This window comes from Schistocerca gregaria, chromosome 3 (assembly GCF_023897955.1).
Source record: "Schistocerca gregaria isolate iqSchGreg1 chromosome 3, iqSchGreg1.2, whole genome shotgun sequence".
Classification (NCBI taxonomy): Eukaryota; Metazoa; Arthropoda; class Insecta; order Orthoptera; family Acrididae; genus Schistocerca; species Schistocerca gregaria.
In genome coordinates this window covers 625,465,403-626,618,835 of record NC_064922.1, presented here as the reverse complement: position 1 = coordinate 626,618,835, position 1,153,433 = coordinate 625,465,403, and the positions used below count along the sequence as shown (strand labels likewise).

The 1,153,433-nt window shown below is 42.6% G+C and overlaps 1 protein-coding gene across 1 annotated transcript; it reads left to right on the top strand.

Annotated features, from left to right (window-relative positions):
• Positions 1–478,804: 478,804 nt before the first annotated feature.
• LOC126355536 (uncharacterized) lies at positions 478,805–1,144,797 on the top strand. Its single transcript, XM_050005882.1, has 5 exons — positions 478,805–479,025; positions 538,421–538,563; positions 551,773–551,912; positions 1,029,414–1,029,511; positions 1,143,177–1,144,797. The coding sequence occupies exons 1-5, from the start codon at positions 478,805–478,807 to the stop codon at positions 1,143,361–1,143,363; spliced, it is 789 nt and encodes a 262-aa protein (XP_049861839.1). The 3' UTR covers positions 1,143,364–1,144,797.
• The last annotated feature ends 8,636 nt before the right edge of the window (positions 1,144,798–1,153,433 follow it).

Sequence of the window (1,153,433 nt, the reverse complement as noted above, 5' to 3'; positions counted from 1 at the left end):
TTTTACCATTGTCAATGGTGATGACACACATGTTGAGGGTGGATTTGGCTACTTCGTGAGTGCAGATCTGACACTAATAGTTCGATACGATGCACTCCTCCTATCCACCAATGAAGGCAGTCTAGGTCTTGTCAAAGTCCAAGTACGAGCGGCGGCTCTCTATGTCAGCACAATGAAAAAGCAGTTCAGGCGACCGCTCGAGAAAGCGGGAAATCCGGGTTCGGGCACCGGTCCAGCACAAATTTTCACTGTCGTCATTCTAATATACAGTCAAAGGTGGTTCATATACACAACTGCGAATACATTTCCTGTATTTCTTGCATGCATATCCGAAGGAACATCGCATCGTACTTCCTAATAAAACAGGCAGTGCTATTTCGTATTCGTGCAATCGAAGTGTTTTCGTCTTTATGAATAGTTTTTCAGAGTATATAGTGAATAACAAAGCAACGAACTCACATGCGAATAGAATGCCTTCTGCGGAGCTCTTATAGAATTAAATAGCTTCAATCAATTGCACAGTTTTAATAAATTTACTTTATTTTTGTGTTAGTTTCACAAAACGTTAACAAACTGTACTTTGCGGCGCCAGATCTGAACATGATCTGAAGCCCATATTGAAACTGATAGTCGGTAAACGAAAGGTTGTGATCCAGATATGGCATCAGTTATAAAGTACGTATATAATTTTCGCAAAAATTTGTGTACTCTCATTTATGCGCGTTCGAAGACTCGTAAACAAAGCGTATGTCATGCCGTCTAGCTACATTAAATTCTTAAGTGAAGTCTGGGATTTGACCTTGAGAGGGTGTATACGTTTACACGTGGGTATGGAGAGGTAGTTCAAAACCGAAATGGGAGACGTCCGGCAGGCACAACAAAAAGAGACGAGAATGTGAATCGGCCTTCGCAAAATTCGCGGAGCCAAAGGGTGCGGAACTCGGTAAGAGGTAGCTCGAGTGGTGCCTACAATCGATCCTTTTATTCGACGCGCTGAAAGGACGGGACAGGATTCTGCCAAATCACCGGCCCAAGAAGCCAGAGGGGAGTCCTCCACATCACTAAGGAACTGTCCGCGTTTATTTCAAGCATCTTGTGAATACACAGCGGATGTATACGCCTTAAGGTTTTAATTACGGTGAGGAGGAAAAGAAATGAAATCACTTTTTGAATGAGAAGAAAAATAGGAAAATAGGAATTGAGAGATTTAGAGTTTCCGTGAGACATAAGCGTGTCTTATTTCGCGTTTCTTGAGATTATTTACAGTTCACAGTTTTATATTCCAGATGATAATGGAGAAAGGAAAAAATGTAAAGCTATGCAATTTATTTCATAAAAGTATTACTAGGAAGTACTAAACTCATTCTGACGTGGTAGACGTTCCTTAACTCACTACTGATTGAACTAGGGCGGTCTTATATTGCCTTCAAATTCCAGCGTTGAGAGTACACTAACTGACCACTGATGTTTACGAAAGAGCGCTTTCCTAGAAATGATGATGGAATTGTGCCGTTCTTACACTACTGGCCATTAAAACTGCTACACCAAGAAGAAATGCAGATGATAAACGCGTATTCATTGGACAAATATACTAGAACTGACAAGTGATTACATTTTCACGCAATTTGGGTGCATAGATCCTGAGAAATCAGTACCCAGAACAACCACCTCTGGCCGTAATAACGGCCTTCATACGCCTGGGCGTTGAGTCAAACAGAGCTTGGATGACGTGTACAGGTAGAGCTGCCCATGCAGCTCCAACACGATACCACAGTTCATCAAGAGTAGTGACTGGCATATTGTGACGAGCCAGTTGCTCGCCCATCATCTATCCGACGTTTTCAATTGGTGAGAGATCTGGAGAATGTGCTGGCCAGGGCAGCAGTCGAACATTTTCTGTATCCAGAAAGGCCCGTACAGGACCTGCAACATGCGGTCGTGCATTACCCTGCTGAAATGTAGGGTTTCGCAGGGATCGAATGAAGGGTAGAGCCACGGGTCGTAACACATCTGAAATGTAACGTCCACTGTTCAAAGTGCCGTCAGTGCGAACAAGAGGTGACCGAGACGTGTAACCAATGGCACCCCATACCATCACGCCGGGTGATAAGCCAGTATGGCGATGTCGAATACACGCTTTCAATGTGCGTTCACCGCGATGTAGCCAAACACGGATGCGACCATCCTGATGCTGTAAACAGAATCTGGATTCATCCGAAAAAATGACGTTTTGTCATTCGTGCACCCAGGGTCGTCGCTGAGTACACCAACGCAGGCGCTCCTCTCTGTGATGCAGCGTCAAGGGTAACAGCAGCCATGGTCTCCGAGCTGATAGTCCATGCTGCTGCAAACGTCTTCGAACTGTTCGTGCAGATTGATGTTGTCTTGCAGACGTCCCCATCTGTTGACTCAGGGATCGAGACGTTGCTACACGATCCGTTACAGCCATGCGAATAAGATGACTGTCATCTCGACTACTATTGATACGAGGCCGTTGGGATCTAACACAGCGTTCTGTATTACCCTCCTGAACCCACCAATTCCATATTCTGCTAACAGTCATTGGATCTCGACCAACGCGAGCAGCAATGTCGCGATACGATAAACCGCAATCGCGGTAGGCTACAATCCGACCTTTATCAAAGTCGGAAACGTGATGGTACGCATTTCTTCTCTTTACACCAGGCACCACAACAACGTTTCACCAGGCAATCCCGGTCAACTGCTGTTTGTGTATGAGATATCGGTTGGAAACTCTCCTTATGTGAGCAACTGTGAGCAGTTCAATGATAGGATGGATGTCCGGATGTCATCAGAATCGACAACAATAGTTAACGTATACGTACCGACGTAGCAAGAAGAAGATGAAGAGATACAGAAAGTATATGAGAACATTGAACGGGTAATACAGTACATAAATGATGATAATGAAATCGTCATGGGGGGGGGGGGGGGGGGGAGATTGGAATGCGGTTGTAGAGGACAGAATAGAAGAAAGCGTTACGGGAGGATATTGGCTTGTGGCTAGGAACCGGAAAGGAGAAAGACTATTTGAGTTCTGTAATAAATTTCAGTTAGTAATAGCGAATATTTTGTTCAAGAATCACAAGAGGAGGAGATATACATGGAAAAGGACAGGAGATGCGGGAAGATTTCTGTTAGATTGCATCATGGTCATGCAAAGATTCCGAAATCAGATGCTGTACCCAGGGTCAGATAAAGACTCAGATTACGGTTTAGCAACGATGAAAAAAAGGATGAAGTTTAAGAGATTACTAAGGAAGAATCAACACGCAAGAAGTGGGATAAGGGAGTACTAAGGAATGAAGAGTAAGCTTGAAGTTCTCTCAGACTATAGATACTGCCGTAAGGAATACGTCAGTAGGCAGTTCGACTGAAGAGGAATGGACATCGCTAAAAGGAGCAATGACAGAAGTTGGAAAGAAAACAATTGGTGCAAAGATGGAAACTGTGATGAAAAAACGGGTAACAGAAGAAATACTTTAACTAATAGATGAAAGAAAGAAGTACAAAAATATTCAAGGAAATTTAGAATGAAATGCAGAACAAAATAATTTGGAAGTGCACGGAAGCTAAGGCGAAATGGCTTCATGAAAAATAAGATGTAATCGAAAACGAAATGATGGTCGGAAGAACTGACTCAGCATGTAGCACAGTCAAAACAACCTTCGTTGAAACTGAAAGCAAGGCGTTAATATTAAGACTGCTATGTGAATTCCACTGTTAAATGCAGAGAAGAGATAGGTGGAAAGAATACACTGAAGGCCTCTATGAGCTGGAGAACTTATCTGATGACGTGATAGAAGAAGAAACGAGACTCGATATAATAGAGATAGGTTACTCTATATTAGCATCGGGATTTAAAAGAGCTGTGGAAGGCTTAAAATGGAATAATGCACAAGGAATAGACAACATTCCATCAGAATTTCTAAAATCAGTGGGAGAAGTGGAAAGAAAACGACTATTCACGTTGATTTGTAAAATTTGGAAGTCTGGCTTTCGGAAAAAACATCGTCCACACAATTCCTAAGATCGCAAGAGCCAACAAGTGCGAGAATTATCTCAGTCAGCTTAACAAAAAAAACAAAAAAAAAAGTTCAAATGACTCTGAGCACTATGGATCTTAACATCTTAGGTCATCAGTCCCCTAGAACTTCTAGAACTTAGAACTACTTAAACCTAACTAACGTAAGGACATCACATACATCCATGCCCGAGGCAGGATTCGAACCTGCGACCGTAGCAGTCCCGCGGTTCCGGACTGCAGCGCCTAGAACCGCACGGCCACCGCCGCCGGCGTTAGCTTAACATTTCATGTACCCAAGTTGCTGAAAAGATTAATACATAGATGAATGGAAAATAAATTTAGGATGTGTTGATGACGATCATTTTGACTGTAGGAAAGGTAAAGGCACCAGAGAGGCGATTCTAGCGTTGTGGTTGGTAATGGACGACTAAAGAAAAATCAGGACTGTTCATAGGGTATGTTGGCCTCAAAAAAGCTATCGACAGTGTAAAATGGTTCAAGGTGTTTGGAATTCTGAGAAAAGGAGAGGTAAGCTGTAGGGAGAGGCGGGTAATACACAATACGTACAAGAGCCAAGAAGGAATAACAAGAGTAGACGACCAAGAACGAAGTGCTCGGATTATAAAGGGCGTTAAGACAGGGACGTAGTCTTTAGTGCCTCCTGTTCAATTAATATACCGAAGAAATAATGACGGAAATATGAGAAAGTTTCAAGACTGGAATTAAAACTCAAGATGTCTTGTGATTAGGGCCTCCCGTCGGGTAGACAGTTCGCCGGGTGCAAGTATTTCGATTTGACGGCACTTCGGCGACTTGCGCGTCGAATTCAAAATGAAAGGATGTCAATGATACAATTCGCTGATGACATTGTTGTCCTCAGAGAAAGCGCAGAAGACTTATAGGATCTGCTGAGTGGTATTAACAATATACAGTAATAATACAAAATATGGATTGAGACTAAATCAAAGAAAGATGAAGGTTTTGAAAAGTAGCAAAAATAAGAACACTGAAAAACTAAACATCAGGATTAGTGATCGTGAAGCAGATGACGGTGAGGAGTTCTGCCACATAGGCAGCAAAATAATCAAGGACGGACGAAGCAAGGAGGACATCAAAAGCTGATTGGCACTAGCAAAAAGGGCATTCCTGGCCAAGAGAAGTCTACCAGTATCAAACATAGGCCTTACTTTGAGGAAGAAAGTTCTGAGTATGTACGTTTGGAGCGCAGCATTGTATGGTAGTGAAACATGGACTGTGGGAAAACCGGAAAAGAAGAGACACGAAGCATTTGAGATGTGGTGCTACAGAAGAATGCAGAAAATTAGGAGAACTGATAAGGTTAGCAAAGAGGACGGTGTGCTCAGAATCGGTGTGGAAAGGAATGTAAGGAAAACACTGACAACAGGAAGGCACAGGATGGTAGGACATCAGGGAATACCTTCCATAGTACTAGAGGGAGATGTAAGGGTAAAAATTGTAGAAGAAGACAGAGATTGGAATACATCCAACAAATAGTTGAGGACGTGTGGTACATGTGCTACTAGAAGATGAAGGCGATGACAAAGAAGAGGAATTCTCCGCGGGCCGCGTCTAACCTACTGGTAACAAATCTAGCAGCCCGTTTCTGAATGTTAAGAATATTGAATTGTGATTTCGGGAGTCCTCCTTTTACCCTTTTTAAATAAGAATGCACCTATCCTTTTTTGCGGGAGCTTGGGACGATACGCTGGATGAGATATTCCGAACAAATGCAAGCTGTGAAAGGGACCAAAGCCGTAGAGTACTCTTTGCAAAACAGAACAGGGATTTCATCCGGCCCCGGTGACTTATTTTTTATTCAACTCTTTCAGTTGCATCTCTGCGCCATGGATATCTACCGCTATATCCTCCATACGGGAGTCTGTGGAGTGATCAAACGACGGTATGTTGTACTATTCTCCTGCGTGATGGGTTTCTTAAACGCGAATTTTAAAACTTAGGATTTTGCTTTCCTCTACTACCATACCAGACTGGTCAACAAGTGACTGTACAGAAGTCTTAAACCAGTTAACGATTTTAATTAGGAGCAGAATTTTCTCAGGTTTTCGGCAAGATCTTGGTTTACGACATGACGGCGGTAGTAGCTGTATGTTTTGCGCACCCATCGTTTTACAGACCCACTAATTTCTACTAACCTTTACATTTCGTCATTTACGCGTTCTCATTTGAACCGAGAGTGCAACAGCCTTTGCTTCAGTAGATTCTGAGAATTTCGTTGTTAAACCACGGTGAATATTTTCCGTCCTTAACCCACCTATTCGGTACTACTTCTCCACAACACGATTTACAATCCGTTTAAACTTTGTCCATAATTATTCTATGTCTATCATAGTGGAAGTAAATGTCAGTTCATTGTCTAAATGAGATGTTAACAACTGCTTACCTGCTCTTACTAGGAGAAATACTCTACTAACCTTCTTGACTGGTTTATTAATGTTAGTAACCATATTCGCTGTGATGACATCATGGTCAGTTATCCCCCTCTCTATAAAGACGTCGTCGACAAGGTAGTTTCAAGGCCTAAAATACTTCCACTGGGCGTGGATGTTGAAATAACTACTGAACACGCTTTTCGGAAAACGTGTTCAAAATTACTTCGCAAGACCGTCTGTCAGTATCCCTTTCAATAAATCAGCAGACATAATACACTCTACTCGATAGGTTAAAGTCGCCTCCAACTAATACTGCATGATCTGTGTACTTCAGCGCTCCTTACCATAGACTTTCTTTCTATGACACTAGAACTGTCACAGAGGAATAGGGTGGCCGGTAAAAACAGCCAACAATCAACCTGATTTCATCTTGACCTGTCATACTACCAGGTAAATTCTCTATCGCAGTCAAATTCGACCTTAATAGAGATAATATTTTTCTCATCTGGAATGAACACTCCATCTCCTATAGCGTCTAATCTGTCTTTCGGATATATGTTCTATGAACCGCTAACTATCTCTTGACAAACCATGTATACTTTGAAATTGTTTACTGGGAAGAACAATGCACATCCTCATTGACAAAGGATAGGGAATTTTAATTAAAAAAGTTATATTTTTGTAAATTTTTCGCAGTAAATGTGTACACAAGGTACCGCTAAAGGACACAGAAAGGCAGTTTTTACGTTGCTATTGATATCGACTGCCAGAGTTCCATAGGAATTGCCCATCTCGAAAAAGAGTTTGAGGGCCTAAAACGATGCAAGGTATTCAAAATTCTGAGAAAAATATGTACAAGAATTAGGGAGAGAGGGTAACATACAATATGTGCAAGAACCAAAGGGAATATTAGGAATGGAACGAAGTGCTCCGATTAATAAGAGTTTAAGAATGGGATGCAGTCTTCCGCCCCTACTGTTTAGCCTATACATTGAACAAGCAGTGATGGAACTAAAACAATGGTTCAAATGTGTGATTAAAATTCAAAGCCACTCTGGCCGGTGCTAACACAGGGGAAGAGAGCATTTATGATCAAGAGAAGTCTATCAATGAAAGGAACGTTCGATAAATCTGGCACTAATGCTTATACAACCATTTCTTGTCTCTTGTCCAATGACGTTCCTTTGTTTTTTTGGGATGTTATCCTTTAGTAGTTGCTTCAGGATGTTCTTACAGTAATCTGCAGTTGCTGTAGTGTGTCTGTGTGAGTGTAGACGGTCTCGTGATAGTAAAAAAGAAGTGATGATCAAGGCCTTATTGGCTGTCTTCCACGCTTGTGGCATTTGTGATGAACATTTGCCACGTTACATCCATTCTGTGCGGCTCCGCTTCATCTCTGGGTCATAACAGTACACCCATGATTAGTCTTAAGTGATGATGTTTTGCCATCAAGCATAGCCCTCGTCCTAAACACATTGCTTCCAATAGTAGCGCCTATAGACGCTTGCCTGCATTTACTTTGGAGTAAGTAGTCGCGGTATCCATTGTGCGTACACCCGAGACATTTGCAAATGTTCTTTTAAAATTACGCGAGTGCTCCTAAGGATGTGTGCAAGCTATCTCACAGCGAGACGTGAGTCATGACGAATAATAGCACCTACTGTGTTGCTTGTTGTTTCTCTTATGGCAGTAACAAGTGCAACCGCTCCTGCTGCAACCCAGTATTTTCCCGGCCGTTTTTGAAAGCATGATACCAACGGAAATATGCAGAGTCTTCATTTGCTCTCTTCAGATCGTTCAGTTTCGGTACCGTTTTCCTTTAAAAGAACACGAAAATTTGTTGCATATCGCTGTTTACGAAAATCAGCCACGAGGAGGTTCAGAGTCAATTATGCAACACGTTCACTCTCACAGACTGCCAATATCGTTGTTTGATTTGTAGACACTAAACGATTACTGGTACGTAGTTCAACGGCTTGCACACAGATGCCGCAACCAAGCAGTTAACGGAAGGAAAAGATTCAGTGCCAGTCGTTATTGAACATCCCTCGTACCGAACACTGGCCTTTGTTTGAGGAACACCTTTATGAGGATGCGCCTTTAGGCTATAGAATTGGATGTTAATGAATCATGGACTGTGGGAAAACCGGAAAGACGGGAACTGGGGCCTGTGAGATATGGTGCATCAAAAAGAAAGAGCAGGGGGATATGACATGTGTTAAGGCATCATGGAGTAACTTCCATGGTATACAAACGAACACACTAGCCTACATGTATGCCCATGTGCCTACACCTCCCCCATAACCGGTGGACCCATCCAAATTCTACACTCACAAAAACTGTGTGGCTATCTGTGGAGAAGCAAGACTAACGTATTGAATCCCCTCGTATGTGAGACCAATCTCTGGATATGAAATTAATCTCTGGGATACTTTCTTAAGATCTAGTCCTGCTAAACGCTGCTCTTGTAATTAGTTCTGCCTCACATCCACGCTCTTCAATTGCTTATACGCCAATCGACAAGCTTTGAACATAATATACGGCATGAAAAGCCCGATGAAATAATTAATCATGTACCTCTGTAGTGCAACGCATAACGGCTTTAGGTTTCGAATGGATATTCGAAGGCTCAAGAGGCGATAACGCCGTGCGCTGTGCAACTAATAGCTAGGGATTGAGGGGCAACTCTTTCTTCTACTTGGCTTTCGGAGCTCATCATTATTATGACGAATTTCTTTTCCGGTTCCGTAACGAATGGGGCAGGGAAATGGATCTGAAAGGCAGATTGCGTTTACTCATCTGAAAGTTACTTGGTTATACCGATGATTTGTTACGTCTGCTCCACAGGCTCCTCTCAGTATCTCACAAACACCAGATACAGGATTCAGTATGAATCTGAAATTTAGTTATTATTCTCTTATACAGCAATGGCACAGCTGGGCTACAGTTTAATGGGGTGCAGCCCGATTTATCAGGGTCTGGGCATTGAAATAGACACCAGACTGCTCGAGACATTCACTAAGGATAAACGCAGTAATTCATCTATAGTGATCTGAGAATACTGAACGTTCAGTAGGACGTAGAGTGCAATCAGGAAAGTCAGCAAGGTGCGTGTCAGTGTGCCCCACGACTTCATCTCTAACACAGACAAAGATACAGTAATATGAAAGTCATTGGTGGGTAGAAACCCTCCATACAAGTGCGTCACCATCTTCCTGATTAGATGTGCCTTGTTACACGCTCCGATTAGGATTACGAGACCATGCCCGTTCATGATACGTGTTAACTGATGGTTAAAATCTAACAGTTTCGTAAAAGTTCTGTAACTGTGACATTATTCAAGTTATCACTCATCCGGTATCAATTGAACTCACAAAGAGATCTGTGCATTAAACATGCTTAAAATGAATTAGCTTTAGTCTGGAGGACACGTGGTGGCTGATGACCAAAATCATAATGGGAACACTATCAGAATTTAGACCAACCGAATTAATAAAATACAATCTGTGGACACAGCGAAACTAGAGTCTCTTCACAAGCAGTCCCTTTCATGTTAGTACCGTAGATACTGATAGAGAGCTCGAAGTCTAGTGATCATTTGCCGGAACAAATTAAGACTCACTAAATTCCTTCAACCGTTTGAATTTACACCAAAATACCGAATAATCAAGATTCGCAAATCCTATGCACTGTCACGATGAACATCTGACCTGAACTAATTGAAATACCAAGTGGTATTATAAAACGCTTTGTTCACAGTCTAAGAGCAGAGTAAGCCAAGCACATCCAGTACATACCAACCGCGAATGACAGTGAGCCAAAAGCTTTCTCTCCCAGTGCGCCTCTATTCCAAACATGCTGGGGGAAGGAAGAGACAATTGTTGCCAATATCTGCACCTTGCATCGGAATGGAGCGTTCACTTCCAGTTACTGAGCTATGTCTCTGGTCCTACCCGATGCAGCTGAAAAGTTAAGTTGGTAGTACACACCAATGACACCCCGATACTCTCTAATTATTGACAGTTTGCATCAAAATATTCGGATATTCACAGTTACATACTCACACACACACACACACATACACACACACAAACACACACACACACACACACACACACACACACACACACACACACACACATACATACATTGCGAAATGGAACGGATAACGGACTGCATCAAGCAAAGAAATAAGACACCCATGTGGATTTTTCTTTACCAAGGCTAGGCAATTAGGGTTTCAGCGAAGTGAAAGAGATAAATTAAAAACAGTGTTAACAATTTGCCGAAAACAAATTGTAACGCAAGTGGGACACAGCTTTAATGAAAGCAGGAGACAATGTGGCTTCTGAAGGGTGGCAGAAGCCTTTTCAGTAGTTGCAGAGGCAACAGTCTGGATGACTGTCTGATCGGGCCTGTAACATTACTCAACATGATGTTGTCGTTTTGTTGCTGCGGAACGGCTGAAAGCAAGGGGGAAGAACATTCATTCAAATATGCCTACTCTTGGAAAAAAATATTCCAAAAGTAAAATAGCTCACACATGGATGTCCGGCTGGGGACTACAAAGGCAGTATGACGTCAGATTAAAAAGTCAGGTATATTGCAGGTCGAAGTGTGGAATATCAGATGCTTTCATCGTATTTGTTCGTTAGTGGGAATTAGCGAAGTCTGCAAGCAGGAAGAACAGTGTGTCTAGTCTGGAGAGCACAGGGTTAGGAATGCAATACCAGTGGACAGGAATGTGGCTAAGTCCCTGTGAATATCATAGTGTGCGGATTAACGTAACCAAGAACAAAAACAAGACAAACCGCTTTAGTACAAGAATACATACATGCTAGCTTCTCAGATAAAGAAGAGATAGAAAAAACTGTAATGAGATAAAACACATTATTCACTATCTAAAATTTAATTATACTGACGGACTGGAATTTGTTAGTGGCAATATCAATAGAAGGAAAAAGTAGTACACCATGATATGGTAAATGGAAATGACAGGGGAAGTTACCTAGAAGTATTTCCCTCAGAGCACAATTTAATCGCTGCAGGATTTGGTTTAAGAATCATGAAATACGGTTGTAAACGAGGAAGAGATCTGTTGACACCAAAAGGTTTCAGACAGATATGATAATGGTGAGACAATTTTAGAAACGAGGTTTTAAACAGAAAAACATTGCAGTAGTATATGTGAATTCTGGTTACGAGAAAAGCACCAATACGTTGCAGAAATCATTTGCAGAAACCATCCCTATGGACTTCTTTCGTCACAGTACACCTATAAAACACCAGCAGCAACATCTAAGATTGTGTCATTTCACACGAGGACACTAATAGCACAATATCCGTCTCTTTTCACAGTATTAATAGGATTCTGAAGTATCCCAAGAGAGCAACACATTAAAAGAAGGAGAGAACCGCTCCACAGGCTACTCCTGGATATTGTCTCACTAATGCTTAGCCCACACAGATAGGTGTGACATTCACTGAGTTAAGGTATGCATTTCGATTAGGGGAATTCTTCCGGTAGATGTTTGAGTATTCACAGCACCCTCTCAATGCAGAAGACACACTGACGAAAGATGTGTAACGTAAAGGCTTTCGCGAAGTCTGTTCTTGTGGCAGACACTATGGTCGTTATACATCTTCAGTGCCCCTGCGTAATGAGGTTGACTTTGTTTGTACTGCTGTGAAGTGTTACTTCATCGTGGAATATTTACCACAGCCGTGAAATTAAGATATGTCATACATTTAGTTTCTGGCCGACATAATGCTGACTGCGGTCGGTCCCTGATTTAACAATTATCCTTCCGCAAATAATGTCATTTAGCGCTTTCTCTGAAGGAGCCTGATTTCTTATGACTCGAATACTCTGTGCCAATACACACAAAATTTATAAGGAACCTCAGGCTCAAGTCGTCTTTCCCAGTACAATGATTTCATTTGCCTTGGTGCATGTGTCCATATGCAATGACGCCAAAATTCCAGGAACGGTTATGGTGATGTCAGTAACTCCTGGAACAGTTCTCTCTTTGATGCTTTACTGATTAGATTATAACTAATAGTAACACTGTAATACTGCGAGCTTCCATAGAGCAAAATTCTTTTGTTATAGATGATTTGAATAAAATGCGTATAGTGTAGTTTACTCGAAGAAGCTTTGCCAACTTGAAATTTTATCCATGTCTCTTAAACAAAGGTAGAACCAATGATCGTATTTATTTCCTTCACTACTTATTTATTTCCTCTTTTGTCGCCTAAGGACAAACAACTATATTCGTGCATTAGATGGTGTCCATACTAGATGCGTCGATCTTATTCGTAGCACAGGAGCCTGCGTATTAGATGGCGGGTAGCCTCCAATCAGTAGAAGTATCATCTAAGTATCACATCTTATGAAAGTGACATTACGCATATCATAGAGGATAATAAAAACGAACTTATCGCCAGGCCGTGGAGGCCCAAGGGATGTCTACCGGGTCCCTGTGTCTTTCTCAGACTTGGAGCCATGCGGGTAGGGTATGGAGGGACATGTGATTAGTCCTTTATTTTGGGTGGATGTAAGTTGGGCAGGGAGCAAAGAAACACGAGGCTGGCCCCCATGCCTGTCACTATGCTGATCCCTCATATGGACATGATGCTACGTTTTTTTAAAATTTCGTTTTATATTTTTTCACATTTTTATTTTTTGTGAAATTAAAATGTGATAGACACGAAATCCACAATTCTAGGACTCAAATGAAAACAATTTTTTTCTCTAGGAAGAACACAATGAGAGAAGGCACCGGAAGAAGGAAAACGAAAGGGGAAAAAAAAAACAGGGCTATCCAATTCCTTGAGATTAAAGACAGAATGCAACATAATTGCATGCAGAGCATGATAATGTGAATGCTTCTTCCACTTCCAATGAGCGGTCACCATATATTGGCGAAAAACACGGGGGTCAAAAACGTTGCCACACCCGAGTACATAGTGGGCCCATACGACTTCGTCCGAGGGAAAACGGAAAAATCCGGATACAGAAGACGTTCAACTTAGAAAATAGCTTCAGCTGACCGGGTAAGGAAGCCAGTTGTCGGTGAATCCAGAACCACTGTTCTTGCCCGCAGGAGACTAGCCTATGTTGTAGTGTATCAGGTCGATGACATGTGTCGCAAAAATCGGTTGGACTAAGACCAATGCGATAGAGGCATCTGTTGGTCGCTAGCAGATTGTGAATGACCCTCTACCACGATAAGGCGACTCCCATATGGAGGATAGGACGCTTACGTGAAACCAAACATTTTTCCAGTCAATGGCGCGGTGATTTCAGCTTGCGCAACGATAATTGTGCGCCCGACCGAGAAAGTAAATATCTGGTGGTAAAGTGTGTCACTGATAAAATGTCACCTTCCACACAATGTGTTATAATATAAAATTCACGTATATTGCGCAGTTTAGAGTTGATCCGACCAATATCGGTAGGGGGAGTCAGATTGGCTGGTCAAAGACATGTAAACAACCGAGATATAGTAGAATGAGTAGCTCGAGTATATGTAAAAACGTTAGGCCGTATATACAATACTGAAGCCTTCACTTTGATGATGGGAAGTCTCAACCCTCAACTTGTGCAACATAGTATACTCTCCTGAAAATGCAGGAATCTAAGATCCAGATTTTGTGAAGAATACTAAGGGAACTGTGTTTGTGTTTACGAATTACCCCCTGAATTGCATTCGTCACCTACTGCCAGCTGAGTGCAGACATTTTCATCGGGCAGCAATCGACGTTAATCACCAACTATTTGTGGCAACCACCGTTGCCCATGGAATGACAACGTGATGAAAACCCCCCAGTGGTGACAGCGTACATTCTATACAGAGAGAAAAAAACAAATCCAATATGTAGACGATTTGTAGCATAACATCGTCCGCGTACGCTCGCATCGAGGAGGTTTATTCTAATACCTTCCAGCAACATAACTGATCAGAATTTTTTATTTATTTTTATTTTTTATTTTTTAGAATCGGTCTTCTGATTTGTTTGATGCGGCCCGCCACGAGTTACCCTCCTGTACTAACCTCGTCATCTCAGTGTAGCACTTACAACCTACGTCCTCAGTTATTTGCTGGATGTATTCCAGTTTCTGTATTCCTGTACAGTTTTTTCCCACTACAACTACTTCTAGTACCATGGAAGTCAACATCTGATGTCTTAACAGGTGTCCTATCATTCTATCCCTTCTCCTTGTCAGTGTTTTCCACATTTGCCTTTTCTCTCCGATTCTGCACAGAACCTCATACATTACCTTATCATTCCATCTAATTTTCGACATTCGTCTATAGCATCACATCTATTCTCACAGTTGATGTTCCACTAGCATACAATGCTGTGCTCCAAATCTACATTCTCGCAAATGTCTTCCGTAAATTAAGGCCTATATTTGATACTAGTAGACTTCTCTTGACCAGGAATGCTCTTTTTGCCAGTGCTAGTCTGTTTTTGATATCTTCTTTCCTCTGTCTATAACTGGTTATTTTGCTGCCTAGATAGTAGAATTCCTTAACTTCAACTACTTCGTGACCATTAATCCTGATGTTAAGTTTCTCGCTGTTCTCATTTCTGCTACTTCTCATTACTTTCGTCTCTCTTCGATTTACTTTCAGTTCACATTCTGTGCACATCAGACGGTTCATTCCATTCAGCATATCATGTAATTCTTCTTCACTTTCACTCTGGATAACAATCTCATTAGCGAATCGTGTCATTGTATACCTAATTTTAATACCACTCCTGAACCTTACTTTTATTTCCATCACTGCTTCTTTCACGTACAATTTGAACATTAGGGGCGAGAGATTACATCCCTATCTTACACCCTTTAGATTCCGAGCATTTCTTTCTTGGTCGTCCGCTCTTATTATTCTCTCTTGGCTCTTGTAAATATTGTATATTACCCGTCCCTCCCTACAGCTTACCCCTATTTTTCTTAGAATTTCTACATTTGCGACTACATATATACTCCACTAGCCACCAAGTGGTGAGTGGCGGAGGGCACTATTCGCGCCAAAGTCATATTTGTTGCCAAGATATCTAATATGTTCCTATCTCGAGTTGGTTTTTTAATCAATTTCTCAAGGTTGTATATTGAGAGCGCTCCTAGAATAACTTCATACGCGTCTTTGCTTCAACATGTAATTTTCCCAGTCAATGGGCGCCAGATTAAAGTCTCCACCTATAACTAACGGGTAATTTGGATATTTATTTCCTATGTACTCAAGACTTTCCCTGAGACGTTTGTTGCGGATGCTGGTGGTCTATAAAAACATCCAAATACAATGGTCACTCCTTGTCTGATTGACAGCTTTATCCAGGCTATTTCACAGTCCGATCCAGTATCGATCTCAACTGCGTTTAAACGGCTTTTAACTGCAATGAACGCACCACCTCCCATAGCATGAGTCGTATCCTTCCTAAACATTGTTCAATCCGAGTTCAAAATTTCACTGCTATATATGTCTGGTTTCAACCAGATTTCGGTACCTAATACAATATTGGAATTACTACTGTTTATTTCGGAAAGGAAGTCGGGGATCTTGCTACAGACACTTCGACAATTTACTAACATGAGACTTAGCATATTTAAATCTTTTGGAATGATCCGCTTAGGCAAACTAACCTTTTTTACACATGTTGCACTATTTTAGATTGTCGAATGGTTTTTCCAGGTCGCGAATCCTATAAACCTGTCTTGATTTTTCATTAGTTTTGCCTGCATTATCAAACCCAACACGGTGAAGTGAAGGTTCTATGGGCAAGACAAAAAGCGACATGGAGAATGTAATATTATTGCAGAATGAGATTTTCACTCTGCAGCGGAGTGTGCGCTGATATGAAACTTCCTGGCAGATTAAAACTGTATGCCCGACCGAGACTCGAACTCGGGACCTTTGCCTTTCGCGGGCAAGTGCTTTACCAACTGAGCTACCGAAGCACGACTCACGCGCGGTACTCACAGCTTTACTTCTGCCAGTATCCGTCTCCTACCTTCCAAACTTTACAGAAGCTCTTCTGCGAAACATGCAGAACTAGCACTCCTGAAAGAAAGGATACTGTGGAGACATGGCTTAGCGTAAGCCTGGGGGATGTTTCCAGAATGAGATTTTCACTCTGCAGCGGAGTGTGCGCTGATATGAAACTTCCTGGCAGATTAAAACTGTAATATTATTGTTTTTCGGATGCTCTGTATATAAAATATTTGTCATAAAACGGAAGAACAGCCATCGAGGTGTAGTTGGTAAAATGTTCTATTTTTGTAATGTGCGTCTACACAAAGTTGCGCGTCCAGCATTAACTGCTTCAAATAAACACTATGACCCGCTGGGCGCAGATATTTAAATCACTGCCGCAGCTCACGATCGTATTTAGATGCGAAACATATGAACGTAAGAAATCTATCTTTTTATTGATTGGCGACTCCATGGAGTATTCTGTGCACCACGACCAAATAGTGGATATAATTGGAAGGAGAATCAGCATTGGCCGTTTTTTTTTATGTTTTATTATCCGCAAAATCGATTTTCGGTCACTTAGTGACCATCCTTAGTGCTGTAATATACAATTAAAATTGGTAGGCACTGGTATCAGCAAGCTTAGAGCGATACGATCAATGCTGATTCTCCTTCCAAAATCTATCTTTTGTTATGTATAGTTCTAATGACCCCCCCCCCCCCTCCCCCATGAACCATGGACCTTGCCGTTGGTGGGGAGGCTTGCGTGCCTCAGCGATACAGATGGCCGTACCGTAGGTGCAACCATAACGGAGGGGTATCTGTTGAGAGGCCAGACAAACGTGTGGTTCCTGAAGAGGGGCAGCAGCCTTTTCAGTAGTTGCAGAGGCAACAGTCTGGATGATTGACTGATCTGGCCTTGGAACATTAACCAAAACGGCCTTGCTGTGCTGGTACTGCGAACGGCTGAAAGCAAGGGGAAACTACAGCCGTAATTTTTCCCGAGGACATGCAGCTTTACTGTATGATTAAATGATGATGGCATCCTCTTGGGTAAAATATTCCGGAGGTAAAATAGTCCCCCATTCGGATCACCGGGCGGGGACTACTCAGGAGGATGTCGTTATCAGGAGAAAGAAAACTGGCGTTCTACGGATCGGAGCGTGGAATGTCAGATCCCTTAATCGGGCAGGTAGGTTAGAAAATATAAAAAGGGAAATGGATAGGTTAAAGTTAGATATAGTGGGAATTAGTGAAGTTCGGTGGCAGGAGGAACAAGACTTCTGGTCAGGTGACTACAGGGTTATAAACACAAAATCAAATAGGGGTAATGCAGGAGTAGGTTTAATAATGAATAGGAAAATAGGAATGCGGGTAAGCTACTACAAACAGCATAGTGAACGCATTATTGTGGCCAAGATAGATACGAAGCCCACACCTACTACAGTAGTACAAGTTTATATGCCAACTAGCTCTGCAGATGATGAAGAAATTGAAGAAAAGTACGATTAAATAAAAGAAATTGTTCAGATAGTGAAGGGAGACGAAAATTTAATAGTCATGGGTGACTGGAATTCGTCAGTAGGAAAAGGGAGAGAAGGAAACATAGTAGGTGATTATGGATTGGGGCTAAGAAATGAAAGAGGAAGCCGTCTGGTAGAATTTTGCACAGAGCACAACTTAATCATAGCTAACACTTCGTTTAAGAATCATGAAAGAAGGTTGTATACGTGGAAGGACCCTGGAGATACTAAAAGGTATCAAATAGATTATATAATGGTAAGACAGAGATTTAGGAACCAGGTTTTAAGTTGTAAGACATTTGCAGGGGCAGATGAGGACTCTGACCACAACCTATTGGTTATGACCTGTAGGTTAAAACTGAAGAAACTGCAGAAAGGTTTGAATTTAAGGACATGGGATCTGGATAAGCTGAAAGAACCAGAGGTTGTACAGAGTTTCAAGGAGAGCATAAGGGAACAATTGACAGGAATGGAGGAAAGAAACACAGCAGAAGAAGAATGGGTAGCTATGAGTGATGAAGTAGTGAAGGTAGCAGAGTAGGTAAAAAGACGAGGGCTGCTAGAAATCCTTGGGTAACAGAAGAAATATTGAATTTAATTGATGAAAGGAGAAAATATAAAAATGCACTAAATGAAGCAGGCAAAAAGGAATACAGACGTCTGAAAAATGAGATCGACAGGAAGTGCAAAATGGCTAAACAGGGATGGCTAGAGGACAAATGTAAGGATGTAGAAGCTTATCTCACTAGGGGTAAGATAGATACTGCCTACAGAAAAATTAAAGAGACCTTTGGAGAGAAGAGAACCACGTGTATGAATATCAAGAGCTCAGATGGTAACCCAGTTCTAAGCAAAGAAGGGAAGGCAGAAAGGTGGAAGGAGTATATAGAAGGTTTATACAAGGGTGATGTACTTGAGGACGATATTATGGAAATGGAAGAGGATGTAGATGAAGACGAAATGGGAGATACGATACTGCGTGAAGAGTTTGACAGAGCACTGAAAGACCTGAGTCGAAACAAGGCCCCCGGAGTAGACAACATTCCATTAGAACTACTGACGGCCTTGGGAGAGCCAGTCATGACAAAACTCTACCAGCTGGTGAGCAAGATGTATGAGACAGGCGAAATACCCTCAGACTTCAAGAAGAATATAATAATTCCAATCCCAAAGAAAGCAGGTGCTGACAGATGTGAAAATTACCGAACTGTCAGTTTAATAAGTCACAGCTGCAAAATACTAACGCGAATTCTTTACAGACGAATGGAAAAACTGGTAGATGCGGACCTCGGGGAGGATCAGTTTGGATTCCGTAGAAATGTTGGAACACGTGAGGCAATACTGACCTTACGACTTATCTTAGAAGAAAGATTAAGAAAAGGCAAACGTACGTTTCTAGAATTTTGTAGACTTAGAGAAAGCTTTTGATAATGTTGACTGGAATACTCTTTTTCAAATTCTAAAGGTGGCAGGGGTAAAATACAGGGAGCGAAAGGCTACTTATAATTTGTACAGAAACCAGATGGCAGTCATAAAAGTCGAGGGGCATGAAAGGGAAGCAGTGGTTGGGAAAGGAGTGAGACAGGGTTGTAGCCTCTCCCCGATGTTATTCAATCTGTATATTGAGCAAGCAGTAAAGGAAACAAAAGAAAAATTTGGAGTAGGTATTAAAATTCATGGAGACAAAGTATAAACTTTGAGGTTCGCCGATGACATTGTAATTCTGTCAGAGACGGCAAAGGACTTGGAAGGGCAGTTGAACGGAATGGACAGTGTCTTGTAAGGAGGATATAATATGAACATCAACAAAAGCAAAACGAGGATAATGGAATGTAGTCAAATTAAATCGGGTGATGCTGAGGGAATTAGATTAGGAAATGAGACACTTAAAGTAGTAAAGGAGTTTTGCTATTTAGGAAGTAAAATAACTGATGATGGTCGAAGTAGAGAGGATATAAAATGTAGACTGGCAATGGCAAGGAAAGCGTTTCTGAAGAAGAGAAATTTGTTAACATCGAATATAGATTTATGTATCAGGAAGTCGTTTCTGAAAGTATTTGTTTGGAGTGTGGCCATGTATGGAAGTGAAGCATGGACGATTACTAGTTTGGACAAGAAGAGAATAGAAGCTTTTGAAGTGTGGTGCTACAGAAGAATGCTGAAGATAAGGTGGATAGATCACGTAACTAATGAGGAGGTATTGAATAGGATTGGGGAGAAGAGAAGTTTGTGGCACAACTTGACTAGAAGAAGGGATCGGTTGGTAGGACATGTTTTGAGGCATCAAGGGATCACAAATTTAGCGTTGGAGGGCAGCGTGGAGGGTAAAAATCGTAGAGGGAGACCGAGAGATGAGTACACTAAGCAGATTCCCGAGGATGTAGGTTGCAGTAGGTACTGGGAGATGAAGCAGCTTGCACAGGATAGAGTAGCATGGAGAGCTGCATCAAACCAGTCTCAGGACTGAAGACAACAACAACATCAATAGTTCTAATGACTTGATTACCTTTTACTGTTTCGTTGCCGACATGTGAAGAAGTGCAGTGTGGCACCGCTACAAGTTATACTATATTTTGTGTTCTAAAAAATGTAAATCTTCGAAAAACCGTGTGACGCAAAGAAATGCTCACGATCAAGCAAGGACATTTAATTTCAAGAAGATATTGGAGAGACAAAACAGGACATTGTTGTAGCACGAAATGTGTGAAAGAAATATCAAATATAAGTTGTATGTTCCTTAGATATCTGTTTACGTTCAGTGGTATGGATTGTTTTAGAATATATTGATGAGTCATAATAAAGTCTTTTTCTTTCTATTCTTTTCTTTAAGTAACCTCAGTTTTTTTTATGTATGCTAGCTATGTTAGGGGTCAGCTCTTTATAGCGGTATCTCGGTTGTTTTCAGGAGGCTACTAATGTACTCAATCTCATATTTGATAACCATTACCAAAACCCACATTCGTGCATCCATTTTCCCTTTTTTTTTAATGTTCAGTTAGGTCTCTTAGGTATTTGTATCGAAGAATCAGACTGCGTGAAGGCAATCAGGGTTAAACGTCAGTGTCAAACCACCTTTGCGTACTCTGACATTATTCCTCCTGAACATAATCGTGAACAGAGGCAGCGCTGTTCAAAACTCTCTCTCTCCGACCTGCACCAAAATCAGGTAAGAAATAGCTGTGAGTGCAGAATGTAGTATAAATTGCATTATCATTATTACTTGTAATATTATCCATATCACGTTACTGTCAATATATCACATTATCGCTATTTGACCTTATTCTTTTTTGCTCGATTTATACTAGAAGAGGTGGCTTCTCTGTGGTAAGCGAGTCGGATGGTGATCTGGAGAGTAAGTTGTCCATTCACTACGACAGATGCTTGAATATCAGTAAGAAGATTGGATAATGTTTGACGCATTATGGTTGAGACTGGTCACGCTGTGCAACTGCAACAAGAAACCGTGACTGACACGAGCAAATGTCTTATTAAAATCAATAAATAGCAAGGCTCCGGAGACAGAAGTCGGTGCACTCACCGAGACAACGTCCACAGCTTTGACGAAGGGCAAGAATATTGTCTAGCTATATCGAGAAACGGCTATTAACCACCCCCCCCCCCCCTCCCGGGCTACAATTTTGTAATCGAAATTAAGTAGTTTGATCGGGCGGAATTTATCAATGTCTGGACGTCCGGTAGTCTAGAATGAGTTTACCAACCTTGAAGGGGTCAGGAATCCACCATCGCCCTCCCTCCGCCTCCGCCTTGGATCTCCTTATTTACCTGCGAAGGAATGGCATCACCTATAATAGGCAAAACTGTACAGTAAATTACTTATGAATTCCGTCGAGTCCTGCCGATTTTTGCGATTGTGAACGAACAATAAGGCGATGTATATCATCGCGATTAAATCAGTCAGAAATTCGTCATCTAATGTTGGAGTAACGACGCAGTCCAGGAGAGGAGTAACTCCATCAGGCGCAATCGCATCAGTAGCAGGTATGACAAAAAGGTCGATAAAATAATTGCACATCGCTGTGGAAATCTCAAATATGGACGTCAGTACAAAACCATGAGTGTGAGTGAGCGACGCGACAAATGCTCTGTTCCAACGCATCCGCAAGAGGGTAAGGTGATATAACGAAATCGGTTCGTATCGTAGGAATGAGAGGAGTTTTGATCGCATCTTGAGTCCTTCCATTTATTACCCTATTAACTAAAGAAGCTTCGCCTTAACCGAGAGATAATCCGCAAGGGAGCTTGTCTGGCGCCTTCATAAAGCTGTCGCAAGACGGAATAATAAAATTCCTGTGTCAGGTGGAGATCCCTCGCCCTCTCAGCACCATAACGCGTTAACGCTTTGCTGGGCGATGGTTTTTCATTCCCTGGCCCCCATTCCACGAGAGAAGGATAACGTTACAGCGAACGCGAGCTGCGGGCCCAAACCTCTCGAAGGATAATCTCGAGGGAAGAATCCTTAAAGAGAGATGTGTTCAACACCCAGGGAGGCGACACAGGTTTACTGGTTGCGGCGCATGAGCTAAGGTACAGCAAGATCAGTGAAACAAGTGGGTATCTCGTCCACCGCTAATAGCTGTCCACATAAAGAGTCAGAAATATAAAAGCGATCGAGTCTGTTGTTGGAAGTAGCTGTAAAATGCTTATATCTGACGTGGGTACGATAGTAAGAGATCCAAGCATCGCGTAATTGCGAAGAGCGCACCAAATTATCTGGTTCCTTACTGATCCACAGGACGCAAAACACAATTCAAATCTCCGTCTAAGAGAAGTTACTACGAAATTTTACAAAATAAATTAGTTATATCCTTTTCATATGGAAATTCGAGCGATCTGTGGAGCGTCCAGATCCTGAAGGGGCACAAATAAGAATTATAGTAGGTCACAAAAAATGCAGCATATTCCTCGTCCATTACCAAGAACTTCGAAGTCAGTCAGTGGTATTCCCTCTCTTTGAAATAACGAGTGCCAGTAGATAGTTCAGGAACAACATTAAAGAAAGTATAAAAGTCTTGAATTGAAATGTGGTCAGATAACACTTCTTGCAAAAAGATCATGACTGCACTTGAATAGTAAACAAATTGACGCATCTCCTCAAGTCTTAGCTCGTAACTAATTCTGTTGACTGTAAAGGTAGGAAAGGTATAGGCCAGCATCTATTTATTACCAAAACTATGCAGTTTATTACTTGAGAGTGACCTTTAAAGACTTGTATCACAGTCCAGGGCAGAATCAAGGGATAAATATAATGAAAAGAGAAGGATCCCTCTTTTCCACCCTCTTTCTATTCTTTCCTTTTTAGCGATGCCACGCGCTCAGGTTGAAAACGCTGTTTGTTGCGGCTGAGCGGAAGGCGACTGCCGCATGAGGAAACGTGCGGCGATCTTTCGGAAATTCAGTACCAGGTATAGAGGATACACCCCACCCTTCCACAGGTAGACGGCACGGCTTCTGAGAGTCAACGGCACGCCTTTTACCGACAGCATGTGTTAGGTTGACGCACTTCTGCAGATCTGGCTCTGACCAACAGCGGGCTATGGCGTGCTTTCCCCATCTGGGAGCCCAGAAGAGGATGGAAATACGTTAGAGACTCAGAGATGCGCGGCAAGTCCGTCGATGTAGTACGAAGCTCCGGAACAGGTCTATCCTCACGTAATTCCGAAGAGGCTGACTCAGGTCGAAGGGAGTTGTTCAAATGTGTGTGAAATCTTATGAGACTTAACTGCTAATGTCATCAGTTCCTAAGCTTACACACTACTTAGCCTAAATTATCCTAAGGACAAAGACACACACCCATGCCCGAGGGAGGACTCGAACCTCCGCCGGGAGCAGCCGCACAGTCCATGACTGCAGCGTCTCAGACCGCTCGGCTAGTGAGGCGCGGCTCGAAGGGAGTGCTGGACGCTTTTGAATCTTGAACAGCAGCTGACATGTTATCATTCGGTGTGGACTCGGAGAGGTTAGAGGCGTCCTCCACTGGAATCTTTTCAGTAAAGCGAAGAAGCGAAGAGGAATCGTGGCAGCACGGAAGCTACAGCGGCAAAGTTCCTGCGCGAGGTTAACGGCGGAAATGAGCTAGGACTATCACGCACTAGTTCGTATTGCCCCTCAGAAACTTGGTTAGACACAATGGTTGTCACTTGAAGAACCAGGTCCACTAAAGTCAGCGGATTTTAAAACCGTGACATGGAGCAGGCATTTGTGGCTCTGAGCACTATGGGACTTTACTTCTGAGGTCATCAGCCCCCTAGAACTTAGAACTACTTAAACCTAGCTAACCTAAGGACATCACACACATCCATGCCCGAGGCAGGAATCGAACCTGCGACCGTAGCAGTCGCGCGGTTCCGGACTGAAGCGCCTAGAACCGCTCTGCCACTCCGGCCGGCAAAGTGATTTCATAAACTTTTCTGAATTCATACATTTGTACGGAGGTGTCCATTCTCGTTACAATTAAAACAGGTCCCTTCCTCTCCTGTGTAAGTTATATGTACCCGGTAGCCACAAAAGTGCAAATGAAAGAGAATATACCGTTTGATCACCTTGTCCAAGGATCGAACTCCACTATAAAGATGTAAAAGGTGTTAACAGACAAGCATTATCATCGCCTATTCCGTATGTCCGAAACTGACTCAGGACGGTCTTGAGGAAACTGTCATCAATTTCGGGTCGAACGTTACAGACCCTAATATTCGTATATTCCACCTCCTGATTCATCAGAATAACCATACTATTAGAGCCATCACGATGAGTGAAATGGACATGTTGTCTGTGCCCCAAAAGGAGCCAGTCAACCTGAAGCAGGTCTAGAAACTTGACATAAAACACATACGATTTAGAATCTAAGTACACCTTATGAACTGTTCTGAAGTTACGTTGATCGTATCTGCAAGCCAATCACGAATTTCTAAGGAACTTGACTGCACGTGCCGCGTGGACTTGACAGAATTAAAACTGACGGTTGCTGCACATGGAATGTTCCTGGGAACCACAAACGACATCACGGCACAAGACAACGCTGCATCAAAATTGTGTCACAAACACGTGGCGCTGAGAGACAAACAATGATGTGACGCACACAACGACTCACACGACACTGAGGACAAACAAGGAAGCTCTCGCCGCACTACGATTGAGATGGGAACAGGCAGAAACTATTCTCCCTCATGCGAAGCCGGATTGTCAATGAGCTATGAAGACAGACACGACTGTAATAATAGTCGTACGAATTTGGTGTTCTGTGTTCAAGGTATGAACCAGCACTTTAATCTAAGTGTAACAGTGCACCTCTTTGCCGGCCGGAGTGTCCGAGCGGTTCTAGGCGCTACAGTCTGGAACCGCGCGACCGCTACGGTCGCAGTTTCGAATCATGCCTCGGACATGGATGTGTGTGATGTCCTTAGGTTAGTTAGGTTTAAGTAGTTCTAAGTTCTAGGGGACTGATGATCCCAGCAGTTAGGTCCCATAGTGCTCAGAGCCATTTTTAGTCCACCTCTTTGAACGAAGAAATGTACATGATCTTGAAAATAAATTGTAGCTAGTATATCTGAACTCAGAATTAGAGTCAAATCAGTAATAACTAAAAATTTACATTAACATTAGTCACTGACGATAAATTGGCACCAATCCGTTACTACTGCAGCCTGCTGCTGGCTTACGACTTGCGTCACGTATTTCCACATTGTGCTGCTACAGTTCAGCCTGCACAGTTCCTCTGTGGTACAGCACATTTTCGTGCCTTTCGAAAACCCCTTAGCTTCGTGACATGAGGGTATTGATGTGGAGTTTGTCCAGAGCCAAGGACTTCCGTTCTCACCGTTCTTCGAATGTACATAGCTTGCATGGAACACAATAGTACGTAAGGTAGAAATCTTGTTTTCCGCTTCCTTGCAGAAAACAAATTGCTCCTAAAGCTTCTCCCTGAAATGCAGTACTGGGCACTGCATTCACAATCGCCAGATGTACATTTCTCTTTCTCAGGCTGTTAGTCACTGAAATACTGTTGATGCAGGGTACTGCAAATAATTTTGTTGCAGCAGATGATTATGGAAATCATAGGAAGGAAAACCTAGGTTTGGTACATAGAATACTGCTGTAGAGCGTACTAACTCGTCGCTTACAGGATCGTTGTAGTTAAATGGTTCAAATGGCTCTGAGCACTATGAGACTTAACATCTGAGGTCATCAGTCCCCTAGAACTTAGAACTACTTAAACCTAACTAACCTAAGGACATCACACAAATCCATGCTCAAGGCACGATTCGAACCTGCGACCGTTAATCCGGCGTTTCAGTATACATATAGTACCCGCTATAGGACGGCGCAATACTACGTCACTGTGACATTATTTACTATTAGATGGATGCGATCGTCTTACATCGTACAGTATAAGATCTGGGACAAGCTGTAAAGAAACTATTTAGTTCTAGAGATAGTGGCATATTAATGAGACACACTGAGACTTTATGTTTCACCTTGCCCCAGGAAATGTAAGATTAATTTGTCTTAGGTCCTCGCACAAAATGCCCACAGAATACAAGTAGCAACAACTATTACTGAATTAAATTTGGAAATGTATGGTAAGGTCCTATGGGACTAAACTGCCGAGGTCATCGGTCCCTAGACTTACACACTACTGCTTAATCCAACTTTAACTTACGCTAAGGTCAACACACACACTCATGCCCAAGGAAGGACTCGATCCTCTGACGGGGGGAGCTGGGCGAACGGTGGCAAGGCGCCCATGACGGCGCAGCTATTACTGAATAACTATTTACCATGCAACAGAGGCTCCGCCGGTGATTACTAACTAAATTATTTGAAATAAAGGTTGTGTATCCAGAAAGAACACTGACGTTCACAACTGGGAGACAACAGGCGAATAACAGTTGGTGAAATTAAACGCATTCAACACTTCAGCACTGAAAAATGTTGTTGTAGAACTCACCAGCCGTGTAAAGGGTGAAGGAAAGCATGTTGAAAGCTGTAAGCAATTTTGATATCAAAAGTAGCATGCCTGTATGAGACTTTCACTATTTAAACACCGTTTATTCATTTTCGATGTTTGAGTTCCTGTGAAGGCTAATGATAGTTCGTAGCGCTAACGTTATTAAAGGTGTTCGTTTTGAGTAGGCCTACCTACTTTTTTATTAGCAAGCCGTCATGTGATACATAATAAGCTATTATACGAAATCGCTCCCACTGGTTTAATGTGTCGCTAAGACAACCAATTTTTAAAGTGTACTGTTATGTAAGTCATCTGCTGGTAAGTGTACTTTGGCCAACCCTGACTGCCCCATTTTCCCGTAATTCGTCCACAAAGGTTGTTAACGATTTTTTGTTATAGTAATGATGAAGGTCACGGGGTAAATTTTAAAGCTGCTTTATTTCCATTGTTTGTAGCTTGCTTTAATTGGCTTTCTTGGGACTTGCCCATTCTACTATCTGTTTTGAATCTGATTTGGTTCTGAATAATTATTATATGTTAACTAATATTCTTTTGAGGCCTGATCATGTTTACAGTGTTGCTGTTTTTTGACCTGTCTCACCATTGGACTTTGTTTTACAATCATGGTCACGGCTGGCATGTGGGACTACCAGCTAGTTTAGACAAGCACTTTGATGTTTGGTGACAGACAGCAAATGTACTAGAAAGATCAGTCAACATTTTAGGCCGCTTCGGCTGCGTGTATTCTGCAAATTAGTATTTTTTGACTGCCCTGTTGTCACGACCAAAGAAAGAATCAAGTGTTTTTCTGACTATCTGGTAAGGATCCCACGCCTCGCAGCAGTATTCTAAAAGAGGACGGACAAGCGTAGTGTAGGCAGTCTCTTTAGTAGGTCTGTCACATTTTCTAAGTGTCCTGCCAATAAAACGCAGTCTTTGGTTAGCCTTTCCCACTACATTTTCTGTGTATTCCTTCCAATTTAAGTTGTTCGTAATTATAATACCTGGGTATTTAGTTGAATTTACGGCTTTTCGATTAGACTGATTTATGGTGTAACCGAAGTTTAATGAATTTCTTTTAGCACTCATGCGGATGACCTCACACTTTTCGTTATTTACGGTCAACTGCCACTTTTCGCACCATTCCGATATTTCTTCTAAATCGTTTTGCATTTTGTTTTGATTTTCTGATTAAAAAAAGTCCCATCGGGTAGACCGCTCGCCTGGTGCAAGTCTTTCGATTTGACGCCACTTCGGCGAGTTGCGCGTCGATGGGGATGAAATGAGGATGATTAGGACAACACAACACCCAGTCCCTGAGCGGAGAAAATCTCCGACCCAGCCGGGAATCGATACCGGGCCCTTAGGATTGATATTCCGTCGCTCCGACCATTTTTTTTTTTTTTTTTTTTTTTGTTAAATCTCATATATCTCATATTGTTCGCTTTTGTTCGTTGCATCTGCTCGGGGCAGACATCGTAAGACATACGTTTAAGTTCGTTGTTGATCGATTAACTCATTTTTTTTATTACAGAGTGTAGTTAACCCTTTGACCGAACACGCTGAGCTACCGTGCGGGCTGACCCATTCAGCTACCGGGGTCGCATTTGATCTTCCGCTGACTTTATTAGTCGATAAACGAAAGCTCCATTTGCAAACAACCGAAGACGGCTGCTCAGGTTGTCTCCCAAATCGTATATATAGATAAGGAACAGCAAAGTGCCTATAACACTACCTTGGGGAACGCAATCACTTCTGTTTCCTTTTAAATTCTGAGTGTGATATAGAGGTATTGTTCCTATCAATGCTGAATTCTGTTCTGAATTACCAGATGTCCAGTTCTTCCAATCAACAGCATTTTCTGGCGCCGACTTAGGCACAGTTACCAGGTTCACACATCTGTCGACAAAGCTTTCCAGTTTTTAGTGTACATAAAAGAAATAAAATGTCAGCATTTTATCACTGCTCCAACTGATTTGGAACCCCCCCGATAGTTTCCTGGCAGAAAACTGTGTGAGCGGGCAGGTGTTGGAGGTGCAGGGGCGACGACCGTTGGCTGAGGGGAGAGGCTCAGAGTGCGCAGTCAGCTGTCGGCTGCGGCTGAGGCAGGTAGCCAGCCGGTTGTTAACTGCGCTGACGTCGCTGAGCGGGGCCTGCGTAAAAAACCAGGGGTGCGCCACGAGCTCTCTCCCCCTCTGCTGCTGCTGCTGCTAAATAAATGGAGCGCCGCGGAGGGTAGGCGCTTACCGATTCTTCCGTAAAATGCTTTCTACCCCTTACACTCCACACCTCGCCGTCAGTAACTCCCGAAATGTAACGCACCATCGCTATCTACCCCACTCTCTCACCCTTTTCCTGTTCATTCGGTTTTCCGTATTGGACCTCCAGCTATGTGCCATTAAACTGTAACGAATCTGTCCCTCCAGAGCTCGTTTTTTTATCCGTTGCTTTCAACATCACACCCAATTGGAGAACAGCCATGAAATTTTCTTGTTTTACAATACTTTTCACTTTGTAGCGTTGCTCTTGGGGGACGAAAAGAAAAAGAACTGTTATTTCATATTTTTTTGAAAAGTGTCGAAAAAGCGAATATTTTGGTGGGCCACTTGGCAACAGAATCAGGGATTGATTACGCTATAATAATAACATACGTTGAGCATTAAATACCTGAATAGGAGTAGCAGATTGATTTATTTGAGATCGTTCGGAAGAAACATTATCATTTCTGTGCATTTTTACAGTCGCGATGTAGTCATACCCGGAACAACACGACGGACCAGAAGATTTATAGACTTCAAAAGAAATGCAACACTACACAATTAAAAAAAAGAGTTGATTCAGAAATAATAGGAAAACGATAACGTTCCTTCTGCCTCATGCTGCGTTCGACCCATCAGCGTGATCGTAATTTCTGGTGATGAACGAACACAAAATAATGATCATTCAAGTAAATGAGGAGATGGAAATCATCAAGGTTAATTTACTAAAATAAGCACACTTATCTTTAACACACGTTTCTTTAATGCTACGTACCTTTTCAAATTAAATTAAAATAGATGACCATTGTGGTTAAATACTTCATACATAACAGTCAAAATGTCCTCTTGATGCTGTCTGTTCGTAATCAATTACAAGAAACTACATGTTTTCTGATTGAAAAAATAACAATTAGCACATTTATTGAATATTTTCACATGAAATATAAAATACCGATGCGGAACGCAGCAAGTCCACGTCCGCCTTTCATGGAATACAAACAGTAAAAGGTGACGCGCCGAATGCCTCATTTGTCTTGAAACAACAGAATTCTTTTTTTATATCATTAATCGATAAATGAATATAGAGATTTACAGGAACCGCGCAAGAACGGCTAAGATAAAGAATAATAGATTCTGTCGCTGCTATGCAATGGTTCATTTCTTTTACTTTACAATTGTTCGATAACTTTAGGCCACCAGGCGTTTACTATTGTGCGTATATTAAGGTTTGTGACGCGAAAATTACTAATATTACAAGTTTTATGATAACGACCCGTCAGTTTACGCTAGGATTGCACTGCAACGAGTCTTTTCTCATTCTGTCCAAGGACCAAAAGCCTCTTATATGATTATACTAGGGAATCATATACGTCCGGCACCAGGAGAGTGGATTTCAAAACAATAAATATTTCGTACTTGCTGAGGTTGAAATCATGCTTAATCACTATTACGGTACTCGTGCTCTTTACCCGTCATCATGGCATAAACATGTGGTTGCTCTCATTCGATTCCATCAAATTCCTTTTCCAGCACTACAGTATTTCTTCTAATCTCCCATTGTTTTATGCCTCGGATTATATTCGTCGTCTTAACATTAGTCTTTATCGGACTTCGATCACCTTCACTGACATCACTCTTTCAACTTTTGTTGTTCTCTTACACTCTTTTGAATAACATTAAATCAAGTAACTTGGCATGATGATTGAACTGGCACGTCTCAAATTATATTACGCGGGGTGTTCAATGAGTAATGCAACATATTTTTTCTCAACTAATTCTGATGAAGAAATGTGAAATTTGTCGTGGGACATCGTGGAATACTCCCGCTATAACCATCATAGTTTCATCAAGTGCCCATAGGTGGCTACGCTATATGTATCTTCCAAAATGGCGTCTGTAACAGAGATGAGTTACAAGCAGAGAGCTGTCATTGAGTTTCTTCTGGCGGGAAACCAGAGCATAGCAGATATTCATAGACGTGGCAGTGAACAAAAGTACGATGAGCCCTTGGGCGACACGTCTGTTAGCATCGCAACCAGGTCACTCAAACCTGTCCTATTTCTGGGATGCTGCCCGGCTGCGCACATCTGTGACTCTTGCAGTGTTGGAACGTGTAGACACTCTCATTGGAAGTGATAAACGGATCACGATCAAACACGTCGTCGATCAGTTGAACATCTCTGTTGGTTGTGTTGACGCACTCGTCCACTACTTGGGGTTCTCGAAGGAGTGTGCCAGGTGGGTGCTCCGCCGCCTAACAGAAGCTGCTGATGACAGTTTTTCGTCGAACGAAGTCAGAGGCTATGAAACATGGGTTTATCACTTCGAATCAGAAACAAAACGGCCATCCGTGGAGTGGCAACACTCTGCTTCTTCTTTGAAGAAAAAGTTCAAAGCTGGATCCTCGACCGGGATTCTGAAGGGGTTATTTTGTTTGTTTTCCTCCATAATGGTGCAACAATCGACTCCGAAAGTATAGTGCTACCCTCAGGAAACGGAAGAAACGATTTCAGCATATTCGTCGTCACAAAAATGCAAACGAACTTCTCCATGAGAATGCAAGGTCTTACACGAGTCTCCGCACTCAAGAGGAGCTTAGAAAATTCCACTGGACTATTCTTTCCCATCCACCCTATTGCTCGGATCTCACATCTTCTGACTTTCATCTGTTTGTCCCAATGAAGGATGCACTCCGCGGGAAGCAGTACGTAGACGACGGTAAGGTTGTTGTTCAAACGGCTCTGAGTGCTATGGGACTTAACTTCTAAGGTCATCAGTCCCCTAGTACTTAGAACTAATTAAATAAGGTTGTTGTTGCACCAACTCTGGCGTCGACCAGTAGAATGGTACCATGCGGCCGTGAAGGCCCTCCCAGTAAATGGCGTATCGCCGTAGAATTGAGCGCTGATTGTATTGAAAAATTAAATTGTAGCCAAAAGATTGGGGAATAATATGGTGTACTGGAATTCCCAGTAAAGCCAAGCTACTTTCAGAAAAAAATATTTTGCATTACTCATTGAACGTCCCTCGTAAAAAGTTCGATCTCCATCTGGCAATAAACATTTTTCAATCTCTCGTTACCACTTGTACCTTCCACAACTCTTTGAGCTAGATACAAAAAAGACACAACTTATTTCACACTGATCTTTCCATTGTCTGGTTAGTCCCATTACAGATTGGAGAAAAGTAAGGACGTATCACGTCCTATATGACCGTGCCTAGTGAGCACTCATAAAAAAACTTAGAAATCGACAACGTAAAGATAAATTTGAGCATATTGGGTGTCTCTCCCAGGAGACGTCAGACGCATTTTCACTGATGTTTCAGGAGATATTTGTAATTTTGTCTTTGCGTAGAGTAGCTGGAGTCATCCCAAAGAAACAGTGCTCATCGCACCTTTCATACGAGTACCAGTGTTGACGAAAAGCGTCTGTTTTCCGTTACGAACAAAATTATTTTTAAAGCCATCTTATACGTGCCCGTTCATAGAGCGGTCGTAGGTTAGTCTAGTGCGATATTTGTTTTATCGATATGTATTAAAAGGGACATTAAAACCCGAACATTAACCGGTACCCCGGAAGAGACAGCACTGCCCTGGCTCGCGCTGACTGCCATGCAGCACTATTCAGTCACTGCCGGATTGCAGTTCATTCTTCGTGTTTTACGGCCCCTTTAATGCACACCGATTAAATGAATATTGAACTAGACTAATTTGGGAATGATCTACTGAATGGACACGTAAGATTCCGATTTGAAAATAATTTTGTTTGTAATGGGAAACAAACCGATGCTATTTCTGTTGGCACTGAGCGTTGCATGAAAAACGTTACGAGCAGTGATTATTTGGGCTGACTGCATCTACCCAATGCAGAAACGGAATTGTAAATATTTGCCGAAACTCTAGAGAAAATGCACCCGACGACTCTAGGGAGAGACACCCGGTATATTCAAATATGTCTTTAGCCTGTCGATTTCTTTGGTTTTCTTTGTAAGTGCTCACCTTAAAATCTGCTGTATTAATTTTCTAGTTCGATCTACAAACCTGTTTTTATTGCTGTTTTATTTCTTTTCAATTCCTGCGTGGAGATTAAGAGAATCTTCATTGTGTTACATAAATTCAGTTGTTATTTGAATTGTGCTTCAACAAAGTGTTCAGTCCGTACGCTAGGCAGAGTCTGTGAACACCTTTATTAATATTTACCCGTCTGGGCAAAGTAAAAACTGAGAACCGGATCGAAACTCGATTCCATCTACTCGACTTACAGAAATAGTATTCTGGAGTTTGGTAAGACTGAAGGCACGTTATTGGCAAACTAGAATGTTACGACGTATGTGTATGTGCATCCTCCCGAGTAAGGGAGGTATCCGTATTTTCGGGTACGAAGTTTTAAATCAATCTGCTATGTATACTTCTGAAAGAGTTGGACATCCTCATCACCTTCACTTATGTTTAGTCATTTGTGCCGATGGTGCTTCCCTCCTCTTTCTGTCCTATGATTTTTCTTTGAATCGGGTTCCACAATTCCTAAGAATTTTTTGAATGCTTCCATACCGCTTGCAAGAGTTATCATTTAATTAGTTTCCTTCGGACAAGTAACACAGTTTTACAAAAGTTTTGGATTGACATTTACACCATCGACTGTAATTATTGTTTATTTTCCACTATTGGGTCAAATTTCGGTTATTGTGCCGTTTTCAAGCGGTACCTGAAGTGACTGAAGACAAGCTAATGAACTATCTAGCCAGTAGCATACGGCAGCGAACATAAAACTTAAGACAAGTAGTCAAGCTTACAGTTGTCTGGTAAGCAAATAGTTTAAAAGTGACAGCACAAACGAGAACAATACGCAGCGGAAGTGACCTACAATAAAATAAATTACCATATCTTTGTGACGGAAGACTTTGTGTTAACATGAGCAGAACAATGCTTCAACGTGCTCCCAGTTCCTGGTGTTTCGATAGCTTTACCATGATGCAAATAATTCCCAGGAAAGTTTCAGTCCCAGTCAAATCATACAATTCGAATTTTCAGGCCGATCTCCACCGTAAACTTCTATGTATTGTCTTCAGTCTCAAAATGTCCAGCTAGTTCCTCTGATTATTAACACTCGCAGGCAAACGATCACAACCTCCTCACCGTCATCCCACCATCGCCGCTGTAATTACTAAGGTCTACTCTGTGATCACTGAAGAGGAAGTGGATTTGGAACTTCCAGCCTGACATCGATGTCTTACAGCTCTCTGAATGAAAAATTACTATGGCCTCGCTTTCCTCATCGGAATATTTCCCGAATATGTCTCCATAATAGACCATGTATTTAAAGAGGAAGCTCTGGTTTACTACCATAATCACAAAGTTGAACTGTCAAAATCCCAATACGATTCCCAGACCTACCTGTGCGTAATGGACAAATCGTCTCACCACTGATTGTGGAAAACCACCCATGAGCCCCCATTGCAGAACCCCTCACTCTCAAAAACTGTCTCCTAATTTTCACCCCACTCCCATTTACAACACTCGTGAGCAGCCCACCTCACCCATTCCTTCATGTGTAAAGCCAAGCCCTCTGCCAAAAAAATATCTCTACACAATTGGCCTATTGATAATGCCATCCATTCTAGTAATACCATACTTCCACTTCTCACTGCTGAGGGCATAATAAGATTTGTAAGTATTGTTTTGCAAAATATGCGCCGCTTCCAAAGACTAAACATCGTCCTGTAGATCTCCCTTGCAGCTCCGTCTGAATTAAACCTAAAGACCCTAGCTACCTATTCCCACAAAGAAGTACATTTCGTTTTAACCACATCGTTATCCTACTCTAGAATGCTTCCAATTCATGCCATTTCTAAACTTGCGTCATGGTGTGGCAGCAGTATAACATTCTGTTCCACAGTATCGCCTTCATCCAGTTACCAAACCGTAATTTACGCATACTGCTTCACAGCGTCAATATCAACCTTCATCGTCAATGAAACCTTCCTCCAATCTTACTGTACATTGCGCCAGCTATATCGATGTCCTTGGAGTTTAGAATCGATATAGCGCAGACTGGAGTATCTGTGGCGGGTGGCCGACCATAAGAGTTCAGGATTTGTCGAAAAAGGAGATTTTGAGTTTGCGGGAGAGGGCCGAATGGTGGCAGCTGGGGTTGATTCGGGGTTACGGTGTGAATGTAAACAGCTGAGGCAGCGCGTGACCGCGGGTGCAGCACCGTGCCAGTGAATGTTTATCCGTAAGATTGAGCAGTGCCGATGGCGGCAGTCGAGACTGGGAAATGTCCGATCTGTTGTGGCTCTGAAATTTGAATTAAGGTCCACTGTGCTGACGTACCGTGGATTCAATAGCGGATGCACTTTTTGCTGAATGAATGACCTGTGGACTTCGTATGTCTCTAATGATTCAGCATTTGTTCACCACGTGTCTTATTGTGTACACTGAATACAGAAGGTGCACAGGCGTTAGTAGCGTTTAAAAATTCATTCATTTATTTTGCTGTTATAAAATGTTAATAATTGTAGCGAGCGTTTATACTGGGTCCATATGCATGTGGTGATTATACTGATTGGACTGTGGTTTATATGTAGGCCCCATATTATTATTGTTATTAAATGTGATTTTCAGGCGTCGCCATTACTTGCTTGAATTGAGACACGTCTTCCTCCACCTGACTTGTTCACATAATTTTGTGCCTTTTTCATTTCAAACAACTGTAAACAACACCTCATATTTCTTGTGCATGAGTCCACGCGGTTGTCTACTGAAATCTTACAAAAATGCTCAGAGAAATTTCTGGAATACGGAAATACAAGTCACTGACGAATGAAATACATAGGAAGTGCAGGGAAGCTAAGACGAAATGGCTGCATGAAAAATGTGAAGAAATCGAAAAATAAATAATTGTCGGAAGGACTGACCAGCATATAGGAACGCCAAAACAGCCTTCGGTGAAATTAAAAGCAAGGGTTATAACATTAAGAGTGCAACGGGAATTCCACTGTTCAAATCAGCGGAGAGAGCGGATGGATTTTAAATGGTTCAAATAGCTCTGAGCACTATGCGACTTAACTTCTGAGGTCATCAGTCGCCTAGAACTTAGAACTAATTAAACCTAACTAAGCTAAGGACATCACACACATCCATGCCCGAGGCAGGAATCGAACCTGCTACCGTAGTGGTCGCTCGGCGCCAGACTGTAGCGCCTAGAACAGCACGGCCACTCCGGCGGCTGCGCTTCTTCGATGTACAGATTGAACTGTACGGGCGAAAGACTACATCCCTGCCTTATACCCTTTTTAATCGGAGCACTTCGTTCTTGGTCGTCCACTCTTATTATTCCCTCTTGGCTTTTTCACATATTGTATATTACCCATCTGTCCCTGTACCTTTACGTTTCTCAGAAACTTGAACACCATTTTACACTGTCGAACGTTTTTTCCAGATCGACAAATCCTATGAACGCGTCTTGATTTTTCTTTAGTCTTGCATAGATTCTCAACCGAAACGTTAGTATAGCGTCTCTGATGCGTCTACCTTTCCTAAAGCCAAACTGATCGTTATCTAACCCATCCTCAATTCTCTTTCCATTTCTTCCCTGTTTTGTTCTTGTCAGCAACTTGGATGCATGAGTTGTTAAGGTAATTGTACGATAATTCTCGCATTTTTCCGCTCTTACAGTCTTCGGAATTATGTGATCTTTTTTTTAATTTTTTTTATTATTATTATTTTACAAACCAACGGGAAGAGTGGTTTTGTTGTCTCTTCCCCCATAATGATTTTAGAAATTCTGAAGGAATGTTATCTATCCCTTCTGCCTCCAAACCTCTTTTTAAATTCTAAGTGTAATATTGTATTCCCTGTCCTCTCTAAATAGACTTCTGTTTCTTCTTTTATCGCATCAGACGAATCTTCCCCCTCATAGAGAACTGTGTGATCTGACGAATGGAATGGAAAGTCTAATAAGTACAAAGTATGGATTGAGAGTAAATCGAAGAAATATGAAGGTAATGAGATTAGAAATGAGAACAGCGAGGTACTTAACGTCAGGACTGATGACCACGAAGTAGAGGAAGTTAAGGAATTAAGCTACCTAGGCAGCAAAATAACGAATGAAAGACGGTGCAAGGAGGACATCAAAGGCAGACTGGCAATGACAAAAAGGGCATTCCTGACCAAGAGGAGTCTACTAGTATCAAATATAGGCCTTAATTTGAGGAAGCAATTTCTGAGAATGTACGTCTGGAGTGCAGCATTGTACAGTAGTGAAATATGGACTGTGGGAAAATCGGAACAGAAGAGAATCGAAGCATTTGAGATGTGGTGCTACAGACGAATGTTGAACGTTATGTGGACTGATAAGGTAAGTAACGAAGACGTTCTGCCCAGAATCAGAGGCGCAAGGAATATGTGGAAATCACTGACAAGAAGAATGGACAGGACATCTGATAAGGTATCAGGGAATAAATTCTATGGAGATGTAGAAGACAAAAACTGTAGACGAAGACAGAGACTGGGATACATCTAGCAAATAATTGAGGAGGTTAGTTGCAAGTGCTACTCCGAGATGAGGCGGTTGGCACAGGATAGAGATTCGTGGCGGGCCATATCAAATCAGTCAGAAGAGGGATGAATCGAAATAAATAAATAATAAAGAGCCGTTATTGTAAGTGATTAATATGTACTGGTACCTATCTGTTGGACTGTTCAGTTGAATTGACTTGCGTCTCGTTTAAAGCTGAGTCCTGTTCAGGGTTACATTACGCAAATAAATTCAAGACAGTGATTATTTGTTCTGTAAGTTATTTCTTCTGGTTTTGAAGCGGGTCGCTGGCCACTACACGTGAGATTCGTCTCGAACTCGATTATTGCTTGAGTGAATTATTTGATTTTTTTATCGCAACTTCCTATTAAGTCAGTTATCACACCATGCAAATCTCCCCATTTATTCTACATTGCACGTGTAATCCACTCCTCATGATCATATACAGAATTGCTATTTGCCATGAGAAGAATATCCCTGTTTGGTCACAGATCCTGTGCAAGATTCCTCATCTTAGTCTTCAAAACCATAACTATATGTTGTGCCAACATATACGCTGAAGCGCCAAAGTAACTGGTATAAGCATGCGTATTGAAATAGAGAGATATTTAAACAGGTAGAACACGGCGTTGCGGTCGTCAACGCCTGTACAAGACAACAAATGTCTGCTGCAGTTGTTAGATCGGTTACTGCAGCTACAAAGACAGGTTATCATTATTTAAGTGAGTTTGAACGTGGTGTTATAGTCCGCGCACGAGCGATGGGACATAGCATCTCTCAGGTAGCGATGAAGTGAGGATTTACACGTGCGACCATTTCGCGAGTGTACCGCGAATATCAAGAAACCGGTAAAACATCAAATCTTCGACATCGCTGCGGCCGGAAAAAGATCCTGAAGAACGGGACCAACGACGAATGATGAGAATCGTTCAACGTGACAGAAGTGAACCCTTCCGCAAATTGATGCAGATTTCAATGCTAGGTCATCAACAAGTGTCAGCGTGGATCAGTTCAGTAAAACATCATAGATATGGGCTTTCGGAGCCAAAGGCCCACTCGTGTACCCTTGATGACTGCACGTCACACAGCTTTAAACCTTGACTGGGCTCGTCAACATTGCACCGTGGATCACTGGAAACATGTTGCCTGGTCGGATGAGTCTCGTTTCAAAGTGTATCGAGTGTACGGACGTGTACGGATATGGAACAACCTCACGAATGCATGGACCCTGCATGTCAGTAGGATACTGTTCAAGCTGGTGGAGACTGTAATGGTGTGTAGCGTGTACAGTTGGAGTGATAAGGGACCCCTGATACGTCTAGATAACGACTCTGACATGTGACTAGTGCTTAAACATCCTGTCTGATCACCTGCATCCATTCAAGTCCACTGTGAATTCCGACGGACTTGGGCAATTCCAGCAGGACAATGCGATACCCCATATATCCAGAATTGCTCCAGGAACACTCTTCCGAGTTTAAACACTTCCGTTGGTCACCAGACTACCAAGACATGTACATTATTGAGCATATCTGGGATGCCTTGCAATGTGCTGTTCACAAGAGATCTTCACCCCCTCGTATTCTTATGGATTTATTGACAGCCATGAAGGATTCATGGTGTCGGTTCCCTCCAACGGTATTCACATCGTGCTGAGGCTCTTATACGTGTTCGCGGGTGCCCTACACGATATTAGGCAGGTTCACCAGTTTTTTTGGCTCTTAAGTGTATATTTGATCTAGCCATCGTATTCCTTACGATTTCGTGCCCCACGTAGACAATATCTTCTGCAGCTACGTTATTCCCACTTACTTCATCATCCACAGTCGTGCACAGGTTGAACATAAGGGATAGCATCAGGTTACTGATACGTTCCAGGGTGATGCTGTCCTCATCGCAGATCGAATTCGCCTGAACGTAATTCTACGCCCTGTATTGTCCAAGTACTGGCTAAACTGTTCCTTTTTAAATTTTATTGGCAGATCTAGATTTCAGCAATAAACTAGCCATTCTCAACGCACTATCATTTTTGATCGATGCATGTAATGCCTATTGGTCAGGCTTCATCCACAGTTAGTTTTCAAGAAAGTAACTTGGGGCACTGTTAAACACTGAATTTTTTCTTTTTTTGTATTTTAGCTGTCAACGAAGTGTCTGAATCAATATTATCAGGCATTCTGTATTTCCTGGCTACGAAACGTGCGTTGATAGTATGTCGCCACAACCTAGATTCCAAGGGACCGTGTCTTCAGTTCATTTTTATTCACAGTTCGTGATTAAAGGGCGCTACTGAATAAATTATAACGTTAACTCTTCTGATTTGTAAGTAGAATTCTCTGCATTTCAGTATGTTTTACCAATTGCGTTCGTCCTCATTTCCTTCTAGTTTGCAGCCACAGATCCTCGGTGGGTGGGTGTGGGCGCTCGTGTGCTTTGTGTGTGTGTGTGTGTGTGTGTGTGTGTGTGTGTGTGTGTGTGCGTGTGTGTGTGTGTGTGTTTGTGTTTGTGTATGTGTTTGTGTGCATGATGCTGCCTACGACTTCATTCTAGATAAATATGGCTACCAATCAAATGCTAAACATTGTGTTACTTGTGCGAAGAACTCTAATGGCTGAACTTGTAAAAACAACTTATTAACAACTTGTCAGGAGGTAGCCATCTACTTCAGCGACAGGCAAGTTTTATTACTCTACACCCATCTGCTGAAATCAACATTTATAGGTGAGTCCTATAATTCTAAGATATTTGCTCACTTCTAGAAAAGTTTTCACTGCGCCAAGATTAACATAATCGTCGTAAGTTATAGGCACAAGGCGTTATTCTTTGCATACAAACGGCACAAAGAGTGTTACTTTTTGCGTATGAAAGTGCTACTGCAATTTCCGGGTGTACATTGTACGTTAAGAATAATTTATTGTGTGATCTTAGCTATGGGAATCTGAATCCGTGTGACCTCGTTCAGAACGAGGCTACCTACAGAGAAATACAGAATGTGCGCTGCTGGAAAAGCTGTCACTTGGATGGTGGTCAAGGAGCCATTATGCACGTGCACAGCACGTGAGCTTATAACAGGTAGCATGGGGCAGGTCAGCTTGTCTAAGATGATTTATGTGAAATTACGATAAAGAGTAAAAAATGGGAGTACGGTTGGATAATTAATTGAAACACTGACGCTACAACATTTGTGAGGCAAATATGATGAGATACATATTTTAAATCAAAATTTTTTATTCTTCGATGATGTCTTTTTATGCCATGGAAATGTATGGCTATCGTTAGATACAACCTGAAGAACATACGATTTCTGTTTCTCATTTTTTTTGTATGTTATTTATGGTAGTCCGTCATTAAGTTGACAAATCTCTGAGCCGGACTATTCACAGATTTCACTTTACCAAAAAGCTTTAGCGAAATGTTCATTTTTATGCCACTGCGAAAGATCTATTTTAAGGAGATTGTCACTCAAATTAAAACTGGTGAGCAACATTCTTATCCTTATTAGGAAAAGATTGCTTGACGTCATTATTGGTGGGATTTGATCAAATGGTACTTGAAACGTTGCAAAATTTTCGTTTTCCGGTTCTGCGTTAGCGTTCATTGCATACGTTATTTTCACTTTCGATTCAGAAGCCTAATTTGGAACAGGTACAGCCTACACGTCAGAGACAGAACAAGAGACAATTATAAATGATTATTTAGTTCATACAAAGCAGTTTCAGACAGTCACGATCGACAACGCGATATTCGTAAAGTTGTGATAAAATACTGAAACCTAAATAGGTGAGGTCTCTCACCTCATGTTACGCATACAACTTGTAACGCTCGTGTTCTTGTGCCACCTTTACACTTGGATTTCTGAAGTTGGAAATGATTGCCAAAAGCGTCATACATTCTCTGTGATCAATAAAGTCATTCTTCACCTGCTGTTGGACTTTATACGTGATCTAGCCAGCTTAACTACAAATCTACTCTTATTTGAAACAATGGTCGTTAGCATCCTACTTGACGGTACGTCACACGTTTATTACCAGATAAGTGTCTTGACATCAGAGGAGATACAGAATCAAACTTGGTCTTTCATTTTGCATTGGATAGTCTCTGGGACACTGAAAGAAACTGCACGAGATGGTGCTTTGACAATAGAGATGCCAGTTAATTCTAAATTTTCAACATATTGCTTAGTAGGCTGCTGTTCTCTCAAATTATTCCGAACAAAATTGAGAATTCGAAACACATAGAGTTAATCCAAGTGTTTCTTGACTTTTCCTTTCTGAATTCCAGTTTGGAATTTATTGCTATTGGTTCAATTGCAGCGTTTTAAAATGTACTAGCATAATCGGATCTCTGTTTCTGTAGCTGATCTTTTTCTTAAAAATGCTTCTAGAACAATTTCTTGTTTGTGTGTGAGGAAGGGGGTGGGGGGGGGGGGAGGGGGGAGTTGGAGGGAGTGTTTTACATAGAGGGTGTTGAACCTAGGAACGCAAATGTTTTCCCGTCTGAACTTCAGTCTAGTGATTGATTTTAGAATCATATGAAGGAATGTGCATTAGAGACCAGCATAAGCAGTCTCCACCATTTTTTACCATTTTTGTTGTTATTTGAAGTGTGATTGTGTTTTCCGCAGCATTTTTAAGTATTTCGTGTTTTGCTCATTTAAGTGCTATGTACTATATTAAAGTTATTTGGAATCTATTGTTACTTCTTCAGGTACAGAATTTTATGGTAAGTAAAATGCTACATATTTTTATAACTACTCATATGACGTGTGAACAGTTAAGCCGTACTTTATCGTCGTGCACCATCTGGTAGCGTGAAACGGAAAATGTGCTGATTGCAAGTGAACTGAGTTTCTTTAATATCTTACCAATTTCATTTAACTTCAAAATAGAAAACTGAGTTAGTTTCCAATAGCTTCTGTTTTAAAATGAGTTTGACTTGTGACTCATTATTAATAATATTTCTGCTTAATTTGATTTCACTTACTGGTTATTGACGTTTAGTAGAGTAATAATGTAAAAGATAGACTTTTAAATAGAGTACTGAGAAGATTTTCTCGCTTTTAACGCTTTTAAATTCCAATCGAATATTGATTTATAGGTTCGTGATCACATTGTACCATGGAACATGGTTTCACATTTGCAAAACCTTAATTTTCCGGAGTATTTTGTGGAATTTTTGAAAAAGACTACAACACATAAAATGCATTCCATTATTTAAAAACGGAATAAAAAAATATTTTAAACTGCTGTCACAGGGCTGGATAGAGGCAAAAATCTGAAAAATGTACCAAGGCCCCAAAGACTCCCCCTATCAGACATTTGCAAGATAAATGAAGATGTATTTTCCCAAAACAGTTTTCAACAATAACAAATGCGCATCTAAAAGTTCGCTGTTGTAACAGTTCTGCTATACATTTTTATATCTTTTTTTCCGCCAGTTATCAGATATGGAGCAACACTGTTACAAAGACGGACGCCCGCGAGTCTTTTACACAACAAAAACAAAGAGATCAGGCAAGAAACCTGTGTCATTGGCGTAAAACCTGAAACTTAAATTCCAATAGCAACCTTTCTATGTTACTTAAGTAACTCTTCTATTCAAATATTTTTTGCTGTATGTTTAGTTTCCGACTAAGAAAGTAAACTCCGAGTTACTGTAATACTCCTAACCTAATTTCCCTCCTTCTTTCCTTTATAACATTTTGAACGATGTACAGATCTACAGAGCAGTGGTAACTATCTTTGGTGGGAAGAGGACCGATGGAAGAGCTGCAAGAGGGTGTCCTTTGTGGAACAGAAGGTTGTCAGACGTGGAGGTTCAGCTGTGCGGGCGCGGGTTGGGACGGCCGGTGCAGACGGCAAGGGTTTTACGACGTGGCCTGGGCAGGCAGAACACGACCCTAGTTCCATCTTGTGCTCCCATCGGAAGCAACGATTCCTCTGCCGTTTTGTTTTGGAGACTCCATCCAGAGTTAGAGGCTAAGTTAGCTCGTACCGTCAAGATTGCATGAATACTAATCTGAAAAGAAAACATGTGCCACTTAAAGGGAGCGACCGCCACAGTCCTGTGAAATGACTCAGTTCAATCAAAGACTTGCTGAAGAACACTTCATTGACTGACATTAATACTGTAGCGATATTTCAGAACTGCCTGTACATGTTTGCTGGGAATACACCATTCCGGAAAGATGTTTCAACCACTGATTTCTTATCTCCACAAACCATTGTACACTACTGGCCATTAAAATTGCTACACCAAGAAGAAATGCAGATGATAAATGAGTATTCATTGGACAAATATATTATACTAGAACTGACATGTGATTACATTTTCACGCAATTTGTGTGCATAGATCCTGAGAAATCAGTACCTATAACAACCACCTCTGGCCGTAATAACGGCCTTGATACGCCTGGGCATTGACTCAAAAAGAGCTTGGATGACGTGTACAGGTACAGCTGCCCATGCAGCTTCAACACGATACCAGAGTTCATCAAGAGTAGTGACTGGTGTATTGTGACGAGCCAGTTGCTAGGCCACCATTGACCAGACGTATTCAATTGGTGACAGATCTGGGGAATGTGCTGGCCAGGGCAGCAGTCGAACATTTTCTGTATCCAGAAAGGCCCGTACAGGACCTGCACCATGCGGTCGTGCATTATCCTGTTGAAAAGTACGGTTTCGCAGGGATTGAATGAAGGGTAGAGCCACGGGTCGAAACACGTCTGAAATGTAACGTCCACCGTTCAAAGTGTCGTCAGTGCGAACAAGAGGTGACCGAGACGAAGTAACCAATAGCACCCATACCATCACGCCGGGTGATACACCAGTATGCCGATGACGAATACACGCTTCCAATGTGCGTTCACCGCGATGTCGCCAAACACGGATGCTACCATCATGATGTTGTAAACAGAACCTGGATTCATCCGAAAAAAAATGAAGTTTAGCCATTCGTCCCCATCTGTTTACTCATGGATCGATACATGGCTGCACGATCCGTTACAGCCATGCGAATAAGATGCCTATCATCTCGACTGCTGGTGATACGAGGCCGTTAGGATCCAGCACGGCGTTCCTTGTTACCCTCCTGATCCCACTGATTCCATATTCTGCTAACAGTCATTGGATGTCGACCAACGAGACCAGCAATGTCATGATACGATAAACCGCAATCGCGATAGGCTACAATCCGACCTTTATCAAAGTCAGAAACGTGATGGTACGTATTTCTCCTCCTTACACGAGGCATCAGAACAACGTTTCACCAGGCAACGCCGGTCAACTGCTGTTTGTGTATCAGAAATCGGTTGTAGGTGTCGCCACCGGCGCCAACATTGTGTGAATGCTCTAAAAAACTAATCGAAAAATGTTCAAATGTGTGTGAAATCTTATGGAACTTAACTGCTAAGGTCATCAGTCCCTAAGCTTACACACTACTTAACCTATGTTATCCTAAGGACAAGAACGCACATCCATGCTCGAGGAAGGACTCGAACCTCCGACGGTACCAGCTGCACAGTCCATGACTGCAGCGTCTTAGACGTTCGGCTAATCCCGCGCTGCAAAAGCTATTCATTTGCATGTCACAGTGTCTCCTTCCTGTCGGTTAAATTTCGCGTCTGTAGCACGTCATCTTCATGGTGTAGCAATTTTAATGGCTAGTAGTGTAAGTTACTGACTCTGTCCGTTATAAACTTTCTCCCTAAAAGTTAGCTGGGAAAATAAGAGCACGTAGTGAGGTGTATCAACGCTCCGAAATCAGTGTTGTGAAGACGTTGGAAGCAAGTGAACTTACCGACCACTTAGGACCGTGGACAGAATAACTGCAAACTATAGACATAACTGCCTGAAATGCCTTTAACTTTATTAATTACGTCACCATTGAGGCTTGTTCCTGGGGCCGGAAAAGCTAATGTCTTGTAGTAGTATGTCACCAGTAAAATTCATAACTTCTACCTTTAATATTTCGTTCCAGTAATGTATTTGAGAACTCAGCTTCTCCCATTACACCGAGAGTCATCTTTGATAGTTGTTGGCCAGTTCATTGTGTTCAGAGCTTAGGTTGATCTGTGATAGGCAGCTGTGAAGAAGGCTGTACAGAGTGAAAGTGGAGAAGTTTCTGGCCCAAACTGTTGCCAGGTGTGGAGATTTTTTTTGTTACCAAGTTTGCAAGCCCCAGTGCAGCGGGAACTTGGGCAGTCTGCTGCCTACTTAGAGATAGCTTTTTTGTAGTCAATAACTGTTGCTTTGAACATTCAAATCCTAAAATATCAAATATGACTAAATATGGTAAGTAACCTTAAGTTCAATACTCATAAAAGGTAGTTTTTGTGAAGGTTTTTGTGACTACTAGCGCATGGTGCATTACGTTTTGAGAATGAAGAAATTTAATCGACTGAAATATTCCGAAAATTATCAACATTCAATGACCATCAAATTTTATTTATTTTTCATTTCCAAATTAGTTAATACTTTTATAAATACAGTAAGTAACTTACTGAATCGCTGAAATTCACACTTTCTACGCTCTCTCCTCTTCACGGCAGTTCGCCCTCTCTTTTTTCTCAAACAACTGGTCATCCATGCCGTGCATGGCTCACCTTTCGAGTGTTCTCTGACCAAAAACTTGGTGGCATGTTGATCTGTAAAGTATTAGAATATGCTCTTCATGACCTTCTGGTGGTCTTCCACCAAATTTTTATACCTGTCTCTATTGTTGGTATACAGTCTCTAATTTTGGTATATAATTTATCGTATTCTGTGTCGGAATTCATGATTTTCGGAGTAAATCATCACCTCCCACATAGTTAACATTGTATCACTTTAATTTCTTCGGAATATGGCAGTTTGCATCCAGTTATATAATGTGTGTGATATCCGAGAAAATATGTTACTTTGAAAACCATAATGCCATTCCCAGCGTGACACTTTCCATTTTTCTGACACGCAAATCACAACTGACACAGATAAAGGCCGATACCTCATTATCTTTAAGTAAAAGGACGAATATTACGACAGTGATTGTATAAGTCAAGCAATATTTATTAATCTCCTTACTATCCGATAATTGGGAATCGGCACAAGAATGTAGTATTTTCGCTCACAAGCCGAGGCTGTGCATATCCAGTGTTAACAGGAGACCCTTGCGGCGACTTAAAAGTGGGATGTCGAGCGAGGGCTGCAGCGCTCCTGGCCGCCAAAGGCAAGTGTTAGGGACCTGCAGTGTCCTCCTGGTGCCGTCATGGCGGACGCCGCAGTCTTCTCCCGTAAATTTGAAAAGAAGAGAACAATATGTGGACTCAGCGTATATCCTGAAAGATTGCTGTGCCGACTCAGCACCTGCAATAATTGACGTTTTGCTGCTGGTCCCTTCTGTCAGTGCACTTTCTGTGGAGGGCACTGCACGTTGGGCACCAAGTTCACGGGAGGAAGGTGGGATCTGCGGCCGTTGTGGCCGTGCGGTTCTAGGCACTGCAGTCTGAAACCGAGTGACCGCTCCGATCGCAGGTTAGAATCCTGCCTCGGACATGCTCAGAGCCATTAGAACCATTTGAAGGTGGTATCAGGGAAAACATTTTTATCCCACGGTCATGGAAACTGCTACTGCGTGTGCGGTACCGAAAAAGACAGCTAAGGTATAGAGGTCACTGGCCGCTTTCAGTTCTATTTTGTAGAGGATACTGCAGATTGGTAATTCAAGAAACGAAGCTCTGACGTAGTCCCTTTTCCTTGTAATTCTCAGTACAGTGTGAGCGGGAAGACAAATGATAGGATGTCGATTTTAGCGCTGTCTTTGTGGAAGAAATTAACAATATAAAAATTACGTTATTGACTAATGATAGAACGAACATTTTGCTCATTGTTGGGTGACGTTTTTATAATGAAAAAAATGTTCAAATGTGTGTGAAATCTTATGGGACTTAACTGCGAAGGTCATCAGCCCCTAAGCTCACACACTGCTTAACCTAAATTATCCTAACGACAAACAAACACACCCATGCCCGAGGGAGGACTGGAACCTCTGCCGGGACCAGCAGCACAGTCCACGACTGCAGCGCCCTAGACCGCGCGGCTTAGAATGAGACAGCAGAGCGAGTACATGCAGCGTGTGCACTGTTTCACACTTGTAGCGGACAATACTCTAGTGGCAAACATGCACTATGTGATCAAAGGTATCCGGACATCCCCCAAAAACATACGTTTTTCACGGTAGGTGCATTGAGCTGCCACCTACTGCCAGGAACTCCATATCAACGACCTCAGTAGTCATTAGACATCGTGAGAGAGCAGAATGGAGCCCTCACCGGAACTCACGGACGTGGTCAGGTGATTGGGTGTCACTTGTGTCATACGTCTGTATGCGAGATTTCCACACTCCAATACATCCCTAGATGCAGTTTACCGACGTGATAGTGAACTAGAAAAGTGAAGGGCACAAAGGCGTACAGACCGAGGTGACAATACTTTGATTTCATGGTCAAGCGGTTGCTCATAAGTCACACATCACGCCGGTAAATGCTAAACGACGCCTCGCTTGGTGTAAGGAGGGTAAACATTGGACGACCGAACAGGGGAAAAACGTTGTGTGAAGTGACGAATCACGGTACACAATGTGGCGATCCGATGGCAGGATATGGGTGAACATCATCTGCCAGCATTTGTAGTGTCAACAGTAAAATTCGGAGGCAGTGTTGTTGTGGTGTGGTCGTGTTTTCATGGAGAGGGCTTGCACCCCTTGTTGTTTTGCGTGGCACTATCACAGCACAGGCCTACATTAATGTTTGAAGCTCCTTCTTGCTTCCCACTGTTGAAGAGCAACTCGGCGATGGCGAATGCTTCTTTCAGCAGGATCGATCACCTCTTCATAATGCACGGCCTGTGACAGAGTGGTTACACGACAATAACGTCCCTGTAATGGACTAGTCTGCACAGAGTCCTGACCTGAATCCTATAGAACACTTTTGGGATGTTTTGGAACGCCGACATCGTGCCACGCTTCACCGAACGACAACGATACCTCTCCTCAGTGCAGCACTCCGTGAAGAATGGACTACCATTCCCCAAGAAACCTTCCCGCACCTGACTGAACGTATGCCTGCGAGAGTGGAAGCTGTCATCGGGGCTAACACCGTACTGAATTCCAGCATTACAGGTGGAGGGCGCCACGAACTTGTAAGTCATTTTCAGCCAGGTGTCCGGACACTTTTGATCACATAGTGTATTTCTGCTAGCAAAGGGCACCTAGATGGGAGACTTAGAAGTAGACGAGGCTATGGATGTTTTGGTTGTGTACGAAGTAGCACTGGGCTGTGCCTGTCTGACTTCGGAATGCGCTAGGGGTTTACGTGATGCTGATGGATTGGGGTTGTGTGTGTGTTTTCTGTGTGTAAGCTTGTGTTTGAGGTTTTGTGAATGTGTTATTGGTCTCTAAAGAGGCATGTAAGGGTTAATTTTGGGCGTTTGTGGGAAGCTTCTGGTGGTTCGTTTCCTGAATTTTGTATGAGAAAGTTTGGGGAAGTTTGTGTTGTTTCGTAAAATTTTGTGGATTTTTCTTGAACAAGTGTTAGAAGTAGTACAAGAGTCGATAGCTTTATTATGTGTGAATCTGCGGCATCATCGTCAGTGATGGAACTTTCAACGATTAAGCAGTCACCTTGTTTCTGTGGTTCATAAAATGTGAGTGTGTTAGTTAGTCCAAAATCTGGAAGTGGCACTTCATATACGGACAATATTAGTGGGGCAGATAGTCTGAAATTAGAAAAGGGCGATGTAATTGTGGTTGATTCAATGGTGTTTTTGAGGACGTACTGATACATTTGAGGGCTAAAGTTGCGGCACTCATAACGCGCCCAGGTGAGAAAACAGAGAGTGTAGAAACAAAAATTGAAAATGTAGAGACGAGTGTAGCACAAAGTGTAACAGCTGAGGTGGAAAAAATTAAATGTGGTATAGAAGGGATGAATGATTCATAATTTGAAGTTAGAAGGTCAGATGTAGTCAGAATTTCCGGAAGGCTGGCCTAGTTATAATCAGAGTCGTTAGAACAGAAAAAGATTTCAGGGAGATGCTGGAAAGGATACAGGACGAGTGAATGATGATGTTAAGAATTATGCGCTGAGGCAAAACGCGGCGCGCGGGATTAGCGGGTATCATTCCATACTGCTTCAATTTTGTGCCAGAGGTCTTCAAGCGTAGTGATGGCAATCGATGTGAGCGAGGTTCTCGGCAAGCTGTGTCCTTTACTTTAATTAAAATTGGGTTATAGATATGGAGAAAGTGCTGGTGCTAGGTCAGGACAGGGACCGCATGTGAGACCTTCCCAGTAAGTCTGACAAAAATGGTTCTAAGCACTATAGGACTTAACATCTGAGGTCATCCGTCCCCTAGACTTAGAACTACTTAAACCTAACGAACCTAATGACATCACACACACCCATGCCCGAGGCAGGATTCGTACCTGCGACCGTAGCAGTCGCGCGGTTCCGGACTGAAGCGTCTAGAACCGTTCGGTTCTCCGCCTGCAAGATGCGGGCAATCATAGAGGGTGGGATTTTGTTAGTTGGGATCTCCAGTGTTAAGCGCGTTACAGGGCCCCTTAGGGCCACGGCTGCTAAGGAGGGGAAGAAAGCCACTGTGCAATACGTGTGCATATCGAGTGGAGTCACTCCAGACGTGGTACGAGTCCTCCCAGATGACACGAAGAGCACAGTGTGCAGACAACTGCAAGTGTTGGCTCATGTCGGTGCCACCGATGTGTGTCGCTTTGGATAGGAAGAGATTCTCTCTGGTTTAGAGTGGCTAACAGAAGTGGTAAAGGCACCAAGTCTTGCTTGCGAGATGAAAGCAGAGCTCACCATTTGAAGCATAGTCGACAGAACCGATTGCAAGGCTTCTGGTACAGAGACGAGTGGAGGACTTGAATCAGAGGCTCAGACGGTTCTGCGACCGTGTAGGCTGCAAATTCCTCGCCTTGCGTCATAGGGAGGTTGAGTTTCGTGTTCCGCTGAATAGGTGAGGAGTCCACTACATGCAGGAGGCGGCTACACAGGCTGTGCGGACTTGACGTTTTTTTTTAGGTTAGAGGGTCTCGGGCAAACAAGGAAAGGGCTACAGTATCAAAGGGCGCACAGGAAAACGTAGATCCATGAACTATCGGTATAACAGTTGTAAATTGTCGTAGCTGTGTTGGGAAAGTACCATGGCTGCAAGCGCTACTAGAAAGCACTTATGCTCAAATCGTTATAGACACTGAAAGCTGACTAAAACCGGAGATAAGTTCAGCTGAAATTTTTGCGAAGAACACAACGGTATTCACAAAGACTAGGCTAAACACAGTTGGCGGTGGCGTACTTGCTGATGCTAGAAGTAGTTTATCTCGTTGCGAAATTGAAGTAGATACTTCCTGTGAGTTAGGATGGGCAGAGGCCATTCTTGGCAACCGCAATAAAATAATAACTAGTTTCTTTTATCGATCTCCCGATTTCGATGATACAATTGCTGAAAGTTTTGAAGAAAACTTGAGTTTATTTTCAAACGCGCACCAGACTCGTACAATTACAGTTCGTGGTGACTTTAATTTACCCTCGATATGTTGGCGAAAATACATGTTTAAGACCGGAAGTACGCGAAAAAATAATTCCCCAATTCTCTGAAAATTGTTTCGAGCGGTTAGTTCATGAGCCCAAGCGAATAGTAAACGGTTGTGAAAACACACTTGACCTCTTGGCAATAAAAATCCTGAGCTAATAACGAGGATGAAGACAGATACAGGAATTAGTAAACACAGGGTTGTCGCAGCGAGATTCAGTACTATAACCCCCAAATTGTCCAAAACTAAAGGAAACATAAACGTATTCAAAAAAACAGATAAAAATTCACTTGATACTTTCATGAGAAACAATCTACACTCCTCCAAATCTACAATGTAAGTGTAGACCAGATGTAGCTTGAATTCAGAGAAATAGTATCGACAGCAATTGAGAGATTTATATCAAATAAATTAACAAACGACGGAGCTGATCCTCCTTGGTACACAAAACTTGTCGGAATACTGTTTCAGAAACAACGGAAAAAGCATGCCAAATTTAAATCTCCAAGTTTGGAGATCTTTTACAGAAGCTCGAAATTTAACCCGAACTTCAATGCGAGATGCTTATAATGGTTTCCCAACAAAACTCGGTCTCGAAACCTGGCAGAAAATCCAAAGAGACACGAGTCGCACGTAAAGTATGGTTGCAACAAGACCTTCTCTGCGCGAGAGCAATGGAAATACTACAACGACAGCGCTGCCAAAGCAGAATTACTAAACACATCCTTCCGAAATTCCTCCACCAAAGAAAACCAAGTAAACATTCCAGATTACGAATTAAGAGCACATGCCAACATTATTAACTTATAAGTAGATATCCTCGGAATAGTGAAACAACTTACATCACTTAACGAAAGGCTTCCGGACCACGCTGTACGCTGTATACTAGTTAGGTTCCTTTCGGAGTATGCTACTGCAATAGCTTCATAATCAACAATCATATACAACCACACGCTCAACGAAAGATCCGCACCCAAAGACTGGAAAGTTGGACGGATCACACCAATATTCAAGCAAGGTGGTAGCAGTGATCCATTAAATTATAGGCCCATATCACTAACGTCGATATGCAGCAGGATTTTACAACATATATTGTGTTCGAACATTATGAATCACCTCGAAGAAAACGGCCTATTGACACACAGTCAGCCAGCCGCGGTGGTCTAGCGCTTCTAGGCGCTCAGTCCGGAACCGCGCGACTGCTACGGTCGCAGGTTCTAATCCTGCCTCGGGACTGGATGTGTGTGATGTCCTTAGGTTAGTTAGGTTTAAGTAGTTCTAGGTTCTAGGGGACTGATGACCACAGATGTTAAGTCCCATAGTGCTCAGAGCCATTTGAACCATATTTTTTTTTTTGACACACAGTCAACATGGGTTTAGAAAACATCGTTCCTGTGAAACACAGCTGGCTCTTTATTCACAAGAAGTCTTGGGTGCTATTGACAAAAGATTTCACATTGACATAATATTTCTGGATTTCCAGAATGCTTTTGATGCACGACCATAGGAGCAGCTCGTAGAGAAATTGCGTGCTTACGGAATATCGTCTCAGTTATCTGACTGGATTCGTGATTTCCTGTGAAAGACGTCACAGCTCGTAGTAATTGACGGAATGTCACCAAGTAAAACGGAAGTAATTTGTAGGGTTCACCAAGGTAGTGTTACAGGCCCTCTGCTGTTCCTTATCTGCATAAACGATTTAGAGGACAATCTGAGCATCCATCTTAGATTGTTTGCAGATGATGCTGTCGTTTATCGTCTAGTAAAATCATCAGAAGATCAAAACAAATTGCAAAACGATTTGGAAAAAATCTGTTTGGTGTGAAAATTGGCAGTTGACTCTAAAGGATTAAAAGTGAGATGTCATCCACATGAGTGTTAAAAGGAATCCGCTAAGCTTCGGTTACACGATAAATCAGTCGAAGCTAAAAACCGTAAATTGAACTAAATGCCCAGGAATTACAATTACGAACAACTTAAATTGGAAATAACACATAGAAAACATTGCGTGGAAGGGAAACCAAAGACTACGTTTTATTGGCAGAACACTTAGAAAATATAACAAATATACTAAAGAGACTGCCCACATTACGTTTGTCCCTTCTTTTTTGGAGTACTGCTGCACGGTCTGGGATCCTTACCAGATAGTGTTAATGGAGTACACCGAGAAAGTTCAAAGAACAGCAGCATGAAACAGGGAACAGAGTGTCACTGACATGATACGGGATTTGGTGTGGACTTCACTAAAACGAAGGCATTTTTAGTTGTGGCGGAATCTTCTCACGAAATTTCAATCACCAACTTTCTCCTCCGAATGCGAAAATATTTTATTGATGCTGAACTACATAGGGAGAAAAGATCATCATAATAAAATAAAGGAAATAAGAGCTCGCACGGAAAGATGTAGATGTTGGTTTTTCCCGCGCGCTGTTCGATGTTGGAATAATTGAGAATTATTGTGAAGGTGGTTCGATGAACCCTCTTCCGGGCACTTAAGTGTAATTTGCAGAGAATCCATGTAGATGTAGATGTAGACAGCACAGAGAACACACGATCTTACATTATCTTGTTGAAAGATGACGACACGTTGAAAGACGTCTGCAGTATATTTAATGTAGGTATATTCTGGCAAGGAGCTTTAAATGACAGATGGCTCTTGTTCGTGGAATCTAGTGTACATCATGACAGGGGCAGTTTAAGTGAAATGTGGGGTGTAATCCGTTCCTTTGTTTTAAACGGACCTCGTTATGAAGGCGAAAAAAGCAAAATAAACATCCCTGGTTTACTGCTTTAATAAGCACGTTGAACAACCAAATAACGGCTTACATAACAACGGAAAACGGATTATTGACTAGCATGTGCTGGAAGGTGACTTGGAAGGGGGGTGGGGAGACTTAGGACATTGTTCAGTTGCAACTTGTTTACTTATTGGGGTGTGAAAATGTATCCGCCGCTCTTTCTAGCAATCCAAATCTCTAAAACGTTGGGGTTTCTTTTATATGTGGTGAAATGATATAAATGACGAAGCGAGTCTTTATTCCTTAAAATAAGTGAACGATTTTGCAGTGTTTTAGGTAGCTGATGTTGAGTGGAAGGATAATGGATCACAAATTTATTAACATATTTATAAAAAGCAGAAACCAATTTATTAAAACACATAAAATGGTGCAAGACAATCTGAGCAGCTACCCCAGAATTAAATAAATTTTTTTTCAACATCACAGCTGTTTGTAGATATTCACAACTTTCAGAAATGACTGAATGAAATTTTAAGAAAAATATTTTTATGAACAAATTAAGTTATAAAAATTGATAGATGCTTAGTACAGAGGTCCAGTCAGATCATAAGTCTATATAATTAACCTGCGCATTCCATGTTACAAGTTTCAAAAACATATTGAAATAGCTAATAGGTCATTAACATCAGCCATCCTATATCACGTGATTGCAGATAAAAAGGAAGGCCACTGGTTCCAAGTAAGAGGAATAATCTGACGACACTTAATTCGAAGTATAATACAAGTGAGAATTGCAGAGCCAAGCAGTCTTCAGTTAAGTGTTGATGGTGATAGCTGCAAGAGAGATAGACACTCTCAGTAAAGGCATTTATCGTACCCAGGCTCCTTTACCTGCACCCACCAATATAAACAAAAGACACATCAAGCTATCCTGGTTCCAGAATAGACGACAAATTTTAATTATAGATGAGGACAAACTTAGTCAGACAGCTCAAGCATCACAAGTTTAGTCATGCACAGTCACAGAAACGTAACTTGTGTGACACCATTTAAAGTATTCGTGAATGGAGATGTTTACACGTCACAATGGATAACAAGGATGGCGAGTCAGAACAGCCGCTGTGCGACACAACAAAATCATGCATACGGTAATCGTAGACCCGCCATAATTTCTTGCAAATCGAAGCGTAAGTTGAGAATGGCTCGAACAAGGGCTTCCATCACGTAGATTGCTAAGAGTCAATAAACAACGGATGCTGTTCATCAGATGCTCCTTCAACCCATTCTTCAAACTGGCAGACAGGAACGTAGCGCGGTACCACAGTGGACACATCTTCAGCGAGCGATCTTCACGGCCCCAGCTGACACTCAATCCCACCGAACCCGCAGTGACCAAAATCGAAACCTTTAACAGCGGATCAAGGATACTGTCGGCCACGACCTCATGGCGTTTACTTCAGCCGCTATAAAACGGACCGCTCAACCGCCTGTCACTTCGAGAGCTCCTCCTACCCGCGACATCCCTTAAATGCTGGTCCACAGACCTACTCTCTGCAGATGACAAACGCTCGGGAAGCTATTGCGGCCAGAGAGGCTAATAACGAGCGGAAACTATCAATATCAAAACTTGCCCGCACGGCACAGATTTCAAGTAAAGCGTGCAATCAAAACCAAGACATTTCAAGAAAAGCAACGAACCAGTACGCAGTGAACAAATTATAAAAGTAACACACATCATGGAATGGTCCCCCAATCGGAGTGATACAGTAAATATATCGGGAATGAATTCATCTAAGGAGGAAACTGCGACAATCGTTGTCGATAACAAGGAGAGAATGTTACTGAGACGCTGTAGTGTGTTCAAGAAACGGTTTTCTGGTTGGGATAAGAGTGATCTGGGAAACTCATCAGCACTTTACTGAGAGTGAGATTGTTCAAAAAATGGTTAAAATGGGTCTAAGCACTATGGGACTTAACATCTGAGGTCATCAGTCCCCTAGACTTAGAACTATTTAAACCTAACTAACCTAAGGACATCACACACATCCATGCCCAAGGCAGGATTCGAAATTGCGACCGTAGCAGCACCGCGGTTCTGGACTAAAGTGCCTAGAATCGCCGGACCACAGCGGCCAGCAAGAGTGAGATTGCGGACACCGTTTTACAGAGGATCGTTCGCGATTGCTATCTGCTGTAAAGCCTACCACAGCCGCGTCTTGGACATATCAGTCTCGACCGTAAAGAAGGTTAATCAAGCCAATCAGAGGAGAGACGGCTGAGAGGAGCAGTCGCAGTCAAGTGTGGGTCCTACTCAGGAGACTGGGTCAGTCGGTATTATTAATTTTGGCAAAGGTGGTTGCTGTCGCTGCGGTCAACAGTGCCATTTTGCCGTCAGTGGCGGCCCGACAGAAGACCACGCTCAGAGAGATGAGGTCAGAGGGGCTGACGGGGCAGCGTGCAACTTCTGGGTTGCCGACCAGCAGTCCTCTTTCTCTTGTGTGCGCCAGCATTAATCAAAAGCTGCTGCGTACTTTATTGGATTCTGGTCTATTTCAATGGGTCAGAAGATTTGCTTTTTGGGTTATTTGGTGTCTATGAGGAAGTCAGGATCGACCAATCTAGAACTCGGCCCATTTACAGCTTTAGCCTACCCAAATCCATCGTAATGAAGAACTTTTTTCTTAAGTTTGTAACCAGGTCTGCTGAGCTGGGAGCTCCGTGAAATCAGTTGCGGAACAAACAGGAAGCTATTTGTGTGGACTGAGAGTCAGTAGACAGCTTTTGACACATTAGAGACTGCCTCGAGTTACATTCCCATTTTCGCGGTTCCCGAATTCAATCGACCATAGTAGTGAGACAAGAGGGTATCAGGACACTTTGTTAGTGCCGGTTGCCTACATCAGGGGCAGGCATACGTTCAGGGGCAAAGCTATTGTTCTCATTTGACTGGCAGGTCCTTACCAGTTATTCTGCTAAGAGGATTATGACACCCTGGGGATAATCTGTCCTTTTGATTGGCAGGTGTAAGTAGGCTGTTTAGGTTTTTTTATTGGTAACGCCGCCGCCACGTAGCGCTCTGTATGAAAATCACTGGTTGTGGTGTGTGCAGTCTCTGGCTGGTTTGCATTGTTGTCTTCCATTGTAGTGTTGGGCTGTTGGCTGTTAACAGCGCGTAGCGTTGCGCAGTTGGAGGTGAGCCGCCAGCAGTGGTGGACGTGGGGAGAGAGATGGCGGAGTTTTGAAATTTGTAAGAATTAATGTCATGAACTGATATATATATATATTATAACTATTAAGGTAAATACATTGTTTGTTCTCTATTAAAATCTTTCATTTGCTAACTGTGCCTATCAGTAGTTAGTGACTTCCGTAGTTTGAATCTTTCATTTAGCTGGCAGTAGTGGCGCTTGCTGTATTGCAGTAGTTCGAGTAACGAAGTTTTTTGGTGAGGTAAGTGATTTGTGAAAGATATAGATTAATGTTAGTCAGGGCCATTCTCTTGTAGGGATTACTGAAAGTCAGATTGCGTTGCGCTAAAAAATATTGTGTGTCAGTTTAAGCACAGTCATGCATAAATTTTTCTAAGGGGACGTTGCATATGTCGAACCTTAGCTGAGGATACCTCACTGGAATCTTCTGATTTTTTCTTGTAGTTTGTGTAATTAGTGTAGCTTTTGTTTATTGCTAGCACGTAATCATAGAGAGAATTTCCTTTGTAGTTGCAGTCTTTCATTGTTGTACAGTAAAACAGTTGTGGCAGGCTTGTAGGTTTGCACCAAGTATTTCGCAGCTGCGCTTGCAATTAACTATATATTGTTTTCAGTGCTATGTTAATGTGTTCTCTTATTTTTGCTCTTCAAATTGTGGTTTTCTGTGTTATCGTGTGAAATATTGTGACAATAATGGCGTGTGAAAAACGTAACACTAGGCTGCAAAGTAAACTGAGAAGTAATAGCGACGACGAGCGTAGCTTACCAGCACCACTGTGTAATGAATTAACAGACATTCAAAGTAGTAATTTGGTTACTATGCATAGGGAAATGGAGCGGGAGACAAATAATGGTATAGACAGTGAAACAATTAGTAAACAGGGAAGCATTATCGGTCGATCGGTCGGCAACAGCTCGCCTCAGGGTTCCGAAATGACAGCACATTATCTTGCAAATACTGTAGATTCACGTTTTGCGTCCTCACCGTTTTCTCATATAGGCCTAAGTCAAGACACATTTTCTGCTTTTCAAAATGCGAATATTGCCGGTTGAAATGCACTGCCGAATAGCACTGAGGAACATGTTTTAGACACCTGTGAATTATTATTACAGTTAATGCAACATTTTTGTTTACTTGAAAATACATTCTGAATTTAAAGTACTTTCTGTGAGATACCAGACGACACAGTGGTTAGTATATGTGACAGCTACACGATTATATTACGACGCTACTAATGAGTGACAATTTACAATGTTGCTTTTGCGGTGGATCTGTTTTATAGCTGCACAGTTTTCTGAATTATTCTGGAAAGTAAAACATGTTTTAGTAGTAACTTTTGTTTTATAGCTACTATGAGATGGCCTTTTCTATAGCACAACAATACGTTACATTACAGTACTTTCTTGATCACGATAAGGTATGTAATAACTACGATATCTATACGCAAAGCATTTCACTTTCGTTTATGATGAGGTGAGTACATTGAGAACTTTGCTTACAGAGGACGATAACTATGACACTTCCACAGAATTATCTTACAGCAAGACACACATTTAGCGCTACAGGACACCCATTTGAGTGATTAATTTTGTACTTGAACGATTTATTTTTCAAGATTTTTGAATTACAAAGAAAATTTTGCGTGATACATTTCATTCCATTGCTGTAATCTGTAACACCTGAGGATATAATTACATTAATCCTCAGGGGGGTACACGCTTACTTTGTGTACCATGTGTTTGGCAAGCACAAGGAGCCCTAGCTAATATGGTATTTGCTTATACAACTTTATACATCGGTACCATATTTCTCTAACACATAAATTACACAGCTATCTGATCATTTAACTGAGAGAAACAAACAAAATTTTTTTACTACGTCAGTGACACATGTTTACACAATTACACAGTTGGATAACTTGACACTTATGAAACTGTATTTTGTCTGTACTTTGTGAACTGTTCATACTTTTTCGGAACCATTGTGATACTATGAGAGCTTTGAATGATGTATTTGGTATGGGATCATGATTTTTAAAGTACGTTTGAGGTAGATGACACTATTGAAATGAGCAGAGAATATTTTTTGGGTTTTGAAGTTATTGCAGAAAGCTGCGATGATTTTGAGATTTGGCTGAGGTTTCATGATGTTATGATGACGATATGTATTATGCTGTTGCGGTATGTTTATGATCAATAAGCTGATGCTATATGAGGGATTTGATTATGCTATGTATTTATTATGATGAAAAATTGAAGAAGTGTCTACGAATATGTATATGTGTATTAAAGCAACTCTGGTTTGTGAAAAAGGATGTTGGAAACCGAGAATCGTACTTTAAGAGTTATGAAATGTAAGTAAATGCGTGAATGTATAACAATGCCGACGAGAATTTTTTGGACACTGTTATATTTATAGGATTTTATTTTCTACACATTTGTAACGCAAATTCTCAATCTGTGAAAATATTTTTACATGAGACTGTCACTGTAGCGGAACTGCTGTCGTAAATATTTCGGTAAGAAAGGTAAGTGACCGTGACATAATGCATTGTGAGCGGCCAGGTGTGCCAGCCGCCTTGAGAAAAAGTCATTAGTGTGTGCCTTTCAGAGGCACAGGTGGAGAAAAAAGGAGGCCAGTAACCTCGCTATTGACATTCCTTTGTAGAAAGCATCGCAAATACGACACGCCCAAACTTGAAAACATATGATTACACTGTGAAGCTCTTAATTTATGATATTTACTGAAACGAAATGATGAGAAACATTTTATATCTATTGTCTTTCTAGCTGAGAGATTGCTCATTTTGTTTAATATCCAGTTTCTATCTGCACTGCAGCATTGGTTAAAATAAAATTTAATAGATGTACTAATATCACTATTTTCTGTCTACAGACCCAGCAAAGAATCATTTTATGTTGTACTTCCTTAGAAAAGAGAGCACAAATAGACATTTCCCTTCACATGAATTGCAAAAATAATTTTTTTACGATTTGGTAACTTATCTGCTAGCGTATGTTCTCGTGATGCATCAGTCTAGTGTTAAGATGTGACACAGGTATTAAACATTTTTACTGTAATATTTTTTCTCCTTCAGCTTTGTCATGTTTAGATATAAGTTAATGCATTTGCTGCTGATGTTTGCTAGGCATAATGTTACTGAATTTGACTTTGTATTACTCTGTTAAGCTAGTTTTACTACAGATTTATTTTTCTTGTTTGCTGCGCATTGCCTTATATTAGTTGTAATATTGCTGCTTGCTGTGGCAACTTCCATTTTTTTATTGCCTTATATTAGTTTTAATATTGCTGCTTGCTTTGAAAACTTCCATTTTTTTCATTGCTTTTTGTGTTAATTGTTTTGTGCTGCTGGATTGCCTAGTCCCTTTGTTTAGCGTCTGAGCTCAGTAGCTTTAAGTTAGCTTAAGATGGGGTAGGCTATAAAAGAGAACGAGTTGTGATGAATTGGAAGAAATGCATTGAGAAGCTATAAGAAAATGGTTTGGCCAAAAAAGTAGAGTACAGTGGAAAAAAACTATTTTTGAAAGAGGATGTGAACAGAATACAGAAAGCATGCTTGGATAAGATATTTTTGGTGGAAACAAATGTTGAAATAAGATGAAAGATCTATGGAATGAAATTTTGGGTTGGACTTCAGTACCAAATGTTACTCTGAAAACAAACCCTGTCCTTTCCTTGTGTTATTCCACTATGTGTTTGTGTACCCTTGTGTATTTATGTTCTTCCGGTCTTTATATGTTTATCTGATAAGACTTATGTTGCAGAATTTTTCTAATACTCAGCTACATGAACTGTGATGAGGAATACTGTTATCCTCAAATATAATTTGCATTAATAATATTTTATTTACTTTGGAAAGATGTTTAGACATTATTTATCTGTTCTGTTTTGTTGATCATATGTGAAGTTGGTGTTTCAAAAGTTATTCTGATCTTTATGTATGGACTTATGTCATAATTTTTGTAACACAGATGTGCATATTTATTTCTATTCTTTTGTAAAGCCTGTATTACTGCAAATGTTATCGTGTTATTACGTTTTAATCATATATTTTGTACCTTTGTTATTGTATTCTCATGTTATAAAATTGTAATTGACGCCAGTTCATCAAATTAAGTAACTTGTAAATTACATTTCACTGCACACGTTTCTGTTGGTCATAGTATATGGACAATATGTGAGAATTAGGGGCTGATAGTGTTTGCACGTGTGTTAATAATTCAGAAAGGAACTGGATAACAGCATTGCTGGTTCTAAGGACATTTCAAACAAATTCTTTATGAGTGGACAAGTGGTGGTTTATGGACTTGCTATATTGTCCACAAGACTCTTCGATGGTGATTGTGCACCTGCACAGCCGCAACAGTTGGCTGCTAGCCATCTCTACAAGGTCTACAGTGGGTCTGCACCTTTGATGATTGACCAATACCATTATTTCTACAAGGACTGCAGTGGGTCTGCACCTCTGGTGGCCCACCAATACCGTAATCTCTAACAAGACTACAGTGGGCCTGCTCTGTGATGACCAACCTACCAATATTCTTCAAAACTTCGACTGACTCTGCTGTGGGTTTGCTCTGTTGTGCCCCAGTATCGGTCTGCATGTCAAGAGTCAGCACTGTCTTTCCGTTGGAAGGACAACACTACTTCTTCAACACTGCATGGAAATCCACTACTTCCGTGTGCATTCTCTTTTATTGCTCAGTCTCTGAGAAAAACACTGCGATTTTAGTTTGATGAATGATCAGGACTGTCTTTATGGACTGTGAGAAAATTTTAGCTTTTGCCAACATTGTATCGATAAGTGTGTGCATTTCATTTCTTTGTTATTGTAATTATGAAAAAAATTTTCAAATCTGTATTGGCCACTGCCAAAATAATTTGTAAATTTTTTTGTGGGGAGCATGGGGGCTATGTAAGTAGGCTGTTTAGGTTTTTTTATTGGTAACGCCGCCGCCACGTAGCGCTCTGTATGAAAATCACTGGTTGTGGTGTGTGCAGTCTCTGGCTGGTTTGCATTGTTGTCTTCCATTGTAGTGTTGGGCTGTTGGCTGTTAACAGCGCGTAGCGTTGCGCAGTTGGAGGTGAGCCGCCAGCAGTGGTGGACGTGGGGAGAGAGATGGCGGAGTTTTGAAATTTGTAAGAATTAATGTCATGAACTGATATATATATATATATATATATTATGACTATTAAGGTAAATACATTGTTTGTTCTCTATTAAAATCTTTCATTTTCTAACTGTGCCTATCAGTAGTTAGTGACTCCCGTAGTTTGAATCTTTTATTTAGCTGGCAGTAGTGGCGCTTGCTGTATTGCAGTAGTTCGAGTAACGAAGATTTTTGGTGAGGTAAGTGATTTGTGAAAGATATAGATTAATGTTAGTCAGGGCCATTCTCTTGTAGGGATTACTGAAAGTCAGATTGCGTTGCGCTAAAAAATATTGTGTGTCAGTTTAAGCACAGCCATGTACAATTTTTCTAAGGGGCCGTTTCAAAGGTCTGTAACCTATTGTTCCCCAGTCCATCCCCCTCCCCCTCCTCCTTCCCCCCTCCATCCCTCTGGGAACTTGCCTCACTGATATAAGCACACTTTTCATATCAATTTGATTGATTAATTAATTAAATGTATCAGTTAATTCAATCTCCATCTGTGAAATTGCCCAGGAATATTGTTTATTTAAACAGTTAATGGGATACAAGACTGTGTATGAAAACATTTTATTTATTTAATTATTTATTTCGAGAATTTGGTAGGAAATCGATTGCAATGCATGAAATATTCCCAAAATGAAATTTTCGCTCTGCAGCAGATTGTGCACTGTTATGAAACTTCTTGGCCGTTTAAAACTGTGTGCCAGGCCGAGACTCATAGTCGATACCTCTGTATTTCGTGAAAAAGTGCTCCACCAACTGAGCTACCTAAGCATGACTGTCGTACTTTGGTAACTCAGTTGGTAGAGCACTTACCCACGAAAGGCAAAGGTCCAGCGTTCGAGTCTTGGTCCGGCACACAGTTTTAATCGTCCAGGAAGTTTCATATGAAATGTTAGTTAAACAATTTAGACAGTATATAGTTTATTTATTTATTTAAATAATTTGTTGGGAAATAGACTGCAGTGTTTGGAAATTATTTAAACAATTTAGACAATATGTGGAACATTGTATATTTACACATTTTATGGTATATGATACTGTGTATGTAATATATTTTATTTAAAGAATTTGGCGCGAACTCGATTGCAGTGTATGGAGTATCGTTTAAATAATTTAGACAATGTGTGGAACATTGCTTATTTAACCAATTTACGGGATAGAAGGTAATATATGGAATATTTAAATTATTGCGTTTCTTTTTCATTCCGATCACGCGGGGAATACCGTCATGAATCACCCATTACACGTGATTACACAATTAAAAACCTTTCAATCGCGAAGCACGCACTGTCAGCTAAGCCGCACCCAGTGCCAGCGTATGCCACCTGCATAGGATGCCCGGAGTCAGGCTACGCCGATGGCCCTGTGAAGCGACATGTCCATCAGCAGCCATGCCATGTGCCTGAGCCCCACAACTGACAGACTAGATGTCACACTAATCCCCAAACAAAAGCACCCGAGAAATTTCTGTCGAAACACGTGCTCTCTATCCCTCTTTCTCCTCCTGTAGCGTCCCAGTGCCGGGTCTGCACGAGCCATCTATTGCGCTTGGACTGAACTTCAAACAAAGCAGCGTTTACCTAGTAAGGGAACCCCTGCTGAATACCAACGCACATAACAACTCCTTCCAAGGCAAATGGCTGCCTGAGAATGGATTCTGCCATGGGCTCTAAGCTGCCATCTGTGCTGGAGAGGATTTATCTCAAGCCACGAAATTCAAATCAAAATCAATCATATACTCATACACACTCTTTATTTTATCAGTCTGTGGGAGACAAGGGTCCCCCAATCGCATAGACAATATTACTGTACTTCCCCTTCTTTCCCGTGACATAATAACTGTCATCACCAGCGAATGAATTGAAGTGTGGTACACTAGCCATTCTTGGGGGGCTCCCGCATGTGTATCCATAGCCAGGACGCCACCACGAAGGTCAAAACAGTCCAATGTCCTGATTACAGTTCACATTACTAAATACCACTGACCGCGGCTGGATATCGGCCTCCCTTGATATTGAGGCTCCCGAACAGAGCATCCAGTGGTGGCATTCTGTTGACCGACAAATTCCTGACTCTCTTCCTGTCTCTCTCACGAGGCCACTCCTTGCTTATCTGTGTGAACCAATGTCTCCAAACATGAAGATGGAAGTTTTCATCTCTCCTCACAATACTGTATTTCTATTGGATAATGCTGGAAACAAGGGGAAAGCTGGTGCAATTACGGTCTCTGTCAAATTAATCGTTTAACAATTTACAGGAGTCAAATATATCACTTCGAACACTCAGAGCCACCTAACGATGGTCCTTCTTCATAATAAAACATACACTCCTGGAAATTGAAATAAGAACACCGTGAATTCATTGTCCCAGGAAGGGGAAACTTTATTGACACATTCCTGGGGTCAGATACATCACATGATCACACTGACAGAACCACAGGCACATAGACACAGGCAACAGAGCATGCACAATGTCGGCACTAGTACAGTGTATATCCACCTTTCGCAGCAATGCAGGCTGCTATTCTCCCATGGAGACGATCGTAGAGATACTGGATGTAGTCCTGTGGAACGGCTTGCCATGCCATTTCCACCTGGCGCCTCGGTGGGACCAGCGTTCGTGCTGGACGTGCAGACCGCGTGAGACGACGCTTCATCCAGTCCCAAACATGCTCAATGGGGGACAGATCCGGAGATCTTGCTGGCCAGGGTAGTTAACTTACACCTTCTAGAGCACGTTGGGTGGCACGGTATACATGCGGACGTGCATTGTCCTGTTGGAACAGCAAGTTCCCTTGCCGGTCTAGGAATGGTAGAACGATGGGTTCGATGACGGTTTGGATGTACCGTGCACTATTCAGTGTCCCCTCGACGATCACCAGAGGTGTACGGCCAGTGTAGGAGATCGCTCCCCACACCATGATGCCGGGTGTTGGCCCTGTGTGCCTCGGTCGTATGCAGTCCTGATTGTGGCGCTCACCTGCACGGCGCCAAACACGCATACGACCATCATTGGCACCAAGGCAGAAGCGACTCTCATCGCTGAAGACGACACGTCTCCATTCATCCCTCCATTCACGCCTGTCGCGACACCACTGGAGGCGGGCTGCACGATGTTGGGGCGTGAGCGGAAGACGGCCTAACGGTGTGCGGGACCGTAGCCCAGCTTCATGGAGACGGTTGCGAATGGTCCTCGCCGATACCCCAGGAGCAACAGTGTCCCTAATTTGCTGGGAGGTGGCGGTGCGGTCCCCTATGGCACTGCGTAGGATCCTACGGTCTTGGCGTGCATCCGTCAGTCGCTGCGGTCCGGTCCCAGGTCGACGGGCACGTGCACCTTCCGCCGACCACTGGCGACAACATCGATGTACTGTGGAGACCTCACGCCCCACGTGTTGAGCAATTCGGCGGTACGTCCACCCGGCCTCCCGCATGCCCACTATACGCCCTCGCTCAAAGTCCGTCAACTGCACATACGGTTCACGTCCACGCTGTCGCGGCATGTTACCAGTGTTAAAGACTGCGATGGAGCTCCGTATGCCACGGCAAACTGGCTGACACTGACGGCGGCGGTGCACAAATGCTGCGCAGCTCGCGCCATTCGACGGCCAACACCGCGGTTCCTGGTGTGTCCGCTGTGCCGTGCGTGTGATCATTGCTTGTACAGCCCTCTCACAGTGTCCGGAGCAAGTATGGTGGGTCTGACACACCGGTGTCAATGTGTTCTTTTTTCCATTTCCAGGAGTGTATTTTCAACATCTGACTACCACAAGCAAACATTATGCAAATCAACTAATGCAATTTCTATCACAAATAGGTCGTGGCACTAAATTTCTGTTGCCTTGTACGCACCGACATCTGAGAGCATAAACACCGTTCTCCACCGCAACGTTTTAACTACACACACATTATGAAAAAAAAGAACAAACCTGACGATCGCACAAACTCGCAATGATGTAGCGCCCCACCCGCCGTCTGCAGGGTACCCCATCCGCGCCGCCTGGGTTGGTTGGTTGTTTTGGGGAAGGGGACCAGACATCGAGGTCATCGGTCTCATCGAATGAGGGAAGGACGGGGAAGGAGGTCGACCGTGCCCTTTGAAAGGAACCGTCCCGGCATTTGCCTGGAGCGATTAAGGGAAATCAAGGAAATCCTAAATTAGGATGGCCGGACGCGGGATTGAACCGTCGTCCTCCCGAATACGAGTCCAGTGACTAACCACTGCGTCACCTCGCTCGGTCGCCGCCAGGGAAAGAGGGACCCACATCGACGCCGGCCATGCCCGCCCGTACCGAACGCATGCGTGCATGCAATACAACGACTGGAAACAATAAATTGATCAGTCGTGAATTTGGCGTCGTTACTACGTTCCTAAATTGGTTCTATCCGCTACATTCGGATAAACCAGGAGGAGGAAGATTCTACTCTGTGACAGTGGCAAATACCAGTGGAAGACACAGTCCACTGCGATGTATTGAGAAGCACTAAACAAGACACACTTAAACCACGGCCCAGTCCATAGCAGTATCTGCCGTGGTTAAATGTTGGAGATAGCTGAAACACTCGCACATCCCGTGCAGTCACATTCCAAACGTCCAGACACAGTGTGCCCGTCCACTTGTACACAGCCAGCGCCGACATTCAGAGCCCAGAGTAACTACAGCCGCACCCGCAGTCGTGGATGTGCGTTTATGCGAGATTGCACCAACCCCGGCCATGGAGGGCATCTGAGGATGATTTGAGTCTGATATTGTTACCTCTATTTGAGAAGTATTTTTACTAGAAATTACTCTGAGTGGATTGCTATCAATTTGTTTAATATTTTGCAGTTGTTCTGTAATTGGTAAACAAATCAGCATTTATCACGTCAGCCTCCCGATATAGTTGCCTTCGGAGCTACGGTATTGCCTGAACGCAGCCCACTCTATTTTAGCTCGCTGATTTGATGTTGTCTAATGTTAATTATATTATTTATCTGCGTAGTCTCATGTGTCTCCTACGGGAGTTCTGGTAGGCGAGAGCCAGGAATTCTGAGCCGTTCAATTTGTTAACTCTCTTGAGTTCGAGCCAGAGGCGGCCGGCGCTGTGCATAAGTTGTTTCGATACTGTGTTTTAAACAGGTTCTGGTAAAATTTAATTGAACAGAGCTTGGTTAAGTTGCGTTCTGAAAACTTTTGGTATTCTAATTTACAACTTTAGTTTCAGTGTTGAAAATTACCAGGTCTCAATGACAGTAAGTGTCTTTTTATGCTTCCTACTGAACTGATATAGTCTCAGGTCTTGATATTTTTAAATGTTGTTAATGTAGACATATCAGTTTCATGTTTTAATAAGCAATGAAATGTTACTTTTTCAACGAACTGGCTCAGACAGCTTAGTTAAACTACTTTCACGTTTCAGTGCTGGCAAATCTTTAACTACTCTATTCAGCTTCGTACCTCTATCTGTGTTTCATTAAATTTTTTTGTGATAACAAATGATGTTCTGAAAGCTGTGAGTGTAGCGGTGATGTTCAATCCCATCCTTTCCCAGCCCTTCCACTCGCAAATAGTCGGGACGTCGGACCTGGCGTCATAGCTACTTTTTTTGCATTCCTCATTCACACACTAGAGAAACATGCTTCTCTGGTTATTAGAATTCGCTACTGCGAACAAAGGTGACAGAGAAAGAAAAAAAAACGCAGCCTGAGGTAGAACTAAAAACCTGCGATACGTTGATTGAATAATTGTGAGGCGCAAGAACGACACAAAACTGAGTCGAATATGAGATACCGAATGCGAAAGAATCACAGCCCTAACATGATCTAACACCGTCCTCCCAAGAGTAAAGCAAGTGATTCCATGGATGTGTCTGCATTCTCGCATCCAGCAACCAGGCGCTGCCAAGGGCACACTGATCACTGGCCCATGAGCAGTCCCACAACTGATGTCATTCCTTCCTTAGGAATGGAAGAAGGGAAGACTTTGTAAAATTGGTTCAGATGCCTCCAAGCACTACGGAACTTAACATCTGAGGGCATCAGTCCCCTAGACTTAGAACTACTTAAACCTAACTAACCTTAGGACATCACACACAACCATGCCCGAGGCAGGATTCGAACCTGCGACCGTAGCAGTCGCACTCATGTATCTGATCCCACTTAAATTAGCAATGAGGTTTTTTGGAAAACTACTGAAGGCACTAACTACTGATAGGCATAGTTAGCAAATGAAAGATTTTGATAGAGAACAAACAATGTATTTACCTCAATAGTGTTCAAAAGTGATAATATATATATCAGTTCATGACATCCAGTCTTACAAATTTCAAAACTCCGCTATTTCTCTCCCCACATCCACCACTGCTGGCGGCTCATCTCCAACTGCGCAACGCTACGCGCTGTTAACATCCAGCTGCCCAACACTACAATGGCGAGTATTACAACAATTCCAACCAGCCACTGACTGCACACGGCAGAGCCAGTGATTTTCATACAGAGCACTACGTGGCGTTACCAATAAAAAAACCTAAACAGCCTGCTTACAAAATGACCGTCCGCAGCTCGTGGTCGTGCGGTAGCGTTCTCGCTTCCCACGCCCCGGTTCCAGGGTTCGATTCCCGGCGGGGTCAGGGATTTTCTCTGCCTCGTGATGACTGGGTGTTGTGTGATGTCCTTAGGTTAGTTAGTTTTAAGTAGTTCTAAGTTCTAGGGGACTGATGACCGTAGATGTTAAGTCCCATAGTGCTCAGAGCCATTTCAACCATTTTTTTTTTTTTTTTTTTACCAATCAGACTCACTCCCCACTATTGCAACTTGTCTGTTGTCGCCACACCGAATGTCCCACGAACACGGCTTCCGCATTGAAAAGAAAGGGGGAGGGGGCAGGGTATCTCGGTAGATTTTGAAACATCCAGTCGTTCTCTAAAATAGCAATACTCTGTCTCTGTTAGGTGCCGGCCGCGGTGGGCTCGCGGTTCTAAGCGCGCAGTCCGGAACCGTGCGACTGCTACGGTCGCAGGTTCGAATCCTGCCTCGGGCATGGATGTATGTGATGTCCTTCGGTTAGTTAGGTTTAAGTAGTTCTGAGTTCTAGGGGACTAATGACCACAGCAGTTGAGTCCCATAGTGCTCAGAGCCATTTGAACCATTTTTTGTCTCTGGTAGGGTGTGTGCGTGGGGTGGGATGGGGTGGGGTGGGGTGGGGTTGGGGGGGGGGGAGGTCTGCAAATTTTGAAAACCTCAGATCATGGGATCCGTTTGCAGCCGCACGTTTGGCTGTCTCACTCGTGCTCCGAGCTTCTCCCTCACGTCCAAACTGACGGTCTGTTTAGAGTAGCATGGAAGAAATTTCACGTGAGTCGTAAGCGACAACAGCGGTTTGTGCCTCTCTCTCTCTCTCTCTCTCTCATATCCAGACCAATATTATTCTGTTATGTGATAAATCTTTCGTTAAATTTAAAATCCACAGCGATTTTCTGTTCCTTTCTCGGCTCTTTTCTTTCTGTGTCACCACCGTAGTTTAATTCTCGGCTTCTCATACAATCATTCAATGATAATCACACAAGGAATAAGGAAAAAGGGAATTTAAAGCGGCATTCATCGTAGTAAATGAAATAAAAGTATCTAACTTCTTTCATCTTCTTTCCAGAGGTTTTACTGCAGATTTGTCAGGATAAGAATTTCCTGTGGCATACACAATGTGGTACAACAAGCATGACACTTTTAATCACACGTATTTCGTCAATTTATATGAAACGAACCGCCAATTAAGTTTGAACGGATACTGCGCAGACAGGCCACTGCCACTAGCGTTAACAGGTCAGAAATGTACAGTTACGTTTCAAATTACCAGCCACGCGAACTAGGGGTAATCCTATTGTGTACAAAGTGGCAACTCACAACGCTTTTCCACGTGCTCTGTCCATATGAAGATACTGGACCTAGTCTGGCGACTTTTGTTCTCCCCGACGCTTCCACCCACGGTTAGTCCACAGTAGTGCTACATCCAGAACTGGGGATCGTCTGAAAAGACGACGTTTTGAACTCCTGTGTCGTTGGACGCTCTCCTTGCTGTTGCATCAAGCTAAGTTGAAAAAGTGGCCAGCGTGCCGGCAGTCCGTGGTACTCCAGACAGTGTCACGTGTGGATAATTCTCTTTTTGCAAAGTAGCCGAATTCCTGACTGAAGGCACGTAACATGGCACTAAGATCTTGCATCGCTGAGCGAACAATATTTCTGTCTTCTCGGGCACTAGTTACGTAATGGGTTTGGAATGCTGCATGGTCTTGAGTATGATCATCCTGAAAGCAATATTTCGGAACTATAAACTGCCGTCTCAATAGTCCACATTCCTGCCACTTTCCAATTCCGACACATGCTCATAGACATTTCTCCTTGTCACGCGAGGCATAGCGCGACTTTATCACCAACAAACAATATTCAGCTTTGGCTATGTTGAAATGATAATGCTTTGCATCTCCAAGCATGCAGAACACACCTTGCCAACATGACACTTGTTGCCATCCTTGTTCATTGGGTTCCAGTTCTAATGACATGCGGTGTCCTTATGTATTAACATTGTTACTGATAGCCTTATACGCTGATGACACTGCCATCTACATGAGCAATTGCAACCTGTTACTCATACACCCCAAATTACAGGATCATGTAGGCAAAATCAGGCAATGGTGTAATGTTTGGAAGGTAAAAATTAATCATAACAAATGTCAGGACGTTTATTTCTCGATGAAACTTAGACATTCCGACCGACAACTCCTGACTGGTCGTGCTGTAGCGTTCTCGATTCCCACGCCTGGGTTCCCGGGTTAGATTCCCGGCGGGGTTAGGGATTTTCTCTGCCTCGTGATGACTGGGTGTTGTGTGCTGTTCTTAGGTTAGTTAGGTTTAAGTAGTTATAAGTTCTAGGGGACTGATGACCATAGCTGTTAAGTCCCATAGTGCTCTGAGCCATTTGAACCATTTGAACTCCTGACTGACGGACAAGAAGACTACCATGGCGCTTCACGTAGGACAATCAGATAAGTAAAACAACGAATGAAGGTTGCGTTCTCCTGTACCGGTTGTATCGTCTCTTGATACTACTCCTCTGGCGTCATTTCATCTTTCATGTCTTGGGAGTGTGGTGTATGGTGCCAGAGACAACCCTAATAAGTTTACAGCTCATCCACAACAATGCTTTCGGAATAATTTTGGATGCTGGCAAATACGTCCCCAACACAAACATACAAGAGCTATAGAACGAACCCAACATTTACACACTCAAAGGATATATCAAATAAATTTTGACAAAAATCGCAGTATCGCCACACCTCCTCATACAACACTTAGGCGGAGAACCATCTGTGGCTTATCACAAAAAAACGCCCAAAAATAAACACTTACCCGCTACTTTATGGATTAATGACACATACACAGACGGCCGCGCGGTTTGAGGCGACTTGTCACGGACTCTGCCGCTCCTCCCGTCGGAGGTTCGAGACCTCCCTCGGTCATGGCTGTGTGTGTTGTTCTTAGCATAGGTTACTTTAAGTTGTGTGTAAGCCTAGGGACCGATGACCTCAGCAGTTTGGTCCCTCAAGAATTCACAAGCTTTTGAATGTTTGAGCACACACAGACACCAAACACAAATATCCATCACTTTGATTTGCAGCTCCTTGTATTGGCCGTATTTGCAGTTAAAATTGTTGGATGTGAGGTCCGCCAGTTATGCAAAACACCGTTTTTCTCAGTACTCAAACACGTTTCGGCACCACTGTGCCATCATCAGTGGGTTGTCGTCTTTCTTTATTCTGAAATGTGAACATTTTTGTTAAATGATTATAAAATTATGTGCATTTTTCGTTAAAACAACAGATCGTTTCTTTTTATAAATACCTCTACATTTGGTGTGCAAAAATTTTGTGTGTGGATAAATTTAACAGATCAGGAATATATGAACTCAGAAGCAACTCTTTCCAGTCAGTGTACATAGAACAAACATGCAGAAACTTCAAAACAAGATATTTAGAACATCTCAGAGCTTTAGAAAGCAACAGCGCGCATAGCACATTTGCTGACCACCTTGTAGCCAACAATCACCACCGAACCACAATAGAAACAGACCTAAGAATACTAAAACCCAACCACAGCCTATACAGCAAACTGACCATTGAGTAAACTTCCATATACAGAAGGCAATATCAGAAGGAAAACAGATCTTAAACGAATACACTACACTCTGCAAGGGCACACTATTTAACACATTAAAGGAACTTTACACACACACACACACACACACACACACACACACACACACACAGGAAAAATAGTTAAACTAAAATCTGGAAAGACGCACCATTTACACACAAAAGGAATACCATATAAAAATCAATACACACAGCTAAGAGGCACACAGAAAACACACACACACACACAAAGATAAAATGCAAACAAGAATTCAAATTTTGGCGCCGAACTCTCTGGTGAACAAATGAACACTGACTGGGCTGGGACACATAACAAACCACAATCACACTGTGTTCTGGTGAAGTGAAAAGTGTTTTTACTACGTTATTTGTGAAAAATACTTGTTATAGTCACGTGTGCATCACAGCACCTCAGCATTCTGCGGAGAATGGAAGTACTTGCCACACGACAGCGTAAGTAAAAACGAATGTAGGCCCGAAAACATGGTAAGAAACTGAATTACATCCTACGGGGTAGGTTAACTCCAAGAAAAGAAATTCTCATCAACATCGTTTGGCTGCAGAAGACAAGCTACCTGTAGTAATTAACAAACAAGTGATCCAGAAAATTCATACACACCAAATGTAAAGGTATTTACAAAAAGAAACGATCTGTTGTTTTAACTAAAAATGCACATAATTTTAAAATAATTTAACAGAAATGTTCACATTGCAGAATAAACAAAAACGAAAACCCACTGATGATGGCACAGTGGTGCCGAAATATGTTTGGGTACTGAGAAAAACGATGTTTTGCATAACTGGCGGCCCTCAGACCCAACAACCAAACACAAACATTTACATTAACAAACATGTGCACGCCTCCAATCCCCATTTTCTTGAAACCCTAAGATGATTATGAAGTCAGAAGGGCACAGCTCATTGAGTTGGCCGGCCGAAGTGGCCGAGCGGTTCTAGGCGCTCCAGTCTGGAACCACGCGACCGCTACGGTCGCCGGTTCGAATCCTGCCTCGGGCATGGATGTGTGTGATGTCCTTAGGTTAGTTAGGTTTAAGTAGTGCTAAGTTCTCGGGGACTGATGATCTCCGATGTTAAGTCCCATAGTGCTGAGAGCCATTTGAACCATTTTTTTCAGTGAGTTGCGCTTCAATATACAAAGTTTCAAACCATTGCCTTGTCATGGCAAAAACTTCAATATTTTCACCTTTATGCTTCAGAGCGATACATTTCCAAACCCAGGCCCAAGTGCTCTTACGAATGTCCCTAATCGTGACGCGAAATTTCCACTTGTTCTCCTTTCAAAAGAAGTGCGCCCGGCTTGCAGAACTCAAACTGCTACCTGTGAGTAGCTCGTTGCGAGGCAACAGCTAGAAATACGGTGGACGAACTGCAGTAGAAGGGAAGCCCCAACAAGGACTCGTGGAGTGGCAGCGGCGGCGGCGCGGTGGAATGTGAGCGCGGGGTCACGGCGTGGCGCGTCCGTCCTCTGGTAATTTGGGAGCCAGCGCCGCCGCCTCGGCCCCCGGAAGGCCGTCCCGCCTTGCCGGCAATTACCGGCGCGCGGCCGCCAGGGGTCAACGACCCGGCCGTACACAACACGCGCCAGCGTCAGACAGGCCGCGTCGAGGCCAGGCTCGCCGGCCGGCACGCGGGGGCCCTCCGCGCCAGCGCACTGGGACACTACGAGCCAGGTCGGGCTCAAGAGTAGACTTCTGGGAGGAAGTCCCCATCTTCTGCCGAATATACACTCATGAGCCAAAACATTATGACCACCTTCTTAACAGCTTTTTTTTGCGTCTTTCAAACGACATACTTCACTGATTCTATGTATCGGGAATCCGATAGTTTGTTAATAGGTTTGTGAAGGTATTTTGCATTAGATGTCTACGCACATTTCGTGTAATTCTCGTAAATAACGGACAGCTGATATGAGTACATGGTGATGACGCCCGATAGCGAACCAGACGGGTTCCATCAGGCGATTTTGGTCGCGAGACATCAACGTGAGTTCCCTATAACGCTCCTCAAATCACTGTAGCACAGTTCTGGCTCGGAGAGACGGACAACCATACTTCTGGAGGAGTACATCACATTCGAAAAACAGTTCAAATGGCTCTGAGCACTATGGGACTTAACATCTAAGCTAATCAGTCCCCTAGAAGTTAGAACTACTTAAATCTAACTAACCTAAGGACATCACGCATATCCATTCCCGAGGCAGGATTCGAACCTGCGACCGTAGCAGTCGCGCGGTTCCGGACTGTAGCGCCTAGGCCCGCTCGGTCACCGCGGCCGGCCATGGAATTCGGGGAAGACATCACGCATGAAGGGATGCGTGTGGTTCACGGCTGTCACCGTGACTTCGATTTCTATCACAGATCCCATGCAAGCGCAGAAGAATGCCTGCCGTAGCATAATACTGCTCCCACATGCCTCTGCTTCTGTGGCGCACTGCACGTTTAGAGCCGCCGTTCACCTCGTGTGGAGACGATCAGCAACACAGTGTAGCAAAACTGTGATTCACTCGAAGAGATGATATGTTTCCGTTGACTGACGGTCGAATTCCGATGGTCCCGTGCCCACTAAAATCGTAATTGACGCCGTCGTTGGGTCAACATGTGACCACGTATGAGTGGTGTGCTGCGGAGCTCCATATTCAAAAATGTACAGTGAACGATGTGCTCTGAAGAACTTGTGCGTGCACCAGCATTGTGCTCTTTCGGCAGAGATGCCACAGATCATCATGTATCCTACTTTACAGAGCAGACAAGTCTCCGAACCATTTTCCGTGAAGAGTCGTGGACGTCCAACCATTTACATCTACATCGACACTCCGCAAGCCACCTTGCGGTGTGTGGCCGAGGTTACCTTGTACCACTACTAGTTATTTCCTTTTCTGCTCCACTTTAAAATAGAGGGAGGGAAAATCGACTGTCTATATGTCTCCATGTGAACCCTAATATCTCGACCCTTATTTTTGTGGTCCTCACGTGCAATGTATGTTGGTCGCAGTAGAATCGTTCGGCACGCAGCTTCAAGTGCCGGTTCTCTAAATTTTCTCAACAGCGTTTCGCGATAAGAACGTCGCCTTCCCTCCAGGGATTCCCATTAGAGTTCCCGAAGCATCTCTGTAACACTTACGTGTAGTTCGAACCTACCAGTAACAAATCTAGCACCCTGCCTCTCAATTGATTTGATGTCTCCCTTCAATACAACCTGTTACAGACCCCAAACACTCGAGAAATACTCAAGAATTGGTCGCACCAGCGTCCTACATGCGGTCACCTTTAAGGGTGAACCATTCTTGCACAACTGTTATACGCGATTAGATGACTTCTACGTCACACTCAACTTCGACCTCCTAATAAACCGGAGTCGATCATTCCTCTTCCCTACCGTAGTTCTCACATGCTTGTTCCACATCATATCGTTTTACAAGAGTTACGTCCAGATATTTACACGACTTGACCATGTCAAGCAGGACAATAGTAATACCGTAACCGAATATTACAGGTTTCCTCTTCCTACTCGTTCGTATTAACGTACATTTTTTCCAAATTTACAGCTAGCTGCCATTCATCACACCAACTAGAAATTTTGTCTAAACCATCTTGTATTTTCCTACAGTCACTCACCTTCAACACCCTATCATACACCACAGTATATTCCTGCTCTGGGGCACTCCTGACAATATCCTTGTCTTTGATGAACACTCGCTGTCGAGGACAACATACTCTGTTCCACATTCCATATGCTCGTACCTTCGTTAACAGCCTGCAATGGGGCACCGTGTCAAATGCCTTCCCGAAATCCAGAAATACGGAATCTGCCTGTTGCCCTTCATCAATAGTTCGAAGTAAATCATGTGCGAAAAGGGCAGGCTGAGTTTCACAAAAGCTTTGCTTTCTAAAAGTATGCTGATTCGTGGACATAAGCTTCTCAGTTTCAAGGAAGTTTATTATATCCAACCTAAGAATATGATCAAGGATTCTGCAGCAAACCGAAATTAGGGATATTGGTCTGTAATTTTAGGGATCGTATCTTTTACCCTTCTTTTGTACGGGAGTCACCTGCGCTATTTTCCAATCGCTTGGGACTTCGTGCTGGGCGAGAGATTCGCGATAAATACAAGCTAGGTCGGGGACCAATGCCATAGAATGTTCTCTGTAAAGATGAACTGGGATTCTATCCGGGACTGGTGATTTATTTGCTTTCGAATCTTTCAGTTGTTTCTCTATGCCGGGGATGCTATGTCGTCCATACGAGAGTCTGTCCGATGACGGTATGTTTGCTCGATTCTTCTGTATGAACGATTTCTTGAACTTGAAATTTAAAACCTCGGCTTTCATTTTGTTATCTTCAATCACCACATCAGCCTGGTCAACATAGGACTGACTGGAAGCCTCACCCGGTTAGAGATTTTACATAGAACCATAATTTTCTCGGGTTCTCTGCCAGATTTTTTGCTAAAGTGTGACGGTGGTTCTTGTTCTATGCTTCGCTTATAGATCTTTTCAAAGACGCACGAAACTGTACTAACTTTGGCTTGTCGTCAATCATGCGTTCTATTTTAAACCACGAGCGCAACGGCGTCTTCTGAATTTCGTTATTAAACCATAGTGGGTCTTTTCCATCTACTATCCACCTATTGGGCACATACCTCTCCAGACCACAGAGGGTCTTTTCCATCCATCATCCACTTCCTGGTCACAAAACTCTCCAGACCGCGATTTACATTCTGCTTAAACTTTGCCTACGTCTATCTGGAACTAAGGGACGTCAGTTCACTGTCTAAGTGAAATGCTAACAACTGCTTATCTGTTCTATCTAGGAGAAACACTCTCCTGGCCTTGTTGACTGATTTATTAACTTCCATAGTCATAATTGTAGTAACGACATAGTGATCGCTAATCCCCGTTGCTACACTGATATTGTCGATTAGGTCGGACTCATTTGTAGCAGCAAGATCTAAAATATTTCGATGGAGTGTGGGATGCCGATGTAGCTGCTCAGGACAGTTTTCAGAAAACGTGTTCAAAAGTATTTCGCATGACTGTCTGTCTGCACCCCTCGTAATGAGTTCATAGACATTCCAATCTATACTCGGTAGGTTAAAGTCGCCTCTAACTAGTATTGCAGGCTCTGCGTATATCCACGCTACTGACCGTACGCTTTCCTTGAATGATTCTAGAACTGTCACAGCCGAGTTGAGTGGCCGGTAAAAACATCCTGCAGTTAACGTCGTTTCATGCACACTGTTATACGCGATTAGATAACTTCTACGTCACACTCAACTTCTACCTCAGTAGATGCAATATTTTTGTCAACTACAACCCTTACATGGCCTCTAATCAGTCTTTCCGTTATACGTTCCACGAGTCGCTAAATATCTCAGAGCTTTCCACTTCGGGTTTCAGCCAGCCTAAGAAAATTTGAGCGTGAGAACTTTCCTGGAGGGAGTAAATACAGTAAGTTTATTACGAATACTTCGACAGTTTACTGATAAAATTATGACAGCCGCAGTGTCTGTACTCTGAACAGTGTCTAACTTCCCTTGCTGCGTAACGCTTGGCGAGTGTTCAACAGAGCATCTCACACTACCGTCTAGCCCAAAAAGTCCTCATGAGCACTCCACAGGTACACCCATTGGTAGTTTGACTGTCCTACCCCCTTCTGTAAACGCTCAATAAGAGTAGCGCTTGAACATTTGACCAGCTTCGCCGCTTTCGAGACACTCGTTCACAGGCTATGCGTAATAATACTCTGCCCTTTGTCAATGGTTCTTATCTCAATGGATTTCCCCATTTGCAGCCAAATCTTCGCTAGGATTATCCGACCTCTGTGTCTGCTCCGCTTACATGCTTTCGTTACCGCGTCACTTCCCGCAACGCCACCAGGCGGCATCCAACGTCGCAGTGGGCAGTGGTCATCATGTTCTGGCTTATCGGTGTCACTTGCTATCAGTCTCACTTTTCGCGTACCATAGCTACCCAGCATTTTATTTTAATAACAGTAGCGATAATGAGAGGAATACTATCTTTCAAATTGTGAAAGTTGTAATATTTTTAGCTTATTTTTGGCATTCAAAAAAAGTGATGTAAGCTGTGCGTTCGTTCTATGTGTCATATTTTGTATCTGTATACTGGATATTTTTCAAATAGAGCGCCGGCCGCGGTGGCTGAGCGGTTCTAGGTGCTATAGTCCGGAGCCGTGCGACTGCTACGGTCGCAGGTTCGAATCCTGCCTCTGTCATGGATATGTAAGATGTCCTTAGGTTAGTTATGTTTAAGTAGTTCTAAGTTGTAGGGGACTGATGACGTCAGATGTTAAGTCCCATAGGGCTCAGAGTCATTTGAACCATTTTCAAATAGAGGTTTTGTCGATATGTTACGCCACAGAATTTCTGAGTATAATCAATGTGATCTCTGTTTGCTGATAGCATTGCCAGTTCTGGCGCAGTCTAACCAAAGCTAGTAAGTGAGTCAGAAGTTGGCCACGCTACTGAGCACTTTGGAAATACCTTCCGGAACACGGAGATGAAGATCCAGAGGATGGCGAATTTTGGAAAAGTGATTTGGTAAACATTAGTTTGAGAAGCAAAGATTATCAGTTAATGTTGTTGCTGTATTGCTTGCCTGCACGTAATTCATTATGTGCTTGGAAAATGGAAAGTTGATGGGATTTTTCTTTTCCTGTTCGGATTAATTTCATTGTTCAGACATGATAAAGTAAAATTATCAGTTCATATGGGGTGCAAAAAAGGGCAGCTCGTTTTGTATTATCGCGTTATAGGGGAGAGAATGTGGCAGATATGATACACGAGTTGGGATGGAAGTCATTACAGCATAGACGTTTTTCGTCGCGGCGAGACCTTTTTACGAAATTTCAGTCACCAACTTTCTCTTCCGAATACGAAAATATTTTGTTGAGCCCAACCTACATAGGTAGGAATGATCATCAAAATAAAATAAGAGAAATCAGAGCTCGAACAGAAAGGTTTAGGTGTTCGTTTTTCCCGCTCGATGTTCGGGAGTGGAATAGTAGAGAGATAGTATGATTGTGGTTCGATGAACCCTCTGCCAAGCACTTAAATGTGAATTGCAGAGTAGTCATGTAGATGTAGATGTAGATGGTCTGCACTCAGAAGTTACTGATTTACTAGCCCTTTGCCATTTCAGTAATTAATCTAATGGAAGAGTAATATTTGCTATCAAAAGTAATTTTCATAAAGATCATTTTAAATGGCAAAGAATGAGTTTTAGTATTCGCAACATAATTCTTTAAAAAAGATTTGTTTCTCTTCATACGTTTAACAATTGTAGATAGTTTCCGATCCGGTGGCCCTGCATCGTTGAAGGTATCTCTTAGACATATTATGTAATAAAATTCCAATTGCTGTTAGAGCAGTTTGTTGTTTATATTTTGATGGATCCATTTCGGCTGGATTGCCATCTTCAGATAATCTGCGAAAGTTACATAATTTTTATTTTATTTTGTTGTATTATACGTTGGTTATCATATTTTCAGATGACCAAAAGTTGTACTTACGTCCACATCTCATGTCACTCTGTCTTATATTACAACGTGGAATATATTTAGGACTCTTATGCTGTAAGCTGTTTTGTGGTTTGCTGCCATTGTTTATCGTCCTTTCGCGTGGTTTTTGTAATTCGGCGTTTCATTGTCAGATCTGAGAGATTGGCGGTTATGAAAGTTGATCAAAGACACTATATGGCTACAGTTTCTACGTTGTGTTGACGTTATAATTTGGGCTGTACGTATGACCTTTGTACTCGATACGACTGTGGATAGTTGTCTGTATCTGTCCGTTGTTTCTTCTTTGGAATTTAATAAAATTTTATATGAAATGTTTATGTTTTAAATCCGTTTATCTTTTAAAATGTCATCAGGGCGTTGTATTGTTCGTACGTAAATTTCTTTCTCTTCAGGTACGCTGTTTTTAAATTTTAAATGATAAACGGATTTGAAACATAAATATTTCATATAAAATTTTATTGAATTCCTAAGAAAAGATAATGATTAGACATAAACAATTGCGCACAGGCACATCAAGCACAAAAATGGTACACACAGCCCAAAATGATAACATCATCTTATCACAGAAACTGTAGACATATAGCGTCTTTAGTCAACCGCCAGTCTGTCAAATCGGACGATAAAAAGTCAAATTATAAAAATTACAGATAGGAGGATGAACAACAGCAGCAAACCACAAAACAACTTACACCATGAGTCCTAAATATACACCGTGTTGTTATAGAATACAGAGTGACAGTCACAGTGTATGAATGTAAGTACAAAATTTGCATACTGAAAGTATTATAACAAATATTATAATAAAATAAAATAAAAAATATGTAGCTTTTGCAAATAATTTGAAGATGACAATCTAGCGGAAACGGATCCATCACAATAAAAACACTAAACTACAAAAGGAGTAATTTGGATTTTATGACATAAGTTAAAGTAGTACCACCGTTTCCTCACAAAAATTTGTTTTTTGGTGAAGTGTGTCGCCGCACTGCACTCTGCAGAACACATTTACCAACGTCGGTCAAAGCTTAATCTCCTTAGAATAGATGCATGTCCTTGCAATACATTGCACAAGGCTTTCTTTCCTTTTAGCTAGGTGTTGCAGGGCTGTATCTTTTTATGTCCATCACTTCGAGCAATATCGAATTTCCGTTGTCATAGGTAAGCTATGATAATTTGACAGGGCGAATTTTACGTTATAGTCAAGACAATAAGATCGGCCATAATTAGGCGTTGCTTTTGAAAATTATTATCAGGTTCAATGTGGGTAAAACTCATTTCAGATTACATTTCTTATGCAGAGAGGTTTATTCTTAGGGTCCATTGTTACATGTTCGGAATTTTATGCCGTTAGTTTGTGCTCGTAAATTCACAGGGAACTTTAATAGAAACGTTTTGGTCATTTATTATTCACAATTCGATTGGTACTTTTATGTGTAGCAGTTTTATTCTGTTAGTTTTGAGTGTTTATTCTGCAAGCCATTTATTCTGACGTCACGCAGTATAGCACTGTTCACTGCGCTGTATAAAACAGAATCACACAGGATAATTTCTTTAGTTTACAATATGGTTTTCTAATCAATTTAGTTGAAGCTGTTTGCAATACAAATATATAGATATGCAGTTTCAAATAGTTTCACGACTTATTTTATCAGACAGCGTTTTCGTAATTACACCACTTGCGTTTATCGGAACAAAACACAGACACATGAAGCTCAAGATGGGAAACCTTTCCATTTCTAGTTCACAACAAATACACATATTTTTACTCACGGAAGTTACAAGGTATCAGGGGTAAAATACAGGGAGCAAAAGGCTATTCACAACATGTACGAAAAACAGATGGCAGTTATCTGAATCGAGGGGCATGAAAGAGGGGCAGCAGTTGAGCAGGGAGTGAGAGTTGAATCCTATCCCCGATGTTATTCAATCTGTACACTGAGCAAGCAGTAAACGACAAAAGAAAAATTTTAAGCAGAAATTAAAGTTCAGGGAGAAGAAATTAAAACTCTGAGTTTTGCCAGTGAGATTGTGATTCTGTCAGAGACAGCAAAGGACTTGAAAGAGGAGCTGAACGGAATGGACACTGTCTTGAAAGGACGATATAAGATGAACATTTAAAAAAGTAATGCAAGGATAGTGCAATGTAGTCAAATTTAGTGAGTTGATGCTAAGGGAATTACATTAGGAAACCCAACATTTGAAGTAGTAGATGTTTTTGCTATTTAGGCAGCAAAATAACCGATGATCGCCAAAGCAGAGCTGATATAAAATTGAGAACGAAATTTTCATTCGGCAGCGGATTGAAACTGTTTGCTGGACCGAGACTCGAACTCGGGACATTTAACGTTTGCCTTTCACGGTTTCATAACAGCGCACACTCCGCTGCAGAGTAAAAGTTTCTTTCAGGAAACATTCCCCAGACTGTGGCTGAGCCACTTTCAGAAGTGCTAGTGCTCCACGTTTTGCACAAGGTAGAGGATATTCTGGCGGAAGTAGAATAATGAGGACAGGCTGTAAGGTGTGTTTAGGTGGCAGAGCAATTTCTCGCGAAGGACAGAGGTCCAGAGTTCGAGTCTCGATCTGGCACACGGTTTTCGTTTGCTAGGAATTATCATATAAAATCTAGACTGGATTTGGTAAGAAACACGTTTCTCAAGAAGAGAAATTTGTTACTATTGATTTCAGATATAAGCGTTGGGAAAAATTTTCTGGATGTATTTGTGTGGAGTGTGGCCATAAATGCTGAAGATCAGAAGCGTAGATCGCATTACTAACGATGAGGTATCGAACAGAACTGGGGAGAAGAGAAGTATGTGGCAGAGCTTCACTAAAACAAGTGATCAGTTGATAGGATACATACTGAGACATCATGATACCACCAGTTTAGTACCGGAGGGAAGTGTGAGGAGTAAAAGTCATAATGGGAGACCAAAATATATATAGTAAACAGCTTCAGAAGGACGTAGGATGCAGTAATTATATGGAGATGAAGAGGTTGCCACAGGATTGAGAAACATGGAAAACTGCACCAAACCAGTCTTCGGACAGAATACCACAACAATAACAAGATTTTTATCTCAATGTTTATATACAGCTGCATCTGCATTCATATTCCGTAAGACATCTCGCGGTGTTTGGTGGAGGATACTGTCTGTATCAGTGTCACTTTCCGTTTTACATGTTGCATTTGCAAATAGTTCGCAGGAAGAACGATTGCTGATAACCCTCTGTGTGATCTCGAATCTCTCCAATTTTATCTTCATGGTGTTTTCGGGAGATATCCGTGGCAGGCAGCAATATATTGGATAAATGTTCTAGGGAAGTATGTTCTCTGAAATGAAACAATAAACCTCACCGTGGTACGGAACGCCTCTCTTGCAGCATATGCCACCGGAGATGGCTGAGCGTCTCCATGACACTTTCGCACTTACTGTAACGAAATGTGCTTCTCTTCTTTGGATCTTCCCTATTTTCTCTATCTACATCAAGACAGTTTCAGACAAAATAGATCTTTCTAAGAACAAATTTTGTTTCTGAAACTACTTCTCATACATAAAAAATTGCAAGAATGTAATTAATACTATTGTAGACTTCTTGACCTTCCCTCTTTCCTCTACATGTATCCAGCCAGTTTCAAACAAAGTAAATGTTTCTCAGAACAAATTTTAGTTCTGAACTAATTCTCAGACATAAAAACATTTTCAATAAGAATGTAATGTACATCTTTGTAGGCTTTAAAAAGAACCCATATCATAAGCCCTGTCTAATCGGAGATTTATCAAACGTCTCTTCAAGAAAGATGGTAAGAGAGATGTAAATAACCGCCGACGTGTTTCTGTCCTGCCTTACTTAACTTGCTGTGGTTTGACAGTTCCACCTTCATAATTAGGAATCGTGGCGTATTATCTGGTGATAGGGGTGGACTGCTTTACCTGGCCGGAATATCACCTACTGCCTGTCAGTCGGTGCGCAGACATGTGGGCCAACCCTCAAGCGAGCAACCGAAAAGTGTTCTATGATAGACATAGCTTGCCTTTTCTAGAATTACTTGCCTTTGTTGTTTTCACGCTACTTTATTTTCCGAAAACTATTTGAAAAACTAGGGAATTTATATACGTAAAAATATAAACGCGTTTAGGAATATTTTCTTTGGTGGGTAGATCCCTGACTGCTGTGAACGACTAACATAGGATACGTTCTGAGAACCTCCAGATGGATGAATGTATAGCAAGCTCCCGGTCATCCGGTTGCGAAATGTACGTGCATAGTACAGCGATTATTGAAAAAAATTTAAAAAACGGGCCCTAAAGTATTCTCTTATAATTAGAACGAATGTTTTCGTTTAGACTACAAATTTACCATTGAAAAGACATAGACTTTGAAAACATCCGCAGGTGATCAACTAACGATGACCATGAAATGGGATTTGAGCAGCCAAGTGACGTGGATGCAGTGAACCAAGTCTTTTCGGCAGAGGAAGAGGGTAAAGACGAGACGATCGAGGAGTGTGCAGGACAAGTTCGTTTGAGTATATTGGTCTTCTGACTCTTTGCAAAATGAGGTTCGTCGTCAGGAAAGTGTCGATGAAAAACAGAAACCGAAAAAATGAAAGATTATTTCAAGAAAGTTGGGTGAAGGCAAGTGGTACAAAATACGGTGTTTTGCAATTTAGTATATTACTTTCAGTTTCCGGTGAGTAACGCACAAGTAATGCATTGAGTTTTTAAATGTTCTTGTAGCATGTTTCGAAAATATAGTGATTAGAAACGTCCGGTAAAGGCATACGTTTTTAAGGTTATCCGTGTTTATAGACTGTACATGCAATCTAAGAGTCCGCATTTACCTTGATAATCGTTAACTTGCCCTAGGTGGAAATATAGGATATTTTTCTGTCATTTTCTAAATCATACCACCTCTGGCAGGGTCGCCTAATAAACGGTAATCCGCCCATGCCTGTTTTGGAATTTATTTTTCAAATAGTGTGCCTGGATGTTCTTCTGCCACTACAAATGTTGTCCTGATGGACTAAATTCGTCTGCGAATCGTGTAGGTCTTGTCGTTCCATTCTAACCGTTCACGTTTTGTTTGTGCGGCAGGGAGGTGGGAAATAGCTGGCTATTCACCTTGACAAATGTGAAAAACCTCCCCAAAACCGCAAAACTTCGTAGAACAGTGGTGAGACGCTATATTTTCCTCTGTTATTATCAGCTTCAACATCGTCCTTTAGACATATCAATCATTATACTGCATTGACTTTTGTACCTCACCAAGAGTCGTTAAATCGCTTTATTATTTGAAAGGTAGCATACAGTTTATGAAAGCAGATTGACAAATTAACGATAACAGTAAGTATTTTAGCACCAACCGTGCTTGTTGCCGCCACCTTAGTATTATTGCTCACTGTGTCAAAAGACTAATAGTTTTTGATACACTCCCAACAGCTAGTTACTTTTTGAAGCCTGAAAAAGCTTTCATTTTGTCTCATATACGTCAAGATATTTTATTTTGTATTTTTTAGAAACTCTAATTCCTTTTGGATATCGCTATTGAGCCAGTCTCAGAATGATTATTAACATTTAAGTGTGCAACATTCCGTAATCATTGAAAGGAAGCATGTAACACAATTACCGGTATAACAACAATTAACAGTTACAGTCTAGTACACGGAATGAAGTGCATGATTTAAAAAATTGAAATAAAATCATTAATATAATATAAATTGAGGATTGACAAAATAAGGGGTAAGTAGTCACTTGCTATATTACAATCTAAAAAAAATAGTTTTTATATTCTTGTCTTTCTGTCATAAAATCGTATAGACGTTTATACGGTTTTGTGTCTTTGTTGTTAAATCTGTTTGAATGTTCGTTGGTAATACATTTCCAGAGAACGTCATACGCTGCATTGGTATCGTGGTTTCTTGATTTCTTCTACCGAAGAAGAAGAAAAAATGTGGTTAACATCTTCCTCATTCTAAATAGTCTTCGCAGGTTTGCCGCCGTATCACGATGTGCAAATTCCACAATATTTCCTCGGAGCAACCACCTGAAGATGTCGGACAGTTGCTCCGAGGAAATATTGTGAAATTTACACAACGTGATACGGCGACAAAACCATGAAGACTATATACAACACATCCGCCGGGAAAGCTTGAAGAGTCACATCTTCGTCATTGCTGGACAAAGAAGATGGGATCATGATGAAGAGGGGTAGACGCTGTCGGAATCTTCCGTGGTCAAATAGAAAGCGTGCGATTGTCACTATAAGATATCCGTTGTATTTGCAATATTGGTGCCTAGGACGCAATGGGAGATTAGATACCAATGTGGCCTAGAGTCTCGCTTTACTTTCGTAAGACCTGTGTAGATTTTCTTTCTACAGGACTCTGATTCTAGTTCTTTCGGTATGTAGGAGATTTTCAGTCGGAATTTTACGGTTTTTCACTTAACCAGTGTATAGAGCTTCCTTTATCAGAGTGTCTACTACCTCATTTCCCTCTCTTCGTCTGTGCACGATGCACCGAAAACACAATGCCAGTTTTATTTAGATGAGAAAGCTCCTGAACTACTACTATAATGTGAAATACGAGGTAATTTGTGATTTTGCTGACATCGTAGCATTTTAACAGCATGAAAGTGGAGGGGCTCTATAAAACAATGTTAATTCGTCTTAAACTCCATACGTTAGCATAATGAAGCGTATATATACTGAAAGGCCAAAGAGTGCACATTACACTTTTCCATCGTTGTAGTAACAAAAGAATCGATGCTACCATAAAGAGTACACGTTGTAGAAGATTATTATAATAAATTCTGCACATTAGAGTGTGTTAATCAGTTAAAGCGGTAAAATGGTTTTTACTCTAATTCCAACATATAACATTTATCATTTCTTTCCTTAAATTCCTGTGCACTCATTAGAATTTATGTTGGGGTAGTACCATGAACTACCTTACAGAACGCACTACACCTTCATTTCATCCAGTACGTATCGAAGTTAGCCGCGACTGAAGCTAGCGGTGCTTTTCGTGGAGACAAGTCAGGTGTAGCACAATTGGTATCCCGCAGCTTTCCTATTACAGCGTGACACATGAAATTTTGTTCCGACTCACTCGACGTGGTCAGTCGGGCACCATTCTAGAGAGTCATCGTTACGAACTACATGTATTACATCGCGCACCATGTATTCCAACTAAATGATTTTCAGTCTACACAAGCATCTGACAGAATTACGTACGTAATGTTATCTGCAGATGATTGTAATGGGAGCAATTCCGAAAACTGCGATTCATTCTGAGCAGATTTCTCGTGGGGCTTCCAATCCTTTGCCGATCTTTCTATCAGACACCTTTCCAGGAGCGTAAATGGTAATGTTACTGCTGATTTCCTTCGAAACTGAAATACGGTCACGAAACGCAAGGAACACCCATAGACGCCTGCACAGAAATCTCTGTTTTGACTGTAGTTAATGCGACCAGTATCATTTGGCGGTTTGATAGTGCAAAAGTCACGGTGTTAATTGTACATTCTTATTTTCCAAAATAGTTGAATCCTTTAAATGCGAACATTTGAGGTTAGGCTTTACCCTGACTGTTATTGACACTAAATGAAACAACAAGTTTACTGTTACCAGTCACCGTTTTATTTATTTCCACGACGCGTTTCAAAGGTTTAAAACTCCATCAGTTAGCATGACATTTGTGTGTGTGTGTGTGTGTGTGTGTGTGTGTGTGTGTTGTATTACATTTTATCCTCCTAAAAATCGTAACACAACACACACACAAATGTCATACTAACTAATGTAAATCCACCCGATTATGGAGGTTTAAACCTTTGAAAAGCATTGTGGAAATAATAAAACGGTGACTGGTAACAGTAAACTTGTTGTTTCATTTAGTATTTATAGTTGAATCCAATAATGAGACACTGTTTTCTTTATCTTCATGTTGATCAACTAGGTTCAAGCATCTGCTTCAGTTCCTCTTCATTTTGTTCTTTCCTCTTTTTTCAGAACTTAATTAACTCCTCATATTCTTTTTTCTACCTTCTGTCAAGTTGTTGTTGGTTTCTTGTTTTTTTCTGTTTTGACAACTTTCTAAGTTTAGGATTTCATCCTTTTATATCATTTTTAGGTCTGTTTTTATTTCTGCAGTCATTGCTATCGTTAACTTCTTTCAGGAATACAGGAATGTTCGCTTCTTTAGCCTCTTGCCATTCATTTGCTTGAGGTGTCCAAAGAAGATTACCAGTAAGTTTTCCACAATATCTATTATTTTCAGTATATTTCCGTAGATATCCTAATTACTTTTCAATTTAGAACCGTCTGTAGTTTGCTGTGCACAAACTATTTTGTTAATCGTCCTTCTTCTGTCCAAACTGTAGTTCACTGTTAAGTATTTACATGCGTACGACTATATAAGTGCCGGCCGCGGTGGTCTCGCGGTTCTAGGCGCTCAGTCCGGAACCGAGCGACTGCTACGGTCACAGGTTCGAATCCTGCTCCGGGTATGGATGTGTGTGATGTCCTTAGGTTAGTTAGGTTTAAGTAGTTCGAAGTTCTAGGGGACTGATGACCATAGATGTTAAGTCCCATAGTGCTCAGAGCCATTTGAACCATTTGACTATATAAGTACTGGTCGCTGTGATATATTGTTTTCGCTTTGTATTTGTAGAGAGCATTTCTTGTTGTGGATATTTTTATTCAAACCATATACTCTTTTCATTTTATTAATTTTTATATCTGTTGCAAATTTCTCTTGTCATTCTGCCGCATTGTTTCTAAAAGATATCTAAATTTACTAACTCTTTCTATTTTATTTACTTGTGGTTTTATGCATTTTGGTTCATTATTATATTTTATGAGTTTTTTCTGAAATTGTGTGACCTGTTCTATTGGCTATTCTTCTCGGAAGATTTATTCGAGTAAGATAATCTGAAAGGGAGGGCAGTATAATTCCATTCAAGTTTCTTTGTAGACTTAATGGCTTAAACTTGTGGTTAAATCTATTGTACCTGCTTTCAAACAACGTGAGTATACAGCCATGTCAACAAGCTTTCTTTTCCCAAATTTATTCTCTTTTGGTGCTGCTCTTTCTCCCAAAAGACTGCCCAGTTACATTTTTTTGTGTTATAGTTATTGCATTGCAGTGTTTCAGGAAATATGCCTCCCATAGACGGGGGACTGGAATATAACCAGAAGTATCTACATATAGTGCTCAGTTTCAGCTCCTAATCGAGTGATATGGTCCCCCATGTCTGTAAGCTATTATTTTCTTTCATTTGTCTTTTTTTTAGAGGGGGGAAGGGGAATTGGGCGTGGTGGATATCAATGATTCGATATCGTCTTCAACCGCTTCTCTTCTGTCGCCGTCTCCATCTCAGAGTAACACACCCAACATTGTTAATTATAACAGTTCTTTGCTTTTATATATTTCAGTTGGTCTCTTCCCCTACAGCTTTTTTCCGTAGGGTACTATAGAAGTTAATTACTGTTATCTCAGCACGTGTGGTACCACACTCTGAGCTACCGTGCAGGCTCCACAAGGCTGGACTATACCTTCTGTACATCCTTCCCCGTCCTTCCCTAAACCGATGAGACCGATGATCTCGCTGTCGCTATATGGTGGCTGGGATCTCTGTCGTCTCTCCTCTTAAAGCCGATATCACACGACAGACCTAACGTGTACAAGTCAGATGTAGACGGCGTGCCAGCGTGCCCCCTAAAGTCAGAATGGATGAAACTGGGATTTTAGCAGACGGTTTATCCGTCGGGAGGTATAGGAACTGTTCTATTCTGCCGTGGATCTGCGCATTCGTAGTAGAAGAGGTGTATGCGGGCATGCGCAGAACACATAATTTCGAGTGGACGTTCTGTTGATTATTTTTACTTGTTGTTAACAGGTGAGGAATACGTAAGACCTTGAGGACTCTGCGCAGGATATTCTACACGCTTTTAATTGGGCAATTTTTTATAATTACAGTAATAAAAATCTCTGTTCTGTATTGTCATTGAGAAAAGCTTATTGGTTCACACAGCAAGGAAAAAAATGGTAGTTTGGCATTGTTGGCTGGCGGCACCGTCCGGGGAATTTCGGCCGCCGGGTGAAAGTCTTGTGTTAGGTGACACCACACTGGTTAACGTGCACGTCGGGGATGATGAGAACAACATAACATCCAGTCTACGGGCGGAGAAAATCTCCAACCCGTCCGGGAATCGAAACCGGGCCCACGGCATGGGAGGCAAGCGCGATACCATTTTTTTTTGAAATCTCATTTTGTTCGTCATTGTTCGTGCGTTTGTTCGGGGCTGACGTCCGATGACACCCGTTCAAGTCCACGTTGATCCATTCACTCAGTTTTTTTTATTACAGAGGGCAACTATCCCTCTGACCGAACACGGAGAGCTACCGTGTCTGCATCAACTAAGCCACAGCAATGGGATGCATCTATATGAATCTATACCATAATAAGTTACGTTTGCAAATGTTTAATTCCTTGTTTATATGTTTTATGCAAATATGCATATAATTTTACTTCCGAGATGTGAACATACCACCTTAACTGGTGAAAGTATCGCACGTGTTTCATTTGCCTGCATCTTTTCTATTAGTTCAGCATGCCAGGAAGAATAGCGGTGAAGGAATAGCCACAAGGGTCAGAGCAGTAATGTCGCACATGACCAGTGAGGACTGTGAGAGCCGTTTTGCATCTTTGAGGTGGCGCTATTGTGAAACACTGGGTTGTTGTGCAGCTACATACAGAGGCCTGATGTGGGCTGTAATTATCCTCGGAATTTTTATGGGCAGACGTCACATGACACCCCTACAAGTTCGTCAATGAATACTTCACTCAGTTATTTTAATTGCAGAGGGAAGTCAACCGTCTTACCGAACACTCTGAGCTACCGTGCAGGCTCCACAAGGCTGGACTATACCTTCTGAACATCCTGCTAGTAGTATTTGGTACCGAGCGAGGTGGCGCAGTGATTAGACACTGGACTGGCATTCGGGAGGACGATTTACCTGAATCGCTCCAGGCAAATGCCGGGATGGTTCCTTTCAAAGGACACGGCCGACTTCCTTCCCCGTCCTTCCCTAAACCGATGAGACCGATGACCTCGCTGTCTGGTCTCCTTCCCCAAAACAACCCAACCCCCAGTATTTGGTACCAGCCCCACACACATGAGCAAAATTCTAGATGGGTCACACGATTGATTTGTAAGTAATCTTGTTTGTAGACTTGACTGTATTTCCCTGGTACTCCACCAATAAACTGAAGGCTGCTACCTGCTTTACCCACGACTGAGTCTAAGTGATCGTTCCATTTCTAGTTCATACTAAATTTTCTGTTTGTATTGTATTTGTATGAGTTTAAGATTCCATCTTTGACTCACTGATATTTTATTAATAGCATATAATGTTTTTTTTTTTCGTTTTGCGAAGTGCACAATTTTCCATTTCCGGACATTTAAAGCAAGTTTCCAATCTCTGTACCGCTTTGAAATCAAATCAAGGTCTGGTAATATTTGTACAGCTTCTTTCCGACTGTACTGCGTTGTAGATAACTGCACCATCTGCGAAAAGTCTGAGGTTCCTGTTAATTTTGCCCGCAATATCATTCACATACAACACGTACAGCGAAGGACATAACAGACTTCCTTGGGATGCACCCGAAGTTCACTCTATATCTGTTGATCCTCCATTCAAGATAAAATGCTGCGTTCTCCCTACCATGAAATCCTCAACTAGTCACAAATTTCGTCTGATATTCCACACGAACGTACTTTTGATAACAAACGTAGATATGTTACTAAGAAAACTGCTTTTCGAAAATCGACAAATACTGCATCTAACTGAGCCTTGACCCATGGGTTTCAGGATGTCATGTGCGAAAAGTGAGAGTTGGGTTTCACATGATCTATATTTTCGAAATCCATGCTAGCTAGAATGGTTTGCGATACTTCAGTATGTTTAAGCTCGGAATATGCCATAAGATTCTACAAGAAGTGGATGGCAAAGATATTCGATGGTAGTTTTGTGGATCACTTCTGCTACCCTTCTTGTAGACAAGTGTGACCTGTGCTTTCTTCCAGCTACTGGGCACCGATTTTTCTTCGAGGCGTCTTCGATAGATCACAGTTAACACAGGGTAGTTCAACCTCAAATTGGTATTAGAATCTGACATGGATTCCATCAGGTCCAGGAGTCTTGTTCAATTTTTGTGTGGAGAGTGGTATGGACCGACACTATGGCCTCGCCACATGTTATTTGCTCGGCAAAGCCACTGCGTTACACATTTTTCTATTTTAACCACATATTGCTTTCCTGGCCGATTCTGCAGAAAACATTCTCTTTTTCTTATTTTATCAGTCCATTTAATTTTTCAGCCTCTTCCTGTAATATCATATTTCAAACCTTTAGACGATCTTATTTTCTGATTTTCGCTCTCTCCGCCTTTCACACCTGTACGATTCAATACTCCAGACGTCGATTACATTCTAAGAAAACTATTTCTCAAGTAATGGCCTATATTTGATGGTAATTTTCTTTTCTTGAGGTACGCTTTCTTTGCCACTATCTCTCTGCCTGCTTCCGACGTAGCAGAATTACTTCAATTCGGCTTCAACTATGACCCCAACATTGATGTTAAATCTGTCACTAAGTTTCTATTTGCTGCTCCTTAATACATTCGTCTTTCGTTGGTTTACTCTGAATCCATACTAAGTGCTTAGTAAACTGTTCATCCTACTCAATACATCTTTAGTTCTTCATCCCTTTTCCTGTCCATAGACCTGTCATCAACGAATCTTACTGTCGATATTCTACCACGCTGAACCTTCCTTTTGTTGTCTCCTATACTTCTCGTGTTATACCCTTCTTAATCTGGGTACTTCTCTCTTCGCCTCCCAGTCTTAGTGTTCCATTTCGGCTCTTCTGAGTACTGTATATTGTCAGTCTTTCTCTAGATACTTTTCTGATGATTTCAGACAACAACCTCCACTTTACATTGTAGAACGCTTTTCCTATGCCAACATATCCTATGAAATATCTTGATTTTCCTAGGAGTTTCCTTTATTATGAAGCGTAATATAAGGATTACCCTTCTGACGGATTTATGTTTCCTCAAGTCCGATCGTCACTTTACAGGTACTCAATTTTACGTTTCATCCTTCAATACCAGTACATTATTTTTTTGTAGTCAACAACGAGGTTGCATAACATGTGAAGCTGATCAACCAATAGTTCTTCCATTCATTTGTGTTTGTTATGTTCAGTGTTATGTACATCCACACAATCTTCTGAAACTCCAATGGTATGTCTTGTCTGCAATCTTACATATCTTACTCACCAAACTGAATAATCAGGTAGTTGCTATTTAACACATTGGTTTTAGAAACTCTACAAATGTTCAGTGTTGCATAGACGGTTTTCTTCCATATATCTAATGGCATGTCTCCAGTCTTACACACTCTGTCCACCAACCTGAATAATCGGGTGGTTGCTAATTACCACATTGATTTTAGAAGTACTGCAGGAAAGTTTTCTACCTAGTCTGGTTTGCTGTTTCCAAAACTTTCAACGCCCTGTGTTTCACAGGAACCTGTATGTCCATAAAATTGACAACCATTTCATTTTCTGTCACGTTATCATACAGACAAATCTTTAATCTTTAAAACAAATGATGCATTGTACTTCATTGCTACATCACTACGTAAAATTATTTCCAGGCTGGGGTTCGTGCCAGTTAGCAACACAATGGATGCCCGGCGACGGCAGTAAGCAGTTGCCTCGCAGACCAGGTGCGAGTAAGTCTCGTATACAACACGTACTTGCTTGTCTTAAGCCGCAACACACGGCAGCTGGGACATTATTGTCTAATGTCGTGTGTTTATTGTTCGTTTCTGTCGGATTTGTTATTAAAATAGCACTGATCGCGTTTCCCATCTTCTATAATAATCCAATATTTCAATCCATTGGAAGTTCTGCGAATAAAAATTATTCCCTTTTCTTAAATGATTTATTTAAAAATGAAAACTTTTTGCACTGTTGTTATGGCTAATTGATATTTATGTTTTTTACTCTTTTATTAGTAAAAAATAAAAAAAGACACCTGTAATAGCCGAGACCAAACAAATACCGGTTACTGAGAACTAAAATACCTCCATCGGTTTTAACCGGCCGGTTTTCCCCATCCCTTTTGAAAATAGGAGCTGAAGTAATGGCGGAAGTAAAGGTGTGAGGGAGGATTGCGTGTCGTACGTGGAAAGCTCAGCCAATAGGGCACTCGCTTACGAAAGGCAAAGGTCCCAGGTTCGAGTCGAATAGTTTTAATCTTCCAGGAAGTTATGTATCAGCGTGCACTCCGCTGTAGACTGAAAATTCTTTCTGGAAACAATCCGCTAGGCTGTGGCTAACCTGGGGTATGCCTGCGGAATAACCTTTCTTCCACCGGTGCTAGTCTCGCATACTATGCAGCAGAATTCCTGTGACGTTTGGAAGTTAGTAGGTGGGTCACTGCCAGAAGTAAAGGTATGTGTTAGTGTTGTTAGTCCTGCTTGGATTCCTTAGTCGATAGAGCAGTTCCATACGAGAGGCAAAGGTGGAAGGTTATCATAGAGCATTCAAACTGAGACAACGATCTTATCTCAGTGCCACCGATAACGACTCCCTGTGTTGGGTTACACACTTTAGCGACTTATATTTACGGTCGTCCGTACTCGCCTTCCCCAATGAATCACCGGCAACTGATCAAGGTCAAACAGAGGAATCCCAAAACACCTTAGGCAACTGTGCCAGTTATTTTCAAGGTCATCCAGGGGAATACCACGTCTTAGCTATGCACCTGAGGCAAGTGGGAACATAGCTTGATACTGGTCACATGATATGACATTACTGGGAATCCCCTGGACAAAAGGGAGCACATAGAAATGGCGAGAAATGAGATGAAGCAGTCACATCCCTGCTCCTCTACATAATCATCCTTTATAACAAACTCTGCAGTTGAGGCTTCTTCATTTCAACATCATGGGGGGAGATGTTTAAGTCTGTTATAAGCAAATTATTATTAACAATAGTTCTATAATGGCAGTGTCTGGAAATAATAAGAATGATATAACAAATCAACTGATAGTTTATTACGAAAAATTTCTTTCTTTGCAATATATTAGTTACAATCCTTTATTATTTATTAAAATTTTTCTTTCTACAATGCCATTTGTTACATAAATGGTGTATTTTTTATTTACAATCATTTGTTGTTATTATCAATTTCTTATTTGCAAGTCTACTTACTATTTACAAAGTGTTTTTCCCTCCAAACTGTGCATTGCTTTTGCTGTATTTACACACACACAATATATATACACAGGTTGAAGAAAATTTCGCGCACTCGGACTTCGAAGTGCGATTCCTAACATAATAACAATACAAAAAAGGCCTCATAAAATTTAGTCCTGCGCATATTTCCAGCAGTAAATGGACATCATAGATTGGCAATCTGGCAACACTGTAATCACATTTATGGTAGCTACCTCTTTCAGTACACACGAGTAGTGCTGTGCGGTTGGTGCACTGGCTAGCGTTTTGCGTTAGCATGTGGGAGGTCTAGGGTTTGATTCTGGATCAAACCAAATTTATTTTTATTTGCTATATGTAGTCTCCCTGGTACAGTACGTGGCGTCTTAATCGTCATTCAGTGATTACAGTGGATCTTCTACAAAACATTTGCGCTCATATACTATAAACACACAAATAGAAGTACAATCGTTTTCATTAGTCAGTTTTTAAAGAAGTCTTTTGCGCGTCGTGGACGCGAATTGTTTCACTCCACTGCATCTACTGCATTCAAAACGTGTTTTCTGCGTACCGTCCCCTAATAGGTCCATCGATTAGTACCAGCTGTTATTCTTGCCACGTTCAGGTCGACCACATTTCTTTAGGAATGTGTTATTAAATGTTGGATACATGCCACTTAAGTAAAGGTATATACTGCAGTATTATTTCCAGAATGAAATTGGCAAATAATAACCAATACGTCTGAAGACAGAATCAAACCCTTTACCTCCTGTATGTTAATCCGAAATGCTATCCACAGCACCTACTGCACAGCTCTGTCCATGTGTGCTGACAGAGATGGTTACTGTACATGTGAATATGTGCTGCCAGATTGCTAATCTTTAACGTCCATTTACTGCAAGAAATATGCACGCAAGAAATTTCGTGACAGACATTTTTGTAATGCTAATATGCAAAGAATCGCACTGGGAAGTCTGAGTGTGTGAATTTTTCCTCACCTAAAGAGTCATTTTCTCACGAAAAAGCAAAAACTTAAATAGTATATGTTTAACATTATCTATCGTTAATGTGTCATTATCTATCCTTATAAAGTATTTACATTTTAACGATTTGCTTTCTGGTACGATATACACATTATTTACATTTAATCAGTGATTTTTTCCTCTATATACAATGTTTACACGGAAAACATGGACTAAAAGCTCGAGGTGAAGAAAAAACCACACACATACACATACAGTATGTATTCATGTTCATGGAACACAATATATAAATTATAACACAGCCAGACACAGTGTGTAGTATAGCATGCTTACTCACACGCAACTGTGACAAGAGGTTTGTCCAACTATCCCCCTTCACACTTGCATATACACATAAACGATATGCAGACACACACTCAGTCACTCCAATGGAGAGTGTGAGTACACTAGGCTGCTGATATTGCCCCCACAGATGAACCATTTTGTTATCATGACATGGCAGCCCTACATTCAGCGGCAGTGCAGTATGTACCACATTGTCTCTTGAGTGAAAGATTACCGAGTGCACCATATGCAGAGCTGTGATGATGCCCTTGAGGGGGCACCTCTTATAAACATTGATCATGAGGGTCTTTGAGGCTGCAAGATGCACTCCTTTAGCCCACCTCTGTGTGGCACCTGTACCTATATGGTATATATACATATTTGGCCTCAGCCCCAAAAGCTCAACAGTCTGTAACCCATTCACCTCATGTTTCATAAGGCTAATGACCTTATTGTTTTGAGGTATGATACCAAAAAGGATTGTTGACCATATGTCCATAAATGGAAAATGTTTCAGGATACTATCTAATTACTTCATATGGATTGCAGTCTTTTAACTGGTACATTAGACTGTCTGTATCCATAGAAAGTAGTTTGGGATTGGTGAAGTTGGGCTTCACTAAGTCATAGTGGAAGTTGTGCGTATGGAGTCTGAAATGCCCAGAGCATACCTGTTGATGTAGACAGGCTTTGTGAACTGCACTGAAACCTTGACCATCTCCTTTCCAACTAGTTCTTGATTGAGGATGGAGATCAGTTTAAAAGTTGACCTGGCGAAGTAATTTCTTGTGCCATGATGCCTATTCTGTTGTGTCGATACTGTGGGAGTCAGCACGGACACAAACAAGAAAGGAGAGAAGCGATGGTGACTAGTAGGAACTGTCTATAACGCATTAAGATAAATTGATCACTCTATTTCTAATTAGAGATGAAGCTTCGCTTCTAGTGCCTCCTATGTCCAATTACATTTATCAACTCTTGCTGCTTGCATAATTCTAGCTAACTATCAGCTTCCTCTTAGTCAGTACTGGTGCTCTCGAAGTCTGCAGCTGACCTGAGCCGACCAGCAATGGGCAGCTGGTTACAACAGCCTTGGCAAGGGGCGCTGAACTCTCTCTTCGCGGAGGTGTTGCACTCCCCCCTATTTCCACTGGCACATGGGTCAGCAGCTTCTTGATGCCATTTCATGGTACTGCACTTGTTAGTGTGCAGTCAATGCTTTAGGATTGCACACATCCCACCAGCAAGCTATCACCATAGCCAATGAAGTTGTTTACTTTCCGTGGCTTCTTATACCCTGCCCAAGGAACGGCTGTACGTCAGTTTATGGTTTTCGTGGTGTCAAGATGGAAAATCGTGCCACAGAGCATGTGCGTCTCGATTTTTGAATGTGTTTTGTATGGTGTTAACGATCCACGCTTTGGGCGCGTGTCGACGCTAAGACTTGGTGTGTTACGAGCCATCGTCTGTCGTGCCGGGTAGCCTGACTCGTGGTGGATTTGCCAGCGCCGTCGGCGAAATATTGTGCATGGTGAATTAGCACGGACAAATGCAAGTCACGGTAGAGCGGCGAACCCCAGACCCGGAAATAGGAAGCAGAAACGAAATGATGGACCATGGATCAGACTTTATTAGAAAAAAAAGAATATATATAGTATGCTTGTGTTTCATTTAGCAGCAGTGATCCTGACAGAGTAGACAGGAGACATCCTTGTACTATGTAAAATGACACTACAAAGATGTCACTACAAAGATGTCAGGCAAATCACCAGCACCTGAGTGAGTAGAAGAACTTCCTGCCTACTTCAGCGTCAGCAAACAACACCGCCGGAGTATACAAGGAGGAAATGCATGAAATTTCTCATCGGTAGTATTAACAAAGGCATACGGTAGTACAATAAGTTAGTATTAAGTATTGGGAGAAGTCTGCAAGTTTGGTGGAGGTATAGAGGTAGTGCCAGCGTAAGATTAGGGAGCGTAACAGGAGTAGAACTAACCAAAAACTAACGAAAACACGTGCTCACACAACCAAAAAAAGCCTCACACCACATACTTTACGTTCATACAACATTAACAGGGCTCTGCAGTCATTAAATTTATTTCTTGATATTGCGTCCTTTGTAATATTATAAGAAAAGAAAAAAGTATTAAGTAAGAAAGTTTTTACTCTTTATTACTTTTTTCTGTAAATTGATTATATCGATGTAATGACATTTGTGAGAAAATATGGCACTTGATCACACTTGAGGATTGTGCAAACTCGAGAACCAACACGGCAGACTGAACGTCATGGCCCACGCCCGTCAGTAAATGGTGAGTGGAGCAGGCCAGGTGAGAGGGGACAGAACTGGCCACCCAGTGCATGAATGTCACGCAGCCCAAGTGGAGGTGGCACGTCTCAAGCCAGTACAGACAGTGAGACGCCAGCAACAATCCGCTAGCAGCCAATGACCCACCAGGCTGCTAATTAAGGAACTAGTGAGTGGCGTGGCACCACAGTCGATGCGAGCGCCAAGCCTAACCGACCCAGTGGGGCGCCGAGACTGATGTGTCCCGTCGACGAAGGGTTATCTAATTCGATGTCCCGGGCTGGCTGGCATGCGTTCCAGTGCAGAGGCGAACAGGAAGAGTAGGGCTGTCCCATGTCCCGCTAATGCTGAATGGATTTCTATACCAGGGAGCGGGTTACACGTCAAATGCAGAGCTGTCATGCCAGGATGGCTGACTGCAGCCTGGCGAGTATAAGGACAAGGGTCCAGCTGTGGTCCGTAAGCTGCCAAGATGCTGGGTGCTGTCATGATGCCAGATGCTGCCAGATGCTCAGTGAGAGGCCATTTCACTCTAGTGCAAATTGCTGTTCTTCAGACGTGTCACACACAGTTTGTAGGTGTGCGTAAGTGTCGTGTTCTCAATTTGTGTGACATTTTCAATTGTAAAATTTATCTCCCCAGGGACCTTTTGGAGGGAGCCGTAGGATACCTTTCTGTAATATCATGTAACCTCCCAATAAAAAGGCTACAAACCTCTCAATAAAAAGGTGTCTCATATACAACATTTCAACAAAAATCTTGTAATGGAACCTTTCAATTAATAACTGACTATGAATCTAAACCGGTAAATCTGGACGTCAGCAGTGCTGCATCATGGCTAAAATGGCTCTGAGTACTATGGGACTAAACATATGAGGTCGTCAGTCCCCTAGAACTTAGAACTATTTAAACCTAACTAACCTAAGGACATCACACACATCCATGCCCGAGGCAGGATTCTAACCTGCAACCGTAGCGGTCGCGCGATTCCAGACTGAAGCACCTAGAACCGCTCGACCACACCGGCCGGCGCTGCGTCGTGGCCCTGCAAAATCATTCTGAATAAAGTGAAAAGTCTTACCTCAATGATGTCGCCAGATAACGCGTAGATATCGCCTCCTATAAGAAATTTTTCTGGAACAGCCCAGTTCAATGTTGGCCACTAGATTTTTTTATGTATTAAAAACAACTGATTTTATTTACGATAGTTGCCATGACTACGGATGGGAGAAATTAGGAAAATAATTTAAATTCAGATGAATGACTGTCAAAAATTATCTTCATAAGAAAGATTATGATTCAAAGAATTAAAAAAAAAAACATTACATAGGACTTCAATATAACAATAGTACAAAAATCTGTTGTAGCAATTAACAAATGCGCGCAGTAATAAATAAAAAAATATTTTGCTTTTACCTTATACTACATCACTCAGCACTTCCATTGTTCTCCACGTCCGACCCTGGTAATTCCATAACTCTGCTGCTCTCCACAAGCTATACAGCTCGACAACTGCTCTCTATGAACGGCCTGACACAACCGCCCGACATCGAGCTACTACTACTACTGCAGCCGACACTGCTCTCTGGTCCGTGGTTCTATTGTAACTTACATATTGCAGGCAGCGCGTGAGCAGTACATCGAAGTTACATCTGCTCGAATGCGCTAGCAATAAATTCCTTAGTCATGGACCTCTTACATAACCCTCCACTTAGGGGGCAAAAATTTGGCAGCGATGGTGAGTCAATTGGACTTGCCATGAGCAACAAATTTTTCCACAATCTTTTTAGTTTACTAAGTTTACAGTCACAGAGTATACACATATATACAGGGTGTTATAAAAAGGTAGGCCAAACTTTCAGGAAACATTCCTCACACACAAATAAAGAAAAGATGTTATGTGGACATGTGTCCGGAAACACTTAATTTCTACGTTAGAGCTCATTTTAGTTTCTTCCACCTACGTTCAATGGAGCACGTTATCATGTTTTCATACTGGATACTCTACCTGTGCTGCTAGAACATGAGCCTTTACAAGTACGACACAACATGTGGTTCTTGCACGATGGAGCTCCTGCACATTTCAGTCGAAGTGTTCGCACGCTTCTCAACAACAGATTCGTTGACCGATGGATTGGTAGAGGCGGACCAATTCCATGGCCTCCACGCTCTCCTGACCTCAACCCTCTTGACTTTCATTTATGGGGGCATTTGGAAGCTCTAGTCTACGCAACCGCGGTACCAAATGTAGAGACTCTTCGTGCTCGTATTGTGGACGGCTGTGATACAATACGCCATTCTCCAGGGCTGCATCAGCGCACCAGGGATTCCATGCGACGGAGGGTGGATGCATGTACCCTCGCTAACGGAGGACGTTTTGAACATTTCCTATAACAAAGTGTTTGAAGTCACGCTGGTAAGTTCTGTTGCTGCGTGTTTCCATTCCATGATTAATGTGATTTGAAGAGAAGTAATAAAATAAGCTCTAACATGGAAAGTAAGCGTTTCCAGATTCATGTCCACATAACATATTTTCTTTCTTTGTGTGTGAGGAACGTTTCCTGACAGTTTGGCCGCACCTTTTTGTAAAACACTGTATAAGATTACTGATAAATAATATAAGTACAGAACATATTAAGAAATTAAATACACTCCTGGAAATGGAAAAAGAACGCATTGACACCGGTGTGTCAGACCCACCATACTTGCTCCGGACACTGCGAAAGGGCTGTACAAGCAATGATCACACGCACGGCACAGCGGACACACCAGGAACCGCGGTCTTGGCCGTCGAATGGCGCTAGCTGCGCAGCATTTGTGCACCGCCGCCGTCAGTGTCAGCCAGTTTGCCGTGGCATACGCAGCTCCATCGCAGTCTTTAACACTGGTAGCATGCCGCGACAGCGTGGACGTGAACCGTATGTGCAGTTGACGGACTTTGAGCGAGGGCGTATAGTGGGCATGCGGGAGGCCGGGTGGACGTACCGCCGAATTGCTCAACACGTGGGGCGTGAGGTCTCCACAGTACATCGATATTGTCGCCAGTGGTCGGCGGAAGGTGCACGTGCCCGTCGACCTGGGACCGGACCGCAGCGACGCACGGATGCACACCAAGACCGTAGGATCCTACGCAGTGCCGTAGGGGACCGCACCGCCACTTCCCAGCAAATTAGGGACACTGTTGCTCCTGGGGTATCGGCGAGGACCATTCGCAACCGTCTCCATGAAGCTGGGCTACGGTCCCGCACACCGTTAGGCCGTCTTCCGCTCACGCCCCAACATCGTGCAGCCCGCCTCCAGTGGTGTCGCGACAGGAGTGAATGGAGGGACGAATGGAGACGTGTCGTCTTCAGCGATGAGAGTCGCTTCTGCCTTGGTGCCATTGATGGTCGTATGCGTGTTTGGCGCCGTGCAGGTGAGCGCCACAATGAGGACTGCATACGACCGAGGCACACAGGGCCAACACCCGGCACCATGGTGTGGGGAGCGATCTCCTACACTGGCCGTACACCTCTGGTGATCGTCGAGGGGACACTGAATAGTGCACGGTACATCCAAACCGTCATCGAACACATCGTTCTACCATTCCTAGACCGGCAAGGGAACTTGCTGTTCCAACAGGACAATGCACGTCCGCATGTATCCCTTGCCACCCAACGTGCTGTAGAAGGTGTAAGTCAACTACCCTGGCCAGCAAGATCTCCGGATCTGTCCCCCATTGAGCATATTTGGGACTGGATGAAGCGTCGTCTCACGCGGTCTGCACGTCCAGCACGAACGCTGGTCCAACTGAGGCGCCAGGTGGAAACGGCATGGCAAGCCGTTCCACAGGACTACATCCAGCATCTCTACGATCGTCTCCATGGGAAAATAGCAGCCTGCATTGCTGCGAAAGGTGGATATACACTGTACTAGTGCCGACATTGTGCATGCTCTGTTGCCTGTGTCTATGTGCCTGTGGTTCTGTCAGTGTGATCATGTGATGTATGTGACCCCAGGAATGTGTCAATAAAGTTTCCCCTTCCTGGGACAATGAATTCACGGTGTTCTTATTTCAATTTCCAGGAATGTAGGTTGCACACGCACTGAGTACAGAAAATATTAAGAAATGAAATAGAGTGCATAACCATTATATCAGTCTTTGCCAATTTTACAAGAATTAGGAAAGGAATGAGAAGGATAGCATCATGGTTGTAGCACAGTGGGTTGCACAGCGCTGCACCAAAGTCCATTTCTTTTCACAGAAGCACAACACTAAGTGTGATAATCTGTTCTTTTCCCTGAAGTATTTATCAGTGTAGCCAAGACACTGAAATGTAGTATTAACACTACATGTTATCCTTTTGGTAGTACAGTTGGTACACCAAACAGTAGGACCATAATGACATCTCTGTCGGTGAGAGTGGTGGATAGCTTGATATGTCAACACCACATTCTTGTAGAATCCATAATGTTACAGCAATGTAACGTTAGTGCAAAAACCAATAGAGTGCTCCATGACCATGAGGGTGGCAGGACATACGGATACCGCAGTAATTGGTTGTAATTAGGTCAGAGGGTGAACAATACATTAAATCTTATGCTAGTCATCATTCAGAACTACACTAGTGTATCATTCGATTTGAATAATTATTGTCACTCATTGGCCAGTCACAAAGCATTTATATAGTATTACAAAACATTATTATGCACTATTCAGAAGTCATTATTCAAAACATGAGTTACTGCGTGTAGCAACAAGCTGCTAGTGAGTATATTTGGTATCATGCAAGTGACATAAGAATTTAAAATGTAAGACATAGGACCTAGTACTCAAGGTGTTTAGTCCAATAACAAATTAATATATTGGAATCAGTACATCAGAAACATTTGCATTATATTTAGGACTAGCAATATATCTTAAACTGATAGCATTATTTAGTTGTATACTAGTAATAGTTGGGACTAGCAATATTTTTTTTGCTCTAGCAATGCATTGCGTTGAGATCAATAGCCAATTGCTGGGACATGAAAATATTTGCTTTTGACTTATTGCTGGAAACAAGGATTATTAACATCATTCATCATGAGTCAGCTGTAGCAAGGTTATCAAACAAGTAGAGTGTTTGTGATCACATTCATGAATGATAGAGACAACTGGGTAAAAAATAATACAAGTACTAGAACAGGTTTAATAACTAAGTTTTTGTAGCATGTGACATAACAACAGATTTCAGAAATCATTTTAATGTCATGAAAAGCTTATCCTGAAAAAAATTACAAAGTGGATTATTGAGCTGAAAGAAGAAATGTTTATTATGCTGAAAAGTGGTAAACTTCTAATTAATAGGTAATGATACATGTGCTTAACATGCATGTACTCTAGCTGTCCCTTTCCAAAACATTAAGTCATTATACTACACAATATACGACATATTGTCATATACAACAACAACAAATACTTAAATAACTAGATAAACTTCATCATTATCCTCATCTGCAAAAAAGAAAAATAAATTTATTATTCATTACCATTTTCTTCATGTAACTAGACACCATCATTTATTATCTCCGCAAAAATAGTTCATTATTCACTATCTTATTTATCAGCATCATTCATCATCGTCATCAATTCATATATTACTAAGTTTCTTACTTCTATCATACTTCATCACTAAAATTAACATACATAGCTCTGCTCGACGGTCTGCCACAATTGCGTCTGAAAGAAAAGTAATTAGTCAAGGTTGCTACCATATGGTGCATATACTATATTTTGGTAATCTTTGTTAATTTTAATCCATTTACTCTTCATGACATGGTATTGCATTTTCTTTCGTGCATTCTGATGATGAAATGTACATTTCATAGTAACACTGTGGTTGTAAAATTTATTTCTTTTACACGTTATTGCTTTCTGAAAATGATGAATATGGATTATAATCTTGCATTTAAATCATATACCCATTAAATGAAAAATTGTTTCTAGTGATATGACTAAGCATACAGCATAGCATGACAGAAAACGTATTAAGTCAAAACCATAGACAATTTTCAAGTGCATAAGTGTACACTCAAAATCATAAAGTAATAGCAAAAAAAATGTAGAATAGTGAAGATATTGGGATATCGTAAAGCAAAACGTCAAAGTCAACTGGTGTTTGTTATATCTTAAAGATTTCATAGTGCATACAGAGAAAATTCTACTTTCGATAGCAAAACCATCATATATACATACAAAAATGGAAATTGTGCACGGTCTGATATATAACGACAAGAAAAGCGACCTGTTAACCTTACCTTTCTGGGCACTTGCCAAGAAAAAATGTGATCATCATCAGTAAGTAGTCACATAGATATAAGTGCTTAAGTGGTCACATAATATGTAAGTTTATCTGGAAAAATGTGCACGGTCATCAATAAGTATTCATATAATCTCAGGAAATGGCATTACAGTGTGACAAATCATGAAGCATGTTTATTCAGTAAAGGTTTTAATATTGGAAATATGATGATTGCCCTTGGTTTTTCTGGTTCTCAAAGTTTCGACATGTACTACATTACGGTGAGGAACGCTCCGAATTTTGTATTAACTAGCGTATACAAGCTCAGATTTACTGCAACTACTCTTTCCTCTGATGGATAAATAGAGTGTACGTACGAGTATCTTCGGTCCTATGTGAAATTCACGTCGAGTACAATCCTGTTTTTGTTGTCTTCTGTGGCGCTCTGCGGCATGTGTGATTTTGCTGAGCGCAGTGTCAATAATTTTATGGTGGCGCAGTCGACAAGTTGCATGAAAAATTACTAATTCTTTAATTTTGTTGGGTGGTTCAACATTTTTCAATAGAACAGTCGGAGATAGCATAGTAGATTCATTTGGTATGGAGTTAATTACATCCTGGAATGAGAGTATGTGTGTGTCCCAATCAATATGCCTTTTATAGCAGTATATTTTACATAGTTCACCAATTTCTTTCATCAATCGTTCAGAAGGTTTCGAAGAAGCGTGATATCTGGATATATAGATCGTAGAAATGTTTCTAACTCGTGACATACGTGTACATATCGCAGATCGAAATAGTGGTCCATTGTCGGAAATGTCTTTCAGTACATGCCCTACATGAAATAGAAAATGTTTTACAAACGCATTAGAAACAGATATTGCAGTAACTTTGCGTAACGGAGTGTACCAGGAATGTGAACAATTGTAACATTAAATTCCTATAAATAAAGCTTCCATCTGCTTAACCTGTTATGTGTAAATTTAACGGAAAGTAAAAATTGTATATCTCTATGATCTGTATAAACGGTAGTATGTCTTCCATAAATAAAATGCCTAACTCTGGTAAATGTCCATACAACACATAATGTTTCAAGTTCTGTAGCAGAATAATTACGTTCAGCAGGTGTCAGAATGCGACTTACAAAGGCGATGTTTTTAACTACTGTAGTACCGTCTTCTTCAATTTCCTGAAAAATGTGTACGCCTAGCAAAGTGTTAGAACTGTCCGTGGCAATGGAAAAAATTCTGGTAGGATTTGGGTGTAATAAAAGCGGTGTGTTCAACAAGGCATGTTTCAGATTAACAAACTCAGACTGTGCTTCGCTATCCCAGGATCAAATAGCGTTTTTACCTGTAAACTGTAATAATAGGTGGTGGTGGTGGTAAGTGTTTAACGTCCCGTCGACAACGAGGTCATTAGAGACGGAGCGAAAGCTCGGGTTAGGGAAGGATTGGGAAGGAAATCGGCCGTGACCTTTCAAAGGAACCATCCCGGCATTTGCCTGAAACGATTTAGGGAAATCACGGAAAACCTAAATCAGGATGGCCGGACGCGGGATTGAACCGTCGTTCTCCCGAATGCGAGTCCAGTGTGCTAACCACTGCGCCATCTCGCTCGGTTCTGTCATAATACAGGGGTGTCTAAAGCAGAGTAATGAATAAATTTTCGGCAAAAAATTAATTAATCCCAGAAAGCTGCTTACTTGTTTCTTGGTCGTTGGAACAGTAATGTCACGTAAAGCTTGAAGTTTATCCGGTTCAGGCGCAATGTCTTCTGCTGAAATTACTTGTCCAAGAAATTTTATGGAAGTTTTGCCAAAGTGCGATTTGCTAAGATTAACTGTGAGTCCTTGTGTACGAAAAGTTTGCAACAGTTGTTCAAGAATCAAATTATGTTCAGACCAGTTAACTTCTGCGATAAGAATGTCGTCTACATACGTTGTGCCCATCACCCAGGTTCAAGAACTCCTGAAGATACACTTTGACTACGGATATAGCATCACAGACATTGTCCCTTTGGCTGTTCAGAGATGTCACTGAACCCACCCAAAGACGTAAACAACCATGTATGAGGAGCACCTATTAGACGGAGGGGGTCCGACAGCCGATCAGTCATTCCACCAGGAAGGAGGTATACGGCTCATGTTGTCTGTAGTTCAACCATGCCTAGACGGTCAATACCACGATTCAATCGCGTGCGCATTGTTTCTTTGTGCCAGGAAGGGCTCTCAACAAGGAAAGTTTCCAAGCGTATCGGTGTGAACCAAAGCGATGTTGTTCGGACATGGAGGAGATACAGAGAGACACGAATTGTCGATGACATACCTCGCTCAGGCCGCCCAGCGGCTACTACTGCAGTGGATTACCGCTACCTACGGATTATGACTTGGAGGAACCCTGACAGCAACGCCGCCGAGTTGAATAATGCTTTTCGTGCAGCCACAGGAAGTCGAGTTACGACTCAAACCGGCCGCAATAGGCTGCATGATGCGCAACTTCGCTCCCGACTTCCATGGCGAAGTCCATTTTTGCAACCACGACCGTGGTATAGATGGGCCCAACAACAGGCCGAATGGATCGCCTAGGATTGGGATCACGTTCTCTTCACCGATGAGTGTCGCATATGCCTTCAACCAGACAATCGTCGTGTTTGGAGGCAACCCGGTCAGGCTGAACGCCTTAGACACACTGCCCAGCGGGTGCAGCAAGGTGGCGGTTCGCTGTTGTTTTGAGGTGGCATTATATTTGGGCCGAAGGCACACCGCTGGTAACGGCTGTACAATACGTGAATGCCATCCTCCGACCGATAGTGCAACCATATCGGCAACATATTGGCGAGGCATTCGTCATCATGGACCACACAATTCGCGTCCCCAATCTTGTGAATGACTTCCTTCAGGATAACGACCTTGCTCGATTAAAGTGGCCAGGGTGTTTTCCAGACATGAACCCTAACTAACAGGCCTGTTTATGGACGACGTGGCACAGCAACCGCTGTAAGGGATCTACGCCGAATCGCCGTTGAGGAGTGAGGCAATATGGACCAACAGTGCCATGGTGAGCTTGTGGATAGTATTCCACGACGAATACAGGCATGCATCAATGCAAGAGGACGTGCTACTGGGTATTATAGGTACCAGTGTGTACAGAAATGTGGACCACCACTTCTGAAGATCTTGCTGTAAAGTAGTAATGTGTGGTAACGTGAGGAATAAATAGAGCGGAAATTATGCTTATGTTGATCTCTATTCCAATTTTCTTTACAAGTTCCGGAGCTCTCGGAACCGAAGTGAGGCAAATGCTTTTTTTGATGTGTGTAGTAGTAATGGTGTGCAGGCAGCAGCTTGCGCGCAGTTAAAGCAAAGAAAATCAGTTATTACCTTATTAAGAAATCTCCATCGACTCAATAAATTTTTTTTTCTCTCTCGGGTAAAGATATCAAAAACCTTATTCTATCAGTTTCCTCAATTACAGCAAATTATCCTCATTCTTGCCATTCCGCTTTCTCGGCCGTGGCTCACTTATCGATTACATGATGCGGGCTGTCTCTACGACCAGCATCCGTGAGGAACGTCCGACTCAGAGATGTTATTGCACACGCTCAGTGACGCAGATGAAATTGCCCGCTGTCTGAGAAACTGCCGTCTGTGTTTTCAAATTATGGGGGAAGCTGATAGTGAACAAATATCAGCATCCCTTTCAGTATGAAGTATTTCTATTAACGTGTGATTCATGGAGGCAACAATACTTATTGAAAACATTTTTTTAATTATACAAAAACTTTTACTTCTTATACAATTTACATTAGACAAAATGTAATGATAAGTATCAGCTGTGTGCAACAACCATCTTCAGATGTTTTAATTGTCTATGTAAATTGCTGTCTAGGTAAATTGCTGTATAGGCAGTTTTAGTCTCCTTTTAATTTTAAGAAATTATGTTAAGCCGAAAAGAAAATAAATTGTTTGATGAAGAGAAAATGCGAAATTTCTTGCAACAGTTATGTCGGTAAATGTAGTTGCTCTCCTATCCTGATAATGTCAGGCTTCACAAATTGTTTAACATCTTAATACAACGTTACGTTTGCAGTAGATAGTACAATGAACAGACTTTGAGAGCCTTGGATACCAAGGATATATGACCAGTTACCAGCAGTAAATATAAAAATGTAGTAAACGAAGCAGGCAAAAGGAATACAAACATCTCAAAATGAGATCGACAGGAAGTGCAAAATGGCTAAGCAGGGATGGCTAGAGGACAAATGTAAGGATGTAGAGGGGTATATCACTATGGTTAAGATAGATACTGCCTACAGGAAAATTAAAGAGACCTTTGGAGAAAAGAGAACCACTTGTATGAATATCAAGAGCTCAGATGGAAACCCAGTTCTAAACAAAGAAGGGAAAGCAGAAAGGTGGAAGGAGTATATAGAGGGTCTATACAAGGGCGATGTTCTTGACAACATTATTATAGAAATGGAAGAGAATGTAGATGAAGATGAAATGGGAGATATGATACTGCGTGAAGAGTTTGACAGAGCACTGAAAGACCTGAGTCGAAACAAGGCCCCGGGAGTAGACAACATTCCATCTCAACTACTGAGAGCCTTGGGAGAGCCAGGTCTAACAAAACTCTACCATCTAGTGAGCAAGATGTATGAGAGAGACGAAACACTCTCAGACTTCAAGAAGAATATAATAATCCAATCCCAAAGAAATCAGGTGCAGACAGATGTGAAAATTTCCGAACTATCAGTTTAATAACCCATGGCTGCAAAATACTAGCGCGAAATCTTTACAGACGAATGAAAAAACTGGTATAAGCTGACCTCGGAGAAGATCAGTTTGGATTCCGTAGAAATGTTGGAACACGTGAGGCAATACTGACCCTACAACGTATTTTAGAAAATAGATTAAGGAAAGGCAAACCTACGTTTCTAGCATTTGTAGACTTAGAGAAAGCTTTTGACAAAGTTGACTGGAAACTCTCTTTCAGATTCTGAAGGTGGTAGGAGTAATTTACAGGGAGGGAAAGGCTATTTACAATTGGTACAGAAACCAGATGGCAGTTATAAGAGTCGAGGGGCATGAAAGGGAAACAGTGGTTGGGAAGCGAGTGAGACAGGGTTGTTGCCTATCCCTGATGTTATTCAATCTGTATATTGAGCAAGCAGTAAAGGAAACAAAAGAAAACTTCGGAGTAGGAATTAAAATCCATGGAGAAGAAATAAAAACTTTGAGGTTCACCGATGACATTGTAATTCTGTCAGAGACAGAAAAGGACTTGGAAGAGCAGCTGAACGGAGCGGACAGTGTCTTGAGGATGTAAGATGAACAACAGCAAAAGCAAAACGAAGACAATGGAATGTAGTCGAATTAAATAGGGTGATGCTGAGGGAATTAGATTAGGAAATGAGACGCCTAAAGTAGTAAATGATTTTTGCTGTTTGGGGAGCAAAATAACTGATGATAGTCGAAGTAGAGAGGATATAAAATGTAGACTGGCAATGGCATGGAAAGCGTTTCTGAAGAAGAGACATTTGTTAACATCGAATATAGATTTATGTATCAGGAAGTCGTTTCTGAAAGTATTTGTTTGGAGTGTAGCCATGTATGGAAGTGAAACATGGACGATAACTAATTTGGACAAGAAGAGAATAGAAGCTTTCGAAATGTGGTGCTACAGAAGAATGCTGAAGATTAGATGGGTAGATCACGTAACTAATGAGGAGGTATTGAATAGGGTTGGGGAGAAGAGAAGTTTGTGGCACAACTTGACTAGAAGAAGGGATCGGTTGGTAGGACATGTTTTGAGGCATCAAGGGATCACAAATTTAGCATTTGAGGGCAGCGTGGAGGGTAAAAATCGTAGAGGGAGACCAAGAGATGAATACAGTAAGCAGATTCAGAAAGATGTAGGTTGCAGTAGGTACCGGGAGATGAAGAAGCTTGCACAGGATAGAGTAGCATGGAGAGCTGCTGATGCAGTTTCTGGACTGAAGACCACAACAACAACAACATCATCCAGCAGTGATACTAGCAGCAGCCGGATATCAGTTTTTGGCACTGTGATCACTTTATTATTATTATTGTTGTTGTTATTTATAAAAGAATCAGTTGTAGACTTAATTTCTCTACTTCCTTTTGTCGTCCTAAGAGCTATCTCCGCTGGCAAATGTGGCTGAATGTGATGCCCCGTGCAGGATCGAGACGTAGGTGTTGGCTGCTTTTCTCAAACAGCTGGACACAGCATTGCCGAATGTCGATCGGGTTGATGTGGCCGTTGCGAATTGCGGCTGTGATGCAGTGGCAGGGTCGTCTCATGTTGCGAACGCGCCGCTGGTCTTTCCATCTACAACGGGCCTTCAGCAAATAATGCGTCAATTTTTCTTTACAGCTCTTAATACATGTAGAAAAACGTCCTTTTAGGTGAACCAGATCTGGTGTTTCTACTGCGCATGTGCTGAGTTTCGAATAGTTCCGACAGATCGCAGAGCTGTATGAGCAATCTAAAAGGTGCCTACAATCGACACTCGTTGCAAGCAACGTGCTTTAATTGAATTCTTGGTAGTGGAAAAAGAAACTGAGGCGAACATAAAAAAACGATTGTGTACAGCGTATTATAATGATGCAGTTGACGAGAGTACCGTTTGGCAGTGGATCAAGAGAGTTAAAGCACAGAAACTGAGCTCCACAGTCGGCCACGTTCAGGACGTTCCGTTACAGCCACCACTGCCAACATGGTCAATCGTACGGAAGTCATTGTTCATGCAGACCGCATATTACAACTCAACAATTATTGCAAACTTGTTAAAGAAAATCGCTGCAGTTGGTGAACAATCCTTTATTAATGCAACCGCTTTCGCAACCTGAAGTTACATTAGGTACATCTCGAATAGAAAACAAGAGACTGCAGAAAAAATTAAATATTTTTTGACGAGAGGTCCAGAGTAACCAATATGTAATTTCGGTGATGTTAGATGCAAATATACGAAACGGACAATAACCCCTAAGATAATCGAGTACACAATAAGCAGAATACTTACGCTGAAATCAACTATAGCAAAACCTGGAGACAAGTTGTATGATATGTCCATCTCCGCAGCTGGGCGGTCAGCGCTGCAGAATGCTAAGCAAAGGCGCCCGTGTTCGAGTCCCGGCCAGGTCAGAGATTTTCTCCTCCCAGGGAGTGGGTGTTGTGTTGACATTACGTTCATATCGCCTTAAATGACATGCTACTATTGAGATGGCTGAATGGGTACAGCCTAAAAGCCAAAACATTGAATAAAAGTTGTATTAAAACGTCCTGAAGAGGAAAGACAGTCAAAAGCGAGTGACGGAATGAAAACGACCATGGTAAACGCCTGAAGTTCTAGAAAGAAACACGGAGGATAATATAGTAAAAGTATATCAACCATATCAAGGAATGAATTAAACTCGGAAAAGTCTTTACTTATTGTATTTCATTTGTTATCATTTTACTTTCATATGTTTTTATTATTTTTTTACTGGAATGACATAATTTCAGAGGCTTTACTGGTTTCACAGAGCTATTACTTTAAGTATTTGGTACAAATTATCACTCGAGGCTCCAGTCTCCGTACATAAAATAGTTTTTGTAAAATAGCACTATGAATCCAAGGGTGCGTCCCAACGCTTTGATTCAGGTTTCATTATTTACTTCTTTCTTACGCTTTTCCCCGTCGCTGCGCGAGTTTCCGGATCTGCTTCGTGGTTCCCTGTCAACTGACCCTGGCCCGTGCGCTCAATATTCAGCCTGTGCTTGTTCTCTCCGTGATACGTCGGGTGCACACGCCAAGACCGAGGAGTTTTATCCTTCTTTTCCTTTAGTTTCATTGCCACTCTTTATAGCTTCCTCCCGTCTTACTTTAATTATGGGTTCATGGATTTTAGTAGTTTAATAAAACTGTCCATTTCATGGCCCTACACGATAATTTCTTCGTAACTCACACAAGTCTGCAGTTTTATTCCGATCTAGATGAAATTTTGCACAGTTCATCTGCAAGACAAGAGGAAGATCACTGTGTCATAAGTTATCGTAATCTGACTTGCAACATATGTGTACGTAATACATAAAAGGGAAAGATCGTTAACAAAAATATTCAATAATCCTTGCTCAATTCACTTCAGATTTCTACATTTAGGTGAACCAATGAAGAAAATTAATGAAAAATTAAATACGTAACGAATGAAATATATCGTAGTAAACAGACTGTAATTCCTGTGTCGAGAATAACCGACAGTGGCAATACCCGTCTTGGATATAGTACCACCAGATGTCACTAGGACACGGGGAGCGAAAACTCGACAATTTTACACAAACGTGATTGAAAGTTCTTATTTATTGAATAGTTGTCGTTGCTAAATATAACGTATATCCTACAAGATATTTTAGTTCGCGTTTAAAAGTTATTTTGATTATAAAAATCCACAAAGCCTTTCCAATGGCAAGACAGGTCGTGGATACATTGCGAACAGAAGTCATTAGATCGCGGGCCGATCAAAAGATCGAAACTAATACGAGATTTCCTGAACTGTGACGTAAACTGGTCGCACAGCTCGAGTCGTATTCGAACACAGCCCTACTTGAAACACTGAAAACTGAGCTGAAACGATAGAAGACGAATTGCCAAAACTCGCAATAGCATACATACCACCAAATGTAACAACAGATGGCGCAACTAATCATTGTCTATTTGGTGCATTCCGTATCCAACATTATTGAATTAACATATTTATTCCACTGGACCGTTTATATAAAAAAATTTAATGTTTCATCCAATCCCTGTTTTGTTTATTCAAATGTACATGGTGATGTAACTTCAGGTTGTGAAACGGGTTGTATTGATAGAGGATTATTTAACAGCTGCTACGATTTTGTTTAACAAGAATTCATTCTTACTACTGTGGTTGCCCACCATATAAAGTGCTTTGCAGCAGTTGTTGACTCTACATCTAGAAAGTTGAATTCCCTCCTTCGAAGGCACAAGATTCCAGAGCCTGGGCTACCCTCAGGGTGGAACCTGAATCTTCGAAGCGCTAGTTGCTGTTGCTGTTACGTTTAGTGTCTGTCTGTCGCCTGCTGCTGTTGGTGTTGCTGTCTGTCTGCGTGCTGTACGTCCGTCTGTTCATCCACCATGAGCCTTTCCACCTCCACTGTCATCTACACTTCTCCCTCCCCCTCTTCCACAGTCACTTCCTGAAGTGCCGCCCCTGGCCTCCCTCCTTACACCTCACCTCCCCTTCCCCCATTTACCCATTCTCCTATCTCATACCCTGCTATGTACCTCCACCTCTACACCCTTCCTCCAGCCTCAACAGCTCCAACTACCATCCCCGCCCTCACGTACGCCTCTGTTGCCGCCTCTGCTGCCACCCCTCAGGTGGTCGGCTTCACCTCTCCCACCCACCCCGACCTTTCATCATCTGCATCCCCCACACACATCACATCTTGCCGAGCCACCATCGCCACCACTAAACCAGCTGCTTCTCCCGGCACCTCCACTACATCACAGGGATCTGCCACCTTCCACCTCCCTCTCCTCCCCGTCCCTCTCCCCTCCTCCCAGCCTCCAGTCTCCAAAAAACCCCAAAAGCGCGTCATTACCGACTCTGCTCCTGCCACTTTCCACAAAAAGTCAACAAAACCGCTCCCTCCTCCTGTCGTCTCCATGGACACCACCCCTCCTCCTGCCTCCCATACCCCCGCCCCCACCCTCCACACCCTTGTCCTATCAAATCCCGATCCCAAGTTCCTTGATGCCCGTACCCTCACCGTGGAGATAGGAAAGTATTTACCTGGTGCTCTCATCTTCCAACTCATTCCCAACAGCGACTCAGCCCTTATCAAGTCCTCGTTCCCATCCTTTCACACAGACCTCCTCTGTAAACTCCCAAGAGTTATGTTTGGCCCCTATGCGTATCTGACACCACTCCTTTCCTCTTCCACTCTTTGTCAGACCCAGTCTCCCTGTGGGCCCCCCTCCCCCCACCTATACTGTTGTGATCACCGAGCTCAGGCCGGTGATCATGGAGGATGAGGTGTTGGCAGAACTAAAGTCCAACCCAGGTCTGGAAATCTGCTCTGCCCACAATGCCTCTGGTACCATCTACCTCATGTTGGTCTTCTCAGAGTCCGCCCCCTCCATTGACCATCTCCTCAACCAGGGTGCTCTGATTTACCACTATCGCCACCCTCTTGAATCCTCCAAATCCCCTCCCCAATCCTACCACTTCCAGCGATGCCTTATGTACTATAACAACCAGACCCACACACACCTATCCCCATTGCAAGGCCTCCCACTTTCTTAAAAGTTGCCTCACCCTCGCTGCTCCTCCTTCCTGTAACACCTGCAATTGCCCTCATCCCACCTACTCCCACAAGTGTAAAGCCAAACCCCCTCCAGCCACTCTTGAGCTTACAGTCCCTGTCTGTCCCATTGATCCCCATGAACACCTCAACAGTTCCCTCCATCCATCCCCCACAGCTGATGACATCATTTGGTTCCTTACCATTGTACTCCGAAACGTTCACCTTTTCAGCACCCCTACACCTCCCAACAAATCTCCCTTGCTGTCTGCTCCATTTTCCACCTGAACACCTTTGCCACTTACTCCCACAACCAAGCCCACTTCACCTTCACCCGCCTCGACACCCTAGTTTAAGCCTCTTCCCTTCCCTCTCTTCCACCCCCCTCTCTTCCCACCATGGCGAGGCACGAGTGTCGCATCCTCTTCCAGAACATTCGCTCCTTCTACTCCAACAAATACCTACTCAAGCACACCCTCTCCCACCACCAGGTCGACACCTTCCTCTTGAACAAAACCTTTCTCCAGCCCCACCATTCTATCCACACCTCTTCCTATACCCTTCACCGCACTGATGGTCCTGGTCCTCGTGCACAGGATGGAGCTCAGTTGGCCACCTTAAGCATATTGCCTTCTGACCGCAACCTCTCCTCAATGACCCCACAGAATACCTCATCCTCAGCGTCTTCTTCCCCTCCCTCACCATTACCTGTGCCACCATCTATGTCCGCTCCACTGCTCCTCTTCCTTATGACTTCATCTTCCACATTGACCACACCTTCTCCACCTATGTGATTGCAAACCATCCCAAAATCCATAGCCGCTCTCCTGCCACCCTTCGGCAGTGGCATCAGTTCCTCTCCACAATCCCCATCCCCAGCACACCTGACCTTAAAGTGACACTACCCTAGATGTTGTCATTGCCTCCGCCAACCTCCTTGAGCGTATCGCCCACCCTGCACCCCCACCCAAGGTCGTCCATGACTACCACTGTGCCAACTGGGATGCCTACCGGGAATCCATTACCACCCAGGTCAAAAGCCACCCTCTTACCTATCGCCATCCTGACGACATCATCCATGCCTTGTCTTTCCTTCAGAAGGTAATTACTGACGCTGTGGAGGCTCATATTCCTACTAAAACCATCCATGCCCACCGACCCACTCTCCCTCCACGCGCTGTCCTCGTCCTCTGTGAATCCCGCGCCACTATCGCTCCTTCCTGGGCACTCGTGACAGGGATACACTCCAACGCCACTGGCGCGACACGTATCGAACCTTATTCCAGCAATGAAACGCCGAGACTGGCGCCAGACCTGCACATGACTCAACGCCACCCTCCCTATCAACTCCCCCAAGTACTGATCCGCCTTCCATCACCTTACTGGATCCCATTCCGCTCCCCACTACCCCCTTCTCCATAACGATAGCCATCTTCCTGACAACCTCAGTAAGGCCAACCACTTCGCTTCCCACCTATCCAAGGTCTTCTCAATCCCAGATGATCCCCACTTTGATTATTCTCTTTTCAACACCATCATGGAACATGCTGATAACTCGGTCACTCCACTTGCTCCTAGTCTCCAGTACTTGGGGTAGTTGCCCCCCTCCAACATCAACACTCCAATCACAGCACAAAACATTAAATTTATCCTCAGGTCCAAATGCAACACTGCCCCTGGTCACGACTGTGTCACCTATTGCCACCTTCGAGAAAGCCCCTATTCGTTCCTGACAGTCTTCACTGAGCTCGATAATGTCATCCTCTCTACTGGCTTCTACCCTGACCTGTGGAAGACTTCCCCCATCCTCTTATTCCTCAAACCCAACAAACCCCCTTCTGCTGCTTCTTGTATCGTCCCATCTGCCTTACCTCTGTCTTCAGTAAGGTCTTCGAATCCATCCTCTCCCGCCATATCCATCAGCACCTTAATCATCACCACCTCCTTCCCCTTACCCAGTGTGGCTTCCAACCCTCCTTCTCCGCTGAAGACCAACTCCTTAACCTCATTCGCCTTCTCTCCCTCCAGCTCAACTCCCGTCGCTCCGCCGTTTTTGTTTCCCTTGACCTCCAAAATGCCTATGACTGTGTATGTCATCCCGGTCTCCTCTGTAAACAGCAAACCTACGACCTGCCTATCAATTTTGTCCATCTCGACCATTCCTTCCTCTCATGCCGTCCTTCCTATGTCACCCTCCACAACACCAACTCCTGTATCTTTTATCCCACTGCTGGCATCCCCCAGGGCTGTGTCCTCTCCCCTCTTCTCTATCTCTTGTATACGGCTGATATGCCCAAGCCATCCCCACCTGTCCACCTTCTCCAGTGTGCTGATGACATTGCCTTCCTGGCTCCCTATCCTATCCTTCAACAGTCCAAACGCACACTCCAAACCCACCTTAACCAGTTCACCACTTTGTGTAACCAGTGGTTCCTACATCTCAACCTCTCCAAAACCCAGGCAACCATCATAGACTGCATTACCCGCTCCTTTCGTCAGCATGATTTCTACCTCACTCTTTACGGTCATCCCATCCAGCTCACCCCCACCCTTGGCGTCACCCTCAACCATCACCTCACCTGGACCCCTCACCTCCACACCATCCAGCAGAAAACCCATTCCTGCCTCCACCTCCTAAAACTCCTTTCTAACTGGACATGGGGATTGCATCCTTCCACCATCCTCTACACCAACAAATCCCTCATCCGTCCTATCCTCTGTTATGCCAGCATTGCCTGGATCTCGACAACCACCCGCTTTAACAAAGCCCTCCAAATCGTCAAACACCATGCACTCCGCCTTGCCTTCCGTATCCACCTTTCTTCCCCCACACGGCTCCTGTATGAACTCATCCCCTTCCCCCACCTCCTCCTGTTCCTCCAACATCTCTGCATCCTTTACATTGTCCGCAGGCTTGATCCCCCCACCCTCTGGTTTCCTCCTTCCTCTCCAACCCTCACCCATTGCTGCACCTGTATCGCTGTATCCCTCCCTCTCTCCACCTCTGCACCCTCCATCTCCTTCATCAGGGCAATTTCCAGCGCCTCCCCCTGCCAGATGATGAACTTCGCCGTGACATATACCCTTCCTTCCAACTATTACCTGGTCTTGTTCCCCCCTCCCAAGGGCCCACTTTTTCCTCTCCCCTGCTTCTCCCAGAGTGGATTTTCATCCTTCCTCCCCCCTGACGCCCTGCACCCAAACCTAGCCTCTTTCCCTCCCATATCCCTCCCTACCTGGCCCACTTTGGCGTGCCCCCACCCTACGAAAATGGTTCAAATGGCTTTGAGCACTATGGGACTTAACATAGGAGGTCATCAGTCCCCTAGAACTTAGAACTACTTAAACCTAACTAACCTAAGGACATCACACACATCCATGCCCAAGGCAGGATTCGAGCCTGATTCCGTAGCAGTCGTGCGGTTCTGGACTGCGCGCCTAGAACCGCTAGACCACCGCTGCCGGCTATAATTTTAACTGTCTTCTATTGTTTGTTCTGTCTTTCGGCTGAAGAGCAGCGGAAATGCTGCTGCCAGCCCGCCCAGATGGGGAACTGAAACACAGTGAGGCCTGGAAGTGCGTGTGCGATGACTGAGGATCTTTATATAGAGAGGAATGCTGAATATAGGTACCACGAGTGCTCTCAATGGACCGCACGATTCATAGAAAAGCCATATCTTCTGAACTGTTGCGGCAGTTTGAGGCCAATGGAGGACCCTTACTGTCACGAATCGTAACAGGTGATGAAACATGGATGCCTCACTTTGAACCGTAAACAAAAGGACAGTCACTACTTTGACATCACCTACACTTACCAGAAAACAAAAAAAAGAGAGTCCTCTGCTGTCAAAATTGAGGTGACAGTCTTCTGTGTAATTTTGTGAATGTATTGCCAAAATGGTTAACCATTAATTCAGAAACATGTGTGAAGACTTTGAAGAAACACAAGAATCGTCTCCGACGTGTTTGGTCTCCCAATAAACAAAAAGAAATCTAGTTTCAGAACGCGGGAACTTATCACCAAATTGGGCTGGACATTATTGTCTGAGCCCAGACATTGTAAGGTGTCAGGCAAATCCAACACCTTCCATGAAAACCCTAACATGATAAGCAAATCCAGTAGTATGTCACATAGCTCCGAATACATCGTGACAATAAATTAACCAAAGTAATACGAATAACGAGTGAGAAATTGGAATACCACAGACTAACACAAGAATGCCTAAATGCATGTCATACCTTCCCAGCGTGAGACAGACGCAGTTCCGAGGGGAGAAACGAGAACAGAAGCCGAGAGCAGAACCGTGTTAAGCTAGAAGATCCTACGATAAGGGACGGACTGGACACCCACGTGGCCAGCTAACCACTAGGACAACACCACCCGCAAGTTTCAGCGTGAGACTTTTCCGCGTCTCTGCTACGTTAGGACCACCCCCCAGCCCATGGTAAAAGATAGATCCCTCCAGAAGAACAGTATAGATCTTACGATAACGCTAAAAGGACCACACCAGCTGCAAGTTTTAGCATGAGACTTTTTTGCGTGTCTGGTACGTTGCAAACTTTAAAAACATCGCCCCACCACGAAAAGTATAACGTTTCTCATTGGGTAGACAGAATTTTTGTAGGCGGAGCTTAAGGTTAACATTGAGATCCTGATTGGTCAGATGAAAACACAGCCAGATAGTTTTTTTAAACCAACTTCGGTACATGGTAGTAAGGAGAAGTTAGGAGAAGACTTAGTTCCGAGACGGCGAGCTGGATGGCTGCTGCGCCGGCTGCTGCCCCCGTGAAGCTGCCTAACCAATGACAAGGTAATGAACGCACGCGATGCCGCATGACGACGCATAAAGCTTCACTCAGAACTGCAGAAGTCTCATCTGTTACACCCCCTTTTTTGCGTAATACTAGTGTCGATCGTCAATTAAAGCTCATGGTGTTCACATTTGCCACTTGAAGTAAAAATCTGAAACGCGATGATTTCTCTGTTATATAATTATTTATTCAGGTAGTGAAGGGAGACGAAAATTTAATAGTCATGGGTGCCTGGAATTCGTCAGTAGGAAAAGGGAGAGAAGGAAACATAGTAGGTGATTATGGATTGGGGCTAAGAAATGAAAGAGGAAGCCGTCTGGTAGAATTTTGCACAGAGCATAACTTAATCATAGCTAACACTTGGTTGAAGAATCATAAAAGAAGGTTGTAGACATAGAAGAATCCTGGAGATACTAAAAGGTATCAGATAGATTATAATGGTAAGACAGAGATTTACGAATCAGGTTTTAAATTGTAGGACATTTCCAGGGGCAGATGTGGACTCTGACCACAACCTATTGGTTATGACCTGTAGGTTAAAACTGAAGAAACTGCAGAAAGGTTTGAATTTAAGGACATGGGATCTGGATAAGCTGAAAGAACCAGAGGTTGTACACAGTTTCAAGGAGAGCATAAGGGAACAATTGACAGGAATGGAGGAAAGAAACACAGCAGAAGAAGAATGGGTAGCTCTGAGGGATGAAGTAGTGAAGGCAGCAGAGGATAAAGTAGGTAAAAAGACGAGGGCTAGTAGAAATCCTTGGATAACAGAAGAAATATTGAATTTAATTGATGAAAGGGGAAAATATAAAATTGCAGTAAATGAAACAGGCAAAATGGAATACAAACGTATCAAAAATGAGATCGACAGGAAGTGCAAAATGGCTAAGCAGGGATGGCTAGAGGACAAATGTAAGGATGTAGAAGCTTATCTCACTAGGGGTAAGATAGATACTGCCTACAGGAAAATTAAAGAGATCTTTGGAGAGAAGAGAACCACGTGTATGAATATCAAGAGCTCAGATGGCAACCCAGTTCTAAGCAAAGTAGGGAAGGCATAAAGGTGGAACGAGTATGTGGAAGGTTTATACAAGGGCGATGTACTTGAGGACAATATTATGGAAATGGAAGAGGATGTGGATGAAGACGAAATGGGAGGTAAGATACTGCGTGAAGAGTTTGAAAGAGCACTGAAAGACCTGAGTCGAAACAAGGCCCCCGGAGTAGACAACATTCCATTAGAACTACTGACGGCCTTGGGAGAGCCAGTCATGACAAAACTCTACCAGCTGGTGAGCAAGATGTATGAGACAGGTGAAATACCCTCAGACTTCAAGAAGAATATAATAATTCCAATCCCAAAGAAATCAGGTGCTGACAGATGTGAAAATTACCGAACTATCAGTTTAATAAGTCACAGCTGCAAAATACTAACGCGAATTCTTTACAGACGAATGGAAAAACTGGTAGATGCGGACCTCGGGGAGGATCAGTTTGGATTCCTTAGAAATGTTGGAACACGTGAGGCAATACTGACCTTACGACTTATCTTAGAAGAAAGATTAAGAAAAGGCAAACCTACGTTTCTAGCATTTGTAGACTTAGAGAAAGCTTTTGACAATGTTGACTGGAATACTCTTTCTCAAATTCTAAAGGTGGCAGGGGTAAAATACAGGGAGCGAAAGGCTATTTACAATTTTTACAGAAACCAGATGGCAGTCATAAGAGTCGAGGGGCATGAAAGGGAAGCAGTGGTTGGGAAAGGAGTGAGACAGGGTTGTAGCCTCTCCCCGATGTTATTCAATCTGTATATTGAGCAAGCAGTAAAGGAAACAAAAGAAAAATTTGGAGTAGGTATTAAAATTCATGGAGACGAAGTAAAAACTTTGAGGTTCGCCGATGACATTGTAATTCTGTCAGAGACGGCAAAGGACTTGGAAGAGCAGTTGAACGGAATGGACAGTGTCTTGAAAGGAGGATATAAGATGAACATTAACAAAAGCAAAACGAGGATAATGGAATGTAGTCAAATTAAATCGGGTGATGCTGAGGGAATTAGATTAGGAAATGAGACACTTAAAGTAGTAAAGGAGTTTTGCTATTTAGGAAGTAAAATAACTGATGATGGTCGAAGTAGAGAGGATATAAAATGTAGACTGGCAATGGCAAGGAAAGCGTTTCTGAAGAAGAGAAATTTGTTAACATCGAATATAGATTTATGTATCAGGAAGTCGTTTCTGAAAGTATTTGTTTGGAGTGTAGCCATGTATGGAAGTGAAACATGGACGATAACTAGTTTGGACAAGAAGAGAATAGAAGCTCTCGAAATGTGGTGCTACAGAAGAATGCTGAAGATTAGATGGGTAGATCACGTAACTAATGAGGAGGTATTGAATAGGATTGGGGAGAAGAGAAGTTTGTGGCACAACTTGACTAGAAGAAGGGATCGGTTGGTAGGACATGTTTTGAGGCATCAAGGAATCACAAATTTAGCATTGGAGGGCAACGTGGAGGGTAAAAATCGTAGAGGGAGACCAAGAGAGGAATACACTAAGCAGATTCAGAAGGATGTAGGTTGCAGTAGGTACTGGGAGATGAAGAAGCTTGCACAGGATAGAGTAGCATGGAGAGCTGCATCAAACCAGTCTCAGGACTGAAGACAACAACAACAACAACAAGAACAACAAGAACAACATAATTATTGAGAAGCCACTTCAGCCACTGTAATTTACGACAAGTTAGGTAAGTAATTAAAGATGATTGAGGGTCACTGTAGACCATTTTGATAGTTTTCTCTGTTGTGAAACTTAATTTAAACCTATATTATAGATGTGATATGGCATAGGTCATCCTTCGATTCATTGTAGAACTTGGAAACCCACTCAGGGAATATTCGTTCACATTTTTGTTGAACGCAGTTGGATTTTGCCATCCTGTATTAAAACACTTCCTTTTATCAATAGTGCAATTTACAAACAATGTTTTGTGAGTAGAATAAAATTTCCAGTGGTAAACTTAACTGCTTTTTCGTCGTTATTTTACCAGCTAACTAAAAATAGGAAAGCCTTGAACCCCTTCCACTAAATTTAGTTAGTATTAAGATTCTTTTACAGGGAGTGCAGTGGAGCTGACGCTGAGATCGTTTCGTATTTGGTTATATCATCGCTAGTCTCACTGAACTCTTCTGAATTCTGCATGTCATGTGTGGTCTGGCGTCTCCTTACCAGCAACAGGTCCCAGGTTCAAACTAGTCAATTCCCTAAAAAACACGGTCAGATCGTCGTTGCGCGAAAGTGGTAGGGAGACACGATATATAGAACAAACAGACACCACCCAGAATGTTAGAACCTTGCGCCCTCAGAAGTACCATCTGTTTCGGCCACGTAAGGATTCTCTATGACGAGAGTGCAATTCGTGCAGTGTATCTATAGAGACTACCACAGGAGAAGAGCTTTGATCAGCAAAAAATACATACTCCTACACAACTTAGCATAAGACAGTTGAACGTGATGAATACTTTGTAGAGAAATAACACAGGTAAAAAAATGTTGATAGATACTATCAACGAATTTTAACTCTTAAAAATAAATATGTTCTTGAAACAAACTGTCGGACTTTATTTACTGAATGATCATCGTATAACTCTTGCTGGTGCCAAAACGGTCAACCTCTTGCGGCTAGCGGGTGATGCCCAGAAGTGGAGCTTCATGCAGGTAAGACTGTATGTGGCAAAAAAGTCAGACGCAATGGCATTGGGCACTGCTTTTCGCCAATAAGGAGTGAAGGTTCCTTCTCGAGTAGAGCTAATTCCACTGTCGAGATCCGTACAATTACAGAGAGGAAAGATGGATTGTCAGTTTTAGGCACCTTGAATGTTAGGCGTGTAAAAGCCCCTCTTAGCGAAATAGCGTCACAGAAGGAAAGAAAGAAAGATGAGGCTTTACCGCTCCGTCGATAAAGATAACGGTGTAATATCCTACCCCACCCCAATGCATTAGCAACAGAGTAACTATAAACGATAGCGATCTGTGAGACCGCACTTAGGACGTTAAGGGTTAAGCAGTTTAGCTGAATCCCGGGAAACCTGGGCCTCAGAGTGCAGATAGTCACTGCCATCGACACCAACGAATGTAAATATTTTCAACATTTCGCAGCCCTGTCAGCAATTGCATAAATTTTAATTTTAATTTTAATAACCAACAGCCTCAGTTGCACAGTTTACCTAGAATTTTCCTAGGTTTCAGTCGGGATAACCCAACCTTCTTCAGAATAACAGTAACTACCGTTTGTCCATAGTGGACACACAGTTTTTACAGTATGTGTGTGAATCACCTCCATGAAGGTAAATTGAGTACCCCATTGCCGCCACATTATCCCCTACTTTAGTGTTTTCTGCAACTCATAACCACAACTAACCTTGAATAATGACCATCTGTTTTATATGGCCCGTATTGCCGGATGTTACAGATTAGATATAGACTTGTTCATAAGTTCAATCATGACCATTTGTGTACTAAGTCAATAGAATGTTTATGCGTTGTAACCATACCTAAGCAAGTGCTTAACAATTACTTCTTAAAAATTTCTAGACCTAGTCATAATAATGACGATGTTGGCTTTATATTATCCTTCCCACTCCTAAGATCTTTTAAGATCCTTTTAGGTGATTAAACTTCGTGCTTAAGCACAAAATTTTCCTAGACAGGCCATACCTTGTAAGAACATGACTTCGTCCTCATATCATGACCAATGAATACTTCATAAATGTTAAGGCAATCTATCTAAGTAAATTCATTACAGGATAACATACACTACCTTTTCCTCAGCTATACCTTTTATTTCACTTTACTAGTAAATTCAAGGTCAGGAGTTAAGTTCGCGTCTTGTCTTAACAAGTACCTATCATACAGTTTATGTGCAGGTGCAAGGTATTGTGTCCGCCTAGGTGGGTCTCATGAGGCTACGGTCAGTTACAGTATAGCACTCGTAGCTGACGCATCGCGTCCTTGAAGTGGGGCTGAGGCAGTTTCAGATAAGTTTCTACAGTCTGACGATAATTTATGGATTTGTAGTTTTAGCTTGTCCACTATGGACAAACGGTAGTTACTGTTATTCTGAAGAAGGCGGGGTTATCCCGACTGAAACCTAGGCAGTTTCTAGGTAAACGGTCCTACTGAGACTGTTGCTTTTTAAAATTAAAAAAAAAAAAACAACGAATGTGCCCTGGCATCTCAGCTCTTTATATGTTTCTTTTGCGAGGAGGGGGGGGGGGGAGGTACTGGGGGAAATGGTGATCACAGCTTGCCTCGTGTTGAGGAAGGCTATCTTGGAGTACTCGTTGATTAATTAGAATTATTTTTTCGCTAACGTGTGCCTCAGATCTAACTCAATTTTTTTGTTGGCTTAAATATCATTGATAACTCGAATCACGCGTTGTATGACTCATTCTTTTTCGTTAATCTCCATAATTGCTCCTTATCTACCACATCAAATGCTCTTAGGCAATCAACGAAGACGGTGTATATTTTTAAGTTAAATTCTCTTCTCCTCTCCAAGATCTGTTTTAAGGTAAACGTATAATTTTTGCAAGATCACCTTTTCGGAATGTATATCGTCCTTCCAGTAAAAGAAAGTGTACAGTAACCTTAAGTCTATTGTAACTGTTATATTAATATTTTATACACATCATTTAGTAGACTTATTCTACTGTAGTTATTACAAGAACAACGATAGGTCGGAAAGTAAGACCCGATGGGGGTTGCTTACATATGGTGGGATGATTCTTAAAGTCAAGTACCTACACCTAATCAACCTTTCTTTGGAAAGGAAAATCGTACCCAAGAATGGAAAAAAAACTAAATTAATCTCGCTTTTCAAGTGAAAACCAAAAATGTTATATTTGCAAACGGTCCAGTTATCTCCCTACATAGTTGCCGCTCCAGTTGAGATATTTGACGCAGCATTGTACTGACTTTCCAATATCGTCGTCGTAGAAGGCAGCCGCCTGTGCTTTCAGCCAATTCTCTACACTGATCTGCAGCTTATCGTCTGTGCCGAAATGTTGTCTCCATAGACAGCGGTTCATGTGAACAGGTGTGAAAATCAGAGGGAGTCAAATCCGGGCAGTATGGTGGGTGATCAAACACTCTCCATCGGAAGCGCTGCAGCAGCGTCCTATTTGTCTCTGCAGTGTGTGGCTGAGAACTGTCATAAAAGAAGGAAATGCATAACAGTTACGTTCTGTGGACTGCACGAAATCATGTGAAATGTATCAAAGGAGGGAAATACTATTTTTATGCATCTTTACGTGCTGACTGTGCGCTCAGAACTGCAAAGAGCGACGTGACGGGATCGACGGGCATACTAGAAGCACTATCCAACACATCTACGCAAAGCTTCATCGGATTTTCACCGTTGTTTCCATTTCGCTATCGATCTGGTGTTACTTTCCGAATAGCCCTCGTATCACGTTTCTCGAAAATCGAGATTACTTTAGTTTTATTGTGTTCTTCGGTATGATTTTCCTTTCCCAAGCAGCTACTTGAATTTAAGAATCATCCCACTATATTTAAGCAACTTCAAATTCATTTTATTTAAAACTGGGGATTTATTATTTCTAAAGGGTTTCAACACTGTATTAAGTTCCTCTAGATCTATTGGATCAATTTCTGCAGCGCCTTTAAGTGTGTTTTGGTCATTTTATTTATTTTTGTGTTGGGTACCCAAATAACAAAACTCCTCTACTACTTTTACTATCTTATTTCATCATCTACATCGTCGGCATTTCCTGATTTAATTAGACTACACTGAAGTAACCTTCTTTTACTAAGAATACACACAATCAAAACCATTAAAAAAGACAGAAAATGTTCCCAATCGCAAAGATACAGTATACGGAACAATAATTACAATCAAGTAGCGATTCCCTACGGATGATGGTTGAGGAGAAATTTGGCACCAACTGAAATGTTGCTCATAATGTGCTTTACGAAGAATCTTGAAAGAAATCTTTCATTACAGCCAATCAGGAAAGAAATAAAGGGGAGACCGAAACGAATAATGACAGACGGCGAAGGAACACGAATTATAAAATATGCATTTAAAATGCTGTGTAAAAGACGATAGTTACAAGATGGCGCTATCAATTTTACCGTTTCGACTTGTTTTGGTTTCAGAATGGATACGTGTGGCCATCTGATATAATGACAGTGCGTTTCCTTAGGGCGGAGAGCAGACACGTGAGGGTCGTTATGCGGACTGAAAGGCGAGTACCTGTGGGAACAGTATCAAAATGAATACACTTGTGGGGTCGGCGCGAACTGGTTGCCGCGTCCGACAGTCATCTCTGTGGCGAAGGCAAGGGTGGGGCGCGACGCAACTCTGTGGGGTGGGGTGGGGTGGAGTGGTGCAGTGTTGCGAGCCGCGCAGGTAGCGCGCCGTGCCGCGTGGGAAGGAAGGGGTTGGAATGAGGACACCCGGAACCCCGCGCTCGAGGTCGTTTGGGGGTCAAAGCGCGCAGCATCCGGGAGCCGGCAACGGCAGCGGCGCCAATTTACATCGCCGCCACCAGCAGGGCGGGCCGACTCCGGGACCGGAGGCTTCTCGCCTGAGCACGCTACGTCCGTCCCGAGACGTGCCGTCCGCACATATTTACTACAGACAGAAATAACACCACTCGTGATGACGTGGCTGCTGCATAGGCTTATGTGAAATGGAGGCTGGTGAAACAAGGGGAAGGGATGGATGGGAATTCGTGGCGTTCAACCACAATGCAATGGCAAAAGTTGAAAATTTGTGCCGGAGCGGACTCGAACCCGGAATTATCGCTTCTCTGAGTGACTCAGATTTCCAAATTACCGCACGTTGGAAAGCAGCGCCCCTCGTTCACTAACCCCCCTACTCGCAAATTATTAATTCCCGTAGGAGTTATGACGATATTAGTGCATCCGCAGGCCGTGTCGGTGAAGGCAACCTCTCATAAGAAGCGGCAAATCCGGGTTCGAATCGCGATCCGGCGCAAATTTCCAACTTCCGCCGTTGCATTACCAGAACGTCCCGTGCGACTAGAAGTTGTTATATCCCATGCATCCCTTTCCTTTCTTTTCCCATTCTCTATTTCATTTAGCTACGTTGTGTATGACTACCTATTTCATTTAGCTACGTTGTGTATGACTAGTAAGAGCAAATTCCTCCGTCTATGACATGGTATCCAAAGATTCCCGACATATAGGGTGGGTCAGGAGGACAGACACATGCTTCGAGGAATGATGGTACTTCTGATTCCGAACAAGAAACTTCGTATGGACATATGCCCCATTCTGAATGGTTTCTGAGACAAAACGTGTTTAATGACATTGTTATTTATTTTCTGTATTATTCAATACTTTGTCATTTCTCACAACGTACCACAGTAGTGTAAAAGAATTCGAGACGAAAAGTTTGATACATGACACTTGTGGTCTATCAAGCAGCGAAACTGCCTCAAATTGGCCTACAAAAGACTACCTAAGCTACAGCTCATACGCCACGCATGTGATGTTCAATATTCTCTCGCTCTCTTTGCCCAAGTTAGTAGTTCTAGAGACGAAAACGAATAGGACCATCTTTGTAGGAAATTTAATGTACTTTAAATCACTAGTGCAACACGTTTTCGCTAGACGCCGCGGGTTTAGAGATATTCAGTACAAAAACATACAAAACGACATGAAAGATGTTCTACCTCGGAAACCATTCGGGATGGGACGTATGTTCATCTCAAGATTTATGCTCAGAATCACCCATAATATCACCCCTCCAAGGTTCTATCCTTCCTTCCGACTCACGCAGTACATTAACTAAAATCAATACGTCGTCGCCGGCCGGTATGGCCGAGCGGTTCTAGGCCCTCCAGTCTGGAACCGCGCGACTGCTACGAACGGAGGTCCGAATCCTGTCTCGGGCATGGATGTGTGTGTTGTCCTTAGGTTAGTTAGGTTTAAGTAGTTCTAAGTTCTATGGGACTGTTGATCTCAGATGTTAAGTCCCATAGTGCTCAGAGCCATTTGAACCATTTTTGAATAGCATTTTAATTGAATATGACTTTTATGGTTTTCAGAGGTCATCATCAAAGAGTTGTAGTCAGATTGTTCAGTGATCAAACGATTCAAGCTTCATTTGTGCTCTTTAGTTAATCATTTCTTAATAAAGAATCTACGTTCGTCAATATCAAAGCCCACTTATATTAATTTCTGCATTTTTTCTGTGTAAAACTTTAAACTTTTACACTGTCGAGAATCACTGGACAGTGGCCCATACAACCAAAACGCGTTGGTCTTGTTTAATAGCAACGTGATTAACTATTTCGGACGTTTTTTACCTTTTCAGATCGCTAAAGAATTCTTACAATTTGCATTAATGCCGCTTACAAGTATAAAAAATAATCCCATCGCCGTTGGAACGTGCTTTCTTGACGCGACAAAATACGCGTGCGAATCTTCTAAAGCAGTCGCATTTTTCAAAGTCTTTTAGAAGGAGGTTACTTCATCGGAAGAACTTTCTCTATTGAGGGGCCACATTTCAGCGTATTCCCTCAAACGTCTTAGAACATCGTGACAGAACTCTCAATTGTTAGTTTGATAAGGAAGGATGAACTGTTTATGAATGATCCCGTCAATTAAAAAAGCAAGGACATGTACTCTTGACATGTCGAGGCCTTTTCTGCCGAGGTGAAGAAGAACTATTCCATCGCGACGACTGCTGCTTACTTTTAGGGATTAGCTATAAACATGACTGTCGTTTAAGTTCCCTGCAGAGTTACACGTCATGTCACGCCTGATCGTCCTGCAGCAGTTGTGGCTCGAACTTCGCGGCAGTGCTCCTGGGGATGGTGTTCGTATGGTCTATCTATGATCTTTCAGGATAGATCGCTCACTTTCTCAACAGTTCCTACAGTGATGCCAGCTGACAATCCACCCATGTCGCCTTTTTTTATAGTACAGGAATTATCTTTTTATTTGCGTAAACTTGAGTAACCACTAAAGGCCTAAGGACGCCTCCGTCGAAAAATGAGTAATTCAGATCAGCGATGGAAAGCAGTCTTACAAAGAGAACTAAATTACGGCGCTTGTGGTGGAATACTCGAGTAAAACATTCTTAGAGGGAATAGGGTCCTACTTCGTAACGCAGAGGTGAAATGAAAAGTGCTTACCATCTTCATGAAAGGGTAGATATAATGTGTGACAATTTTAAAAAATGTCAAGATATAATTTGGAAAAATATTAGAAAGGGGTCCTTCCAAACATGCTTTCCAAACATGGTGCAATAAATTGGAACTTTATTCAGTTTCAGTTTATTACACCTAATGCTAAACCTCTTACCCTGGATCTATGGTTCAAATGGCTCTGAGCACTATGAGACTCAACATCTGTGGTCATAAGTCCCCTAGAACTACTTAAACCTAACTAATCTAAGGACATCATACACATCCATGCCCGAGGCAGGATTCGAACCTGCGACCGTAGCGGTCGCGCGGTTCCGGACTGAGAGCCTAGAACCGCTAGACCACCGCGGCCGGCTTACCCTGGATCTGTGACATGGCTCGTACACGTTACAATTTTGATGTCATATAGTAGTCCACATTCCTTCATGCTAAGTATTTAGAGGAACATTTCACTTATAGTAAACAGCGTCAACATTTACAAACAAACTAAATAATGTAATCGAAGTAACATAAACATTTCGAAATTTATACGAGACTGAATCCCGCCATCAGTGCCGCAAAGATGTTAAAATCTCTGAACAGACCTCGAGTGTTGTTCGACTGTTCGGCTTTCCTACATTAATCCTTATGCTTTGCTGAGTTGTGTGGTTAGTTGCAGCTCAGAAATGCTAGAGCCGCTTCTACCATTCAGCTATGAGACACTAATCCTCCCTCTCTAAATATGTTTGGACTAGCGTCCCAGACTTACTCTGGTATACACTTTTGACGTGATTTCTAGGCAGCACCCAAGATTCAACATAGTCTACACTAATGGCTAGTCTTATCTACAATTTTAAGATGACTTCACAGTTTATCTTAATTAAGGCTACTGTCTACCATTAATTAATTCGAGTTCTAAAACGTACATTACTCCTCGATCGCCTCACGCGGAAGTTATTGTAAATTTGTATCTCGTCGCTGCTGTTTCGCTTCCTGCCTGTCACTTGCGCTTTCTTCGCTAGCAGATTCACTGTTCGCGTCACTTTGTGCCTACACGCGGTCCATTAATAGAGTTTGGGGTTCACTGGAACAAACCTTCGTGTGTTTATAGGAGACTTCGCCGTAACTGAGTAACTGCGTCAAATGTTAGTTACTGATTGGTCTGGTGACTCTATGAGAACCACTAGAGCTCTTCGGCTATTTGTCATTTTGATACATTTATTTTTGTCGTTGGCATAGAGGAGGAGGAATTCGCTTCCAGAATTTGGGTGAAATGAGTGGAATAACTAAATCGAAATGAGGCACCTGGAAAAGACCAAAGTCCTTCAGAATCACTAAGATCTTTGGACGAATCAAACATGGGAAGAGTGTTGCACCTTCTATGCAAGACATATGAGACGAGCAAAATAACCTCAGAATTCAAGAAGAATATAATAATTTCGATTCCAAAGAAGACAGGTACTGACAGATGTAATAATCATATTAATACGTCAAAATTGCAAAATACAAACGCAAAGTATTTACAGAACAAAGGAAAGACTGACAAAATACGACCACGGGGAAGATAAGTCTGGATTGTATAGCAACACAAGAGACAATACTGACCTTACCACTTAACTTAGAAAAGAAACTAAAACAGGCAAGAAAATGTTTATTGCATTTCTATATTTACAGGAACCTTTAGACAAGTTTGTCTGGGATACAACCTTCAAAATTTTGGAAGTAGTAGGAATAAACTGCAGGGAGCGAAATGTTAGTAAGCTCGTATCTCGTGGTCGTGCGGTAGCGTTCTCGCTTCCCACGCCCGGGTTCCCGACTTCGACTCCCGGCGGGGTCACGGATTTTCTCTGCCTCGTGATGGCTGGGTGTTGTGTGATGTCCTTAGGTTAGTTAGGTTTAAGTAGTTCTAAGTTCTAGGGGACAGATGACCATAGATGTTAAGTCCCACAGTGCTCAGAGCCATTTGAACCGTTTTTGAAATGTTAATGTACAACCTGTGCGGAAACCAGACTGCATTTATAGTAGTCGAAGGACATGAAGGGGTTGTTGAGAAGCGAGTGAGACAGGGTTGTAGTCTATCCCAGAATCTACTCAATCTGTACGCTGAGCAGGAAGTAAAGGATACCAAGGAGAAATTACAAAGGTAACGTTGAGGGAGAAGAAATGGAACGTTTGAGGCACGAAGAAGGAATAAAAAGTTTGAGGTTTGCTGATGGGATTATAATTCCGTCACCAGCAATAAAGGAGTTTCGAAATCAATTGAAGGGAATGGATAGTGTTTTGGGAAGTGATTATAAGATGAATGTCAAAAAAAGTAAAATAAGATTAACGGAATGTAATCGAATTAAATCTGATGATAATGCTGAATTACGTTATGGAATAAGGCACTGAAAGTAGTAACCGAATTCTGCTCTTTGGAATAAGCAGAAGGAGCATATTGTCGTATTCACTCCATGTACTCGACACCCAACACAAATGCGCCAGGAAGAGACCCAACTGCCACCGAAAGTTGTCGCTCTTACCAGGTGACTTGCTTGCACGTAGCAACAACACAGGGCGAAATACTTCCAGGCAAACTACGGCAGCAATTATGGTAACATAGAGGAGCAACAATTTACAAAGATTTGTTGAAAGAAATTACACATTACGTACCAGTGACGAGACAGTTAAACGTTACCTGCACTGTTCAATCTTTGAACACTGGTCCCGCCCCGAATCCAGTGAACAATGACGAACACAGACAGTAGAATGTCCAGCTGGGCTCGTCTCGGGCGGCGACTGCGGATAGATTCACGATGCTTTCTTGCACGGTGCTCGTACTGATGAACTAATTGTTGATACACTCTCTCCGGGTTTTTATACGCTTTTGGCGGATGAACACTCACTTGGGAACTATTTGACTGACGAAAGGCGGAAGCACTACTGAGTCCAGGTTGTGGGCGCCAGCTATGACGTCTGACCATGACTACGTTACGCCCCTCTGGAATCCGGCCTTACATTTCTACGTGTGGCTGTGCAGATGTAAAATGCTGGCTGTCAATGGCAAGAACAGTGTTTGGGGCCAGCTATGACGTCTGACCACGACTACGTTACGCCCCTCTGGAATCCGGCCTTACATTTCTACGTGTGGCTGTGCAGATGTAAAATGCTGGCTGTCAATGGCAAGAACAGTGTTTCTGAAAACGAGAAATATTTTAACGCATCATATAAATTTAAGTGTTTGGAAGTCTTTTTGCCGGCCGCGGTGGTCTCGCGGTTCTAGGCGCGCAGTCCGGAACCGTGCGACTGCTACGGTCGCAGGTTCGAATCCTGCCTCGGGCATGGATGTGTGTGATGTCCTTAGGTTAGTTAGGTTTAAGTAGTTCTAAGTTCTAGGGGACTAATGACCACAGCAGTTGAGTCCCATAGTGCTCAGAGCCATTTGAACCATTTTTTTTGAAGTCTTTTTCTCAAAAGGTCTGTCTGCAGTGTAGTGAGAAGTGTCTGTCATCCAGTATAAGGAGAGAATTAAAGTTTTTGCAATGTAGTTCTTCAGAAGAACGCTGAAGATTAGATGGGTCGTTGAAGAACTACTGTATCGAACCGTAAAGAAAAGTGTTGTACTTTATTACACAAATTAATTAAAAGAGGGAATCGATTGATAGAATACATTCGGAGACATCAATGAATAGTTAATTTGGCATTGGAGGGACGTGTAAGGGGTAAGACCTGCAAGGGAGGTCTATGCTTCAATATGTGAAGCAAGTTCCAGTGCACATATGTTGCTGTTGAGATGAAAAGACTCACACTGCAGCGAGAGCTACATCAAATCAGTATTCGGACTGAAGACCACAATAACAGAAGAATGGCGCAAGATCTACTCGTAAGATGTATGTTTTCATGGCCACTGATATACTAAAAAAACTGAACGAGAGTTATTGCTCTTTGAGGAATGATATTCGGGAGTAAAATTTGTACTTTCTCGCAGAGAAGGCCTTGTTGGACTGAACGAGAGTTATTGCTCTTTGAGGAATGATATTCGGGAGAAAAATTTGTACTTTCTCGTAGAGTTTCAAAAATGACCTTGAGCACTATGGGACTTAACATCTGAGGTCATCAGTGTCCTAGAACATAGAACTACTTAAACCTAACTAACCTAAGAACATTACACACATCCATGCCCGAAACAGAATTCGAACCTGCGACCATAGCGGTCGCGCGGCGCAGAGTTTCTCCCCAAAGTTAAATCAGTGAACAGAATCCACACGAAAGTTAAAATTACTGTTTATAACTAACATTACGATGACGTATGTAGATTTAATGTTAACTTCCTTATACGTATACGTGTGGACTTAGATATGGATGACAAATTTATTCCTCTATGAAGTATAGAGGTCTCCAATGTGTCATTTTTGGTCTTCAAAATCTTGTGTAAAGATATCTCGCATACTCTCCCACTGGTCGCAAGGTGAGGAATGTTGTTCCGGATTTTCAAAATACTATCTTCCACATGTCTTAGTTCCTGCGTCACAACCTGTGCTCGTACACTCACCATGTAATCCCTGTACAGGGGAGGACATTTTAATTGAAAGTCGCTGCCTGCGCGTGTCCGAAGGCACATTGCCTTGTTCTTCTTGACAACACAGGCATTGCAAAATCGTATTTCTCCAGCGATGCCAGGCCTGTGTAGGAGCTGTGATTGTGACGCAGAACAACGACATATGGAAATTTGGGTGTGGCTCTGAGTCGTGCACAGATAGCCAAAGCGATTACGGCGACCTCACAAGTAAAGCAAGAAATCTGAGTTCAAGTCCCGGCCCAGTCCAAATTTTCACTGTCGTCATTCCCTCACACAGCTAATGGTCGTTCAAATTCACAACTGCGAATACATTTCATGTGTTTCATGACGGCTGTAGTCTTCGCAGTGCCTGTTTCTTAGGACATGCAGGAACACTGCATAGTTCTTCTTAACATCAGAGGCTCTGCAATATCGTACTATCTTTATTACCGTTAACAGCTTTCGTGTGTTCACAGATATAATTGTTACAATGTTTTGAAAATACTCGTTTAGTCGTTGTTGTTTCTTCGTTGAAAATTCTCGTTAGATTATGGAGGAGACCTGAAATACGTTGATCCTGTGGTGACTGTCATTTATAAGACAGCAACTGTTTGATTTAGTAGATGAGAAAATTTGATATCAGAACTACGCGGAATATTGTTCGTTAAGAACACGAGGCTTATCGGGGTGTTAACCATTTTTAAACCACTGTCAGTTTAAAAACGCGAATTTACGTCTTCAGGACTTTTTCTGAACTTCGGAGACAGATTACTGAAAGAGGACACGTCGTTTTTGAAGTACTATCGAATACTGAACACACAGTTTTAGAGGAGCCTGCAGGAGAAGGAAACTGTCACATTCACCGTGCACCCAGATGATAACTGGAAAACTGGCATGCTCTTCCACGAGGCAGGACAGTTTGGAACCGCGCGAACGCTACGGTCGCAGGTTCGAATCCTGCCTCGAGCATGGATGTGTGTGATGTCCTTACATTGGTTAGGTTTAAGTCGTTCTAAGTTCAAGGGGACTGATGACCTTAGAAGTTAAGTCCTATAGCGCTCAGAGCCATTTGAACCACGATGCAGGACTGTATGAGTACAACATATTGTGCAATATTTCCTCATCGTCCTACATATTTCCTTCTCTCTTGAGGGGTGTTGATATGAATCTCCTTTTCACAAACTGAACTGTTTGTTTTTGGTTTTTCGCCATAACCGTAAATCATTTCAGGTGAATCCGAAGATATTTCTTAATCAAGGCCACATTTAATTTTCGTCTCCATCCAAATGAGGTAATGTTCGGTCTAAAATGATCTAGATTGTGAACATGAACACGTTTAACCTTATACTAAACTGAAACCGTTGAGTTAAACTAAAGCCACAGGTTAGTTGTGTATGTGGCTGATAGAACACGGCACAGTAGACGAAACACGAACAAATGAACTTTTTTTCCAGAAATGAATAAAATGCACTCAAGTCTGCATGTCTGCTGAGTGGTGTTGGTTAATTTTAATGTCCAGTCAGCATTATAAGGAAAATGAATGTCTCCTACTCTTTGTGATCAATTCTGTATTTTGTTTACAAAATGCAACCCGATGACAGTTTTAGAAGATAAAAATTTTATTTATTATTCAGGAGTGAATACTGTCTGACTTCGGGAATTAAAATATTGTCTATCTCTTGGTAGGAGTAAAAGTTCGTCTTATGTCTTGTATCAAAACTTTCAAGTACGATTTGTATGTTTATCTGGTATTAACAGCGCTGCCAACAGCAGTGGATGCAGTATCATACATTGGGTCATCTGAGAAAATGAATTTGATTAGTTAAGCCAGTAGTAGATGTTACGACTGGACATTTTCACTTCCTCGGATAGATTTTTTTCTGAATATAGTATTTTACCAATACTGTTCCTGCTCTTTATCTGCAAATACATGTGTCTCATAAATGTGTAAAGCGTAAGCGAACTACATTATGTAAAATAAAATATATCTCATACCATTTGTGAATTATTTACTCTTGCTGGTAGAGAAACCAGTTAGTTTGTTGTGTACACAGTTCCACGAAGTCAGCTCATACACAACTTTCCCAATAGAGCGCGCCTCGCTAAGCACAACAGCGCAGGCGCAGCGCTCGTCCGTCTCCGCACTACGAGATGGTGCTGTCTTAGAGACGGACCAAATTCTGCTTCCGACGATCCGCGTATTAATATGTAACGCAGCCAATGAGATTGCTGCTAACGTAGAAGCTTTTCTCCTCGCGGATCACACTCTTGCAGTGATACCTGAATGCGCGAGGTATTATAATGAGTGTACAGACCTCCGATTAGTCAATCTGCATTTGTCTGTACCAGTCTATAGTCAAGTTCCAGTCTGCGCCTAAGAAGATTATCATATTCTTGTACATAGCCATGAAGAGAAACGTATAGACACTTTGTCAAGTATCAGAGATATGTGAGAATAAGATTAACGTACCAAGACCAAAGGAACGTCAGATTGTCAATTGTAAACAGCATCCAGAATCAAGTTAAGTAAGGTTTATGATTGTTATTATTTTAATAAATGTGTGTGAAAATTAATCAAGTTCTGTTTAAAGTTGGTCACCGTCAATCTGCTACTCTAAGGGTGCAAGTGGCATTTCTATCGTCTGACCTAACGGCAGAAGATAAACACGCCACGATAAGACCACGAGACATATTTGTGACACTCGCGTACTTCGTTAGAGCGACAAGTCAAATAATCTGATGGTGTGTGTACCGAAGGCCTTACAGTACGCACACCACAGAGTTCTTAACGTCAAGAAAGACTAAAAGGTAACGTATCTTCAACTAAATTCTGAGAAAACTTATTACCTTGACGACAGTACTGTGATGACCTTTCCCAAGAAATGTTTATGCCTCCTTTTATATCTCTCACATTTTTCTTATTTTGGTAAGATTTGCATACAATTTGTAGTGTTAAGTAAGATGTCTGAGGAAGGTAGTTCAGTCGTAGGAGAATATATTTTATACTTACTTCACTGTATTATAAACAGGAAGCGTGATAACTTTGTACAGAAGCACTAACTCGCTTAAGCAGAAATATAAGATTTCCTTTCAGAGCTATATTTCCGTTTCTTCCCTAAAATTAGCATAATTAGTATAGGCAGGGCTGTGTGTGAAGCGTTCAAAAAATTCGAAAGCAAAATTCTGTCTACCTACTTGACAGAAAATCGTAAAAAGCTTTTGTCTCACGTTACCTCAGAAACCGGATTGAAGCCATTTTTCCAGCCACTCTGTGGCCATAACGGCATTTCAACAAAAGGTAGCACACGGGAGGTCGAAATACTAAACATGCTTTCCCGAAACTGTTTCAAAGTCTAAGTTCGCACTATAGCTCCTCCTTTAAATAGTTGCACAAATGAAAAAATGGCTGATATGAAATATGGCTGAGGAATAGGAAATCAAACTTACTGGCAGATTAAAACTGTGTGCCGCACCGAGGCTCGAACTCAGGACCGTTACCTTTTTGCGGACAAAGCGCTCTACCCACTGGGCTACCCAAGCACGACTCACTAGCCCTCCTCACAGCTACTCTTCTGCCAGTACCTCATCTCCTGCCTTTCAAACTTCACAGAAGCTCTCCTACGAAATTCGCAGAACTAGCACTCCTGAAAGAAAGGATATTGGGAGACTTTGTCACAGCCTGGGGGTTGGGATGTTTCCGGAATGAATCCATAACATCATTTCTTCCAGGAGTACTAGTTCTGCAAGGTGCCTAGGAGAGCTTCTGTAAAGTTTGGAAGAAAGGAGACGAGGTTCGGGCAGAAGTAAAGGTGTGAGGACGTGGCGTGAGTCGTGCTTCGGTAGCTCAGTTGGTAGAGCACTTGCCCGCGAAAGGCAACGCTCCCGAGTTCGAGTCTCGGTCTGGCACACAGTTTTAATCTTCCAGGAAGTTTCCTATCAGCGCACGCTTTGCTGCAGGGTGAGAATTTCATTCTGGCATACAAAATCATCTGGAAATCTCTCAAAAAGAGGAAATCCTACAGGACCTGGCGGAATACCAATTCGACTCTACACCGGGTACACGTAGAAACTTGACCCTTTCCTAGCAACAGTGTGCCATAGGGCCCTAGAGAAGCGAAGCGCTCCTAATAATTGGAAAAAAAGTACAGGCACATCTCCTTTTCAAGACGGTTCGTCAAACAGACGCTCAAAGTTTTAAGGCTACATTAGTAATATTGGTCTGTTGTAGAATTTCGAAACACGTTTTATGCGCGCGCATTATGACGTTCCTGGAGATTGAAAATCTTCCCTATAGGAATCTACATAGTTTCCGAAATCGTCTACGAGACCCAGAAAGCAGTAAATACAGGCTTCCAGGTGGATGCCGTGTTCCTTAACTTCCAGAAGGCGTCGGTACAGCTCCGCGTTGCCTCCTGGTGAATAAAACACGAGCGTACGGAGTATCTGACCGGCTGCGTGATTAGTTTGAAGAGATTCTATTAAAAAAGAACACAGCATATCACTGTCAACGGAGAGAAGTCTTCGGACGTAAAAGTAACTTCGGGCGTGTCCCAGGGGAATGTTATAGGACCATTACTTTTCACAGTATGTATAAATGACCTGTAAGTAAATAAATTTAACATATTGCGCATACATAGGAAAATGAAACCCACTACTGTACAGCTACATTACTGATGACAATTAGCTGCAGACAGCGCCTCCCGTAAATTACGCCTAACTATCCAGAGCGACCTTAAGTGGAATGACCATATAAAACAGGTAGTGGGAAAAGACGACACCAGATTCATCGGAAGAACCTGAAGGAAATGTAACTCATCCACGAAAGAAGTGGCTTATAAGGCGCTTTTTCGCCCGATTCTTGAGCATCGTTCATCAGTGTGGGATCGCTATCAGGAAGGATTGATAGTGGAGACAGAGAAGATCCAACGAAGAGCGGCACGTTTAGTCACAGGATCGTTGAGCTGGCGAGAGAGCGTTACGCAGATGCTCAACAAACTCCACTGGCAGACTTTACAAGGGAGGTATTGTGCATCACGGAGAGATTTACTATTGAAATTTTGAGACAGCACCTTTCAGGAGGAGTCGGACAACATACACCTCGCGTATTGACCACGAGGAGAAAATTCGAGAAATTAGAGCCAATACAGCCGAGAGTGCTAATGGACTGCTTCCTGGACTTGGGTAGGCGCTCCGGCCCCGGATCGAATCCGCCCGGCGGATTAACGACAACGGTGGTATGCTGGCCAGCCTGGATGTGGTTTTTAGGCGGTTTTCCACACCCCGATAGGTGAATACCTAGCTGGCGCCCAAGTTCCGCCTCAGTTACACGACTCACAGGCATTTGAAAACGTTCGCACTATTTCATGACTTACACTAGACGCAGAGAGCTGGGGTACACTGCTTCCGTCCTGGGGGGTTCGGGGTGGCGTCAGGAGGGGCATCCGGCCACCCTCTGCAATTCACACTGCCAATTCCGTAATAACAAAGCCGACCCCGCGTTGAAGCGGGACAAAGGCCTCGAGAAAGAAAGAAAGAAACAGAGGTTTACCGACAATCATTCTTCCCACGCACTATCCGCGAGTTGAACAGGGTTGGATGGACCAGAGAGTGGTACCGAAAGTACTCTCCGCCTCACACCATTAAGTGGCTTACGGAGTATGATGTAGAAGTAGATAACGTAGGAAATTCCACGATGCTTTTCGCGGATGACGCTGTTGTACATATACAGAGAAGACGCAACGCTGTAAAGAAATACAGGAGGATAAGTAGAAATGGCTCTGAGCACTATGGGACTTAACTTCTGAGGTCATCAGTCCCCTAGAACTTAGAATTACTTAAACCTAACTAACCTAAGGACATCACACACATCAATGCTCGAGGCAGGATTCGAACCTGCGACCGTAGCGGTCGCACGGTTCCAGACTGTAGCGCCTAGAACCGCTCGGCCACATATGCCGGCCGGCTCAGTAGAGGATCGATGCTTGGTGCTGGGGGTGGTAAACACAACGTTTTACAAATATCTAGAAGGACTCTTTACTGTTGACTACATGACTGCTGAACAAGCGTTTACTTCCATGGAATATCTAGGAATAAGCGTTTGGAGCCGCGTGTTGTAGACGCGCGGTCTTGGGCGCTTTGTCATTGTTCGCCCGGCTGCCCCTGTCGGAGGTTCGAGTCCACCCTCTGGCATGTGTCTGTGTGTGTGTTGTTATTAGCGCAAGTTAGTTAGATTATGCTGTGTGTAAGCCTAGGGACCAATGATATCAGCAGTTTGGTCCCTTAGGAACTCAGCAAAAATAAAATAAAAAAAAGACATTAAGCGCTAGGAAGGATCACATAAAATTAATAGCGGGTATGGCAAATGCCAGGCTGAGATTCATTGGAAGAATCGTCAGGAAATGCAGTCCATCAACAAAGGAAGTGTCTCACAAAACACTCGATCGAGCAGCACTTGAATATTGCTCTTCAGTATGGGATCCGTAGCGGACAATACTGACAGAGGAAACAGAAAATCCAAACAAGAGCAGCAGTACGTTTATTTACAAGTTAATCTAATAAGCATGAAAGGGTCACGGAGACGCTCAGTCAACTCCAGTGGCACACGCCACAAGGGAGGTGTTCTGCATCACGGTGCAGAGTTCCGAGAGCGCACGTTCCTACAAGAGTGGGCCAATATATTGCTTCCTCCTACGTATCTCTCGTGAGAACACCATGAAGATAGAATTAGAGAGCTTCGAGCCCACACAGAGGCTTACCAGCAATCGTTCTTCCTGCGACCCGTATGTGACAGGAACAAAAAAGGGTGGGAACTCACACTGGTACACAAAGTACTCTCCGCCACGCACCGAAAGGTGAATTGCCGAATATAGATGTAGAGGTATTCTAGCTCTAATAAGCGAAACTACTTTACTTTCAAAATTACACATTGCATTTATTGCATTATAATGCGCAATCTCTCTACTTATAAATATTTCGTTCTCATTTTGGGTTGGGTAAATTTGATATTATTGCATGTATAATAAATGTAGAAAAGTTTTCTTTTACTTTTTAAAAAATGCTAGTACAGAAGGGTGCTTAAATGATATATCTTCTTCAACTTCTTTACGGACATAGACAGAACATACAAATACCGAAGTTGTTGCATGTTCGTACAGACGGACACCTCAGTATTGATTCAGATGTATCTTCATAGCTCTTAATGAGTCGGTTCTTCTCTGTCGTAGGGACTTTATATTTATTGTTCTCATTTGTATTACCATCGTTAGGTGCAAATTGACAAATTAAAACAGTAGACCAGAGCCGAAGTCAGTTATAAGGTAGCAAGATCAGAGAGAGCTTAAATACAGTCATTGGAGGTGGAGCAGAAGGATTGGAGAAGGGTAGCGTTTTAAAAGAATCATCCCGATATTTCATTAGAATTTGGCTGCTTAGAAGCATTGTTACAAAACAAAGCCAAAATCCTAAACTTTGTATCTTGTCTAACACGAGCGATCTTACTGCATGGCGTAAATTCTTGATAAGCAGTATGTACATACGCCAAATTTTTGAACTTAAAAATAAAGAAAAATAAATACAGTGGTATGACTAGACTATTTATATGCATGTGAATGCTAAGGATGAACTATAAGCAGGACAGAACAGAGTTACCTGAAAGACGGATTATTAGAAAAATCTATGGATGCAGATGGTTGGAAAATGAGGAGTAACTAGGAGTCTACGAGAGCATAGGGAAAATACCAGAAGTAATTGGAAAATATTCTTTGAACACCTCGATAGAATGAATGAAAACAGCCCAATGAAACAAATATTACTCTGTTTCTGGATAAAGGAAACAACAACAGCATGAATTACAGAAATAAAAAAGAAACAAAAAGGAACAACATGAAGGAATCAGAAATAGCAAAAAGAAACATTTTTAAGAGTAAGATACAAAATTTAGTGCAGTTTCAAAACAGAAGAAATAAGAAAACAGGAACAACATGGACAGAAGAAATAATAATCCACACGGGAAGAAAATGAGAAAGTAGTGGAAAAAATTGGAAATAACGAAGAAAGAAAAGTAACAAAAGTTGTTACGTGATCCTCGTTGGTCAATATGAAGATAAAAAACATACTACTTATAAACTTTCGCCTAAAAGTAACAATGAAGACCAGTGCATGGGTATTTATCAGAAGTGTAGCAACGTTTGAAATACTCGACATTTTCGGTGACGCAATCTAGCAATCAGATACTCTCAGAACATTCCCATAAACATTTCAGTCATTGATCGTGTTTCATTCCTGATTGGATAATACATGTTGTGTTCCAGCCGCAACCTCGAAAGTGATAGTATCAGTGTACAGTGGCACTGTGGGAGCGAGAAGATAAACTTCTGCAGAGAGTCATAGAGTCTTGTTGCACTTCCTCTGTAACCTTGCACAGTTGGTGCAATGTGTGTCAGGTGTAATGTGTATTTATGTACCGCGTCCTCCACCTTTTATGTTTTCCCTCACATCGTAGCTAATACCGGCAAGTACTTAATAAACAGCATCATACAGCTATTAATTCACGCTGCAATTCACGTCGGGTAATATAAGAGAAAGTGCCGTCTTGTAGGTGACGACACACGACGGAGTTAAAACTAATGTTGTGTTGGGAACTAATGTTCGCCTCCCTTCATCAATCTACTTCCCACTCCGTGCCCTCTTCTCACTCGCTACGTAGAACCTTTCTCAATTTCCTTCCATAACCAGTACAGCCAAACTGATATTGGGCTGTCACTATGAACTTAAAAGATTCAAAGACAGTTTTAATTGCATGGCTAGTGAGGGTAACATCAGGTTCCTTAGCACGAGTTCTGTCGTTTCCGAAGGGTAGCCAATTTAAATAGACTCTCTACATCTCATGGTCAGTATCCGCGAAGCTACTTAATTCTTGAAACTTCCTGGCAGATTAAAACTGTGTGCCCGACCGAGACTCGAACTCGGGACCTTTGCCTTTCGCGGGCAAGTGCTCTACCAAGAAGTAAAGCTGTGAGTACCGGGCGTGAGTCGTGCTTCGGTAGCTCAGTTGGTAGAGCACTTGCCCGCGAAAGGCAAAGGTCCCGAGTTCGAGTCTCGGTCGGGCACACAGTTTTAATCTGCCAGGAAGTTTCATATCAGCGCACACTCCGCTGCAGAGTGAAAATCTCATTCTGGATACTTAATTCTTGTGTTTCGCTCTGGCTCTTGGTAGATTTTGCGTCACTACCGAAACAACAATTCATCCGTTACGGCCACGAACTCGACTCTGAATTTAAATCCATTCATTTGATGCATATGGAAGGCGGATTTTACATTTCTTAAGTTCGTGTAACATGGCTAGAAGGAGGGATCGGTTGGTAGAACATGTTCTGAGGCATCAAGGGGTCACCAATTTAGTACTGGAGGGCAGTGTGGAGGGTAAAAATCGTAGAGAGAGACCAAGAGATGAATACACTAAGTAGATTCAGAAGGATGTAGGCTGCAGTAGGTACTTAGAGATGAAGAAGCTTGCACAGGATAGAGTAGCATGGGGAGCTGCATCAAATCAGTCTCAGGACTGAAGACCACAACAACAACAAGAAGTTCGTGTACCTACATTTCGCAAACGTAACATTTCACTTTCCTCAGAAATGTCTTGGGTTGTCGTCCCTTTCTTATTCATGGAAACTGCAAGCGATAATAACAATAAATCTGCTTGACAAATTACAATTATGTGGCGAACAGGTACTATAATACGAGCATGTCGTAGAATTTATTTGGTATTTCAAAGAATAAGAGACAGTCACCAGCAGACTAAAGTTGCTTGTCGGACGTTTTCGTTTCACAGAACTTTACCCGCGGAAAACAAGGATCTACGTTCTAATTTCGGTCGTACGAACGCGTTTAGTCTAACAGAAAGTTTCATTTGCAAGATACATTTACAGTCGTGAAACTAGTTTCGTTTTGAAAAGGAAAAAAAGAAACAGCTATACTTTTTATCCCAGGAGACAGACGTCATCGAGGTGGCCAGAAAAAACTCTTGTGATGTGGGGAGATGTACTAGCAGCACGAGAGTTCTAGCTGGACAGTGAAGTTCGTTCGAACGACTGAGTTACTTACAGTGGTGTACACGAAATACAACGAAAAAGTTTGAGTCATGATCTCTTATTAGCTACGAATCGCCGGTCCCTGCCATCATCTTGCGTTTCGCCATTCACCGATTCTGACATAAGACATTCCTTAAGGTAAACCTCCCATAAATCCACTATAAATATACCTCATTTCATGATTCCTTTGAAATCTTAGAGAAACGTGCACTTTGCCTTCGTTCCTCGCGAGTGATTACGTTCATTGACACCGCAGTCATGATCTGGAGGACCAGTGTTCAAATCCCTGCCAGGTACTCAGATTTAGATTTCAATCGGATTTCCTGAATCACGAACGTCGAATGCATCGATTATTTCTTCAGATCTCCAAAGTTGATACCCATTCTTGCCCAGCAGACCTCATGTAATTAAGGTAACATACGGATAGTACATTTTTTGTATTAAGAACATACTTTGTTGAGGTGAACTGCTATGTGATGACTGACCTTGACACTGTGCCGAATGGTAATGTTGACGTAATTCACAGGCTCGTAAATGATTCAGTGGGGATCCTGGCAGAGTCGCAAATGTACCAATTCAATAATGGCCACTTGTCACTTCCGGACTCAACTTCTTACATCCTTATGCTGCCTCGCCAGAATTCCGAGCTCCCTATCATGTATAACCTTGTTGTAGCTCTATACTCTGTAGTGTGACCATGATCTCAGAGGCCACTTACGGTGACACCGTTCTGCACTCTGGAAGAGTGAATATGCCTCCTGTGTTCTGCACTCTTCGGTGACTGTAACGGATCTATTATAATATATTTTCTCAACTGGTACTGTAAGATAAAAATTCTAGCTGATGGAAGTAGTCCTCCAGTCCCATAATACTATAACGGAAAATTTAAAATTCCTATAGAATTCGGAAAAACATACACTCCTGGAAATGGAAAAAAGAACACATTGACACCGGTGTGTCAGACCCACCATACTTGCTCCGGACACTGCGAGAGGCCTGTACAAGCAATGACCACACGCACGGCACAGCGGACACACCAGGAACCGCGGTGTTGGCCGTCGAATGGCGCTAGCTGCGTAGCATTTGTGCACCGCCGCCATCAGTGTCAGCCAGTTTGCCGTGGCATACGGAGCTCCATCGCAGTCTTTAACACTGGTAGCATGCCGCGACAGCGTGGACGTGAACCGTATGTGCAGTTGACGGACTTTGAGCGAGGGCGTATAGTGGGCATGCGGGAGGCCGGGTGGACGTACCGCCGAATTGCTCAACACGTGGGGCGTGAGGTCTCCACAGTACATCGATGTTGTCGCCAGTGGTCGGCGGAAGGTGCACGTGCCCGTCGACCTGGGACCGGACCGCAGCGACGCACGGATGCACGCCAAGAACGTAGGATCCTACGCAGTGCCGTAGGGGACCGCACCGCCACTTCCCAGCAAATTAGGGACACTGTTGCTCCTGGGGTATTGGCGAGGACCATTCACAACCGTCTCCATGAAGCTGGGCTACGGTTAGGCCGTCTTCCGCTCACGCCCCAACATCGTGCAGCCCGCCTCCAGTGGTGTCCCGACAGGCGTGAATGGAGGGATGAATGGAGACGTGTCGTCTTCAGCGATGAGAGTCGCTTCTGCCTTGGTGCCAATGATGGTCGTATGCGTGTTTGGCGCCGTGCAGGTGAGCGCCACAATCAGGACTGCATACGACCGAGGCACACAGGGCCAACACCCGGCATCATGGTGTGGGGAGCGATCTCCTACACTGGCCGTACACCTCTGGTGATCGTCGAGGGGACACTGAATAGTGCACGGTACATCCAAACCGTGATCGAACCCATCGTTCTACCATTCCTAGACCGGCAAGGGAACTTGCTGTTCCAACAGGACAATACACGTCCACATGTATCCCGTGCCACCCAACGTGCTCTAGAAGGTGTAAGTCAACTACCCTGGCCAGCAAGATCTCCGGATCTGTCCCCCATTGAGCATGTTTGGAACTGGATGAAGCGTCGTCTCACGCGGTCTGCACGTCCAGCACGAACGCTGGTCCAACTGAGGCGCCAGGTGGAAATGGCATGGCAAGCCGTTCCACAGGACTACATCCAGCATCTCTACGATCGTCTCCATGGGAGAATAGCAGCCTGCATTGCTGCGAAAGGTGGATATACACTGTACTAGTGCCGATATTGTGCATGCTCTGTTGCCTGTGTCTATGTGCCTGTGGTTCTGTCAGTGTGATCATGTGATGTATCTGCCCCCAGGAATGTGTCAATAAAGTTTCCCCTTCCTGGGACAATGAATTCATGGTGTTCTTATTTCAATTTCCAGGAGTGTATATCGTGTTAGAGGGAAACTATTCACACTTGTAGAGTGTGGGAGTATTTATAAAATGTGTTGCTACATAGTGGAGTTGTGAAGTAGGAGCTGTACAACTTCCCGTCTTATTCCAATTTAACGCAGTTGGTTTATTTATTTAGGTCCCTGTAGTTTAAACTATGTCATTAAACGTGTGTGCCGGACCGAGACTCAAACTCTGGAGCTTTGTCTTACAAAGGCAAGTGCTCTATTGACTGAGTTGCCCAAGCACGAGACGGGACCAAGCTTCTCTTCCGTCATCATTCATCTCCTACTTTCAGACTTCACGGAAGTTCTCTCATGAAAACTTCCATGGAGATGAGGTAGTGGCGGAAGTAAAGCTATGAGGACCTCTCCTGACTGGATCTTCAGCAGTTCAACGGTAGAGCATATGCCTGCTGAAGAGAAAGGTCCCGAGATCTAGCCTCAGTCGGGATATGGTTTTAGTACTGCAGGGAGTTTCGTCTCAGTCTACACTCCATTTCATAGTGAAAATTTCATTCTAGAGGAATAAAGATTTGTGCCATTTTAAATTTTTAACTTAGCACATGTCGGATATTTCAAGGATCTTAGAATTCGATAAGCGGCACTTGGTTCATTACACTGGACAAATTGGCTTTCGAGTTGTTTGACATACGTATGAATACTATCATATCTAGCTCAAAATACCAGAAAATACGAAGACAGTTTGTGTGTGGTATCAGTGAGAATGAACACGACATAATGACCTCATATGTTAAGTCCCATAGTGCTCAGAGCCATTTGAACCATTTGAACACGACATAAGAGGCTTCGTCTGGAAGTTAAATTAATCCAACTTACAGTTCCGTCGTAGGATAGTACTAACTTCTAATACCATCGTCATAAAAGGGAGCCGCCCGTTATTTCCGCCAATTTCCTACGCCGGTCTGCAGCTCGTTGTCTGTCCGAAAATACTATCCTCGTAGCCAACGGTCCATGTGAACGAAGAGATGAAATTCAAGGGAGACAAATCTGGCCTGTGTGGTGTGTGATTAAACATTTTATATCGAAAACGCTGCAGGAGCGTCGTTGTTGTATCTGAAGTGTGCGGCCGAGCGTTGCTACGGAGAAATACGTGCATGTCAGTTATGTTATGCGGGCTGCATGAAATCAGGCGGAACCCTCTGGCATGAAGAAGTCGAATGACTGCACTTGCCGAGAGATTATGTTTTTCTAGGCATCCTTACTTGCTCTTAGTGCGCTCAGAACTGAAATGTACGACAAGACGCGATCAGCAGACACTCTAAGACACTGTGCAACACATCTGCGAAAAGCTGCATCGGATTTTCTCTGTGATTTTAGTTTCGTGACACATCGGAAACTGACAAAAATAGCCCTCTATATCGTATCATAATCATCTAAACACACTGCACAATTTCTTCCTTCTATGTAGAATGTAGATCATGTTACAGCAATGAACTTCCTGCAACTACGTGGAAATACTAGTCATTTGCACATTGAGGTATGAGAACACTTCATTTCAGTGTCTTTTTTTCCATGATGCTTTCATAGTAGTGAAGTTTTAATAGACAACGCTGTATCTAAAAGAATGTAAGAAACACATTCTTTGAAAACTGTGTACCTTGTTCTCTACTTATGTAAGGCTTCTAGCTTATTTTTGTCATTCAGTAGAAGTGATGTGCGTTCTCTTTTCATTCAGTGTTTCTTACTTCATATATGAACAATAGATATTTTTCAGAGGTCTTCAATAGTCGATATGTTACACCACAGAGACGAGTACAAAAAAATATGGCCTCTGGATGTCAGTAACATTGTCATTGCCAGTATAGCATTCACTGAGAAGTAATTCAAAGAGCGGTCTGGAAATATCTAGCAGAACACAGAGGTGAAAACGCAGAGGATGCTGCTTTTTGGAAATACGATTTTGTAAAGTCTGAGGTGAGAAGTGTGAAGATATTCAGGTAATGTTGTCACTGCATTGCTTGCTCACTCGTAATTTATCATGAGTTTGAGAAAGGCAATAACTGTGACCGTGATTTTTGGCACTTTCCACTGTATGGCTTGAGTGTTCCACATTGTTCACAGATGTAAAGTATGCTGGTATTTGCATACGGATTAACTCATGGGAACACTGCTGCTGCTTGTAGACAATTATTTCCATGTAGAGATTATTTCCTAACCGCATAGTGCCAGATTCAACAGTGTTCACTCGTGTTCTTGTCATATTGGTGTAGTACGTGGTAGCTATATCTCATCCGAAAATGCAAATCTGAGTGGCCGGATGCTGATCCGAACAGTCGTCCTCCCGAATGCGAGTCCACTGTACTGAGCAGTGTACCGCCTCAATCGATGAGACACCTTCGAGATGGAAACGAAGGTAGACGATTGCAATTTTGTGGTTGGCCGATTTCAAATTGCCGAGTGGTCCCACTAGTCCTGTTTGCCGAGAAAGCTACTTTCGCTCGTGACGGTATCAGCAAGACTCGAGACTCATGTTGGAGACCCAACGAAAATCCACATACCTTAATGGAGAAGTGTTTCGTAGACCGCTTCTCTATAAATGTGTGGTGGTGTGTGACAATCTGTTGGCTTGTTCTATTGTGTTACCACATCATCTTATAGGGCACATTATCCAAAATTTCTTGGAAACGAATTTCCAGCATAACAGCAAGATGTCCTTGGTTTACAAGCAGAGTAGTAAAACTACTGTAGGTACCGTAAACTATCGTGAGCAGACTTGGTCAATTACGATCCGACCCGCGTTACCGATATGTTAGGTATGTTGCATACCTATCGGGCGTTACCTCAGTTTGATCGTTTAGTTTACGTGTGGGATGGTGTCTTACTCAGTCGGACGAGCGATGCCACACTGGACGGACCGAGATATGTTCGCGCCCAAAGGAAAGAGCCTTGGCCACACAGGAGTTGCCCCATCGCTGTCTGGCGAGACTTGCTGTGCTGCTAGCCCTTTTCGGAGCTTCACTTACGACACCCTGGCAACGGCGGACGAATCACGGTTTATGACGAACCAGGCAAGGACTTGGTAAGGTAAGCAGTAGCTCGCGCAGAGGACGACAGAGCGCCGGCACCCCGCCTTAGAGACGTCAGACCTCGCCCACTCAGACACATGTCGCGGTCGGGAAACCGGCAGACGGAGTCAGGCGGGATCGTTACACTAGAACCACACACTCTTCCTTCCCAGGCAATTCAACAGATGTCGACAGTACTAGACCATCGTACTACCAACCAGGACAAACAACCCCAAGATGAACGTTCTGAAGGACTCGCAGTTAGACGTGAAATGATGCCACTTGCTGCCGATAGTATCACATAAGGGGAGACAGCACAGGCTCTGTACAACATTGGTCTGCAACAAGGCGCGGTCCATCAATTAAAATAGTGAGAGGAGAAAGCCAGTCAGATTATACCGCAGCCAATTTATTGTGTGACCCTGCCAGCAGTCCCAGCCAGCGAGTCAGTATATGACGTCAAACATCTTCTTGGCACCAAAGTGGCAACTGAAACACATCAATCAAAGGAGGAGCCTGCACAATACAGAACCAACATGGCCAATTATTGCCACTTGCCACCACATTGTGTGAATTGCATGGACCATCATTGACCTCTGAAGTAAAAGGGAAGATGTATAAATTGTGACGGCGAGCATCAGGCTACATGGAGAGGTTGCTTCAAATTCCAGGAGGCACTGCGGATATACACTGTACAGGTACAAGCAGCAAAGACCAGTCAATAACCAATTGTGACGCCCCCCCCCCCCCCCCCCCAAGTGAATGTTGCCAACGAAAAGGATATTCGTCTTTACGTCGGAGAACGACGGCCTCCAGAGCCGCCTGATACCCTTCACCTGGTACCAGAGGACAACAACCTAGCGCAACTACATCCGACACACATTCACAGGTCGACGTCTCGGAAGTCAGGAAGTTGATCTCAAGCATAAAGAATTTTTAGTGACTCTCCGTCAGGAGAGACCTTACGAAAATTTAATGAGGCACCAGACTACCTATCAAAACTAATTACCTTAGTAGACGGAATCATGAAGATATGCACCCCCAGAATGACCTTTAGACGAACAAGGTTGGATAACCTTTCACTCTCCATAGTCAATACAATGACGTCTACAGTAAGAATTTTGAATTCGAGGATTTCCTTACCCATTTTCAAATCATTATTCTCTTCCCGACAAAAACTCATGTTCTCTACCCAACCATTCAACATATACACACACTGAGACGGACGGACAGAGAAAATGGCCATATGTATCAACGTTCCTCTCGCATTGCCATATTTCACATCTCTGGAAAAAACTGCAGTTAAAATCTCCACGCGTTTTGGCATCATTACATTGGGTGCGGGGCATCTTAGCCCTCAGATGCCGTTTGTCGAAAACGACCTTCAGTTGCTATTTTCTCGACAATGAGAAAGTTCTGCTCTTCAGAGACCTCAACGCTAAGCATTTCGGATGGAATTCGTATCGTACCAGCCAACGAGGGAACCAGCTGTGCAGCGCGGAGGAACGACTGGAAGCCATCACATTACTACTGGACGATTCAACTCACGTCCCGAACAATCCAGCTCACAGACCCTATTTTTTGGACACAGTTATCATGAAAAATCTGAGACTCGATCTTCGCCTTCAAACCATTAACGATCCGACGACTGATCATAATCCAGTGGTCGGTATTATCACAGAGGCGCTGGAACATCTACCCCCTCCAGACCACGAACTGTGACCAGTACCAAGCGTTCTGTAACAACGTTGTTTACCCCATAATAGACGAATCGACAACAGATCTTATAGAGGAGGCCATCTCTGCATTGACTGGAAAGATTCGGTCTGCAGTCAGGTCACGGTTATAACTGAGGGAGGTGATTTCTACAGTAAAGAGTTTTCCCCACTGTTCCAGGACTTGATGAACCTTAAAAACAGAGTGCGAAAATGCTACCAGTGGTTCCGTAATCCTGAGGCAGGCCCTCCGAAACCCAAGACCAGCGGAAGTGGCGCTTCTGGAACCAGAGGCCCCCTTGTTTGACCCACTGAGCAAGGTAGAACTTTTTTGCCACCACTATGCGGCAGAGAATGTCTTAGCACACGAGGATACCGCCGAAGAAGAGGAGCTAAGAATACGACATCTGACGAATGGCACGACACAAGGAACCACTACTGACGACACCGGCGGAGATCCGTTCGATTGTACGACGACTTGGCAACCACTCAGCCACTGGGCCAGATGGTATAACGAACGAACGGTTGAAGAAGTTACCGCGCAAGTCACTGGTGCTGATAACCCGCATTTTTACAGCTGTCTCTTGCTAGGATACTTCCCGCTGACTGCAAGACTGCTCGCATAATACCACCAACACTGGGGAAGGACCATCACCAACCTCAAAACGATCGGCACATCAGCCTACTGCCAGTACACTCCAAATTACTGGAATGGATCATATTCCAACGACTTTGTGCAGCAATCACCGAAGAGGATATCATATGCCCTGACCGGTTCGCTTTCCTGCCACGACTGTCAACCGAGCTCCGGCTCCTCCAGATTACAGACAGTATACCATATAATATGGACTATGGGAACAATACAGCCACTCCATTTCTCGGAGTTGGAAATACAAATAATCTAGTATGGAAAAATAAGATGCTCACCAAACTGCACGACGTTCCCACCATTCCGAACTAGTACAAGAAGATTATTGACAGCTATGTTCAAGATAGGCGCTGCTTTGTTCAAATTGATGATCAGCGATCCAGCATTCAACAGCTGCCGGAGGGCATCACTCAAGGCTCTGTCTGATCGAGCCTCTATTAATTCTGTTAGTGAATGACCAGCCATTACTTCCACAAGTCGTCCTTGCGCAATTCGTGGACGATAGAAAGATTCTCACCAGCAGCTACACAGTCGATGCAGGGACACGGCGCCTGAAACGTCAGCTTACACTTATTCCGTTATGGACAGCAACAAACCAGATTACCCTGAATGCGGATAAGATGCAAGTCATTACGTTTACTCGCCTTCGGCCCGACCTCCGAGACCGTCTCACACTGCACAACATCGCACTCTCTTGGACAAATCGTGTGAAATACCTGGGAGTGATATTGGACAGGAAACTTTTTTTCAGGGAAAACGCAACAGCACCCATGCACATGTTTCATAAATAATATACACTGTTGTCGAGTCAACATCTGAACGTGACGACCAAACTATGTCTCTACCAAATAACGCCATCAATCTAATATGGATGTTCCTCCTGGAGGATCACCTGCAACAGCAGTCTCAAACAGCTGCAAACTCTACAAAACCGAAGCCTATAATTAATCCTTGTAGCACCTAGATGGGCAAGGATCAGGGATTTCCATCAGGAACTGTACATGGAGACCATCGGGGAAGCAATCGCTATCATCCACACAAAAACCATAATGAAACATTAAGACTCACTACGAGACATCTTGATTACGTCGGTTCTGTCGCAGCTGAAAGGTGACATCGTATCAGAGTTCTCCATGCCATCATCAAGTCATCACAATCAAACGTCAAAGTAGTTTACAAGCAAAAGAAGGAGAAAAAGTAATGTAACGTTGTGTGACAGAAATGGGAAATCAGCCGGAACAGTATGTAACAGTACATGAAACGTATAAAATAACCAACGCTCCTTTCCACGCGGAAATAAAGAGAAGTTACTCCTTCCTCCTTTACATTTAGGGAGTCCAGCCACGAGGTGATGGTACGTCTGTGAAACCGAACAAAAACAGAAAAAAGGAAAATGTCAGTGTGTTATTAGATTCATTTCATAATCGGAAGCACTGAACCTTACAGAAACTGAGCGAGGAGATCTAAACGGCCGTGTGACCTATGGTGTATTAGTAAGCGACTAACGTTCTTCACAATGCATCATCGTTTGGAAGTTAAAAGCGGTGGCTCGTTTTATTTTACAGGTTATTATCCCTTGCTGTAGGGGCTGTAATTCTGATATTTTTTCTAAACTAGCAAGCTAAAACAGAGGCTACTACTTCCACCACATTAAGTGGATTTAGTGCTCATGTACTCACACTGAGCCGTGAACACTTCCCAGTTTATCAGTGGAGGATAACTGAAAATTAGTATTACTATTATCGGTAACATGCGTGCAATGGTCGTGCCAGGCACGCGATATTGAGTCTTTGTCCTATCATTAAAGGCGCGAGACCTGCACGACCTTATAGCAACCGTTATAGTTCTGCATTATTCTACTTTGACACTGAGGATGATTTCACGTAATGAAACTGAGAATGTAAAGATTAAAGGATTCATTTATTTAACAGTTGAAAATTGAACAATAATACAATCAAATGGGGGTGGGGGAAGAAAGAATTGAGTTCAGCAGCCTGCCCCAACATACGTTCACAATACGCCACGATAGCAGGAGAAAAGGAACGAACTATCGCCGTATTATCAAATGGAGTTCAATTTACTAAAGGAAGGAGTTGCGGGCATGCAACTACCACCACCATGAATCAACCTAAGACTAAGAAAGATGCTATTGGGGATGAATCGCTAGGTAGTCTCCTGTACTAAAGGAATAAAACCAGCAAGACAGGAAACTATTCATACAGGCGATACTAGATAACTTTGGCTGCCGGTCCGACTACGTTAACGAACATGAAGGGGCTCCAGACACTCACCACGTGGCGTAGGACAAAGGGCACAAGTTGTCAAGTTAGGAAGACCTAAATTCTGAGTCAAATTTTGCACAGGAGAACTGAAAGAGCTACTGCCAGACGAAACGGAAAAGTGAGCATGAAAGTATACACTTTCGTGCGGAACTGCAAGCTATTGTGACCAACCAACACATTTCGTACATTATGCCCAACTGTACAAGGAAAAATTGCGTAAACCGTAATTTAAGGAATACACATAAGTGAAATGACCTATAATGTTCTCTCTGGGCCACAGGGGGCGAAGCTACACTGCACGTCGGCGCTCATGCTTGCTGAAGCTTCATCTCCTGGAAGCAGCACCTACCTCCAGTCGCAGGCACGGCCACACTAGAACTGATTTACTGCCCCTTTGTCCACTATCCACCCGCGGAGGGCGGTTGGCGCCCACCCGCGAAAAACGGGCACGCACCTGAACTGGCCAATCAGAGGGCCGGAATCTTGCAGGGCTGCGACCTCGCGACGTTAAAATCGAGCAGAAATAGCAGTTACAAGGTTGGTAAGGCAGGTTGGGGAACTGAGAACAGGAGAAACTTTGGCCACTACTGAACTTTCAAACGACAGCACGTGCTACCCTGTCGATCGGAAAAAGGATGGGAAACGGAAAGCCATCATGGCTGCTAGGAAGACTGCAGCCCTCGCCCTTAAATAAAGAAAATTCCTAGCGCCAAGCTCCTCTCACAGATGAGTGTGAGACAAAGTGTAAACATCGTCAAATAAATTAGGCAACCCATAGAAATTATTAACAGGGCCTGAATTATTATATTACCGAATAGCAGAATGCTGGGATTACAAATATGAAATACGAGCACTGAATTGTGAATGAAGTTCACGTCTTTCAAGTGTGGGAATTGTGCATTGCAAGGACCATCAAAAACAAGACAGAAGCTACCTGTGAGTACTGTGGAACCATATGTATATCATAAAACAGTGGCTACTCGTCTACGAGATAACCTCCAGAAGTATAGACTGTCCACACTCTATCAAATGTGTGGCTCAGGAACGTTAACAGAGGTCAGGAAAAATTTCAAGGAGCATTCCTGAAACAAGTAATGAAACATCGATGTCTGTCATGTTCGCTGCCTTACTTGATGAGCAATCTAGTACCTTGTACACCATATCATCAGTTTCATCGAACACTCCTATAACAGTTTCTGACAGACGTAGTAAAAGTCTTCGCAAGATCTATTCGTGCTTCAGGATATTAGAGACCCAACACTGGAACAAATGCTTTTCATTTCATTCGTCCCGGCTACGATCCACCTACCCATCATTCTACCAAGCTACGAGTGCCAGGTTGCCCAACGTTGAATATTAACGTGTTCACGTTGTTCTCACAAATAAAATTAAACTTTGAAATGCTGTCGCGGATGGATGGACAGATGTGTTCTGACACCAAGTGATTAATTTCATTGCCACAACACCAGAAAGAATTCTCTTTAAGAGCATTCGTCCTGATGAGTGCAGAGGAACAGCACAATTACGGATTTAAAATACCAATTCTAGCTACAGGCATGATATGTTCTTCCAGCAGAACGGGGCCCCCTGCAAGCTCTAAACGTTAAGTGACGTTGAAAGATCTCTGTTGGTTTCCTTTCTTGTTAATTTCTTAAATATGTTGTCATTTACGGCATTAATTCCTCTTCTAAATTTACTGTTTTGTTTCTGACTATCTGGGAGGAGACTGAGCAGTGGAACGTGTTACTTTTACACATAAACAAGAACGATCTGTCACACTACTACACTTTAAAGCACAGTTTATATGTAATTCATATATGTAATTCATGTCACACATTCTCATACGGAACCTACATCCGCTTTCTTTTATGTACAGTATATGATAAGATACTGTCATCCCCCTTCCCTTCTGTGTGAAAGAATGAATGAGCAAATCTATTTCTAGTTGCATGCTTGATGTAGCAGACAAGCCTGTCTGCTAAAGAACAGTAGGAACAACGTCGGAACAGGTAGCTACGCTTTCTAGAAGCAAAGAGGTTTCTATTCTTAGTATGGTCCTGTCCGTCCCTTGTCATGTTGGTATAGGGAGCTGCCTCTCTGGTCACTTCCGTTTGTATTTGTGAGGCACCCTCAGGAAGGGACCACGGCAGTCTGTCCGAGGCGAGCGTCTCAAGTGGTAAGATCTCCGGCTAAGCGCGTGTCTGCTAAGTCCGTAGGACAATGGATTTCTTAAGTTCAGCCTAACTGAAAATTTAATCACCTTTATTTCAGGTTTAGCTCTAAAATATCTAATGTTATCTTAAATTACTACGCAGAGTAATTCGAGTGTGAAGTTCAGGATATATTCCGGTAGTTGCTTTGTCACTACTTTGTTAGTAAAGTGGAACCACGTGCTGATCAGTAACTCTAACTAAGATCATCAATCTTAAATGCGAATGTGCGTGAGATTATAACGTCTCGTCTTGACAATATTTTTCAATATAGCGACTTTTCTTTATGTTCAACCCACGTGGGCTGTACTTTGTGAGACCAGTACCACGTGCTTATACAGTTGTTTGACCCATCAGGTTAATAGTAAGACGATAGTAACCAGTTCAAGGTTTTTCTATTGTAAATTGCTTTTCGATCCAATTTATTTTAATTATCAGAATTATTGTGGAGTTACACTCTTTATGTAAGCCAAGTTGACCACGTGAAGCATGTGGTGTAACCATCAAAGTAGCCCTTAGCTATTCTTTTCGGGAAGATTTCACAGAGAGTTAGTACGAATTTAGTATAACAGCGTGTGGTAATTACATGAAGGACAGGGTTGCGCTACGAACGTAACTTCTTTGGGTAAAAATTGAATCGGTTGGTTGTGGTTAATTTCCTCTTGCATATGTTTCAACGTTCTTCGTGTGTTATTTTATGAATGCAGTGTTGTATGCAGTCTCCGAATCTTGGCTCCATATTTGATGTGTTCCGTAAGATTACAATCTCACATTTTCACAATCCTAAATAAGGCAGCAATTAGTTATGAATCAAGTTTAATATGCTGAAATTTCAATGATCAATGTTAAAATAAATTTTCAAATATAAACTGATTTATTTCTTTTTATTTAAATTCTCATATATATCACCGGTTGTCTTATGACTATTAAAAGACTATAATTAATGTTAGTCTGGTTGGGAATTTGGTAAGCTAGACTCGATACCTGGTGAAACAGTTGCGCAGTAATGCAAGGTTAACTTCCTCAGATATCTCACAGCTTTTAACCTACTTTTATGGTCTTGAACATGAGCACCGCTTTCATAACAAATTAATGCAGTAACGTTACAACGTCTATTCCAAACGGTAGTATTAGTGGGAGATGGCTCTGCAAAAAGGGTCACGTTCCTTGGTGAACACTTTAAATTTTTGATTTTGGTGGTGACTTAAAGGCGAAGTTTCAGCAGAAGAAGTGAACACAAGAGACGAATTGATCGTTTAGATTATGTGTAATTCTGTTCTTTAAATTAAAAAGAAAAAAATCAAGACAACCTCAATAGAGCTACACGTAGTGTTGTCAAGAGAACTAAAAAATGCATCGGAGTCGGAGGAGGAATTTAAGAAAATCAACTTTCAAGTTAATCATTTGTCTTCGCATAACCCCTTCTGTCAGTATTAGTGTGGGTTTACATCCTTACAGCTGTATCTCTGTAAAAGCAAAACTTGAATACTTATTATATGGAATGTTTCACTTAAATTAGTTTAGACTATCACCTCGTATAATTATTACTATTCCTCCCGAAACACCCCTACATGCCAATCAAGTTGTGAAGAGAGCGGATGTGTACACCGATGCCTGTAAGATAGACTGCATTCAAAATGCGCTTCAGTACTAAAAGACTGTTCACAAGTGTGAGATACATCAATTTATTCCAACCACAATTTATCCTCCTTGACATGGCTAGAGCCAACATCCTCTTCAAGCTGGGAGAGCAGTGGTTTCGTAATACGATTTAGAGCAACTGCGGTCTGAGTCCGGTCACACTGATGTGACCACTGCCTATGTTCGATGTCAACGTGCAATAGCCAGTCACAGACAGCACGAGGTCAGCGGAACAAACACTGGTAGCAGTTACTTCTGTAAAATATCTGGGAGTATGCGTGCGGAACCATTTGAAGTGGAATGATCATATAAAATTAATAGTTGGTAAGGCGGGTACCAGGTTGAGATTCATTGGGAGAGTCCTTAGAAAATATAGACCATCAACAAAGGAGGTAGCTTACAAAACACTCGTTCGAGCTATACTTGAGTATTGCTCATCAGTGTGGGATCCGTACCAGGTCGGGTTGACGGAGGAAATAGAGAAGATCCAAGGAAGAGCGGCGCGTTCCGCCACAGGGTTATTTGGTAACCGTGATAGCGTTACGGAGATGTTTAGCAAACTCAAGTGGCAGACTGTGCAAGAGAGGCGCTCTACATCGCGGTGTAGCTTGCTCGCCAGGTTTCGAGAGGGTGCGTTTCTGGATGAGGTATCGAATATATTGCTTCCCCCTACTTATACCTCCCGAGGAGATCACGAACGTAAAATTAGAGAGATTCGAGCGCGCACGGAGGCTTTCCGGCAGTCGTTCTTCCCGCGAACCATACGCGACTGGAACAGAAGAGGGAGATAATGACAGTGGCACGTAAAGTGCCCTCCGCCACACACCGTTGGGTGGCTTGCGGAGTATAAATGTAGATGTAGATGTAGATGTAGATGCAGGTGGCAGCACTAGCAGTGGAGGGTGTATAAAGCGCGGCGGGAGACACAGCAAACAGTGCAGTCGTTGTAATGCGGAAACGGAGCGATTTATCTGACGTCAAATATATTACGATCATTGGCTTCCGGGCCACGGGTAGAATATTTCACGGAAGGGCACACTGTGTAAACTGTTGGCGTGTCGAAAACGGGCGGCAAGGCTACTGTGGCGCTCCACAGGCACATATAACGGGGGTGGACGACGGGCGTGGAGATGAGTACCGTCGAACTGACCAGCAACTGACCGTCCAGGTGAAACAAGGAAGGAAGGTAGATTGGGTTTAACGTGCCGTCGACATCGAGGTCATTAGCCGTGACTGAAGAAGGTGCTAGCAGTCCAACAGCGACATTATTTCATAAATTTCGGCCACATTCACTGGATGCCCCAGTCCAAATCACCGGCATGCCTTGTGCGCTGAATTTCGTGAGTAGGTTTTACCTCGACACCAGCTGCCTTCTATACAGTGACCTGAGAGGCAACAGAGGCAGCGACATCGCCACCGTACTTGGTGGATCTGCAGTCCGGCATAAAGGTAAGTTGCGACTGCCACAGCAACACTGTGTGCCATAACCTAACCTCCAATGTTCCATCTGGAATTGGGTGTGCAACGTGGTACTAATCCTCACTCCCACTATTCCAACACACTCCAAACTCTATTCATTTCACGCACTCCGATCAGGCGACTGCGACATCTGTACGGGAGAGGACACTATCGAATATCGCGTTCTGTGTCGCAAATTTCGTAATATCTAGGCTACTGCTATAGACATGCTGTGACTGTTAAACAGAGTCGCTATCAATCACATCACGGTGTCAGACGCCATCATACCACAATGGAATCGGTATCCAGAAACAAATGAAAATGCTACGTGCGGGATTATGGTGCACATAATTCACGCAGTCTTCTCCCTAAAAATATCTTATACATTGGATTTCCTAGAATATTTGCGGAACGAACACAGTAACGAACAAACACGGAAGAAATATAGCGACGACTTTGCAGATTTCCTGAATATATCATTCCACAAAGCGTATGGTGATATGGGGCTATAATTTATTTGTTCCACCTTTTCTTTAGTGTTCTCTTCTTTCTTCATTTAATGTGATTTCATGATTTACCGTTTTGTAAGAAGTCTTTATTTACTTTTCTATGCTCCATGTGCTGAGATTTTTCGTTATGTAACGCTTTATCTTGATTGGTGTGGTACACATCTCAATATACGTCTCCTTCTGCATTGGGGATAGGCGGTTTGTATAATGAATGACGCCACCTAAGACTGGACCTTTACAACAGTTGGGAGACACTTTTAATTTCCTTTATTTAAAGTATATTTTATTTTAAAACTGGATGTACCCTCTGAGGGTGAACATTTACTTCGAGTCTCAGCGAGATGTCTGCTGCCAGCTTATCCTAATTTGTGTTCAATATTTGCGTCAGGGGTTTTCGATTTAGAAGTTCAAGTACTTCGAGAACAATCATTATTTTTGTATAGGATCCAGTGAATATTTTATTTTGTGCGTGCCAACCGAGTAAGGCGGCTAGTTTTAAACTCTAATTGACGGACTGTTAGTTCGTCCATATGGTGCTAATTGTGTTTTGTCTGTCGTTCTTTATTTGGCTGTAAGAAGAGCAGAACGTCAAGAGTTTCGTTAGTAAAATGTTTGACTCATGAAGAGATACGCTTTCTGTTTTGCTATATATCACGCAGGTTCAGTTAACCACAAGGAACTTTCGCTACGGCATATAGACTCCGAGGAACATTTAAAATTTCATTTCACGCTATTTATTTCTTCATTTCGTTTTTATTGCTGTATAAGTGAGAAGATTACGAATCACCCTTCGTTGAAAAAAAAAAAAAAAGTTTTGTGTTAATTCGGTTCTGGAGTAAGGACCTGGTTCTCGCAGGCTTCCCTCCTGGTAGAGCTGTCCGTGAAGTTGCCTGCAATGTAGGGGTCTCACTCAAAACTGACGTTTTATCGATGGGAAAGGACGATCAAAAGCAGCGAAGCTGTTTGAGAAAGGATGTTACAAAGTTGAACGCCGTTGATTACAATTGCAACACTTGAAACGAAACATTAGTGTTGTGCCTAACGTCATCAATGTAGTGGGTTTTTAGTTTTTCTTCTGGATGAGGCTGTGTGGATACTACAAGCCACACAAATTATTTCATCATTCTTTTTTACAATTTGAACAGGATGCAATACTTAACTTGAAACAATCCATTTCTACAGGACTGTCTATGCATATCTGTCACTGTTACTGAACACCAACGTATCACTTGCTGCAGTACAGAATAATAGTATCCTTTCTCGCTGTACAGTTGACTATAAACTTTGCTACATACTTCTGTCTAATACAATCTTCGCGCTGCTGGTCTGTAGTGAGGCGATGCTGCCGTCTTCGGCGATGACTGCACAGTGGGCTGACACCCAGACCTCCAGATGTCAGACAGTAAGATCAGTAGCAAACGTTATATATTGTCAGATTGTCAAACAAAACTCCTATTTAGTTAGCGCTATATGGTGTCGTCCAGGATAAAGTGCGTAAACGGTAAGTAATAAGTAACACCTGACGTACGGAACACAAGAAGAGCTTAACAGTGAGCGTCCATCGTGTATAGCCCCCGCAGGAAGGTGAATAGAGCATTAGCTTGGCGTACCAAGGGTCCTGGGTTCGAACTCTGGTTATATGACTTTATGCTGTGTAGTACATGTGAAACTGTTATATGGGTCAACATGTTACTGACTGGAAAAATGGCTGTTCCTGTTTTATAGAAATGTTCTACTGGCGGTCCGCTTTCACTTCGTTAATTTGAAAGTAGTAAACCTATACATTTTCAGTCTGACAGAATAAAGATAAACATAAAAAATCGAACATAAGAATAAAGAAAGATTAGCAACATGAGTACGGACATTAATAGCAATAGTAGTAGCAATTATCATAAAAATATTAATAGTTATTATTATTATTACTGTTAATACTACTGAAAGTATGATGCCATTGTTTGTTAATTCCTCTATTCCGACTGTTTTCTTTTACTCTGCGAAACTATAAACGTGCTCTGCAGGTTTGCTACTTTCAAATGAACGATTTGATAGCGGACACAATATTTGCTGCAAAATTAGAACAGTCATTTTATATGTCAGGATCATGATGTCAGGTGTAAGAGCATCACACGTACTATAGTATAAAAACTTGTATAACCAGGACTCGAACTCCGGACCTTTAGTACAAGAAACCAACGCTCTGCTGATTTCCTCACGGGAGCTCTACGCGAGAGACACTTACAATTACGCTTTTGGTGTGCTCCGTAGATGAAGTGTTACTTATTATTTGCCGTTTACCCAAGTTCTCCAGGATAACAGGACATAATACAGACTGTTTTGGAGTTTTGATTGATACTCTGTCAATATACAACATCTGGTACTGATCTGCTTGTCTGGCATCTGGAGCTTTGGGAGCAGCATTCCGCTCTGACGTAAATCATTCCTCAGCAGCGGCGGCATGAGGGAACTCTTGAGGGCGTCTCTACGCCGACATATGTACGACGTAAACACTGAACAATTGGAGCGAAAGACTGCATACCATACATCCTTATTAATCCGTCCACTCTAATTATTCCCTCGTGACTCTTGTACATACTGTATATTGCCTTTCTCTCCCTCTAACTTATCCTAATTTCTCAGAGTTTCGAACATCTTGCATCATTTTACATAGTCGATAGTTTTTTCTAGCTTGACAGATCCTGTGAACGTGTCTTGATTTTTCTGTAGTCTTCCATTACCAATTGTAACGTCAGAATTTCTCTCTGGTGCCTTTATTTTTCCTAAAGCCAAACTGATCGTAATACACAGATTAGCCTGTAATTATTCGGTTCCCTCCTTCTCCCTTTCTAATATATTGCGATAGTCTATGATACCTTCCATTCTTGGATTCTGAATGGTGAAATGCCGTTAATTCGTCTGTTACGGAAGAAAAGAAAATAGCATTACTAGCGACAGATATTGCTGTAGATCCATTTGAAAAAAATTGAAGTTGATACCTGTAGGTTCGTAATTAATATCGCTAAGGAAAGACACTATACGTCTTTTAATGACGACTTTTTTGTTTGGTTTTTTGTAAAAGCATTCTTCACAATTTATTTGGGTGAAAAAAGAATTACGATATTTTTAATGGTTTAGAAAATACCTGCGATGAGCAGATCAATGTAGAGGTAAGTGGCGAGAGTAGTCATAGATACCAAAACACGTGCAAAGTGAGCGAAAGGCTTTTGCGCGTAGAATAACACGGCCTTGTCAAACTGAATGAAATTCTTTTGAGTGTTAGACCACGTCACTATGAAACTCTAAAACATCCATAAACGTTACGAAAGCGAAAGGCTGTTGCCGACGACGATTACTTGTGAGGAAGCCTAGGGCTGGGAGCGCTGGCTACGATCGGAGGTGAGGCCGGGACAGGCGCCGATGGCAGCCGAACGCCAACCGCGGAAGAAACAGACGCGGCAGCAGTGCAGCCGATAGAGCCGTCGATAGGCGAGAGGGGACGCCGCCGCTTGCCGTGTGGTCTCTGCCGCCGCCGCCGGGTCAATCATCGCGACCAATGGCGCGGCGCGACGCCGCCGACGGCCAGAGCGGGAGCGCGCCTATCTGCGCGCGCATCTGCCCCCGCGGCGCCACCACGCCAGCCGCCAGGGCCCCTATCACGTGCGACACACGTCGTTACTTAACGCAAGGGCATCTTCACTCACCGCTAGAGTTGTAAAACTACCGTAGGCTACCATAAATAAGCGTAGACTACCGTAGTCTTCCCAGCAGCTTTGGTCAGTTAAGATCGTTCCCGTGTTACCTGTTCGTTGGGTGTGTTGCATAGCTACCGGGCGTTACTTGATAACCATCGCTTTCTTTATGTATGCGATCAGTGACTTACTGGTTCCCCCTAAAAACCGAAAGCAGTCAACCGACTAGAAACTGAGTGAGGATATAAAAAGAGCTGGGTTACCTGCAGAACTCTATTACACTACATAACTATCCTCCTGTTTGTTACTTAAGAATGGACAATGTTTATATCAAAGAAAGGGTGTAAGACAGAGAAGTAGTCTTTGGCCAATACTGTTCAGTTCACACATCAAAGAAACAATGAGGGCAATGAAGGAAAGGTTCAGCAGTGGAATTAAAATTCAAGTTGATATGATTGCTATCCTCAGTGAAAGTGCAGAAGAACTACATGATCTGCTGAATGTAGTGAACAGTCTGATGAGACGGAATGTGGATGGGGAGTAAATCGAAAAAAGACGAAAGTAATGAGGGATAACAAAAACGAGAACAGCGAGAAACTTAACATCAGATTTGACAGTCACGAAGTGTATGAATTTAAAGAATTCTATTACCTATGTAGCAAAACAATCAATGATGGACAGAACAAGGAGGACATCAAAAGCAGACTATCACAGCAAAAATAGTATTTCTGGCCAAGAGAAGTCTGCCAGTATCAAACATAGCAGTTAATTTGAGGAAGAAATCTCTGACAATATACGTTTGGAGAACAGCATTAGATGACAGCGAAACGTGAACTGTGGAAAGACTGGAACAGAAGAGAAGGAAGCATTTGAAATGTGGTGCTACAGACGAATGTTGAAAATTAGGTGGATTGATAAGCTGAAAAGGCGAAGAATGAAAAATAGCAGAGGAAAGGAATATATGCAAAATACTGACAAGAAATCAAGGATTAACTTCCTTGGCACTAGATGGAGTTGTAGAGGGTAAAATCTGTAGAGGAACAAGGGATTGTTGAACTAGTCAGAAGATTGATAGTTAAAAAAAAAGGTGGGTGTCAGACTAATTAACTTACTCAACAATCGGTCTTAAGTGTGATTTGTGACCAATTTCTTTCGCGGATGAATTTCATTCTGTACAGTTTTTACCACTGAATCTCGACCATGTGTCCCATTTTGCTACAATTACTTTAAGATAGTCATTCGTCGTTAGATCTCCTCGGGTGGTTACTACTGGCTATTCTATGGTTGTCATTATTTTCATTGATTTATCGTCAATAGAGTATTCGGACAGTAATGGATCGTATCGCCTGTTTGTTCGCAATAAGTTTAATTTCTTATGCTCAGAATGAGCTCTCAGTCTCTGTATATTTTCTCTGCAAGTCTTCGTACATTTCGCTAGAATTCTACTGTTTCAGTCATCCTATAGTCAATTGCATCGTGTGTGAACATCGTCAAAGCACCCCCTCTGATTCTATTCGTCAGTGGCAGCACAGCAGGTCGAATCACGAGACTGACGTACACTTTTGCAGGCAGGGTGCGTGGGATATCCACGTGAGTACTCCTGCTGTCATACGAAATTGCACTCCAGAACATAACTCCATGTGCAGGTCCAGGCACCTAACACACCAGACAAGATGGTTGCAGGCCCTCTACTACCCACCTTCTAATCAACATGCGGTCGTCACTGCCATTGAAGCAGAACCAGCATTCATCAGGAAACAACAGGCCCCCGGCCTCTTACCGAATGAGCTCTCTCCTGACACCACTGACGTCGCAAATGGCAGTGGTTTGGGGTCAGTGGAATGTACGCTACAAGGGGCCTGGCTCGGAGCTGTCCTTGAAGTAACCGACTTGTAACAGTTCTTTGTGTCACTGTGGTGCCAGTTGCTGTTCATCTTGCTGCTACAGATACAATACGAGGAGAGTGAGCCATGCACCGAACACGATGGTCTTCCCTCTCGGTAGTGCCACGTGACCGTCCGGAGCCCGGTCTTCTTGAGACCGTGCATTCTCGTGAACAGTGCTGCCAGCACTAATGCACAGTAGCCGCATTGGTGCCAAGTGTTTGTGCAGTATGGCAGAAGGAACATCCAGCTTCTTGTAGCTCTGTTACATGACCTCGTTCAAACTCAATGTGGTGTTGATAATGGTCTCCTTGTCGCATTAAAGCCATTCTTGACTAACATCAATTTATCACGTCGAATCTCAAGCTTAACTAACGCTAGTGAAAGTTACAGCTTCTATTTTTAGCAAACCAGATTTGCGTCCTCATAGTGGCTGTACTAGCGTCACTCTTAGGATACTGGCGCCAAGTTTGAACATCTTTCAGATGTACAAACACGCATACAAATTTTCGTCTATGTCGCACAAGTCCTTCAGTAAGTCAAATTCATACCTATTCTTGGCTTTTGAGTGATTGTTAGGGAACGTCACCATCGAACACGAACAAAGAGAGCAAATGTGGATCTATACCTAACCACACTGAAATTCCATGGATATGATCATGAAACTTAATGGATTCCGCTCCGAGATAGTGATGTTCTTTCCGAGAAACGATTTGAGTTACTATTCCATAATAAGAAAGTAGTTTCGCTCCAGGTAGCTGTACCTTCGTTTTCGTAACATAGAATATCTGTGGAACTGCCACCTCAAATGAACGTATTTAAAAGCATACAAACGTTGTAATAAACAATTTAATGCATCTGTCTATTTTGAAGTGTGTGCTACAGAAAGAGTAATTGAAAAGGTGATCCACTGTGAGAAGTAAATCACCCTTTCGTAAAATATAACAGACATTTAATTAAACCCGACGTCCACGGATAATATTCAGAGACCTTATATTACAATGTAAAACCAGTCCCAAGTATTGTACTTAGGGTCACTTTACTTAGAAAACATGTCTACCGAAACAGTCTTCGGTGAACAATTGACAAGTCGCAATAATTTTTGCGGTATCACAAACTCCATTTAATTAATGTAAAATAACTCTCCAAAATAGTACCCAGATTGGTTGGTTCACTGCTACGAATGGTCGTTCGCGTAAGGCTCGTAACAATTTGCGATGAAGTCTTTACAGATCATTGCGGTTTTGTTTCTTTATTGTAAGAATTTCAAATTATGAAAGTGGCAGAGGTAAAATACAGCGAACGAAGAGTCGAGGGAAACGAAAGAGAAGCGGTGGCAGAGTAAGAAGTGAGAAAGGGCTGCCTATCCCCGATGTTATTCAGTCTGTATATTGAACAAGCAGTAAAGGAAACCGAAGAAAAGTTTGGAGTAGGAATTAAAATCAAAGAAGAAGAAATAAAAACCTTGAGGTTTGCCGATGACATTGTAATTCTGTCAGAGATAGCAAAGGACGTGGAAGAAAAGTTGAATGGAATGGACAGTGTCTAGGCTATAAGATGAACACCAACAAAAGCAAAACGAGGATAATGGAATGTAGTCGAATTAAATTAGACGATACTGAGGGAGTGAGATTAGGAAATGAGAAAAAGTAGGTTATTTTTGCTATTTGGGCAGCAAAATAACTAAGGTTGGTCGAGATAGAGAGGATATAAAATGTAGACTGGCGATGGCTAGGAAAGCGTTTCTGAAGAGGAGAAATTTGTTAACATCGTGTATAAACTTAAGTGTCAGGAAGTCTTTCCTGAAAGTATTTGTATAGAGTGTAGCCATGTATGGATGCGAAACAAGGACATTAAACAGTTTAGACAAGAAGAGAGTAGAAGCTTTAGAAATGTGGTGCTACAGAAGAATGCCGAAGATTAAGTGGATAGATCACGTAAGTAATGAGGAGGTACTGAAGAGAATTGCGGAGAAGAGGAATTTTTACCACAACTTGATGGAATAAGTGATCGATTGGTAGGACACGTTCTGAGGCATCAAGGGATCACCAATTTAACACTGGAGGGGAGCTTGGAGGGTAAAAATCGTTCTACCAGGATGTAGGTTGCAGTAATTTCTCGGAGATGAAGATGCTTGCATAGGATAGAGCAGTATGGAGAGCTGCATCAAACCAGTCTTTCGACTGAAGACCACAACAACAACAACATTGTATGAAATATGAAAATTCCTAGTGTATTTCCATCGAAAGATCGAGATATATTTATATAGTGTCTGAACGATATACAGAATAGTGGATACTTCAAAAAATGCGAATACAGACACTGATGTTTCATCTGGTAGAACCTTTGTAAGTATAAACACAATGAGAAATAGATAACTAGCCCAAATGGGGACGTCGGTCGTAGTGAACAATCGATTCTGCTTAACAATCCAAAACACACCTCATGTTTTACTCTTCCAATCCCGTTCTCCTGTTTTACAACTGCAAGAACTCTCTTTCACATATTGATGATCCTTACTCATGGGCGAAGAACGGCTTCACCAAGACTGTGGGCTGTTTCCAGACTAACACGCCCTGTAGGCATCCGAAATTCGTAAATTTCGTTGCTTCTCTAGCCACGTAATTACATTTACTCTTACTGCAGGCAAGGCTTATTTTCCCTTCGGCGATATCTTTTTTTTGTAGTCTCGTTTTATTTATTACATTTACTTCGTTGTGGCAGGGGAATTGGTTTCATAATTTGGTCTGAGTCCACAGATTATAGTTGCTTGAACTGTAAATTACAACGGCGATAGAACGTAAAACTCTAATTTTTTTTCCAAAAATTTGGAGGTCTGTGTGGCAGTAGTGGACTACACTTGCCGACTACACTGTGGCCATTTTCAAGAATGACAAAAGTAGTGTTCATACAGCGAGGGAGGAAAAGGAGCTATTGAATGGAAAGAAAATTTGTGAAATAGATTATTGGGTGAGAGAACATACTTCGTGACTCATTGTACAATTGAAAACCATTCCGTACGAATACACATATTTTTATCCTCTTGTATAGAAACAGTAGGAGAAACGTACAGTACTTAGCACAGCGTGTCTACATTTTTCATTGGAAGACGTTTGTTGCCTTGAGCAAATTTCCTTACAATGCGTCTAGTAAGTGTCTCTAACGGTTTTAAGAAGTAACAGATGGCAAAGATGTGTGTTAATTGCAGTCTCTGATGGGCCGAATCCTATCGGTAGCCTCTGCCACTTAGTGCCCGATAAGATTTTTATATTTCTTTATTATACCGTGAAACTTATAAATTTTTAGTGTTTATGTGCTTCTCCTTTTGGCACACTTTTCAGTCATTCGTACATCGTCTCTTTCTCTCGCAGTTTGTTTGTTAATGGAAAAGTGGGCGTATGCGCAGACGCTCGTGTGTGTGTATGTGTATGTGTGTGTGTGTGTGTGTGTGTGTGTGTGTGTGTGTGTGTGTGTGTGTGTGTGTATCAAGTGAAACTTGTATATGGACGAAAATTAGTATTTGAATTGATTAGCTATTAATTATGTTACCTATCACATATTGTTATGACAAGAAGACGCGGCACCGTTTGAGTGAGTTCCATGCATCACAAAGCGTATTTCTTTTAGAACTATTAAATAAATGTTAGTATTCACTATGACTCTATGTAGGAGAGTATTACAAAGAAGGTTGACATCATACCATGTCAGCTTTTGATTAGTCTTGTCGTTTTTGCCACTTCATACTTTGTACTAAACCACACACCACAACTTTTTTCCTTTTCACAGTGAAATAGGTATTATATTTAATTATGATTTTAGACTGCAATTCTATAACTATAAATTTTTACCAAGGTCTAAAAGATTATTCTTTTAATCATCATTTTGAAGGTCAGTGGTTCGCTTATACCAAGTCTTTAAAGAGATTGAAATTTATACTGAAGTTAGCTCTTTAGCTCTGTTTTTGATAGGACAACCATTATGGCAGGATGAAATTTGAGTTTTTAGGTGTGACAGTCACTGATTATTAATTATTTATAATAATGGAATAAGAGCTGAAAGACTAATTCGTATACAACGGCATAGAGCAAAGTTTCTTTATACTGTTTGCTAGTTTGCCTCTAGAGCTACGTCTCATGTTCCTTAGGTTCGAATAAAACACTTCAAACGCACTCTGTTTGCAAACGATTCATTTTTGTGGCACTAAATCTGTAAAGCGGCATTAAATGAAGGACTAACTGAACAAGCTGACAGAACCGCGCTGTGGAAGATGAGTGGCAGGAGACCAGTCAGTAATGCTTGAAACTTTCAATTCCAAACATCATTTTTCAGATCAGTACCTACTGGAACCTCCCCCCATGAACCATGGACCTTGCCGTTGGTGGGGAGGCTTGCGTGCCTCAGCGATACAGATGGCCGTACCGTAGGTGCAACCACAACGGAGGGGTATCTGTTGAGAGGCCAGACAAACGTGTGGTTCCTGAAGAGGGGCAGCAGCCTTTTCAGTAGTTGCAGGGGCAACAGTCTGGATGATTGACTGATCTGGCCTTGCAACATTAACCAAAACGGCCTTGCTGTGCTGGTACTGCGAACGGCTGAAAGCAAGGGGAAACTACAGCCGTAATTTTTCCCGAGGACATGCAGCTTTACTGTATGATTAATTGATGATGGCATCCTCTTGGGTAAAATATTCCGGAGGTAAAATAGTCCCCCATTCGGATCACCGGGCGGGGACTACTCAGGAGGATGTCGTTATCAGGAGAAAGAAAACTGGCGTTCTACGGATCGGAGCGTGGAATGTCAGATCCCTTAATCGGGCAGGTAGGTTAGAAAATATAAAAAGGGAAATGGATAGGTTAAAGTTAGATATAGTGGGAATTAGTGAAGTTCGGTGGCAGGAGGAACAAGACTTCTGGTCAGGTGATTACAGGGTTATAAACACAAAATCAAATAGGGGTAATGCAGGAGTAGGTTTAATAATGAATAGGAAAATAGGAATGCGGGTAAGCTACTACAAACAGCATAGTGAACCATTATTGTGGCCAAGATAGATACGAAGCCCACACCTACTACAGTAGTACAAGTTTATATGCCAACCAGCTCTGCAGATGATGAAGAAATTGAAGAAATGTACGATGAAATAAAAGAAATTATTCAGATAGTGAAGGGAGACGAAAATTTAATAGTAATGGGTGACTGGAATTCGAGTGTAGGAAAAGGGAGAGAAGGAAACATAGTAGGTGAATATGGATTGGGGCGAGAAATGAAAGAGGAAGCCGCCTAGTAGAATTTTGCACAGAGCACAACTTAATCATAGCTAACACTTGGTTTAAGAATCATGAAAGAAGGTTGTATACGTGGAAGAACCCTGGAGATACTAAAAGGTATCAGATAGATTATATAATGGTAAGACAGAGATTTAGTAACCAGGTTTTAAGTTGTAAGACATTTCCAGGGGCAGATGTGGACTCTGACCACAATCTATAGGTTATGACCTGTAGATTAAAACTGAAGAAACTGCAAAAATGTGGGAAATTAAGGAGATGGGACCTGGATAAACTGAAAGAACCAGATGTTGTACAGAGTTTCAGAGAGAGCATAAGGGAACAATTGACAGGAATAGGGGAAAGAAATACAGTAGAAGAAGAATGGATAGCTCTGAGGGATGTAGTAGTGAAGGCAGCAGAGGATAAAGTAGGTACAAAGACGAGGGCTGCTAGAAATCCTTGGGTAACAGAAGAAATATTGAATTTAATTGATGAAAGGAGAAAATATAAAAATGCAGTAAATGAAGCAGGCAAAAAGGAATACAAACGTCTCAAAAATGAGATCGACAGGAAGTGCAAAATGGCTAAACAGGGATGGCTAGAGGACAAATGTAAGGATGTAGAGGCTTATCTCACTAGGGGTAAGATAGATACTGCCTACAGGAAAATTAAAGAGACCTTTGGAGAGAAGAGAACCACGTGTATGAATATCAAGAGCTCAGATGGAAACCCAGTTCTAAGCAAAGAAGGGAAGGCAGAAAGGTGGAAGGAGTATATAGAAGGTTTATACAAGGGCGATGTACTTGAGGACAATATTATGGAAATGGAAGAGGATGTAGATGAAGACGAAATGGGAGATACGATACTGCGTGAAGAGTTTGACAGAGCACTGAAAGACCTGAGTCGAAACAAGGCCCCCGGAGTAGACAACATTCCATTAGAACTACTGACGGCCTTGGGAGAGGCAGTCATGACAAAACTCTACCAGCTGGTGAGCAAGATGTATGAGACAGGCGAAATACCCTCAGACTTCAAGAAGAATATAATAATTCCGATCCCAAAGAAAGCAGGTGCTGACAGATGTGAAAATTACCGAACTATCAGTTTTATTAAGTCACAGCTGCAAAATACTAACGCGAATTCTTTACAGACGAATGGAAAAACTGGTAGATGCGGACCTCGGGGAGGATCAGTTTGAATTCCGTAGAAATGTTGGAACACCTGAGGCAATACTGACCTTACGACTTATCTTAGAAGAAAGATTAAGAAAAGGCAAACCTACGTTTCTAGCATTTGTAGACTTAGAGAAAGCTTTTGACAATGTTGACTGGAATACTCTCTTTCAAATTCTAAAGTTGGCAGGGGTAAAATACAGGGAGCGAAAGGCTATTTACAATTTGTACAGAAACCAGATGGCAGTCATAAGAGTCGAGGGGCATGAAAGGGAAGCAGTGGTTGGGAAAGGAGTGAGACAGGGTTGTAGCCTCTCCCCGATGTTATTCAATCTGTATATTGAGCAAGCAGTAAAGGAAACAAAAGAAAAATTTGGAGTAGGTATTAAAATTCATGGAGACGAAGTAAAAACTTTGAGGTTCGCCGATGACATTGTAATTCTGTCAGAGACGGCAAAGGACTTGGAAGAGCAGTTGAACGGAATGGACAGTGTCTTGAAAGGAGGATATAAGATGAACATTAACAAAAGCAAAACGAGGATAATGGAATGTAGTCAAATTAAATCGGGTGATGCTGAGGGAATTAGATTAGGAAATGAGACACTTAAAGTAGTAAAGGAGTTTTGCTATTTAGGAAGTAAAATAACTGATGATGGTCGAAGTAGAGAGGATATAAAATGTAGACTGGCAATGGCAAGGAAAGCGTTTCTGAAGAAGAGAAATTTGTTAACATCGAATATAGATTTATGTATCAGGAAGTCGTTTCTGAAAGTATTTGTTTGGAGTGTAGCCATGTATGGAAGTGAAACATGGACGATAACTAGTTTGGACAAGAAGAGAATAGAAGCTTTCGAAATGTGGTGCTACAGAAAAATACTGAAGATAAGGTGGATAGATCACGTAACTAATGAGGAGGTATTGAATAGGATTGGGGAGAAGAGAAGTTTGTGGTACAACTTGACTAGAAGAAGGGATCGGTTGGTAGGACATGTTTTGAGGCATCAAGGGATCACAAATTTAGCATTGGAGGGCAGCGTGGAGGGTAAAAATCGTAGAGGGAGACCGAGAGATGAGTACACTAAGCAGATTCAGAAGGATGTAGGTTGCAGTAGGTACTGGGAGATGAAGAAGCTTGCACAGGATAGAGTAGCATGGAGAGCTGCATCAAACCAGTCTCAGGACTGAAGACAACAACAACAAAACCTACTGGAAAGGGTCCTTATGCGGCTTAGGGTTCAAAACGGCTCTGAACACTATGGGACTTAACATCGGAGGTCATCAGTCCCCTAGAACTTAGAACTACTTAAACCTAACTAACCTAAGGACATCACACACATTCATGCCCGAGGCAGGATTCGAATCTGCGACCGTAGCGGTCGTGCGGTTCCAGACTGAAGCGCCTAGAACCACTCGGCCACAGCGGCCGGCGACGCTGCTTAGGGAGTTAGGGATTAATTTAACAAAAAAACGTACTTTGTACGCTGAATGAATTGAGGGACTTTTAGGAAGCGTGCCTGTTTAATGTTATTATAAATTAACACATCATCTTTATAATATGCTATTAGTAGCAGAACACTTATTAATCACTTAGTTGTGACCAAAGTCTCTTTCGGAACAGTAAAACTGAATAATATTTTCTCGGTAGCCAAGCTGCGATAAATTGAATAAATTGCTTGAGATTTCAACAGCTCCTTGTGAGAATGCCTTTTTCCTTTGCAAGGGGATAAGAGACAATTACCGTGGAAGAGGAGATATAGTGTGGCTAACACATGGGATCAAATGGAGATTCAAGAAAAGCACTGAAATCTTGTGCTGAGTGGGTAAAGTCGTCTTGCGTTAGCTAGGAATATACTTGATGAGTCTACGTGTATTCCCTGGAACACTGAAATATATCTGTTTATTAAGGTCTGAATAAGCAAGTCACCTCAATTTACAAACCATTCTCCCTTCTTTCCGTGTTCTTAGAAATTTCTGAGAAGAGTATTGAGCTACCTTCTACAGCTATTCAAAAACAGTTCACTTAAGCGCCGGTAAAGACTTCTCTGCAACTTCTCTCTCGAAATCAGATCTGGTAGCAGATTTGCTACTTTCCCAACACCTTCGATTGCATAGAACATGAAATATACTATAAGAAGTAAAATATGGCGTTAATGGCGTCTGCCTTGCATGAATATGATCAAATCTCAACAACATGAAACAAGCAGTCACATTAAAGATTCGGTATTTCACACACTCCTGTTCTTGATTTACATAAATGATTCATCAGAGAAATTGGACGACCCTTCGAGAACTGTTATGATTGCGAATGATACAAGAATAATGATAAAGAGCTTACCACATCCATATCAGACACAACCATGAGAATAACTGAATAGTTCTCATGTGCTTTATAGGATATTGTTTAAATCTTAATCTTAGAAAAACTCGTACTATGCTTTTGTAGACAGATAAAAATCAGATACATATGTCAGAAAGGGACCTCAAGGGATACACACTAAGTGAAACTCCGGGTGAGAAATTAAGCATCCAAATAATAATTATATATAGCACCTCTACACCTATAAATTAAACAAAAAGCTCAATTCTGTCTGCTTTTCATCTCTCTCGCTGATAACAGGATAACTTCTGAGGTAAAAACGTATTTATTGTAAGAAGCCTGCAATACGAATATTATGTGAAGTAAATAACCAAACGTCTAGCAGAATCCTCTTATGGGACCTTGGGATACCTACATGCCAGGATAGTTGTCCCTTAGTAGTATTTGTCGCTAGTAGTAAGACTGAAGTATTGATGAATACCGACACGTGACCCTAGTGGTAACACTAATTTCCCATGAACTTGTGAAGCTATCACAGCAGACACGGGAATGTTCGAACTATCGTCCACCACAGTATGTACACGGGGACACACAGTGGTTTTACATGTGATTTGCAGCCTCCCCCCTCCCACTTCTCGTAACTGAATTGTAGCTCAGACTGCTTACTTCAAGTCTTCCCACAGCTGTGTCCCGTTTGGTTTCTTCTCCGTCGGTCGCAAGCTCTGACTCTTGTGCCATAAATAGTGCATAACAATGTTAGATGTTGGTAGGTTTAATGCTAAGCATAACAAGAATCGCAAAATGTTAGGATATCAGCTAATTTTGTTTTATTTTATTAATCGCAAAATTAATAAAACGATTTCTAGAGGTATTCCTTCGTAAGTATTCATAACAAGATTCCCGGCCGCTAATCATTAGTTTCCGACACCCACAAAAGTCACAAAAATGCTTCACATGATCTCAGAATCAACAAGAGATCTCACATTATGTTTTCCGACGCAGTTTTAATAATTAATTCCGTCTTTACTGGGAGATGCACTTCACACATTCTTGTGTTGCCACCTCGAAAATCTATCGTAGACTGCCCAGGGAGCTAGCTTAACAGTTTGGCGCTGTCCTTTGAGGGCGCACTTGTGATTGGTCCATCGTTTCCAGTGACCGTGCGGTTCCAGGCGCTTCAGTCTGGAACCGCGTGAGAGCTACGGTCGCGGGTTCGAATTCTGCCTCGGGCATGGATGTGTGTGATGTCCTTAGGTTAGTTAGGTTTAAGTAGTTCTAAGTTCTAGGGGACTGATGACCACAGATGTTAAGTCCCATAGTGCTCAGAGCCACTTGAACCATCATTTCCATAAATAAGCACTGACAGCAAATAAAATTTGTAATTAGCATTTTTTGGTGAACTGGGTTATACTGAAATTGCACTGAAGAAACAAAGAAACTGGTACACCTGCCTAATATCGTTTAGGGCACCCGCGAGCACGCAGAAGTTCCGTAAATCGACGTGGCATGAACTCGACTAATGTCTGAAGTAATGCTGGAGGGAATTGACACCATGTATCCTGCACGGCTGTCCATAAATCCGTAAGAGTAGGAGGGGTTGGAGATCTCTTCCGAACAGCACGCTGCAAGGCATCCCAGATATGCTCAATAATGTCATGTCTGGGGGTTTGGTGGCCAGCGGAGCCCCTCTGTAGCAATTCCGGACGTATAGGGTGTAGCATGGTCCTGCTGAAATTGCCTAAGTCCGTCGCAATTCAAAATTGATATGAATGGATGCAGGCAATCAGACAGGACGTATTGTACGTGCCACCTGTCAGAGTCGTATCTACACCTATCAGGGGTCCCATATCACTCCGACTGCACACACCCCACACCATTACAGAGCCTCCATCAGCTTGAACATTCCCCTGCTAGCATGTAGGGTTCTCTGATTCATGAGGTTGTCTCCATACCCGCACACGTCCATTCATTCGATATAATTTGAAACGAAACTCGTTTGACCAGGCAACATGTTTCCAGTCATCAACAGCCCAATTAGGTGCTGACAGGGCCAGGTGAGGCATAAAGCCTTCGGCTCCGAAAGGCCATACCAATGATGTTTCGTTGAATGGTTCACATGCTGATACTTAGCCTAGCATTGAAATCTGCAGCAGTTTGCGGAGGGGTTGCCCTTCTGTCACTTTGAACGATTCTCTTTAGTCATCGTTGGTCCCGTTCTTGCAGGATCTTTTTCCGGCCGCAGCGATGTCGGAGATTTGCTGTTTTACCAGATTCCTCATATTCATGGTACACTCGTGAAATGGTCCTACGGGAAAATCCCCAATTCATCGCTACCTCCGCAATGCTGTGTCCCAGCGCTCGTGCGCCCACCGTAACACGACGTTCAAACTCACTTAAATTTTGATAACCTGCCATTGCAGCACCAGTAACCGATCTAACAACTGCGCCAGACGCTTGTTATCTTAAATAGATGTTGGCGATCGCAGTGCCGTGTTCTGCCAGTTTACGTATCTCTGTATTTGATTACGGATGCCTATAACATTTCTTTCACTCTTCAGTGTATAAAAGCTAGAAATTCCTTTACAAGAGCAAAGTATTAAAAGAAGAAACTAAAGAAGGCAGAAGTCACAGTATATATAACTGGTGGTGCTACTCCACCCAGTCAAGAGGCTATGGCGCCCAGTGTATTTCAGTGTCAAAGTGACAAGCAATCACCACAAGTAAAGTTTTATCGTCTTTTTGCACCCACACACATTCGTGTGACCATGCAGCATATTTCTGGCAGTTTGCCCGGAGGAGCTGTCTATAGTACTTGTTAACTGCTTGTCTCATATCTTCCTCGGACCATGAAGCACTTCCCTTTTCCTTTGGTATGTACGGAACATCTGAAGATAATCTAAGAACAAGTGTTATCTAGAATTTCACAGTAAAACACCAATTAAACCAATAATTTGAATGGGCGAAAATAGCTCCAGGTGTAAGGGGAGAAATGTCCCATTGTGCAGACATTTCGAAAGACGCGGGAAATCAGACCTCTGTGGAAAAAGTCAGTAATACTTGTTGACACACACACACACTTAGCAACCTGTGTTCTTATACAAGTGAGAATAAAAGTTTGAAATTTCACATTGTGGTTCATGGCACACCTTAATTTATTAGGTTGTATTCTTTAACTATTTTCCGCAGCTCGTGGTCTCGCGGCAGCGTTCTCGCTACCCCGAGTACGGGGTTCCGGGTTCGATTCCCGGCGGGGTCAGGGATTTTCACCTGCCTCGAGATGACTAGGTGTTGTTGAGTCGTCTTCATCAGGATCATTCATCCCCATTATGGTCAGCCGGCTAGAGTGGCCGAGCGCTTCTAGGCGCTACTCTCTGGAACCGCGTGACCGCTACGGTCGCAGGTTCGAATCCTGCCCCGCGTATGGATGTGTGTGGTGCCCTTAGGTTAGTTAGGTTTAAGTATTTCTCGTTCTAGGGGACTGTGGTTAAGTCCCATAGTGCACAGATCCATTTGAACCATTTTGAACCCATTACGGTCAGAGGAAGGCAATGGCAAACCAGCTCCACTAGAACCTTGCCTAGTACAGCGGTGCGGGTCTCCCGCATCGTCCCCTACGCTCTGTCGAGGAGTATGAGACTTCATCATCTTTAACTACGACAATAATCCTTCAATATTCTCTTACCTCTAGAGTCAGCTTTTCGGTTATGTCAGCAATGTAACAGAAAGCAGTCTTACTACAATCACATACGACGTCACCGAGATGCTGGCCCACACTGACGAGCCGGCCGAAGGGCCGTGCGGTTCTAGGCACCGCAGTCTGGAACCGCGAGACCGTTACGGTCGCAGGTTCGAATCCTGCCTCGGGCATGGATGTGTGTAATGTCCTTAGGTTAGTTAGGTTTAAGTAGTTCTAAGTTCTAGGGGACTAATGACCTCAGAAGTTGAGTCCCACAGTGCTCAGAGCCATTTGAACCATTTGAACACAGTGACGGGCGAACGATCTCGACTCCTTGAGGAACTAGGGCACCGTTCCCCACATTTATAATTTGAGGCGGATAAGCCGCTTGAGCGAAATAGCCCCTTTCAAAGGTTTAAACCTTCATCATCTGGTGGATTTACATTTTTTTAGTATGAAGTGTGTGTGTGTGTGTGTGTGTGTGTGTGTGTGTGTGTGTGAGTTTTGTTACGATTTTTTGGAGGTACTTGTGGCACTATCTCCAACGGTCAAAGGTTCCTTACCGTAACACAAGTATGCAGGGTGTATCATAATTAATGGCGTAATCGCATACAGTTGAAATTACACGATACTAGAAGCAAAAAAGTCTCAGTAAACATAGGGTCGAAGATGAGTATCTTAAGAGCTACGAGCAATTTTTCATATTCCATACTGTGAAACAAATGTCTTCTACTGCATGCTCTTTGCTTTCCATATTTTGGGAAGTGGCAGTATGGGCCAAAACAAGAAAAAAATGCCCAGCAAACATGTGCTCTAAACTTCATACGTTAAGAGCTATGAGCAGTTTTTCATCTTCGCCACGTTGAAACATAACTCTTCTAATCAGCAAACGCTCATAACTTTTAAGGAATGCGTTTTAGAGCACATGTTTACTGGACATTTTTTCTTGTTTTGGTCCATATTGACACTCCCCAAAATATGGAAAACAAAAAGCTGGCAGTAGAAGAGATTTGTTTCACACTATGGAAGATGAAAAATTGCTCGAACCTCTTAAGGTAGGCATTTTCGAGCCTATGTATACTGAGGCTTTTTTGCTTTTAGTATCGTGTACTTTCAATTGTATGCGTTTACGCCATAAATTATAATACACGCTGTACTATAACATTTTGTAAACAAGTATGACAGTATACATGTGATATGTTACAGCAGTGGAGGGAAACTGGGACCACAGGAGACAGTGCCACAAGGTCCTCCAAAAAATCGTTACACAACACTCACACACGTGTCATGCTAACAAATGTAAATTCACGTGATGATGGAGGTTTAAACCTTTGAAACGCACCGTGGAGGTAAATCAGCTGTCTGGTAATAGTGAACTTATTGTTTCATTTAATAATGGTTTAAATGGCTCTGAGCACTATGGGACTTAACTTCTGAGGTCTTCAGTCCCCTAGAACTTAGAACTACTTAAACCTAACTAACCTAAGGACATCACACACATCCATGCCCGAGGCAGGATTCGAACCTGCGACCGTAGCGGTCGCGCGGTTCCAGACTGTAGCCCCTAGAATCGCTCGGTCACCCCGGCCGGCGTTTCATTTAATGTTCATAAGTGTTGACTTACTGGTTCTTTGCCCTGGTCCTTCATATGTTACAAACTGTAAATGTTGATGCTCAGCGCTACGTGTTTTATACACTGATAACTAATAGCTCCATGTGTTTTACTGACAAAAACAACCTCCCAAAGTTAAGCCGGCATCGGAACGCGTACAGTGCGGTTAGTCGAGCTATGCATGCTTCAAATATCCCGTCGACAATAAGTGTCTAGTAGTAACAAGCGTTTGCGCAGAACACGGGAGCACAAGAGCACGCGGTGGCGGCTACCTGTGGCGCTGGCGGGCTGCCCGGTGGGAACACAGGGAGGCCCGTGCAGCGTGTCCGGCGAGCCGAGTAACGCGTGAGGGCGGCCGGTGTCCGGCTGTCGCGTAACGCGAGACGCGAGGTGTGGCGGCGGCGGCCGCCGTCGCGGGGGCGGCGGGGGCGGTGGCGGAGGGGGCCGGGGAGGGGGCGGCTGGGCTCTGCCGCGCCGGTGCCAAATTTGGGCGTCCTGGCACCGGCCTGTCGGCGCGCGCTGAAACCTCAGCGGCTCTGCGCAGCAGGGCGAACACGCCGACATTGCGGTGGGCAGGGCAGTAGCCGCCTTTAGGCTACGGATCTCTTACCGACTGTTTACTGAACTAAAGGAAACAAAGTATATCAGTACTTACACTATTGGAAAACTAAATGTGAGCGCTGTGAACCATTGTTACTGAGATCTATATTTTATTAACGTGCTGTGTACAGTGGCGAGCCAAAACACTAAGAACACTGTTAACCGCGAGAATGATAGCTTCCTGGGGGCTTTGCGAGGTCCGCCTATGCAATAACCGCTCACAGACGACAGCTGGCAGCACTAGAAAAGAAATATGTATGAGGCGTGTCAGGAGAACGCAAAAAACTTCACGTCGATTTATCAGACGTTCCAAAGAGCGTGATCGTTCGCTTTCGGGCTAAGAGTAGAAGCATTTCGGAAACGGCTGCAACTGTTCGCATGCCGCCGTGGTTAAAGTATACTGTGCGTGGCAATAGGGCGCTATGCAAAACAGGCTTCGAGACAGCTATGGAATGCCACGTGCCCTTGCGCTTGCGTGTTCGGAGTAAACGATTGTTCGCGTGTACATTGAAACTGATGAAAAGCTTAGAAGTCGCATCGTAAAATGCGCGCTTGTGATGCAGCCAACAGTGCAGCATAACAAATTTGGACACAATACATCACAAGGCGTTACGACTTAAATACAGGCTGTCTTTTTACTATGCCCTAATATGGAGAATGCAGATGTGTAAAAGCATATCATAATGAATTCCAAAGTGCTTCAATTGCTTTCGATAAAAGCGTAAAAAAGTAATTATGCAATAATATAATGCGCTGCTAAAATGGATTTAGACATGACAAGACATTGTCTCAGGACAATATGAAATATAGAGGATAAAATTAATGTACAAAATTAAAACGGGTGGAAGTGCAGTTGATCTTCCTACCTTGTCACGTATAAAACTTACCATAGAAAACATAGGAAGCTCCGGTAGAATTTATTACATAGTATTTATCAAGAGCTGGCGAAATACATCGCTTAAGAGTGTCTAAAAATAAATGAAATAAAGATGAAAATGAAAAATGGTAGCCCATATGATTCTTCCATGTTAGAAAATAAAAAGGTCGTAATCACCACACATATTATGAAATCAGTGTATGCCTATACCTCTACAAAATGTTAGGGCAGTAAACGAACATCAGTTCCTTGTGATACGTTACCTTCTGTCATTTGCACAAAAAATAGAGTGGAAAGTATCTAAAAGTCTGATCATTAAGTAAGTCGTCAGGACTGTTTTTAATATAGCTGTAAATTACCGTTTCTTCAAGAATGTTCAAGATTCTACTTTTAGGCACTGTATGCAGTATTGTAAGGGATGAATCTACGTTGCACACCGTATATTTGTTTTCTCTTAAATGTTTACTGAATGTAGAGATAGTCCTTTCAGTCTGGTTAACATGTCATTTAAACCAGTCGTTGAATGACCGCCCAGTTTGTCCAATATAACATTTTGTGCTTGTTCCACATTCTATTCTATGTCCCCCTGATGTTGCAATATGGTTGGTTCTGCTAGTGCTGTGTCTGAGTTTCTTGCCTAATGTATTGTTCCCATGGTACTGTAGGTGCCATCTATACGAAATGGGTGAATGTGAAAACAGGAGTTGCCAAATAGGTGCTGAACGCTCATGCGTCATCACAGAACGTAGAGGTTGAGGGTTGACCGCTCCCTAAAGCAGGATACGCTGCATCTGCGGCGGATCTAACGACCAAGTGCAGTTTTGGCGCACGCAAAAGTGCCTCGGAGCACACCGTTCAGCAGACATTGTCGAACATGGATCTCCACAGCAAACAGCCTCTGCGTACTCCCATATTGACCTAACGACATCGTCAGTTAAGATAGCAGTGCGCACCAGGCCATAGAGATTTTACCGTGGCTCAGTGGAAACGTGTCGCCTGATCGGATGAATCACATTTCTTATTACACGAGTTCGATGGTCGTGTTCGCAAACGCCGCTATCCAGGAGAACGGCTGCTCGAAACATGGACCTCGTGAGGGATACAGTCCAGTGAAGCCGTAGTTATGCAGTGGGGAGCGTTTACAATGCCATTAACGGTACCCGTGGTAGAATCGGAGGCACCATGATAACTGTGGATTACGTAGACATTAACTCAGACCACCTACGTCCCTTCATGCTTGGTACCTTCACTGACGGTGAAGACAACTTCCAGCAGAATAACTGCCCGTGTTACAGGGGGGAGAATCGTGTTACACTCGTTTTACGAGCAAGACAGTGAACTCACGTTAACGTCTTGGCAACCAAATTCTTCTGATCTGATCCTGATGGGGCGCTATCGAGTAGCAGCTCCATTCCCACAAACCACCGACCCTCATTTTACGGTTTTTGCGTGACCTGTGTGTAAACATCTGATGCTGTACACCTATGGAAACCTACCACGAATCTTTATCATCCAGAATCGCTGTTTCACTGCATTGCACAGGTCTAACAGCACCCTGTTAATCAGATGGTGATAATGTTTCGGCTTATTAGTGTAGCTTTCATATTATACATGATTAATTCATTGACAGTGACGTAACAAGGGTAACTGTCAGCAAGTTAAAGTCCGACTTTTGCCCTGTAGTGCCCTTCCGGCCGACATTTTTTGTTAAATTTTCAATGCTGCTTTGCCTGTTTAATCATTTATTGACATCACCATGTCTTTAAAATTAAGTTGAAGGTATATGTATCAATAATTATTTTTTTGTTACGCAGTTTAAAACAAGGATCAACACATTTTATAGTCACCACACGATCCCTTTTTCTCTGTTGGAATAACGATAGTGACTCCATTTATCAGCCTAAAACGAGAAACAAGTATGTCTCTACCAAGAAGATAGGTCCTATGGAACTGTTGCTCGCGATTTCTAATCCAGATCACCTCAAGAGTCCCTCTCATTTATCTCTGCCTCCTTCTCATTTTAATGGTCTTCAATCCATTCCCTCCTCCTAACCCTACTCCTCCTCCTTTTTCTTCTGCTACTGTTACTTCCACCACTGCTACAACTTCATCCTCTTCCACTCCTACCGTGCTTCCCCCCCCCCCCCCCCCTTCCTTTGCCCATCCTCATCCAATGCTCACAGGATTATAAACCCATGAACACTGATTTGATTATCGTGTTACCTTGAGATGTATTGTTCTATGCTATTTTCACAAGTTAGCAATGGGCTTTACAGTTAATTCAGACAGGCGCCAAACACCTGCTCATATTTTACCACACATAGTCAGTGGGACTCAGACCTTATCATCATATTATGCACAGGCTCTGACGATAGCTTCAGAGAATGTGTTGCCTCCCAGGTAACGGCGACAGGAGTGACATTAGTAAGTATCGGTATTTTTGTTTCGATTTCCGTCATATTCATACTAACTGTTCGATAATTTCACATCTTCATAAGAAGTTTCGGAAAACACGTATTTACAGTATCGAACTGCTTCGAGAAAATAACTTTTCAGTAGCAGTTTAGTGAGAATGTCGAAATGTCATGGAGGCTCAAGTGCAGCTTCAAAAATTACGTACTATGTGCTGTCTACACTTCGGTGTAAATGTCATGGGACAGCGATATACACACGTACAGATGGCCGTAGTATCGCGTAAACAAGTTATAAAACAGCAGTGCAACGACGGGCCTGTCATTTATACCCAAGTGATTCTTATGAAAATGTTTCTCACGTGATTATGGCCACTTAATCTATATTAACAGACTTTGAACGGGGAGTGGTAATTAGAGCTAGGCGTAAGGGACATACTGTTTCGTAAATTATTAGGGAATTCAATATTCCGACATCCAGCAGGTCAATAATGTGCCAAGAATACCACATTTCAGGCGGTATGTCTCACCACAGATCACCCAGTGGCCGACGGACTTCTCTTAACCACCAAGAGCAGCGGTTTTTGTGTAGCGTTGACAGCGCTAACAGACAAGCAACACTGGGTGAAATAACTGCGGAAATCAATGTGTGACGTATGACAACCTTGTCCATTAGGAAGAGGCGCCAAAATTTGGAGTTAATGGGCTTTGGCAAAAGACGGCCGCTGCGAGAGCCTTTGCTAACACCAAGACATCGCCTGCAACGCCTCTCCTTGGATAGTGACCATGTAAGTTGGACCACAGACGATTGGAAATCCGCTTTGAGTAATGACCCTGTTCTGGCTGTTCCTGACTTCAGACAACCGTTCGTGGTACAAACCGACGCGCTCAGAGATTGCCACCGCGTTGCTTCAGGAAACAAGTGTCGAGGCCATTAGCCTATGCTACTAGGTGCCTGTCTCAAGCTGAGAAGTATCACTCTGCTTGTGAGTGGAAGCGCAGGCTGTCCTCTTCGCGTTAGAGAAATTTAAATACTATCTCGAATACCGGGAATTCGTACCGGAGACGTGCGACCAGGCCCTTAGTTGGGTTCTGGTTCACGCGAATAAAACTGGGCGTATTGCCAGGTGGGCTGCCAGAATTGCCGGCCGGTGTGGCCGTGCGGTTCTAGACGCTTCAGTTTGGAACAGCGTGACCGCTACGGTCGCAGGTTCGAATCCTGCCTCGGGCATGGACGTGTGTGATGTTCTAGGTTAGTTAGATTTAAGTAGTTCTAAGTTCTAGGGGACTGATGACCTCAGATGTTGAGTCCCATAGCCATTTGAACCAACTGCTGCCCGAATTTCCGCCTTCCGCTTCAACTTGCCCCTCATTAGGTGGTGCGATAAGGTTGTAGCAGATACACTGAACAGAATGTACGATGAGCTAGAGGAGGAGGGTTCTTCGCCTCATGATGCCGAGGTGGTAGGAGGTCTTGTTAATTCAGTCCTTACCAAGTTTCCGGTATTGTTTGTTGACCTTGTGAAACAAGAACAGACCTTCAAGCTTGCCTCAATTAGGGAACAGTTGACAGCCGGTCAGCAAGTTCCTGGGTACGTATTTTGGATATTCTCTGCCGCCAAGACCCAGCAACGAAGAGCTTAAAATCCGACTGCCTACCGTGATTGCTCCGGCTGTTTTCAAATGTTATCATGATTCTGTTATGACGGGTTATCTGGGGGTGTACACAACCATTCACAAGATCCGTGAGTCCGTAACTTGGCCCAGTCTGTTTGATGATGTTAGAAAAAGGTGAGTCAGTGTCGGGAATGCAAGATGGCTAAGCCAAATTCCCATGGTCGTAGCTGGTTGCTTCAATCCAATGGGACAGAGGTCCCCATAGAGAGAATTTTTATTGATTACGTTGGTTCCCTCCTGTGGACCCAAAGTGGGTAGTGCTATATATTTGTGGTGGCTGGTGTTTTTCTCGGTTCAGATGGTTGCTCTCTTAGAGTGGTATTACTGGCGGTCAAAGTAATAGGCACTTGAGTAAGTTTTTCTCTTGGTTCGGTCCTTCGATGGTCATTGTTAGTGATAACGCGTCTTGTTCGATGGAGTTAAAGAACTTACGTTTCCGATCAGAGATTGAACGCGTCACGCGACGTTTAATTACCTCCAACCTTCGTTTCGCGGGGCGGGATAATCGTAATCTGAAGGTATCACTGTTTGTGTTTCACTCTGAGGTTCAAACTAAATGGGATATTTCTTTACCATTCATCCTTAATACCACCAGACATGAGGCGCGTAGAGCTACCCCTTCTTCTCTCTAGTTTGCCTATCCCCATAATTTCCCTTTATGATAGATTTATCCACACATTATTTGTTGCCCAATGACTTTCGTCCTGGATTACTCACGGAGTACTGGTGCAGAGGCAAGGCAAATATTCAGAGTCCATAAAAGGGAAGCGATGCGATACAACCAAGGCCGACGGCGGGGGAACATTCAGATCGGAGATTTAGTCTATTTGAGGAATTTTATGGGTAGAGACTCTGCGAATAAGGCAACCGGGGAAAACATTTTTCTTGCCTAGTACGTTGTGTATTAAATCGCCAAGTCTTTTATTTAGCAATTTAAAGCCTGAAAGCTTTTGCGCCTCACCAGACCAAATCTTGTTGCTTGTATATTGGCGGCTTCTACATTCAAGCCAAGCTTGTGTTTACGTAGGTGAGGTTCGTCAGCCAACCGTTCGCTACTTCCTTCCACCAATGTTTTCCGGCTCCGTACCACCGTTTCCGGTCTCGTGGCGTGATTTAAAGCTGAATCTCGTTTGGCCGCTGAACTTCTTTATTATCAGGTGATAATGTGGTGGTTGGCTTGACCTGTTGCGTTATTGCTTTTTGTTCCTTTTAATGCACTCCTCCTTATGAAAAACCTAGTTTATTTGTTGTGTTTTAGTCAAACACATTCTAAAGATGTTTGAGGCCTACTTATTTGAAGAATGTTTTCATAGGACCTTTGAAGAGTTTCTTATGTAACTTCAATTAATGAAATATTTTATAGCTTCTCTTATTAAAATTTGCTGTAAATATTTCAACAATAGTAATCAATGGCACACAAGATTTGTATATTTTGGAAAGAGAATGACATTTGTTGTAAATTTAAATTTTCATGCTTTGTGTTCCCGTGAATGAGTTTTGGAGAGTTGAGAGCAAGTATCTGAATTAACGCTATAACCTTTTGTTATTTGATCTCATGGAAATATTGATAACATCGTTGATCGACTATGAATAATTGTTCTAAAATGTTTTTTGTCTGAATATATCAAGATCCTGTTGGCCTAATTGATAAAGCTATTTTGCTGAGGAGCGTTTGTAAAAAATCTTGATAGGAATGATGTTCAAACCGTATTTGGCCCGGTCCTTCCGCTCCCAGGATATCTTACGGCAGTAGTGTGTACCAACAGCATGGCAGCCATTCTCCGGGTCATCGTCCATCTGTGAACGTGTAATTTAGCTGATCACGTAGACACCACAGACATGCCGCAAACACCGTAAATCGTGACATTATGATTGCCTGATTAACAGCTTGTCGATCTACATTTGGAACGCAGTACAGCAGCCTCTTGGCAGTGTCCTTTTGGCATTCTGCGTGCATGTATGGTAACGCAATGTATTTATGTGTGTGTGAAATCTTATGGGACTTAACTGCTAAGGTCATCAGTCCCTAAGCTTACACACTACTTAACCTAAATTATCCTAAGGACAAACACATGCACCCATGCCCGAGGGAGGACTCGAACCTCCGCCGGACAGTCCAAGACTGCAGTGCCTCAGACCGCTCGGCTAATCCCGCGTGGCTGGGCGGCTGGTAACGTAATGGTCAGTCGGTTTTTCGACATGGAGCTGACGTCCGACAGCGTCCCTGATGTGTTCCATAGAGTTCAGATCAAGAGATTTGGTGGCCAGGGCAACAACCTGAGTTCAGTACGATCCTTAAAACCACAGCAGAAGGTGTTGTGGTTGGCAGGAGAGCCAACCCGTATAACTAAAGGAGGCCGAAATGCTCGCGTTTTAGCTCACGCAGGCTGGAACACGACAAGGGAATTAGAATTGAGAAAAACGGACGTAGCTGGTGGAATACTTAACTTTAATCCATTAATGAAGAACGTCGCTCTTTATGGTACATGATTCACAATATCAATAGTACGGATACTGGTGCCTTGCTAGGTCTTAGCAAATAATGTAGCTGAAGGCTATGCTAGCTATCGTCTCGGCAAATGAGAGCGTAGAAGTCAGTGAACCATCGCTAACAAAGTCGGCTGTACAACTGGGACGAGTGCTAGGAAGTGTCTCTAGACTAGACCTGCCGTGTGGCGGCGCTCGGTCTGCAATCACTGATAGTGGCGACACGCGGGTCCGACGTATACTACCGGACCGCGGACGATTTAGATTAGATTAGATTAATACTTGTTCCATAGATCATGAATACGACACTTCGTAATGATGTGGAACGTGTCAGGTTAATAAAAGATGTCTGTACAAGAAATTACATTACACAAAATACTGCATGACACTAATGATTAAGTTCTTTTTTGTTTTTTTTTTACTTAGTTTATATCTAAAAATTCAGCCAATGAGTAGAAGGAGTTGTCATCTAGAAATTCTTTTAATTTATTTTTAAATGTTAGTTGGCTATCTGTCAGGCTTTTGATGCTGTTTGGTAGATGCCCAAAGACTTTTGTGGCAGCATAATTTACCCCTTTCTGTGCCAAAGTCAGATTTAACCCTGCATAGTGAAGATCATCCTTTCTCCTGGTGTTATAGGTATGCACACTGCTATTACTTTTGAATTGGGTTGGATTATTATCAACAAATTTCATAAGGGAATATATATACTGTGAGGTTACTGTGAAGATCCCTAGATCCTTAAATAGATGTCTGCAGGATGACCGTGGGTGGGCTCCAGCAATTATTCTGATTACACGTTTTTGTGCAATGAATACTTTTCTACTCAACGATGAATTACCCCAGAATATGATGCCATACGAAAGCATTGAATGAAAGTAGGCATAGTAAGCTAATTTACTGAGATTCTTATCACCAAAATTTGCAATAACCCTAATAGCATACGTAGCTGAACTCAGACGTTTCAGCAGACCATCAATGTGTTGCTTCCAGTTTAACCTCTCATCAATGGACACACCTAAAAATTTTGAAAATTCTACCTTAGCTACAGACTTCTGTTCAAATTCTATATTTATTACTGGAGTTGTGCCATTTACTGTACGGAACTGTATATACTGTATTTTATCAAAATTTAAAGAGAGTCCGTTTGCTGAGAACCACTTAATAATTTTGTGAAAAACATCATTTACAATTACATCACTTAGTTCTTGGTTTTTGGATGTTATTACTATACTTGTATCATCAGCAAAAAGAACTAACTTTGCATCTTCATCAATGTGGAATGGTAAGTCATTAATGTATATCAAGAACAATAAAGGACCTAAGACCGAACCCTGTGGGACCCCGTGCTTGATAGCACCCCAGTTTGAGGAATCAGCTGTTGTTTTAACACTACACGAACCACTTATTTCAACTTTCTGCATTCTTACAGTTAAGTATGAATTAAACCATTTGTGCACTGCCCCACTCAAACCATAATGATTTAGCTTATCTAAAAGAATTCCATGATTTACACAATCAAAGGCCTTTGAGAGATCACAAAAAATACCAATGGGTGATGTCCGGTTATTCAGAGCATTTAATATTTGATCAGTGAAAGCTACCACCTAGCAAGTGTGGTGTCTGGCGGTGACACCATAGAAGGAATCTGCCCTTGTGACAAAAAAACTGTCCTACTGGAAGATGACATCGTCTCCGGGAAGACATCAACATGAATGGCTGCAGAAGATACGCATTAATTTCCAACTAGTCCACATCTGTCATGATGCCTTATATTATTTCCACGGACTCCATGGAACCCATGGAAACGCTGGAAAATGGTCGCCATAGCGTAATACTGCCCTCACCAGCCTGAGTCTGGGGCATTGTTCATATTTCGAGGAGCCGTTTGCCTGAATCACTAAGTATGCGTGCACTATGGCAAGTAAGGTGATTCATACGACCAGGTGACACGTTCCCATTGATTGACGGTAAAATCTCTATGATCTTTTGTCCACTGCAATCGTAACTCACGATGTCTTTGGGTCAACACTGGTACACGGAGTCTGCTGCGGAGTCCCATCTTCAACAGTGTGTGCTGAGCAGTGAGCTCCGAAGTACTCGTGTCTGCACGACCGTTGTACTGTGCGACGACTTTTGGACGTCGAACACCCAGTACGGTATTCTGGGTTTCAATGTCCGTCAACCACATTCCACAGACGCTCATGATAGCAGAATTCGGACAGTTGACCAGTTTTGCCGTACACAGTTGCCAGGTCATAAACACCTGCTCTTTTCGAAGCCGCTAATATCAGTGGATTTCTCGTTTTGCGGCAGCTGTAGTTGCTGGATTGATTCCCCTATTCGCCTCTTCTCTGCTCATGCATTACCCTTACCGTACCACCTGCCCGCAGTGTCACCGTGCACCATTCAGTCTCGCGGTGGAAGGTGGTTATAATTGGGGTCTCAGGAGGAAACGTCAGTATTCAAGGATACGACTGGAACGCTCATTTGAAGCAAAAAACTCCATCTGGATATACGCCCTATTCCGAACATTTCCTAGCTGGAACAAATATGCTGTGCATTTGTTTTTGGGCTAATGGCGCTCGTACGTGTCTCACACACCCTACCTATTTGACGTTTTATTCTGGCCCGACCTACCTCATTGCTTTAAATCTCTTTGCTCGGGTTGTCTTTCTGACATTAAAATAGCCCATTGAACCCGTAGTTGTCCATCGCGTGTTGTGGGTGAAGTAGCGCGAGGGACTGAGAGTCTATCAGAGAGAAGCATGGGTTAACTATGTTTGTAGACGCGTTGGCTAAAATACCACACGTCTACATTAATGAAGAATACGCGGATCTAGTGTATGTTTACGGCTTCTGTGATGGTAGTGCTCCTGCTACTCTAGAAGAATACCGACATGTGTTTACCAGATTTTTCAGCACATTGCGTGAAACAGGTATTCTTCCAAGTTCCCACTTTCTTCCGAAAGTGTAGTTCAACAACCTATGCTAAAACTGCAGCACAATGTTAAAATAATGCAGCGGCGACTTTCTGCACGCGTCAGTGTCCCACGAACACCTGTATGGCGAACAACGACAAACGACTTGAATTTTGTCACTGGATAAAATTTCAGTCGTCATTTGTTGTTACGACTTGGATTTTGTCACTGGATAAAATTTCAGTCGTCATTTGTCGTTACTACTATTCACTGATGCAGTCGCGTTTACACGCTATGGAATCAACAACACATGTGATAATCATCGATCTTCGCAGGAAAATCGACACACTGCAGTGGAAAGTATTTCCAGATTCGTTTTTCGATCAATGTCTGGTGCGGCACGATCGGTAACATATTGATGGATCCCGTCATTTCAGAAGAGCAAATGACGGCACCAAATTATTTGCATTTTCTTTTTTGTTTCTTTTTTGTTGGAGAACTCGTTGTTGAACACTTTCAGTATCAAGTGGATTGCAATGTACTGGGTGGTTATAAGTACACTTACACTACTTGAGAGGGGCCCCACGGAAAACGAGTGATAGTAAGAAAATGTACTTAGTGGAAACATTTGTGAGGAGATGCGGAAGAGAAATAATGAGCAAACCAGTGAAGGAAACGCATTTTAATTTCCAAATGGCAGGGTAAGATTTGTTAACTGCTTACTATGTTTACGTTCCAGGTTACAAACGTTGCTCAGTGTGACTAACAGCTGTATCCGTGACAACCTGGAACCACACTAGAGATATCAGTTCACACTAATTATTCACAGCACTCTTCGAACAGTGAACCATTGAAAGTTCCGCTGTCGTGTAGAGATCCTGCACTACTTAAAGATGACACATTCCGTCCAGCATTCTCAACCATGACAGAAGTGGCTTCTTCAACAATTTGTGCCGCTTCTGGCAGTCGGCCTGTTCCAAGAGCCATTCCCAACCGCCAGCTAATTCCAACTTGCACCGTAGCTGTTGTTTTGAATAAACAGCTTTACGAGTAAAGCCCTGCACATCTTTTCCAGACACATGTTACACGTCTGCAACTGTAATGCACACTGATACTTGTGTTTCAGCCCCACATCGCCGTAGCAGTATCTGCTCCTAACGGCAAGTCGTGACAGACTATTAACAACGCAAATCCTGCCGCGTACATTCCGAACACCAGTGCTACAAAGTCTCGTACTCATACAATAAATAGTTTTCCGTTTACACTGACTCATATAAAGAAAGTACCCTGCGCTTCCGGTACGACGGAGGCACTCCACATTTTAATGCATGTGTGAAGGAACATCTCAGCAGTAATTACCCGAGTAGCTGGACGGGTCGTGGTAGTATAATTAACTGGGCACCAAGATCTCCAGACCTTACGCCATTGTATTTCTGTTTGTGGGTTGGATGAAGTCTGAGGTGCACAATCGAAAGGTGAATACACGGTCTGCAGTACTTGGTCGCATCATGAACACTGCAGCCCTCATTAGGGAACATGCAGACGTACTCAGGCCAGCAACACAACATCTTCTTCCAAGAGAGTAGAAGTGCACTGATGTTGACGGTGTGATGTTTGAACATTTATTGTGAACTGGTCAACAGCTTATAGTGACGTGCACGACAACGCTTAGAGGTGGCTGTGTTAAAAACACGTGTCTTTCAACTGATACTTTGTAAAATTTATGTTGTGTTTGCTAATTGCTGCACGTGTGTGCATGTGATAACCTGACAGTGTACTGAGCAACACAGAAAATAAATAACTGAACAAAGAAAAATGTGTTCTGTCTCGGAAACCATAAGAAATAGGGCATATACGGGGCGTTCAGAAAGTTTCTCCTCAGTGCCGCATGGTTGTTAGCCGTGCGTGCCGTGTGATTGTTCGCCTGCCTGGGTTACTTCCCTTCAAGTGGACTCTCTCAACATTCCACTGTTTCGCTTATCTCGGTCATCGTCGGTAGTATCGTTGGTGTGTGTCGTTACGTGTTGACGTGAACGTTTAAGTTTAGGTCATTTGTTCGTCTGTTTTGTTTTTGTCACTGTTAAAATACCAACCATTGAAGAACGTGTGTTCTTAGTCGAACAAGTGTTCAAAGCTGGCGGTAAATGCACAGTTTCAGTTCGTAAGACACTTAGTTCAGTTTTCTCGGAGACAATATTCCTACATCGTGTTACAGTGCGAGATTTGATTAACAAATTTCGAAGTACTGTTCAGTGACAGATGCACTGAGAAGTGGTCGTCCTAGCGCTTTGTCTCAGGATAAATTACTCGATATTTCCGACAAAATGTCCATGAGTCCGAACAAGTCAGCAAGAAAAACTCACCCAGGAAGTCGAAAAAAATTAGAACTTTTCCCTCACAAAGTGACAGTTGTGAATTAAAAAATACTGATCATGGCAAGAGACTGAATTATTGTCAATGGTTCAAAAATTTCGTTCAGCAAAATGGAAGGGATATTCTTAATGAAACGTTTTTCCTTGGTGAGGCGTGGTTTCATGTATCCCGGTACATGAACTCTCAAAATTCTCGTATGTGGAGTACTGCAAATCCATTGTGTATTCATGAGGAACCACTTCATTCTGCGAAAATAGGAGTTTGGATTGCAATTTCTAGACGTCGGATTATGGGTCCCATATTTTCCAACGAAACAATAAACGCACAACGATACTGCAGTGATATTCTGTACCCATTCATAGGAGAACTTGTGTTAAGTCAAAAACTGAACGGTCGTTTTCAACAAGATAGTGTGTAAGTAAACTGCTTAGGTTTTTTTATTGGTAACGCCACGTAGCGCTCTGTATGAAAATCACTGGCTGTGCTCAGTCTGTGGCTGGGTGGCATTGTTGGAATAGTCGCTATTGTAGTGTTGGGCAGTTGGCTGTTAACAGCGCGTAGCGTTGCGCAGTTGGAGGTGAGCCACCAGCAGTGGTGGATGTGGGGAGAGAGATTGCGGAGTTTTGAGAGCGGATGATCTGGACGTGTGTCCATCAGAGACAGTAAATTTGTAAGACTGGATGTCATGAACTGATATATATTACGACTTTTGAACACTGTTAAGGTAACTACATTGTTTGTTGTCTATCAAAATCTTTCATTCGCTAACTACGCCTATCAGTAATTAGTGACTACAGTAGTTACAGTCTTTTATTTAGCTGGCAGTATTGGCGCTCGCTGTATTGCAGTAGTTCGAGTAATGAATATTTTTGTGAGGTAAGTGATTCATGAAAGGTATACGTTATTGTTAGTCAGGGCCATTCTTTTGTAGGGATTTTTGAAAGTCAGATTGCGTTGCGCCAAAAATATTGTGTGTCAGTTTAGTGATGATCAGAATAAGTAAAGAGAGAAACGTCTGAGTAAGTTCAGTTTTGCTCAGCTGTTTGAAAATCAAATAACGTAAGTTGTATACCAGCACAGCAATTCAATAATTTTTCTAAGGGGACGTATCATAAGTGGAACCGCGCATACAGCTCGCGTTTCAATGACAGTTCTTGCTGATGTTTTTGGTGATCGCGTAATTTCACAGAGACTTTGGCCTCCACAATCGCCTGACCTAACACCACCTGACTTTTTCTTCTGGGGTGCAGCGAAAGCAACTGTCTACAAAAACTGTCCAAAATCCATCGATGAATTGAAAACTGCAATATCCACTTTCACTGCTTCTGTTACAGAAGAAATATTACAGCTTGTGTATTCAAGAACAGGGGGGACACTCTCAACATTTAATGTGAAAATTTGTAAGTAAAAATGAATTTTCAATAAATTAATAACTTGTATTTGAGTGAGTTTCATACGGCGGCATACGGTGGCCGCGGCTAACAATCATACGGCACTGCGAAGAGACTTTTCGAACCCGCCGTATGTTCACGTGAAGTGTTTTGCTTCACATTATCGTTCCAGTCATATCCTCGAATAACGACCAATTCTCCTGGGACACCGTGTATTATTGTACGCAAACGGTAGCTGGTGCCATTCATTCTCGCGGCGGGCAGCGCCCACAACGTTTTCACTCATCGGTGTAGACGCTGCTCAAGCTCCCTCCTGTCGCGGTATGACGGTGTCCCAAGACTGCGTTGTAATGGTCGATAAAATACTGCAATGCATGAATCACCCGAATATTTTAAAATGTAACTAAAGGAAATATAAGGAGTGCGATCATGCAAGGTACATCATAATTTCAATGTTATTTAGAGCAGGAGACAACTCGAAAACCAGAAAAGGTAGACTATTGACACATATGCAGCACTCATCCAGAAAATATCATTCTTGTGAAACACAACTCGCTCTTCATTCGCAAGAAGCACTGACCCATATCGATGGGGGATCTCAAATTGTTCAAGATTTCCAGAAGACCTTTGTTACTGTTTCTTACAAGAGACTTCTAATCAAATTGCGTGTCTACAGGGTATCGCTTCAGTTGTGCGACTGGATTCGTGATTTCCTGACAGAAAGGTCACACAGTACGCAGTAGTCGATAGAAAATCATCGAATGAAACACAAATGATAACTGATGTTCCCCTAGAAAGAGTTATAGACCGCCTGCTATTCGTAGTTTATGTAAACGATCTAGGAGAGAATCTGACAAGCCCTCTTATAGCGATTGCAGATGATGCTGTTATTTATCGTGTAGTAAAGTCATCCGAAGATCAAAAGCAATTGCAAAATGATATAGACGCGACGTCTGTATGGTGCGAAAAGTGGCAGTTGTCTCTGAATTAGGAAAAGCGTTGGGTCATTCACATGAGTACGAAAAGAAATCAGTTAAAGCCGGCCGAAGTGGCCGAGCGGTTCTGGGCGCTACAGTCTGGAACCGCGCGACCGCTACGGTCACAGGTTCGAATCCTGCTTCAGGCATGGATGTGTGTGATGTCCTTAGATTAGTTAGGTTTAAGTAGTTCTAAGTTCTAGGGGACTGATGAGCACAGCAGTTAAGTCCCATAGTGCACAGAGCCATTTGAACCAAATCAATGAAACTTCGGTTGCATGATAAATCACATAAATTTAAAGGCAGTCGATTCAGCTTAATGCTTAAAGACTACAATTACGAGCAACTTAAATTCGAACGATTACAGATAATGTTACGGGCAAAACAAACCGAAGATTGCTATTTATTGATTGATCATTTAGAAGATGCTACCCTCCTGCTGAAGAGACTGCTTGCACTTCGCTTATCCGCCGTCTGATTACTGTGCGGTATAGGATCCTAACCAGATAGGATTGACAGAGAATCTCGAAAAACTGCAGAGAAGGACACTTCTTTTCGTATTATCTAGACAGAGGGCAGAAGGTGTCAGAGATATGATAAGCAAGTTGGGGTGGCAGTCATTAAAACAAAGCCGATTTTCATTGCGGGGAAATCTTTTTACGAAATTTCAATCACCAGCTTCCTCTTTTGAATGTGAAAATATATTTTGTCGGCATCTTACATAAGGAGACATGATCATCATAATAACCTAAAAGCAATCAGAGTTCTTAGAGAAGAATTTAAGTATTCATTTATGCGACGCGCTGTTGAGAGTGAAACGGTAGAGAAATAATCTGACGGTAGGATATTGGAGTGCCTGTGTTCATTACAAATACGATGCGAAGTTCCTTGGGGCACGCATGCGTTCTGAACAATACAGGCACTGGAATATCGCATTTACCCGCCGACAGTGGGCAAACGACTGTAAATTAAAATACGGGAATACGCATAATGAATGTACTCGTTCAGGGCGTTCGCAAATGGTTGACGACATATGGAAGTTTGGGCTGGCGGTGAATAGTGCTCATATAGCCTAATTGTAAGGCGACCGTTCACGATACACCGGAAATACGGGTTCGAGGCCCGGTCCGGCACAAATGTTCATTGTTGTCATTCCATTTACAGCTGATGGTTGTCCATATGTCATATAGTCTATATATTATATGTCAAATTGTAGATTTGCCTGTAGTCTGAAGGTGGTTCGTGAAACCGTCTTCTGGGCGCGGAAGAGTGAATTTTAGAGTAGTGATGGAGGTGTGGAAGTAGTGGACTCTTGTCCAAATGCAAAATGCAGTCAAGTAAAATGTGTTGCAACGAAGCTGTCAATAGAATTACTACAGTCGCGCTGTCCCGTTCTGAGATGGCTGTTTGGTGCAGGGCTCTCTCCCGACTGGAGCCTGGCCGACCGGCGGACGTGCAAGTGCGACACGCGTGCTCAATGGCGAGCCTCGCCGGATGAATGGGCGTGCACCCATTGAGCGGGCGCGGGCGCGGGCGCGGCCTTGGGGACGCCGGGTGGCGAGCGCCGAGAACCGGGAGCCGTGGAGCCGCCCCGCGCAAGAAGCGCGCCCAGCCAGGGCCGGCGGGATCCGGGTCGGCGCGCGGCGCAGCGCCATCTAAGGGAAGCGGCCGCACAAGGGACGCACAGTGCGGGCGCTTTTTCCGCCGCCTGCCGCCGCCAGCTTTTTACTGACGAAGCGGGCATCAGGAACCCCGTCGATATGTGTGAACCACGTACCGACTTGTGCTCTATGTGTGTGGCAACATGTTACAGCCTTTCAGGTCCACGCTGATGGGCCACAACATTACGACCACCTACGTCACAGCGTGTTGGTCCACCTCTGGAACGCAGTTCAGCAATTATTCTACGTGCCATTGATTCGACAAGTACTTGATAGGTTTCCAGAGATTTGTGCCACTACCGTCATTTAACGAGCAGTTGGTCTGAGGACATGGAGATGGCGCCCGATAGCGTCCCAGTTGGGTTGTCGTTCGGATCACATAATCTGAATTTGGTGGCCAAGGCGTCAACGTGAGTTCACTATCATGCCCCTGAAACCATTACAGCACGATACTGACTTGCGACACGGACAGTTACACTGCTGGAACATGACATCGCTGCTGAGGAAAACGTCAAGCGTAAGGGGTTACAGGTGGTCCCTAATAATGTTCACGTAGTCCACAGCTACCATCGTACCGTCGATTACTACCTCAGGTCCCATGGGAACCCAGGTCAATGTCCCTTATAACACAACACTGCTCCCACCAGCCTACGTCCATGACGCGCTGCGTGTTTCGAGCAGCAGTTCGCCTTGATAACGGTGCTCATGGACACGACCATCGACCTGGTTAAACAATAAACGGGATTTATTCAACCAGGCGACACGATTCCATTGCTTCGCGGTCCAATCCAGATGATCCCTTGTCCTCTGTAATCATAATTGACGATGTCTTTGGGTTAACATGGGAACACGTTGGGGTCCTCTGCTGCGGATCACCATATTCAACTGTCCGCCGAACGGTGTGCTCCAAAATAATTGTAGCTGCACCAGCACTTTACTGTGTCGTTAGATCTGCCACAGACCGTGGCCTATTCTGCTTTAGACAGCGGCTCTGTGATGAGGTACACACGGCCAACTTTCTGTCAGCTACTCGTGGTTTCAACGTTCTACAACCAGTTGCCATAGATGCTCACGATAGTAGTGCTCGAGCACCGAACCAGCTTCGCCGTTTCCGAGACGCTCGCTCCCAGGCTCTGATGCAAAACAATCTGGCTTTTGTCAAAGTCGCTTAAGTCAGCAGATTTCCGCATTTGCACGACTTATCGTCGCTAGAATGATTCCCATACGTCTCTGCCCCGCTCATATATTTCTCTTACCGCGTCACGTGCTCTCAGCACCACTGGACAGCAAAAACCTCGCAGTGGGCAATGGTCCAGACGTTTTGGCAGTTCAGTGTACATAGGTACATAGGCCAACGTCATTAGCGACAGCGGAACTCTGTGATTTCAGAATTTGCGGAAAGAAGTGCTTCTGCTACTTCACACATACTGCTTCATCAACTGTACGAATTCAGAGAGCTGTTGTATTTTTTTTCGCAAAACCCTGTCGGAACAGTGCCCCAGTAGTTACTGAAATTCCCTTACTGAGATCCTTGGAAGAACATAACGTGACGAAATCCGATGCAAAACAATTGCAACTGATAGCAAAATACAGGGTGCGGCAGAACCGACAAAGCAGTTTTGAGGATCAATAAAAAGCAAATCTGAATGTATAGAGAAATTAGTACAATATACCATTTTACATTCATTTAGTTTTTAAAATAATGTCCTCAAGATAGCGCACGTTAGCATCAAAACATTGTTGTAGACGATCCCTGAAGCTTCGAGCAGTTCTTGCACACATATAGCGGGGTATGGCATTCACTTCGTAAATAATCCGCTCTTTTAACTCTGGTAGTGTGTGAGGGAGGCTTTTGAAAACCTTTTCCTTCAGACATCCCCAAAGAAAGTAGTCACAAATGCTGAAATCTTGTGACCGCGGAGGTCATCCGACATCATCCATCAAAGAGAAGAGGCATCCCGGAAACATTTCTCTCAAAACGTCAAGTGAAATTCGATCTGTGTGAGCAGTAGCTCCCTCCTTTCGAAACCACAAGTTTCCTAGTCCGTGTTCTTCAACAATCTCGTCCAACTGCTGAGGTCATCAATCCCCTAGAACTTAGAAGTACTTAAACCTAACTAACCTAAGGACATCACACACATCCATGCCCGAGGCAGGATTCGAACTTGCGACCGTAGCGGCCGCGCGGTTCCAGACTGTAGCGCCTAGACAAGCTCGGCCACTGCTGACAGCCATAACGCGTGGAATTCACTGTCACGGTCACTATTTGCGCCTCAAAAAAAGTAACGGCCTACAACGCCAAATTGTGATATGGCACAATGTTGCAGTCTTTCATGAATAATTCGCGGGTTATTTTCAGACCAGTAGCGGACGTTTTGCTTATTCACGAACCCACTAAGATGAAAAGGTACCTCGTCACTACTGAAGAAAGCTGCTTTCGGTGGGATCTGAGCAACCATTTGCTCACACAGAGTTTGACGGTTGGCGTAGTCTGCTGGACGTAATTCTTCAGCAATCATTATTTTTAAAGGATGGAACTTCAAATCGCGTTGCAGAATCTTTATCAAACTGCGGTTTGAATTCCCCAGTGTAACAATATGTCGTCTAGCAGATCGTTGCGGTGATTGTTGAACTGCTGTTACAACCCGCAGCACCTTTGCTGGCGTTCTGATGGATCTGCGTCGGCCACGTGTATCTATTCTTAGTGTGTTACCATTTTCCTCCAACTGCCGAATGCAGGACCGAATTGTGTTTGCATTAGGAACGACATTGTTGTGTGGAATGTTGAACTGTCGCTGAAAAGCTCGTTGAGTAGCGATCACAGATCTGTTATTTTCATAATAAATGTGAACGGCAAAACCACGATGTTCACCGGTCCGGACAATGTTGTCTACTGAAATGGGGTCAACGACTGAACAAATGCAGACCACGTGCAACTGCCTACCCCTACCATAGCCCCAGCGGTAATCGATAGAAACTGTTTAGTCGGTTCTGCCGCACCCTTTATATGAAACAGGCCAAAATCCACCAGTCTTGAAGATGAGTGTAATAATTTCAATTCAATAGAAGGCAAGTACTGACAGGTGCGACTGCTATCGAACCATTTGTGTAACAAGGCACGCATGCAAAACACTGATGCGAATTAATTACACAGGCGTAGGAAGATGGTAGAAGCCGACCTTAGAGAAGATCCGTTTCAGCTCCGGAGAAATGTATTACGTGAATATGCGAGTTGTTACTAGATTTACGACTTAGGTTAGAAGATAAACTGAAAAAAGGCAAACCTACATTTATAGTATTTGTAGTTTTAGATAAAACTTTTGGGAAGGTTGACTGGAAAATACGCTTAGAAGCTCTGAAGGTAGGTGGGACCAAACGCTGAAACGTTTCGCGAATGAGAGCAATGCGGCCCGAGTCGGTTGTTGCGGCAAGGAGAGCTCTCATACCAGGCTCCTTAGTTATATGCAGCAAGACGGGCCTATGTGATTAAGATAAAATTCCATTTCCTATACGACAGATACACGGTTCTTGTATGTGGAACTATGGCGTATGCTAACTTCTGGCACATGAAGTAGGACTTAAGAAAACTATTGCAAATATGTGTACGTTTCCTGGTTTTTGTAAAAACAACTACAGTTTCCGTTACCATTTCGACTGCATTTGCTTAACTTTCCCCTAATAAAAGTAGTCTAAGAACTACAGTTTCCATTGCAATTTTGACTGTATTTGCTTAACATTCTCGGTAAAAAAGTAGCAGGTCTAGCTTCTACTGATTGGTGTACATGCCTGCATGCAAGAAATGCTGAAGCAGAAATGAACTGCCGATAGACAATACATTTACTGCTAGTTCTGCAATGGAGGAAAGTATTGACAGTCGAAAGGCTTGATGTAACTACGTAGCCAGGCATAAGCGTGTTTATGACGCAACAGCGTTATAATGTTCCTCAGAAGAGTTTCAATTACAAAGTTAAAAAGCATTATATCAATTTACTCGTCTTTTTATGAGCTTTCGGATGTTGTTGAAAAAAGTACATCATTCTATTTTTAGAAAATTATACTTGCTTCAATACCTCGAGCGATACAAGAGTTATGAACTTCATTACATACAAAAGCAAGTGCCTCTTAGTGTACTTTCATTTGCCGAAAGCTTCGTTGCGATATCTGGAACCAGGCACGAAATGAAAGGAGTGTTACGTCTTACGTGACTGGCCCTTTATATATATATTTAAAAAAAAACACATGGAAATGCGAGGTAGTCTGTTAAAATTTCATTACAACTTATGCACACAGTTGAGCAACGCATCCTGAAAAATGTCGCGGCAGTAAAAGACAAAAGAAACAAGTAATTGTAACAATGTACTCTTACGAAAGTTCGGCTAGCTCCATCACACTCTTCGCTTGAAATGCAAACCTTTGCTTTTTTACGAATTCACGACGGAAATGTTTGTGGATACACTACTAACCTGATCTGTCAGGCCCATGGCTGCAATTCAGATCAGTACGTATGCACAAAATCACATAAATGGCGGCAACATCTGCGTTGTTGTGCATCCGAAGCGACTCCAACCAAGAACTGCAAACGACTAGGGCCGAAAGGGCCTTGCTCACCAGTTTTGTTACCGAGGGCGGAAAGAGGCGCCCATGGCCAACTTAAGCGGGCTGAAAGTATTTGTTCCGGCCAGTAAGGCTTGGTCAGTTAGCAGGCAGGGTTTCCTGGAGCGGTGGCAGTTCTGCGGAAGGGCGGGACGAAGTAGTGACCCCGCGTCGCGAGGAAGCCGCTGCAAGAAATTCAGTGTAACGACTCGACCATCCTTTGTAGCTATTCTACTTTTGCGAATTATTATGAATAAATAAACCAAGGCTCGAAAAATTCTTCCGCCGCCACGAGACTACAGTTCTCTGATTAGGCGAGTCTACTAGTGATCTCTGTTCAACGGGGAACATTAGTTCCATACCATTTAATTAATGCTTTATTTCATTAATTTAGGTATACTATTTTTTGAACGACCGACGTCATATATCAAATAATTTGCATGCATCTTGAATCTACCGTTGGAAATATAAATTATATGTTGCTGGTACGCTCTCTCTTTGTCATTAAGGCTGGACATGTTTACAGTCGTTCCTACTGCAAGGCTTTTATTAGGGTAGAGAATAGTCTCTGCTCTACACCATTTGTCGTAAAATCTCTAAACCACTTCATCTCGTTCTGAAACTGCCGTAAAATTAATAAATAATAAATTTCAAATAGGTATCGGATGCCTCGAATGCTTTGCACAACGTTGTTATAGCATATCCGCTACAGGACGCACTTAGGCTTTAGGTCGAGGCATAAGTATGTCTTCTCCAAAGGCTCGATCGAGATAGCCACATGGCGACTACAGTGGATTCGCATTTGGGAAGTCAGTGGTTAAGTCCACAGCTGCTCGTACAGGTCTTGGTTTTCCATAGTTTCCCTAAATCGCCTAGGCAAAAACTGATATGTTTAATCCGAAAGGGACTCGGACGATTTTCTTCCCCAGCACGAGCTCACCCTGCGTCCTCTAATGACATCGTCCTTGTTCTTTGTTCTACATAGAATATGCGTCGCCATTCATATTATTGATGTATCCATGATCATTTTGTAATTTATGATTTGTATTTACTGGCTTATTCACTTTAAAATATAAATATTATTAATAACTGTTATGTAAGTAATTGTTGTTCCTTGCCACACGAATCCGCCCATTGGTATCATCAAAACAAAGCCGATATTACTTCGACACAGATTCACACAGATTATCATCACTTCACTACTTTTGTGTGTAATACGATTCGGAAGGGATAAATATGAAAGATAAAATTCAAATTACTTGTTGTAAATTCAAACTGACTGGACTATTTAGGCTTCCAGTAAAGTTCTATAAGTCCTAGAAAATAGCATATATTACATTACATAGTGTAGAACACTGGACTTAGTAAACAGTTGTGCAAATGGACTTACAGAAATTTTCTGGAAAAATAAAAATTAGCACACTTCATTTCATTACATTCTCCCTTCCGAAAGCATCGGACAGAGCACACGGAAGCGTTAGGTGGACGATGGCAGGACAGAAAATTATGAAGGCTAAGAATCTAGGAATGTAAACATTGACTAATGAAGCTTCTCTATTACATTTCCGTTTGGAGGACAATGTCGTATGGAAGACTGCTGTTATTCAACGTTACATTGTATTTTTAGCGCTCTTGACATGAGAGCATCATAATCGTTTTTATTTTAATCTTCAAGCAATTTCTAATTTTGCGACACTGCTCACAAAAATGATACAGTGCTCTTACCTAGAGAGCAGTCAAGTTTTCACTTTACACGAAACGGTTCATAAGCACTCACGTCTCACTAACAAAGAGCTCTGTGCAGATCGACATGTGACTTTACCGTGTTAAACAGTGCTTTAGGCCAGTCAGAAGATACAAACAGATCTTCATCGTCACATGGACGATTTCATCAGAACAGAAAAACTAGTCGTTGGTACAGTTTTGAAAATTGAGAGAGTTATTAAGTTTCCTTCTGTACGTACTAGTAGCGGAACTCCTAAGAGAGGCAGGCATTTCGCCCGATATTCCAAGAGACGGTCGCCACGGCTGGTGCACACCCGACGCCTACGCCGGCGATTAAACCGGTGTCGGCAGCTGTCGTCATGCCCGTCTCCTAGCCTTTCTGAGAAGATGGATCGCCCACCTACATCGCGTGCGTGTCATTTGTAGCTGGAACGGACGTATCAATTAGAGGTACGGACGCCGGTGATTAAACGCCAGCTACAGCTGCCCACTCCTCCCTCGTTGCTTTACTTATCGCATTGTATATTGATCTATTACAGAACTCACCGTCGGTGTACGTATCTAGCAACACCGGGCTGAGACTCAGCGACCAACATTAGTGCTGGCAAGCGCGTTTTTACGCCCACTTTGTTCAAGGTTACTGTGTTGATACGCCTCACGTAATGCACTAGCAACACCTCGGACTGAATTTAAACTACGCCGACTGCTAAATCTACAGTATGAAAACCACTGTGAAGCGTACGACAGTTTTGTCTTATTGAAGTCACATGTGGAACGCAGAAACATTGACAGCTTAAATGGCACTGATTACTTTATCACCTTCAATGTCTCTATGGAGCGATACCTACGGGACTGTAGTGCAGTCTTAGAATCCTAGCTTCAAACTTCGTAAGCAGGATCGCGAAGCATAGTTGGAGACTATTTTGAAACATGTGTCAATGACTGTTCAAATTCAAATGGCTCTGAGCACTATGGGACTCAACATCTGAGGTCATCAGTACCCTAGAACTTAGAATTACTTAAACCTAACTAACCGAAGGACATCACGCACATCTATGCCTGAGGCAGGATTCGAACCTGCGACCGTAGCGGTGACGCAGTTCCAGACTGAAGCGCCTAGAACCGCTCGGCCACACCGGCTGGCTGTGACTGTTCAATGCATATTCGCCAGCAGTTGCGAATTGAACGATAAGAAGATGGTTGTTATACACAGCTGAAAGTAGTCATCATCTTTTAGTAGTTTGAAGTTTTCTTTTTATTTTAATAAATCGGTAGGCTTCAGTCAACTCAGACAAGTACCTGAGTAATTAGACAAACTATGTTCTGGCTCGTTTTTTTATTGCCAGTTCCAAACATTCAGGGGCATACTTGATTAATTTCTGACCCTCTCCTCCTCTCCTTTTGCGACCCCCTGGGGATAATTCGTCCTTCCAAGAAAGCCTCTTCATCCCTCCCTCTCCTCCTCCTCCTGCTCCTCATCCCCCACCCTGTGGGAACTCCCCCAACCGTTACAAGAACACTTTCAAGTCAGAATTACTTGAAGAACCCCCTCCCACCCTATCAATTTGATTGACTAATTAATTAAATCAGTGAATTATTTAACCCCTCCCTCTGGGGGAAACCACCCCTAGCTCACCCCCTCCACTTCCCCAGATGGAAATTGGAGGTAAAAACATTCATTTGATTGGCTATTTGGCTCGTAATCGATTGCAGTGAATGGAATATTGTTTAAAAATTTTCTTTCGGGAAAGGCAATGTGTGGAATACTGTTTGTTTAAATAATTTATTGGCTACAAGGTGATGTATGGAGTACAGTTTGTTCATTTATTTAAAGAATTTGGAGGGAAACCGATTGCAGTGTATTGAATATTGTTTAAACCATTTCTGGTAGACAAGGCAGTGTGAGGAATATTGTTTATTTAAATAATTTACATGACACAAGGTAGTGTTCAGAATATAGTTTACTGATTTATTTAAACAATTTGTCGCGAAAATGACTTTGATGTATGGTATGCCGTTAATTTTATACATTTTGAGGGTGACAAGGCGGTACAGAATACTGAAACAACCTTGGCACTTTTTTATTGTGCTCAACCTCACTAATCACAAGTAATTACACTATTAAAAATCTTTGGATCGAGAAGCACATGCAGTCTGCCGTATGCTGGACTGGCCGCTTTGCGTAGCCTGCACATGTAGGCCTCATGACCATTGTCAGCCACACCACACACCAGCTGCCTCATGCAGCGCACAGAACGGATGTCGTGCTAATCTCTAAACAAAGTGTCAGGTGGCTGCAACCAGAAATACACGCTCTCTCTCTCTCTCTCTCTCTCTCTCTCTCTCTCTCTCTGTCCGCAGCTCGTGGTCGTGCGGTAACGTTCTCGCTTCCCGCGCCCGGGTTCCCGGGTTCGATTCCCGGCGGGTCAGGGATTTTCTCTGCCTCGTGATGACTGGGTGTTGTGTGCTGTCCTTAGGTTAGTTAGGTTTAAGTAGTTCTGAGTTCTAGGGGACTGATGACCATAGATGTTAAGTCCCATAGTGCTCAGAGCCATTTGAACCATTTGAATCTCTCTCTCTCTCTCTCTCTCTCTCTCTCTCACACACACACACACACACAAGCGGTCAAAGACTACCATATGCCAGTGTTGGGTCTGGCCTGCGCATGCGATCTCTTACAGTCAATCACAAACAAATCAGCGTTCACCTGATAAACCTCCAGCTTTGCATGTCGTGGAAGTATTCCGTCACTCTGTTAGATTAAGTGAGCTGGTCTACAGTTCGTTGTCTGTGACAAATGCTGTCTTCATAGCCAGAGTTCACGTGAGCAGAGATGAAACTAAGGGGGAGCCAATTACGGGCTGCATGGCCAGTGATCAAACTATTCCCATCGAAAATGCTGCAGGAACTTCTTCATTGCCGCTACAGAGTGCCGCTGGGAATAGTCATTAAGAAGGAAACACATGACAGTTATGTTATGTGGGCTCTATGACATACGGTGAAATCTCTCACCAGGCCCTCATACTTGGCGGGAGAGGCTATTTATCCACTGACCTTTACGTGCCTCCTGTGCGCTCAGAACTGAAAAGAATGTCGTGACACGTTCGACGGCATGTTAGAGACACTGTACAGCACATCTATGCAAAGCTTCATCGGATTTTCACTGTGGTTTCCGTTTTGCATCCGACCAGACCTTGCTTTCAAATAACCCTCGTATTTAAAGAATTTGGTGCGAAATCGATTGCATAGTATGGAATATTGTTTAAACAATTTCTGGTAGACAAATCAAAGTGGGGAATACTGTTTATTTAAACTATTTATGCAGTACAAGACAGTGTTTGGAATATATTTTATTTATTTATTTAAAGAATTTGTCAGGAAATTGACTGCAGTGTATGGAATACTGTTTTTTTAAACATTTTGAGGGACACAAGGCACTATGAATTGTTTAAACAATTGCGGCGCTTTTATATTCCGGTTGTGCAAAGTATACCGTGAACATAACTCACCATACATAATTACACTGTTAAAAATCTTTCGATGTTGAAGCACACGCCATCCTCCGTCTGCCAGGCTAACCGCTTCTCATATCAACCACCTGGGCAGACCCTGCAACCACTGAAGTGCCACCATGCACCACCCACCTCATGCAGCTCACAGACTGAATGTCGTGCTAAACTCTGGACAGAGCGTCATGTGGCGGCTGCCCTTTCACATCTGAGACCTGAGAAATTCCTGTTAAAAAACATGCTTTCTGTCTCTCTCTCAGGCACACAAGTGGCCGTATACTGCCACCTGTCACTGCTGGGCCTGATCGTGGCATCTGTTTCAGTCAGACCAAACCACAAACAAATTAGCGTTTACCTAGCAGACCCCCAGATTTGCATGTCTTGGAAATATTCCCTCACTCTATCAGATTGATTGACTAATTATTAAATCGATACCCTTTGTGTGGAACAATTTTTTCTTGCTTCCTATTAGCGGATACTAAGATGGGAATATCTGGCGGGATTCAATCATGCCACCCGCTGGTTTCCAAACCCTACTGGATTTCCTTGGCTCTTGCCTCAAATCAGTGGATACTGGTACAGTTAGGCCATTTTTTAGGAAGTCCATTAATTTGAGGTAACTGAAAATTCCAACTTTCATATCAGTTGAATGCTATGTCCTTAAAAAATCTGTGAATGGGAATGGGTTGGACTGGCGTGTGTGCTTGTAACACTATTATCGGAAACAATAAACTGATCAGTCAGCAATTTGATGTTGCGACTGGGCTTTTAAAGCACTATATAACCCCTAAATTGGTCCTCCCAGCTACACCAGGAGGAAGAATGAGGAGGAGGAGGAAGAGGAGGAAGGGTCTGCCACATGATAGGATATTAACAACAATGAATACCACTGTCACCTTTCCGTTGCAAGACAGAGTACACTGGACTGTATTGAGGAGCAGTAAATATCACACACTTAAACCTTGTTCCATTCCATAGTAGTAGTTGACGTAACGATATGTCAGAGATCGCTGAAACATTCATGCATCCCACACACTCATGTCTCGATGTCCATCTGCAGTGCCCCAGGACAAAGAGTCATACTGCGTTAGTTGCTGCAGTGTACACATGCCTCAGCGATAGGCAGTCAGACTCGACCTGACGGAGAGAACCACCTCTCATGACCAAGGTTAGGCCTGAAGTAGTTTTAGGAAATGGATCCACCTAATGTGTCACATCCGGAAGGGTGCCTAGATTTGGATCCACAACACTTCCAGCTGAGGGTTCGAAGGTGGATCCACCACGCATTATATCTGGAACGGTGTTTAGAGGATGATCCACAATGCTATACATCTGGGGTACAGTTTGGAGGTGAATCCTCCTACGAGAGGACGGAGTGAAGATTATTGGAACCATCCACAACATATGTATGGACATAGACATACAGAAAATAGAGCAAACGTAATGCATCTGCAAAACATTTGGTTCAAATGGCTCCGAGCACTATGGGACTTAACTTCTGAGGTCATCAGTCCCCTAGAACTTAGAACTACTTAAACCTAACTAACCCAAGGACATCACACACATCCATGTCCGAGGCAGGATTCGAACCTGCGACGCAAAACATTTGGTTCCTCCTTACAATGGACATCTTGCACACAAAATAACGGAATTGAATGATAATGTGCTGTCTTTGTGGATCTTAAAGAGTATAAAAGGAGGTGTGACAGGCGCAGCAGAGTGCCTTGGTTTGTTATTGTTACTGGAGAAGCTTGACAATATTGTTACGAAATACTGGTAATATAACTTGCATCGAAGATGCTATGCTCTTTGGCAGGGTAAATTTAAATGTCTCGTTTTGCGAAGAGTGTTTCGCCATTTGCGGGGCTGTAGCACTGTCGAAAATAATGTACAAGCAGTTGAAACGGAGACTTTGTAATTGGTAATATGAATGAATAGTCTCTATGTGTATATTTGTAGAACTGTCAGCGGCGGATGGTTGCGGTTTGGATGCAGAACTTGTTAACTGTTCATCGATAAATTACGCTGCCAGGGATGTGCTCTTTGTACCTATGGAAAGGGGAAGCTCTCACGTTCCAGTATGCTAAGTGCAGCAGACACACTGGCAACTAACGAATAACTTATTACTAGGATAAGAAATACCGAAATCTAAAGTTTCTAGATGTCTTTACAAGTGTTGTGGGGACGAATCAGAGTTGGAACGTATAAAGAAAATTAGCAAAGCTCATCTTTTAAGCAATAAGGGCATATACTTATGGGAAAACTATCAGAGCAGCAGCAGGAATCAACTCTGTACGGATGTCAACTCCCTATTCATTGTAGAGTGGAAGTCAAATAAACATGTAGAACTGTGACAGACTTTGAGTGTCCATCAAATGCAGCTGTACCTGAGTCTGTACACAAGCTCTCTGATGTTTTGTAGCAATATACCGATTTGTTTTCAGACTTCGAGTTTCCAGTCTGCACGACTCGTTCAGCCCCATACAGGTACCAGGGGAGCGTTACTATATTTTTCATGATTGTCTTATCCAAAATGTATGCATGTAGGTCATTGGGAAGAGGGCAAGTGTTATGATTTTTTAGTCGGCTGGTCTATAGGCACGGAATTATTCTCGTACAAAATAAAACACGCATGGGTATGCCAGCAATATGACCATATACATACGGAAAACTATCAAAAAATGGTATAAAATTAGTAAAAATCGAGGAAAACCTGGTATAATTGTGAGAAATTGATGAAAAAAGCGTAAAATTAAGGGAAATACTATGAAATATGTAAAATCGCGAAAATCGTGAAAAATAGACTGAGAATACATAAAATTAGAGAAAAAGTACCACAGAATGTGGGGGGATAGAGGTGGGCTGTGGGTACTTCGACACTCAAGACCAAGAAAAGCTTAAAAATTATATTCCGTCTGCATTTAGTTTTAACCCTCCACCTCCACCTGTAAACTCTGTGGGTTTTCGTAGTACATAGTTCAACAAAGGCGATGTACGTATTACAGAGAAACGCTATATTAAAGCAGTCGAAACGTATGTATCCCAATCCAGATCTGTGTTCTCACTGCAGTCGAATGAAGGTATTATCGAGTTATGGTTGGTTCCCAAAAGGAATGTTATTCCTTAAATATTAAGGAGAGGAATCAGAAGCCTTATCAGACTTATAACATTCCCTAGAGTGTTCTGGAGAAGAGTGGACTGATACCACATATATCAGGATTAATAGTGTGGGGAGAGTGTACTCGAGAGATGTGGCGTTAGGTAGTGGTGGTGGTTAGTGTTTAACGTCCCGTCGACAACGAGGTCATTAGAGACGGAGCGCAAGCTCGGGTTAGGGAAGGGTTGGGAAGGAAATCGGCCGTGTCCTTTCAAAGGAACCATCCCGGCATTTGCCTGAAACGATTTAGGGAAATCACGGAAAACCTAAATCAGGATGGCCGGAGATGGGATTAAACCGTCGTCTTCCCGAATGCGAGTACAGTGTGGCGTTAGGACGAAATTGCTATATTATCCTACACGTGAGCAAACAAACCTACCTAACATCAGACCAGGACTTCTGTGTGCGAAAGGAGTGCTACTGTAAACAGCAATGTAACTGTTACATCTCCTATGGCTACTGATCTTCGTGCTTACTCCTTTGCAAGAAGTTGCTGCTTATTCATTTGCATTTTTATGGAGCAGGGCATGGGTTGTAACTCAAAGTATCAACTATCGAAAATGTTCATGTCGTTTTTTCTAGCCCTATTTTCTACTAATACTAATAATAAGCATGAATGATGTGGAAAGTGTGAATGAAGGTACATATGCTTCCAACTTAAAAAGACGTATAAAATCCATTAATTTCCTGAGAGAAACAACATAGGTCTCCTGACTTCATTCTAGTTGTTTTATAGGCAGTTGGAGCGGCAGATGTACACCAATGAGGCCTTTGTAGTGAAGAACAGGTCGGTCACTTCATAGGACACCAGATTAGTGTAGAAGAAAGCAGTTCTACCATTTTAAAGTTTGTCACTGTAGTAACTGGGGTGGGAAACTTGCAAGGTTCTTGCACGCCTGATGTTTTACAAAGATATCCTGCATTAGACTATTAAGAGCGTTGCATTTCGCACAACTAATACTTTGAAAACCATACTGCTTTAACAATAAAACATTTTTAGGTGTGGAATTGTGTGGCCATAGGAGTGTATGTTCATGCACTACAATCATTTCTCTCATGCCGGTACCTCCTTGGTACTGAATACAGACACTGGAATAATACTTCTGAATTGATAGCACAGTTGATTTACGTGAAATATTTCTGTCTATCTGTCTGGACCTCCATCATGTGTAAACCACACGTTTCTTCTTAACCGTTTCTTATATCATCACAATACCTTCGAGTCTACTGTGCACCATTAAGGGGTGCTACCCTCCTCAACACACATGTATCAGGAGAGGTCCTGTGTATTTGGATGGGTGCTGTGGCTAAGATTGGTGCAGAACAGTCTTCGCTGAACAGCAAAATTATCGACACAACTGTCTCTGCTCTTTCATGAGATGTGGAATGTAGTGGATATAGGGCCCTCATACGTTTGGCCAGTTGCAGATTAAATTGGCGATCATGTTGCAGGGATAATTGGTCGAGGACGATGTGGGGATTCTGTCAATATCTGACTACTTCCTACGAATGTGAAAATACTCTGTGACTCTATCCACAGAAACAAAGATGATCAGTCATAATTGTAAACTCTGCACTATGATTGGTGAGTTACAAAGATTTAGATAACGTAATAGGATGCTGTCTGATCTACTTTGGAATATATGACTGAATGGATGTACTACACAGTCATATAGCTACATTCGCAATCTGGTATATGTACTTGCAAAGTAGTGGAGGGGTGATTTAGTCATGATACAGAAACTGGGAAGTACTCTACTGTGTCGCCGGATTGGGTTGAAATTACCTAAGAACAGGTGAAATTGCTAGAATTGATCGAGCTATCAATTGTGCTGCTTATTACAGAACATCGTCCCATTTCAACGGCATATTTCACACCCCATCCGTCCACAGGTACATTGATGATTACCGTATTATGATTGGCTGACACCAGCTATTTGAGGTGGAGAGAACCTTGGCGGAACACTGGAGATCTATTACTTGTCACTGTGGAGCACGGGATTAAACGTAGAGGTCATCTCTTTTAGACAGTTGTTTGGAAGGGTTCCTCCATAACACAGACTCGTCGTGTTTCCATATGCTGTGATTCCCTCCACATTTTTTTTCACCAATTAGGTAACGGTACCTCCTTTTATTTCTACCGCCCCACGCATGTTGTGAGCAGCATCTTCGAGTCACGGTCAACACCGAAATAGTAATCATGTTTATGACTAAAACATGAAAAAAATAATGCTCTTCGATGTGTACCACCCAGACATCTGCTAATCCTTTACTGTGGAAGCTATCTATATAGCTCATCATGTTCAGATAGCTGTTTGGAAATGTTATACAATGTCGCAAACTCTTGCAATGTCGTATGTTGCAATGTCTTACAAATTTTTGGCAATGAGGAACATCGCCGCCATGTTTTATTTCTACCATCCCATGTGTTGCGGGAGCAGCATAGGCTATAACATGCGATGTTCAGCTCTCTGTGAGAGCCAATGGATCGAAACATGTCAATAGTAGAAAAGCGAAGGGTGTGGCAACGTACAAAGCTGTGGTCATATATGTCGTGCATGTGTTACAGCTGAAAAAACGATGTATTAAGCTGCTTATGAAAGAACAACGCAGGAACCCTCTCTTGTGATTGATATTCTGTTAGCTATGGTCTTCCTCCAGTACAGGTGACAAAACTTTATACAGATCAGTGCAAGCGACTTTGCTCTAATAGAGAAAAACATGTATATATAATATGCTCAATATCAACACACATGCGGCATTTTTTTTCTATATATTGGAAGACAGAGACGTGGTGAAATCTTATAGGAGGTTCTGTTACAGGGAGTGATATGACTGCTTAAAGTCTAAATCCCGATATTCATGATTTTTAACCTACTCTGGATATTACAAAATTATGATGAGGAGTGATCTCGAACATACTGAATGATTATGGAGGATGCTGAACTGTATTGGTATTTCATACATCTGAAATGAATGTAGCACTTTCATGCATGACAATTTGAAATTTGAACGTGTGGAATGCTTTCAATCTACATCGATTTTGCTCATAAAATTAATAGAAATCGACTGTACATTTTCTCATGAAATAATGACTGTTTTTATTATTATTGTCGCGATTGCGTGTTTAAAAGTAGGTGTTACCACAAGTCCTGTGTTGTTTCATTCTTCATAACGTGTAATTATAAAGCAGACACCAATTGAGTTGTTGCTCGTTGTGGAACCTAGAAATGATAGTGTTCTGTGATGATCAAATTACGAAATTTGATGGAAAATACGTATAAATCAAGGAAAAATACGGCAAAATGTGGGTAAATTGCGGGAAAATGAGGGAGTAGTTGCATGTCTTCTGCTTGGTGCAGGTAAGTTCTTGTACTGTGGGGACGAGTACATGTCAACAAGAGGAATATCAGAAAATGTTGCCATGTAAACACTGCGAACCAGGGAAACAGTCATTTTTCGTCGACAGTGGTAAGATGGCAGAAACAGAACATTTAAGGTGAGTGACCAGCAAATGTAGTGTAATAAATTAGTATATGTCGGATCCCAAGCCCATGTGTGACCCCAAAGTTACAGACTACCACCTTATAGATTTTTACAAAGTTGTTGTTGTGGTCTTCAGTCCTGAGACTGGTTTGATGCAGCTCTTCATGCTACTCTATCCTGTGCAAGCTTCTTCATCTCCCAGTACCTACTGCAGCCTACATCCTTCTGAATCTACTTAGTGTATTCATCTCTTGGTCTCCCTCTACGGTTTTTACCCTCCACGCTGCCCTCCAATACTAAATTGGTGATCCCTCGATGTCTCAGGGCATGTCGTACCAACCGATCCCTTCTTCTAGTCAAGTTGTGCCACAAGCTCCTCTTCTCCCCAATTCTATTCAATACCTCCTCATTACTTATGTGATCTACCCATCTAATCTTCAGCATTCTTCTGTAGCACCACATTTCGAAAGCTTCTATTCTCTTCTTGTCTAAACTATTTATCGTCCACGTTTCACTTCCATATATGTCTACACTCCCAACAAATATTTTCAGAAACGACTTCCTGACATTAAAATCTATACTCGATGTTAACAAATTTCTCTTCTTCAGAAACTCTTTCCTTGCCATTGCCAATCTACATCTTATATCCTCTCTACTTCGACCATCATCAGTTATTTTTCTCCCCAAATAGCAAAACTCGTTTGCTACTTTAAGTGTCACATTTCCTAATCTAATTCCCTCAGCATCACCCGACTTAATTCGACTACATTCCATTATCCTCGTTTTGCTTTAGTTGATGTTCATCTTATACCCTCTTTTCAAGACACTGTCCATTTCGTTCAGCTGCTCTTCCAAGTCCTTTCTGTCTCTGACAGAATTACAATGTAATCGGCGAAAACCCCAAGTTTTTATTTATTCTCCATGCATTTTAATACTTACTCCGAACTTTTCTTTTGTTTCCTTTATTGCTTGCTCAATATACAGATTGAATAACATCGGGGATAGGCTACAACCCTGTGTCAATCCCTTCGCAACCACTACTTCCCTTTCGAGCCCCTCGACTCTTACAACTGCCATCTGCTATCTGTACAAATTGTAAATAGCCTTTCGCTCCCTGTATTTTATCCCTGCCACCTTCAGAATTTGAAAGAGAGTACTCCAATCAACATTGTCAAAAGCCTTCTCAAAGTCTACAAATGCTAGAAACGTAGGTTTGTCTTTCCTTAATCTTTCTTCTAAGATCAGTCGTAGGGTCAGTATTGCCTCACGTGTTCCAGTATTTCTACGGAATCCAAACTGATCTTCCCGGAGGTCGGCTTCTACTAGTTTTTCCATTCGTCTGTAAAGAATTCTAGTATATCGCCCTTGTATAGACCCTCTATATACTCCTTCCACCTTTCTGCTTTGCCTTCTTTGCTAAGAACTGGGTTTCCATCTGAGCTCTTGATATTCATACTAGTGGCTCGCTTTTCTTCAAAGGTCTCTTTAATTTTCCTGTAGGCAGTATCTGTCTTACCCCTAGTGAGATAAGCCTCTACATCCTTACATTTGTCCTCTAGCCATGCCTGCTTAGCCATTTTGCACTTCCTGTAGATCTCATTTTTGAGACGTTTACATTCCTTTTTGCCTGCTCCATTTACTGCATTTTTATATTTTCTCCTTTCATCAATTAAATTCAATACCTCTTCTGTTACCCAAGGGTGTCTACCAGCCCTCGACTTCTTACCCATTTGATCCTCCGCTGCCTTCACTATTTCATCCCTCAAAGCTACCCATTCCTCTTCTACTGTATTTCTTTTCCCCATTCCTGTCAATTGTTCCCTTATGCTCTCCCTGAAACTCTGTACAACCTCTGGTTCTTTCACTTTATCCAGGTTTCATCTCCTTAAATTCCCACCTTTTTGTAGTTTCTTCAGTTTTGATCTACAGTTCATAACCAATAGATTGTGGTCAGAGTCCACATCTGCCCCTGTAAATGTCTTACAATTTAAAACCTAGTTCCTAAATCTCTGTCTTACCATTATATAATCTCTCTGATACCTTTTAGTATCTCCAGGGTTCTTCCATGTATACAGCCTTCTTTCATGATTCTTGAACCAAGTGTTAGCTATGATTAAGTTATGCTCTGCACAAAATTCTACCAGGCGGCTTCCTCTTTCATTTCTCTCCCCCAATCCATATTCACCTACTCTGTTTCCTTCTCTACCTTTTCCTACTCTCGAATTCCAGTCACCCATGACTATTAAATTTTCGTCTAAGCTAAAAAACGTTGTTTTATCAGTTGAGGGACTGCAACACACAACTACAGAATTGATGGTGTGTTTCACCCTGTGTAGTACTGCTTTGGTGTTTTAAAACTTAACAAACAGTACTTGCAATGCGCTAGTCTGTAAGCTTCAACAATCACAACCATGTTGAGTCAGCTAACAAATAATTCATTAAACAGTTGCTGTGTGGTTTTTTAACGACGTTCTACGGTATGCTTATTGAGGTAATAGTGATAAGTTTACTGCTGTCTTTGATGCTTTCCTGGAAAGGAGAACTATCTGCCTCTAAATTTACCTGGATCTGCGTTAAAGTATTCTAGAAAGTGGAGGGCATGATTGGTTGTGGGGGGTTGTAACGAGGTATGATTTAACAGTAGGCTGACGATGCAGACTAGAGAGAGAGGGAGATGATCCCGCAAGTCATTTATCAAGCATTTAATCATTTTTTTCCGTGTTCTCTTAGTGTGTATCAGTTGTGTGGTATAACTTGCTATCGACTTTTATACAACTGCGTATTCTGTGTGTGAGTTAGAGCGCTCTCTACTGCAATCGTTAACAGCAAACGTCTCCATGCCACAGTCAGCAGAGGGCTTCCAACGCATGTGTGATGAATCATGTCCGTTGATGGAAAACCTATTTCAGCACCCTCCTCTAGACGAACGAAGATGTATGCGAAGTACTCTATTTCTCTGCCATGTCTTGGACGTATATCGACTCTTTAGTTCCAAACTGCAGTGATTGTAAGTTAGTGACAAGTGCTTGTGAGTTACTGCAAACCCCATGTTTACATTTGCTTGACAGTTGTCCTGTTTCTGGAGTTAGTGCAGTATGGTGTGTAATTTCACATGTCAGACACTTCTGCTATGCGCCTGTCTATTTCTTTGCAACAGGCGTTCTCCGTTGCTGTCGATCATTTTAAAAGACTGATGTGAGCTTAGTATACTTTCTGAACCGTAATCGGATGTGAACAGTGGGCGCTGTACACCTGTGGTAAGCTATATTGTGCATGTATCACAAAGACTTTGTGTTACTTTTTTCTTGTGTAAAAGGAAGTAGTGTTGCCATCTTTAAGTTTGTCACTATAGTGAACGGGATAGAAAACTTACAGGGTAGATGTATAACAGACTTTGTACGTATATGTACTGCATTAGGGTATTATGAGCGTTGCAATCCACATGATTCTGGAAACAACATGAATTTAGCATTGTGGTGTGTTGAACTGCAGAACTGTGTAACTTTATGAGTAATATGTTTATGTTGTATTATCATTTCTCTCTTGCCAGTACCTTCTTGGTACTGACTCAGGACACTAAAAAAATACTTTAGAATTGACAACACAGTTGATTTATGTAAAGTGCTTCAAACCCCATTCATCTGAAGCTTCATCATGCATAATTACACGTTTCTCCTTAACCGTCTGTTATATCACCACAACAATCGGTAACTGGTGCTTACCTCCTCGACAAGCACACATCTGTAGCGATATCGTGCACTTGAATGGGTGCCCTGAGTAAGACTGGTGTGGAACGGTCTTCACTGAACGGACGTTATGGATCAGCTCGCTCTGTTCCTTCACGACATGTGGAATTTAGCAGATGTAATACCCTCCTAGTTCTGGTCAGCTAAAAATAAAATCTGTGAGAGTGTTGAAGGGAGGGTTGTTCAAAGACAATACGGGGAGATCTTTCAATCTAAAACTTTATGCTAAGAATGCAAGAATGTCCTCTGGGTCTCATCCACATATGGAAAGGTGGGCAATCGTAAACGCAAATTATGCACTAAGGTCGAAGTGCTATAAATATGTAGATAACCTAACTGCATCGTTGTCTGGTATACTTTGGTGTATATACCATGAGTAGACGTACTGCACAGTCATCTATCTTCATTAGGACTCTGGCATATGGTATGTACAAACTAATAGAGGGTTGGTTTATTTGATATAGAAAATGGGAAGCATGCTGCCGTGTCACTGGTCGGAAATTACGGAAAAACTGGTGAAACTGATAAAATTGACGCCCTATCTACCACAGTGCTTACACATTGTCCCATATCAACAGTGTCTTTTCCACCCTATCAGTCCACTGGTACACTGTTGATTACCACATTAGGATTGACTCATGCCACGTTTTTGAAATGGAGAGAGTCTTGGTGGGACCAACACCTTCTGGGTATGACCGACGCTGAAACAGTGATCGTTCACATGGGTGCAATATAAGAAATCAATGCTCTTTGACTCTACATAACAGAAGACTTAGACATGTGCTACCCCATCACTGTGAAAGGTGAGATTATATGTAGAGGTCATCAGCTTTGGGCAGCTGTTTGGAAACACCCCACAATGCCTCAAACTCTTCCAGTTTCCATATGTTGCTATATCTCCTACATTTCTGTCAGTAAGAAACATCGCCTCTGTCTCAGTTACAAGATGCAGAGGGCTTTCTAAAGCCATGTTGAAATTTTGCTGTATTGGGTCGACAGCAAATAGGTTCGAAAAAGGTGACTTGTTTCGCGATATGAGTATGCCACGAATATGATTCACCAATGGTTGTAATCATTAAAAGGTATCTCCATAGGATCCAACACAAGTGTGGGGCTGAATGGAGAGACTTGGTTCCAAATCGGAGAAAGATTTTCTACCAGAAAGCGTAACACTACAGATCTGAAAAGCCAGTGTATTTGTCATAAGATTCTGTATTCTTCTTACGACTTCGATCTAGCATTGTATTTCTTCAGGTAGTATACCATCTACTGTATGTGTTCATTCTCAACCATCCATCATCCTCCCTCGTCTGTAGCCATGTGGGTGTATCGCAGCACCTCTGTTACACTGTCTACATGGCGTCGATATAGAATGCTTTAGAAATACTGTTTGTTAGCGTGGCAAATACGTACTAGCGATATGAGGAAATTGCAAATATAGGCTTAATACCACGTTCCTTAGCCGAATCATTTCTTAAATTGAGTGGTAAGGGTGATGTTATTATGAATTTACACCGCTGCTGACAAGCACCTGCAGTTTCGGTCTGTTAATACATATTATACGGTCACCATCTATAATACTTGTCGCGTTGTATGTGTGGAAGACCATTTGGAAGCAATACCGTACCTTTATTTATAAAGCATCTATAGTTTTGACTATGGATATCCTTAGCGATACTTGTGTGTGCCTGTGGAACCAAGACTTCTTTTTATGTAGGGTGACATCAACGTGGTCGTTGTGAACGTGTTTTTAAGAGTTGTTCGCTTATAAGACGACTACGTCTCGGTTCCTGGAACACATTGATACCACTCGCAAGAAAAACAAATGAGGCATGTCCGTTCATCGCGGATTTTTGCTCAGTATTAGTTTGTTGTCACCAAAATTGAGTCATTGCTGAAGTATTGTACTTGGTAGGGGATGTGTGACAGATGTGCTGTGATTGGCAGGGTATTAAGCTAGTGTTGGGGTGTAAAGTCCCTATGGTCATTGTTCCAACATGTGCAAAGAAAATGACTGTGTCCGGGAATAAGGGGCTATCTATGTGATGTGGGAGATCGCGACTTCAATACACCGGTAGCTTTAAGGGGAATGAAGGATTTTACGTGGAAAATTATATCCACTCATAAGAAGGAGATAGATACTGATATTTCCAGAGCCACAGGAGGAGGTATTTCTGATACATTGCTCATCGCCGGATGTCATCAGATTGGGGCTTAAGTCGTAATATTTAATTGTAGTTACAGTGATAAATAGGTGTCTTGTTTCCGAGGACGACAGCGTTTGGTATGCAGGATGCATGGCGGAGGTACCCTGTGGCCAGAATGAATGGGCATTTCTGGCTTAAGGCTGTTGCTAGTTGTGGGTACAAAGAAAAGTTCTGGCCGGCTGGCTAGTAGGTTCTTGCCCTAGCTGCAGGGGCAATTCCCGGTGGCGGTGCCCACTGGAAAGTTGAATAACGAACTAATACCTGGTATGTGTTGGGCAGCCTTCGCAATCGCGTGTATTGCGAGTATTCTCCGATTTTAATGTAGATGTTTGAAGATTCAATATCTATCACAGACAAGTGTTGGCGCTGGATGTATTGATAACATCCGAATTTCTATCTCTCCAATTATCTCCAGGCGCCCGCCATGGCTGGGCAGTCCTCTCCAGTGGGCTGAGTGCAGCTGCTGGCCTGGCGCTATAGCTGAGACGTGCAGCAACTAGCGCTGCACAACTGTCACGTGCCACAAAGAGACAGAGCTAATTAGAATTGCAATCGTTGTCAGTCGTTATTATAGCTTGCAGTTTTCATGCAGCCTTCATAACGTGATTTGATTTACTAGTCGGATAGGTAACTGGATTGTTAAAAAGGTCATGGGACAGGTTGAAAAAAAACAACAACAAAAAAACAAAAAAACTGATGTAACACATGCAAGACACTTATGTCATGGATGGTATCGATGTTTTGGAAAAACTGTAGAAAACCTTCAGTTATCTAAAATGGTAGCACATCGAGGAGTATGTGCACTTTCGACCCAAGATAAATAATCTCTAATTTAGCTGATGACATTACTATCCTCAGAAAAAGAGGAATAATTGCAAATTATGTTAGTGGAATGAACAGTACTGTGCTCACAATATAAACTGAAAGTAAACGGCGGAAAGATGAGGGTAATGAGGAGTAGCGGAAATGAGATTGGTGATAAACTTATCATCAAAATGGGGACCACGAAGAAAAAGTGAATGAATTCTGACACACTGAAAGCAAAATAACACGACAGAAGATGCTAGGAGGACATAACAAGCAGATTAGCACAGGTGAACAAGGCATTCATGGCCAAAATAAATCTATTCGTGTCAAACGTAGTGATCAATTCGAGGCAGAAATTTCTGAGAGTGTACGTTTGGAACACAGCATTGCATAGAATAGAATTGTGGACTGTGGGAAAACTGGAAAAGGAGAGACTCGAAGTTTTTTGAACGAGGTAGTACAGAAACATGTTGAAAATCAAGTGGACTGCTAAGATAAGGAATGAAGAGTTTCATCTCAGAATCGACGGAGTGGGGAACATTTTGGAAACTTGGACAAAAGGGGGCAACAAGATTGGACAAGCCTCAGTACACCAAGACTTCCAAGGCACGTGAGGGCGCTGTAGAGGGTAAAAAAAGCTGTAGCTGAAGACAGAGTTTGGAATTTATGCAAGAAATAAACGAAGAGGATGCAAGTGCTTCTCGGAGAAGAAGCACGCCCTTGGGCCCCTTGCACATGCCGCTGTGGCTTCGGTGCCGGGCTGCAGAGCGCCGGGGTGGCGGACGCCAACCCGGCCATATATGCGCACGCACATTCATCTCGCTTAGCGTTGCCTTTTTCAGGAAACAATACGGTGGCGCGGCCGTCCTTCGCTGGCCGGCCTTGCTTCGAGGCCCGGCAGGTGCCGCGGGGGGAAAAACAAAACAAGAGCGGCAGGTGGCTGAGCGGCCTCTTTGTCGAAGCGAACGGCATCCCCATATGTCCCTACAAGAGCAGCTTCTCACCGGCGATATGTCTCTCACTTCTAATCTCACTGTTCCTGTTATTGCGTATTTTGTGTGCTACAACATTTTCTTTATGTCAGTAGCGTCGTCTTGTAAACTTCTGCTATTGAGTTTTACAAATTGACATTTCGTCACGTTGCGTTTATTACTCTTAACTGTAATTGTGCAATCTGCTGTCGTATATAAAGTGTGGGTGTTCGAAAGTTATTGTGGCTTTGCGATGATAAAATATAAACTGTCCTATTGACCGGCCAGAGTGCCCGAGCGGTTCTAGGCGCTACAGTCTGGAACCGAGCGACAGCTACGGTCGCAGGTTCGAATCCTGCCTCGGGCATGGATGTGTGTGATGTCCTTAGGTTAGTTAGGTTTAAGTAGTTCTAAGTTCTAGGGGACTGATAACCTCAGAAGTTAAGTCCCATAGTGCTCAGAGCCATTTGAACCATTTTGTGTCCTGTTGAGGAAATAAACGTAAGTTACTACCCCAGAACCTTCGGATTATGGTGTGATGGCTTAAAATAACCTATGTGCCTAATACGAATAAATGTCTCTTATACTTTCCAAATATTATAGTTACTCAAAGAATGAAGAATATCACAAATAGTACAAATCAAATTACTTTGATTTATTCTTCCCTTTGAAATTAACACATTTCCCTGACAAAGCCTATGTTCGTTTAGCAGTTCACTTTGTTTCACATCCACACTCAAGTGACCATTGCCACGTTGCAGCTTTTTCAATTTCGTTCTACTACCAATATGTTTCTCCACGACAGTGGCTGATTCTTAAACATTGCACTGTATGATTCATAAATCTCGTAATTAATACCGCTTGCTTATCCGCGAAATAACTGAATACTTTTCTTCTAGAAGTCCATGTAACACTTTTAACTGTTAATAAATCGCATCTTGAACCAAATTCTGGACACTATTTACCCGCGACGTCGCAGCGCGAGCGACACCTCCGTATAAAATCTCAACACCACTTCGCTGCCTCACGCAGTGACTACTAGCATTGGGCCACTGTTGGAATTATAAGGCAAGACAATATACTCCCTTAGAGGAAAGGCGCGCCAGCTCTGAAAGCTCCGGAAGCCACCAAAAGACACGGAATACAATATCGATACGTTGTGACATCAAAGATAGCAGTACACCTTACAATGTTCATATCTATTTCACAGCTGTTTTATTTTTTATGTTTTTATAATTTGTTGAATTTGGAAGCGGGAGCGATAGCCCTCGCTTTCCACATTTTTTTAACAGAAATATTCTTTGTTTTGTCTTGATCATACACAGTATGAAAATCTATCTATGATCATCCTAACTACGTACATTTTTGTGCAACTGTGGATACTCTGACACCTTACACAAGCAGAAACTGAAATCAACACAAACACTTGTAGAATAAAGGCGACAGACAAATCTAACAACAAATAAGAGCAAAAATTAATGTAGCAAATACAATATTAATTTAAGTATATGAGCTTTCCTATTTCAGAATAACAGCAGAAACATAATGAATATTAAATGACGATCCACAGTAGCCAAACAAGCTTCAGAAATAAGCATAATATACTAACAAAAACAACAGTAATATAGAATCATCAAATAAATTCATCAAGACGTTTATTTTGAGCATTTGAAGCTATGGTGTGAAGATTGGACTCTACAGGAACAGGAAAAGAAAAACTTAGAAGCAGTAGAGATATGGATACGGAGAAGACTCATAAAGACGTCCTGAACTCGAAGAAGAGCGGACGAACAAATTCTAAAAGGAATTGATGAGGAAAGGAAATTTTTTTCCCGTGCTTACGAATTAAGTTTGATTATGGTTAAAACTACATCTTATGCAAAACATTACGCATTTCTTCTTTATGTATCCAGACATGTTTCGACAGCTCTCTGTTATCTTCTGCGGATCTCGATTTATTTCTGAAATTACACTACCTGTGAAAATTGATTTTTAGAGTTAGGCTTTATTGTGTCTTTTTTATCGTTGTGACAACATGTCATATTTTCCGTCCAGTTGGGCATCTCTGGTGGATTTCTCTTTCCACAGCTATTGTGTCCACTATATCGACACCTTTTCTAATTTTACGCTCTCACCTTGTTTTCTTCATACGTATTTTTCTCAAGACGGCATCTGAGCAAACATGTCTCCGTACTCATAGCGAGGCTCTGTGAATGGATAAACGGGAACGAAATTAAAGAGGATACAGACATTAAATGATATCAATGCAATTCTTTTAGATACACTGAATTTGAAATGCAATAAATATGTAGTCACTGTAAGTTCAGTAAATCCTTCTCCTCTAGACTACATTTATTTTCCTCAGAATGAGTTCGATGAATCACTCACAGTCACATAGTCTTGTACACTATGCTGTCATCGTTTCCTGGATCTGGCGATTCTTTTTCTCACTTTTTCTGAGCTATAGCACAGTCCAGTACATACACTCATGAAACACTCTCGTGGGAAAGTCGTTACCGTTTAGCAGCTGGAGCGACAGTAGCCCTCCAAGAGGTACGAAAGCAGAATCTCACATGCATCGTAAGGGTATGTTTGTTTTCAATTATTTTCTAAATTAATTAACGTAATAGTTGTTATATTGTTGGATACTATGCGTTAGTAGACCACCAAGGGACATAAATTATTGTAAAATACTTTTAAAAACTACCGAATCACACGGATTCATTGACATAAGCTACAACTTATTCATGACGAAATACCTTAGAATATGTGTATGTTTGCAGCTTATCCCACTGAAAGCAAGGAAATATAAACACATATTTCATGCATGAGAAGCATATGTTTCTGTTGTTGAGTGTGGTTATTAGCATAGGAACTTCCCTTGGCACTTAAAAATTCTCCCATTCTTATATTTGATTCGACTCTCAATACACAAGTATTTTTGAATGTATATAGTTATTTTTGCTTAAAAGCCGAATGTGCTGGAGGTACTTGCCGTTTGCGGCTCAGATGTAGCAACTATTGACGTACTGGTTTCTGCAGAATTGGGGAAACAATTTCATTGCTTTCGACGATTTATTATCACATCTGTGTGGTTGTCCCTTAAGCTACAGTTGTGGTGGCTTATTTGGTACGCAGGTTTTCTGGTATTTACTAGCAATTTTTTTAAAAGTAAACTACATTATTCAGTAAATGTCTGTATGTTACAAGAAAACCGTAATTAAACTGTCCTGTAATGTATAGCTTCGTAGCACCCAAGGCCATTAGGAAACTAAATAGTGACAAGCTTGGTGTCATGATTTTAGTTATCATTTTTTGTGGCACTGTACCGACGCTCTTTAGTGAAACGTACGACACAAATGAACATAACGTTAATATTCGCACTAAACGAAACGAAGTGTCGCGACTTCGGGTCCACGATAAATCACTCAAATCTAAAGGCCATAAATTCAACTAAATATCTATGAATTACAATTATGAACAGTTTAAATTGGAAAGAACACGTAGAAAATGTTGTGGGGAAGGCTAACCAAAGACTGCGTTTTATTGGCAGGACACTTAGAAAATGTAACACACTACTAAGGAGACTACTACACTAAGCTTACCCGTCCTCTTTTAGAATGCTGCTGCGCGGTGTGGGAACCTTACCAAATAGGACTGACGGAGTACATCGGAAAAGTTCAAAGGAGGGCAGTACGTCTCATATTATCGTGAAGTATGGGAGAGAATGCCACAGAAATGATACAGGATTTGGGCTGGAAATCATTAAAAGAAACGTGATTTTCGTTGCGACGGAATCTTCTCACGGAATTCCAATCACCAACTTTCTCCTCCGAATGCGAAAATATTTTTTTGAGACTGACCTTTATTGGGAGAAACGATCACTACAATAAAATACGGGAAATCAGAATGCATGCGGAAAGATATAGGTGTTCGTTCTTTCCGCGCGCTATACGAGATTGGAATAATAAACAATTGTGAAGGTTGGTACGATGAACCCTCTGCCAGGTACTTAAATGTGATTTGCAGAGTATCCACGTAGATGTAAATGTAGACTGTTATGTTAGACTGTGGTTGTAGTTTTCTAGTAAGGCTGATGGCTACCATCGAAGAGATTGTTACAGTCAGTAGGCTATGATTCCTATACAAAAATGTGACTGAGATCATTAATCGTCAGATTTCTCTAGCGCTTCACCGCCTTCAATACAGTGGAGGCTGTTATAGTATCTATGTACTAAAGAACTTTATTCAGCTGATTTTATGTCATCGAAACATAGCTTTCACAAACTTTGACACTCTGAAAACATTTGCAGTTCAGCTAATGCAACAGATCTAACCATTGAAAGAAACTTCGAAAAAGTAAATTACATTTTAAATTGTCATAAAAATATAAGATCATCAGTAGATATTACTGTAAATGGTGGGGTGCGATTGCCACTAGTTCTTTTTAAAGTTTTGTGCACGATTACTGCAAGACATCACTTTCCAAATTACCTTGTGTAATATTTACTGTTGCTTAGTATGCCTGCACGGTCAGCCATTGACAATGGGAAGGACTTAGAAGAACTACTGTCAATGAAAACCATGCTTCAAACGTTGAGAGGCTATGTAATTGTACTAAAAGACGGACTTATGCTGTCGAGGAGACACCACAGTGATCTCTGTATTCAAATTATCTGAGTAACACATTATGGGCAATAAATAATGTTGTGTTCTAGGCTGCGTTGTTAAGACAGTTACGTGATTTACTACTATTACATTATATAAAATATGACACAGTTTGGAACGCCGTGCTGCCTTTTGCCATAAATCCTATGATTAAGTTAAGTGGGGCAATGTGGTTCACAACGGAGTCGGACAGTTACCTTGTCGTCTCGTGGGGGAAACTGGCTTTCAGTGTTACTGCAACTGGTTGTGGGTGTCCTAAAGGTCGATCGATACTGGTCGAACTTGATGTTCGGACCGATCTGACACGTGTCCCACCGCTGGCACATTGCGAGACTCGGTTGGCAGAGGAAGTTTCTAAGCTTGAAATGATATGTTTCTTCCCGTTAGCTGAGTGTAGGATGCGACGAATGTTTGGAACGGTTTGTAACTGTAGACTGCGTGTTTTACGATACACAATTTTCATCCTCCACGAATGGTTATTTCAGAATTTTGCAGGTAATCCATGTATGTTTATGCCCACTTCCATAGCTATTCATGACGTACCATAACATTAGTATAATTATCAACGGGAACAACAGACACGAACTGTTGTCATGCCTAATACTGCCGCTCGTCTTCTTAGACACGAAACAATGGCAGAACGTCACCTTTCTCCAAATAACAGCCGTACTGGCATTCCACTGTCGTTTAGGCGATGCAGGCTGAGATTCGTAGCTAAGATTGTTGAAGCACAACTTTTCAACCATTCACTCGCAATCATAAACTCCTCTATTGACGCTATTCTGTTAATGGCAGTTTTCATTTCATAAGATGATAGCGAGAATAATGTTTTTGATGACTACTTGTTAGATAATGCCAAAATCTTATGTTTTTGGCCTCCGAGCCATATCAATCGTCAGCTTTTCTTTTTTAAAAAAAATCACGTACAGTTGTTATTCACATTCAGTTTTACACCAGAAAATAAGAAAGAAACATGTGCAATTAGAATGAAAAGTTATCTATTTTTTCCGCATGGACCAAGGTTTTAGTGAAGTAAAAACAGCTGTTAATTGCACAGTGTAAGTGGGCTGTTTAAGATTTTTTTTATTGGTAACGCAACGTAGCGCTCTGTATGAAAATCACCGGCTGTGCTGTCGTTGACTGCTTTGCATTGTTGTTTGCTATTGTAGTGTTGGGCAGTTGGCTGTTAACAGCGCGTAGCGTTGCGCAGTTGGAGTTGAGCCGCCAGCAGTGGTGGATGTGTGGAACTGAGATGGCTGATTTTTGAGAGCAGATCATCTGGACGTGTGTCCATCAGAAACAGTACATTTGTAAGAATGGATGTCATGAACTGCTATATATATTATGACTTTTGAACACTATTAAAGTAAATACATCGCTAGTCCTCTATCAAAATCTTTCATTTGTTAACCATGCCCTTCAGTAGTTAGTGCCTTCAGTAGTTTGAATCTTTTATTTAGCTGGCAGTAGTGGTGCTCGCTGTATTGCAGTAGTTCGAGTAACGAAGATTTTTGTGGGGTAATTGATTTGTGAAACGTATAGGTGAATGTTAGTCAGGGCCATTCTTTTGTAGGGATTATTGAATTGGCTCTGAGCACTATGGGACTTAACATCTGTGGTCATCAGTCCCCTATAACTTAGAACTACTTAAACCTAACTAACCTAAGGACATCACACGCATCCATGCCCGAGGCAGGATTCGAACCTGCGACCGTAGCAGTCGCGCGGTTCCGGACTGAGCGTCTGAACCGCTAGACCACCGCGGCCGGACGATTATTGAAAGTCAGATAGCGTTGCGCTAAAAATATTGTGTGTCACTGTAGTGTTGATCAGAATTGGGAAAGAGCGAAATGTCTGAATACGTTCAGTTCTGCTCAGCTGTTTGAAAATCAAATAATGTATAAGATTTATGAGCACAGTAATACAATAATTTTTCTAAGTAAACGTTTCAACAGGAATTCTCTCTTCTCCTTATAGAGTTCTAATGCTTAAATGTTTCGCCAGTGAACTGTTTGTCGTAAGTCTCGGTGAAGTGACCAACAGTGGTCTCTCATAACTTGGAGAATATCCAGTTATTAAAAAAAAAACTTAAAAAGTAACGTTATTTCATGAACTTGAATTACACATGGAAACGAAACAGTACGCTAATGTCTAACAGCTGTTACCAAAGCAATCAACGTTTGTAAGTCTAACAGTCGCTTTCTTCCCTTCTCTCGGACAATCAGTTTCTTGCCTCTAGTGAAATTCTCCGATCACCATGAAAGTAGCAGTTGCGAATTTCTCATCTTATTGCAAATGTTTCTGCTGAAAACTGCTGCGCGAACATACTTGTATATACGGGGCCGGTTGCAGACAAAATACAGTTGAGGAGCTTTCAATAAGTAATTTAACGCTTTTTTCTGTAAGCAGGGTGGTTTTATTCGAGTTTTCATATTATTCCCCGCTATTTTGGCTGCAAAAACCTATTTTTCAACATAATCTTCATTCAGTGCGACGGTTTTGGCCATCTTACTGGGAGGGCCTATTTGCTCGCGGGTCCGCAGCTCGTGCTCTCGCGGTAGCGTTCTCGCTTCCCGAGCACGGGGTCCTGGGTTCGGTTCCCGTCGGGGCCAGGGATTTTCACGTGACTCGAGATGACTGGGTATTGATGTGTCGTCTTCATCACCATCATTCATCCCCATTACGGTCGGAGAAAGGCAATGGCAAACCACCTTGCCTAGTACAGCGGTGCAGGTCTCCCGCATCGTCCCCTACGCTCTGTCAAGAAGTATGGGACTTCATCAACATCCTCATGCTCGCGTGGTCGCTCTCTACTGCTCGAAGTCGGAGCCAACGTCTTGCAGCATCAGTGACCTCCCCATCATCCACGTACTGCTCCTTGCGGAGCTAGTCCTTCATTGGATCAGAGTGATGTGCGAAATCCTGGCTGCAAGGCGAACGAGAGGTGCACAGAGATGTAAGGGGCCTTCCTTTGTCGTGGAGAAAGAGAAGATCGTTTGCATTTTCGTGGTAATGAACACGCTGAAGTTGTTTCTTTAATTTCATGAGTATTAATTTCATGAGTATGTACTTCAGAGATGATCAACGCACCATGAGGGAGGAAATGAAACAGAATAACCTCTTCAGTGTCCCAGACGACCGTTGTCATGTTTCTACCGGCTGAATGTGCGGCTTTCAACAATTCCTTTTGAGGAGAGGTGGTGTGGAGCCACTTCTTGGACTGACGTTTCTTTTAGTTCAAAGTGGCCAACATATTCTCGCGATGCGATGGAATTTATAATAAGTGTGATCGCCACAAATCTAACTGCAAGGCCATCGAAGTCAGAGCATCCTGTTATCTAGTATGGCGGTGGACTGCTGTAACAGTGTGTCCGTTGTCGAGAAACGAATCCGACAAAAGAGCTGAGGCGGAATGCGGCGTCTCTGTCAGTTCTGTAGCTTAGGTAGACTGAGCTTGTAATACTGGAAACATAATCCACATTCCCAACGCTACAGGGCGACTACCCCCGTTTTGTCTTGATGCTGGGGCTAAGGACTTTTTAGATCAACGTGGCACCAACGTGAGGACACGCAAATAAAAGTCCTCCTCTGCGACCATGCGAGTAATACACAAGATTTGAAAGTAAACGACTTTTCCTAACAGCCACCACACAGTCTTTTTTTGTGGAAGTGATTAACTGTAATCACGTATAGGTTCTCACATCACTGCCTGATAGTTCAGTCCTTCCACATCACAATGATAATTTAAGAATTTGTCGCATATACGATTTATTTAGAGACATTTTCGCATTAGGTTTATGTACCTGCCTGTCCTACATGCTATAGTTTGGTCTGAATTTAATTTTCTAGATTTACAGATACCAGAAAAGTACCGCCGCAGCTGTGTCTTGAACATGTATTTATTCTATTACACGACTAGTTTCGGCGGCACATTACCGCCATCGTCAGGCCCCACCACTGCCAAAAGAGTATTTGATATCCTTGGCGCATTTACTGCAGAATCCTTATTACTAGCAAATGTGGGTTAGCTTACGTCAGGAGTCTATACTCTCTGTATTGGTTGGATGTAATGGTTGTCTTTCCCTTGCCAATAAGAGTGTGAGTCGCCCTGGAAAAGTCTATATTTGAAAAGGTATATAAATGTGTGAGTTGGGAGACACTTTTCTCTTAGTTGCTTATAAATAAAAAGGTATTTCTGCTTTCCTTCACTTACGAAACTTCTACACCTATTACGTCGAAATTATTCATTTTTTTTGTTTTTATTTTGCATCGGATACAATAATGATCAAAGGCGATATAGCAATGTGTAGCAATTTCTGTCTCAAGGTTTATCAACATTAAACGTCAAATATTAGGCAGAACCATGAAACTGGAGTAACATTCTGCATATGACCAGCAGGAAGTAGAGCAAGCGTGTGAAACAGCTAGTACATTACAGGTGGAAGCAGCATACTACTGCACTCACAGTCACTCCTGAGGTGACAACACCCGATAAGCAATGGAAATAACCACTGCCAGCTGAGTGAGGCCTAAACAAGGAAATGTTGGGCCAGGTTGGGTGTTCCTATACTATTCGAGAAGATCTGAGAAGCTTCTGGAAAAATTTCGGTCATTAAAAATATCTTCAATGAAAGGAGGTGAAGGTAACTCTGACACGGGAAAGTCCTCCAAGAGCCTGCAAGAGCAGTTCATAAACGTCAGTCGGAAGTAGTATCAGCAGTAGCAGACGAGTTAAGCAGTAAGAGAGTTGGCGAGTGAGTCGCAGTCATCACCAGGGAGCAGCTGAGTCCTTAGGAACCGTCACTGTAGAGTAACAGTTTTATGATGCTACAGTCGACTACGAAAGACTGTACACTTTCGAGGAAAGCACTAATCATCTATCCACAGTCCTTACATTGAGTTTTCTAACTGTTAATAAAAAAAAAAACCGTGTGTAATCTGCCTGTAGATGTAGGAAGGAGTAACAGTATTGCTATACATAAGAATATGCAAAGGAACAAGTGCCTTACACTTGTGTCCTTGTGTGTTGTTGAGTGAGTTTCATCGCTGAATGATTTGTGGTTTTCTGTATACAACAAGGAACTTGCACTGTCTCAGATTCGTCTCTTATCTCGATTCGAGAGCTTGATTATAACGTCGGAAAGAGTCGTTAGCAAAGTAAGTTAGTAATAAAAGGTAGTGCCCAGGAACAGGAGGTTGCTAGGGTGGTACATTGTAGTCACTGATGGCTAAAAAGCCACGCAAGACACCATCACGGTATAAGTGTATATGTATGTATGTATGTATGTGTGTGTGTGTGTGTGTGTGTGTGTGTGTGTGTGTGTGTGTGTGTGTGTGTGTATGTGTGTGTGTCTGGGTGCACTTTATCACGGGGTAATCATACATTTTTAATTTTATAATTATATTTTATGATTTTGGTTGGGGTGGCTTTAAATATTGTGGGCTAGCATGAGACTTTTTGTTAACTTATACCGCGATAACACTCGTGCGGACTTCGGCTGCTCCGAAGTACGCGCGATATAATATTTTTTAAACACAGCGCGCGACTCACCGCCTTCTAATAAAATCATTTACGTGAGCGCTGCTATTTAGAAAAGAAAATATGCGTATTCTTACGCAAGCTGTAATTATTAACATGGGTCTCAGGGCTACTGGTTATTTATGTACCAAACTACATAAAGATTAACTGAGATATTGCGGAATGTAATGATTTTCGGTATTACTTGTTCATTTTTTGCAAGGCAAAAATGGAGAGAATCTCGTCTGCCGTTAGGCAGCCAAAATGAAACACACTGAACTCATTCAGTGTTGTGAATTTTGGTAAATGAAAGATCAAAATTGAGAAGTCTCTCGCATTTACATTTAATAAAATGAATCGTCAGCGTAATGGCCGACTAAATCCTGCTAGGGGAGATGAGCTCCCTGCACTACGAAGTTCTGTAAAATCTTTGTTAATTATAATTAATGGTTGGAATTACAGAGGTGACAACTAAGTCAATAATACACACTTTCTAATAACAATTTCTATTATATATTTAAAAATACAGATAAAACTTACAATGGCGGCCTACCATTAGACAAAACAAAAACAGGAGAGAGAGTTCAATCAAAGCATTGTCTTTGACCTCATGGCCTATGTTACATAGAGATTATACAAAAAAAACTGTGTTTTGTCAATCACATCGATATTGGTGTTTTGATAAAAATAACTTACGTTCTTTACTATCTGTTATACATCGACCGGCCGCGGTGGCCGAGCGGTTCTAGGCTCTTCAGTCCGGAACCTCGCGACTGCTACGGTCGCAGGTTCGAATCCTGCCTCGGGCACGGATGTGTGTGAAGTCCTTAGGTTAGATAGAGTTAGGTAGTTCTAAGTTCTAGGGGACTGATGACCTCAGATGTTAAGTGCCATAGCGCTCAGAGCCATTTGAACCATTTTGTTATCCATCGCGCACACGTACACAGTCTTGAAATAATTTAAAATTCAAACGTCTCATAACAAAAACTTCCGTCCCCTTTCTCCATATGTCCATTTATGAGACGTACCGTCACAACAATTCGCCGAGTAAGATTGAATTATTGAAAAATAAAGTGTTCTTAAATTCTATTTCTAAGTGTGATTCCTCAGTTACTCGAAGCGCATTTGTTGGCCGAACAGCCCACGGGTGTACTGCAGGTTCATAGTGTCCAACGGGCACAATATTTCGACGATCAGACATGTCGCCATCGTCAAGTGCGCTAACGATCTGAACAGACAGCTGCCACCACCATCCGCAGAGGTACGGGGTACTAAAAGCACTAGTACATAGGGCGCATGCCATCTCAGAAGCAGAGATTCTGCCACAGGAGCTGGAATACCTCAAAACTGATTCCTAAAACACGGATACCCAGGTTGGCAAATAAGGTGCGCTCTCAGCGCGGAAGAAGCCACGGAGGAAGAGGCAACCACTGCCTTTATACCGTACAATGTGGCACTATACGAAAAAAAATTGGACACATATTGAAGAAGCACTGAGTGGTTCAAATGGCTCTGAGTACTATGGGACTCAACTGCTGTGGTCATCAGTCCCCTAGAACTTAGAACTACTTAAACCTAACTAACCGAAGGACATCACACACATCCATGCCCGAGGCAGGATTCGAACCTGCGACCGCAGCAGTCGCACGGTTCCGGACTGCGCGCCTAGAACCGCGAGACCACCGCGGCCGGCAGCACTGAGTGAAAACTGTCTTTTGCCAGTGGAATAAAACACGAGCAGTACTGAGAAGAGTCGAAGAAAATCTCGGTTTGCGGAAGGCCTGCATGTACCAGATTCCCTGTCAACGTAGAAAGATATGTATTGGACAAACAGTGCGTACCATCGAAGATCGTTGCTGAGTACGCCACACTCAACTGACCTCTGCCAAGTCAGCGTTTGCAGAGTTTGGAGTACGTACGTACTCAGATCTTGGCACAAACTTCCAAATATCGCGACAGCATCGATAGAGAGGCCATAGAAGTTCGCACAAGGGAGGATGTCATCAATCGTGACTGTGGTTGTGATCTTAGTAAGGATTGAGAACCACTACTGCGTTTAATTAAGAAGCCTCTCAGGAAAGAAAACAATCTGGCGATCAGGGTGCACAGAGGACCTGCATCAACACTACCAGTGAAATGAAATGGAAACATACTATATACTATACCATATACTAAGCTATACTATACAATATAGTGTACGATGATAATTCACAAACAAGAGCGGACTTGATAAAATGGGGATAGGATTGTTACGAATAGGAATGTTGGGCAGAGAGTGACTTGCTGTGAACAGTTCAGTGATAGGGTTTTTCCATCAGAATATACAGCAAATCTACGCCAAAAGCAGTAGTCCAGTTATAAATGGCCAATATCACAATCAGACGAAGATATGGGGAAACTACATGAGAATACAAAAAGGGCAATCCAGTTTGTAAGGGGGAATAGATAACATCGCTTCAGAGTTTCTAAAATCTCTGGGATAAATGGCAGCGAAATAACTATTCAAGGCGCTATGTACAATCCATGAGGCTGGATAAAGACCACCAAACTTTTCAAAAAATGTCATCCACACAACACTGAATATAGCAACGACAGCTAAGTGAGAGACATAACTGGCAGCAAGCTAGAAATTTAATTTCTATGGTTAAGTTGAACTTTACTCCGAATTTGTATCTTCATAATCGTAGTAGTTGTTATATGAAACTGGACGAATCTTTTTGGAAAACTCTCTGTCTTTACAGTTCAGGGGAACAAGTGTAAATCATGAGATGTGCTGGAAAAAAAAAGAAAAAAAGAAACGGGAAATTCAAGATGAACTGGATCGTAGTCGGCTAAAAATGTTATCTATTTTAACTTCTCTGGAGAAACGGTCCCATTATTACTTATTTTATTGTGATTAAAGTTAACAGTAATTCATGAAATTTTGTTTTAATACCCACATAAAGCAAGAAATAAACTAAATGAGAGGAAACATCAAGGAAAATTCAATGAAGTTACGAGACACTAAAACAAGTGTTCAAATGTGTGTGAAATCTTATGGGACTTAACTGCTAAGGTCATCAGTCCCTAAGCTTACACTATATTTAACCTAAATTATCCCAAAGGCAAACACACACACCCATGCCCGAGGGAGGACTCGAACCTCCGCCGGGACCAGCCGCCTAGTCCATGACTGCAGCGCCTGAGACCGCTCGGCTAATCCCGCGCGGCTACGAGACACGATTTGGATGTAGAGTGTGGACAAATATCAACTGTCAAGTGGAGGTCTCTCGCAGAGATAATGTGTGACGCTGTCATTGTGTCCCTTCGCAGGAATCGTTGGCAGCATGCGCTCGACGGTTGGAAGGGACGCTGGTTTGGGTTGGGGCTGGCGGCAGCTTAAGGTGAGAATGGTGATGCCGGTCATGTTTTTGCGGCCGTTCGCCGTGACGCGTCGCCAAATAAAGGGGAGCGCCGTGTCACAGTGCCATTGTGTGTGTGTGTGTGTGCGTGCGTGCCGCGTGCGGCCGCCGCCTGATTCACCCGATGCTGCTGCGCCTGGTGGGTGACTCAGCCGGCGATCAAAAACTGGAACAGCCGCAACGCTCTGCCGGCCCATTGTCTCCGGCGAGCAGCCCCCGGTGAGTCTACGCCAGTCTGTCGGTTATTCGTGACGGTCCTCCGGACTCCGTAAAGTTTAGGGTACCATACGCTGAAACTCCGCGGATCAGAGAAAACAGCTAACAACTACTTCTAGAGAAATTCTCATTCAGACATTTTAAATGAAAGTAGTACAAACACACGGTACTTACATTTCAAAAGAATAATTTACACTACTGGCCACTAAAATTGCTACACCGCGAAGATGACGTGCTACAGACGCGAAATTTAACCGACAGGAAGAAGATGCTGTGATATGCAGATGATTAGCTTTTCAGAGCATTCACACAAGGTTGGCGCCGGTGGTGACACCTACAACGTGCTGACATGAGGTAAGTTTCCAACCGATTTCTCATACACAAACAGCAGTTGACCGGCGTTGCCTGGTGAAACGTTGTTGTGATGCCTCGTGTAAGGAGGAGAAATGCGTACCATCACATTTCCGACTTTGATAAAGGTCGGATTGTAGCCTATCGCGATTGCGGTTTATCGTATCGCGACATTGGTGCTCGCGTTGGTCGAGATCCAATGACTGTTAGCAGAACATGGAATCGGTGGGTTCAGGAGGGTAATACGGAACGTCGTGCTGGATCTCAACGGCCTCGTGTCACTAGCAGTCGCGATGACAGGCATCTTATCCGCATGGCTGTAACGGATCGTGCAGCTACGTCTCGATCCCGGAGTCAACAGATGGGGACGTTTGCAAGACAACAACCATCTGCACAAACAGTTCGACGACGTTGCAGCAGCATGGACTATCAGCTGGAAGACGATGGCTGCGGTTACCCTTCACGCTGCATCACAGACAGGAGTGCCTGCGATGGTGTACTCAACGACGAACCTGGCTGCACGAATGGCAAAACGTCCTTTTTTCGGATGAATCCAGGTTCTGTTTACAGCATCATGAAGGTCGCATCCGTGTTTGGCGACATCGCAGTGAACACACATTGGAAGCGTGTATTCCTCATCGCCATATTGGCGTGTCACCCGGCATAATGGTATAGGGCACCATTGGTTACACGTCTAGGTAACCTCTTGTTGGCATTGACGGCACTTTGAACAGTGGACGTTACATTTCAGATGTGTTACGACCCCTGGCTCTACCCTTCATTCGATTCCTGTGAAACCCTACATTTCAGCAGGATAATGCACGACCGCGTGTTGCAGGTCCTATACAGGCCTTTCTGGATACAGAAAATGTTCGACTGCTATCCTGGCCAGCACATTCTCCAGATGTCTCACCAATTAAAAACGTCTGGTCAATGACTCGTCACAATACGCCAGTCACTCACTACTCTTGATGAACTGTGGTATCGTGTTGAAGCTGCATGGGCAACTGTACCTGTACACACCATCCATGCTGTGTTTGACTCAATGCCCAGGCGTATCAAGGTCAGAGATGGTTGTTCAGGGTACTGATTTCTCAGGATCTATGCATCCAAATTGCGCGAAAATGTAATGACATGTTAGTTCTAGTATAATATATTTGTCCAATGATTACCCGTTTATCATCTGCATTTCTTCTTGGTGTAGCAATTTTAATGGAAAGTAGTGTACAAGTAGCAACACTGAAAGATTTCCCAACCAAAAATGCTGTCTGTATGACAAGTATCACCTCGAAAACATCAGACAGAGACCACCCACCTTCCAATGCGACAAATTTTTCTCAACGATGTGTGATTTTGTGGATGTATACTTCTTGGTTGCAGTAGTCTGCATTTTGAATGTTCAGGAAACGGTCCACCTCGAAAATAATTTCGTTGTCGTTTCGGTAACGTCTGTCACGAGATGGTTTGCTCATTCGAGGAACGAGAAACAAATGCTGTGTACCATGTCAGAAGAATACAGAGAGTGAGGCGAAATTTGAAACCCCAAAGGAGATGCACATGTGCAACACAAGCTGAGGCATATCTTGTAGCAGAAACACTCCTTTGGCCACCATCATGTCTGTCTCATTAAGAGCTTACCAGAGGCCTTTAAGTGCTAAATCTGTTAGTACTACATCAGTGGCATTTCCAGAAACCCATCATCATCTTGACAAATGACGGTTCTGTGTTTGCATTTTCCGGCAGTGGTGAATCAATATGTTTAAAATGATTACTTTGCTCCTTTACCGATCTCTACATCATACTCCATAAGCCAGCTAATGGTGCTCGATGGGCGATACTTCTCCTACCACTCACTGATTTCCCCCTACCTTGTTCCACCCGCTGAAGGCACATGGGAAGAATGATTGTCAGAAAATCTCTGTACTCGAGCAAATTTCTCGAGTTTTCTCGTCGTCATCATTTCCCATCATATAAGTGGGAGGAAGTAATACGCTGCCCTACACTTAGCGAAAAGTGTTCTCTCGAAGTGTCAATAGTAAACCTCTCCGTGCTGCATAACGCCACTTCCGTAACGTCTGCTACTGGAGTTTGTTGAGCATCTCTGTAATACTCTCCCACAGACTAAACGATTCAGTGACTAAGCGCCAAGCCCTTCAGTGGATCTTCTCTATCTCTTCTATCAGTTCTATTTCTAAGAATCCCATATTGATGAACAGTACTCAAGAATCTGTCGAACAAGCGCCTTGTAAGCTGTTTCCTTAAGATTCTTCCTATGAATCTCAGTATGGCATCTGCTTCCTGTACTATTGGTTTTATGTGGTCATTCCACTCAAGGTCACTTTGGATGGTTATTCCTAGATATTTTACTATAGGTACTGTTTCCAGCAGTTTGTCATCATAACGTAGTTGTGCAGGCGTGGATTTCTTTTCCAATGTATATACACTGCGTTACATTTATTTACGTTCAGGATCAAATGCCAAAGCCTGCACCATTCATCAATCCTCTGAAGGTCATTTTGCAAATCGATACAGTCGTCTGGCGCTGCTACCTTCTTATAGAGAACCACGTCATCTGCGAACAGTCTTATAGAGCTTCCGCCGCTTTCTGATTGATCATTTTCTCGTAATCTCAATTCACATAGTAATGGTCCCATCACATTTCATTGGGGTACTCCGGAAATAGCTTTTACAGCTGTCCATTTTGTTCCGTTAAGGGCAACGTGTTGAGTTTTGTCTGCTGGGAAGTCTTGAATCCAGTCGCAGATTTGGTGCAATACTAGGTAAGCTCTCATTTTTTACGCTAAATGGCAATGCGGGACTGTGTCAAACGCTTTCCTAATGTCACCGAAAATGGCATCAACCTGAACACTTTGTCTATAGCGTACGGATCTCATGAATGAACGGAGAGGACTGAGTTCCACAAGATCTTCGTTTGAGGAATCTATGCTGATTTTTGTGGAGGAGATTGGACACTGTCTGGAAAGGAGGATATAAGATGAACATCAACAAAAGCAAAATGAGGATAATGGAATGTAGTCGAATTAATTCTGGTGATGCTGAGGGAATTAGATTAGGAAATGAGACACTTAAAGTAGTAAAGGAGTTTTGCTATTTGTGACCAAAATAACTGATGATGGTCGAAGTGGAGAGGATATAAAATGTAGACTGGCAATGGCAAGGAAAGCGTTTCTGATGAAGAGAAATTTGTTAACATCGAGTATAGATTTAAGTGACAGGAAGTCGTTTCTGAAAGTATTTGTACGGATTTTGGCCATGTATGGAAGTGAAACATGGACGATAAATAGTTCGGACAAGAAGAGAAAAGAAGCTTTCGAAATGTGGTGCTACAGAAGAATGCTGAATATTAGATGGATAGAACACATAACTAATGAGGAGGTATTGAATAGAATTGGGGAGAAAAGGAGTTTGAGGCACAACTTGACAAGAAGAAGGGACTCGTTGGTAGGACATGTTCTGAGGCATCAGGGGATCACAAATTAAACATTGGAGGGCGGTGTAGAGGGTAAGAATCGTACAGGGAGACCAAGAGATGAATACACTAAGCAGATTCAGAAGGATGTAGGTTTCAGGAAGTACTGGGAGATGACGAAGCTTGCACAGGATAGAGTAGCATAGAGAGCTACATCAAACCAGACTCAGGACTGAAGACCACAGCAACAACAATATGATATGTTAAAGAATTTACAAATTTAGATCAATTTAAAACAAGCTAATTCGTATACACATATATTTACAGACTTCTAGTTAGAGACAATCATTAGATTTACTCCTGGAATACAATATTTATTTTACAAATAACTTATTAAGTAATGTAATGCCACATTGTTCACTCATATCTCACTGTCAGTCACTGCACACACTCTACACACATCGTTTCATAACACTTCACTCACTACATACACACACACACACACACACACACACACACACCTACACTGGTGGTCTATGGGCCATTTTCTGCACCACAACTTCCCATTTGTTATCCTGAAAAACTGAGTCACCATCCCTCCATAATGAATGAGATGTCGAGCTGAGAAAGAGGAAGAGGTGTCAGTATTGTGCTATGCATAGCTTGGGGGGGGGGGGGGGTAAGTATTTCTCGAAAGGAAAAAAAAAGAAGGAAAAAAACATAAAGTGAAGGTATTATGTGGAATTTTGGATATTTTATAATCATTATTATTACTATTATTTATTTGTATAACATTTTTTATCAAACCCCTATTCTGTTTTAGCTAAATAATCCTTCAATGTAAAAAATGTATTGCATAACAGTTACTTTCTAGCTACCTTTTTAAATAAGTGTATTTTGATAATTTCTTTAACCTCTTTTGGTAATTTATTGTACAGTTTTATTCCTTGGTAGAAATGCTGTTTTGAGTTATATGTTTATTTTTTCTTGGTAAATGTAAGCTTTGCATTATCTCACATGGTCCTGATGCCTTTCCACTACTAAGCAACTGTAGCTGCTTGGCCGGCCGCGGTGGTCTCGCGGTTCTAGGCGCTCAGTCCGGCACCGCGCGACTGCTACGGTCGCAGGTTCGAATCCTGCCTCGGGCATTGATGTGTTTGATGTCCTTAGGTTAGGTTCAATTAGTTCTAAGTTCTAGGCGACTGATGACCACAGATGTTAAGTCGCATAGTGCTCAGAGCCATTTTTTTTATTTATTTTTTTGTAGCTGCTTGTCTATTCCGTGGTCGGTTATCTCAATATCTGTTATATCGACGTTCGTACGATGATTGAACGCAGGAACTGCGCTGCTATCTCCTGCGGTGAAACAATTGGGGAAGACCGAATTCAGTATTTCAATCCTCTCTGTTAGCTTCCGTTTCGGTGCCAGTATGATCGCTTAGGGAAAAAGTAGGTGATTTCGAACCACTTAATGATTTTGCATAAGGCCAAAATACCTGAGGGTATTCACTCAGATCTGCTGGCAAAATTTTACTTTCAGAATCATTGAATGCTTCTCTCATTGCTCTCCTTACACTCAATTTTGCTTCATAAAGTTTTTGTTTGTAAACTAACTTTTGACTTCTCTTGAATCTGAAGTGAAACTCTCGTTTGTTAACGGAGCAGTTTTTTTAACACGGCTATTAAACCACGGCTAGGTTTTCCCATCCCCTAAGACCTCGCTCGGAACATACTTGTCGAAGGCTTATTGAATGATTATTTTGAATTTTTTCCAGCTGTCCTCGACATCTTCGCCCTCATTATTGAATATTTGATGCTGACTACTCAGATACTCTGTAATCGTGTCTAATACATCGTTCCTCTTAACACCTGAGCCTCCACTTCTGCGATTTCGTTTCTTCGTAGTGTTCTTCGCTATTTAGACGTGTCTGACCACAATGGAAGCGTCTGTATCCCGTGCCACATGATGATGCATTGTTTCTGTACACTTCTGAGAGTTCGGCATATATTGTTTCAGTGTTATTACCCTACAAATACAGAAAACGAGCTAGCGCACCATACTCCAGATTGTCAATCGCCTGTAAGAATTGGGACAGTACACATACACAAAAAATTATTTACGTAGCTTTATTTCTTTAGAGGTGATAGTCCAAACTACAAAATTTGCTTTTGCTAAACTTTATTGAAAAAGCACCGTTACCTGTTCCGGTTTTACACAGTCATCGCCGGTATCAAAATGCGTAAAACGCTGATTTACAGTTGAATGCCGTGAAATTATCATCTGAAATATTCCTGTCAACCGTCTTTCTTCAACGAATAACATTAATATCAAATTTACTGTAAGTCAGTCCAAACAACTGGTGCGTCTATATAATTATTGCAGATAACCATCGATGTCTGCTCTCACTGTCAGTGAATGTGAAAAAAAAGAACAATGTGAACATTACCCGTTGGAGAGAGACGGTGGAAAACAATATTTCATTTTTTTATTTCACATGTCAAACAATCTACTGTGTTTTTGAGAAAAGTGTGAAATCCTACTGAGATAAGGGTAAACAAAAAAACCGGTAACGGTGCTATTTCAACCAAATAAACCCAACTACATTGTGTCTCATTGTTGATATGCATTATGAGCATTCTGTAAAATTTAATTTGGCTTTCTAAAATAATTACGCTTTGGCACCGATGAGTCCAATTTCTACAATTAACTGAGTGGCAAGGAGGTCGTGTTGGGCATCTGTGGAAGGATGCATTTTTCTCCTGAAGAAGTAGACGAAACGTTGGACATTCGTTGGTATCAATGTACCATTGTTGAGACCCATAGTAAATGAACATGCTCGTCGCCCTGTTTGACGTTGAACTCTCAGCGGATGGCTGGCTTGTGCCGAACCTGGATGGAACTCGCATAGGCTCCCTGCATTTCTAACGTCAGCCCGGACTGTGGGCGGCAGTCCGTCAGTAGGCCTACCTCTTGATGACCTGCTACATCTGCCCTCTGGTGTTGAACGCCCGTGCCCGGGAGACTCTGTCACGCCTTATGCCTTCTGCACTTGAAAAGGAGGACTGCCGTGCACGGGACACAACTCTCTGCCCCGTGGAAAGGGTCTTGTTGTGGCAAGCGCAGATGGCAAGTCTGTTGTGCTGAGGCACCAAAGTCCCAAAGTGTGAGATGCGACTGGGCCGGCCCAGCCTCAAACCCATGGCTGTGGCTGGTGACGCCCCTTCATCTCATCTCCTGGCGTAGCCCTGGCATCATGGTAGTGCCTCTGGGGTTAGAATGAATCCGTCTCACAATTCACAGCTACTTATACTGCTCCAGGACGTGTTTGTTGTACTCGTAGCCAGAACTGTCACATAGCTCATATCATGGTTTTTCCTGAGTTCAGTGACAATGTCCTGCCCGCCATTCTACTACTGCTGCGCAGTTCTGCTTTTGTAGAGAGCGTCTAGTCCGAATCGCAGTCCTTTTGCGTACACGTTGCTATTGTGTACAAGCTGTGCACGGGACGCGACTTGCTGCCCCCTGGAATTTACATTGCATTTAACTTTAAAGCTGCTGCCTTGTAATTTATTCAATCCATTGGTCTACAGTATCTGTCTACACTACACATCTTTGCTCCTACATGGCTTTCTCCATGCTTCCAAACATGCTTAAGCTCTAACAGATTCATCTTTTTAAAGAAAAGAATTCTGCTCACCTTATGGTCGGCGGATCAAGTCACTTGAAACTGAGTTACCCATGGATAAGGTTGCTGCATAGATCACCGTCTCAAATAAAAAATATTGTGAAAAACAAAATCACACCTATGGAGCCAGGAACTGCTACACTCATGGTCACTGTTACTCTTCATCTATGAAACCAGCACTGCTGGAAGTGCTGTATTTGTTCCTCTGCAGTGATCTGCCCCTCCTGTGCAGGTGTCAACTGACCCAGCGAATGAACTAGACTTAGTTCCCACGTATCATTAAAGAATGTAAGATCTTGTTCAGGAAGCATTGCCAAGGGTTTGTCCGACAATACAGCTGGAGGTGTGTTGTATTTCAAAGAGTAATTCCTGTTATGGCAGCTGGTAAATGATACGTCCATCCAGTAATATTCCACAGGGTCCCATTAACTCTGTCTCGTTCTCGTGAGCTTCCCGTGTTCATAACCACTTGAACTAAAATTACATTGCTGTACACCGAGCATACTCCACGTAAATCTGCACACTGTATATTTTTCTTTAGTTCCATCACATCCTTTTGGCATGGCTGACCTCTGCCTTTCCTCTGAATAACTTGGTCGAAAATGCTTATCCTCCCTTTGTATCTCGCAAGTATGACATATGGTGATCACCTTGCTCTGACATTGCCGTAGCTCTCCCTCAGTCACTACCCCATGCCAATCCCGTCTTCTGGTATCAGTAATACTCTATCCTCTTTTAACTACACTAACTTCTCTACAGTTTCTATCCTTATTGTACAGGTGTGCACAATATAAAACGTAAACAACGCATGTTTGTCTGCCACTGGCATCTTCAGTGATACATAGAACCATGCGCTATCAGTTATCACTTTCACAGTTGCTCCATGTCAGAAGAAGGGCAGGTTTGACAGTTAGGTTCCGCTTTTAGCTGTAGTTCTGGCGGCAGGTCTGTCGACATCTTCCTCAGTCCCTTTAGGTATTGCTTGGGTGATAATAGGACTGGACTTAATTTCCCATGCAGTGGCTGATGAATGCCTTCTTGGAAACTCATTAAATCCACTTTCGCATCCCATATACAGCTCCTAGTGATTGCTACACTCTTGTCAGCATTATTATCGCATCCAACACTTTCATTCGTGTTTGAATTTCATCTAATCTTGGATTAGAGCGCTAGCTGGTGCTCTCACAAAGCCCATTAGCTCCTCTCTTAGCTGTCAAAGCATGCGTGTGTTGCTCAGTACTTTGCTCTCCAAGCTCACAGTATGTGTGGATTGCCACTCTACAGATGCCCTGTCCCCTTCTGCCAACTCTCTCGCAGCTCCCGCTATCCTATTTAACTCACTCACGTCATATGCATCCACTGTCCCACATAATGTCTTCAGTATCCTTCTTCCCACATATATTCATCCACTTTTCTCCACAATTACCTCCTGCATTTGTTGCTTCAGTAGCACGTATACTGCGAGCAATTACTTTTGCTCCTCTTCCACCTCCCAGAGTTCTCCGTTACTGATCGCTAACTGCTGCAAACACTAGAACACACTTACAGTCTCCCTGTTTAATTCTGTAGTTCCCATGCATTAACTACCAAACTGAACATCCACTTGTGACTAGAAAATACCACACCCTGCAGCCCGGAAACCAAAACTCTTCCTTCCAGCTGATGATCTTGTGATCTTGTAGCGCCCCAGGCGAAGAGGTACAGCATCTTCAGAACTATCATCCTTCCTTCCTTACACTCGCCAAACGGCAACCTGGGGACAGGAACCATTTCCCTGCTCAGCAAACGCCTGCTGTCTCCAATGATGACTACTCACCCAATGGTTATAAGTAATCGTTATCATAACATAGTCGAGGGTTGGAACTTTAACAGTGGCAGCTATTTATTTACAGCTCGTACAAAATAGATACGTGTTCCAAAGTTTTACTGACATTCGAAGTGGTCACCAGCACTTTCTGTAACCTGTTGCCAGCGATGTGGAAGTCGTAGGATACCCTTAGTAGTGCAAGTTGTGTTGACAATACGAGTTGCGCGGTCTATTGCTCAACGAATTTGTAGCAGTTCTGAAGCAAATGTCGCGAAGTGTTTCCTTCAGTTTACAAACCGAGTTGAACTCACGAGGGCTTAAGTCAGGGGAGCGCAGTAGTTGGTATAGCCCCATCAGTCAAACAAATCAGTAACAGCTTTCACTGTACGTGCTTGAGCATTGTCCTGCAAAATGATGGTCAGGTCCACAGAAGTGATGACACTTTCTGCACGACCCCATCCTTTACGTTAAACAGAGAAATTCTCATTTCACTCTGAAAGCCACTGCCCTTGTTTTTAATTTCATGGAAGATTATTCTCACCTTTCTATATCCTAAGTCAGTTCTTCCGACAGTCACTGCTCTGTGTGTGCTTTTTTTTTGTTTCGTCCACCCTTTTCCCCTTAACTTCCCGGCACTTCCTATTTATTTCATTCCTAAATTACTTGTATTTCAGTAATCTTGAATTTCCCTGCAGATTTTTGTACTTCCGTCTTTCGTCGATCAACTGACGTATTTCTTCTTTTATCGATGGTTTCTTCGTGGTTACCTTCCTTGCACCTGCAGCTTTCTTTTCAACTTCTGTGACTGCCCTTTTTAGAAGTGTCATTTCCTCTTCCACTAAACTACCTACTGAACTGTTCATTAGTGCTGTACCTATAGCCTCAGAGAACTTCAAGAGTGTCTCTTCACTCCTTAGTACTTCCGTATCCCACCCATCTGAGCATTGATACTTCTTGGCCAGTCTCTTAATTTCAGGCTGCTCTTCATTGCTAGTGATCTATTTAGTCTCCTGGATACGTCTACTTTGTAAACTGATTCTCCCTGATTAGTTTCATAGACTTCAGTCTGATCTATATCATTACTAAATTGTGATCTGGATACGCTTTACAATCCAGTATGTGATTTCGGAATCTCTGCCTGACCAAGATGTACTCTATCTGAAATCTTCTCGTACCTCCTGGCGTTTTACAAGTATACCTCCTCAGTTTGTGATTCTTCAACACATTATTCGCTTTTACCATCCGAAATTTATTGATGAATTCAATAAGTCTTTCACCGTTCATTCACTGTACCAATCTCACATTCTCTCGTAACGTCATCCTCTACTGCTTCCTGTATAACCTCATTCCACTTCCCCATGACTATTAGGTTTTCATCTCCATCTACATACTGAATTATCTGCCTTCGGAAAGCGTTTGACTCGGTGCCCCACTACAGACTCCTAACTAAGGTACGAGCATATTGGATTGTTTCCCAAGTACGTGAGTGGCTCGAAGACTTCTTAAGTAATAGAACTCAGTACGTTGTCCTCGATGGTGAGTGTTCATCAGAGGTAAGGGTATCATCTGGAGTGCCCCAGGTGAGTGTGGTAGGTCCGCTGTTGTTTTTTTTATCTACATAAATGATCTTTTGAATAGGGTGGGCAGCAATGTGCGGCTGTTTGCTGGTGATTCTGTGGTGTGCGGGAAGGTAGGAGGATACAAGATGACTTGACAGTATTTGTGATTGGTGTAAAGAATGGCTACTAACTCTAAATATAGATAAATGTAAATTAATGCAGATGAATAGGAAAAAGAATCCTGTAATGCTTGAATACTCCATTAGTAGTGTAGCGCTTGACACAGTCACCTCGATTAAATAATTGGGCGTAACATTGCAGAGCGATATGAAGTGGGACAAGCATGTAATGGCAGTTGTGGGGAAGGCGGATAGTCGTCTTCGGTTCATTGGTAGAATTTTGGGAAGATGTGGTTCATCTGTAAAGGAGACTGCTTATAAAACACTAATACGACCTATTCTTGAGTACTGCTCGAACGTTTTGGATCTCTATCAGGTCGGATTGAGGGAGGACATAGAAGAAATTCAGAGGCGGGCTGCTAGATTTGTTACTGGTAGGTTTGATCATCACGCGAGTGTTACGGAAATGCTTCAGGAACTTGGGTGGGAGTCTCTAGAGGAAAGGAGGCATTCTTTTCGTGAATCGCTCCGCCACACACCGTCAGGTGGCTTGCGGAGTGCGGATGTAGATGTAGATGTAGAATCAGCATTTGAGGCTGACTGCAGTACAATTTTACTGCCGCCAACTTACATTTCGAGGAAAGACCACAAAGATAAGGTAAGAGAGATTGGGGCTCGTACAGAGGCATATAGGCAGTAATTTTCCCCTCGTTCTGTTTGGGAGTGGAACAGGGAGAGAAGATGCTAGTTGTGGCACGAGGTACCCTCCGCCACGCACCGTATGGTGGACTGCGGAGTATGTATTTAGATGTAGATGTAGATGTATCTGTTCAGTATCCTCATATACTTCCTCTGTCTCTTCATCTTCAGCTTGCGACGTCTGCATATATCCCTGCGCTGTCGTTGTCGATGTTCGTTTGCTGTCGATTCTTATGAGAACAACCCTATCACTGAACTTTTCGCAGTACCTCACTCTCTGCCCTACCTTCTTGTTCACAACGAATCCTACTTCCGTTATAACGTTTCATGCTGCTGTTAATGTTACCCTGTACTCATGGTACCAGAAGTCGTTGTCTTCTTTCTATTTCACTTCGCTTTGCTCCACATTATCTAGATTGAAACTTTCCATTTCCCTTTCAGATTTTCTAGCTTCCCTGACACGTTCAGACTCATGATGTTTATTATTCCTCAATTACGCATTTCGTTATTGTCAAAGTAGGTTTGTACGCCCTGCTGCATCATGGTGGGTCGGCAATGGTCTGTGGATGGCTGGCTTCCGCCGTAGCGGGACGCAATGCGCATAGGCATCCTGCATAGCTGACGTCCGGTCTTCCGGCGGCTAGGGGTCCGGTCAGTAGGCCAGACCCTGACGTCACCGGCGCGCTACTACTTCTAGCCGCGTCTGTCCTCTGATGCCACATGCCCTGACGAGAGACGACTGCCGTGTATGGGACACGACTCGCTGTCCCTAGTAGGAGTCTGGTGACGGCAGGCGCAGATGGCAAGTCTGCTGCGCTGAGGCACCCAGTCCCATTGTGTGAGAGGCGGCTGCCCCGACTCATTCTCAACCCCATGGGTGCAGCTGGTGGTGCTCAGTCGTCTCATCGTGTAGCCTAGACCTGGCATCATGTTTGTGCCGCTCGGGTTCGAATGAATCTGTCGTAAATTTAGAATTATTCATATTGCTCCACGCTGCATTAGTTGCTTTGTTATCAGGCAACCCGTCACGTAGCGCAGCTCATATCATGGTTCTTGCCCCTGTGTGGTTACACTGTCCTGCCTGATCCAGCTACTATTACTACACAGTGGATGTTTTGATGAGCTCTGCTAGCCCATCTCTCAATCCTGTTGCGTATATGCTGCTGTAACCTACGTATGGCCATACTGCGCTTAGCAGCCAATGGTAGCTACTGCAACGCTCCATGGCAGCTTTCTTACAAATTTATACAAGTTACACTTGAAACTAGGCACTTTTAATAAAATTGTTTCTCAAGATGGCGTCCAACATCTCTGTGATGTCTATGCACGATTGCAGTTCTCTTCTGTAGGCAGTAGAGGATATACAACACGATGAAACTGTTTTCCAAGGCAGTCAACCTGTATGATAGTTATCATAATGTGTAGTAGCTTCGTATCGGACAGCTGCTTCAGTGTGTTCAATTTTTAGTTATGTTCCTGCTATATCTCAGCTCTATTTTCAGACTCTCTTTCAGCAGTAGGTGCCATAATGGTTAAAACCCCGCATTTCTATTTTCCGTGAGTGCTGTCGAAATCACAGTCCGGCCCACAATCATTAACTATATGTAGTTCAGACTTGATTTAAAATGAAAGTGCTTGAAGATTCTAAAAAATTTTGAAATACCGGTATATTTTCCATCAGCATACGTCATAAATCTCGATAAAACTGTAACCTATCATTTTCTGTCTGCATCATAAGCCAGCGACTTGGCTTTTGTGAATGACAATTTCTGATACCCAGAAATACAGGATTTTCAAAATGTTCAAATGTGTGTGAATTTCTAAGGGAACAAACTGCTGAGATCATCAGTCCCTAGTCTTACACCCTACTTAAACTAACTTACGCTAGTACAAAAGACACATACCCATGCCCGAGGGAGGACTCAAACCTCCGGCGCGAGGGGCCGCGCAGTCCGTGACATGGCGCCCAAGACCGCTCGGCCACTCCGCGTGGTAGTAGAGGCTTTTGTCCAGCTTGGCAATTATGGGCACGTCTTCCCATAATCTTTGGAAGTGGATTGTGGTCTGGGCCTGTTATGCTGTTTGACAGAGTGAGTGTATGTCCCAGGTCTGCCGTCGTTTTCTGGCATATTTTGGAGAAAAAAAAAAACCTTTGAGAACCCTTTGGAAGAAGCAGTATTTTACTGGGCAGTCATTTTAGCGCGAGAAGGTGTAAGCAGGCTGTTTAGGTTTTTATGTTGGTAACACCACGTAGCGCTCTGTATGAAAATCACTGACTGTGCAGTGTGCAGTTTGTGGCTGGTTTGCATTGCATTTGCTAGTGTAGTGTTGAGCAGGTGTATGTGAACAGCGCGAAGCGTTGTGCAGTTGGAGGTGATCCGCCAGCAGTGGTGGATGTGGGGGGAGAGACGGCAGAATTATGAGAGAGGACGATATATATATATATATATATATATATATATATATATATATATATATATATAATGACTTTAGAACAAAGTGATTCATAAAAGCTATTGATTATTGTTAGTCAGGGCCATTCTTTTGTGGGGATTATTGAATGTCAGATTGCGTTGCGCTAAAAATATTGGGTGTCAGTTTACTACTGATCAGAATAAGTAAAGAGAGAAATGTATGAGTACGTTCAATTTTGCTCTGCTGTTTGAAGATAAAATAATGTAAGAGATTTACCAGCACAGTCATTTATAAATTTTTCTAAGGGGATGTTTCAAAGGAATTGGCCAATTGAGATGACTGGTTCCATCGTGAGGATGATTTGTGGAAAGCCATGAAAAGTAAAACAAATGCTATGGAGAAATTTGCAAGAAGGTAATTCTTCTACCCGGACAGGGGGGAAGGGGGGGAGGAGGAGGTGCCGACGCGGGAGTGGGTAGATATGGTAAGGAGATGGTATTATAAAGTGTATTTCTGAGATTGATCGTCAGTGGTCCTTAGCAATGAAACGTCTGGAAATACAGCAAGCCTGCAAAGTTCCGATGAGATCAAAACGAATCTGCCGATCTTCATAGCATGTTGATTCCGCTGCTGCCTCTTTGTTGGATTTCATGTCACACCATGGAAGTTATGAAGACGGAATAAAAGTAGCGTTCCATACCGGCAGTTGACTTCAACCTAGGCATAACATGCACTTACTGCACGTAGTTCGAGATGCTTTTTAAGCGTTTGACATAGTTGACGAACTGTAAGCAATTCTGCGATCCTAGTGCCGCAGCGTCAAGGGCCACGGAGTTTCAATGGCCGCGCCACAACACATGAATCTACTGGTCGAAGCAGCGCCTGCTAAACATGGAAGACATGTCTTATTCTCCATCACATCCGAGAATAAGAAAACATATGCTCCCTAAAAATTACTAGACAATCAGTTCCTTTAATAAACAAGCACTAACTTCCCCAATGCTGTGAGCACTCTGTATGGACTATTGTTCAGCGGTAACAAATGACAAGAAATGCTCCCTAACTACATATCGAGAGGCGCTGATCATTGTGCTTTCTCTGATCATGTTATTAAGATGTATGTGTTAGTTAGATGGTACAGGTAACATGAAAAGGAAAGCTTTAAACCGTCACCAATGAAGTGTGATAGATGATTATGAAGATCAGCTTTACACCCTAATTTCCTTATGTAATAAAAGGAGGGACAAATCAAGATAAGATGGATAGTTTTTATGAGGCACTCAGTAATGTAGTTGTTAGAGTAAAGGACAAGGACAGTGTTCTGCTCATGGGTGATTTTAATGCTAGGATTGGAAATCGAATAGAAGGGTATGAAAAGGTTATGGGTAAATTTGGAGAGGATATGGAGGCCAACAGGAACGGGGAACAACTCTTGGATTTCTGTGCCAGTATGGGCTTAGTAATCACAAACTCCTTTTTTAAACATAAGAACATTCACCGGTATACTTGGGAAGGCAGGGGAACCAGATCTGTCATTGACTATATAATAACAGATCAGGAATTCAGGAAGGCTATGAGGGACACACGGGTATTCAGGGGATTCTTTGCTGACACTGATCATTATTTAATCTGCAGTGAAATTGGGATTGTGAGGCCGAAAGTGCAGGAGGTCAGGTCCATATGTAGGAGGATAAGAGTGGAGACACATCAGGATAAGGAAATCAGGCACAAGTACATAACAGTGATCTCAGAAAGGTACCTGTTAGTTGAATGTAGTTTGGAAAAGTAGGATGAAGCAAACAGCTTGGTGGAATGACACAGCCTGTAAAAGGAAAAAGAAGGCGTATCAAAAATGGCTACATACTAGAACTCAGGTAGACAGAGAAAGTTATGTTGAAGAAAGAAACAAAGCCAAACAGATAATTGCAGCATCCAAGAAGAAATCTTGGAAAGACTTTGGAAACAGGTTGGAGACTATGGGTCAAGCTGCTGGAAAACCATTCTGGAGTATAATTAGCAGTCTTCGGAAGGGAGGTAAAAAGGAAATGACAAGTGTTTTGGACAGGTCAGGAAAACTGCTAGTGAGTCCTGTGGATGCCTTGGGCAGATGGAGGGAATATTTTGAAGAGTTGCTCAATGTAGGTGAAAATACGATCAGTAATGTTTCAGATTTCGAGGTAGAATTGGCCAGGAATGATGATGGAAGTAGGATCACATTTGAGGAAGTGGAGAGAATGGTCAATAGATTGCAGTGCAGTAAAGCAGCTGGGGTAGATGAAATTATGTCGGAACTCATCAGATACAGTGGAATGCCAGGTCTTAAATGGCTACAAAGGATAATTGAAATGGCCTGGGAGTCGGGACAGGTTCCACTAGACTGGTCAAAAGCAGTAATCACACCAATCTTTAAACATGGAAACAGAAAAGATTGTAACAACTACTGAGGTACCTCTTTAATCAGCGTTGTGGGTAAAATCTTCTCAGGTGTTGTTGAGAGGAAAGTGCGAGTATTAGATGAGGACCAATTGGATGAAAATCAGTGTGGGTTTAGGCCTCTTAGAGGTAGTCAGGACCAGATCTTTAGCTTACGGCAAATAATGGAGAAGTGTTATGGGTAGAACAGGGAATTGTATCTATGCTTTATAGATCTACGAAAGGCATATGACCGGGTTCCTAGGAGGAAGTTATTGTCTGTTCTACGAGATTATGGAATAGGGGGCAAATTTATGAAAGCAATTAAAGGTCTTTACATGGATAGTCAGGCAGCAGTTAGAGTTGGCGGTAAATTGAGTTCATGGTTCAGAGTAGTTTCAGGAGTAAGACAAGGCTGCAACCTGTCTCCACTGTTGTTAATATTATTTATGGATCATATGTTGAAAACAATAGACTGGCTGGGTGAGATTAAGATATGTGAACACAAAATAAGCAGTCTTGCATATGCGAATGACTTAGTTGTGATGGCAGATTCGATTAAAAGTTTGCAAAGTAATATTTCAGAGCTAGATCAGGAATGTAAGGACTATGGTATGAAGATTAGCATCTCCAAAACGAAAGTAATGTCAGAGGGAAAGAAATATAAACGGATTGAGTGCCAAATAGGAGGAACAAAGTTAGAACAGGTGGACAGTTTCAAGTACTTAGGATGCATAATCTCACAGGATGGCAACATAGTGAAAGAACTGGAAGCGAGGTGTAGCAAAGCTAATGCAGTGAGCGCTCAACTACGATCTACTCTCTTCTGCAAGAAGGAAGTCAGTACCAAGACAAAGTTATCTGTGCACCGTTCAATCTTTCGACCAACTTTGTTGTATGGGAGCGAAAGTTGGGTGGATTCAGGTTACCTTATCAACAAGGTTGAGGTTACGGATATGGAAGTAGCTAGGATGGTTGCAGGTACTAGTAGATGGGAACAATGGCAGGAGGGTGTCCACAATGAGGAAATCAAAGAAAAACTGGGAATGAACTCTATAGATGTAGCAGTCAGGGCGAACAGGCTTAGATGGTGGGGTCATGTTACACGCATGGGAGAAGCATGGTTACCCAAGAGACTCATGGGTTCAGCAGTAGAGGGTATGAGGAGTCGAGGCAGACCAAGGAGAAGGTACCTGGATTCGGTTAAGAATGATTTTGAAGTAATAGGTTTAACATCAGAAGAGGCACCAATGTTAGCACTGAATAGGGGAACATGGAGGAATTTTATAAGGGGGCTATGCTCCAGACTGAACGATGAAAGGCATAATCAGTCTTAAATGATGATGATGATGATGATAAAAAAGAAGTGAATAAATAAAAAGTGAAAACAAATAAGAGAAATGACAGCTGTTGACGATAATCGTCTGCAGTACGAATTGACGTTTCGGCTGCAAACGCTCTACTATGTAACGAATGGTGAATGATTCATACGTCACTGGTAGACTTCCATACATATCACCTTGACGAGCATTGTGTGCTCGGCAGTCAGCTAGGTTAGACATCCGGTGCGTGAAAAAATAACATGTCGTTGGTACTTCGTGGACGTGTGCTTCGAAAGCATAACGGAAAATATCCGTCATCGGCGCATGTTGTTTCCCTTACTCTGCCCTCGGACCGAAATTGTGACTAGAAAAGTATACGTATTTCCACGTTTTGTAAGGAATTATAGGACGAATGTAATAATTATAACTCTACCGTTTACCACTACAAGAACAATTCGCGGATAATATCACTCCTATGAAAGGAACTTAAAATGACCGGACTGTGTGTAATGAAAGAGGCATCGCGCTGTGTTTCGTTATGCAAAACATTGCGTTCATTAGGAAGCAGTAGCTGAACTAGCGGGGATCGAACCAAAGTGGTCATAAAGTGAACTGTAATTACGTTACGGAAAGTGGTCGTCAGCTTAATCAGGCAAAGTGACAACAAATACTTATAGTGTTCATTAAGAGAATCAACTACTATATGGCTTACTTGGTACTAAACTCTGGTTTGTACATAGGACACGAAACAGTAGCACAACCTAGCAAACCTTGAAACAGAAATTTGTCATGAGTAACACAGGTAGAATCTACAAATATCCTGAGAAATAACTGTCTGTCACTGACTTATATAGTTTCTGTATTCAACTGTAGAAAGCAAATGGCAATACAGAGTTTCACAACATGAGAGAGGAGCACCACTAACTTGGACATGAGGAACTTTTGCACATTAATTACGGAAAATCCCTGACATAGAACTGATCTTTAAATGGTTATACCTGATTATTATCTGTTCTCTTTAGTAGCATTTACTTCTATAAACCAAATAGAGTACTAATGAAACCTGTAGTCCCTGAATCTGTTGTCTGAAAAGTTAGCAGCCAGCATTCTTTTAAGAACACAAAAGCTATTAAAATGATTACTGCACTTTATAAGTAGCCTTTCGTATGGGTTCCAGAAACTATTCTATTAGTTGGCGAAGTTAAAAACCAAACACTTCAGGTCAGGCACAAGGAGGAAACACTTCTAAAGAAAAATACATGAAAATAGACACTGTAACAAACCAGTGAAGCAGGTGTTCATTAAGTTGGTCTTAAATTGCAACGGCCAATAACAACTTACTATGATCACAGTTCTACGTAGATACTTTTAATGCAGAACTGTGGTTTTAGTAAGAATGGTTAGGTTAGGTTAGTGTTGTTTAACGTCCCGTCGACAACGAGGTCATTAGAGACGGAGCACAAGCTCGGGTTAGGGAAGGATGGGGAAGGAAATCGGCCGTGCCCTTTCAAAGGAACCATCCCGGCATTTGCCTGAAATGATTTAGGGAAATCACGGAAAACCTAAATCAGGATGACCGGAGACGGGATTGAACCGTCGTCCTCCCGAATGCGAGTTCAGTGTGCTAACCACTGCGCCACCTCGCTCGGTAAAGAATGGTTCTTTAAGTAAAGGAATTATTTCTTTTCTTTTCATCAGACTTATGCAAAAATACTTTAACTCTTCACTTACGAAAATTTACGTGGATTATTTCAGAAACAAAATTAACTGGTCACTTAAGGAATTTACTGCTCCACAAAAGTTGCAGAACACAGTTAAAACAAGAATCGCTTCGCGGGTTGATAAAAAGGGACACTCGGGTATATTGCATCGCTAGGAAAAGGATCAAGTCTAGGGATGACTAAGGATAAGTAACAGGTTTTCAATACAAAATTAAACGAAAAGCAGTAATTATTTGCAGATAAAGAAAATAATTTATCCTTGCAAGATTACAGTATTCAACTCATGACTCGAGACGAAGGTGGTGGCTGTCGCCCGCTTTTTTGGGTAAGGTAAGGGATACAAACTTACAGATGGCTCTTGATGTACAAAAGGCCCTGAAAATTACCTTTTTGAACCGAATTTTTGTAATTCAGAGTCAACAATTATACCATGAATAATTAGCAAGTAATGTACCAAACCCGAGGCCCTAATGTTCAAAATAGCTGCTTTCTGTATGGTATTCACTACGATGCGGACAGTTTGTGTGCTAGGCACAGACTGCCTTGTGCCACAATGATAACATGTAGATCAACCACCGTGTCCACCTTTTCTATTCCCGCCAAGATTGTTTCGTTGCGAGGCGATTTCCCTCCAGGTTTTACATGAGCACAAATCTATTATCCTTATGCACGAACCAGTTCTGCAGGTACGGTCTTAATATTTCAGTACTTTGGCAGAACATTACTTCAGAAATTACATGCTCACATTAACTACAGTGATATAAGCTGACACGAAATATGAACAAGACATTTACATATAAGCTGCACCAAAGAACATGGTGATGCAAAAGACATATTAAGCATAAGCAGATAAAGAAATTAGTTGAGATAGGTATATGGAATATCGATATGAGTATTACACAGTGAGTTTAGATAGTATACCAGGGACTGAATACTTTATGGTACTGAAGCAAGAGAAAATGAGGCGTAATGAATTAAAAATTTTAGAAAGCTTAGATATATGAATGCACACTGTTGAAAGCCAGAACATCAACACTCTACCGAAGAAGGAATGACAGAAAATATGTGCGAGAAATATTGAACTAGACTAGAATAGTGCAGAGAGTAACAGAAAGAAGTGATGGAGAGACTTGGAAAAGGTGCCAGTGAAGCAACTGAGACCTTGCTGCTAGAAATTGTAGAGTAAGTAGATACTAAGTACTTTATATCACTATTGAATCTAGAAAGAACTTTTTGTCAACGTTCTAAGTTATAATAAGGATGGTGATCAAGTGCAGAAATAAAGAATAAGTAACTCCAACTTGGGGAAGAAGTGGGAAAGCAAGAAACCCAGAAGTGTGTGTTCAGGGTATGAGACTCGGTTTTAGCTTACTGTGGCTATGATTTGACTTGAGTGCAAAGGATGGAGCGTTCCTGTCGTCAGCCCTCCGAGGTTCCGCTTCGTCACACGAAGTCGCAGCCGCCGCCAGAACTGGCGCACATTTAGCGCCATGAGCACCGCGAGAGACTTACGAGTGTATTACGCGACTTCCTGCCCGGCTGACTGGATCGGACTGTCGGTCCCAGATTAATTTTATGCATTGTCACGCATATGTTGTCGTTCTCGACAAGGGTGGTCGGAGACTCTAGAGACAGATTAGACCCACTCTACCAATACCCTACAGAAATCCAACTTCACTGCGCAACAGAATTAAAAGATCATTTCTTGGAAACCCCCTAAATTACCATCCACTGCGACACTAAGGTTTGAAATTTTTCTCAAAGATGCGTACAGTCTTCCTCTATAATGGTGAAGAAGCCTGGCTCTCTAGCACGTCGCAATTGAGCTCGACGACGCTCCATCAACGAGGTGTCGATACGTCCGAAATAGTGGCCGCAGACCAGAAGTTCATGTGAGATGTAAGGTGGCTTGATGACGATCACTGACACCAAGTTTCATCACAATTCTGACCAACGCTATTGTGAACGTGTCACACGATCGGAAGGTCGTCACATCTTTATCACCCACATTTCACCCACTCTTTTGACACCTCTGCGATGTAGGGTAGAACCGCGACGCTCAAGGGTCGAAGTCACGCGGTTTCTTTATGAGTGGCTGAGAAAAACATTCCAAACACATGCCTCTCTGAATCGGCACGAAAAGGATCCAAGGGTTGGTCTTCCCCTAGGATGCTGATCTTCACACATTTCGCGGCTGAAAACGAATTTCGCAGTGCAATGAGCAACGGAAGACGTTCTTGACAATCTTTGACACTACTGATACCGTCGCATGCGTCAACCTTTGCTCTAAGGACATTGTGGGGCCGTATCCTTATTAAACACGATATGACAACTTTGGAGCGCAGCGCTACTGCAATTTTTGCCCTAGTGTACAGCCTGGAACCACCAGGGACCGTTCAACACCATCCGACGAAATCTGTATCCGATCCGAAGAAGGAAAGGATGCTTATGCCTTTTCATTCCTCCTATTTCACTTTCTCCTGTGCGTGGTCTCGGGGGAGGGAGGGGGGTGCGGGAGGGGATGTGACATTGACACATGAGTGAATAAAAAAAAAAAGAGGCGACAGTTACCCTTGAGATTCTCCACTGCGGTAAAACCCACGGTGGCTCCCGCCCACATTTATTGAGAAATTTAAAAATGTATCTATACAGACACAGCCCGTGAAGAAGCTCTAGGCGCTTGCAGACTGGCAACTCTTTGACACCCTCCGATTCCGGATGACCTACTAACAGGCGCATGAGCAGCAGTGTAGCGGCGAAAGAGCAACAGAATAACATGCCTGCGGGGAGCCTGCCACTCTAGTCACGATTTCCGTTTGTACAGGTACATGTTTAACGTGTACAACGAAGGGCGGGTCGGTGACACCGTTGGTTTTATCGAACTTGGGCAACTCAGAAGGTTCTTTCGCCGATTTATTCAACCATGTATCACACATCGCAACCCTGCGCCCTCAAACTCCACAAAGCCAGATCATGCCACGGGAGGATCCGAAATAGTAGGGATGAAAAAGCATAAGCACCATTTGCTCCTTCGGTTCACGTTCATATTTCGCCGAGTAGTTGGGAATGGTGCCTGTGGTTCCAATCTGAACACGAGAGCAGAAATTGCGGCTGTTCTGCGCTCCAAACGTTTGTGATAGCGTTTAATGGGGACGCACCCCAACAACATCTTTAGGTAAGGGCTGAAGCATCCGAAGGTGTTGTCAGGAACGTCTTTCTGGCTGCTCATCCCACTGAAAACCGTCGTTTTCGACCGTGAAACGTGTGGGCATTAATACCCTAAGGAAAAGTGTGGTTTCATTGATGTCCTTTATGCCATCCACGAGACCGCTTCGTGCCTATTCTGAGCGGCGGCTTGTTTGGGTATTTACCTCAAGTGATTCATAAGAAAACCGCGTGGTTTCAACGCGGTGTATCGCCCTTCTAATCTCCGTCTCAAAGGCGTCTAAACAAGGGGTGAACTGGGTAAGAGATCCTATGACGACGTTGCCATCGTGTGACACGCCCACAGTACATTCGGTAGAATTACAGTGAAAATTGGTCCAATGTCAGTTGATTAACTCACCTAACAAGTCACATGAAATCCTGAGCTTTGGCTTTTCTTTCCCACATGTTCGTAGCTTCGTAAAGCCCGAGTTTGACGTCTCCGTGCGTCACACTTTTGGACCATTACAGAGGAAGGTTTATGCACCGTGGAGCAGAATTTCGCAGGGGGCGGAAATTATGTGGTTTCGAAAGAGTGAACCTTCGGTTCTGTTGCACATTGTTATTTCATACCCACTCTGATCCGGCTACTTAATTGGAAAACGAGCACATCAAAAATTCACAACTCCTCCCTAACTGGTTTCTAAGCACTCCTGCCGATAATATCCTCATAAATATAGCAGAGTAACATTCTGACGACAAAAACGAATTTATTATCATCTAACAGACCTCATCAAGTCCATCTTGTTGCTCAAACAATACGCACAACTAGCGGCTCCATGCTCTGTTGTGTGGCTTCTTTCTACAGACTAAGTGTACGTCCACTAAACTGCAGCACTTACCTTTTTTTTTTACTTTATTGAGTTTCGATTGCCCCCAAAGGGGCGCAGGCTCGCAGCAGCTTAGTACGCCGCTCTTCAGCCTACAGAATTTGTTTTGAAAAGATGAAGATAATAAATAATAAAAGTAGGCGATAAAACCGGTGACTTAAATGGTAAAATGGTGGAAAATTGTGGAACTTAAAGCATAAAACAAAGGGTTGATAATGCTAATAAAATACACAGGAAACAGACAGGTAAAATAATAGACAGACAATTAAAGAACACGAAGTCTGGTTTCTGTTTGCAAGAGATATAAAATTCACACCCAGTGACAGCATGATTTCCGTTCGCAACACTTTGGAAAGACGCACAACACAGAAAACTCAATTGAACATTGCACTAAAAAGTTGGCACAAATATGACATACCACAGCCGATGGCAGATGAGGGGAAGCTGGACAGTGATGGGAAAGAAAAGGGGGGAAGGAGACGAAAAACGAAAGGGGAGAGGGGGGGGGAAGTAGCTGATAGAGGACGAGGACCCATAAGAAGGGGGGTGGGGGATGAGCAGACTTGAGAGGGAGTGGAGAAAGGCAAGGGGAATGCAAAAGGACTCGGGGGTGGGGGGGGGGGGGAAATGGAGGCAGAGAGAGGTTAGGCAGAGAAAAATATGATGGAAGGGGGGGGGGAAAGAGGAAGCCTGGGAAAAGGACAGAGGAAAGGAGGGGGAGATGAAGATCAGAGTTGATAGGAGGGATAAATGGAGGGAGAGAGGGCGTCATCCGGGAGGGGGAGTTGATGGAAGAATCCTTGGGAAAGGAGATGAAGTGTGTAGAAATGGAGGGTAGGGGGGACACAACAGTGAAGGCAGCACTTACCTTGAAAACTGGCAAATGGGAAGGCAAAAGGGAAATCTTTCGAAATTAACCGTCAGGTGAGAACAACGTTACCGATCACTGACGACAATTGACTACCGACTGACGACATACAATCGGCAGCACCCCGGACGGGACAGAAGTTGTCGGCTGCACCATAAGAGGGTGACCAGTCGACTTCCGAATTCACCAGCGCCAATACCACTGCATGAAACTGTTCTAACGATTAGGCCTTCAGCTCAATCAGCTTCAAGAAAAGAAGCCAAACATTTCCATTGAACATTCTCAGATCCCACTGATATCACACGGCAAAAAGCTACTGGCAGCTAGGGCTTCAACAGGTACCAAAAAACAATGGCCATTCCACAGAAGTATTGTCAGTCCAGATCACCAGAATTAAGGGAAAAATCGCCCATTCTCTCCAGTCAGCGCAAAGACTTTCTTTTCCTGTACCCCAAAAACCGGATGTGGTGATCACAATAACTAAAGCACAAGCAGGCGCACGTTGGAGATGATATGTTACATACGAGGGGAGGCCACGACGTTGAGATCACGGATTTAACTCAAGCTTTGTACACTTTTAGTGGACTGCTAAAGAACGTGCAAAGTAACGACCAAGGGCTGAAAGGTACTAGAAAGAAAAAACTTCAACTCACTAAACGCATTAAATTTGGCAGGAATAGTATAGTAGGGAACATCGACGGGGCAAGTAGACCGAAATAAGCAAAATATTTACGCAGGTGCCTCCGCTAATTCCTAATTTAGTGACGTCGATGAACATGCATTACGCAGCAAGAAAACTAGAGATAAATGCTAATCTGTTAATGTTACTGTGTATAAAGTGTAAAATTTCATATATAGTCATAAGCCTATGAGATAGGTCCTTGTGATGATGAGCTTCGCTCTGAATCGATAATGGGATAAGTAAAGGAAATTTAAGAGAGATTGGCCTGTTGAACAATCATGTCTTCCTATAGAACGAAGAGCAGAGCGTTTTGTCACTGGATCGTCTGGTAAGTGCGAGGTAGACTCGTATATCAGACATCACAAGTGGCGCTATGCTTCATGGACAGGATTGGTACTGAAATCCCGAGACAGTATGTTCCGGAAAGGGCTGACCAACGTATTAGTTCCTCCCACATACATATGGTTAACTTTTTATGTAATACCCAGATTTCCCGATAGTAATTCTTCCTAAGAGTTGTTGGCGAATGGAATAGGGTAAAGGGAAAAAGGTACAAGTATATGTACATCAGTACTCTCCAATTCGCACTAAGTGCTCGGTAGAAGGTTCATAGGACCACTTTAACAATATTTCTCGACAGTTTCACTCTGATTTCCGGTGAAAGTGTAGCTTAAAGTTCAAATTATTAAAATTAACACTGGTTTTCTGAATGTTCGTCACCAACAGTTACACATAGACGATGTCGCTCTACTGCTGCACGGGCTACCGACTGCAACATGTCGAGTTGGATGTCTGCCCAGGAATCTTCGGTACATTCTCGCAGTTTATCCAGCTTGCGTGGTTTTTGTCGATAAACGACGTCCTTTACTGTTCTCCGTAGGCAAAAATCGACAGATGCTCAGTGTGGAGAACGTGGTTGAGACTCGACAGCGCCTCTTATGTGTATCTATCGTGCACGTACATTTTCGTCGAGTTACTCACCTACACGATTGTGGTAGTAGGGTGGATCATCATCGGGTTGAAAGTAAAACCTTTCGTCCCCATAAAGCTCACAGACGGTGGGTAAATTTAATGTCTCAAGCTCCTCTAGGCTCGCCTCTTCGGTCTCCGTGCCGTCAATGATGAACGCCCCAGTCAAACACACATCACACAGTCGCTGCCACTAAATTCCCGGCTTCTTCCGCACTGACCTGGGCATCTGAAGCAGATCAGTGGACGCAACTGTGGCATGTTACTGTACCACTGATTTTAATTTGCGTCTCATCAGGCCACACAATCATCTCGACAAACACTTCATTCTTGTCCAGCATGTCATTAAATCAGCCGTAGTACTCCATTCTACTGTCTGGGTCTTCGTTCATTACGTGTGTGCCAACGGCCTTGCAACGTTGGTGGCTCCGGTTTCCACCCGATCACCGAGTTTAGGCAACGTTGGGACCATCTGGATAACGTCGGGTGCCACTGGCTTTCAGGACGCGCAATTCGCCGAAGTGGCTTAAAATTGAAAGACTTGCATTATGCCGTAGCGTCACATAACATTTATTCATTTATTACATGTAGCAATGTTGGGAAGTAGTATTTAAACTTCGCTGTCTTCAAAATGCAACGAATACTTGAGCTATCACGCTGGTTTCATGGGCAAACTGTCTCACATGGCTTCTGTGGTGAGCAAGCCTACTGTCGTCGCACATAACGGGAGGTCGATGGGACGTCCAGATTGCAGTTTGTCTGCATGTGTAAGACAGCTTTCTGTCATTAGTCTCCAATGCGTGCAATTGTTACAGGAGTCGACGGCCCTGTTGGAAATTCATTTTCGCGTTTGTCATTCAACCTCTTTAATGTTTTCGTACTTAATCCTAGCAATACCAACGTATTTTACATAATGATTATTACGAAGGGGGGGGGGGGGGGGGCACATTATGCCCATCTTACAAAGTTGTAAGAGGAAATAAAATAAGTTAACTGTTGTTGGTTTATAATAACGACATACTTTTTAAAGAAGTTTTGACGTGTAAGTAGGATCCAGAAAGAGAAAATATGTATTTTGCATACTCCTAGCAATATCAATGCATTTTCAATAACGATAATTTTTGTTGATTTTTGCTCAAAACATATTTTCTAAAGAGATTTTTATGTGTAAGTGAGGTCCTGGAGCAGAAAATAATGAATAATGTTCACGGTATAAAGTGACAACTACTGCTAAGGCTTAAGTTTTTGGATTCAGTTTAACTGATAAATTTAAAACATATACCTCATCTGGTAAAGGAGTTCATTACAAACAATTAATATTTTTCAAAATTTTCAAATATAAAGTAAATGACTAAACCACAATATTTTCCAAAGATAGCCACAAAGTAACTCCCCCTTCTCCTCCTGGTATTGCGAGGGTTAATGTACTATTGCTGAATTTGAGCCCTGCACCAGCCATGTCGAACTGAAAATAAAACATTGCAACGCTTATGTGGCGGCTATCATCCAATAAAGCAAAACAACGCTTATGTGGTGAACGTCTCGTAAAAAAAAAAAAAAAAAAAAAAAAATCAAAATGAGACATTTCTGTCGCTTGAAGTCTATGGACCATTAAGACAGTATACATTTTTCGGGGCCACTTTCTTTGAAACAAGTTGACCTTCTTCGATCTTTTTCTATGTCCTCCTCGAATCATATCTGGTAAGTTTCTCAAACCGCGCACGGACAAGCTTAGTGTAGGCAGTCTCTTTCGTAGGTATGTTGCATCCTCAAACTGTTCTGCATATAAAATGAAGCCTCTGATTCGTCTTTACGACAACATTTTCTATGCGGCAGTTCCAAAAGTACCAGAAGTACCCTCTGCTACACACACAACAAAGTGGTCTGCGGAGCACGGATGCAGACGACTGTTTGTCGAATCCTGCGCCAGTGTTCGTGCTGCAGATATCCAGTCCCGTGGGACAGTGAGGTAGCACCTAGCGCCTAGTGAAGATAACGGTCGAAATAGCTGCCCCGCGGAGCCGTAATTGAAACGACCTCGCAGCAACGAGGAGGTAAACATTAATTACAAAAAATAAGCATTTCTGCGAGAGGGAGAGAGCGAGCAGTGTGACGTGCAGGAACTGCTGCGTCAGGCGGCGTGAATGACGGTCGCCTCTGGGAGGCGAACAACGGACCCGCGAGGGGTTGCGCGCTGCGCCGACTTATCGGCGCGTCCATCTCGCGACCCGGAGACACGCGGCGCTCCTCTGCCGATGATTAATCGGCCGGCCACCGCGCTTGTGGTCTAATCGACCGCGGATCGCGTAATGCCAAGGACGGCAGCGAAATGCCTCTGCTGTGTAATTGAAAGACGTGCGAGCAGCGAGCACTCGGCGCAGACACGCGCGCCACCCGGCAGGCAGTAGAGATCCTCGCGCCCGATCCGGAAAAAGGCCAGTCAAAGGTCTCGTCTCCGCAGCAGGCTTTTCTGCGAAATCCGATCGATTGCTGGGCAGATACGAACCCGGCGCTGCTGATTCCGGGCGGTGGTTGCGTACGGCGCTCATTTCGTACGGTGCGAGGAATGTCCCTGAATCCGTTCCGAGAAGCAGTTCTGGACACTCTGAGTGGAAACCCTGAACTTCGGTAACTGTCGGGCACCCAGGAGTCCTTACCGTACAGGCACAGGGACGCTACAGTCTTCAGCACTTTTATAACGTCTACAGCAGTGGTTCCAAACCTTTTTTTGACCAAGAACCACTTTGATTTCTTTGTTATTAACGGTGACCACAAGACTCAATAAAAATAAACTGTGTTATGTAAAAAAAACTTTGCCGTAATAACTGTAACATGTATTTAGAGACAGGTTCGCCCGGCTTCCCTGTACCGCTAATTATCAGACCTATCGGGAAACAGGCATACAAGCTTTTATTTGGGTACGAAGGACTGGTATCTGAGGAAAGGACCAGGTTAGGACAAAAAATACTGGGACAACGGTCTATACTCGATACAAATTAAAGTGTAGTGAAATGCCATAAACAGGGTGTTCCAGGAACGGCTGCGCGATTCTTGGTTGCGGATATTAGCACAGACGTTGCATTGGCACTCCATCGAAAGTGTTGGCAGGGTATGATGATGTCTTACTAACAGTACACTATCTGTCATCAGGTGTCTGCAGTCAGCTGTGTGATACCAGTCCTGCTCTAATCTACGTTAGTTTTCGTCGTGTATGTGTGCCTTATTGCACAGTACTGTCAATCCTGGGTACGTATCATGGCGTTTTAGCTTTTGCCAAATACAGATTCAGTTATATGTTTACTATTATTGAGCTGTTTATACGCACGAATCGTTAACCACATTTCCACTTTCTCTCATCCACCACTTGTTAGTACTGGAAGCCTGCTACTCGACAAGTGAAATGGCGGATATGATATTCTGCTACAGTTTAGCAAATGGACGTAGCCTGCGAGCCCGTGCCCTCTTCTCTGAAAAGTATCTACAGCGCACAGTGCCCTCTGATAAGCTATTCAGCAGACTTTTCCAGCGTCTGTGGGACACAAGTACCCTTGCATCTCGGAAGATTGACAGTGGAATGCCCAACACAGTCCGCACGCCCGATGTGGCGAGGCGTGAGCTAAGCTGCAGAGAAGAAACCCGTAGAACCAGTGTGCCACGATTAGTAGCAGCGGAAGGCGTATCTCACTCTCTTATCTGGGGGTACCTCGTGAACATTTGCTGTACCCGTATCATATACTGCGCGTTCAGGCCCTAAGGCCATAGAATCACCATGGCAGCAGGCGGTTCTGTCAATGGCTCTTGCAGAAGTGTGCCGCCGATCCAATGTTAACATACAAGATTTTACATAACGATGGGGCAGGATTCACAAGAGATGGTGCTGTGAATTCCCATTACCAGCATATATGGGCAATTGTAAATTCAGGAAGGAGGTCGTAAACCTCGATTCTCAATCAGTGAATGGGCAGGCGAAAGATTAATAGTGTCATACGTGCTACCACGAAGGTTAACTGGAGTTCATTTATGTGTTGCCCTCTTTGCTGGAGGCTGTGCCATTGCAGGAAAGAATACAGCTGTGGTTCAAGCATGATGGCGCACCAGCAAACTGTCGTCACAGTGTCACAATGTGCACTAACATCTGACACAGATATTTCAGGACTGCTGGATTGGTCGGAGGGGGGGGGGGGGGGGGCACACCTTGGTCTGTTCTATCCCCGCCAGGGGAGGGGTGGGGGGCTGGTTCCCACACCTTCGCATGCTCGTTACCCAGATCTCAATCTCCTAGACTTTTGGTTATGGGGACAACTGAAGGAACTGGTCTACGCCATGCCAATCAACGATGTGCGTCTTCAATGCGTGCCAGCAGGTGCAATAACAATTGTGAATACTTCAAGGACTGCGTCATTTACATCGGAGGGGAAAGGGGTGCATCGTCGTGAATGGACGCAACGTTGAATACCTCCTGTAAACGAGTATTTGTTGGAGGACTTATGTTTATTGGACTCATCTCAGAAAGTTGAACTTATGGATCAACGTCTAATGGACATTCTTTTCTTGTTTCGATAAGCGCTATCACCACTCAAAGGACTCGACACATTTTTTAACAGCCCATATAGGCCAGACTGGCAGGATGTTGAAGACTAGGTCCAACGAACACTTGCTAACGAGGAAAGGCCAGGTTAAACAGAATTTGCTGAGCAACTTAAGTCAAGCAGGCACCAGTCTCCTATACTAGATAACTTTGGAGTACCACACCTTATTCAGAAGGGGGAAAAGTAGAATATATTCAGGGATCTTGAAATTGTTAAACAACTCTGTGTTGATAAGGAAAAGCTGCTGAAGTGATTAGTAGAAATAAGGTACACTGAAGAAGAAAAGTCACTGGTACACCTGCCTAATATCTTGTAGGACCACCGCGAGCACGTAGAAGTGTCGCAACACGACGTGGCATGGACTCGACTAATGTCTTGAAGTACTGTTGGAGGGACCTGACCCCATGAATCCTGTAGGGCTGTCCATAATTCCGTAAGAGTGCGATGGGGTGGAGATCTCTTCTGAACAGCACGCTGCAAGGCATCTCAGATATGCTCAGTAATGTTCATTTCTGTGGAGTTTGGTGGCCGTCGGAAGTGTTTAAACTCAGAAGAGAGTTCCTGGAGCCACTCTGTAGCAATTCTGGACGTGCGGGGTGTCGCATCTCTTTCTGGAACTGCCCAAGTCCTTCGGATACGACAGGATGCTTACGTACTTGTCACCTGTCAGAATCGTATCTAGCAGCATCAGGGATCCCATAAAATCAGGGATCCAGTATAACTCCAACTGCACACACCCCAAACCATTACAAAGCCTCCACCAGTTTGAACAGTTCTCTGCTGATATGCAGGGTCCATGGATTGAAGAAGTTGTCCCCATGCCCGTACACGTCCATCCGCTCGATCATCAACAGTACTATTTCGGTGTTTACGGGCAGTCACAAAGGGTACTCGCGTGGGCCTTCGGCTCCGAAAGTCCATATCGGTGATGTTTCGTAGGATGGGTCGCACGCTGTCACTTGTTGATGGCCCAGCATTGAAATATGCAGCAATTTGCGGAATGGTTGCACTTATTCTGTCACGCTGAATAATTCTCTTCAATCGTCGTTGGCCCCGTTCTTGCAAGACCTTTTTCCGGTCGCAGTGATGTCGGAGATTTTATTTTTTACCAGATTCCTGATATTCACGGTACATTCGTGAAGTGGTCGTACGGGAAAACTCCGCTTCATTGCTACCTCGGAGACGCTGCGTCCCATCGCTGGTGCGCTCACTGTAACACCACGTTTAGACTCACTTAAATCTTGATAACCTGCCATTGTAGCAGGAGTAACTGATCTAACAACGGCGCCAGACACTTGTTGTTTTACATAGGCCGTATTCTCTATGTTCACATACATCTGTATTTGAATACGCATTTCTATACCAGTTTCTCTGGCGCTTCAGTGTATGTTATAATACAATGCTACCATTGTTTGGAATGTTGTTGTAATAATACCTTTTATTATACCTAAAGCCTAATTTTTAACTTATTCGTTTTGTTGTGAGTGAAGTGAAGGGAGTTATATTTCACGAGAGACTTATTAATGACCTTATTTTATCGTAGGTCACTTTACCTGTTTAGATTCTGTATTTATGTGTAATTTTTATTTTAGTTGCTAAAATAGGTCTTTGTCTTTAGTGTGCAACGCCAACTGTTGCTCCTGATTCTCATACCTTCATGTTTGGGTTGTTGGTGCCTTATGCATAAGCGATGCATGCATTGTAAAATTTAACTATTTTACTTCGTATGAGAGTTTTGACATATTTTGACTTGCCATTTTTATGTCTACATTTTAAGTTTTTTCTGCTTTCTTGATGGGTACTTATAGTAATTTTGAATTCATGCGATTTCAGTGATATGCGTATATATTCGTTTTACCTAGTTTTTGTTTTTCGTAAATGTGCGTAACACCCGTCATGCACGCCACCTGGTACGTCTTTCCGCACTCTATGCGGCGTTTGCATCTTGATATGTCGTAGTAATGTTTGTATACGCGCCAAACGGGCATTGTGCTCATTAGTTACAACTTCCGGGCTGAGAGGCTGTGATCGATCTGTGAAACTTCTTCTTCCTGACGTTTCGTTGCCAACTGCTGGCAACGACTCAGCCCGGAAGCTTTAACTAACGAAGACGCCGGCTGTGAAAGCCTACACGTTATGATTGAGCATTGTGCTGTTTGCGGCCCGTACCGTGTTTAATGTGTAAACGTGAGCCTATTTTGTACTACTGTGGCGGAGTCTAGGTGACGAGCGATAGTCGTTGAGAAGTTTTTCTACCACCTTCTTCATGATATATTGGCTGATTTCTTTTCTTTTAACTGCATTCACCTTGCATTTTATATGCTTTTATGACGAATGTTTCTTATGTCCAGTCAGTTTTGTGTTCATCTTGCATGTTATATGGCTTAATGACGGATGGATTGCACATGAAGCTACTTTCACTTAAGTTCCTATTACTTTTAGTTCCTTTCACCGACATAGTCGTACAAAATAGGACAACATCCCTTCGTCTATTTGTTCCTGATTGATTGGTTTCTTCTTTTTATAGACAATCTGATGATACCCCAAACGGATGAAACACATCATTGATGTTACAACAATTTCACACCCAGGACAGTTTTTATTCTAATGTTTTTAGTTGTAGTTGTTGTTGTTGCTCTCAGTCCTGAGACTGGTTTGATGCAGCTCTCCATGCTACTCTATCCTGTGCAAGCTTCTTCATCTCCCAGTACCTACTGCAACCTACATCCTTCTGAATCTGCTTAGTGTACTCATCTCTCGGTCTCCCTCTACGACTTTTACCCTCCACAGAAAATTAAATTTCGTTAGCGTCAGTGTGAGTTTTGAGCTATCCTCATCCGTATAAGTCCGGTAATCCTGGCGCTAATACTATTGCTGAAAACTATACATACATCGTCACTGACTTTTAATCAGTTCCTGGACTTGTTGTTAATTACCACCAAAGTAGGAAACCTTTGTTCACATAAACAAGTGTGGAGAAAGACATAAGGCAACACGATTTCTCGAATTTTAGAACGTGAACTTGCTTTTTTACGTCATAACTTTTCAAGATAGTCCAATTCAGATTCGTTCTTACAGCTTATATAATTTTCCAATTGAGTGAGCCCTTCCTGCAAGTTTTCTGAAATTTATCCAGAATTAGTGCTAAAAAGGCTGCGAATCAGTGTGTATGTGTGTGTGTGTGTGAGGGGGGGGGGGTCATTTTCAGCTTCTTTTCTGTTATATTCTGGGACGTAATGATTGAATTCGTCAGTCAACATTTGCAGATGACCCTTGATATTTTCTTGTATGTTTGCCCTAATCATATCATACTTTTTAAAAATATTAACGAGTGTTTTTAATGTCGCGAATGTAGAATTATTGCATTCGCCAATTTTACCAATCCGTACTGAAGTGTGCAAATAAAGGCACGAGGCCTATCTTGAAAAATAAAAGTACTTGCAACGCCTTCTAAAAGTCTGTTTTCGCATCCTTCCAATTCAAGTTCATCTCATTCAAGTGTGTGAAAAATTCCACAAAATATGCTAAATACATCTGAGATGTCTGATTAGAAAACTTCTCTAGTAAGTATTCCTTTTATTTCTCATCTAGAGACGACGTTTCTGAGTTCCTATAATCGTCCCAGCATGTTCTTCTCGACAGCCCGCGATCTTCTGAACTAAAGAGAAGCATCTAATGGTCGAAGTCTATTTCAGTGCACAGTTATTTTTCTAACAAAAGATTCTATTTAAGGTGCTACTTTTGACCACATTTACCACATCTATGGCAAACTACACTGTTTATCATGGCATTCAGGAATAATCTTGGAAGCTAACGTCTGGCGATATATGATGTTAGTGCCGAAGGATCTCCTGTTTTATTAACGTCGCTAGACCAGTGCATGATACTGACATAGCTGCAGCGCCTTCCGTACAGTACCTGACGGGCTTTTCCCACATAGTGTCATCTTTTTGAAAAGATTCCGTTATTGTTTCCTTGACTTCGATACCTTTTGATGCGGTTTCCATTTCTCGCGAAATCAATGATTCTCCTTTGATTGAATTGTCGTCGTATAAACAGCGGACAGCACGAGTAACTGACAACAATTAGAAATGTCAGTCGATTCATCACACTGCAAAGCGAAGCACGGCGACTTTTAACTTTCGAAATAAGTTGTGCAATGATATCATTTGACATTAGTTCCAACTTTTATCATGTTTTTCGATAGACATATTTCTTGTATATTTTTTTCTTCTAACCCTAAAACTTCTGCACCTTTCATCAAACAATGTTCCGCAGGTGTTTCTCCAATTGTTTGCAGCTTTTTTGAATACGCTGTCTCGAACGACGCTCCTAGCGATTTCTCCAGTGACGCAAATCGTGTACCGCAAGGGCGGAGTTTCATCTTTTTTTTCAGATTCTCTAATTTTTCTACAAAAAGTTCTGGCGGTCGGTCAGAGAAATTAGGATGGACCGTTTCTGAATTTCGCTGGCTTGAGGAATCGTTCGCAACAAGGGTTGCACATATAACGCATTGTAGTTTTATTTTTTCATTACTTTCTATCGAAGTAACTCCGAATATAATGTAATTTCGTATTTTCTCCTGCGCCCCATTTCCTGAAAGTAAAACAGAAATGCAGTGAAACGTAAGCATAACAGTCAAAAGCACAAAAAAGTGCATTTTTGGTAGTAAAATACTTAAATAATAGATAAATATGCTCTTATTATCTTTATTTTTAATTTCGTATCGCTATGTAATAGACATATTAATTACATAGTCAATGAAACGTACCTAACTGTTGCACACTTTCTGCGGTACACACATACATAGATATACTCACGTCTATATTTGCTTTTGTAACACCTAGTTTAGATAAAAAGTGTTTAACATAGAAAACGTGTACTTACCTCTTTTGCGTGTCATTAATAAGAATGTTGAGAACAGTTAAACTACTGATGCTGTCGAACCACTAACAGAATCACTGTCACCGCGGAGCAAGACAAAATGAAGTGTACGAGCGAACGACCGGCTCACCCCATGCTGTTACGTCTATCGCCAGCCCTCTCCAGCCGCCCACAAGCTGCCATCGTAATTACTGCGCTGACGTCGCTTATAGCCAGGAATAAAATCACTCTCGGAACTTCCTGGCCAGACTATGTAGGTTTTAAACTACCGCAGACACCACGCTTCGCTCACTCATTTCATCCCATTCTTCCCCATTTTTCTTTTTTCTCGTTGGTTTACATGAACATTGGCGCATTAGTCTGCTGCCATAACAACCTGCTCAACCTTCATTACCTCGGAGGGAGACTCACAGAGCCCAGGCTTGCTCTTAATTCTCGCGTCACGAGACTATGACATCAACAGACGCCGGAGAAGAGGCCATGCACGCCTTGGGTCGACGCTATAAATCGTTGGCAACCTACGTGCTGTCGCTAAGCTGGTAGCCGCCACGGTCTAGCGGGCATATCCTAAATGGAGGGAAGGAATAGCAGGCTGTAAAGTTCAAAAGTTCAACTAAAATCTTGGAATTTGTTGGAAGACAGGGAGAAGAGTTGTGCATATCAGTAGCTTTCGTCCAGAGTCAGTGAAGCGTCTCATTTGGTGCGCATCGTAACAGACAAGGTGGTCCAGAGCTCAGGTTAAGGGTTCCTTGACCCTCGTCCATTACCGCAAAGCCATACCCATGTCGGTGGCGTTCAATACATCCAACGCTAGTTAAATGCAGTGAGCATAATTAGCAGCGACGGTATTATAGAACAACTCTTGGTACACATTTGTTCAAGTCATTGCGATAATCAGTCTCAACTCCATATTGCTTTAGTAGATGTGTGACTTTCTCATAAACAGTCGCTGCACTCGTTTAGATAAACCTTTATGAGTAATTTCTAGACTGTTAGTTACAGGTAAAGGCTACGTTGTTCTTTCAAGCAATGCCGAACATTAATACGTTCACTTGGCAGGATTCACATAGGAGACATTGTAAAGTCAGCTGATATTCTTTCAGAGTCACAGTCGTTTAATGTGTGTGTTAACTGAATAAATTTATTAGTTAATCCAAAGTTTGTTTCTGTTAAAGCTTTCCATTCATATTAAATTTATTTATTTGTAGTTCTTCATTTTAGGATTCGTAGCTAGGGCGATAAATTCTTCGTGTTATCCATTCCATTGTGCACAATAATCACAGTTTGGGTCTTATAGGCATGTCCGGTCCCAATGAATATACTGGGACAGAGTAAACATTTTTACATTCAAGAAATCTTGCAGGGCACTCCATCCTCTCGCAGTGCAAGCCAGATCAACTCGTTAGACATTCGGTCAAATGCCTTTATCATTTCAAGGAAAGTAAAAAATTCCACACATAATGGAAGACCTTCGCTTCAGTTCTGGATGCAGATACAGGGGAATGGAGGATCAGATACAACCAAGAGCTTGAGGAACTATACCAGCAGCCCAACATAGCAGGAACTGTGAAAGCCAAACAAATGCTGTGGGCCGGCCATGTGGCCCGGATGGAGGATCACAGATGGCCTCGGAGGCTCCTGGATTTCACACCTACAGGAAAGAGACCGCCAGGGAGACTCAGGAAGCTTTGGAGGCATTGACTCCATGAAGATTTAGAAAAAAGTGTTAACAGATGTGAACAGATGGCAGATAGCAACAATGGACAGAATACAGTAGAGGAGGAAACTTGTAGATGCGTGCAGTCCACTGGGCCTGTAGTAGTAGTAGTAGTAGTAGTAGGAGTAATGGATTAGGAACGAGACATAGGAAGAAAAGGTGTAACAAGTGAGAATGTCTTTCAATATGAGCACCAGAGTATTGGGATAAAGTCGGTACGACCACATTTCGTTAGTGCAGGTTGGAAACTTTCAGAGGCACCCCATACCCCATGATAACATCATAGGTTTTCCCCTGCTGGCATGTGGATCCGTTCCTCCTCCCCTAACCCTCCACCTCCACTCACGAAAATGCCAAAAAACTGAATTCTTTTTGGGAAATTCAAAAAATCGTCAGAAATTCAAATATAGTATGAGAATATCAAATACTGTGTGTTCACTCTGAGGTCCAGAGACCAGCTGACCTAGTTCACATCATCACCACCAGAGGAGACTGTTGGCCCTCCACCACTCCCATTAGCCCTCACCTCCCCTGCCCTCTAATACCCGCCCCTCACCTCCTCTCCTCTTCCCTACCTTCTCCAATCTGGAAATTGATGGGAAAAGGACCCAGTCTGTGCCGAGCTGCCGGGTGACATAATCCAAGACGGCAGTCCATAAAAAAGGGGTAGAACCCAATAGGAGTGCTAAATCTGGTCATGTGATAGGTTTCAGCCAGTAGGATTGCAGTATCTAGTGACATCACTGGAGGAGATATAAGGCAGGTTCACTCAGTCAGCCAGCTGCAGCGTAAGAAGTAACATGAAGTGTCAGCAGCAGCAGTTGAGGTACATCACAGCCGTGCAGAAAAGTACCTATCACATATTATATCTTTATCTGCAGTTAGCATTATTATTGCTTTTTTCATGTCGTGGTCTGTATGCGGTGCTTCCTTTTCCTAGTTCGGCTGTAGCCTTTGACCTGTTGATGCCTGCAGCCTGACCACCAACATGTCGACCTCTGTCGCATCTGGGTCCGCAGCAATATCAGCCGCCATTTTGTTGAGGCCTGCACCAACCTCTCGACCTGCAGCAGCAGCAACCTACAATGTGTCCAAACCTGCAGCAGCCACTTGTAATCCTGTAGTGCATACTGCACAAGTTATCCAACATATGTTTATCAAGCCAAGTTACGAACTTATACAATGTGGATACTATGCTATGCCTTGCACTGTTGAGACAGAATCAGTGGTTGTCAAGGATAGAATCCAAATACAATGATGTTGTAAACGTTCTACATGTGGAAAGTGTATTTGTTGATGATTTGGAACAGTACCTTTTTTCTGCATCAGTGCAGAGCCAAAAGAGACACAGGTTAAATGTACATGTGAAAACTGGAGTATTGTGGGGTGCCCATCGGGTTAAAATAAATATATGCGGAATTTATTGCATATTAAAAATATTTATTTAGGAAATATTGTACAAGTCCAAAGAAGATAGGGTCTGATAATTTTTTTAATTACTGCATCTGATGTGTTATGTTTAAATAATAATGTGTATATATATTCTCAGACTATGTTTTCAGTTTTATTTCATACCTCTCCCATTATAGTCCAAGTATTACACTTATTAATATCATTATTTTAGATGCTGTACCCATTATCATTACAGCAGCAGACAATTGCCTCAAACACCTCCACATCACTCCTCACCAGATATTGTCAAACTGAATGAATAAGATACCAGGTGAATTCTCTGTGTAGCCATTATAGCTCAGTTTGTTAAGTGACAGAGCTACAGTGGCTAGACATATTATTACTATACTTACAAATGTGTTTGTGGGTCTTTCTGTATATTCTCACTACTTGTTGTCACCTAACATACTTCGTACCATGGCAGAGTGGGTGAAACACCCTCATCAAAATCACTTTCTTGTAGGCGACTGTTCTTGTGAAGATGTAAAAGAAGACCTGAAGAATGGAATGTTCCTTCCTGATAACATACGAGCAATTATTGTAGGTTTATCCACTTGAAACAAGACTAATGTTCTCATGACGCTGCTAACACACATAGATGGAGTACAAATGTAACACGTTTATTTTAAAAAAGACTGTTTCAACCCAAGTATCACCTATTACAGGTGACACTGCGTGTTGTAAAAGACGTTACATTCATGACATCCAGTGAGAGCAGTGATATCGCCCCACCTGAAAAAATAAAGCCACTGTGTTCATATTTGATGATGTTACTGTGGAAAATCAGCACCAAATTCGAAAATATTTATCTTTCGGTCGTCATATTGGTGTCGATATATTTTATCTAAGCCAAACATTTAGCATAATCCCAAAATAGTTGGTTAGGGATAATGCAAAGCGCATTATAGCCTTCAAACAAGACAATCTGAATTTAAAACACATTTACCAAGCACATGATTTTGTAAAGATATGCACCTATTGCTGGGATCATTCACAGTATGGGTTTCTTGTTATTGGTAAAACAAGAAAATTGAATGATTGTAGATATAGGCAAAACTTTTAAGAATGCATGCTTGAAGTTTGTGGTATGTGCAGGGAGCAGCTAAGCGTTAGTTAATGAAACTGGTAGGAAAGTAACTGACTTAACTGAAAAGGTTGAGGCTATTAAGCGGAAAATAGATACAGAGATCTTTGCTATGAGAGGGGGGAACAGCTGCATGGTAAGAAGAAGAAGAGCAGATATATAAAGCCTCAGACTCCAGAGAAGTCTGACTGATATACATCGAGATGTCGATGAAGCAGACATTCAGGCGCGGAAAGCCGTTGAGAGAAATTCCAGTTGCTAAGGTTAGGGCATATGGATCGACAGCAAACACTAAGAGAGACCTATAAGCCGATTATTGAATCTCTGAGGCAGCTCTCAGCAAAAACAAAAACACACGATTATGATGGTGTCGCCATTGACGCCTCTGGACACACAGATAGAACATTCGGCGCCAGGATGGGAAGACCATACACGCTGGGTAATAAATGTAACTAATGGCGCTATACAGACTGGTGATAGGCACTTTGAGAGAACAGCTGGTTTAATGGACATTATTTTCCTAAGTATAACAAAAAAAACATGACAAATAAAACCATTATAAAACCAATACTAGATGCTGAAAAAAAAACAGTAGCAGCAGCGATGGTGGCACTGACATTGAGCATAAAGCATAACCTCGCAGGCATTTTATGGTTAAAAGCTGGAAGGCTTGGATGATTATGGCAGATGGATCTTGTGGACATGCTGGAATATTCAGATACGAATAATGGATTCAGATTTATTTTAATGGTTATTGAAACATGCTGTAAATGTACTTGGACTTTATTTGTAAAAACAAAAGCTAGGGAGACGTCACCAGGGTGTTTGCATATTGCTGCAAATGGGCACGAATCGATGCCTCAACAATCTTCAAACAGATCACAGCTTACAGTTTTACAGCAGATATTCCAAGACTGTGACAGGATGGTATGGGCTGCAACACTGCTTAACATTCACTCGCCTGAAGGCTAACATTGTTGAACGGCTGCACCAGACAACAGAAGATCAAATGTGGATGCATTTTAAGCTTCGTGGGTAATACAAATGGACAGGCATTTTCCCAGAAATAATTGACCTGTACAACCAAACTAAACATCATACAATAAAAATAGGATCTATCGATGTTCGTGATAATGAGCTTCTGAATACAGTGTACAATGGCATTAAAATTGTGGAACAGCACAGACAAAAAATTAATGTGGGTGATTTATTGTGAGTTTCAAAGTATAAGAATACTTTCGAGAAATCATGCCTGCCAAACTGGTCAACAGAGATATTTACAGTTTTCAAGATTCGAAGAATGAATCTGAGAACTTACATCTTGAAGGAAAGTAATAATGAAGAAATTGCAGGTTGCTTCTATACCAAAGAGTTGTAGAAAATCTCAGAACTGGGTGTGTTTCTCGTGGAGAGAGTCATAAGACATCGAGGAAATAGAGTGCTAGTCAAATGGCTAGGTTTTCCTGCAGCACAAAACAGTTGGATTGACGACAACAGTTTGCTTTAAAGTCACGTGCACAGTCCACAACCACAGGAGTAGCATGACATGCATGCTAGAAGAGGAGATGGTGGTATTCTAGACAAACTGCCAGCGTGATTACGTATTACGTGATATAACTACTGCATACCTGCAACAAAACTTCAAAAATGGTTGGCACTAGTGATAAGGGTTTTAACATGCTTGATAAGGCTCGTTTGGAAGACGGCATTGCATACGCTGCAAATAAAACTCTCCCAAGTCGTCAGGTCCAGACCGGATTTTAGCTGATAAAGCCAAAGCAATACATGCGAGCAAGGGTATTGATACAGGTCAACGCATCGCAGCATTTGAAGCTGATAAAACCATGCATGGAAAAATTAAGTTGGGCTCAGCGATGATGGATTTCAAACAAATTATGAATGCTGCACGTCATCACTGAGGCAGAAGAAGAAGAAAATGACGAAGAAGAAGAAGCCAGGGCAGGGGTGTTCAAAAAACTGTATCCTGTCGTCGATGTATGCAGCTAAAAGTGCTCTCAAGCGCAAAGGACCAGTTAAAGTACCTAGAGTTCTGCCAGTGCTAAAGATATCTGGTGGTTTTCTTCCATTCCTCATCCCAGCCCTTTCTGTTCTCTCGGCGTTGGGGTCTCTCGCTGGTGGTAGTGTAACTATTGCTCGAATAGTCAAGAATGCGCAAAACTTTCAAGAGCAGTTAGAAGAAGCAATAAGACATAACCGCATGATGGAAGCCACAGCCATCGTAAAAGGAATATAGTTGAAACCTTACAGGAAAAAAGATATGCTACTCATAAAAAAGGCCTGTTAGCTGTCCTGCCAGATTAGACACTCACAAATACTAATCTGATTACGTTCGTCAGAAAAAAAATTGGGTATTCCAAGATTCCGTGGCGTATTTATGCGAGATACATTACCCAAGACTGTGTAGAAACTGATGGATGTGGTGTTCTAAATTTAGCTGTTTCTGGAGGTCTCAGCACCAACTGGGTTATGTTATGAAAAATGGAAATTACGTCTACTGCTTCCACTCATTTGGTTACCTGCAAGCGACAAAAGAATTACAACGATACTTCACCGGCAGAAAACGTGTGTTCCACAATTTTCAATGCCTTCAGGACTTGAATACACACCACAATGGGCACCTATGCATCATGTTTCTCTTGACTTTTACGAAGAAGAAGAATGTATAAGGAAGAACTTAAAACATTCTTCAAAAATTGAGGATCAGATGCAGTTGAACTTAAATGAACGATCATCTGTATTACTTGCAAATTACTTCCCGCCAATTGATTTGAGCACTGGTGAATGGAATATTGCAATTATTAGACTGGAGACGTACAACAGTATCCCAAACATCACTGCAGCTAACAACAAGCTGCATCTAGATGTTAATGGTGAAAAAGACATTGTGGGAACAGAACCAGGTGCATACAAAGTCTTAAAACAGTCTGGAAAAGGTATTGAGCTACGTGAAAACATCGGTACATTTAAACCTTAAGTAAGGACTATGATTGCAACGATTGACTTTAAGCAAAAATATTCAGCAGGGCGATTACTGACTTACACAGAAGAACAGGTTTTGAAGAAGGATACTAGTAAATTTTACAAGGCAGATCAGATAGTGGGCATAATGCCTGTCAGTACAATCCATGTCCAGCGTAACATTGCAACACACTTCTATCCCAACGACGTTCTGACTCATACCATTTACAGATTCTTCTCCTTAGTTGCAACAGGATATAAGATTGTTTGAGACTCCCGCCAGTGCACTATACCTTCCAGTGACTGTTCAGACATTGGGCTATTTGGAGTCGTATAGTGTGGACCAGAATAATCAACTTGTTGCCATTTGCAGTGAGGAAATCATTGTACGGTTACAACTAAGATGTGCGTACATTTTGATAGTAAATAACTAAACAATAAGAAACTAAACCTAAACCATCTCAACCTAGCAAAATTCTAATCAAATTAGGGCTAATAATTAAAAAACCTATAGAAAGAATAAATATTAAAACAATAATGATAAAACGATTTATATTCTTTTCGCCAGACATATAATCCTCTCTATAATATATAACCAAAGAAGAAATATATAACAAAAGACATAAAAATAAGAGATATTCTATGCAAAATTAAAGTCATAACAACTATAGAACCATTTAAATTAAAACGTTCTCACTCAACAAAAACTGTATAATCAATTATTAAATAATAAATACCTAAAATAAAAATTATAGTTCTTGAAAAAAATAAAGAAAAAAACTTAAAGAACAAATAGAAACTAAATTCATGGCCTAAGATGAAAAACTTCAAATCATTGATTCCACAAAACAATATTTTTAATTAAAATACTAAAGAAACTAAACAAAGAAATATTCACTCTTTAAACAAAGAATATTTAAAGGCAATCAATGTAAAAGTAAAAGATGATATTCACGAAAATAACCAAGAGAACAAGTATAAACACCAGAATAATAGTTACCATGCTGAGAATAAGAATATATATATAAAGTATAAACAGCTGTAAAAAAAGATAAAAAAATAAAAGCAAAAAATCTAAAAGAAGATCAAGATATAATTCTATTTAATAATCTAATTTCACCTACCAAATTTAAAGAAGGAGGAGCAGCCATATTTGATGATCTTAAAAGAAATCATCATAAAGTCATTCTTGGTATCAAGTTAATTATACCCTTGTTAATTAATAATCTTCGTCTACCTAACCATTCATAAATATTATTAGATAAACAAAATAAACCAGAAGAAAATAAACCATGGCCAACCATTAAAGAAAGAGAACCTACACAACCCCATCAATTTATAGTCATCAGTCCACCAATAACCATTCTTATATGAGCAACAGAAGAATATGCAATGAAAGACTTTAAATCAACCTGACGAAAACAAATAAATCTTACAATAACACCACCAGACTAGCCTAAAGATAATCAAAAATAATTAAAATTTAAACCCAAATAAGAAATAACCTTTATAACACGAAAAATACCGCAACCACCTAACTTCAATAACACACCAGCAAGAATCATTCTACCTGAAATAGGGGCCTCTACATGAGCCTTAGGAAGCCATAGATGAACTAAAAATATTGGCATCTTAACTAAAAAATCCAAAATTATAAATACATAAAACATAAAATAATAGGAACGAAAATCAAACAATAAACGAAAATACAAAGTATTAGAAAAATCATAAACCTTAAATAAAACTAATAATAAAGGTAATCTAGCAACTAATGTATAAAAAATTGAATAATCACCAGCCTGTAAACGCTCAGGTTGATAACCTCAACCCAAAATTATAAGTAAAGTAGAAACTAATCTAGCCTCAAAAAAATTATAAAAAGAAAGAAGACTTAATCTAGCAGACGAACAATAAAGCATAATTATTAAAATCAAAACCATAAAAACAAAAAAATTAGAATGATATGAACTTAAACAAACTGAACCTCTAGCAGTAATTATCAAGGAACAAATTCAAAAACTAAGCAAAATTAAACTAAAAGAAAAATAATCAGTACAAAAATAATATCTAATTATATTCAAATCAGCATAAGAATAAACGCACATTATAAACACAAAACTCGACAGAAACATTAAAGAATGAACCAACCATCAATACTTATTAAATAAACAAAGACGGATCAAAAAATAGTTATAAATAAATACTTTAACATAAAGATAAACCATAAGAATTAAAAAAATCATTACCATGAGAACGAATTATTGAAGCTAGAATAGAAAGACCTAAAGCACCCTCACAAACAGAAAAAACTAAAAAAATAAGAGAAAAAAAATAATCATAATCAAACTCAATAAGAAAAACAATAATTAATATAAATAAAGAAAGAACAATATATTCTAATCTCAAAAGAACCATTAATAAATGTTTACATTTTGAAGAAAAAACATAAACACCAGCAAAATAAATCAACAACGAAGTAAAAACAGAGAATACAAACATTAGTTTTAATAGTTTAAAAAAAACGCCGGTCTTGTAAACCAGAAATAACTTTTCAAACTTCAGAGGTGGAAAAGCTTCCAACATAGGTCCCCACAACCAAATAAACTAACCCCTGAAATGATTAAAATAATAATTATATCACTATCAAATGTAATAAATATTAATTTTATTAAATTGAGACACCCAATATCAATAATGCTTTTTATTACCTTCAAACTTTCCTAGTTGGATTAATAACAGGAACAATAATAGAAAGATATTGATTATCATATATTTTATTTTTAACGCTTCTTGGTGGTATATTAGTCCTATTTATTTATATTACAAGAATTGCATCAAACAAAATATTTAAACTTAAATCAATTACTATAATTATTACATTAACAATATGAGTATTTATTATATCAACATTAATTATTCTAAATATAACAATATTTAGAGACTTTTACATAAATACTGAAACTATAAATATTGATAATTCAATTAATTATCAAGAAATAACAATATCTTTAGAAAAATTATATAATAGACCAACATTCATTATTACAATAATAATGATAATTTATTTATTTTTAGCACTACTAGCAGTTGTTAAAATCACTACTAATAATCAGGGACCTATTCGAAAAATAAGATAACTCACTAATGAATAAACCCTTACGATTAAGACATCCTTAATTAAAATTATTAATAACTCTTTAATTGATTTACCTGCACCAACAAACATTTCATTTTGATGAAATTTTAGGTCCCTACTAGGGTTATGTTTGGTAATCCAAATCGTAACTGGACTATTTTTAGCTATACATTATACATCAAATATTGAAATAGAATTTAGTAGTGTAGTACACATTTGCCAAGACGTAAATAATGGGTGAATTATTCGAACCTTACATGCAAATGGAGCATCTATATTTTTTATTTGTATTTATTTGCATGGAGGACGGGGAATTTACTACGGATCTTACATATATATACATACCTGAATAATTGGTACAGTAATTTTATTTTTAGTTATAGCAACTGCATTTATAGGATACGTTTTACCTTGAGGTCAAATATCTTTTTGAGGTTTGACAGGAATTACTAATTTATTATCAGCAATTCCATACTTAGGAACAGATTTATTCAATGCATGAGGAGGGTTCGCTGTTGATAACGCAACATTAAGTCGATTTTTTATATTCCATTTTGTATTACCGTTTATCATTGCTGCTATAGCAGCAATTCATTTATTTTTTCTTCACCAAACAGGGTCTAATAACCCTTTAGGCCTAAATGGAGATATTGAAAAAAATCCCATTCCATCCATACTTTACTTTTAAGGATTCTATTACATTTGTATTAATAACATCATTATTAATTATATTATGCTTAATTAATGCTTACCTACTAGGAGATCCAGACAACTTTGTACCTGCTAACCCATTAGTAACACCAGTTCATACTGAACCAGAATGATGTTTCTTATTTGCATATGCAATTTTACAGTCAATTACTAATAAGTTAGGAGGAGTTATTGCATTATTCTTATCAATTAGAATCTTAATGATTTTACCATTTTACAATAAAACACCATGCTGAGATATTCAATTCTATCCTATTAATCAAATTTTATTCTGAATTATAGTAGTAGTTGTTTGCTTATTAACATGAATTGGTAAACGACCAGTTGGAGAACCTTATATTATAACAGGGCAAATCTTAACAATGATCTACTTTACATACTTCTTACTTGATGTCCATGTTGCAAACGCATGAGATAAATTAATTAAGGAATAATAAGTTAATTAGCTTAGGAAAAGCATATGTTTTGAAAACATAAAATTAGAAGTTTAACTCTTCTATTAACTTTTTTAAAAAATTTCAGTAAATAAATGAGATAAATAAAATCTTTAAACCAACAAAGAAAATAAAAAAATTAAAGAGACAGGTAAAAAACTTTTTCAAGCTAAGTACATTAATTTATCATAACGAAATCTTGGTAATGTTCCACTAACTCAAATAAAACCAAAAGATATAATAGCAAGCTTAATAAAAAATATAAAAGAATAAAAATCACCACCTAAAAAATTAAAGCTAATAATATTCTTATAAGAACAATTCTAGTATACTCAGCTTAAAAAATTAAAGTAAAACCACTCGCATCATATTCAATATTAAATCCTGAAACTAACTCAGAATCACCCTCAGCAAAACCAAAAGGAGTACGATTAGTTTCAGCTAAACAAGAAGAAAAACAAGCTAAAGCTAAAGGAAAAGAAATAATACTGTATCAAAAATAAAGCTGATAATTTATAAAATCAAACATGTTAAAACTACCAATTACAATAATTAAAGATAATAAAATTAAAGCTAAATTAACTTCATAAGAAATTGTTTGAGCAACAGAACCAAGAGAACCTAAAAATGAATAATTTGAATTAAAAGATTAACCAGCAATCATAATGGTATAAACATCTAATCTAGTACAACATAAAAAAATAAAAATCCTTAAAAAAAGAACATATATAAGTCAAATAAGGGAAAATTACTCAAACAGCCAAAGAAATTATTAAATTAAAAACAGGAGAAAAATAATAGAGTAAGTTATTAGATACAATAGGAATTTGCTGCTCCTTACAAATTAACTTAATAGCATCACTAAATGGTTGTGGAATTCCAACAAATGTTACCTTATTTGGACCCTTTCGTATCTGAATATAACCTAAAACCTTATGCTCTAACAAAGTTAAAAAAGCAACACTAATTAAAACACAAATAACTAATAAAAGAAAATTCAAAATAAATTTAAATAAATCACGAAGTATCAATACTATTTGTAGAAAAAATCTACATAAATGAATTCTAAAATCAACACATTAATCTGTCAAAATAGTAAATAAATTAATATTAATCAATATAACATAAAAATTTCACTCATATGTTCCTTTCATACTAATATGGATTAATAGTCTTAGGATAGAAACCGACCTGGCTCACGCCGGTCTGAACTCAGATCATGTAAGAATTTAAAGGTCGAACAGACCTAATCATTGGGCTGCTGCACCCAAAATTTTTCTTAATCCAAAATCGAGGTCGCAATCTGCTTAGTCGATATGAGCTCTCAAGATCAATTACGCTGTTATCCCTAAGGTAACTTAATCTTATGACCATAAATTATGAATCAAAACAACAAAAAAAATCAATGATATAATAATGAAGAGTTTATTTATTCTTCATGTCACCCCAACAAAACATCACCATTAAATATAGAAAGACAAACAAAAAACTATATATACGTAAAATGTCAAGCTCTATAGGGTCTTCTCGTCCTAAAGAAGAATTTAAGCCTTTTGACTCAAAAGTTAAATTCAAAACTTTACTAAGAGACAGTTGATTTCTCGTCAAGCCATTGATTCCAGCCACTAGTTAAAATACCGCGGCTCTTTAAAAATCCGCTCAGTGAGTAGGCCAGAGCTCAAAGTATTTTCAAGAGGACATGTTTTTGATAAACAGGCGGAATTCAATGTTGCCTAGTTCCTTATAATAAGTTCACAAGGTATAAATTTTATACAAATAAATATACTAATTCTAACATTATTACAAAAATTTTGAAATTAAATTAATAATTTTAATTAAAAACCTAAAATGTTTATAAAATAAAAATAAAAATAAATGAACTAAAACGTAATCTTAAAGATAGCTGGTTTACAGCTTACTATAATATTTTTATGAAATAAATTATAGGTTATTAACTACAAAGCTTATCCCTTAGAGAATAAAATAAGTTAATATTTATACTTAAAAATTAAATAAAAACAACTAACTTCAAAAAATTTAATTTTTTCTTAAGAAACTAGATATCTTGAGAAACGATTAACATCTCATTTCTATAAATAATCTAATAATAATTATGATACATTAACTATAAATTATTTATAAATCAACCTAAATCGAGACAAGTAAAATAAATACTAAAATTTTGATAAACCCTGATACAAAAGGTACAATAAATAAAATCTACTTAAAAAAATTAAAATTATATTTCATAAAACACTTACATTACCAATACACTATAATTTAAAAAATCGATTCTATAAAATATACTTAGACATAATTCAATAAAATTATTTATATTAAGTAATTAAATAAACAAAAAATAAATATAATAAAATAAATAATCAAGATGTCCTGATTTGCACAGAAAAATTTTCAGTGTAAGTGAAACACTTTACTGATAAGTTATATCTTGAACCTCTTCGTAGATACACTTTCCAGTACATCTACTATGTTATGACTTATCTCATCTAAATTGAAGCTACTTTAAAATAAAATAGAATAATCAATAATGAGAGCGATGAGCGATGTGTACACACCTCAGAGCGAATATCAGTTAAATTAAATAAATTAAATTACTATCAAATCCACCTTCATTAACAGTATTTCACCATCAAATCCGTTATAAACAAAAATCTATTGTAACCCACCTCCTATTAACTATAAGCTGCACCTTGACCTGAAATATTTTATAATTATAAATCTTGAGAATTATAAATCTAAAAAGATTCTCTGATAACGGAGATATACAAACAAATAAATTAAGTAGAGTAAATTGTGTATTATCAATCACGGGGTAGGTTCCTCTGAATGGAATGAGATAGCACCAAATGCTTTGGGTTTAAAGACCTTAACTAATAGTACCCTGGTAAATATAATTAACATTTAAAAGAATAGGGTATCTAATCCTAGTTTATTATTTAAATTACACAGATTCATAAAAAGAGCCACAAATAAATTTCAACATTTCACCTTACAAATTTATATTTTAACCCTCATAATATAAACAACTGTTTTAACCAATAATATTCACTTGTATCAATCGTATAACCACGGCAGCTGGCACGAATTTTGCCGATACTAAATCAATTACTAAATCCAAAATCACTTGATAATTAAATCAAATTACTGCAAAAAGAATATTTAGTTTAACAAAACTTACATATAATACAAAAAAAAAGTGTATAAACAAGCAAGAATAAAACTTTTATGAATAAAAAATAAGAAAATAGAAAATATATAAAATTAAGAAAGACTAAAAGATCCAAATATTTAAAGAAAAAAAAGAAAAAATCACAAACTTTAACAAAAACAATGCACCCCCGTATGACCACAACAACTTCTCTATTAAAGATTAATATGGAACATGTATAGCAATAAATGTATTATATTATTTCTTATTTAATCTTTCTTTTCACTAATAATAAAGAAAGATTAAATAATATAATAAAATTATTTTATACAATTATGTAAATTAATATAATATGGTATTAATATGAAATTTCATATTAAGTTAACTTAAATATGTAATAATTAAATAATCTAATTATAGATAAGTCCTTCAATTATATTATTATAATTAATAAAATTATTTAAATTACTATAATATATTATATTTAAAATAAATTATTTTATTTATTATATCCAATTATAATAATATTAAATATTAAATTACATATTATTATATGTATTATATTATAATAATCTATTTTAAGCTAAAAACATAAGTAGCTATAATCCTTGGTACAATAATTTATTAAAATAATCACTTAATGGTAATAAAATGAACTTATAGGTATTTAAATTTAATTAAATGTAATACATTAATATAAATTAATTATTGTATATATATATATATATATATATATATATATATATATAATTAAACAAACCAGGATAAATTAATCCGCAAAAAACAAAATAATACAAACTGAATTTCAAAAAAATACTTTCAATTTATGTATTAAATAAATGAAGTACCTGATTAAAGGGTTACCTTTATAGGGTAAATAAAGTAAATAAAATTACCTTCATTAAAAATTACATAATTTAGAATTAAACTACCTCCTTTGGTATCAAAAAATAATTTGCATAATACACCTTAATGTAAAAAGGTAAGCTAATCAAGCTAATGGGTTCATACCTCATTTATAGAGGTATCAATCCTCTCCTTTTTAATGACCAACTACTCTACAAAACTTCTCTTCCTATCAACATTAATGATAGGAACGATCCTGTCCATTTCATCTAATTCCTGATTTGGGGTTTGAATAGGACTTGAGATCAACTTACTTTCAGTTATTCCGCTCCTAACAAGAAATAAAAATATAATAATAAACGAATCATCAATTAAATATTTAATTGTCCAAGCAATAGCATTGACAATACTATTATTCTCAATTTTGCTGATTCAAATAAAATATCCAATAGGATGGGAAACAGAATTTATCCCATCAATAATAATCAGATCTAGATTATTATTAAAGATTGGAGCTGCACCTTTTCATTTCTGATTTCCAGAAGTGATAGGAGCCTCAAGATGAAATAATTGTTTAACATTAATAACATGACAAAACATTGCCCCAATAATGGTTTTATCCTATTGTATTCAACTAAGAACTTTAATTTGAACAATTATCATCTTAAGAATTATTATTGGGGCAATAGGAGGTTTAACTCAAACATCTCTATGACAACTTCTAGCATATTCTTCAATTAGACATTTAGGGTGAATAATTAGATCATTAACAGTCAGAGAAAACATCTGAGAACTATTTTTTATTATTTACTCACTACTAAGATTAATTATAGTGTTATTATTTAAGCAAATAAATTTATTTTTCATAAAGCAAATTTATTCAGCCAGAAGTGTATAAACCGAAATTAAATTCATAATATTTTTATCTGTATTATCTCTAGGTGGTTTACCACCATTTCTTGCATTTCTGCCAAAATGAATTGTAAGACAATCATTAATAGAAAACAATATAACAACTATTATAACGATTATAGTTGTATTAACTTCAATTACACTCTGTTATTACATGTGTATTGGATTCTCAGCCCTAATTGTACCATACACGGAAAATTCATGATCTATAAAGATAAAGTCTCAAAAATCAAGAATTATTCTTGCTATAACAGTAATAATTTCAACAATAGGATTGATTTCAACATCAACCTTAATTTCATTATACTAAGGATTTAAGTTAATCAAACTAATAACCTTCAAAGTTATAATTAAAAGAATGATCTTTTAGGCCTTAGTAAAATTTTACACCTCTAGAATTCCAGTCTAGAATCATATTTGAATATAAGACCTAAATATGGTAAGAGAGAAAAAATCTCATAAGTAGACTTACAGTCTACTCCCTAAAATTTAGCCATCTTACCACAAAAATGATTATTCTCTACAAACCATAAGGACATTGGTACTTTATACTTTCTATTTGGAGCATGAGCAGGAATAGTAGGAACATCAATGAGAATTCTTATTCGTGCTGAACTTGGTCAACCCGGACCTCTAATTGGAGATGACCAGATTTATAATGTTATTATTACAGCCCACGCATTCGTAATAATTTTCTTTATAGTAATACCTATTATAATTGGTGGATTTGGTAATTGACTTGTTCCATTTATAATTGGTGCACAAGATATAGGATTCCCACAAATAAATAATATAAGTTTTTGATTACTACCACCTTCACTAACCCTTCTTCTTACATCTTCTATAGTAGATAATGGTGCTGGTACAGGATGAACAGTTTACCCTCCTCTAGCAGGAGCTATCGCACACGGGGGTGCATCTATAGATCTAGCTATTTTTTCACTACACTTAGCAGGTGTATCATCCATTCTTGGTGTAGTAAATTTCATTACAACAGCAATTAATATACGATCAGAGAGTATAACTTTAGATCAAACACCTTTATTTGTTTGATCTGTAGCTATTAAAGCCCTGCTCCTCCTTCTTTCACTTCCAGTTTTAGCAGGAGCTATTACTATATTATTAACAGACCGAAATTTAAATACATCATTCTTTGACCCTGCAGGAGGGGGTGACCCAATTCTATATCAACATCTATTTTGATTCTTTGGAAACCCAGAAGTTAACATTTTAATTCTACCAGGGTTCGGAATTATTTCACATATTGTGAAAGAAAAAAGAGGAAAAATTGAATCATTTGGAACATTAGGTATAATTTATGCTATATTATCAATTGGATTAATAGGATTTATTGTATGAGCACATCATATATTTACAGTAGGAATGGATGTTGACACACGAGCATATTTTACATCAGGAACAATAATTATTGCTGTACCTAAAGGAATTAAGGTATTTAGATGATTAGCTACAGTATATGGAACTAAATTCAAGTTCAATCCAGCATTATTATGAGCTCTAGGATTTATTTTCCTAATTACAATTGGTGAATTAACAGGATTAGTATTAGCAAATTCATCACTTGATATTGTATTACATGATACATATTATGTAGTAGCCCACTTCCATTATGTATTATCTATAGGAGCAGTATTTGCAATTATAGGGAGTGTTATTCAATGATATCCACTATTCACAGGATTAACTATAAACAATACATGATTAAAAATCCAATTTACAATTATATTCATTGGAGTAAACTTAACATTCTTTCCTCAACACTTCTTAGGATTAGCAGGAATACCTCGACGATAGTCAGACTACCCAGACGCATATACATAATGAAATGTAGTATCAAGAATTGGGTCTACAATTTCTATTGTAGGAATTATTATGTTCATTTTTATTATATGAGAAAGAATGGTTACAAACCGAGCAATTATATTTAGAGCTAATATAAGAAGATCATTATGGTGTGAACGCATACTACAGTTATCTCGTCACAGGGCAAACAAGTATGCCAACGCAATGAGCAAAATTAACAATCATTTAGTAAAAGCATAGTATACTGAATGATAAAAGAAGTGAAGCACCCACAAGTTGTGGTCGATGTCAATGTAGCTTCGTACACACACACACACACACACACACACACACACACACAAAGACACGTACACAAATTTGTCTCCTGGACATATTGATGGGAAATTTCGAAAAAGATAGACAGTTACATTATAAGCTGCACAGTTTGTGAAGTGCATCTTCAAAGCATCATCATGCACCACCATTATTTGCTGAAAAGTATTTCCCTTATGCTCAGCCATTATCTTTCCTTCCCAGTATTCATGTAAGTAGCTTTGGACATAGTTCTCAGGTGTGTGCTTACATTAGTACACTTATTAAAATCCCCCATACTTGTCACCACAGCATCTCCTCAATTGAACATATTCAGATAAAGACGCCCACACTGGAGCAGATGAGCATTTTGCGTCTTGTGCTTTGAAAGCTTGATAGGAGTTTTCATTAAACATCTACAGTTCCACCACAAGAATCTATAAGCATGAGTTGCAAAAAGTAACTTCAGTCCATCCCACTGCATCTTCATTATCTGATAAAATGTTTTGTAATTCATATGCTCATCCAATGTCTCCACTTTCCAACCATTGTGCAAGGAGTCATGGATACAATCCTCAGATGCCTGAATACCACTAATATAGCTGTTGAATTCTTCCTTAGCTAGCCGGGGTGGCCGAGCGGTTCTAGGCACTTCAGTCTGGAACTAAGTGATCGCTATGGTCGCAGGTTCGAATCCTGCCTCGGACATGGATGTGTGTGATGTCCTAAGGTTAGTCATGTTTAAGTAATTCTAAGTTATAGGGGACTGATGCCCTCAGCTGTTAAGTCCCATAGTGCTCAGAGCCATTTTAACCATATGAATTCTTCCTTGTCCAACACATAGAATAAAGTAAAGACTCACATCCATCCTATTTGGCAGCCCAGTGCAAACTGAAGCTTCCTCACTAGTGGAGGGGGAGGGGAGAGTGGGGGAGGAGGGCGTGGTGGGAGGAGAGGAGTATGGAGGGCAAAAGTGCCCTGTGGTGGTAATATGGTGAACTAGGTCAGTTGATATCTGAATCTAAAGTGAACAAATAAAATTTGAAATTCCCATAATTTTTTTAATTCCCACCATTTCCAAGGGGGCAGAAGGTGTAGATGGTATATAGGGGTGGGGGTAGGGGGGAGGAGGAGGCGAGTTCAGTTAGTGGAGGTAGCTCAGTTCCCTCTTCCGCAAAAAAATTTGATTTTCCCACCATGATGTCAGTGCATTATTGTCACATCTACAGCAGCCATGTTGGATCCGCCATCATGGAAGCTGTCCCAGAAACTGCCTAGCCCTGCTACTATCACCGCCGAAAACTTTGTTTTCAAAGGTATGTCAACAGTTGTGTTGCTTAGTTGTGATTTTTTTGAAGAAGATTCATTAAGTAATGGGTTATTTTCAAAATTCAGCCTAACAAAAAGTGTTAACCATGTAACCTCAATTATAGCAAAAGCTTTGCTATATCAAAGAGGAAGTTGCTCCTTTTAATGTTGATCATTTGAGCAAGGGGAGCCTCGGCAAGTGCTGAAGTGGTTGGGGAATTTTTGCATGTACTTATTGATGAACTACAATTCGTCAATGAGACTGAACGCAAGGTCCATCTGATGGATCAAATCCCTGTCCGCCAATCCCCTTGTAGGTTGTCGCCATCTAAAATGAAGGTGTTGCATGAAACCATCGACCAGTTGGGTTGGCGGATGGAGTGATTAGGCTTCCCCTATTTTTAATACCCAATAAAAAGGGTGCTATAAGGTTAATGAGTGTATCTGTATACCCGTCTGTGGTATCACAGTACGCAAGCGAAAGGTCCGATTTTAATTCTTTTTTTATTTTATTGCTCGTTTAATCTTCATGGTTTTCAATTACATTCCATGAAAATCTGTTGAGACGTTTAAAGTGCATCAGCTAAATTAATTAAAAATGTTTTCCATCAGCGAGCTCTCTTGATACACTCTATGTGATACATAAGAGCTACTTGGAGTTAGAGCTCAAAAAGATATAAATAAAAGTCCACGAGAACATGTGTTTATCTTTTATAGTTGATAAATAACGACGTTTTTTTGCCTTTTGAAGTTTCCCAGTTCAACACTTACAAAGCATAAAAAGGGGGTCTTTGAATCGCCTGCAAAAGATAAATATGATCTCATAAATATGTTGCAGGTCTTTTTTAAGGTCTACAATTCAGCTCAGAATCAAATGATTTTGCCCTAATAGATCGTGTACCTCGTAGCAAGAGATCGAGGTGACAGCCCAATTTCTTCAAACTTGATTTAGAATTATCGTCGCTGCTTGATGCTTATATTACCTAAATTAGCTAAACCCTTAGTTAATGAGTATATATGTGAATTAAAAAAAGATGCAAATAAATCACATAAGCGACAGTGGAAAAAAATAAGAGGATAGCGTTTAATGCATTTTAATTGCTAATAGTAGCTGTAAGTGAAAACTGCAAAGTATTCTAAGTGTCATTTTTTTTTTAAATTATAAAGGTACGACACTTCATATAAACTACTGAAGTACTGCTTCTCAGTCTTTACAATTCTATGCGCGAACTTTCATGAGGATAATTAAATAACTTTCTTTGATTGATTTCACAAATAGCAACACCCTGCAAGTATTTTGTGCGACTTAAGGCCACGTAAACTTCGACTTCTGCAAAAGTACTTTCGCCTAAGTAAATTACAACTTTTTGTACAGTGGTCGCTTGCAACATATGGATCGCAACAGCTCGACGTAAAATTATGGGAAATGTTCTGATGTAGCCACAAGCGCCAAAACGAAGACTCGGAACGCAAGACCAGAGAAGGCGATGAGGAAACGTCGGCCAATGATGCGCGGAATTGGACCGCGTTGCGTCAAGTGCAACACCTGGAAGAAGTGAATATAAGCACCGCTCATGCCAGCCTTGGGGGCTCAGATCGCCCAGTCTGCAACAGACTTTACTGTAATGTATTTGCGGAGCGTGCTACAAAAACCACTATTTGTGATCTTTATCAAGTGCTTACTTGGACTTCGTGTATAGCAAGAACTTTACTGTTTTCATGTCGCCTCTCGCTAGCGACATTTGCTTGAATCAGAGTTAAATATTGTTAATTTGCTTGCTGTATAACATTCCGAGATCGCTGCATCCATTAGGCACCCTATTAGTGACGAGTGGGCAACGCCCCACAGGAAACATTATTCTTTCAACGCCATAACCTCTAAGACCCTGAAATATTAGACTTTTGTCTGTATTAGAATCCATTCGTGAAACGCCCTGCTAAACCCGCAGGACAGGACAGGTAGTTGGAATTGTGGAAACAGGCCAAAATGAGCGCTGTCAGTTACACTCGAACACATATAACTTTATTTACTTAGCCAAACACTGCAGTACAGGTTCTTGAACTCAGTTATCGGCTGCATACGCCACACTATCTTATGCCTTAAGGGCACAACCACTTTAACTAAAAAAACTGCTAAAAGCCATTAACTTAAAATTCAGACTCCAAAGAGAATATTTGGAAGGCAGGAGGCCTCACGGTAAGTAAGTTCCATAATCTAGCTGAAGGCTGAAAATCTAATACTTGAAAAGCGACAACCTTAATTTAAAGATGGCTGAAGGCCCATGATTTAAGACTCAAGGTAAAATTAAATAAACAAACACAAGGCAGAAAGCCTTATCTTCAATTAGGCTGAAGGCCCCAAAAAGTCAGATGCTCGAAAGATAAAGATCCTTCATTTTTAACGGCTGAAGGCTCCATGACTTAAAACTCAAGGTAAAATAAATTTAAACAACAAAGCCTTATCTTAAATTAGGCTGAAGGCCCCAAACAATCTATCACTTGACAAGCAAGGAACTTTAATTTCAAAGCGGCTGAACGCCCATGTCTTATAACACCATTAAAAACAATTGAGCTTTAATTCAAAACTTTCGGTTAAGAGCCATACAAATACAGACAACAGAAAATAAGAAAAGGCACTGCAGATAATGGCGCTCAGAAGTCGCGGGGCTCGACCAGCACTTGAAATACTAACGTTCACTTGGGTGAGACAGGCACTCCGCTATCTTCGTCTCCCTGGACCTCGAACGAGCTTATGACTGCGTATGGCATTCCAGTCTCCTCTTCAAGCTCCAAACCTTCGCACTTCCAATTAACTATGTCCATTTGATCGGCTCCTTTCTCTCCCACGGTCCTTCCTATGTCACCATCCATAACATGGATTCCTACATCTTTTTTTCCTCCGCCGGTGTGCCCCAAGGCTCTGTCCTCTCCCCCCTTCTGTACCTTTTGTATATGGCGGACATGCCGACGCCGTCACCCCCCGTCCACCTTCTCCAGTTTACCGATGACACCGCCTTCCTTGCCCTTGCCCCCACCCTGCAGGGCTCCCAACACCTTCTCCAATCCCATCTTGACTGGTTCACCGCTTGGTGCAACCCGTGGTTGCTCAAGGTCAATCCCTCCAAAACCCAGGGGATCATTGTAGGCAAAACCACCCCTTCCTTCCGCCTCCTTGATTTCTATCTCACCGTCTATGGTCGTCCTATCGCACTCACTCCCACCCTCAAGCACCTTGGCGTCACCCTCGACCGTCGCCTCTCCTGGACCCCCATCTCCGGACACTCCAAGCCAAGGCACACTCCCGACTCTGTCTCCTCAAGCTCCTTTCGGGCCGTTCGTGGGGTCTGGACCCCTCCGCCATCCTTCACACCTATAAATCCCTCATCCGCCCTATCCTCTGCTACGCCCATCCGGCCTGTATCTCTGCCCCCCCCTACCTTTTATAAATCCCTTCAAATCCTTGAACGCCATGCTCTCCGCCTTGCCTATCGCATCCGTCTCCCCTCCCCCATGCGGATCCTGTACGATGTCATTCCTTTCCCCTACCTCCTCCTTTTCCTTGAAAGGATATGGATCCTGTACACCTCCAGCAAACTCGACCCTCCTCACCCACTTGTCTCACCCATCCTCTCCCACCCCCGCCCGCTGCCATGCCTGTATTCCCATGTCCCACCCGGTCTCCATCTCTCCACCCTCCTTACCCTCTCCTAAGGTGGTTTCCGCCAGCTCCTCCTCCCTGATGATGTCCTCCTCCCCTCCATCTACCCCACCTATCAACTTTGACCCTCCCTACCACCATTCCCGTGTCCTCTCCTCTTGGCACCCTCCCTCCCTTCTCTTTCCTTTTCCCCCATCCCCTTCCTCCACCCCTCTTCCCCCGGGCTCCCTCCCTTTTTTACTCCCCTCCCCCTATCTCCCTTGCCCATGGCATCTGCCCTCCCCTCTCCCTGTCCCACTCCCCTTCCTCCTCCCCCTCCCTTGGCAGGTCCCCAGACTCGCACATGCTCAGTGAACATTCGCGCGCCGGAGATCATCGCCATCAGTGTCTCGTGTGTGTGCTTTCGTTTTGTGTTTAGAGTTCTCTCGCCGTCACGCCACCACTGTTCACGTGTGCCGTCACAGTCATCCGTGTTATGTGCGCTGTGTCAACAAGTGTTAGTGTTTTTTTCTTGTCCAGTGTGAATGGCTTCATGCTTATTGTTTTTTGTATCTACATTTTTTTGCCCGCCGTTTTTATTGCATTGTCTGTGCCACCTATATGTCATATTATTGTACCACTCAAGGCTGAAGAGCAGCGTAATATGCTGCTGCCAGCCCGCCTTGTATGAGGTGATTAAAATTACAATAAAGGGAAAAAAAATTAGGTGAGACATTCAGTCGGCCGAACCATTGTCAATCGGATGACATCCCAACCAACAGGCAGTCAACGGACCCACCGACAAGGTAAATTGCTCTACGCCAACCAACTGACTGCCACACATCAGCACAGAGACAGGACTAAAATAACTAAGCAGTCGACATCACAAGCTACACACAGTTTCACAAACACTTGCACGAAGGACTAGACAATACTAACGGCAGCGACTGTGCGACAAGGACGAATCTCGAGTTGGCACACGCAGGCAACCCGTAAGCGATCGCTGGCCAACATACACGTCGTTCGACAAGACGACCGACAGACGACCAACCAAAGTGGTCCGCACTCAAGTGACATGTATCGGCAACCGTCGGGGGAGTCATGGCTGTCCAGACCTCAACGCAGCCGCGCCCCGGCTGAACTTCTGCTGCGTCCTAAGTCAAACACTGCCAGGTTCGAACTGCACTGCTAGCGCCTCTCACCCCACTCCCAGATCTGAACTAACTCCCAACACAGGATAACCGAGAAGTAACAGCAGTCAGCAAAAATAATAACCAAGGGCTTATATCGATAGGCTCCGCTGCTGCCGCTCACGGGCAGGCAAAGCGGTAATTCAGCGACACCAGTAACTGAAATGAACGTAATGAGGTGGTAGTACACTGAAACAGGATGTCAAATGAGATATGGCACAGACACGAGCCACGCACGACTCAATTCGGTTCCATCTTTAAAACTTCCTCCAGTCGATTTGTCGTCGAGCTCAATAAACATCGTGTTTGGGTGTTCCCCTTCTTCCAGTTGATCTCTTCGTAGTCTGTTCCATTCCAGTTTTCGAATGATATCCATATCACCAGCGACCAATCCTTCTGAAGCCTTCAAATTCATTCAAAACATAACTCTAATTCCACTTGAAATTTTTATTGAATTTAGCAATCCTTCCGTACAGTTTGGATCTTGTAAAACAGAAGCTTGATTGTATTTTGGAGCATAAATAAAAAGTTGTTTGGATTCATAGAGAGCATGTAACGTATAAATTTTTACTGTTTTAGCCATTAGTTCTGTCGTTTTGTCGTTATAATCATCAATTATTTTCACTGTGGGAAAAATACTTGCAGCAACGTCGTCGGCAAAATCATCATCATCAAAGACACACTACTTCTTTCAAGCAAAATCTCATACAGCACATTACTCAAATCAACTACTCGAAGGCTATTAAGAGAATCTATAAATTGGGTATCGTTCTGTTGTCGAACGTTGGTTCGTAATTTGCAAAGCCTAAAGTAAGGACACAAAAGCTGCTGTCCTTGGTATATAATTGGTTCCCTGAACCACCAACTGCCCTTAAAAAGTGACAGCTACATAATGTTTCCGAAAACTAAGCTATTTATCCCACCAAAATTGTCTTGACAGTTTTCTAATGCTTGTAAATGGAGATGAATAGATCCTAAAATTTCATAAAAACAATTGATATTCCTTCTATTATAAGCAAATGAATGTGACGCCCTTTTCTATCCCCCAGGTGCTGTACCGTCATCTGTCTATAGACTGTTGTTTTGCCTTTTTCGACGCTTAAAGCAGTATGAATGCTTCTTCTGTGATCAAGATGCGCTACAGCTCATGTTGGTACGGTTATTTCAATGATATTTTCATTTGACAACTGCTCTCTTTTTGGAATATAACATCGACGGATATCATCTTCTACATAAAAGATTTTCTGCTGCCAGCTTCTCTTACCAGGAATAATTTTAAAGGTACATTTATGTTAGGTAAATCTGTCACCTCAGCCCAAATTCCTTCTGTTTGTTCTGTAATGATGCTTCCTCTGCCCCAGATCGAATCCACCCGGCGGCTTAGTGACGGAGATCGGTGTGCCGGCCAGCCTGGATGTGGTTTTTAAGCGGTTTTCCACGTCCCACTAGGTGAATACTGGGCTGGTCTCCACTTCCCGCCTCAGTTACACGGCTCGCAGACATCTGAACACATTCGCACTATTCCATGGATTACACTAGACGCAGGCAGCTGGGGAACACTAATTCCGTCCAAGAGGGTACAGGGTGGCGGCACAAAGGGCATCTGGCCACCCCTTAAATTAACCTTGCCAAATCCGATTAACCATGCTGACCCCGCGTCATTGCGGGACAAAGGCACACACGAAAGAAAGAAAAGAGAATAAAGTTCACTGCAAACGTAATGAATATATGAATGTTTATTCGGTAGCCCAATTAATCTATGGTTGCAAAATATGCTTGCTATCGGTGTAGCACATATTTTAGTGACTTTTTACTGCTCTACACGCTGGGACACCGAGTTATTACTTGACGATAACTTTATTTGACAAAGTCTAATAATACCCAACATGTAAGTGATAATTTTAATCTGACACTGGAATTGCAAAACGTCATTAAATTTTGGTATTTCTCACTTTCTACACATTTGTGCAAATATCTTTTCAGTGTTGATAATTTCTAAAGGCTAAAATCATGATAATAATATAAAATAAAGAAGACTGTACAGATAAATGGCGCTAGTACTATTCAAAATTCTTACACAGCTATGACCCAAAAATATGAGAAGATCATCAATGTGTGTGTAGCGTATGTAGTGTGTGCAGTGACTTGGAGTGAGAAATAAATGAAAAGTCGAGAAACAGCCTTTTGCATCATTAAATAATTTCTTCGTAAAACAATATTGTACATTAAGGATAAACCGAATGAGGTACCACAGTTTTAAATACACTTGCCTTGTATTCAGGAGAGTGAAGGCTCCAATCTTAATCTCTCCATACTGATCTAGTTATTCCGTGGTTTCCCTAAATTACTTCAGAGAAACGCTAGGATGTTTCCTACTATAAGGACACGACCGACTACTCTTTCCATCCTTGTTAAATTACGCCTTTAATTATATACACGCCTGTATATTTCAATTACGCTACTTTTTTGTTAAATTTTAATACCATCGCATATCGAATATCCTTGTAAAAGTGTTCTACAGATGAATAAAACTATTACTTTATTAACATAAACAGACATGACTCTGGTGCAATAGTCTACAAAATATTTATGATTTTGGTTACAAACACGCTCTCGGCTGTTACGCCATCATTAAGTAGAAACGTACATGTTGAGCACGTAAGAACGGAAAGTCAATTTGTAACACAAAATAATGAACATTGTGCAATATTAAGCCGGCCGCGGTGGGGGAGCGGTTGTAGGCGCTTCAGTCGGAAGCTGCGTGACTGCTACGGTCGCAGGTTCGAATCCTGCCTGGGGCATTGATGTGTGTGATGTCCTTAGGTTAGTTAGGTTTAAGTAGTTTTAAGTTCTAGGGGACTGATGACGTCAGATGTTAAGTCCTATAGTGTTCAGAGCCATTTTTTGCAATTTTAAACTAGTGTTGTGTGTGTTTTCCTAAATGATGTGTTGTGTAACGTGATCTACCAAGAAGCGTCGGAACAGCCAGTCATCGTAAACGTACTACTACTACTACTACAACAACTACTACTACTATTAGTACTACATAATTATGTACCAGGAGTAACTGTAGCGGGGTTATCACTGTAAAAACAAATGAGGCCCTCTTTTCTCTGTTGAGTGTGTACTTCAGAGACTTAAGAGTACAGAAGGTTTGTCATGTAATGCACTGTCTGCACTAGATACTAAACAAATATCGACTCAGAATGACAATAAATGCAGTTGTTTATAAATTTGGTTTTATCTAACACATTAATTGAAATATTTGTTGTCCTGTACCTCTTTTTCTTATTTGCAATTCAAGAAAACCTTACATTGCTTCCATGACTGCCCAGAGTCCTCTCTCACTCAGTATAAGTATTACATAGGAAATGAGACCACCTTAAATCATTTAAGGATTAAAAAGAAGTGTGAGATCACAGCTGCTGCCATTATTATTTTCTGTAAACAGTCTTTATTACTGCTGCTCCTTGCCGTCACTCAAAGAAAGCATTAACACACGCAATATGTAATAGCACTAAAAGACAACTTATTTATACAGAAAAGTAACATGACCGGTGAAGGAGAGAGGATATAAAATGGAGGCTGGCTATGTCAAGTAAGCATTTCTTAAAAAGTGGAATTTGTTAATATTCAGTATAAATAAAAATCACCCTCATTCTACCAATGACCTTGTCGAAGAGAGCGGTGTAGCAGACAGAGGGTCAGGGCACTCTCTTGCCTTTGAGGTGGGAAACTGTCCCTAAAATACGAAAGAAACATCAATGGTCAGCAGCATGAGGATGCAGAAGGCTCATAGCCTGTATCTACATGTGGTCTGTAATTGAAAAAGTCGATCTTTCCCTTTTTCTAGGAGATTTCGAACTAGTCCTCTTTTCGAATCTCTGGGAGGGGACCGCCAAGGAGGAGGTGACCATGAGAAAAAGACTGAATAACCAAAGAAAGGGTACGTTCTTCGAGTTGGGGCGCCGAAAGTCAGAAGTTGGAAAATAATACGTAAGCTAGAGAATCCGCCAAGGAGGAGGTGACCATGAGAAAAAGACTGAATAACCAACGAAAGGGTACATTCTCCGAGTTGCGGTGCCGAATATCAGAAGTTTGAACATAATACGGAAGCTCGAGAATCCGAAAAGGAAATACTAAGGCTCAATGTAGATATAGTAGGCGTCAGCGTAGTGGAAAGGAATGAAGATAAGGACTTTTAGCAAGACGAGCATAGGGTAATATCAATAGCATCAGATATGGTATAAAGGCTATAGGATTCATTGTGACTAGGAGTGTAGGACACTGTGACTGGTTTAGTGACAACGTTGTTTTCATTAGAACAGCAAACGAACACCGACAACAATAGTTCACCTATACTAGCCGTCGTCACAAGCAGGACAGGAAGACACACAGAAAGTTTATGAGGATAATGAACGGGTAATTGAATACCTAAAAAGAGATGAAAATCTAACAGTTTTTGCGGGACTGAAATGCGGTTGAAGAGGAAGGAGTGGAAGAAATGGTTACGGGAGAATAAGGGCTGGGTAGTAGGAATGACAGAAGCGAACGGCTAATAGAGTTCTGAAATAAATTTCAGCGAATCCTCTATTGCGGAGGTACACTTGCGGAGGTACGGCCGGAAGGTACAGAAAGATTTCAATTAGATTACATTATGATCAGGCAGATGTTCCGAAATCCGATACTGGATTGTAAAGTGTACCGAGGAGCAGAAATAGACTCCGATGATGAACAGTAGACTGACATTTAAGAGATAGTCAGCAATAATCAGAGCGCATAGAAATGCGATATGGAAGTACTAGGAAATGAAGAGATACGCTTGAAGTTCAGAGAACTACACTCCTGGAAATTGAAATAAGAACACCGTGAATTCATTGTCCCAGGAAGGGGAAACTTTATTGACACATTCCTGGGGTCAGATACATCACATGATCACACTGACAGAACCACAGGCACATAGACACAGGCAACAGAGCATGCACAATGTCGGCGCTAGTACAGTGTATATCCACCTTTCGCAGCAATGCAGACTTCTATTCTCCCATGGAGACGATCGTAGAGATGCTGGATGTAGTCCTGTGGAACGGCTTGCCATGCCATTTCCACCTGGCGCCTCAGTTGGACCAGCGTTCGTGCTGGACGTGCAGACCGCGTGAGACGACGCTTCATCCAGTCCCAAACGTGCTCAATGGAGGACAGATCCGGAGATCTTGCTGGCTGGGGTAGTTGACTTATACCTTCTAGAGCACGTTGGGTGGCACGGGATACATGCGGACGTGCATTGTCCTGTTGGAACAGCAAGTTCCCTTGCCGGTCTAGGAATGGTACAACGATGGGTTCGATGACGGTTTAGATGCACCGTGCACTATTCAGGGTCCCCTCGACGATCACCAGACGTGTACGGCCAGTGTAGGAGATCGCTCCCCACACCATGGTGCCGGGTGTTGGCCCTGTGTGCCTCGGTCGTATGCAGTCCTGATTGTGGCGCTCACCTGCACGGCGCCAAACACGCATACGACCATCATTGGCACCAAGGCAAAAGCGACTCTCATCGCTGAAGACGACACGTCTCCATTCGTCCCTCCATTCACGCCTGTCGCGACACCACTGGAGGCGGGCTGCACGATGTTGGGGCGTGAGCGGAAGACGGCCTAACGGTGTGCGGGACCGTAGCCCAGCTTCATGGAGACGGTTGCGAATGGTCCTCGCCGATACCCCAGGAGCAACAGTGTCCCTAATTTGCTGGGAAGTGGCGGTGCGGTCCCCTACGGCACTGCGTAGGATCCTACGGTCTTGGCGTGCATCCGTGCGTCGCTGCGGTCCGGTCCCAGGTCGACGGGCACGTGCACCTTCCGCCGACCACTGGCGACAACATCGATGTACTGTGGAGACCTCACGCCCCACGTGTTGAGCAATTCGGCGGTACGTCCACCCGGCCTCCCGCATGCCCACTATACGCCCTCGCTCAAAGTCGGTCAACTGCACATACGGTTCACGTCCACGCTGTCGCAGCATGCTACCAGTGTTAAAGACTGCGATGGAGCTCCGTATGCCACGGCAAACTGGCTGACACTGACGGCGGCGGTGCACAAATGCTGCGCAGCTAGCGCCATTCGACGGCCAACACCGCGGTTCCTGGTGTGTCCGCTGTGCCGTGAGTGTGATCATTGCTTGTACAGCCCTCTCGCAGTGTCCGGAGCAAGTATGGTGGGTCTGACACACCGGTGTCATTGTGTTCTTTTTTCCATTTCCAGGAGTGTATAGCTCCTCCGATAATGAATAGCTAAGTAGGCAATTCAGTTGAACAAGAATAGGCATCTCTAAAAGGAGAATCTTTGAACTCGGACAGAAAAAAACTTACGTACAAGGAAGGTAACTTCGAAGAAACCATGGGTAACAGGAAATACTTCAGTTGATCGACGAAAGAAGGAAGTCCAAAAATGTTCAAAATGATCAGGGAAATTCAAGAATACAGAAATACAAATGATTCAGGAATGAAATAAATAAGAATTGCAGGGAAGCTAAGGCGAAATGGCTGCATCAAAAAATGTGGAGAAATCGAATAAAAATGATTGGCCGCGAGGGGTAGTCGCGCGGTCTTGGGCGTCTTGTCACGGTCCGCGCGGCTTCCCCCGTCGGAGGTTCGAGACCTCCCTCGGGCATGGGTGTGTGTGTTGTCCATAGCGTAAGATAGTTTAAGTTAGATTAAGTAGCGTGTAAGCTTAGGGACCGATGACCTAAGAAGTTTGGTCCCATAAGATCATACCACAAATTTACTTTTTTTTTACATAATGACTGTCGGAATTAATGACTTAGCATATAGGAATGTCAAAACAACCTTTGGTGCGGTAACTTTAAGAGTACAATGGAAATTCCAGTGTTAAATGCAGAGGAGAGAGTGGATAGGTATGAAAAGTACATTGTAGATTTCTTTCTCTCTCTCTCTCTCTCTCTCTCTCTCTCTTATACACATATAGAAGAAGAAACAGGAGTCACAGTGGGAGATGAAGAGGGTTCATTATTCAAATAAGAATTCGAAAGAGTTTCAAAGCCTTAAAATCAAATAAGGCTGAAGGGATGGATAACATACCATCGGAGTTTCTAAAATCATTGGGAGAAAGTAGCAACATTACGACTTCACATCGTTGGTGCACAGATGTGTGAGACTAGCGATATACCATCGGACTTACAGAAAAACATCCACACAATTTCGAAGACTGCAGGAGACAAGTGCGAGAAGTATTGCACAATCAGCCTAACAGCTCATGTACCCAAGTTGCTAACAAGAATGTTATGCAGAAGAATGGAAAAGAAAACTGAGGATGTGTTACATGACTATTAGTTCGTCTTTCGGAAAAGAATAGGCATCAGAGACGCAGTTCTGACCTTGGGGTTGATCACGGAAGCAAGACTGACAAAAATCAAGACACGCTCATAGAATTTGCTGACCTGGAAAAAGCTTTCGACAATGTCAAATGGCGTAAGATGTTCTAAATATTGAGAAACGTACTGGTAAGCTACAGGGAATGACTGGTAACATACAATATATAAAACAATCAAGAGGGAGCAACAGGATTGGAAGACCAAGAATGAAGTCGACAAGTTAAAATGTAAGACAGGGATACTGTTCGATCTATACGTCAAAGAAGTAATAACGGAAATAACAGAAAGATTCTACAGTGGGATCAAAATTCAAAGTGAAAGGATATTCATAAGATTAGGTGATAAAATATCTATCCTGAGTGAAAATGAAGGATTAGAGAATGTGCTGAGTGCAATGAACAGCCTGAGTACAGAATATGCATATAGAGTGAATCGAAGGAGGGCTGAAGTACTGAGCAGTCGTTGAAATGAGAACAGGGCGAAACTTTTCATAATTGGTGATCTCGAAGTACTTAAACATAAGGATTTCTGCTACCTAGGCAACAGATAACCCATGACAAACAGAACAAGGACATAAAAAGCAGACTGGCACTGGAAGAAGAGCAAGCAAGTCTACTAGTAAGAAATTTGAGGAAGAAATTTCTTAGAATGTACGTTTGGAGCACAGAATTGTACGACTGTGAAACATGGACTGTGACACGACCGGAACAATAGAGAACAGAAGGATACGAGATGTAGTGCTACAGAAGAATGCTGAATATCAGGTGGACTGATAAGGTAAGAAATGAGGTTCTCCGCAGAATCGTTGACGAAAGGAATATACGGAAAGCACTGATAAGAAGGGACAGGATGATATGGCATCTGTTAAGCATCTGGCAATGACACTGATGGTACAAGAGGGATCTGTAGAGCATAAAATCAGAGACTGGAATACATCCATCAATACCTGAAGACGTAGGTTGTAATTGTTACTCTGAGATGAAGACTGGCGCAGGAAAGGGAATATTGGTGGGCCGCAAGAAACCAGTCGGAAGACTGGTGACTCAAAAAATAATATATTTGTCGCGAGTGTAATATTGTAAGGAGAGGTTGTATGGGCGATACGCAGTTCATACAAGAAAAGCTTTTGAAAAGTGGCGCTACAGGAGGATGCTGAAGATTAGACCGATAAATTGGGTGATCAATAAGGAGGTAGTTCTGAGCAAGAGAATTTATGGCACAACTCGACTAAATAAGGGGATCTGTTGATAGGTCACTTTATGAGGCGTGAGCAAATCACCACATTATTTGTAGGTGCGTGTGGGAGAGAGGGATTATATGGAGAAAAAGCAAGAATTCAGTAAGCCACATCAATTGGATTTAGACGCAGTAGCTATGCAGAAACGAAGAGCTTTGTACAGAACAGGCTGGGGCGGTGAGCTGCGTCAAATCGCCTTGGGACTGATTACCAGAAAGCAAGTTCCTCTTGTTCTTTCTTCTTCTTCTTCGTTTCATGCATTAGGCAAATTGCCTGTTGTTGTTGTTGTTGTTGTTGTTATGGTCTTCAGTTCTGAGACTGGTTTGATGCAGCTCTCCATGCTACTCTATCCTGTGCAAGCAACTTCATCTCCCAGTACGTACTGCAGCCGACATCCTTCTGAATCTGCTTAGAGTATTCATCTCTTGGTCTCCCTCTACGATTTTTACCCTGCACGCTGCCCTCCAGTGCTAAATTTTTGATCCCATAATGCCTCAGAACACGTCCAACCAACCAGTCCCTTCTTCTTGTCAAGTTGAGCCACAAACTCCTCTTCTCCCCAACTCTATTCAAAACATCCTCATTAGTTATGTGATCTACCCATCTAATCTTCAACATTCTTCTGTAGCACCACATTTCGAAAGCTTCTATTCTCTTCTTGTCCAAACTATTTATCGTCTATGTTTCATTTCCATACATGGCTACACTCCATACAAATACTTTCAGAAGCAGCTTCCTGGCACTTAAATCCATACTCGATGTTAACAAATTTCTCTTCTTCAGAAACGCTTTCCTTGCCATTGCCAGTCTACATTTCTTATCCTCTCTGCTTCGACCATCATCAGTTATTTTGCTCCCCAAATAGCAAAACTCCTTTAATACTTTAAGTGTCTCATTCCCTAATCTAATTTCCTCAGCATCACCCGAGTTAACTCGACTACATTCCATTATCCTCGTTTTGCTTTTGTTGATGTTCATTTTATATCCTCCTTTCAAGACAGTGTCCATTGCGATCAACTGCTCCTCCAAGTCTTTTGCTGTGTCTGACAGAATTACAATGTCATCGGTGAACCTTAAAGTTTTCATTTCTTCTCCATGGATTTTAATACCTACTCCGAATTTTTCTTTTGTTTCTTTACTGCTTGCTCAATATACAGACTGAATAACATCGGAGATAGGTTCCAACCCTGCCTCACTCCCTTCCCAACCACTTCTTCCCTTTCATGTCCCTCAACTCTTATAACTGGCATCTGGTTTCTGTACACATTGTAAATAGCCTTTCGCTCCCTTTATCTTACCCTTGCCACCTTCAGAATTTGAAAGAGAGTATTCCAGTCAACATTGTCAAAAGCTTTCTCTAAGTCCACAAATGCTAGAAACGTAGGTTTGCCTTTTCTTAATCTAGCTTCTAAGATAAGTCGTAGGGTCAGTGTTGCCTCACGTGTTCCAATATTTCTATGTAATCCAAACTGATCTTCCCCGAGGAGAGCTTCTACCAGTTTTTTTCCATTCTTCTGTAAAAAATTCGCGTTAGTATTTTGCAGCTGTCACTTATTAAACTGATAGTTCGGTAATTTTCACATCTGTCAACACCTGCTTTCTTTGGGATTGGAATTATTATATTCTGTTATGGTTTTCCAAAATTTCTTCTTCCAGTGGGTGTACAAGTGAGAGCCATTACCGGGAATCTTTCTCCACCATTACAGTCTACATGCTTCTTCAATTTTCTTCTGTTTACCTTTATTTTTCGTGTATGTTATATATTCCTCACTCTTTTCTCACATCTTTATTTCTTTTTCGATCTTGCCGTTTACATACTTCCACTCTTCTTAGAAATGTCATTTATTGAGACCGTATTCTGATTTCTTGGCGTTTTTGTGTTTCCCACGCGTCACTTCTACAAGTAACGACTGGTACTGCTATTGTTTTGTAAAATTTCAGCTGGTGTTCTTTCCTGGCTTTATTCAGCAAATGTTTTACGATGGTTCCACATATGGATGTAAATATAATTTTTAGTCTCTTTCATGATTATATTCTTAAGTGATCTCGCATCCTATATATTTAAAATGTTTTACTTGCTCCAAGATTTTATTATTCAAGACTATTTTAGATCTTACAGGTAGTCTGCCCTATAATGCCATCAATTTCGTATTACCTACCAACAACCTGCTACAACTTATGGACTCCCATATAAAGGTCATCATCATTCTCTGTAATCAGAGTCAGGTCATCTGTAAATAAAATGCCAGCCGCGGTGGTCTCGCGGTTCTAGGCGCGCAGTCCGGAACCTTGCGACTGCTACGGTCGCAGGTTCGAATCCTGCCTCGGGCATGGATGTGTGTGATGTCCTTAGGTTAGTTAGGTTTAAGTAGTTCTAAGTTCTAGAGGACTAATGACCACAGCAGTTGAGTCCCATAGTGCTCAGAGCCATTTGAACCATTTTTTTGTAACTTAAATGGTGGCAACTATTTATTCACAACCGATACAAAAGAGTTACATGTTTTCACCTGTTACTGTCCTACACAGTAGTCACCAGCGTTGTGTAGAGCCCGTTTCCAGCGATGTGGAAGGCGTAGTATACCGTTAGCACAGCCTGTTCTGCTGATGGTGCGAATGGAGCGGTCTACTGGCTATCGAATCTTACGCCGTATGGTAACACTGGATGAGACATGGGCCACATCGTACGAACCAAAACTGAAACGCCAATCCAACGAATGGCGCAATTATGGGTCAGAGCGCCAGTATGGTGAAAGTTATGGTGATTCTTGTTCGTGTACGACTGTGATGGTGTTATCCTAACACATTACGTTCCTTCACGGCAGACTGTTTTATTACTGTTCGGTTTTTGAGTGTCACCTGTAAGCGGCTTTGCGAAAGAAGCGGCGACACTTCGTGCCCAACCTTCCCATCATTTTGCATTACAGCGCAAGCTGTTGCTGCTGTGTTCGGTCGATGGGACTGGAAAGTACTGTACCATCCACCATACTCCCCGGACTTAAGTACTTGTGACTTTGATTTGATTCCGAAGATGAAGAAACCACTCCGTGGCATTCGCTTCAGAGCTGTTCCAGAGATTCGACAGATAGTAGACCGCTCCATTCGCACCATCAACAGAACAGGTTGTGCTAACGGTATTCTATGCCTTCCACATCGCTGGCAGCGGGTTCTGCACAACGCCGGTGACTTCTTTGAAGGCCAGTAACAGGTGAAAACATGTATCTCTTTTGTATCGGTTGTGAATAACAGTTACAACCCTCGTACATTTAGTGTCACGATCTAAAATAACTCCATTCATATTCAACAGTTTCCACTTACTGATAATATCATCTATATACAGGATATCCCATTTTAATCTATACCAGCCGATATCTCTGGAGCGGCACAATTCTTCAAAAAAAGCCTTGACCTTGAACCCTGTCTTCAAAGTAAACCAATGCCAAATTAAATCTAGAGAATGGCAACCCCTAATTTTTTAATTCAATATTCAAATTCTACGTTAAAGAAACTCTTTGTTTATAGATAACATTTTTTTCGAAAAACCAATGGTTTGTTGCCAGGGAGCACTTCATTGTAACTTTCCCAGGTTACCAGTATCTCGAGAACGAAACGAGATCGGGACAAAAATTTTCAATGAAAATCTTGTATGGTTTCTGAACTCTGACTACTGGTGCAGGTTTCGTGAACTTGAAATCACCTTGAAATTCTTCAGTAGGGATTAATCTGAAAGCAAATACCGTCGGCATCAGCGGAAACCAATGTGGGCACTTGGAGGGTGCTGAATCAGAGACCAGCGTTGTGATTGTGCAGGCACAATAAGAGAAGAGAAGGGTGGAGCTTTGAGGTTAACTAATAAGCGTCACTGTCGGGGAATTTGAAATTATGACCGGGGTTTCTGAGAAGCTTTACCTTTGAAGACTGAAAATGCCTCGTCTGCGCCCACTTAGAATGATTGTTGAGTGGCGTGACTCTCATAATTTTTTTTCTCTTATGTACTTAGAAAAAAAAATGTGTGTTGAGGGATTTAGAAAAATTCCACTTGGTCGAACTCTGATGAATTTTGCCTCGTGGGGCTCATAACAATGTCGTCTTGCGAGACTCTAATGAGTTCGTGCGCAGTGAAATTTTTCCCAATGCGTACAAGAAAAAATTATTCTCAACACTAATGTTTGGGGCCCATAAGAGAAAAATTTATCTTAGTCATCTTGTCTCACAATCGACTTTCTGGGTCCCATCTTTCGTTTCTGCGTTCTCTCCATATTTGAAAGGGACGGTTTACAATGGGGTATTTCATTATTTTATTATTTACGTCAGTATCGAGATATGTAAAGGTGCTCTCTTGAAAGACACAAGTCCGTTAGACACCTAAGTAATTTTCTGGAAGAGCGCTTGAATACTCCACGTTTTGCCTTCACGTTGTGGCATAAACAACAGCGAGCATGTGTAAAACAAAGAGTCGCGTACACTGTAATAAGTCAGCTGTCTTGCAACACTCTTGCCGGATGTTTCGTTGATGGAAAAACCTAAGAAAACCTATAATAGCAAAACGATCAGTACAATTTATTTTTCGACTCTGATCTGTCAGCAATGGATGATTACACGCCGTTAATAATACTGAGAATGATAAAAACTGTTGGCGAGTGTCGAGATAATTATGCAACCTCGCAAAGGTCGTATGCCGAAAGGTATCGCGATGCCCAACATCCCACGAAGGTTACGATTATGCCTCTGGTAAGACGACTTGAAAGAGGTGCCTTGAAAAGGCAGAGATAAAAGACGGGCCCGAGAGAGATGATTGCGCTTGGAGTTCGTGCTATCGTCGCCGATGATCCACACCTTTCGACTAGTCAGATTCAGAGAATGCATGGCGTGACTCGATCGACGGTATCTCGTGTTTCAAGATATTTTGAATTCCACCCATATCGCTTCCTATCACCCAAGCAACTGAGCCTGGCGATCCTATGAGACGCCTGGCATTTTGTCGATGGGCCGATACGCAAATACTGCGTGATCCCTTTTTCTTTGCGCGCACTCTCGTTACAGACGAGGCAAACTTCGACAACATGGGAGGAGTCATTCTCCATAACGCACATTACTGGGCGGAAGCAAATCCTCGCTGCCAACGAGATCACAGAACACAGAGGCGGTGGTCAATCATTATCTGGGCGGGCGTTGTTGGAGATTACATGATAGGTCCTGTTTTTTTTATGGCGAGACGTTGAACGGCTTGCGCTGTCATCATATTCTGCAGAATCTGGTGCTTTCTTTCCTAGAAAACATCCCCGTAGACATACGAGCACGCATGTTGTTTCAACAGGATGGCGCCCCGGCACATCAGGCCTTATCTGTCAGAAGGTACCTCAATGCAACTTACCCGAATCGATGGACTGGTATCGGTAGTGCAATTCGTGAATTTCCTCCAAGATGCCAGGCTTAACACCATTGGATTTTTTCTTATAGGGAGTTGTGAAGCAGAAGATGTACTCCACTTCCCCGGCGCCGCCAGTCGATTTGAGAGAAAGGATTGTGGCGCCTTTCCAGGCAATTACCCATGAGACATTGAATGATGTCGAAACCAGTTTCCGACAGTGCAAATCTGCATTAAGCAAAATGGGCAGCTGATAGAGCACCTGAGTCCTAAAATTTTCAGTGAGAATCATGTAAATCAACCCTTTTCATGGCTAACGATGTGCGAAGACCGCTGGGTAATGTCCACGTCGTGCACATTGGGTTCCGTTAATTCGGACGGTATTTGCTTTTAGGTTAATACCTACTGAATAATTTCAAGGCGATATCACGTTCACGAAAATTTCACCAGTGGACAGAGTTCAGAAATTATACAAGATTTTCACTGAAAATTTTTCCCGATCTCACTTCGTTCTCGAGATATTGGTAACCTGGGAATGTTACAACTAAGTGCCACCTGGCGACAAACCAGTGACTTTTCGATAAAAATGTCCCCTACAAACAATAATTTTTTTCCACGTAGAATACGAATTTGGAAAAAAATGGGGGTTACTATTTGCAAAAACGAACTTGACCTTGGTTTGATCTTGAAAACAGGGTTCAAGGTCGTTTCGAGGTACCCACTACACGACTCCGTTAAAACCTAACAACTTTTACTACAGACGTTTTCTGAAGAACTGTGCCGCTCCAGAGATATCGAGAGACGTAGATTAAAATGGGACGCTCTGTATATGTGTAGTGTTGGGGAAATACAGCATACTTGCCGTACCCCTTTTTTCTGTTCACTGGTTTTGTTGGTATACGTCCCATATCTATAACAATATCTGTGTTTGTGCATAGACTCTTAATTGCATTATGAGGTGAGATGGATAACCTCGTTTAGCCATTATATTCCATATCATTTCTCTATTCACGTTATTTTCTCAAAATCCACAAAAGATGGGTTTCCCTATTAAACTCTCTTCTCTATAGCTTGTTGCCGTGCAAAAACATTGTCCAATTGGAAACATCCCCCAGGCTGTGGCTAAGCCATGTCTCCGCAGTATCATTTCTTTCACGAGTGCTAGTTCTGTAAGGTTCGCAGGAGAGCTTCTGTAAAGTTTGGAAGGTAGGAGACGAGATACTGGCAGAAGTAAAGCTGTGAGTAGCGGGCGTGAGTCGTGCTTCGGTAGCTCAGATGTTAGAGCACTTGCCCGCAATAGGCAAAGGTCCCGAGTTCGAGTCTCGGTCGGGCACACAGTTTTAATCTGCCAGGAAATTTCATTGTCCAAAAACATGATTCCCTCTTCAGAAATCAGCTTTTCTATGGTATGTAAGTCTTACATACAGATTTATAGACTGAATCCAGGAGGCTTGTACCTCGATAGTTTCTACATTTTTTTTATCGCCCTTTTTGGAGATAGATATTACTTAGTCTATCTGCCAGTCTTTTGGTATCTACTTATTCCTCGAACGTTGATTAAATATGATAAGAAGTATTAGATGTAGGAATAAACCTCCATATTTCCACAGTCCCGTATTAACATTTAAACCAGTGGCTTTCCTAGTCTTTGTAGCTTTCACAGCTTCCGTCAGTTCTCTCATATCAGTATCGCCCAGATCTTTTGTGTCATTGAGTTCAGGAAACGTCTGAATTAAAGTTGTAACATAGCACCATTTCTTACAATGAGTTGCCTATTAGTTCTCTCCTATACTGGTAAAACGTATACGATCATTTTTTGTCTATTTAGTGCTTTCATCACTTTCTAAGCTATAGCTCACCAGCCGTGTAAATCATTACTAATAAAGCGTTCCCATTCTTATGTGTGCACTTTACGAATTATTTATTTTATACCGTTTCTCTTCTTTTTATATTCATTATACTTTTCGTTAGTGGATTATTTAAGTACGTCTTGAAAGCTTTTCATTTTTCTTGAATTGCTGTTTCCATCTCCGACATTCGAATCCTTCCCCAGAACCTCACTAGCTATGTTAGATACGGGTATTTTTAATTTTTTCTATTCTTTTTCCAACTCTTCTACCATTTTTAAATTGCTAATGTATTTGTCATCCGCTTCTAGCAGCGATCTCTTACGCTGCTGTCTTCTAGTAGGTGAACTTTAAAAACTTTATCTTCCTTTTAGTCTTTAACTGGTTCCTTTGATTTTCTCCATTTTGCACAGGTATCAGTTATTGACGTCAGTAAGCAGTGGCCTGATCCAAAACCCACTCCTCAATAATCTCCTAACCTGTCCAGAAAATCCCTCATTAGTCAGTATATCATATACAGTGTGGTCCACTGATATTGACCGGGCCAAATATCTCACGAAATAAGCATCAAACGAAAAAACTACAACGAACGAAACTCGTCTAGATTGAAGGGGGGAACCAGATGGCACTATGGTTGGCCCTCTAGATGGCGCTGCCATAGGTCAAACGGATTTCAACTGCGTTTTTTAAAATAGGAATCCCCATTTTTATTACATATTCGTGTAGTACGTAAGGAAATATGAATGTTTTATTTGGACCACTTTTTTTCGCTTTGTGATACATAGCGCTGTAATAGCCACAAACGTATAAGTACGTGGTAGTATGCAACATTCTGCCAGTGCGGAAGGTGTTTGCTTCGTGATACATTACCAGTGTTAAAATGGACCGTTTATCAATCGCGGAAAAGGTCTAAATCGTGCTGATGTATAGCTGTTGTGATCAAAATGCCCAACGGGAGTGTGCTATGGATGTTGCTCGGTATCCTGGACAACATCATCCAAGTTGCCGAATCGTTAGCTGGCTAGTTACGTTATTTAAGGAAACAGGAAGTGTTCAGCCACATGTAAAACTTCAACCATGACTTGCAACAAATGATTATGCCCAAGTAGGTGTTTTAGCTGCTGTTGCGGCTAATCCGCACATCAGTAGCAGACAAACTGCGCGACAATCGGGAATCTCAAAAACGTCGGTGTTGAGAATGCTATATCTACATCGATTGCACCCGTGCCACATTTCTATGCACCAGGAATTGCCACTGGGACAAGAGAAATTACGGGACGATGACAGATTTTTTGCACACGTTCTATTTAGAGACGAAGCGTCATTCACCAACAGTGGTAACGTAAACCGGCATAATATGCACTATTGGGCAACGGAAAATCCACGATGGCTGCGACAAGTGGATCATCAGGGACCTTGGCGGGTTAATGTGTGGTGCGGCATTATGGGAGGAAGGATAATTGGCCCCTATTTTATCGATGGCAATCTAAATGGTGCAATGTATGCTGATTTCCTGCGTAATGGTCTACCGATGTTACTACAAGATGTTTCACTGCATGACAGAATGGCGATGTACTTCCAACATGATGGATGACAGGCACATAGCTCGCATGCGGTTGAAGCAGTATTGAATAGCGTATTTCATGACAGGTGGATTTGTCGTCGAAGCACCATACCGTGGTCCGCACGTTTACCGGATCTGACGTCCCCGGATTTCTTTCTGTGGGGAAAGTCGAAGAATATTTGCTACCGTGATCCACAGACAACGCCTGACAGGGTGCGTCAGCGCATTGTCAATGATTGTGCGATCATTACGAAAGGCAAGCTACTCGCTGTTGAGAGGAATGTCCATTACACGTATTGCCAAATGCATTGAGGTTGACGGACATCATTTTGATCATTTATTGTATTAATGTGGTACTTACAAGTAATCACGCTGTAACAGCATGCTTTCTCAGAAATGATAAGTTCACAAAGGTACATGTATCATACTGGAACAAACGAAATAAAATGTTCAAACGCACCTACGTTCTGTATTTTAATTTAAAACGCCTACCTGTTACCAACTGTTCGTCTAAAATTTTGATCCATATGTTTGTGACTACTACAGCGCCATCTATCACAAAGCGAAAAAAGTGGTCCAATTAAAACATTCATATTTCTTTCCGTACTACACGAATATGTAGTAAAAATGAGGGATCCTATTTTTTAAGAACGCAGTTGATATCCGTTTGACCTATGGCAGCGCAATCTAGCTGGCCAACCATAGCGCCATCTGATTTCCCCCTTCAAGCTAGACAAGTTTCGTTCTTTGTAATTTTTTTGTTTGACGCTTATTTCGTAAGATATTTGGCCCGGTCACGATCAATGGGTAACCCTGTATAATAGATCCGTATCTTCTTGCTGACCAGGTAAATCTGTGTATGTCTTTCTTCCTAAAAAAAGTTTTGGTAATTTTTAAATGACTAAAGGCAGCAAAATCTCTAAGCATTTTTCCGTTTTTGTTGCTCATGTCCTTATCTAAAAGTGCCTACTATTTGTAGAAATGGCATATTTTAAATTCTAGCATTATTTTCCATGGGTAAAATCTCATTTTTACTGTTCTGTTTAAGAGCAGGTTATGATTGTTTGTAAAAGGCCATGGGCCCGTCATTTTTTTCTTTTCCGGGGCACAAAATGCTATTATTTTTAGGTGCCCTCTTGGCCCTTTAATTCCTACTATTACAATGCGTTCATTTACCATTCATAGTCTAGTATTTTATCTTCCCATTTTCTTTGAATGTAGATGGCAACACCTTTACTTGCTGTATGTTTCTGCTTCACTCGGCTGTAAATAATAATATACTCGTCTACATATTTAGTTCCAGATGTTTTCTTCTTCTGTTCTGTAACTGCTGCAAAATCTGTTTCCTTTTCTTTCAATGTTTGGCTAATTGGACTACTTTCAGAGCAATTCCCCTAACGTTCCAGGTGGCAACTTCCCAAGCTCCATTAGACCATTTTCTCTCATTCTTATTTTTTGCCCAAATCGATCCAGGAAATGCGTCCTGTTTCCGAAGTTAGATTGAGTACTGAAAGTACGACTATTGTCCTTGAATGGAGTACTGGCCCACTGCATGTAAGACTGGTGATGAGACTGTATCTCTAAACTTAACCAGCCACAGCTCATAACTCACGTGAATGGGTGTGGTACACTTCCTCTGTACTCGATGTTGTAGCTACACCGCCAATACTCAATCGTCAGAGCCTCGTTTGCTTGGCAAGGACACGCCAATGGCAGGTGGGGTTGACAAATGGATGAGAGAGGCTGTATATTCGCATCATCATCCCATTAGTACCCCACCATAACAACATCTGTCAATAACGGTGCTCAATGGGTGATAATCTGAACATAGTTCAGTCACGTCTTTAGAAAAGATAATATTTTGAGCATTTTGCAGTCATTGAATAGTCAGAGTAAGATGGTGATGAAAGGATAATGGACGAAATGACCTTAGAGTCCATGTTTAAACCAGGAAAGCACTGATGAAAAAGTAGTTGTAACATGTTAGGCGAGGACACCGTGACTACAAGTCAAGTGACCTGTTAACATGATTTTGATATTTTTCTACCTAATTAAATTAGTACAGCTTCGACTACTTTTGGTATTGCACCTCGATGTGGTTTGAAATTCCATCATTTGAAGTGCACGTGTTTTCCTGGTCAAATTTGAATTCCCAGATTTACCCGTTTAAATTACGCCATCTACCACTTTTGTACAGCACAAGTCGATCAATTGCGCACTTGTGATATTTATCCCACCAGCAATATGGCATTTTTGCAGAGAGGGTGATGTTCTGGAACTAACACTGTGGAGAAGGGGGAGGGAAACCAGAAGTGACATCATAGATTATTCGCATGTACAGAATCTCTCCATCACCTTTATTGAAAGCTCTAGCACCTTTCGAAGGGACACAGGTACATGATACCATTTTTCAGCATAGTCACCAAGTCACTGTACACAAAGGTCGGAATGTTCGATCAATCACTCAATTTTTCGGCGACAGAAATCTGCTCCTTGGTCACGTAGCCGTTCAAGAACCACTCTGTGAGCGTCCTCATCATTGCACAATCTGCGTCACCCACGTTTCTGTTGCCATTGTCAAGTTACTGATGCCATTTCACTATGAATGAACGCGACACTGCATTAGGTTCATATGCCGCCAGAATATTTAGGTAAATCTGTGTGCAATTTAGAGCCCACAAAAATTGAACTGTCCCGCGTACTTCAAATTTTGAGCACTTTTCCAGTCACCCCACCATTTCGTTCCCACACTGTGATGCACTGTTGTCCATACCGCAGCGTAACTGTATTTGTAGGAATCCCTGAACCTGTACTCTCTTGTGACTACGCGACACTCTTGTTGTGCAGTAATCTTAGCCTGTTAGTGTAGAGCGACGTAATTAACTTACTTTCTAAAGTACTTACGTATAAACTTGAAAATCTTGATATGACACCACAATTTGTAGATTTTCACAAGGGAAGAAAATGGAGCACTTGCGAAACAGTTCTTGAATATAATCTTAAAAATGGGTGACGAAGAACGAGTTCAGAAATGAACAAGGAAGTCTCACTAGACAAATATAAGGTGCCGATTGTCTCTAAAACAAAAAGATATACGTCGTACTTTATTATATTATAGACATTAAAACAAACGTTTTAGAGCCCGGAGAAAGATAGGGTTAATGAAGACGTATTTCGGAGACATGATCGGACTTATGTAGCGGGTAAGAGAGTACAATGGAACCATGACAACAAGGCGCCGCTGGAGATGGATGGAGTACATTAGACGCAGCCGATCCCACCCGAGCAGCATTATAAGCACCTTGAAACGGCCCCATTGTGAAGTTTACGTTAGGAATTCTCGAGATGTCCACTCCAGGGTGTGGGATTCGAGCTGTCGTTATTGTTTGTAACTGGAGATTGTCAGCTTTATGTACGCTGACAATGCGTGCTACTCAACTTTCCTGTGGAGCCACTACTATTCCAAACTATGTAGCACGTTTGTAAAAAACGAATACATATAGAAATGAGATACCCATTTAAGGCTGATTATTATGCGGTACATGGGACATTTTTTTGGTAACTTGTCTGAGTTTAAGACTTAGCTCAAATGGTCTAGTATACCAAATTATTCTGTTCTCGAAACCATCTATTTTGCTAATTCCCCCATAGTAATTTACACTAAAGTACACACCACATAAGCGCATGTAATAACATTCAGTCTAAGGGTAACCAATATAAACACAGACAAACGCAGCGCATCTGGTATTTACAAACTGACGTACCAGGACTGAAAATCAGTTTATATTGGACAGGCAAGCAGAAACTTTAATACCAGATACACGGAACACAGAAGAACATTAAAGAGTAACAACTATTGTTCTACATTTGCTGAAAACCTTGCGAACATGAAACACAGCGCAAAAGACATCAACACTGAGTTGAAAAATGACAGATTCATCAATAGCCCCCCCCCCCCACAAAAAAAACTAATAATTGAAGAAAACTATCAAATACAAGCACCCATAGTTGATGGAAAACAAGCAGTAAATGACTATACAGCTCTCAGCAGCAGAGTTCTATTCTCTGCCCTCAAAGAACTATCAGACAACGACAATCCATAGGCACACCTTTCAACCCAATCCGCCCCACACATACAAATTCATAATTTAACAAAACCAAAAAACTTCAACTACACCACTGGCCATTAAAATTGCTACACCACGAATATGACGTGCTACAGACGCGAAATTTAACCAACAGGAAGAAGATGCTGTGATTTGAGAATGAGTAGCTTTCCAGAGCATTCACACAAGGTTGGCGCCGGTGGTGACACCTACAACGTGCTGACACGAGGAAAGATTCCAACCGATTTCTCATACACAAACAGCAGTTGAACGGCGTTGCCTGGTGAAATGTTATTGTGATGCCTCGTGTAAGGAGGAGAAATGCCTACCATCACGTTTTCGACTTTGATAAAGGTCGGATTGTAGCCTAAAGCAATTGCGGCTTATCATATCGCGACATTGCTGCTCGCGTTGGTCGAGATCCAATGACTGTTAGCAGAATATGGAATCGGTGGTTTCAGGAGGGTAGTACTGAACCGCATCACTAGCAGTCGAGATGACAGGCATCTTATCCGCATGGCTGTAACGGATCATGCAGCCACGTCTAGATCCTTGAGTCAACAGATGGGGACGTTTGCAAGACAACCATCTGCACGAACAGTTCGACGACGTTTGCAACATCATGGACTATCAGCTCGGAGACCATGGCTGCGGTTACCCTTGACGCTGCATCACAGACAGGGGCGCCTGCGATGGTGTACTCAACGAGGAACCTGGGTGCACGAATGGCAAAATGTCATTTTTTCGGATGACTCCAGATTCTGTTTACAGCATCATGATGGTCGCATCCGAATTAGGCGACATCGCGGTGAACGCACATTGGAAGCGTGTATTCGTCATCGCCATACTGGCGCATCAGCTGGCGTGGTGGTATGAGGTGCCATTGCTTATAATCTCGGTCACCTCTTGTTCGCATTAACAGTGGACGTTACATTTCAGATGTGTTACGACCCGTGGCTCCACCATTCATTCGATCCCTGCGAAACCCTACATTTCAGCAGGATAATGCACGATAGCATTTTGCAGGTTCTGTACGGGCCATTCTGGATAGAGAAAATGTTCGACTGCTGCCCTGGCCAGCACATTCTTCAGATCTCTCTCCAATTGAAAATGTCTGGTCAATGGTGGCCGAGCAACTGGCTCGTCACCATACGCCAGTCACTACTCTTGATGAACTGTGGTATCGTTTTGAAGCTACATCTGCAGCTGTACCAGTACACGCCATCCAAGCTCTGTTTGACTCAATGCCCAGGCGTGTAAAAGCCGTTATTACGGCCAGAGGTGGTTGTTCTGGGTACTGATTTCTCAGGATGTATGCACCCAAACTGCGTGATAATGTAATCACATGACAGTTCTAGTATAATATATTTGTCCAGTGAATACCCGTTTATCATCTGCATTTCTTCTTGGTGTAGGAATTTTGATGGCCATCCACCCACCCACCCACCCTCACCGAAACACACACACACACACACACACACACACACACACACACACACACACACACACACACGCACACACACACACACACACACACACACACACACACACACACACACACAATCGTCTATATAAAATTACTTAATGGTTAATTCTACCTCACCCCTTGTCTAGTAATTCTCAGCAAGATATCTATGGTTGTGTGTGTGTGTGTGAGTGTGAGTGTGTGTGTGTGTGTGTGTGTGTGTGTGTGTGTGTGTGTGTGTTTTTTACCTTTCAGGAATTGCTCTGCAACCGATGTTTTAAATTTATTTGCACCTCGCTTACTCTCTGCAGTTCTGCCTCAAAAATGACTGGCTGGTCACCTGTCGTAATATGGCCTGTTATCGACCTCACTCATTTAGGCGCCCATAAGTTACTTGAACGATATAATATCGCTTCCTCAGTTTGGAAACAATTCGCACTGTGAGAGAGCTACCAGTTTCCCGTATGTCTGGCCTGAGTGATCATCTTTCACGAAGACAGTCTTTTAGTATTTGGAAGGTGACATGGTCTGATAACCCCTACCCTTGAAATTGTGCTGCCTACAGGCATCTTGTGCGACCCCATTAATGAAATACACGTCAAGTAACTCGATTAGTGAGTAATCAGCTATCAAGGACCTATAAACATCAGTAGAGTCTCTCATGTAAACACAGTATACCGTAAACAATAAAAATGTAATTGTTTATCTAGGGACGCGGACACTGCTTGCAGTTAGGAAAACATACCTCTTCGAGCAGTAAGGCGTAATCGTGTTGCAAATCAGATTCCAATGTCTACGTGTTGCATATGAAGCAATGAAAAGAGCTGTGAACGTTATCATAAGGGATGTGCGGCGTCTAATCGTTCAAGGCCGTCTAGCTTGGAAACGGTACACCTGTTAAATGTGTGTCACACAACAAGTCTATCTTTCTATCTCCTGTAATAAGTCGACATTGTAGTCTTTTTACTCCCTGCGTTTTCTCCGGCCGTGGACATGACTCCACTACTACTCTCCCTGAAAAAAAAAGAAAAAGTCCAACTTCGGCCGAAGATCGCGAGACGGAACCATGGAAGTTACAGAAAATCCGTCAGTCATACGTCAAAACCTAAAATGATCAAACTAAGCTACAACTTAGGTCTGTAAAATCGTATACAGATTTAAACTCCACTCCTGCTGAGTACAGGTAACTAGAGAAAGCTTTCAGAGTCGTCATATTAATGAGAGATCCGAAGGGAAACGAAAATTTATGTATGTTACGCTGCCGTAGTGCCGGTGTACAACAAAACGATGTTTCCAACAGCAGTGTGAGTCGGCACTCTCAGACAATTGCTTTTAAAGGCAGACACGGCGGTGATAATTTATAGTCGCGGCCAACATATTTAGCCTGCAGCGGCAACGAAACTCGCATCGCACGCTGCTCCCGTCCTTGGCGCGCGGCCGCGACCTCTGACACCTCGCGTTTCCCACGGCTCGCCACGCCAGCACAGGCGGTGCACCCGAGTGCAGCTGCGTCCCCTGACGTGCTCGCCACACGCCGTGACCAAGGTTAATAGGCAGGCGATCCTCTCTTCCCGCTGACGGTCATCCGGTTTCTCTCCTCGTAGCCTCTGCCTTTGGATCGGTCAAGGTGTCACCGGCGCCGTCTCATTACTCGACGACGGACGAGTGTGCAATTCACTTTCCCTATTGTAGCCAGTGGTGCAAGAAGGGAATGCAGAACGTTATTCCGGGCAGCTGACATTAAGGAGACAATTAATGTCGTTGGGAGGGAAAAGCGCAGTAGGCACTAAAATGTAAGCTGCTTGGATGCTGCCTTAGTAACGACACTGTTCTTAAGTGTTACATAGTGTGGATCACCTTCACCCCCTGATATTTTACAAATGATTCAAGATATCGAATTAAGGTTTACAGAAAGGTAAAATGTATTTTGGAGCAAATACACACACACATACACATACACAAGTAGTAGGTGAATGGAGGGTTGGGTGCAGTTTTGATATGAAATTGATAAGAAAATTAATGAAATTGATCAACTAATGCCCCCTCCTTCCAACCACGCCTGCCCCTGTCCCTGAACACGACCACCCCCACCACAGATGACAGCCACCCACAACTCCAGATGAAGTCAGGTGTTTCCTCACCCTGTGCGTGGACCCGAGCACCAACGCCCCTTCTCCACCCTCCCCCACTCCTTCCCCATATCCCCAGCTATCCTATTGGAGGGAAATTAAAATATGTGGTGCCCTTTCTGGGACTTGGAATGTGGTCCTTCTGGACTCAAAGGCCAAGTGCACCGGTCTGACACAATTATACCATCAGAGATTCTTGGAATTGATGGGAAATTAAAAATGGTGGTGCCTTTCCAGGACTCGAACATTGGGTCTAATGGATGGAAGGCCCAATTACTCCAAACAAACAAAGGGAAACTGTCCAGATGAAAGAGACGTAGGTTACGTGAGTGAACTTACTTTTATTGGTTGGCAAAATAAAACAAAGATGTTACTAATTGTGTAATTAATCATATCTGATGAAGGTTAGGTTAGTGTACTACATTTATTTTTGCTGGGAAAAAGAAGTAACGATAGTTCCTAATTACATAATTATTCATAAACATTGGGCCTAATTACAGAACTACACTACTGGCGATTAAAATTGCCACACCAAGAACAAATGCAGATGATAAACGTGTATCCATTGGACAAATACACTCCTGGAAATTGAAATAAGAACACCGTGAATTCATTGTCCCAGGAAGGGGAAACTTTATTGACACATTCCTGGGGTCAGATACATCACATGATCACATTGACAGAACCACAGGCACATAGACACAGCCAACAGAGCATGCACAATGTCGGCACTAGTACAGTGTATATCCACCTTTCGCAGCAAAGCAGGCTGCTATTCTCCCATGGAGACGATCGTAGAGATGCTGGATGTAGTCCTGTGGAACGGCTTGCCATGCCATTTCCACCTGGCGCCTCAGTTGGACCAGCGTTCGTTCTGGACGTGCAGACCGCGTGAGACGACGCTTCATCCAGTCCCAAACATGCTCAATGGGGGACAGATCCGGAGATCTTGCTGGCCAGGGTAGTTGACTTACACCTTCTAGAGCACGTTGGGTGGCACGGGATACATGTGGACGTGCATTGTCCTGTTGGAACAGCAAGTTCCCTTGCCGGTCTAGGAATGGTAGAACGATGACGGTTTGGATGTACCGTGCTCTATTCAGTGTCCCTCGACGATCACCAGAGGTGTACGGCCAGTGTAGGAGATCGCTCCCCACACCATGATGCCGGGTGTTGGCCCTGTGTGCCTCGGTCGTATGCAGTCCTGATTGTGGCGCTCACCTGCACGGCCCCAAACACGCATACGACCATCATTGGCACCAAGGCAGAAGCGACTCTCATCGCTGAAGACGACACGTCTCCATTCGTCCCTCCATTCACTCCTGTCGCGACACCACTGGCGGCGGGCTGCACGATGTTGGGGCGTGAGCGGAAGACGGCCTAAGGGTGTGCGGGACCGTAGCCCAGCTTCATGGAGACGGTTGCGAATGGTCCTCGCCGATACCCCAGGAGCAACAGTGTCTCTAATTTGCTGGGAAGTGGCGTTGCGGTCCCCTACGGCACTGCGTAGGATCCTACGGTCTTGGCGTGCATCTGTGCGTCGCTGCGGTCCGGTCCCAGGTCGACGGGCACGTGCACCTTCCGCCGACCACTGGCGACAACATCGATGTACTGTGGAGACCTCACGCCCCACGTGTTGAGCAATTCGGCGGTACGTCCACCCGGCCTCCCGCATGCCCACTATACGCCCTCGCTCAAAGTCCGTCAACTGCACATACGGTTCACGTCCACGCTGTCGCGGCATGCTACCAGTGTTAAAGACTGCGATGGAGCTCCGTATGCCACGGCAAACTGGCTGACACTGACGGCGGCGGTGCACAAATGTTGCGCAGCTAGCGCCATTCGACGGCCAATGGCGCGGTCCCTGGTGTGTCCGCTGTGCCGTGCGTGTGATCATTGCTTCTACAGCCCTCTCGCAGTGTCCGGAGCAAGTAAGGTGGGTCTGACACACCGGTGTCAATGTGTTGTTTTTTCCATTTCCAGTAGTGTATATTATACTAGAACTGACATGTGACTACATTTTCACGCAATTTGGGTGCATAGATCCTGAGAAATCAGTACCCAGAACAACCACCTCTGGCCGTAATAACGGCCTTGATACGCCTGGGCAATGAGTCAAACATAGCTTGGATGGCGTGTACAGGTACAGCTGCCCATGCAGCTTCAACACGATACCAGAGTTCATCTAGTGACTGGCATATTGTGACGAGCCAGTTGCTCGGCCGCCATTGACCAGACGTTTTCAATTGGTGAGAGATCTGGAGAATATACTGGTCAGGGCAGCAGTCGGACATTTTCTGAATCCAGAAAGGCCTGTACAGGACCTGCAACATGCGGCCCTGCATTATCCTGTTGAAATGTAGGGTTTCGCAAGGATCGAATGAAGGGTAGAGCCACGGGTCGTAACACATCTGTTCAAAGTGGCGTCAATGACAACAAGAGGTGACCGAGACGTGTAACCAATGGCACCCCATACCATCACGCCGGGTGATACGCCAGTATGCTGACGAGGAATACACACTTCCAATGTGCGTTCACCGCGATGTCGTCAAACACGGATCCGACCATCATGATGCTGTAAACAAAACCTGGATTCATCCGAGAAAATGACGTTTTGCCATTCGTGCACCCAGGTTCGTCGTTGAGTACACCATCGCAGGCGCTCCTGTCTGTGATGCAGCATGTGACCGCAGCCATGCTCTCCGAGAAAGCACTGCAACGTCGTCGAACTGTTCGTGCAGATGGTTGTTGCGACCGTCCCCATCTGTTGACTCAGGGATCGAGACGTGGCTGCACGATCCGTTATAGCTGTGCGGATAAGATGCCTTTCATCTCGACTGCTAGTGATACGAGGCCGTTGGTATCCAGCACGGCGTTCTGTATTACCCTCCTGAACCCACCGATTCTATATTCTGCTAACAGTCATTGGATCTCGACCAACGCGAGCAGCAATGCTGCGATACGATAAACCGCAATCGCGATAGGCTACAATCCGACGTTTATCAAAGTCGGATACGTGATGGTACGCATTTCTCCTCCTTACACGAGGCATCGCAACATCATTTCACCAGGCAACGTCGGTCAACTGCTGTTTGTGTATGAGAAATCGTTTGGAAACTTTCTTCATGTCGGCACGTTGTGCCAGCCGGGTTGGCCGAGCGGTTCTAGCCGCTTCAGTCTGGAACCGCGTGACCGCTACGGTCGCAGGTTCGAATTCTGCCTTGGGCATGGATGTGTGTGATGTCCTTAGGTTAGTTAGGTTTAAGTAGTTCTAAGTTCTAGGGGACTGATGACCACAGATGTTGAGTCCCGTAGTGCGCAGAGCCATTTTTTTTCAGCACGTTGTGTGAATGCTCTGAAACGCTAATCATTTGCATATCACAGCATCTTCTTCCTCTCGGTCAAATATCGCGTCCGTAGGACGTCATCTTCGAGGTGTAGCAATTTTAGTGTCCAGTAGTGTATATGTGTAGCACTACACAAAGGTCGTCTAAAGTCCCAATACAGCTCAACAACTGATGATAATATACACTCGATGTTATCGTGCTCGCAAAAATTTTCACAATCCACTCGAAACCAGTGACAAGCACACTCAAATTTTTCCCTTAACCTACAAGCTGGCAGGAAAAAGATAGTGGTGAATGATACTATCTTTATTTATTCTTTTTGGCTGGAAAGATGTTCTACTGACGAGATGCTGGTGTTCAACAGAGGAGAGTTTAAAAACTGTATTACCTGTAGGCACACAGCTGAGGATAGTATCTATACCTATTTCACGTCAGAGTTCAATACAGTTGCCTGCTCGAAAACCACCCTGCAGCCCAGGTAACCGAAGCCACTGATGGAAAAAATGGCATCACAGTTTTAATTACACTTCGAAATTGTGAAAAAAACAGCACTCATAATGAACGGATCATAATGTAGCACATGTACTGGTAAAAATCGTCATCCTAAAACACTGCAGAGGGGGTGGTAGTTAAATGTGCAACCTCACCGACAGGCATCCACAAATCGCCGAGAATCGAGACCCTCTTACCTCCCTGCCACCCTTCCCTCCCTCCCTGCCTCCATCCACCTATGGGAGGGGAGGGGGAGACACAAAGTTTTTCAAATGTTTAGCTACTCCACTGAGCGCCTCATAGTTTTTCTATAGCCAACAACTGTTGCCTCATGGTCGCAGGCCACAGTCAGCCTTCCACTCTTTGCTGTTTTTCTGCAGTCCCGCTACCACCCTTCTGCAGTCGCTGGTCTCACCAGGCCTTCTGCTACCCGCCATGGTTGCTCACGGCATGCCGCCTGCCTTGAGGCAGCGGCCCTTAGCCAACACAAAAAGGAAATTTAGCAGCATCGCCATGCCCCTAGCTAGTCTGGCACAAACCACAAGTAGACACGCCCTCCCCCCTACAGCCCGTCGTTCTGCAATGGAGAATAATTGTATTTAAAATCAACGCAACCCTTTCTCGCAATCTGAAAATATATTTCTCAGAAAGACTGGACCCCTCTGGAACAACAACGAACGGTCCAGATCGCTTTTTCAATGTCAGCTGCTAGGGAAACAGGAAGCCTTCTACCTAAAGCGACTGCAGACTCGCACTGCAGTGTCTTCAGTACACTGCACTGGGAGCTCAGTGTTATCGACGACGACAAAAGCTACACATACAATAGAGTGTGAAGCCGGCACGAACAAAATCGTGATAAATGAGGGCTCTTCCGACCTCGGGTTGTTTGGCTAAAGAGTCGGCTGCGACCTCTCAGGGAACTTGGTTACCACGCAGTTCCGAACATTGGACTGTGCCATTTGTGTTCAACATCAATGTAACTCCTATAATAAAGCAACTATTAAAAAAGGAAAACACAATTGCATCAATAATAAATGTCCTCTTTCCACAAAAATGGGCCAGGTCTATTTTCTTTTACTTTTATAAGCAAAATTGGCATAGTTTTTACATTCAACTGCAGCATACAATTCACATCTCATTATTTTGTGATATCCAACGAAGTGCACTGCTGCCTATCACAGATGATCATGTGTGTATTAGAAACATTTCAGACACTTGAAATAGCATTAGAGAATACAATCTTTCACGATATTAGCTCACATGTCGGAAAAAAACACAATCATTTTACTTTCGACGACAACCAGTTGCAATTCAAGAGGATGTAGCTGTTTTGTACACCATGACAGGTCTTGTTTGACCATTGCGATTCTTTATAAGAAAGACGATTACTAAAGTAATTCTGAGAGTCTGTTTTGTAATAGAAATTCCTACAAAATTTGACCATGCTCCTCTTCCGTTACATAGAAACAAATTTCCATCTGCATTCTTACATTTGACATTTTCGAAGCATAACTCACCTCTACTGATGTCTGTAAAGTTTCTGTCATAGAGTAGCAGATTCTCGCGTTCTAGTTTTGTAAGAAATTTGATCAGTACAACCTGTTTCATGCAATCTGCAAACATTTAAGAAAGAAACACTACGATCTCCTGATTCCACAACGACCTACAATTCAAGTGATGTCGACTTTATAATAAGAGGTTATGATATACGCTATATGATCAAAAGTATCCGGGCACCTGGCTGTAAATGACTTATAAGTTCGTGGCGCCCTCGGTAATGCTGGAATTCAGTATGGTATTGGCCCACCCTTACCCTGGATAACAGCTTCGACTCTCGCAGGCATAACTTAAATCAGGTGCTAGAAGCTTTCTTGGGGAATGGCAGCCCGTTCGTCACGGAGTACTGCACTGAGGAGAGGTATCGATGAGGTCTGGCACTTAGTCGGAGATCCAAAACATCCCAAAGATGTTCTATAGGATTCAGGTCATGACTCTGTGCAGGCCACTCCATCACAGGGATGTTTATGTTCTGTGACCACCCCACCACAGGCCGTGCGTTTTGAACAGGTGCTCGATCGTGTTGATAGATACTCTCGCCACCTCCGAATCGCTCTTCAACAATCCGAAGCAAGAAGGTGCTTAAAACATCAGTGTAAGTCTGTGTTGTGATAGAGCCACGCAAAACAACAAGGGGAGCAAGCCCGTCCTTGAAAAGCATAACCACACCATAACATCACAACCTCCTAATTTGTAGTCATAACACATGCTGGCAGATGACATTCACTGTGCATTCGCCATACCCACACCCTGCTATTGGACCGCCACATTGTGTACTGTGGTTTGTGACTCCACACAATGGTTTTACACTGTTTAATCGTCCAATGTTGACGCTCCTTACACCAAGCGAGGCGTCGTTTGGCATTTACCGGCGTGATGTGTGGCTTATGAGCAGCCACTCGATCATGAAATCCAAATTTTCTCACCTCCCGCCTAGTACTGTCATAGTACTTGCAGTGTATCCTGATGCAGTTTGGAATTCCTATGTGGTGGTCTGGATAGATGTTTGCCTATTACACATTATGACCCTCTTCAACTGTCGGCGGTCTCTGTCAGTCAACATACAAGGTCGGCCTGTACCCTTTTGTGCTGTACGTGTCCCTTCACGTTTACACTTCACTATCACATCGGGAATAGTGGAGTTAGGGATTTTTAGGAGTGTCGAAATCTCGTGTACAGACGTATGACACAAGTGCCACCCAATCACCTGACCACGTTCGAAGTTCGAAGTTCGAAGTTCACGGAGGGCCCCATTCTGCTCTCTCACGATGTCAAATGACTACTGAGGTCGCTGATATGGAGTACCTGGCAGTATGTGGCAGCAAAATGCACCTAACATAAAAAAGTATGTTTTTGGGAGTGTCCGGATACTTTTGATCACATTTTTTGAGCAAAATTGGTGTAGTTTTGAAAGAATTGTCTGCTTCCAAACTTTAACCATTTACAGCACTCCTTGTTATAGAACCTCCTTTTAGACTTTACCACATCTCTCTCTTCCGATACATCGAAAAACGTCTAGCGGTTCTGGGCGCTCAGTCCGGAACCGCGCGACTGCTACGGTCGCAGGTTCGAATCCTGCCTCGGGCATGAATGTGTGTGATGTCCTTAGGTTAGTTAGTTTTAAGTAGTTCTAAGTTCTAGGGGAGTGATGACCACAGATGTTAAGTCCCATAGTGCTCAGAGCCATTTGAACCATTTGAACATCGAAAAACAATTACCGTCTGCGTGTTGTCAGTGAGCATATTTCACTTAACGCATTGCTCCATTGGAGGTGGAGGCCAGTGCTCGAAGTCCTTTGCGCAGATCTACACAAAATTTTGTCTTCTCCACTGGAAGAAGACCATATCCAGCAAACTATTAATTATACGAGAGGCCCGTATATTGTTCCTTCATAAGGATTGTAAAATAATGATAATAATAATAATCTTTCATTCTACTTACGGCCATGACAATTATCCATGCCAAATCCATACCTTCTCTTATGACAGGACATAATCATTTTCTTTGCACATACCGGAACACCCACATACTTTATAGGCCCGCTGCTCAAGGCAAATCTATCACGCATCCTCTAGTACTACTAAGTTTAATACTTCACCAACAACTATATTCTGGCGATATGAAACAATATGGAACATGTGTCTGAAATGTTTCTAATACACACATGATAATCTGTGATCGGCAGCGATGAACTGTGTTGGATGTCACAAAATAATGACATTCGAATTGCATCCTGCAATTGGACGTAAGAACTATACCAATTTTGCTCATAAAAGTAAAAGAAAATAGACATGGCCAATTTTTGGGTAAGTAGGACATTTATTATTGTTGCAATTGTGTTTTCCTTTTTTTAATAGTTGCTTTATTATAGGAGTTGCATTTATGTTAAATACAAATGGTACAGTCCAATGCTCGGAATGGCGTGGTAGCCACGTTCCCTAAGAGGTCGCAGCTGACCTTTTAGCCAATAACCTGCGGTCATAATAGCCCTCATTTACCAATGTTGGTGTTGATGGGCCCAGGTGAGGCGTAAAGCTTTTTGTCGTGCAGTCTTCAAGGGTACACGAGTCGCCCTTGGCTCCGAACGCCCATATCGATGCTGTTTCGTTGAATAGTTCGCACACTGACATTTTTTAGTCGCCCAGCATTGAAATCTGCAGCAATTAGCGGAAGGGTTACACTTGTATCACGTTGAACGATTCCCTTTAGTCGTCATTGGTCCAGTTCTTGCCCAATCTTTTTCCCTGCAGCGATGTCAGAGATCTGATGTTTTACTGGCTTCCTGATATTCACGGTACACTCGTGAAATGGTCGTACGTGGAAACCCTCACTTCACCGCTACCTCGGAGATGCTGTGTTCCTTCGCTCGTGCGTCGACTATAACAAGATGTTCAGACTCACTCATACCTTGATAACATGCCATTGTAGCAGGTAACAGCAGATGCTTGTTGTCTTATATAAGCGTTGCCGACCGCAGCGCCGTATTCTGGCTATTTACGTTTCTCTGTATTTGAATACGCATGCATAGACTAGTTTCTATGTCGCTTCAGTGTATACATATTCAGATTTAACCACTATGACCCTACCGAAAAACTTACACAGGACTAAAATAGTATGCACCATAATCAGAAACAAGTGATCAGTAAGTATGGGCTCTAAAGCGCACATCTTAAGAGCTATGAACAGGCCGGCCGGTGTGGCCGAGCGGTTCTGGGCGTTACAGTCTGTAACGGCGCGACCGCTACGGTCACAGGTTCCAATCCTGCCTCGGGCATGGATGTGTGGGATGTCCTTAGGTTAGTTAGGTTTAAGTAGTTCAAAGTTCTAGGGGTCTGATGACCTCAGCAGTTAAGTCCCATAGTGCTCAGAGCCATTTGAGCCGAGCTATGAACACTTGTTTAGCTTCAGTGATGTGAAACATGTCTATTCTACTGAACAAGTGCTCACAGCTCTTAAAGTACACGTTTTAGAGCCCTTATCTACAGTTTTTCCTTGTTTTACGTTTTTTTCTTGTTTTGGTCCATTGCACTCCGCAAGAATATGGAAATCAAAGAGCTTGCAGTAGAAAAAAGTGTTTTGCATGTAGAAAATATACAAGTGTTCAGAGCTCTCATGGGATGCTTAGTAAGGCCCGTGTTCACTTTACGTTTTGCTCTTCAGGACCTTTTTGTAGCAAATTTAATGTAGTTAAATTTTGTATTGGGATACATTTTCGCTAGAGGCCATTGTTTTCGAATTACTCAAGAAAAATGTTCAGAAGTTTTTTCTTGAATAACTGGAAACCGTGGGCTCCAGCGAAAACGCATTTCAATCGAAAGTTATCTCCACAAAATTTCTTACAAAAAAATTTTGTTTATTTTTTTCTGTAGGACCAACAATTTGCGCTAAGGGAGTGATAGCATTTGAAAATATCATGCACTGTGTTTGAGGCGTTGCGGGATGCAGAAAACCCACAGGTAGGGGCAGCTGAATAACCCTGTGTATACAAGGTGAAAATGTGAGTATTTTTATTGGTGACCGAGGGCAGTATACTGAACAACATTAAAGCAATATTAACTTCATTAGCATACTAATAGTTTTAGCTATTATGAGTAGTATAGGAAGCCATTAAAGCTAATTTTTTTGCAAGATGTTGAAGTGTGGTCGCGTGGACACAAAACGGTTTGCCTATACTGACAATCACAGTCCACTTACTGGTGCGGTTACGATTGTACAGAAAAATCAGGTAGTGAATTATGTGACATGTTGGGAGAAAGGTGTTAGACTTAGGGAAAAAACAGCTAACATAATTAAGTGGGTACATATTAACGTACCAGTGACCACAATATCTGCACTTACACTACAAGCAGCGTGTATATGTAGGGTGGTCGGAAATGGTCTGGAAAGCTTGTAAGTGTATTGCGAGGTAGGTTGCGCTGAGCAATAACTCTTTAGAAAAAAATTCGGTACATTGCGTAGTTTACTAGTTAATTGGCATTTAAGTTAGTCAGTTAGGCCGTTGCGAGCGACACTTTAAGTGGCCTACCACATATATAAATGAATGTATAAATAGAACAGTATTCACTGCTAATTGATCAGCCATTGTATTGATGTAAAACACTCGTCATGCCCAACGGTTGCGTAAGTAGCAGGCCACGCCGCGAGTCCTCGGCTAAAACTGCGTACTACTGTACTCGTTCTCGTTCTGCACTGGTATAGTCCACTTGCACCCGAAGATAGAATCCTGTGAAGAGTTCCCCGTAAGGGGAACGGACGAAAATATTGCTAAAATTCAGAATTTTTTTTCACCGTATTGAGATGTAATAGACAAATGGGGTTTGCTGCAATAAAGTTTATATTGTTCATTTTTGCTGAAAAATATTAACATCTTCACTGCGTAGTTGGGATTTTCCCGATGTAGCTCTGTAAAAGGAGGTAGATCGACGGTTGTGTCTGTAACTCCGGTTACGGTTATCTGAAACGTGAAATTACCATATCGCCCTGATATATATCAACAAAAAATGTCGGCTGAGATGAACTGAAGAGAATTCAATTTTCTTCAAGGGAGACCAAAAATCATTAAAATCGGATGGTAACTGTAGCGTGGGCGACAACCACCCCTGAAAACATGGCGACAAAGTTTGAGGAATATTTATCATATAAAAATGGGACAAAGCTTGAAACGTATGGGATATGATCGATGCCTGGCCCACAGTAACTATCGCCCCTGTTAGTGGATGGCCGCTCTGTGCTATTTCCCCCTGATAATCCCCCAGTTTCGTCCTCAAAGCCCTTTTCGTCGCTGAGCGCATCACCGCTGGCGTCTCTATCTTCTCAGAAACGGCGCATTTCATCGCCCATTTTGATTTGAAGGGCATTTGCCGTATGCATCAATGCAGTATGGCCTCCATTCAATAGACATACGGCTAAGTTTGAAAAAATGTTGACAATTTCGCTTGGACTTGATGTTCTTTTTGGAGCTAATCTCAAAATGAGACTATTGAAACTTTCGTTAACGTCTTGAGTAAAACCGCCCAAACAACACTGCAGAAAATCAGGTTTACTCAAATCGGTATAAATAGGGAGCGTGAGAGCGGAACAGGTTCTTTAACGCCGAGGCGTGCTGGCACGCTCGGCTTCACACGACCACAGAATCGTTTCTGTTTGGAGTTAGCGCATAATATTTTTGGGAATAATTCTTCAGTTTATATATATATCAATCCTGTAACAAAAAACGGGCGGCGCCGGAGACACTCCGAGCGTATGGAGACTGCGTATGGGAAATGACGCCACAGGCCCCGCTCACAAGCTTAAAGCGAGTATACAAAGCTCACTTCTGATGTCTAGTCGTGAGTCGTGCTTGAAGAGCTAAGTCGGTTTGCCCACTAAAGGCACAGGTCCCAGGTTCGAGTCTCGATCCGACACACAGTTTGTAATCAGCACACACTCCGTTGCAGAGTGAAATTTCACTGTAGGGCTGAGGTCTCTGCCACTTAAGACTCGAGTGCAGCCTTGAATGAGGCTAAAGGCTTGTGTCGTTCAGCCAAACTGACCCTTACGCATGATGCAACAGTGGAGAAGCTACTACTATAGACATATGTTGCAGGGTTATGTCAGTTCTGCGGTCCAGTCTTCAATCTGGCTAACTCGCCATGACGAAAAACTTACTATTTTCAAAGACAGAAACGAAGTCCTACTTTGCACTCATTATTTACGGCATTTATGGATTGTATTTGTTTTTGTTTTACTGTTGTATATGATGCTTTCATAGTTTTGTGATGTGAAAAATAGTATGAGCTGTTTATAACAATCGCTAGTTCCTTCTTCTTTTTGTCAAAGTGTTTTCCTGGTGCTAGACTAGCACGCTGCAGAATTATTTTTCTTGTAAGTGTATTTATTCCCTTCTTCTGCCTCTTATTTACTGAGATATGATTTACCCATTTCTTTGAGGACTTGTTCAAAGAAATTATTAGTGTTGCATCAGACGCATAGAATACTTAAACTTCATTGATGCTGTAACCTGCAAAGGATTCATCAGCGGTTCGATGAACGAGTTCAAATCTTTCGAAAGACTGAATCAGAACTGCGGTACTACTTTTCCTAAATGAAGCATCTGTACTGGACCCCCTGTCTGTAATTGTTTATGATACCTTACCATGTTGTTGTTGTTGTCTTCAGTCCTGAGACTGGTTTGATGCAGCTCTCCATGCTACTCTATCCTGTGCAAGCTGCTTCATCTCCCAGTACCTACTGCAACCTACATCCTTCTGAATCTGCTTAGTGTACTGATCTCTCGGTCTCCCTCTACGATTTTTACCCTCCACGCTGCCCTCCAATGCTAAATTTGTGATCCCTTGATGCCTCAAAACATGTCCTACCAACCGATCCCTTCTTCTAGTCAAGTTGTGCCACAAACTTCTCTTCTCCCCAATCCTATTCAATACCTCCTCATTAGTTACGTGATCTATCCACCTTATCTTCAGTATTCTTCTGTAGCACCACATTTCGAAAGCTTCTATTCTCTTCTTGTCCAAACTAGTTATCGTCCATGTTTCACTTCCATACATGGCTACACTCCAAACAAATACTTTCAGAAACGACTTCCTGATACATAAATCTATATTCGATGTTAACAAATTTCTCTTCTTCAGAAACGCTTTCCTTGCCATTGCCAGTCTACATTTTATATCCTCTCTACTTCGACCATCATCCGTTATTTTACTTCCTAAATAGCAAAACTCCTTTACTACTTTAAGTGTCTCATTTCCTAATCTAATTCCCTCAGCATAACCCGATTTAATTTGACTACATTCCATTATCCTCGTTTTGCTTTTGTTAATGTTCATCTTATATCCTCCTTTCAAGACACTGTCCATTCCGTTCAACTGCTCTTCCAAGTCCTTTGCCGTCTCTGACAGAATTACAATGTCATCGGCGAACCTCAAAGTTTTTACTTCGTCTCCATGAATTTTAATACCTACTCCAAATTTTTCTTTTGTTTCCTTTACTGCTTGCTCAATATACAGACTGAATAACATCGGGGAGAGGCTACAACCCTGTCTCACTCCTTTCCCAACCACTGCTTCCCTTTCATGCCCCTCGACTCTTATTATTGCCATCTGGTTTCTGTACAAATTATAAATAGCCTTTCGCTCCCTGTATTTTACCCTTGCCACCTTTAGAATTTGAAAAAGAGTGTTCCAGTCAACATTGTCAAAAGCTTTCTCTAAGTCTACAAATGCTAGAAACGTAGGTTTGCCTTTTCTTAATCTTTCTTCTAAGATAAGTCGTAAGGTCAGTATTGCCTCACGTGTTCCAACATTTCGACGGAATCCAAACTGATCCTCCCCGAGGTCTGCATCTACCAGTTTTTCCATTCGTCTGTAAAGAATTCGCGTTAGTATTTTGCAGCCGTGGCTTATTAAACTGATAGTTCGGTAATTTTCACATCTGTCAGCACCTGCTTTCTTTGGGATTGGAATTATTATATTCTTCTTGAAGTCTGAGGGTATTTCGCCTGTCTCATACATCTTGCTCACCAGCTGGTAGAGTTTTGTCAGGACTGGTTCTCCCAAGGCCGTCAGTAGTTCTAATGGAATGTTGTCTACTCCGGGGGCCTTGTTTCGACTCAGGTCTTTCAGTGCTCTGTCAAACTCTTCACGCAGTATCGTATCTCCCATTTCGTCTTCATCTACATCCTCTTCTATTTCCATAATATTGTCCTCAAGTACATCGCCCTTGTATAGACCCTCTATATACTCCTTCCACCTTTCTGCCTTCCCTTCTTTGCTTAGAACTGGGTTGCCATCTGAGCTCTTGATATTCATACACATGGTTCTCTTCTCTCCAAAGGTCTCTTTAATTTTCCTGTAGGCAGTATCTATCTTACCCCTAGTGAGATAAGCTTCTACATCCTTACATTTGTCCTCTAGCCATCCCTGTTTAGCCATTTTGCACTTCCTGTCGATCTCATTTTTGAGACGTTAGTATTCCTTTTTGCCTGCTTCATTTACTGCATTTTTATATTTTCTCCTTTCATCAATTAAATTCAATATTTCTTCTGTTACCCAAGGATTTCCCCAAGGATTTCTAGCAGCCCTCGTCTTTGTACCTACTTTATCCTCTGCTGCCTTCACTACTTCATCCCTCAGAGCTACCCATTCTTCTTCTACTGTATTTCTTTCCCCTATTCCTGTCAATTGTTCCCTTATCCTCTCCCTGAAACTCTGTACAACCTCTGGTTCTTTCAGTTTATCCAGGTCCCATCTCCTTAATTTCCCACATTTTTGCAGTTTCTTCAGTTTTAATCTACAGGTCATAACCAATAGATTGTGGTCAGAGTCCACATCTGCCCCTGGAAATGTCTTACAACTTAAAACCTGGTTCCTAAATCTCTGTCTTACCATTATATAATCTATCTGATACCTTTTAGTATCTCCAGGGTTCTTCCACGTATACAACCTTCTTTCATGATTCTTAAACCAAGTGTTAGCTATGATTAAGTTGTGCTCTGTGCAAAATTCTACTAGGCGGCTTCCTCTTTCATTTCTTAGCCCCAATCCATATTCACCTACTATGTTTCCTTCTCTCCCTTTTCCTACACTCGAATTCCAGTCACCCATTACTATTAAATTTTCGTCTCCCTTCACTATCTGAATAATTTCTTTTATTTCATCGTACATTTCTTCAATTTCTTCATCATCTGCAGAGCTAGTTGGCATATAAACTTGTACTACTGTAGTAGGTGTGGGCTTCGTATCTATCTTGGCCACAATAATGCTTTCACTATGCTGTTTGTAGTAGCTTACCCGCATTCCTATTTTCCTATTCATTATTAAACCTACTCCTGCATTACCCCTATTTGATTTTGTGTTTATAACCCTGTAGTCACCTGACCAGAAGTCTTGTTCCTCCTGCCACCGAACTTCACTAATTCCCACTATATCTAACTTTAACCTATCCATTTCCCTTTTTAAATTTTCTAACCTACCTGCCCGATTAAGGGATCTGACATTCCACGCTCCGATCCTAGAACGCCAGTTTTCTTTCTCCTGATAACGACATCCTCCTGAGTAGTCCCCACCCGGAGATCCGAATGGGGGACTATTTTACCTCCGGAATATTTTACCCAAGAGGATGCCATCATCATTTAATCATACAGTAAAGCTGCATGTCCTCGGGAAAAATTACGACTGTAATTTCCCCTTGCTTTCAGCCGTTCGCAGTACCAGCACAGCAAGGCCGTTTTGGTTAGTGTTGCAAGGCCAGATCAGTCAATAATCCAGACTGTTGCCCCTGCAACTACTGAAAAGGCTGCTGCCCCTCTTCAGGAACCACACGTTTGTCTGGCCTCTCAACAGATACCCCTCCGTTGTGGTTGCACCTACGGTACGGCCATCTGTATCGCTGAGGCACGCAAGCCTCCTCACCAACGGCAAGGTCCATGGTTCATGGGGGGAGGACCTTACCATAAGATCCGAAATTTTGCATTTTGCCGCCACTAATTCCCGCCATTTGAACTAAGGGTAAGCAGGCTTAGTCCACCAAAGTACTATGGGAGATCCACTTGCAGCTACTCGGAATTAGTGTCATACATGACATACAGCAGTTGTCCACCATCTTAGGAAAAGGGAGCTGTCTACCAACTTGGATTTCTCTGTCAGAAATACAACAGCGATTGGTGGAACCGACGAAATCTGGCAACAACACAGCTCATCATCTTATTCCTACTATTAAGACACGGATGAGATTGGGCGTTTTAGAAACTCCAATGTGTGTCAGCCAATAATCTTTTATGTGGTGGGTGTGAAGCGATATGGTTCTGGAGTACGCATCCCGATGTGTCAGTTGTATCAGAATCATTTCATGTAGCTTCCTTGTCGTCATCCAATAGATGTCGTACCGGTATACATGTAAAGCAACTATTAGAAAAGTATGTTCTCACTTACTGATAGTCTTACAGCAAAGCACTTATTTTCTATACGCCATTGTGATGTTTCGATAGGAAGTTAAATATTTCTAATGTAACAAGCAAGTTGCCCGATATCTTACCGTGATTCGCATTTGATACACAGTTTTTCGATAAACATCCTAATAGTTTTCATAAAGTTGTCTGAGCAACGTTCTCAGATTTAGAATCTGTACCTGAGCTCTAGGCAATGTGTTGTAGTTAGACATACATGAACGAAGCAAATAAGAGAGAAGTATATCACAAACTGAAAACTTCTTAGACCCCTCCTCTCCTTTCTGAAGCAATACGAAAAATATTAGAACAGGAAATGAAAAACACACATACATGCATCACATCTCACACGAATATCTCCAAACGTCAAGAATAGACTAAGACTACAGTGTAAGATGAACGATATTGCCAAATCGTGCATGGATTTCAGATAATCGCTCCAGAGGCGAAAAACTGAATTTGCTTTCTCATTCTCCGAACCAATTCAAGACACAGATCTGGCTAGGTGAACAGAGCTGTGTTCGGAATCAGTTGAACTGAGACGCCTATAACATTACGAAGTTACGTTTTCGGTTCTTTGCTTGCAACTATTTAGCGAGATACCAGGACAGTCGAAGAAGGTAACGCAGATTCATGCACGGTATCCTTACCCATATGTGAAAGCTCTACGCATGTAATAAATTCGTTGTAGTTGAGGAGTCAAGACACTATTCTCCTCTTCCTATTCATGCGGACGCTGTACACTATTGAAGTAAACATCAAAGGGTACCTCGTACATCATGTCTTCACTTCTGCTGCTATTTGCATAATTTAGAGCAGTATTCAACTGCACATCTTGCATTTTATAGGGGAAGTGATGAGACACGTTAAATGTAATGATAAGACCAGCTCCATTTTACGGCAGTGAGCATTAGTACTAACGGGGAAGACTCTCTGAGAAAGTTATGAAGTATGTGGGTGTCTCTGTAGAGTGAATGACTTGTCATTTTTTATACCATACAACAAAATGAACGAAATTACTTCTCACAACGGACAACTCAATATCAAAATAAAATTGGGTAGAATTTCAGATTGTGACAGGTGATCTTCAAAATATCCTGATTTGTGCCAGGTATATTTCAGTGCATTGAAAGACTTCAAAACGGTTTTCCACACTGACCATCTTCCTTTTCAGAATTCTAGAGGAAACTAATAGAGATTTTGTATCAAGAATTCGAAATTCTGTTTTAGAAACCCTTAACGTTCTTGAGGCGGGATCGAAATCTGGGAAACCAACGGCTGACCACGTCAAAACATATTTTACTCTTTGACAGAAGTTCTGTTCCCCAGTACGCGACAAAACCTGAATTATTGTAAAATTCTTGGGGCGGTCAATGTGGAAAACCCTTTTGAGCGTCGTGCGTGAGGATAAGAAATTGTTCATCTGGGGTTCCCAAAAGGCTCGACGGGACAGATACGGCCGTTGGACATACATGGCATTCGATGTTGGAAAAACCTTGTGACAAGATTTTCAGCTCTACTTCTGAATGACTATGATGCCAGTCTCCATTTGAGAAACATTATAATCAAGCTGCAGTCAATAGTACGTCATCAATTCTCTTCGACAAGTTTTCAAATGTGCCGCAATATCGCTGATACAAATCAGGATATCTAGAGAATCGACCCCACAATTTACTAACCCCCCTGAATTTTGGTTTGTATTGTGTTGTTCGTCGTGTTTGTTATGTGAAGAAATTCTGTTCATTTTAGGTGTATACTGTAAAAAACTTTATGTTTGAAACATAATTTTACAGGTTATCATTACTGTAATGATTTTGTATCATAATAATGAGTTATTTACTATTTTCAGTTAACAAAATACACGTATGTGAAACGATGAACTAAAAAAACAAGAAAAGGTACATTTAAAACGTAAAAGAACAATCTAAAACATACAGCGAAAATAATTAAAAGAAGTAATTAGAATAATAAAGAACTGTTTGATAATTTAATTAGGTATGTTGAAAATACTCCGACAGGTCATCGTGTACAGCTTATTTTCCGAAAATTGTATTTCAAAAGCCTGCGTTATAACACATGGTGGATATGGCGTGAAAGCTTCTTTAATGTATGTTGTAACAAAATTTTTCGTTTTTCAGAACCAATTAATGAAATTAATGAAATAAAAAGAAATGGCTCTGAGCACTATGGGACTTAACATCTATGGTCATCAGTCCCCTAGAACTTAGAACTTCTTAAACCTAACTAAGGACATCACACACATCCATGCCCGAGGCAGGATTCGAACCTGCGACCGTAGCAGTCGCGCGGCTCCGGACTGAGCGCCTAGAACCGCTAGACCAAATCAATTAATAATGATGTGGTAATTTGGAAAATTTCATATTATTATGAAATCGGATTATATAGTTTTCAAGAACGTTAATTACATTTCATCTTTTATGTGAGACACATTTCTTATGTGTCATGCATTCGAAGATATTCCCTCGAAACCTAATGCCCCTGATTATCTTTCGAGGTGTGTTTTGCTCTTTAAAAGTAAAATACGAACTGCATAATTATGACTCATCTACATAGCAGCGCAGTTTATTTGCACTTAGGAATATTCTCGTGGCTGTGTATTAAATTTGTATTTAGCAATACACTTTTCATCTCGGGTTAAAGGGTCTTCAAGTAAGTTTCATATCTCCATATCTTCCGTGAATGATTCGAAGGTTAGTGAAAACTAAGAGAGCGAATAGTTTCGAAGGTTGAAGTGTAGAAATTTTTACAGCTTGAGCAGCGATGGTGGTGCGACGTTCGTGGTCAGTGTGTTACACCTAAAGCCAAAACGTACAGAAAGTACCGCAGAAAATCGATGACGATTGGGTAACTAACAGAGGCATGACAGCCTGATGTATGGAGAATGTTGCGGCAGTGCGAGTAATGACCGCATGGAGCCATTGTCAGCCAATACACAGACTTCCAAGTCAAAGAAAGATCAACTACCGACCGCGGAATCTCTATTCCTTAAGCATTTTGTTCGTGAATAGGTGCCTGAAAATACGTAAAATTACACTCACACTGCAAAATGACTAGTTGGTTTCGATATTTAGTGGGGTTTGAAATTACTCACGATGCTGATTTTCCTAATCAACATGTCATTACTGTGGAGAACATAATCACAACAGTAAATGAAAAATTAAGAACCGTTCTAAGGTGACAAGATGATTGGGTATGATGTTAGATTATACCAAAGTCTTGTTACAAGATACCATGTACTGAGAGCACTGCCGCCGGCCCGTGTGGCCGAGCGGTTCTAGGCGCTTCAGTCTGGAACCGCGCGACCGTTACGGTCGCAGGTTCGAATCCTGCCTCGGGCATGGATGTGTGTGATGTCCTTAGGTTAGTTAGGTTTAAGCAGTTATAAGTTCTAGGGGACTGATGACCTCAGAAGTTGAGTCCAATAGTGCTCAGAGCCATTTGAACCATTTTGAACAGCCTGTTGTTTGCCAGCATAAGGACAAGTGACCTTGAAGGGGAATACTGTGACGACATTTGGGTAATGCATTTTCAGTTTCTATTTCATGTTGTCGTCGGTCAGTATGGTAGTCCATGGGTTCTCAGTTCATCTCCGAACCTTCTCTCTATGCTTCTCTTCACGTCAGTTTTTAGGAATATTCATTATGAGCTAGGTTTCTTCATTTACGCTCTTAGTCTTATATATGCTGTCATCGGCGTTTCAGTGCCTTAGCTCTTGTCAGTCACAGATTTTCCGGTTTTGTTTCTTATATCTTTATTTTTAATTCTGTCATAACGACTTCTTCAGCTCCATAGCCGAGAGCGCAAGCGTGTCACTTGACACTAAGGTAGCCGGCTCGAATGTTGGTAATGGAGGTATTAGTTTGCAGGCTGGAATGAGGTGCAGACAAAGTGGTTTACCTTTGTCTTGAGTTAGTATCGTGCGCTAAATCGCTAACCGCTCTTTAATTCATGACATTTGACACTGTTGGTTGTGATACGTACATCGGTTCGGGATCGACGGCTCTGCAGCGCCGTTGCTGTTGTTCAAGAGAAGTAAGCTGTGTGCCAGCATGCGACTTTCACCTTCATCCACCATTTTATATCACGTGCTTTCAGACTGCCCGTATGGAATGTGTGTACCAAGTTGCTAAATCATCCAACTACCTGTGATTTCGCTTCTGTTTCACTACAACGATTGTAGTAAATTTTAACACAACGCTGCCAAACGGTAATAAATGTTCACCATCTCAATTAAAAGCCGATAATTGTAATAATTGCTGACATATAGAAATTTAATTAAAATTTGAGATTTTCTGTGTTATACAAAAATAGACTCCTAGGAGACTGGTATGAAATTTTATTGTAATGTTGTGGTCTTTGTACGTGTAGTGCTTCTAGGTCCGTGTTAGCCATTTGGGGTTCGGCAGTCGTGAGTACAAGCTACCTGTCGCACCTGTGGACTCAAAACCGGATTCATTAAACTAGTTATCCGATGCCTTGTAAGTTCACAACACCGGAGAACGAAACTGTCAATGATAACCAGAGCAGATGCAGGTGAACTTTAATTAAAATAAATAAAAACCCAAACATTCATAAAGAACATGAAGGAAGCAAATATCTTTCCCGATTAATTATAAAATGTTCTAGGTAATGACATCTGTTTTACACCGAAAGGTCAACGAAGCGAGTGCATAATTCAGTCATATATCGCTGTATGATGATATTTATTTAGAGGAAGTGGTCACCTCATCAAATGGTTGTAGGACAGAAAAAACGATTATATTCGTTAATCTTTAATTTATTCATTCAAAAATAAAAGATTCAGTTACCAAGGGAAATTGTAGCAGCAGTTCACCATGTCGTGCATAATGGAATTACAAACAGGAAGAAATTACCCAGTCATGAGATAAAATTCCTGTGTTTATTCGTTGCATTGAATAAATACTGAAGGCACCTGAATTATCTGTGAAAGACTGCTTCTTAACAAGCCAAAATGACCTTTCAAAGTCTGAGAAGCTCGAAAATGCGATAATACTGGAGGAGGTTGGCTCGTGACTCCAGTACAGGAAACCCACTGTAAAAAGGAAACTCATGTCGTGAAATAAACACCCAAATTGTGAGTTGCGCAGAGGAAAAGCAGCGCAAATGCTAACCCAAAACTACTAAAAAAAAGAACAGCGAAAGAAGCACCAGGCTGGGCCTAACATCTTTGTGATATCTCCGCTATGCGTCCTCGAACCCAGGACTGCGTGTTGTCTCCTGTGTTCCTCACTACTCCTCTATGCTAACAGTGGAGGGGAGGAATCCCGAGTTCTGCTGTCTGACGACTGAGAATTTACCCTCACATTAAAAACTGCAGGGGAAGCCCGCAGAACTCTTTACAAAAGCGCTTCTTGTATTTCCGTGAACTGACCAGATTGGTATTGGACGGGCTTTCACCCAGCTTAGCTGTAAATTCGTCTGACCGCAAAATACAGCTCGTTCCCACGCTGTGTGGTGAGGGCTCTTTCTTTGCACGTGCTTGTAGAAAAGACCGAGAGCATTTCTGGCTATCATCCCAAGGACAACTTGCATTTAGCACAGCTCTGAGAAGGTGCCTTACAGTACGCAACCTGGCGGGGCAGCTTTAGCCCTGTCAGCCTTCTCAAGTAGTTTTAGTATCCTCAGGGGGAATCCAAGTAAACATCCCGGAAATTCGCTTCTCGGCCACCCAACGTCCTAAGCTTGCAGCTGGCCTTTCCCACCACGTTCCAGCAAAGGGGATCTTAACGAGCTCAATACTCCAGCCTTAACAAGCCCTTTTCCTCCAGAAAATTTCGGTAATACAACAGCAGTAGTCATAATTAAGGCCGCTTTTTGATACGCAAATGTTTTTGGAATATTATTTTTCACTTCAAATTGTGTTTAATTAATAGCACACAATTTTCAGGCTCTCTGAAAGTGTGGTGAAGGAATCTTGAAATTGTAAGTGATTAAAAGTGTATGAGTGTATATATAAGATCAGAGCATTATGTTGAGGATCACGTACACTGTTTCAAGATCGGAGTGTAGAAACAGCTGATATTTGGGTCGAGGAAATACTGCATTTACATTAGTTCTCTATGCATCTAAACACATTGTTAGTTAAAATTTGTCTGTTACTTTAGAGAATATGCTTTGATAGAAAACATACACTCATTAAAGGGTTACGGCTGATGAGATAAGTAAATTACCTAGTCGTGTAGGAATATTTACAAGCTCATTGGTCATAGTTTGTCTCAGCAGATCAGAGAGAGAGGACCACAGAATGGGTGTCTCGGGGCCGGTAGACTGACTGTAGAAATTAAAGTATGGAAGAGTCACGATCTAGATTTCATAGAGTTAAGATGTGTCTTCAGTTTCTCTGAAAGTGTACGTAAGATGATGAGTAACGCATTTTGTTCAGTAAAAGTGTAATAGAGGTCAGCATAAAACATACGTGATCGTTAATATCCAATTTGAATGATTTCTCTGACCGTTTAGGTAGCATAAGTGAACATTGTGGTCTTACTACACGACCCAAGGACCCGAAACATAATATCCAGACTTTGTTTAGAGAAAGTAACTTGCTGACAAGTAAGAAACTGTATAACATTTTGGAGAGTGAAACTCGTTATAGAATATTGTGTGAACATTTGACTGTTAATAAACTGGCTTTATCGTGATTAATAATCGGAAGATTGTTGATTGGGTACTCATACTGACTGTAGGTAAGAATGCTTTTTATGACGTAAATAGTGAAGGAATAGATGGATATTAAATTTTATACCGTGTACTGTATTTAGAAAAATGTACCTGTTGAGTGCGTGAGTACGGACCTGATGGCAGTATTTGTATTTCTCTTTGAAAACAGAGCACAGTTAAATTTCTAAGCACTAGCCTCATTTATTTGATGAACCTAGATCTGACGTACACATTAAAACAGGATTACAACAGTAAGCAATCTTGGGATAAATATCCTATGCAGTCTATTTTAAGCACTATTTCTCAAGTGAGGTACATTGTTCGTCGCCCTGTGTCAGGCCACAATCTGTGGATCTTACTGAGGCACAGATGCTCAACAAATAGATGAAAACGCACAAGAAATGTGTGGCTAAACGTCAATGAGGTGCTAGGCAAACATGCACGCTGTGCCTGTATTTGACGACAAACGGCAATTGTGTAACATCCTGCGTACGTTGCAAGTGTCGTCCGCGATCAGAGCAGTGCACTGTGCAGTAGTGAGAGCATTCGGCCAGAACCAAGACATCGAACGTAGGCAAATTGTTGGTGCTTATATGGTGGGTGCTTCCGCAGCCAAGGGAGCAGAAGTATTTGGTGTTTCAAGAAGCACCGTATCGAAGTTTTATAGTGCACACGAGGAAAGCGGGAAAACATCATCCGCTAAGTCACCATGCATTGACGATGACAGATCGTCGTTGAAGAGGATTGTGATGAAAAATAAGAAGACTACAGCTGCAAAATCTCTGGAGAACTGATCGTCGGGCTCTTGAAACTTGCCAATACCAAAACAACTCGAAAGGAGCTCCAGAATCAGGGAATTGCAAGGCAACCTGGAATTCCAAAACAACCCACACCATCAGTGATGCGAATGCCAGTTAACAGGAAGGCGTGTTGCTGGGGCCATGTAATCTGGACTATGGAGCAATGGAAGAAAGAGATATGGTCGAATGCATCGTGTTTCACACTGTTTCCAACTTATGACCGAATTTACGTTCCAAGAGTGAAACATAACAAGGGTTCGGTGATGATTTGGGCAGCCTTATGATATTAGCTAATAAAGTCTATCCCGAAGTGTATGTTTGTTCTCCAGTAACGATGCTGTTTTCCAATATGGCAGGACCCCTGTTCACACAGCTCGCATGGCCCAGAACTGGTTTTGTTAGCATGAGGATGAACTGTCGCATCTCCGAAGGCCGTCACAACCACCAGATCTCAATATTACTGACACTTTGTATTCTACTTTGAAAAAACGGATGCGTGATCGCTATCCACCTTCATCATCATCACCACTACCTTAACTTACCACTACCTTTAGGATTCACTTGAAAATCTTTCAGGACATGTATTTATTTATTTCTTTATGTATTACTTATTTAGCCTGACCAGATTAGAAACGTAAGACCCTCTCTTACATCTTATCAGAAACATACACCAAAGATATTACAAAAACAATCATACGAATAACAATAATAAACAACTCGCACTGATAATGATAATAATAATTGTCAATAACAATATAAAAGGAAATTATGGTTAACAATGAAACCAATAATGGTGATTATCGTAAAGGCCATTAACAGATTAGTTTAGCACATTGGAAAACATGTTTCGTATGATAGAAGCAGGAGGGATAAAGCGAGAAGAGAAGATCGAAATGACAATGACAGTGGCTATTAAGAGCAAACATAGTTTGAAAGACCCTGGCAACATGCGGAAGAAGGAATTGATGAGACTGAGCTGCACATTAGTATATGGGAAAGATCGCTGTAGTTGCAGAAATTTGAGGTTTTAAAGGAGTATAATTTCTTTTTGATTTTTTGGGAAAGTGTGTACCAAAGTCACCCGACCTGGTACAGAAAAAATTTAGAGAACGCGGCAGTGTCATTTGCTGTTACAGAGAGGATTGTACTTTGTTAGGAATGTGCTGTTCGGTTAGTAGTGTAGGAGTTGAAGACAAATAAGAGGGAGTCACATGATTGAGAAGACGATAGAGCAGATACAGAGTCTAATAATTTTTACGTTTATCGGTAGGTAGCAGTGACAGCAATTCGTAGGCGCGAATGAATCGCACACTATCACTCACCGCCAGTTTTAGTCTACGTGAGGTTTCGTACGAAAGTACTTGGACAATGGCGTCAGCATAGTCAAGTATGGGAAGCATTATGGAGCATTAGTGGCACTATGAGCTTCTTTTTAATTTCAAAAGGAAACACATTTTTCATATTTCTGTAGTGAAAGAAGTGGCGCTGACATTTTTACAGACTGCACTTGTGTTTTCAGTTCATTTTACGTGATGGTCCAAAATTTAGAAGTTATTTGCAGAAGAGGAAATCGCTGTTTCTGTGACGTATGAGATTGTCTGAAGTGCTTGGTAACAAGTCTTCTGTGAGCGATGAAGACTGCTTGCGTTTTAGGAGGGTTAAGTTTCAGCCATATGCTATATGCCCACTCAGATAAGGCAAGTAAGCCACCATTTACATGCTGGATGGCTGTGCACAAGTTTATTGGATTTGGAATTAGAAATAAGTGAAAGTAGTTAGTGTACAGGTGATATCTGCAGTGTCTGAGAATAGTTGTCACATCATTAACATACAGTATAATGAGAAAAGTAATAGGCCGAATACTGGTACTTTTGGGACACCTGGTACTACATCCTTCCCTAGCAACATCAGTTACAATCATCAGACGCTGTTGGTGGGATGTCTGGTATGAGTGGAATCATTGCACAGCTCCTTGTAAGTGAGTAGTCAACGGGAAAGCACCATGCCGCCACAATTTTCATAGTGAATTTTGTATCATGTTTCAGATTTGTTAAAGAAGAATGAGTGTACTGCAGGATTTGTTTCGACTTAATTCGATGCACAAAGAATTAAGACACGCGCTTTGCGTCTGCGCGCACAGTAGTGGGGGCGTGGCCGCACTGAGCTCCTCTGAGGATGTGCAGCTCTGATCTGCCGCAGATACCAACGGCGGCAGAGCGGGCTGGCGAGTCGCCCCAAAAGTCACGGCTAAATCGCGGCCCGTGACGGCCATTACCGCACCGCCACTAGCGCTGCCACGCGGCCGCCTCTTTCTCTTCTCGCACCATTATTTTCTTTTCCGAGATCCGTCGTGATACCGCAAAGACTCCGCATATTCCTGCCGACTATTTATAGGCGTGACCCAAATGTGTATTTCTGTTTCCCAGAACGAACCAAATCTTCTTATTGCATCCGGGGTGAGCTGTCGATTCGTTACGCTCCCAGTCGTCTCTCTCTCTCTCTCTCTCTCTCTCTCTCTCTCTCTCTAAGTCTCTTTCTTCTACCTGTGTTTTCCTCTGTGTGTCCTCAGGCAACTTTTGTTTCTGCTCGACCTTCGTGATACGTTATTGCCGTGCGAGTTCGTAAAGCTCCTGTCCTTCAGATGAGGGAAGTGGCCTCGCGAAAGGTCGCACAGGTCTTTTGAACACAATATGGGCTATTTATATTTCCGATTACAAGTATATTGTAGCACGCGAGATCAGTAGAGAGCTGTCGAGAGGAAATAGAGAATTATGATTTCGATATGCAGTTGTTTACTGCTAATGACCAAGCAAACCATTACGTTCATTGCCTGCCTATCGTATCAGTTTCTTGTAATTCGCATTTAAACGTATGCCGTTAGATTATTCGAGCAGCTAACATGTCAATTAGAGTGGTGCACTATATGTATAATTCTTATCCATTTACTTTCTGTCAGCACAAATTGAAATGCCAATTATGCGATGCAATTTAAACACTGCCACTATATTGATTACTGGAGGGAATAAACAGTAATTACTATGGCAGCTGTCATTAGTCAAATGTATCGTTAATTAACTCAGCAGCATAGTGCAAAACAATTTGAAACACTTGGTTGACCCACAAACACGCAGTGGCCTGTTGTCTAAATGTAAATAAAATGTAAATGCTGTGCGACTGGAGCCTCCCGTCGAGTAGACCGTTCACCGGGTGCACGTTTTTTTATTTGGCACCACTTCGGCGACTTGCGTGTCGATGAGAATGAAATAATATTGATTAGGACTACATAACACCCAGTTTCTGGACGGAGAAAATCTTCAACCCAGCCGGAATCGAACCCGGGGGCGTAGGATTGATATCTGTCGCGCTGACCACTTCGCTACCGGGGGCGGACATCTGAATGTTATCTCTTTGTTTCGTGGAGCATTAGCCATGAGCGGAAAATTACGAAATTACGTGTGAATTCGATACGCCCACGTGTTCAAGTGCAAAAGAGGTAAAAGTAGCGTTTAAGCGCGACTGTCTGATACACCTGTCGTGTACCAAAGTCGAATCAGTCTCCCAGTCTGAAACACAGTCACTGTTCATTTCCTTGCACTATTTTTAATCGACGTTGATTTACCCCTACTCTAGAAAATTTGGACTCGAAAAAGGAGCATTACTCTCACGGGTTTTATAATTTTGACATAGAACCTTAAGCTTTCGTGCTCGAACTTTTAAACGTCATTCTGTACTCACAACCTCACTTCATGTATGTTTATATCGTCACTAGAAATTTCATCATTGTCACCACCGTCTTCAATGATTGGGTCTTGCTACCTGTTCCGCTGCAGATTTCCTCACCCCATCTCTTTAAGGAACATCCAACATTTCTCTTTTTTCTTGGGTTAAATAGTCTTGCAACCTTTGTTTCATCCTACGTTCGACATGGGCTTTCCAGTTCGATTCCTTTACAGTAGCAACGTGTTCCGCATTTTGTTATTGTCGAATATTGTTATTTTTTGTGGTCTGGTAATGAATATCCCGTTAAAAAGTGAAGGAATTTCATCTGCGATGATTCGATTTGTCATTACAGATCTGATGCTGGCGCCCAGCATTTCCTACCATACAACAGCGAAATAACATTATTACTCTGTGAAATTTAGTTAATGTTTCTTTCCTTACGTTATGTTTTAATGTACTTTGCATGGTTCCATGGAAATATTTCAGTCTAACCACTTTTAGTTCTACATCATCTGACTTGCGCTCTGGATATTTACTCTTTTACCATTTCAGTTGCCGGGCGCTGTAGCCGAGCGGCTGTAGGCGCTTCAGTCCGGAACCTCGAGGCTGCTGCGGTCCCAGGTTCGAATCCTGCCTAGGGCATCGATGTGCGTGACGTCCTTAGGTTCGTTAGGTTTAAGTTGTTCTAAGTCTAGGGGACTGATGAACTCAGATGTTAAGTCCCATAACGCTTCGAGCCATTGAGCCACCATTTCAGTTATTTGTCTGTCTGTAACAGTTGTGACTCTTATAAATTCCAACCCTTGAAATGTCACAACTTTTATTTTACCTGCCGATGTTTTCATTCCGTATTTAGCAACAATTTGATTCAACTAATGCACTTCAATTTGAACCTTTTCTTCAGATTTTCCTATTGCAATCTGATTGCCTGTAAATGACAGTGTCATGAAATTACAATTAACATTTCTTAATATGCAGTTTGACGTAATCAGTTCATTACTAATGATACCATCAATATAAAAATTTAAAGGGTGTGGACAGCGGGCAGCCTTGTCTAATTCCTTGATTCTGCCCAATTCTTTAAGCAGGGGAGATCAGGATACATTTCCGCTTAATTTTTTTTTTTTAACTTTCGATTTTTGTTGTTAGATTTATCATCACCAAAATTGTTACGAAAATATAGCTTCGTACAGACACTTCTAACTCAAAGTTAGACCTAAGGAGAGCCTAACTTTTTTATTTAGTCGAATGCGTGAATAGGCCCTGGTATGGAGCACGTTTATGGACATATGGGGACGCGTTTACGCATATCATAGAACGCAGTAATGACTAAACAAGACACACTGCTGAACTATTCAAGATATTTTTTGTTGACAGTAAACAAAATTACAGTCTTTCTTAACCAATAAACATGGTAAAACAACTATTTTATGGCAGAAAATTTTGTAGCATACTCCTTCTTTTTGACATAATATTGAATAGGTAGAAATTTGAATATTAATTAAAGGTCTATTCATCATCATTGTCTGGTTGCATAACGTGTTTGCTGTGGCACAATCGTTGCGAGCCCACCTTTTACGTCTAAGGCACTGAACCCATTGTTTATTTCTTATTGATTGGCTGTATTGTTTCAAGCAGTGAAACACAATGGCAATTTTCATCCTCTTGATCAGTCTGGTGCAGGTAGTAAGAGAAAGGAAGGACTATATAAGACATTCGCTTACTAACAGATGCTTTACAAGAACTAATTTGTGAGAAATGATCAACAAAAAAAGAAGAGATACAAGATGATAGGCACATAAAGGGAAGCGGAAATTACAAAGACATGAAGAGGATGCCAGAAGACAGGATAACATGGAAAGTTACCGTGTGAAAACTTGCGTTTGGTCAGAAAACTACTGATGGCATCAGAAGTAGGCCTGCCAACATTTGTCCGTTTTCTTGCTTTTAGCAACTTCTTGCCCTTATCAGTTCCTGCTTCCTTCTTAAGATCCATTAGTTTCAAATATATTTTTTAGTAATTTATTCTTTTCTTTTTCTTATATCTTTTTTTTACTTCTACCTACTGTTGGCTTAATGTTTCCTAGACTGTGGTATCAGTTAGGATGACAACGCAAAATATTGAGTAAACGTGCCGCAATAAAACTGCAAAACGAGTCCCATAGCCCTGTATGAATTAGTCTCGAAACCACAATAATTACTTTCAGGATTTCAAAATGTAGAAACGAAAATATATTCATTCATCCTCAATTCTATAAGGTTTGCTCGCCAGGAGAGTGAATATTTGGCTATCAAAATTTACTCACCTTGCAAAAAGCCACAAGCATGGCCTTCGCGCTAAGGTGTTCGCTCAACTGGCGCCGTGACATATATGAGAGCCCTCAGTAGATAGCAGTGGTTGGATGCGGAGGGCTGGGTTTATTAGCGGACGAAGTTGAGCTGAATATAATTTACTGTAACTTTCATTTGCGTCTGGCTCATTTACTTTCAAGGCTACAGTGTCGATTCCGCCGTGACTGCGAGACCACCAGCCTGGAAGGCGCTGTCGGGAATCACCGACCCCCGAGTGATGGCCACAGGCACCTCCCTAGAACTGAGAGGCGGCCCCGTGACAAGGCCCTTAAGTACGGCAGGCAACACAATATGTCAGATAAACATCAAACAACAAGACAATATTACTTCTAGAATACTCTGAAGGGATTTTACGTTTAAAATTTCAAAAATGCAGTACTGTATTAACAGAATTGTATAGCCTTTAAAAAAACTCTCCAAAATTCATGGATTCACATTTAATAAAAAAAATTTTAAACTGACTGCAAATGCTACCATACTCGAGAGATTAAACTTTAAGCATGGAACAGTACACACACAAATTTTATAATTAATGTTGACGCTCAAGTTTGTCATTGGAGGTGAACAGCCTCGAGACGGTAGGTCTGCAACTGTTTAATATTGAGGAAACAAGAAAAAGGAGCCGCATTAGACAGCCTTGAGATGTGTAAATATATAGGACAAAAGTCAAAGAACCTGGTGAACTGCCAAATGAGCAAGCAGATTTAAATTTTTTTTTAAATTTCTAAGATATGTCGTAATTTTTCAAGTGTATGGTTGACATACTGTAGTAAAGGGAATATGCCAATATGTAAGTTTGATCGTTGCTGCTCACCGACATGTTGTGAACTTGACACTGCACGATATAAGTACCGTTTGGGGTGGCGCAGGGTTTGTGCCCAGTGCATGCACGTAACTGTGGATATAGATACACTAAAGATGTGTAGTACACAGATAATGAGTATTTCTAGTTGTTTAAATGTATACAACGTTATTGTATATATTTAGCAGTTGATGTTTGGCGCAGCAGCGTCATATCGTACAGTAATTAATATAGCCATAGCAAACTGCAGGGCAGTCTGTTGTCCGTACTGTAGTTTATGAAGTTTTCCATTTGTTTGGAACAAATAAATATGGTGGTTTATGTAGGCACCACACTCATGTGGTACGGAATTCATGGCCGTGACTAACCTGTAGATATCGTCCACACCTCACCATGATATTACGTATGTGTACCACAGTTTATACTGCATACAGGGTGGTCCATTGATCGTGAACGGGCCAAATATCTCACGAAATAAGCGTCAAACGAAAAAACTACAAATAACGAAACTTATCTAGCTTGAAAGGGGAAACCAGATGGCACTACTATAGACCCGCTAGATGGCGCTGCTGTTGGTCAAACGGATATCAACTACGTTTTTTTAAAAATAGGAAACCCCATTTTTTACTACATGTTCATGAAGTACGTAAAGAAATAGGAAGGTTTTAGTTGGACCACTTTTTTCGCTTTCTGATAGATGGCGCTGTAATAGTCACAAACATATGGCTCACAATTTCAGACGAACAGGTGGTAACACTTAGGTGCCGGACATCCATCATGTTGGAAGTACATCACTATTTTGTAATGCAGTGAAACATCTTGTAGTATCATCGGTAGAACATTACGTAGGAAACCAGCATACATTGCACCATTTACATTGCCATCGACAAAATGGGGGCCAATTATCCTTTCTCCCATAATGCCACACCATACATTAACCCGCTAAGATCCCTGATGTTCCAATTGTCGCAGCCATTGTGCATTTTCCGTTGCCCAATACCGTATATTATGCCGGTTTACGTTACCGCTGTTGGTGAATGACGCTTCGTCGCTATATAGAACGCGTGCAAAAAAACTGTCACTGTACCGAAATTTCTCTTGTGCCCAGTGGCAGAACTATACACGACATTCAAAGTCGTCGCCATGCAATTCCTGGTGCATAGAAATATGGTACGGGTGCAATAGATGTTGATGTAGCATTCACAACACCGACGTTTTTGAGGTTCTCGCGCAATTTGTCTGCTACTGGTGTGCGGGTTAGCCGTGACAGCAACTAAAACGCCTACTCGAGCATCATCATTTGTTGCAAGTCGTGATTGACGTTTCACATGTGGCTGAGCACTTCCTGTTTCCTTAAATAACGTAACTATCCGGCGAACGGTCCGGACACTTGGACGATGTCATCCAGGATACCGAGCAGGCATTTTGATCGCAATAGCCATACATCACGATATCGACCTTTTCCGCTGTTGGTAAACGGTCCATTTTAACACGGGTAATGTATCACTAAGCAAATACTGTTCGCACTGGCGGAATGTTACGTGATACCACTTATACGTTTGTGACTATTACAGCGCCATCCATCACAAAACGAAAAAAGTGGTCTAGCCAAAACATTCATATTTCTTTACATACTACACGCATATGTAATAAAAATGGGGTTCCTATTTAAAAAAAAACGCAGTTGATATTCGTTTGACGTATGGCAGCGCCATTTAGCGGGCCAACCATAGCGCCATCTGATTTCCCCCTTCAAACCAGACGAGTTTCGTTCTTTGTAGTTTTTTCGTTTGATGCTTATTTCGCGAGTATTTGGCCCCGTCGCTATCAATGGACTACACTTTATATTCTTTTATTTTTGAATTAGATATAATTTATTAGATAGTTTTGTTATCTGATTATGACGTGTAATATCTCCATATAGTACCCACTTTCAACTAAAAATGCGTTCACAGTGGCGTGTGATAAAGAGGTGATATGTAATATTCATGGTACATAGTAGCTAGCACCAGAAATATTGTCGAGTTGGAGGTTGACACCACGACCCGAGGTGGATGTTAGGACACAGGACCTTTATACAGTAGATTATATTGTACCAGGAATAACGAGGCTAACACATTTCAATACGATAGAAGTATGACGCACAGAAATTAGCATATAACAATTATATTTATGTATTGAAATTTAGGAAGGTTTCAAAAAATGGTTCAAATGGCTCTTAGCACTATGGGACTTGCCATATCAGGTCATTAGTCCCCTAGAACTTAGAACTACCTAAACCTAACTAACCTAAGGACATCACAAACACCCATGCCCGAGGCAGGATTCGAATCTGCGACCGTAGCGGTAGCGCAGTTCCAGACTGAAGCGCCTAGAACCGCTCGGTCACTAAACGGCCGGCAGGAAAGTTTCACATGTGATGGTAATTACATACATACATTTTTACAACACGGTTATAATTTATTCTTGACAGCTTTTAAGCAACAGGAGATCTTTTTTTAATAAGAAATTTTGAGCGCATGATAGGAAAGATGGTATGAGGTTCGATTCCACAATCCACGTGTTATATGATACGGTACTTACTGGTCACAGGAATGCGCTCTGCTGTTTGTGACAGTGCTTCTTACGGTTAATCCCTTTCAGAGCGAAAGGCATATATTGTTACATTACTAGTATGCCTCGGCTGCTTGCATGCATAATTGTTTGATATATTTATTCAAATGCCTGTGGCCAGTTATATGTATGCGTTATGATGGTGCATATTACTTGTAATAGGCTCTTTTGTAATGTAGCCCTATGTAATGGTACATTACCTGTGTTTTTCATAATACTTTTACCTATGATTGTACCTATGTATGATCAATGGGGAAACAACGTTATGGCTTTGAATGTGGCCTTTGCGCTATGGATGATGATTGAGTCCGATGATGCTTACTATGGTGCAACATAATGTTTATTTATTGTGTAATTGTATGTTTGTTACCAAAGGTTACATAAATAATGTGTTTTGAAAAAATATAATTGTTCTAAGTCTTTCACCTATTTTATAACTTTATGCAGTATGCGGATAACATACAATAAAAAATGCCTGCTTTATATTTTCGCATTGACTCCCTGTACTGTACCCTGCAATAGAAGTACAGGGATGTACACAGAAGATCGCGTTGTATCGTCACATCCTGACTCTGTATGTTTCATTTGGATGCCACGTTATTTTGTAAAACAAAATTGTTAATATTTCTTGTAATATAAAAGTGATACTTCAAAATTTTTCAAAATGTGATAAACAAATGACAGAGGGTGCGATAGCACGATAAAGAACTAATAGGCAGCCGTAAGCTCATTCGTGTGTGTGAGGGTGACATCTAGCAAGTTGTCCTGTTGATAAGTGAAAGTAGTATTTGTCAGTTTGGTTATGTCATTCAGGTGCAACAGTAGACACGTAGGCTAACTTATCAATGAGGGTACTTGTTGCCCACAATTTGACTTTCTATGCGGAAGCTATTAGTGTCTTTTGGCACCAGATTGTATGACTAGTTACGATTAGTAATAAGGTATGTCTACAAGCACACAAGTGCCTGTGATATAGGCATGCACACTACGTCTAAACATTGTCGTACAACATGTACTTTGTAATTTTTAGGTGCGCGGTTTCAGGGCAACCAGTAACCGTTGCAGCATAAATTGCATTTTCATCCACCCGAGATGGACAAAATACACGAAACATATCAAATGCTTAGCTTTCACTTTTAACAGGCTTCTGTCATAAAATAATCATAAGAAAGTGAGTTCATATTTTTTTCATTTTGTACTCGTCGACTAGAATTACTCCTAAATAACAAAGCATGCCACACGTGACGATCATCGCCGGTCTTGCATATCACAGAACTATCAGTGCTCCAAGCACTACCTCAGCTGAACGGCGTTACGCTCTATGCTCTCTACACGCCAAAGCATCAGCAACCGACGCACGATATTTCTCGTGCACCTTAAGATAGTTTTATACTAAAGCAAGACAGTAAAACAGCTACAGACTTCCACACATATCACCTACGCTAGATAACTAATAAGTGTACTGACCTAAGGGTCTGTACTGCACCAAATCTAGCTGTAGTGTTAGGGGTCAGCCCCACTGGGTGCAAAAATAAATCCTTACGCTAGTGTTTGTAATTAATTTAAATATAACACCGACAACGAGTACAGTAAGGCTTCGCAGACTACCAATGGTTCCCGAGAAAAGTGCCCTGCGTAAACGTGCCCCGTGCGTAAATGTGCTCCAGTCTCCCCTACGGATCTACAGTTTATTATTTTTGTAAAATTCGCGTTATGAGATGTACTGGAACTCCAGCTTCCTTTAGTGATTGTAGCATTTTCCATTTTATCTCATCTAACCCCTTTTCGTAATAACTAAGCACAAAAATATAACAAGTGAGTAATTTGAATTTTCTTCTATTCTTAGTTACTTGTGAAAAAGTGAAAGTACAGTTGTAACATGATCTACCCTTTCTAAAACCGTGTTGTGCACCTAATATATGTGTTTCCAATGTTGGTAACAACCCCTTGCCTGTAATATGAGCATACAGTTGTAAAAGGAATTTAGCAGACTTGTTCCTGAGTAATTTGTGACCTGTGATTTACAGACTTTCTTGTAAATAGGAAATATCAAATCCTCATTCCATTAGTTTGGTATATGTCCAATCTGCCGGTAAACTTTCCTAAAACTGAAAAGTCTACACTTTAGTTGATCAGACATGTATTCAGTCAATCCCATGTATATATTGTCAGAGCAACATCTTGTTTTTCGTATTTTGGATAACTTTTTGGAGCTGTTTCATTGCTTTCAGTCCTACGGATTTACAGCGTTTACAGTTTTTTTGAAGTTCTTCTTCATTAAGAGTCTACAAACATTTAAAGGACTTTCATCATTTCTTTTCGGATATTATATTTAGTTGTAAAGTAACTCTTGCTTGTTTATTCAAGAACTTCCCAATTTTGTATAATTTGTTTTGTTTTCCATGGAGGTGATTTACTTTTGCATTCACATCTCGACCCCAAGTATGCCGTTTAATTTTATATATTTACTAAATCATTAATTTGAAGGTGTGAATATGTTAGTTATATATTAATTCATATCATCATTCTGGATTCTGGATACACGACCATGAAAATCCCTCCTCGTTGTTATTGCACAGGATATAGTAAGGGGAACGAAATGACGTGAATTAACCGATTTTGACTTTCTAAAAGCTCTCGATTCAGTGAAATACTAACCTTTACTGTATAAAATACCATCATAACGGATAGCTACTCACATTTGTGATAGAATAAGAGCTGCTTGACAGACAATTTGCAACACGTTGTGTAATATATAGACTCACCCATAGACCAAAAATAATCCGTCTGCTCTTTTCCGCGTAATGAATTGATCACTTTGTGAATGGATGACGCGGATATCTATGAGGGTATGATAACCGTTAAAAAATAACGATTATACTCAGTTTTATCTTGAAAAAAAGAATCATGAGATTAACCACTATTTCTCAACACAGTGCACTGTAAAGGGAATTCTACGGAACGTGAAAGTGTATAAGCCTTTGACTACAGGACTGCTGAGGACTGGAATCATTCGTATAATAGTATGCGTGGGAATAATAATATGTGCAAACATGATGCGAAACTGCTATAACAGATCAGTTGCACATTTACAAACTGTCAGGCATAGAATTCTTGGTAATGCACTGAGAAACTACACATTTGCTAAGAAGCTGAGATTGTTTACAAAAAAGTTCTGGGATAAATACTGAGTTACAGGATGTCCAGGTTACACACGTAAAATAAATTGAGAAGTAATTGAGATATTTATTGACAATATGTTTCTATAAGTATGGTAATTCATTGTTTTTTAAACACCCAATACATCTCGATATGCGCACTATTAGTGGCGTGACATGCATCAAACCTGTGCTCCTGTTCTCTACAAGTGTGCCGCTAGGGGTAGCCGCGCGGTCTTGGGGGCCTTGCCATGGTTCACGTGGCTCCCCCCGTCGGAGGTTCGAGTCCTCCCACGGGCATGTGTGTGTGTGTGTGTGTGTGTGTGTGTGTGTGTGTGTGTGTGTGTCGTCCTTAGCGTAAATTAGTTTAAGTTAGATTAAGTAGTGTGTAAGCTTAGGGACCGATGACCTCAGCAGTTTGGTCCCATAGAAACTTATCACCACCACCATCTAAAAGTGTTTTTCAGCACTGCAGGCGAAACGTTTGCGATATCTGCACAAATGCGTTGTCACAGATCTTGCGGAACACGAACTGGTGTGACATATACTCGATTTTCGGCAAATCCCCACAGAAAAAAATCAAGTGGTCTAGTGTCTGGGCTTCTAGGGAGCCAAGCAATCAATGGACTGCCTCTCCCAATCTAGAAATGTGGAAACTCGTGATCCCAGACATTCTTCTCAATTTTCACAAGATCGCGTGGCGCGCAGTCCATACTAACGCCGAAAACGACGTTGTATCTTTGTAACTGACTTTGATTCCGCGAAAGAAAGCACACAGAACACCTTCCGCCGTGGACTCCACGTGGCAACTGACTCGCATTTACGTGGACTAAGCAGATTAAAGGAATGCGCGCGCTGTACCAACCGCCGCAAGCAAAGACAAATAAATGTTATCGTACTTGTAGAACCAAACGTCCAATGAATATGTCAATTACTCCTCAAACGAGTAGCATCCATGTCCATGTAGAACAACTGAGTACATCAAGTATGTAGAACAAGAACAGCCAAAGGCCTGTTAGACCAGCGAACGCAAAAGAAATGATGAAAAATCTCTACTCAGCGTCACTCTATAACACCCAGTGTCTCACGAAAGAAGTTTATTTGATTAGTATATATATATTTTACAATTTTTTTCCAGCAGTCCTAGAACTTATTCCTACAGTGAAATTACATCTGATACGAACATCTATTCTTTCATCGTCACGCTTTTGTCTTAAATGCAGTTCGCTACGCAGTTAACACAGAGATTTCGAGTGTTCAACAGGTACGAGGAACTTGGTATCTAGTTCTTGCAGTTGTCTTCGACAAGATACTCTCGTCGGTCACCAGTTCGTAATTGCATTTTAGGCTGTATGACGTGACTACGAAATGCTGTGTGCTTCGAAGCATTTAGGGTCTCCAGAGATGGACTGTCGCATTAGAAGTGCAAGAGAATCAACAAATCACGAGTTGCCATTCCTCGTTACTGTGTACTACAGCTGGTTCATAAACTGATTAGTGGCCGCGGAAGTACAGAGGAATCAGTACGCTTATTGTTCGGGTTGGACTTCACCTATAGTACACATATTTTTGACTACTCGTCTACTCTTTAATTTATGGTGTATGTGTCGTCTTGATCGTATTATGGTCACTAGGGAACAGCACAGTTCGTTAACGTAAGGCGAGACAACTGTCGTGACGAACTTGAATCAACTAGCTTACTTCTGCGTCTACATATACATTCCGCAAGCACTGAACGAACCATGATGGAGAGTTCTGCTAATAATGGCACTCTATTTTGTAATCGAATGGGGCAAAATGACTATATACCTAAGCACCCTAGCTCCTATATCGCTGTACGTACACTCACTTGTGTCAGATTATCTTTAGAGCTGCATTACACCTTGCCAGAAATCTCTTAAATCATTTTCCAGTCTGCTTCTCTACTATTGATGTCACGTATTCGTCAAATTTTACATTGCTTCATACAGGGTGTTTAAAAAATGACCGTTATATTTGAAACGGCAATACAAACTAAACGAGCAGCGATAGAAATACACCGTTTGTTGCAATATGCTTCGGACAACAGTACATTTTCAGGCAGACAAACTTTCGAAATTACAGTAGTTACAATTGTCAACAACAGATGGCGCTGCAGTCTGGGAAACTCTATAGTACGATATTTTCCACATATCCACCATGCGTAGCAATAATATGGCGTAGTCTCTGAATGAAATTATCCGAAACCTTTGACAACGTGTCTGGCGGAATGGCTTCACATGCAGATGAGATGTACTGCTTCAGCTATTCAATTGTTTCTGGATTTTGGCGGTAAACCTGGTCTTTCAAGTGTCCCCACAGAAAGAAGTCACAGGGGTTCATGTCTGGCGAATAGGGAGGCCAATCCACGCCGTCTCCTGTATGTTTCGGATAGCCCAAAGCAATCACACGATCATCGAAATATTCATTCAGGAAATTAAAGACGTCGGCCGTGCGATGTGCCCGGGCACCATCTTGCATAAACCACGAAGTGTTCGCAGTGTCGTCTAAGGCAGTTTGTACCGCCACAAATTCACGAAGAATGTCCAGATAGCGTGATGCAGTAATCGTTTCGGATCTGAAAAATGGGCCAATGATTCCTTTGGAAGAAATGGCGGCCCAGACTAGTACTTTTTGAGGATGAAGGGACGATGGGACTACAACATGGGGCTTTTCCGTTCTCCATATGCGCCAGTTCTGATTATTGACGAAGCCGACCAGGTAAAAATAAGCTTCGTCAGTAAACCAAATGCTGCCCACATGCATATCGCCGTCATCAATCCTGTGCACTATATCGTTAGCGAATGTCTCTCTTGCAGCAATGGTAGCAGCGTTGAGGGGTTGCCGCGTTTGAATTTTGTATGGATAGAGGTGTAAACTCTGGCGCATGAGACGATACGTGGACGTTGGCGTCATTTGGACCGCAGCTGCAACACGGCGAACGGAAACCCGAGGCCGCTGTTGGATCACCTGCTGCACTAGCTGCGCGGTGCCCTCTGTGCTTGCCGTACGCGGTCGCCCTACCTTTCCAGCACGTTCATCCGTCACGTTCCCAGTCCGTTGAAATTTTTCAAACAGATCCTTTATTGTATTGCTTTTCGGTCCTTTGGTTACATTAAACCTCCGTTGAAAACTTCGTCTTGTTGCAACAACACTGTGTTCTAGGCGGTGGAATTCCAACACCAGAAAAATCCTCTGTTCTAAGGAATAAACCATGTTGTCCACAGCAAACTTGCACGTTGTGAACAGTACACGCTTACAGCAGAAAGACGACGTACAGAATGGCGCACCCACAGACTGCGTTGTCTTCTATATCTTTCACATCACTTGCAGCGCCATCTGTTGTTGAAAATTATAACTACTGTAATTTCGAAAGTTTGTCCGCCTGAAAATGTACTGTTGTCCCAAGCATATTGCAACAAACGGTGTATTTCTATCGCTGCTCGTTTAGTTTTCATTGCCGTTTCAAATATACCGGTCATTTTTGAAACACCCTGTAATATTGGCCGAAGACATTTACATGGTGTAGCAGGCTCCCAATGTTTACCGCATTTTTCATCTCTATTTTATCAATCTCGAACGCAGATCATTCACTGACTATTTTCACTGTTTTCTGATCGATGCACTTGATGTGTCAAATTTTATCCCATTTGGGATTCATTTTCAATATCACTTTTGTGTAATAGATGGCAGTTTCCTGAACACACTTACCAAACTTATAATCCCTGTTGAAATAATTTCGGCCACTATAATTTTTTTAGGGCAGCTATTGGTAGTCCTTCTTCTCTGCATTTACCACTTCCAAACCTCTGTACCAAGCAACATTACACTACTATCTTGAAAACTGGTTCTAGTTCATTGATATGTAAGTGAAATATGGTGACGGATCTCTAAGCTGCAGATAACCAAAAACACTTCCACTTATTTTATATCAAATTCTAGATTTTCATGAAAAAACTGGAAGTACCATAAAAGTATCTCCAATGCAACTTCTGGCTGGTGATACCTACACTACTGGCCATTAAAATTGCTACACCAAGAAGAAACGCAGATGATAAACAGGTATTCATTGGACATATATATATTATACTAGAATTGACATGTGATTACAGTTTCACGCAATTTGGGTGCATAGATCCTGAGAATCAGTACCCAGAACAACCAACTCTGCCCGTAATAACGGCCTTGATACGCCTGGGCATCGAGTCAAACAGAGTTTGGATGACGTGCACATGTACAGCTGCCCATGCAGCTTCAACACGATGCCACAGTTCATCAAGAGTAGTGACTGGCGTATTGTGACGAGCCAGTTGCTCAGCCGCCATTGACCAGACGTTTTCAGTTGGTGAGAGATCTGGATAATGTGTTGGCCAGGGCAGCAGTCGAACATTTTCTGTATCCAGAAAGGCCCGTACAGGACCTGCAACATGCGGTTGTGCTTTATCATGCTGAAATGTAGGGTTTCGCAGGGATAGAATGAAAGGTAGAGCCACGGGTCGTAACACATCTAAAATGTAACGTCCACTGTTCAAAGTGCCGTCAGTCCGAACAAGAGGTGACCGAGACGTGTAACCAATGGCATCCTATACCATCACGCCGGATGATACGCCAGTATGGCGATGACGAATACACGCTTCCAATGTGAGTTCACCGCGATGTCACCAAACACGGATGCGGCAATCATGATGCTGTAAACAGAACCTGGATTCACCCGATAACATGACGTTTTGCCATTCGTGCACCCAGGTTCGTCGTTGAGTACACCATCGTAGGCGCTCCTGTCTGTGATGCAGCATGTGACCGCAGCCATGCTCTCCGAGAAAGCACTGCAACGTCGTCGAACTGTTCGTGCAGATGGTTGTTGTCTTGCGAACGTCCCCATCTGTTGACTCAGGGATCGAGACATGGCTGCGCGATCCGTTACAGCCATGCGGATATGATGCCTTTCATCTCGACTGCTAGTGATACGAGGCCGTTGGTATCCAGCACGGCGTTCTGTATTACCCTCCTCAACCCACCGATTCTATATTCTGCTAACAGTCATTGGATTTCGACCAACGCGAGCAGCAATGTCGAGATACGATAAACCGCAATCGCGATAGGCTACAATCCGACCTTTATCAAAGTCGGATACGTGATGGTACGCATTTCTCCTCCTTACACGAGGCATCGTAACAGCATTTCACCAGGCAACGCCGGTCAACTGCTGTTTGTGTATGAGAAATCGGTAGGAAACTTACCTCATGTCATCACGTTGTAGGTGTCGCCACCGGCGCCAAACTTGTGTGAATGCTCGGAAAAGCTAATTGTTTGCATATCACAGCATCTTCTTCTGTCGGTTGAATTTCGCGTCTGTAGCACGTCATCTTCATGGTGTAGCAATTTTAATGACCAGTAGTGTACTACCAATATTTGAAGTTTGTAGCTTTGATGACTCGCTCCTCTAAAAATTACGAAAAACGTTGATTTTTACTGAAACTATTGTATAAATCAGTGGGAAACACAGGATTTAATACGTCTGTATAAATCTGAATAGTTTAAAATACGATTTACAGCCTTAGGCCCAGGACAGGAGAAGAGGTGAAAGGGATTCCACGTCTCTGGCGCTATTGGCTATCTAACAATGAAGTAAGCGAACAAATTCACTCGTTTTTCCTGAGTATTATGTTGTATTAAGCAACATTTACAGAGAAACTACACAGTAAACTAGTTTCATTCTGTACAACGCCTTCTGAATCACCCAGTGACGGCACTTGCCTATAGGTCACATATTTAACGAGCAATCTGTTATTACTGGTGACCTCACACGATAAATTGTTTGTGCATGTCGAAAACATTACTTGCCCTACTACACTCACCCGGTATTACTTTCGTTTCTATCGAACGTGCGCTAACTGGGCTCTACTAGTCAAGAAGTCTCTTAACCAGTTACATATTTGTGAGGTATTATTCGAACGAGTATATCTTGCTTATAGTTAGTACAATGTAATACAACGCCGGACACCTTTCGGAAACGTTGAAATACGGAATACAATAAACTGTTAATAAGCACTTATATTTCGCAAGGTACAGTGTGTGATAAACAGTGTTCCACAGGAGTGGTTCCATGCTAATTCTTGGACAGAAGCTGATTTTCCTAGAGTGGGAGCTTGAGAGTTACAACATGCTCCAGGAACTTTATAAGTAGCATGTCCAGATCTACCTTTTATATTTTGGTTTGGACTAACTAATTTTCCACTCAGTTTCTTTGTTGCTTACTTTATTTGCAATCAGTTTCGAATCCTTTTATGTTTTCAGCTTTTGATACAGTTACCGAAATGAAACACATTTGTAAGTATATCTGTTGAGTGAATGGACTGATATTTTACATGAACTTGACAGTCTTATATTTAGTATGAAGGCATGCTGGAAAGTAATGCTTCAAAATTTTTTGTAGAAACTCCCAAATTTTTTTAAATAAAACAAACGCCATTAACATTCTACGACGACATTTTACATGAATACTTATTTGCAGTCCTCTACCGTTAGACGGCTAATAACTGTAGCGTGTAACATGGTGGTGTGTGTAACATAACTGCGTTGTGCGTGAGGAAGAGCGGGCTGCAATCTAGTTTCGAATTCGAAGAGTCCGTCCGCGCATGGAGCACTCCGTACTTCAGTACGACAGTGCCACACCACACACGAACGCTGTGACTTCCGCAGCAATCCGACGCCTTGGGTTTACTGTCATCGATCATTCCCCATACAGTCTCCACCTGGCTCCATTCGATTTTCATCTGCTTCCGAAACTTAAAGAAAAACTTCGAGAACTTCACTTTGATAGTGATGAAGTGGCGCAAGCAAAGGTCAGGTTGTGGCTCCGCCAACAAAGTAAAAAATGCTACTGTTACGTTATCAACAAACTGATCTCTTGTTGGGAGAAACGTGTTCGTCGCCAGGGCGACCATGTTGAGAAATAAATACGTAGGCCTGAATAATAAAGATGTAGATTGTTAATAACGTCTGTTTCGTTTAAAAAGCTGTAATAGTTTTCAGATGAAAAAATTCGGAGGCATTACTTTTCAGCACCATACAATAGAGGGGACTTTGATTCAACAACAAGATATACTTTCGAGTATATTTCATTTCGATAACTCCTCCTAAAAGCATGAAGATAATGCCAAAAAGGGACATCCATACCGATTTTAAGCAAAATAAACAACAAATATAGACGAGTGGATTAGTTTGAAATTAGCCTGTGTGCTCTAAAACAAATAGATTGCAAATATCTGAATTATACAGCGTCATGTATGTAACACTGCGTTAATCTAAATCAGTATAGTAGGACTGGATCTGAATACCACACCTCCCAAATACCTCGGCTCCAAATTGGAAGCGATTGTTGTACCGATAACCGAACCAAGCATTTCACTTAAAAAATATTTTTTACTGATACACATGACCAACATATAGAAAATGAAGTTACAAATTTTCTAGCTCAAAAATGGCTCTGAGCACTATGCGACTTAACTTCTGAGGTCATCAGTCACCTAAAACTTAGAACTAATGAAACCTAACTAACCTAAGGACATCACACACATCCATGCACATCCAGGATACGAACCTGTGACCGTAGCGGTCGCTCGGCTCCAGACTGTAGCGCCTAGAACAGCCCGGCCATTCCGATCGGCTCAAAATTTCTGCTACACGGAGAGTAACAGCAAATGAGTATCTTCTTTTGTTAGCGGTAATAGTAGAACAGAATTGGAGAAACACACACACACACAGAGAGAGAGAGAGAGAGAGAGAGAGAGAGAGAGAGATAGCAATTAGCTGAATGTTATAAACCTGCTGTGCATATATCAGTAAGTCTCCATTCAGACCTGCAGCACTGTATACTGAGACTGAGGCATGAATTTTGTAGCAGATTCCTCCCAGTAAGTAATTGTAATCAATTGAGGCAATCCCAAGTACGTGTGTTCCTCACAAATACGGCATTCTTGTTAGATGAGGACTGCAGCTGAGGAGCATGATTTGGGTCGCAGGCCAAGTGTTACCACATATGGTGGCCGGGAGCAGAGTTATGAGCCCAGTAAATAATAAGGCGTAGCCGTATAAGCGTCGGCCACCAGCACATTGTGTTCCTCGTTCAAAATAGGAAACCGGAGCCGACCTTACGTGGAGCGTTTCCTTATGCTGCTGCCACCTGTTTTTATCCGGATTTCTTTCGGCGCGATTCGTGTTTTTGCATTGAACAAATCACAGGAGTCTCCTTCTCGCAAAAAGGACATTAAATTCGGTAGCTCAAAGGCAGCTTTTGTCCGTTTACAGCTGCTGAATAAGGAGAAGTCATTCCAGTTAACCTTCCTACGGATCGTGCTCCTCCTTTTTCCTGGTGACTTTTAAATGACACCGCAGTACAATCACGCCTTGAGTCATGTGAGCAACTACAACGACTCTCGTCGGTTTTACTTTCACATAGCAACAGTACAAGGCGAGGAGTGAAGTGCTGCAGACGCTTTAACCCTGTAAGGGGGTGCAAATAAACCTGTAAAATTTTGACTAACGCTACCGTTCATTCACATCATAGGGCACTGTCTACTAATTAAAATATCTGCTTATCTGGATATACAATTACATCTACATCCACACCTACATACATACTCCGCAATCCATCACACGGTGCGTGGTATCTTCTCTCCCTCTTCCACTCCCAAACAGAACAAGGGAAAAATGACTGTCTATATGCCCCTGTACGAGCATCACACCTCTCTTATCTTATCTTTGTGGTCTTTCTGCGAAATATAAGTTGGCGGCAGTAAAACTGTCGTGCAGTCAGCCTCAAATGCTGGTTCTCTAAATTTCTAAATTTCTTGAAGTTATTACAGTATTATTACGAAAGTGCAATGGTTTCAAAAGATTCTGAATAATCGAAAAATATAGAAAAATGGAGAGGGAAGTAATCTTTGCGAATGCTTGACAAGATTTTCCAACTAAAAAGGGTTGGGTTACAATCTCTGAAAGGGAATACTCTTTGTTTCTAATCGGAACATATTTCAAAGACATTTGAAAAGAAGGCAGCCACTAACATTCTCAATACACTTTCGCCATCTCTTTCTCAACATTTTGATGTGATTTTTTAGAACTTTCTCTGGAACAGCAGCGGGCTGAGGTGGAACATCCTCCCGTCCTTTCCTTCGCAAAAGGCAACTGACCAATCATGTACAAAATCTTCTATCTAGTGAGCTCTGCGGAAGCACTTCCCTTCACAACATAAGAATTACGCGACTAGTGGTAAAACATACCATTTCTGAGCCTGAAGGAATGGGTGTTCAAGTAAGTAACAATTCGATTTTTACTTCAATTCGTGTAGTGTTTTGCTCTGATACGTAGCGGATGTCTTTCATGATATTGGCAATTTCCTCTATTTACATGAGTATGCACACGGAAAATATCTGACAAAGTAGTAAAATCGAAGCAATCCAATATAGATTATTAGTACCTGTCAGAAGATGACGTGATTTGTCTAGTATATGAACTACATACTCGCATAAAACTGCTAGATCATAATAGAAACGCTATACATCTAAAATTACAGTTCATCATTGAGATAGAAATAGATACAAAACTTAATTTATTGGATATCACGATACATAAGGAAAACGATGCACATGTATTCACAATAAATAGGAAACGTGTATCCACTAGAACAGTTATCCACAACTAAGCCAATTACCGTAACGTAAATGAGCAACACAACCTCAGATTGTGGCCCCGATAAACTGAATATAACTGCAAAAAGTAACTAAATGTAATAAGGTAAACAGCACTGGATACATACTATGATACAAACAGACTCGATAAAGGACACAAAAAACACAGAATCATGAAACACGCATACCGATAGAGGAAACACAGTGCAAGCCTTGTATGTAAGTCTCCAGGCTTTTGAGGTCATTTTCACTGAAGGTAAAATCTTCCAGGCTGTTAGGCCTCTTCACATTACTTATTCACAAGTCGATGTTTCGGCCCTTTTTCTGGGATCTCCTTCAGCTCTCTTCTGGTGCACACGATTACCCGCACACTGTCGAAAACTAGTGTTGCACTCAAGTATAAAAAGTAGTTTTCCCACGCTTGTTCTGAAAAACTAGAGTAAATAGTTAAAATTTTCATGCTATTATTAAAAGACCATCGCCATAGGACAGATAGCGATAATAATCAATGAAAGACGACGGGAATGTTTACTAAAATATTATTGGCATGCCACAGAGCTGACTTCCTGGCCGTCGTTCGTATTTTTCGCTCACCGCGACTGTGTGTTTGCTGTCCTGATGGCGGGAAGCCACGAACAGGGGAGTTGCGCGACATAAATGAAAGAGGATAGGAGTGTTTCTACATCTGAAAGTTCATGTCTATTCAAATTTCGTTCCTGTTCCTTAAGAGTGACGCTATAGGATGTAAATCAAGTTTGCTTTAAGTTCTCTCTGTAATGGTCGTGAGCGCTTGGTGAGGTGACATTAGACAAGAACGCCTTTAAGGTGACAAAGACGCCATTATCAACATCTCACTAAGATGGAACGAGGTCGTGTAATGGGGCTACGAGAAGCTGGCTGTTCCTTCTGTGATACTGCAGGAATGCAGCCACTTTATATGATTGCTTGCAGCGGTGGTCACGGAAGGTACGGTCGCAAGAAGACCGGTCTCCAGACGGCCTCATGGCACTATGAAGAGGCAAGGCCATCGTGTTGGGCGTGTGGCTCTCTCGCATCGTACAGCGTCTGCAGCAACAATCTGAGCAGCAGTTGGAACCACAATCGGTTACTTCAAGGACAGCTCCTAGCCAGATGCTACGCAGCTTGCATTCCAGGGATCCCAAACCACCGCCGTTTGCGACTTCCGTAGTGGCAAGCGGAAGCTCGTTGGAGGGCAGAGTAGAAGTCTGTTGTGTCTGCTGAAGAGAGCTAGTTCTGCCTCGGTTCCAGTGATGGCCCTGTGTTGGTTAGACTGGGAGAAGACCACTTGAGAGCCTGCAACCACCCTGTGTGCTTGCTACACACACTGGACCTACACCTGGGGTTGTCCTCTGCGGCGTGATTTTGTAAGACGGCAGGAGAATTCTCGTGGTTATCTCACGCACCCTGACTGCAAAAACATACGTCAGTCTGGTGATTAGACCTGCTATGCTGTCATTTGTGAACAGCATCCCAGGGGGTGTTTTCCGACAGGATAACGCTCGCCCACATATCGCTGTTGTAATTTAACATATTCTACAGAGCGTCGACGTGTTATCTTGACCTGTTCGATCACCAGACCTACCTACAATCGAGCATATATGGGATATCATCATACGACGCCTATAGCATCATCCACAAACACCATTTGTAACCTCCTCCTCACTTACCGACCTTAATGACAGTGAAAAATTAAACCGCGTGTACCTAATGGAAATTTGGGAAAAGCAATCGTCACCGAAGTTAATCTGTCGGTAAAGAGGGAGGAAAGGGTTACATCTAAATCAAAGGAAAAATGCAAATGAAACTGGTGGAAATTAATTTTGAAAAGGGGTAAAGTTAATAAAGAAAGTAAATGTGCGGCCGTTACGTTAACAATTACCTAGCGGTAATTAGATATTTGAGATTTGGGGGAAATTACGGTCGCCAGTCCTATGGACAATTACTATAGTAACAGAAAAAGAAAGGTTATTACACATATAATTAGCACTAGAAGCGTGGCAACTGAAAGTTTGTCAAAAGTTATAAAATTCGCTACACTCTGACTTAATTTAGCAAAAGAATTAATAAAACTGGAAAATTGAAAGTTAATTTAGTGACTAAAATTAATAGTGAGCTTTGTTTCTGAAGCACTACGAAATTCAGTAAAATAAAGATGGCCTTGGGCTACCTCAACAATCATTTCAAATGCTACTTGAATCTACGCAATTTAGAAATAAGAGATTTAACTTTGAACTTGAATTAAATGAGTCTGAACAATTAACAATAGTAAAATTTGGTACGTACCAAGCTGAGCTGCAGTCAAAGGTAAGCTAAAATACGGTAACAAAACTCGCACTCTTAATTTGTGCTTGTGTAATCTAAATATTGTAGCCAGCTATGAAGACTTTAACTGAACTTTGAAATTAAAGCAGTGAAATGGAATGATATTACTTGAATGCTGGCGTCTGAATTTCAACGACACTCGGGTTCATTTCGGAAAAGGAAGGGACCCTGCTTTGTAATGCAATTGGTACAATGAGCAACAAAGGTTAATGCTACGTTGCTGTAATTTAGAGACAAAAATTTAACAGTTTGAAAAGCTGAGGTCTGCCATACAGTTCTAAAACTTTACGTGCTACCAGTCTTCATTGTTGGTTGATTGAAGGTTTGGAAGTCGTCGATCGAGGAGGTGGCGACAGTCACTCATTGTCGGCCGTCGCTGTTGCAGAAGCTGGATGTTGGCGCGCCTTCTTCTCGACACGGTCTCATGCCGAAACGGGCTCTTGATGTGTGCCAGCTAACGCCTTCCGTTCGCGACACCATGTCAGAAACTAACATAGCAAGTCGAGCGCAATTACATGCTGTCAAACCCCGGAAGTGCGGCAACTCGAGGGAGCGTCACACAACACACCTGTTCCACTGCACTACTCCAGCCAGACTCCCTCTGCTCTGCCTGCGCTCCACGCGGCCGAGTTCACACTACCAAAGATCCTAAACACTTTCGTTCTCCACACGACCTATCGATGTATTCGTTCGATAGCATAGTTTTCCCTAGGCAAGACCCTGCGTAAAAATACAAATAGTATTTACAAAACAAACCAATTATACATCGACATAAATGCATGTATATACAAATAGCAAAACAATTACAATATACAAAGACACAGAAACGTCATTTCTTCAGGTAACAAAATAAGGGAAAAAAATTATAGTACAATAGATGGAAATAGGAGGACATGCATTCCCGGCGTTACACATTGACCTACCAAGTGCAACAGGCGTAGAACTCCGTCCCACAAAGTAACATCCGGCAGCAGTAAAACACAATGCATGTACATTTGTATGATTGCAGTCAACATTATGGCGGTTACACCGCTTATTAATGTACCGGCATCTCACATTCTCAATGGTTTATTTGGCTCTTACGTTAATCTGTGATCATTCACTGTTAATAACTTAAATATGTTTCTCAGACAAATGTATTACTTGAATTTAATTATTTTTTGGAGTCGTGAATTTTTTCCATCAGTGTATTACATTGTCTGGCTAACAGTAACATGTTGTTGAAATATTTATGGCGTAACAGCACAAGCTTTAAATATTTGGCAATTTTAAAGAAGGAAATTTTGACCGTTTTGATATGAAGGAGCTATAGCTGGAAGTGTGAAATAAAGTTTCTACAACTCTACATTTTCGGTGGGCCACTTGTAATATTGGAATACTGTGGTATGGAAAACGTTTATTGACAGTAGAGCAATATCAAATACTGTAAAGCGAATTTGTGCCTTCGCTACTGTATAGTAAATGTTCAGTATGATGACCGTCAGCTTCGATACATAACGTACAACGACGAATTATGTGTTGTCTGATTCTCTGTAAGATTCCGTACTCTGGTCCTATGGTGTCACACACTGTAAAGATACGCTCAGTCAGTTCATATACCGTTCCTGCTGGTTGAGTGCACAGGGGATTTTACATAAATCCAGAGGAAAAAAAGGCTATAGAGTAGCCAGATGAATCATGATACCTCAAAGAGAAACATGTACATTACCATTATTTGCACAACGATTCTGATGGTGTAATCAGATTTTCAACATCCTTATTAGTTTAAAGTTTAGTGTTTGACGATAAATTATACAAGTAACAACCAGCAACTAATTTCCAAAATCTAAACAGTTCATCCGATTTTATCGCTCGACATGTCTTTAGAAAGCTATTAGTATACACTAATTGGTATAAATTACAATCATGTAACTTGAGTAGTACATGAGTTACTGGAGGTCAAAGTGGCCGATTACTATTGATCGCGTCATGCCATAAGTACTCCACAGTTACACGTAAACACTGTAACAGCATGCTTATAAATATATTTACTCATCTATGTCTTTATTTACACCCGATATATTTATGAAGAAATTGGTTAAATATTTGCTGTGTGCTGGGCGTGACGGCGCACCTGATGCACGGTCGGGGCAGTGACTTGGGGAGAGTGGAGCGGTTTGCGTGTGGTCGCGGGAGATAGAAATACTTCGGAGTGCCGACTTGTGCACTTGTGAGATTTTCGTGGCTTCTACAGTAAAGACGTAGCATGTGTTTAGAAGTGAACATCTCGCGAACTTTGTTGTTGTCCATAACTAATTACGTGCAATAGGAATCTATTTTTTCCCTGTTATTCAACTCATATTTTATTTAATTGCTGGACCATCGACACTAATGAGTGTTTTACAGTAATAAAGGGCATTCTTAAAGGTACTTATTCTATCGTACCCATCCTTTTAAGTCGATATAGTAGTACCTGCAGAATTTATTTAATTGCAAATCTTTCATTTATAAATTTCTATACAACATTCAAAATTCGCAACTGCCGAGTGATAGGAACCTTCGACCATCCGATTCATGTGTTTATTCGTATTGTATACTGTAGACTCAGCGGTATTTGACTTGTAATGCGGCAACTACGTACCCCAGACCCTAGACAAAGAAACCAGCCAAAACTTATAATATTTCAACTCTGAGTCAGTGGGTACATAGCTGAGGGCCAATCATCATTTCATTCTTTTTTTAAAGTTCGCATACTGTAAGCCCAGAGAGGGCGCAAATGTATTTTTGCGATCTACATGATTTTAGTTTATGCCCGGAGACCAAACACCATATTTTATTGTGCTATTTTCATTAATTTATATTTTAATTATTTTGATACATTGTAGTTTCGGTTGTTCTATGGAATTGTAGATGAATCTTCTTCCATTAGTTTGAAATGCGGAAAAAATTACATATTATCCCTTACTTGATATTGCTGAGCAGGCTAAAGATAAGGCTCCAGACATGTGACGTGTTTTATAATTTAACCATTGCCTGTGGTTTTATTGTTCAGTATGTTTTTAATTTTTTTATTATCATGTTTTTTTTGTTGTTGTTAGAATTAGCTTCGTTGTCTGACGACACAATTTCTTGCTGTTCAGCCATTTACGTAACTGTTTCAGTTCATGTTAGACGCCTGTATTCTCTACATCAACTAATATTGTCTACTATGTGACGCTTTGAATTAATGTCACCTGTTGTTACATAACTTATAACTGTGTGGTATTTATGCCTACACTTTCGATACGTTATTAACTATCTTACATTCGTTCCTGATTCTCCTGGCTTGTAACTTTTAGCAATGTAGATGACATGTGATTGTTGAAATCTAAGCATGCTGTAATAATGCCACGAATTTCGCGATCGACTGATTTTCTTTACTCCACCGGCTGTGTTCAACGATCGCTGTGCACAGCATGATCATATGAATTCCAATCTAAATGTCCAGAATGTTCGAGTACCACCCGTCATTAAAAGATCTGATAAGACGTGTGTTTCAGTTAAGTGATCTCCAAGAATTCCAGCCCAAATGTTCAATGAGAATCTCATCTGATAACTTCTCATACATGTAGTGAGTGGATTTTCAACAGAACAGTGGTGACTAAAGAAACCTTATTTCGCATTTGCGGTCATATGTTCCTTACAGCAAAACGTTCAAAATGTCTTTCAAATTCTGAAAACTTTATTCTGCTACGGCACAAATATCCTGGCTGCAGTCCTCTTGGTGCTCCAATCCTACCGATTTCACACTTTGTTTTAAATTCGAGTGTCGTTCATGCTCATTAATCTGCTCTTTTATAGCCCTACCAGTTCCCTCTGTGTAAGCTTCGCCACAACAACACGTCACTTCATAAACTTCTGCAGTGTGGAGGCGATCAGTCGCATCCGTCCCACGTCGCTTTCTACACAATCTTTCCGAAGAATTTTGCTTATGCGATCAGTAACTCAACGAACATACGGTAAACAGAATCGGAGAAGGCGGTTCGATAGATAGCGTATGGTATCTTCTTATACTGTCCGTCACTCCCTTTTATCTTCCACTCACAAATGAAACGACGGATACACGACAGTATATTGCATATAAGCTTTCGTATGAGCCTTACTTCGTCCTCTCTTCGCGCATCATGTGCGAGATTTACTATCGTGTTCAAAAGTATACGAACAACCTGAACTGCGTTCCGCCTGATATGTAAGCAACCCACATTAGTGACTTCCTGCAGGTCCTCTAACCTCTTTCCGGTATAGTCGTTTGGCTACACAAAATGATTGATGCAGGAGATTATTAGAGAACAGTGTGGGATTCAGTTCAGATACAAATTAATACAATAAAAGAAGAAAAACAAAGAGAAACGTTTTTAGAGATGGCGCAGTCATTAATACGTGTAACCTCGAATTTATTACAGTAAATAGCGTTTCATAAATCCAGTTTCAACTTGAAAATACTTGACGAATATGTTTGTACTGTACCGGAAAGCGGTTCCCCTATCCAGCAACTATTGTCTCTGTTAACTAGCTAAGAAACATCTTAAACATGGTTTCAGTAACAAGTAGCATAGTACGCACGTGTCTGAATTTGAAATTACATGACATAAATTTGTATTTGATGGGGATGGGGATCCAACGCTTGATTGTATTGTTAGTTGAGCACAACCAAATGTTAGATATCGAATTTTTCACAAGTGACGAGATCAATGAAACTGTAATTTCTGTACGAAAAATTGTGTCATTGCAGAATTCAAACCCGGCACCTACCACCGGTGTTTTGTAGTCACGAACAGACGTTTATTTCACCAGTAGCGAGATGTAAGTGTATCTGAATCGCATACAGATTCATGAAAAGTTCTGTGCTGACTGGAAACCGAAGACTGCATATATCATCGTTGTTGACTAAACACGAAGAGACGTTCACTGTCGGAGTTTTTCTCACCAGTAGCCAGGAATAGCAAGTTTATATACGATGTGATGAGCAGAGAAGTTCTGTGTTTCATTGTGAGTCGTAACAGGCACCTATCGTAATTATTGACAACGACTGAAGTAACTTAAAAATCATAATCGTTTTACTCTGGTACACTGATGTTCAAACGTTTGACGATATATCTGTGTGCGTTGCGCGTTCACTCCTCTCGCCAAATAAATATAGGTCCAGCATTGTCAAATTCGATAGTTTGGATGGTCCGAGTGTTATGTTGTGGCAAAGTATAATGTTGCATAGGCCTACTGACCTCAAATTCTTTGAACGCCGTAGAAGCATCGGTCGTCGTGATTGGAACACTGTACTCCATCTGCATATGCGTTTTTTCAGGTGTGCTTTCGGCCAAGACCTCGTTTTAATGGCTGAAAGTGTGGAACCGAATCGAACAGAGAACGTGGAGGAGCTCTTAGAACGAGAGGATATTTGGCGAATGGAATAGCCTGCCCGTCCCCTCGACTTGTATTGCATCGATGCAATGTAATAAAATAAAAATTGTTTGTGACTCTTTTCTTTGCTATCAGTGTAATGTAATAGAATGAATTTGAGCCGTTATTACTTACATAAAAAAGAAACACACATTAAAGCAATGGCTCAGCATAAAAGAGAAACAGCTAATGTAGGAATATTATTAACAGTGTAATATGTTGTTTAATTTAGCACGACGTGTATAAGCACTCAGTAAACTAGCTCAATTCTCAGGGTAGTTACGTAATCGTCGATAATTAATTGTCCTTTTCTTATGTACCCAACACCACAGATATTATTCCTGGCTCGTGAGAAGTCGTATAAGCACACGAGGATATTTGACAAGTCTGTTCGATGTACACTACTGCAATACTTACATAGTGGTTTCGTCTCGATTCCCCAGTATAAGATAACAATAGTAGCATCTGCAAATGAAATCCTACAATGGAACTGGAATCCTGTCACCAGACCTTTTCTGCCTCGGGTGTTATGTCGTTATGTAAAGAAAATCCGTGAGTAAAATTGTTAAACTATTAGTAGCTGCCCTCCGGTCTCGTAGGATTTGAAATAAAGTTAATTGTCCTAACCGACGGCACGTCTCGTAGATGAGCTCAAAGAAAAATGTTAAAGATTTTTCTAACATGGCTCCTAACAATGAAAATTCTTTGTTAAGGTGCATATCTATTTAAGACAATCCAGGTATCAGACTACCAATTGATTGACCACATACACAAATTCTTTTGACAAAATAACCATTATATATTTTGGGTTTTAAGTACAGTTTACATTATCAGCTGGTACAGCAAGATGAGCTTTACACAAGAACGTCCTCTTAGATCCGAATCCAAGCAGATAAGATAAGTGAAAGGCAAAGTAAAGATAGTTCATGTATATGAGCGCAAGAGGCCATGGAATAACATGTCCACTGTTGTTCTATCTCTTCTTTTTTGGCGTACTTGTCGATTATTTATAAAATTTATCGTAATATTTAGTTTACATTTTTTTAAAACCCAAGTCCACCCAGGAGAAACAGTACATCGAGCATATGTGGGATGCGGTAATTAGACGTACTGCCGTACGTCCACATGCACCAACGACCATACAGCCGTTGTCAATGACGCTGATGGAGGAATGGAATGCATTACCAGAAGAACCCGTCACAAACCCTACGGTCAGCATTGAAATACGTTGCAGAAAACGTACTGCCGTCCGTGGTGAAGACACAAGCATGTCTCACATTTTGTCATTTCAAGGGGTCTAATACACTGAAGAGCGAAAGAAACAGATACACCTGCCTAATGTCGTGTAGGGCCTCCGCGAGCACGAGGAAGTGCCACAACACGACATGGCATGGACTCAACTAATGTAGTGCTGGATGGAACTGACACCATGAATCCTGCAGAGCTGGCCATATGTCCACAAGAATACGAGGGCGTGGAGACCTCTTCTGAATAGCACGTTGCAAGGCATCCCAGATATGCTCAGTAATGTTCATGTCTGGGGAGCTTGGTGGCCAGTGGAAGTGTTTAAACTCAGAAGAGTGTTCCTGGAGCCACTCTGTAGCAATTCTGGACGTGTCAGGTGTCGAATTGTCCTGCTGGAATTGCCCAAGCCCGTCGGAATAAACAATGGACATGAATGAATGCAGCTGATCAGACAGGAAGCTTACGTATGCATCATCTTTCAGAGTAGTATCTAGGAGTATCGCGGGTCCCATATCACTCAAACTGCTCACGCCTCACATCATTACAGAGCTTCCACCAGATTGAACAATCCACTGCTGAGTTGAAGGGTCCATGGATTCATGAAGTTGTCTCCATACCCGTACACGTCCATCCGCTCAATTCAATTTGTATCGAGACTCGGCCGACCAGGCAACATGTTTCCAGCCATCAATAGCCCATTGTCGGTGCTGACGAGTTCAAGCGAGGCGTAAAGCTTTGTGTCGCGCAATCAAATGTATATGAGTGGACCTTCGGCTCCGAAAGCCCATATCGATGCTGTTTCTTTGAATGGTTCGCATTCTGACACTTGTTGATGGCCCAGCAATGAAATTTGCAGAAATTTGCGGAATGATTGCACTTCTGTCAGCTTGAAGGATTCGCGTCAGTCGTCATTGGTCCAGTTCTTGCCAGAGTTTTGTCCGACCGCAACGATGTCGGAAATTTGATGTATTACTGGATACACTGACATTCACGGTACACTCGTGAAATGGTCGTACGGGAAAATCCCCACTTCATGGCTACCTCGGAGATGCTTTGTCTTATCGCTCGTGCCCCGACTATAACATCACTTTCAAACTCACTTAAATCTTGACAACCTGCCACTGTAGCAGTAATAACTGGTCTAACAATAGCGCCACACGCTTGTTGTCTTATACAGGCGTTGCCGATGGCAGGGCCGTATTCTGCCTGTTTACATATCTCTGTATTTCAATACGCGTGTCTATAACAGTTTCTTTGGCGCTTCAATGTATGAAGCGCTGTGACTTCAGTGTAATTAAGGTCTTTCAGTAAAAGTGTCATTTCTGTTCCTCTCATTGCGTATTTCTGTAAGTTAGTTTGTATAATATCCTGCAGCACTTCTTTCTGTGTATGTTTGCAAGTTTGAATGCGCTCTGTAATTTGGCAGTGACAGATCATGAGGAATTTAATTTCTTTAGATTGGTGATGGGGTGGAGCTTTACAGCTCTCAAATAATTGTGACACTTTACTGTAGATTATCATTAGCTGTTTTTCTACCCACATCGAAGTTCTTTGCTTGAAATATTGTAATAACAAGCTGGTTACGTTTTGCTTCGCCTTGGCAATCGTCTACTTATCAAAATCGGTAGCATTGCTCATATAAACAAACGGCTGCTGGTTATCTACAATGAAGATCCACTAATTTTAGTTTCGTTCTTACGTTTTGCACACCACTGTAGTTTGGTGTGCGAATACTGCAACATGATAAAATGTTTTCTGTCACCCGGATTCGAATCCAGCCATGCAGAGTTTCTGGGGGCAATTAGGACTTTGGAATTTGGAGAAACGACGAAACGATGGAACTCTATCGCACCAAAATCAGCAAATACTGCAAAAAAAGTATTATGAGTTCTGACCCTAGCCCGTGCTATCACCACGTGAGGCAATGCATGCTCTGCAACGTGCTATCACGATGGTTAGAATGTTAGAATGGAATTCATTTAGTAGGGCATTCAATTTTTTGTTAGTGGTATGATGTCTGAGGTTAGAACTGTTTGATTTAGCTTCTACACTAATCGATCCATCCACACGTTTTCTTGCTATGAGGTCAACAAATGCCACTGCGGTTTTCTTTCTCTTTTGGAAGTCTACTTATATAAATGATGTTAGGAGCAGAACATTTTCGTGAAATCTTCGCGTTGCGCGGATTCCTGCTTGGTCTGAGGGGCTATTGAAACGTCCCCTTGGAAAAATTTATATAAGACTGGTCTATGTGAAACGTCCTCTTTGAACAATTATACACGACTGTGCTTAAACTGACACACAATATCTTTAGCGCAACGCAATCTGACTTCCAAAAATCCCTACGAAAGAATGGCCCTGACTAGCATTAACCTATACGTTTCACAAATCACTTACCTCATAAAAATCTTCGTTACTCAAGCTACTGCAATACAGCGAGCGCCACTACTGCCAGCTAAATAAAAGATTCAAACTACTGAAGGCACTAACTACTGATAGGCATAGTTAGCAAATGAAAGATTTTAATAGAGAACAAACAATATATTTACCTCACTGGTCATAATATATATAGCAGTTCATGACACCAATTCATACAAATTTCAAAACTCCGCCATCTCTCTCCCCACGTCCACCACTGCTGGCGGCTCACCTCCAACTGCGCAACGCTACGCGCTGTTAGCATCCAGCTGCCGCTGCCCAACATTACAATGGCAGACAACAATGCAAACCAGCCACAGACTGCACACGGCACAGTCAGTGATTTTTATACAGAGCGCTACGTGGCGGCGGCGTTACCAATAAAAAATCCTAAACAGCCTACTTACATAGCCCCCATGCTCCCCACAAAAAATTTTTACAAATTGTTTTGGGCAGTGGCCAATAATGATTTGATAAAATTTTTCATAATTAATATAACAAAGATATTAAATGCACACACTTATTGATACAATGTTGGTCAAAAGATAAAATTTTCTCACAGTCCATATAGACAGTCGTGATCATTCATCAAAGTAAAATAGTAGTGTTTTTCTCAAAGACTGAACAATGAAAGAAAATGCACACGGAAGTAGTGGATTTCCATGCAATCTTGAAGGAGTTGTGTTGTCCTTCCAACGGAAAGACAGTGCTGACTCTTGCATGCAGACAGGTAATGGGCCACAACAGAGTCAGTCGACATTGAAGACTATTGGTAGGTAGGTCATCACAGAGCAGACCCACTGCAGTCCTGGTAGAAATTACTATTGGTGGGCCACCAGAGGTGCAGACCCACTGCAGTCCTTGTAGAAATAATGGTATTGGTGGGTCATCAAAGGTGTAGACCCACTTCAGTCCTTTTAGAGATTATGGTATTGGTGGGCCACCAGAGGTGCAGACCCACTGCAGTCCTTGTAGAGATGGCTAGCAGCCATCTGTTGCGACTGTGCAGGTGCACAATCACCATCGAAGTGTCTTGCGGAGAATATAGCAAGTCCATAAACCACCACTTGTGCACTCACAAATTTTTTGAAATGTCCTTTCAACCAGCAATGCTGTTATCCAGTCCCTTACTCAATTATTAACACACATGCAAACACTATCAGTCCCTACTTCTCACATATTGTCCATATACTACGACCAACAGAAACATGTGCAGTGAAATGTAATTTACAAGTTACTTAATTTGATGAACTGGTGTCAATTACAATTTTATAACATAAGAATCCAATAACAAAGGTACAAATATATCACTAAAGAACATAATGGTACAGCTAACATTTGCAGTAATCCAGGCTTTACAAAAGAATAGAAATAAACATGCACATTTGTCTTACATTAATTATGACATAAGTACATACATAAAGATCAGAATAACTTTTGAAACATCAACTTCACATATGAGCATTAAAACAAAACACAATACATAATGTCTGAACATATTTACAAAGAAAATAACATAGTATTTGAAACATTCTACGACATAAATCTTATTAGCTAAACACATAAAGACCGGAAAAAGACAAATACACAAGGGTACATAAACACATAGAGGGATAATACGAAAGGAAAGACAGGGTTTGTTTTACTGCAGTATTTTGCATAGATATCTCCCTTAGTTCATCATTATTCCCAAAAAGTCCTATCTAAACCTGCTTTCTGTATTCTGTTCACATCCTCTTTCAAAAATAGTTTTTCTCCACTGTACACTGCTTTATTGGCCAAACCATTTTCTTATAGCTTCTCAATGCTTTTCTTCCAATTCATCATAGTTAGTTTCTTATATAGTCTACCCCCTCTTAAGCTAACTTAAAGCTACTGAGCTCAGATGCTAAACTAAGGGACGAGGCAATGCAGCAGCACAAAACAATTAATACAAACAGCAATGACAAAAAATGCAAGTAAGCATAGCGAGCAGCAATAAATGTAATAATTTATATCTAAACATGACAAAGCTGAAGCAGAAAAAATATTACAGTAAAAATGTTTAATACCTATGTCACATCTTAACACTAGAGTGATGCATCACAAGAATATACGCTAGCAGATAAGTTACCAAATGGTAAAAAAAATTATTTTTGCAATTCCTGTGAAGGGAAATCTCTAGTTGTGCTCTCTTTTCTAAGAAAGTACATCATAAAATGATTCTTTACTGCGTCTGTAGACAGAAAATAGTGATATTAGTACATCTATTAAATTTTATTTTAACCAATGCTGCAGTGCAGATAGAAACTGGATATTAAGCAAAATGAGCAATCTCTCAGCTAGAATGACAACAGATATAAAATGTTTCTCATCATTTCATTTCAGTAAATATCATAAATTAAGAACTCTACAGTGTAATCATGTTTTCAAGTTTGAGGGTGTCGTATTTACGATGCTTTCTACAAAGGAATGTCAATAGCGAGGATAATGGCATCTTTTTTTTTTTACCTCTGCCTCTGAAAGGCACACACTAATGGCTTTTTTCCCAGGCGACTGTCGCACAGCTGGGTGCCCACGACGCATTACGTGCAGGTGGCCACTTACCTTTCTTACTGAAATAATTACGACAGCAGTTTCCGCTACAGTGACAGTCTCATATAAAAATATTTTCACAGGTTGAGAATTTGCATTACAAATCTGTAGAAACAAAATCCTTTAAATATAATAGTGTCCAAAAAATTTTCGCCATCAAAGTGATACATTCACGCATATACACACATTTCATAACTCTTAAAGTACGATTCTCGGTTTCCAACATCCTTTTTCACAAACCAGAGTCCCTAACCACGACTCATTATTCCTTACCTTATTACACATATGTATATTCGTTGACACTTCTTCAATATGTCATCATAACAGATACGTAGCATAATCAAATTCCTCATATTGCATCGGCTTATTGATCATAAACATACCGCAACAGCGTAATACACATCGTCAGCATAACATCATAAAACCTCAGCCAAATCTCAAAATCGGCGTAGCTTCCTCAATTAATTTCAAAACCTAAGAAAAATTCTCTGCTCATGTCAAAAGTGTCATCTACCTCAAATGTACTTTAAAAATCATGATCCCATACCAAATACATCATTCAAAGCTCTCATAGTATCACACTGGTTCCGAAAAAATATGAACAGTTCACAAAGTACAGACAAAATACAACTTCTTAAGTGTGAAGTTATCCAATAGTGTAATTACGTAAACATCTGTCACTGATGTAGTAAAGTAAATGTTTGTCTCTCTCAGTTAAATGATCAGATAGCTGTGTAATTTATGTGTTAGAGAAATATGGTACCGATGTGTAAAGTTGTATAAACAAATACCATATTAGCTAGGGCTCCTTGTGCTTGCCAAACACATGGTACACAAAGTAAGCGTGTACCCCCCTGGGGATTAACGTAATTATACCCTCAGGTGTTACAGATTACAGCAATGGAATGAAATGTATCACAAAAAACTTTCTTTTTAATTCAACAATATTAATAAAGAAATGGTTTAAGTACCAAATTAATCACTCAAATGCGTGCCCTGTGTTGCTAAATGTGCGTTTTGCTGTAAGATAATTCTGTGGAACTGTCGTAGTTATCGTCCTCTGTAAGCAAAGTTCTGCTGAAGTCAATGTACTTACCTCATCAATGCTTTCCGTATAGATATCGTAGTTATTACGTACCTTACCGTGGTCAAGAAAGTACTATAATGTAACGTATTGTTGTGCTACGATAAAGGCTGTCTCATTGTAGCTATACCACAAAAGTTACCACTAAAACATGTTTTACTTTCCAGAATAATACAGAAAAACTGTGCAGATATAAAACAGATACACCGCAAAAGCAACAATGTAAATTGTCACTCATTAGTAGCGTCGTGATGAAATCGTGTAGCTGTCACATAAACTAACCACTGTATCATCTGGTATCTCACAGAAAGTACTTTAAATCCAGAATGTATTTTCAAGTAAACCAAAATGTTGCATTAAAATCTCATTAGCAATACTGGTAAATGTTCTAAGTATGTGAGCCTTATAGTCGTTACGTAATCGTGCAACTAACAAGCAAGAATGTACACACGCAATAACACTGTGATGTCTGTTCACTATAACAATGCTCTTGTAAATACTGTCTAAATATGCTCTGTAGGTTCTAGACTGGATAGTAAACTTCAAACATTGTTGCATGTTAACAATTTCTTAGTCTGATAACGCATACTAGAAATGTGAAGTGAAATGTTTTATGCAAAGACGAAGTTAAAAAGCACATTATCTTTCAATAAACGGTTTTATATGTGAAATGTGATGCAATCATTTACCCTTTCTAGTGCGCAGAGTTTCAGCTTCCAAATAATTATCATGTTGTATACGTCGGCACGGAATGCTAAAATTTTTTCTGAAGGTTAGCGTCTACGTTATTTTTCTCTGAGCCAGCCGGCGCACGCGGCTGTCTGCGGTGTGAGTCATTGTCTGTCTCTTTGTTGGCGCGCGCCGTTAATGGGATTAGGGGACCTAACTTCTGAAAATTCACCTTGCCGAGAGGGCCCTACCCTGTTTGAAGCTCGCCAGTTCTGATGCAATTCAGGTCTGTCGTTACGATCATATTGTCTGTCGTCATGTCGGTAATTTCTGTAATTAATTTCTTTTCGGTCACGTGGTGGAGAATTTCTCCCTGAATCGTAACTGCGGACTGGACCGTTGCGTCCGAAGTTATTCCGTCTCCTATGATGATAATAGTTCTGGTTGCCATATTGTCTGTTTCTATGATTGTCTCTGTCATATTCATTACTACGGAAATGCGATTTTTCTCTGTAATTGTTACTCTGCCAGTGGTTGTCATACGGGTGGTGTCTGTTTTGGTCACGATTTGTGTTGTGAGAATAGCCTTGTCGTGTCCAGTTGTTATTTCTTTCATCGCGGAATTGCGACGGATATGACCTGTAATTATTGTGCTTCTGTTTTCGCGTTCCGCGATTGTCAGTGTCAATTTCTAATTCTTGTAAGAGTCCCTGAAAAGCTTCAATGTCGTCTTTGCAACGTCCTGCCAAAATAATATGTCGTAAATGTTCAGGCAATTTCATTAAGAAAATGTGGATGAGTTCTGTGGGGCTGTATGGGTTTGAAAGATATTGATTCTTATGTAACATGTCTTCAAAATATTTCACAAGACTGGAAAATTCAGATTGTTCGAAATGTTTCATCATAATGATGCCATGTTTTACTCGGTCTTGTGTGGCTTGGGACCAATATGCTGAGAGGAAGGCATGGTAAAATTCTCCTTCACTGTGGCAATCGTGAATGACCGATCGCATTCCTACAGCTGGTTCATTCTCCAAGTAGCCACACATAAATTCTAATCTGTGCTCTAATGACCAGTTGGGAGGAAAACAATGAGAGAATTGATGAAGCCACGCTTGTGGATGAATGTCGTTGCCAGAATTCTTAAATGTTTTGAATTTACGTGTAGTAATGAACAGCTTATAGTCAAAATCATCATCTCGGCGGGTAGCAAATCGGTCATTGTTACGTCGTGTGGGCGGTTCCATCTCAGAATTTGGTGTACCTAGCCAATTTCTTTCATAATTTCCGAAGTGCCCTGTGTTATTATTTTGTGGCTGTTCCGTATTTCTATGTCCCTCTTCCCGTATTGGAGCGCGAGTGTCCTCTGAAATACGTAATTGTTGTATTACCTGTGTCAGGTGATCTTGTACTTCCCGGATTTCTCTTTGGTGTTGCGTACTAATTTGATTCAGACTTTGTTTGAATTTCCTAATTTGTTCGCACTCTTGTGTGTCATTAAAGACTACCGGTTTTGTGTCATTCAATTCATCATCTACCTTCGTAGATAAATTAGTGAAGTGATCCGAAAGTTCGGCTACTTTCTCCGATAGTGAACACATTTCCTCAGTGTGTTTTTCTGAACCAAGTTTTCCTGAGTTCTTGCAAGTTGCGTAACCGAATCGGTGGATGCAACTGAGTCCATTTTAGCTTGCAAGGTGTCGTGATTTTCACGAACAACAGTTTGCAATTCTTTTATGGCTGCTTCGTGATTCTGTAATGAGTTTTCATGCCGCGAAAAAATAGGTTGAAAATGCTCACAAATTTGTCTTTTTACGTCATTACAGATTTTTTGGCATTTCGATTCAATGTTATGTAACTCAGTAGTTAAATCGTCACGTGTTTGTTCAAGTGTGGTGTCTAACTTTCGAAGATGTTGTTCCATTGTGTCTAACTTTTGAAGATTTTGTTCCATTGTGTCTAACTTTTGAAGATTTTGTTCCATTGTGTCTAACTGTTGCTGTGTTTGGCTCTGGTTTTGTTTCATTTGTTGCATTAATTGCAATAATAATGTATTAGTGTCTGGAATCTGATCATCTATGCTTTTCGGCAGTGCATTTGCACAGGCAACATTCACAGTTTGACAAGCAGAAAATGTGTCTCGGCTTATTTGAGAAAACGGTGAGGACGCAAAACCTGAATGTACAGTATTTGCAAGATTGTGTCCTGTCATATCGGATTCCTGACGCGAGCTGTTGCCGACCAATCGATCGATAATGCTTCCCTGTTCACTAACTGTTTCACTTCCTACACCATTATTTGCAGCCCGCTCCATTTCCCTATGCACTATTACCAAATTACTACTTTGAACATTTGTGAATTCATTACATGGTTGCGCTAACACATTGCTTTCGTCTTCACTATCATTTCTCAGTTTACTTTGTAGCCTAGTATTACGTTTTTCACACGCCATTATTGTCACAATATTTCACGCGATAACACAGAAAAGCACAATTTGAAGAGCAAAAATAAGAGAACACATTAACATAGCACTGAAAATAATATCTAGTTAATTGCAAGCGCAGCTGCGAAATACTTGGTGCAACTCTACATGCATGCCACAACTGTTGTACTGTACAACAATGAAAGACTACAACTACAAAGGAAATTCCCTCTATGATTACGCGCTAGCAATAAAAAAATCTACATTAATTACACAAACTACAAGAAAAAGTCAGAAGATTCCAGTGAGGTATCCTCGGCTAAGGGTCGACCTACGAAACGTCCCCTTGGAAAAATTTATATAAGACTGGTCTATGTGAAACGTCCTCTTTGAACAATTATACACGACTGTGCTTAAACTGACACACAATATCTTTAGCGCAACGCAATCTGACTTCCAAAAATCCCTACGAAAGAATGGCCCTGACTAGCATTAACCTATACGTTTCACAAATCACTTACCTCACAAAAATCTTCGTTACTCAAGCTACTGCAATACAGCGAGCGCCACTACTGCCAGCTAAATAAAAGATTCAAACTACTGAAGGCACTAACTACTGATAGGCATAGTTAGCAAATGAAAGATTTTAATAGAGAACAAACAATATATTTACCTCACTGGTCATAATATATATAGCAGTTCATGACACCAATTCATACAAATTTCAAAACTCCGCCATCTCTCTCCCCACGTCCACCACTGCTGGCGGCTCACCTCCAACTGCGCAACGCTACGCGCTGTTAGCATCCAGCTGCCGCTGCCCAACACTACAATGGCAGACAACAATGCAAACCAGCCACAGACTGCACACGGCACAGTCAGTGATTTTTAGACAGAGCGCTACGTGGCGGCGGCGTTACCAATAAAAAATCCTAAACAGCCTACTTACACTATGACATCCGTTACATGTAACTGGATGTATTCTATTATACAGAATTTTCAGCGTATTGTAACAGACGTTTAATAGTGCAACTGGACAATAGTTTGCTATGTCTTCATTACGTTTTTTTATCGCGGGTGTAGCAATAGTTTTTGCAATTTTGAATTGCTGGACGATTTTTCCGCTGTCCACAATTTTATTGTGAAATCGTAGTAGCCACTGTCGTGCATTCCTTCCTAGTTCTTAGATGAACTCGGGATACAAGGGCTATTAGGAAAGTACGTTCCGATTAGTCGTGAAATGGAAAAATTACACCCTCTAGTTACTTTTCTACATAGTCGCCGCTGCGACTTAGACATTTGTCGTAGTGTTGAGCCAGCTTTCTATTACTTTTGTCACAAAAGGCAGCCGCCAGTGCTTTCGGTCAATACTCCAACTGGGCTACAGCTCGTTGACTGTGCGATAATGTTGTCCTCAGAGACGGCGGTTCGTGTGAGCAGAGCTGAAACTCAGGAGCGTCCAGTTACAGGCTGTACTGAGAGTCATCAAACGCTTCCCATCGAAAACGCTGCAGGAGCATCTTCATTGTCCCTGCAGAATGCGGCCGAGAATTATGAAGACGAAGGAATCACATGACAGTTATGTTATGTAGGCTGCATGACATCAGGCGAAAGCTCTCAGCAGTTCCTAATAATGAGCGGGAGACGCTATTTCCTGCAAATGGTCTTCAAGTAGCCGAACATAACCTCTTCCAGTCAATGATCTGTTAAATTGGACCCCAAAGGAAATCAGGACTTATCTGAACAGAGTGCGGTTTCCCAGTCGTCCAGAGTTCTACTGACATGGTCGCGAGCCCAGGAGAGGCGTTGCGGTCGACGGCATGCTGTTAGCGAAGACACTTGCGTCAGCCTTCAGCTGCCATGGCCGTTAACGCTACATTTTGCCGCATTGGCAAAACGGATATGTTCCTTGTACGTTCCACACTGATTTCTGTAGTAATTTGACACAGTGTTGCATGCCTGTTAGCACTGACAACTCTACAAAAACGCAGCTGCCCTTGGTCATTAAGTTCTCCATGGTTAGATTTAATTCCTGAAATCTGAAAATCTCGACACACTCTTGACACCGAGGATCTCGAAATACTGCAATTCCTAACGATTTCCGAGATCGAATGTCCCTTGCGTCTAGCCACGACAACCATTCGCCCGCATCTCGTGGTAGTGCTGTAGCGTTCTCGCTTCCCACGCCCGGGTTCCCGGGTTCGATTCCCGGCGGGGTCAGGGATTTTCTCTGCCTCGTGATGGCTGGGTGTTGTGTGATGTCCTTAGGTTAGTTAGGTTTAAGTAGTTCTAAGTTCTAGGGGACTGATGACCATCGATAGTGCTCAGAGCCATTTGAACCATTTGACAACCATTCCGCGTTCAGAGTCTTTTAATTCCCTTCGTGCGGCCATAACTACGCCGGAAACATTTTAACATGCATCACCTGAGTAGAAATGACGGCTGCGCCAATGCATTACCTTGTGTACACGGTACTACCGCCATCACTATATGTGACTATCGTTCCCTCATGGCTTTTGTCCCCTCAGTGTATAGTGTGCACTGTCATCTAGTTTTCATTTTCAGTAGACTTCCAGCAGAACTGAGTGAAATTCAACGATTAACTGCAAACATTCAAACCCAATTACAGAGATTTACTTCTGGCACATTCTTTCTTTTCTGGATATTAACAGACAACTTTGTTTTGTAATACGTCATTTATTCTTAAAGACTCTTACAAGTCCTGTCGTATTTTACTAATTCTTTCTTTTATGAATTTTCTTCTCATTGTTCTGTAAACTATGTGCTGACTCGTTCCCTGACAAAGTAGGTGTGGCTCGCATGGATCGATAAAATCGAGGAAAACAAAAAAATCTGGCGCCCCATCGGCCTGGTGCAGTTCTTTCAACTGGACGCCACTTCGGCGACTTGCGTTTCCCTAACCTTTGTCCGAAGAAAGGGAACCTACAGCTCACGGAATCCGAAGCGCGCGCCATTTTAGTGAACCTTCACATCACTGAAAGGTGAATGTTAGGTTAAAGGCAGACTGAAAAAAATTATTTGGCTTCACCACGATTCGATCCTACAAACTCTTAGATTGCAAGAAAGCGCTATCAAAATAGAACAGCTGGCCAGAGGCCTTAACCTATGTCATATAGATGGAAAATATTTATTAAATGAAGCTGCAAGGGCAGAAAAATGGCAGTACAATACATGAAAGATCTAAGCGAAGTAGAGGAATTGTCCTGAATGGTGATAGAAGAGGAGGAGGAAGTTGATTTGTGTGAAGTAGGTGATCTGGTAATGCCATCAAGGTTTGATAGAATACTAAAAGATCTGAACTCAAACAAGTCAACAGAATATAGGTGCGACGGCTTCCTCGGCCAGTGTCACTTTAAATTAAATTATTTTTAGTATCAGTCTTCGTCATTTTAAAGCTTTTGTTGTCTTGAAGATGTATGCGAAGACGGTCGAAACGCTTCTTTTCGCAGTAGTTTTAGTTTCAAAACGACGCGTCCTATTGCAGAAAACATTTTATTCAGAAAGTCAGCAGAAGATGATGATGACAAGCATTTGAAATTACTAAAGTCTGTGGGGGTTATTTGAATTGGTGTCAAAAATCTACGGAACTGGTAACTAGTGCATTTCTGGAAATCTGATGTTTATGAAAAGCATTATCATCACATTGTCTAGGACGACGAAAATCTCAATAACTAGAAAATCAATTCTGGCATTGCACTTAGCAGAAGAAGATGGACTGAATAAAATCAGGATACCTCATAGAAATAATGAATCTGGGGAAAGCCTTCCAAAATGTAAGTCGGAATAAGGTCACAATCCTTAGAAGATTGGAGGGAAATTACAGAGAAAGTTGAATAATCTGTAACATCTACAAAAACCAAGCGTGGGTAGTAAAAGCGGAGATTTAACAGAGGCTATCTTGAGTGAAAAACAGCTGAAATTCCATCAGGGTTACGGCTTATCTCGTTGTTCAACTAGAACACTAAGGTTCGCTCACGCTTCATACGGAAGTCTTACAGGACTGCTGGAAGAGATTTACAGCATACGTAATACATAATATTTCCTAAGGATAACCGAAGCAAAGACGAAGGTGATAAGAAGCTGTAGAAATTTAAAAAAAAACTAGTTACCTCAAAGAATTACACCATTTCTGAAGCAAGTTTATTTAGTGTACCATATCCTTAGCGAGAAGTAATCTGTGCTGGACAACAGCGCCACACCGAGGAGGTGGCGGGGAGCGGCTGGGACAGTCAGCGTCATCGAGAAGTTAGAGACGAACCCAAGGGACTTCTAGCACAAGAGTTGTCAGTTGGTTGTCGGACGTATCTGGGTATTCCAGCCCAGTGAAATTGGTGTGAGTTGTGTTGCATAGGACTGATTCGAGTGACTGGAAAGGAAAGCTACCCAGTACGTGTTCGATGGCGACATTACCTATGGTACATGCTTGTGGGAATTCATCAAGCACTCAGTTTCCTCGAAGGTAATGATGTAGTCGGAACGATACGTGAACTCTGCTAAACAGACCCCGTGTTTACATGCTGTATGTGCAGGGGTACGTGACTAAGGCAACTTCAATTAATATTTGGTATGCTGTGTTGTAATAAGAGGGAGCTGCACAAGGTATGTGCTCTGTAGGTGGGCGCGGGAACACAATATGGGCACCGTTACTATACCTTGCATGGCTCTTGCTGTTGTATCGAGTATCACTGAGCTTGTTTGGCGTTTCAGTTAGTACCGTGGGTGAGACTGTTTGCCACTGTTATACAAACAGGTGAATCACCTGAAACTTGCGCCACGAATGTTGCGAAAATGGTAAGTGCTATCGGTTGTGATTTCACAGAATGGATTAATGGTTAGAGATTTCAATAATACTTAGAAAGTGAATTGATGACTGGTTTCACAGAATGGATTAGGAGTCAGAGTCTCGTGTTGTTAACCAATAACAGATTGTAATAATACTTACAAGGTGTTTTTTTGGGCAAATGCAAACTTTTTTAAATGGAACACTGATTACTGACATTAACAGACTGAAAGTAGGGCTAATCAGAATGACAGTCGTGTTTCTTGCAGGATTATAGTGCGAGCCGTTTACGGGGTATTGTATTTTGAGAAGTTCCCACACCAACACTTGTACGATACCTGTGGTAGCACACACTAAAGAATAACACAAGAACATACGCTAATTATGTGGCTTCTGACCAGTAGATTGGTTGGTTGGTTGGTTGGTTGGTTCACTCTGGGGATAGGAACAAACAGCGAGATCATCGGTCCCATTGGATTAGGGAAGGATGGGGAAGGAAGTCGGCAGTAACCCCTCCAAGGAAACCATTCCGACATTTGCCTGAAGCGATTTAGGGAAATCACGGAAAAGCTAAATCAGGATGGCCGGAGGCGGTTTTGAACCGTCATCCTCCCGAATGCGAGTCCAGTCTCGCTACTGCACCACCTAGCTCTGTTTCTGACCAGTAGAGAGACAAATGACCAATAGAGGTTGTGTTAAAAACAGCCAACAGCAGCGGCAATACACGGTACCAGTCTGATACAGAACGACTAATGCACACGTGGTATCAATTTATGTCTGAGTAGGCTCCAGTAATACGTCGGTGCATATCGTTGGGTGTACTTAGTGTGTCCTTACAGACAGTGTCTTTCAACTTTCGCCACAGGTCTCTAGGCGTCTAATCCAGTCAACGGACTGGCCAAGGTACAGATCATCTGTGTCCAGTCCAACAATTAGGAAACAATTAGTCAAGACACGCTGCAGTACTTTGTGCACTATGGTATGGACAGCCATCATGTTGGTACCACAGATTCCTCCTAGTCTGCATCTATGAAAGATGGTCTTTGAGGAGCTGCAATACTTGTGTGCATTCAGTGTGCTGCCTATGAAAAATGGACCTATGAGCTGATGAGCTATTCCATACAGTAGTGGGGTAAGTGGGCTACAGCGCCACTCTCCATTGTTGCCAAATTTATTGAAGATGGTGGACCCTTCCCTCACCTCTTGCCACCAGGTGTAGAAGTAGCAATATCGCTCAAATGACATCACCAAATGATGCTATGGGTTTTCCCCACTTCCTTCCCCATTTCCCCTACCCTCCACCCCACTTTCCCTCCCCTCCCAACCCCTACTTGGAAATTGGCGAGAATACCAATCAGTCGCTCATACGTTGTTGCTGGGAAAGGACATATTCTAGTTTATTTTCTTCATTTTGGGCATTACCCCGTTGGAAAACACTTCCTAAAACTTTTTTTTATGCAGTGTGGTTCACTATAATACAACACACGTTTGCACTCCATGGACACTGATGTTCCACGTGATGAAAGTAACTGGGATTGTCAACAGACCAATAGTGCATGTTTCGGCAGTTTACCCAGTTCAAAATGGCTCTGAGCACTATGGAACTTAACTTCTAAGGTCATCAGTCTCCTAGAATTTAGAACTACTTAAGCCTAACCAACCTAAGGACATCACACACATCCATGCCCGAGGCAGGATTCGAACCGGCGACCGTAGCGGTAGAGCGGTTCCAGACTGTAGCGCCTAGAACCGCTCGGCCACAACGGCCGGCGGTTTACCCGGCCATGATTGGTGAATGTGGGTTCATCACTAAACAAGATACATGATACATCTGGAGTATCTCACCTTAATCCCCATGTACGGAAGTTAACACGATTCTTGTAATTATTTCCATGCAAATCTTGATGGAGAGATATGTGATAGGGATGGAAACTATGAGAACATATAGGATATATACCTGGCTAATGCCACTTCCTTGTGTGATTGCATGGGAGCTAATGTGCGGATCAACTGCAAACAGCAACAAGAACATTAATTTTTCTTTCTTGAATCTCACTTGTTTCTGTCTGTTACGTTGTCTAGGAATCACACTATCACTTTCATGTAATTGGCAGCAAAGGCTGATAAATAACTGCTGAGTTGCTTTATGTCTATTAAAATATCTTACCGCATACACTAAACAAGAATGAACTGCATTCTCCCTACACGCTGCATACACCATGAGCATGTCGGCTTTTTCTGCATTGGTAAATCCCATCATCCACTAATGATGTATTGCTTGGACTGACATACAGTAACTAACTAGCAAGTCGCAATGCACTCAAGCAACACAGAAGCACACTATAAGCAAACATAACAACATCGCACCTAGCATGTACGTAAGCTGAAGGCACAGACAAGTGTTGGTGTGGAAACTTTCCAAATACGGTATCTTGTAAACGAGTCGCACTATAATACTGTAACAAAACCACTGGCATATTAGTTTACCCTTCTTTTAGTCTGTTAATGTCAGTAGACATTGTTCAAATTGAAACACATCACGTTTGCACCAAAAACTCACGTTCTAAATATTATTACTGTCTGTTTATTGGCTAATCATATGAGGCACTGACTACCAATCCATTCTGTAGTTAACATATAGTGGATGTATTGCATGAGAATGTTACAAGCACTGAAATGTCTAAGAGGGTGTGCAAATTTAATTGGAAATGTTATAAAGTATTTTAGAATTGTGTAAGATAATTATTTATGCTATTTACTTGCTTAAATAGTATTGTGCCCAGATTTAGTACCTGTGGTGATCGTGACAGTACTCGTTAAGATCGTGGGGGATGATTTTTAACCGCGCGGAGTGGCCTCTAAGTGTATGTTAGGAGAGTTCCAACACTACAGACAATGGGTGTGAATTGTAACTGATGTATGATAAGAGATTAATGCAGTTTTCTTTGCTGATAGGTGTGTTTTGGACATATAAATTGTAATTATGTGGCTGCGGCGACCCTGTGGCCTGGAGCATATTGGACACCGATCAACGGACCAAATGGATCAGATTGTGCTGTTCTGTAAACAAGTCAGCCGCTGTTTTCTGGACAGAATATAAAACATTTTGTTTGGTCAATCTGTTTTCAATGTGTACAGGTGATTAACTGTGTTTTTGAAATCTATCGCTTGTTCTCCAGAAACATTAAATGAAATAATCTTTGTGAAATGGTGGTGGCTGTTATTAAGCTGCAACAGTGTTTTGCATAGCGGAAGAGACGTAAGCAACGGTACGTTGATAGGAGCAGGATGTGAATTCTAAAGGAGACGCAAGTTAAATATCATGTTCCAATAAACAACATTTCTCAAAAGTGGCCTCGTCATACAGTTGCTGCGCCATGTAAGGTCATTCTATATTCTGCGTGGACAGCTCAGAAGTTGCACGACTGTTTCGCTTCACATCCGGACGGCGGTCACGATGCGACAGTGTAAAATCATATGACAAGGAGTCAACATCGAGGATTTTCTTGGAACGGCCTCTAATGCCAATGAGTAACTTGAACGACAGAAAGTGCTAAGCACACAAGCCTTGAACTTAATGGCCATGGACAGGCTACAAGGGCGCGTCGAGTTTTTGGCAGTTCATCGAACTCGCGATGGACACGCGGCACGCTAGGAGCGTGATCTACTGTCACGCATCCAGTGTTACCGCGTGAGGTGCCTCCGTGGTCCCCGCATGCGGCCACCGTAGCAGCATGAGTCACTACGCTTCGTTTGCAGTGTTCTCCTCCAGGAAAGGTGCGCGTGCTTCTCAGATTGGCGGAATATGAGCACCGAAACTATGTGCAATATAAATTCTACAATTATTTACACTTAAGAGCCAAAGAAAGGGGTACACCTACCTAATATCGTGTAGGGTCACGCGAGCACGCAGAAGTGCCGCAACACGATGTGACATGGACTCGACTAATGTCTGAAGTAGTGCTAGAAGGAACAGACACCATGAATCCTGCAGGGTTATCCATAAATTCGTAGGAGTACGACAGGGTGGATATCTCTTCTGAAAAGGATGTTGCAAGGCATCCCAGATATGTTCAATAATGGTCATGTCTGGAGAATTTTGTGGCCATCGGAAGTGTTTAAGCTCAGAAGAGTGTTTCTGGAGCCACTCTGTAGCAATTTTGGAAGTGTGGTGTGTCGCATTGTCCTGCTGGAATTGCCCAAGTCTGTCGGAATGTACAATGGACGCGAATGGATGCGGGTGATTAGACAGGATGCTTGCGTACGTGTTCCCCGTGATAGTCATAGGTAGACGTATCAGGGGTCCCGTGTCACTCCAACTGCACACGCGCCACACAATTACAGCGCCTCCACCAGCTTGAACAGTCATCTGATGATGTGCAGGGTCCATGCATGGATTCATGAGTTTGTCTCCATACCCGTACACGTCCATTCGCTCGCTACAATTTGAAACGAGACTCGTCAGTGCAGGCAACATGTTTCCAGTCATCAACAGTCCAATGTATGTTGACAGGCCCAGGTGTGGCGTAAAGCTTTGTGTCGTGCACTCATCAAGGGTACACGAATGGGCCTTCGGTTCCGAAAGCCCATATCGATGATGTTTCAAAGCTTTACTGACCTTCAAAATAATCACCAGCATTGTGTATAACCAGTTTCCAGCGATGTGAAAGTCATAGGATACTCTTAGCAGTGCCAGTTTTGTTGACAGTTTGAGCGGCGAGGTCTATTGCCCGAGAAATTTGTGGCAGTTCTGAAGCGAATGCCGTGAAGTGTTTCCTTCAGTGAAATCGAGTTGAACTTACTAGGAATTAAGTCAGGGTAGAGCAGTAGGTGGTATAGCACTTGGCAGCCCCATCAGTCAAACAAATCAGTAATAGCTTACACTGTACGTGCTTGAGCATTGTCCTGCAAAGTGATGGTCATGTCCTGCAGTAAGTGTCATCACTTCACTCTCTATGCTGTTCATTTTTGGAACAAAACCTACGACCAGCTTAGAGACAGAAGTGATGACACTTTCTGCTAGACCTGACCATCATTTTACAGGATAATGCTCAAGAATGTACAGTGCTAGCTGTTACTGATTTGTTTGACTGTTGGGGCTGCTAAGTGCTATACCACCTACTGCACCCCCATGACTTAAGCCCTCTTGAGTTCAACTCGGTTTCTAAACTGAAGGAAACACTTCACTGCATTCGCTTCAGAACTGCTACAAATTCGTCGGGAAACAGACCGCGCCGCTCGAACTGTCAACAAAACTGGCACTGCTAAGACTGTCCTACGACTTCCACATCGCTGGCAACGGGTTATACACAATTCTGGTGACTACTTTAAAGGTCAGTAAAAGTTTAAAACACGTATCTATTTCGTACGAGCTGTAAATAAATAGTTGCCACGCTTAAAGTTTCAACCCTCATATACAAAGATACTGAAAGGGTAAAACAGCACGTAAAAGGAGATGAAAATCTAATAGTCTTTGGGGACTGGAATGCAGTTGTAGGGGAAGGAACAGAAAAAACTACTACAGGAGAATATGGGCTTGGGACAAGAAATGAAAGAGGAGAAAGACTAATTGAGATCTGTTATAAATTTCAGCTAGTAAAGGTGAATACTCTGTTCAAGGATCACAAGAGGAGGACATATACTTGGAAAAGGCCGAGGGATAAGGGAAGATTTCAGTTAGATAACATCATGGTCAGACAGAGACTCCGAAATCAGTTATTGGATTATGAGACGTACCCAGGAGCAGATATAGACCAGTAGGCAATACAGTTGAAGGGGAATGGACATCTCTAGAAAGAGCAAGCACAGAAATTGGAAAGAAAACCATTGGTACAAAGAAGATAATTGCGAAGAAACCATGGGTAATAGAAAGAAAACTTTAGTTGATCGATGAAAGCAGGAAGTACAAAAATGTTCAGGGAAATTTGGAAATACAGAAATACAAGTTGCTGAGGAATGAAATAAATAGGAAGTGCAGAGAAACTAAGGCGACATTGCTGCACGAAAAACGAGAAGAAATCGAAGAGGAAATGATTGTCGCAAGGACTGACTCAGCATATAGGAAACTGAAAACAACGTTCGGTTATATTAATAGCAAGGGTTGTGACATTAAGAGTGCACGAGAATTGCACTGTTAAATGGAGAGCAGAGAACTGATTGGTGGAAAGAGCACATTTAAGGCCTCTATGAGGGCGAAGATTTCTCTGATGTGGTAGAAGAAATAACTGGAGTCGATTTAGAAGAGGTAGTTGATCCAGTATTAGAATCAGAATTGAAGAGAGCTTCGGATGACTTAAGATGAAATAAGCCAGAAGTAATAGATAACATTCGATCAGTCTTTGTAAAGTCACTGGGGGAAGTGGCATCAAAACAACTATTCACGTTGGTGTGTAGAACGTATGAGTGTGGCGACTTACCATCTGACTTTCGGAAAAATATCTACCACACAATTCCGAAGACTACAAGATCTGACAAGTGTGATTATTATCGCACTATTAGATTAGCAGCTCGTGCGTCCAAATTATTGAAAAGAATATACAGAAGAATGGAAAATAAAATGGCGGATGCGTTAGACGTCGATCAGTTTGGCTTTAGGCCAGAGAGGCAACTTCGACGTTGTGGTTGATAATGGATGCAAGACTAAAGAAAAATCAAGACAGGTTCATAGTATTTGTCGACCTGGAAAAAGCGTTCGAAAACGTAAAATTGTGCAAGACGTCGAAATTCTTAGAAAAATAGGGTAAGCTATAGGGAGAGACGGGTAACATATAATATGTACAGTAGCCAAGAGCAAATAATAAGAGTGGACGCCGAAGAACGAAGTGCTTGAATAGAAAAGTGTGTAAGGTAAGGATATAGTCTTTCAACCACCCCTACTGTTCAGTCTGTACATGTGGTGCTACAGACGAATGTTGAAAATTAGGCAGGCTGATAAGGTAAGGAATGAGGAGGTACAGCGCATAATGAGAGAGGAAAGGAATACGTGGAAAACACTGATAAAGAAAGGGACAGGATGATAGGACATGTGTTAAGACACCAGGGAAGACTTCCATGGTACTAGAGGGAGCTGTCCAGGGCAATAACTGTAGAAGAAGACAGAGATACCAATACATCCAGAAAATAGTCAAATAGTTGAGAATGTAGGTTGCAAGTGTTACTCTGAGGTGAAGAGGTTGGCACAGGAGAGGAATCCGTCTCGGGACGCATCAAACCAGTCAGAAGACTGATACCTCAAAACTAAAAAAAATAAAAAAAAGCTAGACGAGTCGTTCGGTTCTAGCTACTTTGAGCCACCCAACTGGGACAGTCCCTAGTTATAATTGTAAAGTAACTTAAAACATTAAATTTAGAACTAGTTTGAAGATACTCTTCAATGGAGTAGAAGAAGTAGACTATTAGAAAGTTGCTTAAGACAACCATAAGATTCACCACATTATCTATGTAGCATTTGACGTTCATTGTTAGGTTGTTGCATACCTACACTGATGAGCCGAACCATTATGACCACCTGCTTAGTAGTGTACTGGTCCATATTTGGAACGCAGTTCAGAGTAACAATTATTCGACTAGTTGTTGGTATGTTCCCGGAGGTAGATGCCTGCGGCTGGCTACGCACCGGCCACGCAGTTCCTTTAAATTACGATCTGGCGGTTTGTGAGCGCGGGGCTGGACCAGATAGCGTCCCATATGTGTTCAGAAAGAGCGAATCTGGTAGCCAAGACATCAGCGTGAGATTACTGTCAGGTTCGTCAAATCACTGATGCATGATAATGGCCTCGTGACACCAACAGTTATCCTTCTGGAACATACATTACTGTCGGAGAAGACGTCAAGCGTGAAAGGAAGCGAATGGTAGGCAGTGCTGTTCACGTAGTCCACAGTTGGTGTGGCTCCTTTCCTTGGAGGCCGAAGTGAATTACCCCCACAGCATAACAGTGAATCCACTCATCTGCGTCCGGGGCGGTGCGCATGTCTCGAGCAGCCGTTCACCGGACACTACCATTGACCTGGTGTAACGAGGAACGTGACTTCATACCGTATTTACATTAACCTCTTCAAGTCTTTACAGTTTTTTAGATCCTTGTGCGACAGTCATGCTTTCACTATTTCTTGTAGAAAGAAACATATTGGTAATGAGAAATGAGGAAAGTGAAATAGATAGGGCTTCTAGGACAGTGTCCCGATAGCCTGGAGCACACTCGACATCCTGGGAACGAAAGAAAGGAAGAAAAGACTGAAGTGAAAAATAAAACTATGGCATATGCATTTCGCTCGGTAACCTGAATTGTAAAACGAAAATATTTGTTGATTTTGAGGCCTGGACAAAGCCTTTTACTTTCGTAAAGTGGAAGCTGACAGTTTGAATCATCAGGAGAACAAGGTTAACAAATTATTTGTAAATACTAAAATCCAAGTAGGAATGGACAAGAATCTGAAGAGATGTCACAATAGTTGAGGTTTCATATCAGGTTAACTGATCACTCAACTTCAGCTTCCAGGTTCAGTGGGCAACGAACTTCGTTGCTCTCGCAGCTAGCGCCTCACGATCCGACAGGGCGTGCATGCCGCCTGGCCCCGCACCAAGGAGACTTCCTCCCTGCTCTGTCCCAACCGACTAACCACCACGTACACCACCACCATCCGGGAATACTAGCGGTCACACCAAAGAAAGTGCAACAGTACTGGTATCGATAAGCGCCGCTGCTGCCACTCAAGGAGGCATGTCAGCAACTCTCGTTCCGCCAGTAAGTAAGGAAGAAACAAGACGCCACTCGATGTGACAAAATGCCCAAGAAGAACGGCATGAACGAGAGCCACACACGGTTCAACCTCCCACACCCCCTCAAGCGCCACCCGGGGGTAACTCAGCAACTGGGCTAAGGTGGACGTGGTACTTCTTACCAGTGTGGTTATTCTTAGCCAGAAGGTTAATCGGACCTAAAATACGCACAATGGTACAAGGGCCCAAAAAACTGGAAGTGAATTTACTAAGATTCCAACACGCACCTGTCTCCCGGGAAAATTATGGACGTAGACCTGATCTCCTGGCCTTCCCCTAAAGGCCCGCTGATTACGACTGTATTGCTCAGCTTGCTCGGTTCCAGTTCTTCTTGACGACCTGAGGGGTCATATCCGCCGGAATTATATCTCTATTTAGGCCATTCTGGGAGTTAGAACGACAACATGTTAAGGACTACTCTTGGAAAATGAGTTGTTGTCATCGTCCTTGTGACTTCTGACGTTAAGACAGTAACTAAAAAGGTCCCTTGACTCTACTGATTTTTGTAGGATCTGTAGCAAAGTTACAGTCGCTTTGTCAGCTGCATCGTCACGGTTACATCTTCTCTCCTGAAATTTTTCACATACACCTCGGTCTAGAGTCACAGGAGGAACATGGTGACCAAATTTTAGTCTACTTATTTTACTTCAACAATAATAACAAGAACAGCTTTCAAATCACGCGCCAAATACCGGATGAAACAACATGGCATGGTAGAATCTTCAAACTTCCCACTTTGAGACTGTGGAATATTCGAAATTAGTAAAACTCTAACACCTTATGAACACCTTAAGAAGTTATAAAGAGAACTTTTAAACACCCTGTATAGGGTGATTCAGCTGCCCCTACTGATGCCATTTTATGCAACTCGCAATTGTTTATCTGCCCATCAAAATCCACACGCGAAACTTCTATATACTCTTGCCCGCTACGTGCAAACTATTAGTCCTACAGAAAAAATACACAGCGCTTTTTTAGGAAATATAATGAAGTTAAATTATGTATTGGGATACGTTTTTGCTAGAAGCCATAGTTTCCGAGATATTCAAGAAAAATGTGCAAAAGCGACCTTCAGACGCAACCCAACTCCTACAGTCAGCCCCCACCGCTCATGCTTTCTAGTATGTTATTCATGGCAGTCCCTCCTACCACTGTACAAAAGTTTGCGACTGCACGAGTTGATTCCTATATTCGACCTTTTTTGGTCTTCATTGACTGGCCTTACTATGCCAACGGCTTCGTGGAGCACTTACTAATTTTAGAATTTATGTTTGTGTAACTTTTATCTAACAGTTTTGCGAATTTCAACAGCATAATAAAACCTTTACGTCGTTCCATTCGCAAAGCCCTCTGACTACGAAACTACTGTGCTTGTAAGGGTTAGGTCTGAACTGAACCATCAAGGTAATTAGTTTTAGCGTAACGCTTACAAAAATCGTTTTTCTTTCATTGCCCACAGGGGCACGCTTAAACTTATAATTGTAAGGAAATTGCCGACTACGCTCGTGGCATAGTAGTACAACTAACAGAGACAAAAGGGTGAATATCGCGAATAGATCGCGTAGTCAGAAACTTTGTAAAGTGGTAGGAGGGAGTGCAACGAACCATATACTAGAAATACTGACTAGTGAGGGATGAGTAGGGGTGGAGGTGCATCTGATGTTCACCTTTTTTCTTGAATAAGTCGCAAATCGTGGCCTCCAGCTAAAATATATCCCTGTATAAAATTTAAGTACATAAAATTGCATTCATGAAGGTCATATTAATTTTTTCTGTAGGACTAACAACGTGCGCTTAGCGAGAGACCTATGATATGAAACTTTTGCACGTGGTTTTTGACGGACAGATACAGAATTGCAGGTTGCGTAGAACAGCATGGGTAGGTGCAGCTTAATAACCCTGTATATGCTCTAAGCACGATCGAGGAGCTGTCCATTCCACGCACGCACTTAGATATACACTTCGAACTAGACACACATCTTACCCTGCTTCCCCGTCTGTGTATGTACTATAAGTACAACTTGTAGGCTTCACTCGCGTGTTTCATAAGCTGTAGTAGAGTCTACACAGTCTTCTTTCTGAGAAAAAATTGCAGCCACAAAGCGTCTCCCGTGTCCGTTGTGAGGAGTTGCAACAAACGTGAGCACCGTACTGTATTCGTCTTGATGACAGAGAGCCCCCACCGCCGACGGTGGCCAGGTAGGCAGCTGCGCCTGCTGACAGCTGGTCCCACCACTGTTCTCACTGTGCAGATAATTTGCATCACTGTAGCCGGCAAACATCTGCCGCTACCTCATACAGTTAATGAGCGCGGCGAGCGTTGGCCCGCACGGGCAGCATCTGTTGCTACCCTGCTACTGGGAACGAGCTGCCAGCCGCTGATTTATCACCACTCCACCAGAAATAGCAGCTAAACCACAGCGAGAACTTTGGTTTTAATGTAATAAATGGGTCTCATTCACACTTTCTTCTTATTCCTAACACAGTTTTAATAACATTCATTTGATTTCAGGAGCCGGCTCCTGTGGCCGAGCGATTCTAGGCGCTTCAGTCTGGAACCGCGTGACCGCTACGGTCGCAGGTTCGAACCCTGCTTCGGGCATGGATGTGTGTGATGTCCTTAGGTTAGTTAGGTTAAAGTAGTTCTAAGTTGTAGGGGACTGATGACCTCAGATGTTATGTCCCATAGTGCTCAGAGCCATTTGAACCATTTTGATTTCAGGATTTCCACGTGAATGAAGACAGAAACTTGGTATGAATTTTAATTTGTACGTTGAAACTAAAACTTTGGTTTGGTGCCAGGTGGATGTTGCCTGTTTAAGTGGTTACCGGTAGGCGCATACTGATGCATGTCGGTTGGTCACTCACTCGCTCTCCTAAGGGGTGTAGTGTTTCTTGTCAGAGGGTTAAGGTGCCAACCGTATATTACTTTTCCAAAAATTTCGAAAATGCTGGCAAAAGTGGAAAAGGACGGAAATGTCACGGTATTTCTCTACATTCCTACTAAATTACGCAAATAGTTTCACGCGTTACTAAACAGTTAGGCATACTGTTTAGTTGCCTTTATTGACATATCATAACCAATAGAATTTTTTGATGTTAAAGATTTTTGCAGTATATGTAAAGTGATGGTCACATTCGTACTACCGTATTATTTCTGATGACTGGTCTGAGATATTCCATGGCAACATCTACTGAACCTCACAAGTTCATCTTTCCTGCAAAAGTTATGAGATGTTTGTTAAAATGTTTTGCGACTCAGCACACATGAAGCTATTCGTCTCTCTTCACCTCTGTTTCCACTATTCTACTCCTTCATAACATACGATATTGTTTTATTTTGTTATTTGATGTGACTATCTTTTCCTTGTAATGCATCTGCTTTGATGTCCGTTTTAGGACGTTTAATATTTTGCAGTATAGCGTGTAATAAGCTATATCATCAACATCAGAGCTTATTCTGACTGACAGATACAATTTCCTTTTTGGCTAAGAAGATACCTTTATTGCTGGAGTAATCCAGGGCTTCTTTGTAGGTTGGTTTAATCAGGATTAATTTTGGGGGAAATCATCTTCAAATAAGATAAGGACATTATTAATTTTTCATGTTGTGAAACTGTATACATCACTCCAGTTCGTGTCCTTGCAGAAGTTCCTAAGATAATCAATTTTTGATCAACTGAAGTCAGATTTAGTAGATTTTACATTCCGTTCACTATTAACTTTTAACTAAAGGGCATCTGCCCTTTTCTCCATTGAGAAAACAGTTATCGTCGATCATAGAGCTTGTTGATAACTTGCTATCTTCAGACAAGGAAGTACATCAACAACTTGAGTACTCGTCATCTCTCCATACGGCGTTGTAATTGAGATAACTGAGCATTCATGACGCATAGCTAATCGAGTACCTGCTTAGAAGACTACAACTGAGTGAAACTTCCATTCTTCAAGTACAGAAAGAGGGTGCCAGTCAGCATCAGACTGGAGCCAGGAAGCGATTGCTCTTCAATCCAAGTTCTCTCCTGAACTCCAACATTTTCCACGCTCCACTTACAAATGATATTGTATGCTCCTGCCAAACTGACGAAGGAATTTGTTCCTTTTTTACGCAAAAACAGGAGAAAGCAGCTTAAACATCCCACACAATTCTGGCAAAAAGGATCATTACGATTTATGAGGGTGGTATTGGTTCAACCACTGTCTCTCCATTGGTCAGTATCATCCCCACCGCGTCTCGTGGCAGCGGCATTACGTTTGATTGGAGAGTCGATAATTTCGGAGGAAAGCAACGAGCTTCCTTACGACAGGGAACGTCTGGTATGCAGGGTCTCTTGGGTGTGCAGACAGAAAGGAGAATTTAATCCTGAAGCACCCTCAGTGGACAGCTGTGGCGACCAGTGGCACCGCGCCTGTGGAAAGTGGTCTAGCGCCAGGAACGCTCCACAGCGAGCATTTACGAAAAAAGGACCACTCCCTTCTTACGAGAAACGAATACTTACCATTCCCAGCAAAATGCACCACCTCACACTGTTAATTACTACATAACTGTAACACCGCTGAATAAAAAAATCGCAAAGCGGTATGTGACGGTCATGTTACAACGTATGTAGCGGCAAAAATGTCGGCAGTCTAGATAGAGTGACATTTTGTACATTGAAGGACAACATCTGCTGAACAGACGAAGAAACTACACCTCTTGAAGAGAAATAACCGTCACATTAAATGTACGGAAATGAGAATATCTGACTTCCGGAGACAAAATTAAGATCAAGAGCCCTATGTATGATCAGAGTAGCAAAATCAATTCAGATCTTACAGCATAAACTTGTCATCGTAAATCCCTTTTCAACATTTGATTTCCATCGTTCATTAATCGTTTTGCATGTAAGTGTACCAACGCCGTTGCTGAAGGCCGAACTAGTGCCACTCGCGCTATTGCATTGCATTGTCTTTCTATATCCGGTAACTGCAGACAACTGACAAAACAAATGGGCGCCCGAATAATATCACTAATATAATGTATGGAAAAATTTTGTGTTTCTAGACAAGGATTTGTACAAAAATTTCCGTCGCTGTTTGTAATGCCACGCTCCAACTTAATCTTGATAGACTCCCTTAGAATACTGCCGATCTAGGAGTGAATGGAGAAGTATTTATATTGGTTTTCTCTGCAGTATGGCCTGTGTCGCGGCCGTGTTAAGCAACTGCAGATTATTTTTACCTGTGGGACGTGTGGAACACTAATGTTCCATCCAAGAGCATTCAGTTGTCTTTGTGATTTGACCTATAAATGCCACGCTGCAAGTGCATGGCACGCGACAGTGACCTACCCAGTGCAGTCCTAAATCGTGCTCCACAGACCCTAAAGAACCATGATCCTAAGCAGAGGTTGTGAAACGTACACAAAGCAGTGTCCCCTGGTTCAATGGCTCTGAGCACTATGGAACTTAACAGCTGAGGTCAGCATTCCCCTAAACTTAGAACTACTTTAACCTCACTAACCTAAGGACATCACATACAACCAAGCCCGAGGCAGGATTCGAACCTGCGACCGTAGCAGGAGCGTGATTCCGGACTGAAGCGCCTAGAACCGCTCGGCCACCGCGGCCGGCTACAAAGCAGTGCCAACACACTATGCGTTGGCATGTGCAACGCTACTGCTCACAATACGAATAGATAGGCATGGGAAGAAGGTACGCATCTAAGCATCATGCGTCTGAAGAAGTGTAAATATATGAACTAATCACATTGAAGACTGTATAAGCATTGTATCACGTAGCACATACCATACAATAAAAGCGTTTTCACTAATATGATGAAGTTCAAAAGTCAGATAGCAAACATTTTCCCCTAATTCATGTAATACTCTTCAAATCAATAAGCATCTAGTACTACACAATTGCTAAAGCAGCCTATGTTCTTCCTCAGCGTTTCAGCTACCTCTTTAACAAATTTCATCGAAGTCGGTTCAGCGTATTAGTAATAAGAAATTTAAACATCATGCACGATGCGGCAGTTGTCCACACATCACAGTGTTTATGATGTCATATAACGTGAACTATGTATCGCACAATGTCATAAGTTGGCTGGTACATTCAGAAGTATATGAGAACATTACCTGCAAAATGTGTCGCCAATAGCTTTGTAGTAAAGAAGTTACGTCATCCCTCACGCGAAAATGAACAGCGGAAATTTAGTAAGCGATAAACTTTATTGCTTTTATAAATTTTGTGGTGAGTGTCAGAGAGAAAAAGTTTCGTAAATGTTTGAAATCATGTGTAAAGTTTGTTGGGAGTCACTATGCGCACTCGTACTCAAATACTGGATGAATAAAATGTGATTTTTCGCTCGTCGTGGCCTACACTTCCTTTTCACCTCCACCTCCCTCACTCCCATCATCTATAGGCAGGCGGTTCTTACCAACACAGAGATTCTTTCCAAATAGTGAGTGTATCAAGTAGGGTCCACTGGTTACGTTTTCAAATACGGGATGACTAAAATGTTGGTATTCGCTCGTCGTGAACTCCACTTCTTTTTCACCTGCACCTCCCCCCCCCCCCCCCCTCCATCTTCTATAGGTAGGTGGTTCTTACCAACACAGCGATTCTTTCCAAATAGTAAGTGTATCAAGTTTGGTTGAAATTGATCCAGTGGTTACGGAGAAGATGTGGAACATATATTCATTTTAATATGTATGATTATCTTTTTCGTTCCTGATCCGATGAGATAAGGCGTATATGGTGCTCCAAGCTCCCAAGGCTCTACTGAAGTAAACTGCGATGACTCCATGAAAATTCGTCTAGTAGTTTTGGAAATTAGCATTTTGAAAGACTAGCAGACACGAATGTTCTGCAGGTTTATTTTTGGTGTAGAATAGACATATCTTGTGAAGGTCAACAAATGTCCTTTCTGTTCTCGTTGTCCAGAGTTACAGTTGCTCTGTAGTGAATGACGCTTCCAACCTACCATCCACTGCAAGCGTTCTGTCCAAAACTTTAGCTAAAGTGAAGGGATCAACAATCAGGATTTGAGAGATGGCATGCGACTTGAGCGCCAGTACAATACGCTGATGCCATAGTTTACGTTATTAACGACATTACCCTTCAACTCTTCCATGCCTTTTCCCTACGTGTCCTGCGTCTCTTGGTCGAGAGTTGGAGCAACTGTAGACTTCAAATTAATCACAGAAAAGCTAAGCCACCATTTCACGTCAAAGCACTGGATTTTTCCATCTGTTTCCACCTATCCGTGTTCAACAAACGCAGTTCCCTCACTTACATAGTCAAGTGATTCGTACTAAACTTTGACAGGGAACTAACCTGGAACGCACTTCTCCACACTATGCACCACAACATCCAAAACCCCCAAAAAGTACTGACCATACATGCGATCTACATCTTTCTAACACTATCCTCACCTGTGAATGTATGCTGTCTATCACTCTCCCCCCTAAATCCATAATCGCCTGAATCCTAGAAAGACATATACTTCGCTTCGGCTTTTGCATTTTTCTCCCTTCCCTAACTAGGTTCGTAAACCAAATCGACCATTTACCGATCTATGTCTCTTTGTGGAGTAACTTTCATTAATAGAAAATCCATATCTATAACCCAATGTTCTACCCCAGATCAACGGTCCTACTATCCTGCTCCCCAGAACATCCACATCTCGCCTTTCATATTTCTGCGTACCTTATCAGTCATCTCCTGAAAAACGTCTACTAACTTCTCCTTCCCACCCATGTAATATGTCTCGTCCTATAACATCTTACCAACCATAACCAACAACACTACGTACCAGCCTCATCTTTTCCGTTGTACCTGATCCTCCTTCACTCTCATCATTTTTTTTCCATTAACGTTGTTTTGCACTGGGCCATTGCAGTAAACATCATTTCATCTGCATTATGCATCGTGCAAATGATTAAATGCGTACTCCGCCACCAACAGCACAGCTCATTAGCATCTAAATACTCATTTCTAGACCTTTTTAATTGGATCATGTGATCACCTGTCATTTTTAAACATTCGTCAATCTGTCATAACGTACATAATTGAAATCACAAGGAGCATCGGAATTGTTCTATTTGATATTCAGTCACTGTCAATTATACATTCTTTCAGGTAAGTAGCGATTTTACTCCTGCTAGCAGGACTCTTTTTAGGGAACTAGAATATCAAAACAATTTATAGCTGTGAAGCCACAGGACAAGTGCTGAGCTGTATCAGTGAATAAGTGAAGCTAAACGTTTGCGAAGAAAAGTGCTGCAAGTTACAGAGTGAAAGACAGCTGCATCGTTAAAAGTATTGTCTACGAATAAGTGGTATTAACGAATTTATAAATACAGAGTGTTTCCTTATGAGCGTGTAAAAATGTAACAGAACACAGAGAACGCTCCAATGTACAATTTGAGGTAGGGAACCTTGGGTCGGAGAACCCAGCTTAAGGAGATATGGAAATAAACTTGTCTGTCGCTTTGTCTAGCACTTCCTTTTTCAGGCTTAATTGCAACTAACATGCACACAAGTTTACTCGTACTGTGCTGTTTATTTACATGTACATCCCTTATTTCCTGCACGAAAACAAGGAGGACGAGCCTGATTACTAGAAAGTCATGACATAGCTTGTGTTTACTGTACATGTCCGTTAGGTGGCTCTGTCGTACCGTATTTACGTTGTCCCATGACAGAACGTGCTCTGAATCAACGACAGACACATTCATTACTCAGTGCTATTCAGAGACGTACAGTACAATAGGATGGAGCAGTGTCGTACAGTTCCGCAGGACTCACAAATGTGCACCTTGTGTATGGGCAAGTAGGTTGCAATGCTCTCGCCACTGAAGGCCTCTACAGGAAACGATTTCTTAACAGGCATCATCATTCACGACGACCGATTCCCACACCTTCTACCCCTCTGCAGGTGTGCCCCAGGTCTCTTTCCTCTCCCCTCTCCTCTATCTCCTGTACACAGCAGATATGCCCCAACCCCCCTCCATCCAGTACACCTCCTGCAGTATGTTGATGACACCGCATTCCTTGCCCTCGCTCTTACTCTCTGTTATGCCAGTCCCACCTAGATATCTGCCCCACCCCCAAATTCTATAAGTCCCTACAATTCCATGCACTCCACCTCACCTTCAGTATACGCCTCTCGTCCCCCATGCGGATCCTCTACGACCTGATTTCTTTCCGCCATCTGCTCCTATTCCTCGAACATATCCACAAACTCTACACATCCCACCGCCTTGATCCCCCTCATCCTCTGGTTGTACCTCTCGTCTCCAACCTCTGCTCTCTGCCACGCCTTCACTGTTGTGTCCCTCCTACCCTCCATCTCTACTCCCTTAACCTCCTTTCCCAAGTTGGCTTCTGTCAACTCCTCCGTCTGGATGATGCCCTCTCTCCCTCCATTTATCTGTCCTGTCAACCCTGATCCTCATCTCCACCTCCTTTCCTCTGTCCTTTTCCCGGGCTCCATCTTCCCCCCCGCCCTTCCATCCTGTTTTCTCCCCACCTAACTTCTCTCTGCCTCCCTTCTCCCCCCCCCCCAAGTTCTTTTGCATTGCCTTCCTCTGCCTTTCCCCTTTCGCGTCTGCTCAGCCCTCCCCCCCACCCCCTCTTATGGGTCCTCATCCTCCATTGGCTACTTTCCCTCCTCCCACCCACTTCGTTTTTCCTCTCCTTCCCTTCTTTTCTTTCCCATCATCTGTCCAGGTGCCCCCCATTTGCCCTCGGCTGTGGCATGTCATATTTGTGCCAACTTTTTAATGCAGTGTTCAAGTGAGTGTTTAGTGTTGTGCATCTTTCCAAAGTGTTGCTGTCAGTGGGTGTGAATTTTATATCTCTTGCGAAGAGAAACCAAACTGTCGCAGTGTTTTTTAATTGTCTGTCTATTAATTTACCTTACTAGCGTTTGGCTCATATATACGAACAACAAATGGTTCCAATGGCTCTGAGTACTATGGGACTTAACATCTGAGGTTATCAGTCCCCTAGAACGTAGAACTACTTAAACCTAACTATCCTAAGGACAACACACACATCCATGCCCGAGGCAGGATTCGAAGCTGCAACCTTAGCGGTCGCGCGGTTCCAGACTGAAGCGCCTAGAACCGCTCGGCCACACCCGCCGGCACGCGAACAACAATGACACCAAATCACCCACATCGACTCCATGAAATGCCTCTGACTGTGCCAAGGGGTCGCATTGTATTAGTGGTTGCTCCAGCAATGGATTGATAAACCAGATTTCCGGTTTACTGAAGAGGCCTCATTTGATCGTGATGGTATTTCGAACAGCAGGAATAACCATGCGTGTGATGAGCAGAACCCTCACACTGTAGTAGAGCCACACCATCAAGTACGTTTTGCTGTGAATATCTGGGCGGCCATTGTAGGCGACAATCTCATTGGACCATATCTTCTACCTGACCCTCTGAATGGCTACCTGTACTTGAGGTTCATGCAAAGAGTTCTACCTGAGTGGTCGGCGAACGCATCCTTGGCTGTTCGTGAGCGGATTACAACATGACGTTGCACCGCCCCACTTCATTGTGGATGTCCGCAATCATCTCACTACCGTATGTCCTGGTCACTGGATTGGAACTGTAGGTCCTATTCTATAGCCTGCGATATCATCTGACCTGAATCTCCCCCGTTATTTCCTGTGGGGATATTTACGTCACTTGTGTATAAGACCCCAGTGGATACGGAGATGGAATTAACTGCCAGAATTGTAGCTGATGGTGAGGTGATTCGAAACACATCTGGGTTATTTGTCAGGGTGAATCAGAATCTTGTTCGCCGATATCACACTTGCTTTCAAGTTGATGGCCGTCAGTTTCTGCATATTTTATAAGCTGTAGTACAAATAGCACGTTCGTTGTGTCAATGATGGTGTTAACAGTTAACTGTAACTAACAGTTGAAAAAAAGGTACACAGTAATGTGATTTTTTTCCTGTTATCTCCTTAAGCTGGCTTCTGCGACCCCAGGTTCTCTACCTCAAACAGTTCACTGAAACATTACCTATGTTCTGTTAAATTTTTGCACTCTCTTACGGAAACACACAGTATACGGCGCCAGTTGGGGATAGGTGTGCGCTTGAAACACATGTTGACATAAATATAGGCACATAGACAATGTATGACCTCTGTATTTATTCAGGTAATTAAACCACAAACATAGAGTTCAACCACCATTAACGTAAATTAATTACAGTAAACTGTTCCAAAACTTTTTGGATCATAAAATTTTGCATTGTAATTAAGAGCGGAGAGTAGCAATAAATCTACCTCTGATTGCAAAGACAATCAGTTTCTTTTTGTTGTTTGATGATCGATTTTGCGGCTACCAGTTCCATCCTCAGACGTACTGAAATCGATCGAGACAAAAAAAAGAGGAAATCAGTCACAAGGCATATTTCTTCCTAATGTCAACAAATCATACGGTTGTTCTGCGTTCCCGTGTTCTATCGTGAAAAGTTAAAATGTGTAATTAATAATACTACTCTTTAAATTGAGTTCATTTGCATATTTTTCTTCTTCTTAATATGGGTATACATGCCACACGGAGCGCTACGTAGTATATTTCAAAACTCCGCGCATTAAACCGGGATTCTTCCGGGGCTCATACGTCGGATTATATTGGTACTAGAAAGACAGCGTCAAGTGTTTTGGTGTTTTAGGTTAAGGACCTTTTGTAAATCCAGAGAAAGATCATCTTAGTATCATTATCCTACACTGCAGGGTCAAATTATTGATATTGTACACTTCCTCCAGCTTAGGCAACTGGAGCAAATCGCTTGGTTTTTTTTCCATTTGATGTGGTCTATGTTGAGTCTTAAGGGTCTTATAGAGGCATCGTTAGTTCATGGCATTATTAGTTCCTTAGAAAAACTCAAAAACGATTCTCTACCATTTTCTCGTACCAAAATCGAGCAACAGATTCCAAGACGGTTGTGTACAGAAATTGGCTGAAATTTTTGAGGTACATTCCTAAGACCCTGATCTCGAACGACCTTGAAAATGTTACTGATATCTTTATCTGCCTCAGGGGTGCAAAGGTTCAAAATGTTAACATTATATTCCCTATTTCTAGGTATTTATCTACAAGTACATCTTTCCGTTTTCAAAAATCTTTATCCATTATCAAAAACACTCCAAAAACATGGTTCTTGGGTACCATAATCGAGCCGCAGATTCCAAGAATTTGCCAAGCAAGCGGTTGCAATTTTTACGATATGTTCCTGAGATCCCGATTTCGAATAACCTTGAAAATTTTCTAGATATCTTTATCATTTTCCGCGATACAGAGGTTCAAAGTTACTCAATTTGTACACTAAAACACCCTTATGAAATCCAATGTAAGGCGAAAACCTAGTTTTTGAAGTGATTTGCACGTAGAAATATGTCGTTAAGTGTCACCGTTATCATCAGAAGGGTTCTGAGGACACCTGTAGCACTTAAGCAAATGCAAAATTTTTGTGCGCCTAAAACACCGCCTGAGGTCCGAAATTTCTGTTGGGTAGTTTAACTGTCACATAAGTAAACTATCAAAACTTTACTGACTTATGAAGTTCTTCGCATATGAGTGACGTGACCTGCTGAAGCACAGAAAATGAGGTAACCAGCAGAATAAACTCTCCCACTGGAGAGCAAAAAAGACGAATTATGTTCCTGTTTAAAAGCCTGACTGAAAAGTGTGGTACCAGATTTTCCCAAAAATTTTGTCATGTTTATTTTAGCAATCTTTTATGCTGAGATACTAGGAGTCAGTGGCAGTGGGAAACAGACGGAAAAGGAATAAATACTGGAAGAAAGAAGACAGTGGTTGTGCTATAGATAGAGTGAAGCATACAATGGTACGGTGAAAGAAAGAAATGGACACAGCGGCAGTAGAACAGTGTTGACAGTGACAGAACAGTGCTAGGAAAAGAATGCAGGAGACAGTGCCAGTGAGACAGGAATAAAGAGAGGAAAAACGTGTAAGTGGGTGAAAGCCAGTGATAATGAGAGACAGAATCTTTGACAATGACAACGAGGAAGAGAAAGACAGTGACAGTGAGAAGAGAAAAGGCATTGGGGAGGAATGAGTGAGGTAGTAGCAGTAAGACAGAGTAAGAGTGAGAAAGTGACAGTGAGAGAAAACAATATAAGTATTGCAGAACGAAGGAGACAGTGGCAGTGAGACGGGGGGGGGGGGGGGGGGAGGGGCAGTGAGAGCGCAATGATTTGTGCTGACTGAGAATAGGTCAATGGGGATGAATGAGTATGAGCGACTTACAGCGATGGACTAGTGGGTATGAGCGAATTATAGATAGGGGACCTTATGGGAGTGAGAGGTGACACGTTAAAAAGTTAAAAATAGTGCGAATATTTCCGCATGTCAAAAATGATGGGAAAATGTTTAAAGATGGTGAGGAAGGTAAATGAGGCAGCTGGACCCAACTTTTCAGTGAGGGTGTTTTAAGTCGGAGCATATTTGCCTTTTTTGTGCTCCAATAGGGGCGTGTTTCCGCTGTTAAAGTACTATGAAGTTGAGTAACGTCCAACGTTGCAGTCATACCGCGGTAAAAATTTGCTCAGTTACATAAGATAATCTGAACTCAGAAAAGCTGTGGGTCCGTATGCCATAAAAGAGCACTCTCGTTACTTTTCAGCGCTGTTGGTGGAGCAGCGTTGGAACCAGTCTTTCACGTAACCCTCCACCGGCAACGTAAGTAATAGAGCGGTTTGTGTGTGCCAGTTGTTCGTACGGAATCAGCGTAGTAACGTAGATGGTCACATGGTCGCGTGGAGACGTGACGTAATGGAATAATGGAGTTACCGTTTTTGGACATGCCGTAACCAAGCGGTGAATGGTGTTGCCCGACTTGTTGCTGTATTAGTGCGAACGGTCCAACGTTTATGAACGGAACAGTGTAACACTCGCAGGAATGTAACATGGTATGAGAAAAGTGGTCGTAAAAGTATCTGAACCGACAGCGACCACCGAAGAGCACCATGTCTTGTCCATAACGACCAGTTTCAAAACCGCCAGGAACTGCTTTTCTCAGTGAATAAAGGCCCATCTTAACAAGTTTCGGAACGAACACTGCGAAGGGCAATCGATTTTTGGAGTCTGGTACATCACTAAAAGCTAGTGTTCATGGTAGAATGTAAAGCTGCACGTCTTCAAGGGCCAGATAACTTAAGAACTCGACAGGCAGTGTGTAGTGTGGTCCAATGAGTCGCGATATTGCCTCTGTCGCCAAAGGGGACATTCAAATAGCAGTAAGGGGAGACTACAGTTCAGCTCTGAGGTGGTTCTATGTTGTTTTTGGGGGCGTTCCTTCCTACCACGGTTAACGTCTACTTTATTCAAGCAATTGTAAAAATGGAGCAGTCCTTTGGGCTGCAGCACAGTTCAAAGATGGTTAAAATGGTTCTGAGCACTATGGTACTTAACATCTGATGTCATCAGTCCCCTAGAATTTAGAACTACTTAAACCTAACTAACCTAAGTACATCACACATCCATGGCCGATGCAGGATTCAAACCTGCGACCGTAGCGATCGCGCGGTTCCACACTGAAGCGCCTAGAACCGCTCGGCCGGCTGATACACAGTTACGGGCTTCCCTATTGGAAGTTACTCTGTATTTTATTGCTGTGATTTTTGGCAGTGGTTTTTATTATCCGGCTTTTATTGGTGTGTCTATTGTTGCTTTCTGCAGTATTTCTTAAAATCTTTCATTTTCCTTTTTATTGTTACTATGATCAATACTGTGTACTTTTTTAGCTGCTTATTCTACACTGAAGCTCCAAAGAAACTGGTATACGCATGCTTATTCAAATACAGAGATATGAAAAAAGGCAGAATACGCACTAAGGTCGGCAACGCCTATATAAGGCAACAGGTGTCTGGCTTAGTTGTTAGCTCGATTGCTGCTGCTACAGTGCTAGATTATCAAGATTTAAGTGAGTTTGAACGTGGTGTTACAGTCGGCGCACGATAGATAGGACACAGCATCTCCGAGACAGCGATGAAGTGGCGATTTTCCCGTATGACCATTTCACGAGTGTGCCGTGAATATCAGGAACGCGGTAAAATATCAAATCTCCAACATCGCTGTGGCCGGAAAAAGATTCTGCAAGAATGGGACCTACGACGACTGAAGAGAATCGTTCAGCGTGACAGAAGAGCAACACTTCCCCAAATTGCTGCAGACTTCAACGCTGGGCCATCAACGAGTGTTAGCGTGCGAACCATTCAACGACATGGACTTTCGAGCCGAAGGCCCACTCGTGTGCCGTCGATCACTGCACGACACAAAGCTTTACGCCGACATTGAACTATTGGTAACTGGAAACATGTTACCTTGTCGGACGAGTTTCGTATCGAGCGGATGGACGTGCATGGGTATGGAGACAATCTCATGAATCCATGGATACTGCATGTCAGCAGGGGACTATTCAAGCTGGTGCAGGCTCTGTAATGGTGTGGGGCGTGTGCTGTTGGAGTAATATGGGACCTGTGACACTTCCAGATACGACTCTGAGAGGTGACACGTACGTAAGCATCCTGTCTGATCATCTGCATCCATGCATGTCCATTGAGCATTCCGACGGACTTGGGCAATTCCAGCAGGACAATACGACACACCACCCGTCCAGAATTGCTGCAGTGTGACTTGAGGAACACTCTTCCGAATTTAGATACTTCCACTGGCAAACTCCCCAGACATGAACGTTATTGAGCACATCTGGGATGTCTTGAAACGTGCTGTCCAGAAGAAATCTCCACCTCGTTGTAGTCTTACGGATGTATGGACAGCTCTCCAGGATTTACGGTGTCATTTCCTTCCAGCACTACTTCGGACATTAGTCGAGTCCATGCCACATCGTGTTGCGGCACTTCTGCGTGGTCTCGAGGCCCCTACGCGATATTAGGCAGGTGTACCAATTTCTTTGGCTGTTCAGTGTATATTGTTGGTAGGCTAAAGGGTGCCTTAAGGTTTCTTTCCATTTGGTTTAGTTTATAAGCAGTTCACAATGGGTTCGGATTAGTGACAATTTGCACAATACTCTCATAGTATGCTAAGCGAGACGGCGTTGCATAACGACTTACGCCCCTTCACTTGGCTGTGGCCTCATCTCTTGGTTTATAATTAGTTTGCCTCACGTGTTGTAATGTGCAATGTTAGTGCCTGTCTGGTACATGAGGGAAGTTAGCATTCACTACAGTTGATGCTAGTTTTCGAGTTCTTAGACCTGACGATAAAGGTTATAACATCTCAGATCTTGACCATCAGTTGACGCGGCAGTGCTCTCGCTTAGGTTACGGCCCCAAGGACTCTGCCGCCGACGTTTCAATTTTTGTTTTTGTTTGGCACGGACTTCATGGATATGTATGCAGCACTGTCAAGTCACAACTTTTACCGTAGGGCCACATTGTGCTTTCACACATACCGGTAAGTGCAGAGACTGTATATCCCCTGTTTTATTCCTTTCAGCGTTGGAAGATCGCCTGTGTAAATTTTTGTAGTTCCATGTTTGACAAACAGCTAAGCGCGGATCTTTATAAGTTTTGGAACATGGATTATGGAATGTTGGGTCGAATAATAGTTTATATTTCGATTTTACTTACGTTCGTTTCGTTCATTTAATTTGGGGCCTATTTCTTTTATTTAGGCTCTGCTCTAAGAGACGCTTACCGACAGGCCTAGGAATTGAGAGGGTCTCCTGTTTTGTGCTATGTACCAGAGATGCATTATTTGAACCTATTTTAAATTGTCTTATTTGACTTTTATGGACTTACATTTCATGTGCGTGCACGGCTTTTTTCTTAATAATTTTAGTACAAATTTTGTTTATCTTTATTTAATGGTAGTAGTCTGGATAGCCTTGAAGGAGGGACACAGGTCGCGAAATAGGGTTATGCTTTCCTTTTAGAAAATAAAAATTTTACAAGTTTAGCGGATATTATCATTGATGTTGAACCACGATGCTTATTTCAACAGTCTCGGTGACCAACTGGTGCCCTTTCCTTGGACATATTCACGACTATTGTGCTGTGGACGCTTCTGTCTTTCAAGAGAGAGCCTGAGCTATACGATAACGTGCCTGGTTTGACCAGCAACCAGATACCCTGCCGCACGCCGAATGTCCAGTTAAATGTGTTTTAATGCTGAATGAAGTTATGAAGATTCTGGATTAACAGTACGTAGCTTTAAGTATATGTTAATAAACGTAAGAATTAGTTATAACAGTTTTTCTGTGTTATTTTTTTACGTATTCCTACATCCGTAACTATGAGACAAAATCTGACTAACAGGTGAATACTAACCAGGAAGTTTCTCAAATAAGAAATAGTTCGGAAACAGAGGCCAAAGGGCCACGAAAGGTGTAAGCGATGTAGCGCCACAGGCAGTCTCCACGCAGGAGTTCCTTCAAGAGATGCTACCATTCTCATTCGATCGGTATAGGCGACGAGTAATATGCGCGGGAGGGCGGGGTGTTTACTAAGCGGCAGCGGACCGTTAAGCGGACCTCCAAGGCGGCCGGCGGCTTGAGGAAGTCCGCGGCGGGATCAGAAGCGGCGGCGCTCTCACCGAATATCAAGTGGCGGCCGCTGGCGCCACTCAGTTCCGGCGCGATCAAGTGTCGAGTTTATGGGCTGAAGTGATGTGGACACAATGGCGCCGGAGGACCTGTCGGTGATCAGCCTCAACGTAGCCCCCGCGTCAGCTGAGTCGAGAGGGAGCCCTCGTGCCTGTCCCAACACACACTGTGGCTTCACCACATCAGTTAGTAGCCTGCCACTAAAAAAGGTCATTTCTGAAAGTCTACCTGCCATCGTAACCAAACTCACAAAAGCACAGTTGTCAGCAGACAACCTTCTAGGTAGGGCAGCCACAATTATGAGTCTCTGTTGGTCCATCTTGGACAGTGGACATCAGCTGGTTAAATAACTGTCAGTATCGATGAAATTCTCCAGCAGCCGTGTAACAAAGATGTTATTTTATATTATTTTGATGACAATCAGTTTCGACGTTCCACTATGCTATCTTCAGGCACCATATGCATCTCTCAAAATAAACGATAATGCCATACAGTGCCATGGGCCCTGGATTTCGTGAATTGAAACCGTTTCACAAGTGCTTGGTAGCAAGTTGCTTCATTTGTTAGCAAGTTGCAAGTCGTCATCATCATCATTGTCATTGCAAATAGAGTACAGGACGGAAAAAGCGAAATAGTCGTAGTCTGGCGGTGAAATACCGGTTTTAGAGGAAAAAATACTCTTACTTTTCGAATGTCTGATGCAGTCTGTAATTGTAAATGTTGAGCTTTTCTTGTGCGAACACTTTATATGACAAAGTCGCTATTGTTTGTACAATGATGACTAGTTTTGGCGAATCTGAATTGCCATTTTCAAATCTAAAAATGCGTAAAACGTAATTTGCAGGTTAATATTCGGATTGAATATCCATTATAAATGACAGAGAAACAAGCAACATAATTATATACACGTCAGTACAAGTAGGAGCGTGTACAACGGCCACTGAAGGTAGACACTTCATTGCTGTACATTTTATTTCTATAATTGACATGGAACGTTGTATAATATGACCTGTACCGTGAGATACGTCACTTGTAAACAAGCCTTTTATTATTTTATTGACAACTGCTAATATTTTCCTACGCATTCGCCTGGACAAAATATCTATCTATAATGTAGTCGCTCCTGCTTGTAACGATTTAGTATGTAATCCTTTTACTTCTTTCTCTGTTAACACACATTATGCAGTGTGGTCCATTGCTCGTGACAGGGCCAAATATCTCACGAAATAAGCGAAAAACGAAAAAAACTGCAAAGAACGAAACTTGTCTAGCTTGAAGGGGGAAACCAGATGGCGCTATGGTTGGCCCGCTAGATGCCGCTGCCATGGGTCAAACGGATATTAACTGCGTTTCTTTAAATAGGAACCCCCATTTTTATTACATATTATGTAGTACGCAAAGAAATATGAAAGTTTTAGTTGGGCCACTTTTTTTAGCTTTGTGTTGTTGTTGTTGTTGGGATGTTTAAGGGGGACTAAACAGCTAAGTCATCGGTCCCCCAAGCTTTGTGATAGTTGGCGCTGTAGTAGTCACAAACATATGGCTCACAATTTTAGACGAACAGTTGGTAACATGTAGGTTTTTTAAATTAAAATACAGAACGTAGGTACGTTTGAACATTTTTTCGGTTGTTCCAAAGTGATGCATGTACCTTTGTAAACTTATCATTTCTGAGAACGCATGCTGCTACAGCGTGATGACCTGTAAATACCACATTAATGCAATAAATGCTCAAAATGATGTTTGTCAACCTCAATACATTTGGCGCTACGTGTAACGACATTCCGTTCAACAGCGAGTAGTTCGCCTTCCGTAATGTTCGCACATGCATTGACAATGCGCTGACGCATGTTGTCAGGCGTTGTTGGTGGATCACGATAGCAAATATGCTTCAACTTTCCCCACAAAAAGAAATCCGGGGTCGTAAGATCCCGTGAACGTGCCGGCCATGGTATGGTGCTTCGTCGACCAATCCACCTGTCATTAAATATGCTATTCAATACCGCTTCAACGGCACGCGAGCTATGAGCCGGACATCCATCATGTTGGAAGTACATCGCCATTCTGTGATGCAGTGAAACATCTTGTAGTAACATCGGTAGAACATTACGTAGGAAATCATCTCATAATGCCGCACCATATACACTCCTGGAAATGGAAAAAAGAACACATTGACACCGGTGTGTCAGACCCACCATACTTGCTCCGGACACTGCGAGAGGGCTGTACAAGCAATGATCACACGCACGCCACAGCGGACACACCAGGAACCGCGGTGTTGGCCATCGAATGGCGCTAGCTGCGCAGCATTTGTGCACCGCCACCGTCAGTGTCAGCCAGTTTGCCGTGGCATACGGAGCTCCATCGCAGTCTTTAACACTGGTAGCATGCCGCGACAGCGTGGACGTGAACCGTATGTGCAGTTGACGGACTTTGAGCGAGGGCGTATAGTGGGCATGCGGGAGGCTGGGTGGACGTACCGCCGAATTGCTAAACACGTCGGGCGTGAGGTCTCCACAGTACATCGATGTTGTCGCCAGTGGTCGGCGGAAGGTGCACGTGCCCGTCGACCTGGGACCGGACCGCAGCGACGCACGGATGCACGCCAAGACCGTAGGATCCTACGCAGTGCCGTAGGGGACCGCACCGCCACTTCCCAGCAAATTAGGGACACTGTTGCTCCTGGGGTATCGGCGAGGACCATTCGCAACCGTCTCCATGAAGCTGGGCTACGGTCCCGCATACCGTTAGGCCGTCTTCCGCTCACGCTCCAACATCGTGCAGCCCGCCTCCAGTGGTGTCGCGACAGGCGTGAATGGAGGGACGAATGGAGACGTGTCGTCTTCAGCGATGAGAGTCGCTTCTGCCTTGGTGCCAATGATGGTCGTATGCGTGTTTGGCGCCGTGCAGGTGAGCGCCACAATCAGGACTGCATACGACCGAGGCACACAGGGCCAACACCCGGCATCATGGTGTGGGGAGCGATCTCCTACACTGGCCGTACACCTCTGGTGATCGTCGAGGGGACACTGAATAGTGCACGGTACATCCAAACCGTCATCGAACCCATCGTTCTACCATTCCTAGACCGGCAAGGGAACTTGCTGTCCCAACAGGACAATGCACGTCCGCATGTATCCCGTGCCACCCAACGTGCTCTAGAAGGTGTAAGTCAACTACCCTGGCCAGCAAGATCTCCGGATCTGTCCCCCATTGAGCCTGTTTGGGACTGTATGAAGCGTCGTCTCACGCGGTCTGCACGTCCAGCACTAAAGCTGGTCCAACTGAGGCGCCAGGTGGAAATGGCATGGCAAGCCGTTCCACAGGACTACATCCAGCATCTTTACGATCGTCTCCATGGGAGAATAGCAGCCTGCATTGTTGCGAAAGGTGGATATACACTGTACTAGTGCCGACATTGTGCATGCTCTGTTGCCTGTGTCTATGTGCCTGTGGTTCTGTCAGTGTGATCATGTGATGTATCTGACCCCAGGAATGTGTCAATAAAGTTTCCCCTTCCTGGGACAATGAATTCACGGTGTTCTTATTTCAATTTCCAGGAGTGTATTTTAAAAAGTGTTTGTCTCCGTTTACATGTCCACCGTATTTTTTTCTCTCACATTGTCTTCATTTGTATCTTGTATGTTTCTCTGCGGCGGAAGAGCGGCGTAGTATGCTGCTGCTGGCCTGCCTGTAAACAGGTTTGAAAATAACAATAAAGAAAAAAGTGCACTTTTGTCAATCACTTTTCCAGAGAGTGCATTGATGATTCTACAGGTCAAAAAAACTACAGTAGAAATAATATATTAATTAGTATATGATAACCCCCAACTGGAATACCGTCAGCATTCAAAGAAAATTCCGTGAAAGTGAATCGTAGACTCAATAAAATTTCAAATGACCACTGCAAAAAAGATAATCTGTTGCAAAGAAAGTCACTCTGATTTGTATCACACGCCCCTCACACTTGCGGAGAGTTCCTCGAGCCATTTTGACAATTCCAGAGAGATGAGGTGAGGAGTAGTCTCTCTATAATTAGTGGTCACATTCAGGGTGTCGCAGGTGAGCAAACAATTCCTAAAGATCAGACAATTGGTCTGAGAGTCATCTACCAGTGAGAGACGACGTCTTAGTGTCGTGGCTGCTGGGAAAAGACAGAAACTCTATTAACACTAACGTGAAGACAAATCAAAAGGGCAATGTCAGGCGGAAATCGCGAAACGGGCCTAACCTTGGTATGAAGTAAGAAATGTTGATAGTCAGCCAAGAAGTGGCTGTCCCGTAACTCTTGGCGAGGAGAGCACCCTCGGGGTAGCCTGGATTCACAAAGGCTACCGTACCCAACAAGAAGTAATGCATTTGAACCAGCCAGAACGTCCTGGTACGCTATGTGGTCAAAAGTACCTGGACACTTGGCTGAAAATGACTTACAAGTTCGTGGCGCCCTCCAATTACTAGTGCTAGAATTCAGTTTGGTGTTGTCCTTGATGACAGCTTCCACTCTCGCAGGCATATGTTCAGTTAGGTGCTGGAAGGTTTCTTGGGGAATGGCAGACCATTCTTCACGGATTGCTGCACTGAAGAGACGTATCGATGTCGGTCTATGATGCCTGGCACGAAGTCGGCATTCCAAAACATCCCAAAGGTGTTTTATAGGATTCAGGTCAGGACTCTGTGCAGGTTAGTTCATTGCAGGGATATTATTCTCTTGTAACCACTCCCGCCCCCCCCCCCCCCCCAGGCCGTGCATTATGAACAGGTGCTAGATCGTGTTGAAAGATGCAATCGCCATCCTCGAATTGTTCTTCAACGGTGAGAAGCAAGAATGTGCTTAAAACATCAGTGTAGGCTTGTGCTGTGATCGTGCCACACATAACAACAAGGGTGCAAGCCTCCTTCACAGAAAACACGACCACACCATAACACCACCCCCTCTGAATTTTACTGTTGGCTCTACACACGCTGGCAAATGATGTTCACCCTGCTTTCGCCGTACTTACACCATGCCATCGGATCACCACATTGTGTACCGTGATTTGTCACTCCACACAACGTGTTTCTGATGGTCAATCGTCCAATGTTTACGCTCCTTACACCAAGCGAGGCGTCGTTTGGCATTTACCGGCGTGATGTGTGGCTTATGAGCAGCCGCTCGACCATGAAATCCAAGTTTTCTTACCTCCCGCCTAGCTTGCAGTGGATTCTGATGCAGTTTGGAATTCCTGTGTGATGATCTGGATAGATGTGTGCGTATTGTACATTATCATCCTCTTCTACTGTCGACAAACTCTGTCAGTCAACAGACGAGGTCGGCTTGTACGCTTTTGTGCTGTATGTGTCCCTTCACGTTTCCGTTTCACTATCACATCGGAAACAGTGGACCTAGGGATGTTTAGGAGCGTGGAAAGCTCGAGTACAGACGTATGCACAAATAACACCCAATCACCTGACACGTTCGATGTCGCTGAATTCTGAGGAGCGCCCTATTCTGCTCTCTCACTATGTACGAGGGTCGGTCAAAAAGTAATGCCTCCCATTTTTTTTCTACTTAAAAAAATTAAGTTAAGTGAAAAATTTGAATTTGGCGCCATTCCTCAAACCTTCTTCTGCAATCCACTGCAGTAGTAACTTTCTGTGTCAACAGGTGGCAGCACAGCAGAAGTTTGTAAGATGGCCGACATCGATGTTCGTTTGAGACAGCGTTGTGTGATTGAATTCTTGAATGCAAAAGGTGAAACGCCCATACGCATTCATGAAAGACTGAAGAAGGTGTATGGTGTTGTGACAGTGGATGTCAGCACTGTTAGACGATGGGTTCGTCGTTGTAAGGAAGCTGAAGGGCAAACACCGTTGACTGACGAAAAGCGGAGCGGCAGGCCGGTGAGTGCAGTGACTCCACACAACATTCAGCAAGTTGATGACATCATTCGTGGTGACCGTCGGGTGACTGTAGATGAAGTGTGTCGCATTAATTCTCTTAGTAAAGGCAGTGTGATCACGATTATTAAACAATTGGGGTACTCAAAAGTTTGTGCACGGTGGGTTCCGAGAATGTTAACCGATCAGAATAAAGAGGCAAGGAAAACAATAGCCTCCCAACACTTGCAGCGCTTCCGTTTAGTGGGAGATGAGTTTCTGAAAAAAATTGTGACCGGGGACGAAACATGGGTGCATTTTTTTGAACCCGAATCAAAGAGGCAGTCAATGGAGTGGCGTCACACAAGCTCGCTGAGGAAGAAAAAATTCAAAACTGTGCGAACGGCAAGGAAAGTTATGGCAACAGTTTTCTGGGATACAGAGGGTGTGATTCTGGTTGATTTTTTGGAGCAGGGATGCACAATAAATTCTGTTCAATACGTCACAACCCTCAAAAAACTTAAAGCACGTCTTCAGCGAGTTCGCCCAACAAAATCAGTGGCAGATGTTCTTCTTTTGCATGACAATGCAAGACCACACACCAGTCGTCACACCTCTGACGAGATTGTCAAAATTGGATGGGAAGTTTTGCCTCATCCCCCATACAGCCCTGACCTGGCACCATCAGACTTCCATCTGTTCGGGCCACTAAAAGAAGCTCATCGTGGGATTCATTTTGAAGATGAGGAGGCCATCAAAACATCCGTGCGTCAATGGCTTAGGAAGCAGAGCTGTGATTTTTACCGTGCTGGGATACATGCCCTTGTTCAAAGATGGACCAAAACTGTAGAGACGGGCGGAGATTACATTGAAAAATGACAAAATGATCCTCAATGTTGTGGTTTGCAACCTATGTAATTGCATTTAAATTTCCTGACAATTACACGTAAAAAAAAATAGGAGGCATTACTTTTTGACTGACCCTCATATAAAGACTACTGGAGTTGCTGATATGGAGTACCTGGAAATAGGTAGCAGCAGAATGCCCCTAGTATGAAAGTGTATGTTTTTGAGGGTTTCCGGACATTTTTGATCACATAGTGTATCTTCTAAAAAACTGCGGTCCTTAGGAAGATCTTCGGAAGAGTCTGGGGAAAGCGTTGCTAGGAGAGAAACTCGTTCGATACTCAAGAAAAATCAGTATGTAAGAGGGTAGTTCAAATGGCCAAGAATGGTCAAGTCAGTACCATGACAAGGAAGGAGTCATTACCAGGAAATAGTAGCACTCTGTGGGCGTCGGGAGCAGTGCCACTGTCCAGCCTCTAAACCTCCACAGAGAGACACTTCGATGCTGCTCCACAAAGACACCGAGAAGTCTGTACACATCTCGAGAGGACCATTGACTTTCCCACAAGTATCCAGCAACAGTTTTTATTTTGAGTTTTCTGCCTGACAAAGAAGAATGAGCACTATAGAGTTAGTCTCTTCCAGCAAAAGGTGGTATTTAATTTTCTGTGTTTGTATGAATATAAAGAGGAATAGGTATTGCTTCGCACTTGTCCCTTGGTATGGGTAGCGTATCTGATTTCGTAAGTCACAACAAGTAATAGTTGATATTTCCTGTTTCTCAGATTATAAGGAGAAACAATTCCTCCATCATACCTCTCTCCTAGCGTTAATAAGATATCTGATGACCAAAGGCACAACGAGCAATACACCGACGAAAAAGAAATCGCACCATCAAAAATTAGTTAATGTAGCGTAATGAATTTAGGGAATATATTCGTCTAGGTAACATACTTAAGTAATCGACATTACAAACTCACAGCCACTGGAAATGTGAAATGCTGGTGCGTTAAAACCAGTGTAATCGCTAGAACGTGAATGCAAGTACGCAAACTTGCATGCATTGTATTGCACAGGTGCCGGATGTCAGTTTGTGGGATGGAGTTTCATGCCTGTTGTGCTTAGTCAGTCAATATAGGGAGGGTTAATGCTGTTTGTGGATGAAGCTGAAATTGTCGTCCAATGATGTCCCATATGTGCTCTACTGGAGACAGATCTGGTGATTGAGGAGGGCAAGGCAACACGTCGACACTTCCTAGAGCACGTTGACTTGATGGGTGAGCGTTAGTCTGTTGTGAAACACCCGCTGGAATGCTGTTCATGAATGGGAACACAACAGGTCGAATTTGCCATCAGAATGAGTGGGATAACCACGAGCGTGCTTCTTCTGTCATAGGAAATTGCACCCCAGACCATAACTGCAGGTGCAGCTTCAGTCTGTCCAGCACTTCGACACTTTGGTTGCAGCTGGCCTCCTTCTAACAAACACGCGGCCTTCAGTGACACAGACAGATGCAGCTTTCATCAGGAACCCACAGCAGCTCTCGGTTGACACCACTGAAGCCACATATGGCGATGGGCTGCGGTTTGTAGAATGCACTCTACAGGGCGTCTGGGTCGGAGCTGTCCTTGAAGCAACATACATGTAACAGTTCGTTCTGTTTGTGGTGCCAACTGCTGCTCAAATTTCTGCTGCATATGCAGTACGATGAGCCAGAGCCGTAAACCGAACACGATGGTCTTCCCTCTCGACAGAGCCGCGAGGCCGTCCGGAGCCCGGTCTTCTTGCGACCGTACATTCTCGTGATCAGCAGTCATGCACAGTGGCTATACTTGTCCCATCCCTTTCTGCAATATCGCAGAAGGAACATCCAGCTTCCCGTGGGCCTATTGCAAGACCCCATTCAAACTCAGTGAGGTACTGACAATGGCGTCTTATCGCCTAAATGTAACCTTGGCTGAGGACAATTCATCTCGTCTAATCTCAAAGGTAATTAACACTCCCGACCGTTACAGCGCGTATTTCAGGCAAACCTGATCTGAATTCTCACAGTGACACTACTAGCGTCACTCTTATGCGACTGGCGTGAAATTCCAATAAACATCATTTTCAGATGCAGAAACACCCCTAGCAACTTTCGTTAATGTTGCACTTCTCCTTCTTGGTGTTACTGTTTTTTTTTTCCGTGAGTGTAGTTAACATTTTTCTGTCTGTCCAAAATATAAAGAATTTTCTCTGTATCGCAGTTATCTCCATTTGTAGTTAAGGTATCTCATTCTGTATTGTCAGAATGAGTCGCAAGCAGAGCTCTCGTCTCTGAAAGAGCATGTAAGAACTCAGAAACTGGGAGTTGCAGGAAAGTCCTAACATACACACTGATCAGTCGAAACATTAAGTCCACTGACCTACTATTGATACAGAGCCGTTCAGGGATAGCATCGTCACCTGGCGAGGAATGATGGCCACAGGCACGGTGTATGTAGTATCAGTGAGCTTCCTGTCCGTGTGTATAATGGGCAAGGCGCGCGATCTATCTGTGACTGAGAGCAGATTGAGATGGCCCGGAGGCTCCGAACGAGCATTTCGGTAACAGCACGACTTGTCGGGTGTTCAAGGAGTGTTGTGGTGTCTTCAACACGTGACAAAACCAAGGCGAAACCTCGTCCAGGCGTCGTGGGGCTGGACGTCACCGCTCATTACAAAAAAAAAAAAAAAAAAAGGTTCAAATGGCTCTGAGCACTATGGGACTTAACATCTATGGTCATCAGTCCCCTACAACTTAGAACTACTTAAACCTAACTAACCTAACGACATCACACAACACCCAGCCATCACGAGGCAGAGAAAATCCCTGACCCCGCCGGGAATCGAACCCGGGAACCCGGGCCTGTGAAGCGCGAACACTACCGCACGACCACGAGAAGCGGGCCCGCTCATTACAAATATCGGACATGTAGGCTGGACAGATTGGTAAAACAGGACAGGCAGCGAACTGTGGCGGAACTGATATCAAACTTTAATTCTGGACAGAACACACCTAGCGATGGGCCTTTGCGGCCGACGACCGACGAACGTGCCAATGTTAGGACTACGACATCGGCGACTACTATTGAAATGGGCACGTGACCATCCGCACTGGACGTTGACTCAGAGGCAGAGCGTTTCATGGTGTGAAACCGTCCTCATCATGCAGATGGGCGGGGGGGTGGGGGGACACCCCCTTGGCACCTGTACTGAGATCGGAGACAAGCTGGCGGCGGCTCCATTATGCACTGGGGAACATTCACGTAGGCGTCCGCAGGTCCAGACAAGCTCGTGCAAGAGACCATGACGGCCAGGGTGTACTGTAACTGGTTGCAGAACACGTACACCCCTTCGTGAAAGTTTCCCGAAGGTAGTGGCGTTATTCAACAAGATAATGCCCCACGTCACAAGGCCACGAGTGTGATGGATGGTTCTAAGAATACAGTGATGAGTTCCAGATGTATTGGCTCCTCAACTCGAAAGATCTGAACCCGATCGAATACTTCTGGGATGTGATAGTGTAGTGTAGTGTCAGAGCTCATCGTCCCCTTCCCTGGAATTTATGTGAATTAGGTACAGATGTGGTGACACCTCCTTCCAAGACCTCACTGCTTCCACATCACGACCTGTCGCCACTGTTATCCTTGCCAAAGGTGGACATACCAGCTATTAGGTAGATGATCATAATGTTCTGGTTGATCAGCGTAGATTGGTTCAAATGGCTCTGAGCACTATAGGACTCAACTTCTGAGGTCATCGGTCCCCTAGAACTTAGAACTACTTAAACCTAACTAACCCAAGGACATCACACACATCCATGCCCGAGGCAGGATTCGAACCTGCGACCGTAGCGGTCGCGCAGTTCCAGACTGTAGCGCCTAGAACCGCTCGGCCACCCCGGCCGGCGATCAGCGTAGAGCGGCAGGGTGTAATTATTGATTTACAAAGACATATAGCCTCTGCAAGACACCTGTCTGAATAAAAATGAACTATGGAAAAAATAATTCTCAGTGCTGAATTATTGCACCCATGGTCTAGGGGTAGCGTCTTTTATTAGTAATCAAAACGTCCACGGACCCGGATCGAAACCTGCCATCTCTTACACTTTGAATAATAATCAGCATGGTGGTCGAACTCTTAGGGAATAAAAAGTCACTCTCATTCAGCAACGGCCTTGTCAAAGGTGCGGACGAGAGGTCAGAGGTTCAGGGCACTCTCTTGTCCTTGGGGTTCGAAATGCCCCTAAAGGAGAAAGAATCAGCAATGATCAACGGCATAAGAATGCAGAAGGCATTAAAGACACATAACGTGTATCGACAGGACACGTGGTGTATAACTGGAAAAAGTGTCACGATGATCTCTCTATTGCCGCGCGGGATTAGCCGAGAGGTCTAAGGGGCTGCAGTCATGGATTTTGCGGTTGATCCCTGCGGAGGTTCGAGTCCTCCCTCGGGCATTGGTGTGTGTGTTTGTCTTTAGGATAATTTAGGTTAAGTAGTGTGTAAGCTTAGGGACTGATAACATGAGCAGTTAAGTCCCATAAGATTTCACACACATTTGAACATTTTTTGATGTCTCTATTGGCAAAAGATTCCGGAATAGTCCCCCATTCGTATCTCAAAGATGGGACTGCCACGGGTGAGGTGACCATGAGGAAACGACTCAATAATCTACGGAAGGATAACGTTCTACGAGAAGGGGCGTGGAATGTTAGAAGTTTGAATGCGGTAGGGAAGATAAAATCTGAAAAAGCAAATGCAAAATCTCAATCTAGATATAATAGCGGTCAGTGAGGTGAAACGGAAGGAAGACAAGGATTTCTGCTCATATGAGTATAGGATAACAGAAAATTGTATAGCGTGAGTGCGATTCGCAGTGAATAGAAAGGTAGGGCGAAGAATGTGTTACAGTGGACAGTTCTGGGACAGGGTTGTTCTTGTCAGAATACACATCAAACCAACACCGACAACGATAGCTCAGTTATACATGCCGACGTCGCATGCTGAAGATGAAGAGGTAGAGTTAGAGAATGCGTATGAGCATATTGAAAGAGTAATAAAGTACGTAAAGGGAAATGAATATCTAATAGTCATGGGAGACTGGAATGGAGTTGTAGGGGAAGGAATAGAAGAAAAGATTAATGGAGAATGTGAGCATGGGACAAGGAATGAGAGAGGAGAAAGACTAATTGAGTTCTATAATAAATTTCAGCTAGTGATAGTGAATTCGCTCTTAAAAAATCACAAGAGAAGGAGGTATACTAGGAAAAGGCCGGCGGGTAAGATTTCAGTTAGATTATATCATGGTCAGATAGAGATTCAGAAATCAGATTTAGGATTGTAAGGCGTACCCAGGAGCAAATAAAGCCTCAGATCACAATTTAATAGGGATAAAGAGTAGACTTAAGTTTAAGAGATTAGTCAGAAAGACTTAGTACCCAGGGGAGTGGCATACGGAAATTCTAAAGAATGACGGGATACCCTTTAAGTTCTCTAAGGTTAGAGACACTCCAAAAAGGAATTGTTCCGTAGGCGGTACAGTTGAAGATGAATGAACATCTCTATAAAGGGCTGTCACAGAAGCTGGAAACAAAAACATAGGTACAAAAACCTGCAAAGGAAATACTTTAGTTGATCGATGAAAGACGGAAGTACAAAAATGTTCACGGAAATTCAGGTACACAGAAAACAAGTCGCTGAGGAATGAAATAAATAGGAAGTGCAGGGAAGCTAAGACGAAAAGGCTGCTTGAAAAGCGTAAAGAAATCGAAGAAGAAATGATTGTTGCAAGGACTGACTGAGCATATAAGAGGGTCAAAATAGCCTTCGGCGACATTGAAAGGAAGGGTTGTAACACAAAGAGTGCAAGGGGAATTTCACTGTTAAATAGAGAGGAGACAGCAGGTAGTTGGAAAGAGCACATTGAAGGCGTCTATTAGGGAAAAGATTCGTCTGATGTGATAGAAGAAGAAACAGGAGTCGATTTAGAATATGTAGGAGATCCAGTATTAGAATCAGAATTTTAGCGGGCTTTGGCGGACTTACGATCAAATAAGGCATAAGGGATAGACAACATTCCATCAGAATTTCCAAAGTCATTGGGCTAAGTGGCAACAAAACGACTGTTCACATTGGTGTGTAGAATTTATGAGTATGGCGACATACCATCCGACTCACGGAAAAATAACATCCACACAATTCCGAAGATTGCAGGAGCTGATAGGTGCGAGAATTATGTCAAACCAGCTTATGAGTTCATGCATATACTTAGGTTGCTGAGAAGAATAATAAACAGAAGAATGGAAAAGAAAATTGAGTATTTGTTAGATGACGATTAGTTTGGCTTTAGGAAAAGAAGTAAAGGCACCAGGGAGGCAATTCTGACGGTGCTGTTAGTTATAGAAGCAAGACTAAAATAATCAAGACACGTTCATAGGATTTGTCGACCTCGAAAAATCGTTCCACCATGCAAAATGGTGCAAGACGTTCGAAATTCTGAGAAAAAGAGGGGTAAGCTGTAGGGAGAAACGTGTAATATACAGTATGTATAACAGCAAGGAGCGAATATCAAGAGTGGACGACCCAGAACGAAGTGCAAGGATTAAAAAGGGTGTAAGACAAGGATGTAGTCTTTGGCCTCTACTATTCAACCTCTACATCGAAGTAGCAATGATGGAAATAGTGGAATTAAAATTCAAGGTGAAAGCATAACAAAGATATGATTCGCTAATGACATTGATATCCTCAGTGAAAGTGAAGAAAAATTACACGATCTGCTGGATGGAAAGGACAGTCTAATGAGTACAGAATATGGACAGAGAGTAAATCGAAGAAAGACGAAAGTAATGAGAAGTAGAAGAAATGAGAAGAGCGAGAACTTAACATCAGGGTTGATAGTCACGAAGCAGATAAAGTTAAGGAATTCTACTACCTAGGCAGCTGAATAACCAATGACGGACGGAGCAAGGAGGACATCAAAAGCACTGGCTAGAAGGGCATTCCTGGCGAATAGAGGTCTGTTAGTCTCAAACGTAGGCCTTCATTTGAGGAAGAAATTTCCGAGAATGTACGTATGGAGCACAGCATCGTATCGCAGTAAAACATGGACTGTGGGACAACTAGAACAGAAGAGAATCGAAGCATTTGAGACGTGGTGCTGCAGAGGAATGGTGAAAACTATCTGAACTGTAAAGGTAAGGAAGTGAGGAGGTGCTGCGCCGAATCGAAGAGGAAAGGAATATGTGGAATTACTGAGAAGGAGAAGGGATAAGATCACAGTACATCTGTTAAGGCATGAGAAGACATGAGGGAATAACTACCATGGTATCAGAGGGAACGGTAGAGGACAAAAACTGTAGAGAAAGACAGAGATGGGAAAACATCCAGCAAATAGTTGAGCACGTAAGTTGCAAGTGCTACTCTGTGATGGAGAGATTGGCACAGGAGAGGAATTCGTGGCGGGCCGCACCAAACCAGACAGAGGACTGCGAAAAAAGGAGAATGCTGAATCCCTAAGTGTTTGCACTCTTATTCACTTTCTACGAATCATAGCTTCTCGTTTCCACTCCAGAATCACCTGTGCTATCCGTGTCAGGAGACTATCATCCACTCACTCAGTTTAATGTATGTTCGGTCGGAATTTTTCTGACGGTGGGCGCATTAGGACAATGAACTTAATCAGTGATGAGACTTGAAAATTATTTCCGGACCAGGACTCGAGCCCGGATGCTCCACTTCTACTAAGCGTTTGCCTTACCCGAGTCAGAACTTTGGACACGCTGCTCGGCTGATCCAAATTCCCATCCCGCCGACCCAAATTCCCAGCTCATCATATTCTAATGTGGCGTCCCTGTCGACGCCACCCTCGTTCGCAGCGCGACGTGTATTTGCAAGCGAAACCCGGTGTGCATCCGCACTGTAATCTGTGTGTGTGTGTGTGTGTGTGTGTGTGTGTGTGTGTGTGAGCGGGTGGGTGGGTGGGTGCTTGTGCGTGGTATGTCTTTGTCGGATATGTCCGATTTCGGTCGTCAGGGAAGCGCGTCCGCGTGGCCGGGATGGTTAATGCAACATTTCTAGAGGAGGAAGCCATCTGAGTTCAAGGTCGGTATCGCAGCACTGATTAATTTCAATGCCCAAAAGCGGCCGCTGTCTGAAAAATTTCTCTCAGTAAAGGTTACTTAGTGAACACATTGCCGGCAACGTAAGGCTGCACTACGCAGGCAACACTTACTTCCTAGATGTTGACAGGACGCATACTGCGACGTGACATTACGTATCAGGGACCGTATTTGATCTAATATAAATAACCTCTATACAATACTATTTCCCCACCCTCCTTAACGGGTCATTATCTTCATATAGTTTTCGGTGTTCTTGTATCTTCCCCTTAACGTGTACTTGCGTGTCTCATGTTTATTCGTCATTCTAGGTGGTCATTTTCTGCACATTGAACGTCCAGTAGCGGGGTTTTTGCTTTCATGTTAATCTCTCTGCGATAAGCAGATTTACATGTAAGATAAGGCTCTGGAAGGTATGGGCTGTACCGATGTTTTTGTCTCATAGTGAAGGGGCAAGTGATGTGCTTCAGTGTGCCCATTCTATCGGTCGTTCCAGTCTTTGATAGTGGACGTCAGTGACTGTCATTCATGCGTTGTTTACTTTGGCGGTGATGCTTTTCCTCCAGTAAACTCTAAAGTACACTCTTGCACGTTGTTTCTTGTGTGGTTCAGGGCCTGCGTGATCTTGAAGAAGGAATATCCCACGTGTCAACAACGAACAGGCTGCGATCAAATGGACTGATGTCGTGAGTATTGCTGCTAGACTTTCGCACCGGCGGGTGATAAAATGTATGACGATATCTCAATCAAGTGACATAGTCCATTGGCCAAGGAAACAGGTTCTGTCATCAACCAACACAGCATCTATCGCTAATTCAATTGTTAATGGGTATACGTCTTTATGTAATGTTATAAAATCTTTTAACGGTCCACTTCCCTTCTGGTAACCTTCTTTTACATTTTTACTTCCTATTAGTATTAGCTATTTTTCTTATTTCCCACGCTGTTTCGATTCCACTGCCTTAGAGCACTGTGGTGCAAGCTGTCTCCACACTCTATCTACACCGAAGAAGACATTTCTTTTCATGAGTCACACGATTATTATTACATCATGCTACCTTTGTGATCATTCTTTCACGGTTCCAAGTAGTGATATGAGCTACTGGATTGGTATTCGAGGGGGGGGGGGGGGGGGGAGGGGGCAGCGACCGGATTCACATCTTTCACTTCCTTCGTGGTGGAGGGAGAGGAGGGGGAGGAGGGGGGGGGGGAGAGAAAGCGGAGCAGGGATCAGATTCGCATCTTCCACTTTCCTACGTCTTCCCAGAGCAGATGCGCAGTTGGCTGCAATTCTTAAACTTCTTTATCTTTGTGTCTCTTTGATGCAATTCTTTGTAAACTGCCGAGGCGAAGTTTCCACATAATTATGTGTTTGAGGTACTGATATGGCGGCGGTTTGCCATCTTGGCACTAAGTTTACGTTTCAGTTCCTTGCCAGTAGGATAAACTACTGACGGAGCTGTGACGTATAGAATACTGAAGGCCTAGATCTGTTTCTCGGTAATACACTCGTGAGTCCATTTTCGCGCTGTAATCGTAATATGAGAGAATTCTTCATGACCTACACTCAGAAGTCACGGCCTTCAATAAAATAAAGACGTTAATAGCGAAATAAAATCAGTGCAGACAGTAGCCCTTGCGTCCGTATGAAGGGTCGTTCAAAACACCTTCAATAATTTTCATAGTTGTTTATTTTTGGCAAAGAGCTATCATAAATTACAGGGCGTCATGGTCATACGTTAAGTAAATGAACTAGTCTAAGCGTTCTTCCAGCTGGTCTAGACGGTAGCCACCACGCCCCGTGGACTCGGCTCTCCTCCCCTCTTCGCTGAATTAGCGTCATGTTCTGCCCACTCTTAGAATTCTGCACAATCCTCAAAACCAGATCCAACACAAAATTTATCCTAGTACAACAACAATTACAACATATTTTAAACTATGTACGTTTACTTCATACAGTCGCATGTAGTGATGTTATCCTACAGAACTTAACAAAAGAATTAATTGTCCCGTAGCTTACTTGCAATCATTTACAATGAAGTTAAATAAATTAATAAGTAGGCAATTTTCATGACAAATTTTGCTACTGTCACATGTTATTTTATGTTGTATTACTATTGGATGTGTGTTTTCACACATGTACTAATTTCTTTCAGTGGATAATCTGTTTTTGTTAGTCGATGAGCACTGTTTTCATATTGCTCTACGCGTCCCATCCCGTAGTATCAACAAAGCGTAATTAGCTGCATGTTCGCAGTGCCTCAGTTGTCTTCCAAGAGGCAAAGAAGAAAGTTAATACCTGTAAATAAGAAAACCATTACAAGTGATTCGTGTAGCCTTGCTGTTGTTCCTGTCCGCAGTCCTTTTGCTGATTAATCTTCCTTTCATTCTTGTTCTACTCTTATTTCAGGACTCGATCCAATTTCGGTTTCCTTGGCCAGATCGATTTTCTTTCTGTATTACCCACTGCGTCCTTTTCGCCGCCTATGAGCATTATCTCACACAAAACACAAATTATACCATCCCAATGGCAGGTGAAGTTAGGCAGTAGTGCTCACGGTGTTCTCACGTAAGTATTAGTTGTTACGTATCTTCTCATTAGTGTACTCATGTACTTAGTTATGTTCTCTGTTATATTCATGTCAACCTTGCATGCTATTTTCGTGACTGTGATCACTCTGACCCAACAAGATCTCCTTCCTCTCATTTATCTCCATTATGCCAACTTGCTAAATAACAAATACTCAAAACATATTATAACAGTATTCTACGGATCAAGGTTAATGTCTCGTTGATGTCTGTAAAAATGCTATAAACTGATGTTCGATTAGCTCACCAATGTGTAAATTGTGTTCCTTTGATCCTAGGTCATCCTTTCCGTTCCTTGTGAGCCACGAAATCTCGCGTACCTTACAGTAATCCGAACATTTCGTAATATAAAACATCTCCACATCAAACCAGCATTTTATTTAAACTTGCATTGACGTTTAATTATCACAAAATATCCTCTCACTCTCATAAAACCACGTCCAATTGTGACTTTAGCGATAACCTCTACTCAAACGACAACATAGCCTTTCGTCCCGGAAACGATCCGTTGCCGTGGACGAAATACTTACAAGCACCCACTCAAGCACTACCTGCCAAATAAGGACTACCATAACAAATCTTAAAAATTCGAATACCACATTTCATGGATCAGCAAGCATCCTTTCCACTCAACAGTCAACCTAACACAAGGTGCATTCTTATTTTCCCAACTCATTCCTAACACCATTGAATCTTGATACTCACATCCGAATGATATCCCATTTTCATCGATATTATTTGCGGACATTTCTTTCGTCCTGGCAAACTTACACAGCATCTTATTAGCTATAAGTTACCTCTTATTTGAAGAAATCAGTATTATCAGAAATGGTACCCTTTTTCTATGTCTGATTTACCTGTAATTCAAGATACAATGTGCTTCTTACACACAGAGAATCTAACATAATCGTACACTATAGATCAACGCTATGAACTCTAAGTATTCAATCTAATTTCTCATACGATTATATCTTCATCTGAACGCAAACTCTGAAGTTGAATTAGCTGCTCTTGCTGCGGCCTTATCCTTTACTCTACTCCAAAGGTTTGGTATGGTTAAAGTGGGGCAAACCAACAGATTTCTTTGACTGGTTCGTTTCCAACTAGAATGCTTCACATGAACAGTTCTTCTTATCCCCACTCGGCCATTATACACAGAAGATTGTTTGTGACGTAACCTGTTTTGTCTTTCAAAAAGATTTCACTAGAACTTTCTTGCCCATTTGATTTCTCATTTGCTAGCTTTCTTGTCAGTGAGCTCCCTTCTCTTCTGACCTGCATCTTGTATTCTACGCAACAATCTGATCGATCAATTCCCTATGCTTTTGTTACATATGTCGTGTGAAATCGGCTTTTTCTTTCATTCTGTTCCATGACTGACGATTCTTAAGATAGTCAAGGGGAAAAAGGAAATGGTACTGTGTGAAATTTCGTTCACTATATCTTGAAATTCCTTCAAAAATATTTCCTCCGTGCTATGTTGTTTAGTGCAATGTATTCTGGAAAAATTTACGAGATCCTTCATTATAAGTACTGCTGGATTCGAACTTAGGTGGTACTCTGAAATATAAATAAGTTTGATACTATGTCCTTCCATCATACAGACATAAGCTGGAGCCCGTTGCTAGAACAATTTTTTTCTAAAAAGAAGGGACCGGTTGGTAGGACATGTTTTGAGGCATCAAGGGATCACAAATTTAGCATTGGGGGGCAGCGTGGAGGGTAAAAATCGTAGAGGGAGACCAGGAGATGAATACACCAAGCAGATTCAGAAGGATGTAGATTGCAGTAAGTACTGGGAGATGAAGAAGCTTGCACAGGATAGAGTAGCATGGAGAGCTGCATCAAACCAGTCTCAGGACTGAAGACCACAACAACAACAACATATTAGATTTACATGAGAAAATCCCTTCACAATGCTTTGTATACTGTCTGCACCATATGTTCCTACGATGGTGTAAGTGCAACAGATTTGGATGTGAGTTCAGCAACCACAATTGCTTAACAAGAACCACATCATGTTCTTGGGAGGGACCCCATTAAATCGGTTGCGTCGAATCCTGTCAATGTCTTTGGCACAACTGGGTAGACCGAGCGAGGTGGAGCAGTTGTTAGCATACTGGACTCGCATTTTGGGTTTCCTGTGATTTCCGTAAATCACTTCAGGTAAATTCCAGGACTGTACCTTTGAAAGGGCATAGCCGATTTCCTTCTCTATCCTTCTATAAACCGAGCTCGTGTTTCATCTTTAATGAACTCCTATTTCTTTTGCTCTTAGGACCTAGCTACCAAATGTGTTAACCCTTTCCACTCTCATCAAACCGTTGAAAAATCGTTACTCAGAGTCCAGTCTTGGCACTGGTGGTAGCTATGCGATTCTTTTGTTAGATCAGGGTGTGACAGTATCAGTGTTCTCACCATTGCTGTCTTTAGTACCTATGAGTTTCTTTTTGCTGCTGTCTCCCACGCCCAAGGTGTTTTCTTTCTCATAAGTTCACACAGCTGTGATGTCACCATTGTGTCTACCTTAATGAAATGCTTATCAAAATTTATAAGACCTTAGAATCCCCTCAGTCCCTTCTTGGTGTCTGACAATGGGAATTCCATGATGGGCTCGAATTTATGGGGGCTTGGTGATATTCTCTCTGCGGTTATATTGTGACCCAAGAACTCTACTTTCGTTGTTCCAAAACAACAATTTTCTATTGTGATGGTTCCTCCATGACTGTTGAAGGCAGTAAATTTAGCCGGCCGCGGTGGTCTCGCGGTTCTAGGCGCTGAGTCCGGAACCGCGCGACTGCTACGGTCGCAGGTTCGAATCCTGCCTCGGGCATGGATGTGTGTGATGTCCTTAGGTTAGTTAGGTTTAAGTAGTTCTAAGTTCTAGGGGACTGATGACCACAGATGTTAAGTCCCATAGTGCTCAGAGCCATTTGAACCATTTTTTAGCCAGTAAATTTAGAACTCTGTTGCGTCTTCTCAGGATTTCTTTGCTAATAATATTGATGTGACTTGTCAGATGTATTTTCAGTGACTCAATGATCCCATCTAATCTCTGAATAAATGCTGCAGACTTTAAGACAAAATGGAATGTAACAAACTGATAGTATTATCCAAATCCAAGAAAGATAGTATGTTTACTGCATATAAGAAGTAGCTTTATCTGCCAATAACTTGATCTCAGAACCGTTGAGGAAAAAACTGTGACTCTCTGCAACTCTTGTGGTTATTTCTTGACTTTTTATGGCCTGTCTACTTCCAGGGCAATTTTTATATTCATTTGTTGAGAATCTAGAATAAGGATATTATGAGTTGAAATAGCTACTTCAGTCACTTTCTAACTTTTAATGTCAAAATTTTCACAAATAATATATGTCTGTATGCATGTTTCATAGGGGTACGGAAGTATGAAACATTTCTGACAATCTTTTATTTTAAATGTTTATTGAAAGTTTTCGATTGTTTCTGGATTTGGTGAGAAGGTTTCTCCATTAATAAGTAATACCTTCCATAATTGTTCCTTGTCTTGTGAACCAATGTTTTTAAATTATTCCACTTATTCATTATTTTTGGACCAAATCCTCCTCCTCTACCTGGCATTGTGTTCCATCATCTCAATTCTCACTTACTTTTATTCTGCATAATCTTCTTGTTCAAAGCATGTCTTCAAGCAGCTCGCTGGTATTTACGCTCAAATATGCTGCTGCTTGAAATGGACAAATGAACGTGTACCTTGTTCCTTTCTCTGTAATGACCTCCTCATGGCTAAGTATTAATATTGCTTGATTGTCATTCAGAGAGTCCATATCTATTATTAAGTCGGTGGCCATTTTAGATACCACCAAGAAATTTCCTGTCAAAATGTGTTGTTCATTTTTCCGAATTTAACAACTATGGATCGTTTGATTCTCGTTTTCTTCACTGCCAGCACAGGCGTACAAATATTCATAGCATATCTTTGAAATGATGTGTCAGCTATCCCTTAAATTTGACTTCTACCGTCGAGTACGTCTTGTAATTGCACTTCTCCTATTTTTACTTTAATCACTGGAGTCAGATCCTGTCTCAAGAGTAGTCCTTTTCCTCCAATAGCATCACAGGTACTTCATATTTAAGGTAGTTTTTTTGTTTGATTCTTAACTCCTTTGCGGGTTTAGTGGCAGCCTCCTTTGAACCTACACTCCTGGAAATGGAAAAAAGAACACATTGACACCGGTGTGTCAGACCCACCATACTTGCTCCGGACACTGCGAGAGGGCTGTACAAGCAATGATCACACGCGCGGCACAGCGGACACACCAGGAACCGCGGTGTTGGCCGTCGAATGGCGCTAGCTGCGCAGCATTTGTGCACCGACACCGTCAATGTCAGCCAGTTTGCCGTGGTATACGGAGCTCCATCGCATTCTTTAACACTGGTAGCATGCCGCGACGGCGTGGCCGTGAGCCGTATGTGCAGTTGACGGACTTTGAGCGAGGGCATATAGTGGGCATGCGGGAGGCCGGGTGGACGTACCGCCGAATTGCTCAACACGTGGGGCGTGAGGTCTCCACAGTAAATCGTTGTTGTCGCCAGTGGTCGGCGGAAGGTACACGTTCCCGTCGACCTGGGACCGGACCGCAGCGACGCACGGATGCACGCCAAGACCGTAGCATCCTACGCAGTGCCGTAGGGGACCGCACCGCCACTTCCCAGCAAATTAGGGACACTGTTGCTCCTGAGGTATCGGCGAGGACCATTCGCAACCGTCTCCATGAAGCTGGGCTACGGTCCCGCACACCGTTAGGCCGTCTTCCGCTCACGCCCCTACATCGTGCAGCCCGCCTCCAGTGGTGTCGCGACAGGCGTGAATGGAGGGACGAATGGATACGTGTCGTATTCAGCGATGAGAGTCGCTTCTGCCTTGGTGCCAATGATGGTCGTATGCGTGTTTGGCGCCGTGCAGGTGAGCGCCACAATCAGGGCTGCATACGACCGAGGCACACAGGGCCAACACCCGGCATCATGGTGTGGGGAGCCATCTCCTACACTGGCTGTACACCTCTGGTGATCGTCGAGGGGACACTGAATAGTGCACGGTACATCCAAACCGTCATCGAACCCATCGTTCTACCATTCCTAGACCGGCAAGGGAACTTGCTGTTCCAACAGGACAATGCACGTCCGCATGTATCCCGTGCCACCCAACGTGCTCTAGAAGGTGTAAGTCAACTACCCTGGCCAGCAAGATCTCTGGATCTGTCCCCCATTGAGCATGTTTGGGACTGGATGAAGCGTCGTCTCACGCGGTCTGCACGTCCAGCACGAACGCTGGTCCAACTGAGGCGCCAGGTGGAAATGGCATGGCAAGCCGTTCCACAGGACTACATCCAGCATCTCTACGATCGTCTCCATGGGAGATTAGCAGCCTGCATTGTTGCGAAAGGTGGATATACACTGTACTAGTGCCGACATTGTGCATGCTCTGTTGCCTGTGTCTATGTGCCTGTGGTTCTGTCAGTGTGATCATGTGATGTATCTGACCCCAGGAATGTGTCAATAAAGTTTCCCCTTCCTGGGACAATGAATTCACGGTGTTCTTATTTCAATTTCCAGGAGCGTATATTTAGTTTAGTTGTGATGAGGTTTCACAGTGCTGGTCATTCCTTGGAATAGTCGGTCTGATTTGAATGATTTCTCTTTTTTCCTATCTTGATCTGGTGTAAGTCCATTTTTGATGAATTTCTGTCCATTATTACGATTCTGATAGCTGTTCCATCCTCCTCTTTTCTCTGGGTGATTATAGAAATGGCCACCTTCTCCAGACAGTCAGTTTCTATTAAATGCCTGTTATTATTGCAACACAGAGGCCTGTTCAAATTAATTTCTTGGTGTCTTCTTCTCTCCATTGTGTAATGCTCGTCGAAAGCAACTCTAGTTCACGAAGAATTTTTTTAAATGCTTGAGCATCTTTGCGGCATCATCCCAATAGTACTTCTGGTAATTAATTGGTCGTTTCATGTATTAGAAGCAGGTGATCTCATCTGCGCTTCCAGGATCATCTAAGAATAGATTTTTTCTGGTCATTGCCTCAAAGAACTTCACAGGGCTCTTTACTACTACTAAACCCATTGACATTATCATTTTGTAGTTTATCATCTCCTGCATGTAAGCAATAATTTGTGAGGAATGTGTCCCTAAATTCTGAGTAGAAGGAATACCTGGCAGGTATGCCTCTCATTTTTACCGCTGTTCCCTCTTTAGGGTCTGTGGGAACAAACAGGTTTGTCTTCTATGCCCCCACGTTCACCAATATCTGTCTCTTGCTTTTCGATATTGTGTAACCTTTTTAGAAATTGGTGTAAGCTTGCTAGTTTTCCCCAATTTTCCTCCTTATAACAATAACCTGTTCGGTCAATATCATACTGTATGTCCCTTAAATTACACTAATGAATTATATGACTACCATAATAATCAACATGACTTAAACACCTTTCAATAAATCAAAACACTCGTTCAGCAGTGCAAAGTAAATTAGTATGAACACAACGGTATACTACTTCCATTTCTTTTTACCCTTATAGCGGACTTTGTCATTCTGTGTATGCTAATCACTCTCACAAAGAAAAAACTGAAAAATGAAAACAATAAAAGCTTAGCGTCATTCAAAAATTTTCCAAAAAATTTAATGTACCTGCACTTCGTAGACTTAAGCATATATACGTCCACTTTCTCCTCTCCGTTGCAGGCCCCACACATTATCTGCAGTCAACAGTAGATGCCTGTATCACTTATAAACAGAACTGATTCTTGGCATAGACTGGATGCACTAAGTGCAATGTACTGTCAACTTACATTGTGAACACCGAAACTTGCACAAGGCTCCATCCACTTTCCTGGTAATTCCTCTGAATTTCCTAACATTAATGTCCATATTTGTACCCATGAGCCTATACCCAGATTCCTGGTGATGATACATATTCACAATATTATCTTTTTCTATATAACAGCTCTATGCACTGTTATTCCTACTAATTCTACTATTCTGACGGCACAATTGTACAAAGATATCACACATCGAAATAAAACAATCCAAAAATTTTCAACGTTGATATTCTGATGCAGACAGCCAATCAGACATGGAACAGGGTGCACGGAAATACACTCCTGGAAATTGAAATAAGAACACCGTGAATTCATTGTCCCAGGAAGGGGAAACTTTATTGACACATTCCTGGGGTCAGATACATCACATGATCATACTGACAGAACCACAGGCACATAGACACAGGCAACAGAGCATGCACAATGTCGGCACTAGTACAGTGTATATCCACCTTTCGCAGCAATGCAGGCTGCTATTCTCCCATGGAGACGATCGTAGAGATGCTGGATGTAGTCCTGTGGAACGGCTTGCCATGCCATTTCCACCTGGCGCCTCAGTTGGACCAGCGTTTGTGCTGGACGTGCAGACCGCGTGAGACGACGCTTCATCCAGTCCCAAACATGCTCAATGGGGGACAGATCCGGAGATCTAGCTGGCCAGGGTAGTTTACTTAAACCTTCTAGAGCACGTTGGATGGCACGGGATACATGCGGACGTGCATTGTCCTGTTGGAACAGCAAGTTCCCTTGCCTATCTAGGAATGGTATAACGATGGGTTCGATGACGGTTTGGATGTACCGTGCACTATTCAGTGTCCCCTCGACGATTACCAGAGGTGTACGGCCAGTGTAGGAGATCGCTCCCCACACCATGATGCCGGGTGTTGGCCCTGTGTGCCTCGGTCGTATGCAGTCCTGATTGTGGCGCTCACCTGCACGGTGCCAAACACGCATACGACCATCATTGGCACCAAGGCAGAAGCGACTCTCATCGCTGAAGACACGTCTCCATTCGTCCCCCCATTCACGCCTGTCGCGACACCACTGGAGGCGGGCTGCACGATGTTGGGGCGTGAGCGAAAGATGGCCTAACGGTGTGCGGGACCGTAGCCCAGCTTCATGGAGACGGTTGCGAATGTTCCTCGCCGATACCCCAGGAGCAACAGTGTCTCTAATTTGCTGGGAAGTGGCGGTTCGGTCCCCTACGGCGCTGCGTAGGATCCTACGGGCTTGGCGTGCATCCGTGCGTCGCTGCGGTCCGGTCCCAGGTCGACGGGCACGTGCACCTTCCGCCGACCACTGGCGACAACATCGATGTACTGTGGAGACCTCACGCCTAACGTGTTGAGCAATTCGGCGGTACGTCCACCCAGCCTCCTGCATGCCCACTATACGCCCTCGCTCAAAGTCCGTCAACTGCACATACGGTTCACGTCCACGCTGTCGCGGCATGCTATCAGTGTTAAAGACTGCGATGGAGCTCCGTATGCCACGGCAAACTGGCTGACACTGACGGCGGCGGTGCACAAATGCTGCGCAGCTAGCGCCATTCGCCGGCAACACCGCGGTTCCTGGTGTGTCCGCTGTGCCGTGCGTGTGATCATTGCTTGTACAGCCCTCTCGCAATGTCCAGAGCAAGTATGGTGTGTCTGACACACCGGTGTCAATGTGTTCTTTTTTCCATTTCCAGGAGTGTATACAGTAGATAAAAAGCTGAAAATAAAGTACATATTTATTTATTTGCACCAGCAATAATTCTAATGAATACTGCAATTCTAAATGTTCACAGATTTTAAATGAAACATTAAAAACGAAAAACGTTTAATTTCTGGATGTATTCCAGAATCGTCTGTTTTACTTCTACGTTTTTCAGTGTTTCACCAGTATATGTAAAAACCAGTATGTGTGAATTTACCTGGATCAAAGCTGATTGTGATGCAGACACACCCGTAAAACCAAATACCAAAACAAATGTGCACAATGGAATGATGAACATTATGAAAGGTCATGATCCTAGCAGTGAATCTTAAGGTGTGAAATATACATTTTATTAAAGAAAAATGTTAAATATTGACAGGAAGGGAACATCTGCTCGAATCACAGACATGATTTAACTGAACTCTTTGGCTAATTACGAAAAGGCAGCATATTGAACAAGCACCTAATTAAGTTTTGAAATCACGATAATTACAAGCATAGAACATTAACTATGGGAAGTGGACAAGTGAACTACTGGTTTGCAAAGTTACTGTGTGGGGGTTGGAAGTAACTCATAATCATGTATCGGAGTTTGTAAAATTTACCTCGACATACACATCAATTACAGTGATTGTCTGTCTGATTGGAGAAACGATGAAGTATATGCAACTGAGAATGCACTAACAAATGTGGGAAAGTGAATCTGAACACGATTCTGAATTTCTAGTTGGTAATGGACCTAATACGCCAAAGCTCCAGATTATACTCGCCATTATCGGCGGTTTGATATGAACAGACCCGATATACCCTGTGTGGCTGCAATCAATCCCAGTCGGTTCCTTGTTCAGCAGCTAGCCTCGTATCACAGGCCATAAGAAAAGCTAAAAAAATTTTGCTCAAAACTACCAGCCGACTATCCGGTTTCTTCTGAACCACTGACAAGTCAAGGCTCTTACTCGTTTTTTTCGACAGCCTGGCATTATTTATCAGCTGAAAGCACTTTTCTTAGCATGACAGCGATGCTGTGTTTTTGGAGTATGTTTATTAAATTTCTTGAGGTTTAATCTCCCACTGAACAGTCAGCTACATAGCTTATCAACGCATCAGCGTCCATTGGTGACAAATCAGGTGGGTAGCAAGTTGCATACCTAGAATTCTGTCTGCTTTTAAACTTTCCTTCTCCAATTATTCTTGCTAGGATGGCTAGGCTGTGTGCATGGTGCGTGCGGACGCAGCAGGAGCTGGCCGCAGTCCGCGAACAGCTGAATGTGCTTTTGGTTACGGGCAGTCACCTTCAGGCTGCTGCCTCAGGGTATAGCGGTGGCGGAGAATCTGGCGCGTCGCATGGGACACGCCAGGTGTCGCTTGTCTTGCCCACGGGCTTTGTTTCTGAGGCACCAGCTAGTGCACGCCAGGGTGAGTGGCGGGTGGTACGCATTCGCGTCGATCGAGGCGGAGGGCCAATGTGGAGACTGGCCGCCTTGGACAAGTGGCCGCTCCTTCAGTAGGGTTCGAGCAGGTACACGGTGGGAAAGGTTTACTAGTCTTTGGGATGTCCTATGTTAGGGGTTTTATGGAGTCCCTTAGGCGGATAGCGCTCATGGCTGGAAAGAAAACCAATGGACACTCAGTATGTCTGCTGGGGGGCCTCATCCAAGATGTAGAAACGGCCTTGCCTGTGGGTTTCGAGCGTGAAGGGTGAGCGTCAACGGTCAGTTGTCTGCAAATTGTGGGTCACGTCGACACCAACGACCCCTGTCGCATGGGTTCTCAGGCGATCCGCAGTTCGTACAAGCGGCGGGCGCAGGTGGACAAGACTGCCGGCCTCGCGCGCGGGTTGCAAGCACAGCTTGCATTTTGCGACATTGTTCCCAGAGCTGATCAGGGTTCTTCGGTTTGGAGCCGGGTGGAGGGTCTCAACCGAGGGCTTCATCGGCTCTGTGATGGTCTTAGCTGCAGATTACTAAACCTGCGTTATCATGTGGGTATTTGTAGGAAGCAACTACTAGGCTAGCAGAATATTGACGATATGTAGCAAGGTAAGTCAAACGGCGTTCAGAATAAAGACACTTTGTCATAATTTTATCAGTACACTGTCGAAGAATTCATAATAAGGTTCCCGAATTTACACCACTCCAGGAAAGTTCTCACGCTCCCTGAAACCCAAAATGGAAAGCTCTGAGGTATTCAGCGAGTCGTGGAACGTATATGTAAAAGACAGAGTAGAAGCCATAGGATGGTGAGTGTTGATTTTGGTTGAAAAAATATTTAGTGAGATCGAAACTGAGTGTGACAGTGAGTTATCTGGCCGCTTATAACAGGTGCAGAAACCAAGGTAATTATTGGATGCTTTTACCGGTCACCGGATGTTACTGTGACAGTTGTAGAGTCATTCAAAGAAAATCTACGGTCAATAGCACATAAATACCCGTATCATGCAACATCATTTCGAGGCGACTTTAACCTACAGAGTATAGACTGGGATGTCTATACAGAGGGAGGGATGTACAGACAGACAGTCGTGAGAAATACTTTTGAACGTGAAACTTCCTGGCAGATGATTATAACTGTCTGCCTTTCGCCGCAAGTGCTCTGCCTACCCAAGCACGACTCCCGATCCGTCCTCGCAGATTCAATTTTGCCAGTACCTCCTCTCCTACTTTCCAAACTACATAGAAGCTCTTCTGCGAATCTTGCAGAACTAGCACTCATGGAAGAAAGTATATTCCGGAGACATGGCTTAGCCACAGCCTTTGGGATGTCTCCAGAATGACATTTTCACTCTGCAGTGTGCGAAAGGGAAAGGTTCCGAGATCGAATAACGGTCTGGCACATAGTTTTAATCTACCAGTAAGTTTCATATAAGCGCACACTACGCTACAGACTGAAAATCTCATTCTGGATACTTTTGAACACTTTTTCTGAAAACTGTCTTGAGCAGTTAGCTCAGCAGCCCACACGCAATGGATATAGATCTCGTAGCTACAAATAGGCGGGACATTATATACAGTGTCAACATAGAAACGAGGATTAGCGATCATGCTATCGTTACGAAAGTTAGTAAATCAGCCAAGAAGGCTAGGCTACGAGAGGGTTTGTGCTAGACAGAGCAGGTAATCAGTTGTTGACATCTCACTTAGACAGCGAACTGACGTCACTTACTTCAGAAAGATGGATGTAGACAAATTGTGAGAAAAGTTTAAGCAGATTATAAATCGTGATCTGGAGAGTTATATGCTTAGTAAGTGGATAAGGGACGGAAAAGACCTACCATGGTTTAATAACGAAATTTGTAAGATGCTGAGGAAGCAGAGGCTGTTGCACTCACGGTTCAAAAGAGAGTGCACAAATGACAAGCAGAGGTTACTAGAGCTGCGTGCGTCTGTGGAAAGATCTATGCGCCAAGCATACAACAGCTACCACCGTCATACTTTAGCAAAAGATCTCGCATAAAACGCGAGAAAATTTTGGTCCTACGTAAAATCTCTAAGGTGATCTAAGGCTTCCATTCAGTTCCTCGTTGAGCAGTTTGGTGGGGCAGTTGAAGGTAGCAAAATGAAAGTCGAAGTTTTAAATTTCACATTCAACAAAATGTCCACACAGGAGACTCGTAGAAACATACCGTCATTTGAGCATCGTACAGAATCCCATGTGGATGACATAGTAATAACCATCCCTGGCGTAGAGGAACAAGTGAATATTTGAAAGCAAATAAATCACCAGGCCCGGATGAAAATCCAGTTCGACTTTACGAAGAATACTCTACGGTGTTGGCCCCTTATGGCGAATCTCTCGCCCACCACGAAGTCCCGAGCGACTGGAAAAAGCCGCAGGTGACTCCAGTATATAAGAAGGACAAAAGAACGAACCCACAAAATTACAGTCCAATATCGCTAACTTGTGTTTGCTGCAGAATCCTTCAACACATTCTCAGTTATAATATAATCAACTTTCTGCCGACTGATAAGGTTAAGTCCACGAATCAGCATGGTTTTAGAAGGCATCGCTTGACGAAACTCAGCTTGCCCTTTTCTCACATGATCGAAGGTACGAGCTTATGGAATAAGATCACAGATCTGTGAGTGGCTCGAAGGCTTCTTACGTAATAGAACCAAGTATGTTGTCCTCAACGGTGAGGGTTCATCGGAAACAAGGGTATCATCAGGGGTGGTCCAGGGAAGTGTGATAGGACCGCTGTGGTTCCCTACATCCTTAAATAATTTGTGGGACAGGGTGGGCCGCAATCTGCGGTTGCTTGCTGATGATACTGTGGTGAACGATAAACTGTCGAAGTTGAGCGACTGTTGTTGTTGTTGTTGTGGTCTTCTGTCCTGAGACTGGTTTGATGCAGCTCTCCATGCTACTCTACCCTGTGCAAACTTCTTCATCACCCAGTACCTGCTGCAGCCTACATCCTTCTGAATCTGCTTAGTGTATTCATCTCTTGTTTTCCTTCTTACGATTTTTACCCTCCACGCTGCCCTCCAATACTAAATTGGTGATTCCTCGATGTCTCAGAACATGTCCTACCAACCGATCCCTTCTTCTAGTCAAGTTGTGCCACAAGCTCCTCTTCTCACCAATTCTATTCAATACTTCCTCATTACTTATGTGATCTACCCATCTAATCTTCAGCATTCTTCTGTAGCACCACATTTCGAAAGCTTCTATTCTCTTCTTGACTAAACTATTTAACGTCCACGTTTCACTTCCATACATGGCTACACTCCACACAAATAAATTCAGAAATGTCTTCCTGACACTTAAATCTACACTCGATGTTAAAAAATTTTTCTTCTTCAGAAACGCTTTCCTTTTCATTGCCAGTCTACATTTTATATCCTCGCTACTTCGACCATCATCAGTTATTTTGCTCCCCAAATAGCAAAACTCCTTTGCTACTTTAAGTGTCTCATTTCCTAATCTAATTCCCTCAGCATCACCCGACTTAATTAGACTACATTCCATTAGCCTAGTTCTGCTTTCGTTGATATTCATCTTATACCCTCCTTTCAAGACACTGTCCATTCCGTTCAACTGCTCTTCCAAGTCCATTGCTGTCTCTGATAGAATTACAGTGTCATCGGCGAACCTCAAAGTTTTTATTTCTTCTCCATGTATTTTAATTCCTACTCCGAATTTTTCTTTTGTTTCCTTTACTTCATGCTCAATATACAGATTGAATAACAACGGGGAAAGGCTACAACCATGTCTCACTCCCTTCCCAAGCACTGCTTCCCTTTCATGCCCCTCGACTCTTATAACTGCCATCCAGTTTCTGTACAAATTGTAAATAGCCTTTCGCTCCCTGTATTTTACCCCTTCCACCTTCAGAATTTGAAAGAGAGTATTCCAGTCAACATTGTCAAAAGCTTTCTCTAAGTCTATAAATGCTAGAAACGTAGGTTTGCCTTTCCTGAATCTTTCTTCTCAGATAAGTCTTAGGGTCAGTATTGTCTCACGTGTTCCAACATTTCTACGGAATCCAAACTGATCTTCCCCGAGGTCGGCTTCTATCCGTTTTTCCATTCGTCTGTAAAGAATTCACGTTAGTATTTTGCAGCTGTGACTTATTAAACTGATATTTCGGTAATGTTCACATCTTTCAACACCTGCTTTCTTTGGGGTTGGAATTATTATATTCTTCTTGAAGTCTGAGGGTATTTCGCCTGTCTCATACATCTTGCTCACCAGATGGTAGAGTTTTGTCAGGACTGGCGCTCCCAAGGCTGTCAGTAATTCTAATGGAATGTTGTCTACTCCGGGGGCCTTGTTTCGACTCAGGTCTTTCAGTGTTCTGTGAAATTCTTCACGCAGTATCATATCTGCCATTTCATCTTCATCTACATCCTCTTCCATTTCCATAATATTGCCCTCAAGTACATCGCCCTTGTATAGACCCTCTATATACTCCTTCCACCTTTTTGCTTTCCCTTCTTTTCTTAGAACTGTGTTTCCATCAAAGCTCTTGATATTCATGCAAGTGGTTCTCCTTTCTCCAAAGGTCTCTTTAATTTTCCTATACGCAGTATCTATCTTACCCCTAGTGATATAAGCCTCTACATCGTTACATTTGTCCCCTAGCCATTCCTGCTTAGCCATTTTGCACTTTCTGTCGACCTCATTTTTGAGACGTTTGTATTCCTTTTTGCCTGCTTCATTCACTGCATTTTTATATTTTCTCCTTTCATCAATTAAATTCAATATATCTTCCGTTACCCAAGGGATTCTACTAGCCCTAGTCTTTTTACGTATTTGATCCTCTGCTGCCTTCACTATTTCATCCCTCAAAGTTACCCATTCTTCCTCTACTGTATTTCTTTCCCCCATTCCTGTCAGTTGTTCCCTTATGCTCTCCCTGAAACTCTGTACAACCTCTGGTTCTTACAGTTTATCCAGGTCCCATCTCCTTAATTTCCCACCTTTTTGCAGTTTCTTCAGTTTTAATCTACAGGTCATAACCAATACATTGTGGTCAGAGTCCACATCTGCCTCCGGGAATTTCTTACAATTTAAAACCGGGTTCCTAAATCTCTGTCTTATCATTATATAATCTATCTGGTACCTTTCAGTATCTCCAGGGTTCTTCCAAGTATACAACCTTCTTTCATGATTCTTAAACCAAGTGTTAGCTATGATTAAGTTGTGCTCTGTGCAAAATTCTACCAGGCGGCTTCCTCTTTCATTTCTTAGCCCCAATCCATATCCACCTACTATGTTTCCTTCTCTCCCTTTTCCTACGCTTGAATTCCAAACACCCATGACTATTAAATTTTCGTCTCCCTTCACTATTTGAATAATTTCTTTTATCTCATCATACATTTCATCAATTTCTTCGTCATGTGCAGAGCTAGTTGGCATATAAACTTGTACTACTGTAGTAGGCGTGGGCTTTGTATCTATCTTGGCCACAATAATGCGTTCACTATGCTGTTTGTAGTAGCTTACCTGTACGCCTATTTTTTTTATTCATTATTAGACCGACTCCTGCATTACCCCTATTTGATTTTGTATTTATACCCCTGTAGTCACCTGAACAAAAGTCTTGTCCCTCCTGCCAACGAACTTCACTAATTCCCACTATATCTAACTTTAACCTATCCATTTCTCTTTTTAAATTTTCTAACCTACGTGCCCGATTAAGGGATCTGACATTCCACGCTCCGATCCGTAGAACGCCAGTTTTCTTTCTCCTGATAACGACGTCCTCCTGAATAGTCCCCGCCAGGAGATCCGAATGGGGGACTATTTTACCTCCGAAATATTTTACCCAAGAAGACGCCATCATCATTTAATCATACAGTAAAGCTGCATGCCCTCGGGAAAAATTACGGCTGTAGTTTCCCCTTGCTTTCTGCCGTTCGCAGTACCAGCACAGCGAGGCTGTTTTGGTTAGTGTTACAAGACCAGGTCAGTCAATCATCCAGACTGTTGCCCCTGCAACTACTGAAAATACTGCTGCCCCTCTTCAGGAACCACACGTTTGTCTGGCCTCTCAACAGATACCCCTCCGTTGTGGTTGCACGTACTGTACGGCTATCTGCATCGTTTAGACACGCAAGCCTCTCCACCAACGCCAAGGCCCGTGGTTCATGGTGGAGGGGGGGGGGGGGGGGGGGTGAGCGACTGTAGGATGGTATAAGCCGACGTAGACAAAATTTCCAGTTTGTGTTATGGATGGCAGCGAACCCTAAATGTAGAAAAATGTAAGTTAACGCGGATGAGTAGGAAGAACAAACCGGTAATTTTCGGATAGGCATTACTAGTGTCCTGCTTGACACTGTCTGGGCGTGACGTTGGAAATCGATGTGAGATGGAACGAGCATGTAGGTACTGTGGAAGGCGAATGGTCTACTTGGTTTATCGGGGGATTCTTAGGAAAGAGTGGTTCACCTGTAAAGGAGGCCTCATAAAGGACGCTTATGCTGTCTATTCTTGGGTACTGCTCGAGTGTTTGGGATCAGATTGGAGGAAGACGTCTAACCAATTGAGAGGCGGGTTGCCAGATTTGTAACGGTTATGTCTGAAAAAGATGTAAGTGTTACGACGATGTTTCGGAAACTCAAATCGGAGTCCCTGGAGGGAAGGTGGCGTTTTTGTCGAGAAATACTGTTGAGAAAGTTTATAGAACCGGCGTTTGAAGCTACCTGCCGAATGACTCTACTGCCGCCGACAGTCATGACGCCTGAGGACCACGAATATAAGATACGAGAAATTAGGGCTCGCATATAGACAGTCGTTTCTCCCTCGCTCTATTTGCGAGTGGAACAGCAAAGGAAATGACTAATAGTGATACAGTGTACCCTTTGGCAAGCAGCGGCGAAAAAGTGGTCCAACTAAAACATTGATATTTCTTTACGTACTACACGAATATGTAATAAAAATGGGGGTTCCTATTTATAAAAAAAAAAAAACGCAGCTGATATCCGTTTGACCTATGGCAGCGCCATCTAGCGGGCCAAACATAGCGCCATCTGGTTTCCCCCTTCAAGCTAGACAACTTTCGTTCTTTGTAGTTTTTTTCAATTTGACGCTTATTTCGTGAGATATTTGGCCCGGTCACAATCAGTGGACCACCCTGTAGAAATGGTAACTTCCTGCTGCCAGAGGTCTGTCGTCCGCAAGGGATGCTTTCGTTCCGGCAGTCCTAAGTGAAATAAATCGCACGATACGCCAGGCACCAGTATGACACTTATCGAGGCATATTTCCCCAAGGCAACACAAGGGCAGCCTCTACCTGACCATCCACTATTAGCAGTTCTGCGGAGGGCTGTTTCAGCATGCAACCAACACTTGTGACTCCTCTGTCCTGGATCCTCAGGGCATCTCAGTTCTAAACTCAATCAGAATGCAATTGAAGACTGCACTGGAAGAGAGGGTTAAGTCCATTTATAGATTATTGAGGAGCGTAATATCAAATTCTGAAATTTTGCAGTTTCAGTATTTATTGACATTTGATTTTGTAATTTATACACTGCACTGAATGACATTCGTTTAGTATTTCTTAGAAATATTACAAAAAATTTTAAAATTGAAGCCCTATGTGTCTATTTGCCTGAAAGTCTGTCATTCAGTTTCTTAACGTAACCCTCACGTCAAACTGTAAAGTCAGAATCTAATGCGATACCGAGATTATATTTCAGTATTTAACCACCATGCAACTCCCACGGGAAAATTATATTCATCTGTGAGTTCACTTACTAAGCATAGACCACAGTTTTTATATACCGCACTGTTCATGTTTTACCTTTTACTTATACGAAGCACATAATACAAAATGAGCTTGATATAACAATAAATTCCCTTCTGGAAGGTAAGGAAAGAGGATCTCACCATGGGTCACTTCACAAACAGACTGGCCATCAGCTGTTACTATCGTGCACAATGGCGTGGTGTGCTTGGAAGTCAGTTCACAGAGCACGGGCCATATCGCTTTCAGACAGCTCATCTGATGAGCTATGTCATCATCGTACCATATTTTTAGAGACTTGATATTCTGAACGGGAGGTTCGCCATGCCTTAACGCCGGATACGTGCTACACGAAGCTGGCAGAAAGGGAGAAACGAAGAGGAATGGTTTTCTTACCATACGTCCGCGGTATTTCTTCGGAAATAGGAAAGTTATTCTAGAAACATAAAGTTTAATGCGTCTTTGGTACGCTAACAAAACAGAGCTCTTTTTGGCTCAGTGAAAGATGATTTTGGTTTAAGAAGGTCTGATGCCTATAAGATTACCTCTAGCTGCAGGACGTCATACATTAGACAAACTTGTCGCACTGTGGAGGACAGATGCTTGGACGAGACAGAGAAATATGCAGTGGCCGAGCATTGTTCAAAAAAATGTTTAAATGTGTGTGATATCTTATGGGACTTATCTGCTAAGCTCGTCAGTCCCTAAGCTTACACACCTAAATTATCCTAAAGACAAAAGAACAAACTCACAAACCCTTACCCGAGGGAGGACTCGAACCTCTGAGCATGGTCTCAGCACAGAACATAGCATGGAATACGAAAATATTAAAATTCTGTTGCCCACGCTTCGTACTGAAACAGTGTTATTAAAGCCGTGGAAATTCGCAGTTCCACTAATTTGCTAAACAGGGACAAATGATATCAATTCAGCAATGAATGGGATCCAACGCTGACCAGTTATAATCACAGCGACCCTAAAGAAGAGCTGTTGGTCGCACAAGGGATGACGCTTCGGTGCCAACGTACTCGTTTGACAACGGCGAGGACGGACGGACATTCGGCACGCGCATTCGTCAGGCGGCTCCCCGACATGGGCTCTGGGCCGACCGACGGCAGCGCGCAGCACGATTGACATTCCCTGTGCGCGCGTTTACCGTCCGACAGGTGGCGTAGCTGTCTCTCTCGCGAACAATCACCATATCTGCGCTGTTGTCCGCGGAATTCGGCGCATTCATGCCTGTGCAGTTTCTTCTCCGACTGTCATGAATAGGAGGCTCATCAGTGTGCTAGCAGCAACTGAAGATGACGGACAATCGTGCCAAAGAAATATGAAATTTTACATCGACATCCGACGTCTCCCCCGAGAACCATATTTACAAAGATTCGTGACTAAGGGTAAACTGCCATGGGAGCTTTCAAGTGATGAAACTTGAAAGTGACCCGATCTAAGACTTTATTTCCAGTTTCAATTGACGAAGAAGCTATTTCTTTAATAAATTTTACGTATTTTGCAACTATTTTGAGGTGTTCTCATTGTTGATATATCTGATAATTCATTATATCCACACTCTTGGAATATGGACTATAATGTCAGAGGCAACCTGCACGCCTCTTCTGTTAGGGACAGCTGCTTCCAGTAATGACAATCCTTACCGTGGACGAATGCAGTTTCTTCACTGCTGTCTGGAATTCTGCAGACTGATCAGTTTCGCCACTTTCCATAATTGCTGCAAGAGCATAAACTTCAGAACCACTTTAATGCGCAGAGAGCAGATTACGTGCATCATATAACCTTAAAATCTGCATGAAACATGCTTAAAATGTATGAAAAATGTCGAAATATGCAGGATCAAGTAAAAGAACATTCTAATTACAGCGTGCATTATGTCTTAAAGTCAAACCCATGCATATCAATTGCGAGAAAGAGCGCCAGCCACGCGAAAAATCAGTACATTTAGAACGCTGATGTCGTCTTGTGAATACTTTCTGGTAGAGGTTAGGAAGGGGGCCTTCCTGGGATTATTTCCTACAAATTTACAAAATGGGGGCGCATACCGGGTTTCAGTAACTGTTCCTTTTTTTGCTATTGCTGTCAGCAACAAGTGGATGCGCTGCGAGTGAGACGCAGCGAAACAATCGATACGTACAGGACCAATTTCGAGATATATCGCACGCAGAGGAGCACTCTCGAAAACTCTGTAATATTTTGTTTAAAAAAACAGCATAAAATTATGATTTTTTCAACAGCATTAACTTTTAATTAATGCTATTGGACCAAAGCATCATTTATAAATTATTTTACATTTTTCTACTATCGTAAACATAAATGATCAAGTACTGTTTCAAATGTTCTGTAGTAAGATTGTGTCTTCGATCACCCAGAACATTTTTACAAGGAGAAAAGAACCGTTTTACATCACCTGAGGTAACTGGGCAGTATTTGAATTTGGGTGCTATGTTGACACTTACAGTTTCTGGTAAGAGTTCGCCTGTCCCATTAATAAAACTATCAATTTGGCACAAAGGGTCAAAGCCTTGGTTATAGTTCAAAAGTTTTTCAAACTCTTCTTTAAGTTTTCTTGGGAATACCTCTGGCAATGAGTTCACTAGAATAATTTTATTCATTAACTGAATAGATTCATTGAAGGCCATACCTTGAGTTTAAAGCTTTTTAGTACTTACAGGTCTATGGTAAAAATGACTGCTAATCACGACAATCTCTTTTTTAACCTGCGGTCTCTCGCGTATATTGTTGTTACGCTATAACTCCCGTGTTAGATTTTTTCTGACAATGAGATCTTGCACCTTTTTTATCTCTTTATGCCAGACAAAGACACGTTTATACAGTAAATCATTTCCTTATTAATACCAAAACATTATAAATTACTATAAACATGGTATGGAACATGTAACGTGATAAACTTAAAAATATTTCAACATGCAAAGATTTTACAAATTTTTTTGATTACAATTACAATTGTGTGAACAGTTCGTCATATTTGTAGCAAGTGATGAATTAAGGTTAAGCACACCCCTTTTTACTCGTCAGATTTAGATATGGCTCCTTGAGACATACACTCCAGGCAAATAACAACACTCGATGCTGTATGTTCTTTATAGGACTGGAACAAAGGTGGCAGCGATGCTGTGTTAATCTGTTTTTTACTTTTAGGGCAATAGTGACATCTTGTTTCTTCTCTTGATTCATTTTCTTCTTTATCTGTCGGTGTTTTGAAAATGTGCACAACAACTTCTGTTGTCTCATTCAAGCGAAATGATATCCTCGGAATCGACATGCATTTGATGATGTAGGCTTTTGTAAGCATCATACTCAATTCTGTGATGAATCTTCTCCGTGGCATTAAGTCATTTGTGTTTACCTTATGTATTATTTGAACATTTATTGCTCCGATGTTCAACAAGCTGAAAAATAGTGTAAGAGGCCAGCGGTTGTTTATTCTTGAAACAGAATATTCTGCTTTCAAACGGTCGACAACATCTACACCTCCTTTTGTGAGATTGTAAAATGTAATGACTTCTGGTTTCTTCGCTTCGCCACTGTCATCGCCTATAGCATCGTCGCTGTGCATGGTGGATAACATTAGAACATTCTTTATCTGTTTCTTTTTGGGTCATATGAGCAAACCAAGTAGTTGTTGCTTGGTTTTCCTCCAGATGTGAATATGCTGCAGTTTAGTTGCCTACACGTTATGCGCGGAAGTTCTGGTGGAACTTCTCTTTTATTCTTCCGTAGAATACCTGCTACTGTGAGTCGATGATTGGCGTACGTTTTGTTAGCCAATGGTCAGATGTAAAATAATCGTCCATCATCACGTTTCTGCCTGTTTTGTCAGCCGGTCGAATCAATCGTAACATCACATCCTCTGCATCATTGGCTACTTGATATGATCCAGTGGGCTGTTTGCCTGCATATACTTCCATATTCACATAGCGCATTACCTCCATGCCATATTTTGCAGGCTTGTTTGCCATATACTGCCTGAATTTCCAACGTCCACAGAATGGTTCAAACATCTCGTCTATCGTTGTCAGTGCACCGGCAATATAGCTCTTCCTGCAAACATCCACAAATTCGTCAAATATTTCTCTAATAGGTATCAGATTATTTATTTCCTTTCTCTGAGCTCTCACGGATTTGTCGTCAAAACGTATAGCTTGGAGATGTGTGTGTGTGGAACCTTCGTTTGCTCATCGATACAATAATGAAATCCGGCCCATAGCTCATCAATATTGAGATGCTGTGCCTTTTTCACTTCTGCGAGATATAATACACCAAAGAAAGCAGATAACTCTTCAGAATCTGTTTGCGGGCAGTCTCGAGCACTCTGTGAATAAGATGCTGCCATTATGTCAAGTTCTTGGTTTGTGTATTCCCCAATGCGACCAATTACACTACATGAAAAAAATAATTTCCAGCACTCCAGAATAGTTTTCGAATTTTTTGCAACTTCCTTCACACCTGGAAGCTGTATTCAGTACTCTGACAGGCAGTCTTTGCTGGAGGAGCGTGTTGCTTCAACCATTCTGTTGTTGCATCCTACCCAAGAAAGGTTTCGCGATCTGTATATTGAGAAACAGCTGTAGCAGAAGTTTCAGATTCGCTGTCTGACTGATTTGTTCCGGTACTGATCTCATCGATCGCGTCAGTATCTGATAACAGACCCCTATGTAAATATCTCCGTCTAGTGGTTCGTCTAATCACATCAATATCTGTTTCTCTGACCTTACTTCTTCGCTGAAAAGTATTATATATTTTCAAATCCGACAGAGAATGTCATTTACTCTGTATAAACAATTGCTTCTTTCAATTCGTGAAGCCCAATAAGAATGCTTACTTTTCTTATAAACAACGTAACATACGCTGAACACTATCAAGAGAAAATAAACGAACACAGCAGCATGTTACAAGTACAAGAAACAGACTAAAAGTGAAGCAAGGCGGTATTCCACGAAAGGAGAAGTAATTGTTACGTAATGACTTCCGTACTAGAAAAAATCTAACACTGCACACCACTTCAAATAATGGCACAACTAGCAAACTATTGTTAAAATTTGCTTGTAGAGTCACAGATTAATTGCAGCACGGGATATGAAAGAAAGCATTTCTAGATCGTCGGTTCATTAGCTTTAAAATGTGCTGGGATATTTAACTAAAAACATAAACGTTATATATTTTTCTAAGAGCGCCAGTGATCACGGGTTAATACCGGAATCATTAAAAGCTTCCTGGCACTGGCTGACTGCAGAAGCCTCTGCATTATCGAAGTCATAGCCTCGAAATGATCATTGTAAAACAAAAGAGCTTCAGCCAACGAGTTACCACTGGTTCGTGAGGTAAAGGCAGATTTGGTGGTTTTTATTTGTAGACCTTGATGCGAGGAGGAGCCTTTAGGGACACTTTCTTTGTGGATGAAATCGTTTTATTTACATTCACAAACGTGGAACGTTCTTCTTCAGCAAGGCGACGCCTTGAGCAAAGCACGTCACTAGAATAAAATTCTGATACAAAACTCGGAGAGTTTTTCCTACTTTGATCATACAGGGAGCAGCATCTGAAATAAACACAAACACCCTTCCATTGTAGAAGACTCTGCAAATATTTTTCTAATACTCTCATTCACAACTCTGGCGATCGTAGAATGATTTACTTTTTCAAGTTTTTTGCAGGCCGCTAAATAGGAAGAAGGCTTTTCTTTTAAAGCACCAACAATTAAACTTGCATTGTAACGGCCACCAGTGTCTGTAGTTTCGTCAACTGAAATCCCGATTATGCTGACCTTGAGTTCACTGCGTATTTCCTCCAGGACATTTACGTAAATTCTCGGTATGTAATTTTTATGCAGTGTTGATTCATGTTCTATACTTTCATTTAAGCAATATTTCCGCAAAAAGCCTTTGAAGGTAGGGTTTGTAAGTTTATGAAGAGTAATATTTCGTGCAACGAATGATTCACATGGACCCGTGTTAAACCGTCTTCTTTGGTTTCCTTTGGACAAATCCCCCCTACTGCAACTTGCTGCCGTCAGAAGTTGTTGTCGCAGTCGTTTCTTCTGCATTCCTGCGATATGAAGACTTGTCTTGAAATACTGGTCTCTTTGAAACTTTTTTTTTGAATGGAACGTTTTTCTCGCAAACTGAACAATATAAAACCATTTCGTCATATGTAAATGTTCCAGGATGGTCACCTATCCATCAAACGACGTTTCCATGGCGCACACCACGCGACACGTCGTAAACACGTTCAACGGTGTACAAGTAAATAGTTCCCAATGACAGCGGAGGGGAATACCTGGAGCGCAGAAGCATTGACTCTTGTCTGCCTGTTCCTGTTCCTCTTATGAAATGATTTCACAAAGCAGTGGCCTCTCGGTTAGCGATTCCACACAGTTCTAGGTCGCGCTCAATCTGTGAGACAACAAGTGTAGATCGAGGTAGAGACCGCCCGTCTAAATTTTTAAAATATTGTAAACGCAGAGCGAAAATGAGCATCGTCACTAGTTTTTAGTTAAAATATGCAATAACCGGTGAAAAGGAACCAAATATGCAAATGCATATGCAACATGCAACTGTGTATAATCCGATCTCCATTCATCACTAAAGTCTCTTATGTCTAGGCTCGTATCTGATGTGTGTGTGGTTGGGGGGGGATCGGGGCAAAGCGGAGTGTCTGCCCCGGACGGCAGATTCAGGGGGCGCAAAAATCATATTTCTGAAGACAAAAAACCTTGTTTCGCAAAGCGTCTAACATCCAGCGCACTTCGCTAAGTTGATTTCTGAACGAATTATTAGTTACAGAATTAGTGATGACGATAGTGTTTGTTAGAACGTGGTGTGTTACGTAACGAGGACATCACACGAATTATGTGGAACAATATGACTAGCCCAAATTTATATAAAAATTACGTACCACTGCTACTTTTCGATCTCATGTTTAATGAACTGGAGCATGTGTTGTTGTTGTGGTCTTCAGTCCTGAGACTGGTTTGATGCAGCTCACCATGTTACCCTATCCTCTGCAAGATTCTTCATCTCCCAGTACTTACTGCAACCCACATCCTTCTGAATCTGCTTAGTGTATTCATCTCTTGGTCTCCCTCTACGATTTTTACCCTCCACGCTGCCCTCCAATGCTAAATTTGTGAACCCTTGATGTCTCAGAACATGTCCTACTAACCGGACCTTCTTTTCTTCAAGTTGTGCCACATATTCCTCTTCTCCCCAATTCTATTCTATACTTCATCATTAGTTATGTGATCTACCCATCTAATCTTCAGCATTCTTCTGTAGCACCACATTTCGAAAGCTTCTATTCTCTTCTTGTCCAAACTATTTATGGTCCATGTTTCACTTCCATACATGGCTACACTCCATACAAATACTTTCAGAAACGACTTCCTGACGCTTAAATCTATACTCGATGTTAACAAATTTATCTTCTTCAGAAACGCTTTCCTTCCCATTGCCAATCTACATTTCATATCCTCTCTACTTCGACCATCATCAGTTATTTTGCTCCCCAAATAGCAAAACTCCTTTACTACTTTAAGTGTCTCATTTCCTAATCTAATTCCCTCAGCATCACCCGACTTAATTAGACTAGATTCCATTATCCTCGTTTTGCTTTTGTTGATGTTCATCTTATATCCTCCTTTCAAGACACTGTCCATTCCATTCAACTGTTCTTCCAAGTCCTTTGCTGACTCTGATAGAATTACAATGTCATCGACGAATCTCAAAGTTTTTATTTCTTCTCCATGGATTTTAATAACTACTCCGAATGTTTCTTTTGTTTCCTTTACTTCTTGCTCAATATACAGGTTGAATAACATCGGGGAGAGGCTACAACCCTGTCTCACTCCCTTCCCAACTACTGCTTCCCTTTCATGCCCCTCGACACTTATACACGCCTATCTGGTTTCTGTACAAATTGTAAATAGCCTTTCGCTCCCTTTAGAATTTGAAAGAGAGTATTCCAGTCAACATTGTCAAAAGCTTTCTCTAAATCTATAAATGCTAGGTTTACCATTCCTTAATCGTTCTTCTAAGATACGTCGTAATGTCGGTATTGCCACACGTGTTACAACATCTCCATTTCACGTGTTCCAACATTTCTACGGAATCCAAACTGATCTTTCCCGAGGTCGGCTTCTACCAGTTTTTCCATTCGTCTGAACAGAATTCACGTTAGTACTTTGCAGCTGTGACTTATTAAACTGATAGTTCGGTAATTTTCACATCTGTCAACACCTGCTTTCTTTGGGATTGGAATTATTATATTCTTCTTGAAGTTAGAGGGTATTTCGCCTGTCACATACATCTTGCTTACCAGATGGTAGAGTTCTGTCAGGACTGGCTCTCCCAAGGTTGTCAGCAGTTCTAATGGAATGTCGTCTACTCCGGGGGCCTTGTGTCGACTCAGGTCTTTCAGTGCTCTGTCAAACTCTTCACGCAGTATCATATCTCCCATTCCATCTTCATCTATATCCTCTTCCATTTCCGTAATATTGCCCTCAAGTACATCGCCCTTGTATAGACCCTCTATATACTCCTTCCACCTTTCTGCTTTCCCTTCTTTGCTTCATACTGCGTTTCCATCAAAGCTCTTGATATTCATGCAAGTGGTTCTCCTTTCTCCAAAGGTCTCTTTAATTCTCATGTAGGCAGTATCTATCTTACCAATAGTGAGACAAGCCTCTACATCCTTACATTTGTCCTGTAGTCATCCCTGTTTAGCCATTTTGAACTTCCTGTCGATCTCATTTTTGAGACGTCTTTATTCCTTTTTGCCTGCTTCATTTACTGCATTTTTATATTTTCTACTGTCATAAATTAAGTTCAATATTTTTTCTGTTACCCAAGGGTTTCTACTAGCCCTCGTCTTTTTACCTATTTGATCCTCTGCTGCCTTCACTACTTCCTTCCTCAGACCTACCCATTCTGTAAATGAAGTGTGAAACTTTCCTAACATAAAACGTTTTGCTTATAATAGGCCTAATAGGCAAATGATAGTAGTACTTCGTGAATTATATTCTGTCGTGTTTTATATGTGAATGGGGGATATAAAATGTAGACTGGGAATGGCAAGGATGGCGTTTGTTAACATCGAGTATAGATTTAAGTGTCAGGAAGTCGTTTCTGGAAGTATTTGTATGGAGAGTAGCCATGTATGGAAGCGAAAGATGGACGAAAAATAGTTTAGACAAGAAGAGAATAGAAGCTTTCGAAATGTGGTGCTACAGGAGAATGTTGAAGATTAGATGGGTAGATCGCATAACTAATGAGGTACGGAATAGAACTGGGGAAAGAGGAATTTGTGGCACAACTTGAATAGAAGAAGGGATCGGTTGGTAGGATATATTCTGAGGCATCAAGGGATCATCAATTTAGCACTGGAGGGAAACGCAAAAGGTAAAAATCATTTAGGGAGACGAAGGCATGAATACACTAAACAGACTCAGGAGGGTGTAGGCTGCAGTAGTTACGCTGAGATGAAGAAAGTTGCACAGGATTGGGCAGCATGGAGAGCTGCTTCAAACCGGCCTCTGGACTGAGGAGCACAACAACTACGCAGCAGATAAAAATGACCATTTACGCCAAAACAGTCTCGTGTATTTGGCGTGTATTATACATTTGCTGCAATATTAGAAAGGTGTATTTCGTTTTATCTAGCAGACAGTGACAAAATACACGTAATCGAATCGAGAAACTACACAACTCTTGGGTAATATTCGGATTTACAGCATTTTCAGTTGCAAAACGTTTGACGAACTTTGATAAGGTAAGAGGTTCTGTTGCAGAAAGGAGAGCACGCCGTGTAAAGCTGTAGCAAGATTTGTCAGCAAAAATGCTGGGACGTCAGGATTGAAGAAATCTGAACTGTCTTGCGTGTCTCTTGTCTTTACTGGTTTTATGTTTCGTTTACTTAATTGTATGTCACTTAATTGTATGTCACACAAAAGAGAATGTTATTAGCTAACAGGCAATAGTGATTCCTATTTTTCTGAAGAGTTATTATTCTCCCGGTCAGAAATGTCTCAACGACTATTAATTGGGAGTATTTTTTTTATGTGGGCAGGATGTCATACAGGCTGACTGGGAGTAGGAGAGGCACTATAGGAAATATTAATTCCCACTGTCCTGAATGTAGGCTTCATGGCTTCCGCTAAAATATATACGCCTTTGAATACCACAGAGCGAAATACAGAGAACAGCGATAGAGGAATGCTGTGTGAAGAGGCGTGACATGGCAATATCGTAGATCCGAGGCTGCTTACATCACTTTCATTTTCAATAACACTTATCCTGCATCATTTCCGCTAAGGCCAGATTCTTCGATGAATTTTGCACAGCATACTAGCCATACTTACAAGTGTATGGAACTCTAGAATTTATTTAACGTATGAGAAAACGAATGAGCTGCTACATTTTAAACTTCTTGTTTAGAAAAAACTCGAATTTTATGGTTCACTATCTCAATTTTTACAACTGCTTTTAATTTTTGCGTTAAGAACTTTGTGTTTAATAAGTAGTGCAAAATTCATGAAGATAAGTGTACCTATAGCAACAAATGCAGCCAATAGTAAGGGAAAAAGTGATGCAATTTGACATGTAAAAAAAATTATTTTGTTATGTTTTTGAACATCCACTGCTTTGAGTAGGAATCTTGAATCTTTAGCCGGTCATGCTGACAAATTTGTATGAATTTATTTGTAAAAGTATAGACATTGGAAATTAAAATGTTCTGTGGTGCCTCTCCTGCTCCAAGTCGGCCTGTTTGACGCCTACCCCCTTAATAAAATGCAATCTTACTTCCCATTTTCACATAAATATACCTCACATTCGTTGACAGAACAGATACACGGTGTGTACTCCAGAGTCGCTGTGATCCTTCAAAATCCATTCGTTAAATTAATAAAACAAGAATTTCTCGCAACTTCGAACGTCCGTCTCCTATTATGCTCAGTGCTGAATTTACATTGGTGGCAGTGAGGTGTGCATGTACAGTGGCGGATGAACAGTAACAAACAAAAAACTCTGGGTTCAGAGCTGGCGCTGCTGTTAGTAGAGAAGCACCTGCGATGCTAGAAAAAGAAAAAAAGGAAAAGCAAATTAGGAATGGGATAAAGACGTTGTGGTGGGAGCAGAAAGCGAAAGTATGACACAGCGTCGCGGAATACTGATGGCGGCAGTGGAATTAATCAGGAGGCGCAGACAATGGACGCCAGTGGTGCCCGGCGCCATTGTCGCGCCAGCAACAATGGCACTGGCTGCGGCCCTGGCTTGTCACGCAGCGGTTGCTGTTGCTGGCCGCCGAACACGAGTGCGGCGCACGGAGCAACAGTCTGCACTGTAGCCCCCCATCCAACCTGCTGCTGGTCGCTGACTGAGGCGCCAGTTGTGTGTCACAAGGAAAAGCGACCCATCCACAGAGTATAAGCAGCGGCAGAGTGCATCTCAGTGTTCTTAGTACAGTTGTGTATTGCAGGTGGAGTGGTCTCATGTTTTGCTTGCTGCGTTGATCATGTGCTGAATTCTTTCCGCTGCTTATTCTTCCTCATCCTCACTTCAAGGAGTGACCCATGGGCCTCTTCCGATTTCAGCTGTCTTTCATGATCTTCATGGATCTTCCTTTCCTTGTCGTCTGCAGTTAAATTCTCGTTTGTTTAGCCTTCCATCCGAATGTTCTAACCAGTTTCCTCTCTTTTCTTTAAGTAATTCGTTAACGGAGTACACCCCAAACATAGCTACATTCAGAGCGTCTCGCTGATTTCATTACAGTGGCCTGTATATGCGTTTCGTTTTGATTTCATATTATCCACTACATTGTGCCTTATGTGCAAACAAGTGTAACGTCTACTTTAAAAAATTTCTATCTGTTTATTGCTGTATGGTGATGGTTGTACTAAACACAATCTGATGTTCATTTGATTTATTGTGTACGTTATCAAGCTGCTGCCTTACGTCTCAAAGTAATAGTAAAAAACTGTAAACTTTTTCTGAAACATGACCATTTAGCACTATTTTGTAATGTTCTGTGTCTTTTCCTTTAAAAACCACAAAGCCTTCTTGTGAGAAATAGTGAAAATGTACTCCTTGCTTGTCTGGTCCGGCTGGTACGTATCCCTCTGCAGTTTGTCGTCACACTCTAGTAAAATTATTTGGTTATTGCGTAGATCATGGCGTTTAGCCATTTATTCGGCCATGTGTAAACGCCTCGGCTGATTTTGGTTTTCTATTATCTAACAAAATCATCGATAAAAACATTAACAAGTGTTGGCGATAGTTACAACTTCGTCTCATTCCTCTATTAATGGTTCCGATTCCGGTCTCTTTACTCATGATTGTTATTATTTTTGTTTCCTGATAGAGGCTTTTAATAACTTGTATTAAGTATCTGGGACATCCTCGTCTTTCAAAACTGCTATATAAACTACATCGACTGACCCGAGCGAAAGGTTTCGTTTACTGTATGGAACCAATATTATTTCGGTATTTTGATGACTATAGTGTTCTGTGTATTGTACCAAACGCCATATGATATTATTAATAATTTTGCAGTATAACAGTAATACTGCCGCTACAAGATCTTCCCTTGATTAACCCATTCTGCGCCTCTAATAGCTGATTTCAACTGAGCAGAAAGCCAGGATCAGGAAAGAGAATAAATGAAGACGAATATTACTGATGTCCGAGCAATGTCCGCTTTGAAATTGTCCACAGCGAGGAATTACTGTGCCGTTTGATTTAGGGGTCCGTTTCTAAGGATAAGATGTAAACTTACACAAAGTTCGGTGGGTGCACGATGGTGAATAAAAAGTAGTAGCGATCTGACTAGCTGTAGTCAGGGTATCCGCTATATAATGGAATGTATATCGGAGAATCTAACCGGGTATCTTCTTGGCCTCTGAAAATTTCTACAGAGTCACGTCCTTCACCCATCGTGCCGTTGTTGTTGTTGTTGTTGTTGCTGTTGTCTTCAGTCCTGAGACTGGTTTGATGCAGCTCTCCATGCTACTCTATCCTGTGCAAGTTTCATCTCCCAGTACCTACTGCAACCTACATCCTTCTGAATCTGCTTAGTGTATTCATCTCTTGGTCTCCCTCTACGATTTTTACCCTCCACACTGCCCTCCAGTGCTAAATTGGTGATCCCTTGATGCCTCAGAACATGTCCTACCAACCGATCCCTTCTTCTGGTCAAGTTGTGCTACAAGCTCCTCTTCTCCCCAAACCTATTCAATACCTCCTCATTAGTTATGTGTTCTACCCATCTAATCTTCAGCATTCTTCTGTAGCACCACATTTCGAAAGCTTCTATTCTCTTCTTGTCCAAACTATTTATCGTCCATGTTTCACTTCCATACATGGCTACACTCCATACAAATACTTTCAGAAATGACTTCCTGACACTTAAATCTATACTCGATGTTAAAAAATTTATCTTCTTCAGAAACGCTTTCCTTCCCATTGCCAGTCTACATTTTATATCCTCGCTACTTCGACCATCATCAGTTATTTTGCTCCCCAAATAGCAAAACTCCTTTACTACTTTAAGTGTCTCATTTCCTAATCTAATTCCCTCAGCATCACCCGACTTAATTCGACTACATTCCATTGTCCTCGTTTTGCTTTTGTTAATGTTCATCTTATATCCTCCTTTCAGGACACTGTCCATTCCATTCAACTTCTCTTCCAAGTCCTTTGCTGTCTCTGACAGAATTACAATGTCATCGGCGAACCTCAAAGTTTTTATTTCGTCTCCATGAACTTTGATACCTACTCCGAATTTTTCTTTTGTTTCCTTTACTTCTTGCTCAATATACAGGTTGAATAACATCGGGGAGAGGCTACAACCCTGTCTCACTCCCTTCCCAACCACTGCTTCCCTTTCATGCCCCTCGACACTTATACACGCCAATCTGGGTTCTGTACAAATTGTAAATAGCCTTTCGCTCCCTGTATTTCACCCCTGCCACCTTTAGAATTTGAAAGAGAGTATTCCAGTCAACATTGTCAAAAGCTTTCTCTAAGTCTACAAATGCTAGAAACGTAGGTTTGCCTTTCCTTAATCTTTCTTCTAAGATAAGTCGTAAGGTCAGTATTGCCTCACGTGTTCCAGTGTTTCTACGGAATCCAAACTGATCTTCCCCGAGGTCGGCTTCTACTAGTTTTTCCATTCCTCTCTAAAGAATTCGTGTTATTATTTTGCAGCTGTGGCTTATTAAACTGATTGTTCGGTAATTTTCACATCTGTCAACACCTGCTTTCTTCGGGATTGGAATTATCATATTCTTCTTGAAGTCTGAGGGTATTTCGCCTGTTTCATACATCTTGCTCACCAGATGGTAGAGTTTTCTCAGGACTGGCTCTCCCACGGCCGTCAGTAGTTCCAATGGAATGTTGTATACTCCCGGGGCCTTGTTTCGACTCAGATCTTTCAGTGCTCTGTCAAATTCTTCACGCAATATCATATCTCCCATTTCATCTTCATCTACATCCTCTTCCATTTCCATAATATTGTCCTCAAGTACATCGCCCTTGTATAGACCCTCTATATACTTCTTCCAGCTTTCTGCTTTTCCTTCTTTGCTTAGAACTGGGTTCCATCTGAGCTCTTAATATTCATACAAGTGGTCCTCTTTTCTCCAAAGGTCTCTTTAATTTTCCTGTAGGCAGTATCTATCTTACCCCTAGTGAGATAAGCCTCTATATCCTTACATTTGTCCTCTAGCCATCCCTGCTTAGCCATTTTGCACTTTCTGTCGATCTCATTTTTGAGACGTTTGTATTCCTTTTTGCCTGCTTCATTCACTGCATTTTTATATTTTCTCCTTTCATCAAATAAATTCAATATATCTTCTGTTACCCAAGGATTTCTACTAGGCCTCGTCTTTTTACCTACTTGATCCTCTGCTGCCTTCACTACTTTATCCCTCAAAGCTACCCATTCTTCTTCTACTGTATTTCTTTCCCCCATCCCTGTCAATTGTTCCCTTATGCTCTCCCTGAAACTCTGTACAACCTCTGGTTCTTTCAGTTTATCCAGGTCCCATCTCTTTAATTTCCCACGTTTTTGCAGTTTCTTCAGTTTTAATCTACAGGTCATAACCAATAGATTGTGGTCAGAGTCCACCTCTGCCCCTGGGAATGACATACAATTTAAAACCTGGTTCCTAAATCTCTGTCTTACCATTATATAATCTATCTGATACCTTTTAGTATCTCCAGGGTTCTTCCATGTATACAACCTTCTTTAATGATTCTTAAACCAAGTGTTAGCTATGATTAAGTTGTGCTCTGTGCAAAATTCTACCAGGCGGCTTCCGCTTTCATTTCTTAGTCCCAGTCCATATTCACCTACTATGTTTCCTTCTCTCCCTTTTCCTACACTCGAATTCCAGTCACCCATGACTATTAAATTTTCGTCTTTCTTCACTATCTGCATAATTTCTTTTATTTCATCATACATTTCTTCAATTTCTTCGTCATCTGCAGAGCCAGTTGGCATATAAACTTGTACTACTGTAGTAGGTGTGGGCTTCGTATCTATCTTGGCCACAATAATGCGTTCACTTTGCTGTTTGTAGTAGCTTACTCGCATTCATATTTTTCTATTCATTATTAAACCTACTCCTGCATTACCCCTCTTTGATTTTGTGTTTATAACCCTGTAGTCACCTGACCAGAAGTCTTGTTCCTCCTGCCATCGAACTTCACTAATTCCCACTATATCTAACTTTAACCTATCCATTTCTCCTCTAAAATTTTCTAACCTACTGCCCGATTAAGGGATCTGACATTCCACGCTCCGATCCGTAGAACGCCAGTTTTCTTTCTCCTGATAACGACATCCTCTTGAGTAGTCCCCGCCCGGAGATCCGAACGGGGGACTATTTCACCTCCCGAATATTTTACCCAAGAGGACGCCATCATCATTTAATCATACAGTAAAGCTGCATGCCATCGGGAAAAATTACGGCCGTAGTTTCCCCTTGCTTTCAGCCGTTCGCAGTACCAGCACAGCAAGGCCGTTTTGGTTATTGTTACAAGGCCAGATCAGTCGATCATCCAGACTGTTGTCCCTGCAACTACTGAAAAGGCTGCTGTCCCTCTACAGGAACCACACATTTGTCAGGCCTCTCAACAGATACCCCTCCGTTGTTGTTGCACCTGCGGTACCGAGATATAATTTCTCAGGTGGGCATATGTAGATACTTTCTGCTAAATTTATTGCGAATAGAGTTAGAAGCATAGAAGTTATAATTTTAAACGTCATTCATGATGCGACAGTTTTTCACAAATCTCGTTCTTTATGAGTTTATATCTCCTGAATTATAGATAGCTGATGGTTCTTACCCCATTGCAAATGTTGCCAAATAGTAAGTATGGCTTGTTACTTTTAAAATTGTATCTTGTTTCACACATTTTGTGATTTGACCGTTCGTATTTTATGTGAAACACACTTCCTATACTAAACATTGTTAGTAAATCACTTTGTTTCCTTAGCCGTCCATTCGTGTGTGTGTGTGTGTGTGTGTGTGTGTGTGTGTGTGTGTGTGTGTGTGTGCGCGCGTGCGTGTTCCTGAGTGTGTGAGTGAGTATGGCAATGTGTGAACAGCGGTGTAGCTTCTCCTGGTGTCCCAGTTTCAGTAAAAACACAACACGAAAACGATCTTGTCAGAACGCTCAGTTGTGATGTAACTTAACAACTAGGCAATCCTACACATCTAGTTGTCGATAGTGTTTGTGCTTAGTAATAGGCTCTTTCAAAAGCAACTACAGTGTTCACTTAGTGAATATTTGTAGGGAGAGAAAAACTACTCGAGTTTATATGACTTCCTCAACAATTGCGTGGAAAGGACTCCGCAATTCTCCACGTACCATTTTCACTATTCTTCCTGTGGAACTGAGAAAAAAGAAGAGTGAAAAACCTCTGATTTTCAAAACTAAATTGAATACCTTCCTTTTAGTACCATTCACAGTTGTGTCGTTCAGCACAAGAGTTCCTCGCAGTAATTTAGATTCTTTCGACGTAATGTCCTATTTGTTTGTTTGTGCTAACGGAAACTTATGTCACGTATATTTTAACTTTTTTTGTTTTTTAAGCCTTTGGTCAGCATTATTTGAGGAAACAAGTGACTGGTTTTTTCGATTTTTAGTATGACTCACATATCCCCACAGAACTTCAGGAAAGTAAGGCGAATTAACTTCACATGGTTCGGATGGCTCTAAGCACTATGGGACTTAACATCTGTGGTCATCAGTCCTCTAGAACGTAGAACTAATTAAAGCTAACTAACCTAAGGACATCACACACATCCATCCCGAGGCAAAATTCGAACATGCGACCGTAGCAGCAGCGCGGTTCCGGACTGAAGCGCTTAGAACCGTTCGGCCACAGCGGCCGGCGTGAATTAAGTAGGTTACACAGTTAAGTTGCACAACACAGATTCGTTTAACAATACGGCAGCCTTCTCAGATGAAAACGAATCTCAACCAGTAAAAATATCTAGACACTTAAAATTAGTTTTTCGTAACTGATGGAACCACCAATGATCTGATTAATTCTGAACCTAGCGTAGCATTTGTATCCTTATTAAATACAGAACGTACTGGACTAAATCTTTAGCAGCGCACTACAGATAGACACCACTTCGAAGAGACTGTGTGTGGTTAATGTTATTTCATATTTATGTACTCAGGCTTTAAATTTTAAGAGTTTTCACTAACTGAAGTTGTGGAATAACAGTGTTTTTTATCTATTCATTACACCGCGCTTTGGCATAACGCCATTAACAAGGTTTATTAATTTATAATAGTTGCAAGTTCATATTAGCTTCACCAGGTGGAAATATTATAATTGAATTACCTCAAAATTTCGTAAGCACGGTTACGTTGCTCAGCTCAGGGCTTAACTTGTATATGAAGTGGACATTTCATGTTATAGTTGTTATCTAAAGTCTTTGAAATTCATTTGTGTCCTGATACGTTCTCTATTTCTGAGCTGTACTCTCTTTGTAAAATTTGTTGTTACAGCTTAGTTTCATGTGAATCACCTTCGGATTCTTAAACTGTTATTTCTTGAAGTATGATGTCATCATAAATTGTAATTCTACTACAGACCATGTATTATTTATTCTGCAATAGTTAAAACAATGTATTTGCGATTTAACATAAAAGCATGAATTTTTGTGTAATAAAGTATTTTAAGTAAAATGTGAAATGTAATTTCGACCCAGTATCTTACCACTTCCTACCCGCTCCTAGTACTTTAGAGACTTTAGTGGTTTCTGGTCATTTGGAACCGACGCAATGGCACACGTGACACCAGTCCAAGCTTCACAGAAGCGTAGTAGCAGACCACACCCGTTGCAGAGCTCCAACGTCCAGTCAGCAATGTGGACGAGGCTGTTATACCCATTACACCCACGTGGACAAGATGGTGGCCGTCCTTCGCTGTGATTACATTGTGTGGTCCGGTATCCATTGGTAGCTGTCTACAACTATCTTCTGTGCATTGGTTCGACACAAACATCACTGTCACAGCAGCGAGGTTTGTGCAAGCAGCAACCTCATTGATCGACAAACCCTTCTCCAGGAGACCAGTCATTCTACCCCGTAACAACTTATGAAAATGCTGATATTGCACCAGTTGGACCTCGTCGAGTCATACTGGCACTCTCTGGGATATTTTCACTTCTTTTTACGGCTCTGCGCCGACTGAGCATAGCGTAATGCTGACCTGTCTGAGCACACAATAGAGGCCGCGGCGAGGCCTATGCGCACCCAATCTTTTTGCAGTCTTGATCAATTATGGTTCCACTATTCACCATATCCTCCGATTTTGGAGTGATACGTGCCATTTTCTCTGGGTTCTGCAGTTTTCACAAACAGAAGTGAGGTTTGGAAACGACGTGCGAAAAGTAAAGCCTCCGAACCTATGATGCAAAAGCTCTTAAGGCTGTATAAATAAAAAAAGTTATTAACATTCTACATCTTTATTCTTCATGTCTGCAAATTTGTTCCTCAACATAGTCACCCTGGCGACTAAAACATTTCTCCCAACGAGACCAGTTCGTTGATACCGTCACTGAAGAATGTTTTGACCGTGTCGATGAAGCCACAACCTCAACCCGCCATGCACAAGATGATCTTTAAATTTACGGAACAAGAGAAAATCGGATGCGCCAAAGTCGGTACTGCATGGAGGATGATACACTGAAAGGCCAAAGAAACTGATATAGGCATGGGTATTCAAATACGGAGATAAGTAAATAGGCAGAATACGGCACTGCAGTCGGCAATGTCTGTGGGTCTGGCGCAGTTGTTAGATCGGTTAGTCCCGCTACAATGGCAGGTTATCATGATTTAAGCGAGTTTAAACGTGGTGTTGTAGTGACGCTCGAGCGATGGTACACAACATGTCAGAGGTAGCGATGTAGTGGGGATTTTCCCGAACGACCATTTCACGAGTGTACCGTGAATATCAGGAATCCGGTAACACATCAGATCTCCGACTTCGCCGCGGCGGGGAAAAGATCCTGCAAGAACGGGACCAGCGACAACTGAAGTAAATCGTTCAGTCTGACAGAAGTGCAATTCTTCCGCAAATTTCTCCAGATATCAGTGCTGGGTCAACAACAACTATCACGATATGGGCTTTTGGAGCCGGAGGCTCACTCGTGTACCCCTGATGACTGCAGGACACAAAGCTTCACGCCTCGCCCGCGCCTGTCAGCACCGCCATTGGACTGTTGATGGCTGGAAACAAGTTGCCTTGTCGGAAGAGTCTCGTTTCAAACTGTATCGAGCTGATGAACGTGTATAGGCATGGCGACAACCTCATGAATCCATTGACCCCGGATGTCAACAGAGGACTGTTCAAGCTGGTGGAGGCTTTGTAATGGAGTGGGGCGCGTGTAGTTGGGGTGATATGGGACCTCTGATCCGTCTAGATATGACCCTGACAGGCAAGCATCCTCTCTGATCACCTGCAGCCATTCATGTTCATTGTGCACTCCAACGGACTTGAGCAATTCCGGCAGGACAATGCGACACCCCACACGTCCAGAAGTGCTACAGAGTGGCAGCAGGGACACTCTTCTGAGTTTGAACAATTCCGATGGCCACGAACCCCCCTCCCCCACCCCCAAGCATGAACATTATTGAGCATATCTGGGATGTCTTGCAACGTGCTGTTCAGAAGAGATCTCACCCGTTCGTACTCTTACGGATTTATTGAGAGCCCTGTAGGTTTCGTGGTGTCAATTCCCGCGAGCACTACTTCAGACACTATTCGAGTCCGTGCAATGTCATGTTGCGGCATTTCTGCTGGGTTGATCGCGGGGGCCCTGCACGATATTAGATCTACTAGTTTCTTTGGTGTGCCGTGGTAGTCCACATAATTATTATTAGCTAGTGGGTAAGCTATAAATTATGACTTCCTTTGAAAAAAATATGGAATAGGCCTAGCTAAATTTGCGATGCTTTAGTAACAATGCAACATTCCCCCATCCCCATGTTGTTCTAGGGTTGAGGAACCCTCACGCTGAAAACGTAAAAGAAATTGTTGACAGATGTCCAGTCTCCTCTGTTTCATGTCAGGTGTGAGAATTCGAGGCATCCACCGTGCATACATCACACTGTTTCTCATGCGTCGCCGTAGTTAGTTCACACACCGCCATGTTACACGCTACAGTTCGCAGCCCTCTATCAGCAGAGGGCTACAACTGACGCAGCAAGCGGGAAAGTCGACCGAGTATTGTGCATGGTATGTGATTCCTCAATCATTATTGACAACAGAATAAAAAATTCAGTTTTTAGCACGCCCTTGTTTGTTTCAGTTTTGCTAATTATTTCTTGTACTCGTTGCTTATCATGATATGGTTCCTCTTGTGCAAAATTTTAAAAATATACGGCTTTTCATATTGTTGGGACTCAAAGGGTTAGAGAACTGTGTGTCCAATCGTTTGAGGGACTGTCCGTCGACTGACCCAAAAGGGTCATTTCAAACTTAAACCGTGCTCTCATCGTCATTTTACTGCAAGAAGGGATGTCTGCCCGAGACGTTACCTGCTGGATTGTGGTACACCACAGTGACGTCATTTGAATATTCGACTGCCATGCAAACAATGAAGATCTATCTCGTACTCTTTGTCCGAGACCAACAGTAGTTGATATCCGCTATATAGAAATCATGGACCGTTGGTGAACAGAGATGAAGGGGAATAAAACTGCTCTTTGAGTCAACTGGGTTGGTTCAAATGGCTCTGATCACTATACGACTTAACATCTGCGGTCAACAGTACCCTAGAACTTAGCACTACTTAAACCTAACTAACCTAAGGACACACACACACGCACACATCCATGCCCGAGGCAGGATTCGAACCTGCGACCGTGGCGGTAGCTCAATACCAGACTGGAGAGCCTAGAACCGCTCGGCCAACTCGGCCGGCAGTCAACTGGGAGGGCTTATGTTTCGCAGGCAGTACGCAACTGTCCCCAACGTTCAGTTCAGTCCCTGTGTCTCCACTGGGAATAACAACACAAGTACCCCACTTTTATGTTACCCGAAGGTGGGAGAAACGGGGTGAGTATCGGAGTCTCTTCTACGACGAGTGCAGGATCTGACTGACTCCTGGTCGTTGTTGTACAAGGGTGTGCTGGAGCCCACGTACCAGCGCACGTCTCAAGCACGCAGCACCACGGCATCAGTAGGGAGACGGCTTAGTCATGTTCCTGCCCGGTATTATATAGGGATGTCAGGCGCCTCTCATCGCTGTCGAGGCTTACGTGAGGGCCGTGCAGAAGTGGAACACTTTGCCGAGCCTTACAGTCACCGTAATGGCGATAAGTTCGCCTTTTGAAGGCGATAATTCACATGCACATGGCGCCCACATTGTGATCACCTTCCTCCAGGACATAGGAATACTCTAGCGTAATGGCCTGTGCTGTCTGCTGACATCAACCTGACTATGCAGTGCGTTATCATAGCAACTCTTGCTGAGTGGCCTGAGGATGGTCTCCGTCGAAAAGCGGACAGTCCTTAGCAGACCAACCTCGCAACTTGCTTGGAAAGACCATCTCAAGTTTATGTCCCAGACACACTGACATTTTACTGCAAGAAGGCTTGTCAGCTCGGGAAGTTTAGCATACAGCACAGGGGCCGTCATTAGAATTTTTAACCGTTAAGATGAGGCACATATCATTGAAGATCTAATTTTTAGTATCCAGTCCAAGGAGAATCCGAACATGTGATAAGATATTGGATGGAGGACAGTACCACTCAACGATATACAGTCACAGATTTTGATTTCACACTTATGCAAAGATTTCACTTTCGAATAGACTACCTTTATTAATTGATAATATAGTTATTTTTGCAGTGGTAAAAAGAGCATTCTTGGTCAAGAGGAGTCTGCTAGTATCAAACATAGGCCTTAATCTGACGAAGACATTTGCGAGAATGTATCTCTGGAGCACAGCAACGTGTGGTAGTGAGGTATTGAATATGGAAAAAGCGGAACAGACAAGAATAGAAGCATTTGAGCTGTGGTGCTACGGAAGAATGTTTAAAATTAGGTGTTCTGATATGTCATCCAATAAGCAGTTTCATCTCTGGATCAGGGCAGAAAGGAATATATTGTAAACACTAACAAGGGACGATACAACATCTGTTAGGTAATAACTTTCAAGGTACCAGAGGGCTAGAGGGAGCTGTAGAGGCTAAACAACTGTAGAGGATGATAGAGATTGGAATACGCCCGATAAATAATTGAGGAAGCAGGTTGTAATTGTTACTCTGTGATGAAAAAGTTGGCACAGAATAGCATTTGTCAGAAATTGTAAGAAGATTGATGACTCAAAAAGAAAGGGTTACTTTTATAATTCAACAAGGATTATTTTGTTATTAGGTGCTTCCGTTATGATGTACTCAAGCCAGAGAGACATTCAGAATTCTTTGCTTCCGCCAGGTACCGGTAATTTAATATTATAAATGTACATGTTCCAAAAAAAAAGGTATCTAATAAAATTCATTGCTCCACACACACAAAATATTTTATATGTTTAGATATAACGTAAAAATTTATAAATTTAAATCTAGCTTTGCTATGTATTTATCTGTTAATGTCATTAACAATAGTATAAACTTGATTGTTTCAAATGTTGTTTGTACTTCTTCTTTTTGTACACTTGGCACGAAATTGAGAAGTAATGGAAGCGAGTCGTGTATGTCATGTGGAACAAAGCAGACACTGTACGTGGGATTGACAGCTCATGGAATTTAATGAATTTCTCATTTTGTTACTCCGATGTTTGAAGAGTTCAGTTACAAATATTTAAACTGCAGACTCTTTTATTTCCTAAATATTAATTCACCAGACTCTCAGAATGCCAGTATCAGTGATATTGTACAAAGCAGATGTGCGGCATTTCGTACCCCTGTAAGAAGCCAATGAAGCCAGCTTCAAGGCAATAAGCTACGTAAAAAGTAAATTTTAGAAAAGTGAAGTCATCCTTCAACGCAGTTTCATCCAGAATAATGACAAACGTAATTTCCATGGACAACTCGTTGTATATACATTATTCATCAGTACATTACACGCGTTTTCAGATGTGAAGATTGCGTAAAAAATCTTTTGGGCCGTTTATTTTGAAATAATTTTTTATCCTTGTACGACAATCAGTTCTTAAGTTTCTACGTATTTCTAATAATAGTGCTCATCGTTTCAATGCTCTTTACACAACTGCACAAGTTTTTGCAGGTGTATAAGATTTTTTAAAATTACTATGACGCAGCCGGTATGACTCCGAGAGTATCCGGCTACCAATCAAGAGGTCCACGGTTCAGTACTCGGCTGGTCCTAGGATTTTTTCTCTCTTACGCTTTCTTTCACGTGTTAAATGATTTCTAGATGTTAAAACTGCACAGAGATTCGCACTATAAGTTAAGCTCTAGGTCTATCTATTACGGCTTCCGAGTTCAGGGGAAAGTGAAAACCTATCGTCTGCCCTAGGACCCTGCCTAGTTAAGCTGTACGGAGTTTTGCCTTCGGATTATGGGTAGCTTTATTTTAACGTAATGGAAAAGGAAACCAGTTTTACTACTAGGCAAAATGAATATTGTTTCATAGTAGTATTTCATCTTCACCTACCTTCTACACGCCTCCACCTTTCAGCTGATATTCCGTCAGAACTGCTGACAGCCTTGGGAGAGCCAGTCATGGCAAAACTATTCAAATTGGTGTGTAACACGTAAGAGATACGTCAAATACCGTCAGGCTTCAGGAAGAATATAATAATTCCAATTCCAAAGAAAGTAGTAGCTGTCAGGTGTGAATATTAGCGAACTATGAGTTTAATAAGTCATAGTAGCAAAATACCAACGCGAATTCTTTACAGAAGAATGGAAGAACTGGCAGAAGCCATCCTCGGTGAAGAACAATTGGGCTTCCCGAGAAATATGTAGGAACACGCGAGGCAACACTAACACTACGAATTATCTTAGTACATAGGTTAAGGATAGCCGAATCTACGTCTACAGCCTTTGTAGACTTAAAGAAAGTTTTTGGCAATGTTGACTGAAATCCTCTGTTTGAAATTCTAAAGGTAGAAGAGGTAAAATACAGGGAGCGAAAGGCTATTTGCAATTTGTTCAGAAACCAGACGGCAGTTATAAGAGCCGAGGGGCATTGAAGGGGAGCACTGGTTGAGAAAGGAGTGAGATAGGGTTGTAGGTTATCGATGAAGTTACTCAATCTGTTTACTGAACAAGTGGTAAGAGAAACAAAGAAAAATTTGCAGTAGGAATTTAACTCCAGGGAGAAGAAATAAAATATTTGAGCTTTGCTGATGAAGTAATTCTGTCAGATTCAGCAAAAGACTTGGAAGAGCAGTTAAACGAAATTGAATGTGTCTTCAAAGGCAGATATAAGACGAACATCAACAAAAGTAAAACAAGGATAAAGAAATGTAGTCGAATTGAACAGGTAATGGGATTAAATCAGGAAACGAGACACTTACAGTAGTAGATGAGATTTTTTATTTGGACGGCAAAGTAACTAATGATTGCCGAAGTAGAGAGAATATTAAATGTAGGCTGGCAATGGCAAGGAAAGCGTTTCTGAAAAAAAGAAATTTTTTAACACGGAATATAGATTAAGTCTCACAAGCTGCGACAGTGATCTGTATATGTAATAAGTTTCCTTTAATTTACGTCTATGGTCACAACGTTTTGTTAACAGTTTACCGGTTTCGGTCTATAATGACTATAATCAGGTCTGTTTTATAAAAGAAAGTTCTAAATAAAACAGATCTGATGATGGTCATTATAGACCGAAACCGGTAATCTGTTAAAAAAACGTTTGTGACCATAGACGTAAATTAAAGGAAACTTATTATAGATTAAGTGTTATGAAGTCTTTTCTGAAAGTATTTGTATGCAGTAGAAGTGAAACATGGATGATAAACAGTTTAGACAGGAAGAGAATAGAAACTTTTGAAATATGGTACTATAGAAGAATGTTGAAGATTAGATGGGGAGATCATTTAACTAATAACAAGTTACTGAGTAGAAGTGGAGAGAAAAGAAATTTGTGGCACAATCTGACTAGAAGAGTTCGGTTCATATGACACATTATGAGACATGAAAGGATCTCCAGTTTAGTACTGGAATGAAGTGTGGCGAGTAAAAGTCACAGAGGATGACCGCTCTTTGCGGACGATGCTGTGGTATATCGAGAGGTTGTAACAATGGAAAATTGTACTGAAATGCAGGAGGATCTGCAGCGAATTGACGCATGGTACAGGGAATGGCAATTGAATCTCAATGTAGATTAGTGTAATGTGCTGCGAATACATAGAAAGATAGATCCCTTATCATTTAGCTACAAAATAGCAGGTCAGCAACTGGAAGCAGTTAATTCCATAAATTATCTGGGAGTACGCATTAGGAGTGATTTAAAATGGAATGATCATATAAAGTTGATCGTCGGTAAAGCAGATGCCAGACTGAGATTCATTGGAAGAATCCTAAGGAAATGCAATCCGAAAACAAAGGAAGTAGGTTACAGTACGCTTGTTCGCCCACTGCTTGAACACTGCTCAGCAGTGTGGGATCCGTACCAGATAGGGTTGATAGAAGAGATAGAGAAGATCCAGCGAAGAGCAGACCGCTTCGTTACAGGAACATTTAGTAATCGCGAAAGCGTTACGGAGATGATAGATAAACTCCAGTGGAAGACTCTGCAGGAGAACGCTCAGTAGCTCGGTACGGACTTTTGTTGAAGTTTCGAGAACGTGCCTTCACCGAAGAGAAGCAGTATATTGCTCTCTCCTAGATATATCTCGTGAAGAGACCATGAGGATAAAATCAGAGAGATTAGAGCCCACACAGAAGCATACGACAATCCTTCTTTCCACGAACAGTACGAGACTGGAATAGAAGGGAGAACCAATAGAGGTACTCAAGGTACCCTCCGCCACACACCGTCAGGTGGCTTGCGGAGTATGGATGTAGATGTAGATGTAGCTTAATACAGTAAGCAGATTCAGAAGGATATAAGTTGCAGTAATTATTCGAACATGAAAGGTCTTGCACATGATATAGTAGCATCGAGAGCTGCATCAAACCAGTCTCCCGACTGAAGACCACAACAACAAACAGCTTTATTTGTGGACACACGTTGAGAAGCGAAATTTCTGCCGTAATTAGCTGATTCTTCCACAAGAAATTTTGCGAATGTTACATGAAACTGTATCAGCTTGAAGACTAATCGGGATTGCTCTCTGTCTTAGACACACACTCACCCGTTAGGATGATAAATATTACGAGCCACGACATTTGATACTTTGGCTAGCCGACTGCTTGGCTAGACTTAGATCGAACGTGAAGATACTGTGGCTTCCGTGTAGAGACAAGTTGCGCCGTGCACGGTGGAAACAAGTGGTGTATTTTACGGCGCTCTTGAACCGTTAGGAAACAGTTGCAATGCGAAAGAGGCGGGCAGCTGAGCCCGCCGGTGCTACTCGAGTGATGCAAAGCAAGGCGAGGCGAAGCGGGGCCGCTGTGTGGAGTGACGTGCGGCCCGCTCCTCATGGCAGTCACGGCTGTCGCTCTGGCGTCTGTTCAGCGCGCCGCCCCGCCGGGCCGTGTACTGACAAACAGGCTGGCAGGCGATACGGAGCGGCCAACGGGACTGAGCGGCGACGATGAGTCCGGGACGCCGAGGCGGCAGTCGCCTCCGCTCGCCGACCAGCGTCGCGCCGTCTTAGCAACGCGGTCCAGCACGCCTCAGGCCCCAGTTCGCGATCGCAGGTAAACACACCGTTCCACTTTGGTGGCGAACGACGCAACTCGCCAGCCCCGTGTGGCTCTTGCGTAAGTCTAGGGCTGCTCTTACGGACTACAGGAGGGGTCTCCAAACGTTTTAGTCTGCAGGCCACATTGATTCCTCCACGAAGTCATAAGGGCCAAGATCTACCTAATGGGATTAAAGAACCCCAGCAGCTCATGATCACCGTAATGTAAGGTTGTGGGAATAGCTAGCACTGAAACGAAGTACGATTTTTATTTAATTACATAATTTTAATTGCTGGACGTACCTACCCGAATTTCTGGTATATTTTATTCTGGCGAATTTCACTGACAAAAAGTATGTCACTGTACGTTCTTCTCGAAAGCGTCCTGCGAAGTTAACAAAATCTCAAAGTCATTGTTAGCAACACTATAACTACAAGACGTAACAGAGGTCGAGTATGTCAGCGCATTGTTATTTCAAGTAGCGCAACAATAAGTTTAGTTATGTAGTCCTGTAGCGAGTAGCAGAGCCAGAGCATGTATTTGATAGTTCTGTTGCGTGATTGTGTCTATGTTGCGAGTGTTTCACGAGTTTTTTAGTGTTTTATGCGCTGTACTAATAGGTGTGGTCGCAGGTTCGAATCCTGCCTCGGGCATAGATGTGTGTGATGTCCTTAGGTTAGTTAGGTTTAAGTAGTTCTAAGTTCTAGGGGACTGATGACCACAGATGTTAAGTCCCATAGTACTCAGAGCCATTTGAACCATTTTTTTAATAGGTGGGAAAAAATCAAAGTTTGAATTCGAAGAGACAATTAGCATCTGAAAATCGAAATACGTAAAGAAAGTGAAACCTTGCTTAAGAAGCACCTTCCATTATGATTGATTGCTAAGGCTAGTCGCCGAAGTGGCGTCCATTTGAAAGATTTGCACCAGACTCGTGAGTAGAATAAAATGCAAAGAATGTTTTTACTTAAAATGTTTTCGCCAAACTAGTCTGCTAATCGTTTTTTTTTCACTATCGCACGGAGGATGGTCTGTCTGTTTATTGTGGATAGCCACAAGTTTAACCATGACCTTCCCCTTTGTAAAGATGGAGCTCCGACAATGTAGCGGTGTATTGGTCACGATAGGCCTCGAAACTCAATTGTTGGCAGTATAGGCACCACCGGGCTGGATACCAGGGATGTCCGGTCAGCTAACGCGGGTCTGTTTGCCGGTATCGGCCCGCGGGCCTTACTTTGGAGACCCCTGGATTACAGACTAAACGTTAAGCTGTCGACACACAGGACGAGTTAGCTAACGTTTACGGGGCGCTCTACGCGTTTTGTGGCGTCACTTCCTGAAATTTCTCGCTCAGGAGCCATTTCATCACGTGAAACACAAAGTAAGTTTCGGCAACATGCCACATAAAGTAGAACCAGTAGAAAGGAAGAATTTAATGATTATAAGGAATCCGCCTCGATTGCAAATAGAAACCGGATGTTGACCTAGGTTTCGGCGCGGATAACCGCGCCTTCTTCGGGACAAACTGCCTAAAGAGGAAGATTTAGGGTGTTCCGAAGAAGCCGTGGTTATCCGCGCCGAAACCTAGGTCAACATCCGGTTTCTATTTTGCAATCGAGGCGGATTATTTATAGCCATTAAATTGTTCACGATTGCTGACGCACTGCAATGTTAAAAGTTCTCAGAAAGGAAGAACGTTTTGTACGTCACAAGCAGAAAGTAAGACGCCTCACTGTCGTTGTCGTGTTCAGTAGAAGCCCATGTCATACCTTACACCCCATGAATATATTCTGTTTCTGTACTGTAGCACGTTAAATGACTCGAGAACGAATCTTTATTGGCACGATTTCTTGCAATTAAATGAGGGAAACGTGATACAGGTGGCTAAAGAATTTTCGTTTTTAGTTATTTTCGCGTTCTAGCTCAAGGGTTACGAGAGTAAGGCATTTTAAGGCAACAACCCAGTGCAGATTCATGAAAGCATCCCGTTCTTTTTAGGATTTATTGTACTAAAATGTGAATGACGTTTCGGCCATGAAAGCCTATAGAACACTGTAACAGAAAATATGAGGTCGCTGAAGCTGAGTTTCAGAACAGCGAGGTGGTTGTGGGGCCACGTTATGGAAGCAAGGATGAGTCGGTCGGTAGAGAGTCCTCCTTTAAGTTTTTTTTATTATTTTTCCGTTTTCTAAGAGGTTTTGAGAGTTTTGTATGAAATTAATAGAAATATTTCATTTATTATTTGGTGTTGCGTAAGCGTCTTTCAGGTGTTAGTTTGTTCGATTTGGTGACCTTTTTTTTTACATAATGTCCTTACTGAGTGAACGCGTATATTTCATTTTTTCTTATTACACGTTCACGGATACTAGAGCTGTTATTTAGGTGTACCACTGATAGAACAATATGACAAGATGGGAAATGTGTGTTTTAATAGAGCTAACGCTGGAATTAAACGCTCGTCCGTCTCCATGAGCAAATTCTTTGGTGCGCAGGAGAGCTGCTGTAAAGTTTGGAAGGTAGGAAACGAGGTACTGGCAGAACTACAGCTGTAAGGACGGGGCGTGAGTCGTGCTTGGGTGGCTCAGATGGTGGCCGGCACGGTAGCTCAGCGTGCTTGCTCAGCGGGTGAGTTCCCCTCTGTAATAAAAAAAACTGAGTTAATAGAAGAACAACGAACATAAAAGGATGTCTTACGACGTCCACCCCGATGCAATGAAAGAAAAAAACGAACAAAATGGAAAAAAAATGATAGAGCATTGCGCGCGATAGGCTAAGGTCCCGAGTTCGAGTCTCGGTCCGGCACACAATTTTAATCTGCCAGGAAGTTTCACATCAGCGCACACTCCGTTGCAGAGTGAAAATCGCATTCTGGAAACATCCCCCAGGCTGTGGCTAAGCTATGTCTCCGCAAAATCCTTTCTTTCAGGAGTGATAGTTCTGCAAGGTGCGCAGGAGAGCTTCTGTAAAGTTTGCAAGGTAGGAGACGAGGTACTGGCAGAAGTAAAGCTGTGAAGAAGGGCGTGAGTCGTGCTTGGGTAGCTCAGATGCTGGAGCACTTGCCCACAATAGGCAAATGTCCGAAGTTGGAGTCTCGGTCCGGCACACAGTTTTAATCTGCCAGGAAGTTTCTAACTCTATGGTGATTTCCGAGCCAAAACAAGCTGACAATCACCGCTGGAGAGCACTGAGAGAGCAAAATCACACCAACCACCTCGTTCCGTGTGACTTTATTTTTAGTCCAGAAGGAACAAGCGATATACAAATACTCTTTCTGATAACTAATTTTAAATCGTCACAGATATAGCTCCTCTTGCGGCAACTAGATGAGATTCTCTGGTATATTGTTTCATACGAAAAAGCAATTTGTTAGTTACATGGACCATAGACCTTACTCATATTTATTTCTCAACATAGTCAACCTAGCGAGAAAAACATTTCTCCCAACGAGAGATCATATCGTTGATACGGTCATTGTAGAAGACCTTACTCATATTTATTTCTCAACATAGTCAACCTGGCGAAAAAACATTTCTGCCAACGAGAGATCATATCGGTGATACGGTCATTGTAGAACCTTATACTGTCCTGACGCAGTCACAGCCTTCGTGACTATCATAGTAAAGTCCTCGAAGGTGTTATATGTGCTTCTGGCAACAGATAAAAATCGGATGTATGGAGGATGATCGATGACAGCGAATCCAAGGAGTTGGACTGCTGCAGATGTCGCAGCGCTCTCGTATAGTCTGGCATTCTCAAGCCGAATGAGAAGGTCGACGTACTCTTCGGATTCGAAACTCAATAGCAGCACGCTGTTTCTCGCTCAGCGAAATACTTAAATTACACACCACCGTGTTATATGCTACTGTTAGGACCTCCATACCGGCAAAGGGCTGCATACACACTGAAGCGCCAAAGAAACTGGTATAGGCATGCGTATTCAAATACAGAGATATGTAAACAGACAGAACACTGCGCTGAGGTCGGCAACGCCTACGTAAGACAACAAGTTTCTGGCGCAGTTGTTAGATCGGATACTGCTGCTATAGTGGCAGGTTATCAAGATTTAAATGAGTTTGAACCTGATGTTATAGTCGGCACACGAGCGGTGGGACACAGCATCTTCGAGGTAGTGATGAAGTGGGGATTTTCCCGTAAGACCATTTCATGAATGTACCGTGAATATCAGGAATCCGGTAAACATCCAATCTCGACATCGCAGTGGCAGGAAAAAGATGCACTAAGGACGGGACCAACGGCCACCGAAGAGATTCCTTCACCGTGACAGAAGTGCAATCCTTCCGAAAACTGCTGCAGATTTGAGTGCTGGGCCAGTAGCAAGTGTCAGTGCGAACCGTTTAACGAAACATCATCGATAAGAGCTTTTGGAGCCGAAGGCCCACTCGTGTACATTTGGTGACTGGACGACACAAAGCTTTAGCCTCCTCTTGGCGCGTCAACACCGACACTGGGTTGTTGATGACTGGAAACATGTTGCCTGGTCGGACGAGTCTCGTTTCGGATTGTATCGAGAGGATGAATGTGCACGGGTATGGAGACAACCTCATGAATCCATGGATCCTGCATGTCAGCAGGGGACTGTTCAAGCTGATGGAGGTACTGTAATGGTGTGGGGCGTGTGCAGTTGGAGTGTTGTGGGATCTCTGATAGTCTAGATACGACAGACAGGTGGCACATACATACGCATCCTGTCTGATCACCTGCATGTCAACTGTGTATTCCGAAGGACTTGGGCAATTCCAGCAGGACACTTGCAAAATAGCTATAGAGTGGCTCCAGGAAACACTCTTCTGAGTTTAAACATGTCCGCTGGTGACCAAACTCCCCAGACACGAACACTATGGAGCATATCTGGGATGCCTTGCAACGTGCTGCTCAGAAGAGACCCCTACCCTGTCATACTCTTACTCATTTATGGATAGCCCTGCAGGATTCATGGTGTCAGTTTCCTCCATCACTACTTCAGATATTAGTCGAGTTCATGCCACGTCGTGTTGTGACACTTCTGCTTGATCGTGGGGGCGCTACACGATACTGGGCAGGTGTACCAGTTACTTTAGCTCTTCATTGTATGTAGACATGTAGAATGTTAATAACGTTTGTTTCATTAACAAGCTTTAAGATTCACCCCGTAAAAAGTTCAGAGACATTAATTTCAGCACGAGCTCACATAAAGATGAAGGTAGTATCTCGTGTACAAGAAGCAAAATGATAGTGCACTGCAGGAGCTGCCATTTGTGAAAAGGCTTCCGACGGGATTATGGCCACACGACGGGAATTAGCACACTTTGAACGCGGAATGGTAACTAGAGCTAGACGCATGGGACATTCTATTTCGTAAATCGTTAGGCAATTCAATATTCCGAAATCCATAGTGTCAAGAGAGTGTCAAGAATACCAAATTTCAGGGTTTACGTCTCACAACGTACAAAGCAGTGACCGAAGGTCGTCCCTTTACGACTGAGAGCAGCGGCATTTACGTAGAGCTGTCAGTGCTAAAGATCAAGCAACACTACCTGAAATAATATCAGGAATCAATGTGGGACGTACGACGAAAGTATCCGTTAGAACAGACCGGCGAGATTTGACATTGACTGGGTATGGTAGAAGATGGCCGATGCGAGTGCATTTGCTTACAACACGACGTTGGTGCAGCCAATCTCCGACGCTCGTGACGGTATCGGTTGCCGGCCGCGGTGGTCTAGCGGTTCTAGGCGCTCAGTCCGGAACCGCGCGACTGCTACGGTCGCAGGTTCGAATCCTGCCTCGCGCATGGATGTGTGTGATGTCCTTAGGTTAGTTAGGTTTAAGTAGTTCTAAGTTCTAGGGGACTGATGGCCATAGATGTTAAGTCCCATAGTGCTCAGAGCCATTTGAACCATTTGACCGTATCGGTTGGATCCTAGACGATTGGAAAACCGTGGCCTGGTCAGATGAGATGAGTCATGATTTCCGTTGGTAAGAGCTGATGCTAAGTTTCAAGTGTGGTGCGGGCTCTACGAAGCTGTGGATCTAGGTTGTCAGCAACGCACTGTACAAGGTGGTGGTGGCTACATAATGTTGTGGGCTCTGTTTACATGTAATGGGTTGGGTCCTCTGGTGCAACTGAACCGATAATTGACTGAAAATGGTTATTTTCGGCTACTTAGAGACCATTAGCAGCCATTCATGAACTTCGTGTGCCCAAACGACAATGGAATTTTTATGGATGACAATGTACCATGTAAAGCGGGCGCTTATTCTAGAATTGAGAACAACTGTGTAAGTTGAAATGGCAAGTTTAATGTCACAAATTTTAGCACAAAAATCACACCTTTTACATAGTTTTCAACTCGACAACATAAAAACATCGCAGTGGATAACGCATCTCGCCAACATCAAAAAGTGAGATAATCCTATACACAACACTATTAAATATTAACTCTCTGAAAGAACATTAATCATAAGCAAAATAATATGAAAGTTTAATTGGAAGTTTCTTTACAAAATTGCTCCTACACATACGTTACGATGTTGGTCAGTACTAAGAAAATCGTCAGATTCCTGTTCAAAGTTCGGTACTATTTAGGATGACAATAAAGTCTAAGGTGGATGGTTAGTTATGTGACAAATTTGAGCGCAAGATTACCCAAGGCCGCACGAGTTTACCGTGGACACAAGCTGCTGAACTAACGAAGTTTACACCTCTGCTCGCGGTATTTACCTTAAGCTGAGACAAGTTGTTGACTGCAAGGCCGCTCTCTTCCGCTGAAATTCCAATAAAATTAATCTGGATTCTCTGCTCAACTTTCCAGCAGAAACTTTCCCTATGTTTCTCGTTACGTGAGAAAACATATAATCATCCCTAGTCTTTGTAGGTGGCGATATACATGCACATGGTTGGAGGAGTGTGCGTATTTTAGGGCCTTTTCAGTTCTTGCAAGAACAACTAACTAATTTGGCTGGTTCGTTTCTCCACAGTTGGAGCTAAATATTGCTACAGCTAATTTCTTGCTGGATTGCAGCCTCTATGAACGCAGTGTCGACACAAATTTCTTCTCTGCGTCGTACAGGGCGTTAAGCGCTCCGTTCTGCACTTGACGCCAGTTCGGAGAAGAGTCCCTGAAAACTCCTCTCTTGTCCCACTCATGGCAGAACTTCCTCCCCCACCTTGGTTGATTCGTTCTTCACGTCACGGCCTGTTTTGAACAATAGGAGCGTTCCCCTTATTTTATGGAAACTCTCTCTACCAATCACAATGTCCCTTCTATCAAACTGCGTCGAAACTTCAGTAGTTTTTTCCTTCCTAGTGCGTTTCCGCCGATCGGACATTTTGTGCCAGTTCTAGACGTCTGAAGTACATTGACCTTTCCATGTGTCACACTCACACTCGATGGACACGTGATCGAATTCAAATTCGAAAAAATAGTAGATAAAGGGTAAGTTATATAGGTCAGCTACCCCATTGAGTATCACTAATACTGTTCTGTATCGTACTTGTCAGGGTCGAGTAATCATTCTGATTGATTGGCTCTTTGCATAATCGTTTTACACACCGTACGTAATTGTTAATAAAAAACTGGTCGTGTAATACAGAACACAAAAGTATTTACAAATTACAGGACTTCCTTTACCATCTTTCTCCATCATCACTATATTGAGTTCTAGGTTGAAGGATACAGTGTAGTAATTCTCAGGCTTTATGGACATTTTTGATGCTTTGCTGAATGATTCTTCAATTGTGGGAATGACTAACAACGATCACTTAAACAATAATTGCATGATTAGCTTTATATCACATAGAGGCAATATAAGGGACCATCAAAATATTTTCATTCAAAGCATGTACATTCCAGAATCAAGGGACGATCAAAATATTTTCATTCAAAGCTTTTACAGTTCAAAATCAGTATATCAATCGGCAAAATTGTTGTGTGCGCTGAGGCAATAACCCCAGCAGTGCACCGGGTTGAAGACATCTGTTTGCTTAAACACCATGACCAGGTGCACATTCTCATCCTACAGGAAACATCGACCTGTCAAGGACTTTCTCCAGGGTCCGAAGGCGTGATAATAGGTTGGAGAGAGATCAGGACTGTAGGGCAGGGGTTATCCAGTTTCTCCCACTTGAGCTGGTGTTACTTCTACGTTACAACAGTGGAAATATGGGAACGTGCGTTGCAACAAACTATGTGCACCATTCACCGTTCTGGCGAGAAACGCACTTCACTCAGTGACAGACCACTTTATTGATACTGTCACTGTGTAATGTCTGTTGATGGGGCCACAACCTCCACTTTATTTGCACCGCCTCATCATTATCAAAGTGAAGTCCTCGATGGCACCCTTTAAGATCTGGAACAAAAAAGTGTCGCATTGGATGCAAGTCGGGACTGTACGAAGGATGATCGATGACAGTGAATCCAAGAGTCGGACTCTAGCCGATGACGTATCAGTAATGTGTGCTCTGGTATGCCATGCTGAAGGAGAGAGTGCTCCATGTGCGGACGAACTCTTCGATTTCGAAAGTCACCCGCATTGTTACGTTACTCACCACCATAGTACACTCTGCAGTTCGGAGCCCTCTAGCGGCAGAAGGGTGCAAACGTATAGACGTGAAGAACAATGACGTTGAATATTCATAATGTTTGTTTTACTTAAAAAGCTTTAAGGGCTTTCAAAAAAAGAAATTCAAAAGCATTACTTTTCACCAGGTCCGCCTAGTAAGCATAACCTGTCAGAAATAGTGCAATGCAGATTAATCAATACTACAAAAATTTGAATAAATGCATGAAGTACTGCGACACAATACAAGACTACGTATTCTTTTGTCCTGTGGTTTTGCATCTGGTATGTTAGAGGCAGTTCCTACTATTACGTAAATGAATCAAAATCTACTGTTTCGAAATTATATTTTATCAAGAATTATTTGATTCTAAAAAGTTTCACATAGCTTAGAGCTTAGCATTTCTTAATAGTAACCAACATATCCCAAATTAGATTCTGTCGAATCATTAAGAAGACCTCCATTCCTTCCCCCCCCCCCCTTCCTAATACTAATAATGACTTCCCTATTGATCTTGTCGTAGAAAACCACCTCTGTTGTCTAACGTCAGGGGAATCAGCGCAGTTCAGTGGAATGAGGATGCAAAAGACAATGGAGACCACTGCATTTCAGACACAAAACGTGTATCCACAGAACTGACAGTCTACTAAAACCTGCTCATTAGGATCACTTCCTCAGCAAATAAACCGAGACGCTATTAGTCTGCTGTTAGGATATCTCAGTAGGTTCTGCCCATGAAGACGCTGTTAGACGAATCGTAGTGTGAAATGGGAGACGTTTGAAAGTTGTAGGAAAACTGTACATCGATGAGGAATATAATTAACAAAGTATGTTACTAAGAGAAACACGTTGACGACATTATTGTTCTGAAAACGTATTCGAAGCCAACGTCAATGAAAATAATATCAATTATATGCCGACGTGACAAGTTAAAATGGCTCTGAGCACTATGGGAATTAACTTCTGAGGTCATCAGTCCCCTCGAACTTAGAACTACGTAAACCTAACTAACCTAAGGACATCACACACATCCATGCCCGAGGCAGAATTCGAACCTGCGACCGTAGCGGTGTCGCGGTTCCAGACTGTAGCACCTAGAACCGTTCGGCCACCGCGGCCGGCCCGACTTGACAAGATTGTGGCTGATAGCCTCCTCAGCACACTCAGCGAGGCCGGCCGCGGTGGCCGAGCGGTTCTAGGCGCTTCAGTCCGGAACCGCGCGACTGCTACGGTCGCAGGTTCGAATCGTGCCTCGGGCGATGGATGTGTGTGTTGCCCTTTGGTTAGTTAGGTTTAAGTAGTTCTAAGTTCGAGGGGACTGATGACCTCAGATGTTAAGTCCCACAGTGCTCAGAGCCATGTGACCCATTTGAATACTCAGCGACTTCTCATCGTGCGCAGTGCACGTACACCACCGACGCCTCTGGAAATCGACCCCACTCATGTATTAGTAACTTTGTCGTTATTTTAGCGTGAATATCACAATGGCGCACGCCAAATCACTGAAAATCTAAATTATTCTTACCAATCACCGTGTGAAATGTTTACCTCATCTAGTTCGCATTTCAGATATTATTGGACAGTAGCTTTCTCTTTCCCATCAGTCGTGCTCAAGAGGTCTTTCGAATGCGCTGTGGAAATGTGTGACGTTGCATTTTTTTTTTCTTGTTGTGTAGTGAAACATTTGCGCGGAAGACCGTTAAGTACCAGTGACAACCGTCTGTACCTACATCTGCATATATACTCCGCTAGCCACCAAGCGGTGTGTAGTGTGTGGCGGAGGGCACAATTCGTACCAAAGTAAGCTATATTCCCCCCAGGTCCACTCGCCGAACGCACGAGGAAAAAACGGCTGTCTGAACGGCTCGATACGATCTCTAAGTTCACTTATCTTTGAATGGTGATCATTGCGCGATTTGAAAGTTGGTGGTAATAATATATGCTCTACATCCTCTGCGAAGATCGTATTTCAGATTTTAGTGAGCAGCCCCTTCCGTTTAGCGCGTCGTCTATATGCAAGTGTACCCCACTTCAAACTTTATATGAGATCTGTAACGCTCTCACGATGGCTAAATGTACCAGTCACGAATCTTGCCGCTCTTCTTTGTACCTTTCAATCTCTTGAATGAGAGCCATCTGGTAATGGTCCCATACAGACGAACAGTACTCTAAGATTGGACGAACTAACGTATGGTAAGCAATTTCCTTTGTTGAAGGACTGCATCGCTTCAAGATTCTACCAATAAACCGCAATCTAAAATTCGCCTTGCCCGTTATTTGTGTAATCTGATTATTCCATTTGAGATCATTTCGAATAGTCACACCCAGATACTTGACGGATGCTACCGCTTCCAAAGACTGGGTATTTATTTTGTACTCGTACATTCATAGGGATTTTCGCCTTGTTATACGCAATAGGTTACACTTAGTAACATAGGGAGATAACTGGTTGGTTCAAATGGCTCTGAGCACTATGGGACTTAGCATCTGTGGTCATCAGTCCCCTAGAACTTAGAACTACTTAAACCTAGCTAACCTAAGGACATCACACACATCCATGCCCGAGGCAGGATTCGAACCTGCGACCTTAGCAGTCCTGCGGTTCCGGACTGAGCGCCTAGAACCGCTAGACCACCGTGGCCGGCTAGGGAGATAACTGCCAGTCATTACACCACGCATTTATTTTCTGCAAATCCTCATTGATTTGTTCACAACTTTCGTGTGATACTACTTTCCTGCAGCATCATCGGTAAACAGTTTAATGGCTCTGCCAATGCCATCAACCAGATCGTTTGTGTAAATCGTAAAAAGCAGCGGACGAATTACGCTGCCCTGTGGCACACCTCAAGTTACGCTTGTTTCTGTTGAAGTCGCCCCATTCAGGATGACATACTACTTTCTGCCTGTTAGAAAACTTTCTATCCAACCGCATATATCATCGGAGAGACCGTAAGCGGGCACTTTTTGCAGCAAGCGACAGTGCGGAACTTAGTCGAACGCCTTTCGAAAGTATAGAAATATGGCATCAACCTGGAAATCATGCACGAAGAGGGCCAGCTGTGTCTCGCATGATCGCTTTTTCCTAAAACCGTTCTAGTTTCTGCAGATGAGCTTCTTGGAGTCTACAAAGGTCATTATGTCTGAACACATAATATGTTCCACAATTCTGCAACAAATCGATGTCAGTGAAATTGGCCGGTAATTATGTGCATCCGATTTTCTACTCTTTTTATAGATTGCAATGACCTGGGCCATCTTCCAGTCCTTTGGAACTTTCCGCTGTTCCAATGATCTCTGATAGATTATGGATAAGAATGGTGCTATATTTGTAGCATAATCAACTTGTAATCTTACGTGGATACGGTCTAGGCCAGATGCCTTCGTGGGGTCTAATGCGCTAGATGTATTCAAAGATATTTTAAGTACGATCTATCGCTGGCGATACTGCAGATTTCAAAAATAACTCTCAGTTTGTCGTTTATGCCAGGTAAATGTCACAATTCTGACAAAAGCGCTGTGTCATCGAAGGTGCATATACAGGAACTGGTTGGTTTCCACGATGCTGTCGTTGAATGGCTGCATCTACATCTAAGTCTACATTATTACCCTGCAATTCACAATTAACTGCCTGGCATAGGGTTCATTGAACCATCTTTAAGCTGCTTCTACCGCTCCATCCCGGAAAAGTGCGAAGGAAGAATGAACACATAAGTTTTTCCGGGCGAGCTCTGATTTCTCTTGATTTATTTGGATGATCATTTCTTCTTCTGTAGGTGGCAGCCAAGAAAATATTTTCACACTCTGAGGAGAAAGTTGGTGATGAAATTTCATGAGAAGGTCCTACAGTAGTGATAAACGCCTTTGTTTTAAAGACTGCGAACCCAGTTCATGTATCTTCTCCGTGCCGCTCTCCCGCTTGTTTCGGGATAACACGGAATGAGCTGTCCTTCTTTGAACTGTATCGATGTTCTCCGTCAATCCTATCAGATGCGGATCTCACACAGCACAGCAGTACTCCAGAAGAAGGCGAACAAGTGTTGTGCAAACAGCAGACAGGTTACATTTTGTAGTGTTCGCCCAATAAATCTCAGCTTTTGGTTTCCTTACCCACAAAAATATAGCATCTGACAGCTACATACCTGAGATGGGTTCCTCGAATTCTGGCACTGAAGAGGCTCAGAGATTACCAGACGACTGAACTATGTACTGCCTCCTACGGTTTCAGTATTTGCTTATGCGGTGAAATTTTGACAGTACATTTTTGCATTATACGCGTTTTACGCACACAAAATATCCCATGTTTTCAGGTGCTTAATCTCCCTTGTAAATTTAGTATTTCGCCTGAAGCGTATTATGAAGTATAGTATCACATCTACAGGGAATCTGACATTTTGTTGTTACCGTACGTTAATGTTACTAGGTGTGGCTTAATCCTCGCATGGCGCGAATCCTGGGGATGTAGAAGGCGGATTAACTGCGACAGGAAAGCGAGGGGGAAGCTGCTCCACTAACGCACATTCTTGGCTCTTCTCGACGAGACGTATTTTACGTTCCGCATACTGAAAGATGAGAGCACATGTTACACACATATATGTGATACCGAAATGTAGACAAGAAGTACACGTGTATCTGTTATGATGTGACTGCTGTCTGAAGAGGGAGCAGACGAGTCCCCACTCAGTCAATCCCACGGCAAGCAGTAACCACTGACTGTTTCACGAGATTACGTAGAACCTTCCGCAAAGTGCCTCTTAAATCAGTGGGGAAGCCGTGCGTAAACATGTCCGGCAAGTGTTTATTTTCCGCTAAATGCATACAAACTATACGAAATTTAAAAATTAGTAAGTAATGCAACGTACGGAAGAAACGCACACCAATAGAATCCGCGTAAAACCACGCACATCACTGGAATGCTTGTTAGAAAACTGATTCTTAGTCATCCGCTGCGACAGGCGTCTTTTAGCTAAAGAAGACTAAATCGCCGACTTTTACAAAAATCATGAAATTTGTCATTTTTACGTATTGACGACAGTTTATCAACATTCGTAACAGACGATCATTGAATACTGAAATTGAATTTTGTTTTTTTTTTCCCTTCAGTGTTGAAGTTCACGTTGTTGTTGTTGTGGTCTTCAGTTCTGAGACTGGTTGGATGCAGCTCTCCATGCTACTCTATCTAATGCAAGCTTCTTCATCTCCCAGTACCTACTGCAATTTACATCCTTCTGAATCTGCTTAGTGTAGTCATCTCTTGGTCTCCCTCTACGATTTTTACCCTCCACGCTGCCCTCCAATACTAAATTGGTGATCCCTTGATGCCTCAGTTCACGTATAATCTTAAAAAGGCGGTTCATTTTCCTCATAACGAACTATGACATGAGATTAAAAATAGCACAGAATTTTGAAAAAAAAAACAACACATAACATGCAAAAAAATTAAAGAGGCAAGAAACTCTGAAATTCGTAAAAAACGCTGAAATTATCAGAAGCAGAGAAACTGGCAAAAACTACCATTGAATTTAACAAACAATGACGCCTAGTTTGCAAAAATAATACAGAATGTAGACAAAAATAATAACTAAATTGATAAAAAAAACTACACCGAATTCGGCAAAAAATAACACTGAAATTGACAGGAAATAGCAGAATCTGACAACAAAATAGCGCTTATTTTGGCACAAATTACACTGAAGTCGACAATAACTCAGCGAAAATGTTCCTGTCCCACTTTATGAAATAGGTGATCAACAATCCATCTGACTTTGACAGCAATAGATATACTTACAACACTAGAAGGAAAGATTAACACCATTCACATTTCAGGAATCTAACAGAAAGTGGCGGAATAAGAAGCTATATAACGTATTGGCAATGTGGAATTAAACAAACCGCAGAAAATGTCTTGAAATGTAAATTCGAGATCTAATTCTTGAAGTTTTCACGGCCCAGCGACTATCACAGGAAGATTAAAGCTTGAACTCAGATGGTGTCGACATCTTCTAACGATATTTTGTCTGAAACCATTCACCTGGAAGATGGCTGCAAGCCTGGAGCCTCATCTAACAAAGATATTTCACCTTAACGACCCCTCCTAAGTGCATACTGAGGTGACAAAAGTCGTGGGATACATCCTAAGATCGTGTTGGAACTTCTTTTGTCCAACATAGTACAGCAACTCGAATTGGCATGGACTCAACAAGTAGTTGAAAGTCCCATGGAGAAATACTGAGCCATGGTGCCTCTATAGCTGTCCAGAATTGCGTAGGTATTGCCGGTGCTGGATTTTATGCACAGTTTACCTCTCGATTATGTCCTATAAATGTTCGATGGCTGGCCAGATCATTCACTCGAATTATCAAAAACGTTTTTCAAATAAGTCGCAAGCAATTGCGGTCCAGTGACATGGTTGTAAGGTGGCATAATAAATGGTTAGATTCAAACCTTACCTGAGAGCTTTATACATCGCAACATGAAGGTGAATATGACACCCAACGTCATTCGGCGGTTATGAGAACATTTGCCTATCAGTATGTTATGCTAAAAGGGACGACAGTCAATCGTCACCATTCCTTTACACTGCATGCCTTTGAGCAGAAGGTGGAACAGGCAACGCAGGTCGTCTTTAATTTGGAAAGCCAGGTGGACAACGACATAGTGCAGGCGCGCTGCAGGGGTTATGGCGGAAACCACTTAAAGGGGTGGCAGGAGGAAGGCCAGTGACCCCGACCAGGTGATTCAGGAGGGAGGACCGAGTGTAGCGGCACATCTGTCCAAGGGGCGGAGAAAAAGCTTTACAAAGCTGCGTTTCGGAATTCCAACAGTATATGAACAGTACACGAACCACAACATTCTGTGAAAATAGGAGTTTGGGTTGCAATTTCTAGACGTCAGATTGTGGGTCCCATATTTTTCAACTAAACAATAAAAGCACAACGATACTGCAGTGATAATCTGTACTCAGTCATAGGAGAACTTGTGTTAAGTGAAATACTGACCGGTTATTTTCAACAATATGGTGCAACCGAGCATACAGCTCGCGTTTCATTGTCACTGCTTCTTGATGTTTTTGGTGATCGCATAATTTCACAGGGACTATGACCTCCACGATCGCCTGACCTAAGACCACCTGACTTTTTCTTTTGGGGTGGAGCGAGAGCAACTGTCTATAAAAACCGTCAAAAATCCATCGATGAATTGAAAACTGCATATCCACTTTCACAGCTTCCGCTACAGAAGAAATGTTGCAGCTTGTGTTTGGAAACGTGATTACACGAATTGAATTGTGTATTCATCAACAGGGGGAACACTTTCAACATTTAATGTGGAAATTTGTAAGTAAACATGAATATTCAATAAATTAATAACTTGTATTTCACTGAGTTTCATTTCGGTATATTCACTGCGCAGCTAACAATCTTACGGCACTGCGGAGAGGCTTTTTGAACGCCCCGTATATAGCATGCAAGGGTAAAAGAGTTGTCCTCTGAATGCTATCGGATAACGTACTGCAATGGCTGACTGCTAAATGGGCCACCACAAGAGCGTGAAGAATAGCAATTAACAAGAGAGGGATCATGTGAGAAATTACGCACATTATAATTTTTGGGTAACATAACATCGCGACTTCCGTCTTGAGAGTAATTCTCGATCCTGACTGATTCGTCCTGCTGCATAAGCCTTCTTCCTGGTGAGGGTACCACTAACGTAGGAATTTATTAACTAAACGGAGAAGAAGGGCTTCCATTTAGTTCCGGTAAAATTTTTTCATAGTAACGTTACTTATGTTAACGAGAGCAACGACAGGGTACCTCAAAAGTCAGTTACCTGGGTTATTAACCCTCACAGTTCGAAGTGATTACTGGTCATAACTTTAAATGATCATTTTTAACCGTCGAAAGGATCATTCGGTTTTTCACGTCACGATGTTTTCCTTGTTGCTCTGCAGTACTTTGTTTCTGTGTCCCAGCAGTAATCTTCCAGTGCGTGACTTGAATCCGGCGAGAGAGCTTTGAGCCAATTCTGATACGTACAGTGACAAGTGGATATGAGCAGCGTTAGCTATTCAACACAGAAGCGTGTCTTCCCCCTTTGTTCCTTTTTCTGAAAGTCATTGTGGCATTGTGATGCTGCACCCTCACGACTTTTCAGCTTAAACGCAGTATTCTCGCGAGGTGCGCGCCGGTGCCGCGATGCCGTATGTGGCATTTACATCACGGGTGAGACGCGCATTGTCTGAGCGTTGCGTGGAAATCACGCGTGAGTCACAGGACTTCTCCGAGGTGGCCAGAAGCGTACTGACCCCTCAGCGGTCTTCTGCAGGCAGCGCGGTTCACAAAGCCGAGAGCGATGGGGAGACCATCTCGTTCTTCCAGACTTCGACGTAATACATCATGAGGGTGAATAGCATAATAAATAAATTTGCATGACTTTTATTTTCCAACAAACTAACGAACAAGTGCAAATGACATATTTTTTGATGATTTAGTGAGGCATAAATGGAGGATCACGTATGTGTACCACAAATCTCACTTATCGTGAACATATATTAGTCATTGCTTTTATTTTCTTGCCCCTTTCATCAATAAAACATTTTGCCAGCAATATATATTTTATGAGTTTGAATCAGTACGCTGTATATGCTAATGTACACAGAAAAGAGATTTATTAATGTTAATATCTTTGAAATTGATGAATTAGAATACAAGTTTTTGTTGATGCAATAAAACAACTTCATAAATAAAAGAAAAGAATAATCTTATAACAAATTCTAGCAAGTAATAATTTACTACTGCCAGTACATAACTCCTGACGTTTTACGACAAGTTCTGAAAACAATTATTTTTCTACAACTCCGCATTTAAAGCACGTGTGTATTATCTTGGAACGACAGCCAAGTTTCCTGCATTTTGAGGCATTCCTTGCCTCAACACAATTCAGTAGTAGGCAAACATAATAGGACATAACTTTTGAAATTCTGCAACACACTTCTTCTTGGCTTTTTATTCACATTTTCTATATCATTTACATCTTCGGCGTCAGAGAAAATTGCTGTACAAGGGCGTTCTCTTCTCCTAGCTACAGGCACGACATCTTAACTTTCTTGTCTTTCACTAGTCAGTTTCATCAAGCTCAGCAGCACGATCTTCAGTCTAAAATGGGAATTCGACATCTTCCCAGTCAGATAATTTCGCATTCCTGTCAATAAGAGCAACTTCTAATTGTTCCTCAGTTTTTATTTCATGCAATGCTCTAGTGTGCAGAAATTATTATTATTTCAGCATTTCACTATCGAAGACCAAATTGAAATTAGCGAATCTACATTATGACATGAGGTCGACATCGGAGGACCTCAGAAAATGTGTTATTTCGTAATACTGAACTAAATTTATGCGGATCTGAACATCTATAAAAATTAGCGAACGTTTGGTAAAAACACAGATTCCCAGCGTAATATTAAGGCATAATAATTATTTACCTTTTCTGTTCGTGGAAGTAACCATTTTCTGCGTGCGGCCACTTGTTAACTAATACACAAATCGTTCCTTCCAAGGTACTGTGCCCTAGTTTTAAGACTAAAAACAGGAAGGTCCACACTCAAGAACCTTTGGTGTATAAGTAGAAAAATAATGAACGAAAGTTCACATGTGTGGTCCGAGGGAACCAAGAGGTTGAGATTCGAACACTTCATTATCCATTACATACACTGTAATTATTGTACTGTCTGTAGACCTACACTGGCATAGTTCCATCTGCTGAGCTTCCCTCTCATCCCAGTACTTTCTCGTTCTAGCGCTACAGGTACTGTCCTGTTTCCGAGTCCATGTCACTCCGGTTATAAGACCCACTTTTGACGCTGTTAGTAACTGGGCAGAATCTGTTGGTCTGATACACGCTCTGTATTGTTCTCTGTCGTTAACGGCATTGTGGTCAATTCATAGTAGCTCAAAGTCTTTCCAAAGTACTCTTGTTCACTTGATGTTAGCCACTTTCCCTTTAGAGACAGAGCCCTCACTTGAGTTTTCAGTTGTTCTTCTTGACCACATGACCATAGAAGATTGACATTCTCTTTCTGATTCCTGTTCTAACGCACACGAGATAGTATAGTCCCTTGTTGTGTCTGACACTGAATACACCACCTGCTTTGGTTGGGGCCAATGGCTTTTCTCAACATCTTTCTTTTCTGTAGTTTCACTGTCATGAATTCCTTCTTTCTGATCATGTTCGGCCATTGCAATGCACAAAATGCTAAATATCTCAGAACGGTACTGCATTTCTAATGTGTGTGATGAGCTCTGTCTTGTAACAGCTTCTAGATCCAGAGTGTTCTATAAATGCCTTCATCCAATTCTCCAGCAACTTTCTCCAGCAGGAAGTTGAAGAGAATTGGAGGTAGGCCGTCCCCTTCTCTAATACCAGCTCCAATCTCGAATTTCCGGTATATCCTTTGAATTTTACTTTGGACATCATTATGGTAAGAGCTGCTTTGGCAAAGTAAAAAGTCTTCGCTTATTTTCTTACTTTCTGTGATTTGCATATCACAGATGTGATGACAAAGAAAGCAAGTAATAAAAGAATGTGTTATTCACAACGAATGTGTAACAAACTATGACAGTAAAATTCAAAAAGACAAGAATAGCAATGAGCTGTACCAGACATTTATTGTGAACCATTTACATATTATTTAAGCAATCCAGGTTTCTTTATAAAGTGATTATGCACACGAAATTAGGAGGTCACAAAAGATTACCACAATTTATAGCATAAAAAGTGGTAGAAACGTATTGGAGCGACTTGCTTCAATAATTAAAGGAAACACTATTTGCTATCCCTCTTTTTAATACTAAAAATAATATTACTGAAAGAAATATCTGTATGATACACTGCTCTGATAAATGTATAAAGTGGAACCTACCAGTATTAAGGAGGAATATGGCGCCCAAAAACCCTTGGAGACCGCTTTCCTAAGTGACTTATGTATTCTTCCCTGAAGACTTCAAAAGACATTCACTACAATCCAGTGTATCTCTAATAATGCATGAATAACGAGGATGGTCCTTTAATATAAGATAATTGTAACTAACTCTCAGTCAGTAATCGGTAGTAAGCAGAGAGTGTTCGTTGTCAACCAGTAGACTGGATGCACCAGTTAACCTTCACAAAAAAGTAAGGATGCAGCAAACAAGACCACCTTCGATCGGATGTGCGGCAAGTTTCAGAGCAGAGGCGGATGCAGCCAAAGGTGGCCAACACCAGAAAAGTTGTACGACGTGCAAGCTTTTTATTCTTTAGGTTCCACGAAGTTTGTGCCTCGCCTATCCGGCCATTCCGGCCTCTCACTTCTTAGTCCTCACACGACATTGCATGAACATTAAAAGACATATCTGTACACATGCCGTGTTACTATTAAGACATAATAACTACAGGAAACTTGTAGCCCGTTAACACTAGATGGCGAGCAAGTCGATGATTAATTTTTGTCTGACGAGGCATGGTTTCACCCTGATGGATAAGCAAACGCACAGAATTCACGCATTTGGCCTATGGAAAATCCATATCAGCACCACGAGTTCCTTCCACACATACAAAAAAAGTGTGTCTCTGATGTCCAGCATCACCGAAGTGAATATTCTCACATTCCTTAATGATACACATTGACGGTTATCACTACATACAAATCAAGCAATGATTTCTGCGGAGAAAAGAAGTTTGTGGCACAACTTGACTAGAAGAAAGGATCGGTTGGTATGACACGTTCTGAGGCATCAAGGGATCACCAATTTAGTATTGGAGGGCAGCATGGAGAGTAAAAATCGTAGAGAGAGACCAAGAGATGAATGCACTAAGCAGATACAGAAGGATGTAGGTTGCAGTAGGTACTGGAAGAAGGAGAAGCTTGCACAGGATAGAGTAGCATGGAGAGCTGCGTCAAACCAGTCTCAGGACTGAAGACCACAACAACAACAACATACATGAACACCAGCACATGGTTACAAAAGGAAAATGCTATAGTCCACACAGCCGAGAACAATTTATTAGATGCTTGTTTTCAAGGAAAGGTGGTTTTTAAGGGTCCTATGGCCCCCTGGGTCTCCTAATTTATGCCGATGTCAGTTTTTCTTGTGCTTGTTGGGAGCTCCAATGTTAGGCGCGTAATGGGGCCCCTTAGGGATACGGCGGCTAAGGAGGGGAAGAAATCCATTGTGCACTCCGTGTGCATTCCGGGAGGAGTCATTCCTGATGTGGAAAGGGTCCTTCCAGATGCCATGAAGAGCACAGGGTGCAGCCAGCTGCAGGTGGTGGCACATGTTGGCACTAATGATGTGTGTCGCTTTGGATCTGAGGAAATTCTCTCTGGATTCCAGCGGCTATCTGATTTGGTGAAGGCTGCCGGTCCTGCTTACGAGATGAAGGCAGAGCTCACCATCTGCAGCATCGTTGACAGAACCGACTGCGGACCTTTGGTGCAGAGCCGGGTGGAGGGTCTGAATCAGAGGCTCAGACGGTTTTGCGACCGTATTGGCTGCAGATTCCTTGACTTGCGCCATAGGGTGATGGGGTTTCGGGTTCCGCTGAATAGGTCAGGAATTCACTACACTCAGCTGGCGGCTACACGGGTAGCGGAGGCTGTGTGGCGTGGACTGGGAGGTTTTTTAGGTTAGAAGGCCTCGGGAAAGTGCGGGATGGGCTGCAATGTCAAAGGGTGCTTGGCAATTACAGGACGTGCTTGGATCAAGGAACAGTCGGAATTATAGTTGTAAATTGTTGTAGTTGCGCTGGAAAAGTCCCTGAGCTTCAAGCGCTAATAGAAAGCACAGAAGCTGATATCGTTATAGGTACAGAAAGCTGGCTAAAGCCTGAAATAAGTTCTGCAGAAATTTTTACGAAGTCTCAGACGGTGTTCAGGAAAGATAGATTAGGCAGAATTGGTGGTGGAGTGTTTGTGTCTGTCAGTAGTGGTTTATCTTGTAGTGAAGTCGAAGTAGATACTCCGTGCGAATTGGTATGGGTGGAGGTTATACTTAACAGCCGAATTAAGTTAATAATTGGCTCCTTCTACCGACCCCCAGACTCCGATGATACAGTTGCGGAACAGTTCAGAGAAAGTTTGAGTCTCGTAACAAATAAATACCCCACTCATACGGTTATAGTTGGTGGGGACTTCAACCTACCCTCGGTATGTTGGCAAAAATACTTGTTCAAAACCGGTGTTAGGCAGAAAACGTTTTCCGAGATTGTCCTAAATGCTTTCTCCGAAAATTATTTCGAGCAGTTAGTCCACGAACCCACGCGAATTGTAAATGGTTGCGAAAACACACTTGACCTCTTAGTTACAAACAATCCAGAGCTGATAGAGAGCATCATGACTGATACAGGGATTAGTGATCACAAGGTCATTGTAGCTAGGCTCAATACCATTTCTTCCAAATCCATCAGAAACAAACGCAAAATAATTTTATTTAAAAAAGCGGATAAAGTGCCACTAGAAGCCTTCCTAAAAGACAATTTCCATTCCTTCCGAACTGACTATGCGAATGTAGACGAGATGTGGCTCAAATTCAAAGATATAGTAGCAACAGCAATTGAGATATTCATACCTCATAAATTGGTGAGAGATGGAACGGATCCCCCGTGGTACACAAAAAAGGTCCGAACGCTGTTGCAGAGGCAACGGAAAAAGCATGCGAAGTTCAGAAGAACGCGAAATCCCGAAGACGGGCTAAAATTTACAAACGCGCGAAATTTGGCACGTACTTCGATGCGAGATGCCTTTAATAGGTTCCACAACGAAACATTGTCTCGAAATTCGGTAGAAAATCCGAAGAAATTCTGGTCGTATGTAAAGTACACAAGCGGCAAGACGCAGTCAATACCTTCGCTGCGCAGTGCCGATGGTACTGTTATCGACGACTGTGGCGCTAAAGCGCAGTTATTGAACGCAGTTTTCCGAAATTCCTTCACCAGGGAAGACGAATGGAATATTCCAGAATTTCAAACACGAACATCTGCTAGCATGAGTTTCTTAGAAGTAGATACCTTAGGGGTTGCGAAGCAACTCAAATCGCTTGATACGGGCAAGTCTTCAGGTCCAGATTGTATACCGATTAGGTTCCTTTCAGATTACGCTGATACTATAGCTCCCTACTTAGCACTCATATACAACCGCTCGCTCACCGATAGATCTGTACCTACAGACAGGAAAATTGCGCAGGTCGCACCAGTGTTCAAGAAGGGTAGTAGGAGTAATCCATTTAACTACAGACCTATATCACTGACGTCGGTCTGCAGTAGGGTTTTGGAGCATATACTGTATTCAAACATTATGAATCACCTCGAAGGGACCGAGCTATTGACACGTAATCAGCATGGCTTCAGAAAACATCGCTCTTGTGCAACGCAGCTAGCTCTTTATTCGCACGAAGTAATGGCCGCTATCGACAGGGGATCTCAAGTTGATTCCGTATTTCTAGATTTCCGGAAAGCTTTTGACACCATTCCTCACAAGCGACTTCTAATCAAGCTGCGGATCTATGGGGTATCGTCTCAGTTGTGCGACTGGATTCGTGATTTCCTGTCAGGAAGGTCGCAGTTCGTAGTAATAGACGGCAAATCATCGAGTAAAACTGAAGTGATATCAGGTGTTCCCCAGGGAAGCGTTCTGGGACCTCTACTGTTCCTGATCTATATAAATGACCTGGGTGACAATCTGAGCAGTTCTCTTAGACTGTTCGCAGATGATGCTGTAATTTACCGTCTAGTAAGGTCATCCGAAGACCAGTATCAGTTGCAAAGCGATTTAGAAAAGATTGCTGTATGGTGTGTCAGGTGGCAGTTGACGCTAAATAACGAAAAGTGTGAGATGATCCACATGAGTTCCAAAAGAAATCCGTTGGAATTCGATTACTCGATAAATAGTACAATTCTCATGGCTGTCAATTCAACTAAGTACCTGGGTGTTAAAATTACGAACAACTTCAGTTGGAAGGACCACATAGATAATATAGTCGGGAAGGCGAGCCAAAGGTTGCGTTTCATTGGCAGGACACTTAGAAGATGCAACAAGTCCACTAAAGAGACAGCTTACACTACACTCGTTCGTCCTCTGTTAGAATATTGCTGCGCGGTGTGGGATCCTTACCAGGTGGGATTGACGGAGGACATCGAAAGGGTGCAAAAAAGGGCAGCTCGTTTTGTATTATCACGTTATAGGGGAGAGAGTGTGGCAGATATGATGCACGAGTTGGGATGGAAGTCATTACAGCATAGACGTTTTTCGTCGCGGCGAGACCTTTTTACGAAATTTCAGTCACCAACTTTCTCTTCCGAATGCGAAAATATTTTGTTGAGCCCAACCTACATAGGTAGGAATGATCATCAAAATAAAATAAGAGAAATCAGAGCTCGAACAGAAAGGTTTAGGTGTTCGTTTTTCCCGCTCGCTGTTCGGGCGTGGAATAGTAGAGAGATAGTATGATTGTGGTTCGATGAACCCTCTGCGAAGCACTTAAATGTGAATTGCAGAGTAGTCATGTAGATGAAGATGATGTAGATGTTTTTCACATTACTGCAGACAATGCAGGAAATGCTGCAATTCCTCAACAAGACTTACATGTGTTTAAGAAAATGTATGAACACTTTCATTATGTGAATCGTATAAATCGCATAATGGAGGCCTCTTTTAACAGCTTTTGTAACTTAGGCTTTTTCTAGTAAGGTTGCGTTGTATTCTGAGAATCTTGTATCTCGATGATAAACAGTAAATGTGTTCTTACTTGGCCATTTACGAGTATATATTAAACTGCGACCAACTTAAGCACTACGAAATCTAACAATTAACAGGTGATTAGTGTGGGAACGACAAGGTCCCAGTACAGGAAATTAAAAGATAGAACTAAAACAACAATGTACAATATTTACCAAAATCACATCAGTTAACTGCCTTTAAATTTACGTCTGCTTCAGTACTTTACAAAACACCGAACGGTTTGTGGAAGAGGATATAATTTTTACCACGTGCCTATGACGCTGAACAGAAGTTGGGGGTAGGGGTGGGGGGTCGGAAAGGAAGTAATATTTTCTCGTACTGGAACATGCGCTCGAAGAATCTCTTTGTGAAATACATGGCCTTTCTTGAAGACCCAAGGAACTGGGCCTGTTGAATAATACTAGGGCACTTCTACAAAGACATGCCGAATCAAGCAGCTCTTCCTATCTATTCCTTTAAAAATCTTGGTAGAGCGTCCAAGACCGACGAACGACACCCCTTTCTCAGTTTGTCTGCCTTCTCTTTGCTAGATTAAATCATTTAGGGCAGGAACTGCCAGACCATCACGGTCGTAATTAATTCCGGCGACTATTAAAACATTTTCAACATTTACCAAGCACTGATCCTCTTCAAGTTTTCGCCAATTTCGTAACTGTTTTCTTCCTAAGTGACTTTTTAACATAAATCCACATCTACATCAATATTCTGCAGGCGGCACAGGATACTTTTGGTGCCACTCATTGATCACCCCATCCATGACCCACTCGCGAATGGCGCGTGGGAAGAATGATTGCCTGTAAGCGTCTATATTAGCTCTAATTTCTCGAATTTTATCATTGTGGCTATATCACGAGATGTGTATAGGAGGAAATTATATGTTGTTCATCTCTTGGCAGAAGGTACTGTCTCTCGAGATTACAGCAGTGAACCTCCCCTTGGCGTGCCGCGCCTCTCTTGTACTGTCTCCCACTGGAGTTTGTTGAGCGATTTTGTAACGCTCTCGGAGCAACTAAACGATCCCGTATCAGTTAACGATTAAGAAAAACAAGCTCAGCCGTATTATCATACATTTCTTCAGTTACTCCCGGTTACTTCATTGCCAGTCATCAAGTTGTGTCATAACACAAATGATCTGGTTGTCGTAGATAACGTTAAAGACCATAACGCCGGGTGATAAAGCAGTATGGCGATGACGAATACTTCCAATGTGCGTTCACCGCGATGTCGTCAAACACGGATACGACCATCCGACCATCATGATGCTGTAAACAGAACCTGGATTCATCCGAAAAAATGACGTTTTGCCATTCGTGCACCCAGGTTCGTTGTTGATGGTTCAAATGGTTCAAATGGCTCTGAGCACTATGGGACTTAACTTCTGTGTCATCAGTCCCCTAGAAATTAGAACTACTTAAACCTAACTAACCTAAGGACATCACACACATCCATGCCCGAGGCAGGATTCGAACCTGCGACCGTAGCAGTCGCGCGGTTCCCGACTGAGCGCCTAGAACCGCTAGACCACCGCGGCCGGCGTTCGTCGTTGAGTACACCATCGCAGGCACTTCTGTCTGTGATGCAGCGTCAAGGGTAACCGCAGCCATGGTCTCCGAGCTGACAGTCCATGCTACTGCAAACGTCGTAGAAACTGTTCGTGCACATGGTTGTCTTGCAAACGTTCCCATCTGTTGACTCAGGGATCGAGACGTGGCTGCACGATCCGTTACAGCCATGCGGATAAGATGATTGTCGTCTTGACTGCTAGTGATACGAGGCCATTGGGATCCAGCACGGCGTTCCGTATTACCCTACTGAACCCGCCGATTCCATATTCTGCTAACAGTCATTGGATCTCGACCAACGTGAGCAGCAATGTCGCGATACGATAATCCGCAGTCGCGATAGGCTACAATCCGACCTGTATCAAAGTCGGAAACGTGATGGTACGCACTTCTCTTTACACGAGGCATCACAACAACGTTCCACCAGGCAACGCCGGTCAACTGCCGTTTGTGTATGAGAAATCGGTTAGAAACTTTCCTCATGTCAGCACGTTGTAGGTGTCGCCACCGGCGCCAACCTTTTGTGAATGTTCTGAGAAGCTTATCATTTGCATATCACAGCATCTTCTACCTGTCGGTAAAATTTCGCGTCTGCAGCACGTCTTCTTCGTGGTTTAGCAATTTTAATGTCCAGCAGTAGCGTATTCACAGCACTGAGTGCTTCTGATAAGCTGTCTGGTAGACTTTTCCAACGTCTGACGGACACAGGTACACTTCTACTGCAGAAGACTATCAGAGGAAGGCATGTGTTAGCCGTTGGGGAGGTGGGGGGGGGGGGACCTCTGTGACCAGTGAGCCACGATTAGTAGCAACAGAGGGGGAGGGGGGGGAGGGGGGGGAGTGGATACTTCATGAGCAGTTGCCGTACCTATATCATCTACAGAGCGTTCAGGCCCTAAGGCCGCAGGATTATCATGTCTGACGGTGGTTCTATCAGTAGCTGTTGCAGAAGTGTGTCGCATATCCACTGTTCACATGCATTATTATATATACCGGTGAGGGAAGGTTCGCAAGAGATGATGTTGTAAATTTCCATAAGCAGCATGTAGAGGCAGATGTAAATCCCCAAGCAGTTCAGAAAGAGGTCATCAACACCGATTCTTAACCAACATATGGCCAGGCGTACTTGCCATACAGCGTAGATTAATGTTGCGCATAAGCGCTGTCACAAAGGTTCAGTGGGTTGCACTATCTGGACCTTCTCATTAATGTATTGCCTACGTTGCTGGAGATTGTGCCACTGCAGCAACGAATACAAGTGTGGTTCATGCATGATGGAACACCAGCCCAATTTCGTCACAATCTGCGCGGACATCTGACACAGAGGGGGAAGAGGGGGACAACTTGGTCTGCTCGTTCTCCACACCTCAATTCCGTAAACTTTTGGTTACGAGGACACTTAAAGGAACTGGTCTACGCTGCGTCAATCAAGATGCTAGGACACTACAGGGTTGCGCCTTCAATTCGTGTCAGGATGTACAATAACAACTGGGTATACTTTAAAGGGTGCGTCGTCCCTTTAGCCGGAGTGCAGAGGTGTTCATTGGCATGAATGGAGGCCACCTTGAACACTTCATGTAAACACTTGTTTGTGGCAGAAAGTATGCGTTTTCGGACCCACATTTACTGGACTTATTTTTCTTGTTTTGACGAGTCATACCACCTCTCAAAGTACTCAACACTTTTTTTGAACACCCTGTATTCATATGAAATAAGATAAATAAATTAATTATAGCCTTGGATAGAGTGTATATGTTTGGAGCTTAAGGGCGCTGAACAGCGAGGTTACCATAGCCTTGCTAGCACAAAGGAATCTGGCTCATTAGAACCGTGTACCGTTTAGTAAATAGCAGCAGACGCGCCCTGTATTCTGTGCCCCTAGCATCAGGCTGTCTGCTCACTAGATATCCCTATGGTTAAAGGCCCAATTAGACACCCTTTTTCTTTCACATAGGCTTTCACTGCAGCAGTCCCTTACTTACATGCAACACCATTGTAACTTTACTAAATGTGAAATGAAGGATACATTTAATGGAACGAAAGTAGATGCAGAACACAGTTTAGTGTACTAGCTATTGTGACAGTTCACAATAATAATTTTGAATTCCTCGATAAGGATTTGGCTATTGATTATAAATCAGTTTTATTTGTGTCATGATACACCAACATAGTTTTGTATTTTTAAATAGAGTAGAGCAACTATAGCATAATTCACGTTTTAGAGCTGCTCTGAGTGGCTGCATCGTTTGAGGCGTCATGTCACCGACTGAGTGGCCTCTCCCGCCGGAGGTTCGAGTCCTCCCTCAGGCATGGGTGTGTGTGTTGTTCTTAGCACAAGTTAGTTTAAGTTGTGTAAGTCTAGGGACCGATGACCTACGCAGTTTGGTCTCTTAGGAATTCATACACATTTAAACATTTGAACGTTTTGGAAACGCAGTGCTTCATTGTCAAGAGTAACGATCGTATCACGCCTAAACCGGTACTCCAGACACTGTTACAGCTTCTGACCACATCTCTCCTTTAACAACTACGTTTACTATTTAGAAAGTCTTCAATCACAAGCTGCCACTGTATTCCTCAAGCACAGTATCTGTTTAATTATATCCATTGTGGTGAAAATTATTATGGAAGTTCACACAACACCCTAAAATCAATACAGTTAATTTAAGGTCACAGTACGACGTAAAAATTGTGTGTCAACAAATAAATGATGACGATTTGTGTGCCACGGAAATAAGATAACAGTGGCCGCTACAGTTAAAGGTATAAGCTTTTAAGTATAAACTTAATAAACTATTACATATCAGGGTACATAAATTATATAAACTGCTGTTGATATATGTGAATATATCTTAAAATTATAAAGCAGCCACAAGTCACATGTGAATTTCATTTATTGACATATTTCACTCAACAGACGCGAGAATCTTCAGCAGTTATGCATCAAAAGACAGCACATCACATAAATCTGACTGCAGGCAGAGTCACGTAATAAATAAATATATCTAATTAGCAAATAGTAAAATACTTATACTACCTGTCTATTGAAAGATACTGAGACTCACTCACGCTTAACGTACATCGACTTTTGACACAATGTTGCGGAGACGACTAAAAGAAGGGATCTGTTGGTAGGACACATCCTCAGACACCAAGGGGTCACCAAATTACTATTGGAGGTGTGGATTGTAATGGTGGAAGATGGAAGTAGTCATCCGGAGATAAAGAGTCTTGCACAGGACAGAGTAGCATGAAAAAACAGTTCGGACTGGAGACCAGAACAACAACAACAACAACAACAATGTCACAACTATAAACATAGACAAACAAGTGGCTTTTCAATTTATGTACATTCAAATGCTTGTCCACAGCACAGTATAGAATAAAACTGATAATAAAGGGTACATTTGCTAAATGCATAGCCACTGTTATGGCTCGCAAAATTAAGTAATTTCTAATTATGTGACTTTATTATATTAATAATATTTTATGTATGTAGACTGAAGTGTCGAGTGAAAATTGGTGCCAAGGTGGGGAATCGAACCCGGGTTTCCTGCTTATTAGACAGGCGCGTTAGCCACTTCTTTTTTTCGTTATTGTTCGTTGCATTCAATCGTGGCGGACATCACATGGCATCCGTTCAAATTCAACAATGGTGCTCTAACTCACTTTCTTCTATTACAGAGAGCACCCAGCTCTCTGAACAAACGTGCTGAGCTACCGTGCCGGCTTCACTACGCGCCCTTGGCACAGCGGTTCAGAAAACTGCACCGATTACCCTGGCACGCTTCCCTCCTCGATCCAAATTCGCTCTGCCCACCCAGTCTAGTCTAATTTTCCCCTTACAAATGGTTCAAATGGCTCTAAGCACTATGTGACTTAACATCTGAGGTCATCAGTCACCTAGACCTAGAACTACTTAAACCTAACTAACCCAAGGACTTCACACACACCCATGCCCGAGGCAGGATTCGAACCTGCGACCGTAGCAGCAGCGCGGTTCCAGACTGAAGGGCCACAGCGGCCGGCTTTCTCCTGACACACGAACTGATTTGCCGAGGGCCTCTACGTTCTGGAGTAACTCCTCAGCATCGAACGTAAATGGAGTATTCAGCCTGAAACCCAGGTGCTGTGTCAGAGACGTAAGTTTATTAAACACAGAATTAAATACCCACCGTATTCCAATGGCAAAAGATAATCATAGAAAAACGTTTATCAGTGAGCAGGTGAACTGAAAGTATGAAAGTAACAACAAAAGCGACACTATTTTTAACGAATGAAGTGACAGAATTTCAGGTACTTTACTGCTCTCATACAGATACGATTTTATGTGTATACCTGTAGACTGAAGTGTCGAGTGAAAATTTGTACCAAGGCCGAGAATCGAACCGAGATTTCAATAGTATCAGAATTTGCAAATAAATGTCATTGGCGCAAGGAGTGTTTTGTCTGATGGAGCTCAGTAATTTACTCTCAGCGGTGAAAGGAAACAATAAACATAAACAAGTTACGCGATAAGTTCGTTCGAATTATCAACTGACGACTCTGAATTCATTCATTACAACGACATATACAATTTTACAGCCCTATTTCAAATGATGTTGTCTTTGGTAGTACAAAAGACAAACATCTAAATTCCTAAGAATCAGTTCCTCTTCATGTTTTACAACACCATTCAGAGAGCGTATAATAAATGCCAAATTAGCATGCTTGGACAGGCAGCCGGCCCGAGTGGCCGAGCGATTCTAGGCGCTTCAGTCTGGAACCGCCCGACCACTACGGTCGCAGGTTCGAATCCTGCCGCGGTCATGGATGTGTGTGATGTCGTTAGGTTAGTTAGGTTTAAGTAGTTCTAAGTTCTAGGCGACTGATGACCTCAGATGTTAAGTCCCATAGTGCTCAGAGCCATTTGAACCAATGTTGGAGATGAAGCCGAAGTTTTGTTTCTGATCGAATGTTAACTAAAGGGCAACCTTGCATCTTGTATCTTATGTCTCTAATTGACTTTTAATTGACTCGACTCCAGATCTTCTGAGTGTCAACTTATGAATAGGGATCTATCACCACAGCAGTTTGGTCCCCTAGGACTTACCACCAAAAAAACCTGATCAAACTGCTTCTTATAAAATACTAGTTCTCTTTCTCTAGCTGGTTAACCAAAACCTTGAGACCCACCATCCTCTACAGAAAAAAGTCACATCACTCTCTCTCTGTTTTCTTCACCTACCAATGAGGTATTCTGCATCGTTACTATCCATTGTGTCTCGCTAATCTATAATTTATTTACATGAGCCAATTCTGGTGGGTTTCACATCGGGTAAGCATTTGTCTTTTGCAAAGTTAAAGCATTCGACAGTGTCTCACGTTTTTAGAGACCCAGGATTGCAGCACACCTATCTGTCTTTGAGATGGTTACCTGTAGTGTTCAGTGTTTTGGGGGGAACGGCGGGCTTTCTACATTTAGAGTACAATGGCACTTACTGCTAAAACTGGTGACCTCTATCACTCCATTTACAGGTCGTAAACATTTTCGCCAGGAGTTCGCTCCATTGGAGATGCTATCTGAGTTTCTATACAAAGCCTGACATCCTACGTTTGTACTCCAAGGCGATAACCACAGGTTGGTGGACCACTGACCTTCGGACCTTCTCCTGTGGCCTTCCAGGAACTGGTACTAATGGGAGTGACTTCGCTGCTTCTGATGTGCGCTAGCCTTTCGACTCGATAACCAGTCTGGTTGGAGAACTTGCTGCCAGAGATGCCAGATCTCTATACTAAATTTCGCATCCCTCGTACCCCCAAATTACCTAAAAATGTGATCGTTTATTCTTCCCATAGTACCCTACGAAGACAATAAGTAACACTTCGTTATTTACTTTCCTGCTGGTGTGAAAATTTGATTAAATAGCAGTGTATATACTACAAAGCATGTGTCTATTTTGGCTTTAGTCGCGCTGATCATCTTGAGTCACTCTTCCAGGTGTTAAATTTCTTCTATTTGATTGTGCTTACCCATGATGCAAAGTCCTCCACGTGGCCAATTTCGAATGAGGTCCCCCCGTCACAGATTTGGCCCAATTTATTTCTGCTCCATAATGTTTGTCTAATGAAATTTGACTTACTTGAGTATTTAAATATTCTCCTGGCTGATTGCGCCAACATGACTGGCTAGTTGAGAATCGTGTATAGACGTCTGCAGACTCAGATGTGCTGTGCCAGAGAGACAACACTAAAAGTGTCCTTTACCTCATAACACTCAACTGTTTCAGTGCTATCTGTTCTGGCATTCTTCGCTGGTCATCCTTGTGTTACGCATTTCGAATGTTGCTGGTGGGAGAAATTTTCACCGCCAGCGTTTGGCCGGCAAGCGAAGGATTAAATTGCAAACCTCCAAAAAGTGTCTCATTGAGTGAGGCTACGTGAACTGTTTACGGGAATCCGTACGTCGGATGGGACTTAAGCTCGGTGGATCCCATGGTGCTCTTAAGAAAGAGTAAATCCACGAAACAGCACGACATCATCAGAAAAACATGGTCGACACCAAAATATACGCACATCCATTATGGTCACCTAGACTCGGCTGCATATAACCTTACCCTCACACAACCGGGATAGAAAATCCTTCCCGATTAGATAGCTGAACATATCCATTGTGGTCTTCCACCTATATGGCTGTTTCTTTTCTTCCTATTGAGTGATGCTGGCAAGAGGTGGCATTCTTCTATAATGTTTTCGTTTGTTGTCGGTTCTTCATCTCCAGTCTTCGTCCCACCTCGCTGACATCGTCTTTTTAGGTCACTGTTGGAGACTAGTGTATGGCGCACCTCATATGAAACTGCAGCGGTTTGCTTAGCTTCATTTGACTTCTTTGTGCTGATTCTATAGGCTACTAACTTGTTGCATGTCAGAATCGTCAAAGATAGATTCGGGTGAATGGGTATGACCGATATTGGTTAGTAGAGGACGATGTGGAACAGCGTGGAAAGCCTTCAATTCCGAAAGGCATTGCACACTGTCCCACATCGTCTTGTACTAACCAATATCGGTCGTACAGAATATCTTCGAAAATATTCTATTACTCTTATTTAGTAAACGGAGTTTCCATTATAGAGAGTATCTTTGCAAATGTGTGTTTGGCTTGAAAAACAAAACGAAGATTCGACCACAGAGACCATCTTCGAAAATATGTGACTAATTGGATGAACTAGTATCTTTGCAAACATGTTATGGAATCGACGAATATTTGACTAATTATCATTATACTGGACGGTGAATGTTCCTCAGAAACTAAAACAACATAAGCTGTGCCCCAAGGAAGCTTAATAGGACTTTAAATGTTTTCATTACTCGTAAACAATTTATCAGATTCTATCAGCAGCACTACAAGGGTGTTTACTGACGATGCCATCGTTTACAGGTAGGTCTCGTCATTGAGCCACCGTAAGGAACTTTAGAATGAACTGGACAATATTTCGATAGCTCACTTAAAAAGCGAATAAATGTGACATAACACCTGAAGCAACGAAATAACCGAGTAGGATCTGTTGCGAGATAAGCGGAGAACATCTGGAGCATATCTTAATGTAAAAGTATTTAGGAGTAATACAATATTAATGTAAATGATTTAAGCGATTTCATAAAATCACTGTAGCTACATTAATTGACGTATTGTCACAAAGCTCAGAAATCGAGTAGATAAACTTAATAAGTTTTGTATAGTTGCAGCCGCACTTCACATTTTCCCGACCTGAACGCAGGCTCTCTTCTTGTGTGGAGTTACTTGAGTGATTCAGTGTTCACGCCTCCTATACCAACAAATCTACCGCAACCGCGAGCTCACATCAACAATGCTTTTCAACAGATTGATAAGAACATGCTGCACCGAACGCGGCAAAGGGATTCGTTATCGACCTGATATTTGCAGAAGCAATAGAAGGAGGGGGGTGGGGGGATATCTGAAGCACTTACGACTCGTAAAGCAAGAGTTTTTCTATCTGTGTGCAAAGCCTTGTGCTAATATGTCAAATAATATAGCAACAGCGAATCTGTGAAATTGCTTCAATCATTTCTAACAATCTTGTACTAAGAAGCGATATGAAATGGACAGATGACGTGAAACTAGTATAAAGAAAAGTGAATGGAACATTTAGATTTGTTGTAAGGGTCATAAAAAATTGACTACATCGTAAAGGAAATCACGTATAAGACGCTAGTGCGAATAATTATGTTGTCCGAGAAATTGGTACCGTTATCAAGTAGGCATGACTACTGACATCGAACGAATTTTGACATAGTCTGCTAGGATGGTAAAAGGTTGGGGTGGTCCACTCGAAAGGTTAACAGCAATTCTCGGTGCGTGTAAGTGGGATCCTTTGAAGAAAGTCGATGTAGTTATCGTGTTAGGGGTGGATGCATTAGAGTAGCTATTTTCGAAGAAGGCGATGCTACCACTCTGCTGTCACCAACGAATATCTAGCATATGAATCGTGAAAACAGGATACGAGAGGTTAAGTGGGAACAGAGGCACATTGGCGTTGATTTTATCTGCCATAGTAAGCAAATAGAACAGAAGAGAACATCAATAATATTAGTGAACTGTCCTCGATTTACTTTAAGCTTTAGAATCACCTTCTCTTGTGCTTTTATTACACTAATCTACTCAAATTACTGACGTACTTCAATTAATCATAAACAGAAAAAATACTTAATGCAAACGGCAAACACGTGAACAGAATCACAACATTAACCCGAAAACTATCTCAGAAATATACGCCCAGGCTCAGTAGTGTATGATTCTTAAATGGACCACAGAGAAGAAGCGAATATCGAATTCAAAAATGTATTACATAAAACATATACTAAATTAGTTAAAAAGGAAACTCATGAACCTAAATCATTATAACGTTGCATTTAACAAACCTAACTAACCTAAGGACATCACACACATCCAGGCCCGAGGCAGGAATCGAACCTGCGACCGTAGCGGTGCGCGCGGTTCCACACCGGCTGGCTATTATTACGAGTAGGCACAGTTGTGAAGTAAATGAAACAGAATATACTTTAAATTAATAACAGACAAATAAAGCTGCACGCGGCCTGGCAGGGGTACTTTACGATTTCAAAAGAGATAATAAAAATTTTCAAAGCCACTAATGATGCACAAGCAGTAAAATAAAAAAAAAAATAAAAAATATAAAAAAAACGCCATTACATTAGGCGTAAGAAAGTTCCTAACAGCTCCTTGTAATTGAAGCATAGTACTGACGACGTTCGGGGAAAGCACCACTTTCAACCACTTATCTCACAGTGAAGACAGGAACTCATTTACGTGAATAGTTCTCGAAGCTCGCCGATTTCAAAATGTAGGGCTGTAGAGTCTCCACTGATAGGTTCCATGAGTACGCTGTCCATCTACTGCGAGTGCTTGACAACCGCGCAGACAGATTTTTACCAGAGTCCTCCGTTTATCCAAACTGAATACGCTAAAATCGTTTTACTTTGGACCGTGAACGCCCCCGCACATCGCAGCTTTACTGGCCGGTGTGGCAATGACACACAGCACACTGCGTCCCAGTACAGTCTCCGCACCACAACGGGCCTGATACGACTTCATCAACACAAAACGAAAGGATTCAGCAGTGGCTAGCACTTTAGACAAGGCACTAGGCTGAACGCGCCGTCTCCCTCCTAGCCGGCCCACGTACCGACTTAACTGTCGATGGCACGGTTGTCCCGCCTCCACCGTTCAGCAATACCACACGTCTACGAGGTGGGAGCAAATCTTTGGAATCGAAGGCGCACCGGCTCACTTGGTACGATATATCTGTCCAAGTGTACAGTACAGTAACTGTTGGTCTGATGACTCAAAACATAAATGACCACTAACTACAGCGAGATTTAGTGTTGCTTGGTGGAGTTTCGGCTTTGTGAGGCGGTAAGGGAAGTATATAAGCAAATACAAAACCAATGGGGAATCGCTGTAGTGATGATACTCTCCGCAGATGGGCAGACACTCTGTTGACGGCTTTGGCAAAGAGCAGACCGTTGCAGGCGGCGCCTGGAAACGAACATCACGAAAATGGTCAGCCTGGTCCGTTGTCCTCTTTTAAGTGTCGAGGGCATCAATGGAAAGTGGTTGAAGGGCTGTGAAACTACAAGTAGGAGGCAAGCGGAGGATCGCGAAGTGTGGTGGACAAGCTGGCTAGTGTGACGTCACAAGTTCGGGGCAGGGCCCGTGTTTCTCGTAGGCCCCGGCCCCGAATACTGTGACGTGCTTGTGTACTTCGAGAGCAACGGCAGCACGCTGCAGGTAGTGCAGAGTGACGTCAGAGGCACCTGCGCGGGCGGCGGCAGCTGCCCGGCGGAGATGCAGGCTGCAGATAGGCCGTATCGCGGCGGGCATCTCGCGCAGGCGACTCACGCGCTGTCCCACGGCGGCTGCGCCACGCGCTCGCACACCACGTGACGGGGGGCGCGTGCGGCACGTGTGCTGCGCTCCAACTGCAGCGCATTGTGCGCGCGCACCTCTCCTGATGGACTCAGGCACAAGGACTCGCTTGCGTCGTGTCCCAGCAGACTGCGGTGGCCCGTCCCCATATCCCATATGCTGGACTAGAGTGTGGAACCCATGACATTTAGCACGCAGTCCAAAAAAGTAGGTACCCCTCAGGAGACACGGCTCTAATTCCTTCTAACGCCTTGATAACGACCTCTGCTCGGCGGCGAGTCCACTGGTTTCTTTGGTTGCACCATATCCAGATGACGATTAGTTTCCGTTTATTTATTTTCGTAAGTCATTAGACTTCTCAGTCTTCTGACTGATTTAATGGTGTGATGCTGTCCAGCACCAATTCCTATCCTGCACTAACTTCTTTATCTCGGAGTAGCACTTGCACCCTAAGTCCTCAATTATTTACTGGGCGTATTCCAGTCTCTGTCTTTACCTAAGATCGTTCTTTATTTTATCAGTCCGCCTAATTCTCAACATTGTTCTGTAGCACCACATCTCAAACGCTTTGGTTGTTTTCTGTTTCGGTTTTGTCACTGTCCACGATTCGATACCATACAATGATGTGCTCCAAACGAACATTCTCCGAAATGTCTTACTCAAATTAAGACCTATGTTTGATACCAATAGACTCCTTTGGCAAGGAATCCCCTCTATGCCTGTGCTCGTCTGGTTTTATGTTCTCCTTGCTTTGTCCGGCATGGATAATTTTACTTTCAAATAAGTCTACTAGGTGGTCACCAATTATGATTTTAAATTTTCAGCTATTCTCGTTGTTGCTACATCTGATTACCTTCATCTTCTTCCAGTTTACTCTTAATCTATAATGTTTACTCTTAGATTCCTCATTCTATTCAACATATCCTGTAAGTCTTTATTTTAGTTGAGGATACCAATGTTATCAGTGACTCTTATCACAGATATTCTTTTACCTTGGATTTTAACCCCACTCTTGAACCTTTCTTTTATTTCTCTGATTGCTTCTTCGATGGACTGATTCAGCAGTCAGCAGTAGGGACGAATGACTACATATGTGTCTTATACTCTTATCAATCGCAGCAGTTCGCTACTATTTGTTTCCACTTGGTTCTTGTACATATTGTATAACATCTTTCACCAGTTTACATTGACGATCGCTTTTTCTAGGTCAACAAATCCTATGATCGTGTCTTGATTTTTCTTCCACTATGAAGCGCAACGTCAGAGGTGCCTCTCATGTGTTTTTACCGTTCCTAAAGCCAAACAGCTATTTTTATCGAGTCTCAAACTGATTATCATAGACACTCGTCGCTGTTCCTTAGGATCTTTTATGACTACTATCGTAGGTCGTGTTACATGGCTGCGAACGGGACCCTGTACGTTGTAGACGTACAATACGAGACTGGAATAGAAAGGAGAACCGATAGAGGTACTCAAAGTACCCTCCGCCACACACTGTCAGGTGACTTGCGGAGTATTGATGTAGATGTAGGTGTTGGATCGTCCACCTTGATACACCAGCAAAACGGGCAAAGTATTTACGGTGTGATCATAGTGTTACGCTATACAATAAAACAGGGGAGCACAGAGACAGGCGACACCAGGCAGAGGTGGTGACATAGCGATGCAGCAAAAAGAAACAACCAACGCTGTAAGTCGGTGCGGGCGAGAGCACACGCTGCTAAACCGGCCTCAATCACCAGGCACATGTTATACCTTCAGCAAAACGTCCACTGAGAGAGAAAGAGACAGAGATATATTCATTAGCTCCTGTTACAAGGAGCAACAAGCTATACCACAGATGTAAAAGCACCTATTAGATACTTGATTGTGCCGTTAATAGCCTGTAAAAAACTGTTAAGGAAACTCAGCAGACCGAGGATCGCTGATCACTAATAAAGAAGCAGGCCACTCATTTGGTTATAACGAACAAGCCTCAAGTCATTGCTTCTGCCCATCTCCATAAACACCGTAGTTTCCAGTCCTGAATCCAGGTGGTCATTAGGATCGAGGACGTTCCTACTTAATCACAAAGTTCAGTGATTATTACAGTGTAGTGGCACCCATGTTCCACCACTTCTAGTGAGCACGCTGATTGCCTTTCCCAGGATGACAACATCCAAGTAACCTCGGCCTGCCACGCGTACGTTTCCACACTGTCTGCCTACCAAATCACTGATGTGGAGACTGAAGATCTCCCAACACCAGTACATTTCGCAGTGCTTGTCGCACTAACATCATCGTCATCGCTGGGTGAGATGGCCACTCGGTACCCCTCTGGCAGCCAGGTCCTACCTGCCCAGTGGGGCGGGTACCACCCTACTGCACGACTTTCGACAGCACAGTACATCCCGATAGGTCGTGGTGGGTCGCTGTCATCTGCTGGAGAGGGATCTAGAACTCAGTGTGGGGCTTCTACTGCACACTGTAGACGTCAGCCCATAAGACAGCAGCTAAATAGCACGAGCAGTAGCCCTGCCACCCGACCTGACGGAGGGAGTCAGCGGAATTTCTCCGTGTCGGTGGCATGAGGCATCAGCAATGTCTGACACAATACGCAGACCTGTGAAGCAGAATGAATGATTATTAACTTGCTAATCATGTTTATCAGAGTAGGAAAACGCACTATGCGTTCCACAACAGTATCTTAACAACGTAGAGGTGTCTCCACTCGGCACCCGTACAACACGCACGTCCAAACAGTGTAGCTCCTTTCTATCATTCTGTCGCCTGTCCATGTCAGCACATCTTACCGCGCTAAAAGAAACACTATAAATACTGATGTTTACTTAAAGATATTATTTTACGAATACGTGTGACACAAAACAGGTCCTTGATAATTTGGCCCTCTTTTTTCCGTTCTGCTCGTCTGCTGCAAGGTCATCGGTTTCTCTGTGTTTAGCCAATGTGCGAGTTCCAGTCTGCAAGCCTTTACAATATGTGCTAGCCTTTGGTGATGAATTGTTACACTTAACAGAGGGAATTTGTGTTCTCGTCTCCTTCCAGCGAAACGTATTACTGACAATGTTGTTCTTGTAACTACGAAATCGATACTCTGCAAACATATGAACCTCATGAGAAAGTTAATGTTTGCTGATGGTTGGCACCTACCACTCGACTATTTGGAACGTCAAATGTAATATTATTTTTTATCGAAGTGTATATATTAAAGACGTTTAAGTTTCCTGTCGTGGTACCACTTATCATTTGCGTTATTAGCCTAGTCTTTTCCCTCTGTCTAGCCCATTTTTAAAACTCAAAACAGTGATCCATTTTTATAGTTGCTCATGTTAGTTATTTGTGCTCTTTTAAAAATGGTTCAAATGGCTCTAAACACTATGGGACTTAACATCTGAGGTCATCAGTCCCGTAGATTTAGAACAGCTTAAACCTAACTAATCTAAGGACATCACACATATCCATGCCCGAGGCAGGATTTGAAACTGCGACCGTAGCAGCAGCGCGGTTCCGGACTAAAACGCCTAGAACCGCTCGGCGACAACGGCCGGCGCTTCTTCACTTTCCTCTCTGAAGTTTATCTAGCGTGTTTCATTGGAGTGAGGGTATTTGTGACGAGATGTTTACACTGGGTACTCTTTTCTTTGAGTTTTTGAAGATCGTCATAGACATCCAGAGAAATATGACGTCAGCAAAGTGCGTCGTTGGATACGCAGAACTTAACATCTTCATCTCATAAGCATATCATCAGCAGTCACATTCCCTTTCTACGTGAAATGCTTCTTCTTCTATTGAAGTTATTAGAATGTCCGTCGCTCTAATAACTTTTCAAAACGATGTGTGGTGCACTTCATTTCACTGCACGATGTAATTATGGTCGATATAGTATCACTTTTCAGCAGATACGAATCCGAATCTTCCTGGCAGATTAAAACTGTATGCCGGACCGAGCCTCGAACTCGGGACCTTTGCCTTTCGCGGGGAAGTGCTGTACCACCTGAGCTACCCAAGCAGGACTCACGCCCCGTCCTCGTGCTTGGGTAGCTCAGGTGGTAGAGCACTTGCCCGCAAAAGGCAAAGGTCCCGAGTTCGAGTCTCGGTCCGTCAGACAGTTTTAATCTTCCAGGAAGTTTCATATCAGCGCACACTCCGCTGCAGAGTGAAAATCTCATTCTTGAAACGAATCCGCTTTCTAGACTCCTGTACCTTACTTCATTCAACTGTTATTTACCCTCCCTCTGTAGAGAGAGGCCTGACAGCGCCTACGTCGCCCTCTTTAGTCTTTGAATAAACTGAATTACAAAAGAGGTAAAAATTCATTGACAAGAGTGTAAAAGATGATTTGAAGCTCGATGAGATATTTACGACGTTGCTGATTCTATGGACACATTGTAGCATTTTCTAGTTAAGGTTTTCTTAATACAGGTGGGACTGGGAATGAAGTAATGCCAAAGTTGAGGGCTGAGTATTACCTCAACTCAGTGACGTAGGCAGTAGAAGGCGGTTAGAGCTGCAGTTTTTCAGGGAAAGTGTGAGCTAGAGTTTCCATTTAGAATGGAAGAGATAGGATAGAATAACAGGCTGTGTGGTTTTGAAGAATTTAATTATCTGGTATTCTCCTGTATTTGCGAAATCTATTTTTATTGTCACTTCAACTTCCTCGTCCCATAAGGGCGTTGGGTGTCGGCTGCTAGACAAAATATCGATGATAGTTTTTTTTTCTTAAAACGTATTTGATTTCCAGTGATAGCTGTCAGGTTTGGGTATGGTGGTGTACGATTTCTAGATATGCAGGTGTTTGTTTGAGAAAGAAACAAATAGGTGATAATGAGGAAGATTGTTCTGTAATCCAGGAGTGACGGCAGTATGGGTAAGAGGTCCACAAGCTAGCTCTTGGAAAGAGAGTGAGGAGAATGTTGAGGAAAGCAGTCCTGAAACGTAGCCTACGAGAGGCTTCTGTTCTCGGCGGACTCTGGGTTAGGTAGTGGGAGACGGTTAATGTTTCGTTGGGAAGGACGTACAGGATATTTCACTGCACCAGTGAATTGGTAAGTACTGTTGTAAATGATAAGGCAGAGATCGTGGAGGCATAAGCTGTTCTTGGTTCATCTTATAGGACTATTTATTTATTTTTTTAACCTGATCAACTTAGAGCCATCAGGCCCTCTTTCATCGGACAGGGGCTACACACTTATAGTACCTTTTAGTTTCCTAAAAAACAATAATGTTAGTGTGATGTATAGTATTAATATAATCTGAGTCTCTAAAGTGACAATGCGAATAAATAATACTGACTCTGAACTATTAAAGTTAATAATGATAGTAGTTGTACTACTGTCGCCGCCACCTTTAATAATGATGATAATAATAATAACAATAACAATGTCGATAACGGCACATATGAAAAGAATTTATAGATATGAAAGACAGATGTTTTCTGATGTAGTTGGTTCTGGGAATAGGCAATAGACGAAGACCAGGTTGGAAAGAAAGATGTACAAGCGTAACGAGTGCTTACGGGGACAGTTCAAATGGTTCAAATGGCTCTGAGCACTATGGGACTTAACTTCTGAGGTCATCACTCCCCTAAAACTTAGAACTACTTAAACCTAACTAACCTAAGGACATCACACACGTCCATGCCCGAGGCAGGATTCGAACCTGCGACCGTAGCGGTTGCGATTTCCAGACTGTAGCGCCTAGAGCCGCTCGACCACTCTGGCAGGCTACTGGGACAGTGGTAATATTTATTCTTAAGCTGGAGATGCTACTCAGTTCTCTAATGTAATGCGGGAGGTTATTCCAGAGTCGCGTTCCTACCGCTGAGAAGGAATTCGAGAAAGTGGCCTAATGGTGCAGTAGAACAGAAAGGATTTTGCTGTGATGGGAACTGGAGTTGCTGCCATTTTGTTCAGATAAGAGCATTAATGTCGAAAAAAGATAACAGGAACAGTGTTTGTTGATAAGACAGTAGGGAAGACAGAGGGTATGGAATACCTGCGCTGCTCTGCACGCAGCCAGGATATGATGAAAAAGACAAACATCACGAATGTAAAAACACAGGCATTCATAACCAGTCCCAAGCGCCGTGGGCTTTCTTCAGGAAGTCCTTTCAGGATAACATGGCCGTAATGAAAAAACTGGAAGTATAACAGTTTGACCATGTTTATTTTTCTGACCAAGAGGGTAGTGCTTTTTATTTTTTTGTAGGACAAGAGCGCACGTGGCAGTTATGCAACTTGAACCTTGGAAGAGTGCGAAATCTGTTTATATAGAAGGACAAACAGATAGACGGACTTACTAAGCAACGCCTAACGTAAAACATTCGTCCTTGAAACGTAGGTTCGTTATTTAAAGCAGGACTCTGTCAGCCACGTGACGTTATTTGCATATGTTGGCGCCCTTACAGAAGTAAAACCTACATTCTCGGTGCCATCTCGTAAGATAGAAATGAACCTAGTTTTATTTCCTGCTGAGGAAAATGTTACACTTGAATTTATGACAAGTTATGATCAAACAGAACTTGATATTTTGAAGTAAATATCTCGTAAAAAAGGATGTGGGACCTGTAAAATAACGCCTGTATATAACAAATTATAACCAATGGAGAAATAACATAAATTAAATAAGAAACTTAAATATCTGTGCCTGACTTACTCTGCAAAAAATCTCCCAAAAATAAGATCTTTTTTATTTTTTATGTTTATTTTTTTATTTTATTGTATTTTTTTTCCAAAACTGTGCCGCGCAATTGGAAGAACACGACCGAATGGGCTACTGCAATGACCAAGACACTCGTTTCCCTTCCCAGGGATCAGTGTTCACAATATCCTTCAAAACTAAGTAATTTTCTGAGGTTTTCGTAAATCACTTTAGGCATCACCCTGTGTGATTCCATCGAAATTTACATTACGGATTCACCCACTGAGCCTGTTCAGTGTGAATTCATTATGTGTAAATATTTTAATTTCCTATGAATTCTAAGCTGTATTTTTGCTTTTAGAACTAGGAGACGAGCCTGTAGAGAGTTATATATATTAATGTATGAAAAAATGGCCGTGCTTAGACTTTTGTATTCTCGAGAAATGTAGATCAGAAAAACCTGGGGAATATTTAGCATCCAGGAAGCGGAAATGGACGTATGCACCTAGTTTGCAGCAGAAATAAAAATGTATTTGGAGAACGGCAAGTCTGACTAGATCGATAGTACTTTTCGAGCGCAAGACGATTGTTTTTCAAAAATAATCTGAGGGAAAAAGGAGTGTCGGTCAAGTAATAAAGTGAGTCTTTACAAATTAATTTATTCAGGAAAACTATTAACAATTAATTCAATCCTCTTTGCGCAAATGACGTGTTGAGGCCGCGGTATTGTTGAATGGGCAAACATTGACAATAATGGCACCTTCAAATTAATTTTTGTCTCCCAGATACAGCCGACGCCATTTTCTTTCCCACTATTACGATTTATGTGCTATGAAAACGATATCACATAATGTTTATAGCCCCTGTCTTCTCATTATACACATGAGGGAAGATAACAACAGATAAACATTAAGCGTCCCTTAAAACAGTTTTCTTGCACCACTGATACGCTACGGAATGGTTTATCGGAAAGGGCGCGCCATCCGGATCCTTCCAGACGGGCGATCACGATAAGCACTATAGCTTTCGAACGTAAAAAAGAGCTTCTAGGAGCACTTATCCCCTTGACGCAGATAAAAATCGCATATGCCTGTCACAGAGGCGATATACGGACACCGCTGCGGTTGTAAATAACACTTTTACTGCGTCGAACCGTGATATGGCTCTCCACGCGACATTCTCTAGAGGGACGGCTTGTTAAAGGAAGCTTCCTATTTCTGAGCGACTGCTGGCTGTGGCCGCTGGTGGACTATCCTTCTCTGCGGGAGGCTTCCTCTGCCGCAGGCAACGTTAGTTGCGCGCGAGGCGTAGTAACTATTAGCTCTCGTGTCGATTCCTGCTGATAGCGTCAGTATCGCGTAATGCTCCTGCGAGCTGTTGCTTGAGCTCGCACAGCTCGTGGGCAGTCCTTTCCCACGAGAGATAACCGCATGCTCAGGCGCCTAGCGGCGGCGCATGCCATCAAATTAATTAATTCGTTTTACTGCTCGCTTTCCCGCCGCAGCTCACGATTCCCTGGCGGCTAATAGAGCCAAAGAGAGCCACACACCTCCAGTAAACGGTACTTCAAACGTGTGTTAAACGGCATTATCCACATGATAGGACAAAGACACTGTTCCACTACTCTCTGCTGTGTCAGTATAAAGTAACCTCGAATAGTGCATTGGAAATATACAGTCTTTTTTTAAAAACAAAAATGAGCAGGAGTACATTCAGAAGTATGCCAATCGGGAATTTTACATCAGAGATGAATTCTATAAACATTACAACGCTGAAATGCTGAAAACGTGTGATATGCCTGGTATGTGACAGGTTTGAAACAATGTGGTTTTGATCCAAAATTAAAGTCTCAATTGAATTAAGTCAGAATTTCATGTCAAAACAATCATTTATTGTCTTCTATTAAATTTGAAATCATATTGAATCTCAAGGAGATGAACTTACAACGCAATCACAGTTCAACTCAAAATAAACAATTGAATCAATTTTTCCTCACTATGCAACCGAATAACTTGATTCACAATTTGACAGTCAGCTGTCAAACAACATTTGCGCACGTCATACAGAAATAAAATGGAACTGCGAATAGAAATAAAATAACTAAATTTGTTGGACATATCGTGAAACAACACCAAAGTAGATACAAGTGTATTTTATTTTAAATAAGGCAGGTATGAGTTTTCCCAGATTTTTATCCAGATCTACCAGATTCCTTTTTTAACCGAAAACTTTCAACTGAATTATTTTCATCGCGGGAGCATAAGGAATAAACCGATGAAGAATCAACATAAGAAGTTATTCCCATCGTTAGTTATGATCGAGAGTGCATGAAAAAATTACAATTTTTGCGGTTTGTCCTAATTTCTCTCGACTGAAATTTTTTCCTTGAAAACATTTCCTGAACCATTCCGAAGGACCAGAAAAGCATATCCATCATTCGAATCGTGCGTTATGGTCTTGAGTTCAAAGAAAATTCCATAGAAAAAGTACTTCCACATTTTCCCAAATTTTCCAGTCTTCCACTAACTTTTCCAATTTTTCTTTATTCGGACTAGTATGAAAATTTTGTAAAATAATTTCCGAATCCGTTCAGGCGTTCTCAATTAATACGTAATTGTATCTGCCGTGACGCTTGAATTTGCGTGCTCAACGGCCAGGTTGGTTAACTTACATACTGATGCCTCAGAATATGTCCTACCAACCGGTCCCTTCTTCTTGTCAAAATGTGCCACAGACTTCTCTTCTCCCCAATTCTATTCAATATCTCCTCATTAGTTATGTGATCTACCCATCTAATCTTCAGCATTCTTCTGTAGCACAACATTTCAAAAGCTTCTGTTCTCTTCTTGTTCAAACTATTTATCATCTATGTTTCACTTCCATACATGGCTACACTCCATACAAATACTTTAAGAAACGACTTCCTGATACATAAATCTATACTCGATGATAACAAATTTCTCTTCTTCAGAAACGCTTTCCTTGCCATTACCAGTCTACATTTTACACTCCTGGAAATGGAAAAAAGAACACATTGACACCGGTGTGTCAGACCCACCATACTTGCTCCGGACACTGCGAGAGGGCTGTACAAGCAATGATCACACGCACGGCACAGCGGACACACCAGGAACCGCGGTGTTGGCCGTCGAATGGTGCTAGCTGCGCAGCATTTGTGCACCGCCGCCGTCAGTGTCAGCCAGTTTGCCGTGGTATACAGAGCTCCATCACAGTCTTTAACACTGGTAGCATGCCGCGACAGCGTGGACGTGAACCGTATGTGCAGTTGACGGACTTTGAGCGAGGGCGTATGGTGGGCATGCAGGAGCCCGGGTGGACGTACCGCCGAATTGCTCAACACGTGGGGCGTGATGTCTCCACAGTACATCGATGTTGTCGCCAGTGGTCGGCGGAAGGTGCACGTGCCCGTCGACCTGGGACCGGACCGCAGCGAAGCACGGATGCACGCCAAGACCGTAGGATCCTACGCAGTGCCGTAGGGAACCGCACCGCAACTTCCCAGCAAATTAGGGACACTGTTGCTCCTGGGGTATCGGCGAGGACCATTCGAAACCGTCTCCATGAAGCTGGGCTACGGTCCCGCACACCGTTAGGCCGTCTTCCGCTCACGCCCCAACATCGTGCAGCCCGCCTCCAGTGGTGTCGCGACAGGCGTGAATGGAGGGACGAATGGAGACGTGTCGTCTTCAGCGATGAGAGTCGCTTCTGCCTTGGTGCCAATGATGGTCGTATGCGTGTTTGGCGCCGTGCAGGTGAGCGCCACAATCAGGGCTGACGAAGACCGAGGCACACAGGGCCAACACCCGGCATCATGGTGTGGAGAGCGATCTCCTACACTGGCCGTACACCTCTGGTGATCGTCGAGAGGACACTGAATAGTGCACGGTACATTCAAACCGTCATCGAACCCATCGTTCTACCATTCCTAGACCGGCAAGGGAACTTGCTGTTCCAACAGGACAATGCACGTCCGCATGTATCTCGTGCCACCCAACGTGCTCTAGAAGGTGTAAGTCAACAACCCTGGCCAGCAAGATCTCCGGATCTGTCCCCCATTGAGCATGTTTGGGACTGGATGAAGCGTCGTCTCACGCGGTCTGCACGTCCAGCACGAACGCTGGTCCAACTGAGGCGCCAGGTGGAAATGGCATGGCAAGCCGTTCCACAGGACTACATCCAGCATCTCTACGATGGTCTCCATGGGAGAATAGCAGCCTGCATTGCTGCGAAAGGTGGATATACACTGTACTAGTGCTGACATTGTGCATGCTCTGTTGCCTGTGTCTATGTGCCTGTGGTGCTGTCAGTGTGATCATGTGATGTATCTGACCTCAGGAATGTGTCAATAAAGTTTCCCCTTCCTGGGACAATGAATTCACGGTGTTCTTATTTCAATTTTCAGGAGTGTATATCCTCTCTACTTCGACCATCATCAATTATTTTGCTCCTCAAATAACAAAACTCCTTTAATACTTTAAGTGTCTCATTTCCTAATCTAACTCCCTCTGCATCACTCTACTTAATTCGACTACATTCCATTATCCTCGTTTTGCTTTTGTTGATGTTCATCATATATCCTCCTTTCAAGACACTGTCCATTCCGTTCAACTGCTCTTTCAAGTCCTTTGCTGTCTCTGACAGAATTAAAATATCATCGGCTAATCTCAAAGTTTTTATTTCTTCTTCATGGATTTTAATACCTACTCCGAAATTTTCGTTTGTTTCCTTTACTGCTTGCTCAGTATACAGATTGAATAACATCGGGGAGAGGCTACAGCCCTGTCTCACTCCCTCCCCAACCACTGCTTGCCTTTCATGTCCCTAGACTCTTATAACTGCCATCTGGTGTCTGTACAAATTGTAAATAGCCTTTCGCACGCTGTATTTTACCCCTGCCACCATTAGAATTTGAAAGAGAGTATTCCAGTCAACATCGTCAAAAGCTTTCTCTAAGTCTACAAATGCTAGAAACGTAGGTTTGCCTTTCCTTAATCTTTCTTCTAAGATAAGTCGTAAGGTCAGTATTGCCTCACGTGTTCCAATATTTCAACGGAATCCAAACTGAGCTTCCCCGAGGTCGGCTTCTACCAGTTTTTCCATTGGTCTGTAAAGAATCCGCGCGACTTATTAAACTGATAGTTCGCTAATTTTGACATCTGTCAACACCCGCTTTCTTTGGGATTGCAATTATTACATTCTTCTTGAAGTCTGAGGGTATTTCGCCTGTCTCATACATCTTGTTCACCAGATGGTTGAGTTTTGTCAGGACTGGCTCTCCCAAGATCGTCAGTAGTTCTAATGGAATGTTGTCTACTCCGGGGGCCTTGTTTCGACTCAGGTCTTTCAGTGCCCGGTCAAACTCTTCACGCAGTATCTCATCTCCCATTTCATATTCATCTATATTCTCTTCCATTTCCATAATATTGTCCTCAAGTACATCGCCCTCTATATACTTCTTCCATCTTTCTGCTTTCCCTTTTTTGCTTAGAACTGCGTTTCCATCTGAGCTCTTGATGTTCTTACCAGTGGTTCTCTTTTTTCCAAAGGTCTCTTTAATTTTCCTGTGGGCCGTATCTATCTTACCCCTAGTGAAATAAGCCTCTACATCGTTACATTTGTCCTCTAGCCATCCCCGCTTAGTCATTTTGCACTTCCTGTCGATCTCGGTTTTCAGACGTTTGTATTCCTTTTGGCCTGCTTCATTAACTGCATTTTTATATTTTCTCCTTTCATCACTTAAATTCAATATTTCTTCTGTTACACAAGGATTTCTACTAGCCCTCGTCTTTTTACCTACTTGATCCTCTGCTGCCTTCACTACTTCATCCCTCAAAGCTACCCATTCTTCTTCTACTGTATTTCTTTCCCCCATTCCTGTCAATTGTTTCCTTATGCTCTTCTTGAAACTCTGTACAACCTCTGGTGTAGTTAGTTTATCCAGGTCCCATCTCCTTAAATTCCCACTTTTTTGCAGTTTCTTCAGTTTTAATCTATAGTTCATAACCAAGAGATTGTGATCAGAGTCCACATCTGCCCCTAGAAATGTCTTACAATTTAAAACCTGTTCCTAAATCTGTCTTACCATTATATAATCTATCTGATACCTTCTAGTATCTCCAGGATTCTTTCATGTATGCAACCTTCTTTTATGATTCTTGAACCAAGTGTTAGCTATGATTAAGTTACGTTCTGCGCAAAATTCTACCAGACGGCTTCTTCTTTCATATCTTACTCCCAATCCATATTCACCTACTACGTTTCCTTCTCTTCCTTTTCCTACTGTCGAATTCCAGTCACCCATGATTATTAAATTTTCTTTTCCCTTCACTACTTGAATAATGTATTTTATCTCATCATACATTTCATCAGTTTCTTCGTCATTTGCAGAGGTAGTTGGCATATAAACTTGCACTACTGTAGTAGGCGTTGGCTTCGTGTCTATCTCGGCCACAATAATCCTTTCACTATGCCTTTTGCAGTAGCTTATCCGCACTCCTAATTTTTTATTCATTATTAAACCTACTCCTGCGTTACTCCTATTTGATTTTGTATTTATAACCCTGTACTCACCTGCCCAAAAGTCTTGTTTGTCCTTCCACAGAACTTTACTAATTCCTACTATACCTAACTTTAACGTATCCATTTACCTTTTTAAATTTTCTAACCTACCTGCCCGATGAAGGGATCTGACATTCCACGCTCTGATCCGTATAACGCCAGTTCTTTTTCTCCTGATAACGACGTACTCTTCAGTAGTCCCCGCTCGGAGATCCGAATGGGGGACTATTTTACCTCCCTAATATTTTACCCAAGAGGACGGCATCATAATTTAACCAAACAGTAAAGCTGCATGCCCTCGGGGAAAATTACAGCTGTAGTTTCCCCTTGCTTTCAGCCGTTCGCAGTACCAGCACAGTAACTCCGTTTTGGTTATTGTTACAAGGCCAGCTCAATCATCCAGACTGTTGCCCCTGCAGCTACTGAAAAGGCTGCTACCCCTCTTCAGGAACCACACGTTTGTCTGGCCTCTCAACTGATACTCCTCCGTTGTGGTAGGACCTATGGTGTGGCCATCTGTATCGGTGAGGCACGCAAGCCTCCCCACCAACGGCAAGGTCCATTGTTCATGAAGGTGGGGGGGGGGGGGGTTGGGACTTAAATATTAATTAACTCGAAAGCGGGGTTAAGTACGCAGTTTTTTCCTTAACAATTATTTCTCAGCATAATATACCCTATCACGTCCTTACAAGCTTGTCAGACTGTTTCTGACTACCCTCTATCTACATAAATAAAAATTAAGTGCTCAGCCTTTGGCTCGGGTTCGATCCTTACTAAAGCCCCAAGTACAGCTTCTGCATCGCTCTCATCGTTCTCTTGTTCGGTTTAGGAAACCAAATGAAGGACACATTTGGCAACATCGTTTCTGGCTGGCCGCTTGATTTTGCGCGCGTAAAGGCCTGATTCGCTAACCTCAAGCCAAATAGTTCAGAAACGGTTCAATGAATCTATTTTTTTCGTAACAATTAATTCTCATCGCTCCCTACTCTGCAATACTCTTAGAAGCTTTTCAAACTGTTTATGACCACAATAATAACAAATTGTATGGACAATTATAGTGGGTTGTATCATTTAAAACCTACTGAGAAGGAACACGTTATTTCAAAAGGATTCACCCCCTCTCTCCAGACTATAGCTCAAACACGAAGGAAAATAAGAATCTCGGGGTGAATTTTAACCAAGATATCGAAACCACAGTTTACTTCGGCGCCAGTCTTGAGTTGCCGGTTCCTGTGATTGCCGATAGAGGTCTCCCTGGTGCAACTAGATGGCCCGCTCGGTCTCTCGTTCCTTACCCAGTACGCATCGAGTGCAATAAAACAGCAACAAAAGGCGCTTTGTGTTCTTCATTTTAACAGGTGGAACTCGGTTAACAACTGTGCGCCATTGTTAACTTTGGGAGTACGGTACTGCACGTCCTACAGTTAGCACACTGGACTCGCATTCGGGAGGACGACGGCGCGAATCCCCGTTCTGCCATCCTGATTTAGCTTCTTCTTGATTTACCGAAATCACTTCTGTCGTGCGCCGGGATGGTTCCTTCGAAAGGGCACGGCCGACTTCCTTCCCCATCCTTGCCTAGTCCAATAGGACTTCGCTGTTTGGTACCCTCCCTGAAATCAACCAACCAACCATGAGATGCGGGATTTCACAAGCTTGCTAAAACAGTCTTCCTCCCTCTGCGCCATCGTAAACTCAGAACATTGTGAAGTTTATAATGGATTATTGCAGTATACGGTGCCAGTGAACTTTGCATTTGAAGTGATTTGTGTTATCGGTAATAGTACAATATTTTCGTTAGCACCTAGTCTCGTAAAGGAAAAAAATAAAAAGTATTCAAATGATGAAGCCTGTAAACTGAAAGTAATAGCACAACAAGAAGAACATGGAGACAGAGCAGTGACGGAACTTCGGCCCTCCACTAACAGAAAAAAAACATTTGCAGTTGGCTAGCTAGTAAAGAAGAACTGAAAAAAAAGAGGAAGGCTAAATGTGCAACCGGAGGACTGAATGCAATATGGCCAAAACTAGAACACGAGGTATTGAAATGGATTCAAGGAGACAATCAAAATGGCACTGGAATTAATACAAAAATGATTCAAATACAGGTTCGTAAGATAGCGCTACAGTGGAACTGTAAGATGTTAAGGTGGAACTGGTTGATGCAACAGGTTTCTGAAGCTTCATGGACTTAGCATGTGAACCAGAACCAATATATCTCAGAAAAGGCAATAAGAGTATAAAGATAAAACACTACCTGTCCATCGCTTTATTATTCAACATCGGAAGAAAACCAGTATGTAACTAAGCCAAACAGCGAATGTGGACGAAACTCCTTTGACATTTGATGTGTCGAGTAACAGAACTGTTGCCATGAAAGATGCTAAAACTGTAAGTATAAAAACATATCAACATGAAAACGTGTACTACATTGTTGTCCTTTCATGTTGTGCTGACGGTGCTAAACTTAATCCAATGCTCATTTTCGAGAGCAAAACAGTGCCAAAACCTTCCGAAACACCGCCAGGTGTTGTTGCTCACGTACATTACAAGGGATGGATGGACGAGGCTGGTATGAAATTATTGGTTGACAGAGTGTGGGAAAGAAGTAAGGGTACTTTATTGAAGGAGAGTTCTGTTCTTTCGCTATATCAGTTAGTACCCATTAGAAAAGTTCTGTGAAAGAGAAATTGAGACAGGGAAGTACAGAATTTGTTGTTATTCCGGAAGGACTCACTTCACAATTGCAATCTCTTGATATCTCAATGAATAAACCATTTGAAGGGTATATGAGACAGGAATAGAACAATTGGATGATGGATGAAATCTGACACGAACTCACGCCTAAGGGAGCTTTAAAACGGCCTGCAATCGAACAGCTGTGACGTGGTCTAGAATGAGAGAAGACATTAGCCTAAATCTTTCAAGAAGTGCGGCATTAGTAAAGTTCTCGATGACAGAGAAGACCATCTTATATATGAAAAGGACAACGATGTCGATGTCGACGAACAGAAAGAAGAAGAAGAACAAGAAGAAGAAGAAAGTTCAGATGACGATTTCCAGCGATTTAAAAGCTCAGTTCGGTTCTATAAACTAAGAATTGTTTTTAGCGTAGCTTTGTACTCTAATAATGAAAATGTTATTTTTAAACAAAACTGCTTCAGAACTAAGGTGCATCTTATGGTTCGTCAAACACGGTTAGGGGAAATCCAGAAGTCGGCCCCATAAACCGCATTCAGCAGAGTTTTCTCACGTCAAAGTCTACTCGTAGTGACAGCCGAGACTTGAACACTATTCGTGTGTCTGTTTAGCGTGTTTGCAGCGACATTTGAGCTGTAAGTCATAAAGGATTCAGTTGCTAGAAGCCCTTTAATATGGCGATGAAAAAAGTAACGTGTAAAGGTTTATGTATTTATTCTAAATGTAGAAATGGAAGATCCCATTTTACCAGCATGAATACCTGAGGACAATTGACAACTGAAGTTGAATTTTACAGTGACAGATTCGTTTAAACAGATCAGTAATACTATTTATTTAACATGAAAATTATAAATTTCATCATCAAAAATCACACCGATCGATAGGAGTAGCATGAAGATACTGGACTCTCTTTCTGGAATTTCCCACTAATTCGATTTCGTCTCTCTTCTTTAGCTGTTCGATCTCCCTATTTGATTTTCAGTATTCTTCTTTTGCGCTACACTTTAAAACTTTCAACTCTCTTCTTCTGGAACTGTTTATCGGTTACTCCTCACATCCGTAAAAGGCTATACTCCAGACAAATATCTGCAGAAGCGACTTCCTAATACATATATTCGACGACAAAACTCTCCTCTTTATCAGAAACACTTCTCTTGAAGTTGTCAATCTTCATTTTGCATCGTCCCCTTCAGCCATCATCAGTTACTTTTCTGCCCGAGTGTGTGTGTGTGTGTCTGTGTGTGTGTATGTGTGTGAATTCCTAAGGGACTAAACTGCTGAGGTCATCGGTCCCTAAACTAACAGACTACTTACAGTAACTTAAATTAACTATGTTAAGAAGAACACACATCCATGCCCGAAGGAGGACTTGAACCTACGGCGGGAGCGACCGCGCAATCCGTGACATGGTGCCTCAAACCGAGCGGTCACCCCGCGCTGCTTTTCTGTCCGAAAAGTAAACCTTACCCACTACCTTTAGTTTCTCGTTTCCTAATCTGTTTGCACTGCATCGCCTGATTCAAACTGACTGCGTTCAGTTACACTTTTTTTTATAACCTCGGTTCATGTTCATTTTGGCTGTGAGCACTATGGGACTTAACATCTGAGGTCTTCAGTCTCCTAGAACTTAGAACTTCTTAAACCTAACTAACCGAAGAACATCACACACAGCCATGCCCGAGGCAGGATGCGAACCTGCGACCGTAGCGGTCGCGCGGTTCCAGACTGAAGCGCCTGGAACCGCTCGGCCACACCGGCCGGCTTTGTTCATTTTATAGAGATTTTTCAAGACCTATATTATATTCGAAGAGTCGTAATGTTTGGCGTCTCTAACATAATTACAATGTCATCCACGATCCTGGCAGTTTTAATTTCTTCTCCTTGAACTTTAATTTCAACTCCAGAGATTTCATTTAATTACATTACTGAATTTTTGGGGCGGGGGTCCGTTGTCACCTGACAACTTGCTTCCGGACATGGTCGAATCTTAGATTTGTGAAGAACACACCACTTACCCCCTATCAAAACTTTGACATACTCTGCTACACCCCTTATATCTATGGAGTTTTCGTATTATCACCTTTCTACAAAGTGTACTGAATTCTTGGTTGAATGTGGCCGAACGGGGATGAAACTCATGAATTAATGCGTAATCTGTTGCCAGACACGAAGTAGCGATAGGAAAAGAGATTACCCTATAGAATAGTTTTGAACTCATATCGTGGGAATGTAGAAGAGAAATCTGAGGTATGTCACTGTTAAATGAACCAGTGTCAATGGAAGGTATTTTGTGGTGGCGTCTGTCACTTCTTGTACTTGTATGTGGACCTCGCTACTGCTACGTGATTGTTAGGGAAGTGCATTGTTTACTGAAACTGGTTAAAAAGTCGTCATGAACTCTGCATGTCGAGCAAAAGTCATCCTGTGGTGATGGCGACACGCTTTAATCGCTACTATTACAAAGTGCGGTAGGGCAACCTGCAATGCTAAGCATAAAAGCCAATTACATTGGTTTGGGACACCATGGATATAAAATTCGATCCGGGCTCTTACATACTGAAGACAAGCTCAACTGAAACTGATTCATCAGAGAGGTTTTAGGACAAGAGCTACTTTGTCTGTTTCAAGTATACCTCACGTTATATTTGTACTGGAATTTTCTGTTCACACGAGGCGAGGAATGCACAATAATTGCAAGGACTGCTTCTTACCCCGCCAGATGGTTCGCTTACCCTTTCGACTATAGAACATCATACATTACTGATCAGCAATTTACTACTCGCCCTTCCACTAATCACTGTTGGTTTTTCCTTGACCAGCCAAAAGCAATAGGCTCCTATTAATCAGGGGACTCGTCTCATCCACCTGGGAGCCAGGACACGTAGTTGGAACACTTTGTACGGAGTGAGGCTCATTAACCCGTTTTGTAGCAAATTTATTTTTAAGACTGTTGTATTAATGAGAACTGAGAATGAAATTCAACGTCTCTCTGTAATATCTTGATGATGAAGAGAACGGGGGTAGCTAAGTCAGAAACGTGATATTTCTTACAACTGTTGCTGCCTTATGATGACAGCCGTTTTAGTACAAATTTAAAATTGACGATTTTATATTTCGTTACAGCTTTATTTAAACGTTAAACACAAAAACACAGAACATCAACGAAAATTATTTGTTTTGCTTTTCACTGTACGATCAATGTCTGTGGAGTAAGTGGAAGTCTGCCAGTAAACTTCTGTGGCTGTATTTCGTTCTTTTCAATGCGCAAAAAAGCAGCATGTACATGCAAAGTCTCAACATCACCTTAATAGTAGCTACAGACTTGTATAGTCGTGAAAATTTACTTTGGATAAACAGAAGTCTACGAGACTCATTTTGCTATTAAACTAATCACGCAAACGTCACCCTGTGGGTGTACAAGTTGTAGCTGTAGTCGATTCTCCACACTGTCAATATAATTAAAAAATGAGTGAATCTGCGCTCTCCTTTCCAGCCTGAAAAGCAGTATGCCAACTTTAGCTAACTACAGATTCATTCACTGAGTGTGTATGACGTTATTCCTATGCTATAATATGATGAATGCTTTCTTCAGTCTTGTGGCCTAAAAGCGGAGGATTTTTTTATTTTTTTCAATTTTTCCACATTAGCTTATTGCTGTGCACCTTTCAAGTGTCCATAATCCTTTGCATGGGAATCTATTGTAATCTTGCTGTAAACTGAACTTTTTCTCGTGTAAAAATTTTGAAGCACATTAATAGAACACAAAGCGTATCACGACACCATGCCATACAATTAGAATATAGACTAGGCATCCTGCACTGATACATTGATGTGACTGGCCGCTTTCATGTTCCTAGCCCAACCATCAAGCTACATTTCAATCCTATTAGAAAAAGCCACGCTCCATTTTAAGGGGAGACTCCAACCTAAGACTTAAATTTCTTCAACAAAAAATTTAAAGGCTATTTCACATCTTTAGAGTGTTTGCCCTTAGACCCAAAAACGGTTTGTATTAGAATTACAAGTACTTCTAAGAATACTGGCTGCATAAGGGGCTGTGGCACAGCGACAAGTGACAAATGTAACTTTTCATTTTTGTCACCATCAAACAGAACCATCTTTAGTCCGACCTTGGCATAAACTCAAATTGGGAAAAACAAGTTGCAAGATTTTAAGGAAAATTGAAGTAAAAATATTGACAGCCAGTCGTTGGAAATCATTAACTTTGACTGTTGACAGTGTAAATATAAATTTAGGGAACATCAGAAGCCTTGTTCAGCACAGACAGTAGACTCCAAGGAAATATACACTGGCTCACAACCGCAGCTTCTCAAGGATATTTTGTATTTGGGTCTGTTCATATGGATTTTGATTCTAAGAGAATGCTGCTATTATTCACTAGAAAAGGCTTAGCCTTTGAGACAGTCTTGTCAGTCTTCATTGGGGAATACTTGACAAGTTTCAAGGACATGTAGCCCAAGTTGCGTCGTTCCCAGGGAACACCAGGAAACGGCAGTCTCTTTCCGTCCCCCATTAAATCTATTCACAATATTTACAAGATTCCCAGTGACTACGTTAAACTACTTTTCAATATTTACAATTTTTTTAATAATTCTGATGTGTTGGTCGTCATCGTATCTTCTGTGTGTAGACCACACAGTCAGAAATGATTTTAAGGTTCTGTCAGTTCGAAGTTTCTTTAAAGCCTTTTCATTCGTTTCTTCAGTCTTCATCGCCGACTTTTTTTTCTTTTCCCATCAAGATTTAAAACTAGTTGGTCAAACTGGTACCCGTGATACTCTGCATCTTCTCGAAGACTTTTTACTAATGAGTAAATATTCAGATAAACTTTCGACATTAATGTATTTATTCCTCCATTTCATTCTTCTGAGACGTTATTTTTGCGATAGCACCTCCTGCTGCAATTCTACATCCCTGTTGGCACGTTTTCATTAGCGAGCCACTGGCCCACTAAATAGTCGTAAAAGTCCTGAAGATTTTGGCTTTCAGGTGTGCTCCCCATCCAACATTTCCACGGAACATGTGCAACAGCAGAACACATTCTTATGTGGCAGTGTATTTCCGCGTTTTCATTATATACTTGAACGAGGCGGCAACACTGAGCTCGTTTCCACAAAGACTGATTAAAATGATAATTTAAACCAGTAACCTCTGTACAACGAAACAAACTGTAAGCTGCTTGGACGACGGCAATTTCGGAGCTCATCATCAGAGATGCAGAGTTCTATCCAGGCACATTAGTTTTAATAGCCTTTAAAAACGTTCACTCGTTTCTCACTTTTTATATGGCAGCAAAGCATAAACAACTTGAATGGTTTTTGTTTCCTCCCCAGAATTAGATCGGCGTGGAGTACAAACCAATGTCCAGATTGTTTGCTTGAAATCTTGGACGTTCAATCGCAAAGAACGATCTGTAGTTTGATAAACACGCTTTTCCCTTTTCGCTGGCAAACACCAGTATTCTGTCACTCGGTCCCCTGTCATCAAATGGTTCAAATAGCTCTAAGCACTATGGGGCTTAACGTATGAGGTCACCTGTCCCCTATACTTAGAACTACTTAAGCCTAACCAACCTAAGAACATCACACACATCCATGCCCGAGGCAGGATTCGAACCTGCAACCGCAACAGCAGCGCGCTTCCGGACTGAAGCGCCTACAAGCGCTCGGCCACAGCGACCGGCCCCATGTTATCATCTGCAAGTAAAAAATTGCTACCATCATTAATCAGTGAATTACTTTCTTGGATGAATACTCCTCCAGAGTAGGTGGGATCTTGTGTAGTTACCATATATTCTCGCCTAATGCGATGTAACGTTTGTTTCCCATCTCTGTATGATAGTAATGGTGTTAGTATGTCGTAGCCTCAATTGAAGAGCTGCCGCACATCTTCAACGTGAACTGTTTATTTTCCCGCCTCTTTGCGCTGACAAAATGTTTCGCACCTTATTTTCTGCTTTATCTGGAATACGAACATGGTCACCATCCCCTGAACCTGTGTTACTTTTTGTGGATAATTTTCCTTTGCGTTTATCATTCTTAAAGCTTACACGGTGGAAGTGAGTCACTTCTTGTTTGGTAGTATAGTCTATCCGTTGTAAATCAGTAAAGCTTCCCTCAGTGAATTCCACTATCTCAGCAATAAAACACAGAATACTAACTGCCGGTTAGAGGTCAGCTATAGTATTGAACTCTGGGAGAAAGCCACGCACACTAAAAGCCACGCACACTACGAACTGCTGCTGGGACAGGAAACTTTGAATAGGAAATGGGCCTTGGCCTTCCTCAGAACAGGTCCGAGCTAGTGGTAGGCAGGACAAAGTATCTTGTTTCTGGAACACCCTGTCCACTACCAACAGTGTCCTTGGCTCCGTGCGAGTGGCAACACATTCACTCTCCGTGCACGTGTCACTCCGTGCAAGCGTCCAGGAGATTGGTTCAAATGGCTCTAAGCACTATGGGACTTAACATCTGAGGTCATCAGTCCCCTAGAACTTAGAACTACTTAAACCTAACTAACCTAAGGACAACACACACATACATTCCCGAGCCAGGATTCGAACCTGAGACCGTAGCGGTCGTGCGATTCCACACTGAAGTGCCTTGTACCGCTCGGCCACAGCAGTCGGCGTCCCAGAAAAAAAAGCAAACACTGATTCAATCACAACGCCCTCCGCAGCACTCAAGTAACCGCAATGTGCACCCAAAAAAATGATGGACACTAATTCGCTACCTCATTTGCAAAGTTGCCAGGAGTGATGGAATACCTTTTGAAATCGGGTATACAAAAATAGATGTTACTGTGGTTTATAATATATTTCAATTATATATAATGTACAGTAATTGTAGACAGAACCGACTCAGCTTTTAGTGCAATGGGAATCGATATATTTATGACAGACATTGTGGTATTATTTAATAACGTACATAGTTGTAGTGATAACAAGAAGTATTATTTAGCTGTAGTAGACGTGAAGAAATAATAAACAAAGTATGAAAGAAATTTCTCTTTAGATATCGATTTAATTTAAAGTAGAATCTCTACAGAAATTGTCTTTCCGATTTGTGTCGGAAAACCACTGCACCAGTGGCAGACTGATTGTGTTCTAATGTCAGAAGTCACTTCCGATGTTTCAGGTGCGTCCAGCAACTGGTCGGCAGCGACATGAGGTTATCGCGTGTGGCGAGTGCGCTAGTGGTGCTGATGGTCAGTGGCTGCGTGGAGCCGCACCGCTCCAAGCGGGTCGTCTACCTGGATACGGCCAGCCCCATCGACGTAGGTGAGTCCCATTAGGCCACTCAACTAGGGCTTTCCCGCCGCCTGAGGCAAATCCACCACCCGTGACAAGATATGTCGTCTCATCCGGAAGTATATACTACTACAGTACAGTACTGAATTTATGAGTATGGTATTTCACTTACCAAAATTTTTGGGGCTGTTTTTTCCTGGAGGAATGATTTCCCCCCACCCACGGAGCAAGTACAACGTCGTCAGAAGATGGACCTAGCATTCACACCAAACAAACGATGGTGTGATGCATCATAAACGACATTTTTTTCACAAGCAAACACTCTAAAGTTGCATGTAAAATATTTACTCTTTCACCAATGTTCGGGAAGAAGCCCACCATCAGCTAGTTGAAACAGAACGACTTGTGCTGTCCTGACAAGATTCCTGATGATTCGCTAGGATCGGAACAACAGCTTCAAGGTGTTTGCTTGTAAACGAAATGTTTTTTATGTTATGAAAGCCATGCATTTGAAATATCCAGTTAATAATTTGAGATCTAATTTCTGCTTAATTTTTAGGAATAAATGTCGAGCCTCTATCCAGTTGTTCTTGCTTTTGTTGTTGTTGTTATTGTTGTTGTTGTCGTTTTCAGTCAGCTATCCATGCTTGTCTGTCCTGTGCAAGGCTCTTAATCTCTGCGTAACTACCCGAAAATACTTCCATTTGAATCTACTTACTGTATTCAAACTCCGCTCGCTCTACATTTATTTTTGATAAACGTTTCTCGTCCTTGTATATATAAAGACAAGGCTGCTTGCTTTTTATATTTTTTAATATTTTGACAACAATATATGCTACTAATATTATAAAGCACAACTTTTCTCAATTATAATTTGATGCAGGCATAAAAGTAAAATGTAAGACCTCTGATGATGAACATGTGTTCGATACCTGCTCGGTAAATTGAAAAATATAAAAGCAAGCAGCTCTGTCTTAAACATAGAAATAAAAATGTAGCTTATAAACTATATGAAGACAGAAAGATTTCTTTAATACAAAGAATCTACAATTATTACCTTCCCACACATTTCCTTTCATTACCGAATTTACAATTCCTTCATGCCTCAGGATTCAACTTATCAATCGTTTAGTCAAGTTTGCCATACATTTCTTTTTTCCAGAATTCGATTCTGTAGCTCCTACCTGTTATTCGATCTACCCATCTAGCTAATCTTCGGCACTTGCTGTAACTTCCCATTTTAAAAGGTTTTAGTATCTTCATATCTCAACTGCTTATAGTCTGTGTTTCATTTCCGTGCGAGGCTGCACTCTGGACAAATACCTTAAAAGAAAAGACTTCATAATTCTTAGAATTTATATTAGTTGACAAAATATTCCTCTTTCTCAGAAATTCTTTTCTTCCTAATGTCAGTGTGCATTTTATATCCTGTCTACTTCAGTTATGCTGTTATTGCATTGTCAAAATACTAAAATTCATTTAATTCTTCTAATTTCCTATACACTAAAGTAATTCTGTCAGTATCACCTGATTTAATAAGATTACGGTCCACTGCTCTTACTTTACTTTTGTAATGTTCACATAATTTTTTTTCGGTATACTAACCATTCAGTTTAAGTGTCCTTCCAAATCATTTGTCGTCTTTGACAGAATTACAGTCTAACAGTCAAACCTTAAAGTTCATATTTCTTCTGCATGAACTTTCATTCCCGTTTTACATTTCTCCTTGGTTTCTTTTATGACTTCCTGAGTGTACAGTTCGAGTAAGTTCGGGATTGGCTACAACCCTCTCTCACTCCCTTTTCAGCCTCGGTTTTCATTTCATGTCCTTTGAATCATATAACAGCAGTGTGCTTCCTGTAGAACTGTAAATATTTTATCCCTGCCGTTTTTAAATTTCAAACAGTGTAGTCGTGTCAACATCCCAAAAGATTTCTCTATATCTACTAATTCTATAAAATCATGTTTGTCTTTCCTTAACGCATCTTCTAGGGTAAGTCATAGAGTCAGTACTGCCTCGCGTATTCGTTAATTTCTCCGGAACCCAAACTCATTTTCCCAGAGGTTGGCTTCTGCCAATTTTTCCATTCTTGTGTAAATAATATTTTGTAACCATCATTTATTAAACTAATGGTTCAGTAGTATTCACACCTGTCTGGACTTACCTTCTTTGGCATTGGAATTATTACATTCATTCAGAGAGTATTACGTCTGTCTCGTGTGTCTTGCCCACCAAGTGGGATAAATGTGGCATTTCTGGCTCTCCCGAAAATCTCATTACTTCTCGGGGAATGTCATTTATTGTTTCCAATTACGTACTTACTGCTGTTTTAAATTCGTCTCTGCAATATTATATCTCTCATTTTATTTTCACCTACTTCCTTTTGTCTTTCTATAGAACTGTTATCGAGTTGGTTTCCCTATATACGTTCCCTCACTCTTAAGGTTCCCCTACTTTGCTAAGTACTGGCTTGCCATCTGAATTTCTGATATTCATATCGCTGCTCTTCTTTTCCCCCGAACGTCGGTTTAGTTTTCCTATAGGTTTCACATATCTTTCTCCTGGTTATGCATGCTTCTACATCCTTATATTTGTCCTCTAGCCACTCCTAATTAGCCATTTTTCACTTCTTAACACTCTTATTTTTAAGCCATCTTTATTCCCATTCGCCTACTTTAGCTTCATTTTTATATTTCGTCAGCTGAATTCCTGTGCTATCAAGAAAATTTTGCTAAACCTTGCAATTTTACCTCTGCTGCCTTACCTGTCTCATCTCTCAAATCTACACATTCGTCTTTTATTGATTCTTTTCCTCTTTTAGTCGAGCGTTGTGCAATGTTGTCAACAACCGCTGGTTGCCTAAGTTTATTCAGGTACCACCTATTTAATTTCCCACATTTTTGTAATTTCGTCAGGTTTAATCTGCACATTATAACAAATATATTATGGTCAGAGTCCACATGAACTCCTGGTAATGGCTTGAAATTTAAAAATCTGGTTTCTAAATCTCATTCTTTACGCTCTACTATCACTGCGAAACCTTTCACTGGCCTCATGCTTCTTCCACGTTTACGTTTTTCTTCGATGATTTTTAAACCAGGTGTCAGTGATGATTATATTATGCTCTGGAATTCTACCAGCAGGCTTCCTCTTTCACTCCTTTCCCCTGTCCATGTTCTACTATCTTTTCTTCTCCATCTTTTCGCAACTACCGAATTCCAGTTGCCCAACACAGTTTAATTTTTATCTCCTTTAACTACCGAGTAGTTTCCATTATCTCATTATATATTCTTTTCATGTCTTGATCATATGCAGAGGTAGCTGCCATATAAACTTCTACTACTTTGGTGTGTGTTGGTTATGTGCCTGTCCTGGATTCGATAATGCGTTCACTATGCTGCTCCTAGTATCTTACCAGCATTCCTGTATTCTATTCATTATTAGGCTTACTCCTGCATTACCCCGACTTAATTTCGTGATGACAACTTTGTATTAACCTCACCAGAAATTCTTCCTGCCATCTAACTAATTTTCACTATACCTAACTTCATTCTGCGTCTACATCTTATTCCACATGTCATCTAACGGTGTGAGGTGGAGAGTACTTTGGTACAACTAACTGTTTCGCTCGGGTATGGCGGCGGGATGTGAACAATTGTCGGTAAAACTCTGTATTAGCTCCAGTTTCTCGATTGTTCCCATCGTGATCATTTCGTGAGATATTGTGAGGAAAGAAGTAATATGTTGTGCACCTCTTCTCGTGAAGTGCTCTCTCTCGAAGTCTAAGTAGTTAACCTCTTGATGATGAATAACGCCTCTCTTGCAACGTCTGCCATTAGAATTTGTTGAGCATTTCTGTAACGCTCTCGCGGCGACTGAACGGTCGAGTGACAGGACTTACTGCCCTTCGTTGGACCTTTTCCATCAGGCCTACTGGTTAGGATCCCAAGTACATGAACAGTACTCAACAATCGGTCCTCCTAAGGTCGTTCCTGTCCGGAGATGTGAACTGGGGACTAGTTTAGCTCCGGTATATTTTACCAAACAGGATTCCACCATCATCAAGCCTTCCAGCAATGCTGCATGGCGTCGGGGAAAAATAGCGGCTATAGTTTCCTCTTGATTTCTAGTAGCATTTCAAATCCATAGCTCCCGTGGATAGGATATTCACTATCTGAACACAAGTATTCAGACACCTGTTGGTGAACATTAATGTGGTGTGTGTCCCTCATTCTGCTTTATGAGGGCTTGAACTCTGTTGGGACCAATTTCAACGAGATAGCTGAATGTCTCTGGAAAAAATGGCAGTCCATTCTTTCTCAACAGACAAACCAGTGATGTTTGAAGATGTTTTTCGGAGCAGAGTCGGCATTGTAGCTCAACCCAGATATGTTCTATAGGGTTCGTTTTAGGACTCTGGACAAGCCAGGCCATTTCAGGAATATTGCCTCAAAGATGTTGCGCTACAGTACAAAATGATTCAAAATATTTTTGATCAGATAGTGCATAGTGAACCTCTGGGATTTCAATAGACAGATGCGTGAAAACTGCAGGACATGTGTAAGATGTCAGGCAAATCCAACGCCTTCCATAAAAACCCTGACATGATAAGCAAATCCAGTAGAATGTCACGTAGCTCCGAATAAATCGTGACATTAAATTAAACAAAGTCATACGAGTGAGCAAATGGAATACCACAGACTAACACAAGAATGCCTAAATGCATGTCATACCTTCCCAACATGAGACAGACGCAGTTCCCAGGGGAGAAACGAGAGCAGAAGCCGAGAGCAGAACCGTGTTAAGCTAGAAGGTCCTACGATAAGGGACGGACTGGACACCCACGTCGCCAGCTAACCACTAGGACAAGGCCAGCTGCAAGTTTTAGCGTGAGACATTTTCGCGTCTCTGTTACGTCAAGGACCACCCCCCCAGCCCATCTTAAAAGCTAGAGCCCTCCAGAACACAATATAGATCTTACAATAACACAAAAAGGGCCACACCACCCGCAAGTTTTAGCGTGAGACTTTTTAGCGTCTCTGTTACGTTAGGACCACCCCCCAGCCCATGTTAAAAGATAGAGCCCTCCAGAAGAACAGTATAGATCTTACGATAACGCTAAAAGGACCACACCAGCTGCAAGTTTTAGTGTGAGACTTTTTAGCGTCTCTGTTACGCTGCAAACTTTAAAAAGATTGCCCTACCACGAAAAGTATAACGTTTCTCATTGGATAGACAGAATTTTTGTAGGCGGAACTTAAGGTAAACATTGAGACCCTGATTGGTCAGATGAAAACACAGCCAAATAGTTTTTTTTTTAAAACCAACTTCGGTAAATGGTTGTAAGGAGAAGTTAGAAGAAGTTAGTTAGTTTCGAGACGGCGAGCTGGATGGCTTCTGCGCCGGCCGCCGCCCCCTGACGAACACCAACAAGGTAATCAACGCACGCGATGCCGCATAACAGCGCATAAAGCTTCACTCAGAACTGCAGAAGTCTCATCTGTTACACCCCCTTTTTGCGTAATACTAGTGTCGATCGCCAATTAAAGCTCATGGTGTTCACATTTGCCACTTGAACTAAAAATCTGAAACGCGATGATTTTTCTGTTATATAGTTATTGAGAAGCCACATCAGCCACTGTAATTTACGACAAGTTAGATAAGTAGTTAAAGATAATTGAGGGTCACTGTAGACCATTTTGATAGTTTTCTCTTTTGTGAAACTTAATTTAAACCTAGATTATAGATGTGGTATGGCATAGGTCATCCTTCGATCCATTGTAGAACTTGGAAACCCATCCAGGGAATATTCGTTCACATTTTTGTTAAATGCAGTTGGTTTTTACCATCCTGTATTAAAACACTTCCTTCTATCAATAGTGCAATTTATAAACAATGTTTTGTGAGTAGAATAAAATTTCCAATGGTAAACTTAACTGCTTTTTCGACGTTATTTTACCAGCTAACTAAAAATAGGAAAGCCTTGAACTCCTTCCACTAAATTTAGTTAGTATTAAGATTATTTTACAGGGAGTGCAGTGGAGCTGACGCTGAAATCATTAAGTATTTGTTCAAACTAGTCAATTCCCTAAAAAACACGCTCAGAGCGTCGTTGCGCGAAAGTGGTAGGGAGACACGATATAGAACAAACAGACACCACCCAGAATGTTAGACATGCAGGAAAATGACATTTCAGTAGGTAGGACATCTCTTCGAGTCCTGATTCTTAATACTAGCACTGATGCAGTTGTTCAGTGCACCACTAGGAGACTGGCGTGTCAGAGCATGGCATATGTTGGTGTGTGCATTATGTGTCCTTCAGTTCACTAAATATGAGTCAATTGTGATGGTTCAGAGACGATTTAGAAATAAATATCAGGTGAAAGCTACCACAGATAAGACAACCCCTGGGTGGTACAACACATTCCGTGAGAATGTAGTGCGGAGAAAAAAGGTTGAGATGGACTGTCAGCAGAGAATGTGGAGGGTGTGTGGGAACCATTCGTCAGGAGCCCGAAGACATCGATGACTCGTGCGAACAGAGAAGTGCAGGTAAGGCAGTAACTACCCAACCCAAAAGTCTACTTGTATAATCACATCAGATGTAAGCTCATCGAACAAAAAATTAGTCACCCCTAGAGGAATCATTACTAGCAGCATTTAATGCCGAGTAATTTAGCTTGGACTTCATAACGGATTGGATTGAGTTAGGAATTGAGTCCCCGAGATTGTGACGTGCGCCGCATCCAGATTAAGCCTTTTTCTGAGGACTTGATCAAGCAGTTCCATCAAATTGCGGGGATGTTGATGTCGACGTTTTATTTGCTGTTCAAATATATTCCAAAAATTTTCTAAGGGGTTCAAGTCAGGTCGTTATGCATGTCAGGCGCATATTCTTCTAGCCCTATAAACTTTTCTGTTGTCGTCTTCATGCACCTGTGTGGGCAATGGCATCTTGCGAGGTGACCAGCTCCAAATGTTCACTGCATGCGTTTCCCGTCTGTGTTCTCTCACTAAATGGAGGAGTGAGGGGAGGTAGACTTTCATTCATGGCCTTCAGCATTGTGCAGCATTTCTATTAAGTTTGGAACTGATTTTGTTTCACAATCCGTGAAACGTGTCTACAGTCCCTCTCACTGCGTATGTTTCTCCGACCACCCACAATCCTCCTCGATACACCAACAAATGCAGCAAGTTCACTCTGTTTCCTCCATACGTTTATCCATGTTTACAAATAATATCTGCTTGAAACACAAATGTCTCGCTGGACGCTACTGTCTTACGTTCACGTAGAGGCAGTGCGTGCACGGTTGACCATGTGATCGTTACGCCTTCTGTAAGGACTTGCCTATTCCATCTGTGCGTGCGCATTCATGTGACTAATTTTTTGTCTGGTTAGTTTAGTTTTTACGTGTTCTAACTACCTGGGACAATGAGCTTCGTTCTGAATTTCGTAACGAGTTGCAGCGCCTACACGACGGAGTCAACGTTTCACGTGTCTTGAAAGGTGAATCGTCATAACATGCTTGTTAGGTGCACAGAATATACTTAGGAGATTGTCGAACACATTCGCGATTCAACTGAAGTTGAGGCTCTTTGTTTCATTTTTGTTTGCAGATAAAACTTGACTAGTTTCGTGTACCTGAGCTTTTTGCAGCAATGACCTAATCCACAATTACAGCAGACCTCTGAAGACTTCGTTTTGCAACAAGACTGCTTCCCCACATTTTCTTTCCGACGTTCGTGTTATGTCAATGCCGGCCGAACTGCGTCAGTTTTGGATTGCACATTCATCCTGTCAAGATTCTCATCTTTTTCGGTGATCTCCACTATCACCTGACTTCTAAATCTTCTCGGCTTATGTCAAAGACGGTGTGTTCTTGCCTGTACTACCACTTAATTGGGAATAACTGTAAGAAACAATAATTAATTCTGATACCGATCTGACGTCTGAAAACGTATATGGCAAGTGTTTAACAAACGTATTGACTGAGTCGCGTCACGAATATTGCCCGTATTTAGCACCTGTAATATCAGTTAAACACTTGAGAAGCTGTTCTAACAACTGATATGTTTTTCATATATTTTGTATGCTGTTTTCGCGCAGCGTCCTTCCGAATCTCAGAGGACTTATGACCTCGTGGCCGTTTATTTTGTTTTGAGTTACTGGTCCACGTCGTCATTTGACGTTTGAAATGATAATGAGGATTTAAAAACGAGCAAAAATCTTGCATAATGTATATTATAAAGGAACATAACTTGTTCCAATAAGGCATTCGTGAGTGTTGCCACCATACTACTTAACAAAACTGACAATCACCAGTTTCATCCGAAGCAGTTACTCACAACTGGTGTAACACACTAAACATCTCTACCAGAACTGCCTGCATCGGCTGAGGGAGTTCCTTTCACTATGGTGACTTGTAACGCCATTATTATGGCGTCAGCCAAGGCGTAAATCAGAATTAGGAAATGCCTTCAGAGTGAAATTATCGATTGTACTGTTTCCAATGACACTGAAGGCCATTTTTCATCGTGAAGCAGTGGATCAAATAGAGTTCGAGGTCTTGCACAGAATACCGTTTCTGTTCACGTTCAAGTCATGTTTATAATGTTGGTGTAACGGATTAAAAATTGTCTGGCGCTTAGCTGCGTGGTCATCAACTTTGTTAGCGTTTCAGGAATAGTTATATTTGTTAAAACAAAAAGCAAAAGCAGCCAACTACAGCCACAGTCATAGAAAAAATTCACGTACAATCTCCAGTAGCTATTCATACCGTCATCATACGTTAATAGTATTAACCAAATATCGGCAATATTGCTCTCAAGCAACTTCAAAATTACACACTGTTTCCTGAAACGCTTCAAATTTCGTCCTTGGGTGGTCACTGGTGCTTCCAAGCAATGTTTAAGCACTAGTACACAGCGATATTCTGTGGTCTCTGGTGAAAAGTTTCTGAACAGTGTCCATTTCTAGCACATATCGTGTAATGTTATGTGAGAATCAGTTACCTGTGTATCATTTTCTTTCTATTTTGTGGCGCTGCTTTTTATTGCGCAACGAAAAGTGCTTGTAAACGAAAGTGTAAGTCTCGAAAGTGAGTTATTATGCAAATGTCTTACCAAATTATTACCTGGGGTATTGCAAATGTACTTATCTTTTCTCGGAAGAGGCAGCCTTGCTTTGAGTATTGGACGGACAAAACAGAGCGGAAGAAGGCGATAACAGTAGTTCCTATACAACTAAATGAAATGCGGTGAGACAGTTTTGGTCACTGGCCAGAATACAGGTCACAAGGGAAGATGTAGACTTCGGCCGCAGGGACAGCCGACTATAAAATGCGGAAAATGTGGAAGTGTCCTGTGATTTGTAACGAAATGGGTTCTTCTGAAGACATTTCAATAAAATAGTAAAAAATGCAACCATTTTTTCTGCAACGAGAACAACAATGAGGTAGTATTAATTGTTAACACCCATGCGCCTTTTCTGGGCAGTGATACTTACAGGTAACGCACGGTATTCGAAATAATATACGTAAAATTGTTCACATGACCCCGTCTAACTAATGTAAGTAACTTAATGCGTTTCCTTAACAAAATTTATGTGTGTGACAAATAACATAATTAATACAACAGCAGAAGGTATTAAGATGACTGGTTAAATGCGGAGGTAATAGGATGAGCCAGCAACCCAAAGACACATCAAAACCTTCATGGAATGAAATTGATCAGGAGCTCTGATGCCACGCCAAATGTCAACATTCTTCCTGCTGTTCTTTCGTCGTTGCCTAAAACTGAGGGAAGCCCCTCAGCATACCAAAGGCTTCCCTCCTATAAGAATAACGCGATGTTAAAACATAGTGTGCCATGAATGTACGCCGCAAACACTGCCTTCCGGTTATCTTCATGTCGCAAGAGACAAGAATGCCTCATTGGGCAGCGTCCGATACGAAGGCAAGTGAGAACCACTTTGTCGCTTTTTAGAGTTAGAAAGGAAATACGCCATTGTTAAATAACTGGTCTGACCGATTGCAGCTTGTCCGCCGCTTTCACCCAGTGTCTTTCGGGCACAGCCAACACACTCTTTGTCACGCACTACACGAGAACGTGTGGCGTTAGGATGAACTGATGTAACTTCCTGGCAGGCTGCTTTCGCTGCTCTGTCAGCTTCGTACTTCCCATTATTCCCATCTGTCCAACGTCCTAACAGAAGGCCGCCTCATTGTTATTGTGTGTGTGTGTGGAAGGGGGGGGGGGGTTATAGTGTCGATGATAATCTGATCGAACCTATATACCGGGAAAATGTGTTGAATAGCCTGCAGAGCGCTAAAAGAGTTCGTGCATACAAAGAACTTCCCTCCACTAACAAACCTAATGTGCTGCAGAGCCTTCTTTAACTTCCTGAGTTCTGCATAGTACACCGAGATGTGGTTGGATAGGCGGATTTTAATGATAAAATGCAGAAAGATAACGAAAAACCCGACAGTGTTCCCTTGTTCAGAGCCAGAGTAAAAAAATAAAATAAAATGACGTTAAATACCTTTTTAAGAGTACAGACGGTGTGCTGAGCCTGTTGTACTCAGCCAGAATAACAGTGGACGCAGTCACGTCAATAAAATATCTGAGAGTATGCGTACATAGCGAGTTAAAGTGGAGCAACCACATACAGCTGATAGCAGCTAAAACAGACGCCTGACTGAAATTCTTACGAGGAATCCTCGAGAAATGTAGCCCGATCACAAAGGAGTTAGCTAACTAAACGCTCGTTTGACCGGTACTTGAATGTTGCTTATCAGTCTGAAGGATTGGCAGATCCAAAGAAGAACAGCGAATTTCGTTACAAGTTCTTTTTGTAAGCGCAGAAGCATCAGGGAAATCTTCAGCAAATTCCAGCGGCAGACGCTACAAGAGAGGCTTCTGCTTCGCGATATGGTTTACTGTTAACGATTCTGAAGCGTACGTTTCTAGGAGGGTGAAGCCAGTATATTGCTTCTCCCGACGTATACAGAGTGTTTCAGAAAGGACTTCACAAATTTAAAAAATCATATAGATTTATTGAAAGAAGATACAGAGCTGGGTTCAGTGTTATTTTGTTGGAGGTTCAGGCAGAGAAGCCTGCACAGGAGGTACAAACACGATATCCTTGATGAATCCCCATTTTAAAAAATCAGGTGGTGTCAGATCTCGAGAACATGGGGGCCATGCAATTGGTGGATAACAGCCAATGCATTGACCTGGAAACTGGTCACTGAGAAAATCGCAAGCGTCAGTCAGGTAGTGGGGTAGTGCACCATCTTGCGTGAAGTAAACATTTCGATCTTGGTCATCCGCATCGATCTGTGGTATGAAAAACTGTTGTAACATATCCAGGTATTCTATCCCGTTAATGGTTCTCTCACGGAAAAAAAAGCGGCCGTACACTTTGTTTCAAAGGCAAACTGTTTCTCAACACACGCAAAACAATCGTATGTGGGATTTGAAGTTCGCGAGAGGCACGTCGAGCTGACTTCGGAGGGCTGTTGACAAGATGTTGTCTCACTCGCTCAACGACGTCGTCACGTCGTCAAATGTGCTCGGACACGAGTTCGAGTCTCGGTCGGGCACACAGTTTTAATCTGCCAGGAAGTTTCAAACTTAATGTATTTCCCTACAAATTGACACTAAAATTATAGATACTATGAATTAATTTATATGAATTTTCGAAGTTATAAAGTCGTTTTTGAAACAACCTGTATCTCGGGAAAAGGCCATGTAGATATTATTAGAGACGTAATAGCTCACATGAAGGCTTACCAACAGAGATACAATAGCTAAAGTCTGCAATAAGCTTATAAAGTATAAAAGGTGTTACAGTAATAAAAAGCAGTAAAAAGAGGAACACGACAAAAATAATATTGTTAAAAAGACGAAGTTAAAAAAGAGTGGTTGACATATGCTCTAGTGCCAGTATTCTAGACAATGACATAAATATTTAACGACGTTGATATTGAACCGGGTAATATTAAATTTTATTACTGTAACACCTTTTATACTTTATAAGCTTATTGCAAACTTTAATTATTTTATCCCCCTTTTATTTTCGGTGTTTCAATTAATTATTGAAAACTAGTGTACGTCGACATTAGCGACATCTGACCAACTTACAACACAAACATCTTGTGGCTACTGTACGGCAGCTTGTTTTAAACAGAAGTCTTACTGACTACATGACTCGTGCATATGATGTGCTTTATATGTATTTGACGATGCTGGTGCTGATCCTGCATTTAACATTTGACGATGCCACTATGGCTGCAGTACATTAGGACTTTGTTTTTATGAAACGTGTATGCCTCTTCATATTTTTAGCGCACAAATGTGAATTTTGTCAGTACCACTTTTCAATATGCTCTATGTATTGTTCTTAAGCTGTATACAGTTTGCGATTGTATTTATATTTTTCCAATTTTTGCTGCAGATCTGATGATGGCCATTAAAGACCGAAACCGGTAAACAAAAAAGATTGTGACGATAGACGTAAATTAAAGGAAACTTATTACATATACGGGTCACTGTGTTTTTTCGCGACGATGTCGCAGCTTGTGGAAACCTATTGTGTCACTAAGAGTGAGAAGTGGTTTTGGCTTCCAGTAAATGGTTAGTATCGCTTTGGGTGATCTCTGAAAGGGGTATCAGATGCGAAAACTTGGGTCACACGAAAAAAGGTGATAATCAAAATATAAGCAAAATTATTGACATGAAAGGTGACACTAATTAATTCAAGATTTTTTTGTTGTAGATGAAAATATATTATGTTGCATTAGAACCAACTTTTACTGCGCAAAGTTCCGGTTGTGACGAACAAAAGGCCTCCCTTCTGAAGCAGTCGACTGACTACGCTTCGAATGCTTGCTAACTGATGTTTGATTTACGAAAAGAGCCGAGTATTCAGCAGAATTACAATTATCACGATGTTAGGCTACAAAACGATTGAGTGTTTTAGTAAGTATTGACTGTGTCCATTTCTTAATGCCTGACATTTACCAGAAATTATCAAAAAGCATTTACTAAATTGTGCTCTTACAGTATATGGCAAATGACAAGATCATTCCTTTAGATAGATCTTTCGGTTGGAAGCGTCCTCGTCAGATATTCACTCTTCACGTCACTATGGGAGCTTGCGCCCTGCGTACTCTCGATGCTTTGCGAGATCTGCCTGTGTCTGGTTTCCGCTGAAGCGGGCTCGCTTGGTGTTGCAGCGCTGCAGATCACGGTGCCCTTCGGCGTGGCTCTCCCCTCTGTGCGGAAGAAGCACGGCTCGGAGGAGGCGGACAAGGCGAGCAGCGGGCGTCGTTCAGGCACCGCCTCGCCGCTCCAGCAGCTGTTCGCCCTGCTGCAGGTCAGAGCGCCGGCTGTCTCACTCAGTACCTCAGTAGCACACTTCACCTATTAGACTGTATTAGCTGCACTTTTCGTTCGAATAGATGCGTAATGAGCAGATCCTCCAGAATGTAGAAGACGACAGAAAAACAAGAATACTTAATAAATATTTACAAATATCATAACATATGCTCCACAGAAGCAAAGAGAAATGGTCGTCATGGATGTGGTAAAAATAAAAAAAAAAGGTTTCAAACATATTTTCATTTAGAAAGTAATAAATTATCACAAAACATATAAATGTTCAATACACTCAGGTGTGTATCGTAGTTCTGAGGGTGTAACCATACGTCTTCAAATAGAAAAACCGTTTTCACACTTATTTACAATGATCGCATTAGTACAATGAATGTATACAGAAGTCAGATTGTGCAAATCTTTCCATTTTTGGCATTATTAGTGACATGAACACATCAGTTGATACTTCTAAGAAACTCATCAGCGGAGTAGAAGGAGGCTGCCAACAATAAATTCATTAGGATTCTCTTAAAGCGAACTTTATTAGTGATTAAAGTTTCATGGCTGTTGGTAAGTTATTTAAAATGTGTGTTCCTGAATAATGGGCACCTTCTTTGGAGCAAAGTAAGTGACTTTAAATCCTGACGACTGACAGAACCTAGTGTGTTGTTCAGTCCAATCAAATCAACATCTACAGATGATTTCGTTCCATAGGCACTAAGTATTATTGACACAATATTTCAACAACATTCACTGTTTATGAGTTTGTCCTAAGACTTGTCAGAGTCCGCTTGCAAGTGAAATGTTTACAGATTTGTTGGTGGCTAAAGTGTTCTGCTATGTAGATGAACTATGCTAGCAAGAAATGTCGACGTAGGCTAAACGGTTACGCAACGTTATGTTACAACCACAAAGTTAGAGCACACTAATACGACGACTGTACCCTCAAGAGTGTATTTCTGAAATGAAATAATTCAGTGAAATTATATAATGATGTCAAGTTGGACAAAGATGTGGTCACTGATTTATAATAAGAAATATTAGTTTTCGTAACAAATAGCTTAACGTAGCCACAAAGAAGCATACACACACACACACACACACACACACACACACACACACACACACTCATGCAAACTGCGTTATTATTAAGCAAACGCCAAAATAATGTTGAAGAATTTGAAAAAAAAACACATACTATCGAAAATACTGAGCAGCTAGTGCAGTACTGTGAAATGACTATGATGAGTGTCCAATATGTAATGCTGAAAAACCATTTCATGAACCAAAATATGGTCCTTTAAAATGAATTTTAGTGCCGCATGGAATTAATGAACTTATGTGAAACTGCTCGAAACTATTATTTTATATCAGTGCAACAGTTCATTTTTTAAATCGCTGTTTTAATATTTTATCACAACCATACTTTTGTCATGATGGGTAAGTTATTGAAACTCAGAAATAGCTCACAACACTTTAATTTGAAAATCGTTCAAGAAACATCAAGAGCTGCACTTTACAAAGTTTGTAACGCTTACTTCTGTTGGTAAGCGAACACATTGTCGAACTACGCATCGTAAGTTTAATGGCGGATTAACATTTTTCTCTCTCTCTTTCTCGCAGAGCCACCGCTATATGTTATGGATAATACTCCAAGGCATTAAAATGCTTCAACGATCTTCTGGACTTACTACCCATTTACTTTCGGTGATTCACATTTATATCCGCAGCACACTGCCACTACACACGGCCGCTCTTCACACAAACAGCCGGCCACGACTGTATGTCTCTCTCTCGACTATAAATAACGCTTTGGCTCTCCAGTTTTAATGATATGTTTACAAATACGTGTTGTCGTTCGTAATATACATTCAACTATTTGCATATTATTTAAATGTTTAACAAAGTAAATGAAAATGTGTCACTGGAAAGTAGTCAATAATGAAATCGCAATGTTGTCCAGATATATCTTATCACAAGTCACCGACAAGAGGCACTGGTTGTTTCTTTTGTAACACGTTGGCGGGAATGTTGAGAGGTTCCAAAATAAATTATATAATAAACTGAGACGAGAAAGGAAAATTAATTGCTTATCAGTCTAATTTATTGTCATTACAACCTATGTTTCACATGTATTTTTCATTCCTACCTCTTGTATTCATTATTACCTATGAAAATGTGATTTCCGCATGATTTAGAGCATTTAATTATGTGGTCAAGTGATATTTGCTTGATAGGCTTGTCATCAATAAAGACGACGAAATACTAATGAACAATTTTGATAAATACGTCGTGTTTCAGGAGAAATAGTTAATAGTTTAGGAAGTGCTAGTACAGGTTAAGTCGAATAAAACATTCCACATCACACACAGGATGATTCAGTTCCACTAGCTATGGGATTTTTGCAACCCTCGATGCCTTCAAAAACAACATACGAGATTTTCATATTCTCTCGCTAGCTACGTGCAAGATATTTGTTCTACCGGAGAAATTAACAGGTCCTTTTCCTAGGAAATTTTGACTGGGATATGTTTTCGCTAGAAGCTGCAGTTTTCGGATCATTTAAGAAGAGTATATGAAAGTGACCTTCAAACGCGTTTTTGCTGAATAACTCGAAAACTGTGGCCTCCAAGAAAGATTTACCCTGATACAGAATTTAACTATATTAAATTTACTATGAAAAGGTTGTGTCCATTTTTATGTAGGATTAATAGTTTGTTCGTAGAGCGAGAGAATATGAAAATCTCACCATGGTTTTCGAAGGCATTGTAGATTGCATAAAACCTGTAGGTACGGACAGCAGAACCCACCCTGTGTTCCCAATCTTTATTGGTTACAAAGGTGCTGATTACAGACATAAGTCTTCAGTACACGTGTTCATGCTTTGGATTTTTTTAGTTCAAGTTGGAAAGTTGTGCTTGAGTTTACACAATTGGATTTTTCAACCATGATGGTGATTTGTTGGCAATTTCTATTATATCGTTTAAGTATGCCTCAAGTAATCACAATTGCTGAGTATGCCGATATAGTATTTTTGAACTGGTTTTGTTCTACAAGCACTGCTGCTGTTTGTAGAGAATATGGCACACAATTTCAAAACGGCAGAATACCAGATTCAAGAGTGTTTACTCGCGTTTTCACTAAACTGAGTGATATTGGTGAAGGGACCAGTTATCATACTTAATATGAACGTGCAAATGGGCATAGTGTGGATGAAGTAGAACATATTATTCAGTTGGTAGAACACAGTCCTTCAACATGCACACACAGAATTACTACTCGCGTCGATGTTCCTCATACAAGAATATGTGCGGACATTACATATGCATGGACTCTATCCTTACCATTTACGGCAGATTCAACACCTTTGTGGAGAAGATGAAGATAAACGAATGGAATTTTATCGTTGGCTAATTGAAACTCATATGTATTTGTGGAGACACACTTTCAAGAAATCTTCTTTTAAATGTGTAGTGTGGAATGACAGACGATCAGATTGGGCTTATTGTATAACAGCATTGTCTTATAGGGCCTCGTTATCTAAACTTCCTTCAAAACTAGCCTCCATCATTAATGGCAGAGGTTCCTTTGGCTACAAGGATGGCTATGTTCTTCCAGCACGACAGTTTCTATGCAGGCTGTAGTCGACAGCTGGCACATTTTGTATAGCTAACATTTCCCGGAAGCTGGATCGGTGGAAATGGTTATGTTCCTTGATCACCAAGATCCCCGGACCTTATCCCCTTCGAATTTAGCCTGTGGAAATGGTTGATAGTAATTCTACAGAGGAAAAGTAAACAATGTGTTCACGTAACACTGTATTTTAATGTAAGGCTATTTTTCTACTATTGTTTTTATGGTCTTCAGTAGAAAAGATTGCTTCCTTGCGGCCCTCCGCACTACTCATTCCCGAGCAATTTTCTTCATCTCTGCGTAATTAAGAATTGCCTCCAACATTTTCGTCCCTCGCCCATTCAAAAATTAACCATTTTTGATACGTCAGGATGTGTCTCACACTATAAATTTTATCCGCTACTTTACAATTGCACTATTCATGACGATTTGCTGGAAAAAACAACCACCGTAAACCATCTACGAGCGATCTTAAGTGGACTGACCACATAAAACAGATAATAGTAATATCAGATGCCCGACTGAGATTCACAGGAAGAATCTTTAGGAAATGCCATTCATCCACTAAAGAAGTGATTTACACGACGCTTGTAGAATGATTCTTGTTTTCATCAATCTGAAACCATTACGAAGTAGTATTGACAGATGAGATAGATAAGATCCAACGAAGAACGGCGCGTTTATCACTGGATCGTGTAGTCGGTGTGAGAGCATCACAGAGATGCTCAACAAGCTACAGTGGCAGACGCTACAAGAGAGGCGTTGTGCTTCATCGAGATGCTTACTATTGAAAGTTGAGCACAGTACTTTCTGGGAAGAGTCGGACAACATATTAGCCCCCTCCCCACGCACACACATATGTACGCCTACGTCTCGCTGAATGACCACCACGAGAAACTTACAGAAATTGGAGGTTACATTCATTTTTACCGACAGTCGTTCCTCCCATGCGCCATTCGCGAAACGAACGGAGAAGGAAGCGGTCATCAGATAGTGGTACCAGGAATGCCCTCCACCATACTCCGGCAGGTGGCTTGTGGTGTACTGATGTAGATATTAGTCCACTGTCGAAAGGAAACGTAAAACTGATAGGTAAGAATTGGAAACGAGAGAGACCGCAAAAATAGAAAAATACGTCTAGAGAGAAATTGATTTTAAATGTGAGGTTGAAAATTTGTGACGGAGCAGGAGTCAAACCTGGATATCAATCTTTGGCAGACACTGCGACACAAATTACTTCAATTGAACGCCCCTACCTAACCGAATCAAAGTCTTAGTTGTCGATGATGTCCTCCCTACTCCTTCAAAACAATGCACAAGCACTCTTCTGATCTTGTGGCGCTATGAGACTAGTGCCTCCAAAAGCAGGAATAATCTAGAGAACTTTGTCTTATTCATAGTCTTCGGGGCTGTTATTGAAATTTAATTCTTTTACTTTGTGCAGACTATTTGCATTGATTATATGTTACAATTTAATACTATGTTCTTCGAATCACAGTCCTAGATGGGAGATGATAGATCAATTGATTTTGTACACTACTGACTCGTCCCACATACTAATGAACTGTCGAGGCGGATAACCCTTGCAACAAAGTAAGATAACTCGCCGAACTGTGGTGTATATCTGCACTGAGACGTCGTTACCTTCCTCTTATTTCTACTCAGCATTCGTATGCTGAGAAACAAAGTAGCCCTCTGTGGGCATTTTATTCTTAATATTCAGAAGCAGTATGGATAGTGCCCCAAAGAACTACTCAGGCAGCAACTCGGCTTCATTTGCGCACTTTGTCACCCTTGAGAAGCAAAAGACAATCTCATATCATCCAACGATCGCGACGCCACACTAAAGTCGGCATCGCTTATCGATAGCAAAACATCGGCGACGTCTCGCTGCAATCCGCAACAACGAATCAGAGAAACTGAAAAAGACACACCTACTGTCACAGAAACTTCAGTGCCCTCGCTCAGACGTCAATATACGGCCTTCGTGACCTCATCTGAAGCAGTTAATATTATCGAGTATGAGTAAAGAGTTGTTAAAGTCTCACGTGCAAGTATACTTGAAGTATAGTGCAAGTATATGTTGAAAAGCATTGTACTTAAACAGAACAGTTTATTAAATAGTGCGTCAACTGATGCCTTGATAGACAATGTCCCCTTAGAAAAATTATACATGACTGTGCTTAAATTGACACACAATATTTTTAGCGCAACGCAATCTGACTTTCAAAAATCCCTACAAAAGAATGGCCCTGACTAATCACAAATCACTTACCTCACCAAAAATCTTCGTTACTCGAACTACTGCAATACAGCGAGCGCAACTACTGCCAGCTAAATAAAAGATTCAAACTACGGAAGGCACTAACTACTGTAAGCATAGTTAGCAAACGAAAGATTTTAATAGAGGACAAACAATGTATTTACGTTAATAGTCATAATATATGTAACAGTTCATGACATCCATTCTTACAAATGTACTGTTTCTGGTGGACACACCTCCAGATTATCCATTCTCAAAAATCCGCCATCTCACTTCCCCACATTCATCACTGCTGGCGGCTCACCTCCAACTGCGCAACGCTCCGCGCAGTTAACAGCCAACAACCCAACACTACAATAGCGGACAACAACGCAAACTAGCCACAGACTGAACACAGCACAGGCACTGATTTTCAATAGGGAGCGTTACGTGGCGTCACCAATACAAAAACCTCAACAGCCTACTTACAAATGAAGGTTGTAAATATTCACCTCACTCCTGTAGCAAGTTAAGTAAACATTTGTATCATTCATGTAATAAAGTGAACTAACATTTCATTTGAAGTAGTTCCCATGAGCTATCTTCCAGAAAAAGCAAAGAATCCACAGCTACGGCCGGAGGATTGAAGTTTCATTTAGTCATAACAGACAATTCTTTTTCTACGAGCGGAGCGGAAGTAGCGTATCTGACATGAATGCTATTAGTGATAATGAAACACGCTAACTTCCTTAACGGGTTTGAAAGGACTACGAAGTACGCAGGCTGACGGAAAGGGGGGGGGGGGGGAGATGAAGAGACGAGAAGCTGGATGTTCCTCATCTGCGATATTGCAGAAAGACTCGGCTGGATTGTAGCTTCAGTACATGATTACTGGCAGCGGTGGTCACGAGAATGGAATGTCACAAGAATATCGGGCTCCGGACCGCCACGAATCACTACCGAGAAGGGACGATCATTGTGTTCGGCATATGGCTTTGACTCATCGTAAATTGCCCCTGCAGAAACAATTTGAGCAGCAGTTGGCACCGCAGTGACACAACGAACTGTTACAGATCGATTACTTCAAGAGCAGCTCCAAGCCATACGCTTTGTAGCGTTCATTCCACTGTTTCCAAACTAACCACCATTTGCGACTTCAATGGTATCAAGCGACGGCTTGTTGGAGGGCCAGGTGTAGGTCTGTTGTGTTTTCTGATGAGATCTGGTACTGCCTCCGCGCCAGTGATGGCCGTGTGTTCGTTAGGAGGATGCCGGTTGAGAGCTTGCACCCAACTTGTCTGCGTGCTAGACGCACTGAACTGAACACTTGGATTTATAGTCTGGGGTGCGATTTCATGTGCCGGCCGCTGTGACCGAGCGATTCCAGGCGCTTCGGTCTGGAACCGCGCAACCGCATCGGTCGCAGGTACGAATCCTGCCTCGTGCATGGATGTATGTGATGTCCTTAGGTTAGTTAGGTTCAAGTAGTTCTAAGTTCTAGGTGACTGATGGCCTCAGATGTTAAGTCCCATAGTGCTCAGAGCCATTTGAACCATTTGATTTCATATGACAGCAGGAGCACTCTTTTGGCTATCCCAAGCACCCTGATTGCAAATTTGTACATCCGTCTGGTGATGTCGACTTGTTGTGCTGCCATTCATGTACAGCATTCCAGAGCGTGTTTTCCAAAACGACAACGCTCACCCACATACCACTGTAGTAACCCAACGTGCTCGATCACAAACTCTGTGTCCAATTGAGCACATAAGGGACGTCATCGGATGACAACTCCACCGTGACCCACAAACAGCGTTAACACTCGCAGTATTGTCCTACCGAGTGCAGCAGCCATGGATCTCCATCCCACAGACTGACACTCGGCCCCTGTACAACAAACTGCATGGACGTTTGCAAGCTTGCATTCAATCTTCTGGTGGTTACAGTGGTCATTAATATACCAGCATTTCACATTTGCAGTGACTTATCTCACGCTTACATTAACTTGTGAGTCTACGATCCTTATCACTTAAATATGTTACCTACACAAATGTATTCCCAAAATTTCCATTATCCTGCATTAATTACACTTCTGGAAATGGAAAAAAGAACACAATGACACCGGTGTGTCAGACCCACCATACTTGCTCCGGACACTGCGAGAGCGCTGTACAAGCAATGATCACACGCACGGCACAACGGACACACCAGGAACCGCGGTGCTGGCCGTCGAATGGCGCTAGCTGCGCAGCATTTGTGCACCGCCGCCGTCAGTGTCAGCCAGTTTGCCGTGGCATACGGGGCTCCATCGCAGTCTTTAACACTGGTAGCATGCCGCGACAGCGTGGACGTGAACCGTATGTGCAGTTGACGGACTTTGAGCGGGAGGCCGGGTGGACGTACCGCCGAATTGCTCAACACGTGGGGCGTGAGGTCTCCACAGTACATCGATGTTGTCGCCAGTGGTCGGCGGAAGGTGCACGTGCCCGTCGACCTGGGACCGGACCGCAGCGACGCACGGATGCACGCCAAGAGCGTAGGATCCTACGCAGTGCCGTAGGGGACCGCACCGCCACTTCCCAGCAAATTAGGGACACTGTTGCTCCTGGGGTATCGGCGAGGACCATTCGCAACCGTCTCCATGAAGCTGGGCTACGGTCCCGCACACCGTTAGGCCGTCTTCCGCTCACGCCCCAACATCGTGCAGCCCGCCTCCAGTGGTGTCGCGACAGGCATGAATGGAGGGACGAATGAAGATGTGTCGTCTTCAGCGATGAGAGTCGCTTCTGCCTTGGTGCCAATGATGGTCATATGCGTGTTTGGCGCCGTGCAGGTGAGCGCCACAATCAGGACTGCATACGACCGAGGCACACAGGGCCAACACCCGGCATCATGGTGTGGGGAGCGATCTCCTACACTGGCCGTACACCTCTGGTGGTCGTCGAGGGGACACTGAATAGTGCACGGTACATCCAAACCGTCATCAAACCCAGCGTTCTACCATTCCTAGACCGGCAAGGGAACTTGCTGTTCCAACAGGACAATGCACTGCCGCATGTATCCCGTGCCACCCAACGTGCTTTAGAAGGTGTAAGTCAACTACCCTGGCCAGTAAGATCTCCGGATCTGTCCCCCATTGAGCATGTTTGGGACTGGATGAAGCGTCGTCTCACGCGGTCTGCACGTCCAGCACGAACGCTGGTCCAACTGAGGCGCCAGGTGGAAATGGCATGGCAAGCCGTTCCACAGGACTACATCCAGCATCTCTACGATCGTCTCCATGGGAGAATAGCAGCCTGCATTGCAGCGAAAGGTGCATATACACTGTACTAGTGCCGACATTGTGCATGCTCTGTTGCCTGTGTCTATGTGCCTGTGGTTCTGTCAGTGTGATTCAATAAAGTTTCCCCTTCCTGGGACAATGAATTCACGGTGTTCTTATTTCAATTTCCAGGAGTGTATTTTTTGGTGTTATGATTTTTTTCTGTCAATGTATTTTGAAACAAAGTATATTTGTACTAATGCCGCTGGTTCGATCTAGAAAGTTTGTGGATTTATTTTCAGTCTCCACTGTGAACTGGATGTTATTATCTTGAGTATTTGAGTTATGAAAAAATGTTCTGAGCTGTCTTGCAGTGCCAGTCCACACAATATATGAGTACATAGTCCACATATCTGAAACAGTATTTAATGTTTGCACTCAGAAGTTCTTTGTTCAATAACAGTTATTCAAATTGGTTCATGAATATTCGAGTGGGGCGACAGGTGAGTGGAATAACTGGTTTGTTTACGTGAGCTATCCTTCACAATATTTATTAGAAGAAAACCCAGTTTTCCAAAATAATCACTCGGCGCCATGGCCGAATTAAAAACACAAAAATCAACTGTCACCACCAATTAAAGAATTAAAAAACACACAAATCAGGCTTAACAAGCCGATTTCCTTCAAATTACAAATGACACATATTGGCGTGCTCCAAAAGCTCCTCGCAATTAGCTGGTAGCTGTTTGAGGACTACTGGCGATATAGCTGTGCTGCTGGTGCCCAACCACGTTTAGAAACTCTTCCAACTATGGGCAGGCAAAGTGGGAGATCTCTCCCATTTGCGGGCACCGGACGAAGAGACCGCCACCACGCGTGTCGTGTTGCTTCCTCAGAGGTGTACACTTTCTGCTTTTAATCTGCCGAAGCTTGCCTATTATCCAGGCGACAAGCTGCTGTAGCTTATCAGCAGAACGGGGAGGCTGCTTAACTCTCATTCAAGCCAAGCTATGCCCAAACCAAGTAGGCCATACAATCTTGTTTGCCTGCCCATCTTCCCAGTGTGCTTCCCTGCTTAGCTGTTTATTCTGTACGCTCTCACTGTAGTGTTATGAGTAGAGTACGGAAGTTGATGAAAAGTATTTTTCTGTGTTTACTTTGGCTCATCCTATATCAGAAAATAGTGGATTTTCTTGTCCTGTTTTTTTAGGCGTATTTCTGGCGTATTTATTTATTTCAATATAAACTATTTTCATTCGAATAGTACTGGGTATCCTCCATTCGAACCGTCGTCAGGTCACCTTTAATACGCTACTGGTCATTAAAATTGCTACACCACGAAGATGACGTGCTACAGACGCCAAATTAAACCGACAGGAAGAAGTTGCTGTGATATGCAAATTATTAGCTTTTCAGAGCATTCACAAAAGGTTGGCGCCGGTGGCGACACCTACAACGTGCTGACATGAGGAAAGTTTCCAGCCGATTTCTCATACACAAACAGCAGTTGACCGGCGTTGCCTGGCTAAACGTTGTTGTGATGCCTCGTGTAAGGAGGAGAAATGCGTACCATCACGTTTCCGACTTTGATAAAGGTCGGATTGTAGCCTATCGCGATTGCGGTTTATCGCATCGCGACATTGCTGTTCGCGTTGGTCGAGATCCAATGACTGTTAGCAGAATATGGAATCGGTGGGTTCAGGAGGGTAATACGGAACCCCGTGCTGGATCCCAACGGCCTCGTATCACTAGCAGTCGAGATGACAGGCATCTTACCCGTATGGCTGTAACGGATCGTGCAGCCACGTCTCGATCCCTGAGTCAACAGATGGGGACGTTTGCAAGACAACCATCTGCACGAACAGTTCGACGACGTTTGCAGCAGCACGGACCATCAGCTCGGAGATCATGGCTGCGGTTACCCTGACGCTGCATCACAGACAGGAGCGCCTCCGATGGTGTACTCAACGAGGAACCTGGGTGCACGAATGGGAAAACGTCATTTTTTCGGATGAATCCAGGTTCTGTTTACAGCATCATTATGGTCGCATACTTGTTTGGCGACATCGCGGTGAACGCACATTGGAAGTGTATATTCCTCATCGCTATACTGGAGTATCACCCGGCGTGATGATATGGGGTGCCATTGGTTACACGTATTGGTCAACGTTTGTTCGCACTGACAGCACTTTGAACAGTGGATGTTACATTTAAGATGCGTTACGTACCGTGGCTCTACCCTTCATTCGATCCATGCGAACACCTACATTTCAGCAGGATAATGCACGACCGCATGTTGCAGGTCCTGTACGGGCCTTTCTGGATACAGAAAATGTTCGACTGCTGCTCTGCCATGACATTCTCCAGATCTCTCACCAATTAAAAACGTCTGTTCAATGGTGGCCGAGAAACTGGCTCGTCACAAAACGCCATTCACTACTCTTGATGAACTGTGGTATCGTGTTGAAGCTGCGTGGGCAGCTGTACCTGTACACGCCATCCAAGTTCTGTTTGACTATTACCAGGCGTATCAAGGCCGTTATTACGGCCCGAGGTGGTTGTTCTGGGTGCTGATTTCTCAGGATCTATGCACCCAAATTACGTGAAAAAGTAATCACATGTCAGTGCTAGTATAATATATTTGTCCAATGAATACCCGTTTATCATCTGCATTTTTTCTTGGTGTAGCAATTTTAATGGCCAGTAGTGTACATGTTTTCTGTAGTAAGCATAACAGTCTCTGAATGTGGAGGTCCTTTACATCAAAGAACCTGAAGATATTTATTATACTGCAACGCCAAATGAAGTATGGTTTCCGTTGCGTTAGTTTGTTCCAGTCCAATATGATCCCAGTTATACCAATTTTAATTAATTTATTCAGGGTGCGGATTGCGCTTTGCCGCATCCATTCTAAGTGGCCAAAATACTTTATTCTAAATGCCCCAAATATATTTCAGCAACACAAAGCTCGTTTTCCATATTATGTTAATCTGAGAAGTTTATTTCATACAAAGTTTTCTTGTAGTAGGTTACATATTCACTAAGTGACATTTATTGTTATTTCAATCAATGTTTGGCCCAAATATAGAAAGAGCATATACTTCTAAGTGGTTTCCAGTCCTTAGCATACATTTCCACACACTTGTAAGCCACTAAGTATTTGTCCACTTTCAAAATATTTATAGAGTGAGGAAACTGCTGGTCAAATTTATAAAAATGTTGTAACATACTCGAGGTCACCGAACGAATGTTTGGTAACTATTTACATAAGTTTCTTTGCGAGGCACCTACCGATTTATTTGAAGCTGGCTCATAAACACAGACAATTTTTCTCTTGCTGGACTGGGCTCTGTTTCTTGCCTGGTATATATTCCCCACTTCTTAATATCTACTTAGCCTCCTTTAACTTTCGTTCCTTCATATTTCATACCCCATCATTATGATAAATGAGCTGCACAAAAACTACTACACAAACGTATCCCTAGCCATTCTGCTGCCGCGTTGGACCGGTAGTGCAATCTATGGTCTGGCGAAGGAGGCTGAACTTGTCCCGCGAATCTTGCCAGGCTTTTGGAAACTCAGGCTGGCGTGAGTTAACCACTATGCTCCAGTACATACGTAATCTTCGTCTATGTTGCAGCGGGTTGAGCTGCTTCAGTGGTTGCGGCAGAGATAGGGGGAGGCAGGACGGAAGGAGAATTTTACACCTGTGACTTCGGTCGAGGTGGCACAACCGCGTCGGGCCGCCTATGTTGTTCGGCGGTGTCACTCGATGCAGTCACTGGAAAATCCAAGTTACACTACCATGTCCATCACGGCACAAATATTTCAGTCTTCAAAGGGAACTAAGAGGAAAGGCCGCTGGTCCTGATGGAATACCAGTTCGATTTTACACAGAGTACGCGAAGGAACTTGCCCCCCTTCTTGCAGCGGTGTACCGTAGGTCTCTAGAAGAGCGAAGTGTTCCAAAGGATTGGAAAAGGGCACAGGTCATCCCCGTTTTCAAGAAGGGACGTCGAACAGATGTGCAGAACTATAGACCTATATCTCTAACGTCGATCAGTTGTAGAATTTTGGAACACGTATTATGTTCGAGTATAATGTCTTTTCTGGAGACTAGAAATCTACTCTGTAGGAATCAGCATGGGTTTCGAAAAAGACGGTCGTGTGAAACCCAGCTCGCGCTATTCGTCCACGAGACTCAGAGGGCCTTAGACACGGGTTCACAGGTAGATGCCGTGTTTCTTGACTTCCGCAAGGCGTTTGACACAGTTCCCCACAGTCGTTTAATGAACAAAGTAAGAGCATACGGACTATCAGATCAATTGTGTGATTGGATTGAGGAGTTCCTAGATAACAGAACGCAGCATGTCATTCTCAATGGAGAGAAGTCTTCCGAAGTAAGAGTGATTACAGGTGTGCCGCAGGGGAGTCTCGTAGGACCGTTGCTATTCACAATATACATAAATGACCTGGTGGATGACATCGGAAGTTCACTGAGGCTTTTTGCAGATGATGCTGTGGTGTATCGAGAGGTTGCAACAATGGAAAATTGTACTGAAATGCAGGAGGATCTGCAGCGAATTGACGCATGGTGTACGGAATGGCAATTGAATCTCAATGTAGACAAGTGTAATGTGATGCGAATACATAGAAAAATAGGTCCCTTATCATTTAGCTACAAAATAGCAGGTCAGCAACTGGAAGCAGTTAATTCCATAAATTATCTGGGAGTACTCATTAGGAGTGATTTAAAATGGAATGATCATATAAAGTTGATCGTCGGTAAAGCAGATGCCAGACTGAGATTCATTGGAAGAATCCTAAGGAAATGCAATCCGACAACAAAGGAAGTAGGTTACAGTACGCTTGTTCGCCCAATGCTTGAATACTGCTCGGCAGTGTGGGATCCGCACCAGGTAGGGTTGATAGAAGGGATAGAGAAGATCCAACGGAGAGCAGCGCGCTTCGTTACAGGATCATTTAGTAATTGCGAAAGCGTTACGGAGATGATAGATAAACTCCAGTGGAAGACTCTGCAGGAGAGACGCTCAGTAGCTCGGTACGGGCTTTTGTTAAAGTTTCGAGAACATACCTTCACCGAAGAGTCAAGCAGTATATTGCTCCCTCCTACGTATATCTCGCGAAGAGACCATGAGGATAAAATCAGAGAGATTAGAGCCCACACAGAAGCATACCGACAATCCTTCTTTCCACGTACAATACGAGACTGGAATAGAAGGGAGAACCGATAGAGGTACTCAGGGTACCCTCCGCCACACACCGTCAGGTGGCTTGCGGAATATGGATGTAGATGTAGATGTAGATGTAGACTGAGTGGCCAGTGACAAGTCATCCATAGATGATTTATTGCTGATCTCCGGAAGAGTTGCTTTCCCAGCAAGTTCATGATGATGGTGGTGGTTGGTGGCTTCCTTCCTCCTGCACCAATAAGATGTCAAGTACGTCTCTATGTCATTTGGATAACTCTGATATGTGCCTGTTCAGTTACTGTTGTCCTGTTGCAGTGGATTAGTGTAGAATGGAAGGCAGGGAGAGGGATAAGCCAGGTGTCGTCACATGTCCTTGTCGTTAGTGACAGAGCAAGAGAACATTTTGGTCGCCATTCATGAAAGGGAGTTTCTGAATTGTAAAATTGTCCACAATGTGGCGATCAAGAAGTATAAGCCGTTTCGTGTCTCCTCCTCTCCGGCCAAATTGTAATGATGAGAATTCTTTCATCAAACTCATGTTAACCGCTTGTCCCCAAATCGAGCGCCACTCCACAAACACATTTGTGACTTAGACGACTGGGACGAAATCAAATACGGAAGGGCAACTACTGGGAGTATAGAGTAGACCTTGCTGTAGCGCATTGTCTGAATCTGCCGCGGTACGTTTATAGAAGTTTCCCACCTTCGGACAGCGCGTTGTTGTGAGTAAATGTGAAAGCTGTCTTCATGTTATGCTACGCTTTTATTATTCTTTTCCATGAAATTCTGATGGGAATCGTTAAAGAAAGATTTGTGGAACTCACTGAAATAGAAGATATCAGCGTTTCCCTTTACCCAATTTATTTTGTTTTATAGACTTAATAAAATTTTGGTTGGGTTGAAATCATAAAAAATGGGGATGACCATATCAGCCGAAGGCTCAGCCATCCGAATAATATTAAATAAAGCTTTTACACTGGGAAAAATTGCTATTGTCAGAAGAAGTAGAGGCTATAGTTGTTCGTCTCTGCATGCGGGAAATCGCGGTATCGGACGAACAGAAAACGAACCCCTGTGACAAGAAGTGGGGTGACGCTTAAAATAAACCGAGACCAATTCACGGTCAAATAATCTCATATTACTAGGTAAATAATGAGAAGTAGCAGAAATGACAACAATGCGAATCTTAACGTCAGGATTGGGGATCATGAAGTAGACGAAGTTAAGGAATCCTGCTGCGTAGGAAGAAAATGACGTATGATGGACGAAGCAAGAAGAACATAAAAAGTAGACTAACACTGGCAAATAGGACATTCCTGCCTAAGAGAAGTCTACTAGTATTAAACATAGACTTCAACTTGAAGAAGAAACTTTTGAGGATGTATGTCTCGAGCAGAGCATTTTACAGTAGTAAAACATGACCAGTAGGAAAATCGGAACAGAAGAAAAAAAATGTGTGTGAAATCTTATGTGACTTAACTGCTAAGGTCATCAGCCCCTAAGCTTACACACTACTTAACCTAAATCATCCTAAGGACAAACACACACACCCATGCCCGAGGGAGGACTCGAACCTCCGCCGGGACCAGCTGCACAGTCCATGACTGCAGCGGAGCAGAAGAGAACCGAAATATTTGGGACGTGGTGCTACAGATGAAAGTTGAAAATTAAATGGACTGATAAAGTAATGAATGAGGAGGTTCTCCGAAGAATTCGCGAGGAAAGCAATATGCGGAAAACACTGAAAAGAAGAACGGAAAGGATTATAGGGCATCTGTGAAGACCTCAGGGAATGGCTTCCCTGAAAATGTAGAAGGAAAACATTGTAGAGGAAGGCAGAGATTAGAATACACCCAGAAAATAAATGAGCACGTCGATTGCAAGCGCAACTCTGGAATGAAAAGCTTCGCAGGGGAGAGGAATTCGTAGCAGGCCGCATCAACAAGTCAGAAGACTGGTAATTTTTTTTTTAAAAAGAAAGAAAATAAAAGAAAAAGTTGCCAGTACTGCGGCGTTCGAGCTAGATGTGCGCGGATTACTTGTATATATTACCACGTGCACTAGCTATCACTGCGTTCCGCGTTCGACGTCTCCCGTATCTTATCAGCAGGTGCTGCATGTGTAAGTTGGTTGGTTGATTTGGGCGAGGGGACCAAACAGCGAGGTCATCGGTCCCATGGGATTCGGGAAGAATGGGGAAGAAAATCGGCAGTGCCCTTTCAAAGAACCATCCCGGCATTTACCTGAAGCGATTTAGGGAAACCACGGGAAACCTAAATCAGGATGGCCGGACGAGGATTTGAACTGTCGTCCTCCCGAATGCGAGTCCAGTGTTCTAACCACTGCTCCATGTCGCTCGGTGGACGGAAGTCTAGCGATGCTATCTCCCAGGGGTAACTATTTGCTAAACCCGGCGTGTTCAAGAAGGATTGCAAAAATATCGATCCATTCGGAGGAAGTCGATCTCAGTAGCCAGAGGTATGGTATAGATGTCGGGCGTGCAAACAGTGGTCTGCGGAGTAGAAGGCCAACTTAAAAGCGTCAGTTTCGTAATTAAAAGGTCACAATTATAAAAGGGTATAAATCGGGGACGCTGCAGTTGCGCATCCCATGTCTGCGTCCAGACAGAGATTTGAACGGCACGCTTCTCCTGTCTTCGTGACAACAATGACGGCAGTTGCAGAGGAAAGATATGCATCACCCGTGGAGCTCCAGCGTACGCAGCACGTTCTTTTGTTTAGGAGCTTACAGCAGACACTGGCGTCTCCTTTGATCGTAAGAATAGCTTGTCACCGCTGTCGAGGCCAAATGTGCCTCACAATGGAGCCGTCGCGCGGTGTCCATGTGTCCGTGAGCAGCTGGTGGCGTCAGGAGGTGCAATGGACCATCGCGACGGCGCCCACGGAATTCTGACGAGGCTCTCTCCCCGAGACGCAGCCTCACTGGCGCACGTTCCCAATTCGTTCTGTTGTCGCGGCGAAAGTCGTGCTCCCCGCGACCCGACGTCCCGTCCAGCCGACACCCAGTACCCCAGTATCACGTGGCCGGCTCTGGCGGACCGGCGGCGGCTACAAAGGACCGGATGCGAAGGACGGCGGAGGGCCGCCAACAGCCGGACGAGGCTGCTATTGCTCTCCCGCCTCCTCGCAATATAAGCGGCAGCTGACAACAGGATCACAGCCCGACAATATAAACATCCCGTGGTAAAAGAAAATCTCTGGTTCTCCTTATAGTCCATCCCATCCCCCCCTCTCACTGCCTTTCTATTCCTCACTATTCGTCTTTGCAATCAGAAGCACACTGAAACGACCTGGTTCAAATGGTTCTGAGCACTATGCGACTTAACTTCTGAGGTCGTCAGTCGCCTAGAACTTAGAACTAAGTAAACCTAACTAACATAAGAACATCACACACATCCATGCCCGAGGCAGGACTCGAACCTGCGACCGTAGCGGTCGCTCGGCTCCAGACTGCAGCGCCTAGAACCACGCGGCTACTCTGGCCGGCCAACGACCTGGTATTTCAGAGCATGTGAGTAGTGCTCACAATTATATTTCCTGAATGTTTCCATGAGAAACATCGCTCAGGGACTTATTTTCTACACCTACAAGCTGCAAGCTACCTTGCGGTGCGTAGCGAAGTGTTATTTGCGTACTATTGTCATTTCTATCTCCCTCATCCCTATTACTGTTTCTTTACCGACTGGAGAGCTCCAAAAACAACGGTATGCAAGGTACTACGATGTGAACTCGAATTGGAGGAAGTAAACTCGTACGGTCCGTTTGGCTCGAGAGCCCGAAGCGCAAATTCAGCCGGACAGGTTTCAAGCTCTTCTACAAACTCCCGGGTTGATAAACCATGGTCGGTGTATAAAACTCTCCCTGACGTTTCTTCTCCGAGTGCGGGAGACATTCTCCGAGGTAAAGCGGCGAACTGCAAGAACTCGAGGAAGTGCTGATTATACTGCCAGTGCAGAGGGCGCCGTTGTCCATCACGTGGCGTCGGCTAAGAGACTGTCTCTGGTAATGCCAACATTCTTGGTTGAAAGCGTGACGATCGATTACTTTCAATCGAGAATGTTGGCATTACCAGAGACAGTCCCATAGCCGACGCCTCGTGATGGACAACGACGCCCTCTGCACTGGCTGTATAATGTGCGCTTCCTCGAGTTCTTGCAGTTCGCCGCTGTACCTCGGAGGATGTCTTCGGCAGTAGGAGACGAAACGTCAGGGGAGAGTTTTACACATCGACCACGGCCTATCAGCCCAGAAGTTTTAAGTGAAGACAATACCGGACGTGAAAACCTACATTGTATGATCTTCTAGAAAAGTTTTCTCACAAAATTTTAACAGTTGTGGTATCATTTTTCTTTTGTGTTTTATTATGTAGTTCTTTTAATTCTATGTCTAGAGACATTTGTACCTATGGTGTTCCATACCTCACTCGGTAGAAACGAAACCCTTACAATATCACTTTGTTGTCTGTCTGTCCGACTGGACTGCCTGAGGGACTATGGAGACGCCTTTTTTCCTCAGGAATCGGTGCACGTGGCAAGTTGAAATGGTACCTCAGCGATGAAAACAACTTAAACTCGTAAGTCAACGTATAAAAGGAACGGTCATTTACGTCACATAGTTCGATACCTCGCCAGCGTGGATAACAGGCGAAAATTGTCGAAATTTTTTATTGGGGGATGCATGAACTATCTACACACATCATCGGAACCCTTAGTGTGCGAGTCCTGTTTGGATTTTTATTTAAGATCGTGTAGCCTTTCTCTGGATTGGGACGAGGAATACTGCACATAAATTTACATCGTCGAGGATAGCAATGTGGAAAAAAATCTCAATATGGATTAATTTATATCTGCTTCTGAAAGCCGAAGCCACATTGTGGTTCGTGGCGGTGGGTACTTAGTGAATACTGTCCCTTTCCCTTTTCCCTCCTCCAGTCGCGAATGGTTAGCGGGAAGAATGTATGCTGAGAAGCCTCCGCTGGCCTCGAATCTAATTTTGTCATCTTGGTCTTTTTGTGGTGTGTATATAGGAGGAAGCAGTATATTTGTTTATACTTCCAGGAACGTACACTCTCGGGAATTTGACAGTAATCCCCACCTTGATGCAGAACGCCTGTCTTGCAGCTTCTGACAATAGAGTTGGTTGATTATCTCCGTGACTCTCTCGTGCTTTCTAAATGAACACGTAACGAGACGTGGTCTTCTTGTTTGAATCTTCTCTATTTTCTCTGCCATTACTGCCTGATGTGGTTTCCATACTAACAAGCAAGTTCAGGTAGTGATAGAACGAGGGTTTTGTTGATGGACTATTCTTCTAATGAATCTGTCTAGTACTGTTTTTCCTAAGAGCAGTTTTTTTGTGGTCGTTCCACTTCAAATCACTTCCTGTGCAACACCTAGATATTTCATGGAAGTAACTGCTTCCAGATATTCTTCTTCAGTCGTGTACCCATACAATAATGGGTCTTTCTGGCTGTGTACCTGTATGAACAACATGTCAATTGCCACTCCCTTTAACAAGCGTCGATCGACTGCAGGTTTTCTGAAAAAAAAAAAAAAACGGGTTCTTAACATCTACAATAGACCGACGTCAGAGATGTTGGCCCATAGTTTTGTGCGCCTGTTCGACGATCCTTCTGGGCTTTTTTCCAATCATTTGAACCACTTCGCTCCTCCAGAGGCGTGCAGTACACAACTGCTAGACGAGAAGCAAGTTCTTTCGCAAACTCTATGTAGAATCGTACAGGTATCCTGAGAGGTCTAGCGGTCTTCCCTCTGATTGGCGATTTTAGTTATTTTTCTATCTCATCGTCACTTCGACGATTTCAAGGAAGTACGTGGCGTGCTGAATAGTAATGTTAAAGCTCTTAAAGCTAAGTAAAGTAATTGTAAGCCCTCTCGCGGCAGAGGGTTGCAACTTGCATCAGGGAAGCGGAAAAGTCGACCACGTAATACGCATGACATGTAGTCTCTCAACCGGTATTACGAACATAACAAAAAATTCAGAAGTATTACTTTTCGGAACGTCCTCGTACTACATTGTGACCTTCTGTGAAACTGTTTTGGAAAATCTGTCTAAAGAGTATTGTACAGTGTTCTTGAACTTTTTCCATTGGTACTCAACGTTGTTAGTGCTGCAGATAAAATTTTAGTGCTGGCCGGTCTTTCTCTGTTTTTCTGTTTACAGCCGTATTTCGTAGAGCCGTGCTAATGGAGTCGAGAAGTTTGGACCTGTTTGTCACCAGCAAATCTCAAGTGCGATCTGCAAAAGTGGGTTCTACGATTAACTAACGAAGGTAATTTTCGGATAAAGCGTTTAGAACAATTTCATACGATTTCCGGTCTCTACCGTCCGCCCTAGTCACTTCTACCTGCCTCTGTATAGCTGGTATATTGAAATCTCCACCTAATACTACAACGCGAAATATTCTCCAAATTTCCCCTCAGATGTCCCGCTACTACTGTTCCTCTTGCAGAGGTTTTACAAAAGCATTCGAAGATCATGTTTGTTTCACCTTTAACACTATTTGTCACCCAAATTATTTCACATTTGGAATTTGTACTATTGTCACCAGATATTACCGTACTTTTTATGACTATAAGCACCCATACACCACCAGCGTTCAAACTGTGCTTGCGATATATACCGCACTCATTGCTGTTAAAATCTGTTTTGAACCAGTTTTACTTCCCTAATACTCTGTGGGAACTGACACTGTTTATAAGCGAGACTAGTTCCGGGACCTCTGCATAGATGGTCCTGCAGTTAACTAATACTATATTAACATTTTCATTTCCAGAACTGCTTTGACGAACGCAAACCTGTTTGAAATCAGAATGCATCTTATCGGGACTGTAGTGGGATTTCTCTGTCTTAATAAACTATCATCTACACGCCAGATATACTCCACTATGCTAGTAGCCACTTCCTGCGTGCAGTGCAGCCTGACGTATTAAGAGGGGTATGCGGATGGGGAGGTCCTGCAATTTTCCAAACTATAGCGCAGGTCGAAAAATGCACATCCAAGATCTTCACAGAATTGTTTGAGACCAAGGTTTAACCATTCCAATCCTAACCAGAGGATCACAATCGGTTCTTGGAACGCTGCTGCAAATCGATGGTTCTGCTTCCACCGCAAAGGCTGGGTTAGCTGCCGTCATCGAATCACCCAGACTCCAGTAGGAAGCGAGAATGGCGTTTGAACCCAGGCGTCATTCGTACTGACACGCGCCTGATTTGCTGCCGGTTGCATCCAGAGCCTACTAATAATGTCCAGCAGACACTGATAAGACGTTAATGATAGCGTTTAATTTATCACATATCTTTCCTGGCAGGTATGTGATTAGATATTGGTAATTTCGTCTAAAAACTAATATAACAGATGTCAGCGTGTCCACAAGCTTGCGCGTAGTTTCATTAAATACTAATATTACATATGCCAGCGTGTCAGCAAACTTACACACAATGGCAAATTATAGATTCCATTCATTAAATTACTGCCAATGGCGGAAAAGTAGAAGAAAGTGTCGTATCTGTTTTAACGGATTACTACCATTAACGATCTATTATCATCGTCTTCGCAAATAGGAAGACAAAAGATAATATTCACAGATAAATTATTATTATTATTATTATTATTATTATTATTATTATTATTATTATTATTATTATTATTATTAAGATCTGTGGCCTAGGTAATCATATGTTTGTTGTATTTACTCATTGCGAATAGCTTTATTTGAAAATCAGTAATTTAATTCTTAATCACCTTGGAGGCGGAAGATATTAATAGTAAATTTCCCCACGATGACAAAGGCTGCCACTGAAGCTGGAATATGATACCTCTGAATGTCTTGCTCTTACTAGACGAATCCAGTTCGACAGGCCGACATTATTTGGAGTTTTTAGTTTCCTTTCGTCGCCCTATATGCTAAACATTCAAGATTGGTGAGCCAATCAGGCCAACGAGGGTTGTGTGAACTACATCTTTCATGCATGAGTGACACTTCCTAATAATTAACCGAAACATATCTCTGTTTGTCATCTGAAAGCAGTTCTATGTGGTCTTGTTACTTCAGATACTTTCGGATTCATACTTCTACATATTTTGCGCTTTTTACTGTTTCCATTGATCGATCATCCATCGTGTCTTCGAAACATAAGTAGCCTTGAGGTCTACATAAGCGTGATATGTCTCTGTTACTTAAACTCAAGGTCAACGGTCAATCATTGAACCGATTTCAACAGCTATTCCTGCATTTCGCTAGAATTTTCTGGCGTTCCGATTATGCTAAATGTAACTGCATCATGCGAGAATAGTTTCATGGAGTTTCAGGCGCTATCACTTATATGCATCACGAACGGTAACGGCCCCTTAACACTCCACTGTGGCGCTCCAGAAGTTACTTTCACATCTGACGATTTCGGCTCGTTGAGAGCAACGTATTAAAATTAGCCTGGTAGTAAGTTTTGAATCCAGTCTCAATACTGGCTCAGTGTTCAGTATGTTTATACTTTATATACTAGGTAACTGCTTGGAAATGCAGGAAATACATTCTGAAAAGTGAAAGATACCATTCAGCCTGACGACCAACTTGGCTTCCGGATCTCATGGACGATTGAGTTTCAGAAGACCGCTCTCTGTGACAGCCGCGTTTGTATCTTTCTCACAATAATTTCTCTTAACAAAAATCATAGTTCTTTTAATTATTTTGAATGAATGTCTACATAACAAATAAATAACTTTCTTTAAGTAAATTTTTGAATGAATGTCTGAACTGTGGAATGGGTACTGAACTTGAATTATCGTGTACTTGTAACTGCAAGTGGTGTGCTTACTCTGTATTATTGTTAGCAAAAACTTTGTACGAACTGACTGGGCAATGCAACTCCCAATAGCAATAAAGAAATACAGTCATTGCAAAATACATTCAGCCACTTATGAACTGAATCATCAGGCCCTGTTCAAAACTTATAACTTTGGTCAAAGCACAGATAACAAATAAATTGAATTGTCTCACTTCTAAAGCAGTAACAGAGTAACGCGATACATTCTGGTCTCTCACAAAAAATATAAACATGCTAGCTACAGGCTCGGCTGTGTGCCATGCTGGCTGTAATACTTTGAAATGCAAATGAAATTGTTTCAGCTGATAAATGAAAACATTATGAAAACTCCAACTTCTATGAAAAAGTATATGACTTGGGACGGGAGGCGGTACTGATTATGGTGAATTACTAACAATGAGTTTTTTGTAGTAAGTTTTTATTGCAAGTTAGATATAATGGGAATTGGTGAAGTTCGCTGGCAGGAGAAACAAGACTTTTGGTCAGGTACCTACAGGGCCATAAACACAAAACCAAATACGGGTAATGCAGGAGTAGGTTTGATAATTAATAGGAAAATAAGAATACGGGTAAGCTACTACAAACAGCATAGTGAACGCATTATTGTGGCCAAGATAGATACGAAGTCCACGCCTACCACAGTAGTACAAGTTTATATGCCAACTAGCTCTGCAAATGACGCAGAAATTGAAGGAATGTATGATGAAATAAAAGAAATTATTCAGATAGTGAAGGGAGACGAAAATTTAATAGTCATGAGTGACTGGAATTCGTCAGTAGGAAAACGGAGAGAAGGAAACGTAGTAGGTGAATATGGATTGGGGCTAAGAAATAAATGAGGAAGCCGCCTGGTAGAATTTTGCACAGAGCACAACTTAATCATAGCTAACACTTGGTTCAAGAATCATAAAAGACGCTGTAACCATGGAAGAAGCCTGGAGATACTGACAGGTTTCAGACAGATTATATATTGGTAAGACAGAGATTTAGGAACCAGGTTTTAAATTGTAAGACATTTCCAGGGGCAGATGTGGACTCTGACCACAATCTATTGGCTATGACCTGTAGATTGAAACTGAAGAAACTGCAAAAAAGGTGGGAATTTAAGGAGATTGGACCTGGATAAACTGAAAGAACCAGAGGTTGTAAAGAGTTTCAGGGAGAGCATAAGGGAACAATTGACAGGAATGGGGGAAAGAAATACAGTAGAAGAAGAATGGATAGCTTTGAGGGATGAAGTGCTGAAGGCAGCAGAGGATCAAGTAGGTAAAAAGACGAGTGCTAGTAGAAATCCTTGGGTAACAGAAGAAATATTGAATTTAATTGATGAAAGGAGAAAATATAAAAATGCAGTAAATGAAGCAGGCAAAAAGGAATACAAACGTCTCAAAAATGAGATCGTCAGGAAGCGCAAAATGTCTAAGCAGGCATGGCTAGAAGACAAATGTAAGGATGTAGAGGCTTATCTCACTAGGGGTAAGATAGATACTGCCTACAGGAAAATTAAAGAGACCTTTGGAGAAAAGAGAACCACTTGTATGAATATCAAGAACTCAGATGGAAACCCAGTTCTAAGCAAAGAAGGGAAAGCAGAAAGGTTGAAGGAGTATATAGAGCGTCTACACAAGGGCGATGTACTTGAGGACAATATTATGGAAATGGAAGAGGATGTAGATGAAGATGAAATGGGAAATATGATACTGCGTTAAGAGTTTAACAGAGCACTGAAAGACCTAAGTCGTAACAAGGCCACAGGATTAGACAACATTCCATAAGAGCTACTGACAGCGTTGGGAGAGACAGTCCTCACAAAAGTCTACCATCTGGTGAGCAAGATGTATGAGACAGGCGAACTACCCTCAGACCTCAAGAAGAATATAATAATTCCAATCCCAAAGAAAGCAGGCGTTAACAGATGTGAAAATTACCGAACAATCAGTTTAATAAGCCATAGCTGCAAAATACTAACGCTAATTCTTTACAGACAAATGGAAAAACTAGTAGAAGCCGACCTCGGGGAAGATCAGTTTGGATTCCGTAGAAATATTGGAACATGTGAGGCAATACTGACCCTACGAATTATCTTAGAAGCTAGATTAAGGAAAGGCAAACCTACGTTTCTAGCATTTGTCGACTGAGAGAAGCCGTTTGAAAATGTTGACTGGAGTACTCTCTTTCCAATTCTGGAGGTGGCAGCGGTAAAATACAGGGAGCGAAAGGCTATTTACAATTTGTACAGAAACCAGATGGCAGTTATAAGAGTCGAGGGGCATGAAAAGGAATCAGTGGTTGGTAAGGGAGTGAGGGTTTTGGCCTCTCTCCGATGTTATTCAATCTGTATAGCGAGCAGGCTGTGAAGGAAACAAAAGAAAAATTCGGAATAGGTATTAAAATCCATGGAGAAGAAATAAAAATTTTGAGGTTCACCGATGACATTGTAATTGGAAGAGCAGTTGAACGGAATGGACAGTGTCTTGAAAGGAGGATATAAGATGAACATCAACAAAAGCAAAACGAGGATGATGGAATTTTTACTGTGAAAGAATTGAGAGTGCCCAGGTGCACTAGTATCAGTCTTAATGAGGTTATAATATGAGTAAATTGCCTCATAAGCAAGTTTATTGGTAAATAAATCATCTAAAGCAAAATCAGTTTACGCTCCTAATCGGCAAGATAATGGTATAGGTTTGGACAAGGGAAAGGAAGAATCATGGCTGAAGCCTATGAGCATGTTGAAGTGACTTCATCACAAAGTCCATTTGTGTTTTTGTGTGTAGGTTCAACAACTTAGTAGTGACCAATTGGAATTGCATTCAGTGTACCATGACATCTGAACTTCGTATTATGTTTCTCAGTCGTGTGCAGAGACACATTAGGTACTCAGCACCAAATTTCCAACAACCGTAGTTGCCAGTTATCATAATATCCGTAATGTGACGACCATCATCATCTCTGCTCTTCATAGTGGACAATATTCTGAGATCCAAACGACATAGAGTCACTCATGTTGAAGCATGAATACCAGTATTAAATTGCTCCAATACTATGAACACTGTTAGGAGACTGGATAATGGAAGGCATGAAAAAGTGGCGAAACTAAGGTAGTGGAACATAACCATTTCTGCCTCTGCCAACGTCGAGTAATCTATCTGATCAGAAAAAGTTCAGTATCCTAATGAAATTAGAGCCTGGATGAAGCAACAAAGCTTTACATCAGAGTGAATAGGCTAAATTGAAAGTGAACTCTGAATAAGAAAAATCAATAAGTGTGATATTTGGCTGCCAATTACACATAGAATACCCTGACAGAAAACATCACTGGTTCATAATATTATACTGTGGCTCTCAGTAGACTTGGCATAATTACTTAAGAAAACCTAACAGTAAAGTCTAGAATTGAATGGCTCCAGATAGCCTTGTACTTGGAAAACATGCACATCTTAATAACTAAAACAACTGTAGAGAAGATATCAATCAGAGGCTCCAAGTGGTCTTCCTACGTACGTAAATGCTGATCTTAGTAGCTATAGAATGTTTGGGGCTCCATGTGGTCTAATACTAGAAATACATGCAAATCTATACAATTGAACAGAATATATCAATGAAAGGCTCCAAGCGGCCTTCCTACGAATATAAATGCTGATCTTAGTAGCTAAGAAAGTGCAAAATGTCTAAAAAATGCGCAAACTAATTAAATCCTGAACTTTACTATTAACCTGTTTAATTAAACAAAGTAGTCCCTGTGGATGGTCCGCCTAATAATGCTGTTCATGGAATGATTCTTGTGCGCTGATAATTTTCATAGCAGACTGATCCTAAAATGAAAATATCTTACCTCGTAATGTAATTGCTTGGAAACGCGGTGCTTACAGCTCTTTGTGCGCCAGTTGCAAATTTAAAACTTCGGTTGCCGGCAACAAGTAAACTATTTTATACGCATCATTGAGTGAGACATCCTTTAAATAAAAGTGATGGATCGAGGATGCGAACAATGCTCAGGTGAAATATTTCTTTAACAAACAGTTATTAAATTATCTGATACATTATTACTTGTATGCAATTCATGTTACAACACTCATTAACATTGACAAAGGGCAACAATGATAGCAAACCCTTACTGTCAGAAATGTTGGACAAATTATTAATAAACGTGAGACATACTTTACACTGAAAATTATTCAATCTTTATTGAAAAATCTAAAGATCTCTCATATGGAGGTCTCATTCAACGATGTTCCTAAACTACCCACGACTGCAGTACAACTAAACAAAAATATTACCTTCATTCCTCTTGATACCCTTCTCTAATCTCACTACATCTCATTTCATTCTAAATCACTAATCAAATCTTTCTCCTCTGTTTCACAATATTCAAAGACAAATAATTTGACTTGAACACAGATGCACGTAACTTTACGTCTACATTGCCACGAGTCGTCTGCTCGGCGTCTCTCGTACTGCCTATCTGACGATAGATCTTCCGCGCTCCTCGCTACCAAGCAGCGATGACAAAACAATTGTCGCCAAACGTTTGAGACATTCAAACTATGTACAAATTGCAGAACTGCAAACAACAAACTCCCAATAGACCTCTTTCAGAAGTGATTGAAAGGATGAACCGTATTAAGATCTTTCGCAGTGGAATAATTTCGCAAGGCTGAATCCAGTAATTCGAACTTCTCCGTTTGATCCTCTGTTTTGGTTCAATATAATGTTCCCGGGGAGGAATATCCAATATAGAAGGATACGGCAGGAACGATCGTCCGTAGCAAGTAATCCTAATAAATATGGGCTCTAAATGCATGCCTTACCAGCTGTGAGCACTTCATCCCCGATACTGTGAAATAAATCTCTTCTGCTGCAAGGTCCTTGCTTTCCCTATTTGAGAGTAGATTGTACGGACTAAAACAAGTCAAAAAAATTTCTAGTAAACACGGGCTCCAAAATGTTTACTTTAAGAGCACTTCTTCAGCAGAAGAGATATGTTTCACATTAGGAAAGATGAAGAACTGCTCATAGCTTTTAAGGTATCTGTTTTAGAATCTAGGATTGCTAGACATTTTTTCTTGTTTTGATCCATGCAACCACCTCTGAAATATGGCAAGCCAAGAGCATGCAGTAGAACAGATTTGTTTCACTGTATCGAAGATGAAGAAGTGCTCATTGCTCTTTAAGGCACGCAGTTTACAGCCAATGTTTACTAAAAAAAATTTCTTCAAATGGTTGTGCCTGTCATATCCCTGAATACTAAGCATTCCTCCTGGGCACCCTTTGTGACATCTCAAAGACTGTACAGATGATTTTGTTCACTGTGTACAATGGCCTCCTGGTAGCTGTAGGATTAGCGTGGCCGAAGGGGCTCAGGTTCTATTCCAGGTCGGGTTGGAGATTTTCTCCTCTTGCATCTGAGTGTCATGTTGTTCTGATCATCAGTGAAGCGGAAGTCGCCTAAATGGCATCATATTAAAAGGCTTGTACTCAGTGGCGAGCCGCCACTATGGCCGAGAGAATCACAAAAATTATAGCTCATATTGCGTCTTGTAGGAGGTCGTTCACACCGAGCACAGTTTCAAGAAAAGAAGTAATAATTGTACTAGAAGAGCCATCACACACTGTAAGGTGGTCTTCAACGTACTGATGTAGAAATTGACACGATGTAGATCAGTATAGTACCTTTATATACGATGCTATTTCTTAAAAATTTTGTCGAAACAATAGGCAAGATTTTACTTTAAAATTTACTAAATACTTTTCATATGGCTCCCTCCATTTTGGGTTATTTAAGCTATTATTTGTAATCAAGGCGTTGAATTCTATTACACCTGTTGTAACATAAATGTTAAATATCGGTATAAATTATTAATTCACTTTATTCTGCTACTTCCTGATTATTTTAACGAGAATACTGAATCTGTGTACTTGGTAATGTAGACTTGCACCCTTCACACTGGGATGGCGTGTTGCCAGAAATGTCTCTATGGCCTCTTTTGTCGGCAGAAGGCACCCTGTGAACTCATTAGGTGAAGATCGCATCCTTGGACAATTTTCACGGAAGTCGGGTATCGGCCTGTTCTGCAGCTTTGAAAGCCAGGCTGTTGCCTGCACCACCAGTGAACTCTGCTGTCCCCGGACTAAATGAGCACGATATTTTAGCCTTTCTGCACAAGAATCAAAAAGCAATACATTTTGGTACCATCCATCCAGCGTGGGACAGTCTGTTGTGTTCGCTCTAAAAATTGGTTCAGCCAACAGACTTGCGTCGTACTAGACAATGTTCTTAGTGGATCAAGTTGACCAATCGCGAAGACAGTGCTTCAGCTTAGCATCAACTTCGTGTTTAAAAATGGGTCTTATGTACGCAAAAGGGGGAACTTATGCGTGATTCCACTGCTTTTTCACGTATTCAGTCATAATTCTCGCTTGTCTCCTTGGCGAGAACATAGAGTGGTCTCTTTCATGCCGGTTTTTTTGAGATAGGGAGTTGGGAAATAGCAAGTAAGTAAGAGGGGATTCGGTGGCCGCCTCCCATCCAGAGAAGTAATTTGGAGGAAGCCGGTCCCAGAAACTGTCTGTGCTGTTTGGCACAGTTTGCTGTTCTCGAGGAAATGAAGTTCTCAATCTGCGGTAGTTCAATGCATATTCTGAGCTTCTCGCTTACATGTATGTTTTCCATGCGTAACTTTCACATTTGATTTATTGTGAACTGCACTTTTTGATTCTTTAACTTAGAATTCGCAAGATGATTAGGATCTTGGTGCTATATTCTCTACGTAGTCTTTCACGTAAATTTTTTCTTAGTGTTAGCGTCATTCTTGGTCTGTTTAACTGAATATTCAGGTAACTTTTATCTCTCTCAATTTATTATTAACTTCTTGAAACATGCAGAGAAAATAAAATAATGTTATAAGCAGACGACTAAAATTTCAAGATTCTTTAACTAGTCCTATACTTTTCCCTGTTAGCTGACTCATTAAAAATGAATATAACCTTTTACATACCTAGTTGGCTAAGTTCACTCTGTCGATGTTGCCATAGTACCATAGCAAGTAAAAGAATAATATACTTACCATCCTGTGAATCCAACGAGCATCACTTTCTCTTGTCTGTTATGAGAATGATTTAGTTTTACTTATTATTGTGTGACATCGACGAGAACTTGAATTACTACGATTTGGTTTTATTAAGTAGGGTCCATTTCCCCTAGCAATAGAAGTTGGTTGTGCGCCAGTATTTATTTAGCTGCCAGACTAGAAACTTTCAGTGTGATGAAAGATCTGATTTCACTGCAGTTGGCTAACATATCTATTAAAACCATAGAGATTATTTACCTTCCACCAAGCGCTTGCTAGGCACATGCCAGGTGGTTATAATTAAAGTGCAGTTACTCACAGAGGTCCATTGTGGGCTGTGGCTTACATCTTGTCGAAATATGATACACATTCTAATGTGTTAACGTGGAACCGATTTACGCTGGGGAAAAAATTAGTTCCAGTTTTCGCCAACAGTTGCAAATCTGCAGCTTACATCTTGTCGATATTTTTGCTGCTCATATTGAATAAACCGTGTAAGTGGCTGTTGATTACATCAACATTACACTTTCCTCACTTGGTTAACCTTTTCTGCCCATACCCCCTTTTAATCCATTACACATGGAAATATTTCTATATGTCTTTCTTCCATTCACTGTGTCAGATTTGAGCCTGGTGGCCGAAATTGGAACTAATTTTTTCCAGCGTAAATCCGTTCCGCATTAATGCATTAGAATATCTACATGTTATGCTGTCATACGTTAATTACCCCTAACATCAGTCTGCTCTAGAATGCTTGAACATTTCTCAGTTCTAGGGTACTAAATTTTCTTGGGGATGAGGAGCTTATGGTTTTAGAAAGCATCGTTCGTGCGAAACTCAGCTTGACCTTTCGTCAAATGATATACTACGAACTATGTATGAAGGGCAACAGGCAGATTCCATAATTCTGTATTTTCGGGAAGCATTAGAGACAGTGCCCCACTGCAAGCTGTTAAAGAAGGCACGAGCATATGGAATATGTTCAAGACTTCCTAAGCTGTAGAACCCAGTACGTTGTCCTCGACGGCGAGTGTTCAGTCAGAGACAAGTGTATCGTCAGGAGCGCCCCACAGAAGTGTGATAGGACCCCTTTTATTCTCTACATACATAAATGATCTGGCGGACATGGTGGGCAGCAATTTACGGTTGTTTGTTGATGACGCTGTGTTGTACGGTAGGTTGTCGAACTACAGTGACTGTAGGAGGATACAAGGTGACTTGGACAAAATTTCTAGTTGGTGTGATGAATGGCAGTTAACTCTAAATGTAGCGAAATGTAAGTTAAAGAGAATGAGTGAGTACAGCATTAGTAGTTCCTGCTTGACATGTCGTTTAATTATCTGGGCGTAACGTTGCAAAGCGATATGAAATGTAACGAGCAGATGAGGATTGTTGTAGGAAAGGCGAATGGCCAACTTCGTTTTACTGGGAGAATTCTAGGAAAGTGTGCTTCATCTGTGAAGGGGAACGCATATATAACGCTTATGCGACCTTAACGAGTACTGTTTGAGTGTTTGGGATCTGTACAATGTCTGATTAAAGGAAGACATCGAAGCAACTCAGAGGCAGGCTGCTGGATTTATTACTGTTAAGTTAGAACACGTGCTTCGTGAATACAAATGGGCATCCTTGGGGGACGGGAGGGGTGGGGGGGGGGGTGGGGGGGAGGCGACATTCTTTTCGAGAGACACTATTGAGAAAATTTGGAGAAACAACATTTCAAGCTGACAGCAGATCGATTCTGTTTCCTCCAGCATACATTGCGGGTAAGAACCTCTAAGATAAGATTGACAAATTAGGGCTCATACTGAGCCATATAGATAGTCGTTTTCCCCCCGTTGTATTCGCGAGTGGATTCAAATGGCTCTAATCACGACGGCACTTAACATCTGAGGTCATCAGTCCCCCAGACTTAGAACTACGTAAACCTAGCTAACTTAAGGACATCACACACATCCATGCCCGAGGCAGGATGCGAACCTGCGACCATAGGAGCCGCGTGGTCCCGAACTGAAGCGCCTAGAACCGCTCGACCACAGCGGCCGGCTCGCGAGTGGTACAGGAAAGGAAATGACTAGTAGTGGTACGGGGTACCCACCGCTACGCGCAGTAAGATGGATTGCTGAGTATCGATGCAGATGTAGATGTAGATCAGAGTGTCTCCTGTATGGTATCTCCCTGCCGCGTTAAGTTTCGCGTGGAGCAGTCCTCCAGTCCGGGTCTTACTCATCGCAGGCAAAGCTGTTGCCGAGTGCGGTATATGAAATGCATTTCGCAGCCTAGCGGATGTTCCGAAAACAAAACTCATTCTATACAAAGGGAACGTACCCTGCACTGAAGCGTCGTGACATTTAAACAGTGCTACCTCTCAGAGTTTCTGGCTCAGCAGTATATAGGAGGACAGTTACACAAAGAACGAAGTGCCGCAGGGATCATGATACTGGACTCGCATTGGAGGGAGCGAGGCTCAAATTCCGGCAGACCATCTACATTTAGGATCTCTATGGAGACATAAGCACACTAAACGTAACTGGTGCGCAAAATTTAAGGACGAAGTAATATTTGCATGGCTTGTCACAGCCAAGTGATAAAGTTCGATGAAACTTGGACCATACATAGAAATAACTGCAACCTTATAATACAGAAAGTAACCGAAATAAATTTGCAACGATAAGAACACAAATGAAATTTTATTTAGAGACCAAGATTTTTGATGGTCTACCACCAGAAATGGTTCTTAACGGACAGCTATTCGTGCTCTGCAACTTGCTCCCATGCTGAGCACAAGTTAGGCAAGAAGATTTTGTGGGAGGGCGTTCCATTCCTCGACCAGCGCTGTTGGTGGTGATCTACCAGAAATGGTTCTTAACGGAGAGCTATGCATGCTCTGCAACTTGCTCCCCTGCTGAGCACAAGGTTGGCAAGGAGATTTCATGGGAGGGCGTTCCATTCCTGCATCAGCGCGGTTGACATCTGCTGGACTGTTGCTGGCGCACGTGGTCGCGTTGAAACACCTCTTCCCAACGCATCCCACACGTGCTCTGCGGGACTGAAGGCGACGGAACGGGCAGGCCAATGCATTGTGCGAATATCCTCTTTTTCCAAGAGCACCTCTGCTTGCACTGTTTGATGCGGTCGCCCATTGTGACCGAAAAACATGAAATCAGTGCTCAATGCATCCCTGAAAAGATGTGCAGGGAGAGGAAGTAAAGTTTCACAAAATAGCTGATCCGTAACTGTACCGAGTTCAGAGATTTGGAGGACAGTACGCCCACGCAACATTATGCCTTCCCACAAGAAAATTATTGGGCCATCAAAACGATGATGTCCGACATTGCTGGAAGCACCCTCACGTGCTAGAGGTAGGAACACGTAATACAGTCAGAAAAATTGTCGAACATTATCGGCCGGCGGTTGTGACCGAGCGGTTCTAGGCGCTTCAGTCTGCAACCGCGCTACTGCTACGGTCGCAGGTTCGAATTCTGCCTCCGGCATGTATGTGTGTGATGTCCTTAGGTTAGTTAGGTTTAAGTAGTTCTAAGTTCTAGGGGACTGATGACTTCAGATTTGAACCATTTGTGACAGTGTACTCCTTCCCAATGTGTGTCCTTCAAGATGACCATTCGGCAATGACTTCATTTTTAGGCTTCCGTACCTCTGTCCATAGAACTGCAAACTTTGTGGGATCACGTTGTTGCCCGTCTGTGGCCTTTTCCTCAGGAGCGGACAGAAGTATCTTGTTGAAATTCATGTCAAATACTAATGTCTACGGGTCCTTGTCACTGTAAACAGGATAAGCTTATAACTGAGTACAATAAAGAGATGCGGCCATTTGTGTCACACATTTTGATAGCCCAAAACTCAGTCATCAGAAGTTGTAGATCAACTATCGATATACATTATTATGTTTGTATGGTATCCCCGGAGCGCGGGTCCTATTTGCAGTTGTTCTGTTTTTAGTTTTGCTTCCTTTTTTTATGGGTACCGGTGCGAATTTCATCGAAGACCGCAGGCGGAAGAGCTTTTGGAAAAAAGGATGTTCAGCGAATCTACTGGCCTGCCAGTTCCCAGGACTTAACACCCATCTAGTACGTGTCCGTTGGGGAGACACTTCACATGTCCCCCATGCCCCAATGACCAACCAATAGAATGGAGGACAGGGACGCCGTATAACAAGAAATCCTTCCCAACCATGTGCCCAACATGGCAGCACGTTGCCGGTCACAGACGGTCGTCAGTGGTGATTACACATCTAATTACAAACCATGTCCCGCCTTTTGTAATGTCCCGAGGACCATCGATAAACCGCCGTGACTCCAGTGTAATTATTGTCTTTAAATAAAAGGAGCAGTTACTTCCTCTGCTACAGAAGATTAGATGGGTAGATCATACAACTAATATGGAGATATTGAATAGAATTGGGGAGAAGAGTAGTTTGTGGCACAAGTTGACTAGAAGAAGGGATCGGTTGGTAGAACATGTTCTGAGGCATCAAGGGATCACCAGTTTAGTATTGGAGTGCAGCGTGGAGGGTAAAAATCGTAGAGTGAGACCAAGAGATGAATACACTTAGCAGATTCAGAAGGATGTAAGTTGCGATAGGTCCTGGGAGATGAAGAAGCTTGCACAGGATAGAATAGCATGGAGAGTTGCATCAAACCAGTCTCAGGACTGAAGACCACAACAACAAAAACAAGAAAAAAGAATAATGATCATATATAATTTTGAAAAAGCACTGCACCAGTAACCACCAAAATGTCTAATCAAAATCCTAAATGGCACTAAGCCAAAATTAAATAATAAAGTGATCTACGAACAGTCTGGCTGCACAGTGTGCCACTCACAGTATACAACGCGAAAAACTCACCGAAACACCAAAAAGTTAATACCAACAGCTAACAAATGTTTGCATACTAAACTGTGAAACTTACCGTTTATTGGTTTGCGTTGTTCCTTCTTTCCGTGCTACAAACATCCACAAGCAGCATAGCATAATGCAGGCAAATTAGGAAATGGCACACGCTGTACTCGTTGCACCTGTTGACCTTTAGAGAATCCAGACAACACGGTGCATAAATAGCTCGTAATCTCGCCGGAAAACTAGCTGACCTACCGAGCATAATACTTTCACACCAGTGTTCGATTTAGACTCGAGGAATAAATTCAAACTCCACGTAACTTCCAGGTGACACTGCGAATAAATAATGTCACTGAGCTTTCCTACGCCGCCCTCGTGCCATGAACTCCACGTGCGAACAGCTCCCACGCTGCCCTACAAGACTCACTAACACTCTCATTCACTGGAGGTGACAAGACCACGAGCCAGTCCGCGTACGGCACTTTATAGCCTCATAGCTCTACTCGCTTCCGCCTAGCGTTACTCCGACGTCAGCGTTGCCTGGAGACGCAGCCTCGGTATCTTTGGATGTCAATAGCTGACTGGATCAGCGTCACAAGATTCGAGGTATCACTACAGTGCTGTTTACCCCAGTCATTTGCACATTATCGTAATCCATCTCCGGGACGAAGCCCTTCGCCCTACGTTAGACGCGGCCGTTCTCCAACACGCAGTAGCCCTCGCCCGTCCCCGTATAGAGGTACCAGCCATTCGACCAGCTGCTCAATACAGGAAATGTAAGCGAGGCGGCGCCACCGCAGATGAAAATCCTCCATGGATGATAGTTGCTAAGAACGTTCATTGAAGTTATCGTCATCGTCCAACCTGTCTGGTCTGCAGTCAACGCAGGAGCTTTTATTCTGTTGTGTCGAATGCTTATCGTCGCTCGCTAAAGAAGACTATGCTCCGTGATAAGGAAGTAGCAAATAGGAAATACGTTCAGCCGACAAGAACTTTCTTTAAGAATGACTGTCAACGAGGGAGCATAGCCCTTGGAATTCGACGTTTTAATGTAATTTAGTCATTCTACAGAGGGGGTCTAAAAAAATATATCCACTGTTTAAAAGTCCATAACTTGCAAACTAATTCACGGAGTTGTCTCATTTTTCGTGAAAGTGTAGCTTAAAGTCCAACTTAAAAATATCACTGTAGCTGCTCGAAATGGTCACCATTAATATCCACACACAAACGATGCCGCCGAACTGCAGCACGAACTACTGACTGCAACGTGTTCAGTTGGATATCTGCACATGAATGAACGATGGATTCTCGAAGATCATCGAATGTGCGTGGCTTTTGTCGATAAACGACGTCCTTTAGTGTTCCCCACAGGTAAAAGTCCAGAGGAGTTAGGTCTGGGGAATGTGGTGGATACTCCGCAGCACCTCTACGGCCTATCCATCTTCCTGGTAGATTTTCGTCGAGATACGCCCTAACACGATTTTGGAAGTGGGCTGGGGCACCATCTTGTTCAAAGTAAACTCTTCCGTCTCCATGCAAGCCTCGGATGGCAGGTAAAATGGATGTCTGAAACTTCTGAAGGTGCACCTCACCGGTAATTGTGAAGTCTAAGAAGAATGGCCCAATCAAGCCCCGGTAAGACAACCCACGCCATACATTTACTCCTGGCAAATTCACGGCTTTGTCTACATGGACATTTGGATTTTCGGTGGCCCAGTAGATGCAATTGTGGTGATTTACTGTACCATCGAGTTTGAACACTGCCTCATCAGACCACACATTCAACTCTGCCAACTCTTCATCGTTGCGCACCATGTTAGTAAACCACTCGTAGTACTCCATTCTACGATCTGGGTCGTCCTCCTTCATAGCGTGTAGCAATCGTGGGATGTAGCACTTCCACTTTGCTGTCTTCAAAATTCGCCGAACACTTGAGCGACTCACTCCAGTTTCACGGGCACACTGTCTCACAGACCTCCGTGGTGAGCGAGTTAATCGTTGTAACACACAGCGGGAGTTGGCTGGATTTGTTACTGTTACAGGTCGTCCAGATCGTTGTTTGTGTACATCTTTAACACAGCCCTCGGCTTCAAATTTGTCTCGAATGCGACGAATCGTTAAACGTGTCGGTGGCTTTGTTTGATACTCATTTCGCCATTGCCGTTGAACTTCATTAATGTTTTGGTACTTAAAATACCACTTCAAAACTGACTTCCGTCCATCGAATGTAAGTCTTGCGCCAGCCATGTTTACTCGAGTAACTAGATGCAAGTAAGAACAAAACACTGACTATCTGGCGATTGTCATCTGACAAAACAAAACAACGAAATACAACGCTTGTGTGTCGATTGCCGTAACTAGAAACTATTACACTACCAAAGATGAGAGAACTCCGTCAATATGTTGCCAGTTACGGAGTTTTAAACAGTGGATACATTTTTTGGACCCCTCTGTATTACTCTCAGATAGCAATTCTTGCAAGTATTGCAGTTGTCCACAGCTGTGGAAGATAAGTTCGAGGTTAAGGAAGCTATTAAAACAAGCACACATTACAAATCAAATAGTAAGTGGTACAGCAGTCAGTTTCAACTAATGTATCTTGCACATCCTTATTTCTGTCACTGTGTGCCCAGCTACAGGGCAGTAAATGTAAGATAAAACATAAAACCACTTACATGAGTTACACCCAGAGATAGGACTAGGTGCATATATACAGAATGGCTTTAAGATTTTGCCTTAAATGTCGATATAGATGTAAATGTCCATGTACTGCAGTGAAGATGGCAGCACAATTGCGGCCTGACTGATGTAGCCTTTACTACTGAAATAAATACAGTCGCCGGGCACATCTGCTTCCCATGGAATCGAAGATGTTACACGTAATAAAGATTGCTCTGGGCACTTACTTGCTATAAAAAGATGTTGTCATACCGCCGTCATAAGGCACGTGAATTCCAGATGTTAGTGTAGATACTCAGTTAAACTGTGAAGCTTTTCTCGATTAAAAAATTTTTCAAGCTCACAGAATAAATATGGTATCAGTGACTATAATAAGCATTTGCAGTTAGCCCAAGAGAACTTTGGATCAGTAATTGCCGCGAGCACGCACAATTTATCGCTAAATGTTTGTGTGCAAGAATAGGCGAACCAGTCCTGGACGGGCTTATCAATGTCATTAACGAAGAGTCGTGCTCCGCTTCCGCTACAGACAACATAGTGGAGGCAGCTGTTATGGAACTAAAAATAGAACCGCCCCAGACCGAGGATTAATCTCAGCAAGTGTTAGCCGTTTGGTTCCAGTTTTCTAATGCTTTCAAACCCGGGTTGGTGGAAGGAGAGATAAAGTGGCTCATGGTAAGACACCGTATCAACACCGAGATTAATGCATCAATTAGACAGCCCTCGTATAGATTGTTGCCAGCTAAACGGTGCACTATTCAGGAGGAAATGGAGAAGATGCTCTAAGATGATACCAGCGAACTTTCAGACAGTTCTTGATTCACTCCTGTGGTCTTCGTGAAGAGGAAGATCAGCACTCGTCGTCGACTAGTGGCGACTGAAAAGAATCAAGATAAAAAAAAGTGTATGCCAATTGTCAGACACTGATGACACCCTTGACTGCTTAAAAGAAGCAAAGTATTTCTCAACTATGGGCATGTAGACAAACTACTGTAGAATATAGTTTGATGAGGCTGACAGAATAAAGATTGTCTTCATAACACCTGACAAAAGTGTATCGTTTGGACTATGTAACGCTCCACTGAGCAGTTGACAAACAACCTGCTTCGATACCTCAAATGGATGATATCACTTTGCTCTCTGGATGTCGCTGTCAGTTTTTCGAAGACATTTGAACATCTACGTCAACTGACAGCGGTGTTGAAATGGGTTCAGAATGCTTCTGCTTGAATGCAAAAAAATCTGAAGTGAACTATTCTACAACTGAGAAATAATTCCATGAAGCTGTTAGTGCCATCAATACGTTCCGGCTGTATTTATTTGGCAAGCTGTTCACTACTGTGACTTACCACCGTTCTCCATTCTGGCTGTTAGCCCAAACGATTTGCCAGCTCGATTGGTGAGATGGATACTGACGTTTCAGGAGTACGACGGTATGGTACATATATGGAAGGACGTCGATTGCCTTAAAAGGGTTGCTTGGAATGCTTTGGCACAACATAGTAAAGCGGCGAATTCTCAGTCAGTGCTGCATTACATGAGATTACTGCTCGAGAGAAGATCCAACAATTCTGTAAACCACACAGCCTTGAAGAAGGAGGAACCGACCAGTGGAGAATTTCAGCTACTGAACTGAAAATGTATAAGAGGAACTGCGCTCCTTGGGTGCGGATATGGTTGCTCGGCATTGCAACTCATCTGTTGTCAGCTATCCTAAAGTAACTACACGACTCGCAACACCTGGTCACGTGGCATTCGTGAAAACTCTAGACAGAATAAGATGCAGGTACCACTGGCCAGGTCTCTAGTGATCCGTTGGATATTATGCGGTCACTGTGAGGAATGACAACGTTAGAAGCACGCACAGCAGTAATCTCTGGGAGCATATCTGATACAGATATGCCTACAGCAGCGCAATTCCACCGGATTGGAATAGACTTCTTGGGGAAGTTACCATAGCTGATACAAGGGAAACGATGTACAGTAGTCCGTACTGACTACCTCAACCTCTACGCCGTCACCAAAAATTTCCAACTGACATAACTATGTTTCTTGTAGAAGACATCATTTTTAAGCAGATAGCATCCGGTGTAATGATTCCTTAAAAAACTTGAAATACGCTTATTAAAAATAATACTCAACAAGTCAGAGTGTATGGATAAGGTCAAACGAAAGCTAGATAGCCAGTGCTCAGTTCAGAAGTAGGCAAAAGTTAATATCTAATACAACATTAAAAGAATAAAATTCCCTCCCACTCAGGATACCGTTAGCTGTAAAATTTGAGGGCACAAAGCAATATACCAACACACCACAAATAATTATTCAAGATGTCAAGAAATAAATACAGTAATGAAATATACACACTGTCAAAAATATACCGCAGCAGACTCCAACAAATGAAAACCCGAACTAAAACTAACACAGTCAATTAATAACACACTGAGCTAGACTACCCACTGCCGACAGCAGGCCACGATATCTGCGATCCATAATTCAGCCAATGCCAGTGGTAAAAGAACAGAAAATTTGTTGAGCACGATTAACAACAAAACACCGATCCTTTAGGGTGTAACACACCAGGCCATGTAATAACAGCAACTGCTGTTTCAGGCCTCACAGAAAACGCAACAAGACACAGGCGTCTGCACTACCGACATTTTGCACCAAAAACAACTGACATTAACTCTTCTAACTCTCAATAAAACGTTCTCGGTTTTCCAGACGCGTCAGTTCGAATAAAATCCTCGAGCTTTCGATGGCCATCTCCGCCATGAGCTTTCGATGGCCATCTCCGCCATCGTCGTCAGGAGACATCGAAAGAAAGCAAAGACAGATGCGCGATGTGGGAGCGGGGGTTTCAAACGTGGCGCCTGCACCTGGGGACACACGACGTCACCGGTGCTGACACGGGCAATAGCTCCTCTAGCTGCCCGGGTCGACTTACACGCGCGCCACATTGGGTCTATCTAATTGGCCGCTGATGATGTCATCATGCCTATAAAAGCGAGAAACCGTAGCAGCCCCTGCAGTCAGTGAACTCCTGACGACGATGGCGGAGATGATAATCGAAAGCTCGAGGATTTTATTGGAACTGACGCGGCTTGAAAACGGAGAACGTTTTATTCATGTAAGCCGTCGCTTAAAACTCCGAGGACACTCTTCCAGCTCTGCCGTGACCGAGCACACACCACAGCTAATGTCAGCATGTATCTTGCCACAAACGTCTTCCCTGGATCCAAGACCTCAAGCACCGTCTGTTAGGCCACACGAGATCCGATGCCACGAGCCGTAGCAAACAGCAGACCCTAGACTGCACCAGGTTGCCTCCACTGCCTTGCGGCGGGAACTTCCTACACCGCTTCGTCCAACTGACTCCCCACTTTGGCGACTTGCAAGTCAATGATGATGAAGGACAAGCAACACCCAGTCCCCTGCCGGGAATCGAGCCCGGGCCCTCTGCGTGGTGGGCGGCAGCGCTGCCGCTGCGCTGCGGGGGCGGACTGTCTGGGGTGCAGTTTAGCTGTTATGAATGTCACTCAGCCTTCTGAATGACGCGCTTCCTGTAGTGCCTTCTAGCTGGCCCCCTTCATCCTGCTACATCACCTGTGAGACTTCAAACAGCTCTCGCGTGGCGCTGCTAGCAAACGGCCGCTGTTGTTATATTGTTGTTGATATTATTAATATTACAGTACGGGACAAGAACAATTACAGTGTTGTGTGGAACTTGTCAAAAAAATGAGCGCGACTCATTTACATGCAGAAAGGAAAACACTGACGCAGAATCCGGTTTCCTGTTAGCTGTTTCGAACTGCTATTCAGCTGAGTCGATTGACGATATTTGGAAGTTTTCGGATAAACTTTAATTCGAATGCCATATTCGATGTACGTTAAGAGAGGCTACAGTGTTTCAGAAAAAGCTAGGTTCCACTCCTAGGCCCGCCACCAATTTTCAGGTTCAAAATTTCCCCGATGTGTGAGTCACTTTGAGCCTTTGATGTTTAATTACACGGTCGTTTAATTACCACCTAATCATCCCAGCGCGAAGTTGAGACATTCCTGTAGCTGACCGCAGCCCGTGGTCTCACGGTCGCGTTCTCGCTTCCCGAGCACAGGGTCCAGGGATCGATTCCCGGCGGGGTCAGGGATTTTCACCTGCCCCGAGACGACTGGGTGTTTGTTTTGTCCTCATCATTTCATCATCATTCATGAAAGTGGCGAGATTGGGCTGAGAACATGTTGGCAATTTGTACGGGCGCTGATAACAGCACAACTGAGCGCCCCACAAATCAAACATCATCATTTTCTGTAGCTGACCATATTTAGAGTCTTCAGTATGTCCCTAAATAACTTCATGTGAGTGCCGGCATAATTACTTGTACGAGGGCGTGCTGAAAAGTAAAATCTCCGATTTTTAATGTGAAAACTCTTAAACCTTTTTAAATAAAATAAACATTTTGAACATTGTACATCTTTTTTCTTCATGTCTGCGTATTAGCGTCCACCTGTCGCTAGAGAGCTCCGGATTGTGACATGGCAGTGTGTAACGCAACTATGTCAATGCGCGAGGAACAGCGTGCTGTAATAGAGTTTCAAATTCGAAGAACTGGTCCACATATGGAACAGCCTCTCCTTCAGCATCACAGTGCCAATCCACACACGAGCGCTGCAAAATCTGCAAGAATTCGATGCCTTGGGTTCATTGTCATCAATCATCCTCCGTAGAGTCCTGACTTGGCTCCATCCGGTTTCTATGTGTTTCCAAAACCTCAACACCCTCGACGACGTCACTTTGACAGCGATGAAGCGGTGCAATCAGAAGTGAAGTTGTGGGTTCTTCAATAAAATCAAACTTTCAACAATGACAGTATGAACAAACCGGTCTCTCTTTGGAAGAAATGTAAACATCGCCACGATGACTTTGTTGAGAAATAAATATGTAAACGTAAAGAATGAAGATTGGAGTGTGAATAACGTTCATTTTATTTAAAAAGCTTTAAGCGTTTTCACATAAGAAATTCGGAGGCACTACGTTTCAGTACGCCCTTGTAGAAGCTCACGGCCAATTTGTACCTAGGCTTAACCTTATCCATTAGGAGCCTGTGCTCCGATTCTATCTTGGTGTTAAATGGACTTTACAATCGACAATTCTTCCTTCCATATTCCTTGACTCGAACCTTGTCTTAAGTCTGCTGTGGCCCCGACCCTGACATGGCTGACAAAGACAAGAAAGGATTGGTTCAAATGGCTCTGAGCACTATGGGACTCAACTGCTATGGTCATTAGTCAAGAAAGGATTGAAGATTATAGTTTACAGCCCCTTCAATGAAGAGGTCAGAGTTTGAAGATGGATACCAACGATCGAGCGAAAGCTTGCTTACAGATTTTCGAGAACCAATAGTAACCAAGGAATCTAGAGACTGAGAAGACAGTTTAGACTAAGCACAGAGCACCCGAAGGCATTTAAAAAAATACTTTCTGTGTTCCATGGTGAATGGAACGAAAAGAAACCATAATGCTAACTAGCTACGATGGGAAGTATAAATTGTTGTGCACTTCACAATGGTCTGCATAGTATGGCCCTAGATGCAGATATAGAGACGGAGCGCAGAATCGGATAGGACAAGGATGGAAAAGTCGACGATCGTGCCCTCTTTGAAGAAATCATCCAGGACTTCACTTTAATAGATTTGGGGAGACCACGTGAACTACAAATCAGTATAGCCCGATGAATATTTGAACACCATGCTTCTTAAATGCAAATTCAGTGAGCTAACCATACTATCATCTCTCTTGGATCAAAAGAGAAAGCAGCCGCTAACAGATGATAGTGATATCAATTGTCTTCTTGGTTTAATATAACTGTCCTCCCCTGTGGAGCATCTGTGCTACGCTACACTTCACTATGTCGATCTCAGTTGGAGACATCAGTTTCAAAACTGTGACTAAAGGTATCCAAGTATAAATGTGTAAAAAAGGATATAAAAATTATTATATCCTCAGCTTATAACAAGAACTCATCAGTCAAATCTACAAATGAAATGGTTCTTCCTTCAGTTCGTTTTATTTATCTGTATCTGAGTGGTGACTGGAAGGAGGAATGTCGTCGGGTGAGGAAGGGGGGGAGGAGGGGAAGAGAGATCTACAGCGAGAGGGGAAGAGGAGTAAAAGAGAGTGATAAATAGAGAAATGCAAATGGAATATTCAACAACAGTAAGAGTGCTTCCCACGAGACAGAGAGAGTAATTCGATGAGTAAGACAATTTGGAAAGTATTTCCTTGACTAAAAGACTACAACTCTGTTTTCTCTTTTACATAACCATTCCCGTTAGCCAAAGCACGAAAGGTCAAGCATCACACGTCCCACAGCGAAATCATTCATCACACGCACTGAAGGTAACAGCAGCACAGTGAATAATAAGTTGTCCCGCGCTTGATCTAGAGTTAAGCACCCCTTGTCACATGGACATAAAACACGCTGACATTAACTGACGCTGTGAACAATGAGCTCTTTGTAAAGCCTCTCGACCTCTCAGCTATTGCTCGGCTCCTTTTGCTACTCGCTGTTCACCGGAAGGCTAAGGTCTAAATACTCCGCTCACCCTCTCCTCCTCGTTAGATAATGCGACCATTTACTAATATTCAGATCTGGGGGAATGTCAGTTCCTTTGCCTATTTCACCATAGCACAGGTCGAAAGGCTGAGGTCTAGAGGTGAAACTTAGTCACAATTGTAGGACTTCATCGCACGAACAAAACTGCTAGTCGTAAACAGATCTCTTATTGGTAGTATGTACAGAAATCGGTGGGGGATACGAAGGAACTGACTATATCAACGTGTGATTTACGCTGTACAATTGATAGCAACGCTTCTCTCACTTTTTCTTGCTCTTATTTTCCCTTTCTCTCTCTCTCTCTTCCTCTCTCTCTCTCACCACACACATACACACACGCAAACATACATTCTCTCAGTAATTGGCTAATTAGCTAGCAATGAGATAAGATTTTATACGAATTTATTTTGAAGAAGAAATAAAAGAATATCACAAAGAAATTGTAACCTATTTAGTTACGATTCCGTGCCGAAAGTAAAGCCTCCGAATTTTTTATGCGAAAAATTGTCAGTTTTTTTTTTTAAATCGTATTTAACATATTATATCATTTACATGAAGATGGTATCTGTTCCTTCGGACATATAGTTAAGGCTCATCGGCCGTTTGACTACCTTCTTTTGTGCAGAGGCACAAACATTGTCCGAACTCTTAAGAGAATCGACAGTAAAGCCGCGAGTAATGAGTATAAAGGGCAGGGGCACTATGAATATAGTTCGGGACAATAAGTTGCGAATGTGGGTCTCACGGGAGGCGTGCCAGAGATAAGTCCCTGCAGTCGCACTGTCCTCTGTGTACTCAGTGGCTTTAATTCTAAAACATGCCGAAATAGTATAGTTATAATACATTATTAGATGTGTACTGTTTGTTTATTAAATATTATTTTCTGGGATACTTTCATATTACCTTCAGGGTGGTTGTCGCTCTTTGCGGCTTATTTTCTGTGGTTTTCTGTTGCCGTTTCTCTCGGTCTACATCATGTCGTCTGCAACTGTGTGAGCGGCTGATAGTAGACAAATAGAAAACGTGAAGTTATGTATGTCAGCGTATTATTGAAACAAAGTAGTATACACCATAACTGTATCCACAATAACTGTATCCACAACACTACTGCAGTCCCATTTGCATATCGGTGACGTACATAACTTCACGTTTTGTATTTCTTTGCTAAAAGCAGTTCACACAGTTGCAGACGACATGAGGTAGGCCGAGAAAAACGGCAACAGAGAAAAACAGAAAATATGCCGCAAACAGCCACAACAATCTTAAAACCGTGCTGTAACTTATAGAAAATAAGGTATTATGAAAATATTCTCAGTAAACAGTTTTTAAAAAACAAACTGTACACATTTAATAATGTTTTATAACTATGTAATTTCTGGATGTTTTAGGATTAAAGAACCCACTAATGATGGCAATATTTGTCCTGAAACTAGTTTGGAAAAAAAATAAACAACAAAAGTGTTCTGCATCATTTCCCACATTGTTGTTTCTGTATGCAAACACGGACCAATGGCAGAGTCCCAAAATCGAATTAATTGGTGTACAACTAGTGCCAGACTGTTACGTTAAAACGGTGATAATATATTTAATATTAATGTGCAAAAATGATCAAATGTGTGTGAAATCTTATGGGAGTTAACTGCTAAGGTCATCAGTCCCTCAACTTACACACCACTTAACCTAAATTATCCTAAGGACAAACACACACACCCATGCCCAAGGGAGAACTCGAACTTCCGCCGGGACCAGCCGTACAGTCCGTGACTGCAGCGCCCTAGACCGCTTGGCTAATCCCGCGCGGCTATTGATGTGCGTAACTGACCACATGAACAACACTGTATATAGTATAAGTATAGTTCTAATAAAACATTTCAATACCAATGGACAGTGTTTACAGTGAATCAGCAAACACTATTGCTAGTATTTCCATACAACAATTCTGCAGTACGTAAATACTTTTTCCTAACTTATACACGGCTGACTTCACTTCTGCTCTTGCCTATTACAGGTTGTAACACTAAAACGCAGTGCCTCACATATTTTCGGTACTTTATTTTATGACTGTAAAACCATTTTTTTGGAACTTTACGTATTTGTGAATTTTGTCAGCGATTATCATTTACGAAAATGTAACGTACGCTGAAAGGGTGAGTAAGAAATAATTGTGTCAAATCGTCGTAGTCAACACGTTGGAAATGTCAGGGAAATTAATGTTGTACGAAACAAAAGAATATCTTTCAGATAACAATAACATCGTTGGCGCGAGAACGCGCAGTCGTAGGAGCGAAGCAATTGTGGTGTGCTACAACGTGTGTTGGCCCCGAAAATTCCAAATGTAGATTGTGCTGAAAATGGTATTATAATAAGGCAAAATGAAAGTGACCGAAAACGTGTACGAGCACAGTACGTGGTCGGTGGTCGCAAGAAGATTTTGGCATTAATGAGGGATAGTGTGAGGTCAGAATCTATTCAACCTGCCCTCTAATTAAGAAGAGCCTATCGTTAACAATGAATTTTATAATAAACATTTCATCGCACCACAAGCAACTCATCACAAGTTAAGGTACAGCCAGTGTTTTTATAGTTCTGTAATAGGCATGCCAGCGTATTAGTACTCGTAACTTTCTTGGGATACTAAAGTGTGTCAAAGCATAAATTGTGCTAGTGAAACTTTATTGACCCAAGTTGTTAACCATCAGCACGGTCCTATCCTCCTCACCATAAGTTCTGAGACAGTCATAAATGAAAGATATAGTTAAAAGAAAACAGGTTCAGTTAAATTTGCAGCTGATTTTCAATCAAGTGATTATGCTAATAAATAAGAATAGTAGCTATAGTTGTTCATATAGTTTTGGACTACTGAAAGTAATTTAAATACAAATCGTATTTTGAAGACACAAGTATACTGGCTCTCTTGTAGTCAAAATAATTTAATATTGGATTCTGTAAATGATATGACGTGCATATGACTACGTAATATTGACCCATAGCTGTTGCCATGAATAAAAAGTTTTTACAGTATCCTTAGAAAAGTAGCCAGCAAAAAGCAGTAATTAAATTTTATCATGATTGTACAAACATCCAAACAGTCAGCATTATGAGAGTTGCTATATACTTTCTATGAAATGTTGCTAGCCATGGAGTAATATTGGTTTTATAGTTATAATGAACATAATCGCATACCAAATTAATGTCTGTAGTGTCCATGTTATTCGTGTTTTGGACATTTATGCTAGCACGAGCACAGTTAATTATCATAATTTCCCAGTATTTGCATGACTTCCCAGTAGTGTAGTCATTTGCCAAATTTAACCTTTGCTCGTTTTGGAGCTGGCGATTATTCTTATAAAGCACTCTAAATTCGTTCAAATAACTTGTAGTATATGAAGCTACGGCTAACTACAATTAATCTGTAACTTATTACCATATATATTTACATTTAGATCATTGTTGTAGACAATAAACACTCTATGAAAACGATCAGGTTGTAACTGTCTGTATTCTATCAGTAAGCACTGATCTTCGGATTCTATGTCTTATTTCCATTACTTACAGAACATTAAGTACATGTGCCATAAAAGTTTTTACGTACCAGTTATTACAACGTTATTTAATTCCACTCACGTATAGGCACAGTCACATTTACATGAACATGGCCAAACTTAGAATCACAATAATATTTACTTTGTTATTTAAATAGAAACTTACTTCTATGTGAGCTACTTCGCTCGTGTGGATTTCATAATATAAAAATTAATGTGAATAACAATTTCTTGATCCATCTGTACGTAAGACGATGGTCAGAATTTGTCACATAAAACGTCAATGAAAACGATTGTTGCTACAGTTTATGGAATCTGGTCGGTCAAATACAACTTCATTATTACAACTGAAAGAGAACTGATACAGCGAACGAGTTTCTGTAATACAGAAATAACTAATGTCTTCTTCATTTCTTTTCAGAATAAGCCTTCTTTCACTGCTATAGTTAAACAATGGGACAAAGCATTTGAGTACGAGAAAATTGTAGGTCTAAGTGTCAAACCGGACGTATTTGGGTTTATTGTTATTGTTCTGAAATGAACTATTCGATCTCAACTTTTTCATTAGATCTTTTCATTAATTATGCTGCGTAATGCTTAGTTTAAAAGAAAATAGTCACTGGTGTGACGAAAATAACAGTTGCCACCGTAGGAAAATTACTGCATCCTCGCCTGAACTGTATCTTCTGCAGCAGCTATCACAAGAGCTGTAGGTAATCTGATGTCCTACGGTCCACATGAAGGCGAAACGATTACGACTATGTATTGCAAGGGAACAAAATAGTATAGAAAATGTTATAATTCTCACTGGTGCTCCATTGCACCATCCTGCAGAGTTAACTTCGATGAAAGTATCTTTTAAAACCCTTCTGAAAGGAAATATGTGTGGGATGTGCTGGACTCATATACGAATACAGGTGTAAGTACAACAGTGGATGCCCCCATAGCAGTGTTTTTGAGTGACACTTTATTGATATTTGACTGTCAAATTTAACGCGTGCTTTGGTCGTCACGGCAAATACCTTTAACAAATAGTTCATCAATCCGCAGTCCGCTGCTCAAATACGAAAAATCTATAAACGGTAACTTTCTATAACTAAGTTCACACCGCTGCTATAGTTAACAATCTTTCAGCTAAAATAAAGCCTTTATGTGTTTCATGCACAGTTTCTGTTAATGAAGCGCACACTCTCTTTTTGTGATAACGACTGGTACCTAATCGTATTTTCGATGTCTTCGTTCTTCGCCTTAATAATTATGTCTTTTGCGTCAATCGTCTGCTGAATCGTCTGTTCTTGAATCTTGTCTCTTACGTCTTCTACTGTTTACTGTTCTTTGCTGGGAATTTTTAAAAAAATCATGGCTTCCTCATAAAAACAGTTGTTTCACTGCGACAACGCTGCTGTGATAATTAGCTGGCTACATCTCCTTTCACCCATCTTTGCTCGCTCAGACTACTTCGACTGTGTCTGTATTGTAATTGTGTTCTCCACATTACACCTTCCGATTAGTCATACTAAGAAAACTGTCTCTTTCCAGCAAAATTGTCACATTTCTCCACTAATAAAATGACATATCCCTTTGTGCGCCTTTACATTGCCACGTCCCAGCTTGAGCTGTTATTTTCATTAGTCACTACCTGTAGATAGAGATTTGCATACTTTAAATTTCTCATATCTGACCAAATCCTTCTGTTTAACATATTAATTATGTACAACCGACGTTTCATAGAACATAACAACATTTTCATCTGGTGTATAACTTCGTAGAGTTTTTCCATAAGTTTTTCGGTAAGTTTGATAAACACAACAGATGCAACTAACAAAAACTTTAGTCATTTATAATAATGTTCTCCTGCACTCTTCATAACAGTCAGGGAACGCTGGGATAACTTGTCGATTCCGCATGGTTTCGAGCTGAAGAATTCGTCGTGCCATGCTCGGAGCGCATTTTTATCGGGAAAGAAAATTCCTTGAAGGTAGTTGAACAGAGAGCGGAAACGGTGAAACTCTCAGAACACAAGATGGGTAAATAAGATGGGTGCGGAATGACTTTACATCCCTGCTCCTTATAGTATCTCGTCAGTTTAATAGAATACCCAGGGACATTATTGTGGAATAGGATCACTTCTTCCTGGTTGTTATTCTTGGATTGCATCTGCAAGACGTCTAAATTGTTGACAATAAATATCAGCAGTGATGGTTACATCTCGAAGAAGCAACTCGTAACCACATTATCTTTTGTGGATGCGAGCAGGCTTTTCTACCGGGAGTTGCTACTTTTTTTGGGCTCAACCATTCCTTACGCTTCCTTATTTTAGCACAATGACACTATTTCTCGCCACCAGTAACAACACAGTATATGAGGGATCAGTGTTGTTCAGGAGCCAATAAAAGACGAGTAAGCAGAGATACACATACGGCCACCCGCAGATTTTGTGATTTTCGTCTTAGGGCATGCGCTACCCATACACCCGATTTTTGAACCTTCCCCATTGCATGCAACTGTCGCACGGTGGTCGAACTATCACAGTTCATCACATTTTCGAGTTCTCCAGTACATTGACGTGGATCATTGTGGAATACTGCTTCCAAACGATGTTCATCAAACCCTGAAGGTCTTCTGAACGTGGAAAGTCTCTTAACGTCAAAACGACCCTCTTTAAAACGAGAAAACCCTTCTTTTGCCCTGCTCTCTCCAATATCATTATCGCCATCTCGTCACAGATATATTTGGCTGCCTCCGCTGCTGTCACCCCTGTGCTGAACTCAAAACAGAAGAATACGTCGGAAATGTTCCAGTTTCTCCAAGTTCCAATTTCTAAGTTCTGTCAAGGATGATCTTGGTTTGCGTAAGGCAGGTGTATATCGAATTCCTTGCAGCTGTGGCATAGCATATACTGGTCAGCCTATCAGGACCGTGGATGACCGGTGTACTGAACATAAACGGCATACGTGATTACAGTAGCCCAGTAGATCTACTATTGCCGAACATTGTTTGGGTACTGGTAACCCTTTGTTACATAACAATACCGAGATATTGGCGTGCACTTCCAGCTATCGGGACATTGTTATTAAGGATGCTGCTGAGATTACATTAGCCAGCAACCTTGTAAACGGCGACGGAGGTTTTTGTTTAAACTTTGCTTGGAATCCTGCTTTCTCCCTTGTCAAAAAACGGAGTCAATGTTACCTCACCTGCTATATCGTATTTTTTCACTATTGATACCTCTGACTTTGGTCATCTTTGGTGGCATTAGTGTTCAGTATGTGTGTGCACTTTCCTGAATCACTCCAAGGACCGATGTTTTAAATTTGCCTGTACATCGCCTGTCCGTTGCAGTTCGGGCCTTGAAAATGGCGGGGTGTACTCCCGCCGAAATATCAGCGGTCGCTGTAAATATTACGTGGCTGAATTCCCGTAAGTTGTTTAAAAATTGTATACGCCAGGACAAACTCAGGTCTCACAAAGAATGTACGTGTTCAGGTAGTAGACTCCTGTTCAGTTCGCTGTTGAAAAACGATGGCGTACTTATCAGTACATTTCCGCTAGAGGAGGATACCTGCACCACCTGCAGTGTTTTAAGGCGATGGTGATGTGCCCTACCACGTGGTTTTGATTTGCACATACAACTCCATCGTCGTGTATCACGTATCGCGATTCACCTGTCCAGGTGACGCTTTTTCATACATGGAGCGGTATCTCTGCGCCCGTTGTAATCTCTATAGTGAGCAGAGGTACACATTATACGCAATGGCTACGCTGTTTCGTAGCAAAGTAATGGCAGTGGGTGTAAGGCTACATTAGTCCATCGTTGATTTGAGAGTGATTTGCTTCACGGGTTCGTCTATCCTCTGTTATAATTCACAATAGTCAAAAGCAATCTTTTTCATCGTCGTTTTGTTGACCACCGCATACCAGTCGGTGGTGGTTTTCTCGCAATCGAGGTATGGTACGGTACTGACACGTTGACATGTGAAAATACCAGAGCACTGTCTGAGGTGTCGGGCACCCATCTTCTGGACGCGGTCGAATGTACTCGCCTCACCTGTTTGCCATCCTGTACTCGACTGTCAGAGGCAGCCAGTACAAGATCTGATAACAGCTTAGTCGTGTGACACAGCGGACTATCCCAATCATAGCCTGTACCGAATGGAGCCCCCTCTGTCGCCTCAACAGCTTGAACACGACTGAGCCTGATGTCTGAAATCATATGTCTCGTGTGTCGCATGGATGGCACGGACGACGGCGGCGGACGGTTCTTTAACGACATTCGACAAGAAGGTGGGTAGGAGCACCATGAGGTTTTCTTGGACGGGTCATCAGACTTGTCATGGATCTCTTCCTTTCTGAGTACCTCTGTTAGTAAGACGCTTGAAAATATGTCACTACTTCGTGTTCTCCAGCCACCTGCTTCTAATCAGTGTTCTGTAGCTTACCAATTGCTTTTTAATTCCATCAGTCTTTTGACTGTTTTAATGCGGCCCACTCATAAATTCCTCTCCTGTCCAGTCATTAGATCTTAGAGAAATACTTGCACCCAAAATCCTCAATAATTTCTTGTATGAATTACAATATCTTCTCTCTACAATCATCTACAGTTCCCTCAAGTACCGTGCAGCTGTTCCTTGATGTTGTGTCATCCTATCCCGTCTTCTTCTCAATGTATTTACACGCTCATCTACTCGCCAGTTTTGATGGTAATCTTACCAGCCTACCTGATGTTCTGCACCCTTCCATAGTACCATGTCTCAAAAAATTCGATTATCCTCTTGTCGTGTTTTTCCACGGCCCATGATTCTCTCCTATACCCTTCTGTGTTTCAGACATATATTCAGAAATTTATTCCTTAAATGCAGACTTTTTTTAATCCGGGATGCTCTCTTAGCCTGTGCTAATCTGATTTTCTTGTCCTGCGTCCTTCGTTTGTCGCTGGCCGCGGTGGTGTCGCGGTTAAGGCACTCAGTCCGGAACCGCGTGACTGCTACGGTCGCAGGTTCGAATCCTGCCTCGGACATGGATGTGTGTGATGTCCTTAGGTTAGTTAGGTTTACGTAGTTCTAAGTTCTGGGGGTGGGGGAATGATGACCACAGATGTTAAGTCCCATAGTGCTCAGAGCCATTAGGGCTCAGAGCCTTCGTTTGTCACATGTTATTTTGTTTCTTGTGTAACAGAAAACCTTACCTTCGTCTAATAACTTCTCCCTAATTTTGATGTTAAATTGATTGTTTGTGCTACTTATCGTTACTTTCGTCTTTTGTTCAGTGAATTATCAACCCATAGTGCGTGATCGTTAAACTGTTCATTTCAACAAATAGGTAATACAATTCTTTACCAAACACACTGCGAATTGCAATCTCTACTTTTGGTTTCGTCGCGAGTTAACAACCTTGCCCTGGTATCTCGCTCATCTCGCTCTTCGGACGACTCAACAGGGACTGTATGGAGGAGGATAGATGATAATGGATGCAAGGCGTAGGAGTGTTGCAGATGTTGCAGCATACATGTTCGGTCTGGAACTGACATGCTGAGGGAAAGAGTGGTCCATGTGTGGACGAACTCTTTGAATTTGAACGTCGATAACAGCTGTTTCTCACGCGCCGTCAAGTTACGTTACACACCCCCATGATCCGCGCTACAGTGCGAGCCCTCTAACGGCAGAGAGGTATAAATAAGCAAACATAAAGATTAAGGATATATAATGTTTACGACGTTAGTTTCATTTAAAAATCTTCGAGAGATTACACAGATAAAAATTGGGAGGCATTACTTTTCAGCACTTACTATATTTCCGTCGTTACTTGCTCTATCTGCAGATTCAGCACCAGGAGCGGAAGACTACATCCGCAACTTACACTATTGGCCATTAAAATGGCTAAACCCAGAAGAAATGCAGATGATAAACGGGTATTAATTGGACAAATATATTATACTAGAACTAACATGTGATTACATTTTCACGCAATTTGGGTGCAGAGATCCTGAGAAATCAGTACCCAGAACAACCACCTCTGGCCGTAACAACAGCCTTCGTACGCCTGGGCATAGAGTCAGACTTGGATGGCGTGTTGAGGTACAGCTGCCCATGCAGCCTCAACACGATACCCCAGTTAATCAAGAGTAGTGACTGACGTATTGTGACGAGCCAGTTGCTGGGCCATCATTGACCAGACGTTTTCAGTTTGTGAGAGATCTGGAGAATGTGCTGGCCAGGGCAGCAGTCGAACATTTTCTGTACCCAGAAAGGCCCGAACAGGACCTGCAACATGCGGTAACGCATTATCCTTCTGAAATGTAGGGTTTCGCAGGGATCGAATGAAGGGTAGAGCCACTGGTCGTAACATCTGAAATATAACGTCCACTGTTTAAAGTGCCGTCAATGCGAACAAGAGGTGACATGTAACGAGTGGCACTCCATACCATAACGCCGAGTGATACGCCAGTATGGCGATGACGAATACACGCTTCCAATGTGCTTTCACCGTGATGTCGCCAAACACTGTAAACAGAAGCTGGATTCATCCGAAAAAATGACGTTTTGCCATTCGTGCACTCAGGTTCGTCGTTGAGTACATCATCGCAGGCCCTCCTGTTTGTGATGCAGCGTCAAGGGTAACCGCAGGCATGGTCTCCGAGGTGATAGTCCATGCTGCTGGAAACGTCCCCATCTGTTGATTCAGGGATCGAGACGTGGCTGCACGATCCGTTACAGCCATGCGGATAAGATGCCTGTCATCTCGACTGCTAGTGATTCGAGGCCGTTGGGATCCAGCATGGCGTTCCATATTATCCTCCTGAACCCAGCGATTCCATATTCTGCTAACAATCATTGGATCTCAACTAACGCGAGCAGCATTGACGCGATATGATAAACCGCAGTCGCGATAGGCTACAATCCGACATTTATCAAAGTAGGAAACGTGATAGTACGCGTTTCTCCTCCTTACACGAGGCATCACAACAACGTTTCACCAGGCAACGCCGATCAGCTGCTGTTTGTATATGAGAAATGGGTTGGAAACTTTCCTCATGTCAGCATGTTGTAGGTATCGCCACCGGCGCCAGCCTTGTGTGAATGCTCTGAAAAGCTAATCATTTGCATATCTACATCTACATCTACATGATTACTCTGCAATTCACATTTATGTGCTTGGCAGAAGGTTCATCGAACCACAATCATACTATTTCCCTACCATTCCCCTCCGAACAGCGCGCGTGAAAAACGAACACCTAAACCTTTCTGTTCGAGCTCTGATTTCTCTTATTTTATTTTGTTGATCATTGCTACCTATGTAGGTTGGGATCAAGAAAATATTTTCGCATTCGGAAGAGAAAGTTGGTGACTCAAATTTCGTAAATAGATCTCGCCGCGACGAAAAACGTATTTGCTTTGATGACTTCCATCCCAAATCGCGTATCATATCTGCGACACTCTCTCCCCTATTACGTGATAATACAAAAGGAGCTGCCCTTTTTTGCACCCTTCCGATGTCCTCCGTCAATCCCACCTGGTAAGGATCTCACACCGCGCAGCAATATTCTAACAGAGGACGAACGAGTGTAGTGTAAGCTGTCTCTTTAGTGGACTTGTTGCATCTTCTAAGTGTCCTGCCAATGAAACGCAATCTTTGGCTCCCCACAATATTATCTGTATGGTCTTTCCAACTGAAGTTGTTCATAATTTTAACACCCAGGTACTTAGTTGAATTGACAGCCTTGAGAATTGAACTATTTATCGAGTAATCGAATTCCAACGGATTTCTTTTGGAACTCATGTGGATCATCTCACACTTTTCGTTATTTAGAGTCAACTGCCCCCTGCCACACTCTACAGCAATCTTTTCTAAATCGCTTTGCAACTGATACTGGTCTTCGGATGACCTTACTAAACGATAAATTACAGCATAATCTGCGAACAACCTAAGAGAATTGCTCAGATTGTCACCCAGGTCATTTATATAGATCAGGAACAGCAGAGGTCCCAGGACGCTTCCCTGGGGAACACCTGATATCACTTAAGTTTTACTCGATGATTTGCCGTCTATTACTACGAACTGCGACCTTCCTGACAGGAAATCACGAATCCAGTCGCACAACTGAGACGATACCCTATAGGCCCGCAGCTCGATCAGAAGTCGCTTCTGAGGAATGGTGTCAAAATCTTCCGGAGATCTAGAAATACGGAATCAACTTGGGATCCCCTGTCGATAGCGGCCATTACTTCGTGCGAATAAAGAGCTAGCTGCGTTGCACAAGAACGATGTTTTCTAAAACCATGCTGATGACGTATCAATAGATCGCTCACATCGAGGTGATTCATAATGTTTGAATACAGTATATGCTCCAAAACTCTACTGCAAACCGACGTCAATGATATAGGTCCGTAGTTCGATGGATTACTCTTACTACCCTTCTTAAACACTGGTGCTACCTGCGCAATTTTCCAATTTGCAGGTACAGATCCATCGGTGAACGAGCGGTTGTATATGATTGCTACGTAGGGAGCTATTTTATCAGCGTAATCTCAAAGGAACCTAATCGGTATACAATCTGGACCTGAAGACTTGCCCGTATCAAGCGATTTGAGTTGCTTCGCAACCCCTAAGGTATCTACTTGTAAGAAACTCACGCTAGCAGCTGTTCGTGTTTCAAATTCTGGAATATTCCATTCGTCTTCCCTGGTGAAGGAATTTCGGAAAACTGCGTTCAATAACTCACAGCATCGTCTTCGTGTCGGTTAAATTTCACGTCTGTAGCTCGTCATCTTCGTGGTGTAGGACTTTTAATGACCAGTAGCGTATATCTTTCCTAATCCGAGTACTTTCATTCATATATTTCCATCTTGTACTTGTTGTATACTATCCGTCTCTCCCGACAGAATACACCTACTTTCCTGACATTTGCTACCATGTGTCATCATTTTGTCGAACACTTGTCGTAGCGTAGAAAATAAAGGCAACGACAACGGTAATCAACCACACGGACGCACAGTGGACGCCGGTGGCAGTACCGCTCGCTGGGTGGGCGCGACGGCCCCGCAGGCGCCGAGGAGGCGGTCGCACGTGCGTCCGGACGCGGCGACCCGCTGACCGCCACGCGGCCCGCCACGTGTGGCCGCTCCGCCGCTGCCGCGCGGCTGCCTGGCCCCGCACTGTGTCCTCACACCAGTGGCACTGCTGCTCACACGTCTGCTAGGCTTGCAGAGGGCGAAAAGGCGAACGGTCCCTAACTACAACTTGTCACGTCTGTTGCGAGCCTCGGTTAACTATGCTGCAATTATAGATCTTTATTTTCCTCTGCGGTTCTTCGTAACCACACTTCTTCTGATTGATATACGACGTAAAACTGAACGTCTTCATTCGTCATGCATTGTCCGTGAGGGTTTCACCTGACAATTTTGCATTTAATCTCTAATAGCTTTCTACAGCTGCCACAGTCCTTCTGTGGGAGAAAGTTACAGCATCTTCACTACAGCTATATCTACGTCCACATCTACACCCACACTCTGCAGAGGGTACTTCCAGTTGTATCAGTTATTAGGGCTCCTCTCGCGTGTTCAGCACCGGAACAGGTACTATTCTACAAGCCTCGCTGCAATTAGTCTAATATTGTCTTTGCAATCCTTACGGGGGCGATGCTTAGACGGCTGAAGTATTGTATAATCCTAGTTCATCACTTATATGATTGTCCTTAAAACTTCAAAGGTACGGTTTCTCGGATAGTTTCCATCTATCTTCGATCGTCTGTTTATACATTTTTTCAGCGTCTCCCTGACACCTTCTTATGAGTCAAACAAAGTTTTGACCTTTTGTGCTGTCCTTCTCTGTATTCTTTCAATATCTCTTGTTAATTATTTTTGGTAAGGATCATACGCACTTGCGCAATATACTATGATGTGTCGCTCGAGTGTTTTGTGAGCAGTCTTCCTTGTAGAATGATCGCATTTCTCAAACATTCTACCAATGAGCCAAAAGTCTTCCACTTGCTTTACCTATGACTGATGAATGTTATAGTTACTCTACAAACCCCTACAAATTGTTATACCCAGGTATTCGTACGTATTGACCGATTTTATGATTGTTCACTAGTCGCAAGATCCGTACCTAAAGACTGAAAAGCTTCATAGGTCAAACCAATACTTAAGAAAGAATAAGCGAGTAATCCGATGAGTTACAGACCTATATCACTAACGTCGATTTGTATTGGATTTAGAAGCATTTATTCTACATCTACATTTATACTCCGCAAGCCACCCAGCGGTGTGTGGCCGAGGGCACTTTATGTGCCACTGTCATTACCTCCCTTTTCTGTTCCAGTCGCGTATGGCTCGCGGGAAGAACGACTGCCGGAAAGCCTCCGTGCGCGCTCGAATCTCTCTAATTTTACATTCGTGATTTCCTCGGGAGGTACAAGTAGGGGGAAGCAATATATTCGATACCTCATCCAGAAACGCACCCTCTCCTAACTTGGACAGCAAGCTACACCGCGATGCAGAGCGCCTCTCTTGCTGAGTCTGCCACTTGAATTTGCTAAAAATCTCCGTAACGCTATCACGCTTACCAAATAACTCTGTGACGAAACGCGCCGCTCTTCTTTGGATCTTCTCTATCTCCTCCGTCAACCCGATCTGGTACGGATCCCACACTGATGAGCAATACTCAAGTATAGGCCGAACGAGTGTTTTATAAGCCACTTCCTTTGTTGATGGACTACATTTTCTAAGGACTCTCCCAATGAATCTCAACATGGTACCCGCCTTACCAACAACTAATTTTATATGATCATTCCACTTCAAATCGTTCCGCGCTCATACTCTCAGATATTTTATAGAAGTAACAGCTACCAGTGTTTGTTCCGCTGTCATATAATCATACAATAAAGGATCCTTCTTTCTGTGTATTCGCAATACGTTACATTTGTCTATGTTAAGGGTCAGTTGCCACTCCCTGCACCAAGTGCCTATCCGCTGCAGATCTTCCTGCATTTCGCTACAATTTTCTAATTCTGCAACTTCTCTGTATACTACAGCATGGAACTTCCGACACTATCTACTATGTCATTTACATATACTGTGAAAAGCAATGGTCCCATAACACTCTCCTGTGTGTTCGAACGGTATGGATCACATCGACGAAAACGATTTATTGAATACACAGTCCGGATTTAGAAAATATCTTTCTCGCGATCCCAACTGGCTCTTTATTCTCACGAAGTTCTGAGTACTATCGGCAGGGGATGTGAAATTGTTTCCGTATTTTTAGATTTCCAGAAGGCTTTTGACACCGTACCTCAGAAACGAATTCTAATCAGTTTACGTACGTGTGGGGTATCAGTGAGCGTCTGGATTCGTGATTTCGTGTGAGAAAGGTCACAATTCGTAGTGACTGACGGAAACGCAGCAAGTAAAATGGAAGTAATGTCTAGCGCTCGCTAATGAAGTGTTAAAGGCTCTCTGCCATTCCTGACCTATAAACGATTTTGGAAATGTCTAACCAGCCTTCTGAGGTTGTTTACAGATGACGTTGTCATTTACCGTCTTGTAAAGTATCACATGACATAAACAAATTGCGAAATGATTTAGACGAAATGTATTATGATGCCAAATGTGGCAGTTGACTCAAATTAATGAAAAGTGTAAAATCGTCCACACGAGTACGAAAAGGAATCCTCTAAATTTCATTTACACCATAAATCATACAAATCTAAGGGCTGAGGATTCCTCCATATACTTGGAGATTTCAGTTATGAATAACTTAAATTGCAACGATCATTCTGTGCTTTCTGGGGAAAGCTAACAAAAGACTGCGATTTTTTTAGAATACTTAGAAAATGCAACAAGTCTACTAAAGAGGCTGCCTACACTAAGCTTGTCCGTCCTCTGCTGGAGTGCTGATGCGTAGTGTGGCATCTGCATCGGATAGGAGGATATTGAAAAAGTTCTAAGAAGGGCGGCTCGTTTTGTATTATCGCGAAATAGCGGAGACAGTGGCACGGATATTATACATAAATTGGGGTAGCAATCATTGCAACAAAAGCGTTATTCGTTGCGACGAGATATCCTTATGATATTTCAATCACCAACTTTCTCCTCCGAATGCGAAAATGTTTTTTGGCGAACTCCTGCATAGAGAGAAATGATCACCATAGTAAAACAAGAAAATCAGAGCCTGTACGGAAAGATTTAAGTTTTCGTTTTTCGCGTCTCTGTTCGAGAATGGAGCGGTAGAGAAATAGCTTGAAAGTGATTCAATGAACCCTGTGCCAGGCATGTAATTTTGAATTGCAGATTAATGATGAAAATGTAAATGTCGATTCCTCGATACTGTAGGCATACGGCACATTTTTGCCTTATATATAACTTGCCCGGTCGCAAGGTATCTTTTTATTCGACCGTATACCTAGTATTTTTTAAAATTTTTTTTGTTCATTTCTTATGTCGTACGCATCCATTTCAAAGAAACTATCGCAGTATGTCATATTATGTACTGAGAGTTCGGATGCGATTCCAAGTGCTTCCGATAGATTTTTCATTGCTGGGAAGACTCATTTTGACTGCAATTTAGTTTCTGCCTTCGGCTTGTAGACCGGCATTATACGTACAATAAGAAATCAACCCAAAAATTCAGTCACATTCTTTTTAAAGCTATCTAAACCTTGCTGTCCGTACGAAATCTTCCCATTCTCTGTATTTACACCTATGGTTTGAGTTTTGCTACGTCCTTCACTTTGTTTATCTTCTTGAGAACTACGTCCAGGTTTCGAATAGCCAACCTATTTCTTAATTGTTGAAGATGAGCGAGCACTCTTCTGTTTCTTCACTAAGCACAGATGAACGTGATTATGAGAGAAACCAATCAAAGTAAATTCTACATCTTACCTAAATTGAAGAAGTAGGTGGGAGAAGGGAAAGGTAAAGGAAAGAACTATTGATGTCAGTTGCATCGGCACTTGGTGCGGAATCAGTGACGTCGAGTGAAAATGTGCACTGGACTAGGATTTGAACCCGGGATCTCCTGCTTTCTAGGCTGTACGACCTGTCTTGGTACAACACCCCCTGCCCCCCTCTCCCTACCTATATTCCCACTTAGCATCGCCTATCGGCCATCTTCCATCCATGTCCTCCATGCTCGCTATTTGAGATTCCCACAGTAAGTCGAACGGAATTGTGCATCCGCACTGAAGGTGGTGGGTTCATTGCTGTCGAGGTGAATCAATTATATGAACGAGTGGTGTCTGCTCTTTCGGAAATAGCACGCGTTCATATAAATTCCACGTCGCACCGTCATTGTAGGTGGTCTATGTGAAAGATATGTACACAACTTCGAAAATCTGTTCAGACTGAAGTACTGAATTGGCCGATCTGACACTTGACGTATGATACTACTTGGTCGTACTGGTAGACTAAACTATCTGACGTCCGTAAACAGCATGTTTTTGTGTGTCAGTAGACGCAGAAATCCTTTCAAATCATGAGGATCTGTGGTCACATTTGGCAAAATGTTCTAAACGGTCACAAAAATCGGAAAAACTGATTACAAAGTGTTTCAACTGCCATTTAACTACTGGGCTGCCCACTCAATTCATTAGCTTTTCTTACGTTCGTGTTGAGCAATTACGAATAAGTAGCAACTTCAGTTCCTCTCCTTTCTTTGTTTCCTATTTCTTCCAGTGCTCATTCACCTTCTCCCCACAACGTTCTTTCGCTGCTTCTGTTCAAGTTGTCCCCAGTTTCTTATTTCTTCTAACTAGAAAACCTTCTAATTTTAGTATTTTATTCTTAAAATGGTTTCTTTCTGTCATTTCCGATTATATGATATTGTTTCTTATTTCTGTAATAAATGGTATAGTCCATTTCTTTCTCCAGAAATACAGTATGTATGTTTCGCTAGTCTGTTCTGATTCATTCGGTATAGATTGAAACGTCCCCTTGGAACAATTATACTCGACTGTGCTTAAACTAACACACAATATTTTTGGCGCAACGCAATCTGACTTCCAAAAATCCCTGCGAAAGAATGGCCCTGACTAACATTAACCTATACGTTTCACAAATGACTTACCTCACAAAAATCTTCGTTACTCAAGCTACTGCAATACAGCGAGCGACAATACTGCCAGCTAAATAAAAGATTCAAACTACTGAAGGCACTAACTACTGATAAGCAGAGTCAGCAAATGAAAGATTTTAATAGAGAACAAACAATGTATTTACCTTAATAGTCATAATATATATATATATATATATATATATATATATATATATATATATATATATATATATATCAGTTCATGACACCAATTCTTACAGATTTCAAAACTCCGCCATCTCTCTCCCCACGTCCACCACTGCTGGCGGCTCACCTCCAACTGCGCAACGCTACGCGCTGCTAGCATCCAACTGCCGCTGCCCAACACTACAATGGCAGACAACAATGCAAACTAGCCACAGACTGCGCACAGCACAGCCAGTGATTTTTCATACAGAGCGCTATGTGGCGTTACCAATAAGAAAATCTAAACAGCCTACTTACAAGATGTCCAAAGAAGAATCTTCTCTTTGCCATTACTTTTGCTAATTTAGACATATTTACGTAGTCCTGCTTTTTAGCTCTCATTTTCCAACCAAATGTAGTTGGTATGGCACACATTATGTTTCCAATAATCCGTCTTTGAAGTCCGCTACTCTGTAGAGTTCTCAGTTTATCGTCAAGCTTTCATATGTACCGCATGGTTATAATTAAACTTGCCTCTTTAACACGTTATTACACGGAAACTATTTACCTTATGAGTACGAAACTTGGTAGCATTAATGTCCAGAGTATGGGGTGCATGATTTTCATACGTCATAGCGCCACCGTCCAGTTCCAACTATGGTCACCAGGTGCCATGACCAGTCATCGTGATTCATAGTCTCGCACACCTGACCAGTCGCACTGCACTTGTTGACCTGTAACATGAGCTTGGACGAAAGGAGCAGGGCGTTATTGGTGAGGCTCTATTATCAAAACAACAGCTACACTACGACAATATCACTGGCTGATAGGATTACGAAAGGGCCCTCTTTCTCCATCTGCTGTGCGGAGCACGATGAGGAAGTTGGAATCAACTGAAGAACTGGGCCTCGCTCCATGAAAAGCCCGATTACCGATTGCATCGTTGGTGGTTGATGAAACCGGTTGCTATGGGAGACTACGCTACAAGCAATTTCCGATCGTCAGGCAGTGCACGTGCTGTGTCACGACAGTTTAACATCCCGTGGTCCACTGTACGGAAGGTGCGTCGAAACATTCTCAAATGGTGTCCGTACAAAATCCGTATCGTACAGCAGCTTGCAGCGCATGACGCACAGCGACATGTTGACTTCGCTGTCCACTTCCTCACAACGACTGAAGTGGACGAGGGCTGGCCTAGACCATCCTATGGACAGACGAAGCTCATTTTTCTCCGCCGGGTGAGGTAAACACACAGAATTTCTGAGTGTGAGGATCTTCACGTTCAGTCACTGTGCATGAAGTTCCTCTTTATGATGAATGTGTGCCGGCCAGAGTGGCCGTGCGGTTCTAAGCGCTACAGTCTGGAACCGAGCGACCGCTACGATCGCAGGTTCGAATCCTGCCTCGGTCATGGATGTATGTGACGTCCTTAGGTTAGTTAGGTTTAATTAGTTCTAAGTTCTAGGCGACTGATGACCTCAGAAGTTAAGTCGCATAGTGCTCAGAGCCATTTGAACCATTTGATGAATGTGTCACCGTATGATATGGCTTCACGGCATCATTGGCCCATTCTTTTGTGAACAGGTTGGCGCTCAGTGACCATAGACGCGCAGTGTGACTGGCCAGCGTTACTGCGATATGCTTCGCCAACATGTCATACCCGCCCTATAGGAGAGAGACGGATTGAACTGAGCCGTTTTCATTCAAGACGGCGCCCCATCGACATCGATCGTGATGTTCACCTGCTTCTCCGAAACACATTCGGAAACGATCGAATTATCAGGGGAATATTCACACATGTGCTGATCTGAAGTGCAGCATACCAAGAGAGGTAGCCAGCATACCTACGGACCTGCATCGTTCTGCTGTACAGAATGCAGTCTTGCGCTTTCAGACTCTTCTGGGCTCTGATGGGTGTCATACTGAGCCCCTTTTGTAGAGGTAGTAGTACTGGTGTGTATCGGTATGATGTACCGTAGCAGCGCATTATAAGCTTTTCGATTGAATTGGTTCTGCATTACTTGTCTTCCCCACATCAAAAATGTTCACATGTGTGTTAAGTCTTATGGGACTTAACTGCTAAGGTCGTCAGTCCCTAAGCCTACACACTACTTCACCTAATTTATCCTAAGGACAAACACACACACACCCATGCCCGAGGGAAGACTCGAGCCTCCACCGGGATCAGCCGCACAGTCCATGACTGTAGCGCATTAGACCGCTCGGCTAATCCCGCGTGGCTTTCCCACATCCTTGATATTAATCCTACCAAGTTTGATTCTTGTCGGTAGTAACTTTCTGTGTTATAACGTGTTAAATAGGGCAAGTTTAATTATAACCACCGTCCGCCCCCGGTAGCTGAGTGGTTTGCCGGCACGGTAGCTCAGCGTGTTTGGTCAGAGAGCCGGTTGGCCTCTGTAATAAAAAAAAACTGAGTGGGAGGCTCAACAAACGAACTTGAACAGATGTCACTGTGACGTCCGCAACGACCAAACACAACGATCAACAACGAACGTCAGAGTGTCAATCCTAAGGGCCCAGGTTCGATTCCCGGCTGGGTCAGAGATTTTGTCTGATTAGGGACTGGATGTTGTCCTAATCATCATCACTTCATCCCCATCGATGTGCAAGTCGCCGAAGTTGCGTCAAATCGAAAGACTTGCACCAGGCGGTCTACCCGACGGGAGGCCCTTGTCACACGACATTTCATTTGATTTCATTATAACCACCTGGTATATAAACATTCTGACCTTGCCACTGTGGTATAGTACTCTAGTTTTGTTTTTCTAAATGTGCCTTCTTGTCGTAGATATATTTTGTCGAACCGTATCCTCTTTCCAATTTGTTAACTCTAACGCCCACTGTAAATTTTTCAGTTCCATTGTGCCGTACAGTTTCTCAAACGTATTTAAATTTGCCATTCCATATGTTACTAAAGCTGACCGCATTTTATAAGTATTGTTACATTTTATTGCTGGAAGTAATTAGTTGTGTAACATTACATTCCTACACACACACACACACACACACACACACACACACACACAAACGCGCGCGCGCTCTTACTCTTACTTAGCGGCCACTGAAATAAGTTCTGCTATGATCTGCCACCTTCTACTGCTCACGCTCCGCCTTGCAATGCTCTTATTCAAAAAGTGCAGAAGTTCGACTGCCTCCCAATCACTTTTCAACTACGACGCCTTCTTACTGAACCGAACGCCGTCCGCTGCCAGAGAAAGCGTTGGAAGAGGAGAGAGGCAGCGCAGGCCGGTGTCAGGTGATAGAGCCGGCGCCGCTCTCCAGCGGCCGTGAAACAATCGTTAAGCGGCGTTAACAGCCAGGCCGCCCTGCGCTGCTCCGTCCTGCCCCCCCCCTCCCCCCCCCCCCTCCCAAGCAGCAGTGGACAGTAGGAAGTGCAGGGCGCCGCGCTTACACAACGCGGACCTATCTCGGCGCGTGTCGCGGCCGTCAGCATCTCCTAGCTGGGATCGCGCTCACAGCCACTGTGGTACCTTTTCTCGCTCGCTGAATAGAAGCACCCGGCTAGTAAACTCCTCAGTTAGTGTACACAGGGTATTCGTTTCTTTATTTATTTCACATTGTGCGATAGGTCAGGCCCTTTCTTACATCTAACGAGACATGGTTAGTAAGAGTAAACTTGTAAAAAATGGTTCACATGGCTCTGAGCACTATGGGACTTGACGTCTGAGGTCATTAGTCCCCTAGAACTGAAGAAATATTTAAACCTAAGGACATCACACACATCCATGAACGAGGCAGGATTCGAACCTGAGCCTAGAACCGCTCGGCCATCTCGGCCGGCAGTAAACATTGTAAAATGCGTAGTACATGTATAGTACATAATAATAATGATAATAATGAAACTAGTTTCGAGCGATTAAATAATACTGACACATAATGAGTACATTCATACTGTCGGTCCATTTCATACACACTCGCAGTTTGCCAACCTAAGTGGGTCACATCTGAGCCCTCGTTCACTGTGACACAGCTAAAACATTCGTGGCTTGCGACAGGGTATTGGATGAGGGTTTGAGACTCCGATTTTAGATGTGTGATGGAAACGTAACTGCGTCTGTGAATGAAAACTACACCTAAAAGTACCTTTTTGGACCTCCTTGAAGAGCAAAGTATGGCAAGTACATGTACTAGTATAAGTTCCTCAGTTTTGAACTGTGCGCTGACAGATCTGAAAGAAAGAGGAAAACACGAGTAATCCATTATTGTAAATCTGTTGTTGATAGGCTGACTGCCCCACATGACAAAAGAGCCATATGTTGAAATAGTCGCTGTCCATGGCAGGGGAAATGTAGTCATTTATATTCCTTAATGCAGTTGTTTAAGTGCTCATATGCTAAAAGTCATCGTGAACGGCAAAACAGAATGTTATCACCAGCTTTTTTGTGTTCATTGCCTCTTAAAGCTGAAGTCCATGTGTATATACTGAAGTGCCACTAAATAATAGGCGCGTAAATGGAGCACAATTTGAGAAGTTGTGCCTTCGTAACGCTATAGGCCAGCAGAGTAGTTCAGTACCCAACCACTGGTTGGAAAGCCAATAAGCACACTGCTGATGTTACACATTGCCACACACCATAAGAACTGGTTGTCTAAAAAATGACACCACAGAGAACAGATGATTCCATCCTTGTGTTGAGTAGGCAGAATGAATTAACAGTCCATATGTCAGACGTGACATGGATTATTCAGAGTACCGACACTTCAGAGTTTGTCCACAACTTCTTCTGAAAGGTAAGGTTAACGCACTATCAGCGATAGCTGAAGCATTGAATGGAAAGCTGGCCTCACGAAGTCATCATTGGCTCGCAACAGTAATGCACAAAAGACAATATTACTCTTATCCAGTGGTTTGATTTACTTGTCCTCAGTCTGCAGCTGACAGATCTGGTCGCTCTCTCCTCTGCTAATAAAGACCATTTTCTATCTCTGATGGAACAGCGAGTCCTGCCAAGGGGACTTTACCACTTCGAGCTGCAGTGCTGCCATTCAGATTGAGACTGACGGGAAGCTGTGGGCAACATTCACCACCAGACCTTCCAGGGGATTAACTAGTCAGCTAGAGGGTAGTCGCCAATCGTCTTCGTGAAGATGAGTTCACAGCCACTACAGCCCTTCCGTACCTGCAGAGCACTCTGATGCTGTTGGTGTTACTGCTGTCGGATGCTGCCGTCTGACCCAGTCCAATCCCACACACTCTGTGTAGGGCCAAAGGGTGCTTTCTGGAGCAAAGAGAGCACTCCGGTAACCCAGTGCCCCATACTGCTAACAAGAAAGGCAGCACAGACAATACCAGCCAAGCTGCGGCCAAGGTGCTGTGACGTCACCGTGAGCTGTGTATGCGACTCCACTGCTGCAGCGGCCGAGACTGCACAGCACAGATGTGTATCAGCACATTCGACGAAAGACGCAATGTAGCTTGTGAAAATGAAAGTTTGCTTGGTTAATGATGTTTTATTAGCACATCAGGCACAGGGCAGGCCATCGTCCCCCTAGCCAACGCTCACCCATGCCAAAGGGTGACGTTCCAGCCTGATCCTGTCGTTTATGACACAATAATATCACCTAAGTACCGACCAAAACCGATGGAAAATTAAATTAAATGTGTATGAGCAGAAAAGAACCCATTCTGGGAACCTGAAGTAGCGTGTACACAAATAACAGCAAAAAAAAAAAAAAGCTGAAAATCCCCCTATTGTACAGTGCACATACATTAGGACCCAGGTGTGAATAGTATGCTGTTGTCAATGGGAAGGCTGTAGCACCAGAATAGTGAGAAGAAATGCAAGAAGACAGTTCTACTCAAAGTACACTCCACCAAACACTATGAGCAACAGACTTGGATAGAATAGATGTACATGTACTGAGTGTTATGTTAGTGGCTTTACCACTTATCCCTCCCTCACTCTCGATTCTTTAAAAAATCGAATTGCCATGTACAAAACAGCTTCGAAAGTCTAATTACATGTGAATTAAAAAGTTAAATATTTTATTACTAACATGTAATTTCTATATATTTGAAGATGCGAAACTCTAATTATATTCCTTTTTTTAAATCGGCTTTAGCAGCCATAGACTAATGAAACAGTCAAAATCAAAACTGGTAAACCGGAAGAGCGATAATCCCTATATATGTTGATCTATGACATTCTTGGCAAATAATGCATAGTGTCAAACCATTTATTTTATATTTGATCATAGCAGAGATACATTATAAAACCAAACTCATTAAACTGCAGTTTAGCAATTCTTGGAAGAGTATGGTCTGCGTAATTTGCGCACCTTGTTAAGAAAAGAGAGTTTTTCACCATATTTATGTCGTAATATTTGCTGAACTATATGTTGTACAATGATATTCTTTTGCAGATACAGTCAGTAGTGTATGAAGAAAGTGAATACAAAATGTGTTGCAAACGAAGTTTGTAACTAATAAATTAAAACGTCATTACTACGCTAAAATTTTATTACTAGAACAGCAAAAATGTCGGGAGCATAAAATTTTTCCGTTTCGTTATTTTGTGGGAAGTTGCAGCAAGAAAAAGTTTCGAAGATGCTTGAAATTATGTGTAAAGTATGTTGAAACTCGCTGTGCTCTCATTCTAGCATACTGGACAAATATAATCTAGCTAATTGGCTCGGCGTAATTGTGCTACCCGAAGACATACGCAACTGTGCTATACCTTTAACGTAGTATTATATCACTTAATGAGAAGATTGTGACAAAGTTTAAAATTCTGTCAACTTTATGTAATATTGAAAATGAAATATTTATTGTGTCTGGCAGCTTTGAGACATGTGACATTAGCGTAGCTGTATTGGTTATGACATCATCGATGATGTCACCATGCAGTGTTGCCGAATTCCCGTTCCTCATTCCCCTTCTCCTTCCACATCCCCATTCCCTTCACATCTCCCACGATAGAATTGATACATTGCCCTATTTATAAAATAGAGGATAATTATGAAATCCAAGATGCTGGATCTAGCCGAAATTTCCCAAGCATAAAATCCGAGATGGTAGGTATAGGACACTTGTAGTGGAGCCTGCCGGCACGGTAGCTCAGCGTGTTCGGTCAGAGGGTTTAGCTATCTTCCGTAATAAGTGAACGGATCAACAAACAACGATAACAAATGTCGTGGGATGTCCTCCACGAACAAAGTCAACGAACAATATAGAACAAAATGATATTTCTTTTTTTTTAAAAAAAAAGTGGTCAGCGCGACGGAATGTCATGCCTAACTGGCGGTGTTCGCGTGGTCGGAGATTTTCTCCGCTCAGGGACTGGGTGTTGTGTTGTCCTTATCATCATCATTTCATCGACGCTTAAGGCGCCGAAGTGGCGTCAACTCGAAAGACCTGCACCAGGCGAACGGTCTACCCGACGGGAGGTCCTAGCCACACGACATTTCCTTTTCCATCAGTGTCGCCGCACTTGACAACTCACATCCCCCAGTGCAATTCTTTTATGGACCCACAGGATGCTATGCCATATCATACATATTGGAATACTTACAGATGCCCATTGCCTGTTGTCCGCTGTAGTAAGAGTGATGCTACAACAGCCACCAAGCTGTAAGACTACACGATATCACACTTAACCCTGCTCTAATTTTAGAAATGCGGACACATCATTCTATTGTGCTGCATAAACTGATTCAAAGTTGGTATCATTACATTTCAAGTGACGATCGGTGGTCATAATCGCAGCACCATGGTCATTGTGCTGATCCACTCCACTGCTAAACACTCCCTAGGGGAATCTCTGAAACTGCTTTTGCACTCGAACTCCCCCCTGCATTGAGAAGAGTATGCTATTTGCTAGATCTTTAACCTAATTATAAATATGATCTGACATTCAGTACTTCCTTCATGTGGTGAAATCGCAAAACTGTATCAAACGCTATCGAGAAGTAACAGGCTATTAACCTAGGCACTGATATCTACTGTTACTGGGCTCTCACAGACGAACAGAGAATGCTGAGTTTCACATGATCATGCTTTAATAGGTGCCTGTTAATATCTTGTCTCTATAAAAGATATAATTTGCGAGCTTAAAGTGTTTTCCAAAAGCCCACTGTCAACTGATGTTACCGATACATGAATGTAGTTGTATGTGCCAGTTTGGTCAAACTTTTGCTCACAATTCAATGGTGATTCTACATGACGCAAGTCTGTGGTAAGTTTCTGGAGGTATATGGAACCAAGTGTTTACAAAATTTCCGTCGCTTGATCCTTCAACATTTGCGATTTTTTTCTGTTATTCCATAAGAATGACCTCGGAGAGTTGGAGAATGGGTCATCAGTGAAATGTGTTTCTTGGAGAGCAACATAGAGCGCAGAACAGGAGGAACGATAGAGGGATGAAACTCCAGTGCAGTGGCTGCTTAAGGAAAACTTGCTCATAAAGCTTCATAAAGACATGTGATTATTGTAGTGCACTTACTTAGATAGTTGTAGCTTCACAACTGAGATTTACAACAGATTACCAACCAGCTGTAGTAGTATTAGGTAACAGGTTCAAACAGATTCTCAGGTAGCTGTACCACAACGATCACACACTTTTATTCTTTATCTGATACGGATTTTCTCTGTAGACAGATCTTTGTTTGGTAGAAATATGTGATTACTAATACTTTGGGAGAGTTGCAGATGATGAGTGGTGCTAGCAGTGCAAGCGAAAGGATCAGTAGAGCATTTGTTGCCAGTGGTCCAAGCGTTCATTTCAGGAGTATCAGTACTTCGTATTTGGAATGTTGCTCGCTATTAAAACGTGAAATGTCTGTGCATTTCGCAAGGCTGTTCTCCCACAGGCCGTCCATTCGGTAGCCGACAATCCATCAATACCACAACAATGTGCTAAGAGGACCGAGACCTAAGACCTCTATGCAAAGCATTTTAAGTAGACCATTATCGAGATATTGCTGGCAATTTGGAATCATTTGTGCTGAATTACGTTATATTGATAATTTTTTACTTTTGGACCGTCTATCTACAACTCAATGAAGCACAATTTTCGTCCCATACGGTTTCGCCTTTACTCTCTGCAAGGCATCTTCAGTGTCATGGAATATGTACATATTTTTACTATTTGGTTTACATTTGGGGCAATGTGGTTATAGGTTATAAACAGTTCTGGTGGTTGGTTTTCTAGGACATAGTGATATTTTAAATTCCACTTACAGGTTGCTTCGACGATTTTCTACATATTATGTTTTTATTCCACTTTTGGTGATGTTCCTCTTCTTATAGATTTTGAAATGTGGAAAACAAAACAATTATCAGAAGAAGAACTGCACCAAAAATGGAACAAAAACATAACATCTAAAAATCGTCCACGCAACCTGTAAGTAGAATTCAAAATATTACTGCGTTATAAAAAAACAAATCACCAGAACTGTTTATAACCTATAGGTACGTTGCTCCAAAATGTGAATTAAATAGTAAAAATATGTATAGGTTCCAGGTCACTGAAGATTCCTTGCAGGGAATAAAGGCTAAACGCGTATGGCACGAAAATTTTGCTTCATTCAGTTGTAGTTAGAAGGCCCAAAAGTAAAAAAATTATCGATATACCGTAATATTACATGCAACTGAAGAAGACAGAACTACAAAAGTTGAAGACTTGTGCTGAAATCTGATAACATATTATATTTACTGCCCTGAACGTTAATCTAGGATGATGACCACAAAGGCGGGAGGAATCCAGGCTCATACATAAACACATGGTCAGTCTCCCCGATCTCTTTTTACGAATAGAATAGGATCAAAATTAACGAATATTTTATAGAAATCAATGAATATTGTAAATAAATCAGTGATTTTTTTATATCTCAGAATTTTTGTCTTGAAGCTAACGAATTTTAATTGTCAGTATTAATGAATTTCTCCAACATCTGTTTAACTATGGTATTATTTTATTTTAGTTTGACAACTCGTTTTGGCATTCCATTATACCATCTTCAGGTCCCACACGGTGCTTTCAAAATAAATGAAAATGCCATACAGTGCCATATATCCCAGTGTTTTGTGAATTCAGACTGTTTCACAAGTGCTTTACTCGAAGACTTGATAGCAACCCAACTAATATAACATTATTCACACCTTATACTGAAGACACGCGTTCTGCTGTCACTATAATGCATACCCACAATGAATTTAATTCACCTATTTAATTGCAGTGGAACAGTAGGACTTTACAATGAGAACTCTTAAAACTGGCTGGTATTAATTCACAGCTCACTGGGCGATGTGATGTAAATGAGCTCATTGGCGGGAATAAGGATGTACTCAAGGGTACCAACATTTACCGTTAACTAAATATTAATGCATCTCTAGTTTATTTCAAACTCGTTCTCTGTGCAGATTCTTTTGAACTGACAAATCGAAATTGCACAGTAATAATTCACTGGACCCATATTCTTGAGGATGGCGATTAAAACCCCAACCCTGACGTTCAAATATATGTTTTCCATAATATTCGTAAACTTCTTAGGGTAAAACTCTGAAAGGAAAGAGTCAAATTTTTTCCTCATTTTTCTGTAATCTGATCAACTTGTATTCCATCTGTAACGTCCGCATCATCGACAGGACAATCTTAACAATACTGCCTTCCACGTGAATTGAAGCCTTTACTGCATTGGTCTGAATGTCGTATGTTACTTAACTGCATTATTTCGTCCTCTCTATTCTATTAATTCTGCATCCATCCATAACAACTAATAAACACATCGCTGACCTATCACTCATACACACAGTCGCCCACACAATACATGCTAGCTTCAAATTACTTAAAAAATTAAGGGATGGAAATGGCTAATCATTCCTCGAGTAATATAGTATTACTAGATTGTCTTCCACATAGCACATTCCGCGATGTGTGGTGTGTGTGTGTGTGTGTGTCTGAACTAAAACCATTTATCTATTTGATTACCTTTTCAACAGTTGGTAGTTATGGTGTGGGTTCCTGTACTCATGTCCTAGTTTATGAACCACGGGCAACGTATGAGTGGCCAAGTAAGTGGTCCCGACAATCGGGATACCAGTTACTTTGGAATAAGGCTGGGCATCTCGGACATATTCTGGGTCGTGGTCACCTTTGTGCTCATACGGCAAAGACTACCAAATCCACCGGTTAGTCCCTCTGCCGTTAGGGGTAAAACCCAATGGGACTCGGGGCAAGTAAGGCTAGCAACCTGCTTCCCCGGTATTTTCTGGCAATAATCAGAGCAAAATGCCTCAGACCTTTGGAGGTGACGGAGTCCTACCTCTAACTGACAAACCAGGGACTCCTAAGATACTACTTGGCAAACAAGTAGTAATGAGATGGGGAGCTATTAATATCAATGGTGGCTACTCTAGGAAGAAGGTAGAGCTGGCAGAGGCTGCAAGTAAGATGGGGCTGGACGTTTTAGCTGTTAGTGACATTCCGGTAAGGTATGAGAAAGAGGAGGAAGTGGGAGAATACAAGGTCTACCTGTCAGGAATCAAAGCAGGAATAGCACAATGGGGTGTAGGGCTTTACATCAGGAAAGAAATGGAACCCAGCGTAGTTGCAATAAGGTATGTAAACGAACGACTGAAGTGGATAGATTTGACAGTGTCCAGCAAGAAAATTAGGATTGTGTCAGTATATTCGCATTGTGAAGGGACAGATCAAGATAAGATGGATAGTTTTTTTTTTATGATGCACTCAGTAATGTAGTTGTTAGAGTAAAGGACAAGGACAATGTTCTGCTCATGGGTGATTTTAACGCCAGGATTGGAAATAGAACAGAAGGGTATGAAAAGGTTATGGGTAAATTTGGAGAGGATATGGAGGCCAACAGAAACGGGAAACAACTCGTGGATTTCTGTGCCAGTATGGGCTTAGTAATCACAAACTCCTTTTTTAAACATAAGAACATTCACCGGTATACTTGGGAAAGCAGGGGAACCAGATCTGTCATTGATTATATAGTAACAGATCAGGAATTCAGGAAGGCTGTGAAGGACACACGTGTACTCAGGGGATTCTTTGATGACACTGATCATTATTTAATCTGCAGTGAAATTGGGATTGTGAGGCCGAAAGTGCAGGAGGTCAGGTCCATATGTGGGAGGATAAGAGTGTAGAAACTTCAGGATAAGGAAATCAGGCACAAGTACATAACAGCGATCTCAGAAAGGTACCAGTTAGTTGAATGTAGTCAATTACAGTCATTGGAAAAGGAATGGACAAGGTACAGGGACACAGTTCTAGAAGTGGCTAAAGAATGTCTTGGAACAGTAGTGTGTAAAAGTAGGATAAAGCAAAGAGCTTTGTGGAATGACACAGTCAAGGCAGCCTGTAAAAGGAAACAGAAGGCGTATCAGAAATGGCTGCATACTAGATCTCAGGTAGACAGAGAAAGTTGTGTTGAAGAAAGAAACAAAGCCAAACAGATAAATGCAGCCTCCAAGAAGAAATCTTGGGAAGACTTTGGAAACAGGTTGGAGACTATGGGTCAAGCTGCTGGAAAACCATTCTGGGGTGTAATTAGCACTCTTCGAAAGGGAGGTAAGAAGGAAATGACCAGTATTTTGGACAGGCCAGGAAAACTGATGGTCAATCCTGTGGATGCCTTGGGCAGATGGAGGGAATATTTTGAAGAGTTATTAAATGTAGGTGAAAATACGATCAGTAATGTTTCAGATTTCGAGGTAGAATGGTATAGGAATGATGATGGAAATAGGATCACATTTGAGGAAGTGGAGAAAATGGTCAATAGATTGCAGTGCAATAAAGCAGCTGGGGTGGATGCAATTAAGTCGGAACTTATCAAATACAGTGGAATATCAGGTCTTAAATGGCTACACAGGATAATTGAAATGGCCTGGGGGTCGGGACAGGTTCCATCAGACAGGACAAAAGCAGTAATCACGCAAATCTTTAAACATGGAAACAGAAAATATTGTAACAACTACAGAGGTATTTCTTTAATCAGCGTTGTGGGTAAAATCTTCCCAGGTATTGTTGAAAGGAAAGTGCGAGTATTAGTTGAGGACCAATTGGATGAAAATCAGTGTGGGTTTAGGCCTCTTAGAGGTTGTCAGGACCAGATCTTTAGCTTACGGCAAATAATGGAGAAGTGTTATGAGTGGAACAGGGAATTGTATCTATGCTTTATAGATCTACGAAAGGCATATGACCGGGTTCGTAGGAGGAAGTTATTGTCTGTTCTACGAGATTATGGAATAGGAGGCAAACTTTTGCAAGGAATTAAAGGTCTTTACATGGATTGTCAGGCGCCAGTTAGAGTTGGCGGTAAATTGAGTTCATGGTTCAGAGTAGTTTCAGGGGTAAGACAAGGCTGCAACCTGTCTCCACTGTTGTTCATGTTATTTATGGATCATATGTTGAAAACAATAGACTGGCTGGGAGAGATTAAGATATGTGAACACAAAATAAGCAATCTCGCATATGCGGATGACTTAGTTGTGCTGGCAGATTCGATTGAAAGTTTGCAAAGTAATATTTCATAGCTAGATCAGAAATGTAAGGACTATGGTATGAAGATTAGCATCTCCAAAACGAAAGTAATATTAGTAGGAAAGAAATATAAACGGATTGAGTGCCAAATAGGGGGAAGAAAGTTAGAACAGGTGGACGGTTTCAAGTACTTAGGATGCATATTCTCACAGGATGGCAACATAGTGAAAGAACTGGAAGCAAGGTGTAGCAAAGCCAATGCAGTGAGCGCTCAGCTACGATCTACTGTCTTCTGCAGGAAGGAAGTCAGTACCAAGACAAAATTATCTGTGCACCGTTCAATCTTTCGACCAACTTTGTTGTATGGGAGCGAAAGCTGGGTGGATTCAGGTTACCTTATCAAAAAGGTTGAGGTTACGGATATGAAAGTAGCTAGGATGATTGCAGGTACTAGTAGATGGGAACAATGGCAGGAGCGTGTCCACAATGAGGAAATCAAAGAAAAACTAGGATTCCACTCTATAGATGTAGCAGTCAGGGCGAACAGGCTTAGATGGTGGGGTCATGTTACACGCATGGGAGAAGCAAGGTTACCCAAGAGACTCATGGGTTCAGCAGTAGAGGGTAGGAGGAGTCGGGGCAGGCCAAGGAGAAGGTGCCTGGATTCGGTTAAGAATGATTTTGAAGTAATAGGTTTAACATCAGAAGAGGCACCAATGTTAGCACTGAATAGGGGATCATGGAGGAATTTTATAAGGGGGGCTATGCTCCAGACTGAACGCTGAAAGGCATAATCAGTCTTAAATGATGATGATGATGATGATTTCAACGGTTGGTAGATGACTGCAGTCACTTACTGATTTGCCCCTTATGTTTTTTTGTTGGCAAGGAACGTGTTATGGACACTTCTCTCTTTTGTGTATCTGGAACTCTAGCTGTATTGATTTGTATCATCTGAACATACACGTCCCAATTTGAGAACCTTACTTGGTTTTGTTCCAGTAAGACACAATGTATTCTGGGCTGACTGGCTGTATAACAAGTAGTGAGGTGGCGCACTTGCGTGTAGCTCCTACTGGTAAGATGTCTAATGGAAAAGTTGCTGTCGATTACACATGCGTATTACGAAACTGATTAAACACATTTATTACGAAACAGCTATTACGACGCTATACTGAGGAAGAACGTTACTTATCAATTAGAACCTGGATGAACATGTACCTTCTGGCTTGCTGTCGTGTGTAAAGTTACTGCTTGATCTTCAATGTTGAGTGTTCTACGTCTCGTCCTATCTCCTTTTGTTCGCCTTCTTCTTGTTTCCTGGTTTCCTGCAAGAGCTGAGATGTCGTTGCACGGTTGAGAAGTGCAATTCATTAACACAAAGTAAAGTGGTCATCGAACAGAAAATTGATTGCATGCCACAGCAGTTCACTAGGCGCAATTTGGTGTTATACTGTTGCATTCCTCTCACTTCTGGAACAGATAACTGCTCTAGTTACAGTGACACCTGAGGTTTAACATGGAATCTGTAACACAATGCGTCTTGGAATGTTGAATAGAAACAAAGCGCCAAAACTGCTGAGCGTGACTTCAAATCCCAGATAAAAATTGGAATCAGTTCTAGATCAATAAATTCTATATTAGTTGCTCGATATTTATCCAATCAGTCAACAAATCAAGTTTGCTTTGTGTTTAATCACTGAATCCATATACAGAAAATTAAGCCAACGTAAGGCCTCTCTTAGTGTTTCATCTATCTTTAAATCTCTTTTTTTATTACTTTGTTGTATTGTACTAAGTTTAAAATGGCATCGCCATATTAAATTTCGATATATTTCATGTTCAAATGATCAACCTATTGTTTTGAGTTTTTAAACAATTTTGTTCAGCCCAGACACCCGTCTCCACAGTGGTCAATCATTTTCATTTAAACACATCATTTTTATTTAAACAGTTACGATGTTTAAATGGTTACCGCAGTGAGTATGTAGTAAGATGGATTGGAGCAAGAGCATTTTCATTTATATACACAGTTGAGGTCGTCTGTAGGTTGGCCACAGTACAATGGATTTTATCCACTACAGATGACTGCTGGAACAAGACTTTGTGCCTAGTGTCGAGTCATCGCATGACACCACGTGCATGATTCAAATGCTATTGTCCGCTGTCCCATCGCAGGAGTGTGTGACCTCAGGCGGTGCACGCTAGCCAAGGGTGCGTACTGTCACTCTGAGTGACACTTACTGGCTGCGTACGTGCAGTAATCATGGCTATTCGTAGTGGTGAGCACTCGACATATCCTCAGTGGTCACAAGAATATTCCGTAAGAAACTTTCGAGCTATTTCTGATGAAGCGCTAAGTTTCTGGAAACTTATTCAACTTTCTGGGAATGCTCTCAGTCAATGGTATTTCAGGCACACACAAAACAAATTCCTATCGAGACACGGGACCAACCTGGCACAAGCACAGTCAGATTATGGTTTGGCAGTTGTGATTTTTCCTAGTTTCAGTCTTATCATTCTGAGGTTTTAGATTTCAGAGAGCTGTCAGCTGCCAGCATTGAAGCAAGTTACACAAACCTCAACAGTTTTACAATGTGGCACTGCCTTTCCATATTTAGAGGGTCACATGTAGAGTCAATAGAAACTGTGACCACGACCTTGAGCCAACCGCCCCGTTTTAGAAGAAGATATCAGTTTGCACCAGAAAATATGACTTCTCCATGATAGGTGAAAGTATTATTCTTCAACAGATGCTGAATTTAGTTGTAGGCAGGTTTCTGATGTGAAGGAAGTATAGTTACTTGATGTATCGATACTGCATCTGTATAATACTCCAAAACACATCCTCCATCACTTGGAAAGCGGCATAATAGCTTGTTAATGTCTAGAATTTCTTGAAACAAACGATGGCAAGAAGTAATGACCCAGACAGCAGTTTCTTTTTTCATGGACTGCTATGTATACCTAATGCTACGGAAACTTTATAGCCTCAGCAGCCTTGATCAACAAATATTGTACAGTTTGTGTCTTTTTTAGGGACATATTTCCTGTAGGTAGTAGGTATAAAATCTACGATACATTTGAATGGGATCTGTCTGAACGAACGAGGCAATGACATTCAAAATCTGCAGGACACTTGAAAGCAAACTATGCTTCGCACCATAGTCACATACCTTCGAAGGCAATTTGTGCTAATGACTAAGTTCATCGACGCAAAACTGTTTATTTTTACAATTAGCAATTGAGGGCCACGGTGCTAAAGCATTAGTTCTGAGGAGGGTATTGCATGCTGTGGACAGAGAACGCAAAGTGGCAGCATTGCTGTGCTCTAATAGTTTTTCACAACGCCTACTGCTACATTATACAACGCGGAATTCGAAAATGTCGCTTAGTAATATTGCATTTAGCGGCAGGCAGTATCAGGGCGCACTCCTCAAGAGTATCAATACTGATATGCACTGACGAGCTAAAACATTTTAACCACCTCATCAGAAGTTTGATGTGGTAACTTTTGTACACAATAAAACAGCGTTTGTACATGGCATGGACTGTGAAATCCCTTGGTAAGTTTCCAGAGGTATGCGGTATCAAATATTTGCACAATTCTTGCAAATTACGGATACAAAGTCGACGTCCAATAGCATTCCTGAAATTAACATGAGTGCACCTAAAACCACTGTAGTATGATTCTGGGCTTTTACAATGGACTGTTTCCTGCTGCAGATATCAGGAATAAAGGGATTCAGATATGGCAACTTTCAGATGTGTACAACAGGAGGGAGATAAACTGAAATGAAGAAAGACATCAAACGTAGGAGTGATTCCAACTAACTAAACCACAAAGAACGGAATGAATATATACCGTGTGGTAAATATATACTGCGAATTTTAGTACAAATTTATGAAATTTTGTTACTTGTTTTGTAAATGAATTTTATTATTTTTCTTATGTAATTGTATAGGTATTGTAATAAGACTGTACACAGAACTTCACGTAGAAAAGTCTCAAAACTGGCTATTTCAGTATGTAGTATACATATGGTCGCGAAACGAAAGACCGATAATGGAGGAAAAAAAGCTGAAATAGATTGTTTGGTACAGTTTCTCGTAGTTCCATTCAACACCTCACCATTGTGGAGTATCTTGATTTACCTCCTCCACATGCCATTCATGACAAAGCAGTTGTTCGTTGCGAAGTGTGAGCAAATACGGTACCTGCATGTTGCCTCTCATCCATCAAATGGTTCAAATGGCTCTGAGCACTATGAGACTTGACTTCTGAGGTTATCAGTCCCCTAGAACTTAGAACTACTTAAACCTAACTAACCTAAGGACATCACACACATCCATGCCCAAGGTATGATTCGAACCTCCGATCGTAGTGGTTGCGCGGTTCCAGACTGTAGCGCTTAGAACCGCTCGGCAACACTGGCCGGCTCTCTCATCCATGCATTGCAGTAAATCATGCGAGAAGCGAGTAAGCAGATTCGCACGAGCGATGCTTTCTTAAGCCATGCTGATTCGTGGAAATAAGCTTCTAGGTCTCAAGAAAATTTATTATACTCGAATTGAGAATATGCTCAAGGATTCTGAAGCGAACAGAAGTTAGGACTATTGGTCTGTTATTTTGCAGATCCGTTGTTTTGCCCTTCTAACACACAGGAGTCACCTGTGTTTTTTTCCAGTACCTTGAGACTTCGTGGTAGGCGAGGGATTGGCGATAAACGGAAGCTAAGCAAGGGGCCAGTGCCGTAGAGGTGTCTTTGAAAATCCGAAATGGGATTCCATGCACACCTGGTTACTTATTTGTTTTCAGGTCCTGCAGTTGTTTTTCTACGCAAAGGATGCTTATTACTATGTCGTCTATACTGGAGTCTGTTCGATGTTCAAATGACGGTAAGTTTGTACGATTCTTCTGCGTGAACGATTTCTTGAACGTGAAACTAAAAACTTCGGCTTTCATCTTGCTGTTTTCAACTGCATTATCAGACTGGTCAACATGTGACTGGACGGAAAACTTAGACCCACTTAGCGATTCTACACAGCCCCTAATTTTCTCTGGCTCTCTGCCATATCTTTTGCTAAGATATGACGTTAGTGGAAGTGGTACACTTCGCGCATACATCTTTTCACAGAAACACGAATCTTTGCTAACTTTTGCTTGCCATCATTTGCGTGTTTCTTTCCAACCGAGAGTGCATCTTCGAAAAAGAGTCAAAAGTGAAGTGTAGGACCAGAAGGTGCAGTATTCGAAGGTCTTTTCGGATTTGAGAGTAGAGTTTTTAATTTAGGTCCCATAAACTTTCCTGCTGTGAATTCGCGGTCAGACTCTTTGATCAACGTCGGAGTACAGCAGGGCATTTGGGGTTGTCTGGCTCGTGGTGGGTCGAGTGGCAGTAGGGAGACACTTAGACCAAAGGTGATGGAAAGTAGTCGTTTCTGTAGGGTAGCCTGGAAAGTAGGATCAGAGGGGGTATGAGTTGAGGGGTATGAGTTGCGAAACGTTGAGATTTGAGAGATACTGTTTTATTTCGAGGAAAGATCTTTCAGGATTGAAAGTAATCTGACATCGGGATGTGATGGAATGAAGGGAGCTGTTGGATCACGTGTACAGGGTGCGATGGGAGTGGACTCTGTAGGTTCTGGTGTGTAGGGCTGGGGGAGCCGGTTGGGCATTAGATATAGGTGGGATATCTGAACTAGGTGGGTTGCAGGGATCGTTTTAGGATGGCATGTCGGAGGATATGGACTGTGGATTAGGGCGGTGGTGTTATAGGTACATGCTCAAACAAAAGAGGGATGACGAGTTTACTGACTGACAGGTCCTTGGAAGAATCACTGAGAAGGTAATGTTGTGCGATCCATTTGTCAAAAGAAAAGTGCAACTTATTGGGCACCTAATGTGACATGAGGTTCTCTTGAACACAGTAATAAAGGGGAATGTTAAGGAAAGGGACCCAAGAGAAGACCGGAACTAAGTTACACAGACAAAATTATGAAAGATATGGTGTGTAAGACCTACAGAGAAATTAAGAGGAAATCGAAACATCTGAAAATGTGAGATCTGGTGTCAACGCAGCAGTGTCGGCTTGATCAATACAGAAAAATAAGATATTGTAAACAACGAAAGTAGCTTACAAAAACTAGTCCCACCCTACAACACCTCATCTAACCAAGCTGGAAACGACATGGTACCTTAAGGTCCGTCCTCAACCCTCTTTACTTTCGTCTTCATCTTTTCATTTTGGCTATCTAATTACCACGTTAATCCACATCATCTTCGCTTCATTTGGATTTTGTCCTTTTCGTTCTAATAATTTGGAATATTCTTATCTCTTCTACCCATTATACCCCATTATACTCCGAGGCAACCTATGTCACGAATGTCATTTTGTTTGAAATATCTATTTACTGTATTATTATTTCTTCCGCTCAAATCCATTGTACTTCGGTTCTCGTGTTCATAACAAACTGTATTCTCTGTTGTGTTAAGCCTCTCCTGATTCATTCTAAGCATGTGTTCGAAGAACATAGTACTTTTCCTGAAGATGTCCAAATTCTCTCTATCTAGTGATATCTTTGTTCAACTCGTCTTTTAAATTCATCGTCTCCTGTCTTCCGGAGCCCAGGTTCCTCCTGAGAATCCTCGGTTCCACAAGTGCTAGTCTCCTATGTAATCCTCTTTTTACAAGGTACAGACTTTAGCTCCATATAGTATTTTACGGCGGATCACTGTCTGACAGCGACTTCATTTTTCATTCATCAAAAGATTCTTCTCCTTGTAGATAGTCAGACTGACCTTGTACCATGATTTTCCTTGTTTATTCATATTCCCACGGCTTCTTTCTTCTGTTCAGTTTCCATCCATTCTCATAGATTTTCAAATCTCTCTGCTTACTGAAATTTCCTTCCCTCTAGTGTGATCCTTCTAGGAGCTGGTTCGATGTCTGTAAAATAGTGTCTCACACCGATAGAGATCTGCAAACCTGCTTTAGCCGCGTATCTCTGAAATTGGTAGTGTGATTAGTCGCCTACTCTTATGGTGCCTTCTACGAAATGGAAGAAAGTAAGGTCTCGAAAATGTTACCTTAAAGACTTTTCATTGCAAGATACCTTTGGGACACTGTAAATTTACAATCCAAACAAGTGGAAAATTGTGCCTATAGAAGAGAGTTGTATACAGAGTAACGTAAGGTCTTTTATGTGTGCAAAAGAGTGTTATGGATCTCCGTTTTGGGAGACAATTCGCTGTACGCCACGGCAACTGGTTGTTAGTTTCAATCTAAGGATAAAATCGTATTGGTAATAGTATCAGTTGCCTTCCTACACCATAAGGGATATGTTCTGTAATCGTTTTGTAGAACTGGCTGCGCTACGCTGGTTGGTGGTCGACAGCTGTAATAACTTCATGGCTGTAGAGACTTGAATTATAGGGGGTTGTATGACCCTGTCGTCTTTAACGTCTATACTTATAATGCTAATAAAAGGAGCAAAATAAATAGAGCCTGATTTTTTTGTTGCACGACAGTACGTATAAACATGTCAATTAACGTCAGTGCAAATATACAGTCTTGCAGAGAGTACAGATTATAAAATAAAAACAGAGAACTGCAGGTGGCAAAGAGGATATGTGTAAGCGAGGAGCGCGTGCAGTTTCAAGTTACAAACAGCTTGGTACGCTTTCTCCACGTAGTGCACATGATGAACGTCCCTTACAAATCATTGCTAGGTACCAAAACACCACACTTTTTATGTACCTTAGATTAGATTTCTTCCAGTTCCACTGATAGATGGAGCATGGGATGGATTGCAGCTCACATATGCGATAAAACCTTCTCCATTTATCTTGTCACATTACGGTTGAGAGAACAGTTTCCTATGTCTTCCTCCATCCCCATCATTGACAACTGATTTTTGTAAATGATACTGTGATGCTTCTTTATCTCCAGAGGTCATTCAACAAACGCAGTAGAGAAGTGATAAATAAAGCCAGTAGTTTACCTGTGATGTCAGCGTATATATCGAGTCTGCGACCTAATCTGCGGTAGCATTTGAAGACATTTTCACTTCTCATTCAGCAGTTTTTTTACGACGTACTTGGTGATACTAGTGTTCTACCGAATTTCAGTGGCCAATGGGTAAAGTATCCCAGGAAAATACCATGTTACCATTTGCAGGTGCGAGGAAAGATGTTAACTTAGTTCAAAAATTTATAACTTCCAAATGCACAAGGCAATCAAAAATACAAAGGCGACCACTGACAGAATTTGATCAGCGCTAGAGAAAGACAGTATCAGATCATTTGTTAACTAAATATAACTGCGACAAAGAGCCAAAATGTTCATTCCGATTATTTAAAACTAATTTGTTGTTGTGGCCTTCAGTCGAAGAATGGTTTGATGCAGCTCTCCACGCTTGTCTACCCTGGGTAACCTCTTCACCTCTCAGTAACTACTACATAAAACCTAACCTATTTCAAGCTGCTTTCTGTATTCATCTCTTGGTCCTCCTGTACAACGCAACCGCCCCCCCCCCCCCTCCCCCGCCCCACACATTTCTATAGCACCACGTCTTAAAAGCTGCTATTCTCTTCATTTCTGAGCTGATTATCGTCCTAATTTCGCTTCCGTACAAGGCCACACTCTGGGGAACACCCAAAGTTCTATTACATGTTATGAAAATTCTCCTTTTCTAGCAATGCCTTCCTTGCTATAGCCAGTCTGCACTGTACAATAACGCTCTACTTTAACCATAATCGATAATGTTATTGCCCAAACAGAAAAACTCACCTACGATTTTGGTGTCTCACTTCCTAATCTTATTTCCTCAACATAGTCAGATTTAATGTGAATACATTCTATCACCCTTGCTGTATTTTTGTTGTTACTTATGTTATAATCTCTTTCCAAGACACTATCCATCCCGTTCAACCATTCTTCCAAGACCTTTGACATCTCTCACGGAATTACAGCCACAGGCAATCGTCGAAATTTACATTTCTCCCTCCTGACTTCATAATTAGTTAAAATGTGTGGTCAATAACGCCTCGCGTGTTCTTCCATTTCTCCAGAACCCAATCTACTTCTACCAATTTCTTCAGTCCACCATAAATAACTAGTATCAACATTTTGCAACCATCGCCTGTTAAACTGACAGTTCAGTAATTCCACACCTGCCAGTATCTGCATTTTGCGAATTAGAATTATTATATTCTTCTTGAACACTGAGTGTATTTCGCCTGCTACATATACAGGATGAAGCGAAATTTGTTCACTCGGGCTTCGCAGCACGACTCCTCAGATGCCAGCGATAAAAAAAAAGATATCTTTCTCAAAATTTCGTCCGGCGAGCACATCCGTCGGAAAAAGAACGTTAAATAGTGGCAATCTATCTACAGTGTAGCCACATGTAGTGTAACTACTACCTCTATCCGTACTCGTGAGTATTACTGTATACTTGGTGTAGTGTATAGAGCTTTGGGTTACCATGCAAGAGATCGGGGGTTCGATCCTGGCTTGGGGTGAATTTTTTTATTTGATATTTTCATTCTGACATTTCAAACTGTAATATACACCGTTTCTTAGGTCACATATAATTTAAATTTACAACATTTTATAACGCTGATCATAATGAATACGTGGTTAGACAAATAAGAAACAGACAGTTGAAAGAAATGACCTGTCGTAGGACAGAACAACTACCAAAACAATATCAATTTCGAGACGCTTAAGATGATAGCACAGTACCATAACACAACGTCTACTTGTGGTTTATACTACATGTGATATGAGCGCTCAGACGTCGTACATTAGCAACCAGTGACAATAATAATGCCCATAGTAAACACATTCACAACAGAATACATTGTCCTCAGAACAACAGTTTCTCAAAGCGAACTCTCTGGACGCTGGATCATACAGCTCTGGGCCCTTCACAGCAAAGCTGCATCCACAGTAACAAGAGCAGCAAGAACATGCACTACCAATTCTTCCACATCCGTCGGCGGAGTAGCGTACTCGTGCTTCAGGTGTCCTCACATGACGAAATCCGGGGGATTTACGTCAGATGAACGCAGTGGCCTTACAACTGGACCTCCACGTCAAAGCCATTTCCCTGGAAATCTTGTGCCCTAATACTGTCGCATATTAATTCCAGAGTGGGGAGAGGCACCATCATGTTGGAACCATATCGTCTGCCTAACATGTAGCTGAACTTCTTCCAGCGCATCAGACAACAGACAGTTTGAGAGGAATGCATGATACCTTCGTGCAGTTAACCGGTCGGGCAACATGTAGAGGCCCAAACACCTGTCGCCCAATATTCCGGCTCAGACGTTGATACCAAAGCGAACTTTATGACCAGGTCGCGGGTGATGTGTGGATTAACCTCACACCAATGGTGAGTATTGCACATATTGAAGACACTCTCACGAGTGAATGCTGTTTCATCTGATCATATTATGGTATTCACGTATTCATCATTGGCTTCATGTTGTTCTTGGAACTATTCACAGAACAGCACCGACTGATGGCGATCTGCATCATGCAGGTGTTGTGTGAAAGCATAATGATAGGGGTGCAGCCTAAGCTGGTGCAGCACGTTAACGGCTGTGCGTTGCGAGATACGTAGCTGCCTTCTATGCTTCGTGTACTTCGCTGAGGTTCTTGGTGTATGACCTCCAGAATAGCTTCATCAGTGCCTGTAGTACGGCAAGTACGTGGACGACCTCTGTCACGCAGTGGTGGAAGGAGAGAACCCGACTCCTGAAGGTGCAGCTCCAGACGACGAAACACGTTTTTATCTGGATGGCGTCGATGAGGATATCTAGCAGCATATTCACGAGTGGCAACACCAGCCCAGTTAGTAGATGCACCAAGAACCAGAAGCATACGCACATATTCATCGTTTGTGTATGCCGTACGTCCGCCACACTGGTTTAGAGGTTTACAATGAGAAAGTCTGATACGTGTACGCATGAACATTGGAGACACTCACTGGCGTATTACTTCGCTCGCAACTAGTCCCTGTCTGGTGGACAACACATACAGTATAAACACAACGTCAGTCCTGCGCGCTGTTCCACCTAACGCACATTACCCTTCTGACAGATATTGTTCTGCGTGATTCATCCCGATACCGTTAATTGTGAAATTTTCGATTTCGAATTACACTGTTTCCCTAATGGTAATATACTTGATGTTTCCACAATCCCATCGATAGAATGATTAATAATAAAAAATAATAATGAATTGAGGTACGTAGTAAACAGCATGCAGCTACCACACTCAATATTAAAAGGAATAATTAGTGGGACCGTGGCGATAACACATACAAATACCAACCGAGTTTGGACATTATTCACAAAGCACGTGGCTACTCCTACTGTAACGTAAAGCCCCAACGAAATATAATGCACCTGAACGAGGCAGGAATAATAGTTGGATCTAATCTATGGGACTATTGGAGGAGGTTCAAAGAAAGCAGGTATCGCATATAGTAGATGAAGTGGTACGAATGAATTCATGCCCACAAAGTGGAAAGGGCTTCTTTCAAAACTGACCAATCTTCCATTCCTACGTTTATAGTATGTAAGAGCAAATGTTTTGCAGAGGACCAACTACAATCGTTGTTGAAGATTATTTACCAAATAAGAAACATAATCCTCAGCCCACGATCGAACCATTGATTTCATAGCTGCTAATCCAAAACTTAGTCCGCTACAGCAACTGTAGAGCACGACTAATATAAGGTCACAGAGGTAGTTACAATATATGTGATTACAGTGTTGCCAGATTGCCACTCTTTAGCGTCCTTTTCCTGCCAAATGTACTCACTGGACGAAATTTTGTGAGAGACTAATTTAATCATTGGCATGTGAGGAGTCGCGTTGTGAAGCCCGAGCACGCATATTTCGCTACACGCTGTTCAAAATGTCTCTGACGCCATCAGTCTCCTAGAACATAGAACTACTTAAACCTAACTAACCTAAGGACATCACACACATCCATGCCCGAGGCAGGATTCGAATCTGCGACCGGAGCGGTCGCGGAGTTTCAGACTGAAGCGCCTAGAACCGCTCGGCCACTCCGGCCGGGGCTTCACGCTGTATATCGCACAACAGGTGGAACAGTTCCATCGTGGTTGGCTTTCAAGAATCGCAAAAATCTCTGGGAACGTAGTCTGTTCCAGGACCCTTACTCCTACTTAGGTCTTTCAGTGCTCTGTCAGAGTCTTCTCTCCCAATGAACCATATACCTTGCTGATGTGGAAATGTCTTGCGTACCTCAATGATGCCTATGACTGTACCCCAGGTGCCACCAAAACGAGTGGGTAGAAGTGGTGGGGCTAGGATAACCCATGGTCTTCGAAGAGGGCGGCAGCCTTGTCAGTAGCTGCAGGGGCAACATAGTGATGTGACATTGTATCTTTACCTCACATGGGATTTCTGTGCAGGTTCTGCAGACAGCCGAAAGCAATGGGAAACTGTAACCTTATTTTTTCGGAGGGTGTGCTACTCTTCTATATGGCTTAATAATGGAGTCTTCCTCGTGGTTAAACTACACTACGGGCCATTAAAATTGCTACACGAAGAAGAAATGCAGATGATAAACGGGTATTCATTGGAAAAATATATTATACAAGAAGTGACATGTGATTCCATTTTCACGCAATTTGGGTGCATAGATCCTGAGAAATCAGTGCCCGGAACAACCACCTCTGGCCGTAATAACGGCATTGATACGCCTGGGCATTGAGTCAAACAGAGCTTGGATGGTGTGTACAGGTACAGCTGCCTATGCAGCTTCAACACGATACCACAGTTCATCAAGAGTAGTGACTGGCGTATTGTGGCTGGCTCCTCGGCCACCACTGACCAGACGTTTTCACTTGGTGAGAGATCTAGAGAATGTGCTGGCCAGGGCAGCAGTCGAACATTTTCTGTATCCAGAAAGGCCCATACAGGACCTGCAACATGCGGTAGTGCGTTATCCTCCTGAAATGTAGGGTTTTGCAGCGATGGAATGAAGGGTAGAGCCACGGGTCGTAACACATCTGAAACGTAACGTCCATTGTTCAAAGTGCTGTCAATGCGAACAAGAGGTGACCGACACTTGTAACAATTGGCACTCCTTACCATCACGCCGGGTGTTACGCCAGTATGGCGATGGCGAATACACGCTTCCAATGTGCATTCACAGCAATGTCGCCAAACACGGATGCGACTATCATGATGCTGCAAACAGAACCTGGATTCATCCGAAAAAATGACGTTTTGCCATTCGTGCACCTAAGGTTCGTCGTTGAGTACACCATCGTAGGCGCTCCTTTCTGCGATGCAGCGTCAGGGTAACCGTAGCCATGGTCTCCAAGGTGATAGTCCATGCTGCTGCAAACGTCGTCGAACTGTTCGTGCAATTGGTTGTTGTCTTGCAAACATCCCCATCTGTTGACTCAGGGATCGAGACGTGGCTGCACGATCCGTTACAGCCACGCGGATAAGATGCCTGTCATCTCGACTGCTAGTGATACGAGGCCGTTCCGATCCAGAATGGCGTTCCGTATTACCCTCCTTGAACCACCGATTCCATATTCTGCTAACAGTCATTGGGTCTCGACCAACGTGAGCAGCAATGTCGCGATACGATAAACCGCAATTGCGATAGGCTACAATCCGACCTTTATCAAAGTTGGAAACGTGATGGTACGCATTTCTCCTCTGTACACGAGGCATCACAACAACGCTTCACCAGGCAACGCCGGTCAACTGCTGTTTGTGTATGAGAAATCAGTTGGAAACTTTCCTCTTGTCAGCACGCTGTAGGTGTCGCCACCGGTGCCAACCTTGTGTGAATGCTCTGAAAAGCAAATGATTTGCATATCACAGCATCATCTTCCTTTCGGTTAAATTTCGCGTCTGTATCACGTCACCTTCGTGGTGTATCAATTTTAATGGCCAGTAGAGTACTTGGGAGGTAAAATACTCCAGGGCTACTGCTGTTGGGGACTACTCAGGATGATGTCGTCACTAGGGGAAATGAAATTTGCGGTCTATGGGTCGGGGCGTGGACTATTAGAGCCCTTAACCGAAAGGTAAGTTAAAAAATTAGAAAAAGAGTGGTGGTTAGGTTCAGGTTAGATAGTGGAAAATAGTGAAGTGCAGTGTAGGAAAAACAGGACTTCTGGTCATGTGAGAAGAAGGCTATGAATGCAAAATCAAATAGGCGTAATTCTAGAGTACGTGTAATCAAGAGAAAGAGAAGAAGAATACGGGTAAGCTAATATGAACATAGTGGCCGCGTTGTCATAGCCAAGACAGACACGAAAACAACATTCACTACAGTGGTGCAATATCTCCGACATGATCTTCGTAAAATCATATTGCAGCTCTGGATCACTTTCTATCGATAATATTTTTATTTTCGGGTTAGGCCTCTTCTTATGTTTTTTGAGGTTCAGTTGGTTCATAAGGTAAACATAGTATTCATCTTTAGTGTCCTAACATGTTCACTCACAAAAATTTCACAAAATACTGATCATAACATTTCTAACAGATAAAATCGACTTCAGTTTCTTAGGAACATTGCCAGTAGTCCTATACATTGCTTTTGTTGATACTGTGTTTATGCAGTTTCGACCACATGAAAAGCAGTCGCATAAAACACGTTGGGTAATATCTTGACCATTTGTGTGCATACCGTCTTCCCATTGATTTTTCATCAGTATTGACAAATGTTGCAAGTATCTTGCACAAATCTTTCTCAATGTTCAATACAGTAAAATTTTGCTATAATATTTTTCATTCAACAGCAGAGTGTACAATGGAAACTTCCTAAAAGATGTAAGCCTTTTGGTGGATCAGGAGTCGAAACAGAAACCTTTTCTTCTGTGAGCAAAGCTTTTACCAACAGAGCACGGCTCACGACTTGCCCCCAACAGCCAGTGCCTCCTTGTTAAGGTCCAAAATTCGCAGGTGGTTTCCGGTATATTTTTACCTCGTTGTTTCCGGGGTAGTATGTCGCTCAGCAGCACAGTATGCCCGATTTCGAAACTAACTGGAAGATTAATAAAATTTTTAAAAAATCACCGCTGTCGACAGCAGGTCTGTGAGTAGCTGAGCCCTCGTTGTTTATGCCGAATGACATAGTCAGATCTCAGTTACATTTTTATTTTTTACTGGCTACCAGTTTTTAAGGAGAAATACGTCAGTGGTATAAAAGAACTTTTCCAGGAGAAACGCTTTTAAGGTATTTTTAATACTTGCTTTGCTACCTGTCAAACATTTTATACTACTTGCAGTTTGCCTAAAAATATTTCTGTATACTGAACTCCTTTCTGAACCACAGACCTCTTTAACAAAGGCTAATAAATTTAATTTTCTCCTCCATTGTTGGAGGTATGACTATCAATCTCCTCCAATTGTGATGAATTATTGATGACGAAATTCATTGGCGAATGCGTGTATTGTGACGGCACAGTTAAAACGCCTAGCTCCTCAAAGAGGCACCTACGTGACTTCTGTGGCTGAACACGACATGTTATTCTTACTGCTCACTTTTCTGAGATCAGTACTTTCTTTCTGACTGATAAGTGACTCCAAATCACTTTTTAGGAACGCATTATTGAATGGGAGTATGCAAAACATGTCAGGTGGTTGATTAGTGTGTTTCCAGGACTAGTATTATACGAAGAGCAAAAGTAGCTGAAATTAAATGTTTGGGGAGCTCAGTGATGTACTTACAGTTCAAATTTTGATCAGTATGTGCACACAGAAGTATGAGCGTTCCAGGCTATTTACTGTGTAAGTAGGCTGTTTAGGTTTTTAGGTTGGTAACGTCATGTAGCGCACTGTACAAAATCACCGGCTGTGCTGTGTACAGCCTGTGGCTGGTTGGCATTGTTGGAATGTTCAGTTCTGCTCAGCTGTTTGAAAATCAAATAACATAAGGGGTTTACCAGCACAGTAATTCATAAATTTTGATAGGGGAGGTTTCAACTGATTCATTCTCTTCTCAAATGCTACGTCAATTGTTCAAATGGTTCAAATGGCTCTGAGCACTATGGGACTTAACTTCCAAGGTCATCAGTCCCCTAGAACTTAGAACTACTTAAACCTAACTAACCTAAGGACATCACACACATCCCTGCCAGAGGCAGGATTCGAACCTGCGACCGTAGCGGTCGCGTGGTTCCAGACTGTAGCGCCTAGAACCGCTCGGCCACCCCGGCCGGGTACGTCAATTGTTGGTATGGTTCTATTTGTTGTACAGAACAAAATGTAGTGAGCTTTTTCAACATGTACAGTGAATCCGTTTTCTGTGAACCGCTATATAATTCGCTGAAAAATATCATTGGCCATCTCTTCTGCAGCTTTCTCTCTAATGGGATTTATTCAAACACTAGTATCTTCCGCCAAAAGTACCAGTTATGCTTGTTGAATGTTAAATCGTGGAAAGTCAGCAATTTCATGTAAAAAAAAAAATACTGAATTTTATGCACCATAAAACTCTGTAAGTCTATCGTTCAGACAACTGTAACACTTTATACACCACTTGACTACGTGGAACTCGTAATATTTAAAACTCTGCACAAAACACAACCTTGTGTCTCACAACAGCAAAAGCGGTAGACAGTGCTGGAAACTGCTTACGGCGGTTTTTAGTGTGCGTTCCTTCACGTGATTCTACAGTCAGTCTCTAGACTGAAACACCGACGAAAAGACATTACGTGTTCGTAGGTACATTGTCCACAAGGTACGAGACCCTCCCCTAAGCTGTACTACTTTTGCCGAAGAACGCCTTATCTGCACAGAAAGGGATATCAGAGAGGCAACGCCTCTCCCTGACACAGTGCTCGTACCTGCAGTATACAGCAGTTCCACGGGCGGCGACGCAGCGAGGCCGGCCACCCATCCGTCGCGGGCGGCCGCACTGCGTATAAAGATGTCAGACGCGTTGCCGGGACGCGCGGGCGCCCGAGCTCTCGCTGTCCTGCGACTGCAGAAAGATGTTATCCGCCGGCCACGGGACACTCTCCATCTAGAGGGCAGAGAAACAGGACAGCGCGGCCGCCGCGACGCCTACTCTCGCCGCTAGCGCGAAACACCCGCTTCGTCTCTAATTTACAGGTGTGTTCGGTGGTAAATTCCGAAGCATTTATTGCCGCGAGCTTATCTCACGACGAGACGTAAAGTTTGTTCGAATAATAGTGACAGACAGCAGCAGCACGGCCGATGCTCGCTCACGACAGGCGACTGGCTGGTCGAGACGACTCAGATGCGTCGATAGCGGGTCCGGCTTACGTGGCTGCGTGTTGTTGCCCGCAGCTCTGCCGCTGTGGAGAGCGAGGAGGTGGCTCCTTGAGGGCAGTCGCGGACGAAGAACAGACGCACGATCTTCGAAAAAGGGATATTAGGTGATTAGGGCTGGGTGTAAGGCGTGAACTTGTAGTGGTTCTTGAATTACGTAATCATTACGGTGCCTCACCTCAACCTCTCGATACCAGCTATATTCTACTGTTTTTCTGTAAAGTAGTTAACATATTTCTGAGAGAACATTCAGATTTGATTTCATTAATGTAGAGGTATTTTGATGCATCGATATGTTTATATTGCAATGATATTGTTCTTATGTGTATTCTTTCTTTTGTCACTATGATCTTTGACGTACTTGTAACTCTGATTTTTGGGCGCGTAAGCGGTTATTAGAGAGTCAAGTGTTGGTCGTCATGTTGAAAAGACACAAATTGTGGACAGTTTAAAAAATGTGAACTTTAACAGTGAGGGAGATATTTTCAAGTATGTTTTATATTGCGAAGTAATGTTTTGTGTGTTACGTGATATTGCAACAAAAGTAATAAAAAAGAAGTGTAACTTAAATTCGGAGTGCTGATTACTTTTCTACATCACCATTGTGCTAACTTTCAAACGCTTAATCTTCAAGAATGGTTTCTGAAACACATCTATAAAAATTTTGAATATCGCAGAATAACACCTAGGCCTTTCTGCAACCCAGCTTGGAATCATCACCACCTACATTTTCGACGATTAAGCTATGAGATCACGACGAGACCAGCGTGGCAAACACGAAAAGATGAGTGCTTAGTTTACCCATTATTTCATGAAATGACGTTAATAACTGTGCTCTAATGACACCTGCCACCTAATTTTGTTGTTGCCCGAAAATGCAATATTTAGCAGCGTGAGCAACACCACAATCGTAATTAATTTTTGACATTTGTTGTGGTAGGGTTATTAGAAACTTCAACAGCGAACAGAAGTACTTGATAGAGTAATTTTGCGTTACATCATGATCTGCTACCGAGGCACTCTATCCGACCACACTCAGGCATCATGAAAATTTTTATTGCTGCTTATACAGCATCATTACTGCTCTGCAACCGGCTCCATAGTGGAGTTCGCTAATGCAAGCCTGTGCGTTGGTACTCCTCTCAAAGGTAGCCGGTTCGAATAATGGTGAAGATCAAATTTTCACTGTCCGTATTTCGGTCGTGAGGTGCAGAGAGATGGTGGCGTAAGGTTCATGATCACCAGTCTTCTCTGCAGTGTTCTTTATTACATTCCAATCATTTCCACAGTGTCTCATGATATGATCACATCTGACATTGTTGTTGGTGATCCATCCATTGGGTTCGGCCGGCCGTTTGTGCTATTCAAGAGGACTAGGGTATGTACTGGCACTAGCTTTCACATCTTCCCTTCTGTCAAATTCATCAGACAACATAACACAACTGCACTACATAAGCTTCCATTCAACTCAGGTAGACTCCATAAATACACATACGACACAACTTTACATGTTGTTGTTGTGGTCTCCAATCTGAGACTGGTCTGATGCAGCTCTCCATGCCATTCTATCCTGTGCAAGCATCTTCATCTCCCAGTACCTACTGCAACCTACATCCTTGTGAATCTGCTAAGTGTATTCATCTCTTGGTCCCCCTCTACGATTTTTACCCTCCACGCTGCCCTCCAGTACTAAATTGGTGATTCCTTGATGCCTCAGATCATGTCCTACCAACCGATCCCTTCTTCTGGTCAAGTTGTGCCACAAACTTCTCTTCTCCCCAATCCTATTCAATACCTCCTCGTTACTTATGTGATCTACCCATATAATCTTCAGCATTCTTGTGTAGCACCACATTTCGAAAGCTTCTATTCTCTTCTTGTCTAAACTATTTATCGTCCATGTTTCACTTCCATACATGGCTACACTCCATACAAATATTTTCAGAAACGACTTCCTGACATTTAAATCTACATTCGATGTTAACACATTTTTCTTCTTCAGAAACGCTTTCCTTGCCATTCCCAATCTACATTTTATATCCTCTCTACTTCGATCATCATCAGTTATTTTGCTCACCAAAAAGCAAAACTCCTTTAATACTTTAAGAGCCTCATTTCCTAATCTAATTCCCTCTTCATCATCCGACTCAATTCGGTTACATTCCATTATCCTCGTTTTGCTTTTGTTGATATTCATCTTATACCCTCCTTTCAAGACACTGTCCATTCCGTTCAATTGCTCTTCCAAGTCCTTTGCTGTCTCTGCCGAGGAAAGATTCCATTATTTGCGGAGAAAATACTACCTTTCCGACGGCGGTTGAACCCACACCTTGGGAAATCCTAGCGAACCACGCCATACGACATTATTTACGTCTCTTACATTACACCAATAGCGTCAGTAGTAGCGGTACACAAAACCAGTGTCAGGCTCTCTGTGGTAGAAAGGACTTAGCCAAAGGGAGAGTGAACTTTAGTGATGTTGTAAAATCTTTATTTTAACAGAACACACTGTGCTAGATTTATTGAACGTCCATTGGAAAAACACGTCCTGTGGTATTGACTACTAAGAAACAGAATCGTTCAATCATAAAACTGTACCAGATTGATTAGCAGCAAACAGATTAAATACAAGAATAAAAACTGTAGCAGTACAAGGAAAGGGTTAATAATTCTTTCTCGAAAGAAGCTTTAAGATTTACCATTCAAAACAGAAGTACATTCCGCAAATAAACACCACATAAGAACATTACTTTACCGCCGTATAGCGGAGGTGTACAAGGCACGCAAGAGAAATGCACAGACAAAACTGAAAAACCAACAGTGCATATAAGGAGTAAGATTAACAACCATTTAGTTGGCCGAGCCACACTTTCATAAATACATTTAGGCAAATAAATCTAGTAATAAATCAACTAGCGAATTACCCGCTTAACACTCCAACAGTTTACACGGGCTAGAGCTGCAATGATTAAGACACAAATAAATACGTCGACGTGCTATACAACCCTGTCTTGGCAAGGAGTAGTGGGTTCGGAAAGATTGAGTGGCGCCGGGCCACCTGCGCCCGGCCGACCGTTCTGTGGAGCGCAGACTTGGCTCCTCTTTCGGATGCTGCGCCTGCTCTACCAGCCAGCAGATTTCACACAAGTTCACCAAAACAAACACAAATGGTAGTCTAGTTAACTGAGGAATACAGAACTGGGGGCAGACGTCTTCTATAGACCGAACGCCGCCGCACCACAGTCAAAATTACATTAGTAAGAGTAACAAATAAATAATTTTTAATGGGTTATCGGAGTCAAATCAATCAAACTTGTAAGGGCAAAATCGAAACACAGTTACCGAGCAGAAAGTTCGACTGACAACCATAAATTGCACCAAATCCGCGCCATGTTGGCGTGGGGGGAAACAAGTAACTACACGCTGAGAGGAGCACCAAACGCGTTCGGTTGACTAACAAACCCCTGACTAACAGTACCCTGACTAACAGTAGGTAGACCATAACCTTTTGAATAACATTACAGCCGTGTATGAGATAGCCGTAAAAAAAAAGTTCTCACTGAGACAGAGAGAGAATTAATAATTAATAAAAAGATCTCGCCCTTACAAACAACAACAAAAAAAACCTGCCAAACTTGGAAGAATAAACACCCAATAAGACAATAAATGAAACTGTGCGCATAAGGATAGTGCATGCAGGGCGTGGCTCGTGAAATGAACCCACTCAATATACAAGGTGGTCCATTGATCGGGACTGGGCCAAATATCTCACGAAATAAGCGTCAAATACAAAAACTACAAAGAACGAAACTTGTCTAGCTTGAAGGGTGAAACCTGATGGCTCTATGGTTGGCCGACTAGACGGCACTGCCATAGCTCAAACGGTTATCAACTGCATTTTTTAAAATAGGAACCCCATTTTTTTTATTACTCATTTGTGTTATATGTAAAGAAATATGAATGTTTTAGTTGGACCAATTTTTTCGCTTTGTAATAGATAGCGCTGTAATAGTCACAAACACATGGCTCACAATTTTAGGCGAATAGTTGGTAACAGGTAGGTTTTTTAAATTAAAATACAGAAAGTAGGTACGTTTGAACATTTTATTTTGGTTGTTCCAATGTGATACACCTTTGTGAACTTATCATTTCTGAGAACGCATGCTGTTATAGCGTGATAACCTGTAACTACCACATTAATGCAATAAATGCTCAAAATGATGTCCATCAACCTCAATGCATTTGGCAATAAGTGTAACGACGTTCCTCTCAACAGCGAGTAGTTCGTCTTTCGTAATGTTCGCACATGCATTGACAATCCGTTGATGCATGTTGTCAGGCGTTGTCGGTGGATCACGATAGCAAATATCCTTCAACTTTCCCCACAGAAAGCATTCCGGGGACGTCAGATCCGGTGAACGTGCGGGCCATGGTGTGGTGCGCCGGCCAGTGTGGCCGAGCGGTTCTACGCGCTACAGTCTGGAACCGCGCGAACGCTACGGTCGCAGGTTCGAATCCTGCCTCGGGCGTGGATGTGTGTGATGTCCTTAGTTTAGTTAGGTTTAAGTAGTTCTAGGTTCTAGGGGACTGATGACCTCAGAAGTTAAGCCCCATAGTGCTCAGAGCCATCAGCCATCCATGGTATGGTGCTTCGATGACCAATCCCCCTTTCATGAAATATCCTATTCAGTACCGCTTCAACCGCACGCGAGCTAGGTGCCGGACATCCATCATGTTGGAGGTACATCGCCATTCTGTCATGCAGTGAAACATCTTGTAGTAACATCGGTAGAACTTTAGGTAGGAAATCACCATACATTGCACCATTTAGATTGCCATCTATAAAATGGGGCCAATTATCCTTCCTCCCCTAATGCCGCACCATACATTAACCCGCCAAGGTCGCTGATGTTCCATTTGTCGCAGCCATCGTGGATTTGCTGTTGCCCAACAGCGCATATTATGCCGGTTTACGTTACCGCTGTTGGTGTATGACGCTTCGTCGCTAAATAGAACGCGTGGAAAAAATCTGTCATCGTCCCGTAATTTCTCTTGTGCCCCGTGGCAGAACTGTACACGACGTTCAGAGTCGTCGCCATGCAATTCCTGGTGCATAGAAATATGGTACGGGTGCAATCGATGTTCATGTAGCATTTTTAACACCGACGTTTTTGAGATTTCCGATTCTCGCGCAATTTGTTTGTTACTGCTGTGCGGATTAGCCGCGACAGCAGCTAAAACACCTACTTGGGCATCATAATTTGTTGCAGGTCGTGGTTGACGTTTCACATGGTGCTGAACACTTCCTGTTTCCTTAAATAACGTAACTATCCGGCGAACGGTTCGGACACTTGGACGATGTGTGTCCAGGATACCGAGCAGCACACATAGCATACGCCTGTTGGTCATTTTGATCACAACAGCCATACATCAACACGATATCGACCTTTTCCGCAATTCGTAAACGGTCCATTTCAACACGGGTAATGTGTCACGAAGCAAATACCGTCCGCATTAACGGAATGCTACGTGATACCACGTACTTACACGTTTGTGACTATTACAGCGACATCTATCACAAAGCGAAAAAAGTGGTCCAACTAAAACATTTGTTTACGTTCTAGACGAATATGTAATAAAAAAAGGGGATTCTAATTTTAAAAAAACGCAGTTGATAACCGTTTGACCTATGGCAGCTCCATCTAGCGAGCCAACCGTAGCGCTATCTTGTTTCCCCCTTCAAGCTAGGCGAGTTTCGTTCTTTGTAGTTTTTTCGTTTAATGCTTATTTCGTGAGATATTTGGACCGGCCGCTATCAATGGACCACCCTGTATAAATGCGCGCCGCCACAAATCCGACGCCTTACAGCAGCCAACTGGGAAGTTGAGACGGAACTTCGCAAATAGAAGATTGGAGTATTAAATAAAGAAACAAAGACAGGAGTATAGTAGGAGTGAAAACGCAACTTTCCTTCCTAGAGACAGAAGCGCGATCAGTAACCAGAAATCTGTTATGGAACCGGACGTGAAGCCCAAACAAACAACCAGTAAACTATCAAACTAGACAGTTACAGTGCTGGTACAGGAAATGACAATTATAGCTGTGGTTACTGCCGATGCTCGTCTAACTCTCATCCAATAAACTAAATCGGAAGCTCACCAGGCATATCCATCCGTATAACGATCAAGGAAGGACAGCGGAGAGCCGACACATAATTACAACGCAGCGGCGGTCTGCTGACAGTCTCCAGGTCTCATCTGTCGCTGAAGCTCACAACACACTCCTTCCCTCGGTACGCGCTTCACAGATCGTAATTTGTGCAGCCAGCCGGCTAATAATGGTTCGCAATCCAGGACCCGTCTGAGTGCCTCTTCCTGTTATCGTTGCTACTCTCAGAGACGGTGACTGTTAAGTGCCGAACTTGTAGCAGCCGTCAACTGCTGGCACACTACTCGCCTCGCCGCCAGGTTCCAACTCGGTTGCCTCACCCCGAGAGAACTTTCTCACCTCCCCGATCTCAGTGACACTGCCTCCGATCTCAGCGCGAACCACAACCTCCTAAGGTAAAGATGTTCTACTTGAGACCGCGGCGCAAACTACCGATAGCACAACGGTTCACATAGAACTAAAATTATACAACGAGTAGTCATGAACTTTTAATTTTCACTTCGATACAATAAAATTTCGCAGTTTGCTCTTTGTTTGCATGTACACATCTGCAGTAATACTACAGACTGAAATTTCTCTGCCACAGTAAGATACCGTAGCAACCCACTGGTAGTAGATAAAACGAAATAACGAATCGTAACGAATCCAATCTCCACTTTTTCAGTGAGTTGGAGGAACCTTATGGTGCCACTAGCAGCATGCTATGGTACTGTAGCTCAGACATTTCAATGTGTAACAATTTACAGACTTTTACCTATTAACAAACAAAAAAATTATGAGTTTCGAAGTATAGATTAAAACTTATGAGTAACCCTGAAACGTCCCCTTAGAAAAATTTATACACGACTGTGCTTAAACTGACACACAATATTTTTAGCGCAACGCAATGTGACTTTCAATAATCCCTACAAAAGAATGGCCCTGACTAACATTAACCTATACCTTTCACAAATCACTTACCTCACCAAAAATCTTCGTTACTCGAACTACTGCAATACAGCGAGCGCCACTACCGCCAGCTAACTAAAAGATTCAAACTACGGAAGTCACTAACTACTGAGGCACAGTTAGCAAATGAAAGATTTTAATAGAGAACAAACAATGTATTTACCTTAATAGTCATAATATATATATCAGTTCATGACACCAATTCTTACAAATTTCAAAACTCCGCCATCTCTCTCCCCACGTCCACCACTGCTGGCGGCTCACCTCCAACTGCGCAACGCTACGCGCTGTTAGCATCCAGCTGCCGCTGCCCAACATTACAATGGCAGACAACAATGCAAACCAGCCACAGACTGCACACGGCACAGCCAGTGATTTTTATACAGAGCGCTACGTGGCGGCGGTGTCACCAATAAAAAAACCTAAACAGCCTACTTACAACCCTCGTAAGAAGCCATTTTAATTTTATCATTGCCTCTACAGCAATAATGATACAATACAAGCTACTATAACAAAAAGTATAGAGTCGAAACAAAGTGCAACAACGTCAACAGCAAGGTAATATTATTGTGTCAAAGCCGGCCGCTGTGGCCGAGAGGTGCTAGGCGCTTCAGTCCTGCTACGATGGCAGGTTCGAATCCTGCCTCGGGCATGAATGTGTGTAATGTCCTTAGGCTAGTTAGGTTTATGTAGTTCTAAGTCTAGGGGACTGATGACCTCAGATGTTAAGTGCCATAGTGCTTAGAGCCATTTGAACCATTTTTGAGGTGTCAAATAGTCAAATAGTCCATCACTGTAGGAGTATATGATAACAGGTTCATGTTACAGTAAAAGGTGCCCAAACAATCGCTTGAGTACACAGCGTATCTCCGCTGTGGGCTAACCAGGATTGTATTTTCGTATGGAAACGATTGTAAAGATGCCAAATGGCATCCTGCCATAAACTTTTCATGCATATTGAGCTTTTGGCAATTCAGCAATGTTTTCTTGCATGCTCTGGAGATAAAGTTAAGTTCCCATTTCATCACGTCCCATACGTATTCAATTTGCAAGAGGTCTAGTGATACTGGCGGTCGGGACAGTTGTGTACCACGAGGAGAATGTTACTTCCCAGTAGTCGCATGTGGACGTGCATCGTCCAGCTGAAGAAGAACATCGCTTTTCTGTCGAACAAATGGCAGTAGCGAGGGGACAACAGCCTGTGCAATGAAGTGGGCACTGGTTATTTTACCCTGCAGAAAGACCTAACGTGAGTGGGAGATGTAACTGATGGCCCCTACACCAAGAAGCCGGGGATGGCACCACTTGTGTGTCGTCAGCGTATGCATTCTGGAAGAAGCCGCTCACCACGTCTACGCCATACATATGTATGTCTATGACGCGCGTAGGCAGAACCTACTCTCATCACTAAGGACAGCAGAGCGCCAGGGCGCTGTCGTGGTAGCTTGGCTAAGCGCACAAGTCATCTTAATCGTGCAGCAAGCAGACGGTTCCGAATATGCCCGGATTTCGTCCCTGGATGGTGTTCGCTCGGCCAATGCTTGTAGCGCAGTGAGTCGATCTTGACGTGTGTCAGTACTACGCTGACGTCCAGAACCTGATCTAGAGGTGTGCCAATGTTCCACAGACCACTGTGGAAAGCAGCGACGCACCACCCATACATTGCCCGCAATATGTTTACCAATCCTTCGATACAGCTTCCATCAAGCCCACAATGCAATCTCGTGTAAATGGCTAAAGCTTATCAACAAGAGTATATACTCGCTGTATGGGGCTGGTTGCATCCTAGAATAATTATTGCGAAGAATGTTCACATCTAAACTCAAAGCAATTACTACCTGCAGAGTCAAATTGGAACGTGCACAGACAGGCATCTAGGTAGTCACCTGATCGCCAGTGACCTTGATGACAACGAATCACTAACACTACAACGCCGCAGCATGCACGTATTATACTCTGGTGGCGCTACACATCTTCTCTTTCAAGATGTTGCATTTTTTTCCGGCAGTGTATTTATGTTGCGAGATGAAGGCAGAGTTTCTTGATAGTAAATTGAAGTTTTATTGTTAACTCACGGTGATTGACTGTTTTGAAAATAATTAATTTTTTTCCATAGTCACAGTAATTTGAAACAAAATGATCGATTTCGGCCGTCATCGGTCATCCTCAGATCATAAAAGACAAAGTGGTTCAATCCCACCACTGCAGATAGACAATATTGTTGCTGCAGTAATGGGATTGAACCACGGTGCATGATAAGCGAAATCGGTTGCTTTCTTGGAAGTTGGTGTGACTGTCGCGGATAATATACTATTCTCAAAAATGACATTTTTCAGAGATTTAATAGCTGTAGGACATTGCCTGAACAGTGCAGAGGATATTGGCAGAGCAAGTTAAGTGGACCAGATAATAAATGCAAAATAATGTTAAATGTGTACATCGTAAAGGAAGTAGTGGAAATCAACGGCCGGTCGGTGTGGCCGGGCGGTTCAAGGCGCTACCGTCTGAAAGCGCGTGACCGCTACGGTCGCAGGTTCGAATCCTGCCTCGGGCATGGAAGTGTGTGATGTCCTTAGGTTAGTTTGGTTTAAGTAGTTCTAAGTTATAGGGGACTGATGACCTAGATGTTAAGTCCCATCGTGCTTCAGAGCCTTTTTTTTTTTTTGGGGGGGGGGGGGGGGGGGAAATTAACGATAAAGTAACAGAACCCGTGCGGTTTTGTAAATCGTACAGTTGAAATCAAGTACTATCTGAAGAAGAACAGAAACTAATAAACCAGTAAAAGTCGCGTGAATTGCATGTAGTAGACTAAATCAGGTTCTCGAAACTGTGCTTTTGAAGTATCTGAAACGGATAATTAACAATTAGCGTGTATTATCACTTTTAAGTCAAGTCACTGAGATACTCCCTTTAAATGCGAAAGCCGTTCAGTAATAGATGGCCTCTCAACGAGCAACGGAACAATTGAGAATTACTAGGAGAGGCAGGCAAAAGAAAAAATACAGTGGACTTTAAACGCTGTAAGACACTGCTGGCCTTTCAAATTTGAGCGCTAAGAAGGATACCAATAAACAGAATTTTACTTACTGTACACATACAGTTTGCAGAAAGAATACATGACAAAATGAGGAGGTCATTTAAATGTGTGAAGAGGTGTGGAACTAGGACACAGAACTTCCACCTCTATCAGGATCATTGCCCCTAAGCCGACTGGACATCGAATCGAATTGGGCTTGGTTGACACATACGGGTACGTCATTCCACCCTGCTTCCACTCTATACCAGAATTCAATCGTTCTGGCTGGGAGACTGTATAAAGTCGAACAGCCCATGTATCCAGGTAGTTTACGACAATGTGGTCAACAGGCGGTTCTGGATCATCTTATTGTGACGGGCATCTCAAAGATAGCCAGTCAACTACATTAACATAACGGTAACTTAAAGGCTTTTGTCCAATGTACCAGTCACGTCAACCAACGGTGACCATTCTGCGTGTCGAACAACACCGCCAGATATCGGAACAGGATGACGATGATAAAAGGAATCTGGTAACATTCATTCTCCATGGAGCATCCACACACAAATACTCCCATCGCGATACTGTATACAAAACCTGGCCCTGTCTGAACACACAACTAGAAGTGTCCATTATTGCTGATGGGCACGCAACTGTCTGCACACCTGCCTCTCCAAAAACACTCACTGTCCTCATAGTCAGTGGCACACCATACATTGTTGAATTGTACCTGTAGATATTTTTGATGCTCAAACAAGCTGATTTTCTGCGTGTAATAACGTGGCTACTTGATCCCACAGGATCATCAAAATGCATAACTAAGTATTGGGTACGTTTCATTCCAATCCAAGTTTATGCATGTCACCTTCAAGGTATCGCAGTATTAACAGTCAGCGGTGTAAAAATCAAACAGTAGTGGTCGAGACTTGTTAACAGGCGAATTGATGATTGCTGGACTGTGGAAATTATCGAATGGATGCATAGACATAAGAATGATCCAAACGACGGCTTACTGGTAGACTGTTAAATAATATTAGGAAAAATACAGACTATACTTGGGACGTGTAGAGTTTAAGCTTGAAAGGCATAAATTTACTGGAGGTGGTTTTTATCCAATAGGAAAAGTCAAATGATTGATTATCACAATACGGGAGAACGAGATGAAAATAACTGGGTGTAAGTGTGAATGACTTTTTCTAGGTGAATGATTCGCTTATTTGCGAAAGTTTGGCTACTACAGGGCACAGTTCAAGATGCTGCCGCTAGTCAGCAGCAGTCGCCAAAAGAGACACCATGGCGATGGTGAGAAATGAAAATTGCAAAATGGCGGTGGCAGGGAATTTAAAAATATGAAAAATGGTAATGGTGAGAACTTATAAGACGTACGATGATGGCAGTGGAAAATTTAAAAGCACATCCGAGATGGTAGTTGTGTGGTCCTGCCCACTCGTCTCTATTAGAGTGCCTTAAAGAGTGCTGCGTTGTCGGCATGCTATACAACAATTCAAGCAGAGAACATCAGTAGTTTTTATTACAAAGAAGAAGAGTGACAATCCTTAACTTCTATTTACAAAGGTGTCGCAAGCGATGGGTGACATGCAACGTAAATCCGAGTCCTTTGGTATTATACAGTGTTTACGCAAGTTTGGCACTCAGTTTGTGGATCACTAATAACTGTTCTCACAGCACCCTCTGCTAGGCCGTGCCAATACTCTACGAATACTGTCCACTAATGTCCGGCCGAGGCTGGCAGGTTCAAATGGTTCAAATGGCTCTGAGCACTATGGGACTTAACTTCTGAGGTCATCAGTCCCCTAGAACGTAGAACTACTTAAACCTAACTAACCTAAGGATAGCACACACATACATGCCCGAGGCAGGATTCGAACCTGCGACCGTAGCGGTCACGCGGTTCCAGACTGTAGCGCTTAGAACCGCTCGGCCATCCCGGCCGGCAGGCTGGCAGGAGCGGCGCTTATATGCAGAGGTCACTCCTGCTGTTGCGCGACCCTTGTCAGCGGACCATTGGCCGACGTCGCCTCACCACCTTCTGTGGTCTTGCGTTGTTCCGGTGCTTATGATCACGCCAAAACAGCAGTTGTTTGACTTCTTCCTCACCTACGATCTACAACGAAATTAAAAGGAGAAAGAAGTTTTTCTAAGGCATTAAAACCTCACCAGCTATTGGTCATTGTATGCACAAAATTTTAATTAGACAAGCACAACAGAAAACAGTAGGACATGAAGCACCACAAAACCCCAAGATCATTGTTGTTGTTGTGGTCTTCAGTCCTGAGACTGGTTTGATGCAGCTTTCCATGCTACCCTATCCTTTGCAAGCTTCTTCGTCTCCCAGTACCTACTGAAACCTACATCCTTCTGAATCTGCTTAGTGTATTCATCTCTTGGACTCCCTCTACGATTTTTACCCTTCACGCTGCCCTCCAATGCTAAATTTGTGATCCCTTGATGCCTCAGAAAATGTCCTACCAACCGATCCCTTCTTCTTGTCAATTTGTGCCACAAACTCCTCCCCAATTCTGTTCAATACTTCCTCATTAGTTATGTGATCTACCCATCTAACCTTCAGCATTCTTCTGTAGCACCACATTTCCAAAGCTTCTCTTCTCTTCCTGTCCAAACTATTTATCGTCCATGCTTCACTTCCATACATGGCTACACTCCATACAAATACTTTCAGAAACAACTTCCTGACACTTAAATCTATACCCGATGTTAACCAATTCCTCTTCTTCAGAAACGGTTTCCTTGCAATTGCCAATCTACATTTTATATCTTCTATACTTCGACCACCATCAGTTATTTTGCTCCCCAAATAGCAAAACTCCTTTACTACTTTAAGTGTCTTATTTCCTAATCTAATTCCCTCAGCATCGCCCTACGTAATTCGACTACATTCCATGACCCTCGTTTTGCTTTTGTTGATGTTCATCTTATATCCTCTTTTCAAGACAGTGTCCATTCCGTTCAACTGCTGTTCCAAGTCCTTTGCTGTCTCTGACAGAATTACAATGTCATCGACGAACATCAAAGTTTTTATTTCTTCTCCATGGATTTTAATACCTACTCCGAATTTTTCTTTTGTTTCGTTTACCGCTTGCTCAATATACAGATTGAATAACATTTGGGAAAGGCCACAATCCTGTCTCACGCCATTCCCAACCACTGCTTTCCTTTCATGCCCCTCGACTCGTATAAGTGCCATCTGGTTTCTGTACATATTGTGGATAGCCTTTCGCTCCCTGTATTTTACCCCTGCCAACTTCAGAATTTGAAAGAGAGTATTCCAGTCAACATTGTCAAAAGCTTTCTCTCAGTCTACAAATGCTAGAAACGTAGGTTTGCCTTTCCTTAATTTTTCTTGTAAGATAAGTCGTAAGGTCAGTATTGCCTCGCGTGTTCCAATATTTCTACGGAATCCAAACTGATCTTCCCCGAGGTCGGCTTCTACCAGTTTTTCCATTCGTCTGTAAAGAATTCGTGTTAGTATTTTGGGGCTGTGACTTATTAACTGATAGTTCGCCCAAGATCATATTCATACCAATTTGCACTACAAGGACACAAAAGTAGGATTTTATCATTCTCTTGGTGACAAAGTTACATCTTATTACAAAGCAAGCTGTCCAAATCTCTTCTTCTCAGTCGCCAGCACAGAAATAAAAAGAAAAGGGCCTTAAATTTGTGAACAAATATGTTTTTCTTTTATCCTATGCTCTCAGTGCCTTGAATTCTATAAAGTGTTTGATGTTGGTTAATGGTGCTTCTTGGTCTTTATTTCGACTAAATTTTTATGTAGATTTCTCCCTAGTCTCACAACACTCTCTTCACATTGTAAGACAGAACTTAAGACATTCTGCCGGTTTTTGGTCCCACTAAGCTTGCCCCTCAAACCAGATGCGCACAGGCATGTTCTTCCGTGAAACAATCTCATTATACCCAAGGCATACGACTGCAAATTTTCTCTCAGTTAGTCCACTCCACTAATCAATATTATTGACAGTTTTGGTAGCACCATAAAGTTTCATTTGAGTGATTTTGATATATGAATTCCAGCTGCACGTGCCGACTTACTTCAGTATTGTTGCCAGCTGTGGTTCCCTTAACTTTGGTTTTCTGCAGACCTAATGTTGGTCAGTCATCAGTTTCAGCCCACCTCCGAAATGCTTCTTCCAAGACTGCTAATATCTGTCTACCATTGTCCAGAATGACTTCCAACCTAATTTTTTCTACAAAAATGGTGATTACAGGATGCAAGTTCTGCACATTGGGACTCTCTTTTCATTTTAGCAACAATTCCCTTACATGACCCTACTCTAATATGCATACTACATTGTTTCTATTGTTTCTGATGTCTGTCACAGGCTCTTCCATGTCAATGATCATGTCAGACCCTCGTCATTGTACTGACGAACATCCTGCGTTGTTTGCCTTTTGGTTGGGAATCAGATAACAACAATCTCAGTGAGCCTTTGGACCCTCTCGCTCGTCCACTTCTGTGCTAAATCCATGGCCGTTATTACACCGTTGATTATTCCAGCTGTGTCCTTCTCCATGCGGCCGGAAACAATGGTTAGTTACTCACTGTTATTTGCGATGCTTTTCACCCAAGTTGCGCTCAGGTTGGAGAGAGCTCTAACGTTTTCATCTCCTTGGGAAAATTCTTACTCCTGAAGCAGACTAATAATGGCTTCAACGTCTTCTTCGCACCCCCTGACAGAGGTTAGTTATTTTAGATAGTGAAATTGACTCATCTCTGAAGAGCTGAATGGATCGTCAAGGAACTGGTTTATTTTTGCAAGAGCCTCTAAAAATTTTGCCAGGCTGCGGAAGCCAGATCTTCCCACATGGGGACTCATTATTATGTCGTGCTTGATTGTTTCTGAACTGACCTGGTCTAACGCGCCCTTGAAGTCTTGATAAGAAGTGCATTGCGGCGCTGTTGGTCACATTGTTATAGCTACTTCGCATTCCATGGATCCGAAAATAAATTCTAAACGATGGCAAAGTTGACAAGAAGGGGGCAATGAAAAAAGTCCTTATAATTGGAAGGTTCGTCTCCCTCATATAACCGAGAGGCCGGAGAACATTCTCGTTCACTACGCGGCTCCTGAACAGATAGCGCTACTTCTCGTACGTAATCTTGCGCCAGGGGCATGCAGTTATGTGCAGCACTGCTGTTATTCTCCCAGCCTGATGCCTCCGCGACCTTCACTTTAAACCAAAATTATTCATTATTTTGTTTCTGTTGATATTTTAGGTATTCTTATCGTTGCTTAAAGTCGAGAAGCAACCGTTATGTTTCCATAAACTCTACAGACCACGTGGCGGAAAACATTAACGTATATTGCTGAATTCATGTTTCAGAAACCCTCCGTTACTAATCTTGAGTTACTCTGTTCCTTCGCACAGCCGATGTTCAGTCTCATCTATCACCTTGTTTACGCGCTCCTCTGCCTCATCGTATTTTCCACGAACTCAGCACAGCTTTCTAGTTGTCCTTGTCGACTCTCTTCCCTACTGATATACTACTGCATTAACGGAATCTGTTCCCGACGGGACCCGACTTCCACTAACCGTTCCTCTTGTCTAAAAAAATCTCAAAATTACCAAATAAGCAGCAACCAGTCGCAAAATTATGTTTTATTTATTCACTTTTGGAAAGAGATTTCAACTGATTAACAGACATCATCGGTGCTTTCAACGAATATGTGCCCTGAGTAGTAATGCTGTCTTCAAGACCATTCATAAAAAATCTCGTCCATCATCTCTTTACTTTCTATCTTGGCTTACTTTCACAATACCCTCAAGCAATACATCGAATTTATCTCACCCGCTAACTGAATCTGCTGATGTTGCACAGGACTGGCTCAACTGAACGGTTTTTAGATACAGCGTAACCAAGCGTTACCACCCTTTTTCGAAACTTTAGAAGTCACTCCCGTATCCATGATTGTGAGTGTCTGTCGCGTTCTCGCTTGCACCTTCATTATTTCTGCCGTCCGCGCTTTCGTCCCTAATCTCTATACTAGAGTTTTCGATTCTCTGACTCATCTCAACAGGACCTTTAGATATGTTGCCTGCTCCACTTAGCTCTCCATTGTGCACCTCCTCCATAATTCTTAATCGAGAGTTTTTTCTCAATATGTAAAGTATACAGCTAACTGGCGTCATAAGTTTAATGTAAAAACCTTAACCAGTTTTCAATACCACTAAGACTATCTCCTTTGGAAGGAAAGTCACGTAAATTACATGACATTAAAAGTGTAAACATTCCTGATGAGCTAAGTAGTTTAAGTCAAACAGTAGAAAATATGGAATAATGTCCTCCATGGAAACATTAAATATTGTTTTATTGAGAATGTATTCATAGTTGCTGCTGTCAGCAACGCTTAAAATTGTGCAACTCTCTTTCTCTTAATTTTCCTTACACGCTACTCTCGCTCCTAGTTCCCATGCGATTCAGGTTTATTGACAAGAGCAAACCGAAAAAAATGCTCTAAATTAACATCCGTGCTAATTAACTATTATCAGACACATCGCAGACTAGAAACAGATCCAAAAATTTCAACTCTGACATCGCCGGTCTTGACATGAAAATGGAACAGCAGGAACAAAAATAAAATCACAAAAAAATGCTGGAGGAAAAGTGCATGTTTAAAATTAAATGCCCAAACAACTTAATCTTTCTGATTTTATTGTACTTAGTGGAAGCATTGTGGAAAATGTGCTGAAAAAACTTCATCTGGTTCCAAGTCCGTGTCGCTACTTACTTAGTGTGAACATATACCGATGAAATTTTCCTAGACTCGAGAGCGCAGTGTTATACGTTTTAGTGCAAGGTTTCTGAGTACGTTTCAGACGATCCTAAATGATCCAGTCATAGGAGGGAAAGTCAATGAAAGACGGGCTGGACTTGCTCTCTAGCAGCCACAATGAACCGCGTCGGGTGGAACCCCCCGATTTATTGCAAACCCTCTGAGACAAGTGCGTAACACGAATTCTTAGACAAAAAATGATACTGAAAGATATAGCGAATGAAAACAATTAATTTTCATAGAAATGTGCTGTATAAACAAGTACTTCATTCATCAGACAGTGCCCACGAGGAAGAAGAATGGAAGGAACAGACGTTTCCTAGCACATCATTGATGAAAGAAAAGTTTGTGGCATACAAACTGTTACTGCCTGGACTTCGCCACGAGCTGTAGGAGGCCACTTGCAGCTACTAACTAAGGTACTGGTATGCCGAGGAAGCCTAACCACAGCCATCAAGATTGCGATATGGGCCTTAGTCGAAATCACGGGCCCACATTGACAGATTGCTGACTGGGACCGCACTTCTGCAGTAGTCCGTTGCTGCAGCAGAGACCTTGCAGCTCCCAGGGCTGAAAGCAAGCGCCGATTGTCTTCTCGAAACTCTCGAGCCTGGGTACCCCAGTAGACTCTGTTCACTGCCGCTCTCTTTAAAGTCCTCTTAAAACGTAGAACCCCGTTAAATTCTGAATACGGAAATGTTCATAACGATACTGCTAAAACTCCCCTCATAGGAAAAAGTTAATCAGGCACCCAACGAACGGTGCTTCCGTGAGCACAGTTACCAGAAGCTATGTGCCAAATTCCTACTCTTTAGAGATGTAAGACTTTTCAGTGCTAGATTCTCCCGTGACTAATATTCTGGAAGCAACCTGTTATCTGCCATTTTCTGGTAATTTTTAAGACCAGGTAATGGAATTGTAACATATGCTGTCAATGACTCCGGACGATGTTCACACAGCATGCACACCACCTCTGATGGTGGCACCTATAATGAACTCAGTGGCTTCTTTTCAGTCAAAAAAGCCAGCGATCTGTATCTCGGAGTGATGTCCCATACTCTTACTTTCCAGGAAGTCTCCACGCCCATGATGAACAAATTCTATAGATCGGTGCTCTGCCCATTCAGCTTTGACTTGTAAAAGTGGAGAGTATTCTGTACAGGCCCAAAGTTTCCGTCACGGCTCATTATATTGCACTCTCATGCTGGACTGACAGCGCATTCAGGGAAGGCAGTGCGACAACTGGCATTCGGCACCGGGCCCGACAAAAGCGACCGGCTTCCATGCAGCCTCACACGTGGCGGTGGGCCGCGGCGGCGCTCTGAGAACCAGACGGACGTAACCGCAGGATCTGCGCTGCAGTCACCGACCCGCAGCTATCCTTCCCTGAGCTCAATACACCTTCCAAACACACAGCTACAGAAATTTTCCACATGCAAAAGTTACCGAGAAAGGAGGGAAAATAAATACGGGCAATAATAGCTTCATCATCGCAATCCCTGTGATAGTACATAATCAGCAGTGAATTATTTAATCAGTACCCGAATGTTTCAGAAGTGACAGTGAATTAAGCAAAACAAAAATACAAAAATGAGGAGGCGTATTCGAGAACAGTTTGACGCGCTTCAAATGTGAATATAGACAATGGCACGTAGATCTCCGAGCAACTGAGCTTCGACCTATCTAGTCGCAATGGTATCATACTTGTTTGTGGCTTTTACAGTGAATGACACCTGGAGATGTTCATTTGGCACAGTCACGTTGGCCCACAGATAAAATCTATAGCCTTCACATGTTGTGAGATAATCAAACAATGACAAAGAAAAGCTATCGTGACTGTGAACTACATAATTAGTGGTTGATACTGGTAACGAACTCCAAGCAAAATATTTTAGGTTGAAATATCAACACTTCATATTTATACAGGGTATTTAAAGACAGGTAACGGAATTATATGGTAGATTGTGCTACGAAATAATTGTTAATAAAAAATTCGATTCGTTGCGCCGTTTCCGAGTTAATTACCATTGACGTTAGCCAATCAGGCCGCTGAGCAAGCAGATCCATGCAGCCCGTCGGATACGATTAGTGTCAGGTGTTTCATAGCGTAAAGGATAGCGCACGACATTGCTCAGCCTTCGGGTTGGCTTCGATCCTTACTACCGTCCCATGTCCAGTTTTTATACACCTCTCTTGTTCGGTTTTAGGAAACCAAACGAAGAACACGTCTGACAACACCGTCTCTGGCAGACCGCTTGAATTTGCGCATGCAGCGGCTTAATTGGCTAACATCAATGCTAGTTAATTCGGAAACGTCACAACGTATAGAATTTTTTTATTAACGGTTATTTCTAGCACAACCTTTTCAGACTGTTCCTGACCGCCCTTTATAAATGTTTTCCGGCTATAAAATGTATTTGCTGATTCTTTTGAATGGAATGAACAATACAATGTGTACATAATATGGATTGAGAGTAAACGGATGAAGTACTAAAGCTTTGAGAAATAACATAAATAAAAACAGCGAGAAACTTGACATCAGGATTGACGGTCACGCGGTAGATGAAGTTAAGGAATTATGCCATCTAGACCGCAAAATAAACAATGATGGGCGGAGCACGGAGGATATAAAAAGCCGACTAACACTGGCAAAAAGGGCGTTCCTGGCCAACAGAAGTCTACTAGTGTCAAACATAAGCCTTAATTTGAGGAAGAAATTTCTGAGAATGTACGTCTGGAGTACACCACTGCATGATTGTGAAGCAAGATCTGTGGGGAAACCCTAATAGAACGGAGGTGAAGCGTTTGAGATGTGGTGCTACAGATGAATGTTGAAAATTAGGTGGACTGATGAGATATGGAACTCTAGAGGAGGACAGAGATTGGAACGCATCCAGGCAGTAATTGAGGTCGTAGGCTGCAAATGCTACTCTGAGATGAAGAGGTTGGCACAGGAGAGGAATTGGTGCCGGGTGGCTTCAAACCAGTGGGAAGACTGGTGACGCAAATAAAAGTGTGGCATATTCGACTAACTAAAATGAAAAGGTGCAGAGAATAAAGATTACTTGTGACCTTAAACTAGACGTCGAATGTTCTTCAGATTGATGGGATGATTATAGAAGTTTAGTGACACTTTTGGAGGGACGCAGGAAGTATCTTTTTCTTTGTTTGCAACTTTTCATGTAGATTGAAGCCCCACGATATGTACTATCTTATTTCACTTCAAAAATTCTGGCTAATATCGTTAAAGAAAAAAAATATGAATCATAAAGATGAAGTAGAAAACCGCGCCTTATCTAGATGGCACTATTCAATCATTCGCTTGTAATGCCTTGTGGGGCCCACAGAAGAATTACTGATGACCGATCCGCACTTGTGCTGAATACCACTAGAGTGTCAAACACTGCAACACCTTAATCTCTTGTAAAAAAGGAAAGATGCTATTGAGGCAACCATCGACTGTTTAGTAAGACTTTTCTGAGACTGAGAAGTGCGCCAACTTTCGAAACAATATGAGCCAGACTTGGGTCTAATTCACACAGCGAAAAAGGCTGATCTCGTACAGTTATTGCAGTGGTTCGCTGACTGTGTGTCAAAAGCACAACTCACAAGCAATTAAAACGCGTAGCAGAAAATTTTTAGAATTTACAAACATATGGTGCACAAGTTCGCCACTCTATGTGACTTTAATCTAACGCCTTAGTGATTTAAGGATACCGAACTCTGAAATAAAATAATGCTACTCGAACAGTCCACGGGTGTACTGACGGTTCATAGTCTCCAACGGGCACAATATTTCGGCGATCAGACATGTCGCCATCGTCAGCGCACCTGACGATGGCGACATGTCTCATCGCCAAAATATTGTGCCCGTTGGACACATGAACCGCCAGTACACCCGTGGACTGTTCGAGCAACAAATACTCCGGGAGAAACTGAAGAATCACAAAATAATGCTAAATGCAGTCTGGGCGAATGAAAATAACAGACATAATGTAAACATACAAAATACAAAGAAGAAGGAACTGACTGGGATGCATCCCTATTTAATGGGAATGATGTCACAACTTACCATTCACAAAGGATCTGCACCCTAAAAGCTGTTATAATCTGCTATTAAGTTACAAATAATTCCTCTTGATTTACCAAAAACAGTACAGAAAACGGTTATACGCTCAGAGATGGTTGTCGACGATATTGTGCTCGAATGCTTTCAAGTGAATGTATGTGTATTCTGTATATGCATGCACTTTATCAAGGGGTAGGAAGTAGTTTCTACATACAACGCCACGAGGTGTTTAAATGTATGAGTATTCACTAGCTGATCATATCACGTGTTACACGCATAATGTTACGCGGTGATGCGGCTAAACGTATGTTAATGTTTCAGCTCTTGATTCTATCGTCGTGACTAGGCTCTCTGCTGGTACAGCGCCGTGCGCTGCCGTGCTTTCATACCTGTGAATTCTCTAGTATTACCCCTAAAAATGTCGCGCTAAACTAATGGTCTCTTCGTTCTGATTAAAGAACAAGTTGCATCTTTCGTCTCTTGTACTACTACATTACTCTTTAAATAAGTAGAGAGCACATTCTTCAACAAAAGACTAAATACTTCCCTAATCCGTATTTCTATGAGTTTTTTGACGTTTTTTGTTGCATTTCTTTGTCCTATTTTTTAATGCAACATTCTATGGAAATGCTCTATCTTGTAGAAATCGTTCTTAATTCAGATCGAGCCTGAAACGAGAATTACGGAAATTACGAGAAAATGCATATGTATTCAATTACGTCGTGGTACTAAGAAGTCTGTAGACCAGTATTATGGATTTCGATATTGCAGTGTCTGAGTTATTAAGAAGAACGATGTGGTTTCCGGAGATGCAGGCATTCCCGAAGGAACAGCACTGCGGCGACTGCAGCCATTACGAAATACATGAAATGTATTCGCAGGTGTGAATATGGACAAACATCAGCTGTATAATGGAATAACTACGATGAAAATGTGTGACGGACCGTTTATCGCGAGCAGTCGCCTCACCATTGTATTATTCGGTCACGCTTCTCTGCCATAATCAAACTCCCACGTACCGTTGTGTTCCACGTTCGAAGGAACATGGAATGGTTCGTTCATTTCACTCTTATTCCTACTGTAAAACTTCCGTTTTTTTTGTCTTAGAATATAGAACGTAGTGGTGGAATTCTGCAATCCTACAAATATCTGCTGGGGCGGTATTTAAAGCCAAATCCTTAATCTTTACAAACAGTGCTTTTACCGACTACGCTCTCCATTTACTTCTCACTACGACCCTCATAACTTTAATACAACCACTTCCTTTCCACTCTCTCATACATGCTCACCTGCATGCTCAGCTCGAAGAAGTCTGAAGGCCTACGCAAGCCTCTTCATCTCTGAAGAACAACTACAACTCACATCTGCTTGCTGTATTCACACCTTGTTCTCCCTCTACAATTATTTAGGTAGAAAACTTCCCTCAAATACTAAACTGATCATTCCTTGACGCTTTAGGATGCATCCTATCCATCGATCCCTCACTTTAGTCGAACTGTGCCATAAATTTATTTTTTCTTCAATTCCGTTCAGTATCTCCTCATTTGTTATTCGTTCTACCATCCTCATCTTCGACATTCTTCTATAGCTCCACATTTCAGAGGATTCTTTCTCTTCTTGTCTGAATGGGACCAATGACCTCACTGTTTGGTCAGGATGAAAATATGTCTCTGAGAAATGGCTTAGCCATAGCTTAGGGGGTGTCTGAAGAATAAAAATTTCATTCTGTAGCGGAGCATACGATGATTTTATACTTTCAGAGAAAATAAAATTATGTTTTACAAACCTCTCAAACACTATAAATGCACGAACAAGCTTCTCTGAGTTTCCCTCTTCGATAAATCCTTCTTTGTCTTTGCAGGTGCAATTCGACTGTCTTTATACACTGAGGAGCCAAAGAAACTGGTACATTTGCCTAGTATCGTCTAGGGCCCCCGCAAGCACGCGGAAGTGCCGCTGCACGACGTGGCATGTACTCGACTGATATCTGAAGTAGTGCTGGAGGGAACTGACATCATGAATCCTGCAGGTCTGTCTCTAAATCCGTAGCAGTGCGAGGGGGTGGAGATCTCTTCTGAACAGCACGTTGCAAGCCATCCCAGATATGCTCAATAATATTCATGTCTGGGACTTTGTTGGCCAGCGGAAGTGTTTGATGTCAGAAGAGTGTTCCTAGAGCCACTCTGTAGTAATTCTGGACGTGTGAGGTGTTGCATTGTCCTGCTGGAATTGCCCAAATCCGTCCGAATGCACAATGGACACGAAGGGATTCAGGTGATCAGACAGGATGCTTACGTACGTTTCATCTGCCATAGTCGTATCTTAGACGTATTAGGGGTCCCATAACACCCCAACTGCAGCGCCCCACACCATTACAGAAGCTCCACCAGCTTGAACAGTTGCCTGCTACATGCAGGGTCCATGGGCTCATGAAGTTGTCTCTATAGCCGTACACGTCCATCCGCTCCATACAATTTGAAACGAGACTCGTCCAACCAGGCAACATGTGTCCAATCATCAATAGTCCAATGTCGGTGTTGGCGGGCCCAGGAAAGGCGTAAAAGTTTGTGTCGTGCAGTCAAGTGGCCTTCGGCTCAGAACGCCCATATCGCTAATGTTTCTTTGAATGGTTCACACGCTGGCACTTGTTGATCGCCCAGCATTGACATCTGCAGCAATGTGCAGAAGGGTTGCACTTCTGTCATGCTGAAATATTCCCTTCAGTCGTCATTCGTCCCGTTCTTGCAGGAGCTTTTTCCGGCCGCAGCGATGTCGGAGATTTGATATTTTACTAGATTCCTGGTATTGACGGTACACTCGTGAAATGGTCGTGTGGGAAAATCCCCACTTCATCACTACCTCGAAGATGCTGTGTCCCATCGATCGTGCGCTGACTACAACACGACGTTCAAACTCACATAAATCTGGATAACCTGCCACTGTAGCAGCAGTAACCGATCTAACAACTGCGCGAGACACTTATTGTCCTACATAGGCGTTGCCGACCTCAGCGCCGTATTCTGTCTGTTTGTATATCTCTGTATTTGAATACGAATGCTTATACCAGTTTCTTTGGCGCTTCAGTGTAGTTTGTCTCGACAATTCTCATGTGCTGAACATTTCATTACATTTTTCGTTGTCAAGGGCTTTCCTTGGGTCACAATATGTTATCCTACCTTTCAGTATTAGGACCCAGTTGAAAGAATTGATTTGCTACTAACTTTATTCTAACTAAAATCAGTCAGATTTCTGTCCAGTACATCTTCCCTTTTACTTTATGTTATTTCGTACAGTCTCGTCAGCAATATATAAACGCTATATACCTGACCGTCCTATTGCCACATTTGTCCTGCTGCTCTGACTTCGCCCAAGTAATGGTACTGCTTTCCTGGAAATTTAACGATAAATCTGTTTACTCATTTATCGACACAAGAAGAGATTTTTCACAACTCTCTGCTTTCATATGTTTTACTGTCTCCGAAGGTGTCTTATTTGACTTTTATCAGCATTCTGATCCTCCTGTATCAAACTGTGAGGCAGCTCGTATTTTTCGATGTAATCTACTCATGACCTCTGACGTCTCTTTGGCTTTTAACGAATATTTCACGTAACCATATCTTTTTCGTTATCAGCTCATCCTGAGGTTCCTCTTGTGCACTTCCGTTAATTTTATTTCTGTTCGGCTCGCAAGTGAGCTTCTGTTTCCTTCTTTCACCAGTAACCTGCAGCATTTATAGAATTATCGATCTTTTTCGGCCGCTGCTCTCACTGTTCCTATAGTAGCGATTCCTGGAGACCAAACAACTTTAAGTTAGGAAATTTGTAAAAATTCGTCGCATGATAACAAGCAAGGAATATTCATCGTCAGTTTTCTGCTTTATTAGCAGGCACTTAGATTCTCCATTTCATGCGATCCATTGCTTCCTCCTTAATGTTGCTGTATGTGCTTCCGTCCATCACATCATCAAAGATATATCTCTTCCTCCCTCACCTCTTCTTTTCTTCCAGACAGCCCTCTAAGGCTGTTTTCATGAGCTCTACTTTCTTCCTTAATATGTGTCCAACCCAGTTTCGTTTCCTTCTTTTTATTATATCCAGTAATTGTCTTTGCTCTCCCACTCTTCTTATTACGTCTTCATTTTTCACTCTATCCATCCAACTTACTTTTTCCATCTTCCGCCATATCCACATATCAAAAGTCTTGAGCCTTTCTGTGTATTTCTTCCTCAGTTTCCACATTTCAACACAATGCAAGAAGACACTCCACACAAAGCATTTTATTAGCGTTGTCCTTAAGTATATCTCCATATTTCGGCAGAAAATTCTCTTTTTCTTGTAAAATGTCTTTTTCGCCGTTGCTATTCTGGTTTTAATTTCTGTGCTGATCTTCCACTCCGTTTATGTTCTGCTTTCGAGGTATTTAAAGCTTTGCATATGTTCTAATATTTCTTCATTCACCACTATCTTTACCTATTTATTTCCTCTCAGAGCCATTCTTTTGTTTACTTTGCATTTGTTTTCATTCTATAAATCTACCCCTTAGCTTCAGTGATATCCAATCCACTATAGCCTTTAATTCTTTCTGACCTGTTAATGCGAGGACCTTGTCGTATGCAAACTTCGGACACCATATTCACCTTCCAGGTTTTTCCCTCTGTAATCTGGTGGCAGTGGTGGATCACATTTTCTAAGTTTAGGGGTTGAAAAGGATTGGAATTGACAGCATCCTTATCTTATTCCTTTTCGTAGTTCTATTCGGTTGGCATTTTCTCCAGTCACTTTCACTAATGCTTTTCGATTTAAGAATAACTTATTTATAAGCCTTCTGGTTTTCCAGGCTACTCTCTTTACCCTCATCATAGTTGCAAGATTATCTCAAGCCACATTATCAGATGCCTTCTCCAGATCTGTAACCACATATATAGGTCTCTTCTCTTTTCAATAAACCTCTCTCCAGAACTTCAAATATTTTGCTTTATGACCTCAATATTTCTCTTACAACTTCTCGGTTAAAAAATTTTAGTATTTCTCCTGTTATTGTATCTATACTTTCTGCTTTCCAATTTTTTATTGCAGCTATTACGCTCTTTACACTAAGGTGGCAGAAGTCGTGGGATGGCAAAATACACATACGATGATCAGCCACATCTTTATCACCACCTACCTACTGTCGATATAACCTGTAAAGGCGATAACAGTGTCATGTGACGAGGAATGACTGCTTGTCAGACAGATGCACGGTGCACATATTATCAGTGAGCGTGCTATCCGAGTGTAGAATGGGGAAGGCGGGCAATCGATCTGAGTTTGACCAAGGCGAAATTATGATGGCTCGGAGGCTCATCACGATCATTTCGGAAACTGCACTTGTCGGACGTTCGAGGAGTGCTAAGTGTCTTAAACAAGTGGCGAAACCAAGGTGAAATCATGTGCAGATGTCGTGGAATTAGGCAGCCGCCCATATTACAGATGTCGGACATCGCCACTGGACATACTGGCAAAACAGGACAGGCGGCGAACTGTGGCGGACTAACGTCATACGTTAATGCTGGGCAGAGTTACAAGGGCGTCTGAACACACAGTGCACCAATCACTCCTAAAGATGGGTCTCCGCAGCCGACGACCTATACATCTGCCAATGTTATCACCCGATACCGGCAACTACGACTGAAGTGGGCATTTGGCCATCGGCACTGGAGTTGGCGTAGAGGCAGAGCGTTGCATCGTCTGATCAATCCCGATACTTTCTTCATTATGCCGATTGCAGGGGGTGAATCTGTCGTCTTCCAGGGCAACAGATCCTTGACACCTGTAATGCGGGAGGGAGGCAAGCTGACGGCGGCTCCATTAAGCTCTTGGGAACAGTCATGTGGGCATTGATGGGTCCATTGGGATCCGTACAAGACATCGTGACGACCAGGGGGATCGTACATTGGTTGTAGATAGTGTACACCCCCACATGACGATCATTTTTTCCCGACGGCAAAGGCTTTTTTCAACAAGGTAATGCGCCATGTCACAAGGCCTGGAATGTGATGGAGTGATTCGAGGAACACTATGCCAAATTCTAATTTTTGTGCTGTCCTCCCCAACTGGTCAGGTCTGAATCCGATTGAATACATCTAGGAGGTGATTGAATGTGGTGTCAGAGCTAATCGCCCCCTCCCCGAAATTTACGGGGATCAGGTGATTTGTGTGTGCCGATGTCACACCATCTTCCTCCAGCGACCTACCAAGGCCTCGCTGCTTTCATTCCAAGACGCATCGCCGCTATTATCCAAGCGGACAGACGCCACGTAGCTATGGACCCAAGATGTCAAAAGGCATTGTGAAAGCTGATGGTGGTTCCACAATGGTGTGGGCTGTCTTCACATGGAATGAACTGTATCCTCTGGTGCAACTGAACCGATCATTGACAGGAAATGGTTACGTTCGGCTACTTGGAGACCATTTACAGTCATTCGTGGACTTAATGTTTCCAAACAACTATGACATTTTATTGGTGATATTTTGTCATGTCACTAGACAACACTTGTTCACGATTGGTTTGAAGAACATTCTGGGTGATTTGAGAGAGTTGCTGCACTACGCTGGGTAAAAAGAGGTCCGACACGATATTAGGAGGTAACTCATGACTTTCGTTGCCTTACTGTTCTTCCTCTATTAGGATTGTTGGTCCTTTCTCGTCATCATTTACACTGTTCACGGATTAAAGTTCCGGAGTTGTTGGTTTGTGATCTGTATCATATAGCTCTTTTAAATAATCTTCCGATCTCTGTAGGATGTCCACAGTGTCTGTGTACATTACTATGGACGATTAATGGAGGATGCTGCATTTGCTTGGTACGGGTTGATTGCTCTGCGATTCTACATAAACAGCTTCTGCTACCAACAGTGTTTTGAGGTAGTACCAGTGTTGAAAAAAATTCTTTCGTGAGAGGTGATCACGAAAGTTGACCGGCATCTTTTGTAGGACTAAGGTGTCTGGGAAAACACGTTATCTATGGGTTTCAGCCACTGGAATATTTCGCTTAGACGTGAACTGTGAAGTGCAGTGAAACTTCCTAACAACGATATGTATAGTGTTATCAAGCTATAGATAATTTTTTGAGCGTGTCCATTGCCCCCAAAATGAAAGGATGTAACAATAAATTATTGCCTTGTACAGAAGTAATTTACAAAATATCAGTTTAATTAGAAATATTATGAAAGAGTGATAAAGACACGAATATGTATTTTAGCATTATTGGTTATCACACATAGACCATTAAGAGAAAAGGTAGAACAGACAATTTGTAGAATTAACTAAATTACAAATCTTTCTATTGTAGGTGGGGATCGGAAAATACAGATAAGAATATTTTAAATTTTGTAAAAATGTTAAGGGATCTAAAATCTGTGAAGGTTATCTGTTATCTACAAATCTCATCCATTGCAAAATTCCTCTATCTCTGTTCGTTTTAAACGGACTATATTATATGTATTGCTCTCCAGTCTAGCCGCATGTGTGTGTGTGTGTGTGTGTAGGAGTGGTTGCGGATGTGCCAATACTAATTCGCCTGAGGTCAGTGGATGGATTGCTGAACAGGTATAACTCATGAGAGTTGGGTCGTTTGTGTATTATGGGGCAGCCGTACTAGCATTTGTATCAATTATACTGTGGTGTATTTCTTTTACCATGGTTACAGACTCGGCCTTCTCCGGTTTCTTCTTTCCTGTGATTCTAATCAGTTGGTAATTTCGTGCCTTTGCAACGTCATTCAACATTACGAGCATTTTTCCTCTTCCTTCCTGTTCTGCAATCTTTCCTTATGTCAGTCACAGGTGAGGGCAATTTCATCGCAGTTTCTATCGCAGCCAAGATGTATTTCTCATGTCGTTTCTAGTAGTTTCCTTTCTTCTCCAGTTTACAGCACTTCTTAAATCCCTCATTCTGTTCAGTCCGTATCAGTTTAAGTAATTTTATCCACAATAACGTTTCAGTACTATCCATGTATTCTTACTCTTTCCATTTTAATTGTCCATGATTCACTGCCATTTTGTACAACACTGCACACAAAACATTTGGCATATCTGCTTTTTTGATCAATTTGAAATCTTTAATCCTTCCGCTGTCAAGAAAAAGTTCACCTCTTCAAAGGTTCTTTCGCCCAGCGATATTCTGTTTCTTATTATTTAGGTACGGCTGCTAGTTCCTGTAACCAAACCTACAAAAGTTTCCCAGGGTCTTTTATTCCAATAATATTTCGATGCTTTTTTCGTATTTGATGGTTCAAATCCCTTCAGTGTGTCAACATTTATCCTGATTCCACACTCTTTGGCAATTTTACGACCGTCTTCCACAAACACTGTAGCTAGTTTTCCTTGTATTGTATTTGACCACAATCACTGATACCGTTTTTACAATGAGAGTTTTCAAATCATGATTTGTAGTAGTTTTAAGATGAATATTGAACCACAAGGCGTCACGTGATACAGAGGCACATTTCGAATGACGTATTTCATAATATATGATAGTTCTTTCTCCAACCCTGTCGATCACTTGAGTACTTATAACTTTTATCTTTTGTCCCACTACTACTATACCACCTACTATTCTTCCACACCTGCTCCGTTTCAGAGAAGTTAGAACCGGTAACTTGCTCTCACTTCGGTGAACCATGATTAATGCGTTTCCAAACTTGATCCCCTATGAGATTCTTTGTACTCAAACGAAGTGCTGGATGGAAAGATGCAAAACTTGGAATACAGATCGTCAAGAGTTGAATGTCAAGATGTTGACGCCTGTCTAAGTCCTCTGTCACTATAGGCGGATATTGATTTATTTTGTTAGTAAAGCCTGTGTCCAATTGCTGTTGAAGTACTTTACGAAGCTCATCGAACTTTTCAGACCCTGCTGTCGCTACACTGTTGGCCAAAAAAATTGCAGCACCATGAAGCTGGCCAGCAACAAACGTAAACTAAGTGTATTACTTGCTAGCATAGGCAAATTATTTGTTTTTAGCTGTAACGCTTCTTACATTTGTTTGCAAGGAGAGATTACGCAGTGGTTTTGTCACTCAGAAATCGTATTTGATTTTTGTTTCTTTGTGAGAATATCGTATTAAGCTTTGTGTTAGATGAAGAGATACTTACCAACTTGTTTCTCAATTCTTCAACGACAGGATCACGGCCTATCAAATTGTGTTTATCGTTCCACAATACTACTGTTTGAGCTGGTCAGGATTCAGCGACACTCAAGAGAACGTGTTATCGATTGGTTCAGGAGAGGCACACTTGACACGATGCAGGATTTCATGGCCTCTAGCTACTGGCTCTCAAGAGGACGGACAATATGTCCGTTCGGCGATGCAGGATCGTACACCCCAGTCATATACCTGGAGTCCGAAAATGGGTTTGTCTGCTGCAATAGAACCGTGGGATAATCGTGTGCGAAGTGGTAGGGATAGTTAGGGTGCGAAACGACACTGGGACTACAAAATAAAGTATATTTTAACGACAGTTCATTAAATTCATTAAAAACAATAAAAATCTTCACAATTGGGGAAATATGCCAATAACTGACACTAAACGAAAAATTTTGAAGTTCGAAAGAAACTTCCAACACAAGTAGTGTTCAAAGAGTAACAAGGCAAGAAAAATAGATTGGGGAAATAGGCCAATAACTGACACTAAACGAAAAGTTTTGAAGTTCGAAAGAAACTTCCAATACAAGTAGTGTTCAAAGAGTAACAATTGAAGAAAAATAGAAAAACACCGCTTAAGGCCAAACGACAAATATATTCCACAGTCAAGTACAGAGAGCTAGAAACCAAGCCCAATTAAACCACAGTTATTCAACAGTGGCTATTAAATTGTTCGACAAACTTAGGAACTGCTAAATAGACTTAAGGTCCAATTACAGGTCATTTTATTATTAAGGCAAAAAAATTTAAATTACAAGTAGGTGTAGTAAAATTCAATAAAGTACAATTAATTGAGGGACTGGTGCGAGGCAATTCCAAAATAATTCCCAGCAACTGCTCAAACGGCTTATCGCAGTGAAGCAAGTGGTGGGAGTGAGTACCGGGAACAGGTAAAGATTAAGAACGTAAATACTAAAACCAAAAATAAAGCCAGAACCAATCTTAAAACTACTCTTACTATGAAATTTAAGAGTATTTCGAAAGAAAAACAAATAAATCAACGGCTAGCGGCCACCTAAGCAAACTTTATAGTAGCACTCCCCAGGCGAGACGGCAGGTTTCCAATGATATTCCCATCCACAAGTCCTGAATCATTATGGACCTCCAACTCCCATTGCTGCGAACTAGTCTGCCCAATAACTAGCCGAGGACGGTTTCATTTCGGCTCCGCCGCTGTTTACATGTGCACTCTTGCTGGGAAGCGTCCTCTGATCTACGACTAACGAACCAGAGGAATAATTATAATCCGATTAATGTAATTTGATAGTTGACGTCTCTCACTTACCGCTACAGTGTTGAAACAACCGCTGCCGTCTACCGTTCGGTTGTAGACGACACACAAACATGGCGGATGACTTCACAGATGCTGTTAATGTGTAGCGAGGAGCAATATTGGAAATGGCCGCCGAGAGGTGTGACGGACGGAAACAGCTGATTTTATGTGACCAATGTTTGAACAGAGGCATACGACACGTTTTGTAACCCTGAATTTAAACTTACATCATAACCTAAAAAACGCTTCGTGGCCGGCCGCTGTGGTCTAGCGCTTCTTGGCGCTTCAGTGTGCGGTTGCGAGACCGCTACGGTCACAGGTTCGAGTCCTGCCTCGGTCATGGATGTGTGCGATGTCCTTAGGTTAGTTGGGTTTAAGTAGTTCTAAGTTCTAGGGGACTGATGACCTCAGATGTTAAGTCCCATAGTGCTCAGAGCCACTTGAACCGTTTTGAACAGCTTCGTGGTGTGCACTGCACCCGATAGCACAGTGATCAACAGTTTTCGGCAGAGCTAAAATCACTGTCGCTTTGTTCACGGCAATTGAAGCTAACCGTTAGAAAAGTGAGGACATAAATATTTCAATTTTAGCGCTAAAATGAAACCGTAAATTCTCGCTGTCATTGGTTACCTGAAACTATCCCCACACTTGCTGCGATACCAACCAAAAAAGCAGTCCTGGTTGGGATCTGGTTGCGGATTATATGCGAAACAAGCTGATTCCAAACGGTGAAAAGAATAATAGAAACAAAAATAAGAGCAAATAAAAAAGTTAATACGATGTCGAAAATGATGCAGTAAGTATTAGAACTAAGGACATTACATTTAAACCAATCAATTGAATAAAAGTAATAACCAAAGGCGTTTGATTACACATAGAAATAAAAAAAAATCATTGGAGGTGACGAGAATAGAGATTATGAACTTTTACTCGGCAAGTTTATACGCTAACTACTGCACCATGCCACTAAACCACACCTAATTGCTAAATTTTTGGCTCTGGTGACCTAGTCGCAACGCTTAATTGTAGATATCAAAAATTTGGCTTTAGTCAATAACGTATGTAGCTTATGTAATGTAGGGCCAATGTCTGTGATATAATAACTTTATGTAAATTGAAAGTGGAGGGGAGAGTAAGGCAAGGAAATGATGATATTAGTTGCATCAGAACTTTTAGCGGAACCAGCAGCAAGAGTGGGAAATGCGTGCCAGACCGGGACTCGAATCCGGAATCTCTTCCTTAAGGAAGAGTTAGGATCTAGACACATCAAGGAAGCGAGCCGGACAACTAAATGGAAGTGAACGGACTAATTTTTTGTAGCAGTGCCGCAAGGGCGAAAGGTTCAGCCGTTGCATTAGGCGACCTGACTGGAGGAAACTAGCTGCAAGCCGTGATGGATCAGCTGCCAAGTATGGAGAACCACGGCCTGCCAGCATGGTGACTATTGTTGCGGCAGCAACAGAGGCGCGTCGGCAGGGGTGTGCCCCACTACGCTGGACACAGAAGCCGCCCAACGTCGACTTTACAGGTGAGTCCTGTTGCTGTGAACAGCATCGCAGTGAACGTATCCACGTGCTGAAACTCAAAGAATGACTGAATGTTGCCAAATGGTACTGGTAATCTCGGCAACAGGCGTTGCATTTCTGACCTCTTACGGTTGGTGACTGTGTTCTATGTCCATAATCTCCGAGACTTTAACTTCAACAATATGACGCACCTTCACATCGTGCAGTGCTGTTCTGAACTATCTCGATGCAGAGGGATTTTGATCATTAATATGACTAACACGTTCTGCACTCGTAAAGGTAAAACTCCATTGTCAGGCCTTGACGGGCCCAATGGTATGGATCCTGCGCCAATGGCGTCGTTGGGTGCGATGTTGTGGGGCGTGTGGTAAGCGTACAGATTTCCACGCCGTTATTAGTTTTCGTTATCTGGAGCCGCTATTACTCGATCTAATAGCTCTTGAACAGGCATCACGAGGTGGAGGGCAACCCCTTCCTGTCCTACCATGAGGGGAAAACCCATGGGTACTGCGAATCGAACCCAGGCCTCTCAGTGCACTCAACAGCACTGAACATGTAGCTACAGAGGAGGACAGTTGTAGATGTCAGCTGTGTGTACTAAAATTTTCAGCCTTTATACACTGAGCAGATCTACAAATTTAATCACGTATTCTTCCTACTTAACACGGTGTAACGGCTATAAATGCAGTTATTGCTATTGGTGACTGAGGACGGTGTGCTGAATGAAATTGCATCATTACGTTATTTTCAGACTAATAATTATAATTATTACAAGTTGTATGTTTTGAGGTTCGATAGTACCTCGAAGTGCTTGTAGCAATAGCAAGCCATCAATGTCTCTTTTCCCCTGGGCTGTAATTAAGAGGTTTAAGTGTGAACACTTCAACGCACGATAATTAGTCTATATCGACAGGTATAATCCACTTACTGGTGCAGTTATGGTCGTGCAGAAAACATCAGGTAGTAAACAGTGTGATATGGGCGACTGTTCAACGCAGACAAAAAAACAACCAGTAAATTGATGTGTCTACATATTAAGATAATACATATAAAATATCTGCGTTTATACCCATTACACGCTATACAGTGTTCGCATTTAGTGTAGTCTTTGTGTCTGCTTCCTCTACACTAAAGAACAATAACTTCAGTATATTATTTAAATTGTCTTTGATGATAGTATGGTAGCTACTGTGTAAAAGTATGTATTAAGAGAGCCTCCATTACACTTGAAATTCAATGTGCACCAAATTTTTCTATCGATTGTGACCAGCAAGAACCATAACGAAATATTCTTGTTCTGAATGATACTTTCTCGTAAGGAAGATGACGACTCTCTGGGATAAATGTTCGTACTTGAATTGACTACTTTTGTCTGCTAGGCTGCTATAATTTCGTGGATCACCTAACAGAACATTCACAAGTGGCAAGGAAGCTATACGGGGCCTGTATAGTATTCTCAGCGAATGGTGGATGGTATCGGTCGTTGTCGTGGTATAGTAAAAAAAAAAAAAAAAAAAAAAAAAAAAAAAAAAAAAAAAAAAAAAAAAAAAAACGCATAAAAGAAATTTTCCCCAAATAGGTCTACTTTAGAGACTGCAGGTCCCACCAGTACATCCATCATTCTCTGACCTTGCGACAGCAAAATAATCCTACAGTTCATCATAACTGGTGTAATTCGTAAATGATGACCAATACGTACCTTAAATAAATTTGATCTATATTGCCACATAGAATGAACACAAATCCCTACATTTTGGGGAAAGTAGGGTGGAATCGGATACAACAGTAACTGTTCATCTGTATCTAGTGACATTTAAGAAATAGTGAAGATTATGCTTCGTTATAGATTTACAAACAACTTTGCTTAAAACTGTTCTAAATATATTAAACTACGTCTTTTCTTAAACAACACAAAACCCGATATTTCCTCATATGTGGGGTAAAACCGGGTGTACACCGAAATGAATGGAAAAAAATAATCTAATTGCATAAATTTAATTTCAATTCTGAAACTGAGCAATTACATTATGGTATGAAGTTGTGGTAAAATGCCATTAGAAAAACATGTTTTAAATTAGTTATTGTTTTCCTGCTTTACAAAAAAGTAATAAAATGATGTTACCACAATGTTGTTTTTAAAACTTATTCAAGCACTGATATCACACTCAATGGTCACACACAAAACTATCCTCTTCTTCCTCCGCATTCGAACATGCTTCATGGGCCCACCCTTTGGACTGAATCCAGCCTTCCTTGTATGCTGAATGAGCGTGGATCTCGTTGCAGAAAATGCAGGATTCATTAAGGTCTTCTTCTGCGGAGGAAGCACCTGCAACGTTATCTTTCCTAGAGACCGAATTCTTCTTTCCTTTGTTTCCTGCGACCTATGTTTTGTTTTATGCTCTTTGTTTCTTTTTTATCCCTGTTTATCTCCTTTTATTATTCTTCTGATGTAGTAAACTTTCTTTTCACTCCTTTTGTTCTGTGTCTCTCTTTATTCTCTTTTTCTTCTAGGGCTAATTCGTAAGGAGAGGTGGTTAATATCGCAGTGTTTCTTTTTCTATGGTTCATATGCTTATCACCCCAATCAAATGCGTGTGAAGCATGCATCAGTAAATTTGTAAAAATTGCAAAACCAGATTCTTTGGAAGTTGACGCCTGTACGTTTATCTAACGACGGCTTTGTATCTTTGTTTGCATCAGCAACTGCAGAGTTTTCGTTTTCACAAAGTTTTCCAACACGTCAGGACTTCTTGGCTCATTATGAGGTGGCTTCTCGATTTCACTCAGTACAACTTCACGAGATTGCATAGCGGTATTGGTAGTATCTGACAGGGCATGGAGGTGACGAGGAAAAATATTTCCGTTGACTGGGGAGATTCCACTCTCTTCGAACCCCTTAATTGCTGTTTGCACGACAGCCGCTTTGGTGAATGCACCTTTGAAGAGCTTTCCGGCTTGGTAAACTGTATCACTGCGTCAAGGATGTGCTAATACCTCTTGCTCATACAATGAGAAGCCAAAGAAACTGCTACACCTGCCTGCTGCCTGATATCGTTTCGGGCCCTCACGAGCACGCAGAAGTACCGCAGCACGACGTGGCATAGACCCAACTAATATCTGAAGAAGTGCTGGAGAAAATTGGCACGACGAATCCTGTAGAGCTGTCCATAAATCGTAAGAGTACGAGGGGGTGGAGATTTCTTCTAAATAGTACGTTGCAAGGCGTAACAGATATTCTCAATAATGTTCATGACTGGGGAGTTTAGTGGCCAACGGAAATGTTTAAACTCGGAGAGTCTTCCTAAAGCCACTATGTAGCAATTCTGGAAGTGTGAGGTGTCGCATTGTTCTGCTGGAATTCCCCAAGTCCGTCGGAATGCACAATGAATGTGAATGGATGCAGGTGATTAGACGGGATGATTAAGTACGTGTGACAGGTCAGAGTCGTATCTAGACGTATCAGGGGTCCCGTAACACTCCAACTGCACACGCCCCACACCATTACAGAGCCTCCACCACCTTGAATAGTCCCCTGCTGACATGCAGAGACCCTGGGTTCACGAGGTTGTCACCATGCCCATACACTTTCATCAGTTCTATACAGTTTGAAACAAACTCGTCCGCTAAGGCAACATGTTTGCAGTCATTAACAGTCCAATGTCGGTGCTGACAGGCGCGGACGAGGCGTAAAGCTTTGTGCCGTGCAGTCATCAAGGGTACACGAGTGGGGCTCCGACTCCGAAAGGCCATATCGATGATGTTTCGTTGAACAGTTCGCGCGCTGACACTTGTTGATGGGACAGACACAGAAATCTGCAGCAGTTTGAGGAAGGGTTGCACTCCTGTCACGTTGAACGATTCTCTACAGTCGTTCCCGTTCTTGAAGGCTCTGTTTTTGGCCACAGAGATATCAGACATTTGATGTTTTATCGGATTGCTGCCCTTAACTCGTGAGATGGTCGTATGGGAAAATCCTCACTTCATCGCTACCTCGGAGATGCTTTGTCCCATCGCTCTTGCGCCGACTACAACACGGCGTTCAAACTCATTTAAATCTTGATAGCTTGCCATTGTAGCAGCAGTAACTGATCTAACAACTGCGCCAGTGACTTGTATTATTTAGGCATTGCTGACCGCAACCCCGTATTCTGCCTGTTTACATATCTCTGTATCTGAATACGCCTGGCTATACATGTTTCTTTTCTTTGGCGCTTTAGTGTAAAATTTACTTAAGGGACTGATGAAGGAAACTTCCAATGGCCGAAGACGATGAGTCGTGTGATAAGGAAGCATACTAGTATAACACTGGTTTCTTCAGCCAAGTTGATAAGGTTTAAAATTTTGGCATAGGAGCAATATCCATTTAAAATCAACACTACTGGCTCGGTTTCGGAGGGTTTTAGAATACTCAGTAAATTTCTGGAACCAATAAAAGAAACAGTCTTTGTAGATCCACACACTTTTATGACAGTAATCAAAAGAGCCATGAATGATTCACTCCTTTGCAATTGGTTCTCTCTTTTCCGTGGGAAAAGATGCGTCAGCGGCTCGCGGTCGTGTGTTAGCGTTCTCGCTTCCCGTGCCCAGGTTCCGGGTTCGATTCCCGGCGAGGTCAGGGATTTTCTCTGCCTCGTGATGACTGGGTGTTGTGTGATGTCCTTAGGTTAGTTAGGTTTAAGTAGTTCTAGGTTCTAGGGGACTGATGACCATAGCTGCTAAGTCCCACAGTGCTCAGTGCCATTTTTTTTTTTTGGAAAACATGCATGGGAGGCATAAACTGACCTGATGCGCTTATGTATATCTCTACAGTTACAAGACCTTCTCGTTCCGCAGACGCTAAACACCACACTTGTTCCTTACCTCGAAGTGCCAGGACCTTGAATGTTTGTTTGAAACTGCCATAATTCTTGTTTCTTTAAAGCTATAAAAAATTGTTGGTGAAATGTATTCTCTTTGTAAATTGACAGCAACAGATAATAAAACCTTCTCATCTTATTATAGTACGTGCCAGGGATATTTTCTCTGGATTTCTCAGCGATAGTTGTGCATATCTTTCCCGAAACCCATACATCGAGTCCTTTCCTGGCACTGCTCTACCCTTATTAAAATAATGTTTAATGCCATTCTTTTCAGTCAGTTTGTAAGCTAATCTTTTTCATCAGAGAAAACTTCGCAGAAGAGATCTAACCGCTTTTCGGCTATTAAAGCCGGCGTGAATGCTTGCTGACTCGCTTCTTTGACTCTGCCTTCCAAAGTTGACAGAGGAACATCAAAAGCTCGAGCGGCTCTCTTGTAAGCCATTTGCCGCTTGACAACTTCTTGTATCGCATCCGAAATATTTTCCACTGGTAGTTCCTGGGCGTGTCTAGGGGAAAAGCCTATGTGTAAAATTATGTATTTACAGCGTCTACAAATCCTACGTTCAGCCAGAAATCACATGTAAATAGTTCGTGCTAGAACACAAATGCAGTTTGCCCACTTTTTAACGTAATGGGCACAGATCGTTACTGTCCAAGAAGATTTTAAATGGTGGAGTAATTCAGGGTATTGTCCGATTTTATCCCTCATGAAAATGCCCGGTTTTGCTTTTCAGGACGAGGGTATTTGTAAACGAAATACAAACAATGAAAGACTCCATTTAACATTAAAACGTGTGTCAAATAACACTAAATAAGCACCCATACTTACCGGAGGATAAACTGAAATCCGACAGGATTATTTTCACTACACACTTGAGCACAGAACGAAAGAAATTCCAACGGAAATATTCTAAACACCGTCACAAGGAAACTTCGCGCTACGCTAGTAAAACTCAAGTCATACACAATTTTATGGCGCTCTCCACCAGTTATGATTTTATTCGCGAGATAGCAGCAGCTGTCACAGAAATAAGTGCGACCCGATTTTCCCTCGTATGCTCTTGGAAATCATGAAGAGTGTATTGCCAGTAAGAACTTAGTTCACAAATTCGTCAATCTGCTCAGTATGGAAGCCATTATAACAAGTACCGTCGATAGCAAAACTACATGACCTTCATCTGCTGAGATGGGAACATAAACTGACGGCAAAAAAATCGCAGCATCAAGAAGTTTGGCGACGTTATCGAAATCTGGTAGGCATGTTTCTACAACTGAAAGAAAAGGTCTGTTCAAATTTCGCGCTAATCGCATAAGAGAGGAGCTAGTAGCGCGAATAAGAGGGCGCAAATCAGGTTTGCTTTAAATACAAACTGTAAAGGTCGTGACCGTTAGTTACTCTGAGACGGGACGTGGTGAATTGCAACACCTCACTGCGTTTGAGGTCGTGTAATAGGACAACGAGAAGCGGATGTTCTGCAGTATTACAGAAAGACTTACCAGGAACGTAGGTACTGCGTATGATTGCTGGCAGCGGTGGTCGCGAGACTGTACTGTAGCAAGAAGTTGAACTTCGGACTGCCAGGTGGCATTGCCGAGAGGGAAGACCATCGTGTTCGGCACGTGGCACTGCTGCATCATACAGCATCTGCAGCAGCAATTTGAGCAATATTTGGCCTCACAGTGACACAACGAACTGCTACAAATTTGTTACTTCAGGGACAGCTCCGAGCCAGACGCCCCGTGGCGTGCATTCCACACACCCCAAATCACCACCATTTGCGACTTTACTAGCCTCGAGCGAGAGTTCATTGGAAGGCAGGGTGGAGGTGTGTTGTGTTTTCTGATGTAAACTGGTTTTGCTTCAGTGCCAGTGACGGCCGTGTGTTGGTTACCAGGAAGCCAGTTTAGGGGCTGCAACCTATTTGTCTGCATGCTAGACACTCTGGACCTATACATGGAGCAATGGTCTGCGGGGCGATTTCGTATAACAACAGGAGCACTCTCGTGGTTATGCCACGCATCTTGACTGCAAATTTGTACGTCAGTCCGTTGCTTCGACCTGTTGTGCTATCATTCATGAACAGCATTCTAGGAGGTGTTTTCCAGCAGGATAACGCTCACCCACACACCGCTGTTGTAGCCCAACGTGCTCTACAGAGTGTTGACGTGTTGCCTTGTCCTGGTCGATCACCAGACCTGTCTCCAGTCGAGCACGTGTGGGACATCAGCGGACGACAACTCCAGCGTTGTCCACAAAAAGTATTAACCGTCTATTTATTGACAGACCACGTGCTACAGGCGTGGAACTCCATCCCACAAATTCACACCTGGCACCTGTGCAACACAATGCATGGAAGTTTGCGTTCAACATTCAGGCGATTACACCAGTTATTAATGTAGCAGGATTTCACATTTCCAGTGTCTCTTCTCGAGCTTACCTTACCCTGTGGTCTTGCAATGTTAATCTGATAAATATTACGTAGGCAAATGTATTCCAGAATTTTCATTACTCTGTATTAATTAGTTATTGATATTGTGATTTTTTCTGTCAGTGTAAGTATATCTTCGTGAAGAATAGTTTTGCAAAGAGCAATTAGAGTGTTCTTTTTTTTAAGTTTACCTGATGGACATGTAGCGCATAACGAGTAAAATTTCGAATAATTCTATTTACTATCACTCCCGGTATTGCACTTATAATGACGATGAGTCTACGTAAGGACAGCAGATGAAGTGAGATACAGAGACCTTGACCATTAGTGAAGAGGTATGACTTGCTCCGCTGTCGGCCTCCTGCAGGTAATTTGAAAGTGGCGGGGAGGAGCAGCGCAGGGTTTTCCACGGAGGTCCATCGTGTGGTGTCCCGGCCTTATCGGCAGAGCAAAGCGTCCGTGTTGGCGGGACGGGGCCGTATTTCTCCGTGGGGCTGTCGGATGCGCTCGCTATCTAGCGCACGTAAGGCGAGCAAGGCCGCCAACCACACGGCTCTGTCTCTCGCTCTCTATTTATGGCCGCGGCCAGCGCTTCCCTGCCCGTCCTGCCCCAGAAAAGGTATCTCGGGTCGGCGAACACAGCTCCCGTCGGTGGAGCGTAGCCACGGACCGATATGCGCAAGGAGGTGGACGTCAGAAGACTGGCGAGTTGCATCGTCAACGTAACTGCAGAGCACGTATCTGAACGTGAACGGAGTACAGTAAAGCCTGTCGTTGTTATTGTCTGCCCAGATCGAAGACTGCGTTGATGGAGTTGTCCGTGCTATTATGTCCAGCGCAAGCATCTTCAGATGGTTCAAATGGCTCTGAGCACTATGGGACTTAACTTCTGAGATCATCAGTCCCCCAGAACGTAGACCTACTTGAACCTAACTAACCCAAGAACATCACACACATCCATGCCCGAGGCAGGATTCGAACCTGAGGTCATCAGTCCCCCAGAACTTAGAACTACTTGAACCTAACTAACCTAAGGACATCACACACATCCATGCCCGAGGCAGGATTCGAACCTGCGACCGTAGCGGTCGCGTAGTTCCAGACTGAAGCGCCTGGAACCGCTCGGCCACTCTGGCCAGCGCAAGCATCTCCATCTTCATATAAATACTGCAGCTTACTCCCATCTGAATTTGTTTAACGAAGCCTTTGTCCTCCTCTACGAGTTTAACTTGATGCAGGTGCGGGGCTATAGTTTCTGTGCCCATCAGCGATGAATTGTTGCTCATCGATATCGTTTCTAAGCCACCATAGAATTCTGAAGGAGGCTGCCACGCTGTATCCCATCTACGTGCAAACCATTCAAGCGCTGTTCACTAGTCGCCTTAAGTCGCTTAAAAGATATAGTGATGTAAGCTCGAAGTATAACTGTGACCAAGCCACAAAGTAATCCGTACTGCTGCTCAGATAACACATTATGTCTGACACAGTCTCTGTATCACTCGTCTTCATTTTCTTGTGTATTTCAATAATTTCTGCTGTTCTCTGTGCAATGACAACTGGTCCATCACCTGTTACAGTGGAAGAGTTTAAGCGCGCTTTTTCAGCCATTTCAGTGCTTAAATAAATTAATTAAATGAGTTTATTTGATCTGCAATTGAGGGCTTTATTCAAAATATATTTTTATCTGCGGCTCTCTACGATTCTACCACTGTAGCTTCCTACCTCTTCATAACTACAGTTAGTAGCTCAATGATTATGTGTGAGGTCACGACCAATTTCGCCTCTAAGTACGAAATGTAGTGGTTGCGAAAGTCGTAACACACATTTTCTTTCATAAACATACCCATATCGAAAAATATATTTTCTTAAATAATAATACGCAGAGACGAACGCCATTTTGTTGAAGAGTTAATGATCTTGCTTCCACATCAAAAGAGTTACTGAGCTACCTCTGTTTATCAATGGAATGGCATTTTTTAACCGGCATTCAGGTCCATTCGCGAGATGAGGATAGCAGTGTGACCTGTGTTACCCTAGCTGTTGAAACGTTTTACAAAACTGGGTGATAAATGTTCTAAAACTGGAAAGCGAAGTGGCGAAAACCCGCTGTTATGAAGGAAACACCAGCAAGAGGGACTTTCAAGCCTGATTATATGACTGACAGTGTTACTGGATACCGTCTGCCTCGCAACGTATTGTGTCTTGCGGAGTGCGATTGTGGATGTAGATGCAGTTTATATAGAGATTTGGTTTTCACAAAAATCACCCATTTGATGATAATTAATAATACTGACTGACACGTCACTGGACAAAAATCATTTTCATCTATCATCTCAAGGCCGTTCTCGCAGCATACATAAAATTAACAAGCAAGATTCTGCAGACATTGTTTACTGATGTTTCTGAATTAATTTTTAGCCTCAAGTGCTTCATTTTGTTGAAGATATGTATCTATTTTTATCATTTAATCGTCTTCATTTATTTGTGAGTACACACATTACTTGAGAGTGAGGAAGCAAGAGGAAACGAGACTACGGAAATACTGTTGTCTTGGACCACTTCTGTCCTTTCCACTTAATTCCAGTAACATCAAAGGGTAATTCGTGAGGATAGCAATACACAGTGTGCTGGCCTGAGGGTTCCTTTCGTCGGTGCTCGGAGCCTTCGTGGTTTAACGAGCTAGGTGGCGCAGTGGTTAGCACGTCGAATTCGCATTCTGGAGGTTCAACCCTGCTTCCAATCATTCAGATTTAGGTTTTCTGTGATTTCCCTACATCTTCCAGGCTAATACCCGGATGGTACCTTTGAATGGGCACAACCAAATTCTTTCCCCTTCCTTGACAAAATCCGAGCTTGTGCTCCGTCTCTAATGAACTCCACGTCGACAGGACGCTAAACCCAATCTTCCTTCCATCCTCCGTCGTTACATGTGAAGACCAATTCTCGGCCACATTCAGAATCCATGCATCCTCGGCAGTGTGCAGCACAGAAGAAAAATTATGCAATCTGTAATTCTCCGGATTTAGTAGTAGATCCTGTTTCATTCTCTGCATTTCCACGCTACAGTAAACAGTTATTAGGATTGTCGGCCTCCCTTAACCTCATATTTCACACTTCTCAAAGCAGCCCTGTAAGAGTGTAAGCTAATTGTGAATGACTACGTTACCTCAGCACTGCACTGGAATGTTCACACTGCTAACAGTTCATACATTGCCTCGAGCTGGTTCCTAGCAATATCGTAGCTAATCTCCACAACTACAAAAGTCAATAAGGAAAAATTCACTCATAAGAACACCACACCTCAACTAAACTTTGCCGTGTCCGCTTTTTTCATTGAATATTACCTCCATCTAGCCACTGGACCCACGATCTGATACGAAGTTTCAGGTTATGGAAGGTGTACATGCACACTACATAACACCATTCGTCCAGTAAAACCATATATTGACTAAACGAAATTCGGAGACCGCACCCAGGAAATTACTTTCGGATGCTTTCAGTTTTCCGTATTGGAAAACCAACCTTTTACAAACGAAGGCTTACTAACTATCTCCTTCCGAAACGATAAACATTTGAAAATATAGCCTCCATCCCAAGCCGTCTACGACTTGCCTCTTTCACATCAAGAGGTTTGTCGACTGAGTCCTCGATTTCGCAAGTTCGAGACTACTCCTCCAAACTATTTTAATACTCTGGCCTTTGCGCCAATCAGCACTCACAAAAGAACGTGGCCACTTCCAATGACCAATAGTGCTGCCGCCAAGGGAACATCATCAGATGTTGCTACTTCCTGTCAGAACTTCCAGAAGCTTTATTTCCCATCATTTGCCGGAAATCACAAGCCGACATGTGACAGTTATTCAACCTGTTACGTGCCGACCATTGTCCATTTAGGAAGATCAGGGAAAGACCGATAAGTCGTCTCTTGCTTGAACGAAACCTCCTCTTCGCTGCTACTGGAAACTAGTGCTGGTACCCACAACAGCGTACAACATGAGTACGCAGCCGTGGCCAGTTACACGTTATGAAGCGAAACGACTGGTATACGTAGACTGTTGACCCAACACTTTTGGCCGGCCGCGGTGGTCTCGCGGTTCTAGGCGCGCAGTCCGGAACCGTGCGACTGCTACGGTCGCAGGTTAGAATCCTGCCTCGGGCATGGATGTGTGTGATGTCCTTAGGTTAGTTAGGTTTAAGTAGTTCTAAGTTCTAGGGGACTAATGACCAAAGCAGTTGAGTCCCATAGTGCTCAGAGCCATTTGAACCATTTTTTTGAACCCAACACTTTATGACTACTGCTCAGCGCGAGAATGAAACTGGTTGGTGGTATTAAGAGCAAGTGGCACGACAAGCTAAGTGTGTAAGCTGAGCAGAGTCGAAAGGGGAACCAGTCTAGCAACAATATGGACTTCAAATGGGGAAATTCACTGACGGAAGCGACTTTTACAAAGGACGCATCTTTATGAACAGGACACGAGAACAAGCATGTCGTAAAGGGTGAAGCTGGTCGGCTTCTCGCATGATACTGCAGTTTGGTGTAGGGGAAAGTGACTGAAAGACAGTGAAACTTCAAATGGCCATCAAGCTGTTGGACGTCCACAATAAATGACAGAGCGTTGCGGTCGGAATCTAGGCGGTGACCTGTCGCCCATCTGTCGACTGAGTGTAGTGCTGTTGTAGGCTAAAGTGTTGCAGTGTTTCAGTACCTACTGATCATTCGACATTGTTGAACAATGGGCTCAGGAGCAGATAACCGCTACCTGTGCTCCCATATTGACCAAATGAAATTGTCAGTAACGACTGCAATTGGCACAGGATCATCAATATTGGACCGTGGATCATTGGAAACGTGTAGACTGGGTGGATAAATCGCGCTTCTTGCTACAACTGGTCGATGGTCATGTCCGAATACTTGGTTACCCAGGCGTACAGCTTCTCGAAATGTACACCAAACGACTGTCGCAGATCGATGGGGCAGTATTGTCCTACGGAGGACATTCATCTGGGCTTCCATGGAACCTGCGATAGTAACCTAAGATACTATGACAGCTGTGGACTACATGAACATAACTACACATCACCTACATCCTCTTGTCCTTAATACAGAGACGATAAAAATTGCAACACCATGAACAAGTTTCGAGACATAAATGAATGTTAGTAGTCGTGTTTCTACGTCTGAAAGATGATGTCTGTTCACGTTTCGCGCCGGTCACATTAGAGTGGCGCTAGTAGCGCGACTGTGAGAATGGAAATACTCTGAAAGAATTCAAAAGTGCCTCCCTGAATGCGATATCCGAATGTGTTTCAAAAACACGCCGTAGAGGTCGTGACCGCTAATTACTCAGTGAGTGGATATGGTGAGTTGACGTTAGCCAAGAATGCCTTTAAGACGACGAAGACGCTATTACCAACACCTCACTGCGTTTGAACGATGTCATGTAGCAGGGCTGAGAGAAACTGCATGTTGTCCTGCAATATTACAGAAAGACTAGGCAGAAATGCAGCCACTGCATATGATTGCTGGCAGCGGTGCTCGAGACACTATACTTTCGCAAGAAATCCGAGCTCCGGACGGCCACGTGGCATCAGCAAGAGGGAAGACCAGCGTGTTCGACTTATCGCTCTAGCGCATCTGCAGCAACAATTTGAGCAGCAGTTGGCACCACAGTGACACAACGAATTATTAGAAATTGATTCTTTCAAAGACAACTCCGAGGCAGACTTCGTGTAGCGTGCGTTCCACTGACGGCAAACCACCGCGATTTGCCATTTCAGAAGTGTGAAACGAGAGTTCATTGCAGGTCAGGGTGGAGGTCTGTTGAGTTTTCTGATGAAAGCTCATTATGCTTCAGTGCCAGTGGTGGCCGTATGTCGATTGGAAGGAGGCCAGTTGAGTGCTAGAAACATTGGACATACACCTGGAGTAATTATCTGCAGTACGATTATGTATGACAGCAGGAGCATTCTCGTGATTATCCCACGCACCCTGTGTGCATCAGTCTGGGGATTCGACATGCTGTGCTACCATTCATGATCAGCGTTCCAGCGGGCGTTTTCCAACAGCATAACGCTCGGCCGCCAACCCTTTTCTAACCCAAAGTGCTTTACAAAGTGTCGACATTTTGCATCGACCTGCTCGATCTCCAAATCTGCTTCCAATCGGTGACATACAGGAAATCGTCGGATGACAGCTCCAGCGTCATCCACAGACAGCATGAACCGGCTATGAATTGACCGACCAATGCAACAGGCATGGAACTCCATATCACAAACTGACATCTGACGCCTATACAACACGCTGCATGCACGTTTGCATGCTTGCACTCAAGAATCAGACTGTAAGCCGGCCGGAGTGGCCGAGCGGTTCCAGATGCTTCAGCCTGGAACCTCGCCACCGCTACGGTCGCAGGTTCAAATCCTGCCTCGGGCATGGATGTGTGTGATGTCTTTAGGTTAGTTAGGTTTAAGTAGTTCTAAGTTCTAGGGGATTGATGTCCTCAGAAGTTAAGTCCCATAGTGCTCAGAGCCATTTGAACCATCAGACATTTCATGTTTGCAGTGGCTTATGTGGTGCTTACATTAACTTGTAATAATATAGTATTAATGGTGTACATACGCTACCTACACAAGTGAAGCGACGAAATTTCATTACTCTACATTAATTATACGTCTCAAAAATGAGATTGACAGGAAGTGCAAAATGACTAAGCAGGGATGGCTAGAGGACAAGTGTAAGGATGTAGAAACTTATCTCACTAGGGGTAAGATAGATACTCCCTATAGGAAAATTAAAGAGACCTTTGGAGAGAAGAGAGCCACGTGTATGAGTATCAAGAGCTCAGATGGAAACCCAGTTCTAAGCAAAGAAGGGAAGGCAGAAAGGTGGAAGGAGTATATAGAAGGTTTATACAAGGGCGATGTACTTGAGGACAATATTATGGAAATGGAAGAGGATGTAGATGAAGACGAAATGGGAGATAAGATACTGCGTGAAGAGTTTGACAGAACACTGAAAGACCTGAGTCGAAACAAGGCCCCCGGAGTAGACAACATTCCATTAGAACTACTGACGGCCTTGGGAGAGCCAGTCATGACAAAACTCTACCAGCTGGTGAGCAAGATGTATGAGACAGGCGAAATACCCTCAGACTTCAAGAAGAATATAATAATTCCAATCCCAAAGAAAGCAGGTGCTGACAGATGTGAAAATTACCGAACTATCAGTTTAATAAGCCACGGCTGCAAAATACTAATGCGAATTCTTTACAGACGAATGGAAAAACTGGTAGATGCGGACCTCGGGGAGGATCAGTTTGGATTCCGTAGAAATGTTGGAACACGTGAGGCAATACTGACCTTACGACTTATCTTAGAAGAAAGATTAAGGAAAGAGAAACCTACGTTTCTAGCATTTGTAGACTTAGAGAAAGCTTTTGACAATGTTGAATGGAATACTCTCTTTCAAATTCTGAAGGTGGCAGAGGTTAAATACAGGGAGCGAAAGGCTATTTACAATTTGTACAGAAACCAGATGGCAGTCATAAGAGTCGAGGGGCATGAAAGGGAAGCAGTGGTTGGGAAAGGAGTGAGACAGGGTTGTAGCCTCTCCCCGACGTTATTCAATCTGTATATTGAGCAAACAGTAAAGGAAACAAAAGAAAAATTTGCAGTAGGTATTAAAATTCATGGAGAAGAAGAAAAAACCATAAGGTTCGTCGATGACATTATAATTCTGTCAGAGACGGCAATGGACTTGAAAGAAGCAGTTGAACGGAATGGACAGTGTCTTGAAAGGAGGATATAAGATGAACATCAACAAAAGCAAAACGAGGATAATGGATTGTATTCAAATTAAATCGGGTGTTGCTGAGGGAATTAGATTAGGAAATGAGACACTTAAAGTAGTAAAGGAATTTTGCTATTTAGGAAATAAAATAACTGATGATGGTCGAAGTAGAGAGGATATAAAATGTAGACTGGCAATGGCAAGGAAAGCGTTTCTGAAGAAGAGAAATTTGTTATCATCGAATATAGATTTATGTATCAGGAAGTCTTTTCTGAAAGTATTTGTTTGGAGTGTAGCCATGTATGGAAGTGAAACATGGACCATAACTAGTTTGAACAAGAAGAGAATAGAAGCTTTCGAAATGTGTTGCTACAGAAGAATGCTGAATATAAGGTGGATAGATCACGTAACTATTGAGGGGTATTGAATTGGATTGGGGAGGAGAGAAGTTTGTGGCACAACTTGACTAGAAGAAAGGATCGGTTGGTAGGACATGTTTGGAGGCATCAAGGGATCACAAATTTAGCATTGGAGGGCAGCGTGGAGGGCAAAAATCGTAGAGGGAGACCAAGAGATGAATACACTAAGCAGAAGGATGTAGGTACTGGGAGATGTAGAAGCTTGCACAGGATAGATTAGCATGGAGTGCTGCATCAAACCAGTCTCAGGACTGAAGACAACAACAACAACAACAACATTAATTATTGATTGATATTGCGATTTTTTCCGTTAGTGTATCTTCCTCGACGGCAACGGTATCTTCCAGCGGAATACCAGTGTCAGAAAGGACCAGAATCGTGCTACAGTCGTTTCAGATATGAACACACGTTGTATTGGCCTTCATATTCGCCTGATCTGAACCCAAGGAAACCGTGTAGAAGTCGATTGGAAGCTCGCTCGGCGCCCAATACGCGCCGGGTTGTAATTTACGGCAATCACTTGCATAGCCATCTACATACCTCAGGAAACCTACCAAGGACTTGTCGATCCCTGACACGCAGAATCGCTGCTGTACAGCTTTCAAAGATGGAGCAACACGCTATTAATCTTCTCCTCACAATGTTTTGGCACTTGAGTGTATGTCACAAATAGAAATATGCACTAATTTAATGCTGCCATAAAAAACGGAGAGACTGTGTCAGAGACAGACGCAAGTGAAAGCAGCAAGTTAAGCCCGTGTTGCGCGACTTCCGACGGGGACAATGGCGGCAGCGGTCGCGTCAGATAGCATCTCCATCATGTGGCGGGCAGCGCAGCAAGGCAGGCGGCCGAGGCCCGGCTCCCCGTCGTGTGTCCATATTTGACGCAGCAATCCGGGAAACCGGGTTCAAATGCTTGACCAAATGCGAAGCCGGCCGAGTAATGTATGCCGCGCTGCCCCTCTAGGGCAGACTCGCAGATTCGGAGGCACGCACTTTGTTCGCGTCTTTCAGGGAGGCGGCTGCCGCCCGGGTGGCTGGATGGCTGCCCGGATCAGCCCGTCTTCCCGCGCTGGCCTCTGGTGGCAGCGAGGGGCCTGCCAGTACCTCAGCCCGTCCCCACGTCGCTACCTGCGGCACGCCTCTCACTCGAACGGGTCTCTCGCGTTTCGCGACCTGCAAACCACTGGAACTCCTGACCAGTTCAGGTATACAAAATAATCACGTCTTTCATTTCTTCACAGGTTCGGCGAAGGCGTGCCAAACTCCACGCATGCAGAGCGTGCGGGACAAGGTCCGGCCTCCCACTCGACTTTGCTCTATCCTCCTCGGAGGTACTCGGTAAAGCGGGACATTTCGTTTAATCGCTGCAATGCAGCATTTTTCGATCGGCACAACTCTCTTGAGTTCGGCAGAATCGTAGTGTCAGCGCTATCTACCCTTCGCTGCTTGTTTGTCGTACGTAGGACGTTCAGAAGTCCAGTGGATGTTTGCACAAAAAGAGGCAAGCTAGCGATGTATTGTCGCAAACCTTTAAATTGTATGGGGATGAGAGAAGAGAGCGACGTGGATTTTCAGTTCGCATAAGCGACGGGTACTGCATATTTGTTACGCAAATGAAATTACAATACCATGCAGAAAGAATTTAGAGATATAGTTGACAATGAAAGAGCAAAAAATTACAATGACCGACAAAGGGGATTCATTGTTACGTACGTCAAGAAGCACTTTTTTGCTACGTTTGCAGGCACGGAGCACGTGATGATATTGGTGGTACGAACAGTAAAGTTTCCAAGAGGTACGCATTACTTCATTGTCAGTTCTAACGGTTTTCAATGGAACTGAACGAATACCATGGAGATATCATACATTACTTCAAAGTGCATTGGTTAAGGGTACGCCTGAAACGAATTTTCAGTTTTAAAGTCAGTACTGTTGACTTTGAGGAGGAAAGACGAGTGCAGGAACGAAAATGAGAACATCCGGAAAACAATGCAGACGTTGCTTTTTAAATGTACTTGACTCCCAACTGTCCAGTGAAAGTCATTGCAAGGTAATTTCCTTCTGAATTGATGGGGATTCATTTAAAATCAGAATCGTGTTATGGAAGGGACACATACTCACAAAGAGGGTCCTCTTCCCTAAGCTCAGTGGCGTTAAAAAGAACTGAAAAGTTTAGGACATTGCGCATCTTACACCTCTTTTAGAGCTGTTTTTAGGGACCGTTTACCATTTCTGTTGAAAGCGCCTCTATGCATTTGATGATATAAATATTTGATCTGAAAGGTAATTCCTTTGTTGAAAGACAAATATCTTTAAACTTAAAAGTGTCTAGTACGTCTTTATTGGTTTCCTCAAGAAGAGTTTCCACGTCTCCTTAATGAGGCTGTAAGAGTGTTACAGTATTTCGATCAACACATTTGTGTGAAAGACATTCTTTCGATTACGAAACTAAATAAGTCACGATTACCTGGCAAGCTGAGTGCAAAAATCTGCGCAATTGTCTGTATCTGTCTGCCTAGAGTTTGTGTCAGGAACAAATTATGTTATGTCTCCACCGCGCCAAAAGGAATTAAATAATACTAAATTGTTCTTTTCCGAGCTATTGAGAAAATTGAAAAATAAAACAACGTCGCACGCAAATGCGGCCCGTCCGCAATTTCCCCCCATCTTCCCCATCCTAGCAACATGACAGCGTAGCACGGCGGCAGGAGAAATGTCCCAGCCAGTTTTATCTTTATGCCAGTTGTGTCAGGGCATGGCTCGTGTGCCGAATTCTTGGCCACACCTGTTTCAGCAAAATTTATTTTTATATGCCACATTATACACCCGTTGAATGAGATGTCACTGCTAACATAATTCTAATTTCTTGCATACTTTCTTCAAATCTGAAGCCTGACGTCTTCGGAAAACATTGCTCACCGTTGATACGTGAAAGAAAATGTTTTACGGGACGATAATACACTCATTAGAACAATAATGGATTTTTTACTTTGCTGCAGGTGGGGACACAATGGATACTATAACACATAAGATATTTGTTCACTTTATTACAACATAAATGAGAAGAATTACTTAACTTTGTACAATCAATTTTCACAAGAGTGTCATGAGTATTTACAACTGTCTCTGAACATTAACGAATCTCTTGATGCAGACAAAATATGTCTGTCACTCAGATTACATTTAACCTTAATTTCCATGTTGCGTTCTGCCTAATACATTGATCAGACACCTGGCCTACTAGAAGATGATGCAGTCGTCTTACTTGGTGATTGCAAACATCGCGGGCTGGTGCTCAGCAGCTTTTTTCTTTTTTTCTTTTCTTGAAAGATTGGAGTAGGGCAAAATGTTTTTTATGGCACAATAACATCATTGTAATGACATAATTGGAGTGCACGTTGAAAGTGTGGCGGTGGAACTTGAAGCCCCATGCCACCCGCCAATAGTGGAAGTTCAGAGTAGCGGGCAAGAAGGAACACATTTACATGGTAGTTATACTGGTGGCCGCACTAAGGACGTCACATGACGAGTGGTTCAAAATGGCTCTGAGCTCTATGGAACTTAACTACTGAGGTCATCAGTCCCCTAGAACTCAGAACTACTTAAACCTAACTAACCTAAGGACATCATACACATCCATGCCCGAGGCAGTATTCGAACCTGCGACCGTAGCGGTCGAGCGAATCCAGACTGTAGCGCCTAGAACCGATCGGCCACACCGACTAGCCATGATGAGTGGTCGTATTAAGACTGACACGTTATTAGTGACCATAACAGGGCTATCGTTAACAATGGTCCGAATCTGATGTCTCGAGGATGGTAAGAGGAACAGGGTGGCGGTGCCACTGCTGAGGAGTCATGGTGTCAGTGTGGTGTAAGCCAGTGACCGTATCGCGCAGGACATCCACTTTGTTGTAGACACACATTGTCTTCTCTCGAATGAAAGTCTTTAGAGGTACCGTGTCGGTCTCCTCGTGCTCAGCGGTACGGTGCTCGGCCGTAAATAAAAGGGCTGTTGCGGCGGCGTAGTGAAACTTTTCTGGGCTACGCAGGTGTCGCTCATTCGTCGAGGCGGCTTACAGCGACTGCCTTCTCTTGTGGTTACGTTGCGAGGTGCGAATCTTGCTTCAGCACCTCGCTCCTCAGACGACACCACAGAAAACATCGTCTCGATGTTTAGGTACATGGCGTTCTAAACAGATTTTTCCTACTTGTACATCCACTAAGACAAAAACTTGGAGTGAATTATAATTTACGGAAGGAAAAGGAAAGGAAAATTTCCAAATTTTCCATATCAAAAGACAGCCACAGACAAACGTATATTAAACTGCTACAGAAATGTAAAAAACCAAACGTTAATGGGCTAGTAAAACATCTAGTAGGTAAACAGTAACTTCCCTCTGTCCGAAAGAACAGACACTTTACATGTAAAATGTACACTCCTTGATGGCGAGTAGTGATACCTTCAGCGCGGATACACTCTCCGTTCGAACTCTTGTGGAAATCAGGCGAGGCAACGAGTAATGAGGATGATGGACAGCACACAATACTTACGAAGTGTACGACATATGGGAATTCGAGTTGACGGCAATCTTGCTCAGGTAGCCGACACGGTTAACACGTTCGGTGTCCCTACCCGCCAGGCGCGGCAGCTCGGGGAGAAGCGGGTGGCCGACGACACTCCTAGCGTGTTCTCTCTACCGTTGCCGCTTTTCTTTTGTTTACTGTGCGCATCGAATTTACCTCAGTCCGTACGCGGGCACTCTGCACTGCATGTCTGACAAAAACCAGCCCAGGTTTTATATTGTACCTACATTTCCGGTCGAGCCTGTAGAGTGAGAACCTTCTGGTAAGTCACAACGGAAAAAAATGCTAACTATGAGAGATGAAGCGGAGAACAAAGAATGCTGAGAACATTGCAAATATTCCTCGTCAGTAATCTCACAATATTTCACTGAGAAAAAAATAATTTATTGAACATGTAGTGAAAATACCAAAATAAATGTATGATTTCGAATATTAAATATTTATGCAACGCATGCAGTGAACAAGACTCAGTCAATACGTTCTCTGCGCGGTATCAATGGAAATACTATTGGTGACAGTGCTTCCAAAGTAGGGTTACTAAACACAGCCTTCCGAAATTCTTTCATCAAGGAAGACGAAGTAAATATTACAGAACTGCCAATGTGAATAACTTACAAGTTCATACATTCGGAGTAGTAAAGCATCAATAAAAGCAAGTTTTCCAGTCCAGATTGTATACCAAGCAGTTTTTTTCCGAGTATGCTGATCACTAGCTCCATACTTAACAACTACACTCCTGGAAATTGAAATAAGAACACCTTGAATTCATTGTCCCAGGAAGGGGAAACTTTATTGACACATTCCTGGGGTCAGATACATCACATGATCACACTGACAGAGCCACAGGCACATAGACACAGGCAACAGAGCATGCACAATGTCGGAACTAGTACAGTGTATATCCACCTTTCGCATCAATGCAGGCTGCTATTCTCCCATGGAGACGATCGTAGAGATGCTGGATGTAGTCCTGTGGAACGGCGTGCCATGCCATTTCCACCTGGCGCCTCAGTTGGACCAGCGTTCGTGCTGGACGTGCAGACCGCGTGAGACGACGCTTCATCCAGTCCCAAACATGCTCAATGGGGGACAGATCCGGAGATCTTGCTGGCCAGGGTAGTTGACTTACACCTTCTAGAGCACGTTGGGTGGCACGGGACGTGCATTGTCCTGTTGGAACAGCAAGTTGCCTTGCCGGTCTAGGAATGGTAGAACGACGGGTTCGATGACGGTTTGGATGTACCGTGCACTATTCAAGTGTCCCCTCGACGATCACCAGAGGTGTACGGCCAGTGTAGGAGATCGCTCCCCACACCATGATGCCGGGTGTTGGCACTGTGTGCCTCGGTCGTATGCAGTCCTGATTGTGGCGCTCACCTGCACGGCGCCAAACACGCATACGACCATCATTGGCACCAATGCAGAAGTGACTCTCATCGCTGAAGACGACACGTCTCCATTCGTCCCTCCATTCACGCCTGTCGCGACACCACTGGAGGCGGGCTGCACGATGTTGGGGCGTGAGCGGAAGACGGCCTAACGGTGTGCGGGACCGTAGTCCAGCTTCATGGAGACGGTTGCGAATGGTCCTCGCCGATACCCCAGGAGCAACAGTGTCCCTAATTTGCTGGGAAGTGGCGGTGCGGTCCCCTACGGCACTGCGTAGGATCCTACGGTCTTGGCGTGCACCGGTGCGTCGCTGCGGTCCGGTCCCAGGTCGACGGGCACGTGCACCTTCCGCCGACCACTGGCGACAACATCGATGTACTGTGGAGACCTCACACCCCACGTGTTGAGCAATTCGGCGGTACGTCCACCCGGCCTCCCGCATGCCCACTATACGCCCTCACTCAAAGTCCGTCAACTGCACATACGGTTCACGTCCACGCTGTCGCGGCATGCTACCAGTGTTAAAGACTGCGATGGAGCTCCGTATGCCACGGCAAACTGACTGACACTGACGGCGGCGGTGGACAAATGCTGCGCAGCTAGCGCCATTCGACGGCCACCACCGCGGTTCCTGGTGTGTCCGCTGTGCCGTGCGTGTGATCATTGCTTGTACAGCCCTCTCGCAGTGTCCGGAGCAAGTATGGTGGGTCTGACACACCGGTGTCAATGTGTTCTTTGTTCCATTTCAAGGAGTGTATATACAACCGCTCGCTCGACGGAAGATCCGTACCCAAAGACTGGAAAATTTCACAGGTTTCTCCAATATTCAAGAAAGGTGGTAAGAGTAATCCATTGAATTACAGGTACATATCATTAACGTCGATATGCAGCAGTATTCTGCAACACATTTCGTGTTCGAGCATTATGAATTACCTCGAAGAGAACGATCTGCGACACACAGCCAACACGGATTTAGAAAATATCGTTCATGTGAAACACAACTAGCTCTTTATCTACACGAAGTGTTGAGTTCCATTGAAAAGGGATTTCAAATTTATTCCGTATTTGTAGATATCCAGAACGCTTTTGACACTGTGCCTCCCAAGTGGTTTTCAGTCAAACTGTTTTCTTATGGAATATTTTCTGAGTTGCGTGACTGTATTCGTGATTTCCAGTCAGAGAGGTCACAGTTCGTAAAAATTGACCGAAAGCCATCGAGTATACCAGATTTGATTTCCAGCATTCACCGAGGTAATATTATAGGCCCTCTGCTGTTCATTATCTATATAAAATATTTTGGAGACAATCCGAATAGTTTGTTTGCAGATGATGCTGTCGTTTATCGTCTAGTCAAGACTTCAGAAGATGAAAACAAACTGAAAAACAATTTAGAAACGATATCTATATGGTGCGAAAAGTGGTAATTGACCCTAAATAATGAAATGTGTAAGTTGATACACATTAATACTGAAAGGAATCGGCTAAACTTAGGTTACACGATAAATCAGTCAAATCTAAACTCCGTAAATTCAAGTAAATACGTAATGATTACAATTATGAACAACTGAAATGGGAAAGAACACATAGAAAATTTTACGCGGAAGGTAAACCAAATACTCCGTTTTATTGGCAGAACACTTAGAAGATGCAACATATCTAGTAAAGAGACTGCCTACACTAAGCTTGTCAGCGCTGTTTTGGAGTACTGCTGCGCGGTGTGGGATCCTTACCAGATAGGATTACGGAGTACTTCGAGAAAGTTCAAAGAAGAGCAACACGTTTTGTATCATCGAGAAATAGGGGAGAGACTGTTACTGACATGATACATGTTTTGGGGTGGACATCGTTAAAAGAAAGACTTTTTCGTTGAGGCGGAATCACCAACTTTCTCCTACGAATGCGAAAACATTTTGTTGACGCCAACCTACATAGGGAGAAACTATCATCATAATAAATTAAGGGAAATCAAACCGTGTAAGGAAAGATGTAAGTATTCGTTTTTTGCGAGCTCTGTTCGAGATTGGAATAATAGAGAATTGTTGTGAAGGTGGTTTGATAAACCCTCTGCCGGGCACTTAAGTGTGACATAGTGCAGACATAGATAATAAAAGAGAGAACAAACTATGAAAGGCACGCATTTTAATTCATACTTATTACAAATTTACCTTCAGCAGGAAATAATTTCCTCTTACGCCCGCGCCTTTTTTGAGACATGTCTACAAAAATGAAATTTGTGTGTAATTAGGTTGAAAATAATTATGTTATAGATTAAGAATGATAAATTGAATTGCAGTAGGGTTTTGGAGCATATACTCTAGTCAAACATTATGAATCACCTCGAAGGGAACGATCTATTGATACGTAATCAGCATGGTTTTAGAAAACATCGACCTTATGCAACGCAGTTAGCTCTTTATTCGCACGAAGTAATGGCCGCTATCGACAGGGGATCTCAAGTTGATTCCGTATTTCTAGATTTCCGGAAAGCTTTTGACACCGTTCCTCACAAGCGACTTCTAATCAAGCTGCGGGCCTATGGGGTGTCATCTCAGTTGTGCGACTGGATTCGTGATTTCCTGTCAGGAAGGTCGCAGTTCGTAGTAATAGACGGCAAATCATCGGGTAAAACTGAAGTGATATCAGGTGTTCCCCAGGGAAGCGTCCTGGGACCTCTGCTGTTCCTGATCTATATAAATGACCTGGATGACAATTTGAGCATTTCTCTTAGGTTGTTCGTAGGTGATGCTGTAATTTACCGTCTAGTAAGGTCATCCGAAGACCAGTATCAGTTGCAAAGCGATTTAGAAAAGATTGCTGTATGGTGTGGCAGGTGGCAGTTGACGCTAAATAAGGAAAAGTATGAGGTGATCCACATGAGTTCCAAAAGAAATCCGTTGGAATTCGATTACTCGATAAACAGTACAATTCTCAAGGCTGTCAATTCAACTAAGTACCTGAGTATTAAAATTACGAACAACTTCGGTTGGAAAGACCGCATAGATAATATTGTGGGGAAGGCGAGCCAAAGGTTGCGTTTCATTGGCAGGACACTTAAAAGATGCAACAAGTCCACTAAAGAGACAGCTTACACTACCGTCATTCGTCCTCTGTTAGAATATTGCTGCGCGGTGTGCGGTGTGGGATCCGTACCAGGTGGGATTGACGGAGGATATCGAAAGGGTGCAAAAAAGGGCAGCTCGTTTTGTATTATCACGTAATAGGGGAGTTGGGATGGAAGTCATTAAAGCAAAGACGTTTTTCGTCGCGGCGAGATCTATTTACGAAATAATTTCAGTCACCAACTTTCTCTTCCGAATGCGAAAATATGTTGTTGAGCACAAACTACATACTTAGGAATGATCATCAAAATAAAATAAGAGAAATCAGAGGTCGAACAGAAAGTTTAGGTGTTGGTTTTTCCCGCGCGCTGTTCGGGAGTGGAATGGTAGAGAGATAGTATGATTGTGGTTCGATGAACCCTCTGCCAAGCACTTAAATGTGAATTGCAGAGTAATCATGTAGATGTAGATGAAATGCACAACCTTCGGCACAGAATTGTAGAAAGATGAACCAACAGCTAAACCAGAACCGAAGTTCACTGCTGAATGCCTGGGCACGGACTAAGGAAAATCCGAAAACAGACTAAACGGCACCGATATTCAGAACACGCTAGGCGTGGCGTCGGCCACTTGTCACTCCCCGAGCTACCAAGCCTGGCGGGGCGGGATCACCGAACGCATAAGCGGGGTATCCGGGCTCAAGATCCGGTGACGCACAAATTTTCACTTGCTGCCATTGGATTTATTTCAATTTCAGATTACAGCTGAGGTCAGAATTTCTCTTTCGTCATTATCACCTCAGCCACACATACCCACCGACGAACACCCAACCTAGAACCAAAGTAAACAGTCTCAACAAAATAATAATTGGAACACACACACACACACACACACACACACACACACACACACACAGATGCCTAGAAACCCCAGCTGAATATCAGACCCGACAAAAAAAAAAAAAAAAAAACGTGCCTCCTCAGCCATAAGAATAAAACAAAAGGCCAGGCGATTGCATTTTGCGTGATCGAAATGAGGTACACGTAACCACGAAGTGAGTGTGGTTGTGTAAGAACATGCAAACGAGTAAGTATTGTGGCTATTGCAGTACAGTGTCTTTCATATCGGACTCCTGTGTATAGGAGAATACACGGAAATAATATAGGAACAAAAGTTGTGAGTACTAGAAAAATAAATTTTATCGTGGAACTGTTATTGGTCTCGTTAGAATGATTTGTAAACAACAACCACCATTACAGGAAATGTATTCAGAACTGCGAACATGTACCACCGTCAGCTGCATATTGGAATGACAACAACGAAAACTTGTGCCGAACGGGAACTTGTAGGAACACTGCACTGTACTTTTTAATAACAGAGTCATTGCTATTTGGCAATTAAAAATGGTTCAAAAGACTCTGAGCACTATGGGACTTAACATCTATGGTCATCAGTCCCCTAGAACTTAGAACTACTTAAACCTAACTAACCTCAGGACATCACACAACACACAGCCATCACGAGGCAGAGAAAATCCCTGATCCCGCCGGGAATCGAACCCGGGAACCCGGGCGTGGGAAGCGAGAACGCTACTGCACGATCACGAGATGCGGGCTATTTTGTAATAACCACATTTCTTACAGTGACCACTGATAATACTTTTAAATAAAGTGCAACGTGTTGTATCGAAATTAGACTTTATACTGCCGCAAAAGACGTCATAGCTCTCGTATTACTTTCAAAAACTTTTAAAACTGTGGTTGCGGAAGAGAAGTTACACGATACCTGTACCAGCATACGTTGGAGACACTTCTCCCATAATGCCAATAACATGCCGAAAATTTCATTTTTCAATATGACAGAGCACCACTGCACTGGAAGCGAGGAAGGGAAATTAATGTCCAGTGCACAGTACAATCATTACGAACAGATGGGGAAGGAAATTGGCCTGCCCTTTTCTACGGAAACATCACGACATATGCCTGGAGTGATTTCGAGAAATGACGGGAAACCTAAATCAGGATGGGTGGACGAAGATCTGAACCGACGTCCTCCTGAATGAGAGTCTAGCTTGCCAACACTCCACTGGCAGTAGGGTCTAAGAGCATTTCACGAGCTGTTTCAACGTTGGGTCGGCTTTACACTGAACATCATGACACCAAAATCTTCCTGAACTGCTGTGACGTAATACGCCAGCTACAAGTACAAAGTTTGTTCAAAAAAAAGTGGAACTTGCAGATTTTTGGAAATAATTTTATTCATTTGTCTGTATCAATATTATGCCCTTCACAACCGGCCTTACTAGATTTTATAGAGTTTTGCCAGAGCTTTTCCTAAATCCCGAACACTTTAGGAACTAGATCAATCGGCTAGTTTTTAGGTCTCTCGGCGATGTATCTTTAATCTCATCTGTGCTTGTAAACTCACGACCCTTTATGGTTTTCTTTATTTTTATGAACGAAAAAAGCCACGTGGGCCCATATATGGCATAGCAATATGAAGACTAGGGTGTCATTACACTATCATTTATGGGCAAAAAGTCACAAACTAAGAAAAAGTGAGTGAGTTGTAACCGCTACCTTATCTGCTTGAGAAACTGGAAGGAAGGTAAAGAACGTGAAGACTCGAAAATTGCACAGGTTACACCAATATTCAAGAAAGGTAGTAAGAGTAATCCACTAAATTACATTATGATGGACCTGTAATTTAGTGGATTACTCTTACTACCTTTCTTGAATATTGGTGTAACCTGTGCAATTTTCGAGTCTTCACGTTCTTTATCTTCCTTCCAGTTTCTCAAGCAGGTAAGGTAGCGGTTACAACTCACTCACTTTTTCTTAGTTTGTGACTTTTTGCCCATCATTAACGTCGATATGCAGCAGTATTTTGCAATATACTCGTAATCACCTACAATTTTCCAGTACGAAATCAACTCGAAAAACAAACAAACAAAGACGGTCCGAATAGGGCTTGAATTCCCAACGGTACCGACCAGCTGCCGTGTCATTCTCAGTCCTTATGCATCACGGGATGCGGATACGGAAGGGCATGTAGTTAGCGCACTGCACTCCTGGCCGTTGTCAGTTTTCGTGTCCGGAGGAAATCCACTCAGTAATACTAATTTCTGTTACCCCAGACTGGTGTTGGAGAAAAACGCAAAGTTAGAGACGTGGCCCACAGTCATTCTGAAAAGTCGAGTGCATATTGCGATCGGCCAATCGCGTTATGTTGTATAGTTAATTGAATGTAGGACTTCGTTTCTAAGAGCCTTTGGTTCATTGGTGCAGAATTGCTAATCAATATTTTCTTCACGCCAATGGCGGACAGACTCCACGTATTCACTTTTGCATTTATTCCACGAACAACTGCAAACAAAGCTGATAATTACAATAAATTAATACAAAAGTGTATGTTCAGAGTGTTAAATAAATAAATCTTGATGAACGAGGAAAGACGATGCGAAATAGTAAGGCATTCCGTGCTGGCCGAAAAAATTAGTAAGTAAAAGACGTGGGGCCTGCGCCTTCCTTTATTACCACAGAAAATATTACTAAGGCCTTTTTTTGTGGACACTCTAGTCCATACATTTCATAAACATAAAGAAAAATAAATATTCTTGGATCTTACAAGCGTGAGCAGGTGCATTATAATGCTGTTAGTGCCATGTATTGATTGTTTCGCAAGTCCGTGCGTTGTTTTTTTACTGCTTTTCGCAAACGTCGTTGAGAAAATAATACTCATTATTCATCGTCTGACCTTGTGGCAAGAACTCATGGCGCATTGTGATGTTAAAATCGCAGAACACCTGCACATCTGACAGCATCTATCGAGTTTTCTTCTGCCTCACCGATCCACAAGACTTCCTTCGGGAAGATTGAGACATTGTTTCGACGTAATATTCGTAAGCTCCATGTTAAAACACTTTTCAGTAGTTCTACTTCGTTTTTGATCTCACCTACCCACTCTCGAGCAGCTTGTATTTGCCCGTATTTTTGTTCGAAATTCAAAAGTTTTGAAACGAAATTTGCAGTGGCAAGTTTAATATCCAAACATCAGAAAAATATCCTGGAACGAACCACTTGACATGTCAGCATTGTCACCTAGTTCTCTGGTTAGGATTCGGGGATCGTTCATAATAATTTCTTCCACTTTTTTCTATGACTTCATCGGTTGCTGATTGCTGGGATTTAGGGCAGTCTCCATCTTCAGCGTCTTCATGGCCTTCTTCTCAACGTTTATACCATTCGTCGAACAATGTTTTACGCGTAGCAGACACTCAAAAAGCAATACTGAACATTTCTAAAGCTCTGTTCATTCCGTTTCTACTGTATAATTTAATACAAAATCTCTGCATATTTTTGTAAAAAAGGAAATAATCGTCATTACCACCAAAACAAATTGTAGCCCTTTTTACTGCTGACAACAGACAAACTATTCGATATGGCTAACTCTGTACACATAGTTTTCAGGAATGTTTACCAGTACAACCACGAAAAAAATGACACGAAACTGTCTTATACAACACAATAAATTACAAAATTTCCGTCACTTTTTGGGCACATCACAGCATCTGACGAAAAATATGTCATCGCGTTCTCTTTCAAGTCTAATTATCCCATTGCATTTTAACAGTGTACGACTAATGTAAATTTTGAATTTAGCAAAAATATGTACGTCTGACTGGATATACAGTTGCACAACTGAAACTGTGCGACATTGAAATGTATCATATAGAAAGATATTTCAATCCAACTAACAACAGCCAGTGGTAGACTATTATCATTCAGAAAACTATTTTCAGTTTTAAGGAATTCTCACGGACCGTTTTGAAAAGCTGTTTCTAGGTAAAGAGCGTCTCAGTGTTAATATTAAATATTATTTTAGATACGTAGACGTCGTAGTGTTCATACAGACAGTCACTACCTCACAGTTCAAGACATTGTTCAAACATCTGAGCTCCCAACAATAATCATAAAGTTCACAATGGAGTTTGAAATACTCTAAAAGTTTCTGGATCTTAACATCGATATCAGTGCACTTAAACATTGCTAGAAAATTTGCAGAAAAATTACAACCACTTGTGAGCTCAGTGGAGGTTGCAGTGGGCGACTGTGTATATGCGAAATGCACGACTTAATTAGTTGGCTTATTTTAGTATGCCATAGTAGTCAGTGATCTAGCAGTGCTGTAAAACTCATACCTTTATTACACATTTGATCCTGAAACCTTTTAATCAGGTAGTCACCTTAGAGAAAAGTATATAAATAAGTAAAATGATTGGATAAATGCTTTTAGAGAAATAATGTTAAAGACACCAGATGATTATAACTTTAAACCCATTTGATTGTTGATAATATTCTTCTCGGGTATGCAGCCGGATCATAACGTCTTCATGACACAATATTTCCGCGGTCCAACTGGCCGCCATCTTCAGGTGAGAGTGCTGGTGTCCGATCTCGCCGGAAAGATGGATCTCTTACATGAAGACTCAGCATACAGAACACTGCAGGACGACCCAACTGAACGGATAAAACGGAAGTCGCTTTCACTGTTGAAGAAGAGTTCTTTATCTGACGACGTTCTCAAAAAACTTCGTCCTGGTGCTGCCGTGCCACCGAGATTATACGGTCTACCCAAGATTCATAAGAAAGGGGTCCCGCTTCGTCCGATCGTGAGTAATTTGGGTGCTCCTACCTACAATCTAGCCAAGTATTTAGCATCTGTTCTTGGCCCTCACGTCGGTAAATGCGAACATCACATTTCCAATTCTATGGTGTTTATTCAGAGATTGAAGTCCTTGTCTCTTAGTCCCTGGGATTTGCTTGTGAGCTTTGATGTCGTGTCACTTTTTACCCGGGTTCCTCTGGAAGAATCCTTGCAATTAATTGGTGAGAAACTGGATGAGGAAACAACCAGGCTTTGTCGACACGTGTTAACGTCGACGTACTTTTTATTCAATGACAAATATTTTGAACAGACTGACGGAGTGGCTATGGGGAGCCCTTTGTCCCCAATAGTCGCCAATCTTTTTATGGAAGATTTTGAGGACATGGCGCTGAAGACGGCGTCCTTAAAACCAACCTGTTTCTGGAGGTACGTTGACGATACGTTTATGGTGTGGCCTCATGGGAGAGAAGCTCTGGACCGCCTCCTAGATCATTTCAATTCCCTGCATCCTAGCATCAAATTTACCATGGAGGTGGAAACTGATGGAAAGCTTCCGTTTCTGGATGTTCTGGTGTACAGAAAGGATGATGGGACATTGGGACACAGCGTTTATCGAAAGCCTACGCACACGGACCGTTACTTACATGCTTCTAGCTGTCATCCATCGTTCCAGCGTACGGGGGTCCTGCGAACGTTGGCGAGAAGAGCTTATGTCATTTCAGATGGAGAAAGCTTGACACAAGAATTGGACCATCTTAAGATTGTGTTCAAGCTGAATGGCTATACAGATAAACAGATCCGTCGTGCTTTCCAGTTTGGACCTTCGCCTGAACCACCAGAAGATACCTGCAAATCGGTAGCTTTTCTGCCTTTTGCTGGGAGCATTTCCTCGAAGATAGGAAGGATTCTGAAAAGATATCACATCAAAAGTATTTTTCGCCCGCCAGCTAAGATTAGAGCGCTCCTTGGCTCTGTTGAGGATGACTTGGGTTTGAGGAAGCCCGGTGTGTACAAGATCCCTTGCCACTGTGGAAAGACTTATATTGGTCAGACAATCCGGACCATTCAGGAGCGGTGTGTTGAACATCAGCGGCACACAAGGCTGCTTCAACCTGATAAGTCTGCAGTGGCGGAGCACTGTCTCACCGAGGGACACAGAATACTATATGACGAGACACAAATGGTTGCCCCTGCATCTCGCTATTGGGACTGTATTTTAAAAGAATCCATAGAGATTCGGTTATCTGACAACCTTATTAATAGAGACAAGGGTTTTCTTTTAAGTAAGACTTGGGACCCAGTGTTATCTGACATTAAAAAACAACGGTCTGTGGTTCTATAGTCGGAATAATATTTTTATTTATTTTTATTTTTTAATTTCTGACAGCGATATCTCGATTTCGCCTCTTTCCATCACTGGCGGCGGGGTATGTCTACTGCGCTAGAGGGCGGTTACGGCACCTTCTCGCGCACGCGTTGTGGGTCTTCTGCGGCCTATATAGAGGCCGCCGCTTGCGCTGGGAAGTCAGTTCCGGCGAGATCGGGCACCAGCACTCTCACCTGAAGATGGCGGCCAGTTGGACCGCGGAAATATTGTGTCATGAAGACGTTATGATCCGGCTGCATATCCGAGAAGAATATTATCAATTATTACGCCGGGAAAGCCTTCGTAGCCATTTGATTGTTACTGAATGATATTCACACACGTGTGACTAATGTTTTCAAGTGCGAGCACAGTACATTTAGCTGCTAATTAATTCACAAAAATCAACGGAAAACGTAGCATTATGCTACGCACATGCGACGTAAAATTCGGTATCCTGAATGACCACTGTGAAAACAGGTACGAAGATCATAAAGTAAAAGCGTTTAAAATCATGGCAATTGATAATCAAAAACACAGTCAAATAATGTTAAGTCCAGTTAAAAGTGAAAGCAGGTATTTCGCACAGCTACTCAGTCTCGTAGCTATCGCAACGAACTCACCAATAACTACCGGCCTAATTACAGTGACAACCGACTAGCAAAAGGTACCGTGCATTCTAAAGCAAGCCCTTAAATACTCCCTGTGACATCACTAATTACTAGGTCGATGTTAGATACTTAAATAATAATCAACATTCATGTCTATTCCACATAGATATAAAATTTCAGGATACCATTAAAACTATTGGGGTCATTGAATGTCCACAATGGTCACTGAAAATACAAGACGATATTAAACAAGGTATCAACAAAATTCACAAAGCATAATTTCATCCAGTTGTACAGAGAGCCTAGCAATTATATAAAATAGTAAGTGTACACTGTGTGAAAAGTTCGAAAACCTGTAATTGTCTCTCACTGCGAAGCATAAATATGAAATTTGACTCAAAGGTGCCTATAATCTTCCTCCGTAACGGTGCAAAACGATGGCACCCGGCGATGTCGCCCTTTGTTAAGCAGCTGTCTCAGACTTCGACATCCAATCATCCATTAGTGGCGTCTCACAGCTTCTCCAGCGCCTGAGGGCAGGACCTAACGGCAGACTACCTGTAACCTCCACCTTACTAAGCGGCCTATCCTGCTTGCGATATAATATATGACCGTGGATCGCGTGGATGCCTAATAGATTTTCACTAATTGGAGAAGGCTATCTTTCTCGAAGAAATAATACCGATAAGTAGCAGGAAAGTGAACAACAGACACTTCTGATGGAAACGTCTACTAAAATTAAAAAGTAAATAAACCGAAAAGGGTAATAATTTGGAAAAATGAAAGTTATTTTGTGCATTCACTCATGAACAACACAGGGCAGAAAAGGGGTACCACTGATCATGAATCCAAAAGTTACACTAATGAACGAAATGGAAATAATTAACAGTCGCCAGCCCTCTAAGGCAATTCACAACCAAAATCCTGTACAAGATGATGGAAAACAAAAACATCTACTGTTAAACACTGACGTGACAACTGAAGGTTGTCACTTTTTTATACACTAATTTTAAGAGAGTTGTTGTGGTCTTCAGTCCTGAGACTGGTTTGATGCAGCTCTCCATGCTAATCTATCCTGTGCAAGCTCCTTCATCTCCCAGTACCTACTGCAACCTACATCCTTCTGAATCTGCTTAGTGTATTCATCTCTTGGTCTCCCTCTACGATTTTTACCCTCCACGCTGCCCTCCAATGCTAAATTTGTGATCCCTTGATGCCTGAGGACGTGCCCGACCAACCGATCCCTTCTTCTAGTCACGTTGTGCCACAAACTTCTCTTCTCCGCAATCCCATTCAATACCTCCTCATTAGTTACGTGATCTACTCACCTAATCTTCAACATTCTTCTGCAGCACCACATTTCGATAGCCTCTAGTCTATTCTTGTGGAAACTATTTATCATCCATGCTTCACTTCCATACATGGCTACACTCCATACAAATACTTTCAGAAGCGTCTTCCTGACATAAAATCTATACCCGATGTTAACAAATTTCTCTTCTTCAGAAACGCTTTCCTTGCCATTGTCGGTCTACATTTTATATCCTCTCTACTTCGACCATCATCAGTTATTTTGCTCCCCAAATAGAAAAACTCCTTTACTACTTTAAGTGTTTCATTTCCTAATCTAATTCCCTCAGCATCACCCGACTTAATTCGACTACATTCAGTTATCCTCATTTTGCTTTTGTTGATTTTTATCTTATATCCTCCTTTCAGGACAGTGTCAATTGCGTTCAACTGCTCTTCCAAGTCCTTTTCTGTCTCTGACAGAATTACAATGTTATCGGCGAACCTAAAAGTTTTTATTTCTTCTCCCTGGATTTTAATACCTACTCCAAATTTTTCTTTTGTTTCCTTTACTGCTTGCTCAATATACAGATTGAATAGCATCGGGGAGAGGCTACAACCCCGTCTCACTCCCTTCCCAACCACTGCTTCCCTTTCATGCCCCTCGACTCTTATAACTGCCATCTGCTTTCTGTACAAATTGTAAATAGCCTTTCGCTCCCTGTATTGTACCCCTGCCAACTTCAGAATTTGAAAGAGAATGTTCCAGTCAACATTGTCAAAAGCATTCTCTAAGTCTACAAATGCTAGAAACGTAGGTTTGCTCTTTCCTTTATCTTTCTTCTAAGATAAGTCATAAGGTCAGTATTTCCACACGCGGTGCAACATTTCTACGGAATCCAAACCTATCTTTCCCGAAGTCGGCTTCTACCAGTTTTTCCATTCGTCTGTAAGTAATTCGCATTAGTATTTTGCTGCTGTGACTTATTAAACTGATAGTTCAGTAATTTTCACATCTTTCAACACCTGCTTTCTTTGAGATTGGAATTATTATATTCTTCTTGAAGTCTGAGGGTATTTCGCCTGTCTCGTACATCTTGCTCACCAGATGGTAGAGTTTTGTCAGGACTGGCTCTCCCAAGGCCGCCAGTAGTTCTAATGGAATGTTGTCTACTCCCAGGGCATTGTTTCGACTCATGTCTTTCAGTGCTCTGTCAAACTCTTGACGCAGTATCATATCACCCATTTCATCTTCATCTACATCCTCTTCGATTTCCATAATATTGTCCTCAAGTACATCGCCCTTGTATAGACTCTCTATATACTCCTTCCACCTTTCTGCTTTCCCCTCTTTGCTTAGAATTGGGTTTCCATCTGAGCTCTTGATATTCAAACAAGTGGTTCTCTTTTCTCCAAAGGTCTCTTTAATTTTCCTGTAGGCAGTATCTATCTTACCCCTAGTGAGATAAGCCTCAACATCCTTACATTTGTCTTCTAGCCATGCCTGCTTAGCCATTTTGCACTTCCTGTCGATCTCATTTTTGAGAACTATGTATTCCTTTTTCCCTGCTTCATTTACTGCATTTTCATATTTTCTCCTTTCATCAATTAAATTCAGTATTTCGTCTGTTACCCATGATTTCTACTAGCCATCGTCTTTTTACCTACTTGATACTCTGCTGCCTTCACTATTTCATCCCTCAGAGCTACCCATTCGTTTTCTACTGTATTTCTTTCCCCCGTTTCTGTCAATTGTTCCCTTATGCTGTCCCTGAAACTCTGTACAACCTCTGGTTTACTCAGTTTATCGAGGTCCCATCTCCTTAAATTCCCACCTTTTTGCAGTTTCTTCAGTTTTAATCTACAGTTCATAACCAATAGATTGTGGTCAGCGTCCACATCTGCCCCTGTAAATGCCCTACTATTTAAAACCTGGGTCCTAAATCTCTGTCTTACCATTATATAATCTATCTGATACCTTTTAGTATCCCCAGGATTCTTCCATGTATACACCCTACTTTTATGATTCTTGAACCAATTGTTGTTTAAGAGAGTACGTAATGATAAAGAAAACTGAGAAATCACTCTTACGTTATGTTTGGCATTAAATTATGAAAAAAAGACCAATCGAGTTATGATTTGAAAATATGCAATAAAACTGTATGTTAGTACTGAACTTCGTTACGTGAACAATGACTTTCAGAGGTCTCAACGTAACATCAAAGAAATTTAGAAAAAAAGCAAGCACTTTTACTTTGCAGTTACTTATTTTGATAATTGGATTTCCAATTATTTTCTGAACAACTGAGCCTTCTTTACTGACTTGAACAGAAATAAATAATAGAATACGTAGCAAATCAAACAGCCATGTGCTCCGAGCTACATGTAAAATAAATAAAACTTCCACACTCTTAATTTGTGCATCTCTTTAGATTTGGATTTTTTCCAGTGATTCATTCTCAAACTAGCAAAATAAAATTGCTTTACTTTACTCATATAGTGAAGCCTCTGTTGTACAACAGTTAATTGAAAGCAGACTGAGGCTAAAATTCTTAAAAGTGAAGTTATTCATTAAGAAACTGGCTGCAACTATTCAATTTGTTTCTTATGACACTCGGTTAGCATAAAAAAAAGAGGAACGAGGATCGTGCTTGTCTGAGGACAATGAGGACACAATCGCCCTGTGTTTAACTGATTATTATTTAAATAAATTTTATCAGTCGAATCATATTCAATTTTGCTGCTGGGTTAGCTGTTAATGCTTTCTACCAATGAACAGTCTTGCTTCAGTGTTGCGCATACGACGAAACTCGGAGCTGACGACGAATCTGTGTTGCTGGAACTGATCCTTTTGTTGAAGACAGTAGCATCTTGTGGAGCACGGCTAATTGCAGGAACGAGCAACTGTAATTAATACGGCTTCTTCCGCCCGTTAACTGTCTTTACTCCTGCTATTAGACATCTGGCCGGCGTGCGTACATGATGCCGCCGAAATGGTAGATTCCACTGTGGAAGCGTTAGCACCACACTTCCGCACACTACAAGTACTAAAACCTGTTTCCCTCTCTCCGTGCGCTCCACGCAACAACTCCCTGCCGAAAGATTTTGCAACGCACTAGCACTGCTATTATCGTTGCTAGTCGATGCAAATAACAATTCTTTTGGCTTTTCCCCAGAGATTAAGAGTTTCACAGATAAATACAATGAAATGTCAACAGACTTCTACCCAAATTTACACATACAGTATATATTTGCTGAATTGTATGTAAATATTTGTAATTTTCCTCCTGTTACTAGTATACAATGACAAAGAAGATGGTGAGACATATGCTGATTTACCAAAGTCTTTATTAGCCAGTTCAGAAATATGGTATGTGCGAAAAGCAATAATGTCTCTGTCCACAAAACTTTCAAGTCCAGGAACATTAGGTACTCCAGTACCACCTCGAACAATGGCTGCGGTAAACCATCCGTTACCATGGCCGAAAGAATCATTTATATCTAAACTAAAATTAAGTCTGCAACTACAAAAAACAGACGGCCGTCCAGCAGGGCATGAGCAGCGACAGACTTAACTGGAATACGATTCTTCTTGTCTCCAGCTGTTGTAGCAAATTCGATGTTCTCGATGGTCTTGTAGACTGTCTACTTGGGTATATATATATCGGTAGCAGGTGGCATGCATCCTGCATTTTCGGTGTTACAAACCCCTGTGACACTCGTTAGGTATGGTCACCTGCTCTCAGGTGCTAGAGCAGCATCGAGGTAACACTTAGCTGAGTGAGTAAAGTCTCAGAGGTACATTTGAAACGTACTCAACAAAGGTGTGTGGCTGGCACCGAGGGTGTTGCGAACTAGGGGTCTTAGAGAGATCTTTTTCCATTTTATTCACGCCCATGTCAATGTTGCACCTCTCTATGTCCATGCCACGTAAGGACGTGAAACAGGATGGTTGAAAAAACACAAACACCTACTGGTGCTCCGGATCATGTTCAGATTCGTCGAACAGTTGTGAACTTTCCCTAGCGATTCTATCTGATATGCCACAGCAAAAATTGAGGTTGCGCCCCACTCGAAAGGGGTCAGACCACCTTAAATTGAGTTGCACAGGCCAGCGGGCGTCAGCAGCGTCAGACGTCGCTAAGAACGTGAGCCTGTTCTCATCGCTTGGCGAGCTGTCATCTTCGACCACGGAATGTGTGGGAATCAACCTCGCCGTGGATTTTCGAGTGGATTCTGAGTGGCAGTGTGTCTGAAATGTTTTCCTCGGCCACCCCAAAGAAAACGGTGTGATTTCAACACTGGTCGTCACGGTTCTGACCTCCATCGTGGAGACGTCTAAATAAGGACACGTGGACAACAGAGGGTGTGAAAACTTCTCATCACGTGACATGCCCACGATGGCGCTGGTCAGAACTGTGGTTTGTTGCCACTGTGTCATTATTAATCCATCTTACACGTCATATGAACTTCAGAGCTGTGGTTTCTTTTTGCCAGGTGTCGATATCTTGCTGTCTGAAGCGTTAATGAAGCTGAGGTGGACGTAGGAGGGCGCCATGCTTTTGCACCCCGGACGGATGTAGTAACCTCTAAGCCAAATTGTCGCGACGGGAGACAACTGGGGATTAGATTTGGAAAAAGTGAAACTTTTTTAGCGCTGTGTATATGGTCAGTTTGAAGAACCAGTATCCTTTTGCTCTTTAGTTGATATCTCTTTTATTTGTTTGTCTTATTCATTATAATGCAAGCCCGCATTACGGTTTTATTCAGTGTTATTGACGTATATTTACGTAACTTGTCAATTAAAATTGTGAGTACTCGTCAACTGAAAAGATTAGGCAAGAATCTGAAAAACTCATGTTCCCTTAATACAGTTATAACTAAAAGATTTATAGGATTGGAACATTTGCACATCAACTTTTTGAGAATAAAAGTGTTTGGTTTGAGGGGGCATGTCATATTATTTCAATGATTACAAATTTGAGTTAGATTAACAAAGAACTTGGCAGTATGAGTACTGCCTCTGCCCTGAATGCAAGCATAGATTCGGTAGGATGCCATAAAGCGTTTTATTCTCTCTGGAGGCAAGCCGGCCAACAACTATTTTAACTATTCGTCGATATCACGGGTACCGGCACTGGGATGCAGCTGGTCCCGCACATGTGCCATCGGGATAGATTAGGGAATGTTGCTGGCGACGGCGGTGCCTCAACGTCATGCAGACAGTTTGTAGAAAGTCGTGCCATTAGTGGACAAGAATTGTTCTGTTGAAGAATGGCACCACAATATTAACGCATGAGAGGTAGCACATGAGGGTGTAGGATGTACATGGGGTACTGTTCCGGACTCAGAGTTTTCTCAATGAATTCCAGCCGTCACCTGAAGTCAGACTGCACGGTTCTCCACACAACGACACCAGGAGCATCACAGCTATGCTTCTCCAATACACTGGAAGAATTGGACATATCCCGACGTCGCTGCCATACTGGTGGACGTTGGCCATCCGGCGTAGTGTAGAACCGCAATTTAGAGATGAACGTAATACGATACATTCATCAACATCCCATGCATCCCTGTCATGGCAACACTCCAAAAGCCCTCATTTGTGTCGTGGCTTTAATGGCAACCTACAAATGGGACATTAATTTCATAGTCTGGCTGTTGCCAGTATCCGAATAGTGACGCAGGGCGATCCTCATAGGGAGTCCGTTACTAGTTCTCGGAAGACAAACGCAGGTGAAAAGGGGTTAGGATGTGCTTAGAGCACAATAGAACGATCCTCAATTTTGGTGGTCAGCCGTCATCGACTATAATCTTACGACGACTATGCCTGCCCTCACTTTCTCATACCATCCAACACAGCCATATGGTCCACAGATCTGCATAGTGCACAATTCAACCAGTGGGCCAAATGGAGATCCGTAAAGAGGTCCCTTTAAAACTCTGCCAGGTGTTGATAACGCTGTCTCACGTGAGTACACCGCACATCCGTGTGCTACTCAGCGATCACTCAACATCTAACACTATCACGCCCATTATGTATACTAATAATCCCTGGTAACGATGCTAAACACGATCAACACTAATGCACTATAATGGGCAACCACGTGCATCTCTAATCTCTTACATACCGGCTAATGATGTGTACATGTACTAAGTTACATTGACGTCTGACCATGACTTCTGCGTGCATCACATTTTTTGACAGATAGTGTGCAAGCGCAAGAGAGCTGCAGGCAGTCTTATGCTGCCTGACAGACAAGATGGCAGAGTACAGACGAGGTTGCAAGGTGCTCAACCAAGTTTCAAGAGACCCATACGCTTTAGTTTTGTAATTAGAGGTCACAATTACGAAGAGGTATAAAGCAAACACGGTGCAGCAGCACATGTCATGTTTACATCGAGACAGAGATTTGAACGGCTTGCACTTCTTGTCTTTCTGACAGCAATCACGGCAGACGCAGAAGAATTTTATCAATATAAACAAAAATGTGAATGTTCGTTTGTTCAAAATCTTAAAAATCAGAAAGTTCTTCACCGGTTTCTTTGAAATTTTGACGCAACGTTGCGTTCGAATGCGCGCGTGTTTGTGTATAGTTACTGGAGTCCCATCTGTTGAACGTAAATATAGTTATATGTAACATGCAATAGGAAAATATTGTTAGGATAAGTCTTGAAAACCTCTTGTCCAGTTTACTTCAAATTTTAGATTGTACGCTAATAAACATTTGCAGAAATCTCGAAAAGATCTTGACTGATTTATTTTACATTTTTAAACGATACTCTAATGAAAAGCAAAGACATAGTCTGTTGTTGTTGTTGTCTTCAGTCCTGAGACTGGTTTGATGCAGCTCTCCATGCTACTCTATCCTGTGCAAGCTGCTTCATCTCTCAGTACCTACTGCAACCTACATCCTTCTGAATCTGCTTAGTGTACTCATCTCTCGGTCTCCCTCTACGATTTTTACCCTCCACGCTGCCCTCCAATGCTAAATTTGTGATCCCTTGACGCCTCAAAACATGTCCTACCAACCGATCCTTTCTTCTAGTCAAGTTGTGCCACAAACTTCTCTTCTCCCCAATCCTATTCAATACCTCCTCATTAGTTACGTGATCTATCCACCTTCTCTTCAGTATTCTTCTGTAGCACCACATTTCGAAAGCTTCTATTCTCTTCTTGTCCAAACTAGTTATCGTCCATGTTTCACTTCCATACATGGCTACACTCCAAACAAATACTTTCAGAAACGACTTCCTGATACATAAATCTATATTCGATGTTAACAAATTTCTCTTCTTCAGAAACGCTTTCCTTGCCATTGCCAGTCTACATTTTATATCCTCTCTACTTCGACCATCATCAGTTATTTTACTTCCTAAATAGCAAAACTCCTTTACTACTTTAAGTGTCTCATTTCCTAATCTAATTCCCTCAGCATCACCCGATTTAATTTGACTACATTCCATTATCCTCGTTTTGCTTTTGTTAATGTTCATCTTATATCCTCCTTTCAAGACACTGTCCATTCCGTTCAACTGCTCTTCCAAGTCCTTTGCCGTCTCCGACAGAATTACAATGTCATCGGCGAACCTCAAAGTTTTTACTTCGTCTCCATGAATTTTAATATCTACTCCAAATTTTTCTTTTGTTTCCTTTACTGCTTGCTCAATATACAGATTGAATAACATCGGGAAGAGGCTACAACCCTGTCTCACTCCTTTCCCAACCACTGCTTCCCTTTCATGCCCCTCGACTCTTATTACTGCCATCTGGTTTCTGTACAAATTATAAATAGCCTTTCGCTCCCTGTATTTTACCCCTGCCACCTTTAGAATTTGAAAAAGAGTATTCCATTCAACATTGTCAAAAGCTTTCTCTAAGTCTACAAATGCTAGAAACGTAGGTTTGCCTTTTCTTAATCTTTCTTCTAAGATAAGTCGTAAGGTCAGTATTGCCTCACGTGTTCCAGTGTTTCTACGGAATCCAAACTGATCTTCCGCGAGGTCTGCATCTACCAGTTTTTCCATTCGTCTGTAAAGAATTCGCGTTAGTATTTTGCAGCCGTGGCTTATTAAACTGATAGTTCGGTAATTTTCACATCTGTCAGCACCTGCTTTCTTTGGGATTGGAATTATTATATTCTTCTTGAAGTCTGAGGGTATTTCGCCTGTCTCATACACCTTGCTCACCAGCTGGTAGAGTTTTGTCATGACTGGCTCTCCCAAGGCCGTCAGTAGTACTAATGGAATGTTGTCTACTCCGGGGGCCTTGTTTCGACTCAGGTCTTTCAGTGCTCTGTCAAACTCTTCACGCAGTATCTATCTCCCATTTCGTCTTCATCTACATCCTCTTCTATTTCCATAATATTCTACATCTACATCTACATGACTACTCTGCAATTCACATTTAAGTGCTTGGCAGAGGGTTCATCGAACCACAATCATACTATCTCTCTACTATTCCACTCCCGAACAGCGAGCGGGAAAAACGAACACCTAAACCTTTCTGTTCGAGCTCTGATTTCTCTTATTTTATTTTGATGATCATTCCTACCTATGTAGGTTGGGCTCAACAAAATATTTTCGCATTCGGAAGAGAAAGTTGGTGACTGAAATTTCGTAAAAAGCTCTCGCCGCGACGAAAAACATCTATGCTGTAATGACTTCCATCCCAACTCGTCTATCATATCTGCCACACTCTCTCCTCTATAACGCGATAATACAATACGAGCTGCCCTTCTTTGCACCCTCTCGATGTCCTCCGTCAATCCCACCTGGTAAGGATCCCACACCGCGCAGCAATATTCTAACAGAGGACGAACGAGTGTAGTGTAAGCTGTCTCTTTAGTGGACTTGTTGCATCTTCTAAGTGTCCTGCCAATGAAACGCAACCTTTGGCTCGCCTTCCCGACAATATTATCTATGTGGTCCTTCCAACTGAAGTTGTTCGTATTTTATCACCCAGGTACTTAGTTGAATTGACAGCCTTGAGAATTGTACTATTTATCGAGTAATCGAATTCCAACGGAGTTCTTTTGGAACTCATGTGGATCATCTCACACTTTTCGTTATTTAGCGTCAACTACCACCTGACACACCATACAGCAATCTTTTCTAAATCGCTTTGCAGCTGATACTGGTCTTCGGATGACCTTACTAGACGGTAAATTACAGCATCATCTGCGAACAGTCTAAGAGAACTGCTCAGATTGTCACCCAGGTCATTTATATAGATCAGGAACAGTAGAGGTCCCAGGACGCTTCCCTGGGGAACACCTGATATCACTTCAGTTTTACTCGATGATTTGCCGTCTATTACTACGAACTGCGACCTTCCTGACAGGAAATCACGAACCCAGTCGCACAACTGAGACGATACCCCATAGCTCCGCAGCTTGATTAGAAGTCGCTTGTGAGGAACGGTGTCAAAAGCTTTCCGGAAATCTAGAAATACGGAATCAACTTGAGATCCCCTGTCGATAGCGGCCATTACTTCGTGCGAATAAAGAACTAGCTGCGTTGCACAAGAGCGATGTTTTCTGAAGCCATGCTGATTACGTGTCAATAGATCGTTCTCTTCGAGGTGATTCATAATGTTTGAATACAGTATATGCTCCAAAACCCTACTGCAAACCGACGTCAATGATATAGGTCTGTAGTTAAATGGATTACTCCTACTACCCTTCTTGAACACTGGTGCGACCTGCGCAATTTTCCAATCTGTAGGTACAGATCTATCGGTGAGCGAGCGGTTGTATATGAGTGCTAAGTAGGGAGCTATAGTATCAGCGTAATCTGAAAGGAACCTAATCGGTATACAATCTGGACCTGAAGACTTGCCCGTATCAAGCGATTTGAGTTGCTTCGCAACCCCTAAGGTATCTACTTCTAAGAAACTCATGCTAGCAGATGTTCGTGTTTCAAATTCTGGAATATTCCATTCGTCTTCCCTGGTGAAGGAATTTCGGAAAACTGCATTCAATAACTCCGCTTTAGCGGCACAGTCGTCGATAACAGTACCATCGGCACTGCGCAGCGAAGGTATTGACTGCGTCTTGCCGCTTGTGTACTTTACTTACGACCAGAATTTCTTCGGATTTTCTACCAAATTTCGAGACAATGTTTCGTTGTGGAACCTATTAAAGGCATCTCGCATCGAAGTACGTGCCAAATTTCGCGCGTCTGTAAATTTTAGCCCATCTTCAGGATTTCGCGTTCTTCTGAACTTCGCATGCTTTTTCCGTTGCCTCTGCAACAGCGTTCGGACCTTTTTTGTGTACCACGGGGGATCCGTTCCATCTCTTACCAATTTATGAGGTATGAATATCTCAATTGCTGTTGCTACTATATCTTTGAATTTGAGCCACATCTCGTCTACATTCGCATAGTCAGTTCGGAAGGAATGGAAATTGTCTTTTAGGAAGGCTTCTAGTGGCACTTTATCCGCTTTATTGTCCTCAAGTACATCGCCCTTGTATAAACCTTCTATATACTCCTTCCACCTTTCTGCCTTCCCTTCTTTGCTTAGAACTGGGCTGCCATCTGAGCTCTTGATATTCATACACGTGGTTCTCTTCTCTCCAAAGGTCTCTTTAATTTTCCTGTAGGCAGTATCTATCTTACCCCTAGTGAGATAAGCTTCTACATCTTTGCATTTGTCCTCTAGCCATCCCTGTTTAGCCATTTTGCACTTCCTGTCGATCTCATTTTTGAGACGTTTGTATTCCTTTTTGCCTGCTTCTTTTACTGCATTTTTATATTTTCTCCTTTCATCAATTAAATTCAATATTTCTTCTGTTACCCAAGGATTTCTAGCAGCCCTCGTCTTTGTACCTACTTTATCCTCTGCTGCCTTCACTACTACATCCCTCAGAGCTACCCATTCTTCTTCTACTGTATTTCTTTCCCCTATTCCTGTCAATTGTTCCCTTACGCTCTCTCTGAAACTCTGTACAACCTCTGGTTCTTTCAGTTTATCCAGGTCCCATCTCCTTAATTTCCCACATCTTTGCAGTTTCTTCAGTTTTAATCTACAGGTCATAACCAATAGATTGTGGTCAGAGTCCACATCTGCCCCTGGAAATGTCTTACAACTTAAAACCTGCTTCCTAAATCTCTGTCTTACCATTATATAATCTATCTGATACCTTTTAGTATCTCCAGGGTTCTTCCACGTATACAACCTTCTTTCATGATTCTTAAACCAAGTGTTAGCTATGATTAAGTTGTGCTCTGTGCAAAATTCTACTAGGCGGCTTCCTCTTTCATTTCTTAGCCCCAATCCATATTCACCTACTATGTTTCCTTCTCTCCCTTTTCCTACACTCGAATTCCAGTCACCCATTACTATTAAATTTTCGTCTCCCTTCACTATCTGAATAATTTCTTTTATTTCATCGTACATTTCTTCAATTTCTTCATCATCTGCAGAGCTAGTGGTCATATAAACTTGTACTACTGTAGTAGGTGTGGGCTTCGTATCTATCTTGGCCACAATAATGCGTTCACTATGCTGTTTGTAGTAGCTTACCCGCATTCCTATTTTCCTATTCATTATTAAACCTACTCCTGCATTACCCCTATTTGATTTTGTGTTTATAACCCTGTAGTCATCTGACCAGAAGTCTTGTTCCTCCTGCCACCGAACTTCACTAATTCCCACTATATCTAACTTTAACCTATCCATTTTTATACATTTTTTAAACGACGATATGAAAGTTTTCTGTTCAAATTATGAAAGACAAATATTTTGTGTTTGGTATGCTGTAAAAATGTTTGGTTTCGTTTTCTTTCCCGAAATCAATTTTAATTACGATATCAGAGCATTTAAACCATTAAACAAATCGTTTCTCTCATATATATATATACGTTTTCCTTACACATAATTGTACATAAAAATGGTATTTACGACAATATGCTCTATTGTTTTTTTCCTCACAGTAGGTTTTAAAAGAGTACACGGAAACTGTATTTATAAGCACTTAATTAGAATGCTACTAAGGAATTAGGTTCGTTGGAAAGTTTGTAATCCTATGCGTGCCTAAATTAAAACTACGCAAAATACTGTCATTGAAGTGTCTGTCATCACAGATCTAGCAGATGGAGAGTCTCACTCAGATTTTGTAACCAATGATTCCAGTCGTTTTACCCATTTATTCTAAGCGACTTCCATTCTCAATTATAATGTCTTAACAACAACATTAAACAAGAATGAAGGTCAGAAGAGAGGGGTGAAACAGAGACGAGGAGAAGAGAAAGTGGACATAGAGAGGAAGAAAGATGAGATTTACAGAGAAAGGGGCAGGTGGAGAGTGAGAGGGGATAGGACGAGAGGGACAGAGATAAGGGCGAGGAGGAGACGGAAAGAGAGAGGTGGGGAGAAGGAGATTAGACATTTATCCAATTTCCGTACATATTTATGTATTGCGAAGCATTAACGGATTCGTTAGTATATACCGGATGTCTCTCCTGTGGGCAGCTAGGTGCATTTTTTTCCCAGTGTTGACAGCAAATATTTGCAATTTCGTTCTTTCAATGTGTGGAATCAGACAAAAAAAAAAAAAAAAATCAGCTCCATCATGTGACGCCTAATTTCCACCTAAAGCGGCGTTTTTTTTCGTTAAAACAAACCGATTTTTAAAGTTGAATTTTACGCGTTCATTCGACTCAGCCGTTCCAAGCCTAGTGCGATATTCGTTTGATCGATATGTAATAACAGGGACGGCGGTGGCAGTCAGCGCGGGCCTGGGCGATGCTGTCACTGCTCGAGTACTCGTCACTCTTCTTGTTTTACTGTTCATATTAATACATGCCGATAAAACGAATATCACACTAAAATAACTGCTTGGTCGAACAGGTACGTACAATTTGCCTTCAAAAATCGCCGGCCGAAGAGGCCGAGCGGTTCTAGGCGCTACAGTCCGGAATCGCGCGACAACAACGGTCGCAGGTTCGAATCCTGCCTCGGGCATGGATGTGTGTGATGCCCTTAGGTTAGTTAGGTTTAAGTAGTTCTAAGTTCTAGGGGACTGATGACCTAAGAAGTTAAGTCACATAGTGCTCAGAGCCATTTCAACCTTCAAAAATCATTTCCTTTGTAACGTGAAATAAACTGACGCTTTCCGTCGACTCTATCTGCCACATGAAAGACTTGGACTAACGCCAGCTACACTTCACGAAAGCAAAGTTGCAAATATCTGCCGACAGACGAGAGAAGATGCGCCTGTCGACGCACAGGTGAAACGCCACATAGGGGTGTTTCAAAACTACTTTTACAAAATGTTCACATAATCAGTGAAGTGAACTGGAAAGACGACGAGGATTTCTGATCAGATGAGTATAGGATAATATCAACAGCAGCAGAAAATGGTACCACGGCACTAGGATTCCTTTTGAGTAGAAAGGCACACAGAAAGGGTGTTACTGTGAACAGTTCAGTGATAGGGTTGTTCTCATCAGAATCGACAACAAACGAAAACTGACAACGATAGCTCAGGTATACGTGCCGCCTAAGAAGACTAAAGAAAAATAAAAATATATTCATAGAACATGTCGGTCTGGAAAAAAGCGCTCGAATGTATCAAGTGATGCAAGATGTTCGAAACTCTGAAGAAAATCGGCGTCAACTGTAGGGAGAGACCTGTAACATACAGCATGTACAAGAGCCAAAAGGGAATAATATTAGTGGAAGACCAAGAACGAACTTCACGGATTGAAAAGGGTGTAAGACAGAGATGTAGTCTTTCGCCCGTGCTGTTCAATGGTGGAAATAAGATTGGCTGATGGCATTGCCATCCTCTGTGAAAATGAAGGAGAATTACAGCATCTGCTAAATGGAATGAAGAGTGTAATGGATATAGAATATGGATTGAGAATATATCGAAGAAAGACGAAAGTAATGAAAGGAAGCAGAAATGAGAACAGCGAGAAGCTTAACATCGGGATTGATGGCCAAGAAGCATGTGGAGCAAAGGGACTCTGCTACCTATCTAGCAAAATAACCCATGATGGACGGAGCAAGGAGGACTTGAAAAGCAGACTAGCACAGGCGAAAAGGGTGTTTTTGGTCAAGAGAAGTATATTAGTATCAAACATAGGCCTTAATTTGAGGAAGAATTTTCTGATTGAACTACAGCCTTGTATGGGAGTGAAACTTGGACTGTGAAAAAACCGGAACCGAAGAGAATCTAAACATTGGCTATGTGGTATTACAGACGAACGTTGAAAATTTGGTGGACTGATAGGTAAGGCATGAGGAGGTTCTGCGCAGAATCAGAGAGGAAAGGAATATGTGGAAAACACTGACAAGAAGAAGGGACAGGGTGATACGACATCTGTTTAGACAGTACTGTATATCTTTCACGGTACTAGAGGGAGTTGTAGAGGTTAAAAACTTTAGAGGAAGACGAAGATTGGAATACATCCAGCGAATGATTGAGGACGTTTGTTGCAAGTGCTACTCTGAGCTGACGAGTTTGGCACAGGGCAGGAATGCGTGGCAGGGCGAATAAAACCAGTCAGAAGACTGATGATTTAAAAAAAATGTTGTTGGCGCCAATGCGATTTCTAGAGTAACCATGGAACCACGAAGTAACACGATATGGGTACTCAAATCGTCATTGAATCCCCTCCATATTTCACTATCGGTACGTAAACTCGGTTGGAATTTGAAAACATTATGAAACAAGACTCACCTCACCAAACAGCTTTCTACACTCTTTTGTATTATAATGTTTATGGCCTCGGCACCCGATTTCTTTGTCTGCATTACTGTTGAGTGGTTTTGATTCCAGCGTTCTCAATAACTCCCTGTCTCTGTTGTTTTGGTGCGGGCGGAATTAGCGAGTGCGACATTTACTTGCAGTGATTTTTGCAGCTGTCGTCCTCTTATAATTTGTCATAATCCTCTTCAATGACTGTCCGTCGCGGGCACTAAACACATACTTTCGTGCGCGTTGTGACTTAGAGTATGTTTTTTCCGCTTTCCCTGTACGCTGTATACGAAAACACCCACAATGCGTTCACCATCAAGTTGTTCACGTTCGAATTCACTTAGTTCTGAAATGAATAACTCATAATTACGCTGAACACTACTTTGACCGCGACTGGCGCTTGCTACGTATTGATAGCATTGCGTAGGTGGCATTCGTGGAAAAATACAGCAGGGCAACCTGTATGCTGGCTAGCAACCGCATTTATGTTCAAAAATACGTTTCGACTTGGTGTTTCCATATTTGTGTCCACCCCCTGTATAATCTAACATAAGCTTGTTTAGAGTACTGAGTGCCCGCCAAGCACTGGTGGATAGCTCCAAAACCTCGATTACACTCTAAGATTTTTGCATCATGCTAGGTTATCCATCCTCCTTACTTTTATCATTCCGCTAGATGAATATCCCCGCCCTGTAGATGCATCAACTAATAATGCAAATGCCACTTTAGGTGTTAAAATTTTGTACTGCAAAATTGTTTTGTACTACTGTCAAAAGTTGGTCAGTATGAATTCGGACTGCTCGTCTGTTCCAATTGAACCACTACGTACGATCATATTCTAATTTGTGAACCGACGATAGTAGAAGTTTAGAACAATATTAGAACAGGATTATTTGACTGAGTGTCTGATCAAAATCTAATCTGAGCTGACGTATAGTAGCTAATAATTCGTGATGAAGTTATCGTCGTTTGAATGTAGTGTGTGATAAATACCTATTTTATATGCTTTCGATTTAAATGTGTCATGTATGAGGTACCAGATTACCTTGTGAGTTGTTGCAAAATATATCAGACGGTAACTGCATTTGCATGCGAACAAGCACACCCTTTCGTTTCCGGGTTGTGTGCTACGGTAGTAAAAAAAGCGTTATTATCGGGCTGTGGTGACAGCTGCGGAACTGTAGCTCGTAAACTCGGGAGAACAGGAACTGTTGCGGTACACTAATATCGTTTGCTAAGTAATGAGGAAACGAGAGCACGTTTAAAGTGATTATCATATAAGATGTGGAAAGAGGTATCTGATTGACCTTGGATCGCGCGTTTATGCGACAGTTGCTCGAACACCGTAGAGGAATACCCGCTTCCGAACGCTCCTCTGCCAAAGTAATCTCGAGTGCAGCGTTGCTTTCTCATGCACGACAAGTCAAACATGAGGTGACACGAGCCGGGAGTACGCTTGGGCTGAGCTATTATTTGCGTGACAGCGCCCTGCTGCGAGAATTACTATGTATCTACTGCCCCTGTCAGATACCCGTGGAAGATGGATAATGGCAACAAGAAAAACTATCGACGAAGTTACTCAAAGAAAATTAGTAATAAAAGTAAATCTGTCTACCACACGCAAGTCGGCAAGAAAAAAAGGCTAAGGCAAAAGCAAAACTAACGACTAAAACCTGAATGTTCCTAGAACCAGGTTCACGAGAGAATAGACTCTCGATTGGCTTGGAATGCACTAGAGTGTAGCACATTAGTGTGCTTTGTGACACAGGTAAGTCTGATTTTTGTTGAGCACATTACACTCTTTTACGTGACACCAATATTTCAGAATCTTGATTAATGCATCTTGAAAGTTAGATAAGATTTTTTTCTGTTTGTGGTTCAGTAACGGTACGACGCTCACTCTTATCAGTCATCGTCATAACTGATTGCTGAGGTAAATATGTAGCCTGAAGCGACAAATGAGGATTTGTACCAAGGACGGGATCCGAATCCGGGTCTTCTGCTCACTGGGCAGATGTTCTTACCACAATGCCCCCCCCTCCCCTCCCCGGGCACAGGGGCTTTTACACAGCTACACAGAATACTCTATCGCGTCTCCCTCCTCAATGCAAATTCCCAATCATGCGTCAGCTCACCTTGTATTCCTCTAAAGTCGAACAGGATTGCAGAGGCTAACCAGCTGCACTGGGGTAGCACTCAGCATCGAACAAAACAGGGATCTCGCCTGAAACCTAGGCACAGGCTCTTTAATCAAATAAAACCATATGGTTCCGGAGACCTTTTAAAGCCCCAAACATATATGAAGTATACATGTAGATTGAATTAATAAATGAAAATTTGAACCAAAGCCAGGATCCGAACCCGGCTCTTCTACTCTCTAACCAGATGCGCTGACCACTACACCACACTTGCACAATGGTCTAGCCCGATGCTGAGGTGCTATTCCAGAACAGCTGGGGAGCCTCTCGAGTTTAGGGGAGGGGGAAAACCAAGTGGACTTACGAATGAATGGGGATTTGTATTTGAGGAGGGATGCGTGGTAGGGTTGTGCGTGCACGTGCGGTTGTGTAAAGCCAGTGTGCCGGCCGGAGTGGGGGGGGGGGGGGGGGGGGAGGACGGCGGCACAGTGATTAGTACGTCTGCCTAGTGATCAGAAGACCCCGGTTCAAATCCCAGCCTTGGTACAAATTTCTATTCGTCTCTTCAGTCTGCATATATGCATCATAGATAGCTTAAATCATTGAAAAATGACCATATGGTTCCGGAGACCTTTTAAAGCCCCAAACATATATGAAGTATACATGTAGATTGAATTAATAAATGAAAATTTGAACCAAAGCCAGGATCCGAACCCGGCTCTTCTACTCTCTAACCAGATGCGCTGACCACTACACCACACTTGCACAATGGTCTAGCCCGATGCTGAGGTGCTATTCCAGAACAGCTGGGGAGCCTCTCGAGTTTAGGGGAGGGGGAAAACCAAGTGGACTTACGAATGAATGGGGATTTGTATTTGAGGAGGGATGCGTGGTAGGGTTGTGCGTGCACGTGCGGTTGTGTAAAGCCAGTGTGCCGGCCGGAGTGGGGGGGGGGGGGGGGGGGGGGGGTGGACGGCGGCACAGTGATTAGTGCGTCTGCCTAGTGATCAGAAGACCCCGGTTCAAATCCCAGCCTTGGTACAAATTTCTATTCGTCTCTTCAGTCTGCATATATGCATCATAGATAGCTTAAATCATTGAAAAATGACCAACATGCTTCAATGCACCATAGATGCTAGAGGCTTGAAAAGGTCTCTGGAACCACATAGTTAAATTTGTTTACTGAGTATTTGCACGCTCTTAATGCATGCACGCGCTTAGCTTAACAGAAAATGCACCACAAGGAAGAGATGACAAAAAGTTAGCGAAGACAAAGTCTGCATTTCGAAGGCTCTAGAGAAGACTCAGTACCTTTTGAAGATTTCGAGACCGTAGAGAGTGTGTTACAATAAGCGATCTTAATCCTTAGTAGGTGTCCTACAAGTTCATGTGACGAGAGCAGTTTACACTTCAGTTAATAGTTTAAATAGAAATGGGAAAAATCTTCTAACCTTTAGACAATAACTTCTATATACAGTATTTGTTATCAGTTTTCAGGTAATTAAACAAATTAGCTCAAAAGCTGGTGAAGTTTAATAATTGGTTGAGATCGGCTAAGTAACGAATATTTCATTTTTCCCTTAAATAGCTTCAGACCGATGGAATGATCTTTATTATTTGTATAGGGCCTTGGTCACAGACCATTTCGTTCCTCTCTCCTGTTCAGTTGGGCAAGTGATTGTTCAGTTGGGCAAGTGATGCGTCTTTAATAAGTTCGTTGTCGTTGGGATATTCAGCTCTCACCTTCCCTACTTGTGTCGCTGCTGGTTTTAGTTTCCCGTGGTTGTATAGTTATCTGAAGCGATGTACGTCAAATGAGGCGAGAAGCGTGCTACTCATCTGTCGGTCAGTGTTTTCAGCATAAATTTCCTTTGCACCTCAAGATGAATTTTCGGTTTATGTGAAGTTGAATACTGTACATAAGACGGAAGCTACCCTGCGCATATTTGTCCCTAGAGGAATGAGGATAGTTTTTTTTTTTAATGCGGAAGTGAGCATTTCTACGAGAGAGAGTTTACAGCGAACTTCAAATGGTTCAAATGGTTCTAAGCACTATGGGACGTAACATCTGTGGTCATCAGTCCCCTAGACATAGAACTACGTAAACCTAACTAACCTAAGGACATCACACACGTCCATGCCCGAGGCAGGATTCGAACCTGAGACCGTAGTAGCAGCATGGTTCAGGGCTGAAGCGCCTATAACCACTCGGCCATAGCGGCCAGCTACGTCGATGTCTTGGTGCCTATGGAAATATAATATGAGCACAGGTTTTTTATTATTGCTATTAATTAACGATTTTTAGCTTACACCATGCAGCCATCTTATTCTTACACAAAACACTCACACACACAAACACACACACACAGACACACATACGTGTGCGCGCTCGCAGAATTAGATGACTTGTACATCCAAATGTTATTGAACACTTGTTCACAGTTTATTGTCTGTGATTAATTCGGTCTTTTGCGTTTCTTCAGGAAGTGACTTACAGTCGAACTCCAGCCACAGAATAGAGTGCTGCACAGCTAGCAACAACAGCTTTCTTTTTGTCCACAGCGCTTAGTTCACTGTTTTTCTTAGGTGCATTGTGAATAAGTTAATGATAGCTATCTGGGATGAGTAGTGTTTAATAACATTTTACAGGTGTTTACAAATTTCTTGGAGCATTATCATGAGCTGAATTTCGAGTCAAGAGCGCTTGTTTATTTGTCTGTTTTCAGTAACGATGTTTACTTTGTTGTTAGAGTTTCTATATATTTTTATCTTTCGTTTAGAGCGAGCAGTTTGTCGAGTAGACTTCAGCGCTAGTATTAACTTTTCTTGTCTATATTTTGTGAGTATCGCAACCTCAATAGGGTCACAGTCGGGTAATTTTATATCTCGTTACGGTCTATCCATTCTTTCCCAATTAAACATGACAGCTTTGGTTAGCACATTTTCTCATGTTTTTAAATTGTTTTTACACAGTAGGAATTAGCTGTACTAGTAGTGTGTGGATACAAGCAGAAACGGTCAATGTCTGGAAATAGCTGAAAGCCGCGGTGGTCGCGTCTGATAGTGTTTAGCCTGCTGCTGCAACGCGTAAGCTGCAGCGACTGTGGGGCATCAGTCGGGAAAGCCACGACAGGTTTAGCTCATTTGGAATCCCCTGGAAACCACATTTTCACTGTGTTTTCCGAGGTAGAACATCTGATCGGGTTATCGTTACTCGAGAGTTGAGTGTCGATAGCCATGTTTCTGGACGGAGGGGGAATGGGGAAAGTGACTGCACAGCTTTTCCATTATTCCTTAACAACAGGTACAAGGTGTCATCCAGTGTTGATAACACAACTGAGTCACCACGGAATGCCCCGTCTGCTAGAACAGTGGTGCGATTTCCTGACTGGCATGTGCGAACAAGGATAGAGTTTGGGTATGTTGGTCACTGCGAACGTCAATATTTCCCCTTAAGGAGATATGAGACAAGTCGTGAAAGACTCGATAGAATTGCCGGGAGGTTTCGTCCGAGGTGTGGACAGGCTCCGCTGACGGTTATTGAACGCAATGGACGAAACCAATTACAGGTAGTAGCTACTGCCGGCGAGAAAGACGCTTGACTCCTGGTTTCGGAGGTTCCTTTAGATGGCCGGCAGCATTAACTCGTTGCTGGCACGGCTCACAATACGCAGCATTATATCTAGGTTTTTCCGCAGTCCTTTGGTCTGGATGCGAATGGAAAGTCCGAAAGAGACTTCAAAAATGATGTTTGAGTGTGTAATAAAATTGTAACGTGACTTTAGACGGGTTTATTCAGTCATGTGGTGAATCCTGCTCTACATTTGTGTATCAGTGAATCGGAAAGTGTGTGATATACATACAAGAGCAGGAAAATTACAATAAATAAATAAATAAATAAAAACCAAAAAAATAAACGCACATAACTAGAAATTAACCGTAAAACGCGGAACGTGATAGGTAAACGATTTGTTATTTGACACAAGGCTGCTGCAGCGATAAAAACGTTATACTGATGAGGATGTAAACATACAATGCTAAGTGAAAGGGACTGAAAGTCAGAAATGGATTTTTACTTAAATAAAACTACATAAATGATTAGTGACTAATTACAGCATTTCTTCAAACAACATCTTTTTACGTTATTACGGATTCAAAAATGGTTCAAATGGCCCTGAACACTATGTGATTCAACTTCTGAGGTCATCAGTCCCCTAGAACTTAGAACTAGTTGAACCTTACTAACCTAAGGACATCACACACATCCATTCCCGAGGCAGGATTCGAACCTGCAACCGTTGCGGTCTCGCGGTTCCAGCCTGCAGCGTCTAGAACCGCACGGCCACTTCGGCCGGCATTACGGATTCCAAATGTGAAATAATCTGGGTAAAGTTAAGCATCAAAAGAGGGGGATTCGGAGGATTTTACAGACCACATGCGTGACGTAATAGTGATAGAGGGAGGGGGGAGGGGCTACATCACTTCACACAGTGGGAAAGAAAACGGATGTCCAAGGATCGGTGGGAGATCGATCTGGATGTCGTGTCTGAAAATTAATTCGATCCAATTAATAATGTTAACGTCTCAGACTTTCTAAAGTTAAACAGACCAGAACTTTTCGAGTTACTTAATACAGAAGAGTTCACCAGTGACCATAAGGCTCTGTGATAGCATCAGTGACTGGGATGTCAGTAGGAATGTTGAAAAAGGTAGTAAAATATCTTTGCTTAGCAAGAGCGAAATGATACAAATTTCGTAGTATATACGTAGACAACATCAGACAATCTGTTCTGAGAAAGATGTGAAGCACACATGAAAGAAATTCGAAAACATTGTTCAATAAAGTGTGGAGCAGCATACGCCGAGCAATGTTTTATGGGTTGGAGAAGACCCACCAGGGTTCAATAGCCGTCATAGAAACTTGGTACGAAAGCTAACTGAGCGTCACCGATCTAAACGCATTCAAAGTCTGGTTGAAAACAGCTGAACCAAGTCAAAATAAATGTAAGATGAGAATTGCGAAAATAGTTCTTTGAATCTGAGAGAAAATTTTGCCAACCAGTCTAAAAGTTCTAAGAAATTTCGGTCTTACGTGAAGTCAGTAAACCGATAGAAAGCGTTTACTCGGTCGCGCAGTGACAGAGATAAGGTAAAAATACTGAATTCGATCTTCGGCAACATTTTATCGCAGAAGGTCGTAGTACGGATCCTCCACTGAATCATCGCGCATATTTCGACACGACATCGCATAAAAGAAAATTAACTAAAATAGCTCAGTAGTGGAAATGCATGTGATCCAGATGACAAACCTATGAGACTGAACAGAATTATTCGAAACAACTTGTTCCTGATTAAACAGAAGTTTATCTCATCTAGGCAGAGCAACGAGGAGTACATAATGACTGGAGAAAAGGCACAGATGTCTCCTGTTTCTAATAAGGGTAGCTCAATCATCCATTATGGGTTTAGATCGCGGAAAACAAACTGTTGCACGAGGGGCGTGCAGTAGCTAATGAAACGTAATTTTTTTCTAAAACCAGGTTGGTTTTCTTCTGGATTCCACTATGCCATATTATTTCCGACCATTTGGCTACAAAACCTTGTTTATCAAAATAATCTCTGTTCAATATTATGGCCTTACACCACGTTACTGGGAGCTCCTGTGTGCCCGCATGGTACCACTCTACTGGTCGACGTCGGACCCAACGGCTTGCTACATTAACGGACCAAGCAGATGGAAGTTGGAAGCTGCGAGGTCCGGGCTCAAAGGTGGATGAGGAAGAATAGTCCAAAGAAGTTTCTGAGCTCCTCTCGGGTGCGGAGAGACGTCCAGCTGAGCAGCGAGGTTTTTGATTGTGATTCAAACGTTCTAACAATGGAAGATTCCCAGATACTTGCGGCTGGCCAACAAGCGGCAGATGGGAGAGATTTGTTCGACTTTGCTGCAATTATGACAGACGTCTCGCCTAACGGCTCACCTTGCTTTTGTTCACTGCCAGATCTCCGTAGACATTCTGCAAGTGCCTTTTCGCCAAAAATAAACTCAATAAGTGCTATCTCCTTGGAATGCACCTCCTTTACAAATGCCATTTTGCAAGCTACCTATTGCAGCCACCTACAGGAACTTCATGAAACTATAGGGGCTGAAGCGGGAATATTCCACGGCGTCCCACAACAACTTCTGCATTTATTCAACCGAAACTGGTGGAGAGAAAAATGTGTTGCGTTACTTATTGAACGTACCTCGTAAAATAAGGGAGTTTGTTTTATGATGAAATATTATGAGGTTTGAGGAGAACGAAATTTCCATTTGCAAAAATCTGCACGAATTACGTAAAAAGAGATCTTGCAAAATCTAGCTCCTTCCTTTCATCTAGGAGCACAGAGCATTGCAGAGAACGGCGAGTTGGTTGATGCTGTGGTGTTTGAACTGAAGAAGGCATTCGATATAGTTCCGCAATGTCGTTCAGTGAACACAATACGACTTACTAATTATCAGGCCACATTTTTTATTGAATTGAAAATTTACTTGCAGATGAAAAGCAACATGTTGCTCGTAAAGTAAAAAATGTAATTCAATCGTCTGTATGGTGGTAGAAACACCAGAAGATTGTAGTGAAATGCAAAAACACCGACGGAGGACCAATGATTGGTGCAGGGACTGGCACGTGACTTTAAACGTAAATAAATGTAACGTATTTCGCACGAATAACAGAGACCCACTACCACTATTTGATTATAAACTAGCAACAAATCGCCGGAATCAGTAAATATCGTAAAATGCCAAAGCTGAGATTTACTGGTTTACTGGAAGAATCTCATTAAGATGTAATCTCTCCACAAAATAAGTGGCTTAAAAAGCCTCATTAGAGCGATTCTTGAGCATTTTTCATCAGTGTAGGATCCTTGTCAGGTTGTATTATTGGAATACGTAGAAAATATCCAAATAATGTTGGCGCATTTCGTCACGGGATAGGTAAGACGTCCCCATACCGTTGCAGATACGCTCAACAAACTTCGGCTGCATATGCTACAAGGGAATCTTTGAGCATCACTGACAGGCTTGCCGCTGAAATTAAGAGAGCGTGCTCCTCGAGAGTCGGGCAACGTATTACATCCTCCCAGATAGGTCCAGCGAAATGGTCATACCGAGAGTATAAGAGAATTGAAGCCCTTACGAAGGTTAATCAACAGTCGTTATTGCCACGTGTCGTTACGGAATGAAACAGCGAAGGGACGAATAGATAACGTTACCAGAAGCATCCTCCGCCAGATACCATAAGGGCACTTGCAGATTGTAGATGAAGATGAAATTTTCGTGGGTCACTGCTGGTCATCAGCTATTGTAACATTCTTGTAGAAGCAGTTGTGTAATCACAGGACTCTAAAGTTCTCAAGGCATTAGTTATTCAGTGTAGTTAAATTGTCCGAGTGCAAAATGCAAAACCGTAACCCAGAAAGGGAGGAAAATTTAGAAACGAAATGCTGTAAAGGAATGTACGACTATGGTAAAGATACATGCCGATTATCTGAAGCCCATTGAGAAGAGAGAAGCAGATAGGTGAATAACAAAAGCTCAGTGGAAACCCATTACTACACGGAGAAGCGAATGCTGAATGGCGCATGGAATAAAACTGCAAGAAGAATTTACTAGACCAGTTAAATGGCTCTCAGCACTATGGGACTCAACATCTGAGGTCATCAGTCCCCTAGAACTTAGAATTGCTTGAACCTAACTAACCTAAGGACATCACACACATCCATGCCCGAGGCAGGATTCGAACCTGCGACCGTAGCGGTCGCGTGGTTCCAGACTGAAGCGCCTAGAACCACTCGGCCACAACGGCCTGCCAGACCACTAAAAATTCGAAATTACAACAAGGCACTTTAAGTAGGCAACAGTACCTGAGAATTATATAGAGGCTTGCGTGGTCATACAATTACAAAAGTGTTCCATCTAGTATCCTAGCTACGCGAGACATGCGAAATATCTTTAAAATTAAAGAAGTAATAATTTCAGTTCCAAAGAAGGAATATGCTGAGATGTGAATATTACTGAAAAATTATTTCAGTAAGTCACGGTTGCAAATCCTGACACAAGCTATTTATAGAAAAATGGAAAGATTGATAGATCGATCACGGGAAAGGCAAGTTTGGGTTCCGAAGAAGTGTTGGAACACGCGAGGAAATACTGCCCCTACGACACATCTTAGAAAGCAGACTGAAGAACGGTAAATCTACGTTTATAGCAATTTTTTAATTAGAGAAACCTTTTTCAAAAGAGCGCTGAAATACTCTCATTTCTTCAGTCTACATTACTGATTGTTGGTATCAGCAGCAGCTTCAACTAATGAGATGCACAATTTGCATTTATTTTTTTTAAAAGAAAGGAGTCATCAAGCAAAATGTATCTGGTTTCCGATTAGATGCAAAATAAAAAGGGACAAATATAAAACGCATGTTTCGGTCATCTTTCACTACATTACGTCGTAATTATTTTTTATTCTAGAAGACTTACAGGAACTTAATGTATGTTTTGTATACTCTCGTGTTAGAAATTCATGTTTTTATTATTTTATCCATTCATAATTTTTTTATATTACTTCGAAATAAAGAGCAGCTGCATCATTGTATGTATTCTCTCAACACAAGTCGCATTCTTCGAGTACCTTCGGCTTTCGCCATCTGAAAAATTCCAATTTTTCTTTGACTCTCTTCTCCTGAATGCATCAGACATAGACATTCTGTTTTGGATCAGTTTACAGCTTTGTCATATAACTCGGGTCCTGGTTTGCCCATATTTTTTCTGTTCTTAGTTGTGCTCAGGCTGTGACAGGTGAACCTCCTGTATTAGTTGTAACGACACGTAGTAGTGTGAAAGACCAAGGTAAGGCGTCATCAGTGACGTCACCAGATCTGCAGTAATCCACTTCATATCAGTCACGAAGTAGACTAGGTTTCGGAAACAAAATAACGCATGACGGAGGAATCAAGCACTAGCGCAAACAAACAGGGTATTCCTGACTAAGATGTGTCTAATGGCATCAAACATAGGCCTTGATTTGAGGAACAAATTTCTGGGATTGTGTATTTGGAGCACAGCATAACATTGTACTGAATCATGGAAAGACGAGATGGGAGAGACGAGAATCGAAGCGTCTGACATCTAGTGATACAGAAGAATGAATATCTGGTCGACTGATAAAATAAGAAATTAGGAGGTTCTCCGCAGAACTGACGAAGAAAGGAACGCATGGAAAACACTGACAAAAAGAATGGAGAGGATGATAAGACATGTCACAAACAACTTTGTAATATGGGAAACACAGCCATTGATTTCATTGTAAACTGAACTTGAACAAAATGCAAACACCCGTTAAGCGATGATTTATTATTAACGGTTTCGCTGCGTTGGAGCAGCATCCTCAGGTTGTTGGTAGTGTTATACAGATAATAACACGGACACGTCCTCAACGTTCGTTGTCACATAATACAATGACACGGAGACGTCCTCAACATTCGTTGTCACACAATCCCTTTAGGAGGAGTAGTCGTCAACATGGGTGTTGGATTACGTGACAACGAATGTTGGGGGCGACTCCGTGTCTTTATTTGTGTGATACTACCAACAACCTGAGGATTCTGCTTTAACGAAGCGAAATCGGTTGGTAATAAATCATCACTTAACAGCTATTTTCGGTTTAATCAAGCTCAATTTATTATGATAAGACAAGTGTTAAGGCATTAGAGAGTAGTTTCCTTGGTACTAAAGGGAAATGTGGGGTTTAAAAACTATAAGGGAAGACAGGTTTGAATATATTCAGCAAATAACTGAGAATTATAGTGGAAATACTGCTCTGAAATGAAGAGTTTGGGGCCGAAGAGGAATTCGTCGTGGGCCGCATCAAACCACTCAGAAAACTGTTGGCTAAAAAACAGAAAAAAGAAAAAGGTCGGTATTAAGGCGTCACGACGTCACCACAACGCCACAAAGCGCAAGTTGATCCCACAACACGTTGTCATAAAGGGTCCACGTCTGCCATAAGGTTAGTCTGCCCAGACTTCCCGATCTCATTAACATTCAGCTTTCCACTTCCTCTAACATTACAGGCTGTCTGACACACTAACATTTAATGAAACCGGTGCCCACAACTCACCCTTGGTTAATATAATAATATTTGTGTTCTTGATAACATGTGAAATCCCTAAATGTTTGCTATTTTTTATACCAATTCTCAAAAATTGTTCAAATGGCTCTGAGCACTACGGGACTTAACATATATGGTCATCAGTCCCCTAGAACTTAGAACTACTTAAACCTAACTAACCTAAGGACATCACACAACACCCAGTCATCACGAGGCAGAGAAAATCCCTGACCCCACCGGGAATCGAACCCGGGAACCCGGGTGCGGGAAGCGAGAACGCTACCACACGACCACGAGCTGCGGACATACCAATTTTCCAACCAACTGCGAGTTATCAAACATCTAATTCTCCTCTGTCTACTCCGATCATCAAATATTATTTCGTTGCTTCTTTGCACCCCTCGAAGGACACAGATTTTTCCTTCCAGGTTTTTTAATCGAATCTTCCTACCACAAATTTTATGATAGGAGAGGGTTCCTTGGGCAATAACAATGACATTCCCATTGCTCTATGTAACGTAACGGATGCTGAGGACGCATAGGGGAGCACTCGTTTCAACGTACGTGCTACTCAGTAGACGTGGCAGGCGAGACCAAATGTCAGAGATGAGCACGTCTCCTGACTACTAGGTAAACAGTATACAGTACGAGAGGCACTGAACATGTGGTGGACCTCCCTGCTGCCAATATACGTCACATCCGTACGCACGAAACGAAATGGGTGTTTTGGCGAGAATGGCCACTGAAATAAAATATGCCTACTTAATACTCTTGCATATTTATTATCGCACGATACAATAGCGGAATTAATTCCGAAGCTGCCAAACGTATTCACTGCAAAGAGAATTAGTACTACGTGACTGATAAACACCATGACGTTACGAGACGCCGTCGACATCCGTTTTGACGTTTTGCATGAAAACCATTCACAGTTTCCTGGAAGACTGTTCCATTTTGCTGCTACTTTCGGACCGCTTGCATGTCTGTAGCTGAAGGAGAGAATGAGTTGGACTCTCTTTAGATAATAAAATGACCGCCGTGCATACGATCTTAGATGTGTTTCAATAACACATACATCATCTATGGCGAAAGGACTTTTAATAGTAATTGGTTTGGAGACGGTACAGTTGAGTGAGTTATAACCTTCGTTATATTAATGCATCGTAATCGATGTATAAAATGCATGTAATGCGTGACAAAATCTCTAAACACTGTGTTTATTGCAATATCGACATCCCTAACGTTTCGTAGGTGGTTCTGCACACGGGAATATGACAGAATACATAGCGGACAGTATTTGCAGGTTACGGAATACCCAGAGCAAAAGACAACGATGTAGACTTCTCACACCTTTCGAGGTCTGTCGGAAAGAATATAATGGTGTAAATGTTGACGGCATAAGCAGCGAAACTTTTCACTACAATAACCAGGAATTCGCTATACGTGAAGGGCAAGACAGTGGGCTTTGTTTTGAGGTGTTAGTCACAAGGAAGGAAACAGTGCAATCACACACCTGCATGTACAAAAATTTTCTCGCAATTTTCTTTTTACGTAGATGATGTGTGCGTTGCGGTGAGATCTTCTATCGGCCAACCAGCATCCTGGTCAGTCTCTCCTTGAATTTTGATCTAATTGTGCTCACAAAAAAGATCGAAGAAAAGATCAGCAACCCAGCAATTTGTTCTAGCAACATGGTGCGGATGTTACAATAACACAAAGTTTGTCACATATCATATCATTATATTCATCTTTCGTAGAGCTGTCAAATTTGGTTACTTGATTATACTTAGTTTGATCGTAAAGTATCATTTTTGAAACCTTATGGTGGCCGCTTTGCATCTTTGTATGGAAAATCTATGTATTGTAGTGAGGCGTAGAGGTACTGTGTAGAGACAGAAGTGACACTTTTCTGCAAATTTGTAACTTTCAGAATGTGCTTCGGCAGTTTGCTGTCTCAATAAATAAATTAACGTATACAGTATCGAGTACAGACATAAGTGATTTTATAAATGTTGTTGCAGTGTGCATTGTAGATCACTACTGTGAGTTGTTATAATCTTACTACAAATTCATTGTCCGCCTTTAACCACTTTTGTGTTTCCTCATCAACTGTTTGGTCTCTGAACAACCATTTTCAGATCTTGTTTACGTATGTAATGCGTCAATTTTGCATGCAACAATGTTCAGCCAAATGGTTGTTTAGAGCTCTTAGACGTAGCCAGTTTCGCAACTGTCGTAAACTAAACCGGTCACGAAGAAATGTAGAAATGCGATACATGCACAGAACAAATCTGATACGTCATTTTACATTTTTAATAAGGAGCCTGGGGTATTTGGGTCCTGCAGGCACTATTAGTTCCTATTTACCGCCCCTGCAACGGCAAGTTCCTTGGCATTTCATCTAAAGTTTCCGTCCCTACGATGCACTTAAGTCTCCTGAGGTTCTCAAGCGATTTATGTAGCTGCGATGTTCGTGTAATTGTATGTTAGAGAGCGGCGATACTGCAGTGCGGCCCAGGGATTCGAACGGCGGCCTCCGACATGCGGAAGTGCCAAGGTTAACCGAAGAATTAAACGACACCTTCCTACCGCTGTACCTGCAATTTCGAGTCCATTACTTTCGCTATGCTTTCCAAACCGTCATTTCAATTATTGCCGCTCTGCAGTACGAGGAAGAGAGGTCATTAAATCTCACACGATTTTTGAGACATCTGGGAGCTGTGCAAGACCTTCAACTCATGAAACTGCTTTTCGTCCTTGTGTAGTTACCGTGTTATATGTGTCACATAATTTAGTAAATTACCCAGCACTACAGCGGTCCTTGACGGAGATGAATTTTTCGAGACGAGAAAGACGTTCTTGCAATAAATCTTGCAACTGTACGGTTTAATGATAGATCTTCGTATTTAATGAGTTAAATTACTTTTAGCCGTCGTCGGAACAATTTCATGTTTCTCTGGCCTTCTCACTCTTCCAAGGGTTCTACGTTATCTCTTCTTGAGTGTCAGGAAATGTTTATGTTCTTAATAAGTATCAAACTGTCGAAGAAAAATATGACTTCATTACGAACATATTAGTTGACTCTTTAAGGACATGTTTTGTATTAACAGGGACTGGTATTACTTGCCGTCGTTCTGATTTGATAGCGTTCTGTAAAAAAAATCAGGCAGCGTCAGAGACATTGTTTCCTGTATAAAAGCTACATTTCAAACATAGTGACAGTCTGAATTACAAGTACACAGGGAACTGCAGTACGTGCGTGGCACAAGGGAAGGGCCGAGATCGAAGCAAGATTTAAATCTGTTGATCTGCATGCAGCCGGTATAATAATCGTGTAAGATGTTGATAGTTTATATACCACGAAAAAAATCTATAACAAAGAATAAATTCTGTTACGAATGCCTTTAGCCAGAAACATTTGCCATCCATTGGACACTAACTTCTCCAGTTCTGTATAGTCAGAGGCTCTCGCATTACTTATAGCTTGTTTTAAAAATACGCTTACAAATGCTCTTTCTTGGGCTATATTTCCTTGTAACGTTTCTTTTAAGACAGCTTAAAGAACCCTGTGTCGTGTTATGAGGGCAGTTCATTAGTGTCTTCTTCGCTCTACTGCTCTCCTAAATGATCTTCCTTCGCCACTTCTTTGCAGCACTTCCTGTTGGCGCTGTTATCCGTCTGGTTACTTTTATGAGGCATCTTTAGCATCATACCTCACGCGCTTTAAGAGATTTCATTTCATTTTTGCCTATTGTCCGTGTTTCACTGTCTTACGGTGCTACGCTCCAAATATAATTCTTAAGGGCCTTTTCCACGACAGTTATTACGTTGTGTAAACAAAGCATTTTTATTCTCTTAACGAATATATTTTCTACTTGTTTGTTCTGTGTCTTCTTTGCTCCTTGCGTCTTTTGTTATCTTAATTCTTAAATATTTGCAAGATCTAGTTTTTTTCGTTCATATCTGCAAATCTAACCATCTGTTCCTGAAAGAATGACATTTAAGTCGAGATGGATACCACAGTGATTGAACACATGTATTTCTAACGAAATTACTGACACGTCAGAAATAAATTTAATTATGTTGTATAATTATTTTATTCTTTAAGCATCTTTACTATTCCTCTGTTTATCCTCACACTGATGCTCAAATCGTTATAGGCACTGAAATCTGGCTAAAGCCTGATATAAGCTCAGCCGAAATTTTTGCGAAGAACCTAGCGGTGTTCCGAAAGGATAGGCTAAACGCGGTTGGCGGTGGCGTATTTGTTGCTCTCAGAAGTAGTTTAACTTGTCGCGAAATCGAAATAGATACTTCCTGTGAGTTAATATGGGCAGAGGTCATTGTTAGCAACCGGAATAAAATAATAATTGGATCCTTTTACCGACCTCCCAATTCAGATGATACAGCTGATGAAACGTTCAAAGAAAACTTGAGCTTGATTTCAAACACGTACCCAACTCATACTATAATAGTTGGCAGTGGCTTTAATTTACCCTCGATATGTTGGAGAAAATATATGTTTAATTCCGGAGGTACGCATAAAATATCATCCGAAATGGTGCTAAATTATTTCGAGCAGTTAGTCATGAGCCCATGCGAATAATAAACGGTTGTGAAAACACACTTGACCTCTTAGCAACAAATAATCCTGAGTTATTAACGAGCATCAAAACCGATTCAGGAAATAGTGAACACAGGGTTGTCGTAGCGAGACTGAATACTGTAATCCCCAAATCCTCGAAAAATAAGCTAAAAATATACGTATTCAAAAAAGCAGATAAAAATTCACTTGACGTCTTCGTGAGAGACAAGCTCCACTCATTCCAAATTAATAAGGTAAGCGTAGACCAGATGTGACTTAAATTCAATGTAACAGTATCGGCAGCAATTGAGAGAATAATACCAAATAAATTAACAAACGAAACAGACATGCCAAATTTAAACAGACGCAAAATCCCCAAGATTGGCGGCCTTTTACGGAAGCTCGAAATTTACCGCGGACTTCAATGCAAGATGTCTAAACAGTTTCGACAACGGAACTTTGTCTCGAAACCTGGCAGAAAAACTGTTTTAGCCATCCTGACATCTTTAGTGTGGAGCTTAAAAATGTATCGCCCGTTCACGAGAGTATCGCCCGCTCACGAGGTACTAATTTATGGATGATGAACAATAGTATTTCAGTCGAAATTATAACTTGGTATAGTTTTTATCAGTTTGACTTCTTTTTTCTAATTTGTTGATTCTTACCAAACTTATCTCTCAGTCATTGCAGAACAATGTACTTCAGCAGGAAACTAGCTAACCGAGATCGAGATAGCTGCAACTATGAAATTTGCAGGAGTGCCAAAAACGTTCAGTAAGTTTCCTCCGTGATTCAGGATTGTTTATATACGATAATTTGTGAGTGTGTGTGTGTGTGTGCTACGATGAAAATGTATTGAGCGAAAGTTCGACGTAGTGGTATTTCGTATTGCTGTATTTTGCCTTTGAAAGTTTTGACTAATTGGAACTCTCACCGAGATCCCAGCACTTTGTTATCGCCGACCCGCTACCAGTTGTGCTGTCCGGGAACGACTAACGATTTGACACAAAACTTCAGCTCTTCCCCAGCTACACTCCGTATCTTCCAGTCTCGTTGGAATGCCCTGTTTCCACACATGTGGAGAATGACACATTCCGCTAAGTGAAAATGTTCTTTCAAATGGTTGAAATGGCTCTGAGCACTATGGGACTTAACTTTTGAGGTCATCAGTCCCCTAGAACTTGGAACTACTTAAACCTAACTAACCTAAGGACATCATAAACATCCATGCCCGAGGCAGGATTAGAACCTGCGACCGCAGTGGTCGCGCGGTTCCAGACTAGCGCCTAGAACCGCTCGGCCACTCTGCCCGGCCAAATATTCTTTAATCGAGATTTTATCAACGTCTTGTTTTCTTTTTACAATCAGCTAAATCCACACACTTCGCTTTGTGATATTCGTTTGCGAAGAAATTCACCCAAATATTTAACCGTGGCCGTATTTTTTAACTCGGTCATACATTTTTATATTCCTTAAATAAAAAAAAGGGCACATTGGAATAATCGTCGTGTGAAGTGTAAATAGCCTCTTCAAAGAGTTTAGGCCCACCGCACCAGCCATTAGTCACTGTCGTAAAAGAGCGCACTGGTCACTGTGGTTGATGAAGAACGGATACCAGGGTATTACTCTGAGTGTGTAAAGGGTTTAGTTCAGGCCAAAGGCAGCTCTGTGATGTTTTGTAGATGGTTATGTATTGTGACTTTTGTCACACTCCCGATGGCGACCGTGAACAAAAATCATTATCAAGGTTTTCGTTAATAAGTACAACCAGTCCACTTTGGTGATCGTTCAATTATTATTATACTATGACCGGTTTCGAATCGCCTTACGATTCGCCATCAACTACTCGACACTGTTAATAATTGATTTTAACATTGTGCGGCTTGTGTAACAGTTGTTAGATACATTTATACTTTCCATTACGTTAGCTCCACACAAATTTTGATAGAAGCAACAACTCCTAAATGCTTTACAGATGCAAATAAACCAAAGAGCGTGACTGAAGATAATGGAATTTAAAGTCTCGAAGTAATAATACTTATCATTACGAAACGGAAAGAGTACATGAAATTAGTTATCCAGTAGCGTCCTAAACTTAGCCTTAATCAAGAAATGAGAGCAAACTTATGAAGAGATATGAGGAAACTCACAGAGCGAGATAAAGGTTAATCAAAAGACGTTTAGCACACGGCGGCGTGAAAGACGTTTAATTTGAAAAGTAGCCACTTTTCTGTCAGATAATTAAAGAGCATTGGTAGCCGATACCACTGCTGAATAATAACTTGTGAAAATTTGCGAGAATTCTTGCTGTCAGATGACGGCCTATATTTCGGACTACATTGTGATAACCTGATTGTCTTTGTGGACCACACACTTTCTCAACTCATTATTTTGGATGTGCTGAATATACAAGAATCTAAAATTCAACTGCAGTGCTCTTAGTATCGTAAAGGGGAATTAGCATAAAATGAAACTGTATGGTAATTAACGAAAGAAATGTATTGAATGTTTTTAGACCAAACTTACGCTAAGAAGAAATAATATAACAACAACGTAAGAAGCTATATATGTGTGAAAAAGAAATAATTTTCATGCTCAAACCAGCGTTATAGCGTAGGGAGGTAGCAATAACGTTTCTTGCTTGTTCATGTTCTGCAGGAAATGTTTTCATTATCGTAAAGTTACAACTTTTCAAGTATAATCATAGTCATCATTTCCTTTGGGACTTTGTCCCACTTCAACGCGTGGTCGGCCTTGTTACTATGGAATTGGCGATGTTAGTGTCAGAGGGTGGCTGGATGCCCTTCCTGTCATTCCATATCCTCCAGGATGGAATTAGTGTACCCCCAGCAGTCTGCGTCCAGTGTAAGCCATGAAATAGTCTGAACGTTTTGAAATCTCGGCGAGTCGTGTAACTGACGAGGGATGTGGGGCCCAGCCCAGTATTCACCTAGTGCGATGTGGAAAACTGCCTGAAAACCACATCCAAGCTGGCCAGGCGGATTCGATACCGGCTGGCGCGCCTACCTGAGTCCAGGAAGCAGCGCATTAGCCCCCTCGGCTAATCTGGCAGATATTTCAAGTGCAATAATTGTAATAGTAAAATTAAGGTTTTTAACGTGGCTGTCAATCAGCGACTGTTGTAAAATACAAAATTTCGAAAAACACAGCCCTCAGTCGCTAACACAATTAAATTGTAACCTAGGTGTCCGTGTCACAAGGGACACCTTCTTCTCTGAAGAAATAAAATTCACCTAGTGGTTTTGACGACTGCAGAAAAATTGTTTGAAAGACACACTTGAAATATAGTGCAACATGACTGCCACTTACCGCTTTGGGAATTTGCTTCAGCTCTGATATAACTATGCGATAGTTAATTGCATAAGCGTGGCACATTTTGCTGGGAGTGGAAAAAAATCGATAACTCGCCAGAAGACTCGATAGTCCCATAGTGTCGGCTGAAGACTTTTCACGGCGTCTTAAAAGTAGGGAACGACCGCCTCCTGAGTGGCACACAGTTTTTGCGGAAACTGATCCTGTTTCCCAAAATGTTCGTTGTGCACAGTACCTAGTGCTAATCACCTTATTACCGACGCTTTACCCTGGGCGTGTTTGAGGGTGAAATTTGCCTTTCTCTTTGTATATGAATGAGGAGCCGCATAGGTATGCTTCCCTGGTGTGAGGCACACTGAAACACCCAAGAAACTGGTATAGGCATGCGTATTCAGGGATATGTAAACAGACAGAATACGGCGCTGCGGTCGGCAACAAGTATGTGGCGCAAATGTTATATCGGTTACTGCTGCTACAACGGCAGGTTATACAGATTTAAGTAAGTTTGAACGTGGTGTTATAGTCAGCGCACGAGCGATGGGACACAGCATCTGCGACGTAGCAATGATGTGGGCCTTTTCCGTACGACCATATCAGGAATCCGGTAAAACATCAAATCTCCGACATCGCTGATGCTGGAAAAAGATCCTGCAAGAATGGAACCAACGAGAATTGAAAACAATCGTTCAGTGTGACAAAAGTGCTACCGTTCCGCAAATTGATGCACATTTCAGTGCTGGGCCATCAGCAAGTGTCAGCGTGCGAACCATTCAGCGAAACATAATCGATGTGGGCGTTCGGAGCCTGGCATTACGTCTCGCCTGTGTCCGTCGACACTGACACTGGACTATTGATGAATGGAAACATGTTGCCTTATAGAACGAGTCTGTTTCAATTTGTATCGAGCGGATGGACATGTACGAGTATGGAGGCAGCCTCATGAATCCATGGACCCTGCATGGCAGCAGAGGACTGTTCAAGCTGGTGGAGAGTCTGTAATGGTGTGAGGCATGTGCAGTTGGAGTGATATGGGGCCCCTGATATGTCTAGATACGACTCTGACAGGTGACACGTATGTAAGCGTACTGTCTCGTCACTTGCATCCATTCATGTCCATTGTGTATTCCGACGGCCTTGGGCAATTCCAGAAGGACAATGCGACACCCCACACGTCCAGAATTTCTACAGGGTGGCTCCAGGAACACTCGTCTGAGTTTAAACTCTTGAAACATAAGCATTATTGAGCATATCTGGGACGCCATGCAACGGGCTATTCAGAAAAGATCTCCACTCCCTCACTGCCTCGTACTCTTACGGATTTGTGGACAGCCCTGCGTGATTCATGGTGTCAGTTCCCTCCACCACTATTACAGACATTTGTCGAGTCCATGCCACTTCTTGTTGCGCCACTTCTGCGTGCTCGAGGGAGCCCTACATGGTATTAGGGAGGTGTAGCTGTTTCTTTGACTCTGCAGTGTAATGAATTGCTCCCCTTAGAAATAACGGACTGTTCAATCCAAGATAACACCCCCCCCCACCCCCACCCCTCCCAGGCGCAGTGTGGACTCTGATGACCATCGGAGGGATAATGTTCGAAACCAGCACCCACCTTATTAACGTAATGACGCTTTTTACAGCGTTTGTGTGGGAAATTATTGCTGCTTTCCCTGGTTTTTACTTAGAAAAGGAAAAGGAAACATATTCGTTCGTGAGGTTGGTATCAGTACTCAGTCTCGAGCCAAATGGAGCTTGAGAATTGTTGCACTTCAGACAAAATCTTGGAGGCAGGATTTGCTTCCCAGCTGTCGTCTGGTGCTGACTGGCGTCCTTTCGTAATACTTGGAGAACGTTTCTCTCGTGCAATAGCGTAGTTCATCCTATGAGCAGCTTAATTTCAATAATGTGGTTATTCGTCTTGAATATTCAGTTGTCTATATTATTTGTCTCATTTATCTTTCTTGTGCGACCTGCCCAGATGTGGAAGACAAATTTTCCTCTCTGCTGTATTTCGATTAAATGTGAGTCCTAAAGATTTCGGAGAAATTTTATTTTAATTTGCAACAGTTTCCATAAAATCGTTCTTCATTATTCATTATTTGTACTCCATTTGATTAAGTTTTTTATTCTCCATCTGACTTTCATTTTGGTTCCCTAAAGTACTAAAACTTCCCTATGGCTAGATGAACCTTAAACAACCAATATAACGAGCTGCATATCTGGGATATTTGCTTCATTGTAACAAGTTTCCATTGTGTGCAAAGGCCAGTCATTACTTTCGACGATGTAAGAGATGCGGAGGTCCTAACTGGAGACAAATGCTTACACGTTTTCATAGTAGTTGACGCAAAAGCTGTTCAGCCTTATTTGGACCTCTTCCACGTCTGTTTTAATTGTGTCTCGCACCCCGTCTAGGAACATTTTGCATTTAAGTTCTGAGGGCACTAAAGTAGCTAATTTTACGCCGACGCAGTCCTCTTTAACACGTGGCACGTAATTCGCAACAGATGCTTGTGTTGGGTCCTGCACGTTGAGACCCTTGTGCTGCGCTAACAACCATGGTCTATGGTTTGCAGTCCATGCTGCATTCTACAAGGCACAGTAGGTGTCATTTGCTAACAGGAAAACATGCTAACGCGTTGAAATTTACGGTTCCTCTTTCTATATGGTTATTTTTAAACGAAAGCGCAAAATATATATTCTAGGTTGGATTATTGCATCACGTTCAAATCAGTAACGGTTTGGCGAACCGACCGAGTGAGCAAGGTGGGACAATGGTTAGCACACTGGACTCGCATTCGAGAGGACGACGATTCGAACCCAAGTCCGGCAATGAAGATTAAGGTTTTCTGTGATTTACCTAAATCGATCCATGTAAATGCCGGGATGGTTCCTTTGTAAAGAAACGGCAGATTTCCGTCCCCATCCTTGACACCAATCGAGTTTGTACTCTGTCTCTAATGACCTCGACGTCGACGGGATGTTAAACCGAATCTTCCTTCCTTTTCTGCAAGCCGCATGAATTTGTATCTCTGACCACACATGGATCACGAATCACCGATTGAAATTATCATTTGGAAACCTTGAGTCGTTCTGGAAATAACAGGGGCACTACGTCTTGCGCGGCTCAACCTATATATTCTCATTTGGGAAAGGTAGCTGTTATGCAGGTATAAATTATATGTCCTTTGGAAGTCAGATCTGGAAGCTGGCGACATCTGGAGAGATTGAACAGGAGTCTGTAACAGTTCTTTCCACCAACCTGTGGTTTTCTAAAGTTGTGTCCCCAGTGCAGAAGACAGCTCGTCGATCGTGGGATCTTATTCGGCGGATACTGCTATGCTGTGATCTCGAACCTTTGGCTGTGCTTCTTAAGGGATGCCACTTGCCCAGGTTAGTCTCTGCATCTATAGAGGGCAAGATCTCTAGTACTGACAGTGATGGTAGGTGACACTTGTCATTAATGTATCCTGTTTGGTTATTATTAAAATATTCATACATTTTACATTTTCTTTTACAACACTTGACATAACTTTCTTAATTGTACGGTAACTTTTCTTCCGAACTTCCGACATAGCGTACGACATGTCCGGCTCTGAAGAACGCCCGAAACTGTCTCACCAATGCAGCTGAGGTACTTCGTCTCCCAGGCGCGCCAAAGCGACCCGAAAGTGTCCGAAGCACTTTGGTTGTAATATCGTTACTCTTATGTTCCTCAAAATTAGCGAAATTTGATAAAAAAAACTTAGACTCGTAGGGTAACAATGGGAGATTGTCACAACTGGGTTAAATGCAATGAAAAGTATGTAAATAATTAATAAGCAAAGTTAGGCGTTTTGGTGCCAAGCACCCGTATGTGCCGACCAATCAGAAACAAATTCAGTACAACTGGCGGACTCTACAACGGGACTGGTTCGTAATGTCGCTTGTACCTCACTCCACTTTCGTACCATTTGCTAATTCGTGTGTATCAAGCTGCATCAAAGCGAACTTCCTGCAAAATAAAATAATAGCAGCCACAACCAGGAATATCACACAGATCACGAAATAAGTATTTTGTGTGTTTTCGTGGCAATAAAACTTATGTCATGTTGTTGTTGTTGCGGTCTTCAGTCATGAGACTGGTTTGATGCCGCTCTCCATGCTACTCTGTCCTGTGAAAGCTCCTTCATCTCCCAGTACCTACTGCAACCTACATCCTTCTGAATCTGCTTAGTGTATTCATCTCTGGGTCTCCCTCTACGATTTTTACCCTCCACGATGCACTCGAATACCAAATTGGTGATTCCTTGATGCCTCAGAACATGTCCTACCAACCGATCCCTTCTTCTGGTCAAGTTGTGCCACAAACCTCTCTTCTCGCCAATTCTATTCAATACTTCCTCATTAGTTATGTGATCTACCCATCTAATCTTCAGCATTCTTCTGTAGCACCACATTTCGAGAGCTTCTATTCTCTTCTTGTCCAAACTAGTTATCGTCCATGTTTCACTTCCATACAAGGCTACACTCCATACAAATATTTTCAGAAATGACTTCCTGACACTTAAATCTATACTCGATGTTAACAAATTTCTCTTCTTCAGAAACGCTTTCCTTGCCATTGCCAGTCTACATTTTATGTCCTCTCTACTTCGACCATCATCAGTTATTTTGCTCTCAAAATAGCAAAACTCCTTTACTACTTTAAATGTCTCATTTCCTACTCTAATTCCCGACTTAATTCGACTACATTCCATTATCCTCGTTTTGCTTTTGTTAATGTTCATCTTATATGCTCCTTTCAATACATTGTCCGTTCCATTCAACTGCTCTTCCAAGTCCTTTGCTGTCTCTGACAGAATTACAATGTCATCGGCGAACTTCAAAGTTTTTATTTCTTCTCCGTGGATTTTAATACCTTCTCCGAATTTTTCTTTTGTTTCCTTTACTGCTTGTTCAATATACAGATTGATTAACATCGGGGAGAGGCTACAACCCTGTCTTACTCCCTTCCCGACCACTGGTTCCCTTTCATGTCCCTCGACTCCCGTCGCGGTAAATTTTTTCAATCACTTTAGCAGATAGATAATTCTCTGTTAGTTCAGACAGCTGTTGAAGCTGTCAGTGATTGTTGTTCATGTCTTTGAGAATCGTAATAGCTGGAACGGCAACAAGACTTTGCAGTATTAGCTAAAAAGATTTTGCAGTATTCGTTCTATAATTTAACTTTTAAATATGTCCAGAAAGAAAAAGAGAACCCCACGTCTACACATTGCGCTATATATACACGGCCAAAACTACGGTAGCATGTAATCATGAAAAAGTAGGCGATCTATTTATCGAATCTAGTAATAGTACAGGGGGTAATTCACGCCGAGATGCATTGATAGTTACCAGAATTATCTACAGTGCAACACTGAAAACGTATTTGGTGTATCGCGTCCAAGGACGACGTAATGTTAAACTTACTGAATTAGAATTACGTGTCTGCCGGTTTTCTATGGTTAGTATTACACAATTTTGTAGAGAAACATAAGTAATTCGGGTGCTGTAGTCTCCTTGCACACCTATGAGAATCGCTCACTGGCGGAGTTTTAACTTTCTAAGGAGCAACAATCAAACACACACTTTTCCGAAAGACAAATCACAATTTTTTTGAGCAGGTGCAGTAACGTAACGACTACGAGCGACTACAGGAAAAATACTCTTGAATTCGAAATTGCTTTTCGGTAGTTTGTTAAAAACATTACTACACTTAAATTACAGGACCCAAACAAAAAATGCGTGATGTTAAGTAATAGAAGCAACTTACTCAGATAGCTGATACGTTTAGTTCTCTACTTCAGATCCTCTATTGGCCTATAAACTGATCGTGGGTTATATTAAGTCCGGAACTCGTAAATATCGAATGTTCTCTCTTATAATAACGTTAATAATATAATGTAATAATAATGGTAATAATTATAAGCAAGTCCACCTTCGTAGCTGAGATGTCAGAACGTCTGACTACCATGCGTAGAACACTGTTTCAATTCCCGTCGGTGCCTGGGTTTTCTCCTTGCTGGGATGAATCGGACGAGGTGCACTAACCGTTATGAGACCTACTCAAAAGTTACATGACTAATAAGCAGCCGGTCCAAGGTCTGGTAACCAGATAACGGCCGTGAAATTGATGAGTTTGTCCCATTACCTCCCGCACCGCATTCAGATAACACCATATCGTGGAGGATGATCGTTGTAGTATGTTCCTTTGGGACTGTTCATGGAATTATCACTGCTAGATCTTCGCAGACATTCAGCAAGTGTCTATGAAATCTGCAATGCTCTGGTTTTCCGTCAAAACAAACTCAAGGACAGCTCTCTTCTGGGAACGTACCTCACTTTGAAGACTATGTGTAGCGCCGTCACCTATCGGAACTTCATAAAACCATGGGGCCCACAACATATTCCCTTTTTTTTCAGCCGAAATTTAACGAGAAAAAAATGTGTTGCATTACTTATTGAATCCCATCGCAATATTACGTTTGCGACCCAGAGCGTTTTAAAATTATTTTACTGAGATGAAAGTAATTCTTTACAAGGACAATACTCAGATCAATTATTCTCCGACTTGATTTACTCTGAAACGTGAGGTTAGTATTGCAAGTTGTGGAACGAGGTTCTTTATCCTCTCATTACTTAACAACAGCAGAATTACCGTCCCGTGAGCCGGCTGCCACGAGGTTATATAACAACCTGCTCTGATAATAATATCGCTTCTTGAGAAACTTCACTTGTTTTTGAAGTATACCCGACTAATAGCAGCTGTGAAATACTTTGTTTCAAATGTCTTAAATAGAGTTGCATCAGGTAGAAATCCAGAAGAAGGACTCTCGTTTATGTTCAGTCCTTAGTAACAACACTGTTAGCCTTGCAATAGTATACTCTTACTTCTATTTTTACTTGCACCTTTGCCTTCCACTGAGAGGTAACTAAAAGCTGTACCTATGATTTATAGAGAGAACTTTTATTATGCTTCCGTGTAGGTACTACCATCTTTGAGGAACAAGCTATACAATGTAGCGATGAAGCAATATAGTTTCTAGAAACATCTTGCTCAAAACTGTTTTATATATTTGAGACTCGATATGAATCCTACTTTAGGCACATACACATAGGGATAAAACGGAGAAAAAAAATTGGCTCACTGGTACTCTGTTTGTTTTGTCGAATTATTTAAGGTCTTCTGCTGGAATTTGTCAAATTTTTAGTCCTTAGCATTGACTAGATTATATCTTTTTCAGAACTACCCTTTCCACTTCTGTTATACTTTTTCACATTGTTTCACTTTCTACGAGGGGTGTCCAATAAGTAAGTTTCCCCGTTTTATAAGAAACATTGCACGTAATCTATCATACTGAAGTAATTTATTGACATTGCACAACGGTTCTGTTATTTTTCTAAGTAGTAACCAAGTTTTTTCCCAAGCATTTATGGTAACCTAACACAAGTTGTACCAGGCCGGGTCCTACGCTCTTAACCAGCTGCTCACTATTGATGCAGCTTCGTCATCGGTGATGAAGTGCATGACGCCAAGATGACCTTTGACTTGGAGGAACTAGTGAAAATCGGTTGGGGTAGCATCTGGTGAATATGGAGGATGTGGGGACACCTCTCAGTTAAATCTTTGGAGCTCCACTGGGGCCATTCGAGCTGTATGAGGTCGAATATAGTCATGAGGGAAGATAAATTTGCAAGACAAAAGTTCAGGACGTTTTCTTTTGATGACAGCTCTAAGAAACGTTAGGACGTTACTGTACCTTTCGGCATTCGTTTTGGTGTTGCGTACGAGGAAGGTTCACTTTAGAGAACATGTCCAAAGCGACCACCTTGCATTGGCAAACACTTCGCCACTCGCTAGATCACACTTTGCCGCACTCTATGTAACGCACCTGCATCTCCACGATTGCTGAAGCAGCCTGTACGCTGGTTGTAAGGTCACAAACATCCATGAGTGGAGTATTGTAGATTTGTTACTGTAAGTGTCCTCACAAATGGAAACCTATTGGATTAAAGTCCAGTGAACGTGATGGCAAGAGCATTGTACCTCGATGACCAATCGGTTTCTCTAGACACGCTTCGTTTAAGTAGTTATGCACATTCATTCCAAAGTGTAGCGGTGCACTGTCATCCTGAAACCTTAGCTGTCGTTGAATGCCAAGTGGAACGTTCTCTGATGCATCAGGCAAAGTATTTCAAATACATGGACACATTTAGCTTTTCCATGTATAGGCCTAGGCCCAGAAGTACATCTCCAGTGAGTCCATCCCACATGTTTATGACAAAGCGAGCCTGAAAGCCACGTTCACGGCTGACATTATGTTGTGTTCCGACCAGTAATGGCTGTTGTCGTGGTTGAGAACACCTTCACAAGTGAAGCTAGATTCTTCAGTTACTGATAAACTGTGCATTATCTTCCATTTGTTGCAAAAACCGTTCACAAAACTGTACTCGTCAGATGCGGCCATCTGGCCGTTGGTGTTTAGTTAACGCGTCGTGATATGGATACAGTTCTTCTTCTTGCAATACTTCAACAACTAGTCTTTGAGGTATCTGAAACTACCTTGCAATGTCACGGGTACTTAGTCGAGGTGACTGTTGAAGACTTTTAAGAATCGCGTCCTCTGGTTGCGGAGTACATGTAGTCCTTACAAGATCTCTGTCCACTACTTGTGGACGAAGATAACCGCTTTCCCGAAGGTGTTGCTCCATGCGACGAAAAACATTGTTATCGGATGGCGCATTTGAGGGTAATCTGCAGGATACGCACGAGCAACAGCAGCAGCTTGGTTAAGGAATGCACCCAGCACCCTAAGCATATCGACGAATTCATCGTTTGTGTACTCCATCGGGAACCCACTCTATTTCAGCTTGACAGGACCAACTGGTTGTGCACTACACGATTAGTTGAGAGATGCATGCAGTGGAAGGATCCGTCTTCCAAGTCATAGAAATGCGATCCAAAAATTCGAGGAATGGAGTGGAGCCGAACTCAAGACCTCACTTCTCCACTGCCCGACGCTTACCACTTTTTTTTGTTATCGGACTGACTTGGTACTTTCATGAACTTTCAGACGACCATAGTCAAAATCGTCATGTAATATGAGCAGCAAATTGAGAAAACAAATAATTATTAGCAACAAAACAAGAGAAAAAGGTTCCGATTAACAAGGAAACGAGCTCACAACCTACTGCCTATTTTTTAATTTAAATTTTATTTTATTTTATTTTTTAAATGAGGAAGAAAAGTAAACAAAGCAAGGCATCACGTAATTGGGCGCCAGAAAAAGGGAGGAATTAAAGGCAGTAGGGGAACTTAACCAACATCCTGTCGATTAAACACAAGAAGAAGTGTATTTGCCAAAGGCGTTCGATAACGTGGGCATCACAGCCACTTCCTGTGCACGTTCTCCGGATACTGGTGAAAGTCACAGAAGACATGGCAGTTCTTTCCCTCAACAACATAGTGACCCAGTAACCAGACAATCGTAGAAAAAAAGAATAAGTGCGGACGAATGAGAAAATCATCCGAAAAAGCAGATTCAGGCCCTAGGTAAAGAACAGCCAGCTGTTGACGAACCCAGAGTCAATGAGCCTGTCTTCAATAGACTAGCCTCTGAAGTAAGGTATCAGCGTGATGACTTGCGTCACACTGATCAATAGGCAAAGGCCTATACGAGGATGATGGTATCACACAAAGAATGACCCTATACCGTCATGAAACAATATCAATCGGTAATATAGGAAGACTAAGATAAGATCAGACAGTTTTTCAGGATGTCGACGGGGAAGCTATTTTAATAGGGAAGAGGCAATTTAATATGTCTTCGATACTGAGGTATGTTTTTGAAAGGACATCAGCACCTAATAATGTCACAATTGTAAAATATCCACGGATATGTCGCAATTCAAATTTATCCCGTCCAACATCGACGGGAAGAGTTAGACTGATCAGTTGGAGACAGGAAAGTAAACGACATGTAATATAATATGGTAAGACATTCCTTCGTACAAACAAGATGGACGCTTTCACTTTAATATCGGAAAGGCCTAATCCACCTGGCCACCACTCCGTACTGAACTCGAAACATATGTCATAAGAATCGACCAGATAGTTGTTTGAGTCTGTGGGCCATCAACGCAGGAAGTGGGAATATCTGTGCAATGTATTACTCTTCACTGAAATAAAAGTTGTCCAAGCCACACTTGGTGATGGAGGCTAAGGGAGCGGCGTCCATGTTCAAGAATAGCTCCCTGAGCACGAATCATAACGTCATGCCAGTTAAGTGCCACCGTTTTGGTCGGGTTGCGATCTACCGTGATCCCTTCAGTGTTGCGGCGATTGACCACCTTGCCCAAGGGATCGTCACTTGGTTTAAGTCCCACAGTGGCAGGAAGGTGCATTTGAAATCGCTATGTGGCCACCAGCAAGGCGACAAAAGAAATCCAAGGTATCCTAGAGGCCGGAAATGTCGGCATTTCGATGAAGTCATCGGCGTTAAGTGCGGACCGAGAATCGTTCTACCAATACAGTCCAGCCACGTAGTTGTATGGCAATACACCGAAGCAAGGGTTCTAAGAACAAAACAAAGAGAGACATGGATAAAGGGGCTTCCCTGAGATAGACCACGTCGGACTGAAATGCGAGGGATAAGGTGACAATTCACTACCCTGATGCCAGTGAAAAGATTGGCTAGGACCTGGCATGCATCGTGAATAAAACCCGAATCGCTTAACACATTAATTAAAAGACTGTGACTGACACTGTCAAAGGTTTGTGTTAGTCGAGAAAAAGCAGGGCCCCCGGGATATTAGTGGCCGCAGTCACCGAAACGACATCTCGACTTTCGATAAGTCAGTATCGTGCTTCCAGGCACACTTCTTTGATAAACAGCACCGATTTTGTCGAGCAACGTAGAGAGACTTTTTTTTTTTTTTTTTTAGCTCGAGTGACTATTTGAAAGTCGAGATTTAGGAGAGCAGTCGGATGAAGTTAGTCAAGATCAGGTCGACTCTTGGTTTCCAGGATGGGGGCCATTTAACCTTCATTGCCCATCGACATTATTGTGTTCCCCTATGAGAGGCAAAAATGAACACAAAATTCTTTAGGAATGACATCCAATCTAGGTGACTTGCGTGACTGACACCCGGTAACAATATCATATATACGGCCCTTGTGGAAATTACTCGAAAACAAAAAAGGAACGAAAAATAAAATAAAAATAACATGCTTCAATTCATGGCTGACTACGCAACCCAGCAAAACGTGGGTATCGCACGGTTCAGTAAATTAATTGAAAATTAAACTGAAAACGTCGAGGTGGAACGTTGACACTCGCTCACTAGTTTTGTGAAGTGCTGCAGTGCAAATGTGTTTCCTGCTCGCCCTCAAATGTACAAAAAGGTATAGAAAAGTCAGTTCGTCTTGAAAATGGAACGTGGTTCACATCTAGTCCGGAGTCCTTCAATCTGGAACTGTTTTAACTGTGGCAGTTTGTCTTTAATTTGTCATACATCTTTCATTCGTAGAGGAACTTCCTTAGCGCTATCGTAAAGTTGACGTAAAAGAGGGTGATCAAATTCTTGGGTCCGCTCGACGTATGACGCCCTTACGGTGCCAAAACGCATCAGAGCTTTAAGAATTTGTGGCTTATCATCCAGTGTCCACCATTCTACAATGGTCGAGTACCGTTCTATAGCACGAGAGAAACGGGCCCGTACTTCCTAAATAACAACAGCAAGGGAATGGTATGGTAGATATGTTGTACTGAGCATCCCGGCAAGATGATACAATTCCATCGGCTGCTGCACATAATTAAATCTGACGGCTACAGCTCAATGATCAGTAAAACAGGCGGGTCCGGCGGCTGTGGCTGAGCGGTTCTAGGCCCTTCAGTCCGGAACCGCGTTGCAGCTACGCTCGCAGGTTCGAATCCTGCCTCGGGCATGGATGTGTGTGATGTCCTTAGGTTAGTTAGGTTAAAGTAGTTCTAAGTCTAGGGGACTGATGACTTCAGATGTTAAATCCCATAGTGCTTAGAGCCATTTGTAACATTTTTGAAAACAGGCGGGTATCATGTCAACGCCCAAGAGCTGCCCGCACAACGAATCAGAAAGGTACAAGCGATTAATCTGACTGCTGCGGGTGGCAATAAAATGAGTGTATTGGACAAGTGTAGGATACCGAGAAACCCATGAGTCACGTAGGTGCAAGAAGCGTGCCATGTCATCGAGATCTTTACTAAAACTAAAATTATTATACTGTTCCACCGTCTGGAGAATACAATTAAAATCACAATCCAATAGAATTTTGGTAGGGATTTACAAGGTAGGTAAATGATTTCGTCTTTGTAGAAACGCAAAAGTTTCGTTGAACGGCCAGAGCCAAAAGGGGTATAGAGAAGGAGTAAAGTAAGATCACAAGTGGTACGTCATATACCGCTACCATCACCGATAACTGCGAAATCTCGTGAAGGAATTTCTTCCCTATAAAACGAGGCAGTGCCCGTAAAAAATATATGAAGCCACATCCAGAAAGGTCGAGAAACTAGGAACTGAAAACTGCTCAAATAATATTTGCTGTACAAATATAATTTATGCACATGTCAAGTACAAATTGTCGCAAAGAGGCGAGCCAGAATTCGGAACGAATCCAGTTAATGTTCAAAGTGAGAAAAATATCTGCTTGCATAGCTAATTGAGTGGAATGAAAATTACAAAATTACCAAATCCTCATCGAACCGATCTACCAGTATCCATAGAAGAATTAATGGACGAAACGGAGGGAGAAGAAGTGTGAACATCTCCCTCATCTTCCAGTTGTTTTTTCTTCCTCTGTGGTGCGACTCTCCCAGGGTCCACACTTTGGTTTCTGTGGCTTCTCGGAATGGCCGCTAACTCGTGCAGTTGAGTGGGTGGGTGATGCAGAAAGTATGTTTCAGACTGAGAGGGAGAGACCTTCGTACCCCACTCGTCACGGACAGGGACTCACTTGTGGAGATCTGTATAATAACGACGGGGCCCTCCTGGCCTTGTGAATTCAATCAAGTTGAGCTGATCAAGAAGTTATGACGTGGAGGTCGCGACGGACGCCGCAGAAGCACACTGTGTCATCAAAAGTATCCGAACACCCCGAAAAACATACGTTTCTCATACTAGGTGCATTTTGCTGCCACCTACTGCCAGGTGCTCTATGTCAGCGACCTCAGTAGTCAGTAGACATCGCGAGAGAGCAGAATGGGGCGCTCTGCGGAAATAATGGACTTCTAACGTGCTCAGGTTATTGGGTGTCACTTGTGTCATACGTCTGTACTCGAGATTTCCACACTCCTAAACATTCCTAGATCCACTGGGATAGTGAAGTGAAAATGTGAGGGGACACGTACAGCACAAAAGCGTACAGGTAGACCTCGTCTGTTGACTGACAGAGACCGCCGACGGTTGAAGAGGGTCGTAATGTGTGATAGGATCTCGTCTGTTGACTGACAGAGACTGCCGACGGTTGAAGAGGGTCATAATGTGTGATAGGCAGACATCTATCCAGACCATCGCACAGGAATTCCAAACTGCATCAGAATCCACTGCAACTAATATGGTAGTTAGACGTGGGGTGATATAACTAGGATTTCATGGTCGAGCGGTTGCTCATACACGTCAGTAAATGCCAAATGACGCCTCGATTGGTGTAAGAAGAGTAAACATTGGACGACTGAACATTGGAAAAACGTTGTGTGGAGTGGACGAATCACGGCACACAATGTGGCGATCCGTTGGCAGGATATGGATATGGCGAATACCCGGTGAACGTCATCTGCCAGCGTTTTTAGTGCCAACAGTAAAATTCGGAGACGAGGGTGTTATGGTGTGGTCGTGTTTTAAATGTTTTGCGTGGCACTATCACAGCACAGGCCTACATTGATGTTTTAAGCACCTTCTTGCTTCTCACTGTCGAAGAGCAATTCGGGGATGGAGATTGCATCTTTCGACACAATCGAGCACGTGTTTATAATGCACGATATGTGGCGGAGTGGTTACACAAGAATAACACCCCTGTAATGGACTCGGCTGCACAGTCCTAAACCTGAATCCTGTAGAACACCTTTCAGATGTTTTGGAACGTCGACTTCGTGCCAGGCGCCACCGACCAACATCGATACCTCTCCTCAGTGCAGCACTCCGTGAAGAATGGGCTGGCATTCCGCAAGAAACCTTCCAGCATCTGACTGAACGTATGCCTGCGAGAGTGGAAGCTGCAAGATTACGGGTGGGCCAACACCGTATTGAATTCCAGCATTATCGATGGAGGGCGCGACGAATTTGTCAGTCATTTTCGGCCTTGTGTCTGGATACTTTTGATCACATAGTGTAGTTTCATAAGCTGAGACAACAGCAAGAGTATCTAACCGGGAGAGACAATTGCGCTGCTGAAAGAGTTTCCTTAACAGGCGGCGCCGACAAGGGGCCTGGATGGCGGCAGAATCGCTAGATGACTTATCAGTAACCACGTGATCAGGTGCAGAAGCACTCATGACTTCGTCATCCACAAACTCAGGCTGGAAAAGAGGGTTCTTCAATGAACGGCGAGTCGCAGGTAAAGGCCCCTTAGCTACATCAGCACTGTGTCCTGCGACTCTTGTTTTGAATAACCGTGGCCGGTGCTGCGGGAGTGACGGCGTTCATATCCCCAAATGTGGGCAGTGGGGACAAATCACGAATATTATCTCTCTCAGTAACCGGGTTTGGCTCGGCTGCAGAATCCTGTGCAAGAAGATCCATTAAAGTCAATTTTTACTCTGCTCGTAAGTGGGTTTTAATACCACCACGATGCGGACAATTGGTGCGAATGGGGTCACCCAGATTACAACTGAAGCAAGTTCCTCCCTGGCCGGTATAAGTAATATGAACCAGATACCCATATACCTGTAAATGAGAGGGAATGCTTTTTCAATCGGCATTTCTACCGGCCGAACACCACTATAGACCTGTAAGCGGTTTTGATCAGACCATAATTTTCCTTGAATATATCATATGCCTTTTAAGGGAACAGGGTAGACCTCCGAAAACTGTCATCTACCTCGGGTGGAAGATTAAAAACCTGAACATTTGTACATACCACTTCTGCATTCGCCAAAAGAACCATGGTAGTGGAACCATAAAGATGATTACCGTAATGTAATAATATGCTGCCAATTTAACAAAAAACACGCATAATTCCGAAGCAATGTAAGCAGTATGCACTTGATCTATAATGACAATCATGCCCACCAACCAGTCGTGTGTCTGTAGAGAGCCAGGCTGCACATGCCACGTGGATTTATCAGAACTGAAGCTGACCATGTCTGTACGTGGAGCAGACGTAGGAAGCATTTTGGACATCACGTCGCGAGACAACGCCGCATCAGGAAAGGCTGCAGAAGCACGAGACACTAGACGACGAACAGCAATGCGACGGGTGCAAGGACTCACTTGACACTGGAAAGAAACAGGAACATTCGCAGCACTCAGTAAGAGGTGGAACTACCTGTATGACAACCCACTACCCCGAACTCGCGTACGGGAATGACTCAGTGAGCTACTGCGGCTGGTGGGGTAGTGCGGGGTGATATACGTTTCTCTGTACATCCAGATGCACTGCACGAGGTGACAGTGTCGTCAGCTACTCGTATTCAAAATGCACCCTATCTGATTTTGCTACATAAACGTCTTTCTTGAGACTGGATGAGGAATCGCATCTCGACTCCCAAGTTCGGTAGTTTTACTTCACTCTGTATATGCCATTCATTACAATACGCTTACTTTGATACCTTCTTATTCAATAATATACCTACTCCTCCTGCTTTACCCCTTTTTGACCACGTATTAATGACCCTGTACTTTCCTGGTCAATGGCCTTAATTTAAATGTAAACAGTGTGCAAGAACATCGATTTGTAACGATTTACGTGAAAGATGCTAACATTGGCAACATTTCGTGTAATTTACACAATTTCACGGCTTACGGAGCTGAACACTTGTTTGAAATTACTGTATTTCTACAGTGAAAAGACCTATTTTTGATGGTGACACATATATTTATCGGAGGAGTATTAAGGTCTGTCATGTGCTGAAGCGAAGCTACCTGATAGACATATTAAACATCACTGAATTATCAACGGTAATTTATTTTGTGTGTATTGTAAAATGGAACGACAAGAGTTAGTCAAACTCCGGTGTTTATTCAACATGCCGCTGCCGTACTATGCTATTCAAACAGGCATATTACAAACATTAACTTCTTAAAACTCTTATTAAACAGACATAAACAAATTGAAATAATAGAACAAATCATTCATGCTAATGAAATCCAGAATGAAATTTCGAGTCTCGGTCCGGCACACAGTTTTCGTCTGCCAGGAGGTTTCATATCAGCGTACACTCCGCTGCAGAGTGGAAATTTCATTCTGGAAACATTCCCCAGGCTGCGGCTAAGCCATGTCTCTGCAATATCCTTTCTTCCAGGAGTGCTAGTTCATCAAGGTATGCAGGAGCGCTTCTGCGAAGTTTGGAAGGTAGGATACCAGGTACCGGCGAAATTAGAGCTGTGAGGAGGGGTCGTGAGTCGTGCTTGGGTAGCTCAGAAGGTAGAGCACTTGCCCGTGAATGGCAAAGGTCCCGAGTTTGAGTTTCAGTCCGGCACACAGTTTTAATCCGCCAGGAAGTTTCATTCATGCTGATGCTCATCTATCGTGCATCTGTGGAGGAGTCTTTGTTTTTCCACTATTTTAATGACTAAGAAGTAAAATTTTATGAAAGTTAGTGTGTGTGTTGAATAATAAGTATGGTAATTTTATAACTGACTTCAGTAGCTCTACAATGGTATGTCGTACACATTTGAAATTGTGTCTGTAGTTTTTCTTACTTTTGTTGTAAGCAATTTTAAACACAAATGTTGATAACTTTGTTAACATTTGTTTTGGAAATATCGCAGTAATTTCATTGAATTCGTCTCTTTATTGTGATTTCAATCCTCTCGTTAGATTTTTGTTAGCATGTCTCCAAGGGATTTTCTTGTTTTTGGTAAATAAAGCGTTCTTCTTGTGGGGCAGCTGCAACTTTACAAGCACATTCTGCAAAATGAAGAAACCTCAAAACAGTTACTGAAGCGTCAATGTTTCACTGTATACCCGACCGTTTTCGGAACACTTTAAAGTTTCATCATTTGTTGTAAACTGTAAAATAAAAATATAGCCTTACGAGAGATTGGAGGCAATTCTGAAGTTCTTTTCTTTTTAAATATGTCAGACAATAAATTATACAGCTAAAATTTCTAAAATAAAATAGAAGAAGGCTGTAAGTCATTACTTGATTCGGGCAGCATTCGGCCCATTTGCCATGGAACGAAAGTTCCGTGTCAGAATTGTTTTGCTTCTAATAATGATGAGAGTGTTTTCTTAAATAAGGGGTTATCGGTTAAACTAAGGGAGGATATATCTGAGAAACAAGAATCTATGATACTTGCTCATAAAACAGTGGCGTTAGAGAGCGCTAACATTTCAGCTCCTCTTTAAAAGTAGGTGTCTTCGCAACAAATGGTATTTTATAAGATAATAGGGGGCTTAGGACTAAACGTAGGGCAGAATGGTAGTCGTTGAAGTCACTTAACAAAAAGCTTGTAGACCATAGTGCCATAGTTGTAGATTCTGATAAAGGAGAAAGAGCTGTTGCCCTTTCCCAGCAGGATTATATGGATAAAACTGAACAGTTTTTTGCTAATAATTACAGTGTTAAATTTAGGGATGATACAAAAAAGTATTCCGATGAAATCAGGAAGGCTCTTAAAGAAATTAGGACGACGAGAAGTCAGAGAACCAGCTAAGAATGAGGAACCCTAAAGCACATATACTTTGGGCAGCGATGAAGGTACAAAAATCTGACCATTCGACAAGACCAATTATCAGTGCGCGGGGCGATCAATCGTGGCTCAGTACTGCCCCAAACCACCGTCGTCTACAAAGTATGGCGACGACCTGGAAAGAGATCCCACCCGTCCAATGTGGTGTTATTCCTGACGTCATGGTGTGAGGAGCCAGCGGGCTAACTTCAGGTGGCGCCTATTAATGACTGGATGAACTTAGACAACACAAAACTACGTCACGGGCATCCTGCGTCCTCATGTTTTACATCTAATGTGACAGTAATGTGGCGCCATTTTTCAACAAGCTAACGCTAGTCCACATTTAGCTCGTGTCTCTTTGAACTGGCTACGCTGTGTTCAGGTCCTCCCGTGGCCAGCAAGATCCCAAGATCTGTTCCCTACAGAACACGGGCAGGATCCGCCCGGACGTCAACTTCGTCCCAGTGCCAGTATGCCACGTATCTCGTATCAGCTGGAAAGATGTGTGAGTTTTTAAAAGTATATAAGACTAAACTTAGTGCAGACAGGACTCGGGAGACCCGATGGTACTGACCGACCGTCGTGTCACCCACAGAACGAGGCGTCACTGAAGGCGGATATGGAGGGACACGTGGTCAGCACACCGCCCTCCCGGCGGTTGTCAGTTTTCGAGATCGGAGCCGCTACTTCTCAGTCAAGTAGTTTCTCAGTTTGCCTCGCAGGGGTTGAGCGCAACCCTTTCGCCAGCAGCACTTGCCGGGTTGGACGGTCACCTATTCAAGGTCTCTACTAACGGGAACCGGTGTTACCGCTGCGGCAAGGTCGTTGGCCTTGAAAAGCATATACTACTTCCATAACTAGTAACACTCAAGCCCTGATACTTTCAAGATGAGTAAAACGTATAGTTACAATGCTCCAGAGAAACAATTTGGGATTACGTTCTGAATCATGATCTGAATAGAAGATTTTAATGTTCTTGAAGAAATTTATGTGTTTGTTTGTGAATGAATATGAAATGCATAATGTTTGTGTTCTGCAAATTTACTGCGTGATGTGTTGTTGAGCAAATGGTGTGCTTAATCAGCTTTACTGTACTACAAAGAAAGTACGTAATCTGGAAAACCAATACGCAATGCCCATAGTGAAATCAATCCATCTGAAATTTACCCAGTCTCATGAGTGCCAGGTTCTATAGCCCTTTACAATAAACTGACAAAATTTCTTGTGCAAATAAGCAACGAAATAAATTTTCCATAGCTCTAGAGTCGCAACGAATGTAATCTTGGCATTTTGTTCTCTCCACAGTAAGCGTAGAAAATAATCAGTCCTGGCACAGCGAAGTGAAATGCCGGCCGTAAAATAGCTTCATACAAATAATATCAGTAGATTGGCTGATAAATTAATAACCTTGCAAATGTTCAATGAAAATACTAGATAATGGCTCAGCGCTGTGCAATGGTGCCTGCATTGAAACTGTTACAAACGTTAATACTTTTTTATTGTGGCACATTAATATTTTCCTGATTCTGATTGAAAAATGATTTCTTTTAGTAAAACATTCATGGGTTTTAAATAAATACGACATGGAAGAGGTTGAGGTACTGATAAGGGGATTTGCTAAGACCAAATGCTTCATTTTAAAAATTGTATTCAAAATGAAGTTTCACCTTCACAAAATCTGATATGATACACTTTACATTAACTTCAAAATCAATGAACTTCTCAACTTTTCTAGAATTCTCACTTACTGTCGCAATTAAAAACACTTTAATCGTTACATGAGAGAAAGTCTCACATCATTTGACAAAATAGATACCAAAATTCAACTTCTCTGTATTAGGATTACAAAACACACAAAATATTACAAATCGGACATAGCTAATCAACCTATACATTAAATCTGATGGAAAATACTTGGTTCCTACATTCAAGGGTCACTATTGGAAAATTCAGATAAATCCACATATTGCGTTGATCCATACTTAAAACTAAATACGAGTATACAAAATTTCATTACCTTACAGATTTGTTCCAATTGTTTTCCTTTGAGTTACAGTATAAATTCATTACTTTTTTATAATTGTTAAGGACAATGGTCAATATTTGTTAACAATCAATATTATTTCAATTCTTGATAATCTTATAGCCTCATTAATTAATAATACACACTTTACACTTTTATAGAAATAACTACAACCTAGCATTTATCGGCTCTGTGTTAGCATAAACAATATCATTCATCACTTCATTGTATAAAACCTGTATAATGCTGCGTCTGTAGACCAACAACAAAATTCTCACAGCTAGCCGCTAGCTTTTAGTCTTACATCTTACTTAAGACTGAGTACAACGGCAGTTGCAACTGCACTCCACGTGCTCCTACTCATAAATCGATTCTGCCACTCAGGCAACACCTTTGGTTCAGTGGTGTCAAAGATACAATCTCTCCTTCGTATGACAGCCTTTCTAATCATTTTTAATGAATTATGATACGAAATCTGGCTCCACGTGTAAATGGACCCCTCAGAAGATAGTCACACAGTACAGACTCCTCCATCAACTTCATTCAGCGAAAAGAACTGGGCCTACATATACGATATTCGTAGACTGCACAAGCAGTGAATTAGTTTGTACAAGCAATGGATTACACTGACCATGTCTTTGACTTTTGTTTGCAGCGTCCAGCAATGCCCTGGGGCTAGCTCCTCATTTGTAAAAACATAGGTTTGGTATATTAAAAAAAAAGGTTAATAATCAGTATCAAGTCTTAAATCCTGACTCTACATCCTACATAGCATCGCACACTTGAGTGAGATTACGTAGCACAACGTCATACAAACAGAATCCGTACAGTAGTACACATCAACCTATCTTTATCAGCACTTGGAACCTAATAAGATGCAGAGAAAGAATTAGTTATTTCTAACATTGCCTCTATTCCACGACACGTCGCCACTGTTGTCATGCCTAAGGTGGACGTACGGGGAAATAGGTAGTCATAATGTTCTGGCTGATCACTGTGTTGTCGTGGAATGATATTAACCAAGCAATGCCAGATTAACTTCGCCACGAAAATTAATCTTAATTGCAACAAATAAACTGTATTGTTCTCACCCAACTCTCATTGCACTGTAGCATCAGCACCAATGCATGAATCTCTGTCAGAAGGAAGCAGTGTTCCTCTCAATATTAGGAAACGGATGGTTTCGGCTTTTCGTCTTCGGAAAACAATATCCGAACCGCAAATGTAGAATAATGGTGAGTACTATTCAAACGAATAAAACCATATAAGCGACAGCTCACAAAAGTCTCCCGTTGGTCGAAGCCAAAACCGACTTGAAGGGCTTAAAACTGCCACAGTGATCAAACAAGGAGGTTGCTACGGAGCATTTGTCCATTAAGAGTCGTTTAGATTACAGAAAGGTAAATACCGCGATATGACAGAAACAAAATATAATGAGAGGAATTCAAAGTGTCGAAAACAGGCATCTTCCAAGTTGCAACAGTTGTCGGCTAGCTCAATAGATGATACAATGGCCTTCCCAAGCCAGTTAGTGTATGTACAGACCAGAGTACGGAGCAACGTCATACTTCTAATTTTCCCCGTACTGCAAAGTTCTTTGGTAATTTTTACTCGATACTCTAATCAGCGAAATATCACATACCTTATCAACGCATCAAGTTCCATTTCGCTTCCTCCACCGCTTCTGAATGCTTAATTCTTTTTTCAGGCAGTGTATACATGGTTGTCCATAGATAGTGACCAGGATCTCACGAAATAAGAGTCAAACGAAAAAATTACTAAGAATGAAACTTGTCTAGCTTGAAGGGGGAAACCAGTTGGCGCTATGGTTGGCCCGCTAGGTGGCGCTGCCACAGGTCGAACGGATATCAACTATGTTTTTTTTTTTAAATAGGAACCCCCATTTTATATTACATATTCGTGTAGTACGTAAAGAAATAATTGGACCACTTTTTTCGCTTTGTGATAGATAGCGCTGTAATAGCCACAAACGTATAAGTACGTGGTATCATGTAACATTCCGCCAGTGCAGACGGTATGTGCTTCGTGATACATTACCCGTGTTAAAATGTACCGTTTACCAATTGCGGAAAAGGTCGATATCGTGTTGATGTATGGCTATTGTGATCAAAATGACCAACGGGTGTGTGCTGTGTATGCTGCTCAGTATTCTGGACGACATCATCCAAGTGCCCGGACCGTTCCCCGGATAGCTACATTGTTTAAGGAAACAGGAAGTGTGCTAAATGGTTCAAATGGCTCTGAGCACTATGCGAGTTAACTTCTGAGATCATCAGTCGCCTAGAACTTAGAACTAATTAAACCTAAGGACATCACACACATCCATGCCCGAGGCAGGATTCGAACCTGCGACCGTAGCGGTCGCTCGGCTCCAGACTGTAGCGCCTAGAACCGCTCGGCCACTCCCGCCGGCGGAAGTGTGCAGCGACATGTGGAACGTCAACCACGGCCTGCAACAAATGATGATGCCCAAGTAGGTGTTTTAGCTGCTGTCGCGGCTAATCCGCACATCAGTAGCAGATAAATTGCGTGAGAATCGGGAATCTCAAAAACGTCGGTGTTGAGAATGCTACATCAATATCGATTGCACCCGTACCATATTTCTATGGAACAGGAATTGCATGGCGACAACTTTGAACGTCGTCTACAGTTGTGCCACTGAGCACAAGAGAAATTACGGGACGATGACAGATATTTTGCACGCGTTCTATTTAGCGACGTAGCGTCATTCACCAGCAGTGGTAACGTAAACCGGCATAATATGCGCTGTTGGGCAACAGAAAATCCACGATGGTTGCGACAAGTCGAACATCAGCGACCTAAACGGGTTAACGTATGGTGCGGCGTTATGGGAGGAAGGATAATTGGCCCCCATTTTATCAATGACAGTCTAAATGGTGCAATGTATGCAGATTTCCTAAGTAATGTTTTGTCCACGTTACTACAAGATGTTTCACTGCATGACAGAATGCCGATGTACTTCCAACACGATGAATGTCCGGCACGTAACTCGCGTCTGGTTGAATCGGTGTTGAGTAGCGTATTTCATGACAGGTGGAGTGGTCGTCGAAGCACCATACCGTGGCCCTTACGTTCGCCGGATCTGAGGCCCCCGGATTTCTTTCTGCGAGGAAAGTTGGAGGATATTTGCCATCGTGATCCACCGACAACGCCTGACAACATGCGTCAGCGCATTGTCAATGCATGTGCGAACATTACGGAAGGCGAACTACTTGCTGTTGAGAGGAATGTCGTTACACGTATTGCCAAATGCATTGAGGTTGACGGACATCATTTTAAACATTCGTTGCATTAATGTGGTATTTACAGGTAATCACGCTGTAACAGCATGCGTTCTCAGAAATGATAAGTCCACAAAGGTACATGTATCACATTGGAACAACCGAAATAAAATGTTCAAACGTACCTACGTTATGTATTTTAATTTGAAAAACCTACTTATTACCAACTGTTCGTCTAAAATTGTGAGTGATATGTTGGTGACTATTACAGCGCCATCTATCACAAAGCGGAAAAAGTGGTCCAACTAAAACATTCATATTTCTTTAGGTACTACACGAACATGTAATACACAATGAGGGTTCACATTTAAAAAAAACACACTTGATATCCTTGTGACCTATGGCAGCGCCAACTAGAGGGCCAACCAACAAACTAGACAAGGTTCGTTCTTTGTAGTTTTGTCGTTTGACGCTTAAAAATGGTTCAAATGGCTGTCAAGCACTATGGGACTCAACTTCTGAGGTCATTAGCCCCCTAGAACTTAGAACTAGTTAAACCTAACTAATCTAAGGACATCACGCAAATCCATGCCCGAGGCAGGATTCGAACCTGCGACCGTAGCGGTCCGGACTGCACCACCTAGAACCGCACGGCCACTTCAGCTGGCGTTTGACGCTTATTTCGTGAGATATATGGCCCGGTCACGATCAGTGGACCACCCTGTATTAAGTTGAATAACATTTCATTCCTGCGTATCATATTCGTAATCGTTTTACAATTTTGCACCTGATGAACAGGATTTGTTCTCTGATAACAGCTGGGGCCTGCAGAAGGACTTCCTTTCACTCCTTTTACTTTTTGTTTGACAGCGAAGACCTGACCCTCTGCACGTTTCTATTTACTGCTATCGTGCTGTACCTGCACATCACATAGACTTCATTTGTTGTCTGTGAGCACCGGTATTTACTGTTAGTGCAGTCGTGCAACGACGCGGGTAATCGCTTTGAAATATATCAAACTTGACTTTAGCGAACCTTTCCTTGTCTTGCTAGAGTTTGTAACAGCAGTAAATTTATTTTTAATTGTCATTTAACTAAATGCACCTCTCTTAATTTCAGCAGAGGACTCTAGAATTAGCTAGTGACAGTTATTTCTTCGGGCTTTTATTCAGTAGCTCAATTACAGAATTACTTAACTACGGAATAGCTTTTATGCAACATTCGGTCTTACGCTTTAAAAAGGCAACGAAACCTGAATGCCCCTTTCGCTAAGTCTATAAAACTTTTGTCTAGCGCAGTTGGCTTGAAATATGTGACTTCGACGGGTCAGGGACAAATGAAATGTGTAGGTTCCTCTCTCTCTGGGAGCATTTTAATGACAACGCGTAATACGCAAGCTACAAGCTGTACAACGTGGAGAAAAAAAGGCAAAAAAAGGCTCTGAGCACTATGGGACTTAACGTATGAGGTCATCAGTCCCATCGAACTTAGAACTACTTAAACCTAACTAAACTAAGCACATCACACACATCCATGCCCGAGGCAGGATTCTGTTGCTGTGATCTTCATTCCAAAGACTGCTTTGTGCTTCTCTTCACTCTAGTCTCTGCAAGCCAGTTCATCCCTAGATATTGCAATCCATATTTGTTTGGGCATGCTTACATACAATCGTTTGGTCTCCCTCTACAGGTGTTATTCCTCCGCTCGAAATACTTCCTTTCGTTACCGAATTGACGATTCCTTGATGCAAAGGATGGTGTCCTATCAACCGATCTCTTCCTTTATTTCATTTTCTTCCCATTTCCATTCAGTACCTCCTCCCCAGTTACCCGAGATGTCCCACGAATCTTCAGCATTTTTCCGAAGCATCACATTTTAAAAGCTTCTGTTATTTTCTTGTCTGAAATGTATATCGTCCACGTTTCAGGTCTACACAAACAACAGGTCGAAGAAATACGTCCATAAAAGATTTACGAAAACATCCATTTGTACAGGACGTTAACACGTTTCCTTTCTTCAAATGAGCTTTTTCCTTTTTTGTTGCCAGTCTGCAATTTATATTCTGCCTACTTAGGTCTGGCAAGAGTAAGCTACTGCTTTTTTATGCCATTCAACTGCTTTTATTGTGCCATTCACAAATGTAATTCCCTTAGCATCACTTGATTTAATTCGACTACGTTCCATTACCTTTATTTTACTTGTATTGATATTCATCTTATAACCATTTCCAAAGACACTATTTATCGCCTTCAGCTGTCTTGCATGTCCTTTTCTTCCTTCGAGGAATTACAACGACTAATGAAAAAATTAATTTTTTTATGTCTTCCCTCTAAACTTTAATTCCCTGTCTAAGTCACTAAGATCACGGAAATGAACCGTTCGAGTCCTACTGATCAATTTCGCCAGCTTAGCGGTAGTATAATGTGTAAATCTCAGCCTCTCCGCATGTTTGCTATCGTGTAAGGGTGTGTCACAGTATTGTTAATAATAGATCCGTTCAGGTGCGGCGTTTTTCTTAACGTTCCTCTCGGTGTTATTGAAGTGGAGTGCGCTATGCTTAAGCACCTGTTATTTCTCCTTTTGTTCTCATTTCACTGATCATCGAAAAGAAATGCAGTTCTATAGAGCACTGTCTCACAACATAGGCAGTGACGTAGTTCAGATAACATTAGGAAAACTGTTTCGTCTATACTTCACTCTAACACCACTGAAAGTGACTCACATCATACGTGTCGGTACTAATAACTGGCTCTACAGTAACCATATTTGTTGCAGCTAATGTCGTTGTGAGGACCGTTCAATTCGATCAATGGCTATGACGGTTCCCGTGATTGCTGCTGCTCCATCCTCAGAATAAAACACTCAATCCAGCTAAAGTTTGCGGGAAAAATTGTATTGTTTTTCCTGTGGACGTAATGGAACTTTTATTCTCAGGGGTTGACCTAGCAACAAATAAGGTAGAATATGTGGCCTGAGTGCTTAATATTTGCATTTATGGATAGTCGTTGCTTACTGGCTACTATGCTGACTGCAACATGATGACTGACAATTTTCTTGCCAGATGAAGTGTCTTACTACATGCGAAACTTGTCCAAACAAGTTATTCATCGCTGCTCTTTCTTTAGATTCATACCCTCCATAGCTACAATCCAGGTAGTGAAATTCTACAGATTATTAATTACTTTGTTAATAGAACTTACGCCAGAATAGTTAACTGTGGAATAACCAGCAGTGAAAATGAAGTTTATCGGTATTCAGCGTTCTATGCGTAGTATCGCAGCTGTTTTGTAAGAAAGAAAGGCTAGCCATCAAACACGCATTTTATTTCTCTGGCGTTTGAAGACTTGTTAGACCAGAAATACATGTGGTACTTTCGGTTCTCGTTGGTTGATATGGGAGAAGAAACATCTTATAACAACAGCTTTGCTATCTCTTAGTACGTAAGTTCATAGATTAATATAATGGACATAACGTGCAAAGTTAATCGACATGTCTGCCGCATAGCCCTTTCAAACGCCTTTGAGTTTTAGAGACACAGCCAGTCTCGTCTGTCTGCTCCACGATTCACTGGATGTAGAACTGTATACATCTTGTAGCAAGTATAATATCGAACATCGTTCAAACGGTTGAAATGACTCTAAGCACTATGGGACTTAACTCCTTAGGTCATCACTCCCCTAGACTTAGAACTACTTAAACGTAACTAACCTAAGGACATCACACATATCCATGCCTGAGGCAGGATTCGAACCTGCGACCGTATCAGCAACGTGGTTCCGGACTGAAGCACCTAGGACCGCTCGGTCACAGCGGCCGGCCGAACATCGTTATGATTCACTTTAATCATGATGGACCTATTATATACAGTATTATTTTGCAACGGTATGGAAACTAAAGACCAAATATCATTTAGTTACGTTTCATTAGAGTTGTGTTCAAGTCCTTCATAGCCGGCCTTGTGGCCGAACGGTTCTAGGCACTTCAGTCTGGAACCGCGCGACCGCTACGGTCGCATGTTCGAATTCTGCCTCGGGCATGGATGTGTGTGATGTCCTTTGGTTAGTTAGGTTTAAGTGGTTCTAAGTTCTAGGGGACTGATGACCTAAGAAGTTGAGTCCCATAGTGCTCAGAGCCATTTGAACCAACCAAGTCCTTCATAATGCGTTCATTCATTTGTATCTGATCACCACAGGCTTTATTCGACATACCGTCGTCCACATTGGAGTGTTATTTGAAAACCGAAACTGTTAATGATATAAAAAACAAATTAAAACAGTTTTATATGTCACTGACTTCTGTTAATTTGTCTTTTATGCCTTGAATCGGCTCTGAAAAACGCAACTCCGTCTTTTCTAGTGCTCTTCAATCGTTCGAACAACATATTTTCTGTTCTCCTTTTAAAGGTCCAGTTTGGGTGAATTCTGAAATTGTATTACAGACAGCGCCTACTTAAAGCACCGATTCTCTCATGAATGTTGTCTCATATCCACCATATCATCTTACCACGGCAATCGCATATTTACTAACCACGTGTCAATTCGACAGTATTTTCTAATATGGTTTTTGTCTCTACGAAAGTTATTCAGTTATACGTCTTTGCTGTAGTTCATAAATTAATGAGACTCTCACGCTGTTATACCCAGTGTTCTCTGCCCATCGTGACCAACGAAACATCTTCATCTTTTGCCAAATCATTACATCAGCATCTGACAAACGTTTACGATTTCATTCATAAAAATGAAGTCAGGGCCGAATGCACTCCTCAAAAGACGCATGCCGTGACAACGTTGATCGTTGAGTATCCAAAACGATCATCTTCGACTATGTTCCTGGCCGTCTAGAATCAGTAGTCAAACTGAATCTGCTCTCATGCGAGAAGAACACGCGACTCCAGACTTCGTTGATCCACTCCCTATGCTATTGGAATAATCGCAAATGGTGCCGCAGGTGTGAGGATGTTAACGGAACGAAACGTACTGGTCATCGGGAAATGAAGTCATCCTCATAAAATCGTCTTGCTACGGTGGATCTTGAGTTACTATGACCTGCAATCCTGTTAAATGTTGAAATTGCTTCTGCAGTTTGACGTAATTCCCTTCTTGCCTGTTGCACAACTTAGCGGTCAACTACTGCAGTAGCTGACCGTGATAGATTTCCTCCTCTCCTTCAGGCAGAAACCCTTATGGTTAGGATCCCTTCCCATGTACGTGAAACAATTTTAAGAGACATACCGAATTCCTGAGTTACACTTAGTCCTTCTCCCAGTTTCCCGATGAATCTTCGTCGTGTGAAATCATCCAGATGTTGTTTCTGGGCTATGTTGTGAAGAACAACAGGACTATAGAGCATCGCAAGTGCTTGCTGATTGACTCACTTTGTCTTTTCCTGTTCCTTCAACTGCAACATGTAGCTAGACATGTCTTAATAGACGCTATAGTCACACTGGCCTCACGCCATACGGCGTCAATCTTTCTTTGCACGACTGACAGAGCTGTAGCAACAACCTCCCGCACTTTCATTCTTTTCCACCGATTTGTTAATATGTTATCTATCTCTTCATTCAGCTTGTAAGTGCGGTGTACCTAGCCACAAGACGCGCTGAGCATCCGAAGCTACCTTTCGTTTAATCAGTAATTGGACTGTTTCTACGAGAGTAAAATCTACTTCCTCTCTTGTAAAATCAGTCATTGGGACCATCAGTTGGCAATATCTGTCTGCAATGTTGACCCCCGTTCGACCCCCATGTACTGCCCACTGAGACTCATCTGTTCAACGAGACACTCGTTTCACCGTGAATCATAGACAAAATTAGTAAATTTCGTCGTCACCCCTATGCTAATTCTCATCGAAATACTGTATATTCATCGAAAAGGAATTCTTCTTCTTTCGTTACGGCCACCATAGGGCATCATATGGCCCCTACATTGAGTGCGTTTCTTTCCCTCCTCTTAGGATCTCTTCTTCCTTTCCTTTCCTAAATTTTGCTCTTCTTTCGAAATCTCCAGTATCCTCTTCTGTTGTCTGTTGCACTGGTGACTCTCTGTCCTTTTCCTGTAGTCTTCTCTTTCATCTATTGAATTTTGCTCGGTGTTTACTTGCTTCTGCAATATTTATTTTCTTCCGTCTTCATCCCCATTTCCAACCAACCCTCCCTCAGTTCAACAACTCACATGGTTCTAGTAGTTCCTCTTACTTTCTCCGGTATTTCTACGGAATATCAGACCAGCTGTGTGGCTGGATTGAAGAGTTTTTAGCAAACAGAACGTAGCATGTTGTTCTCAATGGAGAGACGTCAACAGACGTTAAAGTAACCTCTGGCGTGCCACAGGGGAGTGTTATGGGATCATTGCTTTTCACAATATATATATATATATATATATATATATATATATATATATATATATATATAAATGACCTAGTAGTCAAAAGTTCCATGCGGTGAAATGCAGGAAGATCTGCAGCGGATAAGCACTTGGTGCAGGGAGTGGCAACTGACCCTTATCATAAACAAATGTAATGTATTGCGAATACATAGAAAGAAGGATCCTTTATTGTATGATCATAAGACAGCGGAACAAACGCTGGTAGCAGTTAACTTCTGTAAAATATCTGGCAGTATGCGTACGGAACAATTTGAAGTGGAATTATCACACAAAATTAATTGTTGGTAAGGCGGGTGCCAGGTGGCGATTCATTGGGAGAGTCCTTAGAAAATGTAGTCCATAAGCAAAGGTGGCAGACTCTGCAAGAAATGTGCTCTGCATCGCAGTGTAGCTTGCTGTCCAGGTTTCGAGAGGGTGCGTTTCTGGATGAGGTATCGAATATATTGCTTCCCCCTGCTTATACCTCCCGAGGAGATTACGAATGTAAAATAAGAGAGATTCGAGCGCGCACGGAGGCTTTCCAGCAGCCGTTCTTCCCGCGAACCATACGCGACTGGAACAGGAAAGGGAGGTAATGACAGTGGCACATAAAGTGCCCTCCGCCACACACCGTTGGGTGACTTGCGGAGTATAAATGTAGATGCAGATGTAGATGTATGTCCCATACCTGTTTATAATTCTGTCAGTATTCATAATGATCATATGTTCCGCAAATTTTACCCTTTACAGTCTGTCTTCTCGTGATACTATACTCACGCTCGGGTGCAGGTATTCTACAGGTCTTCGCATCCATTTCTCACCCACTTTAGGTCCCAGTATTTTTTTTAGTAATTTTCTCTCTACGTTTTCTAGTTGTGTTCTCAGTCATATTTTCCTAGTATTATCGCCTCAACTGCATACAGCACCGCTTTCATTACCGTTGTCTTAGAGTAGCTGATCTTCTAATCTGTAGATGTTTTCTTAGTATTGTAAATGTCTCTAGACATACAGGTAGATGAGTCATCTTCTTCAACACCTCTGCTATTGCCGCATTGTTCCTGTTTATTCGCCGGCCGGGGTGGCCGAGCGGTTCTAGGCGCTACAGTCTGGAACCGTGCGACAGCTACGGTCGCAGGTTCGAATCCTGCCTCGGACATGGATGTGTGTGATGCCCTAAGGTTAGTTAGGTTTAAGTAGTTCTAAGTTCTAGGGGACTGGCTCTGAGCACTATGGGACTTAACTTCTAGGACATCAGTACCCTAGAACTTAGAACTACTTAAACCTAACTAACCTAAGGACATCACACACACCCATGCCCGAGGCAGGATTCGAACCTGCGACCGTAGCGGTCGCGCGGTTCCAGACTGTAGCGCCTAGAACCGGTCGGCCACCCCGGCCAGAGGAAATTGTTTCTAACAGTTTTGTACTCATAGGCAAATCACGTGAAACATTGTAGTGTGATCAGCGGGAAGCATAGGACACTAGAACCACTGAAGGTGGCGGTAAAGGGAAGCCTAGGCAGCGCTACAACACAGAGGCTTAGAACATTTCAGCGATGGACCTCAACGTGAACGATGGCGAAAAATACGGGAGTGCTGTAAAATTATTGGAATATTACAAATGTAGAAATACAGAGAGCATAATATCGCCGTGACTATTGAATAAGAAAATTATTGAACAGATTTTATTTGAAAACAAAGTGATCAACTGAGAGAAATGGTGTGTTTCATATTTCAATCAATGGTGAGGATGTATGATAGTAGTTGGTGCCGAAAACAAACAGGAAATAATAAGTACCTTACATAAAAGTTATAATTATAGGTTTGTTACTTCATTTAATCACTCAGAGGATCAAAATCAAGAAGGTATCGTAGCATCGAAGCATTTAAGTTGAGACCAGCATGATCTTAAACGTCACAGAAAGATTACACGCATGTGTAGCAGAATCCTTTTTAGGAAATAGAAGAGACATGAGAACACTGTTTCAAGATAGAGCCTCGGGAACTTCAGTGGTCGACGTTAAAGCTCGCACGTCGCGGATTCTCTTTTAACACTTGTTTGGAGTCAGAGTAAATCATACGGACAAATTCAAAAATCCATTGCACAAACAAAAATTCTAAAACTCAGCAGTAGACGCGTTATACTTGGCTTTCCGTTCCAGGACGTTAACAGACAGAAACAGTATCAACAGTTTTAACGGAGGGTCGCACTATAGCAGAATTCTCATTGTAAAAGTATTATCTAATCACGAGAAATATATACAAGGAAAGAGACATGCTTTTTCAAATTTTCTATCTGAATAGGGTGACTCATTTGATCATGAAGTGGAAAACTGGAATAAAATTATAAATAAACTTTATTCACTACATATGTGTAATACGAACTGTATTACGAGAAGGTTATATAATAGATCGAAAGAAAAAGAGGACGTTGTAATTGCCAGTTCATTTGAATGCATATTGAATTCCTGGCCGGTTTTATACAGACAAGTTCGGTTAACAAAGTGGTTCTCCATTTATAATTTTCCTGCTGCCACCTTATTTATGTTCGGTCTATAATTCTTACGAAGAAATAAAACCGGAATTATAAAAGTTGGTTTTGTTAGGAAGAATAAAAGAAATATCGTACCGTTGAAAGACATCAGTTCAGATCTTGAGTGGAGCATTTGTTTTGGAGAATGATTTATATTTCACAAATCGATTCAGAGAAGTATATCGCAGAATAAAACCAAAGTAGCCAGTAGAAACGGAAAATCTAGAAAAACTATTTTCAAAGTATTGGTCCTTACCTACGTACATTCAAGTTAACGTTAACTGAAAACTAAACTCTGGTACATTTCTCAATGCAAGATGCAAGTAAGGGACTGCATGCAAATCACCGTATTTTAATTTAACCTTGTTGTAGAGTATCCAGGCAATGAGCTATAACTTATATGCTGTATACCATGTCAAACATATTTCGCCACTGTCTCTGCGAATTTATATAATTAAAAGTTGGATGAATGACGTTTTCATGATTGTCAAAGACAATTCTCTAAAAACCTAACAAAAATCATAATCTTGCTATTGTATACAAGAACTGTTCGCCGCCCTGTCTCTTTTCCTTCTGAACACTTCATAGGATTTGTGACGTTGCTGCAAGAGAAACACCTCCGAGGCAAAACGTTTACCGGTGTGTCTGACTTACCTAAACTTTAGGGTTGTTGCAGAGAATTTGCTGTTTTACTCTTTGCAGAGTCTCAGCTGCGTTAGTTGCTCCTGGCTTTGGAAAGGAGGAGAAGTTCGTGATAAAACGATGCTCTATGAGTGGGTCAGTATGCAGGCTCGTTGTTAGATACAAAAGAAGTATTTCCCCTACCCGCAAAAGAAAGAGATCCGTCCGCAGCTCGTGGTCGTGCGGTGGCGTTCTCGCTTCCCACGCCCGGGTTCCCGGGTTCGATTCCCGGCGGGGTCAGGGATTTTCTCTGCCTCGTGATGACTGGGTGTTGTGTGCTGTCCTTAGGTTAGTTAGGTTTAAGTCGTTCTAAGTTCTAGGGGACTGATGACCATAGATGTTAAGTCCCATAGTGCTCAGAGCCATTTAAACCATTTGGAAGACATTCAGATTTATTCATGTTCGGGCAGATACACTTACAATGGCAATTTTTTGTCTAAAATGGCCTGTCTGACAAGTGTAACTGACAATGACAAAATAAAGGTGTTAAAAGCAAAGTGGATCTGAGTGAGCGTAAAGTACGTAAAGTGACACTTGAGAGAAATGGTTCAAATGTCTCTAAGCACTATGGCACTTAACACCTAATGCCATCAGTCACCTAGACTTAGAACTACTTAAATCTAACCAACCTAAGAACATCACTCACATCCATGCCCGAGGCAGCATTCGAACCTGCGACCATAGCAGCAGCGCGGTTCCGGACTGAAGTGCATAGAACCGCTCGGCTTCAGCAGCCGGTTATACTTGAGACAGAGTCCATTTTAGTCTTTCAGTTATACTGACAAGACGGTGCTTTCAGTGAACTTTATTACCTTTTTGATCACTTTATTTGTGTTGAAAAATTATTTAGATAAGTCCTTTGTTACAATTTGGTTTAGAAAACGTTTCAGAGTCTGCTTGTCTGATGCTGTTACCAGAAGCAGTTGAAATGTTTAATTAGTGGCACTTACGCGAAACCAAATTTAATGAAATGTTCAAAACAGAGTTTTGGCTTTATATATACTAAGACTTCACGCCTTTGGTTCAGAACATCACTTAACATTCTTTCTTTCTTATAAAAAAGGCTTTCCAGGTAGGAATTAAATTGGTGTTGAAGGTTAAATACAGGAAATAAAACAAGAGAACTATTTTGATATAACATCTCCCAAAAAAGGCACGCACCCTTTGTGATACGTGCAACGAATATTGCACTGCGATCAACTTTACGCAGTATTTGGGCAGCAAGAAGCGCAATTAATATTCATTAAATATTTTTATGTACAAAGATAAACTTAGAAACATGTAAAGTTAATAAAGATTGTCAAATAAAGAAGAGTGGGGGCAAGGAAGAGCGGGTGGTTTTCTTTCACCATCAAGTTAAGGAAAGGGCAATGTGAAACAACTTGAGAACCCCTGTTCTATGGAACAGTTTTTTTTATTTCACTCAAGATCTCACTTGTGTTTGTGTAGCATGGTCTCATGTTCTCTAATCAAAAAAAGTTTTGCATCACCCCAGTTCTCAGAACTCCTGAAGATAGACGTTAACTGTGGATATTGTATCACAGACATAGTCCCTTTGACTGTTCAGAGATGTCGCGAACCCCGCCCAAAGATGTAAACAACCATTCATGAGCAGCGCCTGTTAGACGGAGGCTGACCGACAGACCATCAGTTCCAGTCATTCCACCAGCCAGGAGGTACACGGCTCGTGTTGCCTGTAGTTCAACACTGCCTAGACGATCAATACCGCATCCTCATTGTTACTTTGTGCCAGGAAGGGCTCTTAACAATGGAACTATCCAGGCGTTTCGTAGTGAACCAGAGCGATATTCGGAAATGGAGAGATACAGAGAGACAGGAACTTTCGATGACATGCCTTGCTCAGACCGCCCAAGGGCTACTACTATAGCGGATGACCGCTACCTACGGATTATGGCTGGGAGGAACTCTGACAGCATCGACACCATGTTGAATAATGCTTTTCGTGCAGCCACAGGACGTCGTGTTACAACTCAGACTGTGTGCAATAGGCTGCATGATGCGCAACTTTACTGCCAACGTCCATGCGAGGTCCATCTTTGCAACCACGCCACCATGCAGCGCGCTACAGATGGGCCCAACAACATGCCGAATGGACCGCTCAGGATTGGCATGGCATCAGATTCTCTTCACCGATGAGTGTCGCATATGCCTTCAACCATACAATCATCGGATACGTTTTTGGGGGCAACCCGGTCAGGCTGAACGCCTTAGACACACAGTCCAGCGAGTGCAGCAAGGTGGAGGTTCCCTGCTGTTTTGGGGTGGCACTATGTGGGGCCGACATACGGCCGTAACGGCTGTACGATACGTGAATGCCATCCTCCGACCAATAGTGCAACCATATTGGCCGCATATTGGCGAGGCATTCGTGTTCATGGACAATTCACGTCCCTAGCGTGCACATCTTGTGAATGGCTTGCTTCACGATAACGACTAGAGTGGCCAACATGTTCTCCAGACATGAACCTTATTGAACATGCCTGGGTTAGATTTAAAAAGGCTCATTATTGACGACGGGACGCACCAACCATTCTGTGGGATCTACGCTGAATTGCCGTTGAGGAGTGGGACAATCTGGACCAACAGTGCTTTGCTGAACTTGTGGATAGTATGCCACGACGAATACAGGCGTGAAGGTCTTGCTGTATTGTGGTACAACATGCAATGTGTGGTTTTCATGAGCAATGAAAAGGTGGAACATGAAGTTTATGTTGATCTCCGTTCCAATTTTCTGTACATGTTCCGGAACTCCCGGAGCCGAGGTGATGCAAAACTTTTTTGATGTGTGTACTTCACCCAACCTTCCTGACTGGAGAGGCAACGTTTATCCTACATCATCGCTGTCGTAAGTTACTAATCACACAGAACCTCCTTGGTGATGTGTACGATATTTTCGAATATTAATCGCATCTGCTGCTTTTTTTCTCTATTGACTTTTCATTTTCAGATTTATTTCATAATGCTTGTCCCAGTGCTTTCTTCAGACGATAGATTAGTTGTATTACTTTCTTAATCTATTACGTTTTCTGTCATAATGTCAGCTGACAGTTTAATTATTATCGACACTGTGGTACACCTTATTATTGTTTCTTGCACGCTCTTAATTACTGGAGGAAAACAAAGTTGATGGAGAATTAAGAAACAGTGTCAGCTCGTGAGAGGTAGTCACGCAACTGCTCTTCAGAGGAATGTAGCTCATGATAAGCTGAGATTTCTTTCCGAACCAGCAGTTAGCATTACGTATCACCCATGATCACATAAAACTCATAGTAGTAGCGCACAAGTAATTTCATTCCAGTACCAGCGTATGAAATTTAAAGCATGACATGCTTACCATGTCGAGTTGAAGACAATATGACAACGATCGTTATACGTCGTACGACAGTAAACACTCTGATGGCCGTAGGTTCTGTACAGATACTGAACGTCGTTCTGCCAGAGACATTACTGGATGTGTTTTGAGAGTTTCATGCTGTCAGCCACTTGAATTGTAAATAATACATTTTTTAATATTTCACGTTTTTTATTTTGTGGGAAACACGTTGTCTTAATTTCGCTAGTCAGGCAGCTGTTTAACTCCGTCGAGCAAAAGCAGGATTAAATGGCCTTGGTATCGTGGGGCGCAGAAACCCGCGGCACAGGCAACCTTCAGAAAGCAGTGCCAATGTCAGATTAACATAATGTTCTGAAACCTTCTCGTATAAATAATTATGTAAAGTAAGTTACATCGTTAATTAATCACTTCAATTTACATATGAACTCACTAGAAGAGACCAGTTTTATCTGGCTTTTCTCTTAAGGACGACGGCAGTTTCCGACTTTCACGTGACCAGTCGTTTCCTCGTCCTCTCTAACACCACAAACTTTCAGGCAGAACATCACTTTCTACACTCTGACGTGACAGTAGTCATTAAAGCCCAGTTATATCGCTTAGTCTTGTAAAGATGTTAGCCGGTCGTTTCTACGGAAGAAAGGAAACCGGGCTGATAGATGACCGAACGGACCAGGTTTGAAGACGTAATTATGATTAATTAAAATAAAGTTGTAGGCATGATACGTAACTAGGCAATGAATAGACCAAGAAGGATCTATGCTAGATTATGAGAAGTAAGAATAGACTGCATTTAAAAGCGAATAGGTAATCCTTAACAATAATCCGGAAAAAGTTACTCTCTTGAATCGTGTTGTAAAACAAATTGGATTTCTCCAGCCTTACATATCTGAAAGTACGGCATATATGCATCCGATTGAAAGACAAGTAATGCTGATATGGAGTGAGATGACACTAACACGAATAACGCCTCTGATCTTCACAGGAAGCAAACAGCTTTCTTGCTCCGAGAATTCTTACACCAAGGCAAGGCACTGGGCAGCAGCAACACGCGTCCCATATCCACGACAAGCACGCTGAAGGGATTACAAATCTGGAGAACAAACTCGCCAATACAGCGATGACTTCTTTTCTGTTGATCAAACAGTGAGTCGTACGCGTTCGGGAGTAGTCCATTGCAGTACGAAATAACCAGCTGCTGCATCGGAGTAAGTGTGTAGATAAGCATTCAGAATTTCATTACCAGTGACATAGCAGCTGAGATCTAAACTTAAAATTTATCTTTTATTTTACCGTCTCAGTTGAACATTTATTTTTGTGATACGCCTATCAATATTGTTCGTCTCGGAACTACGATGGTACAGCAAGAGTAAAATTAAGATTATAGTCGTCATGAGATGGAAACAGTCGCAGTTCACCGTGGAAAGACACTGCATCGTGCGAAGGCAGCCCTTCCGCGCATGCTGATAAAAGGTTCCTTTTCCTTTCTAAATGAAAGCATGTCTCGTCTGACCCTGAAAGTGAAAGCCAATTTCATCCATGAAAACAATGTATCACCACTGATTACTGTCCAGTACACATGAAGAGTGATAATGGAATACTTTCTAAGAGACATTTTTCACAAAACGCACTTTCCGTCCTATTGTGATCTCGGTACTCTGTTGTCTGTCCTTAGGATGTTTCCAAATGTCAAATCTTGGGGACAATGTTTTTAACCTCCTCCTCACTTACCGACCTTAATGACAGTGAAAAATTAAACCGCGTGTACCTAATGGAAATTTGGGAAAAGCAGTCGTCACCGAAGTTAATCTGTCGGTAAAGAGGGAGGAAAGGGTTACATCTAAATGAAAGGAAAAATGGAAATGAAACTGGTGGAAATTAATTTTGAAAAGTGGTTAAGTTAATAAAGAAAGTAAATCTGTGGCCGTTACGTTAACAATCAACTAGCGGTAATTAGATATTTGAGATTTGGGGGAAATTACGGTCGCCAGTCCTATGGACTTTAGTAATTGAAAAAGAAAGGTTATTACACATATAATTAGCGCTAGAAGCGTGGCAGCTGAAGGTTGACACGTGTAGTGTGAAAACTGAAAGTTTGTCAGAAGTAATCAATTTCGCTACACTCTGACTTAATTTAGCAGAAGAGTTAATAAAACCGGAAAACTGAAAGTTAATTTAGTAATTGAAATTAATAGTGTGGTTCATGGTGTGGGTTCCTGTAGCCATGTCTTAGTTCATGAACCACGGGCAACGTATGAGTGGCCAAGTAAGTGGTTCCGACAGTCGGGATACCAGTTACTTTGGAATAAGGCTGGGCATCTCGGACATATTCTAAGTCGTGGTCACCTTTGTGCTCATACGGCAAAGACAACCAATTACGCCGGTTAGTCCCTCGCCGTTAGGGGTAAAACCCAATGGGACACGGGGTAAGTAAGGCTAGCAACCTGCTTCCCTGGTACTTTAAATATGATGCTGGCAACAATCAGGGCAAAATGCCTCGGACCTTTGGAGGTGACGGAGTCCCACCTCTAACTGACGAACCAGGGACTCCTAAGATACGACTTGGCAAACAAATGGTAATTAGATGGGGGGCTATTAATATCAATGGGGGTTACTCTGGGAAGAAGGTAGAGCTGGCAGAGGCTGCAAGTAATATGGGGCTGGACATTTTAGCTGTTAGTGACATTCGGGTAAGGGGTGAGAAAGAAGAGGAAGTGGGAGAACACAAGGTCTACCTGTCAGGAGTCAAAGCAGGAATAGCACAATGGGGTGTAGGGCTTTACATCAGGAAAGAAATGGAACCCAGTGTAGTTGCAGTAAGGTATGAAAACGAAGGCCTGATGTGGATAGATTTGACAGTGTTTAGCAAGAAAATTAGGATTGTGTCAGTATAATCGCATTGTGAAGGGACAGATCAAGATAAGATAGATAGTTTTTATGATGCACTCAGTGATGTAGTAGTTAAAGGACAAGGACAGTGTTCTGCTCATGGGTGATTTTAATGCCAGGATTGGAAATCGAACAGAAGGGTATGAAAAGGTTATGGGTAAATTTGTACAGGATATGGAGGCCAACAGGAACGGGAAACAACTCTTGGATTTCTGTGCAAGTATGGGCTTAGTAATCACAAACTCCTTTTTTAAACATAACAACATTCACCGGTATACTTGGGAAAGCAGGGGAACCAGATCTGTCATTGACTATATAATAACAGATCAGGAATTCAGGAAGGGTGTGAGGGACACACGTGTATTCAGGGGATTCTTTGATGACGCTGATCATTATTTAATCTGCAGTGAAATTGGGATTGTGAGGCCGAAAGTGGATGAAGAAAACAGCTTGGTGGAATGACACAGTCAAGGCAGCCTGTAAAAGGAAAAAGAAGGCGTATCAAAAATGGCTGCATACTAGAACTCAGGTAGACAGAGAAAGTTATACTGAAGAAAGAAACAAAGCCAAACAGATAATTGCAGCATCCAAGAAGAAATCTTGGGAACCCTTTGGAAACAGGTTGGAGACATTGGGTCAAGCTGCTGGAAAACCATTCTGAAGTGTAATTAGCAGTCTTCGAAAGGGAGTTAAGAAGGAAATGACCAGTATTTTGGACAGGTCAGGAAAACTGGTGGTGAATCCTGTGGATGCCTTGGGCAGATGGAAGGGAATATTTTGAAGAGTTGCTCAATGTAGGTGAAAATACGGTCAGAAATGTTTCAGATTTCAAGGTAGAATGGGATAGGAATGATGATGGAAATAGGATCACATTTGAGGAAGTTGAGAAAATAGTCAATAGACTGTTGTTGTTGTTGTTGTGGTCTTCAGTCCTGAGACTGGTTTGATGCAGCTCTCCATGCTACTCTATCCTGTGCAATCTTCTTCATCTCCCAGTACCTACTGCAACCTACATCCTTCTGAATCTGCTTAGTGCATTCATCTCTTGGTCTCCCTCTACGATTTTTACCCTCCACACTGCCCTCCAATGCTAAATTGGTGATCCCTTGATGCCTCAGAACATGTCCTACCAAGCGATCCCTTCTTCTGGTCAAGTTGTGCCACAAGCTGCACTTCTCCCCAATCCTATTCAATACCTCCTCATTAGTTATGTGATCTACCCATCTAATCTTCAGCATTCTTCTGTAGCACCACATTTCGAAAGCTTCTATTCTCTTCTTGTCCAAACTATTTATCGTCCATGATTCACTTCCATATGTGGCTACACTCCAAACAAATACTTTCAAAAATGACTTTCTGGTACTTAAATCTATACTCGATGTTAACAAATTTCTCTTCTTCAGAAACGCTTTCCTTCCCATTGCCAGTCTACATTTTATATCCTCTCTACTTCGACCATCATCAGTTATTTTGCTCCCCAAATAGCAAAACTCCTTTACTACATTAAGTGTCTCATTTCCTAATCTAATTCCCTCAGCATCACCCGACTTAATTCGACTACATACCATTATCCTCGTTTTGCTTTTGTTAATGTTCATCTTATATCCTCCTTTCAGGACACTGTCCATTCCATTCAACTGCTGTTCCAAGTCCTTTGCTGTCTCTGACAGAATTACAATGTCATCGGCGAACCTCCAAGTTTTTATTTCTTCTCCATGGACTTTGATACCTACTCCGAAATTTTCTTTTGTTTCCTTTACTGCTTGCTCAATATACAGATTGAATAGCATCGGGGAGAGGCTACAACCCCGTCTCACTCCCTTCCCAACCACTGCCTCCCTTTCTTGTCCCACGACTCTTATAACTGCCATCTGGCTTCTGTACAAATTGTAAATAGCCTTACGCTCCCTGTATTTTACCCCTGCCACCTTCAGAATTTGAAAGAGAGTATTCCAGTCAACATTGTCAAAAGCTTTCTCCAAGTCTACAAATGCTAGAAACGTAGGTTTGCCTTTACTTAATCTTTCTTCTAAGATAAGTCGTAAGGTCAGTATTGCCTCACGTGTTCCAGTGTTTCTACGGAATCCAAACTGATCTTCCCCGAGGTCGGCTTCTACTAGTTTTTCCATTCGTCTGTAAAGAATTCGTGTTAATATTTTGCAGCTGTGGATTATTAAACAGATTGTTCGGTAATTTTCACATCTGTCAACACCTGCTTTCTTTGGGATTGGAATTATTATATTCTTCTTGAAGTCTGAGGGTATTTCGCCTGTTTCATACATCTTGCTCACCAGATGGTAGAGTTTTGTCAGGACTGGCTCTCTCAAGGCCGTTAGTAGTTCCAATGGAATGTTGTCTACTCCCCGGGCCTTGTTTCGACTCAGGTCTTTCAGTGCTCAGTCAAACTCTTTACGCAGTATCTTATCTCCCATTTCGTCTTCATCTACATCCTCTTCCATTTCCATAATATTGTCCTCAAGTACATCACCCTTGTATAAACCCTCTATATACTCCTTCCAGCTTTCTGCTTTTCCTTCTTTGCTTGAACTGGGTTTCCATCTGAGCTCTTGATATTCATACAAGTGGCTCTCTTTTCTCCAAAGGTCTTTCTAATTTTCCTGTAGGCAGTATCTATCTTACCCCTAGTGAGATAAGCCTCTACACCCTTACATTTGTCCTCTAGCCATCCCTGCTTAGCCATTTTGCACTTCCTGTCGATCTCATTTTTGAGACGTTTGTATTCCTTTTTGCCTGCTTCATTTACTGCATTTTTATATTTTCTCCTTTCATCAGTTAAATTCAATATTTCTTCTGTTACCCAAGAATTTCTATTGGCCCTCGTCTTTTTACTTACTTGATCTTCTGCTGCCTTCACTACTTCATCCCTCAAAGCTACCCATTCTTCTTCTACTGTATTTCTTTCCCCATCCCTGTCAATTGTTCCCTTATGCTCTCCCTGAAACTCTGTACAACCTCTGGTTCTTACAGTTTATCCAGGTCCCATCTCCTTATTTTCCCACCTTTTTGCAGTTTCTTCAGTTTTAATCTACAGGTCATAACCAATACATTGTGACCAGAGTCCACATCTGCCTCCGGGAATTTCTTACAATTTAAAACCTGGTTCCTAAATCTCTGTCTTATCATTATATAATCTATCTGGTACCTTTCAGTATCTCCAGGGTTCTTCCAAGTATACAACCTTCTTTCATGATTCTTAAACCAAGTGTTAGCTATGATTAAGTTGTGCTCTGTGCAAAATTCTACCAGGCAGCTTCCTCTTTCATTTCTTAGTCCCAGTCCATATTCACCTACTATGTTTCCTTCTCTCCCTTTTCCTACACTCGAATTCCAGTCACCCATGACCATTAAATTTTCGTCTCCCTGCACTATCTGAATAATTTCTTTTATTTCATCATACATTTCCTCAATTTCTTCGTCATCTGCAGAGCCAGTTGGCATATAAACTTGTACTACTGTAGTAGGTGTGGGCTTCGTATCTATCTTGGCCACAATAATGCGTTCACTATGCTGTTTGTAGTAGCTTACCCGCATTCCTATTTTCCTATTCATTATTAAACCGAATCCTGCATTACCCCTTGAAACGTCCCCTTAGAAAAATTGTACAAGACTACGCTCAAACTGACACACAATAGTTTTTAGCGCAACGCAATCTGACTTTAAAAAATCCCTATGAAAGAATGGCCCTGACTAACATTAACCTATACGTTTCACAAATCACTTACCTCACAAAAATCTTCGTTCCTCAAGCTACTGCAATACAGCGAGCACCACTACTGCCAGCTAAATAAAAGATTCAAACTACTGAAGGCACTAACTACTGACAGGCATAGTTAGCAAATGAAAGATTTTAATAGAGAACAAACAATGTATTTACCTCACTAGTCATAATATATATATATATCAGTTCATGACACCAATTCTTACAAATTTCAAAACTCCGTCATCTCTCTCCCCACGTCCACCACTGCTGGCGGCTCACCTCCAACTGCACAACGCTACGCGCTGTTAGCATCCAGCTGCCGCTGCCCGACACTACAATGGCGAGTATTACAACAATGCCAACCAGCCACAGACTGCACACGGCACAGCCAGTGATTTTCATACAGAGCGCTACGTGGCGGCGGCGTTACCAATTAAAAAAACCTAAACATCCTACTTACACCCTATTTGATTTTGTGTTTATAACCGTGTAGTCACCTGACCTGAAGTCTTGTTCCTCCTGCCACCGAACGTCACTAATTCCCACTATATCTAACTTTAACCTGTCCATTTCCCTTTTTAAATTTTCTAACTTACCTGCCCGATTAAGGGATCTGACATTCCACGCTCCGATCCGTAGAACGCCAGTTTTCTTTCTCCTGATAACGACATCCTCTTGAGTAGTCCCCGCCCGGAGATCCGAATGGGGGACTATTTTACCTCCGGAATATTTTACCCAAGAGGACGCCATCATCATTTAATCATACAGTAAAGCTGCATGCCCTCGGGAAAAATTACGGCCGTAGTTTCCCCTTGCTTTCAGCCGTTCGCAGTACCAGTACAGCAAGGCCGTTTTGGTTATTGTTACAAGGCCAGATCAATCAATCATCCAGACTGTTGCCCTTGAAACTACTGAAAAGGCTGTTGCCCCTCTTCAGGAACCACACGTTTGTCTGGCCTCTCAACAGATACCCCTCCATTGTGGTTGTACCTACGGTACGGCTATCTGTATCGCTGAGGCACGCAAGCCTCCCCACCAACGGCAAGGTCCATGGTTCATGGGGGGGGGGGGGGGTAAATAGATTGCAGTGCAATGAAGCAGCTGGGGTGGATGAAATTAAGTCGGAACTCATCAAATACAGTGGAATGTCAGGTTTTAAATGGCTACACAGGATAATTGAAATGGCGTAGGTGTCGGGACATGTTCCATCAGGCTGGACAAAAGCAGTAATCACACCAATGAAGTGTTATGAGTGGAACAGGGAATTGCATCTATGCTTTATAGATCTAGAAAAGGCATATGACCGGGCGTCCTATGAGGAAGTTATTGTCTGTTCTACGAGATTATGGAATAGGAGGCAAACTTTTGCAAGCAATTAAAGGTCTTTAAAGGATAGTCAGGCAGCAGTTGGAGTTGACGGTAAATTGAGTTCATGGTTCAGAGCAGTTTCAGGGGTAAGACAAGGCTGCAACCTGTCTCCACTGTTGTTCATACTATTTATGGATCATATGTTGAAAAAAATAGACTGGCTGGGTGAGATTAAGATATGTGAACACAAGATAAGCAGTCTTGCATATGCGGATGACTTAGTTGTGATGGCATATTCGATTGAATGTTTGCAAAGTAATACACTCCTGGAAATGGAAAAAAGAACACATTGACAACGGTGTGTCAGACACACCATACTTGCTCCGGACACTGCGAGCGGGCTGTACAAGCAATGATCACACGCACGGCACAGCGGACACACCAGGAACCGCGGCGTTGGCCGTCGAATGGCGCTAGCTGCACAGCATTTGTGCACCGCCGCAGTCAATGTCAGCCAGTTTGCCGTGGCATACGGAGCTCCATCGCAGTCTTTAACACTGGTAGCATGCCGCGACAGCGTGGACGTGAACCGTATGTGCAGTTGACGGACATTGAGCGAGGGCGTATAGTGGGCATGCGGGAGGCCGGGTGGACGTACCGCCGAATTGCTCAACACGTGGGGCGTGAGGTCTCCACAGTACATCGATGTTGTCGCCAGTGGTCGGCGGAAGGTGCACGTGCCCGTCGACCTGGGACCGGACCGCAGCGACGCACCGATGCACGACAAGACCGTAGGATCCTACGCGGTGCCGTAAGGGACCGCACCGCCACTTCCCAGCAAATTAGGGAAACTGTTGCTCCTGGGGTATCGGCGAGGACCATTCGCAACCGTCTCCATGAAGCTGGGCTACGGACCCGCACACCGTAAGGCCGTCTTCCGCTCACGCTCCAACATCGTGCAGCCCGCCTCCAGTGGTGTCGCGACAGGCGTGAATGGAGGGACGAATGGAGACGTGTCGTCTTCAGCGATGAGAGTCGCTTCTGCCTTGGTGCCAATGATGGTCGTATGCGTGTTTGGCGCCGTGCAGGTGAGCGCCACAATCAGGACTGCATACGACCGAGGCACACAGGGCCAACACCCGGCATCATGGTGTGGGGAGCGATCTCCTACACTGGCCGTACACCTCTGGTGATCGTCGAGGGGACACTGAATAGTGCACGGTACATCCAAACCGTCATCGAACCCATCGTTCTACCATTCCTAGACCGGCAAGGGAACTTGCTATTCCAACAGGACAATGCACGTCCGCATGTACCCCCTGCCACCCAACGTGCTCTAGAAGGTGTAAGTCAACTACCCTGGCCAGCAAGATCTCCGGATCTGTCCCCCATTGAGCATGTTTGGGACTGGATGAAGCGTCGTCTCACGCGGTCTGCACGTCCAGCACGAACGCTGGTCCAACTGAGGCGCCAGGTGGAAATGGCATGGCAAGCCGTTCCACAGGACTACATCCAGCATCTCTACGATCGTCTCCATGGGAGAATAGCAGCCTGCATTGCTGCGAAAGGTGGATATACACTGTACTAGTGCCGACATTGTGCATGCTCTGTTGCCTCTGTCTATGTGCCTGTGGTTCTGTCAGTGTGATCATGTGATGTACCTGACCCCAGGAATGTGTCAATAAAGTTTCCCATTCCTGGGACAATCAAATCACGGTGTTCTTATTTCAGTTTCCAGGAGTGTATTTCGGAGCTAGATCAGAAATGTAAGGACTATGGTATGAAGATTAGTATCTCCAAAACGAAAGTAATGTCAGTGGGAAAGAAATATAAACGGATTGAGTGCCAAATAGGACGAACAAAGTTAGAACAGCTGGACGGTTTCAAGTACTTAGGATGCATATTCTCACAGGATGGCAACACAGTGAAAGAACTGGAAGCGAGGTGTAGCAAAGCTAATGCAGTGAGCGCTCAGCTACTCTCTTCTGCAAGAGGGAGATCAGTGCCAAGACTACGTTATCTGTGCACCGTTCAATCTTTCTACCAACTTTGTTGAATGGAAGCGAAAGCTGGGGGGATTCAGGTTACATTATCAACAAGGTTGAGGTTACGGATATGAAAGTAGCTAGGATGATTGCAGGTACTAGTAGATGGGAACAATGGCAGGAGGGTATCCACAATGAGGAAAACTGGGAATGAACTATATAGATGTAGCAGTCAGGGTGAACAGGCTTAGATGGTGGGGTCATGATACACGCATGGGAGAAGCAAGGTTACCCAAGAGACTCATGGGTTCAGCAGTAGAGGGTAGGAGGAGTCGGGGCAGACCAAGGAGAAGGTACCTGGATTCGGTTAAGAATGATTTTAAAGTAATAGGTTTAACATCAGAAGAGGCACCCATGTTAACACTGCATAGGGGATCATGGAGGAATTTTATAAGGGGAGCTGTGGTCCAGACTGAACGCTGAACGGCATAATCAGTCTTAAATGATGATGATGATGATGATGATGACTTAATAATTAGAAATGTGATAAATGTTCAATGTGGCCACCGTTGGCTGCACGACAGACATCGACGCAGTAGCCATTTCGTCACACATACGCGAAACCGTATCTGCTGTTAGTGAGTGCACGGCAGCAGTGATCCGGTTCCGCAGATCGGTCAGAGTGGTTGGTAGAGGCGGGACATAGACAGCTGCCTTCACATAACCCCATAATAAATATTCACAGGATGTCAGATCAGAAGCTCTCGGTGGCCAGAAGTGCAGAGCCAGGTCCTCAAGTCTCTGCGACCAATCCAGCGCTGTGGAAGCGAGTTATTCAATAATCCTCTTACATCACGGTGCCAAATGGGGCGAAGCTCCATATTGTTGGAAAATGAAGTCCTAGGAATCTTGCATAATAGCCATTGTTCCAACATGTCCAGGTACGTAATTAACGTTAAGTCCTTTTCGCAAAAAAGAATGGTACATGAACTTTTTTAGGGGATACGAGACAGAACATTGTGATCTTCGGTGAGTCTCTTCCGTATTTCCGTGGTGAATGCAAACCCCATGTGCGGACATTGTGTCTATTGACTTTTTCACTAAGGTGGAATGTTGCTTCTCTTTACCATTGGGGTGAGAGCCTGCACAAATTGTAATCAGTAGGTCTTTTACAGCAAACGCTGTCTCAGTACATTCCATGCAGTTGGTTGGGGTATTCCAAGTTCTCGGCTGGCTCTGTTGGTAGACCTTTGAGGCTGCACACAAAACTTTATTGAGTCTGTCGGACATCATCCTCTGACGCACACGATCGGCCTGTGCTTTTGCCTTTGCACACACTCCCAGTCTGTCTAAATTGCAAAAACCAGCGGCTAATGTTTTTTCAAGTTGGAGGTTGAATACCGAATTTGGTACGAAATGCCCGCTACACTGCAATTTGCGACTCACTTTTCGCGAACTCAAGGACGCAGAAAACCTTGTACTTCATGGTCACCATCTCACTCACAACTGACAGTGAAACGGAATGACGGCCCTATTGCTGCGCGAACTCTACCGGCCGCTTCTGAAGCCATCAACGTCCGCCCGCCGCTGCCCGCCCAAAACATTTGAAACATCTTTTTTTTCATTTATATAAAGCTTATTCATTTTGGATTTGTACTTGAATCCATATGAATTTTTTTGAAAATGGGCCCTCCATTTAGAATAAACCTGTATTTGCAGGAAATTCCGTCTTTGTTATTGTGTTTCATTTTATTTCTCACTCTCGTTTTATTATCCACAGAGGGAAATAACAAATTATGAATTTTTCGTAACTTTCAGTCCCGGATCCTGATGTTCCCCAAGCCTGCCAAACCACCCTCTGCCGTCTCCTCCTACCATCCTATCAGCCTCACCTCGATCTTCAGCAAGGTTTTGGAGTCCATCCTTACCCGACGCACCACCAGCATCTCCACCTACACCGCCTCCTCCCCACCACCCAATGTGGCTTCTGGCCCTGATACCACCTTCCTTGACCTCGCCCCCACTCTTCAACGCTCCCAACGCCTTCTTCAATCAAATCTTGACCAGTTCATCACTTGGTGCAACCAGTGGCTGCTCGATGTCAATCCTTCCAAAACCCAGGCAGTTATTGTAGGCAAAAACACCCATTCCTTCTGACTCCTGGATTTATACCTTATCATGTATGGCTGCCCCATTAACTTCACTGCGACCCTCAAGTACCTTGGCGTCACCCTCGACCGTTGCCTTTCCTGGACCCCCCATCTCCAGACAGTCCAAGCCAAGACATGAACCCATCTCCTTCTCCTCAAACTCCTCTCTGGCGGAACATGGGGTCTGGACCCCTCCACAATCCTCCACACTTATAAGTCCCTCATCCATCCCATCCTTTGTTATACCCACCCCACCTCTATATCTGCCCTCCCACCTACTATAAGTTCCTTCAAATTCTTGAATACCATGCACTCTGCCTTGCCTATCACATCCATCTCCCCCTCCCTCATGTTGATCCTTTACAGCTTGATCCCTTTCCCATATCTCCTGCTTTTCCTCAAACGGATACAGATCCCCTACAGTTTCATTAATCTTTATCCTCCCCACCTGCTTGTCTCTCCCATCCTCTCCCACCCCATCCTGCTGCCACACCTATACGCTGCATCCAACCTGCTCTCCATCTTCACCCCCTACACACTCTTGCCCAGTGTGGTTTCTGCCAACTCTCCCTTCCTGAAGATGTCCTCATTCCATCCATATACCCCTCCTATCAGCTCTAGTCCTCCCCTACCTTTCCAACCTTCCCTCCTTTTCCTCCAGGTCTCTCCTTCCTCACCTTTCTTTCGCCCTCCCCCTCTTCTCTTCCAGTTTTCCCACTTCCTCCCCCTGTTCCCAGGCTTCCACCACTGACCCTGCCCTCTCCCTTCCCCTCACCCTTCCTTCCTCCCATTAGCTTCTTCCCCCCTCCCCTCCTTCCCCCTGCCAATCTCCTGCACCTGGTGGCAGCTCCCCCCCCCCCCCCCCCCCTCAGTGTGTTCAGTGCACCGAAGATCATCACCAATGTGCTACAGTATTCTCCTTGTCTAAGTCCGTCAGTGTTCTTCCTCAGTGTGCTCCTTCGTTCGCTTGTGAAACTGTTTTCTACGTTTGTCAGTACTGCTGAACTTACTTTCGCGAACGCCTTCATGTAATTTCTTATGTTTGTCTCCGGTTTCTACCATTCATGTATGTCTGTTTCTCTGTCTCCATGTTTACAGCCTGTTTTTCTGTGGCCGAAGAGCGGCGTAGATAGGCCGCTGCCTGCCTACCTTTTGTAAGGCATTGAAATGACAATAAAGAAAAAGAAGCAACTTCCATTGGAATTACATAGGCGCTTTACGCGAGTGTAATTGTCTTTTATAGCGCTTCAGGAAAGATCTCCTTAGAGTACTGTCAAGGTATACTTGCGACATGGAATATTACCTACAAATGCGCACAGGACAAGGGTGTGCGACAATTGTCGAGAAGGACTGGTTTCATATAAAACTTCAGTGACTCATAGCATGTGAGTAAAATGACGAATGGGCAGAAGGGTGGAGACTAGAAACTGTACAAGTTAGTTTTCTCTGAATTATGAAAAATTCTGAGAGTTGTAAAGTCACATTAACGTTCAACATACAAAAGAAGCAAATAAAAAAATCATACCAGAGAAATTATCTCAACTAGCGTAAATCGTCTGTCTCCATAGCTGAAAGCTCAGTGCAACCGACTGTCTTTCGGGGCACCAGGGTTGAGTTCCCGGTACTACCAGGGATATTTTCCTCAGTGAGAGGACTGGAGCGAGACACCTTGGACTCGTGATGCCAACTGAGGAGCTGGATGAATTACAACTGGCGACTCCAAGGCCTGTAAAGTCGACAGCTGCCGGGTGAACGGTGTGCTGCCACCACACCACACCTCATCGACATGACGCCATCTGCTGAGGGCGACACAACGGTCGGTAGCTCGCGATTGTTTCGTGTGAGGCCAGAACAGTGAAGCAGCGTAACTGTCGTTCCAGAAGAGAAACGTGGAAATTTAGGAAAATTATATATATGTACCACGTTTAGCTGAAGGACGAAAGTACTATGAATTATCTGAAATATTCTGTTTCTAGGTTCAATGGACGACTCCAGGTGCATGTCTGTTGTGGTTCCCCTGAATATCGGAAGGAAAATATTAGGGTATTCCCATTGAAAACGACATGGCAATATGTAATGTATACGTGCAAGACAACCTTCCCATTTAGTACTCAAATTAATGTTTCAATAACCATCACCGACGCTGCATGTTTACGGAAATGGAACTGATCAGGCGTACATCATTGGTAGAAGGCGAATAAAAAGTATTTAGTGTTTCGTAGCGTATGTTGAAAGTAGCTACGCATTCGAAAAAAAAGTCCCTACTAATTTAGTGTCACAATTTCGTACACACTTTAAAGAAGTAAGAGCAAATACCATAATTATTGCTACCGCCAGTCTTTTGTGTCAGAGTGAGATTAAAAACGTAAAAGACTGGAAATCAAATGAAAGAATTAACAATGTAGAATCACTTAGATTATATGCATTACGCTGATATTTCAAATAGAAATCTACATCATAAACGCCAGATCACCACGGAAAAGGGATTGAGAGGTTAGCGCCCCTAGCGAGAATAAGAAATCATGATAGTATAACGTGTGAAGGAACAAGGCGACAAAGAAATGAAGGTGCTAATAGCAGTTCAGTGGCTATCACAAAATGAGAACAAAAACCGTGAATTAGTTACTGTATGTTTTGAATGACCATGAAGAAATTGCTCTGCGACTGAAATTGTTACTCCTAGATTGCATTCCCGGCGACGAGAGGAACGCTGATCATCTCATTAGGTTCTGGCCGGCAGTAAGAGCGAGGTGACTGCTCATAATTCCTAGTGTGTTAATTTCCACGTAATGAATTATGGAGAGAGCGAATAACACGTACTTGGCCACTTGCCACGCTTGGGTACCACCAACTTGGCTGTTCACAAGTGATTTTGATGGAGATGGAAGCAGTGTGTTAAAAGTTTTGTACCCTAGAGCATACTCATTTATATATAAAACTACACACAGCTACGCCAGAGTAATCTTCGCTGCTCAAATGAACGTTTCCATACCCCACGTAATAACTGGACGTCAGAGGAATCAAATGTAAGAATATTCCAAGACAAACATGTCCTTGGGAAAAAAATTGAATTCCTGGAATTCATCCCAATGCTGACAAAATGAAATAAATGCTGTGTTAAAGCTGCCTGCATAGATGCATTCGATGTTGCTTCTACGTGACACTAGTGATTTGTAGATCACATATACAATGCCAGTAAATTTTTTTTAGAGATTTCTAATTTACTCAAGGTTTATTGTTGCAAAAGTGCATGTGGAGTACATGAAATGATTACATACAGAGGTCAATAGCACAAGTGGTTCTCAGGTACCATGTATCGAACCAACGGAAAAATCACGGGTCAAACAACATTCTGCTTAGCGTCACCTCCAGAAACTAAAGGTGAACGAGATTTGTAGCCTGTCCCATACCAGACCGTAAGGGCTGTGGTGCGGCCACTGTGTCTTGGACGAATGCACTCTACGAGACAGCGCTCACCAGGTCAACGTAATACGCGCAATCAGTTACGTGAAGGCAGAGTCTGCTTTCATCACTACAGACCATGGCGTGTCATCCCATCTTCCAAGTGATGCTCTGACGGCATCAATCGAGCCATGCGGGTCATTGATGAGTGGAACACAGGCAATAAATATGCGTGACTATAGTCCAATGCTAATATCCGGTTCGCAGCAGTTCGAGCTGACACGTCTGGCCTCAGAAGGCTCTCTTTCTGTGCTGTATTAGCTGCACGATCAGCCACTGCTGTCCTTACAATACGACGATTCTGGCGGGCGACTGTGTTGCGTTGACGTCCAGAACTTCTTCTAAGGGAGTGGGAATTTCCACGTGACCACTGACACTAACATCCTTGCACAACTGACTCAGCATGTCCAACTTGTTTGGCAGTTGTCCCAGAGGACCATCTCGGCAGTCGAAAGGCCAAAATTTGGCTTCGTTCAAACTAGTTCAGTTGGCTGTAGAAACCACGAATGCGTCTCCCTTGCATGCTTGCTTCATACGTTTCCACCTCACTGAATCTTCTGCCTGCGAGCATTCCCTATTAAAGGGTAGACACGTATGACTCTCTGATAGCTACACCACTGCTCTTTCTGTTGGCAAACGCCGGTGAAACGATTATCAGTGCGTCTACTATCCCCCAGATAGCATGTGGAGTCATCTCATCACAATCTACGTCGTCTTTCCAGGTGTTCTAAATCTTTTTCTGCAGTGTATGTAACAGCGCTCGCTCACGGATGATGGGCAGTAGAAAAATCTACATTACATGTGTATTACTCACCTTTATTTATTTGTTTATTGCAAACCCCGTTCTTGATGATAACAGTGGACCGATAGATATATGTCACATTAATGTGACCACCGGCCAAAAGCTTGAATAACAAACCGCTACGAAACATGCAGGAACAGTGCCAATGCGGTTCTGAAAGCTACCAAAACGGATGTGGAACCATGCTGACTACAGTGCTGTGACCAGCTGTGTTAGATAGCTCTGTTGAGGAAACACGGAACGAACAACCCAATCAAAGTAGTCCCACAGAGTGAGTTTGGTGCCCAGGGGAATACGGTAAAGTTATCGAGGTGCTCTTCGAGCCACGCACGTGTACTGCGAGCTCTACGACACGTTGCATTCTTCTGTTAATAGATGCTTGGGGTGTACATGGTCCCCAAGGGAAGATGCACGCATATGTAGAGCCATTTTGGCTTCCAGAATGACGATATCACCCAGACCATAAAACTCCCTCTTGGTGCAGAGTGTTTGCTTCCAGACGTTTCACGCCTTACACAATGGAAATTTATGGTAAGGCCTTATGGGTCCAAACTGCTGAGCATGTGGGTCCCTAAGCTTACACACTACTTAATCTAACTTAAACTAACTTACGTTAAGGAAAACATACACACCCATCCCTGAGGGAGTACTCGAACTTCTCACGGGGGGAACTGCGCGAACCGTAAGAGGCGCCCAAGACCACTCGGCTACACCGCACGACTACACGACAATGGCCATCTGTCTGTCTGGTGGAGCATAAAGGGTGATTCTTCTGAGAACGGCCACTTTTCGTCAGTCAGTGAACAGCAGTCAGCATGAGTGCCTTAGCCACTGAGCCACCTTGACACAGTGGGACACTCGAATGAACACATTACCCTGGCACACATACGAATATTATCGAAAAGTCGTTTAATAAGTCATGGTGGCAAAATTCACACATCAAAAAAGTTTTTGATCACCTCGGTTCCGAGAGTTCCGGGACCTGTACAAAAAATTGGACTAGAGATCCACATAAACTTTTCCGCCCTTTTTATTGTTCATGAAAATCACACATTGCTTGTTGTACCACCTTAGAGTGAGATCTTCAGAGCTGGTGGTCTAGATTGCTATACACACCAGTACCTCTAATACCCAGCAGATCGTCCTCTTGCACTGATACATGCTGTATTTGTCGTGGCATACTATCCACAAGTTCATCAAGACACTGGTAGTCCAGATTGTCCCACTCCTCAACGGCGAGTCTTCGTAGATCCCTCAGAGTGGTTGGTGGGTCGTCCATAAACAGCTCTTTTGAATCTAGCCCAGGCATGTTTGATAGGGTTCATGTCTGGAGAACATGCTGGCCACTCTAGTCTAGCGCTGTCGTTATCCTGAAGGAAGTCATTGACAAGATGTGCACGATATAGGCGCAAATTGTCGTCCAGGAAGACGAATGCCTCGCCAATATGATGCCGATACAGTTGCCCCGTCGGTCAGAGGATGGCATTCACGTCTCGTACATCCGTTAAGGTTCCTTCCATGACCACTAGCGGCGTACGTCAGCCCAACATAATGCCACCCCAAAACAGCGGCGAACCTGCAGCATGCTGCAGTCGCTGGACAGTGTGTCTAAAGCGTTAAAAAATGGTTCAAATGGCTCTGAGCACCATGGGACTTAACATCTGTGGTCATCAGTCTCCTAGAACTTAGAACTACTTAAACCTAACTAACCTAAGGACATCACACACATCCATGCCCGAGGCAGGATTCGAACCTGCGACTGTAGCTGTCACGCGGTTCCAGACTGAAGCGCCTAGAACCGCACGGCTACACCGGACGGCTTAAAGCGTTGAGCCTGACCGGGCTGTCTCCAAACACGTCTCCGACGATTACCTGGTTGAAGGCATATGCGGCACTAAACGGTGAAGAGAAGCCAATCCTGAGCGGTCCATTCGGCGTGTTGTTGGGTCCATCTGTACCGCACTGCATGGTGTCGTGGTTGCAAAGATGGACCTCGCCACTGACGTCGGGAGTGAAGTTGCTCATCATGCAGCCTAATGCGCACAGTTTGAGTCATAACACGACGTCATGTAGCTGCACGAAAAGCATTATTCAACATGGTGGTATTGCTATCAGGGTTCCTCTGAGCCATAATCGGTAGGTAGCGGTCATCCACTACAGTAGTAGTGGATGTTCGAACAACATCGATTTGGTTCACTCCGAGACACCTGGAGTCCGTCCTGGCACAAAGTAGAAATGCGGATGGGATCGAACCGTGGTATTGACCGTCTAGGCATGGTTGAACTACAGACAACAGGAGCCGTGTACCTCGTTGCTGACGAACTGATCGGCTGTCGGATTCCCTCCTTCTAATAGGCTCTGCTCATGGATTGTTGTTTACATCTTTGGGCGGGTTTAGTGACATCTTTGAACAGTGAAAGGGACTGTGTCTTGATACAACACCCACAGTCAACGTCTATTTTCAAGAGTCCTGGGAAGCGGGGTGATGCAAAAGTTTTTTGATGTGTGTTCTTTTACTCGCTACATATTCTATGGAACGCACAGTGTTTATCTTGGTAAGCACTTAAAATCCTGTTGACACGATACCTACCAGTTTAAGCCTAATTTATTTTAATCGGTGGTTCCCAAACAAACCTTCGTTAAAGAAACGTATATATGTCGTTTTTCTGACGTTACCTTGAGTGAATGTCTGCGGTATTTAGTAGAGCATGAGTAGTCATAGACAATCACCGCTCTCTCTCGTGCTTTTCCTTATGTACCATTCGCAGAGCGGCGTATGTGGGAAGAAATGACGTCGGTAAGTCCCTAAGTAGTCTTCAACATCAGATTTTTCTGTTTTGGTTCTTTTGTAATATGTGTATGGGAGAATGCAATACTGTATTTTGCTTCTGACGTCTTGAAATATGTGCTGTCGGAATTTGAAGAAATGAAATTTCTGTAATCCACAACGCCTTTATTGGGATCCTCTCGAGTTGACTGAGAATATACTTGGCGTCTTACACTTATACTGAACCTGTGACAAAACATGCAGAACTTGTTTGAGTTATCTTTTTCTTCTCTGTCAGTCCTACCTGGGATGGTACCAGACAGGCGTGCAGGTCTCGAGGACTTCGTAAGCTACTACATTCGTAGTTTTCTGCACCCTTCCATTTAATTCTCTCAATTAATCTGTCTGTACAACATCTGCCCTTTTCTTCAACTAGTATTAAGTGGGCATTTCACATTAAATCACTCTTGACTCACTTTCGCTACCATTTTATGGCACGTGTGTGTGTGTGTGCGTTCCATAGAGTATTAGCGAGTAAAAGAACACACATCAAAAAATGTGCATCACCCCGGTTTCCAGAACTCCTGAAGATAGACATTGACTGTGGATATTTTATCAAGACGCAGTGCCTACAAACAAAATTATGCAACAATAGCCACATGTGGGTTCCAACATTACCCACATCTTCGATATAAAGTGGAAACTCATTTACTAGAAACTATTGCGGTCGAAGTATTTTTTCGTCCAAAATATTTCATGTTAAAAAAAGAGAAAAAGTGGAAAATCTTCTAAATACCAATTCTACCAGAAAACTATTGCCAGAAAACGTATAAAAGCAGTGGATTTTTTTTCACATAACTTATTTGTACCCAAATAATTGAGAAGATAATCTGATACCATAGCATTATGGTGCCCACATCATCACTGCAGAAAACTATTGTAAGACAAATTAGAAAATATGTAATTCATGAAGAATGTTCTAAGTGGCATATTAGAAAACGTACTGGTTGTAACAGCCAGTAAGAAAATTTTTGTTTCAGTTGTCATTAATACCGTGGCACTAAGTATTATCTATGATACTGTAAAACATAACTACAGCAGAGATATTTGATCTCGTTTAACTGTAGTTATTTCCATTCACTTTTACATTATCTTGCAAGAGAACAACAAAAATAAGTTGACGAAAGGAACCTCTCAGTAATGACTTCTGTTATTTATACAGTTCGATTCTTGGGGATCAGTTGTTGGAATGAATCTTTCACTAATGACTTCTGCTTATTATACAACTCGATTATTGGAGCTCAGTTGTTGCAAAGTTTACTGTGAAAATCTCTTTGCTTCTCAGGCAGAAGTGACAACATGATCAACAGGTCTTTCTGTCTTGCAACTGAGAAACGTGGCTGGTCTTTCAAATGAACCACGGCGTGTCATACATCTTCTATGGTCTTTTCTCGTATGAATGCATTCTTCTGTTTTAGAGTAACGATTTTAACGACTATTTGAGCTGAATGAGAATGATACAGCTTGATCATATTTCATTTGGAGATCTTACATGGCTGCTCTGGCAACAATGTTTCGCCATCATCTATAAAGTCAAAGAGGTCAGTTGCATGCACTGGAGTGGTATTTGGAACTCCTGAGAGAAGCTGTGCTTGACCTTGCACCTCTTACTAACGAATGTTCGAAACATTTTCTCCATGATCTGACCCTTGGAATAGGTCTAGGGAAGCGCGAAAGAGAACCAAGAGCACAAAAGTACTTGAAAAGCCTTTTATAAAAGAAGTGGCTCTCAGAATGTTTTCCATATCCACTCTTAAAATGGCTTATGCAAAGCGGAGCAACAACAGTTTTTTTTCGATCTCGTAAAACTACATTACTGCATGTAAGTTGATTTCTTGCTAAAACTGGCTATAGTGGATGCACAGTGTGCGCTAGAACTCTAAATACAAAATTATTTTGTGTTTTGGTGGAACCATTATTTCTGTGGCGTCATTATAGGATGGAAATTTGGACAAGCTTTTTGGTATCATGCTTAATTTTATTCACTTCGTCATACGAATGGGCATCGAAATATCTGCACATACTTCTCGTGAGATTCCACATTCATGATACACTGAAGACAGGAACTGCCGTTTTAATTTCATTGTCGAATTCGTTGTCGTTGTCTCGGTCGATGCTTTCGTTTGGCTCTGAAGAGTCCCCAGAATGTCTTCGTTTGTCTTAATCGGCACTGTAAACCCATCGATTGCCACAGATTCCTCCATTGATATGGTAGAGCATCCTAATACATGGAAACTTCCACAGACATTTCGTTAAATACCGTCTTGGTTTCAATGTAGGCCACTTCTTGAGGAAACAGGGACTCTAGTACTTTGGAAACAGTCACCGCCGGTGCCACCAAATTCCAAGGTGAATGCTACACGTATAATGTGCGTACTTATGAAGTACCTTTCTTTTACTTCGATCAAAAATACTTATCATCAGGCAAGTGCTCCCGATGTGAAATTTCCGGTTTTGTATAATGCCTCGATTACAGGGTTCTTAAACAACGGTTTTCGGAAGTAAATATGCAAAGTGTTAAATAAAGGTGTCGAATATTTTGAGAGGTGGTGTTCTCCACAAAAACAAGAAAAAAGACCATTACACTTGGGTCGGTAAACGCATACTTTCTGCGACATGTACACTTGTTCACAGGAGAGGTTCAGCCTGACTTCCATTCATGACACTGGTTAAAAGAAGTACTCATAGTGATATTCGTCCATAGCAATGCATTCCCCTACCCTTCGGTGTTAGGAATCACATACTCTTTGTCATACACTGGATTGATGTAAGCGCTGAAATGCACAGAGGACGCGATTCCATAGTGTCTAGACATAGTTGAGTGAGGTGGCGTAGACTAGTTCCTTCAAGGGTCTCCCTAAACAAAAATCTAGGGCACTAAAATCGGGAGTTCGAGGAGGCCAAGATGTGTGGGCTTCCCGACCAGGCCAGCTGTCCTGAAGTGTTAGCGTCAAATGCTTATTGCGGAGGACATGTACTGGTGCGCTATCGTGCGTAAACCATATCTGTAGTCTTGGATAATGTGGGTAATCCTCCAACAAGATAGGTAACTGCATAGGAATTGTGTTCAGCCCACATATGTTGGTTGTCAAAGTTCACAGCCACATCTCCTGTGAACCCTGCCTTACCAGTAAATAAAATCTTTGACGAAGACTGTGGATCTGCAGAACACTCCTGCAAAAGCCGTTGATAGAACTGCAATTCGCTACCGTTATCTTCTGGCCTTAGTACCTGGACACTTTGTGGACGATGTGGATAAAGCAATTGTTTAGTTGTACCGTCCAGACAAGAAGATAGCTCATGCCTTCCACTGCTGACAACCTCCGTACAGTGGTTCCAACTCTATCGTCCAGTAAAAGTAGAACTTGCTCCTTCGTCTTACGTGTGCGGACTGACCGAGGCCGTCCACTAGTCACTTTGTGGGGTGCTAGGGAACCTGTGAAAAAGTTGCCCGAACAGCTTATTGTATGCTGCTCTCCGACATACATATTTTTCTTCGTAGGGGGCATGGGCTCGCAGGCTACTTCCATTGGCTAATTCGTAGCAGGAAATCATATCCGCCATATTACTTGTGGAGCAGTACGCTTCCATTGTTCAAGTATGGAAGCGAAAAGAAAATGTAATGCACCATTTATGCACAGAACACTTTAAAATCACTTTTACCTGTACTGTTTTTCCAGATGCATGTGAATTGACTTTTGTTTTCTCCGCTGCAACAGACTGCATTGGAGTTGCTTTACTGAACATCTTGCATGTACTGCGTCCTGCTGCGCCTTTTTAGAACCATGGAAGAAAGTTGTGTTAGAGACCAGGATAACGAAAAGTTTTAGACTGATTATATAATCGTAAGAAATAGATTTAGCGACCAGATTTTAAATTTTCAGGCATTTCCTGGGGCAGATGTGGCCTCAGACCACAATTTATTTTTTTTGAAGTATAGATTAAAACGAAGGAACTTGCAAAAAGGTAGGAAATTAAGGGGATAGGGCCTGGATAAGTTGAAAGAACGAGAGGTTTTGCGAATTTCAGAGGGAGCGTTGGGCAACTACTGGCTAGAACAGGGAAAAGGAATACAGTAGAAGACGAATGGGTATCTTTAAGAGATAAAATAGCGAAGGCAGCAGAGGATCAAATACATAAAAAGACAAGGCCTAGTAGAAATCCTTTGGTAACACAGGAGATACTGAATTTAATTGGTGAAAGGAAAAAATATAAAAATTCAGAAAATAAAGTAGCCGAAAGTTAATACAAAGTCAGAGAAATGAGACTGACATGAAGTACAAAATGGCGAAGCAGGAATGGATAGAGGACAAATATAAGGATATAGAAGCATATATCACTGGGACAAAGATAGATACGGCCTACAGGAAAATTAAAGAGGGTTTTGGAGAAAAGAGAATTTGTTATATGAATATCCAGAGGTCCTATGGAAGTCAAGCCTTTAGCAAGAAAGGGAAAACCGAAAGGTGGAAGTAGAGTATAGAGGGTCTAACCGAGCGAGATAAACTTTCAGGCAGTATTATACAAATGGAAGAGGACGTAGATGAAGAGGAAATGAGAGATGTGTTACTGCTAGAAGAATTCGACAGAACACTGAAAGACTTAAGTCGAAATAAGGTGCTGGCAGTACACGACATTCCGTCAGACCTACTGAGAGCCTTGCGAGAGCCAGGCACGACAAAACTCTTCCATCTGGTGTGCAGCACATATCAGTCAGACGAAATGCCATCAGATTTCAAGAAGAATAAGTCCAGTTTCAAAGAAAGCATGTGCTGACAAGTACGAATATTATCGAAAAGTCGTTTAATAAATCATGGCTGCAAAATTCACACATCAAAAAATGTTTTGCATCACCTCGGTTCTTAGAGTTCCGGGACCTGTACAAAAAATTGGAACAGAGATCAACATAAACTTTTCCGCCCTTTGTATTGTTCATAAAAGTCAAACATTGCTTGTTGTACCACCTTACAGCGAGGCCTTCAGGGCTGTTGGTCTAGATTGCTGTACACACCGCTGCCTCTAATATCCAGCAGCACGTCCTCTTGCATTGATGCATGCCTCTATTCGTCATGGCACACTATCCACAAGTTCATCAAGATGCTGTTGGTCCTGACTGACCCACTCCTCAATGGCGATTCAGCGTAGATCTCTCATAGTGGTTGGTAGGTGACATCGTCCTTAAAGAGCCCTTTTCAATCTATACCAGGTATGTTCGACAGGGTTCATGACTGGAGAACATGCTAGCCACTCTAGGCGAGCGATGTCGTTATCCCGAAGAAAGTCATTCACAAGATGTGCACGATGGAGACGCGAATTGTCGTCCATGAAGACGAATGCTTCGCCAGTATGCTGCCGATATGGTCGCACCATCGGTAGGAGGATGGCATTCACATATAGTACAGCCGTTACGGCGCCTTCCATAACCACCAGTGACATGCGTCGGCCCCACACAATGCCACTTCAAAACAGCAAGGAACCTCGAACCTACTGCACTCGCTGGGCAGTGTGTCTAAGGCATTCAGCCTGACCGGGTTGCCTCAAAACACGTCTAGGACGATTGTCTGCGACACTCATCTGTGAAGAGAATGTGATGCCAATCTTGAGCGGTTCATTCGGCATCATCTGCAACGCGCTGCATGGTGTCGTGGTTGCAAAGATGGACCTCGCCATGGAAGTCGGGAGTGAAGTTGCGCATCATGCAGCCTATTGCACACAGTTTGAGTCGTAACACGACGTCCTGTGGTTGCACGGATAGCATTGCTCAATGTGATGGCGTTGCTGTCAGGATCCCTCCGAGTGATAATCCACTACAGTAGTAGCTCTTGGGTGGCCTGAGCGAGGCATATCATCGACAGTTCCTGTCTGTCTGTATCTCCTACATGTCCGAACAACATCGCTTTGGTTCAATTCGAGAGCCCTCTACACTTCCATTGGTGAGAGCCCTTCCTGGCACACAGTAACAATCCGAACGCGATCGAACGGCGGTATTGACCGTCTAGGCATGGTTGAACTACAGACAACAAGAGCCGTGCACCTCCTTCCTAGTGGAAGGAATATAACTGACCGGCTGTCGGATCCCCTCCGTCTAATAGGCGCTGCTCATGCATGGTTGTTTACATCTTTGGGTGGGTTTAGCGACGTCTCTGAATAGTTAAAGAGGGTGTGTCTGTGATATGATATCCACAGTCAATGTCTATCTTCTGGAGTTCTGGGAACTGGGGTTACGCTAAACTTTTTTTGATGTGTGTAGTAACATTAAGTATTCACAGAAGAATGGAAAAACTTGTAGAAGCCGATCTCAGGGAACATCTGTTTGGATTCGAGAGAAATGTGAACACTTGCGAAGCAATACTGACTCTACAACTTACCTCAGAAGATAACTTAAGGAAAGTCAAACTTACGTTTATAGTATTTATAGACTTGGAGAAAGCTTTGACAATGTTGGCTGGAATACTCTCTTTGAAATTCTGAAGGTATTTGGAGTAGGATACAGAGAGTGAAGGTCTATTTGCGACTTGTACAGAAACCAGATGGCAGGTATAAGAGCCAAGGGGCATGAAAAGGAAGCAGTGATTGAGATGGGAGTGAGGCTGGATCGTAGCCTGTTCCCAACATTACTCGATCTGCACATTGAGCAAGTGGTGAAAGAAACCAAAGAAAAATTTAGAGAATTAATTACAGTTCAAGGAAAATAAATAAAAACTTTGAGGTGTTTCGATGCCATTGTAACTGTGTCAGAGACAGCGAAGGATTTTTAAGAGCAGGTGAACAGATGAATGGACAGTGTCTTGAAAGGTAGGTTGGGAGGGGACAAGTCAATCTCTCACTATTCTCAGTACCGATGGGTACAACGTAGGGATGATTTTTTACCCAAGACATTGTGTTTGTGAAATTGCTGGAAGTTATCATTACAATCAGACATCAATGGTAGTATGTATATTGTTAAAACATGCGGTATCCCTATGGTACCTTTCTTTCGAGTAGTATTTCCTGGAGTTGAGAACAAGGTGGCAGTTCGATCATTTAACAGTAAAGCGTGCAGTGGACGTTTGAGGCTTGAAATCCACATGCAGCTACTAAGGAAAGGAACATCTCAAAAGACTTACTGGGTACAGAACGCTGGGCCCAAGAATATCTCCCATCGTGTGCAGATAATGCGTTCGGTTGAAGAGGCGAAAAACAGCCTACCTGGACCTACCTGCTAGGCGCCTCTTGCCACCACAGGAGTCAGGGGCACAAAAGAAATCTAGGTCTCCCAGCCAATGTATTACGACAGCACTGTAAACCCCGTTCGTGAACAGGGATGGAGGCCATACAAATTTGCGTGTTTCCGTGAAGAAAGCAGTATGGAATAGACGCTATCGAGGGAGCTGTCAGGTTGTCTTGTACCTGCAGAGTTTTCTTGGGAGCCACCTGCCTTCAGAATAATTTTAGAAGGAATGCAACATTTATTGCGGGTCTGAAATGACCTGTATTGGATACAAAAGCACTTCTCTTAGTTTTGACAGACCCCTCGTTGGAGACGTGGTATCGTTCAGGCCATTCAGATAATGATATCCATGATAAATGTGTTGATCACTTTAGAGCTGTATCGATACTCGAAATAACATGCTGCCTAAAGTGGCTATGGAAAAAAAAATCGTGAGCTCAATGCACGGGAATTAGTGAGTCAGGGCTTGGCTGATACTCCTGAAAAAAGAAGAATATTGTTAACTTTGTTTAAGATTGGCCGATAATTAGACCACATGAGTTAGAAGGGAGACGTGGAACTCATAGTGTTTGTGACTGGCATGAAATGCTTGTGGGGTTTGTTGCGGGAGTCCTTTTGTGGAGTATAGTGAGGTTTGATGGGAAATGAAAGGGAGAGAAACTTGGTCTCCCGATTCAGACTGCTTGTTGGAATGGGTCTTCTGGTTCAGATTCTGGGCAGGAGTGGGTCTCCAGAGTCAGACTCCGGGAAGCAGTCAGACGGTGGGCAGGGGAGGATTCGGATATTGACTTGTTTTACGAGTTGGTTGCACTGGGGACACTTGGCCTGGGGGTGGTTTTGCCCTACCACTGATCTTAATTGGGGAGCCTGTGGTAAGGACTTTTCTGTAGCAATAGTTCAGACCTATTTTTCATGACAGCTCTGCCGCTCTGACGTTTCATGTCCTTGCGTGCACTGCCATGTAAGTGGATCAAATTGGTCCATGGTATGAACGGCGAACGGGAATATCACACGCTGGTATCTGCCGAGATTTCAGGGCTCTGTTAGAGAGCAACTGCGATCCATCTAACAGATTACTAGCCGTGACTTTGTATATTTCGATAGAGAATTCCGCGCATCACTGCTCTGCAGACACTTGGAACAGGACCGTCACCTGAGACAGCGCTGCACATCGAGGAAATAGGTATTTTATTGCTCCTCCGGCTTGTTAAGGGTATAAAAGATCACAGTCTCGCCACTTGTTCTCAGCTACACCAATGTAGTATAACTTCTCTGTAGAATAAATCCATCAAGGTGAAATCAGTGTTAATTTCAGATTGTCTTATCCATACTTTGAGTCAGAATAAACAGTTCAGTCACACAAATGTTAGTCTTTCGTTGTATATTTGTGCTGCCATCAGACGTTCCTTTTGTCATCACTGTTAACATGTACTTTGTCCAGTTTTTGATCAATAAACTTGTGCAATTACTCTTATAAAAAAATAGATCTCGTGCTGCCATATTAATCACCCATCAACACAGTTAACAAAAATAACGACAGGGCTACCATTTCATTAATATTATTTCAGCTTTCAAATTCATTCAGATTACTGTGATAACTTCTCGTGCAAGCTATCAACAACAAAAAAAGTTAAAGGGCAAAACCAATTTAGTAGACCCATGGGGCAGATTGTCAAGTGTAATGGTTACTGAATAAAGTGATTGCGACCAGTGCAGTAACTCGAAGTCGCCTGTCGCCTTCCAAAACATACCGCAAGCTCAGTGTAGTCTTGCACGGTATAAGAGGAACATGAGCAAAATCCAGACAATAGTAATAGAATGTAATTGAATTAAATCAGATGATGCTGAGGAAATTAGATTAGGAAACAAGACACCTAGAGTAATAAATGAGTTTTTCTGTTCGGGCAGTAAACTAACTGATATTGGCCAAAGTAAAGAAGATTAAAAATGTAGACTGGCAATGTCGAGGAAAAGGTTTCTGAAGAAATTTGTTAACACTGAATATAAATTTAAGTGATAGGAAGTCTTTCCTACAGTATTTGTATGAAGTGTTGCCGTATGTGGAAGTGAAACGTGATCGATAAAGGGTTTCACAAGAAGAGAATAGAAGTTTTTTTAAATGTGATGCTACAGAATACTGCTGAAGATCAGATGGTTAGATCACATAACTAATGAGAAGGTACTGAACAGAACTGAGGAGTAAAGAAATTTGTGGGACAACCTGACTAGAAGAATGGATCACAATTGGTAGGGCACTTTCAAATGTGTGTGAAATCTTATGGGACTTAACTGCTAAGGTCATCAGTTGCTAAGCTTACCCAATACTTAACCTAAATTATCCTAAGGACAAACACACACACCCATGCCCGAGGGAGGACTCGAACCTCCGCCAGGACCAGCCGCACAGTCAGTGACTGTAGCGCCCTAGACAGCTCGGCTAATCCCGCACGGTAGGGCACTTTCTGAGACGTCAAACGATCACCAGTTCAGTGTTGAAGGTAAGTTCGGGGGGTAAAAATCGTAGAGGGAGATCAAGAGATGAATACAGTAAGAAGATTCAGAAGGATATTAGTTTTAATAACCCACACAGGTGAAGAGGCTTGCACAGGATAGAGCAGCATGGACGGCTACGTTAAATCAGTCTTTCGACTGAAGACCATAACAACAACAATATCGAATCGCATCCTACTAGTACCAAAACTTCTTTCTGTAAATCTCTCAACCCACCCCTTGACACGATTATTCCCTGCCCGATAAAGTCTTATTGGATGATCAGCGGTAAAATACATTGACGCAAAAATATAGCAGCTTCGGGAAAGGGTGTGCAACCATAAACGATTTTGGTAGCCTGTTTCTAAAAAATGACATATATTCAGATTTGGCGCCAGTCGTTTAAGAGTGGCTATTGTAGAGCCACTATGAGAATGCAGATCAGGTCTGCTTTAAGTACACACTAACTTGATCGTCAGTTACCTTTCAGATTAGACGTGATGTGTGGATGGTCATGTGACAAAGATGCCACTATCGACACTTCAACGAGTTTGAAAAAGGTCGTGCAACAATGCTACGAGAAGCTGTATGTTCCTTCTGCGATATTACACAAAGACATGGCAAGATTGCTTGCAGCGATGGTCACGGGAATGTGCGGTCGCATTGAACCAGGCTCCGGACAGCCACGCGGCGCTTCCGTCGTATTCGGTATATGGCCACGGCGCATCGCGATGATCTGCAGCAGTAGCTTGAGCAGCAGCTGGCACCACAGTAACGCAGCAAACTGGTACAAATAGGATACTTTAAGGACAGCTCCGAGCCACACTCCTTGTAGCGTGCATTCCACTGACCCCGAATGACCACCATTTGCGACTTCAGTGGTGTCAAGCGAGAGCTCACTGGAGGACAAGGTAGTGTTCTATTGTGTTCCTTATGAAAGCTGGTAAAGACTCGGTGTCACTAATGGTCGTGTGTTGGTTAGAAGAAGGCCATTTGAGGGCGTGCAATCAACCTGTCTGCGTGATAGGCAAACTGGACATTCACCTGGAGTTATGGTATGTGTGGTGCGAATTTGTATGACGACTGGAGGACGTGGTTATTTCATGTCCCTTAAGGGAAATTTGCATTTGAATATGGGATCCGACGCGTTGAGCTGCCTTTGCTAAACACCATTCGAGGGGGTGTTCTCCAGGCAGATAACTATCGTCTACATACCGCCTTTGTACCGCAACATGCTATATATTGTGTCGATTTGTTACCTTGGCTTACTCTGTCACCAGATCTGTTTCCAATCAAGGATATGTGGACATCATCGGACGCCAACGCCAGCGTCATCCACAACCAGCCTTAACTGTCCCTGTAATGACCGATCAAGTGCAACAGGCATGGAACTCCATCCCACAAACTGCCATCCGGCTCCTGTACGAAACACCGTATGCACTTTTGCATGCTTCCATTCAACATTCTGGCAGATACACGGGTCATTAATGTAACAGCATTTAACATCAACATTGACTTATCTCGCACTTACATTAACCTTTGATCTTGCAATAGTTATCACTTACATATGAGATGCGTTTGAAAAGTCCGTGCAGTGAAATTCTTTATCAAGCTTCTAAACGTATTCGCCTCACACACACACACACACACACACACACACACACACACACACACACACACAAAATCCGATACCCTCATGTGAGACTCTTGTCCAACAGCAACCTCGCGATGCGAATCAAGAAAATAGTTACGCATGAACCACATGTATGTTGTGAACAATTAACAAAATCATATTGCGAGTATGCACTTCCTGTATCAGCCAAGCTGCGTATATGCATCTCACCGTCGTGCAAACAGCAATCTGCACCATTTCGACAGCAAACACGATCTTCCAACATGGCGGGACACAAGAGGGCTTACTTTAAGGGGAGACTCCCTTCAAAATTAAACTTTCTTCTGATTTATCGATTTATACCGAATTTTTACATCATGTCTCTCAGTAAATGTGTAGCAATACCCAAGTTTTGTAGTCCAGAACTCAATTGGTTTTTGAGCTTTAAATTTTTAACACGATTCTTAACAGTAATTTTGAAAACCATCTCTTGGTACTCAGACCTCAATTTTCACATTGCAGATTTTTTAGGAACATTTAGAAGACATTGTTTTACAGTTCTTTGCATTCGTGTTACGAGAAATATTAGTAATCTACTTTTCTAGAGTTTGAAACAAATTTTCTTTAATTGTCCGCAGCTCGTGGTCGTGTGGTAGCGTTCCCGCGCCCGGGTTCCCGGTTTCGATTCCCGGCGGGGTCAGGGATTTTCTCTGCCTCGTGATTACTGGGTGTTCTGTGATGTCCTTAGGTTGGTTACGTTTAAGTAGTTCTAGGGGACTGATGACCATAGATGTTAAGTCCCATAGTGCTCAGAGTCTTTTTTTTTGCCTTTTTTTCTCCACGTTGTACAGCTTGTAGCTTGCGTATTACGTGTTTTCATTAAAATGCTCCCATAGAGAGAGGAACCTACAAATTTCATTTGTCCCTGAGCCGTCGAAGTCACATATTTCAAGCCAACTGCGCTAGACAAAAGTTTTATAGACTTAGCGAAAGCGGTCAGAGCCATTTTTTTTCTTTAATGCTTGTCTATACGTGCGATAATAAAACAGACAAATTACATTTTTGATAACATCCAGGCATGGAAGTTTCCAAATACCTCAAGACTACTTTCTGCAAATATTTCATTGACATTGGTTAATATCTGGAATAAGGAAGTTGACACAGAAGTTAGAAAGAACTAACTTACGGAAAAATGAATTTTAAAATTTTATTAAATAGTGAGTGCTAATACAAGACATACACCAAATAAAATTGCCAGCCCCGTACGTTTTCTCTTCCTGCTCCTGTATGTCGTCGTCTTCTTTCAATTTCAAGACCAGGGTAGTCTTTTCCTTGAATTTGTAATTCTTCAGAAAGCTTCTTGTGGACTCCTGTATTAGTCGTTGATGTCTAGAAAAGCAAATCTTCTTCTTGGGGCAGGGGGGACAAGGGATAGTAAAAGAGTGCTCTGACTCCTGTTTTCTTGAGTTCTGAAATATCGCCGGCCACGGTGGCCGTGCGGTTCTAGGCGCTTCAGTCCGAAACCGCGCTGCTGCTACAGTCGCAGGTTCGAATCGTGCCTCAGGCACGGATGTGTGTGATGTCCTTAGGTTAGTTAGGTTTAAGTAGTTTTAAGTCTAGGGGACTGATGACCTCAGATGTTAAGTACCGTAGTGCTCAGAGCAATTTGAACCATTTTTTTTAAATATCCCATATCGAACTGGGCAACATCTTCTACACGATCCAAGAGTGTCTTTTCTTTGCCTTTGGGATACGTGGACCAAATAACACTGTGCACACTTTCTTTCGAATTTTGTGTCTTGCCATCAAACCATCTTGCCAGCAGTGCATGAGATGCAAGTCTCTGATAGACAGGTATTGTCTTAACCAGTCTGGCATCTGTCAGTGTGCCACAGCTTCTTCAGTAGCCCATATTTCAAATATTTCGTAGCTGCTACTCACCATTTAGCGGAGATGCTGAGTCACAGGTAGGCACAACAAAGAAACTTTCACATTTAAAGCTTTCCGCTGTTGCCCATTGTCAACAATACACACACACACACACACACACACACACACACACACACTCAATCACTCACACTCACACAAACCCAATTCGCATATATGACTGCAGTCTCAGGCAACTGAAACTACACAGCAGGCAGCAGCATCAATGCATGATGGGAGTTGCGACTGGGTTGGGATAAGGAGGAGGCTGTGGCAGGGAGGAGAATGGTGGCGGTGGTGGACAGTGAAGTGCTGCGAGTTAAGTTGGGGGCAGGGGAGAGGTGGAGAGGGGGGAAGTAGCGGAAAAGGAGAGAAATAAAAAGACTGTCTATGGTGGTGTAATGATGGCTGTATAGTGCTGGAATGGGAACAGGGAAGGGGCTGGCTGGGTGAGGACAGTGATTAACGAAGATTGAGGCCAGGAGGGTTATGGGAATGTAGGATGTATTGCAGGGAAAGTTCCCAAGTGCAAAATTCAGAAAAGCTGGCGTTGGTGGGAACGATCCATGTGGCACAGGCTGTGAAACAGTCATAGAAATCAAGGATATATTTGTCAGCGTGTTCAGCAACAGGGTGATCCACTTCTTTCTTGGCCACAGTTTGTCAGTAGCCATTCATGCAGACAAACAGCTTGTTAGTTGTCATGCCTTCAGAGAATGAAGCACAATGGTTGCAACTTAGATTGTACACCACATGACTGGCTTCACAGGTAGACCTTCCTTTGGTGGATAGCTGATGTTAATGACCAGACTGGAGCAGGAGGTGGTGGGAGGGGTCTTTCGCCTAGATCTATTACAGAGGCATGAGCCATGAAATAAGGGATTGAGAGCAGGGCTTGTGTAAGGATGGACGATTATATTGTGTAGGTTCTGTGGCTGGTGGAATACGACTGTGATTGGGGGGGGGGGGGGGGGGAGGATAATGGGCAGGACATTTCTCATTTCACAACACAACGAGAGGCAATCGAAACCTTGGTGGAGAATGTAATTCAGTTGCTCCAGTCCTGGGTGGTACTGAGTTATGAGGGGACTGCTCCTCTATGGCTATATGGTGGGACATTGGGAGATGGTGGGAGACTGGAAAGATAAGGCATGAGAGATTTGTTTTCGTACAAGGTTGGGAGGATAATTATAGTCAGTGAAGGCTTCAGTGAGACCCATATGCTCCTGTCCTGGGTGGTATTGAGTTATGAGGGAACTGCTCCTCTGTGGCTATATGGTGGGACATTGGGAGATGGTGGGAGACTGGAACGATAAGGCATGAGAATTCGTTTTTGTACAAGGTTGGGAGGATAATTATAGTCAGTGAAGGCTTCAGTGAGACCCATATATTTCGAGAGGGACTGCTTATCACTGCAGATACGATGACCATGGATGGCTAGGCTTTATGGAAGGGACTTCAGGATGTGGAATGGGTAGCAGCTGTCGAAGTGGAGGTACTGCTGGTGGTTAGTAGGTTTGATGAGGTTGGAGGTACTGATGTAGCCATCTTCGAGGTGGAGGTCAACATCATGGATAGTGGCTTGTTGGGATGGTAGGACCAGGTGAAGCAAGTGGGAGAGAAGTTGTTGAGGTTCTGGAAGAATGTGGATAGGGTGTCGTCACCTTCGATCCAGATAGCAAAGATGTCATCAACGAGTCTGCACCAGGTGAGGGGTTTAGGATTCTGGGTGTTTAGGAAGGATTCCTCTAGATGCCCCATGAATAGATTGGAATAAGATGGTGCCATGCAGATGCCCATATCCATACCCCAGATTTGTCTGAAGGTAATGCTTTCAAAGGAGAAGTAGTTGTGGGTGGGGATATAGTTGGTCACGGCGATTAGAAGGAGGTTGTTGGATAGAATCCGTTGGACGTTGGGAAAGGCAGTGTTCAAAGGCGGGAAGGCCTTGGGCATTAAAAATGTTAGTGTACAGGGGTTGGGGGGGGGGGGGGTGTCATCAACAGTGACGAGCTGGGCACCGTGTGATAGAAGGGTCAGATCTTTTATATAGGAGGTAGGTTCTGGATTGTGCCTACCTGTGACTCAGCATCTCCGCTGTATGGTGCGCAGCAAGTTTCCCTCTCATAATATTACTATATTCCATCCTGGATTTTCCACTGTTTAAAATATTTCCTAGACATACACGTAATTCGCATACAGCGAATTCGTTTTGGGATCTAAGAGTAACCTATCCGTTAAAACGTTTTTGAAAGTAATTGAAGATTGAAGCACGAGTGTCTCACCTCATGTTGTAGGCTTCTCATCGAGGGGGAGGGGGGGGGGGGAGGGGAGGTAGCGAGTTCAGTGACCTGATTGGTCAAATCATACAGAGCTGAAAGAAGACCTGGATGCCTCACAGACTACCGGAATGGTAGCTAAGTTGTTCGTAATCGATACTAGGTACAGAATTGCATCTTTGTAGCAATCCTGTGCTAACTAGTACGCGAAATTAACCGAATTGTAAAAATATAAAGTTAAACATTGGAAGTTAAAACAACCAACATTCAAACTATATCCTCGTTTCTATGTCACTGGTAAGATCATTTGAAAAGGACTTCAGCGAAACAGTAACAAGGCAACATCGCCGCAAACCAGTGTTCCGGCAACAGGAGAAGATGTCCCAGAAACGTCTCCCCTGCTATACCAAACGTAAGCGAGTACATAACCTAAGCAAGGTTCCCGTGTTCACTTGTGCGACTGAAGGCCATCAGTCTGTATTCTGCTTTTGCATCCGTCGAACAACACGCTGGTGAAGGTATCCAGACTTTCACGATCTGTAAGACAGTAGAAAAAGAAGATACGGTTTCGTTTATGGCGAATGTTGCCAAACTGCGGTGCTGTGCCGTTGTGCCAATTCCTCACGATCTAACATTTCAAACGCGCCATAAATTTTGAAAAAATTGGAAATGTGTATAACAATAAGTCGCATCAAAACACAACAGAAAATGGTAACTTAGAGTCTTGTGATCGAAGTTGGAGATGTGAAAATTCGGCCCTGCGTCTGCCATACGTTAATTCAACACCCTCCAAAATATTGAGTTAAGAATTAAATGACTATTAAATGAAACAAAATCAGAATTAATGCGGTTTATTCTGTAAATGAATACATTTTACAAACGATGATATTGTTATACTATTATCTTGCCACATACGATAAAGAGTCCGGGGAACAACCTGATAGCCATGTAAAGGAAACACCTGCAATCGCGGAGTTGTACCACGATTGTTGTGACGCTAATAGACAAGATAGATATTACCTAAGTAGGAATGCGTTCAACCTGGAGTCGGAGTTGAAAGCAAGTTGGTCAGTGAATATGAATGCAAGTCTTGAAAGTGAAGCTACAAGTTATAAAAAAAAAAAAAAAAAAAAAAAAAAAACAGCCTTAATGTATCCCACGTGTCGCCTCGCTGTTACAACTCGACCTTACCATTATAGATTGTAGGTGAAGGCTGCAGTGTCTACAGTGTCATTGGCGGCACACTAAATGACGCTCGCCAACAGCTAATTGCAGCTCTGCCCGAAACCTTTGAAACATTTGCTCTGGTAGCACCGCAGCCCAGCTCTTGGAGAACAAGATGAAGCGGTGAATCTTCTCTACCAAGAAGTAATTTTATGTGAGTGTTCGCTAAAAGGAAAACGCATTTCCAAGTTTTAGATCATTACTGCATTCTAACCGGTAAAAATCTTCCTCATTAAACTCTGTTCACCTACGCATGGTGGTTAACCAGTAACGCACATCCAACTGTTTAACACTACAATAAGGCATCTCACTCTCTTTCAGTCTCGTCGGCACAGCTGAGTTTCTCTGTCGTTTGTATTAGCCAATACTGGCAGTTCTTTTGTTGCATAACCTTTTGCTCTTTGTGACGTCAGTGTCCAGCAGCGTCTCAAGCCTAGAAAGTGTCCCAAAATTGCGGGCTCCCACCCCAATTTTCAGACATCCGGCGCTTTCTGGGGAACATACAGCATTCTACGTTTTGTGCACCAAAGTGCCTTCTTAGACTTTTCTAAAAACTGCGTTCCTTTTCATTTCAATTCTGGGTTGTAGGAGTGGTCCTGGCTGTGGCCTTGCGCCACAGCAGGTCTTATCTGTGTTTGCCTGCAGTGCCTTTAGCGTCCTCTGGCAGCACTGCAAAAGATTGTCCAGTGACATGCGAGCAGCTAACCTGTTGCCTGGTAAAACGTTGTTGTGATGCCTCGTGTAAGGAGGAGAGATGCGTACAATCATCTTTTCGACTTTGATAAAGGTCGGATTGTAATCTACCGCGATTGCGATTTTCGCGACATTGCTGCTCGCGTTGGTTGAGATCCAATGATTGTTAGCAGAATATGGAATCGGTGGGTTCAGGAGGGTAATACGGAACGCCGTGCTGGATCTCAACGGCCTCGTATCACTAGCAGTCGAGATGACAGGCATCTTATCCGCATGGCTGTAACGGATCGTGCAGCCACGTCTCGATCCCTGAGTCAACAGATGGGGACGTATGCAAGACAATAGCCATCTGAACATACAGTTCGACGACGTTTGCAGCAGCATGGACTATCAGCTCGGAGACCGTGGCTCCGGTTACCCTTGACGCTGCATCACAGACAGGAGCGCCTGCGATGGTGTACTCAACGAGGAACCTGGGTGCACGAATGGCAAAACGTCATTTTTTCGGATGAATCCAGGTTCTGTTTACAGCATCATGATGGTCGCATACGTGTTAGGCGACATCACTGTGAACGCACATTGGAAGCGTGTATTAATCATTGCCATACTGGCATATCACCCGGTGTGATGGTATGGGATGCCATTTGTTACACGTCTCGGTCACCTCTAGTTCGCATTGACAGAACCTTGAACAGTGAACGTTACATTTCAGATGTGTTACGACCCGTGGCTCTACCCTTCATTCGATCACTGCGAAAGCCTACATTCAGCAGGATAATGCACGACCGCATGTTGCAGGTCCTGTACGGGTCTTTCTGGTTACGGAAAATCTTCGACTGCTGCCCTGGCCAGCACATTCTCCAGATCTCTCACAAAACTGGAAACGTCTGGTCAATTGTGACCGTGCAACTGGCTGGTCACAATACGCCAGTCACTACTCTTGATGAACTGTGGTATCGTGTTGAAGCTGCATGGGCAGCTGCACCTGTACACGCCATCCAAGCTCTGTTTGACTGAATGCCTAGGCGTATCAAGGCCGTTATTACGGCCAGAGGTGGTTGTTCTGGGTACTGATTTCTCGGGATCTATGCACCCAAACTGCGTGAAAATGTAATCACGTGTCAGTTCTAGTATAATATAATTGTCCACTGAATATCCGTTTATCATCTGCATTTATTCTTGGTGTAACAATTTTAATGGTCAGTAGTGTATATACCCTTACAGACACCAACCACATCACACAACATTTCAAGTCTGTTTTGGGCGTCTGTGTGATCACGAGTTGTTTGAGACAGACAAACGTGCAGGGAGGCGACGGACTGTGCGGTCACCAGATCTGGAGGACCAGACTGGACAAGGTATTGAGACGAACCCCAGAGAAAGCTTTATCCAAGTGGCCCGCCAACACGGCGTCAGCCAAAGTACGCTTATGACAATGCTGCATGACGACCGCTACTATCCGTGTCACTTACCATCCCACGCAGTCCATGTTGAAAATTTATTGCCGGCCTTTGTGGCCGAGCGGATCTAGGAGCTTCAGTCCGGAACTCCGCGACTGCTACGGTCGCAGGTTCGAATCCTGCCTCGGGCATGGAAGTGTTTGATGTCCTTAAAATTAGACCAGTGGGCTAGGGGTAGCGTCTTTGATTCATAATCAAAACGTCTTCGGTCCCGGGTTCGATCCCCGCCACTGCCTAAATTTTGATAAATAATCAGCATTGGCGGCCGAAGACTTCCGGCATAAGAAGTCAGCCTCATTCTGCCAACGGCCTTGTCAAAGAGGGCCTAAATTTTGATAAATAATCAGCATTGGCGGCCGAAGACTTCCGGCATAAGAAGTCAGTCTCATTCTGCCAACGGCCTTGTCAAAGAGGGCGGAGGAGCGGATAGAGATTCAGGGCCCTCTCTTGCCCTTAGTGGGAAATTGCCCCTAAAGGCGGAAGAATCAGCAATGATCAACGACATGAGGATGCAGAAGGCAATGGAAACCACTGCATAAAAGACACGTAACGTGTATCTACAGGACATGTGGCCTGTAGTTGAAGAAGTGTCATGATGATCTCTCCATTGGCAAAAGTTTCCGGAATAGTCCCCCATTCGGATCTCCGGGAGGGGACTGCCAAGGGGGAGGTTACCATGAGAAAAAGATTGAATAATCAACGAAAGGATAATGTTCTACGAGTCGGAGCGTGGAATGTCAGAAGCTTGAACGTGATAGGGAAACTAGAAAATCTGGAAAGGGAAATGCAAAGGCTCAATCTAGATACAGTAGGGGTCAGTGAAGTGAAGTGGAAGGAAGACAAGGATTTCTGGTCAGATGAGTATCGGGTAATATAGACAGCAGCAGACAGGTGTAGGATTCGTTATGAATAGGAATGTAGGGCAGAAGGTGTGTTACTGTGAACAGTTCAGTGACCGGGTTGTTCAAATCAGAATCGACAGCAGACCAACACCGACAACGATAGTTCAGGTATACATGCCGACGTCGCAAGCTGAAGATGAACAGATAGAGAAAGTGTATGGGGATATTGAAAGGGTAATGAAGTATGTAAAGGGGGACGAAAATCTAATAGTCATGGGCGACTGGAATGCAGTTGTAGTGGAAGGAGTAGTAGAAAAGGTTACAGGAGAGTATGGGCTTGGGACAAGAAATGAAAAAGGAAAAAGACTAATTGAGTTCTGCAACAAGTTTCAGCTAGTAATAGCGAATACCCTGTTCAAGAATCACAAGAGGAGGAGGTATATTTGGAAAAGGCCGGGAGATACGGAAGATTTCAATTAAATTAGATCATGGTCAGACAGAGATTTCGAAATCAGATACTGGATTGTAAGGCGTACCCAGGAGCAGATATAGACTCAGATCACAATATAGTAGTGATGAAGAGTAGGCTGAAGTTCAAGACATTAGTCAGGTAGAATCAATACGCAAAGAAGTGGGATACGGAAGTTCTTAGGAATGACGAGATACGTTTGAAGTTCTCTAACGCTATAGATACAGCAATAAGGAATAGCGCAGTAGGCAGCACAGTTGAAGAGGAATGGACATCCCTAAAAAGGGCCATCACAGAAGTTGGGAAGGAAAACATAGGTACAAAGAAGGTAGCTGCGAAGAAACCATGGGTAACAGAAGAAATGCTTCAGTTGATTGATGAAAGGAGGAAGTACAAACATGTTCCGGGAAAATCAGGAATACAGAAATACAAGTCGCTGAGGAATGAAATAAATAGGAAGTGCAGGGAAGCTAAGACGAAATGGCTGCAGGAAAAATGTGAAGACATCGCAAAAGATATGATTGTCGGAAGGACAGACTCAGCATACAGGAAAGTCAAAACAACCTTTGGTGACATTAAAAGCAACGGTGGTAACATTAAGAGTGCAACGGGAATTCCACTGTTAAATGAAGAGGAGAGAGCAGATAGGTGGAAAGAATACATTGAAAGCCTCTATGAGGGTGAAGATTTGTCTGATGTGATAGAAGAAGAAACAGGAGTCGATTTAGAAGAGATTGGGGAACCAGTATTAGAATCGGAATTTAAAAGAGCTTTGGAGGACATACGGTCAAATAAGGCAGAAGGGATAGATAACATTCCATCAGAATTTCTAAAATCATTAGGGGAAGTGGCAGCAAAACGACTATTCACGTTGGTGTGCAGAATATATGAGTCTGGCGACATACCATCTGACTTTCGGAAAAGCATCATCCACACAATTCCGAAGACGGCAAGAGCTGACAAGTTCGAGAATTATCCCACAATCAGCTTAACAGCTCATGCATCGAAGCTGCTTACAAGAATAATATACAGAAGTATGGAAAAGAAAATTGATAATGCGCTAGATAACGGTCAGTTTGGTTTTAGGAAAAGTAAAGGCACGAGAGAGGCAATTCTGACGTTACATCTAATAATGGAAGCAAGGCTAAAGAAAAATCAAGACACTTTCATAGGATTTGTCAACCTGGAAAAAGCGTTCGACAACATAAAATGGTGCAATCTGTTCGAGATTCTGAAAAAAGTAGGGGTAAGCTATAGGGAGCGACGGGTCATATACAATATTTACAACAACCAAGAGGGAATAATAAGAGTGGACGATCAAGAACGAAGTGCTCTTATTAAGAAGGGTGTAAGGTCAGGCTGTAGCCTTTCGCCCCTACTCTTCAATCTGCACATCGAGGAGGCAATGATAGAAATAAAAGACGGGTTCAGGAGTGGAATTAAAATACAAGGTGAAAGGATAACAATGATACGATTCGCTGATGACATTGCTATCCTGAGTGAAAGTGAAGAAGAATTAAATGATCTGCTGAACGGAATGAACAGTCTGATGAGTACACAGTATGGTTTGAGAGTAAATCGGAGAAAGACGAAGGTAATGAGAAATAGTAGAAATTAGAACAGCGAGAAACTTAACATCAGGATTGATGGTCACGAAGTCAATGAGTTTAAGGAATTCTGCTACCTAGGCAGTAAAATAACCAATGACGGACGGAGCAAGGAGAACATCAAAAGCAGACTCGCTATGGCAAAAAAGGCATTTCTGGCCAAGAGAAGTCTACTAATATCAAATACCGGCCTTAATTTGAGGAAGAAATTTCTGAGGATGTACGTCTGGAGTACAGCATTGTATGGTAGTGAAACATGGACTGTGGGAAAACCGGAACAGAAGAGAATCGAAGCATTTGAGAAGTGGTGCTATAGACGAATGTTGAAAATTAGGTGGAATGATAAGGTAAGGAATGAGGAGGTTCTACGCAGGATCGGAGAGGAAAGGAATATGTGGAAAACACTGATAAAGAGAAGGGACAGGATGATAGGACACCTGCTAAGACATGAGGGAATGATTTCCATTGAACTACACGGAGCTGTAGAGGGCAAAATCTGTAGAGGAAGACAGAGATAGGAATACGTCAAGCAAATAATTGAGGACGTAGGCTGCAAGTGCTACTCTGAGATGAAGAGGTTAGCACAGGAAAGGAATTCGTGGCTGGCCGCATCAAAGTAGTTCTGAGTTCTAGGGGACTGATGACCTCAAATGTTGAATCCCATAGTGCTCAGAGCCATTTTTTGAAAGTTTGTTGTGACGTAGGTGCCATGCAGTTTTTGTACTATTTTCCGGCAGGATGTGACGTTGTTACACGCACACCGTCCATTTTCGGACACATGTCCATAGGACATTTCTTCTTCCTTTTCCAGCCAGGAATCCGCCCGTGCGTTTTTCGGTTTTACTAATGTTCACCCTGTGTAAGGCGTGCAAATTCGAATAAATGAGTAAATGAAGAGTAAATTAAATGTAAACGTAGTCTTCCGTGTCCGATGTCACAGTCAACAAACACCCTGATGAAGGCGTCTTGCAATATTCGCCAAGGGATGGAATTTTACAGTTGACGATGTGGCCTCAGACCCAGAAGGATTTTATTTGCTGAAGAGTAAATTATTCTTGTCAGCTGTTGACAATCGCGAGTACTGTTGTACATCACATTTCTCGGCCTTAGTCCAATCGAATTGATATTTGAATTACGATTTTACGTACGTTTTGGAATTGTTTCAGAAAAAACCGTTGCATAATACAACTAATGAGAGAAGTACTACTAACGTTTTAAAAGTGGTGAGAGATTATTTAAATATTACTACAAGGCAGCTTCATTGTGAGTGGGATCAGCAAAATGAGTGTAGTATGAATACTGCGTTCCAACGCATTTTATCCTTCCAAATTTCACTTCTTCAGTGGAATGAAATTTGGAAGGATAAAATAGGAGTGCGGGTAAGCTACTACAAACAGCATAGTAAACGCATTATTGTGGCCAAGATCGACACAAAGCCCACGCCTGCTACAGTAGTACAAGTTTATATGACCACTAGCTCTGCAGATGATGAAGAAATTGAGGAAATGTATGATGAGATAACAGACATTATTCAGATAGTGAAAGGAGAAGAAAATTTAATAGTCATGGGTGACTGGAATTCATCAGTAGGAAAAGGGAGAGAAGGAAACATAGTAGGTGAATATGGATTGGGGGGAAGAAATGAAAGAGGAAGCCGTCTGGTAGAATTTTGCACAGAGCATAACTTAATCATAGCTAATACTTGGTTCAATAATCATAAAAGAAGGTTGTATACATGGAAGAATCCTGGAGATACTAAAAGGTGTCAGATAGATTATATAATGGTAAGACATAGGTTTAGGAATCAGATTTTCAATTGTAAGACATTTCCAGGGGCAGATGTGGACTCTGACCACGATCTATTGTTTATGAACTGTAGACTAAAACTGAAGAAACTACAAAAAGGTGCTAATTTAAGGAGATGGGACCTGGATAAACTGAAAGAGCCAGAGGTTGTAGAGAGTTTCAGGGAGAGCATAAGGGAACAATTGACAGGAATGGGGGACAGAAATACAGTAGAAGAAGAATGGGTAGCTCTGAGGGATGAAGTAGTGAAGGCAGCAGAAGATCAAGTAAGTAAAAAGACGAGGGCCAATAGAAATTCTTGGGTAACAGAAGAAATATTGAATTTAACTGATGAAAGGAGAAAATATAAAAATGCAGTAAATGAAGCAGGCAAAAAGGAATACAAACGTCTCAAAAATGAGATCGACAGGAAGTGCAAAATGGCTAAGCAGGGATGACTAGAGGACAAATGTAAGGGTGTAGAGGCTTATCTCACTAGGGGTAAGATAGATACTGCCTACAGGAAAATTAGAAAGACCTTTGGAGAAAAGAGAGCCACTTGTATGAATATCAAGAGCTCAGATGGAAACCCAGTTCAAGAAAAGAAGGAAAAGCAGAAAGCTGGAAGGAGTATATAGAGGGTTTATACAAGGGTGATGTACTTGAGGACAATATTATGGAAATGGAAGAGGATGTAGATGAAGACGAAATGGGAGATAAGATACTGCGTGAAGAGTTTGACTGAGCACTGAAAGACCTGAGTCGAAACAAGGCCCCCGGAGTAGACAACATTCCATTGGAACTACTAACGGCCTTGAGAGAGCCAGTCCTGACAAAACTCTACCATCTGGTGAGCAAGATGTATGAGACAGGCGAAATACCCTCAGACTTCAAGAAGAATATAATAATCCCAATCCCAAAGAAAGCAGGTGTTGACAGATGTGAAAATTACCGAACTATTAGTTTAATAAGTCACAGCTGCAAAATACTAACGCGAATTCTTTACAGACGAATGGAAAAACTGGTAGAAGCGCACCTTGGGGAAGATCAGTTTGGATTTCGCAGAAATGTTGGAACACGTGAGGCAATACTAACCTTACGACTTATCTTAGAAGGAAGATTAAGAAAAGGCAAACCTACATTTCTAGCATTTGTAGACTTAGAGAAATCTTTGACAATGTTAACTGGAATATTCTCTTTCAAATTCTGAAGATGGCAGGGGTAAAATACAGGGAGCGAAAGGCTATTTACAATTTGTACAGAAACCAGATGGCAGTTATAAGAGTCGAGGGACATGAAAGGGAAGCAGTGGTTGGGAAGGGAATGAGACAGGGTTGTAGTCTCTCCCCGATGTTATTCAATCTGTATATTGAGCAAGCAGTAAAGGAAACAAAAGAAAAATTCGGAGTAGGTATTAAAATTCATGGAGAAGAAATAAAAACTTTGAGGTTCGCCGATGACATTGTAATTCTGTCAGAGACAGCAAAAGACTTGGAAGAGCAGTTGAACGGAATGAACAGTGTCTTGAAAGGAGGATGAACATCAACAAAAGCAAAACGAGGATAATGGAATGTAGTCAAATTAAATCGTGTGACGCTGAGGGAATTATATTAGGAAATGAGACACTTAAAGTAGTAAAGAAGTTTTGCTATTTAGGGAGTAAAATAACTGCTGATGGTCGAAGTAGAGATGATATAAAATGTAGACTGGCAATGGCAAAGAAAGCATTTCTGAAGAAGAGAAATTTGTTAACATCGAGTATAGATTTAAGTGTCAGGAAGTCATTTCTGAAAGTATTTGTATGGAGTGTAGCCATGTATGGAAGTGAAACATGGATGATAAATAGTTTGGAGAAAAAGAGAATAGAAGCTTTCGAAATGTGGTACTACAGAAGAATGTTGAAGATTAGATGGGTAGATCACATAACTAATGAGGAGGTATTGAATAGAATTGGGGAGAAGAGGAGTTTGTGGCACAATTTGACTAATTGAAGGGATCGGTTGGTAGGACATGTTTTGAGGCATCAAGGGATCACAAATTTAGTATTGGAGGGCAGCGTGGAGAGTAAAAATCGTAGAGGAAGACCAAGAGATGAATACACTAAGCAGATTCAGAAGGATGTAGGTTGCAGTAGGTACTGGGAGATAAAGAAACTTGCACGGGATAGGGTAGCATGGAGAGCTGCATCAAACCAGTCTCAGGACTGAAGACCACACACACACACACACACACACGCACACACACACACACACAGTGAAATGACTGTCAGAATCGGTTACAGCAATCCAGTGATTGAGAGGTATGAAGAGGACACAATTACTGGGTGATAAATCAGGGATACGGATTGTCCATTTGGTTCCTTCCCATATAGACTGCGAGGACTATGGTGTGTGGATACGCATTGCCAAAAATCAAGGCAACTGCAGAATTCAGCTTTCGATGTCAATTGATTTTAATACAAGTTCCAGAGCAGAGTGTGTTCGGTGATCCATCTCAGATGTTGAGAATTTTGCTAGCACCGCAAAATCGACGTAAGCATATCTGCGTTGCCACAAAATGCAGTTGCCATTATTTTCCATACATACTGCGTTTGAACTTCTACCACTTCGGCAAACTTGAACACCAATGCACTGACTGCCATTTTAATTCCACAGTAACGAACAATATTCGTATTTCATTACGAATCTTAAACAGCCCAATCGCACTGAAATATTTATTCACTGACCGTAACTGAAACGTGAGGGGAGTGCTACTTACGTCCGTTTTCTGTTTTTGTCACTCAGGGAGCTAATAACAACAGCGCGAGGAACTTTGGCAATTCATGCTCGTAGGCTTCATGCAAGCGATCGTTAAGCTTAAGAAATATTGCGAACAGTCATATTTTCTAGACAGTCAATGGTTCCTTTTGAAACCTGTATTATACTTGCTTACTATGGGTGGTGTCCCGGAGTAGCGAGTAAGAAAGCAGTTTTCGATCATATGGCTTTCGTAAAGTACAATGTTTCTTAGCGATTTTCATTGTGCTCCGTTCAAGCACCAAGGCTAAGCAATGATCTTCGTGCTACATTTACATCAATATTGGCGTCCTACCGAGCTACCAAGTGCGTAAGTAACTGCATTGGTAATGTACTGTGCGTGGGAGAGAAGTTAACAGAGTTGTGCGGTCGGGCTAGTGTCTGATATACACTCCTGGAAATGGAAAAAAGAACACATTGACACCGGTGTGTCAGACCCACCATACTTGCTCCGGACACTGCGAGAGGGCTGCACAAGCAAATGATCCCACGCACGGCACAGCGGACATACCATTAAACGCGATGTTGGCCGTCGAATGGCGCTAGCTGCGCAGCATTTATGCACCGCCGCCGTCAGTGTCAGCCAGTTTGCCGTGGCATACGGAGATCCATCGCAGTCTTTAACACTGGTAGCATGCCGCGACAGCGTGGACGTGAACCGTGTGTGCAGTTGACGGACTTTGAGCGAGGGCGTATAGTGGGCATGCGGGAGGCCGGGTGGACGTACCGCCGAATTGCTCAACACGTGGGGCGTGAGGTCTCCACAGTACATCGATGTTGTCGCCAGTGGTCGGCGGAAGGTGCACGTGCCCGTCGACCTGGGACCGGACCGCAGCGACGCACGGATGCACGCCAAGACCGTAAGATCCTACGCAGTGCCGTAGGGGACCGCACCGCCACTTCCCAGCAAATTAGGGACACAGTTGCTCCTGGGGTATCGGCGAGGACCACTCGCAACCCTCTCCATGAAGCTGGGCTACGGTCTCGCACACCGTTAGGCCGTCTTCCGCTCACGCCCCAACATCGTGCAGCCCGCCTCCAGTGGTGTCGCGACAGGCGTGAATGGAGGGACGAATGGAGACGTGTCGTCTTCAGCAATGAGAGTCGCTTTTGCCTTGGTGCCAATGATGGTCGTATGCGTGTTTGGCGCCTTGCAGGTGAGCGCCACAATCAGGACTGCATACGACCGAGGCACACAGGGCCAACACCCGGCATCATGGTGTGGGGAGCGATCTCCTACACTGGCCGTATACCTCTGGTGATCGTCGAGGGGATACTGAATAGTGCACGGTACATCCAAACCGTCATCGAACCCATCGTTCTACCATTCCTAGACCGGCAAGGGAACTTGCTGTTCCAACAGGACAATGCACGTCCGCATGTATTCCGTGCCACCCAACGTGCTCTAGAAGGTGTAAGTCAACTACCCTGGCCAGCAAGATCTCCGGATCTGTCCCCCATTGAGCATGTTTGGGACTGGATGAAGCGTCGTCTTACGCGGTCTGCACGTCCAGCACGAACGCTGGTCCAACTGAGGTGCCAGGTGGAAATGACATGGCAAGCCGTTCCACAGGACCACATCCAGCATCTCTGCGATCGTCTCCATGGGAGAATAGCAGCCTGCATTGCTGCGAAAGGTGGATATACACTGTACTAATGCCGACATTGTGCATGCTCTGTTGCCTGTGTCGATGTGCCTGTGGTTCTGTCAGTGTGATCAAGTGATGTATCTGACCCCAGAAATGTGTCAATAAAGTTTCCCCTTCCTGGGACAATGAATTCACGGTGTTCTTATTTCAATTTCCAGGAGTGTATGTAAAGTTTTATACTTTATTCAGTTTGGCATACGGACGGTGTCACATGGAACAAAACACGAAAAATACGGAAATATACAAGTTCCAGCGACAGCAATAATTCATAGAATATGATCAATAAATATAAAGGACAATTTTTTATTCTGTTCTTCTCCTTTGTGGTTCCTGAAATTTTGCAAAACATGTCACGCAGTATCCATTTACAAAACAACTGTTAGTAATTCCTCATTTGTATCCACATTTCTACAGCTAATAACTGCCTGTCCGACTTATGTATAGGTTTCGATATTGAAATTGTGTTTCACTTGTAATACGGGTAGCGAGAAACACTGATATGTTCATTTTATCAAATTTAAGGCACCGTGATATTTAGTATCATTCAAATCGCCTAAATCCAGCTACACACACAAACAGATCTTACATGTCCTATTAAACTGGCGACTTATAACTCATGCCAGCGATGTATGGAACATGTAGATAACTAAATCGAATACCATATTGTTGCTGTGTATAATGAGTTGTTTGAGACGGCTCTTGTGTATCCGTTAGGCTTCGTTACGATTCACGTTTTCGTAACTTTGCAATCCATACTGTCACTGCTGTGATGTGTTTTACTTATCTTCGCGAATAACATGAGCCGTATAAAATTTCGACAGATCGCTGTAGGAATGTGTTATGGAACATTTTAAGTAAATATCTTCCGTGGCAATTATTATGTGACAATTATTATTTGTATTTTTTTCTGCCTTAAGCGTACTGTAACTGAAAGAGGTATTACACGAGACGAGTTTCGATGATGCGTCGTTAATAAAACCGAAACGTGTGTGGTTTAACACGCTTTTAAATTGCGGTGTGGTTAAGGTGCAAACTAAAAAGTAGCTGATATGAATAGATCATTTATGCATGATGCCATATACGCGCCCAGTCACTCGTCTTCTGCCGCTCAGGAAACTTCATTTATTATTTATTTCTGAATGTTCCTTATTCCTTATTCGTAAAGGGGGTGGCTTCAACAGAAATAAGCGTAACTCAGGTGTGCCCCATTGCAGCGTAATAGGTCCGCTATTTTTAAGATTTACATAAACGATCTGGTCGATGGTATTGACAGCAGCCTTAAACTGTTTGCCGATATGCTGTAGTCTACAGGAAAGTAGTATCACACGAAAGTTGTGAACAAATCAATGAGGATTTACAGAAGATAAATGTGTGGTGTAATGACTGGCAGTTATCACTCAATATTAGTAAGTGTAGCCCACTGCGTATAACGAGGCGAAAATCCCCATTAGTGTAGGAGTACCAAATATATGCCCTGTCTTTGGAAGCGGTAACGTCCGTCAAGTATCTGGGTGTGACTATTCGAAATGATCGCAAATGGAATGATCAGATTACACAAGTAACGCGTAAGGCGAACTCTAGATTGTGGTCTTTTGGTAGAATCCTGAAGAGATGCAGTCCTTCAACAAAGGAAATAACTTACAATACGTTTGTTCATCCAGTCTTGGAGTACTGTTCGTCCGTGTGGGACCTTTACCAGTTGGGTATGATTCAAGAGACTGAGAAGGTCCAAAAAAGAGCGGCAAGATTCGTGACTGGTACATTTAGCCATCGTGAGAGCGTTACAAATCTCATAGAAAGTTTGAAGTGGGACACTCTTACAGATAGACGGCGCGCTAAACAGAAGGGGCTGTCACTAAATTCCGAAATGCGATCTTCACCGAGGATGTAGAGCATATATTATTACCACCAACTTTCAAATCGCGCAATGATCACCATTGAAAGATAAGGGAAATAAGAGCTCGTAGTGAGGGGTTCAGACAGTCGTTTTACCCTCGCGCGGTCCGCGAGCGAACCAGAAGGGGGGGATAAGACTTTGGTGCGAATTGTGCCCTCCGCCACACACCGCTTCGTGGCTAGCGGAGTATATATGTAGATGTAGATGCAAGTACCTTGGAATATCTCTATCGGAACTGGAAATGCAGTCACATTTTTCTGGCCTTTGTCGGAGTATACGCTATAAAGATTATTTGTGACTAGCTATAACTAAAACTGTGAGCCGAACTGTGATTCGAACCCGGTTCCCTGGCTTTCGCCGACAGTCCTCTATCAGCTGCTCAGCTCTTTGCTTCTACTCCCACCCCTGTAGCCAAAGACTACATCATCCTGAAACGCACACAAATTCCAACTTGTCACACGTTTCTACCATACCAGCCAACTGGAAACCCTTATCAAGTTCGCATCAGGTCTAACGCGTGCGTGCCTCACTAAGAATGAAGAGGAAAGCTTGTTCACAAGATATATACATCATCTAAAGATACTGTCGGGCAGAGATCCCAATGGGCGTAACAGATATAATCTCATACAACGAGGATAGCAAATTGATAATTTATTGGACTCACACTGAAAGTCTTGGAAGCGTTAAAATGATCCCGTATAACGGATAATCCGCATTATGTCGTAACATTCAGTGGTTCATAAAGCGAAAGTTCTTCTATATAGGTCAGAACCAGTTTAAAGAACGCGGAACTGTAGCTTGTAACTCATATGACCATTGTGTACCCTGCTCCGTTCTTATTTATTTTCTAAGATCGGTGTCTCATTGTGCTAGTACAATTACGATTCTCTTCACTGCATTTGCGTTAGTACTGCACTCACGCAGGAAAATATATTAGCACAATATTTTTTCTGTTTACCTTCAGTGACTAGGTGTTTTGCGAGATGTCTCTCCAATGGCTGTATGCACTACGTACTGTCTGCATCGAGTGGAACACCTCGACTGAAACTTGAGAAATATCCTGACACAGCACGGACGTTTCCAAGAAAACTGTAATTGGCGTAAACTACGTAGATAGCGGCTTTGATTTTGTATGCCGATATTCTGATTCCACATTGCTTGTTGAATTGCTCATATCAGATATCTTATACATATCTCCTTGCATTCTTTGTAGAAGAGGCTTTAGGTTGTAGTGTTAAATTTAACTGCTGAACTATTTTTGGAGAAACGCTAAGTATTGGTGGCGCCAAATGATATAACTTGATCTATGGATTGCAATCTATGGATCCCGCAGAGACCAGTCTGTGGGCTGTGGAAAGACGGTGAGGATGTTCATTTCTTTTAAGCACCGAGCGATGAAACTACTTAGCATCATGAAATATTATTGTATTACAGTATTAAATACAATACAAAATAAATTAAAACATCAATTTTAGTAGTGAATAATCGCCAGTGGAGTAGAAGGAGTTGCTCAAAAGGAAGTTCTTTAATTCACTCCGGAAATTCACATTACCTGCAGCACATTTAGTATGTCCTGGCATTCCTTGCAGACGTTGCTTTTGGTCGTAATGTTATGTGTAACCGCTGAATTAGTTTTGGAGAAATGAGAAGTATTGGTGACGCCAAATGATATAAATTAATACATATGTTGTGAACAATAACGCTTGGTAAGTTGTTGATAGACTTTGATGATAGTACTATAAGCTCCACTTTAAGATTCAAGAATTTCTTCAGAGCTGGAGAGACGTAGAGGCCGGGAAGAGTTTGTGTAGGACTCAACTATTGAGGCACTAGTTTATCGGTATCCAAGGGTAAACTGAAAACATCCCGGCGTACCAGTGGAACACGTTAAAATACAGTTTTTTTTTTTTAAAAAAAAAGTGTTCACGAAGACCGGTGTGACCCTCGCAATGATACTGCAGTACTATTAAACATTCCATAATACAGTTCTTTGGAAGGCACGGTAACAACAGCGGCTTTGTAACACTTTGTTTAAGAAAAGCACTGATCCAGGAGGAAAAATGTGAGCTAGGGGAGAGAGAAATCAGCAAGGAAGCTAAACCACTAGAGCATACATAAACCGTTAGAGCATACATAGAGTTGTTGTAATTAAACTTTCACGACTTGTGAGGAGTCTAATGAAAAACATGTGACCTCAGGGTAATGAAACTCATTTGTAAAGGCATGCGGAAGAGTAATATAATAACAAATATTTTAATTTGCACATGAGAGGGTAACATTTATTAACTGCGTGCACCAACGTGTACGTTCCGGGTTACTAACGTTGCTTCATGTGACAACAATCTGTATCCACGACAGTGTGGAACCGTACTAGAGATTGCCCGAAACTTATCAGGTGGGGTGGACCATCGATTATGCAGATTTTGAGACACAGCTTATGCACTTCCTCAAGATCATATTTTGAGTCCAGCATTCTCAGTCTCTGGAACAGTAACTTCTTCATCAATTTGTGACGCACTTGGCTGTTGGCCTCTCCCAGGAGCAATATCCCAAACCGCCATTTAATTCGAACTTCCGAATCGTTTTCTTCAACGTCGATGCGGAAAGAGGAGGTCTCCGTATTCCTTAAGGCGTCGATACACGAGAAGAGCAGCAGCACTATTTCTGTCGTTTTAGGAAAATAGTTTTATGAGTAAGGCCCAGCTCACATTCTCCAGACCCAGCTGTCTGCAACACTACTGCACACTGATATTGTGTCGCAGTACCAGTACCGCCGCCTAATGACAAATGGACGACACTAACACCAGTACCCACGCTTTACTCCAGCACTTCATAAAGCAGTATCTAATTTTCTACACAGTGATATCACAATGTCTTCCGCTCATGTGACAAATTCTTTCCAGATTAATTTTCGCTCATACTGCTTGCATACGCACTTCAGATTGCTTTTTTGGTTCGTGATGAATAATAACGAATACAGTCACTCTCCATAGCTAAGTCCCTTCGTTCACACGTTTGTTGGTTCTCGGCTGTGAAACAGCCGACCCCAATCCTATTTGAAATTTGAGACTGCCAGAGTGCTCACTGGGTCTGACCCCTGCGACAGATTAGATGCACTGTGGGTTGAGCTCCTTACCTTTAGGTCAATGGTATACGTAATGTTAGGCAGTCGGCGTCCGTGCCCAAGGCGCCCTTTCCGTAGGGACGTGTTTTTTGTGACATTCGAAAGAAAGGGCATAAAAGGAGAAGAGGGCTGGAAAGTCTGGAGGGAGAAGAAGAAGAAGAAGAAAATAGAAGAGGACTGGGCAATTGTATGACGACAATGGGGCAGATCGATATGTGGAAGAGAATCATGAGGAGATCTGGACTGGTCTGTGCTGAGTTGCATTTCCACAAGACCCCCTCTTAATGACTCCATGATCGCAGGTGCTTGTGTCTCCTTTACAGCTGCTTTGGTGGAATCACTATCGTTACGCCATGTGAGCCAATACAACAACGAAAGTGTAAAAAATATATTTTGCGTTTGTTGTTTTGTTTGTAAGTTTTAGCACTGATTAGCAACGAATACTAAAATGAAGTTGCGTTATATTTGTAAGCATTGCAAATTTTAATTATGTGTTTTATCATATTTTGTACTGCATAACGTCAAAAAATTGAAATGTGTACCTTTCACTTCATTGTAAAGTTGTGATGATCTCAATAAACGAGTAGAAATACTAAGGAGCGATGATAATTAAACAGAAGGGGTAGCGGGGACGGGACGAAGTCGAATTTTGCCCTGGGTCCCTGTTATCCTTGTTGCGCCAATTCTTTTGCAGCCCATGATATAAAATCACAGACGTACAAGCACGCCTCACTGTGTATCTCAAAGCCTTAATGTGCCAATGCTTTCCTTCTGACGTTACTAACTCGTCTTATGCCGACAGCACGGAGATAAGAATGCACAGACATCAGGACAGTCATGCCAAGTCTTAGCCTAATACACTTCTGACGGGTAAGGAGCGTAAAAGAGCTAAAATCTTAATTGTAGGCTTTGTGAACGTTATTTTCAACCTTATTCTTTTTCCGCAAAAGTAATGATACGAATTTAGGAACTAAGGCACAAAAATCACTGATAGGCGGCTTAAGAGTGTACTGGTTGTCTCTCCTGTTAGAGAGCTGCCCAAAAAACAAAGATCTTATCTCGAGTCACCGAAAACCACTCAGTTTTAACTTACGAGAAAAGTTAATACGATCATTCACTGCCGTGTACCGTAGGTCACTGTACCAGTGACGCGCTCTCAATGATTCGAAAAAATGCGCTCGTAATTCCAGTTTCCAAGATGAGTCGTCGAATACACGCATACAGCTATAGGTTAATTCGTTTTCAAAATTCTGGAACACGTCTTACGCTCTCGCATTATTTTTCGACTCCTAAAATTTCCTCTGTAAGAATCAACATGGGTTCCTCAGACAACGATCAGTAGATATCTAGCTCGTTATATTCGTCCACCAGACCCACAAGGGTGTAGACACCGTGGCCCTGGATGATGCAATGCTTCTTGGTTTTCAAAAGGCGTTCTATGTGGTTCCGGATTGCATGAACAAAATAAGAGCGTTCGGACTATCACACCAGCTTCGTGAATGGACTGAAGTGTTCCTAGGAAACAGAACACAGAATTTCATAATTAACGGAGAGAAATCTTCAGACGTAGAAATAACTGCGCCCATAAGGCAATGGAGTACTATGCGATCCTTATCACAGGATATACAGATGACCTAGTGGATAACGTCGGAACCTCCGTGGGTTTATTCGCAGTTGATACTGTTGTACACATGGAATTCGCAACGCTAGTAAATTATAGCGAAATGCAGGGAGAGCAGCGGAGGATCGAGGCTTGGCGTAGATATTATTCATCTTATTTATTCATCATAGATTACCTTCTTGATGGCAACCGTGGGACGCTACATGTAGAATTCATTACATGTTGGTGATTTTTCATGAAAATCTATTCATTGTGTTTCCTTAATTTTTTTGTATTCTGTATGTTGAATTGAGATCACTGTGTCTATAACACGATGTTTTTTTCTCATCTTTACTTCTGCCTACTACTATAACTCTGACATTTAGATTGCCACTTATACACTACTGTTCATGTACATTTCCCATAGCACATTTTTCCACCCTGAATCGGGTCTCCTTTACTCTGACGAAAATAGAGCCACAGGATTACAACAGCATATACTCATACTACCGGTAATACAATTATAATTACAATAACAAACAAAGTAACTATTACAGCTACGAAAAGTATCTATTACTACCATCACACCCTTCATTTTCCTTCAGCAACTGCTGCTACTTCTGACACTTACGTTACTAATACTTCTAATACCATTACACATGATGATGTTAGTGTTACAGACCTTTTAGGAACAATTATGTAGTATATTGTGTTATGCTTCGCTATTCCTTTTTACAAACAAACACACGCACACTTACACACACACATGTTTACTGAAATCGGAATGTATCTAGTTTCTCCGAACGTTCCGTGCCAGATTAGCAATCCCGTTGGGTACAGTAAATTTTGTTGGCTCGAGACAGCATCACTTGCATTTCATCAATTCTTCTTATCTTCTTAGATTTTCTTACGGCTACGTCCCTTCACTCTTCCGGTACAGGGCTACAGGGCATCGTTCTCATTCCCTTGGATCGTATGTAGGCCTTACTATTATGTGATGGGCTGTCGTTGGCTACAGTTAAGCTTGTTTGCTCTGAGACAGCATCAGATGCAAGATTTATGGTACCGAAACCCTCTTTAAATACGTCGTAAACAGTTTTACCTCATAAAGCCTGCACAGGAGCCCTTGCTACATCTGCAAATTGGGACATTCCGAGGGGACGTAATCTGCTGTGCCCGTTTCACCATAGGTACAGATGGACATTGCATTCCCACCAGCTCTATTAAGATATGTGGGATATGGCCCATGTCCGGAAAGGTAGTGAACCAGTCCCCTATTTGGCACAAAATTTGCTATCGTAAGTCTTTCGTTTACATCAGGAAGAAATTGAAGTTTTCTCTTCCTGTTTGTGAGGAATTCCATCTCTGTTGTCTTTTGTTAACATTAAATACTTTATTACTAATGTATTTGTGGCTGGTTCCCCAAGAATTTCGTGTATGTTTTCATATTGTTTCTTCTTTAGGGAACAGATAGCAGCCACTTTTTTTTTTTTGTAGGTTGCAGGAATATACACCCATTCATATAGATAGGACGTCTGTAGATGCGGTGCTGAAGGCCCCAAAGCGTAGCTGCAGAATCCTTCGTTGTATTTTTTTCACTACAGCGGCACGTCTGAACAGTCATTCCCTTTGTATCCAAATACTGGAACCACAGCACACAATTTCAGTTAATATAGACGTGTTACGTTTAGGGGCAAACGAAACTTGCTATGTCTCATAATAATAATTTAATTCATTTCGGACCTCCCTTTCATTCCTACAGATTGTTTGTGGGCACTGAATGTACCGTGTCTGTCCAGCTGCAAACGTAAATACCTGTTGATAATAGGCTTCGAATTATGTACTGTTTCAGTTTAATCGATTCATCCTTAATACATCTTCCATTAAGTAACATATATATCGATTTTTCTGGTACTACATGGAGTCACACTTACGAGCGCCGCTCATGCATGGCTCCAAGGAGTTTGTCTCAGTTATTATGTATCGAATCTGCACTGTTCGTGTCCATTGACAGTAACAAATCATCTGCATATGCTACATATCTCAACTCCTAATTATTTTGTAACCTATCTAGAAGTAGTTGTAAGTCGTCCCAGAACTCGGGACCGTAAACTGAGCCTCGAGGGCATCCTTTAGTAGTACGACTGGTAAACTGAAGCGGCGCTTGATAACGTCATTTATCCCAGTAATCCAATAGACTATAGTAAAGCGTTCTTGAGTAAACCGTTTCCCTTAGTCTTCTAAAAAAATGAAGGAAACCTTAAGTTATGAAACACCCCAGACATTCTGCCAGTACACCTATCAGACCTTCTCATTCTGAATCTGCAGTGTATATTAATTTTATCACATCATCAATCGCATCCTCCGTACAGTTACCCTTCCTGAATCGATACTGAGCATTATATAATTATATATCCTGCAGGATTTTAATCTACCGATAGCAATTATTTCATAAGTCTTACCTGGTAGATTTATTATGCAGGCAGAACGGTTTGTTTTGGGGAGTACTGTAACTTATCTCTTCCGTTCTCTTATATGACTGCTTCTGCACTTTTATGCTACTCGGGAATACTACTCTGGACCATGCATTCATTAAATAATCTGCTCAAGTAAAGAATTACATAGGCACTTGATGAATTTCAGCCACCTCTCTATCAGTATATGGGTACATGGCGGCTGTACCGTCATAAACTTCTTCGAGTTTCTCTCTCCGTTTCATTTTGTGATATTAGGGGTCTTACTTTGTCATCATCTGGAAGAAGAACTTGAAGAACTTCAGTGAGAACTTTGCAGTTTCCAAGTTATAAAGGTTAAATACCGTCGATTGCGACTGCAGTGAAATTTAATTTAGACCAAACGCTTTTCGCCTTAAAGAATCTTCAGTTTTCACGTTTGTTGTTTCTCACGCTATTCTTTACGTTCTTCTACACGCATGTGGCTGATATTAGCACACAGCACTTTCACTAACGCTAAATACAAAGACGGAAAAAAAATTGCAGCACCGAAAAGGAGTTGTGCGATATAAACGAAAGTTGGTAGGTGTTTTCTACATCTCTATTCATATTTCGCGCCAATCGCATAAGAGTTGCACTGGTAGCGCCATTATGAGAATACGAACCTGGTTTTGTTTTAAATACACACTGCAGCGGTCGTGAGTGTTAATTACCTTTGAGAGTGGACGAGGTGAGTTGATATTAGTCAAGAATACCTTTGAGGGGACAAAGACGTTACTATCATCATCTTCCTGAGCTTGAACGAGGTCGTGTAATAGGGCTACGAGAAGTTGGACGTCCTTCCGCGGTACTGGAGAAAGACTTGGCAGGAATGTAGCCAATGTACATGATTACGGGAAGACGATCGTCCTCGGCGTACGGCTCTGTCGCATAGTACTGCTTCTACAACAGCAATCTGAACAGCAGTCACCTCAGTGATACAACGAACTGTTAAAAATCGGTTACTTCAAGAACAGCTCTGAGCCAAACGCCCTGTAGCGTATATTCCACTGGCCTCAAATTATCACCACTTTCGATTCAGTGGTGTCAAGCAAGATCTCATTGAAGGGGGGGGGGGGGGGCAGGGGGGGAGTTTGTTGTGTTTTGTGATGAAAGCTGGTTCTGCTTCGGTGCCAATGATGGCCGAGTGTCGGTTAGAAGGAGGCCAGTTGAGGACCTGCATTCAAATTGTCTGTTTGCTATGCACACTGGACCTACACCTGGAATTATGGTCTGGGGTGAGATTTTGTATGGCTGCAGGAGTACTCTTGTACATCAACCTGGTGATTCGACCTTTTGTGCTGCCATTCATGAACAGCGTTCCAGGGGTCTTTTCCAACAGGCTAACGCTCACTCACATACAGCTATTGTAAATGAACAAGCCCTAAGGAGTGACGACTTTTTGCCTTGGTCTGCTCCATCACCGGATCTGGCTCCAGTTGAGCACACGTGGGACGTTATTGGACGATAACTCCAGAGTCATCCACAAACACCATTAACTGTCCCTCATTGACCGACCAAGTGCAACAAGCTTGGAACTATATTCCACAAACTCATATCTGGCTCTCAATGCGTGCGCGTTTGCATGCTTGCATTCAAAATCTAGCTGTTACACTGGTTATTTACCACCATATCCCATTTGGAATGGTTTATTTCGCGCTTGCATCAGCTTGTGACTTCGCAATGTAAATCACTTAAATATATTACTTATACAAATATACTCCCGAAATTTCATTACTCTACATTAATTATGTTCGATGTTGCGATTTTTTGCCAATCATTATATATTCGCGTTTTTTTCCTGTGAAGAAGCACTGCCATTCAGATTTTGTCCACATAGTGATTTGATGGCACAGTTCTTCCAACAACATGAACATGGTAAGTTTAGTGAATGTGGTGTGTAATGAAACATACGACATACGAGAAGAAAACGTGAATAATGACGTAAGGAACAGAATACGTGACAACTGAAGGTACTTTAGAATAAAGGGAAATGAGTTTGTTTCTAATTTGACTTAAAGTCGCAAAAAATGATATTTAATTTACATAAGATATGTAACTGAGACTGCGGAAAAAAGAGGCCCAAAATCACAGAAGAGAACATGTACCTTCCAGTTTTTTGTTTGAGATTATGGATAGGCCATTGGGAGTACCTAATTTCCTCAGTTATAATTTTATAGCGCGTATTCCCGGGATCTACTTCCAGTTTTTTAAGAACAGTTGTCATACAGACCTATCCCAGAGCTTGGTAATTACCCCTCATTATAAATGTACAGCGCATAAATAGGCGATAAGATCCGTTGATGTATGATCACACGACTGCCGAGCAATTACAGGAGGCAGACAAAATCATTAGAAAATAGTATATGTACCATGCACACGGAGATCTTTTAATTGAAGGGATTATATAAAATGATTACAGCTGTGGGAGATGTCATATTGAGGTTCATGGGAGGAATTCTCAGGAGTTATAGTCCACCATCGAGGAAAGTAAATTACTAAACCCTCGTGTGACGAATACCTGAGATTTGTTCTTCAGTCTGTAACCGCAACTAGAACGGATTGACAGATGAAACGGAGAAGAGACAAAGAAAAAACAGACCGTTTCGTCGAAGGTTTATTTAGTAAGCGTGAAACCGTTACGTAGAAGCTCATGCAACTCCGGTGGCAGAGGCTTCAAGAGTGGCGTTTGCATCACGGTAAGAGGTTAGTGTCAAAATTACGAAAGCGTACGTTCTAACAGAGGACTGAACGAGCATATTGCTTCCTCCTACCTACTTCCAAAGAAAATTCGTTGGGTCACTCAGATTCGGGCTCACATGGAGGTTTACCTGTATTCTTTCTTTCCGTGCACATTTGCTGCCGTAGCAAGAAAAGAGGGTAGGAGGCGGGGAGAAATGACAGCCGTCGATAAAGTACTCTCTACCATACATAATGAAGTGGCTTTTGCAGCATGGAGCATAGCTGACAGAGGGACCGCACGAAGTTCGACTCGCCGATTGATTCATATGAACAGTGTGTGTAGGAGGTGATTAGGACTTAAACATCGTAAACACGACGATGTAACTGCCAACCGTTTCAAAATTTCGGGAAAACATGTATATTTTGTATGGCCGTTGGCTTTCAGAGAGTGCGTAGAGGAGCAGGTAAGCCCCTAGTATGATAAGCGTGAAGTCAGTAAATCGAATCGCGCTGCCGGTGCTTTTTTTCAAACAGCCAATTAATTATAACTGTGCAGTTGGCAATATCCAGTAATCGTTCATTATTATTATGACCTTTACCGAGAAAATTCGGATTTTCCTCCGACATTTTGAAGTAGGTTCCCATTCTAAACGCCGGCCGCGGTGGTCTCGCGGTTCTAGGCGCGCAGTCCGGAACCGTGCGACTGCTACGGTCGCAGGTTCGAATCCTGCCTCGGGCATGGATGTGTGTGATGTCCTTAGGTTAGTTAGGTTTAAGTAGTTCTAAGTTCTAGGGGACTAATGACCACAGCAGTTGAGTCCCATAGTGCTCAGAGCCATTTGAACCATTCTAAACGTATTTCGTTTTCAATCATGTGCTGTACGTGACAACATTTATTGTTTTTCATGTTTGTACCAACAGTATCATCGTAATTCATGCACTACTTACAGATTACACATTATACTCGCCACAAATGTAGATTCAAGAATATAAACAACACCAATTACACAGATCTGATTCAAAGTACTCGTCCATCGTTATGAAAAAACGTTTTTCTTCGTTTGCCATAGTAAACATTACGAAAATAATAAATCAGACATTAAATATTGATAAATTGGAGTCACAGTAAATCTGTTATTAGAATGATATGGAAATTGGAAACAATTGCCAACAGAGTTGGATCTAGAGAGCTTGTGCTTAAGAAACTAAGCACTTACTCGCTCGTCTGAGGACTCCTCCAACAACAGCGCTCACTCGACGTACCTGATACATGGATGCGTAAAACTTTGAAACTCGATTTTCTAAAAAGTGATTTGGAGTTGCGTCCTCTTGTTAACATATCTGTGGTATCAGGTAGCGGTACCACATCACTGCAATGGAATCGCAAGCTTTCGTGAGACACCGATTGCAGTCGTGCAGGATCCAGCGGAACCACTGGAGCACACCAGCTGGCAGGCCACGCTTCTAGTGACTTGGTTCCTCGAACGCCCTCCGCCGTCGCAATGTAGGTGGGCGGGCGGCAGCGCTCTGCCCGCTCGCGATCGGAGCCACATCGCTACGTCAAGCAACACAGTGGCCGACCAGCCGTGTCTCCATAAACATCGTCACTTCTCGTGTAACAGCTGGACTCTGATTCTTGCTGCACTCTTTCTACTGAGTCTTAGTCTACAGAAATACACTATGTGACGAAAGTATCCGGACACCCCCGAAAACATAAGTTTTTCGTAGTAGGTGCATTGTGCTGCCAGCTACTACCAGGTACTCCATATCAGCGACCTCAGTAGTCGTTAGACATCGTGAGAGAGCAGAATGGGGAGCTCTGCGGAACTTACGGACTTCGAGCGTGGTCAGGTGATTGCATGTAACTTGTATAATACGTCTGTACGCGAGATTTCCACACTCCTAAACATCCCTAGGTCCATTGTTTCCGATGTGCTAGTGAAATGGAAACGTGAAGCGACACCACGTACAGGTTGATCTCCTCTGTTGACTAATAGAGACCTCCGACAGTTGAAGAGGGTCGTAATGTGTAATAGGCAGACGTCTATCGAGATCATCACACAAAAATTCAAAATTGCATCAGGATCCAGTGCAAGTACTATGACAGTTAGGTGGGAGGTGAGAAAACTTAGATTTCAGGTTCGAGCGGCTGCTCATAAGCCACACATCGCGCCGGTAAATGCCAAACGACGCTTCGCCTGGTGCAACGAGCAAAAGCATTGGACGACTGGACAGTGAAAAAACGTTGTTTGGGGTGAACAATCACGGTACACAACGTGGCGATCCGATGGCAGGATATGAATATGGCGAATTCCCAGTGAACGTTGTCTGCCAGCGTGTGAAGTGAAAACAGTAAAATTCAGAGCCGATCGTATTATGGTTTGGTCGCGTTTTTCATGGAGGGGGTTTACACCCCTTGTTGTTTTGCGTGGAACTATCACAGCACAGGCCTATATTGATGTTTTAAGCACCTTCTTGCTTACCACTGTTTAAGCGCAATTCGGGGATGACGATTGCATCTTTCAACACTAACGAGCACCTGTTGATAAGGCACGGCCTGTGGTAGAATGGATACACGACAATAACATCCCTTTTATGGACTGGCCAGCACAGAGTCCTGACCTGAATCCTATAGAACACCTTTGGAATGTTTTGGAACGCCGAATTCGTGCCAGACCACTCCGACCGACATCCATACCTCTCCGCAGTGCAGCACTAGGTGAGAATGAGCTGCCATTCTCCAAGAAACCTTCCAGCACCTGACTGAACGTATGCCTATGAGAGTGGAAGCTGTCATGAAGGCTAAGGGTGGGCCAGCACCATACTGAATTCCAGCATTACCGATCGGGGACGCCACTAACTTATAAATCATTTTCAGCCTGGTGGCCGGATACCTTTGATCAAATAGTGCACAAGTAAAGTAAATCTTCTGTTTGCTGTGTTACTTGTTCACAGATCATTTCTGCTCCTGTCCAGCTTTTCTATGACGACTGAGACGTGCTCCGGCTCGCCTTGGTGCCATTGACAGGTTGGCGTCGTGTGTTGAGATTGTCACCTCTCGTTTTCTTAGTCTGTTCACTGGCGCCACTAAGTTTGCACGTTTTGTCTGTCCGTGATTGGCAGCAACTGCGTTTATCGGTAGCGAGTACTGTGGTACTATCCTTGGAACGACGTCGAGTATTTGCGTGTTGTCGTAGTGTCGGAGTTCAGTTCGGACGGAGCAGCAGTGATGTCCGACAGCGCAAGGCGAGCCGAGGGAGCTGGCGATATATGCACTGCCCGATGGAAGGATGTGGTCGCGAGAGTGCAAGACCACGCCGAGGTCCGGATTCAGCGAGTTTAAGTTGAACGGATCGTTATATTCGAGTAGTCCATCTTTCACTTGTGTATGTCCGTCCGTCGAAGTGACCTCAAGGAATAAGATGTCGGTCGACGGTGCATACTGGGACGTTCGCCTTGCCTGACTCGAACGAGAGCGGCCGTTGTTTAGTCGTTCGGTCGGTTGTCTCAACGGACGACGTGTATCTCGTCTTCTGACCACTTGTGGCTACTCTGTGTTTGTGTCCACTTGTAATTCGTCGTTGTTGCTCCACAGCGACTGTTTTTAGTATTGTTTGAGCCGTTTGTCGTATTGTTTTCGCGGATCCGTGTGTGTCTAATGTGGTTTGAATGAGCAGTCATCTTAACACCGTTTGCGTAATGGATTCGCGAAGGCAACTTGTTGTGATTACTTAGGATTACTCTTGCGTTTAAACATCTTCTCTTGTATAATGTTTGTCATTTTACGATAACAAGAGTCTAATCTGCCCGTCGGCCTGATATGGGTTATTCCATCGTTGTATTGGGCACCGGGCGTTAGGTAGATTTTGCGGGAGTTTTGGTGTTGCGTTTAAACTGTGAATGGTTTGAGTTGCCATCCAGTTAAGTGAGTATAACACTTGGCTGCCTGTCTCACCTTACTTGCGTTTGAGGGACTAGCCCAGATCGTTTAAAAAATATTTGGTTTAAATTATTCCTATTTCGGCCTGCAGCCCATCCGTCAGCGCAGCTTGTGTTACAGTCAATAACTTTATGATTGTTTTAAAATTTATTTTAATTTTTTCAGAGTTTAATTGACTTCCTGATTTGTAATTCAGACCTTCACCCATTAATTGTTCTGAAGTACTGCTTGTAGTCTTCAGCCGACAAATAATTATATTCTTTCTTAATAAGTCCTTCAGCCGTCAATATAGCTTGCGTTCAAATGGCTCTGAGCACTATGGGACTTAACATCTGTGGTCATCAGTCCCCTAAAACTTAGAACTACTTAAACCTAACTAACCTAAGGACATCACATAACACCCAGTCATCACGAGGAGGCTAGCTTGTGTTACAGTAATTTTTTTTAAAAAAGATTCCTTTAAAATTTATTTTAATATTTTCAACGTGTAATTCTCTTCCTGACATGTAATTCAGGCCTTCAGCCGTTAATTGTTTGTGGTATTGCTTCTGGCTTTCAGCCGTCAAATAATTTGAATTCTTTCGTAATGAGACCTTCAGCTGTCAGTGTAGCTTATGTTACAGTCAGTAATTTTATGATTGTTTTAAAATTTATTTTAATATTTTCAACGTCTAACTGTCTTCTTGATTTGTAATTCAAGCCTTCAGCCGTTAAGCGTTCTGTGGTATTGCTTGTAGCCTTCAGTCGACAAATAATTTGAATTCTTTCTTAATAAGCTGTCAGTGTAGTTTGTGTTACAGTCAGTTCCTTTAAAATGGTTGCTGAAACTTATTACCTTAATTAAAGTGTAAAAAAAGTAAAATGAATGCGCAAATATTTTGTTGACACCGACCTACATAGGGAGAACGATCACCAGGACAAAATAATGGAAATCAGAGGATATATGTGTTCATTCTTTCCGCACGCTGTATGAGAGAGGGCCGGCCTCTGTGGCCGAGCTGTTCTAGGCACTTCAGTCTGACACCTCGCTGCTGTTACGGTCGCAGGTTCGAATCCTGCCTCGGGCATGGATGTGTGTGATGTCCTTAGGTTAGTTAGGTTTAAGTAGTTCTAAGTCTAGGGGACTGAAGACCTCAGATGTTAAGTCCCATACTGCTTAGAGCCATTTGAACCATTTGAACCGCTATACGAGATTCGAATAATGGATAATTATGAAGGTGGTTCGATGAACCCTCTGCCAGGCACTTAAATGTGATATGCAGAGTATCCGTGTAGATGTAGGTGTGTTTACTGTGCAACCAACCGTAACTGAGTAAGGCCCCGTCCACACCTTTTCCAGCCTTCCCAAGTCCCATGTTTCAACCATAGTGCCGCAGCACTCTGTCACTCTGTCGCCCACCTCTCTTCACCAATGTTAATTAAGCCGTGCATATCAATATTGCACCCCCGCAAGAACAGTTACACAACTCAAAAATGCAGTACTTCGGAAAAATCGATTCTGAGATTTCTAGATTCCTATAGATTTACACAGAAACAGCGCAAGCGTCTTCTAAATTTCAGGTAAGTAATGTTTGGTAGTAAATTCCATTGCGTTCTGCAGAACAGTAATGTGGACATTTAGCGCTGTTATCATCAAAATTGAGATGTTATTGGGTAATTCGTAATTAATTGTTTGAATTGTGTCACATTCCTTGCTTTTCTAAAGAGATATATGTCGTCATCTGATAAAATTAATACTAAGTTAGATTAAAAAATGTAGAACAAAATGAAACTGTTTTTTTAGCAAAATAAAAACTGCAAAGTTATAATTTATGTAAATTAATGCAATTTGATAAGGAACGTGAATTAGGTACGATTTAAGAAACACGATTTACTCAAACAGATAAATTACATGGACTTACATTGTAATTTAGGAATGCTTTTCGCCTTCAAAAGGGATTCAGTATGAGCTTTCTTTACGGCAGAAATATCCATATCCTTCTTGTACGCTGCAACACATGATATTTCGTAATATTAACAACTGATGTAACGGTAAAAACGGTGTGTTCGCGTTCAGATATGCATTGATGTAGGGAGGACGCTGTAATGTAAGATACAGACATTCCATAAACACAGACATTGTAATAGTCAGTCACTTTAAAATTGCTGCAATTAACCTTATACATGAAACGTGTCACACTCAGAATGTGCCGCTTTCGTTAAATTACCCGTGCAACCTGCCAGTAGCAACGCTGAGGCTACGTAGTTCTTGCAGTGTCGAATCTTGAAGTAGCCTACAGTTAAACTGCCATATTTAGACTTGTCTCACTTTTCTTGCCGGAGTGCGATATGTTGAAGATCTAGTTATGCCCTGCACACTGTGTGATTCTGAATCAGATCGGTGGGAGATGGTGGGGGCGGGAGGATTGGTACGGTCCCCTTGTCAGCCTCTGAAGCTAGCTGTAGCCAGCTCGCCAAGCACACCTGCGCCAGTTGAGGAAGAAGTCCCGCAGCGGAGGCTGCAGACGTCTGCTCGGCCGCGCGGCGCGAGTGACCTGTCAGCGTGATTTACGGGCGCCGAGCCGGGGGCCGACTTGATCGCAGCCGCCGCTGCTGCTCCCGATTGCGATAGCTCGCTTCCCTTCCTTCCCACGATCCGGGTCGCGGCTCTCAGTTCTCGCATTATTTACGTGCGGTGTCGCAACGGACGCCGAGTTTAAAGGTCGCCTCGAACCCCGACGGCTTCACTTTCTCAAATGTTGCAGCCGCATCTACAGGCTTCGTGAACTACGGTAGCTGCTCGATGGGCCCGCTTCTGCCCATCCAGTCGGCGCGTTCAGTTTCGAAACAAACTGAACTGGATAAGCCCAGAAGGATTTTACCCTGGAAACTTACTTGCTGGGTCTCATTACTACAGCTAACAAAGTATGGATAGTAAATTTTGAGAACATTTCTCGTGAAAAAAAAAGAGGTCTGTCTAAAATACTTTAAAAAGGATTAAAAACGGTCTTGCTTCAAATAATATATTTATTTTTCTTGGCTATTGGTTTCGTTCAGAATGTCACTTCAAGCGAATATTTCAACCACGATGATCCGAAGGCGGTCATATTCTGGTGGACCCGCAGTCCATTGCAAACAAATATTTTACGGCCATCAAAACTATTTTTGACCAGTATTTAAAGTATTTTGTGTGACAATCTTCAGACCATTTATACCATGCGGGTCTGAAGATGGTCTCGTACTGAATGGAACTGGTAAGCATTGCAAATAAATATTTTATTGTGGCCAGGTCTGTTTTTTATACGCTTTGGAGCATCGTTAATATTTTTGCGCGGCCGGCCGGAGTGGCCGAGCGGTTCTAGTCGCTACAGTGTGCAACCTCGCGACCGCTACGGTGTGTTTAAGTAGTTCTTAGTTCTAGGGGACTGATGACCTCAGAGCCATTTGAACCAATATTTTCGCTTTTATGCCGACCGGGAATATCAGGTTGTGATTCAATAGTTCGCGTAGTGTAGGTTCATAAAATAAGATCTCTACGACATGGAGAGAAACGTAAGAGGCGTATTCGGAACGTCCGATTAGGCCCGAAATGGAAACCACTGTGAAAAACCGATGGAACTTTGCGCAGATGTGCTGGGCTGTGTCTTTAGTGTGATCTGTTGATAGCTTCACGTGGCTCTTTTCAGTTCAGAGAGCAAAGTTACTTCGTAGAAACACCTACAACTAGTGTCTTCCACCAAATATGTGGATCTGTTGAGAGATTTCGCCTGAATCTATGGAGCCCACATAACATATGCGACATGTGTTTCTTTCTTCAAGACAATTTTCAGTGCGCGACTGCTACGGTCGCAGGTTCGAATCCTGCCTCGGGCATGGATGTGTGTGATGTCCTTAGGTTAGTTAGGTTTAAGTAGTTCTAAGTTCTAGGGGACTGATGACCACAGATGTTAAGTCCCATAGTGCTCAGAGCCATTTGAACCATTTTTGAACCAATTTTCAGCCGCATTCTGCAGGGGCAACGAAGACGCTCCTGCAGCGTTTTCGATGGGAAGTGTTTCATCACCTACAATATAGCCATTAATTGGCTCCCTCCGTTGTTCATCTCTGCTCACATGAATTGCTGGCTACGAAGACAACAATTTGGCACAAACAACGGAAGGCAGACCAGCGTAGAGAATTGACGGAAGGCAAAGGCGTCTGCGTGGCTGGTTAGAAAGGCGACTGGAAGGTGTGGCTAACTGCTGCGAATAAAAAATTTATGATTTTCACTGCGACCGATCGAACCTTACTTTTCGAACAACCCTCGTAATAGATAGTTTTCCATTTTATTCTCTTGTTTCCTTGATAACCATTAAGACGTGTTTCGGGGGAGCAGCTCGAAGGCGGTTTCGTATGCAGCCGTAACAGTGAAATTCCTTGTTAGGATGAAAATTATAGTTGTCGGACATCTGGTGAATCTGCTGCATACTGAGCTCTTTAAAGTGTACGTTCTTCTGTTTTTGTCATAGGAGTTTTACTTGCCAACTTATTCTGCAGTATATGTACACGTTTCGGTGCTCTTGGCAGTAGTTTTTATCTTTAGTGTCCGATAACACATTATGAATAAAAACCAGAAGTTAACCATTGTTACTTTGTATTACCTAGTTCGGATAAAGTACAGAGTGGCTATAATTAAACTTTCGTACTTGAGCCAGTGTAGATGAAAAAACATATACCGTAATGGTACCCAACTTTATAGGAATGATGTTCACACTATGTGCTACAGGATTTTCGTGGTCAGTAGTGTGTCATTACTTACCGTTAGGCCCCACTAATGGCACGACGACGCAAGGCTGAGAAACAAGCATCAGTGTACATAACCATTACAGTTGCAGTCAGTCAATATGGGTCTGGACAAGGTAAGCAGGGACTTAATCCGTAAGGCTGTTTTATCAAAGCAACAGCAATAACGTTGCTGCTGTTATTTAGCATCGAACGCATTGAAGGACTACAGAGAGGTTCTTTTTCTGTACGAAGGCTGAAGAACATGACACGGAAGTTCGAATAAACACACGATTGTAAACGTATTATGCAGTTAATAATTGCTACATACTCCTACGGAAATTAAAATACGTTACTTCCAGTGATTTATTAGTTATTTCTCTTCCGTAAGTCCGTACAAATGCTTCCATATAGTTTGACTGTCCTCCGATCACTCGTCTATCATGGGACTCCCTCAAGCAGCGGATGTTTAATTTTAACCACTCTGTAACTACTCGTAAATGTGTTTATAGGCCTCAATAGTTCCACACCATCGATGCATCAAAGATAAAAATCTTGTTTGAAGGAAACAGAAAAGGCACAATTTAAGTAGACTATTAAGGCTTACAAGATAAAAATATTCCCTCTCTAATTTCTGCTGATATTGTCATACTAACGAGCCCGTTTACTAGAACCACATCAGAGTAATGACTGGAGCATGGGTAAATGGAGGATCGCGTTTATAAACAGCTGATTCTTGCTTCTTCTTGTAAACTGTTTTCTCTGAACACCTGGACGTTATCGTAGTCGGTACAATCATAGGAACAGCGATACCAATTTTGTGATGGTCAGTACCTCGTGTAAGGAGGTATCATGTCGGTGGTTTGGACTGAAATCTCACTTCTTCGTCACAAAACAGAGAAATTAAATTAACACCCAGAAGTATGCGCAACTTCCGAAGGTGTAGTTTGTTCAACATTCCTCTAGATGGACGATAATATCCGGTCGCATCCAAAAGCTGTGGAGAATTAATTTCTCACAGTTAAAGATTCACACTATGGCAAGTAGCCTGCAGAGATATGCGTGTGTGAATTCAATACAGAATACCGAGAATGCGAAGACGAGACTATTTGTCACCCGACAGAGAAGACTTTTCCAGACTTTCAGTTCAGCTGTTTTTCAGGAATAACATCGACCGCCAAGTTATATTTATCCAGCTACCTCAAAAGTCATCTCACAAAACACTCAAAAGTAGACAGAACCGTATGGGTATGTTGTGACATTCCTTAATTTACGTACTTTACGTGACATTTTACCTTCGGTTCTGGAAGTTTTCTGACTTTGTGTTATGGCCAATGAGTGTTACCAACTATCCTGTGATAAATCCTTCAGTCCTCTAGAAACATAACCTCATTTGTTGATCATGCTAGACTTTTGGTAGCGATTGTAAAATTTTTAATTACATACTGCAGCATGGAATGTATTATTACTCAGTCCGATGTAGCACCAGATCGTCGCCGCATGACCGGTTTAAAAAGGAAGAAAAAGGGCTGTAGTTGAATACTACGAAACCAAATCTCAAGTCGAACTTCACATCTTTGCGTACTTGAATGAAAGTAACTTATCTATTGAAGAGGCTAGTCCTTCTTTTCTTTTTTGGCAATCTCTTTGTCTCACTGTAGCACCTGCAACCTACGTCCTCATTTATTTTCTAGATGTGTTCCAATCTCTGTGTTCCTCTACAGGTTTTACCCTCTACAGCTCCCTCTAGTACTATGGAAGTTATCCCCTGATGTCTTAACAGATGTCCTATCACCCTGTCTCTCCTTCTTGTCAGTGTTTCCCATGTATTACCTTCCTCGCCGATTCTGCGGAGAACCTCCGAATTGCATAACTTATCAGTGCACCTAAGTTTCTACATTTTTCTGTAGCTATACATCTCAGACTCTTCGATACTCTTTTGTTCCGGCTTTCCCACAGTGTACATTTGATTACCGTAGAACGCAGTGCTCTAAACATTCATTCTCAGAAATGTCTTCCTCTAATTAAGGCCTTTGTTTGATCCCAATAGAATACTCTTGGCCAGGAATCGCATTTTTGCCATTCTGCTTTTTCTGTTCTCCTTGCTCCGTACATCACGGGTTACTTTGCTGCCTGGGTAGCAGAATTCCTTAATTTCATCCTCTTCGTGGTTAATAGTTCTGACGGTCAGTTTCACGCTCTTCTTTTTGCAGTTACCTCTTATTACTTTTGTCTCTCTTCGATTTACTCTCAATCCATATTGAGTATTCATTGGGCTGTTCATTTCATTCAGCAAATCACGTAATTCTTCTTCACTTTCACTGAGGATTGCGATGTCATCAGCGAATCTTGTCAGTCATTCACCCTGAATTTTAATTCCACTCTTGAACCTTTCTTTTATTGCCATCATTCCTTCTTCGATGTATAGATTGAACAGTAGGGGCGAAAAATTGTAGCCCAGTCTTACACCCTTTTTAATCGGAGCACTTCATTCATGGGCCCCCAGTCTTACTGGTCCCTCTTGGATCTTGTACATATTATATATTGCCCGTCGTTCCCTATAGACTTCCCCTATTGTTCTTAGAATTTCGAACACCTTCACTATTTTATATTGCCGAACGCTTTTTACTAGTCGACAACCTTCACCGTTTTCCATTGTCGCACGCTTTTTCGAGGTCAACAGATCATATGAATGTGTCTTGATTTTCTTTCAGTCTTGATTTCATTACCAGCCGCTACGACAAAACTGCCTCTCTGGTAACTTTAGCTTTCCGAAAGCCAAACTAACCGTCATCTAACGCACCCCAATTTTCTTTTCCTTCTTCTGTATATTATTCTTGTCGGCAACCTGGATGCATGAGTTATTAAGCTGACTGTGCGATAATTCTAGTACTTAGCTCTTCATCTACATCTACATGACTACTCTGCAATTCACATTTAAGTGCTTGGCAGAGGGTTCATCGAACCACAATCATACTATCTCTCTACTATTCCACTCCCGAACAGCGAGCGGGAAAAACGAACACCTAAACCTTTCTGTTCGAGCTCTGATTTCTCTTATTTTATTTTGATGATCATTCCTACCTATGTAGGTTGGGCTCAACAAAATATTTTCGCATTCGGAAGAGAAAGTTGGTGACTGAAATTTCGTAAAAAGGTCTCGCCGCGACGAAAAACGTCTATGCTGTAATGACTTCCATCCCAACTCGTGTATCATATCTGCCACACTCTCTCCCCTATAACGCGATAATACAAAACGAGCTGCCCTTCTTTGCACCCTCTCGATGTCCTCCGTCAATCCCACCTGGTAAGGATCCCACACCGCGCAGCAGTATTCTAACAGAGGACGAACGAGTGTAGTGTAAGCTGTCTCTTTAGTGGACTTGTTGCATCTTCTAAGTGTCCTGCCAATGAAACGCAACCTTTGGCTCGCCTTCCCGACAATATTATCTATGTGGTCCTTCCAACTGAAGTTGTTTGTAATTTTAACACCCAGGTACTTAGTTGAATTGACAGCCTTGAGAATTGTACTATTTATCGAGTAATCGAATTCCAACGGATTTCTTTTGGAACTCATGTGGATCATCTCACACTTTTCGTTATTTAGCGTCAACTGCCACCTGACACACCATACAGCAATCTTTTCTAAATCGCTTTGCAGCTGATACTGGTCTTCGGATGACCTTACTAGACGGTAAATTACAGCATCATCTGCGAACAGTCTAAGAGAACTGCTCAGATTGTCACCCAGGTCATTTATATAGATCAGGAACAGTAGAGGTCCCAGGACGCTTCCCTGGGGAACACCTGATATCACTTCAGTTTTACTCGATGATTTGCCGTCTATTACTACGAACTGCGACCTTCCTGACAGGAAATCACATATCCAGTCGCACAACTGAGACGATACCCCATAGCTCCGCAGCTTGATTAGAAGTCGCTTGTGAGGAACGGTGTCAAAAGCTTTCCGGAAATCTAGAAATACGGAATCAACTTGAGATCCCCTGTCGATAGCGGCCATTACTTCGTGCGAATAAAGAGCTAGCTGCGTTGCACAAGAGCGATGTTTTCTGAAGCCATGCTGATTACGTGTCAATAGATCGTTCCCTTCGAGGTGATTCATAATGTTTGAATACAGTATATGCTCCAAAACCCTACTGCAAACCGACGTCAATGATATAGGTCTGTAGTTAAATGGATTACTCCTACTACCCTTCTTGAACACTGGTGCGACCTGCGCAATTTTCCAATCTGTAGGTACAGATCTATCGGTGAGCGAGCGGTTGTATATGAGTGCTAAGTAGGGAGCTATAGTATCAGCGTAATCTGAAAGGAACCTAATCGGTATACAATCTGGACCTGAAGACTTGCCCGTATCAAGCGATTTGAGTTGCTTCGCAACCCCTAAGGTATCTACTTCTAAGAAACTCATGCTAGCAGATGTTCGTGTTTCAAAATCTGGAATATTCCATTCGTCTTCCCTGGTGAAGGAATTTCGGAAAACTGCGTTCAATAACTCCGCTTTAGCGGCGCAGTCGTCGATAACAGTACCATCGGCACTGCGCAGCGAAGGTATTGACTGCGTCTTGCCGCTTGTGTACTTTACATACGACCAGAATTTCTTCGGATTTTCTACCAAATTTCGAGACAATGTTTCGTTGTGGAACCTATTAAAGGCATCTCGCATCGAAGTACGTGCCAAATTTCGCGCGTCTGTAAATTTTAGCCCATCTTCAGGATTTCGCGTTCTTCTGAACTTCGCATGCTTTTTCCGTTGCCTCTGCAACAGCGTTCGGACCTTTTTTGTGTACCACGGGGGATCCGTTCCATCTCTTACCAATTTATGAGGTATGACTATCTCAATTGCTGTTGCTACTATATCTTTGAATTTGAGCCACATCTCGTCTACATTCGCATAGTCAGTTCGGAAGGAATGGAAATTGTCTTTTAGGAAGGCTTCTAGTGGCACTTTATCCGCTTTTTTAAATAAAATTATTTTGCGTTTGTTTCTTATGGATTTGGAAGAAATGGTATTGAGCCTAGCTACAATGACCTTGTGATCACTAATCCCTGTATCAGTCATGATGCTCTCTATCAGCTCTGGATTGTTTGTGGCCAAGAGGTCAAGTGTGTTTTCGCAACCATTTACAATTCGCGTGGGTTCGTGGACTAACTGCTCTAAATAATTTTCGGAGAATGCATTTAGGACAATCTCGGAAGACGTTTTGTGCCTACCACCGGTTTTGAACAAGTATTTTTGCCAACATACCGAGGGTAGGTTGAAGTCCCCACCAACTATAACCGTATGAGTGGGGTATTTATTTGTTACGAGACTCAAACTTTCTCTGAACTGTTCCGCAACTGTATCATCGGAGTCTGGGGGTCGGTAGAAGGAGCCAATTATTAACTTAATTCGGCTGTTAAGTATAACCTCCACCCACACCAATTCGCACAGAGTATCTACTTCGACTTCACTACGAGATAAACCACTACTGACAGACACCAACACTCCACCACCAATTCTGCCTAATCTATCTTTCCTGAACACCGTCTGAGACTTCGTAAAAATTTCTGCAGAACTTATTTCAGGCTTTAGCCAGCTTTCTGTACCTATAACGATATCAGCTTCTGTGCTTTCTATTAGCGCTTGAAGCTCAGGGACTTTTCCAGCGCAACTACAACAGTTTACAACTATAATTCCGACTGTTCCTTGATCCAAGCACGTCCTGTAATTGCCAAGCACCCTTTGACATTGCAGCCCATCCCGCACTTTCCCGAGGCCTTCTAACCTAAAAAACCGCCCAGTCCATGCCACACAGCCTCCGCTACCCGTGTAGCCGCCAGCTGAGTGTAGTGAACTCCTGACCTATTCAGCGGAACCCGAAACCCCACCACCCTATGGCGCAAGTCAAGGAATCTGCAGCCAATACGGTCGCAAAACCGTCTTTGGAATCGTGTGGATGATGTTTTTACGAAAGTCAGATGGTGTGTCACGAGACTCATATATTCTACACAACAACGTGCAACGTGAATAGTCGTTCTGTTACCACATCCTCGAATTACACTCCTGGAAATGGAAAAAAGAACACATTGACACCGGTGTGTCAGACCCACCATACTTGCTCCGGACACTGCTAGAGGGCTGTACAAGCAATGATCACACGCACGGCACAGCGGACACACCTGGAACCGCGGTGTTGGCCGTCGAATGGCGCTAGCTGCGCAGCATTTGTGCACTGCCGCCGTCAGTGTCAGCCAGTTTGCCGTGGCATACGGAGCTCCATCGCAGTCTTTAACACTGGTAGCATGCCGCGACAGCGTGGACGTGAACCGTATGTGCAGTTGACGGACTTTGAGCGAGGGCGTATAGTGGGCATGCGGGAGGCCGGGTGGACGTACCGCCGAATTGCTCAACACGTGGGGCGTGAGGTCTCCACAGTACATCGATGTTGTCGCCAGTGGTCGGCGGAAGGAGCACGTGCGCGTCGACCTGGGACCGGACCGCAGCGACGCTCGGATGCATGCCAAGACCGTAGGATCCTACGCAGTGCCGTAGCGGACCGCACCGCCACTTCCCAGCAAATTAGGGACACTGTTGCTCCTGGGGTATCGCCGAGGACCATTCGCAACCGTCTCCATGAAGCTGGGCTACGGTCCCTCACACCGTTAGGCCGTCTTCCGCTCACGCCCCAACATCGTGCAGCCCGCCTCCCGTGGTGTCGCGACAGGCGTGCATGGAGGGACGAATGGAGACGTGTCGTCTTCAGCGATGAGAGTCGCTTCTGCCTTGGTGCCAATGATGGTCGTATGCGTGTTTGGCGCAGTGCAGGTGAGCGCCACAATCAGGACTGCATACGACCGAGGCACACAGGGCCAACACCCGGTATCATGGTGTGGGGAGCGATCTCCTACACTGGCCGTACACCTCTGGTGATCGTCGAGGGGACACTGAATAGTGCACGGTACATCCAAACCGTCATCGAACCCATCGTTCTACCATTCCTAGACCGGCAAGGGAACTTGCTGTTCTAACAGGACAATGCACGTCCGCATGTATCCCGTGCCACCCAACGTGCTCTAGAAGGTGTAAGTCAACTATCCTGGCCAGCAAGATCTCCGGATCTGTCCCCCATTGAGCATGTTTGGGGCTGGATGAAGCGTCGTCTCACGCGGTCTGCACGTCCAGCATGAACGCTGGTCCAACTGAGGCGCCAGGTGGAAATGGCATGGCAAGCCGTTCCACAGGACTACATCCAGCATCTCTACGATCGTCTCCATGGGAGAATAGGAGCCTGCATTGCTGCGAAAGGTGGATATACACTGTACTAGTGCCGACATTGTTCATGCTCTGTTGCCTGTGTGTATGTGCCTGTGGTTCTGTCAGTGTGATCATGTGATGTATCTGACCCCAGGAATGTGTCAATAAAGTTTCCCCTTCCTGGGACAATGAATTCACGGTGTTCTTATTTCAATTTCCAGGAGTGTATTTTAGGAATTCCAATGGAGTGTTACCCACCCCTTGTGGCTTTTCCGGTCATAAGTCTTCCAAAGCTTTTTTAAATTCTGATTGTAATAATGTAATTTGACGATACCTCGTAAACAATCAATCGCCATTCACGGATCCTTGTGTCTGGTGACATCCTTCGTTGTCTCATTAGAGACTATAGTGATTGTGTGTTTGTAGGTTTTGTAATTGCCGATGTATTAGCGAAGTGGTCGCCAATACATCATGGTGGTCTCGAACATTTTCTATATTCTTCGTCCGACTAACTTTTTCAAGGGGAAAAAATCTAGATGGTTCTATAATATTCTTGGGGTTTTACGAATATTCTCAAATGTCTTAGGTTGCTGTAGAATGTTTTCCAACATATAAAATATATCTTAGAAACGACACATATCGCATTGATTCGCACTCCGGCAAAATGATACTAACTGATGAGAGTAATTTATAATAACAAAAATGGCATGGTTCAAGAGAGAAATCAGTGAATTCTGAATAAGATGCGATGGGAAGAAAAATGCTCACATCCATTGATACAGTTATGAATGAGGACTAAAGCGTAAACTTCCCAACATAATTCCTAAATTCATTCGATATATGCCGCCAAAAAAATTATTTTAAACAACATCATAGAAGCACAAATATTAATCCAAAAAGAAAAAGCCAAACCAGTAATCATACTTTGAATTCCTCTAATTTTAAACATCAGTTGGCCCTTAAAAGGTTCCTGTCTCCGATAAGATTAGATACAGTAAAGTGTATAAGTAAGACTATAAAATACAAGGACAAAGATTTTATGTAGCGATCAATTTAAAAGAGCCGTGTTTCTCGAGCGAATATCTATACGTAGCGTGTACACAGATTTCTCGTTTTTGCAGTCTAAATCTTATTACCATATGTAGTTTGTAAGAGCACGCGCCCAGAAGTTACATGCCGTAGAAATAACTTGATTAACTGCCCATGTTTTCCAGTTCAGAAATCAACAGAGGAAAAAAGACTAAGTGAAGCAGGGCCATTTCAGATACTGTGAGGTTACAAATATCCACTAAGCAAAACTGATTGCGAGATAAAGCCTTCTCAAAATGAAACCTACTAAAAGTTAGTTACCTACTGGTGTATATAAGTTAGGAGTGTACTAGAAGCGAGATATGCGGCGCCTTTCGGAAGACTCAGTCCACGGGTAGCAAAACAGTAACTGGTGTTCGCCAGTGTGCCCTAAACAGTCAGTATGAAAGAACTGATAAATCAAGCTACTGTTTTATTGCGCAAGTGGGAACCGTCAGAGCGGAGCTAAGTAAAAAGGCGAAAACAGGATGAAAATACATCATTAGACGTCAGACAGTACTTTGAAAAAGATGTGTTCGGAAAACGCTTTTTCATTTAACAACGGTTGCAGGAATAAATTTTTTAGCTTGTAAGTTTTTCAAGCTCTTCAAGAATATCCACATAACATCTGTTAGGAACACAATATTTAACGTCCGCATGTTTTATTTCTGCCTGTTATTATGTTCTTTAAACAGAACATCAAAAGCTGTGAATGTTTGGCCTATGTAAAATTTCGGTCAGGCTCCACACATTTACATAAATCTGAATTTGTGTTTTTATTGTGAGTGGTTTTTCTTTACGTTGTGTTTTATGCCGAAGTTTGTTGTCAGTACGGAAGACGACACTCGTTTTAGTCTTAAGTAAAGATGAGCAGTCCATCCAGACGCTTTTCCTCTTAAAGCCAATACAAGGACACTTTTTTTTGCGTTTGTCATTTACACTGCTCATCCACTATCCACATCGAAATCTTTTTTTATGCAAGTTAATGACGTCCTTTGCTTTACAACTGTGATAAACAGCTATTTGTGTTACCATATGAAGTTCGTTGTGGTACTCGTCCTGATTTAAAGGTAGACAGTGTACCCTGAGCACTATGCCCCAGAATACGCTGACTTACATGGCAGAGGACGCATCGACTGCTAAATAATGACGGCATCTGAACAGGTCAACTTTCTGTAGACAACTAAACTATGTTCACTGCTTTGTTTTACATGTGGTAAAACCTAATAAATTGGCGCACTTATTTAATACGCTGGAAGAGCTAATTTACCAAAAGTGTAACAAAAAACTTCAAAAAAAGCAAAAAATGTGAAACCACCGCCATGGAGATTCGGATCTATATGGGGAACTATTCGTGCCATAGGCCTACATGTAAAATGGAAAAAATAAGGAAAAATGACAAATTGTAGAAAATTTAGATAAAAACACCATCACCTGGACTGAAACTCACAATCTTAGAGGCACACCGCAGTCTTATTACGTCTCGCTTTTTTGGCAACTGATTCCTGGTCGGTGTGTGTTTAGGCTGGCACGTCTGCTCTTACAATCAGTTCTCAGCATGCACCCAGTCAAGTCAAAGCGCACCAGCACCAGCTGTTCATTCATGCCTTCAGCGTTTTTCTCTTCCATCGAGTTCACTATTTATCTGTATTCCACATCACCTTTATTGTCTCTTTTTTTCGGCGTCACCTTTTAATAGGATAGTACGACGGTAAACATTTGAGGAAATAACGGAATGGCGACTCTGATTCAGGTGCCAGACTGTAGTTTTTAGCCCAGCTTCTCTCTTATCTTATTAGAGGAGAATATTCTGTTTCATCCACTACCTTCTCTTATTACATACTTAACAGCTAGAATAAAGCTACACCGTATAGGAATAAATCGTGGTATTTGCCACATCTGCTTCTACAGCTATAGTCAGCAAGACGTCATCCCTTGTTCCAAGCCTACCTGCGACCTACTGACCTTGCAACCTTCCTATGGGTAACAACATTGTCTGCAATTAGCCTCACAGAGCCACGGACGTCACCAACTAGGTAATTCACATAAAATGTAAACAGTGAGCGTATAACACCCCCTGGGGGTACCCCCGATATTATCTTTACATCTGTCTGTTTCTGCTGTTAAGAACGATGTTTTGAGTTCTGTATGTGAGGAAGTCCTGAACCCAGTCACAGATTCGTCCGATATACACGGCAAGTTATTATTTCATCTAATACATACGGAAGAGCCGGGAAAAGTGGCAAGAAAAGCAATAGACGGAGAAGTATAGGAATAAGAGATTATCATCTACAAAAATTGAAGTATAATGTCGAATAATTTAATTACGTAGAATAAAATTAACTATTTTATACAATTCAATTTTCACTGAGTGGCAAGATGGTCGCTATGCCCGATATGATAGAGGAAAGTGGCCACTTAGTTTTAATCTAAGAAATAGTAGTTAAAAAGCTTTTTCAGCAAAGAAGTAAATTTATTTTATTGCGAAACATGGTTCGAATGAAGCATTTCACAAATGAAAGTCAGATCCGCCAGCCCAGAGCGAGTACAAGTGGTACTTAAACCACTGTTCTTCTGGTCTTGAATTAGGAAGTACATGCGCTCTGTGTCTTCACCGTTGTTGTCAGGAAGCGTTCTTCCAGGGCTGGATTCCCTGCTCTTCACAATTTACTTCTTACTGTCTTCCTTCTTTTTGACTGTTTTTCATTTTTCCTTCTTTTCAGTCTCTTTTTCTTCTCTTTATTTTTTCGTCGATTGTAGGTCACTCTTATAATGGCCTTGCCGCAGTGGTAACACCGGTTCCCGTCAGATCACCCAAGCTAAGCATTGTCGGGCAGATTCCATCCACCCTCTTGGGTGGGTGACCATCTGGTCTGCCGAGCGCTGTTGGTTGAGAAGTAGCGGCTCCGGTCTTGTAAACCGACTTACGTCCGGGAGAGAGGTGTCCTCACCCCATGCCCCTTCGTACCCGCATCCAGTGATGCTTGCGTGCTGAGGATGACACGGCGGCCGGTCGGTACCATCGGGCCTTGGTCTATTCGGGCGAAGATTAGTTTTTTAGGTCACTCTTCTTAGGGCTTGCTGAACGTATCGTCTCGGAGCCCTTTCGGTCTCTGCTTTTGCGTTTTCCCAGACAGAAAGTGGCCAGAAGTCACTACCGTGGTGGCTACTTTGCCCGCATTGACGCCTTTACACAAAAACCTCATAGCCTCTAATAGCGTGACCGAGCTTTCAGTACCTAAAATAGTGTTGCGGAGTGAAGAAGTGACAGGTTCAACACAAGTTGACTAAAAAGAGCTAAGTGACAGTCCCTGTCCACACTACTATAAATACATAAATTAACTGCTTACCTTTTAGCATGATAACTAAGATCCACATAGATTATTATAGCTCTGAGCAGGACTGAAGTAAACAGGTTAGTCTTCATGGGACCATTCATGGGCTCATTATCCGCCCGATGCTAGCGCCCTATGTCCCACAAGACCCACTGGCCAACTTTGCCGACATTGTCAGTTTGCCCGGCCATCCCCAGATATGAAACATCCAGCTGACAGATCGGGCGAAGGTAATAAAGGCGCAACACTATCAAAATTGTACGAAAATGTTCTGGTGGATTTCCTGACACATCGTGCTGTCCACTCAAATTCATCTGCTACGTCATTTTTGATGAGAATAGAGCGCGTGGTTAAAAAAAAAAAAAGCAAAAACAAAAACATTGCATGAAAGTTTTTTGTTTAGCGGCAGTTCAAGTGACGTCGCTTCACTGTTAAGTGGAACAGGTTGTACATAGATATCACAGGAGTAGAGATGAATGACCAAAACGTTTGAAATGGTAACTCACGTCATCCGACTTGCCGATTTTGGAAAAGTGTGTCCCGCTAGGCTTCAGAGTATAAAGACCTGCCGCATTAGCATTATATGGACGCGCCGTGGCGAGGGGCTTGTTGTGCGGTGATGTAGCGTGTGGCCTCGTTCGGAAGGGGAGTGTGACAGTGGAGCAGTCGGCGCGGTCGCGCAGGGGCCGTTGCCCGCAGTGGCCTTGTTCCGAAGCGGCTGCGACCTTTGCCGGCCGCGCCGGCCGGACGCGGCGACGCAGTAGGTAGGCGTCGGCTGACACCATGCTATACGAGATGTCCTCGCGCCTTACGCCCGCACGCGGCCCTCCATTATCCTGATCCTCATTAACAACCCGGAGTGGCGCGGAGCGGCGCTCACCCAGATCGCGGACGTCACAACACGTGCCCAACTCAGTTCGGCGTGGCCCGCGAGTCGCTAGCGGCCGACCAGCGCAGCCGCCGCGGCGGGCGCTGCCGGCGGGGTCACTGCCACGCAGCAGGTGTTGCACACAGCGCCTGATGGCCGCCACGCACGTAACTGCGTGCTTCACTATTAAGCTACGTTCCGTACAAAGGCTGTGCCCTAATGCAGGACAAGTCAAATAATACACAGTTACATGCAGAAAAAAATAAGACAAACAGCAATACTGCTTATTTGCTTCCGTAGTGTGTACGGATTAGCCATGTTAATGTGACTATCTGTCAAAGGTGCGGAAGTGCAGGAAGAGAGTCAGTGACGTTCTGGTAGGAATCGACACTAACGCAGAGCCATGCTGTCTGCAATGCAGTGACTTGCTACGCCATTTTTCATGGTTGAGCATCCAAGGCGCAAACAGGACGATTGAAGTGGTCCCGCTAATTTTTCTTTGGTTGTAAATACGGTGGGTTTGGTGGCCAGGGGAGTACGGTAAACACATATTGACTCTCTTCGAACCACGCACATACAGTGCGAACTGTGTGACACATTGCATTGTTGTGCTGGTAGATGCCATCGTGTCGAGGAAAAACAAACTGAGTGTAGGAGTGGACGCGATCCCAAAAGATAGTGCATACTTATGTTGATCGATTGCACCTTCCTGAATGTCCCAGGGAACCCCATGAAATTATTCCCCAGACCATAACGCTCCCTTCTCCGGACTGAGTCCTTGGTTGGCTATAGGTTTATTCGGGAAAGAAGTGGGCCGTGCCCTTTCAAAGCCACTATCCCGGAATTTGCAGGAACCGATTTAGGGAAATCACGGAAAACCTAAACCAGAAAGGCCCGGCGCAGGTTTGAACGGTCGTCCTCCGGAAAGCGAATTCAGTGGGCTAACCACAGTCCCACCTCAGTACCCTGCGCTCTTCCGACGAGTGTTTCAGGGCCGTGCACTCCACCAGCCATCCGTCCGATGGAGCATAAAACGTGACTGGTCTGAACATGCCACCTGTCGCCACTCATTGAACGTCTAGTTGCGGTACTGGCGTCTAAATTCGACCTTCGTCGCCGACGAACAGAGTCAGCATGGGTGCATGAACCAGCCACCTGCTGCAGAGGCTTTCGCTGGACGGGTGTTCAGGAAATACAGTTGGTGGCCCCTTGGCTTAGGCTTTCAGCTGCGCACTATTGCACGTGTATTCGCCCGTACACACCTCCAAAGCCGTCGTTCACCCGTCATCTGTGGCGCACACAGTTGCATAGGCACCGATTTTACGTAGCGCCGTTTTGCCATGCACGATGTACTGTAACCACGGCTGCACGCGAACAGTTTACAAACTTAGCCGTTTCGGAAATGCTTCCACACGAGGCCGGAAAGCGAATATAATGACCTTTTGGACGTCTGATAACACAGGCCGACGATGGAAATTTTTTTGCAAAAAATACCTTATACTTATGTTTTTTGGATTGGGAAATGCAAACATGATACTTAAAAAACTATATAACCCGCCATTTCTTCACATTTCGCAGTGAAATTTATTAAATTAAGCGAGTTTTAAAAGAATTTAACAGCTTTTATATAGTTAAAATAATTTAAAAAGGCGGTGTAATGAATGTAGATGACGTTTGTAGCACCGCTGAAAAACATTTGCTGGCAAAAAATGGTCGATACCATTTTTGTGTTAACAGATGGTGTTTTGTTTACTGTTAACCTAACCTCAATTTCCAGTTTCCTGTACATGTGCTCAGTAGGATGTCTAATCGTGGTTGTAAAAACTCTGCTGCCAGTTTTTGTTCTATCTGTGGTGAATTTGTGATTAAAAACACCAAAGAAATATTACAGACTTTGCGAAAGAGGTTTATCTATCATACTTTGGATCTAAACTTGCTGATCAAGATAAAATTTGGGCGCTGCATGTGTATGTGTTGAAGGTCTGAGAAAATGGTCCAAAAAGGAGAAAAAGTCTTTAGATTTGCTGTTCCTATGATATGAAGGGAATGAAGAAATCATTCTGATGGTTGCTACTTTTGCAGTCTTGCTATAACTGGTAATAATTCGAAAAACAAGAAGGTAACAAGCTACCCTAACCTTCAGTCCACGATCCGACAAGTAGGGCATGGTCCACATTTGGCAGTTCCTGAACCACCAAATGATTTAAATTCTGTTATAACAGATGTATTTTCTGATGAACTATGTGATTTAGATGAGCCAGATGATGATGAATTCCATTGTAATGCAAAAAATCTAGAGCTCAAATTGTCTACTCAGATCGAGCTTAACGATTTGGTTAGGGATCTGGGCTTAACGAAAGAAAAAGCTGAATTGCTTGGCTCTCGATTAAAAGAAAAGAATTTATTGGCAGCTGGAACCAGCATATACATGTATAGAAAGAGAGAGCAGCAGTTTTCAAGTATTTCGACAAGAAGGTGATTTAGTGTACTGCTCAGATATTCCTGGTCTGATGAATGAGTTTGGTATTGAATACATAAAGGAAGACTGGAGGCTGTTTATTGATTCATCCAAAACTAGTTTAAAGGCTGTTTTATTACACAATGGTAACATGTATGCATCTATACTTGTTGGAAATTCTGTTCATATGAAAGAAAGCTGTGAAAACCTAGAAATAGTGCTAAATAAAATAGGCTATTCTGCTCGTGGTTGGATGATATGTGGCGAACTAAAAGTAACATGCATGCTCCTTGGACAGCAAGGTGGCCTTACCAAATTTCCATGTTTCTTGTGTGAGTGGGACAGCAGAGGTAGGGATCAACACTGGTGCAGAAATACACTCCTGGAAATTGAAATAAGAACACCATGAATTCATTGTCCCAGGAAGGGGAAACTTTATTGACACATTCCTGGGGTCAGATACATCACATGATCACACTGATAGAACCACAGGCACATAGACACAGGCAACAGAGCATGCACAATGTCGGCACTAGTACAGTGTATATCCACCTTTCGCAGCAATGCAGGCTGCTATTCTCCCATGGAGACGATCGTAGAGATGCTGGATGTAGTCCTGTGGAACGGCTTGCCACGCCATTTCCACCTGGCGCCTCAGTTGGACCAGCGTTCGTGCTGGGCGTGCAGACCGCGTGAGACGACGCTTCATCCAGTCCCAAACATGCTCAATGGGGGACAGATCCGGAGATCTTGCTGGCCAGGGTAGTTGACTTACACCTTCTAGAGCACGTTGGGTGGCACGGGATACATGCGGACGTGCATTGTCCTGTTGGAACAGCAAGTTCCCTTGCCGGTCTAGGAATGGTAGAAAGATGGGTTCGATGACGGTTTGGATATACCGTGCACTATTCAGTGTCCCCTCGACGATTACCAGAGGTGTACGGCCAGTGTAGGAGATCGCTCCCCACACCATGATGCCGCCTGTTGGCCCTGTGTGCCTCGGTCGTATGCAGTCCTGATTGTGGCGCTCACCTGCACGGCGCCAAACACGCATGCGACCATCATTGGCACCAAGGCAGAAGCGACTCCATTCGTCCCTCCATTCACGCCTGTCGCGACACCACTGGAGGCGGGCTGCACGATGTTGGGGCGTGAGCGGAAGACGGCCTAACGGTGTGCGGGATCGTAGCCCAGCTTCATGGAGACGGTTGCGAGTGGTCCTCGCCGATACCCCAGGAGCAACAGTGTCCCTAATTTGCTGGGAAGTGGCGGTGCGGTTCCCTACGGCACTGCGTAGGATCCTACGGTCTTGGCGTGAATCCGTGCGTCGCTGCGGTCCGGTCCCAGGTCGACGGGCACGTGCACCTTCCGCCGACCACTGGCGACAACATCGATGTACTGTGGAGACCTCACGCCCCACGTGTTGAGCAATTCGGCGGTACGTCCACCCGGCCTCCCGCATGCCCACTATACGCCCTCGCTCAAAGTCCGTCAACTGCACATACGGTTCACGTCCACGCTGTCGCGGCATGCTACCAGTGTTAAAGACTGCGATGGAGCTCCGTATGCCACGGCAAACTGGCTGACACTGACGGCGGCGGTGCACAAATGCTGCGCAGCTAGCGCCATTCGACGGCCAACACCGCGGTTCCTGGTGTGTCCGCTGTGCCGTGCGTGTGATCATTGCTTGTACAGCCCTCTCGCAGTGTCCGGAGCAAGTATGGTGGGTCTGACACACCGATGTCAATGTGTTCTTTTTTCCATTTCCAGGAGTGTAACTGGCCTGTGAGGGAGTCTTTAAAATATGGTGAGAACATTCTACGCAAAAACTTTTTAGATCCAAGAAACTCACTCCTACCACCAATGAAACAGTTATAAAGGCTTTGTCTAAAGATGGACCATGTTTGAAGTATCAGAAGCTAAACTAAAAGAAAGCCTCTTTGTTGAACCCGACATTAGAAAATTGATGTTTGATGTTAACTTTGAGTCTACAACGACCTTAAATGAGAAAGAAGCATGGGTATCATTCAAACAAGTTGTTACAAAGTTCTTAGGACGTGAAAAAGACCCAGAATATGTTTCTATTATGGCTACAGTGTTAAAGAAGTTTAAAACTAGGACATTTAATGAGCCTGAAAGTCCACTTTTTGAGAAGTCACCTTGATTTCTTCCCGGAAAATATGGGAGATGTTAGTGAGGAGCAAGCAGAGCGCTTTCACCAGGACTTTAAAGTGATGGAAAAAAGCTACCAAAGCCGCTGGAATACCAGCATGATGGGGACTATTGTTGGTCACTTCACCGAGAAGTTCAGCAAGCGATACATCGCAGAAAAAGCTACACAAGAAGCTTCGAAGAAGAAAGAGAAAGAAAATACAGACTAATTCCAGTTGATAAGTGAAACCTCTATTAACACATATCATTGTGTTAAGTGGCTTAATGTAAATACAAACCATGCTTATGTCGTAACAAAGCGTTTCATTAATTTCCCTGCTTACCGTATAGCATAGTATTTTTATACTATGTAATGGAAAGCATACTGCTCGAAAACTATATGTGATACAGGAAAACTAAGGCTCAGCTACCAAAACAAAAATAGTTTAAAAAAAAAATTTCGTCGGCGTTTGTAAATCGCTCCCCATTTCGCATTACAAAAACGAGTGCAATATTTTCCTTGACACGCTTTATGTACTCTCCGTTGCCAGTGCTGCCACCCACAGTCTGTGAGTGGTTGTTGCCCCTTGATGTCTAACATAGGCGATTGCCATATTATTGTCACTGGACCATATATTTTAGTTTCTTGAACCACTCCTATTGTTTTGCGGTAGTTCAAGGCTCTTCGCTTCACTGATAGGTGGGATATCATGTTTCCTTTGTTTGATTCTTTCGTACCACACGAAAAACTGCTGTCAAATCCAGTGCATCGTCGTCTGAACGTGGCATTTCTAGTTAAACTGATGCTTGTACAGTCATGCTTTAGTCGTATGGAAGTGCGAGGAATTTGTGCATGCTTGAGCAAGTACGCTTTCGCATGCGTGGTTGTCAAGCATGAAGTTACTTTGTGGCCGTCTCAGGGCGTAACAAAAATGCTTGAGTGACAGCTATGTATTTCACTACAAGAAGATATTAAATTTTACGTAGTGTCTCTAAATACTTCCTTTAGTGGACAAAACCACATCAGACAAAAAACTTTTCACCTCGTGAAGAATATACCTACAGCACCGTCACTCCTGCTCAATTTTGTTATACACTGCGACAGCAGTTTCTCTGTTCTTTTGGGCCATTGAAGACGCGTAGCTTTGCGAGCCGTTGTCAACAATGCCTTTTTGCGATGGATCCGACTCCAGATATCCACTGTACCCATTTCCTTCGTAGTATTCGCTCTGAAACTGGTTCACATGGACCTGCGTTCACTGTTAACAGTAATTCTTGTCAGGTTTGAAACCTGTTCTAATTGACAAGGCGTGATACACGTCTCCAGTCCGTGATGGTTACGATCTATGTACGATAGTTAATTTTACACCGTATTACAAAGCTATGATTGGTACACCATTCCGTGTAGACAAGTTGGACATTGCGCATTGATAAACCAACGAATTGGGTAACTTTATTCATGATGTGGTCGTGGTTGCATCCAAACACGATGACATCTCTCTGTCACGTTTCCAGGTCGATTCATGTTACTGCTCTGATTCCATACAATCAACCGGGGTTTATGCCAACTGTGGAGAAACACGTGAGCACTTGGCGCCAGCTTTGCACCAAGTTTAGTGCTCCAAAGCGACTGGTGTGCTCTTTTAAAGTGGCGACTAACAATTTGTCAGAAGAGGTTTTCAAAATTGACCTGTGAAGCGCGCGTGTATGTGTAAGTGCACAGAAAGGCGTCACTAGAATAGCCACGTAACGTTCAACATACTCAGATGAAAGAAGTTTGATTGACGTGCCCAGTTAGAGGTGTAAATGTTGAGAGAGTATATTTTAAAAAGTCGATACTAGAAAGTATACAGAACAGGATCCATCAGAATGGAATGCGCGATTCTAAAATTTTTAACATATTACCGTAAATAAGAAAAGTACGTAATAAATTTTGCTGAAGAACTTAAAAGCATCAGCAGCTGCTTTTTGTTCCTCAGTCGACACTTAGAGGAAATATATCGGATCGCACACGACAGTGAACGGTACCTGTTGATTCCAAAGTGCCGCACTCGAAAATGCGGTTTTTCAGGACGTCATATTTCGGAGTCTGTTGATCACAGAGATAAATGGGTTAAGCATTTTGGATAACCCTTGGACAAGCGATAAGATAACGAAAGAACGGGCATAAAGTAGCTATCCTACAGTACATGGTCAAAATTTAGACATGACACACTTCCTCTAGCCCCGGCACTAAGTGCTAATTTGTTGGTTCATTTGCGTTATCTGTGGTCTCAGATCAATCTTAACCGGCTTATAAAAGCACTTGTCCGTTTGCATTAAGTGTGGTCTGGAGTGAATATTAGGTCGCTTATAAAAATAGCATTTGCACATGGACGGGTTCTAAAAAACCCAGCAAAACCATGATTTTTTGGGCACCAAAAGTATCTATTGTAGAGATAGGCAATTCTATCATTTTCATTCATGGCAAATTGTCCATATTTTAACCACATATTCTTAAGGGTATGTCCTCGCGGAACACTGAACTTTTTTGATGTAATTATGCATTACCGAGATCGGGAGATCAAAATTACCGTCCTTACGCACGTAATGTCTGAGGGGTAAATATAGTTTTAACTGACGTAATGAACACTTGGAAAAGGTTCTAGGATAGCTTTAAAGGTTCTGAGGTCACGAAGCTATGTTTTTCGTCATCATTTTTTCTCCATAAATCTTTATGACGCGTTGTCTTTGTATAACAGACACTTACACAGGCATGTACACCTACACAATCGAAAATAGGGCTGCACTGCCAAAAATGGTATAAAATTGGTCTTAACATGACCTAAAAAACTTAAAATGACTGCAAATCGTTACGTAAAACTGGAAAGATTGTGAATGCAGTAAAATATTTCTAATAACTTTTTATTCATTTAAGATACAAATCGTTTTTGATTGATTGCGATTGATGATCAAGGATTTCAGAAAAAATTTTAAGCTACCGATTTTGGGGTCATCTCGGCCATTTTTATTTGTTGTTTATATGTCTCGAAATATATACATGTGTCGTAGTGTTTAAATAACTGTCAAAACTTTACTGACCTGTTCGTTTTACATAAGCAGCACACTGTGTTACAGCAGAGAAAGGAAGAGAACGAGCGGAAAAATGCTCCTGTCGGCGAATGTGTTGCTCTTTGAAGGACTCTGACAGAAAGAGTGCAATCAGCTGCCTCAATAGTCTTTCCAGATCACTCACCAAACTTTTTTCATTTGAATATATTTGTACTTTTTGCACTGAAAGATAGAGGCATAGAGACGGTGCCAGTGAGGGAGGAAGAGAGAGGAGACAGTGAACGTGGCAGAGAGGAGGTCGCAATGAAGTAGAAACAGAGTTGGACGAAGACAATAGCTGTGGAAACCTAAGAGAGGAGATATTGGTGGTCAGGAGAGACAGTGGCAGTAAAAGAGAAAGAGAGATGAATAGAGATAGAAGCAGTGGGAGCAAAAGAGAGAGGAAGCAGTGGAAATGAAAATTGATAAATTTTTGATGAGTAAGATGGAATGAGAATTAAGGCAACTGGTTCTCACAGTGTTTTAAAGAGGAATATATTCGCCCTTTTTTTGTCTCCAACAGTTGCATTATTCCTCTGGTACAAGTAATTTCGGCTCACTGGGAGCAGTATAGTCCGGGGGCAAGTGGGTGGACATTCTTAGTGTGAAAGTACTTGACGAAAAACCAACCACATATTATCGACGTAAGGGAATTTGAAAAGGATGATGATAGTGAATTACAGAATTTTTGCAGGAGATATGACATAAGACTAGAGAGAAAATTTCGAGCCGAGAGCTAATAAAGGTCATGCAAGAGATTACCACGCGCTTTACGTCCATGAAAATAGTGAACATTAGCGGTATCTATGGTTCTAGAACATTTGTACCAGCTGTTTGGTCTAACGTAACGCAGTCATCGATGCCTTAGATTATAATGAGTAAGTGTTATTGGCTGCGAATACCATAACCACTTCTAGCAATTAATCGATACGTTTTGCAAGAAATTGTGACTGAAAGTAAGTGCTCTGTTATCGATACCCTCGTAATACTGTCTCGCTGGATTATTTAAAGTCTGTTCTGGATTTTTTATTCGTTTGGCACACCTCCTGCTATCAGAGAAAAATCAAAGATGGCTGGTAGGCTTTCTGACGTAGCAGAACACATCACAGGTCCATCCGATGGAGGAATGCAGTATGAGGTGTTCGCTACAAGACGTATCCACGACCAAGCCTGCAATACAGTTACAAATTTTCATTGGCCCTAGTGACGAGGCTGTCTACGACAGCAACATCTGTAGAAAATGGGCAGCAGTCGCAATATGCGAACTCACGTTCCAGGCGATTATGCATTGGTCGCATGAATTTCACATTTAAACAAAACGATTCGTCCCCATCTGCGGAGAACATTTTCACGGCGGATCGTAGCTTCTTTGAGTGTCCGATTCACACAATAGCTCGCTACCGACAGTAGCAAATTCAGTTTACTCATGCTTCCGCGCAAAAAAGGGTCAAAAAATGACAAGAAGAGCACAAGGGCAATTGCAAAAGTGGGAAGACTGGCAGATCAGCAATTGCAGAACATGTTTTGCAGGCAGGAGACAACCACATTTTTTTGATAGGACTCAAGTACTGGTAGCTCCAAGCGGATACCACGAAAGGCTAAACATAGAGGCCATAGAAAGTGTAAAACACCCAAGGAATTTTAGAAGGAAGGAGGAGGGTGCGAAATTGAATGACATCTGGATACCGATATTGAAGAAGATGTCTTCCACCATGGGGTAACAGCAACAGCGGACGACGACAATCGACAACGGCCAGTTGCGCTTGGATATTCAAAACATGTGACTTCCCGCCACTGCGAGGAAGCACGTGTAAACGGAATTTTGCTGCAATCATCATCGAGCCAGGGTGTAAATTGGACACTCAAAGAAGCTACGCACCTACTTGGAAACGTCCTCGTCAGACGGAGACGAAATTTTGGGTTTAAATGTGAAATCCATAGCCACAAACATTTAATTCATTGTGGCATTTCCAGCCGTGCAAGTTTACATTTTACAGCTTTCAAACTGTTTAGTGGTGCTAATATTCTCATTACTTCAGTCAGAGACGAGCAAGTAATGTCGTGTTTCACCACCGAACCAATGGGGAAATTGTTGAGAGTTGCAGAACTCATTGCAAACGTTCTGGACAGAAACAACCGTTGGCTGGGGAAGCTAACAGGCTACCAGTGACGATCGTTGCATCTACAGTGCACGCTGCGTGTACAACTGATAGCAGCGGTACTGTTGTGGTGACAGCATACCTTGAACTGGAAGCTCGAAGGTTTTACTGGCTGTAAAATGTGAATCAGCGTTCGACCCCGAACTGAGAAATGGTACAGTATTTTAAGCTAGTTGAGCAGTATATATACGGCTAACAGGTCCACCTCCGCAGCTCAGTGATTAGCGCGTCCGACTGTCATGTGGAGGAACCTGGTTCAGTTCCCGGTACTGCCAAGGATTTTTCCTTTGATCGGAGAACTGGAGGAGGTTCCGTCAGCTTCGTGATGCCACGTGAGGAGCTACGTAAATGAGAAACAGTGGCTCCAAGGTCTGGAAAGCCGACGACTGCCAGAGGAGCAATGTGCTGAACCCATTCCTGTGCATGCCACATATGGCACAGGATGACATGGTGACTGGTCAGTGGTCTTCTGGATCTGACTGTTGAGCTTAGTTTTAGTATAGTATACGTCGCTAATGGCTGTAACGTGTGTAATTAACGATAGCTAGTGGAAGTTTCTCATATTTTTCTGTTATTCTAAATACGAGGGCTATCCACAAAGTACATTACGTTTTGGAATTAAAAATAAATAAAGTATTGGAATTTTTTTATTATATACAGATGAAAGCCACACTTAAATACTACTTTTCTACATAGTTGCCATTTAAATTAAGGTACTTATCGTAGCGATGGACGAGCTTGGAAATTCCTTCGTCGTAAAATTCGGCCGCCTGAGCCTTCAACCACGTGGTTACCTCTTCTTGAAGCTGTGGGTCGTCATGAAAACGCTGCATAGCCAACCACTTCTTCATTGCTGGGAATAAGTGGAAGTCGCTCGGTGCCAGGTCGGGACTGTACGGCGGATGAGGAAGCAACTCCCACGACGAAGAGCGAAGTGGAAGACCGAGCATAGTGACTGCCAAACTTGTCGAAAAAGTCGATGCCGTGGTCCGTGAAAATCATAAGTTCGCAATAACGGAACTTTCTATGAGTTTTCCACAAATTTCACGAAGTTTGTTGCACGAAATCATTACCGTAAAGCTTGGTTACAACAAGTTTTGTGCAAGATGGATACCAAAAATCTTGTCAGAGATTCACAAAAATCAGCGAATGGCTGCAGCGTTAACGTTTTTGGACGCTTACGAGAAAGATGGAGACTCATTACTCGATCGCATCGTTACTGGTGGCGAAACATGGGTTAAGCATGTGAACTGCGAGACAAAATTGCAGTCAGTGCAGTGGGGGCACACAAATTCCCCCCCAAAACCCAAGAAATGCATGCAGACAATGTCGGCAAGGAAGCTAATGGCGACTATCTTTTGGGACAGAAAAGGTGTGATTTTTGTGGATTTCCTGGAAAGAGGCACTACAATAAACTCTCAAAGGTATTGACAAACTCTGCACAACCTCAGAAGAGCAATACAAAACAAGCGCAGGGGAAAGTTGGGCTGAAAGATCTTGCTGATTCACGACAACGCCCGGGCCCACACGGTAAATGCCACTCGTGAAGTTCTCGAGTCTTTTAAGTGGGAGTTGTTTCCTCATCCGCCTTACAGTCCCGATCTGGCACCGAGTGACTTCCATTTATTCCCAGCAATGAAGAAGTGGTTGGCTATGCAGCGTTTTCATGACGACGCACAGCTTCAAGAAGAGGTAACCACGTGGTTGAAGGCTCAGGCGGCCGAATTTTACAACGAAGGAATTTCCAAGCACGTCCATCGCTACGATAAGTGCCTTAATTTAAATGGCAACTATGTAGAAAAGTAGTATTTAAATGTGGCTTTTATCTGTATATAATTTAAAAAATTTCTAATACTTTATTTCTTTTTAATTCCAAAACGTAATGTACTCTATGGATAGCCCTCGTAATTTACCTTTACTATACTGGGACAAAGAGGAATGAACGCAGTGCGTGAGCAGTGAATAAGATCCTTGACTCTGTGTTTAGCTTTTATCTGTGGTTGGCTTGCTTGTCAGTCATTTGTGCAGCGCTGAGGTACTTTTATTTGAAGGACAGTAGCGAGTAGTTTAGTTTTTTAGAGGATAAGATCTGTTTTCTGTGAGTGTGGGAGAAGCTTTTTGGAGTACGTTATTATTGAGATGACAACTAGTTTACAATACTTTCTGGCTCTTTTTATTGACGGATAAGATTTTGGACTATTTTAAGGGTATGTTTATAGTTTCTTTGTAATGAGAGTATTTTCTAACTATTAGTCTTCTTACGTTGTGCAGTCTTTTTGTCAATAATCAGCGTTTGATTTCTCAAAAACAGTTTTCCTTAAAGGAAAACCCACCTCATATTTGTAGTAAAGTTTAGAACATTTCGTGGTGTCTGCGTTGCATCTTACGCCACACGAAGTCACATTGCTTCTGACAAGCAAAAAGAAAGACATTGTTAGTGAGTAGTTTATTTTCCATTCACTGCTGCATCCGCTGATTTGCATTTGCTTTCGAGAACTTCAGGTTTCTAGACACAAAAACAACATGCTGAGTGAGAGATAAATCACTTTTATTTTAGGGGAGGTATCACCTGGCACTCTTGATCAAACAGTGTGGAACCAGGCTTGCGAGGTACCGTGCTAGCAAGCACATTAATTTTCAGTGAACAGTTTTGGTAACTGTAAATAGTTATTGCTTCCAAATACAGGTGTAATATATTTTTTTGGGATATTCTTAGTCTAACATTGTACTTCATATCACGCGTCGTTCTTGAAAGTTTTAGTTAGCTTTCATTGAGCATATAGTTAGTTTCTTTTGGCATTTAATTATACTTTTACCTTTATTTCAAATTCTGAAGTTTTATTTCACGACATTTTTCACATGCGCATCACAGGCCCAATCAACAGTCAACACTCAGCAATTGAATATGTTATCTAAAGTACATAATACATGAAAAGAACGTTTTAGAAATCGGTGAATTAAGTTTTCTCATATACAGATAATATTTCATAGAAAGTTTCCACTTCTTACCGGACTGCGAATTTACTTCACAAGCAGGAACGAGCAGGTAGGGGAACAGTCAGCCGCAGAGAGCAGCACTTACATTCATGAAGAATTGAATTAAAAACAAACAGTAGTGTATAGAATCGACTGTGCCAAGGCCAAGAGATCATGGAAGCAATTCATAGCTTTTCTGATCAATGATGGTAACAGCCATTCACATCTTGGTACGTGCTGGGGCTCTAGAAGTGTTCAATAGAGCTGCAGTCAGGTTAATCTTAGGACCATGTTAGTGGAACTTAAAAGAAAAATACGTTAATGGTAGTGACGTGCTCATATTTCAGCCATTGTCAGTAGTGGTTTGAAACAGAGTTTACACAGTTATTTGCAGTCTACCCTCTCGCGCCTCTTTTGTTTCAGGGAACACCAGAAGGGACAATGCTGAGCAATAAAGAGACGCCGAACCAGCTACCCCGTGTAGTGCCTGATGCATTGGTTACAGATGTGACACTTTTGACAGTAGCCGGAATATTGTCTTCTTTTCTCTGTTGTCTTTATGAAGAGGCGCGGGTGAAAGAGAGGCGGTGGCATGCGCGTCAAGAAAATTGCGTTTGGTGGTCGCCTTTGTACCTTTTCCTTGAATAATTCGAAAACTACGGCCTCTACCAAAAACGTATCCAAGTACAAAATTTAGCTACATTAAATTTCCAGAAAAGAGGTCATATTCATTTTGTCTGTAGGAAAAATAGTTTGCACATAGCGATGGACAGAATATGAAAGTCTTGCACATCGTCTTGGGGTTGAAGCTCTTTTCTTCCGTGTTTGCTTTAATGTGTTTTTCAAATATCTGTAATTACGATTAAAAAACTAATAGCTACATGTGTACAAACAGCAAAGAACACTCTTTATCAGATTAAAAATAAAAGCCCACTGAAGATGCTGCAAGTGCAGTGAAACATGTTTGGGTTAAAAAACAAAACTGTGTTTTGCTAAAGGCGGACCCTGTCCAAAAACATACGCCTTGTACATCGTATTTGAAGGCATTACGGGTTGTATTAAACTCATCTGTAGGGGCAGCTGAATCACCTTGTATACAGGATGATCAGAAAGAGTCTATAAACCTTTAAGGGTGTCGCAGGATAGATTGTGGTGAGAAATAATTGAGAGGAAAAAGTTCGGTGCGTTGCACCATTTCCGAGTTAATTGGCATCGAAGTGAATTGAAGCAGCACGCCAGAAACGGTATCACCAAACAAGAGAGCATGGGGTTGTAGAAAGGATAGATCCCGAGCCAAAGACTCAGCGGTCTCGTTCACTATCGATTATGCTATAAGCACAAATGACACTATTATCTGGTGGATCACTTGAGTTTGCGCTTGTAGAGACCTCACTGGTTAACTTCATTGATATCTAAATCGGAAACGGCGCAACGTATCGAGTTATCTTAACGATTATTTATCAGAACCCATTATTTCTGACTCTGTATACATTATTACTTAAATCCTAAGCACCTGTGCATTAAAAATAGGAAGTGGCTGCAAGTTATATTTGGGGTCAAGGGGCGGGCAGGAGGGTAGACCTTCAAAACCTAGACACTTCCCTCTTACCATTCCTTCCCCTCCGCCCCCACCCCCTGAACTGAACTCTGGATCTGCTTCTATCACTTTATCTAGACTCATCAGAAAAATGGATCATTATTCAGAGTCATATTCTATAACTCGATCACAACTTGTTAATTTAGTTCAGTGATTACTTTATCACTCTCCCGTCAATTTACTCTATAAGACACCGCTCATACGATATCAATAGACTTTGGAGGTACAGTCATGGCGACTGTCTTTTGGGACCCTGACGGGGTTATTCTGTCTGATGTCCCTCATCGTGCAACGATCAGTTCTGAAGAGTGTTGTGCTATCCTCAAAAATTGGAGAAATGATTTCAGTGTGTCCGTCGCCACAAAAATGCAAAAGAACTTCTCCTCCTCCATCACAACGCAAGTCATCACACAAGTATCCACATCCGAGGAACTCACAAAACTTCAACGCGCTGTTCTTCCTCATCCACCCTAGAGTCTGGATTCCCGCCTTCAGACTTCCATCTGTTTGACTCAATGGTGGATAAACTCAGCGGGAAAGAGTACGTGGATGATGTGAAGGTACCTGGCGGGCGTACAGGCCGACCCAGTAAGGTAGCGCAAGTCTGTAGCACTGAACGGAGATTATGCTGAAAAATAGGGTTTTGTAGCCAAAAGAGTGGGGAATAATGTCGTGTGTTGGAGTCCTGAGAAAATCCAACCCGCTTAAAAAAAAAAATGTTGCAGTTCTTACTGAACGCCCCTCATACCATACAGATTAACCCTACCAGGTGGAGACGCCGGTTTTCGACACAATAGTAGGTGCAGAAAATGGCTTGCGGGTACCTGTTTCAGTGTTTAAAGGAGATGAATAACTTAACTATTGAGAACTCTCATTTTGGGGCAAGTAATTCAAAGGTTGTTTTCCCCGCATTCTTCCAAGGGATTTTGGAACATTACTGTTCGAATATTACGAAGTACCACGGGACAAGCCATCTTCCGACGCATAACCAGCACCTGGTAGTCAAGGGGAGGCACGATTTGGTTACGATTGTGGACGGGGCCGTAATCAGTTACTACTGGTTGCCTTTTACAGTTACACACAATTTATTTTAAACTAGTAATTCCACACTCAACAATAAATATTAATGAAGGAATAAACAATTGTGCAGATAAAAGTTTTTCAGTGAGCTACAATTTAGCAAATCACCATCAAATTCAGATACAACATATAATGTTTTAAAAACATGCCACTGTGATCTGGGCAGAAGGTCTTACACGCCAGGAATGCCAATAAATTAAGAATTGTATAAGAACTTCATGCAATTTACAACTTACAGGTACTGAAATATTAAAGGTAAGTCACCACAAACACAGCAGAAGGCATCAGACGCCAGGAATGGCAGTAAATAAGGTTTTAAGACTTACTGCTAAAATACAAATACCAAATTAGAATTTTAAGGCAAATGACGGCAATCACGGCTGACTGCCTTACAAGCCAGGAACGGCAATAATATAAAAAATTTAGAAACACCATGGCAAAGGTTGATTAAAAAACAAGCAACTGATCACCAAATGGGTGAAGTAAGATGACAGTAAACTCTGTAACACAAGGGGCCACGGACGGTGCTCCAAGAATCGACCTTTGAGAAGGTCCGGCAACAAACACTTTCGCGAGGGGTGAGATAGGCAGCCAAGAGTTGCATTCACCTCACAAGATGCTAACTCAGACTAGTGGTAGTCTAACGAATGACTACTGATAATCTTGCTGAAGCTACCTGTCGTCCGATAAACCAAATACAACGATGGAACAATACGCCAAAGCCGGAATCGGCGGTCTGCACTACGTCCCCAGAATGATGTGTTTAGAGTGCCCGCAACGAGAAGGGAACCACTACTACCAGTGTAGAAAGCACTCCACTCGCTGCTCTTCGCCTCGGCAACACTACGACCAGCAACACGAACCCAAGTCACTGAAGAATCGCGAGGTTTCACAATGGCGGAGGTTTCGCTACTTGTATTGAAATGCACTCACCTTAAGGCTTGCTGGATCCGATTTACGACGCGGTCGTGCACACTCGTGACCACGGCCCTTCCATCTGGCAGTCCGTGCGTGCCGCCAGTAGCCCCGAAGTGTTCCTCTCACTGTGCGGGCCTGGCTCCTCCTCAGTCCCCAATCGAACTGCACACTCACATGACCTGGCAAAACTGGCTGTTCGTCGCCCCAAAGATAGGGCAACAGCTACTATATATATCAATAACCGCCGCTGCTGCCACTAGCGGACAGGCAAAGCTTGCGAAACCGAATGGCGCCAGTCAACACGAGAAGAAGACAAACAACCGCAACCATGCCAACTGAACGATACCGTCTGGCGTGCAACAGAGGGCGGAAACCTACAAACAGCACCAATGCGAGCCACAGCACGGCTCAGGTTACTTCTCCGCATTGTTCCCAGTAGGATTTTGGAACATTTACTGTTCGAAGATTACGAAATACCACGAGAGAAGCCATCTACTGACGCATAACCAGCACGGATTCAAAATATATCTCAACTTACACTTTTTTCGCCCTAAGTAACTCTTTCCTCACACTAAGTAACGAGTGCTGTCGACAGGGTATCTATAGTTGATTGCATATTTCTGAATTTCCAGAAGGCTGTTTACAACGGTCCCCATAAGCAGCTTCTAATCAAAATTTGCGTGCCTATGGAGTGTCGATTAAGTTCTGCGACGGGATTTGTAGTTTCCACACACAGTGATCACAGTTCGTAACAGTTGACGGGGTATCATCAACTGAAACATAAATGTTACCTGGGATTCCTCTAAGGAAGTGTTGCAGGCTCTCTGCTGTACGTGGCCCTAGTGCATAATATGTGAAACCCTCTTTGATTCTTTGCAGATGATGCTGTCATTTACAGTATTTTAAAGCTGTTAGTTGGTCAGAACGAATTAAAAAATGATGTAGACAAGATATGTGAACGGTGTGACAAGTTGCTATTGACTCTGAACAACGAAAGTATTGAAGTCCTCCACATGAGTACTAAAAGACGATCGGTTAAATTTGGGTAATACGATAAACTACACACATTTAAAGTTTGTCGATTGAACTAAATACACAGGAATTATAATTAAGAACAACTTAAATTGGAACCATCGCAATGGAAATGTTGTGCAGAATGCGAACCAAAAACCGAGCAATTTGAAGTACAACACATGTACTATAGAGAATCCCTTCTCTACGCTTGTCCGTACTCTTCTGGAGTCCTGCTGAACGATGTACTATCCTTACGAGATAGGATCAATGAAGGCCGTAGAAAAAGTTCCAATGATTTAAGAGGTCAGGTCTCTATGTATTATCTCGAAATAGGGAATAGTGTGTCACGGATGTGATAAGTGAACTGGGATGGCACTTATTAAGACAAAGGCTCCTTTTTGTTGCAGCGACGCCTTTTCAAGAAGTTTCAATAGGCAGTTCCTCCTGAGAATGCAAAAATATATCGTTGACTAGTACCTATCAAGAGAGGACTACCGTAATGAAATAAAAGAAATCAGAGCTCGCACGCAAAAGTTAACGTCTTCACTTTTGCGAGATGCTATACGGGAGAGGAACGGTCATGAAGTAGCCTTAAGGTGGCTCTGTGAATCACCTGCTAGGTACATAAGTATGAATTGCAGAGTAGTCATGTGCCTGTAGATGTGTTCATCGTAAGCGAAAGCGACGCTATTACGTGCAATTGTCCTTCGTCCGCCCATAGTAATGCTGATCGTAACACAAAGCCTACAAACAAGGCGATAAATGTCGCGATTTAAGAGAGCTCCGTTGTAAAGGATTACCAGCGACACGGTGCTCCTTAAACCCACGAACAATCACTCTGGGAAGTAAAACGATCACTGATCAGACGAAAGATTATGGCCGCACCCAAAAAGTGTAATAGTCTACTTTGACTGGCAAAATCATATGAGTTGGCAGTATATCATATTCTTCCGGTGCCGGTGTATGGCACGTAGTACCTGTAATTACATTTTGTAAGTACCAGAGTCTTTGGTGAAATGTATTTACTTGGCTTTGAAATTATACCAGAATCGACAAGAGAGTGTAAAAAAGATATGTTTTGTTTATTTAAGACCTGCGAATTTCTATGTGCCTTCCAGCTGACTAAAAAAGGATCTAGCTAGCAGCTCGAACCAAGTTGTAAGTTACAAGTTACAACTGTTTTTTCCAACTTTCTCTTCTGTAAGTCTGATTTAATAAAGTAGTCGCCGGCCGCAGTGACCGAGCGGTTCTTGGCGCTACAGTCTGGAACCGCCCTACCGCTATGGTCGCAGGTTCGAATCCTGCACCGGGCATGGATGTGTGTGATGTCCTTAAATTAGTTAGGTTTAAGTAGTTCTAAGTTCTAAGGGACTGATGACCTCCCATAGTGCTCAGTGCCATTTTTGAATAAAGTAGTCGGCATGACCTGAAATACTTAAATAAATCAACACCCCAAATGTTTATGAATATGTGGTCACAGCTTTATTTTAAGTAACGCTTGAGAGACAATCTGATTCTCTCGCGTAGAACGACAAAATAACTGTGCAGCAGCACTGGATCGACTTCGCTGTTATCTCCTTACAACGATTTGCAGCACTTACTTCGAACGTGTTCAACGGTGGGCGCCCACTCAGTAACTCTGAAGCAATAGTGCGACTTAAAGAGCGTTTTCTTTAAGAATCAAATAATTAATTTTTTTAACACTTACAAGTCGCTGCTGGCTGATACCTCTGGTCTATCTGAGGTTCCGTCATAGTTATCAACGTCAAGATACTAGAGAGACAGAGATATAAATATAATATAAATATAATTTACTGTCACACCCATTTTTAACGCACCGCACTTGCCTGGGTTTTAATAATAATACCAGTAATATGCATAAAATGTTTTAATAGTGTGATAATAACGTCCTTACATTTATAATCTGTTCGTCACTTTAGTGTAGCTTACAAGAAAAATAATTTACGCTACACGAAATCGAAGTTTGCACTTATCATTGTCAGTATTTCAGCTTCTTTTAGTACCGTGGAAGTTATTCCCTGATGTCTTAATAGATGTCCTAACACTCTGCCCTATCTTGTTGTCAGTGTTTTTCATGTATTCCTTTCCTTGTCGATTTTCCGGAGAACCTCCTGATTCCATATGTTGTCAGTCCACCTAATTTTTGACATTCGACTTTAGCATCACATCTAAAATGCTTCTACTCATCTATTCCGATTCTGCCACAGTCCGTAGTTCACTACCGTATACAGCTGTGCTGCATACGTACATTTCCATAAATTCCTTCCTCAAGTTAGCGTCTACTTTTGATACCGGTACAGTTCTCTTGGCCAGGAATGCTCTTTTTGCCAGAGCTGGTCTGCTTTATATGCCATCCTTGCTCTGTCCGTCATGGATTATTTTGGTGCCTAGGTAGCACAATTCCTTGATTTCATCTACTTCGTGATCACCCGTCCTGATGTTAAGTTTCTCGCTGTTCTCATTTCTGCTGCAACTCATTACTATCATCTTCATAGATTTGCTCCCAATCCACATTCTGTACTCAGTAGGCTGTTCATTCCATTTAGTAGATTCTGTAATTCTTCTTCACTTTCACTGAGGACAGCAATGTCATCACCAAACTGCGTCATTAATATCCTTTCACCTTGAATTGTAATTCAACTCTTGGATCTCTCTTTTATTTCCGTCATTGTTTCTTCAAGGTAAAGACTGAACAGTTGGAACGAAAGACTACATCCCTATCTTATATCCTTTTTAATCCGAGCACATCGTTCTTGTTTTCCTCTCTTATTCTCCGTTCTTGGCTCTTATACATAATTCCCTGTCGCTTAACACGATTTTTCTTAGATTTAAGAAAATATTGACCATTTTACATTTTCGAACGCTTTTTCCAGGTCGACAAATCATATGAACGTGCCTTGATTTTTCTATACTGTTGTTTCCAACACCAACCTCAAAGTCAGAGTTGCCTCTGTGTGCCCTTTCCTTTCCTAAAGCCAAACTGATCGTCATCTAACACATCGCCTGGTTCATTACTGTTGTTTTGTTTTGGTTTCCTTTACTGCACGCTGCAGGCTGCAGCCCTGTCTCACTATCTTCCCAACTGCCACTATCCTTTCATGTTTTTCGAACTTTAAAGCTGTAGTCCGCTTTCTGTTCAAGTTGTAGATACTCTTTGGCTCCCTGTATTTTATCTCTGGTTCCTTCAGAATCTAATGAATGTATTCTCGTTAGCATTGGCAAAACATTTCCGAAAATCTACAAATGCTTTGAACATAAGGTTACCTATGGTCAGTCCTAAAGTTAATATGGCCTACCGGTTCTTACATTTCTCTGAAACCAAACTGATCTTCTCCGAGGGCGGCTACTGACAGTTTTTCCATTCTTGTGTAAATTCGTGATACTGTTTTGCAGCCACGACCGATAGTTCGATAATATTCACATATATCAGCAACTGTCTTCAGTGGAATATGAGTTGTTACATATTTCCTTAAGTCTGGAGGTACCATTTCACTAGTCTCATATCTTGCAGACACGGGGGAGTAGTTTTGTCATGGCTGGCTCTTCCAAGTATCTCAATAATTCTGAGAGAGTATCGTCTACCCTTAGAATGTAATTTATCGCCTGTTTCTATTAAGCATCTCAATTGTTAGTATTACAGCCACACGAGTATTATGTTACTATCTCGTTTCTGCAAACACTTTCAGTAATCTACTGAAGTACCTATGAAGTGGAAAGGCACTCGGACATGTGATTCCTTCAGGAACCTTCTGCAGCTACACTGAAGCACACTAACGACCAATCAGTTCTCTCGTGAAACGCTGAAGCCTTCTTCATAACACACAGCACTTAAGACTGTTCAGGTTGCCAGTCCGAAGAGTGGGATGGTGCAGCTGTCGACTCTTAATCTACGTATCTATTGCAACCTACACCCATTTGAATGACGTTACTGTGTTCAAGCCTTGACCTTCCCCTAGAATTTTATCCTCTTCCCTTTCCCCTCCCCCTCTCCCACATACGCACCTAATTCTCTCTATTATCAAACTGACAATTTCTTGATGCCTCAGAATGTGTTCTATCAACATATGCCTTCTTTTAGTCAAGTTATGCAACATATTTCTTTTCTGTTTATTTCGATTCAGTTCATCTGAATTAGTCATTCGATATGCCCAATAAATCTTCAGCACTCTGCTCTTGAATATCATTTTAAAACCTATTCACTTCTCGTTTGAGTGGTAATTGCGGACATGTCTCACTTCCATACTGGACGGGCGTGACCATTAGCTTTCGGCCCAAGGCTGCATGCATTTCCGGAACGGCTAAGTTCGTAAACTGTTCGCGCACCGCCACGCGCAAAGTATACCCTGCATGGCAAAATGGCGCTCTTCAAAACCGGCGCGAAGGAAGTTGTGGTGAATCCCGGGCTGTACATGATGGATGGGTCATGGCTGGGTGTATGGAAGAGCTCTTGAACAACTGAACAGTCAGTGTACCAAGAGGTCACCAACAGTGTGTCCTCATCAACCGTTCAGCGAAGATTGCTGCGTATGGACCTCTGCAGCAGTGACCTGATTCATGGATTCATCGGCGACGAAGCCGGAATTGGCGCGCTAGAACTGTCGCTGAAGTTCACTGGCTGTCTACGGGCGGCCTCTTCAGATGAATCACGTTTTATGCTCCATCGGACGGATGGCCGTTCGTGTGACCGGCCCTGCAACAGTCGTCGGAAGGGTCCAAGCTGGAGCAGGTGGGAGTTACGGTCTGGGGAATATTTCGTGGCATACCCTATGTGATCTTGTCATTCTGGAAGGCACAATGTACAACACAAATATGCGTGCATTCTTCGAGCCCATGTCCACTACTATTTCTTCTCAGCTCGATGGCACCCACCAACAGGGCACTGCAACATCTCTCACAGTTCGCAGTGTATGTGCGTGGTTTGAAAAGTATCATTCTCAATGGAGAGAAGTCTTCCGAAGTAAGAGTGATTTCAGGTGTGCCGCAGGGGAGTGTCGTAGGACCGTTGCTATTCACAGTATACATAAATGACCTTGCGGATAACATCGAAAGATCACTGAGGTTTTTTGAGGATGATGCTGTGGTATATCGAGAGGTTGTAACAATGGAAAAATGTACTGAAATTGCAGGAGAACCTGCAACGAATTGACTTATGGTGCATTGAATGGTAATTGAATCTCAATGTAGACAAGTGTTATGTGCTGCGAATACATAGAAAGAAAGATCCCTTGTCATTTAGCTACCATTTAGCAGGTCAGCAACTGGAAGCAGTTAATTCCATAAATTATCTGGGAGTACCCGTTAGGAGTGATTTAAAATGGAATGATCATATAAAGTTGATCGTCGGTAAAGGAGATGGCAGACTGAGATTCATTGGAAGAATCCTAAGGAAATGGAATCCGAAAACAAAGGAAGTAGGTTACAGTTCACTTGTTCGCCTACTGCTTGAATAAAAGGAAGTGTAATAGGCACAGGGTGACACCTTAGACGGTTGTTATACAGTTTCTTCCAGGTACAGTGGGTATACATATTACAACCTCTCACATACGACTCACCAAGTGATTGCAAGAGTAAATTAGAGGCTAATACGAAGACTGTTACAGAAAGACAAGCAGCAGCAGATGTTCCAGCTTTCGTTTTCTCGATAGGTGAGAGATAACATTCTTCCGTGAGTTTTGTGTACTTATAAACGGATGGACTGACATTTTAGTAGGCAGAATAAGTTTATATCTACACGCTTACTCTGCAAGCCTTCATACGGTGTGTGATGTAGGATATCTTGTACCACTACTAGTCATTCCCTCTCCTCTTCCTCTCGCAAAAACAGTGAGAGAAAAGACAACCTATATGTATCACTATGAAAGTGAATTTCTCATATGTTATCTTCGTGGTCCTTATGCAAAACATATGTTGGAGGCAGTCAGCTTCAATGAATGTCCTCATAGCGTTCCTCGAAAAGAACGTCGTATTCTCTCTAGAGATTCTCATTCGAGTTATGGAATCATCAGCCACTAATTTGGCGGGAGCCAATAGGGACGCTTTTATAAGGCTGTATTCTGAGAAAAACCTAGGTCTGCAGACTCGTACATGTTTGGTATGTCGGTGTGAGTAGACATGTATTTTGTAATTGGTCACTGTGTCAACCTTTCCGGGATATTTCCAAAACATATCTCAGAAAGTTTCAGTTTGGAGAAGACTTGAGGTGAAACACTTTGTTCATGACCTGGTGACTGCTGTTCACATACGACCTGATGGTGGAGGTGTTGTGGGGGTGGAGGTGAGAGAGAGAGACATCCTACAACAACCCATAGACCGACATGTCTCAGCAGGATTAGTTCCAGAGCAGCATACCAGAATTCTGAGTGACACTTCTACTAGCTTGACAAGACAACGGATAGACAGAACGCAGCTAATGTAGAATGTCTTCAGCAATTTGACGATGGTTACAACTCATTTTCGTACTGCTGGTGTTTCACTCTCATTGTGCCACAGTCAACGGCACAAGTCGGGCATCAGCAGGAAGTAAAGGATTAGTCTGGCCTCTGGCGACTGTCGGTTTCTCAGCTGGCTGGCTCTTAGATACACAATATACAGTTACAGTAGGTTACAGTACGCTTCTTCGCCCACTGCTTGAATACTGCTCAGCAGTGTGGGATCCGTACCAGATAGGGTTGATAGAAGAGATAGAGATAGAGAAGATCCAACGGAGAGCAGCGCGCTTCGTTACCAGATCATTTAGTAATCGCGAAAGCGTTACGGAGATGATAGATAAACTCCAGTGGAAGGCTCTGCAGGAGAGACGCTCAGTAGCTCGGTACGGGCTTTTGTTACAGCTCCGAGAACATACCTTCACCGAAGAGTCAAGCAGTATATTGCTCCCCCCTACGTATATCTCGCGAAGAGAACATGAGGATAAAATCAGAGAGATTAGAGCCCACACAGAAGCATACCGACAATCCTTCTTTCCCCGAACAATACGAGACTGGAACAGAAGGGAGAACCGATAGAGGTACTCAGGGTACCCTCCGCCACACACCGTCAGGTGGCTTGCGGAGTATGGATGTAGATGTAGATCTATCCGGATGAATTTACTGTACTCCCATGGCAGACGCTCTCCCCGAATATAAACCCAGTTGAGAATCTGTGGGACGGATTCTTAGTATTGGAGACGTAGTGCAGCTGGCATGGATCCATACCCTGCACAATTTCGCTGATTCCCTCCACGCACGTCCCGAAGCGGATCGCGCTGCAAAAGGTGGTTATTCAGGCTTTTGACAGGTGGTCACACTGACATGACTGGACAGTGTCTGTCCTCCCTACTCAGTTTCTAATCTGTCTGCGTCAGCATAACCTGATTCAGTTCGGCTACATACCATCTCCAGTATTCATGCTATCCAACTCATCATCCAAGCCTCTTGCCGCCTCTTATAAAATGACAATATCATCTGCAGATTTCAAAGATTTATATCTTCAGTCTGAACTTTAATTCCCTTTTTAAAATTCTCCTTGGTTTCTCTCACTGCTTAGACAATGTGCAGATTGGATAACGTAGGGGATAGGCTGTCTATTGTTATTATTATTTTTTGATTGTTGCCGACTTACGTGGTGGGCCTTGATAAAAATGATATTTCATTCAATTTTGATTTACTATTAAATGCTTCCCTGAAGTTGTCCTTTTTAACAATATTAATCTCAAATATTTGTTACGTTAATGAATGTTAGACTCGCTGAATCTTAAAACATGAGCATATAAGCTGAGCAATGTAATAAACTTTTCATATTAATATCCTCGGCTAGTTAGCTCACTTTAAAGCAAAAGATCTTTAGTTAAATAATTACAATTGCGGCTCACACACGCGCGAGGGTATTTTTTCTTACCTCCGTTAACCATTGACACGTAGTCGGAGTCCTGGCTCTGGCTGTCGGCTATAGTACCGAAAATAAGAATCGTAAAGCTACGTATTTCTGCAACTTGGTGCGGCTGTGGAGAAAAATTAATATTATGTTAATAGCGGGCGAGTATTTCGCTTCCGCTAATAAGTTAATATCGCCACGTAATGGCGTCGTTGGCTGCATTGGCCGCTGCGATTGTTGAACTGTAAATTACTTGAATGCAGGTTAATTCAAGGAAGGCGGACATGAAATCGGGATCACCTCTTACAAATTAAAAGTGAACAATATTATTACATCAATACACTCCTGGAAATTGAAATAAGAACACCGTGAATTCATTGTCCCAGGAAGGGGAAAGTTTATTGACACATTCCTGGGGTAACATACATCACATGATCACACTGACAGAACCACAGGCACATAGACACAGGCAACAGAGCATGCACAATGTCGGCACTAGTACAGTGTATATCCACCTTTCGCAGCAATGCAGGCTGCTATTCTCTCATGGAGACGATCGTAGAGATGCTGGATGTAGTCCTGTGGAACGGCTTGCCATGCCATTTCCACCTGGCGGCTCAGTTGGACCAGCGTTCGTGCTGGACGTGCAGACCGCGTGAGACGACGCTTCATCCAGTCCCAAACGTGCTCAATGGGGGACAGATCCGGAGATCTTGCTGGCCAGTGTAGTTGACTTACACCTTCTAGAGCACGTTGGGTGGCACGGGATACATGCGGACGTGCATTGTCCTGTTGGAACAGCAAGTTCCCTTGCCGGTCTAGGAATGGTAGAACGATGGGTTCGACGACGGTTTGGATGTACCGTGGACTATTCAGTGTCCCCTCGACGATCACCAGAGGTGTACGGCCAGTGTAGGAGATCGCTCCCCACACCATGATGCCGGGTGTTGGCCCTGTGTGCCTCGGTCGTATGCAGTCCTGATTGTGGCGCTCACCTGCACGGCGCCAAACACGCATACGACCATCATTGGCACCAAGGCAGAAGCGACTTTCATCGCTGAGAACGACACGTCTCCATTCGTCCCTCCATTCACGCCTGTGGCGACACCACTGGAGACGGGATGCACGATGCTGGGGCGTGAGCGGAAGACGGCCTAACGGTGTGCGGGACCGTAGGCCAGCTTCATGGAGACGGTTGCAAATGGTCCTCGCCGATACCCCAGGAGCAACAGTGTCCATAATTTGCTGGGAAGTGGCGGTGCGGTCCCCTACGGCACTGCGTAGGATTCTACGGTCTTGGCGTGCATCCGTGAGTCGCTGCGGTCCGGTCCCAGGTCGACGGGCACGTGCACCTTCCGCCGACCACTGGCGACAACATCGATGTACTGTGGATACCTCACGCCCCACCTGTTGAGCAATTCGGCGGTACGTCCACACGGCCTCCCGCATGCCCACTATACGCCCTCGCTCAAAGTCCGTCAACTGCACGTACGGTTCACGTCCACGCTGTCGCGGCATGCTACCAGTGTTAAAGACTGCGATGGAGCTCCGTATGCCACGGCAAACTGGCTGACACTGACGGCGGCGGTGCACAAATGCTGCGCATCTAGCGCCTTTCGACGGCCACCACCGCGGTTCCTGGTGTGTCCGCTGTGCCGTGCGTGTGATCATTGCTTGTACAGCCCTCTCGCAGTGTCCGGAGCAAGTATGGTGGGTCTGACACACCGGTGTCAATGTTTTTTTTTTCCATTTCCAGGAGTGTATATTATCTGCTTAACTCATACAAATATGCTTACATTTGCCAGCACTCGCAGTATGTCCGTCTATACACAACAAAGACAAGAGAAGAAGTGAAGTCGACTAAAAAATTAACAAAAGAGCGTCTCTTGTCTTCTCTTTAGATCATTTTGTTATATTTCTTTGCATTCGAAACTTAGACAGAGAAATTATTCCAGAATGAGATTTTCACTCTGCAGCGGAGTGTGCGCTGATATGAAATTTCCTGGCAGATTAAAAGTGTGTGCCCGACCGAGACTCGAACTCGGGACCTTTGCCTTTCGCGGGCAAGTGCTCTACCATCTGAGCTACCGAAGCACGTCTCATGCCCGGTACTCACAGCTGTACTTCTGCCAGTATCCGTCTCCCACCTTCCAAACTTTACAGAAGCTCTCCTACGAACCTTGCTGAACTAGCACTCCTGAAAGAAAGGATATTGCGGAGACATGGCTTAGCCACAGCCTGGGGGATGTTTCCAGAGGATTTTCACTCTGCAGCGGAGTGTGCCCTGATATGAAAGGCAAAGGTCCCGAGTTCGAGTCTCGGTCGGGCACACAGTTTTAATCTGCCAGGAAGTTTCAGAGAAATTATTGTTTTACCGCTACATGATAAAAATATATTATTCAATTTTTAAATGTCTCTTCTTTATAAATACTGTTTTTTAAGTCTTTTCGTAATATAGCACTGGGGACGCTATAGCTGCAACCCTACCACATGTCCCTGAGAAAAGAGTCAGATACATCGAGGATACGTGGCAGCGTACGGGTCCTTGGCGGATGTTTATTGGTGACAGCTACAGGCTAGGGACCCAGAAGGGAAGACTAATGGGGCGGCAGAAATCTGCGGAGTGAGTCAGGCGGCCATTGTCTCTGTACGGAAAGCTGGGCAGCGACCGGCGCGAGTTCGAGTGGCGCGCGCGGCCGGCCACATCCGGCCAGTGATGAACGGCGACGCGATGTGCGTGCGTGGGCGCCCGGGCGCACACGGCAGGCGCGTGGCCCAGCCGCGCGGGACACGCCCAGCTGGGCGGCCAACACGCGGCGCGGACACACCGCCGGGGTCCGCGAACCACGCAGCGCTGCGGGCAGCGAGCGACCACAACGGCGACAGGGCCTGTCCAGCAGTAATGGAAGCCCGTAAGAGACAGTCGGGTGTCAGTGTTAACTTCCAATACAAACACGCCTTCGGCTGGAATGTAAATTATAAAGAATTTCAGTTCTCTATGGCAGAGTACACGGCTTCCTGAGAGCATAAGTGTTGTTCATGTTGCGTGTCGTTACTAAGCATATACAGGGTGAACAGTATTTAAACCAACAAACTCTGGGAGGTAGTAGGGGACATCAAAACAAATATTTTTCCCTAGTGTCATTTTTTCCTACGAGGATTATTTAAACCAGTGGAGGCCGTATTACACTCTTCAATTGTTAGAGGTCGTATTACGATCTTCAGTTGTAGCCAACTGCTGTCTACCTGCGTAGTAGTGCATTGTCTCTGTTTACTAGTGGAGCGATACACCTGGCGTGTGTACACTGGTATGAATGGTGCGTACTACGTAGCGCACCACAACGGACGAGCTGCACAGCGGCTTTATCAGCAACAATATCCTAATCGCAGTATCCCGCATCATACGGCCTTTGCTGCTGTGTCGCAACGTCTGCGTGAGACCGGGTCATTTAGCAGATTACCTGGACAGGGACGCCGTCGCACGGCAACAACGCTGCAATTTGAGGAAGCTGCCTTGCTACATGTGGAGCGGGTACCTTCAATCAACATTCGTAAAATTGCACGTAACATGGGGACGAATCAGACGAATGTAAGAACAGTCCTTTGAGAGCAGTTGTTACGTCCATTTCACTTACAGCGTGCCCAAAACCTGGAACCAGGTGATTATCCACCCAGAGTCCAGTTTTCGCAGTGGTACCTGGAACAGTGTGAAATACATCCTACATTTCCGTCCTCTGTGTTGTTTACCGGTGAAGCAACGTTCGGGTGTGATGGAGCCTTCAACACTCACAATTCGCGTGTTTGGAGAGGGGATAACCAACATGCCACAGTTACTAGCGCTCATCAAGTGTGATTCTTCGTTAATGTGCGGGTCGGTGTTGTTGGGGACTGTTTAATTGGGCCGTATCTGCTACCTAGGCCATTAAATGGCAGGCATTATTACAATTTTCTCGCCAGAGCATTGCCAGAATTTCTGGAAGACGTCCCGCCCCCTACAAGACAGCGCATGTGGTTCCAACATGACGGGGCGCCGGCACACTTCAGCCGTCGTGTGCGTCGATTCCTGCACCGACGGTTCCCAGAAACGTAGATTGGCAGAGGTGGTCCTGTACTATGGCCTGCTCGATCCCAAGAAATGTCCCCTCTGGACTTTTCTGTTTGGGGAGAGATGCGCAACCTTGTTTATGCAACTCCTGTATCATCAGAAGAGGATCTGGTAGCCTGGATAGTAGCAGCAGCAGAAACAGTTCAAGATACTCCAGGGGTTTTTGCCCGTGTCAGACAGAACATGATCCGACGGTGTAACCTTTGTTTACGTGCCAATGCAGGCATTTTTGAAAATCTACTGTAATTGAAACTGGGTTGTTTTTATCTTTAATCTCTTGGTTATTAAAAAATGGAAAATTGTTTATTGGTTTAATTGATTTGCCGCCAGATAAATCTTCCTCTACTGGTTGAAATACTTCTCAGAGGAAAAAATGACATTAGGGAAAAATATTTGTTTTGATGTCCCCTACAACCTCCCAGAGTTTGTCGGTTTAAATACTTTTCACCCTGTATAATGTATAAGGGGCGGTTAAACACTTTTCTTTTGTGGGCGTAGTTGCAGTGTATATGCAACGTTGCACGAGTCCTATACGGGTATATAAGCACCGACATATAGGTAAGGAACTGGTGTGGCGTTTGTGTCTTTCTGACATGCATGCGGTAAATGTAGAAACATGGACTATGGAGATGTTACTAGTAAAAGCGTCCAGACAGATCAAGGTGCTGTTATTTTTGTTTTGGCTCCCGAAGGACAATCACTAGTAGACAGCTATTGTAGAATGAAGAACAAGTATGGGGTGGCATGTCCGTCCAGAATCGTTTTTAGGGAAAGATGCGCCAAGTTCCGTGATGGTTGCGATTCGACAAAATACTCCGGTCGATGTGACAGGTCAGCCTCAAGTGGAAGACCCAAGTGGGAGGCAATAGAGCATCCTTCGTTACTAATCTCTCCCCGTGTTATTACCACTCTCTCGCTCCATTAGGAATGCTTTGAAGGGCCGGCAGTTTTCAGTTACTGACTTATTCACGCAGCAGGACACAGCGTTTTGCCAAAAGCTTATTTTCAACCTGATGCACCGTGGGATGATTGCCTCAATGTTCACTGCGATTTCGCCTGGTTGACACATCGATTCTACATTGTATGGCCTTTCAAAGGAAACTTTTTGATCATTAAGTGATAACTGTGAAGAATACGAAGATGCCGCGTACTCATATGAGACAGCGTTATCAGCATTCGACAGAGTTCGAAAGGGGCGTCATTGTGGGTCCTCATTTGGCCGGCAAGTCGAATCGTTTTAGTGTTCAGAGTTTTTAGCCAATTCAAACATGGCAGTGCCCAATTTCGGAATGCTTGGGAACGTGGTTGGCGACGTGATCATCGTCACGGCTCCGGTGAACAATGTCTGACCGCTACAAAGGAGGATCGCCGCATTGTGTACGGAGCATATTCTAGCTCCTTCACACATGCACCTGCCATCCGTGTACAAATACATCCCAGTACTCTGTGCTACAGTCTGTGTCATCCTGAACCGTTGGTCTAAGACAATCAGCTTCCGGACGAGGCGGTTATTGCCCAACGCGTAGGCAGCATCTGGAGTGACCGGAAAGAATGGACTGCTAATGAATGGCGTCCCATTATGTTCAGCGATGAGTTCTGCAGTACCCAGATAACCGTTGTTGACGAGTGTGGCTTATGGGTAGGACCGGGGGAGAGTTACAAATCTTCGAGTGTTCAGGAGAGGATCAACTGTGTTACTCGTGCCATCGCGGTGTGGGACACCATCTGGAATGACTTCATGTCACGGCTAGCAGAGCTAACAGTACAGTATGTGTATTACATAAATTGACCCCATAACCTACAGGAAACCCTAATTCCCTCCAAAATAATAAAAAATTTGTTATTTACGAAATTATGTGAGAATTACCATTAATGCAGCTTATTACATTAAAGTATGTATTAAAGCATCTGACATACGTTGACGACATCAATCTAAGTAGCGGGTCAGGGGTCTGATTCTGATAACTGTCTCTCACTATAGAACAATAATATTCTGAAAGCCGTTTCATGATCGCTGAAAAGCTAATATTAAAAGTAGCGCTATAGAAGGGCTTTTTCAATCTTTACGCCATTTCACTTGGCTGAAACATATCTGAGTGCCGAACACTCAAAAGATGCCTCACAAGAAGCTCGTCCCACCTCTGGCTCTGATTTCCGGCAGTTAACCAGCATTCCCTAACATTTTGTGCTGAGAATCAGCGCCCTCTCTCTGTCTCTGTCTCTCTGTCTTTTTCTATAGGCCGGCCGCTGTGGCCGAGCGGTTCTACGCGCCTCAGTCTGGAACCGCGCTGCTCCTGCCTCGGGCATGGATGTGTGTGATGTCCTTAGGTTGGTTAGGTTTAAGTAGTTCTAGGTCTAAGGGACTGATGACCTCAGATTTTAAGTCCTATAGTGCTTTGAGCCATTTGCACCATTTTTATATGGCCATTGACTTGCGTCCTCGACAGCAGTGCCGTGATTTTCTTCCTACCTGCCACTTTATATGCGTTAGTCAGTTCTGGTGGCGCTTACATCGTGTTATACCTGCATGCCTTGCTGTTCCTAGGACTTGGCGGTGCCTCAGACTCACAGAGGTAGTCTGACTGTGGGTTCTCACTTCATGTTATGATATCATCTGGTACAGGTGGTTTATTTCGAAGAAAGCCCTGTTTTCTACATTTTTCTCACAAAAACGTTGTCGTTGTACCATGCTAAAACCGGCGTTACTCCACCTTCCACTTTCGAGCTGTAAAAGTGTCGCTTTTGTGACTTCAGTAATCAGGGCTCCACAAAGCCTCTTGAAAGTAAAACTTGCCAGCCTAAATGTACTGACCCGTACGGGTGCCGCTCGTCCCTTCCGGGAACTCTTCCAGGGTCTGCCTACGTGACTTCATCACACCTTCTTGCTTGCAGCTCAACACATACGCTTCCAGAGAGGCGTCTTATTTCGATGTACAATGAACTTCTGTATAAATATGTAAATTGTGTTCATTAGTTTCTTGAAATCTGATGTACATTTCATTAGTCGGTGGGGATTAATTATTCTGATATGGTCAGGTTCTTTAACTCTGATCTCATGTTAGTCATGGGATCTTTTTGCGAAAAATGGTCACTTAACAACACAACGTTACTTAATGTACGTCCTACTTTGTCGTGCATTACTACTTGTAAGGCAGTTCTATGGTGCCGTTTTTCAACAGGATATTGCTCGTACACTCGTCTGCCTGATTTTGAGGTATTCCAGTGGCCATCAAGATCCCCAGACCTGTCTCTGATAGAAAGCGTGTGGGAGCAGCTCGGACATCACCTCCACCTCAGCGGCAGTATCCAGAATGTTGAGGACCAGTTACAATAGTTGTCAGTAGGTTGTCCCATGAGAGGATTCGTCGGCCTTATAGTACTGGCAGCTGGCAGCACCAGCTGGCAACTGTGGCCGAGCGGCTCTAGGCGCTTCAGTCTAGAACCGCGCTGTTGCTATCCTCGCAGGTTCGAATCCTGCCTCGGGCATGGATGTGTGTGATATCCTTATGTTTAGGTTTAAGTAGTTCTAAGTCTAGGGGACTGATGACTTCAGATGTTAATTCCCATAGTGCTTAGAGTCATTTGAACTATTTAAACTGCTGCCACCACGCCACAGGCAACAGTGAATTACAAGATGTAGAGCGAAACTCCACTCGGACATAGAGTGGCCAGTGATGAGTTTCACTACTACTGTTTGTGGTTGACAGATCGACCTCAATATGTTCTTGCATGACCAGCTGTTAGCAGGAAGCAGAGACTACTGAGGACAATACCTCTCCACTTTGTGGAATTTCAGTGAGAGTAGCTATTGGGTATGATTACAGGATAGGTCTTATGATTTTTTGAGGCAGATTGAAAGCTAACCTGTATGTAGCGTTCTATTCACAACGAGAGGGACAACTGGCAGGATATTGCAAGAACCACACACTGCAGTTCACATCTACAACTACTTTGAGGAATGTGGAGGTAGCTGACTGGCCTGCCTGTTCCCCTGATCTCTTACCCATAAAAAAAACTCTGGGATATGACGTATGCTTCCACACCAGCCTCCAGCCGAAAGTGTTCATGCACTGACGCAGCATGTGTTTCCGGCATACCATGAAATTCCTCAAGATGTTATTAGGAGGTTCTTTCATGCTTCAGTTACACAATGAATACAAAAGTGTATTCGTGGCTGTGCGGTCAAACCTTAAACTGATCTTGATGAACATCTTCACAAATTTTGAAAAACCGGACAGGTGTTACATGTTGTAACAGTTTACATTTTCATCAGTGTAGAACACACTTCAATAGAAGTTGTCGGCCTATAAAATTTTTCGAGAAAAATGTACACGATGTTGGAAATTCTCATGAAAATGGGTACTAGGGTACAATGAGTAAGGTACAACACCTGCAAGAACTAAGAGGGAACGGCAAGAAAGGGAAACCAAACGAGAGGTATTATTACAGAGGATGATGTAAGGCGAGGTTGCAAGTCTTCGTCCCATACTGTTCAATATGTACATCGAAGAAGCAATGGCAGAAACCACGAAGAAGGGTCAAGGAATGGGAATAAAACTCAGGATGAAACGATATCAGTGATAAGATTCGATAACAAAATCGATATCCTCATTTAAAATGAAGACTGATTACACAGTCTATTGAATGCGATGAACAGTGTAAACGGCACAAAATATCTAATGATAGTAATCCAATGAAAGATGAAACTAATGAGTGATACCAACAATGTCATTAGCAATAAACTTAACACCAAACTTGGTCACCATGTTTAAGACGAACTGAAGGAATATCACTATGTAGAAAGCAAAATATAGCACGGCGGATAAAGCAAGGATGATGTAAGAAGTAAACAAGCAGACCAGCACAGGCGAAGAGGACATTCGACGCTAAAAGTACTCCATTAGCATTTCTGAGAATGTATATTTGTAGCACAGCGTTGTGTGGAATTGAATTATAGTCTGAGAAAACCGAAAAAGAATTGAGGAATTTAGATGTGGTGCTACAGGACGATACAGAAAATTAAGTGAAGTGATAAAAAGTGAAGACGTTCTCTTCGGAATCGGCGGGGAATGAGGTATGTCGAGTAACATTGTCCGAAAGAAGGGGCATTATGAAATGACATGTGAAGACATCAGAGCAAAGACTGTAGAGGTGGACAGAAGTAGGAGTACATTCAACTAATAATCAAGGACGTTGGGTGTCAGTGGCATTTCGCGTTGCCAAGTTCACAAGAGAGTAAGTAGTTGGGGGTAACACAAATCAGTCAGAATACTACTGAAATAAAAATTTCTTTATTTTTTCCATTCGTTAATTTTCCTATCGCAATCGTACGATTTACTTTTATACAAGACTGAAGTAACACCCCAGGCTGACTTTCACATGCAGCAAACACAGGTGCATGTTAAGCAGCGTATGGGTCCTATTGTAAAATGTTTTCACATTGTACGCACGTCCACTTAAATGACTGCGCTCGGGAAATTGAACACTGGAATTTCTTAAAGATATTCTTACACATTCGTCACGCATAGCTGAGGTCTTTGGAGTCTGTACTGCTCAGTAACTAACATTGCAACATTGCGACCCGCCGGTGCTGTGGCGCTCTTCTCGGAAGTAGCCGATTGGAATTCTGACGGAGAAAGAAATTTCTACCACCACTATTGGGCCGGAAAGAGGGGGAGGGGGGGGGGGGGTGTAGAGATGGCTGTGTTGAATTCCTTACCACCAGGTCTTATGCCGATGCCTTACATTAAATATCAGACCTAGATTGATAAAGAGAGGTCATATAACACTGCTAAAGACGATACGACAGTTGGAAGGGAGATTATGCTTGGCGATCCCTTTGGTCTGTGTGCTGCAGAACTGCTTCACCCTCTATGAGTCCATACTATACCCTTATTTGTCACAGACACCAACCCTCATCATGTCCATACACCCAGAGAATAAGGGCTACTGTGTGTGCAAGAAGAAACTCGTTCCTTTACTAACATTATCGTTTTGCGGAGCCTTCGTAGTTCTTATCATCCGCTTCGTGTGTACTGATTTGCGAAAGAGATCATCTGCCTCTATGCTAAAAAAGAATGCCATTTCACACTTAATATTCAATGCAGCTAGAGTTAAAGGATCAAAAAGTTTCCCTCACAATTCCGTTAAGTCCGGAATCGGTAAGCCAATCAGCCAAAATCACCGTGGGCACTGAAGCAGTGGTCCCACAAACTCACCAGGTTGGAGATACCCGTTTGGAAAAACACTGTGTCCTGCGTACCTGCCTGCTGTAATTCTCGCCGTATAGGAATTGTCGACCCTTCAAGGGCTTTTTCTTTCAAGGGAACGAAAACGCGATGATCGCATGGAGAGGGATTAAAATGTGGGTGCTCGAGTGTCTGCCACGAGAGTTGGCATAACTTCTGCTTGCCTCCCGGATCGACCGACGTCTTGTGTCGAATTGCGGCCAGCATGGAACTCGGCGCACATTTCCACAGTGGTGGTTTTCGATAGACGTGCTACCTACTCTTCGTTATCGGATGGATATCTGCCGGTTTTTGTCCTTCATCAGCGAAGAAAAGAATAACAACACGTAGGCTCTGTTTTCACGCATTTGGTAATAACGTCGCCAGAGTTCAGTTTCAGCTGAACCGGCCTCAAATGCAAACTGTTTAATTTCCCCCTTATAGTTAACTCGTTAGCATGAAAGTGTATATTTACGACAGAGGCGTCTAATATCGATACTGAGTGTTGAAACGTCCCCTTAGAAAAATTGTGCAAGACTGTGCTTAAACTGACACACAATAGTTTTTAGCGCAACGCAATCTGACTTTCAAAAATCCCTACGAAAGAATGGCCCTAACATTAACCTATACGTTTCACCAATCACTTACCTCACAAAAATCTTCGTTACTCAAGCTACTGCAATACAGCGAGCGCCACTACTGCCAGCTAAATAAAAGATTCAAACTACTGAAGGCACTAACTACTGACAGGCATAGGTAGCAAATGAAAGATTTTAATACAGAACAGACAATGTATTTACCTTAATAGTCAAAATATATGTGGTAGTTCATGACATCTAGTCTTACAAATTACAAAACTCCGCCATTTCTCTCCTCACATCCACCACTGCTGGCGGCTCGCCTCCAACTGCGCAACGCTACGCGCTGTTAACAGCCAACAGCCCAACGCTACAATGGCAGACAACAATGCAAACCAGCCACAGACTGCACACAGCACAGCCAGTGATTTTCATACAGAGCGCTACGTGGCGGCGGCGTTACCAATAAAAAACCTAAACAGCTTACTTACAGTGTTATTTCTGACTGAGACAGGTACTCTACAAGTTATCCTTAAGACCTCACTCTTCTAAAAGGCCGTCTGTCATTTTCTACAGAGGGCGTCATTTGCAGGGGCACGTAGTCAGTATACCCTTCTTCTAGGCATCGTCAATTTTCCGGACCTTGGAGCCACGTAAGCTGCTCCTCCATTGGCATTAAGAAGCTGAGTTCACTCTAGTCCCGTCCTTCCGTCAAGTAAAATGTTGGGCAGCAACAGGAACATATAAGAGAATGTACCGGGTATAAGTGCAGATATCTTTAAATTTGGTACCTTAATACGAGGTCATTCAGGAAGTTATACGACACATCTTCTTCTGAAACCAACTTCGTTTTATTCAAAATATCAGTACGTGGTATTATTCCCCACTCTTTTGGTTACAAAATCGTACTTTTTAACATAATCTGCGTTGAATACAACGGCCTCACGCCATATTACTGGTAAGAGCCTGTATGCCTGCATGGTACGATTACATTGGTCGACGTCTGAGTCAACGTCTCGCTCTGTCAATAATTTCTCCGTCATCCGTGTACTGCTGTGTGCGGGGCCATCCTTTACTGGGCCAAAGAAATGGAAGTCAGAAGGTGATTTGTAAGAGGGACGAGGGAAAACAATCCAATGAAGTTTTGTGGGCGCCTCTTGGGTGTGCAGGCTTGTGTGAGGCCTTGCGTTGTCATGGAAAAGTTATTTTTCATTTTTGTGGCGACGAACATGCTGAAGTAGTTTCTCTAGTTTTCTGGCAGTATCAGTACACCAGAATTCTAGGTGATGTACTTCCACTGGCATGACATAACAACCGAGAGACAGAATGCATATACCATTGGATGTCTTCACCTATTCGATGACGCTTGCCACCCATGTTCATGCTGAAACTTCCCCTTTGTATGTAAAGAATGACGGTGCTGGTGAAACTTCAACGTTACTTGATTTTCAAACTCCTGATCTTACTGAGGCAGTTTTCTCTTGGCTTATCCTGATCATTACTAAACTGACACACAATATTTTAGCGCAACGCAGCTTGACTTTCAATGATCCCTTCAAAAGAATAGCCCTGATTAGCAATAACCTATACCCTTCATGAATCACTTACCTCAAAAAAATCTTCGTTACTCAAACTACTGCAATACAGCGAGCGCCAATACTGCCAGCTAAATAAAAGATTCGGATTACTGAAGGCACTAACTACTGATAGGCATACAGTTACGAAATGAAAGATTTTGATAGAGAACAATCAATGTATTTACCTTAATAGTGTTCAAAAGTTATAATATATACAGGGTGAAAAGTATTTAAACCGACAAACTCTGGGAGGTTGTAGGGGACATCAAAACAAATATTTTTCCCTAATGTCATTTTTTCCTTTTTCGAGTATTTAAACCGGTAGAGGAAGATTTCTCTGGTGGCAAATTAATTAAAATTAGTTTCAGTAATGCCTCCATTAACATGTAAACAAAGGTTACACCGTCGGATCATGTTCTGTCTGACACGGACAAAAACCTCAGGAGTATCCTGAACTGTTCCTGCTGCTGCTACTTTCCGGGCAACCAGATCCTCTTCTGATGCAGCAGGAGTTGCAGAAACAAGGTTGCGCATCTCTTCCCACACAAAAGTCCAGAGGGGACATATCTGGGGATCGAGCAGGCCATGGTACAGGACCATCTCTGTCAATCCATGTTTCTGGGAACCGCCGGCCCAGGAATCGACGCACACGAAGACTGAAATGTGTCGGCGCTCCGTCATGTTGGAACAACATGCGTTGACTTGTAGGGAGCGGAACGTCTTCCAGCAATTCTGGCAATGCTCTGGCGAGAAAATTGTGATAGTACCTGCCATTTTATGGCCTAGATAGCAGATACGGCCCAATTAAACAGTCCCCAACAACACCGACCCACACATTAACGAAGAACTTCAATTGATGAGCGCTAGTAACTGTGCCATGTGGGTTATCCTCACTCCAAACATGCGAAATGTGCATGTTGAAGACTCCATCATGCCCGAACGCTGCTTCATCAGTAAACAACACAGAGGATGGAAATGTAGGATGCATTTCATACTGTTCCAGGTACCTCTGCGAAAACTGTGCTCTGGGTGGATAATCAGTTGGTTCCAGGATGTGGACACGCTGTAAGTGAAATGGACATAACAGTAGCTCTCGAAGGACTGTTCTTACATTCGTCTGATTCGTCCCCATGTTACGTGCAATGGCACGAGTGCTGATTGAAGGATCCCGCTCCACATGCTGCCAGACAGCTTTCTCAAATAGCAGCGTTCTTACCGTGCGACGGCGTCCCTGTCCAGGTAATCTGCTAAATGACCCGGTCTCACGCGGACGTTGGTGCACAGCAGCGAAGGCCGTATGATGCGGGATACGGCAATTAGGATATTGTTGCTGATAAACCCGCTGTGCAGCTTGTCCGTTGTGATGGGCTACGTAGTACGCACCAACCATATCAATGTACTTACTCCAGATGTATCACTCCATTAGTAAACAGAGACAATGCACTACTACGCAGGTAGACAGCAGTTGCCTAGAACCGAAGATCGTAATACGGCCTTTAACAACTGAAGAGCGTAATACGGCCTCCACCGGTTTAAATAGTCTGCACACAGCGCACTCAGCGATTTTAATACAGAGCGCTACTTAGCGTTACCAACATAATAACCTAAACAACCAACTTGCAATGTCAGAGGAAGGTGCTACTTAACCTGCAGGAAGCCTACAGAGACGTCACGGAAACTTCTGTATCGGTCACCTAGTTAGTGTAACGTGAGAGTCCATGGATGTGATTCAAGAATTGTAGCGGTAATCAGGCGCTTTTCGTTGCAGAGAGATCTTTTTAACTGAATTTAAATCTCCCACCAACACAGTGAGAGACCATCATTGTAATAAAATCATCTCTATTACAGAATTTAGAAACTGATACATAGTATAAACACGATATTTATAATTTGTTGTGCTGTTACCTTGGGAGATTTTGTTTACTTTAAGCGAGAGTTCCAAAGCGAGGAGTTTATTATTGTAGTTCCTGTGATGCAGGACGTAAAGAGAAGAAAATTAATTTTCCTACTTGATGAAGAAACACTTAGAGGAGACAGAGCCTATGCCATATTACTGTACACTATTTTCGCAACAAGTAACGATACTTAAGTGATGTCAAAACGCGTGTATGATCCGATTTCTTCTGTCTTCGGAAATAAATCGTATAAAAGGGATAAATCTACATTTCACTTGGTGTGTATTGACAAGATAACATCCCTATTTCGGATTTTTTAAACTGAGGAGTCGATATCAGTGATGGAACTGCTGTATACGTCCTAGCTGCTGGTGCTTGCCTCGCATTCTACCGAAGTCGGCGGCGGCAGTCACAAGGCAGTCGGGCTGCGTCAGGAAGTTGTGGATTAACCTAGCCTACGTCGACCGCCAGTTTCTCAGCTGGCCGGCTCTCCAGGCACACAATGCACTCGGTAGACGGCGCTGGACTAGACTGGAGGTTGGTGGTCATGTTTCTTTTTCATCCTGGGACGAAGTTTTCAGACAAGGTAATGAGAAACACATTGGCAAAATATATCATGGGGTATATTTCCCACGTTTCTGTTGGCTGGGATGTGACTTGCGACTCGTAAATAGGTGTAAGTGTGTTTCATTCCCAAGTGATGTTGCTACAGGAGTCCTGTATATAGGGGGCAGGATGTTACTGGTGCAGAGCTTTCCATACCTGTCTCCCACCCCCACAAGTAACCACTAGGACACCACCCATTTTCCAGATATCCTCCGTTTCCCTGAAGCCATCCATATCCTCTACACCAACCACTGTCTCGATTCCCTTCACCCCCTAGTGTCTCAGCTCCACTCCACCTGCTGCCACACCTCTATTGATGTGTCCAGCCGTCTCTACTAAAGACACTTCCAGCGTCTCCCCATCCTGTATGATGTGCTTGGACCCATTATTTATTCTTCCTTCCGATTCTCTTCTTCATCTCTTCTCCTCTCTAGGCCTCCCGCTTCTTCCCCTCCCCATCGGCTTTTTCCTCTCTCCTAACCCCTCCTTCTCACTTCTGCTTCCCCAGTCCTTGCCCTCTTCCTGGGTTGCATCCACACCCAGCCCATCTCCTGTCCCTTGGTGTGCTACCAGTTCGACCCCTACCTACGCCCCTCCTCTGCCGATCACCTCCTCCTTTTCCTCTCTCCCTCCTCTCTGACCTCCTCTCCCTTAGCAGATCCTTTCAATTTTAATCCAGTTACTCTCTGTCGTGTTTTGGCGCTCGTGGTGTATGTTACGTAAGTGCAGTGTATGTTCAGAGTCGTTGTCCCATACTGCGATCGCCGTTTTTAATTGTGCTATATGTGCCGCCAGTGTTTATGTGCTACATTTTTGTTGGTGTCATTTTAATTATAGAATAAATTTCCTTTACTTTACCTCAAAAGTCACAAATGTTTTGTCGTCTGACTACCGGTTTCAGTCTATAATGAGCATCTTCAGATCTGTTTCACAAAAAAAAAAAAATTAATTATGTGTGGATTTTATGTAAGTGAGTCTTCTCGAATGACGCGTTGTTTTCTTTTTGTATATTTTAACTCAATTTTTCCCTTTTCTTGTGTAAACTTCATCTATTATCCCATTATTTTATGTATGTACTGTTCTCCTGTGGGTTCCTGTTCCAGTATTATTATTACCCATTGTTTGTTCCTCCCAGCAGCAGCAGCAGCAGCTATTCACTTGAAGATTGGCAGGAGGCTACTCCCCTATACTTTAGTGATAGCTCACTGTTCTGTTATTATTACCACTCATCCACCCCACATAGGTCTATTGGCTAGACTAAAAGCGAAAATAGCTGCTCTCCGTCTAGGAGTTACTGATAAAACTGGAGGCAGTTATTGTCTAGTGCTCTATCAGTCCCAACTCATAGTGTTTAAGTCAACAATATACCACATTCTGTGCAAATGAAGACTTACGTAAGTCCTGTCCAGTGGCACAGCACAGATCGAACTCCCTGACAGTTGGGAGTGGGGCTGAGGGTAGGGTGAGATTGTGGGATTGGGGGTGTTGTGAATTGTCAATTGGTCTCCAGAACTCAATGGGAACACACACAAAATTTGACATTCCCACCAACAAATTTGAATTCCCCATCATGTTTTGAATTTTCCTCTCCAAAATTTCAATTTCCCGCTATTTCATGTGGAGGAGGGAGGTGGGAGGATATTGGAGAGGAAGTGTGGTCCTCCCAGTCCAGCAGCTTGGCGCTGACTGGGCGAATCTCCTGACTTTTTTCCTAGGCCACTATCTTGAATTACGTCGAGTTGGGGGGGGGGGGAGTAGTGAGGGAGGGGATGGGATTGCAGGGGGGGCTGGTAGTTTTCTGAGGGGTATCCGCATGAAAGCACGGCCAGAATCGGCTTTGCCCCACTAATTCCGTTACTATCGCAAAATCGTCGCGCAAAGCTGTCCAATCTCCTGTGGCTGGCTGGCCACACACAGCTGTGACCCCTCCAGTATCAAAACGTGTGGACACTTTCGTTCGAGGTGATCGATGGATGACAACCAGATACCTTGCTGCAAAAATAGACGTCGCTGTTGGTGATGCTGTGCTGAAACACGCGTCCACCAGTTGGGATACTCAAAGGTGTGTGACCACTGTGTGCCTCGCCGCGAAACAGAAGACCGTATACAACAACGAGGGACCATCTGTGTGGAGCTACTTGCACGTTATGAGGCTGACAGAGACAACATTTTGTCGAACATTATTACTGGCAATGATTGGCTCATCAGTTCGAACCAGAAACAAAACGCAATCCATAGAATTGCGCCACGCAACCTCTCCTCCAGCGAAAAAGATCAAAGCTTTACCTCCAGCCGGTTAAGACATTGCAACGTTCTTCTGGGACTCTGAAGGGGTTATTCTGCTTTATGTCCTTCCACATGGATGTTTGTTATGCTGCCCTCAGGACCCTAAGATGCCCCCACTACCGGACTGCATGTCAACAGCTGCTACTGGGCTGTAAACCTCCACCAACACATCAAGGCTGGACTGCTCTCTGCGGACAACCTAGAGCTCACACTGCCGGACAGCTGTTAACGTTTCCGAACTAGCAAAAGCTGCCGTATGCTTTTCAGAAGGATTGGGCGCTTGAATGTCGCTGAGGTAAATACCAAGATGTTGAACAGTATGTTTCCACTCATTCCTCCACCAAACCGCGACGCTCTGACACTTGTTTTCGAAATATGCCAAAAGGCAGATGCAGTGAGCTACCTGGGAGAAAGTACACGGGACAGCACTTTTCAGGAGGAGTCAGACAACACATTACTTCCCCCCACATACATCTCGGTTACTGACCATGAGGAGAAAATTCGAGAAATTAGAGCCAATACAGAGGTTTACCGACAATCATTCTTCCCACGCACTATTCGCGAGTGGAACAAGGTTGGAGGGATCAGATAGTGGTACCGAAAGTACCCTAGTACCCTCCGCCACACACCATTAGGTGCCTTGCGGTGTATGATGTTGATGTAGGTGTCTACCGATCGCCACGTCCCAAACATGTACACTGGACTCGCATTCAGGAGAACGATGGTCCAAACCCGCGCCCGGCCATCCTGTCGTAGATTTTCTATATTTCCCCTAAATCGCTTCAGGCCAGTTCCAGGATGGTTCCTTTGGAAGGGCATGGCCGACTTCCTTGCCCATCTTTCCCTAATCCGATGCGACCAATGACCTCGCTGTTTGGTCCCCTCCCTAAAATGAACTAACCAACCAACCAACTAACCAACCCAAAGTGTACAAGTCTGAAGAACTAGGTTTCCATCAGAATACAGCCATACCAAGTGTTACTACTGACTCCCGCCAAATTAGTTTGCAAATGCTTCGAGAACTCAAATGGGAATCCCAGATGGGGTGACGATGTTCTTTTCAAGGAACACTTTTGAGAACCAGCATTTGAAGCTGACTGCAGAAGCTTTCTACCGTCGCCAACGCAGATTTCACATAGGGACCGTGAGGATAAGATACGAGAAATTAGCTCTCATAGGGATACATAAAGGTAGCCTTTTTCCCCTCAGTGTATTTGCGAGTGGAATAGTAAAGGGAATTACTAGTTGTTGTGCAGGATATCAACCACCACACATGGTACAATGGCTTTCGAAGTAAGCATATAGACGTAAATGTAAATTTAGTCTACCTATTAAGATGTCTCTCCACCCATTTATAAGCACACAAAACTCACAATTTTGTTTCTCATTTATTAGGAAAACAAAAGACAGAACTTTTGCTGTTGATTGTCACCCTGTAGAAACCTTCGTATTTGCCCCAAATTTTCTCATTGCAGTGACTTATGTACGTGAGAGGTTGTAATACTTTTGCCCACAATACTTAAAAGAAACGGTCTACAGCTCACCTATCAACTCCCCTTTTGTCGCAGTATCGCTTATCTGCTGTATTCTCACGACCCTTCCAGTCTTCCATATATAGCATTTGAATCCACCTGATTTCGACAAGTAAGATGTCCCCCCCCGCCCCCCCCCCCCCCCAAGTTACAGACCCCTGTTAATTCTCTCGAAATCCCATCATGCACTGTTCCATTAGTTAGAACACAGGCTAGTTCTTCGCCCATCACTGACTAGGTAGAGAGCTATCACAACGAGAAAAATAGGACAGTAGCGTACATGGGGTAATTCATAACCACACAGAGTATAGATGGACAGCACAAGGAAATTCAGAGGTATAAAACCTAGATTTCCTCGATATCCAATAACTGATTTCAAGTATCCCTTCTGCACATGACCTAACCTCTTTTATCGTACTCCTGTGATTAACACGCTAGAAGTACGACAGTGTAATGGTGTCAGAGTTTTTGTCGACTGAACAGTGTCTCCCTCTGAATAAAATGCACAACTGTAAAAACTTCACTAACTTCGCTTGTTCGAGAACTCTATAGCATTTTACCGCATCTCTTTGTCTTCCCCTGTATCACGAAACAAATACCATCTGCGTGTTGACATCGACCATATGTGGTAATATCGTTAAATATACATGTCTCGATCCGCTGGAGGAGGCGACCAGTGATCGAAATCGCTTCCACGAACTGTGTAAAGTTTTGTCACCTGTACTGGAAAAAGACCTTATCGACTACCAGTCACAAGGGGAGGGTTTTTGTATTTTTGTTTCACAAGCAGTCTGATACACTGATTTTTGTAACACATTGAAGAAGCTGTGTGCACAGTCCTAAATTTTGGTTTTCTACCATGACTTCGAGGTCTAGGTCAGGTGCTATCCATTGGCTCTCACAGAAAGCTGGACATCGTATTATGTAAACTATTCTGTTCTCACAGGAGAGGTGTTTCGTATTGACAATAATGTGGAAGACGTCGCAACGTAGGGAAACAGGTATTGTTGAGTGTTTTCAAACAGCTGTCCACAGTGACAGGATACCAGATGTCTCAATGTTCCATTTCAAAGAGACCAATACCACTGGTTCTTCATACTGCAGTCATGTATGTGATCACTGTTTCGGTGCTGGTCATTTGTTTATGGTGTTGCTCCCACTAAGATTCTGACCATCTCAGACAAGTGGTGTGAGTCAGTCACTATGTGATTATCAACAGCATACGAGTGAACGAATGGAATGGAAAACGCATCATCGATATTGAGTGATGTACTGTAATAAGCACCATTGTAGAAGTGCAATTTTAACAATTTTACCAGTTTTTCCGTAATTTCACCGCCAACCAGTGACACAGATGCATGCTTCCCGATTTCTGAATTGTCGCTGAACCACCCCTCCACTGTTTTACGAGTAACATATACTAGATTGCAGATGTAGATAGGTGACTGTGCAGAACGTTCATTCATCGTCAGTTCTCAGACATATACACTAAAGTATACGAGGCGACGTCCTATACCGGTGCAGTTAGGTTATCTACATATTTCCAGTACTTATGTCATAGTGCGAAAGTTATGAGTATTAGTGGCCAACTTTCCCTGGATGTGGATGGGAGTCACAGAGCATTCTCACATTCCTAGGTTTAAAATGAATATTGATAGATCTTCCTGCACTGTTTTTGACTAAGCCTTCCTGCAACACTGTCATTGATTTAATTTGGAATTGACCAGAAGCAGTAGGGTACTATACATAATCCATTCCACACCTGGTGGAGGAACAGATCTAGCTGATTCCATTATTGGTGTTCGGTGAAGACTGTTCCACACCAGTCTTACTCACGAACCCATCCAAATGCACAAGATCTCTCCAGATGCGAACATGTCGAGGAGGTTAGCTCTCCTTATCGGTATATAGCAGATGAAGTTCAAGGATGGGCTTTATAGAATTTTAGAGGGGTGGAGATCCAGTTGACAGTGGAATAACAAAGGACGCAATGGATCAAGCATTGATAGGTATGAAGGATAGTGGAGTGATGCAGTCCGCATGTCCAGCCAGACATGAGTTTCAGGAGGTGGGGAGTCCAGGTGAGGTGACGGTCAAGGCTGAAGCCAACGCATTTCAAAGTGGGAGAAAGTTGGATAGGACGGTTATAGATGGTGAGGAGCCAAAGAAATCTGGCATAAGAAGTTACCGCCATTCTGTCAATGGCCTTGTGAAAGAGGGCAGAAGAGTGGACAGAGGATCAGGGCACTTTCTTGTTCTTCGGGTGGGAAACTGCTCCTAAAGACGGAAGAATCAGCAATGATCAACGGTATGAGGATGCAGAAGGCAATGGAAACCACTGCATTAAAGACACACAAGATATATTCGGAGGAAATGTGGCTTGGAATTGAAAAAGTGATATGATGATCTCTCTATCGGAAAAAAGATTCCGAAATAGTCCCCCATTCATATCTTCAGGAGGGGACTGCGAAAGAGGAGGTGACTCTGAAAAACATTATTGAGTAACCAACGAAAGGATTACGTTCTATGAGCGGGGTGTGGAATGTCAGAAGCTTGAAAGTGGTAGGGAATGTAGAAAACCTGAAAAGGGGTATGCAAAGGCTCAATCTACAAATAGTAAGGGTCAGTGAAGCGAAATGGAGAGAAGACAAGGATATATGATCAGATGAGTATAGGGTAATATCAACAGCTGCGAATGTGTGATACTGTGAACCGCTCGGTGATAGGGTTGCTCTTATCAGAATCGACAGCAAACCAATACTGACCATGATCGTCCAGGTATTCATGCCGGCGTCTTCAGGTGAAGATGAAGAGACAGAGAAAGTATATGAGGATATTCAAACGGTAATACGGTAATTAAAGGGAGATGAAAAGCTAATTGTCAATGGAATGCCGTTGTAGGGGTAGGAGTAGAAGATAAGTTTACAGGAGAATAAGGGCCTGGAACGAGGAATGAGAGAGGAGAAAGACTAATTGAGTTCTTCAGTAAATTTCAGCTCGTAATAGCGACTCTCTGTTCAAGAATCAAAAGAGGAGAAGGTATACTTGGAAAAGGCCGGGTGATACGGAAAGATTTCAGCTAGAATACAACATGGTCAGACAGGGATTCCGAAATCAGATACTGGATTGTAAGATGTACTCATTGGAAGTACAAGAAACCAAAACAAAATGCCTGCATGAAGAAGGAGAAGAAATCGAAAAATAAATGATTGTCGGGAGAAGCGACTCAGCACACAGGAAAGTCAAAACAACCTTCGGTGACCTTTAAATCAGGGATGGTAACATTAAGAGTTCAACGGGAATTCCACTGCTAAATGCATAGGAGAGCGCGGATAGGTGGAAAGAGTACACTAAAGGCCTCTAACAGGTGGAATTGTGTGATGTGATACAAGAAGAAAGAGGAGTCGATATAGAAGAAATAGGGGTTCCAGTATTAGAATCAGAATTTAAGAGATCTTAGGAGACTTAAGATCAAATAAGGCAGAAGGAATAGATAACATTTCATCAGAATTTCTAAGATCTATGGTGGAAGTGACAACGAAGCTACCAGTAAAGTTAATGTGTAGAATATATGAGTCTGGCGACATACCATCCGACTTCAGGAAAAACATCATCCACACAATTTCGAAGTCTGAAAAAATTGACAAGTGCGAGAATTATCGCACAATCTGCTTTATATCTCATGCATCCAATCTGGTGGCAAGAATAATATGCAGAAAAACGGAAAAGAAAATTGAGGCTGTGCTAGATGAAGATCAGTTTGGCTTTAGAAAAGTAAAGCCACTAGAGAGGTAGTTCTAACGTTGCGATTGATAATGGAAACAAGATTTTAAAAAAATAAGGCACTTTACAGGATTTGTCCACTTGAAAAAAGCGTACTACAAAGTAAAGTAGTGCAAGATGTTCGTAATTCTGAGAAAAATAGGGATACAAGTGCCAACAAGGAATAATAGGAGCGGACGATCAAGAACGATGCGTTCGGATTAGAAACGGCGGAAGACAGGTATGTGGTCTTTCATTCGTACTGCTGAATCTGTACATTGAATAAGCAATGATGGAAATGAAATAAAGGTTCAGGAGTGGAATTAAAATACAACTTGAAGGGATATCAATGATTCAATTTTCTGATGATATTGCTATCCTGAGTGATAGTGAAGAGGAATTACATGGTATGCTAAATAGAATGAACAATCTAATGAGTGCAGAATATGAACTGAGAGTAAATCCAAGAAAGACGACAGTAATGAAAAGCGGCAGAAATGAAATCAGCGAGAAACTTAACATCGGCACTGATAGTCGCGAAGTAGATGAAATTAAAGAATTCTACTTCCTAAGCAGCAAAATAACCAGTGACAGACAAAGAAAGTAATCAAAAGCAGACTAGCACTGGCAAAAGGGCATTCCTGGCCAAGAGAAGTCTACTAGTATCAATCATAGGCCTTAATTTGAGGAAGAAATTTCTGAGAATATATGTTTGGAGCACAGCATTGTATTATAGTGAAACGTGGACTGTGGGAAAATCGGAACAGAAGACAATCGAAGCATTTGGGATGTGGTGCTTAGACTGATGTCGAAAATTAGGTGTACTGACAAGGTGAGGAATGAGGATGTTCTGCACACCGTCGTAGAGGAAAAGCATATATGGAAAACACTAACAAGCAGAAGATAGATAGGACGATAGGACGATAGAACATCTGTTAAGACATCAGGGAATGATTTCCATGGTACTAGAGGGAGCTGTAGAGGTCGAAAACTGTGAGTGAAGACCGAGGTTGGAATACATCCAGCAAATAATTGAAGACGTAGGTTGCAATGGCTACTTTGAGATGGAGCGGTTGTCACAACAGAGGAATTCATAGCGGGCCGCATCAAACCAGTCAGGATACCGATGACTGACAAATAAGTAAATAAATAAATAAATAAAATAATATAGAAAGATCTCTGCACACAGTTTGCTGGCGCCTATAGATATTGCTATCCTCTGGTTCTCCTCCGAAAGAAAATCAATAATAGCTCTTTACTTTCACGCATCTTACTTCCAGGCTTCATTCTGAAGCTGTGTATCGGAACTTCATGAAACTGTAGAGGATGAAGCGGGAATATTCCATGATGTCCAACAACAAAGTACGCACTTTTTCAATCGAAATTGACCGAGAAAAATGTGTTGTAGTACTTATTGATCTTCCCTCATATGTACAAGTATCAGTGTGGTCGTTTTCTCTCTGGGTCGAACAGTGTTCCCACGAACATGTCACTTAATGAACTATCTGACGTTTTCCGTGGTGTTGAAACTGCACTACTAAGGACTAATGCCAGTCGCCTAGCTTCCACACGTCCGCACTTCAACACCTGACCTGCTGCCCAGGGGAATAGAAAGCATTAATGCCTTGCTTGTGCCGAATGTACTCGAAGGCTCTAATTAACTAAAATTTACTTCACATAATAGCAATAATTATTACTCTGAAAATGAAGTAAAAACTGAGTATACTGTTCTGTCACCAATGAAGATATAGTTATACTCCTTGCGTCCTGTATGTACGAGGGTTATTCGGAAAGTAAGTTCCTATCGATCGATAAATGGAAATGATGGTGAAAATCATACCAAACCTTCCAGCTTCTTCTCTGTCTAGTCCCCGCTTCAATTTAGACGTCCGTCGCAGCGTTATACAGTCTTTGCAATACCACCGTCATAGAAGACAACCGCCTGTGCTTTCCGCCAGTTCTCTACGCTGATATACCAGATATTGTCTTCATCGCCAGTGGTTCACGTGCGCACAGATGAAAATCGGAGAGCCACGTTAGGGCTGTATGGTGGGCGATCAAAGTCTTCCCACTGAAAGCGCCCTGCCGTCTCCTGCAGAGAATTATGGTCATAAAGGAGGAACTGCATAACAGTTACGTTATGTGGGCAGCATGAATTCAGGCGAAATCTCCTGGCATGCACCCATACTTGGAGGGACACATTGTTCTCTAGGCATATTTTCGAGCTTACTGTGCTCCCTGAACTGAGAACAGCGACATGACGCGATCGACGAGCATACTAGAGACATTGGCCAACACATTTGTGCAAAGCTTCATGGAATTTTTGGGCTTTGGTCTATAGCTCATGGTAGTCAAGCCACGTCTTACCATCAGGCGCAAGTTTGGGCATGAAACTTTCTGGATGCTGACTGTAACATTGAAGGGGAGCACTGCGCTTAGGAATTTGGTAACTCTGCTGGCAGACACCTCAAGCGTAAGGTGTTGGTGCTCTAGCGCTGTGCAGAGTGCTTCTGGCAAGTCTTGTGGTCGCCTCCAGTTCTGTGAGCGTAATGGGCCTATTCTCATGAATATGCTTTTCCGCTCTAGAACTGTTGACGTGTGATTTTCCTTCCAGACACTATTCCTTTCTCCGTTGAAGTGCAGCCACTTTCGCAGCCATTCGACTCAGATGCACGTGGTGTTCCCTGACGGTGCACATTCTCCACACTCTATCACCAATCTTATGTGAATATACTCGTTGTTTACACCCTCCTCTAGCACTCTTACTAATGATCACACTTCGTGTTGTCCGGTCAGGTAATGACAACAATAGGGATAATGAGGTGAACCGCGCAGGGATTACACTTCTAACGATTTTTCCTCTACAAAGCGCAACATACTTGTAACTGAAATGATGCGACGGAGGGAGCACCATGAATGAGAAAATAAGCCTGACGGGCTTCAGCGACTTGTCATCGATTGGCTGTCGTTTTGTGGTGCACTTCTGACCTGTGGTTATTAGGCAGTTTTGCATGCTCTACCGTGTTCCGAGATTACGACATTGTTTTCTTCGCCTTGAGCATGTGAAATAGTATCTGCTTACTTTCTAGGCCACAGACAACTTCAGTAAGTGAAACTAATACATAATACCCACAAATTAAAACAAAGAGCAGTAGCTATGTCAAATATATGGCAGTTAATTTTTTAAATCAACGAAATTAAAATGCAAACTAGGACTGATAATATCTCTTCACCTTTAAACTTTCAAGGTGGGTCAAAGTATATGTATGCCTGCCGTTAAGAACAGTAGCGTGTTCGAGAAACTCTTTGTGATTGTTTTAACAGGCAGTTCCATCAGCCCACACATTACATCAGCTCATGCAAAACAGCAAGAAAATTTGCTTAAGTCTCTTACAGAATGCAGAGAGGGTCATATTGCTGCAATTTCCGAGGCTGGTTTTCTGACGAGTTTGAAAAAGAGCAGTATCGCATAAAATTTAATTACTCGTTCTTGTGGGTTGCTGCGTTATACGTATGTATAGTTCCAGATATGAGACAGCAGGTAATTGCGGCAACGTGGAAACTGAAACCTGAGGAAATTAGAAGGTCGCAGAACGCTGCGCTGCGTGTGGGAGCAAGCGCGTTGTGTCTAGCATATGAAGTACAGTCTGCAACTGAAAGTGAAGGTTTTTTTTAAAAAAAAAGAAAGGAAAAAAATGTGAATATTGGTCCTTCACTGTGCCGTCACCTAGAGCCTACTGAGGTTAAGTCCTGTGGAAAACTTGCCTGTTTGGTGAGACTATTACCTCGTTCCCTCGTCATTTTACGTAAAAAGTATCCATTCTATAGAAAGAACAATTGCAGCACACTAAATAACTGTAATACGCTTTTAGTTTTAGAAATGTTTGTGTAGTTACTTGGTCGTCTTCATACATGCACAAAATCATCGAGAGCACGCGGTGATGTTGGCAGCTGCGACAGATTAACCGAGTTTTCACATCCTACGTCTTTCCACATTCGCGCTCTCATTATTCCGTTGGTGCAGTCTCCAAGCCATCAAGTTCGTTGATAATAGGATCATAACAGGCCTGATTGAACACATGATTCACGTGTTACGGTTGAATAACGTGTCTGTTGTTATATTTTGATGTTTTATAGCATTCGACTGCGTTAATGCTTACGTCTAATACGGTCGTCATGAAACGTCAACGAATAGTGACCTCACATCACTCTCCGAATAGACTTCTGGATTGTGCTACAGTGGATAATGATTCATTAGGAACTGGCAGTGGATCTATCTCCAGATAGTATGTTATATTTAATCGTGTCGTTTTGAGCCTCACGTGCACTTTGTACGAATGTGCTTATGTTTCTTCCTAGCAGGCGGGATGCTCCCACATAGAAAGCCGGGGTTTCTGCAGATATTCTGCGCAAGGTTTTGCATCTCAAATTACGACTCTCTTCGCCTTTATTGACAATCACTAGTCTCTGATTTTCGGTGACGGCTGTATTCAGCACGATACCTCGTTTCATTGTGTACACTTTACTAGTTTGAAAGTGATACAGCAATTGCCATGTAGTCTTCCGACACATTTTTCAGTTTCTTCCAAAGATATAGGGCGTGTAAAACAATACTATCAGGAAAACATACTTTCTTCACTTACTATTATAGCGTTTAATCTTCGTAGAGGGTTTTTCACAAAAGTATTATAAGGGCGAAATTTTTACTTAAGCACCGTTGAATCATTTTGGCCAAATTATTGGACAAACTGACCTGGCACGCAACTAACGGTCTGGTTCACCCTAAATATATTACGGTGGTAGTGAGCAGACGAGGCCTATACAGCCAATCTATCTGATATTCTTCAAATCTCGATATAGTTGTGGACATGCTCTAGCAGACAAGAACTGTTGCCACAGTTTTGGGAGTCATTGAACTGCTTGAAATGGTGGCAAAATTTTCCAGAATTTGTCTAATCAAACAAGAAGACGTTTGCTTGTGAAGGACTCATGCCCACATAGTATAACAAGGAGAGAAATTCAAGTGCATCGACGAGTCTTCGGCTTCAGAATCAACCAGTTATTGTCTGACTAGTAATGTCGAATTAACGTATGTGTCTCACTTCACTTTTGGAGAGAATATATTTCTGTTGTTATTTGAGGCTAAGAGAAGAATTTAGGTTCAATTTTATGTACTCCAACACAAATATGTGCTATATGAATTTATTGTAGACACATTGTGTTCTTTGTAGTGACAACTTGATTGTCAAGTTGGAAAAATTTGTTTTGAGGTCTTATGGGACCAAACTGCTGAGGCCATCGGTCCTTCATCTTACACACTACTTAATCTACCTAAAACCCTAAAACTAACTTACGCTAAGGACGACACATACACCCATGCCCGAGGGAGGACTCGAACCTCCGACGGGGGACGGGGGGGGGGGGGGGGGGGGGGGACGCGTGCGATCCGTGGTAAAGCGCCTAAGACCGCGTAGCTACCCCGCGCGGCCGTCAAGTTGAATTGGAAGATACCACAATAAAGTGTGTCAAGAATATTTGCCAGTCTCATCTCCAGCCACTTAATACTCTAAATATCCGCTCTGTTTGTGCTTTCACCCAACCTCTCCATTTTTCCACCTCTATTACATCTGGGAAAACAAAAAGAAGTATACATGTTAGAGTGTTAAGGCTCATGAACCTTTAAGAGTACCTCATTGACTGCCTAAAATAAGTTCAAATGAAGTATACCTTCTACTTTCACTTTCACTGTCTCCGTCATATACTCAGCTAAATATAGTTCGCTTTCGTCCTTGTGTTCTTACTCCACATTAAATTACTGTCAGTAGACTGGGACTCGTGTAAATTTTGCCACGTCTTTTTAATAGAATGTCTGAATTTGCAGGCGCATATAATCACGCCCAATTAGAACTTCAGATTTCACTGTTTACTATTTCTGAGAGAAAATCGTGTGTGATGTTGATGCATTTACGCCAGTACATTTTGGTATTTGGAGAATTTTGGTCACGTAGTGTACATCTACATCTACATGACTACTCTGCAATTCACATTTAAGTGCTTGGCAGAGGGTTCATCGAACCACAATCATACTATCTCTCTACTATTCCACTCCCGAACAGCGAGCGGGAAAAACGAACACCTAAACCTTTCTGTTCGAGCTCTGATTTCTCTTATTTTATTTTGATGATCATTCCTACCTATGTAGGTTGGGCTCAACAAAATATTTTCGCATTCGGAAGAGGTGGGATGATCACTGTGCTTCTCGACGTGAAAAGAAAATTCCACACTAACGTCACCTAGTTGTCGTATCCGATGGAGCAGCTAATTCAGCACCACTTTATTTGCTGGTCAGTCACCCAGATTGCTGTTTCAGAGGTTGGCAGTCTCATTGTCGGCCATCATTTGAGTGACGGCTGGTGTTTGAAACATTCCGCACAGGCAGAGACAGATAATATCTTGGGGCGCTGACGGGTTGCCGTCTTTGTCCACCAAACATTACTCGCCCCAGCCGTTCTCCCATCTGATAGTTAACAGCATTGAGGTACGTTCTCCTTTTGGACCCCGTTTCAGTATCTGTAGGATAAATACTGTCACGTATTAACACTATTCTTGTTTTACTTTAATCTACCTATAACGTACAACACAATAACTGAGAAGGCCATGGTACGGACAGATGCAAGAGAATGATACAATTGCCTGGTGTGTCACGTTGTAAACTGCCCTTTGCTACTGTGTATTTCTGCTCCAATAACTTCATACTGACACATTATTGTATCATATGGTGTGTTTAGCGAAAGTGAAGTTGACTGTGGGAAAGGGTCCAGGGGTAACAAAATTTTTGCCGTAACGAAATGTAAGAGGGTTCTCAATATCACCAAATGGAAAATGTATTTACGTTGCATAAGAAATACAGGGTGGCAATTATTGAACTAGGTGAAATAAAATCGTCATAACTTCTGAAAGGTTTGCCTTAGGACATTCGAACTGCATGGTTGTCCTGTCGGCATGAGGGGAATGCATGGTTTGGTTTAGCGACGAAGCCCACTTTCATTTGGATGGGTTCGTCAATAAGCGAAACTGGCGCATTTGGGGGGAATGAGAATCCACATTTCGCGATTGAGAAGTCGCTTCAGCCTCAACAGGTGACTGGGCGGTGTGCAGTGTCCAGTCACGGAATAACCTGTACGATATTCCTTGATGTCACGGTGACTACCAAACATTAAGTGAAGGTTTTGGAAGACGATTTCGTTCCAACTATCCAAAGTGAGCCTGATTTCGACAAGAGGTGGTTGATGCAAGACGAAGCTGGACCACATTGAAGCAGGATGGTGTTTGATGTCTTGGAGGAGCACTTTGGGCACCGTATTCTGGCTCTGGGGCACCACAGGCCGCTGGCATGGGCCTCTACTGGCCGCCATATTCTCCGGATCTGAGCACGTGCAACTCCTTTCTGTAGGGCTATATTGAAGACAAGGTGTACATCAATTACCCCAAAGCCGTTGCTAAACTGAAAAGAGCCATTCAGGAGGTCATCGACAGCATCGATGTTCCGACACTCCAGCGGGTCATGCAGAATTTCGCTATTCATCTGAGCCATGTCGTCGCCAATTATGGTAGGCACATAGTACATGTCGTAACCTAAATCCGAATATCTGTAGACGTTTACATGTTGAATAAAGTGTGCGCACGCCGTAATTTGTAACTAATTTACGTTTTTCATCATACAGTTCAATAATTATCACCCTGTAAAAGTAATGAAAGATTCAGCGAAGAGGTTGAGTGTGCAAAAATGGTTTTCTGGTAGAAGAGGGTTTCTGACGAAAAAAGGCCAATTAATTTATATTTGCAGAGCTGATTTACTGAAAGCATGACGTCGAGAAACCAGCGGACATTGATTGCGACTCTAGACGTGTAGCATAGAGTTCTTCGAGGTGACGTGGTCGTGATTGATAGCCACCAGCGTTGGTTGCTAGATGTGGTAGGTTTTCAGAATTTTCGATTCCCACTGTGAAAAGGTAACCCCCGGAGACTAGAGGATTTTTGGTTTAAGTGCAAAGAAGTGATGGGAGATCTTTTTGGCAATGAAAGAGAAAGCAACTTGTTTACATGCTACTGCGTGGATGGGTTAGTAAAGGTTCTTCAAAGTGTAATTTGTAACCGCTTAAAGATAGTATTTAGTTAAAGATACTCCTTTCGTTTTGATAAACAACTAATTTTGTCCACTTTACGTCAGGAAAAGTGTAGTGATGTAGGACAAAGTGGCAATTACGTCGAAAGTGTATGCAGAAGAATGGAGGAATAGCTCGAAAATGTGCTCTTTCAGATGTAAACGGAAATCAAACGAAAATGCTGTAAGTAAATACTACATTTTAATATCTTTTGAAACAAACTGTTTTTAGATCTAAAACGAAAGTAAAGTTTTAATAGTATATCGTACTAGACCACTGACGATGTACAAAACGAATAAACTTATTTGCATATAGCAGAAGCTCATTTCTTAGTAGCTGACGGATTTGAAATACCCTTTTAACTGCAAAGGTAATACGTACACTATGGTAACAAAAGTGAAGAAATTTTTGTGGAGTTTGGCTTTTGCAGTTGTATGTGGAGTAGAACATGTTTGTGCCGTCTTGGGGCAAAATAATGTAGATTTTTCTCTAGTTTTAAGGCAAACTGCAAAGTTACTGGAAGACAATTTCTTCCCCATTATCCAAAGTGAGACTGATTTCGACAAGATGTGGTTCATGCAAGACGAAGCTCGATCACATCGAAGCAGGATGGTGTTTGATGTCCTGGAGGAGCGCCTTCGGCACCATATTCTGGCTCTGGGGCACCAGAGACCGCTTGCATTGGCCTCGATTGGCCTCCACATTCTCCGGATCTGAGCACATGAGACTCCTTTTTGTGGGGCTGTATTAAAGACAAGGCAGAAAAGACACAAAAATGGACTATAATGCAACATCTCATCCTGACTTCTTCGAATAGGGAGCACGAGAAAAACAAGTACAAATGATAGTCGAACACGCTTCAGTGATAGATTTTCAACGAGATATTCCTTCAGAAAAGTAGTAAAGAAAAGGGTTATCCGACTCATATTGTGGAACATGAGTGTGCTTTCAATGGCGCTTTCGAGTAACATTTTGGTTCAAAAATCGTTCAAATGGCTCTGAGCACTATGGGACTCAACATCTGAGGTCATCAGTCCCCTAGAACTTAAAACTACTTAAACCTAACTAACCTTAAGGACTACACTCACATCCATGCTCGAGGCAGGATTCGAACCAGGGACCGTAGCCGTCGCTCGGTTCCAAACTGAAGCTCAAAAATGGTTAAATGGTGTAACTAACCTGTTACCATACAACTAATCAAAGGTTTGGCCGAGTCGGAAAATGAATTAGTTATATCACAGACCAAAAACTCATAAAAATGCATACGTCATGATTTCGCTCATAGGGGATGTGATGTAATTAATGGTTTGCCCGTGCACTGCTCACGAGAATCAAACATTTAAATAAAACAGAAAGTGCATGAACACTGTGCATAAGCTCATCTCCCAGCAACACACCTGAAAATAAGATTAATTTAAAGGATTTGTTTTTAAAGGGGGAAACTAATCACTGAACCTGTGCGTGAGGAAACGCGTTGGATGTGGTAACGGAAAAGCTACGAGGTGAGTGGCTTGGTACAGAAGCGTAACCTCGGAACACAAGAGAAAATTGTAGATAAAATCATTTATTTCTAGGATATGGATGTGAGACATGTCCTCAATTCCTGATAACATTAATTCCTAAAACATTAAAGAAAAGCATCGATAGATTCACCGTTATAGTCTACACCTAAAATCATTGGTGTGAATCATTCATACAACTGCTGTTGCCTGATAACTGATCGCAGTAACTCGTGACACGGTACAGGTTTCGCAGTACACCCGCGTGCCCACGTGGTTTGTGGGGCCGCAATTTCTAGGTATCGTGGCCAAGCTGCAACAATACCACATCACACAATCATGAACAGTTAACAATCTTTAAAACAAACATGGGATCGTAAAGTTAGTGATGGCGGTAGCCCAATAAACTCGAATGTTCAACCACGTGGCTGGCTCCCCACGGACGCAAGATACATAAAGCAAGGAAATTTTGAGAGAAGGCGAAGATATTAATATTTAGGTAAATAAAAACTTATACAGGCACGGCTGAAGGCATGCAGACATTCATACAGGAGCGAGTGCTCACTTCTTCTCGACACCTTTGTGTGGTGTTCTTCCGGCGGATCCAAGACTGCTATAGAAATTTTCTAAAAGAAAGTTTTACATTCCTTGCTGCGAAAAGGCAAAGCAATCTTTCAGAGTTGAAAAGCGAGACCAAAAGCTAACCTCTCCTCTCGCCAAGTAACAACACGCCACGCGGTCAGTCTAACTCACGCTTCTTCGGCTGGAGCACAGTTGCGGACGCTTCCCGTACCGGCGGCAAACTGCCTCCCTTTTTCTTCTCCAGCCTCTTCCACGCTCCGCGTGGCCCGGAAAACCCGAAGATGCCATTTCCGCCACCAACCTAACGCAGGTGGATTTCTCACAAGTAGCGCAAACTTCTTTGCCTACTTGACCACTACGAGAGATGGTTATTCTGTACAACTACTGCTGATCTGTGTAACTATCGCAGACTTTCTGCAGCAGACTACGCCACCGTCTAGCAACGTGACACTGAAAGGTCTCTGTTGGATTCCTTTCAAGTTAATTTCATAAATCTGTAGTCATTTACGGCATAAAGTTCCACTTCTAAATTTACTGTGGTGTTTCTGACTATCTGGGGGGAGACTGAGCAGTGAAACGTGTTACTTTTACACATAAACAAGAACGATCTGTCACACTACTACACTTTAAAACACAGTTTATATGTAATTCATGTCACACAGTCTCATACAGAGAGCATATGTATTTCTAGTTGCATGCTTGATGGTAGCAGACAAGCCTGTCTGCTAGAGAACACTAGGACCAACGTCGGAACAGGTAGCTACGCTTTCTAGAAGCAAAGAGGTTTCTATTCTTGGTATGGTCCTGTCCGTCCCTTGTCATGTTGGTATTGGAAGCTGCCTGTCTGGTCACTTCCGTTCGTATTTGTGAGGCACCCCTCAGGAGTGACCCACGGCAGTCTGTCCGCTGCGAGCGTCTGAAGTGGTAAGATCTCCGGCTAAGCGCGTGTCTGCTAAGTCCGTACGACAATGGATTTCTTAAGTTCAGCCTAACTGAAAATTTAATCACCTTTATTTCAGGTTTAGCTCTAAAATATCTAATGTTATCTTAAATTGCAACGCAGTGTATTTCAAGTGTGAAGTTCAGAATATCTTCCAGTAGTTGCTTTGTCACTACTTTGTGAGTAAAGTGGAACTATGTTGATCAGTAACTCTAACTAAGATCATCAATCTTAAATGCGAATGTGCGTGAGATTATAACGTCTCGTCTTGACAATATTTTTCAATATAGCAACTTTTCTTTATGTTCAACTCATGTAGGATGTACTTTGTGAGACCAGTACCACGTGCTTATACAATTGTTAGATAGTAGGACGGTAGTAACCAGTTCGAGGTTTTTCTTTTGTAAATTGCTTTTCGATCTAATTTATTTTAATTATCAAAATTATTGTGGAGCTACACTCTTTGTGTAAACCAAGTTGACCACGTGAAGCATGTGGTGTAATGATCAAAGTAGCCCTCAGCTATTCTTTTCGGGAAGATTTCACAGGGAGTTAGTATGAATTTAGTATACCAGCGTGTGGTAATTACATGAAGGACAGGATTGCGCTACGAACGTAACTTCTTTGGGTAAAAATTGAATCGGTTGGTTGTGGTTAATAGCCTCTTGCATATGTTTCAACGTTCTTCGTGTGTTATTTTATGAATGCAGCGTTGTATGCAGTCTCCCAATCTTGGTACCATATTTGGTGTGTTCTGTAAGATTACAAACTCACATTTTCACAATCCTAAATAAGGCACCAGTTTAATTACGAATCAAGTTAAATATGCTAAAATTTCAGTGATCAATGTTAAAATAAATTTCCAAATATAAACTGATTTATTTCTTTTTATTTAAGTTCCCTTAAATATATATATATTCTTTTATATATATTCTCTTATATATACACTCCTGGAAATGGAAAAAAGAACACATTGACACCGGTGTGTCAGACCCACCATACTTGCTCCGGACACTGCGAGAGGGCTGTACAAGCAATGATCACACGCACGGCACAGCGGACACACCAGGAACCGCGGTGTTGGCCGTCGAATGGCGCTAGCTGTGCAGCATTTGTGCACCGCCGCCGTCAGTGTCAGCCAGTTTGCCGTGGCATACGGAGCTCCATCGCAGTCTTTAACACTGGTAGCATGCCGCGACAGCGTGGACGTGAACCGTATGTGCAGTTGACGGACTTTGAGCGAGGGCGTATAGTGGGCATGCAGGAGGCCGGGTGGACGTACTGCCGAATTGCTCAACACGTGGGGCGTGAGGTCTCCACAGTACATCGATGTTGTCGCCAGTGGTCGGCGGAAGGTGCACGTGCCCGTCGACCTGAGACCGGACCGCAGCGACGCACGGATGCACGCCAAGACCGTAGGATCCTACGCAGTGCCGTAGGGGACCGCACCGCCACTTCCCAGCAAATTAGGGACACTGTTGCTCCTGGGGTATCGGCGAGGACCATTCGCAACCGTCTCCATGTAGCTGGGCTACGGTCCCGCACACCGTTAGGCCGTCTTCCGCTCACGCCCCAACATCGTACAGCCCGCCTCCAGTGGTGTCGCGACAGGCGTGAATGGAGGGACGAATGGAGACGTGTCGTCTTCAGCGATGAGAGTCGCTTCTGCCTTGGTGCCAATGATGGTCGTATGCGTGTTTGGCGCCGTGCAGGTGAGCGCCGCAATCAGGACTGCATACGACCGAGGCACACAGAGCCAACACGCGGCATCATGGTGTGGGGAGCGATCTACTATACTGGCCGTACACCTCTGGTGATCGTCGAGGGGACACTGAATAGTGCACGGTACATCCAAACCGTCATCGAACCCATCGTTCTACCATTCCTAGACCGGCAAGGGAACTTGTTGTTCCAACAGGACAATGCACGTCCGCATGTATCCCGTGCCACCCAACGTGCTCTAGAAGGTGTAAGTCAACTACCCTGGCCAGCAAGATCTCCGGATCTGTCCCCCATTGAGCATGTTTGGGACTGGATCCAGCGTCGTCTCACGCGGTCTGCACGTCCAGCACGAACGCTGGTCCAACTGAGGCGTCAGGTGGAAATGGCATGGCAAGCCGTTCCACAGGACTATATCCAGCATCTCTACGATCGTCTCCATGGGAGAATAGCAGCCTGCATTTCTGCGAAAGGTGGATATACACTGTACTAGTGCCGACATTGTGCATGCTCTGTTGCCTGTGTCTATGTGCCTGTGGTTCTGTCAGTGTGATCATGTGATGTATCTGACCCCAGGAATGTGTCAATAAAGTTTCCCCTTCCTGGGACAATGAATTCACGGTGTTCTTATTTCAATTTCCAGGAGTATATATATATATATATATATATATATATATATATATATATATATATATATATATATATGGTTCATGGTGTGGGTTCCTGTAATCATGTCCTACTTCACGAACCATGGGCAACGTATGAGTGGCCAAGTAAGTGGTCCCGACAGTCGTTACTCTGGAATAAGGTTGGGCATCTCGGACATATTCTAAGTCGTGGTCACCTTTGTGCTCATACGGCAAAGACTACCAAATCCACCGGTTAGTCCCTCAACCGTTAGGGGTAAAACCCAATGGGACTCGGGGTAAGTAAGGCTAGCAACCTGCTTCCCTGGTACTTTAAATATGATATTGGCAACAATCGAGCAAAATGCCTCCGACCTTTGGAGGTGACGGAGTCCCACCTCTAGCTGACAAACCAGGGACTCCTAAGATACGACCTGGCAAACAAATGGTAATGAGATGGGGAGCTATTAATATCAATGGGGGTTACTCAGGGAAGAATGTAGAGCTGACAGAGGCTGCAAGTAAGATGGGGCTGGACGTTTTAGCTGTTTGTGACATTCGGGTAAGGGGTGAGGAAGAAGAGGAAGTGGGAGAATACAAGGTCTACCTGTCAGGAGTCAAAGCAGGAATAGCACAATGGGGTGTAGGGCTTTACATCAGGATAGAAATGGAACCCAGCGTAGTTGCAATAAGGTATGTAAACGAACGACTGATGTGGATAGATTTGACAGTGTCTAGCAAGAAAATTAGGACTGTGTCAGTATATTCGCATTGTGAAGGGACAGATCAAGATAAGATGGATAGTTTTTATGAGGCACTCAGTGATGTAGTTGTTAGAGTAAAGGACAAGGACAGTGTTCTGCTCATGGGGGATTTTAAAGCCAGGATTGGAAATAGAACAGAAGGGTATGAAAAGGTTATCGGTAAATTTGGAGAGGATATGGAGGCCAACAGGAACGGGAAAAATTCCTGGATTTCTGTGCCAATATGGGCTTAGTAATCACAAACTCCTTTTTTTAAACATAAGAACATTCACCAGTATACTTGGGAAGGCAGGGGAACCAGATCTGTCATTGACTACATAATAACAGATCAGGAATTAAGGGGGGGCTGTGAGGGACACACGTGTATTCAGGGTATTCTTTGATGACACTGATCATTATTTAATCTGCAGTGAAATTGGGATTGTGAGACCGAAAGTGCAGGAGGTCAGGTCCATATGTAGGAGGATAAGAGTGGAGAAACTTCAGGATAAGGAAATCAGGCACAAGTACATGACAGCGATCTCGGGAAGGTACCAGTTAGTAGAATGTAGTCACTTACAGTCATTGGAAAAGGAATGGACAAGGTACAGGGACACAGTACTAGAAGTGGCTAAGGAATGTTCTGGAACAGTAGTGTGTAAAAGTAGGATGAAGCAAACAGCATGGTGGAATGACACAGTCAAGGAAGTCTGTAAAAGGAAACAGAAGGCGTATCAAAAATGGCTACATACTAGAACTGAGATAGACAGAGAAAGTTATGTTGAAGAAAGAAACAAAGCAAAACAGATAATTGCAGCATCCAAGAAGAAATCTTGGGAAGACTTTGGAAACAGAGACTATGGGTCAAGCTGCTGGAAAACCATTCTGGGGTGTAATTAGCAGTCTTCGAAAGGGAGGTAAGAAGGAAATGACAAGTATTTTGGACAGAACAGGAAAACTGCTGGTGAATCCTGTGGATGCCTTGGGCAGATGGAGAGATTTTTTTTTTTTAGACTTGCTCAATGTAGGTGAAAATACGATCAGTAATGTTTCAGATTTCGAGGTAGAACAGGATAGGAATGATGATGGAAATAGGGTCACATTTGAGGAAGTGGAGAAAATGGTCAATAGATTGCAGTGCAATAAAGCAGCTGGGGTGGATGAAATTAAGTCAGAACTAATCAAATACAGTGGAATGACAGGTCTTAAATGGCTACACAGGATAATTGAAATGGCCTGGGAGTCGGGACAGGTTCCATCAGACTGGACAAAAGCAGTAATCACATCAATCATTAAACATGGAAACAGAAAAGATTTTAACAACTACAGAGGTATTTCTTTAATCAGCGTTGTGGGTAAAATCTTCTCAGGTATTGTTGAAAGGAAAGTAAGAGTATTAGTTGAGGACCAACTGGACGAAAATCAGTGTGGGTTTAGGCCTCTTAGAGGTTGTCAGGACCAGATCTTTAGCAAATAATGGAGAAGTGTTATGAGTGGAACAGGGAACTGTATCTATGCTTTATAGATCTAGAAAAGGCATATGACCAGGTTCCTAGGAGGAAGTTATTGTCTGTTCTACGAGATTATGGAATAGGAGGCAAACTTTACAAGCAATTAAAGGTCTTTACATGGATAGTCAGGCAGCAGTTAGAGTTGACGGTAAATTGAGTTCATGGTTCAGAGCAGTTTCAGGGGTAAGACAAGGCTGCAACCTGTCTCCACTGTTGTTCATATTATTTATGGATCATATGTTGAAAACAATAGACTGGCTTGGTGAGATTAAGGTATGTGAACACAAAATAAGCAGTTCTGCATATGCGGATGACTTAGTTGTGATGGCAGATTCGATTGAAAGGTTGCAAAGTAATATTTCAGAGCTACATCAGAATGTAAGGACTATGGTATGAAGATTAGCATCTGCAAAACGAAAGTAATATCAGTGTGAAAGAAATATAAACGGATTGAGTGCAAATAGGAGGAACAAAGTTAGAACAGGTGGACGGTTTCAAGTACTTAGGATGCATATTCTCACAGGATGGTAACATAGTGAAAGAACTGGAAGCAAGGTGTAGCAAAGCCAATGCAGTGAGCGCTCAGCTACGATCTACTCTCTTCTGCAAGAAGGAAGTCAGTACCAAGACTAAGTTATCTGTGCACCGTCCAATCTTTCGACCAACTTTGTTGTATGGGAGCGAAAGCTGGGTGGATTCAGGTTACCTTATCAACAAGGTTGAGGTTACGGATATGAAAGTAGCTAGGATGATTGCAGGTACTAGTAGATGGGAACAATGGCAGGAGGGTGTCCACAATGAGGAAATCAAAGAAAAACTGGGAATGAACTCTATAGATGTAGCAGTCAGGGCGAACAGGCTTAGATGGTGGGGTCATGTTACACGCATGGGAGAAGCAAGGTTACCCAAGAGACTCATGGGTTCAGCAGTAGAGGGTAGGAGTCGGGGCAGACCAAGGAGAAGGTACCTGGACTCGGTTAAGAATGATTTTGAAGTAATAGGTTTAACATCAGAAGAGGCACCAATGTTAGTACTGAATAGGGGAACATGGAGGAATTTTATAAGGGGGCAATGCTCCAGACTGAACGCTGAAAGGCATAATCAGTCTTAAATGATGATATAAATATATATATGGTGCTACAAAAAGTTACGGCCAAACTTTCAGGAAACATTCCTCACACACAAATAAAGAAAAGATGTTATGTGAGCAAGTCTCCGGAAACGCTTAATTTCCATGTTAGAGCTCATTTTAGATTCGTCCACCTACGCTCAATGGAGCACGTTATCGTGATCTCAAAAGGGGTACAATACCTGTGCTGCTAGAACATGTGCCTTTACAAGTACGAGACAACATATGGTTCATGCACGACGGAACTCCTGCACATTTCAGTCGAAGTGTTCGTACGCTTCTTAACAACAGATTCGGTGACCGGACGAATTCCATGACCTCCACGATCTCCTGTCCTCAACCCTCTTGACTTTCATTTATGGGGTCATTTGAAAGCTCTTGTCTACGCAACCGCGGTACTAAATGTAGAGACTCTTCGTGCTCGTATTGTGGACGGCTGTGATACAATACGCCATTCTCCAGGGCTGCATCAGCGCATCAGGGATTCAATGTGACGGAGGGTGGATGCATGTATCCTCGCTAACGGAGGACATTTTGAACATGTCCTGTAACAAAGTGTTTGAAATCACGCTGGTACGTTCTATTGCTGTGTGTTTCCATTCCATGATTAATGTGATTTGAAGAGAAGTAATAAAATGAGCTCGAACATGGAAAGTAAGCGTTTCCGGACACATGTCCACATAAAATATTTTCTTTCTTTGTGTGTGAGGAATGTTTCCTGAAAGTTTGGCAGTACCTTTTTGTAACACCCTGTATACAGCACCGGTTGTCGTATGACAATTAAAAGATTATAATTAATGTTAGTCTGGTTGGGAATTTGCTAAGATAGCCTGGATACCTGGTGAAACAGTTGCTCAGTAATGCAAGGTAAACTTCCCGAGACAGCTCACAGCTTTGAACTCGCTTTTATTGTCTATCAACACCGCTTTCAGAACCAATTAAAGCAACAACATTACAACACGCAACCACATTCATTCAATCACAGTACTCTGAGAGTTATGAGAAAAGAGAAACAAGGAAAAGAAAGAGGAATGCTAATGAAAATGGGCTACCGGACTAATGAAAGGTGGCTACAGGAACCTTTCAATGGATCTGAGCACTATGGGACTTAACATCTGAGGTCATCAGTCCCCTAGACCCTAGAACTACTTAAACCTAATTAACCTAAGTACAACACACACACCGAAGTCCGAGGCAGGATTCTAATATGCGACCGTAGCTGTCGCGAGGGTTCCAGACTGAAGCGCCTAGAACCGCTCGGCCAAACCGGTCGGCTTAACATTTTGGCTCAGTTAAGAGGCACACAGCATGTGAGTGGTTACATAAAGGTGGGAAGCTACAGCTGGAGGACTATTAAGTATTTCGCCACGTACGCCAAAGTAACGATGAAGTTATTGCGACCGACCACACAAGCAGTACGAGAGTGGCCTCTTGCGAAATCCGGTCCGCGGGAGCTCACCCGGCGCCCGCGCATCGGGGCGGTCCTGCAGGCAGGCCTCTCTCACGCCGCCTGCTTGTGGACAGCTGTTTATCGCCTAATAAGGCCGGCGACATTACTGCTGCCCGCGCAGGCAGCAGTCGCTGGCGGCCTTGGGCGCGACTAGTGGGACACACGGCGTCTTCCTCCCAGGCCCACGCCGCCGTCTTAATGGCACCGCTTCGCGAGGCGGCCCCTGCGATGCAGACGGCTCTGCTACGCTTCTCGTGCCCTGCGCTTGTGCGGGCCACCTCCTACGGAGGACAGTAGCTCACGCACAAGGTCAGCAGCGCAAAACAGGGAACCACCGTGACAGGTCGAAACGATGTCCCGGGCTGCGAACTGGATCTTTATCCCTTTCTAAATCGTGGAAGCCGATGTTTTCTTCAGGTACAACTGGTCTCTTTAACTGACCAGGGAATAGCACAACATCTGCAAATGTAATTTTTCCCTTGTTAATCTTGTAATTGGCGTAGTGTTTTAAATTTCCCAAACATGACCTGCGTATTGTATTTGCTACACTTTCTGTTTTCTTTTAGTGACTAGTGCTTCGGATGTAATCAAACAGTCCACTGCAGGAAACAAACTGTTGATGTTTTTGTCTGACATATTATTAATCTGAATATTGTAATAAGACTGAAAGAGATGTGCAAATGTATATTATCCGAAAAAGTTATTAAGTATTGTCAGCCACGTGGGATTAGCCGAGAGGTCTCAGGCGCTGAAGTCATGGACTGTGCGGCTGGTCCCGGCGGAGGTTTTTGTCCTCCCTCGGGCATGGGTGTGTGTGTTTGTCCTTAGGATAATTTAGGTTAAGTAGTGTGTAAGCTTAGGGACTAATAACCTTAGCAGTTAAGTCCCATAAGATTTTACACACATTTGTACATTTTGAAGTATGAAAATCGTTGTTAATACGCTGCGCGCACGGAACAGTCGGGATTGACGTTGGACAGTAAAAAAAAAATCAGTTTTTTTAGATGCCATATACCTTACTATGGTATCGATGCTATTACGATACATCGAGAGAAATATATTGGTGCTTCGAATGTAGAAGTTGCTTTGCTCAAGTGATTACAGATATGAGCGGTATGTCCGAAACAAAAGACAACAAATACTGAGAATGAAAATGTGATCTAAGTGGGCTCTACTCTTTTGCTATCCGTGCAGTTGCCTAGTTTCAACCATGGGTCATTTTCAAGCACATATATTAAGCTTCCAGCTTCATTTCACGTTCTAATACATCGTTTGTGCACGTGGACTGGTATACATCGTATTTCTGTGTGTATGTGCTAAAAAAAAAAATACAATAGAGTTCGTGCTTGTTTCCATAATCAGCATCTCGATTCCGTGAATTCGTTTTTGAAGTGTTTACTTCGTACACTTGAGCTCAGTTTTTGTCAAGTGCCGGGCATAGTGGCCGTGCGGTTCTAGGCGCTACAGTCTGGAGCGAATCCTGCCTCAGGAATGGATGTGTGTGATGTCCTTAGATTAGATAGGTTTAATTAGTTATAAGTTCTAGGCGACTGATGACCTCAGAAGTTAAGTCGCATAGTGCTCAGAGCCATTTGAACCATTTTTGTCAAGCCTTCGAGGGAAACACGCCAAAAACGAATTCGAAGAATGTAGATGCTGATGGCTCCAGTATGCAAATGTTGATAAATCAGATTGTCTGTACACGGGGTGCATAGGAGCCTGAAGGTGGCATTATTCAGATGCCGAAACTGGTTTCCTAAATAAAATAACTTCTCAAAATATATGGCTGTTTGGCGATTTTCCTTGATAAATAAGAAAATAGAGTCGCCAAACCATCGGTTCAGTTCAATACATCGGCACCATACATCGAGTATTCAGATGTAGCAAAAAATGGTTCAAATGACTCTGACCACTATGCGACTTAACATCTGAGGTCATCACTCCCCTATAACTTAGAACTACTTAAACCTAACTAACCTAAGGACATCACATACAACCATGCTCGAGGCAGGATTCAAACCTGCGACCGTAGCGGTCGCTCGGCTGCAGATTGTAGCGCTTAGAACCGCACGGCCACTCCGGCCGGCTCTGATGCAGCAGCTACATCGTCCATCCCTAATCCGATGTGAGACACTGAGCTACACGGTACGGTACGCACGTGATTAAAGATGCCTTGAGGCTTAGCGTGGAGAGAATCTGCGATGGTCGCAACTGCTCGTGGATCACGGGAAATGGTCCCACCAAATGGACAGGGGAAGACAAGTGGGTTCTGGTCCGCTTTGATTCACGTGGCTGACTGCGCGGCACGAAACAGCATCTGTGCAACGTTTCCCGTAGTGCACCACCTCCTTAGTATTTCCAGGACAATGGTTAGATTCTGATTGTAAAGTTGGACACTTGTTTCATTGATAAAAACTAACATAGGTTTGTCTTTCTTCAACAGATCTTCTAAGGTAAGACTTTGGGCTTCACAGGTACCCACATTCTCCAGACCCCAAACTGATCTTCCTCCGAGGTCCTCCCTTCTACCATATTTTCCATTCTTCTGCAATAACTTCTGCAATAATTCGTGTCAGTATTTTAAAATTATGGCTCATTAATCGGAGAGTACGGTAATATTCACACTTCCTACCACCTGCTTCTTTCTTGGAGCTTCTTCTTGGAGTCTGAGAGAATTATTATATTCTTCTTGAAATCTGGGAGAATTTCGCCTGGAAACAAAAGAAAAATTTGCGGTAGGAATTAAATTCCACGGAGAAGAAATGAAAGCTTTGCAGTTTCCGATGACATCGCAATTCTGTCAGAAACAGCAAAGGACCCTGAAGAGCAGCTGAACGGAATGAACTGTGTATTGAAAGGAGGATATAAGATGAACATCAACAAAAGCAAAACGAGGATAATGGAATGTGGTCTAATTGAATCAGGTGATGCTGAGGGAATTAGATCAGGAAGTGAGACGCTTAGAGTAGTAAATGAGTTTTGATATTTGAGGAGTAAAATAACTGATGATGGTCAAAGTAGAGAGGATATAAAATGTAGACTGGCAATGGGAAGAAAAGCGTTACTGAAGAAGAGAAATTTGTTGACATCGAGTATTAATTTAAGTGCCAGGAAGTCTTTTCTAAAGGTATTTGTATGGAGTGTAGCCATGTATTGATGTGAAACATGGACGATAAATAGATAAGAAGAAAATAAAATCTTTCGAAATATGGTGCTACGGAAGAATGCTGAAGATTAGATAGGTAGATCACGTCACTAATGAGGAGGTACTGAATAGAATTGGGGAGAAGAGGAGTTTGTGGCACAACTTTCCTAGAAGAAGGGATCGGTTTGTAGGACATATTCTGAGGCATCAGGGGATCACCAATTTCGTATTGGAGGGCAGCGTGGAGGGTAAAAATCGTAGGACACCAAGAGATGAAAACTCTGAACAGATTCAGGAGGACGTAGGGTGCAATAATTATTCGGAGATGAAGAAGCTTTCACAGGATAGAGTAGCATGGAGAGCTGAATCAGACCAGTTTATGGACTGAAGACCACAACAACAACATATATATTGCACACTATCAAGCTGTTATATGAGGTCAATTAATAAAAATAAATTTCTTTCCGTTGGAGCGGCTTACCCATTAAAACAAATATTGTCTCAGTTATGATTATTTATTTCAAAATTAAGAGTGCTAAAAACAAAACTTAATTTTTAAATTTATTAAAAAAAATGGTTCAAATGGCTCTCAGCACTGTGGGACTTACTTGTAAGGTCATCAGTCCCCTAGAACTTAGAACTACTTAAACCTAGCTAACGTAAGGACGTCACACACATCCATGCCCGATGAAGGATTCGAACCTGCGACCATAGCGGTCGCGAGGTTCCAGACTATAACGCCTAGAACCGCTCGGCCACCCTGACCGACTAATTTTATTACTTTAATTTGTGAAGTGAATAAAGATATTTTGAACTGACAGTCATTTACATAGCAAACACTAATACATCAGTGCTCTGCTTCTACGGACCGAGCGCGGTGGTGCAGTGGTTAGCACACTGGATTCGCATTCGAGACGACGACGACGGTTCAAACGTACGCCCGGCCGACCTGATTTACGTTCTTCGTGATTTCCCTAAATGGCTTTAGGCTAATGCCGGGATGGTTCCTCTGAAAGGCACGGCCAACTTCCTTCCGTAATGTGATGGGTCCGATGACCTCGCTGTTTGTTCCGCTCCCTCCAAACCAAGTGTCTCTGCTAATTTTTGTTCTTTACTTTCATATATTAAAAGTATTACTTTTTATAAATACTATATGTATATGACTACCAATGATGGGTAGCTGTACGAATTAGTCGCCCTTCATTTTTGTAAAATCTCTTTCTTTGAACTTGTGCTGAAATCGAAATGAGGTCGAGAGCATTTATTGGACGTATGGCGTTATAACGAGAATTATCATTTAAATTATATGTTTTGTGCATCTTTGCCCAAGAAAGATTTAACTGTTTTACCACACGTGTTTCAATATTTTGTTATGGGTGATCTAAACTAACAAATGTGTTGAAACTCTACGTGACAGTCCGTGTAACATTTATGATGAATCCAATCTGAGATCAATTCGACGGGCTAACATTAAAAATTAAGGACGTTTTGAGCAGTAGTACTGTCGTTGAAGTGAACTCTCTACAACAATAAGTGATTTTCAGACACATAAATAGTGACGACGACCCATCATAAGACTACTCCAAGTACTCTCTGCGTAATAATTTTACAGTTTCTTATTGTATGCCATGTTTGTACTCTGAATTAGGTTGCGTATATTCCAAAAATAGCCATTCCGTGACATTTCGACTGACACCTCATAACATGTAGCAGAATATCAATGGCGTAGAAAATCTATCACAAGATAAGATTGTGTGCCGAAGCTGCACTAAGACCTGAATACCTAGACATTGTCGCCAGTATGAATCGAAAAATATAATGTTGTTCCGAGAGTGTAACGTTTTATCACCTGCTCTTCGACAGTTCGCAGCTTGTGGTCTAGTGGCAAGCGTTGGTGCCTCTGGATCACGGTGTCCCGGGTTCGATTCTCGACCAGATTGGGGATTTTATCTGCCCGGGGACTGGGTGTTTGTGTTGTCCTCATCATTTCATAATCATCATTCGTGACAGTGGTTAGATTGGATTGTGTAAAAATTGGACTGCAAAAACTGGAACTTGGTACGGGTGCTAATGACCGCGCAGTTGAGTGCCCCACAAACCAAACAACATCATCAACATAATTACTTTTCGACTATCTCCTGCCCCATAATTTAAGGGATAAATATGCTTCATTGGGGAACAGCGACCGGTACACGGCTACCTGTCGGAGTTAGCCTGGCGATGACCAGTGATGACCGTGTCAGTGACGTCAGATATGTGTCAATTTATACACTGGATGAATCGAGTAAGGCATAAAATCCGTTCGATTGCGTGAACGGTTCTAGGTATCGAGTCGAGGTCTCTATAAGTTCAAAGAAAGTTCTTTTCTGCATTTTGTTTTTCTTTTTTTCCACTCTAAATGGCACTACACGCTTTGTTTAAAGATGTTCGAAAGCTCTTGAAAAGACGAGTCCAGTGATCTAACGCACGTTAATGTTCCCGTTAAAAGTTTTCGCTGATGTGTTTCCTCTTAGCTTTAGTTTTTACGACGTAGCTATAGTATCAGCTACGATTGTTTTAAATGGAACTGTAAGTCGAATTAGAGTGTATCAGGAGGGCTTTAGGAAAATTACTTCAGCTCTGTGTGGGTCTCATGTTTCACAAACAACTTTTGTGGAAACATGTTAACAGTCGAAAAACTTGCTACAGCGACGGAGCCAGCCATGAGATACTACTTTGTGGTGTCACACCGGATCCCGCCCGCTTCTCTCAAATTTTAGGTTTAAATTTTTTGTGCAAATTCGCATTTTCTATTGTAATTTTTCATTTCTTTTATTGATTATGGAGCTATAGTTACATGCTATTCTGAGTGGCAACGCCAATTATTTACATTTATTTAAAATTCGTCATTGAATAATGTTTGAATTAGCTGAATCAAAGTGTAGCGATCAGTGAGCGTAATTTTTTGCGATCCTATGCGCTCAGATACCATAAGTTTTTAAAATATAATAATTAAATTGTTGTAAATATGATACAAATTCTCTAATAGGTACTGAAACCTGATACTTCACTTTAAAGCACAGGGAATTTCGAAAATTAGTCCAGGGACTAAAGTAGAAGTAGATATTTAGCTAATAAATATTTCCCAAAAAACTTCCCAAGAACGTGTAGCTACAACATTAGTGTCTTTAAAGCGAGAGTGATTATGTGTTTAAAAAACCGAAGCGTCTTCGACGTTACCTTCACTTGCAATCTGGTGAGCCTGCCGACAAACTTGGGTTTACTAGTGCGTCTGAAAATCGAAAATTAAATTAAAATGCATTGATGTACTATTCCATCGATTCTCGAAAGAGCATTTTAAACAAGAAAGATTATTTCATCGTAAATGTGATGTAAGATTATTCAACTATCTATCTTAGGTAACTATTTGATAATGTTACATCTTATTTACACTGAATTAGTCCCTTTTGTTTTATTCTTAATTGTAGTTTTAACATTATCACCTGTGGAAATGGAGATACTCCGTAGATGCACTAGTTTAAAAGCTTTGATGCAACAAAATTTCACTGCATCTAATAGTTATCTTTGTACATGATGATGGCGTAACAGCTGAATACTGGTTCGTGTAACAAATAATAGATGTTGTAGAATATTACACCAGTGTTTTCTGTATTCAATTCATAATGTAAAGTAATATGATAACTTAAGTATTAAATTTAAACCAAATTTGTAAGTGATGACTGAAAAATGAATTAATAGCAATGCGTTGTACATCAGAAGTTGGAGAAACCACTGTCACTACCAGCATTAGCTCTCTCAGATGTTGATGTGAATGGTAACGTTTTAGAAATGTCACTTATTATAATAAATTTACAAGCATTAAGGACTGTCTCGTCTCTAATAGGGTCTTCCCTAGTATTTGTAGTATCGTAGTATTAATTTACAATGTGGAGCTATCGCCATACAGAGCAGTGTTTTCTAGTGATCAACTGTGGTAGCCACTGCTATATCAAGAAGATACCAGAGAACCCATGTTAAGTTCCGTAACTCACTTGCCACTCCAAGTTCCATATGCGGCATTTTGCAAACTAGGCAGGTCAGTCTGTCCAGTACAAACTATTCCCTGTCGAGAAATATTGAATTCCATGTGTGAGGAACTCAACTTTGTAAGTGCTTAGAGCACGTAGGTGCTCCGAGCATCCGTTGAGAACGGATGCGCCATTGCGCCAAGTAGGCTACTTGGTAGCCTGGAGACTCTCTGCCAGCCAAGGGCTGCAGCTCGCCGGCCGTCGTAGCCGAGCGGTTCTAGGCGCTTCAGTCCGAAACCGCCCTGCTGCTACGGTCGCAGGATTCGAATCCTACCTCGGTCATGGATGTATGTAATGTCCTTAGATTAGTTACGCTTAAGTAGTTCTAAGTCCAGGGCAGTGATGACCTCAGATGTTATAAAGTCCCATAGTGCTTAGAACCATTTGAACCGTTTTGAGCTGCAGCTCGCGGGCACCTTAGGAACTATCACCTTGCGCGCCTTGTAAAGTAATACGAATGAAGTCTTATATAAGTGTAATATTATACAGTATAACAAGATGTTTTGAATCTAATTGTGAAAATGAAATGAGGGGAGTACGGTGAGTTGTCTCATACTACACATACCAAACTTAAATGTACCATCACAGGCTTGCAATTGAACTATGTACAACGTGCAAGTCAGTTACGGTATGCGGGCTGTACTCAAATCAAGCGGAACGCAATTCAGGTTTTTCAGGTACTTTTTAGCGTGATTAGTACATGGAGAACGACTTCAGTCCTATCGCAAGGTCCTGGAGCAGTCCTCGCTTTTCTCTTGTCTCTGATGAACACTAAGCGTCCAGGACAATATACCGTCTTCTATTACTTGAAAACAGTAGAAGTGTTCGAGGCACTTGCTTAATTGACAATCTATTAAAGTGTGACTCCAGGTCAAATCCTCTCTGGAAATCGAGAAATGTGATGATCTACCTCTTGCACTACGGCCAATTTTCACAGGAAATCGCGCGAGAAGTAATGCATAATACTGAATTTTAACAAAAATATTCAATCCAGTTATAACAACACGCTGATTATTTTATGTCCAAAAGCAACTGAACTATGCCCTGTGCAGATGACATTCAAGCAGGATAATCCGGATGTGGGTTAATCGGGAGCTTGGTGTAGGTGAAACTTAATTATACACAACATGGTTGGAGATTTGTGCACTACGACATTTAAACTTGCTTTTGTTGTATTTTTATTATCTTTTTTATGATACATAGAATTCTTCTTACTGATTTTATAATATCAAGATGATGCTATTTACAGTCCAAAGAAAAAGATTTTGTAGTAGACACTGACACGTCAGATAGCCACATTCTCTAGTGTTTTCATTTATATAATTATTCATTATGGTACTATGTTTTTACTCATTGCTTTTACCACTATTTATTCTTCACTTTATAATGTCATCATCGTAATGATTCACCACTTCGCGTCTTTTATGACCATTCAACAAACGTCCTTGTGCTGGCGACAACATATCAACACACTGCCGCCAATATAGTCTCAACGCCCTACTGCTTCATACGTAAATCATCGCCCATTATCTGAGGCTGACATACAGCCCACGCGAAAGACAGACTGCCGTGCAGACGTCACACCATGTGCCACTGCAGGTCTTGCAAGTGCCAGCAGTCCTCTTCGGCAGGGAGCGACTAACTATTTCAGACGAGTTTAATTCTTAACTGCGTGTTTAACTGCATGCAAGCTATCGATAGAACACGACAACGTTATGACCTATAGTGGATATCTTTTTATAGACAATTTGCTATCCTGTGGGCCTCGTACGGAACGGAGCGTTCGCGAAGTATGACGGACAGATGCCTACGGTGACGTCACACGTTCGTTGCGGGGGATCATATTTATCATGGGCCCCGGCGTAAGTGCGCGTTTACCACTATATTTAAAGCATGGCAGATTAGCCATCAGCAGCAATAAACGACTGTGATTTCACGCAGCTGTTGCCTGTACCGCCAGCTGCAGCCATATCGGTAAATGCTACGCTATTTTAACTCTTGTCGGTGTTTGGTTCCTTTCTTCCTTTTTCGCACGCTACGTTATTTTCAGACTTTCCTAATTAATGTGACATTCTACATCTTTACGGTGCGTTGGATCTGAGGATGGCCAGCATGAAGGCCGAAACAGGTCGTCATTTTTAAACAATTTTTTATTGCTTCTTCTGTGCTCTGTTATTATTAATTGATGATATGTATTTAGTTGTAAACAAAACTGAGTAGCAAATGCCGTGAACGTTTATTCTTACCTACGTGACACATGTTGCGTTGGTCGGCTGAGGTCGTCGAGCAAGTGGCATTCCGCGCTACCAGCTTGTGCGTGGAGCCGTGCGCGGCGCTCGGGCGCCCGATATTTGACCTCGGACACTCCACACGAAATTCGACGCTGGCGAGCCTTGGCGCTCGCATTCCTGCCATCGGGCAGCACTCGACGTTCCTCTTCCCCGTCCTTGAGGGACGGCGTTGATTGACAGGGCGACTCCAGGGGGCCCGAAAACAAATTGCGGATGTCGGTGGAGATGCTACGGCGCGCAGTCGCGGTAGGGTCGCACCGCGTACGAGATAAAGGTCAAGAGCGACGTGCCTTAATTGTACGACGCCTCGAGCCTTTCACTGCGAGCGCATCACTCGAAGGAAAAGTACCTCGTGACTGATGAGGACTCATTGCCTTACTTACGCTGAAATATTATCGCCGTTGAAAACGTGGTATGCCAAGGTAACGGAGAACTTCTCTTTAAGGAGAAATACACTTTAGATTCAATAACGCGCACCGCGCACTCGTTCTGTAAATAATAAAAAAGAAACTGTTCCGACAAGGACGGCTGCCGTCAACGGTTACGCTGCCCAACAAACAAAACAAGAGCGTTGGAAGCGGGGCACGCGCTTCACTCATGAGCGAATCGGGCTGCGAGATTTACGGTCTAGCAGCTCTTGGAACGTTGTACCAACAGGTACTCCGTAGCCATGTTACGGTGGTGCTATTACAACATTTTTCCGTATGGTAGTCTGTGTGACTGCGACAGCTCGGCCAATGTCACACTGCAGCTTGCACCTGGGTCATGACAAATGTAATTGCCCACATATCTGATGTTATGCCAAGAGCTCTGCCTCTGCCCCGATTTACTATGACGTGCGTCAGGGACGCATCAACTACTGCGTCATTATGATGAGAGTTCTAATGTGGTAAGGAGATCGCGTACGAGGACAAAAGCAAGAATAGCTACTACGGGATAGATTCGATCGACACAATGTATAAGTAATGCGGTTCCTTCCAGAATGACTTTTAGCTCTGCAGCAATCTGTGCGCTGTTTTGAAACTTCCAGGCAGATGGACCGTTATGGGACTGGGAATGGAACCCACAACCTTGTCTTTCGTGTTCAATGCTCTTACCAGCACTCCTCGTGAAGGGGAAACTTCCCTGTTTGAGACCCGGTGCAGCCAATTACTTAAATTTGCCAGGACGTTTAAATATCGACGTGATTTAACTGATTTTGACTAAGGGCGTGTGTCAATCGATCAGTGGCATATAATGAATGAAAATGGATGACCTATCGACAAACTATGACGGAATATACATCTACATCCATACTCTGCAAGCCACCTGACGGTTTGTGGCGGAGGGTACCCTGAGTAACTCTATCGGTTCTCCCTTCTATTCCGAATTCGTATTGTTCGTGGAAAGAAGGATTGTCGGTATGCTTATGTGTGGGCTCTAATCTCTCTGACTTTATCCTCATGGTCTCTTCGCGAGATATACGTAGGAGGGAGCAATATACTGCTTGATTCCTCGGTGAAGGATTGTTCTCGAAACTTCAACAAAAGCCCGTACCGAACTACTGAGCGTCTCTCTTGCAGAGTCTTCGACTGGAGTTTATCTATCATCTCCGTAATGCTTTCACGATTACTAAATGATCCTGTAACGAAGAGCGCTGCTCTCCGTTGGATCTTCTCTGTCTCTTCTGTCAACCCTATCTGATACGGATCCCACACTGCTGAGCAGTATTCAAGCAATGGGTGAACAAGCGTACTGTAACCTACTTCCTTTGTTTTCGGATTGCATTTCCTTAGGATTCTTCCAATGAATCTCAGTCTGGCATCTGCTTTACCGACGATCGGCTTTATATGGTCATTCCATTTTAAATCGTTCCTAATGCCTACTCCCAGATAATTTATGGAATTAACTGCTTCCAGTCGCTGACTATAGTGTAGCTAAATGATAAAGGATCTTTCTTTCTATGTATCCGCAGCACATTACACTTGTCTACATTGGCATTTAGTTGCCATTCCCTGCACCATGCGTCAATTCGTTGCAGATCCTCCTACATCTTAGTACAATTTTCCATTGTTACAGCCTCTCGATGTACAGGTACTACAGCATCATCCGCAAAAAGCCTCAGTGAACTTCCGATCTTATCCATAATGTCATTTATATATACTGTGAATAGCAACGGTCCTATGACACTCCCCTGCGGCACACCTGAAATCACTCTTACTTTGGAAGACTTCTCTCCATTGAAAACGAAATGGTGCGTTCTGTTATCTAGGTACTCTTCAATCCAATCACACAATTGATCTGTTAGCCCATATGGTCTTAGTTTGTTCATGAAACAACTGTGGGGAACTGTATCAAACGCCTTGCGGAAGTCAAGAAACACGGCATCTACCTGGGAACCCGGTTCTATGGCCCTCTGATTCTCGTGGACGAATAGCGCGAGCTGGGTTTCACACGACCGTCTTTTTCGAAACCCATTTTGGTTCCTACAGAGTAGATTTCTAGTCTCCAGAAAAGTCATTGTACTCGCACATAATATTTCTTCCAAAATTTCTACAACTGATCGACGTTAGAGATATAGGTCTATAGATCTGCACATCTGTTCGACGTCCCTTCTTGAAAACGGGGATGACCTGTGCCCATTTCCACTCTGTCTTTATAAGGAGCCGGAATTACACCGAATTTGTGGGAGACGACAAGTATGTATACATCCACATCTACGTCTGCATCTACATTTATATACAAACTCCGCAATCCACTGTATGAAGTGTGGGGAAGGCTTCTTTGTACCACTACGAGTCATTTTCTTTCCTGTTCCACTCTCAAGTAGAGCGAAGTGGAAAAAGAATGTCTGTATGCTTCCCTGCGAGCTTTGATTTATGTTATCTTACCTTAGGGATCCTTAGGCAAAATTTACGTTGGCAGCAGCATAATCACTCTGCAGTCAGCTTCAAAGGCCGGTTCTCTAAAACTTTTCAATAGCGAAAATTAAAACCGCAGAGCAGCCACAAGTAGTATGTAATGTAACTTTTCTTTATATTGACGTGTTTCACTCGACCAACGGCAGTATTTTCAGAACTGTGAAGTGAAATATGTTAAAGAAGCGTTATGTGCGACTTGAGACTGTTCTGCGATTTTAATTTTTAATTCTCACTGTTCCCCTAGCAGCCGATGCCTGAGCTCGTTAATTTTTGGGCAGTATTGCGCCCTCCAGGGACTGCCATTTGACTTCACGAGGTATCACTGTAATATTCGCATGCTGATCAAACCTACCAGTAATAAATCTAGCAACCCCTCCCCCCTCCCCTCTGAATTGGATCGGTGCCATATTTTAAACCGACTGCCGGGGATCCGAAACACTTGGGTAGTACACAAGATTGGGTCGCACTAGAGTTCTATACGTTGTCTCCTATACAGATTGAGCACAATTTCCTAAATCTCTCTTAATAAACCGAAGTCGAACATTCGCCTACCCTATTTCCTGTCTTACTTGATTATTCCATTTCATATCGCTTTGCAGCGTTCCTCCTAGATACGCTGTCGGAAGAAACTCACAACATCAAGAAGTTGCACTTCATAAACGAAAGAAGGTAGGTGTGTTTCTACATCTGAAAGATGATGTCTACCCATATTTCATGCCAGTGACATAAGAGTGGTGCTAGTGGCACCACAGTGAGGATCCAGATTAGGTCGTGAGCGTTAATTACCTTTGAGAGTAGACATGCTGAATTGATGGTTGTCAAGTTTGCCTTTAAGGCGACAAAGACGCCGTTGTCAAAACCTCACTGAGTTTGAACAAGGTCATGCTGTAGGGCTACAAGAAATTGGAAGTTCCTTCTGCGATACAGCCGAAAGATTGGGCAGGAAGACGAGGAGGAGATTAGCGTTTAACGTCCCGTCGACAACTCGGTCATTAGAGACGGAGCACAAGCTCTGATTCGGAAAGAATGGGGAAGGAAACCGGCCGTGCCCTTTCAAAGGAGCGGTCCCAGCATTTGCCTGAAACGATGTAGGAAAATCACGGAAAACCTAAAACAGATCGGCCGGAGACGGGTTTGAGCCGTCGTCCACCCGAATGTAAGTCCAGTGTGCTAACCACTGCGCCACCTCGCTCGGTGATTAGGCAGGAATTTCAGCTGCTGTACATGATTGCTGGCAACGGAAATGACGAGTATGTACGGTCGCAATATGACAGAACACCAGGCAGCCACGTTGCACTACCGAGAGGGGAGATCGTGTTCGGCGTACAGGTCTGGCGCATCTTACGGCAACTGCAGCAGCTAGAAATCTAAGAATTTTTTGCATATTGCAGCCCCGTCAGCAACTGTGATCGACCAATATTTTGAGGAATGAGCCTCAGTTGCACAAATTTTCTGGTCTTTACCAGGTTTCGGCTAAATTAATATAGCGTTCCTCAGAAGCGTAAAATTACTGTAACACGCCAGAGGAAGGCCGTGTCGAATAAAACTTCTTAGCTGAAGTCCAGTCCCGGCATCTTTTCACCACGTGGTCGGTTGGCAGCCAACTTTAGTTTCCACGTGTCGAAGAGATGCCAGGGATGGACTTCAGCTAAGTAGTTTTATTCGACACGGTACCACGGTACTATAGGTTTCAATTTTAATGTTGACTGTTCCTTACTGTGGCATGTTACAGTAATTTTATGCTTCTGAAGAAGGCTAGATTAATTTAGCCGAAACTTGGTAAAGACCAGAAAATTTGTGCAACTGAGGCTGATTCCTCAAAATATTAACTGCAGCAGCAATTTGTACATCAATTAGCACCACAATGACACAACAAACTGCTACCAGTCGGTTACTTCAAGGACAATTCAGATCCCGGTGCCCTATAGTGCGCATTCCACTGTCCCCAATCAACCACTGTTTACGACTTCAGTGGTGTCAAGCCAGAGCTCGCTGGAGGGCAGTGTGGAAGTCTGTTGTGTTTTCTGGTGAAAGTTGGTTCTGCCTCGGGTGCCAGTAATGGCCGTGTATGGGTTCAATAAGGCTAGTGAGGACATGCAACCAACCTATCTGCGTGAAAGACACACCGGACCACACCTGCAGTTACCGTCTGGAGTGCTCTTTCACATGACAACAGGAGCCCTCTCGTAGCTATCCCACGCACCCTGACTGAAAATTTGTAGATCAGTATAGTTTTGCTGCCTTTCATGAACAGCATTCCTACAGGATAACGCTCACCCACATACTTTTGTTGTAACCCAGTATGCACTACATAGTGCTGACATGTTGCCGTGGCCTGCTACATCATTATATCTGTCTCAAATCGAAAACATGTGGCACATTGTCGGACAACAACTCCAACGCCTCCCGAAAACGGCATTAATTAACCCTGTATTGACGAAATGCAACAGGCATGGAACTACCTCCCGCAATCTGATATCTGGCACCTGTGAATCAATCACAACTTGACTGATTCACTTTTGCATGCTTACATTCAACATTCTGGCTGTTACACCAGTTATTAATGTACCAGCATTTCACATTTGCATTGCCTTATCTCCGGCTTACATTAACCTGTGTTTTTGCAATGTTAATCACTTAAATATTTTATCCAGACAAATGAATTCCCGAAATTTGATTACTCTACCAATCTGTATTAGCTTGTATAATTCAGCGTTTAGAGAAAGCTGCCATTCATCAAACCGACTAAAATTTTAGTCTAAGTCATTTTCACCTGTAGTCACTCAACGGCTTCAACTTCAGTACACAACAGCACCATCAGAAAACAGCTACATATTGTTGCCAGTTAGGTTATTTACGTGTATAGAGAATAACATTGGTCCTATCACTTTTCACTGGGGCAGTCTCGACGATACCCTTGTCCCTCACGAGCACTCACCGTCGAGGACAAGATACCGGGTTCCATTACTTAAGAAGTGTTGGAAGCGCTCACATATTTGGGAACCTATTCCGTACGCTCGACTTTTGTCAACAGTCTGCAGTACGGCACTGTATCATACGATGTCTCATAGAAAACATCGATAGACTTATCGATTCGGGAGACCTGAAAAGATGGCAATTAGAAGCACAAATATTGCAGAGTGCAGTACTCTATATTTTTGTAAGTGATGTTTGTTTCTCACCGGCAATAGATAGCTCATGTAATGGGTATACAGTGATGCAGGATGTTTGGAGGATGGTGAGCAGTAGTCACGGAGAAGATAACTTGTGTAAAATAAGAAGTAAATTCTGCATCAACACTGAACTGCAAACACTAGTTTCCGCGTTGTATAATGGCAACGCATGGTGCGTTACTTGATCCACCCCTTCTTTACTAAACCTGTCATTTGTTGCATTTGGCGAATCAGTTACAATTTATACGTGTTCATCGTATCCATTTTCCGCCTGAATACAGAATACACTCCCGATTATTTCTGGCACAGAGTTTACTTGCTGAACTGTTTCTACTACTCGCACAAGTACTTATTGATGTCTTTTGTAGAACAGTTTTACATATAACCACAGATTGGATGGATGACAGGCAACGGGTCCACCTTGACCTGTCCTCTGACCAGAATAATATGTATCGAGGAGTACTCAACAGGTACTATGAAAAAGTAGAGAAGATCTATCGTACCGTCAACGAATGATACTAATATCGAACGTAATTCAGGGAGCAATTTGTTGCGAATGTTCGCAGTTTCTCCCTGTATTACGGTTACGCAAATGGTGCATTGTTCATAATATCATTCGTAAAGGGGGAGCTCATTGCTGAACATTGTTTTTAATATTGACTGAGGAATCTAATCTCTTAAAATTGTTAACCGTTTTCGACACACCTTAATGAAGTTTGTCAAATGTATTGGTGAGAAATAAAGATAACCAGAAATGTGCTACTTATAAAGCAGACTATTGCTAAATGGAGATGGACTTAATCATAAACAGAAAATAGTGAGGGTGGAATTGCGAGCTGCGATGTGATCGCGTGATTCAAAAATGTTCAGATGTGTGTGAAATCTTATGGGACTTAACTGCTGAGGCCATCACTCCCTAAGCTTACACACTACTTAACCTAAGGACAAACGCACACTCCCATGCCCGAGGGAGGACTCGAACCTCCGCCGGGATGAGCCGCACAGTCCATGACTGCAGCGCCCTAGACCGCTCGGCTAATCCCGCGCGGCATCGCATGATTCAGAATCCGGTTAATCGCACTTCATGGATGTGTGCTGGAGATTTGCTATAAGTTGCATGAGTGTGCACAATTTAACACAAAAGTGAAGCACCTATAAGGGAAGGAGGAAATTAAGTAAAACTTCGCCCAATTAGAGGATATGTGATGTTGATTCACTGATTACAAACTCGACTAAAATTTGTAAATAACTTAGCAGTATGAGCCCATTTGTGAGAATGACGTTGCACCTCATCTGTCCTGGATGCATGTACTGATTCCACTGGGACGGTATTATATAAAGCCATTGTATCATCTCCTCAGACAAGATGACCCAGAACTGTTTTAACTGGTCATTGGTATCCTGGACACCACGGTCCCAACATATTCTGGTGGGGAGAGATCTGGCGGACTTGCTGGCCACTGGAGTACCTCAACATCAGGTAGAGAATTCATAGAGAGACGTGGCGTTTGTAAGACAGCATTGTCGTGATAAAAAATGGCACCGTGATACTGTCGCATGAGAGGCAACCCATAAACATGCAGGATGTCCGTGACGATCCTCTGCGTTGTCAGAGAACCATCAATCACTACCAGCCGTACCCTGCCGTCATACCCGATGGCTCTCCATACCGTGAGTCCAGAACTAATACCGTTGTACCTCTCAGAAACATTGGAAGCGTGGGACCATACCCCCAAGTCGCTGCCGTACTCGCCGACAACTGTCATCCGGGGTTGTGCAGAACCATAAACAGCGGAAAACTGCTTCTATCACAAAAACGGCGAATGTCTTCTTCTTCAAAACATTCTGACAGAAAAGGGGGGAAGCACCTGCCTCATTCTGTCTTCCTCACCAAAAATGTTGGCATTCGAACGTATTCAGTCACTTTTTACATAGAACATTCTAAATCCTATTGCTCAGTCTCTCTTTGTAGTGGAGCCTTCATACTCAGCATGTCCTTCTCACAGTTACTGTGCATATATCTCTCTCCTAGTGTCCTTTTCTTCTCCCATTGAATTACATTGCGACGCAATGCCACTGTCTCGTCTCTAACCTACATTGTCTCCTTTTGCCATTCTTTCCCACTGCTGCTGTCTTCGCCATACCTCGGCAGCTCACAAATTCTGGGAGGTCCAACGTACATGGTGTTTAAAATTTCGCACCATAACGTGCCTTCCCCTTATACAAACGTGTTGAAATTCGCCAGTGTGGGAGACTCCAGACCCCTCAAGCCTACGTATGATCTCCAATCAACTATATTATTCAGTTCCACTGTCTGCCCTTCCTTTTGCTCCCATTTCTTCTATCTCCTTCCATCTCTATTCCTCTTTTATTGCCACAGTCTGTAATTATCCTCAAAATATCTCCTCTTTCTTTGACACCCACTAAATATTGTGTTCATCTATCTCCTTTTCTCGTTTACTACCACATTCTCTTTGCCACCGCCACTCTCTCTCTCTCTCTCTCTCTCTCTCTCTCTCTTCTCTCTCTGCCTCTCTCCCTCCCCCTGGCGCTGTGTGCTCTCTTTTCCGCTGGCATTGTCCCTCTGTTATTCTCTTTCATCACAAAAAAGCACGCCAAAAATGTCGGCGAGGAAAACGGAATGAGGATTGAGGCAACTGGTTCTCCACATTTCTCTCATAGACTTTTAAAGAGGAATGTATTCTCCTTTTTTGCGCCCTAACAAGAGCATACGTCTGCTGGTTCCCTTATTTTCCCTTCTACAACAGTGTGTGCTGCTTATATAAAACGAATTCTGTAGGTCAGTAGACTTTGACTGTTTATTTATACACTTTGACACATTAAAACGACGAATAGGTACGCATAATGTAAAGTTAATATAAAACTGCTAGCTTCACATTTTTTTGGTTATCTTGCTCATCGACAGCAGTTTATCGAAAACGTCCGGTTTATGATTTGTATCTTACGAGAGTAAAAACGTTATTGTAAATATTTAATGTATTTGCAGTCTTTAAAGTTTTACATGATTTTTGCAGTCATTTTACGTTATTTTCTGGCATGTTAAGACCCTTTTTAGCCCTTTAGGCATATTTGTACAGGCGTGAAGTATTTATTATAGAGAGACAACGCTTTAAAGAGTATTACTGTTGAAATACTACTGACCAAAAACATAATAGGTAACATCAGAACTCTTGCGATGACTATAGAACCCTTTCCACCTGTTTCCTAGGTTTGTTAAAACTCCGTGTACGCCTCAGACTGGATAGTGCGTACATATTTTACGTGCAGAAGTACGGTTACTTTGAACCTCTGTATCTTGATAATGGATAATGTTATCGAGAAAAGAGTCAAGATTCCCCGACAACATAACCTTAAGGACATGCGGTAAAATTTTCGTCGGCTTGCCATGAAGAGATATTATAGAAGTGGCCATTCCCACAATTGGTATTTTAGGCACCCAAATTTCGTCATTTTCCGTGTTTTCTCAGGAATCACCTTCGGACAAACGGTGCTTTTGTAAGCTGCCTAAAGTCCGCCCTGGCCACACCTAATTCAAAGGACCCAACAGATTTCGTCAACGGAACTGGGCTTGCAGAAATACGTAGTGTCTAAATTTTGACTCTGAACTGTAGGGAAACTGCAGTATGGCCACTCTTCCGATAGGTGTACAAATGGTCATTAGGTCAATGGTTATCCAAAACACTTGACCCCTTATTTCCGTGATCAGTAGAGCTTTAGATTTTACACCGTCAAAAATCGCATTTCCGCTCGTGGGTTTTTCGAATACATGGGTGCTGTGCACTGTCGCGCGCGGAACGATTCATCGCCGAACTGAGTGCGATGCCACTCATTCGCATTCTGCGTTCCCCAGCCACGGCAAAAGTCCAGACTCAGTCGGATGGCAGGAGCGGCTGTGGAGGGGTGGCGATGTGCTTCGCGCGCAGTGCGACGATCCTCTCTTTTGGCGGCCAGATGTACGGTTACCCTCACTTTTCATTGTACGAGTATTTCAATATCAAGCCACGGTCACAGCCGAATGCCCCAGAAATCTGGATGTTACGCGTTTTGACCAACCGGCTAAATGGAGACGATTATGAGGCCGCTTTCGAACTCCGTGAGGTACTGGTAACGTTCTCTTGTACAAGTCCCTTCCTATAATCTTACCAGAACTGGCAACAGTACTTTAGACGACCAACACAAATGCACGCTTGTGACCGTTCTACCTGTCATAGAGACCTGCAGTTATAATCGTTTACATATTCCCCGATGTTTTATACTGTACGAAGTTGCATTGACATCCGACTATACCTTCTCGGTCTTTTACCTTTTTTGTTAAGCGGTGTATTTTCGGAATAAAAGTCTATTTGTGCCGGTACTTCAGTTTGTGATTTCCTATTAGTATTTCGGAGTGTGTCCAAATAACTACTGAAATTTTTCGGCATGGCCTGTTTAAGCAGTCGCATATGACAGACGTAATCTTAACACGGGATTTGTCGTTTGCGTAACGCATATTACAAATTAAAGATTACTTAGACAATTCAGAGTAGCAGATAGTAGTGAAAGAGGATAACTACAGCATCTTGCCAAATTTCAGTGTATGATTATGGTTTACTACTTTCACAGGGATCACGTGTGAAGACGTATAACGCGTGATACTAATTTCAGTTGTCTTAGTTCCTCGGATGGACAGTTGAATATGGAGTCCGGAATGCAGGCAAGGGGCACAGCACACCTTACCAGGCCACGGGTCATCTGCAGGTGTCTTAGTGTGAGTGGCAGGGAAGAGTGGAAATAGGTTTTACATTGAAAGTGACCGGGCAATCCAGGAGTCATCAGCAGGTGTCCTCAGTGTGTGGGCTGTGAAGGAGTATATTGAAAGTTGCCTGAACCGTATGTAAATGAAGGAACATTATACAATTTAGAATTACCGAATGGGGTGGTGTGGCCGTTAACACACTGACCACATATTAGGGGAGAAAGGAGCTGCTACGTCCGGCCATCCTGATGTGTGTTCTCCGCGGTTTCCCTAGGTTGGTAAGGTACATGGTGCGATGATTCCTTAGTCCTCTCCTGTCCCTGCCGGCTACCTGTCCTATCCTCTTACTGTATGTTATGTATGTTGTGTGTTGTAATTTGGTCTATTAATTGGCAGTTTATTACCTTGAAAAATCCTACACTGCTGAGAAATGATAGTTGCATGAATAAAAACAAATAAAAAATAAAAAATGGGGTGTAGACTTCATCAAGATTACCTCTGAAGCATATATTATCTTTCCCAAAGGGAAGGAAAATACCAGCATCTTAATTTTCCGTTGTTTACACCGAGTATCCGACTAGAGCCCTCGCTCTCACACCATAGCGCAACACTGCACAATCCCTCAACCACTTACATCCTTCTTGGTTAATCTTACCACCTGAGTTGTCGTTTGCAGAACCACAACATAGTGCGCCAGCGTGGAGAGTATATTGGTGAATTCCATTCGCTTCGGCTCCAAAGTCACTCGATATCAAAATTATGGTATATATCTTGGGTAATCTCCAGCCCTAGCTAAGATTCTCACAGCCACATCCAAGTGTACACAATGTATAAATAAATTTCTGGGCCATCTACCTTACGACGAATTAAAGCATTCAGTACGTATGTCATGGTCGCCGAAGGTATTGGATCTTAATATTGTGGATGAGTGTTGTGCAACGCGTCCGAATCTTCTGGGTATGAATTGTGCATTAACAAACTCTCGGGTCCCCATCTCAGTTTCGGTTGTGGGTAGCGCCAAAGATATTCAAGTGCTGAGGAGAAACTCCAACATAAGGGTTTCGACGCCATTGAATACAATATGCGAACCTTATTAATATGTACGATGGTAGTATATCCAGAAAGTGCTTCCTCGAGGAAGGTTTTACTGCTGAGTATTCTGCCCCTCATTTAGAGGGGTTTGCATCGCTTATTTCAGGAGAACAACATCATCCACATGCGTCAAGGCACGAGAAAGCCTCCTTCGAAGAACGCAGAGTACCAAAGACTTTCTGGACTGCAAGTTAAGATAAATATGTCAGATGCCTCTCGTACCGTTTTGCTTTTCTAAACTGTTACTTGGCTTCTGTCGCTTACTAAATGTTTGGGAATATAACCAACCTTTTGGACAGAAGTGTGCCGTTGTATTCTTCAAGTCCGCAAGTTTGATAAATGAATATCTGTGTCCGTACTCCTGCCTTCTTTCCTATTTCACATAATATGAAAGACAAATCTGACAACGGATGACAAACAGACAAATAAAAGGAATATAGGAAGTTCCTAGCTACCCACAATTCGGGCGAGACGCCCGCCTGCCGTGATTAAAAGCCGATTAAGGTTTGTTTCCAACAGTAATTTCATTATCAGCATAAGCAGAACTGAGGGAATTGCGGTCGCCCTAGTAATTAGCTATTTTTAGTAGAAGCTAGACAGATAATACGATACTCCTCTTAACAAGGTAAGGGATAAACAACTCAGTTTTAGTCGAAATAACATTAGCTTTCAACTGATGTAACTGTTTCACCAAACTGAATTCCTATTACAGTCACGTCCCTCTAAAGGTAGAGCAGCCTTTTTGTGACCTTCAGACGATGGAGACCCTCTGATATTGTATACAGAACACTCTGCTTTGGGCAGTCGCGTGCGAGTCCATTTCAGACTCGCCAGGGGTCCGTCATACGAGGATTTTGGTGGAACGTGCTGTTGCGCACAGCCTTCCGATCAACGGTGGAGTTACGCCTCCTGCAGACCCGATGGCACCAGCAACGAAGAGATAGAAGTTGGTGATGTTTTACACTCACGATCGACTTCACGGGACCAGTCAAAAGTTGACAGCGTGTTGAGAGAGTAGGAAGCTACCCCCTCGCCAGACTTGGCGACTCCAAAGGTGTTCGCAAGAACCGCGAGGGTTGGTTAAGATAGTCTCGACAATAGTATGAAAGGTAGTGGAAGACGCAAGCATTTGCTCATTTCTCATAGGTTGCTACCGAGACAAGATCTCTCATTTAATGTGTGGGTCTTTCTGAGGCTCATAAGACATGAGGAGGTGAGTCAAATGTTCTCTTCCGATAGGTCAACAAATAGCCATTAGTCCTGGCTGGCTGACACGAATTTTTGGCGGAATTATTGTTGGTGAGCTGCCGGAGATAGAGAAACGAAAAGTATGGAGGCATTCGGCTTCGGAGTCGGATCGGCGGACAGAGCATTTTGTTTACGAGAACGGTGAAGAACAGTGGCTTTCTGGTTCTGAGATCGATGGAGCAGTTGCTGTTTGTTCGAGGTCCGAGATAGCAGCAGGAATGGTATGTGTTCTCGCTGCAGTATTAGGATTTAATTAAAATCAGCGTCGTATGAAGTTTAGGAACCTTGTGCTCAAGTTAGTCGTTTTACAACTGTCATCATGATGCTCAATTTTATTATTTCAATTATTTCGCGATTCGGGACTCAACGTATATCATAGCGAAACTGAAGTTACCAAAACTTGCTCGTTAACTTGCTCAGGGCTCGTATTATTATAAATGCATGCCTGTATTTCCTTAGTATCACGGATAAAACAGTTAATTCTGTCTTATCATTTAAATTCGATTCAGTAACGAGAACGTTTATATTTAGTTTCCCAATATTCTGCAGTCCCACCATAGGTGGGCTCCTTGTAAGTGAGACAGTTTAATACCTCAGACGTTTCTTTTTATTTTAGATTCCTGTTGCTATCATTCAGGTAGTTACTTAACATAATTAGAATATAGATCACGCAAGCGCATCAGCTACTCTCATACGTGAGGCACATTTGTCTATTACGACTCATCCGTGGTGCAAATCTTTTAAATAACAGATTGCTTCCGGTTAGCCTACAGATCATGGGATATATTCCTTTATTTTTGTATTAAAAATATCATCCCAGTTTTTCGAGCACTGTAGGCAGGCGGGGTACACTCAGCCCTTTTGAGGCCTACTGAAAAGTTACTTAATTGAGAAGTAGCGACTACGGTCACGAAAACTAGCAACGGCCGGGGGAGTGGTGTGATGATCACATGCCTCTCCATATCCGCAAACAGTTATGCTTATCGACTGAGGACGATACGACAGTCGGTCGGTCGGTACCTTTGCGCCTTTGGAGGCCTGTTCGGACAGAGTTTAGTTTTTGTGTTAGTAATTGATGCCCAGGCATCTGGCGACCCTTTTATTGAATCAGTAGTAGTCTCAAGCAACCGCTATCGTTGTCCCCTCTATTAACAGACCACTTTCAACGTCACACACCATATGCGTCTGGGATGTGATTCGTGGGCAGCTAGATCATCATGGTCTTCCAGCAACCACTTTTTCTTGTATTTACCAACATAATTCTTATAAATTGATATTAAGACCCACCTTGTGTTTGAACCAGTAATCTCTTTTGCATATTAATCTTTTCATATATATTTTGTAACTTCGGCTTTACAATTTTTCTGTTTACTGTTCTTGTCTCGCTATCACATCCAAACAGCAGTTTGCTTCAAAAGTTATGCTAATACCTGTTTCCTGCCTGTATTTTGAAAGTTTAACTAGAAGATTCAGTTGTCTCGGAAGTCCGAACCAGATAAGAATACGTTTACAGTTTTCTGATCTGCTTATCAACGTATTTTCTTTCTTTCATGTAGCTTTCTGGCAGAACTTCAACCTTCTTGAAGATGATGAGGCTTTTGCAGGAGTACCTAAATATACTCACACTCATACTGGATACCAAAAGCACACTCAGTTGTCTAACATATGCCTGTTTCGCTAAGTGAAAACACGACTCGTAATGGACACCTTGCAGCTCGATCGTACTGCTATTTTCAGCGTTACATTCTCTCCTGTTACAATCAGCGGAAGTCACTAATTGTAATAAATTTCTTATGGTGCTCAGTAATCGACAGCATAATTGTTCACTGAATTTGAAATTTCATCTCGTTCAGAGCCATTCATAAATGCTCCGCTTTGTTGTATGTAGTGCAAAAGACAGAATAATCTCCTCAGAAAATTTGCAACATTTTATCAACCATTAAATCCGAAGGGCCGAGATTTCACAGCAAGTCGACACTTGTATCAGAAGCTTTCAAGCGTTATCATAAGACATAAGGAAGTTAGATTTTGTTGAAATCTCTTATGTTCTTTGGCGCGAAATAAAATGGAAGGAAGTAGGCTGAATATACTGCAGCATCCCAGAGAAAATTAAAGGAACCACGATTTGGATAACTAATAGCTATTATTGAGGCAGTTCGATGTATCAAGTGCAGCAATGTGAATAAATTAGTACGACATTCAAAGCAATGGACCGTTGTGTGGAAATTAATGACCGAGAATGAAGAAAATTAGTTCATATGAACGTAAACCACTGTTTATGATTTCTGTTTTCAGTACGCGGAAGCTAAGTTGTATAGGAATATCATCTGGTTATAGCAAAATATTCTAGTAGTTGTCTAGTTTCCAAGAACAAAATAAATAAAGTAAAAACTTATCACAGTTTACAAGACGGAACGTGAGTTCGTAGAACAATAACTTATTCTAGTTCGGAGTTTGCCGTCGTTTATTATTATGAAGTATCTGCATCGTATAATCTTTGCTTAAAATTGGACTTCGCTCCGTTAGAGGATTTTCGCCGTCTGACATAGCTGCGACCGGACGACAAGAATAAACTCGTAGTTTAGAATGAAGATAAGCTGGAGACGACATATGGATTTCGAAAACGAATGTAGGAAAAGCTAACGATTATAGATGATTCATGGCGCCCTTCATATAACAGCTTGTTGGAAAATAATTCTCGTCCTTCCCATTTAGCAAAAGCATACTTCCCAAACAAACACACAGAAGAAGAAAATGACACATAACACGGTTTAGTGTTTGATGGTATACAGAAATTTAGGAGATTCCGGTTTAGTCTGGGAGCAAGTCGTACGTTTGGCGTCCACTGGAAACAAGTCGATTCCTTCTGAGCCAGGTTCGGCCGGATTCTGCCTTCGCACCACTCAAGCAAAACAACAGTCCTAGAGTTGCTCCGGCAGACGTTTGTCCGGTTTGCAGCGACTGGTTTAGGGCCTGTCCCCGTAATACTGACCGATTTTAAATGTTACTACAGTAAGGCGGACGCCCTTCAAGGCCTGTGGACTTACCCTCTGACAGACATAGCGATCAGTCGTGTCACAGTGTGGTTGCACAACACTTCTGAAACACTTAGTTTTGTAGTGTTACTTTTCTTTTATTGTTTGCATTGAAATCCCATCTTTATGAACATCAATTACTTTTGGTACAAAACATACAGAGGGTGGTCAGAAACACTCTGAAACGATTGTAAAAGTGTTTCGCGGTAGGATATGCTGAGAAATACTTGTTGAAAAAATTCGGTTAGTTGCGCCGTTTCCGACTTAATTAGCACCGAAGTTGGCCTTTCAGGTCGTCGTGCCCTCCAGTTCAAGATGCCCACCAGATACAGTTACAGTCAGTTGTTCTCATAGCGTAGATGATGGCGCACGAGACTGCTCAACCTTTGGGTCGGGTTAGATCATTCTCTTGTTCTGTGTTATGAAAAGAAACTAAGTACACGCAACACCCTTACACGCTTTTCAGAATCATTGTGAGGCACATGAACTGAAGGGAGATTCTGGGAATGCACTAATACCCGCTACTAACCGCTCCTGTAGGAAGGAAAGTGACTACAGCGCGCTCAGACGCGTTTCAGTAATCATTCTTCCAATACTCGATAAGTCAATGGAACGGGAAGGAACCTTATACGAGGTACAGTATAAAGTTCTCTATACTACGCACTTCACAGTCGTTTGCAGAATATAGATGTAGAGGCGATGATTCTAGTTGTTATTATGCAACCGTTAATCATGAAACTGCGGATCTTGACGAGAAAGATCGATTTATTTTATTATCAATTTTTTTCTTTCTGTTGATTAGTGGCCACCAGGACAGGGCGTGTTATTGAATAAGAACTTTATTTTTTTATGTTAAAACTGTTCAGATACAAAGTATTACTGAACAAATAAAGTGGTAGAGCACCCACTAAATAGAAAGCAGCCATCGGTTACGAAGAAAATAAAAGCATAATCCGATTGAGGAAGTGTGCAATAAATTGTCAATCGCATAAATTTCGCCTGCATCTCAGGCGTATAAAAGAGAGGGTAATAATCTGTAGTTACATGGGTACAGAGACAGAGACTAACACCTAGAAATTATATTAACAAAAAGGATGGGCTAAGCAAGTAAGTGTTTCAAGCATACAGACTGCAAAAGGTTATCAACATGACTGTTATACTCGTATGGAAAATTAATATTTCAAATACCTCACGAACAGCACGAAACTATTTTTTAACAAGTGAGTGGTCAACAAAAATTACCTAAAAGGTGAAAATATGCCTCACTATCCCTTAAAAAGCATCTGAAAGTAGTCTTCAACCTGATCAGACAGTAGTTCAGTTCTCTATGTGAACATTGACTGTATATCAGTTGTCATCACTGTCTTTTGCCCGGTTGGCTAGTGGTGGACTGAGTAGTGGGCCAGTGGGGCCAAGTGACAGACTGATAGTTGAGAAGAGACGTAACTGCCCTTAATTACTACATTTTCCTGTTGTCAATGAGAGATGGACACGCCTCACTCCATTGCGTCAGTCCGGTGATGGTCAGCGGGTGGTTGGTCACTGTTCCAGATGGACGGTACTTGCGTCGGCGCCCAGCGATGTTGACGTTGGATCTGGGAAGCGAGCCAGACTTTGTCAACAGGTCAAGGCTCCGACGACAGCGACGTTCTCCTTCTCCTCCTCCTCCTCCTCACTTCGTCAGCTCTCTGATGTCAAATCCCCATGCCAAGGCAACTCAGGCATAGCTCGTGTCTTCTGCGGTGGCACGGGATGAATGCCGTGCACGTGTCACGACTCGCTGCTTTCTGACATGATTCAGGTGGTAATTGGCGTAGATAGCATGTCCGTCAGCCTGTAGCACCAGATCCGCGAGGGTGTACTTAGTTCAAGAGGCTGTTGTCCATACCAGTTCTGAACCAATGACTGCAGCTGCCAATGCTCAGTCGTCCCGTCATCCAGTGTAGCCGTAGTGCCATGCTAGTAATGCTGAACTTCGAATGCTTCTGTCCGAAAATTCACAGTTATTTATGCTGCTCCAGGGCGCTTTTCTTGCAGTATGGCCCATCTGCCAGTCACATAGTTCACAATGTGGTTGTAGCCCTGGTGTGGTGACGGTCCTGCCTCATGCAGCTATCGTCGCTACGTGGTGGAGCTTTCACAGAGCCCGGCTAACCTGTCTAGCAACTCATTTTGCAAACGTGTCACCATAATGTACGCGTCATCACACAGGCTCTACGGGACAGCAGCAGCTAACGCAGTGCTCAAAGGCAGCTTCTTAAAAATTTCACCTAAGTGGCGAAACACCACCCCCTCAAAAGGAAAGACTAACCCTCCTCCCCGAATCTTCCCACCCTGAACTACTACTACCGTCGAATTATAGGGGAAATGATACCTTCCCAAGATTATACTAGGCTAGCAATTTTAAATACTACACATTTCTTATCATACATTAGATTTTATGGCTACTTCTTTGCAACTCTTTGAGCACTCCATTATTTTCTTTACCAGTGCCCACTGCACATCTTTGTTCATTACTTTCCTTCGTCCATGATTCCAACCTCCCCGAAGTCCAACATGTTCATCTTTTAGAAAATACTCTCCATCTCACATTGGGGGGTGGGTGGGGGGGGGGGGGTGGAGACTAGTCCACTGGGACCTGAAAGACTTATGTTACAGACTGCTAAACAGCTGTCTGTCACATGCAAAATATTTTTCTTTTGTGTCATAGGTCATCTGACTGCTTTGATGCGGCCCACCACGAACTCCTCCTATGACAATCTCTTTAGCACTTGCAACCTACGTCCTCGGTTACTTGCTGAATGTATTCGAATCTCTGCCTTCCTCTAATACTTTTATACTCTGCAGATGCCTCTAGTGCCACGAAAGTTGTTCCCTGATGTCTTAACAGATGACCTACACTTTTGCCCCTTCTTGTCAGTGTTTCCCATAGATTGCTTTCCTCGCCAGTTCTGCCGAGAATATCCTCATTCATTACCTTATCAGCCCACCTAATTTCAATATTCTCTCGCAGCACTACATCTCAAGTGGTTAGATTCTCTTCTGTTCAGGTTTTCCCACAGTCCGTTTTTCGCTACCATAGAATACTGTGATCCAAACGTACATTCTCAGTAATTTCGCCGCGCGGGGTAGCCGTACGGTCTATGGCATCTTGTCTGGTTTCGAGCGGCTGCCCCCATAGAAGGTTCGGTCCTCCCTCGGGCATAGGTGTATATGTGTGTGCGTTGTCCTTAGCGTAAGTTAGTTTAAGTTAGATTAAGTAGTGGGTAAGGCTAGGGACCTGTGACCTCAGCAGTTTGACCCCATAGTGCTTACCACAAATTTCCAATTTCAGTAATTTCTTCCTCACATTAAGGCCTATGTTTAATATCAGAAGAGTTCTCTGGGCCCGGAATGCCCTTTTTGCCAGTGCTAGACTACTTTTTATGTCTTCCTTGCTCCGGCCATCACGGGTAATTAGTTATCTACGTCCTTAACTTCATCTGATTCGTGATCATCAGTCGTAATGCTAAGTCTCTTCCTGTTCTCATTTCTGCTACTTCTTATCATTCTCAGGTCCATATTCTGCACTCATTACACTGCTCATTCCATTCAGAATACCTTTTAATTCTTTGATTTCATTCAGCACAGCAATATCATCAGCGAAACTTATCGCTGTTATCCTTTCACGTTGATTTTTAATTCCACTCTTCAATCTTTATTTTATTGCTTCTTCGATGTATAAATTGAACAGTAGGGGCGAAAGACTACACCCCTGTCTTACAATCTTCTTAATCCGATCACATCGTTCTTGGTCTTTCATTTTTATTGTTCCCTCTTGTACATATTGTATATTCCACATCTTTCTCTATACCTTACCCCAATTTTGCTCAGAATTTCAAACATCTTACTCAGTTTCATACTGTCGAAAACTTTTTGCAGGTCGACAAATCATATGAGCGTGTCTTGATTTTTCTTTAGTCTTGCTTGCATTATCAACAGCAACGTCAGAACTCTCTCTATGGTGCCTCTACATTTCGTAATGTAGTCATATAACTCATCCTCAAATTTCTTTCCCAGTCTTCTGTGTGTTATTCTAATCAGAAATTTGGATACGTGTGCTATTGAGCTGACTGTACGATAATCGTCGTATTTCTCAGCTCTTGCAGTCTTCAGAAATTTGTCGATCATGTTTCTGCGAAAGTCTGATGGTATATTGGCAGTATCATACATTTTGCACACCAACTAGGATAGTTGTTTTGTTGCCACCTCCTCCCTCGCAAGGCATTTTATGTATCCCTTCCGCTTGATTTGATCTCATGTCTTCTAAATCTCTTTTAAATCAGAGTGTAATACTGGATCCTGTATCTCTTGTATATTGACTCCTGTTTCTTCTTCTATCACGTTACCAGACAAGTCTTCCCCCTCTTAGAAGGCTTCACTCTCCTCTTTCCTCCTATCCGCTCTCTCCTCTGCATGTAACAATGAATTTCTATTGCACCGTTAATGTGGGCGCCCTTGCTTTCAGTTTCACCGAAGGTTGTTTTAACTTTTCTATATGCCGCTTCAGTCTCTCCAACAACAGTTTCTTTCTCGATTTCTTCACACGTTTCATGCAGCTATTTCGCTTTAGCTTTCCTGGACTTCCAATTAATTTCATACCTAAGTGACTAGTATTTCTGTATTCCTGAATTTCCAGAACATTTTTTTACTTTCTTCTTTCATCTTCCAACTGGAGCATTTCTTCTGTTATTCATGGTTTCTTTGCAGCTCCCTTCCTTGTACCTGCAATTTCCTTTCCAACTTCTACGATTGGGATTTTTAGGGATATTCATTCCTCTTCAACTGAACTGCTTATTTAGCTATTCATTGCCACTGTATTAAGAGCCTCAGAGAATTTCAAGAATATCTCTTCGTTCCTTTTTTTTCCGCATCCCACTTCTTTGGGTACTGATTCTTGCTGACTGCTATCTTAAACTTCAGTCTGCTCTTCATAAAGGCCATGCAAAACAAAATCAGTCACTATGGCACTAGAAATTCTGACACTCGAAGTTACAGTTATCTCTCGGGTACCGTCTACATATTGTTCAAAGTGCTTCATTAGTTGCCCTGCAGTGATCCGCCCTTCCTGTGCGGTTGTCATCTAATTCCTCAAGCTCGAGAGTACAGCAATTAAAAATAACATTTCAGATCTAAGCTTTTAGACAGTTCTTTTCTGAAACAGATTACGAGTTGGCAGAGTTGTGGACTAAACGTCAGAAAGTGGTTTAAATTTACAACAGACAAATACAGCTACTCGTGGCTTGGCACTGCTACCTTATGATTTCAAAGGGAACAAGAAAAGTTTTGCAAACCAATAACGCTGCCCAAGCAGGACAACAGGGTGCCATAGCTAAATTTAAGCAGTGGTTTACCACCAGAACGAGCCATCTGCTCATACAGCATTTTGAAGATGACCACAGGCATGGTCGAAACCGGTTACCAGAATAAATAAATTTGTGATCAAGACTGATTTTAATAGTAACTGTTAGTAATAACATTGATCATTGTCTGCTCCCTCGATGTATTCAAAAGTCATTATTGTCGCTGCCGTAGGTTCAGGCTGCACTGCCTCCAAACTCCATACTACCGCAGGTCCACCAGCGCTTAGTGTGCGCCGCCGGCCCACAAACGAACCGCATTTATGGCTTCCGGAACAGTTATTTCAGAGATGGTGAGTGACCTCCTTTCCTCTTACGGCTCCGACCAGCGACCGACTGATCCTTTCCGTCTTGTGCCTGCGACAAGATAGACACCTTCGACACAAGACAGAGAAGAGCACAAACCACTGGGAAATATAGTCAACCTATGTCTGCTAAGGGTAAAGGCCTTACCACGGTGGATACACCGGTTCCCGTCAGATCACCGAAGCTAAGGGCTGTCGAGAGTGGCCAGCAATTGGATGGGGGACCTTCCGGGCCACCATGTCCTGTTGCCAGTCTTCTGGGTGCACTCAGCCTCGTGATGCCAATTGAGGAGCTACTCTATCGAATAGTAGCGGCTCTGGTCAAGTAAAACCATTTAACGACCGAGAGAACGGTGTGCTGACCACAAGCCCTTCCTATCCGCATCCTCAGCTGAGGATGATAGGGCCGTCGGATGGTCCCGATAGTCCACTTGTGGCCTGAAGACGGAGTACTTATGTCTGCTAATATCAGCCTAGGCATTAGTGCTGCACATGGCTCACGCTATTAAAGGTAATTAGTAGGGAATCTGAAAATGTAACTGCATTACGAGCGTCACGTTGTGCACACGTGGCTAAAAGTTTCATTCTGATAGCGGCAGAGATGGTTACCAGATTTCAAGAGATAATTTTTTTCTGTGTCAAAAAAATGTACTATACAGGTGCATTTGACAATTTGCCGAGTTCTGAGATTTTTTTGTGTATCATTTCTTCCTAATGGATGTAGCTTGTACAGCAACATATTGAAAGTAATGTCATGCATGGAAACGACGAATGAATATTACTGCTGCGTCTTTCTGAGCTAAAACGACGGAAGGTGCAGCGCATGTGTCTGTGAAGTGGAAGGGCAAACCAAAAACCTGCAGGGGATGCAGCATTCATACACTCCTGGAAATTGAAATAAGAACACTGTGAATTCATTGTCCCAGGAAGGCGAAACTTTATTGACACATTCCTGGGGTCATATACATCACATGATCACACTGACAGAACCACAGGCACATAGACACAGGCAACAGAGCATGCACAATGTCGGCATTAGTACAGTGTATATCCACCTTTCGCAGCAATGCAGGCTGCTATTCTCCCATGGAGACGATCGTAGAGATGCTGGATGTAGTCCTGTGGAACGGCTTGCCACGCCATTTCCACCTGGCGCCTCAGTTGGACCAGCGTTCGTGCTGGACGTGCAGACCGCGTGAGACGACGCTTCATCCAGTCCCAAACATGCTCAATGGGGGACAGATCCGGAGATCTTGCTGGCCAGGGTAGTTGACTTACACCTTCTAGAGCACGTTGGGTGGCACGGGATACATGAGGACGTGCATTGTCCTGTTGGAACAGCAAGTTCCCTTGCCGGTCTAGGAATGGTAGAACGATGGGTTCGATGACGGTCTGGATGTACCGTGCACTATTCAGTGTCCCCTCGACGATCACCAGAGGTGTACGGCCAGTGTAGGAGATCGCTCCCCACACCATGATGCCGGGTGTTGGCGGTGTATGCCTGGGTCGTATGCAGTCCTGATTGTGGCGCTCACCTGCACGGAGCCAAACACGCATACGACCATCATTGGCACCAAGGCAGAAGCGACTTTCATCGCTGAGGGCGACACGTCTCCATTCGTCCCTCCATTCACGCCTGTCGCGACACCACTGGAGGCGGGCTGCACAATGTTGGGGCGTGAGCGGAAGACGGCCTAACGGTGTGCGGGACCGTAGCCCAGCTTCATGGAGACGGTTGCGAATGGTCCTCGCCGATACCCCAGGAGCAACAGTGTCCCTAATTTGCCGGGAAGTGGCGGTGCGGTCCCCTACGGCACTGCATAGTATCCTACGGTCTTGGCGTGCATCCGTGCGTCGCTGCGGTCCGGTTCCAGGTCGACGGGCACGTGCACCTTCCGCCGACCACTGGCGACAACATCGATGTACTGTGGAGACCTCACGCCCCACGTGTTGAGCAATTCGGCGGTACGTCCACCCGGCCTCCCGCATGCCCACTATACGCCCTCGCTCAAAGTCCGTCAACTGCAGTTACGGTTCACGTCCACGCTGTCGCGGCATGCTACCAGTGTTAAAGACTGCGATGGAGCTCCGTATGCCACGGCAAACTGGCTGACACTGACGGCGGCGGTGCACAAATGCTGCGCAGCTAGCGCCATTCGACGGCGAACACCGCGGTTCCTGGTGTGTCCACTGTGCCGTGCGTGTGATCATTGCTTGTACAGCCCTCTCGCAGTGTCCGGAGCAAGTATGGTGGGTCTGACACACCGGTGTCAATGTGTTCTTTTTTCCATTTCCAGGAGCGTAGTTACACGCTCATTATTTAAGTTCAGAACTCGATTAACAATTACTCAGTTTATTTCGTTGTAATGATTACAATAAATAACAAATTTCATATAGCAATCAGTGAGAACTTCAGCTGAGAGCATCTTTCAGGGAAAGTAAACACAGGTATGCAGTCAGCCCCTTTATGCCAAAATTACTGTAACGTTGCACCTCACAGACAAATTCAAATTGCAAAGAAAATTTACAGTATGCCGTTGTCATGCTGAAACTACACTAAACCATAGGGATTCAAATAATGGATGCTCCCCCTGTATAAACAATTAAAGTTCATGAAAGCCCTCTAAAAATTTAAAAACCAATGTATGACAGAACAATAAAAAAATGAAATACACCTAAACATCGAAGCGATTTAACTGCTTATCTCCCCACACTTCGACCAAATAACACACGATCAATTCAAAAATAGTTTTGCTCTTGGAAGGCAATTACATGCAACTTATTCAAAATTTAACTAAAGGGAAGATACAAAAAATGGCTCTGAGCACTATGGGACTTAAATTATGAAGTCTTAAGTCCCCTACAACTTAGAACTACTTAAACCTAACTAACCTAAGGATATCACACACATCCATGCCCGAGGCAGCATGCCAACCTGCGACCGTAGCGGTCGCGGGGTTCCAGACTGTAGCGCCTAGAACCGCTCGGCCACATAGGCCGACGGGGAAGTACAGAAATAAGTCAATGATTAACTGTAAGTAGGCTGTTAAGTTTTTTTTTTATTGGTAACGCCACATAGCGCTCTGTATGAAAAATCACTGGCTGTGCTGTGTGCAGTCAGTGGCTGGTTGGCATTGTTGTAATACTCGGCACTGTAGTGTTGGGCATCTGGATGTTAACAGGGCGTAGCATTGGGCAGTTGAAGGTGAGCCGCCAGCAGTGGTGGACGTGGGGAGAGAGATGGCGGAGTTTTGAAATTTGTAAGACTGGATGTCATGAACTGCTATATATATTTTGACTATTAAGATAAATACATTGTTTGTTATCTATCAAAATCTTTCATTTGCTAACTATGCCTGTCAGTAGTTAGTGCCTTCAGTAGTTTGAATCTAGTTAATGTTAGTCAGGGCCATTCTTTTGTAGGGATTATTAAAAGTCAGATTGCGTTGCGCTAAAAAAATATTGTGTGCCAGTTTAAGCACAGTCTTGTACAATTTTTGAAGGGGACGTTTCATATGGCGACCCTGCCAGAATACCTCACTGGAATCTTCTGACATTTTCTTGTAGTTTGTGTAATTAGTGTAGCTTTTGTTTATTGCTAGTGCATAATCATAGAGAGAATTTCCTTTGTAGTTGCAGTCTTTCATTTTTGTACAGTAAAACAGTTGTGGCATGTATGTAGATTTGCACCAAGTACTTCGCAGCTGCGCTTGCAATTAATGAGATATTATTTTCAATGCTATGTTAATGTGTTTTCTTATTTTGCTTTCCAAATTGTGCTTTTCTGTGTTGTCATGTGAAATATTGTGACAATAATGGCGTGTGAAAAACGTAATACTAGGCTCCAAAGTAAACTGCGAAATGACAGTGAAGACGAAAGCAGTGCGTTAGCGCCACCATGTAATGAATTAACTAATGTTCAAAGTAGTAATTTGGCAATAGTGCATAGGGAAATGGTGCGGGCTGCAAATAATGGAGTAGGCAGTGAAACAATTAGTGAACAGGGAAGCATTATCGATCGATCGGTCGGCAACAGCTCGCCTCAGGATTCCGAAATGACAAGACACGATCTTGCAAATACTGTAGATTCAGATTTTGCGTCCTCACCATTTTCTCAAATAAATCAAGACACATATTCTGCTTTTCAAAATGCGAATATTGCCGGTTCAAATGCACTGCCGAATAGCACTGAGGAACATGTTTCAGACACCAGTGCACTGTTATTACAGTTAATGCAACAAATGGGACAAAGGCTACAAAAGTTAGACACAACGCTTGAACAAAATCAGAAACAAATGGGACAAAATCTTCAAAAGTTAGACACAATGGAACAAAATCAGAGACAAACACAGCAAAAGCTTCAAAAGTTAGACACAACGCTTGAACAAAATCAGAAACAAATGGGACAAAATCTTCAAAAGTTAGACACAATGGAACAAAAGGTTCAAAAGTTAGACTCAGTGGAACATACGCTTGAACAAACACGTGAAGATTTAACTACTGAGTTGCATAAAATCGAATCGAAATGTCAAAAAGTCTGTAATGACGTAAAAACACAAATTTGTGAGCATTTACAACCTATTTTTTCGCGGCATGAAATTACATTACAGAATCACGAATTAGCCATAACAGAACTGCAAAATATTGTTCATGAAAATTATGAGACGTTGCAAGCTAAAGCTGACTCAGTTGCATCTACCGATTCGGTTACGCAACTTGCAAAAACTCAGGAAAACGTAAAGGACACAGTAGATACGATTTCAACACAAATGGACACTCTGAAATTTGGTTCAGAAAAACACACTGTGGAAATAGGTACACTATCGGAGAAAGTAGCCGAACTTTCGGATCAGTTCAGTAACTTATCTTCAAAGGTAGATGATGATCTCAATGATACAGAAGATTGCGAACAAATTAGGAAATTCAAACAAAATCAGAATCAAATTAATACACAACACCAAAGAGAAATGCGGGGAGTGCAAGATCAGCTGACACAGGTAATACAAGAATTACGTATTTCAGAGGACACTCGCGCCCCAACGCGGGAAGAGGGACTTAGAAATACGGAAAAGCCACAAAATAATAACACAGGACATTTCGGAAATGATGAAAGAAATTGGCAAGGTGCACCGAATTTTGGGATGGAACCGCCGACACGACGTAACAATGACAGATATGCTACCCGCCGATACGATGATTTTGACTATAAGCTGTTCATTACTACACGTAAATTCAAAACATTTAAGAATTCTGGAAACGACATTCATTCACAAGTGTGGCTCCATCAATTCTCTCATTGTTTTCCTCCCAACTGGTCATTAGTGCACAGATTAGAATTTATGTATGGCTACTTGGAGAATGAACCAGCTGTAAGAATGCAATCGGTCATTCACGATTGTCATAGTGAAGGAGAATTTTATCATGCCTTCCTCTCAGCATATTGGTCTCAAGCTACACAAGATCGAGTAAAACATAGCATCATAATGATGAAACATTTCGAACAATCTGAATTTTCCAGTCTTGTCAAATATTTTGAAGACATGTTACATAAGAATCAGTATCTTTCAAACCCATACAGCCCCTCAGAACTCATCTGCATTTGCTTAATCAAATTACCTGAACATTTACGACAGATTATTTTAGCAGCACAATGCAAAGACGACATTGAAGCTTTTCAGGGACTGTTACAAGAACTGGAAATTGACACTGACAAGCGTGGAACGCGAAAACAGGAGCACAACAATGACAGGTCACACCTGTCACAATTGCGCGATGACAGAAATAATACACGACAAGGCTATTCGTACAAAGTAAATCGTGACCAAAACAGACACCACCCTCATGACAACCGTTGGCAGAGTAGTAATTATTACAGGGAAAGATCACCTCTCCGCGGTAATGACTATCACAGAGACAATCAGAGAAACAGACCATATGGAAACCAAAATAATTATTATCAAGGGAGACAGAATAACTTTAGACGCAACTGTCCAGCGCGCAGTTACGATTTAGGGAGAAATTCTCCACCACGTGACCGACAAGAAAGAAACTATGGAATCTACCGACATGACGACAGACGTAATGATCGTAACGACAGACCTGAATTGCAGCAGAACTGGCGGGATTCAAACAGAGCAGGGCCCTCTCGACAAGGTGAATTTGTAGAAGTTAGGTCTCCAAATCCCATTAACGACGCGCGCCAACAAAGACACAATAGGCAATGACTCATACCGATGGCAGCCACAAAACGTACGCATGAAACTGAAGACGCAGCTGCCGTAGCTAGTAATTACGTAAAAATGGAAGATATTAGGGACATCTTACTCCAGGAACACGACGTAAAACATAACATTGCATATCCTGTGATTCACATTACTGTAAATGACATAAAATTTACGGCAGTACTTGACTCAGGCAGTCCCATTTCAGTAATTAGTGAAACAGCCTTTAGCAAATGCAACAAATCGAACGATTGCCCCACACTTCCGGTACCTAAGATTAAATTACAAGGTGCAATCTTTGGGAAAAGTGTAGATGTACGCCAACAAACCAACTTAGAGTTCTTTTGTGAAAGCCACAGCTTCTCTATGAACTTTCTTATTGTTCCATTATTGTCGACGGAAATGATACTGGGAGTAGACTTTTTGAATGAAAACAAAGCAATCTTAAACTTTCACGATGCTGAAATAAGTTTAGAGAAAGAAGGTAAGTCAATAGCTTTGAAATTTGAAGATTGGCTCTCAAACCATGACGAGTAAATTAATCGGCTTTACCTTCTGTTAGACAACAGTTCGAAATTTTCTACGGAACTAGACAGTAACAATCACTCTGCAAGTACTGACAGGGATGATATCGACGGCATATTTGAAACTAATGAGTTAATTCAGAATAAAATTCAAAAAATTGAGAATTGTAATGACACTGATAGGCAGGACCTTTTTGAGATTTTACAGGCACATTCCACAGTTTTTACTCGCAAAACAGGAACAATCAAGGGATTTCAATACCAGTTTCGTGTTCGTGATCATACTAAGTTTTGTGTTAGACCATACGTAATTCCAGCACATTATAGGGACCGTGTTAGAACAGAAATACAATCTATGCTTGACGAGGGCATTATTGAGCCTGCAGTAAGCTCATACAACAATCCATTACATGTTGTTGAGAAGAAAAATGGGTCGATCAGGGTTGTCTTAGATTTGAGACAAATCAATACTATCATTATTCCTGAAACAGACAGGCCGCAAACGTTGGAAGAACTTCTTCAAAATTTTAATGGTATAAAAGCGTTGTCTTCCATTGATCTCAGATCCAGATTTTATCAGATCGAACTTCATCCAGAATGTAGAAAATACACAGCTTTCCTTTGTTTCGGCGTTTGTTATCAGTTTCGGAAACTTCCTTTTGGCTTGAACATTTCTTCGGCAGCATTCATTCGCGGGCTAAATTTCATATTACCTGAGTTCGTAAAACGTCACATCACCTTACATGTGGACGATATTCTGATAGCAGAAGCCTCATAGGAACAACATAATCGCATCCTCAACAGCGTGTTACATATTTTTGCAGAATCTGGAATTACAGTTAACTTGGAAAAGTCTGAATTCGGTAGGACAAAGGTGAAGTTTTTGGGACATATTATTTCTTCTGAAGGCATTCAGCCGGATCCTGAAAAGTTAGAAGCAATCAGAGCCATTCCAGTTCCATCCACAAAAAAACAAGTCCGCAGTTTTCTAGGTCTCGTAAACTTTTACCGTCGTTTCCTGAATATGCAAATTCTAGTTACACCAAAACTTTGTTCTCTCACTGGAAAAAAATACTATTTGCAACTGGAACGAACAAGCACAGTTGGAATTCAATTCTTTGAAAGAATCGCTACTTAACGCGCCAATACTAGCTCATCCAGATCTGTCACAAGATTTCTGCCTTAGCACGGATTCTTCTAAAGTCGGTCTTGGTGCCCATTTATTTCAAGAAACCACAGAAAATGACATTACTATTCAGAAAACCATTGCTTTTGCTAGCCGAGTGCTAACAAAATCTGAAAAAAATTATGCCGTTACTGAATTACAAGCTTCAGCTATCGTTTGGGCATTTAACAAATGCCGTTTCTTTCTTTATGGTAAGTACGTAAAAGTATACAGTGATCATCGTGCATTACAATTTCTTATGTCTTCAAAATTAAATCATGACAGGTTAAAACGTTGGGCATTGTTTCTGCAAGAATTCCACTTCACAATAGTCTACATTCCCGGCAAGGAGAACATTGTTGCGGACGCACTGTCACGCGCACCGGCTGGGCTTGAGAAAAGTAACACAGAAAGCAACCTCAAGAAAAATTTCAGTATTCTTTACATTCAGAAAGTCGCCTTTGAAAACTTCATCACCACTTCTTTAAAGGACATTGCTCATGATCAAGATAAAGATCCGATTTGGAAAGACATCAAAAGTAAATGGCATGAAAAGACACACACACAGATTCGGCATTATTATCTGGTTAGAAACAACATACTGTTCAAACGATGCACTGTTGATGACAAGCTATGGGTACTTTGCATTCCAGACGATTTTGTTAATAAACTCATTTGGTACATTCATTTCAGCTATGCACATTTTGGTCCACGAAAATGTTATCGTATTCTTCGAACGACTTGTTATTTTAACAATATGGAAAAGAGAATTCGAAGAGTCTTGTATATTTGTAAACTTTGTCAAAAGGCGAAACCATCTACTGTCTCGCATCGTGCTCCATTGTTTCCTATCATTCCATCTAAATTAAAAGAATTTGCTGCTGTTGATCTCTTGGGACCGCTTGTCAGAACATCTAATGGATTTTCGTACGTTCTAGTCGCTGTTGAACTTACTTCAAAATTTGTTTCTTTCACTCCGTTACGTAAAGCCACTGGACGGTCTGTATCCAACGCCTTTGTTAAAAATTTCTTACGTGAAGTTGGACACGTTAGTAAAGTCATTTCAGATAACGGACTGCAATTCTGATTTGCTGTTTGGTCACGCATGCTTCGTAACCATAAAATCAAATCTGTTTTTATTTCATTGTACTCACCACATTGTAACCCATCTGAACGGATTATGAAAGAAATCAATAAGCTTTGCAGACTTTATTGTCACAGAAAGCATCAGCATTAGGACAGATATTTACACTTATTTCAAAACGTGCTGAATGAAATGCCTCATGACTCCACTGCTTTACCACCTGTTCTTGTACTGAAGAATAAAGAACCACCGAACAGAATCAGAGAGCTGGTACCTTTTCCGAACACACGTAAACTTCGACACTAAGACATAATTGATTTGGCTATTAAAAATATAAATTCTGCTGCAGACAAAAGGAGAAAATTACATGGTAAAGCAAATGCAAAGAAATTATATATTGGTCAGAAAGTTCTCATTAAAGCTCATTCATTGTCACATAAGAAGAAACACTTGAGTCACAAATTCTTTCTAGTTTACAATGGACCTTACAGAATCCGACGTATACCACATGATAATTGCGTTGAAGTTGAAACTCTGCGTACTAGGAAGAGTAAAGGTTTACACCACATTTCACATGTAAAACCGTTTATTGAAAGATAATCTGCTTTTTAACTTTGTCTTTGCCATAAAACATTTCACTTCACATTTCTAGTATGCTTTGTCACACTGAGAAACTGTTAACATGCAACAACGTTTTGAAGTTAACTATCCAGTATAGAACCTAGGGAACATTTTTAAACAGAAATTACGAATGCATTGTTATAGTGAACAAACGACACAGTGTTGTTATTTGTACATTCTTGCTTGTTAGTTGCACGATTACGTAACGACTATAAGGCTTACATACTTAGAGCATTTACCAGAACTGCTAATGAGATTTTAATGCAACATTTTGGTTTACTTGAAAATACAGTCTTTATTTGAAGTACATTCGTTGAGATTAAAGATGACTTAGCATTTGGTTTCTCTGATAGCTACACGATTATATCACGACGCTACTAATATGTGACACGATTTACATTGTTGCTTTTGCGGTGCATCTGTTTTATATCTGCACAGTTTTTATGTATTATTCTGGAAAGTAAAACATGTTTTAGTAGTAACTTTTGTGGTATATCTACAATGAGACAGCCTTTATCGTAGCACGACAATACGTTACATTATAGTACTTTCTTGATAACGGTAAGGTACGTAATAACTACGATATCTATACGGAAAGCATTTCACTTTCGTTTATGATGAGGTAAGTACATTGACTTCAGCAGAACTTTGCTTACTGAGGACGATAACTACGACAGTTCCACAGAATTATCTTACAGCAAAACGCACATTTAGCACTACAGGGCACGCATTTGAGTGATTAATTTGGTACTTAAACCATTTATTTATCAAGATTGTTGAATTACAATGAAAGTTTTTCGTGATACATTTCATTCCATTGCTGTAATCTGTAACACCTGAGGGTATAATTACATTAATCCTCAGGGGGGTACACGCTTACTTTGTGTATCATGTGTTTGGCAAGCACAAGGAGCCTTAGCTAGTATGGTATTTGCTTATACAATTTCACACATCGGTACCATATTTCTCTAACACAGAATTACACAGCTATCTGATTATTTGATAGAGAAACAAACATCTTTTTACTACTACAGTGACACATGTTTACGCAATTACGCAGGTGGATAACTTCACACTTATGAAATTGTATTTTGTCTGTACTTTGTGAACTGTTCATACTTTTTCGGAACCACTGTGATACTATGAGAGCTTTGAATGATGTATTTGGTATGGGATCATGATTTTTAAAGTACGTTTGAGGCAGATGACACTTTTGACATGAGCAGAGAATTTTTTTAGGTTTCGAAATTATTGGAGGAAGCTACGACGATTTTGAGAATTTGACTGAGGTGTTATGATGTTATTATTACGATGACTATGTGTATTACGCTGTTGCTGCGATATGTTTATGATCAATAAGCTGATGCTATATGAGTTATTTGATTATGCTACGTATCTGTTATGATGAAATATTGAAGAAGTGTCGACGAATAAGGTAAGGAATAATGAGTAGTGGTTAGGGACTCTGGTTTGTGAAAAAGGTTGTTGGAAACCAAGAATCGTACTTCAAGAGTTATGAAATGTATGTAAATGCGTGAATGTATTACAATGCCAACGAAAATTTTTTGGAAACTGTTATATCAATAGGATTTTGTTTCTACAGATGTGTAACGCAAATTCTTGACCTGTGAAATATTTTTATATGAGACTGTCACTGTAGCGGAAACTGCTGTCGCAAATATTTCAGTAAGAAAGGTAAGTGGCCTTGACGTAATGCGTTTTGGGCGCCCAGCTGAGAGGTAGTCGTCTGACAAAAGAAAGCCATTAGGTGAAAAAAAAGAGGGCATTATCCTCGCTATTGACATTCCTTTGTAGAAAGCATTGCAAATGCGACACGCTCATTACTTTGAAAGATACTTACATCTCCACACCTGATAATGACAAGCGTCTTTCTACGAGTGTTGAGAGAATTCTGCTAACTTATGAAATGTCACATGACTATTGAATGATATTATTATGCTTTGCTTTTCATAGTTGCTTATTTCATTTGATATCTGGTTTCCAGCAGTGTTGCAGCATTGGCTTTATAAAATAAAATAAAATACATTTGCTAATGTGAAAACTTTCTGTCAACAGATCTGTTAAATAATAATTTTATGACCCACATTCTTCAAAAAAAAAAGGAGCACTTAGAAAGGAAAGAACAATAAGAAGGGACTAGTAACAGTAACAGCATACATAATTTTCTTTTCAAGTACTTGGTTATTTATTTCATAGAATTAGTTTTATGGTGCACCACTTTAATCATATAGACATTAAGATGTGAATATACATTTCCTTTATATGCATTGTTGTCTTTTGTGTAATATTTTTTCTGCTTGAGCTTTGTCATGTTTAGGTATAAGTTATAGCATTTGCTGCTGCTCTTTGCCAGGCATAGTGCTACTAAATTTCACTTTGCATTACTCTGTTAAGCCAGTTTTACTACGGATTTATTTTTCTTGTTTGCTGCACATTGCCTTATATTAGTTTCAATATTGCTGCTTGCTGTGACAACTTCCATTTTTTCATTGTTGTTTGTATTAATTGTTTTGTGCTGCTGCATTGCCTCATCCGTTAGTTTAGCATCTGAGCTCAGTAGCTTTAAGTTAGCTTAAGATGGGGTAGGCTATAAAAGAGAACGAGTTGCGATGAATTGGAAGAAACGCACTGAGAGGTTATACAAAAAATGTACAGGAAGCAGGTATAGGTAGGATTTTCTTGGAAATAAATGATGAGGTAAGATACTGGAAAATAAATAAAGAGGTAAGAAATATGTGTACATAGAAATACAAAAAGCATGCTTTGATAGGATTTTTTTGGTGGAAACAAATGTTGAAATAAGACAAAAGATCTATGGAATGAAGTTTTGGGTTGGACTGCAGTACCAAATGTTACCCTGAAAACAAACCCTGTCCTTTTCTTTTGTGTTATCCCACTATGTGTTTGTGTACCCTTGTGTATTTGTTTTCTTCCTGTCTCTGTGTACTGTTTCATAGAATTTTTTCTATTCTAATACTCAGCTACATTCACTATGATGAGGAACACTCTTATCCTCAAATATAATTTGCATTTATAATATGTTATTTTCTTTGTAAAGATGTTTACAGACATTATTAATTCTGTTCTGTTTCAATTCTCATGTGTGAAATTAATGTTTCAAAAACTATTCTCATCATTTTATTTACTTATGTCATAATTCCTGTAACACTGATGTATATGTTTATTTCTGTTGTTTTGTAATGTCTGTATTACTACAAATGTTATCTGTACTATTATGTTTTTAATGATGTTTTCTGTACCTTTGTTATTGTTTTCTCATGTTATAAAATTGTAATTGACACCAGTTCATCAAATTGAGTAACTTGTAAATTACATTTCACTGCACACGTTTCTGTTGGTCATAGTATATGGACAATATGTGAGAAGTAGGGACTGTTAGTGTTTGCATATGTGTTAATAATGCAGCAAGGGACTGGATAACAGCATTGCTGGCTCTAAGGACAGTTCCAAAAACTTTGTGAGTGCGCAAGTGGTGGTTATGGACTTGCTATATTATCCGCAAGACTCTTCAGTGGTGATCGTGCACCTGCACAGTCACAACAGATGGCTGCTGGCCATCTCTACAAGGACTACAGTGGGTCTGCATCTTTGATGTCCCACCAATACCGTAATCTCTACCAGGACTACAATGGGTCTACTCTGTGTTGACCTACCTAACAATATTCTTCAAAACTTCGACTGACTCTGCTGTGGGTTTGCTCTGTTGTGGCCCATTACCTATCTGCATGTCAAGAGTGAGCACTGTCTTTCTGTTGGAAGGACAACACTACTTCTTCAAGACTGCATGGAAATCCACTACTTCCGTGTGCATTTTCTTTTATTGCTCAGTCTTTCATAAAAACACTGCTATTTTACTGTGATGAATGATCAGGACTGTCTATATGGACTGTGAGAAAATTTTAGCTTTTGGCCAACATTGTATCAATAAGTGTGTGCATTTGATTTCTTTATTATTGTAATCATAATTATGAAAAAATTTCAAATCTGTATTGGCGACTGCCCAAAACAATTTGTAAATTTTTTTGTGGTGAGCATGGGGGCTATGTAAGTAGGCTGTTAAGATTTCTTTTATTGGTAACGCCACATAGTGCTCTGTATGAAAAATCACTGGCTGTGCTGTGTGCAGTCAGTGGCTGGTTGGCATTGTTGTAATACTCGCCATTGTAGCGTTGGCAGCTGGATGTTAACAGCGCGTAGCATTGGGCAGTTGGAGGTAAGCCGCCAGCAGTGGTGGACGTGGGGAGAGAGATGGCGGAGTTTTGAAATTTGTAAGACTGGATGTCATGAACTGCTATGTATATTATGACTATTAAGGTAAATACGTTGTTTGTTATCTATCAAAATCTTTCATTTGCTAACTATGCCTATCAGTAGTTAGTGCCTTCAGTAGTTTGAATCTTTTATTTAGTTGGCAGTAGTGGCGCTCGCTGTATTGCAGTAGTTCGAGTAACGAAGATTTTTGGTGAGGTAAGTGATTTGTGAAAGGTATAGGTTAATGTTAATCAGGGCCATTCTTTTGTAGGGATTATTAAAAGTCAGATTGCGTTGCGCTAAAAAAATATTGTGTGTCAGTTTAAGCACAGTCTTGTACAATTTTTGAAGGTGACGTTTCATATAATAAACGGCAGCACTAAAAGCATCCGTTCTCAGATCCCAACTACTATCGTGTCTAAATGAGTCTAAACACTATCTTACCTAAAACATAAAAATCCAGTTCTTAGGTTTTTCCAGGGGGCAATGAAGAATCAAATTATTCAAACGCTAAGTGTGAGTGTGAATGAGATTAAGACAATTTGTCCTTTCGGATTTCAGTTACTACTACTGAATTAAAAACAATTAAGGCGAAATATCAAAAGGTATACAAACAGGCCACGGCGTCACCAGTAAGTTACCCCAGTCGAACTTGTCTCCAGGATATTAAAAAAAAATTAAATTCAGTGTAATAGTATTAAATGATGAAAATGCGTGTATAGAAACAATTATATTTCGCTGCTCTTGTGCCAAGGCAGCTGAAAATGACGATGGTTTTAAACTGTTACTAGCACATTGCATAATTTACCGACAGTTGTTTTGTACTCACTGCTTGGATGTGTCAAATTTTGAAGCCATTCATGTCAGCTGATGATTATATTATAGCTTACGGTTTCAGTCCTCGTCATTTCCAGGTGAAAATATTTACGGTATTAGGCCTACACTGCAAAACGCTGGAGCACCTGTGAAAAAGTTAAGCTGCCAGCAATAATTGGCGCTGTCTGGAAGAAATAACTCGTCTTTCGAAGAGTAACAACAAAATCAGTGGTTATAGAAATTAGGAGTGGTTGGATGAGGTAGCAGTTCCTTAGCACTCACTGAACCGTACTTGGCCCCCACATCAATAACAAGCTGTGTCGTCTCGAGAAACCCAGATCCACACGCAACTTCGAATGGTAAAATGTCTTTGTTGACAAGATTGATAAGTTTTTCTGTCGCGGCTGTCTCCAAATTTGGCAGAACTTCAGGAACTTTCACGTCTCTCTTGGTATTTAAATAAGTAATTATGCTACTTTGTCAAGCCTCACACGAATGTTTTACCAAATCTGAAGTTTCACTTTTGTGTCCAGTGCAGGAATATACTATTTTTACATGCAAAACAAGCCACTATATCTTTTATCTTTTCGTTGCCATCAATTTTTTTCCAAATTGGCGATTTCAATTTGTATTCTTTCACTAATGTAAAATCACCTTTTTTCACCTTACACGAAATTGTATCCATTGATATGGTGTTCACTTGAAGAAAGAACTCTAACTGATGGTTGCTACGATGCATGTTGTCACTCGGTCACAACAAAGCGCTAACTGAAGGCAGCGAAAAATTGCAAGGGGCACCTGTCTGGTAGACAGTGGGAAGGCTTACCACCCAGAGAGCACTTCACAGGCCACATAAAAGACACGGTCGCGGAAACGGATTAGGCGCAGGTCTCTCGGGTACAGCTACATCGGTCGTAGACAGGGGCTGAGGACAACAGACATCCGCTCTACCCGGGCCCTGCAAGATTCCAAGAATGTCAACAGACTTGAAGTTTTCAACTAACATACGTACTGCAGATGCCTTGCTCATTATCCGCACATGACCTGCGGATATCCGCGCCGGTCGCGATTTTATCCCTCAAGTAACAAATCCCACGTATATCCGCGGATATCCGCATCCGCGCATACCTCTACAGGTAGGCTAAACCTGCACTCTTCAACTACTGTAACCATCGTCACCAAAGGTGAGTAACGCATTTTACTATTCACTATTATGTGTTACTTCCGTAGTGTGTGTGCTGCCCTAGAACCCAAGCATTTGTCCTACTAGGACACATTTATTAGTCTTTTTCAGCGGCAGCAAGATTTTCGCCAAGAGTCCACAACAAACAGTAACAGAACACATATTGACGAAAAGAACTTAAATTTCTGCTAAAGTGATACGGCGCATTTTCTCCTATTCTGATAGGAAGCAACTTTGTGAAATTGTTGGTCTCGTGATTCTGATTAGAACTGATTTTAGCCATTTGAGCACCGAAAATACTTTACGTTCAATATTCTATCCCATGTGGTAGAACACCATTCTTAATGATTTTACGTAAACTAAACACAAAGAACCCTTCTCTTGGCAGTGGCTTATATAACCCACATTGTTACGAATTCAGCATTGTAGTAGTAGCAGCTGTAACAAGGAGAAAGAGGCATAGTTAGGACTTAAAACGTTTGATATATCTATCAATGTAATAAGTTCCCAAAGATAAACCTCTCAGCCAACAGAATAGTGCAAATTGACTTTCTTGGAAATCTACAGTATTTTCTTTCGAGTACATCCGTATACGTCTTGCGAGGACGAGGAGAAAAATTTCCCCACAGTTTTCTCATGCATTCTGCTGCCGTTGTTCTAACTGCAAAACACCAGAGTTACTTGGCTGCCAAGCGGATACGGAACCAACATCCAATATATATTGTGCCTGCCTGTAGTACACATAGAGACAATTTTACGATCGCACGGCAGTTGATGGCAATAGCATGCGATTACGCCATCGTTCTTCACGCAGGTCTTGTCCTTAGGGGTATAGTAGTTGTCATGTGACTCAGGATCACTTCATGCTGCCACAAGGACGAACTTTTGATGGCCTGTGCTATTCCTGTGTATTTCATGTACACAGGCTGCACGAAGGGCATCTCAGAACCACAGAGGTTGAGCTTTGGAGCTACTGCTGTTATATGGGCATTTCTTCTTTCCCTTGAAAGTAGCATAGGAAAATAAGCATAGAATGCTCTAAGTTGTGGAGATTAAATGAATCTCCTACTTCTCATTTGCCGCCTTAAAATTTATTCCTATGTACTGCGTTGTCATTTCGAGTTCTTACCTTTTTTTTCAGGAATGTCAGGTTGTAGATTAACATGCAACTCACCCACGCGCAATATGTCGTGGTACCAGTGCCTTGCCATCACCTAATGTACCATTTCATTTCGTTGCACCTTCAAACAGAAACTATTCTTCTCTTGCAGCGCCACAAATGTGTTTGTAACACACAATTTCGCAATCGCCAAAGTAATGTATGTTCGACACACTTTATTCAAATCCTTATCATCTTTTGAATTATATGTCTGTATCTTATGTAACTACAGAAATTTTCTATTTTCACGTGACGGCTGATCACTGTATGACGCCTCTGAATATGGACAGCACTCTCGCAAGCAATAACGTGATAAAGACCACTGTCCCTCAGAACAACGATCACATATCGTCCCCGTTTTTTTCCCCTGTGAGGCTTTTATCCTGAATTCGTAACTTTATTTTCAAGGAATTGGATAATATTAGCTCAGTTACTATGGAGACTCCGTTGAGAATTTATCAGTTTAACTTGGAAAATAATGAGGCTTCAAACTGAGCGAAAATTCGTGATGTTTTTGTCATGTCATGTTGTATACTTTCAACTGAAAAGCATAGGGGCGAGCTTAACATATTAGCTACTAGCTGGACGTGAGTCTTTTTCCAAAAGTCTTCCAGTGCACACGTACTGCCTGCTCCCGGTATGATAAATTTCGACGCCACGAGGCGATTATCGTCAATCGCGCTTTGCAACAGTGATAGCAGCAGCTACCACCACTTGATGATGTCAAGAAGTGGCACTGATGAAATGTTGTACGATCCGGCGGCAAACCTGAGGAGTGTATTTGCAACAGATCCGTCGGGAAAACATGAAAAGTCATGTAAAGTGAGTTGTTTTGGAAGAGTATGTTTTACGTGAGAAAAGAAAAAAAATGGTTCAAATGGCTCTGAGCACTATGGGATTTAAATTCTAAGGTCATCAGTCACCTAGAACTTAGAACTACTTAAACCTAACTAACCTAAGGACATGACACACATCCATGCCCGAGGCAGGATTCGAACCTGCGACCGTAGCGGTCCCGCAGTTCCACACTGTAGCGCTAGAGCCACTCGGCCAACTCGGCCGGCCGTGAGTTAAGAGCCTGATTTATTATTTCAGAATCGTACGCAGAGATTCTGTGCCATTCAGCTGTGAATTAGTGAATGCTATTGACGACAGTCATACTCTTAGTTTATCACAGTCGCCATTCATGTCTTACGTATCAATTATCTTTTCCTTCTCATTCTGTAGAAAGCCGCACTTGCAAACGAACAGTAACTAATTTTATCAGTCAATGACGAATTTTGGTACACGTCAGAGCGGAATGTGTCTGATTGAGATTCTTTGCTATCTAAACAGTTGTTTTGTGGTCAAAAAATCTGAAGGAGATAAAATGCTATGAGTAAAAATTACGACGTGGTCGCCGATGACGACACGCCACACTCCAGAGCTGATCCCATACGAAAGAGCGCAGGTTACTGCTGCTTACGAAGAGGGTCAAGGAATGGATGCACTGAACTACAGAACAATATCGCTGACGTTCATCTCCTGAAAGGTCCTAGAACTTATTCTAAGTTCGAGAGTATCATTTTACTGGAAGAAAGAAACTTCTCTGAAAGACTGATTCCTGCGAAATACAGATCACTTCATTCGTGATATCTTGGAAACTGTAGCTAGAGGTGAACAAATATATTCCGTATTATCAGATTTATCTTCTAAAGTTTTGACAACTAATCGAAATACAATCATATGGAGTAGCTTCGCTGTTCTACCGTTGGCGCAATGATGTTTGAATACGTGTAGCAGTGACCCATACGTTGTACTGAAAGTCAGAAGCTAAGCAGAAACGAAGGCATCATCGGGTGCGTCACAAGTAAGGTGAGTGGAACCTGTAATGTTCTCAACTAACATAAACGATTTATCTGAGTGTTCGCTGATGACGCTGTTGTCCATAGGAGAGTATCGTCGATGGACGATCGTGAGGAAATACAAAAACACTTCGAGAAAGTTTCCACTTAGTGTAATGAACTTCACCTCGTTTTAAATAAGGACGAATGTCACACAACGTTGTAACAACGAGGCAGAACCCGGTAGTATCGAATTTAAGATTAATGCTGAGCATCTTGAATGTGCCACATCAAGTACGTGTTCAGTGGTGATAATAAGAAATGGAACGGTCACATAGACAATTTATTAGGCGAACTGAAGACTTACAATTTTTGGAAGTGTTCTGTAAATGTGCACTCCCTTTGTAAAACAAACCAATTAAAAGATACTGTGATTGTTGTGTATGATTACATACACAACGGTAAGGAGACAGGAGCATAAATAATTAGTGAAAAAGTTAACACAACAAACGGAAGATGTACTTAACTTGTAATCGTGCGAGCGCAAATTGTGCTGCAAGTATTAGACTCCAGCTCATACAACAGCAACAAGGACGAGGCTCACTGTAGAAACCACGATTGTTGGTGTCGTAGCGGAAAGGCTCCAAGCACAAGTGGGATGAATGGCTACTGCTGGCTGTCCCACATCATGGCATTAGAGGGTGCTCGCAGGCCAGAGCTACTGGAGGCATGGCTCAGCAGGTACGCACCATTGGGTCCATCAGGTCCAGCCCAACTACTATCAGTGTCAGATCACAACCTGCAATTCCGTTGCCAACTGTGAAGCCCGTGGAGTTGTAACGACATGTGATACCACTGTAATGATCAATCCTCAGAAGAATGATGATGTAGTTCCTGTAAAACCCTCTTCAGCAAATTTACTGAAGGAAGTATGTGACCATTCTAGAGTCGCCACGGTTTGCCTCACGTACTGATCACGTAAATTTGGTAAGAGAGATTATGGCATGTGCAAAAACAAATTGACAGTTTCCTTTCCCTGGTTCAGTATGCAAATGGAAAAAGATAGAAAATCGATAATATTGGTAACAAGAACTCTCCACCATGCACTGCGTAGTGGTTTGTAGAGTACGCAAGGTGGACCAGGGCTCCGACAACGAAAGTTGGTATATTTTCTTATAAGGGACTCGTGGTGTCAGCTTAATGTTGTGTTTTTCAAGGTTGGAGGTGTGGAAATTTTGCCCTATATCCGCCATTCGTTAATTAAATACACTCCAAATAAATGAATTATAAATTAAATGATTACTGAGTGTTATCCTTAGCGTTAGCTGGCGCTGTGGCCGAGTGGTTCTAGGCACTTCAGTCCAGAACTGCTGCGGTCGCAGGTTCGAATCCTGCCTCAGGCATGGATGTCTCTGATGTCCTTAGGTTAGTTAGGTTTAAGTAGTTCGAAGTTCTGGGGACTGATGACCTTAGTCCCATAGTGCTGAGAGCCATTTGAACCATTTGAACCATTAAAACAATCTAAATTAATAGACGGCTGAATGCCTCGCACAGTACTAAAAGAAAACCACAATCCAAACAAGAGAACAGTGGTGCTCAGAGGTGTTTCAAGGGTCGGCCTGACGAGGTAGCTCCAACGTAAGTTTAGGTGAGACAGGCAGCCAAGCGTAATACTTTAAGTAGTTCTAAAGGACTGATGACCTCAGCAGTAAAGTCCCATAGTGCTCAGAGCCATTTGAACCAGTTTTGAGTGGCTACAGTTTCACGTAAACACTTGCACCAACGACTCCGACGATTCTAAAACCAAACACCGTGGAACAACAAGGAGAAATGAAAAATAGACATACACAGACTTTCCATAAGCGGTCGACGACCAAACAAACGTCGTCCGATGAGGCGACCGACCGAACGACCAACAAAGCTATGTGTGAAGGCAACAGTCGAACGAGTCTTGGCTATCCGGAGTTGACAGCAGCTGCAACCCGACTCAACCAGATGTCGGTTCGGAACTCGGAGAAACGGCGACCCGGGCCACAAGCTGGGGCCCAAACATGCAGAGGTAACTCGTGCCCACTGGCGACGACATCTCTGCACAAGAAAGGACCCGACCCACGTCTGACAAGATGGTCAACTGACGAGGCCCAGGAACGGTCAAAAGACCAAACACACGTCACCCAATGAGAAGACTTACCGAACGACCAACCAGGGGTCGCTCCCGCTCCAATTTCCTTTCGTCGGATAGTTCATGTGTGGCCAGTGGTCGGCAAGTACTGACTGTCCACACCTCACTGGCGTTCCGTCCCCTACTGAACCCCCGATACACGACGAACCGGAAATACTAGCGGTCGCTTCAAAGATAATACGACAGTGTTCTTACCGATACGGGCTGCTGCTACCATTCACGGACAGGCAAACCAGCAACTCAGTGACACCAAAAAATCGAATAAGAAACAAGGCGACAGTTCCGTAAAGACAGGCTGTCAAGCAAGAAACAGCATGAACAGGAGCCGCGCACGGATCACAGGGTTAAAATTTCGAGACACAGTTTTTCTCCACTCTGTATTTATAAGGCGAAGACAGCCAATGATCTCTTAATAGCGGATGCACGCCAGGCTCGAACTCTTAAAGGAATCAGTGAAAAGCAGCGAGTAGTCAAGGGGCACTAAATTAGTAGTGTGTGGATGTTGAGAATTTGGGCGTTGATGGTCCATATGTACGTATATTCTGAGGATTTTATTAAGACTGTGTTGCTTGTGAAGAGCTTGTATTTTGACTTGAAGGTGGTCTTATGTGTAGATTTATTTGTACATTTAAAAATTCTGTGCCGTAATTTTCAGCTCCTCCCATCAAACAGAAATTTAAAAAAAAGTTTTGCAGCACATCGATTCATAGAGTTCGGGAACCGTAAAGAAAATTGGAATAGAGATCCTTTTTATTGTTTGTTATTGCTTTCACTGCTTTATTGACACCCTTTTTATTGCTCATAAAATCCGCATATTGTACGTTGTAGCACCATACAGCGAGATCTTCAGAGCTGGTGGTTCAGATTGCTGTACACACCGGTACCTCTAACACCCAGTAGCACGTGCTCTTGCATTGATGCATGCCTGTATTCGTCTTGGCATACTATCCACAAGTTCATCACGTTACTGTTGGTCCACATTGTCCCACTCCTCAACGGCGATTCGGCGTAAATACGTCAGAGTGGTTGGTTGGTCATGTCGTCCATAAACAGCCCTTTTCATTCTCCTCCCGGCATGTTCGATAGTGTTCATGTCTGGAGAACATGCTTGCCACTCTAGTCGACCGATGCCGTTATCCTGAAGGGAGTTATTCACGAGATGTGCACGTGGGGGGCGCAAATTGTCGTCCACGAATACGAATACCTCGCCAATGTGCTGCTGATATGGTCGCACTATCGGTCGGAGGAAGGCACTCAAGTATAGTAAAGCCGTTACGGCGCCTTCCATGACCACCAGAGGCATACGTCGGCCCCACATAATACCACCCCAAAAGAGCAGGGAACCTCCAACTTGCTGCATTCGCTGGACAGTGTGTCTACGGCGTTCAGCCTGACCGGGTTCCCCTAAACACATCTCCGACGATTGTCTAGTTGAAGGCATATGCGACACTGATCGGTGAAGAGAACGTGATGCCAATCCTGAGCGGTACATTAGGCATGTTGTTGGGCACGTCTGTACCGCACTGCATGGTGTCGTGGTTGCAAAGATGGATCTCGCCATGGACGTCAGGAGTGAAGTTGCACATCATGCAGCCTATTGCGCACCGTTGGAGTAGTAACATGACGTCCTGTGGCTGCACGAAAAAAAAATGGCTCTGAGCACTATGGGACTCAACTGCTGTGGTCATTAGTCCCCTAGAACTTAGAACTACTTAAACCTAACTAACCTAAGGACATCACACACATCCATGCCCGAGGCAGGATTTGAACCTGTGACCGTAGCAGACGAAAAGCATTATTCTGCATGATGGCGCTGCTGTCAGGGTTCCTCCGAGCCATAATCCGTCATCCACTGCAATAGTAGCCCTTTGGCGGCCTGGGCGATGCAGGTCATCGACAGTTCCTGTCTCTCTGTCTCCCCTCCATGGCCGAACAACATCGCTTTAGTTCACTCCGAGACGCCTGGACATTCCTGTTGTTTAGAGCCCTTCCTGGCACAAAGTAACAATGCGGACGCGATCTAACCGCGGTATTGACCGTCTGGGCATGGTTGAACTACAGACAACACGACCGTGTACCTCCGTCCCGGTGGACTGACTGGAACTGATCGGCTGTCGGACCCCCTCCTTCTAATAGGCGCTATTCATGCATGGTTGTTCACATCTTTGGGCGGGTTTAGTGACATCTCTGAACAGCCGAAGGGACTGTGTCTGTGATACAATATCCATAGTCAACGTCTATTTACAGGAGTTCTGGGAAACAGGGTGACGCAAAACTTTTTTTTGATGTGTGTAGATAGGCCTAGTCGTGCCCAGTTTAGATTTAAAAAAAAAAAAAAAGAAACTAGACGAGAGAATTTAATAGATCGAGACTAACTCATGCCAGTACTTTCTGAGTGGGAAGGTTCAAATAGCGGTTACGTTCTATATAATCCTCGGAAGCCGTAGCGCCAGGTCGACAGAAAGAAACTAGCGACATTTGCGAAACGAAACCGGCAGTAGCACAAAGCACTTCAAAATTTGGAAACACGGGATTATTCCATTGTGGGCATAGCAGATGCTAGAAAACAGGCTGTAAAAGAGCAGAGGCAGAACAAAAAATAGCAAAAATAGAAAAGCCAAGGAAGATAGGAATCGATTAGAAGGAGACAGAAAAGAAGCGCAGCAGGGCAGAAAACGGTTTAGGGAAGAGACGGCTGCGTTGCGACGGTTGTTCCATTTTTGTCGGTAAAGACGAGAATTCTGAGACAGTCGAAAGCAACGTCAGCAGGCTACTGCAGCCTGAGAAAAATCTAAAGATAATGGAGGAGCCTACGGCAACTGAAGCTGCAGAAACCATTCAGTTCTTTGAAAGGAGGAGTTTCCCTCATTTAAAAGATATCTTGAAAAACTCAGAATGAGAGACGCGAGTTAAGGAGAGAGTAGGACTAGAGCTAACAATGAGCAGCATGTTTGTGACAATTCTATGTCTAGTGGCGCCCCGTTAGCGACGCAGATAAGGTCACTGTGAAGCGTACGTGGTCTGTTTCCGTCAACTTGTAGGACATTGATAATAAGCGTCTCTGTAGTACACCCAATTGCTTGACTTTATTGTGCACGCGTTGTCACAGTGGACGAATACAAGAATAACTTACCATGAACGTGAGGCAGTCATCCTGTCGATGCACCAAGCTGAAGATACCCGTGTCCTGCTGCATGAGGATGACCGTAACTGCCTGCTGCACAAAACGGTCCGACAGAAGTCGTCGACCCTTCAAGGTCTTTTTAAGGGACGGGTATTGTGATAATCGCATGGGGAGATATCAGGGCAATAGGGCTGGTGGTCGAGAGTCTCCCACTTCAGTTGGCGTAACTCCTGCACTACGACATAAGCGATATGGGGACCAGCGTTGTCATAATCCAGCAGAACACATTTTTACGCTCCATTTTAAATCAGTGGTTTTCGACAGATATACTGCACCATACACATTCTTAATTTTCCAGATGCATATATACGGCTGCTTGTCCTTCGGCAACCAAGAAACGAATAACAGCACGTTGGTCCTCTTTGGACGCAACTGGTAATAAAGTCGCTATAGATCACGTTTCCGCATTTACCACATGCCCGTCGGACACACATGAATGCCACACTAAGTCTTATCTACATGTCGGTGGTTGTAGACCGGCATCCGAGTCGCATTACGTTACATACAAGCTGCAGCAACGTCCTCATACGGATACTCTTCGATCGCTCCTTATATTTTGTTATTTTCTGTAAGCGATGAGCATTGCACACACTCGTATTGTTTCAGTAAGATTTGTTTCGATCCATTAAGAGGAGTAGACATTTTTAAAGTAGCTACCAAATAACAGACATTAATACAAACGACGTTGGCAAATAGTCATGACAGCTCTGGTAATACACATAAACTATGTTTGTATTTGACTGAATGATTTCTATTCCTGAAGGTGAAAGATAGGTTACTTTACTGATTAAGTTGAGGGAACCTCAGGTTACTCAAAATAAGATTTACTAATACGAATGAGGCAGGAATTCACTCTTAAGATCTTTTCGTATTTCTGCCTTTTATTTGAATCGTTTTGGTCACTACTTTGAAGATGTTGGTTCTTCTTACTTAATCTAAATGAATCGTACTGATAAAAGACGAGCGAGTGCAATCCTTGTCGCTTTCATAAAATAATGAAATAAATTAAATTGTCCGCTGGGAATAAAGACAGCGCCGTCACAGTGAAGTTAACCTATTGGGAACAAAACAGGTTAATTTTTTTCTTAATAGGTCGCCTAACAAGGAAATGTTTTTGTACAAGTTAAGTGTTCCTGAAATTTCGTCAAGTTTGCGTATAATATGACTTAATTTGCCTTGCGTGTTTCGTGAAATTGATTACAGATAGACAGAGAGCAAAGTTAGCTCGGTATTAAATTAAATTGACCGACTGTTATGCGTTCTCTTTCATATTACGAAGTCAGTGAGACGCGTTTCGTCAAAAATTTCGTCATTTCGTACGCTACATTCGCCATTAACCGTTTAGTCTGACTCGCGGAACTGCTGGTATGTGCACTTCTTGCTTCCGATGTCAGGGGGACATGGATATTGCATGCTCCAATCGGGAGCGACTGCACAGTGGGGATATGTGACGTGTGTGTGTGTGTGTGTGTGTGTGTGTGTGTGTGTGTGTCTTAGTCTTCATATTTCATATTTTATTTTTTACCGATGCTCCGTTAGACGGCTGTAATTTGTCTATTGTACACGGTTCTGGTATACTTGTTTGTCCACTTAATGCATTCGCTATTAAATTTGCAAATAAATAGTTTTATGTGATTGTAAATGTTGGTGGTATATTTGTTGAAAGGGGGGTTATGGCTCATAAGCACGGTAGCAAAATAATTACCATTACCATATGCAGAGAATAAGTAATAAATGCCTGCAAATAGGAGATGGAGTTTCAAAGTAGAATGTGAAACATCTTGAGTGTGTTAACTAAAGTAGCGCATCGTAATATTACGAGGAAGTCTCCTCTCTCGGTCATTCGTTTAAATAACTCTCTCACTATAGTTGTTACAAATACAAGCCTAAATCTGTAAGTGGCTGATATCTGTAGCCATCTCGTGGACTGTATGAGGACGTGCTGAAAATTAATGCTGCCGAATTTTTTATGTGGAAACTCTTAAAGCTTTTGAAATAAAACAAACTTCGTTAACATTCTAGATCTTTATACTTCATGTCTATATATTTATTTCTCAACATAGTCACCTAGGCGACGAACGGATTTCTCCCAATGAGAGGCCAGTTTATTAACACCGTCACTGCAGAGTGTATGGCTTTGTTGACGGAGCCAGAATTTCACCTCTTCTTGCAACGCTTTGTCAATATCAATGTAAAGTCCTCGAAGGTATTCTTTAAGTTTTGAATCAGATTAAAATAGGATGGGACCAAGTCGGATCTGTGTGGTGGATGATCGATGACAGTAAACCCAAGGCGTCAGGTTGTTGCAAATGTCGCAGCGCACGTGTCGCCTAGCATTTTGTTGCTGAAGGGGAGGGTGCCCCATGCGCGGACGAAGTTTTCCGCGAATTGAAATTCGGTTACGGTACGCTGTTTCTTAGGCACCGACATATCTACTTTACACACCGCCATGTTACACATAACTATCCAGAGGCCTCTTGCGGTAGAGGGTTGAAACTTCTGTCAGCGAAGCGGTAAAGCCGACCTAATAATATACTAGACATGTAATACTTCAACTGATATTCAGAGAGCAATAAAAAATTTGGAAGCGTTACATTTGAACACACCCTTGCCTGTCTAGCTCCAAGCACCAACACAAACAGCGGAATTTCACGTACAACACGCCGTGGGCCGTTCTTCGAATGGACACAGTAGGGTTTTGCTGAAAATCGGTTAAGAGTATGAAACGTACATAATAGTCCTCTCTTACATGCCTACATCGTTTACTCCTCTGATGTTGTTGTTGTTGTCTTCAGTCCTGAAACTGGTTTGATGCAGCTCTCCATGCTACTCTATCCTGTGCAAGCTTCTTCATCTCCCAGTACTTACTGCAACCTACATCCTTCTGAATCTGCTTAGTGTATTCATCTCTTTGTCTCCCTCTACGATATTTACCCTCCACGCTGCCCTCCACTGCTAAATTTGTGATCCCTTCATGCCTCAGAACATGTCCTACCAACCAGTCCTTTCTTCTTGTCAAGTTGTGCCACAAACTCCTCTTTTCCCCAATTCTATTCAATACCTCCTCATTAGTTATGTGATCTACCCATCTAATCTTCAGCATTCTTCTGTAGCACCACATTTCGAAAGCCTCTATTCTCTTCTTGCCCAAACTACTTATCTTCTATGTTTCACTTCCATACATGGCTACACTCCATACAAATACTTTCAGAAATGACTTCCTGAGACTTAAATCTATACTCGATGTTAACAAATTTCTCTTCTTCAGAAACGCTTTCCTTGCCCTTGCAAGTCTACTTTTTATATCCTCTCTACTTTGGTCATCAACAGTTATTTTGCTCCGCAAACTACTTTAAGTGTCTCATTTCCTAATCTAATTCCCACAGCATTCCCGACTTAATTCGACTACATTCCATTATCCTCGTTTTGCTTTTGTTGGTGTTCATCTTATATCCTCCTTTAAAACACTGTCCATTTCGCTCAACTGCTGTTCCAAGTCCTTTGCTGTCTCTGACAGAATTACAATGTCATCGGCGAACCCCAACGTTTTTATTTCTTCTCCATGGACTTTAATACCTACTCTGAATTTTTCTTTTGTTTCCTTTACTGCTTGCTCAATATACAGATTGAATAACATCGGGGAGAGGCTACAACCCTGTCTCACTCCCTTCCCAACCGCTGCTTCCCTTTCATGCCCCTCGACTCTTATAACTGCTATCTGGTTTCTGTACAAATTGTAGATAGCCTTTCGCTCCCTGTGTTTCACCCCTACCACCTTTAGAATTTGAAAGAGAGTATTCCAGTCAACATTGTCAAAAGCTTTGTCTAAGTCCACAAATGCTAGAAATGTAGGTTTGCCTTTCCTTAATCTTTCTTCTAAGATAAGTCGTGGGGTCAGTATTGCCTCACGAATTCCAACATTTCTGCGGAATCCAAGCTGATCTTCACCGAGGTCGGCTTCTACCAGTTATTCGATTCGTCTGTAAAGAATTCCAGTTAGTATTTTGCAGCAGTGACTTATTAAACTGATAGTTCGGTAATTTTCACATCTCCAATACGGTACTCTAGACAGTTGACGCACACTTAGCAGGTCAAATACAGCTGGGCACTTAGCAGGTAAAATACAGTTGTGAGGTCAGTGGTTTCCCAATCAGTACACGTTTCGTACTCCGTCCACAGCAGGAAGGTCTGCAGAGCGCCGTGCACTGTTGTCAAATCACCTGTAACATGAAGTAGCATAAATAAAACCACTGGTGGAAACAAAATCACAACACGAAAAAAATAATTACTATAAAGTAATGAAATTTCTGAAATACATTTGTCTACAAACATATTTAATTGATTAATATTGTAAGATCACAGGTTACTGTAAGCGCGAGATAAGTCATTGCAAAAGTGAAATGCTGGCACATTAATAACCGGTGTAACTACCAGAACGTTGTATTCAAGCATGCAAACCTGCATTCAGTGTTTTAGAAGTAGTGGGTGTCAATTGCGTTGGGGGGGGGGGGGGGGGGGGGGTTCCGTGCCTGTATCGCTTGGTCGCTCAGTAGAGGGACGGTTAATGCTGTACGTGGGTGGTGCGGAGTTGTCGTCGATGACGTCCCATATACACTCGATTGGAGACAGATCTTGTGATCGAGCAAGCGAAGTCAAGATGTAGACACTCTGTAGAGCGTGTTCTGGTACAACTGCGGTATTTGGGCGGGCTGATCCTATTGGACAACACCTCGAGGAATGCTGTCCATGAATGGCAGCACTACAAATCGAATCACCTGACTGACGTACAGTTTCCAGTCAGTATGTGTGGGACAACCACGAGAGTACTCCTGTTGTCATACGAAATCGCACACCAACACCATAACTCAATGTGTGTAACACGCAGACAGATTGGTTGGAGGCCCCCTGCTGGCCTCCTTGTAATCAACACACAGCCATCACTGGCTTCGAAGCTGAACTAGCTATCATCGAAAAATACAATGTCCACTCTGATTTCCAATGAGCTCTCGCTCGACAGCAGTGAAGTCGGAAATGGCGGTGGTTTGTAGTCAGTGGAACGCACGCTATACAGCGCCTGGTTCGGAGCTGTCCTTGAAGTAACCAATCTGTGACACTTCATTGTCTCACTCAGACTTCTGCTACAGATGCAGTACGATGTGCCAGAGCCATACGACGAACACTATGCTCTCTCCTCTCGGCAGTGCCACGTGACCGTCCGGAACCCAGTATTCTTGCGACTGTATTTTCTCGTCAGCTCCGCTGCGCGAAGTAATGTACAGTGGCTACATTCCTATCAAGTATTTCTGCCGTATCGCACAAGTAACTTATAGTTTCTCATAGCCCTGTCACACGGGCCCGTTCAAACTGGGCGAGGTGTTGAGAATGATGTCTTTGTCGTGTTAAAGGTGTTCTTGACTAACATCAACTCACAATATCCAACCTCTAAGGTAACTATCGCTCACGACCGTTACAGCGTATATTTAAAACAAACCTGATTTGCGTTCCCATAGAGGCACTACTAGCGTCACACTTATTCGACTGGTGCGACATTTGGATAGACATCGTCTTTCAGATGTAGAAACACGCCTACCAGCTTTCATTTATGTCGCGCAACTCTTTCTTGGTGTTGCGATTTTTTTCCGTCAGTTTAAACGCAACGTTCATAGAAAGGAAAAATTTTAAGTGGAAATTATCAAACTAACCACAGCAGACTTACATGCCAGTCTGAGATTCATTGGAAGAGCTGGCCGCTGTGACCGAGAGGTTCTAGGCGCTTCAGTCCGGAACCGCTCTGCTGGTGCGGTCGCAGGTTCGAATCCTGCCTCGGGCATGGGTGTGCGTGATGTCCTTAGGTTAGTCAGGTTTATGTAGTTCTAAGTCTAGGGGACTGATGACCTCAGATGTTAAAGCCCCATAGTGCTTGGAGCCATTCGAACCATTCATTGGAAGAATCCTCGGAGTAGTCCTACAAGACAGCATTAGTAGATGAAATGGATAAGACCCTAAGCAGAATAATGAATTTCGTCCAAGTTTCGTTTAGTTAGCGCGAGAGCGCCTCGGAAATGATCACTGAACTCCAGTGGCAGATGTTACAAGAGAGGCGTTGTTAAAATTCCTAGAGCCTTCATTGCAAGAAGAATCAACCAATATCTCGTTTCCTCCCAAGGGTATTTCGCCAACAGACCACGAAGGAAAGGATAGAGAGAGATTCGATGTCGCAAGGAGGCTTAATCGACAATCGTTTCGCACACCAATCGCGGGTGGAACAAGAAGTGTGGGGAAAGTGTTACACAAATTATCTTCTGCCCTACACCATAATGTGCCTTGAGAAGTATAGATGCAAATGCAGCATAGCATATCTTTGAGAGTGTACTCTTCCTAAATTTTCCACTGGTTATTTTTCAAATAACGAAGCTTTACTGTAAGGACGTAAAATGCTTTCGTCAAGTAATAGTAAACAGAGACTCCGCGGGCAGAAAGTGCAGGTAATACCCATGTCCTGTCCTGGGAAACTTGTGTAACACAGTCGTTACCTAACAGCCTCTAGGAAACCAGGCTAGCAGTTCAAACGCACGCTCGGTCAGCTGTAAGGTACCGTTCCAGCTGCAGCCGCAGCTGCAGCTTCCTGGAAGGAGTGTCCAGTGGTTGGCGGCTTATTTATAGCGGCAGCATCGTAATTAGCGTGGGAGTAGGGGCCGACTCGGCTTGTTGACATTTGCCGCGACCGGGGCACGAACCCTGACCCTCGCCCTGACGCCCCCGCGTCCCGAGGTCGGCAGGCGACCTGTAGCGGCGCCCGGAAGAGTTCCAGCGTGTGGCGCCGCCGGCCGCCGCCGCGGTTGGACGGCCTGGCTTTGCGCCCAGTCTTACGGCGAGGCTCAAGGCGACAGGCACGTCCACAAGGAAAGTGCCTCGCGGATGAGTCTAGGTCCACTACAGGAGGAGAACTACTCAGACGTGCACTCGACAGGATATCGGCTGCCGTGATGTCAACTAACCTTGCGCTTATGTGTCTTAAATGATTTAGGCTCAGAGTCATTTGAATCATTTGAACAGTTTGGCAGAACTCACTGACATGCACCTTGTATATGGGGAAAGTAGGTTGCAATGCTCTTGCTGCTGAAAGGCTTTGAGGGGAATGATTTCCTACCAGGTGTCATCCGCTACGACGATTGTTTACTTCTCTCGATCAACAAAATCCGGAGACTGATTCATTGGAGAGATGAAACGAGGGACCTGGAAACATGAAGACCATTCGCACACCAGACTTTGAAATGGAGGTGCTGGAACTTGTTCCAGCGGATCCCACAACACGTACTCGTCGTATCACACGTGAAATGGGCGCATTAATCACTAGCGTTTGGTGAATACTCCACGAACATCAATTATACCCATATTGCCAACTACGATTCCATAAGATGCTTGTTACTGACTGTGCACCAACGATTGCATGGTGTCAGTGGTTGCTCCAACAATGGATTGATTTCCTCAAAATCGTGCTGCTTACTCAGAAGGCCTCATTTGATCCCTCTCGCTGTAGTAGAGTCACAGCATCAAGTATGTTTTGCTGTGAATATCTATAGGCGATGATCTCATTGGGCCATATCGTCTACCTCGCCGTTTGAAGGGCCACATGTACTTGAGATTTGTACAAAGAGTTCTACCTGGGTTGTTGGAGAACGTACCCCAGGATGTTCGTGAGATGATGTGGATACAACGTGACGGAGCATTACCTCATTTCAATGTGGATGTCCGCTACCATCTCAGTGCTATATTTCCTGGTCGCTAGATTGGTATCGGATGTCCTATTCCATGGCCTGCGAGGTCACCTGACCTGAAACGTTTTGATTATTACCTATGAAGCTATGTAATATCACTTGTGTATGAGATCGCAGTGGATACGGAGATTGTATTAGTTGCTAGAAATGTAGCTGCCTGTGATGTGATTCGAAACACGCCAGGGATATTTGCCAGGGTGATTCAGAATCTTGTTCGCCGATGTCTTGCTTGAATTGAGGTTGATGGCCGTCAGTTTCAGCACATTTTGTGGGATATACTACAAATGGTACGTTCATTGTGTCACCGATGACATTTGCAGTTAATTGTAACTAAAGTAAACAAGAGAGCACACAGTAATATGATTTTATTCCTATTATCTCCTTAAGCTGGCTTCTCTGACATCAGGTTCCTTACCTCAAATCGTTCAGTGGAGCATCCCCTATGTCCTGTTAAAGTTTTGCACGCTCTTATGATAACACCCTGTATGAACCTTTCTATCGTGATGATATTCATTAACAGAAGCCGATAGCGATAATAAAGGGCATTCAGAAAGCTGTCGTGAGTTTCATGAAATACTTAACAGTTCTTGGCAATCGCCTAAAAAATGTTACATAGTAACGGCCACATATCATTTTGGATCTCTGTTCCTCTGCATACAGTTTTTAGATTGATCAGGGCACCTTCTAGCTGTTCCCAAACGAAGGGGTACCCTACTCTAATGTGATATTACTTTAACGTAAGGTCAAAACCGGTTAATTTTTTGTACAAAAATTAGGAATTGCTTTTCTTTAATTCTGATACCACAGATGCTATAGATTTTTTCATTGATACATGATGCTCGCAAGTTTTAATTTTCATTTTATTTTCCTAATATTGTTCAAATTCCGCTTAGATCAGTTTCATGGTCTTTTATTAAACAGTATTTGATCTTTAGCACATAATTTATTAACTGAGGTTAAAAGACACTACTGAACAGAATATAACTGTGGTATTAATATGGAGATATAAAGTATTACCAGGTATTATTATGTTATTGTAGTTGTCATTCAAATTAACCACTGCTCCTAATTCATATTCACGCTATCACCCAGATATAGTACGCCTATCACACGTGTGTATATTATCTCTGCTAATATTTAGTGTATGATAACTATGCAGTTAATTCCTTAGAGACATTGAGCAATGTCTTTTTTCTTTTTTTGTGAGTGGGTAACCAGTGCGATGGTCTGTGAATGGTTAATCAGCAGACAGCTCAATCCCTACACAGGTGGGGAGGGGGGTCTTCTGCCAGGTACTTTTTCGACGGGGTCGTCGACCAGGACTTAAAGAGATCTTTGTTAATTAAACCCCAGAAGAGAGAGTTGCAGCTTCCGCTCTTCGAGTTGTTTTATTAAGCGCCTGGTTCCACGTTACCTCGTCAACCGTTCCAGTCTTCACCGTAACCGTGGAAAGGATCCTCTCAAGGTATTATCACCCTGGCCAGATGGCAAAGACATTGAAAAGAAGGTTAATAATTTTCAAGCTATCTCTGGAACAATGTGAAGAACTTTGGAGAGAAAACAAGAAAAGAAACACATGGCTGTACTTGCTCTTGTATATGGTTCCGAATCATGAACAGCATAAAAAAGGTCACTTATACAGGCAGCAAAGATGAAGTACATGAGATATGTAAGAACATGTAACAGAAAGGATAAAATAAGGAATGAAACAAGAGATCCGATAAAAAATCCGTTATTTACAAGGTAGAAGAGAGTAGAATGAAATGGAAGGATCATGTTGGCATAATGACACGAAACAGATTAAACAGATTGCCAGAAAAGACTACGTATTTTAAACCTAATGCAAAGAGATAGCTAGGCTGATTTCGTAAGAGGCTGATCGATGGATGATAGAGTCTAGAATATGTAACAGCAACATCTAATTCTTGAAACGAGATGACGAATATTTAGTGTATCTGTTGCATAAGTAACAACATTTACAGCTAAATTGGTAATATTTGTCGTCGAAGCTGTTTTATGATTGAAGAGATAATAAACAAGTCTATTAGTTATTCCATCTAACGTACCTTGCAAGCCACCTTGTAGTGCTTGGCGGAGGGCACTTCATACTAACATTATCGAATTCCTGTCCTATTCCATTCGCATACTGAGCGAGAGAAAAATGAGTTCAAGCCTTTATGCAAACCCTTATCTCTCTTACGTTATCTTCATGACTCCTTCGCAAGTTAAACCATGCTGGCAGCAGAATGGTTGACAGGTTTTCTCCTCTAATATATCCACAAGGATTTCCCGAGAACTGTATAGTTCTTCATATCAGGATTCCCTTTTAATTTCCTTTAGCATTTGTGCTACTCTTTCAAATAAGCTGTGCAGAACTGTTACTGATATTTTCGATTTCTGCTATCTCGCCTACTTGACATTGAAGAACAGATCGCCCTAGCCTCTTGCACTCTTTTGTTATATTTTAAAAGGACCTCTCATGCCGTTGTTCTCTTTATAATGCCTAAAAAGATTTCGAAATGTTATGGAACACTGGTACGTAAGCAAACAAAGAATACAATAGCATTTATCGCACACTGAAGAACTTCCAAACTCCACTAAGGCTTCGAGTTACAGAAATCGAAACATCTCTAGTGACGCCACAAAGGGAAACAGCGATGTAAGATACAGCTCGAGAGCATTCTGTTCTCAATCGCAGAAAGTCACCTTCTCAATGACAAAATATTTGAAACTCCTAAAAAAATTTGAAAAAAAATCTAATAATTTCCTGTTGCAGAAGTCTATTCGTAGAAGGCTCGGAAACGACATGTTGCATCTTAACTCTTTCTCGCAGTTAGCTCAGGTTGAATAATTTAATTTAATATTATTTGTGTGTCAGGTGAAGAAATATCGCTTAAAGTTTTCTTTCACTGACTGCTCCATAACTTGGAGATTACAATACACGATTATATCAAATAACGTATTTCATTGCCTTCTTATACCAAAATCAAACACGAATGAAAATCAAGAAAATATCATACATACGTGACTTCAAAGAACGGATTGAGAAAGACTGTTTTTAGAGATTTTTTAAGGTAAATTGAAATGGGCTGTTTTCTTTGGTTACAAAATTCTCTTGTAATTTATCCTCTGAGTTGGAAAGGAAATTATGGTTAATTATACCACAGCTGTTCAAGACAACGAAGGAATGATACGGAGACACAAATGACGAATTTGTATTTGACTTCACTATTTGTAGCCAGTAACACCACTGTTTTCTAACGAAATACAGTAGTGAGAACTACAACAGCATTTATCAGTAATTCCAGTGGTTAAGACTTAATTTAGAATTCCTCGATATCATTTATTTGTGAACTGTAGGTAGTGCACTGAAACAAGTTAAGAATAAGTAGTGCAGTCAGCTCTACTAAGTACGATTATTCTAAATTTTCTTTGTCTTTTCGTTCTTCTGCCATAGTCATAAGTGTTGCTGATTTACATTTATGGTAAAATACCTAAACTGTGGGAGCTGTCATGCAGTGACAGCATAAAAATATAAAGAACGGTAAAGGAGATTAGAACTCTTGACAGTTCTCATAGGCACCGGCAACACACGCTTTACTAACAAGTTATCTGTTAACGAGAAGCATTCCCTGGATAGCTTGTGTTTTTTAAGCGCCTCCAGCCAGTAGCACCTTGACGCTAAACGTAGCGTGCGAGGTGAAAGTTTGCAGCATGCATATTGTCGTAACTGCTGCGAACAGGAAAGCGCAAGCCCATTATTTCCACAGCTGCATCCGAGGTAGGATCCTGTTTGCTGTCGAATAATCGCTGTCTGCTGCAGTTTCCACACTCATGCAAATATTTCGAGCTGAGGTGAAATATTTTTATGCAGCACTTTACTTACAGAATGTGCATGCTATTTATGGAAATTAGAAAATACGGAGCAATCTAACAGTGATGTCCTACTTTAGCAGAACTTTTAAAAGTTCATCACAGATGAACTGCATAACACCGGTCACAGACAGTCCGACGTCCATCCGCCCCAAGGTCCACATGCAACAGATTTCGCTGAACTGTTCTGCTGCGGCTGCTCCCTATCAGCATTTATATTCCACTGAAACACCACAGCGCTTTGCCTGTCTGACTCTAATACGGCTGAATGATATTTTCAAGCATAGCTTTTGTAGTTTATCCAAGTGATGCCTGCATGCATGACCGTTTGTCTCTAACTTTTGTGCACTAAATTGTCTGGCTAGCGTGGAGATTGGTCTCTTATCAGAAGCGTTCGGGTATTGTGTACCTATCTGGAGAATTAGATGGTGGATCGATGTCGAAGTCTTCTCATAGTGTTTTCCTGACGTCCTATTAATTTAAGTCTAGATCTACGGTTCTACGAGGTCCTTAATGTGTGTGTTTGGCGTGTAACGGTCTGCATCGGCGATGACGCGGAGAATTATGTTTTGGAGTATCTGAAGATTCTGTAGATGCCAGTCTGTTGCAATAGACCAAACTTCAGATCCGTTTAAAATAGTTGGGAGGATAACCGACCTGCATAACCTTAGTTTAGGCTCCATATTAAGTGCTCCACACTTTAGGAGCTGGTGTAGCTGGATAAAAGCAGTGCAGCCTCTGCTCCTGGATCTATCTGCTTCGCGAAGGTCATGCGTTTATTTAGCACAAAGCTGAGACTGTAGCTCAGTTGCTCAATTCCATTTCCTTGTCGGCTAAAGAAATCAGTCTATTGGGGGTGTCGACTTTCTCGTGAACATAACTGTTACGGATTTTTCTGTTTTTGTCCTGCTTTTCTATATGTTGCAACGTTTCACATGTTTGTTCAGGTGCTCCTGTAGCTTTCGTGCTATAACGTATAGAGTGTTGCTGGTTCTGAAAACCTGAGTGTCATCGGCATACGTCGCTATCTCACTACCTGCCAAATTTAACACGTTAGTGTACAGTGAATATAATGTAGGACCTAGAACTGAGACTTGCGGATCTCCTGCAGCTGCGTCCGTAATGGTGCTTACATGTTCGCCGCACCTGACATGGTACTGCCTCCCCGCTAGAAACGAGTCAATGATGTTGATCATATGTCCTGGAATGTCTAACTGGTACAAATCGTAGATTAAGCCATCGCTCCAGCCTTTGTCGAATGCTTTCTCGATATCAAGAAAGACTGCTCCTGTGGTGTGTTTCTGGTCTTTGACCGTGCATATGTGTTCCACCAGACACAAGGACTGATGGATGTTCCTGTTTTCGTGTGGGAATACACACTGCTCATGGATGATTGTGTTATTGTCTCGTAGGACTCTGGATAGGGATCTGAGGAAAAGGCACTTTAGTACTTTCCTTAGAAAGCACAAGAGTGAGATGGGTCGACGACTTTGAGGAAGGATAAGTTTCTTATTGAGTTTAAGTAGGGTTATGAACTGAGCAGTTTTCCAGGCAGTTGGGAAGTAGGTTAGGTAGACGCCCTGGTTGTATAGTGAGGTAGGTGATTGCGTTGGGAGGCTTGTGTTTCAGGTATGGGTCTCGAACCTTGTCAGGACCGGGGGATTTATTGTTCCCTAAGCGTGTGATGTAGGCGCACACAAGTCGTTCGGAAACCGGATTAAATTCCGTCTCTGGCCTGTCTTGCCTAAATTGAGCCACTCGTCCGATTATTATTTCTTCTTGTCTCTCTTGTCATCTTCGATGGTGTCATTGCGGAATTGTAACCCTAGCGATGTCGCCAGTGCTTCTACCTTTTCCTCATCGTCATGTGCTAGCCCATTTGGACCTCGGATTGACCTGTTTACCCTGGGAATATCCTTATGGGTATTTGCGATCGTCCATACTTGGTTCATGTCTTGTTGGGCATTCCTGTGTATCTCTTCCCAGCAGAGGCCTCTGTGCTCTATTAGTCTTTACCTGAGCTTCAAGCCGCCTCGACGATCGTCAGGATCGCGGTAGCGCTGCCAATCCTTCCTGACGCGCCGTTTAGTGACTATCAGGTCCCAAATATCAGGGGGCATGTCCCAGCACCAGGTTCGGTGGTTATCCCGGTACTTGTCTCTTGAGCAAAGGTTTAAAGGCTATTTGTAAGATCATCTACTGCTGTGTCCACCTATCCTTCGTTCCGCATTTGCTGTATGTCCTCCAGGTGTTGTTCTACCAGAGCTGTATATTATTCCCAGTAAGTCTGATATCTTATTTTAGCGTTCTCGGAATTCCGTCTTCGACATTGGCACATTCCAGGGAAAACGGATTGTGGTTTGAATTCAGCTCGTGATGGACTCTTGGCGCAGCCTTCCAAGGCAGACGCTGGCACAAGAAGACATGTAGGATGTCTGGTGCGAGATCATAGTTGTAGGGGATGTGAGTAGGATACGCGGGATCAGTTAACCCCATTTGTGGATTGCTCTCGATAAAACTCCTCCGTCTCCAAATGCTGCCATTTGTAGTTGCGCTCCCAGTCCACACTTTTGTCGTTCAGTTCCCCTGCTATTACAACGCTTTCGCCGATGCCGATCAAGCTCTGAAGGTCCTTTGGGCCTTAATTTTTGTTTTGGGGTTTGTACGCCGAGGCTGTCTTTATTGTTTAATTGCCGATTTTTTGCTCTTTACCTGCCGCCTCGACCGTGGCTAAGACCACCTGCGCGGTCTGTCTGTCGACCTTGTGGACAGAGTAGTTGCGTACCTTCAATCGACAGCTCGACGACAGATGCGCCTCCTGAATGCACGTGACATGTATCCCGCCGATCAATAGGGGAATTTGGAGGATACGGCTGTCTGCATTCCACGCTAATAGTTTGAACGCTCTTCTTCTGTTACGGTGGCTTAAAGAAGAGTATCATAGCTGCTGCTGCCATTATTAGCATCTTCCCGAATCCATCTTTAGCGGCTCGGACCGCCGCTATGGTCTCTCTCACTTTCTGGATTACTGCGCCGAGGCTAAACCCCGCCAACAGCGTCCCGTGTCTCTGAGTTCCTTCAGAGAATTTCCGAGAGCGCCGAACGTTGTGGACGAGTGGTTCTAGGCGCTGCAGTCTGGAACCGCGCGCCCACTACGGTCGCGGGTTCGAATCCTGCCTCGGGCATGGATGTGTATGATGTCCTTAGGTTAGCTAGGTTTAAGTAGTTCTAAGGGACTGATGACCTCAAATTTTGAGTCCCATAGTGCTCAGAGCCATTTGAACCCTTTATTTTCCGAGAACGTTTTCGACGCTTGGCCCCGCCTGAGGTGGCTCCCGTGCTCGGACTGCACTTACATTAGTTGTTATAGTTTTCTCCTCCGGAACTAGTGGTGCTGAAAATAGTTGCGCGGGTGGAGCAGGTGTTGGTGCTGCACAATCGCAGGGAGCACCGCGGTTGCAGAGGGGGCTGTGGGTACGTGCCTAGCTGCCCTGTTTGCACGCATAACCGGGGATTTTTATGGTCGCAGTTTACAATTCGACTATTGGCGAGTTTGAACACTGTTATTGCAGGGCCAGTTTTCCGCTGCCGCCCTTCACAGCCGCGGTAGTTAGCTGGGTGAGAGCGTTTACAGTTGGCACAGATAGGGTTGCCTCTCTTTGCTGTTTACATACACTCCTGGAAATGGAAAAAATAACACATTGACACCGGTGTGTCAGACCCACCATACTTGCTCCGGACACTGCGAGAGGGCTGTACAAGCAATGATCACACGCACGGCACAGCGGACACACCAGGAACCGCGGTGTTGGCCGTCGAATGGCGCTAGCTGCGCAGCATTTGTGCACCGCCGCCATCCGTGTCAGCCAGTTTGCCGTGGCATACGGAGCTCCATCGCAGTCTTTAACACTGGTAGCATGCCGCGACAGCGTGGACGTGAACCGTATGTGCAGTTGACGGACTTTGAGCGAGGGCGTATAGTGGGCATGCGGGAGGCCGGGTGCACGTACCGCCGAATTGCTCAACACGTGGGGCGTGAGGTCTCCACAGTACATCGATGTTGTCGCCAGTGGTCGGCGGAAGGTGCACGTGTCCGTCGACCTGGGACCGGACCGCAGCGACGCACGGATGCACGCCAAGACCGTAGGATCCTACGCAGTGCCGTAGGGGACCGCACCGCCACTTCCCAGCAAAGTAGGGACACTGTTGCTCCTGGGGTATCGGCGAGGACCATTCGCAACCGTCTCCATGAAGCTGGGCTACGGTCCCGCACACCGTTAGGCCGTCTTCCGCTCACGCCCCAACATCGTGCAGCCCGCCTCCAGTGGTGTCGCGACAGGCGTGAATGGAGGGACGAATGGAGACGTGTCGTCTTCAGCGATGAGAGTCACTTCTGCCTTGGTGCCAATGATGGTCGTATGCGTGTTTGGCGCCGTGCAGGTGAGCGCCACAATCAGGACTGCCTACGACCGAGGCACACAGGGCCAACACCCGGCATCATGGTGTGGGGAGCGATCTCCTACACTGGCCGTACACCTCTGGTGATCGTCGAAGGGACACTGAATAGTGCACGGTACATCCAAACCGTCATCGAACCCATCGTTCTACCATTCCTAGACCGGCAAGGGAACTTGCTGTTCCAACAGGACAATATACGTCCGCATGTATCCCGTGCCACCCAACGTGCTCTAGAAGGTGTAAGTCAACTACCCTGGCCAGCAAGATCTCCGGATCTGTCCCCCATTGAGCATGTTTGGGACTGGATGAAGCGTCGTCTCACGCGGTCTGCACGTCCAGCATGAACGCTGGTCCAACTGAGGCGCCAGGTGGAAATGGCATGGCAAGCCGTTCCACAGGACTACATCCAGCATCTCTACGATCGTCTCCATGGGAGAATAGCAGCCTGCATTGCTGCGAAAGGTGGATATACACTGTACTAGTGCCGACATTGTGCATGCTCTGTTGCCTGTGTCTATGTGCCTGTGGTTCTGTCAGTGTGATCATGTGATGTATCTGATCCCAGGAATGTGTCAATAAAGTTTCCCCTTCCTGGGACAATGAATTCACGGTGTTCTTATTTCAATTTCCTGGAGTATAGCTTGGTGAAGTGGGGCCCGCACAACTAAAGCATCTAGACTGTAAGTTACAGTTGTTACTATAGTTCTGACATCTGTGGCATTGGCCAGGACATTTAGGCTTGTTGTACCGCCCTACTGTTATCCGGAAGCTCAGTAGCTATCACAGTTTAAATACCCCTTGTGTCTCCTCGTTCCTGTCTGACACCGCTAAGAACCTCGGCTCCTTCTGGCAGACGTGATCTTCCACTCCTGTCGAGGCCGGTTCTGAGAACACCACGAACCCTTCCACTGTTAACTCTTTCTTTACGTCCTCCTGCTTAGCATCGATGGGTAGCTGCTTTACGTTACTCTCAGAGCTTGTTTGGAATCTATCGAGTATGTGTGGAACTCTAATTATTTCTTTTCGAGTTCGGATTTAACTTTATTATAATCCACAACTCTCTCTGCCTGTATCTTGGTTGTCATAGGGCGGTAGAGATAACTCTGGGGTCGTCGGTTTATTTATACGGCAAGCTCTTCCAGTGTTGCATGTCCTTTAACCATCACGAAAAGCAATTTCCATGACTGTTGATTGCAACACAATTTCCCGTTGGCTATACACTGTTACCTCGAGAGAAACAAAAAAATCTTGATCTTAGATGTTTCACAAATCTTCCTCCGTTTTCTGCCTTCCATCCACATCGCTCACAAAGCCGACGATATTCTTTCGTGGCAGTTCAGATACTGTAGTCCATGACACAATATACCGAGCGAGGTGGCGCAGTGGTTAGCACACTGGACTCGCATTCGGGAGGACGACGGTTCAATCCCGTCTCCAGCCACCCTGATTTAGGTTTTCCGTGATTTCCCTAAATCGTTTCAGGCAAATGCCGGGATGGTTCCTTTGAAAGGGCACGGCCGATTTCCTTTCCCATCCTTTCCTAACCAGAGCTTGTGCTCCGTTTCTAATGACCTAACCTGACACAATATCCTCTCGATAAACCGTAAAGAGAAGTGCCGTCCACGACAGATTACAGCAAAGAAAGATGAAAAATTACCAAGAGCATCGCAGATATTCCTAGGCGCTTGCAGAACGTCCACGAAGACCTGGCGTTGAACAAAGGTATTGTGGTTGCTTGAGCGTGGCGTCCGTCATCATCGTAGACATGTCCGATCTCCCCCGTGTAGGCCGGCCACACACAGCTGTGACTCCTGCAGTGTTGGAACGTGCGGACACTCTTACTCGTGCTGATCCACGGTCTACAATCAAATACTCCTCCTCCATGACAACACGAGGCCTCACGCAAGTCTGCACACCCGAGAGGAGACCGCGAAACTTCGTTGGACTGGTCTTTCTTATCCAACCTACTGCCTTGTTCTCACAACTTCCGACTTCCATCTGTTTGACCCATTGAAGGATTCACACCGCGGGCAGTAATTTTTGGATGATGGGGAGGTTGCTGACAATAGCAAGACCTTGGCTACGATCGACATCGACCAGTGGAGTGATACCACGCAGGCATATAGGCTCTCCGAGTAAGGTGAATTGACGCCATCGAATTGAACAGAGATTATGTTGAAAAAGATGGTTTCGTAGCCAAAAGAGTAGGCAATAATATGGTGTATTGGAATCCTGAATGAAATCAACCTGCTGTCGGAATAAAAATGTGTTGTCTTACTTTCTGAACGCCCCTCATAGATCGCGAGCGTGATCGTGAAGCAAGACAAATATCAGCTATCCATATCTTTGGTTCTCAATTGACATTTCAGTAAAGTACTTCACAGATGTTTATGCTCTCAGTAATACGAAACTCGACAAAACAGGTCGGGTTTTTAGCTTTCACAAATCTGAATAATGGCTCGGTATAAACTTATGTACCGACTGGAGATTTCGTCTACAGTCACGGTATACCCTTTTGCATTAAGATACTGAATTACTGGAAGTAGTACCACCGTAAAGAGATTGTTTGGTCCCGCATTCATTTTAAATCGCCAAAACACAAAGAAAAAGTAATATCAACATTACTGATCCTAACCAATCAAGTTCAGGGAATCTGAATACACTATGGTGGAATTGCAAGACGATCACCACCACTAGTAACATTTCGTAGCTAATTGTCAATTACGAGTCACGCCTCGTGTTAACTCAAGCAAGAAGAATGCTTGCCAGCAACGTTTCTTTTTGTACTCACTTTTGGCAAAAGTGCACCACCAGAAAAGATATGAGTAATTGAAATTCACTTTACAATCCGGATTAAGTACATGAATGTAGAATGGAGACAATATTTCTAAAGAGCACTTTCAAGTGCACAAAACACATAATAATTTTTAAGGCATTCTGATCCATAAAAGACACAATCGGGTCACGTGCTCACAACAGCGATCAGACAGGGGTGGAGCTGCTGAAAAACACTGAAGCAGGTACAAAATGCTAGAACCGAGTTGGAGCCTATTCTTAGCCCAGACCAAGCACTTGGTCAGCAGCGTGAACAAAGTACAGTCAGCGTAAATTTGTAGCAAAAGAACGTGAAGCCTGTGTAGGTTACATTCTTGGATTCAGGATACCAGACACGATTTCTCTATCTATAACACAATGAAACCTATGATGGTAGATCGATGCTAACAAAGGCTAGCTCCTTGGAAAAAGACGAAGCAGAAACTAAATACGCAACACAAACGTTATTTAACAATTTCACACATGTATATATGACAAAAAGAAATGAATGTTTGTTGTCTAAAAGTGTTAAGTCTTTCGCACTCAATTCGTGACGTGTTACTTGTTCTCGCTAGTTTCACAAAGAAACATCACCAACGTAACCTTCTATTTTACAGAAGAAAAAAGCACGCGTGCAGGATATCGACCGCAAAAATCAATCTCGCGCAAGTACTTGCTCCGTAACTCTAATATTACGCAGTTGTGACTTTTTGAAAGTACAGTTTTGATAGTCAAAATATCCACGGGTGTACTGCCGGTCTACAGTGTCAAACGGGCACAATATTTCGGCCATCATACATGTCGCCATCATCAGGTAAATTGACGGACTGAGCTCCTGTGAACGTGCCGGTACGCAGTCCGTACGCTATGGCTGCTCAGGGGGAACTGAGTTCGGTCGAGGCGGCGGCCGATTTAAATACCCTCCGCCCGCGGCGCACTCCCTCCGCCGTCCGCGCCCCACGCCACGGTCGCGTGGTGGAACAGATTGCGACGGCGTCTGAGATGACGTCGGTGTGATGGCTCTGTCCGCGGTGGTCGTCACAACTATACGTTTGCTCGATTTACTCTCGATTAACCCAATCGCTGGCTCCCAAGCCTTGCTAAGATTATAGCCACAGTCACGGTTTATGAGATCGTCGTTGGTGCGTATTTCGATGGTCTCTCTAACAACGCTGTTCCAGTATCTCGACGTCTGCACCGGAATCTTCGTGCGTTCATACGCCATAGCGTGATTTTCCGACAAGCAATGTTCAGCGACCGCCGACTTACTCGGATACATCAGTCGAGTGTGCCTCTGGTATCCACGGCATCGATCCTCGACGGTACGCATCGTCTGACCAATATACGACTTGCCACATTGACACGGAATCTGGTACACGCCGGCCTTCCTCAAACCGAGGTCATCTTTGGCGCTCCGCACCAGTGCACGAGTTTTATTCGGAGGACAAAACACTGTTCCGACCCGGTGTTTCTTCAAAATGCGGGCGATTTTCCCCGAGAGTGCGCCTGTATATGGAATAAAGGCAGTGCCTACCTCCTCCCTCGTGATTTCATCCATCTCCGCAGGTTGTGCTGTAGTGGTTGGATTGAGAGCGCACGTTGAATATGTTACTCTGAGTACCTATTTTTTCGAAATACAGTTCTCAGATGTTCCAATTCCTGGGGTAGACTCTCTGCGTCAGAGGTAGTGCGCGCCCTACGTACTAGAATTTTAAGTACCCCATTCCTCTGTGAAGGGTGGTAGCAGTTGTCTGCGTGCAAATAGAGATCAGTGTTTGTTGTCTTCCGATACACCCCATGACTTATGGTGCCGTCAGCCTTTCTTTTGACCAAGATGTCAAGGAAAGGTAATTTACCCTCCGTTTCAGTCTCCATAGTGAATTTGATGTTGGGGTATATGGAGTTTAGATGTGTAAGGAAGTCAAGGAGTTTATCCACACCATGTGGCCGGATGACGAACGTGTCGTGCACATAGCGGAAAAAGCAAGTAGGTTTCCATTCGGATGACGACAGGGCTTCCTCCTCGAAGTTCTCCATGTACAAATTCGCTACCACCGGTGAGAGTGGGCTACCCATGGTGTCTCCCTCCGTTTGTTCGTAGTATTCTCCATTAAAAAGAAAATACGTGGAAGTCACGACATGGCTAAAAAGTTCAGTGGTCTTCTCGTCAAACTTCTGACTAATCAATTCTAGTGACTCTTGCAGGGGTACCCTCGTAAACAAGGAAACGACGTCAAAACTCACCATTGTATCTGACTCATCCAACCTGAAGCTATCAAGGCGTTTACCAAAATCCACGGAATTACGGATGTGATGAGGGCATTTACCCACATAAGGACTTCCGCCAGGTATTTGGCCAACAAATATGTAGGTGCTCTGATGTTGCTGACAATGGGGCGTAATGGTACCCCCTCTTTGTGAACCTTCGGAGTAAATCTTCAAGAGTAAATCGAGCAAACGTATTGTTGTGACGACCACGGCGGACAGAGCCATCACACCGACGTCATCTCAGACGCCGTCGCAATCTGTTCCACCGCGATACCGTGGCGCGGGGCGCGGACGGCGGAGGGAGTGCGCCGCGGGCGGAGGGTATTTAAAACGACAGCCGCCGCGACCGAACCCAGTTCCCCCTGAGCAGCCATAGCGTACGGATCTCCGTGCCGGCACGTTCATAGGAGCTGAGTCCGTCAGTTCACCTGATGATGGCGACATGTTTGATCGCCGAAATATTGTGCCCGTTGGACACTGTAGACCGGCAGTACGCCCGTGGATATTTTGATTATCAAATACGTCGGGAGAAACTCAAGAATCACACAGCTTTTGATGTTTCAAGCACTCCAGTTGCTTATTACCCACTCCGCGCTACTCTATTCGCCTAATGCCTCGTAACAAAGTCCTACATAACGGAGCAACTGAGAGGGTTGTGAGTTACTGTTTCGACTCTGGTAAATGGAAGAAACGAGCTAGTGTGTCATTAAAGAAGTAGTGTAGTGCTATTTAATTATTAACATCGTTGCTCTGCGTTATTTTCTTTGGATTTTAAAGCTGGAATTATTGCAGTGAAGCACATTTGCAAGTGAAGCACATTTGCAAGTGATTCACTAATTTTCGAAGTAATTGGCATGATTAAATTGTAAATCGAAAATCATTAACCTCACTTCATGATAATATTATAGCTGCTTAGGTTCATTCATTTTGATTTTGAGGTGTGTATACATAACTACAGAATATCATAAATAAGTGAATATACTTCAAATAATATTGAACGGATATCTTTGTGAGGTAGACATATTGTGTAACCGCGCGGGATAGCCACGTAGTCTTGGGCGCCTTGCCACGGTATGCGCGGCTCACCCCGTCGCAAGTTCGAGTCCTCTCTCGGGCATGGGTGTGTATGTTGTTCTTACCGTAAGTCAGTCTTAGATTAAGTAGTGTGTAAGCCTAGGGACCTATGACCACACCAGTTTGATCCTCTAGGAACTTCCCACAAATTTCCAATTTTTTCCATATTGTGTACTCACTTTAATTAATACATTTCGCGTCGTGTATCATCGTGTTCTATAAAAAGCGCTTCGCACTCGACGCGTAGTGTATCATCGTGTTTTCTAAAAAACGCTTGGCACTCGAGTTTTAGGCGTCTACGATGCGCCGGAGCGAGTGACAACCAGTGGATGATATTGTTTAAAAGGCATTCTTTGTGAATTATATAACCGCGTACAATTAGAATTACGATCCCAATTTTCACGTGGAATTAGTTACCGTGGCAGATCTCTTGCAAGTTTGATTTTTCTCTGCAAAATATGAGGTCACGGGAAAATACTACGTCAAGTTAGTGATGTTTCCCTCTCAGAATGGTTTATGGTTTTTCTGACTTTTGGCCAACACTGGTGACTGACAGTGCCCAAGATTCACCCAGTATTGCTGGTGGCGGACTGTTCACTACTGACAGTGGACGGTGAATCTTTGACTCCACCTGTCGCGAAATACTGTAAAACACAAAACAGTTTTCTTCCGATGATCCCGAGTCAATCACCAACAGGGGACGTGAATATTGCTTGATTTGCACCACGTGTACTCCCAGGGAATATCATCGATCTATATTTCACAGATAATAGAAAACATAACAGAGGCTAACCCTCTTCGATAAGCGAACAACGCACAGAAATAGATAATGGACAGACTTCATTGGTACTGTACCGGACAGAACACCACCATAAGAGTTCACCCGCCTGTGTCTCTGTCATGTGCCGTAAAGGTCGAACAAAAGCCTTGCTATAGGTTTACTTCCGTCTTAAAAATTATCCCGCGTTCTTATGAAATATACTACCTGGTACTACCTGAATACGATATATCTGAGGAATAAAGTGTGATTGTGTGTGTGTGTGTGTGTGTGTGTGTGTGTGAGTGAGAGAGAGAGAGGGAGAGAGAGAGAGGGACGGAGGCACAGAGAGAGTGAGGGAGGGAGATAGGGGGGTACGGAGAGATGAAGAACAAGCTTATTAACCACTTACGTGGGAATTTTTCATCCGCTCCTCTGTCTCTGCTGAAATTTCCCTGAGCACGCACCTTGCTCTCTAATTGAAATATATTTTTGTTGATTTTATTTTATGTATAAAAACTAATGTGGTTTATGCTTGAATAGAAGAAATTAAAGAAGACAATGAAATACTATTTGACATAATTACAGGTCGTTTTGAGCTTGGAAGACCGTTTTTAGCGCACTTTTACACTTTCTTCTCAGTCCTTTCGTCACTGTGCTTCACAAAAAGTATGCAAAATGCGTCCCTGTAAGACGAAACTCATTTGGTGCTTCAGTTGGGCGTCCATTTGATGACCTTTGCTGTGGATAGCATACAGCTACCTGTCTTAGAGACTAATCATGAAGTCCAATTTTCCTTTTTTTATTTTTTTTATTTTTTTTTTATAGCTGCAAAATTTTTCACGCTGAACGTATGTATGGAAGTATGCGACGTTCAACATACGGTGAAAAATCTTCTGATGATATTTGTCCAGTCTAATCCTTGTCATCTGGTACTCTCGTAATAGGGAATCACAATTATCCATAGCTACTATAATTTTGTAATCTGTGGTAACACATGGCCTTTGCGCAATGGCGATTTCCAGAATTTACTTCTTGAAATATATCGTCATGGAACCAGCCATCATAACGTGTCTCACTCGTCCTACATCAAGATCTGCTTGTTTCTGTACGGCGTTACGTATTCGATCATCTTTTCACTTTTCATAAAGTCTACGGACTCGTTTTTGTTTTAGCACATTCTAACAACAATATAAGTGTTGTTACTCATTTGTTTGTGAATTACTCGTTACTTTGGAAACCAAATCTGGACTAATGTACCAGATGTCAGAAAAGTACAATAATCCTTTCTGAACAAATAGTGAGCTAACTTCGAAACAGTTTGAAGTGTTATTTTCTTTTTACGATAAGGACTGCCGTAATTTTCGTCTTACCAATACAAATAATAAAAAATGCCATAACTAGATGAGAATGTATTACCTTGACTGACTACTGGTACCGCTGAAACTTGCTTGTGACAAATCTCAAGTTTCACTTTTTAGTATTATTTGCTTTCTATAAAAATGGACCACACTGATAACATATTCGGTGCCTAGTAATCGATGTGTGACATGCAGACAGTCTTTGGTCAGTACGAAGATCGAAAGATCAATAGGAGGTCAGCGCGGTCTCGTGTTTGTAACACACATTCTTCGAATGGGACAAAGGAGAACTGGATGAGAGAGAGACTGGCTTGGTTGTGCTTCCTGTTCAACGTTGCAAGGTTCTTCTGTGTGCAGCCCTCTGATGATACGTTTTTAGTGGAGGAGATAGTCCGCAAACTGCCATGAGATTCCTTTCTGCTTACTGCTGTTGCGAGCTACGAGTTATAGTGAGATTAACCTCAGAGTTGGGCAGTTTAGCGTATTAATTCAGTGCAACCATTGCAGGTTTATAAAGGGTCATTACAAACGATAAGATTAGCGTTTCCGTGACCAGTGGGACGTATATGTCCCACATACATCTTTATTTCCCTGAGTTCACAGGGATAGTAGCGTTCCACATCTGATGGTGCTGCGATATAGTGTTGAATGTATCAACTGTCCGGAGACCATAGTCTCCTTGTTTGGCACACAATGCGCGAGAAATCGCTTAATTATATCAGTTGTGCATTGTGTGCCCCGTGCTTGGCGGTTTTATGAGTTTTTTACTATCCGCAATAAATACGTTCAGTAAAGGTATCTGTTGTCATTTTTTATATTTTTTGCGTGAAATATGCAGATTTGTGCACATATTTACTCATAAAACATTTTTAAATTCAGTTAATGATTTTGCCTTGTAGGCAGTATGTGTAGAGAATTTCTTTTTATTTCTTTTGTTCACATTTGTGTCTAAATTTTTACGTTTATTTGTTTTATTCGGTAGTATAATCTTTCCAGAATTTTTTTATGAGTGACTGCTTGGCTGGACGTTTTAGCTGTTAGTGACATTCGGGTAAGGGGTGAGAAAGAAGAGGAAGTGGGAGAATACAAGGTCTACCTGTCAGGAGTCAAAGCAGGAATAGCACAATTGGGTGTAGGGCTTTACTTCAGGATAGAAATGGAACCCAGCGTAGTTGCAATAAGGTATGTAAACGAACGACTGATGTGGATAGATTTGACAGTGTCTAGCAAGAAAATTAGAATTGTGTCAGTATATTCGCATTGTGAAGGGGCAGATCAAGATAAGATGGATAGCTTTTATGAGTCACTCAGTGATGTAGTTGTTAGAGTAAAGGACAAGGACAGTGTTCTGCTCACGGTTGATTTTAACGCCAGGATTGGAAATCAAACGGAAGGGTATGAAAAAGTTATGGGTAAATTTGGAGAGGATATGGAGGCCAACAGGAACAGGAAATAACTCTTGGATTTCTGTGCCAGTATGGGCTTAGTAATCAAAACTCATTTTTTAAACATAAGAACATTCACCAGTATACTTGGGAAGGCAGGGGAACCAGATCTGTCATTGACTACATAATAACAGATCAGGAATTAAGGAAGGCTGTGAGGGACACACGTGTATTCAGGGTATTCTTTGATGACACTGATCATTATTTAATCTGCAGTGAAATTGGGATTGTGAGACCGAAAGTGCAGGAGGTCAGGTCCATATGTAGGAGGATAAGAGTGGAGAAACTTCAGGATAAGGAAATCAGGCACAAGTACATGACAGCGATCTCAGGAAGGTACCAGTTAGTAGGATGTAGTCACTTACAGTCATTGGAAAAGGAATGGACAAGGTACAGGGACACAGTACTAGAAGTGGCTAAAGAATGTCCTGGAACAGTAGTGTGTAAAAGTAGGATGAAGCAAACAGCATGGTGGAATGACACAGTCAAGGAAGCCTGTAAAAGGAAACAGAAGGAGTATCAAAAAATGGCTACATACTAGAACTCAGACAGAGAAAGTTATGTTGAAGAAAGAAACAAAGCAAAACAGATAATTGCAGCATCCAAGAAGAAATCTTGGGAAGACTTTGGAAACAGAGACTATGGGTCAAGCTGCTGGAAAACCATTCTGGGGTGTAATTAGCAGTCTTCGAAAGGGAGGTAAGAAGGAAATGACAAGTATTTTGGACAGGTCAGGAAAACTGCTGGTGAATCCTGTGGATCCCTTGGGCAGATGGAGGGAATATTTTGAAGAGTTGCTCAATGTAGGTGAAAATACGATCAGTAATGTTTCAGATTTCGAGGTAGAATGGGATAGGAATGATGACGGAAATAGGATCACATTTGAGGAAGTGGAGAAAATGGTCAATAGATTGAAGTGCAATAAAGCAGCTGGGGTGGATGAAATTAAGTCGGAACTCATCAAATACAGTGGAATGTCAGGTCTTAAATGGCTACACAGACTGGACAAAAGCAGTAATCACACCAATCTTTAAACATGGAAACAGAAAAGATTGTAACAACTACAGAGGTATCTCTTTAATCAGCGTTGTGGGTAAAATCTTCTCAGGTATTGTTGAAAGGAAAGTGCGAGTATTTGTTGAGGACCAATTGGATGAAAATCAGTGTGGGTTTAGGCCTCTTAGAGGTTGTCAGGACCAGATCTTTAGCTTACGGCAAATAATGGAGAAGTGTTATGAGTGGAACAGGGAATTGTATCTATGCTTTATAGATCTAGGAAAGGCATATGACCGGGTTCCTAGGACGAAGTTATTGTCTGTTCTACGAGATTATGGAATAGGAGGCAAACTTTTGCAAGCAATTAAAGGTCTTTACATGGATTGTCAGGCAGCAGTTAGAGTTGACGGTAAATTGAGTTCATGGTTCAGAGTAGTTTCAGGGATAAGACAAGGCTACAACCTATCTCCACTGTTGTTCATACTATTTATGGATCATATGTTGAAAACAATAGACTTTCTGGGTGAGATTAAGATATGTGAACACAAAATAAGCAGTCTTGCATATGCGGATGACTTATTTGTGATGGCAGATTCGATTGAAAGTTTGCAGAGTAATATTTCAGAGCTAGATCAGAAATGTAAGGACTATGGTATGAAGAATAGCATCTCCAAAACGAAAGTAATGTCAGTGGGAAAGAAATATAAACGGATTGAGTGCCAAGTAGGAGGTACAAAGTTGGAACAGGTGGACGGTTTCAAGTACTTAGGATGCATATTCTCAAAGGATGGCAAAATAGTGAAAGAACTGGAAGTGAGGTGTAGCAAAGCTAATGCAGTGAGCTCTTAGCTACGATCTACTCTCTTCTGCAAAAAGGAAGTCAGTACCAAGACTAAGTTATCCGTGCACCGTTCAATCTTTCGACCAACTTTGTTGTATGGGAGTGAAAGCTGGGTGGATTCAGGTTACCTTATCAACAAGGTTGAGGTTACGGATACGAAAGTAGCTAGGATGATTGCAGGTACTAGTAGATGGGAAGAATGGCAGGAGGGTGTCCACAATGAGGAAATCAAAGAAAACCTGGGAATGAACTCTATAGATGTAGCAGTCAGGGCGAACAGGCTTAGATGGTGGGGTCATGTTAGACGCATGGGAGAAGCATGGTTAGCCAAGAGACTCATGGGTTCAGCAGTATATGGTAGTAGGAGTCGGGGCAGACCAAGGAGAAGGTACCTGGATTCGGTTAAGAATGATTTTGAAGTAATAGGTTTAACATCAGACGCACCAATGTTAGCACTGAACAGGGGATCGTGGAGGAATTTTATAAGGGGGCTATGCTCCAGACTGAACGCTGAAAGGCATAATCAGTCTTAAATGATGATGATGATGAACGACTGCCTTCTCCTTCTTTATATTTCTCCCAGTTGGAAGCTGACTTGTAAGAGCAATGTGAAAGGAAATATTCGCTCATTTTTCTCCGTTATTACAGTTCCTGGTGGTGAAACTGTTTTCTTTTGAAGCGTCCAAAAGTAAATAAAAAAGTCTATACCACCATCTGATTGACCTACTGCCAATAGCAGCTTCCATTACAACTGTGTACTCTACTATGGATAAAGGGCAGGATATATCTGAGATTATACCATTTCTGTTTTCTCTTGTGACGAATTTGATATCTTCCGGGGGATGAGTGGTTAACAGAACTGTATCTGACTTTTTATCTGGCCATTTTACTGCACATTGATAACCTTTTGTACTGGTGATAATGTGCGCTTATATGCAGTTGGAAAAATTTATTTCCCACCAAGGATCACAAGGAGGTGATGCACACAATGCAGCAAATGGAAGCAACAGATAAAAGCTAATTTCACATGTAGCTAGTGAACTGTACGGTTAAGTATTCAGCCAAGTTTTGAGAAATTTCATGAAAATGTTAAACTGTGAATAAACAATTTTGTGTGTCATAATAATGGCACTTACTTCCTCCAGTACGCAGATTCTAACGCCTAGCAAAGAATTTATTTTAAATGGAATGTATACAAGATGATTCAGGAGGAATGTCACATACGTTGCGAAGTGATTCCACACGTGAAAATAAACGGAAAAAGTCCGATGAACATGTGTCCGATTTTCGATCATTAAGCAACTGACGCAAGTTGAAGATTACACACATCTATGAATGAATATGAAGACAAGTGTATTACTTCCCGAAATGGTATGCAGGAACCGTGGTGGATAAACTAATGGTGAGACCGATGATTGACCTATCCTACAAGAAGTATGGGGGTTCTTCGACAGATGGCAGCACTGTGACTTCGCACGGAGCCAACAGCTGCAATCGTGCTGAATGTGCAATTGTGGCTTGGATCAGTGAACAGTCGTGAGGCCGAGAGCGTGTCGTGCTTGACTGTTGTTTAATTGAACAAGTCCTTATGCTGTTAATACCAACAACATGTTGTGTAAGTCCATCCTTGCAGAATATGCAGACATATTGTTTGTGTATGGGTACTGTAATAGTAGTACCTATGCGGCTGAAACAGAATACCAGAGGCTTAACATCAGAACGTGAGGCAATCCAGTGACGCCGTCACCACCCATATGCTCACCAAAGCCATCCACCCTCACCGCCTCCACAGGCCGCCCTTCTCCTTCGAGAATCCCGCCGCCTCTACTTCTCTTTTCTCCGCACTCGTGATCGGGGCACACTTACCCGCCACCAGCAATTACAACTACACATCCGCAACTTGCTTACTGCGAAGAAACGCCGAGAATGGCGCCAGACATGTATACAACACCACGCTCCCCATAAACTCTTCCAAGTATTGGTCTGCTTTCCACCGTCTTACTGGGAACCGCTTCACCCCCCAGTACCCTCTCCTCCTTAATGATCGTCCCTTTCCTGACAACCTCAGTAAGGCCGACCACTTTGCCTCTCACCTCTCCGATGTTTTTTCCATCACAGATGATCCCCACTTTGATTATTCCCTCTGCCCTGACGTCATGGACCGTACGAATACCTCTGTTCCTCCCCTTGCTCCTAGCTTCCAGTACTTGGGCCACACACCACTATCTGAACTTAACACTCCCATCACTACACAGGACATCAGCCTCACATACCGCACTAAACGCAACACTGGTCCCGGCCAGAACTGCATTACCTATCGCCACCTCAAACACTGCCCTCCCTCGTTCCTTTTAGTCCTTGCCACCTTCTACAATGTCATCCTTGCCACTGGCTTCTACCCCAACCTGTGGAAAACCTCCCATATCCTGATGTTCTCCAAAGCCAACAGGCCTTCATCTGATGCCTCTTTCTATCGTCCTGTGTGTCTCACATCGGTGTTCAGCAAGCTCTTGGAATCCATCCTTATCCGGCGCATCCATCACCACCTCCACCAAAATTACCTCCTCCCTGACACCCAATGTGGGTTTCGACCTTCCTTCTCTGCCAATGACCAACTCCTCTGCCTCACTCATCTCCTCTCCCTCCAGCTTAAATCCCGTCGCTCCACCATTTTTGTCTCCCAGGACCTCGAAAATGCCTACGACCGTGTCTTGCATCCTGATCTCCTGTTTAAACTCCAAACCCACGCTCTTCCTGTCAACTACATCCATCTGATGGCCTCCTTCCTCTCCTGCCGCCCCTCCTATGTTACCTTCCATAATGCCATTTCCCACGTCTTCTATCCCTCTGCAGGTGTGCCCCAGGGCTCTGTCCTCTCCCCTCTCCTGTACGTCCTGTACACGGCAGATATGCCCCAACCCCCCCCCCCCCTTCCAGTACACCTCTTGCAATATGCTGATGACACCGCTTTCCTCGCCCTCGCTCCTACCCTCCAACAGTCCCAACGCCTTCTCCAGAATCACCTTGACCTTTTTGCCGCATGGTGTAAGCAGTGGCTCCAGAAAATCAATCCTTCCAAGACCAAGAGAATCATCGTAGGTCATGCCATTCGCTCCTTCTGGCTCCTGGATTTCTCCCTTACCGTCTGCGCCCGTCCTGTCCGCCTCACGCCAACCCTCTCATACCTTGGCCTCACCATTGACCGTCACCTCACCTGGATCCCTCATCTCTGCTCCATCCAATACAAAGCCCACAACCACCTCTTACTCCACATACTCCTCTCTGGCCGGACATGGGGGTTGCACCCCACTTCTATCCTCTACACCTACAAATCCTTAATCCATCCCATCCTCTGTTATGCCAGTCCCACCACGATATCTGCCCCCCAACCCAAATTCTATAAGTCCCTCCAGATCCTTGAGCATCACACACCAAACCTCGCCTTCTGTATACGCCTCCTGTCCCCCACGTGGATCCTCTATGACCTAATTCCTTTCCCCCATCTGCTCCTATTCCTCGAACATATCCGCATACTCAACACCTCCTGCTGCCTTGATTCCCCTCACCCCCTGGTTGCTCCTCTCTTCTCCCATCCTCACTCCCTGCCACGCCTTCACTGTTGTGTCCCCCCTGCCCTCCATCTCTACACCTTTCATCTCCTTTCCCAAGGTGGCTTTCATCAACTCCCCCTCCCAGATGATGCCCTCTCACCCCCCATTTACCCCTCCTATTAACTCTGGTCCTCATCCCCTTCCTTTCCTCTGTCCTTTCCCTGGGCTCCCTCTTCCCCCCTTCCATCCTGTGTTTTCTCCCATTCTAACCTCTCCCTACCTCCCTCCCCCCCGAGTCCTTTTGTATTCCCCTCCTCTGCTTTCCCTACTCCCTGTCGCGTCTGCTCAGCACCCCACCCCTCACCCCTCTTATGGGTCCTCATCCTCCATTGGCTCCTTTCCCCCCTCCCCTCTTCGCTTTTCCTCTCCTTCCCCCCTTTTGTATTCTCCCATCATCTGTCCAGTTTCCGCCCCACCTGCTCTCGGCTGTGGTAAGTCATATTTGTGCCAACTTTTAGTGCTATGTTTATGTGAGTGTTTAGTGTTGTGTGTCTTTCCAAAGTGTTCCGAACAGAAATCATGCTGTCGCTGGGTTTCAAATTTATATGTCTTGCGAACAGAAACCAGACTGTAGCCGTGTTTCTTTAATTGTCTGTATATTATTTTACCTGTCTGCTTTGTATGTATTTTATCATCATCATCACTCCTTTGTTCTATGTTCTAAGTTCCACAACTGTTTATCCCTGTTACTATTTAAGCCTCCGATTTTATCGCTTTTTTATTATTTATTCTCTTCATCTTATTCAAACAAAGTCTGTAGGCTTAAAAGCGGCGTACTAAGCTGCTGCCAGCCCGCCCCCTTCGGGGGGAATCTAAATTCAATGACAGAAAAAAAGGCAATCCAATCAGTTTAGGAGAAGGAAGCAATTATTGCAATGGTTCAGTGGATCCCACCTCCAGTACACAAGGCTTAGCCATCAGCTTGATATTCTAAAAATGCGAGTGTGTGATACATTACATTCTGATGGCTTGTATCCATTCCATGTGCAGCCCGTGTAAAGTCTGCATTCGGGTCACTCAGTAAACGGACACAAATCTTGTGAGTGGTTGGGTGTACGCAGAGATTTGGTGCAGAACACTGTATTTAGAAATGAGGCTACATTTACATGAAGTAGTATCATGAACACCCGCAATTCTCGTACATGGGCGATGGAGAACCCACATGACGCTAGGGAAGCAAGATTCCAAGTTATGTTCTCAGTGAACCTCTGGTATGGTATGGTTGATAACCTGTTGATAGGGCCTGTGTTGCTGCGAAATTGTTTGACGTTAGTAGCATCTGCACATTTCGTTATAAAATACCTATCAGCACCTTTGGGAGATTGGACATTAGACCAACAACAGCAAACATACCTCTAAAATGATGGACCACAGAATCGCTGTACCAGACAAGTATCCCAGCATCTGAATAGCACATTTCTCAACGGTGGGTTGGCCATGGCAGATCCATTCATTGGCCTGCCAGATCACCCGACCTAGACCCATTAGACTTCTTTAAAAGGGCTGGTTAAAGGGGGATGTGTACGCTAGGAGGATGGATACACATGAAGAAATTTTGTTCGCATCATCGATACTGTTGCCCGCATTATGGTCCACCGAGATGATGTTGAACCAGCAGCACATCACACCTTGTAGTGCACTGAGATGGGTGGGGGACCTTTTGTACACCTCAGACATCTGTCCCACCATCAATTTGTCCACCTCAGCGCTTACATAGCACTTCGGTAAGTAATATTCACGCTTATCTTCATAATCATTCATGGATGTGTGTAGTCTTCAACCTCTTCTGTTCCATAACGTTAGAAAATCGTACACATATTCATAGGACTTTTTCGGTTTATTTTCACATGTTAAATCACCTAACAAATTATGTAACTTTCCTCGTGAATCACCGTTTGGATTCCAGGAGGAATTTTTTGCGGGAACCATTTATTCCTCTGCGAGGGCAGCGGGACACCTGCGTCCCACTTAAAATAGTTATGAAACTGTAAACAACAATCGAAATTTAGAAATGTGGCCTGACCTGTGTATCCATTCCAAAAGTAGGGAACCAATTTTTACAATAACAGCAGAAACGCTAGTTAATTTAGCCACCCGCGCGACCGCTACGGTCACAGGTTCGAATCCTGCCTAAGGGATGGATGCGTGTGATGTACTTACTTTAGTTAGGATTAAGTAGTTCTAAGTTCTAGGGGACTGATGACCTCAGATGTTAAGTCCCGTAGTGCTCAGAGCCATTTGAACCATTTTTTAAATTTAGCTCCTGAAGAGTTAATTTGTTAAATGAAACTGCAAATTTTACTCAGATGAAGAAAGAAAAGAAACAGTATCCTTTCATACTCTTCTACATGTACTAACAAAAAAAAAAAAAAAAAAGGAAGTTCAAATGTGTGTGAAATCTTATGGGACGTAACTGAAAAGGTCATCAGTCCCTAAGCTTACACACTACTTAACCTAAATTATCCTAAGGATAAATACACACACCCACGCTCGAGGGAGGACTCGAACCTCCGCCGGGACGAGCCGCACAGCCCATGATTGCAGCACCTAAGGCCGCTCGGCTAACCCCGCGCGGCTCTACATGTACTCCTAGTTCGGAAACGTCGCCAGCTTGCACGGAGGTTGGTGTAGGCGACGCCGGCGATCAGTGTGAAGTGAGAGCGTGCAGGGCGCGGTGGTGGACGCCCGCCTCCCACGCAAGCCGGCAGCGGCAGTTGGCAGCAGTGTTCCCACGGCCCGGTCGGTGCGAGCCACATAGGACGCGCACAGCCAGCTGCGTAGCCAGGGCCAGCCGGCGCACTTTGCCGCTCTGCGGAGCGTCACCGGCTTGGCTGGCTGGTTAGTCCGTTGGCACAACTTGCCCGCGCGCCCGGCACGTAGTGCCGATCCGTGTCCCCTATCGAAGTTCTCCGTCTGCCGCGGCAGAAGCAGCGTAAATTTGGACTCACTCGTTGGCGGGACTGGTTTTTGGAGCCCCCTTCGGAGGTCATCGGTGTCACCAACACGGCGTTAATTCTATATGCTAACGAACTTAATGGCTGATTTAAATACCCGAGAGTGTTGTCATTAACGCGTTTACATTGCGAGTAGCTTAGAAATATTTCTTAGCCCGGTTGTTTCTTTGTAGGCATGGCACCATTTATTTCATTGCTATTTATACGAACTTCGTTACGTAAGCGAATCAGACACGACCTTCAAACGTATAGAGAGGGTATCTATAAGCCTTCAACTGTGCTGTATCGCGTTCCAAGTTTGTCAGACGTATTTTCAGACGATGTTAAGTTAGAGGAAGAAGCCTTTCTTTGTTAATAATTGTTGAGCTCTGTGTTTATGGATGTAATTACTTGAGGTAATACAGCAACCAGACATTTCTATACATCTTTATTTGTGCCAAACCCGTTTTGGGTTTTTGCCCATCTACAGGAATTTTTGTCCTGGATAAACTAAAACTGTCACAGCTGGTAGACTACCAAGGCTATGTAAGTTCAAAATGGTACAAATGGCTCTGAGCACTATGCGACTTAACTTCTGTGGTCATCAGTCGCCTAAAACTTAGAACTAATTAAACCTAACTAACCTAAGGACACCACACACATCCATGCCCGAGGCAGGATTCGAGCCTGCGATCGTAGCGGCCGCTCGGTTCCAGACTGCAGCGCCTAGAACCGCACGCCCATTCCGGCCGGAGCTAAGTAAGTGAAAACAGTTTGCTCTCTAAGGAATGATACACACACTCAGTTGAAGAGCTTAAAAAACTACAAGAAATTTACGTCGGCTTGACTGAACTCAAACCTGAGGTATTTCGTACAAAAACTGGACAATTATTTGGGAGGATTGGCCTCAAGATCTTCCTCAGTCCATCCTCATTGAGGTGTTCCGTGGGTCCAATGCATTACCTCTGCCGATGGCTCGGAGACCACAGAGCCTTCCCCAATCATACTCAACCGAGTTAATTTTCTACAAGTCAACGAGAGATAAACTCTACTGCCTTTTCTTTGCTCTCCTCAGGTATGAACGCCCTTCATCGGAACGGAATCGTGCGTTACAAAATTGCCGCAACATTGCCCAGAAACGAAAAGAACTGGGAAAAATGATAACGCAAAAGAATATATTGTTGTGCTAATAGCACTTAAAATCATTTCCGTAAATTGTGTGTGCGTTCACATTAAACTATCAAGACTTTTCTGATCTCTTCAACACTGCGCAACTGGCAGACAGTAAGACCCCAACAGTCAGTAATAAATGTCATCAAATTCTAAATTAACTCGTTTTGCTCTAGCCCGTTTCCTATTGTCTCTTGACCAGTTATTTTCCAACAGCCTTATTACATCACCTGTTCTTTCTGCCACTTTTTCACTTTGCTTTTTATTTGAGGCCTTACCCAAGAATTACAGTCCTGTGATAATATATATACATCCCCATTGGCCGCAAATTTGTATGCACTGCATTTTGAACACTGTTTCTGCCCCGAACAAAATAATTCCGGTAAGTACAATGTTTCCATAACTTTTGTTCTGTAACCTGCAGCACCTTATTTCGCATTTATATGCATAACACATTCATTCAGCTTCATTGATGTACACTCCTGGAAATGGAAAAAAGAACACATTGACACCGGTGTGTCAGACCCACCATACTTGCTCCGGACACTGCGAGAGGGCTGTACAAGCAATGATCACACGCACGACACAGCGGACTCACCAGGAACCGCGGTGTTGGCCGTCGAATGGAGCTAGCTGCGCAGCATTTGTGCACCGCCGCCGTCAGTGTCAGCCAGTTTGCAGTGGCATACGGAGCTCCATCGCAGTCTTTAACACTGGTAGCATGCCGCGACAGCGTGTACATGAACCGTATGTGCAGTTGACGGACTTCGAGCGAGGGCATATAGTGGGCATGCGGGAGGCCGGGTGGACGTACCGCCGAATTGCTCAACACGTGGGGCGTGAGGTCTCCACAGTACATCGATGTTGTCGCCAGTGGTCGGCGGAAGGTGCACGTGCCTGTCGACCTGGGACCGGACCGCAGCGACGCACGGATGCACGCCAAGACCGTAGGATCCTACGCAGTGCCGTAGGGGACCGCACCGCCACTTCCCAGCAAATTAGGGACACTGTTGCTCCTGGGGTATCGGCGAGGACCACTCGCAACCGTCTCCATGAAGCTGGGCTACGGTCCCGCACACCGTTAGGCCGTCTTCCGCTCACGCCCCAACATCATGCAGCCCGCCTCCAGTGGTGTCGCGACAGGCGTGAATGGAGGGACGAATGGAGACGTATTGTCTTCAGCGAAGAGAGTCGCTTCTGCCTTGGCGCCAATGATGGTCGTATGCGTGTTTGGCGCCGTGCAGGTGAGCGCCACAATCAGGACTGCATACGACCGAGGCACACAGGGCCAACACCCGGCATCATGGTGTGGGGAGCGATCTACTACACTGGCCGTATACCTCTGGTGATTGTCGAGGGGACACTGAATAGTGCACGGTACATCCAAACCGTCATCGAACCCATCGTTCTACCATTCCTAGACCGGCAAGGGAACTTGCTGTTCCAACAGGACAATGCACGTCCGCATGTATCCCGTGCCACCCAACGTGCTCTAGAAGGTGTAAGTCAACTACCCTGGCCAGCAAGATCTCCGGATCTGTCCCCCATTGAGCATGTTTAGGACTGGATGAAGCGTCGTCTCACGCGGTCTGCACGTCCAGCACGAACGCTGGTCCAACTGAGGCGCCAGGTGGAAATGGCATGGCAAGCCGTTCCACAGGACTACATCCAGCATCTCTACGATCGTCTCCATGGGAGAATAGCAGCCTGCATTGCTGCGAAACGTGGATATACACTGTACTAGTGCCTACATTGTGCATGCTCTGTTACCTGTGTCGATGTGCCTGTGGTTCTGTCAGTGTGATCATGTGATGTCTCTGACCCCAGAAATGTGTCAATAAAGTTTCCCCTTGCTGGGACAATGAATTCACGGTGTTCTTATTTCAATTTCCAGGAGTGTATCTATGCAGCTTAGCATTCGCCATGTGGCAGACTTATGTGTTTGTTTCAGTAATTACTTCTCAAAGTCAAGCTTCCTGCGCCGTGGCCAGCTCGCGTTGATGCCGTCTTTTCTTTGGCATTTAGTCGCAATCGAGTGGCGTCTTATTTCTCCCTGAGTTGCTACCATAACGAGATGCTGACGTGCCTCCGTCAGTGGCTGCAGCAGCGCTTATCAATACTAGTACTGCTGTACCATATTTGGTGTGACCGCTATATTTCTGTGTGGTGATGCGTGTGGCAGTCAGTGGGTTGGGACAGAGCAGCGAGGTAGTCTCCGCGGCTCCAGGTCAGGCCAGGACCGATAGCAGCGTGCACGCGCGGTCGGATTGTGAGGCGTTAGCTGCGGGAGCTGCGAAGCTGGTGGCCCACCGAACCTGGACACTGAACTTGAGTGATCGGTTAACCTGTTATCAAACCTCAACTGCTGCGACATCTCTTAGTTCATTGCCGGTTGTTGCTTCCTGGGCCGTTCCGGCTAGCAGCACGTATGTTATGTTGGAGTAGGCGAAATTTTGCAGCCGTCTTCCTGTGTGGTCTTTAAGTGTTACATTGTTTGTGATTTATCAGTGAAGAGCACCAGCGGTATTTTCAGTTTTGTGGCCGTTAACGCCCCAGTTGCCTGCCCGGGTCGTTAGCGTCGTTTTCCTCGCCGTGTTGATGCTGTCCGTCACAGCGTGTGGTTCGACAGCGTTTTAGTGATTTGTTCATTTTTTTTCTTAAGAGTGGTGATGCTGAGGGAACTAGATTAGGGAATGAGACACTTAAAGTAATAAAGGAGTTTTGCTATTTGGGGAGCAAAATAACTGGTGATAGTCGAAGTAGAGAGGATATAAAACGTAGACTGGCAATGGCAAGAAAAGGGTTTCTGAAGAAGATAAATTTGTTAACATCCAGTATTGATTTAAGTGTCAGGAAGTCGTTCCTGAAAGTATTTGTATGGAGTGTAGCCATGTATGGAAGTGAAACGTGGGCGATAAATAGTTTGGACAAGAAGAGAATAGAAGGTTTCGAAATGTGGTGCTACAGAAGAATGCTGAAGATTAGATGGGTAGATCACATAACTAATGAGGAGGTATTGAATAGAACTGAGGAGAAGAGGAGTTTGTGGCACAACTTAACATGAAGAAGGGATGGGTTGGTAGGACATGTTCTGAGGAATCAAGGGATCACCAATTTAGTATTGGAGGGCAGTGTGGAGGGTAAAAATCGTAGAGGAAGACCAAGAGATTAGTACACTAAGCAGATGCAGAAGGATGTAGGTTGCAGTAGTTACTCAGAGACGAAGGAGCTTGCACAGGATATAGTAGCATGGAGAGCTGCATAAAACCAGTTTCAGGACTGAAGAACACAACAACAACAGCAGTGGTTATTGTGCCTTGGCTGTTTTTAGACGCCAATTTTGAAGACCAAGTGCTGCTGGTGTCTTCGTCGTCGGCTGATATTTTCCGTTGTTGTGCCGTTGATCGGGCTGAAGGGAACTGATTAGATTATTGGTCGGTCCTTCAGCCGTCGATGGGTCGGGTTGCCGTCCGATTATTTAACCTTACTCTTTGCTGCCAGTCTCACCTCACGTTAGAGCTGCCTCCAACGGCCGATCCTTGCAAAACATCTGAGCACCACTGTTCTGTTGGTTTTATGAAACGTCCCCTTTGAACAATTATACATGACTGTGCTTAAACTGACACACAATATTTTTAGCGCAACGCAATCTGACTTTCAAAAAATCGCTACAAAGTGTTGCCCTGACTATCATTAACCTTTACGTTTCACAAATCACTTACCTCACAAAAATCTTCGTTACTCGAACTACTGCAATACAGCGAGCGCCATTATGGCCAGCTTAATATTGTTCAAAAGTCACATTATATATATCAGTTCATGACATCCAGTCTTACAAATTTACTCTTTCTTAATGAGACACGTCCAGATCGCCTGCTCTCAAAATTCCGCCATCTCTCTCCCCACATCTACCACTGCTGGCGGCTCACCTCCAGCTGCGCAACGCTACGCGCTGTTAACATCCCGCTGTCCAACACTACAATAGCCAACAACAATGCAAACCAGCCACAGACTGCACACAGCACAGCCAGTGATTTTCATACAAAGCACAACGGGGCATTATCAATAAGAAAACCTAAACAGCCTACTTAGAGTTTTAGATTGTGATATTCATTTCACTCTAATGTACTGTGCGAGGCGTTCAGCCGCTTGTTAATTTAGTTTGTTTTAATTTTAAAATAAGGCCTTCAGCAGACTTAAATTAAAGTCGAAGATTGATTTGTTTAATAACTCGTAAAATTTTGAAAGTGTGTTCTATCTGAAATTCTTATTATCCAGGGAGTTGTTCAATGTCCAGTGTGTGGATTTCAGCCGAGCTTTTACATGAAATATTTCTAAGGTAAGGCCTTCAGCCGTCTTAAATTAGAATTTAGAAAATTGATTTGTTTAAAACTAATTTTTTTAAATTGGCTTTATCTGAAATTCTTGTTATGCGGGCCCTAAGCCCTGAGTTGTTCAATGTGTTGTGTGTGGCCTTCAGCCGAGTATTTACGTGAAACGTGTTTCTTTTTGTTTTTTTGTTTTGTTTTAGTAATGCCTTCAGCCACGTGTATGCTTTACAGTAATTTGTAGAACTTGTGTTCAGGCCTTCAGCCGTTCTTGTTTTTTGTGTTGTTTTTGGCCTTCAGCCCAGGATGTATTCCACCTTTTCCTAAGTAGGCCTTCAGTCGTATTGTTTTAATTTGATCGTGTTAAGGCAATGTGTAATTAACTGGTTTTTAGGAAAATAAAAATTTGTGTGTTTTGCGCAACTAACAGTAACTGATTACGGCCCCCTCCACAACCATAACCTGATCCGCTCTATCCAGCGAAACCAGATTTCACTTCCATTTTGTTATACACTGAGGTATCACGGGGTACCTTCTAATGTCGCATCGGACCTCCTTTTGGCCGGTGTAGTGCAGCGGCTTGACGTGCCACGGGCTCAACAAGCCGTTGAACGTCCCCTGCAGAAATACTGAGCCTTGCTGCCTCTACAGCGAAGCGAAAGTGTTGACGGTGCGGCTTCAAATGGTTCAAATGGCTCTGAACACTATGGGACTTAACTTCTGAGGTCATCAGTTCCCTAGAAGTTAGAACTACTTAAACATAACTAACCTAAGGACAACACACACATCCACTCCCGTGGCAGGATTCGAACCTGCGACCGTAGCGGTCTCGCGGTTCCAGACTGTAGCGCGTAGAACCGCTCGGCCACTCCCGCCGGTGACGGTGCGTGATTATGTCCAATAAATGTTCGCTGAGATTCATGTCAGATGATCTGAGCGGCCAAACCATTCGATCCAGTTTTCCAGAATGTTCTTCAAACCGATCACAAACAACTGTGAGCGGGTCGCAAGGCGCATTGTCACCCATAGAAGTTTCGCCGTTCTTTGGGAACGTGACATTCATGGATAACTGCATATGGTCTCCAAGTAGCCGAACAAAACCGAGGACCAGGTCCATTCTATGCACATACAGCCCACACTATTATGGAGCCACAACCAGCTTGCATAGTGCATTGTTGACAACCTGGGTCCAGGGTTTCGTGGGGTCTGCGCCACACTCGAACTTTACCATCAGCTCTCACCAACTGGAATCGGGACTCATCTAACGAGGTTACGGTTTTCCATTCGTCAAGCGTCAAACTGATATGTCCACGAGCCTAGGAGAAGCGCTGCAGGCGATGCCGTGCTGTTAGTAAAGCCACTCGCGTCCGTTGCCTGCTGCCATAGCTCACTAATACAAAATTTCGCGACACTGTCCTAGCTGTCCTTCATCGAGCGTCCCATATTGAAGTCTGCGGGTATTTCACGCAGTGTTGCTTGTCTTTTAGCAATTACACCTCCACGCAGACGCCACTACTCTCGGTCATTAGGTGAAGACAGTAGCCTACTATGATATCCACGGGGAGAGGTAATGCGCTTTTATGCCATGTGTACGCGACACTGCTGCCATCTACATATGTTCATGTCGCTACCTCATGACTTCGTCACCATCGTGTGTATTCAGAAACTGTTTCTCAAGGCGATTGCTGAAAATGAATACTGTTGTATCCTTTGCTTAGTACACAATCAGGTGCTGTAACGACAACACTTGGGCATTTTACAGATAATCTTGGAAATTTGTGATACAAAATTACCTGTATTACAAATTATAATACTCACCTAATTAGCGCCATAGTCAGTGGCTAGCATTAACATACTACAGGAATTTTCGTCCTGCGTAAAGTGAAACTGTCACAGCTGGTAGATTAGCAAAGCTATGTAAGTGGAAACAGTTTGCTCTCTAAGGAATCATACACACCCTCAGTTGAAGAAGCTTTCGAGAACGACAAGAAATTTACGTCGGCGTGACTAAACTACAAACCTGAGGTATTTTGTACAAAAACTGGACCATTATTTGGGAGGATTAGCCTCAAGATCTTCCTCAGTCCATCCTCATTCAGGTGTTCCGTGGGTGCAATGAATCACCTCTGCCGTTGGCTCGGAGACCACAGAGCCTTACTTCCCCAATCATAATCAGTCGAGTTAATTATCTACAAGTCATCGGGAGATAAACTCTACTGTCTTTTCGTTGCTGTCCTAGGGTACGAACGCCCTTCATCGGAAAGGAATCGTGTGTTACAAAATTGTAGCAACATTGCCCAGAAACAAAAAAAACTGTGTAAAATGATAACGCAAAAAAATATATTGTTGTGCTAATAGCACTTAAAATTCTTTCCGTAAATTGTGTGTACATTCACATTAAACTATCAAGACTTTTCTGTTCTCTTCAACACTGCGCAACTTGCAGACAGTAAGTCTCCAACAATCAGTAATAAATGTCATCAAATTCTAAACTAATTCCTTTTGGTCTAGGGCGTTTTCTATTGTCTCTAGACCAGTTATTTTCCAACAGCCTTATTACATCACCTGTTCTTTCTGCCACTTTTTCACTTTGCTTGAGTACTCTTTTGAAGTCCTTAGTGAGAACTAAAGGTCTGGTGTTCAAAAGGGAAACATTATCAAGAGAATCGAGAATGGATTAACAAATCAGTCAAAAACGTATTTACTGGCAATCTATTTACCATTTTAAAACCTCCGCATCTTAGTAAAGTGACAACAATTAAAAATTTAACTATTAATGTAAGTAATAACAATAATAATAATAATAATAATAATAATAATAATAATAATAATAATAATAACAATGATGATATGATGGAAAGAGCTTACGGTCTAACCAAAAACAACAACAACAAAAAGCATGTAGCTAGAAACAGAAAACTAAAAAACTATACCACAATGGTAAGACCAAAATGTGCATGTGAATGCTTAACGTTGAACTATAAGTTGGAAAGAATAAAGATAATTGAAAGATGGATTATTAGAAAAAAATATGAGTACAATAAAATTAAAAATGTTCGGAAATTGAGAAGTAACGAGATCTACGAAAGTATGAAGAAAATAAATCTTCTTTGGACATCTCTACCGAATGAATGAGAACAGGTACACGATGCCAATATTCCAATATTTCTGGAAAAAAGTGATCCACAACAGCATGGATTCGAGAAACAAGAAAGGAACTAGAAGAAAACAATATCAAAGATTCGGAGGTAACTAAAATAAAGCTTTTTTAAGATTAAGTTACAAAATTTAGAAGTCTTTGAAGTCGAAGAAATAAGAAATCGACAACAACATGGGCAGAAGAAAGGAAAAGAAAACAGGAAGAAAAATTGAGTAAATAATATTTTTTTAAATTTCTTTCTTTTATTCATTTAATTTTTTATTCTTTTAATAATAATAATAATAACTTCAGTTATTATAAAGCAACAAAACTCTCTGTTAGTACGGGTTCATTTTATGCTAATTTTAGTTGTTTACGACATTTTCGTTGCAGGGTTCATCGCATATTTGCTGTCTTCAGATCTCTTAATTATCTAACCAAAATTTATCTTTTCAGAAATTATGAATACCAAAGGAATGAGTAAGTGCTTTCAATGGACTGATGAATCCACCCGTGATTTGCCGATGCTTTTCGGATACGCATCATATGCGGAGTATCATGACGAAATTATGTGTGGTGAAATTAAAAGAACTAGAGATGGTAATCATAACCCGAAACGGATAGTTAAAAGAGTACTAGAAAGTACTGGTAGTAAATTTAATGACTGTCATCGTATTTATTGGAATTCCAGTGAACTTCGCCACTGAAGAGGTGAACGTACGTCGCTTTTGTCCGAAGGAGCTGTCTTGGCTAAATCCCCCGACAACTTCCCAAAATACCAAGGATGTAGGAAAGTTTGGACGAAATGTAGGTATAGACTGATGTGTTCCTTCAGTTCTATTGCCATCTGATTCTTGACATTTTGCTGCTTTTCCACACATGATGGGTATTGCGCTATTCAGAATTTACAAATTATATCTAGGATGCTGTTTCAATCGCCACAACGTCGTGGCGTTGCAAGAACAACAAATAATTGAAAAATTAAAATTTCAGTTGCAATTCGTGAAATCTGGTCAGATCTACAAAAATCAGTGTATTTGTCTGGTAAACACCTTCCATTTTGAAACAATAAACTAAAGAGAAAAAGATTCATTTCGAGAAACAAAATAGATATCTTTATTTTTATGATTGATCAGGAAACTATTCAGAGACCATTTTATGATTCTCCTGAAACTGTTATTTTAACTGACCAAAATCATTGACGTTTATGTGATGCCGACATCTAGTTCCATACCGTGTAAATTACTGGCACATGGAAAATCAGTAGAGAAAAATAGAAATCGGAAAGTATCCAACACAAAATCGACGAGATGGGTGAAAATGTACTTGGAGATGAAGTTTAGCACAGAAAAGGAAGTCGTGGCCGGCCGCATGATACCAATCAGGAGACTGATGAAAAACCATAACTCCATTAATAAGACTCGATTAATAGTGAGTTAAATGCTTTTCGGAAGTAAAGTAATACTCCATCTATCTCTTAGCTCGATCCATAGATTTCAGGCTGTCTGCAAGAGAAGCGCAAGGTCGGTTGAACATGACCGTCTGTTTCGGACTCCACGTTGGTTGGCATGGAGAACATTTTGTTTGAGATAGCTCATCTGAGATGAATAATTATTAGAAGATAAAAACCATCAAAACTTGAAAGTAACCACAAGAATAGAAAAATGAGTGGCTTTAAGTTGTAAGACACTAGTAACTTTATCGGTCAATATTATTCTGTCATTTTTAATTAGTTTCATTTTTATTACTTTTAATTATAATATTTTAGTGTGATTTCCTGTGTATGCTGTTTTGACGGTACATTGAGACACGGAGTAAGTGACAGAAGTATTACAAGTCGGAATGAAATGCGAAAAACATTCAACAATTTTTTTACGAGGTTTGCTGATAGTCCATGTCAAACGTTCTGAAATTTGTGTATTCAGAACAGAGAATCTGTCCTAATGGCTGCCGCGCTTTTCGTTCTTATTGACACTGGGCGCATGTAACACATATAAAAATAAATGCGATGTTCCAGAAATTACTTCGTCAGCGGAGATATTAAGTGACTATCCTCGTTCGTGTTGCAGGTCGAGACCGACGCATGCCGCCTGCGCCTGCTGTGCCATCTGGCGGCTGACCCGCAATACTACTTCCCCGTCGCTGATATATTCCGAGAACAGATGAGGTAAACCGATAGAGGTGTTCCATACAGTCAAAAGATACAAGACGATTTATGTGAACATACGTCCGTAGTAAATTAATTTAAGAAGCGAAATTAAGTATTTCTACACTTAAGTACGAAATCCCTTACGAAGTCTGTAGCAGGGTACTTCGTACTACAGAAATACTAATTTCCCTCACGTGAAATGCTGTGCCTTTAGAAAACACGGATCACATTTCTCATTCAGATACGTGAACCAGCTAATAACAGCGAACGATTCGAACCGGAACGTTAAAAATACGAGATAATATGAAATGTAACGTAAGCACACGAAGTGCCCCTCTACTTCACCGGAAGAAACTACTGAACAAAACCCCTAGTAAAGTTGAATCCCATATTTTAACTTGTTTGTACTGACCTCACTTTTTTCTAGGTTTCTCGTTTAAGACGATAATCATTAGAAGAGAACCGGACATTGTAGTGTGAATAATCGCAGTACCAAGACAGATATCTTGTATTAATTTGTATATGGGTACCTATATTAAACTTTTTGATCTGCCAATTCTGTGAAGTTCGATCCTTATTGAACTGCTTCCACATTTCGTGCTACGCTGCCGACGGTCGCTGTAAATCCATCGTCTTGAAGCATGGACGTTACTGATCAGTGACATAATCTATCATCAGTGACGAAGCTCTGACAGCAGAGACTTAGAAAGGACGCCTTAATCTTCGTTCGCTTTGTTCGCAGAGAACGTCAGTGTTCACATTACTGTAACTTATAAAGTTTATTTCATTCGATGTTCACATAAACTGTATAATAGCTATACCAGTTTCGAGTGACTAGTAATTATTAACAGCCTATAAATATTTCTTGGCCTATAGCTGCGTCAAGACGTGGTGAATGTCAAAATTTCCACGAGATTTCACTCATCTAGTAGGAGTCCACTGGAAATCTTGACTACTTAATAAGCTATTATATTGGCTAGTCAGTCGAACCCGGTATGCCCATTAACTCAGGGGCTTGTGCAACCGGTTCGCGGATGGTCTCGGATTTCAAGAACGTTTTTACACTGTCGTTGTGAGACGAACTGGGCAGCTCTAACTTCTGCTTAGTATTTCCTCTTCTCTGTTAATAGACAGCATGACATGTTATATGTCGTTGGAAATTTGAGAAATCGATATTTCTAGCAGTGTAAAACATCATTTCTTTCGATATTTTGCGAGTTATAGACTGCCGTGTGGCGGCGCTCGGTCTGCAATCACTGATAGTGGCTACACGAGGCTACCACCTCGCAAGTGTGGCGTCTGGCGGTGACACCACAGCTGTCAGGAAACCTCTTCCACACCCCTCATGACTGCAAACAGGCGTTAGAGCTGCACTATATCGCCACCGCCACTCAGTTCTAGGGTGCTGTAGGGGTAAACGGACTGAGGGATTAGGTAGTTTCACTGGGGCTGTTCTTGTGTTAGCAGAAGAGCGTGTTACGAATGGAGGCCGAAATCCACGCGTTTTAGCTCACGCAGGCTGGCGTGTGGAGGGAAGCACTATACTGACGTGAGGTCTGGAACATGACAAGGACTGAGAATTCAGAAAGCGGACGAAATTAATTTGATACTTAACTTTAATCCATTAGTGATGAACGCCGCTCTTGACGGTACAGGATTTACAGTATTATCTATTCAGAATACATTCTTGAAGGTATTTCTTATAGTAACTGAATATGGCGCCTTGCTACGTTGTAACAAATGACGTAGCTGAAGGCTATGCTAAACTGTCGTCTCTGCAAATGAGAGCGTATGTAGACAGTGAACCATCGCTAGTGAAGTCGGCTGTACAACTGGAGCAAGTGCTAGGGAGTCTCTCTAGACTAGACTGCCGTGTGGCGGCGCTCGGTCTGCAATCACTGATAGTGGCTACACGCGGGTCTGAGGTGTACTAACGGACCGCGGCCGATTTAAAGGCTACCACCTAGCAAGTGTGGCGTCTGGCGGTGGCACCACAGCTGTTGTCGCTTTCCTGAGGACTTTTCGGGTCGATTCTGGGAGGTGGTGTGTCTGAAGTAGTTTCCCCAACCACCGTCAAGAAAGTCGCGAAATTTAAACCCTGGGCATCGTGGTTGTGACCTTCATTGCAGAGGTGTCGTGAGAAAGGGTGAGATGCTGTGAAAGGATGGGGGGCGTAATGACCTTACCATCGTGTGACACGTCCACTTGGCGCTGGGCGAAACTGTAGTGAAATTGGTGCCAATGTGACGTCAGTAACCCACTTACTCCTCATAGGAACTTCTGGGCTTTGGCTCCGTTTTCGCACATTGCTGACTGAAGGGTCGCCGAACCCAGGGTTGATGTCTCGTGGCGCCACCCTCTTTGAGTATGAAGTTACGGAGGAAGGTTGTAGGCACCTTGGAGACAAATTTCACACTCCTATATCGCAACAGGGGAAAATGACGGGGTTTAAAAATTTATCCCTGTAATTATTTTGCGCGGTGTATTTGTGTGAAAATGGACTGCTGGACGGTCAGTGTCCTTTCGTACTGCAAATAACGTTTAATGAGCGCCGCTATATAGGGAGCCGAGTAAAATAACTGCAGACCGGCTGCCTGCGGGCGTCACTCTAGATCGGTATTCTCCATCACTCGCCGAGAGACTGTTCGGCGGCATCAGATATGAAGACAGAGGTCGCTGCGAATGACCGCGCCCACAACGCAGCAGTTAGTTTACTTCCGGACCTCTATATGAGGCGGCACGTGCAGAGAGCCGGCAGAAGACAGGGGAAAGATACGCCGATGGTACGACGAACCTGGGGCGCCAGGGCCACTACCATCGGATACTAGAAGCGGCCACTCAGAACCGAGGACAATATGTCCTAAGACTAACTAATGTAAATCCAACAGAACAGCTTTGACTACATCTAAACATTGTAAAAGTGAATAAATTTTCCTCTTGCAACTCTAAGTCTTTGTACTTGTACTACAAATATCCAGCAGGAATGCGCTGCCTACAACTACAGATGCAACACCGAGTGAAATAAATTTTATAATTACGAACAGTTAATGTCTTTTTCACTTACCAGCCGTAATTGTTTCGAGTAAGAGTCGCTGGCTGTTAATTTTTTTTTCTTTATTGTAATTTGTGGGCTGGCAGTAGCATAAGCGCTGCACTTCAGCCAAGAGACATAAATAGGAAGACATGTAAAACAATATAAAGAAGAAAACATGACGGAATATAGAAGCAAAAAAGGCGGAGCAGAAGAAAAGAAAGCATACAAAGCGGTGACTGTAAATCGGTGATAAAAATATAAAAAAAAAGTATGTTACACAAAAAACACACACTACATTAAAAGGCACCAGGCAAAGTACGGCCGGAGCATAAAAGTCGTAGAACGATGAAAACAGCCACTTGATGGACGGCGTAGCATGGAACTGTCACGGACGAAAACAGGTCGAGCACACATTGAAAACAACGTCACTAGATGACAATGTATAACGTCACCGAAACACAACACTAACGCTTCACACTGATAACGAATAAAAGCCTGGTAGGATCTGCAAAGGGGGGGGGGGGGGGGGGAGGGGGCTATAAGGGAAAAGGGAAAAAGGGGGAAAAAAGAGGCGAGGGGGAGGGGAGAGAAAGGGGGATGAAGTGGGGCCGGAGAGGGAAGGGACAGGAGAGGAAAACAGCCGAGGAGGGGTGCAGGGACTCAGGGAAGGAAGGAGGAAAATCCGCTTTGGGAGAAGGAGGGGAGCTGTTAAACAGGGGACCGCAAGTTTAAATTCTGCTTCAGGGACAGTTGTGGTTTTGAGTGTGTCATTGTTGTGTTCTCACTTGGTAAAACTGTTTCATTTCAACTTTAAGGCGGGATACTCCTCCTGTCGTCATAGTCGCCAATTAACCAAACGATGCTCTGCGCCGTCTGCCTTTTATTCGTGTAAATGTGTGTTGTTTGTATTATCTTCTCTTAAGTGTTCGTGTAACGTATCTTCTGAAGTGGAAATTTGGGACCAGCCCAACATTGATCTAACAGAGCATGGAAGAATGAATAAAAACCACAGTCATCCTGCCCTGTGTAGCAGACCAAAGTTCGTTAATGCGTTGCGAGGTCCCGCTTCGGATTTGTCTCTTCTATTCTTGTCTTAAACGAGCGCGGCTCGTTGAGCTATACGGACAAGTCATCAACATCATTTAACATTGGCGTGTGAAGTGAACTAGGACTTCAAAACGGGTCTTTCTGAATGTGGTTACACATTGCACAAATTCATTTCCATATTTCTGAATAAACTCATCGCGGCCTGTCTATGTTGCCTTCTATGCTTTGAGTCCCAAGTTATCAAACGCCTTATATACACTAAAATGCCAAAGAGACTGGAATATGCATGCGAATTCAAATGCAGAGATACTTAAACAGGCAGAATACGGCGCTGCAGTCGGCAACACCCATATCAGACAAGTGTTTGGCGCAGTTGTTAGGTCAGTTACTGATGCTACAATAGCAGGCTATCAAAATTTAAGCGAGTCTGAACGTCGTGTTATAGTAGGTGCACGAGCGATGGGATACAGCATCTCCGAGGTAGCGATGAAGTGGGAATTTTCCCGTACGACCATTTCACGAGTGTACCGTGAATATCAGGAATCCGGTAAACCATCAAATCTCGTACATCGCTGCAGCCGGAAAAAGATCCTGCAAGAACGGGACTAACGACGACTGAAGAGAATCAATCGTTCAACATGACGGAAGTACAACATTGCCGCAAACTGCTGCAGAGTTCAATACTGGGCCAACAACAAGCGTCAGCGTGAGAACCATTCAATGAAACATCATCAGTATGGGCTTCCGGAGCCGAAGGACCACTCGTGTACCCCTGGTGACTGGCCGGACGAGTCACGATTCATATTGCATCGAGTGGATGAACGTGTACGGGTATGGAGCCAACTTCATGAATCCTGGACCCTGATATCAGGAGAGGACTGTTCAAGCTGGTGGAGGCTCTGTAATGGTGTGGGGCGTGTGCAGTTGGAGTGATATTGGACCCCTGATAAGTCTAGATACTACTGACAGGTGACATGTACCTAAGAATTCTGTCTGATCATCTGCATCTGTTGATATATATTGTGCATTCCGACGGACTTGGCCAATTCCAGCAGGACATTGCGACACCCCACACGTCCATAATTGCTACAGAAAGGCTCCAGGAACACACGTCTGAGTTCAAACACTTCTGCCGGCCACTAAACTCCCAAAACATGAAAATTATTGAGCATATTTGGACTGCCTATCAACATGCAGTGCAGAAGAGGTCTCCATCCCCTTGCACTGTTACGGACATTAGTCAAATGTGTGTGAAATCCTATGGGACTTAAAACATTAGTCAAGTACTTGCTACGTCGTACTACGGCACTTCTGCATGCTTGCGGATGCCCTACACAATATTAAGCAAGTGTAACAGTTTCTTCGGCTTTTCAGTGTATAAGGGATGAGTTTTTACAGATTGAAGCACGAAACACTAAAGAAAAAGAAAGTGACGTTTATTTGTCTTTCTCAATTCGTCGAAAATTAAATGCTGGGCTCATGCTGGTAGACAGACAAAACAAATAATGTTTTGTTATATGTCACATTTGTCCTTCTTGTATATCCCTTCAATTGATTCCGTATATTTAATAGACTCGAGAAAATTATATTGACTGAGAAAACTCGCGGTGTCTCTGGCCGACTAAAGATGGTCTCCTGCCTGTGTCTGAAAAATGGTTCAAATGGCTCTGAGCACTATGGGACTTAACAGCTGAGGGCATCAGTCCCCTAGAACTTAGAACTACTTAAACCTAACTAACCTAAGGACATCACACACATCCATGCCCGAGGCAGGATTCGAACCTGCGACCGTAGCAGAGGCGCGGTTCCGGACTGAAGAGCCTAGAACCGCTCGGCCACCGAGGCCGGCGCCTGTGTCTGAAACTCTTACCAATGCACAGCAGTGAAAAGAACGAATAAAGCTTGTTGAATTAACCTGAAAGTACTATGAAGAAGTATTCATTACTCATTACCACGTTTGTCCGTATGAAGAATGACACTTTTAGGCCAACGTCGACTAATATGAATTAGAATGACGGTCGTTTCCATCAACTGGGAGACGATGTCAACAGCTCGCATAAGGGTATCCCCGTGTGTGCCATTCTACAGTTTATATTGTTCAAGACCAAGACGCAGTAACATTGTGCATTCTGCAGTGAAATCCGATTTGAGAAACATGTTTGCATGAAATTAAATTTATTTCGGGAAAGTGGACGATGGAGACATTTGAGGCATGGTTACGTAGAACGGGGGATGTAATACTTGGAGAAGTAGTGTCGGCTGCTCAGTGAGGAAGAAGACGACGGGCGGGACATGCCCCTCGTCCGCCTTGACATTACGCTTTATGTATATAAGCCAGTGCCGTAATATTCTGGCATTTCAGAAGTCGCGCACACTGCTTCAATTAAGTCGATGGTTCCGCCGCGGCGTGTCTGTTCTTCAACCCGGTGCGCTTGCGGCGGGCGTGAGGTCAGAGATCTTATTTTCACCATCCGTCGTCACTGTAGTTACAACACAACTCCGAAGCACCCGCTGCGCCTTCCCTGCGATACTTCGCAGCCAAAGAAACCTGTACACCACTGCACGTGTTTGCGACGCACCTCATTGTCTTTCAGAACCACTATTTGCCCCACTTTTGAATGGAACGGCGTGCTGCAAGTCTCCGGAGGTGGCGTCGCTATTCTTGTTGTGGTATTTCGCAATAAGGCTGGTTTGAGGCACCTCAACACGCTAGTCTATCACGTGCGGATCTCTTTATGTCTGAATAACTACTGCAACCTACATCCACTTGAACCACAGTTCCTTCCGTTATATATCTTAACCTTTTCTCCCTCCTTCAGAACACTGCATCCTTATTAGTTATCTGATCCACGCATAAAATCTTCAGCTCTCTCCCGTAGTGCCATGATCCAAAAGCTTCTATCCTGTTCTTGTTTATACTGCTTATCGTTCACGTTTCACTATCATACAACTCTACATTTTGGACAGATCTTCTCGGAAGAGACTTTCTAACACTTAAATTTACATTACATGCTGTCAAATTTGCTAGTGCATTAAAACTGTGCGTCAGATCGGGAGCAAAAGCCTTAACCTTACCTTTTGTGGGCAACGCCCTTTCTTTTATTCAAGAAACTGTTTTCTTACGATCTGCACACATCATCTTCATAAATTTTCATTGTCTTTATTACAGAATAATGCAATAATAACTAGATAATAACCGGTTTCTGTTGATTGGCAACAATCTCCAGATTTATTTAAGTAAAATGAAAAATAACCTTCCAGGTAATTTGAAAATATCCTAAAAATACTTCAAAAACGTAAATTTTTACAAAAAATATAAATTTTAATAAACCTGCGATCTTTACGCTATAACTACACCTAAGTGCAGTGTTAACGACAACATCTATGTTGGGGTAGATCAAAGCTTGACTTTTAGCCCGTGAAACCAGTAGGAGACAATCGCTGCTCGTGCGACACCGCTATTTGGTAGTTACAACTGGCAGGTGGCTCATGAAGGCACACAGTTACAGTTTTCATTAAAAAAAATTTAAAAACCTGAAGTTGCGATACCACTTATAAAATTACGGGGACATGAAAAATAGGTACATGGTGCTGTTAATTCAAATATAAGTGCAAAATCACAAAACAGTGCCAACATAAATACAATCAGAAAAAAATTGAAGGCCTTAGTACAATAACGAGGCAAGTCACTTTTGTATAATTTAAAGTAGAACTCAAGAAACTGTCCACAAATTAGAAAAAATTTTAATTGTTTTTTTGTTTTCCCCATCTTCATTTAGACCACTAACACACCGTAATATCCTATAATATAAGCAGAAAAAGATTTATTATGATAATAATTCAATTTCGTATTGCTAGAGTTGTCTCGCTCTTGTACCAAACAACGTTTTTTTAATATGGTGTCAAATAAATAAACAAGTAACTAAAGAAATAACAGTTATTAGCACTACAGATTACTGAATGTTATCAAGACTGAGAATTAAAAAAAAAGATATCCTGATAACAATCATAACCATTATAAAACTCCATGTCTAACGCTGGCACATACTCCTTGGGAAGTTTCAGGGCATCCTTATATTTTTAAGTTATAGCTGAGAGACGCACTTTATTTACTTTTCCCACAGAAAAATTCAATGTACTGGAAGATTTCTGAGTGACTAATTCATGATACACAAATTTTGATAATGATGCACTACAGCGCACTACATGTTTCTATACGTTGCAGTATTCAAAGAACGTGCACTATGAACCAATAAACTTATCAACATCTATGAACCAGTAAACTTCTCAATATCGGCACCATTAATATTATATCGAAACAGCGTTTTAGGCGGTATGAGAAGTCTAAATATAATTTTTTTGTAACATCAACGGCAGTGAAGTTCTTGGACGTATTTTGCATACCAAAATCTGACTACACTTTGGTGCAATGACAAGGCAAGCCCTGAACAAACCGGTTTCTTGCCCCAAACACCCGACATTGACAAGTCCAATCCCTATGTTATTCGAATTCGTCTCATGGACAGGTCTTTTTCTTGCGCCATGCGCCACACTTTCGACGAAATTTCAGACTCCACAATGGGTGTAAAATCTTATTTCCGGTCAGAGCTGGACATATCTGGTTAGTGCACCAATGCCTTCAATTATCGGGAAACGAAAGGAAGTGAAAATGCCTCGATGAGTTCCTGAATACCACGCGGTAGTTGACCGACCGCCGTGTCATCCTCATTCGTCATCGGAAGCGGTGTGAAGCGTCAAGGGGTCACAAACCGCACGCCCGTCCGTTGCCGACGTTCCGACCTTGGAGCCGCTACCTCTCAATCAAGTAGCTCGTTAATTGATATAACGAGGCTGAATGCACCCTGATCCATTCCTCCCTGCAAGGTAATCAATTATCAGACGCTAGTTCTTTAAAACGAGGGGTAAGCTCAGAAATCTAATTTGTATATTCTGAAGAACAGAGAAATAAGAACAATATTTCAACATGGTTGAACTTTTTCAGTCTCGTCATCAGTTGCGTATAATATCACGGTAAATGTAAAGTAAATATTGTAAAAAATATGCTATTGTAGATGTCTTCCAGACAATAAAGGAGAAAAGCGTATGGCACAGAAATTGTGTTTCACTGAGTTGTTATTAGACGTTCCCTATGTAAAAATGAGCAACATACCGTAACAGTGCTTCAATGCAATACGGTCACTTTTCCCCCAAATCCCAAAACAAGTCTACTGCTTTGAATATTTCATTTTTTTTTGTCTGTTTTCCTTAGCGTCACCTGATTTAATTTGTCTACCCTACATCACCAATGTTTCATATTTGTTGATATTCATATCACAGCGCTTTTGAGAAACTATCCATTCCGTTCAACTGATCTTCCTAGTCCTTTGCCACCTGATAGAATTACAATTACGTCGAAAGACGATAAACTTTTTATTTAGTTTCCATGAACCTCAATTCTCTTTCCAAATTTCTCTATGGTATTTTTTACTGCTTGCTCGTTATACAGATCGACTGACTTAAAGGTTAGGTTACAGCCCCGTCCCCGCTTCTTTCTTACCTCCCGAACATCATGGATGCTTACGACTGCATTCTGTTTACCGTACAAGTTGAAGATGTTTGCTTTTCTGTGTGTTATGCGTGCTATCCTATTTCTCTGAATAGTTTTGAGAAAAGTCGTGAGCCCATTGCACCTACAATACCCAGCCATCTTTGCTGACAACGCTTTACCATTCATGCTGATTGCAAATGGGTCGCAGATCACTTGAATGCGCCATATGTTACTGACTCCTCGAAACATGAGAAGGAAATTTCTAAAAAAGACAGTGTACAACAAATTTAAACTTATTATTGTATATTTTACAAATTGAACATGTATTATTATTTCACCTATTCAGCACAATACTTTCTGTTATAGACGTTTCTTATTTCCGCATGAGAGTGGCACGACGTGTTTCACCAGTACGCTATACTATAGAAGTTCTCCAAAGAAGAACATTAACAACTCAGTAATTGTGCTCCGTTCAAACAGAGACTCCATTGCATGGTAACGCTGCGTACATCGCAGTTTCAGGTACCGCATAATGAAGATGAAAATGTGCCAATTGAGACCTGGTGCAGAAAACTCCATGTTGTATAGTTAAATAAAACTGTGTCAGATCATTGTAAATTAACTCAGCATTGTTTCAGATATACTTGGCGTCAGATTATTAAACAATTTTAAGATTTATATGAGCAGTTTCAAATAAATTGTTCTGTGACCTAAGTACTGGTCTTACGGAATTTCCCATAACACAAAGCATAATATTTCAAAAGGGACTCCTTTCAGTTGCATTTTGGTTGCTCTTTAGAATACCCCAATTTTTGCTCTTTCTGTTACTAATCCATGGTTTTCGAAAAGAACAGCCAACAGTCAAAGAGCTTTGAGGCGTAACGAAAGGAAGCGCAGAATAGGGTCTCGACAGACGAGGAAGGACTAAAGATATCAGTTATAGCGGAAACAAGCGATTTTCTGTAATACTTGTTTATTCGTCACCGTTTTAACCCAAATGTTAAAAGCGTTCAAAATAATCCGTTTCTGAAATAACTGATTTTCGGTTTTTTTGTTGCTATTGTTCCCAGTAGTAAAGATAGACTTCGAACAGAGGGTGAAAAATTCTAACGTAGGTGAAGAAGTAGGAGATCTCGATTGTTATGGGCTGTAGCAGAAATTGATCTCATAGTCTCCAGAACAGCAGGCGAGCGTGAAGGAGGCCGGCGTGGCGACCTAAAGAGAGAAATGTCACAGGTAGATGACTTTTGGAAACTATCAGTTTCTCATCACCGGCCGGTGTGGACGATCGGTTCTAGGCACTACAGTCTGGAATCGTGCGACCGCAAGGGTAGCACGTTCGAATCCTGCCTCGGGCAGGGATGTGTGTGATGTCCTTAGGTTAGTTGTGTTTCAGTAGTTCTACGTTTTACGGGACTGATGGCTTCAGATGTTAAGTCCCATAGTGCTCAGAGCCATTTGAACCATTTTCCTAGTTTCTCATCCTACAGCAACCACAAAATTAAGGTTTTAGTTATTGTCACAAATTTATAGTACGAAAATAAAATTGTGGATACATCAGTCAAATGCCAGTCTTTTCTGAAGAATATTGAGGGCGTTTTCTCCTTGTATGACGTCACAATTTTGTTTGTGCTTCCTCCTTTCTTTAATCTTTTAAAGCAAATGTAAGATTGCACTTCATTGCTACTGCACTTCGTAAAATACTCTTATACTAGGTATGGTACCATTATGCAACACAGTCGCTGTCCAACGACTACACCGAGTAACTACCGTATAGACCAGCTGGGGTAAGTTTTGCACAATGCATGTACACGCATGGAAGAACTGTCTAACAGGCCACGCCACATGGCAACAGGTACAATACTGTCTTTAACAATTCCATAACGATTCTTACATCACGTGTTTGTTGCTAGTCGGCGTTTTTACTAAAATAGTGCTGATCGCTTTTCCCGTGTGCTATAATAACACAATATTTGAAAGCAATGGAAATTTTAACAATAAGCTTTACTCGTTTTTTTTTTTAAAAAAAAAGATGTTTCATTCATTTAAAAACCAGAAATCTTACTACTGCTGCTCTAGAAAATTGTTGTGTCGTTTTTTTCTCTGGTTATTAGCAAAGAAAAAAGAAAAAAACCATAACCGAGACCAAATAAATACCGAGAAATATCGGTTAGTCAGAACTAAATACCGGCATCGGTTTTAAACGGTTGGTTTTTCCCATCCCTACGAAGGACCACGGTAAGTGTCAGACGCGTTATCTTTTGACTGACACGTTGTTGAAAAACACGTAAAGCCTTATGGCATCGTCGGGTCGAAAACCCCGTGGGGAAGGTTCAGCAATCAAATAGGGAACGTTTCTCTTTATGACAGTGTGAGTTTCTTGTTTCTGTTGAATATAGTTGACTGTAATTTGTACGCGCGCGTGCATGTGTGTGTGTGTGTGTATGTGTGTGTGTGTGTGTGTGTGTGTGTGATCTTGATGAGATATCAATGTGCTGCAAAGATTGGCAACTTGCTTTTAAATGTTCAGAAACGTAATGTCCCATAACTAGAACAACAGTGACTCACAAATGGCATCGGCCAACTCCTACAAATCCCGTTTAACAATTTGTAGGGATATGGACTGAAATGATCACCTAAGCACTGTCTCGGGTAGAGAAGGTGGTAGACTTCTATTTATTGGCAGAATATTAGCAAAATGTAGTCTGTCTACAAAGGAGACTGCTCACAAATAGCACGTGTGACCCTATCTGGACTATTGCTCAAGTGTGTGGTACTCTTATCAAATAGGACTATCAGGAAGTATTGAACATACATAAAGAGGAACGGCACGAATGGTCACAGATTTGTTTGATCCAAAGGAAAGTGTCACAGAAATGTTGAATAAATTCAAATACAAGACTTTTGGAGATAGACGTAAGCGATATCAAGAAAGTCTTCTTGCACAGCTTCAAGAATCCACTTTAAAAAAATGATTTAGGAATCTGCTACAACTGCCACACATCGCTTAAATAAGCATCGTGAGGGCAGGATTGGTTAGATTAATTACATGGAAATAAAAGAATCGTTAAGAGTGGAATTAAAATTCAAGGACAGAGGATATCAATGATAAAACTAGCTGATGATATTCCTATCCTCAGTGAAAGTGAAGAAGAATTACAGAATCTGTTGAATGGATGAACTCTCCAATGAGTACACTATATGGACTGAGAGTAGTCGAAGAAAGACAGAGTAATAAGAAGAATCATAAATGAGAACAGAGACAAACTTAATCAGGATTGATAGTCACGTTTTGGATTATGTTAAGGAATTCTGCTTCCTAGGCAGCAAATTACCCATGATGGATGGGGCAAGGAGGACATCAAAAGCAGACTATCACTGGCAAATATGGGATTCCTGGCCAAGAGATGTCTACTAGCTTCTAACATAGGGCTTAATTTGAGGAAGAAATTTCTGAGAATGTACATTTGGAGCACAGCACTGTATGATAGTGATACATGGACTGTGCAAAAACCGGAAAAGAAGAGAATCGAGGTGTTTGAGATACGGTGCTACAGAAAGATGTTGAAAATTAGGTGGACTGATAAGGTAAGGAATGAGAGGGTTCCGCGCAGAATCGGAAAGGAAAGGAATATTTAGAAAACACTGGCAAGAAGAAGTTACAGAATGTCCTCTGTTAGGACATCAGGGAATAACTTCCATGCTACTACAAGGAGCTGTAGAGGGTAAAATCTGTAGAGGGTAAAATCTGTAGAGGAAAACAGAGATTGGAAAACATCCAGGAAATAACTGAGAACTAAGGTTGTATGTTCTTCCCACACACAATACGTGATTAGAATGGGGAGAAGTCCTAATAACTGGCAGAACGTGACGTACCCTCTGACAGGCACATCACAGTGGTCTGCAGAATATAGGTGTAGATGTATATGTGGATGTAGATGTAACAGTAGCTCGTTGTCCAATATGCTCTTGGTGACGGAAGCACAATTTGCAGTAAGCCATAATACCCCACGTTGCTACACATAAATGTCAATTTAAGCAGAGACTCAGTTAATAAACTTTAGATAAGATGTCGCCTCGCTCTTCAGTTGCACCCATCTCAGACTACTACTCGCCCTAGTGTTGGCGCACTAACTCCGTCCCTTCCGCTATTACCATTGGCGCGTCCACCGACCACCCACTGGAACTTCTCTTACCTTCTCCTACCAGTTGCAATTTTAAGATCCCTTTGCATGAAACAGCGTAGTTGCATACAAAAGAAAATAAATTTCGTAACTAAAATACACAAGTATGAATGCATACAAATTTCTTTTACAAAACAGAAATATTTACACAAATGATATGAAGTGTCAGTAATGTTACTTCATAGATATGTTATGCAGATGTTACAAGTTGGTTTGTTCGCTTTCGGTTGCGGCTTGTTGTACAAGAATCAATTCGACACCAGAGCTGAACCATGAAAGAATAAACATGTAACTCAAAACAACATTTTCTACCAAGGATAAAACTGTATAATAAATTTTCCAAGGAGCTTCAAGAGATTACTGCGACGAACTTAGGAAGAATACAGTTGAAAAGTAGATTTTATCTGTTATTTTTATTCGTACTATTTATTTCACTTACTGTGCGTCGGCCGTCGAGCCCTTTGAAATCACCAAATAGACAAGTTTCTTGTCTTCTGGTAAGACGCTTAAAACTTTTTTTTTTGCGCTAACGACCTGCATTTTCATAGTTTTAAAAGAAGTTAATGGCGAGTTTGGACTAAGAATTCCAGAATCCGTGTTCGAAGCCAGAAATGTCCTTGTGACACCATCGACCATGACAACAGATACATGGAAAATATTTGTTTTCCCAGTGAGGGAGAAAAATCTGTATTATTGTTAGACATCGACTGGTCAGTGAGGAAGAACCGTTCAGAGCATGGCACCTGAGGACTTGTCTGTCTGGTGATCTCAAAGACCTCGGGGGCATAGCTACAACTGTGGGACGTATATGTATGTATACGTTTTCGGTGTTGGAAAAACTGCATGAGAAGATTTTTCAGATCTAGTTCCTTTGTATGATTATGATGTCCATTTGAGAAGCAACATAATCAATTTGCAGTCACTACTACACAATCTGTTCTCTTCTCCAAGCCTTACTAACGTGCTGAAGCCTGCCTGATACACATCACGATATTTAGAGAATCAGCAGAGACAATTTTCAATCCTGCCAGGTACTCCATATCAGTGATCTCTGTAATCATTAGACATCGCGAGAGAGCAGAATGGAGCGCTCCTCTGAACTCATGGACTTCGAACCTGGTCAGGTGATTGGTGCCACTTGAGTCACTCGTCTGTATGCGAGATTTCCACACTCGTAAATATCCATAGGTCCACTGTTTCCAATGTGCTACTGAAGTGAAAACGTTAAGGGACACGTACAGCACAAAAGCGTACATGCCGAACTCGTCTGTTGATTGACAGAGGCCGCCGACAGTTGGAGAGGGTCACAGTGTGTAATACTCAGACATCTATCCAGACCATCACCCAAGAATTCCAAACTGCATCAGGATCTACCGCAAGTACTATGACAATTAGGTGAGATAACTTCGATTTTATGGTCGAACGGCTGCTCATAAGCCACATATCACGCAGGTAAATGCCAAACGACGCCTCGCTTGGTGTAAGGAGTGTAAACATTGGACGATTGAATACTGGAAAAACGTTCTGAGGAGTGACGAATCAAGGTATACAATGTGGCGATCCGATGGCAGTGTGCTGGTACGGCGAATGCCGGGTGAACATCGTCTGCCAGCGTGTGTAGTGCCAACAGTAAAATTGGGAAGCTGTGGTGTTATTGTGTGGTCGTGTTTCTGATGGAAGTGACTTACACCCCTAATTTTTTTGCTTGGCACTATCACAGCACAGGCCTACATTGATGTTTTAAGCACCTTCTTGCTTCCCACTGTTGAAGAGCAATACGGGGATGGCGGTTGCATCTTTCAACACTATCGAACACCTGTTCATAATACGCGGGCTGTGGCGAAGTTGTTGCACGACAATAACATCCGTGTAATGGGCTGCCCTGCACAGAATCCTGACCTGAATCCGTAGAACACTTTTGGGATGTTTTGCAACACCGACTTCGATCCAGGCCTCACCGACCGATATCGATACCTCTCCTCAGTGCAGCACTCCGTGAAGGATGGACTGCCATTCCCCAAGTAACCTTCCAGCACCTGACTGAACGTATACCTGCGAGAGTGGAAACTGTCATCAAGGTGAAGGGTGGGTCATTTCTACACTGAATTCCAGCCTTACCGATCGAAGGGGCCACGAACTTGTAAGTCATTTTGTGTCCGAATTCTTTTGATCACATAGTGTATATTATTTGAAGAAATTTGCGTGCGTGATGTAAGAGAAAGTGAGGTCTTAAGCATTTCTTTACAAATTATCATTAGTGTAATGATTTTGTATCACAATAGTGAGTTGCTTACTATTTTCAATAAACAAAGTACACGTAGCCTATTTGAAACCGTAAAAAACATTTATTTAAATCGTAAAACCAATTTAGATCATAAAACAAATATAAGCAAAATTAATAATTCCAAAAATAATGAATGTTTAGGTATTTTAATTACGTAAGCTGAAAATACTCTGACAGCACATTGTGCACGTATTATTTTCAAATAATAGTGTTATAGAAACCAGCTTTACTATACATCGGTGCATGCATCTTGAAAGTTTCTTTAATTTATCTTGCAACAAATGTTTTAATTTTTCAAAATCAATTAATCGTGGTGGGGTGTTTAGCAAAATTTGAAATAATTGCCTAAATTGATTACACAGTTATCGAGAGGGTTAATTACGTATCAACTTTCATATGAAAAACGTTTTGTAGGTATCATCGTTTCAAAGGTATTCCCTCTAACCTATAATACCAAATTATCTTTCATACTATGGTTTATCCCTTAAAGTCGGCCGGAGTGACCGAACTGTTCTAGGAGCTTCAGTCTGGAACTGCGCGACCGCTACGGTCGCAAGTTGGAATCCTGCCTCAGGCATGGATGTGTGCGATGTCCTTAGGCAAGTTAGGTTTAAGTAGTTCTAAGTTCTAGGGGACTAATGACCTCAGATGTTAAGTCCCATAGTGCTCAGAGCCATTTGACCCTTTTTTTACCCCTTAAATGTGAAATTCGGCACAAACAAAAAATATATATATTGCATTGTTTTGCCCCCTCTTCACATGCGCCATGTTTCATGAAGATCATTCTTCTACACTTGGGAAAGTTGTCTTGCCAGCTGGACTCACGCAATAGTGCCACTATTTTTATTTCTTTACACTGAATTTTTAAGACGAATATCCCAGGTTCCGTATAACAGAGCTAGCGCCGCAATTTCCAGCAGTCCTTTACCTCCCTTTCCGGTCCGTATCGGAAGCGGAGAACGCGACCAGCGCTTGAGCTGACAGTGCGCTAGGCGGACCTGGCGAGCTCTCTCGCTTTTACGGAAGCTGCACGGTCCGCGAAGGCTATTGCGCCATCTGTGGCATTGTGTGCGGTGCTACAAGCAGCAGCAGCCGTCACCAGTTGCGGGTGGATGACATCACTGCCGGACTCTGCGTATTAGAAAGTCGTTCCCAACCTGTAATTTCGGATGAGTTCTTCATTATTAAGTCTACTGCGCCGCGTAATCCGGTATATTCATTTCTGCGTGGCTCCCCAACTGCCTTGCCACATTTCGTACTGGCCAATACAAAGTATAAGCACACCTCTCGATTTTGTGAATTTTCGTAATTCATTTGGAGTTCAATTAAACACAGGCTGAAGCTGAAATCTGATGAATTTTCTGTGTTTGTGCAATGTTATTTTCAGAATATTTTGGTAGACGGGACGCGCAGTCTCCAGTGGATCTGTATAGAGTAGTTGCATTTCGTTTGATTCCTTACCCCAGTTTATCTTTATATATATATTTGACTGAAAATATCTGAACAACATTGCAGATTTCTACGTTATTACCTGTGTCTGTTTTTTGGAAACAAAGTTGTTACATTCACTCGCAATACTTGCTCTTGATAACAGTAGCCCTAATGCCTACTTTACTGGTCGCTCTCAAGCATCGATTCAATACAGTGGTATCGCAGGTCAATATCACCTCCACCGGCGTCGCACAGTTGACAACAGAAAGGCACGATTCCGGCCAACGATAGCAGTCGCCTGGGGACGCGGCGGACACAAAGATGCGCTCCCCTCCTGACCCGCGCCTTCGGCGGCTCCAACTGCGAGCGCGCTCTACCGCTGCGATACAGGGTGGCCGGCCCAGTCCAGTCGCAGTCTTCGACAGTCTTCAGTCTTAATCGTCCTCAACATTTCGATCGTGCATTAGTAGAGGGAGCCCCACACTGGCCGACGCTTTTCAGGTTGCTTCTTGTAATAGCTGGACTTTATTGCTGTTTGTTCTTTTGTAAAGTTTCCTCACAACGCTTGGAGGAAGCTACATGTAAAGTAAAACTTCTGCTTACTGTATTTACGTGTTCGCTCATCATTTCTTCTCCTGTCCAGCTTCCCTACGACGAGCTGCATCTAGCCCACTTTTCCTTATCATGAAATACACTATCGGCTATTAAAATCGCTATACCAAGAAGAAATGCAGATGATAAACGGGTATTCATTGGACAAATATATTATACTAGAACTGACATGTGATTACATTTTCACGCTATTTGGGCGCACGGATCCTGAGAAATCATTACCCAGTACAACCACCTGTGGCCGTCATAACTGACTCGATACGCCTGGGCATTGAGTCAAACAGAGCTTGGATGGTGTGTAAGGGTACAACTGCCCATGCAGCTTCAACACGATACCACAATTCATCTAGAGTAGAGACAGGCGTATTGTGACGAGCCAGTTGCTCGGCCACCATTGACCAGACGTTTTCAGTCGGTGAGAGATCTGGAGAATATGATGGCCAGGGCAGCAGTAGAACATTTTCTGTAGCCAGAAAGACCCGTACAGGACCTGCAACATGCGTCGGACATTATCCTGCTGAAATGTAGGGTTTCGCAGGGATCGAATGAAGGGTAGAGCCACGGGTTGTAACACATCTGAAATATAACGTCCACTGTTCAAAGTTCCGTCAATACGAACAAGAGGTGACCGAGACGTGTAACCAATGGCACCCCATACCGTCACGCCGGGTGATACGCCAGTATGGCTATGACGAACACACGCTTTGCATTTGCGTTCACCGCGATGTCGCCAAACGCGGATGCGACCATAATGATTCTGTAAACAGAACCTGGATTCATCCGAAAAAAAGACGTTTTGCCATTCGTGCACCCAGGTACGTCATTGAGGCATTCCTATCTATGATGCAGCGTCCAGGGTAACCGCAGCCACGGTCTCCGAGCTGATAGTCCATGCTGCTGCAAACGTCGTCGAACTGTTCGTGCAGATGGTTGTTGTCTTGCAAACGTCCCAATCTGTTGACTCAGGGATCGAGACGTGGCTGCACGATCGGTTACAGCCATGCGAATTAGATGCCTGTCATCTCGACTGCTAGTGATGCGAGGCCGTTGGGATTCAACACCGCGTACTGTATTTCCCTCTGAACCCACCGATTCCATATTTTACTAACAGTCACTAGATCTCGACCAACGCGAGCAGCAATATCGCGATACCATAAACCGCATTCGCGATAGGCTACAATCCGATCTTTATCAAAGTCGGAAACGTGATGGTACGCATTTCTCCTCCGTACACGAGACAAGACAACTACGTTTCACCGGGCAACTCCGGTCAACTGTTGTTTGTGTACGAAAATTGGTTGGGAACTTTCCTCATGTGAGCAAGTTGTAGGTGTCGCCACCGGCACCAACCTTGTGTGAATGCTCTGAAAAGTTAATCATTTGCATATCACAGGATATTCTTCCTGTGCGTTAAATTTCGCGCCTGTAGCACATCTTCGTGGTGTAGCAGTTTTAATGGGCAGTAGTGTAGCATACAACAAGTACTGCTCGGTTCGGTCTCTCATTTGTCTTACGACAATGTTAGTTAGTGATAGGTAGCAGTATGGATAGGTTTAATGATGCAGAGTTGACCGATGTACATGTAGCGTATCGTGAAACTACCTCTTTAATTAATTTTTTATTAACCACTGTCCTACAGAATTTTCCCCGACAAAGACAACTTAAACTTAACCTATTCATTTATTACCCACAAAATACGAGCCCAACGCAATCTGACTGCTATAAATTGAGAAAGTGACTTCCAACAATTAACACAAAAGGATGGCCCTGAATTGCAAGAAATCGTATAACTAATACAAATCCAAAACACATTAAATTAAAGAAATATGAAACTACCTCCTATTCTGTTAATTGCCTAAACTCACTTCAGTCACGAAACTCGATAGTGGAAAGCCCATTCTTTTTCATAAGTCACTTACCTCATAGAAAATCTTCATAACACGGACTACAGCAATTACAGAAAGTAGCAACAGCAGCCAGCTAAGTAAAAAGGTTCTAACTACTATAGACCCTAACTACTAGCAGGCATATGGTTAGCAAAAAAAAGATTTTGTTGAAGAACAAACAACGTATTTAGAAAATTTTACATTGTTCATGAGGCATTCAGTTCCAAAAATTATACAGTTGTCAATAATTCCACAGGCCAAGCATTATCAACCATACATCTTACATCATCATACACTCCCTTGAATATTTTCTTATAAACACATCATTTCATCTCACTTTACAATGCCTGTCCTACCAAAACAGAGTCTCCACTAAGAATATCATGTTCATACACTTCCCTATCCACTCGCTAACTGCTAGTCCGTCCAACCACAGAATCTCTTGCCGAGGGCACAGAGCGCTGTCAGAGATATTCACTCAGTCAAAAGCGCTGCCAACATACAAACACGCTACTTACAACATTGAGGTACTTGGAAAATGGTAGAAGTTATGCTTATCCGAAATTTTCTCGGTTCTAGGGGCTTCTGTCTGGAACCGCGAGACCGCTACGGTCGCAGGTTCGAATCCTGCCTCGGGCATGGATGTGTGTGATGTCCTTAAGTTAGTTAGGTTTAAGTAGTTCTAAGTTCTAGGGGACCGATGACCTGCGATGTTAAGTCCCATAGTGCTCAGAGCCATTTGAACCATTTTACTGAAATTTTCTGCTGTTCTTTCACCTTCCTCTTTGAATCACAGCATTCCGGAAACATGCCGTGCCATTGATGAAGTAGTAAATGTCTTCATCTGGCCAGCTTCAATTGAAGCACCGCCAGACTTCGCACAGGCCGAAGACATAGTAACACATACGATCTTTTCAGTCGAGGCTTCTTTCAAGTGCAACGATTTGTCTGTTCGATCTCTGTGCAGGTAAGTCAGTGGAAGCATCTGAGGGCGTAAAGGGCTCTTAACGAGCTATTCGAGAGGACAAGGCCAGCTGAGGGCATTGGCTTATCCTTCTCCTTTCTTTCCTCTGTTAAACCTTGAGCGCTTCAGTAGCTGTAAGCGTGAGTTGTTTCTCGAGTAGTGAGCAATTCGCTCTTCAAAAACCATATTGACGAATAAGGAATGGAAAACAAAACGTTTCCTTGGATGCATATAAAGCAGTTAATTTTATTCTAGAAAAACTAGAGGTGGGGATAATGTACCCATAAAAATCAGAGGAAATTACTTGATTTAGCGGGCTTAGAACTAAATTCTGTGTTTTAAACGTGGTACGAAATTAACAGTAAGAAAGAAGGAAAACAAACCTCTATTTACTCTACATTTTACTCTTGATCATGTCTCCACTTTCCACTTTTTGTTCCTGGTTTCTACGTTTCTCTTTTATATTTTAATCTGACTTGCATTTTTCTCTCTTGATTTCCTTTGTCCCTTTCTTTCTCCTCCTTTACATTGATTATCGCGAGAATCTAAGACAAATAAGTTATTCTGTTCACTTACCATGAATTGAAATTTCCTACCAGTTTTCTGGCTTTGTCTACCGTGTCTGTGTCAAGCTTTTAAATAGTTGCATTCCCGTTGTTTTACAGATGTTTCCGTGTTCCGTCAGCGAACATTAGCTTACGGCGTCATAAAATAGTATACATTAAGTGTAGACGATGCTTATCTTCCTTTTACAACAGCAATTAAGCATTCACTGCCGCTGACAATCAAGTAGGCGTTGCGTTCCAACTTTCCATCCCAAGGTCGCACTCATTGACGCTGCCAAACATTATGGACGTTTCCCAGATAACTCATGCGCGGAAAACAAATGAATGGTTTGGTATGAAACCATAATTAAGATGTTCATGAAATTAGAATTTTTATTGGTTATTAGTTATGACAAAAGGTATTATCACTAAGGTCTTAATATATGGAGAAAACTGTATGTCTTTCGCACCCCAACAAAGCTCCAGCCGCCCGCTTTCCCCCTGCGACCCCGTCGCACACCTTTTCTCACGCACTCCTTTCGCTTCTCAATCTCGTCCTTCTCTTGCTCCATACTTTCCTCTACTTCTTCTCACCCTCCTCTCTCTCTCTGTCTCTCTGTCTCTGCCTCTCTCTCTCTCTCTCTCTCTCTCTCTCTCTCTGTCTGTCTCTCTCTCTCTCTCTCTCTCTCTCTCTCTCTCTCTCTCACACACACACACACACACACACATACACTCACATCGCTCTCTCTCTCTCTCTCTCTCTCATACACAAGCACATACATACATTTTGTTTCTAGTTTAATCTCACACCCTTTTTATGCACTTTCTCTTTCTGTTTGCCCCCCTATCTGTCTGTCTGTCTCTCTCTCCCTCTCTGTCTACTTGTGAATACTACTTTAGTTCCTTCACATCCCTTTCCACTTTTCCATACTCCCCTCCCCACCCCCCCACACACACCCCACCACCCCTGGGTCCTTGGCCTGCCTGCGTCATTGTCTTTCTGCCTACCTCTATGTCAAGTAGGAGCAAGACTGAAATCTCCGTCTAGTCTCTTTCATTAACTTGGAGAAATACGTGACACACTTTTTGCTGTCTTACCATATATTTATTCACAACTGGTTTAGACCACTGATCATCTTCACAGTGCTGGCTGAAGAATGGAGACAAAGTGATATAAATATCAACACAAATTACATTTTCATGAGAGCTATTAGTCGGAAACATTGAGTGTACTTACGAAAAAAAAAACTTTTGTGACAATTTCACATGCGATACATTCTATTTAGCCATAAGATTATACTCTATAGCTGACTTGCAAACGTCAGACAAAGCTACTTAACGCCATAATACCGACTTAAGCAAGCAGAAGACATTGGAAACGTGAAAGCATGCAACAGCAACGAGCGCTCACCACACCCAGGACGTCTACACGCAAGTGTTGACCAAAGAAGCTACAAACCAAATTCAAAGAACAATATCAAAGATCAGGGACAAAGATGAAGGTCAAAGAACAAGTTCCAAAATACGTGTACACTATAATGAGTCACAGAGATATAGACATGACCTAAAATTACAATAAAAGAAATAAGATTACAGCAGGTACAAATGTATAAAAATATTTTTCCCTCTAATTTTATTTATTGTTTCATGTTTTCTTTTGTAACTTGTTAAATTCAATATTATGTATTACAATAGTCACATTACGTTACATGATATTATATCACATGATAAAAACAAACCATTTGGTGAAAACCGCCACAAAAGAAAAAATACAATGGCATATACAATAATATGAAATACAATAGTCATATAATGCTACTGCAGTATCCTTTGACCTCGATATTCGATCTTGTTCTTTGACTTTGGCTTGTAGCTTCTTTGATCAACACTTGTGTGTTAACCTACTGGGTGTTGTTGTGCCTGAACAATGGGGCTGTGCACTTACTACTGTTACATGTTTTCAATGTTTTCTGCTTGCTTAAGCCGGTGTTATGGTGTTAAGTGTCATTGTCTGACGTTATCAAGTCAGCTATTTCACACACTTTTCTGGCTATGTAGCACATATAATATGTGAAGTCAGAATAGATGTTTTTCGTAGGTAGACTCAGTTTTTCCTACTAATAACTATCATGAAAATGTAATTTTTATTGATATTCATAATTTTCGATTTTTTTCAATTTTGTGCCACCGCTGTAAAGATGATCAGTGACTGAAACCGGTTGAGAATAAATATTTTAGAAAAGAGCAAAATGTGTGTCATGCATTTCACCAACTATCTCAGTGCTGTTGACAGTTGCGGAAAATTTTTTTTTGCTCTTTGATAACAGTATGCCTCAGTTTCTTTAAATCACTTCAGGCGATTACTTTTGTTTCCTTTTCTGATAGTGATCCAGACACCTCACCAGAATATATGGACAAGTATTATGTTGGAGGCGCCACGGATCCGCATAACTCTTGGAAGGTACTTTAGTCTCACGTGTCGAACCGTCTGTTTTCCTGAAGCTGAAATTGCTTTGGTACCGTCTCATTCTGTACTGACTGGTCACATTTGTCTATTATTCTCTTCACAGTGTTGTGGTCGTCTTATTTGAATCTTGGACTGAATAATTTATAAGGTATTTTTATAAATCTCTGGTAATAACGTATGATTGGAAATAGTGTCTGTGCTTTGTTATAAACCAGTCTAATGAGTGTGGAAGTTAAAGTGTCGGGGTATGGAAAACGTTTCGTTATTATTTGTTTTTTCTTCGTTTCTTTTTTTTATTTGATGATCTCATACACTGATGATTCGCCTAAAACTTCCGTAACCCGTGTGCCTGATGTATATTGTTCCATGCCTGGTATGCTCAGGGCTCTACTCTTTTAATCGCTGCTGCTTTATGACTTCTGTATGTTTGTGTATGTGTATGTGTGTGTGTGTGTGTGAGAGAGAGAGAGACAGAGAGAGACAGAGAGAGAGAGAGAGAGACAGAGAGAGAGAGAGAGAGAGAGAGAGAGAGATCTAGATCTACGATCTGTACCGGATTGTAGGAAATGTAGAATGCAGTTCTACCGGTAACTGCATATGTTTAGAAAGTAGCTGCATGCAGTAAGAAGGAGTAAATCATTTACTGGAAGCTGTCTTAGTTTGCAATCTCCCATCTACTACAGTTAGTGGCAAAATCACTTTGTTCCATGTCCTGTCAGAATTTTCTGTCTAGAACCGTCATCTAATCTAACTAATCCAACGCCCAGCTTTTTATTGAGTAATCAGTTTTGTGGTTATTTTGATGGCGCCCCTTACGAATTCCTTTCCTGAGCTAACTACTTCATGGACAAGTAGCACTTGCACCCTATGTCCTCAGTTATTTGCTGGATGTATTCAAATCTCTGTCTTTTCCCACAGCTTTTATCCTCTGCAGTTCCCTGTAGTACCTGATGTCTAAACTGATTTCCTAACATCCTTTCCCTTCTTCTTGCCAGTGTTTTCCTTTCTTAGCCGGTTGTGCCGACAGCTTCTTATTTCCTTACCTGATCACTCCACCTAATTTTCAACATTCTTCTTCAGTACCACATCATAAGTGCCTCGATTTTCTTCTGGGTCTCGGCAGTCCATGACTCACTGCCATACAACGCTGTGCTCAAAACGTACATTCTCAGTCAGTTCTTCCTCAAATCTAGGCGTATGCTTGATACCAGCAGACTTCTCTTGACCAGAAACGCCATCTGTGGCTGTGTTAGTCTGATTTTAACGTCCACCCTACTTCGTCCCTCATAGGATATTTCGCTTTCAAGTTATCAGGATTCCTTAAGTTTGTCTACTTCGTGATCACAATTTTTTTTTTTTGTTAGACGGTAAATGTATTCGCAGTTGCGAATATAAGTCACCTTCAGCTCTGTAACGCATACATGCATGCTTGTGCGAAGGAACATTGCATCTTACTTTTCCACAATACAGGCAGTGCAGTTTCGTATCGATTGAATTTTGATGCCAAATTTCTCGGTTTTCTAATTTCTGTTATCTCTCACTTCTTTTGTTCTTGTCCTCAGTGTTGCTTGCACTGTCACGCGTAACTTGAGGGCTACCTTCCCTCAAACGACATTGATCGACATCTAATAGATACTCAATTTTCTTTTTTATCTTATGGTTTATGAAATTGAATGAAGTGTGCAATACGGTTTTATGCAGTTTGGCGTAGTGGAACAGGAGTGAAGATTTGAGGCTGAACGAGACACATAATGTTAAAATTGTAATTTAAACTGTCAGGTGTCAGAACGGGAGCCAGTTCAATCACACACAAGTAGATTACACCCAAAAACGATGTACGCACTTCCATCAGAAATATTTCTAGGGCATATCCAAGAAATGACCCTTAACCTTCTCTTAATGTGGATGTCGTGCAGTGAACTGACGTAGCATTTTCTGATTGTCGGTAGCGCGTTGTGTAACTACTCGCTAAGTTTCCACTCTTAATCTTCTCCGCAGAGAAAGGCCTTAATAAAGCACGATGTACGGCTGCGCCACAGGCGACAGCACGTCGTTGCGGGCTAATGTCAGGTCCGCAGCACCTTCACCGGCTAATATCAAGGGACTCCGGTCGTCACTCGCACGAGGAACGTCATGCGGGGCACGTTCGCGTGACGCCGGGTCGTGTGGTGGGGCGAGGCGGGGGAGGTGTCGAGAGCTAATCTGGCGAGTCACAGCCGTGGCAGCGGCATTACCTCGCGGATTACCGTAATCTGCCCGTCAGCGGAGCGCGGTATCCGCTCCCAGCAGTCGCCTGCGCCGACGCCCGCACGCGAGTCCAGCCACTTCCCACCTTCGCTCTTCTCCCTGCCGTGATGTCGCCTAGCACGACTCACAAAAGCTTTCACTGAAAACAGCAAGTCTCTCTCTCTCTCTCTCTCTCTCTCTCTCTCTCTCTCACACACACTATCTCTCTCTCTTGTTCTCTCTCTCTCTCTCTCTCTCGCTCTCTCTCTATTGTTCTCTCTCTCTCTCTCTCTCTCTCTCTCTCCCCTTCCCTCTCCTCCCCCTCTCTCTCCCTCCCCCCCCCCACACACACACACAAACACACATACACCACACACACTTTTTTTTTGCTTCCTCATTCATTATATTACGAGTCCACCTGATTTTCAACATTCATCTCTAGCAACACATCACAAATACTTCGATTCTCTTCTGTTCCGGTTTTCCCACAGTCCATGTTTCACTACATACAATGCTGTGTTCCAAACGTATATTCTCAAAAATTTCTTCCTCAAATTGAGGTCTATGTTTGATACTAGTAGGCTTCTCTTGGCGGGGAATACCCTTTTCCCATTTCTAGTATGCTTTCGAAATCCTCCTTGCTCCGTGCGTCTTTGGTTATTTTTGCTGCCTAGTTAGTAGAATATCTTAACTTCATCTGCTTCGTGACCATCTATCCTGATGTTAAGTTTCTCGCTGTTCTCATTTCTGTTACTTCGCATTACGTTTGTTTTCCTTCATTTTATTCTCAATCCATATTTCGTACTCATTAGGCTGTTCATTCCATTCACATATCGTGTAATTCTTCTTCACTTGCACTCAGGATAGCAATGTCATCAGCGAATCTTATCATTGACATCCTTCTACCCAGTATTTTATCCCCACTCTTGAACCTTTCCTTTATTTCCGTCGTTGCTTCTTCGATGCCCGTATTGAATAGTAGGGACGATAGACTACATCCCTGTCTTACACCCTTTATAATCCCAACACTTCCTTCTTATTCTTTCACTCTTTTTGTTTACTGTCGGCTCTTGTACGTTTTCTATATTATCGATCTTTCCCTGTAGCTTATATCTATTTTTCTCCGAATTTCGAACATCTTGCACTGTTTTACATAGTCGATTTTTTTTTTCCAGATCGCCAAATCCTATAAATGTGCCTCGAGTTTTCATGAGTCTTGCTTCCAGTGTCAACCGCAAGGTCAGAACTGCCTCTCTGGTACCTTTACCTCTCCTGAAGCCAAAACGATCGTCATCAAACACATTCTCAATTTTCCTTACTGTTCTCCTGTATCTTATTCTTGTCAGTTACTTGGATGCATTCGGGAGGACGACGGTTCAATCCCACGTCCGGTCATCCTGATTTAGGTTTTCCGTGATTTCCCTAAATCGCTCCAGGCAAATGCCGGGATGGTTCCTTTGAAAGGGCACGGCCGTCTTCCTTCCCCATCCTTCCCTAATCCTATGAGACCGATGACCTCGCTGTCTGGTCTCCTTTCCCAAAACAACCCAACCCAACTTGGATGCTTGAGCTTTCAACCTGATTTTGCGGTAACACTCGCATTTATCTGCCCTTGCTATTTTCGGAATTGAGTGGAACATGTTTTTCCGAAAGGCTCTCATACATTCTACATATCAACGTGAATGGACTCGGTTTTTGTTGCCGCTTTCCCCAATGATTTTAGAAATTCCGAAGAAATGTTATTTATCCCTTCTGCGTATTTGATCTTAAGTCTTCCAAAGCTATCTTAAATTCTGATTCTGTTACTGCCTCCTTACTCTCTTTCTCTCTCCGGTCTGTCGACTCCTCTTTCTTCTTCTATACACCACATCTGTAACTTAAACAAAAAATTCTCAGGTAAGTGTCTCAGAGGAGAATTGACTCCTGCTTCTTCTTCTATACACTAGTACACACTTGTAATTTAAACGAAAAATTCTTGGGTAAGTGTGAAAATATCCATATGCTGTCTCAAAGGAAAACCAACGGTGTTAGAAGTCAGTAACAGGTAACAATACATACCGGTTTCTCATCATAAAACGAAGATTTACACCACTGAACATACTCCGACATTATTGTTTTCCAAGGAGCAACTCACATGAGCTTAACTTTGGAAATGCTTCCTGACGATGGAGTGAAGCATCCTAAAGTCTCACAAATAAAGAAACCAAAAATTTAGTGTCCATTTACGTTTTCCTTTTATTTGTACCATAAGAAAAGTGTACGTTTAGATTGCAGAAAATTATTACTATCATTTAATAAGTCGATTACCACGCCAGTAAAAATCTGCAACGATCATGACAAATGCGTTTTCTGTGATGCTTGTTATAGGATTTGATTGACATTGCATAGCGAAGGTTTAGGGCGACGAGCCACCCACAGAAAATGTGTACTAAAATCCTTGGATATTGTAGTAAATACTTTACGTCGTGCGTAACTGGATATTTATCTTCTCTATTTCACTACAACAGACTCAGAAGTAATAAGTTTTGATTATTAATGAAATACCTAATAAATAGAAACATGTGCCCATAGATCCAGTAAAAGGGACTGGTTTTTTACATTGGGGCTGGCAGTTTCCGTGAATCGATTACAGTGAAATAGCTTTTGCGTACTCCACATATCTAAATAAATATATTTCTTTTTATTTGTTTTTACGAAATTGTTGTTGACATCTGGTGCCTGACAGAAGGGAAAGTACCTCACGTATTTGACTGATTATCAAAACACTTACAAACTGTTAGAAAACATATAATGAAACCAATTAACTTTTTTTCATAGTGACCTACATAGGCCCAAGATTAGACAAAATTCGAAGTGACCAATTCAAGACAACTGGAACGGCATCGCTTAGCAACTATTCTCCGATAACAGCACGTAATTTCGTGTTGTGAATATGACAAGACGTAGTGAGGGCTGCAGAAATTTTATCGGCATTACCATATCCCTGCAGTATTTCAGTCATTAATGCTAGTCACTTACAAGGAACAGTACTAATCCTTCAGTTTTTCACTATTGCCTCGTGTCCTCGTAGAACAACTCACCATTCAGATGGGGAATCTTTGGCAACACGAGGTACACTTAAGGAAAGCTAGTGTATGCTGTTGTTATTCCCCACAGAGAAATCAAGCCAGCCCATCGATGGAGCCGGCCCTTCGATAGCAACCTTCCCCTGTATTTCTTGTCGTTAGAGTTCTTCGGTTATGACATTCAGTAACTCATTCACTCCTGGTAGGTTGTCATGTAGGGCTAAATGGCTCAAATGGCTCTGAGCGCTATGGGACTTAACTGCTGTGGTCATCAGTCCCCTATAACTTAGAATTAATTAAATCAAACTAACCTAAGGACAACACACACATCCACTCCCGTGGCAGGATTCGAACCTGCGACCGTAGCGGTCGCGCGGTTCCAGACTGTAGCGCCTAGAACCGCTCGGCCACTCCAGCCGGCATGTAGGGCTGCTAATGTTCGACGATCTTCAGCTACCAGTTTTTAACGTTAGTAGGGATATCCCCGTAGTTTTAATTATCATCTCGAAGAAATAAAGCTATCTGATTAATACTGAAGTGGCGTGCGGGCTAGTTTAAAAACTTCCTGCCAGATTAAAGCTGTGTGCCGGATCGGGACTCGAGCCTGGGACATCTGCCGTCCCGGACAAATGCTCACCGACTGAAGTATCCAAACACGTCTCAAGACCTGCCCTCACACCTTCGCATCCTCCACTACCTCATGAGGGGAATCGGGTGAGGACAGGTCGTCAGTTCTGTTTGGATAGCTCCTTCTGTACTGCACTTGCTCATGGAAGGTCCCATGTTCGAGTCCCGGTCTGGTGCACAGTTTCAGTTTGCCCGTAACCTTCAGTATTTTGTTAGTTTCCATGAACATGCATACAGCCCTGGTAGACATCGAAACCATTGCAGCACTGCAGTGCTGTAGTACGTGCCTAGAGGACACAAAACATAGAAAGTGCATCACATTTCATCGGTATGATGTGTGGAGATTTAGATGTGTACCAACTATTTCAGACATTTACTTGCAAGTAAGCAAAATTTATATTACGTACTCTACTTTTTCGAGGTGATAATTAAAATCTTATGACTGCTTTTGGTCTCCAGTCCGAAGAATGGCTTCTTTCAACTCTCATCGCTAGTCTCGCATGTGCAAGCCTGTACTTCTCCGCACAGCTTCTGAAACCCCCTCCCTCACCTCCTCCATTACGAAACTCAGTATTCTTTGGTACGTGAGGATGTGTCCTATCAACTCATCCCTGGCCGCATGGGATTAGCCGAGCGGTCTAGGGCGCTGCAGTCATGGACTGTGCGGCTGGTCCCAGCTGAGGTTCGAGCCCTCCCTCGGACATTGGTGTGTGTGTTTGTCCTTAGGACTGATGAGCTCAGCAGATAAGTCCCATAAAATTTCACACACATTTGAACATTTTTGAACTCATCCCTTATTTTTGTTAAGTTATGCCACAAATTTCTTTTTCCCCAATTCGGTTCGGTACATTTTATTACTTATTGATTCTGCCTACGTAATCTTATCTTGTCTGGGAGCACGTTTCAAAAACTTCTGTTTCTCCTTGTCTCTCATCACCCATGTTTTACTTCTGTATAAAGCTATAGTCCAGACAAATGTCTTCACTAGAGACATCCAAACTTTTAAATTTACACTCAATAATAACAATTTTTCAGAAATGTGTATCTGTTTCTTGCTATAAGCAGTCTGCAGGTTATGCCCTCTCTACTACAGCCATCGTCAGTTGTTTTTCTACCCCAGTAACATAGCTCATCAACTACTTTCAGCGTCTCCGTTTTGAACCCTATATCCTTATTATGGTCTGGTTTACCTGCAGAGTACACCATTTCCCTTGTTTTACTTTTGTTGATGCTGATCTTACAAAATTATCGCAACACTCTTTTATGGCTGCCCGGGCGTGGCAACCAAAATTTGGATATGGAGTAAGACGTGACCAGGTTGTGACTAAAATGTGGTGGCAGGAAAACGATTAGTGACAAATAAGCGCCAGCTTTATTGACAGCGAAGAGTTTTACCGTAGATACAGTTCCAATTAGTGCCCAAAGAATATTCCTGGTTCGTGGCCTAAGTCGTTATACAATACTGAATCACACAGCGAGCTAGCTAACCAGACAACGAACGACGGCACTGACGACTGCAACGAGCTGTCTTCAAGACTCCCTGACTCGGGACCAGCGCTCCTGTAATATCGTGTAGCCAGAGGACGCTGTAGGCCCCAGCTCAGCAATGGCGCTACGTCTTCGGTCGACGGCAACGCCATGCTCTGCCGGCGGTCGCTACGGGAAACTGTGGCAAGCGCTATTCGGTTGGGTCCGTGGATACAACACATTCCTATTTAATGAGGAACTGACCTCTGCCTATTGCGAGAGCTAGTATAAAAAAAGGGGGCATGCTGTGTCGTCAGTAGATACATATGAGGAAAAAATTCATCAGGAATATTTCAACTCTTCTAAAGCCGCCAAAATCGACTGTTGGTGATGTGAGTGAGAAGCGGATAAACAAAAGAATAACCACAGCTAAACCAAGAGCAGAAAGACTTTATGTGCTGACGAACGTGAACCATCTAGTGTTGTGACGGGTGGATCTGAAAAATTGTTTGAAATGAGTGTGAGTTCCAAGGTGCTGCCAGCGTTCCGGCTAACACAATGACAATGTGTAGCGAATTAAAAATAATGAGGTACAATGGTTGAACAGCTCCTCACAAGAAACTCAGTCCTGCAGTCAGTGCTAAGTGATGCTTGAAGGGGTGTAAAGAGCGACTCTACTGGACAGTACATGGCTGCAAACGAGAGATTTGGAGAGACGAATCGCGCTACACACTGTGGGGTTTGGGTTTTGCTAATCGCTGGAGAACGTTACCTGCCATCGTGTGTAGTGCCAACAGTGAAGTACGAGGGTCGCCGTGCTAAGTGATGCTTGAAGGGGTGTAAAGAGCGACTCTACTGGACAGAACATGGCTGCAAACGAGAGATATGGAGAGACGAATCGCGCTACACACTGTGGGGTTTGGGTTTTGCTAATCGCTGGAGAACGTTACCTGCCATCGTGTGTAGTGCCAACAGTGAAGTACGAGGGTCGTCGTGCTTTCGAGGCAAGAATGTAGCCCCTTTATACTCTTAAGAGAAAGTTGAATGCTAAAAGAACATATCTTACAGAACTGTTTACTGAGTTCAGCAGAGGCACATTTCAGAGACAATGATTGTATGAGCACAGAAATTCACTTGTTATAAAGTAGCATCTGTAAGACAGTGGTTTGTGGACAGTAACATTCCTGAATTGGACTGGCCTGCCCAGAGAATCAATTGTAGTGCTGAAGTGGACCAGGCTGAATAGCCACTTCTGTGCAAGGCTGGGTTGCCTTGATAGTGGAAAGGTTGGAGGGCGTTGGCAGTTCATAGAAACAACATCAGAAAGTCAAACATTTTATTAAGATTCATGCTGATGCTCTCATAACGCTGCGGCGCGGCGGCACACACCCACTGGCGCGTGGCGTGGTTGGCTTGTGGTGAACTGTATTGTTCCAGGTGGCGGTCCAGTAGGTGGTCGTGACGTCTGCGCCGAGCAGTGTTGACACACAAAAGAGCCCGCTCAGCAGCATTCGCTCCAATTAATTGTGTAGTGTCTGATCGCAGAAGGTGCCTGCCGCAGCAGAAGATTGCCGAATACTTGCAGAGAAGGCAGCGTCTGAATGAGAACGTTCCCCTGCGGGTGAATCTGCTTGGCACCAGGACTCCAGCACCAGTCTAGGAGGGCGAGCAGCTGCACTGCCCTGGTCACGATCTGCTGCTGGAGTGAGATTGGAGGTGGCCCACCAGTGGGAAGGCATCACGTTCAGAGCGGAGAACTTGGCGCTCGAAGATGGTCCGGCGGTAGCCTAGGCCCAATATTTTGATGACTGCTTGCTGACCCATATCGGTCCAGCATCTGGCGAAATCTTTTAGTCGCCGTATGTGATTCCAGACTGCAAACACCTTTGCTAAAATTGACGGTTATTTATCCTGGTAGGAAGCACCGACGCTTTCCTTCCAGCCACGTGCAGAACAACGTACGTGTCCCGGCGGTGTAGAAAGCGCTTCGGCACGCCAGTCTGCCCACTGCGATGATAGGATTGCGGTGCTCGGACTTGTCTGCCTCCTCGCAATGCACAAGCAGTCCGGTTACTGCAACTGGCATTCAGAGGCAGTGGCACGGGATGGCTGCTTATGGACTCTTTTTTATACTATGGCTCAGATGCTGTTTTACAAATGAACGCCCAAAAAATAGCGATGGCGCACAATACCAAAAGTGAACTATGGAAGAGATGGTGTTGCGGTATGTGGAGGATTTTAGTGGGTAGAGTGTGGTCCGTTTATTGGGATTAAGAAGCTACATTCAATAAATAATTGTGAAAAACGGGAGCAAGTGTTGTTCTCACATGAGGAGCTTGACGTGGAAGAGGAATTCTTGCCAGGTAGTATCAAACTAGTGAGGAGACTGATGACTAAAGCACGTCTAGAAACGACGTTGGCGTGATCAGTATCTAAATCTGCATACATATTCTGCACGGCAACATGCGGTGCATGGCTGGTTGTAGCATACACCACCACTAGTCATTTCCTTTCCTCTTCCCTCGCAAACAGAGCGAGGGAAAAACGAATGTTATAAGCCACCGTAGAAGCCCTAATTTCTCTCATTTTATCTTCGTGGTCCTTGCGCGAAATACATGTTGGCGGTACTAGAACTGAACTGCAGTTGGCCTCAAATTCCGGTTCTCTAAATTTTGGGCATTAGTACATAGTAAAATAAGCGTCGTCTTCCCTTCAGGGATTCCTGTTTGAGTTCGCGAAGCTTTTCCGTAGCAGTTAAACGTAGCACCGCACGTCTGTATTGCTTCGATGTCTTCCTTTAATTTGGCCTGGTGGGCATCTCAAACACTCAAACGGTACTCGAGAATGAGTCGCAGTAGCGTTCTATATGCCATCTCCTTTAAGGATGAGGTATACTTTCCCAAAGTACGCCCAATAAAACGAAGTCGAGCATTTGCCTTCCTGACTTTCAATCTGACTTGCTCATTCCATTTGATATCGCTTGGCAGCGTTACTTCCGGATATTTAATCTATATGAATGTCTCAGGCAGCACATTACTAAAGCTGTATTCGAACGTCACAGAAATGATTTCCTACCCAACTGCGTTGTCTTACATTTCTCTATATTTGGAGCTAGCTGCCTCGAACTAGACATTCTGTCTAAGTCCTCTTGTACCCCTTAAAGTCATTCAAAGGCGACGCCTTCCCGTACACTGCGTCTCCATCAGCAAACAGCCTTAAATACCTGTTAGTCCTGTCCGCCAAATCCTTTATGCATGTACAGAAAAAGAGCGAACCTATCACATTTCCCTGGTGCGTCCTGACGATACCCTTGCTCTGATGAACACCCGCCGTCGAGGACAACGTAATGGGTCTTATTACTTACAAAGTGTTCGATCCATTCAAATATCTTGGAACCTAATCTCTAAGCTCAGACCTTCGTCAGTGGTCGGCAGTGAGGCATCGTGCCAAACACTTTCCGTAAATTTCGTAGTATGTAACCCGCTTGTTGCCCATCTCCCATAGTTCGCTGTGTATCATGTGCGAAAAGGGCATTTGGAGTTTTGCAATAGAGTTGCTTTCTAAATCTGTGCTGCTTTGGGGAGAGAATATTTTCTGTCTCAAGGAAATTTATTACTTCGAACTCAGAATGTATTCAGTAATTCTGCAGCAAACCGATGTTAAGGGTATTTTCCTGTAGTTATCCTGACGTTCTTTTAGCTTTCTTATACAGGGTGGTCCATTGATCGTGACCGAGACAAATATCTCACGAAATAAGCGTCGAACGAAAAAACTACAAAGAAAGAAACTTGTCTGGCTTGAAGAGGGAAACCAGATGGCACTATGGTTGGCCCGCTAGATGGCGCTGCCATAGGTCAAACGGATGTCAACTGCGTCTATTTAAATAGGAACTCCAATTTTTTATTACATATTCGTGTAGAACGTAAAAAAGTATGAAAGTTTTAGTTGGACCACTTTTTTGCTTTGTGATAGATGGCGCTGTAATAGTCACAAACATATGGCGCACAACTTTAGACGAACAGCTGGTAAAACGTAGGTTTTTAAAATTAAAATACAGAACGTAGGTACGTTTGAAAGTTTTATTTCGGTTGTTCCAGTATGATACATGTACCTTTGTGAACTTATCATTTCTGAGGCCGCATGCTGTTACAGTGTGATTACCTTTAAATACCACATTAATGCAATAAATGCTCAAAATTATGTCCTTCAGCCTCAATGCATTTGGCAATACGTGTAACCACATTCCCCTCAAAAGCAAGTAGTTCGCCTTCCGTAATGTTCGCACATGCACTGACATTGCGCTGACGCATGTTGTCAGGCGTTGTAGGTGGATCACGATAGCCAATATCCTTCAACTTTCCCCACAGAAAGAAATCCGGGGACGTCAGGTCGGGTGAACTTGCAGGCCACAGTATGGTGCTTCGACGACCAATCCACCTGTCACGAAATATGCTGTTCAATACCGCTTCAACAGCACGCGAGCTACGTGCCGGATATCGACTAAGTTGGAATTACATCGCCATTCTGTCATGCAGTGAAACATCTTTTAGTAACGTCGGTAGAACATTACGTAGGAAATCAGCATACATTGCACCATTTAGAAGGCCATCGATAAAATGCGGGCCAATTAATGTTCCTTCGATAATGCTGCACCATACGTTAACCCGTTTAGGTCGCTGATGTTCGACTTGTCGCAACCATCGTGTATTTTCTGTTGCCCAACAGCGCATATTATGCCGGTTTACGTTACCGCTGTTGGTGAATGACGCTTCGTCGCTAAATAGAACGCGTGGAAAAATATCTGTCATTGTCCCGTAATTTCTCTTGTTCCCAGTGGCAGAACTGTACACGACGTTCAGAGTCGTCACCATGCAATGCCTGGTGCATAGAAATATGATACGGGTGCAATCGATGTAGATGTAACATTCTTAACACAGACGTTTTTGAGATTCCCGATTCTCGCGCAATTTGTCTGCTACTGATGTGCGAATTAGCCGCGACAGCAGCTAAAACACCTACTTGGGCATCATAATTTGTTGCAGGTCGTGGCTGACGTTTCACATGTGGCTGAACACTTCCTGTTTCCTTAAATAACGTAACTAGCCGGCCAACGGTCCGGACACTTTGATGATGTCATCCAGGGTAGCGAGCAGCATCCATAACACACGCCTGTTGGACATTTTGATCACAACAGCCATACATCAACACGATATCGACCTTTTCCGCAATTGTAAACCGTCTGTTTTAACACGGGTAATGTATCACGAAGCAAATACCGTCCGCACTGGCGGAATGTGACGTGATACCACGTACTTATACGTTTCTGACAATTACAGCGCTATCTATCACAAAGCGAATAAAGTGGTCCAACTAAAACATTTATATTTCTTTACGTAGTACAGGAATATGTAATAAAAATGGGGGTTCCTATTTAAAAATAACGCAGTTGATATCCGTTTGACTTGTGGCAGCGCCATCTGGCGGGCCAGCCATAGCGCCATCTGCTTTCCCCATTCAAGCTAGACGAGTTTCGTTCTATGTAGTTTTTTCGTTTGATGCTTATTTCGTGAGATATTTGGCCCGGTCACTATCAATGGACCACCCTGTATACGGGAGTCATCTGGGCTTTTCTCTAGTCCCTTGGGACTGAGCCCTCGGCGAGAGATTTGCGAGCTAAGTAAGGAGCCAAAACCGTAGAATACTCTCTTGTCGGCTTATTTGTGTACAACTCTTTCGTTGTTTCCCTACGCCAGGGTTGGCTATTTCCGCGGTTTCCTTACGGGAGTGTCTGCGGCGCCCAAACAATTGTACATTTGTGATGCCCTCTGAAGATGACTAAATATCTGTCCCACATTATTACTTAAGTGTAACTAGTACCCTGGAATCAGCTAAACCGCGCTGGACGTGACTGGCTTTTGGCCTCGTATTCGGCGGCGTGTGTGGGCCAGACACTGACTGCGGTTGCGCGTGGCTTGTACTGTGGCGCCCCTGCAGAAGAGCGGCTCGCGCGGAGCCCTGCCGGAATACTTGCGGTCGCCGGCTGCAGCGGCGGCGCCGCCCACCGCACCTGGCCGACCGGGCGCAGCGGCGAAAGTAGCAGCGGCGGCGGCGGCGGCGGCAGCGTGCGGCCGCGGGGTCGACAAATGTCACGGCCGAGACGGCCATGCCCCAGCACCGCCACCGCCACCGCGCAGCCACAGCCCTAGCCCCGGGCACACACGGCGCGGCCCTGCCCGAGGCACTTCCTCGTCGGCCGATGTGACCGTGACGCGTGACGCGCCTTTGGTCGCTGGTCCGATGCTCCCTGTCTCTGTCGAGGAAAGCACACACCCGCCTGGTCCAGAAGCGGTTCCACGCTGTCAGAGATCCCACACACAACTGCCCTGCCGGATCTGCCCACACAATACTTCAGGTGCCTTCTGGCTGCCGTCTTACCTGTGAATGTTGTTGGCTAAACTTCACGGGAACTATGCAACTATATCTGTCTTGTGATTCTTCAACTTCTCCCGGTGTATTTCTTGCTCTAACAGTCCCCGGGTGTACTGCCGGTCCAATATTTCGGCGATCAGACATGTCGCCATCGTCAGGTGCGCTCACGAACTGAGCTCCTGAGGGTGGGCGGCCGTCCTAAATCCCCTTCCCCGGCGAGGCGTTCTTCCGCGGTCCCGCGCCCACGGGCTCTCGTCCGCTGTCTTTTCTTCTCCTGCTCCAAGGAGCAATGCGGGCTGTTTGAGATCCGGCCCACTAGATACCTTTGTTGTGTGCTGTCGTCTCTAAGGATTTATCGCTTTGGTGAGTTGTTCTTGTGGGGTGACAGATTAGTGCGGGGTAGACTCAGACTCCACGCGAGCCCGATGTACGAGCTCCGACTGCTTTGCTCCGCCCTTCTCGGAAGTATTCGGTAGAGCGATACGTTTCACTTAGTACTGTAGTTCGACATGTTTCGGTCGGAACGACATTCTTCATTTCGGCAGAATCGAGGCATTAGCCCTATGGAAATGGAAATGGGCGTTTGGCGTCATTGGCCGGGACGCCGACCGCCTTCGTTCACGTCTCATTACATTCGACGCCACATTGGGCGACCTGTGGACCGAATGGGGATGAAATGATGATGAACACAACACCCAGTCCCTGAGCGGAGAAAATCCTCGACCCAGCCGGGAATCGAACCCGGGCCCGCATGATGGCAATCCGTAACGCACTCAGCTATCGGGGCGGACATTAGCGCTATATTTTCGTGTTACAAGGGAAGTTCACAGCTCCAATGGCTTTTTGCACAAACGAGGCAGCCCAGTCATCTATCATCACAATCCAGTAAAAATGAGTGGAAGTGACAGAGTAGCAGGATGAGAATTCTTAATATCTATTTTCCTGTATCATAATTTACAGGAATTGAATTTGCTTTGGAACGACACTGAAACACCATACTGAATGATTTGGAAGATATAATTCAGAATTAAAGACCAAATTATTACTCCGATCGAAGGATGGGACTCATTGTTCTGTACATCAAGACGTACTTTGTGACAAATTTGCTGGGCTGGAGCACGTGATGAAATTGGTGATACGAATAATAATTTTCCTTTACGTTAAAACTTTCCAAGAGGCCAACGTTGTCTTCCTCAGTAAGGGTTCGCACGTGTCCGTAATAAGGTTACAAACGCGATAAAAATATTTATATGAACATATGTCTTTTTTGTACTGGATAAAAATTAAAGCATGGCGTGTAGGTGTCAGAAGTGTACGGACATGCCATAGAGCAGTGGCAATTTTGCCAGGACAAGGCTCACGTGAAGAATTCTTTGGTGCCACAGGGTTATTGGGTAGGTTATCCCTCTGTCACTTCGACAGGAGCGTTGGGCACACTATTTGGGCCTTTCGTCTTCTGGTTGGTGGAACTCTCTTCTTTATTATAGAATGAAGACTTTCAAGACCGGATGACTTTGCTACCGGTAAACCTTCGGGGTCAAAGGTCGTGGTCCACGAAACTCTTCTGTTCCTAACGTTTCGCCCAGAACTGCGCAGTACATCTTCAGAAGCGTTGCTCATCTGGTTTTAGACTAACAAAGAAAATAGGTCAAGCACTCCGACCTGTGAAGGATAAACGCCCTCCTTTGTCAGCATGAGGAGTATATAAAATTCTGCGTACGTGTGTAAAGTTTATATTGAAACAACCAAGAGAAGCTTGACTATACGGATAAAGGAAGACGAAACTCTATGTATTCTGTTGGTTTCTACATCTACATCTACATCTACATGACTACTCTGCAATTCACATTTAAGAGAAAATAAACAAATCGGATTTAGCAGAGCATGCCCTTCAGCGAGGAAGTCACTAAACAAAGTTTTCTAAAACAAAAATTTTACCAACGACCACGAACTATTAGACGCGGTTCTGTAGAAAAGCCATTGAAATATAAAAACATAGAGATAATGATAACAGGAAACAAGGGACCATGAAACTTAGCGACATATAGATAGTAGCTCTGCAAAACTGCTAAACAGCTTTCTGTCTGTGACAAGACGGCAATGGACAGTTACATTTTATCTTTGACACGGATCGTCTCTGTTTATCACGTGTAACTCCGGCCACGCCCCTTTCTCTACATTTTTCTGGATCACGACCTCATACCCCAAAAGGTTTACTAACAGCAATCTGTTCTCTTTGGTGAATATTCCCATTTATGCTATCTAGCTCTTTTAATAGTTGTTTAGTAACTTTAACTTCACTGGTCTACGGAGTGTTCAATAATTGCTCTTGGTTCTCTGTGGCCTCGCTCTTCTTACTTTTCACAGCTAATGTACAACGTCTTTGCTTGAGGCTACTTTGTTGAAAATTAGTTACTTTTTCTCTGCTCTTTTCGTTGAGATATTTCTGTCCTAGTTCTTAGTGGAGACCATCCAAATGTGGGCTCCTAGACATCACATTATGCATTTGTTCTGTAGAGGGTGCAATTTTCTGATGATAGAGGTACAGTTCGATCCCCATGAAGTCGTCTCATGTACAGCTATTGGCTGTGTTGTAACTATGCAAAACTTTAGCTTCGTGACAGCACTCAAGACCATACCGATGAAAAAAAGGTATCACTGTTGTGATCGTCTTAGTCAATCCATGGATATTTGACCTGCTTACACCATGGCATCCTTTGCTTCTTTCGGACTTCCAAGTTGGTCCTTACTATTGATCTCTTTTCTGTAAAGAGGACGGTTACTGTCTCAGCTGGGTCGATCAGGATTTCGTTAATTTCCACCCATGGTTCTGCCCTCATAAGACAATGCGTACTGAGAGCAAATCGAAGAAAGGTGAAAGTAATGAGATGAGGCAGAGATGAGAAGATCGAGAACTTAACGTCAGAACTGATGATCACGAAGTAGACGAAGTTAAGGAATTCTGCTACCTAGACAGCAAAATAACCCATGACGAGCGGAGCAAGGAGGACATCAAAAGCACACTAGCACTGGCCAAATGAGCTTCCTAGCTAAGAGAAGTCTACTAGTATAAAACATAGGCCTTAATTTGAGGAAGAAATTTCCGAGAATGTACATTGCGAGCTCAGCATTGTATGGTAGTGAAACATGGACTGTGAGAAAAACCGGAACGGAAGAGAATCGAAGCATCTGAGATGTGGTGCTACAGACGAATGTTGAAATTGGGTGGATTGCTGAGGTAAGGAATGAGGAGGTTCTGCACAGAACCGGCGAGGAACGGAGTATGTGGAAAACACTGAGAAGAAGAAGGGACAGGATGACTGGACATCTGTTAAGACATCAGGGAATGACTTCCATGGTCCTAGAGGGAGTTGTAGGGGACAAAAACTGTAGAGGAAGACAGAGATTGGAATACATCCCGCAAATAATTGAGGACCTAGGTTACAAGTGCTACTCTGAGATGAAGAGGTTGGCACAGGAGGGGAATTCGTGGCGGGCCACATCAAACAAGTCAGAAGAATGACGACTCAATTTTTTTTTCTTTGCCATTATTCCTTGTGGAATGTTTCTTCCTCTCGGCATACACGCTGGCTCTAGCTTGGGGAGTGTTTGGCACGTCGTTGACATATACATTGAATGAAAAAATTCGAAATACCATGGGGGAGTTGTGTAACAGAAACGAAAGTTGGTAGGTGTGTTTCTACGTTTCTAGAAATTAAAGATGATGTCGGTTCAAATTTCGCGCCAGTTGCATAAGAATAACCCTTGTAGCGCCTCTATGAGGATACAAATCAAGTTTGCTTTAAATACACGCGGTAACGGCAGTGAGCGTCAGTGATCTTTGAGACTGGACTTGGTCGGTTGATGTCAGACAGGAATGCCTTTAAGGTGACAAAGGCGCCATTATCAGCACCTCACTGAGTTTGAATGAGGCTGTGGAATAGCGCTAAGAGATGACCGTTCCTTCTGCGATACTGCAGTAGGGCTTGGCAGGAATATAGCCACTGAACGTGATTTATGGCAGCGGTGGTCACTAGAATGTACGCTCGTAAAAGACCGGACGGCCATGTGGTACCACCAAGAGGGAAGACCATAGTGTTCCGCCTATGTCTCTGGCGCATCGTGCTACAACAGCAGTAGCAATATGAGCATCAGTGGGGATCACAGTGCCACAACAACCGTCTGAAATCAAGGACAAATCGAGGACAACGCCGAGCCAGACTACCTGTAGAGTCTAGTCCACTGACCCCAAACAACCGCCATTTACGACTTCATTGGTGTCAAGCGAGAGCTCATTGGAGGCTAGAGTGTGGGTCTCTTACGTTTTCTGATGAAAGCTGGCTCTGCCTTGGTGCCGATGATGGCTGTGTTGGTTAGCAGGAGGCCAGTTGAGGACCTGCAACCAACCTGTATGCGCGCTAGTCACACTGGACTTACACCTGGAATTATGGTCTGGGGTACGATTCCGTAAACCATCTTGAGTAGTCTCGTGCATCAGTCTCATGGCTATTCCAAGCACCTTAACTTCAAATTTCTATGTCAGTCTGGTGATTCGACCTGTTGTGCTGCCGTTCATGAACATCATTACAGCGGGTGTTTTCCAACAGGATAACGCTCGCCTACATACAGCTGTTGTAAGTCAACATGCTGTACAGAGTGTCGACAGATTGCTGTGGCCTGGTCGATCGTCAGATCTGTCTCGAACTGAGAACATTTGGGGCACAATCGGACAACTTCAGCGTCATCCAGAAACAGCATTAAACGTCCCTGTATTGACAGACCACGTGCAACAGGCATGGAACTCTGTCCCACAAACTGATATCCGGCACTTGTAAAACACGGTGTACGCGCGTTCGCGTACTTCCATTCAACATTCTGGCGGATGTACCGATAATTAATGTACCAGCATTTCACATTTTCTGAGGCTTATCTGGCGCTTACATTAACCTGTGATCTTGCAATGCTAATCAATTGAATATTTCACCTAGAAAACATATTCCAGAAATTTCATTCATCCACATTAAGTTTTTTCGGTGTTGCGATTTTTTTTCGGTTTGTGTATTTTAAAACATAGAGTCGATATCGAAGGTCCCTGCAGTGTGGCCGCCGTCGTGGGTTTGAGGTCTGAGCTTTTGTCTTCGATTTGTACAAGAAGTTTCCTGTCCTGTAGAAAGCTGCAGATGGTTTTTATGTAACATATAGGATGAACATTAATAAAACCGACACTCTGCATGGATGAATTCCTGTATGGAGATGGAGGAGAAAAGGTGTAATAAACATGTGTCCGGAAATGGACGGTGTACGTGTAACGACATCAAATCGTTCCGGAGCACAGTAGAGAGCTGCATCGCATCCACGTCACAACAGACGATCCATTTGAATGCAGGTGATAGGGGTAGTAGCGGTTGTCATACAAGATACACATAACCGTACACTGGCTTACGCTATGCTGGCGGGCCGCTTGTCTGGAGCTTGTACTAGGGTCCGTCTCAATGACCTGTAAAACTCGGTCCTCCAAATCTGGTGTGCGCACCGTGCGCCGCCTCCTTGCACGTTCGTCCGTCTGAAAGGACCAAAACAGAAGCTTCAAATGTTATGCGATGTGGTTGTTGCCTGTGACGGTATTTGTTTTGGTATAAGCGTGCTGCCTTTCGACAATTTCCATCCGCTTGGCCGTACACAACGACCATCTAGGCTTGTTACTGACGTGAAGACCGGATCACGCTGCTACTTACAGTACACTGCGTCAATTACACAGCCTGCAACACACAAGGAACACACGGCACATGGTCAGAGGAACTGTCATTCGTCAGCGTCGTCTGCCGTGGCAACGATGCAATTCTGGATATATGTTCATAGGGCCTTTATTTCCATCAAGAATCCATCCCTCCTGTTTGTCGCTTTTATTAACATTCCCTCTTTAATATTAATGTTAGGGATGCGTTAGCGTTATCTTACTGCCAGATTCTATCTTCATATTTTATCGTATGCTTCTTTCTACATCTAATAGTACTCCTATCGCGGAGTTTTGTGTGTTCAAGTTTATTTGTATATGTTCGATAATTCCTACAAGTTGTAGTTATGGCCTTGAAAACCGAACTGGTCCGGCCTCATGATGATTCGTTCTTTTATGCGTCTCTTAATTCGTTTTAGTAGCACTCTTTCTCGTATTTTACAAGCAGAATAGACAAACAGCTGTGCTACTTGAGAAGTTATTTTATTGTAATTTGACAACCACTTTCGGCAATTCAATATGCCATTCTCAGGCCCCATGTGTACCTCATGAGTCGCATATGTAGTTTGAAGGGGGAACATTGAACTGCCGAAACAGGGAGTCCAAATAAAATAATTTCTCAAATCGCACGGCTGTTTGGCGATTTGCCTGGTTAAATATTTGACCAGCCGCTGTCTCGCGCCCAAAATCGATCAACAGAGACTTCTTTGCATTTTCCAAGGAGCTGAAAGCAGGCTGATCAGTCTGTCGTTGCTGGGTAACTTCAGGTCCTTTCCTCTCTTGGAGATGACTTTGCTTTCACGCTTTCACTGTCTTCCATGAAGTCGTAAAACATTAATTAACGAAGCAGCTGCTTCTTAGAAATTTGTTAGCTTTCCTTCGTAGACATTTTCGTTTTGTTTTGGAGATGTAGTTCTTTCCTTGGGGAGGAGCTGTTGGCATATTTAACCTTATTACTTACCCCTGCGGGAGAGGTTAAAGTGGGTCTCCTTTAAGGCGAAGTTCTGAATTTCCTCTATATACACTCCTGGAAATGGAAAAAAGAACACATTGAAACCGGTGTGTCAGACCCACCATACTTGCTCCGGACACTGCGAGAGGGCTGTACAAGCAATGATCACACGCACGGCACAGCGGACACACCAGGAACCGCGGTCTTGGCCGTCGAATGGCGCTAGCTGCGCAGCATTTGTGCACCGCCGCCGTCAGTGTCAGCCAGTTTGCCGTGGCATACGGAGCTCCATCGCAGTCTTTAACACTGGTAGCATGCCGCGACAGCGTGGACGTGAACCGTATGTGCAGTTGACGGACTTTGAGCGAGGGCGTATAGTGGGCATGCGGGAGGCCGGGTGGACGTACCACCCAATTGCTCAACACGTGGGGCGTGAGGTCTCCACAGTACATCGATGTTGTCGCCAGTGGTCGGCGGAAGGTGCACGTGCCCGTCGACCTAGGACCGGACCGCAGGACGCACGGATGCACGCCAAGACCGTAGGATCCTACGCAGTGCCGTAGAGGACCGCACCGCCACTTCCCAGCAAATTAGGGACACTGTTGCTCCTGGGGTATCGGCGAGGACCATTCGCAACCGTCTCCATGAAGCTGGGCTACGGTCCCGCACACCGTTAGTCCATCTTCCGCTCACGCCCCAACATCGTGCAGCCCGCCTCCAGTGGTGTCGCGACAGGCGTGAATGGAGGGACGAATGGAGACGTGTCGTCTTCAGCGATGAGAGTCGCTTCTGCCTTGGTGCCAATGATGGTCGTATGCGTGTTTGGCGCCGTGCAGGTGAGCGCCACAATCAGGACTGCATACGACCGAAGCACACAGGGCCAACACCCGGCATCATGGTGTGGGGAGCGATCTCCTACACTGGCCGTACACCTCTGGTGATCGTCGAGGGGACACTGAATAGTGCACGGTACATCCAAACCGTCATCGAACCCATCGTTCTACCATTCCTAGACCGGCAAGGGAACTTGCTTTTCCAACAGGACAATGCACGTCCGCATGTATCCCGTGCCACCCAACGTGCACTAGAAGGTGTAAGTCAACTACCCTGGCCAGCAAGATCTCCGGATCTGTCCCCCATTGAGCATGTTTGGGACTGGATGAAGCGTCGTCTCACGCGGTCTGTACGTCCAGCACGAACGCTGGTCCAACTGAGGCGCCAGGTGGAAATGGCATGGCAAGCAGTTCCACAGGACTACATCCAGCATCTCTACGATCGTCTCCATGGGAGAATAGCAGCCTGCATTGCTGCGAAAGGTGGATATACACTGTACTAGTGCCGACATTGTGCATGCTCTGTTGCCTGTGTCTATGTGCCTGTGGTTCTGTCAGTGTGATCATGTGATGTATCTGACCCTAGGAATGTGTCAATAAAGTTTCCCCTTCCTGGGACAATGAATTCACGGTGTTCTTATTTCAATTTCCAGGAGTGTATCAGCGAAATCTGTTCTCTTCCTGTACGACGTCTTGGTTTTGGTTCTGTGGCGTAGTCATATGATTCTCTTAGACAGGGACGAGTCGGAGCGTAGAATGCTGGAAGTTTGAACGTGATAGGGAGCTAATAAACTTCAAAAGACAAATGAAAAGTTCAATCTACATATAGTGGGAAGGGGTTCTGGTGAGATGAATGTAAGGCAATATCAACAGCGGCAGAAAATGGTATAACGGGAATACAATTCGTTATTAATAGGAAGGTAGGGCAGAGAATGTGTTACTGCGAGCAGTTCATGATACGGTTATTCTTATCAGATTCGACAGCAAACCAACACCGACAACGATACTTTGGGTTTATATGTCGCCGTCGCAAGCAGAAAATCAAGAGATAGTAAGAGAAAGTACATGAGGATATTGAACAGGTAATTCAGTACTTAAAGGGAGATCAAAATGTAATAGTCGTGGTGGACTGGAATGTGGTTGTGGGGGAAGGAGTAGAAGAAATAATTACGGGAGAATATAGGCTTGGTACCAAGAATCAGAGAGGAGAAAGGCTAACTGAGTTCTGTAATAACTTTCTGCTAGTAATACTGAATACTCTGTTCAGGAATCACAAGAGGGGGTGGTATACTCGGAAAAGGCTGGGAGATACGGGGAGATTTTAGTTAGATTACATCATGGTCGGACAAAGATTCCGAAATCAATGCTGGGTTATAAGGCGTACCGAGTAGCAGACATAGACTCTGACCACAATTTAGTAGTGATGAAGAGTAGGTTGATTAGTCAGAAAGAATCAATACGCAAAGAAGTGAGATACAGAAGTACTAAGGCATAAAGAGATACGCTTAAAGTTCTTTAACGCTATGGATACTGCAACAAGTAATAGCTCAGTAGGCAATCAGTTAAAGAGGAATCGACATATCTATAGAGGGTAATCTCGAAATCTAAAGACAAGCATAGGTGCAAAGATGGTGACTGAAATGACACCATATCTAACAGAAGAAATATTTCATTTGATCGATGAAAGAAGGAAATACAAATATGTTCAGGGAGGTTCAGGAGTACAGAAATACAAGTCGATGAGGAATGAAATAAACTGGAAGTGCAGGGTACCTAAGGCGAAATGGATGCATCATAAAAGTGAAGAAATCTAAAAAAAAAAAACAAGTTTATTGGAAGAACTCAGTCAGCATATAGAAAACTCAAAACAACCTTCGATGATGTTGAAAGCAAAGATGATATTACTGATCACAGCCATGTCGCCTCGCAAAACCTTCCTGAGGAGAACTCACGGCACCTGGTCTGGCTGAGTGTCTGCATTCGTTCTACCGGTAATGCTAAACTCATTGATCATATTTTTACCATTACAGGCACAGCTATTCTGGCTGCATGTAGACAATCGCAGGGAGTTTCATACACTGTGTATTCTCTACTTTCTTACCAATGAACGCTGTCCCTCATATCTTTCCTCGATTTTAACGCCCATATCTGAACAACGTGGCAAAACCACCCGTTTCCATCAGAGCAAATTCTTTCTGTCCCACTCCATCGCTCTGCCACTTTCTCGAAGTCCTTCTTAGTTGCAGGAGCCTGACTCTGGAATAACTTTCCGCAGTATATTAGAGAACTGAGTAACATTTCCCACCTCAGAAAATAGCTAATGACTTATCTATTAAAGTAATCATAAGGATTACCATTTCCCTGTACCCATTCGTTGCCCTCGTACATCCTTCTTCCCCACCAGATCACCTCTTTCACCGGTGTTTTTAGTCGGTGCAGTCTCCTTAAATTTCCTTTTCTCAGAACAAGCTTTATCAGGAAACTTCTATCTTGTACATCTATAAAGTCTTTTTACATATGCCAGCATGAGTACTGTTGTTATTGTCATTATTATTATTATTACTATTATTATGATTACTATCGCTATTGGTAGCAGCAGCTGCACCAGTGCAAGTACTGCCAGATTTAACTTTATTAGTTCATAACAATATTTACTCTCATTGCAACTTCGAACAGACAAATCATTTTAAATCTATTTGTGACATTAAAATTGTTAATTCTAAGGAAACCACGATGTTAAAAATGTGCGCGAAACCCCGGGCCGATGTAATATAGGGCCTATTGTCGCTAATCAAATCAGGTTAAATAAAGAAATAACATTAATGAAGAGTGAAAATAGAAATTTACGACACCAGAGACCACCAAAAAGAGCCATCCGTGTACAATTTTCAACATTCGTCTGTAGCACCACATCACAAATGCTTCGATTCTCTTGCGTTCCGATTTTCCCACAGTCCGTCTTTCTCTCACATGCAATGCTGTACTCCAAAAATACATTCTCAGAAATTTCATCCTCAAATTAAGGCCTGTGCTTAATATCAGTAGAATTCTCTTGGTCAGGAAGGCCACTTTTTTCACTACTAGTCTGCTCTTGGCGTCCACCGTAACTGGTTATTTTGCTGCCTAGGTAGCACAATTCTTTAAATACATCTACGTCCATCGATTTTGATGTTAAGATTTTCGCAGTTCTCATTTCTGCTACTTCTCTTTACTTTCGTCTCTCTTCTATTTACTCTCAGCCTGTATTCTGCACGCATTAGACTGTTCATTCCATTCAGCAGATCCTGTAATTCTTTTTCACCTCCACTCAGGATAGCAATGTCATCAGCGAATCTTATCACTGGTATTCTTTCACTCTGAATTTTAATCACAATCTTAAACGTTTCTTTAATTTCCATCATTGCTTCTTCGATGTATAGATTGAACAAGAGAGCGACAGACTACAGCCATGTCATACACAATATTTTAATCCGAGCACTTCGCTCTTCGTCTACCACTCTTATTATTCCCTCTTGGCTCTTGTACATATTGTATATTACGTGTCTCTTGGTACACATTACCACTTTTTCCTCAGAATTAGAAATTTGTGCCAGGCCAGGACTCACACATGGATTTCCCGCTTATCGCGAGTCATGAGAGCGCGATTCCAAGCATTGTTGTGAGACGAGGTCTATCTGTGAGAGTGGTCGACATTGAATTGGAAATAATTTGTTAATCTGCAATTGCAGGGTGATAGTTAGACCGAGTTCGCAATAATCCCACGTTATGCTGGTCAGTTAAAGAAGCCACCTTATCGTCCAAATGATAATAATTATTCTTCACATCTAAATAATATGCTATGGCTATTAAACGTTAATGTGACTTTGAATTGGAAATAATTTGTTAATCTGGAACTCTGCCATTATTGATACTTGTGTAATTGTCATTGCCTATTATTGCTCATGAGACTTCTGAAGTTTTTAAAGAGACTTAATTTGTGAAGTCCCTTCTTATTAGTTATTTACTGGTTAACAGGGACCCAAAAAAACTCCTTTTTATTACGTTCATTCTTAGTAGCAGCGAGCTTTAGCCGTTGCTACTACATTCTGCTGAGAATTGCTCCAAACTACATGAAAAAAGGCAGTCATCGGGAGAGGTGAGTGCTAAACCGAGGATCAAAGCAGAGACACTAACGCACCACAACATGTCATGTTCTCTAATCCAGTGAATTTCGTTGCACAAGCCAGCTTCGGTATCGCTTGTAAATTTTTGTTCAAAAACGCAATGATATAGCTTAGGTATTCGTTGTTACAGGTTCATTTGTTGCTGTAGTTTTTCATATTCAAATACATAGACAGATAGCTTATCCAAATGTTAGTTTTAAGTTTTCCATGTAACGATCTGTTGAGGGTTTAAAGGACAGTGAAACTGACACTCATACAACACGCACACAGTGTTATGCACGTTAGATTCCGATTACTAATAGCTCAAGTTGCTTATCGTGTCCATTTTCACAGACTAACATGGGCTTATTTGGTGCATATATGTTACACTGTTGCAGGTACGTTGCAACTGTCGCTTTTATTAGAGATGTTTTGCCTTCCCTATTAAATGCAGTGACAGTAATTGATCGGATGGAAATGTGGCTGCAGCACGAAAGAGCTCCGGCACACTTTGATGTAGATATGTGGAATTACCTCGACATGGCATGCACCAGTTTATGGTCTGGTGCGGATGGAGCAGTTCCATGGCCATCACTGTCGCCAGATCTTACACCTCTCGTCTGTTTCCTGTGGGGTGGTATGGTATGAAGAGTATGGTGAATGGCACACTTGTTACGTGAGTGGGGGACATTATTGCTCGAATCCACGGTGTGACTGAAATACTTCAAAGACAACCGCTCGTATTGCCTTATATGCGAGAGACTCAGCATTGCGCCAGCCGTTGTGGCCGAGCAGTTCTAGGCGCTACAGTCTGGAACCACGTGACCGCTACGGTCGCAGGTTCGAATTCTATCTCGGGCATGGATGTGTGTGATGTCCTTAGGTTAGTTAGGTTTAAGTAGTTCTAAGTTCTAGGTGACTGATGACCTCAGAAGTTAAGTCCCATAGTGCTCAGAGCAAACTCAGCACGCCATTGTAGGCTCTGCATTGCTATAGGAGGCACGCAGTTCGAAGCCCGTTTGTAACGTTGACAGTGAGATGTGTTACTCTTGGTGGGGTTGTTGACGTAATGTGGAACGCACACACATCTCCAACTGCGACGCTCTCCAGCGCCCAAGCCGTGCCTTACTGGTTATGGGTTCCTTCTAGGAAACCGATCATTGAGCATTTTTGCCGAACATACCAAGCGTTGTTGGTGTCTTTTTGGGACGCCCTTTATAAGTCACTTAGTAAAGAAGTAAGTAGGAAGTGCAGGGAAATCAGGTTCAACGGGTGCAGGAAAGATTTGGAAAAATTAAAAAAAAGGGCGCCGCATGGACTGATTCTGCTTGTAGAAAACCTTCGTTGAAATTAAAAGCAAGGACGGCAACATTATGAATGCATTGAGGACTCCATTGTTAAATGCAGAGGAGAGAGCGGGTATAAGGAAAGAGTATATTGAATGCTAGTCTGATGACGTAATAGAAGAATGAATGGGAGTTCATACGTAAGACATAGGGGATCAAGTTGAAGTGATACGCAGGTGGGTAGTGGACTGGTAAGGTGCTGGACTTTAATAAAAATCCATCATAATTTAAGCAAATTTACTGAAGTATTGAAAAACCCAGAGTGTGGACACAGCTTTAGTCTTCCCTATTACAATACAGCACGATCGTAGTGAATGATAGGTAATAATAATTTTGATCGCAACGAGTTTAATTTAGTCAACGACAACTAAAAGCAATTATTGAACTCACAATTAAAAACTTTAAGCAATTTAAATAATTTCTTCAGCCAATAAAAGCTCGTATAATTCAATGATGATGCTTGAACTATAAGGCAGTAAATCATTAATGCTTAGAAGACGTTCTTTAAAGAAAAGAACCTACTAGATTTACAGCTGTAATTTCCAGAAACAGGGGGCTGCATGCTCTGCCATACAAAGTGGAGACTACAACTGCAGTGGGATATCAACGAATCACTTTTGTTCAGTATACGTATGCCACGGAGTGCACGTAAACTTTTATAGTTTCAAGGCTTTTACAATAGAATTGATAAGTTATCTTTAACACGTAAAATATATAGTAGCATAAACACAGTTGATACAGCACATACAACAAATAACTTCAGCAGCCGGAAGTACATAAAACATGAAGACAAAATTATTACACAACGGCCAAAGCTGAGTGAGCTACCAGCTTTAAAGTACTTTATTTGAAATAATTTTCCAACGGCTCAGGATGTTTATAGGACTGAAACAAAGACGTTAAGATTAGCCGCTGCTATAAGTTGATTATAACAGTACTCGCCCGTCAGTCGAGGAAGAATTACATAGGAACCTTTGGTAAATAGCAAAACGCCCCTCTGTGCAAGGCAACGGGACACATATCGGTATTACTTGATGACGCATGTTATTCTGAATACAGCTTAGATTAAATGCACTCTCGGTGAACTCTTAAGAAACCACTGTGCGACAGATCGGATAACCAGTAAGCTCCCTAGACGGAGCGGCAAATTCTTGAAGGAACTTAGTAAAGGCAGATGCTCACCATACTAATACAGACGCAGTCCTATCAAAGTAAGCTGGTCCAACAACATAGTACGAACCACAGCATGATCGAGTGCAAGTTTGAATACACTGCCGAAATGCTAAGCTGTTCTTGCGACGGCTCCTGCCAACACAAACCGCTGAAGAGGTAAATCCGTCCATTATGAGCCTGGCCAGCGAACCCCCTGGAGAATTCATACCTCTTGAGGAGACTGGGCCCTGCTGCTTCCTGCTTATTATGAAACGCACTCCCCACTGCACTACCCTTCCCTGCACTAGGCCAAACCGGGAAACACAGCTGAGCGTTCTTGCGAGAATATCGCGCTCACTATGTTTGCAGACCAAAGCACTACCACTTGTTACTAGTCTAATAGCACTGTCGCCAGAGAGCTCTACCCTCGGCTACGCGGCTCTATGTCCACCCACCTTCACCCTGTCCCCTAAAGACAACCACCGAAGACGCCACCTCTCCAGCAAGAGCAAAGATCACTGACTAGCCAGAAGCGTGATCGACAAATCGCACCCCAAGGGTCATATGGATTAGAGCTTTGGAAGACATGAGATCAAATAATCAAAAGGATCGGAGAGCATTCATTCTGAATTTCTAAACTCATTTGGGGATTTAAGTTGGTGTATAGAATCCATGAGATTGGAGACATACCGTCAGACTTTCAGAAAAATATTATACAGACAATTCCGAAGATAGCAAAGGCAGATAAGGGCCGGAACTGTCTCTGGATCAGCTTATCAGCTCCGGCACTTAAGATGCTGAGAAAAGTAATGGAGAAGAAACTTGAAGATTTATTACATAATGAACTAGTAAGGATGTGTGGTGTCTGTTCTTTCGGACATGTCCGAAAGAACAGACAGCACGTAGAATCCGCAGGTGTTATACAGTATATTATATGTAAATTGAAGGTGGAGAGGTGAAGAAAGGAAAGGAAAATTGAGGGATCACTATGCAGCGGAGCGATGTTATAAAGGTCGCTAGCACTGCGTGATGCGTGCTGCAAATTAATGTACACTTACCTCAGTACAGCGTCCGAACGCCATCCGTTGCACTGCATTCTTAAATACTATGTGTACTATGTAGACGATGTTAAAAGCAGCGTTGAATAAAACAGTCCTCCATACTTACGACTGCATAGTCCGCGTAACTCAGGTAACAAAATAAACCTGTAAATCTCCAGAAACAGCGGGCAAAAGTGAATGCTTCCCCCCTTCACTGAAAATGTCCGCTTCCCGATACTAAAGTTTTTTATTGTCTTTTAGTTATGGTGTCAACAATCACACATTTACGTCGATAGCACATCTACTACTAGTTTATGGAGCTTATATCACACGCAAGACAGCCAGAAACGTATTAAGTCCAACCCAAAATATTGCGAGATTGATACAGTCAATACTCTGCTACGAAATGAGTTTTATGCTAGGTCCTTTTGGGTTCAAATGGCTCTGAGCACTATGGGACTTAACATCTATGGTCTTCAGTCCCCTAGAACTTAGAACTACCTAAACCTAACTAACCTAAGGACATCACACCCAGTCATCACGCTAGGTCCTTTTCAGTGGATTCTTCAAAGGAGGATGCTCGTCAAAAAATGTTCTGTAAATGCATACCGAACACTCCACACAGAATTCTTCACAAAGGTCAACAGTTTCACAAGGCGTTTTCTCTACAACAAACACTCCAAAATCTCCCAAACTTCACAGAACTGTCCGTAAATACATCTGCTTTCACGGCGGTATAAACCGAACGCTAAATAATAGGCACTTCATCAAATGGTTCAGATGGCTCTGAGCACTATGGGACTTAACATCTATGGTCATCAGTTCCCTAGAACTTAGAACTACTTAAACCTAACTAACCTAAGGACATCACACACATCCATGCCCGAGGCAGGATTCGAACCTGCGACCGTAGCAGTCGCGCGGTTCCGGACTGAGCGCGTCACTTCATCATTTTACAAATAACTTTTTCGGACACGTCTAACATGACCTTGACCGGCAGCTAGTCCACGACTGTCTGAATGCCGTTGCTTTCAGGGCATATAACTCATTCCAGTGTGCAGGAAAGACTTTTCTCTGATTGGTTGATCAAAACGAACAGCCAATCAGATCAATTTCTCAAGATCATATTCGCGCTTAAACTGTTTTACACCAATCAACATTCGCAGATGAATTTACAGTCATTTCATGCTGCAAATATTAACAAAATGTTCCACCAAACCAAACAAAACGAAAACTAAGAGAAAACTATGCTTTAAATATACTTTAGAACTGGAAGGCAAACACTCGTAGACATACGTCATGCGCCAGTTAGTGGGATTTACAGTTTTCATGACAGCCTCGTGGCGTAACACTTGATGGTTACGTAATGTGTAATGCAATATAGAATTGAAATTTGACGTATGTCCCACATGCACACTCACACTCACTGTCATTTACTCTCACCCTAACACAAAATATAAACTTTTATACCGTTATTTTCATTAAGAAAGAAAAAGTATCGAAAGTTTAGAATTTGAAACCCTTTACAAAATAAATCAGTCAGAGTGCTATTACAGTTTTCAAATAACAAAAGAAATGTAAACTGTTAATGTTCATATCTGAATTTACTTTTCAAGTGTCGTTTAAGTACTTTTTAATGGTTTTTTTTTATATCTCTGAAACTATTATAGGTAGCGGTATCAAATATTGATACAAAGTTGGACTGAATAACAAAAGGTCATGTACCAAATTTGGAATAAAACAGATCATATTTCACACAGTTATTTGGCTTCTTAGGTGAGGTGAATAAGTGATTTTAGTACACGCCACAGTGAGCACTCTCACGGTCCGCTTTAGAGACAGGTGTGGCTATGACGCATACGGCAGGCCACAAGTCGGCCGCCGCCGAATGCTACTATACTACAGGCTCCCAAAACATCTTGCCATAACGTAACAAAACTTACTGCAAGAATCAGCAGTCGCTACAACTGCTGTTAGCTGCACTGGGACATTACGCAGAAATGTGTACCGGACCGGGATTCGAATCTGCGCTCTCCTGCTCACTAGGCAGGTGCGGTTTGAAGTGCGCCCCCCGCGACACAGCGTTATCGCAGCTGCACGCCCCATCTCGGCTCGCCTCGCGGCCGATTCACACTCCCATCGAGCGCCACAGCCGCTGTCCATTTCCTCCATATTCGCTTTTCCGAGATCCCCAAAGGAGGTCGGACGTCCCGAAAGATCAGACAGCATACATTCCTATAATTTCATAGGCATCGCTGGGCACTGAATGCATGTTCTCTCGTGGATATCTACAAACACGGTCTACGTCCCGTGGGAATCTCGGAAGAGCGAATATGAAGGAAATGGACAGTTGCTGCGCAAGCGTATTGCACCTGCCATGTGTATTGTCAGTCGACCTGTAAGCGTCTAACCTGTTGTGGAAGTATTTACCGCCTGTGAGTCTGTTCCGTGCTCTTGCCCCAACGTTGCGTGCATCTTCCTCGCCGTTTATCATAATTTATAGAAAAATCTGGCTTTCATGGGTTTATCAGGCTCACAATGACACTACATTTCGCGCTAATTAGGTCCGACTGCCCGCAGCAAACGAAATTTCATTTTTGGTGTGTTCGACACTACGTGGCCCTTCTAGACACATGTGTCCATAAACAGGAGAAAATTGGTATAAAATGATCATGATCAACAAGGCATCTGACCGGGGGACGTATAGAAGTTGCTCGTACGCAAAGAATCAAGTCTAAAGGGGCTGTTCAGTAAGCTGCACGGAAAGAATGAGGTACGACTTCTAATTAAAGGAAGTTCATCGTTCGCTTCAGGCTCCTGTCCACCGCTCTTAGTTTCCATTTCGGTCTCTCTGAGTCGTAATCATAGTTTGTGAGGTGGCCACTACTTCCTAGTTCCAGTTTTGCCGTTCTTTATTCAGTACAGAGTTCATTAGGTTTGTCCGTTTTTGGTCAGTTTCGAACCTACACTTCTAGTCCTTTGTGTGTGAGCACGGTGCGCTGACCTCATTCCCCTCCACACATCATACATGGATGCCACATGGTAGAGGATAACACGACGGCCGGTTGACATCGAATTAAAATAAGAAGTCCCAGTTACCTCGAACTCTCTTTTCGACATACTAGCCTGTATTTCTGGAAACAAAGCACCCGTAATTTCCATTTAGTATCCACAAATAACGCACCTCAGTCGTAATGTTTACATTTGTATGTATACAGGGTGTTACAAAAATGTACGGCCAAACTTGCAGAAAACATTCCTCACACACAAGTAAAGAAAAGGTGGTATGTGGACATGTGTCCGGAAACGCTTAATTTCCATGTTAGAGCTCATTTTAGTTTTGTCAGTATGTTCTTCCACCTACGCCCATTGGAGCACGTTATCATGATTTCATACGGGATACTTTACCTGTGCTGCTAGAACATGTGCCTTTACAAGTACGACACAACATGTGTTACATGAACGGTGGAGCTCCTGCACATTTCAGTCGAAGTGTTCGTAAGCTTCTCGAGAACAGATTCGGTGACCGATGGATTGGTAGAGGCGGACCAATTCCATGGCCTTCACGCTCTCATGACCTCAACCCTCTTGACTTTCATTTATGGGGGCATTTGAAAGCTCTTGTCTACGCAACCCCGGCACCAAAGGTAGACTCTTCGTGCTTGTATTGTGGACCGCTGTGATACAATACGCCATTCTCCAGGGCTGCATCAGCGCATTAGGGATTCCATGCAACGGAGGGTGGATGCATGTATCCTCGCTAACGGAGGACATTTTGAACATTTCCTGTAACAAAGTGTTTGAAGTGACGCTGGGACGTTCTGTTGCTGTGTTTCCATTCCATGATTAATGTGATTTGAAGAGAAGTAATAAAATGAACTCTAACATGGAAAGTGAGCGTTTCCGGACACATGTCCACATAACATATTTTCTTTCTTTGTGTGTGAAGAATGTTTCCTGAAAGTTTGGCCATACCTTTTTGTAACATCCTGTATATGTTCTACGAGTTCTTAAATATGAAACTGTAAAATTAAATTAAATGAATTTATTAAAACAGTTCCATGAACCATTTTCACCTTCCAGCTTTTGTAGTACAGCTGGTAATCATTTGAAAACATTAAAGGACAGTCGGACAGCTTAGAGGACATTCAATTCTAAGATTCATTGAATCAGGTTACCAACTGTTTTTGTTCGAATTACGAAAATTTTATATTTCCTTTGAGTTTGATCTCCAGGAGTATACAACACTCATTCAGATAATTCCTTGTCTTGTCTTTTACTCTAATGGTGTCCATGTCATAAGAGTAAGGGTTTTCATTGAAAAATGTTATGAATTTTCATTTTAAAAAATTCTGCGCTGGCGTTCCTAGAGGGGAACTGATATTCGTTAAATGAAGTCGCATCGTGCCCAGTAACACGGGCGGATGTACAGCAGCAATCTCAAGAAAGGCAGAACTTGTAATTGACGCTGACTAATAGCAAGAGTACCCGGAACCACAAGGAGTGAAGTCTCAAAAATACTTCACCGTTAACTGACAAAGTAATATACTTAGCTCCATTCCCCCCCCCCCCCCTCCACCCTCTCACACACACACTCACCGATCACCCCTGTCCTCCCCCCTCCACCGTCCCCAAATGTTACTCCCCCAGCTAAAATTCTATGTAGTTATTGCGCACAGTACTTCTAGCTTTCCCATTTTGAGACTTTTTTAGTTCACTTAGCATAATCAATTATATGAAAGATTCGCCAGCTGCAGGATCCGCACACTGAAGGCTCAGTACGAATTTAAATATGTATCAGGCAGTTTATCCCTTACGGGAATCGAGAATACTTACAATTTTCGCCTGTTGTCGACATTGATACAGGAAAGATATCAGCCCGAAGGATTCCAAGGCTTTTGGAAAAGTTGTAATTTCATGTTTGAAGTCGGATAACACGTGACAAAAGAAACATTTTTTCTTGTGATATAATTACAAATTAACAATTTTTGATTTTTCCCTTTACATGTAGTGTGAAACCTTGATTATCGCCAAATGTCATGATACTAGGTAAAAGGAAAATATCTTATAGGTTGTGATGGGCAACTTTTCAAATATCAAAATAGGTGACCTAAATGGCCATATCTTTTGACTGAATTGACTAAGAAGTGTAAAATTTTTACACCGCCAATGGACTATTCAGCTTAGTATACGACACAGATTTCAACCTGATACGCAAAACTGATCCACAGAAAAAGGGTCTTAACAGACGGACAGACGGAAAGACGGACAGTTAATAACTACAAAAAAATATTTTTTTCACGTTATATAACTACAAATTAAGAATTTTCGGATATTTTCCATTGCTTTTACTATGGTACTGTGCTTCGTACCAAATTTCATGCTCCTAAGTGAACGAAAGCATCCCATAAGTTTTGATGAGTGGTTTTCGAGTATCAGTATATGAGACATAAACGGCCGTATCTTTTGATTGCATTGGCTTAGACGCTTAAACGTTTTAAGCCACCAAAGACTTTAGATCTTAGTATTGACACAAATTTCAACTTGATACGGCAAATAGTTTCAGGCAAAAAGGGTCTTAGTGGACGGACAGACGAACAGACAAAAAATATTTTTGCGTGATATCACAGATTAAGAATTTCCCGATTTTTTCCCCTTTCCTTGTACTCTGAAACCTTGCTTTATACCAAATTTCATGATTCTAAGTCAACGAGAATACTCTATCGGTGTTGATGAGTGTGTTTTCGAGTACCAAAATATGTGACTAAACTGACTTAGAAGTTTAAAATCTGTACACCGCTAAGGGATCATACACCTTAATATGTTAGATAAATTTGAACTTGATAGTCTACTTGTCCCTGAGAAAAAAAGAGTTCCTAAGAATCGAGCAGACAGATAGACAGGCAGTTTGACGGAGAACTAAGTGATGCTATAAGAGTTACGCTTTTACGGATTGAGGCACGGAACCCTAAAGAATACGAACGGGTGAAAATGAACGTACTCAGAAAGAAATGGTCAAAATTCACTACTTCCAGAAGAAAGAAGCACACATATTCTGACCGGGTTTTCAGTGTGAGGTTTCCCAGTTACCCCTAACGAACGATGAGATTCACACTTTGGTTCCTCCATGTAATGTTTTCTGGGGTATGCGATAGTGTTTCACCACTTTATATTTTTGTCTAACTGGCATCGGATGATATTGAAATTTTTATGGCGTGAGGTTTCAGTTCGATCATATACAGGGAGTTAAAAAATGTGTCGAATATTTTGAGAGGTGGTAGTAATAGTTGAAACAAGAAAAATAATCCAATGAACATGGGTCCCGAAATGCTTACTATTTGCGGTAAACAGTGTTTACAGGAAGTGTTCGACGTGGCGTCCATTCATGACAACGCACCCTTCTGCCTTCTGGCATACTCAATGACGCACCCTTTTACGTATACCCTATTGTTTTTGTACCTGCTGGCCTACATTTTGAAGATGCACCCTGTAGTGTCCGCATATATTTGATTGGCGTGGCGTAGACCAGTTCCTTCAAGCGTTTTCATTGCCAAAAGTCTAGGGGACTGAGGTCTGGGTAACGAGCAGACCAATCTGATACCAATCCAAAGACTCTGAGAAGTCTACTGCGATGTTCGCTTACATTGTGACGAATATGTGCTCTTGCGCCATCGTGTATGGAGCACATTTGTAATCGTTGCTGCAATGCGCAGTCCCCGGAAAGACCGGCAAAGACAATACATAAAGAGAAAGTTAACTTCATACGCCCAGTTAACCTTTGAGGTAGTACGTAAGGCCCTATTAGTCTATCGCCAAGTTAGCCTGCTCATACGTTGGTTGACAATCAGTGTTGATGCCGTCTTCCCTGATTTGCTTGGGCTTTACATCTGGGAAAATATGCTGCTTACGGAAATTCACAACACAATCTCTTGTGAACCCTGCCTCATCGATAAACAGAATCTTGGATGCGAACAGTGGACTGCGGCAAACTTCTGCAACAGCCATTGACCTAACCACCATTTTCCATAATGACCCTGTGGCCTTACGGCCCGAACGCGCTGTAGATGATAAGGTACAGCAACTGTTCGTGAGCTAATCATTCCCTACCCGGTCCCCCAGATAAGAGAGTCAGACACACGTTCTGCTCCTGTTAATCGTTGCATACTGGTCTCAGGGGTTTCTTCCACCGAACTAGCTAACGCTCCTCCATGCCAGTCGGCGGACCTTGGGGGGCCTTCCACTGTCAGTCTTTCAAGGTCCAAAAGCACATGAGCCCTTCAGGCACTGGAAAAGTCTGCCGAAGAGTTAATCAGAGGGCATTCTGCGCTGTTGGATGTTTTTCAGCGTACAGGCTTGCAGGCTACGCCTATTTGTTAAACCATAGCACAATACCATATCTGCCATTTCTCTTGTCGATTAGTAGGCTTCCATTGCTAACAAATGCTGGATGAGAGAAAATGTAATTTTGCTACATAATTTGTACGTACAAACAGCGCAGTAACAGTAAACATATAAGTGAATGCGCATTTTGAAAAAGTTAAAACGACATGATAGGTAGCCAGGGTTGAAAGTACTGTACAGTAAGGTACACAAACACGATGCAAAATAAACGTAGCCTACAACACGGCTCGAAAGAAACAACTGCCTGCAGACCATCTAGTGATGGGTAGCGTAATTTGAGGAAGACACTATTATACACTATGTGATCAAAACATATGTTTTTCATATTAGGTGTTTCGTGCTGTCACCTACTGCCAGGTAATCCATATCAGCGGCCTCAGTAGTTATTATACATTGTGAGAGAGCAGAATGGGAACTCACGGACTTCGAACGTGGTCAGATGATTAGGTGTCACTTGTGTCATACGTCTGTAAGCGAGATCTCCACACTCCTGAACATCCCTAGGTCCACTGCTTCCGATGTGATAATGAAGTGGAAACGTGAAGGGACATGTGCAACACAAAAGCATACAGATCGACCTCGTCTGTTAACCGACAGAGACCGCCGACAATTGCAGAGCATAGTAATGTGTAACAGGCAGACATCTATTCAAATCACCACACAGGAACTCCAAACTGCATCGGGATCCACTGCAAGTACTATGACAGTTAAGAAGGAGGTGAGGAAACGTGGATTTCATGGTCTAACGGCTGCTCATAAGCCTCACATCACGCCGGTAAATGCCAAACAACGCCTGGCTTGGTGTAAGGTGCGTAAACATTGGACGATTGAACAGTGGAAAAACGTTGTGTGTAGTGATGAATCACAGTACATAATGTGGCGATCTGATAACAGGGTGTGGGTATGGTGAATGCCCCGTGAACGTCATCTGCCAGCCTGTGTAGTACCAATTCGGAGGCGGTGGTGTTATTGTGTGGTCGTGTTTCTCATGGAAGGAACTTGCACCCCTTGTTGTTTTGCGTGGTAATATCACAGCACAGGCCTATATTGATGTTTTAATCACCTTCTTGCTTCCCACTGTTGAAGAGCAATTCGGGGATGGCGATTTCTTTCAGCACTATCGAGCACCTGTTCATAATGCTGTCTGTGGCGGAGTGATTACACAATAACATCCCTGTGATGGACTAGCTTGCACAGAGCCCTGGCCTGAATCCTGTAGAACACCTTTGGGATGTTTTGCAGCGCTACCTTCGTGCCAGGCCTCACGGACTGTCATCGATACCTCTTCTCAGTGCAGCACTCCGTGAAAAAAGGCCTACCACTCCCCACGAAACCTTCCAGCACCTGATGGAGCGTATACCTGCGACAGTGGAAGCTGTAATCAGCGCTAAGGGTGGGCCAACACCATACTGAATTCCAGCATTACCGATGGAGCGCGCCTTGGACTAGTAAGTCAATTTGAGCTAAGTGTCCATATACTTTTGATCACATAGTGTACCTCGCCGACACAAAATCGTAAGGGTTTTTCCTTGTGTTAGCTTTATTTTATGATGCAATTCCTCTAGCGGTGTATACACACTGTGTATGTACAATTCAGAAAAGTCAAAAAGAAGAATATAAAAGTGTACAAGTGTATAAAAAGTTCTTGGTATCTTTAATACGTATATTACAAAACCTATCCTTTAGAGTGTAAATTGTGATTATGTTGGCAGTGGTTATCATTTATTGAGACATGAAACTTGCTTTCAAAAAGGCATAGTCTGAAGACAGCATTGTATGAGAACCCATACCTCTCTTTCGTGATGAATGATCGTTTTTCCCCGGGCAGGTAAACATAACTGATTTACTCTTTCATTCAGCTAAATATATATATTTTTTACCCAACTATTTTCCTTGTAAGTCATCCTCTTGCATCTCCGCCTCCGTCTTTCCCTCCCAGTTACTACAGCCATCGACCAGTTTCGTCTGTGTGTAACGAACGGAAGAAACAATGAATCGTGCACTTAAAAAGTGCTACTGCTTGTGTTCGTCTATTAATACCAGGCTCACGTGCACGTTGGTAGACTTCTGGTGTAATCATAGCAACTGTTACACACGTCATGCCTTAGGAGGAAAAAAGAAATCAGCCTATAGCTATCCCCTTGTGTAAATCGGACATGGTGCAGCAGGCTTTAAATTTATCAGGAGTGTGTGGAATTGTTAAATTGTTAGTCGTTATCTGAGTACATTATTCACATTTCCACTGTTGTTGACATCTAAATATTTCTCATTCTTTAAGGATTATCCACAACCCTCATAAATACACAGAAACTGTAACTTCACCATGTCACGTGGTTTTAATTGTGCACTGATTTTTTATCAGTCTGTTTCAGAATGAACTAGTCGATAAGATGACTGACGCAGTATTTTTGCATGGTTGGAATACTCTTACGGAACAGATAGTGTATGTCGTTTATCACGAGTAATCTGAAATATGTAGCGATTGACTAATACACATACAATTGTGCAGTAGCTCTACAACATCACGTGAAGTAATCAGCAGGACTGACACAGCTGTCAGTACTATCACCCGACTCGTTCTTACCACCACTCAATGATTATTGGTCTATCTTTGACTGGGGTAGATCTAAAATTCTTCGTGAATTGCTAGTCTCAATAATTCCTGTGCGGCTGTAGATGACAACGCACAAATTCATCATTATATATTTCAAATCATTGTAGTACTATTTTGAGATACTGTGGTCGTGAATTCTGTACTCACAAGGGGAAGGCCTCAGGCACGGCCAACCGATTCGGCTCAAATTTGGCAGGTCGCTTGTGTACAGCCTAAAACGAAGGACTCTAAGATATTTTGGGTCAACACCCCTGCAATTTTGAGAAAATCGCCCCTAAAGTTTATGACGAGCAATCGACTCAAAATTGGAGGGTTCGTAGATAATTGTAAATACAGCATTTTTCATCATCGGGTATGGGGTCCGCAAACGCTAACATTTCCAGGTATCGAGGAAAGAAACTTTTACAACTGTCGCTTCTGTACCCATATGGTAAACTCTCAACACCGACAGTGGCGACAGCGCAATGGCCAAGGTAACTGGCTGGGAATCGGAAAACCCGGGTTCGAATCTGTTAACCCACATATCCCTATCAATTGAGATATGGAAAAATACAAACGAAAAGAAGAGCATCCGTCATGTTTCTTCGAGATTCGAACCAGGGTTATCCGATTCCCAACCAGTTACCATTCCCGTTGCTCTATCGGTGCTGTCGGCGTAAAGCTTTTACCATGTTGGTACAGAAGTGGCAGTTGTAAAAGTTTCTTACCTCTCTTTCTGGGATTATGAAAAATACTCTATTTCCAATTATCTATCGATCCCGCCAATTTTGAGTCGATTGCTCGTCATAACATTTAGGGGTTATTTTCTGAAAACCTCGAGGGTGTTGACCCAAAATATCTTAGATTCTTTCGTTTTAGGGTGTACACAAGCGACCTGCCAAATTTGAGCCGGATCGGTTGGCCGTGTCTGAGGGCTTCCCCTTGTCAGTTGGGAAGAAGCTAAGACGACACATTACCTGTTCCAGTAGGAATTGCTATATATTAGCAATGATGCGCACGCTAATATACTGCGCAACAAAGTTTAAGTCTCACTTCTTCGAAACTTTGTAACTGCCTTCCATTGGTGCGCGTAACTTTGAAACTTAGCTGAGAGGGTGCTACAACCTTTCTACGTGATGGTGAAAAAAGCGCGGCTTGGCGGCTCTTCAAATAGCACGGCGTCGGTACAGGCGAGGAAACACCGCAGTTCCTAAGTCCATGTTAGCTGTAAGTGTTAACGGTGTCACATTAGCACCAAATTTCACCACAACTGTGCGCGATTCTATCGTGGACGGTCAAAAGACAGGAACGCCGCCACAGCCCCTCTTACACACATTTCACCTTTTTTTTTTTTTTTTGACACCTCTGCGATGGAGGCCAGAACTGTGAGTTCCAACGTTGAAATGACGCGGTTTTCTAACAGATCGCCGAGGAAAACAATTCAGATTCACCGCTACTCAAAATCGACATGAAAAAGCATCAGCGTATAGCATAAAGAGCGTCAATGAAGCCACATCTTTCCTTCGGACGTTGATTCCCATACATTTCACGCTAAAAAACGACAGCTTCCAGTGCGATAAGCAACAGGTCGACTTTCTTTACACTGCTGCCGACCCCTGGGCTTTTCAACATTATTATAAGGAAATAATGGGACTGCAACAGCGCTGAAAGTCACCTGAGGCTTTTAGAGTGTAGTGCTCTGTTTTACACGTTGGAATCAACAGGAACGGTTCAAAAGAATTCGACGAAATTTGAACGTAATCTGAAGCAGCAGAAAGTACTTAAGCTTTTTCAAACCTCCTCTTTCGCTCCCTCCTGTAGTGTGATCACGGGGGAGTGCAACATCAGCATGTGCGTGAATAAAACGGCATCACTCAATCGCGTTCGCCAGCGTCAAGATTCAGTTCGTCCACTAAACGACATACTCTGATAAGCTCTCTATCGTGATGTAGGCAAAACTGTTCCTGGAAGAGGAAGCAGTCAGCTGTGATACTTTACGTCTTTGACGGGTTATAAAGTAACTTAGGCTCTTACATATCTTACGAGTGCGACACAAAGACGAAACAGGTACATGTAATGAGAGTGCAACATTCCGATCCCTGAAAATGAAAAAGAAAAAAATCTGTATTTGACATGAGGCACAGATGATAAATTCTTTTTCATCCTGTCGATCCTTTACTGTTATTTATATGAATATACGAAGATGGCACCTGTTCTTTAGGACGTGTCCGAAAGAACAGATACCATTGGTGACCGTACAGCTCTCTAGAATGAAATGATGTATGTCAACGCCTGTCAGCAGCTTAGGGTCTTGATTTAAATATCATTTCATTTACTGTTATTCGTCCTCTTTCAGGAAAGACGAGTGAAGGTACGACATGGTCTGCCAACGAGCATCGGTATTTACATGATACTCGTGGCCAGCACGCATGCCATAACCATTAACCGTTTCTCAAAGTCATTTAAATAGTCTTATGCTTTTTTTCAACTCTCTCCATGTATAGTTAATCGAACGGTTTACTTGGAAACTCTGCAGCTGTTGCAAATTCTTCATAGTGGCACAGGTGCGCTCTATAGTGCACTTAGCTACATGTTCTGCAGCAGAACAAGTGCTAAAGAGAAGGAGGAGGCCATTGAAACCAAAGATGGGGTTAATTACTTAAAAATATGGTAGTGGATGGTGTTGTCGTATTGTGCAATCTAACTGCGTACAAACGGAACCGACCATGTGGCACGCCTTGTTGATGCTGATGATGAAGATGATGTTGATAGCTTTCGGTATTCTGTCCACTGTCTAAAGTTCCGGTCAGTCACGGGCTGCCAAAAGACTGCAAATGTAAAGTCAGATTGTAAACAATGCGTTAACTTGTTGTAGATTTCGTGAATATCTGTATTGATCTTCTATGAGACGAGATAGCTTGTGTTGTAGTCATGTACCCATGGTCGTATTGATGCAAGGCCTGCAGACCTTGGTTATTACTGCGTAGCGTCCTTTTGCTTTGATCTCTGTGTTGGGAACTGGAGGAGTGTTTTGCAGTCTTGAGGTGGTCGCGTTACAAGGCCACACAAGCGACGCATGCGTTATTGCCAACAGCGTTTTGCCAGAATGGCCGTCACCGGACGACCTTTGGAAGTTAAGGAAAGGAGGACCTCAGAGTAGCCTCTGTCACTTGGATCTTTTGGTTTAACTGCTCTGCAGTTCACAGCGTTCTTGCCGTATTACTTATTTAACATGTTATTGTGATAGAGATGCTCAACGTAATACATGGTGTAACAAGAAGGAATGGCCAAACTTTCGGTGAAACATTCCTTACGCACAGAGGAATAAAATGTTTTAGACGGTCATGTGTCCGGGAATGCTTTATTTCCATGTTAAAGTTCGTTTCTTCTTTTCTTTTCAAATGTAGTAATCATGGGAAACACACAGAACCAGAATGCAGCAGCATGACATGAAACCTTTTATTACATGAAATATTCAAAGTGCCTTCTTGGTTACGACTGGTTATCAAGTACGGCGTTGTAATTCTTACGCTAATCGGTGTTTGCTGCTTCAATTGAACCAAGGTAATATTGACATGCAATTTACATCGTTGCTTGTGTTGACTAGCGATTGCCCTATTTTTCTACTAACATGAAGGGGACAGCATCAACTGTTTACTGTTCATCACGGTCTTGGTTTTTAGTACTGTCCAATGGAGCGATGTCGGTAGATGCCCGTTTGCTTTACGGATAAGCAGATGGTATCGGCCAGTGCGATTTGAGGAATGGTGGTGCCCCCGCGAGAGGAAGTTTGAAGCAACTGAACGCCCTCTTAGAGGCCGCTGGACGTTTAAGCCTACTACTTGCGATCTGAGGAAGCCTACAAGAACGAGGACATTTCACCTAGAGTTCTTGCAGTTGACGACATCCCAGCGTGAGACAACAGCTGCAACAGCTGACGTTGACAAGATGACTGTCTGGAGAGTACTACGTGAGAAACTGCTGTTATCCGTACCTTGTACAGCGTGTCCAAGCACTATCAGCGGCTGATTTTCCTGAAGTGCTATACTCTCGCAAATGACTCATTCAGCAGTGTTTCAGACCCCACTTTAATGCAAAAATGCTGTTTCAATGTGGACTTCGTTTCAAAGTAGAAAGTAGATGATTAATGTGTTCAGGAAACCAAGCTGTAACATGGAAATAGAACATTGCCGGATCAGTATTCTTTAAACATAATTTATTCTTCAACGTATGAGAATGTTCCCTGATAGTTGGGCCATAGCTTCTTCTTACACCTAATGTATATCTACTTGGTTACGATTATCACATTAGCACTATCGGTAACTTTCAACGATGCTAGACTTAGTAGCGTCGACTATAGCCCGTTACTGGCCATCCGGTGCCCTAGCCCATGACAATTTTTTTTCTGACTGGTTCGATACGTACGCTAAGAATTTAATGCAATAACTTCCATAGTACCAGAGGGAGCTGCAGAGTGTAAAAACTGTAGTGGATGAAGGATATTGGATCACATGTATTTGAGTACGTAGTTTACAAGTGCAGCTCTGAGATAAAGAAGTTGGCACAGGAGTGAAATTCGTAGCAGGCGCATCAAACCAGTCAGAAGAAAAAAATTCTATGGGCATGGGCAGCAGATGGCGTATGCGAGTGTCTTTGATAACAACACGACATCACTTGCAGCTCCTCTCCTGGGACCCTAATGATATTGATTGGGCCCTAGACGAATGGAAAGTCACGGCCTGGTCAGATGAGTTCCGATTAAAGTTGGTAAGAGCTGACGGTAGGATTCGGGTGAGTGCAGATTTCACGAAGCCATAGACCCAAGTTGCCAACAAGATACTGTGCAAGCTGGTGGTGGCTCCATAATGGTGTGGGCTGTGTTTACATGGAATCGACTGGTTCCTTTGGTATGTTCGACTACTTGGACACCATTTTCAGCCATTACGGGACAATTTTTCTGTATGGCAATATGCCATGTCAGTGAACCACAGTTGTCTGTGAGTGGTTTGAGGAACATTCTGCACAAGTCGAGCGAATGATTTGGCCACCTAGATCGCCCAGCATGAACCACACTGAACATTTATGGGACATAAACGAGAGGTCGGTTCTAGCAGATTTCCTGTCATCCTGTCCCTTCTTCTTGTCAGTGTTTTCCACATATTCCTTTGCTCTCCGATTCTGTGCAGAACCTCCTCATTTCTTACCTTATTAGTCCTTCTAATTTTCAACATTCGTCTGTAGCGTCACAGCTCAAATGCATCGATTCCGCTCTGTTTAGATTCTCCCGCATCCCATGTTTCCCTACCATAAATGCTATGCACCAAAGGTACATTCTCAGAAATTTATTTCTCAAATGAAGGCCAATGTCTGTTATCAGTAGACTTCTCTTGGCCGGAAATACCCTTTTTGCTGGCTAGTCTGCTTTTGATGTCCTCCTTGCTCCGTCATGTGTTATTTTGCTGCACAGCTAGCAGAATACTGTACCTTAAATTCTTCTACTACGTGATAACCAATTATTATGTTAAGTTTCTACTGCTTCTCATTACTTTCACCTTTCTTCGATTTACTGGTTCTAATGGCTCTGAGCACCATGGGAGTTAACATCTGAAGTCATCAGTCCCCTAGAACTTAGAACTACTTAAACCTAACTAACCTAAGGACATCATACACACCCAAGCCCGTGGCAGGATTCGAACCTGCGACCGTAGCGGTCGCACGGTTCCAGATTGAAGCGCCTAGAACCGCTCGACCACACCGCCTGGCGTCTTCGATTTACTCTCAATCCGTATTTTTTACTTATTACACTGTTTATTCCATTCAGCAGATAATGTAATTCTTCTTCACTTTCATTGAGAATAGCAGCGTCATCAGCAAATCGTATCAATGACATCCTTTCACAATCAATTTTAATGCCACTCCTGAACCTTTCTTTTATTTTCGTTATTTCTTCCTCGATGTATAGACTGAACAGTAGGGGCGAAAGAGAATATCCCTATCTTATACCCTTGTTAGACCGAACACTTCATTATTGGTTTTCAACTCCTATTATCCACTCTTGGTTCTTGTACATGTTGTATATTACCTATCGCTCCCTATACCTTACCCCTACGTTCGTCGGAATTTCGAACGTCTTGCACTATCTGACCATTTGAAATTGTCAAACGCTTTTTCCAGGTCCACAAATCTTTAGTCTGGCTTCCATTATCAATAGCAACGTCAAAATTGCTTTTCTGGTGCCATTACATTTCCTGAAGTCAAACTGATCCCCATGTAAAACATTTTCAATTTTCTTTTCCATTCTTCTGTACATTACTCATGTCAGCAACTTAGATACATGAGCTTTAAGCTGATTGTTCGATAATTCTCGCTCTTGTCAGCTCTTGCAGTCTTCGGAACTGTGTGGATGATATTTTTCCGGAAGTCAGATGGTAGACTACCAGATTCATACATTCTGCATACCAACGTGAATAGTCGTTTTGTTGATTTTAGAAATTCTGATGGTATGTTAGCTATTCCTCCTGTATTAATTGATGTTAAGTCCTCCAAAGCTCTTTTAAATCCTGAATCTAATACTGGATCCCCTATCTCTTCTATATCTACTACTGTTTCTTCTTCTATCACATCAAGCGATTCTTCCATTTCACAGTGCCTTCATTGCACTGTTTCCACCTATCGGCTTTCTTCTCTGCTTTTAACATAGGAATTTCCATTGCACTGTTTATGTTACGACCCTTGATTTTAATTTCACCGAAGAATATTTTGACTTTTCTATATACTGAGTGAGTCCTTCCGGTAATCACATCTTTTTCGATGTCTTCACATTTCTCATGCAGCCATTTCATCTTACCATCAATGCATTTCCTGTTTATTGCATTCCTCAGAGATTTGTATTTCTGAATTTCCCTGAACGTTTTTGTGCTTCCTTCTTTCATCAATCAACTGAAATATTTCTTCAGTTATCCATGGATATTTCGTACCTACCTTCTCTGTACTTACTTTTCTTTCATTTTTGTGATTGACCTTTTGAGAGATGTCCATTCCTCTACAATTGTACTGTCTACTGAGCCATTGCGTATTGCAGTATGTATACCCTTGGACAACTTCCTGCGTATCTCTTCATTCCTTAGTACTTCCGAGACTCACTTCTTCGCGTATTGATTCTTCCTGGCTAATCTCTTGAACTTCAGCCTACTTATCATGACAACTAGATTCTGACCTGAGTCTACAGGGCGATTCGTGAAGATACGCAAATATTTTAACATGCTATTCTTCAAATAAAACTGAAGAAAAATTTCATATAAACTTAGGTCCGCAAATGCTTAGTTATGGTGTTACGGCTAATAAAAGATTTGTCCGGAATTTACCAACTTCGCTAACATGAAGCCATAGCAAAACTGTACGAGGTTAAATAAAGCACTATTTCTATTTATTTATTTATTTTGTTATTGATCTGGTGAATCTAATAAAACGTGTCCCAGAGCTGTATCTGCAGTAATTTTCCAGAATAACCAGAGAAGCAAAGAAGTAATTTCGTAATTTTTTAAATCTATTAACTACTTGACCCAATTTGTTTTTTAAATTGCAGAAAATTGCACGAAATTTCAATAGAAGTTGTAGAGAATTTAATACATTTATGATAAATGTTCAAAAATGTCTCCGCCGAGATAAAAGCATTTAGCTGCATGTGTATGAACAGATTTTGTTGCTCGTTTCAGTTTCGTAGTGTTGTTCTTAATTTCGTCTATTGCATTCATAATTCGAGCAAGTAATGCCTCACGAATATTGACTTCGTTCTCATAAACTACGTCTTTCATCCATCCCTATACAAAAAAATCTGTTGGTGTTAAATCAGGCGATCTGCGTGTCCACAAACGTGTAGCACCTCTACCAATCCATTTCTAGGGAAAATGTTCATTTAAATGTGTGGTTACGGCGTTGTGGAGGCGCGCCGCCATGTTGAAAATACATTTGTAACAAATGGAACATATTCGAGCTAGCGGGGCGTTTCTTCTTGAAGAAATTGTAAGGATGTCTCGCCAGTTAGACGTCCTGGGAAAATGAATGATCCAATAAAGTGTGTGTTGATTATACCACGCCACACATTTATGCTAAATCGCTGCTGGAAACTGCGTTGCAATGTTGCATGTGGGTTTACTTCAGATCATACGTGCTCGTTATGTAAATTGCTTATACCATCTCGAGTAAACTGTGCCTCATCATAAATAAAGAGCAGGATCTCCCGGATGTAAAATATGCACTTTTTGTTTACGGTAAGGATACAGATTATTGTACTTCAGTGTACGCCATACTTTAGATTGTGCAATGTCTAATACGTTGAGAGATATGTAGTGTACTGGTACCCGAGCTACGTTGAACAATATCCGTAATATCCAAATCGTCGTCTTCACGTATCGAGTGCACGTACTGATTATCAACCCTGGGCAGAGAACTTGTCTCCCGTAACATTCGAAATACTCCACTAATGGTTCGTGCATCCGGAATCCTCCGAGTTGGATTACGTACGCGATATTCGTTAACTGCAGTCGTAGCACTGCCATCACATTTGCCATAAATAAACACCATTTCGGTGTATTCCTCTGTTGGAAATTTGAAAGGCATCCCTATTTCATAAATAATCTACAAATGACAAGAGTCCCTATATGGTTTCACTTAAATATACTGTTATTATTATGTTCTTTCACTGAACAATACAGAAAACTAACTCGTTTCAAGGTTAGGAAACGACTGAAACAACTCACTAACGGCTGCCAACAGTGACATAAACGTTTCTACATTCTTAATGGCAAGTAAACCAATTTACTTGTATAATAATCTTTGCTTACTGGATGTTCTGGAAAACTACTGCAGATACACATCTGGGACATGTTTTATTAGATTCACCAGACCGATAACAACAAAATAAATAGAAATCGAGCTTTACTTTAACCTCGTACAGTTATGCGATGGCTTCAAATTAGCGAATTTGCTAAATTTCAGGCAAAAGCTTTTCTTTAGCCGTAACTCCGTAACGAAACATTTGCGGGCCTATGTTCATATAAACTTTCTTCTTCAGTTTTACTTGTAGAATAACATACTAAAGTATTTGCATATCTTCGTGAATGACCGTGTATATCTGCTCCTGTGTACGTCTTACAATCCAGTATTTGATTTCGGAATCTCTGTCTGACCGTCATGTAGTCTATCTTAAATCTTCCCGTAACCACCCGGCCTTTTCCAAGTATACCCCCCCCCCCCTCTTGTGATTCTTGAACAGAGTATTCACAATTACTAGATGAAATTTGTTACAGTAGTCAATTAGTTTTTCTCCTCTTCCATTCCTAGTATCAAGCCCAATTTATCCCGTAACACATTCTTCTACTTCCTCCCCCACAACCGCGTTCCAGTCCCCCATGACTACTAGATTTTTATCTCCCTTTACGTACTCAATTACCCCCTCAATATCCTTATGTACTTTCTCTATCTCTTCAATTTCTGCTTGTGGTGTCGGCATGTACCCTGAACTACCGTTGATTGCTGTCGACTCCGATGAGAACAACACTATCATTGAACTGTTCACAGTAACATACTCTCTGCCCTAACCTCCAATTAATAAAGAATGCTACTCCCGTTATACCATTTTCTGTGCTGCTGATATTACGTTATACTCATCTGACCAGAAATCCATGTCTTATTTCCATTTCACTTTGCTGACCCCCACTATATCTAGATTGAGCCTTTGCGTTTCCCTTTTCAGATCTTCTAGTTTCACTACCATGTTCAAACTTCTGACATTCTGCGTGCTTACTTGTAGAACTTTATCTATTCGTTGGTTCTTTTTCTCATGGTCTTCTCCACCTTGACACTCCCCTCCCAGAGATGCGAATAGCGGAATATTCTTGAATCTTTTGAAAATGGAGATATTTTGAATAGCACAGTAATCACGTAGACATATAATTATGCTACTTTTTCAATTACGGGCCGCACGTCCTGTGGATCCACATTATTTGTCTTTAATGCAGTTGTACCTGTTGCCTTCTGCATTTTCATGCCGTTGATCGTTGCTGATTCTTATGCCTTTAGGGGTACTTTACCACCCAAAGGACAAGAGAGTGCCCTGAACCTCTGGCCGCTCCTCCGCCCTCTGTGACGCGGCCGTTGGCTGAAATGAGGGTGACTGCTTATGCCGGAAGTCTTCAGCCGTCATTGCTGATGATTTTTATTAAACATTTAATCGGTGGTATGGTTCGAACCCAGGACCGAAGACTCAGCTCTTCCCGTTTCTTTTTTTTCTTTTTTTTCTTTTTCTTTTTTTTTTTCGCCTACATCACGGTATCTGTAGCCCATTAACGCTGAACACCGCCACATCGTCGTACGTCCCACACTGATTTCTTTGGTTATTTCACTGGTGTTGGTTGTCTGTTAGCACTGACAACTCTACGCAAACGCCGCTGCTCTCTGTCGTTAAGTGAAGGCCGTCGGCCACTGCGTTGTCCGTGATGAGGTAATGTCTGGAGTGTGGCATTCTTGGCACACTCTTGATGCTGTGGATCACGGAATATTCAATTCACTAAGGATTTTCGAAATGGAATGTCCCATTCGTCTAGCTCCATGTGTCCATAATCACGTCTGAAACCTTTCCACATGAATCGGCTGAGTACAAATGATAGTTCCGCGAGTGCACAGCGCTTTTATGTCTTGTGTACGTAATACTACTGCCATCTGTATACGCGCGTATCCCTGTCCCAGTGCTTTTGCCACTACAATGTAGTACCAGGAATTCTTCTCTTTGTAACTGAAAAAAACTCTTTGAACTCTATAAACATTAAAGATAGTCCCAGAGGAATTTATTGGGTCTAACATCAATTTCTGCTACTTGGAAATCATTAGAATGACAACAGTGTGCAAACATTTTAAACATACAAAAATTATTACAACATTATTTGCTTTTTCTATGCAAGCCCTAGAATTAGAAAATGAGCATTAGGAAAACGATAAGCTTAAGCAGTTATTCATAAAAGCAGCCCAGGGCAAATCCAAAGTAAATAAAGGCGCAAATGCATTAACCAACGCATGGTAACCGACTTTAGCTTAGTCCGCACACCGAATAGTTACTCGATTCAGTACAGATTCTAAAGCACAACCACGAAAATACATTAAATTTAAATAACATATAAATAACATACAAGCATCCAAACATGAGAGAGAAAATGGTGACAAACCAGTGCGTTCTGTCTGACCACCAAGTACTTGCTGCTATACAGCACAACGTACATAATTAAATGAATTACAGCGCACATATGGTCCTTTAAATCATGATTGGACAGTACATGCATCATAATTACTGTTAAAGGCAAAGCCTTCTAAATCAGAATTAACTGACAAAAAAAAATTTAAAGATACCTAAACCCAGAAAGTACGCGCACCAGTAGGGCACGTAGAGAGATATATTTCTAGATTAGGGTTAAGAAACAGTGAAAAAAGTTGAAAGATATGTAAACAAATGGCGAATAATGTTCGAAATTCTGTGGCAAATAGGGGTAACCTATATGGAGAGACGTGTAATATACAACATGTAAAAACGACAAGAGAGAATAATGAGAGTGGAAGACCAAGAACGAAGAGCTCGGATTAAGGAGGGTGTAAGACAGGGATGTGGCCTTTCGCGTCTGTTGTTAAATTTATACACCGAAGACTCAGTGATGTGAGTAAAGTTAAGGTTTAGGAGCGGAATTAAAATTCAACGTGAATGGATATCAATGATAAGCTTGTCTGATGACATTGCTATCACCAGTGAAAGTAAAGAAGAGTTACATGGTACGTTCAATAAAATGAATATTCTAATTAGTACAGAATATGGATTGAGAGTAAATCGAAGAAAGACGAAAGTAATGCGAAGTACCAGAAACATGAACAGCGAGAAACTTAACATTAGGATTGATGATCACGAAGTAGATGAAGTTAAGGAATTCTGCTATCTAGGCAGCTAAACATCCCATGACGGACAGTGCAAGTGATACATTGGGATGAATCCTGAGAAATTCATGACGGACTGCATCAAACCTGCCAGAAGACAGATGACTAAAAAGAGTAGAAAACACTCGCACCAGTAGCGTCGGTAAAAGACAGAACAGTAAACCGAGTAACTGCTTAACTCAATCGTGTTTTTATCATTGGGACGCTGACGAAGTTAAGGGTTTCACTCAAAACAATGGCCAGTAGTATCAGTCATATTAGTTTGCGAAAGAACGTCAAGCTAAATTCAGGAGCAAAAGCACAAGGGTTTTCACGAACAGCGGCACACACTTTACTGCTCACAAGAAATTGTGCTGACCGTTTACTGCGTGAGGCCTAGAAGAATTAGAAAGAAAGAAACAGGCCTGGTCAAATTCGGGAGTACTCTCCGCGATCGCACGAGCTGTGGGAAGTGGCGACCTTACAGTAGCTGTAGGTGCACTCCTCAAACTAAACATCCGCCATCCGAACGCTGTGAGCGGACCTCCACGGCTAGCAACCTCAGGCCGCGATCCGTACTCTTTCCCAGACAGTGAGCCCTCAGCACACTGATCTCTACTGTGAGCAGCGCGCATTCTGAAATCCCAGTCGAGACGTCAGAGAAACTGTAGCTAGGTAACGAAACCGAAAGATATTCCAGAAGCAAAGATACTGATATGAGAACCTGCAAGGCTCAATGTTCTTCTGGTCGATTCCCTCGAACGTCGTGAAACAATATATAATTACAGATATCGCGAAACATGAAAGAACTTAAGAAGATACAAAACAAGCGTCAAGGGAAGTTGAGTGGAAAGGTTTTTTCATTCGTGACAATGCATAAACCCACAAAGCCATTTGAACTAAATGGTTCTATGTTGGAGCGTTTTGTTCATCCATCATGTAGTCCCGACTTTTCTCTGAGAGATTTTCATATATACCAGATCTGGCTCACAACACAGCACTTCGGACGATGATGAGGAACTGCAAGCAGGCGTCCACGCTTGGTTGAGGTCTAAGGCGGCGACATTCTGCGTCGATGGAATTACAAGTTGGAGTATCGTTATAAGTGTATTTACTTATATGATGATTATGTTGAAAAATAGCTGAGCAATGTGCATTTGAATGTAAATCATATAAATTTTTCTTTCATGTATTTTTACTCTAAAACGTATGTTATGTTCCGAATAGCCCTGGTACCATGCAAATCACACAAAAATGTCGCACGCAGCTTCGGGCGACATCTCCTGCTCTTTGTTACTTCTTATACAGCTTGCGATCATTATTCTCCTTCTGCTTCTTCTTCTACTTACAGATTTTTAGTTCCTCACTTTTAAAACCTGTCTTCCTGTCCTTGTGTAGTGCCTGTATGGAATACGCATAATTCCTGTTTTCGATAACGTGTATTAAAATATTTTGTTCAGTGGCCGTATGCGAAATACACTCCTGGAAATTAAAATAAGAACACGGTGAATTCATTGTCCCAGGAAGGGGAAACTTTATTGACATATTCCTGGGATCAGATACATCACATCATCACACTGACAGAACCACAGGCACATAGACACAGGCAACAGAGCATGCACAATGTCGGCACTAGTACAGTGTATATCCACCTTTCGCAGCAATGCAGGCTGCTATTCTCCCATGGAGACGATCGTAGCGATGCTGAATGTAGTCCTGTGGAACGGCTTGCCATGCCATTTCCACCTGGCGCCTCAGTTGGACCAGCGTTCGTGCTGGACGTGCAGACCGCGTGAGACGACGCTTCATCCAGTCCCAAACATGCTCAATGGGGGACAGATCCGGAGATCTTGCTGGCCAGGGTAGTTGACTTACACCTTCTAGAGCACGTTGGGTGGCACGGGATACATGCGGACGTGCACTGTCCTGTTGGAACAGCAAGTTCCCTTGCCGGTCTAGGAATGGTAGAACGATGGGTTCGATGACGGTTTGGATGTACCGTGCACTATTCAGTGTCCCCTCGACGATCACCAGAGGTGTACTGCCAGTGTAGGAGATCGCTCCCCACACCATGATGCCGGGTGTTGGCCCTGTGTGCCTCGGTCGTATGCAGTCCTGATTGTGGCGCTCACCTGCACGGCGCCAAACACGCATACGACCATCATTGGCACCAAGGCAGAAGCGACTCTCATCGCTGAAGACGACACGTCTCCATTCGTCCCTCCATTCACGCCTGTCGCGACACCACTGGAGGCGGGCTGCACGATGTTGGGGCGTGAGCGGAAGACGGCCTAACGGTGTGCGGGACCGTAGCCCAGCTTCATGGAGACGGTTGTGAATGGTCCTCGCCGATACCCCAGGAGTAACAGTGTCCCTAATTTGCTGGGAAGTGGCGGTGCGGTCCCCTACGGCACTGCGTAGGATCCTACGGTCTTGGCGTGCATCCGTGCGTCGCTGCGGTCCGGTCCCAGGTCGACGGGCACGTGCACCTTCCGCCGACCACTGGCGACAACATCGATGTACTGTGGAGACCTCACGCCCCACGTGTTGAGCAATTCGGCGGTACGTACACCCTGCCTCCCGCATGCCCACTATACGCCCTCGCTCAAAGTCCGTCAACTGCACATACGGTTCACGTCCACGCTGTCGCGGCATGCTAGCAGTGTTAAAGACTGCGATGGAGCTCCGTATGCCACGGCAAACTGGCTGACACTGACGGCTGCGGTGCACAAATGCTGCGCAGCTAGCGCCATTCGACGGCCAACACCGCGGTTCCTGGTGTGTCCGCTGTGCCGTGCGTGTGATCATTGCTTGTACAGCCCTCTCGCAGTGTCCGGAGCAAGTATGGTGGGCCTGACACACCGGTGTCAATGTGTTCTTTTTTCTATTTCCAGGAGTGTATATTTCAACTGCAACTTCTTCTTGCAACATTTCCCTCCATGGTGTGTAAATTCTTCACTTATTTTACAGTTATCCCCTACACATTTGAGTTGTATAAAATTATCTCGTCAATAATAGCAGTATACATGATGCTCGGAAATTACCGTTACACACTTCTGGGACTGTTAGAGAGAGTACATACTATTTTGAACAGGAACCCATATCCGGAAACATAGTGCTTCCGTTATACGGTAGTTTCAGTTCATAAGTGCAACGCGTCCAGATATGCTGAGGGAAAGAGGAAAGTCTCAGAATTGCCTGTCCTGGTATACAACTGGGTTACGCAACAAAGAAGACAGGATGACTTCTACTGCTGCTTGTAGGGCCGTATCCATACTTCAATTTACGAGACTCTTGTAAAGACGGAGGAAGATCTGCTGGCTCGAGTTCTGGTCGCCACGTTAGAAACTGAAGAGACAGCAGGTGAGGCTGAGAGAACAAGCTTCGTAGGTACAATGTCTGTAACAACGTTGGTGGTCGCCACATCGAGCCGCTGTTGTAATGCATCAGTACTGCTCTGTACGTTTAGTATTCTGGTTCTTTTTTTGTTTTCGAACAATGTAAACACATAATTTTTAAATGTTAAAACAAACAGATTTGTCTGAGTGATAAATGGATGTGTAATCCCTGACACAGTACTCGTTAAAGCCTTTGCTATGGTAAGAGAGCAGGACTCACCTTACGAGAAAGGATTTTCGCATAGAATCGACAGCGTGTACCTGAATGGTGGCAAATCAGACTTACATCCACTCTATAATAACAATGATCCGTCAAGCAAGTTCGAAATGCAATTACACATCAGGATAGACCAAAAGCAAACCAGAAGATGCTACCAATGTGACAATAATACGGTCGCCAGCCTAGTTAGGCATTAACTGATTTTCTTCGCTGTAAACGTTGGTATATATTCATGGAAAACAACAAGTTGTAACACTACAGAATATAGTACAATTTTAGAAGCAGAAAATCTATTGAACTGATAGTTTCACGTTCTGTACTGATACGGGAAATCATGAATATATAACACTACACTATAATGTTTACTACAAAACTTTATACTGTCTATTAATCTGATTAAAATCGGGCATAGGTCACCCTAGAAATTGTACTTTCATGCCACACACAAAATGTCAATTTTGGTAAACATAAAACACTGATAAATTTTGACTTTTATATTGACTTTAACTTTTGCTGGTCAAACCAATTTAGAACACTTCAGAATTCAAATGAATGAAGGGGGGGATCCTGAAACTGTTATGATCGCTGTATTTAAAAAAAAAATGGTTACTGAATTTATTATTCATTCAAGATTTCCAGTATATAAGTCACTACTCTTTTCACTTTATTTACTGCTCATTTAAATGCCTTTAAATCTGTTTCGGAATAATAAACTTCATTACTATATCAATACTAATTTTCAACTTCGTTAGACCTTCGTTATTCATTTACTGGTTCATTAACAAGACATTTTTTTAAACGCTATACTAATATAGCTTGTTCTGCAAATAATTATTATTAACACAATTTTTAATTTTCATTTCGTGACACTCGGATTGGACAACGTTTGGAAAGGACCCTGTCTAGGTTAGTTTTGGGGATAATTAAATGATGGAAAAGTTCTGGTAAAATTTAGGTTATTATTGCACCAAACAAACACAGTTCACTCTCTGATCCATACGAATACAGTACTAAAAGTTTCAACCTGCTAGTATCGATGCGTCGGTTGGCGGGCGGCAAGATGGCGAGGCACAGAGTACACATACAGCCACAGTTATGGTTCTTGACGTATCGGCACTTTAATTCTACTTAGCGCCGTAATACTTTTCCATTCAGTGCCTATGGAATTTTGCCATGCTGTGTAGGGGTTGGAACGGCATACGCGAGGCTCAGTGAAACTATGTCTCCCAGGAGAGCCTACTCGCTCCAGAAGGTGTTGCTCAGACCAGGGCCAAACTCCAACAACCACTGAGCCCGTTGTGCCGTGCAGTGCCTGCGCGCATTTTCCCGCGCTCGCCTGCCATCCGCCTTTTACCGCTCCCTGACAGACTGGGTATTCACCCGAGATTTTGCATTCTACATATCCTAACACATTGCCTACGTATGAACCAGACGCACAGTTACAATTTTAAACGTTTTACAACAGTTTCAACATTTGTTACATTTCAATTCTATTACAATATTACTTGACATTTTACATAAACATTAATATTCACATTGAAACTATTTACAGTTTTCTTAACACAATGGCATGAAACATAAAAATTAAAATAAGAACGTCAATTACACAAGTTTATCGAAAAATCAGATGGAAAGAATTACTCATATGTACGATAGTACAGAGTCGTTGTTGTTACAGATGTGTCACTATGTTTCCCATAAAACTGTTTCCTAATAATCGTACTGCGTCCTGTCTAATTCAATTCCACAAGCAGAGAGGGATGAGTTAAACATTTGAACTGTAACCGTAATGGAATGGAAAAGTTATGTTTACGGACATGGATTATTATTACAATATGATGCATTCACTCCCCTCAACAAGTACTAGAAGTCTGCAACGCGAATTTCCGAACAACCTGCATATTTATTTCTTGATGCCTTTTCTCTCTAATACGCTCCTTTAGTAGCTGCATAAGTTTTTTCCTTGTCAGGTTTCACATCTCTGTTATTTATTAAATACTAAAAAACTAAATCCCACCTAAACAGGCCATGAAGGCCCGACGATACCGAACGGCCACGATGTCATCCTCACCCCACTGTCGTCACTTGATGCGCATGTGGTCAACACCTCGCTCTACCGTCCGTACGTCAGTTCACGAGACTGGAGCCGCTACTTCTCAATCAGGTAGCTCCTCAGTTTGCCTCACAAGCGCTGAGTGCATCCCGCTTGTCAACAGCGCTTGGCATGTGGGATGGCCATCCATCCCAGTGCTAGCCCAACTTGACAGTGCAAGGCCGTTGACATTTATTAGATAGGGATCGAAATTATTTTAATATCTTTAACTCTGCTCCAGCAAAACGCAAAACCTATACCTTTCATGAATCACTTACCTTCCAAAAATCTTCGTTACTCGAACTACTGAAATACAGCGAGCGCCAATACTGCCAGCTAAATAAAAGATTCAAACTACTGAAGGGACTAACTACTGATAGGCATAGTTAGCAAATAAAAGATTTTGATAGAGAACAAACAATGTATTTACCTTAATAGTGTTTTTAAGTCATTATATATATATATATATATCAGTTCATGACATCCAGTCTTACAAATTTCCTTTTTCTGGCGGACACACGTCCAGATCGTCCGCTCTCAAAACTCTGCCATCTCTCTCCCCACATCCACCACCACTGGCGGCTCACCTCCAACTGCGCAACGCTACGCGCTGTTCACGTCCACCTGCCCAACACTACACTACCAAATATTCCAACAATGCAAACCAGCCACAGACTGCACACAGCACAGTCAGTGATTTTTATACAGAACGCTACGTGGTGTTACCAACATAAATGCCTAAACAGCCTACTTACAGTTAGAACATGGTAGTGAAGCTAGAAGTCGAAAGAGAAACGCAAAGACTCAATCAAGATGTAGTGGGGGTCAGTGAAGTGAAATGGAAAGAAGAGAAGGATTTATAGACAGATGAGTATAGGGGAATATCAACAGCAGCAGAGAATGGAGTAACGAGAGAATGTGTTACTGTGAATAGCTCAGCGATAGGGTTGTTCTTATTAGAATCGACAGCACCCCAACACCGGCAACGTTAGTTCAGATATACATGAAGATGTCGCAAGCTGAAGATCAAGAGATACAGAAAATATATGAGGTACTGAAAGGGTAATACAGTACATAAAAGGAGATGAAAATCTAATGGCGACGGGGGCTGCAATGCACTTGTGGGGGAAGAAACAGAAGATCGTTTACACGAGAACAGGGAATTAGGAAAAGGAATGAGAGAGGAGAAAGACTAATTCAGTTCTGGAACAAATTTGAGCTAGTAGTAGCGAATACTCTATACAAGAGTCACTAGGAAGTGAACTTGAAAAGGCCGGGTGATACTGGAAGATTTCAGTTACATCATGGACAGACAGAGATCCAGATGTCAGATACTGGACTGTAAGGCGTATCCAGGAGCAGATATAGACTCGGATCACAATTTAGTAGTGATGAAGAGTAGGCTGGTGTTTAAGGGATTGGTCAGGAAGAATCAATACGCAATGAAGTGGAATACGGAACTACGAAGAAGTGAATAGATGCGATTGAAGTTCGTTAAGGCTATAGATACTGCAACAAGGAATAGCTCAGTAGAGTTGAAGAGGAATGGACAGCTCTAAAAAGGGCAATCATAGAAGTTGGAAAAAGAATCATAGGTACAAAGAAGGCAACTGCGAAGAATCCATAGATAACAGAAGAAATCGATGAAAGAAGGAAGTACAAAAATATTTAGCGAAATTCAGGAATACAGGAATACTAGTCGCTGATGAATGAAATATAAAGGAAGTGCAAGATTGCTAAGACGAAATGGCTGCGTGAAAAATATGAAGAAATCCAGAAAGATATGATTGACGCAAGGACTGACTCAGCATACAGGGAAGTCAAAGCAACCTTCGCTGAAATTAAAAGAAGGGTTGTAACATTAAGAGTGCAACGGGAATTCCACTGTTAAATGCTGTGGAGAGACAGGCTAGGTAGAAAGAGTACGTTGAAGGCCTCTATGAGGGGGAGAGATTTGTCTGATATCACAGAAGAAGAAATAGGAGTCGATTTAGAAGAGATTGGGGATACAGGTATTAGAATCAGAAATTAAGAGAGCTTTGGAGGACTTAAGATAAAATACGGCCGTAGGAATAGATAATATTCCATCAGAACATATCTGGCGACATACCATCTGATTTTCGGAATAATATCATCCATATAATGCCGGATACTGCAAGGCCTGACAAGTGTGAGAACTATCGCACAATCAGCTTAACAGCTCATGCATCCAAGTCACTGACAAGAATAATATACAGAAGAATAGAAAGGATAATTGAGAATGTTTTAGATGGCGACCAGTTTGGCTTTAGGAAAGGTAAAGGCACCAGAGAGGCAATTTTGAAGTTGCTATTGACAATGGAAGCCAGACTAAAGACATGTAAAATTCTGAGAAAATAGGGGTAAGCTATAGGGAGAGACGTTCAACATACAGTATGTACGATAGCCAAGAGGGAATAATAAGACTGGACGACCAAGAACGAAGTGCTCGATTTATGAAGGGTGTAAGATGTGGATACAGTTTTCCACCCCTACTGTTCAATTTGTACATCTAACATGCAGTGATGGAAATAAAGGGCAGGTGCAGGAGTGGAATTAAAATTCAAGGTGAAAGGACATCAATGATACAATTCGTTGATGGCATTGCTGTCCTGAGTGAAAGTGAAGAATAATTACGTAAATCGCTGAATGGCATGATCAGTCTATTAAGTACAGAATAAGGACTGAGAATAAATCGAAGAAAGAAAAGTAATGAGAAGCATAGAAATGAGAACAGCGAGAAAATTAACTTCCGGATTTATTTTTACAAAGTAGATGAAGTTAAGGAATTCTGCTACGTAGGGAACAAAATAATCAATGACGGATGGAGCAAGGAGTAAGCAATTTATGAGAATGTACATTTGGCGCACAGCATTGTATGGTAGGGAAATATGGACTGTGGGAAAACCGGAACAGAAGAGGATCGATGCGTTTGAGATGGTGTGCTACAGACGAATGTTGAAAATTAGGTGGACTGATAAGGTAAGGAATGAGGAGATTCTGCTCTGGATCGGAGAGGAAAGGAACATGTGGAAAACACTGACAAGGAGAAGGGACAGCAAGATAGGACGTCAGTTAAGACATCAGGGAATGACTTCCTTGCTACTTGAGAGAGCTGTAGAGGGCAAAATCTGTAGAGGAAGACAGAGTGGTATACACCCAGCTAGTAACTGTGGACGTAGGTTGCAAGTGGTACTTTGAGATGAAGAGGAGAGGAATTCGTGCCAGGCTGCATCAAACCAGTATGAAGATTGGTGACTCACAAAAATAAAAAAAATACTTACCAGATGAAGAAGCAAATATGGCCATTGTGTACCTACCACCATCAAAAATACTGAGTGGGTTAGGTACTACACTCGACATACACAGACGAATGAAAAAACCGCAGCATCAAGAAATGACTAATGTACAGTAATGAAATTTCGGGGATATATCTATCTAGGTAACATATTTAAGTGTTTAGCAATACAAGATTACAGGTTAATGTAAGCGCAAGATAAGTCACTGACAATGGGCAATTTTGGTACACTAATAATCGGTGTAACCGCCAGACCGTTGAATGCAAGCTTGCAAACGTGGTTTGTGTTGTACAGATGCCGGATGTCCGTTTGTGGGATGGCGTTGTAGGCGTGTTGCAGTCGGTCGATCAATTCAGGCGTGTTTAGTGCTGTTTGTGGATGACGCTGGAGTTGTCTTACGGCGTACAATATATGATCGAGTGAAAACAGATCTGGTGATGAAGCAGGCCAAGGTAATATGTCGACACACTGTACACCATGTTCGGTTACAACAGCGATGCCTGGACGAGCATTATCTTGTTGGAAAACACCCACTGGAATGTTGTTCATGAATGGCAGTACGACACGCCGAAGATCACCAGACTGATGTAGAACTCTGCAGTCAGGGTGCGTGTTATAACCACTAGAGCGCTTCTTATGTCGAACGAAATCGGACCACAGACTATAACTCCAAGTGTAGGTCCAGTGTGTTTAGCAGGTAGATAGGTTGGTTGCAGACCCTCAGCTGGCCGGCTGGAGTGGCCGTGCGGTTCTAGGCGCTACAGTCTGGAGCCGGGCGACCGCTACGGTTGCAGGTTCGAATCCTGCCTCGGGCATGGATGTATGTGATGTCCTTAGGTTAGTTAGGTTTAATTAGTTCTAAGTTCTATGCGACTGATGACCTCAGAAGTTAAGTTGCATAGTGCTCAGAGCCATGTGAACCATTTGAACCCTCAGCTGGCATACTACACAAGGTCATAACTAGCACCGGGACAGAACAAGAACGCAAAAGAGATCTTCAGCTTTCCACCAATGAGCTCTCGCTTGACACCACTGAAGTCGCAGATGGCTGTGGTTTGGTGTTGGTGGAATGCACGCTACAAGGCGTCCGGCTCGGAACTGTCCTTGGAGTATCCCGATTTGGAACAGTTAATTGTGTCACTATGACGTCAAGTGTCGCTTAGATTGCTGCTGCAGATGCATAGCTACGATACGCCAGAGCCACCCATTAAACACGATGGTCGAATCTCTCCTTGGTGCCACGTGACCGTGCTGAGCTTGGTCTTCTTGGGACTGTACATTCTCGCCACCATCACTGCCAGCAATAATTAACAGCGTCTACATTCCTACGATATCGTAGAAGGAGCATCCATTTACTCGTAGCCCTATTACACGACCTAATTCAAACTCAGTCTTATCGTGAAACTTACTAACTTCCTGATAAATTAAACCTGTGTGTTGGACCAAGACGCCAACTGGTTTTTTTGTCTTTCGTGTGCTAGTGATATACCAACGGAGTTACTCAAACTTGGGTGACTAAGTTGACAGGACACTTGCCCGCGAAATGCAAAGGTCCAGAGTTCGAGTCGCTATCGGTCACGCGGTTGTAATCTGCAAGGAAGTTTCATATTCCCTGCGGAGTGAAAATATCATTCTGATATTATCACACATAAAAAAGTGTCAAGAGAAATGCGTTGATTTCAATATCAGTAACAGAACTGAAGGTGATGTGTTCCGCCACAACCTTTAGCAATAGCACACACAAAATATGAACTGTCAATAGCGGATGATTCTTGTTGCTATAATCATGAAACAACCTGTAAATATTCATATGCCACTTTTCGCCTCCTGTCGCATTGACACGGTTCCTTCTAATTAGTACCCGCTGTATGTAGCAGCTAGGGCACACTGCTGTACATTGTATTCTTGATTAAATTCATACATTCATTCAGAGTGGTATCTGTGTTATCATACTTTTGCATATGACGGAGGTATTTTTCATCTTTTCAATTGAATGAAAGGCAGTTTGTTTTTCGGCATTCACGTTTCGCTTCTCTTACTTATGAAGCATCTTCAGTGGCTTGTAATACATGTTTGGCTTTCTATATATGTTAAATATGTTAAATGCATTATGTGTTAGTTATAAATGAGTTACTCTTTTACGGTTTCTCTTGTTTTTCAGATTAAAAACAACATGTGTAGAACAAGTTTCGTGAGGATAAGTTATCGTTTGGTGTTGCTTACGATTTCCAGTGTTGCTAGACCAAGTGTGTGGTGCTGGAGCTGGGTTCATTCGGTCCCTATACACCATCTGGTTGATCTCCGGAGTTTTTTCACCCACGTTTACCATAACCCATCACTTGCACTGTTCGTTGCGTGATCCCCATGTGCGTGTGTTCAGTGTGTAGTGTAGCCAATTGTCGCTGTGCATATATCTTTCGTCTTTTGTGTGTGTGTGTGTGTGTGTGTGTGTGTGTGTGTGTGTGTGTGCTTTGATATTTTTTATTTCTCACACATAATGGCACATTCACACATAATATAATATACACAGACACACATACATACAGACAAAGCAAGTGAAAAGTATCAATCCATGCAAACAAAATACGAAAATAAATACTCAGTGGCAGTTGGCAACACTACACACTGTAAACACACACTTGGTGGTCACACAATGAAAAGTGCGAGTTATGTGTTGTAATACGTGGGAATATGTGTGTGAAAAAACGCCGTAAATCGGGAGCTGGGGTATGGCGACCGAATGAACACACCTCCAGGATCATACACACGGTCTAGCAACACTGGAAATAGTAATTAACATCAAACGATAATTTAAATTCACCAAACTTGTGCTACAAAAGTTGTTTCTAATCTTAAAAGCAAGAGAGAGCGTGAGAAAACGTAAATGAGTTACTTATTTCTAGATACTATAACATGCATTTTTTATATACAGAAAAACACACATATTGTACATACCACTGAAGATGCCTCATAAATAGAAGAAGCGAAACATGTATGGAAAAACGAACTACTTTTCATCCAGCTGCAAAGACGGAACATACCTCCATGAATTTTGAAGCAGTTAAGGAACGATGGAATAAGGAAAAAATGACAAATCCATATATGAGCCAGCAGAGGCAACAGTATCCATAGGCGATATAGAATTTCGAACATTTTCGACGTCTTCCTAGATAATAATCGTTATATTTTTCAGTTGCTGTTAAAATAGAAGGCTCTGCGGTGTAGGCGCAAAAGAAACTCTGCAGCAGTAACATCTGTTTAATGACGTCACGCAATGTACGAGAGAGAGAGGTTGTGCCATAAGCTCGTTTACATTTCTGAATCGCACTTTTCTGCGTACAGAAATTGTAGTGACAAGTGTGGAAGATTAGATTTTAAAATACCTTCAATGAAGAGCCCATTAGAGTGCCAACACGAGCTAATATTGGGGATGGATGGAGAAGACAATCGACCATGACCTCTACGAAATGAAATTCCAGGCATATGCCTGGAAATTTAAGAGAAACCACGGAAAATCTAAACTGGATATCAGAACTGGAATTTGGTTTCCGACTGCGAGGCCATTGTATTACCACTGCAGCAGCTCGAAGCGTCGGTGGAGCGAACTCAGTATCTTAAATTCACGCACTGAAAACTTAATTTTGGCATTGTTGTGGAGATTATCGCTGTGGAGCATGACTGACAGTGCAATGCGCGGAGTACCTAGTTTCTGACAAGAGAGAAACGTGTAGGACTATCAGCGAGGTGCTGTAGTTGTTGCGTGGCGAACTAAATCAGTTTCACTAAAGAAAGTGTTTACAGGGAGTCAACATTGTTTTGCTTTAGTTTGGCTCCTGTTGACAGTGTCCATGCGCTGGTGACGTAGCTGTGAGTCCTAGCGTCGGAACAATTGGCACAGCTGTATTCAATCTTTCCAGAATTAAAATTACCTTTAGCTGTGCAACATTCACCTGCGTATCTATAAATCATGACGGAACAAATAGATATTGTACTCCACTGAAAAGTACCGCTTTAACCACAGAGTTTTATTGCAGTAAAACTCAGGGCTTTAAACACAAGATAAGACGCTCATCTACGATAATTAGTGATGAGTATCACTTTATTATACAAAAACTTTCAAGTAAGACATATACATTTACACCGAGATAGCTGTTGAGTAATTGTCTCTGCCCACCCAGCTTCGTGTACAAAGTTGATACCAAAGGCTGTCTTCAGTCAACATTCTTCAATCGTCAATAATTCAAGTCACTTTCCTGTTTAGTTTGATAAACATTACTGCTATTTGCAGATAGAGATTAAATTAAAGTACACCTGTTCCAGACACTGCCTTCTGAAACTATTTTGCAACATAAAAAATTCCTGGAAGACTGTGAGTAAGACTCGTACTCTTAGGGTTCAGTACAATCTTAATTATGTATATAAATATCCTAGCCTACATGAGTTATCGAACTGGGAAAAAGGGACCTTCAGTTTAACGTGGAATATGAGCTACATATTGTTTCGTGAGACTCTCCACGTTACTGAAAGGGGTCGGCAAGCTTAAAACAAAGACTGTAAAATCCGTTGTCCTACCGAGATTCTATCCCGCGACCTTTCAGTTTCCACGGACGCGCTTTAACTTTAGCCTCAAGTGCCGCCAGGTCTTACGACGCTACATCGCTCGAACACCAGGCCTGACATCTATCTACATAGTTCATCCATCGATTGTCCGCCCCTGGTAGCTGAATGGTTTGCCGGCACAGTACCTCAGCGTGTTCGGTCGGAGGGTTAGCTGCACTCTGCAATTAAAAACTGAGTTAATGGGTCAACGACGAACTGAAACGGGTGTCTTACAACGTCCGCCCAGAACAGATGCAACGAACTAAAACGAACATTATAAGATTAAAAAAATAAAAATAGAAAGCGGTCAGCGCGACGGAATGTCATACCTGACGGCTCGGGTTCGATTCCCGGCTAGGTCGAAGATTGTCTCCTTTCAGAGACTGGTTGTTGTGTTGTTCTTATCATCTCCCTTTCATCCCCATCGACACGCAAATCGCCGAAGTGCCGTCAACTTGCACCAGGCTAACGCCCTACCAGACGGGAGGCCCTAGTCACACGGCATTTCCACCTATCGCTTTTGTCCACCTCGGTACTGAGAGATTAGTACGGCGGATTTCTAAACGAATGGGAACGGATATTGTGTTGTTCTTATGTTCATGTCATCATAACTGGCCATTACACTGTTGAGGTGGCTGTTAGGGTACGTCAAGAAAGCCAATAAATTTGAAACAAAGAAGAAAGAAACTATGGATTTGGTTGAGTGAATTTGCGAGCATCACAACATGTGACATAAATACCGGTATCTTTCGATTTCATTGACCTGGAGCTTAATTTTTTTATAGCTTCAAGCAGCTGAAGACCTCACTACCTAATTCAAATTTCAACTTCTTAACTCCATCTGTTTCTGCGAAAAAAGGGTCATGATATATGTACAGACAGACAAACAGACGGAGAATAAAGAAATCCTATAAAGCTTTATCCTATTGATGTACGGAATGCTAAAGGTGAAAATAACATTACGTTGAAACTGATTTTCATGAGCAGTTCCTCTGTCTTGTGTCAGTAACACGGCCACGTGTTACCCACGAGCGGCATCCGGCTGTCCTTTACGTCATCTTGCTGACAATGTGTCGGTTCACACGCCTCGTTCCACGTGGAACAGTCTCAGAATACTTTCGCACAACCCTAATGCCGATCTGTGTAAGTCATCAGCCAGGCTTGATGAAACGCAAGAAAAGCAATCCAACAAAAGTAATTCCACAACGTTGCAGGGGCTATTGCCATAGCAAACACATCTTGTGGCAAGCGTTACAGAAGCACTATAGAGCAAAACGAAGCCTCTGATCGAAAACATTAAATATCTACGAGGATTGTCCCAAGGAATGACAAACGTCACGCGGTAGACAGGATTTTAGAACGGAATTACCTATTCATACAGCCTGTCCTTGCAATCACAGTGGGATGCGCCAATCTCCAGGCCTCTGATAACCAACAATAACCGTTAACCCGATGAGAATAATGCCGAGACGATGCAACATGGCCGGCGTTGACTCTATGAGAATGATATGCTCGTTTTACGTGTTTCATGAACGGATAATTTTACGCTGCAGCTACAGAAATTATACGCCTTGATTCCCACGTTTTCCCAATGCATTTTATAGAAAATCAAAAGTTGTGGTTACTGGTATAAATTATGTGTCTTTGGAATTCATATCTGGAGAGAGTGAATAAAAGTCACTAACAGTTCTTTCCACCAACCTGTCGTCTTCTAAAGTTGTGTCCCCACTGCAGAAGACAGTTCGTCGGTCGTTGGATCTTCTTCGGCGGAGGCTGCTAAACTGTCAACTTGAAACAGTGATTGCTCTTTTTGTGGGATGCCACTTGTCCAGATTAGTCTCTGTATCTACAGAGGGCTAGATCTGTAGTACTGACGGTGATGGTAGGCGACATCTCTCATTAATTTGTCCTGTTTCTTTATACTTTAAATAATACGCATTGTTAGGTAACTTTTCTGACAACTTCTGATAGAGAGTACGACATGTCCGTCCCTCCTGAACGACCGAAACATAGTTACGCGTCCGCCCCTTCAGAACGCCCGAAACAGAGTGACTAGCGCACCCCAAGTACTTTGTCTCCCAGGCGCGCCAAAATGGCACGAAAGTGTCCGAAGCACTTCGGTTGCAATGTCGTTACTGTTATGTTTCTCAAAAATAGTGAAACCTGATAAACAAAAACGATAGACTCGTAGGGTAACCATGAGTGATTGTCACACTGAAAACTGGGTTAAATACACTCCTGGAAATTGAAATAAGAACACCGTGAATTCATTGTCCCAGGAAGGGGAAACTTTATTGACACATTCGTGGGGTCAGATACATCACATGATCACACTGACAGAACCACAGGCACATAGACACAGGTAACAGAGCATGCACAATGTCGGCACTAGTACAGTGTATATCCACCTTGCGCAGCAATGCAGGCTGCTATTCTCCCATGGAGACGATCGTAGAGATGCTGGATGTAGTCCTGTGGAACGGCTTGCCATGCCATTTCCACCTGGCGGCTCAGTTGGACCAGCGTTCGTGCTGGACGTGCAGACCGCGTGAGACGACGCTTCATCCAGTCCCAAACATGCTCAATGGGGGACAGATCCGGAGATCTTGCTGGCCAGGGTAGTTGACTTACACCTTCTAGAGCACATTGGGTGGCACGGGATACATGCGGACGTGCATTGTCCTGTTGGAACAGCAAGTTCCCTTGCCGGTCTAGGAATGGTAGAACGATGGGTTCGATGACGGTTTGGATGTACCGTGCACTATTCAGTGTCCCCTCGACGATCACCAGAGGTGTACGGCCAGTGTAGGAGATCGCTCCCCACACCATGATGCCGGGTGTTGGCCCTGTGTGCCTCGGTCATATGCAGTCCTGATTGTGGCGCTCACCTGCACGGCGCCAAACACGCATACGACCATCACTGGCACCAAGGAAGAAGCGACTCTCATCGCTGAAGACGACACGTCTCCATTCGTCCCTCCATTCACGCCTGTCGCGACACCACTGGAGGCGGGCTGCACGATGTTGGGGCGTGAGCGGAAGACGGCCTAACGGTGTGCGGGACCGTAGCCCAGCTTCATGGAGACGGTTGCGAATGGTCCTCGCCGATACCCCAGGAGCAACAGTGTCCCTAATTTGCTGGGAAGTGGCGGTGCGGTCCCCTACGTCACTGCGTAGGATCCTAAGGTCTTGGCGTGCATCCGTGCGTCGCTGCGGTCCGGTCCCAGGTCGACGGGCACGTGCACCTTCCGCCGACCACTGGCGGCAACATCGATATACTGTGGAGACCTCACGCCCCACGTGTTGAGCAATTCGGCGGTACGTCCACCCGGCCTCCCGCCTGCCCACTATTGCTTGTACAGCCCTCTCGCAATGTCAGGAGCAAGTATGGTGGGTCTGACACACCGGTGTCAATGTGTTCTTTTTTCCATTTCCAGGAGTGTACAATGAAAAGTATATAAACAAGTAATAAGAGAATTTAGTCCTTTCGGCGCCAAACATGCGAACGTTTCGACCAATTAGTAACAAATTCAGTACAATTGGCGGACTTTCTCAGGGGACTGGTACATACTGTCTCTGGTACCTCACTCCAGCTTTGTACCACATGATACTTCGCGTGTATCAAGCTGCGTCAAGGTGAGCTTCTAGCACAATGAAATACTGGCTGCCACAGCAAGGAATATCACACTGGGAGGTCTGTTCGTTACGTTAGGGTTAACTTTCAGAAATGAAGTTGCCATTTCTCCTTTGGTAGGAAAACCTGCATTGGGTTCGACTACTTGAGAAAACGTTCGAGAACAGGGAAATCCCAAGGAACCAATGCCGAAGTTCAGTAGTTACATATTTTCTGTCTTTTGGCTTAAGCGACTATACGAAAAGTACGTACGTGGTGCCGAGGGACTCTACAAAACATTCGTGCTACTGGAGGTATACTGCAGCCAGTGCTAAATTTGTGGAGGCGAGACGCGAATATGCAAAGTTCTTCGTCACTGGTCGGTTTGTAGGCCTCCGTGCCTCAGTCTTATAGGATCACCTTGTTTTCCAGCTGTCTCTCTGTCTGTCTGTCCGACTGTTCAAAGCCCTCTTTCTCAGGTGCGAGTAGACGTGTCAAGCTGAAATTTATGTCACACATTAAGGTCTAAGATCCCTTGACACTGTAAAAGAGTGAAACTTCTAACTTAATGCAATCAAAATATATGGCCATATAAATTAAATACTTTTACTCTCGCACATTGCCTTATCATAACTTACAGCTACTTTCTGCTGACCTAAAAATAATGAAATTTAGCAGGGAGCAAGGTTTCACAGTATTATCAGACTCTGTCTATCTGTCTGTCAATCTGTCATGACACTTTTTTCTTAGGTAGACTTATGAAGCGGTAATTTATGTCACTTACTGAAGCCTATACTCACTTGATGGCGTAATAATTGTAAGCTCCTAAGCCAATGTAACGAAAAGCTACGGCCATTAAATGTCAAATATTTTGACACTCGAAAACTGAGTCATTAAAACCTATAGGACGCTTCGGCTTGAAGTAGAACCCAGAAATTTGGCAACGAGAAAGGCTTCACAGCACAAGTCAAGAGAAAAAAGAACAAAAATTGTTAATATGTAATTATATCACATGAAAAAATTTTCGTCTGTCATTTGTTATCCGGCTTCGAACTTAAAATATTCTCAAAAATCTGGGAATCCCTGCCGCCAGTATCTTGCAAACAGGCAAAAATCTTCGAAATCCTCATTTTCCGGAATGGCTGATTTCCTTCCCTATTCCTAAGTATCCGCGTTGTGCTCTGTCTCTAATACAGTGCTGTTGGGACTTTAAATTCCAATCTTCATGCCTTCCCTTTGAAAATGTGAAAATGCACTCGGTGATAACCTAAAGGAAATTGCAGTGTCTACTGTGAGCCCATTCGTATCAGTTAGCGCTTCTGGTTTCGCCTCTCAGTTTCTCCTACTTTAAGTGGTAGCTGTTGCCACTGATTACGAAAGAATTTTCAGTAACGAACAGCTACTAATTAGTTTCGTCATATAAGAGCTCTAATGCTGTTCAAGTTGATGTGAAGTAACTGTGAGACTGGAGGAATTCCATAATATTTTCGGAATAATGTCAACAACACAATCGTGAAGACAGAAAGGGCAGAAAATCGCGAGAACTCTTGCACAGTCAACTTAAGAGATCATACATCCAAGTTGTTGAGGAGGACGAGATTAGTGTTTAACGTCCCCTCGCGGGACTGAACCTTCGTCCTCCCGAATGCGAGTCCAGTGTGCTAACCACTGCGCCACCTCGCTCAGCAGAAGTTGATAAAAAAATGATATACAGAGGATTGTAAAGGAAAATTTATGATGTGTTACATGACGGAAAGTTTGGCTTCAGGAAGGGGAAGTGGACCAGGGAGGCGCTTCTGACCTTACACTTGGAATCAGGACACTATCATCTGTTTGTCGATGCAGAAAAAGCGTTCGACGAAATCGCTCAAGATGCTTGAAATACTGAGGAAAGTTGGTATATGTTGTTGTTGCGGTCTTCAGTCCTGAGACTGGTTTGATGCAGCTCTCCATGCTACTCTATCCTGTGCAAGCTGCTTCATCTCCCAGTACCTACTGCAACCTACATCCTTCTGAATCTGCTTAGTGTAGGGTATTCATCTCTTGGTCTCCCTGTACGATTTTTACCCTCCACGCTGCCCTCCAATACCGAATTGGTGATCCCTTGATGCCTCAGAACATGTCCTACCACCCGATCCCTTCTTCTGGTCAAGTTGTGCCACAAACTTCTCTTCTCCCCAATACTGTTCAATACTTCCTCATTAGTTATGTGATCTATCCATCAAATCTTCAGCATTCTTCTGTAGCACCACATTTCGAAAGCTTCTATTCTCTTCTTGTCCAAACTATTTATCGTCCATGTTTCACTTCCATGCATGGCTACACTCCATACAAATACTTTCAGAAATGACTTCCTGATACTTAAATCTATACTCGATGTTAACAAATTTCTCTTCTTCAGAAACGCTTTCCTTGCCATTTCCAGTCTACATTTTATATTCTCTCTGATTCGACCATCATCAGTTATTTTGCTTCCCAAATAGCAAAACTCCTTTACTACTGTAAGTGTCTCATTTCCTAATCTAATTCCCTCAGCATCACCCGACTTAATTCTAGTACATTCCATTATCCTCGTTTTGCTTTCGTTGATGTTCATCTTATATCCTCCTTTCAAGACACTGTCCATTCCATTCAACTGCTCTTCCAAGTCCTTTGCTGTCCCTGACAGAATTACAATGTCATCGGTGAACCTCAAAGTTTACTTCTTCTCCGTGGATTTTAATACCTACTCCGAATTTTTCTGTTGTTTCCTTTACTGCTTGCTCAATATACAGATTGATAACATCGGGGAGAGGCTACAACCCTGTCTTACTCCCTTCCCGACCACTGCTTCCCTTTCATGTCCCTCGACTCTTAAAACTGCCATCTGGTTTCTGTACAAATTGTAAATAGCATTTCGTTCCCTGTATTTTACCCCTGCCACCTTTAGAATTTGAAAGAGAGTATTCCAGTCAACATTGTCAAAAGCTTTCTCTAAGTCTACAAATGCTAGAAATGTAGGTTTGCTTCTTCTTAATCTTTCTTCTAAGGTAAGTCGTAGGGTCAGTATTGCCTCACGTGTTCCAGTGTTTCTACAGAATCCAAACTGTTATTTCCCGAGGTCGGCTTCTACTAGTTTTTCCATTCGTCTGTAAAGAAATCGTGTTAGTATTTTGCAGCTGTGGCTTATTAAACTGATAGTTCGGTAATTTACACATCTGTCAACACCTGCTTCCTTTGGGATTGGAAATATTATATTCTTCTTGAAGTCTGAGGGTATTTCGCCTGTTTCAAATATCTTGCTCACCAGATGGTAGAGTTTTGTCAGGACTGGCTCTCCCAAGACCGTCAGTAGTTCCAATGGAATGTTCTCTACTCCGGGAGCCTTATTTCGACTCAGGTCTTTCAGTGCTCTGTCAAACTCTTCACGCAAATCATATCTCACATTTCATCTTCATCTACATCCTCTTCCATTTCCATAATATTGTCCTCAAGTGCATCACCCTTGAATAGACCCTCTATATACTCCTTCCACCTTTCTGCTTTCGCTTCTTTGCTTAGAACTGGGTTTCCATCTGAGCTCTTGATGTTCATACAAGTGGTTCTCTTTTCTCCAAAGGTCTCTTTAATTTTCCTGTAGGCAGTATCTATCTTACCCTAGTGAGATAAGCCTCTAAATCCTTACATTTGTCCTCTAGCCATCCCTGTTTAGCCATTTTGCACTTCCTGTCGATCTCATTTTTGAGACGTTTGTATTCCTTTTTGCCTGTTCATTGACTGCATTTTTATATTTTCTCCGTTCATCAATTAAATTCAATATTTCTTCTGTTACCCAAGGATTTCTACTAGCCCTCGTCTTTTCACCTACTTGATCCTCTGCTGCCTTCACTACTTCATCTCTCAAAGCTACCTATTCTTCTTCTACTGTATTTCTTTCCCCCATTCCTATCAATTGTTCCCTTATGCTCCCCCTTGAAACCCTGTACAACCTCTGGTTTAGTCAGTTTATCCAGGTCCCATCTCCTTAAATTCCCACCTTTTTGCAATTTCTTCAGTTTTAATCTACAGTTCATAACCAATTGATTGTGGTCAGACTCCACATCTGCCCCTGGAAATGTCCAACAATTCAAAACCTGGTTCTTAAATCTCTGTGTTACCATTATATAATCTATCTGATACCTTTTATTACCTCCAGGGTTCTTCCATGTATACAACATTCTTTCATGATTCTTAAAGCAAGTGTTAGCTATGATTAAGTTGTGCTCTGTGCAAAATTCTACCAGGCGGCATCCTCTTTCATTTCTTAGCCCCAATCCATATTCACCTACTATGTTTCCTTCTCTCCCTTTTCCTACACTCGAATTCCAGTCACCCATGACTATTAAATTTTCGTCTCCCTTCACAATCTGAATAATTTCTTTTATTTCATCATACATTTCTTCAATTTCTTCGTCATCTGCAGATATAGTTGGCATATAAACTTGTACTACTGTAGTAGTTGTGGGCTTCGTATCTATCTTGGCCACAATAATGCGTTCACTATGCTGTTTGTAGTAGCTTACCCGCATTCCTATATTCCTATTCATTATTAAACCGATTCCTGCATTACCCCTATTTGATTTTGTGTTTATAACCCTGTAGTCACCTGACCAGAAGTCTTGTTCCTCCTGCCACCGAACTTCACTAATTCCCACTATATCTAAGTTTAACCTATCCATTTCCTTTTTTAAATTTTCTGACCTACCTGCCCGATTAAGGGATCTGACATTCCACGCTCCGATCCGTAGAACGCCAGTTTTCTTTCTCCTGATAACGACATCCTCTTGAGTAGTCCCCGCCCGGAGATCCGAATGGGGGACTATTTTACCTCCGAAATATTTTACCCAAGAGGACGCCATCATCATTTAATCATACAGTAAAGCTGTATGCCCTCGGGAAATATTATGGCCGTAGTTTCCCCTTGCTTTCAGCCGTTCACAGTACCAGCACACGCGGTTCTAGGCGCGCAGTCCGGAACCGTGCGACTGCTACGGTCGCAGGTTCGAATCCTGCCTCGGGCATGGATGTGTGTGACGTCCTTAGGTTAGTTAGGTTTAATTAGTTCTAAGTTCTAGGGGACTAATGACCACAGCAGTTGAGTCCCATAGTGCTCAGAGCCATTTTGAACCAGTACCAGCACAGCAAAGCCGTTTAGGTTATTGTTACAAGGCCAGATCAGTCAATCATCCAGACTGTTGCCCTTGCAACTACTGAAAAGGCTGCTGCCCCTCTTCAGGAACCACACGTTTGTCTGGCCTCTCAACCGATACCCCTCCGTTATAGTTGAACCTACGGTACGGCTATCTGTATCGCTGAGGCACGCAAGCCTCCCCACCAACTGCAAGGTCCATGGTTCATGGGGGTGAAGTTGGTATAAGCCTTAGGGAAGTGCTCAGATTACAGAGGTCTAAGACAACGATTCTGACTTTCTCCGCTAACGTTGAACCTGTACATCAAAGCAGCAATGGCAGAAAAACAACAAAAGTTCAGCAATGGAATTAAAATTCAATATGAAAGGATGTCCGCAGCTCGTGGTCTCGCGGTAGCGTTCTAGCTTCCAGAGAACGCGGTCCCGGGTTCGATTCCCGGCGGGGGTAAGGGATTTTTCCTGCTTCGAGACGACTGGGTGTCAACCCCTACGCTGTCTAAAGACGTATGGGACTCGTCATCATCGTCAATGAAAGGATATCAATGATAAAAATTTTCTGATGACACCGCTATCGACGGTGCCAATGTGGAAGAATTGAAGGTCTTTTGAATGGTCTGAGAGTAAACCAAAGAACTACGAAATTAATAAGGAGTATCAGAATGAGATTAGCGGTGAACCTAACATCAAAACTGCGGATCACGATGTAGCCAAGTGAAGAAATTCTGCTGTGTTGGAAACAAGATCAAGCGTGATAGGCGAAGGGAAACATTGTCTGAGAGGATGTTCCTTCCTAAATCTGTTACAACAAAATACAGACCTTACTGCGAGAAAGAAATTCCTAGAACGTACGTTTGGAGCTCAACATTGTATAGCAGTGAATCATGATCTGTGAGAAAACTGAAAAGTAGTGGCGCGTTTCATATGTGGTTCTATAAAAGGATGTTGAAATTAGGTGAAGTGGTAAGCCAAGGAGTGAGGTTGCTTGCAGAAATGCCGAAGGAGGGAAGATGTGAAAAAACTGGTATTAAGACGTGACAGTTTGATAGGAGACTTGTTAAGGCAATGGGGAATAACTATCACGGCATTAGTAGGAGATGTAGACGGCTGGAATGATACAATAAATAATTAACAAAACAGGTTGCAAGCATTCCTCTGAGATGAAGAAGTTGCCGCAGAAGAGGACGTCGTGGTGGGCCGCATCGCACCTGCCAGAACACGGTGGGGAAAAAAAAGCTGTTGGTACATTTCGTAAATTCAAGTCCCACGCCGCGTTTGTCAACGGTAAAGATTTAATACGATTTTCACTATCAGGGAGACTGACTGATGAGGAGTGTTTCTGTACATAATTTATTACCGTGATCCCAGATAAGTCGTCGGACCGTAGACACTTATTAGCTATGTCTGTACGAAGCCCAGGCGGGTCGCTAGTTTCGTACAGTTGACATGAACTATGATGTGAAAGCTAAAAATGGATAAGAGTATTATTAATTTGTACGAAACGTTCGGAAGTGTAGTTAAATAAGGCATTTTAACAGTCTGACAACACGAGAAATAGTGTAAGTCAACAAGACATATAAGGGAAAACGTGGTGACCATAGAGCACGAGCTATGAAGTGAAAGGCAAATAATTTGTTATAATGCAGCAAAAATAGAAAATATTTTTTCTGTAAAAAAATTGTCTTATATGCGATGTACATCAACAGAAGAGATTGGCATTTCATTAACAGAAGAGATTTGTATTCCACAGACCATAAAGAAAACTATTATCCAGGCTGTCTACTTACGGCTTTTCAGTGGTTTGATTTTATCTCATTAGTATTATCTTGGAGGACAATGCTTCACAAATAAAGTGTCGCTTATTAGGTGTATATATTTAAGCAGCAATGTCAGCACCGTATATTTAAAAAAACATTCTGCTCGTGCAATTGAGGACAGTCCCGCTTATACCGTGATAACAATCCCGACACACAGTCTATCTTCTCTTGCAGCTATCGCAAATATGCAGTGTGCTGCAACAATTGGTGATTGGTAAAGATTTACACTTCACTTGGTCACCCCCTGCATGAAAATTATATTCCACCACGTTAAATTAAGTCTAACAAGGAACCCCTTAAGTGCGATGTCGCCGTAAAAGGACATTGATGTTTATGCCAGTCAGCGCCTCAGATACTGTCTAGCAGGCAACCACAATATTTTCTGCCAATGGCAATAGAGGGCGGGACTAGAGGTATCCAATGGTGAGCACAGCATGAGGGTAAGGGAGCTTAGTTGAACTGCTTAGTCTACGAGTAACTCACAACAGTGTTACATTTCCGATGGTGATTGCACAAAGCAGAGCTATGGCAACGATAAACAAAGCGAACATTGCATTTCATGTGCAACAACAGTTGCTGAAGTTGACATATCGTCAGAAAGGAACCCACGGAGTTTCGCAGAGTAAAAAAGAAGTGACAGATGAACAATTAGCGTTTAGATGAGTCAGTGAAATGTACGGTGTCGTATATGCTCGACTGTGCGAACAGAGTGTATGAGGAGTACAATGATGACGATACGTGAAACGAAACGACTATTCACGTTGGTGTGTAAACTGGCGATACACTATCTGACTTTCGGAAAAAAAACGTTTAAAAAATGGTTCATATGGCTCTGAGCACTATGGGACTCAGTTTCTGAGGTCATCAATCCCCTAGAGCTTAGAGCTACTTAAACCTAACGTACCTCAGGACATCACACACACCGATGCCCGAGGCAGGAATCGAATCTGCGACCGTAGAGGTCGCGCGGTTCCAGACTGTAGCGTCTAGAACCGCTCGGCCACCCAGGCCGGCAGGAAAAACATCATCCACACAATTCTGAATATAGCAATAGTCGACAAATGTGAGAATTATCGTAAAAACAGCTTAATAGCTCAATCATTCAAGTTGCTGACAGTAAATTATACAGAAGAATTAAAAGGAAAGCTAAGAATCTATTAGATAACGATCATTCTGGCTTTAGGAAAGGTAAAGACCAGGGAGGCAGTTCTGACTTTGCGGTTGATGATGCAAGCGAAAGTAAAGAAAAATCAAGACGGCTTCATAGGACCTGTCGACCTCCAGAAAGCGTTCGACAGAGCAGAATTGCTCAAGAACTTAGAAATTCTGTGAAACGTAGGGGTAAACTGTAGGCAAAGGAAAGTAGTATATAATGTGTACAAGAACCACGAGGAAACAATATTAGTGGGAAACCAATAGCGAAGTGGGTATGTTTGTCTTCCACCCGTAGTGTTCAGTCTATACATGAAGAAGCAATGACGGAAATAAAAGAAAGGTACAGAAGTGGAATTGAAATTCCAAGTGAAAGAACATCAATGATAAGATTAGCTGATGAGAAGTAACAGAAATGAGAACAGCGATAGACTTAACATCAGGATTTGTGATCACGAAGTAGATGTAGTTAAGGAATTCTACTATCGAAACAGCAAAACAACAGATGACGAACGGAGCAAAGAAAGTACAAAACGCAGATTAGCACCAGCAAAAAGAAGAGAAATCTCCTATTACCAAACATGGGCTTTAATTTGAGAAAGAAATTTCTGAAAATGTGCGTTTGAAGAATAGCATTGTATGGTAGTGAAACATGGTCTGCGGGAAATCCGGAACAAAAGAGAATTGAAGCATTTAAGATTTGGTGCTACAGAATAATTTTGAAAATTAGGAGCACTGACAAAATAAGAAATGATGAGGTTCTCCACAAAATCGGCGACGAAAGGTATATCTGTAAAACACTGGTGAGAAGAAGAGACAGGGTGATAGGACATTGTTAAAACATCAGGGAATGACCTCCAAGGTGAGGTATTCGTGGTGGGCTGCGTCAACTGAATCAGGAGACGGAAGGCTTACAAAAGAGAAAAGGAAATATACTTGCCATAAGAAAAACGGACTGCCATGAGAAAAAATAGTGTGGTAACAGCAGACCCAGGAGAGTATAAGATACATATTAAAGATAGTGCCTGAGTTTCGTGCCGTGTGTTATATGTTTGGCACATGCCGATGGTCTAGACCATGCACCTCGTGACCTTAGACGTTGCTCACAAACGCCTATCGACTACCTCATGTGACCTCCGGCCACACAGGTCTGGGGAGCCACGTAAACGCCCACATCAAGTCTGAGAGCAGGCGGAAGTCAGTTTCTCTTCGGGCAGCCACATGAACCACGTCGACGCCAGGTCACCGTCTTTTGACCGTCACTGCCGCTGCACTTAGATTACGACAATTCTCCGCTCAGCTCGACTCTGTAATATTCGCCGCCTCTCCCTGCTCTATAGACGTGAGTGTCCGTCAGCAGTGCTCGGCTACAGGCGACAGATTCGGAAAAATTTCCTCTGAATATCTGCGCTGTGGTGGCATAGGTCTTGTGCAGCAATGAAATAATCGTAGTTTACGTTGTTATCAAGCGGCATTGATTGCACCCTATGTTAGACACAACAGACACAACATTTCCTTCAACTATGTTTATTTTCATTTATTGACTGCCAATTACAACGATTCGACGATTTGATTTTTTATAATAATAATGTTTGATGTCCACGAAGGTTTCAAATAGATTGTAAGACAGTGATTTAGGAACCAGGTTTTAAACTGTAAGACATTTCCAGGGGCAGATATGGACTCTGATCACAACCTATTGGTTATGAACTGGATATTAAAATTGAAGAAACTGGAAAATGTGGGAATTTAAGCAGATAGGACCTGGATAAACTGACAGAACCAGAGTTTGTAGAGAGTTTCAGGAAGAGCATTAGGAAACGATTGACAAGAATGGGGGGGGGGGGGGGGGAGAAATACAGTAGAAGAAGAATGGGTAGCTTTGAGAGATAACATAGTGAAGGTAGCAGAGGATCAAGTAAGCAAAAAGACGAGGCCTAATAGAAATCGTTGGGTAACAGAAGAGATACTGAATTTAATTGATGAAAGGTGAAAGTACAAAAATCCAGTAAATGAAGCAGGTAAAAAGGAATACAAACGTTTCAAAAATGAGATCGACAGGAAGTGCAAAATGGGTAAGCAGGAATTTCTAAGCAAAGAACGGAAAGCACAAAAGGTGGAAGGAACATATAGAGGGACTATACAAGGGCGATGTTCTTGAAGGCAATATTATGGAAATGGAAGAGGATGTAGATGAAGATGAAATGATAGATATGATACTGCGTGAAGAGTTTCTGGTAACCAAGAAGTATGGTTCAAATGCTTCAAATGACTCTGAGCACTATGGGACTCAATTTCTGAGGTCATTAGTCCCCTAGAACTTAGAACTAGTTAAACCTAACTAACCTAAGGACATCACACACATCCATGCCCGAGGCAGGATTCGAACCTGCGACCGTAGTGGTCTCGCGGTTCCAGACTGCAGCGCCTAGAACAGCACGGCCACTTCGGCCGGCAAGAAGTATGAGACAGGCGAAATACCCTCAGACTTCAATAAGAATATAATAATTCCAATCCCAAAGGAAACAGGTGTTGACAGATGTTAAAATTACCGAACTATCAGTTTAATAAGCCACGGCTGCAAAATAGTAACACGAATTGCTTACAGACAAATGGAAAAACAGGTAGAAGCCCACCTCAGGGAAGATCAGTTTGGATTACGTAGAAATGTTGGAACACGTAAGGCAGTACTGACCCTACGACTTATCTTAGAAAATATATTAAGGAAAGGCAAACCTACGTTTCTAGCATTTGTAGACTTGTAGAAAGCTTTTGACAATGTTGATTCGAATACTCTCTTTCAAATTCTGAAGATGGCAGGGGTAAAAGAGAGGGAGAGAAAGGCTATCTGCAGTTTGTACAGAAACCAGATGGCAGTCATAAGAGCCGAGGGACATGAAAGGGACGCAGTGGTTGGGAAGGGAGTGAGACAGGGTTGTAGCCTCTCACCGATGTTATTCAATCTGTATATTGAGCAAGCAGTAAAGGAAACAAAAGAAAAATTCGGAGTAGAAAATAAAATCCATGGTGAAGAAATAAAAACTTTGAGGTTAGCCGATGACACCGTAATTCTGTCAGAGACAGCAAATGACCTGGAAGATCAGCTGAACGGAATGGACAGTCTCTTGAAAGGATATGAGATGAACATCGACAAAAACAAAAAGAGGATAATTGAATGTAGTCGAATTATATCGGGTGATGCTGAGGGAATTAGGTTAAGAAACGAGACTACTTGGGAAGCAAAATAACTGATGAAGGTTGAGGATATATACTGTAGACAGGCAATGGGAAGGAAAGCGTTTCTGAAGAAGAGAAATTTGTTAACATCCAGTATTGATTTAAGTGTCAGGAAGTCGTTTATGAAAGTATTTGTATGGAGTGCATTTATGGAAGTGAAACGTGGACGTTAAATAGTTTAGAGAAGAAGAGCATAGAAGCTTTCGAAACGTTTTGCTGCAGAAGATTGCTGAAGATGAGGTGGGTGGATCACATAACTAATGAGAAAGTTTTGAGTAGAACTGGGGAGAAGAGAAATTTGTGACACGACTTGACAAGAAGAAAGGATCGGTTGGTGGGACATATTCTGAGGCATCAAGGGATCACGAGTTTAGTATCGGAGGGCAGCGTCGAAGGTAAAAATCATACCGGGAGACCAAGAGATGAAGATTCAGATGGTACTGGGAGACGAAGAAGTTTGCACACAGTTCATGGACTGAAGACCACAACAACAGCTTACAGGACCGGACGTAACTGAAGACGCTGGTTTTGTCTATGTGGACGTGTCAGACGTACACACTGTGAGCGACGTTCGTACTGCTACGGTGCACAGTGTACGAAAATTGAGTGCGGCAATCAGCGAGACGGTATGTGTGCGGATGCGCTTGAGCGCCAGACCTCCCCTGCAGCTGATCAGCGCAGGCAGCGCACGGCCGCCTGCCCCAGCGTCGGCAGGTCGCTTGTCGTACGTATATTAGTCCTGATGAACTGGCCATTCCGGACACGTGCGGCTACTTGGCACGGCTCGGCCGCTGCTGCAACCGCCTGTGTATGAATGCAGCTGACATACAAAGACGCGCGCCCAGTCCGCTTGTTTCTATGCGTAAAGTGTGTGATAGATGCGACGGCTCGTCTCGCGGCGGAGGCACCGCCGGCCAACTGAAAGAGAGAAACAAGGCGAGGCGCGTGTTCCCGTGAATACCATCTGTGCGAAGCAGCTCTGCGCGAATAATTACAAAGTATCTGTTTCACCTTTTAATAAATAAACATAGCGTTTGTTGCGAACATTAGAGTGAATCCTGTGCAGGATATTAGAAAAGAGTAGGAGACAACGTCTTCTGCGGCTACAGCATGCCGTCTATATGTGACGGAAGCTAATTGCCCAGTTACTTCCAGGTAATGAGTTACAGACAGTCGAACAGATCATCATGCCATTACCTAATGTGCGAGACCAGTCACCGTGTACAACAACAGAGAGCTCAAATGTAGGAAAGGAAGTCTCTCAGCGGGATGGTGGCAACGAATATCGTACTGCGCAGGATCAGGGACTCCGATTCCAAGCACGCAATCGTTTCCCATGCTTTGCATCGATTAAGCGAGACGAGCGGTAGGACAGTTCCCACAATAATGACCCTTTTTTGTCTACATCGACATCTACATCTACATCCATACTCCGCAAGCCACCTGACGGTGTGTGACGGATTGTACCATGAGTACCTCTATCGGTTCCCCCTTCTATTCCAGTCTCGTATTGTTCGTGGAAACAAGGATTGTCGGTATGCTTCTGTGTAGGCTCTAATCTATCTGATTTTATCCTCAAAGTCGCTTCGCGAGATATACGTAGGAGGGAGCAATATACTGCTTGACTCTTCGGTGAAGGTATGTTCTCGAAACTTTAACAAAAGCCCGTACCGAGCTAATGAGCGTCTCTCCTGCAGAGTCTTCCACTGGAGTTTATCTGTCTCCGCAACGCTTTCGCGATTACTAAATGATCCTGTAATGAAGCGCGCTGCTCTCCGTTGGATATTCTCTATCTCTTCTATCAACCCTATCTGGTACGGATCCCACACTGTTGAGCAGTATTCAAGCAGTGGGTGAACAAGCGTATTGTAACCTACTTCCTTTGTTTTCGGATTGCATTTCCTTAGGATTCTTCCAATAAATCTCAGTCTGGCATCTGCTTTACCGACGATCAACTTTATATGATCATTCCATTTTAAATCACTCCTAATGCATACTCCCACATAATTTATGGAATTAAATGCTTCCAGTTGCTGACCTGCTATTTTGTAGCTAAATGATAAGGGATCTATCTTTCTATATATTCGCAATACATTACACGTGTCTACATTGAGATTCAATTGCCATTCCCTGCACCATGCGTCAATTCGCTGCAGATCCTCCTGCATTTCAGTACAATTTTTCATTGTTGCAACCTCTCGATATACCACAGCATCAACTGCAAAAAGTCTCAGTGAACTTCCGATGTCATCCACCAGGTCATTTATGTATATTGTGAATAGCAACGGTCCTATGACACTCCCCTGCGGCACACCTGAAATCACTCTTACTTCGGAAGACTTCTCTCCATTGAGAATGACATGCTGCGTTCTGTTATCTAGGAACTCCTCAATCCAATCACACAATTGGTCTGATAGTCCATATGCTCTTACTTTGTTCATTAAACGACTGTGGGGAACTGTGTCAAACGCCTTGCGGAAGTCAACAAACACGGCATCTACCTGTGAACCCGTGTCTATGGCCCTCTGAGTCTCGTGGACGAATAGCGCGAGCTGGGTTTCACACGACCGTCTTTTTCGAAACCCATGCTGATTCTTACAGAGTAGATTTCTAGTCTCCAGAAAAGTCATTATACTCGAACATAATACGTGTTCCAATATTCTACAACTGATCGACGTTAGAGATATAGGTCTATAGTTCTGCACATCTGTTCGACGTCCCTTCTTGAAAACAGGGATGACCTGTGCCCTTTTCCAATCCTTTGGAAAGCTTCGCTCTTCTAGAGACCTACGGTACACCGCTGCAAGAAGGGGGGCAAGTTCCTTCGCGTACTCTGTGTAAAATCGAACTGGTATCCCATCAGGTCCAACGGCCTTTCCTCTTTTGATCGATTTTAATTCTTTCTCTAACCCTCTGTCGTCTATTTCGGTATCTACCATTTTGTCATCTGTGCGATAATCTAAAGAAGGAACTACAGTGCAGTCTTCCTCTGTGAAACAGCTTTGGAAGAAGACATTTAGTATTTCGGCCTTTAGTCTGTCATCCTCTGTTTCAGTACCTTTTTGGTCACAGAGTGTCTGGACATTTTGTTTTGATCCACCTACCGCTTTGACATAGGACCAAAATTTCCTAAGATTTTCTGCCAAGTCAGTACATAGAACTTTACTTTCGAATTCATTGAACGCCTCTCGCATGGCCCTCCTCACACTACATTTCGCTTCGCGTAATTTCTGTTTGCCTGCAAAGCTTTGGCTATGTTTATGTTTGCTGTGAAGTTCCCTTTGCTTCCGCAGCAGTTTTCTAACTCGGTTGTTGTATCACGGTGGCTCTTTTCCATCTCTTACGATCTTGCTTGGCACATACTCATCTAACGCATATTGTACCATGGTTTTGAACTTTGTCCACTGATCTTCAACACTATCTGTACTTGAGACAAAACTTTTGTGTTGAGCCATCAAGTACTCTGAAATCTGCTTTTCGTCACTTTTGCTAAACAGAAAAATTTTCCTACCTTTTTTAATATTTCTATTTACGGCTGAAATCATCGATGTAGTAACCGCTTTGTGATCGCTGATTCCCTGTTCTGCATTAACTGATTCAAATAGTTCGGGTCTGTTTGTCACCAGAAGGTCTAATATGTTATAGCCACGAGTCGGTTCTCTGTTTAACTGCTCAAGGTAGTTTTCAGATAAAGCACTTAAAAAAATTTCACTGGATTCTTTTTCCCTGCCACCCGTTCTGAACTTTTGAGTCTCCCAGTCTATATCCGGCAAATTAAAATCTCCACTCATAACTATAACATGGTGGGGAAATCTACTCGAAATATTTTCCAAATTATTCTTCAGGTGCTCAGCCACAACAGCTGCTGAGCCCGGGGGCCTATTGAGTCATCCAATTACCATGTCTAAGCCTGCTTTAACCGTGACCTTCACCCAAATCATTTCACAATTCGGATCTCCGTGAATTTCCTTCGATACTATTGCACTTCTTATCGCTATAAACACACCTCCCCCTTCACTGTCCAGCCTGTCTCTGCGGTATACATTCCAATCTGAGTTTAGGATTTCATTACTGTTTACGTCTGGTTTCAGCCCACTTTCTGTCCCTAGTACTATATGGGCGTTATGACCGTTTATTAATGAGAGCAGTTCTTGGATCTTTTTATAGACGCCCCTGCAGTTTACTATTAGCACATGAATATTGTTATTCCCTGTTGCATTTTGCCTACTCCTACCTTGCCATGTCTCAGGAGGCGTCTTGTCGGACCTAGGGGGGGAGTTCTCTAACCTAAAAAACCCCATGTGCACTCCACACGTACTCCGCTACCCTTGTAGCTGCTTGCGGCCTGTAGTGCACGCCTGACCTATTCAAGGGGACCCTACATTTCTCCACCCGATAGCGGAGGTCGAGAAATTTGCACCCCAGCTCTCTGCAGAATCGCTGAGCCTCTGGTTTACGCCTTCCACTCGGCTCCAAACCAGAGGACCGCGATCGGTTCTGGAAACGATACTACAAATAGTTAGCTCTGATTCCACTCCGCGAGCGAGGCTTTCCGCCTTCACCAATTCAGCCAACCGCCTGTACGAACTGAGGATATCCTCCGAACCCAGACGGCAGGAGTCATTGGTGCCGACATGAGAAACAATTTGCAGTCGGGTGCACCCAGTGCCTTCTATCGCTGCCGGTAGTGCCTCCTCCACATCTCGGATGACACCCCCGGCAAGCAGACAGAGTGAACACTGGCCTTCTTCCCCGACCTTTCCGCTATTTCCCTAAGGGGCTCCATCACCCGCCTAATGTTGGAGCTCCCAATAACTAATAAACCCCTCCCACCGTGTGCCTGATCGGACGTCGCTGAAGGAGCAGCCACATGTCCACCCACAGGCACAGCGGGCGTTGCCACACGGCCAGCCTCCACATTTACCCTCCGCCTCGTGCGCCGCAAACGCCGCTGAACCCGCCACTCGCCTTGGGGAGAAGGTGGCCCAACCGCGCCCGGCACCCGCGAAAATGTCTCGACAGCAGGGACAGTGGGTGAAGCATGTAACACCTGGGCTGTACCTTGCGACGCACCAGACTCCCCACTGCCGCTACACTCCGAGGCAGCAGCCTGAAGACGGCTGACCGCGGCCATCAACACGCTCAGCTGTTCGCGAAGAGTGGCCAGCTCCTCCTGCGTCCGTACACAGCAGTCACACATCCTATCCATCCTAAGGAATCAATTTACTGAAGAGACTTAATCAACTTTTAACTAGACTCCTAATTCACTAAAGGCTGTTGGTTATTGACTGAACTGTGATTGCTAGCCACTTCTTGTAGAAAACAATGAAAATAGCACTACCTGTCTCTGGACTGTATTCAAAACAAACAATAGCACTACTGGCACTATGGTTGACTAAAGGGACTCTCTCTGCCTGTATTCAAAACAAACACGAAATCTATGGAACACTATTAATAGCACTCGACAATTAAAGCTTCCTAAAAGCAAAAACACACGGAAGAAGAAGTAACAAGTAAGAAAAATACAGTTAATACTTAAATTAAGGTAGCTCGCTGCACAGCAGACGTAAAGCAGACGGCGGTAAGGGCCGTCGTCCAATATGATCTCGCACGCTGTCTCTAACAATTTAGAAGTAAGTGAGGCAGACTGTTTCCATGCTACGTAATGCATTAATGGACGCTAGTCACTAATTTGTGATTATTTTATACTGCCAAGCCGAGCTGGTGAAGGGGGATGTGGCTCATGTCCAGTGCCACAAACTTATGGCGTCTGAGAAAAGAGCAGAAATTCTCAAGTTGAAAAAACGTATGACATTGTTTGCACCACACGTTCGATAGTAAGTTTCCGATTGCTGTCTTTACTGTGACACCTGTTCGAGTGGCTAAATTTTATCTCTCCTTTGTTGTTGTTGTTGTCGTTGTTTTGATTTTCAGTCCAATGACTAGTTTGATGCAGCTCTTCACGCTACCCTTTTCTGTGCAAATCTCTCCCTCTCTCCATACCTACAGCAACTCCATCCATTTGGACAGCTTTACTGTCTGCAAGTCTTCATCTAACTCTGCAACTTTGACCCTTCATACTTCCCTCCATAAACAAAATAACAAATCTTTGAAGCCTGAATGTGTGCCCTACCATCCGATTTTCTTTTTTTGCTCGAGATGTTCCATGAACTTTTTTCTCCCCAGTTCGTTTCAATACCTCCTCATTAGTAATTTGATCAATCCGTATAATCTTGAGAGTTCTTTCGTAGCATCCCATTTCAAGATCTTCTATTTTCTTCTTGTATAAGCTCTTTATCGTCCACAGCTTACTTCCGCAATCGGCTGCAATTCAAAGAAATACCCTAAGAAATAACTTCGTAAAACTTAAATTTGTATTCGTTGCTAGAAAGTTTCTCTTTTTCCGAAACTTTTTTCTTGCTATTGCCTGTCAGCATATTATATCCTCTCTCCTTCAGCCCCGTTAGCTGTTTAGCAGATCAAATAACAAAACCCATTTCCTAATCTAATTCCCACAGTATCACTGAATTTAGTTCTACCACATTCCATCTTGTAATGCCTTTGTTAAATACTATCCACTCCGTTAAACTGTTTTTGCAGGTCATTTCCTATTTGTGAAATAATTACAATCGCATCAATAAACGTATCTTTTATTTTGTTTTTCTTAATATTAATTTCCCGTGTAAACGGTTCAAATGGCTCTGAGCACTATGGGACTTAACATCTATGGTCATCAGTCCCCTAGAACTTAGAACTTCTTAAACCTAACTAACCTAAGGACATCACACAACACCCAGTCATTACGAGGCAGAGAAAATCCCTGACCCCGCCGGGAATCGAACCCGGAAACCCTGGCGTGGGAAACGAGAACGCTACCGCACGACCACGAGCTGCGGACAATTTCCCGTGTAAATTTCTCTTTGTTTTCTTCTATGGCTTCCTTGATGTAGAGACTGAATAACGTCTGGGATCAGCTGCCACCATGCCTCAAACCATTCCACATGCTTCGTTTTCATGTCGTATTGCTTTTAATAGTGCAGTCTCGTTTTTGTACAAGCTGTACATAACTCAGAGTGTAGTTCAGTCAACATTGTTGAAACGTTACCTTCATTTACAAATGCTATAAATGTACGCGTACTAATCTTGTAAGATTAGTTGCTGGTTCAGTGTTACCTCGCGTGTTTGTATATTTCTCCGAAATCCAAACTGATCTTCTCCTACATCGGCCTCTATCAGTTTCTCTACTCGTCTGCGGAAAAAATTATGTAAGCACTGTTCAACCATGACGTACTACACTAAATAATTCGGTAATACTCACTCTTGCCAGCGCCTGCCTTTTTTGGAATTTGAAACATTATATTCCACTTGAGGTATGTGGGTATTTCGCTTTTCTTATATGTCACGTACAGCTTCCGGAATAGTTTTGTTATGGTCTGCTCTCCCCAGGATCTCAATAATCCTGAAATTATGGTCGGCGGTTTCATAACTCACTTCATCTCCAGTAATGCTTGATTGTCCCACTCTTCAACAATGGTTGGAAATTCCATCTCTGTGCCATTTTCTAGCCAACAGAAGAAAGTAATGTCACAGACAACACATTTGCACGTGTGTGAACACTATCTAAAACTAGATATGATTTGTCCTGCAAGAACCGCGCAGTCTATTTGACGATGGTATTTGCAATGTAACAACAACAAGCAAGGTCTCGCACTGGTTGAGATGGTAGACTCGGAAGGATGCCGGTTAAAATCAACTTTTTATTCGTTCCCTCAAGTTAAGAAATTCCCAAATGGTTCGTTTTGCAAAGAGTACGGTCGATTTCTTTAGTCTTCCTTCCCCAGTGCGGCGGTCTCTAACGTCTTCGTAGCTTTTCAACTTTAATAAATTTCGTTTTCAGCCACAATCGCAAAAGATTTATTACCGGTATCTATGGTTAAGTCATCTTTAAATACCAACACTTGTTATGGATCGTGATCCGGCTGGGAACATTGTGTCCGGTAGTCTTCCATAACTGAAGGCACAACGTCCGATCAGCAACAGTTGTACAAGTTATTTACGATATTGAATGAAAATAAAATAGTTTCATAGTAAATTATAATCTCTAACGCTCTGCCATCATACGGCTCCTCTGAACAAATTAAGCTCTGATCTCCCATTTTTCAGTCCTACCTTCCAGTGACTCAACTTTGGAAGACGTGACAACGATAGCAATATCTCTTGATTCCATCCTCTTAATGCCTGATTTTTCTGGAATTGCTACTTACAAAGTACATATCTGCATAAAATTAAAGAAGGTCAACTTTCCAGTTTGACGACCTCTGTCGCCAAGGAAAAGGCTCTACATAAGCTGTACATAAACGGCACTAAACAACCACGTAAGAAAGTATGAATCGCTAGAGGGATTAAAGTAGCTTGTGAAAGGAAAAGTGAAATACACTCCTGGAAATTGAAATAAGAACACCGTGAATTCATTGTCCCAGGAAGGGGATACTTTATTGACACATTCCTGGGGTCAGATACATCACATGATCACACTGACAGAACCACAGGCACATAGACACAGGCCACAGAGCATGCACAATGTCGGCACTAGTACAGTGTATATCCACCTTTCGCAGCAATGCAGGCTGCTATTCTCCCATGGAGACGATCGTAGAGATGCTGGATGTAATCCTGTGGAACGGCTTGCCATGCCATTTCCACCTGGCGCCTCAGTTGGACCAGCGTTCGTGCTGGACGTGCAGACCGCGTGAGACGACTCTTCATCCAGTCCCATACATGCTCAATGGGGGACAGATCCGGAGATCTTGCTGGCCAGGGTAGTTGACTTACACCTTCTAGAGCACGTTGGGTAGCACGGGATACATGCGGACGTGCATTGTCCTGTTGGAACAGCAAGTTCCCTTGCCGGTCTAGGAATGGTAGAACGATGGGTTCGATGACGGTTTGGATGTACCGTGCACTATTCAGTGTCCCCTCGACGATCACCAGAGGTGTACGGCCAGTGTAGGAGATCGCTCCCCACACCATGATGCCGGGTGTTGGCCCTGTGTGCCTCGGTCGTATGCAGTCCTGATTGTGGCGCTCACCTGCACGGCGCCAAACACGCATACGACCATCATTGGCACCAAGGCAGAAGCGACTCTCATTGCTGAAGACGACACGTCTCCATTCGTCCCTCCATTCACGCCTGTCGCAACACCACTGGAGGTGGGCTGCACGATGTTGGGGCATGAGCAGAAGACTGCTTAACGGTGTGCGGGACCGTAGCCCAGCTTCATGGAGACGGTTGCGAATGGTCCTCGCCGATACCCCAGGAGCAACAGTGTCCCTAATTTGCTGGGAAGTGGTGGTGCGGTCCCCTACGGCACTGCGTAGGATCCTACAGTCTTGGCGTGCATCCGTGCGTTGCTGCGGTCCGGTCCCAGGTCGACGGGCACGTGCACCTTCCGCCGACCACTGGCGACAATATCGATGTACTGTGGAGACCTCACGCCCCACGTGTTGAGCAATTCGGCGGTACGTCCACCCGGCCTCCCGCATGCCCGCTATACGCCCTCGCTCAAAGTCCGTCAACTGCACATACGGTTCACGTCCACGCTGTCGCGGCATGCTACCAGTGTTAAAGACTGCGATGGAGCTCCGCATGCCACGGCAAACTGGCTGACACTGACGGCGGCGGTGCACAAATGCTGCTCAGCTAGCGCCATTCGACGGCGAACACCGCGGTTCCTGGTGTGTCCGCTGTACCCGTGCGTGTGATTATTGCTTGTACAGCCCTCTCGCAATGTCAGGAGCAAGTATGGTGGGTCTGACACACCGGTGTCAATGTGTTCTTTTTTCCATGTCCAGGTGTGTATATCTGTTCGCAAGAACAAGCAGATCCTATAACAGTGGCACACAACAAAAACTACTCAAAATTGCTGCCCTATCTGTGAGAAATTAATTATGACTCCCGGTAGCAGTAACTTAATTTCCCACAGATAGGGCACAAGGTGAACACACACGCAACAGTGTCCTCGTTTATTCTCTACGAAGCACAGTTAAACCATATCCACATCGCGAGCAAGAGTGGTGAGCAGCAGCTAAGCCGGAGCCCTCGGTGTGTTGCAGGAAGGAGACGGAGGCGCAGTACGTGTCTGCGTGGCTGCAGGGCGCCGCGGCCGCCTCTGAGCCCCGGTGCGCCTCTTCGCACCCCGGCTGCGCCACGCCGCCCGACGGCTTCCTCGACGCTCGCGTCATGGCGCTCTGGAGGGCCGCCTCGCGCTTCGTCAGGATCCGCTTCCGCAGCGCAGACTAGAGCGCCAGCCCGCATTGAAGCGTAATGAACAGGACCATTGGAGCTTAAGGCCGGGTTCTCATTCATCTGAGCAAAAAATAGACAAAATCTGGAATTCTTTTTGAGGCAGTGAATAGATACCAGAGGATCTATTTGGGTATTGTGACTGATCATACCGGTACTTTGAAGGATTTTCAATACAAAAAAAACGAACAAAAAACAAAACAAAACACGGCTCACGTAATTATGGTTTGATAAAGGCCCGCGAGTCTGAAGTACGCAGACGACGTGCTGTGTAACCCTTCAGTAGTCATCTGGAACCAAAAATGGATAACATCAATCGGTACTACATTAAATTTGTGAGAACTTATACCTAAACACAATGGAATAACCTTAAATGTAATAATATGGTGCTAACTCGAAATGTTAGTTACATTTTTCGGTGTTTGTTTCGTTCTTTATGGCTTTACAAAAAATAGAAATACAAGAGATAGAAATTAACAGTCTGAACAGTTTTTATTTTATGCTGCACGCAGTTACGAAAACTCTTTTCTCCAGAAAAGCTCATTTAAAGTTTACCGAAAATTTTTATATATATTATTAATTCAATTTGGATAAACACTACATTTTATTATATATTTTTGATGCCGCTGAACACTAAGGTGAAGTTAGATTTCCAAAGTTCAATATGGCTAATCCAATGGGGCGCACGAAAAATAACGTTTTCACCACTTGTCACCAAAATCTGATAAAAAAAGTTGGTAGCGTAACTTACGTTTAGCCTGCAATTCCAGGACCATATATTAACCTTTTCTCTAACTCTAATTGTTCCTAGAGAGCAATTTTCTCGATCTTCCTGGCCAGAAAAGCCAATGTGGCTGAGGTGGATATGCTGCGTTCGACAGCCGGCAAATATGTTTGCGTGCCTACTGCAATATAAATCATTTTGTGAGCGTGCTTCACAGCATATCAAGTTTTCTACCTGAGCCGGGCGTTCATGTCTGAGAATGTCCCACGGCGACCGTGACGGTACTTCGAACAATGGGCTTCAGAAACTTTTGTAACGCATGGATTAAAAAATCTTTTCGTCTATCATTATAGACACATATAGCTTTCAAAAAAATGCAATAAAATTCGTATTTTCGACCATTTGAACGTGAACCTTGCCTTAAGCCTTCAGTTTGTTTTCATGTAACGAGAGATGACATTTCAATACTGTTTCATGGATCAGATCATATTTTACCTGGTATGGTAAACATATGCTCAGCTTCATTTTTCAGTAACAATACCGTTTCGACGATGTGTCATATGATTTATAGTCAGACGATCTTTATATCTACGTACGACTGAAAATGTGAATTTCTATTCCAAATCTGGCAACATAAATTGATGATAAATATAACGCCGTTTTGGTAGTGGTCTTCCACAGATACAATCTACATATTACATTTTTTATTTGTCTTTCCTTTTTTAAACTTTCATTTTGTCGTCTTGTCCTTCTTTATTTCCTCACTGTTTTGAACCATACTTATATATACGCTAAAAGTGATGCTGAATCGTAGTGGAGCAGATTAAGTATGGAAGAGTAAGCTCACAGATTGCACGAGTGATAAAAAGGCACTTAAATAGGTGGCTAAAGCGCCCAGGCAGAAGAACATTGTTACTGGAACAGTAGACAATGCTCAGGCAAAAAGAAAACCAAACAGGTAAGTAAGTATCTATTCAGTTATAAATTCGTATCCTATTTCATAATAGCTTTCCACATAGGCTAAACATAAACGGAACTAAACAGCCAGTAAGAAAGTATGAATCGCTAGAGGGATTAAAGTAGCTTGTGCAAGGAAATAGGAAATATATCTGTTCGCAAGAGCAAGTAGATCCTACAACAGTTGCACACTGCAAAAACTACTCAAAACTGGTGCCAAAAGTTCTTAAATAATCACGAAACATAAGTATTATGTCAGAAATCAATAATTACGATTATACAGCTTGAGGCTATATGAAATGTAGTGAAATGAAAGACAGGACAACCAGCCACACAACACGAAAAGTGAAGTGAATGGAAGGGCTATTAATGTTAATTCTCAAGTAAGAAATATATTTAACAGTCGTATTCCTAAATATAGTAGAAAACATAGGAAAAAACAGTTCAAGAGAAAAATCACAGCAATATGTTACAAAAATAACACTCATCAATTTCGATAATATTAATCTATCAGCAGCTTTTCCTTCTGAAATCAAGCAAACTATACATTCTCTCAAAAACGAAAGCTTATCGGATTTTGATGGTGCTTTCAATAGAGTACTAAAGATTAGTTCCCATATAATAAACCTGTCTTATCTGAAATACGTAAAGCATCACTAACACAAAACATTTTTATAGAAAGACTGAAATATGCCGTTCTTACACGCCTATATAAGAAAGGTGATAGGAGAGTGACAGAAGAAATGGAAAACATGTGCTTGAATGATCTCACCCTAAGTTTTAAAAGACGACAAAACATGTTAAGTTCTCCACATCAGTGATAATTGTAACACATACTGAGGAAACAATAAATAAATGGGAACATCAAAATTTGTTGTATCCGTAATGATGAGAATAAAAACATAAAAAAAACACACTTTGAAAAAACTTTAATTCAGCTTCTTTCACAGTTACAATCATTGCAACTATTGGGGATAGAAAAATCAATAAGCTGACATATTTTGTGTATTTTCATTTCATAACGTCATATGGAATAATGTTCTGGTTTAACCTACGCATATCTTTGACAAAGAAAGGCTTCATTGTCTGCTGTACTGATAAACTGCGATGTTCATCCACCATCATCTTGTAGAGATCTGTTTAAGGATTTACGCATTGTGACTAGCCTACTTCTTCACAATATATTTATTCCCTCATTAGGTTTGTTGGAAATAATCCACTGATGTTCAAAAGGAACTATGATGTGTTAAGTTACAAAACTATAAGGAAAAAGACATTAATTACGCCACATTAAGTCTTTCTTTAGCACTAAAAGGGACACATGAAGCTGCAAACTAAATTTTTGGTCACTTGTAGGACAGACAGCAAAGTAAAATTTGAAAAATATACCGACAAATTTTGTCCTTGCCATCTCCATCTATCCCGTAGAAGAATTTCTATTACTGAGATATGTGAAAGGTGGTGGGTAAGAATGGCTAACTCACATCTACATGTCTTCTTTTAAAATTAAGTAAATTAAATACTTGTAAAAGATTATCATTTAGGCATTTTTTTCAAAATAATTTGTGATGTGAATATAAAACGACTCGTTCCCCATAATTAAGATTTACGTTGTGTTTGCAGTGTGTCTTCTTAATCAGACCCAGCGTGAGTTCCCAGGCCTTGCTGAATATACAATAAACAGTAAAAGAAACTTGTACGCCTGCCTAATATCGTGTAGGGCCTCCGCGAACTCGCAGAAGCGCCGTAAACACCATGGATCCTGCAGGGCTGTACACAGATCCGTTAAGAGCACGAAGGGGTGGAGATCTCTTCTGAACAGGACGTTGCACTGTATCCCCGACATGCTAAATAATGTTCATGTCTGGAGAGGTAGGTGGCCAGCGGAAGTGTTTGTACTCAGAAGAGAGTTCCGGGGGCCACTCTAGCATTTATGGACGTCTGTGGTGTGACATTGTCCTGCTGGAATTTCCCAAGTCCGTTGGCATGCACAATGGACATGAATGCATGCAGGTGATCAGACGGGATGCTTACGACGCAGGGTCCATGGATTCATGAGCTTGTGTCCATACCCGTACACGTCCTTTCGATCGATAAAATTTAGCCTCGTCCGACCATTCGTCAACAGTCCAATGTCGGTGTTGAAAGGTCCGTGCGAGGCGTAAAGCTGCGTGTCGTGCAGTCATCAAGGGTACACGAGTAGGCCTTCGGCTCCGAAAGCCCATGTCGATGATGTTTCGTTGAATGGCTCGCACGCTGACACTTGTTGATGGCCCAGTATTGAAAACTGCAACAATCTGTGGGAGGGTTGCACTTCTGCGACGTTGAACGATTTTCTTCAGTCGTCGTAGTTCCCATTCTTGCACGATCTTTTTCCGGCCGGAAGCGATGTCGGAGATTTGATGTTTTACCGGCTTCCAGATATACACGGTACACTCGGGAAATGATCGTACGGGAAAATGCACACTTCATCGGTACCTCGGAGATGTTGTGTCCCATCGCTCGTGCACCGCCTACAATACCACGTTCAGACTCACTTAAATCTTATAACGTGCCACTGTAGCAGTCAGTAACCGATCTAACAACTACACCAAACACTTGTTGTCTTATATAGGCGTTGGCGACCACAGCGCTGTATTCTGTCTGTTGACACACATCTTAATTTGAATAGGCTTGCCTACACCCATTTCTATGGCGCTTCTGTGTATATCATCAGCTGAAGTCCCTCGTCCATAGAACAAGATAGAGATCCATATATGACTTTACTACGTTTCACTACCGCTGATGGTTGCCTCAGATAGTGTTCGTTATTGCACCTCGGAACACGCATTAATGTTCCATGTTATCTAAACCATTTATATAGCGCGGAACATTAGACCTTGTAAGTAATTTTATAATAGTGGCTCATGCCTCTTGTTTTAAATCGCATGCAATGATTTTAAGTTTTTAGTAATAAGGACTCTTAACTTGGTAGGAGAGTAGCACGGCTCTTAAAAAGTTTTGTACAAACATTTTCCCCAGAAATACACATGAGGATGTACCTGCATGGTACGTAACCGGTTCTACCAGTCTCTGAGCGACCACAATAAACCAGCTAACGCGGCAAACTGGATTCTTAATCAATTTGAACAGCTTTTCATCATCTCAATAAATTTAATTTGTTTGAATGTTCCTTTCAGTATGTTGATTTGCACAGTTTTGTTCAGGCTACTTAGTTGTGTTAGGCTGCCAGACACTTCCTTCCAGCAGCCAGAACCACTTCTCTGGTGCCTCTGATGTATTCATGCTCGAAGGACCGTTCAAATTTAGTACAAACTGCTTCCTTACAAAAGTAAACGCTGAAAATTACGAACTTCTGAATTAATCGCAGTCCCTACCAACAAAAACTGTGGACAATACTTCTGCCTGCTGAAAGAGGCTGCTGTCAAAACACAAAGAAGACGAATATGCTCGTCTTTAAAAGACTCTGACGGAAACGTGGGGAACCAGCTGCCTCAGACCTCATACCGGTTTCCACAGGAAAAAAACTGGGCATGCGAATACATCCGCGCTCTTTTAACACAGAACATTCTGAATCAGTGGTCCTGAACCCTTTTTGCTCAAGCGCCAATACTGACATTGTAGGATGGCCCTTCGGGTCGCATATGTATTTATCTTGTTATTAATGGTAACCTACATAAATTAGTAGGCGTAACATACCAGTTGTAGTGCCGGTGCGATACGTTGGCATCTGACCGCTCATGTGTCATTGAAAAGCGACACCGTTCGGAACATTTCGTGTCAGTTGTTCTTTGTTTCCGATTGATGCCACGCTTAGCGAATCCACTGTTTTGATACTGTGATTGCATAACGAAATCTTGTTGTCTAGTCTGTGTGAGGGGACGATTAATTGATTAATACCATTACTTTTACTGATTTGAAACGTATTATGCAATATGAGACCGTTCACAAATGTTTACTAAATGTTTTGAATGTCATTTTTCTTCGACTCATCGCACTGTACTATAGCAGCTTTAATTTAGTTTCATATTTCTTGGTACAAATATGTATACATTTGAAGATGACAGTCTCTATAAATCGCATTCATGAATCCGTGTTACTTCCGACACAAAATTCATAGCATAGCAGCAGGGTGGCGACCGGTGTTCTAAGTCCTTTTACCCAGTCTCTCTTTATAGTTAAGCCTTCATACACAGCATCTCTCTTACTGCCTCTACGGTTCTCTCCTTTTCCTCCCAACTGAACTTTCTCCTCTATCTCTTCCACTGTCACTGTCTTCAACTCTTTCTCTAGCTCTTCCTCATCACTGTCACCTTCTCCGTCACTTCCACTGTGTCTCTGTCTCACTGCATTGTCTCTGACCCCATCATTTTTCTCTCATTTTGCTCTCATCTCTTTTCTTTTCGCTTATTGTCTGCTGTCTTTATCTTCAACCACAATTGTCTCCTGTTCACACACGTCCTTTGAGCCATTTAGATGGTTTGCTTGGGGTTTTGACCACTATGCAGGGGTCATTAACACATGGGTGTTGGGGGACGGGGTAAAGAGAGCAATTTTTTTCGTGTTTAGGTTCGCCAGTTTTGGGAGGAAGGGTCTAGCGGCTGCTCCCCTCCCCCCTCCCCCCCCCCCCCTGCTTAACTTATGCATAGTTTTCACTCATCTCTCTTCTTAATTTCCACTGATTCCACTGCTGTTGTCTCCATCTACCCCTCTTTTTCTTTCACTGCCACCTTTTCTCTTTCACTATTATTGTCTCTTCTCCTTTTCTCTAGCACAGATGCTCCCCTCACTTCCATTGTCACTGTCTCACCGCTGCGGCACATTAGAACACGAATGTCTTCTCGTGGAAAAAACTTTGATGAATAAGGCAGAATGAAGATTGAAGCAGCTTGTTCCCCCAACTTCTCCGCCAGAATCTTTTAAATGAAGCCTTTTTTATGCTCCGACAGGGGCATTATTCAGCTGGATCCATTCATCTCCCTCTTACAACTGGATGGGCTGCTATATAAAACTAATTCTGTAGGTCAATAAAGTTTTTACAGTTAATTTAGATACTGCGATACGTGTACATACTTTGACACATGTAAACAACGAAACAGCACGCATAATATATGTTTAACACAAAATCGTCTCCCGTCCAACGCAAGCACGTAAAAACGCACAACAGTTTTAGGCAACAACTACGGTATACAGAAGAATACCGTGTTTGATTTGCAAGTACAGAGAATTTCGCGTGAGAAAATGATTTTTGTAAGGTGCTTACGCTGCCAGATGTGACCATTGAATGTTTTCCAGCTCAAGAAAATCGGTAAAGGCGTGAAGTGCCCATTATACAGAGAGAGCGCGTCGTAACATTACTGGCGAAAAATGCTGACCAAAACATTTTTTGGTGTTCCCAAACAACTTGCGGTGTCCCCAGCGCCTTTCCCTGTGTTCACTACGTCATTTAATACTACCCACATCAAAAAACGTTTAGCATCATCTGGGCTCTCAGAACTCTTGAAGATTGACGTTGACATTGTATCACAGACACAGTCCCTTTGACTGTTCAGAGATGTCACTAAACCTATCCAAAGATGAAAACAACCATGCACGAGCAGCGCCTATTACACGGAAGAGGTCAGACAACCTATCAATTCCAGTTATTCCACCAGGAAGGAATCACACGCCTCGTGCTGTCTGTAGTTCAACCATGCCTAGACTGTCAATAATGCAGTTCGATGGCGTCTTTATTGTTACTTTGTGCCAGGAAGGGCTCTCAACAAGGGAAGTTTCCAGGCGAACCAAAGTGATGTTGTTCGGACATGGAGGAGATACAGAGAGACAGGAACTGTCGATGAGATGCCTTTCCCAGGCCGCCCATAGGCTACTACTGCAGTCGATGACCGCTACCTACGGTTTATGGCTCGGAGGAACCTTGACAGCAGCGCCACCATGTGAATAATACGTTTCGTGCAGCAATAGGACGTCTTGTTACGACTCAAACGTGCGCAATAGGCTGCATGATTGGCAACTTCACTCCCGACGTCCATGACGAGGTCCATCTTTGCAGCCACGACACCATGCAACGCAGTACAGATTGGCCTAACAACAAGCGAATGGACCGCTCAGGATTGGCATCACGTTCTCTTCACCGATGACTGTCGCATATGCCATCAAACAGACAATCGTCGGAGACGTGTTTGCAGGCAACCCGGTCAAGCTGAACGCCTTAGACACACTGTCCAGCGACTCAGCAAGGTGGAGGTTCCCTGCTGTTTTGAGGTGGCATTATGTGGGTAAACGTACGTCGCTGGTGATCATGGAAGGCACTGTAACGGCTGTACGACATGTGAATGTCATCCTCTTACCGATAGAGCAACCATATCGGCAGCATATTGGCGGCACATTCGTCTTCATGGACGACACTTCGCGCCCCCATCGTGCTCATCTTGTGAATAACTTCCTTGAGGATAACGACATCGCTCGACTAGAGTGGCCAGCATGTTCTCGAGACATGAACCCTATCTAACATGCCTGAGGTATACTGAATAGGGCTGTTTATGGAAGACGTGACTCACCAACCACTCTGAGGGATCTACGCCGAATCGCTGTTGAGGAGTGGGACAATCTGGACCAACAGAGCCTTGATGAACTTGTGGATAGTATACCACGACATATACAGACATGCATCAATGCAAGAGGACGTGCTGCTGGGTATTAGAGGTACCGGCGTGTACAGAAATCTGGACCACCACCTGAAGGTCTCGCTGTATGGTGGTGCAACATGCAATGTGTGATTTTCATGATCCCTATTCCAATTTTCTATACAGCTTCCGGAACTCTCGGAATCTAGCTGATGGAAACCTTTTCTTGATGTGTGCCCATTTACGCTTCAGACGAATACTGCGCGCATATTTTCCAGTAACTTGAACCTCTGAATCTCGGCAACGCATTGTGATACTCGAGAACATCACCTTAAGAACATAAGGTAAGTTTCGGCGGTTTGCCATAGACAGAAATTATAGCAGTGGCCATCTTCCCTTCACTTGGTAGTTTTGGTACCCAAAAACCATCATTTTCTAGGTTATTTTAGGAACCGCCCATTTACAAATAGCACTTTTACAGTATAAGCCACCCACGATCCACCATTAAGTACACATAATCCAAAAAAACCAATCAATTTGCCTGGGTTAGATGAAGTGCGTTTTGACCCTGTACTGCTGGCTGGGTACAACGGCCGGTCTTGCGATAGGTATACAAATGGTCGTTAGGTCAAGAGCTATCCAAAGCACTTGACCTTTTATCTCTGTGATGAATAGAACACGTGATATAAGCGCCTTAAAAATCGTATTTTCAGGGGCGGCTTTTTGCGTCATATTGGCACCGTGCACTGTCATGTACGGATCGATACCAGGGAATCATTTACTAATTCGTATCTCTCGTTAGTCCTCGCAATACATATAAAAAGGAATTTAATTTTCGTAAAAAATAATTAATATCATTGTGAGCCTCAGGGGTTTGTTAATCTCTGATTAACCTAATTTTGATGTGGCTATAAAGATTTCCACCCCTAGTGAGAGTTATCTCAAAACCACGAACCAGAAGATTCAATAGGTTGTACGTGTGAAACACCCTCCGGCGGACATATCGCATACACAGTTGGTAATTTCCGCAGGTGCAGAGCATTTAAAATTATTAGAGCGACAGGAAGAAATAAAATCATCAATAATGTTTTCAAAGACTTAATGTTCCTTGCAAATTGACATTGCTTTAATGTGACACAAAACGCAATTTACTCATTTATGTGGACAGACAATAGAATAGGATTAATTAATTTGGGACACGAACGGAGAGTAAATAAAGTAGAATGTTACAATCACTTGTTAGTACATACTTATAACAACAGCAACAATATATGCCAATTATTGTGCCTCTAATGCAATTAATTCAGCAGAAACGTCCCTTACAAACACAATCTTCATTTATCAAAGCCACCTCTGGGAAAAATACGTATTGCTCATCTCCCAGGTGTCTCTTCAAGGGGTTAGGCGTTCTAACTCCATCTTGTTAAAATTCACCATGAATGATGTAACATAATTTGAGAAGAATAGCAACTCAATAACAACGTCCATAACCAACATCAGAAAACAGACACTTAACACCCAGACAAAATATTTCGGTGCCTCAGAAAGGTGTTGAGTTACCACAGAATTCTCAATAACCCAAAATGCATCACAAGCAGTCAAGAAAATTTCAAATCTAATTTCAGATCCTTCGTTTGGATACCCAATCCATAGACTATTTAATGGAAAACCATGCAGATGTAGTATAGAAGATAAGACGTTTAATGTTAAATTTAAAAACATTTATCTAGCAACATAAGTAATGTCAAAGAGTAATATGC

What these genes read in the sequence shown, in the direction of transcription:
- LOC126355536 (XM_050005882.1), top strand. Translation starts at nt 478,805, where the DNA reads ATGGCAGTCACGGCTGTCGCTCTGGCGTCTGTTCAGCGCGCCGCCCCG. An exon ending in GGCCAGCCCCATCGACGTAG is followed by an intron (nt 538,564 to 551,772) that starts GTGAGTCCCATT and finishes TTGGTGTTGCAG; the next exon opens with CGCTGCAGATCACGGTGCCC. An exon ending in AGCTGTTCGCCCTGCTGCAG is followed by an intron (nt 551,913 to 1,029,413) that starts GTCAGAGCGCCG and finishes TTCGTGTTGCAG; the next exon opens with GTCGAGACCGACGCATGCCG.